General features: G+C 34.8%; 68 protein-coding genes, 6 long non-coding RNA genes and 4 other non-coding genes across 128 annotated transcripts; 38 read left to right on the top strand and 40 right to left on the bottom strand.

Annotated features, from left to right (window-relative positions):
* Nucleotides 1-1,424: 1,424 nt before the first annotated feature.
* Nucleotides 1,425-3,600, top strand: LOC132204789 (Kruppel-like factor 1). The gene is made up of 3 exons (XM_059633553.1): nucleotides 1,425-1,531; nucleotides 1,605-1,666; nucleotides 2,321-3,600. The coding sequence occupies exon 3, from the start codon at nucleotides 2,321-2,323 to the stop codon at nucleotides 3,164-3,166; it is 846 nt and encodes a 281-aa protein (XP_059489536.1). The 5' UTR covers nucleotides 1,425-1,531; nucleotides 1,605-1,666; the 3' UTR covers nucleotides 3,167-3,600.
* Nucleotides 3,601-34,609: 31,009 nt separating this feature from the next.
* LOC132204785 (trypsin alpha-4-like) lies at nucleotides 34,610-35,989 on the bottom strand. Its single transcript, XM_059633550.1, has 7 exons — nucleotides 35,910-35,989; nucleotides 35,695-35,848; nucleotides 35,465-35,636; nucleotides 35,234-35,400; nucleotides 35,069-35,170; nucleotides 34,869-35,008; nucleotides 34,610-34,813 (listed from the first exon to the last, which is right to left on the bottom strand). The coding sequence occupies exons 1-7, from the start codon at nucleotides 35,958-35,960 to the stop codon at nucleotides 34,640-34,642; spliced, it is 960 nt and encodes a 319-aa protein (XP_059489533.1). The 5' UTR covers nucleotides 35,961-35,989; the 3' UTR covers nucleotides 34,610-34,639.
* Nucleotides 35,990-43,081: 7,092 nt separating this feature from the next.
* On the top strand, nucleotides 43,082-44,720 carry LOC132204791 (farnesol dehydrogenase-like). Its single transcript, XM_059633559.1, has 6 exons — nucleotides 43,082-43,219; nucleotides 43,282-43,456; nucleotides 43,519-43,648; nucleotides 44,124-44,253; nucleotides 44,305-44,460; nucleotides 44,516-44,720. The coding sequence occupies exons 1-6, from the start codon at nucleotides 43,088-43,090 to the stop codon at nucleotides 44,579-44,581; spliced, it is 789 nt and encodes a 262-aa protein (XP_059489542.1). The 5' UTR covers nucleotides 43,082-43,087; the 3' UTR covers nucleotides 44,582-44,720.
* Nucleotides 44,721-63,289: 18,569 nt separating this feature from the next.
* Nucleotides 63,290-73,712, top strand: LOC132204784 (Kruppel-like factor 3). Its single transcript, XM_059633549.1, has 3 exons — nucleotides 63,290-63,526; nucleotides 71,227-71,330; nucleotides 72,094-73,712. The coding sequence occupies exons 2-3, from the start codon at nucleotides 71,262-71,264 to the stop codon at nucleotides 73,156-73,158; spliced, it is 1,134 nt and encodes a 377-aa protein (XP_059489532.1). The 5' UTR covers nucleotides 63,290-63,526; nucleotides 71,227-71,261; the 3' UTR covers nucleotides 73,159-73,712.
* Nucleotides 73,713-93,675: 19,963 nt separating this feature from the next.
* On the top strand, nucleotides 93,676-120,147 carry LOC132204787 (Krueppel-like factor 2). Its single transcript, XM_059633551.1, has 2 exons — nucleotides 93,676-93,924; nucleotides 115,950-120,147. Exons 1-2 carry the CDS (start codon nucleotides 93,895-93,897, stop codon nucleotides 116,865-116,867), a joined length of 948 nt encoding a protein of 315 aa, XP_059489534.1. The 5' UTR covers nucleotides 93,676-93,894; the 3' UTR covers nucleotides 116,868-120,147.
* Nucleotides 120,148-145,458: 25,311 nt separating this feature from the next.
* On the bottom strand, nucleotides 145,459-145,531 carry Trnam-cau (transfer RNA methionine (anticodon CAU)). Its single transcript has one exon. It is a non-coding gene; the product is annotated as a tRNA-Met (tRNA).
* Nucleotides 145,532-162,477: 16,946 nt separating this feature from the next.
* On the top strand, nucleotides 162,478-166,520 carry LOC132204339 (transmembrane protease serine 11C-like). The gene is made up of 13 exons (XM_059632802.1): nucleotides 162,478-162,588; nucleotides 162,709-162,807; nucleotides 163,521-163,581; nucleotides 163,690-163,857; nucleotides 163,912-164,045; nucleotides 164,264-164,437; nucleotides 164,629-164,749; nucleotides 164,874-165,062; nucleotides 165,117-165,263; nucleotides 165,403-165,518; nucleotides 165,593-165,763; nucleotides 165,810-165,954; nucleotides 166,020-166,520. The coding sequence occupies exons 2-13, from the start codon at nucleotides 162,724-162,726 to the stop codon at nucleotides 166,217-166,219; spliced, it is 1,710 nt and encodes a 569-aa protein (XP_059488785.1). The 5' UTR covers nucleotides 162,478-162,588; nucleotides 162,709-162,723; the 3' UTR covers nucleotides 166,220-166,520.
* A 6,340-nt stretch (nucleotides 166,521-172,860) lies between these two features.
* On the bottom strand, nucleotides 172,861-175,950 carry LOC132204707 (uncharacterized). Its single transcript, XR_009442546.1, has 5 exons — nucleotides 175,913-175,950; nucleotides 175,587-175,752; nucleotides 175,211-175,254; nucleotides 174,864-174,964; nucleotides 172,861-172,966 (listed from the first exon to the last, which is right to left on the bottom strand). It is a non-coding gene; the product is annotated as an uncharacterized LOC132204707 (long non-coding RNA).
* Nucleotides 175,951-185,646: 9,696 nt separating this feature from the next.
* Nucleotides 185,647-193,519, top strand: LOC132204692 (mucin-19-like). The gene is made up of 14 exons (XM_059633341.1): nucleotides 185,647-185,730; nucleotides 186,388-186,526; nucleotides 186,590-186,749; nucleotides 186,813-186,988; nucleotides 187,049-187,156; nucleotides 187,798-187,937; nucleotides 188,266-188,434; nucleotides 188,939-192,132; nucleotides 192,203-192,403; nucleotides 192,460-192,495; nucleotides 192,556-192,679; nucleotides 192,730-192,821; nucleotides 192,877-192,892; nucleotides 192,953-193,519. The coding sequence occupies exons 1-14, from the start codon at nucleotides 185,689-185,691 to the stop codon at nucleotides 193,294-193,296; spliced, it is 4,941 nt and encodes a 1,646-aa protein (XP_059489324.1). The 5' UTR covers nucleotides 185,647-185,688; the 3' UTR covers nucleotides 193,297-193,519.
* A 5,788-nt stretch (nucleotides 193,520-199,307) lies between these two features.
* On the bottom strand, nucleotides 199,308-199,695 carry LOC132204709 (uncharacterized). Its single transcript, XR_009442547.1, has 3 exons — nucleotides 199,637-199,695; nucleotides 199,556-199,586; nucleotides 199,308-199,501 (listed from the first exon to the last, which is right to left on the bottom strand). It is a non-coding gene; the product is annotated as an uncharacterized LOC132204709 (long non-coding RNA).
* Nucleotides 199,696-200,272: 577 nt separating this feature from the next.
* Nucleotides 200,273-204,233, bottom strand: LOC132204605 (uncharacterized). The gene is made up of 14 exons (XM_059633223.1): nucleotides 203,985-204,233; nucleotides 203,568-203,670; nucleotides 203,326-203,517; nucleotides 202,289-202,361; nucleotides 202,041-202,233; nucleotides 201,948-201,981; nucleotides 201,572-201,636; nucleotides 201,407-201,509; nucleotides 201,125-201,351; nucleotides 200,978-201,077; nucleotides 200,860-200,927; nucleotides 200,703-200,805; nucleotides 200,417-200,649; nucleotides 200,273-200,359 (listed from the first exon to the last, which is right to left on the bottom strand). Exons 1-14 carry the CDS (start codon nucleotides 204,231-204,233, stop codon nucleotides 200,273-200,275), a joined length of 1,830 nt encoding a protein of 609 aa, XP_059489206.1.
* Nucleotides 204,234-205,122: 889 nt separating this feature from the next.
* On the bottom strand, nucleotides 205,123-206,304 carry LOC132204603 (uncharacterized). The gene is made up of 8 exons (XM_059633222.1): nucleotides 206,267-206,304; nucleotides 206,138-206,213; nucleotides 205,932-206,083; nucleotides 205,771-205,866; nucleotides 205,604-205,712; nucleotides 205,400-205,547; nucleotides 205,185-205,347; nucleotides 205,123-205,128 (listed from the first exon to the last, which is right to left on the bottom strand). Exons 1-8 carry the CDS (start codon nucleotides 206,267-206,269, stop codon nucleotides 205,123-205,125), a joined length of 753 nt encoding a protein of 250 aa, XP_059489205.1. The 5' UTR covers nucleotides 206,270-206,304.
* A 2,881-nt stretch (nucleotides 206,305-209,185) lies between these two features.
* On the bottom strand, nucleotides 209,186-210,373 carry LOC132204421 (osteocalcin 2-like). Its single transcript, XM_059632918.1, has 2 exons — nucleotides 210,160-210,373; nucleotides 209,186-209,490 (listed from the first exon to the last, which is right to left on the bottom strand). Exons 1-2 carry the CDS (start codon nucleotides 210,315-210,317, stop codon nucleotides 209,250-209,252), a joined length of 399 nt encoding a protein of 132 aa, XP_059488901.1. The 5' UTR covers nucleotides 210,318-210,373; the 3' UTR covers nucleotides 209,186-209,249.
* Nucleotides 210,374-211,363: 990 nt separating this feature from the next.
* LOC132204572 (N6-adenosine-methyltransferase TMT1A-like) lies at nucleotides 211,364-212,801 on the top strand. The gene is made up of 4 exons (XM_059633159.1): nucleotides 211,364-211,512; nucleotides 211,564-211,814; nucleotides 212,052-212,134; nucleotides 212,191-212,801. The coding sequence occupies exons 2-4, from the start codon at nucleotides 211,605-211,607 to the stop codon at nucleotides 212,351-212,353; spliced, it is 456 nt and encodes a 151-aa protein (XP_059489142.1). The 5' UTR covers nucleotides 211,364-211,512; nucleotides 211,564-211,604; the 3' UTR covers nucleotides 212,354-212,801.
* Nucleotides 212,802-212,820: 19 nt separating this feature from the next.
* On the bottom strand, nucleotides 212,821-216,287 carry LOC132204571 (centromere-associated protein E-like). The gene is made up of 14 exons (XM_059633158.1): nucleotides 216,130-216,287; nucleotides 215,831-215,959; nucleotides 215,704-215,769; nucleotides 215,394-215,609; nucleotides 214,901-215,008; nucleotides 214,776-214,838; nucleotides 214,432-214,554; nucleotides 214,189-214,260; nucleotides 214,021-214,110; nucleotides 213,758-213,844; nucleotides 213,682-213,697; nucleotides 213,563-213,624; nucleotides 213,391-213,502; nucleotides 212,821-213,283 (listed from the first exon to the last, which is right to left on the bottom strand). The coding sequence occupies exons 1-14, from the start codon at nucleotides 216,208-216,210 to the stop codon at nucleotides 213,051-213,053; spliced, it is 1,458 nt and encodes a 485-aa protein (XP_059489141.1). The 5' UTR covers nucleotides 216,211-216,287; the 3' UTR covers nucleotides 212,821-213,050.
* A 1,386-nt stretch (nucleotides 216,288-217,673) lies between these two features.
* Nucleotides 217,674-219,423, top strand: LOC132204477 (uncharacterized). Its single transcript, XM_059632998.1, has 7 exons — nucleotides 217,674-217,907; nucleotides 218,160-218,315; nucleotides 218,511-218,597; nucleotides 218,662-218,701; nucleotides 218,754-218,812; nucleotides 218,880-218,994; nucleotides 219,068-219,423. Exons 1-7 carry the CDS (start codon nucleotides 217,830-217,832, stop codon nucleotides 219,286-219,288), a joined length of 756 nt encoding a protein of 251 aa, XP_059488981.1. The 5' UTR covers nucleotides 217,674-217,829; the 3' UTR covers nucleotides 219,289-219,423.
* A 589-nt stretch (nucleotides 219,424-220,012) lies between these two features.
* LOC132204269 (solute carrier family 41 member 1-like) lies at nucleotides 220,013-229,941 on the bottom strand. 3 transcript variants are annotated; one of them, XM_059632665.1, is made up of 9 exons: nucleotides 228,827-228,964; nucleotides 223,531-223,847; nucleotides 222,434-222,613; nucleotides 222,106-222,250; nucleotides 221,640-221,786; nucleotides 221,434-221,581; nucleotides 221,173-221,381; nucleotides 220,783-220,931; nucleotides 220,013-220,608 (listed from the first exon to the last, which is right to left on the bottom strand). In XM_059632665.1, the coding sequence occupies exons 2-9, from the start codon at nucleotides 223,840-223,842 to the stop codon at nucleotides 220,420-220,422; spliced, it is 1,479 nt and encodes a 492-aa protein (XP_059488648.1). In that variant the 5' UTR covers nucleotides 223,843-223,847; nucleotides 228,827-228,964; the 3' UTR covers nucleotides 220,013-220,419. The 3 variants fall into 3 exon arrangements, with proteins under 3 accessions (XP_059488648.1, XP_059488649.1, XP_059488647.1); XM_059632666.1 differs by lacking the exon at nucleotides 228,827-228,964 and adding an exon at nucleotides 224,923-225,078; XM_059632664.1 differs by lacking the exon at nucleotides 228,827-228,964 and adding an exon at nucleotides 229,781-229,941 and having other exon boundaries at nucleotides 220,014-220,608.
* Nucleotides 229,942-231,310: 1,369 nt separating this feature from the next.
* On the top strand, nucleotides 231,311-245,578 carry LOC132204681 (uncharacterized). Its single transcript, XM_059633316.1, has 6 exons — nucleotides 231,311-231,449; nucleotides 235,925-235,985; nucleotides 242,547-242,618; nucleotides 243,904-244,034; nucleotides 244,563-244,668; nucleotides 245,204-245,578. Exons 1-6 carry the CDS (start codon nucleotides 231,362-231,364, stop codon nucleotides 245,304-245,306), a joined length of 561 nt encoding a protein of 186 aa, XP_059489299.1. The 5' UTR covers nucleotides 231,311-231,361; the 3' UTR covers nucleotides 245,307-245,578.
* On the bottom strand, nucleotides 237,534-242,200 carry LOC132204250 (uncharacterized). 4 transcript variants are annotated; one of them, XM_059632637.1, is made up of 25 exons: nucleotides 242,089-242,200; nucleotides 242,008-242,029; nucleotides 241,824-241,954; nucleotides 241,613-241,768; nucleotides 241,305-241,547; nucleotides 241,198-241,245; nucleotides 241,098-241,131; nucleotides 240,982-241,046; nucleotides 240,833-240,929; nucleotides 240,549-240,778; nucleotides 240,432-240,497; nucleotides 240,321-240,369; nucleotides 240,190-240,266; nucleotides 240,010-240,127; nucleotides 239,723-239,946; nucleotides 239,588-239,666; nucleotides 239,487-239,536; nucleotides 239,398-239,433; nucleotides 239,224-239,338; nucleotides 239,067-239,170; nucleotides 238,949-239,011; nucleotides 238,841-238,883; nucleotides 238,697-238,788; nucleotides 238,196-238,298; nucleotides 237,534-237,884 (listed from the first exon to the last, which is right to left on the bottom strand). In XM_059632637.1, the coding sequence occupies exons 1-25, from the start codon at nucleotides 242,149-242,151 to the stop codon at nucleotides 237,619-237,621; spliced, it is 2,574 nt and encodes an 857-aa protein (XP_059488620.1). In that variant the 5' UTR covers nucleotides 242,152-242,200; the 3' UTR covers nucleotides 237,534-237,618. The 4 variants fall into 4 exon arrangements, with proteins under 4 accessions (XP_059488620.1, XP_059488619.1, XP_059488622.1 ...); XM_059632636.1 differs by having other exon boundaries at nucleotides 239,224-239,443; XM_059632639.1 differs by lacking the exon at nucleotides 242,008-242,029 and having other exon boundaries at nucleotides 239,224-239,443; nucleotides 241,824-241,930; nucleotides 242,089-242,135.
* Nucleotides 245,579-246,123: 545 nt separating the features above from the next.
* LOC132204484 (protein patched homolog 2-like) lies at nucleotides 246,124-252,971 on the top strand. Its single transcript, XM_059633008.1, has 15 exons — nucleotides 246,124-246,299; nucleotides 247,743-247,995; nucleotides 248,274-248,344; nucleotides 248,424-248,646; nucleotides 248,841-249,122; nucleotides 249,179-249,276; nucleotides 249,329-249,449; nucleotides 249,618-249,931; nucleotides 250,251-250,482; nucleotides 250,549-250,864; nucleotides 251,118-251,260; nucleotides 251,314-251,472; nucleotides 251,527-251,652; nucleotides 251,957-252,223; nucleotides 252,532-252,971. Exons 1-15 carry the CDS (start codon nucleotides 246,196-246,198, stop codon nucleotides 252,736-252,738), a joined length of 2,916 nt encoding a protein of 971 aa, XP_059488991.1. The 5' UTR covers nucleotides 246,124-246,195; the 3' UTR covers nucleotides 252,739-252,971.
* On the bottom strand, nucleotides 252,944-267,994 carry LOC132204485 (uncharacterized). Of its 2 annotated transcripts, none has more exons than XM_059633010.1 (11): nucleotides 267,875-267,986; nucleotides 267,409-267,666; nucleotides 263,528-263,784; nucleotides 259,935-260,071; nucleotides 259,720-259,882; nucleotides 256,632-256,812; nucleotides 256,454-256,580; nucleotides 255,706-255,795; nucleotides 255,219-255,320; nucleotides 254,231-254,699; nucleotides 252,944-253,893 (listed from the first exon to the last, which is right to left on the bottom strand). In XM_059633010.1, exons 2-11 carry the CDS (start codon nucleotides 267,604-267,606, stop codon nucleotides 253,449-253,451), a joined length of 2,169 nt encoding a protein of 722 aa, XP_059488993.1. In that variant the 5' UTR covers nucleotides 267,607-267,666; nucleotides 267,875-267,986; the 3' UTR covers nucleotides 252,944-253,448. The 2 variants fall into 2 exon arrangements, with proteins under 2 accessions (XP_059488993.1, XP_059488992.1); XM_059633009.1 differs by having other exon boundaries at nucleotides 252,945-253,893; nucleotides 267,409-267,669; nucleotides 267,875-267,994.
* A 1,192-nt stretch (nucleotides 267,995-269,186) lies between these two features.
* Nucleotides 269,187-291,234, bottom strand: LOC132204298 (cyclin-dependent kinase 17-like). Of its 5 annotated transcripts, none has more exons than XM_059632726.1 (12): nucleotides 291,094-291,234; nucleotides 290,772-290,958; nucleotides 290,307-290,408; nucleotides 273,904-274,022; nucleotides 272,403-272,585; nucleotides 272,190-272,340; nucleotides 271,881-272,002; nucleotides 271,710-271,820; nucleotides 271,527-271,660; nucleotides 270,906-271,152; nucleotides 270,604-270,694; nucleotides 269,187-270,548 (listed from the first exon to the last, which is right to left on the bottom strand). In XM_059632726.1, the coding sequence occupies exons 2-12, from the start codon at nucleotides 290,896-290,898 to the stop codon at nucleotides 270,430-270,432; spliced, it is 1,506 nt and encodes a 501-aa protein (XP_059488709.1). In that variant the 5' UTR covers nucleotides 290,899-290,958; nucleotides 291,094-291,234; the 3' UTR covers nucleotides 269,187-270,429. The 5 variants fall into 5 exon arrangements, with proteins under 5 accessions (XP_059488709.1, XP_059488710.1, XP_059488711.1 ...); XM_059632727.1 differs by having other exon boundaries at nucleotides 272,403-272,582; XM_059632728.1 differs by lacking the exons at nucleotides 290,307-290,408; nucleotides 290,772-290,958; nucleotides 291,094-291,234 and adding an exon at nucleotides 285,377-285,620.
* Nucleotides 291,235-291,601: 367 nt separating this feature from the next.
* LOC132204297 (TD and POZ domain-containing protein 1-like) lies at nucleotides 291,602-293,899 on the bottom strand. 2 transcript variants are annotated; one of them, XM_059632725.1, is made up of 6 exons: nucleotides 293,612-293,899; nucleotides 293,282-293,470; nucleotides 293,062-293,210; nucleotides 292,793-293,006; nucleotides 292,528-292,728; nucleotides 292,137-292,304 (listed from the first exon to the last, which is right to left on the bottom strand). In XM_059632725.1, the coding sequence occupies exons 1-6, from the start codon at nucleotides 293,720-293,722 to the stop codon at nucleotides 292,284-292,286; spliced, it is 885 nt and encodes a 294-aa protein (XP_059488708.1). In that variant the 5' UTR covers nucleotides 293,723-293,899; the 3' UTR covers nucleotides 292,137-292,283. The 2 variants fall into 2 exon arrangements, with proteins under 2 accessions (XP_059488707.1, XP_059488708.1); XM_059632724.1 differs by having other exon boundaries at nucleotides 291,602-292,728.
* A 1,214-nt stretch (nucleotides 293,900-295,113) lies between these two features.
* On the top strand, nucleotides 295,114-296,061 carry LOC132204456 (uncharacterized). The gene is made up of 4 exons (XR_009442528.1): nucleotides 295,114-295,378; nucleotides 295,428-295,560; nucleotides 295,615-295,716; nucleotides 295,773-296,061. It is a non-coding gene; the product is annotated as an uncharacterized LOC132204456 (long non-coding RNA).
* Nucleotides 296,062-296,367: 306 nt separating this feature from the next.
* On the top strand, nucleotides 296,368-297,787 carry LOC132204458 (uncharacterized). The gene is made up of 4 exons (XM_059632970.1): nucleotides 296,368-296,542; nucleotides 296,606-296,747; nucleotides 297,117-297,215; nucleotides 297,277-297,787. Exons 1-4 carry the CDS (start codon nucleotides 296,476-296,478, stop codon nucleotides 297,488-297,490), a joined length of 522 nt encoding a protein of 173 aa, XP_059488953.1. The 5' UTR covers nucleotides 296,368-296,475; the 3' UTR covers nucleotides 297,491-297,787.
* A 2,659-nt stretch (nucleotides 297,788-300,446) lies between these two features.
* On the top strand, nucleotides 300,447-304,593 carry LOC132204359 (ankyrin-2-like). The gene is made up of 2 exons (XM_059632826.1): nucleotides 300,447-300,518; nucleotides 302,008-304,593. Exon 2 carries the CDS (start codon nucleotides 302,095-302,097, stop codon nucleotides 304,477-304,479), a length of 2,385 nt encoding a protein of 794 aa, XP_059488809.1. The 5' UTR covers nucleotides 300,447-300,518; nucleotides 302,008-302,094; the 3' UTR covers nucleotides 304,480-304,593.
* A 5,356-nt stretch (nucleotides 304,594-309,949) lies between these two features.
* Nucleotides 309,950-371,788, bottom strand: LOC132204230 (lymphocyte antigen 6D). Its single transcript, XM_059632603.1, has 4 exons — nucleotides 371,708-371,788; nucleotides 324,392-324,534; nucleotides 313,895-313,952; nucleotides 309,950-312,920 (listed from the first exon to the last, which is right to left on the bottom strand). Exons 1-4 carry the CDS (start codon nucleotides 371,754-371,756, stop codon nucleotides 312,796-312,798), a joined length of 375 nt encoding a protein of 124 aa, XP_059488586.1. The 5' UTR covers nucleotides 371,757-371,788; the 3' UTR covers nucleotides 309,950-312,795.
* A 4,449-nt stretch (nucleotides 371,789-376,237) lies between these two features.
* Nucleotides 376,238-382,150, bottom strand: LOC132204602 (coiled-coil domain-containing protein 142). The gene is made up of 10 exons (XM_059633221.1): nucleotides 381,932-382,150; nucleotides 380,005-380,236; nucleotides 379,241-379,585; nucleotides 378,537-378,871; nucleotides 377,874-378,076; nucleotides 377,607-377,810; nucleotides 377,438-377,548; nucleotides 377,227-377,377; nucleotides 376,703-376,838; nucleotides 376,238-376,636 (listed from the first exon to the last, which is right to left on the bottom strand). The coding sequence occupies exons 1-10, from the start codon at nucleotides 382,107-382,109 to the stop codon at nucleotides 376,303-376,305; spliced, it is 2,229 nt and encodes a 742-aa protein (XP_059489204.1). The 5' UTR covers nucleotides 382,110-382,150; the 3' UTR covers nucleotides 376,238-376,302.
* Nucleotides 382,151-382,886: 736 nt separating this feature from the next.
* LOC132204386 (meiotic nuclear division protein 1 homolog) lies at nucleotides 382,887-384,153 on the bottom strand. The gene is made up of 2 exons (XM_059632875.1): nucleotides 383,694-384,153; nucleotides 382,887-383,510 (listed from the first exon to the last, which is right to left on the bottom strand). The coding sequence occupies exons 1-2, from the start codon at nucleotides 383,838-383,840 to the stop codon at nucleotides 383,070-383,072; spliced, it is 588 nt and encodes a 195-aa protein (XP_059488858.1). The 5' UTR covers nucleotides 383,841-384,153; the 3' UTR covers nucleotides 382,887-383,069.
* Nucleotides 384,154-384,600: 447 nt separating this feature from the next.
* LOC132204175 (serine/threonine-protein kinase Pink1, mitochondrial) lies at nucleotides 384,601-387,446 on the top strand. Its single transcript, XM_059632503.1, has 8 exons — nucleotides 384,601-385,107; nucleotides 385,165-385,312; nucleotides 385,464-385,830; nucleotides 385,893-386,015; nucleotides 386,070-386,244; nucleotides 386,535-386,768; nucleotides 386,827-386,928; nucleotides 386,997-387,446. Exons 1-8 carry the CDS (start codon nucleotides 384,751-384,753, stop codon nucleotides 387,171-387,173), a joined length of 1,683 nt encoding a protein of 560 aa, XP_059488486.1. The 5' UTR covers nucleotides 384,601-384,750; the 3' UTR covers nucleotides 387,174-387,446.
* Nucleotides 387,447-387,633: 187 nt separating this feature from the next.
* On the top strand, nucleotides 387,634-390,948 carry LOC132204363 (cytochrome P450 6k1-like). 2 transcript variants are annotated; one of them, XM_059632839.1, is made up of 8 exons: nucleotides 387,634-387,790; nucleotides 388,116-388,353; nucleotides 388,442-388,581; nucleotides 389,144-389,487; nucleotides 389,545-389,794; nucleotides 389,852-390,073; nucleotides 390,351-390,602; nucleotides 390,660-390,948. In XM_059632839.1, exons 2-8 carry the CDS (start codon nucleotides 388,124-388,126, stop codon nucleotides 390,824-390,826), a joined length of 1,605 nt encoding a protein of 534 aa, XP_059488822.1. In that variant the 5' UTR covers nucleotides 387,634-387,790; nucleotides 388,116-388,123; the 3' UTR covers nucleotides 390,827-390,948. The 2 variants fall into 2 exon arrangements, with proteins under 2 accessions (XP_059488822.1, XP_059488820.1); XM_059632837.1 differs by having other exon boundaries at nucleotides 387,634-387,794.
* LOC132204364 (tRNA N6-adenosine threonylcarbamoyltransferase, mitochondrial) lies at nucleotides 389,784-407,553 on the bottom strand. The gene is made up of 10 exons (XM_059632840.1): nucleotides 407,341-407,553; nucleotides 406,948-407,120; nucleotides 406,759-406,892; nucleotides 406,583-406,707; nucleotides 406,395-406,526; nucleotides 406,137-406,341; nucleotides 405,921-406,075; nucleotides 405,663-405,865; nucleotides 405,480-405,609; nucleotides 389,784-390,054 (listed from the first exon to the last, which is right to left on the bottom strand). The coding sequence occupies exons 1-9, from the start codon at nucleotides 407,377-407,379 to the stop codon at nucleotides 405,498-405,500; spliced, it is 1,278 nt and encodes a 425-aa protein (XP_059488823.1). The 5' UTR covers nucleotides 407,380-407,553; the 3' UTR covers nucleotides 389,784-390,054; nucleotides 405,480-405,497.
* LOC132204251 (cytochrome P450 6k1-like) lies at nucleotides 393,254-395,461 on the top strand. The gene is made up of 7 exons (XM_059632640.1): nucleotides 393,254-393,526; nucleotides 393,580-393,719; nucleotides 393,902-394,248; nucleotides 394,300-394,534; nucleotides 394,592-394,813; nucleotides 394,867-395,118; nucleotides 395,173-395,461. Exons 1-7 carry the CDS (start codon nucleotides 393,318-393,320, stop codon nucleotides 395,334-395,336), a joined length of 1,569 nt encoding a protein of 522 aa, XP_059488623.1. The 5' UTR covers nucleotides 393,254-393,317; the 3' UTR covers nucleotides 395,337-395,461.
* On the top strand, nucleotides 397,908-405,082 carry LOC132204601 (uncharacterized). Its single transcript, XM_059633220.1, has 15 exons — nucleotides 397,908-398,249; nucleotides 399,047-399,186; nucleotides 399,317-399,657; nucleotides 399,717-399,951; nucleotides 400,002-400,223; nucleotides 400,286-400,537; nucleotides 400,595-400,760; nucleotides 402,241-402,246; nucleotides 402,716-402,946; nucleotides 403,313-403,452; nucleotides 403,547-403,887; nucleotides 403,950-404,190; nucleotides 404,247-404,468; nucleotides 404,532-404,783; nucleotides 404,842-405,082. Exons 1-15 carry the CDS (start codon nucleotides 398,020-398,022, stop codon nucleotides 405,006-405,008), a joined length of 3,186 nt encoding a protein of 1,061 aa, XP_059489203.1. The 5' UTR covers nucleotides 397,908-398,019; the 3' UTR covers nucleotides 405,009-405,082.
* A 195-nt stretch (nucleotides 407,554-407,748) lies between the features above and the next one.
* On the top strand, nucleotides 407,749-409,029 carry LOC132204365 (pyridoxal phosphate homeostasis protein). The gene is made up of 6 exons (XM_059632841.1): nucleotides 407,749-407,957; nucleotides 408,009-408,152; nucleotides 408,204-408,411; nucleotides 408,476-408,618; nucleotides 408,671-408,769; nucleotides 408,838-409,029. Exons 1-6 carry the CDS (start codon nucleotides 407,883-407,885, stop codon nucleotides 408,931-408,933), a joined length of 765 nt encoding a protein of 254 aa, XP_059488824.1. The 5' UTR covers nucleotides 407,749-407,882; the 3' UTR covers nucleotides 408,934-409,029.
* A 292-nt stretch (nucleotides 409,030-409,321) lies between these two features.
* Nucleotides 409,322-409,395, bottom strand: Trnan-guu (transfer RNA asparagine (anticodon GUU)). The gene has a single exon. It is a non-coding gene; the product is annotated as a tRNA-Asn (tRNA).
* Nucleotides 409,396-409,660: 265 nt separating this feature from the next.
* On the top strand, nucleotides 409,661-412,247 carry LOC132204260 (uncharacterized protein C1orf50 homolog). Of its 2 annotated transcripts, XM_059632656.1 has the most exons (4): nucleotides 409,661-409,883; nucleotides 411,319-411,434; nucleotides 411,626-411,844; nucleotides 411,903-412,247. In XM_059632656.1, exons 1-4 carry the CDS (start codon nucleotides 409,814-409,816, stop codon nucleotides 412,110-412,112), a joined length of 615 nt encoding a protein of 204 aa, XP_059488639.1. In that variant the 5' UTR covers nucleotides 409,661-409,813; the 3' UTR covers nucleotides 412,113-412,247. The 2 variants fall into 2 exon arrangements, with proteins under 2 accessions (XP_059488639.1, XP_059488637.1); XM_059632654.1 differs by lacking the exons at nucleotides 411,319-411,434; nucleotides 411,626-411,844; nucleotides 411,903-412,247 and adding exons at nucleotides 410,127-410,374; nucleotides 410,445-410,791.
* A 3,356-nt stretch (nucleotides 412,248-415,603) lies between these two features.
* LOC132204258 (uncharacterized) lies at nucleotides 415,604-422,045 on the top strand. The gene is made up of 3 exons (XM_059632650.1): nucleotides 415,604-415,690; nucleotides 419,473-419,789; nucleotides 420,826-422,045. Exons 1-3 carry the CDS (start codon nucleotides 415,677-415,679, stop codon nucleotides 421,257-421,259), a joined length of 765 nt encoding a protein of 254 aa, XP_059488633.1. The 5' UTR covers nucleotides 415,604-415,676; the 3' UTR covers nucleotides 421,260-422,045.
* Nucleotides 422,046-430,386: 8,341 nt separating this feature from the next.
* On the top strand, nucleotides 430,387-462,900 carry LOC132204417 (calcitonin gene-related peptide type 1 receptor-like). 2 transcript variants are annotated; one of them, XM_059632912.1, is made up of 12 exons: nucleotides 430,387-430,488; nucleotides 452,216-452,307; nucleotides 452,851-452,976; nucleotides 453,040-453,128; nucleotides 454,170-454,302; nucleotides 455,935-456,051; nucleotides 456,178-456,284; nucleotides 457,612-457,703; nucleotides 457,824-457,950; nucleotides 459,074-459,294; nucleotides 459,604-459,892; nucleotides 462,124-462,900. In XM_059632912.1, the coding sequence occupies exons 2-12, from the start codon at nucleotides 452,217-452,219 to the stop codon at nucleotides 462,280-462,282; spliced, it is 1,551 nt and encodes a 516-aa protein (XP_059488895.1). In that variant the 5' UTR covers nucleotides 430,387-430,488; nucleotide 452,216; the 3' UTR covers nucleotides 462,283-462,900. The 2 variants fall into 2 exon arrangements, with proteins under 2 accessions (XP_059488895.1, XP_059488893.1); XM_059632910.1 differs by having other exon boundaries at nucleotides 457,809-457,950.
* A 1,079-nt stretch (nucleotides 462,901-463,979) lies between these two features.
* Nucleotides 463,980-489,682, top strand: LOC132204290 (uncharacterized). Of its 2 annotated transcripts, none has more exons than XM_059632703.1 (5): nucleotides 463,980-464,048; nucleotides 467,222-467,687; nucleotides 468,441-468,676; nucleotides 482,617-482,811; nucleotides 486,556-489,682. In XM_059632703.1, exons 2-5 carry the CDS (start codon nucleotides 467,225-467,227, stop codon nucleotides 486,907-486,909), a joined length of 1,248 nt encoding a protein of 415 aa, XP_059488686.1. In that variant the 5' UTR covers nucleotides 463,980-464,048; nucleotides 467,222-467,224; the 3' UTR covers nucleotides 486,910-489,682. The 2 variants fall into 2 exon arrangements, with proteins under 2 accessions (XP_059488686.1, XP_059488685.1); XM_059632702.1 differs by lacking the exon at nucleotides 463,980-464,048 and adding an exon at nucleotides 466,963-467,094.
* A 766-nt stretch (nucleotides 489,683-490,448) lies between these two features.
* On the top strand, nucleotides 490,449-520,732 carry LOC132204562 (agrin-like). The gene is made up of 27 exons (XM_059633142.1): nucleotides 490,449-490,593; nucleotides 491,833-492,366; nucleotides 511,372-511,623; nucleotides 511,685-511,921; nucleotides 512,500-512,678; nucleotides 513,123-513,375; nucleotides 514,309-514,524; nucleotides 514,589-514,695; nucleotides 514,755-514,863; nucleotides 515,208-515,417; nucleotides 515,469-515,621; nucleotides 515,752-516,012; nucleotides 516,068-516,211; nucleotides 516,278-516,414; nucleotides 516,572-516,680; nucleotides 516,734-517,006; nucleotides 517,072-517,218; nucleotides 517,278-517,455; nucleotides 517,513-517,740; nucleotides 517,959-518,329; nucleotides 518,562-518,811; nucleotides 518,863-519,027; nucleotides 519,187-519,437; nucleotides 519,492-519,573; nucleotides 519,730-519,919; nucleotides 519,973-520,120; nucleotides 520,390-520,732. The coding sequence occupies exons 2-27, from the start codon at nucleotides 491,847-491,849 to the stop codon at nucleotides 520,539-520,541; spliced, it is 5,322 nt and encodes a 1,773-aa protein (XP_059489125.1). The 5' UTR covers nucleotides 490,449-490,593; nucleotides 491,833-491,846; the 3' UTR covers nucleotides 520,542-520,732.
* On the top strand, nucleotides 495,711-495,872 carry LOC132204889 (U1 spliceosomal RNA). The gene has a single exon (XR_009442573.1). It is a non-coding gene; the product is annotated as a U1 spliceosomal RNA (small nuclear RNA).
* On the top strand, nucleotides 513,896-514,057 carry LOC132204892 (U1 spliceosomal RNA). The gene has a single exon (XR_009442576.1). It is a non-coding gene; the product is annotated as a U1 spliceosomal RNA (small nuclear RNA).
* An 884-nt stretch (nucleotides 520,733-521,616) lies between the features above and the next one.
* On the bottom strand, nucleotides 521,617-528,702 carry LOC132204590 (uncharacterized). Its single transcript, XM_059633204.1, has 24 exons — nucleotides 528,639-528,702; nucleotides 528,536-528,575; nucleotides 528,218-528,470; nucleotides 527,918-528,170; nucleotides 527,825-527,866; nucleotides 527,736-527,769; nucleotides 527,610-527,674; nucleotides 527,454-527,550; nucleotides 527,163-527,401; nucleotides 527,044-527,109; nucleotides 526,937-526,979; nucleotides 526,805-526,881; nucleotides 526,652-526,748; nucleotides 526,153-526,388; nucleotides 526,018-526,096; nucleotides 523,899-523,951; nucleotides 523,814-523,849; nucleotides 523,634-523,754; nucleotides 523,467-523,576; nucleotides 523,359-523,412; nucleotides 523,273-523,306; nucleotides 523,133-523,215; nucleotides 522,972-523,071; nucleotides 521,617-522,542 (listed from the first exon to the last, which is right to left on the bottom strand). Exons 1-24 carry the CDS (start codon nucleotides 528,678-528,680, stop codon nucleotides 522,316-522,318), a joined length of 2,481 nt encoding a protein of 826 aa, XP_059489187.1. The 5' UTR covers nucleotides 528,681-528,702; the 3' UTR covers nucleotides 521,617-522,315.
* Nucleotides 528,703-529,434: 732 nt separating this feature from the next.
* Nucleotides 529,435-539,985, bottom strand: LOC132204589 (uncharacterized). 4 transcript variants are annotated; one of them, XM_059633202.1, is made up of 46 exons: nucleotides 539,634-539,985; nucleotides 538,365-538,451; nucleotides 538,263-538,299; nucleotides 538,108-538,211; nucleotides 537,736-537,890; nucleotides 537,419-537,686; nucleotides 537,316-537,357; nucleotides 537,218-537,251; nucleotides 537,090-537,154; nucleotides 536,944-537,040; nucleotides 536,652-536,896; nucleotides 536,533-536,598; nucleotides 536,434-536,476; nucleotides 536,297-536,373; nucleotides 536,142-536,238; nucleotides 535,863-536,092; nucleotides 535,733-535,811; nucleotides 535,625-535,677; nucleotides 535,524-535,559; nucleotides 535,340-535,460; nucleotides 535,177-535,286; nucleotides 535,055-535,114; nucleotides 534,900-535,001; nucleotides 534,742-534,841; nucleotides 533,322-533,440; nucleotides 533,223-533,265; nucleotides 533,054-533,163; nucleotides 532,587-532,994; nucleotides 532,506-532,541; nucleotides 532,413-532,446; nucleotides 532,186-532,250; nucleotides 532,038-532,137; nucleotides 531,756-531,982; nucleotides 531,640-531,705; nucleotides 531,549-531,588; nucleotides 531,423-531,499; nucleotides 531,272-531,371; nucleotides 530,992-531,221; nucleotides 530,860-530,938; nucleotides 530,615-530,667; nucleotides 530,526-530,561; nucleotides 530,356-530,476; nucleotides 530,197-530,306; nucleotides 530,083-530,139; nucleotides 529,823-530,024; nucleotides 529,435-529,659 (listed from the first exon to the last, which is right to left on the bottom strand). In XM_059633202.1, the coding sequence occupies exons 2-46, from the start codon at nucleotides 538,410-538,412 to the stop codon at nucleotides 529,436-529,438; spliced, it is 4,806 nt and encodes a 1,601-aa protein (XP_059489185.1). In that variant the 5' UTR covers nucleotides 538,413-538,451; nucleotides 539,634-539,985; the 3' UTR covers nucleotide 529,435. The 4 variants fall into 4 exon arrangements, with proteins under 4 accessions (XP_059489185.1, XP_059489183.1, XP_059489186.1 ...); XM_059633200.1 differs by having other exon boundaries at nucleotides 532,038-532,250; XM_059633203.1 differs by lacking the exon at nucleotides 532,506-532,541 and having other exon boundaries at nucleotides 539,634-539,984.
* On the top strand, nucleotides 539,463-543,526 carry LOC132204594 (ADP-ribosylation factor-like protein 6). Of its 6 annotated transcripts, none has more exons than XM_059633213.1 (4): nucleotides 539,463-539,475; nucleotides 541,858-542,017; nucleotides 542,887-543,137; nucleotides 543,198-543,524. In XM_059633213.1, the coding sequence occupies exons 2-4, from the start codon at nucleotides 541,861-541,863 to the stop codon at nucleotides 543,345-543,347; spliced, it is 558 nt and encodes a 185-aa protein (XP_059489196.1). In that variant the 5' UTR covers nucleotides 539,463-539,475; nucleotides 541,858-541,860; the 3' UTR covers nucleotides 543,348-543,524. The 6 variants fall into 6 exon arrangements, with proteins under 6 accessions (XP_059489196.1, XP_059489197.1, XP_059489192.1 ...); XM_059633214.1 differs by lacking the exon at nucleotides 539,463-539,475 and adding an exon at nucleotides 541,308-541,583 and having other exon boundaries at nucleotides 541,884-541,924; nucleotides 543,198-543,526; XM_059633209.1 differs by lacking the exon at nucleotides 539,463-539,475 and adding an exon at nucleotides 541,339-541,583 and having other exon boundaries at nucleotides 541,884-542,017.
* A 379-nt stretch (nucleotides 543,527-543,905) lies between these two features.
* On the bottom strand, nucleotides 543,906-549,430 carry LOC132204592 (rho GTPase-activating protein 1). Its single transcript, XM_059633207.1, has 7 exons — nucleotides 549,248-549,430; nucleotides 548,368-548,708; nucleotides 546,444-546,727; nucleotides 545,960-546,058; nucleotides 545,401-545,627; nucleotides 544,977-545,284; nucleotides 543,906-544,923 (listed from the first exon to the last, which is right to left on the bottom strand). The coding sequence occupies exons 1-7, from the start codon at nucleotides 549,285-549,287 to the stop codon at nucleotides 544,753-544,755; spliced, it is 1,470 nt and encodes a 489-aa protein (XP_059489190.1). The 5' UTR covers nucleotides 549,288-549,430; the 3' UTR covers nucleotides 543,906-544,752.
* A 384-nt stretch (nucleotides 549,431-549,814) lies between these two features.
* LOC132204593 (mitochondrial carnitine/acylcarnitine carrier protein) lies at nucleotides 549,815-554,584 on the top strand. Its single transcript, XM_059633208.1, has 6 exons — nucleotides 549,815-550,167; nucleotides 550,399-550,513; nucleotides 550,574-550,770; nucleotides 550,829-550,949; nucleotides 553,925-554,107; nucleotides 554,172-554,584. Exons 1-6 carry the CDS (start codon nucleotides 550,051-550,053, stop codon nucleotides 554,357-554,359), a joined length of 921 nt encoding a protein of 306 aa, XP_059489191.1. The 5' UTR covers nucleotides 549,815-550,050; the 3' UTR covers nucleotides 554,360-554,584.
* Nucleotides 550,987-553,732, bottom strand: LOC132204591 (insulin-like growth factor-binding protein complex acid labile subunit). Its single transcript, XM_059633206.1, has 8 exons — nucleotides 553,649-553,732; nucleotides 553,463-553,597; nucleotides 553,286-553,408; nucleotides 552,775-553,230; nucleotides 552,345-552,721; nucleotides 551,950-552,292; nucleotides 551,568-551,892; nucleotides 550,987-551,512 (listed from the first exon to the last, which is right to left on the bottom strand). The coding sequence occupies exons 1-8, from the start codon at nucleotides 553,682-553,684 to the stop codon at nucleotides 551,163-551,165; spliced, it is 2,145 nt and encodes a 714-aa protein (XP_059489189.1). The 5' UTR covers nucleotides 553,685-553,732; the 3' UTR covers nucleotides 550,987-551,162.
* A 517-nt stretch (nucleotides 554,585-555,101) lies between the features above and the next one.
* LOC132204189 (RNA-binding protein NOB1) lies at nucleotides 555,102-558,351 on the top strand. 2 transcript variants are annotated; one of them, XM_059632527.1, is made up of 7 exons: nucleotides 555,102-555,279; nucleotides 556,945-557,077; nucleotides 557,134-557,336; nucleotides 557,393-557,620; nucleotides 557,674-557,910; nucleotides 557,962-558,097; nucleotides 558,152-558,351. In XM_059632527.1, exons 1-7 carry the CDS (start codon nucleotides 555,211-555,213, stop codon nucleotides 558,274-558,276), a joined length of 1,131 nt encoding a protein of 376 aa, XP_059488510.1. In that variant the 5' UTR covers nucleotides 555,102-555,210; the 3' UTR covers nucleotides 558,277-558,351. The 2 variants fall into 2 exon arrangements, with proteins under 2 accessions (XP_059488510.1, XP_059488509.1); XM_059632526.1 differs by lacking the exons at nucleotides 556,945-557,077; nucleotides 557,134-557,336; nucleotides 557,393-557,620; ... (1 more) ...; nucleotides 557,962-558,097; nucleotides 558,152-558,351 and adding an exon at nucleotides 555,417-556,842 and having other exon boundaries at nucleotides 555,137-555,279.
* Nucleotides 558,352-559,031: 680 nt separating this feature from the next.
* LOC132204238 (ribonuclease P protein subunit p40-like) lies at nucleotides 559,032-560,749 on the bottom strand. Its single transcript, XM_059632611.1, has 8 exons — nucleotides 560,594-560,749; nucleotides 560,384-560,522; nucleotides 560,142-560,286; nucleotides 559,918-560,085; nucleotides 559,741-559,866; nucleotides 559,506-559,689; nucleotides 559,324-559,452; nucleotides 559,032-559,265 (listed from the first exon to the last, which is right to left on the bottom strand). The coding sequence occupies exons 2-8, from the start codon at nucleotides 560,507-560,509 to the stop codon at nucleotides 559,058-559,060; spliced, it is 1,086 nt and encodes a 361-aa protein (XP_059488594.1). The 5' UTR covers nucleotides 560,510-560,522; nucleotides 560,594-560,749; the 3' UTR covers nucleotides 559,032-559,057.
* On the top strand, nucleotides 560,739-562,033 carry LOC132204239 (vesicle transport protein SFT2A). Its single transcript, XM_059632612.1, has 5 exons — nucleotides 560,739-560,847; nucleotides 560,996-561,074; nucleotides 561,142-561,311; nucleotides 561,372-561,489; nucleotides 561,551-562,033. Exons 2-5 carry the CDS (start codon nucleotides 561,003-561,005, stop codon nucleotides 561,677-561,679), a joined length of 489 nt encoding a protein of 162 aa, XP_059488595.1. The 5' UTR covers nucleotides 560,739-560,847; nucleotides 560,996-561,002; the 3' UTR covers nucleotides 561,680-562,033.
* Nucleotides 561,926-562,780, bottom strand: LOC132204240 (prefoldin subunit 1). The gene is made up of 4 exons (XM_059632613.1): nucleotides 562,617-562,780; nucleotides 562,383-562,505; nucleotides 562,195-562,323; nucleotides 561,926-562,136 (listed from the first exon to the last, which is right to left on the bottom strand). The coding sequence occupies exons 1-4, from the start codon at nucleotides 562,653-562,655 to the stop codon at nucleotides 562,044-562,046; spliced, it is 384 nt and encodes a 127-aa protein (XP_059488596.1). The 5' UTR covers nucleotides 562,656-562,780; the 3' UTR covers nucleotides 561,926-562,043.
* A 466-nt stretch (nucleotides 562,781-563,246) lies between these two features.
* On the top strand, nucleotides 563,247-565,105 carry LOC132204310 (leukocyte surface antigen CD53-like). Its single transcript, XM_059632755.1, has 7 exons — nucleotides 563,247-563,455; nucleotides 563,509-563,703; nucleotides 563,761-563,946; nucleotides 564,256-564,447; nucleotides 564,503-564,573; nucleotides 564,630-564,690; nucleotides 564,740-565,105. The coding sequence occupies exons 1-7, from the start codon at nucleotides 563,399-563,401 to the stop codon at nucleotides 564,887-564,889; spliced, it is 912 nt and encodes a 303-aa protein (XP_059488738.1). The 5' UTR covers nucleotides 563,247-563,398; the 3' UTR covers nucleotides 564,890-565,105.
* Nucleotides 565,106-566,461: 1,356 nt separating this feature from the next.
* Nucleotides 566,462-642,639, bottom strand: LOC132204309 (tyrosine-protein phosphatase 99A). The gene is made up of 18 exons (XM_059632754.1): nucleotides 642,149-642,639; nucleotides 592,327-592,653; nucleotides 591,357-591,480; nucleotides 589,145-589,329; nucleotides 582,657-582,844; nucleotides 580,661-580,775; nucleotides 570,789-570,983; nucleotides 570,446-570,726; nucleotides 570,049-570,305; nucleotides 569,393-569,673; nucleotides 569,119-569,333; nucleotides 568,893-569,018; nucleotides 568,369-568,833; nucleotides 568,140-568,311; nucleotides 567,944-568,080; nucleotides 567,614-567,885; nucleotides 567,417-567,552; nucleotides 566,462-567,208 (listed from the first exon to the last, which is right to left on the bottom strand). Exons 1-18 carry the CDS (start codon nucleotides 642,240-642,242, stop codon nucleotides 566,933-566,935), a joined length of 3,846 nt encoding a protein of 1,281 aa, XP_059488737.1. The 5' UTR covers nucleotides 642,243-642,639; the 3' UTR covers nucleotides 566,462-566,932.
* An 8,690-nt stretch (nucleotides 642,640-651,329) lies between these two features.
* LOC132204530 (uncharacterized) lies at nucleotides 651,330-659,337 on the bottom strand. Its single transcript, XM_059633080.1, has 3 exons — nucleotides 659,138-659,337; nucleotides 654,275-654,436; nucleotides 651,330-653,602 (listed from the first exon to the last, which is right to left on the bottom strand). The coding sequence occupies exons 1-3, from the start codon at nucleotides 659,208-659,210 to the stop codon at nucleotides 653,388-653,390; spliced, it is 450 nt and encodes a 149-aa protein (XP_059489063.1). The 5' UTR covers nucleotides 659,211-659,337; the 3' UTR covers nucleotides 651,330-653,387.
* Nucleotides 659,338-659,819: 482 nt separating this feature from the next.
* On the bottom strand, nucleotides 659,820-660,967 carry LOC132204169 (uncharacterized). Its single transcript, XR_009442511.1, has 3 exons — nucleotides 660,953-660,967; nucleotides 660,697-660,830; nucleotides 659,820-660,498 (listed from the first exon to the last, which is right to left on the bottom strand). It is a non-coding gene; the product is annotated as an uncharacterized LOC132204169 (long non-coding RNA).
* Nucleotides 660,968-661,022: 55 nt separating this feature from the next.
* Nucleotides 661,023-664,068, top strand: LOC132204168 (endoplasmic reticulum resident protein 44). Of its 3 annotated transcripts, XM_059632485.1 has the most exons (8): nucleotides 661,023-661,170; nucleotides 661,442-661,517; nucleotides 661,574-661,905; nucleotides 661,978-662,093; nucleotides 662,150-662,179; nucleotides 662,236-662,259; nucleotides 662,586-662,842; nucleotides 663,000-664,068. In XM_059632485.1, exons 1-8 carry the CDS (start codon nucleotides 661,135-661,137, stop codon nucleotides 663,347-663,349), a joined length of 1,221 nt encoding a protein of 406 aa, XP_059488468.1. In that variant the 5' UTR covers nucleotides 661,023-661,134; the 3' UTR covers nucleotides 663,350-664,068. The 3 variants fall into 3 exon arrangements, with proteins under 3 accessions (XP_059488468.1, XP_059488469.1, XP_059488470.1); XM_059632486.1 differs by lacking the exon at nucleotides 662,236-662,259; XM_059632487.1 differs by lacking the exons at nucleotides 662,150-662,179; nucleotides 662,236-662,259.
* A 10-nt stretch (nucleotides 664,069-664,078) lies between these two features.
* LOC132204166 (methyl farnesoate epoxidase-like) lies at nucleotides 664,079-668,843 on the bottom strand. Its single transcript, XM_059632484.1, has 7 exons — nucleotides 667,849-668,843; nucleotides 667,546-667,785; nucleotides 666,701-667,104; nucleotides 665,250-665,533; nucleotides 664,650-664,770; nucleotides 664,348-664,489; nucleotides 664,079-664,289 (listed from the first exon to the last, which is right to left on the bottom strand). The coding sequence occupies exons 1-7, from the start codon at nucleotides 667,931-667,933 to the stop codon at nucleotides 664,111-664,113; spliced, it is 1,455 nt and encodes a 484-aa protein (XP_059488467.1). The 5' UTR covers nucleotides 667,934-668,843; the 3' UTR covers nucleotides 664,079-664,110.
* A 138-nt stretch (nucleotides 668,844-668,981) lies between these two features.
* On the bottom strand, nucleotides 668,982-674,027 carry LOC132204165 (NADPH--cytochrome P450 reductase). Its single transcript, XM_059632483.1, has 12 exons — nucleotides 673,872-674,027; nucleotides 672,202-672,369; nucleotides 671,773-672,121; nucleotides 671,593-671,717; nucleotides 671,106-671,294; nucleotides 670,921-671,048; nucleotides 670,622-670,863; nucleotides 670,227-670,424; nucleotides 669,851-670,103; nucleotides 669,539-669,645; nucleotides 669,367-669,488; nucleotides 668,982-669,186 (listed from the first exon to the last, which is right to left on the bottom strand). The coding sequence occupies exons 2-12, from the start codon at nucleotides 672,366-672,368 to the stop codon at nucleotides 669,042-669,044; spliced, it is 2,025 nt and encodes a 674-aa protein (XP_059488466.1). The 5' UTR covers nucleotide 672,369; nucleotides 673,872-674,027; the 3' UTR covers nucleotides 668,982-669,041.
* Nucleotides 674,028-674,526: 499 nt separating this feature from the next.
* On the bottom strand, nucleotides 674,527-679,173 carry LOC132204130 (transcription elongation factor SPT5). Its single transcript, XM_059632412.1, has 15 exons — nucleotides 678,863-679,173; nucleotides 678,580-678,812; nucleotides 678,385-678,522; nucleotides 678,093-678,327; nucleotides 677,830-678,042; nucleotides 677,587-677,770; nucleotides 677,304-677,527; nucleotides 676,986-677,239; nucleotides 676,736-676,931; nucleotides 676,558-676,683; nucleotides 675,992-676,463; nucleotides 675,675-675,836; nucleotides 675,491-675,619; nucleotides 675,080-675,363; nucleotides 674,527-675,024 (listed from the first exon to the last, which is right to left on the bottom strand). The coding sequence occupies exons 1-15, from the start codon at nucleotides 679,076-679,078 to the stop codon at nucleotides 674,788-674,790; spliced, it is 3,303 nt and encodes a 1,100-aa protein (XP_059488395.1). The 5' UTR covers nucleotides 679,079-679,173; the 3' UTR covers nucleotides 674,527-674,787.
* Nucleotides 679,174-679,486: 313 nt separating this feature from the next.
* On the top strand, nucleotides 679,487-687,180 carry LOC132204129 (PHD finger protein rhinoceros-like). Of its 2 annotated transcripts, none has more exons than XM_059632411.1 (12): nucleotides 679,487-679,868; nucleotides 679,991-680,077; nucleotides 680,514-680,886; nucleotides 680,946-681,109; nucleotides 681,163-681,311; nucleotides 681,445-681,538; nucleotides 681,650-681,843; nucleotides 681,931-682,101; nucleotides 682,161-682,303; nucleotides 682,458-682,581; nucleotides 682,746-682,871; nucleotides 682,929-687,180. In XM_059632411.1, exons 2-12 carry the CDS (start codon nucleotides 680,029-680,031, stop codon nucleotides 686,817-686,819), a joined length of 5,478 nt encoding a protein of 1,825 aa, XP_059488394.1. In that variant the 5' UTR covers nucleotides 679,487-679,868; nucleotides 679,991-680,028; the 3' UTR covers nucleotides 686,820-687,180. The 2 variants fall into 2 exon arrangements, with proteins under 2 accessions (XP_059488394.1, XP_059488393.1); XM_059632410.1 differs by having other exon boundaries at nucleotides 681,163-681,320.
* A 185-nt stretch (nucleotides 687,181-687,365) lies between these two features.
* LOC132204229 (OTU domain-containing protein 5-A-like) lies at nucleotides 687,366-689,963 on the bottom strand. Of its 2 annotated transcripts, none has more exons than XM_059632601.1 (6): nucleotides 689,412-689,963; nucleotides 688,941-689,231; nucleotides 688,563-688,718; nucleotides 688,096-688,461; nucleotides 687,906-688,040; nucleotides 687,366-687,799 (listed from the first exon to the last, which is right to left on the bottom strand). In XM_059632601.1, exons 1-6 carry the CDS (start codon nucleotides 689,526-689,528, stop codon nucleotides 687,539-687,541), a joined length of 1,326 nt encoding a protein of 441 aa, XP_059488584.1. In that variant the 5' UTR covers nucleotides 689,529-689,963; the 3' UTR covers nucleotides 687,366-687,538. The 2 variants fall into 2 exon arrangements, with proteins under 2 accessions (XP_059488584.1, XP_059488585.1); XM_059632602.1 differs by having other exon boundaries at nucleotides 687,915-688,040.
* Nucleotides 689,964-690,237: 274 nt separating this feature from the next.
* On the top strand, nucleotides 690,238-695,918 carry LOC132204373 (uncharacterized). 2 transcript variants are annotated; one of them, XM_059632853.1, is made up of 20 exons: nucleotides 690,238-690,394; nucleotides 690,625-690,781; nucleotides 690,894-691,183; nucleotides 691,310-691,416; nucleotides 691,500-691,664; nucleotides 691,725-691,956; nucleotides 692,059-692,221; nucleotides 692,278-692,431; nucleotides 692,505-692,659; nucleotides 692,844-693,009; nucleotides 693,065-693,223; nucleotides 693,324-693,479; nucleotides 693,543-693,890; nucleotides 693,954-694,160; nucleotides 694,453-694,689; nucleotides 694,768-694,974; nucleotides 695,039-695,220; nucleotides 695,282-695,352; nucleotides 695,413-695,508; nucleotides 695,563-695,918. In XM_059632853.1, the coding sequence occupies exons 2-20, from the start codon at nucleotides 690,636-690,638 to the stop codon at nucleotides 695,676-695,678; spliced, it is 3,357 nt and encodes a 1,118-aa protein (XP_059488836.1). In that variant the 5' UTR covers nucleotides 690,238-690,394; nucleotides 690,625-690,635; the 3' UTR covers nucleotides 695,679-695,918. The 2 variants fall into 2 exon arrangements, with proteins under 2 accessions (XP_059488836.1, XP_059488835.1); XM_059632852.1 differs by having other exon boundaries at nucleotides 690,891-691,183; nucleotides 695,563-695,916.
* Nucleotides 695,919-696,052: 134 nt separating this feature from the next.
* On the bottom strand, nucleotides 696,053-701,487 carry LOC132204374 (type II inositol 1,4,5-trisphosphate 5-phosphatase). 4 transcript variants are annotated; one of them, XM_059632857.1, is made up of 19 exons: nucleotides 701,387-701,487; nucleotides 700,645-700,757; nucleotides 700,391-700,577; nucleotides 700,214-700,339; nucleotides 699,893-700,008; nucleotides 699,729-699,764; nucleotides 699,278-699,420; nucleotides 698,940-699,110; nucleotides 698,706-698,868; nucleotides 698,469-698,647; nucleotides 698,100-698,321; nucleotides 697,911-698,046; nucleotides 697,674-697,853; nucleotides 697,522-697,618; nucleotides 697,235-697,470; nucleotides 696,986-697,175; nucleotides 696,718-696,845; nucleotides 696,544-696,655; nucleotides 696,054-696,488 (listed from the first exon to the last, which is right to left on the bottom strand). In XM_059632857.1, the coding sequence occupies exons 2-19, from the start codon at nucleotides 700,708-700,710 to the stop codon at nucleotides 696,346-696,348; spliced, it is 2,631 nt and encodes an 876-aa protein (XP_059488840.1). In that variant the 5' UTR covers nucleotides 700,711-700,757; nucleotides 701,387-701,487; the 3' UTR covers nucleotides 696,054-696,345. The 4 variants fall into 4 exon arrangements, with proteins under 4 accessions (XP_059488838.1, XP_059488840.1, XP_059488837.1 ...); XM_059632854.1 differs by having other exon boundaries at nucleotides 700,214-700,577; XM_059632855.1 differs by lacking the exon at nucleotides 701,387-701,487 and having other exon boundaries at nucleotides 696,053-696,488; nucleotides 700,214-700,577.
* A 151-nt stretch (nucleotides 701,488-701,638) lies between these two features.
* LOC132204296 (Golgi reassembly-stacking protein 2) lies at nucleotides 701,639-703,846 on the top strand. Its single transcript, XM_059632723.1, has 7 exons — nucleotides 701,639-701,815; nucleotides 701,886-701,966; nucleotides 702,230-702,433; nucleotides 702,487-702,704; nucleotides 702,799-703,054; nucleotides 703,157-703,442; nucleotides 703,585-703,846. The coding sequence occupies exons 1-7, from the start codon at nucleotides 701,753-701,755 to the stop codon at nucleotides 703,761-703,763; spliced, it is 1,287 nt and encodes a 428-aa protein (XP_059488706.1). The 5' UTR covers nucleotides 701,639-701,752; the 3' UTR covers nucleotides 703,764-703,846.
* A 754-nt stretch (nucleotides 703,847-704,600) lies between these two features.
* LOC132204756 (protein phosphatase PP2A 55 kDa regulatory subunit) lies at nucleotides 704,601-715,784 on the top strand. 3 transcript variants are annotated; one of them, XM_059633496.1, is made up of 10 exons: nucleotides 704,601-704,812; nucleotides 711,629-711,913; nucleotides 712,955-713,020; nucleotides 713,086-713,183; nucleotides 713,399-713,677; nucleotides 713,986-714,328; nucleotides 714,497-714,666; nucleotides 714,719-714,934; nucleotides 715,125-715,291; nucleotides 715,358-715,784. In XM_059633496.1, exons 2-9 carry the CDS (start codon nucleotides 711,823-711,825, stop codon nucleotides 715,275-715,277), a joined length of 1,416 nt encoding a protein of 471 aa, XP_059489479.1. In that variant the 5' UTR covers nucleotides 704,601-704,812; nucleotides 711,629-711,822; the 3' UTR covers nucleotides 715,278-715,291; nucleotides 715,358-715,784. The 3 variants fall into 3 exon arrangements, with proteins under 3 accessions (XP_059489479.1, XP_059489477.1, XP_059489480.1); XM_059633494.1 differs by having other exon boundaries at nucleotides 704,602-704,812; nucleotides 715,354-715,784; XM_059633497.1 differs by lacking the exons at nucleotides 704,601-704,812; nucleotides 711,629-711,913 and adding an exon at nucleotides 712,701-712,875 and having other exon boundaries at nucleotides 715,354-715,784.
* A 182-nt stretch (nucleotides 715,785-715,966) lies between these two features.
* Nucleotides 715,967-718,304, bottom strand: LOC132204757 (tumor protein D52). Of its 2 annotated transcripts, none has more exons than XM_059633498.1 (4): nucleotides 718,146-718,304; nucleotides 717,262-717,529; nucleotides 716,978-717,155; nucleotides 715,967-716,557 (listed from the first exon to the last, which is right to left on the bottom strand). In XM_059633498.1, the coding sequence occupies exons 1-4, from the start codon at nucleotides 718,162-718,164 to the stop codon at nucleotides 716,435-716,437; spliced, it is 588 nt and encodes a 195-aa protein (XP_059489481.1). In that variant the 5' UTR covers nucleotides 718,165-718,304; the 3' UTR covers nucleotides 715,967-716,434. The 2 variants fall into 2 exon arrangements, with proteins under 2 accessions (XP_059489481.1, XP_059489482.1); XM_059633499.1 differs by having other exon boundaries at nucleotides 716,978-717,140.
* A 276-nt stretch (nucleotides 718,305-718,580) lies between these two features.
* Nucleotides 718,581-724,653, bottom strand: LOC132204446 (long-chain-fatty-acid--CoA ligase 4). Its single transcript, XM_059632949.1, has 8 exons — nucleotides 724,492-724,653; nucleotides 723,017-723,199; nucleotides 722,370-722,585; nucleotides 721,287-721,464; nucleotides 720,742-721,073; nucleotides 719,747-720,587; nucleotides 719,367-719,642; nucleotides 718,581-719,277 (listed from the first exon to the last, which is right to left on the bottom strand). Exons 2-8 carry the CDS (start codon nucleotides 723,149-723,151, stop codon nucleotides 719,123-719,125), a joined length of 2,133 nt encoding a protein of 710 aa, XP_059488932.1. The 5' UTR covers nucleotides 723,152-723,199; nucleotides 724,492-724,653; the 3' UTR covers nucleotides 718,581-719,122.
* Nucleotides 724,654-725,198: 545 nt separating this feature from the next.
* LOC132204755 (histone deacetylase complex subunit SAP130) lies at nucleotides 725,199-728,244 on the bottom strand. Its single transcript, XM_059633493.1, has 13 exons — nucleotides 728,017-728,244; nucleotides 727,878-727,959; nucleotides 727,682-727,813; nucleotides 727,525-727,630; nucleotides 727,079-727,415; nucleotides 726,791-726,995; nucleotides 726,573-726,738; nucleotides 726,370-726,519; nucleotides 726,187-726,317; nucleotides 726,011-726,131; nucleotides 725,687-725,957; nucleotides 725,526-725,633; nucleotides 725,199-725,420 (listed from the first exon to the last, which is right to left on the bottom strand). The coding sequence occupies exons 1-13, from the start codon at nucleotides 728,119-728,121 to the stop codon at nucleotides 725,274-725,276; spliced, it is 2,061 nt and encodes a 686-aa protein (XP_059489476.1). The 5' UTR covers nucleotides 728,122-728,244; the 3' UTR covers nucleotides 725,199-725,273.
* Nucleotides 728,245-729,423: 1,179 nt separating this feature from the next.
* Nucleotides 729,424-734,069, top strand: LOC132204331 (glucose dehydrogenase [FAD, quinone]-like). The gene is made up of 4 exons (XM_059632787.1): nucleotides 729,424-729,565; nucleotides 729,638-729,780; nucleotides 730,500-731,131; nucleotides 731,381-734,069. Exons 3-4 carry the CDS (start codon nucleotides 730,500-730,502, stop codon nucleotides 732,621-732,623), a joined length of 1,875 nt encoding a protein of 624 aa, XP_059488770.1. The 5' UTR covers nucleotides 729,424-729,565; nucleotides 729,638-729,780; the 3' UTR covers nucleotides 732,624-734,069.
* Nucleotides 734,070-734,484: 415 nt separating this feature from the next.
* On the top strand, nucleotides 734,485-975,654 carry LOC132204753 (forkhead box protein P1). Of its 15 annotated transcripts, none has more exons than XM_059633487.1 (18): nucleotides 734,485-734,743; nucleotides 789,642-789,678; nucleotides 859,687-859,723; nucleotides 919,119-919,226; nucleotides 932,849-932,962; nucleotides 962,325-962,717; nucleotides 964,691-964,970; nucleotides 966,609-966,852; nucleotides 967,275-967,458; nucleotides 967,632-967,878; nucleotides 968,061-968,105; nucleotides 968,172-968,275; nucleotides 968,570-968,671; nucleotides 969,400-969,524; nucleotides 972,784-972,859; nucleotides 972,934-972,957; nucleotides 973,013-973,113; nucleotides 974,002-975,654. In XM_059633487.1, the coding sequence occupies exons 5-18, from the start codon at nucleotides 932,861-932,863 to the stop codon at nucleotides 974,324-974,326; spliced, it is 2,352 nt and encodes a 783-aa protein (XP_059489470.1). In that variant the 5' UTR covers nucleotides 734,485-734,743; nucleotides 789,642-789,678; nucleotides 859,687-859,723; nucleotides 919,119-919,226; nucleotides 932,849-932,860; the 3' UTR covers nucleotides 974,327-975,654. The 15 variants fall into 15 exon arrangements, 14 of the variants coding, with proteins under 14 accessions (XP_059489470.1, XP_059489469.1, XP_059489471.1 ...); XM_059633486.1 differs by lacking the exon at nucleotides 734,485-734,743 and adding an exon at nucleotides 764,194-764,466; XM_059633488.1 differs by lacking the exons at nucleotides 734,485-734,743; nucleotides 789,642-789,678 and adding an exon at nucleotides 850,071-850,299.
* LOC132204392 (biotinidase-like) lies at nucleotides 809,314-811,774 on the bottom strand. The gene is made up of 8 exons (XM_059632880.1): nucleotides 811,641-811,774; nucleotides 811,458-811,583; nucleotides 811,252-811,407; nucleotides 811,028-811,191; nucleotides 810,765-810,976; nucleotides 810,323-810,708; nucleotides 809,579-809,841; nucleotides 809,314-809,530 (listed from the first exon to the last, which is right to left on the bottom strand). Exons 1-8 carry the CDS (start codon nucleotides 811,725-811,727, stop codon nucleotides 809,365-809,367), a joined length of 1,560 nt encoding a protein of 519 aa, XP_059488863.1. The 5' UTR covers nucleotides 811,728-811,774; the 3' UTR covers nucleotides 809,314-809,364.
* Nucleotides 811,977-814,164, bottom strand: LOC132204371 (pantetheinase-like). The gene is made up of 8 exons (XM_059632850.1): nucleotides 814,079-814,164; nucleotides 813,892-814,017; nucleotides 813,680-813,835; nucleotides 813,468-813,631; nucleotides 813,194-813,405; nucleotides 812,670-813,058; nucleotides 812,340-812,614; nucleotides 811,977-812,277 (listed from the first exon to the last, which is right to left on the bottom strand). The coding sequence occupies exons 3-8, from the start codon at nucleotides 813,818-813,820 to the stop codon at nucleotides 812,100-812,102; spliced, it is 1,359 nt and encodes a 452-aa protein (XP_059488833.1). The 5' UTR covers nucleotides 813,821-813,835; nucleotides 813,892-814,017; nucleotides 814,079-814,164; the 3' UTR covers nucleotides 811,977-812,099.
* On the bottom strand, nucleotides 827,774-829,706 carry LOC132204401 (brain acid soluble protein 1-like). Its single transcript, XM_059632892.1, has 12 exons — nucleotides 829,594-829,706; nucleotides 829,270-829,291; nucleotides 829,145-829,186; nucleotides 828,961-829,089; nucleotides 828,797-828,901; nucleotides 828,668-828,745; nucleotides 828,590-828,616; nucleotides 828,422-828,508; nucleotides 828,282-828,374; nucleotides 828,206-828,232; nucleotides 828,053-828,145; nucleotides 827,774-827,972 (listed from the first exon to the last, which is right to left on the bottom strand). Exons 1-12 carry the CDS (start codon nucleotides 829,636-829,638, stop codon nucleotides 827,860-827,862), a joined length of 861 nt encoding a protein of 286 aa, XP_059488875.1. The 5' UTR covers nucleotides 829,639-829,706; the 3' UTR covers nucleotides 827,774-827,859.
* Nucleotides 883,107-884,427, top strand: LOC132204544 (uncharacterized). 2 transcript variants are annotated; one of them, XR_009442536.1, is made up of 4 exons: nucleotides 883,107-883,252; nucleotides 883,376-883,490; nucleotides 883,553-883,637; nucleotides 883,745-884,427. It is a non-coding gene; the product is annotated as an uncharacterized LOC132204544 (long non-coding RNA). The 2 variants fall into 2 exon arrangements; XR_009442535.1 differs by having other exon boundaries at nucleotides 883,107-883,490.
* Nucleotides 892,264-893,863, bottom strand: LOC132204475 (uncharacterized). The gene is made up of 3 exons (XR_009442529.1): nucleotides 893,341-893,863; nucleotides 893,089-893,208; nucleotides 892,264-893,020 (listed from the first exon to the last, which is right to left on the bottom strand). It is a non-coding gene; the product is annotated as an uncharacterized LOC132204475 (long non-coding RNA).
* Nucleotides 975,655-976,700: 1,046 nt separating the features above from the next.
* Nucleotides 976,701-980,642, bottom strand: LOC132204161 (cytosolic non-specific dipeptidase). Its single transcript, XM_059632479.1, has 10 exons — nucleotides 980,391-980,642; nucleotides 979,881-980,055; nucleotides 979,701-979,820; nucleotides 979,492-979,647; nucleotides 978,855-979,084; nucleotides 978,597-978,795; nucleotides 977,663-977,884; nucleotides 977,460-977,609; nucleotides 976,990-977,091; nucleotides 976,701-976,931 (listed from the first exon to the last, which is right to left on the bottom strand). Exons 1-10 carry the CDS (start codon nucleotides 980,423-980,425, stop codon nucleotides 976,881-976,883), a joined length of 1,440 nt encoding a protein of 479 aa, XP_059488462.1. The 5' UTR covers nucleotides 980,426-980,642; the 3' UTR covers nucleotides 976,701-976,880.
* Nucleotides 980,643-1,003,288: the final 22,646 nt, after the last annotated feature.

The following is a 1,003,288-nucleotide window of genomic DNA, read 5'->3' as shown; positions in this document are numbered from 1 at the left end:
TTGATGAACTTAGAAAATAGCTATATTTAAAACTAATTTTTAATTAATTTTATTTTCAATTAACATTAAAGTCTTTAATAACTATTAAAAAAAAAAATTATAAATAAACAGCATAAAATTATTTTAATTTTATTCAAAAATTTTTACATAAAAAAATTTAAAATAAAAAATTTAATTTCTAAAGTGATTTTTATTAAAATTTAAAAAAACATTATTAAAAAACATTATTGTTTTTACAATTATTTATTCAATCATTCATGTTCATCTGTTTTTGCTCTAAAACTAACAATATATTTTTGAACTCTTTTATTTTTACTCTCGTTCATCGTCACTCAAGTTAAGTGGTATAAACGATATATCAGCAAAGTACTGTTCCTTGCTCGTGCAGTGTGTGTGCACCAAAGGATCATTAAGGAAGCACGCCTGTGTGACATCGCGAGTGCGTGCACCAAAGTTAATTCACCTTCTCCCTTCGTGGATCAGCTGAAAAGTGTTTGACACCGCACCGTTACCTCAGGCTAATTAAATATCCAAGGGAGTCATGACCTGACGCAAGACATGCAGGAATTCTCAAAATGCAAAATGATAAAATATTAAATTATTATAAATTAATTAATTCAAATGGTAACGCCTCTGTGTTTTATTCATCATTAGCAAAAAAAAAATTGAAATTAATTTAAATTACATGCGCTGAAAGGAAGCATAATTTAATTTTGCAGACACCTGCGTGGGTGTTTAAACGGAGCATAAATTTTTCATGAATGAAAAGCACATTGATATAACTCTGCTCTCGATATATTACACGTCTCATAAAACAGCGGGTGGAGGAATTAAACTGCGCCGCAAATGTTTGCCGAGATTCAGCGGCTATTTATTATTAAATACCAAGAGAGGCGGGCTATTTTTATTTAATGCATTCATTATCAGCATGAATGATACTGATTTAAGCGACACTTTAATTCTATTCAAAGATATCTAAAACTGATAAAAATCACTTCTCTGTAAATTCATCAGAGAGGAAAAGTCTTTTAAAAACTTCATTTCCTCTATATAAAAGTATTCAGTTTTTATATATAAAAAAAATTCCCAGCATTGCCAAGCATTATTACTAAAATTTGTTTTATTCACATAACATTCCCATGGGCTAAACGCGCATATAAACGACCGATTGTGAAACAATTAGTCTCGCCATTAGGGTGGCTCGCGTTGTATAAAACCCCCCTTTCCCTTTCAATGGGAAAAGGGTTGCCGCCGCAACACACGTACGTGAGGTATGTGAAAGAATTTTATTTTGACTAGGAGAGGGCGGGCAGGCGACTTCTCAGGTAAATCCTCCCGCAGGAGGGAGAGGGCCTGGCCTGCCGGCGGTGGGGGCACCAGCAGGTAACCCAGGTAGGTATTAATGAAAACTCAGCCGTACCACAAAGCAGTCTGCAGCCGGCCGAGACGGTCCTCCCGAACAGAGATTCCGCCGAAATTTTATTCACCTTGGCACCCTTGAGACTGAAAGCAGGTTCCTGGTTCGCGAGAGGTGAAGGAAACCGCCGACGATGGCAGACTTTCATGAGGTTGGTTTTCTAATTTCCACATTCTATCTGCCGTAGATTACAAACGAGAAAGAAAAAGGGTCTTGCGGGCATTCAGTCGTTGCGATCACAAATATACGGTAAATTGAATTGGATACTTGAATAATTAATAACTAATTTTTTTGAAACGGATGGGAAACTTTTTATGAAAATTAATTTCATTTTTTTACTTTACATTTTGTCGGTTGTGTTTTGTCCTTTTGGACATTCGTTGCATTTAATACAAATGGTATATTATGCAAATACTTATACAAAATCAGTCGCAATTTATCGCCTTGGTGATCGGTGCGCAAGATAATATTTGCGTGTCACGGCTTACTTGAACTGGTACAAACACACACACATTAATGGAAGTGTGTTGGCGAGAGATGAATGTAAATAGCGAAAAAAAAACATCATCTGTTACGCATCACAAGTAGGCACGCAATTTAAATGTACAATTCAATCGGACGCCGCGCGCGCGAGAAATCCAGAAATGGCAACTCCACTTCCCTTCCCATGCGCTCATATACATATAATATTATATTCTTTGATAGCCCGCGCGACTCTTTTTAATAAATCTCTCTCGCACATCCTCTCTCGGCGCGATCGCACGATTTTTTTGCCGGCCGTTGAATGGACGAACACCTCTAAACACATTCTCATTATCTTTTCTCTTTTCGACGCGTGATTTATTTCCATGTTTCTCTTTCTCTCTCTCTCTCTAACCCGAGTGTCAACGCACGTATTTTCAGATGTGGCAGGACATTGAGACGGTCATCCTGGGCGTGGGTGGACCCCCGAACCCGGCCAGCATCTCGCCGGTCACCGACTCGAAGCAGCTGGTCAAGGATGACTCGTCGCCCTCGTCATCCCCCTGCTACTACAGCAGCGACACCCTGCACGACCCCCACCTCTCCGACGGCAAGGGTGACCAGCAGGTGCCCAACTTCACCCCCGACGAGTACCCAAAGGTCAAGGTAGAACCGTCCAACGAGTCCTATCTGCGCCCCCAGTACCACCCCTACCACCCTTACTCCTCAAATAATCAGATTTATCACCCCCACCACCACCAGTCCTACGGCCAGATCACCCCTCCGCCGACCCCGGAGACCTTCATGTACAGCCACCCGCACCACTCCTACCATCCGCACCCCCATCAGGCGTACATGGGCCACTTCAAAATTCTCACCCCGCCGTCGAGTCCGCACGTGTACAACGGGCTGCACCAACCCCAACCCCAGCGGCCCTATCCGACCCCGCAGGCGGCCACCCCTGCCGGAGCCGCCCCGCCGAAGACTCGGCGCCGACGCAACTGGAGTCGGAGGAAGGTGGTCGTCCACACGTGCACCCACCCTGGCTGCAGCAAAACCTACACCAAGTCGTCGCACCTCAAGGCCCACCTGAGAACGCACACGGGCGAAAAACCCTACGTGTGCAACTGGAAGGGCTGCTCTTGGCGGTTCGCCAGGTCCGACGAGCTCACCAGGCACTACAGGAAGCACACCGGCGACCGACCCTTCCAGTGCAGACTCTGTGAAAGGGCCTTCTCCAGGTCGGACCATCTGTCGCTGCACATGAAGAGGCACATGGCTATGTAAAAAGAAGTACATTATCAAAGGAGGATATTTTCCTTTTGTTTAAATCCTAGTCACTTTGAAAACAAATCGGATTTGCATTTTATTTTTATTTTTTAATCAAATAATTATTCATTCTGCTCGGCAGAGGAACTGCACATTATCATTATTTATCGCCACTAACATATTGTAATTTATGAATATATTTTTAAGTGAAAACACCGTTTAATGTTCGACGAATTATAGGTTTTAAGCCACAACGACTGTTTGTAAATAAAAATATAGGTTGACAGCCTGGAGGCTGGTGATTTTAAAAACAAAAAGTTTTTTACTCTGTAAGATTTGCGAAATTTTATAAAAATGAGGAAAATTGTATTTTAGTTTTATCTTGGAATTTAACATTATTTTTATAAATGTTTTGCAACGCTGTTCTGACAATAAATAAATGTTTTTAATTCACGAAATGTTGACATATATTATTTACTTTTCCCTTCTGCACAAATAAATACGCTGCCATATGCAAAAGGAAGTTAAAACCTTGCAATAAAAAGTGATTGATGGAAATGTTTACGGCAAAGAACTTTCAGGTCGGGGGAATAAAGCAAGAAATTTAAATATAAAAAAGTCCATAAAAACGTCGGGGAAACAATCGGCTTTTACATTACGAAAGTCCATTTGGCGAGAGCGTAATGCACTTTGCGGCAGAAATGAAAGGATATCAATCGTGGGGCATTACACGCTTTGAAATTATGCCGATCGATTGATTCCTGATGATCATGGAGTTTTTAATGAAATATACTGGCCGTGCCATAAATAAAATGCGCAGTGCGAGTCGGAATAAAAGGCACAAACGTGATGATGGAGTTCATTTCCATAATGATACGCCTCGCAATCGAGTCCACTTTGAAGCGTAAATTAATGCAAAATAGAGATGGAGAGGCGCACAAGCGCATTTTGATTGGCACGCGATAAGTAATGTGCATAACTTAGCATTGCATTATTTTTTTGAATTGCAATTAAATTTTTAATTTAAAGAGAAAAATACAATTCCTGTTGAAAATTAAAGAACACCTAAAGAAAGTGGTTTTGCAAGAAAAATCAACCGTTGAAAAAAAAATTCCGGACTTTTACCTAAATTTTAATTTTATATTCTGCTGTTTTTGAAATAAAATTAAAGACTGCAAGTTAAAGAAAGCAGGTATTGAATGAAAATCCCTATGGCCAAATGGAACGATTTGCTAAGAGCTCTCCATAAATCACGTACACAACTTTTCAATTTCCCGCCGAGACAAAGTGCATTTTGCGAGAAAAGTGTGTGCAATTACCGCGTGCCTCACACCAAATAAATAACTCAGACACCTCTTTTTCTCCAACTCTTGAGAGTGCGAAAACTAAATACAAAACTCGAGGCCAATTTTCTCACCCTTGTCACTCCAGATTGAAACGAAAATTTATTTGCCACAGTTTTCACGAGGAAAATTACACACGCAGTGCGCTATGATAAGTTAATATTACAAAAGTTCAAAGTGAAAAAAAGGCAGCGTGGGCCTTTGATAATAATATATAATAATCTTGATGTGGGAGTATTTGCGGGATTACTCGCCGTGTCTATAGAGCAAGGCATATAATTATATCTGCTGGCCGACCTCTACGAGATTCGTGTGGTGCTTCTTTTTCTACTCCGCAGTGCTGTCACCCCTTTTATAGCGAAAGCCGGGGATTTTTATTTATTATACCCGGAGCTCGTGCATACTAACGGCCGGTATGGCTCTCTGCGCTCGTATGTGTGCGTCGACGGGATTACATTATGTATGCTGTTTCTAATTTGAATGAGTCGTAAACACGCGGTGCGTCAGGCGACTTACGCAAAAGGCGGCGATCAGACTGATGATCTTGGCGCGATTCCTCCGCAATCTCATTGAGAAGAGCAATAAAAATCCAAAACGGTATGCAAGTCATCTGTTTGATTGAGGAGGTGCAAATATTTAAAATAAAATTCAAAGAATTCACTTTTAAAAAATAACAAAATCAAATAAAATTATTTAAAAAAAATAAAAAAGTGAAGGATTGGTTTTTTTAATAACATAGCTTATTAAATTATAATATTAAATTTTCACAATAATAATAATATTCGAAAAAATATTTGTTAAAATAATTTGTTCAAATTTCTTTGTTGTACAATTACCTAGATTGTAAGTGTTTGTTTTGAAATTATGAATGTTTGTTTCATTATCAATGCGAATATTTAAGTTTCATCATATTATTTTTTAATAGAAATTAAACGAAGAGTTCAGAAAGTGATCAAAAGGAACTAATTTCCACTAAACACGTTCAAAATTCTGAAGTTTAAACTTTTAAAAAGAGATATATCTCAATCCTCTCAAATCAGAAATAAAATATCATTATATCTATATTTTTCATCATTTTTTATATTTCTATTAAAACTTCCAAATATAAAAATGTAATGGAACTATAACTGAATAATATTAATTTCAGAAGAACTTTAATTCTGTGTTTTGAATTGAATTTAAATTTTGAATTGATAAGTAGAGTGCTGAAATTTTGGCATTAAAATTCCATTCAAAATGCATTGATTTATGTTGCTAAGTTTCAGAACGTTTACTTCAAGATAAATATCACAAACAATCATTCCTGTTTGTAGGTCATGAGAGATAATCAATTTGCCAAAAATCAGCCATAAAAATGTTCTGATTCTCTTTCTCTCTCCATTCATTTAAAAAGTAAACTGAAAACACACGGCAATCCATGTCAGTCATTAGAGTTCAATATATTAATGTTTTATTTTCGCATCATGTGTAGATTTTCGCAGCTGATTTGGAATTAGTTTCCCACAGGTGAACCACCCAGCGATGTGGGTGAAGAGGCCCGAGGGGAGGAATTTTTATTGAAGGCTTGATTTGAGGTGGTCCGCGCAGAGATCGAGCAGTTTGTTATATCGCTGGAGCTGGAATTTCGCACCTTTTTGTGCAGGTCGTCGGCTCGCGGTTAAAGTACATACAACGAAAAAAATAGGTATAGAGAAATTCTTCACTGATACTTGCGAGTTTGAGCGAAAGTCGTAAAGAGCAGAAATGTGTGGTGATATTCATTTTTAATTTGATAATAAAATATTGTTAGTTAAATTCCAAAAAAAAATTGGCAGTTTTTCTCTGAAGGTTGATTGAATTTGAAGGACTGCTTTGATATTCTGGTGAAAGTCTTTTTTTATTCATTTTCTATATCTTTTTGGTTTGTGTGTGTCAATGGGAGTTGTTTAAAAAATAATATGTATTTTCAATTGTGGACTATCTTTTTGGTTTGGTAACCTTGAGATGGATAGAAATAATAAATTTTTAAATAAAATAATTGAAGAAATTATTTTATTGTAATTTTTTCATTGAATTGAATTAATTTAAATTGGGAATTTTTTTTGTTTGTGTTTGAAGTTAATTGTTTTTAATTTGGAATTTTTAATTTTAATTTCTTTTATGTAATTAAATTGAATCAATTTTATTAATTTATATTCGAGTAAAATGTTTGGTCTCAACCTTTAAATTCCTGAGCTATTTTGATATTTTTATCAAAATTTATAATTTTTAAAGAATGAAGTTTTTAAAGCCTATGGCTATAAAATAGACTGCAGGTTTTACAAATTCAACTAGAAACTTAGAGAAAATTCTCTTGTTTAATTGTCGTTTGAGTGAATTTTATTTTATTTTAATACAAATTAGTGCCTGTTTGATTTTTTCACTCTACCTTTTAAAACAATTTTTTATTTATAGAATTACTCGTCGACCTTTTTTTGGAACCAGTATATTGAACCTTATGCAAGAAGTCAATTTTTCACTCGCATAACATGAGCAAAATACCATCCTAATCTCTTTTCAGGCGCAGAGAAAAAATATGAAAAATTGATTTCGTGAACGCTTTGCTTGGCTCGAAGCACGCACGCATATAATGTATACGAAATAGGAGCAGCGCAAGCGAGAAAAAATAGCGCATTAACATTCAAGAGTGCTAAATTGGCTGCACCCATTTTGCCGGCGAACCAACCAGCGAGCGAGTCCGAGACCAGTCGTCGCGCACTTTTCACGCTAATGAATTAAATGAATGAATCAAGTCGAGGCGCGATGTAAATAGCCGAGAAAATCATGCAAGAGCGCCTCAAAGTGTTGTCCCCCATGTTCTCTCGGCTGTACATATACAAAAGGAAAGCAGGCGCTCGCTTGACCATGCGAGAGAGGGAATTATAAGAGAAGTAATAACGAAACTTAAAAGCGCAGACCACACATACAGGAATTAACATCGGTTGTCCCTGTCCCTTTCGCACACTAGCATACTCTCCGCCGAGTGAGAAAAAAAAATGCAAAAAAATAAAATAAGGAAAATTGTAAGTAAGCAACTGCTCTCTCTCTATATATTCATTTCTGTTTAAGGGTTGGGTTTGGTGTATATATTATTATGCATGAATAACTCCTCTTTCTTTTAACAACGTGTTACACGCTTGTGTGTATTCAATAATTAATTTTGCATGAACGCTGGCGTGCGGTTGCGGAGCCGGGAAAGAGCTGCCTTATTTTAATAGGCACTTCTCTCCGTATAATAATTTATTATTGACTTTTCTGGACGATTCGCCCGAGATTTTATCGCCGACAGCATTGAGTTTCAGATTTTCCACTCGCCTCAATCTCTTCTAATTGATAAAGTGCTTCGATGGACTTGTAACACCTACGCCGCACGCGGCCATGATTCAGCTGATGGCACGTGAGAGAGCAAGAGAGCTGCAAAAATGTATCTCCAGGCAGAGTTGGCCAACGGTCATTAAATGTTCCAAAAGGATTTGCACTTAAAGTTGAATTTTATTGAAAGCAAGAATTGAAGAGCATCCAATTTAATCATGAATTCGAACAAATTGTTTAAAATTTTAGGAAAAGTCAGGGAATCAATAAATAACTTTTGACATTTGAAGTAAATTAGATTTGCTGTTATTTATTTTAGATGCAAATATTATCTAGATTTATTGGTTTTTCGTTTTGTCTTTTTTTTTTTTGCAAATTCGATTAAAAACATGAATTAATTGCCATTATTATTTTGGTGAAATTGTATATATCTATTATTTGCCCAATGTAATGGAAAATAAAATTACCAACAATTAAAAAATTGATTTTTCAAGCCGTCCAACTTTTAGGCAAAAAATGATTAAATAAATCAATGTCAATTACCTGCTTTTAAAATTTCACCTCTCATGATCTTTCTTTCTCTACACATGATACACATCCAAATTTGAACAGGTGCTTGCAATAAAATTCAAATTTTATGGCCACCGCAACAAATATGTTCCAATCACTTAATTTGAAACGAACGCAAGTCAATTGATTAGGAGAACTTTATAAGCGACTAACAAGCTGCGGAGAATTATCGACAGTTATAGGGCTTCCCTCTCTCTATCTTTCTTCGCCAAGTTTAATTTCCGAAATAAATTTTGTCACATGAAATTGGCCCGTTAAATTGATTCCCGGCAGCGATAAATCCGACCGAGAGAGTGTTTGGGTCCCTAATTCCTCGACACAGTCATGCAGGTTCAAGGAGAAGAGACCAATAAGGGATCTCTTTCTCTGCGCCTTGCTTTGTACAATAAATACAAAAATAAAAAGAAGAAGTGAAAAAGCAAGCGTGTTCGCCGCCGCAGTGTTGGGTATATTTTTTCTCCGGCTTGTCGAAATGAACCATAAAGTACACCCACGACTTTTGACTGTCAAACGATCAGCGGCCGGCGGAGCTCCAAGAGAGAGAACCCAGTGTGTCTCTCTCGTACAAAGAATGATAAAGCACCCATAAAACCCAATAAAAAAGATTCTCCTAATATGGAAACGTCTAAAACGGGGAAACAATATGATGCGGTTTACGGATAAAAAAGTACATGCTTGCAGGCTGTAAATATGAATGTATGTGCGCGGGTGAAATATGGGTATGTATGAAATTATGGTTTATGAATTTGTAGAGGAAAACAAAAGAGATGTCCAGGTGCGTCTCGTTTCTGCTGTGCAGTGGAAAACATTCATTCCAGCCTTGAGTTCAAGACAATCCCACTTCTACAGACAATGGATAATGTAATGTTTGAAATTTGAAAAATATCGAAATATTTCTTGTATTTATAAGTGGGCATATAGTTTGAAAATCATGAAATAAATTAGAAATGTCTTTAAATAAAATAACAACAATCTTTTACATTGCTTAGAAATTAACTGTCACTAAATTTAAAAACGTTTTTCGTGTATAAACTTTAACAAAAAGCAAAAAAGTGAGAATCTGATTTACCTGGAAAGTGAAGTTTTAGGAGAGCACCTTGATAAAGTACCCCAAAAATAAATTGAGCTAAAAGAATCAATCTATATAAAATGTTATTTATTGTAAAAATTTAATTCATATCTTCAAACTCATTAACTTTGAGGAGTTTTTCTATTTTGTTTTATCTACTTTCAAAATCCTTTTGACGAATTCCAATCAGTCAAAAATTAATCAATTAAATCTGAAAGAATTCAATCTATATTCAAAGTACAACTTGAACTTTAATAGCTCAAAAATAGTTAGGGTATTTGAAAATAGTTTTGAGACGGTCGCCGGCTCAAAATTACTGTCAGAAATGACACAAGGTTTGTCAGGAAGTGAGAGAGTCCAACTTTTTGATATGAGAGGCTAAAATTTGGCCAAATGATAATTAAAATTTTGAAGACTTGCAAGAATGCGATTGGCAATAAAGACTTAAAAGTTTTTCTTCAATGGGTTAGCAAAGATAACAAACAATTTAAATTTAATGAGTGAATGAAGGATCAACATTAATCAGTGAATTGATTTGCCATTCATTCAGTTTGCGTGCCGCGCTAATGAGATAGGAGATAAGTGGAGAGATATTTTTCTGTGTCTCTGAATGAAGTAATTATCTTCCTCTCAAGAGCTAAATACCAAACGCTAAATACACTCGTCAGATTGCTGTGTGTGTCAGATTAGCCGGTGTTGGGAACAATGACTAATTTAGAGATTAGGAGCAGGAAAGAGTTAAGGAGAGCCAATAAGGCACGGAGAGGAAAGAAAAACGGCGAGAGAGCTGCACTTACCCATTTTTCTTATCTCCGTTTCTCTCTCTCTGCGCGAGTGTAAGACTCGAGTATGCTGGATGACAAACATCAAACGCCACAAAAGCCGCCGGCCCTCTCCAAGGAAGTGACTCTTCAAAAGCAATTATTATCTCATTTCCTAGCAATTAGTGACAACAATAATAAAATATTAGCTGTGAAAACACGAGTCGTTCTTTTTTTTCACAATTTGTGATGGTGCGGACGGTGCAGCTCACACGTCGCCGCAGCTCGCACCTGCCTTAAGCAGTTTTTTCACAGCCGCTTTTCCTGCCTCGAATCGCAATGAGCCGCTGAAAATAGCGAGTGTGTCCCTCTCTCTCTCCGTTCGCAGATTCAATTTTGATAAGAGCCGTGACGACTTCCTCGCGCGCTGGAATTTTCGCCATGCAAATGAGATGCGTACGACGCGCCTGATTTGAATGCGCCACTCAATCATATTTCATATTTTTTGGCACCTATTCGCGCGGACATCGGCTCCCACTGCGGGAAGACGATCGTCCGATGCGAAAGGGGAAACGAGGACCTTTGACGTAAAACACTGAATATGGCGCACATAATTACGATGCAATCAACGTTTCATTGTGAATTTTAAACAAGAATCTGAATAAAAAAAAATATTTATAAAAGATGAGTTAAAAAGTTCCATATTTATTTGAACAAAAGTAAAAATATTGCTGCAGAATAACAATCCTGCCACAATTTAAATTCGTATAGAAAAGCATGAGCAATCCTCATTGATCCAATGTGTTATTCCCGCAGAAAGAAAATTGATCAGAAATCCAGTATTTTTGTGCATCTTGTAAGAGCCACAATTCATTCTAGTACAAATAATTGTGATATCAAAAAATTTGAATAAATAAATGAAATTTAAAACAATTATGAAAAATATGTGTACCAACTTAAATACCAAATCTTGTGTGATTTTCTCTTGCGGTAATAAAAGAATAATAGTTGCAAATTTTCAACGTTGAAGTCATTAGAATAATAATTCTCAATCAATCGGTTAAATTTAAAATTTAATCAAAGTAGCAATTCTGATTTTGCATTCTGGTACCTTTATTATTATTATTTTTTTTTCTTAAAAAAGCAATTACTCATTTTATATCGAAAAATGTGTTATATGAAACAAACAATAACTTCATAAATCATGTTTTATTTCTTTAATTCCTTTTTTTCCTTCATATTAAGAAGAAATCTGCACCAATATGGCGTAACCATTTCCTATAACGGTAAATTTGATTTTTTTTATTATGAAAAACATCACATTTTCATAATAAAAAGCTGGTTTTGCTTTCGCTTTAAACCAAAAAAACTAAGTACAAATTTCAGAGATTTTGATAATGAAACAGATATAATTTTGTTAAAATATTTATTTAAAATTTCTGAAAATTAATTAATATCTAATTTTATAACCTGGCATATTAACAATCCATTCTCAATAAGTGTATGTTTTACACTCGTGTCCGACGCATTGGATTTGACGATTTGAAAATGTGACAGCGTGACACAAGGGCATAAATACGATTGTGTATGTATGTACTGACAATCGAACGTACGTACATGTCTCGCGTATGTAAAGTTGCTGGCTAATAAAAATGCACGGTGCACCACAATATCTTTGCCGAGGTGCAAGACTGTTTATAGCGAGGAATATAATTAAGATTGCGCCCGAGATACATCCGCTGGCTGGACGCTCCAGCATATATGCGGCTAAAAATATACACAAAAGTTTTGCATCGCTGCTGAATATTACAATGAGCAATGATACTTTATTCCTTGCATTCTCTCGCTCAACTTAAACGAATGCGCGAACATGCACATCGCATTTATCGCGATGCATCCCGGCGGAATACGCGAGAGAAAGAGGCGTGATTGATGGCCTTAAATTAACGAGACACGCGCAATTATCCTAATGCAGCGGTGACAAGCGCCGAGATAAGAATCGAGCAACGCACCCGACGAACCGCACTGCATGTTTGATCATACAACGTCCGCGCGCAGTTTGCAATATTTTTTTATATATGTCGCCAATCGCGAAAAGGGTGATGCAACTTTGTATCCGTCACGCCTGATATTCGAATATTGCGAAATGATGGCCTTCGGCGGTTCGAGTGCGTTCAGTCTGCTGATAAAGTAGAAATAATGGACAAATAAAGGCTGGAAATTTTGGAGCTTCGGAGATAAAAATAATCAACTTGCAAAATAAAAAAATATAAAATGATAAAATTCAGACACAGAAAATGGATAAATTTCTGTATAATAAAAACACATAACTTGTAATTTCATGAACCATAGTAGTGAATTTCTGAAAGGAAAGATAAACAAGTTCCATAAAAATACACCCAAAGAAAAACGAGCCATAAACGTTTAGTTTTAAATCAAGAATTAATATAAAAAGCTCACATTTTTTTATGAAATTTAATTAAAAACCACAAGAACCACTCGAGCAGCATTAGGCGTCCATTTCATTTTCAAACAATTTTTGAAAGCAGTTCAAAAAAATCAAAACTAATAATCTCTTTGATCTTCATTTTGAGTAGATTATTTTTTATTTAAATAACTGCAAATCATGTGGCAGGTAAAAAATAATTTGAAGAATACTGCGATTTATATAAGTTTGAACTGGATTAGATAAGATAATTTATTCATGAATTTGAGCGCATATCATTCCCCCATTGGAATGGAAAGAAATATACGTATTTAATTTTTTAATTCTGATAAATTTATAATGAAAATACCTTTGATAAAATGTCTAGAATAAAATTTGAATCGTTTTCCTGCTCAATCCTTCACAAAAGCCGCTCTGCAATTAGCGCCCTGCAAACACGCACATAAAATATTTTACCATCGCCAGTCAATTTGGATACATATTAATTTGAATGTGCTACCGCGCTTTTGAACTGCCGTAATAAGCCGCCCATCTTCCAAGGCACGAACTCGCGGAATGGTGCGAAGAGATATAAAACTTTAAAAACTTTTTCTATTTTAAATCCGGGATTTGATTATTTTCCCTGCTTCGGATCAAATCGAAAAACGAAAATAATTGTTTGAAAGAAAAAGCGAGTTTCTATAAATAAACTGTTATTTTTATTTGACTCGTTTGTACGTTTTGTGCCGGGTCGTCTGACCCTTAGAATAAATAACAATAAAGAGGTAAATTGCTACAAGGGAATATAAAAAACGACTACCAGCGAGGAGTGCGCCTACGCGAGAGAGAAAGAAAGAAAGAGACTCTCTGCTTCGATAAACAAGTCTCGGCAAAGAAGTGGAGCTGAATTATGCACCAGCACTAATTGCACGCGAATAAATTTTAATTACTGCAGCACGGATGGGGATGTGACGTGCGGCATTCTCGAGAGGACAAGTCGGGTTGAGAATTATTTGACACGGCCTTTCAAATCGAAATTTAGGCAAAAGTTAATGGGCCTTAATGAGAAAATGTGGGGTTAAGAAATGAAGTCGATGGTTTTTTTTCAATTCCATCAAAGCAAACTGTGAGAAGAGAATAAAAAAAAACTGATGTACATATAAAATTATGGATTTAAATTTTTTTTGTTTAATTTGATAGTTTTCTTCGAATCAAATTAGTTTCAGGCCTGCGTGAAAAAAAAATCGTTTTTTCTATTGGTATAAAAATCAATAAAAATTTATCAAATTTGCGTTGCTAAGGAATATTTACTAATTGCACTAATTGTGTGACTTGCTGTCCTTGCTGATTACAAATTTGAGAATGAATATTAATGACAATAAAATTTTAAAAATTACTCTTTTTAGAATCTAACACCAAGAAAGACTTGTAATATTTTTAGACTTTTTTGATTATTTTCCGAAACCTATTCGCATCAAGAATTTGAAAAGAAACCAGAATTTAGAATATCAATAATCATAACCTTTTACTTCTTGTAAATTAAAAGTTTTAGGCATGAAACTGGAATATTTTAAACTAAAATTTTGGTTTAAAATGTTTATGATTTTTTTGGGAAAAGGTAATTTTAGACGATTCTAAACATTTTTGTATCAAAGTATTCATGTTTCTGGCTGATTAATTTTGTATTTTGATAATATTTTGTCTCGTTTCGCTCTCGACATGATTAATTCGCGTGTCCACCGCCGTGGGGTCACAGCCGCAGACACGGACTAGTGGCTGAACATGAAAATGCACGCGGGGCGGAAGTCATGCCTCCTTTTACCAATTATTCACAAGAAATAATGCAGTATAATGAATCCAAACATCGGTGGCCCGGGAGGAAACACGGCTCACGAAATTAGATGAGACAGAAAAATGCTGGCGCGGATTATGCAGCCGAGCAAGAAGTAGTGCACCGGACACGGAATGCATTCACTTTTCGCAACAATATCAACTTGAAATTTTAACTTTTCAAATACGTGCTAAGATTGATGATAAATAATTAATCGCAAAGGAAATAATGATAATTATATATTTTATTAAAATATTTCATATTTTTTAAAGATTTCTTTTTCTTTCATATTTTAAATAAGAAAAATAGGAAAGGCAAAAAATTACTTGACCTTAATTTTAATTGAATAATAAAAGTTTTAATTATTTTTAAATTTCAATACAAGCTCTTGCCTTGCATTATATTTTTATTAAGTCTTTAATCATATAATTAATAATTACTGTATTAATTCTGGAAACAACATAGACCGGCAGAAGAAGAGTTGAATCGGATAATTCATACATAAAACTAATCCACATAAATTACATAATTGATTAATCTGACTGAATCTGACGGTTTTGAGTTTTGACGAAAGGCCGGCGAGAAAAGCGCGGACAAAATTGGTGGCTAAACCTGCCATGCCTATTCTGAAACCCCCGCTCCCAGCGACATTCTATATCTTGCCAAAGTCATGTCATTGGCCGATTGGCCATAACATAAGAAATAACATTACAGAGGCCGTGACTTTGGCAAGGTCAAACGTCGCTGGAATCTCATGGGGCATCACTGCAGGCAGCGGAAATAATTTGCTGATGCAGGCAACTTAACAGTAACAAATTACTGCAAAGTGCAAAGTTAACAATTTGATTAATTAAGTTTAAAATATTTAAAATATTTATTGAATATACAATTATCTGAAATTAGAGAAACTGGAAGTCAAAATTATTCAAACTTTTTGTGGAATTAATTTTAATGCCAAACTTTGTTTTGTTGGTAGAGTTCTTGATCAGCCCTTCGGATCGCGCTCAAATTCATCAAATTGACTAATCAGACTAATAGTTCGTGCGTATCGCTCAATTGCGTGTGTTCTTTTCTTTCGTGTGTTTCTATGAATATTTTGTGTGTGTGAAGACCGTAATTTCCTCAAAGAAGTGTTTGTGGGTCGATCAGTTTTTCATGACAACTGGTGGTCCAAAATCCAGGGCCGAAGATGGGGTTTCGGGCTGAATGCTGAAAACGCGTTCCCAAACCCGACCAGGAATACCAGGATTTCTCTCAAGGTATGTATGTTTGTAGAAATGAATGTACATGATGCATTACATACTCATTACACAAGACATAAAACACATTTTGTTTTGATAGAGTGGCAATAATAGTTCCTAATTTCGTTGCATTTCTTTTCCTAGGAAGAGAAGCTGTCTCGAATCCTGGCCAAGACCTGTTGAAGGCCACAGAGGGTGCAGCAAACACATTCGACCAGAGCTCTTCTCCGGGAGAAAAGGCCAAAACCGGGCTCATTGACTGTGAATTCTCTTCCCAAGTCAAGAATGCAGAAATGAAAGGGAACGTTTTCAAGATGGCCCCCAATCAGGAGGACAAACCCCATCATCATCAAGCCCAACATCATATGGAGTCATCCTGGTCAAGACTTCAATCAGGTCAGTGGTTTTTTAATTTCAAATTTGGAATTACCATTTCTTTTGCACCGGGTTTTCTAATGCAAAAAACTGATGACCGGGGACTGCAACCAGAAGTCAATAATTCTAGATAGCAGAAATTTGTCATTGCACTTGGTCCCCTATTTAATAAGGTTGAAATTAGGTTCCCTTCTTTAGATTGAGCATCTCGAAGGTTGAGATAAAATTATTGAAATATTCTAGATTTTTTTATAACAAATTCATCAGAAGCATGGAAATTTTAAATTATAATTTAACAGTTGTCCGAATAAAATCCGTTAGAAATTTTTCCGGCAGGATGAATTTCAGAAGACTTATGAAAATTAAAAATTTTAATAGTAACAGAGGAAGTTCATTTTTTTTTACAAAAGATTTTTACTTGTTATCACTTGTTATTAAATTAAATTAATCAATCTACATTGAAATATAATTATGGCTTTATGCGGAAATAAAAATTGAAAATTATAAAATAAGATAATTAAAAATTCAATTTAAAATGAGCGCAAATATTCATTTCCCGAAGTGCAAGCAGGACGAGAGCAATTTTTGTTTCCCTCCGCTGCCTCTCGCTGGCTTTATTTTTCTCATCATCGCGCGGCAATAAAGAGAGGAAACAAAGGGCCGTGATTGATTTAGGGTGCACACCGGGACAATGCAAAATATAAATCCATTGGCTTTTTTATTAGGCCGACGAGCAGCGGAAGCAATTACATAGCCAAATGGATGGATCGTTCGCTCGTTCGCTCGCTTGCGCATTTATTCTAATTTTGTAATGGCTCGGCGGATCGCAGAGTCGTGGGAATGCCATTCCCACGACTAATTTTTATAGAAAATAATTTTCATATATATATATATATATATGTGCGTGTAAATGGACGGAAAACAAACTATATGACATGTGATTTAGCTCTTTTACCATATACGAATCATTCACTCACACACCTAATATTGAATGTAAAATGTGATGTCACTTTGTTAAGCTATATAGCCGGTTCGTTAGCGTATTTGCTTTTTTAGAGGCACTTATAAATCAATATTCGAAACGCGGCGGGCTCGAAACATAATTTGGTGGAAGTGAGCAAACATGGGCATGGGTTGTGGAATATAATATAAAACAGAGTCAGTTGTAAGGATATAAATGTAAAAGAAAAACTAAATCTTCACTTTTTTTTGTACTAAAAAGTATTTATTTTAGAGTTTTCGCCATTTTATTGAGGATATTATAATACTTTTTTTCTAACATTAAAGCCGGTATTAAATTTATTTGAATTTAAATAATAATAATTAATAGATTAAATTGTAAAAAATAACAAAATTATAATTAATTTCAAAGTAATTTAAAAAAGTAAAAATAATTTGTTGTTATTTTTCTCCTTTAATTTAGAACATTAAATGTGTGAACTAATCTAAAGAAGTGGTTTTGATCGAGCATATTTATTTTGCAATACATGGATTTAAAATTATTTTTATATCATTTTAATTCAAGCTTATTTTCCGTCTACCTTTGGCACCTTTTGGTGTGCATGTGTTTACATATTTCTCCAAGCGCGGGGGAATAAATTAAATTGAAAAAGGAAAACAATAAAGAGGCTGCAGTCGAATTTTCGAGTATAACAACAATAATAATAATAATTCGAAAAAGCAGTCCGACGTTGAAATTATTTATGTCGGTGCCATACCTGTTTGTGTACTGCGGACGAGCTCGTTGCGGAGAGTGTGTGTGTTTTATTATTATTATTTGTTGTTGTTACCTTATTATTAACATGCAAAGGTAAAAAGTGAAATATGTTCCTGGCCGCCGGCAATAATTTAACAAGTTCTCCACCGCGCGCGCGGACACGGACAGAGAGATATATAAATATTAAAAAATCTAAAATATCATTACCTCACTTTATTATTGCTCCTCGCGGAGATTCTCCCTTCGACTCTCAGTCACTCGGACGGATAAAAATTAATGCGTTTTCTATCAGCCGCGCGCTTATTATACAATTTAAAAGGAGACGAGTACCAAGTCTCGTCGAATATATATTTCATTCCTTGCTCATTAGAATTGGCCAGCGTGAAAAAAAACTTGTATTGGTTCTTGAGCCAGTTCTGCTTGAATTCTAACATATTATGCAAAGTAATGGAATTGCCAATGTGAGCGAAAAACTCGTTTAATAAAAAATAAAAGGCAAATTAAAGGAATTAACACTTGGAATCTTAGCCTTAAAGGAATAAACTAGTATTCATTTTTATAGCTTGAATTTTCTTTTGTTATTAATGGTTTTGTTAGATGATTAAACATTTCCAATGTAACTGTAATTAAAAATTGACTTATTTTATATTATGTTTGAATTATTTAAATCAATAGTTAAAACTTATTAAACCTTTTAGAAAAAATTTTAAAATCGACAATTGAATGTCAAAGATTAAATTTACACAACTCTTTATTTTTTTTTCACTTTGAACAATTCTGGTTTCCTAAATTTTGAATGAAGATTTATATTGCAGAAAGATCTTAAAAATGGAATCACTTCATGTTGAGTCAGAGCTTCATTAATTTAGTTAATTAAATTATTCATGCATTGGTTTTGGATTTGAAAACATCTATGCTAATTTTATATTGAAATCCTTGTCAGACAAAATCATAATAAAATTAACAAACTGTCTGCAAAATTTCTAAGTTTAAAAAAAAAGGTTTACATAAATCCATCAAATTTGAATTCTTTATCATATTTAAAGAAGATTGCTTTTGTTATTTTCAGTTTAAAGTTTAAAGATTCCGAGGAGTACAAAAATGTTAAGAGGACCAATTTATCGCAAAAATTAGCAGTTTTTATGGTTCAATAAAATTTTTGCGCAATCTGGTTTGGCAAATCTCCTGGCACCTGCGAATATATATCCCGGCAATAAAATGCCAAAGCCAGATGCTGCCCATTTTTCCTTTCCCTCTCTCGCTCTCGCCGACCAGATTCTTTTATTAATCAATGAAGTAGTAGTTTATCTGGAGCGAATATCAGCGCAGGAGCAACGCACCAAAAGCGTCCACACAAATAAATATATAAATCGGAAAGCTATAGAGGCCGAGCTAACTTATAATAAGATAAGCACTTAATTGAGAGAGAGGATTTTATTTTCGACGCCGAGAGCCCCAATCATTTGGCACCTATTTTCATTTGTCTCCTTCGCGCGGCCGCTTATCTTTATTTTCAATTTTACATAAAACATACAACCCGAAAACCCGGGCGTTAATTGGCTTTTCTGATAATTCCTCCGCATTATTCTCCAGAGACGCGGTCGCTTGGGTTTTTGATTCTTTCTCTCTCTGCGTGTAAGTGTAAGAAAATAATATAAAAAAAGAAGAGAGACCGGCCGATCCGATCGAGTGGGAGAAGGTGTGAAGAAAAAATTTTATACTGGTTCGCTCGTTGGTCGCGTCGCCGCAGCTCCCATACCTGAATTTTCCTTTAAATAGATAGGTAATAAATATCAATGGACAGTAAATAAAGGATAAAAAAGGGACATGGACGCGCCGGGATGGGAATAAAACGAGAGACAAACATAGGCGAGAGAGCTGCGCCGTTCGCTTTTGCTTTGTCAACTTCTATAAAAGTTGTAAATTCTCCGCTTTATTTCCTCTTCTAACAACTAACGCACCACCTTATTCGAATAAGCTTTCCAGAGCACAGGTAGATTGTTATCGGCGATAATTAAGTAATTGGAAAAGGTTTATGGTTTCCGTTCTGCGCCCCAAGAGAGTCATTGATGCGAGATTTGAACCTTTTGTATTGTAAAAACGTTAAACAAAGGTTTTCAAACTGATGATTAGATTTTTCTTATTTCTCAAAAAAAAATCGACAACTTCATCTCTTAAAACTATATCACGACGGAGAAAATTGAATCTCAACCAAATCTGGTCAAAAAATCTAGTATTAATCGTTTATTTTTATATGTGAGGAAAAAAGATCAAAATAGACTTTCAGATGAAATCATCTCTTTCAAAGATTTAATTTTATTTTTGGGAGAAAATATAAGCAGAATAAACATGTCATGTAAAGTTCTTTTAGCATTGAAAAGTAATAATTAAAATGATCTATTGATCCATAATAAAAAAATTTCTTTGTTGCATTTACATATTTTTTTAAATTATGATACTAAAGGTTGCTCTAATTTGCTTATTCCCCTGGGACATATCGAAGCAAATATATCAAACATTGGACTATGAACTTAAAAATAGTCAGTTTGCTAAAAAAAAAATAAATTTGCAAATTTTAATGTGTAAAAGTGCTATAGAACTTTAACAGAACAAAATCATAAATTTGTATCTGAAAAAAAATGTAATGAATAAACTAATAATATAATTCATATTAATTCACTAAAGAAATTCACAGGAAAAATGTAACTTTAATTTGAAAATTTTCAATTTTGCAATATTTGAAAGTTCAAACTGTTACTATTAAAAAATTTTATTTTGCAATAAAAGGATACATTTTTTGGAATTTTCTAAAATTAGAGTACTTTTTATTTATATTTCATTTTTACTTTTTAATTTAATAAACTTTCGATCAGTTTTTTTTTTTAACAATCAAATATAGTGAAGAGAATCTCTTTTACACTTTAAATTCAGAAGCTCCCCAGCAATTTAAAATTAAGTGGTGACATTTTCCAGTAGATTGAATTTCAGTCGAATTTTAACCAAGTTGTCGTGTCGGACAGATTCATCTTTCATCTTGAAAAGCAATTACGCCCGCTTGTGGCTGCCTTTTAGTCCTTTTCGATTGCAACAAGTGCCATTGTCGAATATTTACTCTCTCGTATACATAATTTTCCGAGCTGCACTCTGACATTTGCGAGTAAAGAGACGATGACGTGCACATCTTGTGTGAGCTCTGCGCGCGATATATTCTCTCTCGTTTATGTAAATAAGCCCGGTTGTCACTCAATCCGACACATTAAAATGCTTGGTTTGAAAATATAATGCACACGCGTGCGAGAGGCGAAAATGTGTCCAATCACGATGAGCAACCAATGTATACGTCTTATTGTACACACACGGGTCGGCGCTAATAACATTTATTATATAAACGCGCGCGCACAATGGTCTGAAAAGCGGCGTCCAGCTGTGAATTGATATTATTATTCTAATATACGAGAGCGCAGAATTGAATAAATGAATTATGGTAATGCATCTCGAAAAGAATGGAGAGCGACCGCGGCGAGAGAAGTGCTGGATCATACTTCTTCTTGCTCCTTCTTCTTTTTTTTCTTTTTAATTCGGAACAATATATAAAATTGATATAAACCTTTCACAATTTGATTGTGTACAAGATACACGTGAACGAGATGAAAATAGGAGCCTCTTCCCCGATATTTCCAGTGAACTCTGATCTTTTTCAGATTGTGGTAGAGAAGTACAAGAGGGCGAATCGCTTTTCAAAACAGGAAAACGAGAGACGTGTTTCGAGAAAAGTGACGAGGCGATGAAAAGTCCGCGCGCGTGATTCACGTATAAGCATGAATATGCACTGCCGCAGCGATCGCTATCTTATCTTTTAATGAGAAAAACTGCGAAAGTTTAATATTTGAATGGGTTTCCCTGTTGCGAATTTTCGTAAGGAAAAGGAAATGTTAAATATTTGTCATTGTATTTATTTGTAAGGATTGTTATAATGGTGTTTTATTTTATTTTAAATATTAAGATTTTCTTTAAAATAGCAAGATAAAACTGAGCTTTTATTGTTATTTTCATTAAAAAGAATGTTTTTAATTTGTCCAAAAGTTATATCACATTGATTCAATTCAATTTGAGTTTAGTGTTGAAGTGTATTAATTTTAAGAGTCAACAATAATAAAATTAATAATTAATGAAATTGAATAATTTAAAAGAAGATTAAATTAAAAAAATATAAGTTAAATTTAATTGCAATAAAAAATTATGACTGGAATCAAGTGGAAAATAATTTTATGATTAAACGGAATAGATCTCACCTCTTAAAAAAACCAACTTTGTCTAAATTTCGGTATTAACAAAATCAAAATGCAAACTTTTTTGGAATAACTAAATAAATTAATGTTTTGAGACAGCATCAAATCTGTGAACAATTTTTTCAATTCAATTTGTTCAATATTATAGTGTATAAAACTGCAGGTATAACAAAAAGGAAAAAGAGAAATATCTATGTCCTTCATGTCAACAATATATACAATTTTTCAATTTTAATTGTTGCCCATTTTGATTCTATATTTAATAAGAAATGCAATTATTTTAATCTAAATAATTTGTAGGTCTCTTGTCCTAAAATTTTCACTTCCCAATACACTTAAATTTGAATAAATCAATATCAACTTGGAATAAAGTTACCAAGCTTTTTTATATCACCTGTTAAAATTAAAAAAAAAGTGTTGTAACTAATTTTTATATTAATGCATTTTTGTATTTTAGTCATTTTCAACTGATTTGATATTAAAAAATTAGCCAAAAAATTAAAGTACTTTTTTCAACCCAATGAATAATTCCCATCATTGCAGCCTAGACGCATCCAGTTATTAATTCCTGTGACCTAAATGAATAAATTTTCATCATTTCCTTGAGCTCTGCACAATAAGAATACATTTGATTCATACAAAATTAATTTATTTTGACCTAGAAAATCTGCTATCTATAAATTCTAGTTTTGAATCACGTATTATTTTTAGATCTCCCCCCGCTTCTAGATGATTCTAGAATTCTATAACTGAGAAATATAAAATATTCCGACGCACGTGCCCACTCAAATAATCGCATCCCCAGAACTGATTGATGGGTGCGCGCCTCACAAAAGCGGACACTAATCGACGCGCAGGTCAACAGCGGGAGGGTGAAGCGCAACAGGTGTTCGTCAAAAGGCACAATCAGTATATTTCGGCGCCGATAAATCACGCCGGGCTAAATATCTGGCGGTGTCACGCCGATCGGCCCAGATAACCGAGCCGACTGAGATTCGCGGCGTGAATAAATTATTTCCGCGTGACGCTGCAGAATAATAGAAAAAGTAAAACTCGGCCCCCCGAAACGTGCATATAAATCAAAAGTGGTCTACGCAGGGCTAATATTTTATTAAGCGCGGATCCGCCCTGGAAAAACAAGCCTGTGGACTTTGAGCCGAGACCTCCCTGAATCGAGGACCCTTATCGCGATATTCACATTGACACGCTGAATGCAGCGACCAGAGTGATTCGTTTTTATTTTAAATTTTTTTTCATATATTTTATATTTTGTTGCCACTAGTGAGAGAGGGGAATATTATTATGATGGTGCAACTTTTCACCCGCGGCGGCATTCCGAAGTGAATGACGGAAATGAAATCGAGTGACTCGATATATACTCGACGCGCGGATGATGATGTGCTGAAGTGCGTGTGTTTTTAGATAATAATATGCACTCCAGGTGAATGTGTGAGGCTTTACAATGACGATTGGAATGCAAAGAGGGTACTTTCTATAACATTATAGACCACCAAAGATAGTGAAAATTATTAAAAGTAATGCTCTCGATGAATTTTAAGAGAATTTACAACTTATGATAAAAATAAACAATTATTTTTAATGTTTTATTTTTTTTTATGAAAGATTTTTTATTTCATCAAAATATTCTATTTTGAAAAATAATATTCATTTATAATATATTATTTAATTTATTTCACAATATTTTCAGTTGAGAGAGAAACTGCTCTTTTCCAGTTGAAGTCATGCAAGTTTTATTATTGTTGGACTTAAATGAATATCATAAATATTAATATATTATTTCCAAGTTCATTTCTTATTTAATAAATTTTAATTGCAGTTGAAAAGCACGTTGCAAATTTTTTCAAAGAGTTTAATTTAATATTTTAGAATATGTAGAAATGGAAGATAGCCATTTTTTTTATGAAGGCATAGTTTTTATTTTAATTTGGGAATTTTCCTCAAAATTCTTGTTAGTACTAATTGGTGTGGTGCTGTTTTGACCAACAATTCCACTTTTCTTTCCATCCCAAGAAAAAATTTACTTAAAATCAATTGATTTAAAGCACTTAGTAACAATTCTGATAAGTAAACAACAATTTCAATAAAAGTGTTTTAAAACTTCAAACTAAATTTCGCCGTAAAGGAAAAAATCGAGTAACAAGTAAAACTGACCCTGGAGATTTTAGGTCTCTTCTGTTTGATCGATTTATTTTAATTTTTTCTCCTCAAACTTTCTTTAACTCAGATTAATTAACACTGATTGACTTCTATTTTTTTGCAGTTAGAAATAGTTTCCAAAATATAAATAGTTTGAAAAAATTCAGTTGATCATACAGTCAGTTGAAACGATTTTTTTTTTTATTTTAATTTAAGAAAATTTGGTGTAATTTATTTTGAAGAAAAATTAATGCTTTTTTAATTCAAAAATTTCCATCCAACCAAAGAGGTCTTCTGGTTTCTCTTTGGTTCCTTTCCTAACCGCAGCTGCAGAAAAAATCGTGTGCTGCCAATATTGACTTAATTAGGTGTGTGCGCTGCCGCTCAAGTGCTGCCGTTTGTGTAAATTTCGGCCGCGATCTGTTTGTTGTAATGAATCCCGCAGAAGGACGCGGTATATGTGTTTGTGCAGTGTCTCTCGATCCCTCAAAAGCAGCCCCTTGACCCAACCGAGGGTGGGATCCGCGCCACCGCGAGCAAACAAAGGCCGCATTTTAGAACTCGGAACTTATATATACTAATTATATTTATACAATTTTTATATTTTCCCATCGTGCTGCCGAAAATGGCCGCGCTGTTTGTTTTTAATTTCAAAGCCAAATAAGCACAAACTCCGAGAGAGAAAGAAAGAGTGTTGGTTTTCACACTTTTCGCCGCCTCTAATGTGGCTGGCGAGTGCATCATCAAAAGAGATACTATGTTAAAAAATCCTCCATATACACGCATTGTTGTTTTATTTTATTATGGATTTTGTCGGTCGCTAAAAGAGAGGGACTTTTATGAACATCTCGGCGCCGAAAGTGTCGAAAATGAAGTGTTGAGGTGTGAAACTAATAATGGACTCTTCTTGTTTTCTCATTTAGCGGGGTGTTAAAGATACACATCAAGAAGTAGCCACCATGGCACTCAAAATATAATTCTTTCCCTATTCCATCTAAAGATAAAAAAAGTCGATACTGAATGTATTTTCAAATACGATTTCATAGAGTAAAATCATCACTTTTTTGAAAAAAAAAAAACGATTTAAATGGCAAAGTGATATGAAAATTTAGATGTTTCAAATTAATATGGATCCACGATTAAACAGTCAATCAAACACGGCTGAGAAATTTTTTCGTTAAATATTTTTCTGTTTTAGACGGTTTTTGCTAATTTAGACGATTTTAAACACCTATTTTACGCTATTTTCAAAGAGAAATTATAATCAAAACTACTTTAATGATAAATTTATTTAATTAATTAAATGAAAACTTTGATTAATTTAAATGAAGATAAAAATCCGTTGTAATTTATAATTAAAAAAAAAAAAAACAATCAAATTTAATACGTGATATGTCACGGTAGGCTGAAAGCACCCTCGTCTCAACGCACTTAAATCCAAAATTTATACCACGCGGGCGCACATTAATGTATATCGGTGTGTGCATCTCAACAATGGGGAGATTACATCACTGTGTTTACAACACGGATTGCCTCATAATTGCAGCCATCAACGTCGGTGATGACCATCAGGAAGGAGGAGAAGTCAAGGGTGAAATTAAAACTCGACTAATGGCCCGCGAGAGCTCGAATATAAACGCAATTAGCCGGCCGGCGTTTTGAATATGTTTGAACAAAACCCACGCGCTCGATTTTACGACTCCTGCCTGCATTTGGGCAAAAATGATTTAATTTTTCGCCTCTTGGGAGAGAAAGATCATTAGAAATTGCAAAGAGAGAGGATTCGTCATTTGCTTTATACAAAGTGCCCAATTATCTTGCAAATCGAGATCTGTGTAGAAATCTCTCGCCTCTCCTTTGGATCGAATCCAGCAACAAGTGCACACCTTTGAAATCTTCACCGATTTTACCTCGGGAAGAATGTCGGTATGACGCTAATTAAATTTGTTTTTGGCCAATTCCCAACCGGAGAGAATCAGGAACGCCCTCGGGAAAATGACACTTTGCACAATTGAAACGGAATGATTTATAATTCGCCGCTTTCACTTCGCTTTATTTCTGCAATTGTTGCATGAAACAATGTATCATTCTGAGAGCGTTTTATTTGGAATGATGCCATCACCATATTTGCACAGAACTAATAAATTATAGCTTTCAGATAGTAAATTATATCTTCCTGTTGCAAATAAGATTCCTTTAAATTTCTATTGCAGAATTCATTTGTTAATTTCCTTCTATAAAAAATTGCTTTCTTTATTTTAATTATTATTTTTATATTTTTTTTATTTTTTTTCCATTATTATCTTTCATCCAAGAATTAAAAAATTATTTAATTTAAAATATTTTGAATTTTGCAAAACAATTTTTAATCAGAAAATAAATTGAGTAGTAAAAAACAAGTATTGTATAAACAAGCAAGAATTTTAACCAGTTTTGGAGAAATTTCCGCCTTCAAATTTAATTTATGTAATTAAAATTATACTCTTATTTTTCTTTGGTCTAGTTTGTTTTTGAAAAAAAAAAAAATACGACCCCCTGTCAGTTTTAGTTTTTATTCTTAAAAGTTGTTTTTAATTGGCTACAATCTTTGCAAAATTTATAAGGATTTTATATTTTCAATATTTATTTATAGTTTATACTTTGGAATTTTGATCTTCACATTTGAATGTAATAGAGAGGCAAAGCAAATTTAAATTCCGTCACCTGCATGCTTCCCGTTTGATATTTCTAAGCCTCTCACATTTTCAATGTATAATTTTTCTTGAAAAAGTCCCATTTGCATGTTAATTTAATCACAATGCGCTCTGAAATAAAATCAACACGCGGATTCCGCCGATACATAAATCAAAAGGTAATCATCGCTCCTCCACTTCCACGAAAGCCAATTAAGATTTTTCATCACACCTATAAATTTTCGCGCAAAACGATCAAGGCAACACCTTTTACAGACGTAAACCGATTTCTTCCTTGTAATTTTTGTTGACAGAGAGCGCGAACATAATTGGGCGCAAAAGAACCAAAGCGTAATATACGCGCGCCGGATTTTAATTACAGTAAAAGTGTTGTCCGATGGCTACTGGGTGCTCAGACCTTTTAAACGCGCGGCGATTAACTTTTTAATGGATTTTATATTTTTTAATAACGGACGCCTGCCAAGGAAGGATAAAAAATAAAACGGCCGCGTATAGTAATTTGGAGGGAGCCGGCGTAGATTAAGTTAAGTATCGTTCGGGAGCTCGACGCGCCATCAACAACTTATTTATAAAAGAACTCGATTTTTCGTTCGGACCCTCTTTCGTCCGTCGCTATACGTGACCATTAAACCACTGACGTGTATTAATTGAAGGCTTCTGTGTGTTTCTAATTAGAGTCCGGCTTTTCGAGTGAAGAGAAAAAAACTGCAATGGGTTTTCTTTTGGTTCCGAAGAGCCGTCCATGGCCTTTAATCAGTGTAAGAGAGAAAAATCGCCCCGTCCGTGCACACATTTCGGCCTAATTGTGGCAATTATGTATGCAAATGAGTTCTAAATGGAAAATAATGATCACCAAATCGTGATTCCTAATAATTAAAGCATAGACGTCGGAATCTTCCATTATAGTTTTTTGCCAAAGCTGCACGTAAATCGTCCCTCGAACCTGCAATCTTGAGGTCTAAATTCATCTTAAATGATTTGTTTTTGTTAATAAATGACCTCTGCGATTATAGTTGGAATTTCTTTTTTATAAATATAAAACTTTGATTGGAGATTTCAACCGTTGCAAATAATTTAAATAATTTTTTTTAATCGAAACAAGTATTGCGCGGACTATTCTGTTTTTCACTTCTATAATTTAAGTAAAAATTTGAATTTAGAGTTGCCAATTAACCCGCGAAGACGAGTCGCTCTGGCTGTCGCAGTTTGTTAGGCCGAGAGAGAAGTGGCAGCTGCGAAAATTGTAATTGCAAATTCGAGCTGTTGGTGTGTGTTAGTCAAGGGATCATCATCGACACCCACACGCGCGTGTTACCGTAGGAAAATGTAAAACGTCTTTAAGATGTGAATTAAGCTGCCGGGAAATTAAATTTTTATAAGAACGAGCTCATTTTAATTTTCATTGACAAAAATTAGATAATGTATCAGAAAATAATTTAAATGTTTTTTAATCAGAATGTTTGATAAATAATTTCAAGATTTAATTGATTTATCATTTTTTTTATTAATTGTAATTGTAATAAAGTCAAAAGATCAGTCTAGTTTAGCAAAAAAATAAATAAATAAAACTGAAAATTTAACAAGGAATTTGGATTTGAAGCAATTTTATATTTATTTTAATTAAAAATCACAATTCTTTCAATACATAGATTAGATTAGATATTTTTTTTCATTCTTTTGAGCACAAAATATACAGTCATACACAATTAAATTTCTTTTTCCATTTTTTGTGGTGTTTAAAATCAAATACACTATTAAATTTATTTGCTTTATCAAATTTCATATAGGACATACCAAAATTATCAGTATAATAAAAGAAACTTCAACTTATTTTAATTAAAATTATATTATTACAATTCTCTTGTGTTTTCACTGCAAAATTCAAGTGTAAATTTTCTTCACTTTCGTAAAAAATGTGGCATGGCAATTTGAATCAATTGGACTTTATGAGATAATACAAAATTTTTTAATTATAAATAAAATTTATTTTAAAAATAAAAAGTAATTTGTCTTAAATTTCCATATAAAATATTATTGCTAAGAGTTGAAGCCTTCGTTTACATAAATTTATAGGAATAATATATCCATGTCTACGGGAGCTTTGAATAAACGTGAAATTAAGGCTAAAGACTCGCCGTGGCCGGTGTTATAATGGTTGTCTCCTGACTATATTAATGCACGCGCCGTATGCCGCTGGTCGGTCTCTCTTCTCGCATGGATATAATGGGGTGTATCATTATTTTTTATAAAAACACTTGAATTGCAAATTATTATCGCATCTTAGCGCCGCGCGGTGTGTCATTAAATTCAAATGTGCGACGGTGCCCATTACAGGTGTATAACACACACATTATCGGCCGTTTTATTCATATTAGGCAAGGTGCGCAATCAGCGTCCTGCGGCCGAAACGACCCGACAACGAATCCCTTTCTCACGTGCGTTTGTGTGTGTATTTCAATTTAATTGGTCTTTAAAAACCGCTGGTCCTTTATTATTTATGGCCACCATCCGCGGTAAGTTGAAAAAATATGAGAGAGGTAACCTTAGATTGCAATAATTCCGACTCGGGTCTTGATTATGTCATTAAAAGCTACTTTAAATAAAGAGGCAATTTTTAAATAATATAAAAAACATTACGTTTTTGTTTTTATTTGCAATTTTGATGGAAATGCATTCAATTGTAGGACTGGGCGAACGATTTCAAAAAGAAATTTAACAGAGTTTAAAATTTAGAGCGATAGATAATAGATTTATATAAACTAGTTATTATTTTATTGTTGTTGATTTGTCCAAATTGTTGAAAAAAAACCACAAACTTTTGCTAAAACTTTCAAGAAATATAAAATTACAAAATTAATCACTTTTAACCAATAATTTTGTATGTTTATTATATGATTTTATTTTGAAAAGAAAAACTGAAAAATGTATGCAACCAGCTACAACTTTAAAGCGCAACAGGTTGCATAACTGTACCTAAAAATTATTTATTTAAAAATTTAGTTTAATTTACCTTTATTGACACGTTAAATTTTTCATTTTAGATTTTTCCATTTTTAAAGAAATCAAGTTTCCGCTCTTTCTTTCATTACTCCACCAATTGAAGAAACAAGGAGCGACATTGCGATTGGACGTGAGCGATGAGAGCCGCGTCGCCCGATGGTACGTGTCGCTCATTAAGGCTAATCACCGCCGGTCGCTTTTTTTCTTCTGCGCCGCGTCGTCCCGACAGCAAACTTTGTGTACTACCTCGGTGTATACTGCACGTCAGCGAATCGAATTGAGAAAAAAGTACAACAACAAGCGCTGCACGTCTATACACATATTCGCGTGCGCTCCGGTCGGACCTTATGACGCCGGTTGTAAACATTTTTATTTGTATACTTACGGAGCCGGTCGGTCAGCGCGTGTAATTTATTCGCTTAATTGCCATGCACGCTTTGCTTATCGGCCCGCGTTTCGTGTGCACTCCGCGTGCCTTCGTTAGTGCACTCTTGATCGGGAAAAGCGGCCGCGACGATAGATGGACCATGCATGAGAGCCAAAGATAAAATACTAAAGTCTTTGATTTTTAAATTCAAGGATGGAAAAATTTATATTTTTCCAATGGACTCTATAAAATTTATCCTTGATTTTTTGTATTTTCACGAAATTTGCATTTGAAAACAAAATGAATTTACCTAAAATTTTACATTATATGCTAATGCAGATTGTTGCTTATTTCAGAAAAACTGATGTCTATTTTTACTATTAATTTATAATTTTGCTTGAATTAATTCAATAATTGTATTATTTCTTGAAGGTAAAATTAAATTAATTTGAAATACTCTATCAATTTTTAACGATTTTCTAAAACTCATGATTTTTTTTACTTTACAATTTTTTTTTAGTCTCCTTTGAATAAAATTTGAAGTGACTTTAATTTTGGGTAAATTATTTCAATTTTTTTCTTACAGTATGAATATGCTAATTAAACAATTGTTTTTTACAAATAATTAGTAACATAAAATCCCCTTTTATTCTTCTCAAAAAAGTTTCAAAATTAAGAATAAATGGTCAGACCAGCATTATTATAAAACCGACTAAAAGCCGCTTTTTTGTAACAATTATTATTGTTCTCGTGACCCCATCCTGTCCAACCACATTTGTACGAAAACCGTCCGTCGGCTCCGCGTCAAACAATAGAACTGCTGGCTGGTGCCGGATAATATGTGAAAGGCGTTACCCATTTTGCTTGTACACATATATATTCTTTTATAAGCATTTTGGTTGCTTTTCTCCTTTGTGTTGATGGCTGCACAAAAAAAATATGTATAAATGAGTTGAAAACATACGCACACACACACTGGCGGCTCGGTGCAGGTGTTTTTTATTGTTATTATTCATATTATTATATGAAGGTTCGGTTGGATTTCCATTTTGGAGAGATGCAGACAGTTTCATCCGCCATTAAAATTTCCTTTTTGTTTAATTTTGTAAAATTGATTTTTTTTTTTAATTTGAAAGGAAATTTTTAAATTTTTGATCGACTTTCGAATAAATTTAATGAGCTGCAAGGGATTTTAATTTAAAATATAAAATAAATAAAATGTATTAATGTTTCCAATGGATTGAAAGCATACATTTTTATTGATTCAATTTGTACTTTTTTTTTTTTTTTTTTTTTTAGTTGATATTTTTTTTTTTCAAACGAGAATCACAGAGCTGCGGTTTTGAATTTTGATGAATATTAATCATATTTCAATTTCTCTTCGCAAACCTTTGAAAAATACTCTCAATTTAAAGCATGGAATGAAGCGTGTTTTATTTTTGTGAAATCCAGTGCATTGTTCGAAACCATTCAACTTTTCAAAGCTCGGGTCAGACGCGCAGACTCATCCATGAATAAAAATAAAACTCTGGCGATATATCTGAATGAATAGGAAAATGAACACGTAAGTCATGCATTAAATTATTTCCTGCCTCACGCTCGCAGGGTCATGCATCTGATAACTTATCACGCCCATTCCAACTAACGGAGAATTAATTTCGGACCCGTCTCATTAGCAGCATGGGGCACTCGAATCTGCACGGTCGGATGAATCAAAACGTGCTGCAAATTTGGAATATTTTCAAATAAGAAGAAGTTTATTGGCAATTTCTGCCCTAATCAGGATACATCATAAAAATATTGAAGTAAAAACTACAAAAATCGGAGAGAAGAGTGAATAAATTTGCCTCTAAAGCCTTTCTGAAAAAATGGAGTAAAAAAAATATCGCCACTGTCAAAGTTTCGAAATGTTGGAATAACAGAGAACGCGGGGTGGTCGTTGTTGAGAGGGAAATTACCACTCAGTCACGCATCGTGACGCGCGGGGGTGTTTGTCAGGTGTCGATTTTTGTTTTCTTTGCGTTGGCAGGTAATTTGGGGTCCGCACCTTTGAAATTCATCTCTCACTCTATTTTCGCTCCACATCTCACTGTTTACTCAACGCATATTTTCACGGATTGGGGGAAGAAAGTGAAACTTCGGGGACTGATTGTGAATGAATGAATGGGTCAGAACACCTGCACTTTGACGCTCGGGAAGAGAATAAAACTGCCTTGAAACCTGCAGTGAAATTTAAACTCAATATTATGAAGCAGACGAATCTTATTTAATTTTATTGTAAAAATTTTCGACCGTAATTCGTAATAAAATTGAATCAAAGAATTATTTATTAAAATAATATATATGATCTTAAAAAATGTCAAAAAAATTTAAGAAATAAATTAATATTAAAAATTACAATTTATTCGTTAAAATTTTTTCATATAAAAAGAATTATTAAAATAATAATAATACATAATTTAAAAAAATAATAAATGAAAAAATAATTTAATAAACTTTTGGACTAACTAGAAATTACAATTTATGACGCTTGTTGGAACTCTCAACGCGTGGTCGAGCCCATATTCAGAAAGAGAGAAGGAGTTGATTGATTTCCAACAAGGGACTTCTTCAGGTGCCACATGCAGACGCGACCGGTGATTGTTGTTGTTATTTTTCCATTAATACCCCGAGAGACATGCAACGCGCTCCTCAGCGTGCGCTACAAAATCCACTAGAACATCGCATGAGAGCTCTATGAATGTATAATGCCTTCGCTCAGGGGCAGTGAAAAAAGATTGAAAAAGATCGAGTTAAATTGTTGTCCGCTTCTATACGTCTCATCAAATAATCTTTTTACCAAAAAGTTTCCCTTCTTTTAAATTGTAAGGCTATTTCTATAATTTTATTTTGCCTCATTTTCATACTTCATGATAGTGAAAAATAAAATTGATTTAATGAAATTGTCATTAATCTAAAGTCTACCAGATTTTAACGTTAAAAATTCTTGTATAAAAATAATTTTAATATATTCTGATTATCAAAGATATCCTATGAGATCGTAATTGAAATAGTAATGAGTAATGCAAAAATATAAATTTCATCAAAATTACTAGCGCCGATTTTTAGCCAATGAGACACGCTTAACAGTTGGTCACGTTAGCAGCAAAATATTCAAAAAGCTTTTGTATAGAGAAATCTGCATTATTCCAGTTTTTATTTTCGTGTCTAAAAGATAAAATCATTTTTATGGGCAAGCTTTTCCGCCACGAGCAGTTTGAAACAATGCTCAATGGCCTTGCAGAATCCCCCATTTTTCCACATCCACACTCATATTTGACTAGTTCCTGTGAAAATGGTGGGAAAGCAATTCTCATGCAGAATATTAAACTAATCGTTTATTCCATCGCATAAGCGTTTTTTTGTACAATTTATGTAAGATTGTTAACTGTTGCTTTATTTAGTGAAAAATAGAATTTTATTTACCAATTTGCTTCATTTGAATTTCCTTTGGAAAATTATTCAATCTAATTGGCAATGGGTGATCCAGCTTTAATTAGGAAACTGATGACTCTGGATATTAAAACTAAAAAGATCAGTATTTTTGTTAAGCTTATTTCTTGAGTTTTGTTTTCCTAGTTTGCCAACTTTGAACTGGTATATTTGCCCCGAGTATGACTAATTGAGTGAATATAATTTTAATTATTTATATTTTTCATACTTTAATTTTGAACCTTGGAATGAACTTTGCCTCGTTGGTGGAAACCTTATCTCGTCTTTAGTTAAGAATAAAGGAGTAGTGACCCTAAAAAGGAAACATGTGAGCAGGAAGCATTTTAATATTTTATAATTGCGTGTTTTTTTGACCTCGTTTTTTTGATTAAGTGCAATTAGTTTTATCTTCAACGTGAAAAGGAAAAATGTGAAAATGTTTCAACGTGACCCTTAAAATGTTTTTATACTTTTCTGGATTTAATGCCTGCTTTTCAAGCAAAATAGGCCCCAGAAATTTTAAAACTTCAATTCCAAGACTTTATTTATTAAACTCAAATGATTTTTCATAAATGATTTCAATTTGCAATATCGGAAGATAGAAATTTCGTTGCTTTATTACTACGGTCCGGGTGTTTTACGTGATGTGCGCAGTTTGAACCCTGCTCATGGTCTTGCTGGAATTTCCTCTTTTCTGCAACAATCACTACCTGTAACTGCGATATATAGCGAAAATTCGTGCTTTTAGACATTTCGCACCTTTTTCTATTTAATTTTTTAAATAATAAGACATAGTTTAGTTAATAATTCTAATGGGCCGAATTTTTATTTCTTTTGGAACATTCCACTCAATTACGGAGTGATAGCAATGCTGGTTTTTTGTCCGATCCAGCCAAGGAAACTGGTGACTCTGGAGTATCCAGCCGGGTAATTAGTGCACGATCTAATATGTCCAAACGAGACAATTCCAATCAGAGTCCACTTTCCGTCACTTTCCTTGTAAGCCAAGGGACCGCCACTGTCTCCCTAATTTATTGTTTTATTACCTCAAATGAATTAAACTTTGAATATCAAAACTTACACTGCAAATCGTTTTAGTCGAGGAAGCAGCAGTGCATATGATGGAGGAAATGATATATTTGGTGCCATAGGTTCTCGCACAGAGCGTATTAGTGATGGTTTTCAGAGCCACGTAGTACAAGTAGCTGCTGACGGGACCAGCTGAAATAATTATTCTTTACTTTCAGTGCTTCCTTTGAAAAAATAAATTCTTTATCGCACTGTTTTTATTTTGCCCGTAGCCACTCGCTTGCATAGTCAGACCAGCAAAGGTTGTGCTGGCTTGCGACTGCTTCGGAAGTCTGATGGCGTTAATGTAAGAATCTGCGAGAAATTTTTCAGTAATTTTAAATCTAAGTAAGCCTGCTTATAATTTTCAAAGAATACTCATTGGGAGTGCGCTTGGGCTTTTGATTACGGCGATATCGTTGAACAAATTGTTATCGTCGTATTGCTCGTGGACAGTGTACACCGTTGAGGTCACCGCCACTTCATTTGATTCAGCTTTATTGTAGTAGTCGATTCCTCCGGCGTAGATGACGGTGGATGTTGAGCTAGCAAATTGATTTAAATTTTTAAAATTAAGTCTTGTTGGAATACATCACAGATTTTACTTACTTAAAAAGACAATGCGCTGCAGTCACCACCCACAAGCTGGAAATAATCGATCCTCCACAAACCCAGGTGTTGTCAATGCTCAGCAAAACCTGCCACGGGATCTGCGTTTGAGTGGCTCTGGTGCCGCCGATGATTTGGGTCGAAACCTTTCCACCAGCAACTCCAGCAGTGTCTGTTTTTTTGAGGAAGATTTTTTGGCATATTTTGTCTATATAAATCAGTGAAGTTACCTGGTTGTGGTTCACCGTCGGTTTTTGGAACAAAATCGATCTTCGGCTTATTTGCGGGATTCTTCTCATAGTCGGCCAACTGTTTGTTGGTTGATTTGACCTCGGGCCGAGTTCGCGAGCGGTAGATAGGATTTTTAGCATCTTGTGCTGAAGTCTGAAGTTTTGAATGATGAAATAAATTTTGCCTCGTTGGCCCAATAATTTATCGCTCTCACCTGCAAGAGCAGAGCCCCAAACAAGACACATGTGTACAGGAAGCCTTTCATGATAGTATTGCACTGCTTGTTGGTTTGGCCCAACTTTTTATACTGGCTTCAACGTCCTTGAAAACTGACAGCATGTACGTGGAAAAAGGGAAAACGTCACTTTAATGTTTCCGGTTTCAAAGTTCGTGTCCAAAGAGAGTCACGTAGTCGAGCTTTTGTCGAAAAAATTAATTTTTGATGCAAAGTTCCACCGCAAAATTTGTTTCAAAACAACATAAATCAACCAAAAAGTAGACAGGATGGATTTCCCTCGCTTGCCATCTCTGACGCATGGAAAGTCCGCAGAAGTGTGGGAATGATTTTTTTTTTTTAATTTGATTCCATCATTTTGGCTGGGTAAATTTTTCCAATTAATATTTATTTAAATATCACCGGGAATTTTCAATCTAAATAATATGTCATTCATGCATAATATAATTCAAATTTAAAATAAGTAAATATAAAACACAATAATTTATAATTTTTGACTGTTAATTTTAAATAACCAATTAAATTTTTCACCGAATGGAGAAGTAATTTTATTATTTTTTTTTTTTGCACTGCCCCGCAGCCGAATCTCCAACGCACGCCACACAATATAATAATGACACCAACGTGAAAAGAGGAAAGAAAGAGTTAGTCGGTTGGGCTCGTACGCTGGAGATCCACCAGCGAGCAACCCACACCTCGAACAATAATGTATTCTTCACAGCCGTGTCAACCCTTTACCCTTCTTGCGCTTGATCTTTTTGTGTTTTTAAATTTTCATTTATGCATTTCTCCGCCGTCTCAGGTCAAAACCGTGGGCCGCGGAGCACGCACGCCGGCCCATCGCGGGTATTGTTCCCCATTCAGCAATCACTAATAATAATAATGAACGCCGATTCATAATTCAAATTTGGCTGCCACGCATAGCAAAGACCACCTGCGCGCGTATACATCGCAGAGACGCCGCGTTTATTATTCGAGCGACCAACTGCCCTCCCTAATTATAGCCCTGGCCATACTTAGGACTTTTCTATGGGCAATTAACAATCGAGCACTTCCTTTTTCAGCTTCATCTCGACCATTGCGGTTGGGCATTGTTGGTTTTTCTTTGTCATTAGAAAATCTAAATCATCCCTCTTGAAAATATTGGATGAGGCATATAATAAATAAATATAAATTTAAAATTTTACTTCCCAAATTATCTTTTTTCTAGAAGAAAACTTTTATCAAGCTTATAATCTGTCCTATTTTTCATTTTTGATAACAAATTTGTAAAATAATTCGATGATAGAAGAAGAAATTCAACATTTTTGAAGACTTACAAAATTAAACTATTGAATTATTATAAAATCTCTAAATTTTAACTTTCTACCAGAAGTCTTTCACGACAAAGAAATGCTACATCTGCGATTATTCAATACGCGGCTGGGTCAGATAATATAAAATTGCATTAAAAAAAAGTGTTCTTTAACACTGATTCTTAAAATTAAGTTTCAAAAGGTTATTTTTCAAACAATGGTCATTTGTTAATAAATTTTTTACGCTTTTTAATTTTCAAAATTGAGTAGCATGACATTTACTGAATCTAAAATACCGGGCTTTATTTTTGTGTAGATAAATTGTTTTTATTACATTAAAAGAAACAGCTCATCCTATACCAGTTTTGATCACTCTGTGACCAAGCAAGAAAGTATAATTATATTTTAAATAATTTAAATTTTAAAATTCAACTTTAAGAAGAATTCACATATTGGAACATATTTATTACATTTTTTCAATAAATAATATTTATATTATTTAATTTATATTTATTTTTTAAATCAATTTGTAAAAATTAATATAAAAATTATTTATGTGAATTAAAATTTAACAATTAATTGTTGCATTGTTGTTTTGGAATTTAATATTAATAAATTATTTACTCTAAACAATCAATCTAAATATTATGATCTCTTTAATGCAAACACATTTTCAAAGTAAAAAGTTGTTTCTGTTAGAATATTATTATATTTGAGGTTTGACTGAAATAATTAATGTTGATAAGCAGGGTTTTTTTCCTTCTTTTTATTGAATTAAATAAGTATTTGGAACTAACCTTTACATACATTTTAAAAGGCAGTGGTGATTTTGAGGAAATAAAATTTTCTATGTACTGTATTTGTGATAGATCAATAAACACAATTTGCAACTATTCAAGTTTTCATCACGTTGGTAAAATACCGGCAGCTCACGCGATATTTTTCTCTGATGAGAGAGCGGCTACTCCAGAAGCAATTTTCGTTATTCACTCTCTTTGGCTCGAGCATTGCGAGAAAATAAACGCGATTTTATATAAAAAAAGAAAAATAAGTGAGGTAGCTCGTCGTTTTACATACGCTCATTTTTAACATTCGTAAAAACCGGTTGCTCATATACACCATTATCCCAATATCGCACTTGTGTATCTCGGCGCGCGGTGTGCATGCAGCTCTTATTTTCTGCTCTTACGCTGCACTGGCAAAACTGCTACTGTGTGCTCGGCTGCTGGAAAAAATTTCAAATGTATATAAATATAGCTGCGACGAGAGAGGTGTTGAAAACAATCCAACTTTCGAAAGAATAAACACACACACGGTGTCTTTTTCTGTGAACACCACACGCTTTTTCACGCTTTATTCTTTTTTATATGCCATGGGAAAATGAGAGCTGAATGGAGAAAAGTGCACAATTTTGCTGCAACTCTTTTTGTTTCGTTTTCATCTTGGCTGCTTAATTGTAAGACAAAAGATCAGAAGGGGATTTTTGAAAGAATAAGGGGCTCACCTCCATTTTCACACCTCAGACGTAGCTTTCGGATTGACCAGTGCAGACATGGAAAGGCTGAAATTAATGTAAGTCTTAACCAGTAATGAAATTGAATATTTTATTGAAAAAATTATCTCTGCTCTAAATTTTAAATAAAAATTTTAATAATTAATTATAAATATAATTCTAAATTTAAAATAAAAATTTAATTAAATGGGAATTTATTAAGACTGGGGAAGATTCTCTTTCGAAAACGAAGTGAAATTTTTAAGATTAGTTTTTCTCTATATTTTAAAACAGTCTTCTTTTTAGAGGGACATACATGAAAAACTGATATCCAAAGAAGTCTTTAAAACTAAATTAATAATAAAAAATTTAAAATTTGCACTGTTAATTAATAAATAGTAACTTTTTTTGTTGTTTATTTGTAAAAATGTTAATTCATTTTACAAGGTCTCAACAAAGAGTCTCTTCTGGTCTCTTATTATTGTAAATCAGGACAGAACGAATTGCAAAGATCTATTTTCTGAATAAACTTTGGAGTTAATTTAATTCATTTTGAAATATAATTAGCTTCAAACACTGATTTTTATAATTATTTTGGTTCAATTTCACTATTTAATTTTCTAGAGTAATCCAAATTGAATATGATTAATCTTTCTTACCAACATAATATTAAAACGAGTCTCTCGATTCCTATTTATAGAGGCAGGACTTAAATGCTTATACGTGTTCCTACCGAAATTAAATCCGTGATTGATTTGACGCTGTTTCCAAACAAGTCCGAATTACCATTTATTATATTATTGCGATCGAGAACGCACACGCCAGATTAAATACGAAACACATAAGGCTCCGAATCACACCATAAATATAATTCAATTCAGCAGGCGACAGGAGGAGAAGATCCTTTTGAAAGTGACGCGGCCGAAAATACATATGAATTTAAATAAGACAGCAGCGCAAAAGTATTACGAACAAATAATGTGATTCATTATTTTCATTTTCGGCTGCCGTGCGCGCCATTCAATTATCATAAGCAGCTCTATCTCAAATAGGATTAGAGAAGAGATCGATTTGGCCGGGTGACATCTGAAAAGAGCAGCACGTGTTGTTGGGCCAGGGAGAGATGATTCGGCAACTTCTTCTCCGCGCCGAATGTCGAGAGATTATTCCCGAGTACATCACGCAGGCCGCGTTCATAATAAGATAATAGGCTTGCAGGTCTCAAGTCAGTGGCTACTTATTACCCAGCAGTCTATACTCTCTGGCGGAAGTTTAAATAAAGCGCACAAGTCGAGATTTTCGGGACAACTCCCATCCGGGCCCCGACACACGAAAATACGGCTCATCAAGTAAAATTTGAAACAATCGCGCCGAGCTTACTCACTCGCGTCGTCCGCTTCTTTTTTTCAGAAGTGCCTCCATTGTTGCGTCAGATCGGCTCTGAGGTTGACGGCCGCACACTTATTTGTTCCGTTTCAACACAGACGAACTGCAAAATTAAACCTTGATAATACAAAAATATACGAAAAGTTTATTTGAAACTGAGTTAAATTTTTGTTAATTTTGTGGTATGAGTTTAGGCTAAATTCTTAGTAATGGTTGTGCAGTTTATTCCAACAAAGTCCCTTGCTTTTATGGAAATTTTCAAAATTTGGGTGTTAAACATCATGGACAGTTAAAAAAGACAAAAGTAACAATTCAAACCACACCACACAACTTGAAATTTTTGTTGTAACATTTAAAATTAAAAATCCTGAAAAATCAAACAATTTTCTCAAAATAGCCTAAAATTATAATTTAGCTTTTTATCATTTCAGAATATTTTATCAGATATCTCAAAACAGCAGAAACAAAAGTGCACAAGCTGGCTTCATATTTTCAACAATATAATTAAATATCTAATTAAAAAAGTGAATTAACTTATTTAAATTCATAGCTGATCTTCTTTTATTGATGATTTAAAAGTATTTTTCAATATGATGGAACTTAACAAGAAGTTACAATTTTAGCCGGAAAATTTGTCAATTGAATTGATTTGACTTTTAAGATTCATTAAAATTAAATTAGCATTTTTGCCTTAATTGAATATTATTTTATGTTTTGCATAATTAAGATGATTTTAATTTTAAAATTTTGTTTTATTTACTACTATTTTTGAGACAAAAATTTAATATCTCATTTTGCTTTGTTTTGGTTTTTATTTTTATATTATCATTATTTTTGTTTCCAGCATTTGTCATTTATACGAATTAAAATTTGTTTAGATTTTTTCCTTTTAACTTGTTATGAGCTGTCAAAATAAATAAATAAAAACTACAGTTTTAAACATAAATAAACCTTCAAAGTTTTTTAGCCTTTCCCCGTATAGCTTCAAGGAGAAAATAACACTCATAAAACCGCAGAGACAAACTGTCTGCTCTGAAATCATTTTCCCGGAATACGAATACGCAACATGTAACACCAAAGTGCGAAAACCATACATATCTGTCACCTGCATCCGTCCGCAGATGTAAATTATTCCTTCTTTTTTTGTGCTCACAAAACCCACGCACTTTATGACATTTCCGAGCGATGAATAAATATATAAATTCAAAGCAAAGCGAAATTATTGCAACAAGAAACCTCGACCGTTAAATATATATTCATGTGGCTCTCGATTTTTCTTTATTTAAAAAGCGAGACTCATTTCCATGCCGGAGCGGCTCTGTGGTAATTAATGAGACACTGGCCGCGGCTAATGGCGCTTGTGTTTAATTTTCAGTGCAGAAAGGCTTCACAAATACGGCAATAATCAAGTCAAAAATCTTGACAGTGATGTATAGTGCGGCATTAAGGGAGCAGAGCTGGTCCCTCGCTCATTCATCTCTCCACCGGCGTCCTCCTCCTCCTCCTCATTTCGAGGGAGAGATCTCTTATTTTTTATGCTGCCGACTGTCTCTCTCGCCAAAGCCAATTAATTAGTTTTCCTCACCTCTCGAGAGAAGGCGGAATTCGGCCTTAATGAGTCGCTTCAACTTCAAGAACGATACTTGAATTTTTTTAAATAAAGTCTTTTTGAGTTTTATTTTGGATGATCGAATTTTTATTAATACGCGTCAGGAATTTCATTCAGAAGCTTTTCTCGTCGCAATCAATTTCGTCGTTGAGGCGATGATTTGAATAATAATGGGCACGCACACGGGTTTTTCTACTCGTCGGTCTCAGAATGATAAAACGAGCTTTTTCCACCTTCGCTGCTGCAGCCCAACACAGTTAGCTCGCCGGACAGTGGCTAAATGGAGGCCGTAAGAGATGAAATCAGCCAGCGCCTGGCTCCATCAATCATTTTGTTGCTCGTTATTATTGTTGCTATTAGTAAAAGCCTTTTTCCTGCTGCCTCCGTGCGTTTCTAATTTAGCCGGCCGAGAGAGCCTTCGGAGAATAAATTTCAACGGGTATATATCAATGGAATGACCCATCTCGAGAGAGTGAGAAAAATTACTTTCCGAGCCTTGATATTGTATAAAATCCCCTCTCTGTTTGATTTTGATCAGTTAATTAAAAATTTCTGCTTGTGTAGACTTAATTCTAGCCATTGCAGTACAGAAATAAAACTACAAAATGCAAATCAGATGAAAACTGTTAAACAGAAAATCTCTATAGCTTGCGATCAATATTCCTTAAAATTTTTCAAAAAAATCCGGAAAAAAAATATGTGTTCAGAAATAATGGTAATTTATTTGAGATTTGTCAAATTTCACTTTCTGACATCAGGTTGTCAAAATACTTAGATTCAAACCCTCAAGTTTGGAATTTTGTTACCTATTCAAATACTATTATAATTAAATTGGAAATAAAAATGGTTCAAATATTGGAAATGGCAAAAAGTCTTGCTATATATTTAAGGGGAAAAATTCATTGCAAAAAGATAATTATTAAACGAAGGTCACGAGTAATGAGCAAACATTTCGTTATTTGCCAAAGATATTTGACAAGTGCAGTGCAGGCTGTTATGTGTGCGCAAACAATGTCTTATCTTCAGCTTGTTTTTATCAACATTGCTCTTCAAATTTTAATTTAAACTTTCACTGGAATAGTATGAATTACTTTTTCTTCGAATTTTTTAATGATTGTGAGTCATGAATGGAGAAGCTTCTAAATAAAACAAATTGCAATCAGAAGAGCCACACTATCTTATTTACTCACGACAAACGTAAACAAATTTTGTAAATAGAATATTCCAAAATTCGTAAATATACAGAGCCATAATTCACAAAAATTTTTCACGACACACTATTTTTCACTGGAACATTGTGCGATTGACTTTTCGAGATAGCAAACGAGTACTTAAAGGATGTTTTGGCTGGGACGAGCCTCTTCTCTCGTCAGCTATGGACCGCTGGTGTGGCCGAGTGGCAATTGTTACCGGGGCCAGTGCGGGCATCGGGGCTGCGATTGCCCTCGCACTTGCCCGTAGTGGAATGAAGGTGGTTGCCGTGGCACGCAGACTGGATCGGTTGCAAGTGAATATTTCAAAATTTAAACAAAATAAAAAGTGAGTTTTATTAATTTAAATTTTTACAAGAACATCTCCAATGAGTTGCAAGCTAATAAATCCAAGGGCGAACTGCATCCAATTCAAGGGGACATCACCAGCGATGAGGATATAAAGAGGGTTGTGAGGTGGACCAGGGAAATACTAGGGGGTGCTGATGTTCTTGTAAATAACGCCGGTGTCAACCGGTACGGAATTCTTACAGGTAATTTTTATAAAATATAGTTCTTTTAAAAAGAAATTTATAAATAATTAATTTATTTTTAGAGCAAAGCACAGAGAACATAAAAATGATCTTAGACACAAACTTAGTTGGGCTGCTTTCATTTACAAGGGAGGTTGTTCAAGACATGAAATCAAGAGGGGTTGACGATGGACATATTTTCAACATAAATAGGTTCGCAAAGAAATTTAGATGTTGTATTATTTGAAATTTAAGTTACAACAAAGACACAAAAGTAATCAGTTTTAATCTTTTTAAAGTATAAATTCTATAAATTAATTATTTTAAGATATTTGAGCAAGAACTGATCTTAAATAATAACATTATCTTTAAAATAAATATGTTTTTTTTCCATTCGTTTTCTAAAATCGTCGGCTACGCGGACAAATGGCCATTCTGGGGTGGCGCCCCTACCGTCTATTGCATGGAACTAAATGGGATGAAGTGGAGGGGATAGTGGCCATATGGCCGCGTAGCCGACGAAATGCTTGTTGATCAAACAAAAATTTATTAATTATATATAATATTTTAAGTTTAATTTTTCATTCATTAACTATTTTTTTTTAAAAGTTGTTTCAAGCGTTCCTGAAATTCGAAATGAAATCTAATAGTTTCATCAATTTTTGAAATTTATATTCAATTTTTACAGTTTAGCTGGGCATTACATTCCAGAATACTCTGTGGGCTACATTTATGTTGCGAGCAAACACGCAGTGACCGTTGTCACCGAAGGTTTCCGCCGCGAATTTCGAGACATGGGTACCAAAATAAGAATCACAGTATAAAAATTTTGATTTTCTTTTCAGTCATGAAACTATTCCAACATTCAGAGCATCAGCCCAGGGCTGGTTAGGACCGAAATGAGCGTCGCCAGCGGGTTGTCGGAGGATGCGGCGAACCAAAAGTACTCGGAGAACCCGTGCATGGACCCTGAGGACATTGCCGACGCCGTGATTTACGCGCTCGGCACCAAACCCCACGTCCAAGTATATAAACCGTGAGATGCATGGGCTTGATTTTTTATCACATTATCTCGTATAGGTGCACGAAATCACGATTCGCGCCACTGCGGAGGTCGAAATTGGCGCTATGCAAAATCACCACTGATGTCAAACGTGTACAGGAGCGTCAATAACAACACTTGTGCAGGCAGAAAATTGAAAAATTACAGTTATTATTTGTGATGATGTAAATCTTTCAAACGTTTACTTTAAGTTGAAAGTAATTTTGTTAATAAAATGATGTGATATCATTTTTTTTTTAAATTTACTATTATATGTAATAAATTGAGGGATTGAAAAATACAATATTTTATTAATTGCAACTAAAACTTACAAAAATCAATTTTTAAATTTCTAACACAAAAATTTGGTTATTTGGGAAAAGAATTTAATTGGGATGCGCTAATTAAAAAAAAAAACAAAAAAAAAAAACACTGAATGTTTACTTCTTGTAACTTATAATACAATTTAAATCATATTTTTAGTTCTTTCTGCATGTTTAAGATTTTGAAGCTATGTGAATTTCCCCATTATACTTATTGAATATTGTAGTTTATATTATTTAGAATTGTTTTTAGAATTAAACAATAAACCCAATAAATTACAAAAACTCAACACGAAAAAATGTTGATGTAACAAAACTTAATTTATTTGTTAACTGACATTTTTACTATTTTTTCATGCGAATTTAATCTTGAAATGCGGACATTTATTTAGCTTTTGCACGTCCAATGCGACTTTTGATATAATTATTTGATTCGGCCAAAACGCAAGAAGTCTTGATTGCCCCACATTGTTGGTCGAAACACAAAAGCGCTACTCCAATTTCAAAACGATCTTATCTGCCGGCCTGATTTGATTTATTCACACCTCCGCCACGTACCACTCTCTCGAGATAAATTTCCCTGATAGTACATAAATAAGGTGCGCGTATCTTCGGTAGATCTCCGGGGATATATTCGCGCACAGAAAAATAACGTATTAATTCTCTAGCTGCTTGAGTTTTATACATCAGAGGTTGTGAAACTGGTATATATGAAAATGAACCAATTTGGCTGCCACGAGGGCGAGCAGACTTGCGTCCGTGATGAATATGGAAAGTTAATAACAACATAATAACAATTCGGAGCCAAAATTACACGCGAGCCGGGTCTCGGAATTAATGGAGATGGACGCCATAAATTCAGTCAGGAAACAAGTGAAGAAGCCTTAACACGTTTAAGCTGACAAACATACCGCTTTAATATGCTCGCCGCGCACAAATTATATTCCTATCTCGTTCCATGTGCATCTCTTTCAAATGCTGCTCACTCGGGATCGGGTCATCCATTTAAAGTAGTGCTGGCCCAGGGGCGTAATCAGCATGGAAATGATCCCTTTCAAATTAAGGTGCTCGCCGTGCACATGTCCGCGTGCTTGCGCTCCAACTATTTACGATAATTTTATTTAAATCCCTGCCCGGTTGCACGTCCAGGGAACAATTTTTGAATCTTACCTCTTTGTAATGTCCGTTCATGCATTATGTATTTCAATCGCGGCTTTTTTCGGATTTTTCACATGCCAACCAATTTGGTTTTGAACAATTTTGTTGATAGAATTACGCTCAACCACGGTGTCCTCATGAATATGTTTATTTTGTTTATGCGGTGAAGAGAAAATTGAAAATTTGAAGTCGTTTATACTCTCGCTGGAATGAAAATTGACGTGTACGCAGTGCGAAAGTCTTGGTCTTCATCGAAGTAAATTTAGTTTGGTTTAACATAATTTTCTATAAAATTTGAACGCTGTTTAAATTGACAAGTAATTTAAACTTCGTTGAAATATTAAATCAAATTTTATCACCTCTGGAGGTCATAAAAAGCGATCTGTCCCATCCCTTGCATTATTTGCGTATTCTGAAAAATGGGCTGATTTTTAGTCAAATTGATTAATTAATTTAGGTTAATAATATAGCCTGCAACTGGGGAATCAAAATGCACTTCATTAAATCAGAATTTTGCATTAAGTTTAGTGAAGATTGGAAAAAGTCACTTTTTTACTCCTGAAATTGAACAGTTTCATCAAACCCATTAGCCCTTTCCTTAGAAAACCATTTTTTAAATAATTCGGATTAATAATAATAAGCAATTGTTATTTGTCATCAGAATCAAAATTCATTTTATTACTTGGGCTCGAAAAACTAATTTTTGAAATAATAATTTTATTCCTGGCTTGTTGATTATAATTTGATTTTATGATTGATATATACTGAATCTTCCATAAAAAACCTGTCAAATATTCAAGGAAAATTTCAAATTTTCCATCTCATCCCAAAAGTTTTCACTGGGCTTTGTGTGGTGGAATCTTCTTTCAATCAGCATCCCGCGAAGCAAAACCATCATCTCACAAGATTTCAATCGTGAAGGAGGAAGATGAGGCTTTTCCTCTTAGGATTTTAATAATTTTGACAGCAGTCAGTCTAGATCATATATATAAATGCGTCTGTGCTTTTTTGTGCTTATTACTCACTCTTCTATATTGTTACAAACGAGTTACACGGAGGAAAATCTATTTGCGCACACAATGCCCAGAGACACGCAACAAATCACCGAAAAGTATTAAGATTGACGCTGGGTGATTACGAAAAGGAAAAAAAGTCGGGAGCTCGAGCCCTATAGAGGATAAGAGGGCCAAAAGGTCGATCGTTGATATAGCAATCAGGGGCTACTTTATTATGTTCCCTGCCCATGTTATAGAAAAACTGAAAAGCAAAATAACCGCAAGAAATAAAAAAAAAATTTGAATTTCATTCAATAAAATTAATAAAACTTTATAATATTATATTATGACGATTTGGTTTCTTTTAAGATTTTGTAATTGTCTGAAATATCCAACAATAAGGTGAAATTAGCATAAGGCAATATTGATTTGCTATATTTAGTAGTTAATTAGACAAAATTTACATATTACTATTTGTATATCTCCATAATTGACCTGTGAATGTTATTATTGATATACATTTTATTGAAAATAAAAATTTAAAGAATTAATCTGACAAAGTTATGTAAATTTAAACTTAAAATAAATAATATTATTTAACATATTGAACTATAATTTAATTTTAATTCACTACTGCCACATTATTATAATTGCATTTTATTAATAAATTGTTTTCTTTTGTTTTCAGGTAGGTCCCCTTTTTGTCTTTAGTTTTCGTTCAAACATCCAGAGCTTCGAATATTACTTGGTGAGTACAATTTTCGTAAAAATTTTTCCTATACAGTATATTTTCGTATCTCACCAAGTCACGAATTTGACTAAGTGCAAGACTGTCCACGTGCGTCTGTCTCGAGAAAATCAAAATCTCTTGGGCTCTTGGCGTGATGGCTCAATTCCGAGCCAAGGGATAATAGCGCGCGTCCATTTTTTATGCTAATGCCCAAACAAAAAGCACAATGAACAAAGAGAAAATTGAAATGGCTGCCTCTATATCTCCATAATATGCATATCCGTTTTTTTTCGCCGGGACACACTGGAACACAATGGTGCCGCTTTATATGTATTTCTCTCTTTGAATCTTATTGACTCTTTAGACGCGGCGAGACTGCGTTTTCACACCTTGTGGCTAATTTCAAATAATACTCAGCCGGATCAATATAAAAGAAAAGAGCAACTGTCGGCTCCAAAATGGAGAAATCCGTTTTGAACCTCACGAAGGACAAAAGTTGATTAGTTCAATAGTAAAAAATTTAAAAAATATAAGAAGTGTAATTATTTCCAAATAATTTCAATTGATAATTTCCTTTCAACAAAAGATAAACCGATGTAAAAATTTTTGGAATTTTTGACTCCAATTGGAAAATATTGGAATTTTTTAAAATATTCATTGGCTGTTGACAGAAATTTTATTTTTATTCTAGTCATTTGTTTTGTTTGGGAAAAGGAAAAAGTGTTTTTCTTTCTTAAATTTTGCCCAATGTTAATTATGAATGCTACCATTTATATTTACTCTCAATTTTAATAAGATTGCGTCTTTTCTCCTTTTGATACAAGCATCTCTGAAAGATTGAAGTTCATATTTTTTTTTCAGCCATGGATCCGAGCGGTGGATCAAAGCTAATTAGTCGCAATAAGCGTTCGCCGGTTGCGCCACGTTTGCATCGCAGAGAGCCGAGCTACTTTATTTATAACATTAGCATTTTAATAAGATTTATTCATATTAGTGACAGCGGCGGAGTAAAAACTTATTAACAAACCAATTAAAGAAACTATTCGGCCGGCGGCGTAAGTGCTGTAATCGCTCCTAAATAGTCGCACTTCCAGACAATGTCGAGCATTTACGATCGAATAAATTTCTCGGTACTGCGGGGCTTTTCTTCGGAGAGATCTTTTGATAAATCATCGAAATGCTCCTCTGGAATCTGTGCCTTTTGATATATGGAAGACGCTCTCGGTAGTATAGTTACTGAAAAAGTCCAGAGATAACCATCGCGCTCTTTCATTTTTCAATTCTGGCTGTGCGCAGGAAAAAGCTGCTCTCTCTATTCGCCTGTCAGTCATTTATGCGTGCGAGAAAATGTGTGCGCAAATTATTTTCTCCCATTTTATGACCGGGGGCGACCACTCGGCATCAAAGGGTATCAAAATGTTAAAATGCAAATCTGCGCTCCGAGCTAAAGTGTAATGCAACACTCGTCTCCCTTCTCGTACTATAATAAGGTCTGCAGAGCTTTCTGTTTTGGATCATTTCACCTTTTGCTGCTTCTCAATCATCCTTTTAAAGAAAAATTTAATTTATATAATTTTTTTGCTTTTTGTATTGTTAAAAAATTATTCCAATCACATATAAAACCTTTTCAAATTTCAAAGAATGAAATTTAAATTAAATCGTTATGAGAAAAAATACAAATATTTATTTTTTTGTAATTAATTTATTTCGAAATTTGATTACAATGCATATTCTAATAAAATTATATATTCAAAATTACTTAATGTTTCTGTCTGCATATTTGCATGCAATTTTTAAAATGTTGATTATTTGATTCTAACCAAAATTTTTGGTTCCGAGGTTTCAGTCGCGTTGAAACATACAATTTAAGTTAGAGATACAAACTAACAGCCAAATTTTTAAATCTGAACCATGAAGCTGTTGATTTATCATTTTTCAATCTGAATTTCATTAAACGTAAAACTGTAGACAAATTTTGAATTAGAAAGTAAAAGATCTGTAAAATCACATACAGCTATAATTATTTGTAAGAAAAGAAGTTGGCAAAGTTATCATTAAATATTTTAAAACTAAATCTTTTATATTATAATTTTTTTTAACAAAAAAAAAAACACCAGGGTAATTTTTAAATTATTCTTTGTTCACAACAAAGGAACCCTTTTTTAAAGTTTCAAACCTATTATGAACTCTTTTCTAAGAGATTAAAATTTTTTTTTAAAACAGTCAATAGAATTGGATCTATAAATTCTTATTTTAATTTGTTCTATTGAAAGATAATTCCAAGCTTGTTTTATTCGAACGAAAAAGAGATCAAACGAAACCCTCCGTTCGCTGCCTACAACAATTGAAGTGCAATATCACTTCTGCTCATTGTTTTTCGCGCAAAATTACTTCTTTTTTGCGTCTCTCGCTGTCGAACGCAGTCCGTGTATGTGTTGGAGCTGCACAATGAGCAGTAAAAAACGGGCAGATTATCGGGGGCCGCTTTTTTGTTGTTATTGCTCGGCCCGTGCCCACACACTCGCGCGGCGACTCGCTCCTCTCTCGAGCTGGCTGCTGCCGGTGCTGTCGAACAAGGTCAGACCGCACCTTGATGAGGTCTCTTCTCTCGCTATGGCTGATGCTATTTTATCCACGACGCTCCCACTCAATTCTCCGTCCGCACCGCGCGAGGAGAAAAAGAAGAGCTGCACATTCGAAGATCATCTCTCTCGTCATCGGCTGCTGTCCCGGAACTCGGAATAAATTTATTCGCCAAATCATTTTCCACACTCGTGCATAGCGTGAACATTATGCAAAATAATAAAATGTTCGAAACTCATCTCTCTGTCTAGAGAGAGACCTTCCTTGTTTATATTTTCTCGTTTTTGCGCAAAACGCCGCAGGGTTGTTGACCAATGAAACTGCGTGCATGATTAATGCAATACCTTTGACCATATTTTATAACATCTCGTTAATTTTGCAACCTTTAAGCTTCAAAAGGACTCGACCATTTTTGTTAAAATTATTATTTGTGTGCTCAAAAGTAATGAAAATATTCCGAAGTATTATTTGCAGTTGAATAAATATTAAATTTAAATTCAGGAATTAATTTTTACAATAAAATTTAACAAATTATAGGCAATATAACTATTTAATCATAATATCATGTGATTTAAATTTAATGAAATTTCATTCTCTCTATAAAAATTAACAAACCTGCTTTCCTGAATTTAAGTTTTGATCTGTGCTGAATTATTAAAAGTGGAAATTACTGCTTAATATTTCATTTGATCTCAAATGATCTCATAAAAATAAGGGAGAAATATCAACTTGTCAAAATTTCTTACTAAATCTTTTCAATCTTTTTTATTTATAATTTTATTTATTATTTTATAAAATAATAAATACTCACATGTAATTGGCAAGGATTTTGATATTTTTCTTTAAAAATTGAAATTATTAATTACTTAATTTTTGCTTGTAAAAATAAATCCAAAATTTGTGTAATTTGTATTTTACTAATTATATTTTTTTCAAAACAAATCAAAGCCTTTTTATAGAGCTCCTAATGAGTTCCTGTCTCCTGTGGGAGAGTTTTTTTTAATATATACAAAATTTATACATTTTGTAACAATCAAATCAGAATGCGTGTCCTGCTTTATACACAAATTGTGTTCGAACTAACAAACAATCATCAGATTCGCACAGTGGGAAACAGGAAAGAGGAAGCGGACGCCATGGACCAGCCGGCCAATAAATAAAAATCACCAAAACCGACAGCATTACGCAAGTTTTATGAAACTCACTCTTGTTTATATACGAATAAAAATTAACAGCAAAGCGATGTAAATCAGCCTCGAGGCCAATAAAACGAGCGTTTTCCTTTTTTACCGCAGATCGGCCGCAAAAGAGTTTAAATTATTATCTTACTTATACTTCTTTTTTCCTCTCTGCTGCGAGGATAATTTTTATGAGGGACTCAACACGACATCACTTTTTACCGACCTCCACCGAAGGAGAATATCAATATTCTAGGCTACTAATTCCGCCCACGTGCACACCGAGATCTCTCTTCTCTCTTTCAAGAGAGATGAAAACAACATTTATTAGTTGGAAAAAAGCTGCTGCTGCGCTCCGGACGAATTTGGCTCCGAGCGAGAGAGAACAAAAAGTAAATCGCATATATACACGAAATTAATTAGAGACGCGGACTAATTTATTATACGCGAGCGCTCCTTTAATTACCAAACAATTTATTAATTGCACGGTTTAAAAACAGATGCTCGCCGTCACGTGGAATCAAAATTTGAATCGTTTTGATTTTGATTTACAATGCTGGTTTTACGACCCTAAAAGGTATGAGTGTCGCTTTTCCTTATATTTAAAAAAGAAGAGTTTCTTCCCGCAGCATTTATTAGGAAATAAAATCCGCTGCCGTGTGCCCATCCGAAGTCGAGCCGGTGCGGTTTTATGAGCCGCCCCGCGACTCAAATTACCTCTAAATTTAATTTTTATTGCGCAAGATCAACAAGATTTATCGCCTGACCAGCAGCAGCACGTTCATTTACGGCAGGAATAGATAATATATTTTTTTTTTTTCAAAATTACAGGCCATATAAAATTTCATACCCATTTAGACTTTGGAAAACATCATTTGTCAAAAGTTGACCTCATGCTCGTCCTTTTTTCATGCTTCCGACTGTGAAAACTCAATTAGCGCATTATTTTTCTTTGCGCTCTCATTGTTGCTCTTTCTTTTAAGGACGCGCGGCACCCCTTTTGAATTAATGTATTCGAACAAAGCTCTCGTGGTAATTAAAACAAAATTAATTTCGTACCGCTGACTGAGACGCGTGCGTCGGCCCTTTTGTATCAAGAGCTCGGGGTCAGAACATTAATTTGGAATTAATAACTTAATCCGCGCCTAATCTCGCCGCTAATAACTTTTATACGCCCCCGGGCCACGGTTTTATATGGATTTGCAGCCGACCAAGTGTCAAGTAATGAAATTAATGGTATATCTTAAAAAGTTTCACCATGTTTTTTTTTCAAGCATGAGATCCATTCGTTTGGTTAAAAATTAATTGTTAAATAATTAAAATTTCATTATAAAAATTAAATAATCAATCAATTTTATTGATTATTCTTTGAAATACCATTCATTAGTTCAGTAATTTCTGAGAGAATTTTGGGATTTTAAATCTTCTTTTTAATGGAATTCACATATTTTTTCTTAAGTTTACAAAGTCTCATGACTGTTTTTAAAATTGTAACATAAAAGCTTCAAAACATAGCTCGGCTGGATTCTTTCCTTTTGCCGCCATGCATAGATTTGAACCTCGATTTAAGAAAAACTTTAAATTGCTAAATTGGATTTGAATGTCAAAAATTTCTTTATTTTAAGACTTTATTTTAAAAATTTGAATCTAAACAATGAGGTCGTAAATATTGAAAGCAGTATCAAGAGAATTGTGAGAATAACAAACAAACAAAAAACTACCAATTTTGTTTGATACTCTTTTAATTTTGATCCTTTCAAGGTTCCCCATCATCAGTCAAAGTTTTGATTAAATTCATATTTATAAAATTAGAAAGTCATATAATTTTATTAACATAAAATATAATTCATTTTCAACTATTTGAGAACTTAAAAGTTATTTTATTTTTGTTTGTTTCCTCCATAATTAGATTTATTCAATAATTTATTAAACAGAATTATAATTAGACTCTAATGTAACACCTGTTGATGAATTTCTCTGTTAAATTTTTTCCCTTCCCATCAACAGCGCTTCTCTGCCTCTCTATTTCTCTCTGCTCTTCTCTGGCGAGATTTTAAATTAAGTTAAGCTGCCAATTGGCATGATATGGGCTTTGTAACTGTTCGCCCCTCGCTGCGAGGAGCTGCTGTTATGATTTTACGGCTTTGACAGGCGCACCATGTAGTATGAAAATATTTATTCGAATTTTCCAAATCTGTCTCCTGCTGGTCACCGCGCGCCGTGTGCTGCAGCGTGGCGCGCGATACCATGAGAGGCAATAATATTGTGTAACATTTTTTCTTGTCCGATAACTTACGGAGGAAGCGATCCTTTCTCTCCCTCTCAAAGAAGAAGAAGACGTTTTTTTTTCAAAACCAGTCGGAGTTTGTTTATTAAATTATCAAAAGACGATCAGCAGAAGTTTCGCATCTGCTGAGAAGCCAATCCGAATAATCCAAGCAGCCGTAAATATTAGCAAATTGTACACCGAACGGGCTCAACATTTATATACACAAAATCTGTTAATAATTTACTGGTTTAAACACACGATCAAGATATTCCAGATTCTTTACGACAAGGATAAATTTTCGTTTAACATGAAAATAATAAAAGTTTTATTTTACTTTACATCATCATGAGAACTGGGAAAGCTTTGAATTTAGAAAATACAAAACAATATTGGATGGATTTGGCAAAAAATTAATAATGCTGCTAGATTTTCGACAGGAAAATTACAAGCAATCAGAACAGGTTAAAATTAAGAATAAATTTTAATTTTTTTTTTAATCTATAAATTTTATTTAATTTTTATTTAAATTTTTACTTCGTCAAAACTCTTGCTATCTTTGGAGACTCCTTGTTGACATGTATTTTCAAAACTTTCTGGTAGTTAAAATTTTCATTAGTTTGCAAAAATTTTTAAAAATATCGCCTATTTGTTGTATCTATTTTCTCCGTCGAAAGTTTGATTTATTTTTTGGAGTGTAAAATAGGCAAAATCTTTACACAGAGGATGCAATAGTTGCCTAAGGTTGACATATTTATGCACTTAAAAATTAAAAATTCCAATGTGCAGTCTAAATTTCAACAAACCCTGCATAATGTTTCATTCTTGTAGAAATTTTTCAGTGATTTCGAGCAGAATTTAACATTTTATTTCGAAATTAATTATTTTGCCTGCGTTTTTTAGCCTCATATTTGTGGCGCCAACCGAAAAAATTCTCGCCTGGAGCAAAACTGCATGATAACCGAGAACAATACCTGCTCGTCCAAAGTCACTCTACACCGGCCGCGTGTTAGGGAGAAGATGGGAATTATAAATAGTACATAAAGTATAGCCCCCCGCGGAGGGCGAGACATATATTTCTATACCGCCGACCGCGCTGGTCAAGAGAGTCTCCACGCGACTGCTTTTCAGCCACACGCTACCTATTTATTCCTCACCGGCGATAACTCAAGTCGGAATCCAATAAAAACGAGATGAGACGGACTTTTAATAAACATGATGCCGGTCAGTGTCGGTCGAAAAGGAAGCGGGAGATTTTGTAATATTTTTTTTTTCACTCGCCTTCCTAACAAGAAAAAGAGTTATTGTTTTGTCATCATGGAAATGGACCGGCCGCGTCTCCTGGGGCCTCAGCAACACGCACCGCTGCTGATTCAGACCGTGTTCATCTGGAAACAATGCCAAACACGGTGCGTTTCTATTTTGCCCAAGGATTTCAAACGAGGAAACTATGCCCGAGAGAGATGTTAATATACGTTTCAAATTGTGAAACGTTCATTCTACGGGAATGATTCAATCGGTGAAAGATTAAGCGGTGGTGATTCAGAAAAGTGTTTCATTTTAGCAAGGAGTGGTTTAGAAAGATATTTGCGTAGTTTATTTTGCCATACGAGAATTAACAACAATCAGAGTAAATAAATAGTTTATTTGTGCATGAATTAATTTAAAATTTAACAAAGTAAAAAACACTCTAAACTCTTCATAATTTTCCGTCTGTTTTATGATTGCACTGATTTTAATTTTTTTTTCTTTTTTAGAGTTCAAAATAGATAAAAACTCACTCATTGTCAGAGGGGTTGCCTACTTTCCACATGTTTGTTATGGAAAACTAATTTAATTTAATTCTTTTAATATAGAATAATTCATACATAAATATGATACAAATATTTTATATTGAATGTTATAATTTTTGTACATGTGTAAAGAAATGTTCTCAATTATTTTTGGAGTGAAATATTTTATAATTGCTGAACAAAACACTATCACACCAATAGCAAGAGATCCTTTGATGACGTATAATTGTTGAAGGTTGAAGAAAAACTTGTTGTACAGTTGTACTCTCAATTTAAGCAAAAATTGTTAAAATTTATCCCAAAATAAATTGTAATTTAACAACAACAAAAATTAACGATGAAAAATGGTAAATAAACTATTTTTTAATATTATATCTCATTGATTGGAATTGGGAATATTAAAATATCTTAAAGCTGAAACCCAGAATGTTGAAATCTTTCTATAATAACCGCTATAACACAGGCTATTTCCTGAAATTAAATTTTTTTGTATGAAACTAATTGAAACGCAAAAGCGAGACATTTTCTAAATATGGCTGCAGCAGCTTCTAAAATATGAATCACAAAACCTACTCAACTCATACAATATTAATAAATCATCGATATTCAATTAAATTGAAAAAAAAAATAAATAAATAGGAAGTGAGAATAGTGATTATTTTGTGCAAATTTCGCTTCATTATTCATACTTATCTATTGAGTGATAGGAAGAAAACAACATAAATTTCTCCTGCATCCTCTTAACAAAAATCAATCTTCAACCTCAATCCATTTCTGGTATGGCACGAAATGTATGCTAATTAATTCGGGTTGGCATGATTGAAAAAAAGCGCCGAGTAATCGCCGAGCGTTAGTCACCGGAAATTAGATCGGCATGGCATATAAATATTATTAACACATTTTCTCAATCTATATAAAATGTGAGGGACGACGTGGGGCGAAGTAGGCCAAAAGATGAATGAATTTCGAGATCAATGGTTCATTTTTCCACACGCACGCCTTCTTCCAACACAGGAAAAGAATTCCTCTGGCGCGATACGGAGATTTTCTGCGCAGGGCGTCGCCGGCGTTTCGTTCAAACCGCAACAGCGGCGAGAGATATATCCTTACGAAAGAAATGAGACTCTCCGATCGGAATATTAAATATGCACAAACACCATACATATGCCCAACTGCAAATAATGACTCTCTAATTCGTGACAGCAGCTAAATCGCAAACAATAGAATTAATTATAGATCTCTCTCTCCTGCCCTGTTATTTTACGACGGACCAAATTGTTAATTCTTTTTTCATCTCATTGTGCAGCTCGACGCGCGCCGCCAGATCATCAGCCAATAACTCACATTTATTTGGATTATTATATATACAATGAGAATGTACTAAACACACATTCATTACTATAGTAAGTTTCTTTCTTTCTCTCGTTGAATATATAATTCATTCTGCAGTGAAGTAATAATTGTTCGTTGCAAAAAACGCCTCCTCGTCACAGTGTTATTATTATTATTATCCGCAGCGGAGAGAAACACAATGCTCTTTCAACTTTCCAATGGAGTCGGTGCGGAGGCAAAATTGCCAAGAGAAAAAGAAAGAAATAAGATGCGCAAATTACAATACGCTCTCCTTGCAAAATCGTTAATGAGGCGTGAATTTTTCGAGTAGCATTCCAAGATGGAGTTCGCCCCGATGTGCAGCTATACAGGAGAAAGCTTAATTTGCATGTTAGAAAGAATTTTGAAGTGTTCACCTTTAAAGGGTGCTCAATAAAAATCCTCAAGAGACGACAGTTCTTTTATTATATAGCAAAAAAATTTGAAGAAGAAATTTCATACCAATTCTTTTTAAGCCTTAAAGGACGCCTAGGTTCAAAAGAACTAATTTGATTTATTCCTTTTCAGATAGAAAAAGAGGAATGAATATGAAATTAATTTTAAAAGTACTTTTAATCTTAATTTAGAATTGATGAAAAGTTACTAAAAGTATCTTTAATGTAATTTTCAATGAAATTTCTTTAATTTAATTAAATCTTTAAATACAAATTATATTAAATGATTTTTTTAAATTTCCTATCTCAACCAATACATCTGATTATTATGCAAGATGAAACATATTTTCACAATTTCTCTCAATCATGGCGTCCGTTTCTGCTTTAATTTTTTCTATATGAAGCGCCGCGCGAGCAGGAAGAGCGTGATTAGTACATTATGTAAATTACTTCCACTTACAACCATTAGTTATTCGTCAACAACAATGGTTCACCGGCGGAGAGCTGCACGAACAGAAGAGAGAGAGATAATCAGTTTAATATGCAGAATGACTCATTAATAATGATTCACTAGTCGAGTGTGTTCTTTAATATATTTTTTCACCGCGAGCGCAGTGCTTTAAATAGGCACCTCGGCGGCGCTTAAGATGAACAATTACCACGCATTATTTATTATTTAACCGCGGTGGTAATGATATTCATACAAAATCGGTCCTTCAAAAGCTGCAGCAGTAGAGAATTGGATCGGTTAGAGTGAGGTGAGCCTCAAACCTAGCATTAAAATTTCAATAGAAGAGTTTCCCATGAAGATATAGATTAAATAAGATTTAAATTGGTGCAGGCCATTTTACAAAAAAAAATCACAGAAATTATACTAATTAATTTGAAGAGTTTTCCATTAAAATAAACATAGAAATCTTCAATAATATCTACTATAATGTATAATTAATTATATTGATATATTATCTTTAATTTTACTATCAATAAGGTTAATATAGTCCAGATCTGCTTAATTTTCTTTCTCAAATTTTAGGGATGTTATTTCTTTAGTCACTAATTTTATATATTTTTTATTTTAACGATAAAAGGTAATTATACGCAGTAGTACAATTTAAATTTTAAGTTTAATGATCTAGTGGATTCTATTTTTAATAAAAACTTTAAAAAATCAGCTCTGGATGTTAATCAAAGCATCTGTGAAATTAATTAGAAAAAAATGGGCTGCAATTTTAAAAAAAATACAGAGTTATTGTTGGAATTCTACTTATATTAATTTTAAAAAATTTATTGGACTTTGACTTTGACGGTAATTAAATTAAACAATTAAATTGTTTTAAATTTTCCATTAATTTATCATTAAGTCTCACTAATTGACAATTAATTTACCAGATTAACTTTATCTCGAGCTCGTTCTCCGTCCAGCCTTATATAGAGAGGCACTTTTGCTCTTTTCTTGTTTGTAGTCTATTTAAATATCATAATGAGGCGCAGAGAGCGCGCGTATGTATAAAATGCCTACATAAATACAATAATAAAAAGTATACTGATAAAGCGAGCAGAGTCGGGGCATAAAGAGGTGCTCTCGGTGATAAGACGCAATAAAGAGAGGAACACACGCACGCAGCGCCGGCGAGAGTAGAATGCTGTGTAAAGCGCGTTTTAACACCTCGAGCTCGCTCTCGCGCCGCGCGGCCAGTGTAAATAATCTCGAAAATCCTCCTTATTTGCTTTTTTATTATTGTGGCGGAAAAAGCCAGCCAGAGCTGCGTGTCTCGCCAAAAAGCAAGGGTTAAGCTCTGCTCACACGGCGCAACAAGACGCGCTGGATTAGCTTCTGCAAATATACCTGCCGCTTTAAATTGGTCTGGCTTTAACATATAAACACATACAAAGAAGGTTTTCACCAAGAGAGAGGCAGAAGCTGCGAATTTTTTTACTTTGCTTGAAGGCTAAAAGTAGTTGAATCAACAATTTAATGAAAATATACACGTCATATAATATGAACTTCTGAAGATAAAAATAATATAATATTTGAAGAAATCGTTGCAGAATTTTTACGTTTAAACTTTTAACGTTTTTGTATTTTATGAAAAGGCTCGATTTGATAGTTAATGGCTTTTATTATGAAATAATTTGAAAAATTCTAATATCCGATAATAAAAGATTATTAATTTTTGGTCATTGTTTAGGTATTAAAAGGTCGTTTTTCAGCAAATAAGTTCTTAAATGCTTAAATTGAGTATTTTTTTATTTTGTAAATATTATGAAAAAAATATTCAAACTATTATTATTTTTTTACATTGTTAAAGAAGCCCTTGCAACCAAAAGTTGTGATTAAAATTTTGATTAATTAAATTGCCAAAAATCGCTTATATTGTTGGAAAGACTTAATTTGACTATGCCAATGAGAAATTGTTATTAATTTTTTATAACAAAAACATAAAAAATATTTTTAGTGACAAAATTTACGCATTGATTAAATTTAAAAGATTTAAATTGCTTTTAATTTAATTAAACATATTTTTATTTGATTTAATTATTATAATCCCTATACATTTTTAATATATGAAGAAAATTTTGAAAAGCTGATCAACTTTTCATTTCAAATAAGTCAAACTAAAAATTTGATTTTTAAAATCACATGTATTGTTAGGATTGGAGTTTTTTATATTTTTTGTTTATTTTTGTTCTGACCATCTCTCTCATATGCAGTGTTTGCCGTTTGTCTAGCTGCCGAAGAGATACGTCTGCCGCACTTGAGCTTTTTTTTCACTCTCGGTGTCTCTTTCGCCCTCTTGAGGCGGCCATTGGCTGCAGCGATCGTCCACTTCATTATTGTAGTCAAACAAAGCTCAGCGTCTCTTCTTCTATATCTTTTAGGACTTTATTTGCGGTATGATGAAGCAGAAGGGGACGCTTGGAGCAGGTAAGCGACGCGTGTGGCCATTAGGCCCGCAATCAGTGCGGTTGTGCAATAAATTGTTGGTCTCTCGCGAGGGGAAATTTGTGTCTTCATGGGCCGAAAGTGGCAATTTGTCACCTGCTCGATTGTTATTGTACGCGAGAGAGGTAAGCAGATCTCCTCAAACACCACGTCCAACAAATTCCCTTATCATCGCGCCACGATCTCTCTCCGAGTTCCCTCTGCGAGCACTAAAAATGAGCGAGATTTTCATTAGCGCGCAGCAACCCGCTTTTTGTGCTGTAATAAAACGCGCGCCCGTGAAACTTAATATTAAATAAAAAGCTTCCTGCGAGCCGCTCAAATATTTTCTCAATAACTCACACCGACCGGACATGTTCTTGAATAATTTGTCTTTTTGTTAATCATGACACTTCATGTGGCATTATTTTTTGTGTTTTATTCCAAGATAGAAAAATTTTACTCTTGAAATCTCGGAACATGAACTTTTATGAAATTTTCTACCTCAAAATTCAACCAAACTGGCATAATTTGGGAATCATTAAACATAGAGATTATTAGAGATTTATGTCTTCAAGAATGCAAAACGAGGGACATCAATATACTGAGAATAAAATAAATTTCACACAAGTACAACTTTTGAAACTTTTTTGAAAACAAAACAAAATAAATAGAAATATTGCAAACAAAAAATGAAAAGAGAAAAATTAATGTATATTTGATTTTTTTCTCTTCATGCATTTTGCCCAGTATGGCTATGGCTCGTAAATCTAAGACTTACAATTAGTAAAAATATGCAATTCTTGAAAATTTAATTTTAAACTTTTGTAATCACTGTATAATTCTTTTAATGCAAAGCATGCATTTTAAATTAATTTACTGTTTGATAGAACAGTAAAATGAGGTTCATTATAAAATATAATAATTAATAAATAAGTAAAATTATGAAGCTTTATTACACAGAAAAAACTTTAAACTTAGAGGTTTAAATTTAACCATTTTCCAATAAAAATTACTTATATTAAGCAAAGGCCGCGCATAGCTCTATTATGTTGGCCAAAAAAAAAGATGTCTTCCGCCCGAGCCATAAGGCCCCATGGCTCTGACGGCAGCCGTGTACCAACATAATTTTGGGATGCGCAGCCTTTGATATTAAGACACAATTTTGAACGCCACTGTCACAATTTACTGGCACGTGCACCTCTTCTAATAAAAACGAGAAATTCAAAGATCACGCGCTTCAATCACGCGACCACTCTTTCTCTCGGATGAATGAAACCATTTTTTTTTTCAATGAACCGGAGCGGCTCGAAACAATAAAAAGCCGAACGAAATAACACACATTATCGCATTTAGGAAACGCACGGCCTGTGAATGAATGGGCGCCTCAAAACGATTCTCCGCAGCAATCGGAATACATCTATCGCCTGCGAGCATCTCTCTCTCCCGTGTCCAAATGAATGGCCAGACGCGTCGGGACGAGAGCCATAAAAATATATTCGTATAGGAGAGTCCGTCCGTCCGCTGCTCCTTAAAAATCGAATTCCTATACGCCGTTTTTTGTGGCGTGTGATTGAGAGTGACGAGGAATTTATCACGGGGGCAGTGATGGGCTGATTGGTCTCTCTGTGTTTATTTATGAATTGGAGTATAAAAAAAGAGGATAGGAACGAAAATTGGTGTTTGATTTTGTAAACTGAGGAAATGGAATAGTTTGAGCAAGAGGTGAATTCTTCTATGTATCCCCAAATGTGCAGGAAGTTTGCAAATTTGACGCCCAAAATCTCCTTTCATGGAGTTTTACAGTTTTGCGTCTGATCCCATTATCTATTAACATTTCCTGCAGGAAAGGTTGGGTTTCTTTCAAAAAATGTCCTCGGAAACCAATTGTTTCTGGTGATTTTTTACTTGAGGAATATAATAAATTCAAAATTTTGACAATATTATATCATTAATGAAGTATGAAATATGGAAACTTAACCTGATTAAAGTATTTATTTTGCACCTTAACCATTTTTAAATAAAATGTAGCAAATTAATAGCAATTTTATTTTCAAAAGTGATCAAATTTTAAATTAGATAGTAATGGTTTCTAAGCTTGAAGGACTTGATAGTGCCCAAACATTTTTTTGTTGTTGCTCCAAACCAAAATCAAAATTCCTCCTTTAAATTGCTTTAAATGTCTGAAATGGGCTGAAAATTGTCAGGAAAGCAAAAAAAGCTGAAGTTTCATTATTAAAAAATCCTAATTAACCTTAATTTTTATTACAATAGAGTTAAGATTATAAAATGTGCCGGGAAAGGAAAAAGACAATCAGCTGTAGGAAAAACGCCCACTTAGAGCCATAGTGATAAGAAAAACCGCCTAAATTAACCAGTAAAAACCGGTAATAACCAGCAATGCAATTGTGCCAACTAAAAAAACATGGTCTGGAATATACTATATAATCACAGGTTTTGCCCCAAGTAGGAGTTTCTGAAAGATTGCCTATTTTCATAACATTTATTATTTGGAACTTTTCTCCTTTAGGTGTGGAAGAAAAATAACATTGAAATGTTTGCAAATGCAAATCAGTTGTTGTTTTTGAAAAAAATCATATGCAATTTAATAAATATTCTTTAAAGGCAAATGACAAAAATTTAATATTTTACAGGATCTTCTTTACTGATTAAAAAGGGGTCTCGGTGATTGACTTAAAAATGTGCATATTTACAAGGAAAACGCTTTTTCTTATCAAAATAATTGATTATGAACTTAAAATTCCAGTGAAAAAGTTGGACCTTGGCTTGTGGAGCCCAGACAAGACTTGCAAAAAGGGATGCCCATTTGGCATATAAATTCAAGAGTGCTAATGAAGCGAATTCCTGAGTGCCCTGCTCGCGCCGTCCTTCCGCGGGAGTCGCGCGACGCGGCCGCGCGCTTACCAATGACAGCCGAGTCCGTGAAAAGGGGCCGGGACAAATTATTCCGAGTGGCACCGCGGCCAGCAATGGTGCTCGCGGCGGCTCGAGGAGGGGGAAAAGAGGGGCCGCAGCCGCCGTCGCCACTCGCCTTTAATGAAATTACTCGCATTTTTCTCTTTTCGGTGCGCGACCAGCGGAGAGGAGCGTGCTCGCGAGCTGAAATTTCGGAAGGAAACCCGAGCCAAACGCACGTGTTGGTCGCTCGCCCGCTCGCCTGTCCGAATTGTGCCCCGCGTGTGGTTTTCGCAAGATGCACAGTGCATGACCGCGAGCCGAGGAAAAGTAGTGCCAACGCGTCGCGCGAAACCAGAGAGCCCCAGACGCTGAATCCGCCGCTCCAAAATGTTGCACGATGGCTGATTTCGCTGAGGTGAGTGCCGTCCGTTTCCTGCTTTGCTTGAATTTCATCCCCCTCACCGGCGATTCGCAAGCTGCGCATCCCCCTCACATCACACCTGCTCTCTCACAAAAGTGCTCGAAATCCGTGCAGTTCCGTTCACGAAACGAAAAAATCACAGCTTAATTTATTTCAAGAATTTAATTTTCGATAGAGTCCAGTTTTAAACAGTTTTAAAGGTGCCTTCGCAGACTAATAATCCTGCGGTTGTATTGAATGAAAGTGCCTTGTGCGTATGCAACCGGCACGACTCCATATCCAATGATCCATTCAGCTTCGAAGCCGACTGGATTTGCGTTGCTTATGCAACCCGGACGACAGTGTGCAAGGGCAGGTTGCATCTCCACTATTTCACTTTGCTATTTTAGACAAATTTACACAATTTAAGAATTTTTTCAAAGGGATTTTAACCAGCATTTCATTTTTTTTAAATTCAGTGGTTTTAGTTACAAGACGTTTAATTTTAAGATGGTTTGATGGAAATTTTATTTGCAAATTTATTATATTGGCGTAACTCAAGGCCAAGTACAGCAACCTCATCTCTGCTCAAATGGAGATGCAGATTGTGAAATGTTTTATTTTTTTATTTAACCAAAAATGCTTTAAATGAGAGAACAAACGTATATTTTAAGTTGACTTAGATGTATTGAACGATTTGTCTTTTATTTTATTGAATTAATTTTATTTTTAGAAAAACTGTTGAATTTTTAGATCAGTCTAATGTTCTTTTAAGGCTTATTTTTCTATTTTTTCCGAGGTCACTGGTTAATAAGCAAGCTATTTTTATCTATCTTTTTTAACATTCCCATTTCTTGGTAAATTAGGAAATGAAAGATTGCAAGATTTTATAAAGGTCGTTTGTCTGATAATTTCTAATCACCCCAATGTTTGCTTGTTGCTCATTGTTTTACGCTATTATCAAAAGTGCTGTTCCTTTCAATGGCTGCATTGAACTGACTATAATTTTCTTATATATTTGCAATTTTGAGCAAAAGTATTTATACATAGAGATTAAAATTTAAGGACTCGTGGCATAATCGAATCATGTTTACAACAATTTTAATCATTTTTTGGAAATTATTGGACGATTTATGAATCATTATTGCAAAGACTTGATTTGATGCTCTAGTTGTGCGAAAAAAATCGTTTATTTAAAATTATTTATATGTTTTCATGGCAATTTCAATCTGATGAAACGTTTTGCATTATTTGAAGAATTTTATGATTCTTGCTGATTGATTTCTTTATTTTTAATTTAAAAATTTTCTGCTGACATTGAATCTAATTTTATGATATTTTAAGAGCTGAGGAGATTATTAAAAAAACATGCCATTCTCAGAACCCTTTAATTCATTATTAATTTTCCTTCAACTAAGCCCCTCTTCGCGAGTTACATGTTGTATTATTTTTTGCCGTTTCATATCTAAAATTTAATCAAATGCCAAGTCAACCGCGGCGCGGCAATAACGAGGATTAGCTGACTGTGCGAATTCGCTCTCGGTCCGAATTAAAGGCATTAAAACAAACACCGTCGGGAAAGAATTATCGATATCTCGGAACGGCTCCTAAAATTAAATCACGCCACTCCGTCCGCGGTGATAAAAAGGCTGACGGAGAGCAGCGCGGGAGATAGTCGAGTCACTTTGCCGGCGATTACGGACACTAATCCCCACTGTGAAGAGCCGCTCGGCCTCGGAGAGATTTGAACGCTCGATATCAATGAGCGCGTATTGCTTAAAAGCTTTGCTGCCGCCGCGGTACGAATTAACGATGAATGTGAGAGGTGTTCGACTTGACACATTTGAGATATTCGTCGTGTGTTGCTCCTCCGTCCGACATCACGAATTCCAGCAACTGACGCGCGCGAGAGAGAGACTTTTTGTGTCCAAATTTTTCTTCCTGCGAGGGAGTTGGACGCATGTTTGTTAAAAGCTTCCATTTGGAAGTATATTAAAAAAAACATACCACAGAATTTCTCTCATCAGTCATCAGCCATTTATTTTATTTTAAGAAATCCTCATTGGCATCGTAAAACAGTGCGGTGGAAAAATTGAAATCGTCTTTTTACAATCAAAAGAGAATTTATATAGTTAGTTTCTATTGTGAAAAATTGTTCTGATTATGCCAATAAGATTCAAATACAAAAATTTATCAAATCTTGCATTTGATTCTATATTTCATTTGCATCAGATTAAAATTGTAATTAATCCCTTTATTTATATTTATTCTACAATCAGATACAATGAAATACACAACATCTTACAACAAGTCAATACACAAAAATCAAATATAAATTTAATTTGAAGAATTTAATTTTAGATTGGGTGAGATTGAAGCCAAACAAAGAACAAATTGTTTTGTAGAAATTCATGCAAATTTTATTTAAAATTGGATGGAAATGCAAAACTTTTTTTAAATGCTTTCAAGGAATCGTTATTTGGGATAGACAAATGAAGTCCCTACGGAGGATGGAATCTTTTTGATATAGGAAGTTTTATAACAAAACTCTTGCTATTAGTGCTTGTTTCCGATTAGCATGAACAATGCAATACTTCTCACTTCTTTCCCAACAATTGATTTATTCTTCAGCTATTTAATTTTTTTTTTGCAAAATTTGACTAATCAACAATAATATAATTTAATATTAATTGCAATAATTTTGAAACAAGAAATTGATTCTATTCAGTCAATCTCTGGTAAATTGATTAAAAATTAAAGTTATTATTTGATATTTTCAAGCGAAAATTTCTCTGCAGCTAAACCCAGAAAACTGGAAATTAGAAATTAAGTTTAAAGAAAGTTAATTATTAAATTATAACCAAAATTTAAGTCATTTAAGCTTTATTTTGAAGTTATTAACAATTTTTATTCAATCAATATAAACCCACATTTTCACATCACAGATTTGAAAATAATGAAAGCGAGAGTGGAACCAGCTCTGCTCTTTTGCCATAAATCTCGGCGTTCAGCAACAATGCAAATAAAGCACGGCGAAGAACAACACAAGCGTTTTGTCCACTCTCTCTTTCTCGAACATTTCGCTTTTTGATCACACAGTAGGGTGTACGTCTGGTCATGATATTGTATTGCATTCGTACTAGCTGACTTTATCAGTCGCTTATATATTAAATGTGCATGCTCGCGAGAGATGTAATAAATGATACTAACTCTACCGCAAACCTACACACACTCGCATATATGCGAGAGAGATGCAGAAAAATTTCCACCGGCAGTTTTATTCGAAAAGAGTGGAAATTTGATATGCGGACGATTTGTATCTCTGTAGAGGCCAACCTGCCCGCCTGCCATAATAATATTCTCTCTCTGCTTTTCGGACGAGAGCGAAATCCGAGACCCGAGCAGACGCGTGCGCCGCTTTTCTCCGTGCCATTTTCCCATAACACATACTCTGGCAGGTATATATTGTTGTTTCTGGAAAAAAAATTAACAGGGTGAAATTTCCACGAGTTGCTTAAAATAATGGCGGACTTTAATCCTCACTTAGCCTTTAAAATCATCTTTAAATATAAATTAATCAATTTTGAAAGTTATATTTTGGGATTTTTAAAATTTATTTAGAGAAAAGAAAATAAAAATGCATAAAAATGGTTTGCGTATAATTTTTATTATATTTTAACGAATCTCAATTATAATGAAATAGATAAATTTATGTTTATATTTTAATATTTAATAGATTGTCGTGTATTAAAAAAATATTTTATTAATTTTGAAAATAAATCTTTTTTCAAATAAATTTAATTAATCCTATTTCTGAATTCTGACTGTTTCTTAAGGAATTGACAAACAGTGTGAATTATAGGCAAAAGAAATATTTCACATATATATCCAATATTTACTCTTGACTTTGACTCACTTATCTGCTCACGTTGTAAAGATTGCATGCTATCATAATAATCAGAAACATTGAGCTCTAGGGCGGAATTTTTATACGTTTAAGACAAATTGGTGCAATATCCTTTTTCCAATTAAACAGGTCTTCGCGCTGGAATTTTATTTTATGTGGGATCAAGAACATTTAATTTCTTTTTATATATCCTTCCTTGTAATTAATGAGTTTAAACTTCACTTGATATTAATATTGCACTTCAGCAGTTCAAGTCACATAAGTTTTATTAATTTTAATAATCAAAAATAAAATAAACACGTTTATTTAATCTCCAAGCGTCAAAGACATGAATTGTATCAATAATTTAATTTACAAAAATGTACACAAATTAAAATACATTTTTAAAAACATGAATCAAAATGGAATGACAATGACGACGATTAATTGGGTTTAATAATTCAGTTTATTTTCATGTTCCCCTGTTGATTAAATGCTTTTATCGGCATTAAATTCTAATTATTAATATTATTTAGTTTTCATTTTTAAAAAGTGAAATTTAAATAAATAAAATAGCTCAGACGAAGAAAAAAAAGAAAAAAAATCAATTTTCCTTTTGAAACCACTAGGGTAGGCAGATATCAACCGCGGCGTCCACCTGACTGAACACAAGTGATTTTTTTTTCTCTTTCTTCTCTGCGGTCGGAAAAAACCGTCTGCTCGCACAAAAAGGACATAATTAAAATTTATTTGAACTGCTGAGATGTCGCGCACACACTCGGGTGTCCGTTCGTCTCTTCTCTCTCCTCTGTATCGAGTATAATAGCGCGTCGTGTCCCTTTTCACGTGATTTATGCGCGGTAAATTAAAAAAAAGAGGAAGAAAATGTGTAATAATATCGCGGCGAGTGTGCTTCTGCTTGTGCGTGTGTAAGTCTTTATTAAAAAAGATTTTCGTATTCACGCTTCCTCGATTGTGCGCCTGCCGAGTGAGGATTTATTGAAATTTTTCTCTCTCGCTTTCAAATATCACCGCGCGCGAGTGTTTTGTATGCCGCGCGTGTTTTCAATGAGTAGGAAATTGTGTTTATGCGTGTAACTCTTAAAAGGACAATGGGCCTCCTGACCACCTAAATGACACCGTAGACGCGCCAGGGACACTAAATTTTTTATTCAGTCCCTTCGTTTCCTTGATTTTGTTCCTTCAAGAAAAGTTAATAGTAACTTTTTGAGAGAAAAAAATTAATATAAATTCAATTTCATGATTTTATAAAAAGGCTAACTAATTTCTATTAAAAATTTTTCACTAAATTTAGTATTTACTTAAATTTTTTACAAAAGGTCCTTAATTTTATTCTTATAAGAGTTCTTTGTTTGAAAAGTCTATCATGTAATTAATTGAAAATTTAGTTTTTAAATTTTTGTTTCAAATAAATAAATTCATATTACTTCATTTGTTTAAACCAATTTATTTAATTATCGGATGAGACTAAAATTAAAAGTTTTACATTTGGTTTAGCATAGCTGAATTTTTGTTCTTTAAACTTGCTGGTGCTGTTTTTTTTTCAAAACAAATAATCAATTTTTTTCCTTTCTTCGTTGTAACAATTAACCTTAACAGATAAATAAAAAACGGGAATTAAGATAATTAATTTAATAATCTTTTTTTTAACTTTTCTAAATTTATTTCAATATATATTAAGTTATTTTTATTATTTTTTTATCATTTAGCTTAAGATTAATTACAAAAATCCTCTTCAACAATTAGATTGAAAATTGAATTAAAATTTTCCATTTTTATTTTATTGAGCAGAGAAAAAATAATAAATATTTCTTTTACATCATTCATATCTTCAATGTGAATTAAATTTTAATAGATTCCATGTATTATACTTCAAATCTCAATTTTTGTTTTTATGAATAAATTTAAATCTTCATTCTCAACCATTTTGATGTAGATGGGATTTGAAATTGTACAAAATTTAGACATTTAGAGCGAGTAATTAATTAATCTTCATTTAAGATTTTCTTCAAAGTTAAATAAATTTCCATTAAATTGATTATTTGGCCGGTTTTTATACTTGAAATGAATTTAAATATCTTTTGTAAATTTGAATGAGAAGTGAATGAAAATTCATCATTTTTATTAATCATCTTGCGTGGAGGTGCAAGTAGCCACTTGAGTACATTTTGTCTGTACGAAAAGTGACGCCACCCTTTCTTTCATTCAAGATCTGACGCAATTAAAATTCTATCAACCCTACTCATGTGGAGAGATGGCCAAGAAAGGCCGTATATGTTTACTTTGGCCGCGAGTCAAAGTAGATCTGCTGCGAGCGAAAACATATATATTTTTTTTACATGCGCGCAACGTGCAGGTATTCAGTCCTCGCACACATCATATTGCTCCGATCTCTCGAAACAACAGTCGCTCTTTTATGAATGGAATGCGAGAGCGGCCGCTGAAAAAATAAAACGCCGCGCGGCCGACGCGCTTGTAGGTTTTTATCAAAAAGGTGTAGCGCGCAATATTGGAGTATGCGGCACTCCTTCAGTGTCAATACCACCCACGAAACGCTCTCTGCAATCTGAAACTGAAAGAAATTATTTGGAAACTAAATCTACAGAATAAAGACACAATCGAATTTTTAACTCGACGCAAGTAAAATGAAAATTAGAACTCCAAAATTCATTGATTTATTTTGATTTTGATAAAAAAAAAATTATAAGACAAATAAGCTAAAATATTTGATATAAATTGCAAATTTAATTTTCTCTATTTAGTGCAGAATTTTAGAAATTGAATCATATGTCATGGCCTTTCCCATTATTTTTTTTTTAAAGTTTTCTCTTGCTCAAAAAATGAGGTTTCATACCTCAAACACAAAGCTGGAAGAGCCGTTTTTTAAATTTTATTTTCAATTAAAGCAAGTTTTCAAACTTAACAAAACGCTGGTTTTTGCCCTCTTTGAAAATTCCAATGTAATGCGCATAATTCACTAGGCTCTATAAATTGTACTAACAAAGAACTTATCAATTAGAACTAAATTATTTAGAAAAATAAAATTCTTATTCATATATTCCTATCAAGTTAAAATTTAAATTTTTTTTATAATATTTTAAAAGATTTCAAATATTATACAAAAATAACTATTTATTATAATTGAAATTAAAAATTTACATCATCAAACAGTGCTGCAGCTTTTATTTAGCTGCATACTTTTACTTTGTGACAAAATTGTCAAAATTTTGTGTTTATAGGGACGACAGATGATTCATTTTTGTTGGCCCTGCTTTATATAAAAATTTCAATAAAAACTTTTGAGTGCGTTATCAGGAATATTCTACATTAAAGTGTATCAACATCAGAGAGCAGCGCGCGCGGCTATCACATGCAATAAGCCACGCATCTCACAGCGCCGCGGTTTCGCCTGTTTCTAATTGTGTACGTATACGTGCGAGAGAGGGAAACCAGCTTTCTGATGATGATATTAATTCCCTTTGATATCGCCGACATCAAACACACCTCTTTACCACGTGTTTGTGCGCGCCGGCGAGGAATAAAATCCCCCGAAAAAAATAATAACCGTTTCCTCCAAAGCAATAAATGAAAAAATAATGCTCATCGTAAGGACTTAATTCTCTCATTGTTTCATAATTTACATTTTTTATCTAGGATTTTTTTATATATTATGATTTACGATTATTCGCGGTTGTAAACGGAACTGCACGCGAGAGAGCAATCCACGCTGATGATTTATTCTCGAATTACGGCACAACTTAATAATCGGTGATTTACATATGTCTTTGTATGTTTGTTTGAATTGCAGAGTGCGGCACAGCACTTCCACTTCTAGACTTTTGTATGGTGCACTCTTTGGGACCACCTGCACAATTTCTGCACCCAGACAATAAGCCCACTAAGCCCCGACACGTAAGTAGACTAATGTATTTTTTTAAATGTACAGCTCTTTCGAATCTTTTTATTTTTATTTTCCATTGTGCCGAGCGGCGAAATGAAGTTGCCCGCCGGTGCTTAATGCATGCGCCGGGTCAAGAACAATATAGTGAGCCACCCACGTCAGGCACACTCTGCTCTTTAAATTGAAAATGTGATGGGCAGCGAGAATTTCCACCCAAAATAGTTGCCCGAGCATGAAATCTGCGAGATGAGCCGCCCCGTAATTAAATTACACGGCTTCATCTGCTGGCGAAATTAATTTTTATTAAATCTGTGACAAACCTCCTAACTTGCCCTTTTTAGGATCCCACTCAATTTAAAATTCATAGATAGCCGTTTAATAAGAAAATAATCCTTGGAATTATAAAATTGCATCAACCTTATATATTTTGGTCAGCGTTTCCATATTTTATTTTACATTTCAAAATTAAATACGACTAGAAATAACTTTAATATTATTTGATTGCCAATTTAAAATAATAGACAAAATGAATTTGACGCTCCTCTATTTAAATGAAATATCAAGAAATTGCACAATAATTAAAAAGAAGTACTTTCAGACATTATATTCAATTTTATTAAATAAATGAATTTCATTGAAACAGAAAATGTAGATCATATATTTATATAAAATTTTAAAAACTTTTTACAAAAATATTTATTTTTAATATTTAATTATTTTATATTATTTTCTTCATTATAATTAATTCTCTTTGTTTTTCTCTGGCGTTTCCAGATGTGGCAGGACATTGAGAGCGTGCTCTCAGGCGACCCTGAGCAACAGCGGGGCCTTCAATCCGCAATCGGCCCAGCCGGACCAACCCCTCCAGCGGCAACCCCCTACCAGTACCCCTCACCAATGGCCAGCAGCGACAAGTACTCGTACCCTGAGTACAACTCAGGGTACCACCACTTCTCCCCTAGTCCGAGCATTCATCTCAACAACCCCGACCAACCCCTCCATCCACATCACCCCCACCAGCTCGCGCAGCAACAGGTGCACATAAAAAACGAACCGGACGACGCTCGTTATGAGCCCACCCTGAGTCAGGTCGTCGACCTCAACAGCAACCCGTACGCTGGCCACCCCTACCCGATGGACACGAAACCGGGGTACAACCAACCCCACCAGTTCAACTACCCCCAAATCCACGGGCAGGGGCAGGACTCGTCGTACAACGGCACCATGACCATCGTCCCCACCCAAAACTCCTTCCACTCGCCCCCCTCCAGTCCTGACAATCACCCTCACGCGGTGCTCCGCGCCCCCTACCCCCATTCTGACATGATGCAGTGGCACCCTCAGAATGCAACCCCCCACCGCTTGGCGGCACACTACCCCTCCGGCCTCAGGGTCATGACCCCTCCAGCCTCCCCTCACCTCGCCAACCTGCTGAACCACCGCCACCACATGCAGCACCCCCCTCCGCAGGTGACCAACTACCTGGGCACCAACCCCGCCCAAATGGACGTCGTCCAGCCGCCGCCCGCCAAACCGAAACGGGGCAGACGTCGCTGGGGCCGGAAAAAGGTGACCACGCACACGTGCACCTACGCCGGCTGCGCCAAAACCTACACCAAGTCCTCGCACCTCAAGGCCCACCTGAGGACGCACACGGGGGAAAAACCGTACCTGTGCTCGTGGAAGGGCTGCGGCTGGAAGTTCGCCAGGTCCGACGAACTCACCAGGCACTACAGGAAGCACACCGGCGACCGACCCTTCCAGTGCAGACTCTGCGAAAGGGCCTTCTCCAGGTCGGATCACCTGGCCCTGCACATGAAAAGACACATCGCTGTTTGATATTGACTCATGATTAAAGTACGCGGATCTCTTGATTTTTATACTGAAAAATTATTTTTAAAATGTTTTTTACTATAATATTATGATGTCGTGCTGGAGTGTGAGCAAAATTAAAAAGAATTATTTTTGAAAAAGTAAAATATTCAGAGGAAGACTGCTGCCGCCGAGTCGAGTTTTGCATTATGTACATTATATATTTTTGCAAATCATAATCTCTCTCTCTCTTGGTAAGAATAACTCAGTACGAGTTGCATTCCTCTCTCTGTGATAATAAACGCACCCTTCTCAGTGTAAACGTCAAATATTTTAATAAGATAAATTCCACGCACGCACCGGCTTTTCTGCATCCTTTCGACGATGACTTGCTGAAAGCTGTATCATTCCAAGCCGTCTCTATTTATTGCCCGTTAATTTATTTTCCGCCTCACTCTCTCTTTTTTTCTGGAAAAAAATCCATGTATATTTTATGTCGCACATCACACACAGGAAATTTGTTGTAAATATCGTACCAGGATAAATAAATAAAAGGTCGCTCGAGGCGCGAGCGAGCGTTTACATGCATAAATCCCTTGGCGTTTGTTTTCCTTCAACCTGCCGAAAATATTAATGTCAACGTAGGGTTTCCGACGAGCAGGTTGTGTAAAAAAAACCTGCAGCCGGTGAAAGGCAAAGGGGAGCACAAAAGGGTTGCCAGAGCAAACAACCTGAGGCGGCGAATGGAAAAAGGAAGGGTTGCATCCTGCATGTGATACGAGCCGCCTTTTTAGCGACCAATTACTCTAGATTATTGAAACAGGTGCAGCATAAAACTTTTGAAAATATATAACATAGTTGTGGTGGAAATGCGTGATAATTTAAAAAGCCCTAAAATTCCTTAATTTATTCTCACTTTTAAATTTTAAGTATAATTTTAATTAAAGAAAGCGTTTTAAAGAGAAAATCATGATAAATATCCAGCAAAAACCTCTTGTTTTGAAGGTGCATTCTTCTTATGTATTAGTTTGATAATTTTAATTTTAGGATAAGATTATAATAAATTAAGAATCAATTGTTAATATTATTAAATTTTTAATACAGATTATAAATATCATTTGTTAATGAAAAGAATTAAAACCATTTGAGATTTTTAGTTAATTTTGGGAATCGTTGTAGGAAGCCAAACATTTACATAAATTTATTACTAGCTTTTTAATTAAGAACCAAGTTTGGTACAAAAGTTTTCATAATATTTTTCAAGATTTATCTCAAAATATAAATAAGATTTTTGGGAATTCTTTTTACAAGGCATTTTGATCAAAATAAAATTCATTTACGTCTTCTCATTTCTTCAATTTATTTTATAAACTCAAGGACACTAATTAATTTTTTTCACCAAAGTAATGCAAACCTATGCAATAAAATTATTTCAATAAAAGACTCTTCTGAAACTATTACTTTCATACTTTATAATTCATGCTTATTGAGCAGATTTTTGTAATTATGTAAATTTTTTATTATTCATTTTCTCTTTAATTTTTTAGCCTAAAATTATAGTGTTGAATAATATAGAATTAAAATTTTGGATTACAGGTTTCTTATTTGTTTGAAGTCTGCCCTTTCCGCAGTAAAATTTTATAACCACATAATATTCCATGCAACACGTTACGCTAGAAATTGATTGGCAGCGTTTGCAAGTCACACTTCTAGGCGATTTCCGACTCACGTCTCTCTTCGGTGATGAGCGCAGCACACCTGCATCCACTCAAATCTCTCTACATTGACAGGCGCACGTCCCCTCGGGTGTTGAATCGGCCGAGAGTTCAATGAATGGGAGAGTACGAAAAAATTCCACCTTGGCCAAAAAATATATTTATAAATTTAAATATACATAAATATATCCACCTCCCATCAAGCATCGGAGCGAGCATTCATGAATGAACGGATTAATGAATGGGCGAACTCGGCAAAGGGGAGGGTCCATCTCTGTGTGATGCTGGCGTCGTTCCTTCTTCTTCTTCTTCTTCTCTTATGAGCGAAATAAAATACACACGAAGAGAGTCCAAAGGCTTGAAACAAGAAGCGTCGTGTGCTGGAGTGAGATTATTATTTAAGGTGCGCCCGCTCGCTTGAGAGAGACGCACTGGCTCTCTTTTTCTCTCTCTCTAGTGTGCATGAAAAGGAAGTGCGGGGTGAAGGGGTCACGGTCCCTTGAATGGGTAAATGACAGGCCCACACGACCGTCTTGGGCTAATCGCACGCTATCACGGGCCAGCAGGCGTCGTCCTTGTTTTTCCATTGTCGTGATGAGGCCATCAATGGACCAACCTGCGCGCGCGCCATCAACTTGCTGAATGGTTTTTTTTTTAACTTAGTGGGTATAATTTGTTTCCGTTCAATCGGCAAATGGTTTTTTTTTGTCTTAAATGCGCGATCGTAATCGGTTGGAAGGGTTGTTCGGTTTAACGGTCGTGGTAAATTATTTTATTTGTTTTGCACGGAAGGTGTACTTGTTAATGGTGAGCTCACGAAGGAGTGTGTGCTTTTGTTTACCTAATGTGAGTGCTTTAAAAAGTTCGTCAGCACAAAAGAATTCAAAATCATTGATTTTTTTTTCTGAAAAAAAAAATGAATGTGAGAAAATAGATAAAATTAATTGAATTTGTCTATTCAAACTTGTAGAAGTTGATGAGAAATTTTATTTGATTTTTATAACGTTCAAAATTATCTTTGATTTTGTTGATATCAAACCCAGTTGGGCTCATTTTATTGCAATTTTAAGATTAATGTAAATTAAATTTCTATAGAAATTCTTGCTTCTGTGTCTGGAAAAAGAAGTTTTTCAGCAAAAATGTTACAAGTTGGATAATGATTTCGTAGCAATTCATTATAAAATGCTAATATAAATTATGATTGAAATTTATTTTCTTATCCCTCTTGTCAGAGAGAGTAAAAAATTATAAATAAATTTGTAGATGGTTATTTAGAAATTTTTTTAAAATATTGTTTCCGTATTTTTTCTTCTCTAATGTGTTGTCTAAAAATTGCTCAACGCTGCCAAATTGTTTAAATATATCACCAAATTTTCGTCAGCATTGTCAAAACTTAGCATTCTTTTGAGAAAATTCAGAGAATAAAAGGAATAAATAGAAGTTGGGCACTCTTGAAGCGACTTGCATGAAGTACGAAAAAACAGGCTTATCCTGTTAATTTTTTAGCGGCCCTACCAGTCTCGGTTTCGGTTTTACCAATACAAAAAGATAGAAAATATATGGAAAAAGGGGAAATCTAAAAATACTCCCCCTTCTTTTCCTAAGTTTTTCATAAAACAGGGAAAAAAGCATTTTTACAAGCTATATAAGCCATGAGTTTACCAGTAATCTTCATAATTTATGCCATAAAATGTTGCAAAAAAATTATACAAGCAGAGGATAATGCCGGATAATGTAAACCTTGCATAACGAAGCGAAAGAAGACAAAATGTTGCACAATATTACATATACAGGCCCGTATAGAAAACACATTAATATATGCTCACACAAGACCATAAAAATAAAGTACGCATTATTATATTTTTTTTCTCATTCAAAGAGCAAGTGGGAATGAGCGTGGCGAATACGTGGAGAACAAAAGTTGGTGCGCGGTTCGTGCCCTCGCGCTGCTCGCGCGCGCGGCATTTCCTTTTTAATAATAACACATCCACAGGCGAGTGTAAGTGATAATTTACATATTGAATATCAAAGGTCAGCTAATAATAATTCGAGAGGGAACTCGAGACGTGCAGGGTGAGAATACATATGCACGCCGGCCCGGGAATTATATATTATATTTTTTATATTACGGAACGCGGAGAAAAAAATAATGAAAAAATACACACGAGCCGTGATAATAATAGCGCACGGAGTCGCACGTGAATTAAGAAAAAAGAGCAGAACGTATAAAACAATGACGGGTGGGATGAATATGGGCGATTCTGAGAGAGAGAGAGAGAAAATACATATCAGGGCCTAGAAAGAAAGAAAGAAGAGACCGGTCGTCGAATTTCCCTCTCAGTCAGACAGATTAAACGCAGATATAAATCTTCCATTAAAAAAGGTATTGTGAAAATATATTAAAGCATACGAGAGTAATAATTTTTTATTTAGCGTCACCAAAAAGAATTTAAATTGCCTCCGTCTCTCTCTCTCTCTTCTCTCTGCAACATGCACACACGTGCGCCCGTCGCTTATTATATACAAAATTGAAAGGCCAGATCACTGCCGTTGATATCGCCATGATAAATGATAAAAATATTAAAATGGACTTTGTCAACCACAAAAAACATTCGTCGGCGCAACGCTGCCCTCTAATTGTGAGATTTTGTTGGCAATCTCCAGCAAGCCGCCCCAGTGGCTAAAAAATTGTGCAGATTTTAATTCATTTCAAATGGATGATTATCGGTTTGGGATTCAGCTTTAAGCTATTGATGGATTAATCTCTAAAAAAACGCAATAATTAACAATTTTTTATTAAATGTAAAGTAACGGGAGCAATTTTCATAAAAGATGCTTGATTTAAAAGTAGAAAATTTAAGAGATTTCTTTAAAAATCAGTAAAATTTACTTCATCTGTGCCTGTAATTTTGCAAAACATCACAACATAATTTTATCTTAATGGACCAAACCTCTAAATATTTCAAATTTTTAAAGTCGTAAAACTTTCAAGGAAGCTGAAATTGCAATAAAAATTCATTTCAATTTCCTTTGAAGGAAAAATTTATTGATCACGAATTTGATGTTTTGCTTAAATTTTTTTCCAATTTTTCCCTGAAACCTCAAACTTAACTCGATTGATTGTGTTTTTGTACAAGACGAATTACTCTTTCAATATTGAATCATTTAGAAGTGTAGAAATTCACCTTAATTAATCACCAGACATCATTTACTTGTATATAAGATTCAATTGAAAAGTATAAAAAATGACCTCCAATCATTGGTTTCATTAAAAGAATCGTTTCAGATTGATTAATTTTCACAAATATAAAATTAAAGGTCATTCGAAGGTCCGCGGTTGTCAGTCAAAGTTCTGATCAGGGATCACCCAGGTGTGGTTGGCCCCCAATTTCCCAGCAACAAATTACGTACGCTAGCTCTGTTTATCAAAAAACTTTATTCCGATCGCACTCCTGTAACGAGTTGGAAAGAAAAAACCGACCGCGCTTCTTTTTAATACAATCTAAACAGCAGTGAATCATTAAATGGTAAAAACGAACTCGGCTCGACCAATCATATTAATTATAACATGTGACAGCATAATTAATGAACACTTCTTTGGAGCGGCCGGTTTTGTTTTTGTACCCGTGGCGAGCTCGGCTGCTGCTGTTTTATAACTCATTCATTTTTTAAATGAATATCAAACGCTCCGACAACAAACATGCATTCCGCGCGGGTTATTTTTATTATTTATTGCGCGCCACTTTTTATTATTTAAGCACGCTGGTGACGCTCTAAGGCTAACTAATGCAAATAAATTAGAGTGGAAATTAAGCGGCCTCTTACTTACCTCGCTTGCCGCCGAATAAGGAGACGCACCGAGATGAATAATAATAAATTTCGAGCGCGTGAAGAGGCAGATGGAGAAAAATAATCAACCGATTGTCTGATGAGGTCTCTGACCATTAGTTTTGTAAATTTACTCTCTTGCCGAGCAGCGCTCCTTAAATTTTAATTGTCAGTTAGCTTAAATCACTGTCAGTGATGTCCAGGCACAATATTTTGTTAGAAGGAAGTTCATTTGCAGAATATTCTGAAACCTTTCTTTTAGTCTTACTGTTTTGTTTTTGAGTCAATTTATCAATTAAATCCAAATTTTAATATTTTTATTCTCGATCGTTGGTTAAATTTGAGAACTTTTAAAAGCGATTGGTTTTGGAAAAAATAAGCTTTTAGTTAAATATAAAATTAATTTAACTTTTAAAATCATCAATTATTGCCTCTAACAATAAGAAATTATTTTCAAGTAAAAAAGCCAATATTTTCTGATGAAAAATGTTCTTCGATAAAATCTGAAAAGTTCAAAAATATCTTACCAAAAAAACATCGAGCGCTTCAACAAAGAGAGCATAATTTTTATAAAAAAAGCTCAACTCCTCCTTCATTTATTAAATCTTAAATATTTCTACTAAAATCAAATTACGTTAGTTCAATTTCAGAACTAATTCATTCAATCGGTGAAAGGGAAAGCTGTGATTTTTTTTTTAAATTTGTTTCGGATTAAAAAATGATACAATAGAGAAATAAATATTATATTCACACAAGCAAAGCGTCAAGCATTTTACTAAAGCTAGTTTTGAAAGACCAACAAATGTGTGTATAAGAATCAATGGATCAATTCGTGCGATAAAACTTGGAGAAGGATGCACGCAGGTGTATTATTTGCCCAAGTGGAAGCGTGTTCGAAGAATATCGTTCGGAGGCATCGGACGGTAATAAAACACCACCTGAGGGCGAATCCCAGCGCAAATGCACACACACGAAAATAATCACTCAACACAAAATTGTTTGTTTTGTAAGTAGCGGGCACACTTTTATTTTCGAATTATGGCATCTATAGAGAGATGTAAATAAAGCATTGGAGCGCAGAGCGATAAAACATCTCTTTCTCGCCGCGTACGTGTTTCCCGGTCTGGATATCTCGGCAGCATATTTCATAAACATCGTGTATTTCACGACGGCTATACAGTGAGATGCAGCGGATGATGTGAAAATTATGGATTTCCAAAGGCTTTGCTCTCGATCGACACACAGATTTTATCAGACAGTGGTCGCTCGCTTTCTGCTGAAGCGTAAGTTATAATAATGTAATATTTCAGCGAAAAGGGAAGTGAACAATAATGCTAAGAAAGTAACACAAAATGATGAAATTAGATAGAAACAGAGTTAACCGAAGAATTATTTATTTATTTATTATGAAACTGTTTTATTTTAAGGATTTTGCTAATTAAATTAGCATGAAATTGAAATGGTCCTCACATTTTATGGTTGCCTAAATTTAAATTATTTTCCCACATTTATAATCAATGAAATTTGCTGAATGTATGCAAATTTTTGTTTAAAAGTTTCTCATTTTTAGATTCATTTTACTTTTTACACAAATTCCTCACAGATATATGAAGTACCAGCAGATGGCAGATTGAAATTTAGAGTTAGTTGCCCTTTTATTAATTATTTTTCATGTTTTCAATGAAAGTACAACCCAGTTTTAAATAATTTTCTTACTGAATGTACAAAAATATAAAAAACATATAAATTGCATTTTGAAAGCAGTTGATGTGCTGCTAATAAAATTATGTAATAAAGCTATTAATTTAAATACGATTTTAAAAATTATTTTAAGCATTACAGGCCATTATTTGATGAAAGCCAATTATTTTACAATTCAGAAATTTAACATCACGTTTTTCAAATTCCATGATATGAACATAATTATAATTAACTTATTGTCATTCTTTAAATCTTTTAATTTCAATTCAGTTAAGAGAGAATTGAGATTTATTTCTCAGAGTTTAATTTTTGTATTTAAATTCGTTTTAAAAACAATGGGTTTGAACGTTAAATTTCTCTAAAAATTATTATTTCATCTTTTTTTTTATTAAGAGATCTTTTAGCACTTCCCTTGCTCACTCAATTGTTACTGATTTTCCACGTGCCCTCGCGCAGATTGCTATAAGCTTCTCGCCGCAGCTCGGTTTTGCCCCCGAAGGCGCTGAAACGATATTAATGCAATTTGCAATTTAATCATACGGTGTTGCGTTCTTCGCGCCCTCGACAGCTAAACTCGATAATAACAATAATTCACACTAGCTGGTGATTTTCGTCCGAAAAAAAATACACTGCTCCTTAAAAATCATACAAAAGAACAAGAAGAAGTGTGAATATGCGTACGAATCGCACTTATCGAGATCTCGGCGTGAAAAATTACAAGCCGCAAGTAGCAGATTTATGTTTGCTTTACTTTTTTACACAGGCCGATCGAATCTTCTTCTTCAAAGAAAAATTTTAAGTGCAGGTATAGATCGGTGCTTGTGACAATAAAGCCAAAAAGCTTTACTTTTTCACATTTTACATATTTGGGCAGGTGGATGAAGATTCCCTCTGGTGATAGAAAATATTCGTATCAAATTAATAGCCCAAAAAATCTCCATTAATGTGCCGAGGCGAGCGCACTCTTTATGTAATAGAAAGATCATCTTTCCACTCGAGCTGGTCCGGCGTCCGGCGTGTAAGTCCGAAGAATTAGGCGTGACTTATTGTAAATAAACGGAATCAGGCTTCAGATTCATTCCTTAACGCGCCGCGAATGAGCAAAAAATATAATATGGAGAGAGAAAAAAAACGAGGATTCACGCGCGGCGGACGAGGGAAGTTAGTGAGGCATGCGTTATTTAATTTGGGCCCTACTTCGAAAGATCAGGCCGGGCACACGCTTGATTTACTTATTCCTCTTTCATAAACAAGTTAAAAAATTATCCAAAACCTTGAAAAACAGGCACATTATCGTACAAGTGTCTTTTTTAGAAGAGTTTTTGCATAAGAAAAGCTCAAATATTTTAAATTACGATGCATATAGTATTGAAAATATGTTTAAACCTAAATTTTGACAATGAAAAATTCCACTAAAAAACTAACAAAAATGTCCCAACTTGAACAGAATTTTTTATATGTATTGAAAGGTTATGAATTAAATAAAAAGATTAAAAAGCTTCCGCTTTTGAAATGCGTCTATGTTGATATATCTGGGATCTAATCGCACGTAAAGTTTGGAGAGATTGATGGGGTAAAAACGTGACTAGAGGAAAATGACGAGCAGAAATTCTGTGAGTGATTGATCGGCAGGGAGTGCGGTAGGCATCGCGCAAAAACTTCTCTGTTTTGACGTTTATATTGCAGACGAATTTTACGGTTGTATTGTTATTGCTTGGTATTGTTTCTCGAGGAAGGAAAAATGAGGTGCCTCTCGTCTTTTTACGTCTCTCCGCGCGCTTTTATTGCAAAGCGAAAAAGCGCAGGCAGATGAGCGGTGGTGGCGGCCGTAAATTGGCTTTCTAAATGGCAATTCCGAGGGAAGTGAGGAATTATTGGATTTTTTAATTATAATTTAAATCTTGTTATTTTGGCAGCAAATTTTTAAACAATCAAGTCAGCAATTTTATTTGATGATTATTAAAAATTGTGATTAAAAAAGCTGAATTTGGTCTCTAATTTCAATTTTTTTTTTTATCTTATATTTCTTTACCTTGACGCATTGCCCTATAGGCTTTCCCTTCTGGCTATGTATGTCTGGGTGGTTCATCTGTATGAGTTTCGCTTGACTTTTGCCAAAGGTGATGCATCTGGCGTGTTTATTTAAAATGGTGTTGATGACGTTCGTAAAACATTAACATTCAGATAATTTTGTAGTTGAAACCGGTTGAAACAAAGGAATATTACTATAGCATATTTAATTCTTAGAATTAAGTTACAGCTGTTATTATTAAAATAAAGTTCATTTTTTTACATCAAAGACCGAATATTAATAGTTAATTTAAAATTCTGAACATAAGAGAGAGAAATTGAAATTTGTTTAGAAATTTAAAAAAAATTTATATTTTTAATTATTTAAAATCTGCAAAAATATTGAATAAATTTTGCAAAATATAATCTTACAATTAAAAGAAATTTATAGTTAAAAAAAATAAACCACCTGTCATATAATGCCTTTAGATTATCACCTGACTTAAAATAAACTCCGCCGTTGGCACAATAATTGCCAAAGCACATAGGAATAAAGGTTGCATAGGTAATTTATTTTTCACCATCAGCCAGAGAGAGACAATGAACGGGCATAATTGCCGTCATTATTTATCGTGCCCCGGCGCAACAATAATGATAATTGGCCTCTTCGGTCACCGAGTCGCATTTGAGCGTAAAATTGTTGCTGCTGAAGAGCAGGGCGGGGCGCCTTTGTGGATGAGTTGCTCCTCCAGCCAGCTCGTTTGGTGCCCGATCCGTCTTTTTGACGTCACATCCCCTTCCGGTCGCGCATCTTTCTCCGCTGGTCACCTTGATTTTGTTTAGTTTGTCCCCCGAAAGGCGCCCCTCGTTCGGAAGTCGAACAAAAAGTATTTAGTCGCACCGAAAGGGGGTGAGTCGTGAAGCGTGTAATGGTTTTATCAGAGTGCGTTTTTCTGCCACGCTGGTAATTACACGTGAGCTGCATTTTGATTATTTTCGTGCACCTGCACTCGTCGCCGGACTTTGTATTGTTCTCGCGCGCGCTGGGAAATTGCTGTTGCGATAAAAGGGGTGTGAAATCTTGATAAAACGAGCCGGCTGAACAAGATTACACAAGATTGCGATCGACAATTACAAAGTGGAAATGTGTAAATGAATGTTAACATAATTAACAGCAATTTTATTGTCGTTTGTCATTATATTTTCATCTGATTATGCGATTTAATTGGCTATAAAGGTTATTTTATTTAACAAAATTATTTTTTATTATATTGTAAATATTTTTTATAAAAGAACAAGTGACAATCTTATTTAAATTAAATTTAATTATATTGCTAAACTCAAGCTCTCAATGTATAATATTATTTAAAAAAAATTACTTTTTAATGTTAAATTTACTAAGTAATATAATTGCTAAAATATACAAAAGAAACTTTTAAATGATGCAAATAAAAAAAAATTTATGTTTTAATTAAAAATAATCTAGAAAGAAAAATGAAATAAACAAATATGTTTTTTAATTTTTGTAATATTTATTATGAAGTTATTAAATCATGTAATAAACAAACTAGCATAATTATTTTAAAAATATAATTACTTCAATCTCCTCAAATTGTTGTTTGCAATCATTAGATATACATTCTCTTTTTATCAGCAAAGTTTTGAACAGTTTGTTTTTTTAAGTATAAATTTGTAAATATTATTATTTTTTCATTAAATATTGTAGTTATTGTCTTCAAAATGCCCATCACGAGTGAAATTATAAATCAAAATCACAATGCAAAAGGGGCGTCACACGTGATGAGCAGCGCTAATCGATGCACACCAGAATACAAAAAGGTCGAGCTCGATGAACCTGTTGCACTTTTAGTTCACATGAGAGAGACAAAACCATTTTATAAATCATTTCTCGTTATAATTGCCACTTCCTCCCTTTATGTTTGGCCAAAGTGCATGTTTGTGTAATCGTCGCGCCGTTAGTTATTAAGCACTGGAGCTGAACTGCCCCCGCATTCTGATATACCCTAATTTTTCAAACAAAAAGCTCAGCAGGTTTATAATAATATTTATTTAGCCGGTGGAAATATAAAATCCCAGCGGTCGGCTCGTCATTTGAATAAATTACTTTCAGCGGTGAAAAATTATCGTTTCCCTTTTCTGAAATTTATATTTTTATAAACGAGATGATGACTAACGGCTCTCGCGGCCGGTTTTTTGTTTCACATTATTTCTGGGACTAGAGAAGTGCATTATTTTTCTCGGAGGCTTGTTGGCCTGATAAAAGTTTGACACTTGATTAGTCTTTTGATTTATTCTAGCTGCCCGGCGTCTTGTCAACAAAAAGGCAGCTACTGTGCCGCGCCGCCGCCGCTGCCGAGACTGGTTATTTTGTTTTCTCCCTTTCGAAAGAGCGCGGCTTGTTGGAGGTCCTTCTCTTGTCGCTTGAACGGGAATCAATCATCTCTTGCCGGAGAAATTAGGTATTCCGTCCGACTGAATTAATTCTGCGTCTCTGCGTTTCGGAACTCCTTAAAAAGTTCGGGGAAAACTGGAGTGGCTGTTGGTGCCAATATAACTGTCTTTTAATATTTTCTCGCCTTTTATAGAGATGTAAATTCAATAATTTGGCAAGGATATAATTTCTACTTTATCTCAAGTGCGTTTTAATTCAACTTCAACTTTGTTATACTGAAGAAAGTAAGAAGCGTGCAAAATATTGGGGAAAATTCCAAAAATACCTTTTTGAGAAATTCATATAATTATTGTCCATCATGAATTTTAATTTTGATGAGCGCGTATAATATTATGTTTTTCTGTTTAAATAAAACAGTTCAAATTCAATTAAATCAATTATCAATATCTTTATGTACGTAATAACTTTATTTTCTATCAAAATAAAATGAACAAAAGACGACTGGAAAGCACTAATTATGTGCATCTATAGTTGAAATAATATCTCATGCTCTCAAAATAAAATTATTTCATAAAATCATTTCTTATTTTTTAATCACAAGTTAGCTAAAAAGCTTAATTGCTGAAAATAGATAATAAACGTTTAAATTATGCAAATATACATAAAAAATTAATTATATGATAATTACATAATTATAAAATATAAAGAAAAATTAAATAAGAAAGATACTTTTTTCAAATTATTGTATAAACTTTTTTAAATATTAAACTATTTTAATTTTAATAAAAAATTAAGATTATCAACTTTATGCAAGTAACATAAAATTAATTTTGTGTTTTTAAAATTTTTCAGTTACTTAAATTCATCGTTTTACAAAATCAAATTGATAACAAATATTAAATTTTATTTCGTTGCAAAATAGGGCGAAATATTTACAAACAGCGTCTTTTTCCAACCGGTGTGTATGAAATTAATTAAAAAAATGAACAAAATAAAATTAATACTCTGGCTCAAATATTACAAAAAAATGAAATATGAAGTATCTTTGTTTGTTGTTCGAGCTCCTAGATTTGGTACAAAATAAAGTATTACCCAATCTGAACCCTCAAATCCAAAACCAAATTTGCTCTCAATGTTTTGATGCGCGAATCTTTCAAAACGTACCACCAAAAGTTTATTTTTGATTTTTAATGCATGAATATATGAATAGAATAAATAAATGAATTAAGTTTGAACAAAATTGTTAAATAAAAATTTCTTATGATGAATATTTTATAACACAAAGGCAATCCACAACGTAAGACTTTTTATTGACCATGACAGTTTTGTTCCAAAAATTCCTGACACTTATTTCGAGCAATATACATTATTCAAAATACATTTCATAAAAAAAATTACATATACTTTTCAATAAAATTTTATCAATTAAGACGACGAACTCTAGCAATTACCTTGAATTTTTATAATGGGAAAAAATTTGAACGGAAGCACTGCTCTCTATATCCACGCAGACTCACTTTTGTCGCGCAAGGTAAACGTGTTTAGGCGAAAACTGGCTGGCAATCACTTTTGTATCAATGGGGAGCTTTTATATGCAAGCGGCGCGTGATAAAAAGTGCATCATTCGAAAAAAAATAAGTCGCTCTCTCTCTCTCGACTTGTGTGTGCTCAGCGCGAGAGAGACGCGCAATATAAGCAGAGGGATTCAAAGGGTTCCGACCGAGAAAGACGTTCTTCTCTCGCGCCGCGGCTGCCGTGGCTCTCTTTTATGATTATCTCGCGCCTCTTTTCTCTCGCCGCAAAGTTCAAAGGCGCCGACGGGGTATGTGTGGAGCTCTCGCATGACATAATTATGCCGCGCACTCTTTAGCCGTAGAGGATTTTCCGAGGCGAATAGAAACAATGGGCTTTTTAATGTGCGCCGGATTATATTATGAGAAGAAGATTCGGCCGAGGTGGAGGATGAGAGCGTGAAATCGCGATTTTCCGCCGACAGGGTGGATTTCGATCTGATTCATTCCGACTGCGCGAGAGACCGAGGTGTGTGAGAAATATTTCGAATTCACACAGGAAATTATTTTTTGACACACACTAATCTGTCCGTCAAGACGGAAATGTATTCCTTTTTCAATTTGAGATGCATATTAGAAAAAAAATTACCATGAATGAAAGGAGGGCGTTTTTTATTCTTCTCACGCAATTCTTCGCAATTTTTCCAACCCTCTATTTTAATGGAGGCACCGAAACTTAATACAATAAAAAGAAGAAAATTTTTTGTATCATGATCGAGAGGGATAAATAATAAAAAAAAATAAATAAAAAAATAAAAAAAATATTTGATTAAAAGCTCATTATTGGCATAATCAAATCAAGACAATTGACAGTGAGCTTATTTCTGCTTGTCAACAACAAACAATAATAATTGTGATGAATTGAAATTTTATTTTCTTTTATTGTAAATCCTTCATGAATATACGAATAATTTTTTAAGTTTTTAAATTTAAAATTTGACACTGGTGGTGTCGCGTTTTTTCCAACATTCCTTTTCTTTCAAATAAATCGTTTTCAATAATTGGATGTAAAACAATGTGATGTAACAATTTGGACAAATAAATAACATTAATATATTCTTGAAATCCATTGCTCAGCTATCTAGAATAATAAATTTCATTATTAATACCTACATTTTCGCTTAATTTAAATGCATTTATTTTCTAGTTTTTGATTTGTAATACAGATTGAGCAATCTTTGAAAAAATAAGATAAAATAGACTATGTCTATGTGTTAAGTTTAAAATTCAAATTTTATTGTTAATCCGTTTCAAAACTCTTAACGGATAGTTTTTTTAAATGAATTTCTTACTTTTCTTATCTCGGATCGAAGTTTTAGCAAATTCATTGCGAGCTTGGTGGTGCCTTTTTGTCCAACAATTTAATGTTTCGCATCCAACAATTACGCTACAATAATTATTGCTTATCTTTTAATATGAGCCATAAAAAGAATTTTTCAAGTCACGTCTTTTAATTTTCAAACTTTTTGTAACAATTTGGAAATAAAATAGTATTATGTATTATTTTGTATAATTTTCATGCATATTATTATTTTGATCAATTTCCACCATATTCTTTGCAGAATTTCATTCCTTTTAGGAGAAAAAGTTTAAAAATAAGGCTCCAACAATGGAAAATGGATTTTATAATTGCAAATTATTTTTTTAATCTATAACAAAAGATTATAGCTATGGATAATTTTTTCACCAAGTTTTTTTTGTTTGAATAAAAAACTTACATCAGAAAAAATTCTTAACTTTTTCAGTTTTTTCTTATCACACTTGAATTGCTCTTTTCATAGCCGCAACCTTTTCCACGAAAATTAGACCAATTTTTTTTTATTAAACAGCCTCTGCAGCTCTTTAGTTTGAAAGTCTGCTAGAAGAGGTCACGAACGTCCAGCCAAGCACGAAGGCCCCATCTGCCGTCAAAATTACCTGCTACGCTCAATACCAATCCCACCTGCGTTCCTCGATTCTCTCCGCGCACCTGGGACGCTTTTTAATCAACTAGAGTGCTTCTGCAACCGGCAACTCTGTCGTGCACAGCTCGTTGCATAACCAGCAGACTTATTTTTTTTATCTTCATTCTAATCTCTCTGCTCAAAGTTCTATAAATGTTGATCTAATTCTATAATTCCGTCCTATATATTTTGATTTTTGTAATAAATGGGAAATTATTTTAAATTCCAGTTTAATTTAATTTAAACAGCGGTGGCTGAAATGGATTAGATTATGAAAAACGTTGGGCAGAGAGTGATTGCCGGCTGTCAAATTGAATCAAGCACGGAGAAACGCAGCGAAATTGATTGATTGCGATTTCATCGCCGCAGCGTGTGTTAATGTGTGCGCGGTGTTTATTATATTCGCAGCAGCATCCTTGAGATATCAGCGAGAGTGAAACAATTATTCTCATTGTTGGTCTCCGTGTCGAGCGGTTTTGTACTTGCGGGCATTGTTTTCGGCAGAGGTGAGCAAAATTAATGGAGCTGCCAGGGATCAGGGTCCGAACCTTTAATGAAGGTCCTGCTCCTGTCATTACGAAACTTACAAAACCGGCACGTCCTGATTGCGCAGAGAAATAATTCACTCTCGCCCTTGTTTGCACTGACTGGGTGTTTTATCACCTGGCTTTCGGTCACGCCAGATTGCTTTAATTTAAATACACAATGTAAAAATTGAAATTCTTTGTTGTAAATTAATTATATAATAGAAAATTTCATACAAAATTAGAATGATATGTAAACAATGGAAACAAAAAATTAATTTAAAATAATAGTTCTTGTCAAAATGATCTAAAAGTTTTTTTTAAGTGGCGAATTTTGAGATTTCTAGTAATACTGCCATAATGCGTAAAATTGAATAAATTTATTTCAATAGTCCCTATTTAAAATAAATTGAGCTTCGATCTTAACAATCAGAAAAACATAAAGAAGGAAAATTTAATATTTTCAATAAAAAAAACCTTTATAAATTTCATTCAAGGCCAAAATAAGTTTCAAATCATTTTAAATATTGTTTTGAATCTGAAGCAATGTTGAAAGAAAACTAAAAACGTTTTTTCATTAATAAATTTTATTGAAAAAATAAATAAAAAAGATGGATGTATTTCTTTTTTCTTGATTTAAAGTCTGCTTAGCTAAATAATTACAATTGTTTTGGGGAATTAAGTTAATTGGTTGCAGTTTAATCAAAATTAGGACTTTGTTGAAGCAAAAGTTCGTTACCCCTCAAGACCATAAATATAAATAAACAAGAAAAATATCGGGCACGAGCACTGGCAGCAGCGGCGAGTGCGGTGCGGATAAATCATTGGAATCGCCTTGAAAACAGCTCGCCATTGGCCAAGTCTTCTTGTATAATTCGCTACTTGGCGCGAGTTGCACCACCGTGTGCGATTGTGCTTCACTTATTGGGCAAATAAACGCTTTCTTTATTATTATTCACCCGCGTGTATAATAAAATGTGTGCATTTTTGTCGTGCACGCGTCGTGCATGCACAAGAAAATATCGTCGTGACTTATTTCATTTGCATTCACGTCGATCGCTGCTCACTTTCGTCCTATAACTCACCATCTCGCGCAATAAATGTGTCACATTGTATCACCGCGTGGCGAGGACAGTATATTGCACTCTGCTAATTACACACAGTTTGTACATTCATGCATGGGTACTCGATCGAGAGATGGGGAGACGGAGATAAAATTTTATTATTCCTTTTTTTTCGCTCGAGGTTATTAAATTGATTGCTTTTTGCAATACAAGAGCGGCATACACGATGGACGATGGACGGTATTTGTGGTTTAGCAAGCTGCCCTTTTAAGAGCAAAATGAGAAGAAAGCGGTTTGGAAGTTTGAACGCGGTTATGCTTTTAAAGGTTCATATATACGGTTTATGTGTTTTGAAAGTTCGGATCGCACATAAATTTCAGTCTCGTTGAATTCATCCAATTATGCGAATCAATGAGAAGCAAAAGCAGAATTTATAAGATGAAGGAATAAAATTATTTTGATAAATTTTTTTACTTAAAATTCATTAAATATTTAATTCAAGCCATTTTATATTTTCATTTAAAGTAGTTTCAATATTTTAATATTTTAATGAATTTTTATTATTTATTTGAAGTGTTTTTATGAAAAATATTTTCATTAATTTTTATCCTTCCAAGGCTTTTATTATTATTATTTTTAAATATTTAAATTATGACTTTTATAAATTGTTTTCGTTTTCAGTTATCATATAATAGAGCAAATTTAATTAGAAATTTTACTGTTTTTAAAAATAACGAGCCATTAGAAGATGTGGTATGTTCAATTTTAAATTAATGCTGTAATTAATGTTAGAACAAAAATGGATTCCATTTAACCTCTTTTACGTATATTTGTCAATTACATACTCTGTAAAAGAATTTAATTTGTTTTAGTAAGAATTAATTTAAATTTGTCTTATTCTACCAGTTTAAGAATTCATGTTGGTTATTTTAAGAAAGAGAAAATGTAAAATTGCAACGTTTTAAAACGTTTAATTGACACCTTCAATTTCTAATAATAAGATGTGAAAACTGCAATCTCACGCTGAAAAGAAACTATACAGCATTTTCCAGCTGCAAGGGACATTCAGCCACTTTTAATACATGCAAGTGTATATAATTTTCTTTTTCTTACGCGCGGATATTATTATTGCAATATAATTAAGCGATTACAAACAAGCTGAGGACAATCAGCACGACGTGAGTAATTATTGACTGCTTGGTACACACGTGCGTTTACATCTCGAGGAAGTTAGAATCATATTGGAGGAAAACTGGAATATGATTGATCATTCATCACATTATTTCCGCGCACTTGTATATATTTGTATTAATTAATCAAATAAGATGTACATATTTAAAACTTTTAATGATCAATCAACTAAATTGTAGAGAATGTTAACCATCGGAAATTATGCAACCGGCTTGACTCAATCAATTATTAGTAATATTGAAGGACGCAGGAATAAATCATAAATCGTTTAGCAAATTTTCTGCTTCAGTAGTAGAAATCTTAGCAAATAATCAGTTTCGACCTTGGAAATAATAATATCAGTCTGTATATTCATTTAATTGAAATAAGATTTTAATCGAGGAACTGTCGTGGAATCATAAGCCTACTTATTCAGTACCGTATTAAAGACATCCTTTTTCATAAAAAATGATGTACTTTTTCATAAAAAATTCAAACTTTTTCATTAAAAAAGATGTCCTTTTTCATAAAAAAATTAAACCTATTTCATCAAAAAAGACATATTTTTCATCAAAAAAGACATCTTTTTCATCAAAAAAGACATCCTTTTTAAAAAAAAGTCATACTTTTTCATAAAAAAATATGTCCTAATATTTTATCAAAAAAGACATCCTTTTTCATAAAAAAAGACATTCTTTTTCATAAAAAAAAGTCATACTTTTTCATTAAAAAAGATGTCCTTTTTCATAGAAAAAAATATGTCCTATTTCATCAAAAAAGACATCTTTTTCATCAAAAAAGTCATACTTTTTCATTAAAAAAGACGTCTTTTTAATTATAAAAAAATCATTCTTTTTTTCTTTTAAAAAAGATGTCCTTTTTCATCAAAAAAGACATCTTTTTTTTATCAAAAATGACGTCCTTTTTTATAAAAAAAAGTTATACTTTTTCATTAAAAAAGATGTCCTTTTTCATAAAAAAAATATGTCCTATTTCATAAAAAAAGACATCTTTTTCTACAAAAATGAAGTCCTTTTGGCACTGCTTTCGCATTTGATTATTTATCTTCATCAGGGAATCTGAGCAAGATTTAGTTAAATTTTGCTCATGAGCAGCGTTCAGCAAGTGTATTAAGCATTACCTTTGAACATAATGCATCCTGCAAGTGCATGCTCATGAGCAAATGCGATTAAGCACCCTCCGAGGTGAGCATGCTCATGAGCACACAAAGTTGAGCACCAGAAACGTGATCATGTTTATGAGCAATACTAGTTGAGCAGATGATAATTGATAATCCTCATGCTCCGTAACCCTGATAAATATGCGTAATGTACTCATTTTATTATTTGCTGATTTCAGGTACCGCTCTCCATCTCTAGGAAAACCGCTACGGCTTCCAAGGTAGGCTCATCTTAAAAGTTTCTCTTTCGTTTAGTAAAAATAAGTCGAATTGAAAAAGATTTGATCATATCTTTACTTACGAAGCTTAGGCAAATATAATTTGAAACAGAATTTAATTTAGAAAATTATTGAGAAATATGAAGACCCTTGACAAGCTTGCGGGCTATAAAGTTTCTAATATTATGGGGGGGAAATGGATTTACATAATGAAAAACTACATATCTATTTTTTTTTAATCATTTAAATCAAATGTGTTCACTTCTTTAAAGGAGTAAATTATTTTTGATTCTAAACGTGCAATTTCAGATACAGTAAAGGAAAACAAATCTCATGTTATTTTTATTTCTCATAGGTTTATAAAATATTTTAGGATTTTCTTCGATTCCAAGTGAGAAATAGACGAAAATTTTACCAAATGAACGGTGCAATTTTACTCTCGTTTAATTATTGAATTATTTATAAGTTTTTTTTCATTTTTCAATAATTTATTCACCAATAAGCTAATAATTACATAAGGTGCTGACGGATTTTTCCCACCTTCCATTTGAAAACAGATTAGATGTATGTATATAAATCGAATGAATCAATTAATTTAGAACACTTCCATAGTTTCGGAAATCTTAAAAAAAGCACAATTTTTTTTGGCAATTTTCGTCCCAAACCAATATTAAATGTTATCAAAACCAAGAATCAAACAATATGAAAGCAGCAGATAGAAATTCTTAATTAAAAACTTCGATCTTCATCTTTTTGCGTTCCGAAAAACATGACAGCCGTCGGCCCTTGAAATTCCCCGGGAGGTCCGTTTTGAAAAAAAAGGCACAGCCGGACGTACGCGGAAAAGCGCACGTCCTTGTTTTGGCGAAAAGCAGGATACGAGGAGAGCACGCGCCTCCCCCGCGCACCTCCTTCAGCGAGAGAAGAGAAGAGACGTAGTAGAGGATTTTTTTTATTATCATTTTCGATTCGCTCGGCGGGGAAAATATAAAACACGAAAAATAAGGAGCAGGCGCGCGAGAGAGTGAAACTGGTCTGCGGCTTTTTATCCGCACGCGAAGTCAGTCGGTCGGTCGGTCCGTCCACTCACTTATTAAAGTAGCTTTTACAATAAATCTAAAGGTGGGTGGGGCAGGGGAGGCGGCGGAGGGGAGGGGGTCGGGAGGACCGCGCGCAGGTAATCTGCAGCCGAGCAGTCGCTTCTTGTGGTGCAAACGAGCTGGGCATCTTTGCAGACGGTGTCGCTCGCCGCCGCCGGTTCTCATGTGCTGACCTGACCGTCGGCCGCCCCCTGGATGCGGTGCGTGACCGCCCTTAATAGTGCACCCCCGCGCCCCAATAATTGATAATCGACCGACGAGTTTGTGCTTTTGTGCTGGATTACCTGTGACACGCGTAGGCTGATTTTACACTTCTAGCCGGCGAGATGACGTCCGAGATCGCTTTCTTTCAAGATGTGAGTATTGCCGAAAAACCAAAGCAACAATTTGTTTTTAAATTGCGTTTAGTTTAGAAAAATAAATGGGCCTTTTAAATCGAAATTTACGCCGAATAGAAAAAAAAACGCGAAGATTGATGAAAGTAATTTATTAAATTTCTGCTGCTGCTGCTGCTGCAAGATTAAATTTATTTGATATATTGCGTTTGTTTATATAACAATTTAATTAGATTGTAAGCCTTTTTTTCAGGTTTTACTTTTTAAACCGAATGAAAAGAAAATACAGTAAAATTTAGAATTATAAAAATCTATGTTTTTATTTTCTTTGATTCAATACTTATGAATTATGAAAGTACCATTTACGGTATTTTAAATTTTAATTTAAAAAAAATTCACAATAAATTACACAAATTTGGCTGACCGCCAACCCCAAAATTTAATTTCAAATAACCGATAAGGAGATAATTGATGAAATTATTTGCATAATCAGATTGCAAAACGCATTTCAGTTTTTTTTTTAAAGAATAATAAATTCAAACCCCGTTTTTAAGAAAATTTTATCTTCTGAATCTGCTATTTTCAATTGGAAATATAATAATTATTTCTATTCCCATTCTATTATGGAAAAATTCTGACTTTTTATACTATATATTTATTTACGCTTTCGAGTTTCGACATGTAATATATTGAATTTAATTCCGTTATTTTATTCAAAGATTTCAATGATACTTTCTCAAGATCTGCTTATTTATATTGCTGAATCTGAATGAGTGCAATCTGAAGATTGAATTAAAATTAATTATTTTTTAAAGGAAAAAAACATTAATAGTTGACAATTCCCGATTTTGGAAATTTTATTTCTTAAAACTCGTTTTCTTCAATAAAAATTTTCAGTAATTAATAAAATAAATATGAAATAAATCACAAAAAACTTTAAAATAAGCCAAAACAGTAAAATAAAATTTTTAATATCATTCTATTTTATTTAAATACATACATTTTTTTTATTGTTATTTATAACATAACGGCGCTTAGAAGAAATTCCTTGGTTTCCAATCACTGCTTTAGAAGCTCAATAATTTATAACAATTTTTGAACTCGCTTAACAAAGTGCATGTTAAAGGGGATTAAACAAACCAGTTTGGAGAGACAGCAGCTGCCGTCGACGTGCATTCTCTCTCGCGCAGTCAAGTGACCGACTAACTAGTCACTTTGTCTTTTTCCCTCGGTGCCAAGAAACAAATAATACGCAGAGAGACGAGAAAGGAATTTCCCGTTTGTTAACAAACACAATATATATATTCTGGCAAAAAATAGGAATTTTTCACGTATAATTACTTTTTGGAGCCAAATGGTGCGTGTCGGATTGCCAAAAAAGTTCCGAAAGTCCCTGAAGAAGCAAAAATATACACAACTTTTTACGACCAACTGGCGAGTAATTAGGCTACGCTAATGATTTGATTGCTGTGCCAACCTTCTCGCTTCTCTCTGTCCGCGGAGAGCGGCATTCAATTATTAAAACTTGTCATAATTGCCGATCAAATTAATCTTTCGCAATGAAAAACGCGCGACTGGACGCCCGTCGGTATCGCTGGAATAAAACACAATCGATAAGTCGAAGGAGAGACGCATATTATTTTATTTGTGTTGCTTGGAAAAAAGAGCCTCTCTCTCTTGGTCGGATTCCGAGAACACAATCAGGCGTTCAAGTCTCTCTCGCAGCTCCCTGCCATTTTCGTAGGTCATTATTTAAGAGCCCGATTATTTATATCTCCGTCGCTTTTCTCCATCATCGGTTTTAATAACCATTAATTCTCAAGACCGCGGCACTCTTTCTAAAGGCGGAAAATGACACTTGCGTTAATTAAAGTGCTGGCTACCGACGATCCAGTTGCTTATTTGCCCTCGAATAAATAGCCCGCAATTTATTTTGAAATTTAACGAGGTTTATTATACACAGGATAATTCAATAAAATATTGAAAAACTTTGTCACACAATTTAGTAAATTTTCATAATTTAAAAAACAGTGTTTCAAAGTTAAATTCATTCTTTTTCATTTGGTTCAATTTGCAGATTTCTAATTGCATAATATCAAATAATAAGTTTACTATAAAAACAAATTGCATTTGGCCTATTTTGAATTTATATATTAATATCGGAATGAAATTTAAATTAAAAAAAAACCCAAGTATTTCTAATTTTTTGTACATAAAAATTAATAATGAATGTCCAAATCATGGAAATGGACCATAAAAATCAAAAGCTTTATTTTAATCAATAAATCAACACATAATTGAGATTGCGATCAGATAAAAGAAGACCTGCAAAAAAAAAACTAGTATATTAAAATTCCTCGCCAGCGAAGATTCATTGCCGGCTCTCTCGCCAGCTTCCAGTCTTCGCAATAGCTGCAATTAATAATTTTTCGAGCAAAAGGCCACGACTTGCGCAAACGAGCTCGTAAATAATCGCACACAAGCGACACTCGCAAAACGAGACTCGCAATTTATAGGACGAGAAACGCATCTGACCTGCAAAACTAATTAACATTCTAATTGTCTCTCTGCAGAAGTTACAAAAAAAAGTACAAAATTTATTACTTGTTCCACACTAATTTTAAAAAAGGCTGTGAGAATACTTTTTTGCTATTGTGTAATAAAAAAAGCAATTGCGCCTCCTTCGATGAATTTATATGCAAAAAAATGGAACTTGTATAATTAAATGTGACAGCGGCGCCACCACAAGAGAAAAAATACCTCCAAAAATTTTACTTTTTTATCGACTCGTCGTGGTTGTTCTGGTAATGAATATTTACGACTTAATTTACAAACAATTTTTCAGTTTTTTTGACAGTGGCGACGGGTTTTGCGCAGTAAAATCACTTTGCTCGCGGCTCAAATTTGTTTTCAAGGATGAAAAAGTTGCAATTTAAGAAGAGTTGTTTTTATCAATATCACTTGAGATTAAATTGAGGATTAGAAAGTGGAATCAGAGAGACTCGACTCTCTTCGTATTTACAAAAATGTGATCTTTTGAAGATGTTTTGAGTACCAGTTTTTAATTTAGAAAAATTCTCCAGTAGTTTATAAATATAATTAGGTGTGTACACAAATTGACCATTGAAAAACAATTATTTTTAGAATGGGAATTTTTTTGTAGAGATGAAAATAAAATGAAAGCTAATTTGAATATTATTATGTTCTATAATTATAGATAAGAACTAGGTAGAAAATATTTATATGCCCATGACTTTTAACTTAACCGCAACAAATAAAATTAATTTAAATTTTAAAATTATAAATAAAATGTATAGAATTTTCCAAGTTTTTATATTTTTTACAAGTCATTTGCTAGAGTTTACTGGAATATAAAGAAAATAAATAATATTGTCAATTATTTTATGTGTTGGAATGAATAATAATATCTCGTAACGCATATAAAAGAGCAATAAATATGAACAATTTGAATCGTATTGAACAAACGAGAGCGCATAAATCTCAATCATCTCTGTGCGCCGATTCCAAATGTGTCATATAACGCGGCAGACAAGACGCGATAATTGCGGCGACCTCACGTCATTTCCACATTGGCAGCGAAGGTGAGACAGAGTGCAATAATAAAATGACAATCACTCTGCGCACACAATAAATATATCGTATGTACTCCAATTAAAAGAGATAGAGAGAGAAAGAGGAGAGAGATCGGTTTCCGCACTTCCTACACATTTTTCTCGGCGCAGCTGTGCCTCAGCACCAAAGGCCAGCAGGAAAAGAATTTCAAGCGGCAATAGGGAAACGCTGAATTAACTCTCGGTTCAAATCGGCCAACACGCACCATTACAAATATTTACAAGGCAGTTTAAATTATATTTAAGAGCAGATGAGGCGTCGTAAAAGTCGCTCTTTCTTGTAAGACTTTTGAGCCCGCCAGCGATTTTTTTTACAATTTATTGGTTAAATTGCGAGTGTTTTCAATTTTAAGTAAAATGAAAATTATAACTTAAAGTGATAATCTGATAATGTTGTTCGAAAATTTTACCCAGCCATCGAGAGATTCACAATTAAATTTCCTTTTTTTTGTAAAATTTAAACCTTTTTTAAATTGATATTAAAAAAAAAAAGGAAAATTAAATGGTCCTTTTTTGACTAAAACATAGCAACAAAGATTAAGATTTTCTTATCGTGAAATCCACAAAGTGTTAACTTGCGATATTTTTTTATTTTTTAACCCTTTCGTCATCACGCTGCACGTGAGTGCTGAACAGATGTCAGCGAACGTCAAAACAGGCGATAGAAAAATAATTAATAATTTGCACCGCGCGCTCGGATTAATTATACACGCGGTGCACACACCGTTGTCATTTAAGAAGACTGACATTCCGTTTCGAAATAATTCTATTTATGCACAAGATTTTCTTCTTTGACGGCCGCGAGCGCGTTTATTTTATGCAGATTTTAATAATTTATGCGAGAAATTCGCCAGGGGTACGAATACCAACCTTCTAATTAGTGAGACTTAATTAATGCTCACGTGGAGGTAAACAAGGTATTTAATTGAATTTGAAAACGCAGCTCGTGCAAGGGAAAAGTGAATTCTGTTTTACTTCAAATTCGTAATTAAAAATCATGTTTAATTATGCTGTAGTAATTCAAGGAACTGAGTGATTTGGAGGGACATTTATTTAGACTGGTTAAAAAAAATGCGACTTTTAAGCTAGAATTGAAGCTGAAATGTTCTAAAAAGACTTTTAACCAAAAATATAAAAAAGCACAATAATTTAATTACATATTAAGATAAGTATTGTTTTCTCAATTCCAAAATACGACATTTATTTTCATCAAAGATAAGTAAAAAATATTAACTGGAATTATGTATTTATTTAATAATTTTCCATTCCATACTTTTAAAAATTTTACTGGGTCTAAAGAGAATAATCTGGACTAAATCAATATTTTTTATGTAGGGGCTTAAATAATTTAACATTTAAAAGCTTTCCAAAATATCAAGACTTGTGAATTTATTGCCAATAATTCCTACTCTTTGTTATAATAATGGACCACACTGAAACAGAATGTTTGCAGACAATTTTATAGATGAACCAAGGGCGTCTAGAAACATCCAGAAAGTCTTATAAATTTTCTAATTAATTTTGCCATAAATAAAAACTACAGGGTTTTGACCATTAAATGGGAGCCCTCTATGGTCTCGAACATGTAATTAATGCCACATTTAAATGTTGGTCGCCTTTGAAAGCATCAAGGTCCTCTTCGAATTCATCTCTCGGCCAGAAATAGAGTCTATAAAGTAGAAAATAATTTACAATCTACACAAAAACAAACCGCAGAAAAAAATTAAATAAACCAAGGCGAGTCGTTAAATATTTTTCACGCGTGCGAATCAAATGGACACAATCCCTCATTCCACTTAACACATTTATAATAAAAAAGAGGATCTTTTACGGCCACCCAATGTCGCCCGGCCATAAAAGCCTCTTGTTTTAATGGAATGTGTCGGAGCCCTGGTGAATTTACAACCTCGACCCATAAGCGAAATTATATCATAAAATGCGCAACGGCGAAAAATATCGATCGGAATTTCGGTCGCGGACGGATTGATCTTTGTATATAAAGGCTTTTGTGCTTTTCTCAAAAGGGAACTGCCGCTGCGCTTTTTCTCAAAAGTATAGCATAGTTGATTGAATTTCTGGCGCTCACGTTTCGTCGTACCACGGGTATCGAATTTTTGTGACTGCTTTAGAATGAAAATTACTCTCGGCAGGAAGCAAAAGCTTATATGTATTGTTGTCCACTTTTTTTCCTGCTCTCTTCAAATGATTTAATAATAATGAGGTCGTGTGTATGTTCTAATTGAAAATTACGTTTGTTTCGCTGGAAGTGGCAAAGGTGAAATTCTTGGATTACTTGCGAATTCGCGAAAAGTCGTGCCGACGTACCGCTGAGACAGCGACAGAGCATTGTTGCAAAATTCAATGCGAAATGCATTACACGCTTTAATGTGTGTTGTACATTTAAAATTTATATATCGCGCTTCGCCCATCGTGCTTGCATAATTGGCGCCCGTACTTTTACAGTCGGTCTGTCTGCCACTGGGTCAGCCAGCTCAAGTTTTAATCAGTCCGTCTCGCCTCAACCAAGCCTGAGGCTAAAAACAGATGGCAGGATTCGTAAATTGTGAATTAATTGCTGTAAATTTAAAATTTCTTATTTTTTTTATGTAATTATTTACAATTTTTGATGAAAATAACAATTACAAGAAACAGGAAAATCGGAAAATAGCATTTAAAAAAATATAATAATTAAAGATTAATAACAAAACTCAAAATTTTCAATTCATGATCTACGAGATGGATATTTGTGAACCAAAATTCAAATACAACGTTTTTCAAACTAAAAGAAAAGGGAAAATTCCTACAGATTTTTTTTTGTTGAAGAAAAAAACGTATGTTATAAATATCTGGGCCATTTTAAGACACATTTATACGTCATGGAACATTTTACATTTTCGTTCTAATTATATTGTTAAAGTTCTGAAAAAATAACATAGAAACTTCAAGCTAATAATTTGCCGTTTTGAAATTGATTTTTGTATTGAAATTCCTCATTTTCTTTTAAAATTAGTAATTTTATAAATTGGAAAACAAAATTAAATTAAAAAATTTAAAATAATCCTGAATTTTTTATTAACTTATAGAAAAGACTAGACTTCTTTGATGAATCTTTGACCAAAGTTTTCCGTTTGAAATGACTTTTAGCACAATTTTTTTTTGCTGTGCAGATCATATAAAATTTACAAATTTATCTAATTTCTATTTTAAATTTGAAGACAAATAAATTAAAAGGGTTTTTTTCCTATTTTATTTTCAAAATTGCCAAAACAAATATTTTTCTTTCAATAATTTGACGATTTTTATTCCTCAACTGAACTAGATATGTACAAGGCAAGACCATTTTTTTTTTATTCAAATGAGGAATTTAAATTTGCATTTGCAGCAATCCATCTCTGCCACGAATTCCTTCTCCGCGAATGAGTTTGCTTCTCCGCAAGAAATATATTCACCCATCACAAACTTTTAGGTATACGTCAACTTGCTCTGCCAGCCGGAACGCGAAAATGTACCCAAACATACCTCGCAATATTATGTAGACCTACTCACGTATATATGTATTTTTATATACATCACCGCATGAGAGACAAAAGTCTTGACAAACGAGTTCGGCGTCTGAGAAAATTGCGTGTGCTCTTGGCGGCGAACGAACTACCCTGATTTACATTTCGGAGCACGTCCAGCAGCTCGTTAATCATTCCAAATGCGACAAATTTAATCCGCAGGCGCGACTCTAACTGTAAAAATAATCAATCTCACCGCAGAGAGGAAGAATTCGCAGCTCAAAATATAAATAAATTATATTCCAATTAATATCCGATTTAATTTATAATAATGATGCCAATTAAAAAAATTAGACTAACTTATTTTTCGTCCGTTTTTTTCCTTCCACATTTGGTACTGGTCGCGGATAATAAATTACCATTGAAATTATTTTATATTCCGTTGGTGTTTGTTTCATTGCCGCAATTAACGAGATCTGTCAATCGATTGATTCATTCGCGTCGGTTATTACCGAGACTCGCTGGCTGTTTATGGCGAATTTGTGCAATTAGTTTTCGCGCCAGCGACCTTCACCAGCTTATTGGAATCGCGATCTGGAGCGCCGACGAGGATTTTTTTTTTTCATTTTAGAAACTCCGCCGACAATATTTAATAACGAGCGAGAGTGGTGCCGCAATTCATCTGCTATAAATTATTAGTCCTCACTTTCATTTGAATATTTTATGGCCGATTTTTGACCGACTGGTTCTGAGAGAGCTCGGAGAAATTATTATATATTGAAACCGAATACGTCTGATTCGAATTTCACGTATATATCTGATAGCCGGTAATTAAAACGAGTGTATTGGTTTCGCTAAGTGTAAACAAAAGTCCTTCGCAATTCTTGATTTTCGGAGAGTTGAAATTTTATTGCCGACAGTGTATGATGATAATAATTACGTGTTAATATTATTCATCCACGTGCATGCAATGTGGTGCTGACAAAAACGCAATAATTTGAATATTTTATTGGGGCGGATTTTATTTTTATTGGCCACTCAATGACGAACCCAGAGGCGAGAGAATTAATTCGAAAAATGCAATCTTATTTAAGTCCAAAGCTGCCCACGATTTTCGTTTTGAGATTGGATGTTGCTGGGCGATCAAAAGTCGAATGGAGTAAACTCGTTTCGGTGCCGTAAAAAGATTGTAAAAAGTTCCAGTAATAATCATTAAAAATTTATTTTTAAGAGTGATTTAGAATAAGAATTTCAAATTTTATTTCCGCTCTCAGAAAAATATTTGCTAAATTTAGTTGGTTTAAAAAAATTAAATGCTAAAAATTGGAAAATTTGCAGTTTTCCTTTTTGTTTCAATTTAAATTGGTGACACAAAAAAAAGTGCTATTTTTTAGTAAATTTAAATTGTTTTTCTATAAATGTTTAGTTGACTGCCATAAATTTAGCATATTTTAGAATCTTCGTTATAGGGTTTTGAAATTCACATTTTTTTTTTCAAAATTGGTGTTTTTTTAAGGTGTTCAACAAAACTTAGTAATGTTTTATTCAATACATTAAAATTTCCTGTTTGTTCAAATAAATCTCCTGATTTGTTAAAATTTGCTGATATCATGAACAATCAGAGAAAGTATTCGTTCAACTAAAATTGTGCTGGTGGAATTTTAAACTGAATACAATCTATGTTAAGTTTGTTTTAGGCAAAAAGTCCTTGATTTAACTGTTTTTTTTTTTTTTTTTTTTTTTAAGGTCTGTTTTTATTTAGGCCCACAACTTTTGTGGTTTTCATTGAAAAGATTTAAATAGAAAGATTATAGTAAATTTTTAATGGAATAAAAGAAACGACTTTGATGGATCGCTGAGAGTTGTCAAAGAAGAATTAATTTTTAAGTGTCCCGACCCACTTGAATTTCGCAATCGCAAAATGGATCAGGCGCCTCCTGCGTATATTCCGATTTCCCAAAGAAATTTACAAACAAAACGTGACTGTTCAAGTCGTAGGCCGCTTTCGAAAAACAAATACACCCAAAAGTGAGATAAAAACCCCGAAAATCCTTCAACCGAATAATACAAAAGCTTTTTCGAGTGTCACACATCCTGTTTGTCTCTTTCTTGCGACATTATTTTTGCTGATTCGTATCAAACGCTTTTCAAGGCATCAATCATCATCCGTGTGTGTTGTCGCCCGGGAATGCAGCAGTCAAGAGGGCATGCAAATTTGATTGATCCGCCGACTTTTCTCTCTCTCGAGAGTGGCAGGAAAAAAAGCTAGTGAATAAATCATTCACGATGTGGTAGCAGCCGCCGAATTGAATTCGAGCCCAGGGCGGTTATCCGAAAGCAGAAATTTATCAAGCTGATGAGACGGTGACGTTGATTGAAGAAGTTCTTACCATTCCATTGTCTGCGCTTGATGTGCTTGTAAACTGACAAAGTGAAAAAAATATAGATATGCGTTCATATAAATACCGGCAGCTCGAAACAATGATTGAAAGTTTAGCGTTCGGGGGCAGAGAGAGACACTAAACAGTTATAGAGGCAGAATGAAAAAATGTAAAATTTTATTCATTTTAATAAAAAAAAAAAATGCGAAAAATTGGAGAACAAAAGCTTTGCAAGAATTGAGTATATTTAAAAAAAAAAAAATTTACGCGAGGCCTGAATTTTATCCAAATTTAACACAAAATTTCTTCTTAATTGATTATAATTTGATTAATAAATAAAAACCAAGATTTTTCACTTTGTTTGCCAAATTCAAGGAAATATAAATTATTACATTTTTCCAACATTGGTTTTTTGCTGATTCTGCTGAATTTTCTTTCTGTGAAGGAAAATACCATTGATTATGCGATGATCTAATCGCCAAAATAAATAAATCGAGTTCATTTTTTTGAAAAAGTTCAAAATTAGTTTTTAGTTTCGCAAATTTTGAACCAAATCTTTTTTAAAAGAGTGCAAATTTCAAATTAATTATTACTTTTCTTGCTTCATTTTCAATTTATTGAATTTCTGCCAAATTTTCCTTATTTTTTATTTTATTTTTTTCATATCTTAATTCACTTTTAAATTCCAAATTCTATGAGAAATTTAAATTTTAACCTCTATAAATCATTCGTCTTTTTTTGTGTTATAAATTTTAATCAGACGATATAAATTTCCATTCTTCACTTTTTAGGACCAAATTCCATATCAACCCTTCGAATTTTTTCCCGAGTTCAAATTTTCAATATTCGGACCTCTCTAATAAATCATTCAGCGTGGGCAATCGCGACGGCTTCATCGATTCGCGATTGTAATTGGGCCCGCGTCTTTTGAAACGCAGCGGTGTTGCTAATCGCTCGGCGCGGAACCTGTCCGAGCCTCATCTCGCGGCAATCAGGAACCATCTGGCAGTGGACATGAATAAAAAGGAACGCTTTAATTTCGTGCGACACCCGTGGGCAGAAAGAGATCTGCTATTGAATGGCGGCCTTGGTGCACGACACAAAAGCCCCTGGTGCAGCCGCAGCCACCACGACTTTTGTGTTTTTCTTTCGACCTGCCTGTCCGTCACCGCGAGAGAGCTCTGAAGTTTCCTGCTCGCGACAGCGCTGCAGATTTTACGGATGACGAGCGATTTCGCTACCTATCCATGTATCAAATTTATTAATGTCATAGATTGTTTCGAAATTGTCTCATTTTTGAGGTTTTCCGACTCGAGAAGGATGCAACTTTCAAGTCTCTCGATGTCATATGGGGAAAACCTGTTGGCCGCGTCCCCTGCTTATTAGGTTAGCGGAGTTGGTTATTTATATAGAAATTCATTGATGCATTACTCATTCATTAGAACTTGCATGATCGAAACAGGATTTCTTCTGTTTTAATAAATATCGTGTCGCATTTTCCTCCTTTCCATAAAATGATAATTTATTTATTTCGTTATCAACGTTCTTTCTATTTGTTCGAGGAAAATTATGCAATAATATAAAAAAAATGTAGCTGACTTTGATGAAAATAATAAACAATTAATAAAAGGTGATTATTTTAATCACATGAATCACAAATTTTTCAATTTTCTTCACAAAGAAGATGAAAATTTATCATTTAAAATAGTATCCAAGCAAAAATTTACTTTTTAGTGGGCCATTTTTTGATCCCTTGAATAGAAATTTAAAATTCGTAATGATTATGAATTATAATAATTGTACTTTTAAACTAAAAAATTTAATTTTTCTTAATATTTTAGAATTTTAGATTTTTTCTTTATAAAAATAATTTGCTTATGATCTATTTTTAAAATTCAAAATTATGAGATTTTATATCAAACTAGTAATTTAGTTGTTTTGAAGCAAATTGGGGAAAAATGAATTAATACATACCAGCAACAATTCATATTTGAATTAAAACAATTTAAGGTCATTTAAACGTTAAACGTAATCTACTATAGCTTACCTGAATTAATTTTTCCACGTTTTCCAATAATTTTCTTCAGTATTAATAGGATTTAAAAGCAAAAATCTTATATTCAGGTTTGATGGATGTTGAAATTGCAAATTAATGTTCTACCTACGTTTTAATGTGACTCACTTATTGCTTCATAATTCATCATCCATACCTAAAGTGACAAGGCTGATTCGGTTTTTGTCAACCGGAAGAGACTCCAATGGAAAATAGCTCGATCCATACGGATATTTTTTTCTACAACTTTGGTCTCATTGATCAAATTCGCGGGCACACACATTATTTTTCACCTTTCTTATCAGTACAAGGAAGTCAAACTTGTTTTCAACACATCGCTTTTCACCTCTCCTAAAGTGCCCAGTCACACTGACCTCCAAGGTATATAAATCTATAGACATTTGTTACATATTTTTTATTCGGTGCAATTTCTCTTGCCGCGAGAGACGACTTTTATTGCAACTCTCAACATGTTGCTTATCAGCTTGCCAATTCGCCGTTGTTTAAGGGTTGCAATAAAACGGTAAGCAAGTCTGCTGCTTTATTATACCACTCTTTTCTTTCTCTCGACACACATTCTGAAAATATATTACAAAGAGAGCATAATATACTCGTTCTGATTTATGTTCAAGAAAAGTATGAATCCATTTCGCCGCCGCACCTTAATTCTCTCGTCCAACGCAGATCGTTAATTAAAGATAATATTTTGCTGCGGGTGTGCTGATTCAATTAACTGCCGTTTAATTTACGAGCGAATTTTCAAATTTTAATCACCGCGCAACAAAATCATATTTTTTAAACTCTGCAACTTCCATGTTGCTGCTTTTCAAACTTGTTCACAGAGAGCCCACGGTGCAGGTGAGACACATCATAAATATCTTAAATTAGGCTTGGAAAATAATGTACAGGAAAAAAATTATATAAAAACCCAGCAAAAGTAAAGCTTCATCATTTAAAAAATTTAGAGCGCTCTGGTGAATCAAAACTGCGAAATCAACTCTGAACAAAAAAAAAGAGACTAATTGGAAACTTTATTTTGTTCAGATTCAAATTTCTATTCAAATATAACTTTTGGAATCAGTCCAATGATTTCATTCCCTTTTTTTCATTGAAAGAGAAATTTGAAACGAGGAAGTCCCAGGTAATGTTAAATTTCAGCAAAACTTTTGTCAAGATCAATATATTTTTTTACTGGAAGTATTTTATATTTTAAAATTCCCTTTTCTTCTTAACTTTATTTCAGCATCTTAAAGAAAGAAAATTCACTGATTTTATAAAAAAAAAAAAATACTTGAAGAATGTTATTTGAAATAATACGGTTTGACACAATTCGCAATTATTATCCTTTTGTCAGAATTATATAATCCTGGAACGCAATTTATAAAGATTCTTAAAATTTTATAAATATTCCATCAGGTATTCACTTGGAAATTCCTTTATCATATAAAACAGCGTCTTTACATAAATTATGCAAATTTTTATTTCAACGATGGGATTGATTGAAAATATGAATTAGGTCCGGTCAATTTTGCAAATCCGCTGATTTATAGATCGTGTAAATCGGTCATGAATCAGCCGATGAATAAGCTCTCCTTACATCCACTTAAGTCGCAAAGGTTAAAGCGCGTCAAGGCAGCTGCGGCATTCCTGAATTATTACCCGAATTATTTTTCGGCCCGGAATATACATTTGCATATTTCTTCGCTTGATTGGTCAGCGCAAGGCCCTCACGGATAATTCAGTGCTCTCACCTTGCCCGGGACTTATTCTTCGAGACACGGCATCTGCCACCCTAACAAAAAGAATCGCGCAATTTATGGTGCTCGGTACAATACGGAGCAATCTCTTTCAAATTAAACTTTTTTGTATGAATGGAGAACGAGGTGAATTATGATTGGCTGCGAATTTAATCAGACCGAGTGACCTTCCGCAGCGGCACATCGAAGCAAAACTTACGAGAGTTTTGCAAAGCTTGTTAGCTGTCAGTCCGGCCATATTAATCGTGTTTTAATGTCATAAAACTGTCAAATGGCCGCCGCGGCATAAATTTCTCGCGGATTTTGCCAGAGCGCCCCAATACTAGAATTTATGTATTTATAAGCCTGGAATTAGGTAATTTATTAGCTCCATTTGCGGGTTGATTGATGAATAATTTTCAATTATAACTCAACTTATCCGCTTAATTTCTGGTGGGTAGACCCACTAAATCAAATGCCAGGCAATTAAACTTTATTACCACATTCAAAATTATAAATTTGAGTGATTTATTTATGAGATTAGGAAATTGTGATGAAATATGTGAAAAGAAATCAAGATTTTTGAAAGTAAATAATTTATATTTGAAATAACGGATTGTATATAAATTTACTCGATGTTCTAAACTACATTTTACAATTAAATTAAATGACTCCTAGTTCAAGATTCTAGGCGCAGCAGGAGAATGTAAAGCGCAGCATTAACTTTTTATTGCTGTCGGGAAGAAATTTACAAAAATTTTATTCCATGCTACACATCCTAGGAGATTGAATTACGACTTATAGGACTAAAAAAAAAACGAATTATTGAAAATTGCAATTACCCAAAAGAAAAAAAACAATGCAAAGATGGCTTTCATTTAGTTGCAAATTAGGTTTATTGGTGTACCACAAGGCAATCTCTGCCTATAACGAGATACATCATCTAGATATTCAAAATTATAAATGAAAACTACAAACAAAATTTGAGTTAGAAAAAAAAAATTCACATACACATTATCTAGAAAAAAAAATTCATTTAGGAAACTTCATATTAATTTTTGTACAAATATAAATGTTAATAATATTACAATCAAAATTTACTCACAGAAAACAGATCTACGAGGATATCAACAAGTACGAAATTATGATTAACTGTAATTTTCCAACCTTTTTTATATCAAATAATTGTTTCATTTATTATTTTAAATGTTTGTCACGCGGGTTGCATAATCACCGACATAAAATATAAATTTTAGTAACGTGTACCATTTTTTACAATTTTCTTCCATATTTTCATTAAAAGATCAGTTTTTCGGGAAACAATTATTGTATAAAAATAGCCACTTTCCCTTTTAACGATGAACAAAGGCAACCACTTTTCCTTACACGCTAATTGACGCACTTCTGTAATTACCGACACTATTTCGGTAATGAGCAAACTCTAGAGTTTTTTTACATGCACACCTATTTCCACACAAGCCCCACGGCGGTCGAGTGCTTCGCAGCGATTTTTACGGCGTCACATAAAATCATTGTCGCGCCGCCTCGGTCGTTTTCTTTCGCTCTCGGAGCGCATAACACGGTATAATTTAAGAGTGCCGATACAATATAAATAAGTACACAAACCTCGGGCTAAGTAGGAATTTATATGTGCATTTATTTGCTGTGAGAGAGCACTAAACGCAAATGGCATGAAATGGGGCTCCGATGTATATAATATAAAACAACATACAATGACTTGTTTTACAAAACGAGAGACTCTCGCTCACAATCGCGTATAACGCAGAGAGCACTCAAGGCGCAGCACGCAGATGACAATCGGGCTGCGATTTTATATGCATTTTCAGTTTTTCACCGCGATTTGTCACAGATGGGAACATAGTGTGTAGAACACGTCCATTAGGAAAGGTATTCAAGTGCAGACGGTGGAAAATGGGATGTTTAAATCATGGATTCGTGATTTGAAACGACGGTGGAATTCAAATGTGTTTTCAAACACTTGAAAGATTAGACAAAAATTAATGTAATATGAAAAAAATCAAGTTTGACAAATTTAAATTGATTAAATTCTAGACGATTTCACTTTCCATTTCCAATGAAGTAAATTAAAAATTAATTAAAAGATTTTTTGATTTGCCAGAAAAAGATTCTTAGAAATTTATTTTCCAATAAATGAAAATTTGAGAACTAAAATTGGTTTTTACATGAGAAAAAGTATCAAAGATGATATTTTAATAATGTAGTATTAAAACTGTCTAAACAATTGACAAAAAATGAAAATTAATCTTTACATTAAAAATAATTTGCTTTCAAATTTATATTTACTATTGTACTAAATATAGGCTGACAGTAAAAATACTATATGAGGAATTTAATTTCTATTTGATAAATTAAAAAAATCATAAAAGTTAAAAATAATACGTAATTTATATTTAATAAAAAAAAATAGCTCAAAATATTCAAATTCAAAGATGAAATTTAATAAACGAGTTTAATTTTGAATCTACCCTACAAAATTTTCAAAGATCATTCTTTGTTAATCATTTCAGGAGCAACAAAAGCAAAATATCCTTTTCAAATTGAATTAAATTTCACAATTTAAATTCTACGAATGTTTTTGTTATTTATTTATTTGAAAAAATACCTATTTAAAACTTTAAGGAAAGAAATAATACAGACAGACTTCTGCTTTCAACATATTTGAATATTTTTACATGAACCAATGATTCAGTTCCATCTCTCTCAGTCAGTGCTGTCCCTTTTCCCGACGAGACAACACGGCATTGCTCTTTCTATGAAATATTTATATGCAAATGCCTTGTTGCTGCCATAACACAAGCCACAGCAACAAGCGTGCATAAATAAACACATAAAAGAACTGATAATACTAACACATTTATTCCATAAAGCACTCTCATAGCTAAACACCGTGAATAAATAAGTACATAAGACACGTTTCCATCCCGCGTGCATGCGAACCGACCCATACATCTCGGCGCGACTTGTTGCTCCGACTTTTATTGCCTCTGCGAGGAATATTCGGCGAGCATGTTGACCCCACGTACGAGAACCGAAAAATAAATAAATCGCACCTGGGTGAGGATGCAATAAAAAAAAATACCAGTCTGCAAAAATAAAAAAAATGTGTAATTTTCAGTCCGATAATATGAAGAGAAAGGAAAAACGTACGCTTTCCGTTTCTAGGTCAAGAAAATAATAAGCGAGCACACTGTGAGCACAAATGAATTAGTAATAAAAAAGTCAAGAATTTATTATAGATATTTCTTGCCCGGTTTAATTGCAGCAATTAACTAAAGCAAATAGAGAGATATATGGTTGCGTCAGAAGAGGAACTTCTTCTTGATTTTCGAGTTTCGAAATTCCGGTGTGATTCCGAGCGAGCGAAATCTCTCTCTAATCAGTTGCAGGTAATGAATCAGAGCAACTGAAAATCTATATAATTAAAGGCGTACTGATCTATATATATAATAACTCATTTCTCTTCGATTCAGTCGTTGGCTGCTTATCTCGGACTCGTAACTCGCAGTCGATTGAGTTCGCATTGTTTCAAGTAATAAAAGTCACCTACGAGAATAAAACACGGCTAGTTTGTTGTTGTTAGTTTGAATGTGTTACGCAATAAGGAAATGTCGAAGATGCAATCAAAAACCAGTCCTGTGGACGCGATGCCTTATGGAACTAGAGCTCTCCTCACTCATGTAAGAAAGAGAGTCCACTTTCTCCGTAAAACATAATTCGTTAGATATAAATGTGTGTTCGCCTCGCCTTATTATTATTTAGAGGGAAATTCATTTTACGATCGATCCTCCCACCACAGCATAACTCGAGCATGTCAGGCTAATAAAGCACTTATCTAATTAAATATCGTTTACTTGCACGGCCGCAGAATTGTATAATTAATACATATGATTAGCCGGTTTCTTTCTTTCTTTTCACTCTCATTGCTCCACTCGCAATTATAAATCCCTAGATAAATTTTAAAAAAAAAACGTTATCAGCAACTCCAAATCGATTAATGTTCGTTCATTTGGAAACAAGATCTCTGTTTTTTTTTTTCGTAGACATCACGGGCGTATTCACTTTTTGTAATTACTATTGACGTGTTTTACATTTAACGCATGCACACGGTTCGAAAATATAGATGAAATACATGAGCAACATTATAACGATTCGCCTTGAGAGCAATTCATTTTTATTGTTGTGTGTTGCAGTGATTGATAATTATCTTTACAATGTAATCTGTAATTACAGACAATAATGTACCGAGCACCGTCGGTACAATGCGGAACGATGTCAAAACTACTTCTAATCCCAATCTTTTGATTTTTATTACCTAAAAATATTTATACTGCTTCTTACATCAGTAATTTTACTGGAAGTAAATGTAATTAATATTTCGTTTGGAACACTTAAATTTAAAATTATTTTAATGTTCCAAGTTTTCAGCTTAATTGTTAGATTTTTTTATAATTTACGAAACTGATCAAGAACAAAGTCATAAATCAAGTCCTGAAATGAAAAGTGTCTTGATTAATACAAAAAAAATTTGAATCCGTAAATTTCAAAAATGGAAATATAAATTTAATGAATTTGGCATGTTGACTTGAAATTTATTGAGCTCTTTTAAAACGCTCAAATATTGTTATAATTATCAATATTTTCTCTTTGAAATCTTGAAAGATGAGATGAGAAAAATGTTCTAATGGAAGCCTTAAATTTTGATAAATGTGTGAATTTTCTCAATTTTCCTAGTCCAGTTTTTACACGGGACATTTAAAAAGAACTTTAAAATTTTGAAGATCGTTTGCAAACCTTGTATTCAAATTATTGTTTTATTGCAATGAAACTTGCAAATTGCATTGTCTAAAAAAAAAACGCCTGCTATTTTGAAAAGATATAATGTTGAATTAATATTTATAACACAATGAAAGCTGTAAAACTGGAAAGGCTAATTTTGAACTTTATATTTCCTTGCCTGTTTAACTATATTTAAATTAAAATTTAGGGTTACAAAATATAATTTATAAAGTAAAATATTAAAAAAGTCTGGGAATTATAATTTTAAATTTAAACCTGCCATTTTTTTTTGCATTTTTTAACTTCCCTTTGTGCCTTTCAATGCCGTATTGATTTCAAGCATGCAAATTTCAAACAACATAAATCGTGCCGTGGCGTTTTAAATGAATTCATTCAGTCAAAAGCAGGCAGCACGCTGTGTTTTCTGCAGTCGTGTGGGGGTCGAGAGGTCGCGACGAATGAATTGGCATGCGCGCAGCAGTAGTTCCTTTTTAACGTATCTTTATTAAGATAAAGAAAAAAAACCAAATGCACAGCGTGCAGATAAAAAAGGAGCTGCTCATTTTCGCAACGGCGGCCTCGCGGTATGTAATCTGCTCTTTCTCTCGGTGCACACGTAATAATAATAAAAGGGGCATACCGTGCCGTGTGAAATTGCAGGCACATTGCGACCTTTGACACCGGCGGCGGCGCATTCCTCTCCGGCCGTGGGCCACGCCAATTGATTTGTGCTCATATTTTATGGCCTTGTTTATTTGCATAGCTTTCAATTTACAATCGGCCCGACATGTACAAATGGGCTGTTGCCAATTTAATGGCCGAACCTCAACGCTAGGATTTATCATACATTTTTATTTTAGGGCCGAGCCCAACCAAAAGTCACCGAGACGAATATTGTAAATCAAAGCAGGCTGACGGCAAAAACAACAATTATAAAAAGCAAAGCATTCTGCGAAATGAGCAGCGTGCCGGCGGAGACACACAAAAAAAGAATCGTTTGATTGATGAAAATTATTGGCCTGGGGAACCGTCGATCCGTCATTTTCGGTGAGAAACAATCATAAAAAAATGCAGGACTTTCGCCAATTGATTTCCGCCGAGTCAAGGCAACCAATTTGGGAAGGTCGCGGATTGATTTTAATTGGAAGATTCAGCGGCATTGACAGATTTATTGATGCTTTTCTAGAATTCCAAGTAGATACAATTGAAAAAAATACAGAGATAATTGTAAATAATGGCCAGTCAAGTTTCATTCATCAATAAGTATAACAATCTTCAAAACAATAAATCAAAAGTTTGAGAAATCAAAAAAGTTATCTGACCAATAGTGGAAATGTTTTAACTTATTATTTTTCAACCTAATTTTTTTAAGTGGAAAGAAGATAAAATAGCCAAAATTCAGTTAAAAATGATGTTAATTGATCGAGTAAAAAATATTAATTAAAAAAAAATATTTAAATTATTAGTAAACACTGCAGTATTGAAATATTTTAATAATTTTATTAAATTAAAGAAAGATGGCCGCACAAAATCACACTATACTATAATATTGATAAAAATTTAAAAAATATAATTTTGATTTCATTCTTTATTTGAACAAGTATATTCCACAACCACAGTTAAGAGAAAAATATTAAAAAAAAAAGAAAATAAATAAATAAACGAACTATTAAAATTGAAAGAATTAAGTACTTGCTTGATTACGACGGAGAGACAAAAAATTAAACGTTCTCGTCTGGAAAAATTAAGGCAGATCAAGATCAGAAGCGCTGCTGTTGACAGGCACTAATGCAGGTCAACAAGTGCTCGTCTTGATTTTCATACACTGATTGGCTCGTCTCTTTCACAAGCACCTGGCTGATTCTTTTATTTTTTTATCAATCAGATTTTCATTCCCTGCGCTCTGGAAATTATCTGAAAAGTTATAAAAATCACGTGTGCGTCTGCTGACGCGAAACCTGTTGCGATCGTCGAGCGACATAAAACGCGCTGCTGGTGGCTAGGCTGGTCCATTAACCGTGGGCACCTCGCAACGAGCAGACAGAATTTCAGAGAGACCAGAGCGATGCTATCGAAAAGTGAAATGGTGTGTCCCGCAGCCCAGCCGCTCATTAATATTATCGCCCGCGAATCGCTCCCCTCGCATATTTATCGCGTATGAATATAAAAGACAGTCACGGTAATGAGTGTATAATGAGGGTTCGACCGGAGCAAAAAATCACCTGCCAATATTGACGGGCTGTCGAAAAGAATAGAGAGATGCTGATTATGGACTGAATTTCATTACCAAACATGAGGTCTTAATACTTCAATCATGTTTGAAGGAGTAAAAGAAAATTAGGCTAATTATTCCGAAAGAGTTGGAGGCTGCGGTCCAGCCTCGCTCGCCAATTGCGGAGGGTTGGATTTTTACAAATTTAAGCAGGTGATTGAAAAAATGGATAAACCTTGAATTTTTTTGAAATATTATTTGTGTGCATAATAAAATATTAAATTTATCTTTTCCGAACGCTTCATGACAGAAAATTAGACGCGGTTGAAGCGTTTCGCACAGTTTTTCTTCTCCTTTAGTAGTAAATTTTTTTTAGTGTTTTTATTCCTCAGTATAGTTAAGGCCTTGGTATGTGTATAATCCATTTCGCATTTGTGCCACTGTTGTGTTCGCCGCTCGTCATTAGAACGTTCTCGTTTCCACCGCGAATTAACGAGCATTACGCCGAATACACATTCATGCAACAAGCCGTTGGTGCGAAAACTAAAATGGAAATGCCCGCGGCCGCGAGTCGCAAAACCACTTAATTTATGTGGCAGCTTCCTTAAATTTTTTATCGCACGCTGCGTGTCGCGCTTCCTCCCGAGAGGCCTCTCTCGTGAAAAGACCCTGACTAGATATTCGCACGAATTGCGTATGTAATCTGCGTGTACTTTTTTATTTTGAGTACTTGCTTGTAATGAAGGTCGCAATAAAATTTTCGCTCGGACGTTTATGTATTTACGTCGGTCCAGTTTTTATTTTACATACATATAAAGCCAGCAAAAAGAGATATAAAAAAATTTCACTCTTTTTGTAAAAATAATTCGGCGCGTCTCTGTTGCGCCGAGCATTCCTTGCGGCGGGTAAACGTGAATGAATGTTATTACCGCACATACTGCGGTTATGCAGCACGCGAGAATTTATTGCGGTGGATTTCGATTCAATAGTAATTCGATGGCTTCTTATATAAAAATTAAAGCGTTTGTGTTTTATTTTTTGTCGCTGCGTTAAATGAATTATCGCAGCACTTTCTTTCCCCTTTCGACGCCGCTGCTTTTTGTGCTCGGAGGAAATTGCTTTTATTGAGAGAAGCGTTCATGATATGCCCGCTTTTATTACATCAGTAGCCGGACATTTCACCCTGCAGGCACGTCTCATAATTACGACTTTATGAAATACTGTGCCTGCATCTTATTCAGTACATTTCGTCTAGCCCGTCTAACTCGGTGTTTGTTGTGCTGAATAACAATGGAACAATGGCACTTAACTTTTGAGTATCAAAACGCATTAAGCGGAATCGAGCTGGTTTTACAGTTCATTAAAAATTTGCTTAGGTCACCTTTCGAGAGAGCAGCAGCAGCAGCAGCTTTAGGGCAAACTCTTATCTCATCGAATGCATCTATATCTCTGCGGAGTAAAAAAAAACCGGAGAGGCATTCTAATAATTGATGTTAGGATAATTAAACATTTTCTCTGCGGCACTGACAAATGTTGATATTAGTCGTTAATTGGTTCACTTCCTTTTCGTGGCCTCAACGACGAGTAATTAAATTTCGCCGTGATTTATAAGGCCCATTTATATTTTCTCCGGCGAGTGTTGAAAGAAAGGCAACACTAATTAATAAAAAAAATTTGAATTTTTTTAAACTCATATTTGAATATTTTATTACAGATGTGGCAGGACATTGAGAGCATGCTGATGGGCTCGCAGCCAGCAGGCCCTCACGCGTCTCCAGTGGTCATCGCCAACCCCTCGGGCGGCAGTCCGACGCCACCACCCTCATCCCCGGTGGAAAAGTTCCCCGAACAACCCCCAGAGCCGCCGCAGTACCCTGCGCCTCCTCCACCAGAACAATACCCAACAGAGTTCCTAGCTGAGGAGTACGTTGACCTCGACTTCCTGATCAACCACGTGGCTGACCAGCACGCTTACGGCCCCGAGGGCACCACCGACCCCCCGAAACCGGAGCTGACGTTCACCTTCAGCCAATCGGCCGACCCGACGTACAGTGGCGTCCTCACAGTCATCCAGACGTCGCCACAAATCGCGTACAACCACGGCCAAATGTCTCCACCCGCCAGTCCGGACAACCAGGACTTCCGGAAGGCGCCGTTGGCGGCGCCACCTCCGCAACTGCCGCTGCCGCAGTTCAAGGTGATGACGCCACCTTCCTCACCGAATCTGGCCGAGTTGTTGTCCTCAGCTCAACCGACCGTGACTTCCCCCTCCACCCACCCTGCTCTGACCAACCCCCTGGCGTCAGGGTGCCAACCACCGGACAAGCCAAAGCGCGGCCGACGAAGTTGCGGCCGCAAGAAGCTGACCACCCACACCTGTTCTCACCCCGGCTGCGGCAAAACCTACACCAAGTCTTCGCACCTCAAGGCCCACCTGAGGACGCACACGGGTGAAAAGCCGTACCAGTGCAGCTGGAAGGCGTGCGGGTGGAAGTTCGCGCGGTCCGACGAACTCACCAGGCACTACCGCAAGCACACCGGCGACCGACCCTTCCAGTGCAGACTTTGCGAACGCGCCTTCTCGCGCTCGGACCACTTATCGTTGCACATGAAAAGACACGTCAGTGTGTAGAAAGAGATAAAACAATATATAGCGAATTAGAAAGGATGCTGGGACGCGCGCTGGATCTTTTTTTTCAGCCGAACTCTCGTTTGTGAATGTGTAATATCATCTGAATGCATACCGTTCATGAAGGAGTGGTCTCTGCGGAGAGATGTGAAAGTAGTGTATCGGCGAAATGTACAGAGGGAGAGAGACAATCTGCTGCCGTGTGTGTAGCTCGCCGCGTTGTTAACCAACTTACACCTCCGCTAAATAGAGCTACGTACATGAAAGAAAGTCATTAAAATAGACAGTCAAAGAATAATGTATATCAGGAAACGCTATCGCATTTTGAAAGTATAATATATAAATACATGCGCGAGAGCAGTGACACATTCTCACACACACACATACTTCTGAGTTACCTTTGCACATATTAACACGTACGCGTCGCGCAGAAGAATCTATCAAATAATTATTTGCTCTGAAAAATCAAAAGGCCGGCGCTCTCTATTGTGTGAAAACACCCATTTATCGCACCTTGGCTCCGTTTGTTTGAATAATATATATAATTCAGCACGAAGGTGATAAAAATTAATCGCTGAAATCGCCGCGGCACAAAAGACTAATGCATAATTCAAGGCGGCTTTCTTTCCTTCTCTCGCTCTAGGTACAATACCCACACGTGATCCGAGCGTGCTTTAATTACAATCGCACAACTTGCAAGTCAAGCCGAACACAAAAAGCTTGCGTAATATAATTTTCAATTCAACGACCAGATTCTAATTTCGATTGAAATTGCCAGCGACCTTGATTTTAAATTCCATCCACCGCGCCGCAGACCGCAGCCGCCGAAACTCATCTCCGAAATTTCATCCATAAAGTCTCCTCTTATAATAATATCCAAATTTACGGCGGCCGTAAAAACACGTCTCATTTATACGCACAATATGTTGTTGCTCCTGCATATATGTTATGTAACTTTGATCGGAGTCTGCGGCTTCGGTCGCGCGGCGCGCACTCGATACATTTTTTTTGCGCTCCCCTGGCTTCAGAAGGCCCTCTCTGCGTCTGCTCTGAAATAAATACATAGTCCATCAAGGTCGACCAGTTTGTATACACACTCAAAAGAGAGCGAGAGAGACAACATTAAAATGAATTTATTATATATGAAATGAGCGCCCGCCTTAATTAATATATCGAACAATGCAATCTGCGTGCGTGTTTAAAAGCAAAAATCGAAGCCATGCACTCTCCGTCTCTCTATCTCACATGAGAGGAGAGCGCCACACTGTGTGTGTGCCTTGTGTCCCTACAGACGTTTCGTTGTAATTTTTAACATGATAAACGATGTATGTATCCCCGCCTTTTGATATTATAACGTGTTAAATTTAAAGAGAAGCTCATAATTTAATCGGTCTCCTCCGCCCCATTTTCAAAAGATTTTTTTTTTCTTTAAAAAACGAACCACCGCGCTATAATTGTTTGAAAAGTTAATTCTAGTCAAAAAGTGTGCTTGAAATTTTAACTCTCTCACGTAAATGCCATTCACGTTTTGCCTACAAAAAATAAAAGTTACCATTAAGCGTGTAATCTCCGCTCTGCCATCGATTTTTTAATCTCTAGCTTAAGTAATTTCAAGCCTGCCGAAATTTAATGTGGGGTTCGACCGGATAAGCGAGTTTTTTTCGTTGATCCTGTGATTTATTTTTTTTCTGTAATTTTCTCCCCTCTATATTAAGAAATGGCAAGCAGTCTTGACGATATTAAAAAAAAAATGCTTTTTGGCAGGTCTGGGGTGTCGCAAAATGAGCTTTGGCAGCGGCTCGTAGAAAGCTCGACGTCGAGTCGAGCGCCTCGAAATGTCATTCATAAAACCGTTGGTTGCCGCGCGGTGAAATTCTCATTTGCACGAATAAGATATATAATATATAATACACATGCAGAGCTTTTATTGTGCGTTGTTGGCCCCCCGACGAGTTGCAAAAGCGGCCGAGCTTCGGAGAAATCACTTTCCTCTCTTGAATTTGCATTTAAACAATGAATAACGATTTGCGCACCTCTGCCAACACCCTCGAAATCTCAAAACTGCTGCTGCTTTTCAATTACCGATTTTATTAATCCGATTTCCGTTCTCCTTTTTATATTTTTTACCAGCTGATTATCTCCCCGCGCGGAGGTACTTAAAAATTCACTCAATAAAGTTTAGTTTTTTATTTTACGATTAATCCGAAAGTCGCCGCTTTAAACGCACGAAACACTTTTTTAGTATTCCCGTAGTTTTAATGTAACAGTGCCGTGTTTTTTTATACCGATTAATTACTCGCCATGTACCACTACTTATATACAATTTTATTACACTTTTTAAACGGAGGTTTTATGTAATTTTACCTAAAGTAAGCTGTTGAGGTTTTTGCATTAGCAACGAGGTGTTCCGCACTGAGAAAAGAAAATCGAGATTTGCGTTTCGCGTCGACCTTTTAGTACAAACTAGACGAATTCTCTCGTTTTTTGTTTTTAAATAATCTCTTCCTAGTTAGTGAGCTCTCTAATTTTAACCGAAAACAAGTGTCATATTATATATTTTCGTTTGCTCCAATGGTGATTTTGCTGCTTGCCTCCTGATATGACGAGAAGGAAATTTTACGATGCACTCTCAATTAATTAGCCAACTGATGACAGACGTTTTTTAAAAACGCCTGTTAGTCACGAATCGCGGGAAAAGTGCTTTTGTCATCCCAAATGTTCGAACTTTTGCTCCTTAATCGTATGTAATCTTGCCCAATTTGCGAGAGCAGTGCAGAAACATAATTTCATACACACGCATCCATGCAAAAACTACTATTATTTAATTGTACATATTAGTGATTAAAATTAAGATTATTCAATGTGAATTTTAATGTAAATTAGTGCTTGGACTATTTCTCTCAAATTTGCTCCCTTGTATGTAAAATGAATTGTTATACGACTCTAAAAATTATTTAATAATCTGCAATTTCAACTGTCTTATTGTTAGATTTAAAAAAGAAATGTTTGGAAATTTTGTGAAACGCGTGGAGGAGTTTTGTTGACGTGATGAACCGTTGTGTACTTTTTTTGGGAACGTTTAACCAATCGAGTCTGAAAACTCACAATTATGATTCTTGTATTTCGAGCGCAAGCGGACTCCTTTAAAGAGAAGCAGTCCTGCAGAAGTTACACTTTTAATGAGCGTGTACTGTATTATTTATGAGATTTTATTATGTAATGGTAAAAATGCCTATTGTTACACAACTTGTGTGGTATAAATAAATTACAACGATATATAATTTCAACGACAAACAATCGCTGTTTCAATAAATTGCATCTATCTTTCTCTCCCCGAATGAATGCCCATCAGCATTTTTTTTTTAAGAGATGTGAAAGTACAAAAGCCGCGCCTGACTGAGATGCAGACCGCGTGTGCGGTTTTATATACGAGGCATGTAACACATAACATTTTTTGCTGGTACATACATATTTCCAATGCAGACAAAACATAAACTGCCAAAGGCTCGATTCTTTTTGCATCAATCTGGCCGAAATTCAATCGCATGATGTGGGTTGCGTTGCCAACGCAGAGGAAAGTGATTTAATTTATCATATTGCAGCACCATTCAGATAGTTAAAATTTACAACCTTTTTCAATTTAAGTATGATATTTTCATTCCCTGCAGCAAGAAAAAATTCACATGAGTAACTTCACTGTTTGGAAATTGAATCAGTTCCAAAATTTATAAGGTGATAAAAATTCCAGAGTAGATGGAATCAATTAGCCGTTGGATTTATTGATTCGTTTAGTGTAAGAAAGGCCATTTTTTTTTAATTTGATGAAATGTTTAAAAAAAATTATTCTTGGTTAAGAGTTTTTCTTAATTTACATATTATATAATTTTATGATGCAAACAACGAATGTGAATCGTTGCTTTTCTCAAACATTTCTTATTTCATATTAAAAATGAAGAGTCCAAAAAGTAGCAATAATAAAGGATTAAATTACATTTTAATATTCATTATTATTACTAAAGATAAAATTTTCTTTAATTACCAAGATTTACTAATTTAATTTATTTTTCCAAATACTTACTGCTTTTTTATATCCAATTTAGGTTCAAAAATTTTCAACTTTTAAAGCTTTCTTGAGTCATATTTTTGAATTCCAGAGTTTCTAAATATCTTTTATTTCATTTTAGTTTGTCAACTTATGACTAAGCTGATTTCCACAGAAGTAAAGTAACTTTTTTCAATTTCAATTTGCTTTTTGATTTCTGTCTCTATCATAGAAATTTGCAGCAAATATTTAACAAAAATTAAACCAGAATACAATTTAAAATTCTGCAAAATTTTGGTTTAAAAATAAAACAAAACACCAAACCTATTTTCAGAACAAATCGAATGTAATTTTAAAAAAAATGTGGTTATTTTTTAAAACAAGTCTATGAAATATAATTAAAAAAAATTATAATTTACCTATTATCTCTTAAAAACATAAAATTATGGAAAAAAAATTGAAATAAAGAAAAAATTTCTACAATCAGAACATCTTAATAATCCTAAAAAAAGCCAAGTGATTTTATTCAAAGAAATATAAATTAAATTAATTTCTATTTTTCAAATTGCATAACAATTTTGTGCGTTGACTTTGTAGATTTTCTTTCTTTTTATCAGTGCAAATTTCATAACCCTCGGTCAAGGAACCGAAATCACTTCCTGGCGTTGCAAGAGTGATAAAGAAAGTGATCTCGGGCGGCTGAAAATAAATTTTATCAGACACCAAATCATAGCTGAGCGTCGAGACAGAAAGCGGCTGCACTATTAGCTGCGGCGATTGTGGGCGCAGCGGTGTGGACGGCAATGACGGCACATCGCACTCACACACACACACACACACTCGGACCGAGAGCAGCGTTTATTTCAAAATAATCCGCCTGCTCTCTTGATAATAACAAGATCACAACGTCATATCTGCCTATAGGAATGAAAGTGGAGCAAGCGTGCGCTCCTATCAGCTACCAAGCAGGCTTTATACATAATAAATTATACCTCTGCCCATGCGAGTGTGTGTGTGTCTGTATTATTCTCCGCAAAGTCGCGAGCGCTTGTTTGGTAAGCTGGTTTCGCTTTCTCTCCGATATTAGGAGCACACATACTATAACATATTCCTCGTTATTTACATTTATTTACTTTGGTTACTCGGCCGCGGCAGCAGCAGCAGCTGATTGCAGCTCGTCTCGTAATGCTACAAAACACGCCAGCGATGAATTCAGCTGGGGTTATTAGCTAATTGGACGCGCATTGTGTGTTTGTTGTTGACGAAAAGCTGTTTTGGGCACTAGGGATTGAGAATAATAGGTGATTTTTTTATTGGAAATTAATGAAAAATAGGTGATTCAAGTGATTAAAAAATTGGCGGTTTATTTCATTATTTTTGTATCATTTTTTTATTAGGAGATAATTATGATGATTTACAAAATTTTGTTGATGTTAAGTAAAAACAATCTCGCAAGATTAGTAATTTTTTCCTACTGGAACTATCAAATAAGCTTTAAATTGTTGATTTTTGTATTTCATAAAATTATCTCTTGATAATCTCAAACTTATATTTTAACCTTCAAAATGTATATAATGGGCTTCTAAAGTCAGTTGAATCAAATTGTGATATGTATTTTTCACATCCATGGCCTTCTATCCATTCAAAAAGCATACTTGACGGCGCAAAAGCTTGGACGAAAAGCCAAATTTTTAAAAAATAATTTTACATTAAATTCTAAACGAAAAGTTTGTTTCCATTTTGATATTTTGCAATCACTTGAATTTTTAAACACTTATAAAATCATTTTTTGTTACTATAATATTGTTTATTTATCCAAAATGTTGCAAACAATTGAATATCAAAAATTAAATGGTTTGTTGAGATTATCTTGACAAAAATGAAAAGATTTTTCTAAATTTTCTAGCTCAAAAGGTTTGTTCTCTACGGGTTGCCTAAGTTAGCCTTTTGATCCTTTTGCTTAATTTCTTTTCTCCTCCATTTATTAGAATTACATTATTTGCAGTAAAACAAAATTCTACATCAATACAGGTATTCCTGATATTTTTGAAAATTTATATTTCTACAAATTTAAAACAAGAGCAATAATACTGGAATTTTTAACCTCTAGGTCCTTTTTTCATGGTGCAATGCAAATGCAAATGCAAACACAAATATTTTACAGTTCTTCGGCACGCGCCCAGGAAAATAATTTTTTTTTTTTAATTTGTTGATAGGTGAGTTTTTATTTATTATTATTTTATTTTTAATTATAGCCAGAAGGCCTTTTTTGACAAAACCGCTTTTTGTTTACAACATACATATCTAGCGCTCATCCTATGCTCTGTTCTTTTTTATCTAGATGGTCAGCATGCAGGTGAAATATCATTCCGTGCAGTTGGCCGAGGGGAGGCTACTTTTTTAATAATGCTTAAGTAACGCGCGCGCAAACAATGCCCGCGCGATGTTTTTGTGCGGAATTTCATGGAGATTAACCCAGTTGCAGAGACGACCGTTTGTCTGGACAAAAATAATGCCCTCGTAAATCGTCCGGATATTTTCTAAATAGTGCCGTCGAGCACGAAAACTTTCGTTGTCCTTATTTGGAAAAATAGTTATTGTCCCTTTGTTACAAAAAGTCTGGGGAAATTAATTTCGTACTAACTGCATATTGGAGGAAAAAGATCCAGAAACTTTTATCATTATGCCAGATTTATTAAAGCCTTCTATTGTGTAATCAAAAGTATGCAACCAGCGCATCCACCGTGATGGCTGTGGTTGCCTAAAATTGCCACTCAAATATTAAGTTCCGTTTTTATTATATTTTAATTATTATTAAATCAATTATTTCTTTTTTGCATTTCAATTAAATTTGCACAACTAAGAAAAAAAGCTTATATAAAGTTTTTCATATATAAAATATTTATTTATGTTATTTTCCAGGGTTTATTGTCTACTTTTATGAATTAAGTGAAATATCATCATTTTATTTGTATAAATTTGCAAGCCAAACAAAAATTTACAATCGTTGCGTTAATTAATACAATATTGAGGAAAATCCGTCTTTCAATGTCGAGCAAATGCGGAGTGAGTAGTGAATTAATCGGCTTATGCACAATTACGATTCAAAAAGTTCCGTGTCGGCAGCTCGAGAATGATTAATGGCGACAGGAAAAGAAACAGGACTGTCATTTTTTCACCTCCAGGTGCACACACAACAATAAAATAACAACAATAAACAGCAAGCTGCATTTTCCGCTAACGAGCTGCTACATAAAAATTGATTTCTCAATAATAATAATATCGCGGTCCGAAATCACGATAAGCACGCGTGGCGTTTTATGGACACGGAATAATTTATTATTTCGCCAATTTTATACCTCGGCTCTTTATACAAAACAATCGCACACGACGTGAATAACCCTTCGCAGCACTCGCAGATCGGATTGCTTTCAATAAAACATGAATATTTATTGTTTCGCCGAGACAGTTTCATTGCATTGTTACGCCGATATACTTTGCGCCGAGATTTATTGCGGTGATTAGTATTTATTCGCTTCATATCCTATTTCAATTCGATCTATTCATTCCTAACCGGCAACTTTATGACGATTGCAAATCTTTCCCGTGAATGGACAAATAAATGAGAATTCGCCATTCAGCAAATTACTCTCCGAGTTGACAGTCATTAATTATCTCTCCCCCGACCTTCCCCTGACCTACTTAATCATCAACTAAGTGACATCCCTCTCTTTTCAAAAGAATTTCAACTTATACAATCCAATGATGAAATTTTCGCATGATGTGTATGACGAGGACGTGCGGTTAATTTTTTTTACGCTGTTTGGAACCAACGCATGTCATTCCTCATCCTATGGAATGAGCTCGTCCGCGTATCTCTCGAGCGGTATCAGCGTCCATTAATTAAGTCTCTGTCAAAACTGTCTTGCTCGGAGAAAGAACGAAAGAAAGAATTCGGTGGCAAGTAATGGCGATGGCCAGCAGCTTTGATTGCGTCGTCCGGCGTGAATTTATTTATATCTCTCCTTTGCTGCTGTATATTCAGATAAACAAATGTGACAAGTATTGTCTGCTGCGACGACGGGACCAGACACTGCTGCGACAATAGACCTTGGAGAGCAAAACAATTCTTCGATCCTTTGTGAAATTTACTTGCTGTAGGAACAAAATGGGGGCAAATTTATATAAAATAGAATCCTATGCAGGCAAAACTTTGACTGGATTTTTTTTTAATAGATTAATTAACCTAGTTTTTAATTCGCTTTGCATTCTGAACTTCAATTATATATTTTTTCAGAATCGCGATCTTATGAGTTAGTTTTCATTTTTTAAAAGGAGACATTATTTGCTCAGTCAAAACGAGTCAACAAAAGCCAATTTTTATCATTTATGGAAAACAAAATGGAATTTTTACAGAAAAAACTAACTTCATTTGAATATGCCATGAAAAGTTATAAATTAATGACGTTGAAAAAATTTTACGTTAGAAGAGAAAATTTCAAATTGCTTAATTTTCAGAGATCGGTAAAATCCCATCCGTCGCATTAAGCGTGAAATAAATTCTTATTTCACATCTTAAATTTAAATTACAGGACGATATTAAATTATTTGGACGTAATTCTAAATGTAATTTATTGAAATGAACGCCGTAGGCTTGCAAAACTTATAAGAATATAATTCTAAATAATCAATAATTTTTTTCGGAGAGGCAAAAGACAAAAATTGAAGGAATTCATTAATTATGCAAGATGAAGCAGAGAATAGCTTTTTTATACTAAGATTTTTGTAGTTTATTATAAATTTAAAAATAATAATTAATAGATTTTATAGTTTTATTATATTAAAATTTTTATAAATTTTACACTCTTATTATTTTTGCTTATATTTTACGAAGTTATTATATTTCTTGTGTCTTAATTTAAATTTTTTATTAAAAATACAAAAATCTCTATGTTATATTTATTTTATTTTAATTTAATTTATATGGTACACAAGCATGCAGTTTGCTATTAAATTTTCATATGATAATTCTTATCACTTTCCTGTTCTGGTTTTAGTAATTTGGACATCCAGAACCTCAGAATTAAAATGAAAAATACTTCAATAAATTTGCATTTGCTTGAATAAAATTGGAGTAAAATCAGCTGTTTTTGTTTCGGTTGAGAAACAATCTGGCCAGGTGTCCTTAATTCCGACGGACTAATTAACCAGCCGTTACCACTGTCTCAGTCTGGCCACACCGAGGTGACAAACAAACAAACGAACCTCTCTCTTGCGGGTCCGTCTGGGAACAAAAAACCGAGCCGGTCGTCATTGGCGACGGATTAAACATAAAGGCGAGTGGAGAGAGTAAAAAACACACGCACTGCCTCAAAGTCAATTAAAAACAATGTGTGTGATCGTCTCGCCTTCTTAGGTTTTATTGTTATGTACCTGCTCGCGGTGTCGCCGCTGGAGGAACACGAATAAAGCATTTAGGCCGCAGGAGAGCTTCTTTTGTTCCCCATCCTTGAAATTGTTTTCCTTCCCGTCCTGCTTCGCTTTCGGACGCGTCATCCGCGCGAGGAGATCAGCTTTTTCTGCGAGCTGCCTTTCCCATTATGTACAAAATGTGCTGATCACATCAATGGACCGCGCGAGGAGAGCGAAAGAATAAAAGAAAAATGATTAATTGTTTTACAGCCTCTGCGGCAGCACACGGACATTTAAAATGTATCGCGCAACACGTGAGATGCAGAATATTATGGTACACAACACGACTATCAAATCGAATGTGTGTGTCTGTTTGTGTGTGGATCTGACTCAGGGGCATAGAGAGACGCAGAAATAGGCAAAAATTAAATTTAAAATTGTCGCAAATTATCCCTAAAATGAAAATTAGAAAAAAAAATCCATTTTTATCTCTCTAAAAAATCTATGAAAATAATCTTTTGATAAATTTTTGTTTTCAAAATATTTTGGATGATCAAGTTCATGCTTGGGGCTATATTGCATGCGCATAGATACAAATAATTAAATAAATAATTTAAATTTTGCAGCTAAAATGGATCCCTTCTATTAAATTTTTACACAAAGAAGTCTCAAATGCTTCCATTTTTGTTATTTTTATTGTTGTTTGTTGCAAGGAAAAAGGATTATTTAATTATATGAAAAAAAAACTTTGTTTTCCTATAGTTTTCTATTTCATTGTGCATAGGGAAGCTACTTATGATAGAAAATGCATAAAAATTTATATGAAACGCCGAAGTATACCAAAATCTTTCAATAACAGCGAACAATATTTGCCCTGAAGTGATTTGCAAGATTGTAAGGTATTGATTATCCCTAAATTGCCCCTGATTTGAATTACTAGAATTAGGAATTAATTCCAGTTTTATTCAATCAAGTTCCTTAATTGCAAAATGAAAGACACGAGAGTTGAAATCTCTGGGTCCTTGAGCTTATTAATTGTGGCGTTTTGCAAAATGACCAACTTCTTCTTACGCCTCTCTGCTTCCTCTCGCTGTGTCAGGATCATTGAGATATTATATTGTGTTATAAGTCCTCTCTCCGCGTATATATAATTATTGTTTTATTATTTGCTCAGAATAATTAATACCTGCAATCAGTCCAACATGTGATTGTATAAATCGCCATAAATAATATCCTTGATCATGATTACAGGGCTCGGTAATGGAGGCTGGCGGAAAAATGCAAATTATTATCACTGCTCGCTCTCTTTCTCCGATTGTATGTCCTTTTAATAAGTCGCGGCGTGCGCGATTGTGTGTGCAGAAAACCATTATGCATATTTATATGTTGTGGACCAGAAGCAATTGGTGGACAAAACGTAACTTGTCGAAAACTTTCTTGTCCCATGATCAAACGAACGAGAAAAACTGTAAAACTTTCAAGAATTAACTAGCGCACGAGATTGAATTAGTCAAGAAGAAAATTGCAATATTTAAAAATTGAAAGTTCTAAATATATTTTTTTTTATAAATGATGTTAACCATATAAAATTGATTCGTAGTGTAAATTGAAAAAAAATTAAAGAAATTGGCATTCGAAAAGACGATTATGAAAATGAAGAAAATGACAATCCCGAGCTCATTCTTTTATTAGTCAGCGAGCGTGTGTTTGCTCATGAAATAGGTTGGTACATGAATTTTGTTAGTTTTAAGATTTCAAAGCAGTTTTTCAATTTTAATATTTTGTTCTTGCTTTTGAATTTTGGCTCACAATCAGACCGTGGCCAAAAATGGGAGAGCAGCTTTTTATTTAATTTAATTTTTTTTTTTTTTTTAATTTTTAATATAAACAAGCCCGTTTTTCTTCACTTCCTTAATATAGAAGAATTTTATTTCCTCATTTTTTATATAATTTGATTGATTATAGAACAAGAGCCAAAAAAATGAAAGAAGCATACTATATGTACTCTTTTAGTAGTTAATTTATGAAATTGAGGGAAACCCGGAAATTTATTTATATTTTATTTATAATAGCTAATACATTAAAGAAATTATGAAATAAGATTGTTAAATCATTTAAATTTTAATTATATAAAATTTACAAATACAAAAATTCAAATTAATAAATTAATTATTCAAACTAAATAAAAAAATAGGATTTTTATAATAAAGAATTTAAAATAAAAATGTAATAAAATAATAACATAATCAAGTTTAAATAAAAGTTCGTTTTTGTCTACAACATCGTACCGAACAAAGCTGCCGGATTATTATGATCGTATTATACCGTTTTTCATACAATGAAATAATATGCAAAGCGGTGCAGTGACAAGTAAGAATAATTATTGCAGGCGATCCGCCGTCGTTGATAAAAGCACCGGGGCGAGGAATTCGCTAATGGATCTTGCGAAATTAATTCTTCCGTATGCATAAACTAAGTGCCCCCTGCCGTTTTTTGCATAATTCCTGCAATTATATGCTAATGCTCTCGGTGCTCTAACAACTTGTACCGAGATAATTGGATGATAAAGCGTCGGATAAGGTGCGCGTTGTTATTACGATTCGAATGGAAAATCGGCTGAATTATAATAAATCAGAGCGATTGGAGCCGCTTCGTTAAATTAATGCCTCCTTCACTCCAGCTTCCCACTCGCAATAATGCTATAATCACTTCATAAACCCGCGAAATCAAGGCTGACAATCGTTGTTGTTCTCGCGTGTTCTGTACAAGAGAGTTTGAATAATTTGTCTCATAAATGATCGTTAGGAAATCGTCTGCATTTGCATTTAAGTGGCTCAGAAAAAAAATGCGATTTTCATTAGCTAACTATATTATCAGGGCGTTTGGGATTCATGCTTTTTTCAAAGAGTAATTTACGATATTACAAAAGTTTTTTTAAGAGTGGAACTTCAATTTGAATTAAAAAAATATCATGAATAATGTCAATTATACTATTTACATTCAAATATAGCATTATTTTGGTTTCATTGCATTTTTGAGCTTGAAAAGACAGAATTCGTAAAAATGCATAAATATTTTGGCAAAACGAGTTTTGCTTTAAGAAGTTACTTTAATGAAAAGTGTCTAAAAAGTCATTTTATCATTTTTGTACTATTTTGCGGATTTAATACACAATTGAATGAAGTAAAAATTATTTTTCAGGCTCATTTGTATAATTGATATAAAATATTTGCAAGTAATTTATCTTATTCAATAAAAAAGAAAGTAGCAATTAAAAATAAAAAAAGTAAAGTTATGATATGAACAGCTTTAAACCAAGACAAGGATCCAATATAAAAGCTTTTTATAAGAATCTCTCAACAAAATAATAGAGAACATTCAATATGGCTTGTTTATTTCCTTTCAAAGCCAGTTATAGAAATGCATATTACAGATATAAAAAGGTTAAAAACTTCCCTAGAATATTTTTTCTGAATTTTGGATATTCAAGTATTAACAAAATAATTAAAAAGTGTGAACAAGTTGTAGTTAATTATAATCTTCTGAAACCTGAAACCAAATATATAGCAAGCTTTCTTTCTAGTTTTTCCAGATCAGAATTTAATTTAGAGGTTTATTATTCAAACGTTTCACAAAGAATTACAAAACGTTGATTAAGATAAGAACAAAATTTATCAAACTGATATTGACAAAAACTAAGTCAATCGAGGCTCACTGCGGCGAATGAAGTCTTTTTGATCTCGGAAGTTTTAGAAAATTCTTGCTAGTGGTTGTGTCCAATAATTCCAATCTTTTCAAATAATAGTTTTCAGCAATTGAATGTAAAAAATGTGCTGTAGAAATTAGAAGAAATAATTAAACAAAAATTAAAAATTATTTAGTGAAAAAACCAAAGGTAAATTGAAGCTGCAACCAGAGGTCCCATCTGGAATTTTGATTTGACCATGTATCGAAAAATCAAACGATGGCATCTGGTGTGGAATAGTGCAGAAAAAAATTAAATACAAAAGTCTAATCACAATAATAAGGACCTAGACGGCTGCGAGCAGAGGCAATTTGAGAGATAATTTGCGCAAAATTGCGCTCATGATTTGTCTCGGCGGCCAACTTACTTAATAATAATAACAACGGCGCGCCAATTACTATCTCGCAGGCGGGCAAAGATTGAGGTAGCACTCTCGATGATGAAAATAATAATACCGAAGGATACGGTTTGCAGGAAGTGGCGCTTCGCTGTTTTCCGGCTGCCGATCTAGATGCAGAGGAACATTTTTGCGGCCCTGAAAGTCGCCCGAGTGTCGAACACGTAAGTGGCTTACACCAGTGCCCGACCGACCTCGGATGCTTAAAAAAATATATTCGCTCTCGCCGGGGGGCTCTCCTAGATGCCGCCGCGATATAAAACACATGAATGCACGGCCCGGTCTCGAAAAAAAAAAAACACCACAATGCCACTTTTGCCAATTGAAATAAATACAAATTTCTCCCCATCGTCGCCTCAATTGGCTCCTTTTGTCGAGGTATCGCTCCGATCCGAAAGTTCCAACAGATCCTCCGAGGAATTTGTTTTCTAATCCTGCCCAACAGGAAAGTGCTTAGGTGTCTGTCAAGTGTCAAACTTATCTGCTGTTTTTGTCGCCTTGTGCGAGGACAGGAATGCAGAATTATAATGATTTAGTGCGGAGTTTCATCTCGCACGCAGCCGAGGCCTAAATCAATGCCAAGCCGGGTGTCAATTTTCTCCCAGAGAGCTTCACTCTCTCTCCATCTCTCAGGTTTGACCTAAGATTAGTCAATTTTAATTTCCTGTTATCTAAAATAAACATCAAACGCATTAATTCGATTCACCGTGTCTAAATTAGACCTTGGAAATTAAGGGCATATTGTAATCTTTTCATTCCAAAAGGCTACTCAGATCATAATTAAATGCGGCATCAAAAGATATTTATTGTTTACTTATTAGCATGACTTGCTAAAAGGTGAAATATATAAAAATTTTGTTATTGGGATAATTATATGTTTTTTAAATTAGATTAATTTATTTTTTGGCTTGAATGATTGTTTATAACTCTTGCAAAAACGTTTAGGAATGTCGGTTGAAAATAACATAGTCAGCAGCTATAGAAATTAATAAGTTTGTAAGAATTTAATTAAGATTACTGAAATGTAGTAATAATTAACTTCAAATATCATCAAATATGATTTAACTTGCACTTGAATTTGCAAGAGCAAATTTTACATAATATTCTTTCTAATTTAAAAATTCTTCTTTAGTCTAAAATATCTCAATCAATTTTAATTAAATTACAAACTAACGAATGTCTACTTTTATAAACTTTTAATCTCCTGATCTATACTTATTCGACCTTGTTGCAAGAATATCTTCTCATCTACTTAAAATTCACGCGCGGTCGATCTAATCATATAAGAATTCTATGTAAGGCCTATTTTTTTTTTTTTGCTTGATATAAACCCTCATAAATGTTGCGCTAGTTACACATTTTGGCGTTTCAAAGGTGAAGCGTCCTCATTAGCAAGCACGAGATATACGGTTTGTTATTGCATTCGTGTGACAGTGGCGATTAATTTTCTCTGCGGCCGAATTTGCAATTAAAGTGGTGTGATCTGTTTATGACCAGCCTCACGTTGCCGAAAGCGTCTCGATAATAATTTACATTTTGATGAATTTTTCCCGTCCCGAGCAAGGTTAATATATTTTTTTGTATCCGCCGACCTGTTAATTAATAGACTTGTCTCGCGCTTCCTTTACAAATGATTTCTCTTGTAATTGGAAACAGAAAATATGTGAGGGGTAATTTTGGAAAATATAGTATAATTTCTGTCTAACAAATGTATGTAGTAAAGAATTTGACACGAGGCAGGTGTGATAAAAATTTCACTTTCTATACAAACCTGTTTTGAAACAAGTATACAAGTAAAGGATAGGACCTGATTTTTTTTTTAATCTAATGCAAAAAGGAACCGCGTGAAATAAATGAAGTTCTCCGCTTTTGCATAAAATGTCCTTGTGATAACATTTTCTCAAGCAATTTATGTAAGGTCGCTGGAAAATTCTCGAAGTTATTTGTTCGAACAGGAAAAGTAAGTTTTTTTTTTTTTAATTTTCAATTGACACTTTTAAAAGGAGTCTCAGGAAATAAATAAAGTTCTCAACTTTCAAGAAGCGTCCTTGTGAATTTTTTTATCAAGCTAGACAATCCTCTCTTTTGAAAAGTCTCGAAGTGCCGGTGGCAAGCCGAGGGGAAAATTGGCTGTCCCGGGACTGCACCATCAATCAGCAGAGCTGTTTTCGGCAAAAGCGAGCAAAGTGCAGATTTTAACAGCAAAGCGACCCAGCAACTCTTTCACTCTCGGCGCGGTGTTTGTATCTGCGATCACACCGCGTGGCAGCAAAAAAGCCCAGCGAGTGTCACTTCGGCGCAAGATGAATTGGCGTTGTGCGAAAACTCATTCCTTTTTCGCCGCTTGTAATACATTTATTGTTGCGTCCGATGCAGAGCGCACGACCCAAATAATGGAGGAACAAAATAACGAATAAAAAAAAAAAAGATGATATTTATTACATGGCACACGCATTTGGCGAGAGGTGGGAACTGTGAACGTTAATTTATCATTGTGACTCTTTTGCAAAACATTTAAAAAAAAAATAAAATAAAATAAAGACATATAAAAGAAGCGTTACTTAGTAATAAAAAAAATGTAGCTGATACAAATTATGTTTTTCTTCAGGCAAAGTTTGAAAAATTGAAAATAGAATTCTTACTACATAAATGGATTTTTTTTAAAATAGATTTCAAATAAAAAAAAAGTTGAAAGTACAATTCTCACTACAATAATTTCCACCTACAACATTAAAAAAAGACATTACATAGATATGCAAATTATGTAATTGATACGAATATTTTTTTAGAGCAAAATTTAAAATATTTATTATATATTTATAATATTAAATTAAATTGTTTTTTAAAAAGTGATTTGATTCTTTTTACAAATAATGTATTTTTTTCAAATTTAAAAAAAGTTTAATTTACATTCTCTCCACATTTCAAAAATCTCTGGATAAAAGGCATCTTTGCATCATTGTTTTAATATATAAAATGAATTGAGTTGTTGGAAATCAACGGAATTTAATGATATTCGACGAAAAAGTTGCAACAAAGAAGCCTCAAAATAACAGTTTTTTAATTGTTTACCCTCTTAACGGCTATTCTGACTTCTAACCAAATAACTTGAGTTCTCAATAGAAACCTTTTTTAACGTGAATAAAAATTTGGAGTTGATTTTTTTTTTAAATTTATATTTTTCTCGTCTCGGTATAAAATTTCAACACTCCTCATAAATTTGGCTCACTTTTTCCAAAAGCTGCCGAAAGGCATACAAATATGTTCATATTCACTTAATGAAAGCACTTCTTAACATGTGTATATGAAATTAATTCGTCGTATAATCTGCATATAAGCTTGGCGTCTCGCGTCCTTATCAAGATCCGCGTCAGGACAACGTGCAATAAAACAAGCGGAAAAGCCGTAAAATGAGTAATAATCCCAGGCGATCTCTCTTCGAGTGTATCACAGTGGCGATTTGAGGAAAATAAATCAGGATAAAACGAGAATAAATAAATTCCTTTCAAATTAAGAAATTACGCTTCTCGGAGTTGTTTGTAAAAAACGCTCGATTTATTCACAATCTCCACATGCCTCACCAATAAATTAAAAGCAAACAGCACAAGCTATCCTGGTGTAATTGCGGCATTGACTGCATCACTCTCACTTGTCACTCGGCGGCTGCGGAATGCATCCATGCATGTTTTTGTCCGTAAATTACTTATTACAATCGTGGCTGCGGCTTAATCAGAAAGCTAACGATTTTTATTTTTTCCCAACGTACGACCCGGTTATCTGCCCCGACGATGGTCGCCTTTTCTTATTTACGATTCTTCGCGGCTCGGCGCGCGCCATTTTTATTATTTCGGACCGTCTATCTTTACAACATGCATGATCGATTTTAATTTTTCCCTCCCCGCAAACGTTTGTTTCTTCTTCTCGCCCGACGGCGGGCAGTGTAAAATGTGTCACGCTAGGTTTGACTCGCAATCGAGCTGAAAAAGGAGCCGAGCAGTAATAACATCTCATTTACCAGAGTTTTCTCACCTTTTTGCGCAACACCAGTGTAATCGGAGCAATCAAACGATTATCGAGGGCCATTCGAAACAGTTATGTTTAAACGCTCCATGATATAAAATTTCTGTGCAATTGCTCGAATAAACTCAAGTGAAATAAATACGCCGACGCAATTGAAATAAAAAGTTCATTACTCGTAAATTGGATTTAATTAAATGGAAACTTCAGATAAACAAAATTATTTTAGCATTTTAAAAGTAATATTAAATTTTAAAATTTACTTCGAGTGAATTTTTTTCAAATACTTACAACAAAAGTTTTAAATTTAAATTCTAGATTTTAAATTTTGGTATTTCCTGTGATTTTAATCATGATTAAAATTTGGATTTAATTAGACTGGTGGAATTCTTATTCTTTTAGAAATATTTTCATCCTCTAAAATAATATATTCGTTGCGAATTTTGTTATTTTGAATATTAACATAAAATATTGTTTTACCTTTCACAAAGAAAAATCAGTTTGAGAGGAAGTTTGGTGAAAAAAATGGAACTCTAGGAAATTATTACAAAGTGAAAAAAATTGACGTTGAATAAAACTAAAAACAATTATTTTTTTTCAATGAGGAAAAATACCTGAAAGACCGTTTCCTTCTCTTGAAATGTTTTTGTGAGAACTTAAAATGTGTAAAACTTTCAAGATCTATGAAATTTTAACTTGAACTGAATACACAAATTTCTTTTCATTAATCTAGCTGAAAGATTCAAGTTTTATTCGGCATTTTATGACGTATTTCGAAAGCTGAATAAGAACAAAAGTCATTTATATAAACCTATGGAATAAAGCATTATAAATCACATATTCCGGTCTCGAATCGCAGATTGCCAGATTGCGATCCTAGGAATTATCCACACTTCATAAACCATCCTAGAGCTTTCTTTCTTTCGCATTAAAGTCTAGATCTGCACAACCTGTTCAAGGGTATCATGGCGAAAATTACACAGATCTCGTAGGCACGCACGTCGAAATGGTTTTAATGAGCACTGGATACTTTTATTGCGGCGGATAAAATATTTCAAGCACGCCAGTTTCACATGATCAGAGATTTATCGAGAGAGAAAGACCCACTCTTATATAAAATACATCTCGCGCGACGGCGGCGGCGCGTGTTCGCCATAATCAGCCTGTTCTAATAGAGCAATTACATTAGCAGATATTATCTAATCCGTAATCCAGTGTCAACTTGCATCATTAAGTGAAATATCGCAAATAAACTCACTCCTGTAGCAAGCGGAAAAACATACGACCTGGTCAATTTTGTCGTTTGCTCTTATCTGGATGAATATTAAATAATTAATTATTATTTTTGTTTATTTGCCCAAATTTTTATATTATACAATTTTTAATTTTTTAAATGAATTATATAATGAAAAGTAGTCGGGGAACACTATACTGAAGGTTATGTAATCTTTAGCTGAATTTGTAGTCTTAAGTGATCAAAAACCGCCGTATTTATAAATTGTAAATAATGTATTAGCCAAAAAAGGTGGCATTCAATATTTTCCCTTCCATTTTTAACATCTTTAAATACCTGTTATTAAATAAAAATATAATTTAAACTAGAATAAATAAAAATCTTTTAATAAAATATATTATATTAGTTAAAATTGCTGTATTTTATACACAAATTTTTAATTAAGTATTAAATTTTTTAACTACCGCATGTGTTCAAGTTTTTTCATTCTGCATAAAAATTTTCAAATTTAATTAATTTTTTTTTAAAATAATAAGTATTAGACGGAAGAAGAACAAGTTGTTAATAAACTTATAGATCAGATCTTCCGCAAGATATATCAAATAACTATAATACACCCAAATGTAAAAGAGATATCCTCGGAGCGATGCTGTTTGAATCTCAGCTCATTCTCTAATTAAGTGTACACGCACGTGTTACGCTTACACACATTTTGCCGAAATAGTGTTGAACAGATAGAAGCACTCAATTATATTACACCGGCGCACCGCATTAGGGCAATAAAAATTTTCATTTTACAACAGAGAGCTCGTTTTTGATCTTGCGCCTCTCTTGATCGATCAAACTCCAATAAACGGGCCACCTCTTTTACCAATTAGACACGCCGCTCGCAATAAAAATTGAATTTTATTTCTTTGAAGAGATTCCGCTGTCGAGATTAACAAAAAAAAATACCCTCCGCATTTGTTTAATTAAGGACGGTCCTGCACATATCCAAGGCATAAAGATTTATCTACGAATTTTGATATTTATATACAAATTGCGAAATTGTGGCCGTGAGATGACGTACTGGAAAATCGACGAGATAATCAGTGCAGTGTGTCGGTCAAAAAAGTTGAAGCGACTCGAGGCGAAATGTGTTTATTATTCAAATAGCGCGGCGGCGTTGGTGGACCCTTAATCTGGCAATCGTGCGCAGCAATTCGCTGCTCCTGCCTCTATATGACTTAATATTCCAGCTGAGATGCATATTATTATTTTACCTCGCCGCCGTCTGAATACATTAACGGCGCGGAATAAATAAATTAGAGTAAGCCGTGGAAAGTGAGCTGCTCTCATTGTTATGCACAACACACGGCGCGCTCACGACGCGGTTTTCATCATCGTTCGCAACTCGCCGTGTGACCAACTGGCCAAGTTTTTTGTCCGAAGCACTGACTTTGTCACGGCAGTCGCCATTGTGCAAACACGGAGATGCGAGCAAAAGTGCTGTGTAATGTAACAAAGCAATTTCGCAGCCTGGCAAAAAGCGAACCAGCTTTTCAGTGCAAATTACTCTATTTGCACTTCTTTATGTGAGGAAAAATTGGTTGTTTTGTAAATGAAACAGGTGGGGCGAAAATGAAGGCTGAGCGATATTTTTGTCGCAAGCCAAACAATTGCCAATGGAGTTTCTTTTCCTTGAAAATAATTTATTTTCTTTATTAAATTATAGTGCAAGACTTGTAAATTCCGCAAATCCCAGTCAATCAACTATTTTTTCTGTAGCTCATAGAATTTGCAAAGTCACACCTGGCAATTTTAAAATAGAAAAAATATTTAAAATATAAACAAAAAGACAAGATAAGCAGCAAATTTTTAATTTTTAAATTTTTATTCACTCTTAATGAGAAACTTTGACAAAAACACAGTGTTAAATTGACTAATATTTAATTTTTTCCACTTCTTTTTGCATAAAAAAATCACCCAATGAAAGAAATATTTATTGAAAATCCAAATATCTTCAATTTTGGTACATAAATTTTGTTTCGTAAAACATTTCATTAAAATATAATGTTTTTATATTTTTCTGTTTGGAATGTCTTCAGCGGTGGCATATAATAATTATTATTAATAAATCAAATAATAATGGTAAAAACAGCTCTGAAAAACCTCCATAGCGTTTTGAGTAATTATTTCACTTTTTTACTTTAACAGATTAACTTCATTTTAAATAATTCAACTCCCGCAGTGAAAAAATTTGCATTTTTTATAATAACGAGCAAAAAACCTTTAACAAGTGATGGTGTTATAATGTGAACAATAAAATAACACATTTTCAAATGATCTCTTTTTACTATATAATACCAGTTTTGGTGAATCAAGAGAAGAATATTCAAGAATTGCGTGTTGAGCAAGAGAACATGATGCCCGCGAGCAGCAAATGTCCAAATCCTGTCATTGCCTCCTCGTTAGACGTTTTGAGCTTTCTGTGCCAAATAAATGTCGTGATTAGGTGTGATAATTGCAGGAAACTAATGATTTCCAAACACAAAAACTTCATCTTTTTTCGGTTTCTTTTTGATTTAATTAGCATTCGCATAATTACATCAAAAGTTATATGTTTTTCTGACAAAAAATACGAATGGCGTGCATTTATAATTATGGCGAGAAGCGACAAGGCTTTAAAATAAATTTCACTTAGGAAAAACTTGTTATAGGCCAATTAAGCGTCTTCAAATGTTTGCTTGTTTTTTTCTTTCTATTCCTGTCAAATTACATAAAATCACTTAAGATAGCGGTCTGCAGAGTAATTAAATCATAGATGATGAAAAAACGTTTCCTGTCGAAAATTAAACACTCTCTTACAGTCACGAAATGCTAAGTTTTCACTTTGAAAAACGTGAGGTCCTCGATTAGTAATTAAATGTTATCAGATGAATTCAAATATGTTCTAATTATTAACAAGCTCCTCTGATTTTTATTATTCCATGTTAAATAGTGGATTCAATATTTCTGTTTTATACATCACAAATTCTGAGAAGGGAACATTGCCAATCCTCATTAATTAAAACCGGTTTAAAATTTAGGTGAATTAATAGGCAACTTAATTAAGCAAAGTGCAAAGGTGATAATAATTTCAAAATCCCTTCTTTATATTTAACCAAAACTCTAATATAATATGCAACTTGCGAATGTGCAATGCAAAGTAAATTGGAATATGAAGAGTAAAAAATAGGATATTTATAAACAAATTTGAATTTTCAACATTATTAATTTTATTGTTATATGTTTAAAAAAAAGAGGATGTTAACTGCTTTTGTTAGAATTTAAGTGAACTGTATTTAATTTTATGCATAGAATAAAATGCATGTACAAATATTTGTAAAAATACAAGATATGAACTCATTTTTCAAGGAAATAAAGTTAAAGCACTTTTAGTAATCTAAATAAAAAATAATTAAAAATGTACATCTTATTATCTCAACGCAAACTATTAGTTCAGTATTGGTAAGATTTGTGAATAATTGAACGAGATCTTTACTTTCTTTCTTCCTCTTCAATTGACAAAATTCCCTATAGTGAGACGTGTTACAAATTTATTGGGTAGTGCAATTATCTATACTTTTTTTTTAATTCAGATTTTTTCAAGAAGACTTATTATGATCCTGAGTTGTTGCAACCCACTTACAAAATGACACAGCCGTTACGAAGTTCAATTACAGAAATGTTCCTAATCCTTTCAGACCCTAAATCCAATTGCGCAAATAAAAAAAATTATACTTTTTTCAGGTTGAGCACATCAATATAGCAGCAGGCTTTCTTCTCGCGTATGAAGAGCAAATTAAAAAGTGTGAAAAAAAAAATGAACAGCCTTGTTTATCACTTGGTGAAAAACGCGCACCGTTAACGCTTTTATTTACAACTGCTTCGCAATCTTGAAGTACACACATTTTATTATGTTGTCAGAGAGCGTCAATTTTTTCGTGCAAGCAGCGGTTGAAGCGACAAAAAGTAATTTCATTCCTGTCTAATTAACACTCTGTCAGACAAGCAACTAATGAGCATTGTGCTTTTAAGCGCCGGGCGTAATTCTCAAGTACACAGAGTGATAAACCGCCTTTATTTCCTTCGCCTCAATGACACCGAGTGCGGACCCTCGGGCGCCGCGAACTGCATTTTTTCCCCGCATAGTTTCAATTTTCGTCCGGGCCGCGGGTCTACATTTAATTTTATAATTAAGCAAATTGCGAAATCTGTATGCATATATTTTAATTAAGAGCAATGTCGGCCGTAAAAGAGCGACGCCGCATTTTCGAGCTGAGGAAAAAAAATATTTTTTTTTCTGTCCGGCCAAACATACACACACGCGCGCAGCACCGCAATTAAAACAATGCCCAGAGCGAATTGTGCTCCAAAACGAGCAGCATCTCGTCCAGGGACGAGGTGAGGCGTTTGAAAATCGCACCGAGTGCGTTTTGCATAATTATTTTTCTGTTGAGACTTTGTGGACGTTCAACGCCCATATTTGCTGGAGGAAAAGTTGTGAAATACTAGCAAAAGTAAAATTTTTGCATTTGCTTTTGGAAAAATGGGTGATTTTTATGACCAAAATAGGCGAAAAAAGAAATTCCTTAGGGTTTTTTTATATCTCAAATCAAAGATTTTTGCTATTTGTAGGTGGAACTTTCTTAAAATGGCAATTGTTCTGAAATTGAGCGATTTTAGGTGAGATATAAATAGGAAAAAATAAGTGATTGAAGGCTGAAGTAAAATAAAAAATTATGTATAAAATTAGTTACTGTCAAACTAGGTGTAAAAGGGTGAAATTGGAGATTTTTGGGCATTCTAAACACGTCAATTTTTATTTCAAAATAGTATTTGGGAATTTTTTTCACTGAATTTGATTAAATTTTGGCGCATTCTATTAATTGGAACAGAGAAAACAATTTTTACAATTATTTCATATTTCTCTTCAATATTTATCACTTAAAAAAAAAATACTTCACTATTTCAAAATTTTTTGGTTTTTTCAACAAATTTCTACCTCCATAAAGTTCTAGAACTTCCATACACTTCTAGATATAAATTAAAAGTGCAAATTCCTTCAAAAGTCCGGTATAATTGCGCACCGCTTTTATGTGCATGCGTGTGCGACTTGTGCGTGCCCCCAATTTAAAAAAAAATTTAATTATACACAAAGTTTACGCCGCGTGCCTAATGACGCAGTCAAATTTGCGTTCGCGCAGCTGTAATTTGCGTCTGTGTGTTGCTTCATTTAAGGTAGGTATCAGGTTGATGATAATTCGGGGAGTTAAACGCAATTACGGACGTGTTTTCGACCCACCACACGCCAATTATTGCTATCGCACAATTTTTCTGTGCCTGCAGCCAAGGCAGCTTTTGCTTGCCGGTTTTTCAATGATTTTCACTTAAACCTCGAGATATGCTGATATTTTGTGTAAATGCTGTGGTCTGGCGTGTATCCAGAGAGGGTAATTATATGGTGGACAAACGACCAAACACTGATTTTATATAAGCAAGCATGCGAGAAGAAGAAGAAGTGTGTGTTTTCAGGTTTTTGTTCAGCATCAAAGATAAAAAGAGAGAATTTTTGTTTGGATGCAAATTTCAGCAGAAAAGAAACATAAAGAAACTAGTAACTCTTCAATATAAAATAATAAATATCTAAAAACATGAATTACTAAATTAAGATTATTTTTTTAATTTCAACACGTTAAAAAATTAGTTTTATATTATTTATTTATTTATCCCTTGAAAATATTGCATAAAATAAGTTTTTACGAAGAGAAAAGTAGCACAATTAATCTAAAAAAATAATTAAATATAATAATATATAATATAAATACAAAAAATACAAATAAAGATAATTGATTAAAAATAAATATACTAAAAATTGGTGCATTAATTTTAATCTTAGTTAATTAAACTTCCCGTGACCTTGGATATAAATTAATAAAATAAATAAAGGCTCACTGCGGCGGATGGGGTCTTTTTGGCCTCGGAAGTTTTAGCAAAATTCTTGCTAGTGGTGGTGCCGTTTTGTCCAACAATTTCTTTTTTTTTCCAAGATAAATGTTTTTCAACAATTTGTTTGTAAACAATGTGATGTTACAATTTGGACAAATAAACAACAATAATAATTTTATAAAATAAAAAGCCATGAAACATAAAAAAGCGGCCTGCTGGCTTCTGATGTAAGAAACATGTGGGAATTCTTAATGCTAAGCAAATGTAACATTGGAAAGAGTTAAATGCTAAATCAGCTTAATACTTTCCGCAATTTTTAGTTTCACATATTTCCCTTCTTTTTACAACATATTATATAAGAAATATATGAACAGGAAACAAGAAATCCTGAGGCTTTAACCAGCAAACCGAGGAAATGAATGTTTTTTATAATTTTTTTCCTTCAATCTGTTAAAATCCACCTCTTATTCTATACTCATTTTTATATCATTTCTCATTTCTTTTTTTTAATTGATGACTTCTATATTGATATCAATATGGTTAATTTTTTTATTATTTTCAAACTAGTAAATTAAATACTTTTAGCATGCAATTTGTTTGGAACTCACCTTGAGTGTCTTATAATTGTAAGCCGACAATCAGAATTCAATTGTTATCATTCATTACGCTGCTTTCCGCCGCGGGCCGGGCGAAATTTCTCGCACACCGTATAATTTCAAGTCATTTAATAACGATGATGCTTTTCAGACCACTTAATAATCGGCACATTCGGCAACGGACCCCTTTTTGCGGGCCGCTCGAGAGTAAATCAATCGCAGAAGAAAAGCACCGCCTACGAAAATAATCGCCCCGGTGATGAATGGCCTGCGTTTTCCTGCTTTGGCAACTTGATATTAAAAAAATAAAAGAACACTCAAGTGTCTCTGGTCCATTAAGTGCGTCTGCGTAAAATATCGTCGTTCTGATTTATCCGGTCCAATTTCTGAAATTGCCCTTAAATCCGAATCGGAACTTTTATATAATTACATAGAAAGAAACCTTGTTTAACAAAAAAATAGTTTTTCTTTTCAAACGGACGAAGGTTTCGTGACGTCCGACATCATTCAAATTTACACACAAAGGTCGACTCAAAAGAAAACCACAACACAATTAATTCGTTTTGGTTTTTGCAGTAAATAAAAAAAAGAGGTGAATGCATCTCGCTCTTTTGCCTCTAATTCAATTTTAACTGCGCAGAAACAATATCAAAAAAGCAAACAATCGCATCTCTCGTCTGCAGTCTAGACCTTTGCCTTTTGTGGCATTAACCTGAATTCCTTTCGTTCTTTTTTCTCTGTGAATAGCTTTTGGGTAAAGGGCAGTAATTGATTTCTCACCATAGACGCCGAGTGGAACTGAAATTACGCCAAAAATTGCTACTTTCTACCAACAAAACGCAAACCTCTGATTAAAACCTCAAGGTTGGCGGCGACCGCACGTGAATCCAATCGCTTTGTTTGAAAACATCAAAATGCACACAGCCAATCGTGCTAAAAAAAAAAAAGATGAAAAGATCCATCAGAGGGCGCCGAGAGAATTTGTCTACTCACATTTGATTGATATTTTACGTTGAAAATTTATTTTTAATTAATTACCCAAAAATTAAAAAACTAAAAGGGAAATTAAAATTCTTGTTTTTTTATTCTAAGGTTTAAATTTAAAATATTAAATATGATCAAAGTTTATCTTTTTTCAGCTTAATTGGGGTTTGATGCCACTTCTATTAAATTTCTGATTTTGAGCTAAATAAATTTGAATTTTAAATTCCCTCAAATAAACAGTTTTTTTACTACACGTCTAATTATAATAAAATAAAAAAATTATAGCTCGAACAAACAAAAAACATCAAAATATAATTTTTAGTAAAAGTAAATAAAAATAATAAATTTTATAAACTGTTTTAATATTCTAGCTTTGGCCTTCCTCCAGCACTTGATTTTTATTTATTATTTCCCTAAATTCTTTTGCATTATAAATATTCCCAAGAAGAAGAGTTAATTATATGCAATCAGTCCTTCGTCAGGCGCTTCACACTTCTCAAAATTAATTATATCATTCTGTGGGAACAAAAACAAAAACATCACGTCTGAGGCGATCAATGCCAGAAGCCCGGCGGACGATTCGTCTCTTCCTTCTTGTTATTTGTCAACAGACGGCGCGGCTATTATAAATCCTCTCCAGCTCGCCAATTTCAAGAGAGACGCTTTTACTTTTTCACGGCGGCACTCGCGGCCAAATTAGCATTTTTATTTCTTCATAAGTCTGCCGCAGCGGGATATGTTGTGCGTTAATTTACGACCGAATGCTGTTTCATTCTTTCGAATGCGATGCCCGCCGTGTGTGGTGTTTGGACGCTAATAACGGTTTTTTGTCCTAATGTGACAGTCGTAAATCTCTCTTGGAGAGTAAAAGACCTACTGCGAATTTGTTTGACTGACCAAAATAGTCGGATCTATTTAAAGCACGCTTGAGTTGGAGATTTTTTCTAAACAATAAGAGATTAATTGATTCTTAGTGAAACTGGTGAAACAAATTTTTTAAATATAAAATTTAGTTGTAGACAGAATAGAGGCGATTTCAATTTAAACCGATTAAAAAATAAATGATAAATGATGTTTCTTACAAAAAAGAAAAAAAATGCAAATTCAGGTGATTAAAATATCCTAGATTGACCAAAACGCATCATCTTGTGCCTTTGAAAATATTTTCCTCTAGATTTACACACGCTGTAAGACAAATTTTTATTGGTCTGATGATGTTGAAGGCACCACAAAATTTATCAGGTATTTTTTGTATTCCATTTTCTTTATTGTGAAAATCATTGAAAATTTCGTTGGTTTCTACCTCATTTTCTCGTTCACGGAAAGAAAGAAGAAAAGAAAATCGAGTTGAAGTCATTTTTTTCTCGGGTTGCGGAAAAATTGTCAGATTTTAATTACTGCTCAAATAATTAAACAGTTATTAGTTTTAACTTTTAATATAATATAATTTAATAAAAATATTATTTTTATTTTATATTTCATGACTTCATTTAATTAAATAAAAATTATTTTAATTAAATTTATTTTTATTAATTTGAATGAATTAAAAATATTTTGTTTAGATGCTGATATATTAATTTAATTATGTAGCTTATATATTACATTAATTCTATTTATAGAATGACATACCTGAACATACCATGAGTGAATTAAGTTCTGTGAAACCTCTTTTATTTCACATTCTGGTTCCTTTGGTCCCTTCCTTCTTTATTCATCCGGATAGATAATCAGAAAATTATCAAATTGAGCAAATATGAAAATAATTTAATTTAAATAACAGTTTGGAAAAATACAAAAATTCCGTAAGGATAAACTGCAAATGACGCAAGTTCCGTTGTCATATTATTTTCTCCGGCCTCGAAGGCGACACATAGCAATAATTGAGAAATTATCACATTAATCACTTTATAGTTTAAGTTATTCTATTTCATATTTTCCAACAACATCTATGATGAAAAGGTTTCAATGAAAAGCTATTCAAGTGTGAAAGCGACACAGGCGCAAAAGGCGAGAACTCGTGCGAGGTGTCATGAAGTGCAGGTTCACTACTTTTCTTGCTTGCTCGCGATCGCCTGATTGCATACGCAATTATGATTTGCTCAAAAGAAACGTCTAGAGAAGCGCCGGCAGCAAGGACAAAAAGCTTAATTCGCGTGTAATTCAAGGCGTGTCGAAATTATTGTTGAGGAGAAAAAAATGCCCCGGGTGAGGATCGAACTCACGGCCTTAAGATTATGAGACTTACGCGCTGCCTACTGCGCTACCGAGGCTTGAATTAGAGCCAAAAGTGAAGCAATGCCAACTTCTACGAGAGGCATCCGAGCTGCATTTTTACGGCTTTGTGAATTACACGCTGAGAGCAAATAAAAGTAATCAATAAAAGAAATAACATTACATAAATACTGACATTCCTGTTTTCAATTCACATATGCAACACAATACATTTAATAAATTATTCAATTTTAAATTACTGAAAATTGATTACTTTATTTTACAATTTTTGTCTATTAATTTGCAATTCTCAAAACCCATACAAAAATTGGAATTTATTTGTTACAAAAAAACTATCATAAAATAAAAGCACAGGTTTTTAAATTTTTTATCCTTTAACCTATTTGCAATCAAAATAATATTATGTGTTTTAAAATGTATATGTGGTGTTGTTTGAAATGAAATTAATTTGAAGCATTTTGGGTCACTTTTCTTTTTCACAAGTTTTCACTTTTTAATTAATTGCAAAAATCCATATTATATTATTATTGTTGTTTATTTGTCCACATTGTTATAAATACATTGTTTACATTCAATTTTTGAAAAACAATTATTTAAGAAAAAGAGATTGTTGGACAAAAAGGCATCACCACTAGCAAAAATTTTGCTAAAACTTCCGAGATCAAAAAGACCCCATCCGCCGCAGTGAGCCTCGGTTGACTTTAATTAAACTAATGTTTAATAATGAGTATATTGATTTGTGTGAAACGAAAAATCAACATTTTTATTATTAACTAGAGTATTTTTTAAAGATTTTAAAAATTTCTTTATAATTTTCTGTGTGATTTAGAAGGTATTTGTAGACCACCGTGCGTCTAATGAGTCTTACAAATCATCCTTATTTCTAACCTGCCGGCAATAATTCATTTTAACAACCACAACATTGTGGAAGGTCTGCATTCTCCCAGCGTCTATGAGCGCTTTTTATATTAAATATATAAAAAATAATGTAACATACGAAAATTCCACTTTAGGGCAAATTTATTGTTATGTTCCTTCTAGAATTCCACCTTAATTAGCTCAAGTCGTATTTTATATTTAACTCTCTCCTTGAAATAGTAGAATTGTAGAAACTGCAAATATGATTAAAAATAAAAAGTAACTTAAAGTAATTTATCTTCAACCGGCATTACCCTAGCGAAAGGTCACTTCTTGCTATTGCAAGAGACCATTAGGAAATCAAGGAAGTCGGCCATTAATTAAAAAATGAAAAAGTGGAGCGCCCACAAGAAGTTTTTTCAGCGCGCCTCCCTCGAGCCGAACGGCATTCATTATAATTTTTTTTGCGCGTCCCAAATGAGCCAATAAAAGGTTTTGGCCTCAGGTTTCAAAAAGTGCTAATCAGCGTTTATAAATTTCACGCATTGTCTTTCAGAATCAATCGGGAGCTGCGAAAAAGTAGAAAGTTTTTGCACGTGTGTTTCTCAAAAGAAACTCGAGAATTCGCGACAGACTGCAGGGAATGCAGTCTTTTATGACATAAAAAAAAATATAAATAAATTGCGCCCCACACGGTGACCATAAAAACACCCACGCGCCTATTTTTTATGGCGACTCGTTTATTACCGATCCGTGTCGGGCTCATTTTTCGCCATTCACACCTCTCTGGTGCGGCTGTCCGTCGTTTGATTTGCAAAAAATTCGAATCGGCACAAGAGTAATGCGTTTCGAATGTCATGTGTGCCAGCCGCAAACTCGTTTCTTTTCCTAATGGTTTTTCGCGCTTCCCCGAAGTCTATTTTTCGCGCGCTCTCATTATGTGTGCCGCGGCGTCTCCTTTGTCGGCCGAGATGATTCAATTAAAATTGTTGGCTTGTGCAATAAACAGTTATTAAAAAGTGCTTTTATTTGATCGCCTCCTGCTCCTAATGACGCTCAAAGCGTTGCAAAGGACCGAGCAAATAATGGAGTCATCAAACGCGCCAACCAAACGAGCTTCACAGCAATCCTTGATTGAGTTTGAATGTCCGCAACGCAGACTTCGTTAGTCGCTCATTTGGTCAAATTTAATTTTGTTCATACATGGAAGTCGGGCTTATTGCTTCAAAGGATTAAACTGTAACGAGATCATGACTTAATTTGGAATTTAAATGATCAAAATAAACAAAGAGATTGTAAAAAAAAAACGGAAGAATATGATTTGCTAAAAAAAAACTGAGGTTATTTGTTAAAAATTTCAACACTTAGAGAAAAGAGACAATTAAAAATTTCACGCGAGGCTAATCTGTCAAGCAATTTGGCCTGTAAAAATAAAAACTATTCCATATTAAGGTGTTTAGACCTAAAAAATCCAGCGGGAATTGTTGTGATTTTAATGAGTTTTTAAAAAATGAAGGAAATAGGCCTTATTTTGAATGCATAGATAAAAAATATAACTAAGAGAATATTTATATTTTAATTTTATTCTAACATTTATTGCGTCCCTGTCAAGGCGCTTTTAATCATAAGTCTATTTTTACCATAAATTTAAAGTAGTGTTCTCATTTTCTAAGTTTCTAATGAAATTTTTACATAATTCTCCTTGAAACACTGTAATAATATAGAATAAAATATTATTTTAATTGTAGTTTACTTGTCCAATTGATAGATCACATTTTTTGAATTCAATTTTTTGTAAAAATTTATTTAAATAATTAAATCAGAATAAATAATAATCAGTAGTAAAACATTTAAAATCAATAAAAATTCTTTAATAAAACACAAACAAATTTTACTTGTCTTAATATTAATTTTAAGCTTACATCTCAAAAGCATAAAAGTGAGATACAAAATTTTGCAACACATTGTCTGAATTTAAAAAATAGAAAAATGACAAGAGAAACGAAAAATTGCAAAAATAAACGCAATATAAAAGGTCTAGATTTTTTCAAGTCTCTACTTTTCAGCTGCGTGCAAATGGAAAAACCCTCCTCCTCTTTCTTTATGGGAAATTTTCCATTCGTCGCTTTCCCGCAGCCAATGCCGACGGAAAGCTTTTCATGGCCCACGCGCACACTCCTCGACCAAAATCGATATAATACCCGAGAAGTATGCCAAAGAGGTTAGACGCGACTCGCGCGGCCTAATTGAATAAAATCCATACTATGTATTTTTACCACTTTGGCATGTCAGCGCGGATCAATCGGCGGTTCAGGGCTGGGGTACATTCATTTTTTCCACCTAATGGATAAGCGCATTATAAACACATAAAATATATAAAGCCAAAGGTGTGTGTAGGTGCGGCGCACTTTGTACCCGTAATGACGCCGAGGGTTCGAAACAATGGCCCGCGCCGACATCAATCTTGTATCACTGACTGACTTGTAAACATATAATACGTCCGAGACACAGACCCCAATAAGGCCACGCTGCAGAAACCTTCGCACAATTACTTTAAATCTCTTTTAATCGCGACGTTTGTGCGAATCATTAGTTTTGTCCGACGCCTCCAGTAATCCGGCGCCTTGTTATTTTTTTTTTAAATCACTCACTCATGAATGACTTTCAATGTCTCTCTTCCTGACTAGGCCAAAATGTTACTCCAGCCAAGACGTTCAAATTTTTTCAATTCTTTATTATTCTTATAGGTTGAAATCATGGAATATATTTTAAAAGTTCAACCGTTACATTTAGAAAACAAAGGATAATTTTACAAAAAGAAAGAATTTAGGCAACCTGCGTGACTATGCGACTATTTTTAAGTCCCTGCTCTGTTTATAAAAAAAACGCTATGGGATTTCAAATGTTTTGTTAAAATTAAGTTTAATTGGAAAAAAAACTAGCTTCATTTTATCTTCCATAATTGTTAAACAACTTACTTAAATACTAATTGTACGATTTGGCTAAACAAGATTTTATAAATTCTTTTTTGATTGAATTTGAATGTGAAATTTGCACAGATATTCATGGTGCTTTGAAATTGCTGTAAAAATAGCTTTAAAAATTATCACTTCCCTTTTTTGGAGCTTTTTTGAAACTGAATAATTTTGTCATCAAATTATATCAAGCTATTTTGTAGGTCAAATTTCATCAATGAATTTAAGTTTTGCAATAAATTAATGCATTGAACCGATGTTTTGACCATTATGATTTTATTTCTACAGTTTTAACAATCCAATTTTAGTTAAGGTTGAGAGAGAAATAACTTTTAGGCTCTCTTCCAGTTCATTAAAACTTGAGCATTTCATTTCTCTCCTTGTGGATCTTTTTTGAAAATTATGAAATTTTTCCTTTTTTAATTCAAGTTCTATCAAAATTTTATTTTCAAAATAAATAAAATTCATACAATAACCGTTGTAATTTAATAAAAAAAATTTAAATGGGTAGACAAAAATATACAATATTTTTTTTTTTTAATTTTATTATTTTTTTTTAAAATTGTATTCACAGGGGTTTAATTGGCAACGGTTGGTGCAAAAGAAATTAAATGCAAGGCTGTTATCAGCGGCGATACATTCTCTCTTGGCAGCCGAGCAGGAAATAATCCGAACGACAATCTGAACATTAAAGTACAAGAAATTTTCCTCATTACGCGCGAGTCTCTTTCTCGCCGGATGGCCGCAATAAATTTTCACTTTTATCTGGTGGCGGTCGGAAGGCGGCGAGAGAGTCGGAGGAGTGACTTGCCGGCCGGTGATAGTGGTGAGTTTACAGACCACCAGGCAACAAAGTCGCTGCCTATAAATAATGCAGAAAGGAAATGCAATCGGCCCCGAGCTGGAATAGCAGCTTTTCAGACTAAAAAAAAGCATCTCTCGCCGGATTGAATTTCTGCTTAAAATAATTGGACAAAGCCTGCGGGGGTTGCGCGAATCGCATTATTCAAATAGCCGAGGCAGAAAAAAAGTGAAGCCAGGCACGCTCGAAAATTATTATCGCTTTATCTTGATGGAGTGCGCGTTTTTTTCCGCAGCACGCCGCGAATATTATTATTACGGATTCGCGGGGTCTCTGGAGAGTATAATGAATTGGCCTAATGCTCCGTTGGCAACTTAATTACGGAAAGAATCCAGTGCAAAATTCCCGCTGCGGCCGAGTCATAAATTTCAGAAATATTGGTCTCTCTAGATTTAAAACTCTGGTCGGCCGGTTTGCGCTGTGAAGCAATAAGACGTTGTTGTATATTTAAGTGCATATCACGTGAAATAAATCTGGGAAACCTTGATTGGAGGTGAAAAAAGCGGTGCGAAAGTGATTTTATCGCTGCAAGATAAATACGGCCAGGCGATAAATAAATTGTGCAATTTCTGGATTTTTAATTCTGCACTTAAAAGAATTTTATTTTAATTCGCTCTGAATTTCATGTGCAAATGGCGTCATTCTGTAATTCTGGTTCAATTATTTAAAAATCTGAGAGAATGAAAATTCATTTATTGTGAAACATTTTAATGAAAAAACTGAATTTTGTAAAATTTGCCGAATGCATAATTTCATTTTAAAACTTTCAGGCAAAGTTATTTTCTATTAGAAAGTGAAGAAATCAATTTTTTTTTTTTGTAAAATTCATTTTAAGATCTTCTTTTGAAAATCAGTGTTGTCAAACTTGTCAATAAATTTAATTCTATTTACTTATATAACTTCTCAAAAAAGCACGGTAAAAAATATTGTATAGAGACTTTCTGGTGACTTTTTTAATTGAAATTTAAGCCATTTGATCTTTACTCTGTTAATTAAATAGGAGATCAATAAATATCGCAAAAGTTTCAGTTTCAATTAGTTTTTTTATACATATTAATTAATGCCCATTTGTTACCCTCGGTCCACCAATTAATCCCCGTCCAAACGAGTAAAGCTTGATTTCACAAAAATTAATTAACTTGAGCAGGGCATAGAATATAATTGCAAAAGATATTTATTTTCTTATTCTCTCTTCATCAAAGTCATGGTATTCCTCATTGAACACATTTCCAGCCGAAATTAATCACGGTGTGTGTGTGTTTTTCAAGTTGGGCAATAATTTTAATTACGATCCGCTTCTCTTATCTGGCCGACATGAAATGTGCATTGCGCGTCGATTGATCGGGCGAGCGAGCGGCCTCGAACCCTTTCCTCTCTGCCACCGAGCGACCCACAAAAATGATGATTGATAAATCCTAGCGAGCTGCGAGTGAGCGAGGCGGTGAATGCACGTCGGCGAAAAAGCGTCGGCGCTGCTGCACCCAGACAAAGAAGTCATTAATATTGTGTAGGAGATCCTTTTCATGCCGCCTTTTTTTTTATCAATGACGAACTTTAAAAGCAAAGGTCAGTTTCTTATACTTGATATATTTCTATGATTATGTGCATAGAATTAAATTGACTTTGTTTTTAAAGGTTGATTAATTAATTAAATCATAATTAAAACTGAATATTGACTATTAAAAATAATAATGTTTTAATCAACTTTTGACTTAATTCAGAGGTTTTCTCATCATCTTAAAGGCCAAAACAGGTTTATTTTTGTTGTTTTTTAATGCGAAAATCAGCTATTCTAACTTTTTTTTTTACGCATAAAGACTATCGAAAAATTTTAGTTTCTCGCGGATTTTCTTTTTTTTCCCTGGCAAAGGTGTCTGAATCTCGGAGGAAATTCTAAATGATTGTTGCAGTTTAAAAAAAAAAATTGATGTTATAGACACGATTATATTATCAAAGCAAAAGATAAACTTATGATGAACCCCTGCTGTTATGAAACGAAGGGGTGCAATCAAATTTAATTTAATTTAATGACTTCTCAGTCAGGAAATTTTCGCCTTAATTCAAAGTTGAAAATGTTTATTATAATTTAAATTACTGCAGTGTCCTTTAACTGAACGTTTGATTTTTAAAATAACATAATTCCACTCATATTTAGGAGAAAAATTTTAATTTTTCATGATGAAAACTTAAGTATTACAAAGAAATTTTTCAATGTTTAATTTAGATTTCTAGTTTGTTTTTTGTCGAATTGCAAGATGCAATTTAAAAATCGTTTTCTTTTAACTATCATAACAAAACTGGACCTTAAACCTCTTAAATGTATGTAATAATTCTGAAAAATTTCCTCAAAGACCATTTCAATTTTTCAATCCAAAAGTTCCAATACCAAATTCTTATTAAACAAAGAGAAACGGCAACGATAAATGATAATTTTTCTCTTGTAATATAATAACTCCTTGGAAATTTTAAAATTTCACAATTCAAAGCAAAAGAAACGAGTTGAAATGTAACGTACTTATTGAAGTTAATTGTGTACTTTGAGCTGCTGAGAGGCGATTGTTCACCGCGATCCCAATCTCGCGGCTGATGAAACGCGCAATTAAGTTAAAGGCGAGCGACTTTTTCAACCTGCATATAAATATTTCCAAATCGGCGCTTATTAATTTATTTGTCCGAGTTGTTTTTCAAACTCCCCCGACTCTCTCTTTCTGGACGAGTCAAGTTAATTTAGCGGTGACTGGTGTGGTGCTTGAATTAATGATATAATTTCAGTCCAGAATGTTGCACCGTTTAATTGGCGCATTCGACTAACCAACCAGTTCTTTTACAATATTATAGGGAGAGAGAGAGAGTCAGCCAGGGATAAAATGATTAATCACCTGGCATGAACTTTACCACACGATTTGTTATTGATCAACGGTTGCCTTTTAGACTCGGCGCGTATATTACACGTAAACACACGGCCTGCTTGCTCCACCGTATTATATAAAATAAAACGTGGATCTAAAGCAGCTCCCTTTTTTTATTTCGCTCTCTCTCTCTATCTCCTCTCTCGGCCACTCACAATGACGAGTTATTGTATTACTCGGGCAATAACAACAAATTTCGCATCAAGAGTCGCGGCGCCGATCGTGCGCACCACGGTAGCTGCGAAAGGTGTGTTTTTTCATCATTATATAAAATGTATACAGTTCCCAAGTATTGCAAATTGAGTGGGTTTTTACTAAGAGATTGATATATAATTATATTCAAATGCTCTCTCTCTGCATTAGTGACAAAGAAAGCGTCTCAATGAAATATATAAATAAATACAAAAGGGAAAACTGTCAATATAACTGAATTAAAACAACTAGTTCTTTTGAGAAAGTGAATAATTCTTTCAATTCAATTAAGTTCCGTATACCCATAGATGCCCATCTGGGCTCATTATATTTGTAATTAATCCTTTTTTGGTTTAATTTAGAGTAAAATTTCAGCCAATTTTAATTGGCACATAAAATAAATTAAAACTATTGGATTTTATTTTTAAATTTATAGGATTCCAAGGTAAATTTCCTTGGGAATAAAAATTTAGTTAAAATATATTCCAGCAAATAATTTTGTTTAAAATAAATCTAATAGAATTTTTGTAAAAGAAATGTAAATGAAAATTTACAGCTATTTGATTATTTGCAAATACATTTTTTAAATTTTTACATATGATTTTCTCTCATTGTTTGAATACGATTGTTTTTGCGAGGCTTAAAATAAATATTGAAAAGTGAGCAGGTTCTGAAGTTCACTGATTTTAATTAATGAATGGAGCAAAATATTGATTGAGCGCTCTCGTGAATGATTTCTGACCTTGGGTCGCACTGTTTAATTAGTTAATATTAATAATCGATCATCAATCACCTAATCACAATTTCAATAATGTGAGGTAAAATCAATATTAAAATTTATGCAAAAGTCGTCTCATCTTCTGTATATTTTAATGTTGATGAAAATTATTTTAAAAAATTGTCATTCAACTCTCTAAGTGTAATTTTCTGCACAAGTCACTGCGCACAAGTTGCAATGGCGCTGTCAGTTGTGGGCAGTCCATGTTTATTGCTTACAATCAATATGTGTCTGTCTATATAATCAAGCGGCCTGCAATATATGATGTTGGTCAGGTCACATTTTCCTTTTCTGATTTGGTATTTATATAAGACGAAATCTATCAGGATTTTTTTAATTTAAAGGAAATTTTGTTTGTATGAAGTTTTTGTTGTTTATTATAGGGCTGGCTGCCAATTCTCTCTTCAATGTAATTTTTCCCCCAAATAATATTTGACTTGTTGTGAGAGAATAAACGAATTGAATTTTTTAAATATAAAAATTTTTACTCTTGAAAATATAAGGTCGAAAGTTTCCTTTAAACGACTATAACGAAATTATTTTTCTTAAGTACAAAAATTTGCAATGTTTAAAAAAATTTTAATTCAGTAAAAAATCTATGAATCTCATGCTATCATGCTTAATAAATTTTATTTTTGAATTTGCAGATCTTGGATTGGGCAAACCTCCGCATGCGGTGAGTACATTTTTCATTTTTGCATGCTCAAATCCATTTATTATAATCGCCGACGTTAATATGCTAAATGGCCGTTTACTTTCGTCGCAAAACATAGCAATAACCACAAATTTTCGCTCTCTCGCATATACAGAAGCCACTCGCCGTTTTTCACGCTGCAAGGTGCCAAAAAATAAGATTTACTTTATTCGCAAACAAATGGCGCGATTGCATGTCTGCTCAGATAGAAAGAAAGAAATTTCGCCACTTCATATAATCCTTTCTGGAGGCGAATTTCTTATTTTAATTCAATCGGCATTTCCGGGACCAGCATGTCTTCTTGGGAGGTTATAAAATATGAGCAGCGTTCGAAATTTCATCTTATGGAAATGAACTTTGTGAAATTATGTCATTTGAAAAAGGAATGGAACTCGTAAAAGGGTCCTCCGTCTTTACAGCTCTCCCGAGAAATGAAGAAATTCGGGGGTAATCTCAATTTTTACGAACTGGACTCATCAACTCGGTGTAATAATTACAGCCTGCCTAATCAAAATCAGGGTCGTCTCCGAGTCGTAAATTACGTTTCGCGCGCCACATGTGCTTTTTGCGCTCAAAAATTTAAATAAAAACAAACAGTACTCTCTCGGCAAAAGCAATTTAACAAGCAATAAAAAAAAAAATAAAAAAATACCGTCGGCGTTAAAATCGCAGCCGCGGAAATTAAATGTCTAATCGCATCTTTTTATAACCAGTTTCAGCTCTTTTATTTAAGCCGGGCCGAAAGATACGATTAGCCCGGCATGGCTACCCATCATCAGCAGCCATCAGCTTCCCTTTAGAATTTAATAACACGGCTCTGGTCTCTCGATATCCGCGCGCCGGTGTATGTTCCCGCCGTGTGCAGGCTCTAAATGGAATTAAAGTGTAATAGCTCCTGCGATGCGCCGAAATGATAACAAACACACACACGCCGAAGCGACCACACGATTTTTAGGGGATTTTGAGCTTTTGGGGAAGTGAGACAACAGAAAAGAAAAAGTATTTACTAAATCGCAAAAATTAAAAATTTATGAGAATTAAATGTCAAATTTCCTAGTTTATATGGAAAAAATATCAAATTCATTCATGCTGGCTATTTTTTATTTTTTCAGTATATAATAACAAATTTGTTGTTTGAAATGAATTAAAATATATCTTAAAAAGAATTAACTTTATGCCTCAGAGGCGAAGTTGGGAAAGGTAAAAAAATTGGCTAAATATTAATAATTAAAACAAATATTAATGGAATAATTTATAAAATAAAATGAAATTTACAGGCATTGTTTCTTTACAATAATAATTTTAAAGTTTATATCTTTAGGGTCGCAAGAAGAAACCTATTTTTACAGTTTTATTTAACAGTCTAAAACTTCAATCAAGGATGAGTTTAATGTTTTTATTTTTAATTAATCTTATTATGAAGAAATATAAATTCAAGAATAGTCAAATCGTCGGCTACGCGGCCAAATGGCCACTATCCCCTCCACTTGATCCCATTTAGTTCCATGCAATAGACGGTAGGGGCGCCACCCCAGAATGGCCATTTGTCCGCGAAGCCGACGAAATTATTTATTTCTTTAAAATAGTTTATTTTAGGTGCATTTATTCAAATTAATTTAAGAAAAAATCACAATTTTGAAAGAATTTAATTTAAATTTAATTTGCTCTTGAAATTTTATCACTGCCCCGATTTCTAACGCAAAAGTTGGCATTTTCCGTGCTCTTGTGCGGTAAAGTCACAATCGGCCGTTCGATCGCAGCCAGCAGCAGGATGAGTCGTCGTCTTCGACTCGGAGGTAGAACGCGTGTAAAGTAGAGGTGAGCGGGCCGGGGAATGAACAGCTAGCAATTCATTAAGTTAATGCATTTGCCATCGACCGGCCGTCGGACGGACCGACGTGGTTGGTGTGTTATTATTACACACGTATGTAAGTATAATATGGATAATATGTGCCCTGCACAAACACGGAGAGAGAGAAGAGAGCAGCACGTCATCTGCGAGCATCAGAGTCGCCATTGTTGGTCATAAATTTATTTGCGAAAAAATCATATTCTTCGGAAAAGTTTCTATAATATTTTAAGTAATAAAATAAGCAATTCTAAGAAAAATTTAAATATAACTCCGGCCTGAATCTTGTGGTCCGAAAATTATTTCATTTTTCACCAAAATTGTGATTGTTTTGCAATTTTTCTTGTAAATCCACCCTTCAATTGAAGAAATTTGATTGTTTATATCATGCAATTTTTAAATTCAGAAGAGTCAAAATTAAGCTGTATGGAAAAGTAATTAAAAAAAAAATAAAAAATAACAATTTGACAGTTTTCCTTATTTGTAATTTAGGCTGTGTTTTTTTTTTAATTTTCAAGAGCCAAAATAATTGAGCTGATCTTCCAATTAATTATTTTAGGTCTAAACTTCTGACGTCTCTCATTTTTCCAACCAATACTGGGTCCCCAAGACCGCCGCCGCATAATACACCTCTGACATGCCAACTACGGCACACAACTTGCGTGGGTCGCAAAAGAGATATGGCAAAGTGGGAACCGGAGGATTATGAGCCCTTCGTGCTGTGTACCTTGGCAAAGTGCGAACAGCTTAAATATGTATGTTTTTGTACGTATATAAGCCGCCGAGTTTGCGCTGCGAGGACAAAGAGTATAACAAAACGGATCTTGGGCAAAAAAGAAAAAAAATATATAATGTGTGCGCGAAAATAACCTTGGCGTGCGCGGATAATTCGCTCGGCCGTAAATTAGGAGGATAATGAATTATGTGTAGCTCATTGTTATGGCAGAATACGAATAAGGAATTTAACGCACCAGTTTTTTATGGCTCGAATAACAAAGGAATGCTATTTGTGGTTTCTGAACAATTCGTTAACAAGGAAGCCACAAGTAGAAAAAAAATTAGTCTAATTAATTGTTACAAATGAAACGATCATGAGAAAAAATTCTTCATTAAATTCAACATTTATACAACTTTATTTAATAAAAAGTTTGAAATTGACAGAATTATTATAAATTTATATTATTTATTTAAAAAAATTTGAAATTATTTATATTACTACCAACAAAAACCGACTTTATTTTGAGCTTTTCACCGATTTATACTAGCGATCAAGTGCAATAAACAATAGAAGATTTTTTTATGCTTACTCAAGAGTAACTAACTTCAAATTATAAATATTAAAATGAGACATATAAAAATAATGACATAATTTATAACTTGAAGATTCTACCGACTTCGAAAGATTGAACTGCAATTCTATATTTTAACTGTGTATTTTCTAGTTTTTCAACTCGCACGATTAGCTTTGCACATGATTTTTCACCCATTTAAAACAAAACGTGTTTGTGTTTGATCTGCTACAACTTTTGAAATTTTTGGCCTTAATTATATAAATTTTTGGTAATCTCATATCATTTACTTTGAACTTTTATTAATGATGGAACCTTCGTTGTGAGGCTTGGATTTCAAGATATTCTTTTTACATCAAGTGGAAACAAGAATTAATTAAATTTTTTAACTCAAAATAGGGATTTTTATAGATCTACTTAAGATTTACTTAAGTAATTTAACACCATTTTAACTATGAATTTCTTATTTGTGATTCGCCCGATAATTATCTTCAAAGAATAGTTAAAATTAAAAGGAAATCAGAGTGAAAATGTCCAAATGGCATTGAGAGTGAAACATATATTTTTTTTATCGTTTTTACATTTTCAAGCAAAGTTTGCACAAAAATCGATCGTTCCCACGCCATTTAAGGAAAACGGCGTTAGCACACACTTAAAAGGTGCGGGTATAAGCAAAAGGTAGCAATTATTGCAAAAATAAGCTGACCAGCATTTTTAGCACCGCTTTTTAAGAGCCTGTAAAAGTATCGATTCTTATCTCCGCGGTAAAATTTGTTTGGTGTCCTAAATCCAACTAATTATCCTATTGGAGTATTGAAAGTTAGCGTACATGCAACAGATAATATTTTCTTTCATCAACTGCTGACGATTTGTTGGCACGTGTGGAGAGAAAGAAAAAAAATGCAAATCCCAGCTTTACTCCCACTGATAAAGAAAGCTGCTCTCGTTGTCCCTTTCACGCATTTTAATCAGGAAAGGGCACGTCTCTCTTGTTTTTGTTGCGGCATAAAAACAAATTGATGTTCGAGAAAAAGCACGGCCATTATGACGTTATGTGTTTGCGCTGACGAGAATAATGGTGACAATCGGCCGTTCCGAAAGCTTAAAAGCTTTTGAGCAAACTAGGGACGAGGCAAAAAAATATCACTTGCGAGAAATTGCTACATTTTTGCTTGAAATATATTGTGCGACCCTGGAGAGCGAACATGACAGCAGAATGTGTGCGCTCTGAATACTAAATTCTCCGCCGGACTTTGTCTCGACGAGAGAGACATGCAATGTACCTTGACGTGAACATTAGGCCGGCGAAATATTAAAAAATAAATTTTATTATAATCCACATTGTATCTGAGGCCTTTTTTCTAAAAAAAAGCCATCACTTTGTATAAAAAAAAATTATATATTTTTTCAAGAGCCTGAATTTTTTCCTAAATGCTAATGTGCTTTTAATCAGGGTCGGACTAAACTCGGCTTGTCCGGCAAATTGCGTACACGCGTGAGATGAAATCTTTATTTTGCAAAGTACACCCAGCAGGCATGAATGTTGTTAGAAAATGTTCTGAAAAGAGGCAAACCAACATTGTTATTTGCTAATTTTTTTTTTAACACGCATGTCACAAAAGCTAAAAGGAGGTTGATGTGTGCAAAGTTTGGCCGCATTAAACTGTGAATGATTGAAATTTCATCAACCTGATCAACCTCGACCGCACGCAAATCGTTATACAGATCGGCGTAGGTTGATAAAGGAACAATCAAGAAAGGTTGAAGCGAAAAGATTTTAGGGCTATTCAAATTTAGTCGGAAAACAGGAATTTTATTTTACACACAAGTTAAATTTTTATTGAAATTTTATATATTTTTTTCAATAAGAGATAATTTAGTTGCAAAAAACCTATTTTAAACTTTATTTTAATAGTTTAAAATTATAGCCAATTGTCCTTGGAAGATATTTAAATTGAAAGCAGATTTCTTTGCAACATTTATTAAGCAATATTCTATAAAAATAATAAATTTGCTCTCAATTTCAAAGAGAAAATCGTTGAAAACATTAAAAAAGTGAATAAAGTCATTGGTTTCTTCTTGCATTAAAATTATAAATGATTTTAAAAAAATGATTAACGGTTTCATCAGATTTGGTCACTGTCAGACTATAAAAGACGCAAAAATAATTTATTTTAGTAAAAATTACTCTTTTTTAATTAGGAGTGAGTGTAAATTGATGTAATGTTAAATATCAAATGCAGAATTCCTCATTCCTAAAAAATTAGGAATTAAATTATTTTGAATAATGCCTTAAGAGAATATTTTGTTTCAAAAAATTAAGCTTTAATTAAGGAGTTTGCTCTTTATTCCATTTCTAAATATATGTATTATTTTTTCAAATTAAATTTTTTTTTAAATTTCATTCAATCAAATCGAACAAACTTTACTAAATTTTAAAGTAAAATTCCTGGGATCTTCAACGTTTGAAGAAAATTAAAATTTGACCCTCATTTTTTGATTTTCTCACAAAACGGAGCAAACCGTATTTACGAACAAGCCTCAGAGACTTTTCAGAAGCATGCAACGCGAGAACGAGCAAGATAATAATAACAACCTTTTGCACGTGCACATTATCACAATAACACACCGGTCAACGATTGTCAAGCGGTGGCCGCAGCGCGATGAAATCGGCCAGATAGGGAAATATTCGGCTGATCAAAAGGGACGCTGCTGCGAATAATCTCGTGCAATCGGTTCCGTGGGCAGGCAGGACCGCGGCTGAAAATAAAAAAGGCCGGAGGGCATTGTGGCCCGAATCCGAAAGAAAACACCCGGGCTTATTTCCTCTCTCTGATAAAATTGTATAATCGCACACCGCGGGAGTCTGTGTGGGTGATTTCAAGCAAGCGGACTTCTCAAATGAATTAATAATAATCAAACGACCTTACTCGCGTTCGCGCCTGACAGCAGATAAATATTGATCATATTTTCGTGCTTGAAATACATTAAAAATGGCAGCCCTGCAAAGGCTCTCTAATGTGCTTAACGAAAGGCGTCGGCATTAATTTTGATAACCGCGCATAAATCTTGCAGCGGCCGCTCCGCTCATTGGACTTTTACACTCCCTGTCTTGTGAAATTATACAAACGCACTGCACGTTTTTCGGTTGCGGAAAAGTTAGTGCGGTGGATTATATGATTAATTACCTGAAATTATTGCTCCAACTTTCCGCGATACGATCAACAAATTTCGCCTCTTTCAGCGAATGCTGCGTTTGAGCGATTACCTGCAGATTTTATTTTTTAGTCCGCAGCATCATTACTCTCTCAAGGATATGCGATTACTAGAAAATTGCTGCTATTTTGTGAGGAGGAAGTGGACTGATCGTATAAAAAAATAAGATATTTAGACATAGAGTTGAGGAAAGTACAAATTTGTTGGAGAAACAGCAGACATCCTATCTCCAAAAAATCATGTTTTTTTTATTTTATTTTTTAAATGGAGAAAAGTGGCCATTAATTTTAATTCGGAGAAATAATTGCTAAATTGGGATATAATATTCTTGTTGATTGTGCAGAAAAAGTCTAGTTGAAAATGATTAGCATTTAGAAATAGAGTCAAATTAATTAAATTAAAACATCTAAATTTGGACAATTTTGGACGGTGCCTTACTTTGAATTTTTCTCTCCAAGCTTTTAACAACTTAATTTCAAAAGAGCTGGAAACACTAAGCAGGCGTATCAATTAGCGGAAATTATGAAAAATGGTATTTTTCTCAAGAGCCTGCCCGCCGCTTAATATATTCATGTCTGATAATTCATATTTACTTCTTCAGGCATACTCTTGAGTGAGCCATTTATCCGTCCCCTCACGCTTTTACTTAATAACTCAGCAGGACATGGGAGCAAATTAAACGAATTATAAATCTACTCTCGCCGGCCGTTTTCGATTTTGAATTTCAGTCGTAACTTCACAATAATGGCTCAATTTAGAAAAAAAAAATTAAATTTTATGGGAGAGACGCGAGACATTAACTCTTGACAGCGTGTCGACCTTGCATTCAAATCACCTGAAAATTCCGCAACTATTTTGCCATTATATTTCATATATTAAATGCAGGCGCGCCTCGCAGATTGAAATTTAATTTCGCGCTCATTTTTCGGTTCATGTGAGTGACACATGCGGCCGAACTTCTAATTTGATCGCTACCGCCGATTCTCCTGTAGCAAGAGGGCAGTGCGTTAAGGTCAAATTTTGAAACAAACTAAAATATTGAATTTAAGCGCAAGGACATTTTTTGCTGATTTTTCAATTCTAAACCGAATCCATTGGAATTTTTTCAATAAATATATGTATATTAAAATAGCGAAAAATAAATTAAATAAACACAGACAAATTATCATTTAAAAAAATTAGTGTTTAAAAATACACTGAAAACTTAATTTTCTCTAATATGCTTTCAGTTTATGTTCCGCAATCTGCTGCAAATATTTATTTTTTAGGCCCTTAACTTCGAATACAAGAATATTTAACTATTGATCTCTATGGAAAGATGACAAACAAGCAACTCGGTTGTCAACAAATTTTGTCCGTGGTCTTGTTTTTGGTCAAAGCAGGTCAAAGTTTATCAATTCGCTTCTGATGCTAAACGACCAAAGAATACACATTTCTCTCTTATCTTCGACACGCAGCAGATCTTCATTTCAAGTAAGTCAATTCTTTTTTGTTTCACATGAAATATCCTCACCTAAATTTTCAAAAGAAAAGCATATTATAATTTTTTAAACTTGATTGAAAAATCTAAAGTCGAAATATTTTTTTCCGCAGGAATAAAACTTTATAATGGATTCTGCATATTGGATTTTTATTCTGGCGATCTGCAGCTATCGTTCTTCTGCCCAGCAGATGAGGGTGGAAAAGTTTGTGGTGGGAGCTCATTTAATTTAATCTAAATACATCCATTGAAGCTTGTTTATAATATTTTTTTTTTTTTTTTGTACAATCGCAGGGTTCTTAATATGACCCCGCATAGTTCTCAGATGGTCTTTGGACATATTTTAAGTGAAAATGGCGTGATTGACCTAATTATTAGAACCTTGAATTTTTAAATTGGTACACGCTCAGTATTTTTGAATATGTACTTATATATTGTTGACCGAACGCACTAAGTTATAAGAACTAAATTATGTAATATTAATACTATCTATTATTCCTCATTAAAATTTATAGTAAAATATTGGTATTTAACAAAAGAATAATATTATAGCTGATTTTTTTTGTCCATATTGTTACAAATACACTGTTTACATTCAATTTTTAAAAATAATTACTTAAGAAAAAGAGATTGTTGGACAAAAAGGCATCACCACTAGCAAAAATTTTGCTTAAACTTCCGAAATAAAAAAGAGCCCATCCGGCGCAAAAAAAAAAGAAAGAATTGGATCACTTTTCCAGATTAAAATGTGAATTATTAATTCTGCTAAAAGTTTGAGAATTTTAAGAACTGATGTCATGATATTATTAATTTCTTTTTACAAATAAAAGTTTTTATTAATCGTTAGTTCTATTTTGCTGAGCAAAAAAATTAAAATGAATTATAAAGTGTCTTGAAATATTTAGTTTTATTATAAATTGCACAGAAAATCAAGATGAAATATTGCTGGAACTACGAAAAGAGAACGTCCATTTTTGAAACACCAGGTATGAAAATTAAATTTCTTTTGAGGCATGTGAATTATTTACTCCAAATAATAATTAATTTTACAAAAATGCTTATCAAATATAATTATTGTTGGATTTTGAATGAAGTTTTCAGCTATGCCGGCAATGACAATCTAAGTTTCAATAACTGCGGCCGATGGGAGCAAACAAAAGCAGGGTCGAACCCTCCGTGGGACGTTTTCCTCGTCGCCGTCATCGACGAAAGATTGCGCAAACTTTACGGTGCCCTCGTGTCCGATCAAACAATTATCAGCGGTAAGAGTTTATTTATAAAATTTAATAAGTTCATATTTAAAGTTTGGACTTTAGATGGAAGCACGTGGGACGCAGGTCATTTCAAAGCCATTGAGCGAAAGGAACAAGTCAAGATTTACGGCGGAGAATGTCGAGAAAGATCAGACGGAAATAGTTGCTTTATCAAACGAGGATTGACAAATCTAAAGGTGAATTAATTTGACCTCTAATTATGAAATAGAATGATTATAGAAGCTAAAAATGGGGGCCCATAATATGTCCGAAATAATTGTGTCCGAATCAGGAAAAATAAAGTGTCCGAAAATAATGTGTCCGAATTTTTTCAAAATTTTCTAAAAATTATGAAAATATACAATTTTTTTATTCAAAAAGAAGTAGTGTTTTATTTAACAGACGATGGTTTCAGATGCTAGACGTGAAGGAGGTGGAATTGAAGCACGGAGAATTTTATTCCAAATCGCTTCTTGTTATACGAATTGAAAGAGTTGAATTTAAACCAAGTTTGCAGCCGATTTGCTTGTGGAATCGAGGCAATCAGGACGATACAAGCCAAAATTTCTATTCGCAAGATATTTGGAATGTACGCAATTTAACATTGCTCTTTTCTTTTGACAAAATTTAAAAAGTTAATTTGCATTGCACCTTCGTAATCATAGTGTAAAATTTTGATGTGAAAATTTGATATTTAACTTTTCCAACTTTTCTATTTTTTCAAAAGTATATGAGAAATTAAATGGTTTAGGTTTTAAAAATCAAATAATTTCTCTCTAGTACAAGCTAAAAAAGGTGGATTTCCTCCCCGAGCAAAGGTGTTTTTATTCTGGTCCTGGAAGCGAGATTCAAAAACAGTACTGCGACGCGTACAGCAATTCAATCTGCACATCAAGATCATGTGAGAAAAAGTTTTAAAAAGCTGTGAAAAACTTACATAATTAATATTTTAATTTGTTTCCATTTTGCGCTTTGTTTGATATTCCTCAATCGATCTTTGTAATGATCGGTTCATTTCATTTCAGGGGTCGATGAAAAAATATTTTTGTACATTGAGAGACTAGATCGATTCTATCTTCGCGCATTCAATCCCTTTTTATCCGGAGCTTCCACCGAGCCCTGGGTCGATTTGCTGCCCTTCACAAATCAAATAGTCTCCGCCTCTGCAGACTTGGCCGCGATGCCCAAAATTCCAGACCTGAAAAGAAAAATAGGTTTGTGTCTAAATTTCTTTAAAGGAAAAATTTTACAAATGCTTGGATTTCAAGATTTTGGCCAAAGACAAAGTTTTCCCGGATGCGGACAGAAGTCTGGGGAAAACTCAAATCCTTGGCACGCTATTATTTCAAGAATTGACCCCATTCATGAAGGTTTTTGTGGAGCAACTTTGATTTCTGAAAAGACTCTCGTCACAGGTCTGCTTTTTTGTACCAAAATAAAAATAAATTAATGCAGATTTTACAAGGAAAATAATAGCAGAGATTAAACAGTTGAATTGTTAAGATTCATGACAAATTAAAGATAAAATAAACTTTTTTAAAATTATTTTCCTAGCGGCAAACTGTCTTTATGATCAGCGTGGAACTGAAATGGAAGCGAGCAACTTGAAAATTACGCTTGGGTTGCATAGCTCGTCTAAAAATCATGAGGACTCTCAGCAGAACATTATGGTAAAAATGTTACAAAAATTTTATAACAGGCCATTTTTTTTCATATTTTTTATTTTTAATGCGGATCCCATCAGGTTTCATCCATAATTGTGCATCCGGAATTTAATTTTAACAAAAGTGACCTAAAAAGCGACATTGCCCTCATCATCTTGCAAAACAAGGCTCAATTAATTGAACAAGTGGTGCCAATTTGTCTGTGGAATGACGAGTACGACCTTAGCAAAATAGTGGACACAACGGGCACGGTGGGAATTTTTTTTTTAGAAATTTCAAATAAAAATTCTTGCTTAGGTTGTCGGCTGGGTTCGGAATGATAGTCTACAGGAGGTGCAAATCCAACCGATTTATTATCAACAATGCTATGAAAGTAACAGGCCCTTCTTTTCCAAGTATTTGCATCCGCGAGAAAACTTCTGCGCTGGATTTCCGCACAACAGTCAGTTTTAATATTTGCTAGAAGATCAAACCAAGAAATAATTTAATAATAATTTTGATTATTAGAAACTGGTGCTTGCATTGGAGAGAACGGAAGCGGATTCGTCATAGAGAAGGATAATAGATTCTTTTTGCGAGGAACAAAATCTGTTCCAGTTGATGTAGGAGGAGAAGAGGAAGAAGTGAAGACATGCAACCCGCAACACTTCGCCCTGTTCACGGACGTCACCAACTTTTTAAAATGGATTGTTGATAACAAGCGTTAATAATACCAATTGAACAAAATTTCAATACAATTTAGCTCAAACTACATATTTTAACAAATATCTTTTGCATTCTTGCGTTAAAAAATTCTTATATAATTTTTGCAATTTTATTTGAAGTTATTTGTCCTCTGCATCCTTATAAGTCGGATGAAGTTTTCTAGACTATTGGTCAAATGTGATGTAAAATCGAGAAACATTTTAATCCTAAATATGAAAGTTCAATTTTTTAAATAATTTTTGATAAAGGGTAAATTTCGTGGAAAAAATTTGAAAGCAGTTTAATAAAATTTATTAGTTTATGTTCATATATTTGGAAAAATATTCAGATATCTTTAAAATTTTTTAACTCACTTGACTTAATTGAAAAAAAAATCACGGAATCACAATTTTTTAAATTAATAAGAGCTTTTTTAAATTTTAATTTATTTTAATATTATTTTTATTTATTTAATTTTTTTATGTTCAATTGTCTCTGTATCTACCATCAGAATTGTAGACATTTGACCGACTTTTAATTCTTGATCAGAAGCCAATCAAAAATTTTCGCACTCCCCCGAGAGTGACTCAACGTTGCTGCCAGATTTTCCATTAAGATCGCGGCCGCGCATTGTGCGGCTGTCGATCTCCATTGTGATGCGCGCACACCGACGTTTAACAAGCGTTACACATATTCGTGCCGAGCACCAAATTGAAAACGCGCGGATTGTAAATCGAAAAGCAGCGGAGAGTCGCTGCGTAACGATTTTATCGCGCCGTGAGCCGCAAACAATGCACGACCCGCGCGTGTGATATCCGCTCTCCTCCATAAGCGTATAAATGACTGCGCGAGAAATAGCCGAGGATGAATATAAAGAGATTAGTTAAATTACTCAACTTGCTGCTGCGCGAAGAATGGAACGGGAAAATAATAAAACCAATAAACAAACGAAAGAAGCTGCAATCTTCGCCACGGATCCGTCATTATAAATGTGACGTGAGGGCTCTTCAAAAAGCGTGACCTAGTTGATCATAATTAAGTAGCTTGTCTCGAAAATGATTGATAATTTTTTTTGTTAAATCCTCTTGCAAACTGATGGACGGTTAAAGGATTAAGTTAATGAATAGAATTAAAATATATGTTTTTATGCAAATTTTGAGAATTGATGAAAAATCAGTGGAGCATTTAATTGTAAATTAATTAAAAAAAGCTAAATTTAAAATTTTGAACATAATTCAGGATAAAAAATGGCTTTAGTGGAAAAAGCGACTTATTGGTTCAACGATTTGAAACTAATTAGGGAAAAACTCTAAGTAATGCAAAAAAACAATTGCTAGAAAGTATTTCCAAAGAAATATAAATTTGTATCAGCTTTTCTTAAAAAAGACTTTTAAATTCAGAAAAAAAGGATTAATTTCTCACGTTACTTACAAGCATTATTATATTAAGTCCCTCAATATTATTTTGAAATTTTCAAATTCCATCATTTATGGGTAAAAAACTGACGAGACCATTTTATTCGTATGACTCTAATCATGCCTTAAATTAATGAACTAATCAAATTATATAAGCAATTAAAAAAGTCAAATAATTGTTGAAAAAATTGTAAATATGGGCAACTCCGAAATTCACATTCAATTATTTAATTAAAATTTTCTTATTGTTAGCCTTGTAATTTGAATCGCCCTGGCAGTTTTAATAAACACACCAATCTTGTCTAAAGTGGAACAACTATTTTTTTTTCAATCATTTTTCATTCTTGCTCTGTACTTAGTACTTTGCTGATAATGAATTTTAATTAAAAGCACGGCAGAGAGGCCGAAAACCGCAACGTCGTGAGTGAAAGCGGGATTCAATTAATTAATTAATGGCAAACAAAGGGTGGGCGCCGAACACATGTGTGCTCATGAAAGAGCGCAAGAACAAAAGTGAGTTTGGCCGATCCGTGCGCATCTGCCGTGCTTTTCAGCTCTCGCGGGTAATGAAAAAGTGCACGATCCGAACGTCACGGCCTTTTTGTTAGTAATTCAGTTTGCATTTATGATAAAGTAATATTAATGTAAACAGCCGACACGAGACCCCTGACACGCGGTTGATGTAATGAATGGACGATTATGGCGCGCGGCTCATCATCATCACGACGATGATGGGGCAGCGCGCACGGTCGCGTGTTGACTTTTAACACGTTTTATTTTTCACTAATGTAATATTTACCTGTTGTCAACAAGAAGGATGACCTTTGCCGTTTTCTCTCCCCTGCATGTTTGCGTGCGTTGAAAAAAGGAAAGAGCTAAAAAAAAATAATGCTTTACGCTCGGGTAATAAAATGCTATAAAGAATTAAGAAAAATGAGCCACGACCTCTTGTGTCCTCCAAAAGTAAATAGTTTTGAACTGCGTCGCTAATTACTTTCTCAGAAATGAATGGCCGAAATAATAATTTTGTTCTATGAATTTGTTAGAAGGAAAAACTTTAATTATATTAATTCTATTTAGTAAAAACATTATTTAAAAATGATCAAAGAGCCTCTTAAGAACCAAAATTGTTAAAATTTTTTTATTTAATTATAGGTTTTTATGAGAAAAATGAAAATTGTTGGACTATTTCAAAAATTTGTCTAAAAGTTGTTGAATTAAAAAAGAATTTCCTGAATAAAAAATAGCTCAGTAATTTTAAATTTAAAAAATCATAAAATTTAATATATTAATGAAGTGTGAAAAAGGTAAAAGTATTTAATTAAGCAACTTTTTGCTGTCTTTAAATTTTAAGCGGAAGGCAAGGCTCATGCACAACTCTCTTTTATTTTTACGATTTTTTATAAAGACAACTCAATTATACCCAAAAACTTTTACGATACATTTTCCAGTTAATTACACTAATCCGTTCAAGGCAATATTTCAAACATTTTTTGCTCTCATTTCCGTTCGCAGAAAAACTTTGCTCTCGCTTTTTTCAGTTCATAATTAAATTTACAGTTAACACCTCTGCAAAGGGCGCCGCTTGTGGAAGCATAATTATTGCAAAATTTGGCCCCGCATAAACTTTTATTGCCTCTAATGCAGTCCGCGACTACAAAATTGATGTAAACAAACTAAGGAGCTTTTGTGTGTTGACGATTTCGATTCGCAAGGATAATTCTATTTTACAATTGACTCGGGGATAAGTCGTGAGATGATTTTCTAGTAATTTGGCCCTTAATTGCATTTGTGAAAGGTCGTAGATTAACATAATACCGGTGCAATTAGCCGTAATTTGATAATATCTATTGCCGCCATTTTTTCCCAGGGCTAAATTTTTTAAAAGCCGGAAATAAAAACAAAAGAAATAGTTTTTAATCCCTCAAGCAATGGCTTCAAATTGCAATTAGCTCAATTGATCGGGCTTGAAAGGCTTCAGAAGTTCGTTTAATTAGCAAATCGTTTTATAGCACGCCGAAGAGATTGTTTTTCTTTGATTGATTCGAGACATTCGAGACAAAGTCTGTAAATCGATTTTCCTTTCCGCCGAGAGACTCGTTTGTTATTTCATCACGAGATACAAATCAGGATGCGGGAGAGATGGATTTAATCATTAATGGAATTAAACTCGATAATGATCTGCATCGATTACCTCTGCGTGGATGATGATTGAAGGTTAATTTTGTTTGATCTGCCCATATGAAAAATACACGCTCTCTGCATATTAAATGATCTTACAAAGGGGTATCCCTTATTGATCAGAAAAAGATAAATTTTCAGGAATAATTTTTTTTGAAAATGCAAGTGATTTGCCAAAATATGGTCCGCAATAATTTACAGTTTTTTATTATGAAAAAAAGAGCACTAGATTTTACTATTTTTTGATACTTTTAATTAATTTTTTGGATTCTTGTAAGAATTATGTAGAATTTTTTACAGTATTTTATTCTATTTGTTATCAGTTTGCAGTGCTTCAAACAAATTTCATTAAACTTAATTGAAGCAAATGATTTCATTTATTCAGACGAATATCAATTTTTCTTTTTAATTTATTCAAAAGCCAAAAGTAAAATTTAATTTTTCCTCTTCAAAAGAATATTACAATCATTTTATCTCCTTTTATTCAAAAAGATTTTTTTAAAGTTTAAAAAAGCACAATAAATGCAAAAAAAATTACTTTTTTCACCAGTCTTCATATTTTGTTAAATAAAAAGTTATTCATGTCTCTTCTTTGCCCAAATGATTACATCACATTGTTTGCATTCAATTTTGTTGAAAACATTTTATGTGAAATTAAAAATTCAGAAAAATGAATTCCATCAATTTTCGACATACAATTTTTAATTAATTTAAATTTTCTGATCAATTAATATATAAAACCTGCGTTTTCTGACAAATGAAATTTCAGATTAATAAGGGCGACTCTCATTGTCAGAGAGAGAGAAAGAGTGGAGCTAAAACTCCTTGCGATGCAAAACGAAGAGCGATCGACGGAGAAGAATTGGAGAACCACTTTTTGCGTTGGCGTCTCTCGTCGTACCGTCGAATGCACTTTGTAATTCAAATTCGGGCTGATTGAGATTCCAATCAGCTCCGCGCTGTGGCGATGCAAAACGCTTTATTATTATTATATGCGCCTCAAATGCACTCGGCTAATCATGATTCTTATCAGGTCGGTGTGTATATGAACTCTTTCTGCTGCAATACACACCATCTCTCGTAATTTATTGCCAAGATACGCTTGCTTGCTTGCTCGCTCGTTGGAGAGAAAGAGCAGAGCTTTTGTACAAACGGCATTAGTTGAGAGAAGTAACACGTTTTTCATCATCGTTTTGTGTTGACCTGACGATTACTCTTATTGCTCACGCTGCATTTATTTGTTTCAATATACAACAAACAACAATGTGCAGCAACGAAACAATCTCTCCTGCTCTGGAGAGAGAATATTATTATTTTATTTATATATAATATATGGCTTCTCCGTAAAGTGCTTTTCGACTTTTTTCGAGTGCGAGTCGGGCTCCCTTTCATCCTCTCAACATATATGCAAAGCGCCAAGGTGAAACCAAAAGCTTTTACTCGGAATCCTGCTCTGGCATTTTTACAGTAATTTTATATTGTGTTGCTGCAGCACAGCGTCTGCCGCTTGCGCTTTGATTAATAAGTTGTGGAATGCGGTTGCGTTGGAGGTGCTCGTTTTTATTCGAATATGTGCGGTGGAAAATATAACGAACAATTCAATTAGTTCCAGCTGACGTTTATTGGACTTTTTATCAAGATGGATGGTTTATTTCGGGAGTTAACGACCGCGGGAGAAAAGTTTTGAATTAGCATACAAAACAAGATGACGAATAAAAAGATTTGCTTGCGTTCGCCTTTATATGGAAACGTAAACAGAAGTAGTTGCCTTCCTTTGTCACGCACAACTTAAAAAGAAAGCATTCACTTAATCAAAAGATAAAACTGCTGAATGGACAGATAAAAAGAAAAACTATATCATTTCAAAATTTTATAATCTTGTCTCAAACTAATTCTCAGAAGTTCAATAAAAGCTAAAACAGTGCAAGCAAAATCAAGATTTTTGCAAGCTATTCATTAATTTGATTAAATTGCATTCAAACTGTGTCTTATATCTTTGCAATTTTTTTATAAGCATTAAGACTGGAAAAATCAGAAGAACTAGTCCGGGTAGTATTTATTTTTTAATAAAATCAAATTTCTTAACAAGAAATTATCTCTAATTTAAAGAAACTGATTAAAAATCACCAAAAAATTTGATTTTGTTTACAACACAAAGATGAATTATTTTTAAATTATTAAATTAAACTGATTTTCCACATGATAATTTTAAAGTAATTATTTTATTGAAATTACTGGTGATTCCAAAGTCAACAATTTGGTGGTTGAATTTTCCAATTGTATTCTTATAGTTGGGAAAAAAACAGGCGTTGTTGTAAATACTTGATTTAATAAGGAGTTGACAATCTAATTGAATGCCAAAAATTGACAAACCAAAAAAAAATTGCTTTCAAACTCTTTGATTTCATGAAGCAGATAGAGAGCAACAATGTAAAATAAAAGGCAATAAAAAGTTCCGAGTTCGAAGTCTAATTTTTTTTCACACACAAAGCATAATCAAACACAACTTAATATCCAGGAAAACTGAATTGTCCTTTATAAACTACTTTAATTCTTGAAATTAAATACATAAAGAAAAATCCATGAATAAATTATTGGATTTTCAAGACCATTTTATTTAGATTTTGACTCTTTTTGAGTGGGTTAAATTTTACAGCCCAATCAAGCAAAAACCCGCTCAAAATATAATTATCTAGTTCATTGTGGGGGGGATAAAAAACTTGTTCTCAGTTTTCGAGACAACCATTAACCTTTGGCAAACTCTCTCATAATTATTGCTCGCTGTTCGTTTTTAGACTCGCGTGTCACATGTTCTCAATAATTCCATGGCCCAACGAAATCTTTAAGTGCATATCTTTGTTCAAAGTCGATCGACAAGCGTTTTATTATTATTTCCCTCCACTTCCTGCCGAACGAAATCCTTGCATGATAAAATCCAATCTTTTCATCGCCTGTACAAAAAAGAAGGTCCATAATATTATTAAATCGCCTTCAGCCGCACATACATAGGAATATAACGACCAATATCTGAATGAAAACGACTGAAAAGCTCATATTTCCATCCGAAACACCGTAATTTTGTTTTCACGAAACCAACGAGGATTTCCATCAATTCCATCAATTATCTTGCGCCGATATTCTGCGCCGCTGCCGGGCTCGTCTTCTCGAACGCCGCTGCAAACATAATTAATGATTGCCAGTCAGAATGTTGAGTCTATTATTATTTATTACACGCAAATAAACAAAGTCGGCTTGGCGTGCGTATGAAATATGATAAATTAACGCGCCGATATAAAGAAGAAGAGAAAACGCGAACGCTATTTGTTATCACTACAAACTCGCCACACGGATTTATTATCAAGTCCTTTTGTTTCGGCAATTGAATTTAAATGGCGCCCAACAGCAAAATGTTTTCAATATGCATGCAAAATTAGAGAAATAATGACTGCGTTCTTGCAGGACCTTCTCGAATGAGCGATGCAGTATTAGTTAATTTAAAAACAACTTGAATAAAATAATTACATACATTAAAATAAAATTGATTTAAATGATATAAAATATAATCATAATTATAAAATGAATTTTAAAAAAATATATAAATATTAAGAATATGGCACATTTTCTGGAATTTTTATTGTCAGTTATCAATAGTGCTCAAGTGAAACTATTTATTTTTATTATCAATATTATCATGCTTATGAAACTAAAATGAAAAATAGTATTAATTAATTAATTTTTTAAATAAATTTTGGCAATTTGTTTAAAGATTAAAATATTATTAATTCAGCTCTCGCTTTAGTTCAACTTTTTAGGGCCGCCGATATACTGGAGGCGGTCCCCATTTCATGCGTATAAAAGTCTTCCAGTCTCCAAATTCAAATTCATCAGAGCAGCACCTCAAGCGATTAATATATTTTTTCGGCTCGCCCGCTCTCGCTGTCTTGTCTGCCAAAACGAAAATGAGTTGATTAATTTCGCGCACGGCATTGCGACGCGTCCCATGTAATTCAATTATCCACGCAGCCCGAATCGCAATTTATTACAATGTTGGCCGTAATTACCACCTTGAATAAATGAGGATAAATCGACTAATGTGACTCTTTGGCGACAAGAAAGTTTAAGTATGTTAATGGCAAAATGTATAATATTCGCGGTTCAATAATAATTATTATTTTGCTCCACGCCTTGAATTATTTCATAAACGCCACTCATCCAATTTTTTTTCTGCGTGCACAAAAACCTTTTCCGATCACCCGAGATGATTAAGATTTATTTATGTGCATACAAAATGAGCCCATTTTATATTTATAAGACGTCTCAATCGATATATATCGGCACATTAATTTTTTGTTGACCATCACGCGTCCAAATTGCTTTTTAACGAACCTTCAATTTTTTTCCGCTCTCCACAATATGGATTATTTTTAAAAGAGGAGAGGCGTAATAATTGTAAATAATAATCTATGCGGAAATGAGAGAAGGCGAGGCCCAGCTGCATTATATATTATATTGTTGTTGCTCAATCCGCGCGAGTGTGCGTTCAAGATCACAAATGTCGGTGCCAAGAGCCTCCGAATTCCTCGGGCATGTGATCTTTGAACGCGGAAAATCTTTCGAAACAACGCGGGAGAGGCGCACGTTGATTTATTAATTGATTCTGACGTTTGGATTTTCATTGTTTTCGAAAATGGTCACGCCGAATAATCTCTTGATGTCGAAATTTGTATATCGTGCGCAGGGTCCAAAGGTCACCGATGTTAAAATGCTAATCACATCTAATTTAATAAATTTGGACAAGGTTGTTTTTAATATATATTTTGTTCACATAATTAGCTGTCCGGTTTCTCTAAAAAAGGTTCTAATTTTATGATATTTTAGCGAAATAAATTGGCAGCTGACTCTCATTAGGATTCAAATGGATCCAGTTTTATTAGGCAACGTGCTTAGGATGTTTTATTTTTTTCTTCCTTGAAATTTTTGCTGCGCATCCCCGAAAAAGGATGATCTTAAGTGGTCGAGTAATTAATATTAGAGACTATAATTTAAATAACAAGTTCTGATTCTCACTTACCTTGTGCAATTGAACATAACACGTGTACTGAGAGAGTTTGAAAGTGATTTCCACATTTTTAAGGTGTGCCATCAGAAGAAGACTCTCGGCTTTCCTTGAATCTTATTTCAAAATTAATTTAAATTTAAAAATTGTAGTTTTTATTTCAATAAATCATGGATGCTTTTCTTTATTTAATTCTTAACTAATTTCTTTATTATTTTTTATAGATTTTGTTTCATTTTTTCAAATGAATAAATTCAATTCAAAATCAGATTAAATTTGATCGAAACATTAATAAATTTATATTTTATTTAACGTGATAATCTTTATGTTCTTTTAAGCTTTAACAGAAGTTGAAAAATTACCTTCAAAATAAACGTGAGCCTCCTGAAGTCTATCCACCTGATTGCTAAAAGAAAAAAAATAGAGGTGCGTATTGTATTATATTACAATTTCATCTTTTTATAAACTTACATCGCATTCAAAAATAAAAAGTATCAACATTTGCGGTTTTTAGATAACAATTTTCATAATAAAAAGTAGACATATCATCTGTATATAAAAAAAATAGTTCATTATTTTTCTAGTTTAAAATGATTTTCTAAATGGTTTTGAGTTGTTTAAAATTCCAAAAAATAATCAAAAACCATAATATAAACAGTATTATTTTTTAATATTTTTATTTGTAATATTAAAGAATATTATTTATAAATTAAATTGGGACATAATATTCATTCTTACGCCTCTCTTCTTTTAATAACTGGCTGAGCTTCTTATGCAGCTTAGTAACAATTAGGAACACAATACCATTCGCCTGTTCGTAACGTGGGCACGTCCTCCTTTTTATTATTTGTCCGCACACAATCCTTCATGCATAAATATAAATAATACATGAAAAGTGCCAGAGCTGAAAGCAAAAGGAAGGCGTATCATTATCACCATTAAAAACTCGCCACTTGTGTAACTTATGCGAGCACTCGCGGGTTGGGCTATTAGACCTGTTTTTCTAATTAGATATACATCCTTATCAGCAATTAGCCAATTACACCGTATTACGAATGCATTACCTCGGCCAGTTGCCGTACAGAGTTGTGCTTCCATGCGGGGACGGCTCAATATAATTATGCCCACGACGAGTGGAGGTGCATTTACGATTCCAGTCCCTTATCTATCGGCCTGCTTTTAATTGCACTCAGCGGAGAGCATCTGAAATTAACCCGCAATAAATTGACTTGTGTGCATATGCACGCGGACGTGTGCAGACAGAGAGACCCGTTCCAGCAGCAGCCTGATCTGCTGACCGAGAGGAAAATGGAACAGGTTAAACGATTCTCGATAACACAGAAAAAGTCTAATTGACATCGCCAGATTGCGAGTAAAATGTCTTTTGGTTCAACCAAGGCCGAATGAAGATTTAAAAAGAAAAAAATTTTGAGAGCTTTTGAAAATTTCTGGAAATATCCCAGATTTTATTTGTTTTCACTATCTTGATATAAAATTACCACTGATTTTTACTTTTTATTGGGCATATTTAAAAATTTTTGGTATATATTTTAGCGATTATTAAGGGAAAAAATGAAAAGTTTGATCTTCTTAATTTATTAAATTTATGAACTCTTGAAAGTCGAAAAGTGATGGAAGATTTAAATTATTCCAACAAAGTTAAAAAGTGGCGAGGCTTTAACGATTTTATTATTATTAATTATTATTTTTATAGCTAATTTTTTAAATCCATTTGCTGAATTATTTAAAATAATTGAATTTTTTTCACATAAAATTAATTCCTGCATTGAGGATGATGTTAAAATCTTTTTTAAAAACTTTCAAAACTTTATTTTAAAATGAAATTTTGAGTTTTTAATTTGTTTACCCTTTTTTTATAGTTCCATTTGAATCAAAGAGTTTTGACTGAATAAATTTAGACTACAGGTTTTAGATTCTCTCATTTATAACCAAAGGAACATAACAGCTCCCTATATACGCTCACACATTAGTCAGGATTAGACAAGTTATTCTTACGTAATTATTCCCTCGACGGATTCTCCAGCAAGCTCAGCACTTACAATTAGTACATTCGGCGCGGCGTGTTCGTACCCTGTAATTTGCATAAAATGTCCTCAGCTTGAATTGATTCCAGAGCGCGCGGCGACGCGGCGAATGCTGTAATTTAGTTATTGAGAAATTAAATCGACCATTATACATTTTTATAAACTTTCAGAGAGGCAGGTCGTAATTAATTTATGTGCTCAATTATTAATTATTATACTTGAGAAAAAGTTGCACGGGGAAATGAAAATTATATAGTTTGCAGATTTTTTGCAGAGTCGCTGAAATATGGGCATGCTGGAACGATTTTAACTTTTATCGTGGTTGTCATAAAAACATGACAGGTTTTAATGTACATGTTATATTTTATTTTATTTTTGTTCTAATATTTTTACCAAATTAATTTGTTCAAAATGGACGAGAAACACTATTTTTAATAGATTATTTTCAGCAATGCTCATAGAAGAAAAAGATTTAAACCAATGAAGGAGTAAAATTACTTTTAAATCATCTCTTTATAATTTGTGAAAAGCGAGACTTTATAGAACTATTTTTTTTTAATAATATATAAAATATTAAATTATTTAGAATTTAGTTTTGAACTAAATAGAATAATTATATGATTCACTTTTGTTTAAAAAATCAATTATTTCACAATTCCAACTGTAAACAAAAAAACAAGAACTATTCATTCCCTACTTCATTGTACCTCATCGCAAACCCATTTTTTAACAAAGAATTTATTTTTAGAATTTAATTTCGGCATGTTGCACACAATAGATGAAGAACAAAGTGAGGCGCGATGAGAGAGAAACAATGGTCGCTCTCACAATCGGTAGCAAATTTATCAGCAATCCAAGGCCCATTCTGTTTCTTTCCAAACAATAATGCTTAGTCTCGATCTCAATCCAAAAGGAAGCGAAATTATTTCAAAATCGCGGCCGGCGTGCGGCGAGGAAGCGAGGTGGGGCGTAATTAAAAAGCTGCAGCGTCCGTTTCGAGAAGATGAATTATTTTCCAATCATTTTCTCAAGGTGAGTCTTACAGCTTTGCTCTTAATCGCCGCTTTTTGTGCGTCGTCGGGTGCTCGTCCACGTATATTTCGAGCAGAGAGATTACTTATTGCATAAACACGCGCTCTCGGCCTCTTATGTATAATATAATGCCCAAATCATGAGTAGGCAACTTTTTTAATGCCCCGACATTGTGACTGGCTATTGATATTTATCGCTCGGCGCACAAAACTTCTCTCTCGGACACGGCAGCATTAATCAATAACACCAACCAACGGCAGCACCGACTGCAGAGAGACCTCCTTTATCACTCTCTGCACATGCCAGTGTGCAACTCTCGGTGCCGTCAATCACCGCAAGAAGTACAAAGAGTTGTATGAAAATTATTGACTGAGATTTCACACTCCCCGATCCTCTCCTAATGCATTGTAGCCGCGACTGCCAGTTATGCTGAAAATCGCTATTCGTGACCGTGGACTAAGTAGACAGATTAGTGGTTGAAGAAGCTCTGAATTGGCTCCAATTTGAGATGATGTTGCTCGTTAAAAGCTCAAGAGACTTGGAATTTGGCATTCCTAGCATTGAAATCTCCGTAAATAATAAGATGAAAATGAAAATGTAAAAAATTTATAGAAGTGAAGAACTCGGGCTTTATCCTCGTTTATAAAAATTGTTTTTTATTAAAAAAAAAAACGACTCTCTAACAGTTTTTGTCACGGTCTGCGACCCTATTTCATGAGAAAGAAAAATAAAAAAAATCAATTTTTATTTAAAAAAAAATCCATGTTCTTGGTGATTACTTTTTATCTTTCTGGCTCATGAAATAGGGTTGCAGACCGGGATCCGTGATCGAAATTGGTAGAGCCGTTTTTCAAAAAAACAATTTTTTAAAACAAGGAAAATATAGGCCCGAGTTCTTCACTTCCATGATCATCTCCTCAGGAAAAAAATTCATATTCCTTAATCAATCATTTCAAACAAATAAATGAAAATTTGCGCAATCTTTGAACAAAAGTGATAGATATATTAAAATTTTTTGCATTTACATCTTAGTTAATATCTCCACATTATTTGCATTAATTTATTAATTCCTACTTGAGAAAAAAAATGATATTATCAAAATCGACCTTATCAGTTTATTCTTAAGAATTTTAACAATTACTTTGTTGCATAGTTTTCTTTCCCTTAGAATAGATCTTGACAAAATGTTTTAATAAATTATGAATGTTTTTCTATTATTTCTTGCTCCCTACAAAAATCTTCAACTGAACAACACTGAAGGGAAAGCCGTTCCTCACATCTTTGAAATCCCAAAAAAATGGAATGTATTGTTTAGAGCTCTCGGTACTTTTCGCGCTATACTTTATAAAAGCCCTGAAAGAATTTTTAAACGTTATTTAGTAGTAAAGATGAAACATATATATATAAAATTTTAATTTTTCTTATCGTTAATAATAAAATTTTTGAATGAGTGTCGTACCTCTATAAGATGGAGAATAGGAAAAAGATATTAAATAATTCCATCATGAACGTTCAAGTTTTGTCCAATTATTATTTGGCAAATAAAAATGAAAGTACGCACGTGTGGGAGTATTATATGTTCATATTCATACACAAAGATCAATATACAATTTACAAAGTGACTGATCCGTTATATGGAAAGGGACCTTGCCAATTGCGAAATATAATTTACGCGAACTTTCACTCTCCTCCCGCAGCGTTTGATGCTCGGAACAAAGTGGACAAAGGCGCGCTCGAGATCGGCGAGTCGGTCTCCGCACAATGGTGATATAAATTTTCAATTTGTGCGATGCAGGCCACACAAGGAAGAATTCAAAGTCTGGGGGGAGAGTAGAGGTGAATTACCATTAGCGGCTGATAATGAGCACATCATTCACCTACATTGTTGCGAGAGAGAGATAATAATAAAAAACGCGCGCGCAGATGGCCGGGGATTTTTCAGGAAGGAAGCGGCGGCGAAACGCGTGCGGGGTCGAAGGAAAGACCCTTCTTGCCACGCAAATGTACACAAAACGCGGCGCACGCGACGCCCCCGCTATCTGACAGCTCTCAAATTGATAAATTACACACCCACGGACGATTTCGGCCCCTCACAGAGTGCCCCCTTCAATTAAAGAGGAGTCACGTTGACGGTGCATGTTTGGCGGAAAATATGCGGCCAAGTGGCCGTAAAAATTGTGGTTTATGAAACTCTTTTTTTTATTCAAAAGAACAATTATTAATTCTTTTTATTAAATACCAACGGTATACAGACACATACATGAATATTAATTGTTTATGCATATAATAATAGTAAAAACTGAAGAGGTAGTAATTGCACTAAACTTTCATAGAAGCTGCTTTAGTTAGTGTTAAGTCACTCTTTTTACATTCGAATAGGTGATACATTCCAATTTGTTCACCACATTTTATACATTTACAGTTTTTGTTTGCTGCACAGTGGTAATCTTTATTTTCACATAACAAATGATGAAAACCATGGCAAGCATACCTCGTAAAAAGGTGCCGATCTTTAAAGTTAGTCTCTTTCCATTTATTTTCAGTCATTGCAGGAGTGTTGTAAAATTGTGGGTCGATTTCTGCATTTGTAACATTTTTTACATTTAGGAAATTCTCGTATTCAGTCGTGTTAGTTAACGAGAATGTATTACAGAGATCAATAATGAGTAAATTTGTACATGCTAATTCATATGCATATCTCGATTTTGTATATTTGGAAAGACACATAAGCTTTTTTAAAAATCTTGATTTAACAGTCTCAAGTTTAATAAGGTCATTTTGGCTTAAAAATGGCCAAATAGCCTCAATTCCATAACTAGCTATTGGTGCTATAGCCAAGTTGAATAGCTTAATTCCTGCTGAAATTGACGATTTTGCTAGTGAGTTTAGTTTCGAGATTGCAAAGATTGCAGATTTGACTCTCTTTTCAATATGTTTTGTAAAGGTATTGCCTGATGATTGAAAAATGACTCCCAGGTAGGAGAATTCTGCGACAAATTCAATTGACTGACCATTTATCATCAGAGAATCATCTTTTTTATATCTGCCTCGACCCTTATTTCTAAATTTTATAATTTTACATTTTCCTAAATTAAGTTGAAGTTTTCTTTCTGCAAGAAATTTTTCAATTTTTACCATTGCTTTTTTCAATTCTTCTAAGTTTTCACTTAGTAACACAACATCATCAGCATATAGGATTGCTTTGACATTTAAGAATTCTAGTATTGCATCATTAAAATCACTGATTGCAAATATAAATAGGAACGGTGATAAACATCCACCTTGACGGACTCCATTTGATTGTGTTATGGTTTCTGACAACGACACTCCGTCATTTATTTGCAAATAATTGAGGTCCAACATTGTTGCTAACAGATTCAGTTCTTCGAAAGTAAATTTGTTGGATGCAATCAATTTCTCAAATATGAAGGTTCGATCTATCGAGTCAAAGGCCTTCTTTACATCTAAAAATATGGCATACAATGGTTTCTTTTTAACATAAACACTATCATTTATTTCATTTAACAGTTTACACACAGCAGGTATCGTACCCTTGTGTTTAACAAAACCATATTGATTAGAGGGAATGAGCTCTATTAGATATGAGTATATTCTGTTATTCAGCACTCTGTCTAGTAAGTTATACAGGGTGGAACTTAAACTAATTCCTCTATATGAATTTACATCGGACAAATCTCCCTTCCCCTTATATAATAGTTTTAAATTCGCAAATTTCCACGGCTCAGGAAAAGAGCCAGTTTCTAGGCAGAGATTAAAAAATGCCGTAATCTCAGGTGCAATGTGAAGCCACAGAACTTTAAGATTCTCATTGCTCAAAAGATCAAATCCCGTTGCTTTCTTAGTTTTAAGTTTTTGGATTGCAAGGGATACCTCAGCTTCCAAAATCTTTTTCATATGGATTGATCGTGGATAATTTTCTAATAATCTTTTCAGATTTAGTGATTCTCTAGGTAAGCATTTTTTAACATTGAAAATATTGCTGAGCTCTTCTTCCCATGTACTAATGGAAATATCATTTTCCTTATAAATTAAATTTCTATTTAACCTTAATAATTTATAACACGTTTTTTCAGCTTCTAACAGAAGCTTTTCTTCCTGTTTTTCCGCAAAGGATTTCTTTTTTGATCGAATTAGTCGCCTGTATTGCTTTTTCGCTTGAGCAAAAATATTGAGAACCTCACTTTTTTCGGACGCATGATCACAAGTAAGAGAGAATGAATCAATAAATTTTTTTAGGAAATTAAGGTCTTGACGAGATAAGTAGCACTCACTATCAAACCATGGTTGACTTTTACGTGGCGACCTAACGTTATCAAATTTCGAAGCGTCAATAAGCTGTAAAATATCATCATAAAATTTACTAAAATTCTTATTTTCTAAGTCAGTATTTAGTACTTGTTTAAATTTATTTACAAGCAAGTTTTCCAACACGTCATAATCTACTTTCCTACGAACATTATTGTGGAACTGGTATTCTATTTTGTCCCATAGTTGAAATTCAAGAGAAGTCAACCTATGCTTTCTCAGATACGAGTCACTAATAAGAAAGTTCTTTCTTTTGATTTTTTGACCCACGAATATTAAGTCAATGACACTACTCCCTTTTTCTGAGACATATGTTTTCTGTAAAGGACTTGAATTAGCCAGAGCTAGGTCGTTAAATTCTCCAAAATCCTGGATCAAAGTTCCCTTTTTATTTTTCTTGTCAATTCTGCAGTTGAAATCTCCAGCATAGATTAACTTTTCCCGATTTTCCACAAGATTAAATGAGTCTGTTAACTCCTCCCAAATTTCATCTTCATTTAAGGTTGGTTCAAAATACGCTCCTACAACTGAGAGAAATTCAAAATTTAAAATGAGAGTATTTTCTGTTTGCTTATAATTTTTTAGAGTGCCAACCTTAGAGTTATAATATACAGCAATGCCTCTCATTGGCCTTCCCAGATTATTTTCGTTTCTAGTGCCAAGAATGTGTTTCCCATAAAAGCCCGGGATAGAGAATTCTTCAAGAAGAAATGTTTCAGTTAATATAAGAATATCAAAGTTGTGAAAGTTATACTGGCCAAAATCTTCGTACATCTTTTTAAGGCCTTCAATGTTCCACAATAACAACTTTAAATTTTTAACATTTTTTATTTCAGGGCAGTTTAAAAATTTGGGATTTTTGATGTGGTATCGGTACCACTTACCGTTCCACTTTGGTTCACACATGTCACTTTCTCTTCTTCTTCGATGGCGATAAGAACTGAAACATTGTTACTGTTTTCTAAACGGGAGGTCACAATTGAGTCCTGTGAAGGTGTTGTTCCTGGGGGAGGAGGTGTTGGTGCTGTGGAAAGCATTGGGCCCTCTCTAGTTGACTGATCGAGCCTAGTTTTTCGTCCAGTTGGTGTGGACCAAGCAGTAGGTGATTGAAGAGCTGGAAAGTGTTCCTCGTAGCTCATCTGTCCGTTTTCGGAGTAACTGGAGCCCTCCCTGATGGCAAGTGATGGGTGAAGGTGGGTTCGTGGTGACCTTGGGTACCCTCTTGGTAGATGGTACACCTTGACTTTTACATCCACGTCTTTGAGGAAGTGGTGAATTACATCTCGAACGTAAAGCCAATTCATCTGATCTAAACCTGCGCACAGGTGAGGGATAGCTATTTCTTTGATTTTATTTCCTATGATGAAACCAGCTAACTGTTCGATGGCATAGATAATATCTTTGCCAAACTGATCAAAGTTGTGCCGAGGTTTGTGCCAGAAGCATTCTTTCGTGACAAGAAAAAGCCATGTTGACCCGTTTCGACTTTCAACTGGCAGCACATCTCCAATTTGCGCCCGTTTGCCTTTCAGAGCGGGGCGACCAACAGATTTCACAACTTCTGCTGCAAGCCCGCGACCACATTTGAGTTCCGCCGAAACTGCGTGAGCCTTGAATTGAACGTTGGATTTCAGAATATCACCTTCAATCTGAACAATTTCACACTTTGAATCCCTCAAGTCTAATGGAATGTAACCCGACCTTCTGTTTCGAGCAAGTCTTCGACAAGTCGTTCTGTATTGCTTTTCAAACTGGCTCAGAGTACGATGCCTTGGTTGAGCTTGAGTGGGGGGTGCAGGAGGGAGTTGTGTCGTTGGCGGGCTATTACCCAGTACTTGCGTTTGAGTTGGAGTTTGAGGGATCGGCCGCTGGCGGCGCTGGTTAGGGGGTGTGTCGCCCTGAGTTGTGAGGGGTGGAATTTCAGGTGATATTCCAGTTGGCAGCAGTGGTAATTTAGGTGGCAGCAGTGGCAAAGTAGTTGGCAGCAGTGGATATTTGTCGGTGTTTTCGCATGGAACCGGTTCGTTCTGTGTTGAGAACCGGTTTTGTACTTGATAACCGACGTCCTCTTTTTGCCCTAATTTCGCCAAAGCCTCATTTAATTTTTGCCGGAGAATGTGAATTTCATGTCTGCAGGACGCATGCAGGTCAGGGTGCGCTCCGTTGAGGCTATGAGGCGGCCCCTCCATGGTCCTCGGAGTTACCTGGACCCCATAGCCTTGGCCCCATGCTGGATAATTTTGCATGCACCCTGGCCCGAATCCAGGGTGCGAAAAATTTTGGCTTACAGAAATTTTGAAGGCCGGTGCACTTCTCCGTCAGTGATTTAGGTCTAGAAGTCGCACAGGCTTGATTTTCCAGCTGAAATTGATGAATAAGTGACCCGGGTCACATACTGTGTTGTTAACCGGCTGGCGCTACCAACCGAAAAAACCAAAAGAACAATAAAATAAGTTTTTATTGTGGAGAGGAAAGGAGATTGTTTTAATGTTGAAAATCAATCAGTTGGTTTTTAAACAAGATCGTATAAAATTGTAAATCAAGTAATAAAAAAAAAAAATCAAGACTATCAACTTCATTTGTCCATTGCAGGTTTCTTGAATTTTGATTTTAATCATTTAATAATGTTTTGTTTATCCCTATTTTTGACCCAATTTTTATTTATGCCAATACGCTAATTATTTATTCGCTTTCTTGTTAGTGTTGCAATAAAATAATTAACGCGCCATTATCTGCCTAATGTCTCGAAAATCCTGACAGAAAATAAAAAAGGTCATAAAGGATAAAAACAACAATGATGGCAAAATGAAGGTTGATAAATGCAAAAATAACAGGGACTGCAAATTATTGAAGGAGAAAGAAATACAAATATTATTTAAAATATTTATATAATACATATATGAAAATAAAAAAGGGAAGAGGAGAAAAAGAAAAGAGGAAGAGTGTAGTTTAAAGATACTTTCTGTTAGGACAGTTTTTTTCGAGAGTTTAGGATGATAAACGCTATTAAAATTGTAGATGTTTCTGCACATTTATATTTAAAAGTACAAAACCGGGAAATAATGAAAAATATTTTAGCGTATGCGCCCTAGGTAGAGGTAAAAAGTAATTTTTTGTTTTTATCAATTTTGCAGCACCCAAGAAAAATTGTCTGCGGCTGTCAGCGACCCAGTTCTCAGCATTGATAAGAAATTTTAATTTTTATATTACCTTACAATTATAAAGCGTGAAAGATAAATTTTCAAGTTTTTCGCATGATATTATTTACCATTAGAGTACGGAAAATTTTACTCACCAACGTTGATAAGAGAATAATTACGGTGGCGCGCATATAATCTTATCAATTTAGAATTTATTATTGCATGCAGTTTCCCCGTGCACGTAAATTTTGCGTATATATGAGAACCTGAAACACAGTTTGTCACATACTGGGTGTCATGATGCGGTGTCTCATCCTTCTGGTCTTTTGCCCAATTCAGGTAAACGTTTCTATATTTTGATACATATTCTCAGATTCTTTAGCTTCAACTTGATATTTATTGTATTGGAACAATTAAATACCTTTGGGGCTTTTTAAGGGGATTTGAATGTACGTTTTGATATAAATGTTTTTTTTTTAAATTTTAGAAATAAACACTTGGCCAAAGGTTAAAGTCATCCATAGCCAATCGCAATGTTCAAAATAATGTTTGATGGATAATACATACTACTTTGCTAACTAAATTTAATTTTGTTCTGAATATTCAGGGTGGCCCATATTTATATAATATAATGCATGGTATATCATTCAATTTGGCACATCCAAGTGATGCTCTAAATAGTTCTTTATCAAAATTGAATCATTTTTCCAATTTCCAGAGCAGTTTGAAATTTGAAACTTTCTTAGTGCTCTTGATGTGCTGAATTAAATCAATTAAATTATGCCTTTACGAGAACGTTCTGATTTTCTCGCAAGAGGTTGGCAAAGTCGGCGATGGCGGTAAAACAGCTAAAGGAATAACTCTGAAATTTAATATGATATTGTGTTTTCTCAAATTTATAAGTTCAGTCATTTTGTGCGTCAAAGTTAAATAATTAATTACAGAATAAGTGGTGGAAACCGCGCATGTTAAATAAATTTGAGTAAATTTTTTTAGATTTTGGCAATTGATTTTACTACGTCGGGGCATCGAAAATATGATGTCGAGGGTCACAATGTACCAGACCGTACCGCCACCGAATATTCGTGGATTCAACATGCAATCATTGGTCGAAACAGGACTTCGAACTTGAATAGTATGATTTAAGTGCATCTAAAAAAATTTAAAAAAAAAAAAAAAAATTAAAAATTCCTTTTAGGAGTTCGGCGCTTTGACATTTCCGCTCGCATCTACGGCGCAGTATATGCAAGTTTGGGCCAGTTTCCTTTCTTTGCATTAGCTACTATAGCTAGGACTACTATGTGCGGTGGGTCCCTCGTCACTCCGGAATGGGTTCTGACCACAGCTTCTTGTACAAGGTATCAATCGGAACAAAAGCAGACAGGAATATTAACGATATGTGTTGTTTAACTTCTGAGCAGCACTAGTCCAACTGGAAATACTGTAGTTTTGGGAAATATAGAGAGCACTCTTGGTTTATATTCTGATGGATCTGTCACTCGAACGGCGATAGATGCCATCAGACATGAATCTTACGATCCGTTGAATTTTCGAAATGATATTGGAATGATCAAGATCGCTGCAGTTTCCCTAGGAGGTATTAAAATTTACTTATCAAATTCTTTGACTTTGAAGCATAATTATTTTATTTTTTTAGCAAACATTGCATTAGTAGATCTAGCGCCTGCGACCGACGCTTCACTTAATTTTGCAAACGTGCTAGGAACGATAATGGGCTTTGGAGCTGTTAATCCAGCGACTTTTCGTATGTAACGTCTTAAATATTTTTACTATGTTTTTATCTCAAAAAGCAGTCAAACATAGTATCAAATATAATTGCCACTAGACTCAAGAATGTGTAATGTATAATTTTGTTTCTAGGATTTTGCGTGTAAAAACTTTAATTTTGAATTTTAGATACTTTAACAATTAACAACAATCTTGTTTTTATCAGAATACCATTGTCATTTCCCTTATATATTTCAACAAAAATTAGCATCCTAACTGTTAACAGTATCAGAGTTTATTTTCGTTTCATCTCGAACAACTTTCTTAAATTGAACATATAAATTTTGGAGCCCAAAATGAGAGGAATTACTTAATTATTATTATTTTTTATTCTTCACTTGACATGCTCCTGACATTGACAGACACAATTTTTCCTATAATTGCAGAAAACTATACTTTGATGAAAAGAAATTTTTTACGTCATTCCATCATAATTGGGTCTCCTTTTTCAGTTTGGACAATATTTTTTATTTCAATATTGTTTTTAACAGGATCGTTCATCAATTAGATGTAAAATAAATATTTTTGGTGAAATATGATAATATATAATTCAGCATTATAAACTGAAATCATCTAAATTTCTGTGCTTCATGCTAAAATTTTTAATATATGATGTAGCATCACCAAGCCCACTTCTTCAATTTGGGCAGCTCACTATCAACAACGGGGCCAGTTGCACATCAGATTTTGGAGCTGAGAATTTCACCAATCTAAATTTGTGCGCGAAACATGTTGGTGGCACAATTGGTCCTTGTGGGGTAAGATGAATTATTATTTGTTGTTTATTCTCTGCAATCTTACAGTTACTTTCATTCTTTGTTATTATTATGAATGGTTGCGCGAAAAATCAGAAATATTGCGAGAATATAAATTATAAATGATAAATTTGCTAAATAGGTGATAGCAATTAGAGAAAAATAGGAATATTACCCAATCTTATGGGCTCAAGATTTAAAAATTCCATCTATGTACACACATAATACGTATTACTTTCCCAAATGCCAGTTGAAAACATATAATATTTTTTACATAATTACCTCAATAAATAAACTTTTTAATTTTAGTTGCAAATCAATAATTTTACAGCCACAAGATAAAGGAAATCCGTTGGTGTACGCAAGCAGTGCAAATGGTGTGACGCAAATTGGAATCACCTCCATATATGATACGTCATCAGCTACTTCCTGTTTGTTAAAATCCACAATCTTTACACGTGTTGCTGCTTACAAAGCGTGGATTACACAAATCATTGCGCGTAAGCTGTTCAAAATTATTCTCTACACGTAAAATAAAAAATAATTCAAAACTGCAGTAAAGTAATCAAATTCTTAATGTATGTGTCGTTAGCAATAATTTTCAATTTCAATTTGTTTTATTCTCTACATAACAAGTCAAAATAAAATACAAAAAAAAAATGAAATAGGCAAGTCATTAAGCTATGAACAATATACAACCTGTCAAAAATAGCTTCTTGCCCAAGAATTTTTTCTCCTCCTGATCTCCTCTAAGAAGTTTCGGTCAATACGCAACGTGACCAAAACCTCTCGTTGACATATCCCTTTTTGTTGCACGTTATACATAAATATTTTAAACCCCTAAATTTAATGTTCAAAATGTTATTGAGTTTGGTTCGTAGAGATATTATGAAAATTTCAATATGCAATTAAGACTTTTGAAATAAATATTAGTTTTATCATAATACGGACCTGAAGCGCTTCAAGAAATGACCATAAAATACACTCATTTTCCCTTTCTTAAGCTACGACTGCCGCACCAACAACGACTCAGCCCACAACGACTGGGCCCACGACGAGTGGGCCCGCAGCAACTGGGTCCACTTCAGCTTCAACTACAACTGCAGTGGGTTCAACTACGGCTGGACTTACAACAGCTGGTTCGGCAACACCTGAACCCACTATAGCTGCCGTCACGACTGGGCCTACTGTAGCGGCAACCACAGCTGGTTCTACCACAGTTAGTGCTACTTCTGGAACTTCTACTGCAGCGGGTTCAACTACGGCTGGACTTACAACGGCTGGTTCGGCAACACCTGAACCCACTATAGCTGCCGTCACGACTGGGCCTACTGTAGCGGCAACCACAGCTGGTTCTACCACAGTTAGTGCTACTTCTGGAACTTCTACTGCAGCGGGTTCAACTACGGCTGGACTTACAACGGCTGGTTCGGCAACACCTGAACCCACTGTAGCTGCCGTCACGACTGGGCCTACTGTAGCGGCAACCACAGCTGGTTCTACCACAGTTAGTGCTACTTCTGTAACTTCTACTGCAGCGGGTTCAACTACGGCTGGACTTACAACGGCTGGTTCGGCAACACCTGAACCCACTATAGCTGCCGTCACGACTGGGCCTACTGTAGCGGCAACCACAGCTGGTTCTACCACAGTTAGTGCTACTTCTGGAACTTCTACTGCAGCGGGTTCAACTACGGCTGGACTTACAACGGCTGGTTCGGCAACACCTGAACCCACTGTAGCTGCCGTCACGACTGGGCCTACTGTAGCGGCAACCACAGCTGGTTCTACCACAGTTAGTGCTACTTCTGTAACTTCTACTGCAGCGGGTTCAACTACGGCTGGACTTACAACGGCTGGTTCGGCAACACCTGAACCCACTATAGCTGCCGTCACGACTGGGCCTACTGTAGCGGCAACCACAGCTGGTTCTACCACAGTTAGTGCTACTTCTGGAACTTCTACTGCAGCGGGTTCAACTACGGCTGGACTTACAACGGCTGGTTCGGCAACACCTGAACCCACTGTAGCTGCCGTCACGACTGGGCCTACTGTAGCGGCAACCACAGCTGGTTCTACCACAGTTAGTGCTACTTCTGGAACTTCTACTGCAGCGGGTTCAACTACGGCTGGACTTACAACGGCTGGTTCGGCAACACCTGAACCCACTGTAGCTGCCGTCACGACTGGGCCTACTGTAGCGGCAACCACAGCTGGTTCTACCACAGTTAGTGCTACTTCTGGAACTTCTACTGCAGCGGGTTCAACTACGGCTGGACTTACAACGGCTGGTTCGGCAACACCTGAACCCACTATAGCTGCCGTCACGACTGGGCCTACTGTAGCGGCAACCACAGCTGGTTCTACCACAGTTAGTGCTACTTCTGGAACTTCTACTGCAGCGGGTTCAACTACGGCTGGACTTACAACGGCTGGTTCGGCAACACCTGAACCCACTATAGCTGCCGTCACGACTGGGCCTACTGTAGCGGCAACCACAGCTGGTTCTACCACAGTTAGTGCTACTTCTGGAACTTCCACTGCAGCGGGTTCAACTACGGCTGGACTTACAACGGCTGGTTCGGCAACACCTGAACCCACTATAGCTGCCGTCACGACTGGGCCTACTGTAGCGGCAACCACAGCTGGTTCTACCACAGTTAGTGCTACTTCTGGAACTTCTACTGCAGCGGGTTCAACTACGACTGGACTTACAACGGCTGGTTCGGCAACACCTGAACCCACTATAGCTGCCGTCACGACTGGGCCTACTGTAGCGGCAACCACAGCTGGTTCTACCACAGTTAGTGCTACTTCTGGAATTTCTACTGCAGCGGGTTCAACTACGACTGGACTTACAACGGCTGGTTCGGCAACACCTGAACCCACTATAGCTGCCGTCACGACTGGGCCTACTGTAGCGGCAACCACAGCTGGTTCTACCACAGTTAGTGCTACTTCTGGAATTTCTACTGCAGCGGGTTCAACTACGACTGGACTTACAACGGCTGGTTCGGCAACACCTGAACCCACTGTAGCTGCTGTCACCACCACGGCCGGGCCTACTTTACCTTCAACCACAGCAGGTTCAACCACAGTTGTCCTTACTACAGCTGGTTCTACAGCTGCACCCACGTCTGCTACTGGTTCAACTATACCTACGCCTTCTGCCACTGCAGATTCAACCACGCCTGGGCCTACTACGGCTGCAGGCTCAACTACGCCTGCATCTACTACAGCCTCTGGTTCAACAACTCACGGGGCTACTACGGCTGTTCCTACAATTACTGCTGGTTCTGGTTCTACTACTTCTGTGCCTTCAACGGCAGCAGGTTCAACAACTACCGGGGCAAATACGGCTGCAGGCTCAACTACGACTGTGCTTACTACGGCTGCAGGCTCAACAACTCCTGATCTTCCTACTGCTGCTGGTTCAACCTTTCCTGCTACTGCTGCTGGCTCATCAACGCCTGCTGTTTTAACAACTGTTGCACCTACTACAGCTGCGGGCTTGACTACGCCTGCGACTTCCACCACATCAGGCTCAACTACGTCTGTGACGACGATTGGGATAACCAATCCTGGTGGTTCAACACCTACTGTGTCCACTGGTTTATCTACGACGGGGCCTACAACTACTGCAGGTTCAACCACACCTGGGGCTTCCACTTCTGCTGGGTTAACAACGCCTGGGTCTTCTACTCCTGCTGTTTCAACAACGCCTGGGTCTACTATTGTTGCTGGTTCAACGACGACTGGGCTAACCACTCCTGCTCTTTCAACAACTTCTGTGTCTACTGGTTTAACTACGATTGGGCCTACTACTGCTGCTGTTTCAACAACGGCTGTGTCTACCACTGTAGCAGGTTCCTCAACGCCTGTGCTTACTACTGCAGCAGGTTCCCCAACTACTGGACCTTCTACCACTCCTGGTGGTTCTACAACGACCACTCTAGGTTCAACAACAACCAGGCCTACCACCACTGCAGGCTCCACAACTACAGAGCCTCTCCTCACTGCCGGTTCAACAACTGTAGAACTATCTACCTCAACGACAACGTCCGGACTTACAACAATTGCAAGCATTTCAACTTCAGAGCAAACTACAGTAGCCCTGACAACATCAGTGCCTACGAAGGCTACTTCTTCAACGGTATCTCCAAATCAACTAAAAAACTGTCCTATGAAGAGTTATGCGGTAATTGTGATTTATATCCTGATATATGTCGTTGTATTTTCTAAAAAAAACTTGAATATTTTCTCCCTAGAAAATAACTAAGTGCTGTGTGAATCCACCAAGTCCTCTGGTATTTTTCAATCGTTTCGAGAAGGCTTGCAAGATTACCAAAGGATCTCTCAATGCGTTTAATGTTTTCTCGTTGAACAAGCAGCAGAAGTTTGCCAATTCACCGGCCAACTCAATCATGTTCCAAAGTAAAAAAGTCAAAATGGCCTTAGGCAAGGATGCTGTAAGTCCCTTTTTAAAATTTGTATTGTGATTGATGGTACTGCTATAAAAATTTAGTGCTTCGTCAACTGCTACCTAATGGATAAAGGAGCCGTAAGTAATATTTTTTATGTTTTAGTCTTGTAGACCACATGATACGTTGAATGATTTTAGATGTTACCAAACTATGTAATAAACCAGGCTGCTCTGACCGATTTTCTCACCAGCACGCAAACTGATGAAACATGGAGATCAACTATCTCAGCTGCGATAGCTGAATGTGTTTCCATAGTAGAGGGTAAAGTTTTATTTATCTTTTTTAATAGTTCTAAATAATTACAACTGAAGGTCTGGCCATTCCGGATTTTATTTCACAAGGATCAACATGCCCTGGCAAGGCTTTTGTCGTTGTGCAGTGCGTTCTCTTAAAAACAATTAGTGTAACTTGTTCATTATGAAATATTTCATTTATTTAACATCAAAATTTGTTTTTAGAGCTGTCCTAATAAGGGTAAAATAACATAATATTATATTTCGATATTTAAAGATAATAATTGTACCCTTTTCTTAGTGGTAAGCAAATCGTGCGCAAACACGTACAATCTATTCAATAGGTGCTCTGGAAACGTTTTTGCCCCTCAGACTACAAAAAAGAAAGTCAAGGACGAAAATAAGAAGAAAAATATGAAAATAAGAAAGGTCAAGGAGAGCATGTTAATGAAAGTCGATAAAGAAAAAATACGCAAGAAGAACAATAATGGAAAGAAGAAAAAGAGAAGGAAAGAGAAGGAACAAGTCAAAAAGGGAAAAGGCAATAAGAAATCGTCGACAAAGCAAGAAAAATTAACGAGAAAGGATGAAAAGGAAAAAAAATTCAAGCGAAAAAATACAACAAAAACATTGAAAATAAAGTGAAGAATCTCATGAACATTAAAATAACGAATATGTATATTTTTGAAAAAGAATTGCGGAGAATCTAGATGTGGCATAAAAGCAAACAGGATAATTTATGACGAATCAGTAAAAATGAAGAAGTCGCCCAGATTTGAAGACCGATTTATTCAATTTTATGTAAACTAATAAAAGGAATGCTTAAAAAATTATGCACTACAGTATTTTTTGTAAAAAAAATTCACAATAAAATCTAATGCACTTTTATTTGATTGGAGAAAAACTATTTTATTTGTGAAAAGGTTCCTGCTTAAATTTTCACCCTCAGATTTTTTTTCTGTAAACTACCACTACCAAGCTCTTTTATTATGTTTGTAAAAAGTCTTGATTTTTCAAACACATTGAATCGTATGGTGATTTATTTGATAGGAGAAGTGGTCTGTGAACTAAAAAGTAGCAACCAACAAATATGTATAATTGGGTAATTCGAAAATAAGTTGTCAACCCCACATTTTTGCCTTGATGAAAAATATCATTGCTGATTTAAATTTAGATTAATCGCTTTGACACGCGCATTTGGTTAGTTGCTTTTATTACGCCGGAAGTAAAAAGTTAAGTGCAAATAGCCGCTAATATACCCGTAAAATAATTTATTAAATGTATTCAAATAAATTTTTTTCAACACCGACGGTATGCTAGTTTTGAAAATGCAAGCCTGGCTTAAAATAGAAATTAAGACCGCCGTTCTGACAAGTGTCGATAAAGACTGAATTTTAAAGCTCAACCGATCGTGGGATGGAGGTTTCAGCTCGACGATTATACTGTATGAAGAATATTATAATCACCACGCCTTTTAAATATATATGCAAAATCATTTTGTGTCCCTTGTGTAATTATGTTGCTCTTCAGGGAGCAAATAAAAGAGAGTGCCAACGTATGAACTAAATAAAAAAATAAAATAAAAAAACCAAGACGTAAAACAAGCGAGTTATAGCATGTTCTGCGGTTGATGGCGATGGTGATACCTTTGATATAATACTGTGTTCCGACGCACCGACATAATATAAAGGAAAGAAAACTCCGCAAAATGGATCTTGGGTTTCAAATTTTTATTTTTCATCAGCTCACCCAATTTCTCCGTCCCAGGGCAACTCCATCTGCATAAAACGGCTGCCAATTATTCACTCGGTCGCTTTATCTGAGCGTTGGCTCGGTTCTTTACGAGACGCAATAAAAAATTCTCGCCAGCGAATTAAGATCATTATTGTTAAGGGCCGTCGAGGCTGCAATATTCTGCGTGAACATTATTAATAAATTGTCCGTGAACGCGCTGCATGCAGATATGGGTCGACTCCATGTTGATTATCTCCATCATCTCTCAAAAATTACGAGCTACCCATGCGTTTTGCAAGCCGAAGCGTTGAAAAAAATGTTATGGTCAACGGAAGTTGAAATTTTATATTCCACAAATTGTTTTCTGGAAGACAATTTTCAAGCAATAATCAAGCAATTTTTTTGTATCTTTAGGTAGTCGAATATATCTGACAAGCGAATCGAAATGAACTAAACTTTGCCAGGTATAATTCGGTGCGTGTCTTGTGCGTGCCTTCTTCCTGTATATAATTTCACCAACATCACCTCACGCTTCGCAAATCATCTTGATGGTCGAAGAGCCGCAGCCATAAACAAGTTCTGCGCATTATAATCTGTTCTATAAATAGCGGTCCAGCGCCAACGGTCGTCGGAGCCTTGTGGGTTACCTTAAATATTACTTTTGCAAGGTTTTGCACCGGAATTTGCTTCTACTGCTTCTTTTTTATGATTGCTATTAGTCACATTCCTTAGAGAAAAAGCTAGCTAGAAAAATTCCATTACTATTTCACTTATTTAATTTGTTTAAAATGAAATTGGCGGCTAAAATTTAGTGTCTTAAATTGTAAATTTTTGCTTTAAAATTTGAAATTTGTATAATTAAATTCTAATATTTTTGTCTAAAACATACTGAAATAAAACAGAAATTTAATAATAATAAAACATACCAAAATAACAGAAAATTTAATGCTAAAAATTTTGTTGAAAATGGCAAAATTAATGAAAAAATTTCATTTTAAATAATTAAATCTAGTTTCAAAAAATTTATAAATTGCCATTCAAGATTAGTGCAAAATATGAAAATTAAAAATTAAATGAAATAAAAATTAAATCTGCTAAATGTTAAATATCAAACCGCCTTACTTCTTCCTTCTTTTTTGCAAATTGGTATCTTTTATATTTTGTTAGCTTCAAAATGTAATAATCGAAGGTGTTCAGACCAAATACGGTGACTCGCGTGTGCTTTATTACCTCTTTTTCTAGAGCGCAAAATTGATTGATGGCCCATTTTCGGCACTCTCGGGGCTCAATGTCGCCGGCCGCGACGTGCAATTAGCGTTCGAGTATCGAACCTAATAATGTACAGGTCATTAAGAGAGGCCGTGCGCGTATTATCGACGATCTGATGGCAGCCGTGGAAGGCTAGCAGATTTTGCAGTTCGGATTGTAATTATGAAATTTGTTATTCGAGCGAGAGATAGAGGGTGTGGCCTTGGCAAATAACTCAAATCCGAGGGCCCGTCGGCGGATGAGCCACGCTTGCGTTTTATATATTTTTGTGCGCATTAACTTTGGATTAAATTTTTCATGCGGCGGAGAAATTCAATGAGGTCGATATCGGCGATCTGCATCGCGGATTTGCTTTTCGTAATCTTCTGCATGAGCCTCGCTTTGTGGAAAGCCAAATCCGCCGACCGAAACAAAAAGAAACGGGTTTGCTTCTCGCTCCTTTTTTATCTCCCACAATGGGTATTATTTATCCTTCGAGGGCCGCGGGGACTTGGCGCGAGTGCTGCTTTTTTTATAAATATAAGTACACGCGTACTTTTGGTAGTGCCGTACTGGACGAGAATTATTGAAGGTCTTCAATTCTTTTGGTGTGGTTTTGTGCTAAGAAAACGGATGCTGAAACGGCCAGAAATTACAGTGATTATATCAAAAGCGCACCGAGACGTGAAATTTCAGCAATATGGGGATAAATCTGCCAAGTTAAGAACTCAATTGGACCACATTCCTTATTCAAAAGCTTCAGAATTTCATTCTAAAAGTCCATAAAATGAAATTACTTCGTATTATTTCAAAATTTATATATTTCAATTTTGACAAATTAAAATTCATGATTATATTTCATCGTTTTAAATAAATTTTGAAAGAATTTACAGCCCATTTTTTTATAATTATTGAAATTCTCATTAAATTTATCAATAATTAATTTGAAAACCTCTTAATCTGAATGAGTCGTGGGACATGTACAAATGAGAGTGATTTTTAGCTTTGGTTGTAAATTATATGGTCATGTTTGAATTTTGCAGGAATTTAACCCCCTGTAAAGCTTCTTGATGTAAAAGTTAGAGGAAGTTCAAAGGAATTGATTTCTGAATGAACATCATATTATTGTTATAATTTTTTTTTATATATTGCATTATAATTTATCTATATCTCGTTTTTTTGTAAAGAGTCAGCTCTTTTTTGATCTACTTTAAATTAAATTTTAAAAAATTAACAGATTTTGCTTAGATCTCAATTATTTATATTTCTATCATATTTAATAAAACATGCAATCTTCAAGCAGTTTTAAATTAAAAATAACTGGCCGCATTATAAGTAAAAAATGCTACGAAATTTTATTTAATTCAAAAACTCTGAGCCTTCGATCTGCGAATAAACTTTTACTGCTACGATTATTGACTTGATAATTGCACACCTTGCGACTTTTTCTTACCGTCGGCTCGCACTTCAAACGTATTCGTCGATTACACAAATAAAAATCACAGCGGTGCGCCCTTTAATTGGTGGCCATCGATTAATTGCGTGTGGTCTCGCCTGGATATATCTTTCATATCAGCGATTTCCGCCGCTCTATGCGACCGGTTTTTCTAGATTATTCATTAAGTCGTAAAGTGATACATAAATCGACAAAATATAACGAATCACCGCTTTTTAACTATTGTCGTAAAAATCAACTGCATAGTTCAATTTACGCCCAAATTGAATATTATTTATTTCCTTTCGAAATTCCGTAGATGGAAGATAATAAGGTCCAAGAGCGTGCAACTCTCTATAACTAATTCGATTTCGCGACGGAACACACAAAAGTACTTATCTGGGAAATAATATATTTCAGGCTTTAATCGCCAATAGCCATTGGGGGCGGGCGGACAAACGCAGAGAGGTGTGCAGCGCGCGGCAGCTAAACGATAAAATCAGGCTGCAAGGCTGCTCGTTCGGCGCGCGTGTTGTATCATAAAAATATAATACTCTCAGTCGGAAAGATTAGCCGCACACATACATATAAAAATGGCTAATTTTCCGCCGCGCCAATAACATTCAAGTCCAAATTGCCTCCTTCTCTCCGCTTCTTATGAAACGCGGCGTAATTTCAATTTGCAGGCGTAGTGGGTGGCCTTCTTCTGCACTTTGTATACATCCTCGTTATATTTATAAAAACGTTATTAAGTATGAGAACGAGGAAGTCGAATGCAACAATGGCGCGCTAATAGGATTTAATGAGTGGAAAGCGAACGACAAAGCAAGCGGCTTTGCAGCGTTCCGTAGAGGATAATATTTTTCTCGCTTCCTCTCTGCAGGTGGGTAGGCAACCTGCGTGACACGCCTTCAAGCACACCGGCTTTCCATTAAAAAAAATCACATCGGAATCATCTTGAATTGGATTCCAGCTGTGAAAATTCACTGCGGAATGTACTAGAAATTTCATTCATGTGAGAGAGAATTTAATTAGAATTTGAATGTTCGAGTTGGATTAGCAGAATAAAGAATTAAAAGGAGTAAAAACTTGAATGAGTTATAAATTATAGGAATTTTGGAAATAATAATTCTTTAGAAATTTTAATTTCACCAAAATAGCTAATTGATAGTTGTAAAAAAATTAATATTTAAATAATATATGATTGAAAACATAGAATATTATGATCTCCTTTCAGGTCAAAATAAGAATTATTACTAAAAAATCACTAAAAATTTTAAAATTCAACTGGTTTCATAACTTTATGCCTTGTCATTAAAATTGCCAAATAAAATATAATTTAATATAAAAAATATATAACCCCGTAGCCGCCGCTTTATAACAAAAAATAAAAGAAAGAAAAATCGTTTTATCTAAACAATAAATTATATCATTTAGAACATCAGTATTTGTCCTCTTAGAAACGAAAACAGGTCCTTTGTTTATTAAAATTCAAATTAAAATGTGGTAAATTGAATATTTTTTATATTATACTCAATCGGTATAAAATCACTGAAATTATCAAGGAAGAAAATGCATACTTTAAATTAATATAGTGACTTTTTACAATAATTGGAAAAAAGGCGATCGAATAAAATGAAATGCATCAAGTTTACATTAAATGGTCCCTGATTGTAAGATTAACAAAGTTAATCAAGTTGTATATTGCTTATTTTAGCAACAATGAACTTCGTTCTTGGAAGTATTGCATGTTGACTTTTACTCTGGAAATCGCTTCAGGGGACCTGTTCGTTTGCCCATAGAAATGCGATAAATTGTGAGATTGGAAAACGTCCAAAAGACTACTTTTGTTCGGCCAACGATTGTGTCGTTAATTAATTGACCGGATTAATCGCGCCGATACAGAAATTACCGGCGGCGATTGGATCGTGCAGCTGGTTCGCTGCGCGGTTTTTGGCCAGCTCGCGAGTGAAACCGCTGGCTTATTTTTTTTATGCATGTTGCGAAATTCAATTCAGCCGGCTCGGGAGCCTCATGTTTCACATTTAATTGGACGTGATTTAAGAATGGTCCGCGGCAAAGTGCAGAGGTGTGTACGGCCTTAATTGAGAGTTAAAAATTATGTCGATGCAAAACCGATTTCCAACATTGGCAGTTTAAATAAATTCTTATCTCTTAATTTATGCCACACTTGAGAAAGGGCTTAAAACACAGATTTTTTTAGAGGAATTTTATTTAATCCAAGCTAATCCGACAGCATGCTGAAAAAGGTGGTCAGCACTTTTGCTATGTCTGACAGAGGTGATGGACCACCGGATCCCCAGCCTTTGAACAGCGACAGAAATGAGGACAAAACATTGTCCAAACTGGAAGGTTCAAATCCAAACTTTGAGTTGGTCGAGTTTTTAGATTCATCCCGTGAGAAGAAATCGTCTAATAAAGTAAATTTTTAACAAACTTTTGTTGATTATTATGAAAAATTTCAACCATTTTTTGGTAGGTGCGCCAACGTCTGAATCTTATCGGATATCAAAGTGAATAATTTAACAAAAAATTAAAAATATTTACAGTCTGCACTCCTAAATAGATGATAAAAAAGATTGCGTAGCATTTCATTCTCTGTTGGCGTAGAAATCAAAACTAAATTGCTTCAAAGGGTCGTATCGGAAATTGAAAACTGAATTCAAATTGAAAATTTGAATGCGTCATCTGAAATATATTTATTTGAATTTTTCGTGAAAAAGTGAATATTCCTGGAATACCCAAGTGACATTTCCGAAGTCGGCATCATTTTTTTGCTCAATTTCGTGGCCTGCTGTTTTTTAAGGTTCATTTGTACTTAACAAATAAATTTCTATCATCCACATGATTTATTATTATTTTTTCTTAATTCATATTCTTGAACTTTAGCTACACAATTTTTGTATCAACTGAGAATAATCAATAATAATGTAATTTGAAAATTAGAATAATTTTTAATATTAATTGCCATTAATTTCACTTTCATAAAATAAACGAGTTAAAAAAGAAATTCAGAAAATTCTTTAAAATAAGAGCTTACAATTAGTTGGAAAATATTAATTTAAAACAGTTTTGCCTATAGTTTTAATAAGGAAGTAAATTTTTATGGGAACAATAGAAGTTTATTTGAAGTTAAATTTTTATTCCCAAAATTTTTACATTCATATGATATGAACTACTTATTTAAAGTTTAGTTGTGCTTGACAATTCTTGTGTAGTTTCAGAAGTTTTTTCTGTAGAATTATCTGCTTGATCTGTGGTTTCATTTTCCTAATTTTATTTTATATTAGAATTAATTTGAAAAAGGATTTTTTGTTTGTTTGAAACCTCGCATATGAAAAAATGGAAATCGGGGGCAGTGGCTCGCCGGAGTCCGCTGGCCAGGGTGGTGGCGGACAAGTAGAGGACCGCGTTCGGCTCGTCCTGGTTGTAAAACAACTCGTTGGGCAGCCACATGCTCAACTCCTCCAAATAAGTGTCCTGCCCACACCAGATGTACTTGTTTGGGCACTTGAAATTACTTGCGCTGGTCCAAAAATGATTCCCTTTTAAAATAGGATCTAAATTCAAATAAAATTAAACCAAAAATTGTCAAAAAATGGTTATTTAATACCGAACTGCAAGTTTAGGATGCAGTTAAATTCCTCCATAGTCTCAAGACCGAGCAGAGTTAAATCTTTCGAGCAGCAAATGTTTGATGCTTGGACAAGATTCACCTAAATTTTTAAAAAATGTATTTATTTATTTATTTTTTTTTTTTTCAAAAGCACTTTTTGAAAGAAAAAATAGTAGGTCTTATTGCAGACGGTGCGAGTCTGGATGACATTCGGAGGAATATCTACAATTGATATTTTCACAAAAAATTTATTTTTTAAATGAATAAACAACTGTAATTAATGGTTGAAGTGCACGAAACGCATTTCGGAACGCAATCGGCGCCTTCATCTCCGATAGACTCCTTCCAAAATACCTTTTCTGAAAAATTTTCCTGCCAAAATTTGTTAGCAAATTAATATCACTCTAATTTCCTTTCACTTCGCATATGTATTGGTGATTAGCTTTGCAATACGTTGGTTCCAAGGAGATCACGCCATTCGAGTTCATGTAAATTGTAAGGCAACCGTCAGAATTGATTTTCGATTTTGAGATCCATTCCGGTTTTGCTAGCATTTCATTTATTCCGCACCACGCGTACTTTCCTCCGCAGTTTTTCGTCGCTCTTCCGCTCACCCAGAATCGTTTACTTCCAAAAATCTTCTTTCCTGAAATAATAATTTATTTGAAATAAGTTTTTCTTCATATTTTATTATCCAAAACTGTTTAAGAAGTTCTGCATGCATTTTAATTTGGCCTCCGTTTGAATTGTGGCTAAAGATAATCGGCCTGAGCAACAAAAAGAATCCACCGTTTGCTGGTCACCCTATTTAAAAAAAAAAAATTAAAAGGCTTTATTTTTTTGTTAAAAAGGTGCGTTTGTCTCACAATGCTTTTGCCCACGTAAAAGGAAGTGTTACAAGCAGGTTCTGGTGGAGGGTTTAAAGCCGGAACTAAAAGTTAAAATAACCACAATGGTAGATAATTATTCTTGATTGCGAAAGTCTACATTTTATTTATGGAATTCTGAGATAAAAAATTTTCAAATAGCATTTAAAACATTTCTGGTTTCAATATAATCCAGTTTAGACTAATATTTCAACGCAAAATTTAATTTATTTAATAATATAAATAAATTCAAAGTTCTTGTAATGAAAATTCATTTCGCGGGACAAATAGATCAACTTTTATTTTATTATAATTTTGTTGAATAAGAAATTTAGCAGACTTTGTTTTGATTTATTGGTTGTTCAAAACAACTCACATTGTCTTTGAGCCAAAAGAGCTGCAGTAACCTCCTGAAAAAGCACTTCTTGATTAATTTTAAAACAAAGAAATTCCAAATTTTGTATCTCACAGTACTGGTGCAGGAAGAAAGAGGACAAGCGTTCTGGATGCAAATCAAATTCTTCTCCCTGATTTCTGTTTCCATTTTCAACCGCATAGCAGCCAAATTCACGCATTCGACGTAACAACTCTGCGGAAACTCGCAAACGAAAATGTTCTTTTCGGAACATATTCCGTTGGTCACGTTAAAATCTCCCGAAGTGCTAAAATATATACGAATTTTTTGTCTTGCATTTAACAAAATCATTCGTAAATGACCTGATCGGGCATAAAGATTTTTTGTTCTTAACCAAGACGCCGTCAAAAGTGTCAATCCAGAAATTCGACTTAGCTACGAATATTTTTATTTTAAAGTTTTAAAAGTGGACAAAATATTCATACCCTTTGATGTTAGATACAACTTTGTTAAATTATTATCAAGTTTCGATGACAAATTCAGCAAGTTCATTCCTCTCTTGGCACAAAATTTTGTAGCATTAAACCATGAAGTCTGAAAATTATTTTAATTAAAAGTTCTTACAATTAGTAATATTATTATAGCTCATACTTTTTGGTAATCTGGTGAGAGATAAATTCGCATTCCTCTCAAATTTGTCACGTTTAGGGGATGAGCCCTTCTCTGGCAGTAAAAACTAAGTTTCTGTTAAATTTTTGTTTTAATTCTGTCAATAAATTTAATGAAAACCGAACTCTATTCTCTTTATCGCAACTGTTATCAGCCTGGAAATTGCTAATGATCAAACACTGCATTACGCAAGAAAAATTATTGTTTGTTGAAAGTCTTTCGATCCAATCTAAAAAATTCTCATTACTTTTGTGAAATTGTATACTAAATTGTGTACTTTTTGCGAAATCTTCAAATATAGTCTGATTCGAGGACCCAAAAGTACTTGATGTTATAGACTGAAATTAATTTTTTTTAATGAAAAAGCCCTAATCAATTTTCACTTACCAAGAGTATAAGTGCTGCAAAATGTTCCAGCAGCATTTTTCAAAACTTTCTAAAAAACCACTCTCCAGCAGAAAATTGAATTTATTTCACTTCCGGTGAACGGGAAAATTAGTTTGAAGTTTTTCAATCAATTTTTTGATTGGGTTTGTTGGAAGAAAAAGAGTATAATAAAATTTTCTAGTTTAATCAGATTTTATTAATTTCAAAATACAAATCATTCCTTCCTCTGCTACTCCTAAAAATTTGAATTAAAAAATATGACGTTCTTGTTTTAATCGTAATTTTAAAATTTTTACTTCACAAATGAAGAAGTTATCTGACGTGTGCGATTCCCGCCGCAGACCACTGAGAGTGGAACTTTTGGCCAAGTAGAGCAAGGCGAATTTTCGTTCCTGATTGTAAGTCAGTTCTTCGGGCAGCCAAAACATCTTCTCCGTAAATGGCGCTTTATTTTCGGTGGCGCACCAAACGTAGCTGCTGTGACAATTGTAGCTACTGGCGCTGGTCCAGAAATGATTGCCCGCCACAGTGGGATCTAAATTTTTGTCCACTTTTTAAAAGGAACAGAAATTTTTGTTAATTAACCATCTTGAAGAGTAAGCAGACATTGGAATTCCGACACAGTCTCGATGCTCAGCAAATTCATATCTTGAGAGCAGCAAAAGTTGATAGCATTTCGGTATTTTAACTGATTTTATTTTTAATTAGAATGGTACAAAATTTCTAAGAAATTAATCAACTTGATTAAAGTAAATATGGTATCGTTTGTTGCAAATCTTCTTCTTCATAACACTAACTTTATTTATAGAAACCACTGAAAATAATAATTTAATTTAATAAAATTATTAAAAAAAAAGCCTAACCAGCCCCTTTAGAACAAGAAATGCACGTAGGGGTGCAAGGAATTTGGTCAGTAGCCCTTGTAATTGAAACCAGTCTATCCGTTTTGCTGTCCTATAATATAAAATTAATTTATTTTCTTTTAAATTAAATAAAATTAACCTCGCAGAGATATCTCAGGTTGGCATCGCAGGGCGCAACTTCGAATGCGAGTTGCTGCTGCGACGAAAATCGGAGGCTCAAACACATTTCTCTGGCAGCGTTTGCCATTTTAATGTTGGAGATTCTCTTCGTCAGAAAAGGGTCTTCCAGAACTTCGTTGAGGCCGCACCAAGCAAACTTTCCTTTGCACTCGGAGGTGGTTCGTCCGCCAATCCAGATGGCCAAATTCGAAACAGTCTCTTTGGACATTTCCCCTGATTTTGTTTATTTTTTGCTGCGTTCTATGAGAGAAATTTATTAAATAATACCAGTTAAAAATTCATGGACGCAATTCAATTTTTCCTTGGAGTTTATAACAGCCAAGGAAAGTCTCTCCGAGCAGCAATACGAATTCACAACGAGGTGGGTGTACTTTAAAAAATTATGTTTGATTGAAAATAATTAAACAACTTACTGAGCGCTTTCCAAGAAAGAGACTCGTGTTGCACATTGGCGTGTGGGGAGAATTCAGGGTAGGAACTAAAAAAAAAAAATCAATTAGCGCTGCATGTATTGGATTTGAATTTTTCTTTTTGTCAAACATTTCGCATTGGCTTGAAGAACATTTTCGACCTCCTTATTCGTTTTAATTTTTAATTTTCTATTTAAAAAGCAAGGTTTCAAGTTTTACGCCGATTGTGCAGGTTGTCAAAGGACAAGAACTTAAAGCGCATTTCGTATTTCTCTCTCGCGCTTCTTGGTTAGCTTGAATAGATTGTGAGTTGTCGGAAGCAATTGTGAATCCAGTCTTTTTCCTTGATACGTCTTCAGCAGTTGTTGTTTTTCGCTCCATACTTGTAGTCTTTTTAAAAGTTTAATTTTAGCACAAATATTTAAATTTAAAATTTTATTTGGTAAACATTTTCTTTTTTTATGGAAAATAATAATTTATAATTTTAAATAAAAAAACCTTGTAATATTTAGAATATTTATAAAATGTCAACAATTATACTGAAATTTTAAAAAACCATATAAGTACAACTAAAGGTCATTTTTAATTGCAATTGTAGAGCAAAAAATATGTTTAATATTTTGGAACTATTTTAAAATGGATTATTTTTCATTACTTCGCAAATTAAATTTTAATTTTATCCCATTTTTAAACCTATCGGACTAAACAGATAGCATAATTTTTATTTTAAATTTTAATTCATTAGTCACTGCAATTTTGGTTGTTTCTGCCTCCGTGATGGTAGTTGGTGCAGGAGTTGTCGTAGTCGTGGGTTCTGGTTCGCATTCTGAGTAGCAATTAGACGGAAATTCGCAAACAAAGATCCTCTCCTCGGAACAGTTTCCAGCTACGAAATTTAACCCAGACCTCCAGCTACAAAAAAATCCAAAATAAATTTGGTCCGAAAATAAGTATTTGATTAAACTTGTTGGCGAAAACGCAGCTAATATTAACAATATTTTTTATTTGAATTGAAAACGTTCTTGATATTTCCTTGGAGGTTGAACGCCAGTAGAATAAATTGTCAGATCGCATAGCACCAAACCAAACCTCTTCTATGTCCAACCAAAAACCTGAAAAATTTAATGATTATAAAATTTAAAACTTTGAAAATTAAATATAAAAATACTTTGAGCCAATAAATGGGCCGTTAAGGTGATTTCATCTGCTTTGCTCTTTACGTGGGCCAATCTCATTCCATACTTTGAGCAAAATTTCTCAGCTCCGAAAAAAGTTTTCTATTTAAGTTAAATAAAAATGAATTATTTATATTATGAATTTTAAAAGCAAGTATACTTTTTTGATAAATGAGAAGAAATATTGGTCGTTGACTAAAGTTGTCAACTGCAAATCCTTAGCTTTCAAAATGCAATATTTTGAAAGTTTTGTTATCTATAATTTATTTAATATTTAATTAAATTTTTAAATAAGTCTAAATTTTATAAAACAAATTATACCAGCATATTGCATTGATTTTCAAATACGCTATATTCTTTGGACAAATTTACAGCCGGGATATTTTTTGAGAAGTCGGACACTCCAAGAGCACGGTTCATACAGGTATTCATACATGACTGGTATGAATTGGAAGCGATTTCGCCACTCCAGCCTTTTAATTAAACAAAATATAATTTGATATATTTTTTATAAATTGATAAAATACTTTCAAATTTGCACTTCATGTGAGCAGACAGTAAGTGCGGCAGATCGTCTGTCCCGTCAGCTTTGATGACTGCAAACTTTTCACAGGTGTTTGTAATTTAGTCCTTAAAAATATTAAATAAACACAAACCATAAAAATCGTAAAAGGGAACGATTGAGTGACGCTGAACATTTTTATATTTTATACTGGTTGGCGAGCGGCAATCTCAGTCCATCGCTGATGGAAAAATTTAAAATTGCACAATCAGGAAATTCAGTTTGCGCGAGTTTATTTACAAACAGTCGCGAACGTGCTCCACTTCACAACTTTGAATAAAATCTTTAGTAAACGAATTGTGAAATTTTACAATGTGCGACATTTTTATCTCTGCAGTGTGATGAGTTCGTTTGTGTCATTCATCAAAAGAGGATGGCACCTTTTGGTCTGCTCTTGGCTATTTTGCAAATTTTTTCCCTGGTCGAATCCCGGCGACTCGGAAAGAATACGCAAGACCTTTGTGGAGCTAGAGCCAGCAATAAGGGTCGTGTTTACCAAATCCACGTGCATCATTTGAGTTTGGGGCGTTCGGACGAATCTTCTTCATCAGAATCCTTCAGTTCATCCGAAGATCCCCGAAGAAGAAATAAGTTTACCTGCTTATCCAGCAGTTCCTCGGACACTTCTTCTGACACAAAATGCTGCAGATTGAAGTGCAACAAAAAATGGCGTCCTTCTGAAAGATCTCGTTCCAAAAGTTCCTCTTCAGAAAGCGCCTGGGATCCTTCATGGGATGCCTGTGATTCCTGGGACTCTAAAAGCTGCATACTTGAGTGCAACAAAAAACAGTCATCTTGTGAAAGTTCTGTCGACAGCAATTGTTTCAAAAGTTCCTCATCGGAAAGCACTTGTGATTCTTCATCGGATAGAAAATGCTGCAACAAAAATCGGGAATCTTCTGAAAGTTTCTCCAAAATATCCAAAGATTCCTCTTCAGGGAGTTTTTGGGATCCTTCATGGGAGTCTTGGGACAGAAAATGTTGCAGAATTGAGTGCATAAAAAATCAGCCATCTTCAGAAAGTTCATGCGATAGCTCTAGTTTCCAAAGTTCCTCTTCAGAAAGCACTTCTTGTGATACTTCCTCAGTCACACAGGAAAGAAAATGCTGCACTTGCTGCAGACTTGAGTGCAACAAGAAACAGCTAACCTCAGAAAGTTCATCAGACAACAACTCTTGTTTCAAAATTTCCCTTTTAGAAGGATCTTGTGATTCATCCTGGAATGGAAAAAGCTGCAGACTTCAGTGCAACAAAAAGTGTTCTGAAAGTTCATCCGAGAGCTCTTGTAGCCCAAATACCTCTTCAGAAAGTATTTCTGATTCTTCCTCGGACAGTAAGGACGGAAAGTGCTGCAAACTTCCGTGCAACAAAAAGTGTTCAAAAAGTTCATCCGAGAGCTCTTGTTGCCGAAGTTCCTCTTCTGAAAGCATTTCTGACTCTTCCTCGAACGGAAAGTGCTGCAGACGGAAGTGCAACAAAAATAAGTGTTCTGATAGTTCATCTGAGAGCTCTTGTTGCCCAAACTCGTCTTCAGAAAGCACTTCTGATTCTTCATCCTCGGACAGAAAGGACGGAAAATGCTGCAGACGTAAGTGCAATAAAAAGTGTTCTGAAAGTTCATCTGAGAGCTCTTGTTGCCCAAATTCCTCCTCAGAAAGCATTTCTGATTCTTCCTCGGACACAAAAGAAAGAAAATGCTGCAGATGCAAGTGCAACAAAAAAAAGCTATCATCTGAAAGCAACTGTGATTCTTCGTCATCTTCTGAAAAAATTGTAAAAAAGAAGTGTGCGAAAAAGAGTTCATCCTCGAAAAAATGCTCACCTAAAAAGAAGACAAAGCAATGTTGTCGCCAACGAAGAAAAGTTTTAGCCCGATCGTCTGAAGATTCCTCAATTGGACGCAGTCTTGTCCAAAACTCGAAATCCGATTCATCTAGTGAAATTATTGATTTCGGCGAATGGAACCCTCTTGCATGGGGCTCTTATTAAGTTAAAATAAAATTCAAAATTATTTTGAAAAATAATGAACATCATTTTTTGTTTAACAATTCTGTATCTTTTATTGCAAATTCAACATTTTTCTTCTAAACGGTGAAAAAATTTTTCAATTATTTTTTTTTCGCTCAACAGTATAATTATTGATTGACCCTTAAAGTTATTGAAAAAATATGTATATCATACAATAGTATTTCTCTTTTCATACCAGAGACTTATAAATTATACATTTTGTTTTCAAACAGCCGCTGTAAATTTTATTGCAAATTCAATATATTTTTAATTATTATAAAATATATATAATAATTAAAAAATTATATTAAAAAATATATTTATATTATATTATAAAATATATATAATAATTAAAGAAAAATAATAAATATAAGAAATAAAAAAATTTTTAAAACTAAAATTTGGTATCAGTATAATAATATAGTATTTTTTAAAGCATTTATATAATTTAACAACAACCTTTAATAAAATAACATCCTTCATTTCTGTAATTAACTTGCTGGCCATCATGTAGTCAACTAATTTAAATATGTGCGGACAAGTGCAAATTTTCGTCGAGAAATAATTTAGCTCGCGGAATGCAAGCGAAAGAATTTAATTTTAATTGCGTGCGTCAAGCCCTCTGATAATAAAACGAAAAGTCATCAAGTTTTTCTCTCTCGCAGCATGACAAGAGTTTGTGCAGAAGAGCCGCGCGAATCAGTGACAAGGACAGAGTACAAGTCTCGCGAGAAAGGTCTGCCCCCACTCGCCATTAATTAACTTTTGGGCTTATGGTAATTAGTTTCTTTCAAATGTTGTCAATCTGCCCTATACAACAAGCTCGCCTCCATACTACATACATCTCGTTTGGTGTGTTGTTAAGTGGTGTACGTACCACCTGCTGAACCGTCAGCCAAATAATAAAGAAAGACGTTTCTAGCTGGCTGGCTTTTGACACACGCTCGAATATATAATTAAATTTGTTTTAAGAAGAAGGTCACTGAAAAAAATATAAATTAAACAGACCGCGTTATTTTCAAATGCGAACCAGACGTTTTTTTATTTTACATCTTTTTTCAAGCTGGAATTATTGGGCATCACACGGTTTTGAATCTGGGGTGCTGGCGGCGCAGGGTTCCTCTTCAGAACTACTGGAACTACTCGAACTGCTTGAGCTGCTGGACGAGTGTCGATGCCGATGGTGGGAACAGGAGGAACTGCTTGAATCAGAGCTGCTGCTGGAGCTTGAGGAACTGCTGGATTCTGAGGAGCACGATTCCGGCTTTGGTTCTTTAATAATGCTTTCTGGCGCATCGATGATTTGGGTTCTGAAAATTAATAATTAATTAATAAAACTTCTATTTACTCAGTCCTTCTGATCAATATTTCCTTCATTATGCACTTTCAAGGTAAAGTGAAATAAATAGATGAGAACGTTTTAATGGGATCTTCTCCACTATTAAATATAAATTTTTATTAAAATTAAAATCTGGAATTGAATTGCTAGGAAATTGTATTTATTTAAAAATCATTTGAGTAAAAATTTTAACATTTTTTGTAGGAAAAAGGAAAAAAATAATTCAATGCACTGCTAAAGAATTGATTGAATTCCTCGGAATTCTTCTTAACTTGTTAATTATTAGTGATAGTTTTTTTTTGTCGATTTTTTTTAAAGCTTAATCAAAATTAAATTTTAGAAATTTCTCTATTCCTATAATTTGGTCATTTGAAATTTAAATATTTTCAAAACACAAAAATCAATTTCTTTTTATCAATATTTTGGAGTTTTATAATTTAAGGAAAGTCCATTATTTGAAATTTAGTATAATTTTGTATTTAAATATCTGATTAAAAAGTATTCGATTCATTTTAATCGTCCTACTAATTGGAATTCCACATTAAATTTCCTATTAAAAAACGCGCAACACATTTTGAACTTTAAACTCAATGATAAAAATATTTTCAACTCTTCGTGCCAGAAGAAATACTGTACTTACCCCCCTCGCAGCTCTACGGATTTCTCAGTTCCCTCTTCTTTGTCGTTGGCAGAGATTTGAGCGGCTTGTTTGTCGTCCCTGCTTGTGCGCCTGTGAGTGGCGGCGCCGGCCACAAAAAGAGCCAAGCACGCCAAAATCAAGACCAGTCTCTCCGTCATTGTCTCGCGAAATTAAAATCACCTTCTTCCTCCTGCAAGAACGAGTTTGAAGCTTTCAGCTCAGATTACGCCGCTTTTATCCCCAGCCGATTTTACCTGACATGCAGTTTTTGGAAAACATTTCCGGTTGTTAGTGACGAACGGGCCTTGTATAAGGTCGGAACAACAGACCGATAAACTCAATAAACTGCTGACCAACTTCTTAAAATTATGTCAGCAAAATAATTTTGACATTGAAAATTGTTTTTCAAACAAATGGTTAATTGTTTCTCAGTTCTCACTTTAAACTTACACGAGCCTAAATTTTTTTTATTAATAAATTTTAATTATTATGAATACAATTATTTAATTTGAAAAAATAAAAAAAGTTCAAATTACCTAAATTAATTAAAAAAAAAATAATCGTTTCTGAATAATAGAAATTCCATATCAAAATAATTAAAAAAAAATTAATTAGAGTAAATAGTTTCTAAGATAATTATAATTTTACCACAATAAATTGCGATAAATTGTTTACATCCGACCATCTAATGGATTACCTGAGCAGACGCAATTCGCCAACTTTTAAATTTCCTGCCACTTTTGGCGCCATCGCGCTGCACGGCTGCACCACTTAAACCACGCCCCCTTTTCAGACCAAAACAATCCACGAAGGAGCGAAATCGTGCAATTGAATTAATATTCTTTTCGAGCGCTTGGTTTCTTCAAAATTGTGAATTGAAAATGTGAACTGTAAGACAAAATCTTATAATTTGTTCGTTGTAATTAAGAAATTTTTATAATTCTACAGAGCCAGTCAAGAGTTCAAAGTTGCCTTGCATGTTGTATGGCTTTAGACACAATCGACGTCGCAGTTGCAGTTTTGTTTCCAATTTTTGGGTCACTCGTCAGCCTTTATTTTACGGTTTCCTTCTTGAAGTTTGCAACACCCAATGCTTGGATGAGGCAAGTATTTAAAAAATAAAAAATCACAAATATGTATTATGTAATATAATCCATAAATTTTTATTAATAAAAATATGTAATTAATTTGATAAACTTTGAATCAGATTCGCCGCCTGGGAAACTGAAAGAAAGTCCTCGGTCAACCGGGAACCATTGAAATCAAGCTACTTTGAACTTACGAGAATATTCTGCGAGTTAGTCAGAAAGGAAGAAAAAGATCTGACCATTTTGGAAATTGGCTGTGGCGGAGGTAATATTTGATTTAATTTAAATAAATATCATCTAAATAATTAAAATTTAGGAGTAAACCTGCAGTTCTTTCCTCCGAACAGCTCTTTGCTGATGCTCGACATCAATCCCCACTGTGAAAAGTACCTCCGAGAGAACCTGAAGAAACATCCGCACCTAAATCTACGAGAGTTCATCTGCGGGTCTGCCGAGAACATTCACCAGGTGCAGTCAGGGTCTGTGGATGTTGTGGTCAGCTCGAGGACGCTCTGTTCGTTAGACGAGTCCAAAGCATTGAAGGAAATTTTCCGAGTTTTAAAACATGTGAGTTAAATGGAGCTTTTATGTGGTTACAAATTCTTAATCACAATAAAAATAATACTTATCTTGATAGACTCAAATAATGCTAATTGAATAATCAATTAATGCCAAAAAACTTCAATAAGATTAATTTATAAATAATTCTTTTTTTTATAAAAATATTTGTGTACTCATTCCTTCATTTAAATTTGATTTTATGGTACTTGTTAATCATAAATTTTAACATTTTCAAATTTTCAGAATGGAAAACTTGTTTTTGAGGAACACATTATATCTTCGTCCAGGACCTGGAGAATAATTCAGCAATTTTTATCAATTTCTAAGTAACGCTGTAAATTTTCCCCAAATTATTATCTTATCAATTAATTTTTTATTTCAGAATTTCCAAAACTCTCTGTTTCGGCTGCAGACTCAACAAAGAAATAATAAGTGCCATCAGCCAGGCCGGATTTCACAAAGTGCAGCACAAAAGGATTGACCAGAGTTTCTCGTTGGCAGGCCAACTGCAGCCCTACGTAGTCGGAACAGCGACCAAACCATGAGCTTATCATTAAAAATGGAAGAATTCAATTTCGAAAGTGAACTTTTTGAAAGTGAAAAGCCTGACCCGCTTTTGAACAAGGAAAAACCTCAGTTTAGACCGTTATACTTTTTCCCCAAAGACTACGAAAGCATCAAAGATCTCGATGAAAAATTCAAGTCGGACCCGAAGTTGTTGAAGCAATATGCAGACTATCTTTACTTCAAAGGCGAGTACACCGCCGCGCTTGGCGTTTACAAAGAGCTGGAAAGTTTGTACCGAGGAAACTCTTTCATGACAAAGTGTGTGCAGGAAAGTGCAGCGTGGTGTTTGGCTAAATTGGGTCGGTGTGACGAGGCTGAGACTTTAGTTCAAGGATTGCAGCCCGATGCCAACACATACGAAAGCAAGCACGGACTGGAATTCTTCTTGAGCAAAATAAAACACTGATAAATTTCAGTTTACATCCATACCTTTTATATATTTATTTAAAAAATATTTAATTTCAAAATCATTTCAAGCTGTAAGACAAGGAAAATTAAGATTTTAAAAGAAAATTATAATGCATTAATTTTTTTGGGATTTGTATTAAAATTAACCATTAAATCTAGACATTTTTTTTATAATATTCGGTCAGATGAGTCTGACTTTAATCTAACTAAATAATTAAATTAGTACATAGTGATGAAATTCAAAACATTTCCAAATTAATAATTGCGTCAGTAGCACTCGCTGGGCATTTCGCAGATGAAATATTTTCCTTCGTAGTTGCAAGTATCGACGTGCAAGTCTTTTCTCCATCCAATCCTGATATGGACGCAGCCACCCTCTTTGAGGTTAGCCTTTGGTGCCCACAAATCACTAGTTTCCCCCAACTTGGAGCTGTCGGCCCAGTGGTATTCTAATTTGCCGTCGATATGGTAGCTTCGCGCCGACACCCAGTAATCCCAGGCTGAAAATAGAAAATTTTGTATCAAAATTCTGCTTGATAATTAAAAGATTTTTCAATAGATAGACTTGTTGAAGTAAGAAATCTCTCAGTAGAAAACAAAATCTCACCGCTAAGTCCCTCTGCCATGTTCCAGACCACTTGCAAATCCTTTGTATTGTTCAAAGTTGCCAAATGGAGGCCCATCTTGATACATATCTTCCTAGCGTCGAACCAGTTAGTCTATTTGGCAAGAACAGTGATCAGAAAAAGTAAAATCCAAATGTTAAGGTTACGACATACCTCAAATGGATGCGAGAAAAAGTACTTTTTTCCATTGGACGCGGTCGTCAAGTTTGCGGAATCTGATTAAGCTTTTTATAATAAAATTTTTGTATTTAAATATTTATTTTAAAACTTACGGGCACGGGTGCATTTCTGGAAAAGCAAAATTAAAATAAAAAATTTAATCAGAAAATTTGTAAAACGACATTATACATCTTTTTTCAGCTGAATAACCCTTAGAGCGACGGCGGTCTCGTTGTCCCAGTGTCCCTTCAACTCTTCCATAATCTTAATGGAAGACTAGAATGGAAAGCAAACATTGATTAAAAAGGGCCAATAGTGCAAAACCCCAGGATTTTACAAGAACAATTTTTTCTCAATTTTTCATAGATTATAAGCTTAAATATTTTGACTATCACACTTATTTTCCCCGTGAATTTAGATTTTTATACTTTTTGCGCTTTTAAAAAATTTACCTGTTGCACAGGCGCCGGTGTGTTGATCTGTCTCCTCAGTTTTGTATTTTCATTCGTCAAATTTAAAATCTGCTGTTGCTGCAACTCAGTCTGATAAACAGAAATGTTTACAACATGCATTTAAAATTTCCGTTTACATTTTCCTGTTTAAAATAAGCAAAACCATACCTGTTGTTTGAGCTGATTAATTTCTTTCTCATTACCATTCTCAACTTTCTGGACTTCGATATTTTGACAAGCCTATGCAGAAGGTTATAATATTAATCAAACAATAAATTATTCTAAAATAATCAGAGAAATTTCTAAAAAAAAATATATATCCGGATTTTTCCCTTTTTGGTCTTTCCATCTGAATTTCCTTGTTATTTAAAATTTCGTTTTATCTGTCGTCTAAACGTTGGAAAATCTTACCTGTAGCTGTAGGTTGAGCTTAGCAACTTCTTCAAAATTATCATTACTCAAATCAGTTTTTTCGTCAGTCAAATTTGCAACTTGCTGCTCCAACTCAAGTATACGATCGTTTGCTTGGCAGGCCTTAAAAAGTTGTATGATATATTATTCAATTATTTCAATTCGATTTAATTATTCCCACAAGATGTCGTAAAAATTTAGTAATAAATTTTATTTAAATAAATGAGATAATTTATTAAAAAAATTTAAAATTTTTTTTTAAATACGTTATATTTTCCAAATTTTTGCTTGTTAAATTTAAATTTTTCAATATTTAAAATTAAAATAACTCTTTAGCACTTCACCTTTTGGTCCGGATAGTCGTTCATATCTTTCAACTCTTTATTTTCCTTCGTCAAATTAGTTATCTGCAGGTCACAATTTTAAAATTAAAAATACATTAAAGCAAGTTTTATTTTGAAAACCATACCTCTTCGGAAAGTTTGTCGATTTCTTCAATTTGTTTTTGCCCTCTATCTTCTAAATTCACAATTTTCTGCTCCAACTCTACAATACGAACGCTAGTAGGGCAAGAAAGCTGAAAGGTTTGAAATAAAAAATTATTCAAAATTCAAATATGCAGTTTTTCAAAAATTATAATCCTCTTGTTATGAAGTGTGGAAAAAATGCAAAGTAATCCAGAAAATTTCGGTCGAAAACTGAAGTTAGTCCAGAATTCTGGCGTGTATTTAAAAATTTAAAGTGAAAAAAGAGAAAAAAATTATTTAATTATGATATTTAATTTTTATTAAAAACCCTTGCTCATCTTTTGCGCAACACATTTATGGAGATAAATATTTGAACCCAATTTAACCCTTGATATCTCTGGCTGTCTGGCAGTAAAATTGGCATACTTGCAAATGATTTTCGTTATATAATATTTAATGGAAAAATTACATTTGTTTTTGATTAGCATCATTTACCTTTTCAGTATCATCATCATCATGATAATCTATGAATCCTTGCTGTTCTGTATTTTTTTGCTGGGTGCGCTCAGTCAAAATTGGGACAAAATTTAAAATTGTGTAGTTATATTCAATTTCTTTCGCCTGATTTATCAGAATTGTATTTTCTTGTGTCAAATTTGCTACTTGCTGCTCCAACTTCAGGACATGATTGTCCTTTTCCTTTTGGCAAGCCTAAAATAAATTTAAAGTAAGTTTCACGTTGAATTAATTCAAAATTTTAGTTTTAAAATGTCTCTATTTTCTTTGATAATTAACTTAAAATTACCTTTTCCAAAATCGAAATTTGCTGCAAAATTGATTGAAACCATCCACCATCATTTCCAAAAATGTCCTTTAAAGAGTGATAACAAAATTTATTAATAAACATTTTAAATAGAAATAATAAATGTCACTTGTGCATTTTTGTTGCCACTCAATTGTTGTTCCAATTTTTCCTGCTGCGTAGCAACCATTTCCAGCTTGTTCTGCATTTGCTGCACATCTTCAATCTGAGCTTCTACCCTTTCAGCCACCTGATCTGCCTATTTTAAAACTTTTTATAAGAAGTGAAACAAGGATGACTAAATTTAGTTTGTAAAAAACTTGGATTTATAGAAAAGAAACATTTAGAAAAAAAATCACGATCAGATTATTTAGGTTTCCCTTCCCCATCACTAATAATAATTTTTTTCGAAATTATGTATTCTTTTACCTTTGATCGATGAGAAGGAAATATATTGGCCTGGACTGTGATAATCAGAAGGCCTCCGGTCAACAACCAAAGTAGGTGCATCGCGTCTTCTTATTTTTTCGCACTAATTGTTAGATCGAATGACTCTTGATAATCTTGGTTCACAAATAAGCCGACGGGCAAATCTGCCGCGCCTTTTATCTGGGCTTCACTTGTCGCCCTTTGACATCAGTTGGTAGATAATTTGGCGAGGAAAAATGAATAAAATAACAAGTTTCATTAGACGGCCGGAGACCTTTGAGATTTAAAAAGAGGAAAAACCTCTAAACAAATCTAGCACATTATTTTCGTGATTTATAAATAAGCAGACACTTGCAGTTTTTTTTCTGCCACTATGAAACTTTATAATCCTGCCTCTAAGTTTATCACCTTTTTTACCTATTCGCTTTGAATATTAAATTTAAATATTTTAATTAAGATCATAAAAGTAAAATTGACGATTCAGAATCACCTATAATCACATATTTGGACATTTTAACCTGCTTCAATTATTTTTATCTTCCTAACTTGCCCATATACCTGAAAAATTTTCAACCAAAGAAAGCTTTTTACATCAAAAATAATTTACTTTTAAGCATTTTTCACTTAAAAACACCTATTTTTAAAGCCCTAATGGAGATAATTCATTTTTTAAATTCTCTTTCTTTTTGTATCACATTCGTCATTAGAAACTGAGTTTTCCTTTAAAGTTCGTGACCTTAAATGAAGTACATGAGGACGCGTGCTGGAGGAAAAATATAGCCGCCGCCGCCGCCAGATAAAAGATTTCATTATTTTTATTGCATACATTTTATTTAAATTTTACTCTTAATATAAATGAAAAAAGCAGTTCGATTAGGTTTAAATTTGAATTTAAAGGTCTTTAGTTGTTGTTTTTTTTTTCAGTATATTAGCAAGTGAATATTTTTATTTTGAACAACAATGTTAAACTTTACTGCGCTATTAAGAATCACTAACATGAGATCGAATTGAAATTTAAATTCCAGCCAATTTAAGAACAGAGATAGAGTCAAATTAGCGTTCACTGCTCAATAGAAGTTAAATCACTTGTTCATTTTCCTCATGTCGATCGTCGTTGATTTTTACTCTGTTTGACGGCTAAGGGCAGAGTATGCGACCTCTGATAAAAATAAGACACGTGGGGATTTTCATCAACAATTCTAATTCACATTTTTGGATTGATTGCTCAGGGAATTCAAATTGCTGACTAAATTTTGGATTAAATTTGAATGCAATTTTTTTAGGGGGAACCAAACAGACCGGTTATGTTTTGACTAAAATAAAGAAACTGTTTTATATCCAGAACTTAAGCATTGCAAAAAAGGCAAAATTTTAAATTTAACACGAATTGATTTCAGAATTATAAAAAAATAAATATTCTTGATATATTCAACTTTTAAAATCTTTTCTATACTACTGTGAATTTTTTTTTTTTATTAAATTAAATTATAAGAACGGTTGCCAGAATATTAATACTAATTAGCCACGCCACATAAGTATGAAAATGTGGTATTTTTGGTTTTCCATAAATTAATTAATTTTAAACTCCTTATCTGCTTTTGGTCGTCAAAATTGAGGTTGGAGCTGCCAATAAAAGGCAGCGTTGACAACGCGAATTTCTTATTAAATTTTCGCTTCCGCTGCGTCGAAGAAAAGGCGAGATGGGCCGCCGATTTTGGTTATTGATGGGCCTCCTTTTTACGGTCCGAGCCATGAGTAACGATCTTCCGGGCAAGAAGGTATTGTAATTAGAAATCTTACTTTCAGACAAATGAAAATTATACTTCCATCACTTTTGCAATATTCTAAATGTCAATTCTTACCAAACCAAACCACGCCAAATTGACTTCGTCAAAAAAGAAGCAAAATGCAAACCATTAATTAACTGATTTTTTTTTTCATTTTCCGTTTTTATCAATTATTTGAATTGAAATTGACTTTTTATCGCACTATTTTTCTTCATTTTTGATCTTACGTTAAATGTTTCCAAGAAAAAATCTTCAGAAGAACAAATCCTGGGCCAATTAATGAGCATGTGGCACTTGATAGAGACGCAGGCAAGTGAGCTCAAAAATTTGGACGATCGAGTGAACGTGATGAACGACACCATTATTTTGATTCCGCAGCAAATTTCGGCTCTGGAGGAGGTAATCAAGTGCATCTAAAATACATAAAATTTATATTTTTGCCAATTAAAGATCGCTGAATTCAAGTAAAATTGCTAACTAAAAAAAACGCACATTATCAATAAATTCATTTTAATATATCTATTTTACAAAATATTGTTCAAAAGTACCATTTTAAAACAAAATACATTTTATTTCAAACGACTCAATTCCCAGGGTGTAGAAAACACAAAACAAAATGAGCAGCATCTCAGTCGAACAGTGGACAAGTTGGCAAAACTTGGTAATGAACAACAACAACAGGTTAATTAAAAAAATTATAATCCTATGACTAATACAGATTTTATAACATTGCAAAATTTTTCAGTTTAACGAGATCAAAGAGAAAATGTTGTGCCGTTTAGCAAGTGAGTTTTAAAATTCTAAAGGCGCTTTTCATATATTTAAATTATATCTCAGATTTGGCAAAGTTGTCGACGCTATCCAACGGTAAAAAGTACTCCTTCCATACAAAACACGTAAGACGTGCAGTTTTTCTTTAGTATTTTTTTTATTTGTCGTTTTTCCCCGTCGGATATTGATCAGGTTAAGTGGACTGTGGCGAATGAAATTTGTGAAAAACAAGGCCTGCACTTGGCGACATTAAAAAGTCCGAAAGACCTGCAACTGGTCTTCACTGAAGCTGGAAAAATTAAACCTGGTAATTTCAATTTGTCAATAAAATTGCAAGAATAAATATTAAAATTATATTATTTTAAATTTAACTTCAATAGGCCAAAGTTGGTGGCTTTCTGCAAAAAACCACGGAAAAAAAGGACAAAGCGACTTCCGGTGGCATGACCAGTCTAAATTAGAGTTAAACAGCTCTTTATGGAAGGTCAATGCGGATAAGGAAAAGGACAGTGTTTATATCTATTATACTGGAAACCTGAACAGCATGCAAAATTTATACGAAATGTATTTTATCTGCGAACTACCAGACAAATGTTATTAATCACATAATTGATTTGTTTAAATTAGGAATTTTAAAAATTCTTAATTTTTTTGATTTTTCGTTTCTTTTAAAAATAAATTTTAAAAGACATGCGTGTTTAATTAAGTTTTTATTTAGTAAAATTTAATAAACTAAAAAAAGACATAATTTTTTATTAGTTTTATTTTAAATAAAAATTAGATTTATACTATTGAAGATATTATATTTATTATCAGAAATTTAAAATAATTTTTGATTAAATATAAAAAATTGGTAAAAAAAAAATATTTAAATCATTCCTCCATGCAGATAAAAATTTTTATAAAAAATATTTCCAGACACAATTTAAATAAATAACAGTAGAAATTTTACAAGTTGATACATATATCAGCGAGAAATTACTTTTTGGTTTATAAAATGACAAAGGAAAATTGAGAATTCGCAAACTATATTTATTTAAATAAAAAGAAATTCATTTTAATTGCATTGGCCGCAAAGCACTTTTCTTGGAAGGTTAGCAAGTTCCATTATACCCCGTGGCGTATTATTTCTGAGGGTAAGTCAAATAATATTCCAAAAAATGTTTCAAATATATTCAATTATTTAACCTTATGTACTGTTATAATGTTTCACCTTTGGCAAAAATACAAAAATTCAAATTTTATATTTACCTAGTTTTATCAATTCCTTTGCAAAATATAAAAAAGCTTATGAAAGGTAGGTATTTGGAAGGAAAAAAAAACTTTTAAAATTTTTATTTTGATTTTTATTGAATTTTATATAATCTTCTACATTGACAAAAATTAAAAATACTTGTTTTTGGTAAAATAGTTAATAATTTAATCTAAATAAGTGAGAAATGCTGTTTTATATTTTGTATGTAAAAATGCATTATTGTTGTTTTCTTGCGGCTCTGTGTGCACCTGTTTATCGGAATTCCCAAAAGTTAAACAATTTTGTTTTACCTTAAAATGTATAGAATCCTAGAAACTTTCACAGCAAAACTTCCCATACATATCACAGGCGTGTCCGCGCAAATTGTGTGCCTCTTATCAGACCATTTTCGGGAGAGGAATATATTCCTTAGATTATCACTTGTGATGCTCCGGATGATGAGAAATCCATGTTTGTTTGCAAATAAATATAAGTATTTTAAACTGGGTCGGCAGTTTTGTAGTCCCTGTTGATGCTGTGGAGGAACAGGAAGGCCAGGGCCAGCAGACTGGAGCCCAGCAGGTCGCCGAGGGCTGTCAGGTAGGGGATGGTGGAGTTGTCAGGGTCGATTTTCCACCTCCACATCAGGTGGACCAGCAGATGGGCACAGTACAAAAGTAATGCAACCTGAGGAAAGGATAAAAATATTAAAAATTTTATAAAAGAAATTTAAAAAAGTGCCTCACAAACATAAATTTATAGTTGAATTTAATTTAAAAAAATTAATAAATAAATGTGCATAAATATTAAACAAATATTTCTAATTATTTTTAAGTATAGTTTAAAAATTTAAAGATTTACCTGGAGAATGCTGACAAATAGGTAGGAGGCCATGAAGGCTTCAGTCACCGTCGACTTTCCAGAGTAAATGTAGTCTGCAACAATGGCAAAGACTATGTGTCCAGGTACGGCCATTGCAAGCAGAATTCTGCTGATTTTAGCCTGGGGTGCTGAAAACAATTATAAAAATTTTAATTATGCCAAAATATTAAACACAAAATAACATTCCAATTTTTATAAACAACTTTCGAGGGCAATAAAGGGCGCGATATCCTGCACTTTTCTTCTGATGAAACCAAAACTTATTCAAGTAAATAAATTACAAATTCCCTTTTCTGATAGTTTTTGGAAATTTCTTATAAACCAAATGTAAAATTTTTCACCAAATTCATCTTAAAATTAAAAACCTACTTCCGCAGATGAGAACAGAGAAGGGGCTGATGCAAATTTTGGCTGCGTACTCGGGCAGTTGGCCCAGGAGGGAGGTCTGGTGCAAAAAGGTGGAGATTCGACTGGCCTGGACGGACACGAGGTTGCCTCCGATGCCGTTGATGATGGGTTGGAAAACGACAAAACCGGGGAAGGTGGACGCCACGGTGCCCAAAACTAGACCTCCAAGCCTACAGATAGAATATAATTAAAAATTCCAATTAATAAATTTGGAAATTTTACCCGGAAATGAAGAGAGCAGAGAGAACAGGCGTCCAGCCGGTCATGAGGACCTGTTTTGTGTGTTTCTGTTTGATCACAACGAAGATCCAGAAGGGCAGCAACAACACGTAGCCTCCGAGGATACTGGGCGTCACAAAATGAAGCGAATCTTACAAAAGTATGATTATTATTTAGGAAGGTATAAAAATTAGAATAATTAAGAATACCATGATAGGCGTATAGGAAATTGGCAACGTTGGCCAAGACAGTGATGGAAACGACGTCTCCGAAACTGGCGGCCAAAGGTGTGGCAATGTTGTCTGGGTTGATTCGTAGTCGATGAGTAACCAAAATCACAGCAATCATCACAAAATCTAAAAGTGTAAAAATGAATTTTAAGAATAAATCATTCTTTTTAAATTTATAAATTAATTATAATATTTTGTATCAAAAACTTTAATTATATTATTAAAATAAAATTTTGTATAATGTATAAAAAATTTTTGAAACAGTTTTTACTAAATATAAAATAATAATTTAAAGTCAATAAAAATTCATTTTTGAATAAATTTTACTATACAATATAAGTAAAAAAACTTAAAATAATATCATAAAAAAATAATTAAAAATGATATCTTGGGCCATAATCCTTTTTATTTAAATATTTTAAAATAAACAAATTAAATTTTGTACCTAGAACAAAGCATGAGGCGGTGGCCGTGATGATTCCGGCGGCCGCCAACAGGAGACCATGTTTCCATTCAAAGGAACCATTCATGACTATTCCAATGGTAACTGCAAAGATCGCCACCAAAAAGGCGGCCACAATTGACTGGACCTGCCGAAAAATCGAAAAATTATAATAAATTGCTTTTACTTCCAACTTATTTCGACCAAAATAACCTCAAAAGTGGAGAAGAGAGAATATAAACAAAAAAAGGGAAATTGAGAACGGCGAGAAAGCGGAGAGAAAAGGGAAATTAAATTAAAAATAATTACAGTAAAATTATAAAACTCGAACCTGGACGAGAGCGACGTTTCCAACGACCTGCGACCAGATGTCCTTGGCGCTGACCATGTTGCCGAGGTTGACCTGGGTCGAGAGTCGCGACGCCAGGCACATGTCCAGGTTGCCCTTGAGGCCCAGAAGGGCCGGCACCAGAATGAACAGTTCGGAAACTTCTTTGAAAACGGGCCAGTGCTGTAGGCAATTAAGATGAGAAAAATAAAATTTTCTGTTATTGAAAATAATAAATTAAGTAACGAGTTGAACGCAAAATAATATTAATTAATTTGTTTTTGAAAATAATAACTTTGTCGGTAAATAGAGCGATCGCCTTTCCTGAACCCAAAGTAAAACAAAACAACATTCCGCTCGGCCAAACAAAGTAAGCAGGTGACGCAAATTGCAGCGACGCTTCAACCCGAATTAATTTGCACGTGATTAGAATTAGAGCGGTGACGTATTCGTAATTTTGCAATTACACGAACGGTGGCAAGTGATTGTAAATTTGCATACACGACGTAGGTGTTAAACTGACTCTGAACCGACGGGCCCATCCAATTATTGTTTTTGAAAAGATTATCAAACACGCTTGATAAACACCGTAAACCAATAACATATACACGCGCGCGTAAATAATGTTTATTCAACATGAGAGATTTAAAACCAGTGCAAACTTGAATTATTTGACCTAATACGAAAGATTAGAGTAAAACTTTGTTCCTTCTTTATTATATAAATGGAGATGAAAAATTTAAATTCATAACACAAATATTAAATTGAATTAAAACTTTCCAGATTTATTTCGGGATGCATGATTTAAGTATGTTTTAGATTTTTGTACCAAAATCGAGAAAAGCCAATTACAATTTCTTGTTTAAAACAAACTTTTCAGCCGATCTAAACTTGTACGAGGTGGCTAAAGGGTTTTAAATAAGTCGTACTTGGAGAATTTAATTTTAATTTAAATTGTTTCATAAAGAAAAAAAAAATTAAATCTGCCCAATTAATGCATTGCATTGAACTAAATCTTCATTTCTTAAATTAATTTTCATCATAACGAGTTTTTCAACTTGACAAATGAATTGAGGTACAAAATGATGCTTGAACTTTACCTCGACCTTGCCGAGCATGAGTCCGGCGCCGATGGTGCCGGCGCCGGCGATGAAAAATGGCACCGCCACCTGCAGCGCCGTGCTCCAGCTCCGCTCGTGCTTGTGGTTATTGTGCAGATGGAGAGGATCTGCCGGCGGGTCTGGAGGCACGATGGCCACCATCGAGCCGTAAGACTCGGGCGGAATCTGAGCGGCGAAGACCACTGGGGGCAGCTGCGGCCCCCCGTCGATCGCCGCCTCCAGGTCAGGCGAAACAGGGTTGTCCGTCTCGTAGCCACCCTGCTTGCCACCCGCAAACTCGGTCGCCACCATCACGCCTGAAATCAACAGACACAAATATAAAATTAAAATTTAATTGTATTTAATTCTTATTTGGCAGAAATTAAAATCTTCAAATGATATTAAAATTAATTTCATTTGTTTTAAAATTATTTTTTGTTTGTTAATTTTAGCTTCCTAGCTCTTATTCATTTGAAATTGAATTTTAAATTGAAAGTTAAAAAAAAAACGAATAACGTAAAATACAGTGGAAAATAATTTCTTAATAGAAAAAGTTGGTCGTTTTTCTGCGTTGGTGAACAATCAAGAATTAAGTTAATTTCTGGCTGAAAATTCAATCTTTTATTTATGTGTTTCATAAATTCTAGCAATATGAGAGCAATTAAAGATTAAATAATAATTGAATTTGCAAGACTTTTAATTATAGAATATTTTGAAACTGTAGTTTTTACTATCCTTTGAATAGTATTTTTTTTTTAAATAGGGAACGCAATTATTTTTCAATCTAATTTTAGATCTAGAAGGTTAATAATAATAATTATTATTTTATTAATAGATCAGATATGAGGTCGAGAGTGAAATTGAAAACAGGAAAACGTGCAGGTCAACAGTGAGTGACGGTGGATTAGAGTAATCGAAAATGCAAATCGTTGTTTATCAATTAACTGAGATGTTTACGCGGGAGAGGATCAAGCGGATCGGAAAGAAGTGCAATCAAGCCCGGAGAGCGATCGTTTCAAGATTGAATGCAAATAATGCAATTTATTCCGCACACGCGACCTCTGCGGCCGCATTGGATGTCGTCGATGAATGAATAATTGAAAAGGAGCAGAGTAGAAAGCCCATGAGGAAAATTCCCTAGTCTGCGGTTCGTTGCTTTAATTGTAAATCGAATTTGCAATCTCGAAAGTTGAAACGAACAATATAAGATTTTGTATAAAAATCAAATGTGAAAGCTGATAAAAAAATCCTTCTTATAAAGATCGAGATGAGGATACTTTGTAGATTTGTATAATATTTAATTTTAACAAAAAGAAATCTTTTAAATTGAATCAATTATTTAAATATAATTAAATAAATTACATTTTGAAAAATTTTCAAACAAAATAATACCTGGTTGGAGGTTTCAGGGTGCCAGAAAAAGTTACGAGCCCACTTTAAAGAGAGGCAGGAATCGGAGATGGAAGGGTGTGAACGCCCATTCAAATGACAATAATTGAATAATTGACAATTGCAGATTCGTAGGATTTGCTTCCGAATACGCGTCCGATCTGGATCGCGGTTCTGTGGCAACTGTGAAGAAAAAGCGACGGTCTCCCACCTACGCCTCCTTCCACTAGGATAGGTGCGTTGGTCCGACGTCATGCAAAAGCAAGCGACTGCAGAGGCGTTTCATCAATAATATGTATGCATTCACAATTCACATAATGGGAAGCGCCAGAGTGACTCATTCATTCGCCGCCAAATCGGATCGGAAATTTGGCAAAAATTAAAACCGCTTAAACTTGACATGGGTAAGGCATTTCTTGTAAATATATATGTGATAATTTTGAGTGACTAATCAAACTTTTCAACCAAGATGAGGAAACTCATTTTAAGTTTTTTTCTATCTTTGAAATTTCACATTCTTCTCTCATCAAACTTTTAAATTTGGTTAATTTTTTGTATTTCCTCAAAGCGTAAAGTTATAAGTGTAAAAAAATTGAGAAAATGATAAATTATTTAAAAAAATTAAAATCTATTTTTTTACAAAAATTAACTTATTATTAAGAAAAAACACAAGGCTTTAATAATTAAAATTTTAAAAGCAAGTGTTATGTATATTAGATTTTAATTTACTTTATTTAAATATGGCATCTGGTAACTTTTAAAATTTTAATTTCCATTAATTCCCTTTTTTATTGTTGAAAGTTGCACTTTTTAAGGCATTTACCAATCAAACAGGATATTTATAGAATTTATATCTTAAATTCAACTTCTATCCATATTTTATCTAATGTTTACCTGTTGACGTGGTTTTGAATAAAAATTCTGTAAATAAAAATTTCTGGTAGAAATTTTCAATTCTCAAATTGAATTTTTTTTCTCCATTATTTAATAATTGCTCTTTTTTAATTACAAAAAAACGACTCACAAGAAATAAAATTGGTGATTCATGAATTTGAATAGTATATTTATTATTCACTACTTCCGATATTGTCGTTTTGGCAGCAATCCAAAGAAAGGCGCGAGGTTCGTGTTCTTGAGAGAGGCCACCGGCACCGCTCGTCTGTCTCTCAGGGTGAAAAGTCGAGGAGGATACACGGCCTGCGGTGGCCCTGAGATACGGCAATAATTTTATTAAGTTTGCTCATACAGATATATATTAATCTGTCACCGATAACATGAGCTTGTGTGAAGCACCGGCTTTGATATTGCAAGTACAAAAACGGCATTGTGTGCAAATCCGTTTGCAAAGAGGAAGGGTTGAGCGCGGAATTCGCCTCTGATTTATTTCGACTCGCACAAAGGGAACAATTGCCAATTATTTGCGGAAAAAAGAGCTCCGTGTCGCTGATAGATAAAATTTCGCAATTTAATTAAATCGCAACCTTGAATTGATACATAAATAAATAATTCATGAACAAATACGAATTCCGCAATTAGGAATAAAAATTGTATAATATTCCATTGAAGTAACTCGACGTTTATATAATGCACGTGCGCGGGAGTTTCACTTTCTATTTTGCGGCGATCACTCGAGCTGAAAACAAATTCGCGCAATCTCTCGTGTTTTTTTTTCTGAGCAGACACACAGAGCGAATCTCGGTAACAATTTCACGCTGCCTTTCTCTATTGTTGGACGGATTACGCTGCAGCCCTGCTGTGTATGAATTTTCAAATGTAACGAATCGGCGATAAATTTTATAGCCTTCTTTCAGCATGTTTGTTTGCGCATTGTAAATTAAAACTGCACTACGCACGTCACTTTCGACATGGCCGTGAGTGATAATTTGCGCTAATTCTTTAAATTAAAAACTAAGAAGCCTATGTAGGGCAAGAGAGTATTCAAAATTGAATATTAAAAAGGCAAAAATTACTGATTTAATTTGAATAGAGATTTTCATATAACTGAAACATTTTATGAGAATATGTCATACTTTTTATTCTATTTAAAAGGGGAACACTTAAAAAAGGTCAGTAGTTGCATTTTGATGATTTATTGATGATTTCTTAAAAAGAAATTAACATTTGAACTCCAATTTTATTTTTAAGTAATAATATATTACTTATATATTAAATAATATTTAAATCAAAAATTTTAATCACAAATTATCAGATCTATGTTGCAGATTAACTACATACGTGTTTGGAATATTTTCAAACATAAAATAATTTAAATACAATTTAAGTTAAAAAAAAAAATTACATATTTTTTAGTGCAGATCGACGAGAAAACTTCAAAACAGTTTATTAAATAAATTTTTTTTCCAACCTGATTAAGATCTGACAAAAAAAATTATTTTACCTGCATTTAATATAAAATATCTAATTAAATTTAATAAAATTAAGCCCATAAAATTTTCTAAAATCTAAAAAAAAAACCTCCGTTTTCAATCTGCCCTGTCACTTCATATATACGTGTGAAGAATCTTTTTCTCGTGCTCATCAATATACAGTACAAGTACTAAGTATGCGCAATTGATTGACGCACAAAGAACGCAGTTTCCTGCGTAACTCGATCCTTCGACTGTCGCGAAGTTGAATTGGCAACAAGTGCGAATTTCAGTCTTGTGACTCGCACGCAGGAAAGCAAATACTAATGTATAACTAACTAGCTCCGAGTGCGATCGTTAGCGTTCCTAGGCGCGGACGATTATTGTTGCAGTCGCAAAAAGAGCGCCTGTATTTGCCGGCACCGCATTATCGGAGCGCAAATATTTGCCACACAGAGAGAGTAAAGAGTGACGGCAAACAGAGTGAATTTTATTACAGTCAGTTGAGCTTTCAATTATTTAATTAAACAGACAGAGCAAGGATAATTGAAGGAAAATATTTAATTATATAAATGAATTAAATCACGAAAAACAATTAATGAAAGCAGATTAGAGTGAAAAAATTTAGAATTAAAAAACTGTTTAGAAAAAATATTCAATTGTTTTATCAAAACCTTCTCTAAATATAAGAGGATAATTAGCATTAAAAAAAGAGCAATTATTATTCTTTAAGTCATTTAGATGCTTATTTGTTTTCGTAAACACTTATTTTTGCGTAAAGATAAGTAGTATTAATTTTTATTTGTTATTCCTTTTATTTAAGCCAATCTGATTAGCACTTTATTTTTATTCCACATTTTTTTTTCCTTTTTGTAATTTCCTTTCAGAATTTTATCACTTCAGCTGGATTATAATTGTTAATTTTTGCTCTGGAAAATACCATACAAATATTTGGTTCCATTCTTCAATTTCAATATTTAGAATTGGAATATTTTAAAGATTTTAAAGAAATAAGGCTTGCTGTTGGATGGAAATATGAAGAAACGTGCAAAAAGAGCACCAACCGGTTTGAGGGCTTAGCGAATAATTTTACGCAACAGTTACCAGCTGCAGGTTTTATTATTGTAATAAGCTCAAAATTCAAAATTTCACGTGACTTCTTCATACTCAATATTATATTCTGTGGTCAGCGTCAGGACCAATACTCCATAAGATAAAAAATATAGAAATGGAAAAGGAGAATTTCATGAAGCCTGCACACAAGGCTTGAAAATATAAAATAATTAATCATCTTTTTACGTTTCACCCAAATGTCCTGAAATAAATCCTTTTTGAGTTAAAAATATAAATTATTTTTTATATAAAGAAAAAACACAATAAATAATAATAAGTTCTCTTCCTGTCGCAATATAGTCTCATTCTCACAACCGCAGAAAGACATGAAAAATATGCCGTATAGAAAACCGCAGTTCACCGCTTTTATTTAAAAACAAGCACAATTATTATTCGAGGACGAATATAAAATTTGGATCAACACTTACTTTTGGAAGGTCGGATTCTTTTGGTAGTATCGATTTAGATGCGAATGACCCCGCAATTATAAGATTTTTATTAGAGATTTTTCGGCGCTTCCGTCGAGATTCCTACATTCCTGACGTGTGTGCGAAAGGATCAGCGAGTGCACGAGGACTAAAAACGGCGAACGAATTTTGGTGCTGCCGGCCCTGTGGTTTCGCACCTTCCCACCCGTTTGGTGCTCGTGGAGGGCAAGGTCGAATCGTGTGGTGGGCGCACGAAATCAGCTCTCGCAGTTCCAAATGCGGGCGGAATTTCAAGCACGTTTTCCGCTTTTTAGTACACATATATTTGGAAAGCTTTAAAGTATACTTTTATATGACACCAAAATTATATATTTAGGATGCACTAAAATGTATAAAATTATTTGTAACATTTGTTAATAATAACTTTTTAATTTTTATTTTAATTATTATTGTGACAGAGTTTTTTGTGTCAATTTCTGACGTTGTTGGTATATAATTTCCTTAAAAATTATATTATTATATTTTTTTGCGTTTTAACAGAAAATGCTTAATTAAATTTGTTTTTATATTATCTAACAAGATTTTTGTCATAAAAAGCTATTCACTCCAGCAAAATTAAATTAATTATTAGTGTTTCTCCTTAATCATTTTATTAAATAGTTTTAATTGAATAAAAAAATAATAATAAATGAAACCTTGCAAAAATATGTATGTTGCATCCATGAATTATTACAGCTTGAATCAGAGATAAACATTGAGATGAACTTATGAACTTTTGTAAGCTAAAAAAAACAAGAAGCAAGCTTATTGCTCTCAAATAAAGAAATCAAAATCTGTTTATCAAACAAGGAAATTCATATGAGTACGGTGTGAGGTGTGAGTCTTATCAAAAGTTTATGCTTTTGAAAATAACGGTTTTTACAACTTTCTCAATTCATATAATAATAATAATACCTTCACTCTCTTCGTTGTTTCAAAAAGGTCGAAGATGTCCTCGGAGGTCAAAGTTTCTGATTTCACCCGTTTTCCATAACAACACCGCTGAAAAATAACTATAGAGCCACGCGCAGATTGGAGAGTTTTGCCTCGCAACTATCACAATCGACAACAAAACTGCCTCTGTTGGTGCACACGAGAGGAAGTTGCGGCCACCGGCAAAGTGACGCGTGCTCGCACAATGCGCAGCCAACTGTAAAACGCAGCCGCGCACACACAACAGTCAAAAGATAAATTACAAATTATTATATTTTCTTTTATTCGTGCCGACACGTATCAAACAATTCAATTTTTCAATTTGATAAAATAATTTTACAAATTATACTTTGAAGTTTTAGATTAATCATCTCACTTGGCACGTAATTATTATTTTAAGAAATAATTGAAAATAATTATATACATTAAATTGCATTAAATGTATTTTTATTTGATGATATCTTAAAAAATGACAAATTTATTAAAAAAAATCTTGATCTGTAAGTGTCTATTTGTTACACTAATATTTGATTTCAAAAAAATTGTTAATGTTTAACAAAAATATATATTTAATAATTATTTATTTTTATTTCTTATTGCCTTTTTTATTAATTTTTTAATTATTATTTATTATAATTCAACACAATAAAAAATTATTGATATACAACTAAATTTATACATATTTAAAAAAATAAAATTAGAAACACAAATTCTGTTAGAAACGTTTATTGTTCTGAAAATTGCTTGCGGATTAAACATTTTTATTCACATTAACCAATGCTTTCACATTGCTTAATTATGCTTCATTTTGAATTACTTCTGTTATATAGCAAGATTGTTAGAACTATCAATACAAAATTTCTACATGAGCTCCAATAATTTGTGCTATGTTGCAATAAGGCTAATTTGGGATTGAACCACAGTTTCTCCATAAAACAGTCCAGCTCGGCGAATTATAATAAATAATCAATTGAGCCGTCTTGTCGGCTATTATTTGCAAAAACAGATTACGAACAACGTAAACTAATTTATCCCAGATTCGCCACTACGGGCGATGATGAGGGAGATATAAATTAAACTTGGTAATATTTTTAGGCTGAGCTGTTAATTTAACAATCACTTTCATGTTGTGATGAGATTTTAATTGAAACTAACAAAAAAATATTTAGAGGTTATAAAAATATGCAGTAATTTCATTTAAATTGTTTAAGAACTAAAATCTTGAGTTCAATTTCTGATTGTTTTTATATAAAAACACAGCTTTAATCAAATAAAAATTAAAATATGTGGACCTAAAAAAATTGAAATTTTACCAAATTTTTAGCAAATATTTAATTGATCTGAAATAATATTCCAAAATGCTTTAGAGTGATTTAAGTATTTTAAGTAGTTTGAATTGTTCCGCTGCGAGACGCGGCAAGGTGTGTTTTGGTCGCTCTTGTTCTTCTTGTGGAGGGGGTGCGTATTCTCCGCGTCAGGGGTGCAGCAAGTAGGGAGCAAGTGGTGCGGCACGAGAGGAGGCCAGTGGTGCGCGAGGAGGCGGCCAATCTGGGCGGCCTGACAATGCTGCAGTACGAGGATTCCAAGTACACGTGCCTCTTTGAGAGTCTGACGCCCCTCACTCGATTCCTCGGAGTCTTCACCTCCGTCGGTGAGTTTTACTCTTTAATTTTTTTCAATTATCAAGTTGTGAAAAAATTAAATTTTTTCAATCATTTTTGGTAATTTAAAATCAAATTGAGCACTTTAATTTAAATTTTCTTCATTCAATTTTATTTAATTACAATTTATGATATTTTATTGGTATTGAAATATTGTAAAATTTATTTTTACAAATTAAATCAGAAAAATTTTATCTTATTTTAACTTTATTTAAAAAATTGTATCCAATAGAATAAAAATGTTTTATTCAAATTATTCTGTATTGTAAATTCTATAAATAACACTTGGAGAAAAGACAAAATGGTAAGAGACAAAATAAAGTTACATGAAATCAGTAGAAATGGAAAAGCACTCAGAGGGTCTCTTATCAATTATGCAAAAGGGCATCGCAGGGATAATCCCTTTGTGAATTCAAATGGAAGAGTTTGTTGTTTTCTGCGGCAGAGCTGGGCTCGATTCCAAAGAGCGGCGGCTCCTTGTGTCGCAGTCGAGCACGGACGAGAGCGGCAGTGACGCCCGATACGAATTTAGAACCGTCCCGAGGCCGTTTAAATAATCGGAAGTCAATTTTTGAATCTGACGATACACATCGGCCAAGTGCACCCGTTCAACATTCATAACGATGATGATATTTCCTAAAAAAAAAAGAAATTGACATATTAGCTAAAAATAATAGTTTTTCGCCTTATAAATGAATTTAAAAGTTGGATTAAGTTTGAATCGTGATTGTTAAATTGAAATCATTAAGCGTTTGCAACAGGTTTTTAACACTTTTCAAGCCAAAAAAATTTGAGCCTTTGAGGAATCGTTAATTTTATCAAATTCGTTGAAAACAGGACCTACATTCCTCAAGGTTCAAACTAATTTTTGCTGGAATCGCTGGTTCAAAGTTTTTTGTTCCTCAATTTTTTCAATTAAGGACTTCATCCTTAATAAATATTTATATTTTAGAAATTTCTCTTTATACAAATTTTCCCCGCTCGATCTTTTCAGGAAGATAAATTTATTTATTTTGTATAGTTTTCAGATTTTATTTGAAGAAATTGAAAAGATTTTTTAATTCTTGCTATACTCACATTACACATTATTATTCTAATGCGAGATGCGTGGGTTGGAAAACGTTTTTTTTTTTCTTTTTTCTACAGAAGACAAAAAGCTCCTTCTCAAATTAATGACTTTCCAAACCAAGTTCGTCGAAGGGTCACAAGGGCCAAGTTTTGTGGACGCAGTTAAAAGCCCGACGCAGATGTTTCTCACCTCCTGAGGGACGTGTGCAAACTTTTAAACCTGTAATAAAACTTTAGTAGAAATAAATAAACACACGGTGAAACCACAGTTCTCGGACTTCATGAATTAAGTTTAAGATGGGGTTTGGAAAAAGAAGAAAATTCAAACAAAATACGTAAATTTATTCTCTAAATAAATTAAAATTTATTGGAACAATCTTGTAGCTTTAATCTAGAATAAGTCATTCAATTTTCTTGTGGATTCCTTTTATTAAGAAGATTAAAAATAAACGTTTGGATTCCGTCGGGGAAATATTTGCCCACTTTGAATAGCAAACACATGCTCGAAAAAAGATATTATTCTAGAGTAGGAAAGTCGCTCGTCCTTATGTATTTTCTCTTCCCTCGTTTCTCATTCATTCGAGGTCTCCGAGGAGCTTTTCGGCAATATTGGATTTTGCAGATTTTGCGAGCGGCGGCACATCCGAGCACACACGAGCGAGTGCTATTTTATTATTGCGGGCCTCTTTCATTTGCGCGGGACGTGAATTTTTAATTTTGAATCGCACCCGGAATAAAACCGGCGCTTCCCCCAGATCTATTCGGCGCCACGCAAATTGCTTAAACCCTTTCTTGGTGATGTATCAATTTTTGACGGTTTATCGATAAAAAGATGTTCGCACAAAATTGGCACACGTCAATTTTCAGAAGATTCAGCTTATTTGAAAGCCATGATGAAAGCTTCATTAAATTTTTATTCAACAAAGAATATCAGCAGTTTAAAATTAAGTTTAAATTTGTTATTGTAATTTAAATTAGGCTGCATATTTGGACACTTGCAAAAGTTTTTTTTTAATGAAATGTAGATTATTTGAAATAAAACTTTAAAGTTTATTTAAAAAAAAAAATTATAAATAGACAAAAATTAAAATATTTTAAAATGAGTTTATTTCAATTTTTTATACTATTTTTTTTAAATTCATTATAATTTCTACTGTCTTCATTTTAAAACAAAAAATTTCTGCATTTAAAAAATAAAATTTGTAAGTATATCAACTTCCTAAGTAAATTAACTTCAATAAGATTTAGCAATTTATGTATTAATTTGACCTTTTTATGCGTCAGATTTGTTAAGCGGAAAAATTCACGAGTTGGCTTTGTTTGCGCTGGAAGAACAATCGACGAGAGGCCGCGGGTGCTCCGTCGGAATAAAATAATTCATGCGTATGCGCCTCTCGGCTCTTCTTTTTCTGCTTTTGTTTTCTCTTTCCCGTGCATTATAATTACTTTTCTTTGTGCGCGTGGCGCCGTGAATTTTTCACAAATGGCGCTTCGCTCTTCTCCTGAATTTTTCATCCGTCCACGTCTTCAACGACTTCAACCCGTTGTTTTCAGCACTTGTGCAACTTACTGCCGTCGACGACTACAAAAAACACTCGTCCCTCGCATTTGCACAAATTTCTCCCTTAATTACGAGACCAGCAACCCCTTAGAAAGGAGGAGAATGAATAATTAATCTCTTTCGCTGTTTTGAATTAGTTTTTGAAATAATAAGGGAACGGCTTTTTTTTAATTGAAGAATCGGAAACAAGAAAAGAAATTTAGGTGGACGCGTTGATGTAAAAATTAGATGAAAATTCATTAAAAAAAGTCAAATACAAACAAAAACCACAGCCTTGATTTAAATTTAAACATATTACCGTGAAAAATCTATGTTTTTGAAATTAAATGAAATATAATAAAAAGTTTTTACCTACATTTTGTAAAAGTTAATAATACACAAGACAGGTAAATTAATTTTCACGTGGAATTCCCGGGGTTCTCCGCGACCTTCATTGAAAATTTAACTAATGAAGCTGAAAAAGTCTTAAGAGGGGGCAATAAAAATATTTGCTTCAATGTTTGTTAATGAAATTTTTTATTCTTTTATAATTATAATCATTTATATATTTCAAAATTTCTAAAAAAATAATTATTGTTTCTTGTCATTTTTTTTCTATTCCTCTTATGCGGTTTCTTGAATTTTCTCTTTTTTATATTCTTCGTCCGTGCACGTCTTTCGCTTTTCAGAAGCATTTTCACTTTGAAGCTATGCAACCGGGCGTGTGTGGTGTGTGGTGCGAGTGGCCTAGCTGCAGGCGTTTCTCGTTGTCATTTCGCACCTCACTCGCTCTCTCCACGGCGCAGCTTTTGTTCTTCACAGAAAGAGACAAAGACCGACCAATTAGCGCCTCGATTCCCAAAGGAGAGTTCGTTTCCTTTTTACGTTGCAAAGCCCGATAATTGCGCCTCTTCTTTAATTGGCCATTGAAACGGTAAAGCCCAAAATGTCAATTTTTCTTGTGTGACGTTGAGCAACAGCTCCTTTTTTTGAAGAGCGCAAATTAGGTTGACCGTCGTCTATTTTCTTTTTCTCAACCACTCTGTGTATTTTCTGCACGTGAGTCGAAACAAAATGAGACCGAGTGCTGCTTTTTCGCAGGCAGCACGAATGGACCGCCATTTACTTGATGCGGTCTGATGTGGTCCCTCGATTTTGCCACACGGCAGATGTGACTGCAGAAAAAAGAACTTTTGCTCGAAAGCTTTTAAGAATATTTGCAAAAAGAAGGATCGTGACAGTTTTCTAAATGTAGAAGCTGCACAAATTTTTGAAACTTTCAATTCCATGAAAAAAATTTCCAAAGTTAATAATTTTATTTTTTCAATTAAAAGCATTAAGAATTAAATAATATAAATAAAAAAAAAAATTAAATTATGTCAAATAAAATTCCTATTCAATTAAAGGTCGTTTTAGTTTAGTTGCAAGAAATTTTTTTGATTCTCGAGATCTAATTTTTTGATTCATAGTGAACTTGATTAATTATGAAATTAGCTTTACTGAGAATTTTTTAAGTATTTTAATTCCCCTCCAGAGTACAAGTGAAGAATGTGAAAAATGTTTTAATTTTAACGTTTTTCAATATTTAATGCAACGTTTCCATTTTAATTTTATTTTGACAATTTTTTCTCTCTGAATTGTTCTCTGTGCGCGCTGAAACTGGTGTTTTTCGAGTTTTTTCGCCCTTCTCCATTCGAGTCACCCGAGGCCAAAAGAGATGAGCCCTTTCCATTTGCCAAATTGCCACAATCTCGCGCTTTAACGCATGTCCGTTTTACATCACGTAGAAACTACTGTGTCACTCCATGGCTGCCGAAAATCTCTTGTACATAACAAAATTTCTATGTATTTTTGCAGTTCTGTGCGGGGTCGGTGTCGATATTTCCTTCCACCATCACCCAATGGGTCTCTACATAATGTGAGTATATTTTTACGTAAAAATGAAAGAAGAAAAACTGTTTTTAAATTAAAACTTTCTTCAAATTCTCAAAAAAATTTATTAATTTACACGATAATAAGAACAAAGTATTATTGAAATGAAATTTAATTATGAAAACAATATTTAATAAAAATAAATTGTTACAAATATTTTTCTTTGGAAAAAAATTATTGAACTGTTAAATTTTTTCTCTTTCACTGTCTCGTCTCTCAAAATTTTAACAAAGAACTCAATTAAAACTGAAAATCTTGCGCTTTAAGGCTAAAGCTGCTTTTTTTGCTCTTCACTCTAACAGCGAGTTTTCTTTTTCGGTCTTTGGGCCACGGTGGATCTCTTTCGGTGCGTCATAAAAGTCGGCGTTTAAGTTTTATCAGCTGCTTGTCTTGGCGCAGCACGCAAGACGTAATTTTAAGCTCATTACCTGATTTGCATATTATATTGTATGCCTGCCCGCGCACCAGAGAGAAAGAAGGAATAAAAGTTGCGGCAGGGCGAGGGAAAAGTGTTCGGTGAAAAATTGTCTCGAGAGCACGTGATGAACTTTGTCTGTTTAACGAAATTGCTGCCTCAAGCGGCAAGTATTTTTACTAGTTTGATAAGTCGTAAAAATCAGAGTTTTGAATATTATAGGAAAATTTGGAGTTAAATTTATTGCGCAATAAAAATTAAATTTCCACATAGTAGAAGATTTAACTTGACGTTACTTGTTTTTGTATATTTGATGCAAAATTTTCTATAGCAGAGATTCTGTAAAATTTTAGACGCTTAATTATTTTTAATTGCATTTCCTCTGAAAAATAACAAAACCTCGGCTAAACCTGAGGATATAATCGGACACAATTCTTTGCTAAAATAGTAATTATTAATTTCCAAATGGGAAAAATATTCAATTCATTCTTTGTCACTTTGAGAAAAATAGCACGAATTGGAAGATTTTGAAAACCTAGAAAAAATTTGCAGAAGAATTTTTCTCCATCTCCTATTGCCTTTGAGGTTGACTCCTCTGTTTTTGCGTTGGAATACTGTGTTTTTCCTAATGTGGATCGAAACCACAAACACCCTGTATCAAGATCGGAGCCATGCTTGGAGCAGAACAGCACGCTCTCTCCGTTAAAAGTGAAATCGCGTTCGTTGGACCAAAATCACGTTTGGCAAGGGTCGCTCTAATTAGTTTCTACAAATCCACCACCGACCGCTGTTGCAAGGCATGAGCTGCCTTTCGTCCTTTATCGAAATACAAAATTTAATTAAATAAGCAAACACGCTCAATAAAGGAAATAAGGACAAATATTTTAACTCTTGTGAGCGCTTTTATAAATTTTGTTTATAATTTGCGTTGTTGAGTGTATTCCGTGATAGTTTTCCAATAGAAATTTGTCTTTGATTCAGAAACTGCTCAGAAATCGTAGAAAATGTCCACATTACATCTTTTAAATACACATTTATAGTCAACTACAATTCCATAATATTTTCTTTTATTTCGGACTAAATTTGAACGATATTTCACTTTGATACAAATTCAAAATCCACTAAACCAATGCGTAATTCAATTTAAAAAAGTATATTTTAACGCTTTAAAAATTTTTTTCTTCCTTCTGAGAGGAGATTTAATTCAAATTTCTTCGCATATAAACACTTCTTTATGGTTGGGCCAGAGTAGAGCAAACTCAGGCACGGCTCCTATCAAACTGGAATAAGCGACGATTGGACCAGCACTGTTCATAAACCATGATTCAAGTCGGGCAATGTAATTTGGGTGCATCATTTTCGGGTGAAATTCTGTTTTGGTTCCGCAGTCGTAGCTAAAACCGCTTGTCGCGTCGATCACAACTGCGTTGAGAATTGTATAGAAATTGATTGAGTAGCTCTCATTTGCCACTGGAGAAGAATTAATTTGTATTATAATTTTTTATCATGGTCACAATACTATATTTAAAAAAAAAACGCAATTTATATAATTAAAGTAAAAAGTAAATAAAAATGCCAATAAGCAGCGCCCTAGAAAATAATTCGAAAACATCTTTTTTTGAAGATTTTGCGTCAATGATTCAGACAAATTTTGATGGAAAAAGTAGCAAAAACGATTTAAAAAATAGAAGAATTTTCATCTCTGGAAGATTTTGTGGGTTCTTTTTTATATTTTTTACAATTTTTTACAAGAAATAAATTATAAAAAAAAAAAAACGTACGAGGTGCCTTGAGACACATGGCGGATTTCATGTAATTCAGGGCTGAAATCAATCGCATTCCACGTTCACAGCAGAACGTCGTCGCTCCATAATAATCGTAAACCTGTGGAGAATCAAAATTAATTGAAAATACTAAAATTTCCTTTTTCGCAGCGAGTCAATTTTTTAATAATGAACGTTCAATAACATGGCCGATATAAAAATTTTACTATTTATCTCTCATTTATGAGACCAATGTTTTTTAACTCTGCCAAATATTATGTACGAAAAGTAAATCAAAATTCACGATGTTTGACCTAAATTCAAAATATTTTTGAATCCTCAAATTTATGAAGTCAGAAAGAGTAAAATTTCAACAATGTTTATTTTCCAATGTCTACAAAACTCATATAAAGTATATTATTTAATTCAGAATGGCACAATTTGCAAAGATTAATTTCATTTATATGGAAAAATTGACTATAAGCGAACAAAAAGATTATGAGTTCAATTTTAACTTACAAGACCACCGCGGAAAAATACTATGTATTTCTTTGAATCGTTGCATTTGCAAAGCCAGTATCTGCTGTCAGCAAACGAACATGTTGATGCGTCTAAAAATGTTTTCATAAATAATTGAAATTTGGGTAAACGAGAAAGAAATACTCAGAGTATTTAGAACCGAGTCAATACTGTTCTTTTCAACGGCCTAAACTCAAACACATATAAATTGGGGTAAAATACAAAAAAATTCTGAGAATTGCGTTTAATTACGTTGATAGAAGAAGCATCACATGTATTCGCACAACCGTATGCCATGGAAATGAGTTCACCACTCTGAAAATTTAAAAAGAATTGATTGCAATTCGACAAAAAATTATTCTGTGATCACGTCCGCCGCTTGCAAGTCTTTAATGACTTGGTCGAAGATCACTGGTGCTTTGTCTCTGGCGCACTTGGCCAATTGATACGCCTTGTCGCAATCGTCCATTCCGTCTTGAATTTTATATAATTTTTTTCGTAATTCTTCGAATTATTTGAAAATTTACAAGTTTTATTGTTGCACTCGTCCACAATGGCCATATTTGTGATGAGCCCGATCTCGTTTTGCGTCGTCTCGAGATTTGCAAACACCTCGTTCTCCACAATCTTCCCACCCACAAGCTTATTTCCAGTTAAAAAATCAAACTGAAACACGGTTAATAAATTTAAATTTTCAATACCAGTCCTGTGGAGTCTCCAAAAAGTTTCACAAAGCACTGAAAACTTCTGATCAGTTTTCATTTAATTGTTCAACATAACAACCTGATACTTTCATTCGCGAATCAAAACTCGTCACATTTTGAAGTAAGTCAATTTCATCTTTAATTTAAAATAAAATTAATAAAAATCACGCTAAGTAATGATGTTTACGTTCAGTGACGTTGTAAACAACCGCGCATTCGTCAATTATCGCTTTCAAGCCACTCTTCGACTGCGGATTTCGTCTTATCTAAATTCCAAATGAATTTTTTATAAATTTATTGAATTAATTAAATTTAAAAAAACTTCGCAAATATATCTGAATTTGGTTTCTCCTTGATAATCAGCGAGCAACGCTTGGCCATTTTTTATTTGGACGGCCACGTAGTTTTCTTTTCCTTCTGCGTTGTCGGGTTGTCCAGGAAGCCACCGGGACTCGTTGCGGAACAACCGTTTGGCCGTACAGAAACCGAAAATCGACTCGCAGCCCTCGTCTGAACCGGAAGTCCAGAAGGTTAAATTTTGAGTCCCTAATTAATTCATAAAGCAGATTATTAGGGTTTTTTAAGTTTTTCTACCATAATTATTTTTGCCTTGTTTCAAATCTGTCGAGTCGGCATAAATGCTGGCCAGGGCTTCGTATTTGTGACTCCCATCTAAGCTCAGCAGAGACATGCCCAAAGAACAACAGGCCTTCGTCGCTTCAAAATACTAGAATCCAATTAATTAAATTTACCCAATCATGAGGAGCGAATTGATTAAAATATTTTTACAGTTCTGGAATCATTTTGAAAACTGAAGAGGTAATGACGCAGATTTCTGGAAAACCACAGGCCGTGCTGAGTGTGATCTGAAATTAAATAAATTTATAAAATTTACAACCAGATCAAAAATATTTACGTGCCTTTTAAAACCAAATATGAATTATTTGCCGAAGGGGTGAATAAAGACGGCTAATATCGTTAAAAATTTTAAATTAATCAAATGCGGAAACTATTAATTTTATGAATTTCACATTTCTCTGGCATGCGACATCTGGACAAAGAGGACCGGTGCACTTTGGAGACTTTGTTGGCGAGCTCTGAATTTAATTTTGTAATTAAGATTCAGTTTATTACTTTTGGATTCAAACTTGGCAAGCGAAAATCAATCTGTCCGAACAGCGTCTGTCCATCATCGAAATGGTGCCGTTGAATTTTGAGATTTGCATCTGAACGCAGTTCTGGCCTTTGGAAAGGTTGGCGAGGGGAGGAATTTCCTTCCATGGTACGGTTCCGTTAGCAAAGCACCACCCTAATGTGTCATTCACCGGGTCCTTCGTCCCGCCCGTCCAGTAGTTCAAATTAAACCTCCAACTCGTGGCTGTATTAAAAATTAAAAGTTTGAACTTGAATTCAAAATAGGTTTTATTTCAACCCTGCACTTTCATGCACTCGAGCTTCACTTTGCTCTCGAATGCAAAAGGCTGCATTTTCAGACTGAAGCACTTTGCCGAGTTTTCATGCCAAGTGCCCTGAAAATGTGATTATTTTAAATAAAGAGTTAATTTTATTGATAAAGGGTACCATCGACTTTCCGAGCAACAGGGTTTGGCCGCACGCATCCAACCAAAATCCGTGTAAATTTGGATCTGTTTTTATTTTCCAAAAAAAATTAGAATAAAAGATTATAATTTTCTAACCCGCGAGTGCTCCGTTTGATGCAAAAAGGGATCGCTATTTCGTTGAAATTATTTTAAAAGTTATGCTGTAATGGTTTCTAAAGGAAGTTTCAATTCCTACGTTAACAGCGGCGTTTGTTTCCGTTCTACATGTTCCAACCAACGATGGCTTCAATATGAAAAAAATAAAATGGAGTTATAATTTTTGTTAGCAAAAATGTGACGCACGTCAATGGTTGTAGTTATGGCGTTTGTCGTTAACGAAGTTGTTGTTTTGATTGAGGGGGTAATTATTGTTGTACTTGACACTGATGTGGTGTTAGAAACAGAATTTGCAATTGTGGTCCTTCCGTCTGAGTTGGTTAATGATTCACTGCTGAAAATAGTGGCAAATTTTATCGTTGAATCAACTGACGGAATTGGTGATGAAAATAATTCAGTAGTTTCTAATGTTGACGGAATATCTGAAAGCTTCAATCAAAATTAACCAATAAAAAAATTTGTATTAATCCATGATTTTCCTTAAGTGAATATACCTTTGGAGAATTTGAGTCGGAACTTATTATTGGCAAGTCAGTATCTGTCACTGCTGAGGTCGTTGGAAAATCTGAAATATCTTCGGTAAAATTTGTCTGTTCCGTGCTGAATCCTGTTGTCAATATTTCAGATTTTACTGTCACATTTTTCAATACCTATTTATTTAAATTGAAATGTTAAAATTATCATTATTTTTGTAATGGAAAATACTTGAGTGCCCAAGTTATCTGGTCTTGTTCGACTATTTGCGCGAGAACGGATGTAGACACAACTTTTCAGGCCACAACACTTGATGATATGCATGCGTTTGCTGATAACTTTAGGAAAATTATTTCGTCTTCCTAAATTTTCTCGGTATATTTTTAATAGTGAGCAAATCAAATAGAAATATCACCAAGTTTCTTTTTTGGGTTTCCCTTGTTATTAGTTTATAATTTGTTAGTTAAAAGTAAAATATAATTCCTTAGAATCTTACATTGTATTGATGGACGTGAGCAGCGATTAGAAGAAACAACAGCAAATTTGCTCGTAGTGGCATTTTTTCAATCAAAAAATTTGCTGACCGCAGCCGAAAACATGTGTTGCGTTTGTCATTTTCAACCTGTTTGACGCACGGGAGAAAACAACTTTGACGAGCATGGCGCTGCATCCGCTACCTTAAATAGGAAAATTAAAAAAGCATAAATTAATGAACATTGGTTCAGCCATATTTTTATTTTTATTTGAGGAATTTAATTACGTCATATGCATTAATCATGGAATCAGCAATATTTTTCTTTATTTAGAATTTTTTTGTAAGAAGAGTTTTCTTTAATTTTTATTACAAAAAAAAAAATACAGTATGAATTTTTATGGTGAAATAGTTTGTTATTTTTCATATCAATGTTGGTACTTCTTATTTTTTTAATAATGAAGTTTATTATTTGTTCGCAGAGTGTGTGCAGTGCTGGTTTTCTTCTTAGAAATCACGTGGACCGTCTCGTTATTCCTGCAAGTTTGCTCCCGGTAAGTTGGCGAAGAACGCATTTTTTTTTTGTAAATATGCAAACCGCTCGACACCGCGGAGATGAAATTGCCTAACTTTGGGAATGCACGCGCTTCATTTATCTCGCATGTCGTTTAAAACGAACTTTTTGCAAGAATTAAAAAGAAAGCAATTTTTTCTCTACCGCAGTGCGCTCTTCGCTCTTCTGCCTTTTTTCGCAGCCGACCAGCAATTTCCAATAAGATTTTTATATTTTCCTCCTACTTTGTGGACTTTAATTAAAGTAAACACAAGTCAATTTTGTTCCCTCGTAAAAGCAATCTCTAGTGGTGGCGCAAAAAAATTTGGCTGGAATCGCTCTTCCTTCGATATACCTGTTGGCCGGGAATTGGATTGAGAACGCCAATTTATTTGTCGATCTCTCCTCCGTTCTGGCAAAAAGCTCGAGTTTTCCCTCCAGCCTGGGGAAAAGCACCCTAAAAGCTTTTTCTTGATGAAACCCACGCGAAAGGCAAATAAACAGATCGTAATTTTGCATCGTCGCTTGGGATTTAACTTTATCTCTTTATACTGCGGTTTGGCAGTGAATGAAGTTCAAAATAAAATTCACTGAGATAAGACAAAATTATAATTTTAAAGTAAAAATATATGTAACAAAAAATATATATTATTCAATTTATCATTAAAATGCTTTTTTAAGCCTTAATTAATTTAAGACTTTTACACTAACTATTTTTATTAATTTTATTTTAAAGAATTAAAGAGAATAATTGTAGTAAAAAATATAATTATTGTAAAAGAGATTTTATTACCAATTTTATCAATATTTTCCATTTATTTTATTTTATTTATAGAATCTTTCAGAAAATCATTCAGGATATATAATTTATAAGTTGAACTAACAGTCAATGTAGGCGATTGAAGTAATTTTTTTTTCTAATTGTCACACTTGTATTTCTATAAGGTGAATTAAAGTTTTGCTTTAAAAACATAAAATTGTTGGATAAAACAGCACTACTGTCACCAAGAATTTTATTTCAATTTACAAGATTAAAAAGACCATATCCGCTCCAATTGACTCAGAGATTTAGATCAAAATAAAAATGGTAATCTAAAGACAATTTAATTCATTTATAGAATTCCAAACATCATTATAATTTTTTTTAATTTTTTTATTCAAAATAATTAAGTATTCAAAACCTAAATGAAATCAAACATGTATTTGACATGAGTGTTGAATATAAAAATAAAGAATTAAAAACGTGCAAAAGTTTCATTTTTATCTGTTTGTGTCGCATTGGACAGGGGTGAGCGGAGCTGCCTGTGCTGGCGCTGGGTGCTGTGGTTCGCCGGATGGAAAAAAAGCTTGCTGTACTGCGGAATCGCGGCCGCGCTGATTGCCTGGCCGCACCACCTCTGGCTTTCCACCGTCGCAGGTCCGTCCGTTAATTAATTAATCCTCCTCCTCTCACAACAACAAACAAATCCATTTTTGCTTCGCCGCGAGCATCGCCACGAAAATAATTTGCTGAGTAGAAAAAATCGGTGCTATGCAAAATCAACTCGGCTTGATTTATTATGAAAAAATGCTTAATTTATTCGAAAAGATCAAAAATTTCTTATACTTTTTACATAATATTGTAGCCGAAGAAAATATTTTGCTTAGAAAATAAACTGAATATTTTATGGAAATATCATCTCATATCAGCTCACCTGAAATTCTCTTTCAGAAAAATAAAAATAAACTGATAATTTTATTGAGTTAAAACTCTCATCTTTAAAATTCATAGACAGAAATTTTTTCTGTATATCAAAAAATTTGACTTTTTATTTGCAAATTATTGGTTTACCATAAGCAATCTTATTATGTTTTTTTTTTTGCACCTGAAATCCTTTTCTAGATTATCAAAATTCATCAAAATCACTAAATTTTACCAAAAGTGTAATTTTCATTTTGCAAACAGGCGGAATGTTGCTGCTGTTGGCGTCGTGTTATGCCCTCCTGTCGCTCAGTCCGACCCACCCCAGCCCCGGATCCAGACTTTTGCATGCTGAAGACAGCTGCGACAGGTATGACTAATGGAACGTGATATGCGACACGACAGGTCCAGAGCAGTTATCAACAACAAATATAATCAACAATAAATATGTATTTAGTAAAACGTGCTTTCAAAAAATGAATAATGTTCTTGCAGCTTTCTTATGATTTATATAAAAAAAATCAATTCATTTAATACAAATTTTCCAAATTTCAAAGAATAAACCTCCTCAAGAACCAATTTTTTGTATCGCGTCAGATATTAAGTGAATCCATTTTTATTTTCTCTGAAAATACAAAAAATATTAATATTTAATTAAATCTTTTCACTTGATGAATTATAAAATATAAATTAATATAGATTTGCTAGTAACGATTGTAGACATTTTTTAAAGAAGAAAAAAGGAGGCTATAAAATAGATGACATATTTAAATATAACTTGAAAAATAATAGATAAATTTAAAAATGGATTTATTAAATTTTAGTGAAAACAAGTTTATTTTTGAGTATATATTTTTTAAAAAATTACAAAAATTAATAATTTTTTAACTATTTTCATGTTTTAGATTTGACACAGACATGTTGGATGACTCGTTCTCAGCTTCGGAGTCTCCTTTGAGACATCCTCGGACGGCAGGTCGGACATCGGCGGTCATTCTGGACATCTAGCAATCCGGAGCCTCTGCGGCGCAGAAAAATACATTGTGATATTTTATTTTCAGAAGGACTGTCTACGTAGGTCGTTAATGTAAAAATTAAATTTAGGACGTTTTTAACGAAAAATAAATTGCACGCACTTTTATCAAGGACTGCAGGTTTGCGCACCGATTTTGAAATCAGGCTGCTTCAGTGCACAATTAATAACTCAAAGTAAGAAGAAGTGCTTTCTGGCCTTTAGATTTTCCCATAGGGAAAAAATAAAATAATGTTTTAAAGAATAAATTTTGTATTTGTACAAAAACAAACTTTGTTTCTTTAGCGAAAAACTCACTCAATCAACTCTTAAAAAATTCAAAAAATTAAATTAAAAAATAACAACAGCTTTGTGCTGAAATATTTTTAAATTTTTAAACAAACTGAAAAAATATTAATTATGTACAATTTAATTAAAATTCGAATCAATTAAAAATAAGCAGAAATTTTATTTCAATTTTTTAATGTGTTCTTTTAAATTAATTCACCCATTTGATTTCCTCATTTCTGGTTTGCTCTTTAGATTCCAAAAAAGGAGATCGATTGACAAAAAAAGTGTCATTTAATTAGATTTCTCTTCTCAAGCCAATTTTGGTATCAATTCAACTCAACAGTCAGCTAATTAGGGATTCTGGGTTGGGCCAGATGAAGGAAATTTTCACACGACGTCGTGCTAAATGAATCCAACAAAAGGCTTTCTAGTTCTGGTCTTGGCCTTCCACGGGTTCGGGAGCGACCTGCGCACTCGGTTGGGGAAAAGGCGCGCCGGCGCTTCGACCCACCGTTTCGTGTTGTTTTTATTACTTTTGGTCGAGCCTCGAGTTTGAGCAGCTTCGATTGAGTTCAGCAGCTGTTCTGCGGCACAATGCGGAACGGGCTGGGGACCACCTTGGCCCACAAGAAGGGCCCGGTGGGCTTTGCCAGACTGGGCGGCTCCTTCGTCGCGGGCCTCGAATCCTTCTTCTACTGGTGAGAGCCTTTTCGATTCTTATACTCTATCATGACACCGGCAAAATGTGTTGTTATGTAACAGATAAATATTTTTGTATTCCTTTTCCCACGATAAAAAAAACACACACACATATACACAAAGTTTTGATAATTCACTTTTGTTCTTACAATTTGTAGATATTCTTTTTAAAATGATTTATATAATTAAAAAACCATTATTAAAATTGCTTATAATTTATAAAAAAAATTGTAAATAATCAAATAAAATTACATTTTTAAATATTTTTGCTATTAAAAAAATATATTACTAAAAACTATTTAAATACATAAAATATTTTCTATAATTGAAAAGTAAGTATAAAAAATTTTAAATTATTATTTAAAAATAAAATTATGAGTTTTACTTAAAATTTATTGTCAATATCTTTGCAACGAATTAAATCTTCTAAAAAATTATTTTTAAATGGATTTCTTTCGCTCGAGGCAATCTAATTGATCCTTTTTGAATTGATAAATTTTTTCTCCTGTCAAGACTGCATGTAATAATCGAGATGAATTATAATTCAGTCACGTTGTTCGCCGCCGCGTATCATTTCCTCAATTATTCAAGGCCAAACTTACTAGTGGCTCTGGAATGCTCGTTTCGTGTTCGAAATCAATTACGCCAATTTACTACAAAAGCGTCATCAGCATCGTCAGCTGCATTGTTCCCATTAACTTCCAAATCTTTATAATTTCGCTTCTTCGGCATTCGTTTTTTTATTATTCACTCTATATAAATATTTGGGATTCCAAGAAAGTCCTTACTTTTTATCGATCTGAAAGGTGGTCAGGAAGGCCAGCACGAACATTCTGACAAAAGTAACGGCCTCATAATTCAAAAGATATTTTTATGATTTTTTTATACTGCCCCGGAACAAAGAGGAAAAAACTATTAAATAAGTTTGAAATAATTTTAAAGACCTCGGGCGTTCCGCATATTAAATATTAAGATTCAGGGACAATACCTTCGGAGAAACGAAATTGCTTGGTTAGAGTGCAGGCGCGAAAGTCGATTGACGAAACACACTCTCAAGGCTCGAACATCTCAACAAGAAGCATCTTTCTCATAACAATGGGAATGAATCTTAAATAATAAATTCAATAGAACAGAAAACACAGGTGCAGGAAAAATTATTAATGGAGGGCCTGGGGAAGAAATCAATCGAGTATTATTTGCCGTTCTCAACATTCTCACATTGTAAACTTGATTTTTTTCTTAATTTATTTTTAAGGAAAAGGAAAATCAAACAATTTTCCGCAATTTTCATTAATTTTTCATTCAAATTACTTTTACTCAAATTATACCTTTTTTAGTTGAGAATATTCTTTAAAATAAAAAAATCACATTCAAGTGAAAAAAAAATAGTTATTTTTATTCGTATCAAGTGTGCATTTTTTAATATTTTAATTTCGGTTTAGGTTGGGTTGTTCTATCGGCAAGCGGCCCTTTTTCGTGACCGTCGGGTGTCTGCTGATCGGAAGCCTGTTCGCCATGGGCCTGTCTAACTTCACCAAGGAGAACCGGCCAGAGAAGTTGTGGATTCCGTCCGACTCGCAGTTCGTCAGGGATTCCGAGTGGATGAGGAGCAATTTTCCCAACAACGTTCGCCCGCAGTTTGCCATTTTTGAAGCCAAAGAGAGCAACATTCTCTCCAGCCAAAGCTTATTAGAGGTTAATTCATGCAATTTAATACTTGAAAATGAAATTTTTTTTATAAATCTTCATATGTTAAGTGTCATAAATGACAGTTAAATATTTTAATTTATTCCAGATTTCATGCAAAAATTATTAGTATTGATTTTTATCAGTATTTTATTAATCTGACAAACACTGAAATCAAAATTAGTTTTTTTTTATTAAAGTCTAATAAAATTATATTTTAAAAAAATGTAATTTTTTCCCCATATAATTTCCCCTTTGGTATTTCAAATACTAAATTTATGATACAGATTTTATCAGTAATTGAGGAAGTGGCCGCCATTCAGTCCGAAGATACAACGTGGGATAAAATTTGCCTCAAGTGAGTCACTTTTATCCTTTGTTAAATTTAGCCCAAACAATAAAATGGAAGGTTTGAGCAAATTTTTGTCTATTTTCAGAATTCCCGTTGTCAACCTGGGTCAGGGTGGAGCCGCGAGGCGCAGGAGAGAAGCCACGGAAGCGCCAGAATATGACGATTTTTTCGGCAGCGACTTTGACGACGCTTTTAACGAGGATCTTTTCAAAAAAGACGACTTTGGAAAATCGTCGTTTTTGACCAATTTCGACCCAAGTGTCCACCTTGACCGGGACACGTACTGCTCATTCTTAGACCGCATGCAGGTAAATAAATTTTCTGTTTTATTGAATTAAAAATAAATTAAATTCAACTTTCTGCAACTTTCAAAAAGATTTCCTCTCTTAATCAGATTTTTTGCTCTTGTTTTTGCTTTTGTTTCTTAAACCGATCACAAAGCTACACATTTTTAAATAAAAAAAAAATTGTAGTTACTATTTTTCTTTCTAAATGTTGTTAGGAAACATGTTGGTTGAGCTCTTTATTGGAAATCTGGTCTTACGACCGAGCCAAAATCGCCACTTTGTCTTCTGAAGAAATCTCAAGCGCGATTAACGGAACCGAAGTGAGTCCTGTCTTTGGAACGCCCAGAGATTTCTCCAAATCGCTCGGCGGAATTAAATTCGGCAACAACGGAACCATCATCAGCGCTAAAACCATTTTGGTCTCTTGGTTCGTGGAGAGCGACCCGTCAAAATCGTTGCAGGGCAAGATCACCAACGACGCCGGAACTGGAGACCAAGTAAGAAAAAATTTAATTTATTTGAATTTTTCCTACAAAATTAACCTTTTTTTTAGGTGGCCAAAGATATTTTGGAATGGGAAGCGGAGTTAATCAAAGTGTTGGAAAAGGAGAGAAATGGGACGATTACAACGTTTACTTTTGCTGGAAGAAGGTTTGAAAAAAAAAATTTATTTAAAGAACCATTTAATTTGAAAGAATTTTAGCTTTGGAGATATTAGTGGAAAAACCATTCAGAATGATGCTCAAAAACTATCCGTTGGATTTATAATAATGTTCCTATATGTTCAGTTGATGCTTGGGAGATTCAATCTCGTTGAACAAAGAGTAAGAAATATGAAGAAATATTTTAAAATGATTAATTAAATATTCTCTTTAATACAAACAAGTTTGATAGATAATCTTGCTAAAAATGATTAATAAATTAAAAATTTCATTATATTTTTTATTTAATGTAGTTTATTGAAATTAAATTTCACATTTATTAAATTTCAGGCTCTCTTATCGTTGATTGGAATTGCGAGTGTTGCGATCGGTTGTGTCGTTTCATATGGGGTGTGTTCGGCCTTTTCCATTCCTTACGGCCCCGTGCACAACATCCTACCCTTCCTGATGCTGGGAATCGGCATCGACGACATGTTCGTGATTGCCCAGTGTTGGGCCACCCTGGGGCCTGAGACGCAAACCCTGAGCCTCCCTGAGCGACTGGGTCTGACCCTGAAACACGCCGGCGTCTCCATAACAATCACATCGCTCACCGACTTCACCGCTTTTGCCATCGGAGCCACAACGGTCCTGCCCTCGCTCAGGTAAAATAAATAATAACTAAAAAAAATATTAAATTGTAAGAATAAAATGAAAAATATTTTTAAAGAAATGAAAGGTAACTAAAGTTTTGTGATTTAATTGTTCATACATTTTTAGTTTATCAAACAATCAGAAAACTAGTCTTAATTCAATTTAATAAATATTGGTATTTGTTTATTTTATAAGATTAATTATTTAAAAAAAGCCCATTCAGACCTTTTTCCAGAACATATTGATGAAGAAATTTTTGTAAAATTAAATTAAATTTATATAAAAAAAAATAAGCACAAATTATGAATTTCTGGGCTAATTTATTTCCAGATCGTTTTGCATTTACGCCGCCGTGGGAATTTTGGCCACCTATATTCTGCAGGCCACCTTTTTCACAGCCTGGTTTTCATTGGACCTGCGGAGGATTGAGTCGAACAGGGACGGCTGCTTTTTCTGCATCCAGTACAAAAACTACAAGCCCAACGACTGCAGCAAAAAGGATTTCTTCAAAAGCGCCTTCGACAAAATTCTCGGCTCAATCCTCTTCAAAACACCAGTAAAGGTAAAAATAAAAAAAAAACATTAAGTTTTGTCTGAGTGAGATTATTGCAAAATTTGACATTTCCAGATTTTGGTCCTTTTGAGCACAGGAGTTTTGCTCATTGTCGGCTCTTGGGGTCTTTCGCTGCTGCGCCAAGAATTTGACCCCGTGTGGTTTTTGACACAAAGCTCGTACCTGTTCAAGTATTTTGACAAGTCCAAGCAGTACTACCCTGGTGACGGAGAGCCGGGCAATATTTTCCTCAGCGGTTTCAATCATTCCGAGCACTTGGACTCGATAGCCAATTTGATTCAGAGGCTGCAGGAGCAAAAGGACATTATCAAGGAGGTCGACGCGTGGTACCCTCCCTTTCAGACTTACAGCAATGTGCATTTCAACACAAGTGAGCAAATCCTTTTGATAAAAGACTAAATTTGGAAATTTTTAAAGAATGAAGCTTCAGTTGCACGTTTTAAAAAAAAGTATGTTTTATTAATCAATTGTTTTTTGAATTTTCCAATGAATAAAAATTCCATTTTATTTTGTGGATTTTTGCAAAAATTGGTCAGATAAAAACTAAAAAGAGGATAAAATTTAAAAACTTAAAGCAACATAAATGTCATAATTTACAATCTAACGAAAGGCAAATTGTTTAGGTTTACCTGTTGAAAAGCTGGATGATGCGAGATTTAAAGATATTTTGGGCAAATTTCTGTTCAGTCCAAGCGGTTCTAAATACAGAAGAAAATTCATGTTTTTCGGAACGCCGAGATGTAGGAAACCTGCTCCTCCAGTCAAAGTAAAATAAGGTTTATGTGTATTATAAATATCTCTGTAAAAAAATTTCTTCAGATTTCCAGCTTTGACTTCAAATTCAGGAAGTTCAAAGGCTCATTTGAGCACGTGCCTGCTATGAACAGACTTAAGAAAATTATTTCCGAGGCCGATTTTGGAAAGGGCGCCGAGGTCAAAGTCTGGGCCAGGGCTTTTGCCGGCTGGGAAACAGACGAAGTACTTTTTTCAAAGATTTAAAATATTTTTAAAATTAATTAAATTTCACCAAAGGTCATTGCGGAAGAGTTGCTGCGAAACCTCTCCTGTGCCATGGTGTGCGTTTTCTTCACCACCCTCCTCCTCATCGTGGACATAAAAGCTTGCCTTTTAGTTCTGCTCTGCGTGGTGCTCACTTTGGTAAGAATTAATTAAAAGAGTGTTATGACAATTTTAAAAATATTCATAATTTTCTACTTGAGCAATCATAATTCTTTCAAGAATTTTTTTTATTATATTGAATATTGAAAACTTTATTTGAAATCTTAATTTTTAATGTTAATTTTTTGGAAATTTTGTTATTTTTGTAACTCCCTTAATTTTTCCAAAAATAATTCTCCAAAAAAAGCTGAATTTTTGCGAAAAGATGACCAATAAAATCAGATTTAATTTTTGATTGTTTTCAAAAGTCTTTGTAATTATTCACAATATATTTTTTTTTCAGATCGATGTGAGTGGAATGATGCACTTTTGGGGACTGACAGTGGACGTCGTCTCGTGCATCGATCTAGTCCTGGCCATCGGCCTCTGCGTCGACTACGCCGCCCACATTGGCCACTCATTCATGACCTTTGCTGGGTCGAGGCAGGAAAGGGCCATCAAGACGGTCAAGCAAATCGGACCTGCTGTTTTTAACGGCGGTTTCAGCACGTTTTTGGCGTTTATCTTGCTCGCTGACTCTGACTCCCACGTTTTTTCAACTTACTTCAAGGTAAAAATATTTTTTTAAAACGTGCTATTTTTTTACAAATTAATATTAATACAAATAATATTGTAAATTTTAAAATTTAATAAATTTGAGAAAAACATCTTTTGAGGAGACGATCATGGAAGTGAAGAAAACCGGTTTAAGCATAAAAATGACATTTTGTAAATGTTTTTTTTTTATATCCATGGACTATTTGAATCAAAAACTAATTCAAAATTAAAATATTTTAAGTTATTTTTTTGTTTTCCGCTAGAGATAAAATAAATACTTTTCATTTATCAAATAATTAAAACTTTTTTCTTTTTTTTCAGATTTTCTTCTTGGTCGTGGTGTTTGGCCTTTTCCACGGCCTGGTGTTCCTGCCTGTAGTTTTGAGCTTGGTCGGTCCAGCACCGTACGCGCAGGTGGAAGAAGCGTCGTCGCCTCAAAAGCTGCCCATGAATGTGGTCGCCGCTTCTTCGGATTCGGACGAGCCACCGAAGCAAACAGAACTATCTCCTGTGATAACGCAGTGCTAATTTCCAAGGATGTGACATTCAGTATTTAATGCATGATCTCATAGTACATCCTGCCTTTGAGGATGTTTTTACTCAGATTATGAAACTGCCACAAGATATAATATTATTGTGCGTGTTGCTTCAAAAGACAATTTGGTTTCCTTCTTGTGTATATTCTGCAATTTATAAATAATAATAACTTGTGACCGCATTTGCAAATGAATCTCTAGAATTTTGATGATGCATCTGTATATGGTTTTATTATTCACATTCACACACTTTTTGTTACAACCATGGAGGCAATGAGGCTATTTTTATATTAAATATTTTTTAATGGAATCGAGTGGCTATTAGAGAGCAAAATTATGCATTTACTTTAATTTAATTATTTACATGTAAATGAATGGCACACATGAAATGAAAGGGTTTAGTAACTTTAAAAAAATCTATAGATATATTTTGATTTAAAAAATTTTCATAAAAATTTAATTGGAAACTTAGAAGACGTTATAATTTATCAATCTTGGTCCAAAAGATTAAATTCATACCTTTAAATTTCCTTATATAATTGATAGTATTTTTCAAAAGTTGGCAAACCCGGTGCTTGACTGTTTGTACAAAAGTGGTAAGAGCAGGAACTTATAAAACTTGACCAGCACAAAGATGGCTTCTTTGGGATATAAATAATTTTTTGGCACACAAACGTTCAACAAAACTCTCTCTATCGAAATCTACATCTTGGTCGGAGCGAAATTGCTGACAGAGCCTGCCTTTCCAAAAAGCGCCATGATGGAGTTCCTGATGCCGCCTCCGGCCGCTGCGAGCAGACCCTTGTGCCTCCGTTCCGCCCCCAGGGGCAGACTGGTCAGCTCCTCTGTGCTGACGTTGGCGTCCTGCCGCTCTCGGGGCGGCGCGCGCCCCCTTCGGAGGCGCCTTCGTTCTCCTCCGAGGCGCTCAACTGAGCCGAACTTGCGCAGGGCCAGACCGCCAGGGTCCGACCTGTACTTGATCTGCGGCAACGGAGGGTTCAGGATTTGGTGGGTGGCCCGTCTGTCCGTCTTTTTGGCCACAGGGGTGACCGTGTCGAGGTCAAAGTTGCGGCCGAACTCCATCAGGGACAACATGCTCATTCGGTGCCTCTCGATTTGCGGCAGGTTCAGGTCTTCTCCAAACGACCTGCCAAAATTGCAGAATTGAAAATTGTTTTAAGTAAAAAGAAAGGATGAAATAATACAAACGGAAAAATATACAAGTAAATTGTTGAAAATTGAAATTATTAATAATTTATTTTATTTTTAAATATTAATTCATAGTAAAATTGTTAGTTTATAAAAATTCCAATGGTGTTTAAAATATCTTTTTTGGATATCAAAATTATGTTTTAAAAGACAAAATAAAATATGGAAAGTTTGAACTAAATTTTATCAATTATATTGACTAAAATAAAGAAATGAAAATAAAACATTAAAAAGACAATTTTTTTTTTTAAACTTGGCTTTTCCTGAAGCTTTACCTGGAGATGGTTTTGAGTGAGGTGTTGGAAATGGCGTCGGTGTCTGTGACGATGACCCGGACGTGACCCGAGAGCCTGCCGTTCTCGTCCTGCAGCGAGACGACGAAGGCGCCGCTTTCAGTGCGGATGTTCCTCGGCTCGCCGTTCTCGTCGTACAGAACGATGGGAATGGCCTCGTCGTCGTCCTGCGTGGCCATCAGACACGCGTCCTCTTCCTCTTCGGGCGGCAACGTGTGGAAACTGCACACCCGCTCCAGCTCGTCCTGCTCGCAGTGACCCATCAGGTCGAGCCCCGAGGTCAGCGTCGGCAGCAGACACGTGTCCGTATCGAACCGGCGCATCGGCGGCCGATGCCGATTTTGCTGCGCAAATAAAACCTGCAGGTCGGGCGCCGACGGCGACGACTTGAGCACGCCGATCCGCTGCGAGCGGTGCTTCAGGTGGTTCAGCACCGCTTTCGCAACAATTCCTGAATTTAATTAAATTCAATTAAAATTTGATTAAAATAAATTAAATGGTAAATTGAAAGTTGTTCAGTAGAATATCCGAGCTTGTATCTGTAGTTTTTTTTTTACCTATGAAATATTCATTTAAATTTTCAATATTTTTAAGCACTTTAATATAATATGGAAATTTTGGAAATGCATAAGAAATATCAAAATTGCATAAATATCCATTTAAACCAAAATTTTCTTTCTGCTTAAAATATGCACAAATATGAGATTTAGAACAAATTAGTCTTCTCAACATAAAATTTTATTTCATTCCTTGCAATGAAAATTATTTTGAGATTTTTTCATTTAATTTAATTATCAAATATCGATAATCCATATTTTTCAGCTCTAAACTAAGCAAGATGATCTGTATTTAAACTTTTGTGTAGAAAAATAAAACAATCTGAAATTAATTATTCATTATTCACCATCAATACAATTAAATTTGTGTAAACAAGGAATATGTTAATTTTATTCCAAATCAGAGAGCTAACCTGAGTTGGGAAGTAGAGAGTGTCGAACCGAAACCTCATTCAATTTGCTAGGGTGCGTTTCCAAATTGAGCCTTGCGAAGCAGTTATTCTTTTTGAAGCCATCTAATCACCGGAGAAAAAAAATTTACTTCAAAAGACCAATTAAAACAATTCACCTCTTTATAAGCAAATTTTCAAGCGTGCAGAAAAGTTATTCGAGTTTTTATATATTTTTGCAGAATGAGAAAAAATTACCTGAAAGAGCGAAAGCCTTTTTACACAAAAGCATATATTTTTCTAGAGTTGCTGCATTTCGAGTTCGAAATCAGTGGAGGGCACATCTTCGACCAGCACCGCTGGATTCCAAATTCCTGCTCAAAAGTGCGTGGGTTAAAACTTGGAAGAGAGAGAGAAAAGTTTTGCTCGTGTTGTTAATTGAAGCGGAAAACCAGAGAGTGAGATTGGCAAAGTTCAAGTAATTGCATTCGATTGCGAATTAGTTTTGTACCTCTGGGGGTTTTTCGTGAGTACTGCGAGAGGTACGTGCGTTGCGAGGCGGTTTTGGTTTTCCCGCTGGCCGATCCGCTGTAGAAACTGCCTGGAAAACCGTGCAAAAGGTTATTTTAGAGGCACTCGGAGCGGCCATAATGCGCCGAGTTTTTTATAACTACAAAATATTATTGTTTTTTTTCTAATCTTCACATTCTTGATTACCAGGCATGGCGGGTCCAATAGTATTTTGTTCTGGCCAAGTGCAGCAGGAAAAAACACGAGAGATTTTTTGTGGTTAGATAATAAACAATAAAAACCCTTTTATCAACAAAATTATCTTTATAATAAAAGTGGATTTTTTTAAGTTTCTAAATTAACAGTGCAAGTTTTCACATGTTTTATCCATTTCATGTTTAAATAATTTAATATTCTGATTACTAATATCAATTTTAATATTTATAATTAAATTATTTAATTGAATTGTTAATTAAAAAACAACAATTCAAAATAAATTTGAGGTCTTTTAAATCAGTAATTTGTAAATTTATAAAATGAAATATATGTTTTATTATAAACTTAAAAGTCAATTGAATAGCTCCATTGAAAAATATTATAAAAATGAAAAATGACTCGTATATAAAGTTAGCATAAAAACCATGCTTAAATCAATCTGATTGTGAGTATTATTTTACCAAACCAAACTTCATGTAAAAAGATTATATCTAATTAAATGAGAAATATTAATATATTATTATTTGTTATACCAAGACCAAGCCTGCCATCCTTGCCTCTTCTGCAGAGGATTTCAAGATAACCCTGTCGGAAGCTGGGGCTGCGGAAGGCGTAGATGATCGGGTTGCACGCAGAATTCAAGTATCCGCACCAATACACCTTGAAAATAATTATTTACAACCTAAAAAGAGTAAAAAAGTGGAGGATTACGACTGGGTTGAGGTACAGGGGCACCTTCGTCTTGTCGGAGAGCGAGAGAAGCAGGCAGGAGTAGACAATGTAGGGCAGCCAACAGGCCAGGAAACAAACCATCACGATCACCAGGGTCACCGTGATGTGTTTCTGCTGCAGAACCGAGTTTTCATAGTTCACGTTCGAGCAGGCCCGCATCCTAAGAAAACAATTAAAAATTATAAAAACCATCGAAAATCCCAATTAAAAAAAAAAAATAAATTAATAAATATGGCGCTTAATAAAAATTGATTTCAATTATGATTCTTATGAAATATTTGCTGAAAATTGAAAATTACTCCTAAATTAATTTTGACAAATTAGCATCGTCAAAATAACATTAAAACTTGGCCTTTGAGATTTAATATTTTCTAATTCTAATTTGTAGAGGGTTGACTCAACGTATGTTTGAACTGAAATTCGCCTTTTCCTTGAGGGGTTGTTAGGATCGTTTATTGATTTGCAAAAGAAAAAGAAACAATATATCCTCTGCTCTACATGTTTGGGCTTTGAGGCTGGAACTATAATTCATGAGCTTTTCTCGGCAGACGTTGAGAGAAGATTGTTTCTTCGAAACAATAAACGACTCCAAACACCCGATTGAGGAAAAACCGAATTCAAATAAAAAATTTGAAAAAAACGACCTCTTATTTTGCTTATGTTAAATCTTCTTGACTTCAATTTTCTCTCCAATTTATGGAATTTCAAGTTTTGAATTTGATAGTTTTTTTTTTAACCTTGATGATTGCCTTGTTGAAAACAAATAAACTTTGCTTAATTTGCAAATTATAAACAAATATAAATAGCAAAAATTGTATTAAAATGTTTAATATAAAGTTTTACTTATATTGGAAAAAGAGTAAAACGAAATACTGATTAGTATCTAATCTAATTGTCATATTTTACATAGAGCTTATTGGAGGCTTTATAATATTTAGTATGTTTTTCTTTCTGAATGCAACTTTTTTAATTTCGCTCATTATCCACTTCTTGTGCTATCATTTTTGTTATTTCAATAAGTAAAAATTTTCAAGTTTTTTGTGTGTGTTTGTCTCACAATGAAATTTGATGAGCTCTTTTGCAAAATGGTGTTCATTATTTAAAAATTCCGACAAATTTTCCATCAATCCCTCCAATTATGTTCATTTGAGCTCTGTGGTCGTAAACATTTGTCCGAATTCCAACGCAAACGAAACCCATTCACAATTAATCCTGGTGTCCCGACGAAATGTACGCGCCCTTGCAATGCAAACACGCTCGAAAATCGCGAAACACTTTATTTGCTTCTAGACACACGTTAGCTTTTCGCGCAAGATTATTTATCTTTGGAGCTGGAATACGCGCGCCGAGATATTTCAAACCTCTCTATTCCCAGCCTCGAACAAATCATAACACCAATTTTGTGTGAGAGGAAGTCGAGCTAAAGATAAAACGCACGGCTTTTAACTCTGCACTTTTAGTGGTTTTACCAACAGGCACATTTGTGGTTTTTCGCTTTTACTTACATAAAAAATGGTCTAAAAAATAAATTAACTGAAAGTTATGTAGAAATTTGCTCTATATTTTTTTTAAATGGAGTGTATTGTAAGCTATTTCAATGAATATTTAAATTATGAAAAAAAATGATTAGAATAAATTAAATCGTTTCTCCAGACAAGCAAAATCATATGTTATTAAATTGGTATGGTTTTAGAAAAGCAATGAAGAACAACAACTTTGGAACAGAAATTATTTTTTAAATTATCTTACATCAGCTAAAATCTTAGTGCATATTTTTTATTATTATTCAGGATGGCGAATATTTCACATCAAAGAAAGACATTGCACATTGAACAGAGAAAATAAATACGAAAAAAATTACACCAAAATTTATTAAATTCCAGATATTATAAATTAAAAAATAAATAAAAGTAAAAATCGGTAAAAATTAAGGAATAAATAAAGAGCTTTTATTAAAAAGTTTTTGCGAATCAAAATTACAAAGTATTGTAATTAACTGTAATCAAACATTTTTTAGCTCATTGTCATGGCCTGACGCCTGACTTTTCAAACATTTCAAACTTTTTTTTTTATTTTTTAAAGTTCCTCTAGGGTCATATTTAATAGCCAACAATTAATGTTTCTGAAGTTTTTTATCTTTTATTGCAGATTTTGTTTTTAGAGATTTTCATGTTTCTTTTATGGAAAAGGGGAAACATTAAATAAATAAATAACTGATTTTTACAATTATTTTTAAAAGCTTCTATGATTTTTTTGTCCTTCGCATAAAGAAATACCGATTATTTATTGTTTTTAAGTAGCCTCTGTTGTAAAGTGTAAAAAATGCTGTAAAACATTAAGTTTGCCATTCAACGAACCACAGGCGATTTCCTTTGAGCGAGGCTTTGAACCATAAAATAAATGACATGCGCTTCAGCAAAAATGACGTCGAGTTTTGCATTGAACTTTTCAGAGTAAATAAACAGAGCGCCGAGTGTGAGTCAGAGAGCGGCTCGTAAAACATATATTGCTTGCTCAAAAAATCACCCTTCTGTCTCGTCCAATAAAGAGATAAAAAGCAGAAGGGTTGTAAACTGGCAAAATAAATATATATGGGTACAAATTTTGGATATACGCAACAAGTGGGTTAAAAAATAAGTAGATCACAGTCGTAAATCACTCGGGAAAAACACCTGCGCTTGCATTTAGCGCTCAGAGAGACCACCAGGGAGAAAAAGATTAGATTGAAGATAAATTAACTTTATGCAGATTATTTTTAGATACAAGTTTTATGGGTTTTGGAAATAGAGAGCGTTTTGAAATTTTGTAATAATCCCGAAGGGCCAAAATAGTTAATGAAAAGTTAATTCCATTATTTGTTTTCTCAAATCCTAAATTTTCAAATTAAAAATTTATTTTCTGTTTGCTTTTGCTAAAAAATTCTAAAAAAAAAAACAAAAAAAAAACAATGAAGAAGAACAACAATTTTTGAATATCGTAGAAATAAAAATATCCTCAGTCAAAAAGTAATTTGATTTTTGAAGATCATTAATTTAACCTCTTATAGATTAATTGAAAATTAACTGACCTTCCCATGTGGTCGCGGACAGCACTGGAAATTTTGAAGTTGCAGAAGGACATGACGATCAGGGGCAGTCCAAAGTTGACCAAGGTGTTGATCATCGAGTGAATCTTTTCGGAGCGTTCGCACGGAATGATTGGGCCGCACTGCGTTGCACCCAACTTGTAAACTTAAATTTAATTTATAAAAATAAATGAAGTAATTAAATACTAAAATATTACCGTTGCTGGTCATGCCGAAGAGGGGCAGCGAGTTGTAGAAAGTTCCCCACAACCAGACGCTGGCCGCCATCAGGGAGATCCGCAACGGGGTCATTGCCCTGCTGAAGGGTCGGGTCATCGAGATGTATTTGTGGATGCTGCAAATATGCAAAAAAAAAAAACTGGATGCTAGACAAAATTTTGCACACTATAAAATTATTTGATCCGGTCTTTCGTTCTTCACAAGCGTGGTCAGCCTATTTTTAGTAAAGGACGCTTGGCTCTTGAAAAAATTTATAGAAAAATTCGCCCTCGTAAAAGTAAAGAGACTCTTGGCAATGAACTGTAAACTGCTCTCAAGAAGAATTTAGACGAACGAACTGCTGAAGTAAAAAATTACTTAGTTCTGTTATTAAAAGACTAAAAGTAACGTGGTGAAATTGAACGTGATGTTTGTGGTTTTAGTGAATTTGTAAAGCATTTAAAGTGTCTGCCAAGAAATTAATGCTCATTTTTAATTCTACAACATTGTGTTTTAGATTGAAATGCGGAAAAAAATACACCACCAGACTATGATCTTTTACATTAAGTTTAATTAATTATATCTGTAGATAAAAAAAATTCATCAAGCGCTTGACACCTAATTAATAAGAACGGTGGCAACTTAAATTAGAGTCTACTGACATCATTTCCCACGCGTGCACCATCCATCCAACGCGTTCCCGCGAGCAATAAAGGTCAACGGGCTCATTTGCGGTGGGGTGACGAGCAAGCAACCCCCAGACGACCGCCCACTCTGTGACAGCTCGTTTTCCCAAAGCACCCGGCTCAAGACGAAAATATTGGTCGGGTTAAGGACCGGCAATTTGCGCCGTGGAAAGAGAAAAAAAATTGAGCCAGGACGCCTTGAGTGCCATGGAGGCGGTAAACGCTTTCTGAATTAATTATTTGGAGCAGCTTTTGCTGTCAACAAAGTGAGAATGAAATTGAATTCCAATGAACGCTTTTTGCAAACAAACAGACGAGCTTTTTACATGAATTGTGAGAAGTGCTAAAGATGCGCGGCTATTCTTATAACACTTCATTAAAAAAAGTGTTGATAAATACTTAAATTTTTGTTTTTAGTAAATTAAATATCAATATTTAATTTCAATCAATTATAATAAAATGAAAAGTAAAATACTGTGTAATAGTTTTAAAACCTAAAAGTAAAATATTTTTATTTAGTAAAAATACTAATTATTATAGTTAAATGTTTCTTTATTATAATTATTATTCTACTCTCCTTTTTTTATTGATATTAAATTTAAATTATTATGTAAAATCAGCATAATCATTTTGATGATGAATAATTTAAATTCAATTTCCTCTAAACTTTTCAACCCGAATGAGATGCAAAATGCACATCTTTTCACAATGTCTGTCTCATGTCAGTGTCTGGCCGTACATTACGGTTTTGATTTCTGCACAAACTCACAAATGAAGATTGCAGCTAGAGGCAAACTGTGTTTGTAAAAAGAATCAAGGCCGATTCTATTTGTGCTCGCTGAAGATTACACAAAAATTCCGTGTGTTACTCTCAAGCTTGAAATTAAACATCTAACAATGAGAGCGGAGATAAATTCTTTATTGCAATTCCCAATTTCAGCCTTTCAAATTGATCAGAAAATTTTCAATTAATTGAAAAGAATATGAGAAGTCAGAAACTGGCTTTGGAAAAAATAGCTTAAAATCTTGAATAAAATTTTTGTGAGCCAGTGTTTCAGTTAATTCAGTAAATTATTTAATTCACTTTCTAATTGTAAAAGTTATAAATTCTGAAATTCCAAAAAATTGAATTTTTTTTAGAGAATTTGGGCAGAATCGTCATTCTTAACCCACGCCTTGGGGTATTCCCAAAAGAGTCAAAAGTAATTCGTGACCTCTTGCAGTTTGCCCAGTTTGTGGTCGCACCACCATAAGTCTTGATGTTTTGCACTAAAGGAGCAATCAAGAGGCGGGGTAGTTTGCTCAAATGAAAAAAGTTGCTACTGTGCGCGCGCCCTCGCAAACACGACAAGACGAGGAAAACGTCAGTTGAAAATACGCACACGTGTCTTACGTCAAAGTGACGAGAGCAATAAAGTTTCCTCCAATTATAGGTCCTGACCAAAAATATTCTTAATCATAATTTCGAATGAGAGATGAACTTTTGTCATGGTGTATAGAAGACACAAAAACTTGGCTTTCGACTTTATGAAAACAGATCGAGTTATTTTTCAACACACATCTCTCTTTCGCGAACTTTTTCTTACTTATTTATAACTCGGCGGCGAAAGAAGAAAAAACTATTTGCGTATATCAATTTCATTTTTCTTCAGCACGTGCAAGAAAGAGTGACTTTAGATTAAGAACGTATCAAATTCTGAAAACATTTTTCTAAACTTTCGGTAATTTCCGCGGGAATTCAAATTAAATCAATCTGATTTCAAGGATCTGCTTTGGGGTATGCATATTAAATATTGTTTTTTTGGCTTACTTTCGACCAATCGATGCGCGTTCAGCCACCTGTCGTGAGTTTATGTTTTATTTTCACCCTCTTTTGTTCATGTTTACGTTTCCGGCACGCAAGTTCGCGTGCGTCAGGCGTTGTAAAAACAATTGTAATTAAGGAATGAGTGCGAATGAAAAATGGGCAGCGTCGTTTTTCAGCGTGCGCGTCACGCGGCAAGAGTTATTGAGACTCGCAGAGTGGACACGCGGGCAGCTGCGCGCCAGACCAAAATATTGGCGACTTATTCCATTAACCGTTAGGACGAGAGGATTTTCTGCACGGTCAAAGAATTTTATGTTTATTTGATATTGAGCAAGTAGTATTTTTAAGTCACCTCTCAACCTTGCTCCTTAGAGCGCAAGTGGAAGAGTAAAAATATAGAAAAATTATGTAATTATGTAATTTGTTGAAATCATCGAGAAACTAAAAATTGCCAAAACTAAAACAATTTGAATAAAAACATTATAAAAAGAAAAAAAAATTAAAATGAATAAATAAAAACTGTATGAGGAATTCTCAGCAGCAATATTTTTAGAGTATAGATTTAATAATTTAATCTGTTTTTTTTTTAAATTAACAGATTGATTTCTTTTGCATTGTAAGCTAACTTTTGAAACATAAAAATTACACTAATCATAATCAAAAATTTATTTGCACCAGAAGATAAATTATATTATGAAACCTTTATATCAAATCTTTACGACAATGGTGGCTAAAATCTACTATTGTTCTCCAAAAATGGCCTCTATTGTTTTAAACACCCCGTCCAGAAAAATTGAATGAAAGTTTTTGCTTATAAAAAATATTAAATTGCACTAATAATTTTTATATTTTCTTCTAAAATTTCAAATTTATGCACATTTCTCAATGGAGCAGAATGATCAGATAAAATTAATTAGCTATAAATTTTCTTAATAAACTTCTAAATTAACCCTAAACTACCCTAATTATAATATAAACAGATAAAGTATAAAACATACTATTTTTATCATAGAATCATTTGCATTTTCTTGCTACTCGTAGAGAGCAAAAATTTTATTATATAATTGAGATTAAAAAGTGCTTATTTTAATTTAATTACCTGATGAACATGAGGGTGTGGATGGAAGCCATGAGGGCGAGGCCGGTGGTGAAGGCGTTGAACTGGCAGAAGTTCTTGCCGAACACCCACCTGCCCTTGACGAGGGCGATGAGCGAAAAGGGCATGTCGACGGCGCCGACCAGGATGTCGGCGGCCGCCAGGTTGGCCAACAACAGGTTGGTGCGCGTCCGCATGCCGCGGTGCCGCATGATGGTGGCCACCACCAGTCCGTTGCCCACCACCGACGCCAGGCTCACCTACAAATCGAGATAAAAAAAAAAAATGTCTTTATTCTGCTCATGTAAAAAGCGAGACAAGAAGAAATTGCGTAATTTATATTCATTACTCTGGGGAAAAGGAAGATCAAGATTATATTTTATGTCTGTGTAGAAAGCTATTCTTTTGAAGAAGGAATAACTTTGTTTGTTTTTATTTATTTCCTGTAATTATTGTATCATTTTTTTTTTTTATCAATTTTTTTATCTTTTCTTTCAATACATATGTTTATAAGTCAGGCAGTAATAATTGCAGTTTTTCAAAATCAAAAGCTTTTAATTTTTCGCAAAGAAAAGGAATTGTGTATTTAAATAAGCAGATTTTTCTAAATTTAATTTAAATCAAACAACTCAAGCACTTGAGAGCAGACAAATCGGCTATGATGTCATTGAAAAATTTATTTTATTAGTTCATCGAGCAATACTTTTATCATGTATTAGGATTGCAGATCGTGCGACCAAAAAGTCTTTTTTATTTTATGAAATTTCTTTCACGAGCAAAAAAAAACCCGTCTTTTCACTTCATCGATTTTAATATTCTAAATTTATTAGACATCCTCGCTGCCACACTCTCTGCTTTACCACAACTCGTTCACGATTTGCATTTTCAACAAAAGTATGTTGTAAGTAATTAAGCTATAAAAGCAGAGAGCAAGAAGCCATTTGGAAATTAAAGCCGCCTTTTAAAATCAGCGTTATCGGAGTAAATTGACACGTTTAAACACGCGACCCGCACAATTAGCTGAAGTGGAATTTTTTTATCTCAAAAAACATATTTCCTTCTCTGAGTTTAGAGACGGTTATGACTGAAATTTAAATTCAAGCGAAAGCTCGTAAACCTCAAATCAACCACGTCCAAAACTTCAAGGTATAATTAAATTTCTTTTCTATTTCTACAGTTTCCTTTTATAAATTACATTTATTTACATAAGCTATATCCGAGACTAAAATTATTCAAATATTTTTATAAATAAAATTAAAATTTGAAAGCATTTATAACAATTATGCTTTATGCTTATTAGTTGGCATGATACCTATTTTTACTATTTTACATTAACTTCTTAAATAAAATTAGTCGTTTGTTGTTCTATTTTCAATCAAAAGTTAAAAAATTCAAATGGAAGCAAAATTAAATATGAAGCAAGGATTAACAATTCTTGATTCCGAATTCCAATTCAATTTTGTAATTTAAATTTGATCTAGAAAAGAGTTCTTCACTGGCTCAATAATTGTAAATCCTTTTAAAAATTTATAAATAAATTTAAACATTTTATTATATTTTACTCAAATTGAAATATTTGAGAACCAAAAAAGCACTTTTTATGTCGTTTTTCAAGTTAAAGTTAAAGAGACGTGTACTTAGTAAATCACTCAAACTAAAGTTGTAGAATCTGATCTAACGTTGGCAAAAATAATGTACACGACTCGGTGAGACCTTGAAAGTAAAAAGCTTGCGTGGAATTGCTCGCCTCGGCAAGTACTGCTATTTGGTGATATGGGGCCGCCGTCGCCAAAATTTATGGAGAGGGAAAAAAGCTTTTCCGATTTTTTCCATCCAATTAGGTATCAAAAGGCCAGCTAGAGATAAATTCGCTCTTCACACCAATTCCTATGTAGTCTTTTTGTCTGCTGCTGAATTATTGAAAGGAATGAAAGAAGAACAAATTGGAGTTTTGGTCAAATGGAGCATTACTTTTAATATAGATTTCCCAGTCAATTATGTAAACAAATTAAATTCTTAAAAAAAAAATATGTAAACCTTTTAATAAAAGAAATGTAATATATTGGCAAAAAGAAAAGTTTTTATAATAATAAAAAATTCTAGTTTTTTATTGATAGAAAATTCTGTATTGTAAAATTTTACTGAAAAAATCGATGAAAATTCAACAAAAATGAGCTGCAAACTTTTTTTAATTGAATAATTATATAATGTGTGATTAAAAAAAAATTGCGAATCTCTCTATTTAAACATAATTTAATTAATAAAAAAATGTTTTTTACTGTAAAAAATACTTTTTTAATTGGTCAAAAAATTTACAATATAATGGATCTGACATTATAAATTAATTGAAATGAAATTTTAAAGTGTAATTTCTACCCAGCATGAAATTTGGCACTTATATGGGAAAATAATGCTTTTGCCCAGCTCGTAAAAATGACAGGCCGCCGCTCTCATTCTAATAAAAGTGACAAGTCCATCATAAACAATATTATTTAATCCTTCGGCGAAAACATTATATCCGCTCAATAAAATTCTCTATCGTTCGTACATTGTATTTACACAGATAACAAACATTCAAACACATGAGCGGTATAAAAGTTTGTCAGTCCATTACAGCGATCCGCGCGCAGAGTAATTATATTTGCAGGAGAAGGAGTGTAAGAAGAAAAACCGCGCGCGAGGGTGTGGTGTCGGTTGGAGCGAAAAGTAGCTCGTTCATCACACCTAATGCACTATGGCTTAATTTCCTCTTTCCGTTTATATGCGCGCATCACAAATTATCTAAAAAAAATAAACTCACTGCAGCCATAAAAAATGACTAATGAATATGTTTCAATTTTTTTCTTACATTCTTAAATAAAAACTTATATTGTGATAAAATTAGCTGACTGGAAACTTTTATTTTGGTTATTTAATTTTGTTTATAAATTATTAACAACATAATTTCATACTTTCATTTAATACGAATTTCATACATCAATTAATTAAAATTATTCACTCTTTATATTTATATTTATTTAAATTAATAGATCCTACAGATTTTTTCTTTTAATGTGTAGCGGAATTCATAATGCAAACTGGTAAAATGAAAAAAAAAAAATACGAAAATATCAATTTATACTTTACAATTATTAAATTCAAATTTCCTTATAGATAACCTTGACTGAATTTTCGCGTTTTTTTCCAACATTTAATTTAACTCTACGGTGACGTCATGATTGCTGAAGAGTTTTAATTTAAAACGTCCGATGATCATTGCGTTAAATTAAATTTTCAAAGCCATGACGGCGTTGAAGGGCTTTTTGGAAGTTATAGCGAGAGCGAGTAAAAAATACAGCGAACGGAAATAATTTACGCTTATCGCTGTGTTACGTTTATGATAAAATTCCTTTATCGTAAAGAATGTGATTAAGGAGAAAATTATGTAATCGTACCAAGGTCGGAAGTAGTTTCAGTTAGATTCATTACGATTTCCAACTTTTCGTGTCAAAAATTAATACAAATATCGTTTATAATTTTTGAAATTTGATCTTCAATTTGATATGAGAATCTTTAAAAGTTATAAAATTAAATAGCATTTTTGTTGCAAAAAAAATTGTTTACAAAGAATAGTGAACATAAAAACTATGATCTTTTTTAGGTTCCCAAAACCTCTCAAATTATTTTAACAGTAGAAACAAATTTTATGGCGATTATTGAGGGACAATTAAAAATTGTTTCTAACATTATTGTTTTATAAAGTGTTAATTGGACTATAATTAATTAATTAATTTGTAGGATTCCAAAAAACGCGACTATCAAGTTTTTCCTAATTTTTTTTATTTTTTATTAATTTGCTGCATTTTTTTAATTTTTATTATTATTAATTTTAATTCAAGACTCACCACCGCGAGAATGAAGGCCATGGGAATGACGAAGAGCATCGGGTATTCGTGGTGGATGCTGGATCCTCTTTCTCCATAGTCGAAAGGGAGCTGGCTGTGGATGACGCTGCAGTTGGGCTTGAGGCTCTCCGGGGCCACGGTGGACCCCAGGTCGAGGAGGTCCACATCGACCGATGACATAGTCAGATTGTCGTCCATCGTCTTTCCTCGTCTTGTGGTCTCACCTCAGGAAACCTTTGAAAACATCCGGCCGGAAAACTGCTGCAGACACATATAAAAGTCACCATGATAACACCAAGAATATTACTTTTCAAGAGATAAATATAATTGACGCAAACCTTGAAATTAAACTTTTTTTATTCTACTCATGAGATGCAATTTTCACATAAAAAAATTGCGGCTGAATTAAATATTCAGGAGAAATTTCGGATTTTTTAATAAAAATTATCTTTTCAAATAAACATACCTCTCTGGGATTTTTCTCTGTCAAAGCTTCCTCATCATGTTTATTTGGTGTTTTTTTGTCACTGTCGTTTTCTGCACAGACCGCGAGCGTCCCTCATCCTTGGAAACCGCGAACCAACTGGCAACTGGGGCCAGTGGAAATTTTGTTGAACTCAGAACGGCGTCGCCCGCCTCCTTTTTTACAATCGCTTGCGCACTACAGCTCACCAGACATGATTACAGAAAGAATGGAACGGCGATCCAACTCAATTGGGGTGAAATTAATCGCTTCTTTCTTTGAAGACTTCCATGGTATATATCAATTGCTACGACTATTTGACTTCCTAATTGATAAAGAAAGGTGGAAATTTTAAAAATGTTTAATATACAAGGACAGGACAAAAATTCGTTTCTTTTTAAGATTTCAATTTATACTTTTTTGGTTATGCATATTTTGCAAAAACAATCTATATTCTTATCAATTTCCTGAAGATGCCTATAGAATTAAATAATAAATAATATTAAAAGTTGCATACTATTTAAATTGTAACAACAAAAATTATCGGAAGTGAAGAACTCTGGTGTATTTTACGAGGAGAAAAGCCCAAGTTCTTCACTTCCATGATCATCTCCTCGAGTATTAAATTTCTTCGAACGTTATTTTTTTATAGAAATTTACCTTATTATAAGAAGTTTTACAAATATTGGAATATAATTTTAGAATTAATAATCTTACTGTATAAAATTATTTGAATTTGATCTCTGATAAGAAAAAAAGTTTTTGCATGCTAATATTTGCTTACAATTCGAGTTGGGCACTGAATTTTAAGCGACTTATGAATTCACAGAGCGCTCGCTTGTTTTCAGGAATGTTATTTTCCCAAATCTCCACCTACGTGTGTACACTTTTCATTATTGTAAACTCCATTTTTAAGTCCCAAAAACTGCCCATTTAGCTAATCCCTACCACATTGTGACATAAATTATAATTATTCTTTTTTTATATTCTACTCTTTTAATTTAATTTTGTTAGCTACAAAGATAAAATTTAATGCGTAAAACACGTCGTATAATTAATAAAAAAATTATCAAATAATTTCGCCCCATATTTATTCAACCACTTAAATGAAAAAAAAATTGCATCAGAAATGATGAAAATTAAATATTCTTAGCTTCTAGCTGATGAACTAATTCCTGCATGACTGTCCTCCTATTTTATAATGCATATTGCTTTTTTGTGTGCATAAAATGATTGAAAAGCTTGAGCCATGCAAACAAGTTCATCAGTTCACATGCAAGGATAAAAATAATTAATTATAATTAAAAGTGGTCTATTCAGGTTTTTATTAAAAATTCAGTTTTTATTCTATTCTTGTTACACATTTTTGTCGATCGCTCTCAAAGAGAGAAATCCTACAACATTTCTCTGTTAGCCTTTTTCAGTTTTTTTTCTGCGAAGAATTCACTCAATTAATTTACTCTTTCTCTCCCATTTTCTCACGCTTATTCTTCATCAACGTGTTTTTGTTTTTTATTTAACTCTGCTAACACAATTCAATTTTATTGAGTTTCCGCACAAAACTAGTATATTTCTCTTTTTTCATATGTGGCACTGAAAATCCGACAACAACAAACAGAACAAGAAACTTCAAGAAACACACGCGTTCACACACCACAAAAACGGAAGTAGCGCCGGGACTTGCTACTTTTCTTCAATTTTCAACAGACATTTTTTTTATGTGCAACTCTCTCGGTAAAGCTTGCTTTTTATTTTTCATTTTGGGCAGGATTGTGTGCGGAGTGGGCGGATTTCCATCAATTTAACTCTCCGGGGGACGTTTTCAAGAAAATTTAGTTCTACTCACAAGTAAATGTTCACGTGAGTTAAAAAGTAAAAATAATAGGAAGCGTAAACAAAAGGAAATAATAAATTTTAATAGGAATAGCAAGTCGGACTAAAATGGTTCCAATATTATATAATATAATCACGAGAAATTGAACTCGAACGCATTTCAGAAAATGGCACGATTAGTTAGCTCTCTCAATCTAACTCCGAAAACTAGACATCAATTAATTGTTAATCTAGAAAACCTTTTTCAGGGGGCGAGGTGCAAATATTCGATAAATTTCAATTATTCATGATTTGTTTTATTGTCGGTTTGCACCTGCCCCATAACTTCATCAGCACATCAAATAACCAGAGATTAAAATTCTACGAATTTGTAAAAAAGTGCGCGTTTTAAGTTTCACTCTTTGCTGGAAACAGAAAAATAAAATGTAATAAAAAAAATGCCAATCTGATTGTCGACAAGAGAAAAATACTAAAAAAAAGGGGGAATTCTTGGTGTTTTTGGCACACAACTCGGAAAATTCACTAACATCACACTTCTTCTTCTTCTTCTTTATTACGAGTTCTCTTCTTCTTGCTTTTCATTTCCGATTTTTATTTATATCACTTCTTCGCTAAGAACGGAACAGAGGGATGAAAATGCACAAGTCAGGCGAGTTTGTTTCTTTCAAAGTCAGTTTTCTTCCTTTTCTACCTTAGGCTTGGCACGAGAAATCAAAACCTTGCTTTCACAGGGCCATGCTTTGGCGCCGCGCTTTGGACGAGCTCGAGTTTTTGCCGAGACCGGACGATCGGTAGCCAGGGTCTTTGCTCAACTGGATGTTGGGCAGGGTGAAAATTGACACAACTGGAACAAATAAACAAAGTTGAAATTTGTTTGAATAAGAATCGATCAAACTCACTGTCAGGAAGTTTGTGGACGTTTGGACCCATTGTACGGAAATAGGGTTGTTTCATGGCATCTGTCGCCGAAATTCTCTTTTTGGCTTCGTACTGGAAAAAGATTTATTATTAATTTTATGAATAAATGCAAAAATTTAGATGAATTTTTTTAAACAAATATTAATTTCAGACCCTAATTTTTAGAAATTAGATAACAATTGACTGAAGTAAGTTTTTGCTAATAAATTTCTCAGGATATTTTATTTAAAAGGTTTCACACCCTTTAAATAATAAGTTTTTGTGTTTTAACTTTTATACTTACACAGAGGAACTTAGTGAGCAGGTCGATTCCATCGTGGTCAAGACGGGGCGCTCGGGAGACGAGGGGCTCTGGGTTTTTGGGCATTTTGGGGGGACCGTGTGTCTCAAGGTACTGTGTAAGACCAGGCCACGAAGCGTCTGTTGGCGATCCGAGGCACCGGAAGATCAACTCCAGCTCTTCTTCGACTGTGGCGCCGGGGAAAAGCGGCCGACCACACGCCATCTCGTAAAAAATGCATCCAACACCCCTTTGAAGAGAGAAAATGATCAGTTAATTTATTGAAATAGCCAAAGTGAAAGTTAAAGAGAAAAGATTCAGTGTTCAAAAAAATTTCATTGAAAAAGAGAGACTAAATTATTTAGCTTTTTCCTCAATGAAGATTATCATAATAAATTAAATTAATTGTCTTTTATTCCAAAAAATATGATCACGATTATAAATTTTCTATTAGTTTTTGATACATTTTAACAAAGTAGAGAACTAGATATTTTTCTAATGATTTTGTTAAAAAAGAGAGAAGAATTAATTTGATTTCAATAGTTTTAGAATTTGATAGGAAAATTAATTCATGATATTAGGATTGGCGCATTCAATAAATTCAATTGGATTAATCAAACCTACCACATGTCTATTTGTGTTGAATACTCTGTAGAGCCAAGGAGAACGTCAGGTGGTCGGTACCAAAGGGTGACCACCTCGTTTGAGTAAGTCTTGGTGGGAACAGACTTGGCCCGAGCCAGTCCAAAATCAGCCAACTGAAAATACAAACTTAGTCTAGTTCAACTGAAAATTGTTTACACTCACTTTCAACTCTCCCTTTTCATTGATGAGGAGGTTTTGGGGTTTCAAATCACGGTGCAAGATCCTTCTTCGATGACAGTACGCAAGGCCACGCAGTAATTGAAAGAGGAAGAGCTGATGGGAAAGAAAATTTGAGTCATTTGACACCTTTTGTTAATATTTTTTTAAACGCACCTTGACATTGTTCATGCTGAGAATATTACCACAGTCATCCATATACTGCTTGAGATCCTTCTCTAGGTACTCGAATACCAAAGTTAATGACTTCTCGGTGTGCACTATGTCATGCAATGTCACTGCAGAAAAGAAACAAAATTTAGGGATTTATTGGTTAACTTATAAAAAAAATTATAAATTTTAACAATTTATACAAAGCGATAGAATAAAGAGATTGTTTTGTCTCATTTTACATAAAACATCACAAAAGATTTGCTTTTGAGGGTGATGATTTGAAAAGTGAAAAGAGGAAGGAAAAATTTGTACCAATATTTGCATGGCGCAACTCTTTGAGGAGGGAGACTTCTCTTATGGCGGTGCAGGGGGCGCCCTCCTCATGCTCCAGCCTTATCTCTTTCAGTGCCACCAGATTATCTGTCAGCCGAGATCTGCCTTTGAACACAGTGGCATAGGTACCCTAAAATCCACACAAGTTGATCAATGAAACTGTCGAATTGTAAAATATGACGAGAAAATTACCTGTCCAAGTCTATCTAGTTTTGTGTAGGTTTCCATTCTGCCGAAACCGATTTCGGAGAGCGACTGCCGCCTGGACGCCCTTGAGAGGGGCCCCTCGATGGTCGGGCTGATATTCTGCTTGGCCACAAAGGACTCGGGCAGGTGCAGGTCGACGGGCAGAGATAACCGCTTGTTGATGTCCTGCTGCAAGTCAAACGAGTTTCATGAGAAAAATTTAGATTTTTAAATGCAATCATAAAAAAATAAAAAATAAATATTTAGCCTGAATCACTTTAAAAAAAATCAATTAATTATAAATAAAAAGGAAATCTGAAAATTTGATGAGTCTAGTGGAAAGTTCAAGTTTTGAAGTTAAAAGAGAATTTATTTATATCATAAGCTGCACCCAATAAAGTTCTCAGGAAATCAGCTGCAAAAATGTTCTTTCCGTTCTTTTCAATGGATTTTTTATTGAATCATATCCTGCACGGATAAGATTAAACATGTGAGCAATGCACTATTGGCTAGCTGAGGTCAGGAGGGATTGATTGGTCAACTGAGTGAGGCTCACTGCAGCGGATATATTCTGGTCTTCGTAATCTCCAAAGTAATAGCAAAAGTGTCCAACAATTCAATGTTTCCCGCCCAAATTGATTTCAATGTTTAAAAAATTAAACAGTTGGAAAAATAAACGAAAACTGTAATAAAGAGATTGCAAAGGTCAGCCAATGGATGTTTAAGGAGACAACAATTGTAGGAGTTTATTAATTTCATTGGTCTAAAAGGTTCCCTTACCACAACGTTGATATTGATTCAAAATATAATGTGTGACTTGTCATTGGAAAGGTCAGGGCATGAGTAATATATTTTTGATCAAAAACCTTCGATCGCCACATTTATTAAAGAAAAAAAATTTGATTTATATTATTTAATAAAAATATCTCATAAATTCAAAACTGATTGACTTAAGGACTTCTTATTGATATAGTCAAATCAAGTCTTTACAACAATGGTTTGTTAAATTTACAATAATTGCCAAAAATTGCTTCTATTGTTGTAAAGACTTGATTTGACTATATCAATAAGGAGTCCTTAAAACTTCCTTCATCACTCTTATGGAAACCTGACAATAAGAAACATCTTGAGGATTTTTTTTCCAGTTAATTAGTATCCACTTGAAATTAAAATAAAAATATATTTGGAGTATTTCTTATTTTTTGCAAAATATTTTATTTGAGATGTTTTAAGTTTTTATAAAAAAGGAGAATAATTTTATTTTTATTTGAAGTGAAACAATATGTATTTGGCAACGCAATTACTATGAAAATGTCAAAGTTATATGTAATTTATTTTGCCTTCCAATTATATACTAGATCGCCATTAAATTAGGCTATATTATTTGTTTTTGTTCCTACAAAAAAACTGAACATTTGCCAAAAATTAAAAGCAATATAACCTAATAATTACCAATTTGCAACCAAAATATTTTGCAATGTATTTAATTAAATGAATAAATGTTCACCTCGCTGTATCTTCTGCTCTTGGGACGCAGCTTGACTGGCGTGATGATGTCGTCGGACGCGCCGGACGCCTCCTCGGACTCGCCGTCTGAGCCGAATCGCGCATTTTCGTGCACCACACCTGCAACAAAACGGAAAAGGGATTTAAATTTTGCAAAAATGACACACTCAAGTTCAAGTGAGACTCGTTATAGTTAGGGGCGGACTATCTGCCTGAGTCATGAGAAGAAGAAGTGTTTGTTCCGCAATAAAAAGTCCCCCAAGGAATAAAAAGAGCGCGCTTTGTCATAATAAAAACAACAACATGCATTGTATCGAGTGCAGCCAAGGGAATGAATGATCAGCTGCACCACTTCACGGCGCACATGAGAAGAGGAAAGAAAACGAGATCTCTCCTCCAAGGTCGCAGCTTGCGAACAAGAAGAAGAAGAAGTCGATCACTGCGCTGAGAAACTGTTAAGATGAATCACCTTTGGCTGGTCGAGTTTCCATCCAGCCTGTTGCTGACCATTTTATTGTGCCAAAGGAATTTTATCCAAAGTTATACAGATTTGAATTCAATTCTTTCTCTCAAATTAGATTGTGAGGAGCCAATTTATTGTAAGAAATTACTTTAAATAAAATTTATTCTAATAATTGCTATTTAGTTTATTATTGTTATTATTATTATTAAAAATATTTTTTTGAAGCTCCTTTCAACTTGCATGAATCTGAATAAAAAATTATGACAATTCTAGATGTTTGGTCAAATTGACTGGCAATTTTAAATGTTCATTTAAATGACATTATAAATTATTAAACGAATTAAAATGGTTAAGGGCTATTTCAATGTAATTTAATTAGACTTTTAACTCTCTGGTGATTGTTTAATTATTTGTTTACTGTAAAATAATTTTCTCGACAACAAATCTGGAAACATTTCAAACATTTCCTTACAAAAAATATCTATAAGTAGATAGTTGGCAAGAATAAATTATCAAAAAACCTTGCTTCTTATAATTATAAAAATTTAGGTAGTTAAAAAGTTGTGGGAATAATTTAAATCTTGGCATTTCAGCTTCATGATCTATTTTTATTATTTATTCTACACTAGTGAAAGCTTGAAACGACTTGAGATCTTTTTCTAATTGCAAGTAAAAGTTTTTCTACAAAAAAAATTTAAAAAAACTCTGGTTTAGAACAATAAATTGGTGAAATTTATTTTTAATCTCTAATTCCTTGTTTTTTCTTGAAAGGACTGTTTCTTCAAGTGACTAAAATAATTGGTAATGTTATAGTACGCGCGACGTGTTTTTTCATAAGTTGGCAGCACTTAATCTCCCATGTAAAAGTATCACGTCGCGCGTTCGATAGTGGTTTTACGTCGCGCATACAATAATGGCTTTACGTCGCGCGTACAATACTGGTGGCGGTGTAATTTTTAAGGAAACCGATTTTATTTCCCGATTACCACGGAAACCTCTATAGCACGCGTGACGCAATTCTTTTCCTACAATCTTAATTAAGGGGACTGCTAGGAAGAATATGGGCCCTTGGGATGGGTTCAGAATGGGGCAAGACGACCTCTGGAGGGCCGTGCGCACCCTTATAGCAGGCGCGACGTATCACTATGGGACGCGCGACGGTCGAAAAGCGAACTCCGGAGGGCGCTTTTCACCATCGTCAGAGGCGCGACGCACGGTTATAGTACGCGCGACGCATGCTTATAGTACGCGCGACGCATGCTTATAGTACGCGCGACGCACGGTTATAGTACGCGCGACACGCGCGGCAAATTAATTAAAAGGTGTTGCACGCGGCCGGAGTTGTGGGCGCCCCACGAACCGGCAACTCGGAGGTGGGCAACCCCCAAGATTAATTTTTGCAGAAGCCGCGAGCGAGGGGTGGAGGCGCAGCGAGGTCGAGGACGTGGGGAAGGCCGTGCGGAGGGCGAGGACAAAAGGGCGGCTGTGTTCATGAGGGGGCTCCGCAGGAGCCCCCTCACGAACCCCGCCCTTTTGTCCCGCCCGGAGCCGGCCTTCACCACGTTCTCGGGCGAGCGCGCCTCCAGCCCGAAGCTCGCAAACCCACAACGGAGTTGCTTACAAAAGGAATTGTCTGCAAAAAGGGCTTAGAAAGCAAAAAGTGTGGTGCCCACAACTCCCTTTGCAGACAAAACCTTTTGTGGGCAACTCCGTTGTGAGCTTGCGAGCTTCGGGCTGGAGGCGCGCTCGCCCGAGAACGTGGTGAAGGCCGGCTCCGGGCGGGACAAAAGGGCGGGGTTCGTGAGGGGGCTCCTGCGGAGCCCCCTCATGAACACAGCCGCCCTTTTGTCCTCGCCCTCCGCACGGCCTTCCCCACGTCCTCGACCTCGCTGCGCCTCCACCCCTCGCTCGCGGCTTCTGCAAAAATTAATCTTGGGGGTTGCCCACCTCCGAGTTGCCGGTTAGTGGGGCGCCCTCAACTCCGGCCGCGTGCAACACCTTTTAATTAATTTGCCGTGCGTCGCGCGTACTATAACCGTGCGTCGCGCGTTCTATAAGCATACGTCGCGCGTCCTATAACCATGCGTCGCGCCTCTGACGATGGTGAAAAGCGCCCTCCGGAGTTCGCTTTTCGACGGTCGCGCGTCCCATAGTGATACGTCGCGCCTGCTATAAGGGTGCGCACGGCCCTCCAGAGGTCGTCTTGCCCCATTCTGAACCCATCCCAAGGGCCCATATTCTTCCTAGCAGTCCCCTTAATTAAGATTGTAGGAAAAGAATTGCGTCGCGTGCTATACATGTTGCCGAGGTATCGATGGAATAATCGGTTTCCTTAACAATTTCACCGCCACCAGTATTGAGCGCGCGACGTAAAACCATTATAGTATGCGCGACGTAAAACCACTATTAAACGCGCGACGTAATGCAAGTGATGCCAACTGAAATCAGGGATTTTGGGAAACACGTCGCGCGTACTATAACATTACCAAATAATTATTTTAAAAATATTTATGATTCATTCATTCATTCCTTCATTGAATCAGTGAAGAGTTGTTTTGAAAAGCAACAGTCAATGATTCTAGGAAGGCTCAGAGGGGATCAGAAAAGGGGTCTTTTGTAGAGACCGGAAGTGCTGGGGAGAAATTTTTAAATGCCCCGACAACTGCTGGGAGCAACGAAAAATAACAATAATTCACAGCGAGCAAGCACGTGTTGGCTCTCTTTGCATCAAGTGGCGAGCAGATGAACTCCTCGAAATTTCACACTCGCTCAAAATGAACCGGCGAGGCCTTGGGAACAATTAGTTTTACGAGCCGCTCTTAAGATGTGTACGCAACTGCTTCTTCACTTTCGCTTCAGAATTCGTTCAGAATAAATATACACAGAATTAAGGAAGAAAGCTTATTCATCGGCGTGGAATTCTTTTCGTTCCGAGTTATATCTCACGACGGCACGCAGTGAAATAATAAAAATCTTTATCAGTTTGCCCCGCTTGCGCTGACAAAGTCATTTCTTTTTCTTATCTAGAGCCGACGCGGACTCATCTCCAATAAACGACTCTTGACAAAAACGCGCCGAGAATCAGAACAACTGGTCGACAATCATGCAAATAGGTACTTAATGATCTTAATGTGGTATCTTTCGATTTGTAATTTGTAGAAGACTTTTATCAAATGGGTTTGTTACTTATTATTTTTCTACTGCTATTCAGGCTGGCCAACCGCACTTTTTGATTGGCTTTGTAACTTAAGAACATATCAGAAGATCTTTTTCGTTGAGATTTGTATATTATGAAAATTGGTACGTTATTTGAAAAAATTTTGGAGTTGAAAAACTGTAGAAAATGAGTCAATTTCATGTAAAAAATAATTAAATCGTCACGCAAATACAGGATCAACAATGCGTATGATTTAAATATTTTAACCTTTAATGGACCTTAAACATGGCTAGGAAAATAAACCAATAAAAGAAATTCGAAATGATTCCAATTAAATTAAATTTACTTAATATTTAGGTGAATTTATGAAATTGCAGATAAACGGGTGCATTTGAATTTCGTAGAAAACAAAAATTGCTGGATGTATTTAGGTTTTTCTCTGAATTCTGAAGGAATTTGCCACAAAAAAACGCAATTCTCGTCAAGGCTTAACTCATTTTGTTTCGGTTTTTGAGGTTAGTTCTGTTGATTTTTCGGAGCACACTAGAGAAATGACAGAGATAGCAAAACACATCCTCGCCGCAGAGAGCAAAATAAACGCGAATACATTTTATATGTAAAAAAAATTATACATCCGAAGCGATTAGATTGCGGCAGAAAAATACAAATGTGCGTCATAGGCGAGCGACGCACACGGATTATCGCTGATATTCCATTCTCGGAATGCCAACGAGGAAAAATCGGCAAATATTTTGGTCAATTTTTATACCTTGGTATCGGTCGCCGAGGCCGACGGCCCTGCGAATGGTGGCCAGCGCGGGTGCGGGTTGCTGGTCGTCGGTCATTGTCGACGGGCACCACTCAACTGCAAAGCCCGCCGCGGATCAACTGACTGAGAAGTCGCACGAATGCTTCCCGAAATTCCGGTGCACGCAATTTTGTGATCGGATTTTTCTTGCCGAGGAAGCCAAGAAACGAGCTAATTACGTTGCGGAAGGCACTTGTGGTCATGAAAAGCGATTAACACTCGTAACCGGTATCAAACTGACCTCATTTATCTGATCAAAAAGGCTGTTTTTTGTAAGCAAAATTTTTATGGAAAATTAGCAGAGAAATGTTTGTTTTGATAAAATCAATAAAAACCTTATCTCTTTACTTTGCAAAAATTATAAAATAATTTAAAAAAAAATGCCCAGTTTGTTAAAATTTGGTAGCATAAATAATCAGTGGGTATTTTGGGGATGTCCAGGTTAAAATAAAAAAATAATGTAATATGACTAATATCCAAACATAATTAATTAAAAATTAAAAAATTTCGAATAAATTGTTGTTGGTTGACAAAATTATTTCATTTTATTTTATCGCAATTTAATTCCAACACAATAAAAATTGATATGTAGATAACATAATTATGTTTGAAATTAACTTTAATATTTATAATTGCTGCTGAAAAAAAAAATAATTTTTCAAGAAGAATAATTGCTAGAAATTCAACAATTGAATTGTAATCAAAATAATTATCTCTAAAATAAACCAATTCTTCTTTTAATTTAAATCTTCATTGAATTTTTGATCAACATCCTGAGCCTTTTAAATATTATTATTTTTTGGTGCCTTTCAGGTGCCTTTAAAAAAACATATTTCCTGAAAATTGTATTTTAAATTGTAAGAAAAAAAATGTATCAATCCGACTTATCGCAGCATTTTGGATCAATTAAATTATAAAATTGTAGCAGAATTCACAGCTCAATTAATTTTTAAGTAAACCTTTTCGTCCAGAACGAAATCAGCTTACTTCCTCATATTCAAATTAATCCATTTTGCCAAACAGAGAGCCGAGTCACGCGACTGCAACCAAAACAAACAAGCACGCTGTTTGCTCAAGGGATTACCGCTACTTCGCTAACTAAATCCCCATTTTGCCACCTGGCTAATTTTCCTCACCAGAGTAATTTTTCCCTCGGTTGTTTTTGTATTTTGCCGATCAGCAAGGGCAAACGCAACGACCCTTGTAATTGAGAAACGCGCAATTATTGCGTGCTCAGGAATTTTAAACGCAATTATTGGAACTTACGTTTTCGCGAGTGCGTGTTTTAGATTTTTTTCTTTTTCAAACATTCTCTGGCATTCTAGAAGAAACGCACACGCTTGGAATTCAATTCAATTTGATCAGTTCTGAGAAAGTTCAGGGTCAATTGGACGAAAACAGGCCTTTCCTTGTTTAAACTTGCTCATGTGCAGTTTATAAAATTCGACCTAAATTACTAATCAAAAAGCGTCCAGACGGGATAAGCAAAATACAATTAAAAATAAACATCAAACAAGAGATTATCTTGAATTACTTGTATTTCCCGGAAGCAAGTGATTTTTTTTTTATCAAATAATATAGAACCTTTCCTACTTTATAAGTGTTATTATTTTTTAATTTTTGAAAATCAGTTTAACTTCTCAAATACGACCATTAACAAATTAATCAATCATATTCAATAAAGAATAGTTTGTTATTTTCTTTCTAAATTAATTAATTCAAAATTTGTTTTGAACAAACTTCATTGAAAGTTACGTTCAAGTAGAGTTTGTGCGGTGTATTTGTTACAAAAGCGATGCGAGTGACCTTACTCGTCCATTTTCCTGCTCGCGCCGCGACCTTTGGTGCGGTGGACGGCCCTGATTCAGGGCAATCTGTATTGCTCGCCTGCAAGAGCTGCGGCACTAAAATTAAATGCGCGAGACCATTATAAGAGCGGAAGAGAATAGCCGCGTGTTTTGTTCAAAACACACTTCCTCGCAGCAATGTTTGTGATTTGTGGCCGGCTCGAGTTTTATTGACCAACGAACATTTAATGACGAGAAACACTGATTTGAAAACAACACGAACTGTAACAATCTGAAGCTAGTTTAGAAGAATGTAAAAACGATTTCCATATCAAATGATTGAAAATTTATCCACTTGAATGAAATAAATTCAGAAAACACATAATTTATTAAAGAAAAACAGACAATAATAATAATAATAAAAAAATACTAATTAATATAAATTTATTTTTCAATTACAGATCTCACAAATAATAAGATTTTGAAATAAATTGCAAAATAATTTTTATTTATTAAATCTGAAACTATTTCATTTTTTTTATAATTTCATAAATTTACTATTCCAATTAGTAATAATTATGTTTTGATTTAAAATAAATTTTATTAAAAAACAAAGATAAATTTTTAGAGTCTAACTCAATTTTGCAACTTTTCCGTGCACTCGCCGATTTTTCCCGGATAGGCGGGTTGGTGCCTGTTTAATGGATGTTGGCAGCGACGCGGTTTGATTCGCGGAAAGCGGCTCGTGAACAGTCACTTCCGCTCATTTCCTCTTCGCCACAGGGCGAAATCAAAGTGCTACCGCGTGCAGGATCGATCGGCGGCGGCTCGGAAAAGAACAAAACGCCGACGCAGTTCTTTCCACCTTGCCAAGACGTATAAAGCGCACGTAGGCAAATACGTGAAATAATTGATTGGCGCGCCGACCGCATGCGAGGCAGAGAAAAAAAATGTAATCTTTTATTCATTTCCCGATTGGAAAATCGCCTGAGTGAGAGTGTTTCACCGCCTGATACTTTCCTTTTTGTGTCAAGAGAGTGAATCGCATTTCGGAAAAAGAGACGCGCAGTTTAGGCTGTGATTTCAATATTGGGACACGCAAGTGTAATATGCATTTCGGAAAAGGTCCTTCAAAGTCACGATTGTATAAATGTGCGCCTTAAATTGGAGTGAAAAAGCTGAAGGTTGATTTTGATGGATTTGCTTCCTTGAACCTTTAAAATTTCTAGAAGGCTCTGAAGTCGAGGTTGAGACACTTCTTGTATTGTAAAATCATTTTTAAAAGCGTTTGATGAGATTTTTCAGCAATTTTAATAAACGAAATTAAATTATAATTTAAAAAAATAAAAATGACTCGATAGCAGATTCCCCTTAAAATTGACAAAAAAAGTTAAAATGACATTTCAATAAAATTGAATTCAATTAGTTCAGCAAATGAAATGAAAAATTATATTTTTTCTATTTCAAAATTTACGCCCAATAATAATTTATTCAAAATGCAATGCTTTTTTAATATCAATTTGTCTTTGAAAATATAAACTGCACATGTGAAAATTAGCTTAAAACGGTAGAGATTTCGTCATAAATATTATGTAATTATAATTAAATTAATTTCTTTTGTTTAAGAAATAATCTTAACTGAAATTCTAATCATTTTATCAATTTCAAAATAAAAAATCTAATTGTAAGAGTTATCTAAATATTATTCTAATTGTAAATTAAAATTAATGACTTAGTCAATACAGTTCTAAAAATAATTCAATTTGCATTATCTCAACGAGGCAGCAAAGCAAATTGTTGTGTTAGTTGTGCTGGCGTTTGCAGAGGAATTGCGGCGTGCAAATAATTCAAACAAGGGCACGAAACCGCACTCGAATCATCGGCGGCAGACAAAACACGACACGCGCTTTTCAAACAAAAACGCGAGCACATTATTATTTTCGTCCTTCCTGATAACGTTTTCTATAATTAGACCGACCGTTCGGAAAGACAGATCCCCTGACAAACGCAAACGCAATCGTGCGGAGAAACAACGCTGCTGGTTTAGTGCTTTGATTGTTCCTTTGTTTGTCGCACTGCCCACAGAAATGCTTAAATATACCGGTCCACATTGTTTGGTGACTTGGCAAGATTCAACTCTTAATTGCTACGGTCTATCTGTGCTCTCTTTGCAATTAATAAACAATCGGTTTTATCTTCAACTGCCATAGAAACATTGAATTTAATGGACCGAATAAAATTTAATTATGATTGATTATTAATTTTGGTACGAATTTTCTGCATTTAACATTTGCCAAAGAAAGCACAATTTTCGGTTTAGATCAAATTTGACCTCTGGAATCGATTAATGGTAAAAAAACCTCAGACTAAACGCAAAAAGGTAAATTTTGAAGTTTATTTTTCTAGTTGACCTGCAGGTGGTGCTGATGATTGCGGCTAATGCAATCCAAAAATGGTGACGCTTTTAGAGTTTACGATGAATTGGGATGATTGAGGTCACTGTTGACCCCAAAGAATAAATTCGGAGGGTCAAATTTATTTTAAAATCAATTTTTATACTAAACCTGAAATTTGATGTGTATGAATTACTGGCGATTGTTAATTAAATTCATTAAAGAAACTTTTTTATGTTGCGTGATATTTTTCCTTCAAAATAATGCTGTTGTCCCACAGTTATTTGTTTTTCTTGTAAAAATCATGTAAAAAATTGAAAAATAAGCAACAAGCAACAAATATAACAAGTATTAACAAATGTTAATACTGTTAAATAATACTGTTAAAGTTATTTGTATTCACGATAAATTTAAAATTTTTCAAATAAATATTTGATAGTGTTGCTATAGGGCCATTATAGATAAAAAAAAAAATGAAATTTTGATTTAATCGCACTTAATGACATCATCAAACTGTTATATAAGATATAATTGAAAATTATTGTAATAATTGCTCTTTATTGATTTATGACCGGTCAACATGATTGATAGAATTAAATAATCATGAAAGCACACCCCATTTCCGAACGCAGTTAATATTTGAAGAGAAAAAAACAGAAATAACCCAATTTTGGTATGTAGTGGGAAAAAACCAGAAGATCGTAAAACCTTTACGTATAAACAAATCTTCTCAAGCCACATTATTCACTTCCCGCAGACTAATTAAATGTTTCCAACCAAAAGATTATTGTAGAAGCCGCGCACATCGAGTAATTTGAGTCTGCACACTGTCAGTGTAAAAAATAACAGAAAATCCACCACACTCTCCGCAAGAACGCACAGATGGTGCACAGGGAAAACAAACACGGAGAGCTCAAGAGTGGAGTGCTTGTGCACATAAAAAAAGAGGATAACAGGAATCCCACGCTGAAAAAGAAGTATAAGTTTCCTTGTGCAGGAGATACATAATGAGTCAGTGCTATAGGTGGATTGGATCTCGTGCCTTTCCTTTGCTCTCCTCACCCACGCGCCGTGTTTCTCTTTTTACCTCTGGTCGGGGCGAGAAAGTTGCAGGCGGAGGGGTTGCGAGCTCGAATCTCTGCACCGAAGGGGTGCCAAGAGATGAAGAATGGTGCTGCAGGGGTGCGACCCCTAAGTATAATTACGGCGTCTTCAGAGGTGGTCCAAATTGAAAATCGTAATCGCGTCGCATAAAATGAAAATGTTGTGCGTGAACAACTTGACGGCGAGAATCGTTTCATCACAACTACGTCAATGATGTTGATATTGTCAATACTTTCCGAGATTCGTCAATAAGATGAGAATTTTCTACAACAATAGATAAATTTTGTTGTTTTTATTATGAACAGAGTGAATGAATTTACGCATATAAACGTCTAAGAATTTTACAGAATTGAATGCCATTAATTTTTTTTCAGTACTAAATTTTTTTTAGTTAAAATATTAATATTATTTAATCAATATAATATTTTTAATCGTGAAAAATGCAATATAAATGTCAAGTTTTGAACAAAAGATTAGATCTAGATCGCAAATAAATTTAAATTAATACAATTCCTTAAAGAATTTATCACTTAGGAAATCATCTTCTCATATTAATTTGCATTTTTCTTTCTCCCTCCATTCAAAGTTTCCAATCAATTGAACCAAATTAAACTCAATTATTGACAAATATTACTGTAGATTTTCATGTAACAAAATATTTAGAATCAAGATGAAACTTTTATGTAAAATTTGTAAAAAGTTTCACATTAATTTCACAATATTATTTGAAAGCCCACTATTTGAAAAGAAAAAGTTTGTTTTTATTGAATAAAAAATATAAATTTTCTTGATTGACAAATTAAATTTAAAAAAATTTAAATTTAAACTTTCCCAGATCATGTAACATTGGTTGATGAACTAAAAGGGCTGAATTTCTTTTATCAGAAACAGTTCAATATTATACGACAAGAGACAAGACTGATTAATTGATTGATTTTCGATTGCACCCCTTTCGGTGCATCGAGTGCGTTATCGGTGCGCGCGCCAAAATAGCCGAAAGCAGCTGCGGACCTGCGAAAGGTCAAAGGCTTTTGTGGCGCACAGCAGCCCCAATTCGGTTCACAAGGGTTCGGGAGAGATTCGGTGCCCGGCCGGCGGAGAGAAAGAGCGGCTGGCCAGATCGATAGTTATGCAACACGCGCACCCCTCGCTCGTTTGCTCACTCGCGCTTTTCCAGCCTCCGCATAAATTTCCACAAGCGTCACCGCTTTGAAATTTAAATCGCGGCTGAGCTGTGCAAATCAACATTTCACATTTGTTTGTCAACCAAATTCACGTTTGCTTCATGTTCGAGCCGAGATAACGCAGCGGAGAGATAGATATTCAGATTAGCCAATGTTTACGAAATTGGCCATCAAAATTTTGAAACAAATCAAAATAATGATTATATAGAAGAATACATTTGCATTTAATTTAAATTTATTAATAAAATTAGTTTTAATAATTTATATAACTAATTAAGATTGCTTTAAATTATTGAAATATTTTATTTATAAAATAACAAATAAGATTTAATTATTAAAAGATTTCGAATCTACATTTGAACTCGCCATTTAATTAATTTGTCCAAATTTAAATGTATTAGAATATTTGCACAAAAAATAAATTACTTTAAAATCATTTAAACTTTTCACAGCAAAATTAATTGATTTCCTAGACATTTTTAAAAGTTTATAAAAAAATTCATCTTATGGGAACTTTCAAAATTGACACAACTTCACCCTAAACGGACTTTCGTTTTTTTTATATAATTGTTACTCACTTAGGGTGAGGCTCTTGGACGTCTTAATGGACGCCTTTCTCTGTCTCTTGTCGCCGAAATTGGCGAACCAGGCGCTGAGTTTGAGTCCGCTACCGGTGAAAGAACTGAAGGTGCTGCTTTTGTGCAGCACTTTGATGTCCATGGCTGCAGCCACTTGTGTGTCTGTGTTTATCCAAAAGACGAGTGCTCCCTCCGCACGCTCACTCGGCAAATCGCTCACGCACCGACTGACTGGCCGAGGGACAAAGTTGCTATGCCGCGATTCCATTCCCCAGCTCTCGCGTGTGCGCACCGATCCCCCCCTTCTATACTCGAGCACCAGCTGATTCCGTTTGGATCTGCCGCCGTGGTTTGACGACCTTTCCTTCAGGGAAAAACTACGGCCGACGAGGCCAACGCCACCCTGACTTTGTCACAACCAAGGGCGGCCGACCCTGATAATAAGTGATAATTGCGCTAGAGCCAAATTTCAGTCTTAATTTTGTTCCTGAATTTTTTTTTTCATTGTATAGTTTGAAGATGATTAATAAATATTACAGATGATAATTTAACATTAACTATTTAAGTTCACATTTTTTTATTGAAATTTTCTTAAATTTTCAAACAATCTGACTTTTTTGTCAGATCAAAATGTGGATTTATTTCAGACCTCTTTTTTAATTCCGTTTCTTGTGTAGGCTCCAAAAATCTCGAATAATACTAATACAAATTTAACAGAGTTTGAAGATTTAAGAGAAAATAATCCATGATGTTCGTAAACAATTGAAAATTGGCTTAATCTTGATGAAATAATAAAAGATTATAACCCAAAGAAGGCGACAAAATAACAAACTTGGCAAATATTTGAAACAAAAAGAAGACTTTGATAACAATAAGAAACTCAAAAATTGGTAAATAAATTGAATTTATGCCTGTGATAACGATAAATAGTATATTTAAATATAAAATATAAATTATCAAATGTGGGTGTGCAGAGTGTGCACGTCAGAGTTTTATTGACGTTGATGTCGCTTGTATAATTTTAATGAAATTTCAATAAAAAGTATACAAATAATTGACAAGAATAATGTTTATAATTCTTTAAATTTTGTAGAGTGGTTTTCATGTTTAATTTTAAATAAGTACAAATGAAAAAAGAATACTAACAAATTTATGATAAAAAATGGAAATCAATCAATTTGATTAATATAAAATGATATTTAAGTATTCTCATTACGTGGATAAAACACGTTTTGTTAATAATTTGAATATAAATGTGACAAAATTCAATCCCAATAACAAAACCTTATCGGATTTCAGATAAATAAACACTAAAACTGACCTTCTTTGTCGTGTTAAATATGATTTTAAAAGTAAAAAATTGTGGTTTTTCACCAGTCGATCTTAAAATATTTTTGAATTGCACCTACAGACTTGTAAGATATAATCATAAATATCCAATGACAAGCAATGACAAATAAACCAAAACTTGAGATATGTGATAATAACACAGTCTTTCCCTCATAACCCCCAGAAAATGTCAAAATTGCGATTATTTTATCTAAATATTTCAGTCAAATTCTAGAATGTTTGGCTGAATAAATAAATATTTCTGTATAAACTTCATTCTCGCTATTAATTAGAAATTCAACACCAGCGTCTTGTTCGACGGCGGACGTTCGAGACAATAACAAATTGCTAATCGCGGGTGCGTAATTATCAATAAAGTGTTGCTATTCAGTGAGCGACGTTTCCGACTTCCCTTGGGTCGCGAATCAGCCAAAACAAATCGCCCTTTGCATGCGAATCGACCGCCAAGGCTGCGGGCACAGGAGTTTGCTTGTTTGATGACTCACACCCACTTTTCCTCTCCATTCATCGGCAAATTCAATAAGCTCGGCCTTGGGCAATAATTGTAATTGTATTTTTTTTCCAAACAATGAAAAACTCATCTGAAAAAATTACTCATTTTCGCACCAACTCGAGCTTGAAAATTCGCACAGAGTGAATAAAAAGTATTTATATGACCCACGGAAAATGGGTCGGATTTTAAATTGTAATTTTGATTCAGTCGTTTAAATATTTTATGAATCAGCTCGTTGGTGCATGATTTGGAATTCAGCTGGAGAGAAGAGAGGTGAGTCACGATCAGCTGCACTACTTCACAACAAAGGCGTGATTTTTCACTTGCGATGGGAGCCACTCTAATCGCGAGTGAAAACGCGATTGTTCTCACTTTACATCGGACACAATGAAATAAATATTCGGGTGACAGTTTGAGAAGAAAAATTTAAAAGTATTATTCAACTAAATAAATCATTCTTTAAAAAGAAAGTAAAAATGTACTTTCTATGTAAATTACTTTAAATCTCTATTTTATTAATTATTGCATTCAATTAATTATATATTTTTCTTAAATTTTCTTACTAATTTTATTTTTAAGAGTGGCTGGTCAATAATTTACTACATTTTACCTCTTTTTAAAATTATTGTAATAAAATTTTTTAATATTTTTCATTTTTTTCTAGTTCTGTAAAACTCCTATTAAAAATTATTTTTAGGAGAAGTTAATAGTAAAAAAACTTTTAGTCCATTATATGATTTATCATTTTTCATAATAAATTATTTTCAGGGAATGCTTTAAATTTATTTTGTCATTAATATGGATGATTTCATGTATGGGGCATAGTTGCCCTCAGTTTTTGAACCCAATAAACAAATTTCTGAAACTAAATTTATTATTCATTTTATTTCCGAGTGAATTTTGAAATTTTAAAAAGATATTTTAGCTGAAGTATTTCATTAAAAGCCAAATAAATTATTAATAGAAGTTAATAAAACAATTTAATACTCTGATATTTAACGATTGATCCAATTTCAATAAAAATGGAATTGAAAGTTTACGTTTTCAACCACTTAAAAAAATTATATATTTCACAAAGAAATTTAAGAATTTTCTCTCTCCTGCACGAAAGAAACTAAATTAACAAACACTCTAGTTGGATTATTTCCACGTTCACTTTTCCCACCTGGAAAAGGGCTGACGTCAAAGCGACGCCCAAGAGGGGCCGCTCGCTCAGTTTTCGCCAAATGTCAGCGCACTCGAGTGGCAGTGACGTCAGCAACGCAGGATCCTCTTGTCAATTTTTCGTGTTCGCATCACCGACATTATAATTCCCCTCGCTTTGCTAACAAACCCCGGGATGTGCGACAACCGACCGTGTTATGCAAAAAACTTGCAATCGACCCTTGTAATCATCTTTTATTCTGTCAGAGCTATTTCCGACAAAACACAATCGCTTTTAAACTGTTTATTGCAATTATGAAAACAAGGAAGGAAAATCGAACAAAAGTGGTCCAATAGAATTTTGTAACTGGATTACCTCTTCATTACATATCATGCGGTAATTTTGTATGACCCAAATAATGAAAAAAAACTGTAATAAGCTCATCAAAACAGAAAAACCTTTCATTTATTCACATTCATAATCTTTTGTGCTATTTTCTTCAATGGTTAAAAAATTATTTTAATAGAATATTTAAAGTCTGACAATGAAAAATATTTGGAAATACAAATCAACAAATTTTCTAACTTCATTGCTATTTTAAAATATTATTAATCAGACTGAAAAAAACCAAACAATAAAAATTAGATTTCCCATACATTTATTTGCGATTAATTTCAGGAAAGTTTTAAATTATTTCCAGTTGATTTTGAGCTTTATATTTCTCAAATTAATGTTTCTAAGTAAATCATAAAATTATCTTAATTTTCTGTACCAATTAAATTATGTAAAATTATTATTCACTTTCCCCCTTTTCCATCTACCAAAAATTAAATTTTAATGTTATTAAACATAAAATGCAAGATTATTGGAAGAGGTTTTTTAACTTGCGTAAAATTTTAAAAACAAAAAATTTGAATGATATTATTTATAAATCTTAATTTCATGATAGAAGATCAAATTTAGTATTTTTTTTCAGCATATTTAGGTTGCCTCGAATCGAATGTTTCAATCGGCTCAAAATTTTATTACTTCGTCACTTCGAATTTATCAAGCTTGAAGATCAAATTTACAAACAAAATATAGTCTCAAATATTCCCAGTTATTCTATCATATTTGTTAATCCCTTGTTATAACTTGTTTGGCTTCATTTCATGTGCACTTAAGAAATAAACGATTGACCAAGGCCAGAGAAACCCTTCTGATGAACAAGCAGATTACATAGTTTGTGATTTATCCAAATAAATTTTAAAATAAATTGAAACATTTATTTAAAAAAAAAACGATGAAAAAGTTAATTTACTCAAATTCAATTATTTTCTTTTTAATTAAATGAAAAGAAAAATGTTTAAAATTATTATTCATTGGGTTGAAACCACACACGTGTGTCATTATTATTTTCTTCTAATAAAGAGAGGCGCACCTGAATGGGAACGTCTGCTTTTTTGATAAAGGTCTAAGAAAATAAACGATAAGCTGCAATTTCCTGCTGAGATATGGGCAATTCAGATTGTTTCGTGCTCAGCACAGAAAAAAATGACTCAAGTCATCGAGCGATAACTCTTCAGCTGCTTATCTCTCTCTCGCGTGTGCATTACTGAAGAGAAAGAATTATTATGCAACAGCCTCGGACGTTATTCAATTATTCAAATTCTCAAAAATCATGCAACTGGGACAAATTCCTGTGATTGATGGCGAACCTCGAATTTTTTTACGACTGTTGCTTCGATTTACTTTCTTTCAATAAAATTGAGACGCAAAAAGTTATCAGCTGAAAGCGGAAGGTTGACTTTGCACCGCAGTTTTTTTTCGCTGCCCTTTGACGCACGGCATTTTCCGCCCACTGCTTATCGCTCCGCAGAATTGCTCAAAAACCTTGGCCTTGGCAGTGTCCGGCCAAGTTCAAACTTGCGAAGACGTCAACAAAATTAAAAAGTCGAACTCACCGTGGTTGAGGTGGAAGGTGTCGAGGATGCGTGAGTGCGAGAGAGACAGCTTCGGGTTGTAGTCGCCGAGGTTTGAGATTTTCTGGCTTCTCAAACACACAACTGTGGAAAGATAAATTTTATTAATTTAATAAGTTTTTCATTAGAAAATTTTGGAGAATTTCATTATTCACGTCGAGAAATCTTAAATTTTGTTTTCTCAAAATAAAAATTATTCATTTTTTATAAGTAGAAAAACAATATCATAAAGCTCTCTTTAGCGATTGTGAATTTGTATACTTAAGAGTAAATTTAGAAGTTTTATAAAAGAAATTGCATGTCAAAATCTACAAGAATTATGCGGATCAATTATTGAATTTTTGATGCTGTTTTTTTTCTAAACAAAAATAATTATAAATAAGTAAATTAATTTTCCAAATAAAATAAAAATTTCTAAATTTTTTTTTACGAAATAATTGTAAATACCATTTCCGTTGTCCTTTGCGTCGACGTTCTCCTCGATGGCCAAGTGTTCGGCCAATTCCGACAGCGAACTCTCAATGCTGAAGCGGAAGGTCTGCGAAAGGCGGCGCCGAATCTTCTTGAGACTCATCTTGCAAAGTCGGCGCCGCGCCGAATCTCTCTCACGCCGACCACATTTGCGCCAAACAGTCTGTCGAAAAGAGGAAAACAAAGTTCAGAGTCCAGTTGAAATATCAATTCTTCGAATTTCGGCAAATTGTTAAATTCGCATACAACTGCTGAGGCGGATTGTTGGTTTTCCGAATGGCAAAAGGTCAGTTCTTACCTGTGGACGTGACTAGACGTCGACCGCGGCGTCGCGGGTGCAGGAAATCGGCGCCGAAATTGTTTATTTACAGCGGAACAGTCTTCATGCCCAATTGGCAGCCATGTTGCCAGGGAATTTTTTTTATTTGTAATTGACGCCTGTAAATTCCGGCAGGTGGCAGCACCTGCGGGGGAATTCAAAAGAGATCTGCCCCGTCAATGACACGAATAAAAAAAGCACATAATTTAAATTGGTAAAATTACAAAAATCAAGTTCAGAATAAAATTTTTACCGAAATCACTGATCATTCTAGAAATTTGTTTATAAGAAAAACAGAAGAAGAAAAGGAATCCTTATTGACATATTTATAGTCAAATCAAGTCTTTACAACAATAGGAGCAATTTTTGGCAATTATTCGAAATTTAGCAAACGATCGATTGCTGTAAAGACTTGATTTGACTATGTCCTTAACACCAAAAAAATATTAGGGGGAGATAAATTTTTTGGAAATAAAACACTTTCATGTGTGTGCAAATATTACCCATTTATTATTTTTTTTAGTATTTTAAATTAACAAAAAATAAGAATAGAATATATTCCACTTCGTCACAAAGTTCGTGAATTGCCTAATTGCCTGTGGCAAGCAAATAATATCAGTAAATATGGTGTTATCATTTTTTAGACGTGCAAAAAAGTTTCCATGATTTTAACAAAGAGAGGTGCCACAAGTTTTATCCTTTCATAATAATTTTTTACTACTTCAGTTGCGCAGAAAACTAGTAAAGGGATGCATTTCAATTTGGCATATTTAAAATGACAAGACTTGAAACACCAGTGTGATTTCTATCACCTCCACGGAACTTCACACGCAATGGGTAGTCCACAGAAACAGAATCAGGCAAATACTGAGCCAAAATTCTATAACTGCTTGAACCAGACGGGTTGAGGTACTTGACAGATAGCTTGTAATTTATGTTTGCATCAAGTACAATCGGAATCCTAGCTTTGTAAAAATTCAGAATCCCATCATAATCTTCTGTGGATCCTTCGTAGATCGTTTCTTGCTGCAAGCCAGTTATTTTGAATTCTGCCTGAAAACTATGGCATGCAGTCACAAATTGGACTGGCTTCAATTTCAGCCCAATAAATCTGATGGTTCTGTTTGTACTGAATACAAAACTGTAGGCATCAACTGGATTAAAGTAATTCATGGAAGAGCCTTCAAAATCTGCAAAAAGTAAATCTGTGACCATGAATCTTTGCAAAATTTCAGAGCTGAAGTTTTCTGGCAACTTTTCTGCCGATTTACAGATTATACCTTCCAGTATTTGCCACATTTCTGAATCACTGAAAATTTTCACTTTGCTGTCGATGCAAAGCTTGGTAAAATGTTGTTCCTTCATTGCAAGGAATCGAATCTTTTCCAGGGGCTTGCTGATGGCCTCTCTTACCTGGGAATCAGTTGGCTGCCCATTTTCATTTAGCTCGGTCGGCGGGACATTTGCTGCTCCCCACTCAATGAGGCCTTTGAGTAAATCACACTCACTGGCGATGGAGAGATAGTCCTGAATCAATACAGCATCGACTAAATCCAGGGATGCGGTTTTCCATTGTTCACTTTCAAGAAAATTTAGGGTGTTGGCCAAAATCATCTGGAGGGTTATAAAAATAAGTGTCAAAAGTGTGAAGAGTGTAAAAAAAAAGAATCCAAAATACCCTCATGCAATTCTGCATGCCAACTTTGTGATTAATCATCTTGAAGATGCCATACATGAAGGCCACATTTTCTAAGGTCAGTTTCATCGAAATTAGGAATGAGTCTGCAGCTTCCTTCAAGCTTGTGAATTGCCACTTGTCAGCAAACACATACATTTCAGCCGTCTTAGGGATATTTTCAAAGGATTTTTTCTGGCCAAACGTGTACACAAACCTAAGTAAGGATGAATTAATATCATAATTTGAATAAAATATTTGCTTTTTTTTACCTCATGGCTTCTTCAAAAACGTCTGGGTTTGTGTCATCAATTAGGATTTCATCAGCAGGACCTTTGCCTGCCTCGCTGAAATCGCCACGGAACATGGCTTGGAAAACTTTGCTTGAAATGCACAAAATGAATTTGTGACATCTGACAACCTATTTAACAAAGAAATCCAACAATAAATCTGGAATTTATCGTGAGGGTCAAATTTGAATGAAATATTTACCCTTTCACTGGATTTGTTCCTCACTCGGAAGCTGCAGTCGTACATCGCAGATGATTCAAACAAATTTGAACTTTCGTCCACTAAAGAAGCGTCAAGCATGTGTTTCGGTTCCTTTTCTTCCTCATTCCTTTCCTCGGGACGGAATGGTAATACAGGAGGTCTTAACGCTCTGATGTAGTCCCCATTGTTCTTTAAAAAGACAGAAATGATGAAATTAGTTTTTTCCGCTTTTTTGCATTCAAATGGAACGACGAAATTGGGGAAATTAAAAAAAAAATATATATAACAAAGCTTAACAGGCGTCTGATCTTGATTTTTACTGATTTTTACCATATTTTCCACATTCATACTATAACGGTAGCAATTCTGCGCGGGAGAGTAGATGACGTAACCGAGATCAACATTATCAGGACCTCTTCCAGCCATGCCAAAATTATTCATATAATTCTGTCCAGACAATTGCAAAAACAACGATCCGCAGAACGGACAACAAGATGGTGTGCTAGCAGCAGCTACACCTTTTCGTTTGATTCGACGCGGTCGATGGACACTTCGAAAGGAACCGAAAAGGTCTACTTATTTGACCTCAATTGGCCCCAAACCCAAAATGGCCAAAATCTCTACTTTATAACAAGACCGTGGGTGTTGTCCTGTTGTCTGTTGTGTTATGCCGTTTTTTTTCCCACAGAGTTGAATGAACTCTGATTTTTTCGTTGCTTGAAGAGAGTACTTAAATTCGCCGCGAGATGGCATCTATGGTTTATAAGGCAGCACGGCTCCTGCTGCTTCTTCATCGATCCGTTTTCCACCGTTGGCGCCGTTTTAATCATAAAAATTTTTAAATTATTCATCCTTCATTCATATTATTTACTGCGACGTCCAAAATACAAATTTATCTAAATTCTGGTAAATTGGAACGAGAACCCCGATACCGATATTTTATAAAACTATTTTTTGAATGAGATTGACTTGTATTATAAAATTGAACTTTAGATTATAAATCGCGTCATTTTTTTTTTTTTTTATTTTAATAAGGAACAGATCAACAGATTTTCACGGCACATAAAATTATACTTAAAAATATAAAAAAGATTAAAATTCATTGAATCAGAAATTTCCCTCTTTTTGAGCGGGTAATCTATTTGGAAATATTAAAAACTAAAAAGTCTAAGAAAAAATTTTGCAAAAAACACATTAATATATGATGTATTAATTATAACTTCTTATAAATCGATAGTATTAAATTTTGTACATTTTATTTTCAATTTGTTTTATTCCTTCCGTAAAAAATATGGGCCTTTTTTATTATATTATGTAAATTTGTTAGCTAATGACACGTGTAATTAGCGAGAGGTAGCTGCTGTCCTCAGTGCATTGTGTCGCATTGAATTAAATTTAAACTGACATATGTGTGAATTCTTTTTGATGGAAAAGTATAGTTGAAATTTTTCTAGGAGGAATATTTAAGAAATTTTTATTTTTGCAATATCCGAATTTCCAGGATATAGATTTTTCTGCTCCAATATAACACTTTTACCATTTTGGGGTAATATAACAATAAAAGGTCCTTTGTGAATGCAAATAAGGTGTCTAAAGCACAAATGAAAAATTGTACACTATATATTTTTTATCTTTTTGGTATGAGGCTGTGAAACAAAATTTCCTGAAAATATATATATTTTCCTTTTTATCAAAATAAATTTTTGATATATGTGCATTGGGTTAACTTATTATTTATTATCGATTGATAAGCTTTCATGGGACGGCATCACAACCTATAGTATTATCGAAAGTATCTTATCTAACTGACGAATCAAAACCGCAAAGTGGTATTCATTTGCAGCCCATCCTGGCGCAGAACAAATTGAGGCCTCCGACGAGTTTCAGTGTTGTCGCTGTTTTTAGTTTTTTTAACACATTTTTTTTTATTTTCTTTTTTATTTTGAACTGGATTGAGGAAAATAAACAACAAGCTATAATTCTAAGCACGCTGGGCTATGTCAGGGAAGTTGAAAATCTCGAATAATTATTCAATTTTATTCCTGCTCAAGCTTTTTTTATTGTCAAGTGCAAGTGCTGGTCCTCGAACATGCCTTAGTAAGTTTTGTTTTAATTATTAAGCTTTCAATTAATCTGATATAAAAAGACCTCGGTGAAAAATGCGATGTGAAAAATGACGATTGCTGCATTTTAATGGAATGTGTACCGAAAGGTGCAAACGCATACTGTGTGTGCGAAAAAAGCTATAAACCTGGAGGAGACCACAATCAAGAATGCTTGTAATTAACAAATTATTTCAGCGTTTGAAACAATAATTTAATTATAATTTTCAGTTATGATATGCCACTTCTTGCGGAAATTGGTATAGGGATGGTTGGGGTTTTGGCAGGCATTGTATTTTTAAGCTTTTTTATGACACAATGCATCATAAGAAGGTCACAAAATTTTCATTCAAACATCGCAACAGTGATTAAAAATAAATATTTTACAGGAATCGAAGGAGGCAGATGGAAGCGGCAACCAATTCACCAAATCGAGGCGTTTTTGAAGGAATCCAGATTCCGGCGGATTTGGCGGAAAATGAATCTGAATCCGTGCGCCCCCAGCAATGAGAATAACCAAAAAGCAGTTACTGGGTGCAATTAAATAAAAACTTATTTAACTTATTAAGCTTTTTTGTAAATTAATGGAGGAGAGGGGAAATAAAATGTCAAAAAATATAAGATTTTCTTCGTTTACGCGCTGTTCTTGTAAATTGAATAAAAAGTGAGAAACATCAATTTTTCAGATAGAGATTTTCTTAACCTATTTCCAATTTTTATTCTTATGTTTGTGTTTGGAAAATGACATTAATTTCTGGCATGTCTGAGGGAGGCATCAGTTATTGAATTATAACGATACATAATAAATTTTTATTTTTTATTTACAATATAAAATAACTTCTAGTATAAATTTTTACTTAAGACGGAAAGCTGTTTAGTAAAAATTAAATTATAATTTGCACTTTTTTTTATCATAATCTTTGAAATTGATCACTAAAAGCCTTGTGTTGTAACATTTCAATGTTTTATCTGTTGTGCGTAATCAGAAAATAACGTAACCAGAGATAATATGGTGATTCAAAAGTAAAGCTAGATTGCGGCCTTGTTATAGTTTTCTGAGAGCTGAGAGTCAATATATTTTGTTGAGAAAAAATGGACCTATCTAAATCAGCGAATTTGTTTTTGGAAGTCGTTCAGGGCAGCCTTAAAGCTTGCATAAGTAAGTCACCAAATAATTATTAAATTCTGAATTCAAATTAAAATAAATTTCACTTGTTATCAGATTTGGGAGAAAAGTGCCAAATTGAGTCAGACTGCTGCGAACTTTTGGACTGCATTCCTAAATATGACAATGAATACAACTATTGCGCCTGTGTTTACAGCTATGTGCCAGGTTTTGACTCAAACAACATGCCTGTTTGCGTGTAAGATTAAAAGTTTTTGTGAATTTTAACAATTAAGAGAAAATGAAAATTCAATAAATTGTGATCCAATTATTTTTGCGGGTTATAATTTGAATTTTTACTAAAAAAAAATTGAAGGTAATAAAATTTATATTAAAATAGCTGAAAATCTTAAACATGTGTGCTGTTTTTTTTTTTTTTTTTTTTAAATCAAATTGTATATTTTCCTCAAAAATTGCTTCAGGAAAACTGTTAAGAATCATTTTTCAAAATTTGAAGGAAAATAAAATTAAAATAAATTACAGGAATTCAGAGATTTGCATTTAACTTATAATAACGATTTTTCAAGTAAAAAAAAAACTTAAATTAATCTAATTAATTTTTCTTTAGTTACAGTATGCCCTATGCTTGGAGGATTGTTCTGGGGGCTGTGGGCACTCTAATAGCATTGACTGTTATAGGCTTTCTATTGAAATTCAGAGCGGACAGGTTTTTTTTTATTTTAACTAATTTCATTATATTGAACCAAAATTTTTGATGCCATAACTAGGAAAGCGGCACGAGAATCTGCGGCTACTGCTGCCGTAGCGCAAGAAACGACCCCGGGAGTTTTCGAGAGTGCGGAATTCAACATTGCCGATTTTGTTGTTCCTGCACCTGCACCCTCGGCACCGAGCAATTTGCAAGAGTTTGATCAACCACCCTCTTACGGTTTTGTCATGGGTGATGAGAATAATGATTTGTCTGCTAAAAATGACGATTAAGAACTTTCTATATTTTATCAATTCAATAAATTTTTAATTTTGACTGGAAAATTTTGTGATACAAAAATGTTTGAATATATTTATTGAGTGATTTTAATATTTTGTGAAGATTTCAATATTGAATATTTTATTGTAAATTTTAAAATTATAATTATTTGTTTCGTTATGTACGGTCTTACGGGTCGTGTGACTCGCTTGTGTTTTAACATGAAATAATGTGTCTAAAATCGGGCAATTTTTTTTAACTTGTTTGATTTTTCATTCTATTTGTATAGCATAAAATAAATATTATTATAATCCTATGAAAATATTTTTAAATTGATGAAATTATTATTTTGTGTCCAGTCTATTATTTCTTTTTATATGGTGCGACTTCATAAATTATAAAATACGTTCAACATTTTATAATAATGTCAATTATTATTAATTTATTATTTTTATATCGTTATTTAAACGCATCAATTGAAAAATTCGTAAGTCATTTGTTATTTATATTTTACATCAAAATTATTCTAATACTTGAGAATTCCAAGAAATTTCCACGCTATTTTAATACATTCCACACTGTGGTCAAATCTCGTTAAATATGAATAATGTTTCGACCCTTTTACATGCAAAGTGGCTTTTCCTGAATTAAAAATCTCTCTTACCTCCACTCAGCCAGACTTTGTGAACTCTCTGCTGCTTTTCCGAGCCTCATTTAAGCAAGAGTGCTCCTCCGGATGGGCAGAGTTGCTCTATTTTGCAATCTCGCCTTGAATTAGATGCCACAGAACCATCTACCAAGCAGGCTCCGCTCAAAAAATACAAAATACAAGAGAAAAATAAATATATTTATCTTCCAATATTTTTTAAAAACACAGCACAAAAAGGAGATATTTAAAATACAAAATAAAAAGGAAAAAAAAGCAATCCATCTTTTCCGTTATAAATGAAAGTTCGACTGAAACAATTATAAATTATGCTGAAATTTCAGAAATATCGTTAATTTATGCACCTGCCCCATTAATAGAGGGCACCTTAATTAATTGTCTGGAAAATACATATTTTTTTTGTCTAAGGAAACTGCATAGCAATTTAGCAAAGCAAGTATAGTGAACAAGCAAGCCTCATGTAAATGTTTAACTCACTCTCGGGGCAAATCAAGTTGAAAATCCAGAGCCGCGCGTGTTTGATATTATGTTAATGGGGCAGCTCTGAACTACTAGACTAGACTCGCGGCCCAGCTGCCGCGCTCTGCGCCGTGTGGAAATGAGAGAGACGAGAAACACAAACCTCTCTCGTCGCGTCGCTTTTCTTCCGAGTGCAAAGGCAAAGAGATGAAAATTGATGCAGCGCGGCTCATTTCACACAGAGCCATATGCTCATTTCAGCAGCATTAATAATTTGCAACCCGCTGCAAAGTAAATTGCCATATATGATGAGCTGTGGAACGCTTTAATTAATAAATAGTAATTAATTTTATTTTAAAAAGAAAAACACAAAAACCTTAACAGAAGGTTTAAATCAAAATAATTTACTTTGGGCAAAAATTTTACACATTCTGAATTGATTGTAAAAAAAGTTTTTTGGGTTTATTCTATAATTCAGGTAATTTGCTGAAGGGACAAGGCACCGGAGGTCGCTGATCAAATCATCCAAGACTAATCATCAATGTTGTTAAGTTAAAAATAAATTAAATTGAAAAGAAAAAAAATCACACGCATGTTCATGTCAATTTGAAAAACCCAAAATTGCAATTACATGGAAAACCAGCAAGTTTATAGACGTAAGATCACCTTTAGTTAATGGCTTAACTAATTAAGGCGTCAAGACCCAGCTTCGCCTGATTCTACAAGTTTAATTTAATTGTCTGTGAATCGTTTCGATTGATTCGCTCCCAAAAAAATTTGCATGCATTTTCGTAAACAAAATTAATAATATTGATTGAGTTTGAATAAAATTTTAACAATTTGGAACTGTATTTTTTTGCTCATATATATGTGCACTAGATTTGAATTTAAATCGGCAGAAGAAAGCAAACGGAATTCGATGCGGCGCGCAGCTGGCTCGCTTGTCATTTCACACAATCCTCATTTCAAGTGTAGCATTAATAATTGTGCAACCGGTAAATTTTAACGTTGTGAAAAGATCAGTTATTTTTATTTTAAATCGGATACAAAAGATTTTCCTATTTATTAAAATTAACGTGTAATTTTTCTCATTTGATCACTCAGTAGTTTTGATTTAAATTATTCTTGTTAAAAAATTAATATATTGATATATATTGTGAATCTTTCTCGGTAAAAATTAAGAAATTATTTTCTTTCCAAATTAATTGTATCAATTATGTATGATTGAAGAAGGGCCTAAAAATTATTCTTGTAAATATTTTTTATGCTAAAACAGCATTAATAATAATTTAATAATTACATTTGACTCTAATCCAAGAAAGGAAAACACTCCCCTGCCCCTGAAAGTGCGAAGTAGTTCTTTGGGAATTATTTTATTTTTTGAATTATATTTGAATTTAATAATTTTATATTTTATCTTTGTTTATTTTTCCATTGTTACAAAATATTGTTTATATGCAATTGTTGAAAACAATTAATTTATTTGTGAGAAATAGTGGAATTGTTATACAAAACGGCATCACCACTAGCAATAATTTTGTTTAAAATATCTCTGAAATAAATAATACCTCATCCGCCGCAGTGAGCCTTTATTCTTTATAAAATACATCGTCATATTCTTATTCTACCCTCTCATGCAAAAATGTCATGAATTTCATGCTCTCTCCTGTTGGAGCAATGCTGCGGCGCCAGCGTAAAGTGTTATTCATTTCAAATTGTTATGTGATCCAGTGTCGAGCATGACGTCACTTGCCGAATGGTGAGAATTCATGTGAAGAGCTGCCACTGTTTCTCAATTCTGGACTTTTCACTCTTCAGTTTCAGTTCTTCACTCGCTATTGAGACTCGGAGGCTGCTTGATAGGCGGAAGGCTGAGGAATCTCGATTAATTCTTCAAAATTTAACCAAAAAAGGAGGTAAGTTGAGTTATTAAATCAGTCAAATCACAGATGTTTTGGAAGCAAAACTCTAAAATTTAGAAATTTAACAACGCAGTCACAATTTCAGCTGCGCACAGAATAATTTCCGTTTCGCAGTGAATTTATATTTGTTATGGTTTAGCTTGAGAATAAAATTCTATTAACATATGTGTTCTCAGTAGTCCTTTCAATTTTAGGTGAATGATAAATTTTTATGGGCTGCAATTATCGATTTTAAAGTTTTATTTTCATGAATTATGCAAATTATGTAATTATATAAACACTAAAAAATTTTTTAATTGGCGCTGTATAAAATAATTAAATACAGGGTGCCTGAGAATATGTGCCGAGATGCCGTCGTATGTAGTACAAAATGTACATTATGTTATGTATTTTGCAGTCCATCGGTCCATAGCAAGCTCACTCACTCTCATTAAAGAATGTTTACACATCGTGTTTGTTGTCGATGATTTGGCTTTTGGCGCTGTTGTGCGTTTGGTTATTCACCAACAGTATCGTGTGAGAAACATAACAAAAGAGTGACGTGACGTGCACAAACAAGTAATATACAGAAGATATAAAAATGAGAAGCGAATTACTTTGCAAGTATTAAATAATTTAAGACCATTAATTAATTAATTTGCTGCATAATTATTATTAAGATAAAATTTTTTTATTAAAAATTACAAACAATAAAATTATTAATCTTTAGCAACAATTAATTTTTATGATTTGTAAATAGCAAGTATACATTGGTATAAATTCAATTATTTTTTACTTTAGAGCACATTTTTTTTGGTACTTAATTTCTCTTTTTCTTGATTAATGAAATGATGAGCTTCCTCAAGACCATTTTGATTGCAATGATAAACTATTCAATGAGTTATTTATTGTTGTTTCTTCCTCTTTTATTTTATTATTCATTGTTCTAGGCATAGATATTGTGAATTTATTATTGAAATTAGAAAATATTGCCAAAAAAATTAGTTTTAATTAAATAAAAAATTGAATTAAGTGTAATTAAAATTTTACCATTCATATCTGACGGCCGCTTTTTTTTTTTTTTGCTCGCTCGCTCAGTTTTTAGACTGTTAATGACTAAAGATAAATATATTATTAAATTTGTGATCATATTAAAAAAATTAATTTGCAAACACATTATACGTATAAATTTATAAGAAATCATCTCAAGATAAATTTGGGGAGGGCATTAATATCTTGTAATATAGTTAATTGGATCACAGACTGTGAAAATAACTAGATAGGCTGTTTTCTTTTGATTTTTATTTTGTAAAAAAAGCGGTAAATAGACAAGCTTGGTTTTCTCTTCATGATCATGTCGCTTTGGGGTGCGCAATTTCTTCTCTTTAAATTGTTTTTCATTTTTCTTTGTTAATTTTTTTTTTTATTCAAAAGCATTTTCTAATTAAGGATTGATAGTATGCAAAATTTGTTATTCAGATTTATAATTTATTAAATTTTTCAGGTGCGATGGAGTTTTTGGAGTTTCAAGAACAATACAAGGGACTGGACTTGAGCCTGATGGTAGCCATAGAGGACCACAGTTGCTCAGATGCTTGACCTTCTGTCCCAAGCTAAAATCAACCTTGCTGCCAAAGATGTCCACGGCTGGACTGTCCTGCACCACGCCGTCAGCAAAGGTGATGTAGATATTGTTAAGATTTTGGCACTGGCCGAAGAAAAACTTCTCCTCGAAGAAAGGACTTTGGCTGGCTCGACTCCTCTTCACCTTGCAGCATCTGGCACCAATCTAGATGTGTGCATTTGCTTAGTGGAACTTGGTGCCAATCTCATTGCGGAAACTGCTTTTGGTGAAAATCCTCTTCACCGTGCCTGTCTGAAGGGCAGTCCGATGATAGTGCAGTACCTGCTTGGTCTTGGATGTTACTACGGCATGGAAGAAAATTACTTCGGATATACGATTTGGCATTTGCTGGCGATGGCGAATCGCATGGATGTTGCTGAAGTGTTATTAGATGACCCAAAATACGGATTGAACTGCAACACTCCTGGTGGCGACGGATGGACTCCCATTCTAATTGCTGTACAGAGGTCTGAGGTTGATTTGGTCCGATTGTTTGTAGAACACGGTGCTGATTTGGAGGCGGAGAACTGCTTTGGCCACGATGCCCTTCTTTCTGCCTGCATAGGAGGTAAAGCTGAAAACGTCGAGTTTCTTTTGAACTGCAAGAACTTTGATTTGGAGAAGGTGGATGTGAAACACCTCACAGCTCTGCACTTGGCCACAATTTCAAAACAGATAGATGTGGTTAAGTTGATCTTAGCTAGAGGTGCCTACATTGAAAAACGGGGAGGTATTCGCATGGTGACTCCACTTCTATTATCAGCTGCCTTGTCAAATGTGGAAATCTTCTGTATTTTGCTTGAGAATGGAGCTGATATAAATGCTGAAGATGAATACAATCATGATGTGTTTCTTATGGTTTGCGGAGGAGGACGATTGGATATTCTGAAATACTTGGTTGAGACCATCAATTACAGATATGACTTAAATAAGAAGAGTATCAATGGAAAAACTGCTTTCATCAAGGCTGGAAGAAACAAGAGCTTGGAGGTGAAGAAGTATTTAGTTCAACTGGGTGCTGATATTCAAGATGTTGACAACTTCAATTTGACTGCCATCACTGTAGCAGCCCAGTTCTCTAATGTTGAATGCTGTCGGTACTTGTTGGAAATTGGGGTCAACCCACAAATCCGAACCAAAATTGGAACCAACGCTCTTCACCAGGCTTGCATTTCAGGCAACATTCAGACTGCACAGTTTCTACTTGACAAGCAACTGTTTGACATCAACGCCACTGCCATTGGAAATACCACAGCTCTGCACCTCGCGGCTGAACGAAGTCACTCTGATTTGGTTGAAATTTTGTTGGACAATGGCGCTGATGTGAAGGCTCATAAACTGAATGGGCAGCTGGCTTTCCATGTGGCCGCCAAACGTGCAGACCTCAAAACAGTGAAAGTATTTATGGATAAATTTCCAAGTCTTCTGGAGGAAAGGACCAGAGCTAAGGAGACTGCTCTCTTGCTGTCTTGCCAAAATAAAAACTTGGATGTTATTCAGTATCTAATCGAGTGCGGCTCCAACTTAGAAGCTGTTGATGAGTATGGAAATAACGCATTGCACCTGGCATGCAAAGCAGGAAATTTTCCAACCGCCCAGTTTCTCTTTTACGAGATGGGTTTTGATGTGAAGCTGAAGAACGATTACCTGGACAGCACAGTCCACTTAGCTGCCTGGGGTGACAGCATTGAATTATTGGAGTGGCTGGTCACTGAGCTTGAAATGCCAATGGATGAGCAAACCAAGTGCAAACAAACGCCTCTCCACTTGGCAGCAAAGTACGGAAGTGCTGAAACCTGCCGCTGGCTGATTGATCGAGGCGCCGACCTGCGGGTCATCAAGAACAATGGCAAGAACTTACTGATGAGCGCCTGCAACGGAGGAAAGTTGGAAAATGTCTTGCTTTTTCTCGGCCTAGGCGTATATAAAATAAACGATAGAGATAGTTTTGGCCGGACTGCCTTCCACCTTGCGGCTAAGAAAGGCTGTTTGAAATTGATTACATATTTAGTCGAGAAATATAATTGCAATACAATGGACATCGACCGAAGGAACTCTGAAAATGCCTTGCACGTTGCTGCAAAATCCAATAACATTGAAGTGGTTCAGTATCTGGTCTGTTTAAACAGGAAGCTACTGCTGAGCAAGACCAGCTACAATAAACTACCAGTAGACATGGCCAAATCAAACCAGAGGAAAGAGGTGCTGAGCTATTTGCAGTTAGAAACTGCCAAGGAAATGGACCTGAACAACCATCCAGTTCTTCCAGTTGCACCTCGGCAGCTCACACCACGTCAACAAGCACCACGTCATGAGCTTGAACCAAAATTGAACTACAACTGGAGAAAATAAATGTAGGCTTATCCTGTGTATCAAATTCATATCATTTTCTAGGAAGAAAAAACGAGAAGAAACGATTTTTAATTTAAAAATATCACATCAAAGTTTATTTTTGTACCTCGCAATTTCTCGACATCAATACAATATACAAATTTATAAAATTTAGTGAAAAGAATTTTTATAATTTTGAATTTATATAATAATTTCAATTAATTTATGAAAAAGTTTGAAATATTTTATTTGTATAGCCTCTTACAATTTGCTTAAATTATCTGTCACTAACGTAATGACGTTCTTCGACCTAGAACACGATTTTCCCATAAATTTTACACACGGTTAGTTTAGTGTATGGTTTTCACGTGTCGATTGTTAGGCGTGCATTGTTGGCGGCTGAAATGGGGTGGCCTCGAGAGACGATCCATCACAGGCGCTGCCAAACGGCAGTTGACAAATGGTCGTTGGAGAGCAGCGTTAGTTATTTTAATAAAATTACGGCCCGCGGCGTGAAAAGCCAAATTGGCTCGACGCAGCGAGACGGGCCTTTTATTTTGAGCAGTTGACCGGAGAGTGAAACACACACATTATCGATTGACAGGCGATTAGCAAAATTATTTTGGAGGGGACAATTTTTTTTAGTACCTGCAACGTTCTGCGTGTCTCTTTCGGCTGCAAAATAAATTCCAACCGTCAGCCGGCGAGAAATGCAAATGAGGCAGTTAATTATTTCGCGTGTGTGCTGTACCAAGAGAGGAAGAAATTATTTGTGCGCGCGCCGTGCTGCCACGACACGCCAGAGGGCGATAATTCTCCAAAATTAGCAATATTTGCTGATGAAGGAGAGACAATTATTTCCAGCTGACTTGGCGCAAAACACACAAGAATAGGAAGCAGTTCTTGCTAAAAGTCAACGCACAACTTGGTAGCGAGCTTCAGTTTGTCTAAATGCGGTTATATTCATATATTTCTGCCCTGTCTCAAATTTTGAGAGCGAAATGCCACTCCCAATTTTCTTTTTAAAATTATTGCAAAGGTCTTGCAACAAGTATTTTCTTAATGAATGATTTCTTTGTTAAAAATTATTTTAAATTCACTAAATGTTTTTAAAGCTAAATAAGTAATGTTTTGTTCAAGCTGCTGTCGAAAAATATCTTATTAATAATATTAAATTTTTTATTTTTTAAATAAATTAAAATTAAAATCATTCCTGTATCTGTTCATCTCGTCTAGTTTGTGAATTTAGGCTTTTGCTCGGGCGCCGCAGTGAAATCGATCCGATTCAATTTCCTGCTTCGATTCATTTCACCTCGTTTGCCGCGGCCGAGATGTGTGCCCCAGACTGGCTCGTCTTCGCGAACTATGCAACCGGCGCGACACGGGCGGTGTGCCTGTCACATACCTTGCGAGTCGGCAGGCGCTCCTCGGCCGCAAACCGCAGCCACGAGCTTGGCTGTTGTCGTGCGGAAAGTCGGCGCGCAATCGAGTTAGGAAACAACTCACGAGCAATTTCGTGTGGCCCAAATTGACACCACGGCTTAAATGTCCAGAGAAGAGTTTTGCAATATGAAAATATTGAATTTTTAATTATGCAAAAGTGTTCTTTAAATTTTTTTTAGGAGTTTCATCAAATATTTAGCCTACAGAGGCTTTAATTTCTGAAAAACTTTCAAATTTTTTTTCCAGAAGCGAATAGTTTATGAGAAATTACATAATATTTTCTTCTCTCTGTATAATCAGAAGGGACGGCACCGCATTTTTCAGGGGAGAAAACTGCAGGAGGGGTGCAGAGGCAGAAGAAGTGCATTCTGGTCGAGTGAGCGAGTCGCTTTTCTTGTCGCTCGGCTTTTGATACGACGACTTTTTGTTGCAGTTGATCCGCTCGTAAAATGGCCCATTTTTCCTCATGCCAAAATAAAATCCCCGAAGGTGATCCTCGCTGCATGGTAGAAGGGAAAAAAGAAACACAGAAAAGAAGAGCAGAGTAACGTTCGCTCAACCAATGCTAACAATAATCAGAAACGACTTGCGTTTTTCCTGATGCTGACAAAATGGGCAGTGTTTGTTGAGATTTTTTTTCTCCAAATTATGGTAACTTTCATTGAAGTAAAAAAATGATTTAATTAAATAAATAACAGATTTTACCAAAATGCAATAATTTTTTTAATCTTTTATTTTTTAAACACAATTATTAAATCAAGTAAAATTGTCACTATTAGAACAATCATTAAAAATGAATAACTATTATTTATTTAAATCAATTTAACCAGAAAGTTGTTCAACTTATTAATTTTTTTAGCTTTTCCTGTACTGAAATGTTACAAGTTTCTGACACTGCCCTTATTTTACGAGTTGTATCTTTTCTCATTGAGCATCACACACCGTCATTGAGACTGAATGGCGCCGAAGTGAATGAGTAATTATTATCGCCTTCTGTCAAGTTCCCTCTTCGTTTCCCCGCCCGGGACACGCAGGTGATTTGTAATTTTTGCTCCTTGGTTTTTTCCCTCTTTCTTCATCGAGACGGACGAGGTCGGATTTTGCTCAGCGGCAAAAACAAAGGCGTGTCGCCGCCGAGAAGCAAAAAGCCAGCGAATCAATCTCGTTGCTTTCAGAGAGGTTGCCTTTGTTTTGTTTGAGCAGAAGGAAAAAAAATCAGGATCTTAATTCCTTTCTCGGAAGCCTCTGCTCATATTCCGGCCATTAATCACTTTCTTTATACGCGTTTTGTCGCCCGCGCCCAATTATTAGAACGGCACAGCAGCCACCGCGTCTTTTTGTAAGCCACACTTTTTATATCCTCCGCGGAAACTCTTTGAAATCTGTCTTCTTTGTTTCTGCACGAAGATAAAGGATCTTGTTCTTTATGAGTTTAATTAGATGGCTTTTGATTTATCAAACGTTACTAATGAAACCTCTTATAATGTTATCAACAACAACATTTTCTGAAACAATATTTTAAAATTTCGATTTTAATAATATATCAAAAGTTTTAGAATTTAACTAATTCTAATTGATATAATGAAATTTTCAGAGAAATCTTGCCTGTTTGTTCTTAAAGAGTTCTTTTGAATTAGAAGAAGAAAAAAGGTAATAAAACTAAATTGGTAACAAACAGGATTATTAATTTGGTTAAAAATCGATCGTCTCTAGAATTTGTGGTGTCATTATTTAAAAATAAATTATATTTAATTTTACTTTGTCGTTCAAAAGGTTCTTATTTTGAGCCATCCAAAAATTAGCAAATTTTTACAAAAATTACCAGCTTTAAATGGATGAAAACTGATTATTTAAGTGGAATATTAGCTTAAAATAGGGAAAGTTTAATTGTATTAAGTAATTCTGAAAGAAAATAGTCTGCTATCAAATTTAATTTCCAATATTTGTTTCTGATTTTTGAGTTTGTTAATGATCTGTTAGTTGCTAACAATAATTAAAACTTCAGCAAAAATTTTATCAACTCCATTAAAAAAAAAAATACGATCTTTTTATTTCAAGCAATGGAGTCATGCCAGAATTCAATCAAAATAAAAATTTTCATCGTTAATTTCATCTCTTCATCTTCAACTTAAGCTTATAATTGAACCAAGTAATAATATTTTAATAATATCTTAAGTAAATAGTTCTTTATTTTCCAGTCAAAATATAAAATCAGAAATTCTGCAATGCGCATGATAATAATTGGTCATATTTAAATTTATTCACGCATAAACTTTGCACAGAAATGATATTTTTGCCCTTTGCCAGTGCAAAAGTGGCACGATTGTGAGCGCGTAAACAATTCACAGCATCAACAAACACGAACACCACATCAACTTCTGTCTGGTGCAGCAGGTGAGGAGGGCGGCGACACGTCGAGATAACACTTGGGGCGAGAAAAGACAATTTCCCGTGTCGTGTCACGTCGCCCGGTTGAGGCCTTTGAGGGACAGGTTGGTCGGGAAAGTGCTGCGGCTCTGTTTACCTGATTGTTAATTGATTAATTTAAAGTGAACCCGTCCGACATCATCATCAGCAGCTTCTCTTGAAATGGCAGCTTTTCTCTGTCTCAACTTTGCACTTGACACAAGCCACGGAGCGACACGAGGCCGACGGTTGCGTCACCCGAGTCAATATTTAATGAGCCTGCCTTTTGAGAGCCTTGTGGGAAAACGCGTGCTGGCGCAAAATACGAGCGCTGCCCGCGATAAATACACGCAGACAATATCGAGTGGGAAAAATCTGCAAAACCTGCACAGAGATTTAGAGCGAAGGATAACAAAAGATAGAAAAAATTGATAAATATTGCTCTATTTAAAAACTGTTACTCCTTTTCTATCATTGAAAATTAATTACACAGATAGCGTTTTTTTTTATTTAATATGTGAGAAATAGAAGAAAAAAAATTATTTAAAAAGGATTTTAAATTATATTGATTATTAAATGAATTAGATTTGCCAGCTGGATGCAAAACGAACTGCAAATGAATTTTTTTTATTGTAAAGAATCACGTACAATGTTTGAAAATGACTAGATCAACTTTTAATTTCATTTAATTTAAACCAAGTTATTGGAATACATACTTTAAAATCATAGAATACAATTCAAGCAGACCTTTAGGTCAAAGAAATTTATTGATGATAATTAGTTTTTAACTAATACTTTGTTCCCCTTATTTTTTTTTAATTCATTAAATCTTAACTCAAGATTTCAGTACAAATTTCCACAATTTGCCAATGGAGTTCAAAAAATGTTTTAATAATATTTAATCAAAAAATTAAAATTAATAGTAAAAAACACATTTAATTAAATATTAAAAATAGGCAAAAATGATTTTTTTTAAATAATAAATTATTTATAATTAAACTTTAAGTAATAATTTAGTATAAATTTTCCCTGCAAAACAATAATGTCAAAAATGACATTGATTGCTGTATTTAAAATTTATAAACCACTTATTAATCCACTTATTTGGCTAATTATATTGAATTTCTAAACATTTAACTTAACCTTTTTCATTAGAAGCTACAATTCAGACATTCAATTTCTTATAGTCATTCAATTTCTTTCTACCACTTTTTTTATCATTATTATCATTCACTGAAAACAACACGAAGTATAAGAGTCAAATTCTTAGTTAGAAATTTATTTCCAAGAATCAATACAAAAGATACAATAGTCTGTGATGATATTTGAAGTTGACGCGGTTGTAGAATTGAAACACCTGGATGGTTTCAAGCACATCCACAAGCGTATCAATTCTAAGCCGCGTCTCCTCCTCTGCGTCCAGCAAATCATTTTCTCCGTGTGTCGACGCCTCTGGCTGTAAATAATCATTAGAATCAAGTTTTGATTTAAATGCAATTAAACGTGCGAATCGGAGCGGAAACGGCGTGTGAGGTGCAGTCAGGTGAGCGAGTATCAATTTCAGGGATGGCTTGGCGTTCCGTTTAATTAGAGCAGGGAGAGCTGAACAATTAATCAGACACACTGGCATGTTTACTGAACAATGTGATTTATTGATAGGTCTGCATTATGGTCTACATGCTTCGATTATACACAACTAAGAGTGGTCGCTATATTTGTCAGAGAGAGGCCATGTTTGTGGCTGCCAAATCAATCCGTAGCGCAATTCGACATTAGGTTTATTGTGTTTGGTCTCTGAAAGTTCATATAATTCCACCGCGAAATGAGGAAAACGTAAAAAGTAGAAGCTTTTCTATGGTCCCTCCGCTGCAATTATTTCGCAGAGTAACCGATACTTTTCTCATCAGCCGCGCGGAATTGTGTTTCGGCGGCCGGAAGAAAAGAAGAGAAATATTGATGTCGGTAGAAAATAATAGGGGTTTTTATTATTTACTGCGAAAGCTGAAATTACATGGAAAATGGTCTCCGTCGCACAAAGAGAATCAAAGAGTCTGAAAATCTCCAAAAAGTAAAATACTTACAGACCCACATTAGTATTTTTTTTTTCGTTTTAATTTTGAGAGAACATAGACGAAATTTGCTGATTGATGTATAAAATCCGCACCTTTTGTGATTAAGCAATCACGGCGAATTTCTCTCAAGGTTCGAATTCATTTTGCGAGAAACGTAGGCAAAAATCTGAGAAATCCCTTGTCTGAAGTTAAAGTGCGTAAATATTGTCACAAAATTTGTTTTCTTATAGAAAAAAAATAATAAAAACTAATTAATGCGAGTGCTATGCGAGTTTAAAATCCTTCGTTAATTAATTATTTTATAGTATTTCCAGTTTTCCAGGCTATACAAGAGAATAATAATAATTAATATTAGAATTTTTGAATAATAATAAATAATATTAGAATTGTGACAGATAATTATTTAATTTTCAATTTGTGATGTAACAATTTAGACAAATAAACAATTTTCTAAAAAAAATTTTAAAATTTTCAGACTCTTCAAGTGCGATATCTTTTTGCTTTTGTTTTCAATATGTCACCGCTCTTGATCTATTTAAGATTTTTGTTTATCTTGCTGCTTAAATATTTTTTTATTTTTTTATTATTAATCAAAGATGAGTAGGAAAAGTGTTCATTATAATTCATGCGTCCTACTGCACTACTGATTCTCAAGACGGATAAACAAAGCAGTTTTTTTTATAACACGACGATTTATTTTAGCTTTGAAATGCGGCGCTGACCCATGCACTACCTAGTGCTCTTAAGGGATATGTTTTATACGAGTCGTAGCAAATATTTTGAAATTATAAAATCTTGATAAACACGCATGGGTCAAGCGGGCTTTTTTAATGGAAATCTTCTCATAATTTGCGGCGAAAGCAGCCATAATATTTATATGTTGATATAATTCTTTAAATTTTTTAATGGTAACAATAATGAAGCATTTTATTTATTATCTTAAGAAGCCAAGATTTAAGTAGAATCAAAGTGAAATTGCGTTAATTGAAGGCGTGTATACAAGCTTAAAGAGTTTTCACTCGTTTCTCTGTGATTTACAGTATTTGTAGTTCAATTTTGTGTGAATTTTTATTTTTAATCGTTCTTTATTTTTCATCAATTTACGACACACACAAGTGAGTGACAATTTTGCCTCGGTTAGTTTTAATTATTTTTGTTAGGAGAAGCGAGTCGATATAAATATACATGCAGAGATAAAATTGCTAGTGAAATAAGAATGCAAATTGAAGAATCGTCGTCCAGTTCTATTTACAAGCGCAGAGAAATGCTCCGCTTATCCCATTTTATTCCGCTTGCTTGTGTATAATTTGTGTTATATTTACTTGTTATTTAGTACAATGATTAGTATTGCCTAGGGAGATGCATTATTATATTGTGAGTGTAATTTTTCTCCAAACTCTCCTCACGGGTGAAAGCATTTTTTTTTCACAATAAACCGCACGGTCTTAACTCGGTATATTAAAATTTGAAAAAGATGGTCGACCGTAGACACAAATCAAACCCTGCAAACGTGATTGCCTAGAGCAAAAGTGTTTGTGTAAATTTTCCTCCATTTTTTTAAATTGTCTAAACACTTGATATCAAATATAGCGTTCAAATCAAAATATCATTTTTTTTTGCGTTCGGTTCATCATGATATTACATTCAGAGTATGTGAGTGTGTGTTTTTTTTTTATTAATATGTGTTAAATGCCTGTCGCTACGATTTTAGTTTAGTTGTAATATATAATTTTACACAATTTTTGTTATTCAAAGCGATGCGTGCATACACTGAAAAATTACAGACACTCGTCGTCGGTACAAATTGTTCCTGGGTCCGATTTTTGCTTCGCAAAAACAGCGGGTACCATTTATTTATTTTTAATCATTTCTCCAGAGGGTTTCTTGAGTAACAAACCCAAGCGGGCAGATCGCTTGTGTGCAGACCTCGGGCGAGTTTTTAGAATGTTTATCACAACGAATATTGCGTCGGGAACGAAAATCTACAGAATTAAAAAGTTTTTTGCAGAGTGTGATTGGGCGGGAAAAGTACAATTCGATACATAAATCATAAATGCACAACATTGAAATACCGTCAAAGTCTCACACTCATCTATGTAGACAAAAATTAATCTAAAAACTTTTAACTAGGAATCAAGTGGCGCCTCAAACGGTCAAAAACGGAACTGATGTCGGATCTAACTCAAATATTATTATATATATTTGCATCCATTCTTCTCGCGTCATAAAATCTAAATCTAAAATTTTAGAATGAGTTTCGCTGCGGCTGCCGGTGGTTGCAGGTGAAGGTGTTGGCAGGGGTGAGGGTGGGCGAGCGTCGAGCTGAGGTCTTCTAGAAGCGCTCAGGGTGGACTGGTGAGAGACGAAGGGCCGAAAACCGCAGCGTCTGAGCCGAGGCCGGCGTCGGCCAGCGGCCTTAGAGGCGCAGCGCGAGGCCGACGGCCACGGTGGCCAAGAACCAAAGGCCGGGGGCTGACGTCACCGAGGCCGGATTGCAGCCGTCCTCGTTGCAGCAGTAAACGTACGTCCCGTATTCTATTTCTGCAATCACAAAAAAACATTATTGATGCTAACATTTGTTATTTATAATAAACATAAATTTAATTATAAAAAAAATACTTACATTTATATGTAAGTTTCAAACTTTCATTAGCTAATTTTGGCTTATTTGGTGATTAGTTGACCTTTCCACCATTTATTTAATATTTTTAATTAATAAGTATACGAGTAATTTTCTTTATTTTCTGCTCCTTTTTATTTTATCTTTCCGAAAAAGTTCAAATGCTTCTGGCGGGAAAATGGTGAAGTCTAGTGTCAAAACGCTTGAGGGTGAAAATTTATCGATCATAATTATGATGTTATAAATGGAAAATTATCTGCTAACATTATTAAGAATTTAAAAATTTTAACGTGTTTGGTCTTTAAATTATGAATTATCCCTATAAAAACTCATTCATTTCTGAATACAAACCTTTTTTGCAAAGGTCTGAAGGAAAAAAGACTAATCCCTGGATTAAAAGCTTATTTAAGCGCCGAGTGCTGGATATGACACAAGAAGCTGTTTGCTCTCAGTTTAGCGAAATTGAGAAACTTGAGCCATCGAAATAAACAGCGTCTCTATCCAAGTTGGTATTTTTTTCTTCAAACAAACTTGGACCATCCACTTTAATATGGCGCGATTATGCCGTGCCGCAATTACAGAAAATAGTATCTTTCCAAAGCAGCAGGTCTAATAATTTTCCGGCAGATAAAGTATAAAAAGCGGCGCACCGGAGAGAGAGAGACTCTCTGCATATGTTTTTAAACCGGCAATTTAAATTTTATCCCCGCAGGAGCGCGCAAAAAAGGCACACGGCGCCGGCACACGTTCACATTATTAGATTTTGCGGAGAACTTTGCGCGAGCCGAGTCCCAATAGAGCGAATTTGGCTCCGCCCTGCTCTCGTTTTTCCTCCAACTTTTTGAACTCGGGCCGGACAAAGGAGGATTTTTGAACATGAAAATTATATACTCACTGCTCTCCTTGCACTCCTTGATGCAGTCCCGCACTTGGCTGCTCCCGCTCACGTATTTCTGCAACAATCCAGCATAATGTGGCGTAATCAAATCCGACAAACACATTTCACTTTGGCAAATTTAATTTTCAAAGTTCAAAAGCAGCTCTCGCAATTAATGCAAACAGCATTCCGCTGTCAAGCGAGCGTGAGATGAATTATGGACCTAATTTTGCGCGCAAAGTTGCTGCGCGGCAGGCAGAGTGCCAGTTTGAAAAGCGCGAGTTGCATTGACCGTTCCGCAATTTTAGCTCTGCCGCATAATTTGCACACACGTCGCAAAGAGGGAGGGTCTGCCGAGCGAGAGTGCAGGCAATTTGCTATGCTTTCCAGACAGGTCGGTTGCATACCTCCATTCAGTCAGTTAATTCAGACAGGGCGCTGACAGATATTATGTTTCTGGTTACATTCGAAAGAAGGAGTAAAATTCCGACAGACAATTCTGCATTCGTAATTAATTATCGGAAATTATTTTTGTGCTAAATAGTGTTATGAAAATTAAATTTGTTAAGAATTATGTGATATAAAAAAATAAATATAATAAAAATATACCAATTCAACTTAAAATTTTCTAATTCCTTTTTTTGACTGGCTAAATCGCAATAATAATTAATAAACTTGTTAAATTTATCATATCTTTTGAGAAAAAAAGGAAAACTTGGTTTAACTGTCTGTGACTGTGATTAGGTCTAAATTTCAGAAATTAAATCATGATTATTTATTAAAATCAGATTGTTGTTGTCAAGTGTTCTGGTTGAGCACAACTTTTTTTAGTGTTTTTCTTCAGCAGTGGAATTTTTAAACTGGTAAATTTTCTGCTGATGGAAATATTGTAATATTTTCAGTTTTGTTTACACTTAATTAAAATAAATTTAATAAAAAACAAAAAATATGAAGATTTTATTATAAACTGGCTTAAATTCAGAAACTCCCTCAGAGACTTGAGCCCCTTTTTGTTTGCTGCTTTTTTTTACGACCGAAATCTTTATGTGGCTTTTATTAAAACGGATCCCGGCCTATTTAGGCCTTGCATTATTTCCACGTCTAAATCCAGCCACTTGAGTAGAATTTATTTGTTCCCAGATCGATAGATAGCATGTGACCATTCCGACTGCACAAACAATCCCGCCGAGCTATTTATGCAGACGCAAAAAATGCCCTGGTTGATAAGGGAGTCAAGAGCTAATTTCGCCTCTGGTGACAAAGGAAAAGGGCCCTCGAATTTATCGCGGCCCGCAAATAGAACCACTTTGCCGCAGACGAAATCTTTTGCCGGGGGTTGTTAAGCGTTCGAGATCGGCGATAGCGCCGGGAACCCCTTCTTTTTCAATTTGCGGGGCGAAATTATTTTTGCGGCCATTAAGTGCGAGAACGCCGATCGTAATTCAAATTCTGGCACACTCTTGATTTTACTGCGGGGGACGAACGATTTCACTCTCCTCAAATTGCGGTCCGTTTTATTGGCAGCGATAAAATTCGTCCCATCTCTGACCTCGAAATTGACAAACACGCGCGTTTTTCTATCAGGCAAGATTGGCTTTGGCGGACGAGAGAGAAAAATTGCGTCGTCCTGAAGCCTGCGCGTTATATTGATGGGCTTGTCATCCGAGATATTAATAACGTGCTTCGCGAAAGTGCTCCAGGATCATCAATAATAAATACATAATCAACTCTTTAAGGCCTAACTTTGCGATCCGACACGCTCTATAAAAAGTTTTCGCAATTTTCAACCCTGATGAAATTTTCATATGCCAATAAACGCGAAGGTAAAAAAAGGTTAAATTTTTTTTATTAGAAAGCTCATCTAAGCCGGTAAAAATTTTTACGTAGTTTTAAAAACAGACTATTTAAACATAAATTTTTGATAATTGTTAATTTATAAAAAAAAACACAATAATATTTATTTTAACTTTTTTATTTATTAAGTTTATTTTGGGGTTTCTATAGAGCAATAATTTTATTCTTGAAATTAAAATTAAACATGATTGTTTTCAAAATCGCGAATATTATTGTTTATAAAAAGATACAATATGGAAACAATAAGTTCATGGATAAAAAATTTGTATTCATCTTAAAAATTGAAGTTAGTCTAAATTATAACAAATTAAATTTATTTTATATCTGCCATGATGTGGTTCAATACTTTGAATTAATCTGATTCTAGATTTGACTCAAACCAAACTTTTCATAATCGTTTTATACGTCATTGGGAATTTTAATATCTGTCAAACTACCAAAGAAATTCATTTTGATCGCTCGCAAAAACTATCCTTCACTTCGTCTCTGTCTTTGCTCCAGCGACAGATTTTTCTTTGAAGGGAAAAACGCTATTTTCCGGTGTGCCAATAATAAATCAACGGTCCTATATATAAAGATTATGCTGCGAGCTTTCTTTGTTTGAGATAAGCAGCCAGCGGAGCAATAAATATTTGCGAGATTAAAAACGACCAGTCTCTCTGGTGCACATATATAATTTTTTACTCGCGGCGAATGCCAGCCAGATAATAATAACATTTGTGTGACACACTTTTCAGAGAGGGATGGAATAAATTTTCATTTTCGCCACTATCAAAGCGCTGCTCGGCTAGTTGAGTGTGTCAGATAAACGATTCCCTTCTATTTACCGCGCAACCTGCTCTTTTTTATGCCGCTTTTTATCGTCCAACGCCAACCTGATGGCTTTCTCGCAATGCAATATATTACTTTTCCCAAAAAGCAATTTACGGTAACGTACAAATGAATTAACTGAGTGTGAGACAATTTAGACAACTGGAGAGAAAAAGCTTCATATTTTCAAATACGAGTTAGAAATGCATATTAATATTATTGATCACAGATTTCTTTGTCAATTTTATTTGAAAATAGCAATTGCATAAATATGAAATCTTTACCTCTTGAATAAAAACTTTTGAAAGTGTTTTAAATTTGTGCTCCATCAAAGGGTGCAGCTAAGCAATTTACACTAACATTTGGTGTCCTTAGTAGGTATGAAAACCCTTAAAAAACAAAATATTCTAAATATATTTCTATTTGAAAAGATTAAATTGTAATTAAATTTTTTTTACTTTAATTTAATCAAAATCAGCCTTCGAGGGACCTCAAGTTGCATTTTATTTTAGTATGTCAGGAAATATTGAAAGTTATTCATATCATTTTTTTTTTTTGACAAAAATTTAAAAAAGTAACAATAATAATAGCAAAATTGAGTTCTTAATTTAGGATCTTCAATCTAAGATTTTGATCTGTGTTTTGTTTTCTTTCCCTTTGAAATGTATTCCAAACTGATATGACTAAGAGAACTTCATTTTTAATCTCTTTGAAAAAAGATATATTTTTAAAAATAATCAATGCATTTAAGTTATTCCTCATTATATAAATTCTAAAGCAATTTTTTGCTAAAAAAAAATTCTGGGAAATACCTTTAAAACGAATAGTGGAAGGCCTACCAGACCGTTAAAAGCGTTTCAAGTAGGACTTAAAGCGAGTGTCGGTTTCACGGTTGATCTCGTCCTGCCTTTTGAACTTTGCAGAATAGTTTAATTTCGTTCGTGACGCGGCTGAATTCTCATTCACTTGTCAGAGTCCTGCTTTGCGTGTCTCTTTTGATCAAACCGGTCGTTGTTTGCATCAAATTATTTCTCTTTGAAAATATAAAAAAGTTATTGTACATATCAAACTGTTATGCACCTGATGCACGACTAAACAGGTATAAAAATCAATTTTCCAATGAAGGAAATTACTCGAGCAAAACGCGAGCTAAGCGAAATGTACAGCGGCTGCTTGCATTTGTTGTGAGAAAAGTCAGAAAAGTGTATAAAAGTTGGATGCATGCAGAGGAAATTGCATTTCCCGGCCGGCGTTTCCCTATTACTTTTTTCGATTGAGCACGAACCTATCTGGATTATTTTTTAAAACGAAGTGTAAATAAAGAGTTCTTATTAAAACTAAAAAGATAAAATGTTTAACCCGGCGGGACAGTGGTTTAAATTTTATCCCTTTGGATTTATACCGGGATATCTTTTATCCCGGGAGAGCTAATTCTATTGAATCTCCCCCAATGTCACTTTACTTTTCACACATCAATTGTTATTCACAAAATGGAAAGAAATTAAGAATCTATAAAATGCAGAACGTCAAAAATTGAATTGATATTTCATTATGTACTCTGAAAGTCCTTATTCATTGTGTTGCTTTAGAAACCCACGTGACCTGCTCGTGCATCACGCCAGCAAGGAAAACTGAAACAATATATAATTGGCCCATTTTTCAGGCGCACACAGACACCCGTGGCGAAACATACCGAAATAGAGCGTGTGACGTCATCGAGCCGAGTAATAAAACGGAATAATGCACGTTGCATGGCTAAAGATCAATTTCCCATCACGAGAGCCTCCGCGCATATTACCACAGCAGCCGTTCATTATAATGGCCTCGCCCATGCACTTGCTGCTTTCCGAAGGGATGATATTATATCCTGCTCTCGCGCTACGTGTGTGAGTTGGTATATTTTCCGGAAAGAGATAACGAAAAAGAAAAAGGTTCCAAATTGCTTATTCTTCAGACCTAATTTCACTTGCATTTATTCGGAGACAAAGAGAGAGATTAGAGCGACTGCAATAAAGACGATAGATTTCTCAAAGGGAAGGTGGCACAGACTTACTCCAAGGTTTGCATATCGAAACTATTAATGGAAATAATCTTGGACTAGGAATGGGTAGGCCATTAACCCATTTCCTAAGAATAGACACTTGATCATGAAAATCATTAATAAAAATAAAATGTAGTCATTGTTTAAACTTTGATTGTTTTAATATTTTTTAACATGCTTAATTTCCAATTATTGAAAATAACAAATAAGTAATTATTGAAGTTTTTATAAAAATTTAATGTTTTTCCATTGAAAATAAATGTTTGAGAAAAATTTAAACCGATCTTTCACTGAAAAGCTAGTAGTGTCTTTTGTGCTAAAAGGTTTAGAGCAGTGTCAGGATTTGAGTTAAAAATTAAATTTTAATGATCCAAAAACTTATAATTTTGTGTCTTAAAGAATAAAAAAACTTTATTAAAACCCGGACAAATTGAGCCAAACATTCCTGCTGATTAGCCCTGGAATGGGCGAAACTGCCATTCAGAGCAGTTATTTGCCTTTAATTTTTTAGAATTTTAATCAAGCTTTTGTAATTTTGAGACAAAAAAGATAAATTTTTGAATCTTTAAAATAAAATTTCTTATTTAAAAGTAAAAATTTTGGTATGATGTATTTTATTTTTGTCACACAGTTAAAAAAAAAATGTAAAAACTCTTAAAAAAGGAATAAAACACCTAATTTCACATCAAATATGATATAGTTCGGCTAAAAAACTACACATAAAATGCGCCCCTGTTGAAAAAAATAAAAAATACTATATTTCCAGACTTAGCCTGCAACAATTTCATTCGCAAATAAGTATAGTTTTCCTCGGTTGTGCACTTTGAATCAATCGAATGGCAGAACAGAAGAGACCATCTCTCGGGATTTTTGTATACATCCATGCTGTCTTCTTTTATTTTTATACATTTTGTTCCCATGGACCAATTTGCTGCAGTGTATATTTATCGCGGGGCGTGCAGCACAAGCAGGCGGCGACTCTCTCGAGTAAAAAGACCGGCCGGTGAGCGCCGCGTATAAAGAAAGATTTTCTTCCAATCCACTCTGCCTTTATTTAAATTTTCATGAGAGAGGGCGAGAGCCGGAAATATTGAATCTGCTCGCAGCGTGCGTCGGCCGAGCAACAAACTCTGCTCTTTTCGCCCTTTCCTGCCCAGCAGCGTGCCGCAGTGCGAATAAAGTGTGCTTTTGCAAAACCTGCCCTATCTCTCGACAAAAGCGGATTATCGCTTGTTACAGCGGCGAACACGGATTATTTAGACATGCACGTCTGATAAACTTGATTACGTCAGCGGCTACTGGCCATCTTTTTTATTATAATAATATTTTTTGTATTTTCAAAGCTGTATCAACATTTAAAAAGGTTTAATTTGATCATTCCCAGTTGCTTCGAGAAAGCTTTGGTGAAGTCAATTTAGACGCATTACACTTTTCCTGTCTTTTAATTTGTTAATTCAAGTGCGTAATGAGCTTTGAATAAAAAAAAAAATAATAATAATAAAAATTGAAATGTTCTTTTTATAGGATCCCCTAAGTTGAAGTTATCAGTCTGACGGTCTTAAAAGTACCTCCTCAGAACTGAAATATATTCATTTTTCTATAATAATTTGAGGCTAGAAGAGTACCTGGCCTGTTTTCAAAAGAATATTCTGGACCACAACCATGTTTATCCGCTATTATAATGGGATTAACATAATCCTAGTCCAATGCGCAAGTTGTTGCAAAGGGCTTAATAGACATAAATGGAACAACAAACAATTAACAAAAACGAAAATAAATCAAAGAAATCGCAATAGAATTCAAACCAAGAACAATATTTAAACTCATAATAATTCGCTAAGAAAATAATAAATTATTGTAAATTTGTAAAAATTCAATAAAATATGCATCATAATTATATTATGTTTTAATTATAAATAAATATTTATATTTTATATAAAAAAATTCTATACATTTTAAATATACTGAGATGTAAAGTTTTAAGCAAATTTTGTAAATTCACTTCAGTTAATTCTAATATATGCCAAAGAAAACCTAAATTTTTCTCCCTAATTTATCTCGATCTTGAATAAAAAGTAGATAAAAATATTTTTCCTCTAAGTTCAATATTTCTAAAATCAAAATTGAAGCAAAGAAATAATTGGAAATATTAGAATTAAAATTTTTTGCTTCGTAAATTGTTACAGATTATTTCTTTATTTTACAACTTATATTTTTAGAATGCTTTATAAAAGACTCTCACATAAAAAAAAAAAATAAGAGAAATTTTGATTTTATTCAAACGATCTGATTGGGTGCAATTTTTGTGTGTGCTCAATCAGAGAACTCAAATAAAACAAGCAAAAATTATGTTTACTTTGATTATATGCACAAATACACAAAAAGGAATACAATATTTATGGATGCGATGCCAGAAAAATAATGGAAAAATGGGACACATCAGGAAAAGTGCAGATGCAGATTCGGCGAGACCATTTTTCAAATTGCGTGCGCAGATTTTGGCGACGAGTATAGTGCAGGTGAGGGTATTTTTGTCCCTGGGGACGTTTTGCTGATGGAATTTCACCTGGCGGCGCAAATGGAACGCAAACAGCCGCTCTTTTTCTTCACGTTGGGTGCTATTTTTTTTGCCAAACGAGACTAGGGAAAACCTCCCGCTGATTCGTTTATCGGAAAATTCGCTCTTTCTCACATCGGGGGCAGGCGGAACACGTTTGTTTAGACGCGGAATCAAATTAGAAAAATGACTTTTGCTACTTCCGATTCGCTGGCTCGATCCCTTTCAACTCGCTGCGCTCTTTATTCGCGCCAAATAAATTTATCCGATTCGATTTTTCCGGCTCGCCGGCGTTTGATTTTCAACGGCATTAGTCATTCGATCGGAGCGAAAAAGGTGAAATGCAAACGGATTTATTTCGATGAAAAAAAACTATCCTTTTTTTATGGGATGATATATTCCTTTTTTTGCCTTTCATGTGAACGGCACGTTTGATGCGGAAGATTGTTTTATGGGGTGGCTGAAAGGGTTGCGGATGCGACCCTTCGCCGCAGATAAGGGAATGATCGAGAACGAAACGACGGTCGCGCGCTGATAAAACTCGTAAACAGCCGCAACACTCGTAAAATTTATCGCGAGCTCCAAATCAAAATCGCATTTTGACGCTAAGCTCCTTTAAATTTTTCGAATCGCAAAAACAATGGACGTTCAAATACATAAAAGAAAATTTGGGTAGTTTTTATGTTAGCTTTTCTTTAATTTATAAAGTTGTATAACAAGTTTAGTTTAATTGAAAAAAAATTATTTGCTTTTAATTAGCCCTCTTTGTAAATAAACCATGAACAGGTCAGGCATGTATCTGTAAAATTTTTCAATCATTTGTTGATAATTTTAGGTACTTTCATCAATTGGCCTTGAATGTTAAATGAAATTAATTCTTTTACACTTTGTGTTTCCTTATAAACAAGAACGTAAAATTTTAAACTTTGAACTATAAAAAACGTTGATTGAAACTTTTCCAAAATGGCAATGCTCTTGCAGGGAGGTGCAAATAAAGAACCATAGTTAAATGTTTCAAATTAATTATTCTAATTTAACAAATTACTGTCCAAATTTGATTGCTCCCAATTTTTAATATCTATAAATTGAATTTTTATTTATTTAATGTAAGATTAATGATGGATCAAATGGGCATGGCAAACGTTTCATACAAAGTTCTGCTTATTTCGAAAATTTGAGGTGAAAAGAAAAGTGACATTGACTCCAGCAAGTTGGACTAAATAATTTAAAAATCAAAGTTGCAGAGCTAACTATTGATTTCCAAGAATTTTCTTTGGTCGTTGGAACTCTCAAATTATTGAAAAATTATCCTAGTTTTTGCTGCTAAAATCTATCATAAAATATTCACTTTCAATTTTTTTTAAATTTATTTTTTAATTTTCTATTTTTTTGATAATTTTAAACCTTTAGTCATTCGTTTTTTGAAGCTGATTTATTAAAATTTTCGCATTATTTGGAAGGCTGGAACTTAAATTTAAATATGAAACAACAATGAATAGAGAAAAAAAATTAAAAAATAGGCTAAAGTTACAATAACTTGTCAATTGCTTTGAAAGTTTTTAATTTTCAATTAATTTTGATAGTTTTTTTCCCTATGCACATATTCAGCGTAAATGAAATGAACTGTTCAAAATTCAACTGAATCTCATTTAGCGATTTAGCGAAATTGGAATTTCCAATTTCCTAACAGGAACTACTTCTCTATAATGTTCACAGTTTGGTTTGTCGCAGCGTATTAATTTTGAAGTAGCCAGCGCACGCAAATCCGCAGACTGTGTGCTTATGTTTGCTAATTAATTTGGGTCCGGTCAAAGTGGAGTTACTCGTACACAGACACACACGCACGTGCCCATCGGGGAACAATCCATTGCGGCGAAAGAAATTCAATTGGCCAATTGCGAACTGTCGCGCGCTCGCAATGGTTATTGCGAACGAACAGGTGCTGCTGCTGTTTGCTTTTAATTAAACGTATATGCATGATGATGACTGTATATGTGCAGCTGTAGAGTGAGAGGCCGACCGTGTAACCGATAATCAGGCTTATTATTTACATACGCTTGGCAATGCGACACAATTTCGGTTCGCTGCCTTTTGAAAACGGTCGCTTTTAACGAGTTGTCAGTCCAGACGTGCCTTTTTAATTAGTTCTGTTGTGTGACTGTATCAAACAAACTCTCGATACCGGAGTCGAAATTGAACGGTTGATTTGATCCTATCGCATATATATTTATACAAAATACTCGCGGTTATTTGCTTTGCAGATGAGCTGATTCTATCTCTCTTCATGATAAATTGTTCACTTTTCCATTCCATTGTATAATAAATTTTATCTCTTGAATGATTTAAAATTTATCAATCTGATTGATTGTCATTTTTTCAATATTTGGTCAAGATTCAAATTTGAATAAACCAAATATATTGTTTAATTATTAAGAATTTTAAGAGATGTGCCAAATTTAACAAAGGCGCATAAAACATCCTCTTAACAATAAAATTGTCCCGTATCTTCGTTTTTTTGCTTTTTTTTTGCATAGCTGGCATATTTTACAAAATTCCTGCGTGAATAATTTTCTTGTTCATTTTAAACTTGTTTTATGCTCTTCCCAGTTGACCCAGTTTGTACTAATTAAAAATTATAAAATAATCCAATAATGTGACAATTATACAATTATAATATCGTTTTCAATTTTAGCACATTTTTATATCCAATTAATGATAAATATGAAGATAATATGCCAAAATGGATCAGCAGCATTGCTATTTAATATATGGGTCAACTTCATCTGCCGAAATGAATATAAATAAAATAAATATGAGTAAAAGAGAGGATTAATTTGCAAGATTATTAGTCATTGAGCTAAGGGGATTGAGGTGAAGGAAGATAAATGTGGCAAAATTTTAATAAAAAAAAAAAATAAATAAAAACATAATAAAAGTTATATCACATTATAATTTATAAAGATAAATAAACTGTAATTTTATTAATATTTTATTACAAAAAACCTAAACTTTTTCAAAACTATTTTTAAATACTATTATGAAGTTAATTTTTTATTTCAATAATTACAAAACGCACCATAACTGATTTATTTCAATTTTTGAGAGATTTGCATAGATTCCACTCAGGATAAATTTTGGACAACTTTTAAAATTAATATTAAATATTTAAAAGTTAATAATATTAATTTTCAGTTTAATGCTAGAAATCACATTTTAAGACACTTCCTATTAAAATCAGTCAAATTGTACTTACGATGCAGTAATTTGAATCGGTGCTTGGACACTCCTTGAGATTTTTCTCTTCCGAGTAATTGATGCAGGGCGTGATGGAGCCGACGCCGTCGTTGTATTGGCCGCACTGGAAGCAGCGAAGGGCCGCGCTCTCTTCGGGCACCACTGAAACATTCAGTTCGCAAGTTAAGTTCGTTTGCGGTTTTACTAGTGGTGCATTTGGCCCCCGACGCGCCGCATTGCAGCTGCCAATTTCCACCCCGGGCATCCCTCGGGCAAAACAACCTCTGACCTCGCGTGCTTTGACATTATAATTACATTAGCTCGGAGAGATTTGCTCTTGTTTTTCGTCCCGACGGAAATCCCGGAAGTGTGGCGAATCAATTTCGTTACAATCGTGCCTGCTCAATTGATGGCCAGCGCCGGCTTATTCTAAGCAGTCTCGTCGGCTATCGCCGCGGCAATTTGTTTGGCCGGATTAATTTGGAGCTGCCCGGGTGTGTTTATCGACAAAGTGATTTATTGGCGAAATACTCTCTTCCGTTACCAATTTTGAGCGATCGCTTTCCAATCGGCCACCCGCAGCCTCCATGGAAATCGTAATCCACGAACATTATGGATGCGGTGTACGTTTTATTATGAAAAGAGGACGCGAATCGCTATCAGTTCCGTGAAAACAGGACTGCGGCCAATAAAAATTAATCTGACAAATTGAGGCATTAGATCTTGCATGAAGAATAATAAATAGCATTAAGCAGAGTAATATTTTCAATATTAATAAATACAAATTTATATGTTTATGGATTCGTTTTGTAAATTTAAAATTTATTCCCAATAATTAATAATTTGTAAAAACTTTAGTGTGTGATTTATTAATTAATTTATACTTCACAATTTCTGCATTGTTTTCTTTCTTTCAAACATTGAAAGTTACAGTGAAAATAAACACTGAATTAAAAAAAATGTGCTGTTTATGTGAAAAAAAATATTCCTGAAAATTGGCTAAAGAAAATCTTGATATTTCTCATAAATTAAGTTGGTTTTGAAAAATTTTAAAGCCTTCTATCCCACTGAAATAATAAAAATACTTTTCACTGATTTCAATAGAAATAAATCAGAATTCGCAAGTACGAAATACCTACAAACACAAAAATTTAAAATTCATAGTAATTTGTTATGAAATAGAAACCTACTTGCTGTGCTATAGTTTTTGTTTTTTGACTTGAGCTAATCAAAGATCACTGAAGTGATTTTAGGACTAATTAATTTTGGTTTTGGGAAAATATATCTCAAGTTAAAGATGTTTTCAATGTTTTATTGAACTGATTTATATTCTTTTTAAGCATACTGTGCTTTGAATTGATGAAATTTAATTACAAAACTATAATAAAAAAAGGGATTTTAGCTCTAAAATCCAAGCAAAGTTGGTTTAAAACTTTTCCGTCGCAATTTAAAAAAGTAAGTTTTTCAAAAATAAAAATTGTAGCTGCGTGAACGTACATATGTATAAATTTCTCACTGACACACAGTGTTGATGCCGTAGGAACCTGCCATGAATTATAATCAGGCTGATTATGCAAAATTTCGCGCAACAGCTGATAAATTTTTTATCTCGCGTGCCGCCGAAATTCGTGTTTCGCCTTCCAACTGAGACCGTAAAAAAGCAGCGGCACGATAAGAGAGTGATGAGCCTCTGAATTTATCTCTCCTTTGTGTCTAGTCGTGCACTTAAGGCGTGCGCGCGTCGGAGAGGATGAGAGACGGCCCGCGAAATTGGCCTCTTACAATTCCGCTTTTTATACATTTTATTGAGAAAGAGGCAGGAGGCTTTGAAGTTCGTTCTCGGCTCTTAAAAATGCACTCCTTTTTTAGGTGAAATGTGTTGTTTCTAAGAACAATTTTAAAGGCAAAAGAATAAATTTTAGAAAACGTATAGAGATGCGTTACTGGACTGCTGAAAATGTTTGAGAAAAGCTCGGGATCTTTTTCCAATATTTTCGATAGACCTTTTTCTTTTAGGCAACAATGGGATTCGGAGCCACAAAAACAACACTTTTCAAACGTGCTGAAACTCAACTTTTTGTGCTTGCCGACATCTTTCTCAGGTCAGGGTTCACCAAATCGCAAAATCTTGGGCATTTTCGACATCCTCGTGAAACAAGCTTTCCACCGCTGTGCCGTTCGTCGCTGCCAAAGTTCATGTTCTTATTAAATTTTGAGATACGCCCAAGATTTTTTTCAAATTTGACATTCAACAATGGAATGTAACTTTCATAGTTGCATCAGACCCAAGAGGTCTATCGCCATTCTCTGAATGCAAAAATAGTCCTGAGCAGAAATTTCAAACACGTTTTTTAATTAAAATATACATTCCCCTGGTAGAAAGTATCAAATCTATTGAAGCGAAAAACTGTTAAGTCAAACTTTAATCCTGGGCAGGTTGCAAAATAATTAACTCCAAAATAAGTAGAATTGAATTAAAAATGGCGTATCAAATATGACCACGTTTTGTGTGTATGAATGGCTAGAAAAGGATTTATTCATGTTGTTGCCAGGGTGGTCTCAGCATCACAGGTGCTCTATAGCCCTCCCCCACCCGCATGTCACTCCCGCATGCTGGAAGTCTTGAGGGTGGAGGCCGCGCGTCGCCTACCCCCAATGCTAGAAGACAACCCTTAGAAGAGGACAACAGACGCCGAGCATTGGAGGCGAGGCGGCGCGCTGCCGAAGCTCCCAAGTTCCTCCCTAACCTGGGTGCAAATTCGACCACCCTTTTCAATTTGTTCAGAATTATTGCAATTTAAAATGTAATCTGTGAAGTATTAAAAATTGATATTGTGTGAAAATTTATTAATCATCAAACAAGAATACTGCTTTTTAAATTTTTTAAGCGAAAACGGTACCAGCAGGATGACTTAATGAAATATTCGCAAATTTTATAAGCTACACATTTTTGTTTCAAAAGAAACCCGCCTGAAAATGAATTCACTTCTACAAGCCCTTTATATCGCAGGTGCGAAATAATTTTTTTTTGTTCATATAGATATTTTAAGTAATTCTTGAAAATTTTATTTTAAAATTCCATGTTATTGTTTTACCTGAAGTGATCCATGTCTGATAAATGCAAACTTTGAAATGAATTGTTCAATTTTAAATTATGGACAAATTCCTGGGTTTTTCCAAATGCAAAATTTAGTTGAAAATAAAACTATGGAAATGAAAGTAATATTAAAATTACTAAAATTTCTCATAGATTATTAATTTCAATTTTTATTGAGGCAACAATGGGATTTGCTGGCACAAATACTAATATTGAAACCTGACGTCATTCTCAGGTCACCAAAACGTCGAACTCCAGCAAGAGTTAACTTTTTTCAGAATTCCCAAGAAACAAGCTTTCCGCCCTTTTGCCGTTTGCTGCTACCGACTGGTGCGGTCTTTTAAAAGTTTTGAGATTATTCTTCTTCACTTGACAGTTAAAAATTGAATGAAAATTTCGTTGTTGCATCAGACGTGGGTCACGTCAGGTAAAAAATACAATGGAATTTTAAATATAAAAGTTCAGGGTAATTCAAGATCCGCTTGAAATATCTATTTTTAACGAAATTTTTTATTTCGCTCCTGTGAAATTTGCGTTATGCCATTTTCAGGCTGATTTCTCTCAAAACAAAAACCTCTTTGTCCGAAGATTTCATGCTTTTTTAATTATTGCAAGACTACTTCTGAGAAAAAAAAGCTTTTGTAGTTGAGATAAAAATTGCAAATATTTTAAAGGATCCTGCTGGTACCGTTTTCGCTTAAAAAATTTAAAAAGCAGAATTCTTGTTTGATGATTTATAAATTTTCACACAATATTAATTTTAATACTTCACAGATTATATTTTAAATTGCAATAATTCTGAACAAATTGAAAAGGGTGGTCGAATTTGCACCCCAGGTTAGGGAGGAACTTGGGAGCTTCGGCAGCGCGCCGCCTCGCCTCCAATGCTCGGCGTCTGTTGTCCTCTTCTAAGGGTTGTCTTCTAGCATTGGGGGTTGGCGACGCGCGGCCTCCACCCTCAAGACTTCCAGCATGCGGGAGTGACATGTGGGTGGGGGAGGGCTATAGAGCACCTGTGATGCTGAGACCACCCTGGCAACAACATTAAAAAAGCCCTTCCTAGCCATTCATACACACAAAACGTGGTCGTATTTGATGCCAATTTTTATTTCAATTCTATTTCATTTGGAGTTCAATGTTTTGCAACCTTCCCAGGATTAAAGTTTGACTTAACAGTTTTTCGCTTCAATAGATTTGATACTTTCTACCAGAGGAATATATATTTTAATTACAAAACGTGTTTGAAATTTCTGCTCAGGACTATTTTTGCATTCAGTGAATGGCGATAGACCATTCGGGTCTGATGCAACTATGAAAGTTACATTCCATTGTTGAATGTCAAATTTGAAAAAATTATTGGGTGTATCTCAAGATTTAAAAAAAAACCGAACTTTGGCAGCGACGAACGGCACAGCGGTGGAAAGCTTGTTTCACGAGGATGCCGAAAATGCCCAGGTTTTTATGATTTGGTGACCCATGACCTGAGAAAGACGCTGAGAAAGCAAGGAAGGTCGACTTTCAACACGTCTAAAATGTGTGTGTGTGTTTTCTTTTTTTAATTTGTGGCTGCGAATCCCATTGTTGCTCTCATGATAAAATTTGTCTTAGCATCATAAAAAAGGAAGCATTGGAAGCAACACGCAACACATTAACAATATTTCTTAAAAAAAAAATTAAATTTAAATTTCAGATTACTCGTGTTTATAGCACGTCATAAAAAATTTACAAATTTTATTTTTATTAATTTTCTAAAAATTGTTAATTTTTCTTGAAGTGCTAATCCGAGCGTCTTAAGATTAAGGTATGGCTTTAATGAATAATTAATCACCAGGCTGGCTAATGAGCAAACCGAGGATTTATCGCTAATTGCAAAATTATTCAGTCTCTTCTCTCTCTCTTGGCTTGGAATTCCGAATGTTGCGATTTGTCGGTGCTGGGCAAGTTGGGTGTCATTTCTGGTGTTTCTCTCTGCGCAAAACTTCTCGCTTTAACGCGTATATCGCCGACGGCCAAATTCGAATAATGGACCTGAGCGGCGTGTCGTAACTATTTCGCCAACTAATCTCGTTTTAACTGCACAGTGGCAATTTAATTTCACCCACAAGTGAACTTTGCGGCTCTACTTTCAGCACGGAAGGTGAAAGGGAAGCAAAAAGTGGTGAAAGTTTTGAATAATTGTGGGCAAAGTTAATTTTCACTAGACCAAAATTTGAATTATTATAGCAGAGGAGGATAATTTTCAATCTTTTTCATTTATTGATCTCAAAATTAAGAACTTAAATTAAAGAACGTTAAAACTATAGTTCTCAAAATAATTAATCTCCTAAATTACTGGATTGTTTAATTGCAATTGAAATATTTTTTTTTTTAATTCAAGTTTCTTAACAATATTATTGATACAAAATTATGCTAATTTTCTCTTCTTTAAAAAAGTAACCAACATTTGAAGTAGAAATATCACAATCATTTTGTAATCTGGCCTGTTTTTAATTATTTTTCCTTTTTTTAATTGAATTTTCAAGCAGCAGAGCACATAAAAGCAAACCACTTAAAGCTATAAGGTCAAAAATCTCCACTATACATAAAGCTTTCCCTTGGGTATACTTTTCAGGCATTTTTAAACAAAAGCGGCCAACGGTGGAAAATTTAAGAGAATAATCCGGCAGCCGTAATGAGTTTTAAAAGGGAAATTACTTCAGGGCGTTGCGGCGAAAAACGAAAAAAGGGGGAAATTCGCGGGACAAGCGGTGGTGCGTGCACTTCCTGAACAAACAATGGGCGCCAAATTGAGCTCCGGAGGAAAAATTACTTCCGCCCCATAAAGCGTCGGCTTTTCGAGGGCACCTGCGCTTTCTTGCCATTGTTGCCGTTAAAGAAAGTGACGAATTTCTCCCCAAACGAATAGGAAAAAGAAACTGCAGTTTGCGAAAAGTAATTTTCGGCTCATTTCTGACGAGAATTAAAGCAAACGGCGCGAAATAACACTAAAAGCAAACGGCCTAGAATATCAAACGTTATTGCTAGAAAAGTTTCACCCGTAATAACGAAAAATTTCAGAGGTGTGCTTATGAATTTACTGCCGGGGTAAGTTATAATTGAAACGATTAATAATTCCGAGTGCATTAGTGGTTCGAAATTTTGCCTCCCATCTGCATAAAATAATGGAATTTAATAAGCTCTGCGTCGGCCTGACGTGATTTATGACGGTCCTGCGTGCATGTATGAGAACGTCAGCTTCAAAAGCACTCATGTGAGAGATGCCTGAATAGAAAATTACTGTTTGATCCTCCAGGAAAAGCTGATGGCTTTAAGAAAGTAAGAGAAAGCTATAAAAATATCTCCGAAGAGTTTCATGTTTTATTATAATTTGAATATTTTTACCAGGGTTATTGAGAATGTAGAAGAAATGAAAAAAATATAATTAAATCATTTCTTTTGCTCAAAAAATTAATATCAAATTTACTTTCAAATTAATTGTTCAGCACGTAAGGATAAAAATTTAAATTACAAATAAAATCTCTTTAATAATTTAATTATCAATATTTCCTCTACTTTTTCCAAGTATGTATTCTAAATATTTAAATTAAACACAATTTGCAACTAAAATGTTTATTTTTATATTACATAAATCATGTTTATGAATTACTAAAATAAAATTAATATCTTTATTTTTTTATTTTTGAACTACCTTTTCTTTACTTTGTGAATTAGCAACTGCAACTTTTATATGAATTTATATTTTTTAATGTTCTCTTTAAAAATTTACAGTGAATTTTCTAGATTCTAGCTTTCTTAAAGTTAACCGCATGTTGCTTGAACTTTCTGGCTGAAGTCAGCTGGTTTTGATTGATGATGAGAACTATAACTAATTAGCTTCCTGCACGTACGCGCAGCTGGCAAAAATGCCCAATTTCGTCGTTCGGCGCCGCTGCAAATCAATTTGAGAGTATAATTACGATATGAATAAACGGCCGTGTTGCACTGCAAAGTTCCGACTTTTTGCTCCTTTTCCGCCGCACCGCTGTCAGCATCAATTTTAATTAAATCGCACGTAGTCAGGCGCACGTGACGTTCCGCTCGTTCGCCAAAGTGGCATAATTCGCAGTAATGCACATTTACCGGTCACTCCTATAATTGTTCTGCAAATTCAAATTTTTCACACATTGATTTTTCTCCGACTTAAACACAAAAAAGTTCAGGACTTTTCCACTTGTGCCTTTTGATCCTCGCCATTAATCTCTGCCCAAGTAGACGTTTCAAATTTGTATAAAAAGTCGTATGTGACGGAAACAAATTACTTGTTCATCCTAAAAAGGCAGCGTTTTCGCATAGTTTGTCACTTGCTATAATATTAAATCTCCCAAAGTTTCTATTTTTTTTGTAAAAAATAAATTTATCAAACTAAATTTTAAGAAAAAGAATCAATATTTGATAATTTTTGACATCAGATGTTTCGGATTTTTATGAATGGTGAATTAGTAAATATATTATTTTTTTATGACATTAAAAGTTGTCAGTTTGAATAAATGACTTTTATTAAATTTAGGAAAGAAATTAGCAGAAATTTAGCAATTTTTTTTATCTCGTTTGAATTTCAATTGATCAATTAGAATTTGAAAATCTTTTAAAATGACTGGCGAGTCTAAACTAACACAACAAACTAATCTATTATTTTGGCTTCATTTTCAAAGTGAAAATTTAAAACTCGACTTTGAAATCAATTACTTTTTTTTTTTTTTTTTTACATGTTTTTTTTTTTAATTTCTTGGTTGCGGATTGAATATTGAATCAAATGATACAAATCTAATAATAACAGTAAAATTTAAAATGCGTGTTAAATGTGTTTTCCAAATTAAAAAGACACTCCAAATTGCGTACCTGCAAGAGATATATGAACTCGTTTCCTAGCTCTGGCAATTGCTCTGCGGGAGCTGCCGTGTCGTTTCGTTTAATTTCATTTGGAGTCGTTTCGCGCAGATAAAAAGAATTATAAAAACGGATCCATCGCCAGAGAGCTTTTTACAGCCGGTTGCCGCAGCGCAAAACTATACTTTTAAATTATTCAAGCGCACGAGCGGCCATTTTTTTGCACACGCCAGAATTAAAAGCAAACAGGAGAACGTACGCGCCGAGAATTATTGCAGAGAAATACCAACCAATTGTGTGTGTTCCGAACGTTTTGGTTGTGCATGGTGTTTGCCCTTGTTGCTGGCGAACGTGATTCCGCCACTAATTGCCCTTGTTTATTGCTCTTGAGAACAAAACTGGATCGGTTCAGTTTATTTCCTCAAAGTAAATATAGCAGGAATTGTATTTTTATTGCAATTTTAATTGGATTTTAACAACCCCAAACGCTGAATCGTTGAAATTGTGGATAAATTTTTACATAAATTTCTAATTTTTATTCAAAAATTTTAACAAAGCCTTTTTCTTATTCCGATCTTAATTTTAAAAATATTCAATTTCGCACAGTTAATTCGTTTTTATTTGCAATTAATTTAATTTACCTCAAGGACAAGTCTCATGTATAGAAAAAGCTGAAATTTAACCATGGCAAATGAATTTTTATGCAATTTTCAGAATTACGAAGGCTGATATACTGGATGAATTCCTCCTGGAAACATTAATGAATTCGCGCAGCTGCTTAATTCCGCGCCACGGAGTTCGTGCATAAAATTTGAGCGGATTTGCATAAGGTGCGAAATAAATCAGCGGGGAAAGAAGAAGGAGAGAGCAATTCTCGCCAGATGATGCAGCCGACTTTCTTTTGCACACCCGGAGAATTCGCACCTTCCTTCCAAGAGCCAAATGAGCTCAGGTTCATCGACGTAGGATTTATAAATATATTTGAAGAGAGCGACGCTCTTGAATGGTGGCCTCGTTTGCCAGATTGAACATAAATTGTGCTTTTATAGGGCGAGCGAATGTTAAATTTGGAACAGAGACATAAATAAAAAAAATGTCGTAAAACGCACCAAAATTCATAAAAAAGGGGCAATCAAATGGGTCATATCAGAAGTTTTTATAGTTTGGTTTATGCAAAATTTGAGTTGATTACTCCTATTTTGTGTTTTAGTATTTTAACGAATTTCATACTTAAATTCATGACTCGATCAACTTTATTTTATTTAATGCCACAAAATTATTTTTCAAAAATTTATTTATAATGTTGAGGAATATTTTTGTATTATAATATATTATATTATTGTTATTATTTTTCCTTGGAATAATTGAAAATAAATATGATTTTTAATAAATAACTTGATTTATTACACTTTTTCAATTTTAGATTTTATCAACAGAGAAGTTGTGCTGTAAATTATTGCGGCACTTTTTAATTATTTCCCATTCATCGTACTACCGCACAATAAGTATGCAATAAAACTGCAGTGGGCATTACACCGGTCATAAAACGGAACAAAGGCTACACTGCACAGAGCATCTAGATACCTCTACAAAAGCGAGTGTACGTTTATGTAATTTATCGCATTTAATTTAATTCCACTGAATCTTCTGGAATGTTTTATTGGTTTTATTAATTGCACCGCAGTAAAATTAAATCAAATAAAGACCTTGTCAACAGAAGTAAAATTGGGAGCTAGAGTAAGAATTGTAATGAGCAAATTAAATATTTTGTTTCAAATAACTCTAAATATTTGTTTTTAATTTATTCATACAACTTTCAACACCGATGAAGCATTTTGTTTTAAAACAACTCCTTTAATGTAAATAAATTTAATTATTTAGCGGTGATTCAATTTAATTACAACTTAATGTTTAATTTTAGCTTTTTCGCGTTTATTAATGATCAGATGCAGACACATGTCATTCCCTATAATTAAAGCAGCGTTATCTAAAAAGTTATCATTATGTACAACGTGACATTTAAATCACGAACGTCGACATTTACATTTGAGCTGCTGCAGTAATAAATGTAATTAAAATCTTTATTAATATTGAACCAGTTGTTAAAGTTGGTAGTTTAAGTAAGCAAAATGGTGTTTAGTGAGTTGATATTTAAAAAAAAAAAAAACAATTACTTTAATTTTAATTCTCGGAACTCTAGAAAGTGAAAGAAACAAGTTTAGAGGGAAAAGTTTGAAAAATACAAATTACTCAGAAAAAAATCAACATTTGAACTGAAATTAAATTCTTCCCTCAGAATAAACTTTTTATTTTTATTCAACAGAGAACGGCAGCAAATTTCTTTCTTTAAATACCTTATTTTAATCCACCGTAACTGATATTATTGTTCTGGTTGAAAGGGGTTATCCCTGTAGGAAGCATTTTTTTTTGTCTTTAGCGGGCAGACGTGACGCAAAACGTAAACAATTTCACTCACGAAAAAGTGAGTTATTGCCCAAGTGCGTGTACGTCTTTTTATCATTTTTCATGTTTTTCTTTTCATTTGGTGTGGCCATTTATTGCACGGCTATACCTGCTGCTACTGCAAAGCGGCGCCCAGAGAATATGACCATCCGTCTTTCCATGTTCCGGCTCGCAGCAGGCGGCGCCGATGAAAGTATAAAAATGGCGCCGGGTGCATCACACACCTGCGACGCCACATTCTAAAAGCAGGGCAAGAGTAAAAAATATTTGTACCGAAGGAGAGGATGCCGATCAAGTATAAGTGATTGCCTTCCTTCGTTCTTTCTTTTTCTCTTGGCGAGTGTATAAATAAAAATAAAACGGAGTTCTTTCCTTTTATAACCGAAGAGGCAAACAAACAAAAGAAAATACATGTACACTCATTTTTCATGCAGCCCCACGTACAGAAGCACGGAAATAAATATACGCAGACAGAGACGCGTGTTTGTTCGCAACACCAGAATAAGTCAACAAAAGACAAACTTGTCTTTCTTGAAAGTTTTGTAAATCCAGATTAATTAATTACTCTGCCACTTCACAGGATACAATTCGTGATACGACTGGAAAGTGGCAAATAAATCTCTTGTTGCTCGAATTTGATCAATCTATTAAAACTAGGATTGAATTTCTTTTGTACCAAAGAATACAAATTCATATTTAAGTAATAAATTTTAAGAATAAAAATATAGTAAATTTACGAAAACAAAATTTGTAAATTTCTAAGTAAAAATTGATTGACATTAATAAGAGAAACACGGTGAAATGAATTTTCAATTTTTTTTAGTTGCTGAAATTATTTTAGTCTCAAATATTTCTTTTAATAAATATATTTGATTTTTTTTCATTTGTTCTCTTTACAGAGGCTGAATTACTAATTTTATAAGGATATTTTTTTAAGAAATTGTTTAATTGTTTTATATCCATGAAATTTTCACAGTCCTATTCTGTGGACCTAGGTTATGTACTCTCGATTAATGGGGCATTGCAATTGAGGTTCATTATATGGCTTTTGGTCAGCGCGGTCGCAAAAGTGTGTTTCGCGCCGCGGCAGTTATTTCTTGGGGGAGCGATAAATCGCGCGTCGGTGCATTTCAAAACCGCCGGCTAAGCTAAATTACATGTGTTTTGCGGCGACAAATCCTCCAGAGGCGGCGGCACCCTTTAAAATTCAAATTGCTTTTCTCTCCTTTCCCGACGGAGACAAATTCACCCCAAAATTAGCTCTAATTATTACGCTGGAAATTAAAATTCATCAATCGTCCGCAGCCCTGATTTTTTTTTATCAGTGGACTTTAAAGATTCAAATTTATTCCTGCAGGATTTTTAACTGCAAATAATAAAATGGCAGAATTTTATGATGTACGAAAAAAGCGGGTTATGCAACCGGTTAACTCTTTCGGCCTCGCAGGTTGCATAAGCATTTATTGCCTGGCATTCTCAAAACAATTTCGCGGCGTGTGATGCAAATTTTTTCTCGCGCATCTCATGAAAAATGCAGTGTCCATTTTCATTTCCAACGGTGCGGATGATTCAGAGATAAATTGCGCGTGTTTGTTTGCGATGCTTTTTGCGGGTCGCACAGACTGACGGATCCCATTTTTTTTCCGCCGCCGGGCGTCATCTTTTATTTACCAACGGTTAATTACTCTTTTGGGTGGCGTCCAAAATTTAAATTGCTGCCCAGATGTGAGACAAATCCAGAGTGATTTTCACAGTTTTTATTTTGACTCTGAACACTACAGTTTGAAATAACAAATAACACCAAAAATTATCATAAATGTAAACATCAAAAATATATTGTAAAATGAGGGTGATAATGGGCGGCCACGGAAATATATCAACATAAATTTTGAAGGTCCATTATTAAAAAAAATTAAATCTAAAACCATGCATTTTATATCAGCATGCAGATACATATATTAAATAACTGTTTAAATGACCCGCAATATTAATAAAAATTTAAACTAGCACTTGTCATTTAAATCGACATTGGAAGGTGGCACAGATACACCTCAATTTTAAATAGATTCATAATTTAAACCACGTTAAAATTCTAGTCATCAAAGCCTTAAAAATTAATTAAGAATTTATTAACATTATTAAATAAATTTAAGCAAATTTAAAAAAATTTAGGATTTATGCACTGTTTTTTCCCACTTGGAAAGTAGTCAGGAATATTGGAAATTTTCAAAAGAGGAACCTGGGGTTTGAAAAATTAAGGACTTCCCTAGACGAAGTTTTAGGTTCAAACAGGTCTCATTTTCCTACACTTTATGCCGTCCATGGAAATCAGACAAATTGCTATTTACAAAAAAATTAAACGATAAATTTAATGGTAAGTTATAAAATTTCAGTACAGGAAAATATTCTTTTTACTGTTTGGTTTTATAGTTTTATATTATCGGATTTAAACATAAAAATTGATGATTGGTGCTACTTTTTCCAAGTTTTTATTTCTTGTTCGAAAAATTGTCCTTTTCCCAAAAATCTGGAATTTTATTGATTATTTATAATGATTTTTTAAATCCCATTTTTAATTAATTAAAATTTGTTGCACCTTAAATGTTCTGAGCACCAATTGCAATCATTATATTTATTTTTATTTGGTCTTTGTCAAACTATTTGTAACCGAACGAAACCAATTTTCCTTCTTTTTTCATCAAATATAAATAAAAAATATTCCATTCAAATCTGGACCATGACATAAGCGGAGATGCAAAGGTCTGGGTGGCGCGCATGCATGAATTGGTAATGCCTTCTTCTTCTTCTTCGGTACTTGTTTGTGCTCCAGTCTGCAGCAGCTAAAGAGACACACCTCGGCCGCGCCCTTGTGAATTTTTCATGAGGCCGTTTCAGATCAAGCGAGCGCGCCTCATTCACTTTGGCTCATCGCATTACACCCTGGTAAACATCCCGGCCGCAACCCCCGCCGCCCCCTGCGCCACCGCCCTCGGATGCTAAATCTGACGAAAAAGAAGAAGCGCGGACGCCTGATTAGCTTGCAGACTTCAAAAAGCTTCGATGTCTGCTCTTTGTTTAGTTCAGAATTTTTTTATTTCGTAATTTATAATCATTAAAATTTTTCCACCCGACAATTCGCCACACGACAATTTGACAGCTGACCACACTTAATAAAGTTAAATGAATTAATAGCCGAAAAATTACTTTCCTTCATAAATTTTTTTTCCGAAATAATTTAAACTTTGTTTAATAACAAAATAATAGAAATTCCTTATAATAAATTTATAATATATAATATTATGCATAGAAAATTTTATATAATTAATTTTATTAAAAGGATTATATAAAATAAAATTGTATTTTAATAATTTCATATAATGAAGAACCTTAGAAATATGATTCTGGCTCTGGCTATATTTTACTTTCATTACATTCTGTGCGTATAGTGGGTTAGTTATTATATAATAATATCTAGGCTAGAAATAATATTATACAATTTTTATTATTATTTTATTATAAATCAAATATTATTTCATAATTTATACTCACTAAAATTTTACCACCCGTCAATGCGCCACCCTACAATTCGCCACCCTACAATTCGCCACACGACAATTCGCCACACGACAATTTGACAGCTGACAACACTTAATAATGAATTAATAGCTGAAAAATTACCTTCCTTCATAAATTTTTTTAATAACAAAATAATAGAAATTCCTTATAATAAATTTATAATATTTATTTCATGCAAAAATAATTTTATATTTATTAATTTTATTGAAATGAATAAAATCAAAATAAATTGTATTAATATTATCTTATAATGAAGAACCTTAAAATTCTGGGTATATTTAACTTGCAATACATTCTGTGCGTGGTGGATTAGTTATTAATTAATAATAACTAGGCTACCAATAATATTATACAATTATTATAATCATTTTATTATTTACAACTTAAATTTAATTTCATTTCATAGTTTATAATCATTAAAATTTTACCACCCTTCAATTCGCTACCCGACAATTCGCCACCCGAACACTCGCCACCCATCATTATAAATTAATCATCTATATAAAAATTTTATTATTATTTTTTCAAAATTATTAAACAATTATTAATTTTTAATAATAGTAATTTTTTATTGATAGCCTCAAGAATATTATGTTTTCTCCAAGGCTACGTTTTTTGAAGATTTCTCTAACAAAAAATGCAATAAATTTCTTTTCAAATATTGTAGCACATCAACAGAAATAATTTGCAAGTTTAAAAAGTCTAATAACTTTAATTTGTTTCTTTTGACTCAGCGTAGAGCACCCTTAACCAGACTGTCCTTATTGTGCATTAGTGAAGCGTTTGGCAGTCAAGTGTGTTCTGCACACAGGTCGAGGCATTTCTGAGCTTATTGTCGTTCCTCTTGTTGGCGACGAGAGCTTGTTGGCGGCCGCAATTGGTGTAATTGCACTTGTCTTTCTCTCTCGCGCCTGTTATTGCCCTTTTCGCCAGCAGACAACACGCGACCCTCCAGACACATTTTCGTGTGCGCTTTTACTTTAACAACGCCGAAAACAATTATGTAGCTGAAGAGGAATTCTCTTTTGTGTCGACCTAACCGACTCCTAGCCTGAATGTGAGGATAAAAAAAATTGAGGTCTGAGTTAAAAAATATTGGAATTTCACGTCTTTTAATTTCTTTCTGTAAACGCCTGATTAATATCACATGAGACATGAGACTAAATTTGATTAATTAAGGTTAATATTATTTAAAGACGAGAATTTTGTTAAAATTGTGTGTCAGACCTTAATTTTTTTAGTCCTGAAGGTGAGGATAAAAAAAATTGAGGTCTGTGTGAAAAAATATTGGAATTTCACGTCTTTTAATTTCTTTCTGTAAACGCCTAATTAATATCACATGAGACTAAATTTGATTAATTAAGGTTAATATTATTTACAGACGAGAATTTTGTTAAAAATGTGTGTCAGACCTTAATTTTTTTAGTCCTGAAGGTGAGGATAAAAAAAATTGAGGTCTGAGTTAAAAAATATTGGAATTTCACGTCTTTTAATTTCTTTCTGTAAACGCCTAATTAATATCACATGAGACTAAATTTGATTAATTAAGGTTAATATTATTTAAAGACGAGAATTTTGTTAAAATTGTGTGTCAGACCTTAATTTTTTTAGTCCTGAAGGTGAGGATAAAAAAAATTGAGGTCCGAGTTAAAAAATATTGGAATTTCACGTCTTTTAATTTCTTTTTGTATAAGCCTAATTAATATCACATGAGACTAAATTTGATTAATTAAGGTTAATATTATTTAAAGACGAGAATTTTGTTAAAATTGTGTGTCAGACCTTAATTTTTTTAGTCCTGAAGGTGAGGATAAAAAAAATTGAGGTCTGAGTTAAAAAATATTGGAATTTCACGTCTTTTAATTTCTTTTTGCAACGAAATTGGATTATTCAAGGTTAATACTATTAACAGACGAGAAATTTGTTAAAATTGTATGTCAGACCTTAATTTTTTTAGTCCTGAAGGTGAGGATCAAAAAAATTGAGGTCTGAGTTCAAAAATATTGGAATTTCACGTCTTTTAATTTCTTTTTGCATACGCCTAATTAATATCATGTGAGACTAAATTTGATTAAGGTTAATATTATTTAAAGACGAGAATTTTGTTAAAAATGTATGCCAGTCCTTAATATTTTAAAAATAAAATAAAAAACTTTATTAAAAAGAACTTGTATAACGCATTATTTTTAAAAATAAATATCAACCTCCTTAACCGATTCAAATTGCACTCTTTGATATGAACTTGAGTACATAATAAGTATTAAATTGCATACAACACGGCGCCATTTTCACAGACTATTTCCTTCTAAACGCCCAATTTGGTTGTAAAAAAACGCTCAGATTTTCAATTCTCAGTCGTGCATGGCCTTTCAATGTACACGCAGCTTTTCTGCTTTGATAGGGCGCAATTCGTTCCTTATTCCACAGCACAAACGTCTTTTTTTACACACTCACTTATATTCTCAGGTACAATTTCGTAGAAATAAATAACTGGCGTCTGCGAAATATGGCCGAGGAAGTAGCGAATGACGCGTATTTCGGCTGGGGGAGCGAGAGACGTGCCCGCATTTTCATTCCGGGGACGACTCGCGCCACAATTTCCGCGACACGTTCCTTCGGAAAAGCGACTGCTGCTGTACTTTCTTCTTCTTCTTCGTCTTGTGCACCGCAAAACTCTTTCTCAAAAGAAAGGGAGGCAAAAAAACCTTCTTTGCAACTCTAAAAAAAAAAAAAAAAAAAAAAAAAAAAAAAAAAAAAAAACAGATCTACTCTGCCTTAAAATTTTAAAAATATTAATCCAAGAATAAATTGCTGGATCCGCTTTATCCCTTAAAGGAAATATACATATGACAGATGAAATGCATTTGAGTGATAATTAATACTTTGTCTGTGGAATTGCTAAGTGAAAATCATAGTTTATATTCAACCAGAAGCTTCCTAAATTACCCCTGAACAGTTTCCCATGTGCCATTTTTATGGATTGATAAATTTAGTGGGTGTATTTTTCAATAATTTGAAGTAGAATAAAATCAGCAGAGGAATATCTGAGAAATAAGAAATTGTAATTTTTACCTGAGAGCAGTTATTCTACTTTTTTTTTGAATAATTAAAATTGAAAGTCTTTTAAAAATGGGAAGTTTTCCTGGAATATTTAATAAAAAATATTTTATTTTTAAACTCAATGAATTTTTATTACTGACCATTTTGGAACAAAAAAAATTAAATCTTGAATCGCTATGATTAGTTTTGATTAAATTTCCTGAATTATCTCTTCCGCTCAATAAAGGACTTTCTTTAAATAATTCAATCAGATTGAAAGCAATAAAGTTTCAAGGAATTCACGCTACGATCAAGAGTAACTTTTGATATCCGATTGGAATTCTATTATTACAAAGTTGAAGGCTCTCTGTCTCTCCGACGTGTATGAATAAAATTCCCACCTATAGAGAGAAGCAGTCACGCAATCAGCCGATTAAAGGCCCGCCAGGTGAAACTGAAAAATGGTAGCGCGCGCGCCCGAATAAATGAATGAATGATGCATTTTGTGTTTCATTTCCCAGCGGACGCAGTGGCGAAAAAGCAGCTGCCGCTCCCGTTTGATTTGCCCATTTGCATGCATTCTCATGCAAATCGCATGCAATCGAACCGAAAAACATTGACCGCGCCGCGAGAGCGCTCGGCTCGCTCAGCACCACAGCTCGTTCCGCGACCTTCCCATGTGTACGCCCTCCATTTGTATTTCCGAATATTCGTTTGCGTTTCACACAGCCAGATTGGAAATTGTGTATGCGAGATCAAATTTTCGTTCTACAGTTGTATCCCTGACATATAAATTCGTCAGATAAAATAATTAGATTTGCTAATTATAGTAAATTTTTTAAAATAAAATATAAAAAGGGACATTTTTAGGAATTTCTCCTTTAAGAAGTAAAATTTTTGGCAATAAAAGTGGAATTTAACGAAATTTATTTTGTTTTATGTTAATTTGTTTTTATCTTGTTTCCAGAAATTTCAAATTTTTCTTGTATCTTAATAAAATTTGTTACAAGTTTGATAATTGTGGATGATGGCAGAAATAATAATTGAACAAATTTTAGCATTATATTTTGAAAAAAAAACAAACTAAATTCAGTCCTCTATTATGGTCAAGAAATTCATTTATTTTCTTGCTTTATGAAAAATAATATAACTTTGAAGGAACTCTGTCTAAAAATTTTAAATTATCTAGTGAATTAAAATTAAATTATAATAATCAGATGAATTGATAATATTTGACTGGCAAATTTGAATTGAATTTTAACTAATTATTTGAATCAAGAAAATCATTCTTCCAAGAAAAAGCAATTTTTGTAAAAACAAATTCTAGTATATGAAGCATTTATTATTATTATTTTTTTTTTTAATGCAAAAATTTATTAATATTCTGGGATTTCTAATTAAATTTTAAAACTTTAGCAACATCAAAATTTATTGATTTTTTTACAACTTACTGCATTTTACAATGAATGAATGCGATTTCAAATAGATATTCTATGGCCAAAAAGGAAATTGCATAATAAGGGCTGTGGAACAAGGTAGCAATTTAGCGATTCCGTTTTCTCTCAGGAAACAAGAATTAGTCTGGTAGCCGGATTTGGGTGCGGCATGTTTTTTTTTTTGCAGCACCCCCTGAAGAGTTGCGCCTCCAATTTGAACTTGTTGGCCAACTCTTTTCTCCTCCCGTCTTTTGCCTTCAGCGATAATTTGCCACCGCGCGCGAATTTGCATATTTATTGTTTCCCGTCGCGTCGAAACGGACCCGAAAATTGCTCCTGTTGCTTTTCCTCTCTCGTCATTTGCATGATAGACGAATTTTCCGAGGCGTTTGACGCGCCCAAAGTGTGTGTAATTTGCCAAGTCGTTATACACTTGCGAGTCCTCGGGGGGAGTTTCCAGTTTTATTCGAACGACGCGTGTAATTTGAGTAAATACATAAAAATGATTTTTTTTTTTTAAGAATGAAAATTATTATTTTTCTCAAACAAGAAAGCAAAATATGAACTACTTGGTGAAAAAACATCAGAAAATTTTCATTCAAATTACATCAAGCAAATGATTCTTTATTGAAAAAAAAATTACTATCGTATTCTTTAAAACGAGTGTGGAACAAATTTTTTTAATTTAATATTTCTTTCTGTAAAATAAAAAACGTAAAACATTTAATTGGCGATTTCGTTTCTAAAAAAAAAAAAAATGACAATTTGATCTCAAATTTAAGACACGCTGACTTTTTTTAAGATTATTAATTTCGTTATTCTATCTTTTTTTATTATTAATTATTCATTGGCTAAATATTAATTTCTGCTAAAATGGAACAAGTTTTCGTGCATGGAGTTGTAGCAAAAAGAGGCGTTTTGAAACTCATTATTAGCAGAGTGAAAAATTGGCGCGGCTCGAGATGAATTGCCAGTGGCAAAAGCAAAAAGTGCAATTCCCTCTCATCCGAAATTGCTGAACACCAAAACCCTCTGTGTTGTCACAGTCTGCCGTACAAAAATGTGTGCAAATTTAAATTTTTTGCACGCCCCTCGTGCGGTTCAATTTTCCTTTGTGTTATTTTCACTAATTAAGCCGTGGGTATGGCCTTTGAAATAGGAAGTTGTTGTTGCTCGCCGGTCTATGAAATAATGTTCCCTGTTCATCGTATTACACTTTTATTCCTATTTCGTGTTGTCTATTTTAAGGTAACTCCTTTTGTAATAGTAAGCCTTTGGTAAGAAAATACGCAACGGAAAATTTATTACAAAAATAAATTTTGTAAATAAAATCACCTTGTTTAAAAATATAAAAAAATTATTTACTGAATTCTTATTTGTTCAATCGAAAAACCAGATGTGAATTTTGCAAAATAGAAATGAGCCTTATTTTCAATATTAAAAATTTATAAAGAAAAAGAATTTTTATAAAGTAATGAAATAGATCTTGAAAAATAATTTCTTTTCAACAATATCGATCTATTTAAAACATTGGATGAATTTTTTCTTAGAATATATATTGATATTATGCAATAAAAGTTGGAAATAAATCACTGCAAGTCCAAAGTGTTCGGCTCGAGCATAAGCGGAAACTGTAACTTTTGCCATCAAAAGTGGAATAAGTTGCGCTCTTCGGAATGATAAGTATCAATATAGCAAAATAACGACTCTTTTCACGAGTGCTGTGGGAAAAGTTGGCTGGGTCTGCCGCAATGCTTTTTGTTCGTCGGCCAATTCCGTCGACCTCGTACATACATATAAAGTGGACAAAGGCTTTTTATTTTGCGAGAGCACTCGCCGGCCAAATTCGATGCAAAACGCGAGTGGCCTACTTGGCTCCTCCACACCGCAACAGGCTCTCATTCTCACATTCAGAGAGAGAAGCAAAACAGCTCGGGCACGCGAAAATTACGAGCAGTCTGGGTAAGTGGCGAGACGACCCACAAAAGAAAAGGGCTGCCGAAAGCATCCACCTTATAACAGAAAACCTCAGCGACCATTAAATAAAATCTGGCTCTCGATGATTGCGCAATACTTATGTGGCGAAAAAGCGCACTGAGAAAATTATTGAACCTAAAAATAAAATATATTAAAATATTTATTGCTAAAAGCTGAACAGGCTCTAAATCTAATGATTCAATCGAAGGGAAATTAATTAGGAAATTTGGGCCTATTTATCGTTTTTATATAAAAATTTGTTGAATAAAAAATATTTTTGTTTGTTCCGCTAATTGTTGTTTGTCAAAAATTGTTTCATAACTTTACATTTCCTGGAAAAAACATTAAATTTTTTTTCACACTATTGCAAATTATGATAAAATTGTCTTTTTTTTTATGTTTTTACTTCTGAATTGATTAATATCACTAGAGCTTAAATATTTACAGCCTATAGTCATTATTATTAATATTATTATTTTTGGTGCTTCTAAGAATTGCCCTTGCTCATGTTTTAGATCTCACGCGACTCATTTATCCAAAACGTGACCAATTTCACCTCTATGGCCGCAACATATCGATTCATAAAGAACAGCCGAACATAATTTTTCCATTTTTTTTTGTTTCACGGGAAGGAGTTTAATTGACTCATTTCGATGCTAATGTACTCACGTGTGTGAGTGATGAAATAATTAAATCCGGTTGGAAACACACACGGGGCGATAAAATTAATGGACTTGTCGTGGCCAAAAACGGCCGATCAATTAATTACAACGCGTGTGCTACTGAAATTTATTCCCACCCGACGGCCAGCTGTTATTTATTTTGCATTTGCGGCTCTCGTCAAAAACACCCCCCGGCAATTACTCATGCACTCGCTGGGGTGCGTTTAATTTTACAACACACGCCCAAATTTTGGCGGTCGTGTAAAATTGACCGACAAAACCGCGATGTCTGACAGTGATGCTGATGCATAAAATTGTATCCCACACGCGGTGCTTCTCCAAAATTCCCAAAAAACAAAATATACGTTTTGTATTAAGTAACACCAGAAAAAAGAATGGTTGGATTTCTTTAATTATTATTATTATTATATATAATTATTATAATAATAATAATAATAATAATAATTTAAAAATAAAATTAAAAATTATAAAATTAAAAAATTAGATTTTTTAATTTTTTTTTTCATTGAATCCGCGGTGCTCTTGGAAATAAGTTTGTATTTATGAAATAGAAAAAAGAATAAATTTCTGTTGCTTAAAAATTCTGAATCTGTGAAACAATAATTAGGATTCTTCTTTCAAAATTTTTATTTTGCAATTTCAAAGTTTGAAATTATAGATCCTTAAAATTGTGATATTTCATATTTTTTTTTCACTGACCCACTTTTGTCCCTCAACCTCACCATGTTTATATATATATATATAAAAAAAAAAACAGCAAGCGGCGAATACATTTACATGAAAAATCGGGTACAATTCATTCCACAATTATCTCCGTGCCGAGCAGGCGCGCCCATAAATCGTGGGCAGATGTTTTTGCCAATCCTGCTTCCCCTCTGTTTTCGGCTGGAGCCCGTTTAAGGAAAGAAACAACCACTTTTCAGGCTCTCTCTCCATAAATAAGCAGGTGGCGTTCTTTTCTTTTTTTATTCCGAGTGGAGGTTCATTTTTCACTGCACCTGCCGGACCGAGATGAGAGGGTGGTCGATGAGAGAGCGGACCAAGGAAATGGAGCTTTCAGGCCAAAAAGCAGACGGGGCTGCGCAAAAAGTGACAGCGGGACAAAGCACACGCGTTCCAGGCCAGCTTTCACTCAGCCCCGAATATGACCGCAAAAAAGACGAAAATAAATAATACATATGAAAACAAACAAAAAAATCCACTGGATTTTTGGACCGGAGAGCGGATTATTGCCGGATTTGAGGAAAAGCAAAATCCTCCATTTTTGGCCTGCCCTTTTTATATAAAAATATATAAATATAAAAAAATGAAATCTTTTTGCAAAAAGACCCGAAGCAAACGCCTTCAAAGAACGGACGCTTTAAGTTGACACAAAAATTCCTGCTCTCTTTGTTTATATAAAAAATACCCCTTTTGTGTCGATGAGACAGAGGAGGAAAGGGAAGCGAATTTCCGACTCCTCGAAGGCACAAAGCAAATTTGTCTTGCAGTCGGAATTAACAATGGAGCTCTTCCGGCTGCTGCGTCTCGGATCCTCTTGTGTTGTTTTATTCAGAACGTTCAGTAGGTTCAGTAGATGGAAAACGCAAATTGTAATTTTAAAATTTTATTTTCCATTCCTCTCCTTGAACGCATTACTGTTGAGAAGAAAAAGCAAATTCAATTTGATGCTTAGTCAAATTGAATTTGCTTGCTACAAATAAGAATATCTCTTTTTTCCAGTGATCAATTTTTTACAAGTGCATTCGAAAGTAGGAGTAGGCTGATGAAATTCTACAAAGAACAATAAAAATTATATAAAAAACAAACTATTTTTTGGAAATTATTTAGAGTCGCAGTTTTGATTAAAATTTTATTTTATTTAAATATGGTTATAGGTTATAAATTGTTGTATTAATTTAAAATATTAATAAATTTTAATTATTTGCTTAATATTTTGTCTATTTTTTATTGAAATTATTAATTATTTGTATTATACTTATTTATACTAAAAAGCTGTTAATAATACTCATTGATTAGAACGATTTTTTTAAATTTTTTTTTTTAATATTTATTATTTCAATCTAATTTTCTGGCAAAATTTCAGTATACTCATGTTTTATTTCTATTTTTACTATCGAATTTAATACAAACTTGAAAAACAAACACAGTGATCGTCTCACAGGGCTTTTCTCGACCCTAATTTTTCCACGCAGCCTAGCAGTAAAAGTCGATTGGTTCTGCAGCCACTGATGATGTGCTAATTTGAGCAGATTACATTTCAGGCGGTATCAAAAAGCAACCTTGTTTCTGCCCGTGGAGAGGAAAGGCGAGGGGCTGGATGCACGCACCGCCAGAATTGAGGGCGAGGGAGACGCAACAAGACGCGAGCAGAATTTCGCCCCGGCTTAAATGAAGAACGGAAAAGGGATCGTGTTTGTGTCGACAAGTTTGCACGCAAACCCTCTTGGAAAGGGACCCGTGCCAAAAAAAGTTTCGCCCGCAAAAAGCTGCATTTATGGGGAAGAAAAATTATTTTTCACCTCTTGTGGGAAATTAATGGTCGATTCGGATTGTTTTCGAATATTTATAATATATACGAGGAGGGAAATTTGCCTGCAATGCAGAACAGGCTCAGGCTGACATCAAAGTGCGACCGCACTAATGCCACCGGCCAGCAGGAATTTCGGCTCTTTAGATTTGCATGAGAATGGGCCAGATGTCGTTTGTTGAGAAATTGAGTTCTCGCCATGCCAGGATATAATATTTCAAGCCTATGTCACAAGAGATCAAATCGCATACGAGAATAAATTACGAATCATTCATCTCTCTTTTATAAATGACTTTATCTTCCTATCGGACAGATTGGATAAATATTAATCAAAAGTTATAATATGAATTGAAGCTTGAAATTTTTTGCACTAAACTTTTTTTAAATTATTACATTATAAAAAAAATGAATTTTCTTTAGCTCATGAATTAAAAAAGCTTCAATTAATTTAATTGTAGACTTTATTTTATTATTATTTTTAAATATACAGTTGATTTTGAGATAATTGGGAAAAATTTTCCCTCATTAAAATCATCGTAAATTAAGAAATAAATAAATAGTATGCCCATGAATTTTAAATTATGCTGACACAATTAAATTAATTTAATTTTATGTAAAATTTAAGATTGATCATATCAGAATTTTTTTATTTAAAGCCAAAATTTCAAACTTTTTATTAAAAATTGAATTTAAATTACTTTAAACAAAATTGCAACTTTTGAACTAGATCGAGTATGATGCTTTTTGATCCTACGAGTCTTTTTCTTACAAGTGAGATGCCCCGCTGTGCCTTCTCTGATAGGGTTTGTGGAGTTGGGCAAAAATTGAGACGTTGCCCGCTGTCGGCCGGCATTGAAAAATTCATCCCTCAAAGCTCCCGCGGCGCAAATGTTGCATTTTCTGCGGGCGGAATTGATCCAGTGCGGATGGAACGGCGAATGTATGTGGAATGTTTATTCAAGGGAAAACGCACGTTTGTGTGTTTCCGTGCAGGATTTTGCCAGAGAGGCCGAGAGTACACATTATAGGTCGTGAGAAAATATCGGCTGGAACTGCTGAATTCACGTGAGCACGCGAGCGAGACCCTTGGTATAAAAAAAATACATGAAGCACCCGCGGGAAATGAAGTTTCCATTCGGAAAAATATGTATAAAGCAAAAACTAACAAGTAAGCCTTTGTTTTAATTAGAAAGTATAAATCGTATTTCGTTTGAACTTCTTTTGAAGCGAGATTATTATTTTATTTTTATTTTTTTTTTACTGCGCTCAAGGAAGAGTAAAAAGAAATTCCCGTGGTGCCGTCTGATGCGCGGCGGCAAATTAATAAAAAGCTTCTGTGAATCCGCCGGGAAAACCGGCTCAAAGCAAGAAGGTGCCTCGACCCGTTTGATCCTCTTATAAGTGACAAGAGAAAGGAATCAACTTTGAGACTTACATGACTAATAGTCTGTTTCATTTATAAAGCAACAATTTTTATTTACATTTTCCATTCTTTATTCATATAAACGTTGCTATTTAAATAGGGAGTAATTTAACAACTAAATTCTGAAATAAAATTTAAATATCAATTTGTAAAATTTATAATTACACTGATTTCCAATGTTGTCAACTTTAAAAGATTAAAATTGCGAAAATTATTTTCCTGTAAAAATAAATTGAATACATTTTTAGACTAATAAAAACAACAATTAATATAATTTACAAAAAATTCATTTCTTATGGATCAAAATTACATAATAGTTAGAATGAACTTTTGAACAACTTATAATAAAGAAATAGCATGAACGATATTTTCCTCAGTCAAAGTTTTTCTCTGTATTAACTCATTTTTAAGTTATTAATTTGTAAGAATATTAATCAATAATACCGTCAGTTGCAATTTCCAAACTGATTTAGGATGATAATTTAATTTACGAAATTTCCATATGCTATTATTTTTTATGGATTTTAGACAAAATCAAAAGCAGTAAATTCTCATTAAAAGCAAAAATTTCAGTTTTAAAGGTCAATCAGAATTTTATCCCATAACGTCACAATAAAAATGACTTCTTGAAATGAAATTTAATACAAGTAAAATAAATTTTTATAAAAATTAAATTGAAAAATTTCATGAATTTTCGTATTTAATGTTTGGTATATAATAAAACTTGCAAATTAATCCTCAATTCCATTCCAATTTTTGGGGTCACGAACGTTTCTCTTTCAGCTCGTTGGTGTGGGCGGATTATTGCGATCATTGAAGCGTCGTGAGTGACAATGAATGACGAGCGACAATGCAGTCTGCGGCGCTGATTATGCAGGTCATTATTATTACAGTGTGCATATCTTGGCCCCGTTCATTGTCTGCTTCCTCTTTGTCGCTCTCTCTCTCTCTCACACACAAGTATAATGACGAGGGGCTTTTTAATCAGGTTATCTATTCTGCCGGCTCCGCAACCGCCCGCAGCACGTACCATTGGCGAATCTGCAGAATGCACTTTGAATTGCTTTGATCGAATCCTCCTTTCACAATCGACCGACCCTCTATACATAATGTCACTTGTGTCCGCTTCTCCATTCATTATTAGATTGACAATGAGTGATGAATTGCAAACTGCCGAATCGGAAATTCGAACAAATTTTATTTAATTATTTATTGATTTATAAGCGGACCTGAATGTAAAATTGAACCAAGGAAAATATTTATCTTGGTCAAGAAAAAAGTAAATTTCGGAACTTATGAAAATTTATTTACAGTGTTCATCAGCTAAATTGTGAAAATAAAAAAAAAGTCTCCGAGAACATAAACTCAATAATGCAATTATATAAAATTTAGAGACTTTTGCAATCAATCAATGCGTGCTTTTCAGTTATAATTAGTGCTAAGTAGTGTCTTTGTTTGTGATGCAAAGTGAAAAGCATTTCTAGGGCTTAATAAGGTGGTTTTACTGAAACTGTGCGAGAGAAACTTGGCTTCAAAGAATGAAATACTTATCAAAATTTTTAATTATTAATTTATTATCTTTTTGTCTCTCAAAAAAGAAAAAACCGAATTAAAAGCAAAATAATTAAGGCAGGAACATAATTGGAAACGATTGTTTGAAGTGTTTGAATTTGGAAGAGCGTTTGCTTGATTCTTAATTTACCTTTGAAACTGGATGTTTATTGAGATTTAGATTAAAAAAGCAACCCTCAAAGAACTGGCAAGATTAAAGGCCATCCACGTGCCGAAAAGAAAAATAGCTCTGTACTTTCTCTCGGGTTAATTGCACCGAGACAGAGCCATGTGCGAAATATCCCGATTATAATCGTTCGCCTGCCGGGCATTAAACTTCATCAACGCGTGCGCCTTTAATCTTTATACAGAGCGAGAGAGTGAAGGGTACATCCTCTTTTTAAAGGTGCTTCAGCTTTGTCTTTATTTTCGCGAGGATTTATGTCCGCGTAATGGGTGCGAGAGCAGAAACAAAAGTTTACCAGTTTTACGATTACGCACAGAACAGAGAAGGTTGCGTATTAATTCGTGCGTTGCGGAAAAGAGGATAATAAAAACATCACCACCTGCTCCCTTTCCACCTTGGGCGAATCTGCTTTTGACACTTTCCGACTTTCGGGGGAGAAGCAACCGTCCGCTCCGAAAAAGGGAAAGGTCGACATAACTTTTCTCGCAAATGGAAAAAGCAGCCCTTTCGTTAACTTCGGCCGAGAGTCTATTTCCACCAAAGAAAGTCTGATCCAGTCTTAACAAATTCCAGTAGTGTGTAACAATAGAAGTGCAAATTTTATTCCCACAAAAAAAAATTATTAAAAAAAGGGTAAAATACAAATTAATTCTAATAATAATTATGATTTTTAAATAAAATTATAAAAAAAAGAAATGGAGTTTAAAACTTTTTCCACCTGCACTATTATTAATGGAAATCGGAAAAAAAATTAGTAAAAATAACAAATTATTAAATTTTTTTTAATTATTTTATGTTAAATTCTTTAAATATTCGAAATTTTCAGAATTTTATTTTACTATTCAACAACACTTATTTGCTTGACTTATTTTTAAATTAAATTTAATTTGAATTACCACAAATTTTCATTTTGGAAATAATAGAGTGAATATTTGTACCCTTATTCTCAGTCAAACTTTTTGAAAAAATATCTGATTTGATACCAAGTAAGGCAAGCATTTGAGTATCCTTTGAATTTTGAAAAACTGTTGTAACTTTTGACAAACTTTGACGCGTGCGAGTTTTTTTTATCAAGTTTCTTCCGCATAGTGAGAAAGTTTTTGTGTGTCTCTTGGCGCGCAACAAAACCCGATCTCCTCACCTTTTTATTGTACATTATTATTTTTTCTCGCGTGTATACCGGGAAAAAACCAATACGTCTATACACTCGTCGTCGTTTGCGGGTGAAAGGCGACAAAAATGGCGCGCGCAGACAGAGAATCAATTTCACGCGTCCAAAATCAGCGGCCACTTGTTCTCGCACCGGCTGCCGTTAGTTCCGACCCTCGCGGGGCGCAATAAAAATCACACAAAAAAAGGAAAAGGAGCGCGCCGAAAAAGCCACCCGGTGCGGAAAAAGGAAGTTTATTGATTTTGCAGACGCCCTTTCAAAATAAAACCTGCTATGATTATCGTGGAATCTAAAATACAAAAACAAAAAATTAATCCGCACTTTATTATTTTTGTACCAAACTTCAATTTTTTACAAAAGATTTTTACTGAGAATAAAAATGTTTAGGAATATTCTTCAAATCTTCCAAAAATACTATGTAAACAGGAAGAAATATTAAGAAAATGTAGGAATAATAAATTTAAACAATTTTTCTCTCTCTCAAAAATGATTCATTATTTATGTTTTGAAACAATTACGCAAAAAAACAACAAAATAGAAAATTAATTTTTGCATATTTATATTTTATTTGGGCAATTTTGACTTTTAAATTTGAAAATAAAAATCATGCAAATTTATATAACCTAATTGGATATTTTCTAAATACTCGGTACTTTCTTTTCTAAAAATTTAAAATTAATCAAAGTTGCACAACACTTTGTGCCCATTTTTGATTCAGAGCGTGAGTGTGTATTGTGCCCTCTGGTTGGCCGTCGCGCTCCTCGAGCAGTCAATAGAAAATAGTAATTACACTTTCCAGCCCACTTGGCTTGGTAATCAATACCACCCGGTCGCTCTCTATCGTCGATGGCCAATTTGCGCCCCGCGGCGCGATTAATGCAACGCGCGCTGTCATAAGCCAAAAGAAATTTATTCGCCCTCAGGACTCACGCTTTTCGTCCTTTGAAATATATCTCGTGATGAAAAAAGTTTGTCTCGGCACATTGAATTAGAGTCCCAAAGCGCTCATTATGTGAGAAGAAGGAGGCAATAAATTACACTGTCTCGCAATGAGAAATATCAAATATTTTTCTTCAAAGGTGACAAATGTTCCCAACTAAAACAGATATAATTTGATTGATATCTTTTAACGTCATCCGACTTGAAATTGGATTGTGTCTCCGGCGGAAAGTTTTTTAATTTAGCATGAAAATTAAATGAAAATTTCATCAATTTTCATCATCCTTCTTACTAAAACCAAGTGATTTTTATTATGGAATCGGAATCAGAGAGTGAAATTTTGTTAAATAAGATCATTTCAAAATTTTACACCTCTAAGAGAAAATATTTAAGCGGTCATCAAATATTTTACATGCTTTTTTTTAATTTTGCAACTGTTATATTATTTTTTTATTTCTAATTATACTGAATTATGCAAATAAATAAGATCAAATAGAAACTAACTTTTCTTAGAATATTTTGATGAACACCTTCTGATGTAATTTATAAACAATAAAAAGAAGTAAAACTTAAATTATTTTTTACAGCCTTAGCTTTTTTATACCGAAGACCGCTTAGAGCCTCCTAATTTAATAATTTATGCGAATGCATAAATCTCTAGCTGCTGCTTTTTGTCTGTAATTTCCAGCCTGTATTTTCATCCCATTGTTGTAAACACAATGGAGATTGTGCTCTGATTTATGAAACCTAATTATAATGCAGCAGATATTGAGTTTTGGAAAAGATTTAAAATCAGGGAGCAAAAGGAGGATAAAGTAAATAAATGATAATTCATCCGTTAAAATAATATTTCGCTGTTATAGTTATTAACTTATAGCTTATAGGGAGGCTTTTTTTAAATTGGAAGCTTGGTCTTTAAAATGAAAAGTAGATGTTTTCTTGTCGTTTAATTATTTGTCCAATTTGTTACAATCACAATATATTTACTTTGTTTTGCTTTCAACGTTAGACTCTTTGCCTAAAATTCGATGAATTTTTTTTTCAAGAATCAAAATAATAAAATAAATCTTCTATTCTCACCACCCATTTGTTTTTTAATTTAACAAAAATTTAACAGTGTGTATTTGATTAAATTCTAAATACAAAGTCTTTTTTATTATTTATATAAGATTCGGAATCACCAGAGATTCACATTTTGTTCTTTAGAAACAATATATGTTATTTTAGAGCAAGCAGAATCCGCAGCAATGCGTATAATTTTTATCTGTATTCGATGCAACACACGTGACATTCGGTCGCTTTTAATAGTGTCTCTCTGCACGTTATTTTTTACGGCGAATCAGAAGCATAACTCACTTTTTATGGCCACGCTCGACACATTAACCAGCGTTCTCTTTTTTTTTGCAGTCCGCAGTGAATATCTCGCATTTTCCGAACGCAATATTGCAGAGAATAATAAATTCTGGGCGCAGAGTTAATTAAGTGATAACGAACAAGAACAAACAAATCGATTCGTTTCACGCGCCATCGGTCGTGATTTATTCATTTTTGGGAATTCGGCAAACTTTGGCGACTGCATCGAATTCATTTTTAAGTAGCTGGGGAGCCTCAAGTGTGTCTGCACTGCGCAAAAATTCTCAAGGCGAGGCAACTAACGCGCGCGCGGCGATAAATCCTCTTTACACACGTCAAGTTGCTGTGCTATGGAATGGAATAAGATCAAAAATTTGCTTTATCGCGCCACCAACTACAGATAATTCACTCACTCTCGGCGAAAGTCGAGTAAGTGCGAAAAATGGAGACGTCGCCATAATTTCATGTTCCATCGTCTGCAGATACTTTTTTAAATTACACTACTAAAGTGATTTATCGCGAATAACTAATAAAAATTGCTTAAATATGTTTAGTTAGGATTAAATTTTTAAAGCGTTTTAATAAGAGAAAAAAACGTGAATGTCTCTGATTTGGTGAGAGATTCAGAGTTTTTGAGTTCAACTTCTTTGCTGGTGATCATTTTTGTGCAGATTCAAGAACAAGGTCAATATATTGCAATTTTATTTTAAATGTTAAATTTCTCAAAACCGAATGTTCATCCTTTTTATCTTTAGTAAATTGTCAAATATTTAGGTACAATTTTTCTTGATCAAATAACTGCAATTAAATTATCGAAGTGTAATTCATTGTTGTGATGCGCGAACCTTGTTATTATAAAATTTTTTTTCTGGCTACATGACGATAATTTTTTTTTTAGTTTTATATACTTTCCGCAATTTTATTCTCTTTGAAAACTGATTAATTTTGATCAAATTTAGGGCTTTGTACTGAAGATTTCAAATGAAAATTAATTTTTAATATTATTTGCATCATTAGATTGACATTAAAAATTGCATGAAATGTAATTTTAATTTGAATGGGAAACATACAAAAAAAAATGTCCTGAATTTTTTCTCCTTTCTCCTCAAATTAAGAGGGCAAGAAAACTCCAATAAATAAGCTGCGCCAGCAATTAAGCGGTGAAATTATAATTAGATATGATGAAATACGTACAAAAATAGTTTTGATATTCCTCAAGACTCGAAAGGTAAACATAATTAATTTATTTTGAATTAATTTTATTTCGTCGAAAAATGGTCTGCAATTGAATTATTAAAAAAAGCAATTGTGTTCGGCATCTGAAATTTTCTATTTAATCTTTTTTAATTTCAATGAAATAATTGGGTAATTACTTGAAAAGTAATTTAGGAACTTATTAATGTGGGAAAATTTACCCTAAAAAACTGAAATCTATTTTTATTTAAGAAATGTAAAATTTTAATTTAATCATTTTAAGATAGCTGCAGTTGTCAATGAGTACATCTGATTCCGGCTAGAGAACACGCAGTTTTAAAATGTCTCTAGCCAATGAATAGTTCAGCAACTATTTTAATTCGAAAAGCTTCTTTGGCGCAAATTCCACTCTCGGCAGCAGCAGTTTCGCTAATAGCGTGTTGCGATAAAAAAAATAAGCAGCTTTATTACGATGATTTCTTTTTTTCTTCGCCTCCATGAAATAATATAAAAGGAGCTCGAGAGAAATTACGCGTAGAGAAGAAAAGAGAGAAATAACAAATGTGCTTGATAATTCCGCAGCGCGCGCGAGTTGCTCTAAATGGAAAAGCGGCCGCTCCGGCGTTTTCTGCCAAAGATGTTTCTTTTTTCCTCTCTTTCTCTCGCGTGTGCCTTCTAATTTTTCTTCCAGCACGCATACAAGACTCGCTCTTTTAGTTCTTTTTTCCTGCCCCCATGAGGCAATTATGGACAAAAGAGGGAAAAAACGCGGAATTTTTGCCGCTGATTGTTTCTAATCGCGATGCCATACCAAAGTGTGCGGGCGGCGGATTATCTCTCTTGGTATTTTTGCCGGTTTTAATTGAAACTCTCTGGTCGTGCTGAACAAATAGTGAGCCGCAGCTTAATTAGTGAATTTTTGCCTCTCGCACCGCCGGCGAGGTTATTTTTGCGCGGGAATTTATCGCCCATTGATTTCGCATCAGCGAGAGTCGTTTCGATGCTAATTCGACAGGCAAACGGAAAATTGATCGCCCATTCCTGCCATTGACAACGATTCATTCATTTTGCACAATTCAATCTCGAAATTTGCATCATAAATATAAGTTAAATTGACACTTAATAGCCGCATATAAAATTTACTTTTTTTTTACAGAAATTCACTTTAGTTTAAAACCATTTTTTTTAAATCCTGAAGCATTGCCTAAATTAATAAATATTTTGCTTTTTTAATGTTGATGGTTTTCAAAAAAATTATTCAGTTGCACTTACACAATTAAAAATAGCACAGTATTTCACATGGTTAATTTTTTCTGTGATTTTTAGATGAAAAAAAAATAATTATAATAAAAACGGTTAATTGATAACAACTGTAGGGAAATTTAAAATAAAACTTTTGGAATATATTTTAAAAGAAAACAAATACAAATTATTAAGTTTACGTTGAAGATTACTTTTTATTATCCAAAATTTAAGCTCCTTTACAATGCCCAATCGTCAATGGTTTAATTCATACGTAAATTTTAGTTTAAAAAAGGCAAAATAGAAATATAGTCTTGAAGATTGGATGATAATTAGTTTTGCTTTTTTTTTCTTGCTTCCTTTTTGTCATCAAGCGTTGCAGAAACTGCAGAATTTGAAAAGGCAATTTTCGGATTGCGTCTTTCGTTATTTAGATTTGCACGTCTTTTCGCTCGCGCTCGACAAGACACCAAAGCAAAACGAAGAGGACGCGAAAAGCAATTTTAAAAGCCCGTCACTCACTCACTTGTTGCCATTTTATATATAAAAGGTGTGAAAAGATTCTCCCCAGAGAGCTCTAGCGAGCAAGAAGTGCTGTGGGGAGCAAAATATTCCAACACTGATCAAAGTTCGATGATGAGAGAGAGCTTTTTTCATCGTTCCGCGGTCGACAATCAAATATTCGCGCAGCTTTTGGTATCCATTTGCATGTCGGATCAAAAGGCGAAAGGAGAATAAGAAGAAGTTTGTCTCTTTGTTGATCATTTGCATTTTGGGAAATTAAATAAGTAACGCAGGCGGTTCTGAATCGTGCATATTCCGTGTTAAGTCTCGGTCTGTCTCTTTGGTACTGTTTTCATCTGCATTTTAGACTCTCTGTACGAAATTCAATTATCTAGCACAAAAGCAACATTTGCACAGGCGGTCGCCATTATAGTTTTGGGATTATAAATTATGAATAGACTTGCAAATATTTCAAGTACATTTTATTTAATACTTGTTTATTCAAATTTGTGGTTGATGTGACTTTTTTAATTAGAATTAAGCTAAAAACTTTAAAATATTCCGTAATTTCTTAGAAAAATTATATTCTTATTTGATCAAAATGTTTAAAAAACTGGAAAATCCTTGAAAAAAATTATTGCTGTTTTTAATTTAAATTGCACCAGTTTATTAACAATATGAAAATTCAATTAAGTTCAAAAATTCAATGTTGATTTATTATTAGAATTTCATTTTAAAAACAATTACAAGTTAATTTTTTAGCAAATTATAAAACAAAATTTCAAAATGAAAACAAATATTTTTACCTCTTGGCATGTTATAACCAAATTATCTTCTCTTTTGATGTTTTTCTATTCTAACGTTTTTTTGCCCTGGAGAAAAAGCGAGAAAAAGCGAGAAAAAGCTACAAGACGTTTTTGTTTGAAAATGAAGCTATAGAAACCAAAAAGCTTTTGATCGCAGCATTCTTTATGCTTTTCTTTTAATAGAAAACAAACGCAGCCTTATTTTCTGAAAAATGATATGTGTGGCGATTTGTCGGACAAATTCGAACATACAGGCAAAGAGTGCATTTGGCCATCAAGAGAGACAAAAGGCGAGAGGCCCTTTCCATCATCTCTTTCACTTCTTCCACTCTGCGGCAAATGGAAAATATTTTCCGCACCTTCTCGGCTCGTTTGCCAAACGATTTTTCAATAAGAGCCGTGCCATAATTTACGGTTATTTCCAGCGATCTAAGAAGTGAAGGAAAATCGGATTTGCGCTCAGAAATTTATTCTATCGCGTTTTTTCCCTCCACCCTTTGTTCTCAACTCGACGTGAAATTCGATTAAGTGAATTGCACGGTTCGATTGAAATCTGAACCAATCAGTCTCGCCGATTGATAAAACGAACTTGAAAATCACTTCTTGCACGGAATTTTTATTTTCTGCGGATAAATTTTCAAAGGCCCATTAATCTTTGGCCTTCTTTCAACTCTGCTCATTATAAATTAATCCGCGAGGAGATAAAAAAAAAAGTGAACAAACTTTCAGATCCTCGACCTTCTTTCGCTAGTCTAAGGATGGAGTGGAAAAAAATGAGACTCGCCTTTCGTGTGGTTTATGGCGCGCGAAAGATATCTTGATGGAATTCCCTCAGCGCAGCTCACTCAGCTTTAAACTTAAGGCCTTTGAAAGAAGTGCCGGCCAATTTTTTATATAGGGAGTATTGGGAGGTGAAAACTTTCATATTTTCTGAACTACTAACGCTTTTTTGGTCGTTTTCAGTGCTGGAAATTGAGATAATCTTCATATATTAGGATCAAATAAAATTAATTAAATTCAAAACCTTTAAGATAATAAATTTTCAATTTTTTATTATTCAATAAAATTAGCCTATTTTAGCCTATTTTAATTTTTTTATACACAGTTTATTTATTTATTTAATACCCCGGTATTTTTCAGTTCCATTTAAAAATTTCTCATATAATTAGCACAAATTTTAGCAACTTATATAAAAATGATTTTTAAATTAAATTTAGATCATATTTGTATGCATATAATTTATTATTTAGAGATAAAAATAAAATGCAGTTTACTTTATTTTTATTAATTAAATTTCTTTAATTCAAATCACGGTAGTTAATATATTTACTTTTTCCCCCAAAGGAGCTTTACAATGGACTCTGCTGACCCGAAAAATGAAAAATTCCTTCTCAATATTTCATTCTGTGTTGGAATTTTCTCATTTGTCGGCCGTTTATTTATGGCGCGTGCATACCAAGGGGCAAATTATTCGCAAATTCATTCACGATTGAGATTGTTTTCTGGGGGTCTTTGGGCTGGCATGCCCATTAAGTTGGCCTGCAATCCCATCTCAACTGAGTGTGCTGCGGACAGCAGGGCCGAATGGAAGCGGAATACCAAATAAACAAGATATGAGATAGAGAAAGAGAGACGCGCTCTTCTGTTTAATATTCGGCGCACGCGACCCTTTCGCGAAGCCTGGCGATCACCCCTTCGCAAGTTGTTGCTTCCTTTGTTTTAGTTGCGCGATTGCGAGGGTCTGCAATTGCGGGAAAATGACTCGTCGACCAGCTACGGTCCACTATAATGTCATGACACACGGTCGCGTTCGCTGACACCGGGCAAAGGTTGAGATTTTAACCTAAAAAAGTTACTATTTTGCTATTAATTTATGACAAATCTGTTCCGAAATTAAATATATTGCAGCTTTTATAATTATATTTTTTTATTTTATTCATGGATTAGAAAAGTCAAATTTCGGTTATTTGAATAAAGGTTGATTTAAGTTATTAAGTTGGAAAAATCATTTGCTCAATTTTTATTGAATTCATAAAATTTATAAAAATTAATCAATTAATTGAAAGATCTGGACTTCAAAAACCTAACCTTTTTCATGAATTTTTAGTAAAATTTTCTTAAAAATTGTAATTTCAAGGAGTGTTTAAATAAATTCCAGTACAAAAACACGCAATGCTATTCTTTTTGTCAGCTGTGCTTGGTTATATCACTTCATTAAATCCACCCAAGTTTTTGCTTTTCAACTGTCTTTCTCTCTTTATCTAGAGAGAAGAAAAGAATTAATAGACTGAAACGGCGCAAAATCTCCATTCTCATCGTCTCCATTTCTCTCTTTGAGCATTTCGTGCGAATTTGCATTCGTAACTAACTGGGCGCGCTCTCATATTTTTTTTCCATTCGCAAAAGAGCAGGCAATCAATCAATCAGCCTTCGACGCTTGGATTGATTGTCGGGTCGAGTAATGAGCAAATAATAATTATTTTGCGCCAATTCGCAAAACGTGTCTCGTTAAAGGAGCTTTTTGTCAAACAAAAGCGGATGAAATCAATTTCCCAGCCAGCGCTCTCGACTGGAAATCGATGCAAGTACATCTCTCTCGTTTTGCACTGAATTTAAGCCTCCGAAAGATGGAGAAGTGACAGCGACAGCATCTCATCAAAACCAAGATTAGAGAGGAAACGTAGAACAAAATTTGAATATCGACAGAGCTGAAATTCAAGCAACCTAATTTTGACTTGAATTAATTTATTTGATTGTCTCAAAATTAATTTTGCAACAAATTCTTCTAGCAATTTCTAAAAGTATATAATTTAAATAATAAAAAAAATATAAATTACGAAATAAGTTATTATTTATTGACATAAAATATTTAAATATCACTTTTTCATTGACTTCCAATACAAAAATAAAAAATTGATAAGTTATGATGTTTTTTACACTTTTACATATTAATAAAATAATAATTATTATTATTCCGCTCCAAAAATATTTTGGTTGACATAAAATTTGACATTTGACCCCTCCGAGTCCACTGGACCGCAATACAAAACGATTTATTTTAAGGTTTCTGCGTACAAAATTTTGTTTTTATTTCAGCGTGTCCGTCAGTGGTGCGAGCGTTGCTTTAGTTCTTGCGCAATTTCACATTTGCAGTCATCAAATAAACATTTAGATTGTGTCTCGCGAGCAAAAAGCAGCTCTCGGATTTGCCTGATTGATGGTTTTGCGGCACAGCATTAACTTTTTCAGTGCCATCTGGGTATTCATGAGCCATCTGTCCTGCTCCTTTTTCTGCCTGGGCGTCCCTTCCGATTCTGTGACATCCGTATAGTGGTCTCGCTCACCAATAAAAACTTAATTGCCTTTTTATGCAAGAAAGCGACCGAGACACATAAAAGTTTTCGCTCCGATTTGCATTTTTCGGGAATTTTTTTGATGAATTCGCGGCGCGTGTGGATATCTGCAACTTTTGAATTATTTATTTTGGCGTGTCTCGCTGTGTTCCGTATTTGCATGAATATTCAACATGCGCGCGAGAAACACGGAGTGCGGAATTAAAAGCGCGCTTATTGGCTTGACTTGTTGATGAAAAGATTCCCTCATCACAGACTATCCATCATCAAAAGAATACCAAGCGGAATTTTTCTATATTTGTTCGTTACCACGAATAGATCAAATAGTTAAAACCAGATGAAAATTCTGTACATATGAAATAAATTTATTTAACATTTTTTGTTGGCTTTCAACTTGTGTATATATCAACTCGTGAATTTAGGATATAAATTTATGGTAAAATTTATAAAAAAATGATTTTTTACTTCATGATCATAAAAAATAATAATTAATGAAAAAAATTATGAATAAAAAACGGATTGAACCTTAGATTGTAGACTGGATCTAGAATAATTGGCGAAACGACCAATTCATATCAGTCTGGTGAATTGACCTCAATTTATTCAGGAACTAAACTATCGGTTGGACAAAATGTATGTGCACAACTTTAAATAAGTTGCGGCTTCAGAGATTGTGTTTAAAAAATCCCTTCTGCGTCTCCCTGGTAATCCCAGCTAAATAAGTTTAACAAAGTGGCGGCGCAGTACGAGTTTTCGCAAATTTGTCTCCGGAGAATAAAATAACCGTGCCAAAGGTACGTATACATTTTTGGGCACGCCGCCGCAGAATAATGGCGGAGATTAGGCGCTCGCCGTGATAAATAGGATGCGACGCCGGCGGTGGCCGAAAATGTGCAAAATGAAATCAGAGGAAAGGAGCGAAGGAATTGAGCGGAAAACGGCCGCCGGCGGAAAATCTGAAAAGACGCGCACAACTTTCTTTCTCTCGCAACAAGAGCGAAAGGGGCCAAAATATGGAAAAGTGAATGTTTCTCATTTCTCTCTCTTACAAAGCTCTAATTTTGTCCATTTTGCAGAATTCTATTAACGAGAAGAATAAAAATTTTTTTTAGCTTAAATGAATTTTAATGCATAAGCTATTTTCTGCAAATTTTTAAATAATTAAATTCTGACCGCAGGTTAGGCTTCCTTGTCGCTAATTTTTACATTTGTTTAATTATTCATCATAAAATCTATCTTTTCTAATCAAATTATCACCAGTGAAGGTGCTTTTGATATTATTTTTAACGAAGAGACAAAGGCGTACGTGACTTTTACTGATCAGAAAGAAAATTTTAAACAAAACCTCATAGAAAAGAAAAAGTTTTGTAATGGGAGGAGAATAGAATAGTCGCGTGTGGCTTTTGAGCCTATTAAGCTTTGGAAAAATTCTCTCTCTCTCTCTTTTCTGATGGCAGCAGACAAAGGAGAGAGGAAAGGTCTTTTGAAAAAAGCCGCAAAGCAACTTGCGAGCGGAAACTAAAATAAAAGAGGGCGGCGCTCGGCAATTAGGCCAATTACTTCAGTGACTTTTAAAGTAAATTTCTGCGGTTAACACGGATTTTCTCCTTCTCTTTTAGAACTCAGTCAGTTGAATATCAAGGGTAAAAAACGTTAAATTCTCAACCACAGTAATGCCCAGTATTAAATTGAAGATTATTTTACGCCTTTTGACGAAAAATTGCCTCTAATTTGGTGGATAATGTAATAAACTTTAGAATGGAACCTTTTTATTTAAAAAAATAATTTTTTTTAAATCTACTTATAATAATTTGATGTTCCTTCAACAAAATTTTAGATTCAAATTATTTACTTTTATGTTCCTCATTCATTTTTTATTCAAACAGAAAATGTTGAAAATTATTTTTAAACAATATTTTACTTTTTATTCTTGACATTTTCCCTGTTTTTGTGCCTCAGGTTGATTAATGCTCAAAAGTATACCTGCAGAAAGTTGATGTCAGTGGAAAAAGTTTGACAATTTTTCCGCGGAAATCGCCATTATTTTGGCGGCACGGTTGCTTCTCTCTCCTGTGAGAGTTTTTTATTATTAAAGGCGACGTACGCGAGTGCGTGACAAAAAAGTGAGTGGCTTTTGAGAAAAGGACGAGCCGCTTTTGTGTTTGCGCTGGCGAAATAATAATTACTCGTCGGCCTGCAGACTCAAACTTCTAATCTGTCCTTTTCTCGCCGGCCGGAACGAGGGCAAGAAATGAGGAGAGGACGAATGAAAAGAAAGGCAGCTGCGAGGGCGGCAATTATGAAAGCAGTTCTAATCTGCGGCGGCCAGCGAAACCTTCTCCACATTGAATGCGTGCACGGCTTCTTCCAACAAATATTGCGAGGAAAAAAGTGAAGTTCGTCTTGCTTTTAAAGGAAAAAATCTATTCACTGACGATCTTGAAAATGAAGTCTGGCTTTTTAGAGACGGAATCAAAAATGAAAATTAATAAAAAGTCTTTTTAATTATGTTAATCAATAAGAATTGAAATAAGTATAGGGATGTAAAAAACCATAATTATAAAACAATCATATTTCAATCGGATTAAATTCAAAACTTTGTATAAAATTCACAATAATTATTTCAATTGATCTCCAGTTCAAAATATTGGTTGAAAAATTATCAAATTATTGTTTTACAACATAAAAAAACCGCTCTCAGGAAAGGATAAAATTTGTAAAAGATAATAATAGTAAATAATTAAGAATGGCAATCCAAAAAATTGTTGATTATAAATTTTTAAGCTTATTTCTAAACTCGGTAAAATTTAAATTGAACTTAGCTTATTTTAAAATTGAATGTGAAAAAAGTAGCAGAGCTAACCATATCAACTATCTTTCAATATACGATAATCTTTACTAATTTCGAAAAACTCGGAGTTGCATATAATTTAATTTTGCTAAAGTATTTACAAAAAATAACAATCTTTGAAAAAAAAATGTAGTTTTAAATAATAAAAAAATTTCATTTATTTTCAATTTACTTGCTACATTTCAATACAATTTTTCTCTCCGCGTTTTCAATTTTTGCTAAGAAGGAGTATAAAGTGCTGTTAATTCACTTTAAGGCGAGTTTTGATGCTGTGAGTTTCACTCCATCTTTCTCCCTCCTTTCATTCTCTCGCGTCGTCGCGCGACAAAAAGTGGTGGCGCCTGGAACAAGTAGCTTTCTTTCCTTCTTTTCCAACGAAGGAAAGATTTATCGCGGACGCTTGTATTATATTTATTTATTCTGGCTGGAATAAAGTGGCCGCGTGTGTGGCAAATGATTTATCCGCGCCCAAAGACGGACGGACCTGCTGGCTGGCTGACCCACACCAAACCATCTGCTGCGCAAATGCGCCATTTTGAAGCCCAATAAATCAACAAAACGACCCTAATCTGCTCGATCGCTCAAAAACGCCGCTTTTTTCCGCCTGCCTAATCCATCGTCCTAATAAGAAGAGATTTTTCAAATAAATATAATAAAAATACAAAAATCGACCCTACACTGGGCATGCATGTACATACCGGGTATGCAACGAGCACGACACTTCCGACGAGCGGGTTGCACACCTCGACACGGTCTAGGCGCTCCCGGCGTCATTTCCGAGGGCTGATTGCCGTTCGCCTCTCTCTCTCGACCGGACGCACGACGGTATAAATTATGACTTTTCCGACTGCGAAAGCGTTTCTAGTTCAAGTCTAGATTTGCAAATAACCACGTAATTGCAAAATATTACTTCAAATTATACGTTAAACAACGGAAAAAATTAAATAGAAACACAACATTTTTTGTGTTAATTATGAAAAATCCGTTGAAAGTTAGTTTTTCTGATCAATTTAAAGGGCCTTTCAAATAGATTTAGGTGTTCAGAATTGACCTCTGACTCATCCTTACTGCAATAATGCATATTTTTTTTAAGCAAAATTAATTAATTAATTAATAGCGTCATTTTTTTTTTTGACAATATGAATTGAATATTAAACTTTTTAATATGAAAAATGTTTGAAATGAAAAAGATAATCATAATAACTCTCAAATAAATAAACCACACACCGATTTCTTTAAATTTTAATTTTACTATTTCTAACATTTCTCAATATTTATATTATTATTTATAATATTTTATACTATTATTACTGCTTTATAAAATTGTTTTAATTTATTTCATATGCACGTGTTAAAATGATCTTTCATGGACCAAAAATGCCGGATCACAAAAAAATCATCAAGATCAGAAAAGAAAAATAATATATATTTAATCTTCATCATATCTAGTTGAATTAACCTGCTTTAAAATTCACTCTTTCCCAAATTTTTTTCCAAAATTTAATGAAATTATAAATGCGTTTTTGATCTACATAAAGAAGAGTATAAAATGTTTTTTAGACTTGGTTTTAAATTTTAATCCCACTATTATCGTTAAATTTTAAAGGTTGCAAAATTAACTGTTAGATAAATACATTTTGTTATTTTAAACATATCAAGGGCAAAGAAAAAGTTGGCAATTGTGCAACTAGTAACATTGTTTAAAGTATAAACTTACACAGTTCAAAATTTAAATTTGAATCTTTACGAATTTGTCACTAGTATAGTGTCTAATTTCTAAAGACATATTTAACTTTGGTAGATCGTTTTGCATGACAATTTTATATTAAAATACATATAAATTGCGATCTTCTGTCAATTCATGGAGAAAATAAACAAGTAAGCAAATAAGCCCGACTCTCGCGAATGGATTTTCCTTTTCACTAAACATCAATCTCTCCCAGACGAATCTGTATCTCTCTCTCCCCGCAAAAAAACCGCGTCTCTGGCGCCGTTTATTTCATCCCTGAATGGCCGTGCAAAAGCCAAACCGACCGACCTTCGTCCGCGATTAGAATTCCGCTCCAGCTTCAGACGAGTCTCTTTGGAAAAAGCCCGTCTGATTTCTCCATCTTTGTGCCGAGAGCAAACTTTTCGATCCGACGCAAAGTTTTAATTAATCAGGGTTAATTAATTAATATCTCGCGCCGTACAAAATAAGTGTTCCTCTTTTGTACTAAAACTTTTGAAACTAAAATTTTAAAAGTAGATCGATTCTTCTCAAAACCCAAAAATGAAATTTCCTATCCGAGAGTGAAATTGAAAAGAAAAATGCAAAATGCAGAAATTTTTGATCGGCCCTCAGGATTAAGCAGCCGAGCGTTGCACCAAACTTTTTGTCGCAAACGTTGCAAAAAAAAACGCGAATTTGCGCAGCCAGCGTTGGCTTTTTAATTAATGTGGCACGCAAACAAACGTGGCCCACCTGCGAAATTCCGCGCCGCAGATTTGCAAACGTGTTCAAAAAAAGAGAGGTGGGTAATAAATTTTAGTAGGAAAACACGTTCAATTAATCTTATTATGATAAAAAAGAGCTCTCATTGTCAGTTTTAATGAAAGTTTGTTTGAACCATATTTAAAATAAAACTTGTTTTCTATTCTTTTCACACAAAACTATTGCAAATTACAAAGAAATTTTCGATTTTCCGGGAATCATTTTAAACTTTTAAAATTTCAGATTTCAGGGTGCTAGAAAAAATATCAACTTTTACCAAAACTTTATGTGAAATGTGAATTTTTTTTATCTAAATAATGAATTGAAATTTTCAATAATTCAGGATATTTAAAGAAATCTGAACTAGGCATATTTTGATAGGTGATCAAAAAGTTTCTAAACTATTGAAAACATTCAGAATTTAAAAAGGAATCGCCTTCTTTTAAATGTGCATAAGTTGGTGTATCGAAAGATGAAATCAGAGTATATCAGTTCTTAGAATTTTATGGGTTAAAGAAAAACTTCACCCTTATTTTTTAGTTACAAACATGGATATCAATGAGAAAACAACCATTTGTTCTGTTATGAATAGTGAATGGATTAAAAAATTTTAATGTAAATAAATATAATTTTCAAAAATGAGATTCTCTTTTTGAAACCTAATTCTAAATTTAACAATCTTTTTGAAACTAGACTTTCAATTCGCTCTTGTTTCGTCAGTCAAAAAGCAAACGTTTTCTTTTCATCACGTGCCAGCAGCTTGGGGGGTTGGTTTTGGAATTCTGTTCGGGTCGTTGTCACCAAATTGAGTTTCTCGTTCTGCTAACTTAATTTTACATGTGTCGTAATCAAATAAGGTCCCTCTCTTGAAAATAAATAGCTTCTAAAAAAGGATGCTCTTGGCATTTTCAATTGACTTTGGCACTGTCCAAAATTTCGTCAAAATAATATTAAGAAAAAATCAAAACACGAAGTTTGCTTTTGCGGGAAATTTCACCGGCCGTCGAAAGCAAAACGCTTAGGCCAATTACGAGAGGGGCGCGCTTGTTAGTTGGGCAAACAACGGCCGACCAAAACAACCGCACACAACAATGCCAAACACAAACACCGGCTCTATAAAGGGCGGCACATTGTTGCTCGGTTTTATTGTTGCAGCAACAGAGAGAGACGCGATCCTCCTGCGAGCAAATATTTTGCTTCCATCCCGCACACAGAGTAAATAATCTGCCACGCCGCGATTTTCCGCCGAGTCGTGTTTGTTCAGGAGGAAGGGTATTTTTGATCCGCGAGACTATTTGATGAGCTCAAACCATGAATAATGTTGCAAGCAACTTGCTGAGAAGATTTAGAAATGGAATGCGGTTTCCCAGAAGTAAAACTTTGCTTTCTCAACAAATTTATTTAAAGTTAATACTTTAATACATAATTTATTCAAATAATAAATTTCATGGATTTTTTTCAAAATTTTGATTTAGTTTTTAAGATTTAAAGAGCCAGCCAAAAATCAATTTGAAATATACTTCAAAAAATTTAAATATTACACTTAATCTTATGTGATTTCGTGATTTGTTATAAGTCGCATGAGATAAACAAGTCAGCCATTCTTGGCAATTATTGGAAAATAATTGGTATTTATTATCGCCACCATTGTTGTAAAGACTTGATTTGATTAATTCAATAGCGAGACCTTAAATTAGGACTAGGAAACTTTGATTTTTTTTTTTTTTTTAATAAAGCCAACGATCAAGATACAAAAAATTTTGTTGAGGAAAGATGATATTTTATACTCCCTGATGATCTTTATTTAAAAAAATGACTTTTTTGAAACAAAATTGATTGCAAATTAAATTACTGCTTTTATTACTTTCAATAACTGAAAAAAAAAATTATAAAAAGTGGTAGAAATACCCAAAAATTTGTGTAAGAAGTAATATTTTTATGATTTTTAAATAAATTATTTCATTTCAATTGCATGAAACAAAATATTTTTAAAATAAATCTAAATTTTATTAAATCTCGCTAATTTTACGATTAAATATGAATTTCAAGTGACCTAATTTAATGCAGGCAAAAAATCGATTGTATTCGTTCTCACAATTATAGTCCTGCTCAAAGTAGAGTCGCATCTCTTCTTTATAATTTTTTTCCATGAAAAATAAAATACATAATCATGACCTTTTCCAACTCAAATTTCGCTTCACATCGCAAAAAAAACATAGAGTCAAAATAAAAACCAGAGTTTCTTTTTCGCGCTCTGCTACTCCTCGGAAACAAAAGCTGTTTTGTTTTTACTGTCCCTTTCTCTCTCTTTCGCCGCCACCAATTTGCAGTATTTTGTAAAGCAATTCAGCTCTCGAAAAGCGTCTCCTGCACCCGGAGCGTCGCATAATGTATAAATCTCAACAGTACCTCTTGTCACGTTGCGAAAGTTGCTCGTTTTTGTTACTCTCGTCGACACCTCCGAGAGTGCAAAAAATTAAAAATGAAAATCTGCGTCAACTCTCTTTTCAATTTTTACCGAGAGACGTACGCGTGTTATTTTTTTTTTACATTTTTGCGAAAGGCAGCTTATAGTGCAGGGAAAATAGAAAAGAAGCAGGTCAAGTTCTTTTGTTCCACTTGTTTTGTATTCAGAGAGTAAAAAAATTTAGGTGCTTTTCTGCCTAAGCATTCCAATCGACCTTAAGCGATTCGATCACAGCTCTCTTCACATCGACACGCAACTGCAATGATGTAAAAAAGCGATCAAGGCAGTCAAATATATTATGCCTATTTTTACTCCGTTCCTAAAATTGCCTTTTTACAACGGACACGTATAAATTTTTGAAGTAGATATGACCAAAAATAAAATGGGTGAACATAAAAAGCTGTGGAAATCTTCTAAAAAATCTACTTTGGAATGGAGAAAATTCATCAGGATAAATTAAAATTACAAGATAAATTTTATCCACAGCTAATATAAAAAAATTAAAAAGCTTCTCCTGGAAATGGAAAAAATTTTCAAAAAATAATGAAAAACACCAGATCTATTTGCAGGACTAGAGATCAGATAGATTAATTCCTTACTTTAAGACTCAGAAAAAATGTGATTAATTTCTAATTTTTCCTTGAAGGAACAGTTCAAAATTAATCTCTCGGATCTTTATCTTTTCAATGCCAATCTTTCAGTTTCCATTCCATCGCATCTTCTGACTGATTCGATTAGAAAAATAATATGTAAAATTAAACGGATAAAACTTTCTAATTGAAAAAAAACACTGATTGGCATAAAGAGTATAAAATATATTTGTACTTTTAAAACAATTTTTTGCAAAATTTTTTCAAAATCCTATACAATTCTTGGTTTTTAATTAAGAACTAGGAACTACTAATTGGCATCAGTCAAATCAAGTCTTCAAAGCTGTGGAAGCAATTTTGGCAATTATTAGAAAAATATAAATCAATGTTAACTTTTAACCACCAGTGTTGTGAAGACGATTCAGCAAGGAGTTTCGTTATTTGAAGAAAATTTTCAAAGTACAATATTGATTTTCTCCTGAGAAAAGTATAATATTTAGGTATAAATTTTTAACTTTTTTTTACTTTTAAGAGAGTAAATTAAATAATAATAAAAGTTTATTTTGGCCTCGATAAGAATTAAATTGGTATTCCACAAAAATCTTATAACATTTTTCTTATTCCTTTGTTAAAAAAATTCCGGATATGTCAAACAATAAGAAGGTGAGCTCGGAAATAAGACAAATGTACAGGGCTCAGCGTTTCGAAGGACCATTAATTTATTCCGAATAATATCTTGGCCGAGAAGGAGCCAGAGTGGCAAGCAAGAAATTCTCCCCGCTGCTTCTTCTTGTTCGCGTCTGGCCAATTAATTAAATTAATGGTGCCGCGCGGAATTAATTTATCAGCGTGGCGACACCAGTGCTTCCTTATACTGGCCGCGAATTTCATTCTCACCACTCTTGGAATATATAATTGAAAACGGCGCAAGGGCATGTTTGCGGCGATGAAAAGGAGCCTCTTTCAAAGCATCTCTCTCGGTGGCCCCGATTTGTTTAGATTTAGATAGGGCAGCCGCCGAAGCATGCAAGTGCATTGAGAAGGGGTTAATCAAAAGTTTAAAAAAAGCTTAGGAATAAAAAAAAAAAAATGAGCCATTCATGACAAAAATAAATTTATGTACTCGGAGGCTGTGTACACGATATTTTACTGGCGAAATGTGTCGACAAGCGAAATACGTTTTCGACCATAATGGCCGCTTCGGCTCCAGCAAACCTCGTAAATTTATCAAACGGTCGTAAAATTGGTTGTTTATGCGAGGTCGGAAAACGCCCCGGGACATTTCCCCGTCAGAGAGAAAGGGACTTACATAAAAATTCAAATTTTATATAGCCAATTGATTCTATATATTTATTTTATCCAAAAAAATACCAATGTTATAAATAATTTTATAATTAATTAATTTTTTATAAAAATTGTAACAAATTATATATTTTTTTAATTAATATGGTTTCATTTCAATTTTATCCGTGGAACAAAAGAAAATTTTGCATTCGGCCTTGAAAATATTTTTTTTTCAAATTTTAATTTTAAAATTATTTCTCAATTTTTTTTCAGTACTCACCGACGAAGAAGGCGAGAATAGCGACAAGTGCGGGCGCCGAGGGCTGCATCTTGGCTGGTTTGCTGCCGTTCCGGAGGATCAACACCGACTGACGCCCTTGCCGCCCCAAACGGCCCCTCCCCCTACCCCTGAGGACACACAGCCCGAAACTCTCGCGCACGCCACATGCACCGACTCGCTCGCTCGCTGCGTTCTGCCGTGCGGCGCCGGAATTCCAGGAATGTCACCAAAACCATGATTGCGAATTGTAAGTTGAACGCAACCTTTGATATAATTGTTTTAATATTCTATTTTTAAAATCTTTGCACACGAGAAATTTTTGGTCGCAATTCGACTTTCCGGCGGCGAGGCTGAGGCTAGATTTTGTAAATTTTATTGCAGAAATTTAGGGCTTAAAAATTTGGACTCACCTGCGGCCGCGGCTGGACTGGTGATGAAAAATGCAGACCGAGGGTTGGAACATCAGGATGGGGTGTCGCTGAGGGGTTTTCGCGGAAAAAACACTCGTTTTTAGTCCGATTTTGGAACCCACACGTGCACAGCGATGTCACCTCCATCACTTGTAAACAATCACTGACAATTTTGACTCCGCCCCCTAATCATCCCTCCGTTTTCGCTACAAAAAAAGAGCGCGATATTCACTGATTAGCTGCGGAATTGGAGCTTTCTAACATTTTATTTTAATTGAGTTGAGCAATCTGGAACGATTTTATTGATATTTAAAATATTGATTTATAATTCTTCTTATGGCACCAAATGAAATTTCATGAAGTGATTATGTGGATTATGTTTTACAATTTATTATGTCAGAATATTTTCTTCTGTAATGTATACATGAAAGGTTTTGTGCAAAGCTCTCATAAAGAAAATGGATACATGATAGATTCATCTTTGCACATGATTCTGCAGACAAAATCATACAATTTCTTGTTTTTTCGTTAGAATTTGATATGTTTTATTTCATTATAAAAAAGCTCTAAAGTAAATGTTTTCAATTTTTAGCATTTTTTAAAGATAGCAAATCAAATTGATGAAGAGACAAATTGATTAAGGACCATTAACTTCAAACTTAAACAAATCTCATGTGTAATTTTTTCCAAGAAAGCATTGAATTAATTTAAATACTTTTTTTTTAAAGATTTTGCATAATTTTATTTTCATTAAACATTTAACCAATGCGAAAAATGTTGCTTTTTAACACCATAAACCAATTTTTGAGGATCGAAAAATTTAATTGATAAATAGATATTAAAACAATCACCTTGATTTTAATTTCACGCAATTGACAATTTATTGTTTGGAATTTTTATAAAAATGAAAATGACAAGTGAATTCAATCTAATCTTACAATTCTATAAATACTTCCAAAAAGTCTATCTGCTGAAAATGTAATACCAGTGGAAAACGCTCGAAATGAGGTATTTGCATTGCACACATTTGAGCGGATTGAGCGAATTCCAAGCCACACACGAACGAGAAGTGCTTTTACTTCTCGTCGCGCACAATTATTATTATTATTCAAATTCCAGCTGCTGTTCTTGTGGCGCTGGCTTTTAATATTATTATAAATTTTGTGCACAACATTTCTATTTGGCGAGGCCCGAGTAGTTTATTATTATTATCATCATCATTTTCCACCAGGTGCTGGGGAGTTTAATACGTAGGGATTTTATTTGCATTATTTTGCAGCGCAGCCGCCGCCGCAGATGTTGCGAAAGCGCAGACCATGAAACGGTGGCGGCTCTTTCCGCGGTTGCACTCTGTTGGGATATTTTTCCTAGCCCCGGCTTTGTTGCTACGGATCCGACTGAAATTTTGATTAAAAAGCCTCTTTGCTTGAGGCTTTTCCAGCACACAGAGCTGATGATAAAATAATCAACGTCATATGAAATACAGAGATATGCAATATAATACTTAAAGTACATTAATTAAAATGTACAACAAATAAAAAAAAATGTTTTTTATTAAAATATTAAAATAAAATTATGTAATTTTTAATAAAAGACTTATTTTACAGATTTTACTTGTATTTTTTTTCTGGTGAATATAAATCAATATTTATTTTATAATATGCAAATTTTTAGCTATTTTTATTTTTGAAATGCTGGAAAATATATAAAAACAAGATATATTTATAAACGTATCGGATATTCTCAAGAAAAATAAAAGTCTTTAAAAAAACGCTCAATTCTTGCATTGTCAGCATTTTAAATTTCACATATTTATATATGAATAATTAATTCCACCTTTTACATTATTTATTAGCTTCCCATTTAATTTCAAATCTTCAGCTGGTAATGTATATATCCATAATTAATCTGCACTTACTCAAATTGAGACTTAAAGACCCCGTTCGTCACAACAGGGCACTATAAATAACAAGCGAGAGACGTATTTTGCTGCAGCTGCCGTCGTCAGCACAAATGAGATTTCGGGGCTGTATTTCCTAATAAGTGCGTTCGTTCTCGTATTATATGAGAGAAAGGAAGGTCGCCCGCCTTTTCCGAGAGCATATTTTTACTCTTTGCAGTTCATATTTCACGGGCTAGAAGAGCGGAATTTCAGCTCGACAGCAAGGCACACGCCGGTCGTAAATCTGGGCTTTTTCCGTTCCTGAAACGCTATCGACGCTGAGGAAAACTGGTAAACCTAAAAATGAAAGCCTAGAAAATTGGAGAACAACGTGGATTAATTCAAATTAAATACAGTGAATTTTGGAGTCCAAAATAATATTTTCCTCTAAATTGTTGAAGTTAAAGGAAAATAAAGAAAAATGAAATTATTTTTATTATAAAATTCAAAAAGAACAGTTCACAATCAGGGTTAATTTCATGTTAGTTGGATCGAAAATCTAAATCAAATTGTAAGATTCAATTTAATAATCAATTTTTTAGTTCAATTTTCATTCTTCTCTCTTCAAAAAAAGCATTCTTGCGTGTGTAAAAATAAAAAATTGATAATTAATAAATTTTGGAGTGGAACCGCAGTTTTTGATCTGAAATACTGTCAACTTAAATTTGAACTTTAAGAACTTAAAACTGATTTTATTTGATTTAAATTTTGAAATTCATTGTTTCATATAAAATCTCACCCCTATTTTTTAATTCAGAAATTTATATTTCAGAATAGAAGTCAAAATATTGTAATTAGATTTTTATAAAGCGTTAGAACGATTATAATCTCTCACAGTCCAAAACATCGGAGCGTCGCATGTTTAATGAAGCTGCTGGATTTGGCAGTCAGGGATTATTTGACGAAATTTAATTAAGGCTGGGTTTTCGCACCTCTGCCTTTGCTTTACGACCGGGGCCTTATAAAGTGCATTGTTTTGCGCTCCATCTGAGAAACAATGCGCTGCCGCCACTCGTTTTATCTGCTCGAGAGCGCATAATGCAGTAAAATGGGAAATGACGACGAGCAGTAAAACTGGGGACAAAAACAAAGGCCACAGGAAAAAGGACTATATATAAAATACTCGCTTGAATGCAGCTCGTGGAAAATAAAATGCAGAGATAATAAATGTTAAATGAAGAGAGTCGAGAAAAGGTCAAATAAAACAAAGTGGGTTCACTATTTCTTGAAGAATAACAACCGGGTTTTATTTTATTTTAACATTTTTTCTGCGTCGACGTTCAGGTAAAAACATTTGTTCACCTTTTTCCAATTTGCAAACGTGTCTTTCAATTCATTTTAAAACTATTTTGGGTTGATTGATATTGCAGAGGTATGTGTATAACATTGATCGATTCCTTCAAATTGTGCGCCTCCTAGTCTCCTATTTTTATTCTGGCCTTGTACACAATATAAAAAACGCACTCGCCAGAAATATTAAAGAAGTTTCGAGCACCGACAGCAAAGGGAGTAAATCTCTCTTGCGGTTTTTGCGCATCCATCTCTCTCTTTTGCGGCTCGACTAAACTTGAGCTTGATATGTCCAGGTTTCTTTAAACACGCCTGGCCAAAAAATTTTTTCTCCTTATGTTCGAGTTATTTGTGCGGTATTTGTTTACAATACATTTATAATACACATAATTTAACAACTCCTCTTTTATGCAATGCGAAATACGTACGTTCAAAAGTTAACGTTTCTCTCGCATAGGGACAAATTTACCGTAAAATCGGTAATACCGTAGCAAACTTTAAACGTTAAAGTGCATCTTAATAACGGGGAGATTGTCTAGTATTATAATGCGCCGTCTCAATTCAGACGTTAAGGCAATTTAAAATTTATATTTCATTATCGTGGGAAAACCAAACAATTAAATTTTCGTCCAGCACTATCTATATATGTGTCTCACAATTCATTATTTTATCTGTCAAATATAAAATCAAAGACACATAAAAAATATAAAATTATTAATTTTTTTACTTATGCCTACAAAAATGTTATAACATACAAAAGCAGCAGAACCCATTAGGTGCAAAAAAAAATGAGATTATTTTGACTCATTTATCTATTCCGTTCAGAAAAGTTTAATTAAATAATTTACCATTTTGTATATAATTAATTCATTATTGAGTTATTGAAGGCCTGCTTTTGAGTTTTAGGGTTTTTTCCTCTTTGAAAATGCGTCGACGTGACGACGAGCCAAATCTCATCTGCAGCACAAGAGGGTGGCCGCCCCTTTGCGGCGCGCCCTGAGCTGCAGCCACTTCTCCTGGTTCGGCACGTACATCTCAGCGGGCATGCTGTCCTTGACAGGGGTGCCCACCGAAGGGCACTTGTTGGGGTCGGGCAGCTGCTTGGACGTGGCCAGGTCGAGCGACTCGCCAGGTTGCCGCAGCAAAAGGCGACCGACCCCTTCGCACCTTCGCAACACCTCGCTGCGCACCAGGTGCTTCTCCACCGGAGGGGTCAGGGCGGCCCTTTCCTGCAACCAGGTCGTCACCGCCCCGAAGTCGGCCAGAAGTTGCAATGCACCTCGCTCGCTTTATTTTCATAAAAAAACGTCACATTTATTTTAATAAAATAAGAATTTTTTAGAATTATCAAACCTGAACTGGATCTTCAACTGGTAAATGTGGTCCAGCCAGGCTTCGCACATGATCCTCAGGGTCATGCCACTGATTTTCTGCTGCAGCTCTGTCGGCAGGGAACTCGTAGCCAATAGCACTGGCCGCAGCATTTTGTCTGGAAATTATAATATATTTATTTTTAAATTTGCATTAATAGAAATTTAGAAAAAAAATATATCAAAAAGTGTTTTTTTTGTAAGAAAAGTAGGAAATAATTGTTCTATTCATTGTCAGGTTTAGACACAAACAAACCTTCTGATCATTTTAATTATACGCAATTACACGCTTCAGTGAAAAAGCTAATTTTTTATTACAAATGATTTATTGTTGTAAGCAATTTAAAATTATGAATTTTATTGGGGAAAAAGGTCTTTATGTTTGGCTTATTCTAAAGAATTGAGCGCTATAATTTGTTGCGCTTTGCTTTCATTTTTTATGAGTTATAGAATAATTTTTTTAACCAAATTTTAGCATGGATTTAATTTTTTTTTCAAAAAACAAACCTAAATATTGCTCAACGTAGGCACTTGCGAACTGCGGCAGAGCACCGTCCTGACGCCAATACCGTCGCGGCGGGAAGCACATGTGGAGATTCGCGAGACTGACGGTTCGGCAAACAGCGGCCATCACTTGGATGCACTCTTCGGGTGTTCGCTAATTTTAAGTTGCGTGTTTTATATTAAATTTTCAAGATGATAGAAAAAAGAAAAGTACCTGAAGCTTCCCAAGATTGATGGTTACTTCAGACACAAGTTTACATCGCATTTTGGCGCAAACAGTTTCGTGTACACATTCCAAAGGAGGTTCATTGTATATGTCTGAGATCTGCAATTAAGGTAAAATAAAATTAGAGGATCGGACAACTTTCAGAAATTTTACTGACCGATAATCTTTCGAGGTCGTTGAGCGCGTCTGCCACGTCGGACTGACTGGTGTCGACGAATCGGTCAACGTGCCAGTTGCCGATGTGGTTCCGAGCCGCCGAAAGCACCCAAAGTCGATACGTGTGCAGCGAGTGGTCCATTCTGTGCAGAAGGGGAATCTGCTCGACGGCAGGTCCGACCTCGGCCAGCTGCACTTGAATCACCTTTTTTATTGGAAAATTAATAAAATAAATAAATATAGTTAAAAAAATTAGTGTGGAGTTTACAAGAGAGTGGAGTAAGGAAGCAAAAGTGTGGCCCGAGGGAGCGACGGTGGCTCTGCGGAAAAGGGCGTCCCATGAGACGACCGCCTGGTGCGTCGCCAGGGCCTCGCAAAGGGCGTTCATGCAGGACAGCGGCTCCCCAGAACGCATCTCGCGCGCCTCCTTCCGCAACCAACTCAGCAGACTTCGACCTGACCACAATTGGCCTGAGGAAATGTTGAAATATTTTTAAAAATGCACTCTTGTCAAAAGATAAATGAAGAATAATTTTTAAAAATAGTAAACATTATTAATTTTATTTAAAACAAATTTAATTCATTATTATTTTTATTCTTTAAGGAATTTTAAAAATAGAATTAAAAATATTTACCAAATTTAAATTACATTATTTTAATTTGTTATGAAAACAAAAAAGTTGTGGTTGGTAATAATCAGTAATAATATTCTTATTTTAATATTAATTAAACACATAGTCTATAAATTTATAAAATTATATATATATCTTTTTCAAAAATTCTTCCAGAAACCCTTTGCATATTATGTGCTCCTTCTGTGGCTATATATTTTATTAAGTAATTAAGTTTTTAATTCAACAATTATCAAAATATAATTTAATTATTGTTATAAAATTCTTGTTAAATATCAAGCAACATTATCTCTACTTGCCTAGTGGCTTGAGCCACCAAAGGAGGACGTGGTCAGCGAGTGTGGCGGCGTCACCCCATAATAGTTGTCGATAGTAGGTCATGACCTTTGACCTCGAGTCTTTCTGAGCAAGTAGTTTGTCCCCCGAAGGTCCAGCCAGAGAGGGTGCATGAGTTTTGGCGGCGATGAGGAGGGCAGCGGGCAGTCGTTGTTCGGAGGCGACACAATCGTTCAGAAGGTTGGCGAGCGGGCAAAGGTCGTTCTCCAAGGTCACGGGAGGGGTCGCGTACTGCACGAGTTCCTGGGCAACTTCGAAACTCGAGTTCTTCACACTGCGCAGGCTGAAACTGCTGCTCCTTGCAAATAACAATCAAAATTTTTTTAATAAAACTATATTAAATAATAATTCATACACAAAAATGCTCAAAAATTAAATAATTTGAATGCAAATGTTGTTAACATGCAATACAAAATATAATTATTGGGTCCTTCGGTCTTTCACACTTTTTAAGGTCAGAGCAGGGTCAGAGGTCATTGGACTAAAAATACAGTAAATTTATATTATTTTAAATATCTCGTGTTGTGTTTACAATTCCCGTATTTTTTTCACAATCCTTTAAGCAATGAAAATAGGAACAAAAATCTATTTTAATTAAATATTTGTTATATTTGTAAATTGTTAAATATTTTTAATAAATTCCACATTTTCACATTTCTACTGTTACCTGACGTAAAGAGTTCTAGTTCCGACACCGTCGGCGGTGACCACGTGAGGAATGGGTCTCGAGCTGACGACGTCCTCCTCGGAATCGGGTACGCGGACAGACGCGGGCGCCGACGAGAGCACGGCGGCCACGAGCGCCCTGCTGGCCGCCTCGGCCCGCTGACAGGCGGCCAGTTGCAGAAGGCGTGTCAGGGTGAGCTTGCGGGCGGGCACCAGCATGAAGGGGCACGTGTTGCGGTACAGCAGGAGGCCGCGACCTTCAATGTCGATGGTGCCAGCCTCCATTGTGCCCAGCGCCTTCGCCAATAGACAGACGCCCACGGAAAGGTGCTCCACGCATTCTGGCCTAGAATGTTTTAAACTTTTATTAAACGGAAATGGAGAGGAAGAATTTAGTTTCACAAACAAAAAATTAGCTGGAAAATATTTTAAACCATAATAAAATAAGATCATTTAATACACATAATTATAATAATTGTTATTATATTTTTCTTTGAATTAAATTTGTTTTTTTACATTAGTTTATAATTAAAAATTATCTTGCATTTGTAGCGGATATTTGAACCAAATTTGGATTAATTTATTTTTTTCAAACATCCCACGAATTTCTAGTAAACTCTGATTCTAAAGAATTTTTTTGGCTCAGCACCTGCAATTTAATGTTTTTGAATTCAATTTTGAACCCAAATTTTGATATTTTAGTTCCCTTTGATCTCAGTTTGTAAAATTAAATTATATATTTTAGAATTATAAATCTTTGTTTACCTGGAAGTTGCTAACGATTTGACGGCGGCCACCGCCACTTGGTGTCCCAGATAGTTTGTGACAAGAAGGCTTTTTGATAGATCGGCGGAGAGTGAAGTGGCCCTGAGCTGAAGTGGTTTGTCCACACATTGAGCGACGCTTTCCTGCGGTGATTCGCGGTTCTGAAGATGGAACTCCTCGATTTCGCTTGACAAAGAAAGCAAAACTTTTTCCATTCGTTTCGCCTCCAACTCTGCAAAAATAATAAAATACGCTTTAGAATTTCTGCTCGTTTTATAAAATAAATATATATGAATATAATGCAATTCTCAGGAAAAAGCCAATAAATTAAAAAAGTGATTTTTCCTCATTCCTTTGTTCTTATTCCCTGGGTAGTCTACCAATATGAAAATAAAAATATGCATGCATATTTAATATTTTTCCGACTTTTTGAAGCACTTTTTGTGCTGCCACGAAAAAAAGTAATAAAAGCAGAAAAATTCCATCACGAAACAACGCAAAATGCTTCACGTTTGGATTCAAATTACATCGATCTCTGCGGCACGACATCCTTTTCAAGTAACTTTTGGAGGGATAATGTAGATCACTCGAGCATATTAAGGGGGCCGCGATGTGTTTCAAATCCACTCTGATTCCCTTTTGGTTTCGTCGTCAGCCGCGGCGTGTCGGGCACGAAACGAAATTAATCAACTTTTTGTCAGCGCCGCAGCGAGCAGAGGGCAATTGTCGGAAAATTTATGGGCGAGAGGGAAGGATGAATGCGGTTTCGCGGGGTCGGCGGGCGCTGCATTTATGCGAAGAGCGCTTTCTCGACACGCACGGCGAGAAAGGGCCGGAGCGACCCCGCACAAAGCATAATGCGGTTGTTGCACACCACATTTGCACCAGCTGGCGCGCGTCAAACTTTTATCAAGCGCAAAAGGGCCAACTTTGAACTTATTATTCACTTGGTTCTGTCTCTCATGCAAATGAACTAAAGAGACACAAATAAAGCAAGAAAGTGCCGTTTGATATTCAGACGTCTGAAAAAAGATAGACAAAAGAATGCTTAATGTTTGTGTTGAATATTAAAATAGCTCTAGCTCTCAAAATAAACCTTGCTATTTATACAGCGAAATGAATGATGACTATTTGGATGAATGTTTAGGGTATTACATGACAAATTATTAAAAAATATATATATTAAAAAAAATATTATCAAGAGAATTAAAAACTAGGGCAAAATGTAAACCTACATAATTAAGGACGATCGAGTAAAAGTCTTTTCAACAGAGGTGATTAAAATTTCCAATAATTGATCTTACTATTATAAAGTAATGATTTGAATAATCAAATAAAGAATAATTAATAATAAAAAGTTAAAAAAGCTACAACTTTACACAAAAAAATACCCGAATTCAAATAGATTGCCAAAATGTAACACTATGGTTACATGGTTCTTTTCAAGCAAAACGAAATTTGGCAAAATTATTAATAAAAAAAAAATAAATAAATAAAAACAACAGCTAGAAGTATTATTTAAAAACCAACTTAGTTAATAAGGGTGTAGAGACTTAACAATAAGATCGACACACACAAAATATAAAAATAAATAAAATTATATTGTTGAGGCAAATTTAAAGTGACACTTTGTGGATAATTTTGTTGTGTAATTAAATACTTAATAAAAAAAAGAAATGTGAGATTATTTTTACAATAATTTGGGTAAGGTTTGGTTGGAGGATTCACATATTTGTAAGGGACGTTATTTCAATAGAAAAAATATTTTACTTAATTTTGAACACAATTTTAAAAATATTAATAAAAAATCCCTACATATTTAACAAATTTTAAAGACATTAATAGAAAGGATTAAATTTTTCCAAAACATTTCTTTAATTCGCACAAATGAATCATTTTTCGTGTTACATATTTATGCAAATTTTACCTGTGAGTTTATCAGTTAGGGCAAGCAGCACCTGTCGGAGGCGGCGCTGGAGGCGGGCAGCGGCCCGGAGGCGGCTTCTTCTAAGGATGCAGGCCGACTGGGCCCTGGCGGCCGCCTCGGTGGCCTCTTTTTGGCGGCGCAGGTCCTCAGGCCGCGGCCCCCTGCTCCTGGCCGACATGCTCGAGGGGCCTCAGCGCTCGCTGGGCCGCCGTGGCCCCATTTCACGCCAACACGGACGCACGCTGCGGTCGTTTTCTGCAGCGCACCCAACAGTCTGCACGTTGCCATGGTAAAAATATATAAGCGCGCGTGGCGAAAAAAGCTGCCCTGCGAGTTGTGACCCATTTTTCGCCCTTCGCTGTATCAAAATGTGCACATTTACACACGGTCGTAAATCAGAGAGAAGGGAGAGTGCCTATAATTTAAACTCACGTGTCAATAATTTTCAGCTGGAAAAATTTATCAGACTATTGCAAGAGATTTATAATTATAAAATTAAGTCAAATAAGTAAAAAAAGAATGCAGTGCATATGATTAGATTCAAAATTAGCCTTGTTTTGTGGTGATAAATAGTTCTTACAATTAGTTCCGTAAATGTATATTTTTTTAGCTTGGATTTTTTAAGAATAATCTTTGCTCACATATTATGCCTATTGTTGTCCAAATCTAAAACAAAAAATGATTTAAATTTGCAGAAATAATTCCAAAATGTAGGCCAATTTACTAAGTATAAAGGGCAACTCTAATTTAAATGCTCGTGCACCGGCCACTATCATTTGGCTTCTAAGTTTTGGCAATATATAAGTTAAGTCTAGCAATATATTTTAATCAAATTTATCACTGGCTATTATAAAAGAAAAAATGTTAAATGGTACTAATTTAATACAAAACATCTTTCAATGTGAAATTCAATAGAAACTCCAAATTCTTATAATTTTAATTCAATTAGAAAAAGTAATAAAATGGACATATTCTCCTATTTTATTCAGACACAATATTTCACTGAAATTTAAAATAATCCAATTCGATAATTTTTAATTGTTTTACTTGTTGGAACCAAACTTGTTACAATTTAATTTTTATTCTGTACAAATTTCATTAGATTTATTTACAATTTAAAAATCAAACAGTTTGCAGTTCACTCAAAGTACTCGAGTTCCTCGGGAATGCCAAACTGCTTCTTGACAGCAGCCTGTTCAAGGCCAAATTTGTCCCTGAGCCACGACGTGGTTGCGTACACATTGTCCGCCCACCGATTCGCGGCCGCCTTGTAAATTTCGCAGGTCTCAGGGTCGTTTTCCTGCAGCTTTTGCACCTCCGGCTCCAGTTCGGCCACTTTACCTCGGAGCGCCTTCAGAGTGTCCAGCTTGGACTGTCGGGCTGCGGCGCCTTCTTCGCTTTGACTCAACGCACGCTTTTTCTCCTTCAAAGATTCAACTTTGGTTTTCAACTCGGCCAGCCTCTTTTCTTTCTGGTTGGCCCTCTTCTGCAAATTGCTGATGACGTTGCTCGGGAAGGACCAGAAGTACACCAGACCGCCGTCTTTGTCTGTCTCAATCAGGCCGTCGTCCACCAAAACCTGATATGAAACGTCATTATTAATTATTACATTCCGAAGTTTATTCAAGATCCTTGATAATTTGCTGTTTTATTTTTGAAATAAATTTTTATTGTAAACAATGTAAGTATTCGTTAAAATGAGGATAAATTAAAAACCATAACATTTACTTTTTTTTTAGAAATTCAACATTGAAATTTTTACCTGCAGCACAGTCTTGACAGAACTGGCGACGATTCCTTTTTGTTTGGGGGCGATTGTCTCAAGCTGCTTCAACTCGAACACGTCTAAGGACTCGTGGAAGATTTCGAGCATCCGAACTCGCTTTTCCTCCAAAGTGACACGCGACATTTTCTCAAAAAACCTGCTAAAAAGCCAAATGCATCCGCTGCTGAAAAGTAGACCTGCTCCTGCTGATTTTTGGCGCCATTCAGTGTTTTGAAGTCACGTGACTTACAAAGTGCCGGTTTAATTGTAATATATAAACCGGTCGTCTCCAGTGGCTAAGTGGAGTATGCTCTTGCCCTCCATCCCGGAGATTGTGGGTTCGATTCCCACTCCAGGCGGATTTTTCTCGGGGGAACCTGAGTGATTTCTCATGCTGGGACTGCGAGTGAAGGGTTGAAAGTCGGCCGGGGGCCGCAGGATTTCATGTTGAGAAGGGTGTTTGCATTGCACCCTAGTTGTACGCAAAAGCGTTTAATACAAAATAAAAAAAAAAAAAAATAAAAAAAAAAAACCGGTTAAAAAAGAAAAATATTTGTGACATTTTTTCCATCAGTTATTGAAATATTAGATTCAAGAATATTTTTTTTTACGTAAAAATGTAAGAAAAATAAAAACCTTGAGGATATGAATAAATTTAAAGAAATCTACATTCCAAACGTTAAACCGGTTTATTTAACAATTCTGCTGCGAAATTTCGGAACATGCTAATTTATTGCTTCAGCTTCGATTATTGAGTAGAAAGTGTGATTCATAAATAAGATAATAATTATAAGAATATTTTAATCAGACTAAATAGGCTGAAAAATTCTTACTAACATAAATAAAATTGAATAAAACTCTCAAAAATTAAGAGCCGCGCCCCCTTTTGCAAAAGTACCGGTTATTGCATCACGTTCGCCTGCATTTTGAGTTTGAGAAGTCAAACTTGTTTTCGTACGTCCGAGACCAGACTTTCTACGCTTTGAGTGCACTTGGCATTGTGTGATGCAAGTGTCCGAAAGATTGTGACGAAACAAGGTTCGAGTAGAGCGAGATGTCGATTCGGCTAGCAGCCGTTCGGCTGTTCAAAAATGGTCGACAGCTCGTCCGACACATCCACAAGAGCAAGATTAGCTCGTTCACCCGAGCGGCCGAGTCTGGGCCGCCAGCACCGTCCAGACCTGCGACCTTCGTGCAACAGGTGACCCAGAATGCACGCAGGGTTGTGGTCGACGCCGTCCTCAGCAGGGTCACGCACACTGTGGCCGCCGACCTGCGTCGCAAGGTCACCCGACAACTGCTCTACGGCGATTCCAGACCTTTCTTTGCCCTCGTCGGGGTCAGTCTGGCCTCCGGCACGGGGATAATTTCCAAAGACGACCAGTTGGAGGCGGTCTGTTGGGAAATACGGGTAATTTTATTTGAAATAAAAATTAATTTCACTAATTTACTAATTAATTTTGAACAGGATGCTGTTAACCGCAGCCAGAGTTTGAGGAAGAACCAACTTTTTACAGAGGACGTGCCCGAAATTGGTTTGGAAAATCTAGAGTTTGGACCTGAACCTTTGGCAAAAGGCTGCAGTGCGGTTGTCTACCCTGCCAGATGGCGAAATGGTAATTTTATATAAAAATCCTAAATTACCTAAGGATTACGCATATTATAAAAATAAGTCCGACTTGTTTAAATAACTCTAGAATTATACAATATGAAATAAAGTTGATGTGAGTTATTTGATATTTATATAATCCATATTTATATTTTCAGAAAGAGCTGAAGCTTCAACTTCAAATGACTCCTCCGACCCTTCGATTTACGAGTTTCCGCTGGCCGTGAAAATGATGTTCAACTACGACGCTGAATCCAACGCCTCTGCAATTCTGCACGCCATGCTCCGAGAAACTGTACCTGCCTGGAGCAGGGACTTTGATGTGCTGCAGGTGTTGGATTACACTCTGACCGGTCGCATGTCCAGCCTCTCGCCACACCCGAACATAGTGGAAATGTACCGTGTCTTCACCGACCGCATTCCCAACATGCCTGGCGCCATGGACCTCTACCCTGACGCACTGCCTGCCAGAATCAACCCTGCAGGCTCCGGACGAAACATGAGCCTCTTTCTAATAATGAAACGGTTGGCTTTTATTATTAAAGAGAATCATTTTTATAGTATTGATTATTTTTGAATTTATTTAGATACGAATGCAGTCTGAGAGACTTCGTAAAGAAAAGTCCACCTTCGCCCCGTGTTGCTCAATTATTGTTTGCCCAACTGCTGGAGGCTGTGGCCCACATGAAATTGAGCAACATAGCTCACAGGCTAGTTACTTTAAATGATTATTTGACTAAAAAAAATTATAATAAAACTTTCAGGGACTTGAAAAGTGATAACGTTTTGGTGGACTTAGTCGAGGGTGATGATGCGTGCCCAGTGGTGGCTGTTTCTGATTTTGGGTGTTGCCTTGCTGATTCGTCTCATGGTCTCAGCCTGCCCTTCTCTACTCCCCATGTGGACAGAGGAGGAAATGCAGCGTTGATGGCACCAGAGGTAATTCAATATTTAAAATTGCTGTTTTTGTTCTTGGCTTGCATAATCTTTAACTAAATGATATTAAAAATATAATAATTTCTTTCCAAAATAGTCCTGCATATTAAATTATTTTGATTTAATCATTTTAAGAAGATTGGATTATACATTATTTTCAGTGTTTAATAAGTTTTTAATGTTATTAAAAAAGAATTAATTTTTGTAATAAGTGTCACTTTTTATAAGCTTTAAGATTATTTAAGTTTTTCAAATTTGAACTGTTTACAATGTTTTATTTGTTAAACTTCAAGGTGGTTTGTGCTCGTCCTGGTCCTTTCACATCGATCAACTACAGCAAATCTGACCTTTGGTCTGTTGGCACCCTGGCTTACGAACTCTTTGGCATGGACAACCCGTTTGCTGGTGTTGGAGCAACCCTTTACAACAGGACTTACAGCGATGAAGATTTGCCCGAGCTGCCTGAAATTATGCCTGCACCGTTAAAGGCTCTCGTCTATGCAATTCTCTCTAGGAATCCGTCAAAAGTATTTATTATTTCATTCCCGTTTTAAGTTTTGCAATTGAATTTTATCAAATTATCAGAGACCCTCTCCGGAATTAGCTGCCACCATCAGCCAGTTGATTCTGTGGGCCCCGAGCGAGTGGTTGAATTCAAAAGAAATGAGAGCACCTTCTAGCAATGAGGTGAGAACTAGATTTTTTTTTTAAAAGTAAACAAATATTAAAATGAATGTATTTTTGTTGTTTTGCAGGTGCTGCAGTGGCTCTTGTCCTTAGCAACGAAGGTCCTTTGCGAGGGCAACGTCACATATTCAGGTCGAGGTCGACGCACATTGCCCGAGTACCAGCTGATCACTAGCCTTCTTGGCAGGGTGAAGCTGCAGCAGGTGCGCCAAGCCCTCACCTGGATTCACCAAAACTCGATGTGATTGCTTATGAGCACTTTTTATTGTTTCTCCCTTTAGAGCGATCAAGTTTTTTAGTCGTGGAATTTGTCCAAATTTTATTTGATCTAGAAAATTTGAGAAATCTGTTCCTATTTATTATGATTATATCGTAGGCTTAATTTTCCTTTGGGGTTTTGGAAAATTATTATACTTGGTTTTACGGAATGTTATCCATAATTATGAATTGTATCTAAGCAAGACTGTTGATCTTTGATGTACTTACTTGTAGCAAAGAATAAAATGTATTGTACTGCAGCTGGGAGTTTAAATTTTCTATACACCTTAGAATTAGATTGATAAGATAAAAAAGCCTCTTGTGAATAAGGCACTTTAATAAAACAAAACAATGAGAAAAAGATTTGGATAGCACTTTATTAGGTTGACTTTGAAGTTCAAACCAAATAAGACTGAAGGTCATTTTTATCAGTTCGTCGTGAGAGTGCAAATTTTTTTGTGTGATGGAGCTGGCTGGCAACCGCCTGGATTATTAGACGCAGTAGTGATATTTTGGTGCTGGTCTGAATTTAACACAGTCTGCACTCGGCACGTCGTCCAACCTCGTCATTCAAACTGGAGCCTCCAAAAGCTTAGCAGCAAAAGTAGGTAGGTGCCTTTATACTCTCAATTTAAAATCGTTTATTGATAACAGTATTGTAAAAAAAACTTTCATTATCTAAAGATAAGAAAGCCATAATTATTATATTTTAAATAGATTGGTTTTAGGAGTGACTATTTATCTTATAACAAACAAGCAAAAAAATATGAAAATAAAATTTAAATTAATATATGTTTGATTTTTATTAAAAATATTTAAAAATAAATCAGAGGAATCCATATATTTCCTTTTTTTAATAAATTGAAAAAATCTTTTTTTGAAGTTAAAAAGTAATATGAAAATTATTTTTTATTTTCTTTTTCAAAAAGCATAAAAGATGGGGCTTCTTTTTGATTCGTTGATTGTGGAGCTGCTGGCCTTCGGGCTGGCCGCTTGGGCTCTTTTCTACTGGTACGCCACCAAAAACTACAATTACTGGCAGAGCAAGGGTGTACCGACAGTGAAAAAACTGACTCCCCTTCTCGGAACCATGGCCGAGACGTTCACGCTGACAACTCAGCTAGGCATCTTCTACCAAAAAATGTACAACGAGCTGGACGGAGAGAGGTAAAAATAGCTCTCGTCATGGAGACTGAAGTCAGCAGTGAGCGCTCCTCTTGAGATAAAACCTCTACAGTCATATTTTATCTTCCAGATTTGGCGGCTACTACAAGTTGCGCGATCCTGCCCTGTTGATCAGAGATCCCGAGCTGATTAAAAGTGTCCTGGTGAAGGATTTCCACAGCTTCCACGACAATGATATTCACATTAACGAAAGCAACGACCCGATGCTTGGTATAAATTTATACAAAAATAATTTAAATCTTTAAAAAAAGGCTACTCTTTAGTTCTTCGGTAATTGAAAAAACTTGCTTTTTCAAATTCAAAATTTTTACTTTTATCAATTGAGATATGCATCAATTACAAAGTTATTTTAACACAAATATTTTTGGGCTAAAAATAGCAATGGAAAATAGACAAAGCTATAAATAATCCAAAGCAAGCAGGTCCATATACAATAATAGAATTCACTTTCCTTTGTTAGTTTCATTGTCTTCAATTGAAACTGGCAATTTTTTTAAATTTAAAATAAATATTTAATTAAATAATAATTAAAAGCATTACTCTTTATTATTTTAGTTGAAATAAGTATCTCTGATTGACTATCAACAATGAAAAAAATTTCGCATTTCATCTGAGACCCAAAAGTTTAAAAAAAGAGTATCACTATACTTGTCCGGAAACTTTGGTTATTAATGAACACAAAATATTTTAGGAACAATCATTTGAATTTTTGAGCATCTTGATAATAAAGGTTGAAATTTTGTAGTTTTTAATACAAAAATAATCTGTGCAGCTTACAACATTTTCTCAATCCACGGACCCCGATGGAAGTACCTGAGGACTCGGCTGACTCCAGCTTTCACCTCTGGCAAAATGAAAATGATGTTCCCTTTGATGCTGGAGGTCTGTGACGAACTGAAGAAACACATCCAGCGAGCTGCGGAAAAGAAGGAGGGTCTCGAGACCAAAAGATTGGCCGCCAGTTACACAACGGACAATGTTGGGACCTGCGCCTTTGGAGTCAAGTGCAACTCTCTGGAGAATGAAAACAACACTTTCCGACAAATGGGTCTTGAGCTGGTCACCGTGGGGCCCGTCAGGGGTCTGATGCTCATGATCGTTCTTTTCTGTCCTAAGGTCAAATGATTTTTTTTTTTCATAATTTTTCTTACTAAAATTACAATGCAAGATTAGTTGGGTGATTTGCTGGGGCTGAAATTCATTTCCGACAAACTGGCCAACTTCTTCAGGAAAATGGTCAAGGATGCCATGGAGTACAGGGAAAAGAACAACGTCACCAGACAGGACTTCATCCACCTGCTGATGCAGCTGAAGAAAAAGGGCCAGCTTGAAGCCGACCCTGCAGACAAATCGGAGAAGCAGGAGAACGGCACCAAACAAGAGAATGGCGCTCCGGACAATTACGAAGAAAGTGGAAAATTAGGTCTTTATTCAATGACATGCATTTTATTTTTTAGTTTTCAACTCTAATTGAATTTAGATTTCACTCACGACGTGCTGACGGCTCAGGCTGTTGGTTTCTTCGGCGACGGCTTTGAGACGTCATCAACAGCATTGGGATTCGCCATTTTCGAAATAGCGTATCACCAGGACGTCCAGGACAGGGTGAGGGAGGAGATCGAGGACGTCCTGGAGAAGCACGGAGGCAAACTGTGCTATGAGGCCATCCAGGAGATGCCTTACCTAGACAGGGTCATTTCGGGTTAGTAAAACCTTGGGAAATTTAAAAACAAATTGAATAATTAATTTAATTGTACAAGTAAGTAATTCAGGAACGCGAGTTTGGTAATGATTATTTAAAGTTCGTTTTGTTCTTGAATTTTTTATTGTTGATCCTGAAGGTATTTTTAAGAAAATTAATCTAAAAAATTTATAAATTATAAAAATAAGATTTAAAATAATTTTCTTTCAAAAAACGACCGTTTATTATAATTATTTGTTCCATACATGTTAATTTTTTTAATATTATTCTTATTTAGAAACTTTGAGGATGTACCCGCCTGCCGGTGCCATAAATCGCCTGTGCACCCAGCGCTACCAAATCCCCGGGTCTGACCTCAAAATCGAAGTGGGCACCACCGTGTCAGTGCCAGTCTACGCCCTGCAACACGACCCCAAGTATTGGCCTGAACCTGAGCGTTTTGACCCTGACAGGTTTACCGAGGAGAACAAGAAGGACCGCGTGCCGTACACGTTTTTGCCCTTCAGCGAAGGTCCCAGGATTTGCATTGGTTGGAATTATAAAAATATTTATTTCAAATTATGATTTTAATTTTTCTTCTTCTCAGGAATGCGTTTTGCCCAGACGCAGATTAAGGCGGCCCTGGTGACCATTGTGAAGAACTTCAACCTGAAACCGACCGGCCAAACTGAATACCCCGTTGAGCTGGACCCCAACTTCTTCCTGATTCATCCCAAAAATGGGCTGCACGTTTCTTTCGAGAAAAGGAATTAATTATCTTTACAATAAATATCAGCTTTAACAAACGCTTTTTGAGAGTAGTTTTAGCGCTCTTGAATGTTTTTATTTAATAAACAAATTTATAAAAAATAAATTGTTTGAATAAAAAAATAAAGCAGAAGATTGAGAGAATTTTTTATTTCTGTGTATTCAAATAAATCTGAATTAAATCTTTAATTTTTTTTCTTTGAAGTTTTTTTCTGATTGTGAGAACATAATGTTTTAAACCACAAGATATTTTTTCACAGATAAAATTTGAACCAAAAATATTGCTACATCCTTGAAAACAAAATTATTCTCAATGAGGTGCAATTACTGGACCACCCAACTTCGTGCATATAAATGATTCAACCTTGGCAATAAATCTAAATTGAAATGACAATCGCTTTAAAATGTATGCAACCTGCTTTGCCTTCTTGCTCGGCAGGTTGCATTTCGCAGTTAGATGGATTAATGAGCTCTCTGTTGAAAAATATCTTATCAAAATAGCACGCGGCCACGGGAGCCTCAATTTTCGTGCAACATCAGTTAGTCGGCCTTATCAAGACAAAATCATTGATTTAATCTACAAAATTCCCAATTTGGTCGTGTTAATTTGATGTCCAATCACATTGCAAGGTAATGTCACACAATGTCTTAAAGAGAGCAAAGAACGGAGGTCAGAGATAATATTCTTTGTACTTGCAGATTGTATTACTAAGCTTCATCATTACTAATAATCTGATCCTGAGATTAAATGCCGTTCACAAAAAATATAAACGAAGAGGGAAATTATAAATAATTTAAAAGGGGAATTTTTTATATATAAACTATAAATTTAATATTATTGCTTATTTGTATCCTGAAACATTTTACTTTAATTTGTGTAGTTTATGAAATTTAAGAGAAAATTATGAAAAATATAAAATTTAATTAAAAATAAAACTATTAAATAGTTCATTTTTAAAAGTCGTATATTAAAATTAAACAAAAATTGGGTGTTTTTAAGTTTTATAAAAATGAAACAATTTGAAATTTGACTCATTTTATTTTATAATTATTTTTCTTTTATCGTATTTAAGAAGTATTAAAATATAACATTGTTAAAAAAAAACCTTGACAATGAAAAAGAGTAAAACTCATTGATTAATTGATTATATTTTAAGTAGCAGTTGTTGAGTACCTGCATTAAGAATAATTATCTTCAATCGTTCTGCAAAATCATGTATATAATTTGCAGTTAAATCCAGTACTTTTTCAATGACCATACTTGATATAATAACACTTAACCCATTACAATAAAACGATTTCTATAAATTTAAAATCCAAAACTGATCGATTTGTCATGAAAAAAATTTATAGCTTTGGAAACTGGCTTGAATTAATTAATTGGAATAGATTTTAATCTGAAATTCCGTCAAATCTCTTAATAAACATGACGATTTAACGATTCTTGGCATGTCTGTCTGATTAGATTAAAAATTTGGACCTCCTTCATCTGAAGGAGGACTGTACCTCCTCGATTTGAAGGAGGACTTCTGAACTCACGAATAATACATCAAATTGAAGGAGGTAAGTTCACAAGTCCTCCTTCAACTGAAGGAGGATATCTCGTATTCTGTTGCTGACGCAAAAAGAAAAATTTCCCAAAAGAGATTGGCATATCGCAAATTTTTTATAGCGACCCACTGTCACTTTTTATTACAATTTGCGATATAAAATTACACTGTTTGAACTAAGGCTGTATAAGCGGTTCCAATTAAATAAAATAAACAAAATTGTAATTATTAAAAAAAAAAATTGCATGTAAACAATGTAATGTATATAATTCGACAAATAAAAAATAATAATAATGCTGAACATAATTTTGATAAGTGATAAGAGGGCTTTGTCCTCTATGAAAACTGTATTTATTTTTAAACAATCGGCCCTAATTTTAATCACATGATTTCATGAGCAAGACAAATTTAAAAGAAAAATGGAATATTTGCAATGATTTGCAAATCACAAATTTTAAATTCAACAAAATCAACGGACTTGTATTGGTTTTCATGAAATAGATTATATACTATGACTGAAACTGAGGTAGAACGTTTAAAAAAATTAAACTAATAAAAAAAAAAATGAGCAATGAGTACAGAGCCCATTTTTTATTTCATTATTATCTCCTCCAACCACCTCCATCTATAAAATATTTTCAGTGATTTAAAATTTTAAATAGGAATTAAATAATTTTTTTTAACTCTGAGACGCAGAAGCAATAATTTTTGATCAATTTGCTCTTTGGCCTAGATCATAATCTCATTCATAATCATATGACGGTGATTACTAATACAGAAGTGATTGTTAAGCGCGGGACATCGAAATCCAGCAAAAGTAGTGTTTACTTGGGAATTTTCACGTCACTTTTAAGAGTGATATTTGATAGATTATACAAAAAACCTTCAAGTATATAAGACAGCAAGAGCAGAGTATTATTTTGTGGTTTAGAGATTGAGCGCGCAGAATGCTGGTTGAACTGGTGGCGTTGGCCGTCGGGGCCACGGCCCTGTTTTACTGGTGGTCAACCCGCACCTTCCACTACTGGCAGAACAAAGGGGTCAAAATCCCATTCGATCCCACCCCTTACTTGGGTCATCTGAAATCACCCTTCATGCTCAAGTCTTCGCTCAGCACGCACTTCCAGAAAATGTACAAATCTACTCAAAGTGAAAGGTGAGGAAATATTTCAATTTTAAAAACAAAATCAAATATTTTGTTTGATTCAGGTTCATCGGCTACTACAAACTGCGCCAACCGGCACTGATGTTGAGGGATCCTGAACTGGTCAAACACGTGCTTGTAAAAGACTTTAACAGTTTTCACGACAACGATCTTTTTATCAATGAAAAAACCGACCCACTTCTTGGTAAGTCCTTTTGATAAAAAAAAATAATTAACTTTGCTGAAAAGTTTATTATTAAATATAATTATAATCCCTTTACCTTGAATGGTTATACATTTTTTGAAAGGATTATTGTAAATATGAAAAGCATTGCATTTAAAATTTAGTTTGAAATATAATGCGAAGTAAACAAATATCTCTTTTAGCCTATCACATTTTGGCAACACACGGACCACGCTGGAAATTCATCAGGACAAAACTGACGCCCGCGTTCACTTCCGGCAAAATCAAGAACATGTTCCCCTTGGTCATCGACATCTGCAAGGACATGAAGAGCTACGTCGACCGCGCCCTGGCCAAGGGCGACAAAAGCATTGAGACAAAAGTCATGTCCGCCCACTTCAAAACGGACGTTGCCGCTCTGTGCGCCTTCGGTGTCAGAAGTCACGCTTTGTCCGACGAAGACAGCGCCTTCAAACAAAAGGGCCTCGGCCTGATCAACAACGGGAAACTCAGGAGCATTGCTCTCATGATAATTTATTTCTCGCCCAAGGTTTGCATATCGTTTAATTCCACGAGAAAAATCAAATAAAAATTAACGCAGGTCAAGCAATTTCTGGGACTGAAATTTGTCTCCGACAGCTTGGCCGACTTCTTTAGATCGCTGGTCAAGGAAACTATGGAATACCGAGACAAGAATAAAATCGTGAGGAACGACTTTATCCAAATCTTGATGCAACTCAAGAGCAAGGGTTTTATCGAGTATGAACCAGGCGAGAAAGAGGAAAAACGAGAGAATGACACCCCCGTCAACTACGACCATGACAAAGGAAAAACTGGTAGAAACCTTATATTTTTTTATAAATCATGATTTTTTTAAATTACGGTTCATGTAGAATGGACTCACGACATGTTGACGGCCCAGACTCTCGGTTTTATCGGTGACAGTTTCGAAACATTGTCAACCGCACTGAGCTTTGCCATTTTTGAGATTTCCTACAACCCAGAAATCCAGCGCAAATTGAAGGAGGAAATCGAAACTGTTTTGAACAAGCATAACAACAAGATCTGCTACGACGCTTTGATGGAGATGTCTTACTTGGACCAAATTTTCAATGGTACTTATTTAAATGAATAGCAAAAAAATTTCTTGTTTTTCTTTTCTTTTTAGAATCTGTCAGGAAATATCCCCCGATCGGAGTGATGAACCGAATTTGCACGAAAAACTACACGATTCCCGGCACCGACGTCAAAATCGAGGAAGGCACCGCAGTGGCCATCCCTGTCTACGCCCTGCACCACGACCCCCAGTACTGGCCCGACCCAGAGCGCTTTGACCCCGAGAGGTTCAACGAAAAGAACACGAAAAAAATAGTACCCTACACTTACCTACCCTTCGGCGAGGGGCCGAGAATGTGTCTAGGTAAGCGAAAATTTGATAGCTCTTGTGATTCAATTTATTTAATTATTTTTTAAGGAAACCGATTTGGACGACTGCAAGTTAAGGCCGCCATAGCAACCGTGATTAAGTTCTACGAGTTGGAACCGGCCGGAATCACTAGGTACCCTGTCAAATTCGCGCCCCACTTCGGAACTCACCCCAAGGACGGCTTGCACGTCAAGTTTATCCCAAGAACGTGATTCATAAAATAAAATAAATCACCAGAACGATTTGCGATAATTATGTCACATGAACATTTTTATTTATTATTTATAAGCAAAAAATTATGTCACAATAGAAAAAAAATAATTAAAATAAACAGAATGTGGAAAATGTGGTTCTTTTTTCTAAAATAAGCGCGATTAACGGAAAATCCATTATCAGGTGAATGAATTTGCCAAACTGTACGTAAGAAAAAAAAATAAGTCAGTTGCACTTTAATTACTAGCTGGATGTTTGCCCTATTTTAAAAATTAAAAACAATTCAATTCAATTCAATTCAAGTATCTATATAGGTTCTTGAAGTTGTTGTGGAACCTTTTGGCACTCGAGGTGATCATTTTTTTATGAAATAAAATCTGGCTTCCTCGGTGGAGATGAGCAAATTTATTGTTTCTGCATGATACAGGTTGCGGATTTTATTTCATCAAAAAATATAAAATCATGATGATAATGAATAATTTTTTAATTATAATTTAATTTAATTTTTTGGCGAAATCAAGGTCCAGTGGGGCCATTTTATATGAAAAGAAATTATCAATTAAGATTGAAGGTAGATAGCAATTTTATTGGCGGAAGATTATTTATTATTTTTTCATGAGTTTAATTTCTGTTACGTAATTTGAGTGAGACATTGCCTTTTGATATAAATACATCAATAAACTTAATTTTGAATAATATATTAGATCAGAAACAGTTCTCAAACACTTGAATCTACAAACCTTTAAGAGATATATTAATTACAGTGACAATTTTTATGTGGTCTCTGGAAATATTTACTTTCAAGTAAAAAAAAAAAAAAAAAAAGGATTGATTTTTGTTGCGTCCTAAAAATCTACAATTTTAATAAAAATATTATTTACAGAAACTTGCTGAAAGCCAAAGTTCATATCGACAAAGTTTGCAAATTTCGTGACTTCGTGAGAGCAATGATTGCAGACATGATGGATGTGTATGATAAGAATATTTTATTTAACAGGCACATGCACGGAAGATAAAAGGCGATAATAAGAGCATTTTACAGAAAATAACGCTGAAAAAACGTGCATTTCTTCAATCTACTAGGTAACTTTCGGGAAAATTTTTTTTATCGCGAATAAAGTTTTCGGTATCTTTAAGTCGCAGCAGGAAAATATTATTAATACAATCCTTTTCTTACGCCAAGTGCATTTGGAGCCCAGACGTAAAGTAAATTTGAATTGATTCAAAAGCCATCAAGATAAAATAAAAAATACAGTCAAGTGTAATTTTCTTGCTAATGAATAAAAAAAAATTTACAGCGATTTTTTTTCAGTTTCAACCACTTTTTTCAGGATTATCCAAGTGATGATTTTTATATCTGGTTGAAAAAAAATTCACACAAGTTTTATAAAATAGCGTTAAATAGTTCTAAAATAGAATCGCAAAGAATTTTGTATTTTGCTGTAATTTTAAAATTAAAAGATGATGTTGCTTGAAACATTAAGCAAAGTCTGGCTTATCGAAAATGAATTTAACGAAAAAGATAACTGGACTATTTTAGGCACATAATTATTCTTGGTACCGTGAAGCACATCATCATGGGTTTTTACAATGAGAACAAGATTATTTTGTCAAAACAATATGGCCTTCAACCTTAACATCTTTTTTTATCTTTCATTATTAAGAGGACCGCTTTGGTATGTATATTGGTGAAATAGAGATATAAATAGGTGAAGTTGGCAAAGAAAAGACCAGAAAAGACTCTGTTTCGAATTTCAGTAATATTTATATAAGTGTCCTCGGCCTTTGATCTACAAAAAAAAATTGACAATGTTGTCAGCGTAAAAAGTTGCATTCGGCAGTGACAAGCGCATACATTTATTCTCATTAGGAGAAAAAATGTTCAATCCGATTTCCCGGGAAATTATACACCCACCTTCCAACCACCTTAACAACGTATCATGTGATGTAAATTTGTGAGTAAATACCCTCAGTATTTTGTGAAAACGCGAGATGTGCATGCCTATGAGACGCGCGAGAAGTTTGAGTTGTACGTGCCGGTCCAGACGTGTGCTACTTCGAGGCAAAATCCGCTCCTTTGCTTGTCGCGCTTGTATAATAATTTGCCTGTATCTATTCGATTGGAGTTGAGATTCCCTCAGTTTGTGGGCTTGTTAAAAAAGTTTGTTAGTTTTCACAAGTTCTATACTGAGGAGGAGTATGTAAATTACAAAAAAACCTTGTAAATATGTTAATTTCTTTTTCCCTGCTGTGGCTGCTGTATATTTCATTTGACAAAATTGTAAATGGGTGGGTCGCACGGGAGACATTATATGTGATTACATTCCATAATACAATAAAGAAACAATAATAATAATACAAACGGAAACATTCTGTTGCCAATATCACTTAATTCCATCTGGTTTCACTTGTTGTTTAATTAAGTACATTCTCATTATCTTTAGTGAACGTTTTTTAATATACATACATAGAACTATAAAAAGAATGCAATTTCATTGGCTCACGATGATTTTGGGAAAGGGCGATTACGTCAACTCTTTACAAGTGCGGGTATATAAAGAGATCTTGAAGATTGAATTTCTCTCATGTGTTTCAATAATGACATTTAACTTGAAAAGTAATACATTTTTGTAATTATTTTGAGCAAATTAATCATATGAAGAGGTCTTATTGAATACAATAATGGGGCTAGTTTTTGAGTCTATTGTTACGGACATTTTGGCCGTGGCTATTGTTGTACTGACTGCCGTATATTGGTGGCTCACGCAAAACAACAATTATTGGCAGAAACGTGGCGTTCCAACCACAAAACAAAAGTCCCTTTTGTTTGGCAGCATGTCGGAAGTTTTTCTACTCAAACGATCCGTGGCTCTATTCTTTCAAAACATGTACAACGAGCACCCGGACGCACGGTGAGAAAATTTACAAAGTGTTTTTTATCCAATGATATGTTTTATTTGCTATCATTGTCAAAAAAGGATAAATGCCCTAAAATATTTAGATTTCTAATTAAATTGAAGCAATTGTAGGAATATTTCCATTTTTTTATTTTGGTCTGCATTTGACTATGTGGGATAGTATTTGGAGATACAAGCAGTTTTTTTTTTTTAATTTAAGCATTAATATTCTGGGATAGCCATATGATGTAGATAATTATATTGTTTAAAATTTACAATTGGAGAGCAACTAATATCTAATAAAAAAAAAATATTAACTGGCCATCAATCAGATGACAAGGATAAAAATTTCAAAGAATTTTAATTTTTTCAATGGTAATTAATTTGAAATTTATTTAACACATTTCTTTGGTCATTTTCAAACGCTGCGCGCTAATCATCTTATAAAGTCACCTCTCCCTATCAATCAATCTTTAGCTAGCTTATTCTTGTTTGCTCATGAAATAGGACAAATAGGTTTGGCACTTGACTTTTGTAGGTTTTAAGATTTTGAAAATTATTCAATAAGATGTGTTTTTTCAATTTTGCGGTTTTTTTGTATTATTTTCTTGCTCATGAAGTACAGTCGAATACCGTGAGTCGTTTATTATTATTATTATTATTATTATTTTTTTTTTTTAATATAAAACACTTATTTAGAAAAAAGACAAGCCCGTTTTCTTCATTTTATTAAAGAGTTAGAGTTTTCATTTTAAATTATGCCCTCTCGCTTAATTATTATAATAAAAAGATGGATTGTGAATTGTCCACAGATATATTGGCTTTTACAAAATGAAAAAACCATCCCTTCTCATCAGAGACCCGGAGTTGATTAAAAATATTCTGGTAAAAGACTTCAAAAGCTTCCATGACAACACATTTCTGGTTGACGAGAAACGAGACCCTGTAATTGGTAAATAATTTTAAGTATTCAAGGAACCTCTTTTTGCCTTTAAATTCAAACCATGAAAATTAAAAGCTGTAATTCTTGCCTGATTCTCATCTTAAATTTATCTCTCTTTTGAACAAAATCTATATTATAGCGAACCACTTGTTTGTTTTGAGTGGCTGGAAATGGAAGTACGTTCGAACAAGAGTAACCCCCGCCTTTACCACTGGAAAAATCAAGCACATGTTTCCCTTGATGACGGAAACTTGCGAAGATTTGATGAAATTCATTGCAAAGAACAACAATGGCGACAGCATCGATGCCAAAGCCTTGGCCTCGCGTTTTAAAATCGACGTGTCCGCCCTCTGTGCGTTCGGCGTCAAGAGCAATGCATTGAACGACGAGGACAGCGTATTCAAACGAATGGGAATAGGCTTTTTGAACTCTTCAAAATTCAAAGTCATAGTCAACCTTATAGTTTACTTCTCACCTGAGGTAATAATACCTAATTAATATAAAAAAAATTTGGTTTTACATATAACAAAAAAATACAGCTTATGCAATTTCTGAAAATGACATTCGTCCCGGAAAAGTTCGGCAATTTCTTAAAATCGTTGATCGCAGACATGATGGAGCTGCGCAAAAAGAAGAACATTTCACGGCCCGACTTCATCAACACGTTGATGGAACTGAAAGAAAAAGGCGCCATCAAAGAAGAGCATGACGACGGAGAACACAAATTGCGGAGCGGTTCGGCAGACGTTTATGACGTTGGCGACAAAAAAATCGGTTCGTTTAAAAAATTTGCTGCAGTATTTCTATCAAATCTTAACATTCAGAATGGACACCTGATGTGCTTGCCGGGTCGCTGATGGGTTTCGTCGGCGATGGTTTTGAAACGACGTCAACGCTTATTAGTTTTGCCCTTATCGAGCTTGCCAACCACCCGCACGTGCAGGAAAAATTAATACAAGAGATGGACGAGGTGTTGGAAAAATATGATGGGAAAGTTTTTTACGAAGCTCTCTATGAGATGCCTTACTTGGAAAAAGTTTTTTGCGGTAATTAGGTTATAATAAAATACCTTTCAATTTGAACTAAATTGTCAAAATGGGGGCTGCAGAAATTCTTCGGAAGTACCCACCGATCGCACTAATGATGCGAAAGTGCACTGAAAACTATCAGGTGCCGGATTCGGACCTGGTAATCGTCAAGGGCACACCAGTTACTATTCCGATCTATTCCCTGCATATGGACCCCACGTACTGGCCCGAGCCTGATAAATTTGACCCCGAAAGGTTCAGCCCTGAGAATAAAAAGAAAATCGTTCCGAGCACGTATCTTCCATTCAGCGATGGCCCCAGAACTTGTGTTGGTAATTTTCGCTATATTTAATTATGAATAGAGTGTGCTACAATCAATATTATTACAGGTAACAGGTTTGGAAACGTGCAGGTGAAGGCTGCCCTCATTTACATATTTCAGCAATACACTATCAGACCGTCGGAAAAAACATCATATCCAGTGAAATTGTCCCCGAACATTGCAATTCATCCAACGGAAGGAATTCACGTGTATTTCGAGCCAAGGAGTAAATAATTTACGTTCAAAAAATGTTTTCATGAAGAATACAAGTAATTCAATAGTCAAGATTAGATTAAGTGATAAAGTTATTTTGTATTATTTTTTTATAGTGTGGGTTTACCAAGACGGCGGAGTCTCTTTTGATGTCGGGCGTTTTAGCAGAGATCTGCTAGTTGTAAACCCTTTCTTCTCATTTTCAAATTTTAAATTTGTGTATCGAGTGAGATATTTATAATAATTTTGAATTTTAAGTGCAAGAATTTTAATTTTTTAAGTCAAAATCATCTGCATTATAAGAATCTAATCGAATGACATTAATTAAGATAAAGTAACTTCTAACTGATGATATTTTTAGAAAGTTTTGGTCACATATAAAAATTCAGTCATTTTATTTTTCAAAGTACAGGAAAACTTAATCATAACCAAAACTTGCGCCTAAATTGAAAGGAATTTTAAAGCATGTAAAATTCTAAATTCCAACCCAGACATAAAATTATGAAAGATTCAACAAGCTTACGAAAAAGATAAAATGAAAGTAATTTCCTAAAAGATTTGCTTACAAAATCAAAAATTAAAAGTGAACTTCATTAGTTTCAACTTTTCTGCAGGTCAATCAGGTTGTACAAGCTGAATTTATAAAATATTATTCGAATTAATGAATAAAGAAACTAATATTTACTTTTTGAACTTATTTAATCCTCATCTGCTTTTAAGATTAATAGATTAAAGTGCTCTAAATATAAAAAAAGCTATCATTTCATGAAAAATATTTGTTTTAAAGATTATTTTAAACTATATATGGCACATTTTCTTGGCACTATGAGGCAAAAATTGTTTAATTTATTTTTAATATTTTTCTGAAAACGAGAATATATTTTCACAAACAATAAGTCCTTCAACACAGAATTATACATACTGCATATAACTTCAATAAAAATGCAAAAGGAGATAAAAAAAGGCGGCAATCTCATTGGCTTAAAACGATTAAGGAAAGGACAAGCATTATATATTATAATAAAATGTGCACGTAAAAAAAGAAATCTCAGAGATTAATATCTTCTGCAACGGTCCGTGTGTTTTTAAATAACCACTTTGAAATTAAAAAGGAATGTGTTATTGCAATAATGTTGAGCGTAGTAATTAACAAATCTGGGCTATATCTAGCCCAGACATTAAACTTAAATTGTTTCACAACTTTGTGAATTACGCAGATGTTTAATAAAGACTGTGTGTGATTGTCTTAAACCTTCGCTGGAAATATTAGAAATTCACAGCGCATTATTCGAGTTACAAGATCAATACGCTGATAATGCAGATTTTTTTTATCCTGTTGAATATTAGCTATGGGATTTCTTTCTTTGCTCTACTTTTAATTAAGCAGCTCTTAGTTTAAAAGATTAAGGTGATATAAATAAAAAAAAAAACTATCAAAAATTGACGATAGAAGAGATAACAGATTAAAGGTATTCTCTTTTTATCACTGGGTTTTTACAGCACGTCGTATAAGATTATTTTGTCAAAAACTTAAGTTTGGTATTGTATACATTTAACTTCATGGAAATTAGTTTTGAGTGTGAAAGATGATTGCGATTTCATTGGCTAATGACGACTGAGGAACCGGTAGATAATTCGTCTTCATATATGAGCATATAAAAAGAAACCTTGGAGATTCGTTTCATCTTCAACGCCAAGTGTGTTTGTGATTAACTTCTTTGATGTTAGAAAATCTATTCATTTGTAAAATAAAATTTAGATAAAAGAAATATGCCGATTTCATTGGCTAATGACGATTGGGGAAAGGGTAAATAATTAAATTACTCTTCATAAGTGCATATATAAAAAGAAATCTTGCAGATTCGTTCCTTTTCTGCAACGCCAAGTGTTTAGTCTTGAAAAATAAATTCATTTATTTTGTACAATCATCATTTAGGGCAAAGTAATCGCATAAAAGAGTCATATTGAATTGAAGAATGGGGCTAGTTTTTGAGTCTCTTGTGACAGACATTTTGGCCGTGGCCATTGTTGCTCTGACTGCCGTTTATTGGTGGCTCACGCAAAACAACAATTATTGGCAGAAACTTGGCGTTCCAACCACAAAACAAAAATCTATATTGTTTGGCAGCCTGTCGGAAATTTTGCTACTGAAACGTTCAGTGGCTTTATTTTTTCAAGCCATGTACAATGAACACCCGGACGCAAGGTAAGGAAGATTATATAATAGTTTCTAGAAATATTTCCTACTCAGAAAAAGGTTTTATTCCTTATGTCTCCCAAAATAATTTTCAATAATTATTAATTTATTTATTTATTGTTCACCAATAAGACAGATTTAAAATACGTTTTGTGTAATTAGAGTTGAAAGTTTATGCTTGGAGGCTTGTAAGATAAAATATCATAAACTAAATTTTATATAATAAAGAATGCAACCTATAGAATGTAGAAAAAATTCCCAGTTGCTGAACTAAACATGACTTTCAGCCATGATTTATCCACAGAAAAAAGGAATGCATTGAATTTAGTAAAATGCCTAACGGTAAATAAAAAAAGGATCGTGAACTGTTTACAGGTATATTGGCTTTTACAAATTGAAAAAACCAGCCCTTCTCATCAAAGACCCAGAACTGGTAAAAAACGTATTATCCAAAGATTTCAAAAGCTTCCATGACAACGCATATACGGCTGACGAGAAACGCGACCCTGTGTTTGGTAAACCCAGTTTTTTTGCCTGAAATTTAAACGCTTTAGCAATTGCCGTTTCTTCATTTTTAAGTTTCTATTAATAAAGAAATCTAACTGATAGCAAACCACTTGGCGATCCTGACAGGCTGGAAATGGAAGTATGTTCGCACCAGAATCAACCCCGCGTTTACCATTGGAAAAGTCAGGCACATGTTTCCCTTGATGATGGAAATATGCGAAGATTTAATGAATTTCATTGAAATGAACTTGAAAGGCGATAGCATCGACGCCAAAGCGATGGCCGCCCGCTTCAAAATCGATGTGGCCGCCCTTTGTGCGTTCGGCGTCAAGAGCAACGCACTGAACGAAAAGGACAGCGTTTTCAAAAGATTGGGAATTGGCCTTTTTAACGCATCCAAATTGAAAGTCCTCATCAACATTTTCATGTACTTTTCACCTGAGGTTAAATCTTATTTTAATTAAATAATCAACTGGTTATTATTAAATGAAAAAAAAATGCACAGACTATGAGCATTCTGAAAATGAAGTTCATTCCGGAGAAGTTATGCAATTTCATGAAGTCGTTGATCGCAGACATGATGGAACTGCGCAAAAAGAAGAACATTACACGGCCTGACTTCATCAACATGCTGATGGAACTGAAGAAAAAAGGCACCATTAAAGAAGAGCATGAAGATGGAGAACACAAATTGCAGAGCGACTCAACCGACATTTATGACTCACAATCAGTCGAAAAAAAATTTGGTTGGTGTCAATTATATTTTTTATTGCAATTTTTTAAACGAATAAAAAAAATTCAGACTGGACCCTCGATGTGTTTGCCGGGTCACTGATGGGTTTTATCGGCGATGGTTTTGAAACTACGTCCACTGTTATAAGTTTTGCACTCATCGAGATTGCTAACCACCCACACGTGCAGGAGAAATTAATACAAGAGTTGGACGAGGTGTTGGAAAAATATGATGGGAAAGTTTTTTACGAAGTCCTCCTTGAGATGCCTTACATGGAACAAGTAATTTCTGGTATATCTTTTTATGTTAAAAAAATCTTTGGGCCTAAAACAAAATTTTCAAATGGGGATGCAGAAATCCTTCGAAAGTACCCGCCGCTTGCACTAGTCTTGCGACAGTGCACCGAAGACTATCGGGTGCCGGATTCGGACCTGGTAATCGCCAAGGGTACGCCAGTTACTGTTCCAATCTATTCCCTGCACAACGACCCTAAGTACTGGCCCGAACCTGACAAGTTTGACCCTGAAAGGTTCAGCCCTGAGAATAAAAAGAAAATTGTTCCATTCTCTTATATACCGTTCAGCGAGGGCCCCAGAATTTGCATTGGTAAATTTTCCCATAGTGTATTATGAATAGAGTGCTTCAATTTTTGAAATTATTACAGGTTATAAGTTTGGACAAGTGCAAATTAAGGCTGCACTCATATCCATTCTGAAGCAGTACACCATCAGACCGTCAGAAAAAACTTCGTATCCAGTGAAATTGTCCCCAAGTCTGGCAATTCACCCAATGGAGGGAATTCACGTGTACTTCGAGCCAAGAAGTAAATAATTTACATTCCAAAACCAAAATGTTTTTATGTATTTACACGTTTATTGCTGTAAACGGTGTGGATTAAATTTATAAAAATATTTATTAAAATATTGAAATGCCTTTAAATTAACTAAATTATAATTTCCCTTTTTTTTTATAACAGATGGCAAATTTTACCACATTTTAAGATTGTAGAAAATAAAACATGTATAAAAACGTTTTTAATACTCGTTTGATTTTCTTATCATTTGATAAGATTATCCAATCTCACAGTCAGTTCAAAACAAATATTAATAAATTGTTTCAAATGAACCCTCATGACTTATCAGATTTTTTTTTAATAATTGCACTGATTGGTAAAAGAAATTTATATTATTATAATTTAAAACATTAAGCTATCAAAAGTTAGATATGCATCAGAAATAAGCACAAAATAAGTATCAGCAGAGATTGATTTTAAAAAATTAATAAAAATTATTAAACACTCACTGTTTTTTGACTTCTTCCTTAGTCCCAATAAAGAAATTCGGACTTCAGTTTCAGGTTGTTCAGCTTTATCCACTTGCACTTAATATCCTCGTCAGTGACCTCTTGGCTAATGTCCACTCCCAAAGGACATCTAGTCAAATAAAAATTAGCAATTTATTATTTAAATGAGGCGGTAAGACTCACTTCCCGTAGAAATCAACATCATCTAGTTTGTCTGCAATACCGCTCTGCGTTCGCCACCGTTCGACGCCATTCCAGGCAATCATCACACCATTGTCTGTGCACAAATGTGGAGGAGGAGCAAACAACTTGTAGTCGTACTCGCTACACACAACCCCCATGGCCATTTTCATATACTTGTTGCTGGCCACACCGCCAGAAACAACCTAGAATTCTAAAAATTTAATAATAAAGTAAGAAAGCAACGGTGAAAATAATTACGAAAGGTCTAAGGCCATCACGAACGGGTATGAGGTTTTTCCTGTTGATGAATTCGAAGGCTCGTTGCAGTCTTTGACAAATATGAACAGTAAAGGCATGTTGATAGCTGGCACACAAGTCCTCCAGTCCAGGCAAAAAATCATCCTCTGAGAGTTCTGCACACAAAATTGATCAAACTTTGAAATTTATAATAATATACGCAGAAGATTTATATACCGTGTTTCTTTTTCAATTTTTTAATGTGGCCTATCAAATTCATGTGTATTCCCGCAAAGCTGAAGTTACAGTCTCGATATGCAGTCATGCTAGGTGAAAATTGGAAAGCGTTGGAAAGCCCTCTTGATGCCATAATTTCAACGGCAGCACCACCACACACATTTTCCAGCCCTGGTATCAAACGTAAGTTCATGCTACGAGCAGCCTTAAGGGTGAATTAGTTTTTATTACAATTTTTCAATTTTTTTTTTTATTCACTTTGTCAAGTTGTTCTCCAGGAGCATTGTTTATTGTTTGGCCGAGGAGGAGAAATTTGTCGACGGATTGTGCAATTGCCAAAATGCAGTGGCCACCAGACGCCAGGAGAACCAAAAATGGAAATTCAACGTCCTGTCAAATAAATCAAAAACATAAAACTCAAAAAATTATTTAAATAGTTGTTTCACCTTTTCTATCATTCGAATTGTTAAGGCATGAGCCTCCATGTGGTGGATTGGGATAAAAGGCAGCCCGTGTTCCCTGGCCATCTTCTTGCCTTTTCTTACTCCTATGTCGAGAGACAGAGGCATACCTTGAATAGAATATTAAAAATAACGCAAGGCACAGAAAATTAGCTTTGAACCAGGTCTGTTGGTTGTTGCAATGGCAGCGATGTCGTTGATGTCAATATTGGCCGCTGAAATAGCTTCTTCCACGACTTTGTCTATGTGCCCTCTGTGCATGTCACTAGCCACAGGTGGAACAATTCCTCCGTGGCTACAGCAAAAATCTCATTAATTCCAAAATGAAGATTTTCAAAATTGGAGCTTACTCGAGATGAACTTTGAGCTGGGAATGGAGGGACTCTCCGAGAATGTTCCCGTCGCTGTCCACGATTGCACAGCCGGTATCATCGCAGCTAGTCTCAATTCCCAGAATCATGAATTTTGACTGCGAACTTGTATTTCTTCGGCTCCATTTTCCACCAGGGTATTTTAAATTCGCCTGAAATAAAACATAAAAATTATACAGTACATACTTTTTAAATCAAACAGATATAAATGTATGAATAGCAATTATTTGCTTCAAAACAAAATATAATTCTTTAATTTAAAATCTACAAAATCAATTTAACACAAAAATACAAACATAATCATGCTGTAAATTATGTATATGTAATATGTATGCAAAATAATAATAAACAAACAAAAATCGTGGTCCATACATGAGTGAGTAGACATCTGGAAAATAGTCTTCTTAGCATCACGATTCTCGATTATCACGAATGAATTAAATTTCAATTATAGACTTCATGAAACAAAAATTAAGTCGACTGGTCGAGAAATGGTTTGAAATGGTTTTAATCATCTCATCTTATCTAATATCTTCACACGTGTTTGCGGAATGTTTACTTTTGATGAATGGTGGATAAAAAGGAGTTTGTGACTTCCAAATTCTATACTCCCTCAATTGTGATGCAAAATATTAAACGTTACTTTATATAATTTTCAGTATTAAAATATATATTTATATAAATTATGATTTATGAAAAGGGTTTATGTATGAATTAAGTTGCTATATTCTTCCTAGTTATTATATCTCCTTTCTACACATCCTCTTCAGATCGGTCCAGCAGCTCCAGCTGATGTTGTTGACGAAAACAAACCAACTGAGCTTATTTTTGTTCGTTTAATCACGAAGTTTTAGTCCAAAGTCCGTTTAGTTTCTGTGGTGGTATTGCTTTTCGCTTTTTAATCGTATTTTAAAATGGGAGAGGCTGTAAAAGCGGGTTTGAAAAGTGTGCTTGAGCGATTCGAAGCCGCCTGCAAGAGAAGGCCACCGGTATTTTTTTTAAAATGTTATTTTAGTGTTTTACACCATATTCTTTTCAAGGAACTTTCACTGATTCGCCCTCGTTTGGTGGCTGTGAGCAAAACGAAGCCCAACGAATTGATAATCGCAGCCTACGAAGCTGGCCAGAGACATTTTGGCGAAAATTATATCCAGGAGCTCAACCAAAAGAGCAACGATGCAGAGGTTTCAAAAGCTAAAAGATTAAATATCTGCATAGTTATTTTTAATTTTTAGATTTTGTCCAAATGCCCAGAGATTAGGTGGCACTTCATCGGCCGCCTGCAAAGAAATAAAGTCTCGAAAGTGGTTAACACTCCAAACTTATACATGGTCGAGACCATCGATTCCGCAAAACTAGCGTCGGCATTGCACGAAGCGTGGGGAAAGTTCGGCAAGGAGCCTATCAAAATCATGGTCCAGGTCAACACTAGCGCCGAAGCTGGTAAAATTTAATAGAAATTTCAAATTTAATTTTGTCATACACCAACATCCAACAAACTTTTTAGAAAAGGGTGGACTGAAACCGGAAGAAACTCCAGATGTTGTGAGTCACGTGTTGGAGAAGTGCCCGAATCTTAAATTTGCAGGACTGATGACAATTGGGCAGTACGGCTACGACATATCTTTGGGCCCAAATCCTGATTTTCAAGTACCAATTCAAATTGTTTATATAAATTTTGTACTAAAGAGTTATATAACAGGTTTTGACAAAGTGTCGCCTAGATGTGTGCCAAAAGCTGGGACTCAAATCTGATGAGGTCGAACTTTCGATGGGAATGTCGGATGATTTTGAACATGCGGTATGATTTTTTTTTTCTTATATGTAGTATGTGTAGTAATTGTGTGATTTTTGATATGATATTTTTAGATTGAGGTTGGAAGCACAAATGTTCGAGTGGGAAGTTCAATATTTGGAGCGAGGCTTTACAAGCCTAAAAGTCCAACACATGAAGACCAAAAGTGATACTATGAAACTTTTTAATTTTCTTGTAAAATTAATTAATAATAAAACTACGAAATTGTATAAAAGATAATTCAAGAAAATAATAATAACCATACGATTCTTATTTTCTTATTTTATCCGTAAGAGAGTGGAAGGCAATTTATTTTTCATTTCCTTTTAATTCACGAATTCATTAGGAAAGATTCCAAATAAATATGTTGTAAGTAAGAAGTAGGATTATTGATATTTTACAAGCATTTCTTTCAATTCTATTTAAGAGTTAATTAAGATGAATTGATTGGAATTCATAGCAATTCAGGTACCAAAAATGAGTTTTTTTTTAGGCTGATAATATTTTATACACTAAACTAATTTTGTAAGGGTTTTGACATTTCTAGATATTAAAAAACGCCCCCGGGTGGGCTCGAACCACCAACCTTTCGGTTAACAGCCGAACGCGCTAGCCGATTGCGCCACGGAGGCTTGTTGTGAGACGAGAGCGCGCAACAATTTTTATAGAAAATACCCTCAATTCTTGAGTACCAACAGCTCAAAACTGTCTCGCTTTCAATTATATCTATATTTTAAAGCAAATATAAATTTAAAATTCTCAAAATTACATTTTTGTAAAAAAGAAATTAAATCTAATAACTTTTCTCATTTTTTCATTTATAAATTACTATTTTTTTATCCACATTTTGATGGTTGTGTTAAATTACGTTGGCAAAATTGATTGTTTATCACTCAGAAAATTTGTTTGCAGCGGCGTGGACTTGCAGAGCACTGATGTGAGATAATTTATTTCAACAAAGGATCGATTTGGCCCATCAAAGATAACCCTGTGACCCTTGCTGGAGGTTGCGTTAGTACCTCTGAAGAAATCTTGGTCATTCAAGAACGCATGATCTCGCCGAAGCGCAGCAAACTGTCAGACATGAGCCAGAACGACAAGAAAATGGACACGTCCCTTGGTGAGGAGTTTTTCCACGAAATCGTTACATAACTCATAAATTTCTTTTCAAACGCGACCAGACAAAATCAAACGAAACAATTCTCTCAAATTCCATTGTTTAGCAGTTTAAAAAATTTCTCCATAATCATTATTGCTGAGGATTCATATCTCCTTTTTATCTCCAAAGTCGTCTCTTCTAAAGATTATAATTGTTGAAAAAGTGCGATAGTTTCTGAATTTCGGGAGTGTGTGTGTGTGCTAGGCAACAGCAGGATGTCCCTCGGCGGTTCTCAGCAATTGGCCGCCCTGTGCGACGAGATCCCTTTGCCCTTGGAGGCGCCTGACTGCATCCCTGAAAAGTTTTGCATCAAGAAGGAGTACCCTGAGAAAAAGTGGGCCGCCGACTCGGCCCACATCAAGTACAGACTGGACAAAGACGGCAACGCCATCACGACTGCCAACCTGGACGTCTTCAGACGCATGTTTGCCTTCAACAAGAACTACCTTCAGGTATAAATATTACCAATATTTGGCAGTAAAATTTTTTAATTGTGGAAATTTATAATTTTTATCTCTTCAGGCCATTCTTGATGGAGAAATTGAGTGTGATCTCCTGAAGATGTTCCAAATGACTGATCCTCCACACAAGATGCCCAGAGTGACTGGAAGTATGATGTTCGGCCTCAAGAACTCTGACGTCCTGGTCAACCTGATGATGCAAGAACTGAAGCTCTGTGCGGACAACATGTCCGGAAAGTGCAACCTGTGCATGTCTGTGCTGCTGCCAGAGTTGGTGGCCAAGATGGTCGGGGACATGTACAGGTGCGGCAGGTCCGAGGCTGCTCAGAAAATGAACCATTACTCTGACATGCATTCTCAAGCTCTCTGTGCCAGTATTTTGTGATTTGAGAGAAGGGAAATTTGCTGTGTAAAAGAAATTGATTCAGACTGATTTTGATTCATGGCTTGCAATTTAAATGTTCACTGATGATGTAAACTCAATGAACTCAACAAATCTTAGTTTGAAATAAACCAAATTTCAGGTGCTAAAATTAATAATTCATCAAGCTGCTTTCCTATATTATATTAATTTCTGCAGCAGTTTCTTTTCCTCATCAAAACATTTCAAAATAGTGAAGTAGCCTCAAAGAGGAATTTATGTACATCATGATAAAACCTTGCAAACTAAACATTCCGCTATGGAAATTGGAAATAAAATATGGATAATATGCCGAGCTATTGACTTGGAAAATGTGATGAATATTCATCAACTGCCTACACATTGTTATTTTTGTGAAAACTTGCTTCATGAATAAAATTTGAAGGCGAAAAATAAAATAATGAAAACTTTGTCTGGACGCTTTTCATCCCACATCAATAAGTGCTTGTTCATCTGTGAAATTTGCAAATGATGCTCCACTTTTGCCTAAAATTGCTTCTCATGTCTCTTGCAGTCACTCTTGTGGAGAGAAATCCGGCGCCGTACGGCATTCCTCTTTTGAATACAGTCGCAATGGCAAAAATCTCTGACCCAAATGACTTGGTCGCTATGGCACAAGAAATACAGAAAGTAAGTGATTTGAAATAAATTTTATTTTTATTTTTTAATTTAATATTTGTAAGTTTAAAGAAATTTAATTTTTTCTACAAATGTTACTGTTTAGTTTATTATTAACTAATAATAATTATGTTCTCTAGAAAATTTATAAAAAAAAATCTTTAAATTTTTTTTAAGAATAACATGGATTTTGTTGAATTTAGGCAGACACTTTTGTGAAGGCAACCGCAAGCAACAAACTCAAAGTGATCGTTGACCAGGTCAGGCATCTGCAGCAAATGGCCATTCAAATTCTGCAGGAGGCCAAGGACAACACGAGATTGCACCACGCTGCTTGCAATTTCAAGAAGGTTCCAGGAAACATTTATCACTTATACAAAAGACCCTCCGGACAGACTTATTTCAGCATGCTCTCGCCAGAGGTGTGTGCAAAATAATTATATCGAGTTTTGAATTGACGAAAAAATTTATCTGGTGCAGGAGTGGGGGACGACCTGTCCGCACGACTTTCAAGGCTCGTTCCGTCTGGAATGCGACCTGACCTGGACACCCTTGGAAGAGGTGCTGCAAAAAGACTCGGACATGCAGATCATCGAAGCTTTGATGGGCTCCAAAAATCTCAGCAGCGTCATTTGTGGCCCCGACCAATTGCTAAACGCCAGGGCAGCCCTTTTGCCGCCAGATCTGTGAATCCAAAATATTGTGATTTGATTTTGAATTCAATTTTTGTTTTTGTGAACTACTTGTTGTGAACTACTTTACTTATGATGAGAGATTAAAACTAATAAAAAAAAATAATCAGATAAATGCACAATTAAAATTATGTTGAATTTGCTTTCGTCTTGCAAAGTGAAAGGATAAATATTTTTTTCATTTAAAATAAACATAAATAAGCAAGTTCCAAAGAGATTTTTTGCTTTTCAGCACAATTTAATTAGGTAAATATAAACAGGTACACACTAATTATTGGAAGTGTATTGACCATAAAATCTAATCCCTCGTCGTTGATTATATTGATTTAGTTACAAATAATGTAAAATGGTTATCCAAAATTTAGTTTTCCTCCCATTCAAAAATTAAAAACTAGTACATTTTTAAGTTAAAAGTAAATGATGACTTCCCAACTTCGTAATTGTCTTGTTTTAACTTTTCCCAAGTAATAACTCACCTAAATTTTTAATTATTATTTTATCTCTTGCTTCTTTAAGTTTTCAACGCATTTCTTTTGCAAAAGCTACTGTAAAAACAAACTTGGGGCCCTTTGAGATTTGGCGGCTCTTTCACCGTACATTATTTACGAATTCCTTGGGCGAATTTGAGATGATCTCGGCGCTGAATTATTAACGCGACGAAGAGAAAAATTCCGCACCTGCCGAGCGGGGCGCACTTTCGGCAGCGCGCAATGATAATAATCCCACCAAGCAGCGCAAGGCGGGTTCAAATTAATTAAAGAGCATAATATACACACACACACTGAGAGCAGAGAAAGCTTTGCTGGAAAAAGGTCTCCACCTTGGTGATTTTACACGCCTTTCACCGCGCGCTGGCGGCGCTCCGAGTATACGAAAGAAAGACTCGCCCGGCACCCATTCATTCATTCGCCACGTGAATTATCTGCCGCCGTAGTTTTGCTGTCATTGTCGTTTGCTATACTCGAGTGGAGAAAGAAATGATTGCAAATCTTTGACTGTTTGTGCAAAAAAGGTCAGGGGTTGGAGTTCTTCATACGTTACAAAAGCATTCTTATGAGCTCATCACTGATCTCTGCAAAAATAAATTCAATATTGGTGATTGATAAATAAAAATACTAAATATACTGTAAGCTGTATTTAACGGAATATTTTGTTTCTTTTAGAGCAGCAAAAATTATTAAAAATAAATACATTAAAAACTTAAGAAATTTATTTATAATTTTCATTTTTATTTTATAAATTGTGTATTCAAATTCAAAACAGACACTTTATTAACTTAATCAATTATAATTCGAATAAAATATGTCTGCACTCAAATCAAACCACTTCTTTTAGTAAAATTATTTCTAAAAATATTGAACTTTTTTTTATCGAAAAAAAAATTGAACAAAAAATATCTCTACTCAGTCTCTTATAGGTTATGACATGCATTGCAAGATTACGTAAGACAAGGTTTAGGAAGTTCATGGAATAGGGCTTCAGTTGGTACCCAAAAACTATAATACTCTGTGTCCAGGTTCTTTATATAACTTCATTGAAGTTACTTCAACTTATTTAATACCATTTCAGATTAGATATAAACATTATCCAAAGGTGAAATTAAAATGTATTACAAGCTTGATTTAAAAATATTTCAATCTTTCATCTTTCTTTCGTCATGTTGTTCTTTTTGAGTCGCTTGATATATCAATCCAGTATCAATCTAAAAAAATAAAGCAATAAAGTTCCATGTTATTGAGTCAAATTCGTATGTGCGGAGAGGAAAGGGCAGCGCACAATATCCGGAACCTTTTTATTTTCTAATAGGGCGCGGGTTTTTGATTCGTTTTGCCATCAAGCAAAGCTCTTATACCACTTCCTTCACAGAGAGTGATTTTCAATAGCAGATCAAGGAAAGGTTGCGCGACAAAAAAGTTATTGTCGCTCCAGATTGCTGCTGCTCCGCCCTGATACAAGCGGAGTTCGCACGCATGCACCTCATGGCGTTTTATAACCCGCGGCACGCGCGTCTCTCGAGAACTAATAAATAATTCATTTCGCCGCCGACCTTGCTCTCCGCCGAAATCTTAAACGTGTGTCCACAAAAATTATTGAACGCATTTTAAATACGACGAAAGACAACCTTGCTTTATATTATTTTTCACCTTTGGAGTTCATCCTCGTCTGCTTCCTGTATCAAAATTAGATTTTTATTTCTATGTTTTCACAAATTTAAAAAATAAATTGCTTCAACTTTGTGTACCAATGACGTACGCAGACGTTTTTTGCTTCTGTAAGGAGCGAGCAAAAGTAGAGTTGCTGCTGAGAAGAGGTGAACCTGCTCTGATTATTCGCGCACTTGGAATGAAATTGCTATTGCATAACAATTTCTCTCTCGAGTCATACGCAGCACACTTGATCATTTCTCGGCGCTCAGAGGTAAAAAATTCACTCGTCGCGCTAAAAAAAAACTCGCCACTCACATACCAGACTGAAACAATTATATGCACACTTTTCAGTGCTATAAGTTGCTTTTTTTACTTTAAATGCGCAGCAAAAAAGGAAGAAAAAAAAAATATTGTAAGCTAATTTTTTTTTGCTAATTCCTTAAACCAATTGAAAATTTCAAACTCAAACAACAAACATCAATACAACATAATATCACATAATAAAATAATTCAAAAGTCATCAATACTTCCGTTTTTTGTTAAGTTGAGCGCGCACTATAGAATAAAATTGAGATTTGGTAAATTTGCATGTCTCATCAAAAGTGAAAAATTGGCCTGGATAAATTTAGTGGAGTTTGCACATTTTTTATACCTTTCCATTTAAAAACTTTTATTAATACCAAAAATGTCAACTTACCAATTTCCTACTTTGATATTCTGAGAGTTTAGCATATTTTTTAGATTCGCTGAACCAAATTTTGGAATTTTTTTATTGCTGTTTACATTATTAAAAATTAATTTGTCATAAAAAATGGAAAACAATTCACTGAAAATTCTGGAAAATTTTAAACACTGTTTGCAAAACATTCATATTTATGTAGAAATAATGGAAGATTTAAACTAAAAAAGTTAATTTATTCTGTGTTGCGCAGGTACAACCACATGAGTATTGTAAATTTCTAAGGTCAATTCGACTAAAATGCGTGAGAAATCATTTACCATTTAATGATTGCTTGAGCGCTCTAATTTATAGTAGCATTTACTGAAATAGTAAAACTCTTTCTTTGCTTTTTAATATATAATTATTTTTTATAAACAGCTTCGTTTGATTCACGTTTTATCCCTTCAAATAAAATCGAACCAATAATTTCACTAAAAAAGAAAGTAAAAACTTTTCTGGGTTTAATTAAACGGCGATATCGATTCCGAGTAACAGAGATGATTCGTTGACATTTCTTGGGAATTCCTGAATATTTTATTATATTCAGATTTGCTCTACAGTCTGTCTCAGTTGAGAGCCTCAGGTATGCATTTTGAGCAGGAAGGGGGGGAGCCAGGTATAAAGGTGGCGCTCGTTGGCCGCGCGCCTCCAGTTAGATCTCCCGCTGGATTAACAGAATCAAAATCCGATCACCATGCGGACTTTCACGTGAGTACATGTCATTTTTTCCTCCTTACAGTGTTATTTATATTTTTATAAAAGCAGAAAAAGAAACCACTTTTTTGTTGAATTAGAAAACGCCGAAATCTGGTGACGTGCGAGAAACACAATAAGCGGCTCCTTCTTTTTTATTCCACCAATTACGCCAGATTACATTTTCGCATGATTAGGTTTCGGCTGGCTTTTCCGCACGAGTGCTCCTCCGGTCGATCTTCTCCCAATGCATTTTCATTTTGAGAAATCGCTCCTCTCGATGCACCTCATTGGCCTTTGCAAGTGAGAGAAACGTTTTCAACGAATCTGGAAAAGTGCCAGCAATCGGAAAAGGAAAGTAAAAAGCAGTGGTGAAATTGCAATTGGCACCTCATTTGGCTCGCGAAAAATGCTAATTTGCAAATGTTTTCCTTCATCTGCAGGAAGCGTTATTTCTTTTTTTGTGCCAATTTGGCAAGAAAACAACAACTTGAGACTTAATTAATTTCCGGGACAAGGTCAAGTTTCTCCGGTGCAGGACCGGACGAAGAAATAATCATTTTGCTATCTGGGCGTGATCATCTCGACATAATTACAATTGAGTAATTATTGCAGGAAGGCGCGCCGCTGTTTTTCGAATATGAATGGTGAAAGGTGTTTTCCCTTCGCGCCCGCACAAATAATGCTCAAGTTTGTTTGTATCGATTCGTCGCGAGTTTTTTCCCGCCCTCGTATAGAGCATATTATTTACCATCAGTAATAGAATTTCTCCGCTGACGTAATCTCTCATTTCGAAAATAATTTCATTTGAAAAATACCAGCTAGAGTGGGAATTGTCTAACCTCTTTAATAAAGTTTTTATTATTCAAGAGCAGTAGCGAGATTGATGTGTTTGGGGAATTTAAACTACTCTCTTGGCTGAGATTAACGCCATAAAATTATAACAAAACGCGCGACTGTGAATCGGTTAAAGTGATAATAAAATTTACGTGACAGACCTTGAATATGAGAGGTTTTTTTCAATTTAATTATTCATTGGTGGCCTTTTCTTTTCCAGAAAAATGAATTAAGAAATGTGTAATTCTATAGAAGACTAAACAATTTTTGTTTAATATATTTTGTAGTTCTTAATGTAATTTTTTTTTAATAAAATACAAAGTTGCCTACTTAAAACCTCAATCCATTTGTAAAAAATAAAATTATGAAGATAAAAAATAATTAAAATTTCATTATATAAAATATTAAAATAAACAAAAGAAAATAATATCTAAAGAAGATGATTTTTAAATTAATTATTTTAAAACCTGTTTGATTTATAAAGAAAATTTTCATTTTAATCGTTGAATAGACAAATTTGGATTTTTTTATGAGTAAATCTTGCTGGTTTTTTCTTGTCTACTAAGAATTACTAGTTTATTTTTCTATTTAAATTATGGCAACTAATGGGCAAAAGGCCACAATATTAATTTGAAATGTTTTGAAATCATATATGTCCTGCTTTGCAATTATGAAAACAAATATTTGGTGCTTCTTTTGAAATTCTTTACTCATTAGTTTTCCTCACAAAAACCCTCACAAAAATTCTTATAAAAAATGGATTATTAACAGCATATTTTTAGCAATTCCTTGTCTTATTAGTTTTTTTTAAAATAATAAATCACGTTAATTCCAATTTAAAGTGTTTATTCTAATACATTTTCAAATGATTTGACTTTCGTAAAAAGCCATTTTAAAAATAAATTGATTTTTACCGGCCAATTAATTTTGATAAATTGTGTTTTACTAGAAGAAACAATTTTACATAATAGGTTCTTTCGAGTAACTCGCAAGACGAGAATAGAGCGGCCGAATATGTTTGGTAATGAACAAAACTTGCTTTTTATTCTTTTTTCCATTCCACGGTTGGAGACGAAAAATGTGTGTCGCGCGCGTTAACGTTCAAGAGCAACAACTTGCACTTTTTCTCGCTCCAATACGTATACATCGGCCTGGCATTTCGGCTCTGGATTTTATACACACGCATTTGAACCTGAATAAATTAAAGTGGAAAACCAGTATCGTATGGCCGCACGCCAGATTAAGGTCGGCGTTCTCTTTGTCCAGCAGGGCAAGAAGTGATGCAACGAGGAAAAAAACCCGCTGGACACATTTAATGCAAATCGACTGCCCAAACTTTGTTTATTGGAATATAAAAGTACTAAAACAAAGCAAGCAGTGATTTACTTTTTGTAAACAAACATAAAAAAGAGCGGGTCTCTTTTGTTCCGGAAAGTTGGTGTGTGCGAATTACTTTTCTCTGTGACAGAATGGAAATTTATTCTCTCGGGTTTTCATTCCCAGTGCGACTGATTTGCCAATCTGCGCACGTAAAAATTTGGGGCTCATCGAAATTGGCTGACTGACATTTGTCTAAAAATCCTTTCTCCTCTCTTTAAAAGCATTCGAAAATTAAAAAGAGGCAATTGCGCGCTCCGTCGTCACGACTCTCGTCTTTTATGGGCCGCTCGATGCTGATGTAATGCATCGAGAAAAGCATCGGTTTATTGGGATGATGATGAAAATACGCTCCGAGATGAGAGGGAGAGAAAGAACAAGTTGAATGCCACGAGATGGTATTTCGATAAATAATACACCTTCCTTCATTGTTGCTCATCATGAGAAGATACGCACGCTCACCGCTTCCTTTTGACAAATCTCTGTTTATGAAAAGATAATTTAAAACCATTTTTTTGATAGGTTTCAATTATTTTTTATGCTGGATACGTGAAAAAGTAAGGTCAAACAAGAAAATATAAAATTTTAGAAAAAAATATTAATAAAACAGTTTTTGTTTTTTAAAATGACACAATAAACAAAATCAAAAGTCCTATGTATAAAATTTTGAGCAAAGAAAGAAGAAAAAACACAATACGAACTTTTTCTCAAAATTTCTTCTGGAAATTGCTACATGTGTTATTCTGGTCGGTTTCCAATTAATATCAATTTTAGATTTAATTTAATTGGATGTATATCTGCGTTCCGAAATTCCAATTATTCTGCCACAGCTGTCACATTATGCGATTACATGGCTTGTCTCATTTCAGTTCAGCACCAATTTGGCAGTCTATCCACTGGATATTTGCACAGCTTTTGACACAAAATTCCAAATATTCCGTCGTGATGTGTAATAATAATAATTTGCATTAGAATTAATGTTTCACTGCGCTCATATTTGCAAATAGACATCAAATTCTAGCTACATGATTATTGACTTGCAAATTCTATATTGTCAGCGAAAATTATTGAGAACTTTCAGCTAGACACAATAATATGCAAAATTATTTTGTTTGCTTTTATTTAGGTGCCGAAAATTTTTAATGCTGAAGATTCATAAATTCTCAAAGAAAAAATTTGAAACTAAAACACATAAATTTTTAATTTTCTTTTTCTCTTCTAATATGATTATGTAATGATTTGGTTCATTTAGTCTGTTTAATGTTTGCTTAAATTTGCAATGTTTGTCAGATTGTTGCAATTCAATTTTTCAATCTACTTAAATATTTGATTTCAATTTCGTTTTTTAAAATTATTATCAATGCTTAATATTTTATTTATTTTAATATTGCTTTTTACATCAACCATCTTCAACCACCATATTTGCTTCTTTAGCATTTTTCTGATATTTTTATAAATATTACTTTCAAATTTCATAATTTTCCTCCTTATATATATAAATTAGTATTTTTTCACACATTATACCCATAATTAAATTGTGTTTATTCCATGTATTGATTATATTTTCCCATTGATTGTTTTAGGCTACTGGCCATAGTCGTGGCACTGGCCGCCCTGTCGGAGGCTCGACCACAAGACGAAGCGGAGTATTACGACGATGTGGTCGAGACAGCCCCTGTCCCCTCTTCCACCGCCCGGCCGACCTCTCTCAACCGCGGTCGAGGTCTGTCGTCGCTAAGGAAACCTGCGGCCGGCAAAAAGGTCGCACCTGAGCCGAGCAGCACAACGACCACCACCACTGCCGCCCCTGCAGAATACGAGGACGAGGAGGAAAACTCGCAGGAAGAAGCAGCGGCGCCCGTCTCTGAGGAACCCACCACCAAGAAGTACTTGATCGCCGGTATGTATGAACTATAATTATCAAATTTTCTACACTCTTGCATTACTTGGAAAGTCAATCAATTAATTGAGCAATATTTTGCCGGAAAAAATTAAATAACGAACAGGAATTTCATGTTCCTGTGAGAATGAACAAAGCTCTCTTTGCATATATGTCAATTGAATTTTTTTAGAGGTTTTCACGAGTTTTTACTGAAACAAATCCTCGAATAATCTCTTAAAAATTAAAACTGCTTTTATACCGACAAACACTATGCATCAGAACAGAAAAACACTCTCGCCTACCAACAACAATTTGAAGAAGTAAATTAAAGTTACATTTGAAAATTGCTGAATAATCCAAAATAATAATTTTCATTAAAAAAGTAGATGTTTTTTAATTTAGTTGATATTAAAAAATAAGACCTTTAAATAAAATTTAAAACGTCATTATTAATCATTATAATTATTTTTGTTTTTCTATTTATAATTTTTTTTTCTGTGTCAATAATATTGTTTTTATAAAATAATGATAATTTTAAAATGATCAGTAAAATATTCCATTTGTTTTTAAAAACGTCCAAATTATTTATTTTTATATTAAAATGAATATTTAAGGATATCACAGGATGAAAATGATACATAATGCATTGTTCTTCAAATGACTTCATGGCTGGAATTAATTTTCTCCTATTTTTAATTATTAATTGATAATTATCAGCTAAAATCACTTATTTTATGAATATAATTCCTCTAGATTTTAATTTTTTTTTTTTTTGTAACAATTCACTTATTCTAATATCTTTTTAGGGTTTTTTTATTTACAATTTCACACATATTACACTATCAACAAATAGACGCACAAAGTATTTCCTTAAAAAGGCTCCTTTTTTACAACTTGGCTTAATCATATTTTCAAGAGATCAAAAGTTTTTAATGAAATTAGTAAAAAGTAAAAATTATCATAAATTTTATTCTGAGCAAAAGCATTCAAATTACGAATTCCCATTTTATTTGGTAAGGAAAATAAAAAAATCATCCCGATTTTAATGCTGCAGGTCGCAACGGCGTTGTGCGTCCCTTCCGCAGCAACGACGAGTTGCTGGCCGCCCTCAAGCGTCGTCGCTCGCAGACCAAGGTGTCCACCCACGCGCCGCCCTCGAGCGGGCAGGATGAGCAGACCGAGGCCCCGAAGCCCGTCAAGCCCAACAAGGGGGGCAACCGCAGCAACAACGTGAACGCCGTGCCCCGCAAGCACTTCAGTCCGAGTACCAGGGGCCACGTGGCGCCGCAGCCGGTGGCGCAGAGCGTGGAGCCGGTGGAGGCGCCCAAGGCCCGCCACGCGCCCCCGACCTTCGCCAGGAGGGCCAGTCTGAACAGGTCGCGGCCGCAGGAGGAGCAGTTGGCCGCCGAGGACGCCGAGGAGTCGCAGCAACACCAGGAGGACGCCCCCGCACCCAAGAGAACCTTCTCTCCGCGCAGGCGTTCTTAGATTAAACTTACAAAAGGAAAATTAAGATAATTAAATGACTTTCCGAATGTACTTTTTTTCATTAATTCTCTTCACTTAAATTTGAAAAATGCGAGTGATTTTGAAGACGTAGTGTGTTTGCGAATTTATATAGATAATATGATTAAAAGGAGAATTCACGAGTAATTATTTTCAATTTTTTATGTGAAACTTTTTAGGAAATTTCATCAAACAATAAAAGTGAAAATTGTAAAAAATTATTAAATCAAGGGAAAAGATAAACCTTAACCCACTAAAAGTATTTGAACTTCCAGATTACGATTCCAGAAGACGATTCTTGTATCTTGTATGTAAACAATTTTTGTTAATCTAACATTTTTTTCTTTGAATTGAAGAAATTTCATCTACTTTCACACATTAAATAAATTGAAAATCATTACTAGAGTTCTTAAAAGTCTCGCCTCATCATTTTGCTAAAGTGAGATTCTTCTGCGAACTGTATGTTTGACGCCGCGCCTCTGGAATATATAAATTATTAATGCCTTGTGGGATTTCACATTTTTGTTCAAGATAAAACGTGAGTCGTCGTTGTGTGTATATAAATATATATCCAGTTTCTCTTTTCCTCTCTTGTACAGCACGTCGCTCAAATCTTCCACATGTTAAGTAACAAGAAGTACAACCGCGAAAAGGTCAACGGCATTGTGTAAAATAGCATTTGAATATTTTATTCAACAACTTATTTCTGGATTCCGTTCTTTGTTAATCTTATCCAACGTGTGTATAAATAAATAATTTAATCGAAGAATGAAAATTGTATTCCTTTTGCAATCGATATTTCTTAAGAGAAAGCTAAGGGCTGCTCTATACTTGATCTTGTTTCTAGGCAAAGGTCAATCTTGCGGGCTCGTTGTTTTTCGCCATAAAATCAACCTTAATGTGTGTGCTCTCGAAAGTTTATGTGGCGAAAAACAGCCAACGGGACTGGAATTTTAATATAAAATTCCTCCCCTTTACCGCGTTTGACGATCAAAGCGGCTCTTCTCTTTTATCGTACAAAGGAGGTCCTTCAGAAAAAGCCATTTAACTTTTTCCCACAGATATTTGATAATTAAATATACCCATAGATTTTAGTATTATTTACTCCAAAAGTGGACAAATTTTTATTACCAACGTGTGGAAATTGCAACAAAAAATTGGCTTCCATAATCGATCCAGTCATTAATGAAAGAGGTTTAACTTTTCCCCACGAAATTTATTTGAGCCTCAGCCCTCAAGGAAAATTGAGGAATTTTTCTTTTGATTGCTAAATCTATAAATTCCGTTTAAACAGCAATATTTTGGTCAGTAAGTTCTGAGGCTCAAAAATTTTTTGGTGGGACTATTTCACGGTTTTAATCTCTGAAGGTTAAAAATGTACTTCTTGCAATTAGGATGTCGGTCATGAAATCTTGTCAGCTTTAGAAACAAAAAATTATAAAAAAAAATCAGGTGAACGGACTTAAACTCAATTAAAATAGTACAAAATATTATATAATATACATAATAATTAATGAGTGATTTATCCATTCAAGCGTTTCTTGACTCGATTCGATTTCTCTGGTCTCTCCATAAAAAGGAAATTTCTCGTTTCCTCTGCCGGTCGGATTGTAGAAATTACCATGCTGTGTAACACACGTCGCGCGTGTTATTTATTTTTCAATTTTTTATTTCATATATATTATGTCCGCTGCGGTAGTGCTCTCATTTGCCTGGTGTGTATTATTATGTCGTTATGCAAGACGCACTTCTACTACTGCGAGACGTGCTAATTAATTCAGAGAAGGACCTTGATCTGCCAAAGACAGGGCGTGGCCGCGCACTGCCGCCTCTTGTTAATTAGGCCCACTTCAAAAAGCTCGAGCAGTGTGGCCTCCGTGGGCTAATTTGACGTGTTTATTACAATCGCGGCGCGCAACCCTGCAGCTCTGCAAATGATGCGCACGAAAAGATAAGAAGACAAGGAAAGTTTCGAATAAAATTTCGTTTCTTGAGTGCGCACTATTTTCTTTTCCTACAGTGAAATAAAAATAAATACGTTTTCTGAGAATGGAAAAAAGGAAAAATTATTTATATACGTCATGGTTCATGGTTTTAGTATTTTTATTGAAAAGTATGCGCTTGTTAGATAGAAATCAACTTTCTGATAAACTTCAATTTGACAATAGGATATTTTGATTCCGAGACAAAGATTTTATGATTTAGAATATTCAAAATCCTCCAATTTCACTTTTTGCAGGCCTCTTCTATATTCAATAAAGGAATTGCCCATTTTTATACAAATTTGTGACCAGAGTGACAAATTTAAATTGCTTAATATAGTTCCTTGACTCTTAACTCTATGAAACGTTAAAATTTATCATACTTTAAAACAATAAAACAATTTTGAGATAATAAAAGGTCAAATATTTGAATTGTGATAAAAATCAATAAAATTATAAATTATATTCTAAACTTATCATTGCTACATTTGAAAAATTTACATTCATAGTGCAAATGATCTATCTAAAGACAGTAACCAAAATAAATGTAAATAGATCAATAACCCGACCAAATTTATAAAAAAAAACATTGGTTTTTTTAATGAATTAATGAAGATTTAGGGAGAAAATGAAATGTATGTGGAACTTTGCAATGTCTTGCTAAAAAATAACATTTTAAATTTAAAATTTACATTAAAATAAAAAGATTTAAAAATAAATAATTAAAAAGCAGAATATAATATTAATTCTCTGGAAAAATTAATTTAGTTCTGTATAAAAAAATGGTTTCTATTCAAAACGAATTTTTACAAGGAAAACGCCCACGATTTCTTAAAATTTTTTTTAGTTTCATTTTCAATTCAATTCGTTTATTCTCTCACAACAAGTCAATATTATTTGGGGGAAAAATTACATTGAAGAGAGAATTGGCAGCCAGCCCTAGTAAACAACTTACTAAAACTCATAAACTCAATTTGAAAGCAAAATTGTTTCCAAATTAAATCTACTTGCCGAGCTGGAGCCGAAAAGGGGAAATTTTAAACAACAGTCAAATATTCTTTACATGCAATTTTAAATTGAGAAACCGTACAATTTTTTAACGCAGTTGGCAGGGAATTCCACTGATTTGCAATTCGAAAAGAAAAACTTTGTCGCCCGAGCTCTGTGCGCACTTTTGGGAGAATTAACCGGTGCTCTCCGTCACTATTTCTCATCACTCGGCCGGTGGTGATTCTCGCCTTTGCGTCCATATCAGTCTCGCCACTGGTACATTTCTTGAAAAACATCAAGTCATTGAACTTGAGCTGCTGCTGCACCGACAGCAACCCATGTTCGGCCGTATCAGGGATGTGCCGCCCGTACACAAACCTGAGGGCTCTTTTTTGCACTCGCTCGAATTTGTTGATGTTTGTATCGTAGGAAGGGTGCCACGCGGGGGTGCCGTAGAACAGGAGCGGTTTCACCATCGTCTGGTAGGCCAATTTTTTCACGCGCGGCGTGCAGCCGTGCAGATTTCGCGCCGCGAACGAGAGCACTTTTGCTGCTTTGCCGCGCGCGATGTCCGTGTGTTTGCTCCACCGCAGGTCTTTTGACACTTGGACGCCGAGGAGGCGCTCGTCGGTGACGTACTCGAGGGTGGAGGCGCCGATTGTGTAGCCGTCATGCCGACGTGTCCGGGCGCGCGTCACGTCCATCACGTGGCACTTGGTCGGGTTCAGGGACATGCCGTTGTTGTCGCACCACGCCCGGACACTGTCCAGGTCGGCCTGCAGCATGGCGACGTCCGAGAGGTTCTGAATTTCGCGCCAGAGGGTGGCGTCGTCCGCGTACTGTACTAATTCAGAGTCAATGTTGGCGGGCAGGTCGGCGACGTAGATGTTAAACAGCAGCGGCCCCAGGACGCTGCCCTGGATGACTCCGGACAGGACACTTTCAGGCTCTGATTTTGCTCCTCCGTAGACGACGAACTGGCTGCGGTCGGTCAAAAAACTTTTCAGCCAATTTAGGAGGTTGCCGCCGACGCCATAGTGGGCGAGTTTGGACAGCAGGCGGTCATGCGGGACGCGGTCGAAGGCTTTGGCCCAGTCCAAGAAGATGGCGTGGACGTGCGTCCCGCTTCTTTCGTCCAGCCTGCTGGCCCAACTGTCAAAGGTCTTGCACAAAAGTGTGGTGCACGACCTTTTTTGTCTGAACCCATGTTGGCAGTCGGGAATAATTTTGCTCTCATTTATAAAATTTTCAACCCTGTCTCGCACGCACCTTTCTAATGTTTTTCCGACCAATGAAGTGACACTTATGGGGCGATAATTATCTAGGCAGCTTTTTTTCCCACTCTTGAAAATTGGGGTGACTGCGGCAGTTTTCCACCCTTGAGGAAGTTCACCCTGCCGAAGGGAAAGATTGAAGATTCGAGCGAGGCTGGGGGCGAGTGAGGCGGCACATTTATTTAGCACAATCGCGGGCACGTTGTCGGGGCCGGTCGCTGCATTTGATTTTATTTGCCGCAGAAGGGAGCACACACTCGCAGCGCTAACAGAAATATCACATAGCACAGGGGTTGTTGCGTTTGCTGGTGATCGGCGCATGAAAGGGAAATAGTTTTGCACAGTGTTGAAGTTCTTGACAAATACGCGGCTGAAAGCAGAGGCGACTAACTCGGGCTTTGTCACTTTTTCACCATCAATTTCAAACACTGCAGCAGCGGGCGAAACTTTGCTCTTCTCTTTGACGAAGCTCCAGAAAAATTTGTTCCCTCCTGGTCCGCGGCCCAGCTCCCACATCCACTTGTCCCGGGCCAGACGAATTGCCTTCTGCACAGATTTTCTCGCTTTTTCAAACTCGAGGCGCGAGAAGGCCGATTTTGTTTTCTGCCAGGCGGAAAATAGTTTATCACGTTTGCTCATGAGTGAGCTGACCTCTTTCGTAAGCCACGGTGCACATTTCCGTTTTCTCGGGCGGACAATTTTTTTAGGCACATTTTCAGCGAGTGTGACAAAGAAAGTTTGCTGCCACTGCTCCCAAGCTTGACATACTGAGCTAAAAGTCAGTTCAAGATTTTCCATTTTCCGAGTAAGTTCAGCTCCCAAATCATTCCAAACTACTTTTTTGAAGTCAAAATATTCTCTCCGGACTCGTCGCAGCACTTCTCGACGAACAGCAAGCTCCAAAACAACTGCGTCATGGTCACTGACCCCAGGTGTGACTTCGACCTTTGAAATTAACCCAGCTGCGTCACAGAGGGCCAGATCAAGAATTTTAGAAGTTGAGTCCGTTGTGCGGGTTGCATCTTTAACAAATTGTGTCATAGATAGGTCGTCAAAAAGATCTAAGAATTCGGCTGCAGGTGCGGTTCCAGCAACTGGCGGGTCCAGCTTCCAGTTCACGTCAAGGTTGAGATCGCCCGTGAGAATGACGCCGTCAAATTCGTGTTTGATTTCCGCGACCCGCTCAAGTGATTTTATTAGTTCATCATTATATGCTGCGGTTGCATTTGGCTTTCTGTACGCAGAACCGACCAAGATTTTTAATTTATCCATGCGAATTTCCAGCCACACATTTTCTGAAATTTAAAATCAATATTATTTTATTTGTTGCTCATTCTCTAGCAAATTGAATTTCTTACTTAGCCTCATTTTCAAATTCTTAGTTGTCAATTTTTTTTGTTCTGTTTTAAAATTTAAAATTCTAATTAATTATATTTTTAAATAAAAAGGAGGTTTTTGAAAAGCCTTACAATTTACGTTTTCTCATATTTAAGCTTTAAAAAATACTCTGAAAGTAATTCCAAGTAATTCTTTTTTAATTCTCTTGACTGCATTGTTTTTGCCCCTTGCGGCAAACAGCAGCCGGCGCCCTGTTCTCTCTCCGCTCCGTTTTCCACCACTTTGTTTACGATTTTAATTCGCAGATAAAACCTATGCCAGAGAGAGCGCGTTGCTGTTGTGAGAGAAATAACAATAAGAGGAAAGTGATAATCCGCAGCAGAGATACAGATTTTCACGAACCGCATGCTCGTGACGCCCAGACCTCGAGGCCAGATTTCGACTGCGGTGGCTGAATTTTGGGCAGAAACATCTGTCTGTGAGAATAAAATTCACATTCAAAATTTCAGAACCCAAGTACAATTATAAAAAAATCATAACTCATGCAGATTGGAGTGAAAAGTTTACCTATGTCGACTGCAGCCGATCGGAAAGGGAAAAACTTTCTTCGGTTCGTATGGAAATTCTAAAAGTTAGATTGCAATGTAATGGATATATTTGCACAATAAAACCTATCAATATTTCCTCAAAGCGAAAAACTTTTGTTTTGAGATGAAAATAACAATATCACGCATATATGATGAACTAATAAATCTTGTAAAATAAAGCATTGTTGAGAACATTCCAAACAAGACTCATGCCGCTTATTTGTTGAAACTGTAGAAGGAAAAGCGAGGAACAAGAATGTCAAGGAAGAATTCCTTCACGGCGTCTCGGTAATTAAATCTCGAGTAATTGAGCACCGTCGTTTTATTGTTCGCGTTGGTCCTTTACGAGCACTTGACACTCGTCACTTCACCCATACTGCACGTTTCGGATTCTCATTCTGATCCTCCAATGATAACGTTCGGTTTATTGCTCGGTAAACTTAAGCCAAAATCGATTAATTTGCATGAATGCCGCAGCACCCAGGCATCAATGAGCGGAGGTCATTGTTTATACCGCAGAACTAGAATTAATTTTAGTGCGGATTACGGCATCTGCTCTAGAATAGGCTGGCATTCGGTTTCACCTAGAAAGGTCAGAATCAATGTCTTTTAATTTAAGGGATAAAATTTCAATTTATAGAACTGTTTGCACATAAAGATTTGGTGGTTTAATACAAAACAAAAGATATAGAAAAACCACAAAAGTTTACAAAAAATAAATAAAAATATAATTAAAAAGTATTTTTTGTTTAAATATTTAAAAAAAGGGACTTAATTGTATTGAAATTGTGAAATCGCAATCGACAAATCGCACTCTTAAAGGATCAAAAGACCTTTTCCCACAAACTATGAAGAACGTTGAGGATGCTGATTTCAAATTATTTTGAGCAAATAAATATGCTGAACCTTTGATGAGCCCCAATTTCAACCAATATTGCAAAGTGTTGGGTCAGACATAAATTATAGAATTTCCACTTTATTTGAATTGAAAAGAAATCATTGCTGGAAAAGCCCTTCAAGATGCAATGAATCTTTTATAGTGACACTTAATATTTCCATTTTAATACCAACTAAAATATTGTTTAAAAATAATTGAGTTGTTTGTGAAAGTTATTAATTGCATTATTTCTTCCCACACAATTTCTATGGAACTACGCTTTTAATCCTAATTTAATTTTTTTGAATGCCAAATATTATATTATCGGCTTTGAGAAAACACAGGGGCGTGAAAAGAGCGGTTGAATCTTTAGAGGTGTATTTATAATTAGCCGCGGGACATCAATCGTTCTCGAGCGCTCTCCATTTCTTGGTGTATTTGGAAAGCGGGCCTGCTGGTCAGTGTCAAAATCGAAAAGCGCACCACTTTTGAGGCGCGAATTTGTGATGTGTGAGGTATTTATAAAGTCCACTTCCCGGAAATGTGTGATTTATGAGGCAGCCGGCTTCGAGACAATTTCCAGATCCAGAACATCGAGCAATTCCTGAAACGACCCCACCTGGCCCCGTGAGAAAGAAAATTAGCAAGTGGCAATTAAATTTCCATCAAAATGGATTTGTCTCTTCAACAAGTCCTCAAAGGAGGGAAATGATGATTGTCTTAATTGTGTTATATAAATCGAGTAATTCATACTTTTAAAATTATTATAAAATTTCTCTCAACTGGAACATTTATAAGTGAAAATTTATCAATAAATTAATGGTTTATTAAAATCAGAACGAGCCATGATTACCTTTTTGACAACTGTACACCAGGTGTTGTTTTAAATTCATTCACTTTGATTCAAAACAATAATGACAAACTCCAACACACATTTTAATTCTGTGTTAATGTATGAAAAATTAAAACCGTGGTGCAAGTAAATCAAAGTTAGAAAATAAAACTAAAACAATTAATGAAAATTAAATTTAAAAAAAATCAATATTTCAATATTGGCTCAAATCACAGTCAAATCTGTGCTAAGCTGCTGACAAGAAATGTCTCAAAATATTTTAGAGCTATTTTATGTTATAGCCAAAAATAAAATTATTACAAGACATAAAATATTATAAAATAAATAATACATTTTTATTCAATGCATTTTACCATTTTTATGCTTTTTTTTAAATGTTTAATGAAATTTTTACTTTATTTGTGATGAATAGTGACAAAAGAGGTATAAATTAAATTTTTTCAGAAATTAAAAATAAATAATATATATTTTTGGTGTTTTCTTGTATCACATCATTTAAATTGCATTTACAAAATACATGCCAAGCCATTTTGTGAGATCTGTCATATTATAATGAAAAATTAAAAAGAATTATTTATACCAAATGAAAAATAATTTAATATAAATACGACGGCCAAATCATATCAGATTATAAATCTCTGGAAGTTTCATGCATCTTCTCGCGGATTTCTTGCACTTCTGCATTAAACGCGTTGAGAAGTAAAAAGACTGAAGTTAAACAAACCAATCTAACTTTCCCGAAAAAAAAGTACTTATGTGCGTCAAACCTCAAGACCACTCGTTTGTCAACACTGCTGACGACATTTGCAGTTAATTACTTCTACAATTAGTGCTGACAAGTAATTTTAACAAACTAATCCCGAGTTATGCAACTCGGTCGACGCGTGTGTAGAGCGGATTGCCTGACAAAGCAACCTTTGAGTTAACATCGCAGCCACTTGGCTGCCGATTGCTTTGAACTTTTCTTTGCAAGGTCTTTCGAGTCATTAATTCCGGGACAAAAATATACTTTCGATTTCGTTCATTTTGGGCAGACATACAATATATAATTTTCGCTCCGAATGTGTCGGAAACGGCTTCGGCCTACTAATGAAGACCGATGGTCAGAATAGAATAGAAATCCACGGCCAGTGCGCACACGACGCCCCCCTCCACCCCCGGCAGCCTCCCTTGCTGGGGTAGTGCGGGTGGGCGGATTGCAGCGCAACACTCGCGTCTCGCCGTTCGCCGCTAACGCATCTTGACATTGTGCTCCAGCGACGAGTGCTCTCAACATCAGAGGATTAATCACTTGGACGAAAAGATAACAGGTAAGTGAACTAAAATATAGAAAATTAAGTTGTTTGCGAGAATTTTTCTCAGCCCTAAATTAACGAAAATATAACTTTTATAATAAATCTTAATAATTAACGCATTTTAATTCAAATTTAGGCAAAATTGAAAATTTTAAAACAAACTAAAATTTATGAACAAGTTTCATTTGTCATTTATTTTAGTTAATTAAATTACAAAGATCTAAATAGCATTAAGAATTTTATTGGATTCGCCATTTTTCTTCATCTTAATTTCTTGGTCTTCATTCCTGGGATTCCAAGTTAGTTTATAAAGATCAAAAGTTCATGTCTGACGCTCAACCGACTCAACGGCAGTGACGTTGGGGAAGTAAAGTTTAGAATAATCACTGAAGCCTATGTAATGTAGATTCTAATGAAACTGTAAATTAACAATTGAATTGTAAATGCCTTGAAGAAAACAGAATGCTAAATTGGAGAGAAATTGGCGCATTTGTTGAAAATTCACGACTATACCAAAAGCTTCAAATGATTTAATCTCTTTATGTATGTGGCTGGAAATTGTGTTCCATCTATACGCAGAAAGCAATTTTCTCCCTCCGCATGTGCCAAAAACAAAAAGGCAGAATATCCAATTCAGCATGTTCACTTGACTCTTATTTGGAAGTGTTTTTAATTTTTTGTTTAGAGTGAATTTGCGTTTTATTCAAAAATGGCAAAACAATGAGAGGGAAAGCGGCATGATTATGATTGATTACCAGAATTAGCATACAGGATTAAATAAATATGTTTGTATGTATGTAAAAGGCATATTTCTCCCCTAAATTGATTGAACTTTCTCTGAAAAAATTGCACGCTCAGCTTTATTTTAATTGGTAGATTCTAGTCAAATTTTAATATTCAATTTCTTTAGGTATTTATTTAATTTGTTAATTATACGCCTCAGAAATAAATTATCGATGGACAAGATTTTGCATTTATTGGCTTCCAACTGCAGGAAAAGGAACGCCTGAACAAACTTTGCTCAGTTAAAACCCATGAAAGTTGGAACCTACTTTCTATATTTTTCCTTCTAAAGATGAAACTAATTTAAACCTCAAATTTTATGTAAACTGCAAAAAATTTTAATTTTTATCAAGTTTGTATATACTTTGGTGTTAATTTTGTAGTGTTGCAAGAGAAATGTTTTTTTGTCGAAAATGAGTACCATATTGATTTTTGAAACTAAACGCTCGTCAAGCATGAAAAGATCTTCCATCGCTGTCTCTTTTCTTGTTTGGCAGGATTTCGCATATCTCCTGTTTTTTGAGCTCCGTGGTAAGCAAGAAATTTCATTTTCGACGGGAAACCCTTTGGGCGCCGCTGCTGGCAATTAACACATTTTTGCTGCCGCCGTCTCGGGCTGTTTGCGAGGAAGAAAAGTAGTGGAGCGCGTTCAGTATCAACTTCTCTGCTCTATGAATGATTCATGAGTGCGCGCGCGAGAGAGCTCGTTTTTATTTTGCGGCAACTGTAATCGGATGGAACAAGCAATGAGCGCACTGCACGTCGAGCGAAGATGAAATTTTTGCAAAATGTGAAAGAGATTAGTTTCGAATCATGTTTATTAATGTGCCATCGGGAATTCTTCTGCAAAATACATCATCCAAAAAAATTCAATAAGACAAACAAAACGACATTAGATTGTTTCCGAATAAGTAAAAATAAAAAAAAAACAATGTTTGAAACATAGACTAGTTGTCGAAATTGTTTTCGTTTGAAAACAAAGTTTCCTCAAAGTGTCCTATTTTATGAGCCGAAAAATACAAAAATTAATCAAAAATTTACTAACAAAAGTTTTAAAAAGAAATTTTTTAAGCTTGCACTTTTTTTCCCTTGTGAAGACGGCGCAGACCTGTGCAGACCGGAAAGTTTTTTTCGTTTTGTCTTCTGAAGTTTCCTGCACAACTATAGCAAATTTTAGAGAAAACTATCACAGTGCGAAATCTATCAAAGTGGCTTTGATTTGCAAGTATGTCTGACAAGACCATCAAGAGGCAGTTTGCTAATTAATCTTGGTGCTCACACGTCACCAGCAGACTGGAAAATACTCCATGTCACTCTCCTTTGAAGTCGAACAGTTGAGTATTCTTGGTATTTGACAATGGAACTTGCCTCAGAAGGGCTACTTAACCCTTACAAAAGACAGGTCAAAATGTGTGAATTGACAAAAAAAAAACTTCAACAATTTACCAAAACCTCCTCAGAACTGCAGCCCGCATGATAATGTATTATTAATAGGCACGAATTGACTAATTAATATCTCTGCTTTGAAATAATTTAAAAGTTCTTATTTCAACGATTTTCCTGGTTAATTAATTATTCAAATCAATTTAGCTGGTAGATTTGGGCATTAATCTAATCGGCTTTGTATATAAATACAAAATGCAGTTTAGAGTTTATAGCTTAAACCTTGCAAAATAATTGGATGGCCAACAAGGAAACCGTTAAGTTTACAGCTTATTTGATGAAAGCTGATTATTTAGATAGAAAAAAATTGAGCTTTGATTATTACAATTAAATAAAAACTTAACTCAATATTTTTTTTATTGTTTCGCAGCATTTAATATTATTAACTTTATTAAGATAGAAAAACCGAGTCGATGGAAAGTGTGACACTTTTCCGTGGAAAGTCGCTTTTACTATCAGCGACCCTAATAACTGTCTGTGGTGGATGCGGTCGCCCCTCTAATGTGCCGCAGGGCTGCTAATTAAACAAAACTGGCTGGTTCGGGCGGACAAACATTCCATTAGGACGGTGTCGAGTGTCGGAAAAGACCTTTTTTATACTTGCAAGGCGCCAATTAAGGCAAACAAACAGCGTCTGAAAGAAAAGTCTCTTTCGCTCTAGCGTTCGGCACTTGATAGTATCGACTTGAGAGCGAGACTTGAATTAATAAATAAACCCTAAGTGCAAAAAAAAACGAATTTGCTGATTTGTGCAAAAAAAGAAGCAAAATTAGGCGTGCAGAGACTCGTTTCTGCAAAGTCAGGAAGAGAAATTTAAACCAAATGCTATGTAATTTAATTAGAAATTCCCTTTCAACTGAACACGGAAAGGAAATGTGTTTATTTACTTTATTTAAAATTATTTAAATTTTAATTGAAATGGGCTTCATGCTCCGAGAACCAACTCATACGGACAAATTTTTCCTTCTAATTAAAATAATAATTGAGTTTTCACCACAAATTATTTTGAAAAATATGCTAATTTTCTGTTTTAATGACTACCAGGAAATTTCAAACATCGGTCAAATTATGATCACTTTTACAAAAATATTTCATTTTGGTAATTATGACGATAGCACCAGCCAGCCAATCTGAACACAAATATTTTTCTAAATCGACCAAAACCATAAAGTCTAAATTTTAAGTAAATCAATTTCAACCATGAACAAGAAATTAAACATACCTTAAAAAAAGATGTAAGTAAATAAAAAAATTTTAAAATATCATGCTTATATAAGGATATTTATTTTAAAATAGAAAACTTTAATTTTGAATTGAATCACTGCGTGTAGACTAATCGGAAAGCTAAAAATTTATTTGATCAAATTTTGTGGGATTAAATTAATTGAAGCAATCAAAGGACTTAATTCAGAACAGAACCTTTCATCTCCTCTTGCTTGATGTATCTTTGATGATATGTCTACTGTTTTTGTACGCTTGACAAGTAAAAGGAAAAACGGCCAATCTGTTTGAGCACCGTTAAAATTTGCACTAATTTTTCCCTCTTGCTAATTGGAGTTAACTGAACAAAAAAAAGCTCAATTCCTCTGCAAAAAGGAACAAAAGATCTTTTTTATTATATATTTTTTATTTCTAGATATAAATTAGAATTACTGCCATACTGATAAAAACAATTTAATTATACAAAAAGGTACATTCATATTATTTGAATGAGAGAACAGGCTGACTTGCAGACTTCCTTTTTTTTAGAAGCAGCCTGGAAAATAATTAATTAATTCTTTGGTGACCTTTTAATGCTTTTTTTCTCAAAACATCTAGATAAGACTTCAAAATTTAGACCAAAACAGTCTTAAAATCCAAGGCTCATTGACATTATTTGAATTTTTTGCAACACCAACTTTTGCTTTCGACAAATACAAGAATTATATACACAATTAACACATTCAATTATATATTCGCCAATATTCAATAGTTGTTTCTGCTGAAAATCTACAAAGGAACGTACGTCTTTTGATGCAAGCAGAATTCGCTTCTGCTGGAGTAAAAAATTTCTGCAATAATTTTCACTTCTGCTGGAGGAAAAGTGGATTGGCCTTGTTTTGTCAGGTTGAATAAATGGAATTCAATTACAATTACACTTCTCTGATCAAAGTCTTGCACGCAAGAGCGGCAGGAGTAATAAATTATATATCTCTTATGGAATTGGTCTTTTGATTTGATGAAGTGCACATTGAAAGCAGAATATTGTGTTTCTCCAAGCGCGTCTCTTTTGTTTCACAGAGAAAACGTTCACGCACAGAGCGAAGGAAGACAAATGACATTGTCAATGCCTTATTCTTATTGACAATTGTGATTTAAGTGGAACTAGAAAGCAAGATGCAATGAAATTTCATTCATATTCTCGTTCAATTGTTCTTCATAAATAAGGAGCACTCTGATATTAATTGGATTTATCGGTCTAGAGGATTGTGGATTATTTTGAAAAATTGTAGGCTCAATTGTAAGACAAAAATTAAAAAAAAAAAATGCACAGGCAAAAATTTCTCTAATTTTGGTGCTCATTTTTGGCAGAAATCTGCGCTTAGTTAGGCTTTTGCTTGGTGCACATCTCAAAAGTTTGCAACTTTCCGCCCTGCGGTTATTTTATAGCGATGAAAGCCACAAGGGAACTGGCTGTTGACCGCTAATGCGTGAACTTTTGTTCAGGGGTTGCCCAGGAATAAAAAGTGACGCGTCAATTTCTGGTTCGCCGCTCACGGAGCATGTGGAAGATATTTTGTTTGTTAAAGTAACAATGTTGCTACATATAAGGTAAATATATAACGTGATACCCATTTTGAAGCTTGGTGAATGTTTTGTTTGAAATATTATGGAAATATTTTATTAAATCAAAATATGGGTACCAAGTTTTCACCTCTCTTTATATAAAAAAATGTGCTATTTTTCCTTTTTCCTGTCAATGATAAAAAATTGAGGCATGGCAACGAGATTAATTTGCCCTACAAGCTACAAAAATATTTTCTGAAATGGAATTCTCGATTTTCGGGATGGTTGGTAATTTCTCACCAAGCAATTATTATTCCGTTATTCCGACGCTTTGGAAATTAAATTTCGTCCAGGTTCAATTAATGAATATTTCATAATGAATGACTCGCTCAAATAAAAGAGCGGGGTTATATTGATAAACCATGCACTGGTTTTGAAATTAAACTGTGTCCTCTGGTATATTTAATGAATGATTTAATTAATTTGAGGTGTACGGGAAATAAATGCTATAGAACGGAGCAAAGTTTTTGGTAAATCAAATAAATATAATTATGCATTTTTTAAAGTTTATATTTTTCTCTCTTACATAAATGGACTATTTTGAGTGGAAAAAATACATCGCAACAACAATGCTAACAACTGCTATTAGACCAAATATCACATTTCTCTCAGAGTGTCTTGCAAATAACAATAGCAACGACAATCAGATTGAAAGGAATATACTTTGTTCAGGTCATAGAACTGCCAGCTTTCTTTCATCCACTTGTCTTCGCTGTTTGTATTGACGCGGAAGTCTATTTTATATAGATTTTGTTTTGTCATGGAAGCAAAAAAATAAGCTGCGCACGATTTGATCAAATGTCATTTTGCGGAGCGACCGGCCGGCTATACTCCCCGGAGGCGGCCAAAGCAACGAGCTAAGCAATTCATTACGATTGCGAATGTGTGCTTAAAGTGCCGCAATTGCCAGGGGTCAATCGTGTGTTATATCCTCTCTCAGTGAAGACATGAATGGTCAGCTTCAGACGGATGAATCAGAAATTATATTACGTTTTGGAATCCCTCGGAGGCGTGCTGAAGGGGGTTTGGAGGGCCGTTATAAGTTTTTTCAGCTATAAAAAGGACGGGTCTGCTTGAAATTAAATAAAAAAAATTAAATTTCGAGTTTTAAATTAATAGTTTTTACAAGTAATTTATTCAAAACAAATTGCAGGCTTTTTTCATCTCAATTAGAATTTTTCAAAATATTCATTTATGTATCACTCTAATTTTGATGAGGACTAAATGTAATTCTCATTAAGTACCAAACAAGATAAAAGAATCTGTTATTTTTATAACATATTCTTTTTGCCTTTTCCCGTAGAACGCCGTTTTCAGCAACGCAAAATTTATTGATTCAGCGCTTGCATCTGATTTATTGAATTTAAGAATTTTCAAAATATTCATCTTTTTACCACTTTCTAAATGTGATGATGACTAAATGTAATTCTCATTAAGTGCCAAACAAGATGGAAAATCAATTATTTTTATATCATATTCTTCTTCCTTTCTCCTGAAGAACGCCGTTTTGAGCCGCGCAATTTTTAGTGATTCAGCGCTTGCATCTGATTTATTGCGAAAAATAATTTTCAAAATATTCATCTATTACAAGTTTCTAAATTTGATGACGACTAAATTTAGTTCCCATTAAGTGCCAAACAAGATGAAAAATCTTTAATTTTTATATCACATTCTTTTTGCACTCTCATGAAGAACGCCGTTTTAAGCAGCGCATTTTTCAATGATTCAGCGCTTGCATCTGATTTATTGAATTTAAGAATTTTCAAAATATTCATCTACTTACCACTTTCTAATTTTGATGACGACTAAATTTAATTCTCATTAAGTGCCAAACAAGATGAAAAATCTATTATTTTTATAACATATTCTTTTTGCACTTTCCCGTAGAACGCCGTTTTCAGCAACGCAATATTTAATGATTCTGCGCTTGCATCTGATTTATTGAATTTAAGAATTTTCAAAATATTCATCTATTTACCACTTTCTCAATTTGATGACGACTAAATTTAACTCCCATTAAGTGCCAAACAAGATGAAAAATCTTTTATTTTTATATCATATTCTTTTTGCACTTTCCCGTAGAACGCCGTTTTCAGCAACGCAATATTTAATGATTCTGCGCTTGCATCTGATTTATTGAATTTAAGAATTTTCAAAATATTCATCTATTTACCACTTTCTCAATTTGATGACGACTAAATTTAACTCCCATTAAGTGCCAAACAAGATGAAAAATCTATTATTTTTATAACATATTCTTTTTGCACTTTCCCGTAGAACGCCGTTTTCAGCAACGCAATATTTAATGATTCTGCGCTTGCATCTGATTTATTGAATTTAAGAATTTTCAAAATATTCATCTTTTTACCACTTTCTAAATGTGATGATGACTAAATGTAATTCTCATTAAGTGCCAAACAAGATGGAAAATCAATTATTTTTATATCATATTCTTCTTCCTTTCTCCTGAAGAACGCCGTTTTGAGCCGCGCAATTTTTAGTGATTCAGCGCTTGCATCTGATTTATTGCGAAAAATAATTTTCAAAATATTCATCTATTACAAGTTTCTAAATTTGATGACGACTAAATTTAGTTCCCATTAAGTGCCAAACAAGATGAAAAATCTTTAATTTTTATATCACATTCTTTTTGCACTCTCATGAAGAACGCCGTTTTAAGCAGCGCATTTTTCAATGATTCAGCGCTTGCATCTGATTTATTGAATTTAAGAATTTTCAAAATATTCATCTACTTACCACTTTCTAATTTTGATGACGACTAAATTTAATTCTCATTAAGTGCCAAACAAGATGAAAAATCTATTATTTTTATAACATATTCTTTTTGCACTTTCCCGTAGAACGCCGTTTTCAGCAACGCAATATTTAATGATTCTGCGCTTGCATCTGATTTATTGAATTTAAGAATTTTCAAAATATTCATCTATTTACCACTTTCTCAATTTGATGACGACTAAATTTAACTCCCATTAAGTGCCAAACAAGATGAAAAATCTTTTATTTTTATATCATATTCTTTTTGCACTCTCATGAAGAACACCGTTTTAAGCTGCGCAATTTTTAATGATTCAGCGCTTGCATCTGATTTATTGCGAAAAAGAATTTTCAAAATATTCATCTATTACTTCTTTCTAAATTTGATGACGACTAAATTTAATTATCATTATGAGCCAAACAATAAGAAAAATCTTTTATTTCTATAACATATTCTTTTACACTCTCCTGAAGAACGTCGTTTTGAGCAGCGCAATTTTTAATGATTCATCGCTTGCATCTAATTTATTGAATTTAAGAATTTTCAAAATATTCATCTATTACAACTTTCTAAATTTGATGACGACTAAATGTAATTCTCATTAATTGCCAAACCATATTATCTCTTTTTTTCTTCCCTTTTATTTATCAAAATTTTGTTGTTATTCAGTTTTTATTTGGGCATAGTTGTCTGCCAAATATTATTTTATTTTTCTCCGCGTGTCCTTGTTGATTATTTTCACGCAAACGATATTTTTTTATCTCTCTCATTCAGCTTCCATGATGAAAAACGGTCAATTCATCGACAGATGAGCCGAGCCTTAACACCGTTAACTATTGGCGAGAGAAACGACGAAATGACTCTCATTTGCTTTGAGGCTTAACCACCGAAAAGCAATTTCTCATTTCGAGAGCACGTTGGTGACAAATTGACGGCGCGTTTCTCGTCGTCCCGTGCCCAGCTGGTGGCCTAACCGCAGCTTTGCAGGAAAGAGAGAGTAAAAAAGGATCCAACACACACTCAATTTTTTTGGTCACTCTGTAAATTAATCTTTTGGCGCGGAAATGATAACGTTCCGAAATATATAAAAAAGTGGAATTAGTTCGGAAACGTGACCGCACCAGATACTGCAGAGGTTTCGATTTGAAAAAAGCCAATTTGTCATTTTGTAGGAGTTTCAATTCAGGTCTTTCGAAACAAATCGAGCGGAAGGGAGTAAATTGCAAGCAAATTTCCCTTGCGGCCATCAATTGCTGAGAACTTATTCGCGAATCGGCGTGGGTAGTGAATTTGAAATAGTTCGGCCGAATTCTGCTGGTATACGAGCGGAGTGTGCTGCTTTGTGCGAGTGACGACTCCAGTTTTGCAATTAAGTTGACGACCGGCAAGAGGGACGTCTTGTTTGCGTCGGAGAGGCATAAAACCAGAGACGGATGAATGGAGCGGAAAAAGCGGTTCTGTACGTCTAGCTCTGTCTCAATGAACCTGACTAGTCGCAATCATTGTGGACAGACCAACGGGGAGGGTCAACTATAGTTCCCTTTTGTCTAAAGTTGAAACAATGAAAGACGAGAAACTAAATTTTGTTTATTAATTTTTTGTTTATCAAAATATGCAACTTTTATTCTTATATAAGTAAAAAAAGTAAATAAAGAGACAAATATCCTGCTCCTTATAAAATTTTAATCTGTGTTTTTAAACAAATTATTGAATGAAGCATTAATATAAAAAAGCGATATATTGTATCAAATTTATTTAATATTTGTTCTTTAATCACAACAAAACTACAAAAATTTTCATTAACAAGCATTTTTTTTTTTATTGTATAAAAATATATGCTGCGATTTTAGACTTCCTTTTGAGCACTGTTTTCATTTTTTATGGTTATTAAAATTTTATTTTGCAATTTTCTTAGAAGTTTTTCACTAAAATATTTCAGTTTATTGAATAATTTGCGCCAGTGGCCAAGAACATTGATTATTTCTGTCCATCCTCTTGAGTATTTTTGGAGCAAAGGAAGTTTCCGCTTTTCGCAGTAAAAAGAAAAATAAACTAATCCAGTCTCTTTTACCTCTTTCTACTCTCGTCGAATAATATTATTTGATTACTCAAGGTTTTGCACTGTTTTGTTTGTAATTCGGTTCCTTTCATTCACAGCCGCGCGCGTTTTCTAACTTTCTCGATAAAATAAGAGAAAGGCACGAAAAATTGCTCAACACAAGTTCAGATTCCACGAACCGACGGACTGCGGGCAAATGCAGGGGCGTCCGTCCGGTCCTTTTTGCGCCGACCCGCAATCATAATAATCAGTGCGCGTCGATCCATCAACAAACATCCCTCTTCTTCGGCACATGGCCGACCCTAGCCGCCCCCGACCTCCTCTCCGACGGTGTGCGCGGCTATTTGTAAATAAACCCAATCCAATTTGGCCTCGCCGGCGAGAAACACGGCTAATTCGAGATTAACGCCCAGCTCTGTTGAATAATCCCTATCGAAAACGATTTCTGATTCACTTTGTAGAGCGAAAATAGTGTTTGCTTTGGCGAATCCACGACCCTTCCGGCAGTTATTCCACTTCACCATTATCCAGTGACTGACGCTCATAATCAATCAAATTGTCAGACAAATAAATATTATTTAAAATAATAATATTGATTACTGGAAAACAATTATAGAAATGTGATGAAAATAATTATTTAATAAGTTTGCTTGGCCTTTTACTGAAGTTCTGGCCCTCCGTGGGATTTTAATGTTTTAGAGAGGTCAAAGGCAAAGTTTACTTTAAGTTGAATAGCCTCGGTCAAGTTGCTGTAGATTAATAATTTATAACTTTTAAGATCTTTGAATCTGGTTAACAAACTTTTGGCAATCGATAAAACCGCCATAAGTTTGTTCGATTCAAACTCCTTAGTGGTATATTGAAGATAAATTACTTTAATTAAAATAAGATCTAAAATAAATTTGATTAAAATTTTTTTTAGAGCATTATATATAAAAAAAATAAAATATTTAATATTAATGAGACCAACATTAATTTAAATTTTGGTTCATTTCTTAATCTAAAATTATATTTGCTCGATTCTTTAATAATAAAACTGAATAAAAGTGTATTTTATTTAAATTTTTTTTTAAATAAATTCAAACATTTCAACTATGAAATGATTTGGCCAACGTACTTTTATAACCTGTGGAGTTCTTTCTTCATCGAAGATGTTCCACGAATCCCAATTTGAAGCAAATTTAATGGATTGCCTTTGATCCCAAGTAAAAGGTTGAAAAGTATATATGAAAAGCCTCTCCACTGCTCTTTCTCGCTGCAGGCAATTCTCTTTTCCCAATTTCCGTCCAGCTTTTGTTATTTGGAGGTTTTAATTCACTTAAACACACCAGCACCCTTCATTTTCTTTGTGCAAATTAGCTCCCGGGCGTGTCACACAAGGGGGAGATCCAGTTCTTCTTTTTCGTCCAACTGGAAAGTGCGCGTCAAAATTGTACGCAAAACCTCAGCTGGGGCTTCTTTGTGGGAAAATTGTCTCGAGAAACTCAATTACTGAATAATGCGGGGGCGGAACGTTGAAATGCGCAGCTCAAAATTGTTGCCAAAGCAAGTCCTGGGCTTCCAATGAAGGAACTATTGTGTTGCCTCTAAATTTCAAAATGTGTGTTTTTTATTGATGACGTGAGATTACTAGAGGACTTTATTGGCATGAGAAAAATTTAAATAACGATCCTTTTTTTTAATCAGAAATATTTTTAAATTTGATCAAGACGATGAACAGAAATAAACATGGTTTTGATTATTTTGATATTCCAACCATATATTTTTAGTTTACAATTTTCACACAAAGACTTGTGAATTTATAGAAAGCAAAAGATTGGTAAGAAATCAGAATTTAAAAACAATTAATTGTGAGTCGTCAAAGATCCTCGCATTAATATGCATTTATCTTCAAATAATAGGAAATTTGTAAGCAGTTTTGATCAGAACAAGAAATGCTATTTATTACGACGAAAAAATTTTAAAATGAAAAATTCTTGCAAAAATTAAAAAAAATCCCACTTTTTTATAACTAACAATTTTGGTGCCTCAGGAGGTTTTGTTTGGCCAATCCGTCTACGTCTAACCGTTGACGCTTGACAGCTAAAGCACGGAATTTTATTACCAACAAAATTTTCCTTGTCGAAACAGAATTCGGCTTATGCGTTTATTTGCTGGTGCACCTGCCTGAGCAAACCGAGTAATAAACCATAAATTTGCCCGCAAGTGTTGAGAGAGTTTTTCCAGCAAGCTAAACTCTGGCCTCGGCTTTTACGACTTGCTGCACTTTGATTAAAAATAGAGGGCGGACGCATTTACCACTTTTTTGCATGACAAGTATACGGCTCTCCCTGAAAAATTACAAACTCAAGCTCAAGAGGGTGGATATAGGAAGCATTATTTGCTCTGTGGATTTTTAAACGGCAAAGGAACAGAATATTTATTTTTTTAGCATAAATTTTTACTGTAAATTTATTACCGAATGGGCTTTGGGTGAATTTCTGAATAATTTTTAAATTTATTAAAACTAAATATTCTAAACGGAGATAATTTTCCAAGATTTATTGCTTCAAACTTAAAAAAATTATTATTAATAAATTAGATCAATAGTGGAATTACAAAATTACGATTTTCCTTTTCAAGTTTTTCGCTAAAATGGGGATCAAATTGAGCATAAAATATTTTCCCCACTCCCACTTTGTAATATTATCAAATTCATGCTTTTGTCGATAAATATTACAAGAATTCCTTTTCATGTGTGTTTGCTTTTTACAAAGAAATAATGAGTGCCGCCCTTTCAAAGGGCACACTTTGTGTGTCAAAACCCAAAGCACTTCTCTCTCGCATCAAACAAAATTTTTCACGCAATATCTTTTAGTCGGCTGCTTTTCTCCGAAACGCAAATTTCACTTTGAATGGCTGGGGGCATCCATCTCTCAAATCAGCGGGACCCTTTTCCGCACGATTTCATCTCTCGTCATTTATCACTTTGCTTGGCCCGAATTGATTTCTGTTCAATACAGAGACAGACCAGGAAAAGAAGTGAGGACTCGCAGACACCCACGTCTTTCATATAGGCAATAATTCCTCTGATTGCTAAAAAAAGGTACTAGTTTTTTTCACCACAGACTTCTGGCGACGTTGACGTCACAGTCGATGAGGACAATGAGTACATTACTCGACGTGTAGAAATGCGAACGTTTTGTTTGCCGATCGTCTCAAGAGAACTCTTGTTGATTTTCAATAATAATTTGCACTAAAATTGGAGAGCAGCGGAGGTTTTTTTTTTGCCCTCAGCAAACCTTAGTTTTGAGAATCAAACGAATTTTCTCGTACAATTGATCGCACCCAATGAAATGAAGCGGAATGGAATATATAACAGGGGTGGAAGGAAATGTGGTCACAAGAGGAGCAGATTGAAGGGCGTGAATCCAATTTCCAGTTCAATGATGATTCTTTATCAGGAAAATTATTTCTATATAATATGAGTATTGATTGAAGAGCAAAACTTGACAAATTACCCACTTAAAACAATTATTTGCTCACTTGTTGTTTTGGCAAATATTATTATTTTTGTAATTATGTTATATAATTTTTTTAATTTAAAATTATACGGCGTTTCCTTCATTGGTGGTGTTGTGAGTTTTTTTTAACTATAGAAAAAACCGACTAAAGAACCTCCTTGGAATTGATGATTTTCAATAAAAAAATCAATATATAATAATATCTTTTCGTGTTTTTCAACTTTTTCATATTTTTGATCTACAAGTTTTTGTTATAAATACTCTTTGAAAAAACTAGTTGAATGCTTCTGTAAAATTCTAATAGTTTTAAACGTATTTATTTTACTTTTTACTTGTAATCTTTGTAATGAAATTGAAAAAAAATCAAGCTTGTATATTTTTATTCCAAATAAGAAATATATATTTGATCAAGAAAAATATCTCTCAATAAAAAGCGCACCGTTTTTTCAGCTTGAATTTGCATACTTTTGGCACTTTCCTCTCATCTGAAATGAGCCGTTAGTTAACTAACGGTGTTAACAATTGTAAATTTCAACACACCAATTGTGTTAGTTCAATACAATTACCCAGATTGAAAGCCGCTTTTATCTAAATTGGAAATTGCTGATTTCCACACGGCGCGCGAAATTGCTTGAAAACCCGTGACAGTAAATTCGCGCTTATTTGGCGAAATAAAAGAACAAAATGTGTCTGTCTCGTTTTGGCCTTCGGTGCAAATTCTATCCTGTGTATACACATTTTGGCCACGTCAAAAGCTAGCTGACGCCCTCTCTTCATTTGGGTTCATCGCTGCGTGTAAAATATTATCTGCGAGACACGGCCTGAATATTTAAAAAGAGCCGCAACGCGCCCCTTTTCCGCTCCTCTTTTCTTGAATGTGCACAAATATTCGCGTCTTTTCCTACAAATGGTCTCAAAGAAAAGCTGCAGACTTTTCCAGCAAGAAGATTGAAAAGTCTTTCGATTTTGTTTTCCTCTTTGGGTGTGATAAATTTGAACAGCACCACGTTTTTTTATTGAAATAAACAGAATAGGGGGAAGAAAGTCTGGAGCTTTAAAGGCGTGCGAAGACTTAGCAATCGAGAGTTTCTTGTTTGTTTATCACCGAGACTTGCGGGGAATCTGGGAAAACAACTGCTTGAAAAGATAAGGGAAAAAATAAGCTAAAAATATTTGACAACACACTTTTCCCTCCATAAACACACAATTTATTTTATTACAACTACAACAAAATTAATCCAAATCATAGGGATCTCTAAAAGTTTGCATTATTTTGGCTATTTTATTGTATTACATTTTTAAGGATTTAATTTAATCTGTCACTGTTTGCATTTCAGTAATACGCGCGTTTATATATTCAACTTCCAAAACCAAAAAATGATTGTATAGCAAAAACAAATGATTTTTGTTAAAATTATTAGTCAGATTTTGCTTGAATTTCAGAAGATTCCATGCATTGAAAAATTCTTCAATTCAAAATTTGACAAAAACGCAAATCACTTTTTGCTGGAGAAAATTAAAAAAAAAAATGAATTATTTGTTCAACTTGTTTCATAAAATAACATTATTGTCTCTCATAAAATTAAGCAACTCATTATTGAGAAACATAATTTTTTTAAATTAACAATTTTTAACAATTTTTCGTTGCTGCTTCCAATTTTTTTCAATAACTATAAAAACATTTTTCTAAGCTCGGAAGAAATTAAATCGGAATGTTAGCAATTTTAATTAATTGTTAAATCAAGTTAATTGGATTTCATACATATGGATTTTCGCGTCACATATGTGATTTTGATCCGCTGCAGTAAGTTTTTATGACCTTCCAACAGTTTTAACGGGCCACGTGCTAATAATTTTTTATCGTATTGGCCATTGCTTTGGCTGAAATGGGCCGTGCGAATTGCGTGTTTCAGCCGATAATCATAAAAGCAGGATTTTCCCAAAGCATTCTCGTCATATCCGCTAGAGCTTGAGCAAACACACACTTATTCAATCGATAATCAATTTATGCATTTAGGGCGTTTGGATGAGCGAATAAATAGAAAAAAAGAGTGCTTCAACTACGAAACGAACTTAAAAGCTAGCTTTTTTGTAAAACCATAAAACAGAACTTTTGTGTTGAAAAAAAAAAAAATCAGAAAACCGCAGTCCAAACCGGTATGATAATTTTTTGCAGCAAAAAGCTATTTAAAAAAAGAGACGAAATACATAATGGATTGAAATCAAATTATCAACAATTTCTTTGATTGTAACAGATAATTAGTAAATTGTAGCCAGATTTTCCAAGTCACGCAGAATTAAGAATACTATTTATTTTGAATAATGATAAAATACTGCAAATTATTTCTAATCTTCTTAAATTCTTCTGGAATCAAATGCATACAAATTAAAATGCATCCAAATCTTTTTCTCATTTTCTTTATCTTTCAAAGTACTGTAAAAAAAGGTCATTCAAATTTTTAGTTTTTAGTGTCAAAATATTTGTTATAATAAAAGAATTTTTTTTTAATACCTCCAAAAGCATTTTTAATTGCATTATGATAGAGTTTAAAAAGTCTAGAACTGCAGAATAAATTTCCTAAATTCCGTTTTTTTGTTTGTATAAGTATTTTTTGTCCACTATCACTATATGAATAAGGAACTCTTTAATTACGAAGCAACGTCGAAGCAATTACCCAATCAACTTCCTGTGACAATATCACATATGAGGGGGAATGTGCCGCTTGGTTTACATTTACACGTTTGTAGTTCACTTCCGAATTTCCCAAGAAACTCAACATGTCACGCACTTCTTCCAAATTGAAAACGGTTTTTTCAATCGTCCTATTCGCGATAGTATTGTTTGTTTTGCTGTTTAAAGCATTGCGAGGCTCGTCAATCTCTATGGAGAAAATGCTTGTACTGGTGCGTGAAAATCTGTACGTCAGCACAACAGAATCCACTCCTGTGAACATCACAAGAAACCGTGACAGAAAAAGTACGTATCAGGGCCAAAATGAATAAAAATTGGCATTAATTATAATTTCATTGCACAGATGCGCTAGAATGGTATAATTATACGCAATACGATTGTGAGTAATAAATTAAATAATCTTTAAAAATATATATGATGTTTTATGTAGATAAAATATATGTTAATTGCAAAATTTTCAGTTGAAGCTGTTGATAGGAAATTGGCGCAAGATGATGAAGCTTTGGTTGGATATGTGCGTTCTAATTTTTTAATACCGCCAGCCGAAGCCTTTGAAAAATATCAATTAAGTAATGCTAAACAGTACGAACAGTCGATGGGACAAGGATTGAGAATTCGACAAATTTTAAAAAATATGGTATATTTTATAATTAAATATATCTATAATTTTTTTTAAAAAAAACCTACAGATTACAAAAATTTCATTTTTAAAGTTTTTCTTCGTAAAATATGACTAAAATTAAAGATGAGACAAGTAAATTTAAGATTTTTTATAATCTTATTTGCCAGACTGGTGGCTTCTTTGTTGAGTGCGGCGCTCTTGACGGAGAAACGCGTTCAAACACTCTTTTCCTCGAACGGTTTCTGGGTTGGGAAGGTATTCTTATTGAGGCTGACCCGAAAAATTTCCAACTTGTTCTGCAGAAGAACAGGAAAGCTTGGCTTGTCCCTGCTTGCTTGAGCCTCGAGAGGAGACTTACGATGGTAAAAGTGAAAAAATTGATAAAATTAATAAATAAAAAAATATATATATTTTAAATAAAAAGGTTTCATATCGTCAAACTTTTAACACCGGCAGAATTGATCAGATCATCCAGGACTCTGCGAAATTAACTGCCGTGAAGGACCACGCACACGTCATGTGCGTTCCGCTAACAACTATTCTATTGGCCGCCAATAGAACTCGAGTTGATTATTTCAGCCTGGACGTCGAAGGGGATGAGTTGGAAGTGCTCAAGACTGTCGATTTCAAAATACTTGATATTAGAGTAAGTTTTATCCTAAAATTAATGAAATTTACTTTAAATTGTCATATTTTCAACAGATATTATCGGTCGAGTTTACTCATGCTAAAAACGCTACAAATGTGCAGAAATATATGGAAGAAATTGGTTACGCAGTACATAGTAAAGTTGTTAGAAAAGATAAATATGCTAATGATTTTATTTTTGTAAAGAGAGAATCGTTATAATGTTAATCAGTAGAATTAAATATATTTAATATTTAATAAAAGTGCTGATTTGTTTAGTGATTATTGCTTATTTAAAAAAATATGGTTAAATAACCATATTTAAAAAAGTGGTTATTTTTATAATTTGTAAACACTACAAAATTATATTTAAAAGTTTAACGAGTTTAATTGGTAGGGAAATGCACTGGAAATTAAATTAAATAAATCTCAAATATGATTAAAATTAAATAAATAAACATAATTTCACTGGTCTAAAAATTAAATTTAAGAGACAAAACATCTCTAGGATTCAACAAACATAGACATAATTATATAAATTTCATTCAACTCATAATTCATGTCAATATCCACTGTTCATTGTTCATCTTCAGTGGATAATGTATTTTTGGTTCCTTTCGATTTTAATCACTTTCTTTAGGACATGATTCGAGTTTAATCACGTAATCCACATGAAAAGTTCTTTTAAGACACGTATATACATTCTTAGAGGCTTTAGAAGGAAAAGCTCTACTCCTGTCAATAAAATGCCACGCTTGTGCTCCGAGGGTTCTTTTTAATCACCTTCAAATAGCATCTGGCGAGGAACTGCGCTCCAAAAATAACTGCCTCTATCTCTCCAGATATTCCCTCTCTTTGAAGCAGCAATTTGCCCGATTGTTTAAATTGCACGTCGAATTTCGTGCGTGGCATGAAAAAGCTATAAATCTCCCGGTGCGGCAAGAAATGATGGAGAGCAAAAATAAACGGCTGGGGAAAAAAGTTCTCGGCGTAAATCTGCATTCACCTGCTGGCGAAAAAGGCGAACGGATTTGGTTTGCAACCTGTTGGCGAAGATAAATTTTACCGCAACATTTGGAAGAAATTTATTCGTGTGGAATACGAAATGAGAGGGAAACTTTATTTGCAAGAACTTTTCTTAAATAAATTTTGCAAGGAACGATAGAAGCGTAGGGGAAATTCTTCTGATAAAATATAGATAGCAACTTTTTTTTATTTCCATGCCAAAGTTATTGAAAATCAGACATTTGCAATAATTAAGGATTTTCAAATCAGGCAAGGAAGTTTAATTTAAATATGTAAATTTCATCTTCAAAAACATATTATATCAAGTAAGTAATTCCAAAAAAAGTTTAGAAATTAAAAAAGGAATTTTTTATAAGAATAAATTCTTGAGAGAATTTTTCATCTACTATCAAAAATCTTATCACGTTTTGCAAATTCTAGAAAAGTTATGTAAAAGATTTTAACACTGTCTCAAAATTGCTGAGTAAAAATCCAATCTCAACAAAATAACTTGCTAATTTCAAGAGTATTAGAAAGGAAAAGCTTTGAAAGCGTCTTTAGCTTGAAAAATAATTTCCCCGCATTGCCTTTTTTAATTAAAACTTCTTGCCGTAAGGCGTCGGCGCATAATCGAATTTTTTTCCTCAAATTTAATCCACTCTCAAAAGATACATTATATAATAATATGGCAACGACGCTTGGCGTCATTTTAATCTCATTAATCCGTCGTCGTCTCATCTGGGAAACTGTCAGCTTTCATCACGTGTAGGCTTTCATATTTGTATTTGGATTGGCATATAACAAAGAAGATTCTCCAGCGTAATTTTGTTTGCAGCCATCTTTGAAGGAGCATTATTTGTGTCATTAGCAGACTTGAAATTTTCTTTGAGCTAAAAACGATGATATTATTTTCATGAGATTCTTTGATCACATTTGGAATTACTTGTGTTGCATTTACAAAGAATTTTGTACAAATATTTGCAAAAAAGCATCAAAAATTTAACCAAAACTCCATTGAACGTGTATTTTGCTTATAATTTTGCAGGTCAAACAAATATTTTTTTTTCACTCGGAAAGCAAGAAAACAACTCACAATTTTGAAAATTAAACTCACTGCTGGAAAAATTATTCGCTCGACGGCACACCAAAGAACGAGGGCCTTGTGCTGATTTCTTCTTCCACATAAACGGCAGCCGTAGGCGTCGCTAAAGGACGAGGAAAAGCGCATTCCTCATTAACCAACTGCGAGGCACGTGCAATCATTTCTCCACTCACTCAAAAGATAGGACTTTTGCCGTCAATTAATAAAATGGGAGAGGCAATGTAAAATTAATTTTGAAATATTAACTCTCGCAACTGAAAGGAATATCAAACTGGCTATGGAAACATATTTGTTTGTTTTATATCTTTCAATACAGAATGTTAATAATTAATAACAGGAAAAATATGACAAGGAAAAAGAACATTTCCGTGTAACATCAATATTGGTATAAATATTTGTTTCAAATTAAAAGGTAAATTGGAATATGCATGCATGGATGTCTATAAAGGAGGATAAGTTAATTATTTTCGGCTTTTCCCTCATTGCTCCTTATTGGAAAACTGATTTAAAGAATGCTTAAAAAGGGAAAACAGCATTTTTTCGGACGAGGAAAAAGCCCACATTTGCTTCACTCATGAACTTGAGTGCCGATTATCACTAAAATTGTTTTCGCTTTCGTTATTTCCCAGTTTTTGTTTATTTAGTCTTTAATTCTCAATCATTTTTTTTTTTAATTCTTAAATTTTTATTTAAAATATTTTCAAAGAGTAACAACAATAAAAATTGAAATCAAGAATCAGTAAAAATCTTAATTTTTCTCACTGTATGAAAAATCCAGAAAATTATTATTTTTTTTTTTTAAATCTCACATTATTTTGAGTATGCATAGCGCAATTCGCACAGATTCTCTGTAGGAATTAATTTTAGAGCAAAATCAAGCAATCAATAAGTGAAAAACAAATTCACCTTCATATTTTTATAAATAAATTTTGCATTAAAAGAGGATAGGATTATTTAGAGGCAACCAAAATCATTGGAATTTAGAACTTCTATTAGCTCATTCAGCTTTCATTTTTCAGCAAATTAAGCTTTTTTGAATTTTTATTAGCAACAAATTCAGCCTCGAAACGAATTCTTTCTCGTTTCCGTTCAAGATTTGCCTGACATATTATCTCTTCTTCGCAAGAACATTCCGCGCTAATTTTATCTCTCTCTTGGTTCCACTCTTTTGAGAGGCTCTCCAGCTTTTCTAAAGAGTATTTTGGCAGGGGGACTTGATTGGCACTACTTGGAATAATAATCGGCAACGCGTCTCCGGCAGATCGACTGAGCTGTCAAACCGAGAAGAGTCGAGAGGATGTTCTCAAAGGGGGGAAATTCCGCGTCTCTCTCAAGATTGAAACGCAAACTCTCCTGATCTCATTTTTTTCATTTCCATTTCTTGCGAATGTTGGCCATAAAGTGGAAGATATTTGACACATTATTAAGGGCTGTGTCGGCTGGAACACGCACAAAATTGGACCATTTCTCTGCGTGAAAGAAGAAACCCTTTTTCTCCGGAGAATAAATATTTATTAGGAGAGGTCGAGATCTGCATTTGTTGATGCGAAGAGAGCAGAAATGGAATTTCACGTTTTGCACGGACCATTGACTCTCACTCATTTCCAATATTCCGGCTTTCTTCACAAAAGCAGAGATGGAAATATTTTAGAAAGTGGGAAAAAAATTTAATTTTGATGCATTTTTTGTCATTTATTGCTGAGCCTGAAAATATTTCGTGTTCAGTTCAATTTTATAGCCAATGTTCTAAATAATGTCTAAATTGTTTTTTGAACATTTCAACTATTGTTTATTTTCTGCGCAAAAAAATATCATTTGCAACTAAAAGTCCGAAGGTCACGTATTTGCTTCGGCCATTTCAACTTTTTGCTTTTCCCAAAAAGGAAAATTATGATTTTTGTTGTTGCCTCGGAGCATAAAAAAATCCGAGAGCTCGCTTTTTTGCGCCCCTTGAGGCGTGCAATTCCAGTCGTTAAACCGTCCTGCTTCTTGCGCCATAAAAGGCGCGCGCAGCGAGTTTATATACGTCGCGGTGTAATCGCTCATGATAACTGCCGAAATAATTGCAGCCTTTCCACACATGCTAGAAAAATGTGCACAAGTTATGGTGCTTGCATAAAATTTTACGACTTTGTCAGTGAGAGAGAGGATTTAACGGGGGCTGAAATTTTCCCGAGCCAATTTTACGGCTGAAACACACTTGAGTGTGTATATCGTGACGTCAGATCGAGAGATAATTTCCTAGTGTGCGGAAATTGATCTTGAATTATTTATATGCTGTAATTTTATCGGTGCTTGTTGCAGGATGACGGAAATGATTCTCCAAGATCGGATAGTGGTGGACCAGTTGTACCAACACAGCAACTGCACGTCTCTCCACACAGAATACAAAAAAGGTATAGTGCAAAACTCAACTTTGGAGAATGTTGTCTTAAAAAATATGCTAATTTGATAAAATGATCAAAAAATTAGATTCATTGAGTCAAATACACAGAAAATAAATTTTTTTTTAGCAAATATTGTCTTTCTTTAGCAATTTTTTCCACTATAAAAAAGTAAAAAAATATTTTACAATATATGGATATTTTATTTTTGCCTTAAAATTTACTACGCATAATATTAAAGACAAAATGAACTGTAATTTGCTTTAATTTAAATCAAAACATTCTAATTCTAATAAAAAACAGTTGAAATAGTTGTGGAGTAGAAATAAAAATTCTGCAAAATAGTTATTACAATTTTCTACAGATTGTGTTGTATTAAAAATTTACACTGATTCCAAGACAAATTAAAATTATCCTCAAATTTTAATTAAACGGTGGAGGTCTTTTGACAAGAGTCAGTAATTTATGAAGGATTCTTGTTGCATGAATTCAATTCTAATGAATTTTCCATTTAAAAATGTACTTTTTTAAATAAACAGTTAAAAACATTTGCAGCTATAGGGGAAATAAATTACCAGAAATTATGCCCGGCTGAATTTGACGGCGTTTCGTGTTGGCCACCGAGCTTTCCGGGGACAAACGCCACCCGTCCTTGTCCTGCGAGCTTTAAGCAAGTCAGCGGTGAGCATAAAAAAGTCTAAAAAAAAAAATCAATAAATTTATCCTCTTTTCGCCCTGTTGCAGTTTCGCGGTTTTGCAAAGCTGACGGCGCGTGGGAGCCCCTGAATAATGGGACCTACAATCCTTGTGGCCTCCTCCAAGATCACGTGGCGGTGAGAGAGAAAAGTTTTAATTGAGGGCTAATTAGCGCAGAGTGGGCCGGCTATGCAACCGGGCTTGCTCGAGGGCCGAGCCGGTTGCCTAGTCGGACCACTGCAGGCGCTCCTTGTGAAGAGAGAAAGGATGTTGCACTCATAAGTTAGATTTATGTGCGATGTAACCCATTAATTAATGATTTGACCATGTTTAATTAATTAGTTTTAATTACATTTTAGAAGATTTATCTAAATCAAATCCTCCAATATTGTAAAGTTTAATTTATTCTCATAAACTTTGCAAATAATAACAATGTAAGCAAATAAAATTTTTTGGGTCAATTTTAGCAGATGATGAGAGATTATTTTCAAAGCCACCGTGCTTGTTTTAACAGATTATGATACACACTCCTTCAGTTCCCACCAATGATTTATCCTTAATAATTCCTGCATATATTTTTATTTCTAAAATGGGACACTGTTCAAACCAGCAAAGTTGAATTACTTTGTTATTTTAGGTGCTTCTTTTCAATTAATTTTTTTCTGCTGTATTTGAATTTTTTCAACCCTGTGTATACAATGTATCAATTACAAATCAGTAAACGGCATCAGATGCGAAATCATATATACTTTTACAAGCAGATCCCTGGTATGAGCCCTTTTTTATTTTGAAATTCCATCAGAAAAGAATTTTATTCATTCATTCTGTACTATCGAGTTCAAAACGAGGCTGTTCTATTTCTGGCACAGTGGGCGCGGGCAAAAAATGGAAAATATTGCACATTTCGCATTCTGCTACCGTCAATTCAAATGTCAAACTCATTTTTATTCAATATTTGGCCCTTTTTCAATATAGCGAGAGAGCAAAAAAGGAATTCACGTTTTTTTTTCTTTGCCGTTTTTCTGTGAGGACGAAACGCTCACAGCAATAAATTGATTTGTTTCGTCTGATTTTGATATAAATTCTCTCGCACGTCAACAGTCCCTATCTCTGCCCCTAAATTGAAACGGCTCCCCCGAGGCTCGAAGGTCTAACCGCAGAAGTAATTTGCTCCTCAGGCGCTGCGGCGAGTGTACGGTTACCTAAGGGCGCCGGGGGCCAAGGTGCCTGCCAAGTGGTATCTCCATCAACGACACGCTGAATGTCTCGACAAAATAAACGAGGCACAACCGCCAGCCATCGCACAAAAAGGTTCGTGGAACAAGAAATTTGTTTATGACGAAAAGAAATTTCAGATTGTGTTTTTTACATTTTGTACCTTAAGGTATTTATTTAAAATTTAATTTTTAATTCATTTTTATTTATTGTTTTACAAGATTGAATTTCTTGTATGAAAAAATTCTTGACACGTAAGAAAGCAGAGTGATACGTTCAAGGTTAATTTTTATTCATTAAGATCAATCAAGCCAAAAATTATTTGTCTCGTTTTTACTTGAGCTTGCGGAAAGCGTTAGAGCTCTATTATTTTTATTGATTTGCATGTGTGTTTACAATGGGGATTTTTACAAAATGTTTTATAAATAGCAGGCCACATAAACTAATTTTGCTAATGCTCCAGCTAAATCAAATATTTTAGAGATTCCATGGTAAAATTATGGCCGAAAATAAAATTAATTAATTAATAAATAATTTGCATCATTCCAAAAAACTTCACCTTTCATGCGTTTCAATTTAATTTAATACTAAAAATAAAAAAATTATTCTATAAAAGGTGATTGCTTTGAATGTCCACAAAAAAAATTAACGAGGCCGTTCACGAATGATTTAAGATATATTGGACAGATTTTTTTTGTTTCGAGCACCACTCTGATTTTTAGATATGTTGTTAGGGTTGATGAGAAACTACTTTGACCAAATTTTTAGACCAAAATTTTTATTACTTTTTGAAATATTCGGGTTTTTTTAAAAACTCAAAAATGCTTATATCTTTGCTCCTATTAGTTTTAAAGCAATTTGGTTTTCACCACAGTAGGTTACTTTTTAATTTGAACAATTTTGCTGTTGACCAAATTGCCCTAGGTCAAAGGTCAAGGTCATTAAAATGCATTTTTAGTTTTTGAGGTCATTTTTCTCAAAGAAGCGTATTTTTGATATTTTTTAAATGCAAAAAATGTAGCCCATGAAATTCTACATCTGGTCCGAAATATTTGCGATGGCGTATATCTTAGTTTTTAGTTATTTTAATTTAAAATTAAAAAGATGCGTTTTTCCGATTTGCGGTATTTTGACATTTTTCTGTTATATTATTTCTAAGCAGCCTAGAGCAATGCGGTTTACACTGCTAGACCTATTTTTTAATTTTGAACAACTTTTCTGTTGACAAAAAATACCTAGGTCAAAGTTCAAGGTCAGTAAAATGCATTTTTATTTTTCTAGGTCAATTTTCTCAAAGAAGCGTATCTCAGATTTTTTCCGCAATATAGAAAAAAATGTTGCACATGAAATTCTACATCTGGTAGGAAAAATTCAGAATGGCATAATTTTTAGATCTAAAGATATTTCAATAAGAATAAAAAAAAAGGCAAAAAGGGTCAGAATATTATATACGGAAACGAACTTTTTAAATATGTTAACATGAATGGAAATTTAAGAATTTATTTTTAATAAAAAAAAGCCATTTGAAGAGTTTTCCTTGACAAAAATTGACCTGGATAAATCTGAAATCTGAACCTTCTTGGTGGAAAGACGACGTTTGGGCATTAGCGATTTCTCTCTTTTCGCCCACTTTGTAGAGAATGGAAAGAAAGAAAATGTCTCAAGTGCTGCCGGCAGATCGTATTCTCTCTGATTGATTGATTGATATCTTTCTCTGTCTCGCTGCAGACGGAATCAACGTTTGTCCTATGACGTTCGACGGATGGTCTTGTTGGGACTTCACCCTCCCCGGGGACACGGCCTTCGCCTCCTGCCCTAAGTACATGACCGGATTTGATCCCACAAGTAAGTGAGTTTCAACAGGAATTGCGTTTAAATTAAATGCTTCAATTAATTTAATTATAAAGCCTTTGAGTTTGAGAAGCTGCGCTCGACTTCTTTGTTTTACAAGAAGCGCGTTTTAAATTGCAGGATTCGCGTTTCGCAAGTGCACCGAGAACGGAACTTGGTTCAAACACCCGGAGACCGGAAATTCCTGGTCTAATTACACAACTTGCGTAGATGTTGAGGATCTCCAGGTAATTATTTTTCTAATTAAGTATTCTTTTACTTGTAGCTGACTACTTTTATGACTTGGGGAACTAATTAAAATTAATTGGCGCAAATATTTTGCAATGCTGAAAGTTTAAAAAAGGCTCGCCCACGAACGATTTTAATTCTCAGATAATTGTTAGTGTGCGTGTGTTTTTTCTGTTAAAATTAGTGTAGAGTAGTGTTTTGTTTGTGTTGTAAAGTGTAAAGCAGTTTTAGGGGTTAATTTTTAAGAGATTTTTAGGTGGATTTACTGAAACTGTGCGAGAAACACTTGGCTTTAAAGAATGGAATATACAAACCAAAATTTTGAATTTCCGAGTTTTAATTGAAATTTTTTTTTTTTTTTGTGACTCAAAAATATTAATTTTTGAGACATTTTAAAAATTAATTTCTCAATTAAAAGTCAAAATTTTGGTTTGTATATTCCATTCTTTAAAGCCAAGTGTTTCTCGCACAGTTTCAGTAAATCCATGTAAAAACCTCTTAAAAATTTAAAAAAGGAGCTTGAAATCGCGCCTATTTAGTAAAACTGAGAGGCCTGAGAGCATAATTTTTTAATGAAGGAATCTGCTCGAAATCTACTAATCGGACCAATAATTATTGAATAAGATGATAGATGATCCGCTTTGACTTTCATACATATTTAATTGGTTTTTAATTATTTACTGTAAATTAAAATATAAATTATTTTTACCCTGTCCTAATTCTTAATTGAAGAAAATAGGTGGAAAATATGAAATTATTGATTGGAAGACATTGAAAGACTGAATAAAAAATATTAAAAAGTTCAATCAAAGGGCAAGTTTGTTAGGAACAACAAAATTACCTTTTTACGAATAAATTGTCTCATTATTTTCTTGCGTGACTTATTTTAAAATATGATATTTTACTTTCTCTGTAAATTTGATAAATTTGTGGGGTTTATTTTAATGGTAATTAAAAAATCCAAAACTGAAAACAGATTGCAACAATACTTATTGTTAGGCTCACTGCAGCAGTCTCTGATTTAAAGCAGAACCTTTTATTTATTGTTAGTAAAAAAATTTGGTTTCCCTTGCAACAATTGAAATAATTGTTTAATTTTTTAATGTTTCAATGAGAATGTAAAAAAAATACACCCCATTCTAAAGTTGCAAAGTTACTTTGCAATTATGTTGTACAATTACTTAGCTGACTGCAAGTTTTGCAAAAGTTAAATTAGAAACGCTCTTACTTTACAAATTTCTTGCTAAAGCCTCTTGACAAATGGTGGCTGAACGGAGCAATTTACCCTGAAGTTAATCGCGCGAATTGGCGACCCACTTTTTGCAGTTCAGACAACTGGTAAACACGCTCTACATTTCGGGCTACTCGCTGTCGTTCGTAGCGCTGGTGCTGTCGCTGCTGCTTTTCACTTGCTTCAAGTGAGTACATCCTTTTCCAACTGAAAGAACCATTTTATTTAAACCCACTGCATAATCCTGCTCTATCCGCGGTTATTTTGAGTGAGTGCATTATTTGTAAGATAGAAATGTCGCTGGCAGGGCGCTCAAGTGCACGCGCATCGCCATCCACGTGCAACTCTTTGCCTCCTTCGCCCTCAACAATCTGATGTGGATCATCTGGTATTACTTTGTCGTCGGCGACCTCGACACTGTCGAGAAAAACAACGTGAGTATTTTTTACTGGAAAAATTAAAATATTTTTGTCAGTTTTGTCACAAACAAAAAAAAAACAAATGAATAAATAATAAATATAAAAATTCATAGGACAAATTTTTAATAATTGAAAAAGAGTTTTCAAATTTGATAAAAATCATAAAAATATCAGATTACTTTATTTTTCTTACACAATTTACGAAGGGATTCATTGTTTAGTTCAAAAGTCAATTTATTTTAGAAAAAAAATTCAAGTATTATCGAAGTTTATAATAAAAGTTGTAAGGAAAATTAATATTTTATAAAAAAAAAATCGAATATTGCTTCAAAAAATTAATTTGTTTCGTAATTTTTAGTCTCGCATATACATATGTAATTATTTGCGTCAGAATGGATTTTGGAGCGCAACAAATTGCTTTTTCACCAACCTAAGATTGTATTTCCCATTTTCCACTTTTCATTTGTCAAGCGTGAAATTGAAACCCTCTTCATAAACCTTCTCTTAGCATAATCTTCTTTGCTTGCTGGCGTCGAGTATATTATTATGTGTGTGAGCTGAAATTTCGCATCTCGCACATTCTTTCTTTTTGAGGTGTGCCAGCCGCTCGTATTTCATTTCGCGACGTCAAATGCAATATTGAGCAGCGACGAGCGACCGAAAAACAACCTTGCTTGCTTTTTTGGCGCCGGTGATTTATTGACGGATAAACAATTTTTTCCACACCTCCGATATTATAATAAAAACCCATAAATTTCTGTGACGCTCGCTGCTTTTATCAGCTCGAAATGTGCAAACAATCTTCTGTTTGCGGTTGTAAATTATTGAAGATAAAATTAATAACTGGTATTTTTACTTTCAATTAATTATCAAAAATAATTAAAACGGTGTGATTATCAATATATTATTTCATTGAGTTTGTAGTCGCTTGTCAGCAATAATGGAATTTAATTTATGGTCACCTACATTCGATTATTTTAATCATTTAAATTTTTTAAAGTTGCCTAATTAAAGCGGAAGAAAATTCATTTGGCCTCAACTATAATTTGCGATTCTAATTTATTTTATTTCTTTAAAATTTAAAATACATTATTAAATTATTTTAATTTTTTGACGCATTTTGTAATTTTTTTTTCAGACGTGGTGTCAAGTTCTGCACGTCATCCTGCAATATTTGATGGTATCCAACTATGCGTGGATGTTCTGCGAAGGGATGCACTTGCACCTTGCCCTGGTGGTCGTTTTCGTCAAGGACGACGTGGTCATGCGCTGGTTTTACGCGGTCGGCTGGATTTTGCCCGCCCTGCTGGCCTCCGTTTACGCCCTGGTTAGGTCATACGTGGTGCAAGAAACGGAAAGGTGAGTGATCAATACAATTTTGGCCCGATACTATATAAAAAGTGTTCAAGCTAATGAAAGTATGTATTCCGTTTTAAACTAAATTCAAATTTTGAAAAAAAAAAATACAAAAATATTTTTATTGGGATAAAATTGTAGGTTATGCAATTATATTAAAAAATTTTTTTCAGTTACAAAAGATTATATCTTCAAATTTCCAGAACAATATATTTTGTTTTGTTTTTTGTCTTTATTCAACTTCATATAATTGCTCTGAATAAATCTTTTATTTTCTTAATATTTCAATTCAATGTTGAAACTTTTGCTCAGGTGCTGGATGGAGGACAGTCACAGTACGTGGCTGCTGACGGCGCCCGTCCTGTTGTCAATGTTGGCCAACCTGTTCTTCCTGATCAACGTGGTGCGCGTGCTGCTGACCAAACTGCACCCCCGCTCGTCCAACCCCGCGCCCAGGGGCATGCGCAAGGCGGTCAGGGCCACCCTGATCCTGATGCCGCTCTTCGGCATCCACCACATTCTCATTCCGTTCCGACCTGAGCCCAGGGCGCCTGGCGAGAGTCTTTACCAGATTTTCAGCGCTTTCGTCGTATCTTTGCAGGTAATTAAATTAACTTAAAAACTTCATTTCCACCTTTACAATTGACGTAGATTTAATAATAATCGATGCAAGCTCAACTAACCTGCAAAATAAGAGCTCAAATCTATCTACACATAAATTCTTGCAAAACGAATAATTTTTTTTTTAGTCTAACTATTGGAATAGAAAGCGGGCTTCAGGAAACAATAATATTATTTTTTTGTTGAATATTTAGTTGATATTTTTGTTAAACTTTTGAGGTAGAAAATGCGCCTGAGGTCTCGTCGGTCTCTATTCAGTGCTTATTTTAGTTTGCAGCCCCAACTACGGAACTACTTCAAGCAAATTAAAATCCCCTTGCCACCGGGTCGTAAAATGTAACTTCGGGCTATTTATTATGTCAAAGGTCCCAAGCTCTTGAATAAAACTTTGCCTGTTTAGTTTCAGTCTAGAATTTTGCCCGAGGCAAATTTTATTAAGAGGATTTGTGTCGTGGGAGAAGCAATAAGTGCCCATATTACGCCGAATTAGGGGCGGATTGCCGGTGGGGTGGCACCCCGAAAAGCGGAGGCGGCTTAGTGGCGATCGCCTTGTGTACTGCGGCAGATTACTTGCTACGCTCCGGTCTCTCTTAATATGAGACGCATTAAGGTGGAGCAAACAGACTGGAAAATTGCCCATCTTATAAATTTTGAGAAAGCCTTTTTTCCACCGGACAAAAGAGCTAAGCCGCTTCTTTCACCATGCGTACCTTTTAGAATTCACTAATCCGTGATGAAATAAAAATGGGCTAAGTTTACTCTTCAGATTTTTTGTTTATATATTGTTAAAATATCTATAGTCTTGCCTAGTTTTCGTGAAACACTGAAAATACTCTCATCAAAGAAGCACTTTAAAAAACCATCTTTGAAATTTAATTTAAAAAAAAAAAATGGTTTCGGGAGACTTTCAAGTCGCTAAGATTAAAGATAAGATGAATCAGCAATTGGGACAATTGAGAATAATTTTAATTAATATTTTTTCTGTGTTTTAACTTTCACGTTTTTCTTAATCCCTAGGGAGAGCCCTTTAATGTAGGATTAGGATTATGACAAAGCTAGAGTTGGACCAGATGGAAAATAAAATATGACATCAAATTTTTCTGCAAAATATGCAACGCCAAAAGTAATACTTGTGAAACCACCAAAAATTGGTTAAATTTTTTCAAATTTTTCATGGAAATTTAATGTGACGAGAAAAAGTTGATTATAAAATTAAATAAAAATATTATCATTGCGAAGTCAAAATTTAGGAAGTATTGAAGTTTCAACTGAAAATAAAGCCAAAATTTGAAGCACATAGGTTGTTGTCTCTTTTTAAGACATCACCAAAATATCATTTATGCTTTATACGTTTATAGTAATTAAATGCTACATAATATAATTGAAGACTGGTGGAAACACAGGATCAGCTTGTTAGCTTACAAGATCGCAACATAGCGCTTTTCTTAGCTCAAAGAGTTTCCAAGTTGGGAGCAATTTCGGCTCTCGCACAGTCAGGCTCGTTATTTCACCTCCGAGACACACTCCAGGTGCCTTTAAAGTGTTGTCAATTAATGAGCCGAGGCTGAATTTGAAACAAAAGACAAAGCGGCTTTGGCTGGCAACACACCAAAAGCCGCCGCGTGTCTTTGCTTCTTTTCCAAGCAGAGCAAATAATAACCTGCTGTGGTACAACCCACACGGGAAATGATTTTCCCGCAGAGAGACACACTCGGCACAAGAAAATAAGCACGAACGGAAAATTGAAGGCGGTAAATTGAGAAAGGGTTTATTTTTCTGCTGGAAAATTATAATTTTAGAATGGAAACAATTCTAAATGTAAAGTCATGATTATATTTTTTGCTCTGAAAAGTAAAAAAAAAAAGACTTTTAAACTTTAGTAAGCATTTGAAAGTTTGTTAAAAATAAAGGTTTTAAACAATTAAAATCTTAAATAGAGGCAAATTTTTGTGTTTAAACACAAAAAATATTTTATAAATATAATTTTAAATTTAAAAGACCTTCTTTTACAGTGTAATTTTGGATAATATTTTATCGCTTGCCATGTTTTTAGACCCAAAGGGTTCTGATCTAAATATTTTGAACTATAAAAATCAATTAAAACAACAGTAATTAAATAATAAAATGACATAATTGTATATTTTTTTGCTAAATTATTGAGTTATCTTATTATATAGAATTCCTAAGAACAAAATTATTTTGTGATTTCAGGGTTTTTGCGTGGCCTGTTTGTTCTGCTTTGCAAACGTGGACGTTCACGGCGCCATCAGGGCGTGGGTGCGCCACCTTCGGCGACTCAGGGCCAACCCTTACGCGCCCTCGACCGGTCCGACGAACACCGCGACCAGGGAGGCGTGCGTCGGTCTTTGATTGTCCGCTCCACGCGCGGCCTCCCTGCGCCACGCACCCTTCGTCGACCCTGGCGTCAGGGTGGCGCAGATCATCGCTTCCTCGAAGGTTTAAAACAAAAAAATACACGCTCATATCGTTTATAAATACATCTAGGTGCGCTCAACAAATACGAAAAAAATGAAAACTGAATAATTATAATTTGCGTTTTTGATTCTCGGTTTATTATTAATTTCCAGTGATCATCATTCCTGCCATATTCTTTATAATTAATTTTTAATCGCTTCCTTCACGTGAGCGAATATCTGTTGTGATCAAAATGTATAATTATTAAGAACAAAATAATATTTTATTTTAATTGCGCAACACGGGGAATTTTAATACGCTTATGCAAAATGGAAAAAATTATAATATAATATTATATACTGTTGTGGTATATGTGCAAGTGTTTTCGGAAAAGTATTATTATACGAAATTTGTGCATTTATCTACACCTGCATTTTTGTCTGCGTCTCTATTTATGTAATTATTGTACCGATCGACAAATAAATTAAAGAAAATTAGCTGCTTTTAACTCACTGAAACAGGTAAAATTTTATACAATAAAATTGTCCACATTTTTAAGCTTCGTCTTAAAAAAATTTGTCTTTCCTCTTCTCGCATGTTATCAAAATAAAAATGTTATGTCTATATAAATTTTGCTGTTGATTGTCTCAATAAAAATGAATTTTTCAATTATATACCACAATGCTTTATTCCAGGAGGGAAAAAGTGCAAGATTTGCTACGTTTTAGCTCAAATAACAAGAGCGATTTTGCTGAATTCAGTGAAAATAACGCACAGGTTTAATATTAATTAATAATGTTAAAATAATTACAAAAAATTTTACTAAATTTGGAGAAATGAACGCTGAATGATTGAAAAGTTGCATATTCTTATTGTTATTGTCAGGAAATTTTATGAAAGCAAAAAAAAATATACGTTTTAAGTAATCATTTAAATTTAAATTATCGAATTAAGAAGAAAGAACAAACTGCAAAAAAAAAAATAGCAATTTCCGTTTCTTTTGAAGTGGAAAGAATGCAGATGAGTTTTTAATGTTCAAAAGTAAAGGTTTAAACATAAATATTCTTAAGATTTTTTGCATTAAATTAATTAAAAATTTATATTATTTGTCCGAATAAAAAATTAATATTTCCGAAAAATTATTTCAATTTATTAGTTTTAGTTGAATAAGCAGCAACGTGATGATTTTTTTTTTAAATAACCATTAACAAAGTTTTGCACACAATGGGTTTCCATAATTAACTGTTGCTGTTGCCGTTTTACATCGTCAATAGACACAATTTCTTTCAATACTTTTTGCGACACAAATAAAAAGGCTTCAAACCAATTAACTTGAAATAAAGTTTCCAAAGTAGCTTTTACGCTTTAAAAATTGAAACTGTGATTGGTATACTTTTTTTCTAACCACAGGGATAGAGGAAAAGTTTCAAAATAATTCACAATTAAAAAACCATAAAAAAGCTTTTTGTGTAAAGGTGTGGAAATATTACGCACTTACTTTTGCAAAATCGACTTTCGCACAAGTGGTCCACATCACTCCATCTCTATGCAGCAGCGAAAAGCAAGAGAGCATCCCCGCGTGCTGGCGGAGGGGGTGGCCGGGCCGGGGTTGCACCCCTCCGAGAGGAGCAAGCGAGGCCTGAGCGAGTAGAGTCGCCTCGAAAATGCCCACCGAGCCGGACACAGAGCAGCCTTTTCCGTCAGCCTGCACCTCCTGAAAGGTTCGTATGCAACCTGACAACTGAAATCTTCTAATTATTTACTAAATTATTTACACAAAATATTCAAATTTCCAAAAATAAAAAATATGAATTTATAATTTTATTCTAAAATTTTGAGTATTTCTAAAAACTTGATCTTTTTAATTATTTAAAATTACGTAATTTACTTGTATAGTTTTTATAAATTTTGCATTTTGCATAGAATTGAATGCCTCACTTGGTTTGAAACTTTTCCAACCATTAAGGGTTTATAACAGGGCGCCGTGTCGAACAGACTGGAAAACTTTGCTCGGCTGTTTGTGACACGAGAGACATAATTCGTGCGTTAGGAGCTTTCGGAAAAGAGAAGCTGGCGCGAAAAGCGACGCGAGCCTCTTCACACACCCCATAACTCGATTTGGGTCCAGAGAGTGAAGCAACCCCGTGTAAAATGGAATGCGTGTTCGTTTGCGTGTTTTGTTTTGAAAAGGCAGAGTGCGGATCGGAATTTGGTGCAGAGGGGGTGGCGAAGAGAGCAGGGGTGCGCGGGGGATGCGCCGCTCTCTATTTCGCTCTCTCGCACCCCTAAATCTGCAAAGTGTCAGGGTCCGTTGCCGGTAGAGCACCACGCGGCTCCCTTGAATTTAATTCCTGGCGCGATTTCGAAATTTCCCCTCGGGTCCGCCGCACGAAAAAAGCCGCCGCTTTTAATTCCGAGTTTAATTAGCTTCTGCAGCTGCAGTGCGGACCGCCACACAGATGAAAAAAAATGTTTGCCTTGCGGAATTATACCAAACAAACATCGTGGTCTCCGGGGCGGAAATCCTTTTACTTAAAACAATTGGATACTATAGGACTTGAGGGATTTAGGCCAAAGCTTTGAAAAAAAGCGGGCTTGAAATTTCATAAAATTCAATTAATACTAAAAAGATAAGCCCATTCTTAGAAGAGACTTTCTTTATCTGGATTTGTATTAAAATTTATGGCAATTTTTATAAAAGTTTATTACAATCTAGATTGAGTTTATGCTTGTTGAATTAAAAATCAGCTATTTCCTTTCTACTAATTTTTGTTTATACAGAAAAAAAAACAGTTTTACAATTCATGAGGGGTAATTCACTTTTCAAATTTAATGCATGTTATAATAAGTTTTAAATACTAATCAATTTTTGTTGAAATATTTAAAGATAATCCAAATTAATCTACATGCATCATGCAACACTGTAAAACCACCAAATTAAAAAGGGTTACAATCCATAAAGATATTTTAAGCATGTGATGACAATTTCTTATAATTAATTAAATGTCAGACTCAAATTTTAATGAATCATATTGAAATATACGTAGTATAAAAAATTAAGAAACAAATAAAAATTAATAATATAAATTGATTGGAATAAATAAAAGAAATTATATATGAAATATTATTTAAAAAAATTAACAAGTAAAAACAAAATAGCAACAAAAACAGCTTTATTTTACAAATTTATTACTTATTTCTTAAAATTTTTAATTAAATTTGGATTTTTCCTTCACATCAGTGTCAAATCAGATTTTATTAAGATTGCTGAGTCTCCTTTTAAAAACACGCAAGATGATTCGCACATAAAATCCAAGATGGAAGGGCAATTCGTTAGCGAAATCGCGCACGTACGTTTTTCTACGAGATTCAACCTCGACTATCTCCAGAGAGGAATCTCTCGTTTCTCATCCTTTTGCTTTAACCAAATTGCGCGACTTTTTTTGCTCAAACCGCCTCCAGAAAATGGGACGTCGCTCACGATGGCAGACAAAGTCTATTTAGCCCCTTGATCTTGAGGCTTCTTCCTTTTATTTTTTACGATCGCGAAATTGAACTCTTCTTCTTGGTTGGCCACTTTTCTTTGTGCCGACTGACCTAGTTGCGCACACCACGCCTAGCAGCACATATAATAAATGCTAATCTCTTGTGAAGTTCACTTTATCAAGCGCGTAACTCGCTTAAGGGAGGACGACGAACAGCCCTTTATAATTCGTCCTGGGCGTGTGTCATGAAAATTGCAAATTCACCCGCGACGGAAATAATACCCTCAGCAGCCGAGACACGCCGGTCGTTTTGCGATGATTTTCATGTGCGTCCTTAAATGGAAATTGGCAGTAAAATCAAGCTAGACTTGCTTCCTTGATATTATGACTTAGTGAGCAACTGAGCATGTTTAAAACTTTAATAAATTGTGTCTGGTCTGTAAGTATTTCCAAAAGGTTTGATTAGTATTGGTGCTTATTTGTTCAATGATATGATAATTTTCATTTTTCAACTAGTTCAAAGCTTGTGTTTACCTCCATAGTTTTAATTTTTTTATTTTTTCACTTTTATTGTCATGCACAGGTGACCAAATTGACACGAAAGCATCTAAAAACAAAATTTATTTTATGTAATAATTCTCTGACTTAATGCAATTGTTAATATTATAAATTAATTTCAATAAGTTAAAAAATGCGTAAAATTTAATAAACTTCTTTAATAGCTAATATATTAAAAATATTTAAAAATCGTTAAAAAAATTTTATAAACATATATAAAATATTCAAAACACAAATTTTGTTAACTATTTTTATTAAAATGTAAAAACGTAATGTTTATTTTTGTTTTATTTTAAAATGATTTTGTTGCATTTGCTTGTATAGAGAAATTTTACACACAAAGTCTTTAAATTTTAAAATATATGTAACATTTTTCTACTTATCATTTTTCTTTTTATCTTCATTCCTCATCCACTAACAAAATAATAATATTTGGGGAGAAATTGCAGGCATGCGTCTGCAACTTCGACTATGCGTCTGGTGTTTTCTGCGGTTTCCATCTGACATTCCAGGCGAAATGCCGGCATAGTTCACATTCATAGGCCGCAGCCGCTCACCTTCCTCACTCTTGAAAAATATAAATATGCGAACAACCAAACTTATCCTATTCTCCATTCTCGCAAGCTCAGTGGGTCCCAACGTCATCAACGTCATCGTGTTATCTGCCGTTGCGATTTAGCAGGCCTTTCTGCTACCGCTGATGCCTTTCCAAAGAGGATAAACAGTTAAAAAAAATTTATTTCATTATGTTTTTAATTAATATCAATTTCTCATCTTCAATAAAATTCCTATAAAAATCAAAATAATAATATTTAATATTTTTTATTATAGTTCAATGATTTTTGTTGCAGGAGATGGAGTCGGAGGAAGAGCCGTTGGTGTCGGATGAAGAGTCCGGCTGCTGCAGCGACTCGGGGGACAGCGACGAGGAGGGGTCAGCGACCCCTGCCCCCTCGCTGACCTCTGCCCGCGTCCCCCTGATCGCGTGGGGGGCGGCCGTGGCCGCCTCAGGCAGCGCCCTGGTGGCCACACTGCCGTTGGCCGCTCCTTCAGCCAGCTCCGTTCCGTGCCCCCTGTTTTTGGCCGTAGCGGCCGCGGCCGTCGGCCTCTGTGGCCTCGCACTGTTGGCGCCGCGGGTCGGGCCACGACGAGGTCATCTGGGGCCTCTGGTGAGGGCCGGCGGCTTCCAGGGTGCGGCCGTCGCGGCCCTCGGACTGGCCTCTCAGCCTGGCCGCCTCATGTGCCACCTGCAGGTGCCTCTAATGGGCACCGGACTTGCTTTCGCACTCGCATTTTGCTTCATCATTTGTAAAAAAGGTAACTTTAATTGTTTTAGTTAAAAATAAAATTTATTTAATTTGGAATAATGCATTTGCATGGGAACATTGTCAGTTGTCACTTTCCAATTGCGGTTAATGAGAAAAAAATAATTAAATTTTTAAATGAAAATGTCATAGAATGAAATTTATTTAAAATAAATATTTAACATTTATCAGTACTTTTGCATTTTGTATAAATTATTAAAGGAAAAGTTAAAAATTTGACTAAAAGCAAGAATGCAATAATGCAATCATTATAATTTTAACTCAACCATACTCGGAAAGCAAGCTTAACCAAAATATTTTGGTCGGTCATAGCAATACATACATATTAGACAAAAAACAATTTTAAAAAGATCAGCGAGTCTTTTGTTGTTAAAATATTATACTATCTTAACGATTTAATTTTTTTTCCTTTTTAATCGTAAAAATGTAAAAATAGGCTACAATTAATTTTTTTCCAAAACTTCTTTCATTTTTCTAAAGAACTAAAGTTGAATACTCAAAACTTATAAATAACGAAAATTCATGAAATAGAAATTCTACCATTAAGAATCTAATAGTTAAGAGTTTTGTACGTGTAAGATTTATATATATTGCTAGTTTTTATTCATGCTCCATCTTTTTTTTCCTGAAGGGCCGGGAAATTTTTCAATTAATCCGTTTATTTTTTCCAACAAAACTTTCCCATTACGCGACGGGTCTGTCGCTTTCCTACTCAAACTCTAAAACTTTTCTGTGTGTTCACCAGTGGTGAGTTTACGGCGTCTCCTGAGTGGGCTGATCGTGATCCTGGGCGTATTCGTCAGCGTCGACCTGCAACTGTGCAACGAGTTCCGCTGCCTGGGCAACCAAGTGCCGGCCGCGAAGAAGTCGGCCTGGGCGGCCAACGGTGCCCACTTTTTCTGGGCCGCCGTCTACGTGCTCGCCATCGCCATCTGGGCCTTCTCGTGCGCCCTCCTCGAGAACTTCTTCCTCCTCACTAAGGTCCGTGAATCACGATTTTCATTTAAAAGGAGTTTCAAACTATAGAATTTCGCAAAAGAAGGGCCGAAGAGTTTTAAAAATCATGATATTGAAGCAATTTTTAGATAAAATTTCTGTGAAAATCGAATATTATTTGGAGAAATTTTCGTCTGAATTTTCAACGAAACACATTCTTTAATCTATGATTTCGAAATACATTTGAAGTTATAGACAATTTGATAGAAATATTTTTTATTATAATTAATTATTATGAGCTGCAAAATATTAAATTATGATGAAAGAAGTTAGATTTGGTCAATAAAGCCTTTTTTCGAAAGGATATTTTTTTCAATGTATATATTTCACGATTATTGATGCTGTTTTGAGACTGGAAAAATTTGTAAGTCTTTTTTCCCGAATTTTACTTTTACATTTTTGATCTTTTATCCCCTCAAAAGCACTACTTTATTCATTCGTCACGTGCGGAGAAGATAAGTCGAGGTGCGCAAATTGAATTCGGCCGACCGCTTTCTTTGGCCAATTCTCGTGCGAATCGTTTTTCTCTCACGCACCACCGCTAATGCGATTGCCTCACTCGCCCTTTTTTCCGTTCGCTCTTTTATAAAGTCTCTTCGAAAGTGCCATTTCGCCAAGCGCGTCGCCGCAAACAAGCGGAAAAGGAAGCATAATCGTAAAAAAACCGGCAGCCAATTCAGCTCCTAAAACTAGAACGATCGACCTAATTTAATTCCTCTGCACAAGTTTGTCTTCGAAATTGATTCTCGTCGTCTCTGAGACGAGAGGTGAAATTCCTTTCTTTTATTTATCAAATCCTCGACTGCTGTCGTCGCCAACAAAAGCAGCGGAGCACGAACTGCCAATAAAACCCTGCCTGCCTCTTCTTTATTTGCTGTGACCCAAATGTTGTTTGACATGAAATCCGCGACGAGATTCAGTGTCAACAAAAATGATGGATGGCTGTCATGCCGGCAAGGCAAATTACATCCCAGTTCAATGCAACAAATCGCGGAAAATAATCATCGGAATTTTAATTTCTTTAAAATGTGCAGTTTTAGTATATTTTTATAGATTTTCCAAATGGAAATTTAAATAAGTTTATTTCACGTCATTACAAATTATTGCCTAGCAGTTTTCTGGTCCATCAATTTCAATGCTTTTCTATTTAAATTGAAACGACTAGAAAACATCTTTCGAATAGTGCAAATAATAGTCTATTAAAATAAGTTTTAATTGTTAATTGTAGTGGTTGTTTTGTCTAAAAAATATTTTGCACCCTTCAGGCTAAGATAATGAAAGTCGAGAATTTTAAAAAGCTAGAGCTGAAATTTAAATTCAAACATCTAAAAAGGTTTTTTGCGCCCTTCAGGCTGAGATATTGAAAGTCGAGAATTTTAAAAAGCTAGAGCTGAAATTTAAATTCAAACGTCTAAAAAGGTTTTTTGCGCCCTTCAGGCTGAGATATTGAAAGTCGAGAATTTTAAAAAGCTAGAGCTGAAATTTAAATTCAAACGTCTAAAAAGTTTTTTGCGCCCTTCAGGCTGAGATAATGAAAGTCGAGAATTTTAAAAAGCTAGAGCTGAAATTTAAATTCAAACGTCCAAAATGTTTTTTTGCGCCCTTCAGGCTGAGATAATGAAAGTCGAGAATTTTAAAAAGCTAGAGCTGAAATTTAAATTCAAACGTCTAAAAAGTTTTTTTGCGCCCTTCAGGCTGAGATAATGAAAGTCGAGAATTTTAAAAAGCTAGAGCTGAAATTTAAATTCAAACGTCTAAAATGTTTTTTTGCGCCCTTCAGGCTGAGATAATGAAAGTCGAGAATTTTAAAAAGCTAGAGCTGAAATTTAAATTCAAACGTCTAAAATATTTTTTTGCTCCTTTCAGGCTGAGATAATGAAAGTCGAGAATTTTAAAAAGCTAGAGCTGAAATTTAAATTTAAACGTCTAAAAAGGTTTTTTGCGCCCTTCAGGCTGAGATATTGAAAGTCGAGAATTTTAAAAAGCTAGAGCTGAAATTTAAATTCAAACGTCTAAAATGTTTTTTTGCGCCCTTCAGGCTGAGATAATGAAAGTCGAGAATTTTAAAAAGCTAGAGCTGAAATTTAAATTCAAACGTCCAAAATGTTTTTTTGCGCCCTTCAGGCTGAGATAATGAAAGTCGAGAATTTTAAAAAGCTAGAGCTGAAATTTAAATTCAAACGTCTAAAAAGTTTTTTTGCGCCCTTCAGGCTGAGATAATGAAAGTCGAGAATTTTAAAAAGCTAGAGCTGAAATTTAAATTCAAACGTCTAAAAAGTTTTTTTGCGCCCTTCAGGCTGAGATAATGAAAGTCGAGAATTTTAAAAAGCTAGAGCTGAAATTTAAATTCAAACGTCTAAAATGTTTTTTTGCGCCCTTCAGGCTGAGATAATGAAAGTCGAGAATTTTAAAAAGCTAGAGCTGAAATTTAAATTCAAACGTCTAAAATATTTTTTTGCTCCTTTCAGGCTGAGATAATGAAAGTCGAGAATTTTAAAAAGCTAGAGCTGAAATTTAAATTCAAACGTCTAAAATATTTTTTTGCTCCTTTCAGGCTGAGATAATGAAAGTCGAGAATTTTAAAAAGTTAGAGCTGAAATTTAAATTCAAACGTCTAAAATATTTTTTTGCTCCTTTCAGGCTAAGATAATGAAAGTCGAGAATTTTAAAAAGCTAGAGCTGAAATTTAAATTCAAACGTCTAAAAAGGTTTTTTGCGCCCTTCAGGCTGAGATATTGAAAGTCGAGAATTTTAAAAAGCTAGAGCTGAAATTTAAATTTAAACGTCTAAAAAGGTTTTTTGCGCCCTTCAGGCTGAGATATTGAAAGTCGAGAATTTTAAAAAGCTAGAGCTGAAATTTAAATTCAAACGTCTAAAATGTTTTTTTGCGCCCTTCAGGCTGAGATAATGAAAGTCGAGAATTTTAAAAAGCTAGAGCTGAAATTTAAATTCAAACGTCCAAAATGTTTTTTTGCGCCCTTCAGGCTGAGATAATGAAAGTCGAGAATTTTAAAAAGCTAGAGCTGAAATTTAAATTCAAACGTCTAAAAAGTTTTTTTGCGCCCTTCAGGCTGAGATAATGAAAGTCGAGAATTTTAAAAAGCTAGAGCTGAAATTTAAATTCAAACGTCTAAAATGTTTTTTTGCGCCCTTCAGGCTGAGATAATGAAAGTCGAGAATTTTAAAAAGCTAGAGCTGAAATTTAAATTCAAACGTCTAAAATATTTTTTTGCTCCTTTCAGGCTGAGATAATGAAAGTCGAGAATTTTAAAAAGCTAGAGCTGAAATTTAAATTCAAACGTCTAAAATATTTTTTTGCTCCTTTCAGGCTGAGATAATGAAAGTCGAGAATTTTAAAAAGTTAGAGCTGAAATTTAAATTCAAACGTCTAAAATATTTTTTTGCTCCTTTCAGGCTGAGATAATGAAAGTCGAGAATTTTAAAAAGTTAGAGCTGAAATTTAAATTCAAACGTCTAAAATGTTTTTTTGCGCCCTTCAGGCTGAGATAGTGAAAGTCGATAATTTTTAAAAGCTAGAGCTGAAATTTAAATTCAAACGTCTAAAATATTTTTTTGCTCCTTTCAGGCTGAGATAATGAAAGTCGAGAATTTTAAAAAGCTAGAGCTGAAATTTAAATTCAAACGTCTAAAATATTTTTTTGCTCCTTTCAGGCTGAGATAATGAAAGTCGAGAATTTTAAAAAGCTAGAGCTGAAATTTAAATTCAAACGTCTAAAAAGGTTTTTTGCGCGCTTCAGGCTGAGATAATGAAAGTCGAGAATTTTAAAAAGCTAGAGCTGAAATTTAAATTCAAACGTCTAAAATGTTTTTTTGCGCCCTTCAGGCTGAGATAATGAAAGTCGAGAATTTTAAAAAGCTAGAGCTGAAATTTAAATTCAAACGTCTAAAAAGTTTTTTTGCGCCCTTCAGGCTGAGATAATGAAAGTCGAGAATTTTAAAAAGCTAGAGCTGAAATTTAAATTCAAACGTCTAAAATGTTTTTTTGCGCCCTTCAGGCTGAGATAATGAAAGTCGAGAATTTTAAAAAGCTAGAGCTGAAATTTAAATTCAAACGTCTAAAATGTTTTTTTGCGCCCTTCAGGCTGAGATAATGAAAGTCGAGAATTTTAAAAAGCTAGAGCTGAAATTTAAATTCAAACGTCTAAAATGTTTTTTTGCGCCCTTCAGGCTGAGATAATGAAAGTCGAGAATTTTAAAAAGCTAGAGCTGAAATTTAAATTCAAACGTCTAAAATATTTTTTTGCTCCTTTCAGGCTGAGATAATGAAAGTCGAGAATTTTAAAAAGTTAGAGCTGAAATTTAAATTCAAACGTCTAAAATATTTTTTTGCTCCTTTCAGGCTAAGATAATGAAAGTCGAGAATTTTAAAAAGCTAGAGCTGAAATTTAAATTCAAACGTCTAAAAAGGTTTTTTGCGCCCTTCAGGCTGAGATATTGAAAGTCGAGAATTTTAAAAAGCTAGAGCTGAAATTTAAATTTAAACGTCTAAAAAGGTTTTTTGCGCCCTTCAGGCTGAGATATTGAAAGTCGAGAATTTTAAAAAGCTAGAGCTGAAATTTAAATTCAAACGTCTAAAATGTTTTTTTGCGCCCTTCAGGCTGAGATAATGAAAGTCGAGAATTTTAAAAAGCTAGAGCTGAAATTTAAATTCAAACGTCCAAAATGTTTTTTTGCGCCCTTCAGGCTGAGATAATGAAAGTCGAGAATTTTAAAAAGCTAGAGCTGAAATTTAAATTCAAACGTCTAAAAAGTTTTTTTGCGCCCTTCAGGCTGAGATAATGAAAGTCGAGAATTTTAAAAAGCTAGAGCTGAAATTTAAATTCAAACGTCTAAAATATTTTTTTGCTCCTTTCAGGCTGAGATAATGAAAGTCGAGAATTTTAAAAAGCTAGAGCTGAAATTTAAATTCAAACGTCTAAAATATTTTTTTGCTCCTTTCAGGCTGAGATAATGAAAGTCGAGAATTTTAAAAAGTTAGAGCTGAAATTTAAATTCAAACGTCTAAAATATTTTTTTGCTCCTTTCAGGCTGAGATAATGAAAGTCGAGAATTTTAAAAAGTTAGAGCTGAAATTTAAATTCAAACGTCTAAAATGTTTTTTTGCGCCCTTCAGGCTGAGATAGTGAAAGTCGATAATTTTTAAAAGCTAGAGCTGAAATTTAAATTCAAACGTCTAAAATATTTTTTTGCTCCTTTCAGGCTGAGATAATGAAAGTCGAGAATTTTAAAAAGCTAGAGCTGAAATTTAAATTCAAACGTCTAAAATATTTTTTTGCTCCTTTCAGGCTGAGATAATGAAAGTCGAGAATTTTAAAAAGCTAGAGCTGAAATTTAAATTCAAACGTCTAAAAAGGTTTTTTGCGCGCTTCAGGCTGAGATAATGAAAGTCGAGAATTTTAAAAAGCTAGAGCTGAAATTTAAATTCAAACGTCTAAAATGTTTTTTTGCGCCCTTCAGGCTGAGATAATGAAAGTCGAGAATTTTAAAAAGCTAGAGCTGAAATTTAAATTCAAACGTCTAAAAAGTTTTTTTGCGCCCTTCAGGCTGAGATAATGAAAGTCGAGAATTTTAAAAAGCTAGAGCTGAAATTTAAATTCAAACGTCTAAAATGTTTTTTTGCGCCCTTCAGGCTGAGATAATGAAAGTCGAGAATTTTAAAAAGCTAGAGCTGAAATTTAAATTCAAACGTCTAAAATGTTTTTTTGCGCCCTTCAGGCTGAGATAATGAAAGTCGAGAATTTTAAAAAGCTAGAGCTGAAATTTAAATTCAAACGTCTAAAATGTTTTTTTGCGCCCTTCAGGCTGAGATAATGAAAGTCGAGAATTTTAAAAAGCTAGAGCTGAAATTTAAATTCAAACGTCTAAAAATTTTTTTTGCGCCCTTCAGGCTGAGATAATGAAAGTCGAGAATTTTAAAAAGCTAGAGCTGAAATTTAAATTCAAACGTCTAAAAAGATTTTTTGCGCCCTTCAGGCTGAGATAATGAAAGTCGTGAATTTTAAAAAGCTAGAGCTGAAATTTAAATTCAAACGTCTAAAAAGATTTTTTGCGCCCTTCAGGCTGAGATAATGAAAGTCGAGAATTTTAAAAAGCTAGAGCTGAAATTTAAATTCAAACGTCTAAAAAGATTTTTTGCGCCCTTCAGGCTGAGATAATGAAAGTCGTGAATTTTAAAAAGCTAGAGCTGAAATTTAAATTCAAACGTCTAAAAAGATTTTTGGCGCCCTTCAGGCTGAGATAATGAAAGTCGAGAATTTTAAAAAGCTAGAGCTGAAATTTAAATTCAAACGTCTAAAATATTTTTTTGCTCCTTTCAGGCTGAGATAATGAAAGTCGAGAATTTTAAAAAGCTAGAGCTGAAATTTAAATTCAAACGTCTAAAATATTTTTTTGCTCCTTTCAGGCTGAGATAATGAAAGTCGAGAATTTTAAAAAGCTAGAGCTGAAATTTAAATTCAAACGTCTAAAATGTTTTTTTGCTCCTTTCAGGCTGAGATAATGAAAGTCGAGAATTTTAAAAAGTTAGAGCTGAAATTTAAATTCAAACGTCTAAAATGTTTTTTTGCGCCCTTCAGGCTGAGATAGTGAAAGTCGATAATTTTTAAAAGCTAGAGCTGAAATTTAAATTCAAACGTCTAAAACGTTTTTTTGCGCCCTTCAGGCTGAGATAATGAAAGTCGAGAATTTTAAAAAGCTAGAGCTGAAATTTAAATTCAAACGTCTAAAATATTTTTTTGCTCCTTTCAGGCTGAGATAATGAAAGTCGAGAATTTTAAAAAGCTAGAGCTGAAATTTAAATTTAAACGTCTAAAAAGGTTTTTTGCGCCCTTCAGGCTGAGATATTGAAAGTCGAGAATTTTAAAAAGCTAGAGCTGAAATTTAAATTCAAACGTCTAAAAAGTTTTTTTGCGCCCTTCAGGCTGAGATAATGAAAGTCGAGAATTTTAAAAAGCTAGAGCTGAAATTTAAATTCAAACGTCCAAAATGTTTTTTTGCGCCCTTCAGGCTGAGATAATGAAAGTCGAGAATTTTAAAAAGCTAGAGCTGAAATTTAAATTCAAACGTCTAAAAAGTTTTTTTGCGCCCTTCAGGCTGGGATAATGAAAGTCGAGAATTTTAAAAAGCTAGAGCTGAAATTTAAATTCAAACGTCTAAAAAGTTTTTTTGCGCCCTTCAGGCTGAGATAATGAAAGTCGAGAATTTTAAAAAGCTAGAGCTGAAATTTAAATTCAAACGTCTAAAATGTTTTTTTGCGCCCTTCAGGCTGAGATAATGAAAGTCGAGAATTTTAAAAAGCTAGAGCTGAAATTTAAATTCAAACGTCTAAAATATTTTTTTGCTCCTTTCAGGCTGAGATAATGAAAGTCGAGAATTTTAAAAAGCTAGAGCTGAAATTTAAATTCAAACGTCTAAAATATTTTTTTGCTCCTTTCAGGCTGAGATAATGAAAGTCGAGAATTTTAAAAAGTTAGAGCTGAAATTTAAATTCAAACGTCTAAAATATTTTTTTGCTCCTTTCAGGCTAAGATAATGAAAGTCGAGAATTTTAAAAAGCTAGAGCTGAAATTTAAATTCAAACGTCTAAAAAGGTTTTTTGCGCCCTTCAGGCTGAGATATTGAAAGTCGAGAATTTTAAAAAGCTAGAGCTGAAATTTAAATTTAAACGTCTAAAAAGGTTTTTTGCGCCCTTCAGGCTGAGATATTGAAAGTCGAGAATTTTAAAAAGCTAGAGCTGAAATTTAAATTCAAACGTCTAAAATGTTTTTTTGCGCCCTTCAGGCTGAGATAATGAAAGTCGAGAATTTTAAAAAGCTAGAGCTGAAATTTAAATTCAAACGTCCAAAATGTTTTTTTGCGCCCTTCAGGCTGAGATAATGAAAGTCGAGAATTTTAAAAAGCTAGAGCTGAAATTTAAATTCAAACGTCTAAAAAGTTTTTTTGCGCCCTTCAGGCTGAGATAATGAAAGTCGAGAATTTTAAAAAGCTAGAGCTGAAATTTAAATTCAAACGTCTAAAATGTTTTTTTGCGCCCTTCAGGCTGAGATAATGAAAGTCGAGAATTTTAAAAAGCTAGAGCTGAAATTTAAATTCAAACGTCTAAAATATTTTTTTGCTCCTTTCAGGCTGAGATAATGAAAGTCGAGAATTTTAAAAAGCTAGAGCTGAAATTTAAATTCAAACGTCTAAAATATTTTTTTGCTCCTTTCAGGCTGAGATAATGAAAGTCGAGAATTTTAAAAAGTTAGAGCTGAAATTTAAATTCAAACGTCTAAAATATTTTTTTGCTCCTTTCAGGCTGAGATAATGAAAGTCGAGAATTTTAAAAAGTTAGAGCTGAAATTTAAATTCAAACGTCTAAAATGTTTTTTTGCGCCCTTCAGGCTGAGATAGTGAAAGTCGATAATTTTTAAAAGCTAGAGCTGAAATTTAAATTCAAACGTCTAAAATATTTTTTTGCTCCTTTCAGGCTGAGATAATGAAAGTCGAGAATTTTAAAAAGCTAGAGCTGAAATTTAAATTCAAACGTCTAAAATATTTTTTTGCTCCTTTCAGGCTGAGATAATGAAAGTCGAGAATTTTAAAAAGCTAGAGCTGAAATTTAAATTCAAACGTCTAAAAAGGTTTTTTGCGCGCTTCAGGCTGAGATAATGAAAGTCGAGAATTTTAAAAAGCTAGAGCTGAAATTTAAATTCAAACGTCTAAAATGTTTTTTTGCGCCCTTCAGGCTGAGATAATGAAAGTCGAGAATTTTAAAAAGCTAGAGCTGAAATTTAAATTCAAACGTCTAAAAAGTTTTTTTGCGCCCTTCAGGCTGAGATAGTGAAAGTCGAGAATTTTAAAAAGCTAGAGCTGAAATTTAAATTCAAACGTCTAAAATGTTTTTTTGCGCCCTTCAGGCTGAGATAATGAAAGTCGAGAATTTTAAAAAGCTAGAGCTGAAATTTAAATTCAAACGTCTAAAATGTTTTTTTGCGCCCTTCAGGCTGAGATAATGAAAGTCGAGAATTTTAAAAAGCTAGAGCTGAAATTTAAATTCAAACGTCTAAAATGTTTTTTTGCGCCCTTCAGGCTGAGATAATGAAAGTCGAGAATTTTAAAAAGCTAGAGCTGAAATTTAAATTCAAACGTCTAAAATATTTTTTTGCTCCTTTCAGGCTGAGATAATGAAAGTCGAGAATTTTAAAAAGTTAGAGCTGAAATTTAAATTCAAACGTCTAAAATATTTTTTTGCTCCTTTCAGGCTAAGATAATGAAAGTCGAGAATTTTAAAAAGCTAGAGCTGAAATTTAAATTCAAACGTCTAAAAAGGTTTTTTGCGCCCTTCAGGCTGAGATATTGAAAGTCGAGAATTTTAAAAAGCTAGAGCTGAAATTTAAATTTAAACGTCTAAAAAGGTTTTTTGCGCCCTTCAGGCTGAGATATTGAAAGTCGAGAATTTTAAAAAGCTAGAGCTGAAATTTAAATTCAAACGTCTAAAATGTTTTTTTGCGCCCTTCAGGCTGAGATAATGAAAGTCGAGAATTTTAAAAAGCTAGAGCTGAAATTTAAATTCAAACGTCCAAAATGTTTTTTTGCGCCCTTCAGGCTGAGATAATGAAAGTCGAGAATTTTAAAAAGCTAGAGCTGAAATTTAAATTCAAACGTCTAAAAAGTTTTTTTGCGCCCTTCAGGCTGAGATAATGAAAGTCGAGAATTTTAAAAAGCTAGAGCTGAAATTTAAATTCAAACGTCTAAAATGTTTTTTTGCGCCCTTCAGGCTGAGATAATGAAAGTCGAGAATTTTAAAAAGCTAGAGCTGAAATTTAAATTCAAACGTCTAAAATATTTTTTTGCTCCTTTCAGGCTGAGATAATGAAAGTCGAGAATTTTAAAAAGCTAGAGCTGAAATTTAAATTCAAACGTCTAAAATATTTTTTTGCTCCTTTCAGGCTGAGATAATGAAAGTCGAGAATTTTAAAAAGTTAGAGCTGAAATTTAAATTCAAACGTCTAAAATATTTTTTTGCTCCTTTCAGGCTGAGATAATGAAAGTCGAGAATTTTAAAAAGTTAGAGCTGAAATTTAAATTCAAACGTCTAAAATGTTTTTTTGCGCCCTTCAGGCTGAGATAGTGAAAGTCGATAATTTTTAAAAGCTAGAGCTGAAATTTAAATTCAAACGTCTAAAATATTTTTTTGCTCCTTTCAGGCTGAGATAATGAAAGTCGAGAATTTTAAAAAGCTAGAGCTGAAATTTAAATTCAAACGTCTAAAATATTTTTTTGCTCCTTTCAGGCTGAGATAATGAAAGTCGAGAATTTTAAAAAGCTAGAGCTGAAATTTAAATTCAAACGTCTAAAAAGGTTTTTTGCGCGCTTCAGGCTGAGATAATGAAAGTCGAGAATTTTAAAAAGCTAGAGCTGAAATTTAAATTCAAACGTCTAAAATGTTTTTTTGCGCCCTTCAGGCTGAGATAATGAAAGTCGAGAATTTTAAAAAGCTAGAGCTGAAATTTAAATTCAAACGTCTAAAAAGTTTTTTTGCGCCCTTCAGGCTGAGATAATGAAAGTCGAGAATTTTAAAAAGCTAGAGCTGAAATTTAAATTCAAACGTCTAAAATGTTTTTTTGCGCCCTTCAGGCTGAGATAATGAAAGTCGAGAATTTTAAAAAGCTAGAGCTGAAATTTAAATTCAAACGTCTAAAATGTTTTTTTGCGCCCTTCAGGCTGAGATAATGAAAGTCGAGAATTTTAAAAAGCTAGAGCTGAAATTTAAATTCAAACGTCTAAAATGTTTTTTTGCGCCCTTCAGGCTGAGATAATGAAAGTCGAGAATTTTAAAAAGCTAGAGCTGAAATTTAAATTCAAACGTCTAAAAATTTTTTTTGCGCCCTTCAGGCTGAGATAATGAAAGTCGAGAATTTTAAAAAGCTAGAGCTGAAATTTAAATTCAAACGTCTAAAAAGATTTTTTGCGCCCTTCAGGCTGAGATAATGAAAGTCGTGAATTTTAAAAAGCTAGAGCTGAAATTTAAATTCAAACGTCTAAAATGTTTTTTTGCGCCCTTCAGGCTGAGATAATGAAAGTCGAGAATTTTAAAAAGCTAGAGCTGAAATTTAAATTCAAACGTCTAAAAAGATTTTTTGCGCCCTTCAGGCTGAGATAATGAAAGTCGTGAATTTTAAAAAGCTAGAGCTGAAATTTAAATTCAAACGTCTAAAAAGATTTTTGGCGCCCTTCAGGCTGAGATAATGAAAGTCGAGAATTTTAAAAAGCTAGAGCTGAAATTTAAATTCAAACGTCTAAAATATTTTTTTGCTCCTTTCAGGCTGAGATAATGAAAGTCGAGAATTTTAAAAAGCTAGAGCTGAAATTTAAATTCAAACGTCTAAAATATTTTTTTGCTCCTTTCAGGCTGAGATAATGAAAGTCGAGAATTTTAAAAAGCTAGAGCTGAAATTTAAATTCAAACGTCTAAAATGTTTTTTTGCTCCTTTCAGGCTGAGATAATGAAAGTCGAGAATTTTAAAAAGTTAGAGCTGAAATTTAAATTCAAACGTCTAAAATGTTTTTTTGCGCCCTTCAGGCTGAGATAGTGAAAGTCGATAATTTTTAAAAGCTAGAGCTGAAATTTAAATTCAAACGTCTAAAACGTTTTTTTGCGCCCTTCAGGCTGAGATAATGAAAGTCGAGAATTTTAAAAAGCTAGAGCTGATATTTAAATTCAAACGTCTAAAATATTTTTTTGCTCCTTTCAGGCTGAGATAATGAAAGTCGAAAATTTTAAAAAGCTAGAGCTGAAATTTAAATTCAAACGTCTAAAATATTTTTTTGCTCCTCTCAGTCTGAGATAATGAAAGTCGAGAATTTTAAAAAGTTAGAGCTGAAATTTAAATTCAAACGTCTAAAAAGTTTTTTTGCGCCCTTCAGGCTGAGATAGTGAAAGTCGATAATTTTTAAAAGCTAGAGCTGAAATTTAAATTCAAACGTCTAAAATATTTTTTTGCTCCTTTCAGGCTGAGATAATGAAAGTCGAGAATTTTAAAAAGCTAGAGCTGAAATTTAAATTCAAACGTCTAAAAAGTTTTTTTGCGCCCTTCAGGCTGAGATAATGAAAGTCGAGAATTTTAAAAAGCTAGAGCTGAAATTTAAATTCAAACGTCTAAAAAGTTTTTTTGCGCCCTTCAGGCTGAGATAATGAAAGTCGAGAATTTTAAAAAGCTAGAGCTGAAATTTAAATTCAAACGTCTAAAATGTTTTTTTGCGCCCTTCAGGCTGAGATAATGAAAGTCGAGAATTTTAAAAAGCTAGAGCTGAAATTTAAATTGAAACGTCTAAAATGTTTTTTTGCGCCCTTTAGGCTGAGATAATGAAAGTCAAGAATTTTAAAAAGTTAGAGCTGAAATTTAAATTCAAACGTCTAAAAAGTTTTTTTGCGCCCTTCAGGCTGAGATAATGAAAGTCGAGAATTTTAAAAAGCTAGAGCTGAAATTTAAATTCAAACGTCTAAAATGTTTTTTTGCGCCCTTCAGGCTGAGATAATGAAAGTCGAGAAATTTAAAAAGCTAGAGCTGAAATTGAAATTCAAACGTCTAAAAAGTTTTTTTGCGCCCTTCAGGCTGAGATAATGAAAGTCGAGAATTTTAAAAAGCTAGAGCTGAAATTTAAATTCAAACGTCTAAAATGTTTTTTTGCGCTCTTCAGGCTGAGATAATGAAAGTCGAGAATTTTAAAAAGCTAGAGCTGAAATTTAAATTCAAACGTCTAAAATGTTTTTTTGCGCCCTTCAGGCTGAGATAATGAAAGTCGAGAATTTTAAAAAGCTAGAGCTGAAATTTAAATTCAAACGTCTAAAATGTTTTTTTGCGCCCTTCAGGCTGAGATAATGAAAGTCGAGAATTTTAAAAAGCTAGAGCTGAAATTTAAATTGAAACGTCTAAAATGTTTTTTTGCGCCCTTTAGGCTGAGATAATGAAAGTCAAGAATTTTAAAAAGTTAGAGCTGAAATTTAAATTCAAACGTCTAAAAAGTTTTTTTGCGCCCTTCAGGCTGAGATAATGAAAGTCGAGAATTTTAAAAAGCTAGAGCTGAAATTTAAATTCAAACGTCTAAAATGTTTTTTTGCGCCCTTCAGGCTGAGATAATGAAAGTCGAGAAATTTAAAAAGCTAGAGCTGAAATTTAAATTCAAACGTCTAAAAAGTTTTTTTGCGCCCTTCAGGCTGAGATAATGAAAGTCGAGAATTTTAAAAAGCTAGAGCTGAAATTTAAATTCAAACGTCTAAAATGTTTTTTTGCGCTCTTCAGGCTGAGATAATGAAAGTCGAGAATATTAAAAAGCTAGAGCTGAAATTTAAATTCAAACGTCTAAAATATTTTTTTGCTCCTTTCAGGCTGAGATAATGAAAGTCGAGAATTTTAAAAAGCTAGAGCTGAAATTTAAATTCAAACGTCTAAAATATTTTTTTGCTCCTTTCAGGCTGAGATAATGAAAGTCGAGAATTTTAAAAAGTTAGAGCTGAAATTTAAATTCAAACGTCTAAAATGTTTTTTTGCGCCCTTCAGGCTGAGATAGTGAAAGTCGATAATTTTAAAAAGCTAGAGCTGAAAATTAAATTCAAACGTCTAAAAAGTTTTTTTTCGCCCTTCAGGCTGAGATAATGATAGTCGAGAATTTGCTTATTCCAGAAAAAAAGAAATATTTTAGCCAGTTCCATTATTTCCAGCACATGGTCTGGTGTTTCACAAAAAGCAATTGTGTTTGCCTTTTTGCTCTCTCGAACAAACACAGCGCATTGACGAGCCGGAAAGCGGTCCATTTGCTGGCGGAAAGGCAAACATATCAATCAATCTCTTTCAACCCCCAACAGAGTTATTTCGTCCTTTCTCGTCAAAAAGCTCAGACTTTTTTCTCTTTTTTTCTTTCAGGCGAAACCGTCGGCACTGTTGGTGAGCACCGTGGAAACGTGGACGGCCGCCCCCGACCTGCTTTTGCCGCGGGCCGCCCCCGAGGAGGCGGCGTGGAGGACTTCAGTAGACGTGGCCGCCGTGCTGGCCGCCGCCCAAGTGGCCGCTTTGGTCGTTTTTGCCGCCATCTCGGCACTTGCCACCGTTTTGCTCAAGGTAATTTTATCAAAATGCCATTTACAGTGACCTTTTATTCTTGGAAAAAGGTCACAGTATGATCTTAAGGCCTCCTTATTGACATCTACAACTTCTGTTTGCGGAAAATCGGCCCGAAATTTTTGGACCCAGATTTTTTTATAGATTCCTGCCCACCAGTGGAGTTGATTGCTCAAGGAAAAATGGGGGGTCGCGTGGATTAATCTTGAAATATGATTTTTTGAAATTTAACATGGCGTTTTATGGAGAATTTCGTTAATGGCGATTAAAAAAAATCTGCCCGAAATTTTTTGCTCAAAATTGCACAAAATGATAATTGAATGACCCTAAACAGATAAGCAGAAAAAAATTGGGAGTTCATGGGGCAAAAATTTTACATTGGGCATATGGGAGATCGAAAAAACCTCTTTGGTACTCTTAGCATTGCAATAAGGAGTCCTTAATTGCCATTTTTTTATTCTTATATTAATTTCACAGTTGAAAAGCAAACTATTTATCCCAAGTTTATTTTACTCACATAAACTTGCTTTAGTAAACATTAAAATTTATAAGCATTGATGAATTGTGTAAGAAAAAATTTCAGCAAAAATCCAAATTTTTTTCTTAAATCTTTAAAAACTAAATTGCACCAAATTTGAGCAAATTCAGTAGGTCCACATTGAATATAATGTCGTTTTTTAGCTTTCTTGCAACATGAGAGATTCTAAATTTTTTATTTAATTAATTTATAAGTCATAATTGTGAAAACGCAAAAGTCTGTTTTCATTTAAAAAATCATTTTGTGAAGTTATTTAAGTTCTAAAGTTATTTATATCTGGATCACGAAATTAATATCAAAAGAAACTGTTTTTAAACACTTTTTACCTACAATTTATTTGAATATATTAATATTTACCTTGCAATTTAAGACAGTTGTTTAAGTGCAAAATTTAAAAAGCGATGCCGAAAACATCAAAGTAATATTACAATTCCATAATTTTCTACAAATATTAGTTAAAATTTGTTATTTCTAGTAATTCATGAACGAACCGATTAAAATAGTAGCGACTATTTGTCGGCGAATGTGGTCTTTTTGATCTCACATCACAAGTTTTAGCAAAATTCTCTCTGTAGTTTTGTTGTTCGGTGCCGTTTTCAGTGTTTGCCTCCAAACAATTGATTTTATTTTTTAATTTTGGATATTTATTGTAACAATATGGAAAAGTAAACAAACAGCAGTATTAAAAATTTTGAAAAGTCAAAGGTTGCCAAAAATGTATTCAAATTTCAATTTATTTCCGCACAAAAATCAACAAAGCTGTTAACTGCTAGAACAAACTTGGTGTTGAATTAGGCTTGGGCAAATATATTTCCATTTCGGTTTCTCGCTATTTGCCACGGCACAGAGTTTCTGCCAAGGCTGTTATTTTGCCAGCCGTAGAGTTTCCAAACGAAAACGCCGCCGCCTCTCGTGAAAAGTTAAAAGGCTCGCTTTTGACGAGCGCTGCCGCCGCGACCGCCGCGAGCACCTTTGAATATTTTACCTTCCAGTTTTTCCAAAGCAAAAAAAAAGAAGGGAATTTAAAACGGCTTTCTCTTCTTATTTGTAAATGATAGACCGGTTAATTCAATACAGAAGCAGAAGAAATACAGTTCATTGAGAAGAAAATTATTTCCCTATTATTATTTTGCTGTTTTTAAGTCAGAAAAGTCAAATTTTTCGTGATAATTTACACCAGAAGACTAAAAAATTATATTTGTTTAATTTATCAGAAATACGTCATTGATAATTTCTTTAAACCATTATTTTACTGGGAAAAATCTTTTAAATATAAAATTTAAAAAAGCAGCAAATAAAGATATTTTTCTTCAAAATTTTTTTAAAAAACCTTTATTGCATACGTTAAAAAATATTGTAAAAAAAAAAGATGATGATAATTGCTGAGTGTATTTCTTCACAGTGCGTTTCCATGGAAATTTCTCAACCGCAAGTATAAATAATAATCTTCCTCTGCGAGCAGAGAGAGAAAAGAGCGAAAATTATTTTCCTTCTGCGCTCAGCCTGGGCAAAACAAAAGCCGGAAGAAAAAGCCTCCTTCTCTTTTTGTTCTCGATTTTCGCTTCGGCGAGGAGAAACTGCGTGCTGATATGCAAGCGGCGTTGCGCACGTGTCGAGCAGGTTGCCTACATCCTCCCAAGACGAATTGATTTCTCTCCGTGCGGACGGAGCACAGGAAATGAGAACGCCCGGAGTGCACAGGATTTTTTGCTTGTGTATGTGTTTGTGTGTATGTTTGCACATATCCCGCCCGCCGAGTTTCACTCTCAGACATCATTAATCTTGCGCCCCGAGTGCGACTTTAAAAGCCATATTGCTGGTGAAAAAAAGTCTCTATTCAGGCTCAAATTCTGATTTAAAAAGTCTCCAAGTAAATAAAGTTTTTTTTACAAAAAATATACTCTCCAAAAAAATTTGTCTTGACCTTTTCCCATTTCCCATACAAGGATAATTAAATCAAGAACATTTAATAAATATATTATGTTTCCAAATCTATAACAGAATTTACTTTCAAAGGAATCAAGTCACTTATATTTAATATTTTGAATTTAATTACTTTGGAGTTTTTAACGATAATCTTACTTATAACGTCAATCAGGAGTAATAATCTAAATTTTAAATATTTAATTCTTTCTTTGAATATTCCAGGGATGGAACTAAATTCTAAAAAACATATTCAAAACTTTAAAAATCCATTTTCACTATATCAGAACAAACTTTTTTTGTGACTTTAAAGTAATCAAAATGGCTTTTTTTTCATATTTCAAAACAAAAACTGTACGAGAAACAAACCCCATCTATTATTTTTATTTTTCAAGCAAAGATTTTGAAAGACGACGAGATTTAATTGGACAGAGAATTTTCCGCAGCTTTTTATAATGCCGTTGGAAATTTCTGTGTGGATTTTTTTTTATATATTCCGTGCTGGTTAATTGCTGGTGCATGCGTCAGCTCTCTGTATGGTGTTATACAAACGAACGACCCTTGGCAAACTCAAGCAGAGAGCGGCGCTTTTGTGTCCTCTCGCGCGCGCGACCGCCAGCTATCGATTGCGTGGACCGGCGAGAATTTAAAATGCCATCAAACAAACTGGAAAATCGGGGCACAGCCGCGAGAGTTAATTAAGTGCTCCCTAGTGGCGAATAGAGTTTTGTTGGACGTAATTAAGTTTTGTCGATGGAGGATATTATGTGAAATTTGCTTTAAAATATTGAGGGATTATAAGGAAAAATGAATTTAAAATTTAATTGCAATTGCAAATTAATATTCATATTTCAAATGAGCTACTTATTGATTTTATTTTCCTAAATTGATTGGATTAATATGGAATATAAACAATTGAAGTCTCACAAATTTTGGAAAAGAAAACAAAATATAAGAACGCTCATTCCAAAAAGAAAAATGTTTTAAATAATTAATTATCTAAAAATTCGTTTTCCCAATTCATTCAATTTTTCTTAAGATATCTTCTTCTCTTTTTTAAATTTCAAATTTTTTGTATCAACTTAGTGAGAAGAATAAATAATAATAAAAAATATACAAAAATATACAAAATTCAGTAAACGGCAAACAAAATTTCAGGGCAATCTCATGAAAGTCTCCTTTTTCGATCAAAAACAGAAATCTAGACTGTAAAATTATATATCATATCTTTTAATATTACAAATTTGTTATAATTTTTTACTTAAAATTGCTTCCTTTTTCAGGGTGTGTCTCCGTGGGACTGGTTGCTGGAGCTGTGTTGGTGTCTGTGGCAGCAGGCGACGTGCGCGTGGACGCCGTGGGTTTTGGCCGCCACGTACGCACCCTTCCTCTTCGCCACGTGCCACTTCCTGCGCACCACCGAGTCGGCCCTGTTCGCCATGGCCGCGGCCTCGGTGGCATTGCCTGTGTCCGGGGTCTGGTGGTCCGTCGTCCGGATGCAAGACGAAAAACTCATTTTCGACCCCACCTTGTCAGGCGACCTGGTCAGCGCCTTCTTCGGCCTGCCCATCATTGGCGCCGGACTCGTGCTCTTTGCCAGACTTCACATGGCCGAGCTGAGGAGGCGTCTGCTCTGACCTTCCGAAAAGAAAAGAAACCCCCCTGGAAAATTGTTTTATTGAGATAAATGTAAGCATTATTTTTAAGGTGTACATTGTAATTTTTTTTACCAAAGTTTTTAAGATCAAATAACGTTAATCAATAATAATATTTTGTTGTTGGTTTTTAAAGAAAGATTTTTTTAATTGAAATTTGACCGAATTTCACAGAAATCATGATAAAAAATTTGCATTTTTAAGCTTAGACTTTTCCTGCCAAATGAATTTAAATCTCTAGAAAAAGAATATTTTTTAATAAAAGAAATTTCACAGAGTGATCATTTATTTGAGCCAAATTATAAGGGAAATGATTTTAGACGATCCCGGCTAAAATGTTAAATTTTTAAATCTTCAGTTTACAGTTTTAAGATGTCTCAATGAAAATGTTTTTAGAGATAAATCGCCATCAAAATCACTTAGGCCGATTGTTTATTAGCTGAGAAATACCAACCATTCCATATCAGTGAAAAAGCAACAAATTCTGTAAAACATGTGCCAAATCACCCCCATATCCAACCGAACATATTCATTCTCCGTCACTAAGTTTTAAATTTATCGTTTTTCGCGATTCGCAAGGTACAAAATTGGCGACGGGGAAAACGCGAATTTTATTAAAAGAATAAAACAATTAAATTCTCCATCTCATTAGTCAGTTTTTTGTACGTGCCTTGTTCCATAAAAAAACACACCTCAAAAAAGACAAATAAAATAATGTGTGTAAAAACTTCGTCAGGGCTAACCTACTTAGAGTTTCTTGTAGCACCCGGCTAGATTGTGAATTTCAATTCAGGTATAAAATTCAAGTCTACTAATATGAGTATTTTTTGTTTAATTCTCTGAATCTCAAAATGCTATTCACATATAAAAAAAAATTGTAATCTTGGTCCATGCAGCTTCCAGCATTTCGTTAGGAACGGTTAAATGAACTTTAATTTATATATTATCACGGCTTCCTTTTTTTACGCAATTAGTACTAACTGAACTTTTTAGGGTGTTTTTAAAGATCTTCCCATGTAAGATTTAATTTGATATATGTGGCAAGAATTTACAAAATTTTATTGAAATGAACTCGAAAACAGGTATAAACTTGAATTGTGATATCATCTCAATTTTGAATTGCATTCATCTAAATTTATGAAGAGACGATGTAAGTCTCACGTTTAAGATTTTATTAAATCTTGTTAATCGTGTAACCTTTTGCGTATAGGAAAGAGGGTAGGTCTAAATGTAGGACAAACGTTTGAAAATTTTATAAAATTTTGAGCCTCGGCTATAGAAAAATCGATAGCAGTGTCGTTTGCGAATGCAGGAGAGGAAATAAGGCAATCTCATTTGAATTTTAAATAAGGTCACTTTCTTGAAATCCTGCCAGTTGTGGTTATATCTTTAACCTCAAGTGCCAGTTTTCGTTTACGAAATTTTAAAGAAAGACATTTTTAAGCAACAAAAGAAGACATATTTGAAAGCCATCCAATGCATGAATTTTGGCGATTTTTGTTTTTTGCTCTTGACGAGGCTGTTATTCTTTTAGAAAGTTAGGATATCCAGGGTTGGGCGGAATTGTTTTGAATTTAGATAAATCCTAAGCAAATTTCTAATATGTTTTGTGTTGAGCTCAAAAACACTGCGCAATAAACGTGTGTATATTGAAGGTGTTTGTTATAATATAAGTATGAGCTGCGTCTCTCTCAAATTGGTGTTTTACAGGTTGGTGTGTGTTGAGAGTAGGGGGCGAGAGATCGCAAATAAAATTTAATACATAAAATAAATATGTGCCTTCATACACTCACACATACTGATAATGATACGAGACGCGAAAGGTGCGGCTGAAAAACTGCGCTATTTTTCCACTCACCATACCTTTGAGAAAATAACAAAAAAATTTAATAACAGCCGAGCACATTCACAGACATTAAACACCTATGGAAAAAGATAATTGAGTTTCTTCTCTATAGAAAAAATGAAGAATGCTTTTTTGATATATGATAAAAAATATAAACACCGTCTGCGATTGTGATATGACTTTTCGACGAAAGCGAAATTTTCACACTTACTGCACCTTTTTCAAATTTATACATATAAAAGCGTCAAATATATATTATGTAACTCAAGAGGATTCTGTTTTAATTGTCAATTATTTTCTTACATAAATATGATTCATTTCAAGTTAAGCCCCTTTTGGTTACATTTTGGAAGAAATAAATTTGAAATTTACAAAACATTTTGAAAAGTGTATCAAGATTAAATAAAACTTGCAACATTGATTTAATTAGAAAATTTATAATTAAGTCAATATAACTTGTCAATTTTTTTCATCATGTGAAATTTTATTTAATTTTATATTAAAAAAAGGAAAAAATTACAGATGATCGTTGATCGTGTTATAACAAAAAAGAATTATTTATGCATTCAATTTAATTTATATTTTGCAATCAAACTAATTTGTTTACTTTAAATGGTAGGGAACACATAAACGGCATGTAAGTGTGAATTTTTGGAAACAAATTATGTCTAACAGGAGGATAATAAATGTTTATATAAATTGCTGCGTACTGTGTTGTATATCGATCGTACGAATTTCAATAAATATGTATAAATTGTATAACCGTCTCATGTAACTGAATATAAACGTTATATCGCTCTTGAAATGTTACCGCGAGATAGTGAGCAGAAGAGAAACATTATGTTGTGTTTTTTGTGAAACAAAACGTCTCAAGAAAAAGAAATAAAATGAAAACAAGCCACTTTGTAAGGCGACAAAATCACAGAACATTTTCATTTTACACATAATACACCTAGGCAGGTGAAAAAGTTTCTTAAAACAAATTATACCAAAACTTCAAGATCTAAAAGCTAAATCATTCTATCAATGTTTAAATTTAATTTTAAATAATCCCAGCTATTTTATGGTTTTTAAAACAGCCAATGTTCCATAAATTTTTTGATCTAAAACATTAATTCAGAATTGAATACCTTCCATGCTCATCTTTAATTTATTTTAAGTTAATTTCGTTTCAAATTTAACGCAAAATTTATTCCAATTTATTCTAAAACACTAAAAAAAATCATTTCTTTAAGTTTCAAAACTATTTCTTTTACAGTTTTTTTTTTCATCAAATAACCGTTATTAGAAATAGTGAGAAGTAGAATAAAACATCCAAATTATTTGAAAATAAACCTTCAAGTATGTATAGTCCAATTGTATAATCATGCTTTTTTTGTCAGAATTTGTTTTTTGGACAAATTAAAAAATATAACCGGTGGAATTTTAAACCGGTCTGCATTATTATACCGCATTTCAATTCAATCTGGAATTGCAATCTTTATGTATATTCTCATGTGACAGCAGAAATTGAAAGCATCAATCTCGGTTTTGTCAAGTGGGCGGTCGGGATCGAGGGCTATGCAAATGAGGCACGCGCCAGGACGTGCATGGAAAGGGGACTTAGGAGGGGAGGGCTCGAAGGTCCAGCAGAAAGAGGAAAAGTGATGAGAGCTCAATCTCGGCTGACTCTGCCGGCGCCGAGCACGTGAGATCTGATGCCGCGGCCGCCAGCTTTGTTTACGCGATCAGAAAATAAGACCGGCTGACGAGAGGTGCAGTGCAAGCAAAGAAAGGAGTACTTGCGTCTAGTTTGCCCAGCAAAGGTCATCCCTGAAGAGGTCAGTTTCTATTCCATTTAATAATCAGTTGGGTTATTTAAAAAAAATGAGCATTTTTATAATCAAAGAAAAATAATTTTGATGTGGGGACATCGATAAAGACAAATATTTTATGAATGAGATTTTGATGATTGTCATTTCTTTGCTCAAAGGAAATTTAGTAAATTTCATTTCTAAGTTAAAGTTATTAAACTTTGACAACCATGATTAGCAATTTTTGAGTTTTAAGTGGAAATGTTAATTATTTTAAAACAGAAATTTTAATCTGTTTTAAAAATAATTAAAATTTTCAATTAATAGTTGAAACTTGGACATTTTAATTCGTTTTTCCGAGCATTGGTTTTCTCGCTCAGTTTCTGAATCCACGTTAAAATTCTTTTGAAAAAAAATCATTTAAAGTTTAAAGCAATTAAAATTCACATTATTTATAAAATATTAGCTAAAAAAATACCCCAATTGAATATCCACTCAAGTTAACTAAATTAATGTGTGGTGTGTATGACTGGTTTGCCCAAGAATTTTCTAGATAAAGCAAAGAAACTTAGAAACAAACATAAAATTGCAAAAAAAAAGAAGAAGAAATCAGCAGTCGTGTGATTGCTTCTACCATAAATATGATAAATATTATTGTCAGTTGGTAAAATGAAACTTTGAAAATTAATAAATGCAAAAAATACCAACGTCAAACAACTCAAAGTTTTCAACGTGCAGAAATATAACACTTCGATATTGTTTTATTATAATATTGTTCTTTACTTCAGTTCACTCGTCCAGATGTTCCCATCAAACACATCTGATTTCATAGTTTTCAAGACTTTTTTCAACAATTAATTTTTTTAGTTTTATTTAAGAAGCTAGATATACATTTTAAATTATTTGCCATTCTCAAAAATTTATTTTCCTTACATTATTTATTTATATTAGTGTAATTCACAAATTGCAAAGATATGCACTTATTTTTAAAAAAATTCACGATATTCAACTGAAAAAAATACAGACTGAACATAAAACTCAATTTTCAATAAGACCTCATGCATTATATCACGTTAAAATTCATTGAAAATCATCTGCTTACACCTTGAAAAAATCTATGTTTCCTTATTGGTTGATTAAATTTTAAAGAAAAATAATAAATAATCTATAAATCCAAAGAATTTAACATGATATTCTTATTTTTATCAAAGTTTCATCATAATTTATTATTTTTTTTCCTTCAATTTATTTTTTTATAATTTTCAGGGCCTCCTCTCAAAATGAATTTTCTGCTGCTGGCGATGTGCGCATGCGTGATTGCTTCGACGCCGCCGCAGCCGTCCACGCTTCCGTGCATCGTGGACGACTCTCTTGACGCAAACGCCGACCTAGCGCGCATCCGCAGGGCCGACCTGATCTTCACCGCCAAGGTGGTGGGGTTTGACGCGAGCGGCGACGAAGCGCAGCTGCGCGTCAAACGCGTGTACAAGTCGGAGGGACGGCCGGGGGTGCACACGTTGGCCACCCTGCGCGTGACCGGCTTCCTGTGGCGGCCGCCGACGCCCAAGAAGGCGCACGAAAAGACGCCGCCCCACAAGGCGGACAACGTCGCCCGCAGACACGTCCGACCCCGCAGAGGCAACGGCACGCCCAGGCCGTGTGCCCTCGTCCGCCCTGGCGACACCAAACTGTTCGTCGTAGGGGTGGATGCCAAGAATGACACCCTCTTTCTGGTCGCCAGACCTCTGGCCGTCACCGTCGACGCCCTCAAGTCCACCCAAACAGCCCTGCAGTTGAAAGGTAAGATTTTCTTCTTTCTAGTTGACTTCAAAATTCTCCATTTAAATCAAATCTTTATGCAAATATTATACAATTTTATCCAAACATGTTTGTAATTTTTACATCAAGACTGCCCAGTTGGCATTGGAATGACATACATGCATAATAATGATAAACTTGATACTGTCGTCTACTGTCACGTTATTTACTGCTTGAAATTCATATTCCTCGCATGATTGCCAAGTGACTTTTTCTGTATTTTCATATCTTTCTGTCTGAATTAAGCAGCACGAAAACACACACTCGCGAAATAAAATCCACATTTTGAAAACCAGTGGGAAAGAAAATTCGAGATCTGGCGCGTTAAAGTGCAATTCAAACTGACTCGTTGCGGTTTCTCTCGTGACATTTACACACACAGCACGCACTTGTTGGCGCAATTTCTTTCTATTCAAAAGCAGAACTTGATCCGAATCAGAGAGCGAATTTTATCCGCGCCCTGAAAAAACGAGAAGCGGTGATAAGAAAGAAATCTGCGCGGCCAAGATCGAAACGATCACCTTTCAAATGGCACTATTCAATTACATAATATATTCAAGTTTCTTATGCAAACGAAATTGGCAATTGAGCAGACAATACCGCAAATCTGATGATTCCAAGTACTAAATTGAAATGGGAAAAGAGTCTCGCTAGTTTTGCAATTTAATAAAACCAAATTATTGAAGGGTTGATTTTAATTAGCCTCATTTTAATATTTGTTTTTCACGAATTGATTATTATAATATGCAAAAGATCATAATTAGTTATTTAAGTACGTTCTGTTTAAAAATCTTTTGCGATTGCAATTAAACTATATTAACTAGAAAAAATGCCTGAAATATTAAATTTTTAATGTAATAACCTGTTTTATCTGTTACTTTAAAATTATTATTAAACTATGTTTTTTTTTAATATGACAATAATTATGTAAAATTAATAAGTGCAAATTTAAAAATAATGTTGAACAAAATATTATTTAAAGAATTGTTTAAATAAATTTAATAAATAAAATTTTAATTATATCTCTCATAAATACGTATAATTAGATAAATAAAACTTTCTGTTCAAATTTCAAGTAAATTTCAAATTTAATATTAAATTTAATTCTAAATGAAACAATTTGTAAATAAATATATCGGATTTTTAATAAATAAAAAAACATTTAAAAATTAAATTCCAATTTTATTCTTCTCCTTATTATTGACATTTAAGTTCAGCCGTGTCTTTCTGATCAAGCTTTTGATTAAAATTAGATAATATATTCCAACGCATAGACTTAAATTAGCCTCTGCTGGATTATTTTTCTTTTCGCCTCCATACGCCCTGCCATGTCAAGACTGATCGACACTTCGGAGCAAACACATGTGCCAAATTGAGGCCTTGCTTTTTTGTTTGTGGTTTTTGGCGCGCCGCAGCCGGCGAGAGATGGATATCAAAAGCCGATTTTGAATCTCTTTCTTCTCACAAACGAAATCTAATAAGAATAAAATCGCCTCCGCCCTAACGAGGTTCTGGGGCCGATTGTGTGTGTGATGTGAAAGAAAAGGAGAGAGAGAGAAAACGCGTACGTCTCTCCCATGATGCCGCCTTTGTGCGTGAAATAATTTATTAATGTAAACACGCATCACCTGGATTTTCCTCACAAAGGGCAAGAGTTATTCTCGTTATTTATGTTTTTAATGAAAAGAAGCTCAGCTCTTTTATGTGCAGCGACGAGGCAAAAAAAATGTACTCTATGAGAAATAAATACATACAATTTTTAATTTCTTGATTTACACTTAAATTGTTTGGAAAATAAAAACTTAAATTCCTGAAATTAAATAACAAAAAGTGATTGTTTATAAAACTTCATAAACTATGAATCAAACAAAAATATATATATATATATATTTGTTTGGGTGGTAATAAAAAAAAAGTTAAAATTTTAACTTCCCTTCCAGAAAACCGCTATAAACACACTAAAAACAACAATAATCCTAGTAACCAAAGTTGTTTTACGTCATATTTTTAATCTAATTTTATTTTGTGATATAAAGAACTGTATTTAAACAATGAGATTAAATAAAATATAATTTTTTTATCTTATTTTCTACTGGAGTTATACAAAACCCACGCAATAGAGACGCACGAATTCTTGTCGTGAATATAAAAAAATTCCGACGGATTAGATTTCCATTTGGTAGCCACCGACTTTTGGCAAGGCGCATTAACAACCTCCTCTCAAAGGAGAGAGACCAAAATTAATGGGCCGAGTTTCCACATTTCCATTGAGATTTCCATCTCCGAAGGTGTCAACGCGCCCGGAGAGGACACCTCTGACTAAAACAGAGAAAATCCTTTCTCATCTTCAAGGTGGTCCCGTTTTTCCTATGCAAGAGATCGAATTCAATACCTTGAGACGAAAAATAATAAGAAAATGGGCCCCCGCGCGTTTCCTTTTCGGGCAGTTTGTGATCACCGCCTTTTTAACTTTAAACTGGGTGTATGTTTGTTTTTCATTCTCTCCGTCGGAGTGAAACGTGAGGACGTAATAATTTTCGTTTTAAATCTTTATAGATAGAGAAATTTATCCGAGCACTTTATTTAATTAGCGGGTTGCTCTCGTGGTCGTTTCGGCGTCGGGTTACACAGAGAGCAATAATCAATTTGTGATGATTACCACTGCCCTCCGCCAGGTAATAAATTCAAAAGCTGCTTCGAGAGAGTCGATCTAAGATAAATGAGAACCACCCGCTAAGTGAGACAACTGCTAGTTTGCATTCAGGATATATCAAAATCATGTATATAATTTTAATTGGAAGTACCCGTGAATTAAATTAAATTGAAATACAACGCAGGAATTTTATAATTTCAGGATTAAATTAAATTTATGATTATTGCTAAAGGATCGGAGCTTTTTCTATCAATTTTTAGTTTTAAAAAATTAAATAAATTATTTCTTCAAAATAAACTGTAATATCCAAAACAACCGAACTAATAATAGTGCGTATTGTGATGACGTCATCCGTTTAATCCAACCAAACCCATCACATTTTAAGACCGCCGTCAGCGCCGCCAATCCGTGGTGGTCGATTTTGTGTACTAACCATAACTGGTGGCATTATTGTAATCAAAGTTTAACCGAATTTAACCCAAAATTGACAAACTTCAACCAATATTTTTTTAATTCTTTAACAGTGAAATTTGTTAATGTAGATCGGATATTGAAGGCTATTTTTCAATTTAGGGGTCGAGAAATTAAGCAAGGTTGTTAAAGTGGGTAGGAGTTCGATGCTCTGACGGTCGCGGCTGTTAGGCCGGGCTCTCGAACGCAAGCCGCTGAACTCATACTTACCTGGCGTAGGGGTTACCGTGATCAAGAAGGCGGTTCCCTCAGGGTGAGGCCCTTCCATTGCACTACGGTTGGGTTGACCCCTGCGATTACCCCAAATGTGGGTAACTCGGGCGCGTAATTTTTGGTAGTGAGGACTGCGTTCGCGCTGTCCTCTTATAATGAATCAATAATAGTCCTTTTCCCCTAAAATTATAAATTTAGTCCCATATAAGAAGCATAATACTTCTTGGTCCCATCCCATATATTATGAAAAAAGGAAAAATTCATTCTGAGCGCTGGAGTATCATAATCACTTAAAATCTTCCTGTTATGAAATTTATGGTTGAATTAGAATTTCCTTTCCGTTATTTAAATATAAATATTGCTAATGTATAATCCTTCACAAATAAATTAATAATGTTTCTTATAGATTTTTTTAGAGAATCAAATTGCAAAATTTCTGATTCGCCCTGAATAATCATGGTCACTTTTCTAACAGTAAGATGGTGCGAGAATAATTCAAATAAATTGAATCAAATTTTCATAGAATTTATTTGCTTTCTGTTTTTTGTAAAATAGTAAAATTCTTCTCATGGAATAATTAATGAGGTCTTCATTATTGAATTGAACAATTTTTAAATGTAGATTAGTTAACTTGAACAAAATTGTTGTAAATGTACTTTAAATTTTAAAATAGTATTTCATAAATTCTCTCTTTTACACTCATGATACTCAATCCAAATTTAAACTGTAATTTTGGTTCTATTCTCTTCCACGAAGGCCTCTCACCGAATAAGGTTGTAAAAGGGCCGACGCCCCTCTCGTATGTCCCAACAGCAGAGTAATAATTTTATCTCCAACCTGCATCTCTTTTATTTTTACTTGGTGCTTTCTTTCTTTCTTCCTACTCTGTCCAAAATTTTATTCCATTTCCTCTCCATGCAGCAATATTTTATATTTTTTGAAAATTTCCCCCAGCCGCTGCTTTCTATAATGTACCGATTTTATTGTCGGCCTTCCAAATTTGGCGGCAAACAAGGTTGAATCTTCTTTTCTTGTTCTCTCTAGAATTTTATGGGCGCCCGCCTGTGAAATCCATGGTATCTCTCGGGCCGGTCGTGTCGCTCTTTAGAAAGAGATAATAGGAAATTTTTTTAAGACTCGCGCGGTCCCCCAATAAAATTGTTCTCTAATAAAGTAATTAGAATTTCAACTGCTGTAAAATTAATGATTGCGAGAGAGCCGAAAATTTACAACACGGCAATAAATTTTTAAACAGTAATTTATTGCTCGATCCTTTTTAGAACAAAAGTACTTGTACTCATTGATTTTCGAAATTATTTAAAAATCCCATGTTAATTTATGATCCTATTTTTAATTCTGCTGGGGGAGTAAAGAAAAGCAAATGCTTGAAATTCCAATTAAGAAACTCGGATGCTGCGATAACTCGGGAATGGTCAAGAGCGGCGCTTCTTTTATCAACAAATTTTTTATACCCTCTCCCGAACATATGAGTAAAAAGGTCGAGCACTGATAATAAGGAAAGGGCTTCACGCCCAATTATCTCGTTGGTCGTTAATCAAATATATTTTGAAGCTCTTTGAGGGATTCTAAAGTGGGGACCGAGGAATGAAAATAAATAATAAAATTCAGCATTTGATTATTTTAAATGTAAGTAAAAATTGTTGTCATGGTTAGCAATAAAGAGAAAAGAATAATTAATAAATTTCATATATTTATTTTAATTATAAATTTTGTTTTACTTTTATTTTTTGCAATTATTTTTATTTTTTTTTATTGATTTATTTATAAAAATTTATAATCATATGTTTTTTTGAAATAATAATTTTATGCCCCAACAACTCGAAAATGAACTTTTACATTTTTTTTTTAAATTCAATATAACTTAAAATAAGATATTTTAAATTCTTATGCTCCGTAAGTCTTAAAGATAATGTAATTTTTAAGAAAACATAGTAGAATGCCCTTAAAGGTCGATTAATTTGCTCTTGAAATTTTCAAAAATTTTAATTTTTCACAAGGACTTCAAATTCCTATAAGATATAGCTACTCATAAATCCAGAAATTATAATTAAAAAATCCAAAACAATTGTTTTGTAACAAGGTTTGAAAAATATAATTTTTGACACACTTACAATCTAAATCAATCCACTGACAATAGGTTCCAATGTCAGAATGAATCTTAGAGAAAATTAAATTTACAAGAAAACTGATTTTTTTTACCTTTTTTACTATTATTGCTGCTACGTTCAATGACTTTTTCAATTTAAAATAATGTGAACGCAAACAATATCCAGAGTCCATGTTTGCCTTTTTGCGAATCTCTTGAGATCGAAACAAGAGGCTTTTTACTCCTCTGAGAGGCAATTAGCGCTACTCGGGGACGCGCCCTCATGGCAAAAGGTGGTTCTGTTTTTAGTATTTGGTTTCATCAGACCCTCTGTTCGTTGTTCAACCGACAAAGAGTGAAGAACGCACCTTTGTTTTGCCGAAATTGCTGCTTTCCCGACTGACTAATTAGCACCCATTATGTTTGTTCCTCACAATTTGTAGAAAATTGGAACGGTTTGCAGTTTGCATACTAATTCAAACCAATATTTAGGTTTTAAACTTTTTTAAACTCTTAAAAAAATTGAAATAAATTTTTAAATAATTGAAAAAATAGAAATTAAAAATGTTCTTCTTTGCAGATTAATTATTTGTTGAGTCAAAGATTAAATTTCTCTACTTTTTCATTACTTGAAAAAAGTTTCAACTTGCTAACTAATTTATAAAACCAATAAAAAAATAAATTTAATAAATAAAAAAGCTAAAACAGTTGTGAAAGAGTTAAAAATAACAATTTATTGCAATTAAATTTGAGAAATTTCCTCACCTAAATCTTCTTCACATTGCTGCTTTATTAAAATTTAGCGAGAAACCTCTTAAGAAATTTTATTTTTGTTGCCTTATATTTTTTTTCATAAAAAGATTTCTGTGCCTCCATAATCAAAATCCACAGAGATGAAAGGCGCAAAGGCTCGTCGTGTCAAAGGTAATTATTATATTAAATTAGAGAGGCGCCCTTGCCTCTTTGTCTCTGCTGCAGGTTCAGAAATTCCACAAAGAGGGTGGTCATTAATTAATCAGAATTGAGTATAATGACGGCAGTGTTCACTTTATCTTTGCCCATGAGCGCGTGAAACAGGATTAAACCGGCATCGAATTGCGAAAAAATGTTCTCCGAGCTCAATTTCGACCTGATGAATAATTAATTTGCTCTCTGTAGCTCGCAGACTTTTGGTGAGAATTTATTGCTGCAAATATAAATAAAACTTATACACGCGGGATAAAACGGTTTTATGATGTCGCTTTTTATGGACATGCTCGCTCGTGATATATTTGGAATATATTTTAATATTAAAAAGAAAGAGAGTTACGAGCCCGAAAAAACCAGTTTTTCGCCTCGCGCGCGCAAATATATTATAAAGAAGCGAGTTTTCGCAATGAATAAGTCGTGCAAAAAGCTGCAGATTAAGAGATAATAATCACGACCGGCGGCGGCTGCCCAGATTTCAACGACAGCACAAAAAAGAAGTAAAGTGCTCCTGCTTGAAAGCGATTTACTTGAATTTGCATACGCGAGCTATAGAGAAAGAAAGATTAGAATCATACGGATCGTGCCAACAGATCGTACTGATTTTTGCTTCAAAATTGCTTGTAAAAAGTTCGTTACAAAATTCCTGATGAAAGAAAAACACGTTTTTTGCAAGTTTAGAATTAAAGTACCATAAACCATATTACATATAAGTGTGATTCAAATTTGATTATGTACGAATTTTGAATAATTTGACAGTTTTTCATATAAATTTATTTCCTATAATAAACATATTCAAATACAAAAGGAGTTTTAAAATTGAAGCGGAATAGTTCAATTAGAAATAAACTTAAATTAAGAATAATTTTTTTCCACAATTTATGACTGCCTTAATTTTTGAAGAGAAAAAAGTCATTCAATTCCAGGATTTTTCTGAAAAATTATGATTTGCTTGATTTGTGTAATACTTTTTTGCTAACTATTGAATTGTTGCAAAAGGTAATAATTTTAGAGCAAAAATTCAAAATTATTTACTATACATATAAAATTTGTTAAAAAGTCCACACAACTGAAAAGAAGTGATTCAAAATAATCCCTTATTTTGTGTGAAATAATCCTTTCTCTAACGTTTAATAAAATTAGCAAAGATCCATTGTTAGAGCAAATTGAAAAATAATTTCCTTTTCTCTATATTCCTTTTTTTACTCTAACCAGTATAAATATTGTAATCAGTTTTTTCACCACGGCGTTCTCTCTTTTAGCCGGACATTTATTTATTTTGCCAGGATCTCTTAGAAATGTCCAAACAGTTTATCAGTGGAACGTTTTTATACTTTCAACCGCCTCTCTCACGTGTTTGTTTATGTGCGCGGCTTAAAGAGGAACCGCAGCAGAAATCAAACACACGCAACTCTGTCGACAAAAACTCTGCAAATCTACCTGAAAAGCGCGAGCGGCCTCGTCGTTTGTGTAAAACCATATTCGCATGGAGCAGAGAAAAACCACTCCTGTATTTTTCTTGCTCTCAGGTTTTTCGTTTCACATTTGAGCAGATGAGATAAAAACAAAAAAGGAGATACAAAAAATAAAGATTCATTTTTCACTCTGCTTGAATAAAACAACAAAATGCCATAAAAGTAAGATTTTCATCCAGAAATCCATCATATTTTATAAAAATAAGTGCTAATTTTTTTTTTTTTTATTAAATTTAACCAACTTTTATTTATTTCTGGTTTCGAAATTTATAGGAGGCAACTTTTTTTATTTGTATCATATAAAATTGTTTCAAGAAAAAAAGCATAAATTTTTATACGCAGGAGCTCGATTCAAAATTTTATTTGCGCGTGTCACTTTTTGCGCACTCCTGATGGCGCCCGTGAGAGAATAATTTATAAATAAATTTTCCAGCGTGGGGGCGCACGTTTGTGTTCGCTCTCAAAAGTTATATAAAAAAGTGCGAGCGCAGCAAATATGCGAATATATTTACAACTTTGCTTTTATGTGCCTCGAATGCTTACACAATAAAAAATGAAATAAAACTCGCGTGCAGCTCATTACCGAGTAAAATAAGTGTTGATATGTTTTGTTAAAAGACATGTGTGCGAAAGAAACAAACTGAGAAGGCGGAAAATTTATTTATGACTGGCTTTATTCTCGCAAATATACAAGAGGTGCCAAAAATCTTTAATTCTTTCAACAAAAAACTAAATAAATAAAATGCATTTAAATTTCTGGCAGAAAGAAAAATAATAAAATAAAATTGCGATTATAATAAAAAGTAATTTTAAAAATAAATTCTTCCAATTTTATGCTAATTTTTGGAATCTGGTGTCAAAATTAATCTTAAAAAAAAACACCTGTTTGCAAATTATTTTCATTTTCTTAACTTATGATTTTGTAAACTTTTAAAAAATTCCCGCAAGGCTAAATTTAAAATTTCGGCCACTTAGAATCTTAACGGTAAAATAACAAAAGCCGTGTTTTTCTCTTACTTTTATTGTTATTAATCTCGCCAGAAATGTGACCTACCGGTGAAAAAAATCACTCTTCTCGGCCGCCGTCAAGTGCAAAAAGCTTTTATTAGCCATTGTTTCGTGCCGGACAATATTTCACTTTTCTGGCGCCGACCGGCAATTTTTGGAAGCGCTGCCCGTAAATCTTTACCCTTTCTCTTTTTTTCTCGGTTATTGTTTTCGCTCTGAAAACGCGCGGTGCAAATAAATTATCAATTTGCCTGACCATAAAACCTCAAATTTTATACATTCAGCCAATAAAATCAATATGGGATTTTTGCACGCCCACGAGCGTCAATAAAATTCGCTCGCCGTCGACGCTTTCAAGTATCAAAAAGCATCAGCTTGTCCAATAAATTAGGATTTGCGTCTGGAATGCACATTCTAGACCGGATCTTCTTTGAGCGCGTGACCTTTCAGGTATGAAAAGATTAAAATGGAGTTTCTAAACAATTTGGCCAAAATAAAAAAGTATTTAATATAATAATTCTACAGTTTAGGCAATTTTTTTTATTGAATTTTGTTTACAAAAAAATTGACAAATGCAGATGCTAATTTTTCTTTTTAATTTTGTAATAATGATTTTTTTTCTAATGATCATGTATTTTTGACAGACAATTTAAGTTGCAATGATATGTTTTTATATATTTAGTCCTAGGAAAATTGTTTAAAATTTTTAATTTATGTTTCTAAATATTTAATCCGTTGATCATAATGTGAAAGAATTATATTTTTATTTTAAAAACATGGTAATTTTAGTCTCCTAAAATTTAAATTTACTTAGTTGTAATTATTTTCCAAAACTGTTATTTAATTTCTATACAATTTGAAATTTTTCACCTAACAGATGCAATTTTAAATTAATGTGTGAAAAAATGGGCCTCAATGTTAACCCGGAACTGTAAAGTAATAGCAGGTGTTGCTGCAAAAATAAACAGCGAGTCTCTCAGCACCATGAAATTGCACTTTTTTTTTTATTCTCTCACTCTTTAATTTGAATCTTAACAAGGCGCCAGTAATCGCCGCTTGTCCGAGTACAGATAAAACACTTCGTTGTTAAAATTTTCTCATTGCCGCCTTTCGAAATTCCTCTTACGAATAATATAAAACGCACGCATTGTAATAAAAATATACGGGGCGTGTAATTTGCGCCCGATAATTTGTCATAATTGCATTTCGAGGCGCGAGTGAAAATTACTCTCGCAGGCCATAATCGGGCGGCGCGATCTCGATGAATAAGAAAGAGGAATTTTGTAATTACAAATAAACACTGCCAATTACACACTCGCCTCCTTTTATCACTCGCCGCGTCTCTCTGCATTAAAAAATGAAATGAAAAAAAAAACATCACCGGCTCGCGGCGCTTTTCAAGATGGGGAAATAATTTATGCAAATCGCATTCGAGCAGACCGGCGCTTCTTGTTTTTTTATTCAACGAGAGGCGTTATTATATATAAAGTTGATCCTGTTAATTTTGACACGCTCACCGAACTTTCCCATTCAATTAATGGGCGGCCTGATGAAATAATGTATAAGAATTTTTTTCATACCAGATTTTTAGATATAATTGTGCCAATTTAAATTTTTTTCATACAAGCCTAAGTTAAAGGACCACACTTAAATAAAATAAATAAATTGGTCTCTCTGCAACAGTTACATGTCAATTAGTTTAATGAGAGGAGGCTCGTCTGAAAGGGTCTGTGCTTTTGATTAAGCTTTTTAAACAACGTTAATTTGCATACAGAGCGAGCAAAAAGTGGAAGCTTTTAGCACAGTAATGAGAGAACCGATACATTTACAAAGCAAGAAGTGAAATGTTAATTCTAAAAAGAATTCAATTCTAAATAAAAAGAGATTTATTTATGAGAATAATCTGGATTATTTTCAAACGAAATTTACAATTCAAAGTATAAATTTGATCAAATTATCATTTATCTGGAAATGAATTATTAAAATAAAAGCCTAAATGAACGAAATAAATTTTACGATTTCTTTATTTTATTCTCACAATTTACGCAATAATTTTTAATTTTGTCATAAAATCACATTTTAATCCCTGCTTTGAAAAATCATTTGACAAATTGCCAATTTATTCGCACCTAGGCTGCACACTGAGCGCAATTACAAGAATGAGGAGAGATAGGTGTAGGAACAGTTGGGAGCAATTGGGGCTCGTGTTGCTGTCTCCATAATTTTGGTCGCGACGGCCACCTTGTTGTTCTTTTCTTTTATATGTGTTTATTTTTTTCGTGTGTGCAGAACTATATGGAGGAGCCGCTTGTAAATTATGGCGCTAGAGCGTGTTCGCCGTTTGCAAATGTTCATTTGCGAAATTTATTGCCGCCCCAACTAATGATGCCAAAATTATGTAATCAAGCGTGCAGGCCAGAAAAACATTAGGCTTCTTTTGTTGAAAATCGGCCGTGAGGGAAAAATGACTGATATTTTTGCATCCTCACGCCTCTTTCCATATTTCACACATCAAAGCAAGTCAAAAATTTGTCAATTGCTGAATTCTTTTCTTTTATAAATGAAAATTATTTTATTTTGTTAAACTAATTTGGTTATTAACTAGAAAAGATAAGAATAAGCGCTTTCAAATTTCATATAGGAAATTTGATTAATTTAGTTTTATATTTGATGTGATTTGATGTAAATAATATTTAAATTTTTGTTATAATTCTCTTTTCAAGAACAATGAAAATCATGTTTCCTCACAATTTGATAAGCTCTTTATTTATATTGCTTATGAAAACTAAAAAAACTGTAAAAAAGTCTGACCAAATAAATTGTCTTTCAAGTTAATTAACAGTTCCACTCTTTGTCGAATTTTACGAAATCTCGAATCTTTTTTGCTCGTGCGAAAAAGCCATTAGGTATCGGTCAAATTACCTTGAGTCTGCAGGGTCTAGGAAGGAATCTGAGGCCTCTACAAATATTTGACCGCGTCTGAGAGGCACGCGGTGAGAGCAGAGAGGAGGTGCCTCTTTAAATAAAACCTGCACGCCTCGGGCTAACTCATTCTTATCGACTTTAAATGACGCCTATTTATTTATATTCGCTAATGGAACGCTTTCTTCGTGTGAAAAATGTGTTCTCGGAATTAATCCGAGCAGGTATCGCACACAAATCTTCTGAAAACCTTATTTATGTTTTTGGATTTCTCCCATATGGAATAAATTATTTCGAATTAGTCATTTTCGTGGGAAGAATTTTTAATTTGATGAAATTTCATGCCTTACATTGTTTTTTGACGAGAGACGCCGCCGCCTTGAGGAAAGTAGATTTCGTCGCGCGTCAAATTATGCTGGAGGAAAAAAATGCGTGTTATATTATTTCTCAATCCACCTCCGCCCGCTGTCCAGGTGATTTGTGCTTTATGGAGGGCTAGGGAGACACGAGGATTTTCACACTTTTTCCGCCTGTCTCCGCGTGTAAGTCTTTGGAAATTATATGAAATTATACCTATTTCAAGTGGACGAAAAAGGTAATAAATAAAATATTCCAAGAAATAAAGAGGGAAATTTAGACAGTGATATGTTAAATGAATCTTTTGCTGTTTCGGAAAACCTTCTGAAAATGTAAACCTCTTTATTGATTTATTTTTTAATTATATATTAATAAACTCTCTAATTTATAGTTGCTATTTAAACACATTTTGTGAGCTAAATTTTGACTATAGAGATAAATTCTTTTCAAGTTAATTTTAAGTAATAAGCTAGATTTGCGATTAACGTTACAACAATGCTCATTACAAGTCTTTAGTGAAGTAAAGAATTTTCTAAACGGAGGAAAATGCAAGATCGTGAATTTGACTTTTTGCAGTAGCTCAAAATTTAATGAAATAATCGGCTTTAAAAAAAGAATTCCAATTAAATTGGTAAAGAAGAAAATAAAAATAAGTTAAAAGATTTAACTTTATAGATTAATACTTTTGAATTTTTTTAAATATACCAAAAAACAGATAAAAACCCTGTTAGCTTTTTTGCATTCATAAAAAATAAAAATAAAAACGGTTCAAATAATTCATGCACGTGTCAATTTTTGCAAATCAAATTTAAAGGAGAGGCTGGCTTTATTTATTCAGCCCTATTTTTCATTTTACTTTAATTAGTTTGATTTGATTTTATTACTTAACTATTTTTTAATGAATATTTCATTTTAAACATTTACATTTTCAAAATGCTTTAATTGAATTTATTATTAATCCATATTTGAAAGAGATATTCCAATAAAATTCCGATATATCATTTGCCAAGGGCCCCAATTATTGCGCTCTCGGCTTATTTGAAGCGGAGTAGCGTTTTTCTTTCTCCGCGTCTCGTCGTGCGTCTGTCTGCTCATTTGTTTGCGCGCGGCCCCGAGAGCAGGAAAATACTACGTGTTTTTCTCGCCCACACACACACGACTTTCGTCGGCACCACTTTTCTCATCGCTCGAAATCCCCCGAAAACGACCAAAATTTCCACTGTTCTCTTCGCCGAATTTGTTCCTTTTAGAGAAAACTCGTCGCAGAGTTTTTCCGAAAGGAAATCGTGCGATTTTCCTTGCGGAAAAGCGACTTTCAAAGGCCAGGTGTCGCAGAGATAGAGAGAAAAAAGATCGGTACCTGTTGCACCGCCGCGGGAGCCGAGCGAGAAAAGGCGCCGCCTTCCGACCTTTTTCTCTCGCTTATTATTATTTTCTGCCTCGCGCGCTCTCAAGAGAGAGCAGAGATGAGCCCTGAAAAATGACCGCTTTCTGGTCCTCCGATCGCCACTCATTAATTATTTCCAACAGCATTATGACGAGTCTCCCGAGCAATTTCAAACCGGACGCAGTGATTTTGCGTATTTTATTATTCAAAAACTCCCAGATTTGAATCTTCCATATCAATTTGTAAATTCTAAAATGAAATCTTTCTTAAGAACTAAAAATCAACTTAATTTCGTTTAATTTTTTTCCATGTGAGGAAAATCGGCACCTTTTTTTATTTTTAATTAATCAATTTTGGGAATTTTTTCAAAAAATTCAATTGAGAAAGGCTCATTGTTTTCATAGGTTGACAAAGTCGTAATGAAAGGTAGTTTAATTGCATAAAAAAATTATTCTCTTTCCAATTTCAATAAGAATTTACATAATTGCATTACATCTCAACGGCAACAAGTTTGCTATAACTTGGTTTAATTAAACAGTTAAACGTAATAAAATAAATGTATGTTATTATAAAGTTAAAAATTCCATATTTTACATTTATCTTGGTTTATTGATAATTTTGTTTTATATGTTTTTATTTTTAATTTTTTGATTAAAGCTTAAATTTACTACGATTAGCTCTAATAAAATTTCATATACAAATGCTATTTATAACAATTGTGCATTGAAATTTATATAAATGTCTACATGCAATCAAGAAAGTGTCAACAAAGTAAGGGAAAATTTCTGTTCACAAAAGTTAAAAAGATTCCAGCTTATATGGTTTCATAAATTCTTATTCAAGGGGTAATAAAAAAAATTAAAAATATCCTACAGGACTAAATTTTTACAAAACATTTTTTTTTATTATGATTTGTAAATTTCATTCTCACAATCAGGTCTTGTATTTTGATGTGAAATAGTCTGTTCGCGAGAGATTCTTGAGTGATTCGTGTATTAGACTTTGCATAAATTAGCCCTTTGTCACGTTTTACAATAGCGTGTATTCTTGAATAAATCGTCTTCCCCCCTCATCGATTACGAGGGGGCTGAAAACTGGTCCTTGTGTGTCAAAGCAGCGGGGGACGAAGAATCATGTCAGACAAAGAAAAGCTGGTCGTTTTTTTTTGTCTTCCCAATTCGAAGCAGATGAGACGGGCGTGCCCACATTTTTTTTACCGATGCACCCGTCAAAGATGATAATTTTCGTTGCCTTTGTCGCCGCCTGATTATTTTCTTTCTTCAAAGTAAGGCACGCACACCCTTTTAAAAAGAGAATGCGTTTTTTCTGGTAAAAAAAGGTCGATCACAATTTTGAACAATAATAGTAAAAAATAGTTCAAAGCTCTCAAAGGTGTTGGGTGACAAAAAAAAAACATAAAACAGGGCGATTCCCACTTATTCTATTTACTATTGTTGTCCCCAAATAATTCTCAACTAATGAGAAAATAAAAACAACGCCCAAAATTCAAGGGAAAACTAGATGTGTATATAATTTTCTAGAAGTGTTTTTTGGTGATAAATTCCGAGACGGGAAAGCAGCAGTTTGATTACAGTAATTGTGAATGCAAATTTCAACAAGCGTGTCGGAGCTCCCGATATAATATTAGTGGCCGGCCTTTTTTGGAAAGTGGACTCGAGAGATCGAGCAACAGATAAAGCGCGAGCACATAAAAATTGTCACCTACTGCGATCTGGTCGACGCTAATTACATCTTAAATCTCCAGACGAGCTCAGGTTTCACCACTTCGAAAACAAAAGAGACCTGGACCGACTAATTGCCTCTTTTTGCAACTAATCTTGTCGACAATCTTATGTTATTTATTCTTACCTCTATTTTAAAGAGTCTGAAAACTCTCTAAAAATTTATTGAATCTTTTCATATACTTATAAAAAATATTTGTATTTTGTTTGAAGTTTAGATCTAAATCTTCAACAACAAAATTAAATTTTTTTTGAAAATTTTCAGGTCCTTCATTGCTTTGAAAATAACCGAATATATAATTAAACACGCCGACACGTGTTTTCTCATCGTCGGACACGCGCGTGTCGAATAGGAAATTAACATACGGAAAATCGAGAGTTTCGAGAGACCCACCCTCCCTCTTCACACCAATTTACGAGAAGTCTTGTTGAGCCATTAGATTTATTATCTGATCTCATTTCATTCCTCTCGCCTCTCTGCAATAATAATTTTACTCATTTTTAATTGGGTCCGGTGAAGAAGAGGCGGAAGATTTTGAGATTTCGGCACCTGCTCATTTTTCTTGTAATTAATGCGACCCTCCAAATATGTTTCAATTCCAATTATAAAGCTTCGAGATTGATTAACTCTTCAAAAATGATTAATTTCCCATTGTGGAACTTAAGTGAAATTGTGTCTGATAAATAAATCGAAGCTAATTTTTCATTGCTATTGGAAATTATTTTAAATGAAGCAACCTACGGTTCAGATGTCGAACAAAAAGAAGTCGTGTTTCTTAGCTTAAGTGCGAAACAATAATAAATATAATTTATTCCATCTGCTCGCCAGACTGAGAGATACAGACTTCTTTATTTTACGAGTGGAATTTGTTTCAATAAGGCTCTGTGGTCATATAGAAGAGAGAAGAAAAAACTCAATCCCTTTTCCTACCTGTCTAAATTGTAACAAGGGCGGCTCCTCCTGTTCGTCCAAACAAGATTATTCCTCCGTCAGCCGGAATTTCTCTCCTCATGAGAGAGATGCATTATTGGGCAATCCAAACGGCAGGGTCGTGGATTTTAAATATTTATAATTCAGGAAAAGCTAGTATAATTGTCAAATTGAAATACGTTCACTTGAAGAACGAAATAATTTAATTATTTAAAGCTGTAAAACGTAGAGGATAAGAGGGATGGGTATAAACTATAACAGGTTTAAAATAGTATCTGATATGTTGTTTAAAAATTTATTTTAAGAGGAATTTTGGAAAACTTATTAAAATTATTGTGGTTTTTTGCAGAATAATTAGTTAACTTCATTAAACTTTGGAAAATATAATATTTTGAAACAAATAAGTTGGAATAAATTTATTTCAACTTTTATTTGTTTCAAAATATTACAGCTCAAGATTTCACATAAAGTTGGATTATATTTGTATTCAACAAAACACGCAGAAAAATGCTACTGAAGTCTAAGGAAATAAAATAAGCCCTCATTCATTTTGCTTATTTTCTTTTAATTTTTGCTTTTCTTTTGACAGACTTACCAAAAATTTCCCCCTAGTTTGATATTAGTTTTTTTTTAATTTAGTAACTTTGGTGGTGATGATTTTTACTGTTTCTGGGTGGCACTTTTTTAAAATTCTTGTCTATCTCTTAAATTGAATGGAAATTACACTCTGAACTAACGGTAAACCTTTTATGATATGCCACAATTTTCACCCATTGTTTGTTTACTCACGAGAATATTACGTAGAATTTAAAAAAAAATTATGATCTCGACGTTCAGAGTAAAATTATAGACGAGCTTGGCGCCTCTCCCGCCCCCAAAACCTAATGATGGGGTTTTGTCGATAATGACACCCTTCCCGAAAGGGACTCGCTCTCTCGTCGGTGTTTATCTTTCAATTTTTCAGTGGGTGGCAGCCTTTTATTTTGTAATAATATCAGCAGCCATTAATCTGAGATCGACCCGCCGCTACAATATAAAAAGTCTCTCAGAGAGACTTGATAATGTTATAATACGGAGGTGTGCTTTATTCGGAGGAAATACTTCTCAATACACGTGGGACGAATAACGCTGTGATTTATTATGCTCCCTCATTCGAATATCGGAAACTCCCACTTTTGATCGCAAGCGAAGAACAAAGGCTCCCTTGACGGATAAATTTGTTAATGTTGATTTATGGCGATAAAATTAATGTGTGAAATCCTAAAAATTAGTCGGAAATCTTGTTCATCACATTTTCATATGTTAGATCCAAGGATCCAAAAATTAAAAAAAAAGATTATGCGAAAATTTAAAAAAAAATCTGATCCTTTAATTGTATTTATATACTTTTGAGCACTTTTGAGATACAAAATATTTCATTTATGGGGATCATTTTTTTATTCATAAAATAATAATTTATAATTATAACAAAATAAATAATCTAATAATTTTATAACAATTAAAAATAAACTTTTTGGGCATTATAAAATTTGAATTAAAACGTTTGCACATACAAGTAAAATAGTAATTATACGTAATTATTTTAGTAAAGGGTTTTAACATTTTTGAATAATTAATTTTATGCGGGCGCTAAATATTCAACAGGGTGGCTTCCACCGTATAATTTATACTACACACAAAAGTAAAGTGGTGCTAAAATTACTTCTCTCGCTGCTGTTATTTCACCGTTTATTTCCATTTCTCCCTGCGGAATAAATAACAAAATGTTGGCACCGAGACGACAAAACAACAAACGCACTACCAGCCTGATAAATTTCAACAACGCACGCCGCAAAAAGGGCATCGCACGTGCTCCAGCCAGGTTTATTGTTGTGTAGTGTTTGCGTAATTATGATTTAAGGCCTCTTTTGTAATTAGCCTATACTGCGCAGTTTTGATAATGAAATTTGAATGAGTCGCTTTAAAATTATACGCTCGAAAAGTGTGAAATTTTAAGGACAGAAAGACGGAGAGAGAGTTTCAGATTGTTGCAGACTCGTGAATTAATAATTAAAAATTAATCTGGTGGGGCTGCAGAAAAGCTCACCCTCCATTCTAGCCGCAAGTGAAAGGGGTTGACATTCAGAGAGCTAATAGGGGTGTTTTAAGTCAGTGCAGTTACAACTACGAGCCAACACAGTCGTCTGCTCTTTGTGCTTGAATTTTGTTTTCGTTTTACCGAAATTTTTACGAAGTTTAAAGAATTTAAATTCTTCAATTGGTTTTTATTCTTGTAAAATTTAAAAAATATTGTTATTCCTGGTATATTTTAAATTTTTCCTACTAAAATATGATTGAAAACAAGTTTCAAATCAACGGTGTTACAAGTCCTCAAAGCAGACTTTCTCGAGTTTATCATTTCTGCAATCAAAGAGCAATTTTTCTTATTCTTCTTTTAATCATCTTTTCGCTATGTTTTCTCGTCGCCAGTGCCATTTTCTTCTCCAAATGTAAATATTCTCTACAATTTATTTCAATATTTATTTTACCTGGAAATGTTTTATGAATCTCACAATCAGTTGTAAATAAGGAATTCCTATTTGGATGCAGCGTCAATTCCGACTGCCAGTAAAATTTACGATCAAAATAAATAATAAAAAGTTATCACAAGAGTTAAAAATTTCAATCTTTTTTGTTTTGCTTTTACATCTGTGGTTTTTCTATTATTTTCAAACTTTTTTCATCGTAAGTTTTAATGTTTAAATTTTGTTCGCAGATTTGCAAGCGAGGCCGCGAGCGTACCTGAAACAGGGTGAAGTGTGTGCCGATTCCTTCTGCTCTTTCGGCGCCACGTGCGTGCTTGGCAAAAACGGGCAGCGACGATGCCGCTGTCCCGAGAGGTGTCCCACAATTGGTCAGGAGCCGGTTTGCGGTTCGGACGGCCGCTCGTACGCCAGCGAGTGCCAGCTCCGGATGGCCGCCTGTCAGCGCCAAGAAAACGTCAAAATCGTGCAAAAACGAGAATGCGGTTGGAAATAAAATTTTCATTTTTCATTAAAATATTTATTTTATATAATTTGGACAAACAGATTTTTCTGATCCGTGTCGGCATCAAAAGTGTCCGCCGGGAGCAAAATGCGTGCCGGCGCTTGACGGACTCTCTGCAAAGTGCGAGTGTCCGACCGAGTGTCCCCTTTCGTACGGCGACGGCAGCTCAAGCTTTGTTTGCGGCTCGGACGGAATCAATTATGCAAATTTGTGTGAGTTGAGGAGAAGTGCCTGCACGAAAAATGAGGACATCGGAGTCAAGTTTTACGGAAAATGCGGTAAGTTTTTTTAATTTCCATTTATTTCTTTTTATTAAACAAAAAATTGACTCCACTCAAAATATCTGCATTAATTTAAAAATCACAAATTGAAATGTGGCAATGTAGATCCACCAATTTCATTCCAACATAATAAATCTGGAGGAAATTTTAATCAGTTAAACTGTGATTAAATTTCAAAAATTATGTATCACTTTTAAACCAAGAAAGGCAAATGTTCCGTTTTTTATTTTGTAAAATTTCTTTGCTTTTCTTATTTTTTTTTATAACGTCAGTAATATAATATAATAATTTTATAGAATTTATTAAAATTGTCGCTATATATTTTGAAACGCGACAATTATTTTGCCTAAATTAGATAACAAAGAATTAATTATTTGAACATTTAGCATAAAAATAATTATATCTGAAATTATTTAAATTCCTAATTTTATCAAAAAATCTTTTTGTGTTTAATGACTCGACGGACTTTATTACTTTTGAGCCATTTGAACTTTGACGCCTGCCTTTCTCCAGCATAGGCAACCTGCTCGTCACTACTGCAGTTGCCGATTTCTTGATTTATTTCTCTTTTGCAGATCCGTGCACTCATCACGTGTGCGAATCTCCATCGGAGTGCCACTTAGATGAGGAGCGGAATCCGGTGTGCAAGTGCAGTGAACTTTGCCCTCTGGAGCTCTCACCAATCTGCGCCTCAGACGGCAAAACCTACATCAATGAGTGTTCCCTCCGCCAACATGCGTGCCGCTTTAAACAAGTAAATAATTTTAATGATTTCAATTTTTGATTTATTAGATTTAATTATTGGTGGTTCATTGCTGATATCTGCTAATTTTATTTTCGTTAACAATCAGTTTCAGATTGGCCATTATGGCTTGACTTAATATAAATGAATTTGCAAACTATTAACAATTAAAGACTTAATGTAGTAACCAATGAGCAATTTTATCTATTTTTTTTTTTAATATAAAATAAATAATACATAATTAGTATCAATTTTTCAAAAATTATATTTAAAACATAAAATGTATAATTTAAAAAAATATTATTTAAAATCCCTTATATTATATTTGTCATTAATAATTTTAACTAATCTTTTAATACTTTCACTAATTACAATAATGAACTTAATTTTTTTTTAATTTTACCCAAATAATTTAATTGAAACCAATTTTAATCATTTCTTGTGTGTTAATTACAGGACTTAAGGATCATCTATCGAGGAGAATGCTCAAGCGGCGTCAACCCTTGCTCAGGGGTGAGGTGCGGCCCCGGCCAGGAGTGTTCAGTCAATGGCTTAGGAGTGGCAGAGTGTCTTTGTCCCCCGGAGTGCGAGGCCCTGATGAGGCCTGTTTGCGGCGACGACGCTAAAACCTACGATTCCAAGTGTCATTTGGAGAGGGAGTCGTGCCTAGGCAAACGAAGAGTGGCCATTTCTCATGAAGGAATTTGTGGTAATTAAAAACTTATTAGTGATTTTTTTAATTTATTTTATAACTTATTATATAAAAATTGTTGAAAGCAATAAAAAATCAAACCGATTAATAACTAAATTTTTGTAAAAAGGAAAAATTAGCTCAATTAACTATTTAATAATTTTAAAATTAATTGTTAAAAATTTCACATTGTTGTAGGTTTAAATTTAAGTTAAACTAAATATCATATATATTCATCCCCTTTTACCCCATGATCTTTTAGTCAGCGCCGCCACCCCATGGTGGCTTACCCAGTGCACTAAGAGTTCTCACTTCTCCTTGATAATCCAGCGTATTATAATAATGACCAGCACAACTGTAGTTTTTTGTACTTTTTTTATTTCTCTAGATAACGAATATTTAGCTCGAGGTAAAGAAGGTGACTGTTTTTCAATTTGGGGGTCGAGAAAGTAAGCAGGGTTGTTTAAGTGGGTTGGAGTTCGATGCTCTGACGGTCGCGGCATTTAGGCCGGGCTCTCGAACGCAAGCCGCTGAACTCATACTTACCTGGCGTAGGGGTTACCGTGATCAAGAAGGCGGTTCCCTCAGGGTGAGGCCTTTCCATTGCACTACGGTTGGGTTGACCCCTGCGATTACCCCAAATGTGGGTAACTCGGGCGCGTAATTTTTGGTAGTGAGGACTGCGTTCGCGCTGTCCTCTTATAATTAATCAACAATAGTCCTTTCCCCCTAGAGATTAATTTCAATATTTCCCTATTCTTCTTAATAGTTTTAATTATCAATACAATGAAATAAGATTAATTTTTTTTTATATTAAATCAAGAACAATTTATCTGAGATTCTGATAATATGGAAAAAAATTTATATTTTCTAAAAAAATGACTTCATATCAGTAAAATTCTCCTTACAGTAATTTATTTTAAGAATTTTTATAATTTTATTTTGGTGCAGGTTCTGAAGGTCCTTGCAACCACCACCAATGTCCCTTCGGAGGTCAGTGCGTGGACAAAGGTGATGGAGTGCCGCACTGCAGGTGTCCAACGTGTCCGTCGGTATTTGCGCCAGTTTGCGGTTCGGACGGATTTTCCTATGACAATGAATGCAAACTTCGGCAGGAGGGTTGTGTCAGGAAAGCGCAGATTACCATCCTTTACGACGGACTTTGTGGTTAGAGTTTAAGAGTTAAATTATATTTATTTTCTTGATTGAAAATTGAAAATATAAATTCCAGACGGATGCAAAAGCCTGCAGTGCGATTTTTACAGCGTGTGCGAAAGTGACAGATCTGGAAATGCACAATGCGTGTGTCCTGAAAAAGCATGTCCGTCTAACAATAAGGTGGGTTTAAAATTTTTAATTATTAAATTCCTATATCCTATATTTACATTATTTTAAAGGGTGCGATATGCGGAAATGATGGAGTGACTTATGGATCAGAGTGTGAGATGCGCAAGCATTCTTGCAAGGAGAGGAAATTGATATCAGTTTCTCACATCGGAGAGTGCGGTGAGTTTTTTTTGAACGAAAAGTATATTAATTTAAATGGCTTAAAATTTGTTTAAGTTCTATTAATTACCCATTTATCAACAATAATAATATAAATATATTAAATAATAAAAAATTGTTTTAAAAATAAATTTCTTAATAAAAAAATTTTAAATTATTTAATAAAAGATTTTAACAATATTTTAATTTAATAGTAATTTTTAAATTTATAATTTACAGCTTTTTAATCATCAATATTTGATCAATTTTTTAATTTATGGCTTAATAAGTTTAATATCAATAAATGATTTTAAGTTGATATTAATTTTTTCATAATATTATTAAATTTTTTTGTATAATTTTAGACGTTTGTGACAACATTAAGTGCAAATATGGCTCTGTGTGCAAAAATGGCAAGTGCGAGTGTCCGGAAGAGTGTCAGTCCAGCAGTCCCGAGCCTGTGTGCGCTTCGGACGGTCTCACCTACGGCAGTGAATGCGAAATGATCAGGGCAGGCTGTGCTGGCTCGCAAGACCTGAAGATTGAATTTTTCGGAGAGTGTGAAGAGAAATATGGTAATTTATTAAATTTTTTTTATTATAGCCAACACTGAAATTTAAAAAAAGGTTCAACTTTGAAACCCTGCAATGGCGCTCTGCCTTTGATTGACCCCAAAAGTGGACTCGAGTACCACTGTGGTAATGGTTCTGGCAAAAATGAATGTCCTGCCGGCAGCTACTGCCACCAAACTCCAACTTTTGCCACATGCTGTAGAAAAAGTAAGTAGAATATTAAATTAAAAATTTAATTAAATTAGAATGTAAAATCCTCAAAATTGTATGATAGTTAATTAATTTAAAAATTTGGAGTTTTCCAAAACTTTTCTTTGATTAAATGGTTTAATTTTAGGTTTAATTCGCCTGAAGAAAACCTGCCAAGATTCTTGGTTCGGATGTTGTCCTGACGGTGAAACTGCCTCTCAGGGTTTTGACAACAGCGGCTGCCCTGGCACTTGTGATTGCAATAAACTGGGCTCCTTCTCGCACAAGTGTGATGAGAAAACTGGCCTGTGCGATTGCCGGCCTGGCGTCACAGGGGAAAAGTGTGACAGGTGCAAACCCGGCTTTTGGGGCTTATTAAAATTGTCCGAAGGCTTCTCAGGATGCATTCGTAAGACTTTTTGAATATAATTATTGTAGATTTTCATGAAGTAAAAAAATTACAGCTTGCCAGTGCTCAGCTTTGGGCTCAGTTAGGGACGACTGTGAGCAAATGACGGGGCAATGCGTCTGCAAACCTGGGGTCCAAGGTCAAAGGTGCACTGATTGCCCTCGGGGGAAGATCCTTGGCCCAAAAGGATGCATCAAATGTAATTAAATTTGATATAAAAATAATCAGAATTAATTGTAAATAAAATTTTTTTATATTTCTTCAGTAAAAAAGACAAAGAGGAGACCAAGTAGTTGTAGCCAGACTGTTTGCTATTTCGGAGCTATTTGTGAAAATAAAAGTGGAGAACCTGAGTGCAAGTGCAAAATGTCTTGCTCGGAAAAAGAACCTACACCATCTCAGGTTTATAATTATAATTATTATTCCGTCCAACGGTTTCTTAAATATTAAAAAAGAATTGTTTGACAGAATGGGATCACCATAAAGAATTCTGCTAAAAAAAACCAAAGAAATTCTATGATGAAAGTAAAATAGTAAAAATAATTTTATATTATTTCAGACTGTCTGCGGAAGTGATGGGCGAAGCTATGCCACCGAATGTCACCTGAAGCAATTTTCCTGCAGAAACCAAACAGAAGTCCAAGTCCAAAGTACTGGTCCCTGCAAAGGTTAACAATTTTAATATTAAGATTTTAATGCTTGAAAATTAACATTTTTATAGATTCAACTGAAGTGAAGAAATGGGTGAACAACCCCCCTGTTATCAAATCAATCCGACATTTGCCCTCTCAGGAGCACTTCGAGGGCACACCCGTCTGGTGGAGACGTGCAGCTCAAGAAAGAGTGACACCCTCGACCATTTCCGCCCGTTCGCTTCTCGGAGACGCGTGCGACAAGGATTCGGACTGTTCGGTTTCTCACACTAGATGCTTTAAGGGCACATGTGTCTGCAGGGATGGACTGGTTGAAGCTCCTGATCATCAAGGGTGTCTCGGTAAGAGAAAATATTGATTAAAAAAAATTGACGTTTTTTTTATTTTTTAATAATTATATTTACAGCAAATAATTTTAAAAGAAGGAAAGGTTGTGCATCCCAGCCCTGTTTGAACGGAGGAAGCTGTGTAGACCTCGATGAAGGGGTTTTCGAGTGTGTTTGTGTTGCTGACTGGATTGGAATCCACTGCCAAGAACAAGCTGCTACAAAAGGTACAAAATAAATTATCAATATATAATATAAGATTTTAATTTAAAATTAATTTTTATAGACTATGAAGTTCCCTCATTTGACGGCCACTCATTTGTGCAGATGAAAAGACTGAAGGCCTACAACAAAATTAGCATTGAATTGGAATTCAAAACCTACTCGGAAAATGCAATTTTGCTCTACAATCAGCAAAAGTCTGACGGAACCGGCGACTTCATTTCTTTAGCTGTTGTCAATGGGTAAAGAAATTATTTTCAAAAAAATCTTGGGAGTATTATTAATTTTTCCAATTTTAGTTTTGTGGAGTTTCGATACAATCTAGGAAGCGGACCGGTAGTCATAACCTCTCATGAAAAAGTCCAGTTGCGAAAGTTCCATCATGTGGTTGCTCGAAGGTATCAAAAGGATGGGGTTTTAAAGGTGGACAACTTTGGTGATGTTGCTGGACAATCCCTTGGAACGTTGAAGTCTCTTGACCTCTTGGAGGACGCTTTTGTGGGCTCCATTCCAACAGAGGAAAATAAGTTAGTAATTATATATTTTCTTTTCATTAAAAAACAAATTAAATTTCTTGATTGCAATTAAAGCTAAAAATTTAATAAGATAAAAATATATTTTCAATACATATAATAATATAACATACAAAATATGTTAGATTATATTAAAAAAGTAAGTCAAAAATAATTAATATTGAAATAAGATTAAAAAAAAAATTGATCTACGCAACTCTATGTTTTTTCAGGGTCTTTGAAAATATTGGGACTCGGCAAGGTCTGATGGGGTGCATCAGGTTGTTGAAAATTGGCCGCAAGGTGGTCGAGCTGCACGAAGGGCGCGACCCTCTGGTGGAAAAGACGCAGGGCGTCCGAGAGTGCAGCAACGACCACCCCTGCTCCACCCTGCCTTGTCTGAACGGCGGCACCTGTTTCTCCTCAGATAACGCCACCAGCTTCAAGTGCGCCTGTTTGCCAGGTTTCACAGGAGATACCTGCGAACTGAATGCCAACCCTTGCTCTTCAAACCCTTGCGCTCAGGGTGCCACTTGCTTGGAGCTGACCAATGGATTTGTGTGCCAATGTCCTCCTGGAAGAAAAGGACAAAGTTGCTCTGAAGGTATAAAATATATCAATAATTTTTTAATTGTTTGCTACAAAAAAATTAGTAAATTAGATTAATGTTGAGTATTGTGATGAAAGTAAATACTTAGTATAAAAATAACAGGAAAAAATTATTAATTAAAAAGTTTAAATAATGATATAATTTTAATTTAGAAATGAACAATATAAAATTTATAATATTTTATTTTTATTTTTAGTTTAAATTTGCATTTTTATTTAATTTATAGTTGTGAACACCAGGGAAGTGGAAGTTTTCACTCCGAATTTTGAAGGACACTCGTTCTTGGCGCTCCCCAAACTTGAAAGAGCGTCTCGCGCCTTTTCCTTGGAAGTTTGGTTCCTGGCGAGAGCTCCTTCCGGCCTCCTCTTGTACAATGGCCAATTGGTGAATGGCCGGGGCGATTTTGTGTCGCTCAATTTGGTCGATGGCTACGTCCAATTCAAGTTTGATCTCGGCAGTGGACCAGCAAACATTACGTAGGATTTGTATTCACAGTTTATTATTTTAATTAAAATATCTTTTATTAGAACTGAGGAACCAGTGACCCTGAACAAGTGGCACAAAGTTTTGGTGACCAGAATAGACAAGGAAGGTACCCTTCAGGTTGACGATGAGGCTCCAATTAAGGGATTCTCATTGCCTCCTCGAAATGAACTTAATTTGGAGCTACCCCTTTACATAGGAGGTGTTCCGTAAGTAGAATTAATTCAATTAATACTTAAAATTTATTGAGAAATTCATTGATATATTTCTATGATTTAAAACTTAATTAATTTCTTCTCCACTTACTTTTTAAAATTTTTATTTTAAAATAACATATGAATTTGTTTATTTATTATAAAAAATTTCAGCACTTTTAAAGAGGTGCACAGGGACTCCGGAATTACAATTGGTTTGGATGGAGCAATTCAGAGGGTTGTCCTGAACGGCGTGCTCACTGAAGATTTTGTCAAGCAAGCAACTTCCAAGAGGGGAGTCTCACATTACCAGGGTCCACCCTGCGAAGGTTCACCGTGCAAAAACGGAGGCGCCTGTCAACCCATGCTCGAGCACTATGTCTGCAAATGTGCTGCTGATTTCATTGGTCGGCACTGCGAAAGCAGTGAGTTAATTTTATTTTTCAATTAGTAAAAAAAATAATTTGAAATGAATATAGAAATTGGAGAGACGGGTCTGCAAAAGCCGGTGAAATTTTTGGGAGAGACCTTTTTGCACTTTCCCAATAAAGTGCACAAAATGTGAGAAAAAATCTATCATTATTAATTTAAAAGTAAATTAAGTCTACTAACAATTTTAAATTTTAACCCTGTCTGCCAACAAAGTGAAAATAAGGTTGTTAATTTTATAAATTCTAAGTTTTTTCTTAAAAAATAAGTAATTTTTTTGATATTTAGGCGCAAAGTGGAAAAAACGAATAGATACGAGTTGAAGTTGCGGACAACGGAGGAAGACGGTCTGCTTTTGTGGATCAGCAAAGGCAACTCTTTAGCAAATGACTATTTGGCCATTGCCATTGTCCACGGCTATCCGGAGCTGAGTTTCAACTTGGGACGGCAGAGAAACATCCTCACTGTTAAATCAAAGGTTAAAAAATTAATTCTGTTTTTTGAAATAATTTCATAATAATATTAAATCAGGTTTACGTATCGGACGGAGAGTGGCACAAAATTTTAGTGCACAGGAGGAAACGCCTGGCGCATATCACTGTCGATGAAACCTCCCCTGCTAAAGGGGTTGCCGACCAGGGTTCCATCTTACTAAACAGCACAGGACGAATTTGGATAGGTTTGTTAATTTCAAAAACCTGCCAAGAACAACTAAATTACACATTTAAAATGTTAAACTTAAAAAAAAAAAAAATGGTTGACAAAAATGATTTTAAAAAAAGCCACCATATATTTATAAACTCAATGGGAAATATTATTTACTAATTCGGTTCAAAAGTAAAATCTTAAGCTTTTGAGCCGTTTTGCAGAAATCTATCAGGATCTGAATTTTATTTTATTTTTCTTCTATTTACGAATGAATTTAATAAGTAAATTATTTGATTTCAGGGGGAGCGCCGACTCTTCCTCCAGGTTTGTCAGCCCCATATTATTTGGGCTTTAGAGGGTGCGTAGCAAGTGTGTTTGTGGAAAAGAGGCCTCTTGACTTAGCTCGTCAGGCGGCAGGAAACGAACTTTTGCAATACTGTGATGTTGACTGATGTGCGACAGATTGGAAGATATTATGTGCCATTTTTATAATATATATAAAAAAAAACTGTCGATCGACTGATTTTGTGTGAGTGTTGCGAACAAAAATCTGATCAATTAAGTGTGCGAGAATTTTTAATTTATAAATTATTTTTAGTTTATAGAAAGTTTCACCTAATTTAAAAATAAAAAAATGTGCATAAATGAGAAACGTCATCTTTTATTAGAAAATAACGAAAATAAAACACAATTACACACTTATTTTTTTTTTTTTTAATTCTGATTAGTTATTATTATAATCGAATATCAATCGTTAAAAGGTATAATTATATTTTTTGTATGTTATAATTATTCACAAAATATTATGTACTTCTAAATCAAGACAATTATGTTGCTTTTCTTTGGGAAATTTTTATTATTTTTAAGAATTGTAATTGTTACATTTTAATTTTCAGAAAGGAAAAAATCTGCATTTTTTTTTTAATTTTAATTACTTAATTCTGTAGACAGCAGAGCACTATAATCTATAATTTATACCAAGAATTTCGTCTCCCGCGGGATTTTCCAGCACTAAAGATTCGCGCATCTTTTTTTACCTTGCCTTGTGCAATCGCAGGTGACCAATCAGAGAGCATCTATTCTTACATACCCTTCACGTCTCACATGTTTAGTTGATTTTAGTTTGTTTTGTACTTTTTTTGTAGTTATGCTCGTTTCGCTCGTGTGTTCTCCGATATTATGTTGTTGACGCGGGCAGTGATCGAATTCTTTTCCGATCGTTGTTGTTGGACTTTCCACTTGACCAGGCAGGTGTACATAGTGGTGTCCAAACCCGAATCGAATCGTGATAAAAAGCGGAAAAAGCGATTCACGGTCACTTACGGAATGAAACGCGCGCGTCGTTTTTAGGTTCTTTGTCCGATCTATGGACCAGATCCAGATCTGGACTACGAAGATCGAAGGGTATGTATATTATGTATTGAATATTTATACAAGATTGTTGCTTATTATCAAGAGTTTTCTTAATGTAAATGAATTTTTGTGCTTTCCATAATTCCTATGGAAAAAAGCAAATTATGGAAACTGTTTTTAATTTATGAAAAATTATTTTCAAAGTGCATTTTTACTGCATTTTGCGTCAGATATAATTAAAATCTTGTTAAATTTAAAAATTATATTGATATTCTAAAAAAATTGTCAATCAAATTTGAAGTTAATTGAATCAAAATTTAATAATCGCATTTTTTCAGGTGATTTGTGAATGGACGTAATGGAATGTCACTGGACAAAGGTAGGATATTTTTCTGATATAAATGGATATAACCCACAAAATGAAGTGTCCGGGCACGTTGTCGTCCGAACAGCTCAAAATTGACGCACTAATTGCGCTTTTTAAATATTTGACTGACCAGAGCAGAAAATTTGTGCTTGGAGATTTCTGCTTCAGTTTTTTTTGCACAGAAAGACCTCATTTTAATTTGGCATACTATTTTCTTCGTTTTTATCCTGCGCATTTCCAATGGAACTTGGAAGAATATAATCTTTAAAATATCAGATTATGTACAGCTTAAAAATCACATATTTAACCATAAGAAAATCTCTAGTAAAAAAACTATAAGATTCTCGCTTTCATCAGCTTCCAACACCTCCATGAAAAACGTACTTTTTAAAGCAGAAAAAAAGAGTTTGAAAAAAGCAAGTTTATAGAAGTCAATCCAAATTCATTATAAAATTCTACATCAATATTTAGATAAAATTCATATTGTTATGTCAAATTTGCATCTCTCATAATGGGCTGCACAAGATGTTGAGGGTCTCTTTTTGATTGGCCATAACGACGGTTTTATTAGAAAGGTGAAACTTGAGCGCGTCAAACTGCGGATCTTTTGTGAGGTTTTTTGCTCCGACCCAGTTTTCTATTAAAAACGGCGCCTCAGATGTGCACCAACGAGGTTTGCTGGGGCTGTTGGTCAGACTAACCCCAAACCAGTTCCATCGCACCAACGTTTTAACTGCCGAGAAAAATCATAATCATAAAAACAAGGAAAATTAAATATGAAATCTACAAATACAACAAAATTTGCTCAAATCAACTAGTTTGTGATTTTTTAAAGAAAGGAATGTTGAAAAAATATCCATTGCATTTAAAACTTCGTGAAAATCATGCCTCGAAAAACGGAATTTACTAAAGAAATCCAGTTAAAAATTAGTCATTAAGTGTGATTCAAAAGTCTCACGTGGACAAACTTCATTAGACTTTTCATGTTTGATGTTTTTGAAGTTACTTTTGGCCTTGATTTTTGATATTTTATTTTAATGTTCTTCACTTCTTTGATTATCAAATCACCGCCGACTTATGCTTATTTGATCCTGATTTCATGAGTCATATACTTTTATGTTGCATTGTAACTTTTTATAAAATTACTGAAAGTAAGAATTACACGTTGTCGCCGTTAGACAGTTCAGCATATCCAGAGTTTCGATTGAAGCAATTTTGAGGCCGTACTCGCAGCAAACTTTAAAACCTTCCTGTAGAGTGTGCTAAAGTCCATTTTAAATTACATTAATAATTTAATTTCAAATTAAAAGCCAAATGATTTACGCCAACGATCGTTCTACGATGCACAAGCCATTTTTTACCACAAGCAAACACCACCATAGCATTGTTTGAAAGAGTTGATTCAACTAATTGAATTTAAATATGGTGTAATGTTTAATTCAAGTTAAAAAATTAACTCTTACCAAGCGCACTATCGTACAATTTCTTTTGCACCGGCTATATTCATTTTAAAAACGTAAATTTGTAAAAATAAAAAAATTAATGTTACATCAATAGTGCAGTTGTCAGGATTGTAGCAAAATGCTTTTGGAGAACTTTTACCCTTAAAAATTTCAAAAAATTTAACTCATTTATCAAAGTTGGTAAGAATAATTACGACAGGCATCGATTTGTCCATCGCCAAGATGACGTTACTCAACATTTCAGGCGCCTTTTCCTTGCTGCATTTTATAACCTGAGCAGCCTTATCACATTCATCCATTCCACCTTTGTTTTTGATAAATTTTAAGAAAATTTTCAAATTAAATATATTTTTTTTCTAACTAGCTGAATTTTCACAATCGCCCATGACGGACATGCCCTTCTTGAGTTCGTCGATGCTTCCATTAGACATTGTCTCCAAAATTGCCAAAACTTTGTTGTCTAAAAACTTTCCGTCCACCATCTTTGCATTCAACATACATAAATAATTTTAAATATTTAAATTAATTTATTTTTCTTAACTAATCCGGAATTGTCTCCGATGCATCGAATGAAACACTAAAAAGTATTAATGAGAAATAGCGATGCTTTTAATTACTTTGTATACTTTTAAACGTAAATCCAGCTTGCTGGTGTTGTTCAGTAAATTATCAATCTCCTCTAATGGAAAGAATAAAATTTAAATAAAAATCCCACAAAATTCTAAGGGAAGTGGAATATCGCTGCGGGTCCTTTTAAATGGGCTAAATCCATACCCGGTCAGGTAGCAATTCGGCTAAATCCAAAAAGAGCTGTATAGCAAATTGGCTAAATCCACATTTGACCAAAAACGCGTTTGCTTTTGTAATTGGTTCATTTTCACCTTATGGTTCACAAAATATCATTAGATGGCCAAGTTCATATGGCAATATGGGTGGGAAATGTGCCTGATGATGTGCAGTGGTTATGCAGCCATGCCGTACACCGTCGATTTTTGATGCATAATATTAAAAATTTGACTTTTAGTATTTCTGGTTCTGTTTATTCAAATTTAATAATCTTGGCATCGTTTGAAAGCTTATTTAAAGATTTAATACCAACTTATCAAGAATTGAATAAGCGGCAGGATCAATTAATAACCATTAACATAATTAAACTAAATTACTCCAATATATTAAGTGTCATTCTTTTCAACAAGCTGCATGCTGATTTGCTTTGCACCGCTATTTATTTGTTAAAACATACTATTCTATATCTGAAGTAGCACAGAAGAACTTGAAAATTATCAATAATGGAATAATAGTATAACAAATACACAAAAATATCGATCAACCAATAATAAATTACAGACCTGTTTAAAATGAATTATCATTTTTAAAAAAGACTGCTCAATTGAATAAAAATGAAATTAGATATTTTAAAGCAGTAAATTTAATTTTAGATATAATATATGCTAAAATCCACAGATAATTAAAATTCCGCCAGAAAATTTGTTTTCTTTGTTTGATCTCTTTCTCTGTTTTAAACACTCGTACTACTTGAAGCAAACTAAGCAGGATTTTTCGACGAAGCTCGTTAAAATATTTATTGTTCTTTTTGTGTTTATGTATTAATAAAAATTAATAAAATAATAAAACATCATTACATAACCATTAAATTTATGTTAAATAATATATTATTAATTACCGTTAAAAACTATTTATAAAAATACTATGAAATTATTTTTAAAAATTTTATTTATTTATTTAAATTCCAATTAAAAAAATTATCAATTTCTAATGGAAAAAAAGATTTATTAAATAATAGATTTTAATGCACAAGATTTTATTATACAAATTTATAATCTATATTGTTATTATAACTATTTTTAGATTTTTTTTAAGTTTGAAAAATCTTCTAATTATTTGGTACAACAATTTCTAAGCTCTAGCAATGAACAATAATTTTGAATTTAATAAGTTTTGAGAAAAAAAATTATCTACTTAATTTTAAAGTACACAGGACAGTTAAAAATTATCCTATAAATAAAAACAGGAGGTATACCTAGTGCACACCTATTGGAAATAAAAGTGAAGAGAATTTTGCATAAAAAAAGTTACAGCGGGCAATAATGAGCAATAATTTTCAAGCGGGAACTTGTATATCATAGATTTGGAGTAAAAATAATAATTAAAGATTTTTAATATTCATGAGACGTAAATGAAAGTTAAGAAATGTTAAAATTAATTAAATAAAATTGATTATATTCACCGATATTATAATTAAAATCATAATAATCAGCGATATGAGTTCACTTATTATATATATACAAATCAAAGTAAATCGACAAGATGATACCCAAAAAAATGTTAAAATTTATTTTTTCTTAAAACATTTATTGTAAATTTGTATATTTGTTGCCTGCAACAGTAAAAGCAACATTTTATATTTAAATCAATAATTTTATTGGGCTTTGTCAACCCCATTTTAGGTTCCCATTAAACAAATTATTAGTTTGAAATCAATTTAATGTTGCAAAAATATTGTTTATGATGTCCTTAAACATAGTCTAAATGATTGCTACAACCGCGCACAAGGGTTCAGATTTAATTCAGTGTTTTCTTCCTGCTGAAAAGTTTGAAAAAGTGGATTTAGCTCATTTGCTAGCTGACCAACCATGGATTTAGCCAATTTGCTACCTGACCGGGTATGGATTTAGCCCATTTAAAAGGACCCGCAGCGATATTCTGTTTAAATTCATAACAAACTTTGGCTGACATTGTAGATCTGGGCACATTCGTCTCGCACAGCAGACCCTCCAGATTGTGCATTTGCCGTGTCCCTGGCCTATTGAATTCCCCAAAAAAATATTATACTTTTTATTCAATATCTTAAATTTGTACCTCGCAAATGTAGCGGAATTTTTTCATCTCGTCAAAATCAAACAATTGGGTTTGATTGCGAGTGGCGTTAATGAAAACAGCAATTGCGTTTTCTTTTCCACCCGCGTTGTCTGGTTGTCGCGGTCCCCAAATTGCTTCTTTTCGTAAAAGTCGTTTTGCCGTGCAGTAGCCGTAATTCCCCTCGCAACCACGATCGCTGCCAGAGGTCCAGAAATAGTCTTGGGTTTGCAAGTTCCCTTGAAAATCAAATTTTTTTCAAATTCCATCAATTTAATCACAGAAACACTCTCAAGTTTAAGCAAAATTATTGCTGCTGGTGATGCCTTTTTTTCAAAAACAGTAAAAAATCAGTTTTTTCTTCAAACATTATTCGTTTATCTAATTTTAAAATAAATTGTAATAATTTGGAAAATTCACCAATAATCAGTAATAATTTTTCTATTTTTCCTTTAATATCAGGATTTTTGTTTTTTCTTCGTTAGATATTATTTTGATATACCTTTGGCAGCCTCTCTGATTGAATTAAATTTGTAGTCATATTCAAGACTGACCAAAAACATATCCACTTGACAACACGCTGAATGTGCACCCAGAAACTGTAATAATTAATTAAAGTAAATTTTAATTGGTATTATTTCGAGCGTTTTAAAACCGTTTGTGTATCGTTTGGGTAGCTGAACAGGAATGTTCGCCCGCGATAGTTGCTCCAATAACCATGCTTAGTCATATCTGAATAAATTCAAAAGTAAATCATAATAATTAACTAATTTAATACAGAACCTACCGGCCAAATAAACACCACTTGAGGAGTTTTTGTAGAAATTATTCTAAAAAATTTAAATTTTAACTCATGAGATTAAAAAAAAAAAAAAAAAAATAGCATTGAAATACATTCTTAGCGCAGGTAACATTCGGACAAGCTGGTGAGCTGCAAGGCGGAGCCGGAGTTGGACGGCCCTGCAGAAAATAATTTCATAAAATTTTCTTAAACATTTATTTTTCTCTCGAACCTGGCATGCGAATAGAAACTCTTCGGTACAAACTTGATCCGAAATTTGAAAGGAGGCGTTTGTTACATTGATACGAAGACAATTTTCGCTGCCATTCGCGTTGTTCGGTTGTCCGACGGCCCAAGACACTTTTGATTTGTCCAGCGCGATTGAACCGCTTGCTGAGCACCATGAAAAATCACTTGTGGTTGCACGAAGACCAGCTGTCCAGTAATTTGAACCGTACTTCCAATTTGAAGCTTGGAATATTTTTTTTTTTTAAGTTTGAATTTGAAATTTTTAGGGAATTACCAATATTCCGAAAGCACTGAGCTTTTTCTGAACTTTCCAGAGTGATCGGATTCATGCCAATTGCCTGGCATTTGATTGAATTTTCACTCCAAGAAACCTTAATTAATAATTTTGCATTTTTTCAAACAAAAGCACAAAATATCGCAATGTTTTTACAAGGGACTTTCCAAACAGATATTGCAGGTTACAGGAAATTTCCCAGTAGCCATATCTATCCGGCTCTGCGTAGTTTTGCGGAAATTAAAAAAAAAATAACATTTAATAATTTTCTTTACAAAATACCTTTCAGTGAACCGTCTGATTTGAATAGAGAAGCCTATTTGTATAAAAAATTATTCAAACATTAAAAATATAATTTATTTGAGCCAAACATTTTTTACTGATGTTTCACATTTTTCTTTTATAACAGTTTTCTGCAGAAATATTAATGATAAATAAAATCAAAAAATATTATATTCACCGACTTTTTGTGTTGGAGTTGCAGTGGTTGCTGAACGTTTCGTCGTAATCAAAACACTGGTTTGTGTTGGATTAACTGATGTACTGGTTTCAGTTGGTTGAACATAATTTGTTTCAGTTGGTTTAAAAGTACTGGATTCTATTTGATTAAAGGTGGTAGATTCAGTAGACGAAGTAATTTCGGAAGTTTTTTTAATTTCGGAAATAATAGAGCTGACAGAAGAGCTCAATTCCATGACACTGGGACTAGATTCCACCCTATAAAAAATGCTTCAATTTTTTTTCATAAATTAAACTGCGAATACCCAATGGTTGTGTCCAAATCTCCAAGCGGCAGTACATTTTCAGTACTTGCTAATCCGCCAGGGTCGATTTCTGTCGCATATTCGGTAGAAGAAGTTGTTGATAGCAGATTTTCCGTTTTCTGCAAACTCATGGTTGACGCTGTTTGTCTTCTGGTGATTGACGAATTGGAAAACGGCCCTGTCGAATCTCTCGGGACGCAAGAATCGCCTCCGCAGCATTTGATAATGTTTAGTTGATTAGACCTGCGTTGCCCTACCAATTTTTAATTTGATTAAATTTATTAGACGGATTAGACCACTCGTCTTTAATTGATGAACCAGGTTTTTTCCCTGAAACGGCACTCCAGGCACTGCAAATCTATATAAAATAGAAATGATATTTTAATTAGATTTTGGTAATTGAAATTTTGGTCGTGCATACCATCCCTAGTTGAAAAATAAACAAAACCAGCGATATTTTCATGATGTTTTATATCGACAGGGAACGGAATGCGAGTGAAAATTTCCCATCATTGCATTCTCTTGATGAGAAATTGTTGGATTTCCCCAAAAGGCGAGAATGTTTTAGAATTAACCTGATTGGAACTTTTGTTATGAAATAAATTATTGAGTAATTCCTATTCATAATTGGTCCTGTCGTATGTAACATAATTGAAATAATTAAAAAAAAATCATGTAAATAATAATTTCTTTGTCAAAGGTAGATGAAACTACTGAGTTTCTTTTGTGACTTAAACTCTGCGTGGGAAAAATATGAATTTGACTTTTTAGGGAAAATTTAATTTCTTTGAGGACCAGTAGAAGTAGAAATGCAAATTAGAGCAGTACAAATTTCCTAATGATTCTGGAAATATCATTGAAAATTGAAAACTGCGCTCTTCACAAAATGAAATGCTGCGAGTGCAAATTTCTCTTTATAATTGTTTCCTATCCACAAGAAATCGTTGGAGTTTCCACCAAGTTAGAAAGTCCCGAACTTACTTAACCAGAAAAAAATTATGACTATGTATGTATAATTATATAATACCAATTTCATTATATTAAAAATTGTTTTCAAATAGTGCGAACTAAGTTAAAGAAATTGTTCAAAATAAATAATACTAAGTTAGATGGAAATAATCGAACCTTTTGCTGAGATTTTATTTGCAAACCAAATTTATTGATGACAATTTAATTTTATTATTTTTTGATCAAACATTTAACAAAAATTGATCATTTTTAGACACACAAGGCAAAGTTAGCAATTTCTACAGCAGTGTTTAGCACTGCCAGTGACTTTTCAGTCATTTTGATTCCATAAGCAAACGATGATGTGTCCTTTGGCGGGGTGACAAACGCAAAACCCGCTGTGGAAAAGGGCCGTGTAGAAGTGCACCAGCGTGGGTTATCTGGACTGTCGAAGCCACTGCCGGCCACCCAAGTCATTCTAGGCGATGCGTAATCTGTATCAAAGAGCACAAATATTAATAAATTATCCACCATACATTTAAGTAAAACTCGGATGAAAATATAGATAGTATGTCTACCATTATATATAAATTTCTAAATTTTTTAATACAAATTTTATGCATAGATTTATTTTTTTTTAAATTTCTTTAAACTTACAAACGTCGTAGAGGCATTGGACCATTTCAACATAATCAATTGATACCAATTTCAAACCATACTGGCAACAAATGTCATAGGCACCCTGGAGGGTCAAATCTCTTCTAACGTGAAAAAATTTGTATCCGCAGTTGGATCGCACGTCACCGTCAACGAGCGTAGAACTAGGAGCAGCAGACTGAAACGACTGCTGAAGGGTTGCCTAAATTAATAAACTCTCTAAATTTAATAAAACTTAATTTTTCCAAACGATCCTTTACGTTGATTGTGCAAGACATTTTCGGACACGTCGCAGTGGGGAAATTTTCCAGTTTTTCCTGTCAATGTTTCAAATATTATGAAAATTTTTACTAATTATTGAAAAATATTTTTACTAAAGGAATGGATTTATCGAGGGACATAATGACTCCGGTCAAGACGTCAGGAGCTTTATCCTTTGTACACTTGATCAATTGGGCCGCTTTATCGCACTCGTCCATTCCGTCTGGTATAATTTAAATTTGCATAATATTTTTTAGAAATATCTATTTTACTGGCGGCGTTTTGACAATCGTCTTTGACAGCGATATTTTTCTTTAACTCGTCCAGATTTCCGCCCGCCATTTTTTCCAGAACTGCTATGACATCGTTATCGACAAACTTCCCATTCACCATCTGCCAAACTTTGAAATAAAACGATGAATTTTAAATTTTTACAGAATACCAAGCCTGCATTCTCCCCAACGCATCGCAAGAAACACTTGTATTTGTAATTTTAAATTATTAAGATTTTACAAATATTCTATTGCAAACCTTCAAGCGGAGGTCTAGTTTGTCTGTATTGTTCAGCAGATTGTCAATTTCCTCTAAAAATTGCAATTAAAATTATTATTATTTGTAAATAAAAATCAACGGTCTGAATAATGAGATCAATGAGACATTTGAGATTAAAAAATAACGATTAAAGGGATTAAAATTATTAAATTGTATAAAAACAACTTATGAAATAATAATTTTCTGAATTTTTTCAGAGCCTTTAAGAACTTTTAACCATATACTTTGAGTCACGTCATAAACGGTTGAGCATTCCTCCCTAATTGCGGCACCTCCAGACTCAGCATTAGGTGTGTCTCGAGCCTCGGTATAAACACATTTTGAGCATTCAATTATAATTAATTTTAAAAAATCACTTCACATATGTATCTGAATTCCGTGTCTTCGCTGAAATCAGACAAAGCTATGTTAGTGCCGTTGACGAAAACGGCCACGGCGTTTTCTCTTCCGCCCGCATTGTCCGGCTGTGTTGGAGCCCAAATCGCTTCTTGTCGTAAAATTCGTTTTGCGGTGCAATATCCAAAGGCACCTTCACAACCGCTGTCAGAGCCAGAAGTCCAAAATATATCCGCTTTAGAAACACTGCCTGATAAAATTCAATTTAAGTTAATTTTTTTTTTTTTTTTTTAATCGAACCATCTTTAATTGCCGCTTTTATTGAATCGTATTTGAAATCATACTCGAGGCTTAACAAACTCATTCCTATCTCACAGCATGCTGTCATTGCTCCGGTAAACTAATTATAATTTTAATATTAAAAGCAAACAACTTCAACCCTCATCAATACTGTCTTTTTAATTTTCAATTGACTGAACAGAAACTTCCGGCCGCGATAAGAAAACCAAGTTCCATGCACTCTTGGATCTGAAGAATTTATAAATTCAACGTTTATTTTGAATATTTAAAAAGGCACCTTTTAAATAGGTCGTCACATTGGTTACGTAGAAAAATGGCTAAAAAGCAGAGATTTAATTTAATTTTTAAGTTTAACAGTTTTGCTGAACATTTTTCGCGCATGTGATGTTTGGGCATGTGGGTGATGAGCAGTTTGGTGCCACAGTTGGACGTCCCTAATTTATAAATTATTATTATTTAATATTAAATTTCTTTTAAATTTTACCTGGCAAGCGAGAAAGTATGATGCATTACATGAAGCTGATGATAATGTGAAGACAGAAGCGTTTCCACGACTTATATTTGTGACCACGCAGTTTGAATTAGGATCGTTTAGTCTCTCTACTTGCTGCTGAATTGCAACTGAACCGTTTTTCAAGCACCAAGAAAACTCTTTTCCGCTCAGTTTGAAACCAGATGTCCAATAATAAGATCCGTACTTCCACCTAGAAACTTTTTTATTTCTTCACTAAAATAATTATCAAATTTAAAAAATATTCAAAATTACTCAGGCTCTTATTGAAGCATTCCAGTTTCTCTCTACTCTCAAGCGAAATTGGCTCCATTCCAATTTTTCCACACATCATTACATTTTCCCTCCATGTTCCCTTGAAATTTGCAAGGTATATGGCAAAATACAATGCAATGAAATTTACCAGGGATTTCCCGAACAGGAACTGATGACCGCAGGCTTCTTCCCAGTAGCCATACTTTTGTGAATCTAAACCATTGTTAATTTTTTTACCCTTAAAAAAACGACATATCAACATAAAATTATGTTTAAAAAGTTCCCGTCAAAATTCACTTATAAGCGAAAAAGCTCAAGGAATTTTATCAGATTCTTTTGTTAGCAAAGAATTAAATTAAAAGAAAGATCACTCACCTTTAACTGAATTATCTTGGTTTATGAGTGACATCTGATTACAAATTAAGAGTTGAATTAATTTTGACTATATTCTAATGTAATTTTGCAAACGTTTGTTTGAACAGTCAGGTTGCAATTTTCTTCGTTCTGAGAAATTCTTAATATTTTCAGTTATTTAAAAGAACCTTTTACCACAAATACTGTCGCTGTTGTGGTAGAAGTTTGAAGAAAAGTGGTTGAAGTGGTTGCAACTGATGAAGAAGATGCTTGCTGGTCATTGCCCAAATTGCTGGCAACTGTTGTTGAAGAAGAACTGGCACTAGTCGCACTGCTACTTGATACTGGCTGCTCTGGTGCAACGCTACCAGTTCCAGAATTATTTTCAGAGCTAACTGACACAGGATCGGCTTGACTTGAAGTTTCAGGATTTCCCTGAGTTGCTGAATCGCTGACCTGTCCAGGATTTGCTACTTCGGCACCTCCATCAGAAGCTACTGTGGTTGTCTCCTGGTCTGATTGTGCATTGGATCCTTCATCCTGATCTGCTGGTTGCTGGTCTTCAACGTTGGCCCCTGATGAGGCTTTTGTCGTCTGTTTGTTCTAAAATTTTTATTATTTTTGGCACTATGAAAATATTTTTAATTATAATTTTTTCTTACCAAAATCGCTGCTGTTCCATTATTGCCTTTCTTCTTTGAATTGATGCACGAATTTTGGCCGCAACATTTGATAATCGCAGCCCGAAGAGCTATTTTGTTGTTTTTTGATCCTTCATATTGAAACAGAAAGTTAAAAATCCACTGCAAAATAAACCTGATTAAAAATTACTTGCTAATTTTACTTTATATCGATCGGCAGCCATCTCCACCACCTGATAACAATAAAAAAATTAATCGTTATCAGTGCCCGTGAAAGTTAAAATATTACCATGAAAAGGATAACAAGGAGAATTATTGTGGAGGGCCTCATGGAACTTCGTTCAGATATCGATTCACATGCCACAGTGACAACAGTGTTTGCGTGGGTTTTTTCGGAAAATATATTGCCTGGAATTTCCAAACAATTACTTTGCCGCAATACGTTTTATGAAACTTTTCAACCTTCATTTCTATTGTTCCCCAGGACTTTGACTTTAAAGTGTCCCGCATCCCATAGTATTAATAAAATAAAATAATAAATATTTATATATTGCCGTTTTTACGCACGAACTCGCTCCGCAGCACTTCAAAATCGTGTGTCTTTTACTGCCTGTTTGAACAACGTTTGTTGATAATTAAACCAGACAAAAACACTTAATAATTTTTCAACTTTTCTTAGCTTCAGCTGCTGCATACAACACAAGAGCCTAGAGAAATTTTTATATAATTTAGGTTAATGTATTAAAAACACTTGTCCGAACCAAGATGAATATAACAAACTGAAATTTTTTTCCCATGGTTAGTGTGTGTGACCTGCGAGCCAAGCTGAAAAAACAAGCATATCAGTTGGAGCTTGATGTGATGGAAAATCCCATATTAATTTCCATTTTTGCTTGGTTTTCCCACGATATATCCATAATTTCACTTAATTACCTACTTTATAACGAAAAACTAATACTAGTTTTTCAACTGCTCCTATTTAAAAAGGCATCGCAGAAAAATTGTAATAAAATTTAAGAAGACATCTTAAACAAGTTTGCTGAAATGAACGCATTTTTTAAATTTAAATTTTTAAGGCTTTATTTTTTTTATCAATAAGAAGCTTTTATTAAGGATGTTGATCAAGGTAATTCACACAAGGGATAGTGGACAAGCAATCTATCAGCTGCAGTAATTTTTTTCGCTTGGAGTGATACCATGTAAACCTCTAATTTCGTGCCAGGTGCAGAATCCGTCACTGTGCTAAATCCATTGAAAGAAAATGTAGCGTTTGATGTGCACCACCGAGGAACGGTGCTGTTGATTTTGCTCGAGGCGACCCACAAATCAAAGGCATCTAAGGCCGTGCCTGTGGAGTTTTAAAGATCGTCCCCAGTATTGTTTTATCTTGAAAGTAGACAAAATTTCATGACGGAAGCAGAAATTGCGATCGAGAAAGTTTCACTTGCATGAGAATAGAAAAAGGGATTGAAATTTCCTGCCAAAAGCATTTGAGCCTTCATGAAAGTGTCGATTTCAATGTTTAGAAGTATTTACGTGTTAATTTTATTTATTTAGTTCAACATGGTGATTCATCCTTTATTAGTGAAAATTTTATATTCATGATCTTGATTTCATTCACGAAATTTTGTGAGAAAAAAATTGCTCTAGTAAAGAGTATAAATTAAAAAGAAAAAGTTTGCGATGCTAAAAAATTAAAATATTCTTACTTATCCCAGCCAAGCATTGAATTTCTGCTGCGGTTTCAATAGATGCAAGATCCATTCCGTGAGAGCAACAATAAGTGAACGCTTGCAGAAAAGTTCCTTGCTGTAAATAAGCGGCACTCAATTATTGATAGTTTGTTAAACTTAATTTTGTTCCTTACACCGTTGTAAACTAGGTACTTCTTGCCGCAAACGGTTCGCACGTAACCTTTGGTAACCGTGCAGTTTCCAGTGCAGCTGGTCACTTCATTTACGTAAAGTGGCTTGCCAAAGAAAGTTCAAAAAGACAGGAAAAATTATAGCCAAAAATTCTTACATTCACATTGCAGTTTTTTGTATCGTAACAGAACGCTGGAGGCGGCATTGCAGGTTTTTCCTAATTTTCAGTTTTTTTTTCTTTTCATTTTAGATTTCCTAGGAAATTTTGAATTTTATTACAATGGGCATAGACTGGTCCATGGTCATAATTATGCCGTTAAGAACTTCAGGCGCTTTCTCGCTACTGCATTTTATCATTTGGGCCGCTTTGTCACACTCGTCCATTCCGTCTATTTTAATTGATTAATTAAAGTTAAATAGGACACAAATTTGATATGTTTACATGTTGATTGTCCACACTCGTCCATTACTTGCATAGATTTCTGCAGTTCGGTCCAATTCCCAACAGACATTTTCTCCAAAGTGGCCAAAACATCATTCTCCACAAACTTTCCGTTCACCATCTGATATGAAGTTAAAAAAAAATAAGAAAAGGCATTCATTTTAAAGTAAGCTCAATGAGAGACCAAACCAGCGTTTTCACCCAAACACTTTATGAAACACTGAAAAGTGAAATCATTGAATAAATTATTTTTTACTTAGAAATTTTGTATAAATATTAGCTTGCCTTTAATCTTGTGTCTTTTATAATGTTAGGGTTCAAAATACTGTCGATCTCAGCTGATAAATTTCATAAATTAAAAAAAAAATGACATCAAATTTAATCATTGAATACCCTGACTGACGTTGTAAATTGCAACACACTCGTCTCTAACAGCAGTTCCGCCTGAATTTGATCCTGAAGTGTCCCTGGCCTAAAATTGCATTTATATTTTTTGTTACAGAAGTTCTTTGTCACTTTTTACCTCGCAAATGTATCTTAATTTAGAGTCCTCATTGTAGTCAAACAACTGCGCTTTTGCCGAATCGATGAAAACAGCAACAGAATTTTCGTTTCCGCCAGCGTTGTCCGGTTGACCTGGAGCCCAAACGGCCTCTTGGCGCAAAATCCTTTTTGCCGTGCAATACCCGAATTTTGACTCGCATCCGCGATCGCTCCCGGAAGTCCAGAAATAATCACTCAAAGATGCATTTTCTAAAAACAAACTTTTATTCACGGAAATTTTAGCAATTTTCTATATTACCTTTAATGGCCTGAACGACTGATTTGTACTTGTAGTCAAACTCCAAACTCAGCAAAGTCATCCCAACCTCACAACATGCTTGCATCGCTCCTAAATACTAATTATCTTATTGTTAGTTATATTTACCAAATTTAGGAAATTTTAATTTTCTTTACACTGGTGGTTTTGTTTGTTGAACTGAATAAATAACTCCGTCCGTTATATGTGAACCAACTCCCATGCAAATTGGGATCTGAAAGTAATATTTTGTAACACATTCTTATCTAATTTAACAATTATTTATTTTATTAACTTGTTAAATATTGCGATTTTCCCATATTTGTGTAGAAAAGTGTCTGAAAATTGTTTATTATCATTTCATTTTTTTCGTTTTTTTCTTTCAATTTCTTACATTTTTTGCGCAAGTTACATTTGGGCACAGAGGGCTTGAGCATGTTGGGGCTGGAGTTGTTGGTCCCTGTAGATTTAATTTTATTTATTCTACTACAAATTACACTTTTTTCAACTTGCTTGACATGCAAAAATCTGAGGTTCGGTGCACATTCTGTCCGAAAATGAGAAATTTCCATTCGTTCTTGAGACGTTGAGGTGTAGGCAATTTTCGCTGTTGTTGAAATTTTGGGGCTGACCCACCACCCAGGAAATTTTCGTTCTTTCAACTGTAAGTGACCCTTTTTTGGTACACCACGAAAAGTCACTTCTGTTCACTCTCAATCCGGAAGTCCAGTAATTGGAGCTGTACTTCCACTTGGAAACTGAATTTCTCTTACCAACCCGTTATTGAAATATTATTTGAATATACCCAAACTTAAGAAACAGTCACGTTTTGTTGCATCCTCAAAAGAAATTGGTTCCATGCCAATTGCGTAGCATCTGATGAAATTGTCTCTCCACGTGGCCTGGTTTTAAAATTATGATCAATTACATAAAAATAAATTGTGTGGCAACCAAAGATTTTCCAAAGAGAAACTGTTGCCCGCACGACTGCACCCAAAATCCATATTTATCAGGATCTTTTGCATTCATTTTTCAATTTGAAAATAAATAACTTCTGAAAAGTATTTCTTAGTTTTAACCTTTTACAGTCCCATCATTGTTAAGCAAGGTCGTCTGAAAATTTAATATTTTATTAAAGCGCCTGAATTGATAATTTTTTAGCTTAAATTATTGTTACATCTTTTTCAAACGTAGTTTCACATTTTCCAAGAACAAGCTCCTGTGATTTCAAACGACGTTAATATCATGAAACTTTTCTTTCTTGTATGTGAGTTTAAAACCTCATTAGTGGGAGGTTTTGTGGTAGTTGTGATTTTTGTGGTAGTTGTTTCGGTTGTTGTCGATGGCATCATTTTTGGCGCAGTTGGAGTTACATTATTTATTGTGACTTTTGATAAAGTGGTTGATATTGTATTGGTTATTGAAGAAGTTGCTGTTAATGCAGTGGTTTCTGAGTTAGAAGTGCCTGTGCTGTCTGATGTGGCTGGTAAAACTGGTAAACCAGAGCTTAATAATTGGTCTACTGCTGATGTGGTTCCAGTTGTTGGCCTGTGTAAAGTGTTAAAAGTTTCAAACAAATTAAGTATATTTTATTGACGATTCGGTAGTTTGTTCTGAAGTTGCAATCTCATTGATTGGAATCTCTACAGTTGTTATCTCTTCAGACGGAAGTGGAGTTTCGTTTGGAGGATCGGTTTCTGCTTCTGCAGGAGCCGTTTCTGGTGACGTGGATGACTCGGTTTTACGTTCCATCTGCACAGAAAATAATTTATTTCGCGCAATTGGTATTGCTTTCTATGTTTTAGAAACTATAAAAAGCAAATGGAAAAGCACTTCTTTTGAAATCAAAGAAAGGAAAGGTAAAGAACAGTGTCTGTCTGTTTCAGATTTTACAGCCAATTGAAAATAAATAGCTGATGGTATTTTTTTTTTTTTTTTCAAGTTAATATTTCAACAGAAACATATATACCGTGTTTTTGGCGCTCGTTGTGTTCGTAACCTTAATTTGTGTACCAAACGTTTTTGAACACGATTTTCTCCCGCAGCACTTGACAATTGCAACTCTTCTGCCACCTGTTAAAATCACGTTAAAATTTATCTTGAAAACCATGACCTGCAACTAACCTTTCTTTGCTTCAACTGCTGCATAAATTGTGAGAGCCTGAGGAAAATTCAAAAGATATAAGTTACATTAATTAATCACACGTTTGAATCTGTTTGAATAACCATAACGAGAAGAATCAGTCGCCACGGCAGCCAACTAATTTTACCCATGGTTGATGCGAGTCTGGTGATTTATGCCTCCATAGCAGCCTACCAAAAAATAGCTTCATTAGTCGCCAACCAAAATGCTGAAAAACCCACTTAGATCATTTGGTTTTCCCAAATATAAATTTATTTTCTCCAAATAAATGCTAATCATTTCTAGATATTCACAACCAGTATAGAAAGAGTACATATGTCGTAATTATTTCCAGCAAATAAATATTGGCAAAAATCTGTTAAATAGTTTAAAAAAACATTATTTCAATTTAGGTCGGTCAATAAAGAGTTATGTTTTAAAACTTGAAAATTTTAACGTCATTTCGTTTTCAACTTAGTATTAAGATTCTATTGGAAAAAAAATATGGTAAATTTTTATGAATGTACTTATAATATATTTTTTTATTATAACTTTTACTGCATTCAATAAATGCCTCAGAATGGTACTGAGCTGGTTATGTTGTTATTTTAAGTTGAAGCTTTCGGAAGCTGAAAATTCCCGCTGTTTGGTTTTCCCCTTAAAATGGACAAAAAATAATGCCGCACTCTTTTGTCACCTAATTCAAAATGATAGATTTGAAAATGTTGTAATAATATTAATATTGACCTTTCATGCGTTCCGGTTAGTTTGATGGTGCCAGGTATATTGAAAAAGTAACATATTTCCGTTTTAATACGATAATTTTTGCAGTGATGGAAAAGAATTTAAATTTGTCAAAATAACTAATAAAATTTTGACACTCGCATGAATGATATGAAAATTTGCTATTTTTCGCATACTCATGTTTCTGAGAAAATAAGTTGCAGTGAATAAATTCTAAAATCGCGCGTTCACTGATCAATATACTTGCTGAAAAGTCTTTAAATTTTCAATTGTTTATGATTTCTTATTTATTATAATTATGATCGATTAATATGAAATATTTAGTACTTACTGTTAATATTTTATGGTACAATTTTTATCACTAATCATTTTTTTTTTATTAGATTTTTTTTGTAAAAATCAATATAAATACTTATTTGCTGGTTGAAAAGAGCGACCTCTGCCAAGGCGTCAAAACGTCAAAGCTGCTCTGTTTGCTTCTATACACTCAAAAAAAAAAATCTCAAATAGACCCGTTTACGGCATGTATGGCTGACCTGGCGTTTTCGGCCGAGTTAAACATGTAAATTAGACTTAATTATGAGCCTCGTAGGTCAATTTGAACAGGGAGAACGACGAAGGGAACGTACCTTTCCGGCGGCGAGTCAGACTGGCCTGGGAGCGGCTCTCCCGAGTCAGTTAAACTCGCTACGCTGCTGCGCCGACTGCAGTGCTCCTTCTCACGTTGCATTTCGGCCGATTTTTTTGCTTTTTCGGGCCGAATTTGGGCTTAATCTTGACCCCGACGAGACACGATGCACTTGGTAAACAAAGAAAGCCATTACTAATCATATTTGGGCGTGTCCGATTGTCATGTGGGAGAAAAGCGAGGACGAGTTTAGCAACCCGACAAAGTTGTCCCGAGGGAATTAATTAATATCTCGCTCTGATTGAAAGTTTTTTAATTTTGGCGATCGAGAAGCTTATATTTCTAGAATAATTAAGGCATGAGGAAAATCGCGGTGTTATTTATTTTTTAATCCGAGCAGCCGTTCTCGCGCTACGAGCATAAATACGCGCCGGCCTCTGCTTGTCGCTTCGCTCGACTCTCTCTCGCTCGACTGCTGCACTCGCGGCGGAGAGCGGCGCGCTCGATTCATTAGACGTTTGCGCGAATTTTTTATTTTATTAGTAAGCGTTGAGATAAATCGTTCAAATTTTCAGCATTGGTAGAAAACAAACTGAAATAATTTTTTATTTTTAATTCTTAAAAAAATATTTATCTGGAGCAAAGTTATTAACGTTTCCGCGAGAAGTTTGTTTTTTTAATATTTAAATTAGAGGGACAATTTTAAAAATACAAACCCTAACAGAAAATTGAAGCTAATTAAATTCTCTACAATTAATTAAGTAAACGTTTTGTTGTCAAAATTTTTTTTATTTGCCAACGGGATGACCAAAGTCAAAACATTACTTTTTCTCATTGAAAAAAATTTTTTGGATTTTTTCTGAAATAGCCAATCGATTGGAAATTTAATTTTGATTTAAGAACTCAAATTTCATCAAAATATATTGAGCCGTTTAGAAATCACAAAGTACTAACTGATGTCACCTGAAAGTGCCGTCGAGGCCGAATAGCAGGTTTTAATCCATACGCTCTTGTTTCAAAACGGCTTAATATATTTTGATGAAATTTGAGTTCTTAAATCAAAATTAAATTTCCAATCGATTGGCTATTTCAGAAAAAATCCAAAAAATTTTTTTCAATGAGAAAAAGTAATGTTTTGACTTTGGTCATCCCGTTGGCAAATAAAAAAAATTTTGACAACAAAACGTTTACTTAATTAATTGTAGAGAATTTAATTAGCTTCAATTTTCTGTTAGGGTTTGTATTTTTAAAATTGTCCCTCTAATTTAAATATTAAAAAAACAAACTTCTCGCGGAAACGTTAATAACTTTGCTCCAGATAAATATTTTTTTAAGAATTAAAAATAAAAAATTATTTCAGTTTGTTTTCTACCAATGCTGAAAATTTGAACGATTTATCTCAACGCTTACTAATAAAATAAAAAATTCGCGCAAACGTCTAATGAATCGAGCGCGCCGCTCTCCGCCGCGAGTGCAGCAGTCGAGCGAGAGAGAGTCGAGCGAAGCGACAAGCAGAGGCCGGCGCGTATTTATGCTCGTAGCGCGAGAACGGCTGCTCGGATTAAAAAATAAATAACACCGCGATTTTCCTCATGCCTTAATTATTCTAGAAATATAAGCTTCTCGATCGCCAAAATTAAAAAACTTTCAATCAGAGCGAGATATTAATTAATTCCCTCGGGACAACTTTGTCGGGTTGCTAAACTCGTCCTCGCTTTTCTCCCACATGACAATCGGACACGCCCAAATATGATTAGTAATGGCTTTCTTTGTTTACCAAGTGCATCGTGTCTCGTCGGGGTCTAGATTAAGCCCAAATTCGGCCCGAAAAAGCAAAAAAATCGGCCGAAATGCAACGTGAGAAGGAGCACTGCAGTCGGCGCAGCAGCGTAGCGAGTTTAACTGACTCGGGAGAGCCGCTCCCAGGCCAGTCTGACTCGCCGCCGGAAAGGTACGTTCCCTTCGTCGTTCTCCCTGTTCAAATTGACCTACGAGGCTCATAATTAAGTCTAATTTACATGTTTAACTCGGCCGAAAACGCCAGGTCAGCCATACATGCCGTAAACGGGTCTATTTGAGATTTTTTTTTTTGAGTGTAGTTGCTTAGCAACTTGTTTTCTGTTGATGTCTTTGTCTTTTCTGCAGTAAAAATTTACAGAGAACTGACAAACATTAGCCCGAAAGAGCTTGCAAAGTTTTAAAATAACATGGGTCTGCTGACCAAGCTGATGACCATCCTGGGCTTTAACAGACGTGAGGTCAACGTCCTCGTGGTCGGACTAAACAACAGTGGTAAGTCCACGCTGGTCAACCAGTTGAAGCCGGACGAACAGAGGGCCACGGAGATCGTCCCGACGGTGGGATTCAACATTGAGAAATTCAACAGTTAGTACAAACAAAATTCGCACACTTTGAACTTGAGCAAAAATTTGCACGGTTTTCAGAATTTTCATCGAATTAAAACGCAAAAAAAAAAATACGATATTTGGGGAACTTTTTTTAAATCCCTTGGCAGATACCGGAAAATAATAATAAGAAAAATAATTTATTATAGGTTCAAATTATTATTTTCTACGAGGAAGATAATATTTTGATGAGAAAACAAGTTAAAAATTAATTTATTTTAAAATTTAGAAAATTTAAATCTTGATATTGAATTAAAATTAATGAAATTAAAATTAATTTATAATTAATTGGAAATATTATAAATTTAAAAATTCATCAGTTTGAGCTTTAAGCTTTAAATCTCTAATAAAAAATTTGATTTCGAAACAATTAAAATAAATTTGTGACAAAATATAAATTAAAAGAACATTTCATCAAGAAAGTGTTGGAAGTTGAAATTAACTATCAAATGGATAATGGAGCAAAAAGACTTCAACTTTTCTTTTCAACCTTTTTAAGCAAAAAATTGGAACAAATACCAATAAATTTGTTATTTATTTTCGTCTTGAACCAATTTTGCCACTTTTGACAGGAAGGGGATTTCCGCGCGTTTCTTTTCAAAAGGATAAATCCCTTTAATAATAAGCACTTAAATTAAATTTATGCGAATTTTGATTGCTTTCTATAAAATGTTGGATTGAAAAATTATTAGAGCGTATATAACTTTTTGAATTTATTACAAGTTTATTTTATAAAACCTATTCTGCTCCCGATTGAAAGAATATTAATTCAAAAACTAAAATCTTTCCTTATTATTTTATTTAACATATTTGAATTTTTCCTGAAAAATATTTATTTTAAATTTCCAGATAAAAATGTGGGCTTCACTGCTTTCGATATGGCTGGACAAGGCAGATACAGGGAGCTGTGGGAACACCACTACAAGGACTGTCAGGGCATAATTTTCGTCGTCGACTCTTCGGATGGTCTTCGTTTGGTCGTGGCTCGAGATGAACTTGAGGCCCTTCTCGACCACCAGTATATTAAAACGAAAAAACACCTGCCCATTCTAGTTTTCGCCAATAAAATGGACGTGCGTGGCGCACTTTCGGCAGTTCAAGTATATAAAATTATTTATATTTTAAAACACTTCACTTTAAAAATGAAAATTAATTCACAGGTTTCTGCAAGTCTTGGCTTAGAAAATATTTCCAATAAACCTTGGCACATTTGCGCGAGCAACGCAATGACTGGAGAAGGACTTCAGGAAGGAATCGAATGGCTGACGAACCAAATTCGACAGTCCGTAATGCTCGAGGCATCGTCATAAATTACAAATTTCTTTTATTATAATAAAAGTAAAGCAAAATTCTAGTCTTCAAATTCAAATGATATTAAATTTTCCAAGTTTATCAGACTGAAAAATACAGACTAAAAATCCTAGGCACTATAATATTTAGTTAATAAAACATGTGAATTTTTAATAACATAAAATATATTATTTTATTTTTCAAAGGTTACTGTTGCAACATTAGAAGGAAACAATTCTATATTATCATGATTGTTGTACCAACAAATATATGGGAAAATGGTTTTGTTTTCAAGTGGTAATATGTATTTATTCTAATGCCATAGTTCAGTTTTTTTTATATCACTCATTTATTACTACTCATTGCCTGAGCCTCGAGTTTTCTGCAAATTTTTTTTAATTATTTTGTAGTTTGAATTAAAAAAAAAAAAATCTGAAGTCTTAGGCCATTTGAGATAATGCATGAGATTCAATTGCACAAAACTGCCATCAAATTGAAGACAAAACGACCGAAATTAAAAATATAAATGTAACAGACTGGCAACTTTCCCGAAGCAACGAAATCAGACTTCTAGTTGAATTACACGGAATTATGAGAGGGCATTTTTTAAAGAATAATAATACGGATCAACCTTTCTGAGGTTTTTTTTTAACAAAATGCACTTGTTTGTTATTTTTTAAATTCAATATAAAGAGGAGCCTGCTCTAAAAAAAAATGTTAATCGTATCAGCTCCAAATGAATTGCTAACAATAATGATTAAAATTAATGTGTGATAAGTTCTCACTCACTCCTTGGTAAAAATTAAAACAAGTAGTTCCACAGTTCTTATAAATATTACATGTTTGTTTGGGGGAACAACACTAGTGGGCTTAGTAACAATGTTGTAACCTAGGGCCTGCCTTTTTCTGTTGGAAAAGCTTCGCTAGCCTCACAGAACGAGGGCCCTGAACCGACTAGGGGAATGACTTTACAATAGAACAATTAGGTAGTGCACTCAAGTAACCATGATCAAGTGAAGTCGATAATGTGATAGTGCTTTGGTTAATGCTCTTCGATTATGATCCGAGAGGCCAACAACAATTTCTAGACTGTTTTAAAGAGAAAATAAAAAAGATTCAATGTTATCAGACAACTCAATCAAAATCACACTTTGATGCACCAGGCTCAAATACACACACACATGCATTAAAAACACAAGAGATTGTGAAATTTTTCAAGTTGATCGAGGGTGAACCACATAATATTATTTAATTGTCGTAGAACAAAATGTGTGTTATAATATTGTCTCTCTTGTGTTTGATGACGGGATTATGGAGGAATTCCAACAACTTCAACAATCCATTAGTAGTTTTGTCGACCGTAGAGGTGTATGTGACAAACAAAAGGACTATCACAGTCGGTTGTTTTGTTTGCGCCCTCACAGGCTAAATGATGAAAATTTCGTCTTGATGGGTGAGCAGAAAGTCTGTGAACTGGTTAATCGGTCCAATGGACGACAGCGTCATTTGGCCATGCTGTGGCCATACAAGGTTTGGACCAAACACCACGGCAAGGTTGGCTGAGGTCATTTTGTTCAGGTCACTCCTGTCCATTACCTTCGGAAGACAAATTATATAATTATAATAAGGACAGTTTTAAATTAATTCACCTTGGATAGGAACTGCATGATATATTTTAATGTCCGGTAATTGTCCTCAGGCAGCTTTTCAAGGATCATGATTTTTACAGTCCTGGATCGTTCCTCCTTACCAAGGGTTTGGAAGGTGCTGATTTCGTCGTACAACTCGTACGTCATCAGAGGTTCGTCTAGCTGACGGAGAAACGTCTTGAGCAGCACGGCGGCCATGTGGACGTCCCCGTTAAAGTCGGGCTTGTGGCCCATGTTGCACTGACTCTTGAGCTCCCTAACCAGCACGGTTGATGCGGAGCGTCGGAATATTCCCTCAGTCTCTAAAGCTGCAAAGAAAATAGTAATAATAATTATATCTGCATTTCCTTCATTAAAAATTTGTTTCCAAAGTGCTATTAATTTTCATGCTTGACAATCAAAATAAAGGTTTTTTTCTGCTCACCGTCAGGCTGGCTGAGAAACTCAACGCATTGTCTGACAACAGGGGGGATGAAGTCATCGTCCGGCGGTGAGTGGTCTCGAATAAATTGCAACGAAACGCCAAATTGCTGGGTTGGCAGTTGAGCGTGGAACACAGAGCCAGCGGTGGTGCTCAATTGATTGTTTTCTGGCAGTGGGGGTTGTGGCTTTTGCGATGGTCGCAGCTTCGCCATCAATCGCTCATCATGTCTGTTGCAATAGAAATTGATCAAAAAATGAGAAAATCAAAAATTAGTTCTTAAAATCATAGCGCAATTGCAAGGACATTAATTAATGTTCATTGTTAACAACCCAATTTGGAATCACCAGACATTATCAAATGGAATTTTGTAAAAGAAAAATTAATTTTCCCTTGCAAAAAATAATCTTTTTCAAATAAATAATTGTTTTTCATTTCTCATTCGATAATTATCTTGTCTTTTTATTTTCATCTTGTCCTAGATTCTTTTGGAGCAATTTTTAGTGCAATTTTCTATTTGTTTCAGAAGAAACTTTGAATATGATAGAATATATTTACTCACTCTAAAACTGGCTGTGGAATGTGCAACTGGTCAAAGTGCAGATGTTGTCTCAACTCATGCAGGTAGTTGACGTACATTATCTTCCGACCGAATTTCGCACTAAAATTATCAAATGAATTTATTTATTAGTGTTTTGAACCCGTAATTAAATACCCAAAGTTAAATAATGGCCTCCATCGCAAAATGGGAAATCTGGCAAATATGAACATCAGAAATATTTTAAATAAAAACGGAATCATAAAAGAAAACTTCTTGTGGAGATGTTAACAAGGCCAAAGCACAAGTCACAATAACCCGCCAGCGCATAGCAGGGTGCTTCAATTAACCACAAGTTCTGCATGAAGAACGGCATGACATAATTGTAACTCGATCTCTAGTAACAAGTTTATTCCAATAATAGGAGTTTCCGTCGCTGTGCTCCTTTTGTTGGGGTGCAGTGAAGACCATTATTACATGTTTTTCAAGATCACACAAGGAGACGTACCTGATGACTGCTTTGAACAACTGCCAAATGACTCGAATGAAATTGGTCGGGTGCACCAAGTAGAGAGCTTTGAGGTTCTTTTTGTATTTGCGGTCGAACGCTTTGTACGCCTGCCACAACCACGACATGGGCGGCTTGTTTTTGCCAGTGAGGCCGTAGTGGAAGTAGACGAGGCTGTAGTCCTCTTCGACAAACTGGTCCAGCGTGGCCATCAGGTAGCGCAGGAAGCGAACGTGGTTCAGTTCTTGGTTGCTCGGCAATTTGCATGCCGACACAACTATTACCTAAAAAAAAAAATCATAAATTATGTAAATCTTTACAATTAAAAAAATTTAAACTTGAAAAAACAAATTATGGTGTTTGCATTAGAAATTTGCTTTATTACCTGATGAAAAAATTATTAATATAAATATAAATGATCAAAAAAAATTCGATTAAAAAAAATAATATAAAAAAACTTGGAGAAAAAATATTGTGTTTGCATTTAAAATCAGCTTTTCTTCAATGGCATTTTTTTTAGTGATTTTGGCTTCGTAGAAACAAAAAATAACAAAATAAACTAATTGAAAAAACCCATCCGAGGCTCACTTTGGCGGATGGGGTCTTTGTGATCTCGGAAGTTTTAGTAAAATTCTTGCTAGTGGTGCAGCCTTTTCGTCAAAGGTTTTTTTTTTTAATTGTGATCCCTTTTTTCTTTTCTAATAAATTTGTTACAGCAATTGATTGAAAACAATGTGATGTAACAAGTTGGACAACAATAAAAAACCAAATTAAAACAAAATAAATGTACCCTCAATCGTGTAATTTTTATTTAAAATTAATAAATTGTCATTTTAATCCAAAAATGATTCATTGAAAGAAGTATAAATGTTTTTAAATCAAAACTTCTTCTATAAAAACAAGGACAATTGTTCTACTTTTTAAACTAAAATTTGATACCGACGCAACAAAATTAATTGTTGAATATTTTGACCGGTCCTGTAGGTTGTTATTATACCAACAGAAAACAATCCGACTGTGACGAATAACTATAACAATTAAGTAGAGCACCAGTCACAGCTGCTGATTACACACAAGCTTCAGCAGATAAGCGCCGACAAGAAACACTCCGCCCTGGTTCATCTTCTAAAGTACAACCAGAGAGCAAAGAAAAAACGTTCAAAGGCATTAACGAGCCACCGAAAATAATATGCAAATGAATATGTTCCGAGTCGGCTTTCAATAGACACATAAATAATGCAAAAAAATGTCTGTCTGATAAACATTCTGTGTCGTGAGAGTTCTGAATGCAAAGAATATCACAAAGTTTTTCACTGCTGAATAATTAATGTATCCCAGCGAGGTTGAAGGTGAATCGATGAAAAATGTTTCGATTTTTGCCAGAGCTACGATAAAACAAATGGAGGAAATTTATTTCACTTCAGCATCGACCATAACGCATTTTTATTTATTTTTGTGCTCTGTGAAGCAATGCGGTATAGGAGATAATAGATAATGTAACTGTTGTGTATTGCACCGGGAGTAGTTTCAAGCACACTTTGGGCACAAAAACAATTGGGAAATTTCTTGTCTCGATAAGAAATCTCTGAAAAATATGTTTGAATAAAATAAACAATGCATGTTAATTTTTTAACTATAGAATGTTTGTTATAATTTAGTATTATATTTGCAACAAAAAATTAAATAAAAATTAATCTATTTAAAAAAGTCTAATTTAAAATATAATTATTAAATTTTGACATTATTATTGAAAAAAAAATTATAAATAAATAATTAATAAATTATTAAAAACCAAACTGATGTTTAATAAATTTATCAAAATCTTTTTTCTTATTTCGCTAAATACGTCAATTAGAAATATCTTCATCCACTTTATAATTAAAGAATGATTGAAAATTAATGATTTTTTTTAACTCTTATTTACCTTTCGCCCGTAAGCATCGTCCCCTGCCACTTCAACGATCTCGTACTTGGCCACGTCGCTGAAGTCGTCCTCCTCCTGGTCCTCAACTGCGGCCGCCGCTGCAGCAGCAACGGGCTTGGTCTCGTCCAGGAAGACGAGGGAACTGTCCGCAGCCAGCTCCTTTTCGAAGTTTTCCTCAATGGTGCCGTCCGAGACGGGCGACTCAAGGTACTCGTCCAGCAGGTCCTCGTGAGTCTCTAGAATCGTGTCGCCTGAAGCCGCCAGTTCAGTGTCGTCAAACTCGAGGTTCGGTTCGTAATCGTGGAAGTCGGACAAACTTGGGTAGGGCTCCTCATGATCAGCTGAAATGTTATCGGAAAGATTATTTCAGTCTTAACAGGTAGGTGCGTAAAATAATCTAGTAAATTTCAGGTGTATGATTTCCAGTTAAAGAATGCAAAATTATTGAATACTAAAAAATAGGCTCCCAAAAAATAAAATTTAAATTTTTTTTTTTTTTTTTATTGCTCCAAGATTAATTTTTAAGTGGAAACCTAATTTTTTCTGACATAAGAGTAAGAGTAAAATTGTTTCTAATTAAAGGCATATTAATTTTAAAGACCAAAACCACAAGCAAAAATAAAATCAATCGCTAACCAGAAACAGTCTAGTGTGCATCTTTTTGCGCATGTATGTAGCTTTAGCAGATAAGATTAGTTTTTTACTCTTATTTACACTGACACGCAATAATTCAAACATGACAGAGGCGTCCGCCATCCAATTCGGATCAGTCAATATGAAGAAAAATTGCAAATTGTCCAATAAAAGATTAGTAACTTTGAATGAGAAAAATTTGGCAGTGGAAATTGATCGTGTCGCGGTCGCTAAACTCAAAACTAACCGGCCACTCCTCGCAGTGGACTCCCGAATCTCCTGTCCATCTTCTTAGCTGGACATATTCACGGCGTTCTCGGACGAAATGGGCGAATCTGGGTCGGACAGCGGCTCCCAAACACAAAACAGCAGGGCTGGCCACGGGCTGGGCTTGCAGATGTGCAGTGCAGCGGGGAGAAAGTGGACAAGCCCACAAAACCGGTTTTCGCAACCGCAGGCCACCGGTTGACGAAATCTCGCAAACACTTGTCGAGCCGCCCACACGCACTTTTGAAATTTTATGGCCCTTTAAGCCGTGATATGCAAAATCTGATCGTTTGGTGGCCTTTTATTATTTGTACAACGATTAACAAACCACTGGAATCCGGGAGGGACCAACTGCTCGCATACCGGTTTACAAAACGCACCCTTGGCGTAATCGTTTCAACAATCGATATTTAATTTCGGCCCAAAGGAACTGAAAAGTGCCAACGCGCAAAGGCGGGACGCATTGATTTTTGCGCAAAGTGGGCGAGTTTGGGCCGCCAATCGATGCGGAATTCTCAAAAGGGGGCGTTCAACCCTTTCTTTGCTCACCGAGACCAAATCATATGTTTTGAAATAATTCGGCCCGTGTTTCTTTCGGATGGATGTGTGCCAATTGATTGATTAATTCATATATTTTTGGCCGCTCATTGAGATCATAAGCCAGACTTTGATTCCGACGCCGAACGATAAGATAAAGAACGAGCTCTTTGCTCTTCTCGCCGAATTTCCGTTTCCCTTTCTGTTTTAAATTCATAATTAGATCAGGCCCACAAGCAGAAAAGCATGTCGGAGGAAAAGAAGACAGCGGCTCCGGCCACCAGCCCTGTCAAGTACTTCCTGTCGGGAGGCTTCGGCGGTATTTGCACCGTGGTCGCTGGACACCCGCTGGACACAATCAAAGTGAGCTAAGAATTGGTTGCATCACTGAACCTTACATAAAAAATGTGTCACTCGAGAAAATGACTCATGACCTTTAAATTTAATTAATAACTAGGTTACAATAGTTTTGTAATAAATTTTAAAATATACTCTGTTTTTAATTTATAAAAGTTGATTTATATTTTAATATTATTGCTTTCCTTTTTTATTTGCCAAATTTTTAAAATTACTTCTTGCTTTATTTTATTTCAGGTCCGTCTTCAGACAATGCCAAGGCCGAAGCCTGGTGAGGCCCCTCTTTATGCAGGAACCCTCGACTGCGCAAAAAAGACCGTCCAGCGTGAAGGATTCAAAGGCCTTTACAAGGGTACTCTTAACTTTTTTGTTTAGTCACGCAAGCGAATAATGATAAATATGAATTTTTTAGGTATGGCTGCCCCCATTACCGGTGTTGCCCCAATTTTTGCCTTGAGCTTCTTCGGTTTCGGAGTTGGCAAAAGACTGCAGCAGAACTCGCCAGACGAGCAACTGACGCAGGCCCAGTTGTTCTACGCTGGAGCCTTTTCAGGAATTTTCACCACCTCCATTATGGCTCCAGGCGAGAGAATCAAGTGCCTTCTCCAGGTATGTTCTGCATAATTTTTTTGAGAAAAATACACGATTTTTGTTGTTGAAATTTTAGATCCAGCAGGGCGGAACTGCCCCGCAAAAGTACAACGGTCCTGTGGACTGTGCCAAGCAGTTGTACAGGGAGGGAGGAATTCGTAGCATCTACAAAGGCACCATGGCCACACTTTTGAGAGGTAAAAAAAAATTCACTAAAATTTTAAACGTTTTTAAAATTTTCAGTTTATTTTTAAGCCCTAAATTTCATAAAAGTTAATCTTTCTACTCATTTATTTCAAACAAAATTTTGATTTTAACCAATTTTCACTGGTGGTCATATGTCTAATTGAAAATTCTAAATTTGTTGTTTATATTAGTCTCCAATGTTGAATATTTCCAGTCCCTGTTTATTAATGAGAATTCTCCAATTGTGCCAGTCGTTTCAGCTTCTCTTGCCGTTTGCGTTCCATCTCCAATTTGTGTGCCTTCTTGGAAATTTTAACCATTTTTCCGTCGTGCAGAATAGCCATAAGATTATTGTCCTCTTTTGGTATTGGTGACAGTTCATTTTCAGGCTCTGCATCAATCTTGGCAACTTGCTCCTCCGGCAGCTCATTACTAATTTTATTGCTGATTTCCTTGAGCTTGGTTGTTTCCACAGACCTGGCAGTTGTCGACGCAACAGTAACTTTATCCAGTTTTGAAATTTCTGCCTTTGAAGTTTCGGAAACAAGTCCCTCAACTTGATTTTTCTTCACCCCTGGAAATTACAATTTGAATTAAGAGGTGTGCATTTGTATCACCGAAATACTTACAGTAGCCTTTTTTGACTACAAATCTCCTCTTCTCAATAATCTCCTTTTTAATGTCACTCAAAGTGCATCTGAGCTCTTTTCGTAACACGTGGAAAACGCTCCAGTTCTCATACTTTTCTGGCGTTTTGCATTTGGGAGCCACTTTTTTCTCAAAGCGATACTGAGTGCCTTGCACTGTCACTTCCGGCGCTCCCTTTGCGTCGGAAACCTGAATCGTCCGGTCAACCTGCATTTTGACTTTGTTGACAGACATCGGCCGCCACTCTCGCATTTCACAGGTGCAGTGCCAGGGATTCCCATCGAGACGAATCATTTTTGCCGAAAGCTGCAATTATTTGAAAATTTTTAAAAATTTGACCAATTTGTTAAAATTTCAGAAAACTTTTATGAAAATGTCTTCAGGGAGTGTTGTGAATTGATTATTCTGAAGCTGGAGCTCTTTCAGCGACGTCAACTGATCAAAAATTTTGGGTGGAAGGGAGGTCAGTTGGTTGTCCGAGAGATCCAGCACCGAGAGGCCAAATAAACCGTAAAAAGCGTCCATGGAGATGGTTTTGATTTTGCAATCTTTGAGCACCAGCTGCTCCAACTTTGTAGCCGCTGAGAAGGCATCGTAGGCGATTTCATCGATTTGACCCTGAATCCGCAATTTCCTCAACCTACGCGCTCCCTTCAGGGTTGACAAATCCAAAACCTCAGCTTTAGCATTTGTGATAACAAGAGACCTGCAATTATTTTTATAGTTTCGGCATTAATTTATTATGTTTTAAATTTAACCTAAGCGAATCCAGTCCTGAAAGACCACTTTCCTGAAGACTCAGCGGCGTTTCTCCTCCCAGGTAGAGTGACTCGGTGCGGTTAATTACTTCAAAGGTGGATTTGTAAACGGCCTCGATAGGGTTGCTGCGGAAATCGACCTCCAAGAGTTGAGGAAAGGGTGGTAGCGAGAGTTCCGACAAGTGCGGCAGGTTGTTGTAGGAAAGGTCGAGTCTTTCGAGCTCGAGAAGACCTGCGAGATTGGTGAAGTGCATCGAGAGGATGCGGTTGTGGGCCAGCGAGAGGTGTTTCAGGTGTGGTGCGCCATAGAATGCAAAGTCAGGGATAAACATCATCTCGTTTCTTTCTAGGGATAACCATTCCAGACTGCGCAGACCCTAAAATTTTTAAAAGTTTTTATAATTTTTTTCTCGATTAATTATTTTTTTACCTGGAACATCTGCCACTTGATCTCCTTGATGCCGCAACTGTCCACCCTGAGCACCCTGAGTCTCTCGAGCCCATTGAAAATCGACATGTCGGCGTACTCGACGGCCGCTTTGTACACAGGGTAGGGCAAAGGATCGACCTCTGTCAGAAAGACAATCTCGTGCGGCGGCTCCGCTGGCTGCTGGTTTTTCCACTGGGTGATGTCGGCGGGCAAGTCTTGCAGCGAGTACGTCGGATGGTGTGTCGGTGCCGTCTCAGGTTGGCCCTGAAACCTGATATTTCTGAGGGAGAGGAATTGGAGGCTGCGCAGAGGACGGAGACTGTTGCTTTTGAGGACAATCTGGGTCGCGTTGACCGCGCCCTGAATGTCCAGCAAGGTCAGGAAGGCGAAGGGTTGGAAGTGTTTCTCCTCAAAAACCATTTTTTCACCTCCAGGTGCTTGCATAATAGTCAGAGCCTTTAAATCCAAATTTATTTTAGCACAATCATAAAATTATAAATGAAATTTGTACTTCAATATCGGATGGAAGTTGGTGCATCCACTCGTCAATTCCCACGTCAGATCGGTACACGCAAACAGCCGTTTTCAAGACATCATGGAAGTTAATACTCTTTTGGTCAGATAAATGGATCGCCTGTTTAAGTTTTTTTATAACGATTATTTTATATTATTTGCAATGAAATTGTACCTCATTCGGGTGCACCACCTTGGCAGTGTCTTGGTCGGGGTTCCACGAGGTGGCGAGCAGGTCGTCCCTGAGTTCGCTCATTTGGCAGTTGCAAGACGATGGGCACACGTTTTTGCCCCATCCCGCATTGGTCGCCTGCGAAAAATTTCCCAATCAAAGGAAAATTTGTAATAAAAAAAAACTCACCCTAAAAATGAGCAGGAAAATCAGCGTCCTCAACATTTCGATTGACGTCTTCAAATGATGAGGGGCAATTTGAGTGGGTGCACACAGGACAGGAAGCTAGATTGTCCTTATCACACCCCCGACGCTGCTCTCGTGTATCCGTCTTCCCATCACTGCATCACGAGACTTCCCCATCCCAGCTAATTAATAAATAAAATCCAAATTTATTTCAAAATTAATTTTATAAAGAAAAATTGTATGCACTATTAAATTAAAAATGTTTTTGTTTGATTTCAGATGTGCCAGCAAGTGGAATGTATTTCATGACCTACGAGTGGCTGCAGAGAGTTCTCACCCCTGAGGGACAGGAGCCAGGCAAAATCGGCCTGATGAGGACCATATTTGCCGGCGGCATGGCCGGAATTTTCAACTGGTTGGTTGCGATCCCAGCTGACGTGCTCAAGAGCCGCTTGCAAACGGGTAAAATCTAATTGAAATTTATAATTTTTGAAAATTTTAATTTGTTTTGCAAATAAAATTTAAGCTCCGGAAGGAACATATCCCAGGGGTGTGAGAGACGTGTTTGCCAAGCTGATGCGAGAAGAGGGTCTTTCAGCCCTTTACCGAGGCTGCACTCCCGTCATGCTCAGGGCCTTCCCTGCCAATGCTGCCTGCTTCATGGGCTTCGAAGCCTGCATGAAGTTCCTCAATTATGCGGCACCTAATTTGTGAAGAGTCACTTGCTGTATAATTATTATTTTGCCACAAATTATTTGGATTGATAAATATTATATATTTTGGTTTTGTTTATAAGCAAAGTTTTTGTAAAACATTAGGGATCGGCCTGTACTAGACGTTAAATTTTGTATAGCCTTTGCAAGACTGATCATGATCACAAAACGCCAGCGATAATGACCTTTTAGGGCCACGAAATAAATTCTTTGTTGTTTTTATGTACATTGCTGTGCTTTATTATGAAAGTCGGTTAATTCAAGATTTATTGCCATCAAAATGCACACAGTTAATAAAAAGCTCTCTTCTCTTAAAAAAACATAAGAATTTAATTTTAAAAAAGAAAGCTTTTTGTAACGATCTTTGTGGTGCTCTTTCTTGCTTATAGTTACAATAAATATAAAATTTATTTTGAATTATCTCATTTCCTTCAGTTTTATTTTGTAATCATAACTTAATGTAAATGTTTTATAAACAAAACATTCAAAAGTTTGCATGGAAAAAAAATAATAGTTGCTCGTCTTTCTTTAAAGAACTTTAAATTAAAAAAAAAGCAAAATTAACAATCAACTGCAATCAATAACATAGAATAAAATTAATACAATATTCACAATATTATTATGCAATTTAAAATTGGCCAAAATTCTCAAAATCGCGCTCTTTTCTTTCAAAACGATCTAAAACTCATTAGCGATCATGCGCACAAACTTGCAAGGTTCTCATTGGCTCATATGTTTGCGTTGCGTAATGCGTATGCGTTTGTTTACTGATCGACCGACTGATGCCATGTGGTCGTTGAATTTTCGTGCTGAAAACTAAATTTTCCACTTAAAATTGTCTTTAAACTCACCATGATGCAAAAGAAAATCGATACCATTGTAATTGACACAAGCGCATTCATCAGAAACGCTCCTCTGCAGGTAACATATAATCTTGACTTCTCTCTGCAAAACAAAAACATGACACCTTGCTCAGTCTCTGCTTGCATTTTTTTCGCACATTATTTCTTCTTTGATCATTAGAGCTTAATCAGGTCCTGAAGTCTCTTCACTTTTAGATGCTCTGAGAATGAATCTCGACGACGCCCCATCCACTCCGCGGAGGAAACCTCCGACGCAATTTAACCTTTCGAGTCTGCCTGTGACGCCCACTGTACCTGAGGTGTCGCTCCTGCTAGACCAAAACTACCGACCACTCCAACCTCGGCAGGGCGTGCAGCAAAGTCCCTCGGCCTCGAACGTCCATCAGGGTCAACCGACAACGCCTCCCGTAACTCGCATCCAAGAGCCTCAATTTCGAATTTCGTCTCCTACAGGTTTTGGGACACCGTCCGGAAGTCACCAAAGACCAGCTCTTCCCCCACGAACCAACCCTCCAGTTCTGAATGGTGTCCAAGATGCTTCTTCTAAATTACACGCCTTTGATGTCCAGGCAGTTGAGCCCTTCCCGAACTGCAGAAGCCCTCCGAGCTTTCAGCATTCGCCACTGGTGACTTCACCGGCCGTCAACGAAGATGGCCCTCGGAAGCAGGGACCGGTGCAAGTCGACTACGCCGCCAACCTGATGCTGAACGTTGAGAAAAAACTGCTGGAACAGCGGGTGAAGGAGTTGGAGGAGGAGAATCGGTGTTTGCGAGACCGAGTCGGACACCTTGAGAGTCAGCAGAACTCCCTTCAGCAGGTCAAGATGGACGCCCTGGCCGAGCAGACGGCGGCCTGTCTTCGACTCCTGGAGAACCTGAACAACAAAAAGGTCCAGTTCGAGCGGTCGACCCAGACGGACGAGTCGTCTATCGGCAAACCTTCAGAAGTTCAACAAATGCCACCCTTTTACGTCAACTCTCCTCAGCCCTTCCAACCGCAAACCGAGGAGAACTCTGAAGATTTTTACAACAACGCCCTGAAGGCCATGCAAGGGTTCTTCCCTCAGAGGGACCTGAAGGTTTCCGTTCAGGAGACAACCGTGAACCAAGCCGGAGCCACTAGAAAAAACATGGTCATGTTTGACACGTGCTACCTTCCTCGAGTGCAGCCCGTCCCTGAGCCGAGCCAACGGGTGTCCGACATCAGCGCCCACATGAACCAGCTGGCCCTAAAACACCTGAGTAGTCCTGAGATTCCACCTGAGGGGCTGTCAAAGCAGCCGTGCATGACTTATTACAACAACCTGTCCATGTCCACCAAGCAGTTTTTGGAGAAATTGAGGACTGGAGCTGTTGGACAGGAGGAAAAGATTGAGGAAGAGCACGAGGAGGTTTTCGGACAGCAGAAAAGTAGGCAGGGCTCCTCGACGGACAAGATTCTCGACATCACTGCAATTAAGCAGCAGAACAAGTTGATGTGAACGAACAATGTTGAAAACTGATATTCTTTTTGCATTTATTCCACTATTATGTAATTTAGGATCTAATTAAAAAGTAATATTCAAGTGCCTTACATTCCTATTTTGAAATAAAGTCTTTCAGTTGAATTGATAATAACGATGTATTTTTTTCTGAATTTTTCTACTTCCAAATTTGCAAACAGAGCAAGGTGTCGTTTGTATTTTTTTTTTAGCATAATTTTAAAAATTTCTAAATATTTTAGGATTTGGCGGAGAATTTTTACACAGTCCAGAATGTAGTGGATGAAGTCACACACAAGTCCCAACTGCAGGACTTGGAATTCCTCCCATACCGAGTAAAAGTGAAGGAGCCGTTCCCTGAAAGCATCGCCCATGGTAGAAAATTAAAAATAATCTTGTAGCTCAAAACGAATAATAATTATTTAAATTAGTGACCGAGTTCTCTAAGAAGACTGGAGATTATCCAAGTTTGTCGGCCACGGACATCAGAGTTCTCGCTCTAGCGTATGAGTTTGAAAAGCAACTTGTGGGAACGGATCATCTGAAGGCTGAACCCACAATTGTTAAAAAGAGCACTTGCGGCAGCCACAGAGACGAAACTCAAATAGCTGGTTTCCATATGCCAACTAAGAAGGTAAATTTAAATAATTTTAAATAAAGAATTGTATTAATATGATATAATAATTAAAGAAAAATGCTGAGGAGGAAGAAGAAGGTGAGGTGGAGGAGCATGAGGGTGATGAGGTCGATGAGGATGAATATAGTGATGTAGAAGACGACGAGGAAGAGGAAAGTGATGACGAGGACAGTTGGATCACTCCTAATAATTTGAAAGAGGCTCAGGAAAAGTTGGGCGAGGTTGAAATTAAGGATGATGTACCAACTGTTGCATGTGTCACCTCTGATTTTGCAATGCAGGTAATTAATCAAATAAGAATCTTTTTTTGTTTTTATCCATACAAATAATGTAGAACGTTCTTCGGCAAATGGGGTTGACGGTGGTTTCTGCTGACGCAAAGCTAATCAAAGATGTGAGGACGTACATCCTGAGGTGCTACGCTTGCTTCAAAACAACCACCATCATGACCAAAGTGTTCTGCCCTAAGTGCGGAAACAAAACCCTGAAGCGAGTAGCTGTGACACTAAACGAAGATGGAAGCCTCGAGATGCACTTTTCAAAAAGGCCTTTAACTGCGAGAGGCAAACAGGTTTTTATCACGACACTTTAAACCGATGAAAATTTTATGTTTTATTCACAGCAAAATTTGCCTACGCCGAAGGGAGGCAAACATGCTAAAAACCAGATCAGATGCGAGGACCAGCCTGTCCCCCAACAAAGGGCAACTCGACTAGCCCGAGCCAAAAACAATCCTATGGACCCTGATTATATTGCTGGTCAGAAGTTTTAAATTAAAATTTTAACAGTTTTAATAAAAAGGAAAACATTAGGCATGAGTCCGTTTGCTGTGAGGGATACAAGCTCGAGAGCAGCCATGCTCGGAATCAACTCAAGCTGGAGTAAAAGAGGCTTAGATAAAACTGGCATTGTGGGAAAATCTCGGAAACATAAATAATCACATTCGTTTTGTATTATACATTATACTTTATATTATAATATAAATCGACAAATTTAATTTGACTTTGTTTAGAATTTACTGTAGGCACCCAGTTTTTTCCACAACACATGTTTGTCACTTTAAATGATTTAAAATTTTAATTGCAACCAGATTGCAACTATTCATTCTTTTTAAGGTTGAGGTAATTTTCTTAGGGATGTAAAATCCAGTCCACATACATGTATAATTAATATATTGTGCAACAATTATATCTTCAAATGCGGGGGGGGGGGGGGAACTGGTACCTGACTCCTTCCCTACTTCATATCTTGTATTCTATCAAATTTAAGGCGCGTTAAGGATTGCCATCCTCCTTTCTCCTCCATGTAGTTTATATAGGTGGAAGCAGGTCAGGAGGGATGGAGAAAGAAAGACATTTCTAGACGAGAACTCGCCACCGGAGAGTAACTGTTTACGAACTTTGCTCACCGTTTTCTGTTTCTGAACCTAGAGCCTAGAGTTGCCGCCGCCTAGAGTTACTTGTATATCCAACCCAATTATAATAATATCAGCAAAACCACTACAGGTATGTTTTAAACACATATGAAAGTGCATCCTCATATTAATCCCGGAGAAAAAGAATTAATATGCCGAGGTCTAGATCTAGACGATCAACCAAAAAGCGGAAAATATAACCACCTAGACAAGGCTTAGATAAAACTGGCATTGTGGGTAAATACATGTTGGAAACAAATAAAAATAATAAATTTTATCTCTGTAATAAAATTTTTAAACAAATTTATTTAGACTTTGTTTTGAATTTTCTATTGGCACCCAGTGTTTTCCACAACACATATTTGCCATTGTGGTCCAGCAAGATGGAATAAGAATTTTCTGCTGATTGGTGAAAATAGTTCTCGTCCAGTTTCCAGTGCACAGCACTGTCCTCAAAGCCTTGGACGCTGAGTGATATCCAGGGAATGTCTTTCTGGCTTCTAAAATAAGACCTACAAATATCAAAGTTAATTAGAAAATAATCAAAATTTGAATTATAATAATGTATACATTAATTCTTCTAAGAACGAGGTAATTTGCCTGGAGGTGTAAAATCCTGTCCACTGGTGAAATTGAGCAGGCAAATTGTTGAAATCCTCTTCAGCAAAAAGTCCAGTAGATAAATCACACCACTCATTCCTTTAAAAGCAAAGAATGAAAATAAAAACCCAGAAAGATTTTAAGATAATTACGTATCGACTCCGACGGAAATTGCTCCAAGCCACTCAAGAGCCTCTTCTGTGTCAATTTCCATGATCGATTTAGGTATTTGCACCTCCATCAGTTTTTTGGTTGAAATCTCTTTCCTACCCGTCGAAACTTCATAGCCTAAGCTACTGAAGTAAGAAGCTACTGACGACGGACATACACTGGAATCTTCGGGAAAAATTAAATATTTGTAAATTATCCAAGAAAATTAACTCATACCAGGAGGGTCCCAAGATAATATCATATCAGTCCTTATCTTCAAATTGTGCATCAAGCATCGCACAACCCTTTCGTAGTTTTTCTTATTTGGTTTGAAGCAAGTCTCAGTCAAATCGATTTTGACCACTAAATTTATTACTTTTACTTTTAATTGTTGAATTTATAACAAAAAAATACCATATCTGGAAGGAGGCTTCATTCTGCAAAAGAAGGAAGGTTTTCCTTCAAGTCCGAGTCTCTCAAAGGCAACCCTTTCTAAAGACAAAACGAGCATCCCAGTCGGAGTGAGGCAAACACAAGTGTCCGAATCTATGTTTGTACCAATACTCAAGGCTGACGAATTGCCTAAAATGACCAAAATTAAAAATATCAACAAAAGAAATATCTTTCAAAACGAAAACCTTGTTTGACAAAATTTCTTATAAAATTTGGGCTGATAAGCTCTAGCACAGGCAGATCTCTAATTTTGTAGTATTCGGATTCCTTGCCTGGCCCATTTGATAAACTGATAGGAAGTTTGCAGTCAGAGGGTAAAATCAGGGACACCTGAAAAGCAGAATAATTAATATTTTTTGCAAAATTACTTATATCTCATGAAAATAAAAATAATATATTAAATTAAACAAGACAAATAATTCTTTACAGAATGGTTGAAGTAGTGGTTGGAAACGCAAAATTCGACGCACTCCCTGGCATTTTTCAGGCTGCCCTTCTCAACCTGAAGGGCAACTGAGGGTGGTTTAAAATTCCACACTTCTGGGGCGAGCATGTCTCTGGCAAATCTAAACGGGAAAATTCAGAAAATTGAGAGGAAAATATGATTTTAAACTCGACGAAACTTTTCTAAACGTACCGGAATAATTTAAGGAAAATTGCGTATGATTCCAGAGGAGGTTCTTTTACTTTTTGTTGGTAAATTTTGATTTGTTTTGAAAATGTCAGTTCTCTGCGCAGAGATTTGTTTTGATTTGCATCTCATGTAGACTCATGTGACACGGCCACGCCCCCTCAACTGACAACATTACGAATTTTGAGACTTGAACCGAAAAATTGCTGATTTTCTTTTTCCTCATTTTCTTTTTTTTTCGCCTCGTTTGAGCAATTTTGGTGAGTTGTTACTTCCCTTTTATATCTAAGAATATACTGACAGTTTGGTAAAATATCAATAAAAAATTAATGCAAAACATGAACGCAAGCAATGCGGAAGTATCCACAAAAATTTTGAAATTATATTATTTTTTATTTTTTTACACAGAGGTTCCATGGAGAAACTAAGAAAGGCCCTGAGTGGAGATGACACGTCTCCCGACGAGGAGTCAAATATTATTACACAGGTTGATTTTTTTAATTAATTAAATTTAAAATCAAATTAACTTTTTAATACGATTCAATTATTTTCAGGTAATAGACTCCTCCACTCTAAGCTGGTCGACTAGAATCAAGGGATTTGTAATTTGCTTTGCGCTTGGAATTATCCTTTCCATCTTTGGCACCATAACTCTGTTCTTTCATAAAGGATTCGCCCTTTTCGCCGTCTTCTACTCGCTAGGAAACATCATTTCCTTGGCCAGGTTTGTTGAAATTTTTTCAAACCAGAAAAATAATTAATTGGAAAATTTGTGATTCATCAGTACATGCTTCCTGATGGGTCCATTTAACCAAATTAAAAAGATGTTTGCGCCGACAAGGGCAATTGCAACAATTCTGATGATCACCTGCCTCATTCTCACCCTTGTGGCTGCTCTTGTGGTAAGAATTTCTAAAGAAATAATAGGAATCAGTTATTTAAAAACGTTAATTAATTTTTCAGCTTAAAAAGGCAGGTCTGTCTCTGCTTTTTGTCATTCTGCAGTTCTTGGCCATGACTTGGTACTCGCTTTCGTACATTCCGTACGCAAGAGATGCTGTCAAGAAGACAATTAACGCCTGCCTTGCGTAAAATCCTTCCACTTATAAAATTCTGATTTTCTTCAGGTGTTCAATTTGCGTCAATTATACAATAATTTGTAAGAGCAATATTTTTCTACTGCAATTTTTACAAAGCATCGAAATGAAACAAAAGTGGCCTCTATAATATTTTAAGACTTAAAATTTAAAAATTCCATTATTTTTCTTCCTATCGCGAATAATTATGAAATATCTTGTAACGTTTACAACGTTTAAACATAAATTAAAATGTGCAAACCTCATTCAATAAACTGCACAGTAATTTATTCAATATAAATTAAGCATTTAATTGTTGGGACTTTAGAATTAAGTTTTTCACAAAGATGTGATTCTAAATAAAAGTAGGTGAAAATAAATTAATGTGATGACATTTCCTTCCTTTGCTGCACCATTTCTCGCAAGTTATTTTCTCCGTCCTTCAAAGTGCGCTCCAAATAATTTTTGTTTGCCTGCAGAAAAATTGAAAGGTGTTATTTTGATAAAAAAAAATTATTTATGTTATTTTACTTCCAGCTTCTTGATTTTTTCCTGGCTGGCTTTTACTTTTCCGTCAATGTTCTGTCTGACTTTGGCCACAGATTCTAAGAAGAAAGCGTGACCCACACTTTCGTAGACGACAGTATCGTCAGGCAAGGCCTACAAAAAAAAATCCATTAAAACACTGAAAATAATAGAAATTTAAATCATATAATTACGGCCATCTCTCTGTCTGTCAGTTCGCTGCGACGAATATCCATTTTCATTCCATCGATTTGCATATCAGATAGGCGCAGTTTTTGCCGAGTTTCGATAACCCTCTGCTGCTGGGCAATAAATGCCTGCAAGAATTTCAGTACAATTATGAGAAATTATTGAATTAAAAAGCACGTGCGGAAAATTTCAGAAATCACAATACGCCTAATTTGTTCTCGAAAGGAAGAAAAATGTACCTTTTTCAGCTCGACATCAATTTCAGCTTTTCCAGCCATGATTGCAGCAACTAAGAGATTCCAAGGAATTGAAATTCGGGCTCAATTTGCTATCAAAATTGGTAATTATTTAAGGAAAAGTATTTGACAAGCGGCGATTTGGGCGAGTGATACAAAATAAGTGGGCGTAGTTGAAAAAGGAGAAAGAAAGGGGCGTGGTCGTGATCTAATTTTAAATCCATTTGGCGGGATGTACTTTTCTGACATAAGGTTTTGAACCGCAATTAGTGTGATAATTTTATATTTCTATGTAACAAAAATTAAAATACATTTTTTTTATTTGAACTGTATTTTATTAACTTCATCAGATTACTAAAGACAAGAAATGAAATAAAAATGCTTCTCAACATTACAAAAACTTTTAAAAATTGAGGTGTGAGCAATAAATCTTTTAAAAATACACTAAACTTTTTTTTACATATAAAATACCTTAAAAATATATGCATGGTCCTTTTAATGCGATACAGTGCTTGATTGTGCTTGATGAAATTAAACCAAACAAAATGAATGTAAAGGTTCTTATTTGATGCGTGTTATCTTATCAACGTGTATGGCTTGCGTATAGGCTAGTGATGAAAAAAAAGCAAGAAATATATACCGAGCAGGTCTATTTTTTATAGAATGCGATAACGATGATCATTAAGGCGTGAGCTCTAGTCACTGAAACACACTCATCGGGAAAATGGCACTTCCGGGCTAAAACTCAACATATTGGCCAATTTTACCAAGAACGGAATAGAGACATGGCTGGGGCAACTTGCGTGCGGTGGAGCTTTGTCATTTATGACCTATTTCTCGGGGTATAATTAAAAATTTACATCACCTTAAATATAATTCTTTTTTTTTTAATTAGCTCGTCAGTGCGGGAGCGACGGTTTTTGCCGCGTGGGTGCTGATCGAAGTTTTAACTTTTGGCTATTTTTTGGACGTCGGCGTTGTGGCCGCGCCGTCGATTGCGCTGCTCTTGGGCGCCCTTCTGCTGCTGCCATGCATCGTCCTCCTAGGCTTCAGGGCGTTCACCACCAAGAGGTCCACGCTGGCCATCATAGTAAAATATAAAAATAATTTTTAAGATACAAAAATAATATTTTTTTTTTTAATTTAGTACTGGTTCATGGTGGCCGTCAGTGCTCTTTTGGCCCTGGGCTTGGCGTGCTGGACTTTGATTTTGCGCCATCAAGTCATGGCTGGCTACCTGTCTAGTAAAATCGCCAACTTTGTTCTCATTGAAAATCCTAAAAGCTTGACTGATCCTGAAACTAAACATTACTGGGATGCTTTACAAACTTCTGTAAGTATTTATTTTTTAATTAATAACGACAAATTTTGGGGCAACTTTTTAGTTAAATTGTGGAAGTTTATATATAATTTTTCTTAGGCTGAATGCAATTTTTGACATCCTTCAATTTTAATTCTATTAAAAAAATTAATTTATTTTATTGATAATTACAAAATTATCCTGAACTGGCTGAACTTAATTTTTTCTGCTTAAATTTTTTTACTTTTTATTGAAATCATTGCACCTTTTACTACTATTTTAAGATTTTTCAATATTTATTTTCAATAAAACTAATCACGGAAGTAATATTGTATTAATTAGATGAAGTGCTGCGGTCTGAACGGCGCTGCAGACTACAAGTCATCAGGATCATTACCAATGAGCTGTTGTGACGTTGTGGAACACATTTGTTCCAAAACCTACTCTCAGGGATGCGCATCGGCCCTCACAGAATTTTCTGCAGTCAAACTTGCACAAATTGCAATCGTTGCTTCTGTGGCTGCGCTTTGTCTGGTAAATTAAAAAAATTTGCAAATTAAATAAGTCCTAAAATATTAATTTTCTTCAGTTCATTGGAGTTTACGCTGGCTGCAGTTTCAGCAGTTCCTTGAGAAACGAAAAGAAGAAAAACAGGGAAAAGTAAATTTTATTACATTAGAAGTTTTACGTAATTTTAAAAATTATGAATATTTCAGCAACACGGACGTTGAACTTGAGGTTGTACCTTTGAAGCCTTCAACGCTAATTAAATCTCGCGTATAAATTAAGATTAACTAGATAAATTATGAGTTAATTTTGGTAATAGCCAAACTCGACGATTTCATCCCTTCCGAGAAAAAAAGCTCCACCGCCGGTGCCACCAAAACCATCGCCTCGATATTTGCGCTCCTTCAGCCGGAACAGTGAAGAGACAGAGGTGATGAAGGTCGACCCAGCAAGAAACAATTCAAAATAATATTTCGGAAAAAAATCAACCATGGCTCTCTCCTCGCAAATGAAAAGCATTTTGTTTATACATTTCCATCCTTTTATTTCTCATAGACTATCATTTTTCATTTTATAATGTTAATCACCTGCATCATCATTCTTCCATTTTTGTAGTTATTTTTTACATTCAAGGTTTTGTCTACATCAAATCTGCTTTACATTGAACAATAAATAATAACTTGGATCTGCGGTTTTTTTTTAAATACGCTACACCATATAGCTGCTTAGATTTTCCCAACTGTACAAATATAATAATGGAAATCATTCAAAATAACAAAACGCACTTGTCTTTTTTCGATGAAAAAAAAATTAAATTAATATATATCATAATCATTCTTTAATCAATCAATCTCCCTAGATAATTACAATACATAGCAACAGATTTCCTTTCTTTTAAACACTTTCCTTTGTAGCGTCAATCAGAATCAGAACCACAGAAAATACCTCTTTTCAATTCATGAATCTGCGTATTTACTTTTTTCTTCTGAAATGGACCCGGCGGTGCTTCTTTGTTTTTATATTGATTTTTTTTATCAAAAAAGTGTGACACAATACCTCTAAAAGGGAGATACAAAAACGACCATAAAAAGACGTCGATTTCCACGCCAAGTTTTTCAAGTTTTCCGTCCTACGTGCTTTTTTAAATTTTCTCTCAAACTTTAGATCAGTGCGTGGAGATTCGACGCAGGAGCAATCATCTAGGTGTTGGGTTCATTTTTTTTTTATCCTTTTATCATTTATATTATTTCAACGTTTTGCATGGTACCAAAATTCTTGGTTTATGAGTTTTCAGATCCATTGCCGAGATGAACGTTGAATAATTTGTCAGATTTTGCTATTAAAAAGCCTCAAAGCAAAGCAAAAATTTCCATTTATTAAAAAGGAAATGAAAACCGTCCATCGATCAAACAAAAATAAAAAAAACTACTGCGAAAACAGCTAGTTTTTTTTTCTCGTATGCTCAACACTGAATGATTTTCAATATGAATACACGCAGAAAATATTTTGTTGGACATCCATTTTGACTGCTGCTAGCAGAAGACAGAATTGAAATTGGGAACAATTTCTGTCTGTGAAAATCAGACCAAGTATAATCTTTTTCCACGTATCTTTTTTAGCCGCTACAGTTTAACATTATTTGCCACAATTCTAAGCCGTTTGACTTTGCGTGTGAGAGAGAAAGAGAAAGAGGGAGTTGTTGTGACAAATGAATATTTCAATTCTCCCTCACCAATGAACACCGACACTAATTTGATATAAGAATGTGCGATATCGAATTGGGGGATTCTCCTGGACTTGACCGAACATCGCTACAACTTATCGTAATAATTATTGCAAAAAAGTGACCAAACACAGCGGCGCTGAGAATCCCTTGAAATAGTCAGTTTATTAAAGACTAAACGCGGTTAAAAACTAATTTTTATATATCGTTATTATTATTATAGTTAACAATAAAAAGTTAAGGTCATAAGTTAAAACTCAAATACTAAAACGAGTTTGTGCTGCACACATTGAATGGAAGATTTAAAATTTCTTTAAAAAAAAAAAAAAAAAAAAATGCAAGACTTCTTTTAGAAAAAAAATGCTTGTGTGACAAACCAAATTTTGATTTTCAGGCAGCTTCTTACAAACAAGAAATCACAAAAATTAATAATTAGTTAGTTATGCTTTTAAAAATAATCTTTGGCAATTTCGGGGCAGATTGGGCATGATTTTTAGTAGTTGTACTTGTCCGTCGAGGAGGCCGCTTCGAAGGCCTCGGAATGCATTCAAATGCCCTCAAAAGCGCGCCCGGGAGCCACGCCTGTGCCTTTCGAATGAAAAGTAGAATCAACTTGGTGCATTTCACCGAGAAAAATAACCGGATCGGGAAAATATCACATAAAATATATATATAATATACTGTGTAGTGTGGCAGAGGTAATGAGAAAGTGGGATAGTAAAAAGTTAATAGGCAGGCCCCACCGGCGCGAATTAATCTAGCAAATGCGTGGCGCAGTCTTTTTTCGAGTTAGGCAGTCGTTTCGGCTGCCAACTGGACGCCCTCCATACCTTCGGGGACGCCTCGGCCGTCGGCCAAAACGCCCTCCTCGTCTTCGTCCTCCTCCTCGACGGCCACCAGACTGGCTGCTGGCGAGGCGGCCATCACGTGGCTGTTGCCGTTGGCAATGTAGCCATTGGCGCGGCCGTTCACTGACAAGTAGATGCCCGTTCGGGGCAGTGTGCGGAGTCCTTCGCGCGACTTCAAGAGGCTCTCAATGCACTGGTACAAATAAAGATAGTCCTCCTAAAAATTTGAATTATATTTTACTGTTATTTATCAAATAAATTGATTTCATTTTGAAAATATACATTGATTGAATTGCAAGGAAAAATGAAACTTTTAACTCATAAAAGGAAATTTAGATAGGTTTTCATTACAATTTAAAATTATTGCTTTTAGAGTTTATTAAATTAAATCTCTATCTGAAACTACCTGAAACGTTTTTAAATACCTGAGATTTCCAAATTCCTGGACGTTTGTTGTGATACAGTTTTGCATACATGTAGACGTCGACATTGCTCTCATACTCCAGCTGCTTCGTCAAAGAAGTCAGACAACAAAAAGTGGCTGCCTCTGTTCCGCCAAATCTAAAATGATTAAATTTCATTTTTAAGTAAATGTATTTATTTAATTTTGGATAAACTTTACCTATCAATGACGACAACAGGCCCGTTTTGGCAGTCTATGTGCCACTCTTGGACAAGGTTGAGCAAGTCAAAGACGGTGGTCATGCTGCTGCAGCTGTGTGGCCAGTTTGCAAATCGGATCATCTTGATGCGCAACTCGTAGTCATCATGCAGCGACTGAACAGTCAACTCGTTGCAGGTGCCGACGGCGTGCTCGATCTCGTCCACAAACTTGACCTTGAAGTTTTCGTTCTCCAATTCATCCTGTGCCGTCGGCCAGAATTGCACAAATGGCTAAAAATGATTTTCTCGATAATTAAAATGACTGGAAATGGTTAGTTTAATAATCCACCTGGTCTATTGTGTTGTCAATGTCGGAAAGCATGACGATAGTTTGGGCGTTGTGGTCCCAGACCATCTGCCAGAAGTCCATCACAGTTGCCTCCAAGGGGTGTTGCGTAATGATAAATTCTTTCAGTTTGTGGAATCCTGTTTTCAAAATCAAATGAGGTACTGAAATTGGAAATAGTAGGCACAAATATACTGACCGTGAATCCAACAAGCATTGATGTAGTCACTTCCGTCGACGGCAGGTTTCGGGGTTAGATGCACCCTCGAGTTTTCAAGAGGCAGGAGTTCAGTGCTACGATTTTTGTATTCATTGCACTGCTTGGTGGCTGAGGTAAGATGGAAATCTTGAGGAGAAAAGCCCGTCAAGAGCTGTAAATTTGTTAATCAATAAAATTTCCAATTTTAAAAAAAAGTTTAAGTTATTACCGAAAATTGGCTATCAAGCAGTTTCCTGTGGGTGTTGTCAGGATGCATGACGTCTGAAGTGAGCAGGTTGATGATGTAGTTGGGCACGTTGGTGTGCCCAATGCAGGTGTTTCCAAACTCAATGGCCTCCAGCAGGGCGTCGTGAATGAAAATGTACTGCTCCTCAGTCTGAACTAGGAAGTTGCGCTGGGTGCGGATGTACCGCAGGAATCCGTAGATGTTGACCTCTGACTTGGCTGCAATTTGCTTCAGCATGGCGTCCAGAACAATGTACGTTCCTGTCCGACCAACTCCGGCACTGCAGTGGACAACAATGGGGCCAGCGTCCAGCGGGTTGGCGGCCGAGCTCTTCTTGACAAAGCTCAGCACTGGCAGTGGGTGGTCTGGAGTGCCGTGGTCTGGCCAATTCGTGTAGTGGTACTGCTTGACAGTCCGTTCCGTTTCAACGCCCTTCTTTTTCTTCAGCTAAAATAAAAATTGTAAATAATCTTACATGGATAAAGATTAATTTTAAGCCAGATTACCTTTGTGTGCTTGACTTGCAGCGTTCTGACAGTGTAGGTGGCCATGATGTCCTCCTTGATCAGTTTGACTTGGATGACTCCGTAGGTTTCAATTCCTTCCTTGGGCCAGTACATGTCACATTTTCTCTGGAAAAACATAGAATGAAATTATTAAAGATTTATATATTTTAAAATAATGAATATGTCATTAATTTGATTAAATTATAGTAAAAAATTAAATAATTACCCGTCCCCTTTCGACCAGATTGGTAATCATGACTATGATGGCAACTCGCTGCTCCCAAATCATCTTCCAGAAGCAATCAAAAGTGGTTGGTAGAGGGCCCTGAGTGCCAATGTAAGCCCTACTCTTCTGGAAACCATCGATGTAGTTGGCATTGATGTAGTCCATGGGCTTCTTCTGGCCCACTCCAGGCATCAAACGAACCCGACTGTGGTCGTCTGATGAATCAAAATTATTAACAATTCACTTCAAACAGATTTTTTTTTTTTTATCTTACAAGCAATGATGTTGAGGTATCGATTCTTCTGCTTGTTTTCAGGGTGCTGAGAAAATTCCGAGGGGAATTCCTCTTTTGTCGCCAAGGCCTGGATGGCCTCGTACTCTTTGCTGAAGCCGATGTCTCCATCTGCATGTAGCTCCATGACGTGTTTTGTAAACTGGTGAATGGGGATGGTGGTTTTGATGCCATCCTCATTCGTGATGTCCCAGTCCACCTTCTCTGTCTGCACAATTGGAGGCAAGTCGTCCAAATAGTTGTACGAGTCCCGGAAGCATTTTCTAGAAAGATCAAACCTTTGTTATTTAATAAAAGTGAACAGAAAGACTAGTGATAAATCTATTAGAGAATCTTAATATTACTGAAATGGGTGAAGGAATTGAAAAAATTTGCTCATGATATGTGTCCATAGCAAAAATTTAGCAGAACTGATTAACGGGTAGGAGTTGTTTTGTAGCGGGACGGCTGCTGTTACAGCAAATAGAGAGAGATAAAGGGCTTATATGGCGCTATTGTTTGTTTAGTGATGCGGCTGTTTGGCCTAAAAACCCATAAATGTTTAATCTACGCTGAGAAAATAAACAATCAGCATGGCATTTAAAGATGCATTTGCTTCCTTTCAATCTATTTTTACAATCGTAAAAAGAAAAACACACCTCCAAAGGACAAAGGCGACTATGGCCAGGATCATGGAAAAAGCAGCGCAGGCAAAACCGGCGATGACCCCAGCACTGAGGTCGTTCTGCTTTTGCTTCTGGAAGAGATGCAGTTTGTCGCAGTTGGGCTTCAGAAGGATTTTCCTCGACTGAGACTCTTCGCCCTGGAGAATCTCGGAGCGGTTCAGCTCGCTGTGCACGGCGCCACGAACTTTCACTTCGTACATTTTGTCGGTTGTCAGATTCGTCAGATATGCCTAGAATGATAATATCAATTAGTATTTATTCCATAAAAAGGATATTTTATCTCGAAAACTTATTACTATATACTTTTTCATGAATGTAAAAAAATTAAATAAAACGAATTTATTCTGATAATATCAATCAAAAAGCATACCGAGGGCTTCAGCAAGTCGGCTGATGCATTAAAGACATTTTCGCTGAACTCGAAAGAGTCCTCGCTGCGGAACATCAGGTAATAGTAATCGATGTTTTTGTAAAACTTGACGGGGCGCATCCACTGGATGAACAGCGACTCCTCACTCAAGCAGGTCAAATTCACAATTTTCGGAGGACCAGGACCGGCGATGTCCGTCTTGCATTCTACAGCAATCGACGGCTCCCCTTCGTTCTTGTACGTAAAAGCCTTCACCCAAATCTTGTACTCGCCGTTCGGAGCTGAAAAGTTAATTACAAAAAATGTTAAAAATATATTTCTAAGAGTTTAGATTTGTTCGTACTCAGTCCTGTGAGGTTGTAGGTGGTGAGAGGGGTGGTGATAGCAATAAAAGTGATGCTGTCGGTGAAGTTGTTGTGCAAAAAGTAGAGTCTGAAGCCAAGCAAGAGACCATTTTTCATCTCAGGGGCGCCCCAAGAAAGTCCCACTGACCGAGACGAGACATAGTTTATCGTCAGGTTGAGTGGTCTTGAGGGAACTGAAACAAAAATTGAATTCATGAAAAGTTTGTTGAAAAACTGGAATGAGTGATTTTTTAACAATAAAATGTAATGAGGTTTTAATTATCATTTAAGTTTGCAACGAATCCTATAAAAAAGCAGAAAGTAAAAGGAATTTAAACATTTCCTCCGAATTTTGTTCTTTTTCAATTTGGATCTAAAAATGTTAAATTTTTATCCCGAGTCGTCTTTTAATAGTTCGACAAAAATTTCACGCAACTTCCAATACATGTCAAGGTCAGTTTTTCACACACACGTGTTTGTTTGCAGGAAAATTATCTTCCAAAATTATTCAAAAATTCCCCGAAAAGAGTTGAACGCCCTGCAAAAGGCGCGTGCAAAATTCGCCTCGGAAAATCAATATCCACGAATTTCGCAGGCGCGACCTGCGTGCAGGGCGCCGACCTTGCGTGACCCCCCCGAGGTCACCAGTTTGACCTCTTCGAACGCACCTTCCTCCGACTCGTCACCGGGCTGCATTTGGTCGCGGCCCTCCGACGTCCCCAAGACCACCAAAAGGGCCGCAAGAACCACGACCGACGACCTCATCCGGTTCCCACGGCCTCGCATCGCTCTCGGTTTTGGCCGCTCACAGCGTCCGATTCTCTGTGCAAACGGCCTCGGTGGCCGCCCTGGCCGCTCAGCGGCCGTTTACCCGCAGCATCCGTGACCGCCGAAAGCTCGGCCACCGCACAAATCGCCGAAATAACAATAAAAACAATGGCGCAGTGGCCCTGGCGCCTCCAATTGACTCGGTTAACCGGTTTTCCGCAAAATTGGTCTCAACCGGACGATTAGAATTTAAAAGCGTGTATTTCCTTAAAAGTCGGTTGTTCGGTTTTAAAATTTTGGAATACCGGTTTGCGAAATTTCCAGTTGTACCGGCTAAAACCGGGTTAAACGAGTCGGTTTTTGCGAATTTGGTGCTTCTTCCGGCCGGTGCACCGACACGCACGCCTGGCTGCTGCAGCTCTTTCCAGGCCGTGCATTGCACCTGCTTCTCTACAGTCACGCTACAGAGACGCCTGCCGGTTGTAACCGGAACTACTTGGAATCTGTTGCTCGCCCTCGGCTCACCAGGGCGCATTCTGTCCACAATTTGGAAGCAAAATTAACAAAATTAAAAAAAAAAAAAAAAATTAAATTCTGAAATGCCTAAAAAAAATGCTGCAATTTAGGTCTCTTTGATCTTCAAAGATTCGGCAAAATTCTTGCTTGTCGTTTTTTTTTTAACAATTCAATGTGTCTCTCTCATAAAACCCAAAAATGGTTTTGATTCAATGTAAATATTTTGCGATAATTTGAAAAACTTAAAAAATAATAAAAAAAAATAATACAGAAATTAGGGTTGAATTAATTATTTTACTACAATTAAGCACATTAAATAAAAGTCTCAAAATATTTCATACTAAAATTAATTAATCCAATTGTGGTGAATTGAAAATTTCCGAGAACAAAATTTTTGCTCGTGATTTTCATTCGTACGGTAAAAAGTTTAATTTTAGAAGACTTCATTTCTCATTATAAAAAGCAATTTTTTCACAAGACAATTTGCATTTTTCAAATTGGAACAATATTTAAATGACGTCGCTGGAATTATTTTATGCCCTCTCTACATCCAATTTGATTCCGCGCCGCTGCCGGCAAAAGCTATATCGTAATATGTTCCCTTTTTTGTCTAAGTAAAACCAACGTGATGTATAAGAGAGAGACAGGAAAGGGTCGTTTTTCGCATATAAACGTGCCGCGCGGCAGCGATTCCTTTGAAGCACATTTTTCATTAAGCCGTAGAGCGTCTCTGTTTTTGCGCACCTTTTTCATGTGCGAGAGCGAATATTTAATTTAGACCCAGCCAGCGAACCCTCGAACAATTTCAAAGCACCTCTCTCTATAGTTTGTTGTCAAATTTTCGCGTTTTATTAAAAAAAAGGGGGGGGGGGATGACTGGCATCCTTGACTTCTTTTTCCACCATCCTCCTTCAAAATTGTCATGATAAATTCGTTTTTCGTTTTAAAAGTAAATATTTAACATCAAATATTGAGATAAATTTTAATTTTAATTAAGCCTTTCACTGATTGGGAAAGAAAATTTCATTATTTATTTTGAAGGGTGTCAAACGCCTCTGATCAATCAAGCAGTCAATCAATTAGATAAATTAGTAGTGCTTCAATTTGAAGCGGCAAACTCCAGAAGTGGGACACACTGACAGAGTAGGAATTAATTGAATCTCTTCGCCGTCTCGATACTACCTACAGAGTCAATTAGTAAAGCATGTTTGAGTAAGTTGATATGAGGTGCTCTCTCAAGAGCAAATTGCAATATGATGGAAAAAATTACTCCTCGCCTTATTGCAAGTGACACAATTTCCTCCTTTCATCGCGACTGCCAGAGAGGATTTCGACAAACTCTGCCGGCAGAAACACGCGCCGCAATCGAATTTTCTGTCGATACTCGGAATTTGTAATGGACTTCTCAGGGTCGGCGGTAGGCAATTTGTCGGACGCGCGAAACGAGCAGGTTGCATACGATCGCCTGCCGCAGTCAATTTTCCGGCAGAAAAACGCTCAAAGCGCTCAAAATTTCTGCTCTGTCTCTTCCTTATAAGACACTTTTGAAGATTTCAGCGAATTTGTAATGTGATTTTTTTATATCAACGGCAGATAAAAATTAAAAAGTTAATATCTGTCATTGAAGACATTTTTTTCCAGAATATTTATTAATTTGGAAATATTCACAAATAAAATGTAATGTGTCGATTTATAGTTAAAATCGGTTAAAATTTTAAAATTACCTGGCATTAAATTCCAATCATTTTTTTACACAGTGAAAAAAGTTGAAGGAAAAATCAAACATTGACTGACCCAAGACGTATTTGTTAAATCAATCAAGATTAAAGATAACAACGTTCAAGGAAACTTTATTGTTTTCTACTTGAATAAAATTGATGAAATTTCTTCGATAAAACATGAAATCATTAAGTGGCAATTTGCAGCGTTTTCTACTTGTTTTCCAGAATTTTAACATTATATTATGTCAATAAAAATTTTCACCTCAATAAACAGTGACTCAAAAAGTCATATTTTATAATTTTAAATTATTCTTAGAATTTTATTTCATTTCAAAGTATTAAAAAATATCAAAAAACATTTTTATTTATTTAAATTTTATCAGAATTCATTCCATCAAGGCCTGAATAAATCCATGTCTATGTGATGTATAAATATTTTATTTTTAACGAGAAAGAAATGGCAGTGGCGGTCCAGCTCTTCAAAAAAGCGGATTTTGCCAATTAAAACGAGGCGGGCGATCCACGTTTGCTGCGCGTTGAAGGTTTTTGCTCACCAAAACGAACGCAAACAGAACGCCGAACAGAATTAATGAGCTCACCCCTCAAGTTTGCACATCCCTTCTACATTTACATTAAAATAACAACTCGTCCACGTTTCTATCGCCACGAGTCTCACGCCAAGTTTCGAGTGGCGCAAGAAGTGAGAAGAGATGGATGCACACTCTTGGAGGAGAAGAAACAATCCGCGACAGCTTCTTCTCCTTTCAAGCACCATCTGTCTTATAGTTGGTTCGAGTTGCATCATTTGTAACTGAATAATATTCTCTATTGTGCTGTTTATTCACATAAAGCTAAGTTTCACTTAAATATATTAATGCAAAAAAGGGTAATTTTTAAAATTATTAATCTTAAAAAATTGTTTAAAAAAAAGATCTATAAATTTTTGCATTTAATCTTACATTATTCAATAGTCCACATACTTTTTTTTTCAAATTGCAATGAAATTAAAAAAAAAAAAACATTTATTATTCATCAGAAAAATGCTTCAACCTCTCTAGTTGTTGAAAATTGAGCGCTTATGCATAATTCGATGCTATCAATTAATTAGATCGATTCTAAATAGCTTCAACAAATTGTTTTTTATGTGTTCAAAATTAATTTTGTAATTTATTGGAAATCTAATTAGTTTGTTACAAATTGTTGTAACTGTGCAAATTGGAATAAACTAAAGCTGCGAAGAAAAAAATTGAGCAATGAACTTGATTTAAAAATTCACACTTTTATATATGATTTTAAATTTTAATTGATACCTTTTTTTGAGACAAACCAAAATTTTATATTTTTTTATGTTAAGAAAAGTTCTAATTAATTAACTTTATTACGTTTGTTTAAAAATAACTTCTGAACGATGTAAAAATAAAACATGCTGCAAAGCTTGCACTGGAGAAGTTTAAAAGTATTTTACGTTCCGTTTTTGTAAAAGGCTTCAAATCAATACTTCCAAAAGTCTGATTCAGACTGTTTGCATAGCGTAGGTGGCAGATGTGAACGCGGTCCGGAGCCAATTCTAATCAACGGTTCTGCCCACCCGAAATCAACATTGGAAGCTCTCTTTTGGCCTCAACCCCAAAAGTAAATTAAATGTTCGGTTTCGACTCAGGGACCGCACCGGAACGAAGCGATCGCCGCAGATTCGCACGCGCCCATCCGGCTACATTTCATGCATGCATAATTTAAAACCGTGTATGTGCAAACGTGGTGGATTTACGTAGGTAGGAACAATGGTCACGTGTGCCGGCTGGGGAAATTCATACACGAGCCGGTCTCGACGGAAAAGATGCGAGAGAGATCTAATTTTGTAATGAGGAGAGTTGCCGCCGGGGATCGCAGCAGGGTGGGTTTATTTGAATTAATCACGTTAATGATATAAGATAAGAGTGAGCTATGGAGGGGGATGAGTTTCGCAAAGGGATGCAAAGCCTTTGTCCAAAAGTCGATTTTATAACGAGACTAACTAGGATTGTTAGTAAAAAGATGGATTATGCTCATATCTCATTATTTCATACAATTTTTTGCAACATTTTAATTACATAAGAAAAGTGAAATGGTGACAATATTTGAAAAAATTATTGTAATTTAAAATTTTATGCTTTTAAGAAATTAAATGAAATATTTTTTTCAAAAAGATGTCTTTAAAAAGGGATCATCAGTTTAATTTATGAAATGATAAAAAAAAAACAGGCTCTGTCTATGTTGAAAAATGATTTTTTTTTACAAATAACAATAATATGGCTGCAATTTTGGTCAATTTCATAAATAAATTTTTCAGATTTTTATTTACAATTTTTCTTGATCATGAAATAGGGTCGCAAACCGTGCCAAATGTGGTGGTATTTATTCAGGTAAATTTTGATTGAATTAAAGTATTTATTGCAAATTTTGAATGGAATACAAATTTTCAACACTGAAAATTCTTTTCTTCACTTACAATTAAACGTATCCTCAAGTACCAACTTCTGCACTCTAAAAACTATGCCTGAAGATACATTAATAAACACGATTTGAAACTAAAGAGCTAATTTTTTTTAATTACAATTAATTATTTTCAATGAAATTTAGTAAAAATCCACTTTAATTATTTAAATATTTCCATTCGTATAATAGTTTTCTTCTTTTAAATACTTTTGAAAGTTGAGTACAATTAGATTAAAAAAAAAAAACTTGTTCAAAAATCTTTGAAATAGTTTAGTGGGCGACAGGGATGCATTCATAAAACAATTTTAAATCTTCACTCTAAGCAAAAATGAATGAAATTCTAATGGACCGAATAAATAGCTTGATTCCACCTCCAGCCTCAGACAATTTCAAGCTTCCGTGGAGCGGTGCACGTGTGCGAGCGAGGATTTTAATGCACCGCCATCGAATTTGCGAACGTGATTCAATTTCGCGGCAGACAGACGGAAGGCTCGCCGGAGTGGTTGAGGACAGGCCCATGATGGCGGTGCGAAAGCGAGTTAACTTCCGTGAAATAATTCAAAGAGACACAGACAGAGGAGGCCCCGTTTTAGTGTAATAAGTTGCGCGCTCACTACAAAACTAACAGGGTGGTTGCGGTGGTCAACCCACCCCGTGTGCGTGCAGCCGACAAAGGGAGGTCGTAATTAAAGGAGACTGAATTTCGTCCGTCAAAAGAGGAAAGGCTCGCAGTCAAAATAAGGAATGGGCTCTTCTCACCTGGCGTCAACGCACCCGGGGGACTTTTCCACTGAAATTGGAGGAGAGTTTCGCGATGGAAAATATTTGGGGAGGAAAGAGAAAGGGGATGGTGCTTTGATATGTGCGAAAGAGAGAGAAGACGCCGAAATTGATTGGTCTCTCTCTTGCTCGCTCCTGCTTTTTGGTTTTCGGTGGGTGGGTGGCTTGATAAAATCGATCGTCCCTCGCCAAACTCTCCTGCTCACATGTATATGTCTTTCTCTCTCTCGCGCGCGCAGTTCTCGCACCTGCTGCAGCTCCATCTCCGACATGCACGAATTATTTACGGCGTCGGATCCGCTTCTCGCGCTTGTAGCGTGTTTTACATCGGCGTACGCCATTCCTTATTCAAACGTACGTTTTTCACGGCAGGAGAAAGTCGAGTGTAGTCGCTTAAAGTAATACCATTTCCGACGAAAGGCTTTAAATAATCAAGAATGGCGCTTCCCACCTATCACTTTGTATGGTATCAGTTTCCTCTTGCTTTTATTTGTCAGTTTTGATTTATCACTTGGATATGCTATCGGTAATCGGCTGTGTAGAACACAATTTAAAACATGTTTTAGCACAATTCCTCAGATAATTCGCTTCTTAAACTTTGTATTTTTTTGAAATGAATTTTTGGAATATTGAAGATATTCTTTTTTAAGATTGTTTAAGTTTTTTAATTTTTGTCTTTTTAAAATAAAATTATGAACACTATCAAAACGTGGGTTTACTAAAAGAAATCAAAATAATCAATAGAAATTCATTTGAAAATTCCAAAAAGTAACTTTTCAAATATTATCGCAGATTTCTAGAATTCACTTGCAATTTGATCAAATTTCAAGAGAATTTTTGTTTATTCAGAAAATTGGTTTGCACAATCTTCTAACATACAAAATCTCATGTATGATTTATTGAGTTATTATCAATTATTTTAATTGGAAAGTACTGAAAAAAAAATTGATTTTTGTAGCTTATTTTGAAGTAAATTTTTTGTTTGTATAAATAATATTTTAATAATTGAAGGAAAAGAGAAACAAGCTACATATTTTCCAAATAACGAGACACTCAATTAGTCAGTGATTTTATCAGATATGTTCAGCTTATGTATGAAAAAAGTTGAAAAATATTTCAAATGGTTCAAGCCGCGTCTCTACAAGTACCCAATTATTCAGTCAATAGCAGTATTTATTGCATTTTATCTTCAAAATATTACCTTCATTCCAGCATTTTTATAAAATATTTGTTCATTTTATCTCTTTCTTTTGTAGTTGAATTTAATTTAACTGCTGTTCATTGTTTTTGAATGAATAAAATATATGGGCAGCAAATGGCCGGTGATGAATCAATATCACTTGAAGTTAATCACGATCATTGAACGTCTGCACTTAATTAATTCCAAACTGATGCCTTGCTAATTGCACTTGAGGGTGATTCCAGTTATTCCCGGCGTGAAACCGTTCGCAATCCATATTCAACTGGCGAGGAGTGGAGCGCAAACCACGGAGGTTTCGCCTTATAACTGCTTTTGCCGCGCCACCATTGTTGCCTGCCAGATCATTATCAAATGTACACAATTTCGCCCCTCCATTATTCACCGAACCGCGCCAAAATAACGTTCGCTCTCGGCTCGAAATAAATCAACGTAGCCTGTGAAATTTCACACACGTCTAACTTGAGCTCTCCATTGTTTGCCGCGCGCGCACGCTCGCTATTTGTGTTTATTGGCTAAACATTTGCTCAAGACAATGTTTGCGAAAATCTTGGAAATCTTTTTGGAAATCTTGAGAAAACGGAAACAGCAGACTGTTGGGCGCTCCTCTTTCTTCTTCTTGTTCGAGAGTTTCAAGTTGTCTGTTGTTTGGACCGGCAAGTTTTGCATCGCGGAGCAAAAGCAGAGGCAGAGCAGCTGCCGCCGAGCCACCCTTGTTCTCTTGCTTGGAACGTTTAATTTAGCGACTTTCGGGTCAAGAGTTGTTGGCTCCACGACAGCAGCCCCCGGGGAAATTAGTAAAAATTTAGTACGTGTATATTACTAAGTAAAGAGTGAAATAAAAAAAGCGAGTCCAACTATTTTCAGCGGTGCTGTTTGTCATACATAAAAATGCAAACAACGAAAACGGGGTTGCGGAAAAGCAGAGCTCAGTGAATCTGAGCATTCGGAATAAATCAACAATTCAACACGGTTTGCGTTTATTTTAGCGCAAATGACGTTTTATTGGTTTTAAAAGGTCACATGCAAACGCTGCTGGGGTGCTTTAATGTTGTGTAAAGCCAAACGTGATTCGTTCAGTTCTACTTTTGATGTTTATACTTTTTGAAAAAGCATTTAAATACATGAGAGTGATACCTGCAAAATAAATATTTTACTACGAAATTTGCAGTCAAATGCACAACCATAGTACATGAAAATGGTTCAATTAAACGATTGAATAAAAAGGGGGAATTTTATAGAACTATGCTCAAAAAATTATGAATGGGACAAAGTATGAAAATGACAATTTTAAAATTTTGTGTAAATTTCTGGAGAAAAATGAAATTAATTTCGTTAAATAACCAATTTAAAGTTAAGGATAAATTAAGCTTTAATATTTTATTACTTCAGGTTTTCATAATACGAAAATAGTAAAAATTCTGCTGTAAAATTGAAAATAATTCTGGACAGAACAAAAACTTAGTCAACCGAGGCTTCGGTGGATGGAGTCTTTTTGATCTCGGAAGTTTTAGCAAAATTCTTGCTAGTGGTGGTGCCGTTTTGTCCATCAATCCTTTTTTTTTATCAAATAAATTGTTTTCCACACTTAAATGTAAATAATAATTTGGACAAATAAATATTAATAATGAAGTGTGAAATAATCAGAACGTTGATAGTTGATATCTTTTTGCAATTGAATTTAAAAGGCCAAAAATATCTTTATCGTGAACTTTTTTCAGCACACAAATTATTCAATGGCTGCTTTAATAGCGCTTTAACGTGTGTGATAATTTGATAAACAAATACAAATGCGGGTTTCCGTTTGAGGCTCACGCACCTCATTCACAAAAAGCCCACAGCGGGTGGCGAATTAAAACCCTTAAGCCGACGCAGGAAACTCCGTCGTTCATTTCCAAGCTCCTTATTCAGCAAACGAAACCGGTCATGGAACGAAAAACCAGCGCATACAAAAAACCGACTCCCTTGGTCGGGCAAAATTCACTAGCAGAGAGAAAGAAAGGGTTGCTTGCTACGAATATTTATAGAGCGGGGGTGGTTTGCACACAGCAGAAAAAGTCAATTTTTCCTCGAGCTCATAATTTGAGGCGCAAAGGCAAATAAATTCGGGCGGCGCCAACTGCCCCGTTTTGTGCTCGACCGCACAGATGTGCTGGGGTGTGCGTGCGAGCGAAGTCCCGCGTGTAATTTTCAATTGCAGGCACGTCCGTGAATACATAGTCGGCCTAACAAAAGCGAACAAAGGCAAAACCGGTCTCGCTTTCCGCCGCCAAAAAGAAGAAAAAGCCATTTTCTCCGAATAGATTGGAAGTTGCGTGAAATGCGCAGTTGAATTTATCTTTCTTTTTCCTTGCGTCAAATACAAAAATGTGTGATTTGTGAGATTTTGAAAATAAAAAAAAAATCTACTCACCGCCTTCGTCGGTCATGACGAGGACCGTCGTGCTGGGACCAGGACCTTCGGGGTTGAACACCTGCAGGGACACCAGGTACTGAGAGTAGACTTCCAGATTCTGGATCGTGAAACTCTGAAAAATCAAAAACATTATTAACGAGCAAGCCATGTACCTTCAATAATGATATTATTTTGAAGAAAAAAAAATATCCAAGCGGCAGAAAAGCGAGGTGCTCAGATTTCTTCCTATGGGAACCCAAAATTGAAAAAAAAAATTGAATTTCGCTTGGAATCAATTTCGTCATTTAAATTATGTTGAAAGAGTGAAAATGAGGCAAATTATCTGCAAAATTCACATTTTTTTTTTTTAGCAAAAGTTATTGCAAGTTCCATGAAAAAACTTATACATATGTGTTGATAATTAAATTATATTATTTTTATTAAGAAATAAGTTTTATTAGAGATTAAAAAACTTAAATTTTGCAAACAAGAGAAAATCAAAGCAAGGAAATGTACAGTCTGTCAATAATTCTCTTATCTGCAACTGACATATTATCAAGAGGATGATTAACTTTTAATATTATCACTTTGTATGCAGTCGATTGCGTATTTTTCTTTTGATGTTTTAACCCTTTGCCTCTCCAATGCAGGCTGGGAAATTATATTGATCAAGTTTATTTTTATGGGGCAGTCCTGATTCTGACACATTTTACGAGTGGCACTTTTTTATTTGCTAAAAAGATTTTTATTTTTATAATTGATTTTGGTCCATTATAAAAATGCGAACGCCACAAAAACGAACTACAATCTACTATACGTAAAAATATTTATCTTCTTGAACTTTTTTTATTATTATCATCGTTTATTCTTCACAAGTAGTCATACATGAAATCGAGAAAAAAAATTTTTGTTGGAGTTTTCGCGTCTGATAAAATAATATGAGCAGAAAAAATGACTTGTATGAAGTTTGTTGTTAGAGAATTCATGATATTTTTATTTAGAGTAATACATGATTTTGAACCTTTAGGGAGTGGCTGTCAAAATTAGCATTCCTTCAATCGACTTAATTTGAGGCGAATGAAAAATAAAATAAAAAATGGAATAAAATATTTTATAGTTATAAAGAAAGTTCTAGAAACAAAAAGCTATGTGATCGCCTTTTAATTTGAACATCAATTTAAATAGAAAATAGTCTAAAATGTAATAATGACGCTCAAATATGCACTTATTTAAGTTGGAATTTGGGTTCAAAAAGTTGAATATATTACTAGCTTTTTTCACCTATTTTGTTATTTTAAATGTTATTTAAAACCAATTTTTAAACATTATATTTCATCTTAAATCACATTTTCTTCCGTAGAAATTACCAATTGAACATTTTTTCCCCTAAAGATCGCCTAAAGCCTAAAACATAATATTATGTGATACAAAATACGATCACCTCTTTTCAAATGCCCAACAAATACTGCATTTACCCCGAAATTTTTATGAAGATAAATAAATAAGAACATTTTACGTCTTCCACGAAAATTATAGAAAATTCGGCACAAAACACTACAATTTTTTGTTAAAATCAGACTTTGTTTTTAGAAGATTCTATCCACTTTAAAAGTAAAAAGCACTAAACATCACTCTTCAAGATAATCACACTGCTTCTTATTCAGAGCAAATAAGAAAGTGCGCGTTGTCAGAAGTAGAGGCTTATCATTGGAAGCGTATGTGTGTAATTTAGTGGCGCGACTCTCCTCGCATCCCCTCCATTGAGGAGCGAGCGCGCGTAATGCTGCAAAAACGGCCGTCATCAAGGGATTTTCCCAGCCGAGTCTGCTTGCTATCTAGGGGAAGAAATAAGGCCCACGCCTAATTGGAGTGCATCAAAAATTACGAGCCTGTTGTGCAATCGAGGCGAGCGAGCGAGCGAGCGCAAATTCTCAGTAAAATAAAATCGGATTGCCGGCGGCGGCAGAGGAAAAAGGGGCTGCTGCCGCGCGCCCCATAAAGCGGCGATACTCACATTAACATTTGGGTCCCTGATATAAATTTCATTTAAGGGCTGAGCAGATCGGTCTCGCTGGCGGTAGGCGAGTCTGTACCCGAGGAACTCGCCGTGGATCGAGTCTTTTGGTGGTGGCCGCCAACTGATGTGGATCGCGGTGGCGCTTGTGTTGTGAGCGGTCGTTATCGTCGGCTTGCCGTCAGGTACTGCAAAAAATACAAACACACAATTTTAAAAGCTTTCCTTTTGGATGGCTACGGAAAAAAATATTTTTGTTACAAATGGTAAAAGTTTAGAAAAAAATAACCCTGATGGTGTTGAATAAAAATAAAATCCAATATGTCTGTCATTTTTTAATGTGTATTCCGATTTGGAAATTTTGTGTGTGCCTTTCATTAGTGAAAATTGATGTTTGAAATCACACAATTGAAAAATGTTTATTAAAAAAATGAAAAAAATTAAAAAAAAAAAAATATATTCAAAATTTTACCTAAAATCACATGTTTTTGGAAAAAGGTTAACTAATTTAAAAAAACAACTTTTTAATGTATTTGGGCAAAAAATATGTTTAAGAAAATGAAAACTGCCTAAAACACTGAATCTGAATTTCAATATAAAAAATAATCACTAGTGTACTTGTGTTTGGATTCTTTCTGCTGTGAAAATCTAAATAGTCAAATTTTTCACACACAAAATCACCTATATATTCCCCAAGCTGAGTAATAATGAACAATTTTAGTGAATAAATTAAATAAATAGCACAAAGCTTAACAACTCAATGAAATTTTAAACAATGCACAAACAACAGATGAAAGGAAAATTGACGTTAATTGAGATTTGGATTTTATTTATATTATTAAATGATTTTATTAAAGTTTTTATAAATCTGCTGAATCTCTCACTTTATAATCGATTTTCATTTCATAAATTTATCTTTTCTCTGTTCTCTAATAAACAGAAAAAAAATACTGTACATAAAAAGTACAGAAAATATTTAATACTGTTAATTTCTACTTTTCATTTTGATCAGTTCAATTTTAAAATATTCCTTTAATTTCCCACCCGCACCTTGCTGGATTTGGAGATCAATTGTATGGAATTTTATAAATTCTGAAAAGTCCTACAAAGTATTTTTTAGTGCTGTTTAAATTCACTTTAATATTCACCAATGGAATTGAATCTTTTCAACCATTAACTTAAGGCTGGATAAATAATTTATATCATACAAGGAGCAAAACTGAAAAATTAATTACAATTTTAATGACACTGATCTTCTCCAGCAGACCATACCACATTTTATTCAACATGTCGACCTTGAATAAAATTTAAATTAAGTTGACGTTACGTTTTTCCCCCCACGCAAATTATACATTGAAGCGAGTTTTTACACTGAATATGCTTTATTAAAATGCCTGTGTAGAAATTCCATGTTGAATCTGGGCTTAATAATAATCACTTCACGCGGGAGCCGCCGCCACGCACACCTCTGAAGTGTTGCGTAATATTTTTCATATTTTTTGCAACGCGTAGATCCGAATATCGCACCCGTGCACGCGCTTTCGTAATTAATTTGTAAAAAGAATTAATCCCCGGCGCTAACAAGAGTGGCAGTCCTCTGGCGATGCGAAACGCTTAAGCCGCCAAAGGATTAGTTGAGAAGGGACGAGAGAATTTTGCAGCCGCACTGCAAATACCAACAAAAGTGCCTTAGTTTAATTCCTTGCATCACCCAGGACGGATCTCGGCAGCGTGGCCACTTCTGCGTATACCGCGCAGCTTTTCCAGTTGGCCCCGACATGCCGAGGAATTTTCGCAACTTCTGTGGACTGCGATAAATCTCAAATTTTTATTTTGACGCTTTCAAAATTTCTACACGGCGAGGAATAAGAAAAAAAAAAGAATTCTGTTGAACAATTTACTTTCCTCTTGAATTTTTAGTTAATGTAAGAGCTTAATTTTAATGAAACCATTTAAAAATATAAAATAATAAAAAAAATAAAAATAAAATAGCAATTAAAATTGATGTTTATTTTAATTTTGAAACTATTTTCATTAATTTTGGTAAAATAAATTTATATTTTTTAAAATGTTTTTTGCAATTTAATCTGTTTGAATTTTCAAACCTGGGTTCTTCTTTAAAAGTAAGGAATTTTTTATAGAATATAATTTCTTTTAATTTAAAGAGCCTGCTGCCCTGAAAATATAATTATAGACCTAGATTATGATGACTATTTATTTATGCATCAATTCTTATTTATTTTAGTTATCAAGGCCAATTCAATTGATAAGTCGTGGTTTAGCGGCCATAAATCAGTCTTGAAAACTATGTTTTCTCAAATTTAACGTTGTTTTAAATGAGAATTTAATGAAATAATATTTCCGCGTGAAATGTTTCCTACTAAAATTAATGAAAAGTTCAACAAATCAACTTTATATCATCCATATTCAGTTTTTATTATTTTGTAAATTAGGGTTTTAGGTGAGGTGGCTTTAATTAATTAGATTGTAAGTTTAATTTAAAAATAAGAAAGTACTATTGAGAGAAAATTGTCCTAAACAATATGACTTTGGATATCAGCTACCGAAAATTTTAAACTCAATTATTTAATTTTCCAAATGACATAAATGAATTATGCTAATAAAAATTGATTTGATAATAAAAAATAACAATAATTTCTTTAATTTAATGTTCATTTTTTTATAATAACTTAAAATTATAGATTATTTTAATTTAAATTGGAAACCAATTCTATTTTATTAAACTCAAATTTTGTTTGAATAAACCAAAGTTAACGCAAACACGAAAGTACAGCCACGTGGAGCGTCCCAGGGTAATGCAGCTTCAGTCTACGACAATCTAGTGAAATAATTAGTGAAACGTATATAATTCGCTCCGTGCACGAGCAAATTGCCTCGAAAGTCGTCACAGGGGTCCGCCTGCCAAGGCCAAAGTTTATCTCACAGGGCTAGATGTATATAAATTCGTCCTAACCAAACCGAGGCGCGCATTTCATTCAAGCAAATTGGTGTTTGTTCTCGCTGCGGCTCATGTTAAAGAGGACGAATGAGTTTGCTCTCATCAATTATGGAGCAGCGGCCACGCATGGGCTTGGGCAACAGGCGGCCACGCACAGTCCTAAAATCATTTATTCATTGGTCCGTGGAGTGCCCCAATCTGCCTGTGGCCATTACAAAGAGTGTTTGCACCGCCTCGGTTAATTATGGCGGCCGACGGCTTTTTTGATCAAATATGCTGGGCCGGCGTGCAATTTCGTTTGTCGATTTTTGCGTCCGAGCCTCGCGGATTAGCATATAATTACGCGGACACGCAATTTTCACGCGGCGTTTGATACTGCCCGTCAGCAAAGTTAATTTAGACTCGGTGCGGCCGCTTAAGGCCAAATTGAATTTGATCACGGTTGATGCTTACTTTGTATGAAAATCAAATAGCGATTAGGTATTTATCGACGGGTTACCACGTAAAAATGTAAAATTTTTGTTTACGATAAATAATTTAAAATTGGCATTATGCACTATTATAGATATTTTTCATGGCAAACTGAATAAATAATAAGTTCAACGTTTAATTAAATTATTTATCTTCAGTTTAGTTGTATTATTTGGAAACTTTTAGAACTGATCTGCCCTCAAAATCTTTGATGACTTATGAATTATTTTATGAAAATTTCCTGGTTATATTATCAAAATTAAAATTAGTTTTTAATTTTAAAATATGTTTTAAATCTGGAAGGTAAGAAACAAACAATCTAATATTGTTCATTATCATTTTCAGGATAAATAAAGTTTGAAGTTTAAAATAATGTTATAAAAAAAAAAATTTGCAAAAAGATGCGACTAAAGCTTAAATCAACCTAATTTCATTTAGAACAGGTGCAGACAAATTTTTTGGTGGTGAATGAGATGAAAATGGCTTTCACTTTCCAACGATTCTGAACTTTGACAAGCATGAATAAATAAATAAATACATAAGTGAATCGCCAAACTTTAATTTTACTAAAAAATAATGAGTGTTTCTGTTACAAAACCATTGCTGGCGTCGCATTCAGGAAAAAATCCATAGTCGTAAAGTTTTTAAGTTTAAAACATTTTCCAGAATAAGAATAAGATTGATTCAGTTGATCAAATGTTGATTTTTTTTTGCATTACATTAAGACAAAGCTGAGTCAAAGTTACAAGTAGGGTTGTGAAACTTAGACGATCGACTATTTTTTTCTGGGCTTTGGTTTGGCCTGAATTCATCAAATGTGCACGAATCATGGAATTTCAAGACGATTGACACCCACTGAAACCGTCTTAAACGCCCAAACCGTCTAAAAGCGTCTAAAAATCGACTAAAACAGTCTAAAAGTGTTTAAAACTCACCATTTCGTCTCCTGGTGCACACAATATTCAAAAGTGAACAGATTTTTGTTTACCGCGCATTCTCGGGAGTCGGGACTTTAAAAAAAAAATTCATGGTTTCTGGCGACCATCTACAAATCTTGGACAGGTCATTCTGAGCATTTCTAGCTAGTTTTTGTGAACAGTGATTTTTACCCCCTCACCCCTAGATCCACCCTCGGCGACTTCTTTTTACAAGCCAAATTTTCAACCTTGGAAAAACAGTCTAAAACCGTCTAAATTGGATAAAAACCGTCTAAAAACAGTCTTTTCTATGAAAAAAGTGTCTAAAATAAGTCAACTATTTTAGGCAAAAAAAGCGTCTAAGTTTCACAAGAATTGATAGCTGAGCATAAAAGTAAAATTTGTTTTACTATAAATAGATTGTATTCAACAATTAAATGTAAATAATTTCACGTAAAAATTAGGACAAATAAATAATAATAATAGTATAATTTGAAATTTGATTCATTTCCTGAAATAGATTTTACCAAATATTTCACTCAACTACGAGAGAATAATAATAAAACTAAAAGCCATTAATTCGATTTCCCTTTGGTGGGATTGGTATCGAGAGCGTGGGTGTGGCGCCGATTCAGCGAACTGTGACATTATTCACGGTTGGGTATGTGTACGTAGCTCATGCACCTAGCAGCACGTGCATGCATATGTACCATTATATCGCGCGCGCTCTGGCATTATTGATTCGCTGTGCTTTTGCACGCTCGGGAGTAATTATGCGCCCCTGAAATAATGGGAGGCAACAGACCCCAATTTATTATCGATCCCCAATCGCTCGTTAAACGGCAGGGCAGGCATGCAAAGATTTCCGCCATTATTCATCGTCGCTGCCCTTTTTGCCAACAGTGGCCTTTTACGGTTGAAAAAAAAACAACTGCCTCGTTCGAAAGTGTCCGCAGCAGATGATTCGCCGCCTGAAATAATAAATAAACAGGTCTGCTGCGCTTTGTTTGTCTTTCGAAAGCTTTTAACTCTCCCGTCTGATATTACAGTTTTTGCCATCATCATCATCCGCGGCTGCGAAAAAACAAACAGGCATTTTCTGTAATGATATTAATCAAAACGAGCGCCACTGTGACTTGTTCAATTTGGCTCTAGCCACGGTCATTTGCAATTAGCTTGCGTGCGAGTGCGAATCACGCGAAAACGCGGACAAAGCTTTGTGTTTGTCCGAATCGACTAACAATTAGCTCCACTCGAAACAGTCAAAGCTGCTGCCTGCTGTTGTCGGATTTACAGCAAATTTTCTATTTCAGATATGAATTATGCAGGTGATTATTGACTAAGTAAAATTTAATTCCAATGTACCGCCCAGCAGATTAACAAAGTGATTTGGAATTTTGTGTTTACTCATCTGGCAATATACAAAAGGATTGAAATAATTTTCCTCTCCAAGTTTCATAATTTTGGAATTGGAAAATGAATGAAGCAGAAAAAGAGTTTGAGCTTGTACTGGAAATGAAAATATTCGAAAACACTCTATGAAAGAATAAAAATACAGAACGAAACATGTTCTAACTATCATAATTCTGTATTTCAAATTACTGTCAAATTTGAATTATTTTATTTTAATTTATATTGTATAAAATTTAAAATTATAGGATTTATTTAATTTGCTTGAAATCAACGCTCCTATTTAATATGCATTAAAAAATTTTGAAAATTTTTTATTTTAGCTACTTTAAAAATTAAATAATAATTTTGATAATATAATTAATTACTTAACTGGCTCTATCAGTAACAATTGTTTAAATCTATCAAAAATCGTCAAGTGTTTTAATCTTTCAATTAAAATAAGATTCTCTCCACTTTTTAATGAGATAACATGAGACATAAACTAGATTACCTGTGACAAAAAAGGTGTGAATATTTTAAAACAATTTTAATTGTTAAATCCGGTTAAATCTTTCCCATCAATATTTTAATTTTTTGAACATAAATCCTAAAAAGCGGCTTTTTACCAAAATAAATTGAACCGCATCTCTATAGTTCCTCTGGTGCTCATATATATGGTGCATCTGTATTTGGGTAGTTGAAAGCCCAAGAGAATTTGGCTTACAAAGAGAGAGATTTGTTTCACTGACCTTCCCTGAGGGTGACCATGTAGTAGGACTCCTTGCTGGGCTTTGAGGGTCCCAAGGCGTTGACGGCGATGATGCGGAAGCTGTAGACGGTGAATGGACGGAGTTTGGCCACCAGGTAGCTCGTTCGGTTGTCGCTTAATTCGATGCCGCTCATGTCCTCGTCCCAGTCGCCATTCTCGCCGACCCTGTTGAAAATTGAATTGTTCAAATGGAGCGTGGAAAATAGCTAAAAAAAAAATTCAAAGAACCGTGAAAACCTTTATTTTTAAGGAAAACTTTAAGCATAAATAATTGCAGTGCCTTTCAAAACAATTTTGCTCATCAGCTTATTGATGTTAAGAAATTTGTTTTTCCAAATTTTATTTCAGAATCGATTTCAGTTAATTTGAAGTTCATTATTTATTTTACCAGAAGGCAATCTTGAGATACAAAAATAGAGAAAAAAAACTAATAAATTTTTCTGATACTGATTTTCTAAAATAGATCTTTTATCCTATTGGTATTTCATAAACAAAAATACAAATTTTTGTAATATAAAAATATCTACATGATTGAGCATTTATAAATTAACATTTGCAAAAATTATTATTTCATTCCTGTATTTTTTATTAATTTTTTTTAATTATTAGAATCCAATCTGGCCAATATTTCTTTCTCTCGCTTTTTCTCTCTGGATGAGAATATTCGGAATTCATGTGCACGTCTGACATTTAACATAGAACAAATTTCAAATATGTGACGCTACCTGATTAACTTGCGAGGAATATTGGAAATTGGAAATATTATTGGCGTCGGTTTCCCCGTATTTGGCAATTTGGGAGCACCGAAGTTTACCTCCGAAGCCTTCCGTTCAATAATTGGAAAAGAGCTTTTTGAGAGAGCGATTTCGTATGCAAACGGTTCCTTTGCACAAAAGTACACGCCCATCCAATCGTCTCTCTCTCAGTTCTGTTTTTTTTTCTCGTCCTCAAGGGAAACGCACCAAAGTGTTTGAATATACGCGAATAACAAAGACGTGGTTGGTTTCGCCACCTCATTTCAACGCCGAAGTAATTAGGAAATTCCGACCACGTTTTCCGCTCAATGGGAGAAATGCCTCCGAGAGTTGCTCAAATTATTGCTTTCGCCCTCGCCAGGGCTGCGTGCGACACGACTCGCTGCATTATTGGCAACGCTAGTTCTCAGCTTGTTTCTTCCACTCTCAAGTTGATATTTGCCGAGCTGCGACTGACAAGGACCAAGTCAAATTTGACTTTTTTCTCTTCCTCTCGAGGGAAACCGTGTCAGAAGCAAGAGGAGGAAAAACTTTTCTCGGCATTAATCTGGAAGAATGGCTTAGGCAAATTTGTGCAAAATAAAGCAGGCGGAAAAAGAGGAGGAAAACAATCAAGTTTGTGGTTTCCACAGAAAAGTTAGGGAAAATTATTCAATTTTAATATACCTTGAGAATGGTGGGTGTAAATATTACGAATCCAAGAAGGCTTTTAAATTTATTGATTTTTTTTTTTACTAATGAATTTTATGTTTTGATGAATTAATACATAAACAAAGCGATTAAATAATACAAATAACAGAACTTTTTATTTAATTCAAAAAATTACTTTTTCTCACAAAAGAAAATTATAGCAAAAGGCTTTTTTCATTGAAAATTGAACTTTTCACATTTTTCATATGGACAAGGGTCAAATTTTTTTGAATTAAATTAGAAATTAATTATTATTATAATTGACAATAGCTGTATTATCGAAACTCAATAGAAACTATGATACGATAATGATTTGAAACAGTACATTTAAAAAGAAATATTAATATAAATAGGTCTGGTGAACCTTCCTTTTCAAAAAATTGGCAGTGCAAATTAATATTATTTTAATGATAGCCCACAGCATCAAAACAAACAAACTATCTTTGTTATAGTAAACAAACATTTGAAGTTTCAATCATTAACACGGAAAATGGAATGAATTTGCAGAAAAGCTGCAAATTGATTACCAACAAATGATGGTATTTATATCATCTCTCCACTGTTTCGTGGCTTTGAGAAAGTGTCAATTCTTAATCCGCGTCTTTAAGTAAAGAGGAAAATGCCGAAAGCGGAAAAAATGATGAATTCCTCGGCGCACGTCAGCTTGTCAGTGGCGGCATTCAAAAGAGAGAAAGGCATTGTCGTTGTGTTTACCATGGCAAGAAAAGTGCGCCGCCGTGTACATACCTAATGCTGATGATGTAGTGGAGAATGTGGCCCGTTTGAATGTCTTGCGGCGGCGCCCACGACAAATTGACTGAGCGGGACGTGAAGCCCATGATCAAAGGTCGGCCTGGCGGCGGAGGCACGTCTGCAACAACAAACGCAAATCAGCAATATTCAAGCCCAGGGACAAAGTGGCCCACCAGGGACGTCGCACACGTGTGCACAAAATTTTTAGAAGCTCTTCTCAGTCAGAGAGAAGTGAAGAAAGCAGGAACTTTTTATTTTGGATCACCAAATGCAAAAAGTGTTGAGAATAAAGTTTAAAGAAACAAAAATCCTTGCAGAATTGTATTAATTGGATTTTTTTGAATTAAATGTCTTTAAAAAGAAAAAAATCCATGTAAAATAATTTTGAAAACAGTAACAAAAAACTAATAAAACAATGAAAAGGTATTTTTTTTTATGTTTCATTTAATTTTAGTTAAAAAAAAAACTATGAAATTAATAATTGGATTAAATTAACAAGAAAAAGTTTTTTAATTATAATTGAAAATAATGCAGAAATAAGTCTGACAAATTAAATTTAATTTTCATTTTATAGATTTTTTGGAAGACAAAATACTAAAAAAATTGTAAAATATTCTTTTGTTTTTTAATTTCTTTTTTCGCTTTTGCTATATAGCAAAATAAATTTGCAGCAACAATAGAAAAATTATAATTAATCAATAAAAATCCATAAAATGGACACAAAATAGTCAGCATAGCTATATAACGTTTTTTTTTTATGTCAAAAAGTTGCTTTTATTCTCACATGTTTTGAATTCATTACATGACATAACTTGCAAAGATCCTTTGTTACATTGAAATTGGGAGAGAATTAAAAAAAAAATCGAAATAACATTTTTTTTATACAACTCTAAATTTCAAATTTGGTAAGTATAATTCTTTTAAACAAAATTTGTTCTATTAATTTCATTTTTTTTTCACTCACCTTGAATGACGAGCTTGACGATGGCCTCGGGTGTGGGACGGTTGTTGACCAGGCAGATGTACTCGCCGGTGTCCTGGCTGAGCACCGGGTGCAGGTTGAGGGCGAACGTCTCCGGGTGCAGCGAGATGCGGCCCCGGTGCTCCCACACGGTGGTGCTCTCGCCCATGAACTCGACCAACTTGATCTCGGCGGCGCCGGACGAACCGCATCGGATGCAGAACCACTCCATGTTGATGACAATGGACTGCTCGCCGACGCCTGGACACGAGAGGCTCGCGTTCGCTCCCGCTTTCATGAACACTTTTTCTCGACGAAGGTGGGGAATATCTGCGGACAGATTAGGGAAAAAAGTTAATTGTTTACTTCAGAACAAAATCAGATTGATATAATTTAAGTAATAAATAATACAACAGTCAAAAACTTTTAAATATTAATAATAATTGATAATGTTTTACAAAATAATTTAATTTACAGAATAAGATTCTCTTTTCCATTATTTTATTTTCATTACTATACATTTCAAATAAAAAAAATTAATAACTTTTTGAAAGATTTTATTTTACTTTTCAACGTTGAATTTATTTACATTTTTAATAAAAAGATAAATAGGGATGTGAAATTTAGAAGATTGTATTTTTTCTGAACTTCCATTATCGCCTGCCTGCATGAATTTTTAATAATAAAGGCCCAAAAGGACTTTTATGATCATTGACAGTCACTTTCTGCAAAACTCTGCTAACGTTTACTCCCTCGGGTGGACTTCAAATAAAAATGCTGAGAAATGAAACTCAAATATTGATTTTGATTCGTTTCTTTGCTTCATTAAGGCGAAATTCAACATATATTCTTTGATTTGAAGGAAATTTTGCTATTTTAATATTAAATGTCAATCTTTTAACCCTGTAATAGTTTTAAAACTGTTTAAAAAGCCACTTACTCTTCCAAAAATCATCTATAAATAGTTAAATATATAATTATTGTTGCTAATTTGCCCACATTGTTATAAAAATTCATTGTTTACATTCAATTGTTGGAAACAATTTATTTAATAAAAATAATTGATGGAAAAAACTGTATAACCATAAATGGGCTATTTAAATATTAAAAAAAAGATGTATTATAATTTTCATTTCTAAATTTCTGGTGAATAAAATCAACCACTGCAAAATTTTTAAGAAGAGGGAAATTCTAGAGAGTGTAAAATTCCAAAATAATGATAAATCAACACACCAAAATTTAGCAAGAAAATTACAAAGGTAAATTTTGGACGCTAAAAATTTTTGTTATTTGATTTAACTTCCGTGTTTCAATTTTTCAGAATGAGAGAGCAAACAGAACTAGTTGTAAAATTGCAAAAGTTGCAGGGAGTTGAATGTAGCTCGGAGTATAAAGTTTTGAACAACATTCGTCAAACTACATCATTTGTTATGAAAACAAGATTGGAATATACACGCCGCGTTCATCAAGGAAGCCGTTCGTAATTCCAGAAAGAGACGAACTCATTTTTGTTCCCCCAAGCAGTGCGCGCAAGCTTTGCTGTCAATAAATGAGTCTGCACCTCAAATTGGCGCCTATCAAACTTATGTCCCCGGAGGCGGAATCTTCACTCGCAGAACTTGGTTAATAGAGGCGGAATGAGTGGCGCGACTCGTGACACTCAATTTTCTTCCACCATAGATGGTCTGGCGTGGGTAGCGGAAGTTCATCGATTCGTTTTCCAGGGGAGAATAAAAGTATGAAAAGGTGGGAAATATATTATTTTTCGTTGAAACAAAGCGAGGTCTTTTGGCGTCGAGCCGATTATTAAAAAGTAACGAAAGCGAGTCGCAGTTTGAAATTGTGTTTTCAGACAATGGAGGAGGCACGAATAATTGAACGCGTGTCAAAGAGCTCAGCAATTCTTGTCCGTCATAAAAGCGAGAGATCGGGATTTTTAGTGCGCACCGTAAATAAATACAGCCCGTTTCGGCACGTGTCTCGACCAGCAGTTGACCGAGCTGATTTTTGTTCTTCCTCCTCCTTTTTTCCGTCACAAGACATCGCTTCCATTTGGCTGAGCGCCAAACCAAAAAACATCGTTCCAATTGCACCTTTCTTTCGTTTTGCCCTTTGAGGCGCGCCACTGATTGCAAAACTGAAGCGGAGAATAAAAAATTTGAAAGAAAGACAAAAGGTAAAAGACAAATTTCTTGGAAACTCCTACACACAGAGACCAAGAGCAGTGCCATTTACAACTATAAACAATTTTACACAAAAAAATTAATGGTTATTTAGAAGAAGAAAAGAAATAAAAATTTCACTTTAACATAAATAAATATTAGAATTTAAATAAATATAAATATCTCAACAACTACTAAAATTTAATATTTTTTACTAAAATAATGTATTTTCATTAACACAAAATAAATGTAAATTGGAAATCTCCTTCGCCTCAAAACTTTTTAATATCTTCATATTGTGTTACGGTTAAAGGAAATTTGATCTCCTGAAATCGGATCATCCCACAAAGTTTTTCTAGCCCCAGCCCATTCCGCACTGCAAAAGTAAAGGTCAGATGTCGGATCAGGTATCACTTTTTTCCGTTGTGAAATCGTCCAAAAGCATCACAGTTTGAATATGCTTTGATTTCCTCAAAATTAATAACTTATTCAATTTTTTTTTTAAATTTTGAATGAAATGTATCATGAGCAAACTTCAATCTTAATTATTGTACAATATTACGATCGATTCCCAAAATTCATCGCATTATGCATTCTTCTTTTCACTAAATGAAAGTAGGTTCCACACAAAATGTATGTATGCAACCCGTGGCGCACGGCGGAAGGACTGGTTGCCTACTCTTGGTTGGTGGGCGTCGCCCGGGCAACGAACCGAGATCAGAGCGTTGCTGATTTCCAGTGTTTGTTTGCTTTGTGACACTGATCAAAAGTGGAATTTTTGTTTGTGTGTGTATGTGGGAGATAAAAACATAAATAAAAACAATAAATGTGAACCCGAGGCGATCGACGAACGGGGAAAGAGCAGATTATTAGCGCACCGAGGTGAACCTCGCAGAGAAAATACCTCAAACAAACAGGCTGTTATTCTTTACGCTACGTATTTGTCTTGCTTTTGTTTGCGTTGAAACGCTTGTTTGCCCCACCCCGAATATAAAACAAAGAATTCTTTGTTTGTGGATAAAGGAATTATTTCCGAGCTGAAATATAAATCATAAATGGAAATATTTGCGTTTAAAATTTTTCTATAGTACTCGCAGTCTCTCATTAATACTCTGTAATACGCGTTTATAATTCTTTTTTTCCATGAAAAATATCATATTAACAGTTTATGAAAAAAAAATGCCCCTTTTAGATTGTAAGCGATTTTTATTTCACTTTATTTAACCAATTTTTTTAAATCCAGCATTGTTATTTAATTTAAAATTACTTGTAATGTAATTCATTTGTGAATAAATAAATTTCATGCGATATTATTTTAAAGATGAAATTTTTCCAGAATTTTTAATTTTTTCATCGCACATAAGAAATTACCGTTCCACGTAAAAAATTTGCACCTGGAGTCTCTTACAAATTGCTTGTCAAGGCGGCTGCAGCCCTAAACGCGTTAATTAGTCGAGCGTTTGAGTAATTGAAGCGACTCAGGTGTGCACGATTTAGTTACCATCTTAGGCCTTGATTCATTATTTTCGCTCTGGCAGGTTTGCGAGTGCCCTCAAAAAATGGTCGCTATTTGCGCTGTTTCATTAACAAAAAATGTGCTCGGCGATGTGAAAAAATGTAGAGCAAAAAATATATTATTTATAAGCGTTTAAATTTGTGATATTTACGTCCTTGCTAGGATTTGAACTTCTTTGCATGGAATAATTGTTGGTCAAAGTTAAAAAAATTCATTTTTTAATTGAAAAAATACTTCCTAAAAAAACAATTAATTCAGTAAAAAATTATAATTTTCAAATAAATTGTTTTCAACGTTTGAATTTCAACAATGTGATGTAACAATTTGGAAAAATAAACAACAATAATAATAATTAAAATAATGGTAAAGCCAATGGGAAAAAATCGTTGAAAGAAAAGTCATTCGTCCTGAAGGTTTTATTCAAATTTTGAAAAAATGATCCATTTCAGTAATTGAGACTAGAATATATGATTATTAAAAGTAATGAAAAAAAAACACTCACACATACATTTTGTGCGCTTTTTAATCTTTTATTTACGAATTTTCACCCGCTTTGTTCATAAGAAAAAATTTAAAAAAAAACCTCTCCATTTGATCCGAGAATTTGAACTTCCGCAAATTAATTATTTTCCACATCCGACTTTTTATTTTCTTCTTTACTTCCTACGACAAAGTGTTCTTTTAATTTCGGAAGCGATGACGAATTTGTTTGTTTTCAACCCCAGACAAAATTTACACCACTCAGTCAGCCCCACGCGGACTCGCAGTAAATTTTTTACGATCCCGTGCTTACGTCCGCCGCTGATTTCCCCCTCATTAATTTTTACGCACGCTTTTTGCGCAAATGGACAGAAAAAGCGCCACACCAGTTGCTATGGCCCGTTTCTCTCTTCCTCCTTTTTTTTTTTAAGTGCCGCGAAATAAAAGCGGAGCAAGAGATGGTCGTGTCTCGTAAAGTCGTCTTACGATTATTGACTCGCCGCCGGTCCGCCAGCAAATCTGCGACTCCTGCTTTATGCCCCGGGCGCCAAGTCTTGAGAAGGTAATTAACCGCAGATTTTCATTAGGACCGCCGAATTTGCATAATTGCGGACAAAACCGACGCGCAGCCCGAGTTGGAAAACTCGATTAGCAGGCCCTGAAGTTTCTCTCTCTCTCTCAACTCGTCAAGTCGAATAATTTAACTTTCGGAGACGATTTAAATTAATTTCGGCGCAATCCGTTTCATTTAATGGGAACTTTTAAAACGAGACGAATTATTTTGACAAGGCACGTTTCAGCGAGGAGAGACGAGGAAAGATTTGTCGGCGGGCACGTGAGAGAGAGAAAAAAGGTATGAAAAGTTTGCTCGGCGCACAAATGGACGACGCGGTGGCCAACAATGAGAAATGGACCAGCTTTTCTTCTTTTTCTCGCTGCGGGCATCAAAATGATGACCCATCAAACCGCAGAGAAATGATTTCTTTTTATGTCCTCGCCAGGAAAATGCGCCGACGGCAAGGTATTGTGTTACACGTACGATGATTCCACACCCTTAGCTTAGAGAAAATGTGATCCGAACCAACTTTTATATCTCACATTTCGTTAAATTTAATGTTATCAAAAAGATATTGATTAAATATTAAATTATATTCGCATTGATAAAAAAACGGAAAAATTAATTAAAATATTTCTATTAATTTTCAGAAGCTTTTGTATTTTCCCCATTTAAACTTTTTTACTTCTATTATGACTGTGTTTTCCTTGTATGAACCAAAGTGACCTTTTGTGAACAAATTAAACAACTATTTGCAATTAAATCGAGCTTCCCCGCTAGCTGCTTTGATTTGTGATGTTATTTGTTGTTGCGAGCATTTCCAAATAGAGCTGAATGATCTTTGTAGCTAATGAATTTAACCAGAAGGGTTTATTCGAATTTTTTTGACAACTTTTATTTTTGTTCAGCAAACATTTCCGTTCTATTAAATAGGTTGGTTTATATCCCCATTGTAGTCACCTGAAATAAAATTTAAAAAAAAAAATTAGAAACATTCAACATCACCAAATAATAGGAATTTAATTAAACCATCGGATAACCAAAATTTCTAAATTAACTGTAATTTTTACAACAGATTTAATTTGAAAATAAAATTAATTATTTAAAATTAATAAGAAATTCATTGAAACTACGCAAGTCTAAGTATTATTAATAATATTATTTTATTTATAATTATAAAAATAAAAAAAAATAAAAACTAAATTTTATTCCAGTTTAAAAGAGCTGTTGCAATCCGCTTTAAACGCAACTATAAATAATTTATATAATTATGCATGAAAATATTATCTAATCCCCAACATGTCTTTTGAATGCAAACATATGCTTAAAGTCACACAAAATCAACTGGTGAATTATTAAAATGCGAACGGCCTTGCCGACACCCATTCCGCACTGCATGATCGAATATTTATTCAGAATATCTCCCATGAACGTCGCTCGTGAATTACATTCTCGTGAGGCGGGCCATTGGCAGAAAAATGTCCCATATCACGCGGAACGCTGACCACAGAATAAAGTATGTTTCTGTTATTTTTTTTCTCTCTCTCTCCCCGGCCGCTGCTTATGAATTATTTATGGCGCCTTTCGTGCCGCCCGAGAAGTCTCATTTCGTTGTGCGAAAGCAATATTTTTCCTGGCCAGAGAGAAGGCGAGGCTAATCAAATGAAAATATTTATTTCCGCATCAACAGCCAAGAGGAAAATTTTTCATGCCAAGAGGTGGTATTTTTATTCAAATCTGCGACGATATCAGTGAAGCGAATCTTGACGTGATACACTCGAAACCAATCTCTTGTTTGAATACAAAACTTCTGTTTGCTTATTTCGTGGAAGATCTGAAGATTTGATTTATTTTTCATTGAGTGCAGTGAAGAATAAATTTGAAAAAAAAAGTTGTTAAAAAATTGTGTCGATCCACAAAAAAAAGGCTATTTTGATAAGTTAAAAACTTGTTAGTTTAATAAAATTGAGGAAAAAAATTAACAAAAAAAACTAATAATTATAATAAGATTTAATTAAAATTCAAAATATTTTGCATGCAATTATGGTTATTTTAAACTTAATTTATTGATTAATATTAAATTTTTCTTTTCATGGTAAAAAAAAATTAAACGCAATTGAGAAGCATTGAGAATTAACTTTTTATAATTATGCAAATCAAGATTATTTAAAAAAATATGAAAAAATCGAAAACAATCAATTCTTTCAATTTATGATAGTTAAATTGGAAAGATTAAATTTGTAGTTGAATTATTATTATTATTGTTCAGCTGACTTTGATTCGAATTGTGGTTTGAAATTGAAGAGAAACAAAATCCAAAGTTTCCAAGTTTCACTTTCAGTTTGTAAATTAATCAATCTCCAAATACATCAGGCAGCGAAAATTTTTTATTAATTTTTCAAAAGGAACTAAATTTGGCTATTTTAGGGTTTTATTGATAAGCTGCCGGCAAGAAAGTTACTCGCGCATATTCTCGAAACCCCTCGGAGTGCAAATTAATATTTTAGACTGTCGCTCCGAAGCAAAGACGTCTGGAGAGGGAGGCACGTTTCCTTTAAACTGCGAGATTAGACATGAATATTTCGTGTCTGGCAAATGAGAGCGTCGCCGTTGTGTTTGCCCGTCAGCACATAAAAGGCAGCCACGGCTGCGTGCATTATTATTTTTCTCCGAGCCCGAGACTCGAGACTAAGGGTGCATTCAACCCTTTCGCCTTAAATAAAAAGAAACGCGCTCGCTCTTCAAAGTTGAGCCATCAACGATAAAATATTCATCCGAATTTTCCGACCCTCCTCCTCCTTTCTTGGCTTTCTTTCTTTCTTTCTTTCCGTGCACGGGAGCAAGATTCTGAATTCGGAGAGCACCTCTTGCGAAAAAGAAAGCACCACGCCAGACTTGCATTTTACGAGCCAGCCAGCCGGCAGATTCACACAAACAAAACGCGTGTATGATTTTTTTTTTCACGCAAGAAAAGGCGAATCTTATCTTTTCTTCGTCTTATCCCAGGGTAATAGCAGAGAGGAGCCTTTTAAATTATATACATTGTTATCAGAGAAAATGGACTAGACTTTGGCTAATTTCCCATCGGAACGACTAGAGTGGGCTGACTTTTAAAAGGCCTGAAAACTTTTTTTAGTTGAGCAGGTAGGTGGCCCAAGTTTAAAAGATTTGAAACTTTCAGAAAATCAAAAGTTCCTAGATAAGATTCTGAACTAATTTGGTGAAACAAGTCAAAAGATTTGAGATGATTGTTTCTGAATATAAAATCTGACGAATTCCACGATTTGAGAGTGAATAAATCCCAATCCGTGTTTATGTTGAAAAATAATTTATTTTGGGATAAAAATTCTTGAATACTTATAAATCCTTATTTTGGATGATATTTATTGTGTAGCTTTGCAAATATTTAAAAAAAAATCAGCCAAATACAATTTTCTAGAAACATTTTATTTTTTTTAAGCGAAACTTTACTGGGAGTTAAAATTAATTTATATTTTTCATAAATATTTTGGATTTGAATGATGCGGACACACAAAAAAGAAATATTTCCAAGAATTATTAAATTATTATGTATATATTTGTTCATCAACGTTTTAATAATAAAAATTAAAAAAAAAAAATTAAAATCAGATTGAAAAATTTGTAATCTTCATATTGATACTGGAGGTTCGTCGGAGATTATTTTCCTGCCATAAAAGAATTTGAGCATTGAAAGAAGTTGGTCCTGATCAATGATTTCGCTTTTTCTTCGAAAAAAAAATTCTGATCCTCGTCAAAAGTTCCAAATGCTTTTTGCTGCAATTTGAATCTCCTTCAGGCTTTGAATTTTTTTATTGCGATTTTGGTTGGTCCTGAAGTTTTACTGCTATCATAATTAAAAATACATCATTTTAAAACAGAACTCGACAAAAATTTTCCCAGATTCTGCCCACCAACTTCTGCTCGTACATTTCCAGTTGTAGTTTTCCTTTGCCAAATTTGGCCCGTGGCAGCGCGAAAAGAAAATCATTTTGCAATCACTCTCGTGAAAGTTTCCCAACGGAGGCGATCGATTTTGCCGCGCGCGGTGGAGCGCCAAACGAGCATTTATTTCCTCGACTTTGGTACATTGTGTGTGTTTCTCGCGGCAGGTTACGTATGTAGTGGTAGCACTAAAGTTTCTTCTTGTTGTGCTCGTGGCGACAGTTTGGCTCCTTTATTGGCCCGTCGTCAAACCAAATCTCTCAGCCAAATTGCACTTTAGAGACCCATCTGGCGAAAGCGGAAGAAAGCATGTTTGCGGACATTTTTGCCGGATTTTCTCTTTCGAGGAAAATCAAGCCGCTGACCTGTGATTAACAATGTAAGACGCACGCAAATAAGTGCGGAGGCCTTTTTGCTGGAAATCGCTCAACCGAAAGTGCAACGCAGATCGCTCAAGCACGCTTCGAGGGTTCTGTATAGGTTTGTTAAATATAAGCCGGGCATTGTACAGAAAAAGTGTGTGCAAAAAATCCATTCCTTTTAAAAATTAGGTGGAATTTAAGTTAGAAACGAATTTTTGAGATTAAAAGGAAATCTTGTGTCTTTAAAAAAAAAAATCAAATCAAATTTATTTTCAAACAAAATTTTCCTCTTCAAAATTTTTTATAAATTTTCACGGCAATTTCGGGAGAAAAAAATTAAAATAATTTCAAAATATAAATATTTTTCAATAATATTTTAATTAGTGCTTGAATGTTTGTCCTGCCTTAGAATCAGATTTTTTTTATAAAGGCGTGTTAAAAATTTCAGTATAAATTTATTTTACACAAAAAAAAGTTATTCCATTAATTATTGATGTTCCAATTTTTTTTCATTGTAGCTCCTTTTAAATTAAATCTGTACTAAATCCAATTTATTTTCCTCCTTGTTTTTTTTCTGATTTTCAAATTTTATTATTATAAACAATATCCTTTCTTCAAAATTTCATAAAGAATAAGCCTTTCTTTTCTGCGAGAAAATATGATTTGAGCGGAGCAGATTTCCTCAAAACAAGCGAAATTGTAAGGTGCTTTAGTGGAACAAAGTTATCCCAAGTTTAACGCACGCATAAATGCTTGTCCTGGCGCTCGTTGTAAAAAGATGGCGGCTCGCTTTCTTTTCAGTTAGGGAGGAGGGTGAGCAAAGGAGATTAGGTAGGCCGACTGCGTGGATTTTCGTCATCATCTCGAGGAAATTGCCGGCCGCTTTCTTATCTGCATTAATAATTTTTTTGCCGGGGCGAAACACACGGAGCCGAGTGGATAATGCGATTCATTTTTTTCTTCTTCTTTTGCCTCTCCTGTGCAACTAACCCATTTCGCGCAAAGGATTACTAAATTAAATTTCGCTGCGAAACCACCCGCGGCCAGACTGTGCGTGTGATATTGAGTTGTTACGAACGCGCGAGGATGGAATCCGCGTTTGCTTAGCTCAACCCATGGCCTTTTCTCCTTTTTGCAATAAAGAGATATATAGAGAAGGGCTTGGCAGAGACGAGCTTGCAAAATCTCGATTGTTCGCAGAATATGAGAGAGAGTTTCAAATTTGTAACGCTCGAGAAGATGAAAATTAATAATCTTGCAAAATCACATATAAGGTTTAATTAAATCAATATTGTAAATTAATTTAGTTTAATTTTTATTTATAATAATTATATTTCATAAAATTTTTAATTTTATTTATTTCTTGAAATAAATATTGATATAATTTGTTTTTTATTTAACTTTAGAATAATTATTTTTATAAATAATATCTTGTATTTATTTACTTTGTTTGTTTTACGACTGTCAACCGCATTTTGCTTAAAAATAAAAATAATATCTACAAGAAAATTGGCTAATTTCCTGAATCAATAGTGGAGATTTGTTGAAACTCTTGAGGGCACCACTCCCTATTGAATTTAAAAATTCAAGTTTATAGAGGTTCATAAAAGTTGGGCTTCAAAGCTTGTTTATTTTTATTTATTATAATCAATAAACAAAAGTAATTTAATTTAAAAAATAGAATTAAAAGAACTTAAATAATTATATAAAAATGTCAAACTTCAGAACTGCTTCAGAATTGATAGTTTTAAAGGTAAAATTTGATTTTTAACACTAAAGAATTTAATGCAAATTTCTCACAATAAAATAGAAAAAAATTATGATATTGCTATTTGAAATCCAGACGAAATTGAATTGATGAAGCAACGTTATGGGACTGAAACTAAATAGGGTCTATAATATCTCTAGCGGCTTTGCAAATTGGCATCAATATTTGTGGAAATTTCAGAGCCACAAACGCCTGTGGTGCAAAATGCGTTGGCATAGTTTGTTGTCCGATCGGCAGCAGCGAAATGTGTGTTTGCTCAGTCTTTGTGACCTGGAGGAGCAGAAATTATTAATCTCTCGAGTTTGCCATTCATATTTGGGAGCCTGGAGCGGCGGAGAGCAATATTTCATGCTTTGGCGACAAGGCCAGCGCAACAGACGGCAAAAGAGAGAGCACTGCGAAAAGCCACCGGAGGCTCAGTTGCAGGCCAAAGTACCACGGCGTGTAATTGGAAATTCAGTTCGGGTCTCTCCGGTTTTGCCTTATAAATACATTTTGAAGGTAAATTATAATTCTATTTCCGAGTTAAAAAAATATCGTACGTTGGATAATTTTATATTAAAATATCTGATACATGATTTGTAAAATATAAGTATTATTTTACAAAGAAAAATATATTCTCTTTTACAATTTAATTCTTTGGGAAACGTGGAAAAGAATTTAATTCAAAATTTTTGTACCCATACATTTTTTTGCACAGACGAAAAGAGTTGGGATTTTTATTATTAAAAAAAAATTACCTCACATAAAGCATTTCATTATTTAAAATTAAGAAAAAAAGATTCCCACTTTCATACTCTCCTATTTCGTCCTTTGTAAAAGGAATAAAAGATTTTAATTGAAATGTGGTATTTTTTTTTGCAATTCTGCGCCCTCCATGCGAGAAATGCGCTTTTTTAGCAAGGGCAAAACGGTCGGCTGAAAAAGATGCGATTTCTCAAGAGACCCTCGAGTGGAACCGAGATTTTCCATTCGAAAAAGGCAACTCTGCAGGGACCCAACAAACAAAAAGCTCTGCGCTCGAAATTGATTTAATAAGCAGCTGCCGTCGCGTATTGAAAATAAAATAATCAAAAACCACGCTCTCTCTCCTCAAAACCTAAAAAAAAGAAGGAAAAAACGGCGAGCGGTAAAGTACATTGCATGCGCTTATTGCTCTGGTAATTAAAAAAGTTTGTTCAAATATCTCTGCAAATATGTATAGAACATGCGCTCAGTCTACCCCTGGAATGCCTCGTAGTAATTGAAGTGCTTGTGTGAGGTGAAATTCACTCCATGAACCATTTATAGCAACATACAAATAAGATAAATAAAAATATTGTTCAAATACACTAAATTCTTAGGTATTTTATATGACAGAGGTCTGAAAAATAGTTTTAATATCAGTTAATTTTTATTTTAATGAAATCTAAGAGAAAAAAATGAGCTTAAACTTTTAATAACTAGATGTAAGTCTTGGAATTGTTCAATTTTTTTTAGTAAAATCTATGAAAATTAAAATTATAAAATGATCAACTAAAAAACCAATAAATTTTTAGATGAATTGAGACAGAAAAATAATTACTGGAGATATTTAATTAATATATTGTATTATTTTTAGAAAATTCCGGAAGGCTGCCATCTGGTCTTATAGGACGGGGTTATTTAATTGCCAGAGATGGTCATTAATGGTCTGGAAATAGCCAAGGAAGGTGAATTTCATCTGAACGCCGAAGTTTCTTAATCAAATTCCTAGCATGCCCTCAAGCGTTGGAGGGCGCAGCTTATATGCCGGGTATTATAACCAGCGCCCCGAAATAGAAACCGAAGAAAACATCACTCGCAAGCTCACAATCGAGCTTTTGGAAAACAGACACACGCCTCAATTTGAAGCAATCGCTCTCGAGTTCGACGCGCCCGGATAATGCTTCTATTTTTGGAGGGCCAAAAGTGAATGTGTTGCAAGGGAATGTATTTTTCAAGTTATAAAGGAAACACAATGGTAGGAAAACACAATTTAATTTAAAGTGTGTTTTTTTTAATTTGTAACTAAAAATTTTTATTAGTAATTTTTTTTTTTTATAAATTGATTGTATTAATTTAATTATGTAAAATTATCATTATTTACTTGTCTTATTTTAATAGAAACTTTTAATTTTATTTTTTAAATAAAATTTTGTTGCTATTTTTGTGTTTAATGTAAATTTAAATGATAAATTAATAATTTTTTTATGTTTTTCATTGCCAAAAAATTGTACCCTTTTGAATATTTCCCGCCTAATGAATTGCGCTTCAAGGGAAGTTGATTGCTTCATCACTAATTCGGTTACAAGTTCCAACATTAATAATTAAACTTCCAGACATTAATATTCTCTCTCCCATGAGATTCAAATGCTTTTATCTGGAAAATTCTAAACATCCGCTATATTAAATCCAAATTTATCTTAATTGTGTCAATTTTTCAATGTTGATGTTTCCTGTAAAAAGTTACCGAATTTCATGTTGATGAGTACGAACAATTACTGCTGAGATGTGTTTCTTAAATTAAATTAAATTTACTGAACCCTGACTTAAAAAATTCCACAATTCTGGCTAATTTTTATGAGTGCCGGAAATTTTATTCGCAAATTTCCTCAATTTGGAGTTGCAATGAAAAGACGTTGCTCATGTTGATGATTACTTGTTCGTTGGCGCTCAAAAATTAGACTTCTTTCACTGCCAGAAAATCATATTTCGCCTTTTCTAAATGCGCTCGCTCTCTCTCAATTTTAAACGAGGCAGTGAGTTTATTTCGCTCGCTTGCTGAGACGCCGTTTCATTGCTTCAATTTTGTCTTTTCACGACGCGCGCGATAAAAGCAAACTGGAATGGCGCGCCGCTCTCCAAGAGCTGCTGATTTATTTGCTCGTCAGCAGCCGGATAATTAATTGTGTTTGTGTTGCGTCTGCCAAGCGCTCCTTTTTTCCTTCCAGCTGGAGTGAGAAAAAAACGCCGTCATTTATTTTGCCATCTTTGGCTCTAATTTCCATTCAAGGGATTCAATCGGCCGAGAAATCTTCATCCCGCTCGAGCCATTTATCGCGCTGGAAATCATTTCATCTTTTGAAAAGCGGATTTCATATTTCTTTTTCGTATATCTCCGCTGGCTTTCCTATTGATCCTAGTGGCTGGTCTTTTGTCCTTTTGTACGAAAAATATAATACCCCTTTTTTCCGCACACTATGATTATACTTAAGAATAGAGATGAACATTTTTTCAATTCTTTTTGTCATCAAAAACTGAAATTAACAAATAAAGCCTAAACTGATCATTTTTTATGTAAAAAAATTAAATTGTTCTCAAAAATTCGATGAAAAATCATACTTGTTGCATATGTTTTTTTAACTATTTTTTTTTTGTAAATAAATTACCCATCTAGAATTTGATTGTATTTGATCAAATTATTTTCAGAAAAAGGCCTATTTAAATATTTCTCCTAAAAATAGCCCGAAGCTCAAAATTTTGATTAAAAAAATTATCAAAGTACGCTAATTCGCTTTTTTCACCTATTTTGCAAAAATAATCACCTAGTTTTCCCAAAGTCTACTTACGAATATACCAAATGATATTGTTATCGCCTTGAAAACTCACCTGCAACAGAGAAAAAGGACAAGTTAGAAAACAATGAATGTGCAAGTCAGAACCACTCTCAAGTGGTTTAAATGCTAATGAAGTGACAGTATCTCGACAAGAGATCTAGGTGCTGCGCCTGTGATGCTCAAGAGTATGCAACCGGTGAGTCAAGCCTGATCAAAAGGTTGCATAAGAACTATAAGATGGAGAGTACTTGAGCACGATTTGTCACTTTTAATACCTAGAAGCTCTGTAAGTAAGCAAATGACAAATTTAAAATAATTTAATAAATCATAAGTCAATTACAGCAAAATGTTGAATTTTTTAAATTACACAATAAACGATGTTAAATGTTAAATTTTTATTTATTTAAATGTGCAATTTTTTAATTATTTAAGTAAAATTTAATGAAATATAAAATTAGTTCATCAGTATTTAACTATTTTCATAATTTTCAAAAATTCAGTTGAATGATGCCAAATTTTAATATTACTAAATTTTTCATCATAACAAAAAAGTAGTCTTTAATAGTCAAAATATAAGCACTTAATTAAGGGCTCTTTTCCTCACATATTCATAATTTTTAAGCTCTCTTTTAATTCTAATTTTTATTTTGGTTTTTGTACCTTCATTTAAATATCATGTTCACGGTGATCTAAATAATAATTTTTGCTGTAATAGTTATTTGCAGTGCTTTTTCATTATTATTGAGCCATTTCACCGCAGCTGGTTTTTTTTATATCCGCCTGACATGCTAATTGAATCAAAATAACAAAATACGAGCGCAAATTAACAAGCTTTTAAATTTATACGCAACAAAAATATATTTCGCTTTTTTCACCCTCTGGTGATTCCGCAGTAATTTACGAGACCGCAAAAATTCCGTTGCGCCGCCATTAAATAGATTGAGCTGTTTAAAAATAAAAAAGGGCTCGGGCATTAGTTCGTGCATTGCTTCGCAGAAAGCAAGAAAGGACATAACTTTGCTTTTTATTCGCTCCCTCGCGTGAATAAAAATTGCGGTTGTGCTACGTGGCGCTCGCGTGTGTCCCTGCGCGCACAAAAGAGGCGAAATGCAATTCCTCCTGCTTTCGCTAGTTTGTTCGTCATTCAGGCCGCTGCTGATATTTTCAATTTGCGCAATTCTCGCGTGCTTTTAAAGGCGATGGAGAGAGCGAGGGAAGCGATTCGCATTCATGGCAGCAGCTTTTCTCGCCACCATATTTCTTCGAGATAGCGCGCAAAAAGCCCCGAAAGCTGCAGATGCTCTCTCGCGCGTCTTTATGCAAAGGATTTTTCCCCGAACGGGGGGCGCAAGAAATAAACGCTGACACCAACAACTGTATTATTTCCCGGCTAGATTTATGCAATTCAATTGTGTCCCGCGCCTTATCTGCGAGACAAAGCGAAATTACAACCCAAGTCTCTTTCATGTGGCAAAACGGGGAAATTTGTTTTATCGCTTTTCGGCTTAAATTGTGTGGAAAGTCGGTAGTAAAACTACCCTTGCTATGCGAATTCTCACATCGGCATCATCTGTGATATTTTTATTGTGTTTTTTTTCCACATATTGTATTTCACAAAACAGCGTTCTTCCTGTATTTTGTGAAAAGTGAGATGGAAAAATGATTTTGAATTTCAAATAAAGTCGGATTTCATTTCAAGTTTCTTTTTACTTCCCAGCCATTTCATTTCATGTTATGGGAGAGCAAAATTATGAAAATTAATAAATTCCATTGTTTATATTTCTCATGTTTCAAATCTGAGCGCAGACGGGTAATTAAAAAAAAAGCAATTTTGCATTTTACATTAGCCCCATAAAAAAACTAAAATCCTGAACACAACTTTACAATTTTTTTTTGAAGAAATCGACACCAAGAGATGATTATGGAAATGAACCTTAAATTTAACTATTTTCCATAATAAGAAAATTAGCAAATTGAATTAATGAATTTTTATTTATATATCAACGGGTAATCTCTGAAATAAGTGAGTTTTGTGTTCTAAAATTGATGATGAGATTATTTTTCTCTCTCTATGAATCAAAATCTTTGCAAAATCATTTTGAAATTTTTCAACTTTAAATAAAAAATGAGACGAAAACAATTAACGTTTTATTAAAATTCAGTGATAATTGAATTTCTTGAAAAAAAATTCATGAAATCTAGTGCTTATTATGTTATTCTCTATAATTACGGTGGATTAATATGATATCTTTATAAATAAAAATTTCATAATTTTAAAACCTAACACTCAAGCGCACAGCAACCTTTAAAAACATACTGTCTCTTTTCCAAAAAAAAAAAAAACAAATTCAACCTCTTGATACTTTTCCTGTTCATGTTTTTCTCATCATTTAAAAAAAAATCACTTTTATAATTAAAGCCTCCCTTTTTTCATTAGCTGAGACAGTAATTAAAAATCAATAAAAAAAACTGCATGAAAAATAGTGATTCCCCTCTTTTAAAAGATTCTCGACCGCCCACTATCCATCATTAAGTTGACTTAAGTGCCCATCAATTATCTTTTTTCCTGTTAACTTTAAAGACCGACGTGTATTATGCTTTCAATGCTTCGGAAGGAATTACCCAACAGTGCCTCACTGCTTTTTGTGCGTTCGTTCTTTTCTGAATAACAATGAGACGCTTCTCCTCTTGAAAACGCATCGATCGATCGCTTCGAACCAACTGTTAAAAATGCTAGCAACACGACGAATGAATGCGCCTTGAATCAAACTTGGCGCTCTTTAAATGATTGGACTCGTTTGTAGATATTGATGCCTTATAACAAGCCGAGTTTTAAATCAAAGCACTTTATCCTTTGAAAGTCACAAGAACACTTAAAGTTGTTCTTCTTTAACCTCACTTTTTATATAGAAAAAGAGAAGAAGAAAATTGAAATCATGAAATATTTTAATTTTTTTTAATTAAATTCAAATCAAAATTTAAGAATTTTTAAGGATTGATATTAATTTTGAACAAATTAAATTCAAAATTCAGATGCAAATCAATGCTAGGCAACGGTTTTCCGCAAGTTACATTGGGGCCAATCAACGTGACCAGTGAGGCTGTCCGACCGATAAATTCGATGGTCGAGCGCAGCTGGCAAAACGTTTTCAAGAGGACCGTCCTCTCTTTTCCTCTCCAACTTAATGGACTCTTCTCAACAAGGTGCAATTCTCACTACTCAGTCAGGCTTCTTCTTTTGCCGACGGCTAAAGAAGCTTGTGTCCACCCACACGAGCTTGAAACATGCCATAAACGCTCCTCTGCAAACGAGATGAATCAAAATCAACGCTCTGCGCAATATTTGTTTTCAGTGAAGCGGAGAAATGTTTGCTTGCTCACTTCCGTTTTGAGCTTACAGATGTGAAAAGAGGAAATTTTGATTTGTATTAGGGACACGATATGAATACAAGATTTTTTATTTATGCATTCTATGCCTAAACTAAAATTAACATTATTCAATACAAATTTTGAGAATGGTTTTTTTTAACTTGATTTAAAATATGAAGTATTAAAATAACATTTTTTTTTTAAAGTAATTTACACAGAAGTGATCTGGTTTTTCCAATAAGTTCAAATTTGATTGAAATATATTAAAACCATGCAAGTTGAAAGGCAAAATAGTTTAGTCCATACTTTTTGAATTTTATTATATTTGCAACTGAATATTGAGAGAGTCGTTTGGGAAATTAATTTAGCAACCATCAATTTAGAAATACGTTTTTTAAATTCCCCCTGGCAACACAAAAATTACAAATTTATTCCCTAAAAATAATTATTACCTTTAATTCGATCTTTGATGAACTCATTGTTTTTATAAAACACGTTCAGTTTGAAACCAGACATGTTTTTATTCAATCGCGAAATTATTTCTTTTAAAAAGACACGGTGGAGCGTGGTAATTGGCAAAGTTTAATGGGAAAACTATTATATAACTGGATATTCAGAGAGCAGCACAAATGCAATAACAAGAGCGGGCGGCTTTTGAAAACGAGCTTGAGTGCAGCGGCGTAAAATTTAAATCTGCCTCTGGGCAAAGTCTGCAAAAGAAGTTTGAGCGCATTAAAACGCGAGCTATACGGGCTTTGTATTACTTTCTGATGAGCACAGCCCATGCGCGCTAAGGAAAAGAGCCGTAATTCGGTATTCATGGGCGAGGTGGAAAAAAAATTGTTGCTAAATCGCACGGCCCGTGCAAATGGCAAATAAATCTCACCAACGCTCGCGGAAGCCGCGGGCGGAACGGAATAAAATGAAAAACCGCAGGAACCACTCGCTCCTTGGGGAGTTGGCGGCGCTACCAACTTTCTTTCGCAACGCCACCTTTCTCGTCGCTCCGAGTCGATTTTTCCGGCCCGCTGACGCTTTTGCAGAAAAACGTGGGCAGATTGTTATGAAATTCCCTCCACTTTGAACAGCGCTCTTTGACAAGCCGGCTGCTGAAAATTTCATGTTTGTTACGAAATTGTCGGAAATACCTTTTAATTTATTAATTTAAAAGCAAAAGGCATTTTTCATTAAGAAAAATTAAAACTTTATCGGTATTTTAAAATATTTTATAATAAATATCAAACTGAAGGATTATTCCACAGTAAATTATATTTCTTCAATGACTTATATGAATTTTTTTGAATTGCTTTGTTATCTCTAATGGGAAAGACTTACTTGATATTTTTTCTTCTTAATGTTCACCCTCTAAAATACATTCAAACTCTAGATATTATTTGTAAATTGTTCCATTCTGATAATATGTGAGCCTCAAAACTACTTTTTTGTAAATTCGAAAACTTTTAAAGATCCACTCCGATAATTTGTTTTGCTGTTTATTCTGAAAGATTGCTAAATTTTGAGTATATCTTGTGAAAACACTATTTGAAAATTCCAAAAACCGTTGCGTCTCAATCAAAAGAAAACCTAAATACAAGTGATTCGCGCGAAAAACGTGTGAGAATTGAGTAGCCAATCAGATCCATCAGTTTGTTCCAAAAACTACAGAATTTGGTCACATTGGCGCTGCCGTCGCTGATTTTGCCACTAATGCCCCACGGCGCTGCAGAAAAGTTGGCAAAATCAGCGATCGCAGCGCCAATGTGACCAAATTCTGTAGTTTTTGGAACAAACTGATGGATCTGATTGGCTTCTAAATTTTCACACGTTTTTCGCGCGAATCACTCGCATTTAGGTTTTCTTTTGATTGAGACGCAACGGTTTTTGGAATTTTCAAATAGTGTTTTCACAAGATATACTCGAAATTTAGCAATCTTTCAGAATAGAGAGCAATACACTTGACCGGAGAGGATGTTTAAAAAACATGTTTGTTTTTTCACAAAATATTTATATCTGCTCTATTTTTTTCTGCTTGAGTAGTTAGTGGTAATTTAATAAGAATTCTGAAGCACAATGAAAAGAAATCTTGAAAATTAAACTTTCAAACGAGTTCCGCCATACATTTTTAATCTTAATTTTTATGAAAAAGAAGACTATTAAATTATACTATTAAAATAAAAATAAAGAGATTCCTTTTTGCAAAAGCAAAAATTGTTTTTATATTAAAAAACAAATGGCTCCATTTTTTCTCAAATAATAACAATTTTCGCATCAATGAAAGTTTGATCTCTTCATTTCCATGATTATCTCTTCACGTGTCGATTTCTTCAAACAATTATTAAAATAGTAGTTAACTACAAAATTGGAAAAAAAAAATAGTGGTTTCGGCATCTTTTTTCCCTTGAAAACAGCTTATTTGCGAACTTTAGGATCAAAATTTGAGACTTTTAAGTTGTCTTTAGTTAAAAAAAAAATACCAAAATTTTAGCAAATTCAAGTTATTCAATAAATTTCAAATAAACCCATCTAAATTGCAAGATTATCAAAAAACGCCATAGCACATATTATAAGTATTTATTGAACCAACAGATGAACAAAGAGCGCGCAATTCTAAGTTAAATTAATCCTTAAAATACTTCAAAAGTGACTTTTTATGGAAAAAAAATATTTAAACTTACTAATTATAGTTTATTCCCATTCTGAGAGTAAGAAATTTAACTGAATTTACTCCTCGCCAAACTTTTGAATGAGTGACAAAAAAAGTTTCCTTTCTAACAAGACTTCTTAATCCACCTGCGGAACTGGTGCGCAAATTTGTCCTGCTTGGAGGTTCGCCAAAAGAGTTTGTGCAGAATTTTGTTTCCGACTCGAAATAATTGGACCGCTAACAATTATGCACGCCGCCAGTACTTGAGCCAGACTTTGAAGTTCCTTGTGTCGGCCGTCGCAGCTCTTCAATCCACTTAACTCCTTCTCATTCGCCTCTTTGTAAACATGCATCGCTAATTTTTTTTCCAAGCACGCCACCCTGTGTGTCGTACCTTTCTTTACATATGTGTCTGGTTTTCTGCTCTCTCTTTCGCGCTTGTCGGTGAGAAAAACCGCAGCTGACGCGCGCGAGTGATGGTGTAACGCGAGGAAAATCTTCTCTAGGCCCTGCTTACTTAGCAGCTTTAGCAGGGCAGATCCTCTGCGTTTTCACGTGCCGGATCAGCTCGCGGCAAAAGAGCATCAGCCCTAATTCATAATTGACGCAATTTCGCCGCTCCTCGCTATAGTCTGGTGTGGTGAAAGTTTCACAAGTACTTTGAAGCAGATTTTATTAAAGAAGTCAATTAGGCGCCGTGTTTTAGATTAAAATTTTAAGCACTCCTTGAAGAATAATGGAGTTAACTTGAATGAAATTTAATTTTTTTTAATTAGCTGGTTTCATAAGCAAAGAAATTTTTAAACGTTTTTGTTTTAAAATCCTTTTAAGTCAATATTTATAGAAGAAATTCATGATATAGAACATAATTTTTTAATTTATGACGCTAAAAAACACAGAAATAGCTTTTTAAATTTGTTTACAAACGTGAAAATGTTTAGATTTTACGGCTCCAGTTCGGCGAGTAGGTTTAATTTGGAAACGCTTTTGCTATCAAATTAAGCCTACGCTATGAGTTGTTTACTAGATCTGGCTGCCAATTTTCTCAATCTATTTCCAAATAACCTGTTTTTTTGACCTGTTGTGAGAGATAAAACGAATTGAATTGAATTTTTCCCTCATAAAATCTGATTTATCAGAGGCAAAGGAAAATTTTCAACTAAAAAAAAAATAAGGTATTTCTGACACAGCAATGTGGACCAAACTTTATTAAAAAATATTCCAAAAGTGAGGAAAGTCCAGAATTGAAACTTTATCCAGATTTAATCTCCTTTTTTCCAGAAAGTTCCAAACATTTTTTCCCCTAGGGCAATTCCACTGCGGCTTTGGTGAAAATGAAATAATTCCTTTTGAAAACCTGCTGAAATGAAAGGAGGATTTTTAAAACAGAACTGCTTGTTGTAATAGCAAAAATCCCTCAAATTATCACAAAGGAACTTTTGAGCAGAATGGCAAAGTTTATACTCATTCATGTGTGGGCAGGCAGGGCAAGGCAAATAAATGGAAGCCAGATTTCAAAAGATTTATAAATTTGAATAATTCGTGACTTTTCTGCCAAATTTCACAATAGCATAATTAATATTAAAAGCTGACTGAAACCAACAAAGTGTGCTGTAGAGTCCAATCAATTCGTCTATTGTTTAGCGGCCATACAGATTTGAATGATAAATTAACTTTCAAATGAAACAATTGTCCATGTTGTGCTGAAAAATTTCCGCGCTGCTAAAAATCTGGAATAATAATGTCTAAAATGTGATACTTTTTTTCAATTTACGATTCTTAAACTGTAATTAAAAAAGATTTCATTTCTCTTTTTTAAAGTGGAGAGTAAAATAATAATTTTGATCTCTTACTGTGTGTTTAATTTCTGAACAAACAACGGCAACTTTTAAATTCACAATCTCTCGCGAAAGCGTTTATTGTTTATCTAATTCCCTAAAAATTAAATCACAGGGAATGTTACCTTATCTTCACATAAAATAAATAATAATTTTTTTAAGTTTATTTTTTTACATCAAGGGAACGCAATTTGTAATGTTTTCATTTCTTTCTTAGAATTTCATATTCATGGAAGTTAATATTTGTTTAAAAATTGGAATAAATCATCTCGAGTGTGCATGTGTAATTTGAATCCCCAGCCAAATATATCCAGCCTCTCTCTGAAAATGAAATAACGTTTGCAGAAAGAGAGCTCGCTCACTTTCGCCCAGACAAGGCGAAATATAATCCGCCTCGCTTCGCGTTTCAAGAGTTGTTTGATAAAATATGAGCGAGAGAAATCGAGACGCGTATTTGCGAAATTGCGCCCGGCTCTTCTCATAAGGCGCGCACGTTGCGGAAATCGCGAGCAATTCGTCCTACTGTACGCTTGTGTATGTAAACAGTGTTGATATAAAGTATTGTTTGCTGCGAGAGAGTGTTGAAGTATACAAAGCTTCAAATCCGAACGGTGGCGAACAGAAATGAGTTAAAATCAAAGAGATTTTTGCAGCGCTCGTGGATATGAAACACGACGTTTATTTGCCAAAGTAAGGTAGTGTTTGACGCTTTTTCCCTCACAATCAGTGGCCGCAAACTCGAATCATGGCTGCTTTATTTTGTCTGTTTGGACAAAAATAGGCAGAAATAAAATATTAAGCTCAATGGAAGCGCCAAATGGATGATTTTTTTCATTTTTTCCATAGTTATATTTTCAATCCCTCCGGATTTATTCATTCAAGACTGGAAGCAGTAAAATTATCTTATAATAAATGTTGATTTCAAATATATGCAAAATTCTCAAATTGAATTTCACTGAATTAAAATCAATAAATATGGTTGACGCACAGGAAAAATAGGTGATTTTTTTCAGATCAAGTATGTAAGAAGCACTGTTATCGTAAAAAGCAAAAAAGAGTGCTTTTTTTACATAAAAAGTTTTTAGCGATGGAACTTTATAATATTTGCAAAAAAAATACTTTGATAATACTGTAAAACGTTTTCTTTCCAAAATTTTATCAAGTGAAATATATAATATATAATTTAATTCTAGTTGTTCATTTGTCCAACTTGTTTTGAAAAAATTTAAGTTGAAAAGAATTGCTGCGGAGGGGAAAATCGTGCTGCTAAACGAAATTAATTTTTTTTTTAATTCTGTTTAAGCGTTTTTTCATAATTTGAGATGCTAAAAATTAAATTAAATTTTCCAATTTTTTTTTTTAATTATAAGACTATTTTATATAGTAAATAAGTACACCCTTGAATTGAAGAATTAAAATTCTCTGAAAAAAAAAATAATAATAATTAAAAATTCAATGAAAATGACATTGAAACAAACACCTACAACAAATATAATTTAAATTGATTTAAACCAAAGTTTTTGTGCCTAACTTAACTTTATAAACCCATCATTCTCTCCGAGAGTGCAACTTCATTTCGGAGAAAATCATTTTGAGACGTGTGCGTGTCTTCTCAACTTGATGGCATCCGCACACGAAACTGTACGCAAGTCGGAAACAAACAAATCTGGGGAGGCAATAATAATCGAGTTTATCTCAAGATTGGCAGCAGCGGAGAGGGCGGAAGTTGCGAACTGGAAGCAAAGGGGGTTGATTGCAATTATTTGGCCATCAATACGGGCCGCCTAACGACAAGCGGACGGCGCCCTTGTGGCATTCGCCGGGGGTTGTTTTGTCTCCTGAACGAACGACGAGGAGCCGCCGCCGCGAAACAAAGGCCAGACCAAAAGCACCCCCAGCCACCCCCGAACAGCCCTCTCCGGAGCAGTCATTACGGTCGAGGTGCATTCTCTCGCACTCGGTGGCGGCGACGGCGAGACTACCTCCCTGATATTGCTTCCTTGGCCCGCAGCCACCCCCGCTCGCCACGTTCCAACCCCAACCGGCTTCATCCCTTGGATAGGGGCGAAATCCGCCCACTCTGCCGAAATCCGGCTGCTTTCAACACAAATTTCAAATGAATTCTTTCTTCAAAATTCGACCGGTGCGAGAGCAAATAATGGAGGTGCATATATGGCAGGGCGGGGGTGGATTCCGCCCTTTCGCCGCCACGACGCCTCGTGCCACAACATGCACTCGCACACAGTGAGCCATTGTATCGATTTTGGCAAAATCGATGGGGGCCGCCGCTGCCGCCGCCGCTGCCTCTGGTTCCCACTCGCTCAGTCTCTTTTCGCGTGTGTCTGGACCAATAATGAGATGTGTCATTCGCCCCCTCGGCTCAGCGAACCAACCCCGACTGCGCGCAAAGAGAGTGACCGCTGCTCTTATCGGCGCCATATATCCGATTTCACGCACCATTTTCAGTTTAATTATCTATCGCATTGGAAAAACCACAGTGTATTTTGCTCTATGAAAATAGCTCTGATAATCTCCTTCCAAAAATATCTTACAGTTTTCTATTTTAAACAGATCAGATCACGTTTATCCGTCTATCGAACAATTACCAAAATATTTTTAGAATAATTTTTTACTCGCATAAAAGTCATTTTTATACAGAGCGCTAAAATTTTAATTATTATTATTTTTGTTTAATAATTTATTTACAATAATATTTTCATTTTAGGTAATTTAAGTTGTAAAAAGCCAAGCTAATTTTGTGTCAATTTTGCAAATTCTTTGTTTGATCTAATAAGAAAATTAATTTGTTTATGTAAAAGTTTCACAATCTTACTCCCTATAAATGAAATTGATATACTACGAATTATCTCTCGCAAATTTTATAAAATATTTATTGATTTGTTTAATAAAAAAAAGACCGCTGTACATTTGAAACTTTTAATGTTATAATAATTAACCTAAATTACATTCAGTTTGAATTTTCTCAGTCAATTCTTTTAACAAAAATTTAAACTTTTACGAAACATTGAAGAACTGCCCAAGAAACTAATAGTCGAGGTCAAGTGGTATTTCATCTCCGTTTTTTTTCTGCCCTTTTTTAGGTTGCATTAGCTCTTTTCAGTTGGGCGGCAGAGCAGTTGGAATGCAAATGAATGCAAGAGACTCGTTAGCACGCCTCATTGTCAGAAGGAGGTCGGGTCGGAGCGTTGGATTTGAGATTCCGACTTAATGAAATGCGCTTCTCCAGTCTGACGAGAACGGGCGAAAAATTCAAGCACGCCATATTAGACAATGAGGAGGCAGGCTTGATAAATTAAAGTGTTCTTACATTGACGGAGGTTTCTGGAGCTCATTACTTTCCGCATTTTTTTTATTTTTTTAATTATTTTAGAGAGTCGGAGAGCGTCTGCGGATTATAACAAAAGTGCGTAAATGAAGATTCTCAGAGAGTTTTGAATAAATAATTACACTGTTTTTCTTTTCAAATACATAATTTTGAATATTTAAAAAAAAATTACATTAGACCGCCATAAATTTGATGTAAAATGTAAGGTAGATTCTAAAATTCTAACTTATAATTTAAATGAGAATAAGCTTATTTGAAGAAATTTTAAAAATTCAAGCCTGGCATGTTTGGAGCAAAAAATTGTTTTAAAAATTTCTTTAGAAGTCAATTCCATTTTAATCTGAATTTCAAAACAAAAAATATAGTTATTTGTGAAATAAAATATTACTGTGTCCTCTACGCACAACTGATCAAAACTCGGATTTTCCTGCCTCCCTGCTTTTCAGGAGAACATCTCATTTTTCGTCAAAATCCGCAGCCGCACGGGAAAGAAGGGTTTGCCTGTTATCGCATCTCATGGATAAAAATGGCAAGTGTCCAGCCCTTCTCAGTCCCTCATCATTTCGCCGCCTTCCGGCCAGAATGCTTTCCGATTTCCATCGACTCGTCATCATTTCGGAAGATGCGCGCCGTAAGTGACACCCTAGCTCACCCCCCGTTCTCCCTCTCATCCCTTTTCGCATCATGCAAAGTCGACCGGCCGAGAGTTCTCTCGCCAATCAGTGCCCGTAAAAGCGGCGTTGATGGAGTTCCGTCGGCCTATTTATCTGCTCGCCGCCACCGAGTCTCCGCCGCTTTCAGAGCACGGTTGGTCGGCCAGCCCTTAAAGCGACGCCGCACACACGCGCTTTTAATTTGCGCCCCTTTATTAACTCTTTTATGAAGCTCTAAAATGACGAGGGAAAGAGGCGCGATGAGGCTGGAGAAAGACTTTCGCGCGCTTTATTATAACCCAGCAAGTGTATAATTATGCACTTGCTTACACTGTTAGTTATTTGCAGGGTGACCCGTGATGATAATTTTGGGCTTGTTTGCGAATTTAGAAAATGCAGAGTGGCCGAAAGAGGATAATTTTCAGAGGGTGCTGGCTCTCGTTAGGCTGGGCATTGAGTGAAAGAATTAACGAAATGAGCTGATGCAAACATTTTCAAGTGCAGGACGGCTGTAGGTATATACGTATGAGCATGATTTTTTTCGTTTTAAATTCAAGCACCCTCAGCATTTTTCATTATAAACGGAATGACATCAGCTGAAGTGATTTTACCCAAAATTCAGAATTAATTAAAAAAAAATGACACATGTATGTATTTTTCTCGAGTGATCGTCACTCAAATTTAGTTGATGTTATAAAATGTGAAACTTGAAGTGCGTTGGCTTTTTCACAATCAATTAACAACAAAACAGATTTCGGAAATGCTAAATGTAAGGTTTTTAACAGTTTTTAAGGATTTTTACTATTTAAAAATTCAACCCCAGGACAAAATTTGATTTTCAGTTTAATGTTATTTAGTTTTAATTTAACAAGTTTTAAGTTAACTTAACCATTTGTTAAAAAACCTCGATCCTTGATAAAAAAAAAAAAACATAATTTCGAACTAAATTTGTGGCAACCTTATATACTAAAATTTAATTAATATTTCATAGCAATATTTTTATTTTGATATATTTAAAAAGTTTCCCCTAATTTTAGCTTAAATGTTAAATAATACATACAAAATTTAAATTTCTAATTTTCTTTTTCAGAAGGATTATAAAGATTCCTGCATTTTAATTTGATTTAAAAATAAGGTTTTTTTTTTTAAAAAATTATCATTTTTCAATTTCCTGTGAACCAAGTTGATTAACTACGTAATATTATTTCATAGGTAAACTATGCAAGTTTGATTGACTTGAAATTAAATTTTTTTGTGTGTTAAATCAACAAACAATTCGATGTCTATCAAGTTGATAGTTATCAAATTGTTTATTGATAGTATTGCTAATTTGGAGGAAAAATATTGAGGGCGATCCAAAAGCCTAACCTGGCCCAGGCTAACTTGACTTAGCCCCGGGCTAACTTATCCCACCAGCAAAATTGAATGGCGGGTTTAATTAGCCCAGGCCAGGTTAATTTAGCCTGGGCCAAGTTAGCCTTTTGGATCGCCCTCATTGTCTTTAAAAAAAAATCAGAACCATGTAAGGCTTTCTTTAAATGATTTTTCCTTTCTAGTTCCTTGGAATAATTTTGTTTTCCTCTTTGGAAATTAATTCCACTGGTCTTTTTAGGGCTTACTTTATTTATATTTCCTCCAACATAAATCAACTACATCCCTTGTACTGTCCGCAAAGTGTTTCCCCTTCCACACGGCTACTTATGGGGTCTCTTTTGCGGTCAGCAAATGCCGACGAGCCCAAATCTGGGATGGATGCTGAGGGCGTCGTGCGAAAGGACGTCAAAGTGTCGAGAAGCGGGGTAAGTGCGCTCGGCACATATTCCGGGCACACCAGTTGCCGAAATGACGAAGTTTCGATTATCCCAGAGGCCCTTTTATGTCACTTAATTCGCGTGACGAAGTCGTAAACAAGCAGCGCGCAATAATAATGCGGAGGCGCACACCCATGATATGAAGTCTGGCAACTAATTGCCAAAGTTGCACAGTCGGATATAATATGTATGTGTGTGCGTCGTAAAAGCGGGGAAAGCGGTTCGTCTATATGTTTGGTAATCCTGTTTGCTTATTTTATGTGCGCCTTTCCAGACGCACACGTTGCCACAAAGGAAAAGCCGATTCGCATAGCCGCTTTTGCTTTCTGCCGCGCCAGAACAAACACGACGACAAACGCCGTATTGGAATATTTATGTTTGCACGACGAATTCGGTCGAAAAACGAAAATGGCGGACACATTGAAAATGTGTAATATGAAATGTTTGCCAGTGCTATTATTTTTTGCAAGAATAAATGTGGGTGTTTGAAATGCCCAGGCAAGCAACAAATCAATATGAGAATTTTCAAAATGCTGCCAAACACAAGCTGCTTTAAAAAGAAATAAAAACATTGGATAATTATTTATTAAAGCTACGCTGGTAAAAATATTCTTTTGTTTTTTTTTTAATTCGCTGAAAAAATTCTTTCTGAGAATGTAATATTGCAAATATGTATCTTTCTGATTCAAAATACATATGTGAGAGTAGAAACGACACTTTTTCATAGAAAAAAATAAAAATAATACGTTCTTAGAATTTCATTATAAGCATTTAGATTTTTTGTTTCATGTTTTTTTTTACAAAAGGAAAAGAAATTGCGCTTCGATATTTTTATTCCTTTCCCGTTTGAAAGCGGTCTAAAAATTAAAATAACTTTGAAACGTTGGTACGATTTTTGTAAAAAAAGAAAAAAAAATACAATAATTAAATATAACAAAGAGGTTGTTATGTGAAATAAATGCTAATCCACACAAACCCGCGTGATTTGATTGTTGTTAAATATAATTAATTGGAATTTTGAACAACGAGCTTTAATTATCTACAAAATACTTCATGGCTTAAGTTTCCAAGCGGATGATGTTATAGAACGTGTAATCAAATTTTAATTCCTTTGCGAGTGCTCATTCAATTTAGTTGCGCATTGCACATCCTTCAGCTCTCTCTAGAAACTTCAGTAATTTGCTTCTTTGAAAGATTATTAACTTGATATTACATTAAACAGCAAACAGTGCATAAAGCTATTTTATTTATAACAAAAGTGGCTGCCAATCGATTTTTAATTGAGGAATTCTTGTTCAAACTTCTACTAGATTTTTTTTTTTTTTAAATAAAAAATTCGCTTTTTTCCAATTTTTACCAAATAATAAATCATGATTTGCAAATAAAAATCAAAGAGCAAATTGTTTGACTTTAGCGTTGAACCTGAAAAAAGTTACTACGAAATTTATGAGCGCGTTTTTATTGACCGGCGTGCGGCCGCGCGGGTAGGTTTTTTTGAGTTGGGGACGAGTTTAATTATGTTGCCGACAAAGCGTTTTGATTAAAAATGCCGTTTAATCTCGGCGTCTCCATTCGACTGGCATGGCATGGGGCGCAAAGGGCTCGTATTTCCTTTTCCTGGCATCAAAGCCAGCAAATTGGAGCCGCTCGTTTTTTTATAATGAAGGGAAAATCAGGGAAAATATAATATATATGTAGAAAATTTGCTGGAACAGGTATTTTCCGAAGAGTAGCAGCGAAATAATAACCAATTTTAAACATAAGTAACAAAATTTCTATTATTATAATGAAAATTAATGATATAAATAAATGAAAAAATTTGATGAAGTGATCAATTTTTTCCTGGATGAGTCTCCAAAGAAATATTTTTAAGTTCAATATGAATTTATAACAATATGTTTTTGAAAAAGTTAACAAAGTCGAACAATATATTAACTGGAATTTAATTAATCGATTAAATTCCTTCTAATTCAGATTGTGGAGTGGAAATCACCCTGTAGATTCAAATTTCCAAGTTAGGATGAAAATGTTGTTTGAAAACTAAATAATTTAATTCTGATTTTGGCTAAATCATCCCAATTAAAAATGAACAATAACCCTAGTTTTAGAACCGACAAAAATTAAATCACAAAAATTTATTAATATTAAATGAAAAAAAAAATTAAAAATTTGCCTTCTGTTCAAACAAAAAACAAATTGATTCACTAGACTTTCGATATGCGGAGTATTTTCCATGCAATTGAAAGCAAATGATCAATGTCAGCTAGGGGTGATTTTTCCTTAAGCACAATGTTTCCCTTTCAGCGGAAGCAGCAAATCGGAGATGAGTTTTGGCTTTTATTTGTGCGTGTGTGACTGTATTTGAGTGTGTGTTGCCCCTCGAGGAGTAAATATCGCTGCGTATAAAAGTGGAAATTGGCCGAAATTACCGCCGCAGCCGAGAAGGAGGAAGAAATGGGCATGAAAAATAAATTGCGTCTCCGCACTAGATGGAGCGAGATGTATTTTCCTATTTATCTGTCTGCTTTTTCTCCGATCACGCGCGCGCCTTTACAGCCTCAATCATTATTGGACGCGCCCACACCACGCGAGGCACCCCTTTCTCGTCCCGGAGACTGATAAATGGCCCAATTTTTAACTGCCAGATAAACGAGCGCAGATTCTAATTTGAATGCGACGCCGCCGGCGAAAGGAGACGTCAGGAGCAGCAAGGGGAGCTGACGATGCTCCGGGGAAAAATTGAGTGAACATGCGAGGGTGGGTGGGGGTTAATGCAAAAGGGATTTGTGCATGATCTCGTTGGAATTCAATTTTTTAAATCTGCAATAATCTCTCTTAACTCCCAAATACTCAGTTAAGAGATTTGTGTGACAAATGTGTTGAGAAGAGGTAAAAAGTAATAAAAATTTTAATTTTATCCTCTTCTGCTAAAGAGCCCCTGAATTACAATATTTTGAAGTCGTTTTGTTAATATTTCTTCAATTTGATCATGAAAGGTGTAATTATTAAAATTTGTTTTTCTTGTATAATATAATTGTTAGGAGGTTAAAAGTAATTTAACCAATTGAAATATATGGAAAGTTTGGAAAATAGTGAATTTGACGATTTGTGGAGTGAAAACATAAAAGGAAATCAAATTTTTGATATAATTTAAATCACAATGAAATTTAAAATATCCACTTTACCTTTTTTTTGTATATAAATTATCAGTTCAACAAGAACTTTAAATCATGACTCATGAGCTGCTTGTAGGTTTGAAATTACTTTAAATTGCAGTTTAACGGTATAAATAGGACATTTGTGTAAAGAGATAAAGAGTGAGTGAGATACTGCAATTTTATTTTGGGAAAAAAATGTTGTCTTCTTCTTGTAAAAAGATCCTTGACAGAGAATGTTTGTAAATACTACAAAATTTAAAAATAAATGTTTGAAATGGAAGAAGACAATCTTATAAAATTTATAATATCTCATCTCACAAACACGAATTTTTGTTTGTGGAATGCAAATAAAAAAATATTTACATTTTGCGAAAATCAACATTTTTTATTTTTTGTTCATTTTAGAAATGGATCGTTTTCCTCATTCATATTGTTAGTCATTCATTTTTCATCTTTATTAAAAATTTAGACTTTTTTTATCTAACAAAAGGATCGCTTTTCAATTTCGATGGCAATTCATGCTGTCGGCAAACAAAAAGCGGGGTAGCATTTCATCTCGGTGGAAAGAAGTGTTTTCCAAGTTTAGCCAAAGGAGTGGGCTGTGTGCGAGGGTGGCAGGGACGGCGTCGTTTTTGCAATATTCGGCATCCGAGCAAACATTAGAAGCAAATTTCGGATTAATCGGAGCGGAAGAAGCGGCGGGCAAAAACAATTTTGTTTTCCTCGCCGTAGATTCGCCGCTTTTTCGCTGATATCCAACAGATATGGTCCGTTTGCGAGTGAAAGTAAATGTAAATGCATGTGTTGGAGCGAACGATATGGTAATGAAAGCGCGCTTGGCTGCTTGTTTGCGGGAGGAAAACAAGCGTTCGCTACTCGAAGAGATCTGGTCTGTGTTTTTATGCCCAGTGCCGCGCGCCGACATGCATGTAAAAATGGCCAGGCGTGAAAATGAGCGATGAAAAGGACTCTTCTGTTTCCATTAATCTCATTTTTGCTTGTACCAGCAGCACGCACGCGTTTTGCTTTTATTGCTGACGGGCGCGTTGGAAGGTCCATAAAGTTGCACAGTATCACTTCTCGCTCTCTCGCACCGGCTTAATAAAAACGTACGTTCCAAAGTAGAGCGTAATTTGCTAAAAACGCAGATTTTACATTTTTAAAAGAGAATTTCCCGTTTAATCATACATTTTCTGCCCTTCATTATGGTGCAGAACCTTTTTAAATTGTAATTTAAAGAGCCTTAATAACGAAAATACATAATTCAAGTTATCCAAAAGCTTAATTTTAAAGGATTTCTAATTAAAAAAAAATAATAATAATAATAAATTTTTAATTACAAAATATTGTTGTTTTGTTCCAAGAGACCGGTATTTTATGGAACTAAAAAAAAATTAAATTAATCATCATCATCAAAATTAAATTAATTGAACATATTCAATTAAATTTGTTCAATAGCTACTTCACCTGGATTTTTTTTTCAAATTTAAAGCAAAGTTTTGTTGTTAGTAAGACCTGGAAATATAGATCAAAGGTTTCTCTATTAAAATGTGCCTCCGAAGATCCACCGCATCAAAATTAATCAGCAGAAGCGCCAATTATCGATGATTAAAGCCTATACGTCGGAAATCAGTGTTGCGTAAACTTTGTCATGCCTCAAGGGAACTCTGTCTGATTAGAACTCAAATTGGTCTGTTTAACTTGAGATTATGCGAGGAGGTCATAGCCTCTTGCCTCGTGAGCGTTAAACCCGTCTTACGAGTGTCTTCTACCTGTGCTTGTGAAGTCAGAGGCAAATTAGAGTGTTAAACTGTAAGCAAATGAAATATGGGTAGAAATTACAACACCGAGGTAAATAAAAAACAGAAAGAAAGTTGCAATTTTTAACTTTAAATTAAAATTGCGTTAATAATGAAATTTTACTTGAAGTATTTCGGCTAGTTTTGTTGTTTCTTGTCCAATTGGTTGATCTGAAACTCTAATTTTTGAAGTGGAAAATATACTTCAGTTTTTATATACGAACTTTGAGGAAAGTGCCAAACTTTTTCCTTATTAATTTCAATTAAGCCCATAATTTTCAGAATTATGATCACCAAAATAATTAAGTACGGAAAAGTTTTCTCATCAACTTTCCTGACAATTTTTTAACATCACGCAGCTGGAAATGAGGAAAATCCGCTTCTAAACAACTCCATCTCCGGCACCGTTTTAGAGGGAGAGAGATTTGTGCGTCGGCTGGAAACATTAGGTTTGAAAAATGGCAGGTTGGCCGACAGGGTCTTTATCAATACGGTCAGTTGGCGGCCGACTGGGTCTTTTAATTACTGCCAAGCATTGTCAGCCGCAATCCGCGTTGGCAAGGTTTTGCGAGACCCCTGGGGTCTGGGCCAATAACAGGACGGGCACCCCTGGGCATTCGGCCGCCTCTGATTGCAATTTGGCCCGCGATGGAATCGCCAATCAATTTCCTCCGGCGAGCGGAATTCGAGCGGAAAGCAAATCGGCTTGCCATGATATGTGTATTGTGCTGTTTGTTTGTTTTGCCCGGCTTTTGTGCACTTGTAAATCTTCATTACTGCGGGTGAGTATTGCGCGCTCTGCCGTTTGGTTCTTTGACCTCGGGTCGCAGCTTTTGCAAAACAGACAAAAACCGCAACACCCCATTAGTTTGTTGATGAGAATTTCGCTTCCGGCGTAATCACCGTTGGCGCTTCACTAATGAAAAATATAAACAAACAATCGCAAACAATAATGATACAGTTTTTTTTTTCAATTCCAACAAGGATCTGTAATCATGTGCGTGTCATTCAAACAACAACGTCATTGAAAGAAACTGCTTTTGCAGTTTTAATTTGCGTTTAAAATGTGCTAAAATATTAATTTAAATTTGGAAAGAACTGGTAAAATCAATTATATTTAAAAAAAAAAAAAAAAAAAGGATAGTTTCATCAATTACAAATTAAATATTGGCCATTGGCTGAAAATTGAAACGTATTAAAATCAATTTGATATTTCAATGAATATTTAAATAATTAAAAATTGAATGCAGTATAGCAGTTTTTTATTGCATAGAGTTTTCTTCATTCCTAAATAAATAAAATTAATAAGTAGAGTTTTTATAGGTTTTAAAACAGAGATTGCGATAAAAACTCTTTCGTTTTATTATCACATCATTTTTTTTATCACATTTGATGCGTAGGGAAGTAATTTTAGTTTTAAAAGCAGAAAACAATTCTAATCAGCTTTCCGGAAGACGTGTGGAAAGATTTCAAGGCTCACAATTAACTTTGCGTTAGAATTTTTATTTTTCCCAATGATTTATCGAGATCTAAGCTATGGAATTTTAATTTTCCATTTGGACCCTAAAGGATACTCATCAAGATTCTACACCGTGACATTTTAACCAAATCAATTTAATTGAAACTTGAAAACAAAACCATCAAGATAAATGAAACTTCAATTTATTTTGATCAGACCGATTGGCAAATTTGATTTAAATTTTGTTAATACAATGCTCGTAAAAAGCAATCTTAAATTGTAAAAATTCATTCCTTGAGAACAACCCATGATGTTTTAAGAAATTGCATTTAATAGGGAACTAGATTTTCCCCAAAATCATTCCAGCAGATTTAAGCCGATGAGCGATAAGTCCCTATTAAAAAAAGTTTGCTATTTTTTTTAAATAAATTTCTTTTTTCTTATTAGATCCTCTGCAAAAGCTAAATTTATCCGTTTCTGGATAAAGGTTTTCCCTGGAGCGATACATAAATCCTGTTTTGAAAGTGGTATCAAGTTTCTGAATGTGCGAAAAATCGGAAAAACTATTTTGCCAAAGTGTCTACACGGTATCTTCCTTTTTCGCTCAAGCAGCTCGGCGTTTGAAAGTTTCAGCGTCATAAAACGCGAGATTGATAGAACGGGTCGGAGGAAAAAAATATATACACACACACCAGATCCACCGCAATTCTTATCTGGAGCGGCGAGAGTGGCTGGAGTCTATTTCCTGCCCTCGAAAATCGGTAATCCATAACACACACACATATCGGCGGTGCACGCACATTTGGCAATTTGGTCGGGTGCTGTGTGTTGATGGCGAAATGTACTTTTGGCGTCGGAACGAGAGGCCGGAATGCTGCCGCCGATCACGGTCTATCTCGCAGAATGCGCGCGTGAAGCGAATGGCAAAATTTTGCGCCGCGGGCGTCGCCGTCCGCAGGATAAAACCCAACAACATAAATATGGATTTCGGCGACGCGCGTCAAAAAATCTCGCAAATACCGTTTAGCCGGGCAAATTCAATTTCGGCCCATTCAGGCGGCCGCGCCGGCACGTCAGCCGATGGAAATAATATACGAACAGGCACGCAACTCGCTGATAATTTGACGCTCCCCCCGAAACGCCTGCCTGCCCGTTCACAATAACAGACACTCGTCAAATTTGCGGAAAAAATACGCGTGCACACGTCCCCTGAAAGGAAATTCGAGTCTGTCGGCGTGGAAAATTGGGCGAAACAATTAAAGAGAAACCCGTGCGTACGAAAATTCTGGTGGTGCAAATTTTCAAAGGGATTAATTACATTGTTCATATTTTTTGACGTGTTTTGCCTTTCAATAAAAAAAATTTCAAATGAAAATAACACGAATGAAAAAAGAAGGAAGTGTCTTTTGCTTATTTTTAACACAATTCTTTTTTGTTTATTTCTTTATAAAATAAAAATTAATGTTATTAATTTATATAAATAACAAAAATAATAAGAACATATTGATTAACTTTTGAGTCAATCTGAAAAGGAAACAATTGGTACTGAAAATTCCAGTCAGGACTCAACCGTTGATGAGGTTGCAGATTTTTACAGCATAATTACAGATTATCAAAGTTGAAATATGCAACCTGCTTGACATGCTGGAACACAAGAAAATGCATCAGTTCAAAAGTTGATTTTTTTAAGAAACAACTTCTGAAATGTTGTGTGATTTTTTTAAATTTATTATGATTTTTTCTCTGCTGTAAGATGAAAAAAAATAATTCAATTAAAAAGATTTAAATTGATCAGGTTATTTACATGAAATTGATTAAATATCGCTCAACAACAAAATAAATGGAGTGTGAAACTTATTTATCATCTCCTTTTTCATTTTGTTTGCGTTAAGACAAAAAAAATAAACAGCTAGTCTACCTACATATTTGCTCACAGTCTGCAACTTATTTGATGAAATATGCAAAAACAAAAAATATAACTAGTTTTTTAACAAAAAAAATTTTTATACAAATACATGCACCAAACAAATCACATCGGTGTTTACGTTGAAACATTTAAATCTGCATAAATTTTTATGGAAATTTTCAGCAGTTATTTTTTTGAATTTTTTCATGTCGGCGTTTGCAAACATTTAAACCCCCAGCATTATCAAATGAAATAAAAAAGAGAAAATTTTGAAATTCAAGTCAAAAATGGTATTTTTTTTTTTAAAAAATGTTCTCCGGATTATCCCGGTTCGTTGAAAAATTCGCTTCATTAAAATTTTCGGCAATGTTTCCGCATTTCCGAACCGAACACACTTGACCAAAACCTTTGGCTTTTGCAATGTTTGACCCGTGCAAAGTGGTATTTGGCGAATTCCACAATCAAGCAACACACACAAGAGCGTTATGCGAAAACAACAAAACCAATTGCGGCGAGTGACTGATCTGAGGTTAGGCCCGGACTACGAATTCGCCCAGTTTCCATAGCACGGCACAACGAGCGGCATTAATTCGGAAACAAAGCTAGCCTGGGGCCGCAGCGTGCGTGCGCCATATCAGATTAAATCAATTAGTCGCGAGTAAATTTCGGCAGATAAGCAGTTAGGAGCACTCCAAATAAATTGGACGGTCTCCATTGTTGCCGAACTGGTGCGCGACAAAAATTTTGCCACCCCCGAGCGCAGCCCACACTTGACGCTAATCCGCTATCGATTTGTGTTCATGGAATTTTCGGACCCTTGTTAAAAAGTTAAGCAGCTCTAAATTTGCTTTGACTGCCGGAGCGCAATCATTTTACTTCCTACCGATCAGAGATGTTTTTTTTTTTGTGTGTTTTGAGAGGAACGGAAATCCCTACTTTTGAAAGTAATATAAACCTCTCAGCTACGAATACGGACAAAGAAAGCAATTCAACAACTTGACGTTTTTCTTTCTGTAATATATATAGAGAGGGCAGAGGAAAATCAGTCAACAAAGAAGATTCGTGCCTAAAAAAGAAAAGGTCGTCAGATATAAAAGAATAAAGCTTTGAGAGAGTAATATCTCCAGTTTAGAGGGTCGGGTTGTCCGTTTGTAAAGCAAATAAAATATTTATCAAAGTGCTTACAACGAGGTGGTACAGAATAGTTGAAAGTTAATAAAATTCTAAATAAGATGCATAATTAACGAATTTTAATATTTAATTAGTTCAAAAGGCTAAAAGGACTCGTATAAAATCGTTCTCAATCCCAATATGAAATTTACGAGCAAAATTCTACAATTCATCTCCAATTTTCAATGACAAGGAAGCTCAGATATCTGACACTTCCTTACCCATTCCAAATTTAGGGGCTCGCAGAAAAGTTCAAAGTCATTTCCGATGATTTTGTCTGTAATGAAAATGTTCTTAAAACCCTGAATTGAGTTAATAGCCAATTTTTCAAGAGCGTTAAGTTTACTCAGACGATATTTTTCATAAATAAATAAATCTTTGATAACTTTTCCCAATTTACGGCTCCAGCTTGGCAATTAGGTTTAATTTTGAAAAACTTTTGCTTTCAAATTAAGCCTATTGCGCTTTAATAAGTTGTTTATTGGTTGCAAATTCTCTCATAATGCGAATTTTCCATTTCTCGTATGACTTGTTGCAAGAGAATACATGAGTGAAATTTAAATATCAAAAGTACCCCTGGAATATGGTGATTGTTTCAAAGAAATGATGTTTTTTGTAAACTTCCATTATTAATCTTGCACTTTTGGTAGAAAGAAAATTTTCTGCTGCTTCGAATTTTTATGCTTGTAGTTAAAAGTTAAAAGCCAAATATTTTCTACGAATATGAAGGAAAACGTATACGAGTATGATTAAGCATTTTCTTTGAAATGTATAACTGACAAGCGCAAAAAGTAGTGTGTAATTTTCTTTTACAAGTTTATAAGAGTCTCCTTTCTCGGTTCAAAGAGCGAAACGAGGGCACTCTGTAATTTCAGCTGGATGCGGAAAGCTCGTATTTTGATTCACTGAGCCGACCGACGCGTTCGGGTGATGAGGCTCTTCCATCTGTTCTCGATTCAATTACGCAAAAACCATCAGGACACATCAAGGGCGGCCCTATCTGTTTGCCTTAATTGAAAAAGATAAAAAGCGACCTCGCCCTTTGCGATACATCGCAATAAAATTGCGGCTCGAATTAATTAAGTGGGCCTTCGTTTTCGAATCTCCTTTCAAATTGACGCTTTTAATAAAACGGCTCAAGGGAAGATGGATGGATATAAAGCCGCCCAGAGCACAGCAGCTCCCTGGGCAAACACATCCCCTAGCAAAGAGGGGCGCAAAATGGATTAGGCACCTCGACGGCGTGCGCCAAGATTTGCTCTCGAGGGCGCAGGTAGTGCGCACGATCGAATCCGTTATCGTCCTTTTATTATTACTCGTCGTGCGCCCCTTTAAATGCGGCGGCGGCCCATCAATTATTAATGCCGACGACGCTTTTCAATGCAAAATTATACTCTCGGAAAAGCAAATTCGTCGGCGGCGTTTTAATGCAAACGAGGGGGGTGTGCGCGTCTTCGGTTTCAAAAGAGACGCGGCCCCTCTCTGCACGTCAAATGGATTTCGTAAGCAGAGAGACAGACACTTCGGCAAACCTGGATGTTTGTATACCGTCTTTAGAATTAATATAATGAAGAGCGGCATTGCTTTATTATTCACTCGCTGTTTAGGCGAGAGCTGACAATTTCAGCCCGCAATGAAAGATGGGATTGCAATAATTGAGATTTGATTATTTATGACATTGGGAAGTTTTTGGTATTAAATGATGAATAACAATACCTTAATTTAAATCCAACATTGCAAAAAGAATCATCTTTGGCAGAAAATAAGTAAAAAAGTCTATTTTTGACAAAAGGTTGTTGCAAAACCTATCAGTGAATTTTGTGAAATACTCTCTATCGATTTCACCGATTGTTGTTTAACAATATTCCTTGTTTGTAAAATTGGAGCTGATTCGTTTTGTTATGAATATTTAACAAGGAACAGACAGAGATTTATACATCATTATTTTTGTTTTCCTCTTCATTATTTTCCATTATTCATGCCATGAACTTCAAGTTATGTGCATGAAACAAAAAATTATTTACAAAAAAAAAAGCTTAAGGAAAACGTTAAATAATTTGTATTTTGTGTAGATTGCGTCGATTGCGTATTATAATTTGATCTAATATAAATCCTCGCTTTGTAATATTTTACAGAATTATTCAAATATTGCCGTGTTTTGGGTTATGATGTTTAATAGTAAATTCACACAATTAAGTTTTTTACAGTCAAAAATATCCCCCGCTAGAAATTTGTGCCTAATTTTGTCTTAATAATGTTGCGGTGGGGTATCCGTTTCATTCTGGAACACAATATGGAAGGATTTCAAAATGTTACGCAATTCTTTCAAAATGATAATGAATTGGTCCGTATCATTTCATTTAAACATGTTCAAATCGGCTGAAATGATTAAAACTCTCGTCGCCAACAGCAAGAACAGGCTTTTTACTTGTTTTTCGCGCATTAGTCGTCTCATTTGAATAGAAACGTCCTCTTTTTATATCACCACGTCCTCTTTCTTTTACCAGAACTGCGTGTTTGTGCTTTTGCTATATACAGAGTTGGCACAAAAGCGGAAAGCACTCCCTTTTCTTTTTGTGCTTTCGCATTTTAGGAGTCGGCAACAGAAACGGCGCGGGGTTGTGTGCGAATTCTCGCGACAAAAAGCCACTTCTGTCCGATGTAACTGAACGTAAAAAATTCACCAGCATATTTCGCTCTTTTTTAAACTGTAGCAACTTAGCACGTTGAATTTCGCGCTGAGCCAACTTGATATCCAAGTTCGTTTGATGTTGACTTTAGCTGTCGAGTTCATTGTTGCCCATATTAGCGGCGCAAAAAAGGCTAAAGCGGATGAAGCGTTCACCGGAGCACATTAGCAAGACCAGAATAATGTAAATATTAAATATGGCAAAGCATGAGTAGCAATGAGAGCGTGACAACAAAACACGCTAGGCTTCAGCGTTTGGAGGTTTCTGAGCAATTTATGGAACAATTTAGAACTTTTTACTCCCAGTTTTAAGAGTTCACTACTTTTTATAGTTTTTATTATAAAAAATTAGCAGTGCTCAGTAATTTGATAATCTGCTGGATAGAATGCTTTTAATGAACTTACTTGCAAGTGCCTATTTCTGATTGAACTTTATATTTTGGAACTATAACTTGTATTTATGACCGTTCAACTAAATAAAAAATATTTTTTAAAATAAATGTTGGTCGCTATTTACAGGATCTCAAACGTGGAATTTTAATTTAGCAAAAGTTTTCAGACTCATTAATTAATTAAAAATAGCAATATTGTATGAAAAGTTTCAAATTAATTCATAATTTTCCTGTAGACAATATTTCAGGAATAAAATTGATGATATTTTCTGACTTTCAAGAAGCTCACAATAAAGGTTGAAATCCAGTTATTTAAATTGAAAATTGGCTGTTCCTTGGAGAATTTTAATAAGAATCAAACAGTGCTAGATTATTTGTTTTTCTTGAAATAAACACCAGCAGAAAAATAAAATATAATCTAGTATAATTTGACAAACAGCGGAGTTTCGATTTGAAATTAGTTTTTTGAGAATTAGAAACCCAAAGAAACCACTCGGAACGGGAAATAATTTAAATTAGTACTTTTGACTAAACACCTATTACGTGGAATTACGTTCCGAGACGCGAGATACTGAGACAAAACCAGTGTAAAAAAGTTAGAAAATTCCGGTTGTGATAAGAAAAAATATTAATTGAGGGCGAAAATTTCCCAAGTTTGCGTATGTTTTTCTTTAGAAAGAAACTTATCCATTAAATTTAACAAAATTAAATAAAAAAAGCACATTAATCTTCATTAATTAAAGATTACTAAAAAAATAATTCAGAACTTAAATATTAAATAATTGATTATAGTTAAAATTGTATGAAAATTAAGTTTTATAATTTGTTAAAATTAAAAATTTTAAACTGCAGGAAAAAACTTTTATCTACTCCTTTCACGGTATCTTCTTTTTTTTTTTAAATAGCCCCGAGAATTGGAAGATGAAAAATTGCAATGATTAAAGTAATTCAAAGTCTGCAACTTCACAGATAGCCGAGTTTAAGCATCTCTAGAGCTGACAAATTTTATCTCGCCAAAAAATTACAAAGCTCATTAGGAAAACGGCGATGTCCCCCTCGAGGAAGGGAACTTTGCGGGGGTTAGTCGCTCAAAAAGCGATATCAGAAGAGAAGCGAACGAGGCGCGGAAAGGCTCATCCCTGGCGATAGTAAGAATGGCTCAATCGAGTGCGCGCGTGTTTTATTATTATGGTTTGTGTGCGCCTCTTTTCGGGAATGATCGCAGCCAGCCAGCAGCGCTATATTGGCTGATGGATATTGATTGAGGAAACCCCTGCCGGCTCGAAATGCAGCGTGATAGAATAAAATTCTCGACGCGCGCGCTCCCCGTATCAGAGAGAAAAGGACCCTCCGTCTCAAAAGTACAGTCGCGCGCCAAAAAAATTTCGTCCCGGGGTCGCTGGCGCGGTGGCGAAAGAAAGAAAGGACGAGACAATGGGCCTATCCTCCTCTCTGGTTTCCCCCGACGCAGATGTTGCCGCCGGCCGACCCCGAACGCGACTCCCCCTTTATGACAATATAATCAAACGAGCGCTCATTGTTATTTTAATATGTATCTGCTGGTCAGAAGACCTCGCGCAGCCGGCTTTTTGTTGTCGGGCGCAAAAAATTAATAGTCCCACTTATCGCGGGTGAACACTATTTATTCAGCGCTTTGCCTCGATGATTGTCGCGCCGGATGAAAAAAAAAAGCGAGAGAGAGAAAAAATAAAGAGCAGGGGTGCTTTAATTTTAACAGTTAATTGGATCGGCTTTCGTTCCGAGAGGGTTTTCAAATTGCATTTTTTAGTGAAAAGATTTGCACGGAAATTGCATCAAATATTTCCGAAGGGGAGAGAGATAAAGGCAAAAACTTCTCATTTGTAGGAAAAATAGGGGAAACTTCAGTTTCACGTCCAAATGAAAAAAATTCTTTATTTTATTCTAAGCTTCTGAAGGATTTATTATCATTTTTTAATTATTTGTCACAAAATTGTAACAGAATTTTACATTGGAAAAAATTTTAGGAAGGGAAGCAAAGATCCCACCCGCCGCAGTGAGATGCAAATAATAATTTTTGAATTAAATGTTCTAAAAAAATTAAAAAAATCTGAAATTAATTTAATTAAAAAAAAAATTTGTAAAATTTTAATCACTGCATTTCAAAGTGCCTAAAAATCAAAGTTGTGATTTTGACTATTAATTCATTCTCGGCCTAGGCATTTATTATGAGCTCAAATCCACTTAACTTATCTCATAATTTTAAGCTGATGAATTTTTTAACCAGATTATATTGCATCAAAATCACATTTCAGCACCTTGAATTTTGGATCTCAAAGCATAGCATCTGCTTAAACTTGAAAGTCTTCTTCTATCCCCTAAGTCCGAAACTTTTCCTTTCAAATTATCCGAGCTTGAAACTTCAGCAATTTTGCAGCCCTAAAAGTTTTAAGAATTCCAGCTTCGTTCACAACTAAGTGCCGGACGTGAAAGACTCTAGAACAAAAGGTAGCATGTCAAAAGTCGGTTTTCTTCTTCATCCCCCACCGAAATGCCGCGAGTTTTTGACGAAAGCCCGCGCGCCAATCGATAATGTGGCTGTGCCTTCCACGGGCGGCCGCTCCATTCAACAATTAACCAGACTTCGCTCCGGAGAAAACACATTTAATTTGCCCGCGTGTAAAACAATACTCTCGAAGAAGCATTATCTCGCCCGAAATACCCGAACCGAACTCGATGTATAAACAAAAGTTTTCAATTCGATTTGCTCGTATCAGCACAAAAGACGTAAGTCTTCACCAAAAAGTTGCGGAACACAAATTGAAAGTCGGCGAAGACTGACTTTTGCACTCTTTCCGCACAAAAACTTCGACCCGCAGGCTAAAAAGGGAAATGGATGTTCGGAATAAAAATCTTTGAGAATTCCCAGGACACAAAGGAAAATAATAAAACTTCTTTGTTGACGGTTGCGAGGTTTCAAAATAAAGATGCCTCAGAAAATGTTAAAAACTAATGAATCGTGGGAGATTTTTTTAGCTTTTCTGATCCAAACTTTGAAAAATAAATCCTTTGAAAATTATGAAATTTTTTAAAGTAAATATTTTATAAATTTATTTTAGAAAAAAAATTCATTTTTGCAAATAATTTATTTTTCTGGATTTCTTGAATTTGATTTTTTTATGAAATCAAAGTTGAAAACTGCACTTGACCTTCACACAAATTTTCAACAAAGCTTTGTTGCTGTTCTATTTTTGTGAAGTTCTCACAAAAAGTTTCGCTCGCACGGCAGGGTTTGAAAGTGCAAAGTTCCAAAAGCTCTTTAGCCGCGAGCGGAGACCAACATTCCCAGCTCGCAGCACGCTTTAATAAATTTGTCTAACCCCACATAATGGCGTGCATATTAACCGAGTTTCGGCCCCGCCACGATTTCCCCCTCGCCGATTTCCGAGTCCGCGCCGGGACAACACACGCTAACTGGTATAATGTCTCGTCAGCGATCCAGGATAATTTTTCATTCCCCCGAACAAAAAAAAAATACACATTACGTGTCGAGTGCACAATCTTTCATCGAATTAATTAAGGCATTATGCTTGCCGTATGAACGCTATCGAAAAATTAAAAAGTGTCGCCTCTGAAATGCCACACAAGCGCGTGGATTCAACACTGATTTCGCGTGACGATAGCGCAGCCCCCAGCAAAGTTTGATGGATAAACACACACACCACATTAGTGGTGCTCAGAGCAAGCGACTTTTTTGACAATCAAATTCAAAAAGAGCAGGTGAGGTTAAAATCGTAATTTAGAACTAATTAATACAGCATTGTTTCAATAAACAAGGTGTTTGCACACAAAAATCAAATAAAAAAAAATTTATTTAATTAGTAGAGTAAAAATCTGGGCTCGCTGTTTTAATGAAAGGAAGTCGTGTTGGAAAATGAGCTTTTTGATGAAAAGGCAACTAAATCTCTTTCCAAACGATAAATTTTTCTTTGTTTCTCTTCAATTTAATGTTTTTTTTTTCTTCATATCCAAATATTGTCATTGAGAGTTAAGAATTCCCTTACATTTAGTCGCGAGATTAAAATATTTGATTAATTTCCATGGACTGATTAGGGGATTCATTATGATATCAAAAGCAATATCTGTGATTACAAAATTCGTTTTTCATTCATTTATTTTTTAACAATTTCGTTTAGTTCTTTTGAAATGACAAAAAAATTATTTCTAATATTTCTTAAAATAAACGTAAATATCTCAAAATGGAATAAGTCTCCACAAATCGAAAGAAAATTGATAGAGAAATTTTGTTTCTGTAACTTGTTTTTTTTTTCTTTTCTCTTTTGGAAATAAATTTCATGTCAAAAACTTAGTTTATCAAACTGTAAATTTATCGAACGCCTTCGACCTTTTATCCAGGCTATTAAAAATCTCCTCTTTTGGCTCCGAAAGTGGTCGCAAAAAGGAGCAGTTAAGGAAGCGAAGCGGACTTTTATACGGCGTAAAAAGTTGAAACTTTTCTGGCAAAGTGTTAGTTCGGTTGCAAAATGGCCGCTGCGGCCCGGAATCGCGCCACGACGGTGTCTTAATTAAGTTCCGGACCGCAGCCAGCAAGGGCGTATAATTAAAAAAGAAGCGTCGTAAAATGATTATTACCATTAGGCCGGAATGACGTAATGATATGGCGGCGGCATTTATGCTCGCGCACACACCGATCCATATACATACATATTGTGTATAACAATAGTGTGTGTGCCCGAAACACACACACGAGAGAGAGCAAGAGCGGACAGAGAGAGGCGCACGGAGTGAGTTTTCAAGTGCCCTCGTGGGATTTCCGCGCGAGAGAACGCCACATTATACGACGAGGCAGGATGGCCAATGCAACTCTCGTCAAATAACGTGCCGACCACTTTTTGAATTCATTACTTTGCCAGCCCGGAGATTACAATTTCGCATAGTCCCTGTGTGAGCTCCGTAGGGCCTGTCATGAATTGGACGCTTGCAAATGATGTTATGCCGGACCGGAGCTTACAGTGGCAGCTTAAAATTTTGATTATTATGGAAAAATCTGGTTCATTTTTTTTCTTCTCAAATTGTCCGTTTTATTGTTGTGTGCCTCATTAAATTTCATCCTAGCAGCGCAAAAAAATTGTGCTTCTTCTGACCCGACGTATATAGGAATAAATATTCATTGCTGGTTAAAATTCAAAATAATTCCTTGATTTTTGCCACACCCAAGTTGTGCTTGTCGAAAGTTGCACAACTTTTTCACTCCCAAGGTGAATTCACAAGTAAATTAAATATTTTTGTTTATTTGTCCAATTGTTAAAGTCATATTGTAAACAATTTAAATATTTTTAAATCAAATTTTGCAAAAGAAAAATACAATTGTTGGACTAAACTGCACAACCTAATGCATTCGAATTATAAAAAAATCCTTCATGGGTTTTTTCCTTTGTTATTTTGGTAAAAATTTATGCTCCCTATATTTTGTAAATAAACTGGAATTGCAAGTTGAACCTGCCATTATTTTTTTAAATAAAATTTTGAATATAGCTTCAAAATAGTTCGTCAAATTTTAAATGGATTTAATTCTTATTAATCTGCAAATAATTATTATTTCATGGTTTTAAAAACAGCGCAAAGATAGATTTAGTTGTAAAAAATCATTGTAAGTCTTCTTCATTTCTTGTTATTTTTCTGTGGGCTCAAATATCAGAAGACTAATTATTGTGCTTTCCAGAAAATGTCTCTCTTGCAGGTCATCTTCATTTGCTTTTCATCTGAAAGAAGCCGGAAAATATATCAATCCTATAATACTTTTCTGTTAGTCGTTCCTAATCCTAATCATTGTTTGTGATAGAGATTTTCTTTCGTAACTTTTACTGTACCGAAACTTTTGAGGTTTTTTTATTTATAAATTCTTGCTGCAATTATTTATATCAAATATATTGTTTAAAAAATGCAATGAAAACAATGTGATGTAACAATGGGGCAAAAAAATTACAACAATTAATAAAAATTAACGAATGTGCTCCTACTTTATTTTAAACCCAATTTGCTCTTTTTTCTATGCAATTGATATTTAAAATCCTTTTGAAAATTTGTTTTCCAATTAAATATTTCAATGAGTAGAGCTGCCACAAACACTAATACAAAATCCCTTTGCACGTCAATAATGTAATTTGCAATTGCCTCTTTCATGTGATGTAACAAGTTTTTTGCCCGTGCACTGCACACACAGAGAGACTCGGCAGCCACGGCACAGATTACTGTGTTTTTGCCAAAGAAACGAGTTGGTTTCCCGTATGCAAATCACCTAGTGGAAACTATTCAAACGATCAAAAGCAGCGGGAGCGCTGGCTGCATTCATAGACATTCCTCTTTTTTGCCAACTAAGCACTCACTTTGTCAAAGCGGCTTGACAAAAGGATCATTTTGACTTGACAAGGATACATAATTGAAAGAGTAATGCTTATGGGGAATGGAGTTTGCAGACCGTGTTTTTTAATGGAACTTAACAATTTTTATCTCAATATTATTAATATTAAAATGATAAATAAATTAATAAAAATATTTCTGACGGTTTTAATAACTGATTTTTATTGGAAATTGGGACAAAACTGGAAAAACTTTTTTTTTCATAAATTACTAAATAAATAATACGATCTGAAAAAATGAACAGTTTTTTTCTAATATTTGTTGAGCAAACTCCCTCGGACAATTACATTTTCCAAATTTCTCTTTTATTAAAAAAAAAATTGATGATGCCACTTTCAAAAATAATTGCCTCTGCCTAGCCTTGGATATTCTTTCCTTTTTCTATGAGGTCAATTATAACTATTTATCTAGTTTATTGATTTCATGTCCTTTTGAAGTAAATTCAAGGGACATGTATAAAAAGGAAATATTTTTCAATAAATATTACAAATTCATTGAATTTGTCTACATAATTGAAAATTTGAGTTAACCCCAATTCAAGTTTTTATATTTAATTAAAAAAATCTTAATTTTTTCCTTCTATTGTTATTTTTCAGTTATTTTCTGATTGATTTTCCACAATAATATTCCTGATATCACAGCAACGCATTTAATTTTATTTACTCGTGATTAATTAAACGATTTCCCGTGTTGACCATCCCCAATTTCTTCAATCATGCGTTTTCACCAAAATTAATTTGCAGAGCGTCCCACGGCAATCGTAACACCCATTTCGCTGGCCCAGCAAGAAGCAACCCTTCGTTGTGGGCGAGATTCACGCGCGCAGGGTCAATTTATGGGTTTGATTTTGTGACGGCGAGCGGCCGGATTAATGCGCGACACGGCGAGGGATGACAACCTCTGGGGTGCCTCTGCCGGCTCGGACGAATCTAGCAGCGAACCACACCCCTGGCAGGTAGGAGGGTAGGCAACCCGGCACACTCTCTGCCCATGCCCCTCCGAGCGGTGCGCCGTGAATGGGAACGTTTTTATTTTTTCCTCTCGCACCCGCGGCGTTCTGCCTTTTGAAAAACTGGTCAGACGCACCTGACGCGAATTAAAAGCACTCTCGCTTTTGTATTCATTCGTACTACACTCACTCGCGTCCATCTCTTCCTCTCGCGCACGTCCACTTTTAAAATTAGACCCATTTTTTTATTCATGATCGCGACGTGTGCTATTAGCGAGTGCTCGCACAGGTAGCACATTTTAAGGAAACATGACCATTTTTTGAAAAAAAGTTGAACACAACTAAATATTTTTAGAAAATTTGAAAACTAAATCAACATTTTGCAGAAGAATATTTGCACGATTCAGGATTAATTCGTAATGATCATTTAAATTGAAAACCGATGGTTTTTGTGAGGATACTGTATAAATAATAAAAAAAAACTCAAATCCCACCGTGGAAATAATGCTGTAAAGCAATTAAATTTTACATCAAAGTATTAATTGCTAAAAATACTATTTGAAAGCAGGTAAATTTTAATATAATAAAAAAAGTTTGTTTGAAGCTGAAAAACCTCTGGATTTCAAAGATTCGTTATAATAATATCTTAATCAAATTCAGTTCAATAATCTATGAATGGGCAGAGATTGAATTCTTTTTGGTTTAAATTTGTGGAGTTTAATCTACATTTTTTATTCTATCGCTTTTCGAAAATATAAAAAAGTGCATTTAAAGTTCACTTTCAACCTCGGTAAACTAATTTTTAAGTAAGAAAAAAATCAATGTCACTCGTTTTACTTCGATTAATAATTAATATAATTATTTTTCCAAGCTTATATTGTATTAATTTTATGATTCAAACAACCCACATTTTTCAAATTCTCCTCTTTCTCAAAGTCAAATCTATTTGCCTATTTTTTTTTATATAAATGAACATTTCAAATATCGTAAACCCAATAGGAACAATCCACTGACTTTTGTTAAGAGAGATCAGGAAAGTTAAGAGGATTTTATTTTGTCCTCTTCCTATTGGTATATTTATTTTCCTCCTATAGAAATTCTACAACACTCTGAGCTTTGAAATATTCAAAGACAATCAAGCTAATCAAACAATCACCGACCAGCATCAGACCTTCCAGGAGGCCGTCAGTAAGGTCACTGGTTTGTTTGTTCACCAGTTCCAATTATTTGATCCTGTCTTTTGTGCTGCGTGGATGCATTAAACGCAAGCACGTCAAATTGCGTTGTGCCAATTAATTAATGCCTTGAGAGATTTGCGTCAATTATTGGCCTGGAACGCTTGGCAACGTGATTAATATCCAATTAATTTGCTTGCCATTTGTGACCGCTCTTTGACGCCTTGCACTCCAGGATTTCAATATAAATTTATATGTACGCACGCAGCTGCCGTATTAATTTCGCAATTTAACTCGTTTACTGAATGAATGAGCTCGCTTGCGAAAACAAGCAACGTCGAAATGTGTAGAGAAATAATATTATTGTCTGAATAAATAAATCGTTTGCTAGTAGCAATGCTTCGTGCAAATTACAATAATAAACAGTGTAGATAATTGAATTAATTAATTTGAATTTAATTAAATTGAAATTATTATTTATATAACCCATCTTCTTAGAAAAAAATGGCAATTTTACCATAAAAATAATTAGCTAAGAAATAATTCATGAAATAAACCCAGAGCATAAGCTTTAAAATTGCGAAATATTAAATTAATCATTTAATTGAATCAAATTAAAGCTAAAAAATTAGGGATTTTCCAGATCAATTTGTTTCAGTTTATTTTAAAATTGCGGTACTCACCGTAAACACTTGCAGCGTAGAGAATGTTGGTCATTAATCCAAGAACAATCACTACAGCCGTGACTAAATCTTCTGAAAATACTCTAGGCGACATCTTGGAACATTAATTCTATACTCTTAAAGTGTCTATCCAAATATACGAATATCTGCAGCTAAATCTCTCTGTTACTTCTTCTATAATATCAATCGGGTGTGGTTGTTTGTTCTTCTTCGTATGTTGTTGTGTATCAAAAACGCTGTGGCGAAAATACTTGAAAAAGCTGCACGGGGGGACGATCAGTACGACAATAGGGGTTAATTATGTATATGCAACACTCAGTACGGAAAATGTTTTTCAGTCGGTGTCTCAGTCCGCAGGGAAATTGTTACTTTAGTCCGAGTTTCACTCAATTTGGCACGAAAGAACTACAGGCGGCGCGCGGCCGACGAGCGAGATCGGCGACGCCTCCGGTCGCCCTTCATCCCTCCGTCCACCCTTGCTTGCGAGTCTGCTTGCCTGCCTCGACTGAAAGACTGAGTCACCCGGCGCGCACCGCCACCGCCGCCCCCACCCCCGCCGCGCCCTTCCCCTCCCTCGATGGCCTTCCCGTCCACGTTTGCACTCTTCGATTGAATGCACTTTGCTTTGCCCACGTTCGCTGCCAAGTCTAGACACACTCTCGGCCCATCTCGCGTGCGCCCTCCTCCCGCGAGGTGTGCGGGTGCAATGAATGACTTTTCTCTCGACCTTCTTTCGTACTAGACGTAAAAATCACGGGTTTATTTCCACTTCAATTCTTTATTCCTTGGCCTGAATGCGTAGTACGAAATCCTCATCGTTGCCTAGAAGTATAAAATTTGAAATTCTATTGATTTTTGTTTGTCATTTTTTATTAGTTTTAACTTGGTTTTGATGTTCATAAAGAAAAATTACTTTTGGTGAAAAGATTATTAATTTTTAAAGCAAAGTAATTTTTTTTAAATGCAAATTCCTCTTTCGCCTGAAGTGAATAATATCATATATTTTAAAATAAGGTACCAAAAATATTTAGGTCACACACTTTCTCAGGCTTTTAAGATCTTAAGATTTTAACGAGGTGCAGCCATTAACTTAAAAGCCCATGTAAGTGCTGCACTGATTTTTCTCTCATTTTTCATATCTAAGTATCTTAAGACTTGGATGATAAGTTTGACCGAAATTTCTTTGCCAGGTGTATGCAAAAAAAATAATAAAATGTTGCATTATTATTAGGCTCGTGCATTTTAGTCGGTTTTTAGGGGTCAAAAAGTCGACTATTTTTAGTTGATTTTACAGAAATTTAGTCGCCTTTTGAGCTGATTTTTTCCAAAATAGTCGGTTTTAGTCGATTTTTTAAAATAGATTTTTAGAGCTATAATATAACATGGAATTATTTTCATCGATTTTTTTGGATTGCATCAATAAATCTTCATTTTTGGAAGTATAAATAATATTTTATCACCCCATTTTTCATCATTTTTAAATTTTCCTAGCTAGCAATTATGCAGAACTTAATGATTTTATGATTTATTATAAACATATTGAGGATACAAAAGCCGGAACCATTGAATTTTCGTAATATTGTGTTGAAATATAAATATTGAAGATAGTTGAACAGTTATTTAATTAAATGCGAGTTTTGTTTGATATTTGGGAACAAAATTTATATTTTGTCGTAATATTATAACAAGAATGTTCTAAAAATGCTCAAAAACGAATTTTTTCCATTATTGAAAAATTTATTACTTTTTCATCCATCTCATATTTATTTCCTTTTTTGTAATTAAAGACGAAAAATAGCTTTAATTAGTGCTTGTTTCAGGCGTTTGAAATTAAATATGTATGATAATTTTTTTTAAATACATAATTTTTTTACCTTGCCAAAATATTTTCTGGTAAAATTTTACGGAAATTTTGTTTGAAGGTCTGGAAAACCCTATTTTTTACTCAAAAAGTTGAAAAAGTCTGTCATTTTAGTCTGTTTTAGTCGCTTTAGTAGGAAATTGAAGAAATAGTCGGTTTTAGTTGGTTTTAAATAGGTGCCAATCGTAATAAAATCACTTGATTCGTGCAGAAAATGCATTTCCATAACGTTCCGAGCGACGTAGTAAAAAAGTTGATCCACTAAAAAACAGCCTAATTATTATATGCAAAACTAAATCCCATATTTTGCAAAGAGGCGAAAGTTTACAATAATATTTAATTGCTCAAGAGATAATGAATTTACTGACGTATTAAAAATTTTACAGGGGTTATAGATGTAGACATTTTACGTTAATTGTAGTTTTACAAAGTTAATTAAAAACTGGCACAAGATAGCTTATATTTGACGAAAACAATCTTTATGAAATAATTGGATTGAATTGAAATTTAAACACAACTATTTAATCCAAAAATTGTGCAATTTTCGGTAATATTTTGCTGGAGTTTGTGGGCCCAAGTTGAATGTGATTCATAGAAGAACTGTTGTTAAATTTGAGCCTTGCTTAACCAAATCCCAGAAATAACAAAAGCATCGCACAAACTTTTACGGAAACAACGAGTTTTAATTAATTTATTCTCAGCGCCTTGATGTTCGTTGGAAGTTCATGTTTTAGTTATTAAATTCTGAAATTTATATTAATTTCTGTAAAAATAATAGCAACTTAAATTATTTAAGACATTTGTAATATAAATAATCAATTGGTGAAATTATAATCCTAATTTATTGCTGGCTTTGAATGCGATTTATGTGAGCCCTAATCGCTTCATGGACGTGTGAACAAAGTGCTAATAATTACATTCTTCTTTCCTTAACAATTCTGAAGTACTTACAAGGAACAATGCCTCTTTAGCATGGCGTTCAAGTGTTTTGAATACACTTATTCGACGCGATCGACACTCGCTATAGCAAGAAATAACTGAGTGAACATTTATTTTATATCTACCGAGCAAAGGATAAATTTCTGGAGAATTTAGTGAAAACAGTTTATTGAAATACTTTTGAATAAGTATAAGAATATATACTTGATTGATGAAGATTGTGTGGACAAATTACTGAAAATGAGCAGTTCTGTAATCCCGTTCATGATCCCACGTCATCACATCACGCAATGCTCAAATTTCCAAAGCAGAATAGCTCAATCGAGTCCCAAACGGTATCCAAATAAAATATCAAATCTGAGATAGCATAGAGATCATTTAGTCATTCAAACGTGGGGCAATCAAATTCAGTTCCAATAACTCAATAGAGAATATATTGAAAATTTAATTTGTTCCGCCTCCTCCTTATTATATCTAAATGTAAAAATATGAAAAATATATGTATCTGGGATCGTGCTCGGAATGCCGCACTCCTCGGTCAAATTGGGTGCCAATTCACGCTAAAGAAGGCGGTCGGTATCGGAACGATAAAATTGCAATAAAAAGGCAATTCTTATCAATCATGCAAGATGCAACGAGCAGAAGGAAAAGCGGAAGAATTTTCCCCCTCGGCGCTCTCGGGCTTGCGAGATGCTTTGCCGGGCAAAAAGCAGTGAAATTTATTTGGCCGGGCGTTTAAGGGAAAGGGACTTTTCCTCTTGATGCGGCGGTTGTACAAGGCGAAAGGCATGTCGGCGCATTTCCGGTCCTAGCTCTCCGCCCAGAGTAGAAACATTATATCTCTTCGAATGCCTCTTACGAGGGATGGGAAATAAAGAAGGGAAAAGAAGAGCGACCTCGTCGTACTTTTTTTGAACGAGCTGAGAGATAAAAAAGTATAAAAAATACGGCAGAAACATTTTAGCACTTTTTCCCCGACCTTTTGGGAGTTCCTAAACTGTTCAACTTTTCTTATACGCTCTGCTATTTGGGCCTTTTAAAAGATGAAAACTTGCCTTTAATTCGATTTTGATTAAATTTATACAATATGTTTTATGTCGATAATACGCAGAAGTCTCGTGGGTTGAGATTTTCCTCTTTTTTTTTTAAATAGAACAATTAAAGGAAATTTTAAAATTTGAAGTTGATTTAAAAATGTATCTTGTGTTAAGTTGGCATCAGGTTCCTAGAATTTTAGCGGGACTGTAGTTGTAGTACATAGGGTGTCGTGCTTTTGTCGCCCTTCAACATTTAAGTAAGTAGATGTGCTGCCGTTTCCTGAGCTTGCAGAGGGCAAAAGCAATAAACTTTTAATTCGATTTTTAAATTTATTTTTTAACTTCATTATTAATGACATATTATTATTATCTGCCACAAATTCTCTGTATTTTTTTTCTAGTCATCAAACAACAAATAAAAAAAAATGATTAAAATAGAGTTTTGGAAAAAATAAGTTGCTGATATTTATAATACATTCAAGTTACCTTTTGAGATCTGAATAAGCTTTACTGATTGGAAAAAGTTGAATTTTCTTTCGTCTCTCGAGAGTTTGTCTCATCTGTCTATATCACAGCCTAGATTGATATTGCAGAGATAAATGAAAATCCGCAAGCTTTGTTGTTTTTTTTTTTTTGGTCCCAAGACTCCGATGAGCGCCATTCAACGTCAGTTTGCAAATACATATCTAATGACGCGACGGGCGAGATGCTGATTTCGCTCTTGCACGTCGATGTGGCTCGGGCGCGAGTCAATCGATTCCGAATATGTGCAGTTGCAAGAGTTGGGCGGACAATGACACCTCGCGGCTCGCCGGCTATGCAACCGGCACGCCGCCTTCGCCGCGCCGGTTGCATAAACGTGCTCGCTCATTCGCGAAGGCGACCGCACCCATGCAGCTCCCGTTCGCCAACTTTGCCGACACTCGCGAGAGTGTTGGAAAATGATAGAGTCGCGAGACCCCGGGGAATTTTCCGTATTATACTGGAAAGTAACTTGGCGGAGTGGTTGATGGAATGAAATGAGAGCGGATCAAAAAGGCGAGCGAAGCTAGGGGAGTGTTTCCAATCCAATCGACATAGCATTGTGATGGGATGGAAAAATTATATTGATTCAAAATTACTTCCAACTCTTCTCATGATTGAATTTCTTGAAACCGTAAAATTTCTTCAGCCTTCAAACTATAGTGTAATGATTTTTTTAAATTTTTATATTTACTCAATAAATTAAATCTACCTTTGACGGAATTACTTAAAATTGGTTTATGTTTCTATGAAGAAGCACGATTTATTTTTTAAATAATTAAAATCAAGTAAATTATTGGAATCATCTCTCAATTAAAGTAAAGCTGGCGAGGAAAAGTATTTTATTGAAAGCCAAATGTTTTAGACAGAAATTGTTTAAGGTGATAGTTTTTAAGGACTCCTTATTTACATAGTCAAATCAAGTCTGCTTTTCAACATTGATCGATGGAGAAAATTTCAAATTGTTTTCTAATAATTGCGGAAAATAACTCCAAATGTTTTAACCACTCGATTTGACTTTTGCAATGCAATAAGAAGTCCTTAACAACAACAAAATGATGGTTGATTTTTATGTTTAATTACCAAAATATTCATAATTATTCTTTATCAAAATAGAGAGGCTGTAACAGTGTTTATTTGCGAATTAAAGTCGAAATATTGATTGATGAAGTCCAAATTTGTCTGGAATTTATTGATATTAAGCCTCAATTAATAAAAAAATACAATACAATATGCCAAAAAAAATTTAAAGTAAGTATGCAAATAAATTAATAAATTATAATATGATTTAAGGCTAACTGATTGTGTTGAAAAATAGAATTTGTATTATCATATAAAAAGGTTCTTCTTGAATTGAATTTACAATTTGCAATTAATTATTCCAGTCACGGCGCGGACAGTAAAAGAATCGCAACATTGGCGATCGTTTCTTCGCAGATGGCAAAGTGAGTGCAATCGATTCCCGTTTGTTTTCGCTCCTCGCATAGCAGCATGGCCGGTGTCGCTCTCCTCTGTGTTTGCAGTGAGGTAAACACGCTCGTCAACTAACCCTCTGCTCTAATGGTGTGTTTCAATTCGCCGGTTCAGCACAAAGGCAGCCCGCTGTGTGCGAGTATGTATTTTGCACCCAACAACGGCCACGCCGGGCCTAATTAACGATCAGCAGCTTTTATTATTTTGTTATCGCCAGCGTCGACGCCTCGCTCATTATCCGCCGAGGCTAATTAGAACTCTTCAAAATATAACGAAGCCGATAATCCGATTCCTTTTCATCTATACACCTTTTGTACAAAACGAATTGCGTGGATTTTGCGTCGAGCGGATTGCTGTGGAAAACATTCCGCAAATTTCATTTTATACGGTTGAGTGCGAGAAAGAGAAAAACGCTGAACCTGGTCTCGAGGGACACGAGAGAGGCGGCGGAGAAAAAAATTTTATTTGGGAGAATTATGACAAGTACGTGCCTTAAATATGGCATCAGCAGCTCGGCTGCCGTCGCTGCTGCTTTTTCAGCTTTTCAATTCCCTCACCTACCCGGCCAATTTAATTGTTTTGCCGAACTCCCGGTATGTGCTTTGGTACAGCTCGTAAAAACGAAACCAGGGGTGCACTGGCACTGCTTGGTGATTTTGTAAAAATGAGGAAAAATCTCCAGCTTCTGAAGTGTGCAATTTATGAGGGAGCGGGTTATTCAAGTCTTGCGCTTAATGGATATCCAGTCTCTTGGAAAAGCCTTAACAAATCTCGCAGCACTTTCTGCTGAATATGGAAATAATACCATTTAAAAGGTATGTACCGGTATGTACAGTATAAAAAGATTTCTTACAATGGATGTTTTAAAATCACAACAGATATAAAAAGAAATGCGCAATGAAAACATTTATTTTATGTATGTATATTGATTTGAAAAATTAAAAAAGGCAATATTTGAAGACATTATTTATGATATTATGGCAGAAAATAGTCTCAAATTTAATAAATATCTCATTATATCTGCCCCTCCAAACAGCATAATTAATAGAGGGCAGCTAATTCCATTGGTAGAATAAATTTCACAATTAACGTCTCTTAATTTTCTCACAGTCGATTCAGGGAGGGGAAAATTAAGTTGTTAAATGATTTTCTTTCCAAATTTACGTGACTAATTATTGACATATATTCAAAGCATGTCTTATAAGACAATGGGCGTTAAAATTTCTAATAATTTCAATAATTTGCTACCATTGTTTCAAGGATTGGTTTTGACCATGCAAATAGGGACGTTCAAAATTATTTTCCCATGTATTTTTTTTTTTTTTTTTTTTTGGTAATTAATTGCCGTTCTTGCTCATTAGAACTTAGAACAAATAAATAAAATCAAACTAATTAAAAATGCATACACGAAGCTTACATTAACTCAATGCAGAGGATGGGGCATTTATTTTTTATCTCGGAAGTTTTTTTGTACAAAAAAAAATTGTACAATTGTTTCTTTTTCAAAGTAAAAATTTTCTTACAATAGTTCCCACAAATAAACAACAATAATAACTAATGGATGGTTCGTTTTCAATTTTTTTTTTTTTCAATAAAAAAAGCTCTATAATTTCTTAGATGATCATCTCCTTGAGTGCCAATTTCTTCAAACAAATAATAACTTAATAACAAAAAATTATATCAGTAAAACTCTAAATATGAAGTGAAATTTTTTTTCATATTTTTGTATTCCAGTTTTATCTTCCCAAATGCTAGTGGAGAGTGCATTTTGGATGTACAGAATGGGACAAGCTCATGTGTAAGTGCGATCGATGGAGGGTTCGAAAGCTGTCCCTCGGCGATGATTGATTCTGCTGATTTTTCCGCTGCAATGAACATTTTCAGTGGAATATACATCGACTAGTCAGGATGATGCGACACTATTCGATTTTTTTTGTCAGCAGAAGAAGCGAGTCATTAAATACAATCAGCTATACCAGCAAAAAAGTGCATTTTGCTGCCGAACTCGATTAGCACGCGCATGACATCGGACGTGCGGTGGGTCGAGGCGGAAGCACCGATGTTTTTTTTACAGCTCGTGAAAATCGCACTGAAACAGTTGTTTATAACTATCCACATCCTGCCACATCCGTTTCATAATCAATATGTGAAAACTTCAAATCTGATTTTTTCATATAAAATTTAAAGAAAATATTAGTTAAAAATAATTTTATTTCTTTTGCTGCAAAGAGAAACCAAAAATTGAAATTTTATTCGAATAAAAACGCTTTGAAATAGTTTGTCGGCACGTTATACCATAGAATTATTTTATGAATGCCTTTTCCACTCTGCTAGGCAATTAACCTCTACAATTATAGTGTTCAGATTTTTAACCTTTTTGTTTTAATTGTCACAGGACACTCGAGAAACGCACTCGGTACGTGGGTTTCTCTTTAATTCTTCTTCAAGCCATTCACATACATAAATTTAGAAAATTAAAAGCAACTCGCTCGTCAACTTGGCCACGGATGTTTTTCATTGGAAACATAAGAATTTTCCGCTTTTCTGAGCTACCTGCTAATTTAAACATTTTTTTCTTTCCATAATTTTTTAGATTGTTTTGAATTAATTTTGGAAAGTGGAGAGACTTATGTTGACAATGTGGTTTGAAGATTTCCAAGTGTGTGCAGTGGGATGAAAATGAAGTGGCTAACAAAAAGTCAAATATGCGTCTCGTGATACTAAACATTTTCATAACTGAGTGAGCAGAGTTCAAATGCTTACCGACGTGGAAATGCATTCAGGAAAAATTCAAAAATTTGAAAGAAGTCGACATATATTAGCACATAATACAAGAAAAGTTGCAATCAATGCCAGTGGAAAAAATATTAATAATATATTATGAAAGTTATGCTCCCTAAAATTTGAAAATAAAAAATTTGTGTAGTAAATAAAATTATTTTAGATTACCTTTTAATTATGGTCAATTAAGATCTGCGGAAATAACCTATTTAAAATTTAACTTTTTTTAAATGATTGTCAAAAACTGACCTCATCCCCTAAACTTTCGACTTTTAAGCCAACAGCAAAGTTTTTCCGCTTAAAACTTTTTAAAATAAATTAATATTTCTCGCCGCTTTGCTTTTACTTTTTTACCCAGAGTTATAATACAATTCAAAAAGCTTTGGGCGTTTTTCACAGCCCCAATTTTAGAGATCTGAAAATTGGTGGTTTGCAATCAATGTTGCCTCTCACTTAAAAAAAAAATCAATTTGATATTTTAATCATTGAAAGTAACTATAATAGAAACAGTCATTCAATCATTCGCCTTACAATTAGTCATAGTGTAAAGAAATAAAACAACGAGCACTTATTTTCACAACCTTTAATATCTAAAACTTATTCTCACGTTTTATTTACACCATATGTAGCAGACTAGATTAATACTTTTTATGTATTATTTTTAAATAATGTCATGCCTTGACAAACAAGGATCGCCGGCTTTTTCAACAAGCCGGCCCGAACCCAGGGTTGACAACTAATGCGGGCTCGAGATAAAATCTCGCCTTGGAAAAAAGCCACCCCCTGGAAAAACTAACTAAAATGCACAACAGTGATGAGCCGGACAAAAGGAATTATATAACTCAGGCAGTGGCGGAAACGGCTCGAGAATAAGGAGAGATAGAGAGAAAGAGAGAGAGACAGTTTATCAATCGCGCGCGAATATTGCTGAGTGGGTTTTTGTTAGACTATCACGACAAGGGTCGATTAGAGCTATGCATGTGACATCTTGCCCTCTTTAAGGCTTGGTCAGTTCGGTTAGTCGAATTTATTTTTCTTATAATTAGAAAATATCTTTTTTTTTAAATTTGGTCGGAGAAATTACTCCAACCAGGATAAGGCCATATTTTTCGTGTCAATCCGAGCCTTAAAGAGTCAAAAACTTGATTCTTTCGTCCCACACAAAGAAACTGTCTGTTTTTTTTTATACATATTCGTCCTAGTCTGAGGTGCGAGGAAAATTAACGCGAGAGTTGAGTCAAGATTGAGCAGCCAAAATGCAATTCTCGATTCACCTCGGACCGAAATACGTACGTACATAATTGTATTTACATACTTCTTGATTGCAGCTATGCGAACGTGAATTTTATTTTTTTCACCGCTAATAAATTTAAACGAGTGTTTTTTAACCTTGGACTGGTTTTCGTTGCGCATAAATTTCACCAAAAAACAATAGCGTGGATGAAAATTCAACAAACAATCAATTTATTAATATTAAATTATGCACAACTCGTTCAAAAATTTATAGGTTAGTTGAAAATTATTTAAATTGATTTATTTAATAATAAAATCGGCCTCTTGTAGTCCACGCATATATAATTATTTTTCTTTTTCAGAATTTATCCCAACTCCAAACTAGCAACTTTAAGGGTCTCCCGTCAATGTGTTTTTGAGTGAACGTGTTTTATGTGTATGTATGTGTGATATTACTTAACAATGCAAAAGCGTCAACAATCAATGAACAGCGTTTTTGTTTTTTTTTTTTAAATAATTCTAGCTGATTAAACACAGAAACGGCCTGATCGGGTCGCGAAAACTTCGGCACCTAACGCAACTAGTATAACAAAGAAACACTTTTTTCGTCCAATACGTGTACGCCTTTTAACAAATTTAATAGTCCTTTTTTTGTAAAACTCCGCGTCCAAGCAGCAAATGGTATTTTTTTAATCTCTTTTATCGTCTAGATTATTCGAAGCCACAGCGCGTTTACTTTCAGCTTTTTTGGTGTGATTGTGTGACTCTATTATTTTGTTTTTTAACAAGTACGAGTGCAGTTTTTGATAACTTCCATTGCCACACCTTCTTCTTCTTCTTCCTCTTCTCCTCGGTAAATATTAGTAAGCAATATTATTCCTTTGAATTCAAATCACAGCTATTGCGTTTTATTAGTTAGTTAATATCTCGTCTCGTTCCACGTGTTTTTTTAGGCGCATTTTTTTTAGTATTTTACGTGTTCCTTCTCTATAATTAAGTGTGGGGGGTGAGTTGTTTCTTTTTTTAAACGACTTTTCCTTTTTTCTTGGATGACTAATTATCTCGTCTTACTTAATCTACTTCAGGTGCGCTAATATGCAAATTTAACTCCAAAACTCTTTCGATCCGCGATTGTTTAGCCGTACTTTAAATACACCACTCCTTGATTTTTTTTCTTTCAATTTTTAGAAACTAAGGCCGTGAGTTGATTTTGGTAAATGGAGCTTATTAACTTCCTTTTTTTTAAATTAACGAAACTCTGTCGGATGATCTCGCAGAATCCAACAAGAATTTCGGGCGATTTTTTTTATCCTAACAAATCCGTGGCGCCTCTTTTTTCTCCCTTGATCTACATGCGATGCTCTTTCTGAAGGCGGTGGAAGCGTCGTGGCCGTTATAAAAGGTTGCGGGCGACGAGGGCGGCCGCGGCGGCGGCCAACGCCAACGGGGCGGCCGGTGCGGCGCGGAAGCCGTCGTTGCAGAGGTCGCCCTGACAGGCGCAGTACACCACGTTCACCTCGTAGGTGCCTGAACGCATGATGCACCCCAGCTTGTTGTCCTCGGCAGGCAGGTATCCGCAAGAACGCACCGTCCGGTGTAGACCATTCACTGAAAAAGTTAATTGTATTAATTTCGTACTGACTGGAAAATGATACAAGGAGCTAAAAAGTAATCACTTCTTTTAATTCCATTTTCAATTTCAATCTAACAAAATTATTTGCGGCAGCTTGAATTATATTGTTAAATTACTGCTTGAATTAATTATTAAATAATATTGATGGTATAAATCTTCTAGTTTTTAATTGCTTCAAATAACAAAAGGTGGTTACAAGAGAAGCTAAAACTTTGAGAACCTCCTTATTGCTTTATTCAAATCAAAAATGATGGTTTTAGTTTATATAAATTTTCCGTCTTTTAAAAATTGCAAAAGTTGACTTCTATTGTTGCAACGACTTATAAGTAATTTTAATTTCCTTTCATGCAGCTCAATCTGGCTAACAAAAACAATGAGAATTAAAACTAAAAATTTACTGTAACAAATAATAAATAAACAAAATCATGAAGATATCTAAAATTTATTGGAGAAAATTCACATGCAACGTTGTCTTTTGGGAATTGCTACTGGCACTAACTTTGTAAGAGAATATCCACCATTATTTAAAATTAAATATTTTAAACAATAAATACAATTCTTCGGCTTTTGAAGGTATGCAACTATCACAACTTGCGAGTAGTGCGCGTTGTATAGGCTTTCAAAAATCAGCTATGCTTAATGCATACCCTTTTGTGAGATTTTCCTGCAGAGTGTGGCATTGAGGTGGCTGAGATGGTCCAGTTTTGGCTTGAGATCACAGTCTACTTCACCAATGGTGTAAGAGTCGAAGGGGTCGGCGCATCTGGGGTCGTACTCGGAGTTGCACTCGTAGCATTTGATGCACTCTCCTGCATAACCAAACCACGCATCAGAATTTTGCAATTTTCTTTAATAAATTAGGAACAAGAAACTGTCGAGATTCAGTAAAAATTTGGAATTGCGTAGAAGAAATTTAACTAAACCGTATATTTAACTTATAAGTATTTTAATTTTTTTTTTCAATTATTTTCAAGCAATAAATGAGGCTCACTGCGGCGGATTTGATCTCCAAAGTTTAAAAAAAAAATTGCTAAAGGTGGTGCCGTTTTGTCCAACGATTACTTTCAAAAATTTAATTTAAACAATGTGAGGTCGCCATTGGAAAAATTAAAAAAGTAATAATAAATCATTCAAAAGTCAAAACCTTTCCCTCAGTTTATTTTTATCGTTTTCGCACCCGAATTTAAATTTAAATAAAGGCTAGACAGTATTTTTTATTCGGTCAGATCACCCGTTGCGTGGGGCTGAAAATACACAAAGAAAATAGCCGGCATTCGTTATAAAACGAATAAAACTATCGATCAGTATGTATAGTGAAAGAGGGGCTGGTATTCTTGGGGGAAAGTAGCGCACGTCACCGCGGGAACTTTTACGTCATGTCTTGTGATGTTTCGCCGCAAGTCCATAGATGACCCAGTCGCGCGCGATTAGGTCGGTCGGAAAATACATTTATTACCCCCACCCTGAATCGCCTCGATTGATTCCGTGATACTAAATCGTTGCTCGTCCATTTGACCCTCTTAAGACAATGGAATATTTAGGACACCCCCTTGCACATCGATAAAATTCAAATTCATTCAAGGCCTGCTTATCAGCAAAGTAAAAAATAGCACCGAGTTTTATTTTGCAAAAGGGGTAGAAAATTCGCCTGTGGTAATGGCTTTGGAAGCACTCTTGTGAGTTATTTGCCAAATCAGCAGCAGACGTTTGCTTTCCTGTGCGAAAAAAGAGCGTGACACTTTGCTGATGAGCCGAGTTGATTTATTTTACGAGCCATTCGCCCTTTATTGGTATTTTAGCGCAGACATTTAGAGTGGAGACCCTTCTTAAACCTTTTATACTTATCGTAAAAGTTTCAGAGGGAAAGAAAATTTTTTAATGAATAGAGCCACAAAGTTCAAATGTGCTTATTTTAATGAAAAAAATTAACAATCATGGAGGAAAAATGGAAACTGAACCTAAATTAAATTTGAAAGTTGCTAGAATTAAATTATTTATTAAGTTTCTAAAGGTGTTTTTCTATTATAAACAATTTTTATATTAATTCTGAAAATTTTAATAGAATGCATTATTCTTCGTTGAAACTTGATATTAAACCACTTCATGGTTTATATTTCTTTATAATGCTCATTAGAAACAAGTTAGGGAAGCAACAATTTTGATAAAATTTTGAAGTTATTTTGGTTTTAAATAAATGATCAAGACAATTTTTCAACCTTACTGCAGTTTAAAAATTCATTTCTTTTCCTTGCTTCCGCGATGGAAAAAAAATTTTAAGCAACGGGTGCCATATTTATCCGGGTACAGCGTCTGGCTGCGCTAAAGTCCCGACAAAAGAGGCATTGTTTCCCTCAAGGGCCATTTCACTCGGGACACAGGTAAGAAAATTCATGCAAATCGAGGGTGCCGTGAAGAAAAGGGGCGAGCACGTGGCGTGACTAAGGGGGAGAGGGAAAATCAAAAGGCGGCTAGTGCAGTGCACGAGCGAGTATCGATCCCGGACCACCAGACTGGGTGCACCCTCTGAGACCCCTAGCACTACCCCGGACTCGCCGCGTACCAACGAACAAGAAATGCCCCCGAGGAAAACAGGAATGGAGACGAAAAACTTAAAAAACGAGGAGCCAAGAATGTGTTTTAAAACATTAATAAATATTTTCAGAAGAACTGAGAAAAAAGTAAAAAAGAATTTCCCATGGCTTGACAGATTGGCAACACTGTCGGCGAGGTATTAAGGTCAAAGGTCACGGAATGACACTACTTATACAATCGGATCGGTTTCAAGTGGAACATTTTCCTTTAGAGATATTGATTGATTTTGACCTTCTTAATTATAAAATAAATACAAATATATTGTTTCTTTTTTACTTATTTTACTTATGTAATAGTCGATAGAATTTTTATCCTCCTATTCGCAAGAGGGGAAATATCTGGTTCGATTATGTGGACGTTAAAAAACTTGTAGGTGTTCCTGGTTAGATTATCAATGGAACTTTTGGAGCTTCTGGGGTGGTATATCCGTCACGCTTGGCGTGCACTGACCTGCTGTGGTCGGACGATTTGGAAATGCTTCTCACCAAATTTTTGGTGTTTTCAGTTCGATACAAATTTATTTTCAATAAGAATTCGCAATCGAAGGTTCAATTAATATACTTCAAATTGCCAAAATTAAAATATCTTGATTGTTTTTGTAAGAAATATTTGAAAGAAAAAAATCTGAATTTGGTTTTTTTTTTTAATTTATACTTAATACTCAACGTTCAGCTCTTTTTTATATAATCAATTTTGCTAAGTAAGTTTTTCAATTTCAATGCTTTCCATATTATTAACATTTATTTTAAAGATTTCTCCCCAAATTTAATACATCTTTGAAATTGATGGCATTTTCTATTTTTAGTATTTTATAACATTAACAAATTGATTCAATCATATGTAAAATTGATAATTTTCTATCATATATCGATAGTTGCGGCAGGCCGAGTTTTGTGAAAAGGCCGGGCCAAAAGCACATGGTCTGAGTTTATGCCGCATAGCGACGAGGAAAGTGGGTCGTGAAAGCAGCCACGGGGTAAATATCGATCTGCCGCCCCAAACCATTCGACGAGCAAAACTCCCCCTCACCTATTCGACTATTTTACTCTTCGAACCAATTCGGCCCAACAACAAACTCGCGGCGATTAATTTTCATTAGCTACCAGTTAATCTCGTTCATTAACGCGGAAATCAATAAAATGTACATGTTACATAAAAGTTTGACGCGCGAAATGGTGAATTTTTTCAAGCACCGAAGCAGCCACAGGCTAATTAATGAGTAGCGAGCTTTGATCATTTGACAATGCACCTCTTTTAATAATTCTGCGCCGAAAGCAAATCGCCTCCTCCTTCTGCTTCTTCCTTGCCACAGGCGCTCGCCCAACTACTTCTTTAGCAAACATCTCTGTCGGTCTGTTTTTTACTAATCTTGATCCTGCCTTTTTGTGCCACACCGATCTTGAATTCTTTCTTTCTTTCTTCTGTGCAACGAGTACTTTCTCGTTGCTCTTTATCTGAATTGCAAATTTGACGGTAAAATTCCACCTCGGAGAAAATATCTAAACACATATAAATTAATCGATACTCTGATCTTCGTGATATTAGGTCGTTTTGTGTCATGGAAAACTGGTTATATTCTTTGATGGCCGCCGTACGTGCGTGAGGAGCGCGAATTAAGAGCCGATCAATCAACCATTTATTTTTAATTCTCCTCACGCACAAACCTGCAAGACTAAAATTAATAATGATATGCGTCCAAAAATCCACAAATGCATTTAATAGCCACATTTTATTTTTCAGCGTATTTGTCTGTGCGCAATTGTGCGTGCGTTTGCGGGAATTGGCTTTTGTTAACGCAGAGGAGAAGAGAAATGAGAGATGCTCTTCAGAGTATCAAGTGCCTCAAGTGCCTGGGGCAACGAGGTCTGTACTGGCCGTGGCAAAAAGTGGACAGGAAAGTCTGCAAAATCGCCGCAATTATCTCAGTGCCGGGCTACTAAATTATCTCTGAAAAGAGAAATAATATAAAAGGGAACAGCTTGGCCGAGCGTTCACTTGTTCGGAGGTGATGAATTATTTTTAGTTACACGATTTTAATTCTGTACTAGAGAATTTAAAATTATTTCTGTTTTTTCTTTAAAACTTCAAATTCATCCAGAAAAAAAACTCGATTTTGGTTTGATTCACAGTAAAAACTAAAATATATGGGAGCTATTTTAAGCTTACTTTTTTCAATTTTAAAATAATTTAATTCCATTCAATTGATTTATTCTCATTCTAAACAATAATTTGAAATTAATAGTTTTATTTAACAATTATACTGTTTTCTAACCAGGTCAAAACACCAGAAGTTTCAATTTTATATTAATTTTATTTAAATTAATACTTGTTAATCTATATCTAGAAATTTCGCAAATTTGAAAAAATAAATATCAGGCGCAGGCAATTTTTGCAAGGGGGTGAATTTTGTGTTCGACAGTGGTATCCATAGTTACTACAGGCAACGAAAATCAATAGCCTCAAAAATAGGTGCGTGAGTTCCTCCTAGATGCTCGACTTGAATTTAATTTGCTTTCAGGTCGAACAAGTTTTGAACTTATTTTGTGTCTCTTTTTGACAGAGCGTAAGGCGTCCGCACTCTTGATCGACTTTTTGTGCGCGCCGAGGAAAATGGACCCTGCTCGGCGCCCAAATTGCTTTGCGTGCCGCCCCAAAATCAATGAGCCACATCCCTTAATTTATTCATTCAAGATATCGTCAGAATTTGAATGAGATCTAAAAGAATTTCGGAACAATTTATTTTACCTCCCAAAGCTTATAACTCCAAATTTAATTTCTCGGTGTTATATAAACAAGGTCATTATGTCACTTATTTAAAGTTTGTTTGCTATAAAAAATATCAATTTAATCTTTTAATGATATTCTGACTTGAAGATTCTGTTTGTGAGGTTCTTTGTCCTGCGGGAAAAACAACTCACCCTGAGGCGCGAGGAAACAAAGGACGAGGCCGATCACGAGCAGAGTCCAGGTCGAGCCACTCGAGAACTCCATGGCGAATTCTGCTGCTTTTGTACTTCTTGCTCTCGAATCGCCGACTTCAGCTTTTTGGCTGCACGACGGCCACCTTCGACCCGGCAGCAGCAAAAGAGCCCTGCTGCGGATCCTTGCTCGACACCAGGTCGCGCTGGTCGCGGTGCGCAAGCCCGACAAAAACACGGCGGCGCCCCTCTCCCGGCACCCCTCTGCCGAGAAACAACGTACCATGTAATTTTTGCTTGTCCAACAGAAGTATATAATTTTTTTATTAACAGGCCACTCAGCTGATTACATAATTGGCCCGGCGAATAATTTATAAAAAAAAAAAGATAAATTTCTCACCATCTCATTTTAATGAATTCAATATATTAAATTTTTTAATAGAAATTATTTTTAAATTAAAATTAGCAAACTTTTATAAAAAATTATTTGTAAATTAATTGAAAACCTGGTCATGAAATAAATCTTTTAGTGGAAAATTCCAATTTAAAATTGGCATCTTATTTTTTTCATTATATTGTTCTATTCTTCTTTCAAGTCTTGCCGTTAATTTTAAAATTTTTAACTGAAAACTTATCAAATATTTTATTAATTTTGGCGGTACTCTTAAATAAAAGGCAATCGTAAATTTTAGGCTTAAATCTTTTAGATTTCGTACATATATTTTTGTGGTTAATAAATCCAGTGCGGCTGCAGTCTTATGGATACACATCATGATTTAATTCTATTTTGTTACTGCAAAACAAAAATATGGCCTGCATTGAACTGCACAAAGTTAACATACAGAAAAATTTGCACTTTCTTTCGTAGTAAAATATATAAAATTATTGTACTGCACCTTGAGAAAATTTTGTTTGTACAATAACCATTAATCAACCTTTTTGCTATAAAAATTTACAAATAAAAATTTTTCAGACCAGAAAAGACATTGGAGACATTTTAAGCACTCGCCCTGAGATGCAGGTTTTTAAATTGGAAGCTTCATTTAATTAGAGGGCATGTGGGCAGAGACGACTTCCCGGACCATTGCGCCTGTAAAATTGGCCCTTTGCTGAATGAGAATTTGCGAGTTTTCTCCCTCGACGGCCACCACCTGCGGCAGTCGGCCGTTTGGGTCCAGTTTGGCGGCGATTTTCGCCACACGGTCGACGCCGCCAGCGTTCAGTTTGGCACCGAGGCCTCTAAATCCGAGAGTCATGCCGGTTTTGTCTGTCAAAAGCACACCCTTGACGTCAGCGGCCTGCATCATCTCGTCCATCGCGGCTTCCAAGTCGTGCTCCATTTTTAGACACCGTTCTCATGCCTGCAAGTGACACACAAAAACAAGCATTTAGAATACATAAGTGTTTATAATTATAAACAAAACAATAAATTTTAATCAAATATGCATAATTGGGTTGGTTTTACAAACAAACAGATGTTAATTAACTGACGTATTTTAGATTTAAATGAAGGATTCAAAATTTTTTAAAAAAAATATTTATGCTGTAAAAGAACTTACAAATTTTTTAATTTAAAATAATTAAATCAAATTGAGCTCAATGTCTCCGTTTTTAGAATTAGAACGTCAGGGCCGACTGCTGTTTACTGAGGAACTACGCCCCCTTTTTTGCGAAATCGGTGGTTTCTGCTGTGCTGCCAACAGAATATTAGAATGAGATAACTGTGGGTCTTTTTTTTTATAATTCAGAGACAAAAAATCCAGAAAAAAATCACATGTGCTGGTTATAAAAACTTTTTAAATTTTAATTATTTACCAAGCGAATGACCTCTTATTCCAAACAAGTAAAAGATATGACGTAACGCAGTTAATTTGGCGCTACTGTTTTTACGTAGAGCTGCTGAAATTTCCTTGTTGATGGCGAATCTTACGCCGGACTCGCCGGTTTTAGGACGGATTTTCGCTTGACCTGCTTAGCCGGTTGGCATCTCAACGAGAATGGATCACAAACTGCTTCTTCTATTCTCGATTTTCGTAAGTTTCGAGTTGATTTTCGCGAACGCGAGTCCTTCGCAGGACTGCCAAAATGCAGGCTTGGCCACTTGTGCCACGAAAGCATTGCTCATTGGCTGTCGCTCGAAGGACCCTTTTATCGCACCATTCCCAACACCTAGGTGACGATAATTTTGTCACAAAAAATCTTGAAAATCGCTAACTTGAATTAACTCCATTATATATAATTAAATTCATGAATTTCGATAAAACTCTAATGTAGAGTTGAACTGACTGTTTTTAATTTTTGCAGACTTTCGTCCTTTTCTACAACCCTACCAATAGTAATGCTGTGCAGCTGAACACCCTGAATATTGACTCTATTCTTGGTAAGGAGCATTAAAGTGATAACATCTCAAGATAAATTTAATCTGTGCATTTCCAGCCACAAATGAGTTGGTCATGGTCAACTTTTACGCCGACTGGTGTCGCTTCAGCAACCTGCTGGCGCCCATTTGGGATGAGGCAGCAACCCTGATTGCTAAGTCGTTCCCTATCCCAGGGAAGGTTGTCCTCGCCAAGGTGGACTGTGACGCCGAAGGAGGAATCGCCACTCGTTACCACATCACAAAGTACCCAACGCTGAAAATCTTCCGCAACGGCCAAGTCACAAAAAAGGAGTACCGAGGTCAGAGGTCGGCCGAAGCCATGCTCGCCTTTGTCAAGAAGCAGATGGAGGACCCGGTGAAGGAGTTCAAAACTGGAGATAAGATTGAAGTAAGTCGATCAAAAAAATTGAAATTTTAATTTCTCTCCACGGATTGATACTAAACCCTAATTAAATTTCAGCCAGCTGCTAGGGCGGTCATTGGAGTTTTTGCTTCTCGTTTGACTCCTGAGTATGACACTTACAGAAAAGCAGCCACTTCTCTTAAGGACGACTGTTCCTTCTACTTCAAAGTGGAGTAAGAATTTTTTATCAATTATCATTTCAAAACTAACCTTGAGCTCTCTTCGAAAGGGCTCTGGACCATAATTTAGAGGCTAAAGGGTAATAAGCTAATTTAAATGCAAAGATTTTGCTTTAAAATTCATTTTATTTCGTAGAGTTTTGACGGAAGCTGCCCTTAGGTATTATTTACTTCAAAAAGTCGCTTCGGCACAGTTTCAAAGTTTTTGCTTCAAGCATTTTTATTTATTTAGTGATGTTTGCTTTAACTTTTTTTCTTATCTTCGCACTAGGTTATTAATTTTATTGAACCATTGGCTTGGACACATTTTCAGATGAATCCCAGTTTAATGCGAATAAGATTTGTAACTTTTTTACTGTCACATTGGTTATGGTTCTAGCTTTGGATAATTAATTTGTGTCACCAAATATTTTATTTGTGAATTTGTTTAGTCTGCCATATGCACAATTGATCATCAGCTTGTTTAATTAAAAAATATTTTTCCAGCGATGTTCCCCCGCCAAGCATAGAATTTGTCAGCAACAATGAACACATTCCCTACTCCGGCGACTTCACCATGTCTGCTATGACCCAGTTCCTGCAACCACTCTGCATTCCTCTTGTCCGTGAAATCACCTTCGAGAATGCGGAAGAGCTTTCCGAGGAAGGCCTTCCTTTCCTCATCCTGTTCCACCGCCCGTCTGATTCGAAGTCCAAGCAGGAGTTCTCCAACTTGGTCAACAGAGAGCTCCGAGAGGAAAAACGTAATAGAAATAAAGTTATTTTATAATAATTCAGATTTGATATTTTCCTAATCTAAAATTGTTTCTTGGGCCGACTGTAAATTTGCAGAAAGTCAACTTTATAGTGAATACTTATATTATAATTCAGTTTCTTGACTTTCACCTGTATCTTTTGCAGAGAACGTGAATTTCCTGACGGCCGACGGTGAGAAATTCTCCCACCCCCTGCACCACCTGGGCAAATCGGATAAAGACCTCCCTCTGCTTGCTATTGACTCGTTCCGCCACATGTACTTGTTCCCCAAGTACGAAGACTCGCTGGTCCCTGGCAAAGTGCTCCAGTTCTTGAAGGACTTGTACTCGGGCAAACTTCATCGCGAGTTCCACTATGGACCCGACGCAACTCAGCAAGCGGCAATCGACGGAAGCAACTCTCAGCCTGTCATCATCACGGCGCCCCCCGAGTCGACGTTCAAGAAACTGGCCCCCTCCAGAAACAGATACACGCTCCTCAGAGACGAACTGTGAATGCCAAAGCTGACATTAATTATTAAATTGTTTGTATGAAGAAAAAATAACATCACCGCTGAAAGTTTGACTTAGCACAGTTGTTTGCAGTCAAATCTTGTTAGACCTGTCCTGATTTTCATAGTCTTATGGAAAAATGTCAATTTTCTTTGCTGCCCCTCTTTTTAAAAGAATGAATGCCTTTTATTCAATACAAAAGTGGTGCTTTTCCTCTTTTGCCTAAATACTTCTTTGCTATTTTACTTCCTATAATTGCGTCCATTGAGACCCTCTAAGTCATGGATTGGAGAGTTCGTAATTTTAAATTTAAGAATAACTTGGGACGAATTCTGTATTCAAAACTTATTTCCGTTCAAAGTTGAATAAAACAATGTACAGGTCCTTCTCCGACTTGGGAGGGTCATTGTTTAAGAAAGTTCTTTAAAAAAAATCTTTTTCAACTAATTGAATGAATAAAGACAAAACCGTGACAAAGAATGGATGCTTTCTTTTTATGTTTGTTGGAAATTTTATTGTTGTCCTTGAGCGAGTGATGGCGTAACTGAGAGAGTAATAATGTGTAAAAATCATGAGCATTCCTCACTAAACGTGGAAAATTGGGTATTTGTGAATTGTTACGATTGTAACCTGCAGTGTGATTAAGAGTAAGCGAGTTTACGTGCATTTGTGTGTATTTGTTTTGATCACTCAAGTCATGCAATAAATTTGAGAAATGCAAAAAAGTTCTGTTAATTATTTATTTAAAACTATATATCACATTTTTAAATTTCCTCGATCAACAGTTTGTATGGTCGAGGGCTCTGGACAAGCCCTTCGAGAGGCTCTAAACTCGGTTGCGGCTCTGCTGTTGGCAGTGAAAACTTGAACTTGAATAGTATGGTGGTGAGGAAAATAAACATTGTGTCTCTGGCTAGGGGCTCTCCAAGGCAAAGTCTTGGCCCTGAGAAAATATATTCATTTTAATACTTTGTTAAAAGAAATGAAATTATTTTTCATACCATGACCAAAAGGCATCGCAAAGGGGTCCTTCAAGTATTTGCCAGTTTCATCAAGGAAGCGTTCAGGACGGAAGTTTTCAGGGTCTATCCAGTGGCTTTTATCCATTTGCAGGCTGTACAAGTTAATTAAGAGGCTTGTACCCTAAAATAGATTTAAATTTAAATAAATATTAACTTTTCAAATTGTTAAAATTAGGAAATATTACTCAGACATTTAATATCAATTTACAATTCAATGAATTTTTTCAAAGAAAATATTTAATTACTTCCACACAACTGACTTCTCAAGCGCAGTTTCTCACCTTGGGCAAATTATAGCCTGAGCTGAGCGTAATGTCATTGTCGGTTGTGTGCGGTGGAGTCATTGGCACCATGCTCGAGTGGCGAAGTGTCTCTTGAACGAACGCGTGGTAGTAATTGAACCTGAAACGCGAGACGTGACCAATTAGCAATAAGCGGCGTGTATGCTGCTACTTTGTGGCACACGCTCATGCCCTATCAAGAATCGAATTTCATCTCGATATGTATTAAACAAAAAATATTATCGATGCGGTGTGTAATTATCCTGATCAATCAATTGGCTTCAATGCCAACCAGCTTATTAATATGACGATCATTGATCATTGCAAGAGTTGCAGCATTGATGAGAGGTATACATTTCGTCAACATATATGATGTTTAAATATAGATTCCTCTCATACAGCTAATTGATGTAGATATTTTTATATTATTTATTCTCCAGCAGCAGTATTTAATTGTCTTTTTGTTTAAAGGAAAAACGAACGATCAGCACAAACTAACATTAGTTTTTTTTTTTTAAATAAAAAAATTTAAGAAGTTAAAAAATGTTTAAAAAAAAATTATTGCTAAAAATTGTGTTATAAAAGAAAAAAAATATATACTTTTGAGCATCTTTGAGGGCCGGTTCCATGCCAGGCGAAATGCTGTGCATCTCCTGGCGCAGTTTTTCCTGAATTCTAGGGAAGCAGGCCAGGTAGAGCAGGGCGAACCCCAGAGCGTTGGAGGTGGTGTCGGTGCCGCCGAGGAACAGATCCATGCACACCACGATCAGTTGCTCCATGTCGAAGGTCGGGTCCTCGCCTTTCTTGACCTCACCGAGAAAAACGTCCATGAAGTCACGGACGACGCCTTCCTCGTAGGTTGCTGCGTGCTGCTCAGCCACATCCTTAAAATTAAAAATTAAAATTAACCCCAATTAAAATCATGCTGTCAATATTATTTCTCGCAAACATGCAAAACATCATGACATCAAAAACTGCAAAACTTCTAGAGGCACAGCAGCAATTTAAATGGTTTTTTTTATTTTTAAATTTCTTGTTTAGTAACTTTTGACCCATCTCAGCGTATATATACCTTTTTTAAGCTCCGCGCCAGACGCGCTGACGTTTCTTTCACGTATATTTCGTATTTTTTTCTATATCTATTGTTTGTAATAAAGAATAAACAATAAAAAAGATAACATAAAAGTTTTGTATCACAAGGTGTGTTAACAGACTTGAACTTTCTTCTCAATTAATTGTATTTTACAAAATATTAAAAATAAACACACTATAAATATATGGCAAAGAAACTATCAACTTTTATAGAAATATTTTATTTTACATTATAATATCTGTTATATGTACATAACAATTTCAAATTTTTTTATTGTAAATTTATCAAAAATTCTGCAAAATTCATTAGTTTGTATTCATTGGAAATAAAAAATTAGCAAACAGTGTCAACAGCGACTATTGCGCCTGCAGGGTGAACTGGTTATGCAATCCGCACCACACGCCTGTTATATAAAATTTTAAACTTTTGTTTTTATAATTTTACATTTTTACTATTATATAATCTCGTAGAGTGCGAAAAATTAATCGATTCGGAACAGATAAACGATCGGCAAATTTGGTCCGTTTAATCAACCTTTGGAGTTTGTTCCAAATTTTCTGCGCATCGAAAAAAAAACATTTTGATAATAAATAACGTTAATGCAACAATACAAAGTGCATTAATATATAACAAGTATCAGTTGAAGACATCAGTTATTATATATATTAATAAAATTGATGAGGTACTTTTATAATTATTGATAATTCGATTATATATGAAAATCCAAAATCTTATCTTTGCAAAAATCAGTTTTTGCATGCAATTTAATCAGTGTTAAAATTAAAACTGTTACATCACGTAGACGCCATTATTTGGAGAAGAAGTACCTAATTTGCCTCTTTGCTATTTAAATTCAAACTTCTTTGAATATAAAAAAAAAAAATTTGGGCACCTTCATATTTTTTTTTGCGGAATTAAAAATTTTTATTAAAAAAACGCGGTGAATTAAAAATTTTACCTTAATATACGATTGGAGGATGTAGGCAGATTTCATCAGTTTCTTGAAGGACGTGTTGACCAACGGTACAAAGCGCAGCCACGTGAAGATCATCATAATCGGATGGCCCTGGCGCGTGAACTCGGTGATGTTCTCCAACAATTCTTTGAACTCTTCGTCCTCATGATCATGTCTCTGTCCGGCCATCATCGCCCAGAGGACGTTGATGACCGATATGGGCAGAAGGTCGTGCACGTGGACGCCTTCAGGGCGGTTACTTCTTGTTCGCATCGCATCAGCCAAAGCCTCTGCCTCATCGCGGATCATCCGCTCGGTGCTGCTTTTCCCAAAGCCAAAGTCGCGCAGGTGGCGGATTGCGAAACGGCGGTGCGTTTTCCACAAATTGCCATCAGCAAAAAGAATTCCTTTTTTTGGTATGGAAAAAAATTAATAAAATGTTTACAATAAATTCTCAATGAAAAATAGAAACTCAATTTGCGTGACTTTTGAATCAAAATAATTAATTTAAATAAATTGGTTTTTAAATTCATGTAATTAATATTTATGTTTAATTTAAAATTTATTTTTTAAATGATTCTTGAAATTTTATATCAAAGTTACAAATCTGTTTTCCAAAATATCTTACAAATACATTAACATAAATTTTGAAATTTAACTAATTGCTTCTGTAAATAAAATTTTCTTTATCATGCCAAAATTTTTTGATAGATCAGCGCTAAAAATTTTGAATATCAAAAGGACTGGAAATTATTGAAAGTATTTAATCTGATCTAATCAAAAAACTCTTTTTTCTATTACAAAGTTCTAAGATTTAAAAATAACTCAACTATTCACTCTTCACTCACCCAAGCGCTTATCAAACGACCGCATTGTAAGGATAACATTAACGGGACGGAAACTGCAGTCTTCTCTTGAGAGCACCTCTTTCACAGCCTCATACCCGTTGACAGCCACGCACCATTTTCCGCCCAACTTAAAGCCTACTAGCGGCCCTTGTATTTTTGACAAAAAGAACAGAACCTCCTGAAACGGGCGTCCTTTGACCAACATTGTCAACCCACCCAGAATGGACTGCTTTGTCAGACCTGACAAGAGAAAGAAATAGAAAAAAATATTTCACTTGTAATATTTTATGAATTAAAACGTACCTGGAGGAAAATTCTCAGGTCTGGTTGAGAAGTAAAATTTGGCCAGTAAAGAGACCAAGATCAAAAGCAAAATTTCCAATAACATCTTGGTTTTTTCTCGAACAGGCAAATTTTAACTGAGATGAACCCAGCAGCTTGCTAAGAAAACGTTCTTTCGTGAAGGCCACTTGATGTCTAAGTTGGCGAGAATATATAGCGGGCGAGCTTGGAGCAAAGCCGAGAGGAGTGGGAATATTTTACGGAAAGAGGCGCAGAGTTGCGCACCATAATCTGGGTCGGACAAATAATTAATTCACAAATCTCCAGCGCCTTTGTGCCTTCAATGTTGCCAGCCAGAATCTTTTGTGTAGCGCAAGAATGCACAAATACAGGTCAAATAGTCAAAATCATTATGACCTCTGCATTTTAAAAACATATATATTAATCAAAAAATTATGATGGCACAGCAAAAATTTAACAAGAAGTTTAATTTAGGACATATTTTTGTTAAAAATTGTTGATTTTCTTTTATGTTTATGTACATTTATCTAAAAACAAAACTATAATTTAGAGTGTTATAAAATATAAAATAAGTTACGTATTCTTTTCAAATTAATACTTAAATTTTAATTATCATATATAAATGCCACAGGGCATATTGTGTAACGTTTTTTAACTAGCAGCTTGCTCCAAAAATGTTTGAGTTGCTACTTTTTTATTTGAGTAAAAGACAAGACAAGTTTACTCCCTCCTAGAGCATGAAAAATAATAATAATAATGCAGTTGTCTAAATAATATTTGTTTGTCTAAGTCATTCTAGCTAATTTAATTGAAAGCAGACGTAAAAAACTTATATAACCGCAGGTATATGGAAAATTGTATGTCAAGAGAAATTTGAACAACTTTGATTGTGCAATAATAAGTTGATAATCAATATCAAGATTAAATTTGATTCTGGCCCTTATTACGTAAAAAATTTCGCAAATTTTTTTATTGCTGTGCAGCAGGTGTATAAAAAGGCAACTTTTTAAACTTTGCACAGCCCACTGACTCATCACACTCACTTGGAATGGATTTCATTATCAGACTCATATATCATGCAAAGGCAACTAACAGATCACAGATTTAAAATATTACCTTTTTAAACTTTCAATGTTGAAAATAGAATTATTTATTGTTAAAACGGGGTAAAAAGTAAAATTTTCACTATTGAATCAGCTCCAGACGTCAGCCGAGTAGCGTTTCTGGGCTTCCATCTTCTTCACGTACGAATTGGCAGCATCGTGGTTCATGTCGCCACCCTCTGCCACCAGCTCCACCACCAAGTTGTGCACATCCCTTGCCATGTTACGAGCATCTCTGAAAACAAGAAAATTCAAAATTGTTATTTTAAACCCACAATTCAAAGTAAAAAAGTTTTACATTTAAATATTTTCAATTTTCAATCACTTAAATAAATTTTATTGCCTTTAATTAATAATATTGCCTTTAATTAATAAAATTGCTTTTGATTAATAAGAAATTCTAAAAATGTCTCACCCGCAGACGTACAGGTGACCATTCTCTTTTCCTAGAATACGCCACAATTCTTCTTTGTGCTGCTTCATCAAATGAGTTACATAAACTTTTTCTGCCTGGTCCCGAGAAAATGCTGCGTGCAACTGCAAAAATGATATTAGTAAAAAGTAAAATTGCACACTTTCATAATTACTTTGAGAACTCCTTTGCTGACGAACTCCTCAAGTTCAGCCTGGTACAAAAAGTCCTGGTCCCGCTTTCGGCAGCCAAAATAGAGAATTGTCTCACCAACAGGTTTACCTAAAATTTCAGAAACTTTTTGTAACTCAAGACATCAAACTCAAGTAAATGAGATTAATATTGTTTCTCTCGTTTTAAATTTCAATCTTTGTTGCTCAAAATTTTATCTAATATTTATTAATTAATAAATAATGTGTTATATTAATATAACACATTATTTGAAAACACCAAAAAACTTTGCAAGTAATTTAAGTATTTGTTTTACCCTGCTCGAGAGCAATGGCACGCTCCTGTAAGAAGCCTCGGAAAGGAGCAATTCCAGTGCCAGGACCAACCATAACCACAGGCGTCTGAGGTCGGGTTGGCAGTCGGAATGCAGAACGACGAACAAAAACAGGAATTTTTTCACCTAGGGCCTTCTTGGCGAGCCAACTTGTGGCAACGCCATTGACAGTGCGACCTGTTGGGGTTTCATAGCGCACTAGAGCTGCTGTCACATGAATCCTATCGGAATGCGCCTAGAAAAAAGGTAAACATTTTATTTTAAATCAAAGTAAAAATTTGTAACTTTTCTTATTGTGTAAATGCGAATTGATGAAATTGAAATCAGGTGATTATAATTTTGTGTCTTTTTTACACACCTTGGGGGAAGACGAGATGGAGTAGTATCTGGCCTGCAGACGAGGCATCAACTCCAGCAAATGATCCAATTTTGGTTTACAAGATTGCAGGTCTTCCAAAACATGCACGATAGACCGATTTTCCTTAATGATCCAGTCCTGGTACTCCTGTTTGCCCTCGACCGATGTACTTGCCATTAGCTTGAGTTTTGCTTTCTCCTGAGAACCATATATTACATTTTATGGTTTAAATAATTATTTCATTGTTAAAAAAAACTTCACTTCAAAGCATAAAAAAATGGTATCCCAAAATTTATTAAAATGAATGTCAATATTCAGCCTTACGATGTCGAGAAAATTATTTGAAATGAAAATTTTGCAATTAAAATCCAGACGAGCCTAAATATTCAACTTACATCAGGGTCAGAGGTGTACTCAGCGATCTCCTTCAGCACGTGAGTTCGAGGATTGCATGTAATGTCAACATAAAAAGATAGAGCCGTTCTGTAAGAGCAAGGGCAAGGGAAGGGATGTTTTTTGCTAGAGTCCTCATCTACGTTGGTTAAAGTGAAGACAATGTCCAGGTTCACCTCCAAGAGCTCACCAATTCGTTCGACCAGAGCTTTATCATTCTCAGGGTACACAGCCACATGATCACCTGGAATTAAAATGCTTTAAATTTTTGAACTCTACTTTTCTTAAATATTCTCCTTACCTGCGTCATATCTGATTTTGGAATCGGTGATTCCCAATTCTATGTGCATGCACGAGCGGTCACTACCGGAGTACAACTCTTTTCTCTCCAGCACAGGCGCCATGAATGGATTTTTGGAATCAAACGGCCTAAATGAGAATTAGGTAAAAAATTTTCTCCAAAAAATAATAAAAGCAAAAACTAACGGGCGCTGCATAGAGAGCGAATGGAGTCGAGCAACCTCTCCTGTATAAGCTCTATCGAGAGCAACTTCGGTGTGCTCAGTAAGGCGGAATTGGCGAATACTTTCTTCCTCACCAGAAGCCTCGATGCCGAAAAATTCACACACAGCAGGCCAAAGACGGTCCTTCCATGTGATGAAATCGTCTTCAATACTGAGTGATAAAATTTGAAATTATATTACAGGAATAAATATCAAATGGTACTTTATTAAAAAATTTTATCCCTTTTGAAAATTTTCTACGATTTACTTTTAAATATTTTTAATAATAAACTATTTAAGAAACAAAAATAAATTATTCAAGAACAGAGAACTGATGAAGGTTTATTTTACCTCCTTTAATTTAAAATTTTAATACCTATAAAATTTATGAAATAGTTCTAAGAAAATCAAATAAACGTCAGTGCAATATTTAATCGATATTGTAATTATGTCTTTAAAATTAAACCTACTTGGCATCATCGTCTCCCAGGCCCATCTCAAAAACTCTAGTTGCTCCCAATTCCTCCAAGCGTTTGTCCACATATTTGGCCATCTCATTGTAGTGTTCATAAGTCTTATTTCCCAATCCAAACACCTACAAACATAATCAAATTTTAATCATCTGTTTGAGAAGGAAATACGAATTTTACAGCATAATTAAGGCCTGCCAATTCAGTGTCTCCGTTTTGAAGCCACTCGAAAAACTCTTGAGCATTATCTGTGGGGTCACCCTCGCCGTAGGTGGCCAGACAGAAAAGGGCCAGCGAATTGGGCAGCTCCTTCATCATGGCCAACTCCTCCATGGCACATTCCTCAGGGTCGGCCAGCATGCCCTTGAGGCGAAACCGGACTCCTTCCTTGGCCAGACGACTCGCAAATTCTTCGGCTGTGCCCGTCTGGCTACCGTAAAAAACCACGAGACTCCTGCCCGAGGCTCGCAGTTTTTGCACAAACGAGGTCTCTGAACTTGACGACGACTCGTACATAGATTGCACGACCCTGAAAAATTTTTGCACAATGTAATTCTCAAATCACGATTGAAGGACAAAAGAATTGAAATCAATGAATATTTTACTCACTGGACGTCATAGTTGATGGAGGGTGTCTGTTGAGGACGCAGTTTCTTCATCAGGAGCCATCCAGCCACACCAACAGTGACCACCAAGAGCAGCATGTCAATTGCACCGAAAATTGCCGCAGACTCGCCCTCTGCCGAGCCCGTCTCCATTTTCACATCGGGCTCCATGCTGCAAAAAGTGTCATTGTTTTTATTACGCAATCGTTGCTGCAAAACATATGATCAGCGAAGTTCAAGGGTATAATAATATAATTTTATACATAAAAATTATCTTTATGTATTTTCTCTTCAATCAAAAGTTAAAAAATGTGATTGTAATTAATTTCACTTGAAAAAAAAGAAAAAAATCACCTCCCCTTTAATTATGAGCCATAAAAAGATCCGCGCTTAAGGTATGCTCATTTCAAGTCTCTCACACTCCCGGCGCGGATCTTTTTATGGCTCGTAATTAATTTCATTCAATATATTTTTCATTAAAAAATGTACTCGAATACATTTGAAAAAGAGTCAATACATGCAGCAAATATTTTTTTTATTAAATTTATTTAATTATTGATAAATGAAAGTTACATTAGAATTTTTGGGAAATTAAAAATAAAAAAAATTGGTATGATAAAAAAAAAAATTCAATCAAATTAAAAATATATATTTTGATCTTGTAAAAATTGAAATAATTTATATAGAACATAATAAATAGCTCCATTACTTTTTTCTTGAAATTTTAATTATACAGAACCTTAAAATATTAAAATCGCTAACTTCTTCATGCTTAAAATTGATTGATTTTTGTACATTTTTCACCTCTTTTCCAATATAAAAAATTTATTTTTAATTTTATTTTAGAAATTGAATTTTCTGCTATTTAACATCAACTAAAAAAACAATTTATTTTAAATTTAATTTAAACTAAATAATAGGTATAACTATGATCAATAATAAATTAATTATATTTTCTTCTTACAAATGCATTGCTAAATAGCTGATAATAAATTTTCGCTATAAAAATTTAATCCTCATTTAAAAAAAAGATGAAATCATGAAAATATTATGTAACAGTAAATAGCACTATATACTTAATTTTTGGTCTCAAATAGAGATTTTTGAGAAATCTTTTTTTTTTAATATGTAATATGTTGTACTGTGACACGAGCCTTCTTTTAGTCTGACGTAGTCAAAATTGTAAAAATAAACTTTCCAGGCTGTTAAAAATAGCTAGAGAGCTGGAGAAAACATATCGCCGAAAAGAAAGGGGCACTATTTAAGGTTGTGCCCCCAATTAGAGACAGACATAATTCACCAGAAAATAATTTAACTTTGAAAATAACTTACGTTTAGAAATAAAAACGTACATCAATGATTTTGCTAAATTAGAGCTGCAGTGTAAACAGTGATAAATGTAAGAAAAAAACATCTCATTGAATCAAGAGCAACAGGTGCTGCAAGTTTTCTGCAAGGTCAAGGTCATTAAGAAGCTGTTTTTTTTTAAATTGATCGGGTCATTATATATATATTTAAAGAAAGACATCCTGCACATACGGTCATTGAAAAATCTTTGATTTAGGTTTCTTGAAAAAAATAAATAAATTAAAAATATCGTCCAGCAGCGCACGTTCTTCTCTGTCTCTCCGCGAGTATCAAAGGTTTGAAAATTCATATTGAAAATTGACTTACGTTCAGCTCCTAGGCGTCGGTGGGAAGGAGCAGCGATTCGAATTGGATCCTGAATTATTTTGGAAGGGCGTATGCCGAGCTAGACCCTGATGAGAGCCGAATTACCCACAAAATCTTCACAGGAATTGCACTTCCCGTCTTCACTTCTTCGCTCCGCTGTTGAATTGAACATTAATTACAGTGTTGCCAACGCTCCAAACGTAAACAACAGAATACCGAGATAGTCAAATCCTTAATTTTTTTTCTTTAAAATCTAAAGAAATGCTGTAAATCAGGATAAAGTTTCTTTTTTGATTAACTTTTTTAAGAGAGAAAAAGCAAAATCTCAATTTGTACAATAATTATTTAAGTTTATACGTCGGAATACTTTTCACATGTTGGTGACCCTGCTGCATTGACGTGAAATGCATAATTAACTTGCAATAATTCACTCTTGCCTTTTTAAAGCAGGTCTGTTTAACCAGATTGAGATAAAAGACATTGCACAGAATTCTATCTAGTTTGCCTCCAACTTTATATTATCAACTCTTAGGAAAATTCAAGGTTTCCGATGATGAAAACAGAGATTACAAAAAATCGTCATTTTACAGATTAAGTTCATCAAGCTCCTTTATTGATAAGAAATAATTTTAAGACATAAAACGCCACAGGTGAAAAATAAAGTTTTGAAGTATGCATACAACTGAAACTTGAAGTATTTTCGTCGATCTTAGGATTATAAATTTACTATCTAAATTCAACAGACAAATTAATTTAATGTATTTGACACAAACTGTGAATTAAGTATGCATTTGCATAAATATGGTGAAACAGAAATTTTAATACCAAATGATCATATGTGGGACAGAGAAACGCCAGTTTGGAATAAGAGATTTGAAATTTACATGATTTCCTTTTAAAATAATCCATTATACTATTACATGGATTTCATTTTGCACAAGAATCTGAGTTGAAGCATTTTTACGTCATCGGGGCCAAGTTTCACGACACCCTCGTTGTTGTCAATAGAAAGCAAAGTTCCTACAGCCTCCCTATCCTCTCCAAGAATGACCTTAACTTGGTCTCCACGTTGAGGGACCACAGGCTCGAGCTGCTCTGAGAGCAAATTGACGACACGATCTTCCTCGGGCAGAAACACACTGCACATGCCACCCTGGATTAAAATAATTTTTAACTTTCAACTCCTGGAAATAAAAATGAATTCTTACAGATATGCCTCGTATTACTCCAGTTTGGCCAATGAGGCCTGGGTCGTCATGGGTGCTCTTGATGCGAACTTCCAAATCAGTCGTGTGCCACTCATGCAGGGTGAGATGCTCCATGCCTGCACCAGGGGTTTGGGGATTGTATGGAGATGAAGCTGTGCCAAGGGGGCTGTAGCTTGAGGGCGATGGAGACTCATAGGGTCCACTGCCAGACGGGGATCCTGAGACTTGATAGCCTCCTCCTAGAGGGCTTGGTGTTGAAACATAACCTCCAGGACTTGGAGTTGCTGAAATAAAATAAAAATAAGGTTCAATAAATGATCTTTATAATGGACAGAAAATTAGAATGGCTCGTTTCCCCCCTCAAATGATAGGACATTTGCATGTTATTAACCGTATTAAATTAGAACTTACGTCTGAATCCAACACTAGGTGATGGTGACGACTGGTAGGGGGAATAGCTGTGGTCCGAACCATACATAGTTCCAGGCGTCTGAGGTGTGTAAGGGCCAGCAGGAGTGTCTGGATTGTAGCCAGGGGTACCTGGAAACATAAAATTTTAATACAGGGACAAAATATCTTAAGGATAAAAACCCACTGGGATTGTAACCAGGCGATGGTGAGTCATCCAGGGCGTAGGAGTCGTCAGCAACACGCGCAGGAGTGTTGACCACAGTAGGGTCCCAGGCTCCTGTTCCAGGAGTGCGGGAACCATCGTGGGAAGGAGTCATGCTGCCGTAATGGGGAGTCCTTGACCCAACTTAAAATAAAAGTGCATTTATGAGCCTACAGGTAATAAAAATTTTTTATCAAAGGATCTTATTTGACCATTGAACAATAAAAAATTTAAAAATGACCAGGAAAATTAAATTCACTTAATATTGGTAGAAGATAAAAATGATAAATTCAACTTACCATCGTACATAGGCGTTTGATTGCCATGCATAGGTGTCTTTGAGCCTTCTCCTCTGTACATTGGGGTACCAGCTCCACCCCCTCCATAGTGAGCAGCAACTGGAGTTCTGCTGTAGGTGGTGTAAGAGCCATCCTTGGTTGGCACGCCGACTCCAGCAATGTGACTCCGGTCGACAGATATAGTCTGGCAAGTTGAATGCAACTCGACTCTTGCAGTTGACTCGGTGGCGTCCTTGACAATGCCCACATTACCTTTGTAGGGCCCTCCTGTTATCTTGATGGTTGTGCCAATGAGCTGGCGATCTCGACGGATGTTGCCACCGCCACCTCCTGCTCCTCCACCTCGTCGGCCGCCTCTACCACCCCCGCCACCACTCGAGGGATGAGCTGGAGATGTGATTCGGGGTGACATGATTCTTGGAGACATGAAACCACTCGCTCCACCGGAGGCTGCAGTTGCAGCACTCACAGCCTAAAATAACAGAATATAGAAAGTGTCAAATATTGCTCCTTTAGAATATTGAAGTTTCAGTGAAAATCGATTAAGTTTTGAAAAACCACTGCACCTTTCCACCTCCTGCCAGAAGTACGTGTCTAGTTTTGCAGACAAAAATGCCTCCGTTTTCAAGAAAGAGTCGAGAATGCAAGAAAGCACAGTTTCGATACAAGTGCTTGATTTCTCCTTCACGACCCTGTGAAATAATATGTAAACGCTGCTCAACTGTTTTAATTAATTTCACTTACGGCATGTGGACCATCCACAACCTTAACGATGTCTCGGACTTGGATTGGGTTCTGTTCCAAGTCGAGGGCCTGTGCATTACGGTTTTCTCGCTTCTTCTGAAGTGTCTGTGGTTTAGCTTCCACAAGCTTGCCGCTCATTGACAATATCTGGAAACTTTCTTTTTCCAGACGAACTATTACACCAACAGTCTGTGCACTATAGTACATAAAATTTTTAGTTTCTTTAGTCATCACAGGAATTTTAACCTACTCAAGCATGACAAGATCTCCCCACTGGAATTGACCCAGGGAGTCGACACCAGTAGCCATGTCTGTGCAGAGCTGCAAGTCCCTTGGAAGGACCTCAAGTTCGTGCATGGTCAAGTCGGAAAAGAGTACAACCCTGTTGTCTTCAACTCGAATGATGAGGCCAGTGTCTCCTTCATATCTTCCCTTCAACACTTTGACATGGTCTCCTTGTTTAAAGAATTTCCTCAACTCACTAGCTTGGAACTCCAGAGGCTCCTGAATGGACATTAAAAAAAAAAAAAAAATTAGATTTCCCTTCCAAAAATTATATTCGACGTACAATGAGCTCGTCGTGCTTGGGCAATATAGTGATTTTATTGCCCTCTATGGTGGCTATTTTTCCTTGCAGATGCATCAATTCGCCTTCACAAACTTCGACCACATCACCAGTGGCAAAAGAATGGCCCACTTCCTCTTTGGCCGACACATTTGCAGAAAGCTCAATGTCCAGACCTTCAGGAGACTCCTCAAATTTCTCCAATTCACTAAGAGTTGGCTTGACTCCTGAAAAGTAAAGCAAAATTTTTGTTCATTTGGTTTTATCATTATTTAAATTTACTAACCGTCAGCAAGGATTGCGCTCATGGGAAAGTTTTTGTACAAGAAACCCTTTCTTGAAAAACGGTTGCTCTCAAAAATGAGAAAATCGCCGTCTCTTGTGACTTCTCCTCCTATTGCTCTGACAGCTTCAGGGTCAAAAAGTTTTGCAGCTGGTCGTCGGAACTTCTTTCTCTTATTGGCATCAGCCTAAGTTTAAACAACCACATTTAATCAAGTAAGTAATATACAGTTTTGATGATATCTACCTGTGATGATCGTAGAGCGCCTCTTAGTTTAGTGTAATCAATGCGAGGCAACAATTTTAGATGGACAGTATTCTGTGCCAAGTCTACGTAATCGACCTGACCGATGTCATCTTTGAAAATTCCTCTCTTCAGGCGAACCCACTGCTTTGCCTTAAGACCCGACTGTTCTCTCACAACTCTTAGCACGTCTGTCATTTCTTTGATAGGAACCATCTGTGAAAATTTAAATTAATTTTCTGAGGACACTTCCACAAATGGCTGACCTGTTGCTGCCACTGGCCCATACGTAAGTTACCAACGTTTGCAATCAGTTGCTTAACATGTGTCTGCTTGAAGGCCTCTATGTAAATATAGCCTTTTGCACCTTCAGGAGCAACAACACTTTTTATCTGCAGAGGCTCTGCAGTGCTCAAGTAGGCCACAAATTTCCTCATTAGCAGAAGACAAGTCCCTTTTTCTTCACCCATCCTGCACTTGACCATCCAAAGATTAGGGTCCCTACACATTAAAAATTCATTAAACAATGGCTGAAGTTTAAGGGAAAAAGGAAATTACTTGACACCGGGAAGAAGAGTTTGTTGAGTGATTTCATCGGACATTTCTTCACCACCATCTCCAAAATGCCTTGCAACAGCTCCCTCATCAGCATACTTGTTACGCAAATACTCTTCCAATTCATCTTCTTTATGTGAACTGCAAATAATTATAAAATTAATATTTATATCACAAAATTATGGTGACGTGACGCACTCCCAAATATTGTGACCACGACGCCGGCCTTCAATTTCTCTGGCGGTAGGGCCCAGTTCATCGTCGTTTCCAACAAAGCCTGCTGGTTCGGCCCCTTCTTCCCACTCATCATCTTCGTCCACGTCAGAGTCAACTTCAGCCTCATCGATGATGAACCCTCCATACCGGTCTTTCTTTTTCTTCTTGTTAGGCCGGTCATAGTCATCCTCTTCTTCTTCCTCGTCGTATTCCTCCTGAATTTAACATTTGATAATTTGAGCTGCAAACTAAAATCTTTGCTAACCTCTTGCTCGGGCTCTTTTTCTTCTTCCTCGGACCCGCTGTCCACCTGCCTTTTCTTGGACTTCTTCTTACTCTTAGATGGTTTTGGTTCTTCAGCTTCGCTATCACTCGAGTTGTTTTTTTCAGACTCGGACCCTTTCTCACTTTTTTCAGAAGGCTCGTCTGAACCGCTCTCTGCCCCTTTATTTTCCCACATATTATCCTCACTATCCGACATGATTCAGATGGTAAAAAATTGGAAAATTCACAAGAAAAACACCTACAACCCCATACAACGCTCCAAGTTGAATAAGAATGGGAAATATGGGCGCCATGTTGGATTTGGTTGCTAAGTGAAAAATACCGGTTATTTAATTTTTTTCTCAGCTCTATAAACATGTAATAAAATAATCTTTTTATCTAAACTAAATTTACAAAGCTGTATTTACATAATAAAGTGTCTATTTGATAAACTATTTTAATTAATTTTTCACATCAATTATTTTAATTAAAACCGGTTACTTTTTAGTTTTACATTACTTTCATTGGGAAACAAGTGCACAGAAAATCAACCGGTTACCGATTTGCTGGAATTCATCTTCAAGGAGTTTTCAGACAAAAGAGAGCGAAATGAGTGTCTCGGCGCGCAGCGTCAAACAAAATGGCCGCTAAGAGGTCGTGAAGAAAAGATCTAGAAAAATGATCTTTTACAAGTTAGCCGATGCTTAAAAATACAAATTTCCACAATTTGGAATTGTGGTTTAACAATTACAATTTTGAAAACGCACTAAAAAAAGGTGCGACACTATTTTTGAAAGAGGAAGCGAATTGAAGTGACAGCGCGAACCTCCTTGGCGCTTAGATTGGCAGCTTGGACAGCGAAAACAGACGGACGACGGACTGCAGATTGGACTGAGCGTCCGATCGTTGTCTAGAGCCGCGTCTGATATTTGCAGACGGCCGACTGATACGCGTACAAGCGTCCTGATGCCCTGAGGGCGCTAACTTTGAAACCGCAGCTCGCCATGGTGAGAATTCGGCCGCTGGGGGCGGGGCCGCTCCCAAACAGCCCCTTCGGCTGACCCTTCGGCCGCCCACTTGCATTTTGGCCGACGCCTTTTCACCCTTGCTAATTTCAACCCTGTTACAGGTTTAGCCACGATCGCCGTCGAGCTGATCTCCGCTAAGATGTCCTCGCAGAGACTGAAGCGCCAGCAGAGTCGAACTGACGACTCAGGTACGGTCCAGGACACTGCGACCCCCTTTTCTGAACCACCACCCCCGAAGTCCACTTTCGGCTTTAGAAATCTACAAATTTGGCCCACAGTTATATAAATTTGGTATAATTTTATTTCAAAGTTCCATAATGCTGCTCTTTTTAGGACTTTGTCATTAAGAGCCTATTGCTTGGGGAACCAAAACAATGGGGCCTGATCACCCAAACAATCCCAATTGACAATGAATGTGAACATTTTCATTCACATTTCACAGTAATTTTTACTTTTAATGCTCAAAATTACACTTACAGCGCCACTGACTCAATCTTTTACTAGATTTTAGACTTTTTATAGTGATATTCCCGCAATTATGTTTTTTCAAACCATATTGTTTTCATTGGAAATCTCAATTGTTTTATTACCTTGATATGAAAATAATAAAATATAAATTTTCAGTTCCCAACAAGCGGCGCAAAGGCCGGGGCAAAAACGAGGCGGCTGCATTTTTGTCGCCATCAGACGACTCAGACAGCGGTGGTCCCAGTGTTTGGACGCCTGGGCCTCTCTCCGATCTCAAGATGTCTAACATCTACAATCGGAGCGCCCCTGAGGCACCGGCTGAACTCTTTCGCAAGGACTTGATATCAGCCATGAAGATTCCAGACTCAGAACCGCTCGCCCCTGATGAGTACTGGACAATATCAGACACCTGGAAGCAGGAGTGGGAGTCTGGCGTGCAGGTGCCTGTCAACCCAGACTCCCTGCCTGAGCCGGCTGTAACAGTTGCTAACCATCACTTATTATCACCACGCAGATCAGAGTTCAAATTGTATGAAATTTGTTTGAAACATTTTGTTTTTCACTTAAACATAAATTATTTCTTTCCAGGCCCAAAGGGAAGTTGATTCGCATCACGAAGAGTGCAGATTTCAATGCAGAATGCCATTACCTCTCAAATGCACCTGCTGAAGCTGATAGGGCGTGTATATACGATCTGGATGATGTAGATGTAGTATGGCTCAATAACCTTAATGGAGAGCGCGCCCTAATGGGTAAATTGTTATTATTTTATGTTTGCAAAACATAACACATAATTATTGTTAAGGTTTGTGGCCAATCCAAGAAGATCAGTTGGAGCGCATGATGGAGGAACTAGAAGTCACGTGCTGGAAGAAAATCCAGAGTATAGTACGGTCTGAGGAAGGTCTAGGCATTGAATTTGACGAGAATACAATCTGCGATGTTTGCCGATCGGTGAGTTTTGTAAGCCAATTTTTAAAAAATAATTAGAAGGAAAACTAAAATGTGATATAATTTAATATAAGTTCAAAAATATAACAAGGCTTTCATTGAAAGCTATCTTGATTTGCAACTTTAAATGTTACAGCCTGACTCAGAGGAAGGCAACGAAATGGTCTTCTGTGACGTCTGCAATATATGTGTACACCAGGCGTGTTATGGTATAACTTCAATTCCAGCAGGTAAGATTATCATTAAAGATTTTTAAAACTCTATAAATGAAAAGTAAAAATTATGTTCTTGGTTTTAAATTGTTATGGCTTTTAATAATTTGATTCACTTCTTTGACGCAGGATCCTGGCTTTGCCGAACGTGTGCACTGTCCATCCGGCCAGAGTGTGTTTTATGCCCAAACCGTGGTGGTGCAATGAAATGTACTCGCTCCGGTCACAAGTGGGCCCATGTTAGTTGTGCTCTCTGGATTCCTGAGGTCAGCATAGGCAGCGTTGAACGCATGGAGCCAATTACAAAAATATCAGGCATACCTGTAAGTCATTTGGCATTGTCTTTATACTTCAATAATTTATATATTTGAATTATATAGTTAATTATTTATCATATGTTTAAATTGCAGCAAAGTCGATGGCAACTAGTATGTACTCTATGTAGGGAAAAATGTGGTGCGTGCATCCAGTGTTCAGTCAAGACGTGCAAAACGGCCTACCATGTGACCTGTGGCTTTAAGCACGGCCTTGAAATGAAAGCAATTGTAGAAGATGATGCCGAAGATGGAGTCAAGCTCAGAGTATAAAATTCCCCCTGAAATGTTTCATGAAAGTGGAAACTGATTGTTTTTTTGTGCAGAGCTACTGTTCCAAACACAGCAAGAGCGGCTTCACCAATAAACAGAAGATTAACAAAACGAGTCCGAATCACGAAATGGAAAACAAAAAGAGGAAGCGCAAAGAGCTGACCTCCGAGGAACAAATTCAAGCAAAGGCAGCCAAGTAAGATTTTTTTGTTCTGAATTTAGCAATAAGACCTAGTCCTGTAAGTTTCTGAAATGGGTTCTTTTCCAGTGATTTTCAATTTGTTGGTAAATGAAAAATAATATCAGTACTTAAAGTTGCAAATTAATTTTTGATTCTATTGTTTGTTTAGGCTAATTGAAATCGAGGCCACTTTTGACAAACACGTGAGCATTAAGGATTTGATTATGCGACACTTCGATCTTGACCAGGAGGCAGTAACATCCATTTACAATTTCTGGAAGATTAAAAGACGGGTAAGTGAATGTTTTTTAAGTATTTTATTATAATGTATAACAAAAAACAAACCGGTGTTAAAAATCTTTTCACCTCTTGTTTACTTATTTATTTTTTTAATTTTTTTTTTTAATTTGGAACCTTGAAGTAAAGGCTTTATTTAATAATTTGACATTTTTCACAGGCTGGAGGAAATCGGCCATTGATCTCTCCACCCTCGGATGACCCTGACCTTCTTGGCAAAACTCCTGCACAAGCTGATCAAGAAAAGCTACGCATGTTTGTCCAGCTGCGCCAGGATCTTGAGAGAGTGCGCCACAGCAATTTCATGAATCAAACTTTTTACTAATGCATATTATTCCAATAGGTGCGCAATTTGTGTTACATGGTCAGCCGGAGGGAAAAGCTATCAAGGAGTATGTTGAGGACTAGAGAGCAGACTTTCCACAAGCAAGTGAGCGTATTGACTGGAGCAGCTGGTAGCCTGCCTAAAGAGGAGGCACTTGCAGTGTTGGCTGCAAATCACGGCCCCTCAATTTATGATGCACTGTATTCCCATGACCAGGAAAATCGTGTACCTTTAGATCTGGAAACATTAGTGTCGCGCATTGTAGGCCCTAATAGGCAGGTGGCCAAGGAGCGGGCACGACCACCTCGAAGACACAGCCTCTCCAGTTTCTCCACATCAGACAGTGAACCAGAAAAGACTGTTAAAAAAGCCTCAGTCAGTTCTGAGAGTGAGTCTGAGTTGGCGAAACTTGCCAAGCGGCCGCAGGTGGGTGGCCATCAGATTTCTATATACTCAGACTCGTCAACAGACGATTCAGACGATGAGGCAGCCAACAGGCTGATACGCACAAAGGCGGCTGTTAAGGAGTTTCACAAAAAACAGGCTGCCAAAGAGGGCAAAGAGTCGAAGCCAATTATTGTGCCACAAAGACAAGCAGCAAAGAAGGCAACCGAGAGCATTAAGGCTGCTGAAACGAAGCCCAAGAAGGATGATGCTTTTAATGGCGGCTATGTTCCTCAGCGAGCGGCAGCCAAGAAAGCTTCTGAAAGCATTAAGTGTCTCGGTGGAAACCATGAGGATGCCACCAAGCGACCCAAGGAGGACCTGTTTGGCAGTGCCTTGGCACAAATGGACAAGTCCTTTCTTGGTGGCCGCAAGGCAGTTGCAGCAGCTGCTTCTGCAACACCTGCAACAACAACATCGACTACACCCGCAGCTGGAGGGGTGCGGGGGCAGCGTCGTAGGGCGCCCGAAGCCGCTGGTAGGAAGCTTAAAACTTCCGAAGAGCGGCCACGGCCGCTCCTCGACGCAGAAAAGCCCAGTCCGAAGGCTCGAGTTGCTCCTGCAGCAAGGCCAGATGCTGTCGCTCGGCCCCCCGCGACAGTCACAAAAGCAGTTTCCCCCTCTGGCTCCTCCTCGGGGGGCTCCTCCTCCAGCAGCAGCAGCTCGGGGGGTTCCTCAGAGTCCTCCGACTCTTCAGATTCAGACTCTGAAAGCTCAAACTCCTCAAGTCGCTCAGCGAAGAGCCCTGCGCGAGCTACGCTCCCGCCCCCTGCTGCTTCCGCCCCCGTCACGGTCGAGGCGCCTTGGAAGAGAGAACCTGAGGCGCCCCCGTTGACTCCTCCCCCTGTCCCCAGTCCGCCTCCACCACTGAGACGAACACGTCTATCCTCCGCATCCCTCAGCCCGGTTAAAAAGCAACAAACGCCCCCGAGAATAATTACTCCACCCCCAAGAGTCCCAACACCACCCCCAAAAGTTCCCACCCCGCAGCCGCCCCCAGTCAAAAGTCCTCCCCGAGCACCACCAGCACGGTCAATATTTTCTCCACAGCACCAGCTGCATGAACTGGATGAAGACTTTGAGAAGGAAATCCTAGCCGTTGACGAGACGCACTTAAAGGGTCTGAACAAAGGGTTGCCAACCTTTGGTGCCGATGACGTCTCTGACCGGGGCTTCAGCTTCGTCAACGAGGTATTTTTCAAAGAGGACACCAAGGAGGACTCGACGCGGGAAACGCTCAACCTTGTCGAAAAGCTCCGGCTCGAGTATGCCAAGAAATCCTCCGAAGACGTGGTGCCTCCACCAACTGAACCACCGGATATCGCATGTCCAGGGCCACCCGAGGTGGTCACCTTGCCGGACAAACAAGAAAGAGAACCGACGCCGCCCCCGGAGCCCACGCCTCCGCCAGCCCCTGCGTTGGAACCGGAGCCCCCTCCTTACCAATCGCCGTTGCCACCGCCCCCAGTTGTAAATACGCCAGCTGCTCCTACCCCGATGACCCCAATGCCCCTCAACTCTACGGAATTCATGAGCCAAAAGTGGTCAGAGTCTGAGATGCTGCCCCATAGGAGAAACTCGACCAGCTCTTCCAATGAATCAGAGGAGGAACCTGAGGCAGAGCCGCTCCCGGCTCCTCCGCCACAGGTGCCTCCTCCGGTTGATATGCAGCCGGCCTTCGACTTCTACCACAACATGTACGCGACTGAACGCTTCATCAACCCCTTCCTCGCATCTTACCAGTCGATGTTGCCCCCGAGCATGGAACAGCCACCCCCAGTTGCCGCCCCACCGCATTCTGCTGCATTTACAGCCTCGCAGCAGAACATGGCTTTCATGGCCGCTCTGGCAAACATGCCCCTGAACAATCAACCCTTCTTGCCACCGCCGGCGCCTCCGCCACCCCAACCAACTCCTCCCCCTCTTCAGTCGGCGCCACCGATTCAGACTGCTCCTCAGGTACAAACGGCGCCGCCTCCTCAACCAGCCATGCCACCTCCACAGCCCGCTTTGCCACCTCCGATGGTCTTGGAGCCAGAGTTGGAAAAGGTTCCCTTTGTGGCACCGCCAGTGCCGCCTGCGGTTAAAAAGCCGCCCCAAAAACCGACTCGCATATCAGCACGAGTTGTCCCTCCGAAAGCAGCGCCGCCACCTCCTACCCCTCACCGGTCACCAAGAAGAGGTCGAGGTGGAGGTCGCGGAGGGGGCAGAGGGCGTGGCAGACCCAGAGGTGCGGCACGTGGCACTCCAATGCCCAACAAGTTCAGCGGGACGGTTTACGACTTTGAGGAGGACGAGTTTGGAGGCGACAACGACGCTGTGGAGGGACTCAAGGCCATGCGAGAGCGGCGCCGCAGCGTCGACACTGCCCACCGATTTGATACGGAGCCTACAGGTTACGACGAGCCTTTGCCACCTCCGCCAGACGAGGAGGATGAAGTGCCGGCACCTCTGGAAGCCACCGAGGCGGTGCCAGCAGTGGCGCCGCTACTTCCAGGGCCAGTGGATCTCCGAAGTTACGCCATTTGCGAAGCGGCGCCGCCCGAGCCACCTCCCGAACCGTTGCCACCTCCTCCGGAGCCACCAGAACGCAGCCAGCTCAAGGTCAAAATCAAAGGTCCCTTCCTGGAACAGCGGCCTCCATTGCCGCCTCCGGGGGCAGGGGCGCCGACCACCGTTCCAAGTGGGGGCGCCGCGGCCTCTGGAGACGTGCGGCGAATGCGAAAGAAGGAACTGCTTCGGCAGTACTGGACCGAGGAGCCAGGCCTAGGAGCCGGAGGTGGTCCAGGGGCGGCGACCAGCCCCCAGCGGACGACCATCACGATTCCAAAGGCTGTGGCGTCGATGACGTCCATTCCGACCAGAGACGACTACAAGTCCATCGTCGACCTGGCCAACTCTGAGAAGAAAAAGCGACGGCTGGAGACGGGCCTAGACGCAGCTGCAGCCGCCTCCAACAAAAAGCGGGGGCGGCCCAGCAAGGTTGATGAAACGGTTCCGCCACAGTTAGCGGCGCCGAGGCTGAAGATAAAATTAGGCGAGCCCGACGAGGCTGATGAACGGCGAATGCTGCGGGTGCGGCCGCCCAAGAAGAGGCTGCAAGCCGCCTCCGTAGACTCGGTGGTGCCGACCTTGGAAGAGCTCAAGAAGGAAAGCATGAAGTACCGCAAGCAGATCGCGGCCTCTTTTGACAAGAAGAGTAAAAAGGCGAAAAAAGGGCCCAAGCTGATCATCCGGCTGGGCAAGTCGCCAGACGAGCCTCTCGAGTCCGTTTCGGAACCAACGCCGCCCGCTTCTGGGGGCGGCGGAGGTGACAACAACAACCTGCTCATAAAGCCGATCAAGCTGAAGCTTTCTCGCTGCGACTCTGGCTATGTGATGGCCTCAAAGAACGAGGAGGCCCAACAGCCGCCGGAAGCGCCACTGCCCGCCGCGCCAGATCCACCCTCAACTCCTTGTACATAGTGTATTTAGTTGGCAGGTGTAAAAGTTGTGATATTTGTGATACCTGAGCTGAAATAAAAAAGGAAGGTCCCTTCGAGCGGCGGGTTTTCTTTCTTTGTTTCAAGAATCGAGTCTAATATGTACACGTGCGCTCTTGGTTTTTGTCTCAAGGCGAATCGACAAACAAAAGTGAAGAAGAGACCAGCTGCTGTTAGACTTTTTTGTTTCACCGGATGCGCTCTCACTCAAAGTTTTGTGCTTAAACGAATTATAATTACTATTATTCTATTGCTGCTATTATTATTACGATTATTATTCTACGAAGAAAGTGAAAATCTCAGAAAGCATTAACATTGAAGTTTAAAATAAACGATTAATGAAAAATAAAGTGAATGAGTTTACTTTTGCTATCGCTAACTTCCCTGCAATTTGCGTCAAATAATAATCAAATCAAGTTATTGAGACATTTCTTTCACAAGAACAACTTCAGGCTTAAATCCTAATTTAAATAGTCATCAATAGTTGCGTTATCATGGGTTTTGGAAATTTAAAGCCATTATGTTCTAGTGCAACACACAAATTGTCACATAATTGCCATTTATTATAGACATTATTTTAAATTTTCACATCCAGGCTAGACAATCCAGCATCATTATTTTTTCATTATATTGTTTCAATAATAATTCAATTATCACGATAAAGCAAGTCTTTGCAAAAAGGAATTTTTGTCTTCTCATCTGTTAATTGAGTTCACTCTTTTGCTTCTTTTTCTTCTTGCCAGGCCAACAGTCCTGGGCTGCTGGAGTGGCCTCTGAAGAGGTGCAAGGAGCAGGCAGGGAACTGTCGGCTGAACTAGGGCCTGGGGCCGATGCCCAGCTGGTGCTTGGTGTACTGTAGAAGAGGTCAAAGCTGCTGCTAGGACCTGCTGGAGGTGAGCGGCTGCCACACCTGCTGCGGCACGAACCAGAGGTCACTGTGGCAGTTGCACTTGAAGATCCCATCTAAAGACAAATGATTAAAATTAGTATTTAAATGAAAAGGTTTAAAACAAATACATTATCATGAAAATAACAAATTATGTATATATAAAAAATGGATCGTTTTTACTTTTGTGACCTTATTTTTCTGGCGCTTCTCTGCCTCTCGAAGCCACTCCATGTAACTGGCCCTGGCCACCTGCTCCTCCAAAGCACGGTCAGTAGCTTCGATGTCGGAAGCAAAAATTTTGTCTTGTAGCATAGCCTGAGGATTTTGTTCCAAAATCAAATTCAACTTGACTCTAAAGAAAAAAGTAGACCTGCTCAATAGCAAAATTCTCAGAGTGGGCAAGCGCGTCTGCCACCATGGCAGCGTCTTTGAGGCCCTGGTGCAGAACAGGCAGCTGAGGTTTGCGGGTCAAACCCTTGACTGGGTCAAACAGTGAGTTGTAGTGTGATCCACGTTCGTAGGAAAGCCGGATCGGATCGTCGCTCGCCTCAGAGCAGCCGTGCCAAATGACCAGAGGATCCGAGTCGTAGCAAAAGACTTGCACCGGTCGGTTGAACATTTCCGAAACGGCCTGCAATTCGATGTGGTTGCCGTGGCATGAGGCCTCCCTCTTCCGAACAACGTACAGATCAAAGTCCTCTGTGACATACTGACTGAAATGCTCACGGTTTCGCTCCTGGAATAATCAAACCGGCATTAAATTTCTGTACAAATGCATGTGTTTTGTAATATAAATATTTTTTTTTATGTTTATTTTACGGTGCTGTGATTTCTTACTAGGTAATCCATGCATTGTTTGCGCACAATCTCGTGCATTTCTTGATCACCATAAACCTGGTCGGCTACGGCTCTAAACAGGCAAGCGCCGTCTCTGGCCATTTCTCGTACCACCAGACCCTTCTTGCTCAGCTTCTTGGAGAAATTGCGCTCCATCTAGGATTTAGAAAGTTAGAATCATTATTAATAGAAGCGATAATTAAAATTTGGTGACACTTATTTAAACATTATTCTCCTCACTCTGATTTAGAAAAAGAATAAAAACTTCTATAATCTTATTGCAAAAATTAAAATGAGAAAATTTAGAGGGAAATCTCACCTCTCCGAATGATAAAATTGCGCTCATACAAATTAAGAGCCGAATAATTATGCACCTACCTCTGTATACTGTGTCTCTGAGAGACCATTGGGGTCTTGGGTGTGTTCATCGCCGGAATTGTATCCAGACGGATCTGCTGAGGCCGCATCAGCCTCTTCCTGCTGAGGCGTCGACTCTGCTGGCGACGCTGAGGATCCTGATCCTGGAGAGGCTGCGCCTCGTTCCCTCTTGGTCCTGCGGTGAGGTGATGCGCGCATGGAACGCTTTCGACTGCCATCCACCACACCCTCTGCCTCTTCACGCAACCCTGGCGACCATCGGTGAGACGCAGAGCCCAAATGGTCATTGCCCTGAAAAATATTCAAAGTTAAATTCATCTTTTTAAATCAAAATTAAAGAGAAAAAAAAAACTTTTAAATTGATGTATAAAAATAGAACATGTATTTTTTTTCAATCAAAAAAAAAAAAACAAAATTAGTACATAAATAATTAGAAGCCAGACTTTCCAGTCTAACAGGTCATACATATACCTGCGGTGATCGAGGCTGCTGTTGCTGCTGGTGGGGTGGCTGCTGTTCTGCCGCCTCCTGTTCGGCCTGGGCCTGCTTGGACGACTGGCCGCTCTTCTTCGGTGCCAAAATGGTCATGGTTCCGTTTTGGTGTGTTTCAGTTTGCAAGTAATTAAGCTGATCTCGTAAGACTCTTCGCCAGTCTCCAGTTGCGTGCTTTAAATTTGCAAATTAGGGGCTTGTAGTGATTAGCAGAGGGTCCGAGTTGGGCCCACGATGGGCCAACAACGGCCTAATTGACAAGGTCCACCACTGATGACCGAACTGGAAAATGGCGTCCGAACGAGAGGAAATTTTCTCTCGGGGTCACTTTTCTCCACGATTGCTCGTCTTGTCGTAGAGATTCGGCCCGAAAAACACTGCTGGGAGATTCGGCCCGACTGGTCTGAATGCCGAAATTGTACCTGTCGCCCGAATACAGCTCACTTTGGTTCAAGACCAGCTGCTGTCTGCACGTAAACACTGTCAGCTCTAGTCTTTTTTTCCCTTTCCGTCTGCAAAATTTCGGACAATTTCGCTTATACCAAAATCTTGAGCGAAGCAGATACGTTCATGAATAAAAAAAGATCGACTGGTTATCTGCGCACATTGCAAAAATGATTTTTGCGCATATTATGGTGCTACCCTCTGTTGGTTGATTTAGAAAACTCTCATTGCCGATTTCTATGAGTGTGTAGCGCGCGCAACTGAACGTGTCTGAACAGGTTCCAACAAGACCAAAGGTGAATATAAACAAAATTTCCAAGTTGAAGCCACTGCATGACTGCAGCGTGAAAAGCATTGACCACGAGGGACGAGACGAGTATCACGAGTACAGACAAACCGCAAATTCTCGCAAAAAAGCTCTTGAATTTTCGGTCATTCCTCAACGCCTTTCACGCAGCTGCAAATTTTCGTTCTGCAGTCGCAGTCATTTGACGCATTTCGATTCTGCACTCACTTTTGTAAGTAGCGAGTGTAAGTGTACATACAAGTACATACATAATGTATGACATATACATTACTAGACACATTCATACGTGTATGTATGTATGTAATGTGTGTATGTATTTAAGATAATGAAGGATTTGGGGAATTGCATTAATGTGTAGATTCTCTGTATTTACAATGTTTCATATTTCGTTGACTGCGCTTTATAAGATCATTTTAAATTCCAAGCATTCAAACATTTTAGGTTAAGCAGCCATGGAGGGCTCTTCCGATAGCTCCGAGGGAGAAGATATAAATGATATAAATATTGATCCTTTACATCGTCGTTCTGGTAATGGAGGTGAAAGATTTGCAGTCAGTGCTTCGTCAGGGAGAGCAGGGAGCACTACTGAAGATGTCAGGTACAGCAATATGTACATATATAAATTTAATTGCATCATTTTTTTATGTCCATATCAATGTATCTTATGTATATTATTTTTGATTTATAAATTCTAATTTTCGTTGTAGTAGCGCTGCTCGTAGCAGCGTGAACAAAACTCAGATAAGTGTACCTGAGGAGGACAGTGACATGGCTGGAGACAGTGAAGATGGAGACCACTTATCGATTGACGATTCTCATAACAACGAAGATGTCCGGTCAGACAATGATTCAGAAGAGCCTGTTGAGGACCAGGACGATCCGTTTGATTCAGATCTCTCCGCCGAAGAAGGGCAGGAAGAATCTCTGGGTCAAGCGGAAATCGCAGACATGGAAGTTGATGCAGATGATGAACCACCAGTTGCTCCACAAAATGCTAAGGGTATAATATAATTATGTGTATTAATTTTCAGGGTCATGATGTAGTTATATTTTAATAGTAATACAATTTTCCTTACTTAATAAACTTATAATTTTAAATTATACTTGTAATTTCATATATTTTCAGCCAAGCCAGAGCCCATCATAAGTATTGACTCCTTGATTAACCATCCTGATTGTCCAGAAATCTTTAAATTTTTGGCGGATCCAGGGTTCATTAATTCACAAGTTTTTGTAAGGCTTTAAAAAAATTAAACGATTATCGTTTTTTTTTCTCGGTTTTCTTTGTATATTAATTGTTTTTTGTTCTTTACTAGGAGGTGGCAAAAACCTTTGTGATAAATGCAAATGATTCACACATCTTTCCACTTGAGAAACAAAGGGAGCTAATCAAGATAGTGATGTTTGCCATGGGACACACCAAATGGTCAATTGCAGACTGTGGTTGGACACTTAAGACAGTTAACGATGCAGGTCATATGGTAATACAATGCTCCTTATAACAAAATTTCATCAATAATTAATTTATTGTGTGATAATAGCTGAACAGTGCTTATCAGGAAAATAATTTTATGCCCTTGCTGGAGTTGAATGATGAAGGTTCAAAGTGGTTACAAATCAAATTGTGCAATTTCCTCTACGGCATAACAGATGCTGCCATGTTTGCCAATCCAGATGGAGGAGGCAAATTGTTGTTGGAATTTCTGTACAAGTTTGCCAAAAAACTCACAAACTCTTTTGCCTGCTATGCCAGATATACAGGTATCTGCATAGGTAAGTTTTATTAAATTTAAATAATAGAAGCTAAAATTATAATTGTTTTAGAAAAAAGTTTTTACGTACAGTTTACACAAATGTAATCATATTAATTTATAGTCAGAGCTGTGATGCGAGTGCTTCTAAAGTATCTCAAGCGTCAATCAAGAAGCCTGTCACTATCAAAGAGATCGGGAACTGCCACTGTAGAAGATGAATCGTATGTTGACTACCTGCTGCAGAAAGTGAAGCAATTCCTTTTCCTGCTTTACAACGGCATGGAGTATGTTAATTCAGGGTCCATTGAATATTTTGAAAAATAGTTGCGCTTAATTACAGTGATATGAATGTTACCAATCGAATTGAAAGCTTTGAAGAGGTGATCAATCTCATGGTCCGATATCCTACAGCCATCATCATCGACCGTACAATTAAAGGGCTCACTAATTGCTTATTCTCCAGGAATCAAAAAGAGAAAGAATCTGCTGTTTTGGTAAATTTAATTTCAAATGAATAAATAATTGCTATGTAATTTTTTTTTTTCAATATTTCCTTGAATTTTGTAGTGCTTCTCTGCGTCATTTTCTAAGCTGGCTGACAGATCGGACAAAATTAAAAACTTTATGATGGAATGTGGAAAGTATTTTACTCCAAACCTCAGAAAAAATGGAGACGTGTATGATGCCACTGTACATCTTTTGAAACTAGCCTATGAACGAGGGTAAGCAAAATATACCAATGCAGTCATGGAGTCATCCCTGGCATATAATTAAATGTATATCTCATTCTACCGCGCCGCTCGCTCCAGTATCAATTTACAAAATATTTGCATATATACGCGTTCAAACTCCTTTCATCCTCAGCAAAGCTAATAATTAACATAATTTCACTTCTCCACTTTTCAGTTGGCTCCCAGAAGAAGATGCAGACTATATCAACATAGTCTTAAAAGAACACTTGTTCAATTCCACAAAGGGCATTGCCAAAAGAGCGGGAAAAGCCTTCGTGGAGCGCAGCGATGGCAGCAACATAGTTCTTAATTTGGCCAACATTCTTTTTGAAAACAAGGAGGCATATATATTATAGTACATTTAATTTTAAAAATCATTATGTCATAATTTTCAAGAGACTGGATGAAGCTATCAATGTTGTTCCTCAAGTGGCGCATGGCATCACTTACATCATGATTGAAGAGGCTGTTGAGAGTTTGACTGCTGATGACATTGATCTCCTTAAATCGTCCTATGTGATTAAAACTCTCACTTGTGTGCTCAGTAATTATAAGGCAAGTTCTTATAGAAATTTTATTGCAATTATAAATATCAGCCAAAATCTTTGGTTTGCAATCAAAATGTGGTATTATGTTGACAATTTAACAAATATAGCCAGCGCCTAAAGAAAGGAAAGGGAAAGTGCAAATGCTAATTGCTAGGAAACTGCCTGACCTGGTTGAGCAGTTTAAATATGACGAGTCATTGACATTCACTGTTTTGAAACTTGCTGAGAAAATCACTCCAACTGTTGGAAAAAATTGTGGAAAGGTTAATAAATGTTTTTAAGATTCAATTTTCCGTCACCTTATTCTGTTTTATGTTAAAAATTAGGTGATTGCCAAGCTCATCAAAGATTGCATTCAAAATGAAGAATACTTGAATGAAACTCTGCAAGTCTTGGAAAAATTTAAAAATCTGAAGGAGGTGGAAGACGTTTACCAAGAGTGGTTGGATGATATGCGCCAGTCCATGGAGGAATTCTCCAATAACATACGCAACATCCTAAGCAGTGATAGCGAAGACCTCGAGACTTACACGACCATCTTCGGTAAAGCCAAAAGCAGCTTGAATATACTCAGTGGAGCCTTTGATGACCTGCTGTTGACCTGCAAAAACTTGTCTCATAAATTGGCTACTGATCTTGAAGAAAACTCTGCTGATGCACAGATCAACGAAGATGTATATGCTATCTATTTTAATTTTCTGAATTTATAATTTAAATTATTTTTTGATTAACACTAGATGATCATTGCCTTGGTGAATTTGGAATTTTGTGCTTACGTAAAATTTGATACCCTCAAATGTAACGGGCAAGCATTCAAAGAACATTTCCCTGACAAATCTCACAATCAAGTTGTCAAAAGCATTTCTGACTTTCGACAAAAAGCTGTGACTGGATTTGAGGAACTTTTAAATCTTGATTGTCTGGAACCTTACATTAAACTATTGGTAAGAACATTACATAAATATCTTGGAGTGTATGTATAAGTGGTAATTTATGAATTGAGATTGCATGCATTTTTGGAAAAATAATTGTATGAATTACATTTTTACAGAATCTCAACAATTGAAACTATTAATAAATATAATATCGGATGATATGAAATTTTTAAATGCAAAATTTATGCCACCTATTGAGGCAAATGTTGTAAACCTTTTGCTGATGCACTGTCAAATAATTGCTTTAATTTTTTTATGATGATCGATCTACATGTTTCTTTATATAAATTTGTGTTTTCAGGTTCTAACACGGCTATTTGGAGTAATAAAAGTGGATTGGGAATATTTGACAGAGACAGAAATCAATCAGGATTTCCTCATTGAGTGCCTAAATAACCTCCTCATTGATCCACCCAAGAGAGTAAAAGATGCAGTACAAGAAGAAGTTCGAAGGGAAGCCTTTGCATCTCTCTTTGGCATTGACTGCCTGTACAAGTCTAAAAAAATTAGCGCTGCATTCTATTTAGCTTTGGGCAAGGTTTGTACTATGTGCCTGCATAAACTTTATTTAATTTTAAATAAAATTTTTTCATTTCAATTTTATTTTCTTAAGCAGAGTTCTGAGTCAAGTTATATGAGAGAGCCCATGCTTGATGCTTGGAGGAAGTTGTTCGGTGAGACAATTCAAGTGAAGAATAGTTCTGCCGAAGAGGAACACTTCAGTATTTTTGCTTACCTTTTTGAACTATTGATGGACATCGTACTTCAAATCATTAAAGATCATGAGGGTGCCAAACTTGAGGAGGTAGTTATCTACATCCAGGTATGTAAATAATGAAGCTATAATTAAAAAATTTATCCAATAAACAACACATCAAATATTGTAGAAGTCAACTGAGTTGGTGATGAACTGCTTGCCAGACAGCAATGAATTTGTGCGAGTGATTGTAAACGTTCATGATTACATTTTGAGATCTGCCGTTCAGGGCAAACCACATTTTGAAGTGATGCTGCGCTACTTTGCTGCCCCTATGGTGGATATATTGGATGAGGAACGCAAGAAATATCTGTAAAACGCAAAATTATTTTAATTTTTTTCATATACACAAGGGTGTCAATAATTTCAACAGGCAGAAGAAATATAAAAATTCTCTCAACGAAAGTCATGACTTTCATTTTTACAACGAAGCGCTTACAAGTGGTAGGCATTTTCATTTATAGAAAATTTCAACATTGATTTTTAAAATATTTGTCATTGCAGGCTTTCATGCTGCAGTTTCGTCTGAAAACGAGCAGGAGACACCTGCTCTACACAGAGCCAAAAGAACAGTTGCTTCTTCCACACCATTGCCAGGAGGTTTGTATTTGAAGTCGATCGATTGGTGTAACAACTAAAAATTCATGTTTACAGCCCGTGTCCCTGATGTTTTAAGCAGTGCACCTGATTTGTCTGCTGTCATTCATTCACCACCAGATGATCCGTATCTTTACACTGATACTGACAATGAGGATTTAACTGATACATGATTTCTTTACAGCTTTTTCAAAATAAAACTTAAAATAATATTGGTAAAAATTGCAGAACAGATATATATCATTAAAAATTTTTGTTTTACTTATTAGAAATGTCTATGTTGAAATTATTTTTGTAGCAATGATATTAGACAATTTAATGAAAATCTAAAGACAAAATTTTCTCTACTAAAGTTTTCTGCTGTGAAATATTAATGTTTGTCATAGTTCTAACTTTCTGTCATTATATCATTCTCTTGAAATTGGAATAATCTATATAATATATTATGCATTATGTGCATTCATTAATATTTTCAATCACGTAATATGGTAATAACTGTCAAAATTGTAATACTTTAATTTTTGGAAGAAAAAAAAATCTGTATGAAGATTACAATAAATTTGGTTTAAGTCAATATTTTTAGAAATTTATTTATTAATGAACATTTCAATTAACACCAAAAGCGCAAAATCAATAAGCATTATCTAAATAATTTTCATACTATTTCAATCACATGATATATTAAGACTTCTAGGAGGGACATTTATTTCTATAACAAAAAATGCTGCCTTAAGGCTATGACCTGAGCCAGTCAATTAATATGCTAATGGTGAGAAAGAAGCGGAATGTGTATTACAAAGAAAATGACTGACTGTATAGCGATTGATTAAAAATTTGACCTCAGTGCGAATCTATGAAGTCTGTATGGCTATTGACAAGGAAGTTGTAAACAAAACTGGCTTTTTTACGGTCAGCTGCTTGTTGTCTTTGCATGTTACTTGTCCTCGGTGGTTCTCTCAGGAATACACCACCAAAAAGGGTTGCTGCAGAAAAATTTCAAAATTAATTGGCAATCAATTCAGATTCTTGATTACTGACCTAATGTTTTGGCATCAAGTCCATTTCGGTTTGAATAATTTAAAAGCTCTTGTAAAAATGAGCACAAGTACAAGAAAACATTTTTTCGGTGGACAGGTAGTTGGTTTACAATCTGCAATAATTTTGTATTTTAACGGTTAATTATTGTTCCTAGGAGTTTAAAAAATAAATTGCCTCTTTAGATTGGGCGTAGTTTGAAGATGCGTCAAGACACTTAGCGTGGAGCGAAAAAGGCACCACTGGCTCTGCAGTAGACTCAAGCAACAGTAGGAGCGCTTCGGCAACTGAGTGCACACTTCCAGCTGAAGATAAAAATTATTTAATACAAATGTAGCAATAATAACTGAAGTTCACATAAGTTTTTATAACGTACTGCGTTAAAAATATATAAAAAAAATTTAAAATTCATTTAACTCGACCAAAGAAAAAAAATCAGACTTACGTATTGGGTCAGTTGAACCCTCGTCTAACCAATTTCGAATTTGAATGAGCTCCGTGTGCAAACCTGGGTGCTCAAACAGATGCTGCTGTTCGAGGCCCAGTTTGTACAAATGATCCACAAGAAACCAAACTTCTTTTGGAACAGGCAGTGGTGTTTGATCTTTTGGGGGATCATTTCCTGCTTGTGCTTCCTATTTCGATTTTATTTTTTTTTCATTAAAACTTCAATAAGGCTGTAGCTTTATCTTACGAGATCCATGAGCTTTTTGATGGGCACCTCTCGGATGGGCAGCGGCATGTAGACAAGCGCCTCGATGGACATGCCAAAGCAGCTGCGTTCGTAGGTGCCAGTGACTGTGATGAAAATGTCTTTACCCCCTTCCAGATGCAGCACAAGAATGTCATAAAGTTTGTCCTCTCCAGAGTTCAATTTACAAGCAGACTTCTTGTCAACAAACACCTCTAAGAGGATGTCACATTTATCTCCTGAAAAAAGCTTAAGTAGGAACAATTATTTTTTTCTTGAAGAATATTAACCTGGCATGATAAATCCAAGGTAAGGTTCAATATTGAGCCATTCCTTGCAAAAACTCCGGTCATCAAGTTTCTTTATGAATTCAAACTGAACAGGGACCTTGTAAAATTAAAATTGTGATTATTTTTAAATATTTGATTTGTCCATTTTTTACCTGTCCAGTGTTGGCGATAATAAGTTCTTTCTTTTGAGGCTCCAAGTATCGAACAGTATCAAGAATGATTTCTGTATTATCAACCATGACCTGGGGTAAAAATTCATTCTCCAGCTTGTCGAGCTTTTTCATTACATCTTCATGAATTTTTCTGTACTTGACTATGTCAATCACTCTGATCTGAAATTTAACGTTTTTTTTTTTTTTTAATTTTCAGGAGCAGGTTAACACACAAACCTCTGATTCAAATAGAGAACTGACAGGCTTGTGGTCGCTGATTCGTAACTCTGGGTGACTTCTGTAGACCAATTGTTTGATTCCCTCGCCCTTCCACAGCACTCTATCACACCAGGCCGGCGCCCTGTTTTTCTCACTGCCCAAAAATCATCTTTTAATGGCCAATTTTCATGTTATTTAGATTCAAACCTAGAATCCCATTCGTCAGTTCCGGGATCGTATTTGTATGTAGGCTTAAAGTTGATTTCTCCCTCTTGATAACCAACAAAGACATTTTTCTTCTCGTGTTGCAACTTGAGCTGATCCATCTCGAACACTGGTAAGTAACGCTCAGAGGCAATGAGATGCTTTGCTAGCTGAGGGTCCATTTCTGTGATGCGGTAATTCAGGTCCCCTAGCCAGTAAACTTGACTGAAATAAAAAATTTCAATTTAATTGCATCTCTGAAAATTAATCAATTTTTTGGAAAATAATTTATAATAAGAATATTAATAAAAGATTATTATTTTGCTCACTAATGTATATTCTAGTGGAATTTATGAATAAATTAAATCATACTCATGATCTTTGATGCTCTTCCTTGGAAGGAGTTGCCCAAAGGTTAGTCTCTGGCAGATGTCATGATAATCCTGGTTTCGTCGTTCAAACTCCTCAACGTGGGCTGCTAAATGCGAGTTCACAAAACACAGTGATGTGTTGTGCAACTCGAAACGCATTGCCACACCACCCTTGTTACCCTGAATAATCAAAAAATAAAATATTGATTTTTTTTAAGGAAACTAAGTAAACTCCAACCATTCTGCCGGCAATTCCGGTTCCAACTGTTTCCGCAGCAACAAGCTTAATGTGTGGCACTAAAGATTCTTTAACAAAAACGATCAGCATCATGCCAACAAGTCGCACCAACTGGACCTTTCTGTATTTGGCGCCGGGATGAAGCGCTTTGGACACAGCCGCTCTGGAAATGAAAAGTTTAATAAAAATTAATGAGTTAATCTACTTATAAATTTTATAAAAAAAAAATCTTACAGCCACTCTCCTTCTCGTGGGGTGTCGTTGAATAGGAATGCTTCTTTTCTCAGGTCTAACTCTTGAAATCCCACAGCATAGATGTCTGGCGGCTCAGCGTCAACACACAGCCATTCTCTGAGGCCAATTGTAGGTGGCTGGCCATTCACGTTCCACGTACCAACAAAAATTCTGAAATTTGAAATTGAAGAACATCAGGCAAAGTAAAATGAAGTGCAAAATTTAAAAAAGTCTAAAACCCATAATTTTTATTTTTGATATCCATCTTTTATAAGTGAAGAGAATTAATTAATCTTTGAAAGGTACAAAATATTTTGAGTAATTATTAGAGTTCATACTTAAAGTTCTGGATATGGGTGTAGTCATCCTCTTTCATAGACATCTGATAGCGGATAACGCTTTCCCTGGCTGCAATAGGCGTTGTCCCCTTGGCGATGCTCTGCCGAGGTACCACCAATTCTCCGCTTTCCAACTCCAGGGCCTTTTATGGAAAATTAGTAAATTAATTTTCCAATAAAACAGAAATAGGAATTTGGAAAACCACACAAAATACTTGCCAGCCCTAAACGTGTTAATTATCAACGTCACACAGTAAAAATAAAATAGTAAAAAAGTAAGTGTTTCTGGAAATAATCCGAATTTCGACAGATCTAGAAGAAGTGGCGCCCAAATCTTTGGCCAAACTACGTTTTATTTTAAAAAAATAGCAAAACTACAGGGTATTAAAATTTTGTCTCTGCAGGTGTTTCAGCGTAGGGTGTTGGAAAAAATCCAAAGTTGGTCACTTACTGACAAGTAGCAACTGCGAGTCTTCAAAACTCTCAGCTGCCAGAGTGAAAAAAGCATTAAATCTTATTATCAGTCTTGACCGGAGAAAAGTGAGATAATTTCCAGTGCATCATTTTGCATAATTTTAAATATATGAGATAAAAAAAAGCGGAAATAAAACTCACAGTTTCATTTCTAAGCTCGACCAAGTTTTTATCCAGTTCTGGATCCTCAACACATTTGACTTCATACTTTGATGTCCAGCTTGCATCCGGTGGAGGTCCCCGACCTTTTGATACCACTAAAAGAAAGCCATAAGCAGCCATAAGTTTGAATCAAATTAATAAACAAATCAAAAGTTAAAAAAGCCAAAAAAAAAAAACTTTTTCAACGTCAATAACCAAATATTTAGAGTGAATTAAATTCTCTTCTCTGTTGGTTTTCCATACATATTTCTAGTATTTAAGAATTAAGGAACAGCAAGAATAAATTATCATTGTAATTACATTCCATGCAGCGGAATATTTCCCCGACAAAAGAGCTCGTCGGTTCTCCAGGCACCATTTCGAAGAGCAGTTTCAACTTCTGCTTGGAAATGTGCAGGTAGACATCGCTCTGGTCCTGCTCAGACTCTGAAAAGCAAGTTGAGGAATTGGTCTGGCTCAATTCGAGAGCATCAGTACCAATGTTGCATTTGAAGTCCGGCCCGAGTGGGACGATCCGCTCGAAACTGAGCTCGCTAGCAGCGATTGGAGGGATGGCAGAGCTGACAAACACAAACAGGGCATAGCTGTTGCTTGCAGGGTGCTCCAGCAGGGCCAGGTACCGAGACGTCCGAACCCATTCTTTCATCTGACTTACCTCGTGAACCTTGAAAAATAATAATAATAATAATATCATAAAATATAACAAAAAATTTAAATATCTAGAAACTCACAGCGACGACCGAATCTCCAGAAGCTAATTTAGCCTGGATCAACTGACGAAGGGTCGGTGTAGTCATGGTTAGGTTGAGGAATTAGGCCGAATATTGAAAATCCTCAGGCACACCTGCAGGTAGCAAAACAGTTAAAAATATAATCATAACATACATAATTTCTCTACACATTTGAAAGAATCTCATCAAAATCATGCTGCAAATTGTTATCAGTTAAAGACTTACAAAAATAATATAAAATTTATTCCAATTATTATTAGCAATATTTTCAATTTATATTGCTCATGTAAATTATGTATAAAATTATTATGGCCAGAATTAAAACACTCCAAAAATTCTAGATTCTGTTCTTAAAAATATTAAAAATGAGATTTTCCTGTAATAAATGGTGTTATACCGGAATAATCTACTGTTTTGATTAGTCTCTTAGTATTATAAGGGTTTATTTTTAGAACTACATATATTATACATAATATACAAGCAAAAATCAATGAAAGATTGCTGTTATCCTGTTCTGCACAGAGTTTGTAGCTAAAATGTTTGAAGGCAACGCCCCCCTGTCATTGTATTGTACATAAACTTGTTGTGAGCACCAATTTTTTCCTCGGAAAAATATGAACTTTGTATTAAATTTTCAGCAGAATCAAATGTAAAATTGATGAGAGCGAGCTTAAAATTAAATAATTTTTAAACTATCAACATGGAAATAGTCAAATTAACGTCATAAAACGGGTTTATTTACCTTGCACCTAACCCTTCATAGCTGCTGTGAACTTGTCAGCCATAATGGTTCACCGGTGGTGTGAAGAAAAAGGATTTAGGAAATCAACATGTGTCATGATCAATAAATTATTTAAATGATCAAATATATGCCTTGAATCAAAATTCTGCTCTTGAAATTTATTACTCATAGTCAAATATTTATATTTTACACATAAATATCCAGTTTTTATGTTTTTAACCTTCTAGTACACGCTACTCCTTTGTTTACTTTCCACTCGAGTCGATCGTCCTGCCAGAGTCATCGGCAGCCACGTCGAAGGTGCACTTTTTCGGCCGAATTCGGGCGGTTGCTGACTGAGATTTCGGCACACGCAGTAGCGTCGGCATGGGAGGATCGCAAAGCGTTGAAATTCCGGGCGGAGGCACCGAGGGTTACCACGTTCTCAGGGTGAGTTGACAGCTCCGTTTCACACCCCCTTTTGACACTGCAGTGTCTTAAATCTTCGTATGAATTGCAGGTGCAGGAAAATTCGCCGGGACACAAAGCAGGCCTCGAGGCGTTTTTCGACTTCATTCTTGCAATAGGGAGCACAAGATTGGTAATCTTCATTATTTTATGAAATTTCCCCTTTTTTTAACTCAATTCTTCTGCGTTTTGTAATAATAATAATAATAATTAAGTTTATTGATGTCATATGAATGGCAAAAAAAATTTCAATTTACCCAATTTGCATTGTTAAAAAATCTTCTTTAAATATATTGACTCGTAATTCATGAGTTTTTTATTTGAAAATAAAAATTTACATTTTTTGTTATATGATGTTTTTACTGATTTATTTATGTACTTTCTATCAATTTAAAGGATCAAGACAATGACACTTTGAAGGAGCTCTTACGAAAATCTGTGGACACAGAGGCGGACATGCTAGTTTACTCAAGCAAAACGCAGTCTGTGCGGACAGTGAAGGTGCGGCCGAGCAGTCAATGGGGCGGGCAAGGCCTCCTGGGCGTCAGCATCCGGTTTTGCTCCTTTCAAGGCGCTAGCGAAAATGTTTGGCACATTCTTGTAAGTTATTAAATTATTTTCAATGTGCTGAAAAAATCCAAATATTTTGATAGGACGTGGAGCCAAACTCTCCCGCTGATAAGGCTGGTCTGCGATCAATGTCCGACTACATCATCGGGGCAGATTCCGTGCTTCATGAGTCGGAGGACTTGTATTCTCTTCTGGAAGCTCATGAAGGACGGGCGCTGTCACTTTATGTTTACAATAGCGATGATGACGCCTGTAGGCAACTCGCACTGACGCCTAATTCCAATTGGGGTGGTCAAGGAAGGTAATTTTTTTCACTAATTGTATACAATTAAAGTTTTCATTAATGAAAATGTGAAAGAAGTTCTGAATTAAAATTTTTTAATTATAAATTCCAGTCTTGGTTGTGGAATTGCGTTTGGATACCTGCACAGGATTCCCATCAGGAGAAGACAACCTGCCCAAGTGCCCAGCTCGCCACAAATTCCCGATCCGCTTCCCCCGACCCCAACAATACCTGCACCGGCTGAAGTGCAAGTAGCACAACCAATTGTAGAAGCACCTCAACCACCCCTTATTGAAACCGCAAAGGAGGTCGTCGAACCACCGGCTGCACCTATAATTTCTCAACAAGCAGAACCAGCTCTGTCAAATGTAATTTTTTCATTTTCCCCTATTTTTATTTACTTTTTAAAATTAATTTAATCAATTTTTTGAAAAATTTAGTTGATAAATGTTGATTTTATGGAATTTCAGGCGGCACAGTTGGCTGCAGCATTTGGTCCACTGCCGACTGAGCCACCCCCAGTGAGTTATGCGCCTGCTGTAGCTGCCGCCCCCATGCCTGAGCCTGTAGCACAAATACCATCGTCTGTGCCTATGTACAACATGGCCTTCCAGGGTGCTGGATTTGGAGCGCCAGGAGGAATGCCACCCCCACCAGCAGCCATTTTCAACCCCTATCAGGCACCTGTTGAAACCAACGTTCCTTTGCCGCAGCCGCCTCCAGCCACTGCGCCTGTACAGCCACCCCCAGTCAACAGTAAATAAATTTTTACTAAAATTAAGTTTTCAAGAGAGAAATTAATTTGCATAACTTCAATTATTGTGTAAAGTAAATCATAAAGGACTTGGAAATATTTCAAATCAATTACTTTAAAAAAATTTACTGTTATTTCTTCTAGATTTTAGCCTCCCGGCTGGCATGCCTCTAGTAACAACCCCAATCAATCTGCCTGGCTACCCCCCTATCACAGTTTCGGCGTCCGTGCCTCTAGACTCGTTCTCAACAGATGCGCCCAGCAGTGCGGCCCCAGGTGCCACCACCGGCCTCGGCCGCTACTTCAACACACAGCACACGTGAAAACTGCTGGGAAGTAGAATTATGTAAATATATAAATTGTAAGTTTATCGGAGGTGCGACTCTTCTACCATCGGCCAGGCGACTGAAAATATCAGACTTTCGAACAGAATAGAATGGGAAAGCCACTACTTGATTGCTAATGTGTTATTTGTTGGGAAATTTGAACTTTTTGTTGAGCGTGACACCTTCAGTTTCTGCTGCTGCATGTTGTTTTTCATATGTATAGCGTAATTATTACTATATGCAAATAAAAGTGATAATTTATACAAGGAAAATTTCATTGGATTTTCCAAAAAATTATTGCCCAAATTAATTTTATTTTTGTCAATCAAAAAGTTCTCAAACTTTAAGCTTTGGAAAAATTAAATCACTAACAAAAACGAATTAACTTTTTCATTCCAATTATTTTAAAATATTATTTTTTAGGACTCAAATGATCGAGCAAGTATAATCAAACAATTTGTTTATGCAATTATAAGTTAGTTGGAAAGCCAATCAAGAAACACTTAAGCTGCAGATGCTCTCATCCCTGGCACTGTGCAGATTTCAGCTGAAACAAATTACGTGCTAACGAGCAGGTGATGGCCTACCATCTCCAACCCGTTAAAAATTTCCTTTAGCAATTTGCGATTTTCCGGTTCACCGGCGACGATGACTCTCCGGTGGCGAACTGCAAAATGCAATTAGCGTATACGTAGGGGCTGTTATTTATCATTTGCCAGCCAGGGCGATCAGAGAGGGAGTATAGTCGGCGCCTGCGAGTTATGCAGCCCTCTCGCTTCCCCCAGTCAGATCACATCTTTCTTTTTCCTCTCCATCGCTCACGCTCACACACAGTCGGCGGGCCACAGATTGAAAGAGGTTCTCTCTGAAGCGAGAAGAGGAAGCGTGTCGCTTGAAAACAAACGCCAAATTTCATAAGTGCCATCTGATTTTCATTTATTTTTTCGGAGAAAATTATTTTGGTAGACTCGAGGAGTTGAGCCTTTTTGTGAATTTCGCGCAGAAGAAACAAAGACAACACCACCGAGTCGCTCCACAACCGTCCAGTAAGTACAACAAAATAATTTATAGAACACAAAACTAACACACGACATGACATGTGCGTATATTAGGAAAACTGACAAACACACGCGTTGAACACACAAGAGGTTTTTGTTGTTTTATGCCTACGTGATTTACTGCTTTTTTATCTCAAAAAGGCAAAAGGCACAGTGAAAAAATCGTCGCGCAAGCTTAGGCGAAAAGTAAAAAAAGCTAATTTATCTGCAGTTCTTGGGAACTTTGCAAAAAATGAAAATAATTGCAAATGATTTATTTTTAAATTTTGATCTAAACAAAATTTTGGAATTTTTATTAATTTTATCTTCTATTTCGTCAGCAATAATAATTTTTGATTGTAATATTGAAATGAATCGAATGAGGAATTAAAATTCGGCATGTTTTTTTAATTTCAAATAAAATAATTACTTTGGTGCGACAGTTGAATTTAGGCCGAGTTTGTTGAAACTAGGTAGATAAAGAGACCGCACTTTAAAACAAGGTCGGAGTTTTTTTTTTTTTTTTTTTTTTTTTTAAATTTAGTACTAGACCGTCTGCTGGACACTCTAACTGAAAAATAGATAACGTGCGCCGCCAAGGATCGCGGTCTACACCGACCAGCCGACTTGGTATATATTTTTATACATTATTGAAGTGCGTGAGCGCGTGACCCATTTTTCGGTATGAGTCGCCGCTCTCGAAAGAAGAAAAAAGCTCGGCCAGATGGGTCCAAGGCTGCATGCCTAGCTCTCTTTCCCTCTCGTCTCTCTCTCACTCTTTATTTGCACGTACCACCTACCCATAATGCGCGCACTCACATGGTGCCCCCGTAAATAAAAAGACCGCTTTCTCATTTCAAAAGATCATTTGGTCACTCGGCGCGGACCTGCAATTTCACGTGATACGAAAATTTATGGAATGATCAACCCGAGAAAAAAATTGGATCAAGCAAAATTTTATTTGAAGACGCAGTTTGAAGTTTGAGCTTGAAAAATTATTATGATAAAAACCTTTAAAAATTAGGGCTGACAATTTTTAGTTATGTTTAGATAAGAAAATTGTTCTATATTTGTTTTAACATTTGTGTTATGATTTTCTCAACTGATTTAAGTACATAATGTTATTGCTTTAACAAAATAAAAAATATATTAAATATTCGCAAACAAAAATTGTAATATTTGGCTCCTCTTTTGGCCCCAAGTTGTCTATTTATATTCACACTTTTATCTGGCTTTTATTAATTTTGGGGGAACATATAATATAATATATATATGACTTAAACTTGTATAATATCAGGAAAACTCTCAAGAATTCAGAGGCTTATTTTTGTATCAGGTGGAAAAACCTCCCCCTTTTTAGGCTTCGTTTCGTACACTTTTCCGTAAAGCTGCTCTTTATGAGCTTCTTTTCATTTCACACGTATTTATATCGCTTTTGAATAAAAATAACCAATATATCGGCTGATATATATTGAAAGAAGAAAAAACTTCACGGTGCGTATATTTATAAGTCGTGTGTCCCCTCGTGCGAAAAGGAGATCGATTCTCGGCGACTGCTTTTGCTCCCAGTCAAAGAGGCGGATTCATTTCAACCGACTTTGCTCTGCCCTGTGAGTTGTAAAATATATTCGCTCTCGTCTTGAATAAAATATTCATATTCTCCACTCGCACCTTTTCAAAAAAATAAGCCAAGACGCTTCCATGTATGCATTTTGAAGAAGAAATCAATTCATTTTGTCCAGGGAAGTCCAGAATTTAATAATTGTTTTATTCTCTCCATTTGAATAAAGGATATACAGTCTCTTCAATATCAACAACTTGTTGCACAGATTTGCTGTTTTCCTGGCAAAAAGTATCTCCTTTATTGCAATTTTGTTTTTAAATTCGTTTTTTAAATCATATAAATTTAAGGTTTACAAACAATCTTGCTTGTTAAAAATGATACCGCGATTCTATTAGAGAAAAAATTTAATGTTTTATTTGCCATTCTTTTTATTTTACCTTTTTTTACCCGATTTCACCTTCCAATTAGAAATAAGAGACAAAGAGCGTTTTTGTTGTGGTCATGAGAGGGATGCGAATTTTATGACCCACACAATGGGTTGTTGATTTATTCCCTGGTAAAAGCAATTTTCTATATTGAAAAGCAGGAGAGAGAAAGGATCTGCTAACGAAGTGGGCTCGGGGGCCTTTCCAAATCAAATCTTCGCAATGAAAAGTAATTAGGTTAATTATATTTGCGATCAATTTCAAATTACCAGTTAGGTCATTAGTAAGATAGATTTTAATTTCCTTAAATGAAAAAGTATATAATAATTTTGAAATAAAAAAACCACACGATTTCATATGGAGGCCGAATAATTTAAATATAAAATCAGTTTTTTAAAATTATTTAAATATTAAATGATTAATTTAGAACAATGTAATTCATAATTTCCTAATTTTTAGAGACTTTCTGAGACTCTTGATTAATTATTCACACTTAATTTGAGTGAAAAAAAAAAATACGTCCAACGCAAAAATGTAGCTTTTGGTGGACGTGCCTAGTTGCACGAGGAGACAAAATAGAGGTGTTCCTCACTTTAGCACCGTTGGTATATCTCCTATAATTATATATAATGGAGCAAGTGTGTGTGTGTTGAGTCCAAACACCCCTCTATCTTTTCTTTTCGACAGCGCAATGTGTCTCTTCTTTTCCACTTGGTAGCCCTCGTCCAAAACAAAAGGCTCTTCTCGTGTTTTCGCCAGTGCGCGTTGATTATTATTTACTCTGGCACACGCGGGGGCCAAACCTCTCCACGAATTTTTCCTGGCTCGTCGCTCCACTGATAACGAAAAAAAGGTGTCACGCCGCGCTATGTGATAACGAGTAAAATAATCACACCGGTTTTTTGGTTTATGCAAGAGGAATGCTGAAAATATTGAAGCAAAATTTATTTGAAAAAATATGTAAGAGGAAGTTAATTTCAAAAGAAAAAAAAATATCATTTCCTCCTTTGAATTCTGTCGTTGGATTTTAACAAAAGGCCTTTCAAATTTAGGCGTCGAAGAGCGCAAGCCTTGACCCAAAAGTGAAAAGTGTGAGCGTTCGATTTTAGCCCGGTCGTAAATTCTCTTCTGGGTGTGCTGTTGACTGACCGATCAGCAGCAGCTTTTCGTAACACCCTTTGTTCTTATTTATATCTCCGGTTAAATCAGTTTAACTTTATTTTGAAATTTTAGAGCAGCATTTTTCTGATTGGAGAGTTTTTTGTTTTTCGTTCAGATCGACCTAGGGGTTGTTTGCCCCAAGGAATGTGCAGCTGTATAGGGTGCGCACCCTTATATACCGTCATCGCCTAAACTTGTCCGCATTCTTAAGCCTGCAAAAAGACCATTTCCAGACCGCGCCGCATTGGAATGCAATCCTCTCTCTAATCTGCTCTCTCGCGCCAACTTGGCAAAGGTACTTTTTATATATTATTCAGCAGATTCAAAGAGTTCATGACACTGTGGATTTGTTAATATACAAATTTTATTTTAAATGCCAAAAACTAATAAAATTACAAATTAATGAAAATAATTCATATTATAATATTTCAAGCTCAATTTATTTTTATTTATGTCGGTCATTCAACTGAAAATTTTACTTCTTTAAAAATTCTGTTCTTTTTCATACGGGATAAATTTTTGGTACATATTTCCAGAAATAAACTGATATTTTTTTATTCGTCCTATTTGAAATCAACTCGCAAACTGAAAAATAAATTGGATTGTTATTGAGATCTGCCTGAAGATTTGTGCGGGTCAAGGTACTTCATATAAAAATACACACTGTATACGTGTCCCTGAATGAACAAATAAAAAGAGCTTATGGTGCAGACCTACACACAAACGTGGTGCGCGCATATATAAATTTTTCTTCTTTTATTCAAAGACCTGCTGCAGAGAGAGATAAATCCCGATCACCTTGCGCGTGCACAAATACAGATGAAAACGAAAGAGGTCGTGACATCGAACCTTATACAAGAGAAACGATTAATTTATTGGAAAGCGAAAAAAAAATGTTAATTCGGTCCATGACAGAAAAAGAGAACACGTGCATTGACGAGCATATTGTGCGTAAATGGTGACGAAAAAGGTTCAAAACAGTGTATGACGAAATTTTACACCTTTGCATCGAATGAGCACTACGAGGTGTGAATGATTAGTTCCTTTCAGAAAACACATGCTAATTGAAAAGAAGGAAGAAAAATTGAGGTTAATGAGCTCGCAGAGTTATTTTTAATATTTTAATCTCGAGTTTCATTTTTTTTTTTTTTTTTTTTGAGCTGATAAAGTTCGGAGTTGCCTCAGATATAGCATGTGGCTGCTTTAATTACTTTATACGAAAATTTTCTTAAAAACTGAAATAAAATTGAAAATTTATATCAAAATAAAATATAAATTTTTTTTAAATTGAAAAAATTATTTTATATGATTAAATAAGTTTATAAAATAATGTTAAATTCAAAATTATAAAACAATATATTCTATATTATAATTTAAAAAAAACCTTGATTAAAATTTAAAAAAAAAAAAATTAAGTTTATATTATTTAATTGGGAAATTTTAAAAATATATTCAATTGCTAAGATAAAATGAGGTAAAACTATGTCATTTGCTCATAGCAAAGGGCAAAATATTTATTAAAAATCTAAGTTATAGGTTACTAAATGGTTAATCTGATTATTGTGAAGATTAGATTAGATTAGATAATTGTTTTATTCATTTGAGCACAAATTTACAGTCATCAACAAGCACAAAAATACCTCCAAAACATGTTAATGTTGCCCGTAGAACACGTCAAGTCTTTACATGCTAATTAAAATTATGTCCGAAAAACTCGAACCGATCGTAAAACATATTATCATACAACACCTTCTTTACAAGTTTCTGAAAATCTTTGCATTGAATTCTATTTTTTATTAATAAATTTCAATATTTTAGTTCATTTGGTTGGCCTCAATTTTAGTTTCGGAGAAATATATTTTGAATTATTAAGTACTAGAATTTGCAAATACATACAAATTAATTAAATCGTATTCAAAAATGATCCTTAGCGTAATTGGAGTCACGTGCAGAGAGTCTGCACTCTTCAGATCTACTTTATTAATAAAGCCGAAGCGCGCAATAGAACAAAAGAGGATGTGGCAATTTTTCTCTTGGGCGGTTTATCTATCTAGATGTGTGAATGGGGACGAGAGCCAGAGAGCTGCACACAACCGTGCAGAGATTTAATATGCAGTACGGATTAAATTAAAAGAACTTACTTCTGCTATATAGCATGTCTGCTCTTTTATTCGTCCGACGTCAAGCAGCTCATTGCCTCATCCCACCAGCTCTTGACAGGCAAAAGCTGATTTCGTCCGCCGCCGGCTTTGAGTTTTCTGTTATTTTTATTTCGTGGCTAAATAACCACATGTCAAACAGCGTGATTTTATTTACAATTTCAGAAATTGATTGAATTATATATTTAATAAAAATTGCTAGCCTAGAAGAGCTTTTATAAAATAATTCTTAACTTTTATGCAAATAAATATTTTTAAACACGGCCCTCTGTGCAAGTGCAAAGATGTAAATTATGTAATCAAGCGATCACTGTCTAAATTTAAGTAAATACGAGAGGAAGAAAGTAATAAAATATTAATTTTATTTTATTTCTTACAATAAAAACTTCCAAAATTTCATTTACTTTTCATTAAAAGAAAAGAAAAAAAAGATTAACAATTTAAAAAAATTTAAAATAGAATAAAAAGGTTTTAAAAATCTTCCACTTATTCAACACAAATGAATTAATTTACCTTGAATTTTTTTAGCGCATCCCATAATCAAAACCCCAGGCAGAACGACTGCTATATTTTTATATTTTTTCATTTTTATTTTGTATTTTTTTTTTTATGATTTTAGTTACTTTTATTGATTGAATATACAATACACGTTTGGAAAGGTCAAAATAAATAAACATTATACACGCATATGGTCGGTCTCTCTCTTGGCAGGCAGAGGGAATGGTTTTTGAAAAATGCGCTGACCTCGCTGGCACCACACATACGTTCTCGGCGCAAGGTCTCGACCTTTCCAGTCTCGGGGTTTATACTTACGGCACGTTTTGCAAATGGAAAGGCGAGTGATTATGAAAATTTTCATCTAGATTTCGGTACAAAAATTCAGACAGACAAAGGAAAAACAGAGAGAGTCGAGAGTTAAAAAGCCGGCGGCGTTTCTTCTTGACAATTTGTACCCTATTGTCTGCGCCCGTGTGCGACGTGTGTGCCGCGACTAGAATGGCGCAAATTGCACTTTTGCATCATCAGAACCTCTCGCTGGCAGCAGCAAATGAGGTTGCACAGAGATTTTGTTGCTCAGAGAAAACAACAAAAGCTACCAATTAAAAATTTCAACTTCCAACTTCCAACGTAAGCAGCCGAGAAAAAAAATATTATTATTTCAAGTCCGTTCTTTAATTAAAAAACAAACAACAAAAATGGCAAATAATAATTTGAAAGAAAAAAAACAACTGTTGAAAGATTTTAAAGCACAAAAAATTTTTAAAAAAATCAAGGAGAGCAAAATAATTTTTTTTTCATTTTGCTTCAGATTATTATTTTATTATAGCCTTATTTATTTTACATAAAAATTAATTAAACAAAACTAATTAAATATAAGGTATGAAATTGCTTGATTTTAATTGTTCGTAAAATAAACATTTTAATCTAAAATTATTGTTATCCTTGATTATTTTTAATTGAAAAACTAAAAATTTTAGCTTTACAAATTAATGACAATTCAAACTTTTATTTTCAGAGGTCCGACGCGAGTGTGGGTTGCAGGGGTGCAAGATTCTGTCCGTGAGTGGTCACGGGTGGTGGGGGTCGTCTGCCGGGACCCCCGCGGACCCCAAGGGCGAGCTGGGCGAGCACCAGCAGCACCGCTTTTCGTGGCGGGCGCCGTCTCCTACGGGGGCGGCGCGGCCCCTCTCGCCCACAGCCCCTGCCGACATGGTGGTGCAGAAGGTAGGGCGGCAGTCCAGCCTCACCAGGCTCGGCTCCATCCTCAACACCGCCGTCCACCCCAAAAGACAACAACCCAGTAAGTTCAAAAATTAGTTGAAATTGACTGTTCATGTGCAATAAGTAAAATTATAGAATAAAATTAATTTTTAATGACTTTTAAAATAATTAAATTCTAAATTACCGTCATATTTTACTTTTCATACGTGCCGGAAATAAATTTTGCATGACCTACATTATTTTGAGCTTTTTATATAAAACTCTCAAGCCGGGCTGATACTTATTGCCGAACATATTGCGGTGTAAAAATAATCTGCGGGGTTGCGTCCGCTCACGTCAGTACGTATGAGTTGTGTTTACGCGGCGCTAGCGAAATATAATAGCATCCTTGCGCTTTTTATTCTCACTCTCGGATTTAATAATAGAGCTCCTTTGAACGAGACACACACGGGAGACCACGCGGTTTAATTGAAACGAAACAGGGTGAAAAGAAACGCAGCGACGAGCCTTCCATGATATTATGCGCTCAAAATACATTCGACGACAAACCTGCTGTTCTGTACACATTTCAATTTGAGGGCTTGGAAAAAAACTGCGCAGTAAAATTTTTGCACTATTGATGTGTAAAAATCGTAAAAATAATTTAAAAATCTTAATTTTTTTAGAGCATATTATGTTTATTTCATTATCATAGATATATTTTTTTCGGTGGCTTTATTTGTTTTGTCTTCTTTATTGATTTTCAAGGGGTCTGCAAATTTTCCCCAACCGCGAAAATCGGCAAAAATGTAGAGGTTGAATTTCATTGGCAGCAGACGGACGCGGATCGGGGGGCGGGGCGAGAGCGGTGCTGCCACCTGTACGAAGCTGCGTCGCCATTGTTTGAGTCTATGAGAACGAAGAGTAAAGCTATCGGCAGAATTATGAGCGAAATCGGTGGTCATCGACTCGTGTAGGGTGCCTAAGCGGACACCGCGGGGCTCGGCGATTCGGCCAGCGTTCGTGCTGTCGGCAGGCGGGCGTATTGGCACGAGATGAGCGGTTGGCGCGACAAAAACGGGCTTCGAACGGAGCCCTTTCTGAGCCGCAGACTAACGGCCCTTTTCTCTTTGTTTCGCAGGCAACGGCGAGGTGCAGTGGTGTTTCTCGCAGGTCAAGGGGACCCTGGACGATGATGTGACCGAGGGTGAGTTTTTTGATCAAATCGGCCAATCAATTCATTTGTTTAATTTGATTTTTTCGCACCTGCAGCCGACATCATATCATGCGTCGAATTCAACAGCACCGGCGACCTACTCGCCACCGGCGACAAGGGCGGTCGCGTCGTCATTTTCCAGCGCGATCCTCAGGTGAGGAAATAACCCTTCGACCTTCAGAATTTATTTGGTTTCCAGGGACCAATTCCCTAGGTTAATTGTGGAAGTTGACAGTCGAATTTCAAACCCGCCGTTGATTGCTTCTGTCCCGCTCTTTTTTCAAGGACTTTTCAAAAACGACTGTCAAACTCTATGATCAAGTTTTTAACAGGATTTAACTATAATGTTTTCAATTGCTTTGATTACAGTCGAAGACCGCGATGCCTCGACGGGGCGAATACAATGTCTACTCGACCTTCCAGAGCCACGAACCTGAGTTCGATTACCTCAAGAGTTTGGAAATCGAGGAAAAAATTAATAAGATCCGGTGGTTGAACCGGCAAAATCCTGCACACTTTCTGCTCTCAACCAATGACAAGACCATTAAGTTGTGGAAAGTCTCCGAGAGGGATAAGAGAGTCGAGGGATACAATACACGCGAGGACACAGGACAGCTCAAGGATCCGGCATCCATCACCTCGCTTAGAGTAAGTTAAAAAGTTATTAAATTTAACAAAAATCATTCCATCAATTTTATATGTCTAAGGAATTCAATTTGTAAAATCTCAAATAATTTTATTATTTGTTAAAAGTTGAAATTTTTAACTAGATTTGTGTTAAGGTTTTATTGTATTATCTAAATAGCTACCTGTCTTTTATATTGTGCTTATCAGTAATCAGTATCCAATTAAGTTACGAGTACCCTTGAGTTATATCTCGAGTGAGTTAAACTGCAATGATTTTTTATTAACATCTACACTCGGTATAAATTTTATTCTCTCACGTCTGCCTGCAGGTACCTGTAATAAAGCCAATGGAGTTGATGGTGGAGGCGTCACCACGGCGCATTTTCGCCAACGCGCACACTTACCACATCAACTCAATCAGCGTAAACTCGGACCAGGCGACCTACTTGTCAGCGGACGACCTGCGCATCAACCTTTGGAACCTTGAGATCACCGACCAGAGCTTCAACATTGTCGACATCAAACCCACCAACATGGAGGAGCTGACTGAGGTGATCACTGCCGCTGAGTTCCATCCAATTGACTGCAACGTCTTCGTCTACTCGAGCAGCAAGGGCACAATCCGCTTGTGCGACATGCGCGAGGCCGCTCTCTGTGATAAGCACGCCAAACGTAAGGGTCTAATTAAAAATCGAAAATTATGGAATTTCTATTATACTAAAGGATCAAAAGTATTGCATTAGCTTTTCAAATATATAATGTACTTATTAATTTTTTTGGAATTTTTTTGTCAGGAGTTTTTTATTCATATTTTTAATGTTATTGTGATGCTTTGTTTAGTGTTTGAGGAGCCAGAAGATCCCACAAATAGGAGTTTCTTCTCTGAAATAATCTCAAGCATTTCGGACGTGAAATTGTCCAACTCGGGCCGCTACATGGTGTCCCGAGACTACTTGTCGGTCAAGGTTTGGGACTTACGAATGGAAACAAAGCCCATCGAGTCCTATGCTGTGAGTTTTCCTTTTAAAAAGTTGATTTTGATACTGATGCAAGACCTGACAGGTGCATGAGTATTTGCGGGCCAAGCTGTGCTCTTTGTACGAGAGTGACTGCATTTTCGACAAGTTTGAGTGCTGCTGGAACGGCAACGACTCTGCCATAATGACCGGCTCGTACAACAACTTTTTCCGGATGTTTGATCGCACCACGAAACGCGACCTCACGCTCGAGGCGTCTCGAGAAGTTGCCAAGCCGCGCACGGTGCTCAAACCCAGAAAGGTAAGATCAGTCCAGATACTTATAAATTATTATTTTCCCAAATCGTCTAGACTTCGATTTTACATTCTATTCTTAATTTTTTTCTTGAATCAATACTTCACTTATTTCTAATTAATTTAAAAATGCTGATATTATTTTTATTTGGCAACTTTCTTTCATCTTAATAATTAATAAAATTAAATCGCTCCAGGTGGGAATGGGTGGCAAGCGGAAGAAGGATGAGATCAGCGTGGACTGTCTGGATTTTGGCAAGAAAATTTTGCACACGGCGTGGCATCCGTCGGAAAATATAATAGCCGTCGCGGCCACCAACAACCTTTTCATCTTCCAGGACAAGTTCTAATGCCTTTCCTAGAGGTACTTTTTCTTTGAAATTCTATTGTATCGCTTGCTAATTTTTTTTTCAACTATTGGTTTAGGAAGACTGGAGGCTCGGGAGGCCTCTGATTTTGTTGCTGCCATTTGTTTTGTCGGAATAATCTCGCGGTCGGTGCCATCCGAAGAGAGAGAGAGAGGGAGAGAATGGAGAAAGAAAGGAAGAAAGCTTTGCTGCTTTGCACAAACTTCAGGGTGGATCGAGAGAGGGTGTTTTTGTGCCTGTGTGTGTGCCGGGGGGAGTTGATCCAAAGTAAAAAGACTTGCAACTCGCTCTCACTCACTTGTTGCGTATAAATTATTTTTGTTTATCGAGTTATTGGTTAAGATAAATTAATAAAAAGCGTGGGCGCGGCTCCAGCCAAATGTATGTACTACGAAACGAACGTACGTGTGGAGAAACTACGAGAATGAAGACGGAGTCGCGCCTCAAAAGGACTCAAACTGGAGAAAAAAAAAACTAGCTATGGTTTTGCAGAAGAATAAAAAATGAGATTCCACAGCAATCAACACGCATCACAGCAAAACAAAAATAGACTCTTTCATTCTTCTACATAACCTAAAATGTGGACTATCACATTACATTTCTCAATGAATTGTTGAATTATTCATAAACTGCAGATGAATGGAATACGATCATTCAATGAATAATGCATCTTCTATGTGAGATTAACTTTATTAAACCATTACAATTTAATTAAAGCACGCGCAGTACACATCAATTGCAAGAGATAAATATTCTTTATAATATTATTATCAATCGGTTTCCCAGGTGAGATTTGAATAATCAAGTCAACATTTGATGGGATACATTTATTTTATCCCTATCTTCCGAGTTTAGCCCTCCCGTACGCGAACTTATTTGTTGGTAAACAATTACAATAAATCAACTAATGAGAAGAGCTCTACTATGATGGTTGAGTAAAAATACTTCCAATGGGTGGTTTATATTTTTTCTCGATAGACACCCCAGACTTGCTCCCCTCGTTCATCATAGTGAGACAAAAATAGCACTTAGGAAAAAAGGGTTGCTATTTTCAGCAAGAATTTAATTGATTGGACGTGATTTTTGCACTTGATTGAGAAGAATTGTCAAGTTTAGGCGAGCAGAAGTTGAAGCGAAATTCATGGGAGTGGGCGATCTTCAGGGATGGTCGGCGAGGCAAGAGGAGTTGGTCTGTGGCCGTCAGCCTCGCGAAGGGCGTCGTCAAAGCTAGTCACAGAGTTTGACCTCGAGGAGACGCGAGTCTGCACAAATATAAGAAGAATTTATAATTATAAAAAAATTAAATTAGATTTTTATAGTATTTTCCGTCAAAAATTTATTTGTAAGATTATCTCTGGTTTGTGGTAAAATTAGGGCAACACATATTTCCTTATCAGTTAAAAATCTTAAATTTGAATAGTTATAACAATATAAAATATGGTTGAAGTTATTTCAGATCGTCTATTTTAAATAATTTTTATTAGACAGCGAAATAGTTTTTTTTTGCTGTATTCATGATATGACTGTATCGAGTGGAGAATAAATAAATAAATTAAGTATGGAATGTATGGAATTTTTTTGATTAAACCTCTAAAAATTACGGAAAATTGCTTAAAATGCTTACCTGTAATTAGAACTTTGTATATGTATTTATTTAATAAAAATTATCAAAGAAGACAAACCTTGACGTTCTCATAGGCAGATCCAACTTTCTCTTCGAACGAGCGAAACGATTCTGAATTTTTCAGTTGCCCGATCTTGCTTGAGAAGCCGACGCCAAAGCCACCCAAAATCGAAGTCGTCTTTTCAGCTGCAGTCTTTACCACTGATTCGGTTTTCTGGAAACTGGAACCAAAACCACTAAACGTGAATTAAAATTTAAAAGTATCTCTCTTCTTCAAAAATCAATCAAAACTAAAACCATGATTATTTTTATAATATATTTAAATAAATTCGCAACACTTACACGGCAGTTTCTTTGACATTCTTCAGTCCTTGGGACATGTCATCCTGCAGCTCCTTCCATACTGAAATGCCCAGTTTCCGCTTGAGGTCGTTGGCCTGCTTGACCTTCGAGGCCAGGACATGTCTGAAGGTAGCGATCTCGTCCTCGACTTTGGCCAACTCGGCCTGCCACTGACGCCTCTGCTCCTCCTGTTCTTCAGGGCTCAGGGCGTGGAACTCTGCTGAGACGCCGGAGTCGGGAGTGAGGTCCTCACCTCCTGCGACCTCACCTGAAATATAAATTATTATAATCTCAAAATAAAAACTGTAATTTTTTTAATGCGTTTATATGAATTTAAAAAAAAAAAAAATTATTTTCCCAATTTTTTTTCAATTTAAATTTTTTTAGTTTTTTTTCACTGCAATTTCAGATTAGAATTTATCTTCAAATTTTTATAAGAGTGGAACAATTCGATTGTCTTTGCCTTCCTTTTCCAGCAAAATTGCTGGAAATTTGGAACCGTGCAAAATTAGCGGAAACTAATCGCACTGTACATGAGTCAGTGGTCGAGGAAGGCGGGGCTTCTCGCGAATTCCATTATGTGAATGTCCCTGTGGGTTGTCACGAGATGGTTTCGCAAAATATTAAAAGGAGCCACAATAAGGAAACAACTCATAACTCATTAATTATTCTAAAATGATAAATCATTGAAAAAAGGATTTCATAAAAATGTGAGCAAAAATTTGTCTCAAAAAACCATTAAATCGTCAAATTAAGAGCAAAACAGTGAAGAGAATAATTTTCACACGGCATATGATTTTCGTGACGTTGACGTGTGTATTGATTCAAATATTTCGTCCTTGGCGTGGAATTTGAAAGGACGGATAGGTGTCGGTCCTTTTTACCTTGGGACACGACGCTCATGTCTGCTCTTGGCGTTCAAAATTCCGACCGGACCCTCTCTCGTCGAGTGTGCAGGACACGAACGCACCTCTGCTGCTTATTTCCTCTTCTCTGCCGACGGGCCGCAGCGGACAACAATCTGATGGTCACGTGACCGGGCACACCTCCCTGCGGTTCTAACTACGACGTCGACGGCGGTAAAGTTTGGATAAAGGAACAAAGTATAGGCAACCCGCTGCACACTGCAGTGATTGATTTTTTTGTAATATTTCATAGATTGCACTAATTTTTATACAAATGGAGTGTGTTTAAGATCGTTGACAGAATCCACAGGGGCGTTGTGAGCCTTTTATATTTTCGCATTTCAATAAAATTAAAGAACATTTCACAGGTTCATATTATGGAGAAAATTGATTGTTTTAAATAAAAATCAAGACTTTCATTCAAATTGCCAGCATTTTTATTTTTAATCAATTTTATTAATCCTGGAACTTCGTTTCGAATGATGATGATTCGTTGATTCGACGAATCGCAGATCGCAGTATACAGATCATATTATTTTTTCTTCACATTAATTGAGACTTCTTTTTGAGAAAAATTCAACACATTATTATGCGATGATATACAAGATTCAACAAAAAATAACAACACATTTGCCCAAATGCAATCCCACTAGCTTCCCTGCACATGCATGGACAACACACCCACCCACCCAGAGATATTAAAATGAAGATTTGTGATAAAAAAAAATTATCTACGTCTATTTACAACATAAATAATCATTCTAATATCAGGCTATTGCAACAAAGAGAATTGTGATTGATATTTACAATAGAATTCACCTCGCCGGGAGGTGCCAAAATTAAACTAATATCGTAAATAATATATAATTACACAATAATAAACAATAGCAGTCCTCTTAAGAAAAAATAAGTTACTAAGGCGTACGAAAGAGTATTCTTTGCTCTCATTATTTCAGTCACGAGGCGTACATTCGGTTGATCTCATGTTGGTAGCGTTCTTGGATGTCCTTGCGTTTGAGCTTGAAGGCGGCCGTTACAAGACCCATGTCTGGTGACCAGACTTCGGTGCACAACTTGACAGCAGCTGGGATTTCGAATCGAGCCAATTTACCTGGAACAAGAAATTGCAAAAATTGGTTATTTTAAAATTTGAAATAATTATAGTAAAATAACAAAAGATAAATGAAAAGTAAAGCTCACTTTTCTTTCCGTGTTCCTCAAGTTCCTTGAGAACAGCCTGTTCGACCTGAGGATCCTGGCAAAGCTGCTCAAAGTCGAGTCCACTCTTGCCGAAACGGCCCGCCAAAGCTGCCAGATGACCTGGGTTGGGCACCACAAGTGCCACTGTGAAGTGTTTGCTGGGGTCGCCGTACACACAGACGTTTTCGACCAAGGGACACGTTTTCAGCTCAGCCTCAACCTTGCCCAGGGAAACATACTCGCCAGCTTGAAGTTTGACCAGATCCTTCTTACGATCTAAAAATAGATATAGCAAAATATTAATTTTGATGATAAAGTGAGAATTGAATTGAATTAGCTAAAATAATCTGGCAAAATCATTTTAGTTTGAATTGACTTACCTATGATTTTGATGGAGCCATCGGGATGAATTTCTCCAATGTCTCCGGTTTTGAACCAGCGGCGTCCAGCTTCATCGAAGAAGTCCTCCTTGGTCTTGTCAGGGTTCTTGTAATAACCAGGTGACACATTGGTGCCACCGACGCAGATTTCTCCACGAGGATGAGGCCGGTCTGTGACGCGGTAATTTCCTTCTTCCCAGTTGATCAACCTGATGTCAACGTAAGTGGCTGGAGCGCCTACCCTGCCGAGGGCAGAGTCATTCATGTCCATCACGGTAGCTGCAGAGCACGTTTCGGTGAGACCGTAACCTTGGATGACCTGGACACAGAGGCAGGTCTTGATGAGTTCGTGGGTGTCCGGTGACAAGGGCGCTCCGCCAGACATGATCATCCTGACGCGGCCGCCCATCAGCTGCCTGGCAGCGCCAAAGACGATTTTGTTCAGCAATGGTGTCTCAAAACCGCGCTTGCACCACTTCAACTTGTACTGGTAGGCAAATTCAAAGAGCGCCCTCTTCAGCCACGAGCCCTTCGAAACCTTTTCGTTGATGCCTTTGTAGATTCGGTCCAGGATCAGAGGGACGGCAGTCAGGCAGGTCGGGTGCAGCACTGAGACGTCGCCTTTAGTGCCCTTCTTGATTTTGCTTGAAGAGTCAACCATGGTCAGGGGTGTGCTGTAGCCGATTGGAACGCCCATCAGCAAACAAACGGATTCGGCCAGGAGCTCAAAAACATGAGCCAGAGGAAGATATCCCATAAAAACGTCATCGTGGTAGATGCAGATGGCGTCCGAAAAGGCCTTCACAGTCGTCAACATGTTTCTGTGCGTCAATAAGACACCCTAAAACAAAACAAAAAAGAATCATTATTTAAAATTTATTAGTGTAAAAAATAAAATTTTTGAGATTCTAAACAATTATAAGTAAAACAATACAAATTTTCAATAATGAAACATTTTTTTTAAAGAATATTTGAAATTTATATTTAGTATTTACCTTTGGTACGCCCGTGGAGCCAGAGGTATACATAATGATGGCAATGTCCTCTGGGCTTGGCGGGCAGGACGGACCGTTGGCGCCCAAATCCTCTCCGAACTGAATAACCTTGTTGAAGGGAAGCACCTCAACTTGCGAAGAGGGAGAAGTGGCAGGCGTTTTCACGCCCAACTGATCCTGGATGTAGATGATGCGTTTGATGCGTGGGCATGATCGGATGATGCTTGCAAACTTGGGCAGCAGATCCTGCGTTGTGACAACAAGGGACGCCTCTGTTTCGTTGATTCCGTGTGCTATGGCGTCGTCTCCAAGGGTGGCATAAAGGGTCACCACTAAACAATTTATTCATTCATTTATCCTCCATTCATGGTATATATTACATCGCAAAAAGTGCTTTGTACAAAAAATATGTTAAAATAAAAACTTTATTGAATTAATTTTCAATCATTCTGAAAAAATTCATGCTTCAGTTTTTTTAGGTTAAAAATTCATATGAAAATATACAAATGAATTGATTATTTATATTAATATAAATTTAATTTTACCTGGAATATTTTGTTTGAAGCAGCCGTGGGCGGCGATCATCCACTCGGCGCGCGTCTCGGCAAAAATAACAATGTTCTGCTTGGGTTCGTGTCCAAGGGCGCGGAGACCTCGGCCGAAATTGGCCGCCTCCTGCTCCACCTGTGTCGCCGTTCGCCATCTGTACTCGCCAAGAATGTACTGGAAACAGATCAATACTACAATTAACCAAATTGCACTCTCAACTGATTCATCTATGACGGTGACGTAGGGAATGTTTTTCCAATTAAGTCGGGACAATGAATTTCCCCTCGGGCCAACCTTACCCAACACAAACTAGTTGACGGACGATTCTACGACGTTACGCATTCAAATTCCAGAATGGTATAAACGTGTTGACGCCAGTGGACATGATAATATTATGCGATATGTCCCGGGGTTAAGAGACAAAGAGGATGTTGAAGTGGTTTGATTAATTGAGCCAATGGAAGGAAAAGAATATGAAAAATAATTTCGGGACTTTCCAAAAGCTTCATTTTCGCAACCAAAATTCCAAAGAGAGATATAAAAGAAACTGGGAAATTGATCAGCGACCTAACTTTTCAAGGCTATGCCCAAAAATTGACGATAATTTGAATTTTATGACCGATATTCCCATCCCAAGCGATAATAAATTATGGGCTTTTCTAGACAGCATCTGATTATATATGTTTAAGCATCTGTCATGAAAATTTTAAATAATTCATATCGTTAAAATATCTTACAATATATTTTCTTTCAAATTTAATATAATAAAAACAAGATTTAGCTTTTGCCTCTTGTATAAAAATCCACGTGAGCGACGAAGGCCACTTTAATTAGACAAAAATTGCTAATTAAATTTGTCTGTCTGCAAATGGAAAATTTCAAAAATTTTCGGCTCCGCGCTAATGAACTCTCTTAATTAAAACAGCAAATGGTTGCTTTGGGCGTCAAGTGGCGGCAGCACGATGCGAATTATTACAGACTGGCGTCGAGGAGAAATTAACACACCGGTCATGTCGAAACCGGCTTTCAAATCGCGCGTAATTGCATTCTAAAAACAAGTATATTATACAGGGGCATACCTTTTTGAAAAGCCTGCCGTTGGCCTGGAGCTCGTCCTCTTCAGCGAGAATGTCTCGCGTGCCGAGGCATTTCTTGTGCGTGTATCGCTGCGCCGTGTAGCTGAGAAGTTTCTCCATCGTGTCCACGTTGTTGCGAACCAATTCAACGTGCAACTCTTTCGGCTCTGACACCGACCTGTACGTCAAGCTGTCATCGCTTTTCTGCACCGGCTTTGCCTGAAACCAAATAAAAATTCAAGATTTAATAAAAAGTGAAATTTATTTTCAAATGTTGTAGCTTTACTTTAAAACTCAAATTATTCTCTTAGGGTTGCAAATATGCACAAATATGTAAATTAATTGTAAAGAAAAATTATAAAAGGGTTTTTTTTTTGCAAGAAAAATTTAAAACGCATTTAATTCATTAAAAAACTTCTGTAAAAAGCTTATAAATTGTTGAAACAATCTTCTGTCTACATTATCACTAAAAAAAGGAGTCATTCAACAAGAATTTTCAAGGTTAATATTTTCTCACAAATTATATTTCCACACAAAAAGCAACCGAATGGCCAATTTGAGTGTAATTTGGCGCGGCTTGTATCAAACAACTTTAACCACACAAAAAAGTCTCCTTTTTTAGTAATTTGAAGACCGTCCTCGATTCTCACCTTGATGCGGTTGGACAGCTGCTTTTGGCGCCACGGTTGCTGCAGGACGAGGTACAGCGGGTAGGTAAGGATGTCGCACACCAGCGAGAGGCACTTGAAGGTTACAACGGCTCCGCACAGGAATACGCCCTCCATCCTCCTGACGGAGTTGAGGAAACGCTTTCCGGCACTCGGGAAAAGTATCTGCAAAATATATGATATGGAAATTTAGCAATTTAATTTTAAACATATTCAGAAAAATTTAATTCAATAGCAAATTCAATTTTCACAATAACTAAAATAAATTATTATTTCCTTATAATAATTAATTATAGTTTTAATAACAAATCTCTCATCAATCTTTTTTTCCAAATAAATATAATATATAACCATCAACCTGTACTACTTTAAATAATTTTTCATTGCACTCGGTCATATTTTTGAGCAATTGAAATCAGCTTTCTAAATTTTGGCTCCGAGACATTTTCGTGGCAATTACCCAACGAGATTTAGCACGACCGTAAGATTCTAAATTGGACCGGCAGTGAAGCTGGCCAGCAGCAACTTTCGCTGATTGTGAGACTCACACAATTCAAAGGTTGGATGTACACAAAGGTTCTTGTTGTGCAACAGCAAAAAAAAAAAATATACCATTTTTTTCCGCGCCGATAATGTTGAATAAGTCATTATTATTTTTGTAATTACGTAAGCAAAGATCAAAATGGACTAAAAAAAGGCATAAGTTTTTATTCCTATTCCGAGTGACACCAAATTAGAATGCTAGCTGTGACGTCGACGCGGCAAATAAAAACTTTTGCGTAAATCCACTTGGCGTGATTCTCGACTTTAATCATCATAATCGAAGAATGCATGTGACGCGAGCTATCCGAAGAAGCTCCTTCTCGTTATATTTTCAGCCCGCGCGTTTGTGGGTCAGCCACAGATAGGCTCGTTCTTTCGATCGGTCGAAACTCTTCGTGTTTGACGGGACCACGAGCACCGAAATCTAACTGTCGCGGGTTCTGCGGGCGGCATGCCAAAAATTCCAAGGACACGCCCCGTTTGGTCACGAGGCCCTCTCCGGCCCCCGGAACGCGTTGTGGCGGCCCTTCGCTTGAAATTAAATTAAGTGACTTCAATGTAAAGGTTATCAACGAGACCCCTGCCTCCAAGGTTGAAAAAGTGATCCGATAACGCAGAGAAATAATTAAAACAGTTCAATGTACACTTTAACTTTTATACTTTTAAGTTGGGAACCAAAACAGAATATTATTTTATAATGCAACAAAAGTATTTATTGACCTTATCAAAATTTAGCCTTAATAACAGTGGAATGACCGGAAATAGCGAATTAGGGTTTTAATGCTTGGCCTAATCTAAATAATCGGATACCCCATGCCGACTTGCTTTTGCTGACGAGACCTTGGAAAATCTTGGAACTCATATAAAAATACATAACCTAGAAAGAAGTTACTTGAACTTGATTAGGGTCTCACCTAGTACTCGGATTCGGCTGGTGTCGCTGTGTCGAAGAATTCGGCGCTGACACTGGCGAAAAAGGTCAAATGTACACGCCGACTGCCGACACTAAAACATTCGCAAGAACAGAGACTGTCCTAGTAGGTCTGCTGCTGTCGAGGCTCTCGTCCGAGTCAGACCCAATAGGCGCGGAGGGGCTCGGCCAATCAGAGCCCATCGCTCGGTGGCGTGATCAAGGAATGACGTCAGACGGACAGGTGGAGGGGGAGGGAAAACGCCTCTCATTTGCCCACATCAATCGCACCACGAAACGGTCTTTCCCTCGATCGATCGTGCGCCGGTTTCTCCCGAGTTGATACCAGAATGGAAATACCAAAAGTTTGGCGGGTTATTTGAATATTCGGACGTCATTGGCCCAGAGGATGTTGTTGCTGGGAAACGAGGATTGTTTTGCGGTCAACTTCGCAATAAATTAGATGGCGCTAAATTCAAACCGCATTCGCGATTTTGAGCCTCACGTCACGTCGCTCTTCTGCTGACGTCGATAGTTCCTAAAATACGCCCAAAAATGCGATGTTGCCCTCCTCCATTGACTGTTCAACCTTATTTTGCACTAGGTTTGGCCCCCCCCCACCAACATTATTATTGCGCACCAACAAAACTCACTCTTATGCATTGGCCAGTCCCAGATAAATTATGATGACATAATGAATTCCCAACAATTTCCTCGGACTGAATTGTTTTTAATAAAAAAATGTTATACAGGAAATTCTCGAAAAAGAAAGTAGTTTTGATGCTGTCAGTATTTTGGTTTCTTTGCTTGGCGTCGATTTGCGTTTCGTTTGATGATATCCAGCACAGGTGCACCATGCTCGAGCAGCTTGAGCAATTGGTTGCGGCAATCATCCAGCTGGTCACGCACAACCTTACTGCGCTGCATGTTTGTCTGCAAATTATTATTATTACAGTTAATCAAGGAATGTCATTTAAAACATAATTTAGAAAATGTGAATTGAAAAAAAAAATATTAAATAGTTATTTTGCAAATTACCCTTATTAATTCTGATGTTCGTCCAGTGTCCACGGCCGTGGTAGAGCAGTCATCAACTGCATCAAGCATGTTGCCAAGACGGTCCAGAATTTCAGATTCTCTTTCACTCTAAGAAAAAAAACGTTATGATCATTCCTATAATCATTTTATGTTTTACTAACCATAACTTCCATCTGTGTACTGAGATGATAAAGTTTCCATCCCCGTGCCTTTTGAGACACTCCACGCTGGCTCGAGAGTTCAGCTACTGTTGGTCGACGTTCCTCTCTCACTCGAACATCAGTTGGGCGTCGAAAGTGATTGTGGCAGAGTTTGGCGTTGGTGCGGTAGTTTGGCAGTAAAATGGCACTGCGACGTCGCACCCCAACAGCTTTGGCCCTTTTTTCTTCTGGTTCTTCAGGAGAAACAACCTCTTGCAGTTCATTTCCAGTCCTTAAGAAAAATAAGAATTAATAATTTTTAAATTTATTCACAGCAAGAATTACAATTGTTGTTTTCTGGGCTTCTTTCTTGGAGAGACAGGTTCAGGAGCGTCGGTTACGTCAGCAGGCTCTGATTTGATGGCAGCCATATTTTCAATATCTAGCAAACCAGGACTGGAAGTTGCTACAGAAAGGGAATTAAAACTTCAAACTCACAATATAAATTTTTTGCAATAAACCAGATATTGTGGACGAGCCACCTGAAGAATTGTCTTTCCCATCGTCTGAATCTGGCTTGCTGGAATGAGGAGGAGATGCAGGAGGCGAGCTTAGAGCCTGGAGTGCTCCCTTTAAATTTTTCACTGGAGATCTGAAAATAAATTTGTGTTATTTAAAATAATAGATATCATAGGAATACTGACCCTTCGTGGTCTCTCTTCCTTAATATGCTTGGTCGAGGGGAGGCGCAGAGCTTGGTTGGTGAACCCAAAGGAGTTGTAACTCCACTCTCGTCAGTGCGATCCTCGTGCTCAGATTTGACAACAGAAGACAAATCTGCGCTCGTAAAAATCCTGAAAACAAATTTGGAAATGAAATTTCTAGACATAGAATTAAAATTACTGACGTGTCTAATTTTTTCTCTTCGATTTTGATTGGCACAGCAGTAGCTGCTGTAGTCACAGGCGTCATAACTATTCTACTTCCTGGGCCTGCGTTGACCAATTGCTGGCCAGGTTCGTAAAAGTAGCTTGCTGGAAGAGTGTAGTTTGGTCCACCGGCCGTTCTTTCCCCTGTTGACAAAATTTAGACACTTTCAGTGACAAAATTATTCTTTTTAAGTACCTGTCAGGGTGTTGTGGATGAGAAGGCTTCCGGACGAGATTACTGTTGCTGGAGCTGTGCTCGGAAGGGAGGTTTCTGCAGATCCCAAGACCTTCACTTGGGTAGGCCCCGAGCTGAACGTTCCAATGGATGTTCTTGTTGAACCTGGGGCACCTTTGATGTTGGTAAGGTGAGCTATCTGAATAGCAGGGCCAGGCTGGGGGATCTAGTTAATAAAACACTTTATTAAAAAAATCCTCAATATTTTTTATTGCACTATTTTGTGTAAATAAAAAAAATGATTCTCACCTTAGATATGGCAGTAGCAACAACTGTCTTAGCAGACGTAACCACCACGGGCGCCAAATGAGCAACTTCTGTAGGTTTGACCAATGGTAAAGGCGTTCCAGCTGGAACCCCGGGACGAGCCTTCGACTTGTCCACTTGAGTCAGAGTTCGAATTGTGGGCAAATCTTGCTTTGAGAGGGTGGCCAAAAGGGGTCTTGCCGTTGGTCTGATGGCTGCTTGGCCTAAAGGGTAAGTAGTAATGCGAGCTTGCTGCGTAACAGGTGATCCTGAGGGTGCTTTGCTTAGCCAATTAGCACCAGCTGTTAGTTGAGTAGCCGCGGGAGTTCGAACCCTAGCCCTAAAAAGGATGGTGGTTATTTCCAAATAAGGGAGAAAAATTTATAAAAATATTAAATGCTTCACAGAAATATTTTCTGAAAGTACATCGAATTGAAAAAATTTCTTACTGTTGAGTAGGTAGAGCTGTAGCTGTAATTATAGGTCCAGGTGAGAAGCCAGTGACGAGGGGCGCAGTGACGACGTTCCGAGTAGACGGTGCCACAGTTACTGCAGCTAAAAGTTTAAATTTGAAACATGAAAAAGGCTTCATTATCAAAAACAAACCTTTTGAAATATGGAAACTCGTAACTGACGCTGTAGCTACAGGTCTGATTAATCCAGCAGCAGTCCCAGACCCAATCAGGGTCAGAGTTGTGGCCGCAGGGTGAGGATGAGTCACAATTCTTGCTGTTGATACTGAAAAGGAAAATACATAATAAATTTCTTTCGGACCTAATTAAAAAAAGCGTTGAAATGTTACTGGTTTTTGCTGTGGATACCGCAGTCGATGCGGTAATTGGGGCCCCGACGACCAATTTGGCAGGGGCAGTGGCCCGGACGCCCTGCGAGTAATATTTGAAAATTAGGGTCAAAGAAAGGCGAATTTTTTATTTTCTTACAGCAGGCATTGTTGAGGATTCGGCGGAGGTCTTCGGAGCCACTTTGAGATCTTCAGCCCGAGGAGGCACCCCGGCAGGCACAGTCGGCCTCACTGGGCTCGCCATTGCAAAATTTCTCCTGACAAATTTGCAAAAACGTTGGACAAACGCTTGTCCACGAAGTCACAACAGGCAAGCCAGTGGTAAGGGCCAGGCGTCTCAATTTCACAAACAACTGATCGTCGATCGGCTGGTGACTGCAGCGGTAAACTTGTTCAGTGGCGTCATCAACGGAAATAAAAGTAAACGGCTTGGAATTTGTACAAATTTGGCGCTAAAGACACGCTCCCTAATAATATTCAATATAATAATGATATTATACAAATTATGGGTACACAGTACAAAAGTTGTACAGTGCATCCTGGGAACTCTTCTATATTATAGCCTCATTAGTTTAAAAAAATCTTTTAAAATGAAAAAGGATAACAATATTATTTTTTTTTGACATTGAAATAATAAGGTTGTGTTTTTCTTTTTATTCCTAACATTTTTATAAATAAATTATATTAAATTTCACTTAAAAAAATTCAAATTTTATTAAGCCAATAATAATCAATAAGTCAATGCAAATTTTCATCAGTCTCACTGGCCATTGGAAGTTTTAATTTAAGATATTTTATTTCATTCTTACTGAAATCAATAACAACAATATATGGATATTTCCAATTTAGAAATTAAAAATCAGATTCTTATAATACGAAATAAAAAATTAAATTCGCCATCACTTATTAATTATCAATTTCTTTATTATTATTATTAAAAAGCGAAAAAAATTATTTTGTTTTTATAAAAAAAGTAGCAATTTCATTTGCCAGGGGAAGGGGAGTTGGGCTGCACTTGCATTGCTTGAAAAGTCACCAGCCGCCTATTATTGATTTTATCAAGTTTTTTGGCTCACGGGGGATTAGATTTTAAAATATATGACAGTGAAATAGTTAATTTCAGGATAATTTTGGAACTTTGGAAGGAACAATAAAAGAATACGCTCTGGTGCAATAATTTTTTTTAGTTTATTTTTATCTAAACGTTATTTAATCAAGGCTTAATTTTAAACGGTTTTGTGTTCTCAATTATGGGGCAATTCCGTGAGCATACAATGCAAAGCTACCGGTTATAATTACGTGCTAATTGGCCGTTAACACATTAGACGTTGTTAATGATGTCAAGAACTCTACCTTTACACCGGAAAGAGATCATTTATATACCCATAACTTTAACCCTTCTCGAATTACAAAAATTTGTTTTGCATTCCAATCAGTTAGTTACTCGCATGTGACCTCTGCGCATAAACGAAAATCTTTTAATGGTGGGTACAATGAACGTTCCAAGGTCAGCCGGACTAGCCGTGCAGGGTTTGGCAAGCCAGCGCCCAAACTCGCCAAAATAGCAATCAAGTAGCCAAAACTTGATTATTTGAGCGCGTGTTTTGAGAATTCCCGAGTTCGATGGATAAAAAATATTAAAGTCAGGGAAAACAACATTCGAGAGACCCTTTTGGCTCAATTAAAAAGTAAGCATGCCAAAAAATATTAATACCTAGTTCTCATCGCTGCGGACAAATCTCATTTACCTTGAATTATAGCCATACGCAGAGGACTAAAAGCGGCTTAGGTGGGAATGGTCTGCATGCCAAAATTTGACAAGCGGTGTTGTTTTTAGTAACAAGGCAAGCGTCCACTGGTGAACACAGATGATTTGCTAAGGAGGGTCTACAACATTTCAAAGGTATCCTAACAAAATATTTTATTAAGTTCATTTTATTTATTTTTTTATTGGCAAAAATTTAAATACATTATTATAAAAATATCTAAACTATGAAAGATTAAAATTGGAGTTAAAAACAAATTGATGCTGCTAAAATTAAATGAGATTACAAATTAATCAAATTCAAACTTTCATCTTTTATCACTCTAAATTTTCAGCCGTTTAAAAGCAAAACATATTTTAATATTTTTGGTAATATTGCTTTTAAAAAGCGTTTTTATTTTTATTTTTTGGGGAGGCCCTCTATTGAGGTATAATATTTTTGCAAAACTAACTTATGTGTGCCAGTTAGGCGATCGCAGTAAATTAACGGAGCAAATAAAAATAAAACAAATACATTAAATTGTTTAAATTAAAAGTACATTAACTAAACCTTGAATAGCAAACTATTGAGCAAGTACAAATAATTTATATTTTTAGCAGGGTTAAACAAAGCAGCTTTGATGACAAAATTCGCAATTATTATACTTACGGCCGTCATATTATTATATTAGAGACATTAGAATTTTGCGGCCGGAGAGTTTTTTATAAGCAACCGCATTGTACAAGAATGCCTGTTCAATCAAAACAGGATTTTTTCCCAATTAACAATTAACCTTCAGTTTTCACACCTTTATATTAATAATTTTTTTTAATATTTTTTTAAATACTATATTTTTTCAACTTTAAATTATTTTCAGATGTCGGAGCACTTAAAATTCCTGCTGGTTTCAACAATCATGTTTTGCACATCTGGACCCATTTGTAATGGTCTCGATTTCCGAATTTTTTCTTCCGCCTTCACGCAGTACCAGCGTTTGCTGCAAAACCCAGAAGGCCTGGCTTATGATATTCCGACAAACCTGCTCCACAGCGAATACGATTTTATCGTGGTGGGAGCCGGCTCTTCAGGGTCAGTGGTAACCAACCGCCTGACAGAAGTTCCCAACTGGACCGTACTTTTGCTTGAAGCAGGCAAAGACGAAATCGTGTTCACCGAGATGCCCGTTTTCGCAGCCCACTTTCAGCTGACTGGCCTCAACTGGGGCTACAGGGCGCAGCCTCAGGAGGGCGCCTGTCTCGGACTGGAGGACAAGAGGTGTCCGTGGCCCCGCGGCAAAGTCGTAGGCGGCTCCAGCGTCATCAACTACATGATCTACACCAGGGGTCACCGCGGAGATTACGATGGCTGGGAACAAATGGGCAACCCTGGCTGGGGTTGGAAGGACGTTTTCAGGTACTTCCTGAAATCCGAAAACGCCAGGGATGACCTGGCCAAGTCACGGTTTCACTCAACTGGCGGATATTTGGACGTTGAAAGGGTCAGGCATAGGTAATTACATATATAAATTATTTTATTTCTTTGCTAATTTTCATTAATCGTTTTTAAATTAAAAAGTCATACATTTTTCGTAATAATCTATTATAGTCTATGAATTAAAACAAAATGCAGCTAAAATTAAGAAACGGAGTAAATTGAATATATCTTTTGTTACAAAAGAACATAGAGAGTGCATTTTAATAATTTAAAATTTATAAGTATTTTTATACTTTTTTTTTAAAAATTATTATCATTTTTAAGGACACCACTCGTGGACGCTTTTATGGAAAGCGCTGGATCATTGGGCTTTGACAATACCGTCGACTACAATTCCGGTGACCTGCTGGGCTTCTCAAGGCTGCAGGTGAATCAGCGTTACGGTCGTCGCTGCAGTGCCAGCAAAGCGTTCATCCGTCCCATCAGACACCGAGGCAACCTGCACGTGGCAAAAGAGGCCTTCGTGAGCCGAATCCTGATCGACCCTGAGACTAAAAGGGCGTGGGGCGTTGAGTTTTTTAGAAATAATAGATGGTACTCAATAAAAGCAAAAAAGGAAATCATCCTCTCGGCCGGCGCCGTTAACTCGGCCAAAATCCTCATGCTGTCTGGTGTGGGACCTACGGAGCACCTGGAGTCTCTGAACATTCCTGTCGTCAAGAACGCACCTGGAGTGGGACAAAATTTACAAGACCATGCTTCGACCTGTGCATTGGTTTTCACAGTAAACGACACCGTCTCACTCAAAGAAAATCGTCTGACTTCAAATATTGGGCCGTTTTTGCAATGGGTGACGGACGGCAGAGGGCCCATTACCATCGCCGGTGGAGTCGAAGCCCTCGGCTACATCAGGACGCCAAATTCCGTCACCCCTGTTGATTATCCTGACATAGAACTCATGTTCATTGCTGGCTCCTTAAACGGGGACAGCGGAAATGTTATCAGAAAAGGCCTTGGAGTGACAGATGATATTTTCAACTCGATTTACAAACCCATTGTCCCAGTGGACTCGTGGACTATCTGGCCGATGCAGATGAAGCCCAACAGCAAGGGTTTTATAAAATTGAAGAGCAAAAATCCTCAGGCGTGGCCACTGATGTACGCCAATTATTTTGAAGACCCTCAAGACTTGGAAATAATTGTCCACGGAATAAAGTTCGCCATCGAAATGAGCAAAACACCCGCTTTCCAAAGGTACAACAGCACTCTGCACACCACTCCTGTGCCAGGGTGCGACGACCTGGAGTTCAATTCAGACGATTACTGGCGATGTGCCGTGCGAAGTCTGACCACGACCTTAAACCACCAGTGCGGAACGGCCAAAATGGGACCTGAGAGCGACCCCGAGGCAGTGGTCGACTCGGAGCTCAGGGTGTACGGAATTAGTGGACTTAGGGTGGTGGACGCCTCGATTATTCCGAGAATTCCGGCGGCGCACACAAATGCTGTTTGCAATATGATAGGAGAGAAGGCGGCTGATATGATTAAAAATTCTTATGGAAAGTAATACAATATTATATTGAGAAAATATAATTCAAGTTTATATCTGCAAACATAAAATTTAAATATTTAATATTTTTATAAATTTTAAAAATGGAAATTAAAATTAGCTCATTGGTTATTATATATATTTTTATAATAATTAATTGATTCTAAATTAATATTATGTTTTTGTCTGCCGTTGAAAAGTATTCTACAATTTTTAATTTTTCACACATCAGGTCACTTACTTAAAAAAAAAATAAACATTTGTGCTAAGCTTTTTCTGATTATCCATGCAACCTTTCTTAAAAATTGAAATTTAATTTTAAAGCAAATAATTTCAAATTGATTAAAATTTCTCAATTCACTGCTCACATTAAAGATTTTGCGCCGTAAATTTTTGCAGTCTTGGACTATGAATGTTATTTAAAAAATATTTTTTGGATGTAAACTATATAAAGATGTTCACAATTTAAGCATTCATCTCAACAACAACTGTACATATATTAGTCAGAAAATATGAAAAAAATTTTATTGGAAATGAAGAGATCGGGTTTTTATATGATCATCTCCTCAAGTGTCTACTTCTTCAAACAAAAAATTTTTAATACTGTCTATTTTATATATTTTTTTATTATGAATTAAAACAAGAGGGCAAGAGGCGGAACGGATATGAAAATTGTTAGGAATTACTGAAGCAAACAGCAACCCTTTGGCTTTTCTTGGAAGATATAATAATAATGTTAAACATGCGCAATATGGGGGTGCATTGTGTTGAAGGAATGGCCAGCGCTTATCTTCTCCTTTCAGACCGACGCATGCTTGAGTGCACATTTTATTGTGTTTGTTGTTTGCCGCCGACAATAAGTTAGTTTCGGCCTGCGCCAGAGATAGCAGGTCATTTTAATTATAATTGCGCAAGACACACTAATGCAATAACCTCCGTAGCTCTCCGCGGAACGCTCTCATTGAATATTTAAATGAGAGAAGAGAGGAGAGCCGATTTGAATAACGCAGAGATATCTCTGTTTTGTGCAAAGTTGCGATGGATAGTCGAGAGGCTCTCTCCTGTAACCCTTCTTCTCCTCTTGTGTGTATTTGTCAATTGCGTGCCGATGCAATTAAGCGCACAAAACGTGACATCCTTCATTGGATTTTTTTTAATGAACAGGCAGGCACTTGCAATTATAATGAACGTCAGTTCAATCAACAAGTAATCCAAGTAATGAAAGGTTTCCTCAGATGCACATCAAAATACTTTTTCATATCGTTTGAATGAAATGAAAGGAGACTTTATAAGGGACTGTTTTCTTTTTAATTATCTGTTGCACACTAATGAACCCTTCTGCAGATGAGGTGCGTGAAAAGGGATAAAGGAAAAGAGATGAAAGGTTTTAAGAGATTTGTATTTAAAAGTGTTATTACACAATTTTTGTTATTCTAGTTGTAGGACTTGTACACATGTATGGTATAAAAAAAAATAAAAACTTGAATTTAATTTAGAATTACATTAATTTCAATTATGAAAAACCAATTTAATTTCGTTTCAGAATTATATAGTTTCCAATTATCCAATTTTGCAAACCTATTCTGATTGCCTTAAAAGTATTATTTTTTATCTATTGTTTTAAAAATGAAATATTCCTTGACCATTAATAAAAATACACACCTTCAATAATAAAAAGGATAAAAATATATAATATTTAAGAGTAACCGCTAAGCAAAATTATGATTTAAAAATAAAGTTTAGTGAACGTTTTTTTTAGCGCCACAGATAGTCCGTTGGTGCTAATAGTGCCTCTCTTGAGCACCAAGATGGCACCAACATTCACTTTCAGCGAGTCAGGGCCACCGGTTCCTATAATAAGATCGCTTGCAGAAGAAAAGAAGACGAGAAGAAGAGTGGATATTAAAACTATTTTACCGAGAATATCATTTATCGTTCGGAGAGTTTTCCGCCGTGACTGCTGTCGCCAGCGCATAATTTCAGCGGAAAATATTTATTACTTACTGAAAATGCCAGGACTTTTGTGAGGCAAATTTGCCATTTACTAATGGACTTGAGCGCCTCCTACTGAAACTGTGACAGCAGCGAAGGACGTGAAATTGTATTCGAAAGAGAGGAAAAGTGAACAAGAAGAAAAGGTTGGTGGAAATTTCGTCAAATTGCTTTGCTGGTTTTAAATTAATTTGATGATAACAAAAATAAGATAAGATATATAATTTTTCTGATAATTTTGTTTTTAATATTATTATTTATAACCGTCTTGTCGTGTAATTATAAAAAAAATGAAGACGTCAAAATAAATTAAATTTAAATATTACCGATGGCAGATATATATAATTTGAAATATTATTTGCGTTTGTTTACATAATTATATAATCCGATAAAATCAATAGAACAACTTCCTTTTCAATTCGTAAATTTTGCACAAATTCCACTAAAACTCTGTAAGCTGTTTGATAATTTTGCATTGAAATTTAGGGACCAGATTTTACAAAAGCGACAGACCAGCTATTTAGCGTTAGTTGCAGAATATTAATGAATTAACAACTGACGTGTGGTACGATTCATATGAGATAAGTGCAAGTGGCAGATAACAATATAATAGGAGGAGTCTCTGGTCTGCTCAGTTTGTGGTAAAAAGTAGTTCACCAAGTCTGAATTGTGACCTTTTCGATCTGCTCAACAATGGGCGGTTTGATCTGGTAGTTCCGCGCTCTAGCTATTAGGCGCCAGGCTGTCTGGGCCAAGTCTGCTCCCATAGAAGTTTTCTCATCCACAGACTTTGAGTTGGAGTAGGGACTGCCGAGAGTAAAGAATTTTTGCTGTGGATTATAAATTAAGAATTAATTATTAGTGAGAAAAATAAAAAAGAAGATTTATTTACAAAAGCGATTTCTCACAAAATGATTCAGATCAGAATATTATAAATTGGAATGGGAATTTTTTATTAGTACTATTATTTTATGCATGGATAATAAATTGAAACTGTCCCTTTCTTATTTAATTAAAAGTGCATTTTCTTTTAATAAATTAAAAAAATATTATTCTTTGATCGAAAAAAATAGCTCATTTACTATTTTAGTATTCAGTATTTTTTTCTTTACTTTTTAGTGAAGTTGTAAATCAATTTATATTTTTTTCCTCTCCCTTTTTAATTTGATTTTGGTTGTGTCTGAAGCTACTTGTCTTTGAGCTTGCGGAATTCTACATGGCAAAACTTTACCCGTGCTGCTGCTGGGCACTATAGAGCCGTCTCGTTTTAATAAATGTATATTTAGTCTGCAAAGTGCTTGTTAGTATTTACTTAGCACTCGAGTGATGTGCCGGTCTTATATGTGAGCGAGCTGAATTTATACATGATGCATGCGGCGGCGATATTGTAGCCAGCGCAAAAGCAGCGCCTAGTGTATAAACATTTAATTTCCATTTTAGAGAAGTCCATCAATAAGTAAACAAAAAGCACCAACTAACAGACGGTCCAACCAAGCAAGCACTCAGTCAGTCGGGTGCTTCTCTCTCCTGTCTGCTATACGGCTCGCTCGGAAATTATTATTTTATGTAAATTTCATGATTGCTTGGGAAATGTTGTGTGCGCGCAAATAAATCGCCGGCCGAAATTTGATTCAAGTTGCAAACAAAACGGGAATTGCACCCACGAGTGTTTGAAAATCAATCAAAAAAGGAAAAGAATAACTAATTAATAAGTATGATTGAGTTTGTTCAAAATAAAAAAAATAAATCGCATCTGTCAGAAAATTTATCTCAATATATTTTTGAATTAATTTGTGATAATTGTGATAAATAAAAAAAATTTTTTAAATAAAAAATGTGAAAAAATGCAAAAATATTATACCAAAATTGGTTTGCTTGTAAATTTTACGTTTTTATATTTCTTGAAATAACCAGACTTAAAAATATCATTAAAGTAAGCTTTTGAAAAAATTAAGAATTGATTTTCAAGTTTAAACATACTAATAATGTAGATGCAAGGTTATAAGATAAGAAATCTTTTGAATTAGAGTCATTTCAAAATTCAAAACAATAAACACTAAATTGCGCTCTTTGAATTTGAAATCAATTAATCAAATTTTCCTTTCAACTGAAAAAAAAATGCTTATCTTGTTTAAAGAAATGAATATTTTGTATTGATTAAGTGAATAAAAAGGTTTCTCAATTCTCAAAGTATTAAATAAGTTTCTTGTTTTCCGGTCCATATTGTATTCGAAACTTCGAAGTTTTGATATTTGTTGTGGCGACAAAAGACACCCTTTGGCGTACGTGCTTTGAATAATTAAGCGTTCGTCAGCTCCGGTTTTCACACTATGTATCAAGTATGCAAAGAGTATGTAAAGTAAAGGTACATAAATATGCTCGCTTACTTAGGCAGGATTTGCGTCGAGAGAACGAGGAGGGATGCGCTTGGTGTGTGTATCACAAATCGGTACAGAGCGTTTGTCAAGGATGCTGTGTGTATTTGTGCGAAAAGGGGGTTTGAGCGAAGAAAATAGAGAGAGAACAAACGCGTAGAGCTCGCAACTCATCGAGGGGCGTTTTAGCGGGTTTAATTTTCAATAATAGGATTATTTGAGACGCTTCGCGTGCCGCTCTCTGCAAAGCCACTCGCTAGATATTCAGCATTTTCGCTCGTTACTTGCTGATTACAAGGGCAAAGCTTTGTGTAGGTGTATTTTTAGTTTTGGTGGGAATGGCTAGAAAATTTCTTACATTTCTTGAAGTGTCATAGAAATGTAATGTGAAAATATAAAAACACTACTTCTAGGTCGCTGATTATGTTGAACAAGGTCACTCATTTGAGATTATAAATGTAATTAGCAAGAGTAGCACTCTGGAAGTTAATTAATTGGGAAAATTTATTGCTTAATTGCGTTCTTATCTGGTGTTTGATTTTAAATCTCGTCTGAAGAAAGTCAGTAAAATTATTGACAAAAGAAAAATATATTTAAATGAAACCTACACTATTTTTTTTTCTGTAGATATTGATGATCGATGTAAAATTAATTTTTGAAGAGCTAGGTCAATATTTGGTAATTGTTGAAACATGAATTATAAAAAAGTTGAAAATTTTTAAGTAGGTAGCATAACATAAATTAAAAAGAGCAATGCTTTTGCCCTCTGCAAGCTCCGCAAAGGGCAGCACGCAGCACATCTACTTACATAAATGTTGAAGGGCGACAAAAGCACGGCTACAACTATGTCAGTCCATTCACATCTCATGATTCGTGATGATCTAACTAAAATCCTAGGAGCCGGTTGCCAACTTAACACAATCTATTTTTTTTAAGGTTTATAATAATTTGGCTCCCATTAAAACATAAACATCTGATTAAATTATGTACTTTTAAACACTTAATTAAAAATAAATTTAATCATATTGCAGAACCAGAAATCAAAGTTTTATAAAATTCCGTAGAGTTCAATGTTCAATTTCGAGACAAAATATTGTTTTTTTGGTACTTATTATTCTCCCCGCCAGTCGCCACTGTCGCCAGTCCCGTCAGCAAGTCATCTGTTATGACTCTCGCGGGTGTCACGTTGTTGAGTTTTGTGCGAATTTTTGCACTAAAAATCGTTGCATGTGCGTCCGGATCATTCAACGAAACCTGCAGACAACCTGAAGCAACGGTGGGCGGTTGAAAAACTGTCCCAAATCGGAAATCTTGAGTAAAAGGTATGCACATTAAGCATATACATAAAAATGATGACAGAATCAGGAATGAATCGTAATTTCGTTCTATTTCAGCAAGGAAGTTTGGCCCGAAACCTGACCTCAAAGGTCAACGATGGCGTGGCTAGAAGTGGGAACTTGGCCTTTTCGACACTGTGAAAACGCCATAGATTCTCGATGTCAAGGTCTTCGGGCGGAGACCAGGAGGGTGCTTCATTCGTGTCTGCGACCGACCCTCCCTGCAATTGGAAGCGTCCTTCAGGGCATGCATGGTATGTATTTTACCTTTGTTCAAAATACTTTCATTTTTAAGTTATTTATGATTTGGAAAATTTTTACTTTAATACAATTTTATGCTTGTCAAATGAATCAAAGTAAACACTAAATTTTTATAACTTGTTGAGATATTTTTTGAACATAATCTAAAATTTCAAAGAAATTTTATTTGCAGGCTCGAATTGTGTTGTGCAATCTTGAGTGGCCAACGTGCAAATCCGAAGGAGTGTCTACAGGGACGTTTACCTCGCGAAAAGTGGGTTCGTCATTTGAAGCAGCTCAACTCTAGAGTGAGTACTAACAGTCATTTCGTAGTTTTTTTTCGCCACAGAGATACTTATATTTATCGATTACGCATGGGAGGAGATGGAGTCGTCAGATGTGTTGTTTTTGTATTCGGCCTCCGTCTCCTGTATCTGCCTATTTACATAAATAGCAGGCAGCGGCGGAAAACGAGTTTCCCAGCGCAAATCGACTCGTCAAAAGGAGTCGGCAATTTATTGAGTCACCGCGAAATTGTCTGCTCGCCGATTGTTATCTGCGGCGAGAAATGCGCCCGATTTCACGTCGGGCCAAATTCGAGCAAATTTACGACGCCACCGGTTGACACTTGAAAAGGTTCTTGCGCGAGACCAGTCCGCTCGCCGAGAGTAATTATCCAAATTTCCAGAGCAGATTTTTGACATTTTTGCTTTTATGACGACCGCGAGAGATCTGCTGTTTATTTTTGCGGTTTTACGAGCGCGCACAGGAATGACCGGAATTCCACTCGAAAATAACATGAACAATAAAACTGCGCTTACGCAGTTGTAAATAATTTGTCTGCGCGCGTATTAATTTTTTTTTTTTGATATTTCAGCTTCTTAAAAACAGAGGAACTTCTTTGCCAAATTAAGAATTCATTACTAACTCAGAGATATTTTTAAATAATTATTCTACATTTTTGTGTTTAGGCTGCGAAACTTAATCAGAAATCTTATGATCCGCTTCTATTTAAATTTTTGTTAAATTTTACAGCATTTTTTAACTTTTTTAATCTTCAGATATTTACAGCAATAATAGTAATCATGCGACAAATTTGTAAAAAGATTGAAGAGGAAAAATTATAAAAATAATTATATTTTTGGCTAAAAACCATCGTTTTTGTGATTAAAATTACTGCAAATTACTAAAGAAATATCTACTAATTTTTATCACTACATAAAATAACAATTTGTTTTTCCAAACATTTTATGTCTATTTTTTTTAGTTTTCGCTGAATTTTTATATATTATATTTTATAATATCCAAAAAATGGTTGGTTTTAAAACTCATTTGGATAAAATTGGATAAAATGATAGAAATAATTTTAATAATTAATGACGCTTTTAATTCTAAAAAAATCGTTCGTTTTTGATTCGTCCATTCCATTCCCTATATTTTTTTCCAACCTTCTCCGCTGTCTCGTAGGCACTCTTTTGAGCGCTGTTTATCAAAGGCTAAAAAAACACCCTTTTACATAATACAAATCGAATGTGCGGCGCACACACAGACAGACACACAAAATACCAAACACCCGCTTTATCATGGATTTTCAGTGATGCGGGAGGTATAAAAGCAGGGGAATAAAAAATGAAAGGAAAGCGTCGCGGCGACGACTTTTCTCCTTGAGCGGTGGCGTTTTTAATGGCGAGACAATCGATCATATAAATAAAGCAAACACATCATCCCTGTGCCAAGATCAAAAACAGCTCCCGCCACCAAATCAGGCACGGACTGACAACCGAGAAGAATTTTTTCTATAAATTTTCAAACTAATCTCGTTCCAGTATTAAAAAAAGTTACAGAATCATCAAAAAAAAAAAAAAAAAAAAAAAAAAAACACCCCAACAATAAATAAGTGAATAATTTTCTGATGAATTGACAAAACTAAGACTAAAATTAACTAATTTTTTAATATATAATATTTATGCAAAATTAGGTTTTTTTTTTGTTGAAAATTTGTTAACTTTTTAACTAAAAAATAAGCTGTGCAAAACAAAAACTCTAAAATTTGAAATCAACGCGCTCAGTCCGTAGCTGGCCCTTTAGAAAATAATAACAAGACAGCGGCGCATAATGAGACGCACCATTAAAATATTTATATTGGCCGCGTCACAGAGCGCAGCAATTCTCGCGGCTCAATTTCTTATTCTGCTTTTCTTACATGTGTATCCTTTTCCGCCGCGTCTCTCTTTCTTTTACTTCTTATTTTGTTATTTGCCCTTTCAAAACGAGTCGTCGTCTCGCGTTCAAGCAAATAATGCATGCCGCGGTAGTCGACGCGCCGTAAAATTTTCATACAAATTCGTGTATTTTTCCGGCGTTGCCTCGGAATTGCCGGCAAATGAGTAAACGAGCGGCATGCAAATGGAGCCTTTGATTTTATGTTTGTGCCAGAGAAAGAGAATCGCCTGCACTTACGGTTTATTTATTTTGTTGCCAAATTAACAAGCTGGGTTAATGTGGCCTGCGATGACGCTTTTCCGTTGTTTTTTTTCTTCGTACAAACGAGGACACAACGGAATTAGAAGGGGGTGAATCTTGGGAAAAACTAAAGTTGCAGAGAGAAGAAAAGAAAGGGGTATTGAAGATGTTTGCGTGTTTCAACTGCTAAATAATTAAGCCAGGAGATAAAAATAAAACTTGCCATTCTTGTTTCTAAAAAAAATTAATTTGATAAAAAAATTAAATTAATTAAAAGAAAATACATTATTTAAATAAAATTCAATCAACAACAATGAATTATATTATATTCAAACACTTTAATAATCGCTGTAATTTTAAAGTTTAAGGAGAATATTGATTCTAATTGTGAATTAAATTTTAATTTGATTTTTTTAAATGAAGCAGTGTGCCAATTACTCAATTAAATGTAAAGCAAAAGTTGTTTCTTTTAGCCTTTAAAATAACACAATAATTGAATTTATATAATTATTATTTCTAGTTGAAATGTAAAGATCTAATTTTCAATCATGCACTAATTCCGATCGATTATCAACAAACTTAACCATTTAATGATTTAATTAAATTTAAAAAAATGTAGTTTTAAATCTAGAAATATGAGAACTAAAATGCCCTTCGATAATAGAAAGGAAATTTAAAATATTACGAATGCAGCTCCAATATTTTCCTATAACTAAAAATTCAAACAACACAATTTTTGGTGTTGTAGTGCGAGTTGCAGCCAACCCCCATACATGGCCAGTTGCAGCAAAATACCAGCAAGTATGCCAAAATTATTCGTCCGCTAACGAGCTGCTGGTTATATTGTGCACACAAAGCGAAAGTAGCTGCGCCGCGTGCTTTAATTTCTTCGACGAAAGTTTGCATCTTGAGGAGCTCTCGCCGTTTGAGTACATAAGTTCCCGAGGGACGCGAATTCCACCCACCCTCGGGCACGCTTCAATGGGTTAAATTATCCCCAAACACGCAGTAAAACAGTCTTAACAATATGACAACAATGCCGTGCGTTTGCACACATACATACAATCCTTTCGCAGCACACGTACCTTCGCCGGCCGGATTTATTGCGAATGTAAACTGCGATATAATTAAATTGCCCGCTCGCCGAACGCACAATGGGAAATTCTCCATGCCGCAAATGCCAAGGCCAACTGAAATTTACAAAATGTATTTTTATCGAAACTGTTAGGAATAATTTTTTCTTTCCACAATTTGCTATCTATAATCTCATTTTGTATTATTTATTTTTTATTTTTTAACTTTTTTGGGGAAAGAAATGTAGGTAAATCTTAAAAATTAAAAAAATAAAATGTGTAATTATGTAAAATAGTGTAATTAATCTTTTAAATAAAATAATTAAAATAGCAAAATTTGATCTAATATTTATTTTAATTAAGATTAAATTTCTATCTGAAACATTTGAACTGTCTTTGAAGTAACTTCTAAAGTTTTTTTGTTCGCTAATAAAATTAATGAGTTTTATTTTACTTCTGTAGCGATTTTTTCTTGTCTTGGCACGCGTGGGCCGCGAAAGGGTTGAGCAAGGTGTCGAGTCGAGAGAGTTTCTTCTGCTCTGCCTCTCTAATTACGCGCGCGGCACCGAAAATATCAATGTCTCCTATTTATATAAAGCGCGGAGTGGACGCGCGATGACAGTTGGGGAATGTGCGCGGCACAAGAGAGAGTGAAAGATAAACAAACTGTTGATCTCAAAAACTTCTTCTGGCCCAGAGAGCTGCGTGCGCTCAGTGCGAATGTGTAAACATCCAAAATTAGAAAGATGTATGTTTCGGGCCGAGGCAAAAATTATTTGCCAGCCGCGATTTGCATCATCCCACAGTTGTATTCCGGCAAAATCTAAATTTAAGTATAGCAACAAAAATTTTTACCAATCATTAAATTGAATAAGTTACTTTTAAAGTTGATCTGATTTTTTTTTATTTTAATAATTTAATGTAAAGTACACAACGTTTGCAATAATTATTGATCAATAAAATAATTGCTTCAATAAAAAAAAGTTTTAAATTATTACTGAAATGTTTTAAACTTCAGTTTCTTGATCAAAAAAAAATTCATAAATTCCTCATTTATATTGAAGAATTCAATTTTATGAGTTGTTTTTTCCTAAACCGGTCCAGCCTACACTCTGCGGTCACCCTCAATTTAACAGCCGCGCTCCGAGTCTAATTTGCAGATTGTTGACAAAACTCTGACCTTTATGTTGGTTGCTTGGAGGCGAGTAAAGCTTTTCTCGCAGCCCCACTATTTCTGTACACATGCTGAAGTTACAGAGTTCTTATTCATTGTTTACAATTAGTTGCAACCAAATGTACGTACGCTAATTAAGTAGACGCCGCGAGCTATTAGTTTTCTTGGCGGCTATAAACGCACTTGTGTGTTGTTCGTTAAAGTTGTTCAAGTTGTTAGATAATTATAATAGGAGCACAATATAGACGCGAGAAGTTCTATTTTGATGTTTTGCTAGAAACAAGAAATAATAAAGACTCCTAACTTCTCTGCAGTGTAAGGTTTGTGATTATAAAATTTTAATGATGAACGCAGGAAATTATAAATTAATTACTAAATAATGGAAATAAAATTGAATGAAAAAATTATTAATGAAATGAGATTTGATTAATATTAAAAAGAATATATACAAAAGAAACTTCAATTTGGAAATATCATTCAACAAAAAAGTTAATTTTTAATTTTTTTCTTTCTCAAATCAACCCAACGTTGATAATGAATCCTCTTCAAACCTCAATTCTGTAATTCATGTCACGTTCCTGTTGCTTTGGTCGTGAGATTCTCGTTGAAAGAAGTGCAAGAAACCGCAGAAAAGAAGGCCACGCAGCATCCAAACACAAGTTTCTATTTCGGGGTGGCTTCAAAATAAACCGCCGATCCATTCATGCCTCTTCGCGAAATCGTCACATTCTTGCCACGTGCCTCACAAGAGTTAACAGAAGATGTATAATTACAACACACACTTTTTATTTCGTTCACAAACAATAAGAAAAAGGGCCACACGCAGCAGAGAGAAGAAACAAAATCGATCGGCTATAAATAAAAGCAGACTGTCTCGGAAGGGGGTGGAAATTATATTCAGGGCAGGAGCTGCGTGCATGTCAATTATTTATCCCTTGTACGGTGTTTATGCACACATCGGACGCGGTGAATATGATTTCGCGATCTGACCGTTTTGATAAACGCAAATTTGTTGCTAAAATTGTTTGTTGCGTGCTCGGGCGCGATGCCCGAGCCGTGTAATTAAGCAAGAGCGCGCCGGCCGAGAGTGCTTTATTTGCGGCCCGTGGCGTGCGATATGTTTTATTTAGATGCACGACTCGGCCCCGAAGAAAAGGGTTGCTTTTTATTCTAATGCGATTGCCGGGGCAGTGAAAGAAGAAAATATCGTAATTAAATAAAAAAAATGGCAGAAAATTAAATCAATAAATTTCAGAAGTGTTTTGACCTCAAAAATGTCAAATTTATTGAATCTTTTAGGGGCGAAAAGGGGTTTCAATCGCAAAATTGTGCTGATTTTTCTGTTAAATAAGGAATCATGTCTGCGTTTTTCATTCTGATCGGTATGAGCGAACATTTGAACCCCAGGAATTAATTAACAAGGCCCAAATTAAAGTAAAAGGAACCTTATTGATGTCTTTTTAGAAATAAGTCCGTATACGTGATCCATTCTTAAATTAATTCCATTTAGGTTAAAAGGAGCATTTATTTTTTGTTTTCTTAATTGAAATTTTATGTTCGGAAGGTTGTAAAAAAACGAAGATTAATTAATTCTAGTTTACTTCAAAACACATGCAGTCTTTTAAGAAAGAAGAATTCGGATTTTCAATATGATATCTTGACTAAACTTGCTTTTACAGTAAGATCATTTGAATAAAATCTAGCGGATAAAAGCTCCAAATTATTTACTCTTATTTATTTCAAGTGGTTTTATTTTTATCTTAAATTCCAATCGTTTTTGTCTCTGTCACTGCCCTGTTTTCGTTTAACTGCTGCTGTGTTGTGTTTTCCGTTGCGAGTGCTCGCGTGATCACCTGGGAAAATAATAAAACACATCTATAGTCTTTGGCTTCTCTGAAGGGAGAGATATACTTAGGAAATATATGAATAAGAAATAAGCAAGCGTGGCATTCAACAAAAACAAATTGGAGGAGAAGAAACAAAACAAGGCTGGGCCACTCAAGTCTGCGCCCATATTTCGCTCTGATTGACGCCACACCTTCCCTTTGAGATAAGCTTTTTCCGTGACCGGTAGTCGAAGGGGATGAAACAAATCAAAATACAAAAGACTGCTATAATAATTTATTGAATTGCTTAAAAAAAATTATTTAATTGATTTTTTCCTTTTAAAGCAGTTTTGTTGACGGAATACTTTACTCTGGGAAGGCCTTCATGTCGCATATACATAATTTTAGATTAGAGCCCGAAAAAGGAGATAGCGCACTCTTCTTTTTTTTACGAGCTGCCTAAAAGCGCTCGCTCCTTCCGAAGTATGTTAATTTCGCTTCAAAGAGCGCAGACTTACTTATTTATCGATTTATCTCTCTCGGCGAGGCAATAAAGTCCAAACATGTTTACTCCTCCTCTATGCATTATATGGGTCGAGGAGGAGAAAAAGAGCAGCAGCCGAAAGGAGAGCTGATTAAGCAGTTACTCGGCGCGCAAACTTGATTAAATTTTTCGGCGCACACAGCCCGCGTGTAATTTGAATAAAAGAGCGCTATCTGCCTGCCAAACTGTATTATTACGGCCACTCCATATCTTAATTTGCTACTTTTTCGGCGGCCAAAAACGAACAAGACGTCACTCAGGTATAAAACGGCGAGCACTTAATTTTGTTTATCGCGCAGCATAATTAGGGGCAGCCTTTCTGGAAGTTGCATGCAAGTGGGAATTTACTTGCCTCAGCATCATAATTTAAACACTGAATTGATTAAATTAAGAGCTGCAATCAATTTCAAGGCTGATCAATTTAGAAAAAGAGCAAAATGTATTTAAATTAAAATGTTGTTAAAAATTAAAACCGCGGATACATAATTAATTGTAGAGTGCTGGATTATAAATGAGAGAAATATTACAAGATAATAATATTTTTCTAAAAATAGGTAATTTTAAGTCAAATATTTATTTAAGAAAAAGGTGATTTTAGGTCAAAATGTGTTCACATAGATAAATTTCGACAAAATGTGTGATTTTTATTGAAATTTCAACGTCAATTTAACTTTAAAAATAAAATTTTTTTTCGTCTTCATAAGTATATTTCATTTAATTTCCAACAATTCGGTTAAAAAAGGAGATCACTTATTTAATTATGCCATCCCTAAATATAATATCAAGCAAAATTTTATCCTCATATATTTGAATTTTTTCACTACATGCAAGTATTAATAAAAGTCAATAATGAAATTTAATCAATAAAATTATTTTATTGCTTATTGATTAACCCCAAAAATGATTCAGTAAAAAGAAATCTTTCTGCAGAAAAACATTTGAATTTGTTATCAACACTTGATAAATTTTCTTTCCCATTTAAAGAATTTTATTTGTGTTTTTAGAACGTGGGCTTCGATACTTACCGTAATTAATTACCAAACAAGCGAAGCGACACAATCGTAAATCGCGGGCCACGAGGAAAAGGGCCGATATATCATGCGAGCTGCGCTGAAGGAGATAGCACACATTTCGAGGGTGTGGTTGCACGGCACTCTCTCTATCCATAGGCACTCGCTCGGTTTGTTGCTCGCTCTTGTTATTGCCTGTATGTTATTGTTGTTGCGTGAGAGAAAGAGTGACTTGCTTATCTCTCCTTCGGGGCGCATCTTATATTTCTTCCGCCGCAAACACGCCGCTCAACATGCACTGCCAGGTACTTGTATTCGACGACTCATGAGAGCAAGAGTGCGAAATTGTTTTTCTCTCCGAACGTGTCCATTAATTTATTATAAAAGCTCGAGCAGATCTTCATCGCAAGGCACATTATGTCCATTGTGTGTGTTGTTGCTTGTAAATTAATTGCGTGTTGTGGGAATTTCAATTATTGTTTGTGCTGTTTATTTTCTTTAGAATTAATATTGCCACGGACAAGATAACTTGAATTATAATTCAATGTCAGTTAAATTTACAAATAATACAATTTTGACGTTTTGCGTATAAAATTTGTTATTGATAAAAGTTTAAATTAATAATTTAAAGTAAGTTTTATTAAGAATTTTAAATTCTTTATTTGATCTTGTTAATTTAAAATATTTTATTTATTTAAAAAAAAGGAAGCATTAACTTTCATATTATTGTTAAAGTCACTATAAAAGCCCATTTTTCAATCAAATTTATCAATACACGATTTTTTTTTATACTTTTTGAATAATAATTTTAGTTTTTTCCATCACTCTTTTCAGATTAATTTTTTTTACAAAAATTTCTGTAAATTACTAAACTAGGAGTATTTTTTTTTTTTTTTTACATTTGATACTTTTATTATAATACATTGAGTAAAATTGATGAATCTGATGGACGCTTTGAAATACAATGAAATGAACAAACCCATCTTCAATTTCATTACAAAGGTCAGATTTCAGCTGGCGGCAATCGCTCCGTCTAATTACGACCTTTTCAGTCGTTAAAGGTGCACTCGGAGCCGCCCACGAGCTTCATAAAAGTCGGGATTAATTTCGCTCCACGTGCTGAGTGGCTGGTAATAAATATCAATTTTATTTACGCGCTGCATGCGTTAAAGTGTTGACAGCAGGAGGCGGCGTGGCCGAGAGAGAGTTGTCGCCGCGGCGGCGGAATGAATCTAATTTAATAATAAAACGCTACAACAAAACGCAAAGCCGCAGCCATTATTTCATGCGTGAGCGTGTGTGTTTGGTCCCCTAACTCGAGAGAGAAAAACAAGCGAGGGCAGCGAGAGCAATTTAGCGAGGGCCGTTTTGATTAAAATGTTTCGTCCTGGAGGATGCGGGGCAAGTTAGATGGAAAAGTATGAGACGCGGCACCACAGCCACCAGCATTTTCGACTCGACGCGCTTTTGCTTTTTGGCCGGTTATCGCGTCCGGCGTGAATTATTATTTTCCGCACCTCCTAACCCAATACCGTAGTAATGGGTAGGTAGAAAAAAATTACTTATAAATTAAATATAGTAATTAGAAATTCGGTTTAAAAAAATTTATAATAGAAAATTTGAAATAAATTTTACACAATTTATTAAATTAGTTAAATGATTTATTTTAAAATTACACAACAATGCCATGGAACAATAGACAAAGAAAATATTTTTCTTTATTATTATTATTTGTATTATTTTAATTTGGATTAACTTTTTTTAATAAGTAAAATTGAGTTATAATTTAATTAATTTTATTCTAAAGGAAATATATCTTCTGTTAACATTTAATTTCTAAAATTTAAATTTTTTTATCATTCCACGTAATATTGGAAATATTGAAAGAATTATTAAAATGCAAAATATTTAGAATTGTATTATTTTATTGAATTATTTATTGTTTTAAATGATTTTCTTGCAACAAGAAAAAAAATTCTGTATTGGTATGTCAGTTTACCCCGCTTTACGACTTCTCCCCTTTTTCCGGCGCCGAAACACGAAATGTGTGTAAAGTGTAATACGAATTTTGCTATTAATTTTATTGCCGCGCGTGCCAAAGTTGTTGCGCGCAAATTTACGCCTTGTGTCAAAAAGGCAGCCGCGGCGACGTCGGGGGTGAGAAAAGGGTGCGAAATTTATTGGCACGCGTTCGCAGGAAAAAGAGGGCAGCCTCTCGCCAATATGCATTCACACCTCATAGAATTCGCCCGTACACAAAACTAAAAATGAAACGCACTTTTGCGAAAGGGTGAAAAAAAAAACACCACTACCATGCTTGATTTATTTGATGGAAATTCTTGCAAAGGAGGAATGGAATTAGAAATAATTCATGTTGTTGGATATTTTTGAAAGCAAATTTGCAAGTTTAATTTTTTGTTTTATATAAAGCAATTAAAATAAATTTTTAACTATAACAATAAAGATTCTATGATGTACAATTTGTTGAATGTTGTATATAAAATTGAAAAAATATCAATATTGTTCACATCTCAAATCTAAATCTATTGATTGATTTAAGCATCGAGGCATTCTAAACTTAAAAATGTTATTAACTATTCTTGATTTTACTAATTTGTGTATTCATTTTGATTGCTGAAGTCTTTAATTATTTTACAATGAATCGTTTCTTGTTTATTTCAATTAAATGTTTTGAAAGTTTGGATAACCAATGCTCAATTTAATTATTTTCAAATAATAATTAATTCTTTTGCCAAACTGAACATGAGCCAATTTTATAATTCAAAGCCAGCTTGAATAATTTTTGGCGGGGCAAACAAACAGGGAGAATTATAATGCTGCACATTCAGAGAGTTTTGGCTGTTTCGAGAGTTCGCCAGAGCGTAAAATATTTTCCGCTGTTTCTCGTTGGCGCGCATTTGTGTATTGCGCTTATTTACATGACGGTGTGCTCTCCATACTCGACTGGCTTTGTGTCTGGCGGAGCCAAAAACAATATTATTACGTTCGACAAATATACGAACAATTATACAAATACAGAGAGTGAGCCGGCGTGCGCACACAAAACGGGCTGACTAATCTAATATGGCGATGGCTTTAGCATAAACAAACGCGGAAAAGTGAGCGCGCATTACTTGCAGGCACACGTGCGCTCTCTCGACGCATTACGCAGATTGGAAAGCTTCTATACGGAGACGTGATCAAGTTATAATTTATAATGCAGATTAATGAAGTCGGCAGCTATGCAACCCGCTCGTCATTTATGCATTTTTGTTGCATAAGCAGTTTTATCACCTGTTTTATTTAATTTTGGAATTTTAAGACACATTTAAAATTTTCATGCTACCAAACAACGCTCAATTTATTTTGCTAAAAATTATATTGATTTCCGTTAATCTCACCATTTATTCATATCGATCTCTCAAAGGTTAAAACCCTTATTTTAAGGCTACGAATTAATTTCTATTAAGTTAACAATTAATTTTTTTTTATTAAATTATGCGAAACGCGGAACTTTTTGCATCAATATTTGAAAAAGCTAAAAAGGAACTATTAAATTTTTCAATTCGTAACCAATTATAACATCAAATAATTAAAAAAATGGCAATTCTACGCAGTAAATTGTGAGCTGTAGATAGATCAACTAGAATTTGCGCAATTACTAGTTCTCACTGTTAATTACAAACTTGATTAGTTGCATTAACCCTAGTAGCGATGGAGCTAATTACCATGGTACGTTTGTAAGCAAACAAGAAGCAAACACACCCAACAAATATCATCCTCGTCTGTTCCTTTCAACTGCGAGAGGGAGGCGGTTGGTTATCATTATGAATTCCCCTCGCTAACTGCACCTGCCCGCGCAGCAATGATGACGGGGGTGACTTTCAAGCAGTTGTCAGGTGATGAGATGATCTCTCTGCGCGCGAACATTTCAGCCCTCTTTGACCCATTGTGCGGTTAAAGAGGAACGCACAGTACAAAAAACTTCCTTCTTCCATGTCGCAAATTGCGGAAAGATTTTTAGAGAACAATTTAAGATTCAGAAAGTATTATTTAAATAACCAAAGAGTGAAATTTTATTTACAGCAGACATGTCTTAAAAATGTATTAATTAGATTTATCAAAATTTCATATAATCAGAAGGAAAGAAGATTATTGTTGAGTTATCTTTTTGCTGGGTTTTTCTTAATAACTTAAAGATAAAGATCAAAAAGTTCTTACAAGAAATTGTATTATTTTGCAGGTTGGTAACAATTAAAATTATTTATTTTCAAATGGTAGTAAAAACATTAAATTCAAATAATAATTACAATATTTAACTTTAAAAACCAAGAAAAATCTATTTTAATCTGTCATATTAAATTAATATGACTGTTTTTGTACCGTTGGAATAATTGTCGATTTAAAATTTTTTGCTCGGTGTCTTGGTCGATGTAAATGGCACAACAATAATTATCCTTGGAGGCGCACCGCGTTCGTAGGTGTTTTTCTTTTCGCTTTTGAGATTATTTATCCGAGCGTCGGGACCAGAATTTATTATTATTGTTTGTTGGCTCGGCGGCCGAGATCTATCATTATTATTACTCGCGATTGAGCGAACGAGCGACTTGTCTCTTTTTTTTCCACTGCCGGGCTCAATGCATCTCGATCGGAATTATATTATTATTATTACGGAGCGCGCGAGTATCTTTTTGAGTTATGACGCCAATAAAACTTCGCGCGACCGTGTTATTATTGTAACAGCAGCTACTTTTTCACGATAAAGAGCGAGAGAGACGGAGGAGTGTAATGCAGATGCAAAAATCTCCTCTCGATATACACACACGGTACGTCTGCGAAGAGGATAAAGGAGAGATAATGCGTCCGAAAGGGCGTTATTGCCGCTGAGCTTGCTTACTTTGAAGGAGTAAAAAAAAAATAAATAATAAAAAAGGACAATGCGCGCAGCGGGAATGAAGAAGTCGGCGGTTACTCTTCGAATTTATCGGACGGATCAAGTGAGAATTTATTCTTCTGACGCGGTTAAACTCTTGATCTCCGTTTTAAACTAGTTTCAATTACCTGAATGCCAATTTAAAACGATACATATTTGTGTCTCAATTGACCAACTTCAGAACATCTAATGGACGAACGTGATCTATAAAATGCAACAAAATACCACATTAATTTTAATTCGGTCCAAATTAGATCTCACAATCAATGAAAAAACGGCCCATTTTTATTATACAAATGTCAGTCTACTCAAATGCACTCACAAATTATCTAAAATTTAAATGATTTAAAAATTCCAAATAATTTTTTCTATCGATTTTATAAAAACATTGATTATCTATAAATTTATTGTTTAATTGAAGTATATTGAGTTTCTATTTAGTGTTATTATTTTTAAATAATTTTCTGCTGAATAGAAATTATTTAAATGATTCCAAATTATTTCTTTATGATAAAATTTAAACCATGGCATTGTAATATTTAACAACAATAATATTTATATGTATTTATTTAATATGTTAATTTTTTAAATTTATTTTTAATAAAAACAGCAAGGGAATGAAGTATGCGGAAATAAGATTAATAATTTTTTTCCGGACGTGGCTATCACTTGAAAAAAATATTGCTTTGCGATGAATTTGCTCATTCTCTTCCTGTTTATGCGGTTGCTTTGGAGAAAGGCAGCATTTCTCCGTGCGTGTTAATTGCAGAATAATGAAAGCAATTAACATAAATTCGGTGCTCGGCGAAGAGACGCGCAGTTGTGTTATTTAGTTAGTTGTGCCCGGTGTTTCGCTCATTGTTTGGAGGATTGTTTCAGCTCTCGAGCAAATTTAATTTCGTCTAATAATTTATCGCGCCTTCCCTCGTCTTCGCTCTCTATGTTTAGATATGGGCTTTAACAACAAGCGGCTCGGCACAAAAGAATGGAAGGCAACTTAAAGGAGCACACGGGCATTGTTTCAGCTCTGGAGAATGTGTGTTTGCGGTTTCGCAGACGAGGCGAACACATTAACACGTTATTACCGGCAACTCGGCGCATTATTCCACAGACTTACCCGCCGACTAGGCCCACATGGGGGAGAACGAACGTTAATTCCACTGACAATGAGCACTCGGCGACGAGCACAAGCCAAGTTTGAGTGTTTTGAAAAAAAATAAATGTTAAAATTATTAAAAAGTTTGTAAATTAATAAATAGATAGACTTAAAATTGGAGCAATTAATTAAAAAGTAGTGCAGTGTATGCAACTGGAATGCTTTTGTGCCAAGCGGGTTGCATAATTCGACCAACAAGAAATTAAAGGGAGTAATTTTTTAACAAAATAATATTTATATAAGATTATTTGTATTTGATATTTTTTATCATTTTACAATTTTCAGTAAACTAGATTAAGAAAATTGTATATTTAAAAATAAATGAGTTCGGAAAAGTTAATTCAGATTTCCATTTGCATTATTTATTTGAGAGATTGTCTGCAAGTTTGAAAGGAATGATTTATTTCTGAAACAAAAGAGTTGCAGAGATAAAAAAAGAAACACATTAACTGGAGGCCATAAAGAGTACAAAATCGCACTGGGTAATGCTTTTTATCATTTTTCGTCTGCGTGCACTTTTCATTTTATTGATCAATAATAATAAAAGTCGGCGTTTCGCTTCCTCAGCGCGCGTCGTTGGCCGATTTATTTGTGTGATTTACAATACACTCAGGAGGGCGACACTTTAAAACTTTTTGAAAAGCGGCGCTGCGAGCTGTTTCTCATTTTTATTTCGCCCAGCAGAGAAGAAAGAATTTTATTGCTCCCCTTTGTATATATGTGCGCGGGCAGAAAAGCAGCGGAGGAAATTCGTTCATTTCCGATCAATGTTGCTGCAAATTGTCTTTATTTATAATCGAGGGAGGAGGAAGAGGAATCTCTGCTCTCTTTCTCTCTCCTGCCATGCCAGCGGACGGTTATTATTTGATTTTGAGATACGTGATGGTAAATATAATAAAGGGCAAGGGATATTTATGCGGGCTTACGAAGCGATATTCGGGGCGAGCCGCCAAATCCCAATAACAGATTCCGAAGCTCTTCTCGGACAAATCTCTGCTCCCGGCCTGCGTTAATGCCGATTTGTGTTCCACTCTCTGCTTCCGACGATAAAAAGGAAATTCGTTTAATCTCGGACAAAGAGACAGCGAATACAGAGTGGAAAGGATTTCTGTTAGATAGATACATATTTTAACCACTTAAAATTGTCAAAATGCAATTTTTTAGCGTCATTTAGCTAAAAAAATTAGCAGAAAAAAATAAATATTACAATTTTTATAATTAAAAAAGGATTTTTTGTGTAATATTCTTGTTAATTTATAATTTTAAAAGAAGATAGGTAAATTTTTGCTTTGAACGTTGTGTTGAAAAACATTTTATATTTTTTTAAAAACTATATTATAAAGATCAAATTAAGGAAGCAAAGTTTATTGATATTGATTTATAAAATAATTGTAACTTAATCTTTATATTAATGTTTAATTAAATAGAGAATTAATTTTGAAATTCATCAAAAGTGACAGGAAATTAATTCTACTTTTCTGTTGACAATTTTAAAGATATTTTTTATGATTTTTTGTCCTATTTTTTAATGTTCATGCTTTTGATTTGCACCTCATTTTCAATAAATTTACAGTTTATTAGAATTTTTAATTTTGTATTGCAACCTCTTAAAGTGGGAGTAAATCTTCTTGCTTTATTTGACGAGTTTTTCATGTACAAAAAGCTTACCACGGCTAAAACTTGATGAAAAATTCAAAATTTTATCTCTCATTCCGCATCAGAGGGCACGCAAAAAGAAATCACTCTCGTCAGCCGCCACTTGTTTTGCACGTTGAGATACAAATTTCTTTGCGCGACAGAATTTCATTATTAATCACTTTTGCGCGTCGAATTTAAAACTGCTGATTGGAATCTGCCGCGAGATTCAATTAACGAGAGCGAGAGAGGAAACAAGCAGTCCTCTCCTTAATGACAGGGAAGACATAAAAAACGACGCGCCCTTCATCATCAGCATTGATTGGAATAATTTAAAGGAAAATATAACACAAAAAGCAACAAAGTGGGGCGAGAATTTGACGGAGGGTGTGAAAATTATTCATTATGAGAGACTGCTTAATTAAAACCGGTGCGAATTAATTTCCAATTTATAATTTAGAGTGGAAAAAAGTAAGCAATAAATAAATCTTTCGCCGTCAAACAAAATGACACCAGATTAAAGAAAAAAAAAATTAGAGTTTGCCGAGAGCCAGTCGGGTAGGTAGGTTAAAAGGAATTCCTCTCGTCAGAACGAATAGCTGTTTATCTTTTTGTCCGCAAATATTTTCGTTCCACATGATAATGGGATAAACAAAAATTAAGGTGGAATGCCACCGGTCGGCGGAATAAAAGCAGCGGCGCGCATATTTATATAGAATATTCCGTAAGTGAAGCGGACGAGAGGAAAATAAAAGCTGCGCTGCTCATCAAGGCCAAATGGGATAAAACGAAATACGTGTAGTTGATTCTCAGTATGTGGGTTGTGCAGATAAAAAGACGAAGGAGCACTCTTCATTTTTTCTTATCCGCGCGCGCCTCGCGGCTGCTAGTGAAAGAAGAAAAGCCCTGAAAGCGCCGTCATTTCCAAACTCCCTCAACACGTCACGCACTTGCTTTTGTGCCAATATATTTTCATAATTATATAATGCGGTGTTTCAAGATGAAAACAAAACATTTTAAAAAGTTGATAAACAATTTTCTCAGCCTTGTTCAAATCGAAGTGTTTGCAAAAATATGTTTTAGTCTTTCTTTTGTAATTTATTAAATTAACTGATAAATTTAAATTTTAAAATTGATCAGTTTTCAAATATTTTCTCTTTTCATTTTTTTTGAAATTGTTGCTTGTGTTATTTTCCCCATTATGTCTTTTTAGCTTGCATTATGGATGTGTACTAACAAATTTTGCTTCTGAAAAAAGTTTAAATACATTATTGAAATTATACCTGATAATTTAAGTTTATTATGTACAAATTCTATTGGGCAGTTTCTTGGTTGCTCAAAAATACAAAGCAAAATCATAACACAATCTATATCACGTGAATTAAAGCCTAAATTGTAATACTTTAATAATCTTTTAGATGAGGTTTCTAGGGCTTAAGTGGCCTAATTTAATTTCGATTTTTCTTCTGCATGAAGCCAAATCTGGAATTAAAATTTTACATTAACTATAATTTACTTTCAAAATAATAACCCAGGTTAAAAAAAATTAGCAATTCTTTGTAACTTTTGTCATGTAAAAAAAACATGGGAACCAAATAGAGATTAGAAAATTATAAATTTGTGAATACACTAAAAGTCAGAGGCCATGCAGGGATAATGAATATTTTATCATTCTAATTATTTATCTTTTTTCCTCATCATTAACATCATTTTTCATGATTTGCTCCAATAAACCAGAAAACTACCAGTGCAATAAAATTTTAGTTACAATTTTATTGGTTATCAAAATAAGAATACTAAAAGTCGGCATCTTCAAAAAAAGCTCTGAGCTCCCACTTTGAATCAGTCAATAATTGATTCAGTTTCAAAATCATTGTAAAAACTAGTTTCTATTTTTTTTTTAATTTCACTTATTTATACATTTCTCGTTTCAACATTTAAAAAGTTATAAATTTTGTCGTTAAAAATTAGTATTCCACACCAAACCTTCAAAATAATCTAATTTTTGTCAAGCTTCATGCTTACACTTCAAAGATTGTCATTTTATTTTCTCATTTTATATTTTGAAAAGTTTTTGCTCAATATTTCTGCACCAGTCATCGCCGCACAGCTTTCTCGAGAGTATAAGTCAACTTTCTTCCTCTTTTCTTACCCCTTTTAAAACAATATACGAATATCGGGGCACCGCTGCGAAAGGATTAGGGCGTCAAATTAGGGTGTGCGCGGCTCGGCGCGGCAGCCTCGACGGCCTCGCTAATAACATTAACCGCCGCATTAAAAAGCGCGAATGACAAAGAAGACGCCGGGGAAAAGCTTTTTGGCTTTGCGGGAGAGAGAGCGGCTCGGATCAAAGATTAATTAAAGAGGACGGCCGCGGCACATCATCCTTATGAAGCAGGCGTGGTGTGTTTAAAAGCGTCAATAAAGTTTGCGACTTTATACATAATAATGCGCAAAAATAGCCGGCTAGGTAGGTAGGTGTGAATTAGTCTGAGTGAGCCGAGGAATGTATTAAAACCGGCAGCACCGACTCCGCACCTTATTTGTCAATAATCGCCACCCGTTTCATTAGGCGCTTAAATATATTAATTCAAATTAAATTATTCTATACTATTTGAATAATTTTCCAATTAGCATTTCGATTTATGCAGAAAGGCGATAATTTTTATTAGCGCATTTAAGACGTTTTCAGTGTCCGCTGGTCTTGATGTAGTTGCAGCAGACACGGGTAGATTTCTCAAAAGCTTTCGGTGTTTTGTCTAAAATCAACACTAGTTTTTCTAGATCGATAAATTTTTATTCATTTGAATTAAGTTAAAATCAAATTAAAATTAATGAAAGAATCCAAGTAAAAAACAAAAACCAGTTTGTAATAAGTTCCTTATTGTTGCTTAATTTTATTAAGTAGTGGATTAAGTTAGAAAATTAAATTTAATTAAATAGTTAGTCTCCACTAACTGTAAGAGCTCTTTTATAAAAGGTATTACTTATTTACCTGTAAAAGGTATTACTAAACATTTTAATTATGTATGACATTAAAGTGGAATCAATCAGAATCAATGATACTTTTATTATCTATGGCTGATGCAATTTTTCCTCAACGCTATTTTACATAAGACAATTTTACTAAATAAATGATATGTATATTATTTATATTTAGTGAAAATATATTATAAAAAAATCGGAATTTTATTAATAACTCTTAGAATGTTTGGTTGTATAATAATCATTTGGCAATAACCTGATTAATGAATTACACCAGGAATTTATCATCTTGTCTGTCCATATGTAAAATTAATTAAATTTTTATGATAAGGTGGGCTATTTGTTAAAAAAAATGCAAATTATCAAAAGCTCAACACGCACGCTCCGATAAGAAGCCGTGGACATGTAAAATTCAAATTGCTGAGAAAAGATAAACTAAACGGCGAGTAAATCAAATTTCAGCTCTCTGAGCGAAGTTAATTTATTGTTGTTTTCAACGTAAATCCTTCACGAAGTTTCAAGTTTTATACATTCTAATTAAATGATCATAAAACCGATCCAACAAGTTCATTAAACTGTTTAAATTATTTCAAGTAGAGGAATACATAGAAAATTTATATTTGAGAGACTAAAATTTTTAATAAAATCATGTTTTTTTCACCATTTTTAATACAATTGCTTAAAAAGTCCATGAAAATATTTAGTTTTTAAGAGCGAAAAATTGAGTCGCTGGTCAAAATGGTAACACCAGAAACTAGAATTTTGCTTCAATTTCCAGTCAGTTAGTTTTTCCATATTAACGTTTTTAATTTAAAATCTTCTGATCCAAATTTATATAAGCTAGCAGTTTTTCTTCAAAAATTTCCTCTTGAAAACTCTCTTTCCAAAAATCGGATCTGCCATCGCGTTTGACGGAACCGCCGGCACCATTAATTATTCCATCTCATAAGCAACTTTTCCAATTTGTTTTATGGCGCGCGCGGCGCTGAAAATACGGCTGAGCGGAAGGCAAAGTGGAAGGCAAAACAACGGGAAACATTTTACACACCCCGCTCATCACATCACCATACATAATATAATATTTCCCCTGCGCGAAGGAATGATATAGTGGGGGCCGAGGTATTATTATGCCAACTGACCGTGCCTATATATTGCCCTTTAGCGAAAAGGAGCAGAAAAATAAGGAGCCGGCGCGCGCAAAATAAAATATATAAGAAGAAGAGTCGGCAGCTGAAATTATTATTTTTATGTACCTACTGGCTGCTGCTTCTTTTCTCTCTCCCCAGTGTGCATTCTCTCATCTTTTGTTCATTCGGTAGTAAAAATGAATGCGTGGCTCTCTTCCAGCCGCCAGCCAAGAAGACCCGGCCGGCGCTTGTTTTCAAAACTTTTGCCAGTTTCTGCCAAAAATGAGTGTTTTTATTTTTACGGTCTCCGGGCATCAGTGTGAATGAAGAAGTTGGCCCACCCGGACAAGGCAAATGCATATTTCATTTGTCTTTCTTTGCGAGGTAAAATTTCTAGAGAAAATTTGTGCCTTAAAATTTTAATTTACTTTCGCTATTTTCCCTCAAAATATGCTGGATTGGTTTCAAACATCTTCATACTGGCCTAGAAGAATAAATAGTAATGCAGAAAATGTTAACAAATTTATTGTTTTGCTGTAAAATTTTATTTTAAAATAAAATGAACTTCTTAGAAGTTAATTTTTTTAGAGAGTTTGACTGGAATGTTGTAAGTAGGGGAAGTGAATGATTTAAAAATCAATCAAGTTCAACTAAAAATGGCTTTGGCAACGTAAATTTTGTTCGCATTTTGGTGTGTTCAATTAATATGTCAGCATCAGCTGGACCTAAAATAAAATTACTTTGATAAACTTCTTTTTTAATTAAGAATTTTTAGAGAAATCAAAGGTTAATTTCTATTAGAGGGAATCGACTCTTATTATATTTTGATTATCCAAGTCAATTTTAAATATCTATGTCATTTATATTTTTAACAAAACGTTAATTTTTTAAAGATAATTTCTGTAAGTAAGCAGATTTGCATTATTTTGAAACATAATCTAACACTTATACATACTAATTAGAAATTATAATAAATAAAACATGATAAATTGTTTAAATTAACAACTAATTAAAAAATTAAATGTTAAATCTATTTATTTTACACTTTAAAATTGAACACCATTTTATAAAGATTAACTAGCGTATTTTTTTAAACATATTTGTTTTGAGCACCAAAATTTTCAATGTCCTCGAGCTGATTACTCGTTACGCTATTTTGTGGCCCGCCGTACTCAATCTGTGCTCTCTGTACATATATTTATGTACACACATTTGGGTTTGGAGAGGAGGCTGGTGATGTGGTGTGCTCGGCGGTGGTGTTATTGATACCTCCTGCGTTTATTACACTTAAAGCAACAATGATTTGCAACATCCTGCGTCCATTCATTCATCTGCTGCTGCTACATTTAAATAATGCTCATTATTTATTACACAGAGAGCAGCAGCGTCGGCGCATTATTATGCGCGATTATTGTTATGCCATCCGCGCGCAAGCAAAGAGGGCGGGTTTGCTTATTATTATTATTATTTTTATTATTGTGTGTCGCTCGGTGATGGCCAGAGTTTGCTGGTGACAAATGTTGTGCGCATACCAAAAGCGAGATTGAGGAAGAAGGAGACCACTCGGCACTTCAGATGTAGATCGTATCAGAGCGCGACGTGAAAGATGATTTATTGAATTGCTCCATGTTGCACAAATCAGGACTTTGTAATTTTAATTGAGGCAGAAATTCATTGTTGCAAAATAAAGATACAAAGTGATGATGAAAAAGTAAAAATATATAAATTATTGTAACAAATTGCGTAAATTTATAAAAATAAAAATGCCAGAATTTTTACACTTTTTGCCAGGCAAATTTATTTTAACTTGTTCATATATTCCAATTAACATTTTAAAGTTATTCTATTTTATAAATTTATTTTGGTTAAGTAAATTAGAGTGATTTAATTTTAATTTGATGACATTATTATTATTTTAGTTTTGCAGATTTGAATAAAACATTATTTTCAATCTTCGTCCTAAACAACAAAATTCTAATTCAGACAAGCAATACAGTTCTTAAGTTCGATTTAAGTTATCTTATGCTAGAAATGAGCTTTAATAATAATAAATAATTCATACAGAAATAAATTGTCATAAAAATGAAATCCCAATATTAAAAACCGATCTTTTTTTTTTTTAACAAAATTAGAATTTTTTCTTTTAATTTTTAATTCCAAGGTCTTCCCTTCACTTGATTATTACATTATATACGTCCCAACCGAAGTTCATAAAACCGATTTGGAATTGTAGCACGCGAGTGTGTCTTTTTTGCATTTCAGGATCATATCATTTTATATTACTTTCACCGAACGCCAGAAGTCGTCGTCGTTCCGCGATAAATAAATAAAAAAGCGCGCGGCATAAAAATTCGGGCGCAGCTCCGCGACTAGGAGCAGTTCATAAAAACGAAATTACGAGCTTCGCGGCTGGCGGATGCAGAAACAACTTTTCTCAACCAGTGTCACTCACTCGCCATAATGCGGGGCGATACACACCAAAATAATGTTGTGCTGCTTGTTGTTGCCAGACATTTATGCGACTCGCTCAATATTTTATTTTATTGGTTATGCCCAATTCTTCCCGGCGTATAAAAAAAATAGCACTAGGGGCAGGGCCTGCCTTTCCAAAAGCAAGTACATTTTAAACGTACGACTACTTCATTCAGGACGGCGGGGTTTTGAATTCTAATTAAAAAATATTCAAAAATAATCCATTGAAATGATCCATTTTGTTTATTAAAAAAAAAAAAAAAATCCAAATCCAGAATATTAAATTGTGAATTGGTTTTTCAAGTTTATATGTTATTATATTTATTTTTTAAAGAAAAAACTACCAATTATCACATGAAGTAAAGTTTGCATTTACTTTTTTTTACAAACCTTATTTTCAACATTTTCACAAATTTAAAAAATTCCAGTTTACCAAAGAAAATATTTGTATATTGTCTTTATTTATCATTTTTACAGTTAAAAAAAAATATAATTTATGTGTTTGATTAAATTCGTCCACCCTGAATGGTACCCGTAAGCACCGCTGCCGAATTTTCACCTCTCTTCTCCTTTTGCGAAGTCACTTTTATGCAAAGGAGCAGTCAAATTGCTAATTGCGGAGGCGTCAGCCAAGAACTTTATTAGGCGCAGCTGTTGAACGTGTTCGCTTTCAAATTCAATATCTCCGTGTCCAAATTTTCAATCGTTAATTCCAATCACGTCTCTCGCGGCAAAAATTTCAAGCCACCCTGCGTGCACACGCGGCGAGATGACAGCTAGACAGGCGCACAGACGGACGCTGAGTGACGGACGCTCTTGATTTTCAAGATGTCTCAATTGTGTTTCCTCGGCGAACGGACATCGACACGGTCACCAGACGGTGGTCCCCTCTGGGGCTGCTCCATTGCTTACAAGACCCCCTCTGGATGGGGGCAGTGTTGAATTAATCTTTGTAAGTCAAAACTGTAAAAATTAATTTATAATTTCATTAATTAGTATTAATTTGTAATGATGTTAAAGGCTAATTTTTGTGTGGTTCTATTTTTTCAAATAATTTTTTGAATTTAAAACAATTAAAAAATTAATTCCTAAAATAAAAGTACAATAAATAATTTATTAAAGTAAATATTAATTAACTGTAACATATTAAAAAAATTTAATTCTATAATTTTTATATTCATGCAATTCAATTTGAATTGTTAAAAAGTTTGAAATTGTATAAATATAATTTAAAAAATTGAAATATTCATGTTGTAGCCGTTTTTCCAAGTAGAAATCTAAACAAAAATTCAAAATATATAAAAAATGGTTAAAAAAAAACATTTTTTTCTTGGACTTTTGAACCTTTGAATAATTTTTTTTTAATTAAACCTGATAAATTTGTTAATAGGAGCCTAGGAATCAATTTAAAGTCGAAATACTTTTATAAAAATAATTCAAATTATAATTTAATACACAATGTTAATTTTAAAGAATTTCATTGATTTAAATTTTTTTTATCATAAAGATGTATAAGAATTTCTAAATGATACACCAATTTCAACATAAAGTAAAAATATATGATTTGAAAAAAAAAAATGGAAAAAGTAACAATTTTAAATATTTTATTTAAAAAAATAGTTTCTTATCTCTTAATTCAACAATTTGAAGATCACTAGCTAAGTTTTTTTTAACGCTTGTTACTCTTATTTGATGATCTTGAACTAATAGTATAATTTTTAAACACTTCCCCCGGACCAAGAAAGAAACGCCGGTAGCATCTGTTTAAGCCACTCTCAATAAGCGCGTTTGTGCGGCCGCTTTTGCATACATTATTACATCTCTTTCGCGCGGTGCATGTCCTCCCCGCGAGATTACGCGTCAGCGTTTTATTTTCAAGCAGCTTTTATGTGTACATATATGATGAGCCGCGCGTCTCGTTCAGTTTCGCTGATTGAAGAAGATGCTGCCGTGCACCTCCTGCAAACAACAAACAACAAGAAGCGGCGGCGGCGGGTGCGGCTGAGCCACTCTCTCATTATCTATCTCGTCATTATGCGCAAATCAACACTCAGACAGCAGCAGTCGGTCGGTCGCTTGCTCGGTGGCACTCCACTTAGCTGTACTCTAAAAGGCCAATTACTCTTTGCTTGACGGGCTTCCGTTTGCAGAAGGACTTTGAATGAGTTGCACATTTTTTCTCTTTTGATGAGAAAAAAAATTAATAAACACACACTAAAGAGGCGCATCAGACGTTCATCAAATATGGCTTTTTAAGAAGTGATACAACAGTTTTTGTTACAAAATCGAAAAATTTTTATATTTTCAATCTGTCAACAATTTGTAAATCTCGATCCTAATTCATAAAATATAAAAAAAAAATTGGATTAAAAAATTCAAAATAATCATTTAATTTGATTATAATATAAAATAAAAAAACACTAAATTTTATAATAAATTTGAAGTGCCTATAAAGCCTTTGATTTAAGACGTATCAATTTAGCTTGCATTTTGATAAGTAGGCTCAATATTGATATTATATTTCTGCAACATAATATTACAATTTCCCATCTCTGTCTTTAGACTTTTGCAAATTTAATAATCTTAACTAATATTTTTTAATAATTGCAAGCTTTGCGAAACTTTTCTAATTTTATTTTTAAAATTGTTTAAAAAATTCTTCCACATCCTGAAAACAAATAATAGGGTTAAAAAACGTTTAAATTAAATTAAAGAAAAGATTCTCAAACACAATTTTCCCACAAAGCCAGAACCTACATTTGCATTAAATAGACTTACGTATTTCATTTATACGATTCAAGCGTGGAGTAATGGAGAATTTGGCGTTTAAAATCACGCAGGTCCTCGACGAGAGTGTTGTATGTCGAATTTCTACCATTTTATACAAATTTGCACCGAGCGAAACCAGCTGCTAATTTATGCAGGCACAAAATAATTTTGTGCGCGCAACGAGCCGATCGGCTTTCCCAGCGCAAGAGAGCGTTTTATTGCACACATTTTCGAATCTCGTGCAGATGAAGAAAGAAGTAGTCGTCGGTGTGCGTGCCGAAAAGTAGCGAAATAAAAATGATTCACCCGATGGACCGAGTGGCGAAAACGCGCCGCGTTTGATTCAGCGAATGTGCCATTACACAAAACCACGCCCCGCGCGCACTTTGGATTCTCTCCCGCGGCCGCATCTTTTATTATTAATATTAAACAGCATCAGATTGAGTAGTAGTGAGAGAGGCTCTCTTTCTCCGTCTCTCTCTCCCCCGGCCCACAAGTAGTAGTATATGTAGTAGTTTTTATTTTATTCGTCGCTCTCTCTGCTCTCTCAGGTGGTTTTTAACTTCAGTCATAGTAAGTGCCGCCGCTCGCGCTGGACACCGCCGAGAGGACAGGTTCCCCTGTAAAGTTAGTCGCACTCTCGCATTTCGGCCGCGCGTATTTAGATTTATTTATTTGTGGTTCGCAATTGTGTTCTTTTGTTGGCGCCCTTGCTGACCTTTGGAGGCCGCCGGGACGCATGCGATCACGGTAAGTTTTTTTCCTCCAAAATATCAAAAAAATTAATTAACACGATCAACAGTTTGAATTAATTAAGATAATATAATTCACATTAATATCTAACATTTTATTTTAAACAAAATTCAAATACTTCTATCGGCCAAATTCAAAAAGTGCAAAAATTTTAAATAAATTTGCTTTATTACCCAGAAGCGAAAATTTAAATTTAAAACAAATTAAACATAAATTAATGATTCTTTAACGATTAATGAATCAGTGAATTTAGGAAGTAGTAAATGATCTATTGGAGAAATCGGTGCCTGATGATGTGTTTTTGCTGCTGAAATTATTGGTAGAACCTAGTTTTTAGTTGATTTATTTGATGTGTAAAATAAATTGACAATTTTGCTGAAATAATCTGATTTTGGAAAAAAAAAATTCTATAACACAATTGGTGATTGAATTTGAAAATTATCGGAATAGGTTGTCATTTTCTCTAATATGAGTGAAAATAAAGAATTTAAGTGTCTCTATAACCTCAATTTTTGGTAATAAAAAGCAAAGTGTGAGTTTTATTAGCACAATTTTAGATCTTTACTGACAGGTGATCGCCCATTTTTCCTGTATCACTAATTTTCATACATATTTGCCAAGAATTAAATTTTCATTCCAATTTTTGGATTTCAATAGATTATACAGTATTATTTTAATAAAGCAAAATTTTTTTTAGATTAAATCTCGTCTCCATCTGTCGCCACTTGGCATGAATTTCCAACTTACTTTTGAGTCATTAACCGCCTCTCGGGGAGAGAAAAGTGCACCGGCTAAAAATGCGCCAGCGACGCGAAAATTTATTTCTCTCTCCGCAGAATTCGTCCAAATGAGAGCAATCTGCGAGGGGATGATTATTATTTTTTATTATGGTAACAAGAGGGCCACGGAAAGAATGAAAGAAAAGTAAACGTTATTGCTGTTGAGAGGAAAGCAAAGTGAAGTGGAAGAGAGCGAGTATAAAATAATTTATTTTCCTTTGTTATGGTAAAGAAAAATCCTTAATTGCTTCTTTCTTTCTCTCCGACTGTCTTAAAAACCTCCTTCTTTTCGCCGAGAGTACGTTTAATATAAAAATAATGCCTCCGTAGCTTTTTCGCGCTCCAGCGAACGCCGCCGAGAAATAATAATAATAATGAATATGGGTTGCTTTTCGCCCCGACGTCGCGTTTTCTTTTATTATGTGCCAAACAATTTGAGAAACACGCGCAGAGTGGATTGTTAATGTTTCCAGCATCCCCTCTTGAAAGAAAAAAGTGGAAGAGAAAGGGTTGCCGCCCCATTAAGAAATATATGCAGGATTAAGCACTGCTTTTCCAATTTGCTACACAAACTCTCAAAAACTGAGACGAAAAATATAACAAAACTTTAAGCAATGCGCAAGATTTTACCACAATGAACGTAAAAGTTAATAATTATTTTAACGAATTAAAATTTTATTGAAAAATAGTTGGTATGCAATTTCTTAGCCATGCGATTAGATTTTAACCAACTTTAACTTAAAATCTGCTGTCGTTTTATTAATAAATTAGCTTAGTCCATAATTTTTTGTTAAATCAGAAGAAAATGAAACATTATTTGATGTAAAATATCGGAAGAATTAAGAATTAAATTACAATATTTTTTTTTTATAGTCAAAAAGAAATTAATACATTTAAAAAAAATTGAATATAAATAAATTAGTTCAAAGTAAATTAATAACAAATTAAAATTTTTAATAAGCTTCTTATTCCTTTTTTTTTAAATTAATGCTACACTATTTTGGTTCTCAAGTTGCAGCAACGTCGTTTGCATCCTTATGAGGATTGATTTTGTTTGGTGCTCGTTACAATTGCAAAGCGAACGAGGTTGGGTGATTTATCTCCCTGCTTATTGACTGCTTTCTTTCTTTATATCCGTATCTTCTCTCGATGTAAATTCAAAACAGCCTCGAATTCGTCTCCTTATTTCTTTTCTCGTGGAAAAACTCTTTTTTTCCCCGTTCACATGCCGCGTGATTTATTCCCCGACTCCCCCGGTCTTACGCGAGTAAGTATACGTTTTTAAACCCTATTAAAAACACCAAGATGCATTAATGTAATTTGCGTCGGAGAGAGAGCAAAGCGGAGAGAACAATAAAAAAAATATATATTTATTTAGTCTGCCTGCGAAAGAAAAAGAGAGGAAAAAACGGCTTTTCCTCTCTGCTCTGCCCGCTCGTTTTTCTATAAAGAGGATAGTCTGACTGCGCGTCTAGACTGTTGTGTTATTTGCCCTTTCCCCTGGTGGTGTTTTATTTTGTTTTGCCCTCGCGTTCCCCCTTAAGGAGAATATAAAGAGCACAACAAAAATAACAACAAGTGGCTGCCGACCAGACACAGCAAGCAGTGGCAATATAAATTTGACTAAAAGTGATATGAAAAAGGAACATAGAATTTATTAAATGTGTCTTTTTAAAATAATTCACAATATTATTTTGTTTTTTAAAATTGTGAACAATCAATGTAATATATATTTTGTAGAGAGAAAAATAGGATTTTTTTTAGAGAACAAAATCACGCATTGTATAAATTTTAATCAAAATGCTTACAGGGTGTCTACTTTTCCAGTCGGATCTATCATCATCAATTTTAATTATCACTTATTTTTGTTCTATGGTTTTTAAATTTTTAAATTAGAACAAATTTAACAAACATAGTTTATATTAAAAAATATTTTTCAGATCGGACAAAGGTACAAAAATAACAATCTGAAACTATTTTAGACAAAAAATATGAACGAATTCTATATTATCTACAAATTTAATATTTGGTTTTAATTGACTGTAATTAAACTCGCTCTTGTTCTGACTTTCATTTGAAAGATGCAAAATCAAATCTCTGGTCCCTTTTTTCAATCAACAAAATAGTTAAAGTCCCAAATTTGTAAAAATGAAACTCTTGAAAATAAAATATAAATTGTAAAACCAACTAAGCAATAAGCATACAAGTTTAATTACAAATTGAGCTCAATTACAGCAACCTAATTGAATGTCTACATAGTTGGGTCCCGTTCAAATTCAATCTCAGGCAAGAACTTGGAGGCAAACGAAATAAAGTCGCCTGTCGACTTGAGGGATAGCTCATTTTTCGAACACGTACATAAATTGTTGCAGCGCTCGGCAAACTAACTCGCTTCTTGTTGCAAAGAAAAGTACGTACGTCGACGCAAAAAAATGTATCATATTTGCCAAGGGATAAAAACTGGTTTGCCAGCAAAATAAAAGGCCGCACCTGGTTATGTTGGGCTGCTCTCTTTCTTTCTCCGCGCGCTGAATTGTCCCTCGGAGCGAAGGTACAGAGAAGTGTGCTTATATCTATTGGCCCCACCGATACACGTAACATGAACGCGCTTTAATCCCGAGAGAGAGAGAAAGAGTCAAACTGCTGCAACTTATCGGCTCAGCCATCGCCTACCCAATGATGGCTTAATTACCAAATTTGAACTTCACCCCATTAACTGAAACGTGCAATGTAATAAATGTTAAATTATTTTGTAAAATTTTTATTACATCCATATTTTAATTAAAGTAAGCGAACATTTGATTCTTTTTGTACAAAATTCTCATACTTTTTTTCCTTTAATTTTCTTGATCAATCATTTTACTATAATTTCAATAAAAAAAGTAAAATTGAAATTTGGTTTATATTAAATAAATAGCTTAAAAACATTATTCAATCCAAATTTTAGTTTCAACTGATTTTTTAACATTTTTTTCATGGTTAATTGATTTTTTTAAATGTTTCAATAAAAAAACTTGGCAAGTTATTATTTTTTTAGTGTATTTGAGTTGTAAAAATTATTCCTATTCACATTGACAGGATATTTTTATGTCATGCTAATTGATTTTTCAAGTATATCTTCTCAGTTTATCGTTTATGATATAAATACATAAACTGTACTTATTTTTATTACTCTCTCAGTACTTTGCGGCTGCTCTTCACGGAGTGTTAATTCGAAAATTTAGTTGGCGACTTTTATTGCCCCTGTGTCAGCAAATATGTTGCAGAACGCTTTTTATTAAAATTAATATCGACGTGTCCGCGAAATGGAATATACAAGAGCGAGTGAGGCCGAACGCGAAATAACATAGGGACGCGAGACGGCGGCATTCCTCGTGCCAAGTGGTGTGTCCAAAAACAAGAACAAACCGCCGGCTCGGCCAAACTGAAATCCAGAGTGAGCACAGTCATATTTCAAAATAAAAAATTGTAGCATCAATCACTACGAAAAAGAAAAACAAAGATGAATAGGAAATAATTATTAAAAATTTATGAAAAATTTGCCTGATAAACAAAATATTATACTTTTCACAGTAGTTTTCAGTAAATTTTTCTCTCAAAAATGAAATGATAATATTTGATAATAATATTATAATTAAAATTATAATACAATTTATAATCTTTTTCAAACGCCTAAAAATTACAAGATATAATGTTTTGAATCAAAGTTTTGGAGACAAATTTCTGAACAAGAAATATTCTATTTTAAATATTTTAAATTTTAATGATTTTTGCATGTATCAAACAATATTAAGAGTAAAAATTTATGTTTTTTTACCATCATTAAAAATTCTTCACGATCCACTTCTTTTCTATCATCAATATTTTCTTTTGAATTTCTTATAAAACGAAATTGGCAAAATGTTTGGAGCATTTCTGATCCCTTTCATTCCCCTGCTTGTGCCTTGAACAACAACACGAAGCGAGGGTTCAGCCGGCCGAATTAAAGGTGGCTCTGGATAATAAATTTCGCGTCATGCAGCGCGTCTCGCCGAAAGTGCCGCGTAACGCCGAAACCACCCCCGACGCAGTATTAGGTGCTGACTCGCGCAAACAAACAAACATCAACAAGAAAGGGCGCAGGAAATAAACAGCTCGTGCAGCACCGCCGGATAAAAAATTGAGAGTGAAAGCCGAACGATGTAAACAAACAAGCAGCGCCGCCCCAAAACCACCCCCGAGACGCCGCCCCTGCTGCAACAACAACACGCTGGCCGACGGCGGCGACGACGGGTCGTAAAAGCGGGACGGTGATTTGCGAAATGGGACCGGATAGGGAGATTTATTGCTTGATAATGGGTCGCTGCTTCAGCATTACCAAATTTGATTAAACTCTTATTAACTATTGTTTTGAACTTGCTAGCAAAATAAACGTAATTTTGCATAAATTATTAAAATCATAAAAAACAAGTTAAATTAGGTTTACAATTTTTCCAACAATGGTGTGATCAATTTTATCCACGGCTTATTGTTGTGATAAATGGTTATTCCTCTCATTTGATTAATTATTTTATTGGAGATTTGAAAAAATTACTAAAATGGCGTATTTGAATCTGTTTAATGTGACGCTTCTAAGTCCTGTAACAATTTCATTTCTCATTTTGAAAGTTCCATCAAAATAGAAATAAATTATTTATCAAATAACAAACAAGAAATCTTTAATACCATAAAGGCCCAACAGCTGTTTTTAAATCCAAATAATCGTAAGAATTAAATCTCAATCTGCCTAAATTTTGACTTAGAAATAAGTCAATTTAAAAAACTTAAATCCCTTTTGTAAATAAACAAACACTTTTTTTTACAAGAAATTCATCTAAATTTTCATTAATGCAAATTTTCTGAAGAAAAATTTTTGAATTGCTGCTGCTATTTTATTTTTACTCTAAATGCCAAAGGGCGATCAGTAAATCTCTCTCATTGCACGTCAGATAATTGAGCTTTGGTCGATAAATCGCTGCAAAATACGGTAATGAGGCCAAGAAGTAGCTCCTCTTAACTGATCTCCATTGTTGTTGGTTGCAAATCGCCGCCTGTTTTCCCCAAAATATTCATGTTCGGCCTGATAAGTGCTTTCGTATTTCCAACAGATTTGCGTAGGAACGGCTTCAGGCCTCAAATGAACAACAAAATATCAAACTGCCAAGTGGATCTTGCGCTGATAAAATTTGAAATTGAGCCGTTATACCATAGAGTGGGCGACGTTTCACTTCTTTTGGGTATATTCGACTGGCTCTGGTTAATATGCACATTGTGAGCGGCTCATTATTCATGGGAAGATCAGCTTATTTGATATGATATTGAAAGTGTTCTGTGACTAATTACATTAACAGTGGGAGTAGTGTGACTTTAACAAATCTACCGTGAACCTAAAGATGGAAATTTTAACTCCGAATAAAAAAATATGACACATTTTTTTCTGAAGATCTAATTTTTTAATTTTTGAACTACTTTTGAGCCTTTTGAATAAGTAATTATTTTTTCATATAAAAATGAATGTAAATTTGTGATCATAATTTATTTAAATAAAATTTTAGTGTTTTTATCACATTAATCTGGCTTGAAATTTTGCATGAAAATTTTAGCCGGCGTTGTAATTATGTGAAATTAACCTCAAAAGCCGGAAATAAATGCTTGTGGCACAAGACACGATGAGAACGTGTTGACTTTTGTGTACAAAACAAAATCGGCTTGTTTTGCGGTGAACCGCAAGCACTCGTTCCTCGCTCACAAAAAGGCCTGCTATATCCAACCAACCCTTTTTACGCCGTGGCCAGTGTATCTCTCGCGCCTTGTTTTTCACTCTAATTTTTTGTGTCACGCTTTACCACGACATTTATTCCACTGGAGGGAGAAAAAGAAAAGGACGAAAAACTTTATTTTTAGACCTTGTTTTGCATTCGGCACAACGGTAAATAAATTCATGCATAATGCGAATATTTAATCCAGAAAAATACTTTGTAAATTCATTTTATTACACAAGAAATATGCTATATTTGATGCCCCAATAAGATTATTGATTATTAATACATAAAAGGAAATAATGTGAGGGGAATTTTAATCTATACAAATGCATCACAAAATTTTGCCTAACGTCATGAAAATTAAATAAAATACATAAAAATTACAATATATAACTACAATCATAATTTTTTTAAGAAACTTAAATCTTAAATTTAAACTCTCCTTTTTTCAGTTTTTTTTTTTATTAGAAGAAGTGTCTTGAAAGAAAAACTCTAAATTTTAGCACCTTCCAGACCAGCCAATAATTTTAGCCAACCGTTTTGTAAAATTGACCTTTTTAATTTCCAGAGCTCTCTGAAATATTGAAAAATTAATTCCAAAACTCTAGGCTTATTGCAGTGGATGATCTTAAAAGTTTTTGCAAACATTTTTGCAATTGATGATGCCTTTTCCAACATTCTGTTGCTCTCCCAAAACTTTTTGCTTTCAAAGCAAATTTTCTAAATAATTTTGACAGATAATAACCATATTATTACATTAAAATGAAAATTGCGGTGTTTCTATCTTGTTAAGTTACTTTTTTAATTTTACTCCTTCACCATCAAATGCAAAAATATTTACCCCAGGCTTTCTAATTTGTTCTACAACCGTAAAGTTGCAAACTACCATCACTTTCAGAATCACATTTCATCTCTCATAGATGAAGCTTTTACCTTTTTAGGACGAAACTTTTGTCAACCTGATAACCATCACAAAGCACCTCTTCCGCCTATAGTGCCCGGAATAAATAAGGGATAAAAGCAGGGAGGAAAAAATACCTATATAAAGAACTTGGCCATTTTCCTCTCTCGGGCCGAAATCGGCCAATAAAATTTGCATGGCTCCTCTCTTTGGAAATATATATAGATATTTGGCCGTACATAATGAATGGGTCGCGGCGGCAATTTCAATATTGCCTCGCCCGCTCAGGGGTTGAAATCCCGTCGGCATAAAGAAGAGAGACGCCGTTCGTATAATACGGTATTGAAAAATTCTGGCGTAACATATTGGAGGCCATTAAGCGGCGGTGGCGGCAGAGAGACGTCGCTCGCGGAAATCGACATATTTTCCCCGCTGTACACCTCCATTTCCTTTATAAATAACCTCCGTCGAAGTGGCTGTTGCTCCAGCACACGCGGGATAAGCTGAGATGGGTTGGTGATCGCCGGATTTTTCCCCAGCCATAAACACAAGACGCCGCGCCGCAGGTGAAAAGCAATTTTCTGCGTGAGAGCCGTTCGAGCTGCGCGCCACTTTGGACGCCCTTTCTCCGGAAAAATTAGATTTTCAAGTTTTGCCAAAACAATTTCGAGAGCAGCTTTACCTCCAGACATTTTAGCGTTGAAGATGGAAAAGAGCCGAATATATAATTTTAACCGAATATTTCATGTTAAACAAATAAAACGGTATTTAATGATCTCAATTAAGAGAAACATAATTATGCTGTTTATTTGATAATGATATTTTTATATTTATAATCAATTTTAAAATCACTTTATTCCATTGTTAAAGAAAGACGATTAAGGAGTTTTCAGAGTTAATTAAATAGTTAATTAAAAATAAAACTGAAAGAAAAGAGGAAAAAATTAGTTGATTAATTGTTTTTGTAACAAGTGATTAGCTGAATTTAGTCGTTATTTTATGTAATTTATATTTTACCATATAATAATTAATAATAATTTTTTACAAACAAAATGTGAGTAGGAGTTTTTTTTTTATTAAAATTTTCTTGCAGAAACATGACAACTTTTATAATTTTGAGCCTTTTTGCACAAATTTGGTTTTTATGTATTTATTTATTTATTTTATTTAGAACGTTACAATATCAATGATTTTGTGCAAATTTGATTGTGTGAATCAATGAAGGAGTTGCTGAATCGTCTACATTTCACAGCCCTATACTCATTTATAAAATTATTCTCTGTGGACGGGAAATAACTCTCTTCATAGTTTAAAATTAAGATTGAATACAACATTATAAATTCATTGTCAGTAAATCTCAACACACTTTTATTCAGTATTCAAAATTAATAAGCAGTAAAAACTTTAAATTCTCCTTTAATTTCAGTCTCAACAAGACGCAGACTGCAAATATTCAGCCCATTTTGCCAAGAATGCGAAGCAAAACGAGCAAAGGTTTATAATCTTGGGAATCAAAAGCGCCGCCGATTAAAAAGCCCTTCCTCTCTCGCTCGGTACAATAACAATGCGTGCTTTTGCGCCGTTTATTGGTTTGTTTGATGCTCTGCTTGTTCGCTCTCGGGAGGGTAAATTGCCGAGCATTAACAACGCAGTAAACGCCATATGTGCTTGTGCGCCGCTGAAACAACAATAAAAGTGCCACCGAGCGCCGAGATGATATAATTTGAATTAAAATGCACACACTCACATCCTGCTCGCGTCGCCGCGCGATTTATTTGCATGTTTAAGAATAACACCTTGGGGAGGCTCTTTAATTTCTCCGGGCAAATTTCTCCTGAGCTTGGCGGCAATTAAGCAAACATGCATGTTTATTGTTCGCGTATGTAAAGCGGAAAACGAGACTGCCGGGTGTCGTCTTTGTTAATTATTGCAAAGAACGCCGGTGCACGCCAAAATTTAACAAAAATTACGTTCGTAGGGCTGGAATATAATTTTCTTACATAAAAAATGTGAAAAATCTAAATTCCTCATAAAATAATCAACCAAGAAACTAATTGGTTTGAAGCTTGAGCTCCAAAAATTGAATCTTAAATTTAATATAGAAGAAACCTTCTGTTGGTTAAAAGTGTCGCTAAACTATTGGTTTATAATTTAGTTTCATAGAGATCTATGTTTATATCTAATATTTTAATTGAGATAAATGATCTTTTTATTATCTTCTGTGTTTTATTTAAAGTTTCCAAGATGTTAAAAAAAATTATTTTTCAATCAGCAAGCATATTAAAAAAACATTTAAATATAAATAAATTAAAAACATTTAATAATATTTTTATAGTAAAATTTTTAGATAACTAATAAACTTGAACAAAAGCAAATACTGTGAAAATGGTTTAATTTTTAATTTTTATAGCTCAATTGTTTGGTTCTGCCTTAAAGGAATTGGATTAAATAAAATTAACAGTGTCAGATAATATTTATTCTGTAAATAATATATCAACACATACAAATACATTTATTACAGAAATTTTAAGTTTTTAATTAAGTCTCTTTTGATAAAATTTGAATTTTGATTAGATAACAAAGAACCTTTATAATAAAAATTATGACAATCTTCCTCTGAGGTGAAAACAAACCCCTTTTTTACTTCCGCTTGAGGAAGTGAGAGCGACACCGAGAGCAGAGCAACTTGCTTGGTTGAGCCGAAACTTTTAAAAAGCCTCTCGCCATCAGGGACGTTAACGAAGTTTTTCCAAGTGCAATATAAAACAGCTGGAGGAAATTCGCGCGCGCGTGGGGAAAAAAGCTGCACACACACAAAACAAAAAGGCGCGAGCTTTTCATTAAACAAGAGCGCCGCCGGGCACCAGTTATTCATAATTTATATTAAAATGACGTAATTTGTTTTCCTTTGAGCGAGGTGTGCTCTCTCTTCTCTCAAAAACTGCCCCTTCTCACTGTGCAAAGAGACTAGGCCCGCGGCTATTGTCGGTTTTATAGACAGAGGAGAAAAAGACCCTTTTCTTCTTGCGAGTTTTAAGAAATAAATTGAAAATAAAACTAAATTCCGCATTAATTCCGGGCCGTTTGCTTCTTTGCCTGCTTATTGCGCCTCGTTTTCTTCGCTCTCGCTGCTGCTGCTGCTAAATAATAAATTACTCGCCCTTTGCGGTAAATGTGTGTGTGTTGTTTCCAGCGGCAAACTTTCCCGCGAGAGAAGAAGAAGAACTTGGTGGATCGAAAAATAATGCCTGTGCAGCCCGTTTTATATATAAACTAACTTTTGCTTTCTTGCTGCCTGCTTATCTCTGCTTACACGGTAGAAAGGTTAAAGTCATAAGTAGTTAAAATAACATTTTATTGCTTTTTTCGCCTCCCTTTTGCTCATTTCGCGGCGGCGGCGGCGGCAGAGAACGGCGCGGTGCACCCGACCGCAAACAAAACAGCCGAGCGGCTCCCGAGCGCGCGTGCAAGACAATTATAAACGACGCGCGATATCTCCAAGCGAGAAACCAAGAGAAACGGCCAAAAAGTCACAGAAACTCGGGTGAATTTATTTCGGTGAAATAATAAAACAAAAAATCGCTATTCAGGTGAAAGTAGGGCAATCAAAGTTAAAAAAGGAATTTTACATTTTTTTGCATTAAAAAATTTTAAATTTTAACGCGGATATTATTTTTAATTACGTACTGCATTAAAAAACTACCATAAAATTTACAGTATTTCTTTGACCGGAATTTTTCTTCTAAAAATATCTGACCAATATTTATTGTTATTTGTTTGTCAAGATGTCATTAACAAGGAAATGTGATACAAAAATGAAGCAAACAAATAAAAACTTTATTTTTGAAAATTAACATTGCTTCTTATTGAAATTTTCTAAAATGATTTTTTCTTAATATAAGCTGAATAAAAGTGATGAAAGTTTCGATCCCTAAAACAAGTTCAATCGTCACCGCAATGAAGTTAGCAAAGTTAAGTTAATTTCAACTTCAAAATTTACATTGATATTATAATATTAATTTTGTATTTAGTACATTTATTTTAAACTGTGGATATTGTTAGCTCCTTGATAAGCAGCTCTATTAATTAAAAATTTTAAGAATATGAAGTAAATATTCAAAATTCTTTTGCCTGCAAAAATAAAGCTCATTGATTTGCTCACAATTGAATAAAAATAGGAAAATTTTTATTAATAAATAAAATAATTATTTATCTCTTCACCAAAAGTGCAAGGCAAACAAAAATTCAATGGAAACATTAGTTCAGTTTGGTATAAATTCATAAATCGCAAGTATATGTACAATTGTGCATTACAAGTGCTTGGCGCAAGTGCCAAGACAACCAGGAACAAGCGGCGAAAATGCAAATCCGCCCCGCTCTCTCGCACATATAGAACTTTTTTATACAAACCTTCGGTAACAATGCTCATTGTTGTTGTAAAAACGCAGCCGGCTGCGAGTTGAAAATGGTTTTTAATTGTTATTCGCAGCGTCCTCATTTGCGACGAAACAATGAGTGTCTGATCTGCTTAATATCTTTCCTCTCTGCTGCATGGATATGGCGTGTATAAATTTTACACCTTCCAGGAACCTGATTTGAATGCGTTGAGAGAGAGAGAATGAGAAAGAGAAGAAAACATCGGGAAATATAAGAGCTGCAGAGAAAGAGATGCACCTGTGCTCTTCGCCACAAAAACACATACGCGCGATAAGAAAACACGAAATCACGTTGCAAGTTGGCTGAGGTAAAAACTTACACACGCAAATTGCTTCGGACAATCGCATAATATAATCCTGAAAGATTTATGAGTCTTAAACGTTTGAAATACAAAAAAAGATAAATTTTTTAGAAATTATATCAAAATAAAATGATATTAAATTCACAAACTTAGAGATACAACTTATTTTTCCCATTCAATTAAATATTTTTTATTTATTTAGTCGTTATAATTTGTAAATTATTTTTCAATATTTACAAAGTACAAAAAAAATCACTTTCATGATTGTTTAAAAATTTAATAATTCCAGATTTAAGTCATGAATGTCTTTAAAACACCTTCTCAATTTCAACTTGTATCAATTCAATAAAGTGAGCACACCCAATTTTTTTCTTCATATTGCGGAAAGCGTGTAATCCACGACGCAGTAATTCAAGTTTAAATCAGGCAACGCTCGCTAGCTCATGTCCGAGAGTAAATAACACGCTATTCCTTCACTGTGAAATGCCTCCACCCACGGAATCCAATCCAAAAAGGTTAAAGTCCGACGGCTGGTGTGACGGCCGCTTGGCAAAAAATCATTTATATTTCTAAGGCCGCGCGAACTGGTCGTTGGGCAAAAACTCGTATGACGATGATTCCAGCCGATGATGTGCTCAAGCATGAAGCCAACAGAAAGAAGTGTCGCCGCGTGTTTATATTTGTCTGGCAACATTTTCACCTCCCTTGATAAATTTCGCTCCGTCCACGCGCGACGCGCTCGATTTTTTCGCCGCGGTAACCGATCGTGGGCGGACGCAATTTTTCTCAACTAGATGGGGATTGTAAAATAATTTTACTTTCTAATCAGAAGTTTTGAAATTATTCATTTCTTATTGTTAGCAACGAAATGAAAAAAAACCCTTGCAAAAATTACATGGGAAAATCAAATACATTTATCAATTAATTTTCTATTGCTCTGAAACTATTTCGCCAAAAATACTAAATTTTAGCTAATAAAATAGAGTGAATTTTATATTTAGCATCATTGAAAGATACAAATTGTAACATTATAACTGATTTTAATATTTTTTGGAAATATTTTTACATTATAAAATTCTCAAATTTTTGATTAAATCGATAATCCTATAAATTTTCACAAAAGAATTTCAATTTCCAAATTTTTCTTTCTTTTCAACAGAATAATAATTTAGCATCCAGCAGTCTTCGTCTGACCATTTGAGCCTCAGAGAGAGGGAACAGGTGTAATTCACCTGAAAAACACACACGGCGAGCTAGGCGTGGCGTTATTTGCATAAAATTCGCAGGCATCCGCATGGGTTGTGCGCTCGAAAGAGGCACAATGAAATGCAAGACGTGCTGCCGAGCGACCGGCGTGTAATTCGCACTCGAGTTAGAGCAACACCCTTTGGCATAATAAAGTAAAATAACGAATCAATTAACGAGAGAGAAGAGGCTGCTTGAGAGAAAACGGCGATATCATCTTCGGCCTACCACACGCGCGCAATAAAAATATACAAAATAAGAGAGACGAGACGAGGGCGACATTTTTTTACACGCTTGACGTTTTATAGTTTGGACTGTTAAAGGGCGTGTTTGGGTTTGATACGGAACAGGCTCACAAGAAGTTTCAAAAGAAATAAAACAATTATGATAAATTTTAAATTCAAATGTTGAAAATAAAATTATTTAGAATAAAATTAATTAAATTCTGGTAAAAAAGTCGGTTTTTCCTAGAATTAGGCTAAATTTTAGTTTGTGAATGACCAAGAGCAAAGAAGCAAAGTCATTTTTTCCACTTTTGAAAGTTAAAAAATAAATAAAATAAAATCAATCAGGAAAAAAATCTGTTATGATAGAAACGTCTATAAAAAGCTTGAATATAGTCCAGAAGTTGAACGAAAAGCATTTAATCCTATGGATTTGAAAATTTTTATTGTGTTGAAATAAAATTGCATTAAACTGTTTCAAAATTTTGTTTATCGTTAAAACTTGAACGAATTTTTATTTCCAACTTAAATTTCCTAAAGTTTGAATATAATAAAACATATAAAATCAATAAAAATCTTTAATACAATAAAATATTTCTATATTGAATATTCTCTATTATTTTAAAATGACAAGGAACTTAATCCTATAAGTTTGAATTAAAATTTTTATTTTTAAATTTTGTTACAAGATGAGGTCAAGAAATAAGAGTTTTGAATTAGAAAATTTCGAAATTCATCCAACATTTGATATAATTTTTATTAGTTTAAATATAAAAAAAGGTTGAGCTGTAAATTTTAGTTTTTATCAACATTGAAATCTTGAAAATGTATTAAATCTGCTGTTTTTATTACCACTTGACAGTCGGCCTCAAATTCCCCTCATTTCCCGCAAAATTGGAAGCCGCCGAGGGCGAATTGATTTTCATCACTCGAAGTATAAAACGTGCGTGCAAATGTACATACAGAATCAAGTTTTTTTGCACTCTTTTATTACACCGGCCGCAGATTTATTTTGCTGTTTTTATTTAGATATTAGTCTAAAATCGGCGCGAGATTGATGCTTGCGCAAGGGCGCCGCCTTTGCTCCGAGGCAAACACAAAGAAAACTGCTCTGCTCTCATATGAAATATTTCGTGGCCGTGTTTGATTATTTTTATAATTACATTCCGCGCTTATTTATTGCTCATTACAACTGAACAAATGCCGCGGGAATTATTCAACTGCATTAGCCGAGATTTTTTTCACAGACAAACTGCATTTGTATGAATATATATAGATTTATCGCAGTAGCATTGAAATGTAAATCACGTTCATCTGATAATCGCCGACCGCCGTCTGATAAAGCAAATGTAGCGACACATGTATGCGGAGCTCAGTGTGTTTATCGTCACATAAACTGCCGGGGAAAAACTAACAAACTGCCGGCGCGGGTAAATCGAAGTTGAGTAATTTATTCGACTCTAATGGACGCGGCCGGTGATTTATTTTTCAATTTGCGAACGACCGCGAGTGGCACAGGTAGAGCCGCGTGGGGACAGATAGACGTTGACAAAGTTGACCAGCCACCGTGCTTGTTTAGCTTATTATTTATAAAATCCAAGTGCAAAGTTTGACCTCGCGTTGTTCCCATGGAATCGCATTTGCCAAGAGGCTGAAAATAATTCTTATTAGATGCAACAAGATTTTTTACTCCATAATTTATTTCATAAATAACACTACAATGAAGCGTTTTGACTGACAAATTTGACATTTAATTTGTCAAATACATAATTTTATTGTACAATTATCATATTCATTGATTGAATTTTTTATAAGAGAGATTGATCAAATTATTAACAATATTTAACAAGATAATTTCTTCAATCATGATTATTGGTGGTTGTAATTATTACACATTAAGAAATTTATTTAATAGAATCAATTTTTAATCTTTCCACTTGCAATCCTTTTTGAATAATTTAATTGTTTATTCAAATGTGTTGCGGACACGATAATGATTGTTTTTAATTTTATTATTTCAATTTTGAAATGTTTGATTTACTCTTATATAAATGTTTTTAGAACCAAATTAACCTAAATATTAGCACACAAAATTATTTCTCACTGGCTGCTGTGGGATAAAAACTAATGCATTTTTCTTGCCCGCTGAAAGTAAAATGAGATACTTTTGAACAGTGATTGAGGATTGCTATTTATTTCACCGTCCGTCTAATGACCTCGTGGTCAAGTAGCTAATCAATTTTCATTAGCAGGGCACGTGGGATTCAAAAACCAAAAAGAATATGAGTCACGACGCTGGATGAATAAAGATTTGTTTATTGAATTCCATCTTCTGAGGAAAATGTAAGAATGTTAATTTCTACGCACTTTAAGATTTTTTACTGATGTTTTCCATAAGATCAATAGCTGCTAACTTAATTGAGGTGTTATAATGTTAATTTAATTAAATTGTCATTATATTAGTCTGGTAATATAAGTGAAAGCGGTTTTTAACTCGATAATGCTTTAAATATTTTATAAAATATTCAAGATTTTGATTTTACATTATCATACATTTCTTAAAAATAGGCTCATAAGTATCTTAAACTAAATTAATTTGTATAATTTAAAATTAGTGACAAAGGTATTTTAACGCAGTAATTTTCTTAAGAATTTCATTGTCCGTGTGTATATAATTTGAGTGCGGAAATTGAAGTCTTGTTGTTTTATAGCAAATTCCCTTGCGTTAAAAATGCAAAATGATTTGCCGCAGCTGCGTGCGTTTCGCAAGCCCAATTAAAATAGCCCAAATTTGATCCGGCCGGCGCACCGAGAGCGCAAACAGGCTGTCTGCATGTAAAACAAGCACCGTGAGAATGACATCGCGGCGTGGATTCCGAAGCATTTTTCGCGGCCCCTCGCGCAAGTGCGGCAATATGTCAAATGCCTGCTCTCGTTGAACGTTGTTATTGCAGCGCGCATTTTCAAGTAAGAAGAGAGACTAGACGCTTCTTGTGTATATTTGCCCGGCGGCCACCGAATGCTTTGAATTGCGTGCTGTTTGTTTAATAATATATAAAAATAATAAAAATTTCGCCGCCGTAATCAAGATAAACCCGCTCGCTCTCTGCGGTCTGTGTGTGTTGTTTAATAATTTTTTGCCGTCCAGAAAGAGGAGATGCGTGCAAAAATCAAGTCTGTGTGATGCCGAGGAATATTTTCGGCCTGGAATTTTTTTTCAACAACGATTTGGAGATAAATAAATTTCCATGGCGAAGAACAATGCTATAAAAATAACAAAGATTAAATTAAAAAATTAACATTGCTTCTTTCATCAAGGGGACAGGTGATTATTATTCGTAAATTAATCACTACATTACTTGGAATATAATTAAATTATTTGTGAATTTTTAATATTTTTGGACTGGCGACTGCCGTTTATTTATTTTGAAAAATATTTTTCACTGTAATTTAACATTTTTTTCGTTACAATTAAAAAAGTCATTTCAGGGAAAGATTGTTTGTCTTGTGGCAAATCATTCTTTCTTATTACGTAAAAGAAATATGAAAATAAAATTATTAAAGTTAAAATTAATTATAAATAAAATTATAGCTGAAAATTAGGTAGTGAAACATTAACTTTTAAACATACATTTTTTTCTTAAATTTGTGACGGAACTTTTTTTTGATCAAATTTGAACATATAAATGTTATGTATTTCAATGATTAAATTAAATTATAATTTAATTTTGGTAATTATTTTTTTAATTGATAGTTTTTATAAGTATTTATTTAAGGGCAGTTCTTCTAATTCCGTCGAACCTTAATTGTCCTTTTACGACTGGCTGGCCTTTGCTCTTTTGCTCGTAATTTATTGCCCCAGTGATGTGCATAAAAATTTCCTCGAATATTATCTTATCACGAGGCAGCGGCGGGCCAGATACATAAAAGTGATAATTCGGGAGTAAAAAGAAAAATAAGCACACGCTCGCTGTTTTGTGTGTGTGAAAAGCGGCCGGTGTGATATACGTCCCTATTTTTCATATATCACTGCTTACGATTGTGTGTCACGCGAGCGCACAAATATATATATTTTTTGGCCAAATTTATGGCTGCACTACTTTTTATTAGGCTGTAAATAAGTATAGCATCTCTCACAGAAATTAGCTTCTTTTTCCCAAAAGGATCTGACATTCCTCAAAATCACACTGTTGATTTTTTTGCCCTTTCTGTCTCGCGGCGGACGAGGAATAAATAAATAACGCAGTCAGACGGTTTTAAAAAAAAGCTTGTCTTTGTTGCTCGGCATACGGTAAACGCACAACCCGACAAAGAACGAGGGAAAAATCTTATTGTCTCGACGAAAGAGAGTTGGCGGCGTCGTGTTGTGGCAGCCAAAGAAACACGCCGGTTGCTTGTGTGGCGGCGATTTTTGGCAGGTGTATAAACAGGTGGCGTGCTCTCTTGCAATCTAATTGTCAGCAGGAATCCCAGCTCAGGTCCATGTGAAATTTACCACTAAAAAAATTATCAAAGGTTAACTTGCAGAAAGATTGTTTGCTTTGTTTCTGTGCAGAATTAACGGGTAATTTATTTGTTTTGATGAGTTGTTCATTTTAGAGTTCTATAAAATTAAAATATTTTACTGCAATAGATTGGAATTTTTTTAAATTAAGATTTAAGATTCATAATTGCATTTATCCCGATTTAATCATGTAATAATTATTGCAATAAAATATTAACTCGGACTTGCAAAAATTTTATAAGCTGCAAATTGTTTGTATTTACTATTGCTCTGACGTGGGGCTTTTTAAAATTTGTTGACCATCTTGAGCACATTATTTCAGAATTTAATTGTTCTAATGACCAAATTAACCATATTTAATACCAAATTTTATTACAAACTTTGAGGAATTGATTGTATTTATTTTGTTAGTATATAATTTTATAACTTCTTTAAATGAAGTATATTTTCTGTAACATTTTTATTTCCTATTAATCAGTCGCAAAGTTTAATCGTAAATTCCTACTTAGAATTAAGTTGCAAACAAATCGGTTAAATATTATAATTGTTGAAACTATAATTTTATTAGGATCTGAAATAAAATGCAGCAAGTCCAAAATCATCCAAAATCAAACACATTAAATATGAACCATTTTGAACGATTTTAAATACTTTACAATCCAGTTTTGCTGAGAGTCACGCTGCTTTCTTTTTTTTTGTGTACGCACGTGTGTATGTGTACCGCTGGTTGCCTACGTTGCCATTGACGGGGCGCAGCGGCGAGCATTTTGCGAACGGGGCGGCTGCAATCAATATTTCATTCATGTTTAGCGCATACACACTACAGGTAAACAAGCAGCAACACAACACACAGCAGCCGGCACGCCAGCCAGAGCCGAGCGGGGCCTCGGAGAGAGCGGAGCTCGGCCCGCCGCTCGCTCTCGCGACAACACCACTATACGCGCTGAAACCCGCAAAATATAAAAAAAAACTTTTTTACATTTTAATAAACGAGTTATTATTTCGTAAAAAAAATTGGTTATTCCTAATGAAAAACTTTGAGAGAAATACGGGGAAATAAATTTTGTGCAAAATTTTATACTTGGCACTTTGGAAAAATTATAATTGAAGAGTTCCATATTCGCTTATAAACTGTTCAAACTGCTCAAAGATAGAAAAATAAAGTGGATGTTGTTTGTCTCTGAGGTCAGAAGTTTGTTCCCAATTCTGATTTTTTCTTTCTTTTTTAAACTTCTGTGGAATGATTTAGTTGAAATCAACTATTCTGCAACATATATATATATGACCTTGCCAAGGTCAGCAAATTGACCACTATGAATAACATTGAAAAGTGTAAAAGGCCAAACTTTGCGGAAATCGTCTCCCACAGGAATATTTTATAATTTGTCCAAGAATGATATACAAATTCGGCCTTTTTGTGGCCGTTGCAGTTCAGTTTGATGCGATTGTTGTATAACTTGGCTTTGAATGAAACGGTTGCAGAATTCTTGAGAACATTTTGATCTGGCATTCAGACAGCAAGATTTACAAGTGGGACAACGGAAAACTCGCGCAGAAGTGAGTGAATTGTACAAGTTTATAATTTATTTTAGCCGTTAAATAAGCTACAATTTTAAATTTGAAGTAATTAAGTATACAAATTCTTGGAAGGTTACAAATTTAAAAAAAATTTATGCAGAAATAGTCATTTTAATATCTGAATGCACTTCCAATGTAATTTCTGGAAAATCAATTTGTAACTACAATAAAAACATCTTATTTTGTTTTGCTTTAATCATCTTTTATGGCAGTTTTTTAAGGTTTTAATTTTATTTTTGGACTTGCGAAGAAAAAAATCTTTCTAATCAATATTCTTGCAAACAACGTTTCCTCAACAATATCGCGTCAGCAAAAATCGAAACGAATTTGCGTTGTTCCACCCTCGACTCGGATCAAACGAGGCGCTCGGACCTTCGAGTGGGTCTCGGTGCTCTCTGCTTTTAATTACGCGCGGCCGATTCCCAAAACTGCTCTCCTCTCTCTCATTTACTTAACTAGATCTGCCCGCTCGCTTGGCGCATTCGAACGTTCATAAATATTATCAACGCTCGCTCTCCTCTCACATACACACGCATCTATATGGAAACGACAAGAGAGATGGAGTTGTTGGGGTGCAAAGAGATGTGTGCTCTGATATATGGACGCACCTCTCATCCCTTTCTGGGGCTGTTTGTACACGGGGGTGGCTGCTGCTGCTGCTTTGTTGCTCGAGATAAAAATGTTTAATATCGCTTAAATGACGTTTTTGGCTCAGCCACGAGGTTTTTGATTAATTCTCCCCAGGAGCAGGTCGGTGAACTTAACTTCGATATTGATTGGTGGCTTTTTTGGAAAATCTCCACGTGAGTGTTGGAGGAGTTATCAAAATTGAACATAAAAATTGCGGAAAAGCGATTTTTCACTGTTTTTTAATATTCATTTAAAATTAATTAAAAAACTAAAAATAATGCCACTCTGGAAATCAGGGATGTTGTTCTACACAATTGGGGCTAAATTTTCTCCTATACTGCAAAAAATTTCTGAGGGGTGCATCTTTGCGAAAATTGCGTCAGAAAGTTTGCTGAATTTATTTAGTGTTTACTGATGAATTTAGCGGTGATTCACGTTTTAAGTTGTGGCCATATTTGATTACCGATATTTTTTTTAAACTAGGTGGATTGTTGAAATTAATTGTGGTGATGCACTTTTAAATTCTGAAAATTTACCCACTGGGTGTTGATAATTTAATGCTAATTTACACAGAAATTCTCTCACTCTCTCGGGAAAGCTCTGTTTTCCTGCGATAAAGCAACACAAAGCGATTTTCCTTGTATACATTATGGGTCTTGACCATATGTATTCGCTTTCCCCGCACCTGCAAATATTCGTGGTAATTAAAGAGCCGTTTGTGCCGTTCGAAATTAATAATAAGCAAAATGCCCCCCAAACAAAAAGCCGGCCGGCAAATGAAGCGGCTTAAAACGGACCGTTCTTTTATGCGGCTTAAATTTCTGCCTCCCGAACAATAATAACAAGCAAAGGAGCTCTCGCACAATTTCCATATATGCCCACGTGTGCGTATATTTATTAACGAATACACTCTGCTCTTTCTCGTTCTCTCCGAATTGATAATTAATTTAATTTGCTACTTGTTTGTATTTAAATACGCCGCTCCCTGTGCCAAAGATAATAAGCCTCACAGGCTTTTCCTTTATTTCCTCCACTGCGCTTTTCGAAACGAAAATAAAATAACAAAGCGTGCGCGAGCGCGCGTGTGTGGCATCGGGACTCTTTCTCTCGTTTATTTAGTATGTGTACAATTTGTGCGAGGCTCTGATGTTTGCTCTGCTCAAGCGGAAATAATAAATTAATGAGCCTGAGGAATCGAGACGGAACAGAAGTTATAGCTTTGAATTGATTCAATGCCAGATTTTCAAAGGGAGGGCTGGTCAGTTCATTAAAATTATTGTGGAAAACAGTTTGATGAAAATTGGTAAATAGATATCAAGGTTGGAAATTTTTAAATTCAATAATTGGAAAGGTTTTTTTTTATAAGTATCATTATTTTATTATTATAGAAAATAAAAAGCACTTAAGACCTGCTTAAACTTAAATAAAACGAATATTTTATAATTATATAATTTTAATATTTTAATGCATTAAAATTACAATATTAAATAATTTTATTTTATAATATAAAATATTAAAAATTTATTGCTAAATTTATTATTTTACTTCTGCAACTTTTTCAAAACAAAGTTGCAGAATTTAGGTATTTTGGGGGAGTATCAAAACAGACCCTCATTGAAAATTATTGGTTTTGATCATTTTTTTGTTTTTGTTTTCAAATTGAAATTCTCTAAAATTATAGCAAATATTAAGCCACTGGACTGGACGCTCAAATCTTGAATAATCTCAATCTCCAATTACCTTTTTCGCAAGTTATTGGGAGGAACGTTTCGTCTCCCTCTCCTCTTTTATACAAAAGGACAAAGATTTTGATCAGGAGAGAAAACAATTTCCGATTTAATCACAATAAAGAGCGAAGTTTTCGCTGTTGATGTTTATTCGATCCGATTCGGTAATGAGACAGGGGTGGAAATACAATCACACTCTATATCCCTTCAACAACTTTTTTTTTAAATTTAATTACCCCATTTGAAAAGTGCCGATTCCGCTCCAAATTTATATTCACTCGACATTAGGCATTCATTTTTTTTCCTTTCATCGAAGCAGCAATACGACTTTAGTGCCTTTTGTCCTTTTTGTTCTGTTTGACAAACAACTTACTTACGTTTAATACCGGAGACCTTTTACCGAAATAAGCCGGCCGTTGCTTTACGGCTGTGTTGCTTATGCTCCCCTTTGGCCCCTTTCGGTCCAATCATCTTAAAAGTTATAATAATATCTATCCATTGTCCTTTGCTGCGCGCGGAACGATTTCGTGTCCCGCCGAAAAGCAATATCGAGAAGACGCAGAAAATAAAAATGTATCAAAGCTGCCAAAACGGGTACAGAAAGAGAGAGGTCAACCGACAGATTTATTATTTGATTTGATGCTGCTTATCCGAAGACCTCTTGCTCTCGCCAATTGACTCGCTCCTTAGGGGAAGAGATTAGGAGGGCCAGTTGTCTGCCCTTTGCTTTGTTTCACGCGGGATTGAGGAGATGTGTTTATGTTGCAACAAAACACACGGCACAGTAGAGAGGATGAAAGGCAGTCTCTTTGTGAGAAAGCGGAGATACTCGGAGGGGTCGGAAGGTAATTGAAACCCAGTTCGTTTGGGTTTGGATAAAAAAAAATGAAAATGTGTTTAGCGATGAAATTCAAAATAAAATTTTGGCATTTGTAGGGAAAATATTCAAAAAAATTTAAATTATTTTATTGATAGAAAAAATACGAGGACAATATTAATGGCCAAATCAATAGTTAAAATATTAATTGAGCGTAAAAATGTAGATTTTATATTAAATTTTATTTATTGATATTTAGGTTAAATGAGATAAATGTGTTAAACGGAACTAAGGATTTTCAAGGATTTTCTCTCTTTTGTGTGCAAATCACATTTCTGCATCATATTTTCCCATCAGATCTGTTGTCTATGTCAACATTATTCCCTTATTAAAAAAAAAATATTTAATAACTGCAGAAAGTTTATGCCTTAACAAACTGAACAATTACATTAATTTGTTGGGATTAAATCAACATCAAACTAGGGCGTACATATTAAAATACATTCAATTATTTTTTAATTAACTTTATTATGTTTTTATTTTCAAATAAATTTCCAATATTACTTTTTAATTGACCTCGATTTATTAATTTATTTCAAGCAAAAGTCGCAGAATGAAATTGAGCTTATTTGCGAATGTAGTACCACCGAGAAGCAGGTTGATTTTTTTCGCAGTTGGATATCTCGTGACGAAAACAAGCATCCGCAAAAAGAGTCCTCTCTTTTGCTCATTCATGAGCTGCAAAAGTGTGTGTGTACTGCAGCCGGAGTAGTAGTTATCCTGATGAGCAAGGCAGGCAGGGCACATTAATAAAATAACGACGACTCCGCCTTATTTACCGGCCTTTATTTGAATAAAACGCTCCGATGTAGGTACTGCTTGTTGTTGTCCCCGAACAAAATGCCACACAGCTTCTTCTTCTTCCCGTGTCTTCGCCAGCAGGCAGTAATAATGCTAAATAGATGCACATAATTGCTCGCTCGTCGTTTGAATTGGAAAAAGCGAGCGAGCAGTTTTTCAATCTGGTTGCTCGTTGCAAAAAGTAAAAAAAACCGAAGGAATATAATCGAATCGAAAAATAAAAGAGCGGCTTTCTCATGCACCGCGCGGCCAATTTATTCATTGCTTTTATTATTCCCGTGTACACTTATATACTTTTTCGTGACAACTCCCAATCCGCATTATTATATACTTATAAAAAAGAGTAGCAGGCGAAAACACACACAAACAGCAGACCTACCCGATTTATAATTTATTTACGAGAGGGAGAGAGACGATTGGACCGAAAACAAGAGGATTTTATTAACCGCACGGAGAGTCACTTGATGCACGAACTTTTTGCGCAAATCGGCACGCTCGTTCATTCAGAAAATAAAAATGCCTGCAGCCCTTTGTTGTTATTGATTTACTGCGGATTGTTTTTCCTTATTGAGACGAATAAAAATTTGCATAAATATGATAGTTGAGAGCGTATTTATTGGTGTTTAGAGAAGGAGTGGAGAAAATGCTCATTAATGAGATGCAAAAGAGTTTCTAAATTTTATTTTGTTGAGTATTTTTATGCAAGACAAAAATATCTTATTTTTATTGATGTTAAATTAAATATTTTTATTTAAAAAAGAAGACACCGTCCTCTTAATTAAGAATCTCTTTTTTTTTGCTCAAAATTATTAGATTCAGAAATATAATTGCAAATTGCAACACCAGGTGTCTAAAGTAAAGCTTTACTAACTTATTTTATAGGCATTACAGGTCAAGGTCTATGTTTTTAGTGCAACAATATTTTTGAAGATTAAAATATAAAAATTCTGAATTTTAAAAATTCAGCTACGGATAATATTACAGTAAATTAGGTTCAAAAGAATAGTTAGTTAAAATTTACTTACTTCTTATCTTAGTCTGATCAAGTCTTTACTGCAGTAAAATATATTTTTTGGAAATTTATTTTTTTAAATTTTAACCACCATTTTTTAAGACTTGATGTGACCATTTAAAAATTCAATTTAAAATTGCATTAACATTAATATACAGGGATGTATTATTACTGCGTTAATTTGTCCCAATTTTTATCATCAAGAGGACAAAAATACTTGTGCAATACAGAAAATAATTTTCTTTTGCCTTTTATTTATTATTTAAATAAATAAATGCTATTTTTAGAATATTGATGCCAGAGATTATCTAGTTTTTTTTAAATTAATCTTGCCATCATTCTTGCAGTGCATTAAAAAGTTCTTGTTTTGTTCCAGACTGGGGAAGTCGGTCGTGCCATCGTCAACAAGCAAGGTAGGAAAATTTGAGAAACTTCTCGTCTCCTTCTTATTTACAATATAAACCCCTGAAAGTAGTCTGGGCATTATCGCAGAAAGTTGCTCCCGGGCCGAGAGTGGCAATAACAATAAAAAAACTAGCTCTCTGCCCTAATACCGAGTAAAAAAGTTTCGGTGCCGCGCGCTTTTTGTTTGGCAAATACCTGAACTGCATCTCTAATGGAGTAGATTTGGAGGCAGAGCAGAGGGCCCTGTTTAGGTGAGATGCAGCTTCCGAGCGAGCGGCCCTTTCTTTGTTCGCCCCCCGCTATTGATTCGGCTCATTCAGCGCCAGCCAGCCAGCCGGCAGCAACACCTCGCCGGAGCTAAAGAGCGGCGTCGAGTGAGTGCTGCTGCCGCACACGTGATTTCGAGTGGCTGAGCTGGAAATTGGGGCGCCGCGCGCGAGAGAGAAAGAAAAAGCACAAGCGAGAATGCCACGCACCGCGACCGAATTTGAGCTAATTTTGATCGATAATCGCCAATATATAAAATAAAACATTAAAAAATATTGACTAGTTGGATGAAAATTTAAAAACTGCATGAAAGATTTGGCTTCGTCGCCTGGTTTAAAATTAGATTCTTTCAATGTTTATTTCTATACAAAAATTATTAAAATAATTAATTAATAAAACTTCGAATACTGAGAAGAAAAATTTAAAAATTTCCATAAAAGAATCAGATGTTGGTTGGCCTAGTAATTTGATAGACTCATACAATTCCAAAAATTATTTAATGCTCTAAAAATAAATGAGTTTACGCTGATTTATTTTTTTTATTTTTAGTTCTCTTCCCAGTGCATAATTTAATTTTTATTCAAATTCAAGCATTTACAAACTGGCTCATCTGACAGTTTGAGAATTAATTATAATTATATTTCCCCACATTAATTTGAACTCATTTGAGAGCTGCTGTGTTTGTAGGCACAATAATCAGGTTAGATTATGCACTCGTGTAATTTACTTACTTAAGCAAGAAGTGCAGGTTTATCCAAATCCACAGTGATTATTGATGCAAATCAAGAATTCCCCCTGCGCGAGAGTGAGCAGCGGAAGAACACGATCGCAGCCATTAACGGCATCTCGTCGCTCATAAATCGTGCGCTTAACTTAATGAGCTGCACGAGAATCGCGGCGGAATAAAGAAAAAAGAAGAAATGCCCGACCACGAAAGGCACGGAATTAAATCCGGCGTCTGTCATCACTTTTCCGTGCGTCCGTATTATTTTCCGCCGCTTATCAGCGCCAATAAAATAGGGTAAATATAGGAAATTATATTTCGGGCAATAAACCGGTTTTATTGCGATAAAGAGGACGGACGCCCATGCATGACCCGCTCATTAATTCACTAATAAAAAATTAGGTATTCTAATAAATACACAGGAAAATAATAATGCCGTCGCCGCCACCATGTGTGTATATCGCGTGTTTTTATTATTAATATAATTATGACAAAGCGCGGCCTTAATGCGGCCTATATCTTATCGCGCCGAGGGGAAAATATATTAAAAAGCAATGAATACGTTACATTATCGCTGGGAAAAACACTTTTCGATCTCAATAGTATATTTTTTCGCTCGGTCGCAACCTGTATGTTAATTAATCGGAGAAGGCAAAAACGAGAATGGAGTAATTTAACTGTTGTATTTCGATAGGCTTTATCGGCCGAGCGCATTTATTTCTTCTGCTTACCTGCTGCTGATAGACAGGTCGCCTATTTTCGGAGTAAATAGGCAGTGTGCGTGACGTGTCGGTCCGCCGGGTTGCATAACCTCGAACGCCACCGGGCGCTTTTTCTCTAGGATTTTTATTCAGGAATAAGAGATTGCCTCAACAAGTTTTTATCCAAATTGCTTCAAATTATTTCAAGGATAATTCTGAAATTATGTAATCAAAAAGCGAATAGCGTTTTCCGTTTTAAGTCTAATTAAGTTCATTTAAATTTTTACAAATTTAAAGCTGAAATAGCTAGTTTTTTTTTAAACAAAATTAAATTCTAAAATGAATTTTCAATTCAAATATTTCTAGTAATTGTAATTTTATCACAAATCTAAAGACAATTTGGATAAAAAAAAAACATCTTCTAAAATCGTGCATTTGGTGCTGCAAAAGTTCTTGATTGGTGACTTGTCGATTTGAACCACAGATAAGTGCAAATTTGCCAAATTGATCGTTCTCCAATCTTTGACAATAAGAGAAGACGCCGCAGTTAATTTCGCCAACAGTCTGATTTGCATCCGCCCCTAGCTCGAGCTACAACAAAAGGGCCAAAGGGCGCCGCCGTCGGCCGCATTTCTCTCTGTTTCTTGGGGTCCAGACCGAGCAGCGAGCGAGTGCACCGACCGAAGGGGTTGATGTGTGAGGCTCCCACCCCGACGGCCGCGTTCGCCATGCAGCCACCCACCCGGTCACCCACCCACCCACCCCCACCTTTGGGAAGGCGGTGCCGACGCGAGCGCCAATCGCGTCCCAAGGAGCCGACCTCTCCATTGGACGTGGATGCTGCACGCCGCCTGCCTGCTATTTATAATGCAACACTGATGAATGATTTTTCGCTCGCTTTCGCCAGCATGTACACTCACTTTGCACTGCTAGCTGCGCTCGGCGGAAGGAAGCAGCACCACCCCGATCGCTTTTTAATTTCAAAAATTTGCTCTTCCGTTTCGTTGCTGGAAAAATTTAACGTCCACGATTATGAGAATGAAAACTCTTTACGTTTCCTTTTTTTAAGAGTGCCATTATCTTTGCCCGAGGTTTGACTGGTGACCTCTCATTAAATCTATTTCCTGCTAGATTTAGTTCATATTTTATGGGTTTTTTTTTTGCATAAAATTTTTTTTTTTTTTTAACGTTCAGATGTAGCCAAAACCACAACGATTGCGCCTCTCATTCCAATAATGAATTTTAATTATGGAAGAAACTGGGTCAAGATTGGTTTGAACCACTTTTAAAAATGAAATATCTGATTTAACTTCATTCCCAATTTACCATTTTTGGCCTGCCTTTTTCCAAATATGATTAGAAAATGTTATTATCAATAACTTTTTTTGAATTTTATAAAAATCTCAACAACAATCAGCGCTTGGAGCATCACAACAATCTGAACAAATCTCAATTGTTTTGTTGGAAGCAAGGATAAAAACGACAGTAAAATCATGTTTCATTGTTGTGATTTTTTACTTTCAAAATCAGACTCAAGCCAAACTTTATTCTTCATCAATATGAGATTTATTTCATAATCTACCTGTTATTTTTTCACATCTTGAAAGCTAGTTTTGATTTAAAGTCTCCAATTTAGTGAGGTCAATTATATTGTTGCTCATGGTAGGATGAATTATTGAATCATTTTGCATTTTTTACCAAGTTTTCTGTGACCTTTCTCAAAAGTGGTTACTATTCACAAGCAAGTTAAGATTTCTAAATTTTCTTTCATTTCATCAATAAATATTAGTATACACAAAATAAAAACAAATTATTACTACAATAATAATTAATTTAGAAAAACTAAATCAAATTTTTAAATAAATTTTATTAAATATATGATTGAATTAAATTTGAATTATATTTTATTTTTAATTGATATTATATAAAATTTATGTTAATATTTATTTTTATAATTGATTTTTTTAAACTTGGGTATGAATTTTAATTTTAAATATTAACAAACACACATTTTGACATTGCAATTGGGGTTTAAAATTTAATTATAATTTATACAGTTTATCATTCTATGCTAAACGTTTGGCCAAATGAAAACTGCTCGTTTTTCTTCTATTTTTAAAAGTCTGATAATTCAGTTGTTAATTCATGCGACTTTATAGTTGATTGAATATTAAATTGAAGAAAACTCATTTCATTGAAGAAAAATTATGTCACTCCATTTGAAATAAGTTTTTGAGTATTTCTCCTCTCTTTGACAAATAACTTAAGCATCATCCAATTCCTGATTAATTGCAGGGAAGAAAAGAGCCAACGAAGCACGTTTCTTTCTTTTCTCTCCGTCTCTTTGCTTAGCAAATTTGTCTCCTCTCGCATTACCGCCGATCGCACCTTGGGACCTCCTCGGCAAGATCCGACCACGGGCAATTTTTCTCCGGCACACCCGATCGAAGGCAAAACCCTCGGTGTAATTTGTTTAAAAATAACCGTTCTATCTTCGTTGCTTTTTTATCCTGATCTGCGTGATAGCCGCAGATTTGTCCTCTTTTAAGCCAGTGTTACGTCTCCAGATCCTCTGGCTGGCTTTCTGTCGTTATTTTTCTCCTCTCCGCATATATACGGATTGGGAGGCTTTGCCTCTGAAATGCACCAGGGGATGTGTAAATTATTGTTGAGATAGAGCGTGGTGGAGAGGAAGCGAGTTTATTTTAAGTCTTATATAAGGAAGAAGGTGTGCAGAGACGGTGACACTTGATATTTCACCGGCGAAATAAAAGAAAAACGCTGCAAATGAGACGTGGAGCGAGCTGGGAACATCGCATGAATCAAGCCGAGGAACAGGCGAAATCTGTTCCTGAATTACCCAGGGGAGGCTAAATTTTGGACGGAGCACGGCTGATTAAAGAGAGGAGAACTAAATAACAGGTGATTCAGATAAATTTGCCGAAGTGAATTTTATTTTTAAGAGTTTTGAACAATTCCATTTTTTTTTAACAACTCTCGACCCTGCTCTAATTTGGCGAGAGATATTCTCTTTAGTCCGTCTCTCTCTTTTCTAAAACTCACTCGGTCTTATATTTGGAAATCGATATTAGTAATATGGAAAGAGAGAGAGACGCGTCGAGGGGCTGCTGCGCGAAAGAGCTAGGGTGCGACGGGGAGAGGGTCGGAATCCTTTATCATCAGCTGACATTCGCTCAATTCCGGCACATACGCACCCTGTTAACACACTGAGCTGCGAAAAAATGTAAATGTGGATCAAGGTGTGAGTGATTTGACAGCCAAAAATTAAACATTTTACTCAAAAGTATACCAGAATTGAAATTCTTCTTTAATTTATTGTAATTTTAACTTCTCTCTGAATTCATTTTTCAGCTGTGATATATTTATATCATAATACATACAAAGAATAAATTAACGTACGTTTTCTTTTTCACATTCTTATAATTTTTATACATACAACTATAAAAATTAAAATCTGTTTTAAATGACTCTGGCTTATGCAATTAGCATAACAATTTTTCATATGTAATTTTTTATGTTTTAACCTAATGTTAATTAAATTTAATGATACTGAATGAAGTAAAAATTTGAACATTTTAAATTAAATAATTAAATTATATTTTCTCCAATAGTTTTTTTTCTTTAATTTATATTATTTTTATACAGACAAAATTTTAATAAAGATAAATTAATTAAATATTGAATATAGCGGAATTTGCAAAAAAATTGCGCACGATCACTTCATGCGTGTGTCAAGAGACCTGAACAAGTGGTGCTTTTAAAAGTGTCTCGCGTGCACGCCGACGGTAATTGGAAAAGGAGTTGGCAATCGGCTTACGCACCTTGTTTCCCCATGCATAATTTCAGCTAAACCAGCCGTAAAGTAGCAGTTGGCAAAGCAAACCCGGCTGGCGGGGGCGCTTTTATCAACAAAACATGCCCAATAGACTACACAATTAACCCCTTTTGTCCCCTCAGTCGCGATTGCGCTGCGAGATTAAATGGAAGAGCGCTCGGAGAGAGGCGTCTATTGAATTAGCCGCCGCCGCCGCTTGTAAGGAATAAGGTGCGTTTGCATAGTAATGGAGGCGGCTGTGTGCAAGGAAGGCTACATGAAAGGGGTACGCGCGCTCACAGACACACAGAGGTCATCTCAAGCAGCGCGCACAATTCATCTGCGGCGGCCGAAAATTTATTCGTATCTCCCTCTCGCCGGCTTTGTCCGTCCGTCGGAGGCTCAAAGTAAGAAAACCAATTAACCGAGTACACATATTGTGTGTACGACATTGGCAAGTGGCCAGATTGCTCTTCGCCCGTAAAACGTGCGCTGGCAGAAACTCTCGCTAGCTCTTCAATGCATATATACGGGCATCTATTGTTTTCGGGTTTGAGGGGGTTGTTGGAAAATCAACTGCCTCTTAGGCAATTTGGGGATGTGAGAACTTTGATCAATAAAATATTAAGTTTAAATACAGGATAAAGAATATAATTTTATCAAGTCTAGTCACTTAATTTACTGTAAATCAAATTTCTGTTCACACTCTCCCAAAAATTCAAGTAAAACTTCGTCATTTTGATAATTTTTGTAATTAAAAGTTCATCCTAACTGATTTGAAATCCTTTCCTTGAGTGTCTTAAGAAGAAAATTCTATTCCAACACTATAAAAAAAATATTAAAATAAAAATAATAGGCGCTAAAGCACATGATATGCAATTATAATATAAGATTTTAAACTTATAAATTAAAGACGATAAATTAAATTTAGCCTTTTTTTGACAGAATTTCCAAAATGAAATTAAAAAGTTAATAGGAATTGATTTATTTGAAAATCAACTTTATTTCCAGAGATTTCAAACTGTGCAATTTATAGATTTAATGAATCAATCAAAACATAAAGAGAAGGATTTATTGTTTTTTCTTAAACAATAAAAAAACTCGCAAAAACTCATCGAGGAAAAGCTGAATTTAAATTCAAATCACCATTAATTTTCAAAGTTTTAACTTAATTTAGGGACTTAAATCAGATCAAGTCTTCACAACAGTAAGATTTATTACTGCAATTATTTGGAAAAAAAAAATGGAAATGTTAACCTTCATTGTTGCAAAGGAATTGATTTGACTATTCATTGTTATTGAAAAATTACAATTTATCCTTTGTTTAAAATAATAAATAAATAACCAAATTATCAGGTTTTGAATATTTAAGATCAAAATTCTTTCTCTTATCAATCTTTTGATCTGATTAAAATGTAATTTATTTTATGGAATGCAAATTATGGGAAACTTCCAATGAATTGAGAAAATATTTAATTATTTTCTGCACTTGAAAATTTTATAAATTATAATAAACTTTTAACTGGTTAAGATGTCAAATTTAATAGTTAAAATATTCAGAATTTTTAGCAGCTTCTTTTAAACAATATAAATACCACCGTTTCAAAACTACTTTATGCTGAGAATTTGAACTGCTTGGAGTTGTTTAATTTTGAAACACATGCAAACGTTGGGCACATAAAATTACATACAATTAGAGTGTTTCGTAGTTAACGAGCGGCCGGCCGGCCGGCGGCTCCTTGCTTGTGGCGACTTTGCTAATTGGAGACACATGCCGCCGAGCTAGCGGTGCAAGAAGAAGCAGCTAGCGCGGTCATCAAATCTTTTCGCTATCTGTTCCGGCTACATTCCGCCGCCGCCGACAAAAGGAAAACTCGCCCCCATGGTGCAGCTGCGGCAAAAGAGCCACAAGTCACTGCACGCCCAGCACATTAAAGGCCGGCTAAAGACATTTGAATTGTCTCTCCGCTCTCCTCCTTGAATCCTATCTCTCGGACGTCCACTTCAAACCCACACCAGATTATGGCTTTCAACCCCTTCGCAGCTGCGGCGGTTTCGGAAATTAAATGGAACTGCTGCAGGTACAATTTTCGGGCCAGAGGCGTTTCCTCTTTTCTGTATATGAAGTTTCTCACTTCGAGCATTAGTAGCATTTTTTGTTTTTCTTTGATATGCAGGGCGTTGGCTCTTGCAGATTAGGAATGAGGCCATATCTAGGTTGAGAAAAAGGTGTTTCATTTCCGTTTCCGCACCATTAAGTGAAATAAAAGCCAGTGAGAGGCGTCAAGGAAAATATATTAAAGAAGAAGACAAATGAAAGATAAAAAAAATGACAATTTTTTTTTTTAATAAATATTTTGTAATAAGAAATCTTTTATATGATTTGTTATTAAATTACCTGCCCTGAATTGTTTGATTTTAAACACAAATTTCAAGAAATATTCTAAATTTTCAATTAAATTCGATTTTGAAGTGACGGCCAAAGTTGTTAAGTAAGAAAATCTATCTCGGCTCAAGCCGTCGCCCGGGGACGAGATCTTGACTAATGGTGGCGGCTCGTGTTTATGCTCGTTGATCCCAAGTGCAAACCCGAGCCGAAGGGGTGCGTAAACACCCCGATAAGACGATACGGTCGCTTGTTGTGGCTGCGGCGGCAACACAGGCACACAATCAATCCTGTAGGCGGGCGATAAATACGTCGGGGCGGAGAGAGAGGCGAGAAAAAAGCTAATTGCCCCCGAGAAGAAGAGCACCAAAGAAGGGTGCAAGCGAAGAGAGCATCTTCTGCGGGGCGGCAATCTGGTGCTCTCACCTTGTCTGATGTGGGGTCGGCGCCGGTATTGATTGGTGACGGTGATCAGTCAAACCAGAGCAGAGCAAAAGGCGGATGCAAAATAAAAGCGAGACTTTGAAGTAAATAATATTTTTTTTTATTAAATTCAAAGGTTTTTAAATATTTTACTTTGAACTCAAATTTCAATAGCTTTTCCTTTAAAATTTGGTAATTCTAACAAAATATAGATCAAGTTTTGGAAAAATAAGTGAAGTATTATTTTTTTAGGTTATTTTGTGTGTGTCAAAATTATCAAAATAGAATATTTTAGGGCGAAAATAAATTCTCATTCATCTAAATAGATTAATTTTTCATAAAATGTGTGGTTTTTGGGTTATTCTAGAGCCTCAATTTCAACTAAAAAAAGTCAGAAAAGATTATATTCTGGTTTTCTTTGACTATTTTGCAGAAGCTACAGTTAATTTCCATCCATAATTTAGTTTGCATTGTGAATTAAAAACAAATTAAATCCAATAAAGTAATAAATGACGAAGATGAGACGAATAAAATTATTTCATGACAATTTAACTTGTTACTTTCTTAAAAATTAATAAAACCCTTTTAATTATCATTCATCATTCTTTGAAACAGTAAATTAATAATTCGTGGTCACTTTAATTCATTATTTCATAATATTTTTTTTTTTTAATGACAGAGTCATAAAAAATAATATTCAATTAGAAACAAATCGCATTTTTTGCTTAACTTTTCTTGTCAGGCCAAGTGACTGTGCTGAAAAAAGTTGCGAGCCTCTTTCCTTGAGTTTTCAAAAGAGCGTGAAAAATTCGCGGTGACATTTTTCAATGAAAAGCACTGGCGCGTCTCTTTCTCTCTCATTATCCGAGACCGCGCTGCTGCTATAGTCGCTTTACATACAAAGTTGCGGGCGAAAAATCCCATAATGTCGTTATTCACGGTGTTTCTTACAAAACAGCGCACACCCAGCAGGTCCCGCTATCATATTTTATTAATTTGCATGCTGTCGACGGCGCGGCGCAAAGAAAAGGAGGAACAAGAGACGAGAGGAAGAAGTGAGGGGAGGGAAAATCCTTTAAAAACGCCGTGCCGGTGGAAATAAAAGAATTACCGAGTTACTTAAATGAGATTGAACTGATGTTGATGAGTAAAAATTTAAATATTTTCCAGTAGTCTGAAAATTATCTTTAAATGTTAATGTTTCTGAATAATTAATTTCTTTTTAACCAAGCCAATGAATAATAATAATTTTTTTCATTAGAGCTTTTTGAAGTAAAAAAAAATGTCACTCTAGCAATCAAATCTTAAAGCTCACTGTCAATTAAAGAAACTTTTAAATATTTGAACTGTGCAAAAATTTTTCTTATCAATTTATTTCGCAGAAATTAAAATATTTGGAAAGAGATTTGTAATTCGCTTAAAACTTTATTTATAAATAAAATGGATTAAAATTTCTATCTTCTACTTAGATTATAATAATCATTAAGATCCATCAGCAATTTTTGGCGAGCGAGCAAATGGAAAGACAAAAGCGGTGGACAAACGAATGCATTGCACACCTGTTCCGGCCGTGTTTCGGTCAGCACTTTTTCGCTGTTTTCAGCTCTCGGCGAACAAAGCCGGGCTCTTTCTCTCTTTGGACAAAGGCACCTAACATGTGTGTTGGTAAAACACGGGTGAGAGCGAGTGAGTCAGAAAATGAACACGCGCGCACACTTTTAAGCCTCTTTTAAGTGCCTATTGTTTTCTTGCGCATCAGGTCAAATCACCCTTTGCTTGCCGGTGGATGTGCGTCGCTTTTTTATACTTTTTATTTCATCCACGTGTGTGTTCAAGCCGAGGGAGTGAGTAGGATTAAATAATGCGTGCGGTACTTTCCAGCTCGTTTGAAAAAAAAACGCTTTTAAAAAAAAGGAGAGTTTTAAAATATAAATTAAGCGTGCTTTTCGTGTCCTGATTTGAATTTACACTTTGCATACACGGCTAATCCACACGCGGAAAGGAAACAAAACAGAGTAAAAGGTGCGAATTAAAGTTGTCTTCACTTTAATAAAATGGAAATGTATAATTTTTTTTAATTATTCGTACATTTTTTCTGTACCGAAAAGGTTTAATGATTACATAACAATTATTTTAAAAACACATGTTTATTTTAATTGTACATATAAAGAAGACTATAGGAATCGATTTAATATTTAATAAATACAGAAAATTATTTCAATTGATAAAAAATCCTCATAAATTAGAGTAAAAATCCACAAAAATATTGATAATGATTCAATTTCTACGATTCTCAAGAAAAATGATTAATTTTTTTTTTACTTTTTACGCACATAACATCAAAAATGCATCCATCGTTATTTATTATCCCGAAAATTGTTTTGCCCGCGTCGGAAAAGCAGCGCCAGTTGCTTCCGAAGCAATTTTTCACCCACCATCCGTGTCGCTGCTTCATCATTTTTTAGTCTCTCTGCCGCAGTATTTTTTTTTTTATAATTTCCCCATATTTATCATTTAGGGGCGGATGCGTGTATTTTTCACACGGCAATTTTTTGATGTCTCTCTCTCCTTAGGCGCAATTCATCTTTTTCCCGCCGGAGAGAGAAATTGATTGATTTGTTTTGCCCTTTGTGCCGCGACGAGTGCACGTGGAAAAGGGGTTGTTTCATATCCCGCGTGCAAGCGGGCGGGCGGGCGTTATAAATAATAATGACAGATTGGCTTTGCGCATCTCAAGGGATGTGACACATGCATGTGGCACATCGAGCAAAACTGCCGCGGAATTTCCAACTGGAAAAGCAACTCGCAAGAGGAAAATTACAAATCAGCTAAAAAAAAATAAAACTGAAAAAAGCAACATCAGAAAAAAGGAGATGAGGCAAATTAAATGTGTGGTGGAAATGTATAGACTTAAAAAAAATTTTAAGTTTGAAGTCTTCATATTTAAAAAAAATATTTATATATTGTAAAGTAATTAATAATTTAAACTAATATATTGAATTATTTTTATAAGAGGGATTATTTTTAAATTTTCCTACTTTTATTGTTTTATCAATTTTATTTTTATTAATATTTATATTATAATTATACGATAAAATTATTAAAAAAAAATTATTGACTAGTTATTAATCACCGATGGATCGGTAGTTGATTATGAATAGAGTAAAAAATACAAAATTTTAATAAATATTTACAACTGGTGAGTAATCGGCATTTAGTTATAAAAATATAATTATAGTGTGAGCTTCATCGTTTTCATTTATCAGCAATTCATTAAGAAACTCGATATATTTTAACGCTCAATCAGTCTCACATTTATTCACAAAAACTATTATAAATTTTATTCACACAGAAGTCGTCCTCTTTAATCCCATACATTCTTATCTGCACTCTGTTGAATGCAGCGGACGAATTATTATTACAGCAGGAAATTCAGAGTTGGTTCTTTTTTTTTATTTTTCACTCTCCATCCTAAAAGTAGCGTATATTATAGTGGTGGTGTGCGGCAGAAAAAGAGAGAAAGGCCGATCGACTAACTAATCGTTATTCTTTTGCATGAGCTGCCGGCTGAAAAGCGTCTTCTTTCTCTGCCTCCTCCTCCTCTCGGGTGAAAGGTGCAAATTGAAAAATGAAGCCAAGTGTGAGAGAATCGCACGCCCGCTCTGTGGAATTTGCGTTGATTTTGCATGATGGAGGAAGGAAGAAAAATCGTCCGATCACTATCACTTTTTAATTCGATTCCGACAAAAACAAATTGAAATATGTAATGGAAAATTTTTAAAGTAAAATTTTGACTGATCCTCAAAATTATTTTAATTTAAATGATTTTTTAGGTGATATAAAGTTAAGAAAGAGATTGAATGAATTCAGTTCTACCAAGAAATAAAAAATCATTAGAGTAGAAAAATTGTAAATTAATAGAAAGTTTTTTTTTTAAATTAGACTAAAAAGAACAAAGATTACTAAATTTTCTAAAGAATTTCGTTCAATTTAAGTAATTGGTTAAATAAAAGGAAAGAAAAAGATTTTGTTATGATTCTGTATTAAAGTAAAACGAGTTGAAATAGAAATTATGCATTATTCATTTTTTTTTTTAATTATTTTATTTATTTTACGTTCAAATATCTCAACTATTACTAAAAATAATTAATCAAAATATTATTTAATTACAGAAATAGACTCTCGGAAGCATTCTTGTAGCAATTTTTTGTTTTAGTTAATTAATTTTTGTCCAATATTCCCTAGCAACCCTCCTTTAATATGGTAGACGCCTTTCCAACGAGGAATGCACTGAGGCCAAACAGGGCGCTTTCACCATCCCCCTTTTTCTCTCTCGTTTCATCACATTTTCGCGTGTGCGTATAAAATAAAACCAATCGCGCGACCGAGAGCAAAAGGAGCCGCAAACTTGTCAAATATTTTGTCACACAAATTTCCCCCAGCAGCCGCCGCCGCCATCACACACGCCGCCAATAATATTCAGATACATAAGAGTGGAGCGAACGTGCCGTGTGGAAATATTGGAAATTAAAATTTTAGATGGCAAATATTTTTAACTTATTCAGCAGCCCTGCCGGCGAAATGCGGCGGAAAGACGACGGCGGAAAATGCTGTTTGGTTTGCGGCAACGGCGGCGAAAATTTAATTTCCCCCTCTCGAGCAAAAGTTGCACGCGGCCAAATTGGCTGCCAATAATGTTATTTCATTTTCGTGTGGCTGCGTCGCGCGGATGGCGAAAAAAAATTGAATGGTTTTATATACATTATAGCGACTGGTGCTGTGTACACTCGCGGAATTGCTGCTAATTTCTTTACAATATCACATTATGACTCCCCCTGCGCGTGTGTATATTTTCGCCCGCGGTGTCGCGAGGAAATTTTTTAAGTGCCGCCGGAAATCGATTTTATTGGGGTGGAAAAAAAATGTAAAATTGCGCAGCCAGCCGCACCTTTCGTCGTTTTTTATATTTTCCGTTGCTTATCTGGCGAATTAAAGACGACGCGCGCGAGGGAGACAAATCAAATTAGCCGCTGCCAGATGCGCGGAGAGCAGAGAAGAGGATTTTTCTCCGCCGCGTGTTTTGAATAACGCGAAAGAATAAGAGAGACGGAAGAGGAATTATTTGCTTTTCTTCTTCTGCCGATTTTGTCGCGGTGTTATTTTTGGAGCAATGGCAGCAGAATATTGGATTTGTTCAATCATTTGGGTGACAAATTATGATAGACGGCTTTGAATCTCAAATGGAAATAAAACTAATGAAAAATAATTAAAAATATATTTTCTAGAACAGCAAAAAAAATGTCCTTTTTGTATACTAGGCGGCTTAATCTTCACTTGTTTCAGATACAAATTTCGAAATTTCTATGCAAAATCATCTTTTTTAAGCAATTTATGTACAAAATAGTATTTTTAGCTAATACATTTTTTTTTAAATTCATAGAAATACATCAAAAATTGATATTTTTAACATTCTTTTTATAAATAATGGTTGCTCCTATTTTTTAATAAAAAATTAACTTTTCTGCTGTGCAGAAATTTGAATTAGCATTTGCAAATATTCATAAAATAGAAATCGTTAAAACTTACAAAAGAAATATTATTAAAAAATTATAAAAATTTGCTAAATGTTTGAAAAAATACAAAAAATTAAAAAAGTCTACAAAAACTAGAAATAAATATAAATTAATATAAAATTAATAAAGTAAGTCGTTTTTAGTCTCAAAAATAATTTTGAATCAGCGTGACACACGTGGTAACTCAAAGACAAAAAATTATAAAAGTTTAAAATTCCATAAATTTGTTCACAACTTTGGCAAAATTCACTGTGAAAAGGAACAAATCATTAATCCAGCCACTTACATCAATTTAAATAAGCAGGATTTTCTTTAATATGTAATAAAAACTTTTTTTAGCTCCACATTATTTTGTAGCGAATTTTGTTGTAAAAATTTTCACATCTGCATTTATCACAAGTTTGATTTGGCAAAATAAAAAAATAAAATTAACTGTTGATTTTGTTCCTGAATTAATCCGTCTACAATTTCTTATAAATTTAGCATTCATTTTATTTTTAATAAATGATTAAAACAATGGAATTTATTGAATGCGATCCGTTTCGAGTTGCGCGTTCATTAGGGATGCAGGTTTGGCTTTGAGTCGACTGGGCGTTCACCGCGCGCGATGTTATTATTGCGGCGGCCACCCTGGCTGAATTTATTGTTGGCGGCGGCATTTTACCTCCCACGGCAGCAGAAACAGCAGCTCTCCGCCGGTTCTTGCATATTAATGAGGCCGAGCGAATAAGTGCATGCGAAAGGACGACTTAATTAAAATCCGCTGCACACACACAGCAGAGAACCTCCAGCGCGCGAGTGTATTAAGGAGTAAGAGCAGCAGCATTATTATTTGCAGAGACGCCGGAGCGAATGCACGGCTTTCAACCGGCAAAGTGCACATTATAGATGTGTTCGTGTTTTTTGATGTCTCAATCGCAGCAACGCCTTTTTCACATGGACCTGCTTTTTTGCATTTTTGCTGTGAGGGAGAGCGAGCGAGGATTAATTTATCGATTCAATTTCCGACCGAAGTCTTGCCGATCTTGTCTGCTGAATTTTATTGCATGCAGATTTAATTAGTGCAATTAATTGTGTCGCTCTTGCCAAACCCACACAAAACAGCGTGAGAAAAAACGAAAATTTCAAATCAAAAAATCTTGATCTCGTTCTGCAGATGGAAAATTAAAATAATTTTATTTATATTAATTTACATTAATTGCCTAAAAATATAATTCACCTGTGAATTAGAGCAAAGAATTTGCTTTATTAGTTCATAAATACATATTTTTCCGCTTGTCTTCCATTTAAATATTTAATATTAATTCATCCAATAGAAATTAGATTTTTTTTCAGCGTAGTAAGTTTTCAAGGAGCTTGCAGTATTTTCAAATATTTACTTCAAACTTTTAAATTTTTTGGATCAAAATACTTATTATATTTTGGCCAGCTTTCTGACATTAAATTTGTGTATTGAAATTTTATCCATTTTAAACTGAAAAATTTAGAGTAATAAATTAGTATTTTTTATTCAAACTTCCAGAGAGGTTTATTTAAAAAAAATTGGCTCCAACTCATTAATTTTTCCTCTAATATCGCTTTGAAATGGATATGTAAACCATTGCTTAGTCATAAAAAAATTATTATCAAATTCAATTATACTGTATTTTTTTCTAGAAGTTTGTATTTAATTCATTTTTGATTTTATTTATGACATTTGTAATTTTCATTTGTAATTATATTTATTTTTACAAATTTAACTTTAGTAACAAACTAATTCTCCACAATGAAAGGAAACTTGAATCCATTTTCATGTCCATCACACTTAAATGAAATCTGTGACCCTTTGCAGCTCCTCCCCGGCTAATCTTCGACCCCTTATTGTTTATTGTGGATAGACGGACGCGCACTCTGGACCCGCTCTCAGCATCTCGAGCTGCCCCGACCTTGTTTGTTTCTCTTTTGACTGCTGACCTGGCATCTCTTGCTCTCCTCACGCAGATACGGGAAAGGAATAAACACTTTCTTTCTTTCTTTCTTTCTTTGCGTCCGCCCCGTGTGTTTACCAAAAAGCAATTTGCTGGAAGCAATAAATTTTATATATTGGAATTGTTTTCGCCATAATGCCGCCCGCGTCCTTTACGGAAAAATAAATGTTGCTTCGTCCACCACAATAAAACATCCCCTGCGCCCCCTGAAAGAGAGAAAGTGAGCAACTCACACACACATAGACTGATCGGGTGAGTTATCTCGGCCAAACTTGCCCAATAAATAATACAATATACACACAAGCACTTTTGGAAAAGCGCAATTCTGCAACTCTAGACAACAATACTCACAATCGGTGCAATAAACATAATTCTAATAAATTAGACTAAATTTAAAGTAAATTGTTAACTCAAAAATAAAATAATTTTTAAAAAATTTAATCAATTTATCGTTGCATCATTAAATTTATTAAAATAGTTAAACACTTATTTTTATATTTAAAAGTATTTAATTTCACAATTATTTGGGAAGAAGTTTAAAATATATTAGGAACAAAGAAAATCAATCAGAAATTTTAAATTTATTAATAAGTTACACCAAATCCCGAAAATTTTGCTCTCAATTGTTAAAACAGAATAAAGAAGGGTCTTTTGTAAGAAATATATTTGTTGGTTCAAAATTTAAAAGAAAATAATTACCTTTCATCAGATTAAATTGCATGTTATATACAATGGAAATGTTATTGCACTAATTGACACAATCCACCGGGCGAGCCTCTGCTTTTATTCATGCCAATTATATGCACGGTGTTTTATCAGCTTTTAAAATTCCCATCCTTTAGCAATAATAATTACCGCACACGGCGTGACAAACAAAAGCGAAACCGATTCCGACTCCATTAGTCGGCGGTGGCGTTGATAAGACGGGGAAAAATTCTTCGCCTTGACCCTTTTTATATACGTAGCCCCTCTCAATGAATTATTTCTCGGTGGCAGGCCGGAGATAGCGGTGGCAGGAAAAGAAATAATAAAAATAATAACACATTCCAAACTTTTATTTATAAAGGAAAATAATACGTATTGCATAAAGTGTGAGAGAGCGAGCGAGGGGCCCACACAAAGAGAGCCGAGAAGCCCTAGTTTTTATTTAGCTGTGGCGCTAAAGTGAGGCGAAACACGCATTCGTTTTCGGTTAGGTTTGGGGTGGTAGATTTGAAGGCGCATAAGGGTTTAATTTTTTATATTAATTCTCATTATTCGGGAGTTTATGAGGCGAAGCTGCCATTAATTGAACCAAATTTAATAAAAAAAAAATCAAAGCATGCAACTAAAATAAACTAAATCATTTTGTGACTTAGTCTAAAGGAAATTTTAATATTTCTTGAAGAAAATAAAGATAATTTTTTAAATTTTTTGAATTAGTCTCAATAAATGTCCCCTTATACTTTCATTGAATTTTTAATAAATAATTTTAGTTGGTATTTAGCAATGGTATTTATTTCCCACTCATTTTAATTAACAAAACGCAAAATTATATTGTCAGTTTTGGAGCTTTCGGAATTTTTTTACGAAACATTCTCAAATCCACCACCCCCGTATCCAACTGTGGCGGTGGCTTTTCTTGGAGCGACGACCCGGCCGGTGATATATTCTTTATAAACGCTCCACCTTTGTTTGCGTGCTATCCGCCCATACAAATAAAATAATTTTAAGAACCACACACAAAGCTAATTTCTAACACCACAAGCTGCAGCGACAAATCGCTCCGTTTTCCCTGCCTCTCTCGCTTTTTGTTATATTTATTGCTTCTGATATCGCCTCGAACGCAAACAGCACCGCCGCACGTTTATGTAATTTTCCGGTGCCGCCTGCAAATGGGAAAACTTTCAAAGACTTCTGTTTCTCATTGCTGCATATCGTCATTATAGAATTCCTGGATATAATGGACTTTGGTTTTATACAGAACTTGATTTGTTGAAGTCGTTCTAATTTAAAAATATTAAATTGAAAGTTAAATAAATTATTTTTTAACAGAAACACATCAAAGACATCAACTCAATCACGAAAGTAATGTTTTAAAATCTAAAATAGACAAATTATTATTGAAATGGTTGATGTCTTCAAAAACTTTTGCCAATTCATTTCAATAATTTTTATTTTATCAGCAAATATTTTGAAAATAATTCATAAAATTAGGTATGATAGTTACATAAGAAATATAAATAGTTTTTTGTTCCTGAAATATGAGTGAAATTATTTTTCACTAATCCAATCATGTGTCTGTTTGCTCTGTCAGCACTTTTTCGACTCGGGCCTGTTATCAAAACAATTAAAAAGCCGGGCGCGTCTATATATCGAACAAACAAAGCGCTTTTCGGCCTGCTGTGTTCAAACGAACTTAATCTTAAATACTGCGCCCGAGCTCTTTCTGTCTGTTTATGAGAGTTGGAAAAAGTTTGTTTTATCGATCAAGCCGCCGCGCCAACCACGCTTCTTTTTGGCTACATTTGCAGCTTTCACGCGCGCTTTTATTTTCTTCCTCCGATACGCATTTGATCTCATTTCAACACACAGCGCGCGGCCCCTCGAAACAGCAAACTCATTCCAATACTGATTAAAACTTGCCCAAGAAAAACAAACACCAGGAATTAAAGGCTTATTATAAAAAGCACAAGCCGTGTTCGAAGGGGGACCCGCCGCTTGCTTTTTGATTTTGTATCAGCTGGCTTTTTTCCGGCCAGATGCTGTGTATTTTGGGTATGCGTACAAACAATTTCCTCAGATAAAGAGAAGCTAAACGAAAAAGAGGATAAAAGTTCTCTCAGGCGGAAAAAGAATTACCGCGAATTACCACAAAATGTGTTTACGCTAAAGCTTTTCAATAAAATTGAGATTTATGATAAATTATGGTTGTTCAAACTTCTGCACCCAGAAGTTTTGTCAAATCACAAATCACAAATAATATCTATATTTATTTGATTTAATAAAATTGTTACATTTAAAAAAATTCAGAGTTATGACCTAGCGAATTTAATACTTTAAAAAAAAAAAAATAAAATTCAAGCTTCCTTCATTGCTCTGCCTGATTTTCCGCCGAAGAAAATGCTCCAGCGAGCGAATTAATTATTGACAGATCTCAACTGATGAATTATAAGAAGCTTGCAGAGGTGAATTTTCTCATCTCTCGTCTGCCTTCTGCTGAAATTCACACACGTGCGCGAGAGTTGTCACGCAGCCGAGAGTTACAAGCCCCAGTAGGAAAGAAGATCTCTCTTGCTCTTTCCTCCGACTTTTCCTTAATTTACTAAACACGTACGTCACTTGAATAATACAAAAGGCGCTTCTCTTCTAATTTCCGAAAACATTAGAGGTGAAAATGTCACAGAGGTGAGAGGAGAAACACACGCGGCTTGTTTGACATCTTATTACGCGCACATATTAATATGCAACTATACCGTATATTTAAGCTCTTCTCGACTGAGTAATCTTCTTAAGTCAATCAAGCCACTGCATACGCTCTGCGTGAATTAATCATCCGACATGCGCCGAACGGCGTTAATAACAAAGTTTCCAACTAACGAATCCAAAATAGGGGATTGTACTAATTTTAATTTTGCCCCCAAGTCGCAACTGCTGCCAAAGGGAACGGAAACCTTATGATATTATTTTATTGCAATTCGAGTTATTTGAAAACTTTTCAATTGAGAATAAATTATTGCATAATTAAAAAAGTTTCCCAGTTAATTAATAAATCTCTCAACTTTTCATAAAGGGAATAAAATATCACACTTTATTTGTTAAATAGAGAATTATTCCAATCATAACAGTGTTAGTGAGTTAATAATCGACATCAAAATTAACACCAAAGACGCGGAGTAGCTTTTGAAGCAGCCATTCTTGGCCGTGTAATCAGTTGAGGAAAGAGCGAATGTCTTAATCTTTGGGAATCCAGCTCCGTCAAATAATGTATAACTGACGTCAAATCTAATAGAAAGAATAAGTATTTAACTTTTATTTTTCACTTCTCCATACCTATTGCCATTTGGAGTTGCAGAGTAATCGAGGTATTGAAGGGGATAATACCAAATGTCGGCAGAAAGCGTAATTGGTATAACTTTGTCTGAAGAAAAACTGCCAACGAGTGAGATTTGGGTAAATGAGATGTAATTAGCAGCGCTCATTGGAGCTCCGCAGGTCATTTTGTCCTCCCCAGAACAGGCGACCAAGCCACAGGTCTGTTCAGGAAATAGTGCTGTTCCGTCCAAGGCAGTCCGATTTCCCTCAAATGCAAGGAGCTACATAAAGAAAAAAAAATGCAAACCAAACCATTTATTATTTACATAAAATTTGTAACATTTGACTAATCGCCCTTTACGTGGAATTACGTTCCGAGACGCGAGATACTGAGACACAAAATCAGCGTAAAAAAGTTAGAACATTCCTGTTGTGATAGTTAAAATTATTAATTGAGGGCTGGAATTTACCAAAATGGTTTAAAATAATGTTAATCTTGGGAAATTTTCGCCCTCAATTAATATTTTTTACTATCACAACAGGAATTTTCTAACTATTTTTACACTGGGTTTGTCTCAGTATCTCGCGCATCGGAACTTAATTCCATTTAAAAGGCAATTTGTCAAAAGTTACTAATTTAATTAATTTCCCGCTTTAAGTGGATTCTCTATGAGTTTTAAATTCTCAAAATATTATTTAATAGTTTCTTTTAATTTGTGAGGAAATTTGAGTTTTTAGGAGTTTTTAAATTTCTAATCACACCTGATAATGCGTTTCATCAGCACTTTGAATTGTCTTGTAAGTCAACGAGCAGCAAAATTCTACTCCGTGGCACACCCTGACCTCATTGCTAACAAGGCTGCTGGCAGGAATCGGCACTGACGAGTATTTACTGAATTCAATTCCTTCAGTGATGATTTCTCGAGATGCTTTATCCATCGAAAATTGTTCTTTCGCTTCAAGTAAGGTTTCATCCACACTATAGTAAGCAATGGAAAATGCAGTTGGGCCATCGTCGACTATTATTGAGGTGGATCCTGAAGGAAAATAAGCACCATTTCCTGTATAACCCAGTTCAGGCCTGACGTAGGCAGAAACCGCAAGAAAATCATCATTGTCATTGTGCCAACCGTGTTGTACGGAAGTTGCTTTGCATTAAATTAAATTGAACTATTATTCCTCTTAGAATATAGAAAAAACTTACAAAAGCCAAACGGAAGTTTGTTTTTCCACGCGCCCACATGCATGAAGTGTTTTATTCCCCTAGCCTTGTAACTTGTTGTTGGCTCAGAAAAAAGCAAATCGTGTCCCATGAACAAACCAACCGTGATATTGCTGCCTGTGGTGAACGTGGCAGCTTCTTGATTAGGTGGTTTGTCGAAGGCAGGCTCGTCAATCAGGTGGAACTTTCGGTACCTGCATATTTTTAATTTAAAATATCAAAATTTAAATATTTTTACCCTTCACTTTTCAACTATAAATCCGGTTTTATCAAAGACGATTGCGGTGCTGTAGATTTTGAATCCGTCTTCCCGGCACTCCTCACCCTCTTGGCACGCAACTTTTTCCAATAGATTAGCCACTATAAAAACGTATTTATCCCTGGCCATGCAGGAGAGTCTCAAAACCATCTGTATTTTTATTTATTTGTGTGCTTTTAAAATTGATTAATTGAAATTAATTGTAAATACCAAGTCATCGGGATCTTCACTTGCAACCACACACGGGACTACTTCCGAACTTACGCCAGGCACCTTCTGAGAAAGCAGGAGTGCCAGGGTCCTATTGTCGATCACTTTTGATGTAGTGAAGGAAAATTCAGGTAGGAGATAAATGGTGTCCTTGCTCTATTGATCAGTGAGCCAAATTTAATTATAAAAATCATATATCAACTTACTGATGAGTTGTACGCGCCTGGAACTGCTTCAATTCTATTAAAATTCGCCTCCAAGATTGACGCGTCAATGTCAGTGTAATTCCACCCAAGTGGTGTGTAATTAAAGACTAATACTTCAAAACCTTTCTAAAAATTAATTTACTCTCGAATTATTAAAATTTAAGGCTAGTAATGAGAACAAACCAGTTCCAATGGATTTAAGGATGGTTTGGCACGGACAAGCACGACCAATGCTGCAATTATGTAGAAAAGAGTTGCTATGGTGTTCATTTTTGCCTCACTTTGTTAACTAAAGTGATGAATTGGTTACATTCTGCACTCTTATAGATAATTCGATCGATTTTTTACTATCTCGGTTTCCATCACACATATTTCGGCGTTGATTGTGCTGATATGATAACGTAAATTGACTCATTTATGATAAGCTACGCATGTTTGTGTGTTATTTGACAGTGACGTTCAGTTAGGTTTTTGCTTTTGTCATAGATAAATAAAATAAACGTCAAAAGTATTTATCAACGTGATAATAATAATTATTTATTCTGGAAGCTACAAATTAAACAAATTTGAATTCTGAATTTTAGGTATTCATAAAATTTATATTTTTTTCAAATGAAATTGACATAATGTTGCTTTACCGTTTTAATTTTTTAGGCGATAATTTAAAAATACAGTAATAACGATTGAAAACACGAAAACAACCATAGAAGGTATATTCCTGAAAGTCCCATTCTTGACAATTTTATAATCGGTTGAGGAGAGTGCCAAAAATTTCACTTGTTGAGTGCTAACTCCATCATGTTCATATTTGAACTGAAACCTTTTTTAAATTTAAATTAATTCAACCATCCGTTCCAATATATTTAACCACGAATTTCTTACCGGTTTCCAATTTGACTGCTAGTTAGAATCATGTGACTGGTGATTGGAAAGTAAAATTCGTCTCCGCTCATTGCTAGCGGCACAACCTTTCTTGAAGAAAAGCTGCCAGTTAAGGACAGAACGTCAAATCTGGTCGAGTACGTGTAATCAGTTTCCTCCTTGGACGCATTGCACGACATTTTGTCTGCGGTGGAACAAGCGACCAAACCGCAAATTTGCTCTGGGAAAAGCACCGTTCCGTCTGAAGCTGTGCGGTTTCCTTCGTAGGCTACCAACTTACAGATTGTTTGACGTTGAAAATATTTAGAGATCTGGAAAAAAATGATGTACCTTATATGCGAGAAAATTGTTGAAAGGAATTTCGATAATTCTGTACGTCAGAGTGCAACAGAAATCGGCGCCGTGGCAGACTTGGACAGAATTGTTATTGCGAAAGTCAGTGGGAACTGGTACAGCTGTAAAGCGGCTGAAGTCCATGCCTTCCATTTGAATGCTTCGATTTTCTTTTTCTTGGACTATATTTATTATTTTGCTCTCTTCGTCGACTACCAATTCAAAAGAGGAAAAACTTCCAGACTCAAAACTGTAAGCGAAAGAACTCTTTCCTGAAGGTAAACAGAATCCCTGGCCAGTGTAGCCTAGCTCAGGCCGTTGATAATTTGCGGTCGCCAAAAATATTCCCACATTTGCCACGGAAAATCCTTTCCAAACAGAGAGTCCTGAAATTAAAAAAAAAAAATATTTCGTCTGGACTGTAAATCATTTTAATCAAAATAAAAGCTGAAAATTTTTTACAAATAAAATTTGCATCAGACCGTGATTATCTTGAGATTTTGGTAATTTATTGTTATTACCATAATCAAAAGGCATCACGCTTTTCCAAGCTCCCATACTGAGATAGTGGATGACACCATTCTTTTTGAATGTGTCGGTTGGTTCAGCAAACAGAAGATCATAGCCTGTGACGAGGCCAAAGGTGACGCCACTATCGGTTTTAAACGTGGTCGGCTCTAGTTCAGGAGCTTTGTCGAGGGCAGGCTCATCAATTAAATGGAATTTTCGGTATCTGAAATAAGAGTCACGTTCTTCACTGATATCGTGATTGCAATTAAATTAATTTTGACAAACTTTGCGATGAGATAACCATTCTTATCAAAGACGACCGTTGTGCTATAAATCTTCAGTCCATCATCCTCACACTCCTCACTCGCTTGGCACAAAACTTTTTCTAGAACTCCAACCACGAAATAATTAAAACGTTCCCTCGCCAGGCAGGACAATCTTTGGACAACCTAAAGTTTTGATTAAATTTTTTTACAGGATATTTTTTTTCAACAAACCAAATCGTCCGGATCTTGGCTGCCAACTGTGCATGGAACAAATCCGTCACCAACACTAGGCACTCTTTGCGACAAAATCGAGGCCAACGTTCGATTTTTTGTCACCCTTTCCGTCGTGAACGTAAATTCGGGGAATAGCATTATGTGATCCTTGGCCTTTTATAAATTTAGTTGGACTCTTTGGGTAAAAATAATTTTTTAAATTCACAGACAGAGGAATTTGAAGGGCTGCGCGTCCCTTCGAGTTGCAAAAGATTATCTTCCAAAATTGACGCATCAATCACTTCATTGTCCCAGCCGACCGCCGTGTAAAGAAAACACGTGATTGAAAATCCACTCTGAAAATTAAAATTATTGTATGAGAACGGAAATTAAATTCACAAGAAATAAAAAACAAACCAGCTCTCTATGTTCTTTGAAGTTTTTTTCAAGAAAAGCTGCTGGAAAAAGAAGGAGGAAACTGCAGAAAAAGTAGCTCCAATGTAAAAGCTTCATTGTGAATGTGGAATTAAAAAGCTGCAAATGTGATTTGAAAAATATGTGTCCTTATCGTCTCTACTTTTTATCACCTTATGGATTAAATTCTGGTAGGAGTTTTTTAATTATATGGTCAAGTCAGTGAAACAATCAGTTAGTGAGCTTATCAAAATATTAATAATTTATTTCTTTATCCCTTTTCAAATTATGAAACAATAATTTTTATTAAATAGAATCAAACTTTTATTTGGTGCTTGTTAATATTTTTTTTCTAATTGTAAGGGAAATTTTATAAAATCAGCCTCTCGGAATTTAATTCCGTCACCCCCTGATAGGTCTCTGGCCGCGAATCGAAAATCGGAGGCCGTTTGTCAGCGTCGCATTCTCTACCCGCGTTTTTTTTTCGATTTCGAAGCAGTCTCGCAGGTGTCATCGGTGCTTTCATTAAATACCCGAGCGACGCAGCCAGTTATTTGGGGGAGAAATTATTTTTCACCAATGGAACGAACACTCTGCCGACTTTCAATCAGTACAGCGGGCAATTTGTCACTTATTATACAGCCGCCGCCAGAGCAGGCAGGGTCGGGCGAGAGTGGAAAAGGGTGAAAATCCTTATTTCACGCGGTGGGCGGACGCACAGCTATTTAAATTCAATAAGCCAGCGCGAAAAATAGCTGTGGCGCGCGTTTTATTAGGGCGCATTCCAAAGATTATCGGGCCGACGACGTATGCGCGAGAAAATTATTTCACTCTTCAAGCCCCTCATCAGTTCAAGCAGAAAACAAATATTTTGAGTGCTGTTGATCAAAATTATTGGAAGAATTTAAATTTTTCTTTTATAAAGAGTATTTGACGTTAATTATAAAGAAAGGAATTATAATTTCAGTAAATTTTCCGTAAACTTTTTAAAACTCATTTCAGAAACTTAGCTTGTGTGTTTAAGTTGATAAATTCTAATAATCTATATTGTATTTTACATTGATTTCAATTAAACTTGTAAAAATATTGCAAAATTAATTTTTTTAATCGTTTTTTTTTTTAAGAATCAAAAGGTCATTGATCGTATTTGCTTCCAGAGACTCACTCAATAATTCTATATCTAGTCTGCTTTAATTCTAAAGCTTTATCAGCTCGCCAACGATTTAAGGGGGATTTCCGCATTATCTAAATTTAGTGTGTAATAAATAAATTTTGTATCAAACAAGTCAACAAAACCCATAATAAACAACCAGTAGGCACTCCAATAATTATCTAAAACAAATACAAATAAATGGAAGTGTTTGCAATACAAATGGCACTTAAAAAATAATCAATAAATCACAAAATAAAATTTTGTTTCTTTTCCACTAACAGTGGCACTTTTCTAATGTGGGAAATTAGGGGAAAGTACTGGATGTGCAAAAGAAAATATTAATTTCCAGTGGCGCAGAGACGAATTAATTAAATTAGATGTTGGTCGGGCCGAAAAAACACACTCGGCTGGGCGGAGCGAGCGCGGGCAGGAGAAAAACTCATTTTTTTTTTGCGTTGAACGCCGCTTGATATATGTTTATGCACACGCGCTTTATCCTTTTTCCTTTCGGCGCGCGCCAACTCTCTGGGTATCTTTTCCGCTGGCTGCTTTTTCGGCCTCGGATGTTATCTTCTCATCAGATTGCGTAATATTTATTATTCCGCTGCCTCCGCCTCTGCTGCTGCTGCTGACCGTTTTAAAAAGCATTTTAGAAAAGAAGGGTTATCTTGTTGAAACACATGACAAAATAATTTATCCCGCTCGGCATTGTCCGCTGCGAAAACGGAGCGCAGAAGAATGGCGAGTGAGACGATTCTGAAAAGATGTAAACCCTTTTCAAAACTGTCATGTACACATTGACCGGAATGTCAACAAGAGAAAAACTCTGACCGTCCCTCTCTCTCGCAAAGAATTAAAGGCGGAGGGCTGAGAGAGATTCGTCTCTTTGAATTGCTCGGAAACTTTTTGTTTATTAAAAGGCTGACAGAGGGGCTGAAATTTTAAATTCAATTGGAATGGATGCTAACTTTTTATCTTAAAATGATTCTGATTAGCTTACATTAAAGAGTACAAAACTTATTATATGTTAGTTTTAAAATATCACTATAATTTCTAGAATTTAATTAATTAAATTGAAAAATAATGTTTATATTGTTGCAAAATTTAAATAATATTTGCATTTTCAATAAAAATTTCCTTTTTTATTTAAAATAAAAATTAATTGAAATATTTTTTGAATTAAGCAGTTAATTTTTACCGTATCTTTCAGCCAATATTTACAACCAGCACTTGCAACAAATATGCTGTGAGCTGCATCCTCATCCTACTCAGCCATGCAAATTCGCGCCCACTTGACTGACTTACCCACATCTTTTTCTCTCTGTGTATCTCTCGACGGCCGCCGGAAAAATAATGTATCATCATTTCGCCGAGCAACGCTGACGTGGACGTTAATTTCAAGCGTCTCTCTTTCGCCAATGTATGTGTACACCAATTTTTTTGCGCGTCGGCGCTCTCCACTGTGCATGCTTTGTGCTGTCTGGCACATTTTTTGTTTTAATGAGCCGACTTGAATGTGCGTGTATTCAATATTTCACGCTCGGACTCACACACCATCAGCACAATCCGGCCGTGTGCTAATTAATACCGAAAAATGCTGGGTTTCGAATTACCTGAAAATTTTGAGTTTTACGCAAACATTGTGAAGGAATGAAAAACTCTGTGCTATAGAGTTTCAAAATCATATTTCATGTGTAGGTTTAGAAATACAAAAGTATGAAAGAAAAATATTAGAATGTTTTTTAAAAATTATATAACTGAGATCCAAAAATTCACCTTAATCCGTTATTGTGATTTTAATACAGATATTAAAATTTTAGTTCATCTCCGGTTTAAATATAATTATTAAGCGCATTAAATAAATATTATTATGTCATTGGGGACTTTAACTTAAACAAAAATTGTATGAATCCCACGGAATCCCATATCAAAATATTTAGATATAAATAAATTATAAAAAGTATTTAAAATTAGAAAATCCGTAATATTTAAAACTGATCTTTTTTATCTTTTTAATTATTTAAAAGTTTAAATGTAAATAATATTTAATGTTCAAATTATATATATCCAATTAGCAATAGACTCATTGATTGTGATTTCAATTTCAGATTTAATCAGAATACTTCCTTTCGTTTACACATTATTTTATTTATTCCGTTTGTAATTTTCTCTTAATTTTACGATACAACTTTAAATATCGATCTACTTTATTTTAATATATTTTACAAAATGTGCAGAAGTTGATCCACCCCCCGCAGCCCCGATTGTCGTCAACAATCGACCGGGCGGCGGAGCACGTCGGAGGTGGGTATGCAACCCGGTAGGCACGCGCGCTCAACAAATTGCCTAGCGCGCGCCTTTTTATTAGCGACCTCGCACCACCGCTGCCGCACAGAGTCGTCGTCGTGTTTGAGAATTTTATTTCATTATCGCGCCTCCGCCGCCGCCGCCTTTGGCATGATTAGCGCGAGGGGCTAATCACCCTTTGCCACCCCTCGCCACCCCCGCGTTTTACACACGTGTGAAATTGAAACCGCCGGAGCGTTTTCCGTCGTGTGTTGTCGTCCCGTGCGTCGGAGGCAGGCAGACGTCCTGCCATTTATCTTGGCGGTACACAGCGGAGGAAACGACATATCATAAATTAAGGCGCGCGTATCAAGCCTTAATAGAATCGCGTTACCCCTCCAGTCGAGCATATACCCTAATTTTCGGCCGAAAGACGAGATTTCTGAATAATTCGAGGTTTGTTTTGGAAAAAAGGCAGGTGTTTCGCATTCCCTGCTCCTTTCCGAGTGGAATAAGGGTGGTTTTTACATGTGTACACTCGGAGAGGGAAAAAGATAATCTACGTGCTGCTTTTTTATATTTTAGAGCGCGTGTGTAGCTCAACTTTTTAACCTGGAAAAATTCATCTCTTTCTTTCTTTTGTTGAGTGCCGCGCGGGAAGCGCATAAAGAAAGGGAAAGTAACTTTTTACGCGCGTAAATATTTTTATAAAAGGAAGTTTTTGTTGGAGAGCGGCCTGGGTTTTATCTTGTGAGAAAAAAGCGCCAAAGTTGGAATGCGCGCTGCCTGCTCTCTGCACCCATGCGTGCATAACATTTGCACCCCCCAAAATAACATCATAATCAGCCCCTCAGGAAATGTACTACATATTTCTCGAATGAATTTGGTGAAATTCCCGAGTGCAGCACTTTTGTGAGCAAAACTCTTGACTTCCTGCTCAACACTCAAAACGAATGAACATTGCATAGGATATTGTTCTTCGGCAAGAAATCGTTTTTAACATATTATTAATCTAAATTAAAAGCCCAATGATCAATTCTATAGTCTCAAAAAACCAAAGCCAACACCTTAATAAATTTTGTTTCACAAACATCAGTATTTAGAGCAATAATGCCACAAATATATTTATTTCATGTAGCAAATTATTATTTAATTCTGGTTAAATATAATGATGTAAATAAATCGTCCTTATTGCAAATTAAAAAGTTAAATAAATAGATAAATGTAATTTAAAATATAATTATTTAAATAAATTTTTTATTTTATGTACTAAATTTAAAATTATAATCGTTGTTTATTTTTACTAAATTTAATTATGTTTAAAGTAAAAACTATAAAAGTGCATTAATAATTTTGAACAAATTTTCATATTTCCACGTAATATTTGCCTAGTTTATTCCACAAAGTTTCATTTAGAATGCACTGCTTTTGTTTATAATTCTGAAATTTTTATTATTCAGTAGAAACAATTGCATTTTATTCATTTTAAAACACCAATCTTAATTTTAAATTATTCTGAGACTTTTAATTTTTATCTTCAAATAATGTATTCAGAGTTCGTATACATTTAATATAAATTCACTATTTTCTCCAAAAGACACTCTAAATTTATTTCCATTTAATAATATATCATTCAATTTATACATTGCCAGTAAAGCTCGTACGGATTTCGCATTTCTAAAACGCGCGCGCGAGTTCCTCCATTGTTTAGTTCCACTTACTTGATTTCCAACAACAGCTGCCGCATTAAAACACCAGCGGCACATTTTCGCCCAGGCTTATCTTCCATTTTTAATCCGGCGGGCAACACCTCCGCTTCCTTTTGGGCCCCGAAACAGCAGCTTTTTTAATAGAGGCCTCTCTCTCTCTTAACTGCACATAATAAAGGGGGTGTTAAAAACAGGCCGGGCGAATAAACGCCGCTTGATGCTTTTGTATTTATTCTGCGGGTACGTAAATGCTTTTTCGCGCGCGCAGATTTGACGGCAATTTAGCCGGCAGCCGGCTTTAATTCACAGAGAGAGAGAAACGGAAAAAAAACGAGCGAGAGAGAGAGAGAAAAGCCCGTGGCCTTAAATGACCCGGAGCTGCTCTCTCTCTCTCTCACTTTTTTATACATTTCGGGAGGGGGTTGCGTTCTCCCTGTGGCCCGATACACACGCCCGCATAACATTAAAGCGCCCTGATTTGATCATCGCTCCTTTTGATTCCGACGGGCCCGTTGGTAAAATAAAAACAAGCATCACGAGCGATTTCCCTTTTCTTCTTTTTCCTTTTATTTTTTACTCGGTGCGTGCGTGGATTCGGAATTCGCCGTCGCGCCGCAGCCACTTTACTCCCGATTTATTGATCTCCCTGCACACCGCTGTTTGTATCCGGCGAGCGCGTCAAGCAGCGAAAGCTCAGCACCGCAGGACCAACCAACTCCTCCAGCGGTAATAATGCGAGAAAGACCTCAACGATTCCTGCCAACGCAATTTCTTTTATCTCCTTGGCAGATCTTTATGAAGGAATTACTCTTTATATTTTTTAATAAAATTTCCAATTGAAAGACATACAAGTAGAACTTCAGGAAACTAGTCTAAATAAAATTAATAAAATTGCGAATAAATAACAAAATAAATTCAATTTATTTTTGTTTTTCCAACATTATACTTTTTTGCTATCTTGAAACACAGGGTTTTTAACATTCTTGCTATTCAAAACGTAGAATGATCAGTATTTAAAAAAAAATTATCTCCAGTAATTATTTTTATCCTTAATTCTTGTAGGGATGAATTCTACATTTTCCCACCAAAATCATTTGAAACTTACAAGGGCCTGTGTCATTGTTGCTCAATCTTTAAATTTGACGAATAAGCAGTAAATATTTACTTCTAGACAGGGACGAGATTGATTCTTTCTTCTAGTTTTGAATAGTTTTGCCGGGAAAAGTTAAATATTTGATGAGTCTTTGGGTGGGTCCGAATATCAGAGAAACGATTCTAGAAACGATTCTTGAGAAACGTTTCTCGAGAAATGATTCTGGAGAAACGTTTCTCGAGAAACGTTTCTCGAGAAATGATTCTAGAGAAACGTTTCTCGAGAAAAGATTCTCGCGCAAGGATTCTCAAGGATCGATTCTTTAGTTGAATTATATAAAGGCAGAAACGATCCTGGAGAATCTTTGCGCGAGAATCTTTTCTCAAGAAACGTTTCTCTAGAATCATTTCTCGAGAAACGTTTCTCGAGAAACGTTTCTCCAGAATCATTTCTCGAGAAACGTTTCTCAAGAATCGTTTCTAGAATCGTTTCTCTGATATTCGGACCCACCCTTTGTTTCCACCTTCAGGATTATGAATTTTCCTATTGTTTTCAAGTTTTGTTATGAAATTGTGTTTTCCTTTGAATAAATTTGTTATTTACTTCAAAATTCATTATTGACGAGGACCTTTAATGTCTTTTATAATATAATTTTAGGGCAAAGCTATTTTTTTTTTAAAAATAAGTTTAAGAATTTAAACATGTAAAATATAAATATATTGTATGTAATAAAAAAAGGAGAAAATTAACTTTTTTTTTTATTAACTCTATTGAAATTGCTCCTTCACAAATATTAATTTTGACATACTTTGAAATGAAACGGATCCTAGTGAAAAGCTTACCAAACTTGCCAATTAAATCCAGTTTTTAAATGTGACTTTAAAAAAATCAAGAAGGTTGCGTGCATTTTCGTTTCAACAAAATAATAACATTGCAAAACTTAGGCTTATTTTCAGTATTTTGAGTTTTGTTAGGCCGCAACCGCACAAAATCCGGTCGTTTCGCACAAAAACACAAGTATTTTTGCGTGCCCGAATTTCTCTCGTCATCGTCGGCATTTCATGTGGTTCTTGCGGTTCGAAACCGCACTGCTCGGACGGATTTAATATTTATCAGGCCAAAAGGCCAGCAGTCTCGTCAAATCTGCGTGTGCTGTACATTAATATTAATTACCGCCACTCGGCGCTGGATCAACAGAGAAGGATTAATGCGTCTCTCTCTCGTTATACTCGGTAATGAGCGGACCGAGACCGACCGCTGTATAACATATTGTTTTATTTCAATTAGTCGGCTCTCGCAAAATATAGGATCACTCCTGAGCGGCCGCGGTCTGGATGCTGCACAGAGCGAGAGAGAAACGCTCCCTGTGGACCTTTGCGGCTTGCACGCGGGACCCACACGCTCTTTGAGCCTCCGTGGTCATGGAGACGCTAATTTTCTGAATAAATCGTTGCTCTTGCTGCTGAAAATTGATTAATTAATACTTTTACTCTTTTCAAAGTATTTTGCAAAAAGAACCTTAGGGAAATGTTTTTATGTTATTTAAATTAGCATGAGAAAAATTATTTAATTATCCATTTTACCAAGAGGAAATACATATATTTTTAGACTGAAATCTGATTTTATATTTGTCAATGAAGTAATAATTATTTGAAAATTTATAAAATTTGAAAAAGATTATGCGTTTAGATTTTTAGAATATAAATTTTTAAAACGCTATAAACGTAATTAAAAAAGTAAAATTTAAGTATAAATTTAAAAAAAATGTATATAATATATTAGAAAATCCTTAATTCTATTTCGTTGTACAAAATTATAAATGTAAAATAATACAAAAATAAATTATTTTTTACTTTTATATTCTAAAAATTGACTAGAAATTATTCAAATTTCAAACTTTACACCCTTAACACTTTCTGGAAAATGTTATTTCTTCCTATAAAATGATTGAGAATTTGTAAAACTGCAAAAAATATCGATGATAATAAAAGTTATAAATCTTACATTTTCTGTATATTGAGTTTGTCACCATTTTTATGCTTAATATTAAATTTGGAACTAAAATTTAATTAAAAAATGATTTAATTTCATTTATTGCTTGCATGAAATTTTTGAGAATTTTAATTCTTTCTCTAACAATTGTAGTAAAAATTATAATTGATTATTATCTTTGTAAATTTGTTGCATTGTTTAAAAAAAAAAATAGAGTAAAAATGCAAGTATCTCACTTAAATATGTTAGAATATAATATTTGTATTTTATCAAATAAATATATGTCTTTTTCAGCTTCAAAAACAGAAGAAATTTGTTATTCATTCAAAATTTAGTGAGCTCGTGAGCAGATATACACGTTGCGTGGTTGGTTATTCAAATTGTTTTCGAGTCGAGAAACAAACAGCACAGCTTTTTCGATCAGCGCTCGGCGCAGGGGGTGTAGATATGGAAATGGGTCTTTTTATATTGCTCTCGCAGTTAGCAAGCACGGGGAGCGCATTTTATTAGTATTTTGCTTTTCCGTGTGATAAGGCAAGGTGTCTATTAAGGCTTGATGATTCTTTTGCATGTTTCGTTCTACGAATGGGGAAAGAAAGGGCAGCGAGCGAGCAGGAAAAGCGTCTTTAAATGAATGGCCGTCTGCGCACGTTAAATTAGGAAGTTTTCTTGTTAGTGGAGGAAGTCGTTTTTTAAACGCGGCGATCAATCACACGGCCGAGAAGTGTGCTTTGAATGGCCAACGAGAGATCCAAATTAAACGCTACTTATATATTATTCCTAAAAAAAAAACTTATGGCGGAATTTTCTTTTATTTGGAACATTTTCCTTCGGGTTTGATTCTATAATTTCTTCAATTTTTATTCAATTATAAATTATGCGGTATTTTCAAGGAAGTTCATTAAATTCTGAAAACAATCTATCTTTTTAGATTTACATTTTATTTTACGAAGTTCCCATAACTGGGAGTAAAATTTTAGAAATCAAGATTACAATTAAATAAATATCTCTTAATTTTTTCATTCCTTTTGGCATAAAAACTAATATTTTTACTGCTCTTAAAAAACATTATTTTGCATCGGAATCAACTTTTCTCAGTTTTAGAATATTAAAGTTTTGATAAGGAAATTAACACCGTTTTTAATTTTATTTCTTAAAAATTTAATTAAAAATTAATGAAAAGTGAAACAATTTCTTATTCTACATTATTTAAATCGCTCTAACCTATTTATTCCCTTTTATGTTTCAGGTAAGATCTGATCCAGCTCCGTCCGTTATCTTTATTCTTTCCAAGCTCACGGTAAGCTTTGAATTTGAAACCCAAATGTATGTATTTGATACTGTCTGTGTTTTTGGCCGGAAAGAAATCCCTCTCGCAGATCACAATAACTCTCACGGCGATCTGGCTGTCGTCCAACAACGAAAGGGTGCCGCAAAAAGTGGTCCGTCTCTTCTCCGCGTGTATAAAACTAAATTCATCCCAATACACACACCCTATTTAAATAATGCTATGGGGGTCCTGCTGCTGAAACAACCCTCTCTCTTTTTCTTCTCGTCACACACGCGGCGGCAAATTACGAATCTAATCGGTGGAATTTCAGTGTTTTGCCGAGGAAAATATACCAAAGTGAGAGAGCATGGGGGTTTGCCAAAGCCTATATCCTGCCTCGGCGGCTGTTTTCTCTGTGCGCCATCATCCCCTTTGCATGACAAATGACTGGTCGCTTTCCTATCTCGTAAATACATACATGCAGAGTGCGAGAGAGAGAAAGCGAAGAGCGGTCGATCGCGTTTCGCACCCACCGCTCTCCCGTGCGTAAACGAAAGCAAACTCTACTGGAAATGCAAAACCGTTCGGACTTGAAAGGTGCAAGTCTGGAAATTGAATTTGCCCGATAAGAATGTATAGTTGCAAATTTTCATCTACTTCAACTTGTCAAAAGTTAATAAACCTAGAAAAAGTTAGAGATAATTAGTAGAATTATTATTGGGAATGGAAAATGATAATTTTTTTAATTCTGGAATTTTTGACATTCCATACAGTTCACATATTAATTGCTTAGATTTTTACGTTTTGGTTAAATCTAAATAAGGTATTTGATTTTAGAGAATTTGGAGAGAGATCAATTTTATTTTACAAAAACTTCAAAGGTAACAAGGCCAGTAAAAAAATGTGTGAAAATTTTAATAAAACTTCATAAGTTGAATAACCAAGCAGGTTTAAAATCAAAATCCTTAATAATGCATTAATTATGAAGGTTTATTCCATTCTCATCTATTAAAGTAAATTTTTTCTTATTTTCATGAATACTTTAATTTTGAACAATTGAATATTATTTAAACAATGAGACTGTTGCAATTGGACGAATAAAACGAACTACAAAATATTTACAAAATTGATCATTTGAAACAAATTCTGTGACAAATTTTCTTCTAAATATAAAAAGTATGTAATAAACATTCTTTTTAATTACAGATTTTATCATTACGTGATATTTTAAATCATGCATTTACTTCAAAAAAAAAAAACGCATTCCAAATTTTTTATTCTAATTGAATCAAACATTGAATTTTCATATTGAAATTTTTGCATAAAATAATTCCCACTCTTTTTATCAGTTTGAATGGGAATGAATGGACACGGCGGTACACGTTTTTGCTGTGCGGGGGTGGGTTGTGGTGGTGCCCATCCATGCACCGACCGCTCAATGGTGCTCATCCCCCGTTTCAATGCGTCAGCCGGCGAGGCGTGTTTTGCCATAGTGGTGTGTTTTGTTGTGCCCGCGACCTGCCCCAACGCATGTTGCGCTCGGCCGACGTGTTTGTCAGTGCGCAGGGTGTGTGTGTTGCCGGTTGCCAGCCTCTTGAATGGGCCCGCTGTTGTGTTGCACCAGCACGTATACAACCGGCACAACACCATAAACGCGCGCACGCCGCCGCCGCCACCCTCCCTCTCAAGTCGTAATTTGCTCCGCAGCAGACTCGTCTGCCACTTTCCGACTTGGCCAAACCAATGTTACATGAAAAAAGGTGAAAAAAAAAACGAAACAAGAAACTATTCAGTTTTAATTAATAAATAATCAAAGTTTTACCATTAAATTAATTCTTTTATTTTCTAATTTTAAATAAAGTTGATTATCATCACACACTTACGTTAGTTAAGTAAGCTTAATATTTATTTAAATAGAATGTTTTAAAGTTAAACTTAGCCAACATTTATATAAATAATAAAAGCATCATTTATATACATATTTTTATATAAATGTTATTTTAACAATATTATATTATATTATTTTTTATGTATATTGTATTAGTTGATGATTAATTTTTTTTCATAACTGGCAACTTATTATTTACAGCTACTTGTGCCTTGTATCAATTCTTTGAAAGTAATTGATAAAAATTCTATTAATTGCATAAAACACAGCAGTTAAGAAATAAGATTATTGGAATTCAAAAATTGATCTCGCAAGCTCTTTCGTTTTGCTGAATTTTATGTTCATCTGTCAAATTAATTAAATCATTAAGTTGTCAATTTATATTTATGATCATCTCAAACAAACGTTGTTCTATAAAGCTGAGTGGTAAATTTGCAAAAACTGGCGAAAACCAAAAACATCCATTTCTCTTCACAATTAATATAATTATTTATTAAAATTATGGAATATGTTAAATGATGCCTCAGCAATGGGCTCATTTTTTGAGTAATTTTCACTCTCCCACTCTGGTATTCATCTCGATCTGACATCTATTTTGGATGCATTAGTCTTGTAAACAGGGGCCGCCTCTCTCTCGAGGAGCCGGCGTGTTTATCAAGAAACAAAATACCTGTTTACTTAAATGCGGGACCGCGTAATGGATTTCTGATGCTTCGCCTTCCACGATTCTGACAGCGAGTTTGTTTAGCGAAGAAAAACTCGCTTTTTACACATCGGTTTGAAGTATTAACAACAAGCGTCTGAAAAGCCATTAATTCATCGCTTTTTCGAGTCGTCATCTGTACGAGAGCGCGTGGGAAACGTGGCATCCACGAATTTAAAATTAACATCATAAAGCTCTTAAAACTGTCCCTGTCATGTCGATTCGAGATATGAAATAAATTTCGCAAGTATTAAAATTGAACTTCAGAATTATGAAGATTTTATACATAATTGAAGTTTCGTATAAAAGATTTTTTTTTAAATATTCCAAATTTCTAATTATTCAATTTGAATTCATTTTTTTTTAAAACTTAGACTTAAAAAGTTACTGCTAAAATTTCCTTGTCACGCTCCGAACAATATTTCGTCAGCCGGCGGAAAGTTTTTGTTATGCGCAGAACGCTATAGCGCAAGATGGACGCGTTTTTAATTAACCGAGAGAAGCGAGCGTTGTTTTGTGTCCCGAAATTAATTTCACGCGCAAAGAGATCGCCGCTCTTTAGTTTGCTTTTTCGGATTGACAATTTGACGGGCGGCCTTTCGCTTGTTGTGTGTGTTTTGCATTAAGCAGGGAGAAAGAGGGAAAGCAGGGGTTCCGTTTTTTGATAAATAACCAACCGCCTGTCGTTCACTCATTTTCGGGTCGGAGCTGTTTTGATTGTTTTTGGCCGCCGCGCGTTGACAGCCGACGACCCCTCAAATTGAGTTGGAGAGAGTGGATCAACCTGGGTGAGCGAGCGAGATTTATTAGCCAAAGTGGTTGACGGGGCCGAATCGAAAATCCGCACGAGCGACCGACGTCAACTAGCGAAAGTTGATTCGATTTTTGGCTCAAGCAGGAAAATATTTTGCCTGGAAAATAGATTTTTTTTACAACGTACAATATATTTTTGAGCTTATTCAAAATTTTCTAGATTGAACATAAAAATGTATAATTAATTCACTAAATGTCACAATAAATTTGTTTTTTCAGTTAATTTTCAAGCATTAATTTCTCATTTATAGGCAATTTAAGAATTATTTGATTATTTCAACTATTATTTATTTATTTAAATAAATAAATCAGAATAAATTAATAAATACTATTAAAATGAAAATCAGCTCCTATTGCTAACTTTTTAACTGGAAAAAGTGATCTTAGATTAAACTAATTTTTCAAAATGCTTAAAAAAACGTTAAAAAAACGTGATAAATGTCTAAATTATTTTAATTATTTTCTTCTTATTATGATTTAAATTTATATTATTTTTTTCTTTTTTAACACATATGAAATTGGGAAAAGTTTTGTGGTGGAAATTTAATTTTTTTAATTAAAGGGAATACATTATAATAAATATTTCTTGTAAAATTTGAATGTTTAATTTTAATTAAACATATTTAAAAATAATACATTTTCTCAGCAAAATGGTCAACAAAATGCGTAAACTAAAAAAACATAAATTGCAAAATATTCTTCTTTATATAAGTGGCATGGTAAATAGGATTTTTCCTCTACTCTTATAGCCTTTTAACAATATTTAAACTATCTGGAAAAAAAATAATTCAATACAACTCAGTTCGAAAAGTTCACACAGATGTTTATTTTCTTTCGTGCGTAAATAAAAACGGGGTGCATAAAAATGGTTACAAATTTATTCACTCAAAATGAATCCACGAGTTTTTCGGACGACTTCGGCATTGCTATTGTTGTCAATTGCACCTTTTTGGATCGCCGCGTAGCCAGTGCCCTCACCGCCAACTCCGCCTGTAATGAAATTTGCATTGTATGTTACGTTACTGAACAAAATTAATTTGGTCAAAATGCAATGATTATTTTTATTTTACCCCCCGCAGCTGCAATTTTATCAGGTGCGCCGGAATTTCCAGGCCTTTCTTGATTGGGCCTGATGTCTATGGCTTGTCTCCCGTGAGATTTAACTAACGAATTGAAATGTGAAAAGTTTAAATAAATTTTTAGGTATAAATTTTCTGTCTTACCGATGGGCTTGGCAGGTAAATCAAATTCTAACGTGACAGTTGCTCAGTTTAAGATTTTTTTTTTAAATTTCAGTACTTGCAGAACCCGTTCCTCCTGTGCCAACACCCGCACCGGTCTTTTCCGCCTGTTCAGGTTTTGGGGGCATTTTATCTGCAGCCAATTTTCCAGCTAGGGGAAAAAATAAGCACTTTCCAAATTTTCAATTTTTTTATTACCTGCAACCTTGCCGGTACCTTGAACCTCCACTCCTCCTCCGCTTAAAGGTTGCGCGTCTGTTTTCACAGGAGTGTTTTCCTTTTTATCTATAATTTAGATTAAATTTCGCAAAACGTTTCAATATTTAGTTTTAATAAAAAAAAAATATTAAGATTTTACTGTCTTACCGACGGGCTTGGCAGGTAACTCTAGCTCTAATGTGAACGTTGCTTAGTTCAAGCAAATAAAAACTAAAATTTCAGTACTTGCCGCATCTCCACCGGTGCCTTCAGTACCTCTCGATGGACTTTTTGGGGGCCTTTTGGGAACAGCCACATCTGCAGCTAGGGGAGTGGATCAGCAAATTCCTGATATGTTAATGATTTTTATTTTACCTGCAAGGGCTGCAACCTTGCCGCCGGTACCACCACCTTCCACTCCTCCTCCTCCTCCGCTTAAAGCTTTTGCGTCTGTCTTTGCGGCAGAGTTTCCTTTTTTATCTAACGGGAATTAAATTTCTCAAAATTAAACAGGTATTCCAGATTTTCTACAAATTTACCTGGAGCTGAAACTTTTGCTGTGCCCTTCTTTTTCTTTGGAGGTTGAGCACGCTTTTGTCTGGAGTGTTGATTGTCAGCATCATTTCCGCATCCTGTTTCAGGATCGCACGGATCGTCAGCGGATCGCTCTGGAATATTCTATTGGCAAAATCGGATTCTGAAGTTGGTTTTGAAATAACTTACCAACTTTTTTTAATTCGGAATCTTCGTCTTCAAACGAATCGGCTAAATTTGTATTACAATTGAAAACGGGATAAATATATTAAGTGAAAATCAGTAGAAATATGGTAAGTTGTAATTGCACTTACCAGCAGGAAATGCTACTGCAACCTATTTTAGAATAAGATTTTAATATATGTATCGTTCACACAATTATGAATAAAATTTAAAAAAAAAACGTGTTTGGAGCGAAATTTCCTTTACTTTTTTCATTAAAATTTTAATACAATTTTTTATTTCTTCAATAAATTGAAAAAATCTGACCAACTTCTATGAAAGTTGGTAAAAATATTTCATTTCAGACTTAAAAGCCTTTGGAATTTTGATATAAGTTTTTAATTTGACATATATATTTTATGCTAATCGAGATATTGTTTAACTAAAATCACAATATTTATAACATTTATACTGACCACGAAGAGCAAAACGCCAATGGTCAACACACTGATCGCTCTCATTTTGGCGAATGTCCTCTACTTTTTGATGGCGCTTACTTTTATGCAGTTCAGCTCTCCGTCCTTGAAAACTGGAAAATGCGCAACTGGAAATTGAAAGCGACCCACGTCAGAGCTTGCGAAATCAACCAGGCAGCGTTTAAACATTTATTGGTCCACTTCCTGCTGTCTGTGCTGGTTGGCAATTCTAGATTGCAAAATATGAATCATGGAAACACATGATTTTTTTTCAACAAAAATGTTTATGCATTGGAAATATCTAGAAGAGCATTTTTTTTAACAATTCAACTACATTAGTTTTTTTGCAATATTTTTAATTAATTAGCAATCCATGTATTAATGCAGCAGAGGATTTACATTATTATTTATATTTAATAAATTAGTGAAAGTGCCAGTGCGCTTTAGTTATCATTTCAATGTTACTGTGCCAAATTTTTTTTTCGATGCAAAAATATTGTATAAATTCATGATGCTCCACTGCTAAAAAAATTGCCACCTAATTTTCAGCAGAATAATTTGACATAAAATTAAAATTGGTCACGCTTCCTCCCTATTGGTGGAGCATCAATGTTTTCTTTTATTAACTCGTATACGCAAACAGGAACAAGTTTGCGCTGGAAATTTCAAGAAAAGATATTCTTCAATTGAATAAAAGTAAATTTATTAAATTATTTTATATGAATATTCTCATACAATTTGAAAATTGTTTCAAATGCTGTTGAAATATATCGACCGAAACAGATGCTGAGCACAAATCATTGTAGAAAAATTGGTGGGGTTTTCAAGAAAATTAACTTTGGGAATTTTCACCCAGTTAAAATTTTTATTACCACATCAACAATTTTCTATAATCAAACAACTTGATTATTTTTGTTTTGGTTTTGGTTTTTGTTATTGTAAAAATTTCCACCAATGTTTTTAATTCAAATATTAACATATTTACAAAGTGGAGTATTTCTTCCCTTTTAATAAATTCCGGTATAATAATTTATCATTTTGATACTTGGGTAAATAATTTATTCAATATTACACAATCGGCTGTAAAACTTCAAAAATGTTTATTTTTTAATGCAAAAATGAAAACTGGGTGCTCAAAATTGTTGTAAATTTATTCGCTCAAAACGAATCCACGAGTTTTTCGTGCGGTTTCAGCAATTGCACCTTTTTGGATCGACCCAGTGCCTTCGGAACCAACTCCGCCTGTAATGATTGCTTGAAAAAATTCAATTAGAATTATTTTTATTCTCACCCGCTGCGGCTAAATTTTTAGCAGGTGGTGCATTTCCGTCGGAATTTGCAGCTTTTTGTTCAACTGGCTTGATGGCCTTTCTCCCAGATTGAGCTAACGGATTGAAATGTAAAGGTTTTTCATACTAAATTTTTAGTAAATTCCACGTTTGTCTCCAGAACCCACACCTCCACCACTTTGTTCCGCCGCTGCTTTTTGGGGAATTTTATCTGCAGCCAATTTTCCAGCTAGGAGAGAGTAAATTAGCAAATTCAAGGTTTTATTTTGTATTTTCTCATTACCAGCAACCTTGCCGGTACCTTGTTCTTCTACTCCTCCTCCTAAAGGTTGCACGTTGTTCTTCACGGAAGTGCTTCCCTTTTTTACTGTAAATTGAAAGAAAAAAGTATCACTATCTTTTAAAATTGCCCACGAAAAATTTACTTGTCTTCTTTTTCTTTGGAGGTTGAGCACGCTTTTGCCTGGAGTGTTGATTGTCAGCATCATTTCCGCATCCTGTTTCAGGATCGCAAGGACTGTCAGGGGATCGCTCTGAAATATTCTGTTTGTAAAAATTGGAAGCTGAAATTGGCTTTGAGATGTATTACCAACTCTTTTTAATTCAGCGGTGTCATCATCTGCGTCGTCCAATGAATCTGCTTAATTTTTTAAAATTTAAATAATTAATAGGAATTAAAGACATTTTTTAATGGAAATAAGACAATTTTAATTGTACTCACCAGCAGGAAAAGCTACTGCAACCTATAAACGAATAAGATTTTTCATTTTTATCAATTTACCACACAAAATAACATAATTTTATATATTTGTATGTTTTCTATTTCCAACGCTAATTAATTTAAAAAGTTTATACTTTTAAATCAAAGTTGGTTAAAATATTTTAGACCTTTGGAAATTTTAGTAAATTCTAAATTGTTCAAGTACTTTATCCCATTCAAGACTTTTTTGTGTGCAGAAACAATATTTATGAACTTTGTACTGACCACGAAGAGAAAAACGCCAATGGCCAACACTCTGATTGCTCTCATTTTGGTGAATATCTTCTAATTTTTGATGGCCCACCATTTTATACTTTTCAGATTTCCGCCCGAGAAAACAGGAAATTGAGCAACTGGAAATTGAAATCGTCCCACGTCATATTTTGGGAAATCAACCGAGCAGCGTTTAAACAAAACATTTTATTTATGCCAACTTCCTGATGCTGTCTGTGCTAGGTGATAAATTTCAAAATGTTGAAATATAAATCATCAAAACATGTCAAATCGTTGTTGTTGTTGTTTTGTATTTTTTAAAAGAGGTCGTTTCTGCGTTTGAAATTGGAGCAATTTTTTAAATTTTTGCACTTCAATGGGGTTTTGCTTAGTGTTGGGAAAAAACAATTTTTGACAGCTGTAATTAATTTCTCATGAACCCTAAAGCCACCTTTTTTATAATTTACATTGTTAACATTCATAACTAAAATAATCAAAATTTTACCGACTCTTTATTTTCTTGTATATATTATTTTTATTATTAACCCAATTGTAACAAATACATTGTTTACAATCAAGTTTTGAAAAAGTCTAGTGCTGGATAAATTTTTAACATCATTTTCCATAGTTTGAGTAAGAGAAATATGCTTCAATTTTTTTTCTCTTCGGCGTGGTTGGAAAATCACCCACAGCCCTAACGTTGCGTCTGACAGACAGCTGCATTCAATGAACCGACACAATTTTGACAACTTAAAATAAATATTAAAAATGTGCCTTAATTGATATTTTTAATCTGGTGTGGACGAGAGCGACGGGCATGCAGAAATTGAAGAGGGGGTGTTTTTTTTTCCAGGGGGCGGCGCACGATGGACCGCGAATGGAACTTAATCATAACTCTTCTGCTGGCATGGAAATTTTTTTGTCATCTGTATTCCGAGTGAGCGTCGGTATGTCATGTTGTCAATAAAGAACGTGCGCGCCGCACTCGTATACTAGCGAATATTATTATTTCCATACACCGCCAGACCGTGTATGCAACTCTCGGTGGTTTTTTTTTTTTTGCCAGTGTGTGTGTGATGAGACAGATTTTAATTGGGAAAACTCATTTGGCCCTTTTTGTGTGGCGGCTCGCGGCAAAGAGATTAATATTTTTGTGGCACTGCTGTGTTTGTTGGACGCTTTTTGTCCTTGTCTGCACGGACTTTTTTTATTCACATCACGCAGATTTGAATTTTATCCTACACCAAATTATCAACCGTTTATATGAACAAACGTTTTTATTGTAAAAATTTAAATAATATAAATTGATTTTTACCGCAAGTAACAAAAATTTAAATTAGAACTTTCCATTTCGATAGAAATTATAAATACTAGGAAAATTTCAATACCTTATTTAAAATTGTGATAAATATAGTAGATTAAATTAAAAATCTTACAGGTATGATTAAAATTTTACAGCTTGCTCTTGAAATATTAGATTTTAACGCCTCAGAGATTCCTACAAGTGGTGGTGCCGAATTTGGCCAAGATTCAATCTATTTGTTTTTCAAAAACAAAATGAAAAAAAATAGATTGTAACTATATTGAAAATAAACATTATTATAAATCAAATTAATTTTTATATTTTTATTTCTTCTACTCTGATCGAGACAAAATTGAATTTAAAAATATAACTCACTTTCAATTTTGGTATCTTATAATGAAAAATGCTAAATTTTTAATCAGATTTACATGACGATCACAAATATATAATTTAATAGAGGATTTTTTGGAGAAAAAAATCCCCTCCTAAGCCTCGATCAAGTCTTCCCCCATGTGGCCCGCGCTTTGCAAAAATAATTATTCTCGCCTCGAAACACAGGCAGTCTAATAAAAGAATGGAAAAAATTCGCATTCAGAAAAATAATAAGTGGTCTCGGACCAGCCGGCGGAAAATCTCTTTTTCGGATATTATTACTTTCTCCCCAATAAAAAAACCGCGATTATAACGCACTTGGGCCGCGAGCAGGAGAAAAATAACGCGCGGTGTAATATTTTTTTTCTCCTCGCAGGGTAAATATGCGCGAGGCGTGTAATACTCTGGAGATTATTATTTGGCGGTTTCTCTCCCCCGCAGCTAGCCTCGTAATCCCGCACATTAATGGCCTGCGATGCCTCCTTAAGCTGACCACTTAATGTTATTGCAATATTTTTTCGCTGCCAGTGAAAACTAAAAACACCATAATCCACAATAAGCGTACAAAAATATGCAGAAAATTATCGGGAATAAAAAATTTGATAAAATATTATTTTATTGAATTTATAGTTATTAATATTATTAAATAATTAATGAATTAAAAAATACTACATTTGTCTGATCCTTTGCAATGATGTAAAATTTTTGGTCGATATGAAAACTGTTAACAATAAAAACAATAATTTACAATTAATTAAAAAAAATTTACGTTTAAATAATTCAAGGATAGTTTTTTTTAAGCTTCATTTTGGCAATTATAGAATTTTTTTTAATAAATTTCATTTTCGGAAAATTTTTGAAATGAAAATTTAGCTTGGTGAAAATCAAGTGCTAAAAAATCAGTGTATAGGGCTGCAGTTCCCGGAGACCTCCCTTCGGATTTCGCCTCTCTCCGTGTGACTTGATAGCCATTTAGGGTCGAGATGATGGCGCGAGTCTTATTAACACTCGAGTGGACGTGAATGTGTCTTTAAAAAGGTATAATAGCGGCGCATATACCGAAAGGAAAAGGAAGGGCATCTGCTCTCTCTGCGGCGAGAGCGACTAAAATGGCTTAATAGCTCATTATGCGCGAAAAATTTCGGGGACGCGTTTGGTTTTATAGAGATGAAGGGACCTCCCATACCATCACCGCTGCTTGCTCTGCATTGATCAGGAAGCTGGAAAAGTGTCGGGAGTTATCGGTATGAAGCTGAAAAATTAGTTAAATATATTTTTTAAATACAATTCTGTTAATTTTTTTTAAATTTAATTTGGATCGCTAGTTATATCAGTTTAAATTTGCATTTCATTTTTTAAGTTTAATTTTTTACAAATAATTTCTAGATAAATAAATAAATTTAATTGTAATTTTTAATTTTTACACAGACTTTTAAGAAAAATAAAATGTATGAAGTTTGGATTAGTCAAAATCATTCCAAAATAAAATCAAATTTGTGAGGAATATTAGACAAAAATGATGAAAATTTGGATTTTTTTTTCAAACATCACTTTTCTTTTGGAAGATAATTCTTGTCATGGTGGCGGAAAGTCTTGCATATAATTTTGACGGGCGCGCACTAAAGGCAAAACAAACAGTCGCAGCGCGCATAAAGGCGTCCCATATCCATTGTTTAAAGTTGCTCGCTGCTGCCGAGGGCTTTTGCCTGACAACAACACAAAAATGTCCCACGAGAGATCTGTTTTCGGGAGTGTAAATATTGTTCTTGCGTCGCGGCGCAGTCATTTCCAAAAGCGCTCAAGGGGGCCGACCTCTCATGTGCCGCGAGACACGAGGTCGGAGGATAAAGAAACATGCAAAAGTGAATTGGAAAATTTAAATGAAAAGCTTCCATTATCCTGAAATCATTTTAAATTTATTATATACAATTTTATCATGTTCTTCAAATAAAAATATCACTAAAAAAAATAAAACCAAAAATTTAGAGAGATAGAAGACAATTTTAATTCACAGTATGTTTAATTGATGTTCTTTATTCACATTATTTATAAACATCAATCAGCATTATTTAATGTAAAAATATCATAGTAACAATGTAAAAGAAAAAATAATTGTAATCAATAATATCAATAATAATACTAATAATATTATTAAAATTAAAAGCAGTATATTATTATAATAATTAGTAGTATGTCCGTTAAAAATATTTTTATATTTGATTTTTACTTAATTGTTTTATTTTTTTTAAATGTTATTTAAATTTTTCCTTATTGTTAGATAAAAAATTTGGATTTGATAATTTCTTTTTAAGATTTTCTTCACTCCTTGCAATTTTTTTCCCATTCTCATTCAATTTTTGTCAAAAGCGCATGAGAAATTTTGCAACAAATGCGAGGCGACAAAATAGGAAGTTGTTTCACGACCCCGTCTCTCGCTGCTTTTTCTTTGTCAGCTCCGCAGACTCGACGGAGGTACCTCGGGGCTATTTTATTTGCATGTCCATCTGGCAGCGGAGAAAGACCAACGCTGTCGGAAAATGTACGAGAATATGCGGGAAGGAAAGAAAGAAAGAAAGAGCCACCCACCCCACCCCGCACATCTTTTTTCGCCGCTTTTTCTATAATACATCATCAAACTGAAACGGCGCGTCTTCTTTTCATTACGGCCGCCAGCCGCCGGCTGTTTTTCTTGTTTTAAAACAAACTGCTGGGAAAATACAGAGTCGAATATGCAAAGTCGCCCTTTTCCAACCGTCACTTTTTTCCTTCTAAATGTCTTATTGATTTGGAAAATAAAAATTCCAGACTGAAAAATTCGGAGCGGAATAAAAACTTTTATTATAATTTAATTAATTAATTTTTTTCTTGGCATTTAAAGAAGTAAAACATGTTTCGTTAAATTTTGAGGGTAAATAATTAATTTTTTAATTTTTTTGTCACTTTATTCGAGTGGCAAAAACTTTCGTTTTAGGTTTCATGAAATTTATATCAATTTTAAGTCAATCCAATTTTTAGGAATATTCCCCTCAAAGTCAGTGTAAAAAATCAATATTCATTTTCAATACTTGAGTTTATTCAATTTTTCTTATGATGTCTTCTTGGAATTGGCACATTGAAACCTACAAATTATTTCCAAAATAAAGAAAAAAAATGATCTTAAAAATAAATCAGACCGTTTTTTCAGCAGAATGACTTTCAATTAATTATTAATTTATAACTTCTAAAATTGTCTTGTGGATCAAATTTAAAAAAATTATGTAATTTGAATCAATTAAAAATTCCTCTATTTTTCATATGTTAATTATTTAAATTTTGAATAACTTCATTGGATTTATCTGGTCCCAAATTCAATGGACAAATTTTTATGTAATACAACGTTATGAATTGGGTCAGTCCAAAAGTGGACTACGGAAAAATTGATTGCTTTTATCTGACAGGGTATTTGTATTTCAGACTCATTACACGGCTTTTATCTTAACGAAATGCGCGTGATTACTTTTCTCATTTCCCCTGCTCGATCTCGAGCAAATTATACAGTTTTGACAAACAGTTCATGAAAACGACATTACCGTATAAGGTAAACGCGGCGACGGCGACGGACAAGATACAATCTAGCAGGTGCACAACTCATTACAATAAGTATTAAAACGCGAGAGGGCCACGAAAATTGGACTAATAATACGCGCAAGCTTCACCCTTTCGTCCGCTGCGCGATAAGATATTGCTCGCGGAACGAAAAGCATACATACCAAATTAGCCCTGTCGGCGGCCCTCTGGCTTTGCGTGCCAAACTATTGTTTTTCTTTTAATGGGCAATATAAATATGAAATATGCATCGTGCTGAAATATGCATGAGAGTATCTCTCTGTGTTTGGCCATCATTGTGTCGTAACTTGCTGACCACGGCGCAGACCTCGTAAATTGGCGCCGACAACCAGGGGCGGCTCTAGATTTTTATTTAAAAACTTAATTTTTAAGCTTCATTATTAATTATCAAATTGCTTTAATTCATTAAATAGCGTAAATTTAATCAAAAAATAATAATTTTAACACAAATATCACTTATTCTTTCAATGAAATTAAATTTCCGGTAGGAAGATGTGTTTTTTTTTTCATCATATTTGTGATTTTGATATTAATTGTAACTTTGCTGGGTACTCAAAAATAAATAGTATTGTTTTCTCCAAATTAATGTAAATTAGTAAAATTCAATTATTTTATCTTTTACAGACCTAATTTTGTTGAATATTATTTAATTTTAAAATTATTTAATTAAATACTATTTATTATTGAATTATTATTTTTATTTAATTGATTTTAATTTCTTATAATTTAATTACTGTTTTCCAATAATTGCAAAAAATGGTTCCTATTGTTGAAAAGACTTAACGATTCAAGTCTCTTAGACAAAATTCCTATAAATTAGTTAGTTTACAATTAAAGATTTTGACATTTTTAATGGAAATAAAATTTAAATAGCTCTCCTGAATTTTTGCTTATTGGTAAATTTTATTTAAATTTGAATTTTTTCTTTTTTAAAATCATTAAATTCTCAATTTTATATATTCCTATTGAACATTTTTTGTCTTAGTGTAATCAATTTCCAACACCGCCACTGTTCTCAACTCTGCCAGCAATTTTCACTTGGCCATTGGAAGTTGTCGATTATTGCATTATACTGCCCCTTCCTTTCTTTTACTTTGCCCTGGACTGGAAGGAAGGCGAGTCTGTCCGCGTGCGTCCGTTTGCAAAAGTCAAACACCGCTCACGACATCTTCTAATGTCCTGTACACTCATATTGCAGAACGGAGTGTCAATATTATGGTTTTTGTTGCAGACATCGAGTACGAACGGTGTAATTATTATTTGCCCCGACGTTTCAAAAACACCCCGCGCCAAACAATAATAATTCATGCGCGATCATGTCAAAGCGGGGCTATTTGATGGCCGGGTAATTGCCATCAACATGCCACGCCATGCTTTATTAGCGCATGTTAAATCAACATTCATTTCAGTCGTTGGAATAATTCTGCGGTTTGTATTGATCTGTGTCGTCCGCCGATATTAAATTACACACGCACTCGTTGCAATTCATACTTATTCGATCGATTTTAATCAAATATGTGAAGCTTTCTATAATTACGCTTGACCTGTCACATGGAATGGAGAAACAACATTTGTCACTAGATTTAAATCCATAGAATACACTGAGATTAAAATTTTATTATTTCTTCAAGGAATGCTAACATTGAACTGGGATTTTATTTACAAATAAATATAAAATCATCAAATATTTTCTATGTGGTCTGCACTTTAGACAAAAATTGCTTCAATTATTCTTCAAATATTTATGGATTGAAATGAATATTTTGAAAATAAGAACGAGAAAAGTCCAGTCTGGTTTGATATTTATCTTGTTGTTGTTATTTATTCTTGTCCGTTTATAAGTAAATGCTAAATTAAAATGAAAAAAATCACAAAATAGTAAATTAATTCGGCAGACAAGCGATGATTTTTTTTTCTTAAACGCTTAAAACCCACTAGCTGAAAGAAGTCCTGATTTTTTTTTGTAGTTGTAAATTTTATACTTCGACTATCAAAATTAAAATCAGTCTCATTTTCTATCAATCACAAATGAATGCAAAACTCAAAATCAAAATATCAAAGAAAATTATGTAATGTTAATTAAAATATCGTATTTTCCTCTCTTTAAAATTGCAGATATTTTTTTAGTTTACCATGTGAATGACATAAACTTTTTACTCCAAAAATTTTAATGGGATTTATAATTTTTTCCTATATTTTCTTAATAATCTTATTTCATTACCAGACAACAATGTTTCGATCTTGATTATTTTGACAACAAATTTTTGCCTGCGACACTTATAGTGTCTCCTCTCCCTCGTTCTTTTTGGGGCCAAAAACATCCGCCCAACAGCAAGAGTCACCTTTCAATTTTCAAGGCTGCAAGTGAAATATTAATTTTTCTCTTCATGAATATATATCTCGGCGCTGATATTAAATCCAAGCGACCAGAGCAACGTACGTGTGAAACGCTTTTCGTCTTAATAATCTGTCATTTACGAATAATATTATATTGACAGCGTACACAACCAGTTTGGCGCAACCCCGGCCGGTTTTTGCAGACTCTCTCTCAAGTATCGCCGCCGCACAAGATGTTTTTCATTTTTTTTTCCATTTCACCGGGCGACGTTGATACTTTGTTGCGTGATTGCAGCAGATACATTGTAGCAAAAGTATAAAATGGGTAACCCGACGCTCGGGGATTGGGTTTCACAACCGCGCTGCGCTGACTGACGGCATCAAAACCAGTCAACTAACGCCAGCAAAACAACCAAAACAAGTATTATGTATGAGAGGGAAAAGGTACGTACACACAGTTCGCATGCATCTCGTTTAACGAACCACCTCTTGCCTTTTTTACTTATACACCTGACGAGACAGACACGAGAGATTTATTTTACTCTGATTGAGTCACCTCAAGCAGAAGTGAACGTGGAAAATAATAAGAGAGTCTCTTTGTTCACACTGAACCTGTGCGGTCGGCTTCGGTTTCACCTGTATATGCGTGCACTTGCCTTATTGCACACGCGCGAACCATTTTGAGCGATTTAATGTTTCAAATTTAAAAGTAACTTTCACAAACAAAAACATATAAGAAAATTTTTGAATTAAGCAGAAGTATAACGGAAATTTGCAAGGCCCGTAGACTTTCTACTTGATTGCTAAAAATTAGCGACCTAAAAATAAAGTTTAGCGCCCTGGCACCTGAAAAACAAATTAGCGCCCTAGAATTATAAATTAGCGACCTGGAACTAAAATTAAGCGCCCTGGCCCCTGGAACTCAAATGTAGCGCCCTAGCATTATAAATTAGCGACCTCGAACTAAAATTAGCGACCTAAAACTAAAATTTAGCGCCCTAGAACCTGGAACTAAAATTTAGCGCCCTGGAATTTATTAGTGCCATGGAACTAAAAATTAGCGACCTGGAACTAAAATTTAGCGCCCTGGAACTAAAAATTAGCGACCTGAAACTAAAAGTTTGCGCCCTGGCCCCTAGAACTAAAAATTAGCGCGCTAGAATTATAATTTAGCGACCTGGAACTAAAAATTAGCGACCTGCAACTAAAATTTAGCGCCCTAGCCCCTGGAACTAAAAATTAGCGCGCTAGAATTATAATTTAGCGACCTGGAACTAAAAATTAGCGACCTGCAACTAAAATTTAGCGCCCTAGCCCCTGGAACTAAAAATTAGCGCCCTAGCATTATAAATTAGCGACCTGAAACTAAAATTTAGCGCCCTAGAACCTGGAACTAAAATTTAGCGCCCTGGAATTATAAATTAGCGCCCTGGAACTAAAAATTGGTTGCAATTAAGTTTATTGGTGTACCACTAGGCAATATCTGCTTATAACAAGATACATCATCCAGATGTTCAAAATTATAATGAAAAGTACAAACAAAATTTGAGTTACCAAAAATATATACAGATATACATTTTATTTGATATTTTAAAATTTATATAATATTAGTGCGTGGGAGTGGGAACTAAAAATTAGTGGCAGAGAAAATTAGTGCTCAAGAACTAAAAGTCAGTGCCTTGGAAGTAAATAATAGCGCCCTGAAAAAAAATAAATTTAATTAAATTTTTGTGAGTAAATTAATATATTATAAATTGCATGGTTTTTTTTTTCAATTTTTTCTTTTCAATTCAGTTGATCTCATCTAAAAGAATCATATTGTCTAATCTTATATTTGACTCTGAACCAAATCATGAGTTTTCTATCGACGCTAATTTTTTATTAAAGGTGCAAATATGAGAGTGAGCGGTGAGGGAAGAAGTAATATGGCACCGCGCACAGTAAAAGGCGGCAAGGCCATCTCTCTGCTCGCTCTCACTGCTAGAGTAATAGTCGGGGGTCAAGGTTACTACCACTCTGCTGTATGATTTGATGATGATAGAGAATGAATGAGACGTTGCTGGGTTCCGCCACCACGAGAAAAAGAGAGAAGGGCTCGTTCTCTCCACCAATTGCTGCACCTCCAAAGCCTCCTTAATTTCAGTCGCTCTCTATTCACATCAAAAAAATTTGACTGGCTTGTTATTTGAATAATGAAATGATCCTGCAGAAAAAAGATGCTGAGGGTTGCGTTCAATGAGTTGGAAAAAATTTATTAATTAAGCACGCTTTATAAAAACAATATATTTTTTTTTAAAATACTCAGATTTTATTTTAAACTCTCAAATTGCAAGTTTTAATATTTTCCAATGGTTTATTTAGACCATCAAGTTGATAGAAGAACCTTAACCAATTCTTTATATTCGTCATGTTCATATTTTTTATTAACTTGTTTCAACTCGCAGAACGCTTTTGCGATTTTGTCCATCCTTGAAATTCTGAATATCTCGCTTTGGTGATAAAATATAACAATAATATATGTTTTTTTCCGCAAATCTATACTATTTTGAAGACTGTTTAGTTGTTATAAGCCCAATATTCCCAACATTATTAATTTAATTGCAAACTGAAAATAACATTATGCACATTAGTTTAATTAGCCATTGAGAGGACTATATGAATTGAAATTCTAAATATTTCGCTTCGGCGATGAAATATAACAATGATATATGTTTTTTTCTCAAATTTATTCTATTTTGAAGACCGTTTAATTGTTATTAGCCCAATATTCCAAACATTATTAATTTAATAGCAACCTGAAAATTACGTCGAGCACATTGGCTTTATACCCATTGAGAGGCCTATATTAATTGAAATTCTAAATATCTCGCTTTGGCGATGAAATATAACAATAATATATGTTTTTTTTGCAAATTTATTCTTTTTTGAAGACCTTTTAGTTGTTATCAGCCCAATATTCCCTACAATATTAATTTAATTGCAACCTGAAAATTAAGTCATGCACATTGGCTTAATGAGCCACTGAGAGGCCTATATTAATTGAAAGTCTAAATATCTCGCTTCGGCGATGAAATATAATACAATGATATATGTTTTTTTCGCAAATTTATTCTATTTTGAAGACCGTTTAGTTGTTATCAGCCCAATATTCCCTACAATATTAATTTAATTGCAACCTGAAAGTTAAGTCATGCACATTGGCTTAATGAGCCACTGAGAGGCCTATATTAATTGAAAGTTTAAACATCTCGCTTTGGCGATGAAATATAACAATGATATATGTTTTTTTCGCAAATTTGTTCTATTTTGAAGACCGTTTAGTTGTTATCAGCCCAATATTCCCTACAATATTAATTTAATTGCAACCTGATAGTTAAGTCATGCACATTGGCTTAATTAGCCACTGAGAGGCCTATATTAATTGAAATTCTAAATATCTCGCTTCGGCGATGAAATATAACAATGATATAAGGTTTTTTTCGCAAATTTATTCTATTTTGAAGACCGTTTAGTTGTTATCAGCCAGATATTCCCTACAATATTAATTTAATTGCAACCTGAAAGTTAATTAATGCACATTGGCTTAATGGGCCACTGAGAGGCCTATATTAATTGAAATTCTAAATATCTCGCTTCGGCGATGAAATATAACAATGATATAAGGTTTTTTTCGCAAATTTATTCTATTTTGAAGACCGTTTAGTTGTTATCAGCCAGATATTCCCTACAATATTAATTTAATTGCAACCTGAAAGTTAATTCATGCACATTGGCTTAATGGGCCACTGAGAGGCCTATATTAATTGAAATTCTAAATATCTCGCTTCGGCGATGAAATATAACAATGATATATGTATTTTTCGCAAATTAATTCTATTTTGATGACCGTTTAGTTGTTATCAGCCCAATATTCCCTACAATATTAATTTAATTGCAACCTGAAAGTTAAGTCATGCACATTGGCTTAATTAGCCACTGAGAGGCCTATATTAATTGAAATTCTAAATATCTCGCTTCGGCGATGAAATATAACAATGATATATGTTTTTTTCGCAAATTTATTCTATTTTGAAGACCGTTTAGTTGTTATCAGCCCAATATTCCCATTAATATTAATTTAATTGCAACCTGAAAGTTAAGTCATGCACATTGGCTTAATTAGCCACTGAGAGGCCTATATTAATTGAAATTCTAAATATCTCGCTTCGGCGATGAAATATAACAATGATATATGTTTTTTTCGCAAATTCATTCTATTTTGAAGACCGTTTAGTTGTAATCAGCCCAATATTCCCTACAATATTAATTTAATTGCAATCTGAAAGTTGAGTCATGCACATTGGCTTAATGAGCCACTGAGAGGCCTATATTAATTCAAATTCTAAATATCTCGCTTCGGCGATGAAATATAACAATAATATATGTTTTTTTCGCAAATTTATTCTATTTTGAAGACCGTTTAGTTGTTATCAGCCCAATATTCCCTACAATATTAAATTAATTGCAACCTGAAAGTTAAGTCATGCACATTGGCTTAATTAGCCCCTGAGAGTCCTATATTAATTGAAATTCTAAATATCTCGCTTCGGCGATGAAATATAACAATAATATATGTTTTTTTCGCAAAATTATTCTATTTTGAAAACCGTTTAGTTGTTATAAGCCCAATATTCCCATTATTATTAATTTTATTGCAACCTTAAAATTACGTCGTGCACTTCGTCTTTATACCCATTTAGAGGCCTATATTAATTGAAATTCTAAATATCACGCTTCGGCGATGAAATATAACAATAATATATTTATTTTTCGCAAATTTATTCTATTTTGAAGACCGTTTAGTTGTTATCAGCCCAATTTTCCCAACATTATTAATTTAATAGCAACATTAAATTTTCGTCGTGCACATTGGCTTTATACCCATTGAGAGGCCTATATTAATTGAAATTCTAAATATCTCGCTTCGGCGATGAAATATAACAATAATATATGTTTTTTTCGCAAAATTATTCTATTTTGAAAACCGTTTAGTTGTTATAAGCCCAATATTCCCATTATTATTAATTTAATTGCAACCTTAAAATTACGTTGTGCACTTTGTCTTTATACCCATTTAGAGGCTTATATTTATTGAAATTCTAAATATCACGCTTCGGCGATGAAATAACAATAATATATGTTTTTTTCGCAAAATTATTCTATTTTGAAGACCGTTTAGTTGTTATCAGCCCAATTTTCCCAACATTATTAATTTGATAGCAACATTAAAATTACGTCGTGCACATTGGCTTTATACCCATTGAGAGGCCTATATTAATTGAAATTCTAAATATCACGCTTCGGCGATGAAATAACAATAATATATGTTTTTTTCTCAAAATTATTCTATTTTGAAGACCGTTTAGTTGTTATCAGCCCAATTTTCCCAACATTATTAATTTGATAGCAACATTAAAATTACGTAGTGCTCATTGGCTTTATACCCATTGAGAGGCCTATATTAATTGAAATTCTAAATATCACTCTTCGGCGATGAAATAACAATAATATATGTTTTTTTCTCAAATTTATTCTATTTTGAAGACCGTTTAGTCGTTATCAGCCCAATATTCCCAACATTTTTAATTTAATTGCAACCTTAAAATTACGTCGTGCACATTGGCTTCATACCCATTGAGAGGCCTATATTAATTGAAATTCTAAATATCTCGCTTCGGCGATGAAATATAACAATAATATATGTTTTTTTCGCAAATTTATTCTATTTTGAAGACCGTTTAGTTGTTATCAGCCCAATATTCCCAACATTATTAATTTGATAGCAACATTAAAATTACGTAGTGCTCATTGGCTTTATACCCATTGAGAGGCCTATATTAATTGAAATTCTAAATATCACGCTTCGGCGATGAAATAACAATAATATATGTTTTTTTTCTCAAAATTATTCTATTTTGAAGACCGTTTAGTTGTTATCAGCCCAATTTTCCCAACATTATTAATTTGATAGCAACATTAAAATTACGTCGTGCACATTGGCTTTATACCCATTGAGAGGCCTATATTAATTGAAATTCTAAATATCTCGCTTCGGCGATGAAATATAACAATAATATATGTATTTTTCGCAAATTTATTCTATTTTGAAGACCGTTTAGTTGTTATCAGCCCAATATTCCCATTATTATTAATTTAATTGCAACCTGAAAGTTAAGTCATGCACATTGGCTTAATGAGCCACTGAGAGGCCTACATTAATTGAAATTCTAAATATCTCGCTTTGGCGATGAAATTTAACAATGATATATGTATTTTTCGCAAATTTATTCTATTTTGAAGACCGTTTAGTTGTTATCAGCCCAATATTCCCTACAATATTAATTTAATTGCAACCTGAAAGTTAAGTCATGCACATTGGCTTAATGAGCCACTGAGAGGCCTACATTAATTGAAATTCTAAATATCTCGCTTCGGTGATGAAATATAACATTGATATATGTTTTTTTCGCAAATTTATTCTATTTTGAAGACCGTTTAGTTGTTATCAGCCCAATATTCCCTACAATATTAATTTAATTGCAACCTGAAAGTTAAGTCATGCACATTGGCTTAATTAGCCACTGAGAGGCCTATATTAATTGAAATTCTAAATATCTCGCTTCGGCGATGAAATATAACAATGATATATGTTTTTTTCGCAAATTCATTCTATTTTGAAGACCGTTTAGTTGTTATCAGCCCAATATTCCCTACAATATTAATTTAATTGCAACCTGAAAGTTAAGTCATGCACATTGGCTTAATTAGCCCCTGAGAGTCCTATATTAATTGAAATTCTAAATATCTCGCTTCGGCGATGAAATATAACAATAATATATGTTTTTTTCGCAAAATTATTCTATTTTGAAAACCGTTTAGTTGTTATAAGCCCAATATTCCCATTATTATTAATTTAATTGCAACCTTAAAATTACGTCGTGCACTTTGTCTTTATACCCATTGAGAGGCCTATATTAATTGAAGTTCTAAATATCTCGCTTCGGCGATTAAATATAACAATATTATATGTTTTTTCCGCAAATTTATTCTATTTTGAAGACCGTTTAGTTGTTATCAGCCCAATATTCCCAACATTAATAATTTAATTGCAACCTGAAAATTACGTCATACAAATTGGCTTAAATAGCTAGCTGGTCATCGTTGATTTTTTTTCATTTTTAAACGGTTTCAATCCTCATTAAAATTTTCTTTTAATTTTCCGGACCCTTTAAGTAAACACGCCTTATGTTCCCTTAGTCGTGTTATCATGTAGTTTTGAAGTTATTGATTCGCAAAAATTTTATCAACGGATTAAAAAAAAATATTATTCTATTATTGATTTTAATTAGATATTTACAATTGTATTAAAAAAAACTGCCATACAAGTTTTTAATCACGTATTCACGTGGCATTATTTTGCCGAGAGCAAATAAAACTTCCTTGTTCACGCGTCCTATGCGAATGGCGGTGACGATTATTTATACCTTCATTTGCACGTCGCGGTAAACAAGTCATAAATAATAAACATAGCAATAACTATTCGCCTCCACTTAGCGTTCGTCTCGCCACGGAGCACAAAGTGTAACAAAGTGCGGCTGTTGATTCAGCATTAGACTCATTTAACAGTTGCTGCAGCTTTTTCACTCTGACCGAGAGAGACAATGTGTGCATGATGATATTATTATTTGTTGTCCGGAGCTCGTTATCAGCTTGTTTTCAGTCTGATGACGATATTTTGTCAACAGTACATTAGGGCTCTCTCTCTCTCCAGTCGATTCAAATTAGTGCTAATGAATGGCGCGGCCCCTAAATGGAAGGTCACATACGCTTGTTGTTTGCTCTTTGCTTTTGTTTTCCAATTGTGGCACGGCTTCGTTACTAGAACGTGACAACAATAAGCACCACGAAAAAAAGCATTTCACTTCTGGGAACTATAAATGACGCTCGCGAAGTGGTGCGAAAATTTTTGTTCTCACAATTAGTCGTGCGAATTGAAACACTCCGGAAAAATTTTACTTGAATTTCTTCAAAAGTGACTTTTATTTTAATTTTGTTGTATTTCATAGAGTAATTTTGATATTTTCTTTTAGAATATAATAATTTTTATTAATAAATAAAACAATATAAAAAAAAATAGTTCAGAGGGTTTTAATAAATATTTATTTGGTAGAACATTATAAATTTACTAATGTTTACAACGAGAATACGAATAAAAATTCAAAGAAACATCAACTCTACAAATCTAATCGTTTGAACGAGGAGCTGATGGAGACATGGACCGTATTTAAAATGAGGCTAATTTTTTTCCCATAATTAATGAAAAGGATTTATGATTAAGTGATTTGATTTTTATTCTTTTAATGAATTTTTGAATTAAAACGTTTTAAACTAAAAGTAACTGTAAAAATATAACTGCTTCTATGAAAATAGAGTTTTTTAAAAACCAATGGTATTCATGATTTGACAATGCTGCAAAGCAGTAAAGTCTATAGAAGAGAATCTTAATAAAATAATACACATGCTATAAAAGTTAAAGTAGCATAAGTTTCTACCAATTTTATTGTGTCTTAATATTTAAATTAAATATTTTTATTTTATTAAATTTAAAAACACAAAAAGATTTATCTAAATGAGTATCAAAACATCAAATATATTATTGCTTTGAAATTCAGATTCAAATTTTATAAAATTGTTAATTTAATTATAAATATTAATCCTAACACAATTTTAATTAAAAAATTTTTAGTTGAAATTCACGCTTAAAAATAATGTCATTTGCTTGTAGAATTTAAAAAAAATATCGATCTTATTTTTGTTCATAAAATTTTGTGAACTGTTTACCTGAAAAAAATTGAGTATATCAGACAAAATTTGATCAAATCCAAAAGATTCTCTTGCGCAGAAGCCGACAGGGCACACGTTGCGGATTATTAATGTCATTTGGCTGTGCAACTTTGGGTTTGTTTAATATTCACCTCTCCGTGTCGGCATAAAGCATGGCCTGCTCCTCTGGCAGTAGCAGGGAGGCTGCTGATACTTTATGACTCGGGAGATAATCTTATCTCGCGGCATTATTATTGCATGGCAGCATTTTTAAGAAGCACAAAGAGCCGCGCTTCTCTGCTCTGGTGTTGTTTTAAGCACATATCTCACGTATTCATTCATTAGAAGCGGAGCGAGCGGGAGCTGCAAAATAAAATAAATGTTTCCCCGAAGGAGTTCCTTTTCTGCTTCTATACATGCGTGCAGAGAGAGAAAAGAAATAAAGCTGCGTGCTTTATTTTTGTGCTGAGGGCAGCCAGGAACGCATGCAAATTACTTCTTTTATTCCCTCCGTATACTATAGATGGGATATATATTTATCATTAAATTCAAATCTTGTTGAGTTTAAATAAGTTAGCGAATGGGAAATTCTGATATCTGAAAAATATAGAATACTAAAGAGTACTTAGCAAATATTATTTAAAACGATTTAATTTATAATAAAAAATATAAAATTATTAGTTCATGCACAATATATATTTTTATTTATTCAAATTATAATTTTTTTAATATGTATAAGAATTTTTTTTATTAAAGGTTTTTCTTTAAATTATAGTTGTATCTATATATATTTATAATGTTTTTAATGTAATTAGAAGCATTTATTTTTTTTCATTATTATATACTCAGTGCTACAAATAAATCATCAACAAAAATTTTGGACCAATTGTGAGTAAATCTCTAATCAATTTTTCTCTCTTCGTTGAAAGCACAAGTATTCAAGAATCTAAAGGAATTGAATAGTGACCAAATAAAAATGACTAGTAAGTAAATAAAAATAATATATCCCATTTTTGAAAGCAAATAAATTGTTTTCGTAATGTCCCCTCCATCCAGTAAGAACTTGAATCTTGTATTGACGTAAATTTGCACTTCTTAAGAGTAATTATTTTTATTATCACGATTGTTGGTATTTGTCTTTGCACAGACCTATCTATTGAATTTCAGTCTGCCCTCGAAGCAAACAAATTTCCATCGTCGTACACCACAAGTTGTTGAGGTTTGACACACAAAAGCGAGGCCCGCGCGATCTTCCTCCACTCCCTCTCTTTCACTTGAAACTCGCGGCCGTGTCGTATATTTGCTTATTGTTGATGTAATTCGAAGCAAAACAATGACATCACCAGCGGCGGTCGCTCGGCAGAACATAAAATTATTAAAATAAATTCTCGGATGCCCTCTACGTGCAGACTGCAAAGGGTATTTATATTTTTTGAACAAATATTATTTGTGTTTACCAATAATAATGTATACAAATGAATAATTCGAGATATTGAATAAAAAGCAAGCGGAGAGAGAGTAAACAGGATGTTTGTCAGTGTGCGCTGCTTGTTTACTATTTATCGCAGCAACGCCGGCCGCCGCCGCCGCCGCGTGTGCATATCCAACCAACACACAATTTTACATAGGCTGTTGTTGTGTGGCTGGCGCAGGCAGACAAATAACCAACAACACTCGCATCGACACTGCAGAGATAGCGCATGAACTTCTTTCTTTATTTCTTCTCTGTGCTCGCTGCCGGTTGTATGTGTGTTTCCATTTATTACGATTAGAATATTCAAACAGTCCCTCGTCGCTGTGTGAGAAATAATGAAGTGAACAAGAGAGGTGCTGGCTGGCGTCTTAAACCAGACAAATTTGTGAAAATCGACGAAATTTTGATCAGTCGGGTTGTGTTTAAGTATTTACAGTGCTTCGTTTTTGTGATTACGTAATGCATTAAGAGGATGGATAACATAAACTAGGTAAATTTTTTACACAAAATTTTAATTACCATTAAACTGACGATATATTCAAACTAATAATAACTTTTTTGGAGAATTTAATTTAATTGAGAAGCTGATTCTCCAGTCCCCACCATTTTCAAGGGCTACCAACTGCAATATTGCAATTTGAAATATCGTGCCGTATAAGAAAATCCTCAGTCGTATTTGAGGGAATTTAAAATTTTGAATTAAATTCCAAAATTCGGTTTTCTCTTTGGGTGCAAACAGAAAAAAATTCAAATTGATTTTAGCGCAAATCATAACTTATGCAGGAGCGATGACAGTTTGTATTAATCCATTAATTTATAAAAAAAATTCTGAAAATATTCAACGAATTATCCGTTGACATTAATCAAGCTTCCATGCAGCAACTCTTATTATATAATTAACGTTGAAGGCAATTTATTTTATTATTGAAACTTCTACAACTTACGTTCTCCCTGTTCAATAAAAATTCTAATTGTAAATCTTTTTTAAATAAATTTAAAAGATTTTGTATTAAATAACTAAAATATAATTGGAAAAAATGTATTATAAAAATATTAAACACAAATTAAATTATATTTTATTATTAATGTTAACGTTTAACAACTAACTTGCAAAAGAAATGTCAACAAAAACTTCCATCTTTAATTATTAAATAATTTATTTGCTTCAAACTTACAATTAATCTATGGTGTTGTGCCTCAGGAGAAAATTTATTTGGGAAAATGGGTCTAATTACATCATAAATTATAAATTTATTTATTATTTTTCGTCGTGGTCCATTAGGTATAATTGGAAGTTTTAACATTCAATTTTACTATTTGTTTTCATTATAACTATTCTTTCTTTATTAAAAATTATTTTTTTCCTCATCAGTTTTATGAAATCTGCTTTATAACCTTAAAAAGTTCACCCTAATTTTAATTTGAACCCATGACACACATTAAATGCCAAAATTTTCTTCAATCAGCCTCAAAAATTATAGGCCATTTCCAAATCAATCTGACCAGTGTTGGGCATGGGTTGTTGGATTTGGATGAAACTTGGCATGGTGATACCCTTAGGGTAGGTGGTCAACCTAAGGTATATAGTTAGTCCAATATCCCAACATTGCCTATTTTACAGGGGCTCAAAGTGGCGATTTTTGCAAAAATAAAGTTTCCTTTAATCTCAATTATCTCGGGTTCTAGTGAAACAATTTCAAAAAACTTGACACCATTTGAAAGCCAATTAAATGGACTTGAATTCGGCTATAAGCGTCAAGGTCGCAGGTCAAAGTTCAAGGTCACTAAAATTTTGATGAAATTTTAAAAACGCTGCCAGATATTGAAGGACCAAAAATATTTAAATCTTTTCCACAGGAAAAATGTTCCAAATTTAATTTTACATCGGTGTACAAATTTTGGTGATATGTATTTTCTTTGTTTTTGAGATATCTACAGGGGAAGTTCAAAAAACGTGGTTTTTTGGCCCTTTTTTGAGGTCGTAAAATTTTAAACGCCTCTAATTTTGCTAAATTTGCCATAAAATTAAGCAAATACACTTCAGGAATGAGGAACTATCATATATAATGCAATTCTATGATCAGAGTCGATTTTGAAATCCACCCCTACCCCTGGGGGTGGGTTTTGGGGTTAATTTTAAATATGCCCAATGTTTGTGTTTTTGATGTCGTTTCCTATGTTTTCGACATCCAGGAACACGAATCTGAAGTCAGTTTTTGTTTAAAGTCAATAGCCTCATCAATAATCGCACTTGAATGCAGTGAGTTCTCAGCTTCTCGCAATTCGTCGGACGATCAAACTCGCCACATTCAACTGCGATTATTAATAAAGCTATTAACTTTAAACAAAAACTGACTTCAGATTCGTGTTCCTGGATGTCGAAAACATAGGAAACGACATCAAAAACACAAACATTGGGCATATTTAAAATTAACCCCAAAACCCACCCCCAGGGGTAGGGGTGGATTTCAAAATCGACTCTGATCATAGAATTGCATTATATATGATAGTTCCTCATTCCTGAAGTGTATTTGCTTAATTTTATGGCAAATTTAGCAAAATTAGAGGCGTTTAAAATTTTACGACCTCAAAAAAGGGCCAAAAAACCACGTTTTTTGAACTTCCCCTGTAGATATCTCAAAAACAAAGAAAATACATATCACCAAAATTTGTACACCGATGTAAAATTAAATTTGGAACATTTTTCCTGTGGAAAAGATTTAAATATTTTTGGTCCTTCAATATCTGGCAGCGTTTTTAAAATTTCATCAAAATTTTAGTGACCTTGAACTTTGACCTGCGACCTTGACGCTTATAGCCGAATTCAAGTCCATTTAATTGGCTTTCAAACGGTGTCAAGTTTTTTGAAATTGTTTCATTAGAACCAGAGATAATTGAGATTAAAGGAAACTTTATTTTTGCAAAAATCGCCACTTTGAGCCCCTGTAAAATAGGCAATGTTGGGATATTGGACTAACTATATACCTTAGGTTGACCACCTACCCTAAGGGTATCACCATGCCAAGTTTCATCCAAATCCAACAACCCATGCCAAACACTGGTCAGATTGATTTGGAAATGGCCTATATGAATCCTAATTTCAAATTATTTTTAACATTTTTTTTATGCGTCCTATATTTTCAAATGATTTTTTTTTCACATTCGTTATTAAATTTATCTAGAAAATTCCCTGCACATTGCAATTTCCGGCTCTTCTGTTGGGAAACGGCACGTATAGAGAGCAATGCAAAATCACAAAAAGCCCGCGCTGCCGGTCGGAGCGGAGGCAAATGCATGGCGTGCCTCGTGCTCGCTCAAGAATAATTGCCGCTGTTTAATGAATTATTTCAAGCTTTCAATCAAAGTCAAGATTAAGAAATGATTCATGCCCAGGCTGTGTGTGTCTGTTTGTGCGAGCACACATTCTACATACAACTCAACTGCAAAACTTACTTGCAACAAGGGTCGAGCCAGAGAGCGAGAAACGCTTCTTTCCCGGCGCCGAAACGGGTCTTGCGGTCGCTTTCCATCTTGAGCTGCGCTCCTTGGGAAATTGCTTCAAATCGGGGGTTCGCTCAAACTTCCAGCTCGGTTTAGGTTGAAATCAAAGGGTTCATAATATATTAAATTTACAACAAAGCATTTATTTGATTTGCAAGTATTTGCAAATATTTATTTAAAATTTTGAAGCTTATAATTTTAGCAAACAATTTATAAAATACCAATTGACACAAAATAATTTGTAATTTATTCCAAGTAGTTTTTGTTTTCATAAAAAGCTATTAATTTTCAATTTATGTAGCAATTCTCTAAGATATTTACCATTTTCAACTTAAATTAACTATAAATAATTAAATTCTCAGATGAACTTTGATGTAGTTCTCTTGTTTGCTAGGGTCCACATTCGGAATAGTATAGTTTGAGAGTTTCTTGAGACATCGGCAGACAGACAGAATGGTATTTAGGGTCGTGCACTCTCCCGGCGGTTGTTTTGCGACGAAACAGAGCATCCAGCTGTCAAGCTTGGAGGTGTGAAGGCCTCTCTCTCTGGTACACACTAAGCCGAGGCATGAATGATTAATTTAGTTGTCTGCGAATTAAGCTAAAGGGTGTGCGCGTCGGCTGCGGCTAAGTGACGAAATGCTGCTTTGATGGATCGTTCTGCCTTGGATTTCGGTTGCTCCGCTATAGCTGTTGATGCGAAAAACTTGTTCGGGAAATAGAAATGGGCTGAAGAGTAAAATATCAATAAACACAATTTGCAACTAAAATGCTAATCTGTAGAATGAATGGAAAAATTGAAAGAGATTTGGTATTTATAGAAAGACTGGTGAAAAAGTATCTTATTTTTTAACAAAGGTGACATTTCAGGCTTAAATTTTTAGTAAAAAAGTAATTTTTTTGTCTTGTGAAACAAATTAAACGTCGTTTTCAGTAAATTTTTGTAGTTTATAGGAGCAATAAAAACCGCGGAGTATTTTTACAAAATTTTATTCTAAAAATTATGTCAGCGCTGATTTTCAAAGATGAGAAGGCGCTTAATTTATAAATTAAACAGTAAATTTTTCTTACAAAAAAGTTGTCTTTGAGCTAGCTTTTTGCAAAATATGGACGAACTATTAATTTTCAAAAATGGAAGAGCGTAAAATTATAAATTCCGCAAAATAATATAGTAAAAAGGTCCATACAAACTTTCGGCCATAATTAAGAAAAAATAATCTGGAAGTAGCCTTAAAATATTTACTTTCCAAAAAGGTTTTTAAAGTCTTAAATTACTACAAAATAACAAAATTTTCAAGGAGACTCATTTTTGGAGTGAATAAGGAGTAAAATCAGGTTTTCTTTTCCTAGTCTATAAAGAAGGAAGGAAAATTTTTAATTTATATCCGTTTGTAAATGCGAAAGAAATCAATGATAATTAAAATTCATGCCAAATTGTTTATTTAAATTTTTATCACTTTTAACTAATCTTCATTCATTGATTATAACCAAATAATCTAATTTCACACTCTATTAAAATAAATTAATTGGAAATCATTCACAATAAAATTGTTTAATGAACTTGATAAATTTCTCAATAGTAGATTATTTTATTTCCTGAAGGCAATTTCGACATTCTAATGAGTTTTAATCATGACGAAACGCACCGAGTTATTATTGACGCACCGAGCGCTCTCAGCCGTTTGTTATTAGATGTTCTCACGCAGCGCGGCGAGCGGAAAACAAAAATATTATCCCGCGATTCATGAATAAAAACGATGCGTAAGAAAACAACACAGCACATGCGAAGGGGATAAACAAGGCGAGCTGTGTATATAAAATAATACTAATGCGCACAGCCGCCTCATTATCTCGCGGAAAACCGCTCGCGGCACCGATGAATGGAGAGAGAGAGAGCAGCACTTTTATATAAATACACACTTGGAAAAATTAAAAACCGGCAAGCAAAAGAAGTGCATTTCGTAATCGAGAAGAGGTCTTGCTCGGCACAAAGAAAGAAACACACCTTCCGCCTTCATGCATTTGTGTTTAATTCCGAGTGCTGGAAATAAATAAAAAACCATTTTCCTCGGCAATCGTCTCACTTCAATTCCGGCGAGTGCCGAGCTCCTGTACTGGCGACAAATTTGAAATAAAAGGAGACAAAAGCTGCTGCTCTCCTCAACTTGAAGGCTTGTGTGTCACTCGTTTTAATTTTGCATGAGGTCTTTTGTTTTTATGAACAAATATGAAGTGTTCATGTTAGCATACCATGTTCTTAATTTCATGTAACTCTAATTTTTGCATGTAAAAGATATTATGCAGATTTTTGGTCATATGTTGTGGTAAATTTTACAATTTATTATGCCTTAATTGAACAAAACTACAAAAAATATTAAAAGATGAATTACAATTTTAAAAGTATCCAATTTTCCAGCTGTCCAAAATGAATGTTTCTGTCACAACACATAAATTCATTATAAATTTGTAGCACATACATAAATTATTTAGAAATTGAAGAAGCAAGTTTTTGTATACACGTGTTTTGTAAGTTAATTATTATTATCAAAATATTAAAATTAAAAGAAGCTTATAATTAGCGTTTGATATATTTAAAATTAATTGTCAATTATATTTTAGTTAATATGAATTCTTTGAAATTTATTCAAATAAATTTAAAATATTTATTGGAAAGGAACTGAAAAATGTAGAAACTACAATTAAAAAATAATTTACAACTACACGGTTAATTATATATATATAAATTGAACCTACTTTCAGAAAAACATTATCACTGTGTTCCTGATGGACAATGGATCGGATTCTTGTAGCTTCATATTTATCATATTTATTTTACAAAATTATTAGATACAAGATACATACAACCTGTCGTCTCTCCTTATTAGAAGTTTTGATTCACGCTAAATTCAATTCCAAGTTTTTTCTGTTTGGACTTCAGCACTCAAACAGAAAACCAAACTTCATTCTTATATTAAAATATTTTGAAATTTGTTTTCGTCCCCCAAATAAGACAAGTGGATTTTCATAGATTTTTACAAGAGATTTTCCTCTAGTTTATTTTAAGAAATCATATGTGTCTTTCGTTTGTGTTTATTAGTGCTATTTTTGAATTTTTAATTACAAAAAGGGTAGTTTTTCCAAAAGTTATTATGCTGAGGAGAAAAAAAAGTATGTTATATTAATATTACTATTGTTAGTTTTGCCAATTCCAGGCCTTCAATCCAAGTTGGAGTTTCTGGATTATTGGTTTAATATTAATCAGTTTTGTTATCTTATTAAATATTTTTTGTTTGAAAATAAATCATTTTTTTGGTTACTTTTTACTCTCCGCAGATCTGTTGGCCTTTGCTAAATAAATCATCAGCAGGACTCGAAATTTCTTGCCTGAAAAGGATAATGGCAAGTTCACACGAGTGCTTAACAAGATGCATCGCGCGTGTACGACGAGTGTGTGTGGATGTGCGATTCAGCAGCTCACCCTTTTTGTCTCTCTTCTCGTGTACAAGAGCCGCTCTTTATCTGAGGGGCTGGATTGCCGCTGCAGTCGCTCCATATATACGGTTGTGTGTTATTTATTATGTGCGGCACACACGCTCTTAGGTGTCACTTCCAGCGTGACACACACACACGTTGCAAAAAGAAGTGCGAGAGATGACTGTGTCGAGATATACCACGCTAAGCGTGTGTGTGTCGCGCGCGCACTTTTTGTCTCTTCTTGAGAGCAAACAGCAAAAAGCAGCTTTTGTATGAAACTGCGCCGCGCTTGTAGCACCTACAGCTCTGAAAATATATAATAATCTCAAGTCCTTTGTACCCTCCAATCTGCGAAAATGGATCAGCAGAACACATCAAGGCGAAAAAAAAATGAAAATTTTCATTGAAAAATAATATTCCTTTAAAAAATTTATTTCCGTTACATTTAAATTCTTCTCTTTATAATTTAACAATGCTATTGCCATTGCTCAATATATGCATCATTGCCCAATATTGAATAACACAAGATTTATAAAAGTTAATATTCAATATAACAGCTGCATTAATTAATATTTACAAATAGATTAAATATTATGAAATGTAGTGAAAATTAAATAGATACAAAAAGTGATTGAAAAAGACTTTTCAAGCTTCATATTAGATTCATGTATCAACTTTATCAAGTTCAAGATATTAAACACTGTCTATGATTTTTTACTTGTAAATTAATTAACTGCCATTTGAGATCGTCTTAATATTAATTATGTTTTAAAAGCTTATAAATCTGGTTTATTTGCTCATAATTAAGCTGGAAATCTTTTGTAAAACAAATGGTTTTTATAAAAATAAAAACACAAAATTAAATTTAATAAATTTAAAAAATAAAATACAAGCAAAAGTAGAAAAATTAAATTAAAATTTAATTATATTTTTATTGCAATTTATGTGTTTTTTATTAAAGTGGTTAATTATGTATTAATTGCTGTTATTTTTTATAGTATTCTTTATGTAAATTCAAGATTTTTATACAAAATCTGTACATTTTCAGATATTTATCCTTGATTGATTGATACTTGAAATTTAGAAATCAAAAGTGGATTTGTCCTTTTTTAGTTTGTTGCGTTAAATTCAAATTTATTACTTCTCTGTTACTTCAATAGCTTTTAGATTCCCATACATAAGTTTATATTTCCATTACTATTCCAAGAGAGTAAATATGGAGTATCACATTATTTCACGCATCACTTCATATAAAGTGCAACAAACGACACAGCAACTAATCCAAAACGCAGGCAATTTCCGCCGTCCCCATGATTTCCACTCACATTCGGGCCATTCCGGCGCTCGCAATTTTATTAATTAGAGTGCCAGACAATTATATTTCGTTTACACGAAAACGTCTTGAGAGGAATAACTCGCTGCGAAGAAGTAGCAGAGATTTGGCGCGTGTTGCGCGGGCGGCATAACTCGCAGGGGCTCCCCCTCCGTTAATGAGCCGGACCTGACCGAAATTGCGAATTAAATCGGCGGCCGCTTTTTGACGTCGGCCCCTGGGAAGTTGCCCGCTCTCTCTAATCCGGGGCGAAACTATGCGCGGCGAAACATACATTTGGCCCCTCGGCTTTGTTATTGCACGCGTGCGGAATGCCTATATCTCCTTGTATAATAACACCTTGGGCTCTATCTTGAGAGCAGCGCGAACAATATTGCTCATGGTAAGGAGGTTGCTTGTGTATGCAAACAATATCGCTCTCCTTGGAAGAGAGAGAGAGAGAACATCTTTCTCCGCGTTTATACCTTCCAATAAATATATCAAAGTTGCAATATTGCAGCCCCGAGTTATGCGGGCGAGAGGAGAGAAAGGCTTGATAATGGAATTAGACTGCCGTGTTATATTATGTGCAGTACATATTTCGTGGCCGTTTGCTCATAGTTTCGGCCATTGTGCACGCGCCCTTGAAGATATTGCTTTCCTGCTTTCGCGAACCTTTTCTGTCCGAGACGGTTATTTACTGCCCCGAAGAGAGTGAAAATTGAATTTCCAAGGAGCTGAGCAGTTAGAAAAGCGTTTAATGTTGAATGAAAGATGTGGAGATTGCTTTTGAACACAAATTAAATAATAAATTATTTCGTAAAAAGTCTTATTGGACACTGAAATTTAGAATAAATTATATAATTTATTATAAAATTTTGAGAGTTATGTTTGTTTAAACATCAACATTTTTTAAATTTTATTATTAAGAACTTCTTTACAATAAAATATTGAATCAACAAATTAAGCAATAATTTAAAATTATAATTAATAATAAAATAAATAATAGGAACTCGCAAAACTTAAATTTAATTGCAATTTGAATAGAATGATTTATAATTATTTATTTGAATATAAATTGCAGTGAATCTGGAATTTTTTATTTTAGAAGTTGAGACAATTTCCAGCTAATGGTGGTGCCGTTTCCAACAATTACTTCTCTATTTGAGGAATTTGTTTTTCAACAATTGAATGTTGAATGTTAGCATTGGGATTGCAGCAATTGGAATAAACTACAATGAAAATAATTTAAAACCTCCTACAGCGATAACTTTTGAAAAAAATTTTATGAAGAACCAAGTAACTGGATTCCAATGAAAAGTATTTTTTCCAGGACTTAAAATTGAGGCACTATCGAATAAATGTTTTAAAATCTTGCAGTCCAGTAACACGGTTCTTCATTTAATTTTGAATTGTTGTCTTAGGGAATTTTCAGCATATTTTAATTTATTTCAATCCACTGTTTTTGTCCGAAAGAGGCTTGCTTTTACTTTTTTTTTTTGTAAGGAATGGCTAAATTATACAAAATAAAATCCTCTTGTCCTTGAGCAATTTTAATCAACAACAATGCTCTCTCTCTTCTGCTTTCAGATGGCAACACAATGACTTTTCGGACTGAGCGTCGCTGGTGAGTCGCAAAACTTTCCTTCTTTTCCTTTCCGCAATAATTAATTCCTGCCGGCCGTGCTAAACATAAAACAAGCCTTGAGCGAGTTTGGACTGAAAACGGACACAAGCAGGGGTAGTGCAGAGGCCGGCATTGTACAAGAGAGCGGATCCGTCCCAAACGCTGTCTGTAACTCCCCTCGCGATTATTTATCCTAGCTGCTTTTTTTCCTACTTGCATCTCTCGGAGAAGTTTCGACCTGGCATCTCTCGTGAGTAGTAGTGCGGACAGAAAAGGGCGGAGTGACAAAAGGGCTATACACAACCCTACTAGGGCGGGTTCGCGCATGCATGCTGCGTCCTCCCTCTCGCGAAAGCGCCGGCCTCGCGCCAGCAAATACGTAAGACCAACAAGCAACTCTCTCGTCACGTGCGAAATTACATATTTCCACAGAAGAAGAAGTCGGTGCGAAATTAAAGAGAGATGAGGTGCAATTTGGCCTCCCCTGTGTGGGTGTCACGGTCGCGAGTGGCCACTTAAAGCGCCGCCGATTGATTTTCCTCCACTCGTGTGCAGCTGATGAAAAGGGCGAGAGCAAGTTGGGTTGAAAAACTTTGGCCAACTTTTGCGCATATGTGTCTTCCCTAGTTTGACCTCCATTCGTGTCTGTCCGCGTTTTGCGAACCATTCTTGCTTATTTTGGCACTGCCGGGGTTCAGACAACTTTTTAAAATAGACTTGGAGTAATTCGTTGAAAAGCGCCTGAAAACAAATTTGTCTGCAAATCAATCACATTACGCAAAAAATCTCCATTATTCTTGAAATTGATTGCTCTCTTCATCCGTCTCTCTTTTCAAATAATTCCATTTTAAACTTTGAGACAATTTTGTTATCAACTTTATATATTTTTTAATAGATCTAGTTCAATCTAATTATAATGGTCTTGTGTTCTTTGTTTCATCCCTATTAAATGAAAAAAAAACTAGTTGAGATGAGGTTGTTTGAATGTTTTTGTTTACAAAATTAATTTATAATATAAATTTAAAAGTCATAATATTTATTTTATGAAACTGTCAAATATTCAGTATTAATTTATATATTATATTATTATCATTTATTTGATATTTTTAATTTTAAATTTAAAAAGTTCATATGTACAATAATTGTAATACTTTTTAAAGCATTAGTATTTGGGACAACAATACATAATATAAAAAATTATAATACAAAACCACAAACTCAAAGAAGAGATAATAAAGCGACAATTAAAATTAATTAAATATCCTCTTTCCGGTTATTGCACATATTTTTTAATTGAAAATTCAAAATTCTTAATTTTAAATACAAAGATTTTTGACACATCTATTATAACCGTCATCTGAAAGAGTTCATAAATTATTTTTAACCAATTTAATTTAATGAATGAAATTTAATTTGCTAATTGTTTGAAGTTCTAGTATTCAAAATAAGAAAAATAAAACTATTAATACATTCTTTTCTGCACACTTTCCACGCCGACGGTCGTCCGAAGGAAATTGTGCCGCTCAATCCACTTTCTCTTTCTCAACTTTCCCGAAATGTAATCTCCATAAATTCCGAGACGCGCTTTTCGGCGCCGCCGGCACATCAAAACTGCGCCTCGGCTCTCCGCACCGACAGAGCGAGTTTGTCTATTTTCCGAGAGCAGCTCATTGTTATTAACTACCGCGCTGTAGTTATTTCATCCTTTACAAAGCGCAATTTGCATTTCATGGCAACTTAACGATCTTAATTAGCAGCAAGCATAGCGTAGAGGTGAAGCCTAGTGCGGCGGAAAATGTGTGTGTGTGTAAAAGTAGTCAAGACGCACGCACTCGCCGCCGATCTTGTAGAGGAGAGAAGATGCGCCTCGCTCCGTCCTGTTATCGAAACGATAAAATTTCTTGGCAATCAAAGAGAGGCGCAAAGACCGAAAATCTCTAATTATTTTGTAATTTTCTAATTTAATTCCAAATTAATTTCCCCAAACATTTTTAAATTTCTTACTGAAATTTATAAAAGTTTTCAAGAAAAATATTTTGATTTAAACAATTATGTAAAAAAATATTTATATAATTACTGAATTAATTAAACTGCGCAAAAAACATTCACTTTTTGCTTCTTTGTCAGTTTTTCTTCATTTATTGACAACAATTATTAGAACGTTAATTAATTTTTTATACTGTGAACATTCCTATCAAATCTCTGTAATTACAATAAAAAATTCAAGAATACATTGCAACCTGTTTTCCGATTGATGGTAAATCAAGGCAAGTTTCCCTTTGCGTCTCTCTTGCTGTAAAATACAGTGCTTGGCACCGAAACTCTCGACCGGCGACATAATTCAGCAAGACTCTCCACGGCGGCTAATGTTGCGTTAATCCAAGTAAGAAAGCAGTGAATAAAAAGGGTTGAAGGAGGTGTACAGGGGAGTCACTCCCTCGAAAACGTACAGACAGACCGCAATCTTTTACCAACACGAAAGCAAGCAAGGACCGACGAGCCCCTGGAGGATAGGCAAGCGACGCATCAAGTCGCTCGCTTTGAATTGATCGCCTTTAACGCTATTAGAAGAAATTATGGAAGCAGTCGAGCGCCGCCGACCCCGAGGAGTAAGAAAGAGAGAGAGAGAAAGTGAAATTATGGAGATTTCAAAGACTTCGGAGAAACAGATTATTATTCGTGTGGGACAACTTTTAAAAAGCTTTTGCAATCTGTTCAGAATCAGAACCTGGCACCTGCAATAATTGAAATATTTGAAAGTTTTAGGAAAAAACTACTACAAATAATTTCTTTTCGCTTAAATTTATGGATTCTGTCCAATTTCTTTTTATTTTTTCAGATTACATTTACAAAGAGATATATTATAAAAATTTACTGGATTAAATTCACAAAATAAAATCATAAATCATAAGCTTGTAGGCGATAACTTATTGGAAATGTTTAACAAAACTTTATTCCCAAGCGAAGAAACCGCAAGTTTTGTATGTTTTTGAAATATTTGTATGTTATATATTATTTTTATTATTTTTATAAAAATGACTGGAAGGATATAAATGGTTTAAAAACTAAAAATCTAGATTTTGGCATTAGATTGTTAAATAAATAAATAAAATTTGCAACTTAAACTTTCCCCTTTGTTTCAATTTTTAATGCGGGGGAGAGACTTATTTGGAAATCTTTCCATATCTCCCGAATAATTAAACGGAAGCCGTGTGATTTAGCGTGATAAGCAAATCTGGTCATTGGCGCGTGACGTTGTAACTTTTTGAGTTTCGTTATAAATTCGCACCCCTTCCACGGCATTACGCAATTATAAAGCGCAGGTCAACACGGCGTTGCATTTATTCACAAAAGCAGGATGAAGGCGATGTGCTCTCTTTGCACTTTTCCTCTCGCGCTCCCCCCGCAGCAAGAATTTTTTCACTTGAATGCTCCTGCGCGCTTTATAATAATGCGACTTGCTCCATACACGGTGTGCAAGATCGAAAAAGTCTTGTGTGTGTGTGGAAGTGTACGCAGCATAATAACATTACACGCACCAAAAGGGGAAAGGAAGAAAGAGAGACGCACACATAATGCCGAAATTTATTGTTTTAATTTATTTTTATGGGGGGTGACTTTAAAAATTCTTATGGTCCACTTAGCCGCTGCTTATTCTTACTCTTTTTAATGTCGCTCCTTTTCCGAGGCCATTAGAATTATTATTTTGGCGGTTGCAAAAAAAGCGGCAGATTTATTCGACGCGCGGCCCCTTATTACTTTAATAAGTTCATAAATTGTAACGACCGGACAACAAAAAGAGATCGCCAGCATATATTTAGTTGCAAAAAGGTGTTTATTGATGTCTCAGTAGGGTAACTATACGCCATTCTTCGACATATCAAGAAAGTTTTACAATAACCATTAGCTTGGAGAGAGAAACTTACATTATCAGTTGATTACAAAAAATTAGTTGAACACTTGAAAAACCAGAAAAAACACATTGATTGGGCAGAAAAACAAAATTTAACTTGAATTCAACACTTCGGCTGTCACTTAATCGGTTTCAACATTATCTTGAAAGTTCGTATCAAAGACTATCTTCGCATGATTCTCACTCAATCAGTCACTGTTGCTGCCAACACTTTCGCTGCTGCCACTGCTGCTATAGTCATCTGTTGATAAAGCAAGTACACGTTTTATACTAGGGTCCCTTTTCCATTCTCTGACTTCTTGTATGCTTTTACCCCATTTACGAGCTGTTAATTCTGTGTTTGACATTGACCTTGATTTAACTGGGGCCATTGGTGTGGATACCTTAATCATAAGCTCCGCACGAGGCGAAATGGGCAAATTTTGCGGGACATATATTTATTAAAATTTTATCCACGAAACGGTCGAGGACCAGCGGAATTTTAATTGGCGCGGTTAATTATTTTGAGATATCGGCCGGACCAAAGTGCTTATGCGTACGCGAATTTGCATTCTGAAAAGGTCACATTCCCTCACGGAGCGACTCGGCGACCGAAAAGAGCTAAGGAGAAAAAATTAAGAGCGCCTGATGTCACGTGACGTGCACAACCGCAGTGCACGCGTGCAATGCAGGATGCATAACCGCATCTGGCAAGAAGTTTGATAACCCATTTGAAAATAATTTATTAATTATTTCAAAAATAGTTAACAAATTTATAAAATAAAAATGTATGCAATCACTCTTTTTTGGGGTTACATTTTTATTTAAAATCATAAAAAACCAAACAAAATATAAATTGAGTTTCAACTAAAATATATAACAATACAAAAAATGTATTGCAGTAAATTTAAAATAAAAAATTAGATATTCATAAAAAATGGCAATTAATTTAAATTAAAATGTATTTAGACTTAAGTTATTAATAAAAATCATACCGAAAAATATAATATAAGATAAGTTTCAATCTTAATTCTTAAGGAATCAAATAAATATGTGCAGCAAAAAATAAATTTGATAAACGGGCTAAATTTTATTGATAGTTTGATTGTTTTTTTTTAATTGAAAAAGTTCCTTTTACCGATAGTTGCGATCAAAATCTGCGGCCTTATTTTGTGGACTAAATAAAAATTGAAATTCTTACTTTTCAAATTATAAACAAATTAAAACTCTTACATATACCATCTAATGTCTATTTTTATTGATAAATAAATATATTATATTAAATTGGATCTGAATCAAATAATAATGTTACAATTTTTTATTTAAATAAACTGTTTTCATCCCCAAAGCCCATCAGAAATGCAATAAACGATGCAAACCTTTCAATATTTGCATCCATACCTATGAGGTTTGCATTGGCAGCACTATAAAATTTTAGTCAAGCAGCACTCGGCGCCATTTCAAACAAACCCATATTTTCCATACATAAGAATGATGCTCGGCGCGCGGAGGTGTTTTACATACAAAATATCGCTTTTTCTTTCTTTCTCTTGGCTGCTCGGCGGTGCAAGTCCCAGGCGACTAATTCCACTCGGCAAATCCATCATGGAAATACGTACGTGTGCCATATTTTTATTCGGCGCGGCCCCTGTTTGTACATCGAGCAGAAAAAGGCGCAGAGTCGCAAAAGGGTTCCGAAAAGCAGATGATGCCGCTCTCGCTCTTTATTTGGAAAATATATATATATTTCAGGCTTGCGCGCCAGATTAATGGCGGGGGAGGAAATTCATCAGCTAAGATTCGCCACTTTGGCAATTTTTCACGCGGCCAAAGGATTATTATTTGCGCCGTGTTGCTGTTGCGCTGCTGCGAGTTTTCTAATTGCTGCATGGAGATTTCGACTTTGAGTAATTTGGTAATTTGTAAGTGGAGAGACGAGAGCTGTTGCTGCGGGATGTTACCAAAAAAGTGAATTAAATTTGAGAAGTGTCTGAGAAAAGTGAAATATGTATGGAAACAGATTAAAGATTTACTCTAAGGAAAAGGAGATTTTAATCAACTAAAATATTGTTATTTAACATAAAAATAATTAAAGTTATAAACCAAATTTTATTTAAAATTCTCTGTTTAACTTTTTCTTTTTCAATCCTCCACTTTATAAATACAAAAGAAAAGTGAAAAAATGTCTTATATTATTTTTTATATTTGATTTAAAATTCAGTCAGATGGTGATTATTTTTTATTGTGATTCAAATTTTAAAATTTGTTTTACTATCACTAAAATTAACCATTCATTTAAGTTTTTCGTCTATTTTGAGACAATTTTGAGAAAATTTTACATTTTACTAGCGAATGTTAATCTACATTATTCTTACTTTCATAATTATTGGTACCAATTTAATTTCAACATGACTTTCGAGCATAATTTGAGATTTAAAGACTCAAATTATAAAAAAAAAAACATTAAAAAGGATTGAATAATAAAACTGTGGCCTGGGGGTGCTTATTATCTATGAAATATTGATTTTGATTGTTTTAGATTTAATTTTACTTGATTTAATTTAACAAAAACGATTTCTTTATTATAGTTTATTTTTAATTAATTCCACAACTCAATTTGTAAAAAGTATTAAATTCTCTCCCCCACTTCAATACTTAAATTTGTAGCTGTTTTTGCTTGATGAACCTCACAACACAGCAAACACAAATTTCAAAGCCCCAATTCGCGGATAAAAAATCTCAAGAGCATGAGCATCTCCTCGTCACTCAAGAGGATGTATCTGTACTTTTCTTGTCAAAAACCTCCATCCGGCGTCTTCACCCTCGCTCTTTTCGCGAGTAGAAGAAAGTAGAAGAGACGCAATAAGTGATGAAATTAATGGCTTCTCACACCACCGCACCCGGCACCATCAACCCCAACGAACCCTGCCTGCTGCATTGTTTGATAATTTTTTCTCAATATTAATCGCGTGTCAATCATTTTCTAATATGCCACCGCGCAAAACTTGCCCCCCTTCGGGAAGATCCGCTTGCTTTATTGTGTTATAAACTCTCGCTGCTCTCAAATTTGATACGCCTCGGGAAATTTATATAAAAAGAAAAAAAGTACACCCGGCTCACGGCGAGGGTGGATTTGCAGCCAAACTTTCTTTTCCTCTTTCTCCGCCCCCGATAAATATTTCTTCATAAATTCCAAAGTGTATAAAAATGGTGCACTTTGCGCGCTGACACCTTTTTTATTGTTGGCGATAAATATACCCCGTGCCCAGGCCTTTAAATGGTGTTTTCTTGTACACATTTCAAGGAGAGTTATTCTGCTGGACCACTGGGCCAGCGGACACACGCGAGTATGATTTATTCCGGCGAGTGGAAATTTTTTATATGTAATACGGCGTCGAGTGTGTGCTTTATAGTGGGAAAAATTGGCCCTTTTACGCTGCGCACGTCGTCGCGCTGTGCGAAAAAATTGTTTAGTGGGGCGGAATGGTCGCTTTGGTGCGACGTGTCAATCAGGATTACGGCTTAAAAGGGCTAAAAGTTGAATTTTTTGGGTCAGGAGAAAATTTTCAGCCAATCAAAGTAAAATATTTTCAAATTAAAAGTAAAAAAATAGTTATTTAATAAGGAAAATATTAAATTCTGCATTAAACAAAATGACAAATTTACTTAAAAAATTAAATAAATAAATAACAGTAAAATTAAAAAGTACAGTTGGTACCCCTGAAAACTGAAATGGGTCAAAATCAAAGAACAGTGGGAAATATTAGTCTTAAATTCTACTTTTCGTTAAAAAATACTATAACCCAAGGCTTTTGATTATAATTTTAAAAAAATTTTAAATGTGAGTTCAATTCAATTCACTTTTTATTTTTCTTCAATAAGTTACAACAGTCAGTTAAAAAACAAAATGTTTTGGGAGAAAATATGTTTTAATAATTTAAAATTTTAATATTCTACTGAGATATAAATTTCGACCTATCAGAATGGTTCTCCCCTCTCCTTTTCATTGCAGCCAACAGAAAAATGTTAACAGAAAATTAATCACTGCCAAAAATTATTCATGGAAGTGAAACCTAACCCCATCTTTCACTCTACAAAATTTTCCAATCAGCATCGACTAATTAACGCGAAAGAGAGAGTTTTGTTACTTTTACAACAATAAAACAGCCGCCCTCATTTGCGCGACTGGGGGCGCCTTTTTAAAAGTCTCTCTCTCCCATCTCATTTGCTTTTGCTGATCAACTTTTGGCCGCTCGGAATATTGAATATTCATGATAAATTTGACTCTTTCAAGAGCGCCCGCCGCTTAATATAAATAAAAAAGGAAAGTCCCCGCGCGTCAAATAAACTCGCTGCTGTTCTCTTTTCGGCGGGGCGGCGAATATAAAACGAAGAGAGCAAAAGAAAAGAGAGCGATTAATTCTATCTGTATAAATATACACGCGCGTGCCGGAGACAGTCAAAAAGCATAGCATACCCCCTAAAAATTATTGATTAAAACACACTGCGTTTAATTAGCTAAAAACGAGAGACGAGCATCAAGCGTCGGAAAAGAAGGGAGGGAGAAAAATAACAATAATTGCGAGCCGCACTTCTTTGCTGACTCGACAAACCCAAGGGTGTGTGTTGGAAAAATGGCAGACTTTAATGAAATCGATTTTAAATGTGACGTATTATTATTAATTATAATTTTTAACACAAAACTTACAAGCTTAAAATCAGCCACAGACCATTTAAATGTACTTAATATTTATAAGTTCTTAGAATTATAAAAATTTGATAATATTTTAATTTGTGAGAATATCTTGCTCCTAGCTGGCGAGTTTCAACTTTATGATTAAGTTGCAAAGTAAGATATCTCGATGTTCAAATAACTGAAAGCAAAATGTTTATGTTAAAACTTTCACATTGACTTTAAACGTCAACTTTTTTATATTCAATTTTCAAGCAGCATCTGAGCATAAATGTTGAAAATTTAAAAAAATTTAGAAAACTAGCAGGTGCTTTGTTGTTTTCAAAAGTTGTAAGCTTTGATCCATGATATAATAAAAATGATTAATATCCAATCGACAAGATAAAATGAAAACAGCACTAAAGCTACATTGCAACAAAATAACAAAATTTGAAACAAAACAATCTTATTAGAAGAAATTACTTTGTTATAATTTTTAATAAAAAAAATCGGTAAAATGAACTTATTTGTATAAATTTCTCACCAATTAGGACTTAAATTCCACTGGATCTCGACGCTCAAATATTTAAAATCCGGGCTATTAATTTTTTGTCAGACATGAAGCCCTTTTCTCAATCCCCACTTCTCTCTTTTTTTCTCTCGCGCGCCCCAAATTGGCTTTTGCCAGAAAAAGGGGTGAATATCAATTACTCTCTCCTTGGCGAAAAGATGTGCCACAAAACACACTTTGCCGGCGAGCAACCCCGGTAATTCAATTCTTTGTCATCCGCCTGCTCCGGCACAGTCTCCCGCGCATCACACAAAAGCTCCTCCAAGTTTATGGCAGGGAAATATATTTTAATATGAAATGAGGCTTCAGGCAAATACGATTATTTTGCGGTGTCACTCTCGTCTCCCGACTGATTCCTCATTCAAGTCATAATAATCAGAAAGACGTGAAATATTAATTAAGAAAAGAGAGGAAGAGCGAGACAGAGAGAGAACGACTCGAGACGCGGCTTTGTTGCAAAGGAATAAAGAGAAAGACTGTTTTCTGCTGATAACACCCGATGGAAATTGCGAGACACAGGAACAAATTTCACGCTACACTTCACGGTAAATTAATTGATCATTAAATTCAGTATTTACAGAGAAAATTCTGATGTTGAATCTATTCTTAGTACAAGGAAAATTGGCATATAATGTTTGTAAATAGAAATGATTTAAGAAGACAAATAATTAATATTAATTCACAATTTTAAAATGCGACACACAATTTTTGGAATTATTTTAGAAAGAAATTTAAAATGATTGACTAACCAATTTTGTTTAAACTAATTATTTAAAAAATCAGTGTGTCATATGAAATAACGAGCATTTTCGGCGGTTATAGAAAGAACATGCGGGGCCAGTCGTCCTCTCTTGCTTGGTATCGTCATCTATATTTATAAAGTTTGTTTGTGCTGCATCTCTTGAAAGAAGAAGCGAGAGGCGTCCGCGCGAGTTTTCATTATTTTGTGAGTAAACATCGCGCGCCCCGGCTAGAGCTTAGTCAGGGTTTCCTGGAAATAACATCACGATGGTTTTCTGTCCACACCCTAACCATAAACACCCATCAACAATGTTGAGATTTGTGTCTGGCAGACCCCAAGACCAGCACACAAACCTTGAAAAAAGGGCACCATTTCCATTTGGCGAAATCGAAGAAAATATTAAAGTCACAGAAAGTTTAAAAAAATATATTTATGGTTTTAATTATACTTTTTTAATATAATTTTTGTAATAATATTGTTAATTTTTTATTTAAAACATTTTATAAAATTTTTTGTCTTGTTAAAACATTAAATTGTATTGTATTTAAAAAAATCAATTTCTAAAAGTTAGAAAAATTACGTGGTTAATAAAGAAGGAAGAAATTAAAAAAGAGATAAAAATTATTTTTTATTTAAAATCACTGACCCTAAACTATATTATGAATTATAATACTTAATGCAAAATTAATTCTTTTTGCCTCATATGTTTATTTTATAAAATTTTACATTGAACGGGTTGCAAATAGAGTCTGTAATTAAATCAAATAAACATAAATAAAATTCCTGTGCTGAAATTAGTCGGTCTTGAATCTGCAGGTGATTTTTGTACTTCGTTCTGGGAATGCGTGCAAAAACGGCGCCGACAAATATTAAATTTCCAAAGGCTCAAAAGGAAATTCCGCCTGCGGGCTGATTACAGGAAAATGATTTTGCGGCGAAACACAAACGTGTGTGTAATGTTCTCGTGCATGTTATGAAATGAAAAAGCTATTGGAAGTGCAAATAATATATCCTCCCTCCGCCCGTGTTTGCACATTGTTCGCTGCCACATGAAAATTGCTGTCAATGAAAATGCTCTGCAGCTCTTTCTCTCTCGCGCTCACCAGTCGAGGATTTTTGTGATGTGCAAAACAATATGATGAGAGAGCAGCTAGATGCAAGCAGACCAGCGGATGAAATAATAAATTTCTCCTGCCGATGGCTCGAGGCTCGGATGAGAATGGAAGTTTACAATCAAACAGCAGCACACACTCGCTAAAGCTGCCAGACGCTTTATATATCCGTGGATGAATATAATATAAAATACATGGTGAATAAAGGCTGAAGGGCGAAACGTCTGCGAAATAATTGTTTGGGGTTGGAAAAAAGAGGGTGGAGAAAAAGGGACAAGCGTCTCGGATATTGACGATTATGAGAGGGAAAACGGGTTGGAACTTCAATAATCAATCAAAAATGCCGAATCCGAAATGTATTCATTGGAATTTGGAATTAAAATTAGGTCTTAATATTGCTAAAAAATTCCTAAAATATACAAAGAGTGGAATGAAATTTACAGAAAATTCACCTCATACTGCAAAATAAAGTGCAGGACAACAATAATTTACATTTCACAATCGTTGGTTGTAAAAGTCGAGACAATTTTTTGAAAATTCTCTTCTATTTCTTGACAATGCTTTGAAAATAAAATTTTAAAAAGGAGCAATTTCAAATTAATTTTTATGATATATTTTTCAGACACTTTTTGGCGCTTTTTGGTTTTTTATGACACATTTAAAAATCAGGTTTATGGCCTAAAATTCAGCTACAAAATTAATTTTGCAAAAAGTCTAAAAATTTAACCAAATTATAAACAATTATTTTCATAATTTGTTTTGTTTTTGGTAAGTTTGAACAGTTTGGGACTTAATTTTGATGAAAAGCTCATGATTTTGTGAACTTCATTGCTCGCACGTGTCATCGCTTGACTCATCGGCAACTGACTTTCATCTTTTGCACAGTTTTTAATTTAAATTTGCAAACGCAAGACGAAACGAAGTGGTGGAAATCCAAGAACTTAGGCGCCAATGGACCTGCAAGCGAGACGCGAGTCTAATTTTCATGCTCCCAAGGATAAAAGCAAAATAATAGCGGCGCTTTGTTAATATTTTTGTTATTGTCGCGTAATTCGCTGATGGAGCGAGAAGAAGAGAGATGGAAAGCGTGTGTTATTTCAGGCGGGAGTACTTTTTGATTTGAAAATAACAGCGAAGTCAAAATGAAAAACAAGTCGGCGCATAGAGCACTCACAGTATTTATTTCAGACGTTGTATTTTCCCTCAAATTCTGGCCGGAAAAAGGACAAACCATGATTAATTTCATTAGAAATCTAAACGGATTTACAGAAACGAAGAATCTTTTTTGATAAAAAAGTAAATAATTTAGTTAATTCATCCAATGCGATTTTTCCCTGTTGACTTGACATTTTTAATAATTTTTTATTAGCTAAAATTTTAAATATAATACAAATATTAGAGTAAAAAAAACTGGTCATTTATACTATATTTGAAAATTCTCTCTTTGTTTCAAAAACTCTCACACTTTTGGAAGAGAACAAAGTTTTGCCTTGAGCTTATCAACGAATACATTATTTTCGAGATGCGAATGAGAGGTGCATTCAAATGAGCGCATCTCACCCCTGCGCACGCTGCAGCAGCCAAATAATAATAAAATATATATCGCGTGCACTTGCGGGACCCTCGCGCGGAAGAAAGCGAGAGCCGCGTCATATAAAAATAAAAGGCTGATTTATTTTTCTATTTTCCTCCTCCCTGCCTTTTCTCATCTTAATAATTCTGGTCTCCGCTTTCGGATCGTTATTCATATGCAGAGAGAGCAGAGGTGTTATCTTTCCGCTCAGTGCATCTGATGAGGAGCAAAAAAGAAAGAGAGAATGAGAGCAGAGGCTCTGATGTAATAATTTTGGCATCATGATGTACACGATTTGTGTAACAATCGCCATTCTCTAACAAATATTTTTCCTTTACATGCTCTGAATGATTTCATTATGCTGGTTTGGATTTTGATCAGAATCAGAAATAAAATGTAATTGAAATATTTTTTTTTCACTTGTCTGTTTCAATAGAATGTAGATATGTCCAATTTGAATCTGGTTTGTCTAAATGATATAATTATTTTGTTGAAAACCAACAATTCCGACATGGCAGGCTACATAATAAAGCTGAATGTATTCATTATAAAAATGTAATATATGATTTCCATTAACTGTTAGACTTATATTTTAGAAATTTAACACATAATTTTATTAAAAATTCAGGAAGATACTCAGATTGCTAAAAAAAAGCGGAGTATTATCAGGAAAATATAATAAATACAACAAAATAAAATTAAATTAAGAATTATTAATTTTAAATAGATAGCTATGAAATTTAAAAATGAATAAAATACCATGTAGTATTAAATTTTACATACAAATAATAACATTTTTTTAAATATTAACAATTAAATTTTTTTATAATTAAAAAATTGATAAAGTAAATAATATTACAATGAAAATAGGTTGATCCAATGGAGTCTCTCCAATTCAACTTTCTTTTCTTTTTTCTCTCCTGTGATTTCCAAGCGGTACAGAAATCAGAAAATGAACAAATTGTGATACAAAAGAGATTGAGGTGCGAGGTAGGGACAGATGAGAAATGACCACGCGCCATGCGAGCGACCGAAAGTTAATCTTGAGCAGCCGGATGGATGCGAAAAGAAAGAAAGAAAGAGGAGTTCATATAGAGAGAGGGTTGCGCGGAGGCGAAAACGCAGCCCCTTGCATGCGGCTCAATACAGGGGTGGGTGGGCCGTCGGTCGGTGGGTCTGTCTCGTGTGTATAAATCTATAGAAAGAAAGAAGTTCGGGGGACAAAATTAAAAAAGACAGGGTAGTGAGAGAGGGAATGAATGAATATCTTAGAGAAATAATAAAGGAATGACTTTGAAAGCAGCCTTTTGTGTTTTCCCGCGGCTGCATCTGAAATAAATCTCAGCTGCCGCCTTAAGACTGCTATTCCTTTATCATATAAAAATATATTGTGATTCCGTATATATTATTAAAAATATTTTATTGCCCTAAGAGGATGGGGTTCTCCCTTTTCCATTATTTTTCTCGCTATTGTGGTTTGCGCATAATTAATTAATTATATATCGCACCAAAGGGAAAAAGATTCAGGAAAACAATAAAATTCAGGAGAGGAAAGTGACTGGAAGTGGGATTGTGTGTTCGAGAGGAAGAAAAAAAAGATTGAGCTGCTGCGGGCAGGAAAAAGTTTTTTAGAGGCTGTCAACTGCATCTCACACCGCAACCAAAATAAAAATATTTAAAAGATTTTTTTATCCTTATCGTCTGTTTCCTGAATAGGGAAAATGTGGTTTCAAATATTATGTATCAATTTTTTTCGCTTTCCTGTCACATTAGTGAACATTATTATTTTAAAATAATATCAAAATCAGATTTTATAACCACAAAAACCTCAAATTAACGGTTAAAAGCGGCAAAAAGCTATTTTTATTTTTATTTAAAATTTTTAATTGATAACCAAGCCCTGCAAACCTTTGGAAATTTATATGGAACATTTATAATCATTATTATTTTAAAATTTTTGATGTTGCAAATGCAAAGAGGAATTAATTTGTAATTTTTATTTGTTACAATTACGCTTCAAATTTTTGGCCTGACATTATGTATATTTCAGAAAATATACTCAGATTATTTTGTTTAATTGTATTAATTTCCTTTTATTTGCAGCTAATAGAGCATTTTATTTTCTAATTAAATTTTTTAATATTTAGTTGGTCAACTGCGCTTATTTCAAGAGTCATGTCTCCCTAGCTTAAAATTACAAATAAATTATTCCGAATTATTCAAATAATCTGGAATTCTATTGAATTTTGGGAATGGTTGAAAAACAAGGAAAGTGAGCACTGCTTCTTTTGTGCGCTCAAAAACTCATTTCAGTGTAAATTCGCCTGAAAATACAATACATTTTTTTCTGCTCGATGGTCTACATTTTCCTCATTCAAAAGATTGGTCACCCCTTTCAAGTGCTTACTTTTTATGTTATGTAATTATATGTATATATCAAGTTTAAAAAATTTTATTGTAATTTTAAGTGGTGAAAGAAATGGTGAAAAGTTTTTATTGAAATTTCTTCAGTTTCTCAAAAGGCACTACAGGAATACAAAAATATTTATTATAAATCAACAATTAAATAATATAACATTAAAGAAAATTCAGATTTTATAAAAAGTAAAAATAATCAATTTTAATTAAAAAAAATAAAGAACATAATCAAAAATATAATAAATAAAATAATAAAAATTTAAATTCTAGTGTTGTTATATTTTTTTTAATTAATAAAAACCAAAGAGTTAAAATAATGATTTTACGTAAACGAGCTAAAATTTTTGTGGGATCCATAAAATTTCAAAATTTTTCTTTTTTTGATACCAAAATTAATCCTGATTGGAAAAGTCAGCAAAATAATCATTGTTGACCTAAAATACTTCTGGTTTAATTGTTATATTTTATGGTGTTCTTCCTTAAAAACTTATTTTCACCTTTGTCCACTGTTAGAAATACCTGAAATCATATACCAAAACCAAAAATCTTGAGTATGTCAATTCGTATTGGTGAAATGTGAAACATTATCAATTTTTTGCCCAGAATTTGAATTGAAATGAAATGAACTAACAATAAATATTAATAATGGCAGTTAAAAAGATATGTTAAATGAATTTAGCATTGCTAACTTTGCATCACTTTCAGCTCGCACACACTTTTCTTATATTTTGCGATTCTCTCGCGCATATGCATGTGTGTGTACGAAAATATCTGCGGAGAGAGAAGAGAAGAGAGAGAGAGGGAGGAGGGGCTTGGTTGTGTGTGTATCCAAACTGCTGCACATACACACAGCAGCACAGCAGCGGCGCGGCGGCGGCGGCAGTGGCGGTGGAACACAGCAGCCGACGTACGTACGAAGCTTCCCCGAGAATTCTCGACCCTTAACGATACTAAAACATCAGCAGGGGTAATCAAGGGCGGGGTAGGCGGCAGGGAGGGACTACTTTTCCGCGTGTAGCCAGCGCGCGCGAGCCTCCGAGCAAAGCAGTATGTACACACTCCATCACCAGCATTCATCAGCAACATAACACAACAAGCAAGCGCTGCCTCACCAGCCCCGGCTCCTCTATACAGCAACCCCTGACGCACGCCGGACACCCTGTTCACGTCCAGGACACCCTAACATGCTCGAGCCCCGCTGGAGACCAGTCCAGGTAGGACCCGTTCGGACACCTTATTACTTTTTGCGGGGGAGGGAGGGGAGTCGAGTGTAGTCAGCCCGGGGGCCGCGACGCCGGGCGGGGGTCGAACGGCTCCCACCACCCACCCCCCGCGGACCCTTACCTCGGAGCACCGCTGACGTCATCGAGGCACTGTCCAGACTGCTCGATTTTTTTTATTAATTCGCTCGTTATCCACCTGCAGATGATGATTTGATTAGAGGAAGGGTCATTTGTTTTTTTAAATTTTATCAAGTTTTTGCAAAATGCTCTTCAAATAAGTTTCTCAGGTTGGTGAGGACTTGGCCATTTGAAATTTCAATCAAATATAGAAGTTCAACTTGATCTCTTCAATCCCATTCATTTACTAAAATTTTGTAGGTTTTTCTTTTATATTTTTTCAATATAATTTTGATAATTTTCACTCTTCTTTCCTCCATTAACATTGTGAAGTGGATTCAAAATTGATCTTGAAAATTTTTTCAAACATTAAATGAATACAACAGGGTGAATTTTTGCAACACTTAATCGACTTAATCCTTATGAACCTCCTTTTGCAAAAAGAAGTCTTCATCTCAAAAGGTTGGGATTTTTTTATATACTGCATATTTCCAATATAAGCCAAAATATGCTTAATTAAAATTCTTTAAACAAGAGTTCACCTTTGTGACATTTTTCCACATAAATTTTCTTATAAATAAATATTTTTCAATTTGAAGCACAATTTATGTCAATTTCTTCCATTTGAAATTCCGGTATTCATTAATTTTGATGTGATTAAAGAAAATTAAGAGATTTCTTTTTTTTTTCTTTCCTCTTATCGACGAAATACGCCAAATTATTAAAAAATAGGGCAGTTGATCGATTTGACTTGTTCTCGTACTTTTGTTTCGCCGCGATTAAATTTTCAACGCAGCAGCAGCCGGCGGGTGGCTGTCGCGTTTGTTGTTGTTTGTTTGTGTAGCTGGGCCGCCTATAGCTCGCATGTGTATAGTTGTTTACGTGTTTTGCTGTTTATTTGCTCAGCGGTGCGCGCCCGCACAATAAAGTTTCATACAAATATAATACATTCGCGACACGAAACGATCACGCGAGCGAGAGCGCGACGAGCCGAGAGCGCGGGGGCTGCTGCTTTTGGGGCGGCAACGCGCTCGCTACTGACTCGGCCTGTTTACGTCCACGTGCTTTTGATACACAGCAAAACAGCAGGGAGAAAGCAAGCAACACAACAGCAGGGGAAATACGCGGCTCGAGTGCGCCCTAAACAGGCAGACACCCCCGCCAGCAGCCAGACTCGTTCTCTCCCGATTTTCCCGAGTCTCGCGCGCGTTCCGACAAGTTTGCCTGCCGGAAAATCGTCCGGGAAAGAGGGAAATTCTCGCGATTCTTTTCTACTGTGAGTACCAAAAAGTATAAGAAAAATTTTGAGATTCAATTATACAACGAAAGTAAAAATAACTTAACTTCTAAAATAAGATTTTTTTGCTATAAAATGCACAAAATTATTATTTTATGACCTGAAATTGATTAATATTAGAAAATTGGCATCTTTTTAAAACCTTGTTTCATTTAAATATTGTAAAAATATGACGCTTAAGTTTGTTCTATAGATAATTTTATGTATTGATTTCATTTCAATTGTGCCTTTGCTTCTTCAAGTAAATCATTATTGAAAATGCAATTTTCTCTCACTTCATTTTTGTATATTGCTTAAAATTTAAAAGACTTACTTTAAAATTATCTGAAAACGTCTATAAATAATTTTATTAAAGAAAGATTTTATGTTTTAAAAAAAAGCAAACTTTTATTTTGTTAAATTTAAGAATTCAACTTAAAGCTACAGATATTTCAATTCATTTGAAAGCTGTAAAAATATTTATTTTCTAATTTAGAATTTTACATCTTTATTTAAAAAAGGAGATTTCTGTCAAACAACAAAAAGTATGTCTTTCTTCTGTTCCCTCAGCACAAACTCATACAACTTCCGAATCTCGTGTGAAATTCCTGTCTGAGAGACAGATGTGCCTTCTCCGTTCTCTCTTCTTTGCCTATATTTTCATCCGAAAAGCCGCTATATATGCGCTCTGCAGAGGCAGCTTGCAATGCAAATGCGGAAATAATCCTAATCTATTTGCTCCTGATTACTTAGCATCTCCCCCGTAATTTATGCAACACACGTAAATAGTGATGCTCACACACGTGTACATGCGGAGAGATTCGCCAAGCAAAGTTTGGTGCGTGATTAATTGGTTTTCTCGGAGATTCAGCGCCGGACTTATTGGAATGTTTATCTCCACCCCCTTCAAGGAGGGCGATAATTAATATTTGGCCACTTGGTTTGGCACATAAGGGTCGTTTACCCTTTCCAAGAATCATAAAAAGTTAAATTAATTAATAACTAAATAATTTTTTTGAGCATGAATTTTTTATAAATGTCTCGTTGTTCGCGTTTGCGATTTTGAAATATATATTCGCGTATCCGACGCTAATTAGAAGCCGAGGTTTTGTATTTTGCGCGTATGCAAATGTGTGTTTTATATGCGGGGTGATTGACAGCCTGCGTTGTGTTCACATATGCGAGAGTGCCGAGTTACACACCAATCATACCATGATGTAAATGAATGCCTTTATTTTATAACTCATTTTTTCCGCCGGCTTCACATCATCCAGAACAGCATTTTTTTTGCAATAATTCTTTTTATCGAATAATTTTGCAAACTTTGCGATAAAAGAAATTGCGTGAAAATTAGAAAAAGGTTTCAAATCTGAAAAAATTTATATGGTGCTCATTCGACCCGCGTGAGAAGTGGTGGCGCTTTGGCGCGGAGAACGGCCTCGGTCGCCGTCAAGTGGGGCGCCGATCTGGTGCCTCTGGTGCCAGTCGATGCGAGAGGGAGCGAAATCAGCTGACGATTATACGAACTTTAAACTCTTGAGAGTAAGAAGCACATTTTTTAACAGACGTTCTTCTTTTGAGGAAAATAAAAAGTATCATGCAAATTATCTTCTTCCTTTATGGTGTGATAATTCTCAAAATCTTTGAAAAGTGGTCATAAATTTGTTTGCAAAAATGGCCTGATATTTTCATTTTAAACAGTCTATTTTATGAATTCATAGTTTTGTTTGTATGCATATGAATTAAATTTTTTTGTTCTAAAATTAAATAGATAATTTAAGCTTTGTCCATGGAATTAAAAAGCTTTTTGCCTTTAATTATTAAATTATAATAAATTACAATCTTCGCCTTGTTTTGATATCGGATAACTTAAATTATTTGAAAACAAATCATAATATTAAAATTACAGTTTTAATATTTATAATTATTAAAAATAATCCTAAAAATCAAATAGAATAATAAAATTCTCTCGACTCCAAATACATTAGATTGCTTTTTGAGTAATCCATTCGCTGTCTCTCCTTGTCTCGAGCTGTGGCATTTTTGGCTCCGCATATGGCGAAAATATGTATGCAAGATATTAAAATGTAAACAGAATTTCCTCCTTATTTCCCGAAACACGCCTTGCGTCTCTCTCGAAATTGCCGCGCACCGTGTGTGCGACGCGCTCTTCTCGCGGAAAGAGGAAAAAACACAGCAGGGGGAATTTATACAGCTGCCGGGGCTGATAAGGCGATAGAAGATTTGAATTGGAAAATCAGCCAGGAAAGAGAGAAAGAAAAGTTCACATATTGCACAGATTATAAGAATTGCCGAAGGGCTGCTGATTTTCGTATGCGCGCCGGAGCCGAAATTGAAAATTTTGATGCATAACTTATTTGCCCGTGTTTGCTCTTATTGTAGAATTTATTCCGAAATTTAATAAAGAGAGAATAAGCACTCGCGAGAGGAATAATAAAATCACTTCCCCAGATTCGAATATTGTTTTTTGCCCAAAAGGGAAATTATTTGGATTTAATTTTAGCAGTATTTATTTATCCTGTGCAGAGATAATTCTCAGGTGTTGATATTTCATTTGCGGAAAGGTACGTTTTGGGCATCAATTTGCACAAACCATTATTTGGCCCCACGTATGTTGCTCTTTCTCCTTCTTTGCTTGTTTAATGATGATGTACGTAGGTTATTATTCCCGTAAAGCAAGCAAAGCATGTTTTACGCCTTTCACAAAACGGGAATAATTTTTCCTGCGATAGAAATATTCAAAAACTTTTTATTTCTTCATATTAAAAGAGAATAAAAATCGAAATAATTGTCAAAGAAAGTCCGCCATTCTTTATTATTCTTTCATGCCTCATTGAAAATATAATAACTCGGCGATTTTTTTATAAGAGACCACTTAAAACTTTTTTGCCGTCGCGAAATCACTCATTCATCCGCGAACTGCTCTCTTAATTATGATCTTTTATAAAAATTTGCATCTCGAGAGAAGTACAAAAAAAAGGAAGGACCATTTTCTTTTTATTTTCCACCTGACCTGCTCCGATTATAAATCTTTCTTTCGGTTGTGCGAGTTTCGAGCAAAGGGGTGAAAATACTACATTTTCTGATTAAGAAAAGCAGCAACCCCTTGAGACGTTCGAAATCCAGTGGGGTGCGTCGGTCTCACGAATCTGCTTTTCTGTCATAAAAAAATCGATATATTTCAAACCTTTTTTGATATAAGAAATTTTGCCGGTGAAAATAGGCGTGAATTAACCACAATTCGACCGCTTCATTTATCTTGGTTTCTTTCTCTGGAGTGCACCCCCTCGTCAGAGCCACCCCTGTTGAGAAAGCGCCCGGCACGCAAACACTATTTCCTGTTGTCTTGTTGTCTGACAGATGAGCATGTTTTGTTGCCTCTGAGGCCGCGCCGCGTAAAAAGCAGCTGACGTCTCAAAAGAAGTCTCGGTTCCCAGCAGCACCACAGACGTTTTGTGTCAAAGGTGAATCCGGCACTTCCGTTTTTTTAGAACACGAGATGCATTTAATTGAGAATTTTTTTGAAAACGAGGTTGAAAATGTCAAAAGCTTAGTTTATTTTTTTAAATTCTTCCAAAATCTCACAATGCATTTTTTTTTTTTAGAAATAATTGAGATAAATTCTGCTTTTTTATTTATTGTTATATATCTTTTCATAGATACAGATACATTGAAATTTTGAACAGTCTGCAAATATAAAATTAATTCATCAAAATTGAAACAACTGCCTAAATTTATTTCTATTAGTTAACGTTTGCAAATAGAAATTAACAACCTGATTAGAAATCGACTGGTTTTATTTTTATTTATTATTTTTTTTTAGTATTAAGTTGAATACATAAAGAGGCTTATTTATTTAAAAGTTTTATTTCATTGCTTGAATATTTTTAAACAGTTATTAAATTCAATTAAAAAATAAAAAATAATATATAATATTAATAACATAAAAAATGTTTTTAAATTCAAACTAAATAATTTAGTAAAACGCTTTAAATTTAATTATTATATTTATAATAAAGCCAAAATGGATTTTAAATTGAAGCAGTTTGATCTAACCTGGGGGTGTTGTCTCATATCTACAGGGGTGCATTTTGCGTCGTGTCTGGCCCGCGGCGATTCCCGTATATACGTCTTAAATAGCCACTCCAGCTTAAGCACTTGAAATAAGAGGCCATCAAGCCGCCGGTAGGGGTGCGTCTCTGAAGCTCTGTTGGCCGGTATATGCGGTCGCTTAAGGTAAACATTGGGCAAAATCGGAGAACGTGTCTCCTCTGCTCCGGCTATAGCTTTTCTGATTCACGCAAAACATCACATTCCAGAAGCAAAAATAAACCGGCGAGAAATGTCATATCGGCGCTCGCAAAACACGACGCAGCTGCCCAAGGATTCTGCCTTGATATTTTATTTTGAATTGATGAAACAATTACAATTAGAGAGTGAGCGAGAGGAAAAATTCTGCTCTGTCGTTTTCTGTAAATATTAGTCCGCGCCGTTTCTGTGAGCTGCGCTTTAAGTGGCCATCCGAGAGATACGTGCCTGGGAACAAATAAACTTTCAAAACGCGGAGAGAAGAGAAGAATTTCTCATCCCGCGCCATCATCCGCAAACAATCCCAGCAGACTTGTTGCCTTTGGTACCAAAATAGAGACACTGATTTTCATAAAACTTAATTTAAAATATTAAAAAAACTTATTTGGTAAATAAATTGAGCATTTTTCATGAAATGGAAAATTCTAATTGACAATTTTTGCTATTAATTACACTGAAAAACTGAACTACCTTCAAAAAAGGTTGAAGCGATTTTAACCTCCAGAAAAGTTAAAGGAACCTTCAAAAAGTGTTACTTTTACCGGCGCAACGGTTATTCTAACCTTCTTGTTCAGTTAGACGCTTAAAAGGTAAAATCAACCGTTCTTAAAGGTTGCAGACCTAGCAGCCAACGAGTTTCAGAAGGTGAATTTAACCTTTGTTAGTTGGTAAAAAACTTTTAACCGCCTATGAAGGTAGAATGAACCTAGACACAAAGGTAAAAGTATACTCCAACTCACTTGGTACCTTCGCAAAAAGGTTGACGTGACCTCTGCGCAAAGGTTGCGATAAATAATATTAAATAGTTATAAAAATATATAATTTTAAGAGCTGAGTTTGAAAAATACATATTACTTTTAATAAACAAAGAAAACTTAAATGTCTAAAACTCTAAATTCTGCACACGACTCATTCAAATCTCAATTTTAATTGAAACTTCTAATACTTAACACAGGTTTTAATTAATTAATATTTTAATAGAGCACTAAATTTTAATAATTTTGCATAAATATAGCGGCCAGTATAAATTTTTAATGAATTTTGCAAGTTTTGGCAAAAATTATATTTTTTAACTAAATATGTAAGAGCTACTCTATCAGAAACTTCTCCGTTTTTTGGTGAAGCAAAAATATTATGTTGGTATTTTTTGGTCCTCACAATTTAACACTTTTGGATATGAATCCCAAGTCAATAATAGGAAAAACTATTTCAAAATATTTTTTTTAATGTAAAGCTTACAATGAAAGCTCTGAAAATGTCCATGAAGAGCAAAAAACTTCAAATTTTCATTTTTTTTCTTTCTAACACGCGGCATTTAATTTCAAATAAGCTTCCAACCATCGCTGAAGGTTGGAAATTGCGCCAAAACTATGCGTCCGTTGGCGTTTAACGTCGTGCAAAGGTTGCGCTTACCTTCATGGAAAGTAAATCTAACTCTACAGAAAGTTAAAAATGCACTCGAAGCGCGTCTCTCTTTTGAGCGCCCATGTTAGTTTGCGTCTCTTCTTGTTGTGATCACATCGGTCTTGGAAAAATTTTAAGATTTTGAAGAAAATGGCAGATATTCTTGAAGAATCAGAGTGATTTGCCCTCAAAAAGATGCAGTAAGTATTTTTCGCATATAAATATGCAACTTTGGTCCTGGGTGAGGACTAGTTTCTCATCCCAAGCAAACAACGCAAATACAGCTTGATAGCTAATTATAGAAAATTATTCTTTTATTCCAGGCTAATGTGAGCTATACAAAATTTCATACCTCGATTGTCGCATTGGAACTGTGGATTGATAATTATATGGCAGCTTAAACTGCGCGTGGAAAAATGGAGTACAGGAAAATTAAAGGTGAAATATTTTATCGAAAGAGCAAAATGCCCGTTCTTAAAGAAATATTATTTTATTTTCAGATATTTGCATGCGGACCAAAACGTTCACTTCTATATATCAAAGATCCTGGGTAGTTTGCGGACGACGCTAATTTTCCAATGAAAGGTAATTATCATTTAAAATTTTTGACTAAATGTAATCATATATTTTTTATATTATGGTGAATGAAATTTGGAAAAGAATATAATGTAAATTTCATCTTTTGTTTACAGGCAATAAATTTGTTTGAAAACTCCGATCAACATTGAGAAATTCTTGGAAACTGAAGTTTGAGCTAAAACATTAAATTGTGTGAAGTTTAGTGCGTTTGGTTTGAGTAGTGCAAATCCAGCCGTATTTTCACAAACAGCAGAAGGAAGCTACCGAGAGTCATCGATCAGCAGTGACAACACTAGATAAGTACAGCCCACTGTTAATCTTTTTTTTAATTGTTTTGATTTATTTTTGTCTTTTGGAGTTTGTGATACCAATAAAAACCTGATTATTTTTAAAATGGACTTGTACTATTTTTCATCAACCGAACCTACAATAAAAAGTTAAAGGTTAAAGTAACCTATTTGGACGGTAAAAAAAAGAAACTGAAAAATAAAATACAACCACCAAGTAGAAGTTGGAACAACCTTTATTAACTAGGTTAATTTTACCTTTATAAAAAGGTACGGCGAAACTTCTGAAAAGGTACGCGGTTGCAGCCGCCGAGCGATCCTTTACCTTCGCTTGAGGGTTGTAACAAACGTTCCGATGAAGGTTGAAACAACCGTCTTTGATGGTTAAAATGCCTCGTACCTTGCAAGAAGGTTGTTTTAACGTTTACAAATTATTGACACCCCTGGAACCTTTTTTTGGAGGTTGTTGCAACCTTTAAAAGGTAAAAGAGTTTTTCAGTGTATTGAAGTGATTTTGTACGTTGGGTTAATTTTAGATGTGTTGACGAGTTTTATTTTGCTTATCCGCTCCTTTTTTTTACTTTCTTCGCTTTTCGATTAACAAACAACATTCTCTGGCTGCAAAAGTTTGGCCTTCGGAGGGGGCGCGTGGCGAAAAATTTATTTCCCTTGTTGCCGCGAATTACGCGTGCAATTTCTCACCGGCGGCAACTTCTCTCTCGTTCTCTCTGGTGTAACTTTTACCGTTTCGTTGCCGGCTAATGAGATAATTCCTCCCTCTCTCCGCTCATTAGCTTGTTTACGCCATTATTCTCCTTTGTGTACGGCGCCAAGCGATGAAAACAACAAGCCTGTCCTGCTACTCTTTCGTGCAGTGCTTGTTTACCGTGCTGTTTACAACCGGCACGTCGCCCTGTCTTGTATTTATTATTGTGCTTTAGCTAGCGGAGAGGGTTAAAAAGAGCCGCTTGAACCGTTGTTTTTAATAAGAAAGTCGGGTCGTGTACCTTGAATTGTTGAAAACCTTGAGTTACAAACCTAAAATTAGAATTGAATCAATATAAAAGTTAATTACAGAAATTTGAAAAGAAAAACTCATTTAGAAAATTGATAATAAAACTAGAACTTTTTTGAGAAAGTGGATAAAAATTAAAAAAGAAATTAATTTATATAATTTTCATCTAATTGAGTCAAATATAAGAAATAATTCTGCTTATTTTCCTATTTAATTTGATTATTTTATTTTTGATTCATTTACTTGACCCGAACATGTAGCGTTAAATTCAATTGCGGCTCGCGGAATGTGTCTCTGGTCCTGAGCAGCGTCTCGCCCGCCCGCCCGGCTTCACAGATAAAACGAGATTGTTTTTATTTACGCCCTATATTTCAGCGTCACACTATTTTTCTCTTTCGGCGCAACGTAAACAAAACAGGGGCCTCTTCTCTCTCATCTCTCGCTCAAGAAAAGATGCTGCTGCTGCTCTCTGTAAACTTTTCTTTGATGCCAAGAGAAGAGTGTTTGTGCAAATTTCGGCGGCGCGGGCGTGCATATGTGTGTGTTAGAGAAAAGGAAGGAGAGAGAATGAAAGAAAAAGAAGGAAGGAGAAGAGCAAAATGCTGAAAGACACATTGAATACATAAAAGAGTGGAAAAAAGCAAAAGAGTAAAATATCAAATGCAGCATGAAAAAAATCATATTCTTTTATATATGAAATTAAAAAAAAATTTTGTCATTTAAATATTGCAATTTGCAATTTAGGTACTTATTTTGATAAAGTTTTTGGATTAAAATGCATTCAAACAACGGTTTCAATAGAGTAATTTTCTCAAAACAAGTAAAAAAAAAAACTAAAAATAAAATAAATTATCAAATCTGAAATGTTCAGTTGAAAATGGAGATATTTTTTATTATTTATGATAAAATTGTCCGATTTCAATTTATCTTTTTGTTCAACCTTTTTATGTACCTCATAATCAAGGAATATCAGATCAGTGCAATTCAACTTTTTCCGCACTCAGAGAAATGTTTAGTTGACTGTTAACTAAAAAATTTATTTGAGCTTCAACTAATGCGTTTTAGTTGATTTTTAGTTATATGAAATAAACTTAACACTTGATGCAACTAAAGCCAAGAAATCCTGTGACTTCATAGAAATAAATTATTTAGTTGCTGAAAATCGTCGGTTTATTAACATTGAATAAAACATTATTTCATATGACTAATGTTTTAGTCGATGGAACTAAAACTAAGGTATTTTGACCGTTTCAAAAATCTACCACCAGCAACTAAAAAGTTTAGTTCTAGTGACTAATCTTTTAGTTCATACAAGTAAAAGAGATCATAACGCCTCCTATCGGAAGCATCGGTCAAGCTTCCAGTCCACGTTTATGGTACTTGTTGGTGAAACGATAGGCTCCTGGATTTATCAAGAATTATCGCCTTATAATCAAGCCATCAGCCTAAGAATCACTGTCCGAGACCTCCTTAAAGTATGGTCGTATCTGTAGAACGCATTCAATTTTGAAGGTGAGTGTAATTATTCTCAAATTTTGCCATTTTTTATTGGCTGGGGAAGCTTCATCATGTTTGCTTTTTTTAAATTTTGGGAAGAAGTGAAGGCTTAATAAAAATGGCTTAATTAAAATTATTTTCAGACGACCGACCGCTTGGATGGATCATGAATAGCGACGAAAAGGGATTTAATGACCAGAGTACAGGGTGCAGACTGCAGGGGATGAATTTCAAAAGCAATTGGAAATGGAGAGAAAATTTAATCAAAAGGTAATTTTTAATTTTTGGCCTTTACATTTTACCTAAAAATAATTTGATATTTTTTTCAGTATGGAAATTCGCCAGCTAAACTATGATTTTGGGAGTACAAGCTCAACTCGGAAGATCAGTGTGAATGTGTTAAGTGAAGAAGACATTGGTTTTGTGACTGTTTTTTTTCACTGCGTTCATATACAAATAGAATAAGCCTACCTTGCGCCATATCTGGAAGGACATATTAAAAGCTGTGAGTCAAAAACATTTTTACCTATTATATCTGATAGTTGATCTTTTCTGAAATAAAGTTGTTCTTTTTACTCAGCACTTGGTGTTTTTCTAGAAAAAATCGAACCCTTGCTCCATATTCCAAATAAAAGTATCACTTAAATGAAGTAATGAGCATTATTAAAAATAACTAAATATAATATTAAAACCAACTAAAAGATACAAAAATGTTTAGTTATAACAACTAAAAGCGACTAAATGGTTTAGTCATGGCAAATAAATGTATGAGTTAAAATTCAACTAAATAATTTAGTCCTAAGGAAGAACGAGTTGAGTTATACCAAAATGGACTAAAAAATTTAGTCACTAAAACTAAATATTAGTTGTATCAACTAAACATTTTTCTGAGTGCGACGGAAAAAAAACATCCAGGGGAATATGAAACAGATCCCAGGGGCGTGCACCGCATTTCGGAGCGGCCAGTATTTGTCATTATGCGTCTGGGTGGCGTTCGTTCGGAAATATCACTCGGCAGCCCTGCGTGCGTGTAATGTACCTATAACATACTTTCGCCCGCTCGCTCGCTCTCTCGATTATAATACGAATAACGTTTTCGCTAACTGCGCCGCTGGCCGAAAGCTGCGCGCACCACCAAGCTACCTGATTTCCCGGGGGCACACTCTCTTTGACCTAACATCACGCCTCGCGCATTTTTCCACAACACCCGTGTAAACCGCCGCGCCGAGATGCAACGCTCTCTGTATTTTAATTTTCTAATAAAAAGGAATCGCCTGGTAACATATTCGACGCGTAGTTCGGAAAATGGGCTGCATGTGAAAAAAATTGTAAGCAAGTTAAAAAAAGAGGAGATGTGTTTACCAGTGAATGCTTTCTATTTCCAGCAAGATTGAAAAAAAAGCTTTTAGCGTCTAAAAAACTCTTATAAAAATTTAAAAATAAATTAATATTAATTAAGATAAAATTTTATAAATTAAGTAAGAAAACTAATAAAATAAAGATATAATTTATATTTTTTTTACACACTAAATAACTTTTTAAATTTTTTTTTATTTAATTCAATATAAATTCCATTGATATTTTATTTGAAAAATTTCTTTCTGTTTAAAATTTTATTGTTTGACTTTTTATTATTTTAACTAATTTAAATTATTTTATTCTTTCAATATTTTATTATTTATATTGATTTATGCCAGTTAAGTTTGCCTTTTCTATATACACACAAAAACTGCCAAACTATTTCTCTGCCCTTTCAGTTTCTAGGATCGGCCTCTCTGTAAAGGCATAGAATCGGCTCGTTGAGTTAGCACTTTTGTTTGTTATTTTATTTATGGCAGATGCTGCTGCTGGTTGTGTCTGTGTACGCATGGACATTTATATATATGCGTAGTCGGCGGCCTGCAGAATGTTTACACGATTTTTCAGCAAAAAATAAAATGTCTGATGCTATTTTTTGTGCTGTTGTTGATGCGTGCGCGCCTCCGACCGGCACACTCTCTCTTTCGCCCCCGATCGTGTATTTGTATACGGCGGACGTGGGCACCGGCAGTTTTCTCGATTTGCATATGCTAAGCTGTCTTCTAATACAGCTAACGTGTGCGCGAATGCGCCCCTGGAAAGCATTAAAATCTGACGACGACGAGAGAAGTGCACAGAGTGAGCTAGGACTGAGAAGTTGGGGGGTTGCTTTAATCGACGAACAAACAACCTCACTCACATCATGAGAGAGTGGCAAATTCAATGGAAATTTTCACCTTAAATACTCCTAAAAAAAGGTTTTCCTTAAGCGATTTTAGTCCATGCAGAACAAAAATATTGCTGAATATAAAAAGAAAGTTTTTTACAGAGTGACAATTTTTTTTGTAAATATTTTTTCAAGATATATAATTAAAAATGTCTGTTATATACGTTTTTATATGAGCTCATAATTTAAATTTTTACAAAAATGTAAAGCATAAAATATTTGTTAATAAATAATAATTTGTAATTACTGGATGTTTCAGACTTAAAAATGTAAGAACATTTTATAATTCTATATAAGTTGCATCTTAAAAAATATTAAATTAAAAATTAATTAAGTTGAATCAAGTTCTAATTTTAAATCTTGTGCAATTTTATAATTATAAAAATCAAATTTTCACCATATTATATAGCGATATCGATTTTTGCAGATTAATATTTAATTAAAATTAAATTATAATCCTTTTAGCTTTTCCTGATTTGCTAATTAAAAAATATCATTATTAAGAGTCAAATATTTTAATAATTGAAAACAATCCTTGATCCTTATTAATATAATTTTAAATTTTTCTATCAATTTATGCCACTACATGAACTAATTTTGTGATTTCTCTTCAAACTTTTGGTCCATTCCATCCCTGTCTATACTTTCAACAAAGTCAAAGAAAAAGTTCTCATTGTATCAGTGGTCAATGGAAGTCGGAGAGTGAAAAAGGGCGGTGGAAAAATAAATCAGCCGGAGAGACGTACGCACGTTTACATGCAGACGCACGCGGCGGCGGTTTCGTATCATCTTCACGGACCATTAGGTCGGTCGCGATGACCATTTGGGCGGTGCGTGTACGTTATTGTCCGGCATCATGCAAGCCAGAAAGGAACACAATAATAAACGTGTGTGCGCCACAATAAGAAGAAGTGAGACTGACCAGAGCAACCCCTTGTGCGGTCGTCGGAGATAAATGTTGGTTGGCACCGCGCACCCCGTCGCACCGAATTTATCTCTTTATACACTTTTCGCGCCGCCACTGTTAGTGGGAACAACAATTGCGGTGGTGCTGTTGACACTTTGGATGTGCAGCGCAAAAAGCGGCGCCCGTTCGGATAAATAGATTGCTTCGGTTTATGGCCACCCGTTTTCGGAAACAAATCGACTCCGGTCAGCAAACAACCAACCCTTCTGCAAAAGGTGAATAATGATTCACCAGACGTTTCTGACAAAGACCAAAGTAGTAAAAAAGATTTGTGTTCATTAAATAAATTGCGCAAAATCAGTTTCAAATCACGATTTGAATTTTAAATTGAAAATAGGAATTTGTAACTTTTGTTTGTATCCCAATATTTCCATTAATTAAATTCAACAAAAATACTAAAAAAAAAAACTAAATTTGACAGCATAATAGAGATCCTAAACCGAAACGCTTAAAGTAACTCGTTAGTTTTTAATTTTATTGTTCACTTTGAAATAAGACAAAATTTCAAAGACTTAAATTGAAATCGCAATTAAAAAATTTGAGCCGATAGTTCACCCTTCATAATCATTTCTCCTCTAGACTCTAATTATTTAGGTGGTAAAAATGAACCGAGATATAACAGGTGAAAAGAACCTTTAAAATTTTAAATTCATTTTAAATTTGCTTTAATCAATAATCATTTAGACAAATTTAAACCTTGAATCTAAAGTAAAAATTGATTTTTTCCTTTTGTAAATTGAAAATTATTTTTATTATTTTTGAATGACTCTGCGTGTATTTTAATATTTCCCACATCAAATAAATGCAAGTTTGCTTGGTAATCGCAATTCGAATTAATCGGCGATTGAGAATAAAAACGGCAATGATGGCAAAAAACAGCGCAATAAATGAAATTAGCGCACGAAACGCCGAGAATAACAATTGCTGCAGCGAACTCTCTCTGGTGTTTGTAAACCAACATATAGGCATGTGTTGATTCAGCGAATAAAAACGCTTGCTGTGTATAAAAATTGGCTGCTGGGTAAATATGTGCTTTTTTTGCAACGAATTCCCACAGGAAACAACATCGCGGTACACCAGCAGCAGTCTCCATTGTTTTTCGCAATGCACCGCTTTTCATACCCAAGGGATGTTTTGTGGCTGCAATTAGGATAATAAGAGCTGCTCTATTTTGATAAATAACAAAACCACGGGGCAATTACTCAATCGCAGCAGCTTATTAGCTAATTATTCGAACGACAGGGGAGAGAAAAAAATCGATAAATAGCAAAAAAAATGTATAGGTAAGACTTTTTTGTTTAGTTTTTGTTTCTGTTGGCTTATTTGCGTGTCCCAAACGGCCTCTCTTTTAAAAATTTTTCGTAATTACTCTTGAGTGCAACAAAGTGGGAAGCATTTTTATTTTTTTGCACCCCTTCGAGACTTGTATATATGCTATTTACTTTTATCATTTGAAGTGCAATTCCGACATGAATTAAAAGTAGTGCTGCGTAAAAAAAAAGAAAGTGAGTTTCACCCCCGTGCTCGAAAACATGCTCGCCGACGCTCAACCCCTTCGGCCTTTTGAATAATGTCTTAAAGCAAGAGTAACCTAATAAATCCTTTTACTGCCGCCGTGCTCTCTCGCTCGTCTTATGGGCATACCATTAAAGAGGGGGTGCCGAAAAGGGTTAATACATCCCGAAGAGAGGCGAGGCGGATGCGCTATCAGAAAACTTCAGAATTAGGGGTGAGAGCGGCTTGTTGAGCCAGAAAGGCTCTGATTTGTGTACGGCAGGAGTCACTCGGAAATTAAAATCGATAATTTCTTAAATATAAATATGTAAATTTACAATCAGATATTGAAAAAAAACTTCCTGTTTTACTTAATAATTTAAAAAATTTGAAATGAAAACAAATAATTTTATTTATTTTAAATTCGAACAGAAACATCCAGGAAAAACTTTATAATTATTAAAAATTCAATTATCTCCGATTATTTGTCAAAGGAATTTTCCTTCTGGAATTACACAACAACAACGGTCACCTCTAATACATATGCGTGGTTATTTTCGACCGGCTATTATAAACACTTGCCTAATTTGTTGTTTTCCGAGCGCATTCTCCAAGTGTTTTCCTTGCACCGCTGAACATAAGTAACGGCCGAAAATACAATAAAAGCCAGAATTGTGAAAATTGGTGGAATAATAAGGCAGCAACTGTATGACTTTTATATGGAAAATAAGAACCGTCAATTAATTGGATGGAGATTTTTATAACAAATAAATAAAAAAGAGTGGGGGGGGGTATTTTTTTCAATAGGCATGAAAAAACATTTTAATATAATCTGAGAAAAAATAAATCATTTACTAGGAAATAATTTGAGAAACACACGTTTCTCTCCGTTTTCCCTTGAGAGCGAAAAATCCCCTGGAAATCCTATAGCGAGAGTGGTCACGCATTTATATGTGGGGACGAGTGAACACAATTTATGCGGCAAGAGGGATCCCGACGGATTGTTGAATAAACCAATTTGCGTGTGCACAGCACTATATCGAGTGATTTGCGCCGATTCATCCTAGCTCGGGATCAAAAGTGATGAGATTCGACTCGGGACTACACACAGAAAAATTTTCACTAGGTTCTAGTTGTATTTACTAGAATAATCTTGTTAAAAGTGCCTCAGGTCCTGAGGTTAGTTATTTTTACAAGGTATGGGCTAGTAAAATGATTTTTACTAGGTTACCTTGTTAAATTCACTAGGCATTTAAAAGCTGGATTTGTACTCCATTTACCTTGTACTTTCAACTGACCATACCTTGTTAAATTTACTAGACAAAAACGGAGCTGGCTTTTACTAGGTAGGTTTGTTGGATTTACTTTCCTCCGTTTGTTACTTTTTACTAGGTTTCATTTGTTGCTTTTACTATTTTTGATCAGTATTTTTTACAAGTTGGGAATGTTCTTGGTACAGAGTAAAATAAGTTGTATTTTGTACATTAAATTTTTATTTATTGCAGTTTGTCACATAAAATAAAATACAAAATAATTTTTAGCAATTTACACATACATGTAAAAAAATCATTCAACGCTCAAAAAATTTAAGATATTTTAGTAAAGCATTTATGTGATTTGAGTGTTGAATGGTAGAAAAAAACTAACAAAAAACAAAAGTTGTAAGAAGGGTTCTTGTACTTATCAAAATAGTTGCACTTGCGTCTTGCGTGGGAGGATTCAGATGTCCAGAGTCTAGGTGGTGTCCAGTCTACGCGATTAAATGCTGTCAAAGGTCAATCTCTTCTGACGGCTAGGGTATTGCCCTGGTGGTCACGTTTTTGGTGTATTCAAACATTTATCCTTTAAGAGCTCTTGTCAATTTTCAGCACAAAAATGCTTATCCTGCGAACAAATATGTAGAGAAATATTTAGTTGGTCACATTTTTAATAGATTATTGCAGAATATTTACCTTGAATTCTTTCTTGGTTTCAAAATCTTGTTTCAATTTAATCGGCGGAATGCAAGTCCAAAATTACCAAACTCTCCTTAAAACTGGCTTATTTCCAACGACGTCAGCTTTAGGCCACTGCTGAAATTTTAAAAGAGCGATTAAATATTTTGAATACGGTATGGCCAAGCTAAAAGTTTGCTTCTCCATAAAATTGGAGATTGGAGACAATTTCACACACACTGCAGAAAATATCCCAGTAAATTTATTTACCTTGATATGCCAGTGCATTGTCAGATGTTAAATTTTCCTCCAGACAGCCAGAATCACATCCAAAACGGAAATTAAACTGAAATTAGTCAAAAAGCGACGCAGAAACGTGCACACGGTTTGTGTTTTTCCAAGGAAATGATGGCGACTCGGTCCGCGCGCCGAGACGCCGCGCACCTTGTTACTAGGAAGATTTGTTAAAGTTACAATGTATCTAGTAAATTCCACAAGGTAGCTTAGTAAAAGTTGTAACGAACTTTTTAAAACGTTGCAAGTTCATCAACCAGACCAAACCAGACACTCATCATACAAATACAAACTCGGTATAAAGAGTTCATTTGAAAGTTGCAAATTTTGACAAAAACGTTTTTCATTTTTTATTTCAATTTTATTTTTAGATCACGATATAATAACTCATTAGGTCAAGAATCTCAATTATTGCCAAATAAATAATTTTTTTGAAAGTTTGCACCTTTGGAAGTAAAATAATAATAGTAAATAATACAAAGGGTCTAAAAAAATTGAATTTTTGAAATAGTACGGAATTTTTTATATAAGCAAAAATAACTTCATTTGACCATTTATTACGGAGAAACATAACATTTATTAAGAAAATATTTTTTTAATTTTTTTCTGCTGCTAGTTTAATCATGAGAAAAATATCAATTTAAAATTACAATAATTTTTTAAATAATTCAGAATGAAAAGAGTTGGAAGTGCTAATTATATTTTAAATAAAAAAATATTTAATTATCTGCAATGACAAAAATAAAATGTTCCCGCTCATAAAAATTCAAAATCTACAGGAAGGTTTGTTGATTTTACTAGTCTACTTTGTGGAATCAACTCGTAGAAGTCTTGGTTACAATGCCGTGTTTGTTAAAAGTACAAGGTATTGAAATGTAAAAGTACATCTAACAATGTTCTCTGTGAAAGTTACTGCTCAAAAATTGTTACACTTGCAATTTTCAACTTGTAAAATTAACTAAACTCTAGCCTAGTAAAATTAACTAGTCGTTATCTTGCGCCTTGAACAAGTTAACTCTGCGCATTTTACAAGGTAGAATAGTTACTGCCCAGTTGTGCCCACTGTCACTGGGCTACCTAGTTAAATTTACTAAGTTACCATGCTGGATAATTTTACTAGGCACGAGCTTGTTGCTTTTACTATCCGCCTCGTATAAATAACATATTTCATGTAGTTAAATTTACAATCACCTAGTTAGATTTGAGTTAACTAGGCAAACCTGGTATTTATTTTTCTCCGTGTAGTTTCTTGCCTCTATATTGCTCGGACTTGGCCGGCGTAATTGAGTGGCCGGCCACTTTATTATTTCGCTTGTCACTCGCAGCACCGGTGCGAGGGAGTATAGAAATTCCTTTATATTTACATACTGGATTGCTCACACGTCTCGATTTTGTCCTGCTGGGAATATCAATGTCCAGCTCGAGAATCGGAAACGTCCCTCACGAGCCAGGGAAAGTTAAATTTTATATGGAAATATACCCCCCTTCAAGGTGCGTCAAAAGTGATGGCTGTGGTCAATATTTCTATATCAAATGAAAGTGTGAAAATAGATTTTTAAATATTAATTTATCGCCAGTAGTTGATACTTTTATATATGAAAAACTTACCCAACACAATTAATTGATTTTAACCAAATTAATGTTGCTGAAGCACTCGGTGGTTGTTTTATTATAAAATAAAATATTGTGGCATACCAAGACCCCTCTGAGTGTAAATGTTAGAAAAAACACACATTTGTATCTATTTAATTGTTAAATTATTTTACGTACTAAAACAAAAAAATTAAATTTTTAATAAAAAAAGTTTAATTTAGCAAATAATATTTTCACATAATTATATTTATTTAAAAACAATAAATATATATAAAAATGAAGAAATTGGGCTTCTTCTCGTTGTAAAAATTATTTTTATTAAAAAAAATGGCTCTACCAGTTTAATTTTGAATAAAAACAATTTTTACAACGAGGAAAGCCTGATTTCTTCATTACCATGACCGTTTCCTCGAGTGTCAACTTCTTCAAACAAACAAATAAATAATTAACTAAATAAAATATTTTTTATGTTTTCAGTAATTTGGCTTTAAATATTTATGATCAAGAGCACATTCTAGACACTCGGAACAGTCAGAACTTGTCTTATATATATTATAATGAGATTCAAAGTAAAGGGGTTGAAATTGAGCAATATTAGGTCGGAAATGGACTTCGCCAAAGGAGGATGAAAACTAGTTTGTTGGCCGAGACGGTCATTTGTTTGTAAGAAAATCAGCAGCTTTCTCGGACAGACCGAAATGAACGGAAATGAGAGAGAGACGCGCGGAGAGCTTCAAAGCGACTGCTCATTATTCATGGCGGGTGCGTCGAAGAAGTATGCGTCGCGGACACACTCTCTTGGAAGCGGCCAAAGAGAGAAGTCAAACGGTCCAAGCGTGAAATCGAGATGACACTTCTTGTGCTCGCGCGAAATTCAATCCGGAGCCGTCTCTTGATCTATTGTTGCACTTTACGATATGCATATCCCGCGCGAGATATGAAAATGTTTGCATTCGAGATCACCGACATTTATCACTGCCGAGGAATCAATTCGATATTTACGCGGCATAAAATGATGTTATGGCCCGCTGCCGTGCTAGATTTGCTCAATGGCCGAGAAAGAGCCGTGCAAGGTGGCTATTCCAACTTCTGCAAGAGAAGAGAGGCGCAAAAATAATCCGTCACCAAAATTGTAAAATGATATTTAAATTATTATTAAAAATATGAGAAATTATTTAATTGATTGAATATTCTTTACTTTGTTGTGTAATCAAATTGCAATGAAAAAATAGGAGCCGATACAAAATATCTGCAACAAAGTATACATATAGCTTTAGAAAAAGGTGGACGTGCAATTTACTTTCACTGAGTTAATTAAGCTTACATCTCAAGATGTCTGTTTTAAACAAAAAAGTTCAAGATATTTTCCTTTCAAAACGCATAAAAAGTTGACGAATTGAGTATTTTGATTGGTTCATATCACCATATTTTCTGACAGTTTGGCCAACATTATTGTCTTTTTCAATTTAAATTTTCCAAAATTACTTTGATGCATTTAAATAATTTATTTTTATTTTAATTTTAAAGATAAAATTGTAAAATTGAAATTTATAAACATCATTTTATATAAATTTCTGCATTTAAGCTCAATTTTCACTTTGAGCCTCTCTTCCTTGAGTTCAAATCGTCTCTCAAAGGCGGAGAAATCCATGTTCGGAGGACGATCGGAAGTGCGAGTTTTCATAAAATAATAAAATATAGGTGCTCGTCTCGGGCGCGCAATTCTGCTGACTGGCTCGCAAAATGCGGCAAAGTCTTCTGTCGAGAGAGAAAGGAGAGAACGCGTGTGAGGTTATTACGATGTATAAAATACAATTTTAAAAGGGATAAAAAATAAAACGATTCTCAATCCCCTATTTGCCGAGAGATGATATAACAATCGCAAATTTATGTTGTGTAAAATTTGCTGCTGGAGCAAACACAGAGAGAGACGAAAGCGCGCGGAGAAAGAGAGATAGAGAGGAAAAAAACGAACAAATCGCCCGCGGCTGCTGATGGTGCCTGCATGTTTTATATCATTGCTTTGAAAGGATTTGCTTTTTTATGGATCCGCGAAATGGATTTGCGGCCCGAACAAAAGCAAGCGCCGAGCGAGCGTGTTTGACTCGAGACAAATAAATTGTTTTCAAAATAACCATAAATAACATTCAATTTAAAATCCAATTTCTTGCTATTTTGGATTTATTCCGCAGCAAAGCAATTCGATTTCAAATATTGAATTTTATTAATAATTTAATAAAAGTATGAATTTTTGCCAAATTTAAAAAGAAATTATCATTGGTTCCATCCTTGACCAATAAAATAATACAGCCTGTGCAAGAATCGCACAGAAACACTTTCCGAAACTAACCAAAAACTTTTAACTTTTAATTTCTGGCTCTCTCGCGGCGTTTGCTGCTGTGCGCGTTGCATAACACACAGAGGCGAATAAGTTTTTATTGTCAATTATGATAATTTCACTTTGTGCTGCTGCCTCTGCTCTTAATTAGCCTCGGCAGTTATTATTATTATTTTAGAAGAGCGTAGGCGCAGCAGATAACGTGCGAGCGGAGAAAGAGCCGTAAAATCCAAGAGGCGCGCACCGCATTTATTGTTATTGCGGTTATCATTAGCCTCTGGCAGCCGCCGAGACAAAAACTCACTCCGAAATCTAGGGCTGCCTCAAAATTCTGAGGTTTGTTTAAAATCTTCGGCAGTGAAAGGGTGTCTCGCTTTTATCTTGGCAGAGACTGTTTGTGTTATCTTATAGGGAAATTATGCTTTTGGCTTTTGTTTATTGAGACATGTCGCTACTTTGCAGGAAACACGTTGAGCTTTAGTTTTTCTCATTTTTAGCATAATAATTTAAAAAATAAATTTGAAAAGTACAGAAATTCAGCAGTTTTTTTTATTGTTAATACAATTATTTACATTTTTTTTTTAAATATTAAACCCCTTTTTGTAGAAATAATTTTGAAAAATTATTTGGAATTTAATTATTTATTAAAACATTATTAATTCATTTTCTAACAAAATTTCCACTCTGAAATATTAGAATTTTACCTTGTTCTTTTTTATAGCATTCAAAAATTTTCCTTCCCTTTCTTCGATCTGCTACTTTTTTGGCGCCCCCTGCTCCCCATCCACCCTCTCGCGGTTCCTGCCTCCGAAAACTAAACAAATGACTCATTATTGTTTGTCGAGCGCTTGCATCTTTTTCCCCGACTCTCTCTGGCGCGCATCCTCTTGTTTCACGCGTGTGTATTTTATTATTGTTTGGATGCGCCCGCGACGCGCGGCCATGACTCACTTCACCCCCTTCGCAGCACCCCCGTTTTTAATATAGCAGGACCGCCGCCGCGACTTATTTACCAAAGTCGCGGGAATAAAAAAAATAAAATGCAGAGGCGCCCCGCGTGAAACAGAAAACCGGCCGCGAATAATGCATGGAGTAGAGAAAGAGAGAGAGAGAAAAAAAGAAATATAAGCAAAAGTTTCGACGCACAGTGTCTTATTGAGTAAACATCGGCGCCGGTCGCTTTCCATCCGGGGGTGCAAATAAGGGAGGGAGATAAATTTAATACTCCTGAGACTAGTGAAATCTTCAGATCGACGATTTGAAAAAAATAACAGCATTTGGAGAGGAATAGAAAAACTGTATTGAAGAAAATTAATAAAACATCGTAAATAAATTATTCTAGATTATTTGTAAAATTTTATTATTTTTGGGATGAATTTAATTATTGATTAAAATATACTTTCTTCAACTTTTTTTAAATTAAAAAGAAATTGTCATCCAACAGCCAAAAGCAGTCCTATTTCATTTTTTATTTAGGTAAAAGATTTTGAAAATTTTCACTTTCAACAATTTGGTTTTCTTCTAATTAAATAATTTAAATTAAAGAAAAATTCACGTTTTATATTCATAATAAACCAGAGTTGAAACAATTATTTATAAAACGGGCATATTAACTTTTATTGTTGTGCTGGTGCGCTTCCGAAATAATTGCAATTTCATTCCTCGGGGGCAATCACTCGCGGCGTCTCGGCAGCAAAGGGTTGCGGCCCCTTTTATTGACGAACTCCTGCTCTTTCTCTGCAAGAAACTGCACCGCTCACTTAATTTCGATACACTCAGCACATTACATCGAGTCTTTACACCAAGTTAGTTAATTTAAGAGAACGCCTCTCCGAAGACTCATAAAGTGTCAACCTAATCCTCAGAAGAGTTGCTTTGTTTTTATGTTGCTGCCGAGCACGGGCGTGATAATAAAAGAAGATGACGACGGCGACACTTAACGAAGCGGCACGGGGAGAGCAAAGGTGTGTGTGCAGCCTGCGTAATGAAAATTTATCGTAATGCTTTTTATATCCGCAATTGGGTTGTAAAATATTATTCACAAATTGCAGCAGCCCCCGGTCGCCGCGTGCCAAATTGCTTTTTGATACCGGGTGGCTAATTAAAAAAGCCTCCGCGAGCTCTTAAATTTCGAATAAAATTGCACCCTCTTGAGGCGTGGCGAGGCATAAATATTAGGAATAACCAGAAAAATTGGATCTTCACCATAAAACTAAAATAATGAAAGTAAAAATTCCAAAATATTTAAATAATTTAATTGAAAATTGCAAGTGGATGAAATTTATTATAAATTTTCCTGAATAAATCTTAATGGGCGTGGACGTGGCATTTATAAAAGTGCCGATTTCGAGCTGAAAGGAAAAGGGGTGTGTAGGCTGGCGCGCTTTTTTTTCACGCCACCTGCACCTGTGGTCACTCTCGAACTGGAAAATCTCTCTCTCCGTCGTTCTCCAACTAATCACCCACTTCGATAATAAAATGCAAAACAAGGCTCGAACGCATGCATTATTTAAATTAAATAAATTCAGCAGTCCACCGGCGCAGCTCGGACGCCAAGATCGCTGCATAAATTACAGGGGCGGGCAGCTGCGATTATTATTTCAGTCGCTCTCTCTCGCTATGCACACGAGTGTCCGACCATTTCTCTCTCTTTTAATCCTCCCCTTTCCCTTTGCCGATGTTTACTGTTTGTCCCCTACAGCTTTTTGTGTGCCCCGGCGTTGTTGCTCTCCGCCGTCGTCCACAATAACTCAAATGACAACTGCACAACTCGCACTGAATTCCGAGTATGAAAAATTTTCCGAATCAGTTGCGCCGCCAGTTGATGCTCTGAATAAATAAGTTAAAAGAGCACAAAAATATATAGAAATATATTCGGCAGGAGAAAATGAAATAAATGCATGACTGCCCTTAAGGTTTTTTTATGTTTTTGGCGCGTCGAAAACTGCCAGGCTGATTTTTTTTAAATATGCAGCTAAATAAAAATATTTTGTTTGTAGAGATGCTGCCGGTTTTGCGTGAGAGTGAGAGAATTTTTTGTTCTGTCGAGCTTCATTACGAGAATTTTGAATATTTATTTTGGGGGTTGGAAAAAAAATCAGCTATCATGCAACTTATTTTTGAATAAATAGTAAAAAAAAATCATAAAAAAACTCAAAACAAATCCTCACATATTCTTTTCAGGAAAATTTGTTTTTAATCTTTGTTCATTTTTCTTCTTTGATTTGGATACAAAATAAACTCATTGTTTTAAATTAATTTTCCTTATAATGTCGAAGGTGTGAATATGAAAAATGAGATTCAGTTCTGACAAAATGTTTAATAAAAAGAAGAGCCCATTTGAATTGAATAACAAAGCGCTTCACTTTTCACTAAGAGGTCGTTTTGCTCCGGTTTTTGTTTAAAGCGAAAAAACGTGCAGCGCACCCTGTGCTGTCATACAAGGTGGGCACAACAAAGACCGGCGTTTATTGAGAATGAAAGGCCTCGGCTCTCTCGTGCATAATATGTATGCCACACATAGCGAAGGGGAGGAGTTAGTTGTGTGTGTTATATATTTTTTTCGGGCCTAGCTCGAGGGACTGGTAAGGAGTTTTCAGTGCTCTGTTGACGTTGTGTCGTGCAGCTGTGAGAGTGTCGGAGCTCGAGATTGTCAAACATAGTTAAGAAATCGTGCCATTGACTGAATAAGGAATTCACGAATAACTTTAAAAAGTCGTCGGAAGAAGGAAAGAGAAATTGGAATTTGCATGGATTTGGTAAGTCCCCTTCGATTGCTCAATTCTAGCTCGGTAGTAAAATTTGCAACAATATTTTTAAAGCATTAATTTAGACATTAAAAATATCAATTTTTCAAAAGAAGTTATTATTTGCAATGGTTACAAACATACGAAGAAGAATAAGTATTAGAAAATATTTAGGTCCAAGTTTTAAGGAAAATATATTTATTAATTTTTATGGCATAAATTTATTTTTGAATTGGAAGAATTGCTTAACTTTCAGCATCATAAAATCAATATTAAATTAAATATTTCAGGAAACAAAAAAATAGATTGTAAAATGCTTAATTAATTATTTTCTTTTAAATTCTTAATTTTGATTCTCCCTCTTATTTTTTTTTTTATTTTTCACTTATTACGGCTTATTATTGTCAGTTTGTTCGTTTAATTGTTTGCCTCTTCGTTTCCGCTCTCATTACCCAGGTTGTTATTTTTCCACAACCCGTGGTTTTTGTATTTTTGTCGGTCGACTGATTTTAACCCGGTGCATGTTTTTCCGCCAAACACACGAAGAAAATAACGAAGAAAAATAATAATTCCCTGCTCTGCAGATAAGCAAGCGGTGGTGGTTTTTGATATTGCGTTTCTCTCTTGTTGGCTCAAGCACAGCCGCGCGGAGAACAAAACTATACACAATTTTCTGACAGTATAAATACGAGCTTTTAATTTCCTTCTCCTCCTCGCCGACAAATAAAGCAGGCTGCCAACACACAGCAATTTTCATTTACTGGCGTGTTTACTGATTAAATAATTTATTATTTAAAACCCAAGAAATCCGGTGGGGAGCGCCGGGAAATCTTTCTTTTGCAGAGAGAGCGCGAAGGGAAAAAAAATACGCTGATGTTGTTCCAGCGGCGGAGCATCTTTTTCTTGTTTTGGCAACATGATGAACCACACAAAATGATATTCGCGCTATTTATCTTGCTGCTTGGAAAATATTTTGGCTCCGCTCCTTCTTCTTCTTCTTTCGTCGTCTCTCCTTCTCGCCCTGATAATAAAGTAACTGGCAAAAAACACAGCAGCACGCGGCGGAAAGATGGGGTTTATGCAGAGAACAACAAAACCGGCAGCTTCCCTTATAGACATCAAGATGATGAAGAGCGCCGAGTGCTTATTTTGCGCGGCAAGAAACATGAGACACTTGTTTGAGGACGCCAAAGAGAAAGAGGAAGAAGGAGAGAGGAGAGCAGCGAGTTGATTTTCGGCGCATAACTAGCAATAAAACCGTCCCATCTCGCGGGAAAACAGGGCTATAAAGTATAAACGCGTGTTAGTTGGTCTGCAAAAATAATTTGCTTTGAAAAAGTTTAATTTATAAGTCATTTTTAGGGTTGAAGCAAAAATCAATTGATTAATTAAAATCATCACGGAAACAGCAAGTTTTCGAAGGCCTAATTAAAATTCGGCGATTTGCAATTTAGAATTTTAGTTGTTTTCATTGTTAATTATAATAATAGAAGGACTTACTCTTGAATTATATACCTTTAGCAATGGAAGAAATATTTTTTTTCCAATTAAATATTTATTATAATTGACTTAATAAATTTTTGTTTAAAATATATCAATGCAAATAGCTTTTTGCAACTGCAGGTTTAATTTATTATGAAACATTGAATTATTAACGTATTTATGATATTCATATGAATAAAACCAACACTGTCTTAGACTTGACCCATAATGTGTGTACATAGAAAATAATGTTTGCCAATTAATCATTGAATGAAGATTATAATATAATTTGTAATTCCGGATCGAAATAACAACAATGTGCGTCAAAGAGAAGGAAAAAAAATTATATTGTTTTAAATTATTGTATTAATTATAATAAAATCAGAAAATATTGCAATAAAATAAACAATATAATGAAGTAAAACAATTAGATTAAAATGTAAGAAAAACGTGCTGAATTATATTTTATAATTATTTTTTGCAATTTTAAACTTTTACATAAACATTGAGTTACTCTTCACTTGTGATTTGACCAACAATGCAATAATCCAAGTTTGAGATTTCCATCTTTATTGGAGGCCAAAAGGGACAGCAGCAGGCAAATTTCATTCATTTGATAAGCGCTTCTGTGTTCTCGCGCGCGCCACAGAGCCAGTTTATTATTATTACACGATATTATTGTTTGGCTGCGAAACTACATTCCCTGGCACAAAACACAATAATTCACGGCTGCGATGTTGCACACACACGACTAACTCAGTTCAGAATATATATCAAAAAAAGCACGAGAGAGCAACTCCGTGTTTTTTATTATATTGGTGTGGCGCGCGGTTATAATCTTTACGAGCTAGCGCGAAAAATTATACAAAAAGAGCAAAGGAGGAAAACAGCATCAGCAGACAATAAAATAAACGGCAATAGGAAATATCGTGTCATCTCTCATACACTGGCTGTTTTATTGTTGTGCCGCCCTTGTTTTATTTTCATCGCTGTTTTGCATCTCGCTCGCTCGCTCTGGCTCGTGCAAATCTGCAGCTTCTGCTCGGGTGGAAAATTCAAAATATTAATCTGCCCCGACAGAGAAGGGGGTCGAACGAAACATATATTTTTATTGAGTTTTTATTCCGCACGCTCCGCTAAATAAGTTGGTTTGTTTCTCTAGACCGAGGAGAGAAATTAACGAAAAAATCCGCGTGTAAATCCTGATCACCCCGAAACACGCAGCGGTTTTTTTTATTCTTTTTTCACCATTCCGAAAAGTCAGCAAAGGGTGAGTCGCTTCCTATTATACGTATACCGTGTGTTTATCTGCTTAGCTGAAAATAAAAGCATAGCAGAGCTTTTCGCATGAGGCCGAAAACAAACGGAATATAAAAAACAAAGCCGAGCTGTTTTATTTCGGGGTTTATATCGCGACCCCATCAAAACACACATAAAACCAGGCCCGCGTAATGACTAAATTGCACAAAATACTGGGCATTTTTCTTACTGAAATGTCCCCGAATTACTTTCTGGATGACCAATTTGAACTAAATAGGCAATAAGTAAGCTTTGCTAGTTACTTAAAAAAAAAACAATAATTGAATTTTGAACCTAAACTCTATTGCTGAAATAGGAAAAATAAATTGAAATTATTTGTCATCCTGAGAGAAAATCTATATACTTGATGAAAAAGATTTCAAGAAAATGAAATTATTTTTTCAAATTTATTTAGAACAAAATTTAATTTGTATTATTTCTTTAATATTTTATCACTCCGATTGAGAATATTTTTGTTTATTCTGGTATTTGCACAAATAGATAAGATTATAAAAAAACTAAACACCCGTTTTGAAATGAAATCGTCTTTGATTTTTTTTATTATGCTTCCCATATCTCTATATATTAGTTACATATATACAATTTAATTTCTACACATCAAAATCTGATGCAGGGGATCCTGCATGCGTTTTTCTGTTTGGAAATCTGTGCATTCTGTAAATAAAAAATAAACAAGGCGAAAGAGCGAGAGATGAAAAACTACCATCCCATCAATCCATTTGGACGCTTTACGTATTTTGTTGCCGGGCCAGCTGTGAAAATATTACACCAAGGTTGAAGCTCGGCGACGTTTAATATTTCTACCTTCCTCAAAAAAATATTAAAAAGAGAACCAACCAAACCCCTCCCTTTCGAAGGAATATATATATGTGTGTGTGTGAGCGCCTGAAGATAAACATTGGCGAGGTAAAAAAAATTCCTGGAAGCGTAAATAAAACAGCTTCTCTCGCGCTCTGTAAATAAAACGTCATCGTATTTGTGTCGCGCCGCGCGGTCAAAATGCAATACAAATAGTTTGTACCTACACACACCAAAAATTATGAGAAGGTGCCTGGCGTCACAGTGTAAAATTGGAAAGGCCAAAACAATTGAGAATAGCACTTGCAGCAAGTATATTAAAGGGGGGGGGGGTAATATTGAAGAAAAAGCACAAATTAAAAATTAAATAATATTAAATTTTAGAAATAAATAGCAATATTAAAATGAGCGCATATTATTATAAATTTTATTTTGATTAAAATTAGCTTAAACATGTTCCAGTTAAAGTTAATTTTAATGTTGAATTTTTACAGAAATTAAAACTGGTTTTAAGTACTCATGTTATATATTATGTAAGTAAAAAAATTTTATGAGGTTTTTACGTGGATTTACTGAAACTGTGCGAGAAACACTTGGTTTTAAAGAATGGAATATACAAACCAAAATTTTGACTTTTAATTGAGAAATTAATTTTTAAAATGCCTCAAAAATTAATATTTTTGAGTCACAAAAAAATCAGAATTTCAATTAAAACTCGGAAAATTAGGGTAAACAGAGCAACATAACTGGTCTGGATCGCGATTTAAAACCTCTTAAAAATTAACCCCTGAAACTGCTTTACACTTTACAACACAAACAAAACACTACTCTACACTAATTTTAACAGAAAAAAACGCACGCACACTTAACAATTATCTGAGAAGTAAAAAAATATTAAAATTGAAAAGTGGAAGTTTTCTTGCACAGGTAAAATTAGTTTCTTTTTAATTAATTCATTTAATTTGCAAGGTTTTTCATTAAATTTAAATATAAGCGAATCGTCCCTTTCCTCTTTATTTCTTTATTTCCATAAACTTTTGGTGACTGAAATTCAGCAGAGTGTGTGGCAATGTTCACTCAATTGTGCGGCGAATTAGTATAAGTTGGGGCCGAATTCAGTCGCTCCCCTAATTTTTTCGTCAGGCAGAGCACCATCAAATTAAAAAGAAAAGCGCAAAGGAGGCAGAAGAAAAATAAAAACTCTCCTTTCCTCGACGCTGCGCGCTTAAAACTCGATTACACCGCCCGAGAAATGCTGTCTCGGCTGCTTTTTTGCTCCGAATTAATTTACATAATAATAACAATAACAGCGGCTGCGACACACTCGCCGTCGCTTTATTATTTCGGGGAGCATCATGGCTTGTGAATTTCTAAACATTCGGCAAGAAAAAGCAGAGAGTTTTTCAAGAGGGCAATCAAAGGGAACCGGGATTAAGACGTTTTTATATCAGAAGAGAAAATTCCACACGATTTGCTTTTTCGAGTTTAAAATTTTGCTTTGGCGAAAATGAAAGAGGAAAGGTGAAAACTGTGCTATTTAGTGTTTGTATTCTGATGGCAGGTGAAGGAAATGTTTTGTTTATAAAGGTGGGCGGGATTGATTTTGGGCCTGGGGGAAATCTTATCAAAACAAGACGGAGAGGAAATGACAAATGCACAAAACTGATGTTGACAAAAGTCCTGGCCGTGGACACAAATAGTTGATAAAACTAAAGCAAATAGAAATCTGGCAAAGCAAAAATAAAATATAAAGATATGATGAAATATTTAAAAGCTGATTTTGATTTATTAAGAATAATGTTCGCAAAAATAAGGAAAAAATTTTTATCAGCTCATATCAGGAATATTTTATTTGATATAAAAATTTTTTAATATTGTAATATTAATTTAAAAATTTTTCCGTTTCAATTTTCCAAAAGCTGCTTCTCAAGTTAAATCACAGACTGCACCTCTCTTGTGGAGCTTCTTCCCTTATCTCCCCCGGCGTGAAAATGACTCGAATTAAAACAACAATAAAGTAATTAGGCACGGCTTATTCTCATCAAAAAAGGCAACGGGTTGAGACAAGAATTTTAATTCCTGCAAGCTTCCCTAATCTCGACTGCTGTTGGCTGTTCTATAAGCAGCAATAATAATAATATAGCCCCGGCAGGCGCTTCTTTATATAATATTCTTTTGTTCCGGAAGATGCAGCAGCGAAACAGGCCCACGGGGGTTCACTCTCGCGATGGGCTATTAACCCAAACTTCCCTCCCGCCGATGAGGAATCTCCGAAACTTTTCGCGCGTTAATGGTCGCTATTTCGTCTCGCCAGATAAGATCGCACTTAATCGCTGACAAAACTTGAAACTTCAAAATAAGCATTTTTTTTTTATAAATAAATTAAAAATTATTTAAGCCACTAAATTATTAATGCCCGGCTGCAGATATATGGATTAGCATCCGAGTGCACATATATACAGGAGCCATCTTTAATCATAAAGCAAGTCGATCGGGCTGGCTGTGCAACCCCTTTTTTGTCCTGCTGCTCGACGGTCGCGCTAATCCAATTAAAAACAAAAAGCAGCGCGCACACATTACTCCCAGTATTATATTCTAATATGGCTCTCTCTCCAATATTTTCTCCTCCGCGTTCATCTCTGAGCTTATAAGTGCATTTATCTCTCCCAAAACTCGCCCGCCCGGCACAGCTTCCGTATCAATAACAATAAGAGCTGCGCTAGGGGCTGCTCTCGAGTAATGCGGATTTCGGACGTTTTTATTTTTAAGCCGTATGAAATATTCCCCGGAGAAGACCAAAGGATTTTTTTCAACTCTTCCGATTAGGAATTAGTTCGGAAAAAATATGGAAGTGTCTATTCGTAATTCGGAAAGTTTGAATTATATTTGCTCACGGTAAAAGGTAGAAAATTTAAAAAAAATTCCTTCTTTCCCTTCAATCGTTCCCCTCTCCTGTCATTTCTTTTGCCTCCTTTTCGCCCTTTACCCCCACTCTTATAATTTCCTCTCTCCTCTATAACTTTTCAAATCAAGTCAATTCACCCTGATTTTCACTTTCTTGGATCAATTCAGGAACTTAATATTTATGATTAATTTCTTTCTTCTGCAGCTCCACCCTTTCCTTCTGTCCCGCTGAAACAAAAAATTCAAGAAATTCCAATATTTCACAAAACTTAAGACAGGCTGAGGCAGTTTTTTCTTTTCAAATCTTTCTTTCAACACAAAAATATTTAGTATATTGCAAATAATATTAATACTTGATTTAAGTTTTTTTAAGATAATTTATAGGTAGAATAAAATTTACGAAATGAATCATTTCATTGAGTGCTGTTATTTTTATTTCCTTTTATACTTCAATGACTCATTTGAAAAATTACTTACTGAATCAATAAAGAATTGCGTTGTGACTTCTCACTTGTTATTTTGCACTTGTCCAGCTCAATCACGGTCTCATGCGTGTGTTTCATATGCGCTGATATTATTAAAAAAAATAAAACAACGATCCGTGTATTTATAATATCTCGCTTTCACTCCACAAACACCGCAAACACGTGCAGCAGAAAAAGCACACGCCGCGATTTGTTTAAAAAATAATTATCATTGCGTGCGAATGTGTCGTTATGTGAAATAATAAAAAAATATATAAAAAAGACCACCGATCGAAAAATCCGTATGCTCCTCTCTGCTGTGCAGAATGCGGTGGGCGCTGAAATAAAATTTAATCGCCGTGAACGCGATCTTGCCGCGCCGCCGAAATGAATTCGCTATTTATTGCAGAGAGCACAATCTGGAAACCGCACTATTTGCATGCTGTATAGTGGAAAATTAGATTATAATGCTGCTGTTTTATCTGTCTGCAGGATAAATTAAAAAGTCATAAGTTTATTAGCGTGAAAAGCGCCGAGTGTGCGGTATTATGTTTGGGCTTGGCACCCCCACCAGGTTAACTGGACTTTATTGTTTTAGATATGATATAATTTTGTGGAGAGAGGAGCAAAATCCTGCTGGTCCAGCCAAAATTATGGTGGTATTAGAACTAATTACAAGCTTTACGAACGGGTTGTGGCAAAAATTCATCAAAATTATTCCAATTTGTATTTTTTTTTCATACAATTTAAATTAAAAGTTGAATGTTGAAGGAAATGAAGAAGTTTGGCTGTTCCTCGTTGTAAAAATTGTTTTTATTAGAAAGTAAATTGAATGTTGAAACTTAAAATTGATCTCAAAATATCTAAAATTAACTTTTTACAATTTTTCTGCTTGAATTCGCTTAAATTTCATATTACACATTTTTGTTTTATTCTTTTCATTTTGTTTTTTTTTTTATGCTAAAATTCCGCCACGTGCGCCCTTCGTTTTCGTATCGAGCGCCTTGAGCTTATTGGTTTTCGTCAGCAGTGCAAAAATCCGCGGCGGGCGAGTCTCGTTTCGGCGCGTCTCTCGGCTCCGTCATCACGTCAGACGGAGCAAATCCATCTCTGTGAATTAGTCTGTATATGTTTGCGTGTTTACTTTATTTCCTCGGCGTCCGTTGGCTGCGTTTGTGTACAGTAGTGTTTTTTTTCCCTCCCTACCCTGCCCACACAGACGTACACTGCATGAAAATGTGTACACAGGACGTCGGAGAGAGAGAGAAAGATGCGCGCATTCCCCTGCTCGTTATACTAAAAATGTGATGAGAAGCAAAATCGAATCTCAGTCGGTGACACGATTTTGTCACGCTCGCGTTCGATTTCGTTGCGGTGTTATATGTTGTTTGCGCGCGGATCAGACACAGGATGTGATTGTTTCCTCGAGTTGTGCGTGCAAAATATTATCTTGTGCGTGGGTAATCAGAAAAAAACATGCAATACAGCTGAGTGGTGCGATTTTAGCTGAGAGAAATCGGTCAGTAGGTTTTTATTAGTTCATATTTAATCAACTTACATGGCAGATAAGAAAAAAGAGTTGTGGTGAGTTCTACAGTATTTTAAATAATAGCAAAGTTTCATTACAAAACATAAAAGTTTACTGTTAGAAGAAACATTTTTTATATTTAAGTTTATTTATTAAATTTAATATAAAAATTATTAATTTATTATTTGATTTGACTTTTAATATATAATTATTTTGTTTTATTTTAATGTAATTTTTATTTTAAAGGCAGGAGCTGACAAAATTTTAAATTTTATTGATTTACTTACAGTTTTGGTTTTATTAGTATTATTTTTTTCAAAATTTTATTTTTAAACAATTTTGTTAATCTGGGCAATTTCAATGGATTAATAAGTTTCTAAGAAAAATCGTTCCATGCCGTCTTTTCAGGTTTTGCATTCATTGAATTGTGTTAATTAGTTTAAATTATAATGTAAAAACACAAATGATTTGAAATTTAAATTGAAAGCGGGAAAGCACGTTTTGGTCTCCCTGAGTACAAATTACCAAAGACACAAAGCCTTTAGTTGCACTCACACGCACCTTTCCTTTCCTCTCGTCGCGCCTCCGAAACTTTGGCTTTAATCAAAAGTTATTTATATACGTGTAGCGGCAGAATGCGACGCGGCATAGAAGGCACGTGCATGTGTGTATTTTCATATCCAAATAAGTTGGAAGAAGTGACACCTGGTACAATTTTACTGCTGCTCTGCGCTCGAGATGCTTTATTACTTTTGCGAGAATAACGGCGGGCGCGTACGCGAAATGTACGAATTTCGCAACGAGGGGGATCAAATTTACATGCACACACACACGTGGGTGTAAGGGTGCGTATGTGCGGTATAATTTTCCGTCGCAAATGGGAGAATGAACACGTCTAACGTCTGTCAACATGATAAATACTCCTGTTTTTGAAACTAAGAAAGTTTGAAATTGATCACTTTGAACACAGTTCCATTTGGCTTGTTTCTATAGTAAACTTTATATTTACAATTCTTTATTTTAAAATAAAAAAAGAAAAAATCTTACAAAAGGTTTAGTTTTGTTAATTTTATTTATTGTTGATTTTTGAAAAACACTGTCCAGTCCAATTTTAACTTTTAACAGATATTTCCGAAAAGTAGGTGAAAATCATAAAGATTAAGAATAAATTTTCTAATTAAATTTAAAAAAAAAAAATTGAAGTATTGTCAGCTGGTGAGCTTTCAATAAGCTAAAACTTGTTTCTTGTTCAAAGTGCTGCAGTTTTACTTTATTTTGAAGGATTCCAATTAAATATTGGAATTTTGAACAGATAAATTTATCTTAAAAAAATATTTGTTTTCTTCTTCATTTTTATAATTCAACGACTTTCATATAAAATTCATAATTCTTTATTTTTTGCACAGATTGAATTTAATTAATTTTATTTTACATGTCCTTCCAACCGTTGTTTTTAATAGTCAGATTTCCATTTTCCCTTCCTCAATTTGATAAAATTATGAACCGTTTTAAGATATAAAAATTCATAATAATCAATTTATTTTTCTTTTTCTTTAGAAAATCATCTTTTTTTAATGATTTTTTCAGTTAAAAATATTATAAAAACGAGAAAAAGACTGTTAGACTGGTCTGCCAGCACATTTCGCATTCTTGCTCGGTCCCTTGAGCTCTTCTGCTCTCGCGGATTCCGTGGCGCGTCAGCATTTGTCGCGTGTGGGTGTGTAAATGACACGCATTCCTCGGCCGTCGTCAACTCGCTCTCGAATTACACAGTTCGCGCCGAGTGTGTATAAAAATTGAAGCTATGCACTTGATGCCTATTAATTACGGCGCTACTTGTGTAGGTATCTTTGAGACGGGGAGAGCGAGAGCGGGCGGAAGGCAAATAAACAACCTCCCAAATGATCCCGAGCGCCGGCCTCATTTAAACTCGTATGACACCTTGAGATATGAGAGAGCCCAGGAGCGAATGTACACTTACATGCCCCGATATTGCACACATTCCGACTTAACGCGCCGACTGCAATATGACGACGCCGCTCTCTCGCCTCGCGGATTACACTCGGAAGGACGGTAAATACGCGCTCTGCAGATGTATGCAGATATTGCCGGCGTAAGAAACTACAAATAAAACGTGCTGTCGCTTCTTGATTGCGCGCAGGAGGGTTGACAATTTGTGGCAGATCGATATTATTTAACAAGGAAGGAAATTCCTTGAAATTTACAAGTGTTATTTAAAATACGAAAAAATCTTGTTTAAAAATTAGAAACTGTTTTTTTTTTATAATCTTCCCCAGTTTTTACAAGAAAACAAAAAACTGAATTTTTATATCTAATTCTAAAATTAAATTTTACAAGAGTAACAGTTTTTTGGAAATTTGATTTTTTTTTTCAAATTACATTTAATTTTCATAATTTGTATTCCATTTTTTCAAACATTTATGCGCTACAATTTTGATTTTTTTTTTTTTTAAATTTAAATGTACTTTGCAATAACATTTAGTTGAATTATTCCAGTTTAATTTAGAGTAAAAATGAATATTAATCCAGATAAAAATCAGTCATGTTGAAAATGAAAGGAGCTATTTTTAATATTTTTTTTCTTGGTGCTCTTTGAAATTAAAGTTGCTATTTTTTCCAATTCTGTTTGACGCGACTGCCGTCATCAATACAAAGCAATCTGCCTTTTGCCTCTCTCTGTCCGTCTCTTTGTCTCTCTCATCTGTGTTTTCCCCCGAACAGATCCCAGGAGTTTTCTTTTTCTCCTCTCGCGGAATTAATTTGTTAGTGCAATTGTCATCCTCTGCTGTCTCGCCCTGTAATTTCTGCTGCCGCGTCATCAAGCCTGGCTGTTCTCCTTTTTTATATTTCTTCGGCACCCTCTTTTCTTTTATTTTTATCTCTGCCACTGGGCGCCGCTGTCATTTGGAAAACACAATTAAGAAGTAAGCAATTTGTAGCAAACGGCAGTGAATAAATCCCTTATCGTCTTCTCTCTTTTACTTTCAGATTCGCCACCACTAATTCGCTTTAGTGGTCGGGGGATTGGTTTATACTTTTTCTTCTCTCGTGCCCGCTCTGCTGACGAGAAGGGCTTGTTTCTCTACTTGATTGCATCTCTCTCTATCTCTCCCTGCAATGCGTGCGTTTTTTGCCGGCTTTTCTCACACCCCTTGCGTGAGAGGAAGATGCTCGCAAAATAATGCTGACACAAGAGACCTCAGCAAAAAGCCACCGAGCAATAAATATGCGGCTGCTCCATTCATGCGTGTAAAGTAAAAAACGTGAAAATATTCATAAGTTGCTTATGCAACCGGCCATGCTGACTAGCACTGCAGGTTGCCTAACGAAGCAATTAAAAAATAAAATAAGAAATAATTATTTTATATTTTAGAGAAAGTATTTAAAAATATTATCGGTTTAAAATCTTTTGGCATTATTTTTTAGTAATAAAATTTTACGATCTTGTATTAAATCTAAATTTATTTCTGATAGATCTAAAAAAATTTAGAGCTTTCAAATTTTTTGGATCTCGTCAAAGTCCACGTCAAAAAGCTGACACGGGTCTGTCCAATTTTTCATCTCGGCTCTTCTTTTCGGAATATCCATGCGCATATTATATTTGTATTCATCGTTGGCAGCAGCCAATTCTGCCGATGTCCACTCTGGCGCTTGATTTCTGAGTTTTCACTTGAACGGGCACTGCTCGCTCTCTCTCTCTCCACTCGGCGCGTGTGTGATAAATTTGCCTGCCGCCTTTCTTCCGTCCGCGCGGACGTGTTCTGTAAATATAGTGTGGCAATATCATATTCAAAGAGAGGGAATAAAAAATATCACGCAGAAAAAAGCGAGCGTCCTCTTCCACTATGTATTTTAAACACTTGAGTAAAGCCGGGCCCGCTTTTTGTTGTTCGTGCTTATGAAAACATTAATAATTTAATATTCCACGGGCAGTGAGGCTGCTGATTTCGAATTCGTGAGCGTGGCCGGGGAAGAATGAAATTACATTTCGGCGCTCAGTGTCGTTTTCAGCGAGCTGCTGGCGGGGGTGAGCAAAGAGAGCAGATTATTGTACATTACATGCCTCTCGGCGTAAAATATCCGAATGAGGAAAATTTGCTCTTCAAACGTGGAAAATAAAAACACTGAAATAATTTTAATTTCAGCCATTCGTAAAGTTACAGACGGTAAAATAATATTTATTTCTGAAATAGAATAAATTTAAAAGATGAACTTCTGATTAAGACGGAGTGGAGGAGTATCGGATATTTTAAACTCGAACTTAATTATTTTTTAAAGTAAGGTGTAATTTAAATATTAAAAATTCAAAAAATTAATTAAGGAATTAGAATTTTTTGAATCTTCTTCAAAATTATGTCAGTTCTACAAACTAAAAAGAAGAATTTTGAGAATCAGCTAATATATGGTTTTTACTTCATTTAAGTAAGAAATCTATCTTTTCAAGAATAGAAGCAAATTTAAATTAAAATTTACTCGCTATTTTATTAAAAAACATCAATATTTCATGGCTTTGTATTATAATAGCAAATTTCCCTTAAAATTTATTTTATATTTTCAAGAGAAACTGAGCATTTTCTTTCCAAATTCTTGCGGTTGTATTGTTTATGAAGCTTGCAGTATCTCATAATATTAATACCTCTTTATTACAAACTTCCTTCCTTCCGTCCGAAGGTTCGTGCTTTCACTCTCTCCCGACCGCCTCCTCTGACTCACCAGCTTAAGATATTGTTTATCTACACTCGACCACAAAAATCTCCAGTTTCGCTACACTGTTTAAAATGGAATGGTCGATTTTACGTATCTGTGGTGCAAACTATTGTTCTGGCGTATGCCGTAAAAGTACGTCTCTTCTCAAGAAGGGATTTTACCTGAGCGCCCGCACTTTTCCGCCTCCCCTCCCGTAGATGCATTTTACGGATTTGTTACAGAAAATTTCTTCCTTCGCACAGAATATTACGTACTGTGTCCGTATTTTTGTTTTACTACTTTCTTACGTATTTTTATGGTAGTTTTACAGAAAATCACAAAATTTATTTTTGCTATAAATGGCTACTTTTATTTTCAATAAATTAATAATCACGGATTTACAGAGAACTCACATGAAGTAAAAATTAATATTGAGGTAGATGAAACTCTTGACGTAGTCTTTTTCAGAAAATCCTTTTGGATCGTATCTTGCGTTGATGAAAACACTGTCTGAAAAATAAAAATAAATTTCTTTAGCAAAACATTGATGAGAAATCTCTGTATAAAATACCTTTTGCGCATTGCCAACACAACTTCCATTGACAAGGGACGAGTTTATTCCAAAAGTTCTCACTTCAAATCCAATCTAAAAAAAATAAAAATAATATGCATAAATTTTAGCTGCGCGCGACTTTTTAATAACCATTAAATAAACGTATTTTCTTCTAATAAAAATGATTAATCCAAACTTACATTTTTCAAGTACTCGCGGAGGCCTCCAACTGGAAATTAAGCGGCTTCGCTGCAAAATATTCCATGATTTTAAGAGATGTTGTGCCCGATGCAGCAAAGAGGAGTTCTCTTTGTGGCGAAAGACGCTAAACTGATTGCAGCCGAGGCGCGAGGGTTGAATTTTGTCAGTTGCTGGCGTGGGTGATGACGTTTTCAGCCTCTCTCCCTATTCTCTCCTGAGCTTTCCTCCCCTAACATGCATGCACTCAGGTAAAAGTCCGAAAGCGAGATGTAAAATTACGGATCTGTTACAGAGACTTGCGCTACATCCCAAATACGTAAAATCGCATATCAATTTCATCCGTAAAGGTATTTTACGACGCAAAGTACAGAAAATTATGTCTGTCCGTACTATTTTTACTTCGTTTCTGCCGTGACACGGACGTAATTTTCCGATTTTTTTTGACAGTGTATTAAATTCCTGGCCCTAGGAGTGTGGTTGGCGCGGGGTTATGACGGGCGAGATGGTGTTTTAGCTTACGTAAATAAACATCCATCTAGCTCAGCGACTTAAAACCATCAACAATATAACCCAGCATATACATGCAAGATTTCCATATCCGACTTGAGGAAAATAACGTACCCTTCGCTCTAAACGCGCGAATATTACATTTGTCTACTTTTTTATTCAGGGAGCACGCGACGAATATTATGCCACGTGATAAATTCGGCGTAATTTTTCAGACTCCCGCTTTTTAAAATTCAGCGCCGCATTTTTCGCGGCGCGTGGATATTTACCTTAAAAATCAGCTTTCGCGGGCTCGACTTTTCGCTCCCCGCAATCATAAATATATGAGGGGGGAATATCGTCAGCAGCACAATGGCATCATGTCCTGATTTCCAACACGTCAACTCGGCGCCGGGACTTCATCAAGTTGACTAAATTGTATTATGTATATTTTAAGTCGCAAGAAGAAGAATCTTCTTACATTAAGAAAGGCGGAAGAGACGCGGCGAGAGAAGAGAGAGAGGATTTTGTATCCGACCGTGCAATTTAATTCCAAATAAAGCAGGGGTGGAAAGAGACTGCAAATTTGGTTAAACTGTCTTGCTGCAGAACTTTGTAAATTCAATGACGAATTTATGAAAAACTGCTTTTTTTAATTTAAAATTGGGCAGATAATTAAACAATTTAAAAAGTGGTCACAAATTGAGAATTCTTATTAATTAATTGTATTAATTGATAAATTTAAACCTTTTAAATCACATTTTTTGAGCATAATTCTTATTTGCTGATTTGATTCATGGGATTTTAAATTTTTCAACCTTTATCTCACTAGACAAGGTAATTAAATATAAATTTTAAAACTTTTATAAAAGTAAAATATTTAGCAAAATAAATGTTTTTATATTAAAATAAACATTCTAAATTAAAGACAATCATCATTTTTAAAGTAAATAATAATCTGTCAATCTCCTGATCTGCACCAAAATCACAAGATGCATGAAGCAAAGGCAACCCTCCTGACAGATTCATTTCATCCCTCTCTCGCTGCCGGCGGTTGTGACGGCTTGTGAATTTCAGCATCGCCTTGCATATTTTTCTTGATGGCAGCTTGTTAATAAATGACGTTTTCCTCTCGTGTCTCCGCTGTTTTCCGCGCTCTCTTATTTAAGGCGGATTATCTCTCTCGGCTGACGACAAATTTGAAAAGACGCCTCGACAAAAGAATAATAATTTGCCACCGCTTCCTCCCAACACACAAAAGTGAGGTGCGTCCTTCAAACAAAACTGCTAAATATAAATTTATACAGAAAAGGGTTGGGAGCACTGGAGTGGCGTAAATGCGCTAAAAAGGTCGGGAAATTAAAAGGCGGCGAGTTTTGCATTTAAAATGCCAAACCACGGAGGAAAGTTCATTCGACTTACTTATTTGTATCGGAGCAAATGTCACGCTTGTAATTATCTCGAATTCGTATATTTATTATTCCTTTGCTCTTGGCCTCCCCAGTCGAGATAAATTTATTTGGCGTGCAGCACCGCGGGCCACGCGCCCTCTAATTGAAATTGGTCCGCCTGCGTGGCCAGCTCAGAGCACACCACTCTTGATTGCTTGCATAAAATATCAAGTTAGATGCACACACATGCGGACGTCAAGCGAGGGTTGTTTTCGAATCAATAACGGAACAGAGGGTAGAAATTATAATTCATTTATTCACCTCCCAAAAAATCGTTTCATAAAGATATATTTAATATGAAAATAAAGGTTATTTAACATTTAAATAATAATAATTATTAAATTAAAATACAAGATTTAAAAATAAATTAAAATGTAAATTTGAAATCCTTGCCTCCCACAAATATTTATTGCAATTTATTAATTATCAGATTTAATATTATTTACTTAAAATTTAATACGTATTTAATTTGTAATTTTTATAAATATTTTATTTCTTTGAACAGTGATTAAAATTATATGTAACAACTTTTCATACATTTTTTTTTTCATTATTTTGTATCCAAACCTTTAAAATCAATAATTGATAGTTAATCCTTCATCCAATTCTTCTAAAATTCTCGTTAAATTTGCAACTAAATTATTTATTATCACATTAAATAATTACTTTCTAAATTTATGATAGTTATTCCGTTATTCTTTATTCGGTATCAATATTCTATTGGCTATTGTTTCTTGAGGGCTGCATTGCGTGGGTGCTTATGCTTAAATACAAATTTGTGATCGCCTGCTGTTATTTATGAGCCGCGGGCACTCAAGCTCGGTCTAGCTCTTTATGGCGTGCAAATTATTGATTGCATTTAATAATGTCTCTCGTGCCGCAAGAGTAGTTAAGAGGAAGGAACAGGGTTTGTTTAGATGGAGGGTGGTCGGTCGGTGTATAATAATAAAGCTCAGCCGGTAAGCAACGCGCAGAGAGAAAGAAAAACAACATCAGAAAACGAGATTTCAATCTGGCGTTCGTGAGAATTAGGCATTAAAGCAGAATAAGGACGAGAGATGTACATATAATTTTCCATGTACCTTGAGCAACTAACGTGCGCGGCACGGAAATAAAACGAGGCTGTTGTTTTGGCTTATTTGTGCGGCTCGTTTTTCCTTCCTTTTTTTTCTTAAATAATGTGTTTTGTTGTTGCGCGCTCTCGGCAAGGTAAAGAAAAAAAAACACTTTTTTTATAAAAACACGTGAAATATTGTTTCTGGGGTGTTTTTGTGTGCCCTCGTAAATCAGATTACGTTCGGGGAAAACGTCAGGAAGGCGCCGAATTTGATGATTAAACTGTGAATAATTGCAGGGTGTGCGAGTTCAGTTGTTTTGTGTACGAGAATTTGGAAAACGTTTTCTTACAAAGCAGGCTGTGCACGATTTGAAAAGGCGGTGCGATTTCTCTGAAATCTGATTTTTATCTGGGGGAATTTTGACGTTCATGTAAAATAAAGAAATTAAAACATTCAAGAATTTTTGTTAATGAATAAAAAAATTGAGTTGAATTAGAAATAAAATTAAATTAGAATTAGATTAAAAAGTAGTGAAAAAAATTATTGCAGTTTAATTAAAAAGTGACCTCTAACGTTTTTAGTTTTAGAAGTATCATTATATTTTAACAATTCATCAAGAAATTAAAAAAAAAAAACAGCAAATGTTAGAAAAATATAAAAATATTTTGTTAAATATTTAAAAATATTTTATTTCTGAGGTTGTTCAATTTGAATAAGTTTAAATCATTTTCTGAGTTTTTGTTGGCTTCTACATGAAATAATGCGGATGTTATTCTGATCTTAAGCTGGCTTTCCCTTTCTTGATTTGAGCCGAAACGTGCCTGCTCTCGCGGCGCATGATTAATCGTTGCATGACATTAGGGCTGTCATTAACCGAAACACACTCATTAGGGAGTCATCACGGAGGAAAGAGTTGTTCGAAGGGGTTGAAACATCTGCCGACTCACCTCAAGCTCTGCGATGTGTTTACGTACGCGCTGTTTAATTGCACTTGGTGCTTATCGCTCTGATTGCAGCGAGTTTGGCAATTTGGCTCACTGATGATGATGAGCCCCTCAAAATATTCGCCCCTGAAACTTTCCTCGAAAAGTTTTTTATTTTAATGGTTAAATTTTTGTGTTGCAGGGAAATTGTTTAGGCGAAGGACCACTCGAAGTCAGTCCTTGGACCAAGAGCCAGTTTTCAACCCAACCTCTTGCTTGGCCGCCCATTCTCCGTGAGGGCAGGAGACGCGTGAGTACAATTCTTTTTAATTCAGTAAATTTGATTTTTTTTTCATAAATTACAAAATATTTACCTTTCCTTAGAAAGGGTTAGGCTTTTTCATAATAATGCGGTCATTCAAATTGCTTAAAATATTTAAAATAAAAGTTAGTACTTGAGGAGGATTTGAAGAAGTAAATTATCAAAAATTATATTATCAAAGAAAGAAAATTTCAATATCAAAATGTTTATTTTCAAAAGGGGATTTAATTTTGCAACCATACAGTTTCACCGAAAATCACTAAAATATTCATTGACATAAAATATGTTACGCCTAGAGAGCTTTTATCTGTATATTAAAATCATTTAATTAAAATATTTGTACATTTGCCGAATTCACAGAAAAACAAGACAAGATTTGTATAAATTAAATTCTGAGTATATCAGAAGGTAATGCAGAATCTGATATTATATTTTTATAAAATCCTAAAAGTAGCAGTAATACTTATACTTCATTACTTTTTGTAGTTAACAGATAAAACACATAAAATAGTAATTAAAGAAAAAAAAATAATTTAAAACATAAAAATAAACTTAGTATGAATATAAAATAAAAAATAAACTTTGTCAATTTAACTTTTAAAAATGATATAGGCGTAAAATAAAAAAAAATAGTGCTTATTAAATTTCTTTTATTAACTAGTCTAATTTTATTTTAGAAATTGCCAAGATAAAATAGTAAATTTATGTATGTTTTTTTTTTACTGAGTGTTTCTTGAGAAGTTGAATTCAAATAACTCCGTACGATAAAAAAAAAATGTTAAAAATGCTGCCCTTTTCAGTTTTCATACAAATTTCGACATCATTTAATTTCTTTTTTTATTCGAAGGAAATTTTCAATGCGTGGATTTTTAAGCTTAAATGTTTGTAAAATTAGCGAGATTTAACAATTAAATCTGTAATAATTCAACTTTCAAGCATGGTAGATGATAATATCGGGTGAAAAACTTGGATGCGAAGTTCGGCAACAGCCCATTTGCATTGCGGAAACGTTTAACGTGCTGTTTACTAAATTAATACTGAGCCGCCGCCACACACAACAAACGACCGCGAGAGGCCCAAGTGCAATTATGGTGTCGTTTTTGTCGGCCTCGACAACAATTTATGCGTGTTTGTTTTTATACGCCCGGCCAGCTTGTAATTAATTTGTAAACACAACAAGTATGCATACCAAAGTGGCGCGACTACTGGCTTGGAATAATTATGAGGAAGCTAAAGGGTGTTGTTTAGGAAGGTCCAATTAGATACGGTTTTTATATTTTGTCCAAATTCTTTTCATTATGCATATATGGATATTATTTGAAAGTTTGGAATACAATAATAATTTAATGAAATTCTTTCAAGGAATTCAGGATATTGCCTAAATTATTTATTACGTCATATTAATTGAATTTTTTTGAACAAATGTACTTCCCAACGAAAATGCGTTTTTGACTAATAATTGTCACTTTTATAAAAAGGAAAGATGTTCAAATATTTATAATTTTCAAGACCATGGAAAACTTTTGTTTCTAAAATTGTAAAACGGAATTTCTATTTAAAAGATACTTGGGAAAAAATGGAAAAATTGTCATTTTTATTATTTTGTCATGAAGTTTTTTCTTTTTCCATTTTTGAGTAGAAATAAATGATTTTTTTTCTTTCAGAAAAGACTTTTCTCGCCATCACCTGTCCGCTGTTATCACCGCGAAGCTTCCGTAAAGTCTAATTAGCGCGCGTTGCCGCGTGAAAAAAACGGGCGAAAATTAAAAATGCTCGTCGGAAGATTGATGGGGAGGCGCGGCGGCGGCGAAAAGCAAGCGTCCTTTTTCCTCCTCCTTTTTTCTATTAAAAAACTCGGCGTTGCTAATTTCCGCCGCCGGCAATTGCACAACAAGAAAGAGAGAGAAAGAAAATGACGATTTTTAACGCCGAGCAGTAAAAATACCGAAGCGTTTACTCATTCATTTCCCTCGGCTGCTCCGCCGTGCAGAAAGGGTTGTATGAGAGAGAGAGAGAGTGTGTTTGCACGTAGATAATGAGCAGAAAGAAGAAGCACACAGGAGATGATCTCGGCTGTATACACACAGCAGCAGCAGCGAAATAACCCCTTTCTTCATTCTTTCTTCCTCTCCGGGCGGGCGGAAAAAGTCAAATTCCACCCCGGAATTATATTTACGAGAGGTTTGATCATAAAACACGCCGAATTCCGTCCGTGCCGAATTAAAAAAAAAATAATAAAGAGGGGCTGCCGGAAAAATCCGCTGCTTGAATTTTTAATTTGGACGAGAGAGAGAAAAGAACGCGCTTTAATGGGCGTCATAAGTTATGCTTATTGTTGAGCTTCGCGGACATGCCAGTTGCATACACATTAAGGAGCCTTTTCACTTGTTCTTTTCTTCTTTTAATTGCCAAAAGAGGCGGAATTTAATTTGTAGTGGCTAATTTTCAACGTCTTGAAAATTAAAGGGTTGGACTTAATTAAATATAGGAAGAAATTTCATTAAAGTACAAAATAATTGTAATTGAAATTCAAAGTTTATTGAAGTGCTAAATTAAAATTAAATAAATACCCGAGAGTAATTGACTATTCAATTTTATTAATTTTGAAAATACAACAGAAGAAAAAAATTTAACGGTTTATCAAACTATCAATTTATTACATCAGAAAAAACTGGACTTTATCTTATTGCAAGTTTATTGTAATTAACTGTTAACAATTAAAAATAATATTGGAAGTTTCTAGTTTTAGAATATCTTCCTGAATTTTTTTACCTCCAAAAATTAATAATCTAAATTCTAAAGTATAAAGTAAATAATATGTTTTATTTCAAAACCATATCAACATAGTTCCTTCCGTCTTGGATCGTGGCAAACTTTTGAGCTCACTTTCCAATCGCATGATGCCTGGAATTAGTTCCCAGCAAATTACGATAAATTAGCGCCGAACACACACTTAATGGCGCGAGAGCGGCTGGCGTGTAACTTGCATGCACTTTCTTGTAATTGTTATCAAAGGGGGGAGTGGATGTGCCGCCGCCGCCGGTAAATAATAAAGGCAGTCACGCGAGAGTGAGAAAAGGAAAGAAATATAATGTTTGGAGCTGCCGATCTATTCCTTTTCCATTCCTTTCTGGACTAAAATAATATACGGCAACGCCAAGATTAATTCCTTTTATTATTCTTTTGTGTTTTTCTTTGGGTGTGTCCGCGAGAAAAGGGAGACGGATGGACGGACGCGTTATGTGCATAAACAATGCAAACACCCACAAAAGGAAAAGAAAGGGGCCATTGGGAAATAAAATGTTTTATTATAAGAGGAATTAATGGTGTTTCATATACTATGAAAATAATGTATTATAAGGCATGTCCTGAGTATTATAAATAAGTAAAATAGATAATAAAAATTCCCGACGATTATTACAGTGAAAGTTTAATGTTTCATGAAATTATTTGCGATACTTGGAAGAATAATTTATAATTATTTTTTCTTTTTATTTATATAATTTATAACTTTTTTATTAAACAACGATTCATAATTTGTATAAAAAAATTTATTTTATTTATAAAAACTAAAAATATTAATTATTTTATAAAGTTGAATAAATGAATGTTAAAAAAATTAAATGGAACTGTGATGAGTTACGAAAAAATTTAAAATGGAAATAAAATATAGATTATTTTAAATACATTTTTGTTTAAAAACTGCAAATTTGTAACAAAAACTTTGTTGATTAGATGAAGAAAAAATTATTACTCTCCATTCAATTTTTAATTTTATTTTCACATTAAGACATTATAAAAAAATTGTATTTTTTTTTTGTATGTTTCCCAATAAAAATCTCGTCAACATCGCAGGGTTCGTGTGTTGGAAATGAGTAAAAAATCACCCCCTGAAGAATATATGCAGAGGTGTTCGTTCGTCTCTCTCTGATACTGTGTGTTATTATGACATTTTTCACAAATAATTCTTCTTCTTCTGCTCTCCAGCACAGCGTCGCAGGAAGTTAAAAAACCGTAAAGCTAAGAAAGGACGTGACCTGAGTAAGAAACACGGCAAACACATGCATGAAAAATGGAAGAAGAAGAGTGAGACTCTCTCTCTGTTTCCTTTTTTTTCTCGCAGGGGAGGAAATAAAAAAAAGGAAGGAGTGCACCTGATTCCTGAATGATGAAAATTCATCACCGCAACACGAATACATAGCAGCAATTTAATTGCCTCTGATACCCCCGGCCCCCATTTTTTACCCCTCTGTGCCGGGAATTCTTAATTACGAGACGAGAGAGAATATTCTCAGGGGCTTTTCTTAAAAATTAAACTTGATTGCAGCGTTGTTCGGCACGCCAGGAGTACTTTAATCATTAGCTGGCGCGTAAAAAATCACATTAACCAAGAGAAATTAGAAATCTGCACTCGTTTTGATATTTAGAAATAAATTTAAATTAAATTTCAAATCCTTTTTGGAACTCTTATTTCATTGATTTCCTTCCAAAGCAGTTCCACTTTGCAAATATAGACGCTGCGAATATTCGGTGCGCATGTTTAAATATCGGAATTACATTTTAAAAGTGATCCGGCGTGCTGAGGTGCTGGCGTTTCGCTCTCCGAGTCTCGCTTTCTCTCTGATATTTATATTGTGATACTTATCTCGGTGTATTATGTATCAGGTGCTGTTTGCTCGGTAAGATTGTGTTGACTCGACGAGCACATACAAACTCGAAAGAAAGGTACATATAACGGGGGAGGACACCGCGAGAGTAGCATTGTCGCTTCTTACTGCGTGTCCCTGGGGAAAGGGTGCCAAAAGTGCTGGGAAAAAGCCGAGGGGACACGAGACAAATCAAGAGAATCTCTTTCTCGACCCAAGCACATTCAGCTATTATATCATTAGCACAGAAAACGCAGGGCAAAATTTAATATATAAATTATTTTTATGAAATGAGCAAATTTTTCTTTCAAACTCCAATAAATAACAAGAATTGAATTATATAATTAAATGAAACTTGCACAAATATTTTTATTTAAACTATGGTAATTAAAACATAGGACATTTTATTGTAAAAAAATAGAAGCTATTCAGCAGCTGAAACAGCAGTTTTTTTGGTAATTTTTTTTCAACAATATTTAGTGTAACCAAGAATTTCGTGGAATAACTTTTTACAACGGTCAAATTTTTCTTAAAAATAAGTGATAAAAGATGAAAAAACTAGAAATTTAAAGTTGTTATTTGCTGAAATTGGTGAAAAATACTTTATTTTGTTTTAGTATCCAAATTTTAACTTAGAAACTGCTTAGAAATTGCAAGCCCAGGTTTAATAAATTATATGTAAGTTCTTTTCTAAAAAATTGATTTGACTATACCATTCCTTATTTAAATTTCTCTAATCTTTAATGCAATCTAACTCTTCAAAACATAGACATATTTTTTTTTTTAGATTTTGTATATAATTATTTTTCAATCTAATTTTTAATTTAGTATGTTTATTTTTTCCATGCAGCAGATTTTAAACGAAATCCGTAAAATCCTCTTAAGATTTTATCTCCCTCAGCTCCTTTTCCCCCTATCTCTCTTTTCAAAGCAATCTTCTGGTAACCAGGTGGCAAAATCAACATGCAAACACGGCAAAAGGACCGAAAGTAAGCAAATTTCCCGCGGCCAGATCGGAAACACACACGCGTGTGTGTAATTTCCTTGGAACAATGAGTGCTTTCCTGCCGAGGGTTTGCTCTCTTCTCATTGCACAAACACGCGTTTCAAAGCCCGACCGGTGCCTTCGGGCGAAGCCAGGGTTTGACAAAAGATGTTACGTGTTTTGATGTTTTAAAAAGCGGCGATCCGGCGACGAGCGAGAGATAGAAGCAGTGTTTGTAGTCGTTTCTCTCCCTGTCTGTCTGTCTCTCGCTCGCTCGTGTCACTCTAGGGTTTGGCAAAAATAACATTTAAAAAGAGACGGACACACGACCGACGGCCTGTATAAGTATGTGTGCCGAAATTGAGTTTTAAATGTTCAAATATCAAAGAGACAGCGGGAAATAAATTTTGAAACACACACGCATTTTTGTCCGCTGGCATTATGATTTTTGTCATGTGGTATTTGTAATTAAATACCAGCGAAATAAAATATGACAATGATGGACATTTCTTCCGGCTGTTTTGTATAATTTTATAACATTGTTGGGGGAAAACGCTATTTCGAAATTTCCTTAAAATTAGAGAAATATTTAGTGGAAATTGGTAATAATAACAATTGGTATATTTTCTTAGGAGCAGATTTTATGAAATGTCAGTAAAAGATAAAATTTTGAAAATACAATTAATTCCCTGCTTCATTTAAGAAGATTTCGCGAAAATTTGTTAAAAATACCCTATAAATAAGACTAAATATTGCAAAGATGACCTAATATTAGAGTTTTAAAAGTTAACAATTTGCCTCTGCATTTAATGCTTTCAGTTTATAAAAAAATAAATAATAAAATTTTAATTTTACTGATTTTTTTATAATATTTGCAAGTTTTACTTCAGACTAAAGCACAGTAGTAAAAAACCTTTTAAATTTAAATAAGACCGACAACTTATCGCCTAGGCCTTTTTGGGATCGCTCACAATATTTTTGATCTATGCAACTTAACGGACACGAGTGTGAAGCAGGTTGCGTTTGTCCACCTTACTTTGAAAAAACTAGCAATCCTTGACATATCATCAAAAAAATCTTTGAGAAAATCGGATTAATTTTCTCTTGCAACAAAAAAAAGCTAAATTTATTAACGAGCTGTGTATTTTTTGAATACTTTATTGGATTTGGAATAATATTCCAGTCTATGCGAAATCCGCAAAGTTTATATGTTCTGCCATAACTCTTTTTCTTTTCTTCTTTCTATGTGTGTATGTGTGTGTGTGTGCGATCGATTTTATCGCACCAGATGATCCATTTCTCCTCCGACTGCGCAGCTTTTCTCTCTGCGCTCCGTAGCAATCGGAAAGGCAGCCAAACTAAGCGTCTAAGGTCATTGCCATCAATCCATCGCCGATCCGTTTTCGTATATCCGTCGGACGGTGCGCGAATTTCGCGCCCCCAGACCCTGCAGAGCCGAGCAATTTTTCATCCCCGCCGAGCTAGAAGCTCCTTTTCTGGTACATAAGAGCAGCAGGGAAAATGCTGCTTGTGTGTTGTGGTGCACAGCAGAGAGCTGCTGCTGCTGTGTATATTGGGCGTGGTTGATACGACCCAACCAGGTACGCTATCTTGTTGGGCAACGACACGCCCCTATTTATATAAAAAAATCGCTTTGGCGAAAGACACGCCCTGTTTTGTGTACCACCTGCATCGGCAACATCACCAGCGCTCGGCTCGAAACGACCCTGCTGGCTGGTGCTCACTTGGTGCTCAACTCGTTTCATTATTAATTGATGCACAACGCGCAGGACTCTCTCCGGAGAGGCACAGGCCTTGATGCTCTTCTCTTTACCTCGCGCAGATTGCATACATGTGGATGCAAATTAATTGGATATTGCATTTTGCCGATTGAGAGTTGCTTTTGAATGGAAGAGCAAAACCAATCGAATCGAAAGCAATTATTTGAATGGGGTTTGAATAACAATGATTTTGATATGAGTTGGAATTCATTTGATTTCTTATTTACTTTTATATGCAGGGTTTTTACTTTGAATTTAACTGAGTAAATAATGATTTATGCTAGGACTACTTTTCAATGTTTATTTATTTATGCAAAAATATTGCAAATTCAAAAGGAATGTCCAAATTAGGTTGATTCAAAAAGAAAATTAAATTTATGTAAGCAGCATAATTATAATAAACAGTATAATTAAAACTATAAATACCTTAATTATTTATCAAAGAAAAAAATTTCAGTATCAAAAGTTTTACTTACAAGGATTTTTTAAATATACATTTATAATAAGATAGATTCACTGAATCAGCAAAATAATAATAAAAACAAATATGAAATGTACGTCGCCGCCCCTACGAGGGCTTCTACTTGTATTTTAAATCAATCAATTATAATATCATTAACCGTATCTTGGACTTGATTGAATGAGGATTAACCTAACATTTTGTATGATTATGCCTCTAATGCTAGAGCGCTATAAAAGAAATTATTTTTAGCTCTTAAAATTGACAATAATACTTTAATTACCTCTTGAAGATATATAGATAAAAACTACTTTATATACTTAGTTAAAAGTAAAAAAAAAGTTTAAAGCAAACAATTTTATTTAAAAGAAAAAATATAGCGGACAATATCACCTAAAATATTGATTTTTTTTTTAAAATGTGCAATAAAAATAATAAGAAATACTATGTTTTACTTAAAGACTTATTATTTTTTCTAAATAAAATGCCCAATTAAAATCATTATAATTAAATAGCTTCACTCAAAAAAGCTTTTATTAACTGAGGGTACCTTGAGATGTTTCATTGAAATTATCTGTAAAATGAGAAAAAATTATTAAAATGTTGACATTTTCAGTTGACACCAACTTCGTCATAAATAATTTTTACATTTTCCTTTTATACTACAATGCATGCAAGGATTTTTATTTTTAAAAGTTGGTAATGTTTGAAAAAATTGCAAGGTTTATTTTCACAATGCGCATGATTTTCACACTTTTTCTGCCGGATTGTGATTAATTTTGCCAAACCTGGCAGGCCGCGCGTTGAACAAAAGCCAGGACGGCAGGGAAATGAAATCGATACGATAAATATGCGCGCTTCTGGCTCGCGGTGTGTCTCTTATTCGGTGCTGCTGGAGATGGGCAGGCAGCTCACTTTGCAGCCGCGGCACACACATGCATACGTGATGAGTATTATCGTGGAGAGAGAGAGAGAGAGAGGCGCGGGCGAGAAATATCCTTTAATCTTCTACATACAAATGAAGAGCGGAGTAGAGCGCATCATCAATCGAAAATTGCTCCGACTGATAAGCAAACGAGACGAGAGAGAGAGAGCTGGGGCGCTTCTATGTATATTTATTTCCGTCTTTGTGCCACACTCAAATCTCCAAATTTGCATCGCTGAGCGGCTTTGGAAATAGCTGTGAGGTGCTGAAAAGATGGTAAAAGTAACTGAATCGCTGTTTAGAAAATTTTTTAATTATAAAATAAATGAAACAATTCAGTTTTAATTGAGAATTATGGGAAAAAAGGTATAAAATAAATTAATTTATTGATTAAAATGTGTAGTATAAATACGATCAAAATTGTTGAGCGCGGAAAATCACCATTTCAAATATTTATTATCACGCAAGCTGCTTTAGATTTAAATTTAAAATTATAAAATTCAATTTTTTAATCTAAGCTAAGTCATAATAGTATTTTAATTTTTTTTCTCTTTATTAAAAATGGAATTTACAATCAAAGAGAAATTAGCATTGCTTTTTCACTCGGTCGTTTTTTTTTAAATTCATTTTAATTTAACCGAAGATGCTCTCGCGAGTACACATTAAAAGTCAGCGAGACTTTTTTCCAATCGCATTCTTCCCCTTTCCTTTATTTCCCGGCTCAATCCCACCGGGAGTAAAAATTCCACTCCCTGCATGACAAAGAAAATTCTAATAAAACGATCAAGCGGCAATTTTCCCCTGCACGCAGCAAGGATCAGCGCGGGGCCTGATTGCTTTCTTTCTTTCTCTTTTCTCGAATTCCGCGGCGCCGCCTTTGTAATCTGCTTATTTAAAAGGTGTCAATAATATAATGCGCTGCAGTTTAAGGGCTGCGGCTTTTCCTCTCCAAGACACTCGAGAAATAAAAAAAAAACTCCGCTGCTGCTTTTTTCCGCTACGCCAGTATTCAAATTATCATTTATTTACTCTGCCGCTTTTTTCTCCTCATATCCGCGCTGCCGTCTCGTCTCGTTTTATCTCGAGTAATTTATACAATAAAGACCTATCTATCCATCTCTCGCTCCCGCGCGCGCACCCGCCACTCTCGAATAAAGAATGCATGAAAGAGTCATTATTGCGGCGTTTTTCTCTTTGAGAGCTCGCACGAAATCGGCGGCGATTCCTCCACGGAGTCGTTTGCTCTCGAAAAAAAGAGGAAAAGAAGAAGAAGCCAGGAAAAAGAATCCCCACGACGCGTCAGGCGCGTAAAATATTTTATCTAATTACGATTCAACGGTGGTGCTCCTCGATCAGGAATTAAACGAAGGATTTCGGTGCAATTTTTCACAACAGGAAAAGGAAGAGATTTATTATTAGTTTGGTTTTTCATCTCTATTCGCAATTTTTTATATATATCCTCGTGTCTTATTAATAATTACTTAATACAAGTTTATTCGTATGTTTTAATGAATCTAAATTCAGACCCATTAGTTATTCATATCTAAACCGAGAATTTTTTATTTTAATAATTAGCAAAAACTTAATTTTAAAGCCTTTTTAGAGAAAAGATTACCTTTCTATAGCCACACTAAAAAAATTCTATAAACAAATAAAATACAATTGTAAAAAGCCAACATATAATCAGTAAATAGAAAAAAATAATAAATTTAAAAATATATTCAATTTATTTATGCATAAATATAAAATGTTTGTAAAGTTAAAATTGTTAAAACATTATATTGGATTTAGAATTTTCTGGTGCAATGTCAGTATTTTTTTTTAATCAAATTCAGTTTCCGTTATGAAAATAAGAACTTTCACAATGGTTTTTGTCACAATTTTGCTTGATTAAATCAGAGAATATTACTAGAAAAGATTTTTGATTAATCAAACTATCTGAATATCTTATAATTATTATCAAGAGCAAAGTTTATATAATTGTTTTTAACAGATCAGCCACTCAATTTCTTTCACAATGCGTTGGCAACTAGAAGTAGTCTGACGCGCAGTACAGCAGATCGGAATTTCAAATAAAGTGGTCACTCTTCCGTCTCTGTTAATAAATTATGAGCTGCAAAACAGCATGACTCGGCACATTGCAGATGATACTGGGGCCGCAAGGTTCACACGGTGTATGCGCGCCGAGAATAGAGTACAGAAAAATAGACACACTCGGACGGTCAGCCATTCATTCCGACAATTTTTATTCCTCTAATGGATTTCGCAGCTCTCCATTTTTCATACAGGAAATAAAAAGAAGGATCGCTTTTCAGGACGATTTTTGAAAAAAAAAAAAAAAAAAAAGCATAGTCAATCTGAGCGGGGGTGCGGATAATTTCCACCCCTGCGCCGATTTTTGTCTTTTACATTTTATTGCGTCTGTGAATAATCAACGCGTGGCAGGCGGCGAGAGACAATAAGGGAAAGAAAAAGCAAACTCCAAATCAAAGGGGGGCATATTTCAACGGCCAAAGACAAAGGCAAGAAAAATAAAGCTGAAGAAAAAGAAAAGGGAGGGATGAGGCGGAAGTAAAGAAAGAAAGTAGAGACTCCAATTATCACGAGCCGTCAAACAGATGAACTTTGACGATTTCACTTCTCCTCTGTGTTGGTAAATTGTGTCCTGATGGTGGAGAGTGAAGCAAGTTCCGAAAGTGAAAAAGAGCGAAGTGGGAATAAAAAAGGGGGTGATTTGAACTTGATTGCCGAATTTCGTTTCAGTTTCTGCCCCTAGAAATCTACTAAAGTTCAGTTTTCTAAACAGCAAAAAATTGAAACTTCCCAAATTACTTTTAAATTTTGCTATTAAAACTTTTAAATTAATAACAAAATCAATGCATGTGCCATTTTTTTTTTTAAATTTTTCTCAATTTTCAATAAGCCAATGTCTTGTAAAATGGAATTATTAAATTTTATCAAAAATATTAAATGATTTGTTTGAACCGAGCTAAAATGTACTAAATAGGCATAATATACCTTATTCAAGATAAAATTCAGGTTCTAGATCATGAAAAATATAAATAAATCACCTACAGGTAAATAACAACCTCTTTTAACCTTTAAAAGGCTATTATTTTAATTTTTTTCCTGATTTTCATACATTTTTTATATCAAAATATATAAACGTCACCTTAAATCACCCACTTTAAAAACTAAGAAAGCAAATTTAAGCAATTTTCACTCAAATTAAAACTAAAACACGAAATTTGGTAATCCAAAAATCCCCTATTTTAACAAAGCGATTTTATTTTGAAATTTAAGAATTTAAATAAAAGAAGATTAACGAGTCACTTTGCACATCTTTGACATTTTCGAAGGGCCCAAAGCAAGTATCTTCTCCGTCTCTCTTTCCGTTTGTGCAAACAAAGGCGAGAGGTCAGCCGAAAAGGGACAGGAAATAATCACGCCCTTGTCATGAAACAAAGACGTGTGCCTTGTTTAAGATTAAGCAGCGCAAAAGAGGGGCAGCGATTTGATCAGCCTGCGAAATAGAAGGAGAACGAAAAGCACAATCGAAAATAGAAAATAGCCGTCTGGCCATGGCGAGGGTGTGAGCAAGAGAGGTGTCACTTAATTCTCCCTTTCCTTTCATTCCGTCGGCTGATAACATCCGGCCAGCGGAGCTGTTTTGTCGCCGTTATTAGTCACCGGTACACACACACTGCTCTCGTCTCTTTTTTAAGATTAAACCTGCTGTCGGCTCTCGCATGATTAGCCTGCCCCCTCCTGGAAAAAAATACGCACAAAGGAGATAAAAGCCGGCCACTTTATTTCTCTCCTTTTTATACTTTTTCCCCGAGACCGGGCAGTTATAAATGGCCGCATCTTTTTAAACAAATCCGCAGAGTGATTGGTAACTTTTGCACCCCTCGTCACTCGGACCGGCCAACAATGGCCTCCGTGTTTAATCGGAAACGATAATTTATTAAAAGTTTTTATTTTCGGCAAACACGCCCAGCGGTCCGAGCAAATATGCCTCTTTTCAAAACTTTTATGCTGCCGCTATAACATCAGGGTCAATATTATTTTTCGGCCATCGAATAATATACATGGACGCATGCACGTGTGTCCTTTGTTTTGCCAGTCGAATATAATGGATGGCGTTTAATGAATGGCCTTTCACTCTCTCATTTTTGTTTGTCGCACCGACCGACCGACTGGTGTGTGTTTTAATTTGTTTTTCATGGATTTTTATCTGCTGATGAATGCGAGTATAGAGTTTTATTCTCTGTTTGTATACACTTGCAAATCAAATTTCAATCGGAGGGAGGATTGAAAACTGTCAATTTTCCAAAGTAAAATTAATAATATGCTCTTCAATTTTTTTTTAGTGATAATAAAACTACTTTATTGCAATAGTAATAGTAAGAAGTTGAAGATAAATACATATTAAGCAGATATCATTTCCAGTAAATTATAATCTATTATCGACATATGAACATCAAGCGGACTCTATCGCATGATCCTACAATTTTTCCAAACGACTTCTTTTTAATACAGACACAAAAGACGTATTAAATTATTTATTTTTTCTTTTTAACATTAAAACTATCGCAGAAAAACACAAGAAGATTGGGAATGAATCAACACAATGATAGCAAAATTATTAAATAGGTAATAATAATTTAATAAATGAAGTAAATACTTCTAAAATATTAATTAAAATTTATTTTTAAACATGCTAATAAATTTATAATAAAATGTGTAATTTTATTTTTACAACATTCAAAATTTGCAATCTGTTCTAAAAACGTTCAAATTTGTTTTGCAGGAGGATGGAATAATGGATCATGACAACGATGGTGCCATCAATTTGTCAACCTCTCAGAGACCATCTGCGTGCACGACCCCCAACGGCTCCCCTGACTTCGACGACGCTGACCAGGTAGGAATATTAAATTTTTTCCAATTTTATTCGATCTCGCTCTTATTGTTCGCATCCGTTTGATTTCCATAAAAAAATAACGCAACCGGCACGATCGGCGCGCCTGGCAGGTTGCATAACTACTGATTTGCATCGTATTGAGTCGGGGAGGAAAAATAATCGTCAGCAGAGAACTCTCCCGTTCAGTCTTAATTGAACGAACTCCCCGAGCCAGATGTTCGGCAGATAAAAAAATGAGAAATTGAAGCTTTGAGAATTCTGATGAGGATTTTGTATTTTGTATGACGTTTGTTGGCGGGAGGAGGGCAGGCTGTGCCGCCGATCAAACGAACAATAAAGAAGGAAAGAAAGAAAGTTTCGGCAAAACTTCCACCGGCGCGCAAATAATAATTTTCCGCGAGGGTGAATTTTTATCCGAGCGCCACTTATATATTAACTTTTGAGACTTTTCATTATTAGTGATAGATGATCTGAACTCTCTTTCTCTCTCCTTTCATTCTTTTGGAGGGAAATTAAGATATGCTCGTTTGCTCGCCCTTTTCGTTATAATTAGAAATGAAGCTAATTTTTCATCTCTCGCAACGTTCTCCGCGCTGATGTTTTTTTCATAAAACTTCTTCCTCGTCTTTTCCTTTTCACTTTGCCGCCCGCCCGTCTGTTCTTTTTTAATATTAATTAGAGGGTGACAAATGCCAGGTGCTGAAGAAGTCGTGGAATTAAAAAAAGAATGAAGAAGGCACGCGCCTTAACAGATAATTTATTTGATATCAAACACTCTGTTTTTCTGCCACCCCAATTTGCCCAGTGCCATAAAGTCATTATTTTATTAGCCATGAATTTTATTTTCCTTCTCGACACCTTCAGCGAGAAAAAAAAGAAGAAACGCCCATATTCTTTGTATTATTCGCCGGCTGTTTATGACACGGTTTCCCCCTTGAATGTATGCAACCGACCAACTCCTTCCAGCATAAATAGGTGAAGCGCTCGTGCGTTATGCATTCGGTATAAACAACAACACTTGATTATTCGTAGTGCAGGAAACGTCTAAAATTAAAGAAAAATTAAAAAAAGTTAAATGCAAATATAAATATAAATTATTGAATATTTTTTTTAACTTGCGTTTTAATTTTTTAACGTTTAAATAATATTTCTACAAAAATATTTTTTATTTGCAAATTTAACCTTTTTAATTTTAAAATAATTTAATTATATTAACAAGAATGTATATTATATTGTATGTATAATCATTATGAAAATTAATATATTGTTATCAAATCCTTTACCAGTAATTAAGTTTTGTCTGGCAAGACTATAATTCAAGAGCCTTTTCTTTTTTGTTCAATTTGTTTAAACCCATAGAAGATTATAATTTACTAAAATTGCAATTATCAATTGTTTTTGGGAATGTGAATTTATATTAGAAAAAAGGCATAGGGATCGAATGTATTACCGAGAAGCACTTTTCGCCTTCATCTCGGAGCAAAAATAAAAACAGCAAACAAATCTTTGCCTGTGGCGATTGAGTGAAGCTGTTGGTGGACCAAGCGCTCTCGGTGGCTTTCACTTCTTGCTATTTACTCCACGTCCTCGCCGGCAAAACATATCACATATAGCGGAGAGAGGGATGAGGCTGCTCTGCCTCCCGAGGTGGTGGACAAACAAAAACACAGCCATGCGAGGGGCAAAAACAACACAACGCCGCCACCGCGTCCTCTTAAAAACACATCTCGAGAGCGAAATTCTCTGTCAGGCGCGGTGGCCCAGTTATTGTTTGCTCTCGCTGTGCAGTGCCGACCGCACCATCAACAAAAATTGTTTCCAATTTTCTTTGTTTATGCAAGGGCTTTTGCGCTCTCCTTCATCGCTCCAACACACACACATCATTGAACGCCTGTCATGGCAAATTTGCTGATATTCCCCGAAAAGGGTTGAAAATAAGTTCACATTTTGTATGTAATTTTTTTTTGCAATATTTGTTAATTCGGTAATAAACTGCAAGGAATCACTCATTCTTATAAAAATTTTGTTATTCAATAATTAAAATTTTATAGAATTTGTATTTCAGAATTGACAACAACATATTTTGTGAGCGCATAAATTAAGTTCAGGAAATTTCCAGAAGTTTTAAATAAATCTAAGTATCTTTTCAGGCCTTTTTGTAACAATAAATTTTTAATTTTTTTTTTTTAATATGTGACAAAACGGCGCAACGAAGTGGCTTTTCCGCCGTCAACTGATGATGATGATGATGTGTCGTGCGGTAAGCAAACTGGCAAAAGAGAGGAGGGGGGCCGAAATTGAATTTGGGACTCTCCTGGTCGCCGCTCTGTGGCTGTTTAGATTCCCGCCGCTGCTTGGTTGTTTAGTTTGGCGGAACAAAGAAAACAGCCACGTGTTTATTTTGGCTGAAATAGCACGAGAGAGAGTCTCTCTCTCTCCGATGATGCTGCTGTTGTTGTTGAAGAGTATGTGTGTGTGTGTACGTCTCTCTATAAATGCGAGAGGCAGCGCCAGAGAAAACGGCGATGCATCTCGGTAAACCAAAACATACACACACACATATGTGCCCCCGACCGTATGCAAATTTGTGTTTCGTTATATATTGCGCGCCTTGCTTTTCGGCAACGCATACACACACGTGTGCGCTCACATCCATCAAACCTCCAGTAGTCAATTTATAATAGAGAAGATTTGAAGCTGATGAATCTGAAGCGTATTAAAAAAATTAATAATAAAAAATATTGAATGAGAATAATTAAATATTTACGAACTTGAAGTTAAAATTTTTCTATTAATTTGGTGAAATAACATGTTTTTATTTATGAAAGTGCATTTGAAATTAAAAGTTTATTTATTTTTAATTTTTAAATCAAACATTGCTTTATTTTCTAAATCTTTCTTCAAGAAATTTCCCCAAATTTCTTCTTAAGAAATATAATCTACTTCAACTTTTTATGTTTCATGAATATTTTATTAATTAAACATTTTTTAAATATAATTCCTGTTTATTTGATTAATTTTCCTTTTTTTTCTTAAATTGACCACCCGTCACGTTTTTTTTTATGCAAACTGCTTTTTTATGAGGCCACAATACGGTTTGCGTGTGTGAATTTCACGTACAAAATCACTCTCGACTGTTGGTCGCTTCGTTTGGCTTGTAATTGTGCCACTTTATTGTTATTTACAATTAGACACGCACGGCGTTTATCGAATTGCGTTGCCTGAATATTTCTGGCGGGAATTGCCGCCTTGTTTTTGTTTATTTTGCTGCTGCTGGGAATAAATTTCACGTATGTGGCCGAGCGAGCGAGGGTTTTATTAAATTTCGAGGGCTCTCTCCGAAAGGGTGATGCACCCGAATCTGCGCTTAAAGTGGGAGCTGCCGAGCCGCCCATATTCGGCACCCTTCAAGTGGACATTAGGCCGCGCCAAATGCTGAATTGGATGTCTGGAAGGGAAAATCGATCACATTATCCCGGCTCGGTATAACAAAAAAGAGTTAATTCAGACTTTACTTTCATTTATTTAAAAAGGAACTTTTATATTTTAACTAAAACAATGAAATAATTAATTTTTTATATATAAATTAATACAATTCATTATTTGAATCTTCCAAAATTTAAAATTTTGAACAAAATTTCAACAACTCTAGTTAATTATTTTAATAAAAAAGCGATTTATATGTTACTCTTGATTCAAGAATTGTTCAGAAATCCAAAGTTTCATAAATTATCATGACGTGATTGACCCTCTTTTTTCAAAAAAAATATTTATTTTTATTATAAAGTTGGGTGAAAGAAATTTAAAAATCTTATGATGGAACGATCAATACCCTACTCTGCTCTCTTCATTTTTTATTTAACGGTTCGCTGTCTCGGATTAAAAAAACGTCTGCGCCATTTGTCTCATTGTTTATGGGCGAAATTTAAAATGAAAAACTTTGCTCGCTGCAGATTAATGGCTCTAAATACTTTTTCCGCCGCCGAGACGACGGAGAGCCGCGCCTCTTTCACGGATAAAAAAAGGCGAAGGAAAGAAAGTTTAATCCATCACAGGCGAAAGGGGAAATTTTAAATGCAACCATGACCACAATTGATGAACAAAAAAGGAAAGGGGAGCTCGGGGTGGTGGAAAAAAATCGGGGGAGGAAAATTCGAAAGAGAAAGAACGATATTAATTGGAAAAATTTCTGATTTAAAAGCAGCAGCGAATTATTAATTAGCAATTAGTGTTGCTCGATTTTGCGTCTCTTTATGTCTCCCTCGGCAAGGGGTGGCAGCGTAAATTAGCATTTTTCGCGAGAGAGAGAGAGAGAGAGAGAGAGAGAGAGAGAGAGAGAGAGAGAGAGAGAGAGAGAGAGAGAGAGAGAGAGAGAGAGAGAGAGAGAGAGAGAGAGAAATAAAGAGGCGAAAGAAACATTCACATAAATAAAACACGGTGGCATTAATTAATGTTACATGCTGGCAAAACAGGCGCACAAAGTTTTGCTGCTGCTTTGTGTTTAAAAAGCAAAAGTCTCTCTCTCTCTCCTCTCTCTCTCGAGAGCAGCAACACAAAACAAAGAAAAAGTTTTTTATTGCCGGCTGCTTTTATATTTATTCAGAGCTTAAACTCTTGCAATCAAGCAGCAGCGAAAGAGTTCACGGCAAAGAGCCTATTTTAATTAGTTCTCTTTTCAACTCCGCCGCCGCCGCCTCAACTGGAATGTTTACACGGCATGATTTCTCTCCGCTGCTTCTTCGTCTGCTTCTTTTTTTTCTTATTTTTTAAATACTTGCAATAATCAGAGGGCGGAATTCCGGGGGGTCTTTATATTTCTCAACTTCTACTGCTGCAGAGAGAGAAACTCGCTTTGGATTATTATTGTGCTCTTTTATTCTCTCCCAACTTTGTTTCTTTCTCCTTTCTTTCTGAGCCCATAATGCTATTAACGCAGCCGGGGTATTTATAATTATCATCGCTGGCAGATTAGCATCTCTGCGTGCGGCGAAGGGGACCGCTTCTCGCAGATTTGGCCCCGGATTATTCGCCACTTGGCCAGACTTAATTATGGAAAAGCGCGAGTAATTTTCCTCTTCTCGGCGAAAAACGAGTGCGTTTGGAGAAGGAGCTCGAAAATTGAGGTGGATTAACACCTTCAAAGTTCCAAGTTGGTTGCAAAAATTTAAATTAGAAATTCAGGGTTAAAAAAGTACAGAAATGATTTCATCTTTAATTTAAATAAAAAATAAACTGATTGAAATTAAGCACTTAAAAACCAAAGAAACCACTCGAAATGGGAAAAATTAAATTAGTACTTGTGACTTATCTACAAATTTAATGATTGAAAGCAGTTTAGGGTAACAAGAAATAATTAAAAAAAAATCTAAAGAAACAAGTTTAAAATAAAATTCTGAATTTTTACAGATAAATTTCAAAATTCAAAGAAACTTCATTTCTTATTTTATTCATTATTTGCTAAAAAATAGTTAAATTCGTGAATTAATTAAAGATTTGGATTAATTTTCCATTTTTATAATTTTTTTTATAAAATATAAATAATTCTTCAAAAGAAATAGGTTTGAAATTTAAATTGGAATTCATTTCATCCAGAATTTCGGTTGTTTTGTTTTAGAGCAAAACGTCATTGAATATTTAAAACCTAATCCCTTTATCGCCGCATTCCGTCACCTACATTTTCTGTTCTCTGCGAATTTTCCACTCGACTCGTTGCCAACTGAACCCTCCACCCTTGGCCGAGCGCTGATTGCGATTATATTTTGTTTCGCGCGTGGCCCCAGCAGCTTGATGGTATTTAATCAAAGCAGCGTAAAAATTCTAATTTGCCGCTCACAATGGCCTGAATGAAGCAGGTCTCAGGATCATCCAGCCATTCAATTTAAGTTTTTATCTCCTCGGCGCGTATGTACCGGATGTGAGGGCAAAACAATGCGATCGAGGGCGGAAAAAGCAGGGAGCCCCGTTTAATTGCCTTTACACTTGTATGGCTCCCCTTCGTCGAAATTTTGCGCACAATAAAAATTTCAAAGGTGCTGCACCCAATCAGCCGGCCGCCATAAATATACACCATTTTTTTTACATATATATTTTATTCCGTTCCTCCCGCTTTAAAGTTTTATTTTCGCTATATAGGCCCTCCCCCTTCTTTCTTTATTTCCTCTCTCTTATTTTCTTAAGCGACCCTCCGCCAATGGTAATCAAGTGAATAAGAAAAAATCAAATCACAAAAGTTTTCCTCTCTTTCTCTCTTTTTTTTATTCCTGCACCTTTCTCTATCCGGTCTTTTTCTTCCCGTCTCCGATAAATATACCCCGGATAATGTATTCCCGGGCTTGGTTTACTCATTAACATTCGCAGCCGTATTTATTCTCTCGTGCTCTCTCATATTTGAATGATAAACGCACTTCGAAAACTTTCGAGAGAGTCTCGTCGGCGGCCACGAGCGAAAACAATGGAATTTCCGCCACGCTCTCTCTCTCTCTCGTCCCGGATGAAAAACTGTTTTCGCAAAATAGAAAAAGAGTACACTTTAATGAAATCCCGAGCTTTGTATAATGAGTTGGAAAAGTTATTGCAGTTGATAAAAAAAAGCTGTGTGTTACACGGAGGCAGTTTTTTTACAGCGAAAAACTTGAGGCACTTAAAAGAGTGAAAAAATTTACAAGAAGACATTTTGTTTGTTAAATTCTGCTCGGCTAATTCAGCAGAACGAAATTTCCTCACTAACTGTAAAATTATGAATACGCATCCTAGAAAGATAAATAATCAACAGGCAATTTTTATCTCTAAAATGCATTTTAATATGAAGTCATGGAACGTGACTGTTTAAAATAACAAAAATTTTATCTTATTTGAAAGAAAGAATCTGTTCTCACTAAGCAGTCTGGAATCATAAGTTGAAGCTGGTGCAGTTTCTAAGAAAAAAAATGGCATTTTTAAAGTTGTACCTTATTTTGGCCATTTTTTACGGCACATTTGCGTCTGATGTAGACCGACTTAACTTGTTTGAAGACCAGGAAAACGTGATTATCGTAGACCTCAGTAATTTCACTGCAACCATAGAGGTAAAAAATTCAAATTTGGTCTATGAAATATTAAATAAAACAATATTATTGTATAATTACAGCGAAATTCCTCCGTATCTTCTGAGCCTCGATACAATTTAATGGGAGAAGATATAACTTCATCATATCTCACATAAAAAGACAAAAATATCGATATATTGTAGACAATTAAAATGTCGAATAAAATAATTTTTTATAAAACATTTTATTTCCTTCAAAGATTTTTTCGTATTTTACCAACACTTTTGTAAACTCTTCTTTTTTTCTCTCTCTCTCTCTCGATCGGTTGTCACCGCTTTTGGCTCGATATAATTAATACTTAGCGTAAATAAATGGCCGAGGGGACATCTCGCTGAAAGGCGGCCGGTCAGCGGTGGTTGACGTTGAGAAATACGAATCTTGATTTGCGCCGGTCGCACTGCAATGAATGGACGAATCTCTTTTTGGTCGCGGGCGGGCGCCGTCATCAATCTGCACCCGGCCGCCGCAGATAATGCGGCCGATATTTTTATTTCAGCGACCGAAAATAATCCTGACGAATCGAGACAACGCTTGTTTTTTTCCCCGTGAAAAATGTATATATGCGAAGATAAAACGCACAACACCCTCTGCAGCGCGTGAGCAGGGGGAGACTTTTTGGCGGTCCATCGGGCTTTTTAAAGCCAAGCAGTGACTGATTTCTTGCCGCCGAGTGTCAGAGGTTAGGGGCGCCCCTGAATTTTTCACGGATTTGCACCTCAGATTGTTCACAGTGGATCTGAGCACCCCCTATAATAGCTAAAAAAAAAAGTAGGAAAAGTCCGACAAGTACCAAATTACACACATTTTTTATTTTAGGAAAAAAGCGACGGTTTTGAAATAAATAATTGTATGAATTATATAATAAATGGTTAAAATTCAGAGGAAAAAATGAAAGAGAAAATACCAACTTCAATATTTTACTAGTAGAATTACACAAATGTTACTTTATTTCATCAGCCACCTGAAATATTAATTATTGCGTAATAAATTTAAATAATTAAAAATAAATATGAAGTCATATTTTGTTTAAATACTCCTTAATAAAAAAATATTTGTATTTTTACTTATATTTTATTTTATTGATTTTTATCAGAATATATAACAAAAGGTTTTGTTTATTTGGTTGTCAGGAAAACGCACCCCTGTAGGCCAAAAATGTTCGTAATTTAATGATTATAAATTTAACTCATCACACAGTCTTTTGTTACCAATTGTCTATACCGATGTTTTTTCCGCTAGGTCCTTCTGCAAAATTTAAATAAGATGATATTCATTACATACTGTATATATATTGAAATCAATAAAAGACCACATAGGCCGACCCGCATGGGTCGCATGTCGAGCGAGCTGCCTAACCACCACAGCAGCAGGCGCTCTCTCTCCGTCACCCACCCCGTTTTCTGGTTATATCTTGCTTTCTGCTCCGGCAGCAACAGCACAAAAGAGAGCAAAAAGGTCTCTCTCTCTGGTCGGCGGGTCGAATTTAAATCTGCACCGCTGTACACTTTTTGCGGTTCTAAACAATTTAGAACATTGTCCGAGCGGCGAAATAAGGGTGGGTCAATCGGCGCCGGTACATAAAAGAGAGCCATTAGATGCTGCGTGTGGGCGGCTGGGCGGGCGAATGGCCATTTGGCAAGAGTTTTCCTCCTTAGTCAGCACATCGACGCGAGCCAGCGCAGGCGGCGAGGGTCACAAGGGAACCGGCGGCCGACCCTGCCAGCCACCTAAACATCCATCCGACTTGCGGCCGTGTCAACAGTCGCACTAATGAAGACTTTCCTTTTTATGACACATGCATTTTTAACGAGCGCCAGACGTATGAACCTGCCCACGACAGGCAGCCCCTTCGATTCAATTTGAAATTTATTGCTGCCGCACAGACAAGAAGACCTATTTCTGCAGTGGATATTAATAATTTAATATCCACACAGCCAATAATGGGAAATTCCAATTTGATTGTTGAAATTTTCTCTTAATTTGGTTTTTATAAACGCAACAATTTTACGGCACAGCAACGAATTTAGTTTTAATGCCTGGATTACAAATGGTTTTGCAATATTTTAATTTAATTTGTTTTGAACAATTTAGAATTTCTTGGAATTCGAAAGAGCTATTTAAATTTTAACTTTTCACTTTAAATCCAATTGCAGGGAAATGTGAAAGAATTTCTTAAAAATGATAAGACCTAAAAACAAGCAGAGAATAAGAAAGAATAGTGTTAAATAATTTCCCTCTGAATTTGAAAATTTAGCAAAACAATTTCTATCATTTTGATCAATAGATCTTTTTTTTGGAAATTATTATATTGTAAAAAATATGATTGCAACAATATCTCAAATAAACAACAATTTCAATAATGGTTGATTGTCGTCCAGAGAAGTAAGAATGGTTTACTCAAATTATTTGAGTAAGAATGAAACTGTAAAATTTATATTCTGGATAATATTTTATTCCATCAAAGAAATCGACGTTGTTTTTATCTGAATTTTCCTAATTAATTAAATTTTTTAATGCTTATTTTTGTTTAATATTTCGATCGCAAAGTTTTGAGGAGTAGAATTAATTTAAGAAACTATTTGGGAAGAAACAAACCTCCCTTTATTTTCTTGCCAGCCTCTTATGTGCGTCAAACCCACTAATTTTCTTACCCCCTGAGCCGCCGCCGCCGCCAAAACCACCGCGAACGAGGCAGTTACAGAATCGTACCCCAGCAAAGCAGCTCGAAAAATCCCACCGTTTCCTCATTAAGTAAATAATTAATTACTCGGCAGCTCTCTCTCCGGCTTCCTTTCTCACACCGGCGCTTCTCCATTTATAATTTTAGTCACGTTGCTATTTATTTTGCGTGCGATAAATCTGAGACACAGAAAGCGAGCGAGAAAGAGTGATTATTTTACTTCTCCTGCCGCCGCCGCCGGATCGAATAATAATTACAACTCGCCGCCTAATCCGCGTAGCTCGAGACAAGAATTAATGAGGGACACAAAGCGCAGTGCGTGAACATTATCAAGTTGAACCAAATTTACACAGGAGAGAGCCGAGTGTAATTATTTTTCCTTGAGAAAACAACACGAAGATAAATTGCGAGAGAAGAAAGAAAAGGAAAAAATAAAGAAAGGCAAAAAAGGAGATCTCTTCCCAGTGGTCGGTCAACCCCTCGGTGGATTCCGTCGTCGCTCCTTAATGTGGGGCTGCATTTTTATAAAATATAAAACACACCGGGTTATTATTCTCTTGCTTTTAGAGACTGCTAAATAAACAGCCTTTTTAATTGGAGTATCATTGTTTTACATCCAGAGTCGCTGCCGAGAAGAAAGAATGAAAGAAGAAGGAGGGCGAAAAAAACACGCTTTCATAAATTCCGCTGTGTGTTGTGTTATTATGTTTTTTTAATGCCGGGCTTCGTTTCTGCTGCGCCGTTCTCTCTCCGGAGAGCGAAAGAGTCAAGAACGAGAGGAGAAAATTGCTCACAGTCCCTAAAGTTATTATTAACACACAGGATTAAAGTTCGACCAAATGAAAAACGAGCCGGCTGTCTGTCTGCGCGTTTTATTTTATAGGGGAGCCTTGCTTGCTTCCTTCGCCACAGCCGATTCCATAATAAAATGTACACAAATATTTGCCTTCTGCGTGTATTATTTATGTGCCTCGCGATGATTGTATGCAGATTTTCTCTCTCCGGGAGGAGAGGATCCGTTGGGGTTTCCGAGGAGAGATGTGTTTTGTGTTGGCAAACAATCATTTTATGCCTCAATTGAGGCGAACCCGGACCGAAGGAGGTTCCGGCCGTTTGCCGAAACTTGGCACAGAGGCTTCGACGCTCGGCTGTAAAATTGTGTATGTGGCCGATGGGATATCACATAAATTTGATGTTATGAAAATTCAATTGGGGTCGAATAAAAAAATTAAATAAAAAAATTTGCAAACAAATATTAAAATTTAAGGACCGAAATTAAAAAGATTTACAGTCAAAATGAAACAAATTTAATAAAAAAAACTTACAAAAATGGCTTGTACTTAAAAGTATTTAATTAAAAATTAAAAAATATGAAAATATTAAAAAATATTGTTTAAAAAATTGTTTAATAAAATTATTTCAAATAATTTTAAATATTATTAATTATATTTTTATGTATTTTTAATAGTAAATTAAATATAATAATGTAAAATATAAAAAATGTTTAAAATTTAAATTATTTAAACTAAATTTAGGCTAAAAATAAAATAAAGTATAATATGCCAATTTTAAATAAATATCAATTCACTGTTTTTAACACTCTTATTGTAATCCAAGCATAGCTAATATATTAAGAAATAATTGAGATTTGTAATCAAAACTGCATAAATTAGGTGGAAAATTTTAAATTTGGCTCAATATTTATTACTTGAATTTGTCTTCAAAAATGTCAAACCTCAAACAGAATTGTTGCGATTTCTTTAATCCAATATCGAGCTTGAACCTCTGATTTCAACACTTCTCCCTTCAAATTTGATTTTTCGATCTCACCAACTTTTAATCTCGCGGGCCGCAAAACAGTAACAGTAAACACAGCTCGTTTCCATTTATACATAAGTTGTTAACCGCCGCGTGAGGGTGATGCCTCGTCGCTGGAAGAAAAATGGATGTGTAGATTGATATCTGGAGAATTGGTTTCGCCTCAACTTTTGACACTTCGCCCTCGCGTAGCACATGCTCCCTCGCCTCTTGTTATCATCGAAAGTACAAACATGCATGCATTAATAACAAAATGCGTGTGGGGCGCGCACGAGGGCGACTGTGAAGCTGCCGAATGTGTGCGCCTTTGATCGCGATAAAAAGCGAGGGATGAGAGAGAAAATAACATAAAATATAACAATGGCATATGATACTGTTTTCAATAAGAACAATAATATTATTTATTATGTAACCAATAAGAGCTGTAAAATTAAATTTTCCTCAAATATTTATTATTATTCAAAATTTGAAAGGTTCGAATTAATTTTTTGCTATAATTATTGAAAATAAATTTTGGCAAATTATTTAAAAAAATTACAATCTCAAATTTTAATCAATTTTATTTTAAGAAGTGCCAAACCATAAAATAAAAAATTAATAAATAAATGAAACAATAAAAATTTTGTAACCTTGAGCCCTTTTACATTTTTTAGCAGCGAGTGCCGCCGCCAGAGCTCTTTCCCGTCCTGCCCCGTGCATGGCATTCTTCTTAAAGAATGATCAATACAAGCAGCGGCCCTGCTGCTTTCGAGCTCCTCTCTGTTTCTCCGCGATGCGCGCGTGTGTCCATTTGCGTCAGTCAATATTTATTGCCGCATTATCTCTCTCTGCTCGCTCTCCCTGGATGTGAAAAAAAGTGCACCGCTATGTATTCCGAGTCGCATCCCGAATCTCTCCAGCTGTCGCCTTGTTCCCTTTTTTTTCAAGAGTGTCCCTTTTTTTATCCCTCTCAAAACTCTCGAAAGGTTTTAAAGAAAGCCGCGGAAATTTTGTATTTATGTAGATGGAAACCTGTCAAACATTTGCAAAACCATTCCATAATAATTTTATTGCAATCTCAAATCAAAGACCTGTTTTTTTAAAACATATTATAAATAAATTAAATTATTAATTTTGAGAAATTGAATTTAACTGTTTGATCTAATTTAATACTTCTCGCCTTCAAATATTTCTTATTTTTATTTTCCTTTGTGGGCGTTGATTAAAATTTTAAACCAATCATGATTAATACACTCTCATCAATCTTTCGGAAATATTAATTTTGCTCCTTTGCGGAAACATCGACGTCTGAAAACTTTTCCCCGGGGGGAGGAGCGCCGGTTGGGCGGTGTTGTTGTTTGGGTTGTTGTTGTTTAGGAGCTGTTTACCAGCAGCAGTCGGAGAGCGACTGGTTTTCGCCGAGCACCGGTTGGGGATGCTGGGTGGACCAGGAGAACGGTCGGACGCCGATTGGCTGGCGCAGTGACGCTGGCGCCGTTCGCCTCTGAGCACCAGGCCACGTGCTTACTTGTTGTGTTGTTGTGTGTTTATGGAGGCTGCGTGTTGTCTGGCGGCGCCGGTGGTAGGGGGAGAACCACCCCGGTGATTCACCCGCCCGTGTCTGCCGTAATTTCGCATCCCCCTCTCTAAACATTACGTCACGGGAGAACACAGCAGCACAACCTGTTTTGGTGTTTCATTCATGAAAACCAACCAACATTTACACCCCTGACACCCCTAACTGGAATTTAACGAGGCTTGTCGACGCAATAGGTTTACCAGTTGAGATTGAAAACAGGGACAGGTGAACAGGTAGAGGGTGGAAATATGTCCATATAGATACATATTTATGAACAAAATTTTACTTGACCTCATAAAGCTAATTTGATCCAATTAAATTATTAGAAAATCGGCTTAAAAAAGAATAAAATAAATCACCTGATGTTATTAATTGTTTAAAATTTGCTTCATACCTTTGAATTTTATATCTAGTGTTAAGATTTCATTTTATTGAAAATTGATATTTATTTACTAGTTAAATTACATCAACAAACAAAACTGATGAGGTAGGAATTTCTTGAATTTTGAATTCGTTTTCATTCATTATTTTATTATTGTTGTTTATTTGTCCACATTGTTACAAATACATTGTTTACATTCAATTTTTGAATTCAATGCTTCTTTTTATCTGATGAGATTAATCTTAATTATATTTCAATTCGCGATTGAAAATTTATAAACTTTGTGAAGTTTGTCACAATTGCAGAAGAAAAACAATAAACAATGAACCACCTTTCTTGGTTTTTGAATCTCATAAAAGAGCTTTCATCGGCGCATGCGCCTTCAAAGAAATCCAACAATAAAAACATAAAATTATGTAATATCTTTGCTTTTATACACAATCAAGTTTCAAAATCATATGAAATTAAATTAGGAAATACTAGATTTTTACTACTTCACGTTTCTTTGTTGAGTTGCAAATAAAAATTAGTTTTGTGAAATTTGTGTAATTATTGTAATTATTAATTAATTAAAACGTATTAAATCTGGACTTTCTATTGTTAACAAATTTTGCTCGAATCTGTGCTGAGAAAGGGTTAATCTGGGGGGTTCGCCTCATTTGCAGCAACATGCACTTTCCAAGGTCCACGCAATTAATTAGTCAAATAGCACTCGCTCTATCTACTCTCGGCGTGTAGGACCCCTTTCTTGGAGCACACCCTGCTCCTCCCCATTTTCTTTCTAATTAAGGCGGCATTATAATATCCGCCCGGCCAACTCTCTCCTCTCTCCAACTCGCCTCTCGAGATAACAGCCGAGCCAGCGTACAATAAGAGAGCAGCAAGCAAGCAAGCGGCTTTCATACACATTTAGCGTCATCAAGTTTTGTGTAGCCGTCACTCTCCTATTATATGCCGCCGCGCCATAACATCTTAATTATACTGAAACGTGTTGGCGAAACTTCGCCGTCTTAACTCACTGCCAGATGTAATAGTTAGCTGGGCACGGTCGGTCGGTTTCCTGCTTCTGTAGCTGCCGAACTCTGTCAGAATTAACATAGGCAAACCTTCAGGTGCGTGTACAGAGGCTGAGCAGCAGAGCCACTTTGGCGGAATTGCTGGCAATTAATGCTGAGTGTGCCGCCGAGAAGTAATAATTGCAGATTGGGACTTGAGTGTGCAAGTTTCAGAGGCACTTTTGTTTGGACAAAAAAAAATGTTTTTTTTTTTTTTACTCAAATTTTATTTGAGAATATTGTTAATTGAAAGAGGACGAGATAAATAAGCAAAAATAACATTGAAGTAATTGAATTTTTAGTAAGTTATTATTATTTAATCTTGAATTATAAAATTAGCAATTTTGGATTACAATTTCGATAGTAGTTGTAAAATTATGACAATTTTTTTTTTAAAATTTAAAAACAACAATTACAATTTTAATATCCATCTTGAATATCCTTTAAATAAAATTTGCATTTGAATATTTTGTGATATAATTTCTGCCGATTACTCTCTCAGAGCTGCAATTTATAAACCTGCACGTGCGATTAGTCAAAAATATTGTCCACATTTCCTCTGCACGTTTCACAAGCGAGCGGGTCCATTTGCTCTTTCCCGTGCCGAAGTGCGCAAAAACAATTTCGCCGTAAAATGTGTCCCATGCATGTCAAGCATAAAAGCGCGCCGTCGGCTGCATTATTAAATTCGCCCTCTTATTTATGCCCGGCGATTTGTTTTTTTCTAATGCACGCACCCCCGGTATGTATGCATAGGGGTCGTAAAAACGGCGCCGCACACTGGATGACTTCAACTTGAGAAAATAACAAATGATGGCTGTCCGGCGCACACATCGCCCGCCGATAGGTCCGGCCGTTGTATAAATAATACTCGCAGATGTTGCCTTTAAATAAATGCATGGCGATCCGAAATGGATATTACCGAGCTCTCTCACAGAACACTGCCGGCTGCCAACTGTAAATCAGCGATATATACACGTATATATGCAGAAAGTTACATGGAAGCTCCAAATGCTGCCTTTGGTAGCGGCTGGCGAGTTCTCTCACTCAATGGCACCGACTTATTTAAGAGATTCTCAATTTTTTAGCTCAGTTTATTGGAGTTTTGAATTTCATTTAGCGCAAGGAAACTTTCTATCGCTGATATATAAAATTTTCAATGAAATATAAATTCAAAAGTTAATGATTAGAAAATTATGAATGATTCAAAGTTTATTTTTCCATTATAATTTTCTTTAGAAATAATTTTTTTTGCAATTTTCCGAGAAGAAGGTGAAAAATTTACTAACGATAAAATTAAAATAAATATGTAAATAAATACAAATATTTATATAATTAATTAAATAAAAACTCACATAGATAAAATTATGTTAATTTATACTAGTTACTTTATTTTAAATTTAGACCTTAACATATCACACGGCTTTTATTTCGCTGTTTTATTCCATATTTATTTATCAAAGAACTTGTTGTATGAATTCTTGTAGAAAATTTACGCGCATCAAAAACTTTCTTTTTGAAATCACATAACACATTGAATCCAAGACTTTTTTCCAAGTTTATTCCAGAGTAAAAGATTAAATTGCCTCTGGTCACTTATCCAAACTCATTTCAAATTCAATAATCCTGGCCGGCACTCGCACTTTTTATGGCGGCAAATAGCTCTTCAGAGAATTTCACCAACGCAGACCTATTTATTTCGGACGAGTAACAAGTCAGAGAGCGCATTTTCCACCTGCCGTTGGAAAAACACACGGCGCGCATTGGAAATTACTCGAGGTGCTAAGTGCGGCCGAAAGCGGGGGTTGATAAGCGGCGGCGCCCCTCGAGCAGCGGCGGAAAATGATGTAAACTCAATTTAGAGTGCATTTCCACAGGGGAGCTTTGCCAAAGCGTAATGACCAAATCTTGAAGTAATGCGTCCCCGATGTGCCATCAAAAATAAAGCTGCTGCTGTTTTACACCGAGCGAGCGGCAAGCGGGCGTGAATCTTATTATTGCATTTATTTTAATGTGGCCCCGGGCCAAATGTTGCTCGCTCTCGTGTGTGTGTGCGGGGGCGAGTCGGAAAGGGAAAAAAAGAAACTCGAGGAACCCGCGTCTTACGTGCGTGCGCTGATTTATGGCCGACCTCTGCGGTTTGCCACCAAACTCTGCGTGCCTACCAAATATTTCCACGAAATAAGTGCTGGGGAAGTAAATTGAACTTTTGCATCAAATTCTCACTTCTTCAATTCCCGCCTGGCTGTTTTATTTCATATATTTATTTTTATGCAGGAACTGAATCCATTATTGTTTATAACTCTAAAATTTTATTCTCAAAGTTCAACTGTAAAAAAATTGAATATTATTGCCAAAACTAATTCGGTCCATTTTTTCATATTGAACCATCTTGAAAGGAATGAACGATGAAAAAGTCTCATTTTCCAAAAAAGGGGAATTTTTTACTCAAATTTTAGTTGAGAAGTCCCAGGTTTCATTGTGCAGCAGAAAAAACTTCAGAAGAAACAATTTATTTTATGATAAGTTAATATCCAAATTGAAAAAAATTTATGAATATTAATTAAACGAGTATTTTAAATCTATTACCAAGTCCAGAAATTAAAAGAAAGGCCAAAATTATAGAAATAAGTCCAAAAAATGCAGCCAGAATGGCATAATTTTGTAAAATAAGGTAATATTTCAGAAGGAACCTTGAAACAAATTTAAAAATTAAAAAGGCATTGTTGCCGGTTTGTTGAAGGACTTAAATTTTTCAATTAGTATTATTATGATTGACCAAAACATTTAGTTAATTTGAGACATTTGGCCAAAAGAAATTCACATTTCTTGGAATGAATCTAACAATAAAAATTCAGAATATCTCAAAATCAGAAAGGTTCTCAAAGTCAAAAGTCTTCTTTGAAAAGCACCATTCACTTCATCTCCTTTTAATTCTTTTCAAATTTGTCTCTCGTTTCGTGAAAATCTTTCAACATAATAAATTAAACCTGCGCCAGTTCCCAGTTGAAAATGGCAAAAGCTCGCCATTGAAAGTGTCGACGCGCCTTTTCACAGGGGATTATTATTTGCCGGGCGAAAGGGGAGAAAACAAGCAAAAGAACTGATGAATCGGGAAGCTGTAAATTACTTCCAACTCCGCGCGACGTGTGTGTACAATTTTAAATTATATCCCGAGCTTCACCAAACTTTCTTTTGAAGGCGTAATATTAACGTCGCCGTCTTTATTTCCTGTGCTTGCTTGTACAACATCAATGAAGAAGTCAATTAAACTAATTAAGCTTTGTGAGCGGAATTGGTAATGACTCTTTGCAGCTCGCTCTCTCCTTTTCTCGCGAATCGTCATTAGCGTAACCCTTTTCTTTCTTTTTGTGTACTCGCTGCGACGCGCCCGCCGCGCTGCTGGTTTTAGTTAAGTTGCTCCCTTCGGTGCTGTTTGGAATGAGAGAGAGAGAAAGATTCAGCCGAGAGAAAGATACACTCGCTCTTTATGGATTTCGAGCACGCCCGATGCATTTTTGAACTCATCAACGCGGTGAAATTTCGCAGTACGTGCTGCGGTAACTGAAAATCTGCACGTTTCAGAAAATCTTCTTTGAGGAAAGTTGAAATTAAGGTTTTGTGAGCGCAAATAGAATAGCCAAAATTGTTGGCCCAAATTTAAAAATAATGCTTACATTATTTATTTCATATCAAGTGAAGATTGCAGTTTCTCAAAACATCCAATTAAAATATTTGTTTTTATATTTATTATCAGTTTTCAATTAAAAACTGAATTTTGAAGATGAATTTAATCAAATGATAAATAATTATTATAATGACAACTGTTTAATTTGGTAAAATGTGCATTTTAATTGTCAAAGAAAAAGATTTGTAAAAATTGATGTGTATAATTTTGCAACATAAATTAACAACAGAAAAATGAATATTGTCAATAATTCTTTTTTAATTTAAACAAAACTGTTTGGAAATTTTATACAAATTTTCCCATTTTTCACTTTGACAAATTAAGAAAAATAAATTCAGATTTTTCACCCCCCGGCGAGTGGCTTAACTGGCGATAAAACTCATAAAAATGGAGCCACCCCTCATCAGTAGGTGGCAAAATTGGCAACAAACTGTGACAAAGTGGCCCCAAACTGCTTCCACGCGCAATATACCCCTCGGCCGCTGCCGACCGGCCAACTTTCAGCAGCAAGGGTCACTCCAAGAGGGTGCGATAATGGACCTAAATATGGACAAAACTACCTCATATATTTCCTTCTGGGCCTTGGCATGCTAAAAAATCGACAGCGCCGGCAGCCAGAAAATAGGGGTGCTGCTGGTAATAATTCATCTCGTTGCAATATTGGCAGCATTTTCATCTCTCCCAAGTGAATACATCAGCATTTTTTTTGTACCCATCCGGATCAAGCCTTGTTGGGTCAAAATGCGGAAAATTTAATTTAAATTTCTATTATAATTTAATTTGTGATATTATTAATCTTTAAAAGATGAACTCGTACATATCTGATGAAATTATTGCTAAAAATGTATATATTGTTCATTGTGGTACATGAATCAAAATAAAATTTAAATTTATAAGACGCGGTGACAAAAAAAGAAGAAAAAGGGTAAATAACAATTTTTTTTATTTTTGAGGTAAATTTCATTTTAAAGAAAAAATATATAATAAAAACTAAAGAAAATTATATTAAATTCATTAAATTATAAAAATACTTGTATCAAAAATGTAATTATTAAATTTTTATAATTATTAAGAGTACTTTTTAGCTAAATTAAAAATTAAATCTCAAATTAAATTTACAAAAAGCTGGTATTATCCATTGTTTTGTTGTTCTATTTTTCAAAACAGAGTTGAATAGATTTCTAAAAATCTATAATTTACTCTTTTCTCGTAAATTAATTTCAATTCATCTTCCTCAATTTTCCCTCTGGTCGTCCAATTTTCCTCTCATAATTAATACGAGGCGATTTCCTTAAACGGTCAGCAGCAAGTAGCACGTCTTCTTCTCCCCCGAGGGTGCTTGTTATATTATCATCAGGCTGTTTATGCTTTGCTTAGGGTGTGTGCAGGGTTTAATAAGCCGTGGCCGGGTGGAAGTAATTAGTCGGTTGCGGTGTGACAACTTCTGGCCTGCGCCCGCCCGCCAAACTCTTGACCAGGCGGAGCGAAGCAAAAAAAAACGCGTCGGCGACCCCCGGTGATGAAAGATTAACTCCCAAGGAACCGCCTGCTTTTAATTACCATAAGGAGGGTTGTAGTGTGTACACGCCAGCGAGCGGCCACCACAGATTTATGGCCGAGGGCCGGTGGATGGACCAGAGCAAGGGACTTAATTGCGCGTAATCTTGAATTTACTCTGCCGTACCCGAGCAGCTTGAGATTAAGTCAAGATGTTAAATCGGAGAACCGAAAATTCCATTATTTTTTTTTTAAATTTAATATATTCCCTTAATCAGTTGTAGTTATTAATATAAATTTATCCGGTGGCTTTATTTTTAAAAGTTTTATACAAAAAGAAAGTTGAATTTTTGGTGAAATAAAAAAGTGAAGTGAAGAATAAATAAATCTACAAACAATTTTTAAATTTTTCTTTTTTAAACATTATTTTTTTTTTGTATTTCTTTCATTATTATTTCTTTAATTTGAGTAATTATTGTTCTTTGTTTGTAAAATTTAGCCAATTTTTTAAGATATTGAAAATAGGGTAAATTTGTGCAAGGGAAATTTAAATTGTTTAACAAAATGACAAGAATTTTGCTGAAACTTCCAAGATAAAATGATCCCATCCATCACAGCGAGTATTGGTTGACTTACATTTGTTCTTGCTAAGATACCTTTAGTTTTTTTTTAATTTATGCAAATTTAACACTCTTTCTTTAGATTATTTTGATTAAAAAAAAGGATTTAATTTTAAACACTTTCAGGGAAAGATTTTATTATTTCTTTTTCAATTAAAATTTTCTAAAATTTTGCTTGCAAATTTTGTAATGTGACGCAATCGTTCCAATTTTACATTTTCTTTTATAATTTTGGTACAATATTCATTTCAAAGCTTTTCACAAACTGGTGTAAATCAAATTAATATTATTATACATTTTGGGGCCTCTGCTGTTTAAGGAACTTGCTTGCTTTCGCCTGAGACACGGTGTGTATACTTATATGCTTGCTGATTAATAATTCAGGCCTTGTGGCGAGACACACACGCGTGTATAATAATATGCAAGCAAGTTTTCCATACATGCACCCGCCGGCGCTGGTTGTAGTTGGCAAGAAAGTGCAGCACATTCGCGGTCTTTGCTTTTGCCGGTTGCAAACTCGGCGCCTGCTTTCTTGTGTTTAAGTTGGGGCAACACACAAGGAGATTATTGTTGCCGGCTCTGCACCTTTGTCTTGCGTCGCATGTTTTATTATTTCACGAGAGCGAAACTCGCTATTCACCCCGCAGGTGGAGCAAGACCTACGCTAAAATAAACACGGATGAAATAGAAGAGGAACTTTTATTAGAATTTTAATAATTCATTTTTCTATTTAATTTATTTATTCTTTTAAAGATTAAATATCTCAACGTTTACTATTTTCTGAATTTAAGTTCGTAAACATTTATGAGCGCTTTTGAGTGGGGAAAAATGACGAAATTTGAAATTCATAGTCAAATGTGAGCTCATTTCTCCGGCGTTGTCGTGTGAATTTTTTCCTTTCCTTCAGACGCCGGTGTTTTATTTTTTTTTCTCCTCTTGAGAGCTTCACGGCATGCGGAGATAATCCGCGTAAAATAACAACAAAAGCTAGCGAAAGAGCTCAAATGCCGTGGTTGTCCTATGGAAATAAAAATATTACCATACAAAAGGAAGAAAGAAAGAAAGTCGCGCGCACAGAGAGGAGGAAGTAAAAATGCGGGACGTAAAAAACAGACGGAGAACGAAATGAAATTTTTATTGTTTTATTATGTATGCCTGTGGCAAATGTGCTGCGGTGGAAATTCCACTTACTTTATACAAAATAAGCAGATACGAACTTTAATTTGGAGAGTGGTTATGCACTTAAAACAAGAAGATTTCCAACAAATTCCTTTCCGTTTTTGTTCGAATCCAACAAGAAATGTTTAGCTCGAAACAATTGTTTTTCTTTTAATGGATGATTTTTGTAAAAAGTAAAAAAACGAACAACAATGAAAAATAAATAGCAATATCATCCTTTTTATTAAAAAATATATACATAAATAAAAGTTCGTTTTAAATTTTCACCTTTTCTGAAAGAAATTTTTAAAAAAAAGATCATGTTTTGGTGTATGCTTGAAATTGATCTGAATGAAGAAGAAAAAATGTCATCTATAAGTCAATATTTCCGGGTTGGGTTGGTTCAGAGAGACCTTTTGAACCCTGGAATTTAATCAACATGTGATTTACGTTTTGAAAGTATTAAAAAAAAATACCACTCTGAATTTTGAGAACAAATTTTTTTTAAATGGTAAATAGCAAAAATGCAATTTAAATTTCGTGTCTATATTAATTATTCATTTTCTTTTGATTCCTCTCAAAATATGATAATTTTTATCAATTTCTGTAATTATGCTCATTTTTTTTTCATTTTTAAAGAAGCAATCAATTTTTTTGCTTAAATCACAAATGATATTTGTCAATTTCTACTTTCCTATATGTGCTTCTGTTCTTGACGGCTCGACCGAAGCCGACTTGATTATTTATTTCAAGTGGGTGCGGCGACACAGTTTTGTCATTTGGCCGAAGGAAGGAAGGAGTAGCTCTTTTAAATGCATCAAGGGTGCCTTCGGGACGGGGGCGGCTTTTGTTTTCTCGTTAATAGCAGCCGGTGGGCTCTCGTCTGCATGCAAAGCATCTCGAATCGGCGGTTGTGTGTTTCGGCCATCAAAAAGAAAGCAGCAGCAGCGCAACATTATCCCTTTATCACATATTTCATATTCAAAAGAGAGCCTACGGTATGGCCGCCTCGGCAATATTATTTCCATATTTTTCACATAATGCGCCGCGCTCTCTATGTATGGTTTTTTATTTCGCATATGACATGATCGCGCGGCCGTAATGCATTTTAACGTCTTCTTATATCATCCGTTGTTGAACACACACACACAATATAATGGCGGTGTAATAATGCGCCCTTCTTATACGGCAGTAAATATTTGCATGATGCGATGTGTTGTGCATAGAAATGCCCACCTCTCGCGCTCTCATTCCGCAATATCGCCCTGTTTATCATTTTTGCGGCCAACCCCTAACTGGAATCTGCGCAATTTTCTTCCGACGATAAAAAAGCGACTCGAGAAAAGAGCGTGCACGCACTTTGCTCCACGCCATAACTCAATTGAAAATGGACACGGAATTGTGTCTCGTTAAAAGTTTTCAAAAAGTTAAGTTTAAGGAAAAAAACTGAAGAGGATGAATCCATTTCAACGCAAAATTTTGTTTAAAAAAATCTGAAAAATAATGAAATTCAAATTATTTGAGAAGTTCTTGTTTATTCCTTTTGCATATTTATTAAATTCATGGTTTAAAATATTTTATAGGGCGGTTTCTATTTAGGTTTAAAATATCTGAGATACAAATCTTTTTTCATTCCAAATATATTAAGAAAGACATAGAAATGACACATAATATTTTATATAATGCTAGTTTGTAAATAAATATAATGTTTGGTGCAAAGGATTTTTCAAAACATAATTTCCCCTTTGAAAAAATGATATAATTAATCACTGAAGATAAGGGATTTAAATATATAAAAGAATAAAAAAAAATTATTTGCAGGAACTAAAAAAAAAATTTATAGGAAGCTTAGAAATAATTAGATTAAATAATGAAACTGTGCAAAAAAATTAAAAAAATAAATAAATAATTTTAAGATAAATATAAAAATAAATTTTTGTTTTTAATTTTATTAAATAAAATGATATCATACTAGAACAAACTAATTAAATGACTAATGTAAATGAAATTTAATTATAGAATAAAAGTCTTTTTTACCAGCATAATCACTTTAAATTGATTCCTCTCAATTACAAGACTAATTTTCATCTCTTTATTTTACATTCAGTGGCGCCGATAAAATTAGAAAATGTAAGTTAATCTTCAAATCATAGACCGCAGTGTAATTTAGTAACTCCTTAAATTTTTTTTAAACAAGTATTTAAAAAAAAATGTAATTTAGAGTTTCAATTGAAATTCTCTCTAATGTAGAAGATTGTTCACTCTCAGTTAATAATTTCCAATCCCTCGGTTTCCAATCACCAGCGACTATTGCTCAACATGAGCTTTCACCTCTCTACATATCGGACAAGTGGCCTTTGCCCTGGCCTCTCTTTCATGCACATTCATGCGCTGCGATTGTCATCTTCCTCTCTAATCCCGAGTTTATTACAAAAGTTAAGCCCGTCGATAAACACGATTTTCAAAGGAGAAAGAGCGCAGAGGCCAGAGGGGCCGCCGCGGATAATAAATATTGTATACATTTTCCTTTTTATATACGGCGGCGTCAGCATCATTGTTGCAATTCTTCTTATTTCATCAGCAACTCGGTATTACGTAGGGACGCACTATTGTGCTCGGATACAATATAAAATGAATCTGAATATTTCATTAAAGGCAACCCTTCAACTCCAGAGGGAATTTTACATAAAAAACGTGCGTATTTTTGTTTTCCGCTCGAATCAAAAGAAGAAGTTTGAAAATATGACGCACGTCTCGGGTAAAAAGTTGCGCGATAAATTCTTTTTCCGTCTCCGCTGTTCTGCTCGAAACTTTGCGATAAGGAAAGAAAGAAAGAAAGTTCTCTCTGGAAATTAAAAGCTTAAGATTTTTAATATTTAAAAGTCGCCGCCGCGGCCAACCGGCCTCGGTAAGCCGGCGAGAGAGGAAAGGTGTTACATTGACTTATTAAAATTCATTCCGATCCCGAACTTTTTAATAAAAAATAAATCTCCTCGGCCACGGCTTCAGAGAGAACGCAGAGGCGACGCACCCTCTTAATCCGCCCCTCTTTTTTGCGCACTCCCACTTAAGAAATGACGAACGAGAGCTAAAAGTCCTTAATTAAAACACGGAAGAAAAATAAAGAATTATGAGAGAGTGGCTTGAAAGAAACTCTTGAAAGTTCCTGAGTGATTCAAGCTCCCATTTTTTATTTGGAAAAAATGTGAAATATATTATAAAATTTATTAAGTACTAAAAAGTCAATTTTTATCATTCATTGTGGATTTTAATAAATTTTGTATTTATTTTTAAATTTGGAGATTTCCTTGAAGATTTATTTTTTCCTTTTGAAAGTGTGTTATGAAGAAAAGTCGCGACATTTTATCTTGTTTCTTATTTTCCTGGGCGGCAGTCAAGTGAATTAAATCCGATGCGCGCGATATAAATCTTGCTTATCTCTCTTTCTCTCTGGCAAATAAATTCTCGCGCCTTTCTCTCTCGCTGCTGTGTTGATACGCAAAAAACAGGGAGAGCTCTTGAAATATTTTATGCACTCGAAACATGACAGAAGCAGCTTACGAGGCTGCGAGAGGGCAAAAATAAATGCAAATTAACCTGCTGCCTTTCCTTATTTTTTACTCCCTCTCATGCTTATTCGCTTTATGCGCACAGCGAGCTGTTTTTACAATTAGGGAAAAACAATCAAGATTTGCAGCTCAGCTGGTGAGTTATTGTATTGTGCCGGCGCAAACGTAAATGGATTTCCCTTGTGAAACGTCGGATTTTGCGCCGAGCACGGATTTCTTTTGAAGAGAAAAGAATAAGAGATGGAAATAAACTGCTCACTTTATCCAAGTTTTAATCGGAAGGAGCTTTCAAAAAAAATTATAAACTTTTCCATCTACTTTTTGTAATAATATTTACATGTTTAGTTTTACAATTAATAATTGCAACTGAATAAATAAATACGATTAAGAAAAATTTATATTTTGTAATTTAAATTTTGTACACATTTGTGTCTAATAAAATATTTTGATTTGATAATTTAAATTTTAACTATGTAATTCTATTATATAAATAATATAATAAATAACAATACGTATCAAGCATACAATTAAAAATAAAATAAAAATAATAAGTGTCTTAATTATTTTTATTTTTATTTTAAATTAAATCCGTTTGTATTTTAAATAACTTATTACAATTAAAATTTAATAATATTATGGAACAATGTACACAATTAAACAACAAAATGTTTAATTTTAATTTCTAAAAAAAGTTTAAAATTTATTTCTGATTTTTGTGTAAAATTAAATATATTTTCAAAGTATTAGCAATAAAATTGCGTCATAATTAAAATAATTTTGTGGAAACAAATTAATTTTTTTAAACGTACGCAAGTCCCTAAAAATATTTCCCCTTCCTTTTTTTATATTCAAAATTTTAACGTGCATTTCATGTGTTTACCCTCGCGCTCGACTCTGGCGGCAACAAAACAGCCCCCTTCAGTTTGAATCCTCTCGCTCTCCTCGCGAATAATGCCGCATAATAGCATCTTTGCTTCTTTATTATTACAACACACATGCACGCAGCCTGCTTGCTTGCTTGCTCTCTGCAGGATAAATGTATGTACACACGTGCCATTGTGCGCTCACGTGCTTTTGAAAGGCTTGCTACTCTGCATGCCAACTACAAACATCATCATCATCGTTGAGCTACACGTTAACGCCGCCGTCTTTATTATTGCGGTAATAATAAAATATTGCATAATTTACGGGCCGAAAAGCCGCTTCTAATTGATACTGAATTATGAAGAGGGCGCTTTATCAACAAAATGCTGCTTGTGATTTTCGGCTGTTACGTATACAGAGCCAGAGTTGAAAATCAATTACTGGCAATTTCTGAACTAGATTTTGGTAAAATTATGGAATTTATAAAGAATTAAAGTGGTAAAAGTTTCTTGAAAAAAAAATGCAGATCATATAAATCTGTGCCTCAATTGCTGAATTACTTTATTAAACTTTAATGTTCAATGAAAATTCTTAATTCTAATTTAAATCTTTCATTAATTATGTTTTGAGTCACTTAACTTTAATTTATTAGTTTGAATTTATTTATTTTAATTATTTATAACTGATTCATAATAAAATTCTTATTTTAATTAATCAAAATCTCTTTTAAAAGCAGATTTCGATTTTAATTCCTTCCCTAATCTTTACTTGATTTGGCGAGATTATTTCCACAAAAGATTGAAAAAGAATCAGCTATCAATAGTGAATTTTCTCAAATCTCGATTAATTTGTTTGCTAACAATTAATAACTGACACTTTAATCAAATTCCAAGCCTATATAAAAATTTAATTCTTTTTAATGCGTCAAGTTGAAGTTGCAAAATTGTTTAAAAACAGCGACTAATGTAATATTCAAAACATCTTTCTGAAGATTTGATACGTCAAGTTGAAGTTGTACAATTTTTTTAAATCAAGGATTACCGCAAAATTTAATTCGTCTTTCTGAAGATGTCAAGTTTAAGTTGGAATTTTTAAAAACGACGACAACATCTTCACTAACACGTATTGAATTTTGCTTGCCTTACGATTTCTAAATATTTTCACCAAATTATTTTTATCGCCTTTTTATTCAGAAATATGCACCTGAGGCAGCAAGTAATAGGGAGGCCGCGTGTTTCTCTCCGGCAGCAGCCGCACCACTGCTCTTTGCGATGTTAGGGGAGTTATGGTGTTGAATATTATGCGACAGCTTGCGCTTGAGTCAGCAGCGTTTGGTCCGCAGATGCCATTATCGGCCGAGAGTGCGGCTGCGGAGAATAATAGCGGAAAATATTGCGATGGCGCAAAACGAAAACGAATAAATAAAAAAAGGAGGCGCATAGTGTTATTTTTTAAAGGCCATCAATGGATGGTCTGCGCAGATCGAGAGTCAGCAGAATTCGCGTCATTGTCCGGCCGAGACAGATGTTGGCGATGGCAACACATATACTCGCAAATATAGTACAATAATGTAATGCCTCCGAGAAAGAAAGAAGGAAGAAAATCTTGTCCATTCAGCAAAACGCCGGCCAAGGAAAATAACACCAGAAAAAAATGTATAATATAATAATCCCGGCGGCAACACCAGAAGTGTGAAATATACGGAGAGGGACAATAAAAACAGGGAAAAATTTCTTCTTCTTCTTTTTGCGGATGTCTCGTTCGCCCCTCTGATTTTTTCCTTTGCCTCTCTCGTCTGCTTTTTATCGAGCCCCGATTGATTTTGCTCCGGCCGCCGGAGTTGCTTAATATGCAAGAATGGTACAGAAGTATACCCCGTTCGCTTTTGCCACTAATGAACTCGGCGAGCCGAAGTCCCTTTGCAAATGAAGCGCACCGACTTTGCGCTCCCCTCGTTTTTGCTGCTTTGCTTTTTTCCGCCGAGGTTTAATTGTAAACACTGGCAAAAAAAAATGCAATTCATCAAAATCAAACGTTACAAAAGAAAGAATTTAAAGCAACTTAAAGATAAATTTATAATATAGTTTTAGATTTAAATAATTTTATGCATAAAAATTATTTTTAAAATAAATTAAAACAGTTTTTTTTTTAAATTTTATTTGTTAATATAATCACTGTACATTTTATAAACTTTTATTACTTTTCTATTATATTTATTCTGTTTCAAAATTGATATTTATTACATTTCTAAAAAAATTGAATTTTTTTTATTTCATATGTTTCTATTACATGAATTTTATGAATAAAGAACATTTTTCAATAAGTATCAATCGGTCCACTATATTTATTGCTGTTGTTTATTTATCACATTGAAACTGATTGACACAATACATTGTTAAAATTCATCTGATGACGACAATTAATTTATTTATTTACCAATTTCATTAATAAAAAAAAGGAATTCTAAATCCTCAAAAATTCCAATGATCTGTCTCTGGAGTGAGACGTCAGCAGCAATAAAACTCCTTTCCTGCTTTCAATCTTTCTCTTCCCGTCTTCCACACAAAAGCCGCTTACAAGAAATTGCAAACAGAAAGCAGCAAACAAATACACTCGAGAAGCTGCTGTTTGCTCTGCGTCTCAAATCTGTCGACAACAATCTGAACAATCGCCGATGGACGACCACTAAACTGACCTTTGCAGTGCGAGGCCAGCAAAAAATTGCTATGTGGGGAGAGAGGACACGAGAGAGCTGAAAGATATCAGCGGCAGACTCTTTGCCAAACAATATACTCGGCAGTCGCGACGAGAATTGGCAGAGAGGGCAATAAAAGCAGTTGCATCGGAATCGATTTGACGGTGAAATTTGTGTGGCAATAAAAATTAACGTTAAGAGAAATGATTCAAAATTAGGAAATAAAAACAAAACAATTATCAAGCAATTCTGATGGTGCTGTTAAGTCTTTGCCCAAAAGTTTCCCTTTCAGACAATTTTTCTCTAAAATTGCTGCAATTGTTCTAAGAATTTTAAATAATAAAAAAAAACAATTAAAATAATCTGAATTCAATCGCACGACGTTAGTTGTTTTTAAACAGATATTATGAAAGACCTGATTAATTATATAAATCTCAAGTTTAATGGAAAGATTTTTTGAATGATAAATTCAAAGTTAAGTATTATTTAAAACTATCAATGAGAATTAATTAAAATAAAATAGTAATAAATAAATTTTAATTTATAGAATTAATAAAACTGACAGAAATTTTTTTTTAATATTAGTATAAAGTAATAAAGTTTTTTTAGATGTCAAATTTTATTTTTAAGTTGTTATGAATAATAATTGCATTTGTAATCTTTTGTTCAATTTTTTTGCAATTTCTGTTTCAGGCATCCTCATTAGCGAAGGCGTTGAAAGCACAACAACAACAGACCGGCAGCCAGCCGCAGCAGTCGCAGCCGCAAGCAGCCGCCCCCGCCCCAGCGGCCCAAGCGCCAAGCACCCCGAACCAGAACCCGCAGCAGGCGGCATCAGGCAGCTCGCCGGTGCCCGGAGGCGGAAACGAGCCCAAGAGCATCAAAGTGGCGACCCCGGCCACCCCCGACAGCAATGGCAAGTCGCCGCCACCTCTCTCGGCCAGCCACCAGCAGCCGCCCAGCCTCCAGCAGATGATGTCGCCCGGCTTGCAGCAGATGCAGCAGGTGCTGCAGCAGCACATCCTCAGCCCGGCGCAGCTGCAGTCCCTCCAGCAGGCCATCCTCCTCTCCCAGGGACAACAGCAGGTTTGTTAAAAATATAAAAAAAGGACAAAACTTTGAGTAGGAAATTAATGTTATTTTTCCACTATAAAATTCAAAGGAAAATAAATTTTTATCCCATTATAATTACTTATATTTTAAATCTATTCAGGGGGAAAAAGGGTTTATTTATTATCTTGAAAGATTGAGAGCCTACTAGGGTTAATTTTATTGGATTTTTTTTTTCAAATATTTTTGTGAAAATTTCGTGACAGGAAGAGATGATATATTAGGTGATTTTAGGCAGGAAATTGAAACATTTTATAAACACAAAACTGGAATTACAAATTTAGATTTTAATACCATATTTAATAAGAATATCATGCAGCATAATTATTTGATGTGTCTGATAAATAGTGCAAAGAAAGAGGTATTTTTTCTTTATAATTTCATTCAAAATGAATTTTGACAACAGATATTTGCAAATTGTGTCTAATTCAAATCATGAGACCAAAATCCACTTTAAAAAATTAATCATCTTGAGACGTTCTTTCAATTTTCCAATTATTTTGAGATGTTTTTTCTGGACTATTGTTGAACCTTTATCGTTTTCAACAGTTTTTGCAGATTTTTTCTGTCAATTATTATTATTTCTAGTATTATTAGTTTTCTAATTGAAAACAAATTTAAGAGTCTCGTCTTCTTTGAAAATCAGAGCTGCCAGTTGCCACGAATTTAAGAACAAAATTATAATTAATATATAATAAATTTTAAATCATTTCTAAAAATTTTATAAATAAAATTAATCTTTAAAAGGACCTTTTTTTGCGCAAAATCAACTTTATTTGGATAATTGATAATTCTAGATTTTTTACCATTGAAATTGAGTTCATTTCCATAAAATTTGGGTGGTCTTTCTTTATTATTATTAGTCTTGATCACTGTCAAACATGAATTGAACTTCTCCAAAGGGACCCGAATTCTGGTCCAATTTCGGCAAACACTGAAAATGTTTTATGCAGCTCGCTCGTCACGTCCGCAGAGCGGATTGCCTACTTACGGAAGTGGCAGGCTCTCGCTCGCTCCCTCTCACCTTGGTTATTTATGTGCGCGCGCCCGGCTGCTGCCGCGCTTTTATACATCTTGATTTTTATAGTCCATTATTTAAAGTTGTGGATTTAGCGTGGCCGCCCCTGCATCGAACGTGAGCGCACTCGAGCGAAAATCACTCCGAAACTGCTATTTGTCCGCCACTCGTCGCCTGCATGGATTGATGACGGGAAATTTGCCGGCCCTCAGCGGAGCGGTCAATCGCCGGCGAGTACTTTCTCGTGTTTGGCACGTACCGCTTACTTTTATGCATTTGAATAAATCGCGTCGTATTTATGCACAAACCATTGGGCGCCAGTCGAAGTGAGCGTTTTTCAATACGATTACATTGTACACGACTTGTTAAATGTGGCGTGAACGCGAGATTTTTCGAAGAGAGAATAAAGGAAACAAGCGGGTCGCTCTCGCAAAATACAAAACGACTGTAAATAAGGGAGGTGAAGTTTCACCCCCGAGCAGCAAAGTTTCGACAAAAGGATCACGACTGCAAAACAGGAAAAATCGTAAAAACTTGCTATGCTGAAAATCCGGCAAACAAACCGGCTTAACATCCAATTTTCTTTGACAAATAGAAAACTTTTTTATTTAGGAACGTCTGTTTATACAAAAACTTTTTCTAAACAATAAAAAAAGTGATCTATTTGTTAAATAAATTGAAAATTTTATGAAAAAATAAGCAAAAAAATTCATACTAAATTCAATTTGCATTGTTTAAATTTATATTTAAATGTTAAAAACAATTTTTAATTATAATAAGTTTTATTTTTAATGTAAGAATTATCATTGTTCATTATAGAATTTCACTGTTGAAAAATTCCGTGAACCTATCTAAATTGTACTATTTACCTTGAATTAACACTTTTAGTAAAAATAAAAATTAAAAACTGACCATAATGACCTAATCAAAGGTCTCTTATTTTTCGCAGCAGCAGCAGTTTGCCGAGCTAGGTAGGAAGCAACTAGAGCAAGTTCTGCAGCAGCTGCAGGAGCAGTTGCAGCTCAACCTGATCCAGCAGTCGCACCTGCTGCAAAGTGGCGACAAGAAGAAGGCCTCTGTGCCGCTTCAGCAGCTCTCGATGCAGCAGCAACAGCTCATGCAGCAGCTGCGCATCGTTCAGCACCAGTTCATCATGCAGCAGGGCCTCGTCCAGCCCATGATGGTCGCTCAAGGTGCAGGAGACGCTCTAGGTAAGCAAACAAAAGTCTGAAAATTTGCACAATAAAAAAAAGAGGAATCTAAATTTAATTAATATCTTGAGATGACAATTGTGGTTCTTGCAAAATTCCAAATTTCAAAGATATTTAGAAAAATAATTTTATAAGTCCTGAGCAGACTTGTGCCCTCGAAAATTTTTCAAAATAAAAAAAATGTCTGAAAATGATATTGTAAATTAGACATTTTATTTTTGAATCTTCTACTCGAGGGATTTTTTTTTTTAATTTTGAATTCCTTGAATATCATTCTGTTCCAACCTAAATCAATACAAAATATGGTAAAACGATTTTTATCAAAAAAAGCACAGCAGAAATTTGTTTAAAATTGTTTTGAAAGACTAACGATTATATAGAAATTTGATTCAAAAATTCCGGACTAAATTTAAATTCATTGGAAAATTAGTTGAACTAATTCTTCTTTTTAAATAACCCCTTTTTCTTCTTTAAAATACTTGAAAAAAAAAAAACAATGCTTTTCTTACTTTTGGCGCCCCCGAGCACTCGAGCTGGTGAAAACAACCCTTTTCCATCCCACTCAATTTCGCCGGCCCGAAATGGAAACTCACGAGCCCGTGAAAGCAGCGCGGCAAATTTCTCTGTTTACAACTCTTAAATTGCTTTCCGCCCCTCGGCCTCCTCCTTCTCTCTGCTAAAAGCCGAGGCGTGAGATGTATAGAGAGTATAGTTATTATTAAACATGGCCGCGGGCGAGTTCGATTTTCTTTATTAATTAAAATTCGAATGAGAGCGAGAGCGGAAGAAGAGAAGACAATCAGGAAGAAAATTTACAAGACAAACAACTGCCACCCCGTTAATGCGAAAACTGGCGCCGCCCGTCCGTCCGCCGGGCTGCTCTGCCAACCCTTTTTTGGCTAAATTACATAGAATAAACAATCGCGGATGATGAAAAATATTAATCAAACTTGGCCGTTGTGTTGCTCAAATTGCAACTTTCCATTAACGCCGCCGACAGAGAGAGAGCTTTTAGCTAAAATAAAAACAAAACAATACAAAGACCGCCAGCCATCAGTCAAATTACTTTATCCAACTTTAAGAATTTTTCAGAATAAAAGTCAAATCTACCCAGATTGAAGCTACAAATTCAACTTCTCCATTGATAAAAAAAATTTTGAGCTGATATCATGGAATATAATCAAATTCATGGGATAATTCTCACGAAAATAAAATTTGTGCACAGTCTTACATTTTTGAGCTTCAAGTTTTGCAAAATTAATGGGAAGTGCAGTTGACATAGAAATTAACTAATCGAATTTGGCGTTAATATTAAAAATAGTCATTTAAATTTAAATAATATCTCTTTGTATTCATGAAACAAAATGAAAAAAAATTGTAACTGACTTGACTTTCCTCAAAACTACCCCTTTCAACCCCTCGTAAACTAGTAGGGATGCTTCTCAGTGCAATCAGCACAGCCATTATTGATGCAAATAGCCGCGGGCGATGGTCAGCAAGTCTCGCTAACGAGAAACGCCGCCGACCCCTTGCTTTGCTCCCCATTTTTCTTTACTCTTCGCAAGGAAGTCGAGCCGATAATTGCCCTCTATTAATTATCCGTCGAAGCCCTCCAGCTAATTGGTCTCGGCTCCGCAGGTTTGTCTCCCGAAGGACCTTGGAAGGAGGCGCCGAGCAGCAAAAGTCCCGACCACGAACACCCTAAGAGTTCGCCACTCAACGGCCTCCTCGGCCACCGCGGCGGACCTCGCGAGGGCATGAACGGCATCACGCCCGAAGCGGCCGCCGCGTCCACCCTCGAGAAACACCCCCTGTACGGTCACGGGGTGTGCAAGTGGCCCGGCTGCGAGACCATCTGTGAAGACGCAGACGCCTTTTTCAAGTATGTTTAAGTTTTAAATAAAAATTATAGAATTTTATATTCAATTTTACTCGAATAAAGAAAAAATATCATAAAAGTCCCAAAAAATTTAATAAAAATTGATGGTTTTACTAGATATGTGCACAGAAATGCTGAAGAAAACGTTTATTTCTGTTTTTATTCAATTTTGAATTTTTTCCAGATAATTGATCGTTTTGCATTTTTAAAGCGATCTAAAGCATAAATTAAAAGTGGCTAAATCTAAATAAAATAACAGAATCATTCTGAAACCTGTAATTTCTGCCAGAAATTTGAATTATAAAGAAATTCGTTTTAATTTTTTTACTTTGGGATATTTTTAATTTGTATTTTAATTGAATTTTGACTTTATTTTATAATTGGAATTTGAAATAAAATTGTAATAAAATAATTGTTATTTGCAGTCATCTCAACACAGAGCACATTTTGGATGACAGATCAACCGCTCAAGCAAGAGTGCAGATGCAAGTTGTGTCCCAGCTGGAGCTGCAGTTGCAAAAGGAGAGGGACAGGCTGCAAGCTATGATGCAACACTTGCACATGACCAAGCAGCAAATGGCCAATGAGGCCAAGAATGAAATGCCAAGGGTAAATTTTTCCTTCAAATACTTATTAATTTTTAATATAAAATTTAATTAAGTTGATAAAAAAAATCAATAAATTATTTCTTTTCAAATTAATTTTTTTCAGCATTAATTTGTTTACCACTTTAATTTTTTAATCACATGAGTGATGGGCAATGTTAAACGTAATTCATATAGTCTGTTGTTTATTACCAGAACCCGTCGCCAGGATCCCTGGCCAAACTGCACCTTTCCTCCAGCGTAGTTGCCACGAACCTGTCGCAGCCGCAGGTGCCGCCTCAGCAGCAGCCAGTCTCGGTGGCCCCGCCGATGTTGCCCCTGGTGTCGGCGGCGCGGTCGCCAATGCTGCACCCGCCGACCCCAACCATGGGCGGCCCCATCCGCCGCAGAATCAGTGATAAATCGTCCTTGTCCCTGGCTGGCGGTGAGTCACGTACGAAACCTTTTTATTTTCTTTGAACTTACCATTAAGTTCGGTTTTCTTTTCTTGGCTTTTGAAATTTCTAAAGTAATTGAATTGAATATCCCTTGGTGTAATTTTTTTAAACTTAATTTTCTGGGAACTCAATTGTGAATTTTTTTGTCTTGTTTGTGCTGCCCTAATAGGGCTTCCGTACATGCTGGAAAGGGCAGGTCTTGATGTACAACAAGGTAAAAATTAAGAGTCAAAATCAGGAAGATTTTAACTGAAACCGATTGATAAAAAACTTTGCAAAGATTTTGAATCTATGGTGCTATTTTTAGAAATCCAGAGAAATAGGGAGTTCTACAAAAACGCCGACGTCAGACCTCCGTTCACCTATGCATCGCTCATCAGACAGGTATTTCTAGAAAAAGTAATTAAAAAAGGTTTGAATACCTTCAAAAAATTTATGTTTCATATTTAAATGCCTTTTAGAACTTGGCTTAACGATTCCAATAAATATTATCAGAGAATTGCTTTGGACAAAAAAAGGGAATTTTTTAATCAATCAATTTTTTGTCTGAAAACATTTTTTATAGCATTGGAATCGTTAATAAAAGGTCTATTCAGATCACGAATATGAAATTTGGATTTTCTGAAAGTTTTCAAACCCTTTAAATAAAAAACTCAATTACATAATTTCAATTCGCAGTCCATAATCGAGTCTCCGGACAAACAGTTGACGCTGAACGAAATCTACAACTGGTTCCAAAACACCTTCTGTTACTTCAGGCGGAACGCTGCAACCTGGAAGGTACAGTGTCTTTTTCCTGTCATTTTCATTACTCACAGTTTTCGCCACTCGCAATAAAGTCAGCAAATTTAAAAAAAACTCTTTTTCCACATCTAGCAATTTGCAGGACGCAGATAATTTCGCACTCTCTCCAGCAATTACTCGTACTCGCTTTTAATAAAAATTTTGTACACTTCATCCAGGCTTTTCTCACGTGAAAGCGCTCTAGACAAATTTTTGTTTTGTACAAACATTATTCACCAATTTATAATCATAACTTATAAAAACTTTTTGTTCAATACCAAGAGTAGAGGTAACAAAATTATTTCGTTGCTTCTTATTTAAATTAGATTTAGCTGATTGTGCAAGGCTTCAATAGATATACCAAAATAAAATGAATAAAAATTATTATTTTCTTGCATGGTCGAATTTCTATCTAGGTCAAAGTGACCTCAATGCACGAAGCAAAAAAACGAAAAATATACAAGCTTATTATAATTTATTTTCAATAATTCAAGTAGAGCTGTAAAAAGGTTAATTTGCATGATAGTTGTTCAGAATTGATGTCACTTAGTGTACGAACGAAAAACTGAAGTTTCAGGCCCTGACCATAGGCTGGATTTCCGCCGAAACAAACCCTTATCTCAATTCTAGACATTCTCTAATAATCCCATGAAAATTGAAACAAACATTTTGATTTTTGCATTGTGCTTCAGTGTTTTTATTTTTGTATATTATTTTTTGTATAGAACGCAGTTCGACACAACCTCTCTCTCCACAAATGTTTTATGAGGGTGGAAAACGTCAAGGGAGCTGTTTGGACCGTGGACGAGGTGGAGTTTTACAAGCGGCGTCCCCAAAGGTGCTCCACAGGGTATGTCTAACCTCCAACCAGATCACGCACCTCTCAGAGTGTGATGATTGCGAATATTTTTGCAAGCGATTTTCAAACAAACAAGCAAAAAAGCAAACGCGCGCCAACTTATTTCGCTCGAAATTCTCCACAAAGTGAATAAGTTGCGCCGTCGCACCTCTAGCTCCTTTTTATGTACCAAAAAATTAAAAAGGCAAACATGATTTTGGATTTGATCTCTTTTTGATCTCTCTTTCTCTTTTTCTCGTATTTTTATACCATTTAATCATTCTTGTATATCATTCACGGTTTTTCTGTATTTTCATATTATATACTCTGTGTGTGTACCAGTGTGTTGTGAGAGTTGTAAAACCAGCAATCGACACCATATATTTTTCGACTTTGTTGAAATTATATTTACACGTGTCTCTCCACTATACACTTTTGGCTTTTTGTGTGTGCATCTATTTTTGACTCTTTTTCACAACATATATATATTATACTAACTGCATGTTTTTTAACACTATATACTCAAAAACGCAACCAAAAATACCAAAAAAATGCAGAGCAGCAGCAGCCAAACGCAGGTTAGGTAGGCCGGAAATCGGAAAACAGGGCGAACAGTCCGAGGCAGGTTGTACCCACAAGAGTCAAATCTCAAAATATGTGTTGCTGCTTAAAAAGGAAGGCTAGAGGCTTTTTGTACACTCGTATATATTTGAATTAGACACGCAAGTGAAGCGAAAATTTTCGACAAAGGACCGACGGAGACAAACCCCCCCGCCCCCCGAACTCTATAAAATAGGTTTTTTTATAGGGACTTTAATTCTTTCTAGCTGGCAAGTGAAGCTACTTTTGGGCGAATAATTTAACGTTAAACCAAACAAAAAATGCTGTTGTACTTTTTTTCTACTTTTCTCTATTTTCTTGGTGGTGTGTGTATACAGAACGCGATTCGCACCAATCTCTCACTGCACAAGTGTTTTGTGCGTTATGAGGATGACTTCGGTTCCTTCTGGATGGTGGATGACGCCGAATTTGTCAAACGACGCCATCTCTCCCGTGGTCGACCCCGGAAATATGACCCCACCCCATCACCCACTCCACCCCACCTGTCCGCACAGTAAGCAAGCACCAACAATCTCTTTTTATAGATACGAAAAAAATTTATATATATAAATAAATTCTTTACATCTACCAAAACCTGAACGAAAATATAAAACGATGAACGCTCGCTCTTTTTCATATATAAATCCTGATTTAATTTTTTTTTACCCTCCCCGTTTCGGTTTTTATTTTAGATCCAATATATAATTTCATTTGTTAAATTCATCCGCTCTGCTGCTTTTGAAAAATGCGACAGAAGTTTTCATTTTTTGACCCACTTTAGTTGCATTAATTTGACTTGTTTGAGGTTAGGACGAAGAGAAATCAAAATTTCAAAAAGTATTAAATTTTTTGGTTCAAATACAATCTCCTCCTCAAGCAAGTCGAAATAAAGTTTGTGTATAAATAATAAATAATGCTATTGAACGTTGACGTTTGGCCAGAATCAAACTAGCTGCATGAATTTTACAACGATCCTGGCGAAGCTTACAAAAAATTTTTGTTTAAATTATATTTTTTGAACATAAAAAAAGAGATGATCGTGCTTTGAATTAGATTTGCACTCGATGTTGGTCACATTTTAGCCCCCCTTAAGTGTATAATGCATCTTTTAAAAATGATTTTTTTCCTTTGACCTTTGCTGACGGACACTTTAATGTCGTTAAAAACGACGATGGTTCTGCAGATATTCTGCCGCTTTTCCCGTAGATCGATGTTATAATCATAGTGGGTGATGCGATTAGACGAAACGCAGCATTCCAGTGTACATAAAATTATATGTTAATTAAAATCAACGCCGATTTGAGACGAACATCTCAAATTGACAACCAAAATGCGCTGCTCGAAACCCAAACTTGCACCTCTGCCAAAAGTGTTGATGAATGTATGGAATCCCTTGATCTTTTAAATGTTTCTTTTTTTTCTTTCTCTCTATCTCTGCTTTTCTTTTCGCCTTCAGTGCTCTAACTTTTCCGAAAAAGGAGCTCTTTCTTTCACTCCACCCCTGACCGAAAATGACTAGATTGAATAGAAAACCGAGTATATATAATTTTTTTTTGAATATTGATTTTGGCTATGATTTTGCCATGCGAATCGAAATTGGCGATGCAAAAGCGAAATAGTTTTTAGCAGTCGAAAAAAAAATGTGAATGTTTAGAAAAGATTAGAGTTAGATTGTTGTTTGCATCGTGGCGTTCAAAATGAACAATTTTTATTGCAATATATTAAGGTGAAATCTGTTCGAAATGAAAATAAGCACATTTTCCTCTTCTCTCGTTATGATTTGTTTTTGATTTTGATACATGCGAATTTTTCTCCGGTTTATTGTGCCTCATATCTCTCTTTCATATGATTATTGACATGATTTTTTCGTCATATCTTCTCACATTTAGGGCCTAGGTCTAAAAATAAATTGCAAACAGAAACACACACACTGTAAAGCGAAAAAATTCCAAACTGCCCCCCGCCTCGAAAAAATCTAAAAATCAAGCAAAAACGAGGAATAAGTATTACTCTGAAAAGTAATGGAAAAATTGATTAATTTTAAAATTTTTCCATTAAACATGTTTTGCATATTTTTCTCTTTCTCTTTTTGCTCTAAAGTAGAAATGCGCATTGCGATTGAAACAAAACACCGGACTTTGGTTTTTCTCCAAAAGAAAATCCGATCCATGGTGCGCAATGTGGTTTCGTCCGGGAGCAACAAAATGTGTCTCAGCTGGCCATTTCCACACTCTTTTTTCACATTTTTCCGATTTTTGCCTGAAAGTCAGTCGGACTGAAACTGCCAAACGCTTCCTAAAGCCAGAGCTGCTGCGCAAAAGGTAATTGGGCCAACTGAGAACATTCTGCCGGCTTCCTTTCACTTTTTGAAATTTCTCCAATTCTCCTAAACGCGACCGAGTCGGCGAATATTTTCCATGTGAAATGGACGAAAATTCCCACCGACTCGGCGCTTATTTTACACTCTTACACGCTCGTGAGAAAATTCGAAAGCGCGAGTCGCGGTAAGTTTTCTCGGCACAGTTAGGCTAGATTTTTTACCTCTCTTTCTCTCTTTTTATCTCTTTCAATTTTTTTAAAATCTCGATGTGCTTATATATATTAGTTAGAAGAAAAAAATATCTAAACAATCTCAACTTCGAAGATTCCTAATCGTTTTGAATTTTCGCAGGGGAGTCCAGTCGAAAAGCCCCACGATGACGCAAAGCCCCACTCTGTACGGCGACGCTCTGAACGCCAGTCTGCAGGTTGGTGTTACTTTACAAAAATTAAAAATTGCCAGTAGACGAATTTTGATTGTGTGTATTTGCTCCTTTTAAAGTTTTACCATGAGAATTACTCGGAGGTACAAAAAAACGGTAGTAGAAATTTGGCCACAAATTGTAATAAATATTTTTTAGGCTGCACTGGCTGACAGCAACCTGCCCTTCTTGAATAGTGGGATGAACAGGGCACCAACGTCCAGTCCGGACAAGGGACCGTCTCCCCCAGTTGAACTGAGGTGAGTGCCTCTAATTTTAAAGACTTTTATTTGAGGCAACATATATATTTGTTTAAAAAGAAATGAATATTCTGAACAAAAATTGAACAAACGATAATTAAGATTTACTGAGAGAACAGTTTATTATTTAATATTGTCATTTCATGGAAAATATGTCATTTTTTTATACAAAGAAAATCAAATTTAAATAACAATTCCATTTGAAAGTTATTTAATTTGGTTCACAAAATCAGCAAAAAACAAATATTTTAATAAAAATGCTTCTCTCACAATGCATTAGAAATTGATAATTGTATTATTATTTATTTAAAATAAAAATCCATAAAAAAAATACAGATAAATATTTATTTTTTATGAATTGAAACTTATATCAGTGGGTGTGAATTTAATTAAAAAAATGAAATTTGGATTCCTCATTAAAATGAGAAGGAGCCTAGAAATTTTGTATCTGTTTTTAATACTAAACAGGTAAAATATATATTATTTTTTCGTTTTAAAAATATATTTAAGCATGTTTTTAAATATTACAATAATTAAATTTTATTTTATAAATTTTCTTTTTGATCAATATATTAACGTAATTATAAATTTATTGTTAAATCATTCAATTTAATATTTTAATTTTTGACACGCAAAATGCAATTCAAATCTTTTTCTTTTAAATTTTGTCATCTCAATCACTCAAATCAATCCTTTGGAATGTAAATTCTTTAGTTTAATATGTCCTCTGTTCCTAAATATCAATTTCATTACAATAATTAAGAAACTGTAATAAAAACATGGCAACATAATACTTTGTAAGCACAATTTTGACTTCTTTTTAAAATATGTTGATGCTGTCTATAAATTCAATGATTTATTAATTGAAAAATTTTGCCCCTCTGTCAGGTCGAGCATGGACAGCGTGCATATCAAGCAGGAGCCGAGCCACTTGCTCGGCAGCCAGATGCTCAGTGAGAACGGCATGTTGGGCGGCGCGGCGAGTCTGTCGCACCTGATAAAACACGAAATGCTGGAGCACGGCGGCCACCACGGCGGCCAGCACCCGATGGAGGACAGCGGCGATGACATGGACGGCCACGACGGCTACAAGGAGGACGAGCGCAAGGCGGCGCCGAGTCTTGGCATGTCCGAGGACGAAGAGGAGGACGAGGACGTGGCGCAGGACCTGTCCATGGCCCCCGAGTCCGAGGAGCACAGCAACCAGGGCTGAGGCCGCCACCCTCCTCAAAATGCATATCTCTGCCCTCTCTTTACTCCGTGGAGTAAAACAACAAATGAAAGGAATTAAAAAAATAATAATAAAAAATTTGGTTTCCTTCGACAATCGAGTGAGCAGAAAATGAACTTTTACTAATGAAGGAGAATTTTGACTTGGGAAAGGAAATTAAAACAGCTCGAAGCTGCTAATCAGAATAAATAAATAAAAGTCAAAATTCTTTTCTCTAGCCACACCGTACTTTTGTGTTTCTGCGAAAATTAAGCGCTCTCGTCATATCTTCCTGTTAATTATAGTAAACGTCTGAAATGCCAATTACAACGATCAGAAGAGTCGTGTGAATGCGAGTTGATTTGTTCTTTTTTTTTAATCCAAAAACACTGAATTGTTGGATCAAAAACTCTTGGTGTGCGACGTTGTTAATTATGTAAGAGGAGCGGAAACAATTAATATATTAAACTCCTCTTCATCTGTTGGTATTATTATTATTATAATTTTATGTTGAGATGGACAACTCATTAATGTATAACTACACGCCGGTGGTGCAAACTCATGTACTCATCATTTTTGTATAAAGAGCAGAGGTAGTTATGCATAACGTAAAAAAAAATCAGTGGCTATAAACTGTATTTATTATATAGAGGATCATCTGGGTGTGTACAGTTAAATCATAACTACGGATTAAATGTGCATTTAAAATTACGTAACGTGTACTACTAATTGTGGTCCTAGTCGACTTTTAGTTGTTTCTTCTTGGTCAAAAAAGAAAGAGGCTCTCTAAAAGTGCGAAATTTACTCTCAAAGCATTTAAAAGGAAAATAAATTGGAAAAATTTCAAATATGGTCGACCATTCCTAATTTTTAATTGTTACATTATATAAATATATGTGTTTTATTAATTAATAAAAATCGCTTCTTTTATTGCCAATTTGTGATAAATTATTAATTAATTACTATTCGTGTAAAAATGTTCTCTCCTTTTCGTTCCTAAAATTAATTTGCAAAAAATTTAATTTGATATACACATTCCTTGAGTTGAACATCTCGGAAGCAATAATAAACAAATGTTGACAAAGAAAGGAAGGTGAGCTGCCGGACGATTAAGAAATTTTTTTGAGGTGAAGAGTTGTGATTAACTGTACCAAGAAGGAGAGCGTGGAAACAGCTTACGTAAAATTGTGTAGAACCTTAAAATGTATCACTATGCGAGAGAAACTGTTAAAAAATAAAATAAGCAAGGACCTGAAAGCATGAGAGTGATTGTGGTGTATAAAAATAACGCATTAATTATAAAAAAAAAAAATATCTTGTAGATATAGGCGCTCTTAAAAAAGATGCGGCGCTTTAGGGTGAAGAACAAGTGTAATAATATTATTAACAATAATTCTTGTACAAGAGGCGAAGAAAGAGCAGATTTTAATTAAATTATTACTACAACTCTTTATCATACACACAAGAGCGAGAGATTAACCAAAATATTTGTTTAATCTTGTCAGCGAGTATAAATAACAAGGAGAAAAAATAAAATAATAATTTATCATGACGAGCAATCCTGTGTACATATGAATACCTCAGTGTCATCAGCAAGCACGAATTTGCATATGAAGAAATAAAAAATGAGTTGTTTAGACTCCAATTTTCTCTTTAGAATGAGAAACTGCGGAAGAATTAATTGAACCACTTGTTACGACCTATTATGATTATTAATTGCGGATCATCCTTCTTAATTACGGACAAAATTTAAAAACGTAGCACGATAAAATTTTAAATCCTCACAAGCAATAAATTGATTTGCCGTACAATTGTTTTTCTGTTACGGTTGCCAAACTTTACGTTGATTTTTATCGATTAATGTGTTGAATTATTGTGTAAATTGATTAGACTGAAATTTATCACGTAATATATGCAACGCGATTTATGAATTAATTTTATTGCAAGTCACTCTCACTGAACTTTCTGTATAATGGAGGATATGTGCGTGTTAAGATATAAATGTTGAATAAAAAACAAGCTGGAAATTTGAAGAGTTGTTACTTTGAAAAAGTAATGATCAATAAATTTCTGTGTACCAAATGACCCAAAGTGTTTCTTTTGCAAAACATCGCAAACTTTAATTGCTCTTAATTCTTTTAAATATAAAATGCAATAAAAATTCATCAATATATTGTTTAAAAATTTAGCAGATTAAAAACTTATGATGAATAATGTAAGAAATAAGATGCGTTGAATTACATGATATTGATATCAATCCTTTAATTGGGTTTAATATGCCATACTTAAGAGATGGACCTTGAAAATAGATGTCTTAATTGTGTACTCGTTTAGCAGGTCAAAACAATTAACATAAGCACAAAAAAGAAACGTGAAATGCAGAAGTATGAAAATATCAATCCTTTATTTTGGATTTTTAGTTGCTCATATAACCATAAACGTAAATAACAAAAGTTCATAATATTTGGGGTATATTGTAAGTCCTATGCGTCTTTTTAATGTTTCAATTATATTTTTTTTGGAGTTCATGCAGTTGGTCTTTTTCACTTCATAAATTTTATTTTTCAAGTTTGGACAACTCGTAGAGATATGCGCCCAGCAGCTTTGTCTGCAAAAGATCAATTTTTACAAATTATAATTAATGCTAAATATATTTATTAACTTACTCCTTCGATATAGTTCCTGATATCGATCTTCTCATTTTGAGAGTGAGCACCATCATCAGCAGCTCCCATGGGCAGCAGCATCACATTTTTTCCAGTGGCCTCCTGAAATAAAAATTTGATTAAATTTTACGAATTAAATTAATTAATTATTTAATCATACTTATCAATAACACTTACTTAATTAATAATTAAAATATGCTAATTTTTAAAAGTGTTTTATAAAGTTTTACACATAACAATTAGATACCTAAAAATAACTATTTAGGCGAAATACGTCAATAAAGATCAATAATAATAATAATAAGATAAATTTGATATTTAAAAAAAAAAAACAGATTTAAAATTGAATAAAAATAAATAATTAAATCAATACTTTGAACTTTAAAAAAAGTAATGCTCTACATTTTAACTCAATTTGTGGGCAAATATTTTGTATAATTTTGATAAAAGATTCAGTTCAGTTCACAAACCTGCAGAGTGAGAGTGACAGGGATGGAACCACCCTCTCTGGTCAAATCAGGGTCGACTCCGTAGACCATTTTGGTGGCATTCCTTCCAGCAACATAGTTGGGGTGGTTGGGGTCTGCAGTCCACGGGCGTCCGCCATGTCCCATTTCAACCTAAGATTTTTTTATTAATTTAAAAAATTTTGGAATTAAAAATAATTGTAAACCTTCATGGTGTTGGACGAGCCTCTCTCGGCCCACTTGGAGTTCAGATAGGACACGACCAGTTTCTCCAGCTTCTCAGGAGTTTGGTTTGGCACGATCCTGACAGAGAATTTGCCGACAATCTTGGCCGGGATGACAGTCTTTGAGCCAGGCTCGCTGAAGGCACCTTGAATTCCGTGCAGGGACAACGAGGGGAAGCGCCAACGGTGCATCAAAAGCTGGATCTGATCAGAAATGTAACAAAGTATTATTTAAAATATCAAAGAACTAATGAATATGCTTAATTAATATAGTAAAATGACACTATAATTAAATGACATTCAGAAAAATATTCGATCAGTTATTTTTTCTCAAATTAAAACAAGATAAATATTTTAAATCATCAACTTTTTAAAATTAATTTATTATTTAAGTTGAATTTACAATGTTATTCTATAATAATATATTTTTATAACCATATAATTGTAATTAAAATATTTTATTATAATTTAATATTTTTAATTTAAATTTAAAGATTTTCTATAACAATTTACCAAAGGTTTTTTAAGATTTACTTATGAATTCTTACATTAAATTTAACTTGCAATCATCAACAATTTAATTGTTTTTAAAAAGGCATCACTTCTTGAAGTTAAAAATTTCAAAGGTCAATTAGTCATTCAGTAATTAATTTTCATAGGGGACGCTACTGATATGAGTAGTAAACACTCTTTAAGTGGCAATAAATGCCAGTTACGAACAAGTATGTACACAAAAGATAAGATAATTATGAGCTTGTGTTTGATTACGATGCGAGCAGCTTTCAAAATTGATAGCACTTTCCACGAAATAGAAAGTACAAAACAAAGCAATAAATAAATTGAAAATTAACATTTGAATTCTATTTCATAAAAAATTAGCAATGTTTGAAGATGTGCAAATTTGAAATTAACTTACCTTGTCCTCATTTCTCAGCAGTTTGGTGCAGCCAACGTCCTTTCTGTACTCGTTGACGTCGAAATCGATATTCCTGTAAGTTTCCTCCTCTTCGGCAGTGACAGGAGGAATGTCCTCCATGATGCCAGGAACGAGGATGTTTCCGTCCTTGTCCAATAGAGTGTTCATCAGATAAATCAAATCGGCCATTCCCTCATTACTATATAATAAAATTATTTAAAAATTAAATTAAAAATTTCGTCTTCCAATTTTTCATACACAGTTCCACCGAAGACACCGCTGTGCAGATCTTTGGCGGCGCAGGAAATGTCGATGTGAAAATAGCAAATTCCTCGGAGACCGTAGGTGATGCACGGTTTGGTCTTGCCAAGCCAGTAGTTGTCAGAAATGCAGACAAAGTCAACGTCATTCAGGAATTTGTCCTTCTCGGCATACAGAAGGTCATCCAAGCCTTCACTGCCACTCTCCTCCATGCCCTCAAAGACAAACTGGACAGAAAAATTGTAAAAATTATTTTAAAAAAGGATCATTTTTCTAACAAATTAATAAAAAATACAAATTAAAAGAACTGCATAATATTATTTTCAATATTAAAAAATATTTCTACTGTTTAACCATTTTAAGGTTCAAAGTTTATTGACATCATTATTCTAAATTAAAATCAATCCAAAGCTGTTGAATTTAAACACTTTTTATAAGAAAAATTGATTCTTAAAGTTTTAATTTGAATTTTGTCAAAATTGAAAACTCTTGTAATATTTTGGAACTTTATAAAATATTTTATTCATTACTTATTATTCTGACAGTAATCTAACATTTCAAAATTGATTTACTAAAATTTTTAATGAATCACTTATAATAATTACAAAAGTTATGATATGAAAGTAATAATAACCTTCAGATTGACTGGAACTTCGATTCCGAGTGCTTGGTAGCTCTCGATGGCGTGCAACCATCCCAAAACCGGCGCCTTGTCATCAGTTGAGCCTCGACCATACAATTTGCCATCCTTCTCAGTCAAGACAAAAGGCTCTGTATCCCAACCGTCCTCCTAATTTTTAGTAATTAAAACAAAATCATAAACATTTTTTAAAAGCCAAAAACCTTAAGAGCAGGCTGGACGTCCAAGTGGCCGTAGACGCACAATTTCTGCTTCTTCGGGTCGTTTCCAAGCTCGCCCAGCAAAACGGGGGGCAACTTCAGTTTGGTTCCATCAGGCATCACCTTACGAGGTTTTATTTTTAATTAAATTCGATATGTATTATTTTTATGATTGAATAAAACCTGTTCGCCGACGTCTCTCAAAGTGGCCGTGGCGCCGAGAGCCTCCAACCTGACCTTTGCCCACTCCATCATTTTGAAAATCTCAGGGCGCGTCTCAGCCCAGGCGGACACGCTTTTGATTGCGACCGCATCGCTCAGGTTCTTGATGAACTTTTCCTTGTTGGCATCAATGTGTCTATAATAAATTTATAAATTTTGCTAAATAAAAAACTATAGTTTTTTCCCAATTTATCTTTCCAACTTTATATATTTTATTTCTTATAATAATAAAATATGTAAAATAAATTTTATTATAATAAAAAATTGTTTAATTTTTAATTCAATGAAAGTAAAAATTAAACGCAGAGTGCGTGGCACATACAAAATTATATTGTTTTTAATTAAAATTAAAATCAATTTACTAATATCAGATAACAGATAATGTCAAAAAATTATAACATTGTAACGATGGCTAATTTTAAATTTATTTTCCAACACTTTTTATCATAACAATAATTTGACAATACTCACTGAAACAACCGTTGCATAGGCTCCGGCGTGGACATTTTTTTACACCAAAAGCAGCGGGCAACGTAGATGGGCTGCGGAAATCGGTTCTCGGCTTGCGAGGGCGGACAATCAAAGATGATTCTCAGTGAGTCACGAACCCGTGATTATGCAGATTTTGCTGCGAGAGAGCAACCCTTGTGATCAGCCAGCTGTTGGTAGCCGGAAAGAGGGAGGTGCGGAGTCGTCGTTGACCTTGGGGCTTCGGGTTGACAAACGTCAAAAGCTCTAGCCGGCTGCGCTCGCGCGACACCAGACGTCCTTTTCCGACAGTTATCGTCCATACAACTCGACGGGGACCCTATAGATGGAGACGCCTAGGAGTGAATTGACCAATATTTTATTAGTAAATATGCTAGACCTAATAATATAGTAAATATATATAAAATAATATTATTATATATTAATATAATATATTAGTATATTTAGTGTCCAATTTCAGTGCCCCTTGATGACTAACGAACGTCCAAAGTCCAAATCCAAAAGCTCTCGAGCCGGCTGCGCTCGAGCGACACCAGACGTTCTTTTCTGATAGTTATCATCCAAATAACTTATAAGTTCTCCTGTAGATGGAGACGCCTAGAAGTGAATTGCAGCATTTTGATAATGTCTATTTCACAGGTCTATATTTACTCTTTAAATATAATTTACTTTACAATCGGAACGTAATCGATTTAAAAGTCAAAATATTTTTACCTATTGCAAATTTTTCATTCGATAGTTAATAGGTGTTACATAACGAATTAATTGTCGGACAGAAAATTTAAATACTATATAACAAAAGAAATATATAAAAGATAATAATATTAACCAATATCCACTCACGCAGATATGACTACAGAAAATCTGCTGGTATAAATTTTTCCTTTCACTAACACCAATTATATTAATAATAAATTATTTAGTTTTATTTATAAATATTTATTTCACAGCTATTCTTCATCTTGAATGCATAATTAATTTCAAGTTATTTTCTAAAATTGTAATAAACATTAATTTATAAAATAATTATTATTTATTTATAGCGGTAAAACAGCTTTTTTCCTTCAAAATAAAAGATATTAATTTATTTATATACTGTTTGAATAACAAAATTGATGTTAGCTCGCCAGAAAATTGGATTTTTTTTTTTACAAAGCAGCACTAACATGCAAAATAAAAAAAATCTTCGAGCTGCAAGGAAGCATTAAATTAAGTTGTCTATACTTTAAGATTTGGTCCATTGCAATCAATGAAAACTGTGATGAAAAGTTCGTAACCATTTGGGATCAAATATTCATGATCAGTCACTTTTTCCATTTTCAATTGCCTGTTTCAACTTTTTCAGTTTTAATTTTTATTATTATTGTTTCTTCTACACAAGATATTACAAAAAATTTTCAGTGAACAATGGAATAATGATCAGAAAGGGTGTTTTAAGGCCTGAGGTCTGGTAATAAGCCCAACACAAAAAAGCAGCCGCGATGAATCCACTTCCAAAAAAGAACAATTAACAAACACTTAAAATTTATACTGCCTCAAAAGTTGCTTTTTATCTTATTTTTAATTCAATTTAATTTTATTCTTTCTAATCCATTTTTAATTTATATTTATTATTTAATTTTTAAATTTTCCTTATATTCATAACTTCAGTCATTTTGAAAGAAATTTTGAATAGCGTTTTTAGTATATATTTTATTTTATTACACAGAATTGCAATCAATAAATTTTCCGCGGGCGTGCACGAATGTGTGTGAGAGCGAGCGCGGTGATATCGAGTGGAGAGGCATGGCCGCCGATGGCGAGGAGAACGTTGTGTGTTCCTGGCTGGCTTCGGCAGGCTATTGGCATTGCACTGCGACCGGCAGACGTTCGCCGCCTCGCCTAACCTGCCGCTGCAGACTCGAAAAACTCGCGCACACCGTGCACGCCATGCAGCCAGGCCAGTCTACGCGACCGTCGCACTTCTTCTCTCGCCACAACAAACACCTGTCCAGGTAAATTCGCACCTTTTCTTTTCACCCTCCACAGACAGGGTGCCGTCCTGCCGGCGAGCCGCGGAACTCGTCGGCCCCCTGACAACTTGGCCGCCGCCATGTTGCTTTTTATTCAGCTCTGATCCGGTTCCGGCCTGTCGCAATTTGCAATTTTTACACCTGTTGAAATTTGAATTTGGAGCAACGTATGTTTAAAATATTTGTTATATTTAATTTGTTTCAAAGAAAGTTTTACTATTGCTTATCTCCTCGCCAATCATTTAACGCCCGCTGTCCTTTTAGAGAACAGCTGTTTTTGTTTAGTTTTTTTTTTAATTGAAGTTTTCAAATTTTTTAACTAACCATAGTAACCATTCCGAAGTTTTGATTTGACAATAATTGCTAATTATTTAAAAGAATGTAATTATAATTTGGGTCAAATTGCAAACATTTTTGGATGTTTACGGAAAACGAGTGCCACGACCGCCACATGTTGGACATAATATATGGAAAGATTGTTAAAATAATAAATCATAAAAGACTAAAATTCACATACAATTAAAATTAATGCTCATACCATTGACATAAATGTTTAATTAAAGGTTGATTTTAACAAAACAACTCTCATTCCAATGGATTCCAATAATATACAATTGCTAAAGAATATAATTCAAATATGAAAATGAAAATTTTAAGGTTTCTGTTGGAGAAATAATATAATCACTAATTGATCCCGTGATTCATGCATCCCTGAAAAGTTTTTTTAATTAACGAGCATTATGATAGTTAACAGTCGCAAATCAAAAACGATTTTCACTGAAATAATTTAAACTTTTACAATTTATTTTTAATCTGACAAATATTTTATTTTATTTAATAATAACAAAACAGCAATATAACATTTTAAATAAACTTTTTTATTATTGGTTTATATTTATATTGATTACATTTTTTTACTGATACATTTGATGCTTTATATTAAAATATTAGTTTCCTTAATTTTTTGTTATATTTAGATTTGTGATACTTACATCAAGGTTAACATATGAAATAAATTTAAATATACCACTATCGATCCAATTATTCATTTATTTATTTATTCTCCATTCATAGTACATACAACGCAAAAAATATTTATCTAAGCATTTCATATTTTGATTAACTCATGGCTTTATAAATTTGTATAACTTAATTATAATTGTACCAATAGTTGAATTAAAACACTGCTGCTATTCTCTTACTCTCGTGCCGTCTGCACTCTGATTATAATCATTTTCGAGAGAAACCAAGGAGTTTTGTTTTCTTTTTTGAGCAGCTTTGGATCGAGAAAGACTGGATTTTGAAGAGCATCTCGAATGTCGGGTGAGCGGTGGTCAGACACGGCTCCCGTGAACCGATTTTTAATCATTTTTCTGCACTCTCGAAAGCGCACAAAAAGCGGTTCTGAAATAAAGCAGAGCTGCAGAGAAAGATTCTGCGGTCTGCTCCATTATTTCCGCGTGCGGCGCGCGCTTTTATTTGACTATTCATAAAACCTGAGTCTGGATTATTGTAAATGAAGAAAGTAGAGATGAAGAATAAAATTCGAAAACAATCGGGAGAACACGTGCACGATTACTGTAAAGAGGACAATTTGTTTTACAACAATAATACCTCATTGATATAGCCGAGCTCAAAACTATCAGCACAATGTAATCACTTAATAATCTTTAAAATGCTATAAAATTTTAACTTTATGATGGACGAAACGTGAAAAACTCAAAATTCAAGGTGCTTCTCTGAAATATTATTTGCAAAATTTGTGCCACTTAAATATTTTAATTCCTGTATAAATTATTCTTGTTTGACAATAATTTATTAAAAATAGCTATATCACAGTTAGATCTAGATCAAAATTAAAAACATTTTAGTAATAATTGATAAAAGTGATTAATTTTTTACTTCACATTTCCATAATTATTTTTTAAACTTAAATGAACTGAATTTAACGATCAAAGCAAATCTCCTCAAGTGCTTATTAGTTCAAATCTAAATAAAATTCTTTTTGCTCAATCAATTCCAATAGTAAATCAACAAATTTTGCTGATTTTTCAATTTATAAAAAAAATAAAGACTTTCAACTTCATAAAGTAAAATGGATTAAAGAATGACCAAAGTAGATTCTGCCTTTTTTATATTCATTGATACAAAAAAAAACCTGCACTCCTGAGCAGCAATTCAAGCGTTCAAATCTCTATCCATCTCCTCTTTTTATGATAAATTTTCGTCTGGTGTCTGCCCCGGACGATCCCCCGAATTTGTTTTTATCGCACCTCAACGTCTGCCTTGTCAGCTTGACATGGTGTTGCATAGGTCGTGTGCTGGCCTTTCGCTTTTACCAAATAAACAAGCCGCACGGTCAAAATGCTAATGCCATCAGGCGCGTGCACGGTCGAGAAAAACATTAAAGAATAAAAACGATGTAAAATAAAACTCAGCGGACATACACGTTAAACAGCAGCATAACCGGCTTGTCAAACAAGTCCATTTTAAGACATCAAGTATAAATCGAGAAATTAAAAGTAAGGGCATCAAAATAAATTCAATTAATAGTAGAAATTAAAAAAAATGCTTATGTTCAAACAAATTTCTAAGCCCTTATAAATATTCAATATAAATTATTAACCAAAGTTTTAACTTTCTAACAAATATTTTTTTATTTTTTTTATTTTAGAATTATAGATTATAGTTTAAATTAATTTTTAGGATTATTAGAATGAAAAAATTAAATGCAATTTGATGGAGTTCAATTTTTCTTTAATTAATAAGCCTCTCAATTAATTAATAATTATCTCTCAAATTTTAGTTTTTCCAATCAACTGATTCACATGCTCATTTTTTTCTTTGTAGCTCTAAAAATAGTTATGATAATATCTATTACTGCTCTCTATTGATTTTTTTTTGTGGCTCAAGAATCTACAAATGAATAAATTACAATATTAATTAATAAAAAAGCATGAATTTATATAGCCGATTAAATTATTAAATTATACACGGCACTCTATTTAAGTCAAGGCAGGTTTGCTCGCGAGCTTTTGTGTGGTCGGCGTCCGCTAGAAATAGTTTCACGCAAAATATCACTCTTGTCCCGCAGCCCTACATAAAATACACATTTGCATGCGATCAAATCGATCTTGACGCCAGAGTGTTTTATAGTTTTATATTCACGAGGCAAAAACTACTATAATAATAATAATTCCCCAGCCGATGTAAAAACACAATACAAGCTAGCTGACGTACGAATTCAGGCAGCCGTCGTCGTCGATAGCCTTTTGATACAAAACGCTGCTTCTGTTGTACAAAAGAGATGGTCCGCTATAACCAAACCGCGCTTTTGCCCGGCAGCGAGTGAAAGAAATAAGAGATTGCATGGGATTGCTGAAATAAAAAGGCTGCTTTACGAGAGAGAAACAGGCTCGCATTTTGTTCACGGACCGATTTTGTGATCGATTATTTGGACATTTGCTGCATTCCTTTGTTTTCAAAGAACATGACTTGTTCACCACAGTGCCTCGTACCGCACATAAGATTGGTTGAAAAATTACAGAATTAAAAAGTTCCAAAATTAAATGCCATCCAAAAATTTCGGATCTAGGCGTAAATTAACGCATGTTTCAAATTTAAAAATCTCAGATACATTTTGCAAAATTCAAATTTTTCTTTTCAAAAATAAATTACCAATCACTTCTCTCAAACATTTACTTTAGTTAAAAACAATATACGTCCTAAAATTTAAGACAAAATCAAAGTTTTTTATAAATTTTGGTCCTCCACCACTCCTATTTCTTATTAAATTAAATTTTTTTGTTTCAATTTAATATTCGTTCAACCTGGTATTTAATATCGATAATTTTGGACAATGTACTGGTACATTTGAGTTCAAAAGTCTAAACCTTTCAATTTCACAACCTGATTTTATTGTAACGGTTGTTGTATATGAAAGTTATTGTGCCATCGCTTCATCCTCTTTTTTTTCTACCATGCACGTGAAAAGCAAAAGTGCCGCAAAACGCATGTGGGCGCAATCATTTCCGCATCAAATTACCGCCAACACCCTGCCGCAACAAATATAGATAAAAAGTGTGCTTAGTACAATATTCAGAGCACGTTTGTCTGTTCATGCGGGCCTAATTTCCTTTTTGTTCCAATCGCTCTCATTTGATATTTCGACTCAGACGAATTATGCAGGGAGGTATATTTTGTGTTGTTCGTAATTATTTCTCTGAACCACTATCAAGATTGCACCACCCACCTGTCTATATTTAAATATTAATAAAAACTTGTGAAGGATCAAAATAATTACAAAAACGTAGCAAAAATTTATTTATAGATAGATACAATATTTGACAATATTTAGATTGATTTTTACAAATTATTATTTTTAAAATCCATTTCCATTTTTTAAGTATTTGGATTTTTTTTAACGCATAACATAATAAATATGAATTTTAAAGTAATAAAATATAAATATAATTGAATAATATGTAATTTTTATATTCCAACTTTACGACCTCCTTTAATTAATCAAAATAAAGTCGTTGGAGAGTTGCAGGTTTATTACTTTTGTGCGTCATTTCCTCAAAAAACGGCAATATATATTTTCCTCGCTTTTGTTTGGTGTAAGTTGGTTTGAAATGTTGTTTGACGAGACAATTTGCCTGGCTGAATGATGATGACGATGCGAATGATGATGATGATATGAGGCCTCTGACTTGTGTTAATGAATGGAAGAAAGAGGGGCTGCTGCACATTGAAAAAACAAAACGCGCGCGCTGCGGTTCATCGTGCGCGCGTGTGTTTATTTAACGAAGGGGCCAAGTCGGTGCACCTTGTGTGAAAACAGAAGGTCGTGGTGGAGAGGTATATAAATTTACCAGGAAATATTTATATATATAAAAAAAAATCGAGCAGAACAACTGCAGGCTTCGTTACATAATAACGGCTCGTCACCTGGCACGTAACTCTGGAAAAGCTAAAAATTGTAAAAAAGTGCGTGTAATTTGACTAAATTTCTTTAAATTAAAACAAATTATGAAAATTTTGCTTCTGATTGCAGGTTCTAAATTTGTCATTTCATATTTTGAACAGAAAATCACAATTTTAGGAAGTTTTTATAAAAAGTTGGGATTCTGTAAATTTTAATGCAGAAAATAAATTTTAAACTTAATTTTTTTTATTGTGAGAAAACTCTTGCACTCGATTTTTGGCACCCACAAGTCACGATTTTAGAACTTTTTTATATGAAAAACCTATTCAGTGCCAGGCGCATATTGTGATGCCTTCCTATATCGCCAGACGTGTCCATCAATAAGATGAATTATGGGCCTAATTCTCATAGACCATTAGTCTGTCAGAAAGGGAGTGAGTTGAGGGTTTTTGCCTATATCGAGAAAAGACCTTCTGCTCGCGTAAGCCACCTGCTTCACAGGAACTGACTGTTTTTAACGCCATCTGATATACTAAAGATGTGCGTCGTAAAGAAAAGGAATTTTGCTTCAATTTTTCAATTTAAATTTAGTTAATTGGAATTATTTCTTTATTTAATCTTGTTTAATTTTTTGACGCATACACTTTGACTTGTATATTTTACTTATTTGAAAATAAATTTAGAAATTTATTTATATAAAAAGATGATAGTTTATTTCTATATTTTTTTTACTTTTTAGTTTTTATAATGAAAAGCCAGACTTTCTATTTTCACATCGTCTTTTCTATATGTGTGTTGTTTTATTCATATCAGCAGGCGTGAATCAGAAACAAAAAGATGAAAACTAGCAGACAAAGGTTTTAATTTAATCAGAAAGACTTCTCTCTCCTCAACGCGAGGGAACCTTTTCGGTGGAAAAATGTAATCGACGGTACGCCACATTCCATTCTTCTCATTGCGCCTCGAGGAGATCTAAATTGACCACAAACTAAACGTTGCACACCAAAAATAGATCCACAGCTGGCCCTGAGAATCCGAAATTATGTATAGGAAAAAATTGCAATATAATAAATAATAATGTTTCCATTTAATTTTATTGCGATGCCTATATAAAAACAGATGCTTTTGTTCTCAATCCCTATTTATGAGAACTTATTCTTTTAAATTATTTTATATTATTTCCAGGCAGATAAGACTAAATGGCTCTATTTTAAAAATTTTCTTAAGTAAAAATTTGCAGAAGAAAAATAATTATATTCAATTAATAATTACAAAAAATTGAAATCTATCTAAGAAATAGAATTATAATTTTTTTCAAGACATGATAAAATATATTATAATGAATTGCAGAAATGGCCCTATTAGAGTTCTTCAACATATGAAGAATAATTGCGCTAGACGTGATTTTTTTTTAAATTGTTTCGGTTATAACTTTTTGGAGCGGGCGCTTGTTGGCCTTACTTAGTTTTATTTCCATTAAGGCAGTTTTATTATCTCACTTTGTGAGGGCTGCGATTTTTTAAAAAAATTGCCCCCTTAACATTGAGTGGTTCCTCAAAGAAAATTTGCATTCTTTCAACTCACTGCCTCCGTAAATTTGAATCGTTTAGAAGTTGGTCGAATTATAGATTCCAAAAAATATAAATTGCTAAGAAAGGAGAAGCTGTTCAATTATATACAATTTAACGTTGTTTTCTCACAAAGGTATTGCTCGCATTTTACAATTCTAAAATAGTATTCAAAAGGATAAAAAAGTTTTTCTATAGCAAAATCAGACCGTTTGATAAATTGCACAAATTTTAGATTAGCAAAGTTCCCTTAAATGATGAAACAAAAAATAACACAAATTGATATATTGTGCAGCTAGTTTTAATTTTTTTATTTTTCTCTCACAATAGCAAACCCTTAAATTATGGTCGATATCGTCCAAAAAATAATAGCAAAAGTGGCGTCGTCGGGTCGCTCGTGTTTTAGTCTTTGGCGTGCAAAGCACGACTCGAGTCCACCCGCGGCGGAGATTTGTGTAAAAGTGAACATGCATGCACGGTGCTGAATATCATCTCGTTTCTTTCTCGATCTCCCATATATAATAATCATATAATGATACTCGCGCCGGGGAGAGGGAGAAAAAAACGTGAAAGAATCGACGTGGTGTGTCTGTTGAAAAGCAGCGCGTCGATGGCGCGATGATGAGAGGAGCCAGAGCACGTTGGTCGCGCTCGCCGGGCCTTAATTCCGAGCGGAGCAAAGGCTGATTTCTCATCATCGTGTCTGAATGCAGCGTGACAAAAGTCTAGTGTGTGTGTAACAAAACCCTAGGAAACAAAATCGACCAAAAAATAGCTGCGAGAGACGATGCGAGGCGAAATGCGGTGGAATCTTGGGCTTTTGTGCCGAGCCATCGTGCCTTCGGACCAAAATATTGAAGAAGAGACCGCACTCCAACGCGACTTGTTTATTTGGAGCACGTTTCACTCCAGAAATCTTCAGGAGGACAGAAATTATAATAAAGTCATCTGGGAATATTTTATTATACAAAGGAGCTCGGGAGTGTGTTTACGTTTGTTATAAAACACAAGAAAAGCTCAAATTAAATGTTTAATTTAGAAAAATAAAATTGAAGCCGGAACACAAGTTTGATTTAGCTATTTTGTGAAATATGCTTTTTAAATTCAGGCTGAAAATAATCACAATCCTATATTTAAGCAACCATAAATGCCAAATACTGGTGAAAAACAGTTTTTTTTTTTTTAAATTTATTAATGAAGAGGGTAAATTTGACCCCTCGAGTAAGGAAATGTTACAAATTTCACTCGCTATCATGCTTATCATTGTATTTTCTACATCTAATTCATTTTTGTATTTGAATTTCAAATAATCTTACTGCATACATATATTATTGCAAAAAAAATATGAGAAAAATAATTGAAAAAGTTTCAAATTAAGGAAATCCTGGTTCTGGCTGGTTGAAAGTTAGGAAATAATACATCTTTCCGTTGTATTGATTTAAATTATTTAAAAAGAAATAAAAAAAGAGTGGAAATTTAATTATAATAATTTAAATTAAAATATTTAAAATAAATCGACAGTTTTTAAATGGTCACCTTTTATAATTCATTCAACTTAAAATTATTCATTTGAGTTAATTATTTTCCATTCTAATTATAACTTCATTTTACATTTGTTCAGCTCACACCCGTTTTTCACGTGTACAGCTGGTACATAATACGAACAATTTGCACCTGTGCTGCCAGCAGTCGCCGGTTTTTCTCTCTCGCTCTCCATAACCTCAGTCACCTGCTATCATAATTATAACGAAAGGCAGACGGGGTCTCACGTACATATGCTCAATTTGTTTGGAAAATGATGCAGTTGTTGCGTTGCCCGCGAGCGACTCGAGATATATCTCGGTCAGATGCTGCCAGGAGAAGAGCAAGGTGTCTTTTTCTGAAGTCGACAGACACCAGGAATGTGTGTTTTTACGCACAAAAGAAAAGGCAATTCAAGAGATCACTATCGTGTGGATGAAAATTGCAAACTAAATATCTATTAATTGGACCATTTAAAATTTATTTTGCTCTTTACCTTCTGTTGAAAAATTATCTTGCAATTTTCCTAAAACCATGATGGATTGAAATTTAATAATTAATCATTATAATATAATAGTAATTTACCATGAACTTGGGACAATGTTTTACCTCAAAGAAATTAATTAATTTTAGCTCTGTATTATTTGCAATACATTTGATACACAACTCATGTATGTTTCATCGTGAGTATTTTCTTAAAATTTTAATTTATAATAATTCAAAGTTTGTGACACAGGCCTCTTATTTTTTATATTGCTTACCAAGGAAACAAAATTCAGATAAAATATTGAAATATATTGACATTAAAAAATTACAATACTTAAAAACAAAATAATATATAAATATTTTTAAAATATTAAATTATAAAAATTAAAATATAATTAAAATTTTAATAAATGGATACAAAATCTAGAATTATTACATTAAAAATTTTATAAATTAAATTTTATGTATTTTCAAAATATATAGTTTTTAATAATTGGTTTAGTTAAAAAAAATTCTTTGGAAAATGAGTTTTCACAAAATTTCAATTTTTTTTTCAATTTGTATTCAGTTTCTTTTAGGATCATTCCAATTTTTACACACCAAAATTTCGCCCCAAGCTCCGATTTGCCTTTTCCTGGATGGTAAAAAGTAAAAAGCGCGACCTTCTCGTGTGTCCGCCGCAGCATCCAGGATGTGTGCCGCGGTGTTCGAATTATTTTTCGCTGGAATCGCCCCGAGTATAAAGCTTCTGTTTCAATCATATATCGCATTCCTTTCATAAATAATATTTTGCGGGCTGTAAACGGCAAATTGGACGCCGACGGAATCGCGTGCGTTGCCTGCACCGCGAGACAAAAGAAAGAAAGAACCTTTTCGGAGGCACCTCTGAAAGAATTCGCCGCTCGGCGCACAGGAAGCTGGCCGAGTGATAAAAGTAATTTCACCCGCCGAGCTCACTTCTTTTTATTCATGTGAACGAGCAGCTCTCGAAACGACCAGCTTCCTGCTTAATTATTTATGAAAATGCGCCAAATTATCGTCGAAAAAGAGAGACTCGGAGCGAGCATGCACGGGATTTGAGCGTTTTATCAGATTGTGGCCCGCACTTGGCCGAGACGAATTATTATTCAATTCGGCGTGTTACTTCGTTAGTTAAAAGCGCTCACCTCGCTAATTATACAGGGCGGTGAGGGATTAAAGGGGGTCGGGAAAAAATTAATGGAAGGAGGAAGTCGCTAAACAAATATGAAATTCTGTGCAGGTTACTTTTAATTATTGTGTATAACGTTGATTTTTAATTTGTAGCAGATACAATGCGTTGATGGTATTAAAATTTATAAATTATTTGTTTTAATTGCAAATGTTACTAGAAAGAATGCATTTATTTCAATTTACTGTTTGAGTAAAATGAAAGGTAAAAAATCATTGCAACCATCAACATTGCTCTTTTTGGGAATAGTTAATAATTTTTGCTGGATATTTGCCAAACTAAATTAATTAAAAATTTAACTTTATCTCACCAAAATTAAGAGTGAAAATAAAATTATAGCGTTAGAATTTATTATTATTATTGAACTTTGGTGCAAATTCAAAATGTCACATAATTTTAACCCACAAGATATTATATTTTTTTTCCGATAATTGAAAACACCCTTTATGGCTGTAATATAAAGTTGGAACTTTGTTTTCATTTCATCTTTTCCTAATTTTTGCTGTTTCACGATAAAATAATATACCTTTATAAATCCGTCAAGAAAAAGCTGAATTTTTAATCAAACGTCATGAATCAACCCTTGATCGTAAACTCATTTTAATATAAATGGGCACAACTAAATATAAATTTTTTTAAATATTTTTTAATTTGATTTCAGGACACACGAGTTTTTTCTTTGTAATACTGTTCTTAATATAATTGTTACATAGAATTTTAAGGAGGTTTTACTAAAATTTAAGATTTATCTTAATTAATAAAATAATTAATCAAAGTAATCCTGCCCATTTAACCTCTGCAAGGAAAAAGAAAACTTCTTCAAAAATAAATCCCGCCTGGAACAGAAAACGCTAAAGTCGTCCTGCTTCCAATCAATAATGGTCCGTCTTCATTTGCATTACAAATCGGCAATTACGCCGATGGCGTATTCAAAAGTGAACTGTCCGTCCGTCAACTCTCGTTCGTTCTCTCGAATCCTTTCGAATTCCGAGTAAATCTGTCATTAACAAACAAGCAGCAGAGCTTTTGCTGCGGTCTGTCTGCTCGTCGCTCGCAGCAATTTGCTGTGGAGATAATTTCAGAGCAGCGAGTGATGTGCTTTTGTCTGCATTGCGTGCTGCGTAATCATGGCAGTTCCGGTTTCAGCCCTCATGCGTGGAAACTTCCGTTTCGGTTAATGTCGGAAGGTGCCCTGGCTGCACGGTCAAATAGCGTTTGGCTCCGGGGAAAATTGAATCAAAAGCAGCCCCCGTTCGTTCCAAATTAATTTATGCACTTTGGGCAGTGGTGCGTTTCATCTGACAGTCGCAGAGTCAGGTGATGAAGAGAGCTTTCCCACGGATAGACAGCTTTTTAACCAAAGCCAGATTTTGCTAAACTTCAAAAATTTTAAATCATTAATTGGTATTTTATTTAAAAAAAGCTTTTAATTTATTAAAAATAGACTAAATGAAAAAAAATGCGTATATTAAAATTAATTTTTTAAGCTTCTCAACTTTTGTGACAGTGAATATTTGAAATTTGATTCGAGTCATAATCTACGACCTTGTGAAAATTATAAATATATTTTTCATAAAAAAATAAATTGTACTCCTAAAAATCACTTGGGCCAAACATTAGCCAATGATAGACCTTTGAATTGAAATTTTACATTTATGGACTTGCAAATTTTCCGTAAATAGATACAAATTTTTTGGTAATAATGTAATATTTGAATTAATTATTTGCTTAATTTTTCAGGTTGTTTGTAAATGTTAACACTGCAAATTTTTTAATTCTTTAAGTAAAAAAGATGTACATCACTACATAAAAAATTAAGAAAAATGAAGGGAATTAAAGGAATTAAAAAATCTCCAAATATATTTCATTACACTTACTGTTTTACTATTTAAGTTAATTTCTTAATACCTTCCATTGTATGCAAAAGGCGTTGAAGAAAACTAGTTGATGGATTGCTCACGTACGTGTGGACAAGAAAAATATCTTTCTTAAGCCTAGAGTTAATTTTTTTTTCTTTTAAATCATTAGATTTTTATTTAATTTCACGTGCACGGCGTCGTGTGGTTGTGTGCGGCGCGTTTTTCTAGAGATGCTTCACTCGCACTCTCGCGCAGAGTCCTCGCTCTCCGGAGATATCTTTTTGATGTTGTTCTCTTGTAGCATCACGAATTTGTTCTGTAAATTACGAACTCGTGCATCATTGACGACAATTGTGCATGCTCTCCGCGCGCTGATACCGTTACACAACTAAGGCAGCGCACACCACCGTACACAAAGATGCGGAGTCTGCTTGGTCCATCACCAGGCAATATCAAGTCGCCTCCCAAGCACCCCGGGGAAGTGAAAAAAAATTGCAAAATAATGAAATATAAAATTCATTTATAAAAGTTTCATTTTGTGATAAGGTATTTTATTTGTTTTACTTTAAAGTTAAATATTATTTTTATTAATGTCTAAAAATAAATTATATTTTTTAATTAAGGTAGCAAATAAGCCATAATAAATTGTAAAAAAGTGTTACCAATACACTTTGCATCAGTTGAAGATAAATTTCAAACGTTCTAGTTATCCTAACATTAGATTTTGCCTGATTTGTAATTGAGGGTTGTTGTAATGATTTTTAAACCAATCTCATTAAAAACAATGTTAATTTTCGTTCATTTAAATTCATTTTAATTTAAAATTCATTCCTCCAGATTAATCAAAGATTGAAAACTTTCCACTGTCCTTTAATGTTTTCTTGTTTTTGGATATTGCTAAAAAATTATATTTTATGCAGATAGAAATTGCCATTTTTTTGCTAATGGGACTTTTTTTATAAATGATATGCATAAATCTACCCAAAATATATCACAAAGCCCAAATAATATTAATTTTATTTACTCTCATAGCAACTCTTAAGATATAAAATATAGGAATTTATTCTTTAATTAATAAACGTTTCTTTCGAAATTCAATTACACTAATTTTCTATATCATTTCTTAAGATTTCTAACTGTAAAATTTGAAACAAATCTTTCAAAAACCATTGTGAAACATTTTAAATGTTTCTATTCTCTATGGTAAGTTTTAATATTTATTATTCTTCTGCCTCTCTGACTGTTCAAATATAAAAGTAAGCTCCGGCATTATAATAATAATTCATAAGAGATCATGATCGCCGAGTCCCTCCTCCAACACTGCCCGCGGGCAAAAAATCGTGTGTTCTCCTCTGTGAGTCACTCTCTCGCATCCACACAAACACACTCGATTGGAGATTCTGAACGCGCAAACGGAGAAACGCACCGAGCGAAACTCATTAGTTAATGCGTGCGCTTTTCTCGGGTACTCTGGTTGAGATTCGGGTAAGGAAAATAGATCGATTCTCTCTCTCTCATGCACGGGGCAGATGAGCGAGTGTGTCCTATTGGGCCTTGAACTCAATAGGAAAGCCGCACGGCAGCGGCACTATGGGATTCAGTTCATTGATCGCGCCTGCTGCCTCCGCCGCCGCCGCTGCTTTTTCCAACCACTGTGACTTGCTGCTTTTTGGACGCTGCTTTTGTGGGAAGAAATAAATAATATGGATTTGCTGGCAGCAAAGAATGAGCCCTGCCGCTCGCTTATTTACCGACCCGAGGCATTGTGTTGTTCGCGTTGAAAATTAGTTCCTCGGAAAAAGGCTGATTAGTGACCGGAGAAAACGCAACGCACTTCCCAGTCAAATTTATGTCGCTTATTATATATCAGGGAGAAGGCGAATTTGCTTGGGAAGAGGAAGTGAAGACAAAAATGACTGGGAATTATATAGAAAAGTTTAAAAGTGAACTTTTATTTCGCTTAAATATATTTTTTTTTCAATAATTTTTGCTAAAAAATGTATGCAGTTTTTATTTTTAGTTAATTTATCACGCTAAAAAACAATTTCTAACAATTAAAACCAGAGTTCGTAAAGAGGCCTCTAGCATATTTAGGTGATTATTACACAGAATTGTTCTGGTCTTTTCCTTTTCTGCTAAAACCACTTTTTGCGGAATCTCGACGAGTACAGGGATTTAGTTTACTTTGTTTTGCTTCTCTTGACCTACGAAGCCTCTAAACTGCAGACACGAATGCTTTCAATCACATTTAACTGAACTTGCAAAGTTTCATGTTTTTGGGTGTCGTCTTTCATTATTCTTTTTTTTTTAGTTGAGCCTGCACACAAAAAAAAAGAGTTGAAAGGAAAGAAAAACGTTTTTTAAACTGTTTTTAATTATGTATTGTATTATTATAACCTTCTGTTATTAATTTAGTTTTTTTTTTAATTTAATGGCAACTCTACAAGGTTTTTAGAATAAACATTTTAACCTGAAGGAGACTCTCTTAAACAAGAAGGAAAACAAATTAAGAAGTCAATAAAATTTAAAAAGCTTAGCTTTTAACTCATTTGTTTTTTTAGACTTAAATTAGCTAAAATGAAATGCACAAATGATTTAATAGCAGGAATAAGCAGCAAATTGAGCAAATAATGGTTACATAATGGAAAGCTTAACTTGAAGTTTCTTTTATTTAATAAATTTTTACGCGCAGCCAATCTTAATTAAATTAAGAATCTAGCAAATCTGTCTTGAAACTGGCCAAATTTCCCAAAAATGTTAAAAAAAATTAAACGATAATTATATTAACTACAATGATTGTTAATGTTAGTTTTCAATATTTTGATACAAAGTCGTCGACTATTGTCATGACAATTAATCCCAACCACTGGTCACCAACAAGTGTGGACAAAAAACACAACACTTTGAACTCGTGGGAAAAATTTTTATAGCTTCCTTCATATTTGATTTGACACAACTTGCATCGTCGGCAAGTTGACACGACGTGTATATTCAACAAGCGCGAAGCCCCTCGATGGCAATCAAAACATTTCGCGGTTGATCGGCGCGGCTTATTTGGCGCAGGTGAAAAACAAAGGAGCGGCAAAACCAGAAGCACTAGTGTGAAAACACCGGTGTATGCATTTTATTTCGGATCCTTCCTTCGAACGCCAACTCAGCCGTGTCACTACTTTCCTCCGCGATCCCATGCAATTAGCCAGATTAGCATTGCATCTTGCAATTGCTCGGGTAGCGCACTTCCTCTTTGCGGTTTGAGCATTCTCCTTTTTTCCTTTGATTTTTTCCGTTTCCTTGGCTGCAGGGTGTGGTGCCGACGTGGCGAATCGGTTTGTATTTTTTCGGCGGGCAGGATGATTCAATTTCCAGTTGAGAGATGATGCTCTTTATTCTTCGTCGGTGACTTGACAATTTAATTGTTGTCTCTTCTGGGCTGAGAGTCGCGGGATATTAATTTTGTTTAAAGACGCGAGCAAATGTATTACGTGAAATACAAATTGAGGGAAATGGGTGGAATTGTTTTGGACAGCAAAAAGTTTCTTTTAAATTTACAAAACAGTTATTTTGGGGCGAAGTCAGTTGTACTTTGTATTCACTTGTAAATAATTTCCTTTTGAATTTTGAGCTAAATGGTTAATTAAAATCTACACTTTTATTTCTTACAGCAATTCGCAATTTTAACTTAAGTGTAAACACTTAAGCCTTTTATTTTACTTTAAAAGAAAATTAGTACTTAAAAAAAATTAAATTTAATTACACTATATTTATGTTTCATTTTCATTGCTAAAGAAAATAATTTACCAACGTTATTTTCAAGATCTATAATTTATCAAGATTGCATGCCTTGACTCTGGTTTTCAGTTTTTTTTTCAAGTCACATGATCTCTTAATAGTTAATTAGCAATCCTGTAATTATACAAACTGGTCGTAAAAGCATTTTATCCTAATTTCAAGTAGCGGAATATTTTAATAGAAACGAGGCTAATTCCACTCTTTCAATTTTATTTATAATCAAATTTAATGAAACTTTATGTCCCTTTTCCATTCATGCTGGAACACGTGCAGTCTCTTCCCGTATGGCCGTTTGAGCCGCGTGACCCGAATGCCAATTGATTTTGGCGAGCGGTCATAAAAAATTTTGCCGGCCCATCCCAAATGGCCGTCGCACCTTTCTTGGTCGTTTGCTAATTTTAGCATCTTTTCCTGTCCTGCGGGGAAAATTGCGATTAAAACTTTTGATTTATGCTATACAAATCGCACCGGAAATTATATTATATAAAGTTGAGGTTGAGAACGAGGTGTGAAGAGTTGCACGATTTCGCGCACTCATTGGGCACCACCCACTTGTTTCGCTCATGTAATGTTATAACAAGGGGCTTAGAAGTCAACGACTCCTATTGTGAATGTTTTAACTTTCTGCTTTGCAAGAAGGTGTTAAGTGAAGTGCGAGATGGAGGGAAGTTTCTTAATAAAGATCAAGTATTAAATAATTTAATAATTATATTGTATGTCATCAATTCTTTTATCCAGGGAATATCCAAAATTATTCGTTTTCAAATATTGCATTGCAATCCATTGTAATAATTAATAATTTTCTATATATATCATTTAAATAAATTGAATAATATAAATTTTTATTTAACAAAAACCAAATTATAGAAATTTATTTTTATTAAATTTAAATAATATATAAATTAAAAATGAAATTTAATAATGAATTAAGCCACACTGTAATTATATTATAAATAATACTTTAAAAGATATGGTATAAAAACATTTAACATAGTTTTTATATAAATTAAAATTTACATCCTTAACCACAAAAAAATAATGAAAATTGATTCAACTATTTATAAATATTTTTTTTTATAAATGCAATGACCTAACCTAATAATATTTTCAATAATTATTTTTTCCGCATTTTTACCAGAAACATTTTCACGAACAAAGCTTTTGTCGTCTCTTAATTTTCTTTTAATCTCCCTGCGCCAGATTTTAAAGCTTAAAGATAAGAATTTTCACCCTCTAATGCACGTGCCTCCAGCTTTCCTCCATCAACCACACACAGATTGCATCTCTCTGCTTTTATTTCGTTCCTCTTTCCACCTCGTTTGCTCAATTTCGGCGTAATTTTGGTTACAGATTTGTGGAAGCGCGACACCTGTGCGCGCAGAGAAGCGGCGAGGCGCAATCAACGTCACTTTTCGACACAAGCCAGTGAGTAGATAATCCGCGTGAAGCCCCTTCTTTTTGCCTCTCAATGCGTGAATGAAGTAAAAAATTAATTTTTCTAAACTTTGTCTAGAAATCTCTGGACATGCTCATTTTCTCCGAAGGGGAAATAATAATACTTTTAACGAAATAAAAGCGTGCAGTGGCGTGCGATGATGATTATTACAACAAACACGCAGAACGCATTAATTCATATCAAATATTATGTGAGTACGAGAGGGAGATGGCGAGATTTGTTATCATTTTCTCCATAAAAAGTCATTAAACCGCGCGGCAGGACGAAAGAGCATGAAATAACAATCCTTATATGCCGCGGACGAATCTCGACTTGGCTGCTTGAATCGCAGGATATCCGCTTCAGATGGGAGCCCACGCGAAACGTATACGCCAGCAGCCACCGTTCAAAGACATACCTTTGCAGTTCTGCCTCCGACGCTTCTCGAAAAAAATACCATAATTCGGAAAATTCATTTTGTAAAGGAGTTGTCGGATGAAAGAAAAACGATAAAAATTAATAAAATTCCTTAGGACCTAATTTAGGAAAAAATTGAATCTAATATTTTTTAAATAAATTCCTAATAATTAAATCGCTTAAATTCAATTAAAATTAATTAAAAAGTTTAAATTAATTAAATTTAAAAGTCCCTCTTTTTATGACATTTAAAAGGTTTTTGCAGTTTTTCCTTTTCTGTTCTTTTTTATCAATTTCCTCCCGCATATACATTAATTTTTTTTTGCTCCTCTCCACCTGAACACGCACAATTACAATTCTTATCTTTTTTCCACTGGTGACTTTTTATAACTTCCCTCCGCTGAGTGACGTATCAATCGGCAGAAGAGTGATAATATGGACATTTTATGCGTATAAAAATTTCAAACCCGCGGTTCGATGCCACGTCTTTGTTTCGTGTGCAATTCGCCCGCCGTGCGCCCTGAATGCCTCCATACGATCGCCGCTTCTGATAACATTGTTTCGCACGGCCAAATTATGAGAAAACTTCACCGCATCCACGCCACTTCTTGCTGATTGTGTGTGACGTGCATATGCGTCCGTCGCAAGCGCAATTTCCATGTTAAAATTGCTGACAGAAAATAATTCGCTTTAATTAGTTACGAAGAGAGCAAAAATATACAATTACTATTAAGTAATAATATAATTATATAAAGTCTCAAAATTAAGTTTTTATGTTTAAATTGCAACGTTTCTCTAATTATGATTTCCTTAATTTGTGCAACTCTCATTAAAACATAAAAAATCGTTTCCAAATTAAACATTTTGCAAAAATTTCAAACTTTAGCTTTTAATTTTGTAAATCGGTCAATGAAATCTACTATGCCTCTCAAATATGCAGTTTTTATGTTGAAAAAAATCTTGATATTTAAGAACAGGGTTTGGATTGAATTTCCAACATTTACTAATAAAAGAAATTAACTTAATTGAAGAAAATTTCACAGCATTGAAATAAAAAATAAACTTTTTTTAAATTACTAAAATCTTGATTTAAATTTAATTTGTCGACAAACTTTAACCTCCATTTATAATTCTTCACCAGTTTCTTTACATTACTTTTCATTTGATTTAAAAATAAATTTTTATCACCCATTGCACTGTAATTAAGTTGTTCTCCTTTCATTACAGTCATTACACCCTGGCTGATGAGCGCCTCTGTATTGCGCTGCATGTCGGCAGAAACAAGGCCGTGTGTGTGCGCGAACCCAATCTCGCATGCTGCCATTATTTTATCTCGCAGGGCAGATCGCAGCATTATTTTTATTTTCGCTCTGATTTACTGCGCCCGATCCGAGCAGGAGCTTTTAATGCCTATCGCAATCTCATTTCTTGCGCCGCGGTGCGTAATGTATTATTCTCTCGCTATTTCACTCTCCGCCGGTGCGATCATACACTTTATTTTTTCACGTGTGTGCAAGCCATTGTCGTACACCGTGCGGAGGCCAATGTCATTGCCAAAAGCAGTGACTCAACCCGCGCGCTGTTTGCCGCTCCGCACCGCTGGGGTTCCGAGAATTCGGTGTTTAGCAGAATTGCCTTTTGTTTTCGTCATTTTCTCTAGCTTTTGAAAGGCTCTAGAGTAAAGGGAGGTGCTTTCACAAAGATAAAAAACCGTCACATTTCCTGAATAAGCGGAAAAAATTGAGCTAAAATAAGATTTGGATGTGCCGTTGTTCCTTAAATGCTGTTCTATAAACAGTTCAATAATTATTTACAGGAAAAAAGTTCTTTTTTATCACAAGAATTTGTAAAATGGCGAAAATCCTTCTAAGTAAATAATTGTGTTGAAACAATAAAAAATGGCAAAAAATCCTTCTAAGTAAATAATTGTGTTGAAACAATAATAAATAACTTAATTTATTGATTTTTTTTTTAATTTTAGAAATTCATCTCTATGCTCCCTGCTTGCTGTGCAAAATTTTGTATATATTTGAAGTTTTTTTTTCTTTTTAATATATGACATAATCAATGACGTATTTTTTTTACTTGTTTATCAAAAATTTTGAAACTTTATTACTAAACTTTGACAAGTTAAAGATGTGCAAATTCGCTAAAATATACAACTAAAGCGTTTTTCTAAAGATTTGATCAGATTTGATGTCAAGTTGGTTTAACAAAAAAAAATTCAACACCCAAAACGAAATTCAATAAATAATGTTTCTAAAGATTTCATACAGTATTTTAAAACTTGCGTAAAATCGTTTAGATTTTGTTAAAGAATTTACAGTATCTAACAGAAAAGTTTTATTTCTTGTATAAAGCTTTTCTTTGATTTTTGTTCATTTCCTTACACTTCTTTCAATATATCTTTATAATTTTCTCCCCATGCAAATAAATTTCCGCTCTAATAGACCCGCGACTTGGTATATTTTTACCCTGCCCTTTTTCCGCTCGATCGAATTTTCCACCCCTGTGCCTCGGCATGGGAGCTGCTGCCGCGGCAAGGGTGCGAACCTTATTCTGGCGGCCCCGGCGGGGCAGTATATCGACCCGGTTGCAGCAGTCGAGGGTTGAAGGGCGGTGCTTTGGCTCGTCGTTAGCTCGCTCTCGCATTGGCTCCGCGACACAATCGCGAAGATTTTCGCGAGCTGGGCGAAATTGCGGCCAACCAGGAGGGTCGGATGCTGCACTTGCATCCCGAATGGACCGTTTCGATTTGGCCAATGAGGCTGAAGTTTTAGATTTTCAGCAACTATTGGTGCGATGGGGTGGAAGCAATGTCTGGAAAGTGGAAAAAAAATTTAATATTTAACAAAGTATTCAATCGATTAAAACAATAAAATTTAGTAAAACATGTACTATTTTTCAAAGAACTGGTAGAAATTTGGGTTGAAAAAAAAAATGATAACTCTTTGATAAGAAAAAAGCAAATGGCAAAAAATTTTCTACCTTTAGATTACAGAAAATGGAAATCTTCACAGGCGGAGAATGAAGCGTAAAATATAATTATTATATTTTTAAAATAAACCTGGAAACTGGAAAATGAAGCATTCAGGGTCGAGATAGAACGTATATGCTTAAGATTTATTAAAAATGTATGATAAGGATGTAAAGACAAACCAAGTGGTGCAATTTTTTGCCCACTTGCAAAAAAAAATTGCACCAAAAATTATACAAACTGCTGCAAAAAAATATAAAAATATACAAAGAATATCATGACGAGGAGAAAACGGGGGCTTGCTTCAGCTTTTTTGACCCTTGACACCACGCACAGCAGGAGTATTTTTGACTCCAAAGGTACAACAATGAGAAATATCAGACGTTGCCCTTGATTCGATTTGAACAGAAACCCTAGTTGCTCATTTTGCCTCAACAATATGAAAACGATTCATTTCTTGAGCTAGAACAAATTTAATTTTTGACAAAAGAAGCCGTTAGATTAATATTTAAAAAATATTATTTTGCCCTTATTTCTTAAGTAAAATCAGAGTGGTGTGTTTATGCAACCAGCTCTATCCCCGCGTCGTGCAGATTGCCCACCTTCGAAAATCCCTACTTTGGAGGGCAGACATTTTCACACCTTTCTCATCGAGAACCGTGGCATATAATTATAAACA

This window comes from Neocloeon triangulifer, unplaced genomic scaffold (genome assembly GCF_031216515.1).
Source record: "Neocloeon triangulifer isolate White Clay Creek 2 clone unplaced genomic scaffold, ASM3121651v1 ptg000022l, whole genome shotgun sequence".
Taxonomy (NCBI): domain Eukaryota; kingdom Metazoa; phylum Arthropoda; class Insecta; order Ephemeroptera; family Baetidae; genus Neocloeon; species Neocloeon triangulifer.
Note: the sequence above shows the minus strand (reverse complement) of the source record. Positions and strands in the feature narration are given on the sequence as shown.

Coding starts and splice junctions, on each gene's coding strand:
- LOC132204789 (XM_059633553.1), top strand. CDS start 2,321: ATGTGGCAGGACATTGAGACGGTCATCCTGGGCGTGGGTGGACCCCCG.
- LOC132204785 (XM_059633550.1), bottom strand. CDS start 35,960: ATGAAAGGCTTCCTGTACACATGTGTCTTGTTTGGGGCTCTGCTCTTG. Junction 35,637..35,694: donor CGACGGTGAACCACAACCAG/GTAACTTCACTG, acceptor TCAAAAAAACAG/ACACTGCTGGAGTTGCTGGT. Junction 35,171..35,233: donor CCCAAGCGCACTCCCAATGA/GTATTCTTTGAA, acceptor AATTTCTCGCAG/ATTCTTACATTAACGCCATC.
- LOC132204791 (XM_059633559.1), top strand. CDS start 43,088: ATGGACCGCTGGTGTGGCCGAGTGGCAATTGTTACCGGGGCCAGTGCG. Junction 43,649..44,123: donor CATATTTTCAACATAAATAG/GTTCGCAAAGAA, acceptor CAATTTTTACAG/TTTAGCTGGGCATTACATTC. Junction 44,254..44,304: donor GTACCAAAATAAGAATCACA/GTATAAAAATTT, acceptor TCCAACATTCAG/AGCATCAGCCCAGGGCTGGT.
- LOC132204784 (XM_059633549.1), top strand. CDS start 71,262: ATGGTGCACTCTTTGGGACCACCTGCACAATTTCTGCACCCAGACAAT. Junction 71,331..72,093: donor AGCCCACTAAGCCCCGACAC/GTAAGTAGACTA, acceptor TGGCGTTTCCAG/ATGTGGCAGGACATTGAGAG.
- LOC132204787 (XM_059633551.1), top strand. CDS start 93,895: ATGACGTCCGAGATCGCTTTCTTTCAAGAT. Junction 93,925..115,949: donor AGATCGCTTTCTTTCAAGAT/GTGAGTATTGCC, acceptor ATTTTATTACAG/ATGTGGCAGGACATTGAGAG.
- LOC132204339 (XM_059632802.1), top strand. CDS start 162,724: ATGGATTCTGCATATTGGATTTTTATTCTGGCGATCTGCAGCTATCGT. Junction 163,858..163,911: donor CGATCAAACAATTATCAGCG/GTAAGAGTTTAT, acceptor TTTGGACTTTAG/ATGGAAGCACGTGGGACGCA. Junction 165,764..165,809: donor TAGTGGACACAACGGGCACG/GTGGGAATTTTT, acceptor ATTCTTGCTTAG/GTTGTCGGCTGGGTTCGGAA.
- LOC132204692 (XM_059633341.1), top strand. CDS start 185,689: ATGATGCGGTGTCTCATCCTTCTGGTCTTTTGCCCAATTCAG. Junction 185,731..186,387: donor TGGTCTTTTGCCCAATTCAG/GTAAACGTTTCT, acceptor AAATTTTTTTAG/ATTTTGGCAATTGATTTTAC. Junction 192,496..192,555: donor ACCTAATGGATAAAGGAGCC/GTAAGTAATATT, acceptor GAATGATTTTAG/ATGTTACCAAACTATGTAAT.
- LOC132204605 (XM_059633223.1), bottom strand. CDS start 204,233: ATGTCCAAAGAGACTGTTTCGAATTTGGCCATCTGGATTGGCGGACGA. Junction 203,518..203,567: donor TCTGCTTACTCTTCAAGATG/GTTAATTAACAA, acceptor ACAAAAATTTAG/ATCCCACTGTGGCGGGCAAT. Junction 201,982..202,040: donor TTTCTTCCTGCACCAGTACT/GTGAGATACAAA, acceptor GTGCTTTTTCAG/GAGGTTACTGCAGCTCTTTT.
- LOC132204603 (XM_059633222.1), bottom strand. Junction 206,084..206,137: donor CATGAAGTGCAAATTTGAAA/GTATTTTATCAA, acceptor TTTAATTAAAAG/GCTGGAGTGGCGAAATCGCT. Junction 205,713..205,770: donor TCTTCTCATTTATCAAAAAA/GTATACTTGCTT, acceptor TAACTTAAATAG/AAAACTTTTTTCGGAGCTGA.
- LOC132204421 (XM_059632918.1), bottom strand. CDS start 210,317: ATGACGGAGAGACTGGTCTTGATTTTGGCGTGCTTGGCTCTTTTTGTG. Junction 209,491..210,159: donor TCCGTAGAGCTGCGAGGGGG/GTAAGTACAGTA, acceptor ATTAATTTTCAG/AACCCAAATCATCGATGCGC.
- LOC132204572 (XM_059633159.1), top strand. CDS start 211,605: ATGCTCGACATCAATCCCCACTGTGAAAAGTACCTCCGAGAGAACCTG. Junction 211,815..212,051: donor TTTTCCGAGTTTTAAAACAT/GTGAGTTAAATG, acceptor TCAAATTTTCAG/AATGGAAAACTTGTTTTTGA. Junction 212,135..212,190: donor CAATTTTTATCAATTTCTAA/GTAACGCTGTAA, acceptor TTTTTATTTCAG/AATTTCCAAAACTCTCTGTT.
- LOC132204571 (XM_059633158.1), bottom strand. CDS start 216,210: ATGCACCTACTTTGGTTGTTGACCGGAGGCCTTCTGATTATCACAGTC. Junction 214,261..214,431: donor AGCTCAACCTACAGCTACAG/GTAAGATTTTCC, acceptor CCTTCTGCATAG/GCTTGTCAAAATATCGAAGT. Junction 214,111..214,188: donor TTAATCAGCTCAAACAACAG/GTATGGTTTTGC, acceptor TCTGTTTATCAG/ACTGAGTTGCAGCAACAGCA.
- LOC132204477 (XM_059632998.1), top strand. CDS start 217,830: ATGGGCCGCCGATTTTGGTTATTGATGGGCCTCCTTTTTACGGTCCGA. Junction 218,598..218,661: donor GTAATGAACAACAACAACAG/GTTAATTAAAAA, acceptor AAAATTTTTCAG/TTTAACGAGATCAAAGAGAA. Junction 218,813..218,879: donor ACTCCTTCCATACAAAACAC/GTAAGACGTGCA, acceptor GATATTGATCAG/GTTAAGTGGACTGTGGCGAA.
- LOC132204269 (XM_059632664.1), bottom strand. CDS start 223,842: ATGGTGGCGACCGAGTTTGCGGGTGGCAAGCAGGGTGGCTACGAGACG. Junction 221,382..221,433: donor TCTGCTCTCTTCATTTCCGG/GTAAAATTTCCA, acceptor TTCTATCTGTAG/GCTTGGAGGTCTAGTTTTGG. Junction 220,932..221,172: donor CTCTGTTCTCATCTGCGGAA/GTAGGTTTTTAA, acceptor AATTGTTTTCAG/CACCCCAGGCTAAAATCAGC.
- LOC132204681 (XM_059633316.1), top strand. CDS start 231,362: ATGCTGCAGTACGAGGATTCCAAGTACACGTGCCTCTTTGAGAGTCTG. Junction 231,450..235,924: donor CGGAGTCTTCACCTCCGTCG/GTGAGTTTTACT, acceptor GTATTTTTGCAG/TTCTGTGCGGGGTCGGTGTC. Junction 242,619..243,903: donor TTCCTGCAAGTTTGCTCCCG/GTAAGTTGGCGA, acceptor CGCATTGGACAG/GGGTGAGCGGAGCTGCCTGT.
- LOC132204250 (XM_059632636.1), bottom strand. CDS start 242,151: ATGCCACTACGAGCAAATTTGCTGTTGTTTCTTCTAATCGCTGCTCAC. Junction 240,267..240,320: donor TTCATATTTGGTTTTAAAAG/GCACGTAAATAT, acceptor ATTTAATTTCAG/ATCACACTCAGCACGGCCTG. Junction 238,884..238,948: donor GTGATGCTTCTTCTATCAAC/GTAATTAAACGC, acceptor GTTTGAGTTTAG/GCCGTTGAAAAGAACAGTAT.
- LOC132204484 (XM_059633008.1), top strand. CDS start 246,196: ATGCGGAACGGGCTGGGGACCACCTTGGCCCACAAGAAGGGCCCGGTG. Junction 249,123..249,178: donor ACGCCGGAACTGGAGACCAA/GTAAGAAAAAAT, acceptor CCTTTTTTTTAG/GTGGCCAAAGATATTTTGGA. Junction 249,450..249,617: donor TCAATCTCGTTGAACAAAGA/GTAAGAAATATG, acceptor ATTAAATTTCAG/GCTCTCTTATCGTTGATTGG.
- LOC132204485 (XM_059633009.1), bottom strand. CDS start 267,606: ATGGACGACAATCTGACTATGTCATCGGTCGATGTGGACCTCCTCGAC. Junction 263,785..267,408: donor TGGCCTTCATTCTCGCGGTG/GTGAGTCTTGAA, acceptor CTCGATTTGTAG/GTGAGCCTGGCGTCGGTGGT. Junction 253,894..254,230: donor TCACTCAAAACCATCTCCAG/GTAAAGCTTCAG, acceptor CAATTTTGGCAG/GTCGTTTGGAGAAGACCTGA.
- LOC132204298 (XM_059632726.1), bottom strand. CDS start 290,898: ATGAGTCTCAAGAAGATTCGGCGCCGCCTTTCGCAGACCTTCCGCTTC. Junction 290,409..290,771: donor CGCAAAGGACAACGGAAATG/GTATTTACAATT, acceptor ATCTTTCCACAG/TTGTGTGTTTGAGAAGCCAG. Junction 271,153..271,526: donor TCAACACAAATAGACATGTG/GTAGGTTTGATT, acceptor CTCTCTTCAAAG/GGGTGTTGGATGCATTTTTT.
- LOC132204297 (XM_059632724.1), bottom strand. CDS start 293,722: ATGAATAATTTTGGCATGGCTGGAAGAGGTCCTGATAATGTTGATCTC. Junction 293,471..293,611: donor GTATGAATGTGGAAAATATG/GTAAAAATCAGT, acceptor GTCTTTTTAAAG/AACAATGGGGACTACATCAG. Junction 293,211..293,281: donor GGAACAAATCCAGTGAAAGG/GTAAATATTTCA, acceptor TTTGTTAAATAG/GTTGTCAGATGTCACAAATT.
- LOC132204458 (XM_059632970.1), top strand. CDS start 296,476: ATGGACCTATCTAAATCAGCGAATTTGTTTTTGGAAGTCGTTCAGGGC. Junction 296,543..296,605: donor CAGCCTTAAAGCTTGCATAA/GTAAGTCACCAA, acceptor ACTTGTTATCAG/ATTTGGGAGAAAAGTGCCAA. Junction 297,216..297,276: donor TTGAAATTCAGAGCGGACAG/GTTTTTTTTTAT, acceptor TGCCATAACTAG/GAAAGCGGCACGAGAATCTG.
- LOC132204359 (XM_059632826.1), top strand. CDS start 302,095: ATGCTTGACCTTCTGTCCCAAGCTAAAATCAACCTTGCTGCCAAAGAT.
- LOC132204230 (XM_059632603.1), bottom strand. CDS start 371,756: ATGCAGCCCTCGGCGCCCGCACTTGTCGCTATTCTCGCCTTCTTCGTC. Junction 324,535..371,707: donor TATTCTCGCCTTCTTCGTCG/GTGAGTACTGAA, acceptor TGAATGTTTCAG/TGGTGCCCGAAGAGAGCGCG. Junction 312,921..313,894: donor CAAGGAGTGCAAGGAGAGCA/GTGAGTATATAA, acceptor TTGTGATTGCAG/AAATAGAATACGGGACGTAC.
- LOC132204602 (XM_059633221.1), bottom strand. CDS start 382,109: ATGTCGGCCAGGAGCAGGGGGCCGCGGCCTGAGGACCTGCGCCGCCAA. Junction 379,586..380,004: donor AAATCGTTAGCAACTTCCAG/GTAAACAAAGAT, acceptor AAAACATTCTAG/GCCAGAATGCGTGGAGCACC. Junction 376,839..377,226: donor CTACGTTGAGCAATATTTAG/GTTTGTTTTTTG, acceptor TATAATTTCCAG/ACAAAATGCTGCGGCCAGTG.
- LOC132204386 (XM_059632875.1), bottom strand. CDS start 383,840: ATGTCGCGTGTCACTTTGGAGGAAAAGCGAGTTCGGATGCTCGAAATC. Junction 383,511..383,693: donor CTGTCAAGACTGTGCTGCAG/GTAAAAATTTCA, acceptor GTTTCATATCAG/GTTTTGGTGGACGACGGCCT.
- LOC132204175 (XM_059632503.1), top strand. CDS start 384,751: ATGTCGATTCGGCTAGCAGCCGTTCGGCTGTTCAAAAATGGTCGACAG. Junction 385,313..385,463: donor CCCTGCCAGATGGCGAAATG/GTAATTTTATAT, acceptor TTATATTTTCAG/AAAGAGCTGAAGCTTCAACT. Junction 386,929..386,996: donor GAGCACCTTCTAGCAATGAG/GTGAGAACTAGA, acceptor GTTGTTTTGCAG/GTGCTGCAGTGGCTCTTGTC.
- LOC132204363 (XM_059632839.1), top strand. CDS start 388,124: ATGGGGCTTCTTTTTGATTCGTTGATTGTGGAGCTGCTGGCCTTCGGG. Junction 389,488..389,544: donor TCGTTCTTTTCTGTCCTAAG/GTCAAATGATTT, acceptor ATGCAAGATTAG/TTGGGTGATTTGCTGGGGCT. Junction 390,074..390,350: donor CCTAGACAGGGTCATTTCGG/GTTAGTAAAACC, acceptor ATTCTTATTTAG/AAACTTTGAGGATGTACCCG.
- LOC132204251 (XM_059632640.1), top strand. CDS start 393,318: ATGCTGGTTGAACTGGTGGCGTTGGCCGTCGGGGCCACGGCCCTGTTT. Junction 393,720..393,901: donor AAAAACCGACCCACTTCTTG/GTAAGTCCTTTT, acceptor TATCTCTTTTAG/CCTATCACATTTTGGCAACA. Junction 394,249..394,299: donor TAATTTATTTCTCGCCCAAG/GTTTGCATATCG, acceptor AAATTAACGCAG/GTCAAGCAATTTCTGGGACT.
- LOC132204601 (XM_059633220.1), top strand. CDS start 398,020: ATGGGGCTAGTTTTTGAGTCTATTGTTACGGACATTTTGGCCGTGGCT. Junction 399,952..400,001: donor CGTTGGCGACAAAAAAATCG/GTTCGTTTAAAA, acceptor CTTAACATTCAG/AATGGACACCTGATGTGCTT. Junction 403,888..403,949: donor TCATGTACTTTTCACCTGAG/GTTAAATCTTAT, acceptor AAAAATGCACAG/ACTATGAGCATTCTGAAAAT.
- LOC132204364 (XM_059632840.1), bottom strand. CDS start 407,379: ATGCTAAGAAGACTATTTTCCAGATGTCTACTCACTCAT. Junction 406,708..406,758: donor TGCAACAACCAACAGACCTG/GTTCAAAGCTAA, acceptor ATTCTATTCAAG/GTATGCCTCTGTCTCTCGAC. Junction 406,527..406,582: donor CAATTCGAATGATAGAAAAG/GTGAAACAACTA, acceptor TTTATTTGACAG/GACGTTGAATTTCCATTTTT.
- LOC132204365 (XM_059632841.1), top strand. CDS start 407,883: ATGGGAGAGGCTGTAAAAGCGGGTTTGAAAAGTGTGCTTGAGCGATTC. Junction 408,412..408,475: donor CAACACTAGCGCCGAAGCTG/GTAAAATTTAAT, acceptor CAAACTTTTTAG/AAAAGGGTGGACTGAAACCG. Junction 408,619..408,670: donor GCCCAAATCCTGATTTTCAA/GTACCAATTCAA, acceptor GTTATATAACAG/GTTTTGACAAAGTGTCGCCT.
- LOC132204260 (XM_059632654.1), top strand. CDS start 409,814: ATGATCTCGCCGAAGCGCAGCAAACTGTCAGACATGAGCCAGAACGAC. Junction 409,884..410,126: donor GAAAATGGACACGTCCCTTG/GTGAGGAGTTTT, acceptor TGTGTGTGCTAG/GCAACAGCAGGATGTCCCTC. Junction 410,375..410,444: donor TCAACAAGAACTACCTTCAG/GTATAAATATTA, acceptor TTATCTCTTCAG/GCCATTCTTGATGGAGAAAT.
- LOC132204258 (XM_059632650.1), top strand. Junction 419,790..420,825: donor CAAGAAGTACTTGATCGCCG/GTATGTATGAAC, acceptor TTAATGCTGCAG/GTCGCAACGGCGTTGTGCGT.
- LOC132204417 (XM_059632910.1), top strand. CDS start 452,217: ATGACGGAAATGATTCTCCAAGATCGGATAGTGGTGGACCAGTTGTAC. Junction 456,052..456,177: donor GACCGGATTTGATCCCACAA/GTAAGTGAGTTT, acceptor TTTAAATTGCAG/GATTCGCGTTTCGCAAGTGC. Junction 457,951..459,073: donor ACACTGTCGAGAAAAACAAC/GTGAGTATTTTT, acceptor TTTTTTTTTCAG/ACGTGGTGTCAAGTTCTGCA.
- LOC132204290 (XM_059632703.1), top strand. CDS start 467,225: ATGGAGTCGGAGGAAGAGCCGTTGGTGTCGGATGAAGAGTCCGGCTGC. Junction 468,677..482,616: donor ACTTCTTCCTCCTCACTAAG/GTCCGTGAATCA, acceptor TTTTTCTTTCAG/GCGAAACCGTCGGCACTGTT. Junction 482,812..486,555: donor TTGCCACCGTTTTGCTCAAG/GTAATTTTATCA, acceptor TTCCTTTTTCAG/GGTGTGTCTCCGTGGGACTG.
- LOC132204562 (XM_059633142.1), top strand. CDS start 491,847: ATGAATTTTCTGCTGCTGGCGATGTGCGCATGCGTGATTGCTTCGACG. Junction 511,624..511,684: donor CGTGCAAAAACGAGAATGCG/GTTGGAAATAAA, acceptor TTGGACAAACAG/ATTTTTCTGATCCGTGTCGG. Junction 512,679..513,122: donor ATGCGTGCCGCTTTAAACAA/GTAAATAATTTT, acceptor TGTTAATTACAG/GACTTAAGGATCATCTATCG.
- LOC132204590 (XM_059633204.1), bottom strand. CDS start 528,680: ATGAAAATATCGCTGGTTTTGTTTATTTTTCAACTAGGGATG. Junction 527,675..527,735: donor ATCAGACGGTTCACTGAAAG/GTATTTTGTAAA, acceptor AAAACTACGCAG/AGCCGGATAGATATGGCTAC. Junction 526,097..526,152: donor AATTCCGCTACATTTGCGAG/GTACAAATTTAA, acceptor GGAATTCAATAG/GCCAGGGACACGGCAAATGC.
- LOC132204589 (XM_059633200.1), bottom strand. CDS start 538,412: ATGGGTAAAATTAGTTGGCTGCCGTGGCGACTGATTCTTCTCGTTATG. Junction 536,599..536,651: donor CTCAGATTTTTGCATGTCAA/GCAAGTTGAAAA, acceptor TTAAATCTACAG/GGACCAACAACTCCAGCCCC. Junction 530,140..530,196: donor TCGATAAATCCATTCCTTTA/GTAAAAATATTT, acceptor AAACATTGACAG/GAAAAACTGGAAAATTTCCC.
- LOC132204594 (XM_059633209.1), top strand. CDS start 541,483: ATGCAACGTGAGAAGGAGCACTGCAGTCGGCGCAGCAGCGTAGCGAGT. Junction 542,018..542,886: donor CAACATTGAGAAATTCAACA/GTTAGTACAAAC, acceptor TTAAATTTCCAG/ATAAAAATGTGGGCTTCACT. Junction 543,138..543,197: donor GCGCACTTTCGGCAGTTCAA/GTATATAAAATT, acceptor ATTAATTCACAG/GTTTCTGCAAGTCTTGGCTT.
- LOC132204592 (XM_059633207.1), bottom strand. CDS start 549,287: ATGGACAGGAGATTCGGGAGTCCACTGCGAGGAGTGGCCG. Junction 546,059..546,443: donor TTGTTCAAAGCAGTCATCAG/GTACGTCTCCTT, acceptor TGATAATTTTAG/TGCGAAATTCGGTCGGAAGA. Junction 545,285..545,400: donor GTTTCTCAGCCAGCCTGACG/GTGAGCAGAAAA, acceptor TTTTCTTTGCAG/CTTTAGAGACTGAGGGAATA.
- LOC132204593 (XM_059633208.1), top strand. CDS start 550,051: ATGTCGGAGGAAAAGAAGACAGCGGCTCCGGCCACCAGCCCTGTCAAG. Junction 550,771..550,828: donor GAATCAAGTGCCTTCTCCAG/GTATGTTCTGCA, acceptor TTGAAATTTTAG/ATCCAGCAGGGCGGAACTGC. Junction 554,108..554,171: donor CAAGAGCCGCTTGCAAACGG/GTAAAATCTAAT, acceptor ATAAAATTTAAG/CTCCGGAAGGAACATATCCC.
- LOC132204591 (XM_059633206.1), bottom strand. CDS start 553,684: ATGTTGAGGACGCTGATTTTCCTGCTCATTTTTAGG. Junction 553,598..553,648: donor TTTTCCTGCTCATTTTTAGG/GTGAGTTTTTTT, acceptor AATTTTTCGCAG/GCGACCAATGCGGGATGGGG. Junction 552,722..552,774: donor TCAAGTGGCAGATGTTCCAG/GTAAAAAAATAA, acceptor TAAAAATTTTAG/GGTCTGCGCAGTCTGGAATG.
- LOC132204189 (XM_059632526.1), top strand. CDS start 555,428: ATGAATCTCGACGACGCCCCATCCACTCCGCGGAGGAAACCTCCGACG.
- LOC132204238 (XM_059632611.1), bottom strand. CDS start 560,509: ATGCTCGCCCCAGAAGTGTGGAATTTTAAACCACCCTCAGTTGCCCTT. Junction 560,086..560,141: donor AAGAAATTTTGTCAAACAAG/GTTTTCGTTTTG, acceptor TGGTCATTTTAG/GCAATTCGTCAGCCTTGAGT. Junction 559,690..559,740: donor ATTATCTTGGGACCCTCCTG/GTATGAGTTAAT, acceptor TTTTTCCCGAAG/ATTCCAGTGTATGTCCGTCG.
- LOC132204239 (XM_059632612.1), top strand. CDS start 561,003: ATGGAGAAACTAAGAAAGGCCCTGAGTGGAGATGACACGTCTCCCGAC. Junction 561,312..561,371: donor AACATCATTTCCTTGGCCAG/GTTTGTTGAAAT, acceptor GTGATTCATCAG/TACATGCTTCCTGATGGGTC. Junction 561,490..561,550: donor CCCTTGTGGCTGCTCTTGTG/GTAAGAATTTCT, acceptor TTAATTTTTCAG/CTTAAAAAGGCAGGTCTGTC.
- LOC132204240 (XM_059632613.1), bottom strand. CDS start 562,655: ATGGCTGGAAAAGCTGAAATTGATGTCGAGCTGAAAAAG. Junction 562,506..562,616: donor TTGATGTCGAGCTGAAAAAG/GTACATTTTTCT, acceptor AAATTCTTGCAG/GCATTTATTGCCCAGCAGCA. Junction 562,137..562,194: donor AAAAAATCAAGAAGCTGGAA/GTAAAATAACAT, acceptor ATTTTTCTGCAG/GCAAACAAAAATTATTTGGA.
- LOC132204310 (XM_059632755.1), top strand. CDS start 563,399: ATGGCTGGGGCAACTTGCGTGCGGTGGAGCTTTGTCATTTATGACCTA. Junction 563,456..563,508: donor TTTATGACCTATTTCTCGGG/GTATAATTAAAA, acceptor TTTTTTAATTAG/CTCGTCAGTGCGGGAGCGAC. Junction 564,574..564,629: donor AAGAAGAAAAACAGGGAAAA/GTAAATTTTATT, acceptor TGAATATTTCAG/CAACACGGACGTTGAACTTG.
- LOC132204309 (XM_059632754.1), bottom strand. CDS start 642,242: ATGTCGCCTAGAGTATTTTCAGAAGATTTAGTCACGGCTGTAGTGATT. Junction 570,727..570,788: donor CTACAACCTCACAGGACTGA/GTACGAACAAAT, acceptor TTAACTTTTCAG/CTCCGAACGGCGAGTACAAG. Junction 569,019..569,118: donor ATCTGGTCGAAAGGGGACGG/GTAATTATTTAA, acceptor ATGTTTTTCCAG/AGAAAATGTGACATGTACTG.
- LOC132204530 (XM_059633080.1), bottom strand. CDS start 659,210: ATGGAGTTCTCGAGTGGCTCGACCTGGACTCTGCTCGTGATCGGCCTC. Junction 654,437..659,137: donor TTGTTTCCTCGCGCCTCAGG/GTGAGTTGTTTT, acceptor TTGGTTATGCAG/GAGAGTGCATCAAATGCTAC. Junction 653,603..654,274: donor CAGGAAAATCTCACAAAAGG/GTATGCATTAAG, acceptor TAACTTTTTCAG/TGAATGGTCTACACCGGACG.
- LOC132204168 (XM_059632485.1), top strand. CDS start 661,135: ATGGATCACAAACTGCTTCTTCTATTCTCGATTTTC. Junction 661,518..661,573: donor GAATATTGACTCTATTCTTG/GTAAGGAGCATT, acceptor GTGCATTTCCAG/CCACAAATGAGTTGGTCATG. Junction 662,180..662,235: donor CATAATTTAGAGGCTAAAGG/GTAATAAGCTAA, acceptor TTTATTTCGTAG/AGTTTTGACGGAAGCTGCCC.
- LOC132204166 (XM_059632484.1), bottom strand. CDS start 667,933: ATGTTATTGGAAATTTTGCTTTTGATCTTGGTCTCTTTACTGGCCAAA. Junction 667,786..667,848: donor ACCTGAGAATTTTCCTCCAG/GTACGTTTTAAT, acceptor TTCTCTTGTCAG/GTCTGACAAAGCAGTCCATT. Junction 667,105..667,545: donor GTCGTTTGATAAGCGCTTGG/GTGAGTGAAGAG, acceptor TACCAAAAAAAG/GAATTCTTTTTGCTGATGGC.
- LOC132204165 (XM_059632483.1), bottom strand. CDS start 672,368: ATGGAGCCCGATGTGAAAATGGAGACGGGCTCGGCAGAGGGCGAGTCT. Junction 669,646..669,850: donor TGCCATTGCTCTCGAGCAGG/GTAAAACAAATA, acceptor CTGAAATTTTAG/GTAAACCTGTTGGTGAGACA. Junction 669,187..669,366: donor GGTCACCTGTACGTCTGCGG/GTGAGACATTTT, acceptor TCTTGTTTTCAG/AGATGCTCGTAACATGGCAA.
- LOC132204130 (XM_059632412.1), bottom strand. CDS start 679,078: ATGTCGGATAGTGAGGATAATATGTGGGAAAATAAAGGGGCAGAGAGC. Junction 676,932..676,985: donor GGAGATCTTGTCATGCTTGA/GTAGGTTAAAAT, acceptor TATGTACTATAG/TGCACAGACTGTTGGTGTAA. Junction 675,620..675,674: donor ATCGCCTGGTTACAATCCCA/GTGGGTTTTTAT, acceptor TTATGTTTCCAG/GTACCCCTGGCTACAATCCA.
- LOC132204129 (XM_059632410.1), top strand. CDS start 680,029: ATGTCCTCGCAGAGACTGAAGCGCCAGCAGAGTCGAACTGACGACTCA. Junction 681,844..681,930: donor CAAAAATATCAGGCATACCT/GTAAGTCATTTG, acceptor TTTAAATTGCAG/CAAAGTCGATGGCAACTAGT. Junction 682,102..682,160: donor AAGATGGAGTCAAGCTCAGA/GTATAAAATTCC, acceptor TTTTTTGTGCAG/AGCTACTGTTCCAAACACAG.
- LOC132204229 (XM_059632601.1), bottom strand. CDS start 689,528: ATGACCATTTTGGCACCGAAGAAGAGCGGCCAGTCGTCCAAGCAGGCC. Junction 688,719..688,940: donor CAGAGACACAGTATACAGAG/GTAGGTGCATAA, acceptor TCTAAATCCTAG/ATGGAGCGCAATTTCTCCAA. Junction 688,462..688,562: donor AACAATGCATGGATTACCTA/GTAAGAAATCAC, acceptor TGATTATTCCAG/GAGCGAAACCGTGAGCATTT.
- LOC132204373 (XM_059632852.1), top strand. CDS start 690,636: ATGGAGGGCTCTTCCGATAGCTCCGAGGGAGAAGATATAAATGATATA. Junction 692,432..692,504: donor AGAAAGAATCTGCTGTTTTG/GTAAATTTAATT, acceptor TGAATTTTGTAG/TGCTTCTCTGCGTCATTTTC. Junction 692,660..692,843: donor AAACTAGCCTATGAACGAGG/GTAAGCAAAATA, acceptor TCCACTTTTCAG/TTGGCTCCCAGAAGAAGATG.
- LOC132204374 (XM_059632854.1), bottom strand. CDS start 700,710: ATGACTACACCGACCCTTCGTCAGTTGATCCAGGCTAAATTAGCTTCT. Junction 698,047..698,099: donor ACTGACGAATGGGATTCTAG/GTTTGAATCTAA, acceptor ATTTTTGGGCAG/TGAGAAAAACAGGGCGCCGG. Junction 696,489..696,543: donor ACTTGATGCCAAAACATTAG/GTCAGTAATCAA, acceptor ATTTTTCTGCAG/CAACCCTTTTTGGTGGTGTA.
- LOC132204296 (XM_059632723.1), top strand. CDS start 701,753: ATGGGAGGATCGCAAAGCGTTGAAATTCCGGGCGGAGGCACCGAGGGT. Junction 701,816..701,885: donor AGGGTTACCACGTTCTCAGG/GTGAGTTGACAG, acceptor TATGAATTGCAG/GTGCAGGAAAATTCGCCGGG. Junction 702,705..702,798: donor AATTGGGGTGGTCAAGGAAG/GTAATTTTTTTC, acceptor TATAAATTCCAG/TCTTGGTTGTGGAATTGCGT.
- LOC132204756 (XM_059633496.1), top strand. CDS start 711,823: ATGGTGGTGCAGAAGGTAGGGCGGCAGTCCAGCCTCACCAGGCTCGGC. Junction 714,329..714,496: donor CTGTGATAAGCACGCCAAAC/GTAAGGGTCTAA, acceptor TGCTTTGTTTAG/TGTTTGAGGAGCCAGAAGAT. Junction 714,667..714,718: donor AGCCCATCGAGTCCTATGCT/GTGAGTTTTCCT, acceptor AAGACCTGACAG/GTGCATGAGTATTTGCGGGC.
- LOC132204757 (XM_059633498.1), bottom strand. Junction 717,156..717,261: donor AATGTCAAAGAAACTGCCGT/GTAAGTGTTGCG, acceptor ATTCACGTTTAG/TGGTTTTGGTTCCAGTTTCC. Junction 716,558..716,977: donor CTGCCTATGAGAACGTCAAG/GTTTGTCTTCTT, acceptor ATATTTGTGCAG/ACTCGCGTCTCCTCGAGGTC.
- LOC132204446 (XM_059632949.1), bottom strand. CDS start 723,151: ATGGAGGGCGTATTCCTGTGCGGAGCCGTTGTAACCTTCAAGTGCCTC. Junction 722,586..723,016: donor AGCTGTCCAACCGCATCAAG/GTGAGAATCGAG, acceptor ATTTGGTTTCAG/GCAAAGCCGGTGCAGAAAAG. Junction 720,588..720,741: donor GCTCCACGGGCGTACCAAAG/GTAAATACTAAA, acceptor GTTTTGTTTTAG/GGTGTCTTATTGACGCACAG.
- LOC132204755 (XM_059633493.1), bottom strand. CDS start 728,121: ATGGCGAGCCCAGTGAGGCCGACTGTGCCTGCCGGGGTGCCTCCTCGG. Junction 726,132..726,186: donor TGGCTCGTCCACAATATCTG/GTTTATTGCAAA, acceptor CCCTTTCTGTAG/CAACTTCCAGTCCTGGTTTG. Junction 725,634..725,686: donor GTACACAGATGGAAGTTATG/GTTAGTAAAACA, acceptor TTTTTTTCTTAG/AGTGAAAGAGAATCTGAAAT.
- LOC132204331 (XM_059632787.1), top strand. CDS start 730,500: ATGTCGGAGCACTTAAAATTCCTGCTGGTTTCAACAATCATGTTTTGC. Junction 731,132..731,380: donor GTTGAAAGGGTCAGGCATAG/GTAATTACATAT, acceptor ATCATTTTTAAG/GACACCACTCGTGGACGCTT.
- LOC132204392 (XM_059632880.1), bottom strand. CDS start 811,727: ATGAACACCATAGCAACTCTTTTCTACATAATTGCAGCATTGGTCGTG. Junction 811,584..811,640: donor CCTTAAATCCATTGGAACTG/GTTTGTTCTCAT, acceptor ATTAATTTTTAG/AAAGGTTTTGAAGTATTAGT. Junction 809,842..810,322: donor CTGATGAAACGCATTATCAG/GTGTGATTAGAA, acceptor TTCTTTATGTAG/CTCCTTGCATTTGAGGGAAA.
- LOC132204371 (XM_059632850.1), bottom strand. CDS start 813,820: ATGCTATTCCCCGAATTTACGTTCACGACGGAAAGGGTGACAAAAAAT. Junction 813,632..813,679: donor GCCAAGATCCGGACGATTTG/GTTTGTTGAAAA, acceptor TCAAAACTTTAG/GTTGTCCAAAGATTGTCCTG. Junction 812,615..812,669: donor ACAATTTTCTCGCATATAAG/GTACATCATTTT, acceptor ACAATCTGTAAG/TTGGTAGCCTACGAAGGAAA.
- LOC132204401 (XM_059632892.1), bottom strand. CDS start 829,638: ATGAGAGCGATCAGTGTGTTGACCATTGGCGTTTTGCTCTTCGTG. Junction 829,292..829,593: donor TTGGCGTTTTGCTCTTCGTG/GTCAGTATAAAT, acceptor ATTCTAAAATAG/GTTGCAGTAGCATTTCCTGC. Junction 828,617..828,667: donor CACCGGTGGAGATGCGGCAA/GTACTGAAATTT, acceptor CGTTCACATTAG/AGCTAGAGTTACCTGCCAAG.
- LOC132204753 (XM_059633478.1), top strand. CDS start 875,888: ATGCTCGAGCCCCGCTGGAGACCAGTCCAG. Junction 919,227..932,848: donor TCCGTGAGGGCAGGAGACGC/GTGAGTACAATT, acceptor TTTGTTTTGCAG/GAGGATGGAATAATGGATCA. Junction 962,718..964,690: donor TCTCCCAGGGACAACAGCAG/GTTTGTTAAAAA, acceptor ACCTAATCAAAG/GTCTCTTATTTTTCGCAGCA.
- LOC132204161 (XM_059632479.1), bottom strand. CDS start 980,425: ATGTCCACGCCGGAGCCTATGCAACGGTTGTTTCA. Junction 979,821..979,880: donor TGAGAGACGTCGGCGAACAG/GTTTTATTCAAT, acceptor AAACCTCGTAAG/GTGATGCCTGATGGAACCAA. Junction 977,885..978,596: donor TGCTGAGAAATGAGGACAAG/GTAAGTTAATTT, acceptor ATTTCTGATCAG/ATCCAGCTTTTGATGCACCG.